Source organism: Periplaneta americana, chromosome 7, assembly GCF_040183065.1.
Source record: "Periplaneta americana isolate PAMFEO1 chromosome 7, P.americana_PAMFEO1_priV1, whole genome shotgun sequence".
Taxonomy (NCBI): domain Eukaryota; kingdom Metazoa; phylum Arthropoda; class Insecta; order Blattodea; family Blattidae; genus Periplaneta; species Periplaneta americana.
In genome coordinates this window covers 29,115,741-30,166,317 of record NC_091123.1, presented here as the reverse complement: position 1 = coordinate 30,166,317, position 1,050,577 = coordinate 29,115,741, and the positions used below count along the sequence as shown (strand labels likewise).

The 1,050,577-nt window shown below is 35.3% G+C and overlaps 6 protein-coding genes and 5 non-coding genes across 19 annotated transcripts in view; 3 read left to right on the top strand and 8 right to left on the bottom strand.

Annotated features, from left to right (window-relative positions):
- Positions 1-75,675: 75,675 nt before the first annotated feature.
- On the bottom strand, positions 75,676-677,088 carry LOC138703025 (uncharacterized). Of its 3 annotated transcripts, none has more exons than XM_069830535.1 (2): positions 675,946-677,088; positions 75,676-76,119 (listed from the first exon to the last, which is right to left on the bottom strand). In XM_069830535.1, exons 1-2 carry the CDS (start codon positions 676,948-676,950, stop codon positions 75,985-75,987), a joined length of 1,140 nt encoding a protein of 379 aa, XP_069686636.1. In that variant the 5' UTR covers positions 676,951-677,088; the 3' UTR covers positions 75,676-75,984. The 3 variants fall into 3 exon arrangements, with proteins under 3 accessions (XP_069686636.1, XP_069686635.1, XP_069686637.1); XM_069830534.1 differs by having other exon boundaries at positions 75,970-76,122; positions 675,946-677,084; XM_069830536.1 differs by lacking the exon at positions 75,676-76,119 and adding an exon at positions 219,078-219,979 and having other exon boundaries at positions 675,946-677,087.
- TRNAR-UCU (transfer RNA arginine (anticodon UCU)) lies at positions 337,691-337,763 on the bottom strand. Its single transcript has one exon. It is a non-coding gene; the product is annotated as a tRNA-Arg (tRNA).
- Positions 412,404-412,475, top strand: TRNAY-GUA (transfer RNA tyrosine (anticodon GUA)). Its single transcript has one exon. It is a non-coding gene; the product is annotated as a tRNA-Tyr (tRNA).
- Positions 677,089-685,858: 8,770 nt separating the features above from the next.
- LOC138703024 (uncharacterized) lies at positions 685,859-703,318 on the bottom strand. 3 transcript variants are annotated; one of them, XM_069830532.1, is made up of 6 exons: positions 702,016-702,247; positions 701,810-701,891; positions 699,979-700,256; positions 695,827-695,886; positions 693,935-693,994; positions 685,859-687,160 (listed from the first exon to the last, which is right to left on the bottom strand). In XM_069830532.1, exons 3-6 carry the CDS (start codon positions 700,253-700,255, stop codon positions 686,688-686,690), a joined length of 870 nt encoding a protein of 289 aa, XP_069686633.1. In that variant the 5' UTR covers position 700,256; positions 701,810-701,891; positions 702,016-702,247; the 3' UTR covers positions 685,859-686,687. The 3 variants fall into 3 exon arrangements, with proteins under 3 accessions (XP_069686633.1, XP_069686634.1, XP_069686632.1); XM_069830533.1 differs by lacking the exons at positions 701,810-701,891; positions 702,016-702,247 and adding an exon at positions 703,195-703,318; XM_069830531.1 differs by lacking the exon at positions 701,810-701,891.
- Positions 703,195-744,341, top strand: LOC138703023 (palmitoyltransferase ZDHHC16). 2 transcript variants are annotated; one of them, XM_069830530.1, is made up of 9 exons: positions 703,195-703,291; positions 703,433-703,597; positions 706,860-706,995; positions 714,539-714,730; positions 716,411-716,528; positions 721,649-721,860; positions 721,992-722,094; positions 723,372-723,493; positions 727,719-744,341. In XM_069830530.1, the coding sequence occupies exons 2-9, from the start codon at positions 703,551-703,553 to the stop codon at positions 727,923-727,925; spliced, it is 1,137 nt and encodes a 378-aa protein (XP_069686631.1). In that variant the 5' UTR covers positions 703,195-703,291; positions 703,433-703,550; the 3' UTR covers positions 727,926-744,341. The 2 variants fall into 2 exon arrangements, with proteins under 2 accessions (XP_069686631.1, XP_069686630.1); XM_069830529.1 differs by having other exon boundaries at positions 706,848-706,995.
- Positions 744,342-747,274: 2,933 nt separating this feature from the next.
- Positions 747,275-806,530, bottom strand: LOC138703022 (venom protease-like). Of its 3 annotated transcripts, none has more exons than XM_069830525.1 (7): positions 806,190-806,530; positions 769,408-770,136; positions 766,243-766,403; positions 763,486-763,589; positions 756,533-756,792; positions 753,621-753,784; positions 747,275-747,890 (listed from the first exon to the last, which is right to left on the bottom strand). In XM_069830525.1, exons 1-7 carry the CDS (start codon positions 806,314-806,316, stop codon positions 747,714-747,716), a joined length of 1,722 nt encoding a protein of 573 aa, XP_069686626.1. In that variant the 5' UTR covers positions 806,317-806,530; the 3' UTR covers positions 747,275-747,713. The 3 variants fall into 3 exon arrangements, with proteins under 3 accessions (XP_069686626.1, XP_069686627.1, XP_069686628.1); XM_069830526.1 differs by having other exon boundaries at positions 769,408-769,857; positions 806,190-806,529; XM_069830527.1 differs by having other exon boundaries at positions 769,408-769,650; positions 806,190-806,528.
- Positions 806,531-828,214: 21,684 nt separating this feature from the next.
- LOC138703020 (transmembrane protein 245) lies at positions 828,215-881,068 on the top strand. 2 transcript variants are annotated; one of them, XM_069830524.1, is made up of 17 exons: positions 828,217-828,895; positions 829,009-829,149; positions 833,709-833,796; positions 833,951-834,012; positions 837,450-837,558; positions 839,258-839,650; positions 843,552-843,676; positions 846,804-846,932; positions 850,269-850,436; positions 855,450-855,642; positions 857,244-857,428; positions 857,891-857,991; positions 859,295-859,425; positions 862,299-862,473; positions 864,307-864,528; positions 874,472-874,539; positions 878,572-881,068. In XM_069830524.1, exons 1-16 carry the CDS (start codon positions 828,365-828,367, stop codon positions 874,488-874,490), a joined length of 2,772 nt encoding a protein of 923 aa, XP_069686625.1. In that variant the 5' UTR covers positions 828,217-828,364; the 3' UTR covers positions 874,491-874,539; positions 878,572-881,068. The 2 variants fall into 2 exon arrangements, with proteins under 2 accessions (XP_069686624.1, XP_069686625.1); XM_069830523.1 differs by lacking the exons at positions 874,472-874,539; positions 878,572-881,068 and adding an exon at positions 867,211-870,742 and having other exon boundaries at positions 828,215-828,895.
- Positions 881,069-943,024: 61,956 nt separating this feature from the next.
- Positions 943,025-1,050,577, bottom strand: part of LOC138702660 (uncharacterized) — a 552,147-nt gene continuing 444,594 nt past the window's right edge. The window contains exons 8-9 of the mRNA XM_069829987.1: positions 972,146-972,323; positions 943,025-944,027 (exon numbers count right to left, since the gene is read on the bottom strand). Coding sequence (XP_069686088.1) covers positions 943,390-944,027; positions 972,146-972,323 — 816 coding nt within the window. The 3' untranslated portion in view covers positions 943,025-943,389. The remainder of the gene's footprint in view (positions 944,028-972,145; positions 972,324-1,050,577) is intronic.
- TRNAC-GCA (transfer RNA cysteine (anticodon GCA)) lies at positions 955,975-956,047 on the bottom strand. The gene has a single exon. It is a non-coding gene; the product is annotated as a tRNA-Cys (tRNA).
- On the bottom strand, positions 983,953-984,026 carry TRNAT-AGU (transfer RNA threonine (anticodon AGU)). Its single transcript has one exon. It is a non-coding gene; the product is annotated as a tRNA-Thr (tRNA).
- TRNAT-AGU (transfer RNA threonine (anticodon AGU)) lies at positions 995,315-995,388 on the bottom strand. Its single transcript has one exon. It is a non-coding gene; the product is annotated as a tRNA-Thr (tRNA).

Sequence of the window (1,050,577 nt, the reverse complement as noted above, 5' to 3'; positions counted from 1 at the left end):
ACTTATTGGCTTTTAAGGAACCCGCATGTTCATTGCCGCCCTCACATAAGCCCGCCATCGGTCCCTATCCTGAGCAAGATTAATCCATTCTCTATCATCATATCCCACCTCCCTCAAATCCATTTTAATACTATCTTCCCATCTACGTCTCGGCCTCCCTAAAGGTATTTTCCCTCCGGCCTCCCAACTAACACTCTATACGCATTTATGGATTCGCCCATACGTGCTACATGCCCTGCCGATCTCAAACGTCTGGATTTAATGTTCCTAATTATGTCAGGTGAAGAATACAATGCGTGCAGTTCTGTGTTGTGTAACGTTCTCCATTCTCCTGTAACTTCATCCCTCTTAGCCCCAAATATTTTCCTAAGCACCTTATTGCGGATCGAGGAGACGGCTTCCAGATATGGAGGGTAGCTGTGAATATATTAAATAAGCAGTCGCGGACAGCCGATGAGGGGTGGTCCTCTAGCTTGGGGGTTGGGAGAAGGGCTAACAACCCATCACCGTAAAAAAAAGCTTGTTACGAATCCTTCAAATAAGCCATCACCATCCCCCAAAATACCGTATCATGGTGAAATACAATTCGGGCTATTACTAACAATAAGAACACACATCCTTCCCAACATCATGTCCTCGCGATCGATCGATCGGGCTGTATTTTATTAGAGTAACCTCACAGTCAATTGGCTGGTCTCCTAAATTGATACAACTCATCCTGCCTGTGGTTTTCCGTAGTTTTCCTAAGGCGCTAAGACACATGGGATGAACCCTGAAAGAAATGGGCCACGAATGTAGGCCTACAGTCTTAGAAAAAAAGTCTTGTTGCACAGGTACTTTTTAAGTCCCAGAAATGAGACAGTGCGCATGATCAAACATACAACGAAACAAAACTAATTTTATTATCTCAACTAGTCCTTCTGTCGCACGTCCTATGATCATGCGCACTGCCTCCTTTCTGGGATTTACAAAGTACTGTATCTGAGCGACATTACTTTTTTATAGTGCTGTTGATCGATCAAAATATTTAATCAATTAACTATTTGAATTTAATCGATTAATCGATTCATTAAATTTAACTTGTGTTCGGTGACGAGCATAAGTATCACATTAATGTTGTATATCTGTATATATTGCATCGTTATATTAAAAAAATTATTTTAGTTACTTAATAATATACTTATTATGAGGCGTATAATTTGTGTCAATTTCTCCGGGAATTTTTGAGACAAACATAAATACCAAAAAGTATGAAGACTCACTTGGTTAATACTGCTTCATCCATTGTTTTAAACATGTGAATGCATTCACATGCTCCGAATTAAGTGCCGCTCTCCGTTTAGTAACAATGTTTGCTGCTTCACTAAACATAAAAAAACTTTCTTTCTGTCAAGCACTTCTCCACGATCGTTCAATTTAAAACCAAACGTTTCACCTAGTTTACTTCTCAAATTCTCATATGACATAATGGAGTTTACACTTTTCACAAACCACAGAAACTGATTTTTTTGTCTTTATCAACACAGAAAACTGATTTCTTTTCTTTATCAAATTAAACACACAACCTTCAGTACAGAAACTGCAACTGAAAAACTACAACGGTCGAAACAGAAGACTGGCCCCTATTGTAATTTAATTACCAAATTTTAAAGAGAGAAGAAGGTAGTTACGCTCTCACTTGCACACAGTGTAGACATGGCCATTTTATAAGGAATGAGGGGGACGAATCCCAGAAAAGTATGTATTTTATATGCTAAGAAGATGAGCTGACAACAAGGTGGAAATGTGTCTTGCTTTTCTATAGCTTCCAAGTAGCTTACCGGTAAGTGTAGATAGCAGGAAATGGTCATTTCGGAGTTACCATGTTCTGATCAAACAACCGCAGAATTTTAGGTTATCTTTGATAAAATACTTTAGATAGTATAATATCACAGTCTAGTATATACAGTCACGAAGCTTGAGTTGTGAGGGTGCTAGGAACAATAGACTGTGCCGGTACCATTTCGCATTGTCTGTAATGAGGCGATATTAGCGATCCTAGTGATTAGCAACTATCTATGGATGCATATTTACTACGTATTGAGCTTCGTGACCATATATCCTACTAGACTGTGGTAATATACTCAAAATCCTACCTTTTATCACATATTTTTTTATAAAATATTGTGTCATATTCTAACTTTGATGTATAGGGCTCATACCAGCCGAGCACAGACGCGGCGTTATTCATTTTTAACATTTTGTTAATACACCTTGTTCAGCAGTAAACTCACAAATTCATTGATTTGCTTGTAGATCAATATTTCCCTGTCCTGTTCGACTCGGAACTGGAGCGTGTCCTAATTCATAAAATAGTGATGTTGGCGATAATGGTGATCTAGCGCTGATTTATATTCTGGTTCGTTTAGATAATAGGCCTATTAGGTTGAGCATCGCTTCTTTCATTAAGGTATTTAATATTGTATTTGGACAGGAGTTATGCGTCTATAGGGTGTTGTTATGTAAATCAAACTTTCCTTCCGATCGCTAATATCATGTTAATAGCTGAATTCGCAATGATGGCAAACACAGGTGAAGGCACCGCGGGGCGTTGGCATTGTAAATCCATTCTAATTCGAGCGGTCATTTGAAATGGAAATTAACATGAAGGCCTCTGTGTTCATGATGCCCTGTTGGTAAATTAATATCGGGCTTTTACCTTATGATAATAGAGCACAGACCCCGTGCGCACATGTGTCAGCTGACGGCTCCTCGTCAAAGAGGCCGAGTTCAAGTCCCGACGGATTTTGTGGAGATTTCGGATGATACTGTTGTCATTTTTAGGTAATAATACTTAGATTCCATTGTAATTGCAATCGTAAATTTAATATTTATTTATTTATTTACTTATTCATTCATTCGTCTATCTATCTATCTATCTATCTATCTATCTATCTATCTATCTATCTATCTATCTATCTATCTATCTATCTATCTATCTATCTATCTATCTATCTATCTACCTATCTACCTATCTACCTACCTACCTACCTACCTACCTACCTACCTACCTACCTACCTACCTATCTATCTATCTATCTATCTATCTATCTATCTATCTATCTATCTATCTATCTATCTATGTCCATAACAGGGCAAAGCCCCAATTACAATAGACAGTACACATAAAAAACACAAAATTGCATACAACACGAAAAAAGAAGTAAAACAGATACAAGTGTAATTACAAATTAAAAATGGAAAAGAGAAGAAAAAAACAAATAGATACCACCTAAAAAAATATACAGACACAGATATAAATAAAAAACACCAAATAAAAACTAATCAAAAAGAGCCAAGTACAGACATCACAGCCAAAAACGCAAAATGTAGGCGTAGCTATAATTGGCAAATTGCAGAGCAAATACAACACCATGTTAATAAATTCAATATACAGCACTACACAGCAGGCCCAATAGGCTCAATTCATTTATTCAAAAAACTCACCAACACAGAACATGTGTTTCAGGTAATGCTTTACATAACTTTTTCTTGTACATATTGTACGATAACGAAAAATCTAAATCCTGTTTATTTGATAGATGATTGTAAGTTCGAAGCATTAATAAAAGTGGAGACATTTTATGAGATAGTGTCCATAATTAATAGATAATTGTGACTAGTCCACCGCTGTGGAGTAGGTTAGTACGTCTGACCGTGAAACGAGGGAGCCCGGACTGAAATTCTGGTTGGGGCAAGATAGCTGGTTCGGAGGTTTTCCGGGATTTTCCCTAAACAACTGAATCAGAATTGCCGGGTAACTTTTGGCGTTGGACTTAGGACTCATTTCGCCATCATTAATTCACATATCATCATCATCATCATCATCCATATTATAGCCCCGGTTAAGTTCATGGTGCGGTATGCTGTACTTGTACAAGATCGCGGCCGTTCGACTACCCAATCGTTCACAGCACAGGAATGGGAAACTCGTATTGTAAACAGAGCAGTCAGTACGAGTATGTGCGTACAACAGCAACTGTAGCGGGAGAAGCTAAGCTATCTGAGAGTGGCTGTTTCCCGTCCCTGGGCAAGCACAATAAGCCCCAGGCTGCAGTGTAAGCCTTCGGGTCCCTCCTCTGTACAAGAGAAAAAAATGACTATGATTTAATTATATTAATAATTAGTAGAAATACCTAGAACGGAAGTGTATTAAAATAAATTATTAAATAGGCTACCGAGTAACATTTCAGTTGCAAACCACGCTTTGAAAATCTAAACATGTAATATACTAGAGCATTCAATAAGTAATGGCATCAATACTGTAAATCAAGGCTCCTAGCAGTGAGCATCGGAATCTTTTAGTACGTAGGCCTAATAGAGGACCGGTTATTGCATAAATGTGGATTATTAAAAGTTTTTAAGCATATTTTATTAAGGGGTTAGACACAGCTTACAGCAGTAAGATTTTGAAAAAAAAAAACCAACATTTTTTTCTTCCATTAATATATCTTGTACAGTAATGAAAATTAATATGTGTAAAACACTGTCCTTCTGCTATATGAAAAAAAAATATATATATTTTTACGATTTAAAAAAGTTATATATATATATATATATATATATATATATACACATACATATATATATAAGTTTATATTTTTTAAAAATTCAAAATGGTGGCAGTTCACGAGAACTGGACAATGGCAAAGCAACATAAACAACAAATTCAAACAGCTGAAATGTATTTCCTGAGAAGAGTCGCTGGTTATAATAGAACATGCAGAAAAATACATGCACATATTAGACAAGAAATTAAAATGTTTAACATTAACGAAAACATTCAAAACACCACGAATTGGTTAGGCTACATACAATGGACACAAGTAGATTAACAAAATTAATTTCAAACTATAAACTTACAAATGGAAGAAGAACAACAAGACGTCTCAACACAAGATAGAAAGGCCAAGAATTCCTTGAAGTCGGAATGGTTCAACCAGGTTCAACAAATATAAATTGATGATGATGATGATGATGATGATGATGATGATGATGATGATGATGATGATGATGATGATGATGATGATGATGAGTCCTGAGATTCGCTATGGGATGGTCTGGCATTCGTTTTACAGTTGGAGAAAAATCTCGGAAAAGAATAACACGAAAGAGTTCTGATGATGTTGATGAAGGTTTCTGGAATGTTGAGGCGTTCTATTGGTCAGATATAGATATAGATAGGTGTGTCGCATGTCTTAGGAATAGACACTGTCAATCATACCTGCCGGCTCCTTCATTGTGATTGGACAATGCCTTATAACACTCTGCACTGAAAAGTGCCAATCAGAGTGAAAAGACCTGAATTCTCTGTCTTATTCGCTCTCTTTTGAAGCAGGGACTGAAAACTGGCATAAAAACAATGGAAACTACGGACCAATAATGTTATAGAGCTTGACTTCTGAGTGCTGATTGGATAGTTTAAGGTACAGCTACACAACTCTTAATTTTTATACTACAAATAACATTCGTGGTGTTATATCATCCCTACTATCTAATACCACTACGATTACGAGGGGTGGATCCCGACGGATCCTTGTGAGTGGGCTTGCTTTAGTCCCCTGCGGTGGCTGAGAGGCCATATCTTCAGCTTGTTACGCAGGCGGTCCGGGTTCGAGTTCCTTTCAGACCTGGGATTTTCATTAAAAAGTCTATAGAGACACTTGTGGCGGACAAGATCGCAGTTGCGGTTTTTCTCGGGGTTCTCCCGTTTCTTCATATTAGGTATCTACATAATTCCGTCAACATTTCTCCATTCCGTCATCATTACCTAGCATTCCCCAAACTTCGGCTGGCGACGAACGGAGGAAGCTGGCCTAGGGACGATCCGGTGCTGTGATTAGCAGGGCTTCACAAATGCTCAAAATTGCACACGTCCAAATAGCAATGCAAAGGTGCAATGCACGGTGCAACGAGGTAAAGAATACTGCTGTGAGATACCCAAATACATCTTCCGTGATTATTGCAGTAAGTGTAGGGGGCGGAACTAGACGGCGAAGTCTGAGTCGAAAGGTTACGCAGTTTAGCGATCGATCTTTTTTTTTTTCCTCTAACCTTCAGAATAGTGTTGTTTAGATAAATAAAAACTACGTTTGTTATGTTTGGTTAGGCTACATTAAAATCGTAGGTTGGCAAAACATGTAAAGATAATTGTGTGGTATCGATCACTGAACGGAGCTTAACTTTGTTTATTTTAAGTTTTACTCAACTTGAATACGTGAACGATATTTTTCTGTCCTCAAGTGTACAAAAACAAAATTGCGGTCGAGAATTTCAGATGCTAATTTAAACCATATTCTCAGGGTTTCTGTCAGTCGTACTATTGCTCCTAATATAACTGGTATCATCGTTAAAAAAAAAAAAACATCAATACGTTACGTTTTATGTTAAGTGTTATGTTTCTGTCAATAAAAAAATATTCAAGTTACCTCAATACACTTCCTGTCAGATATTACTTAATGAAAACAAAAATTGTAAATAAATATGTAACTTACATTTATTTATTTCGCCGTCACGTATAAAGCTTGCACTGACACCCCCTCAGTACTGCCTTGTTAATGCATGTGCAAAGTGCATTGCGTAGTGTAGTGCACTCAGTGAAGCACTGGGTTAGAGCCTTGACGTAGCACAGTGGTAGAGCGCTCAGTACGTAGAACTGAGGGTCCTGGGTTTGAACCTCAGCGCCAGACTGAATTTTTCTCCATTATTAATAAATAGTAATCACAACAGAGAATTATGTAGAAACAAGGAAAAGTAATAGCATTATTATCATCATGTTATGAACATAAGGCGAATGCCAGGGAATCTATGAGAATCCTGGAACGCATCTCGCCAAATACATTTTCGCTGTCATCAAACTCATATTTTAAAAATTACATAACATGTGATCGTTGACAGGGAGTTGATGTTACAGTATCTCCTGAATTTATTAACGTCGAACAAACGTGACTAGTTGATTGCGAAAGAAAAAGAAACGAGTTTAAATTACACGTACTGTAATTTCCGATGACAGTGTTGATCCGCGCCGGTGACATATTGAAAGCGTGGTTCAAATGCCGATGTCGGGCGCACCGGAATTAATTTGTAGCCAACAATAGTCTTGTTTGTTTTCTGCTTGTTCTTGTTTTGTTTATGTATTACATTTCCGCCGCTTGCGGACTACCAGTCAAGAGTGGGTAGAAGGCTGTTTTTTCAGACCCTAGAATTCTAGATGATTCTTAATAATTAGAGTTTGGTCAGACTGAATAAGCGAAATCAGAACAAATTTTAAATATAGTTTGCTATACAAATGTATTATCCATAGAGCAGGCGATAGATGAGAACTAAAAAACATTTTATTATAAATTATGTAGGCCTATATGATGTATTTAATGACAACTTTAATAACACTTTCGAACAAAGACACTCATAAAGTATTTTTTATTTAGGAAAGTGAAGTATTTTATATTTTGGGCTTTTTAAGCTATTAAAAAAATTGTGATATACTACTGACAGAACTTACAGTAGTAACAACTTATAAATATTGTATTTCAAAATGTATGAGTGAGCGAGTGAGTGAGTGAGTGAGTGAGTGAGTGAGTGAGTGAGTGAGTGAGTGAGTGAGTGAGTGAGCCTTCTATGTCCCATTTAAGAGCTGAGGTCTTCTAAGAAGAAAGAACTCGTTTCAGAGTCTCACATGGAGTATTTAAAATACAATCATAATATTCAGTATAGGCCTACCTGTGAGATAACTTATATATTCCATGTCACTATCAATTATGTTGAGTACATATTCTGGTCTAAAATAATATAACTTCCTCAATCACATAACTACATTGGATTAAATAACCACCGGCGTGGCTCAGTCGGTTAAGGCGACCGCCTGCCGGTCTGAAGTTGCGCTCGGGCGCGGGTTCGATCCCCGCTTGGGCTGATTATCTGGTTGGGTTTTTCCGACGTTTTCCCCAACTGTAAGGTGAATGCCAGGTATTCTATGGTGAATCCTCGGCCTCATCTCGTCAAATACCATCTCGCTATCACCAATCTCATCGACGCTAAATAACCTCGTAATTGATACAGCGTCGTTAAATAACCAACTAAAAACATTGGATAATGGGCCTACATAGTGTTTTCTTAAAGAGCGTGAAATAGGTATTTATACAGCAAAGTATAAAAGCAAACTCATTTTTGCTCGCGTGAGAGGTCTTTAAACGCGCCACCATGCAAAAATGACACACTTTGGACACTCAATATAACTTATATATGTATAAGACATACTTTGGAGATTGGTAGTGTAAATAATATAATATTTAGCCTACTATCATAACAAAAAGGTTATCTAAACAATTTGCATACGAAAAGTAAATCATTTCTGATCATCGTGAAACAAAGTTACTTATGACACATGTGCGGTAAGCAACTTTATCATACACTTCAAGGTCTACTAAGCTTATATTAACATTAATAGTAATAGCATTTTGTTTCTATGGTGACAGGTCTTTTTGTTAAGACAATAAATAAAGCTATTTGACCAACATGCGTGTGCTGTGGTCTCCTCTGTACTCGAATAATTTTATCATTCGTCTAAGGCTAATGTTCATAATATTACTCGTGGAAAAAAGTTCCACTTTAAACACAAGTTGCATAAATAACTTTTTTAATTGTCCTTCTGTTTTACCGACTTACCAATGTGGTATAGTGAAGGGTGTACCTATATGCCTATATCAACACTAAACTATATCAAAATGCAGATCTCCCTCCAAGAGCAGTTGGTACGATGTAGGATCACCCCAGAGACATCATAGAACCAGTAGGAGAAAAGGGACAAATTAAGTATACATAGTATTATTGTTATTCTAAAAAAAATATATATGTAGGCCTACAAACATACGGCCGCTAAGACATTAAAAGTTTTTCAAAGAAGTTCTTGAAAAGGCGAAACTACTTTAGCTAATACCGTAATCTAGCTTCTTGTCATATTTCTAAAGATTACATCACGTCACACTATACTATTTGAAAAATCCATCGTAATTGCGTAATTTTACGTAAATTTGTTACATAACAACAAAGTATTCACATTATTATGTAAACAGGAACTTCACCCATAATCAACGACGTCAAAATTTTCTACAGCCACTGAAAGCTCCTGTCCTTCACATTATCGACATTTAGATATGACATGAGTAATAGTTCTGCAAAGCGCATATTTATTCGCAATTTACTACATCATAACAGTGGGCCCATATTATGCTCTTACACAAGACTGAAAACAGGAGAGTTCATTTACCTATGTATAGGCTATTTCAAATAATTTCTGTGTTTGACATCTCACAGAAATAACAATAATATCACTCTTAATAAAAGACACAAATAATGAAAACTCAATCCTCTATTCGTGTGTGTTCTATCACGTGAACTGCAAAAGTCTACTTTTTCGAGGAAATTTTATCAGTATCAATAGAAAAAAATAAATATTGAATTAAAATTCGGAGAAATTTCATGATTTGGGAATGTGTAACAAAATTTTATGGCATTAATAAGATATCTTTGGCAAAATTAAAGTATTAAATTTAAGTAATTGATTAATAGCGGACTTACTCGTGTTAACTATGTAAGTCTGTGCGGCTTACAGCTGTTTCGGTGCTTCATCACACCATCCTCAGAGCCTCAAACACCATCTTCAGAGCCTCAAAGGCTCTGAGGATGGTGTGATGAAGCACCGAAACAGCTGTAAGCCGCACAGACTTACATAATTAACACGAGTAAGTCCGCTAGTTAATCAATTACTTATATTCAAGTGTTAAAAGTAGTGTATGCAAGATTCAAAATGGATTATTAAATTTACTTCGAAATAGTAGGCCTACTTAATCTTCAACATTGAATCCATTCAGCACACGACATATTCTTTACATTGTTACCTGGGCTTAAGAGTTAACGGTATACAAAATTAATAACCGCCTTTAACTATAGTATACAGAATGTACCGTAAGAATGTAATTAATTTCAAGGGGTTATTATTTTTTTAGACATTTCAAACAAAAAAGTTTAATATAATTTTCTCGTTTTTGCTTCCTTTTCGAGATAAAAATTGTTTTATATGAAATATTTCATAGCGTGTTTTGGGAAAGCCACTGATTTAATTCCAAATATGCATATCCATGGCGCTACAGCCCATGAAGGGCCAAGACCGACTAGCCGGCTGCTGGCCTCACGTCCACATGCCGAAGCAGAGGTGAACGATCATCCAACCAGAATGGAGGTATCGTGTCAAATATGCATATAAACATATATACTTAATACTAACAATAGCTTAATTGGTCTCAGTAAGATTTATGTTAGTTAAAAAATTCGGGATTAAAAAGAGAAATCCTAATAAAGGAGCAGGAACGTATTATCAAAAGTCTTACCATCACTGAGTGCAATATTAGGCCTTTTTTCTACTCATTGAGCTATTATCCCCTGCTGTGCTCAAGAAGGAAAACAGCCCACACACGGAATTCAGCGGGTTGATGTTTGGCTCTAATAGCCGTTGAACTAACGATGCGCCCGGAACATCTGTCACCATTATCATTAGCAACGTCAACTATCGAGGACGGAACCTGTTTCGTCATCATTCTTATGACGATTATGAACTATAAATAATAGGAATACTATCATAACGAGGGCATCATGCCAGAAGGGCGTATCAACAAAACTGCAACTTTGCATTAAATCCATTTAAATACAGAATAATTTTTCCTATCCTTGTCTACATAACAAGGTACTTTCTTTGATTCTTCTTCACGCCCATTTTAATTCTTAAATGTTTGTTTTCAAACATAAATAGGTTCCATTAAAATATTTCAACGACGTTGCATTTGTTGATACGCTCTTCTGATATGATGTCCACGATTTGACTTTTCTGCATCAATGCAAACTACTCCTGTATCTTTAGAATTTTGTGTAAATTTTTCGAGGAGAAATCCTTATGTGAAAATTTGATCTATACATGATTTTCCTACCGAAAAGCCACAGTATTTTTCCGATATTACGGTATTTATTTTCTAAGCGTTCTTTTATAATTCTAGAAAAGGGTTTTGGAATAGGATTCAATACTCATTTTCCACGATAATTCTGACAAGAACTTCTGTCTCTCTTCTTGTATACTGCGCTAACAATCTTAATTTCATAACAGAATTCATAGCGATATAACCGTTAAGGGGAGAGAATAGTTAAATATAGTGAAAAATCAGTAAATTTTCAATTCTTTACTTTAAAATCCGTTTTAATATATGAATTTAACGCCGGCTGCTGTGACACCATGTTTAAAGCTTAGTATTCCTAAATCACACTTTCAATTTTCCGTAACTTTAATTTTCTTCAAAAAGCATTATTCCTTCAAAATACTTTTGATATGTGAAAAATACATCACCTAAATGCACAAGGATTTTGAACGACACTAAACTCTGATTTCAATTTTCAATAACTTTAATTTTTCGCTTTATTCTACACAGAACGTTAATACGTATATATTTTCGGAACTATTAATGCTACATCCATGATTTGCCACACATTATTTAAGCTATTAGGAACTTTTCTCTGTAGCTAATGAAAACTTATTATTTTGTTTCATTTGAAAATATGCCTCCATATTTCTACAAAGGTACGTAGGTTACCTCTAAAATTAATTCTTAGTGTACATGTTTATCTTAAAATTCTAACAGCCAATATCAACATTGTGCTACAAACATTTAAATTTGGGTTCCAATTTTCTTTTTCAAAAACTAATCTTGAATTTAAGTTGTTGCAGTAATGACATTTCTACACACAAAAATTAACATTGTGCATCAATTATTAGGAAAACAATTCAAATTCAATCATCCTCTCCCTTTAAGTCAAAGAATTGCTATTGTACAGGTTTCATTATTCTTAAGTGATTCTTGTTCACTGCTAAAAAATTCACAGCCATTATTAGTATTTATGGCAAAGTCATCATAGCCTCTTTGCAGCATTTCCTGAATTTCCGCTGTAATGTTCTACTACAAGACACTAACTACTACTTTAGAGGAAATTTACATACTCTAATATTTATAAATACATTAACACATCACCGCTGTGAATCAAAAGCAGGTCCGCTAACTAGAAGCATTATGACTTGGGCTAAACAGCAAAATAGGGGAGAGTTGCGTAATTTGTACCGTTGCCTAAATTGTACTACCGTCTTGAAAATTAGTTCCTTGATAAGTGTTGTCATTTACGTCAAACATTGTGAACTACATCTACAAACATGCCATTTTATGAGAGACGAAGCCTGTGGGTTGTGTTGTGCAGACGTGAAGTGAACAAACTTGTTTTAGGTAGTTTCAATCTAGTTTTTGCGCTACCTGACTACAACAGTTACTTCCGAAAGGTAAGTGGAAGTTCACAATGCTATATATTATTTAAAACTACATTTATATATTGTAATTGTCACTAAGTTACAGACTTCTATTAGAAACCGTTAAGCTGCAAGAATTTAACAAAGAAAAAATGACGAGGTTGCATATTTTGTACCGGTTTCAGCTGCCTATAATGTACCGGTACAATATAGAGAATTTTCATTATAAATGTTTGAAATTATAGTGACGTATGAAGAAAAACATACCTAATTTAAATCAGAAATTATAATTTATTAACTTCTAATCATTTCAATATGAAATATAATACCGTACTGTAATATTTATTTTTAGGAAATAGAACACATTCAATTCTGAATTTAAAATTAGTCTTATCAGACTTTCATTACAAATAATAAAAATTACTGTGACATAAAAATAGCATAAATACACTAAATTATGCATTTAGAATTTAATCGAATAATTTACACATTTCATATTCTGGCGTTATAATTATAATTACATTTTACATTAATTTCAGAATGGCAAAGAAGCTTCAATACGGGACGTGGTCACAGGATGCACTAAGTCTTGCTGTTGCTGCATATACGAATGGCTATCATGGAATAAATTAATGTGCCCGAATGTACAATGTGCCTAAGCCTACAATAATAAGAATGCGAAAAACAAAAAAGTTGTTGCTAATGGAGATGTGAAATCGTTTGGAAGAACCACAGTATTTTCGGCAGAAATGGAAAATTAACTTGAAAATCACATTCTGAAGTTTGAAGAAATGAAGTTTGGATTAATTCCAACAGATGTTAGGGAACTTACTTTTGATATAACTCAGAAAAATGGACTGCCACTTAGGCAAATTTCAATCAGTAAAAAAATTACTCTGTACTAACTGCAAGTGAAAATAAATAAAATTGTCTGTGCACAAAATGTATCTGGTACAATTTAGGAACCCAATGGTACAATTTATGAAACCAGTTGCCTAATTTGTACTCATTGCAGACATTTAGAAAACTGAACCTAATGACTTTATGTTAACTTAAAATAAAATTTTCTTTTTAGGAAATTCCTCCCAACATACTAGGAATTAAGATGCCGTTATTGAAATAATTCAACAGTTGTCAGTTAAAATTAGAAAAAATGAAATGCGTAAAATGGTACAAATTAGGCAACTCTCCCCTATAATACACAAAACAAGTCCAGCTGTAAGTGCAGTCCAAGTGTCTTGGACAGGTATATTATTTTCGCTGGAAATGTTAGTAAAACTGGAAGTTGATATTACGAGCGGAGACTTTACATGAATAAAATATTCTTGCACTGCATCATAGTAGTTGGGGACAGTTCTGGGCTCTGCTCTAAAATATCCATGCGGTCAGAAATTAGTTTCTTCATAATGGAGTAACCTCAGAACCTGGTGTTTTGTTGTCTTCAGAACCTGCACTAATGAACGTCTGTACAATAATGTCTGGAATTAATTCTCCACATTCCTGCTTTCGTTTAAATGACATTTTTTGTGAGAAATATTTAGTCTTACACTTCCCAACCACAACTTTTACTTTTACGCTGGCAGATTTGACCATGCATCGACCTTACCATGCATCGTGGCTATATCACCAATGGTATGGAGGGGGAAGATACGTTTTAGTGTGAGATGAACTTCCGTGTCTGTAAACATCATGAAACAAACTCTCTTTCTGATATACGTAAAGATTAATTTTTGGTCCTACAGAATTTAATAATAATAATAATAATAATAATAATAATAATAATAATAATAATAATAATAATAATAAATAATGTTTATTTTCGCTGGCAGAGTTAAGGCCATAAGGCCTTCTCTTCCACTCAACCAGCCTTAATCAATACAATACATCTTTAAATTACGAATATTTACACTACACTTAAAAGTTTCTCCAGCAATATTCTTCAGTTAAGTTTTAACGACTAGTAGACTACATATTTATTTAAATTTAGATAAACCTATAAGGTAAAGTAGTAACTTAATTTATGAGCTAATTTAATTCAATCAATTATAATTAATTTGAGATTTGAGATAGCTAGTAAAATGATGAAAATTAATTTAATATAAGCTTACTAGAACTATGTTACAGGGAGAAAAAAAAATATAAATCTAAAATATATTTCTATAATGAGAATATTAATGTAATTGCCATTAGAGGTTTTGTAAATCTATTTAGAGAAATTAATGATAATAATAAGAATGGACAGATGTTAGTTTCATTATGAGTAATAAATATTAAATATCAATTAATTTGTTAAGTAAGAATTTATGTAATTTTGACCTAAATGAAGTTATTGTCCAACAACCCCTTACATCACTCGGTAGCGAGTTCCAGTTTCTGGTAACAATTGTTATTAGAGGAGAAAAATTCGCTCCGGCGCCGAGGATCGAACCCAGATCCTTGGTTCTGTCCGGTGCTGTGGATTGATCTTCGGCGTAGCTCAGTGGTTAGAGCGCTTGATTCGTATAACGAAGGACCCGGGTTCGATCCCCGGAGTCGGAGCGAATTTTTCTCCTCTAATAACAACTGACAACAGATAAATTCTGTAGGACCAAAAATTACCCTTTACGTAGATTTTTCGCCCAACAGTGCATATAGTATGGAATCCCGGCCACCAAGTCACTCAGTTGAGTGCGCTCCTTGTATAATGGCAGTTGACTTAATGTAACATATCATAATATATGTCGAACATGGAGAAAGGCCACAAAGGGGGAAAAAAACACTGGAGGAGGGGGATTCGATCCGGTGCTGTGGATTGAACTTCGGCGTAGCTCAGTGATTAGAGCACGTTGGTACGTAGAGCCGAAGACCCGCATTCGATCCCCGGCTCCGGAGCGAATTTTTCTCCACTAATAACACTTCTCTTCCTGACCGTTCATTTTTTCCCTTCTCGCACAGCTTACATGTCAGGTCTCGCCTCCTCATCTGTACTTGCTCTATATGACAGTATAATAACAAATAAAACGGAATTAACCGAAAAATATCAATTTTATTATAGCATGAATAGCTGCCTTGATAGGCCTACCTGAGACGGCATAGATCTGGCTTTCGACGACCGTGGACCCAAGTTCATATCTCAGCGATAGCTGAATGCAGTTATGGTGGATAATGCCGAGGTTGGGAGGCTTTTTCTTATTGTTTTCCAGTTCTTCCCTCCACATTCCACAATTCTCTTTCACTATTATTGCAGTTTCGAAGAATAGGGCCCCACTTGTGTTTGTATGCCGTCGAATCGATCCACGGCCATGATAGGTTTTCCTCACGATTTGTCCAAAAGACCGGAAGATGGCAGTAGTGGTGGATTATATACGATTCATGATCTCCACGAGAGGCAGCCAAGCGTTCCAAGTTCGACCTTCCTTTTCGGAAACATGACTCATAAATCTGTGAGATACGGTGGATCACAGCCAATGGTACGACATAAGGACTTTAAGTCAGAGTGCATTTGTCGCGTTTTGCTACTCGACTTCTAAAAATGTAACAAACGTTCAAAGTAAATGTGCAAAAATGCGACAACCACATTGGACTTCAGAAACGAAGATGGTAATGGATAAAATGAAATCAGAGATGTGTTTGAACTAATCTGAATTTAAATGAAATGCTAATGGCATGGGCAATGTTCAAAAAGGTATTGAACAATAGATGTTCAAGAATGGATTTTAAAGAGTTGGTGTAATTCATGTAGGCCCAAGTTAAGTGAACAATTTCTTCTAATTGATTTATATAATTCCATCGCATGCTGTAAATTGTGAGCGAGAATTTAGTTGCGTGAATCTTGTAAAAACTGGAATTAGAAACCGCCTTTCAGTAAAAGAGCACTCTGCTAACAATAAATCTTAAAGGGTCTACTCGTAAAGAATTTCAATGTTTAGAGTGCCCATAAAATAACGTTAATTATTAAAATTTAATTGATAATTAATATTAATTATTAATATTTAATTAATTATTATAACTATTAATTATTGTTAATCATTATTAATTAATTAATATAATTATTAATATCTTAATGTGGTGTAAATTCAGCAGTAATTGATTCTAAACGTACTTATGTGTAATGATTTACTTACATAAGTATATCTAGAGTGTAGTAAGATGGATTGAAAGTAACAAAACTCCAAAAAAAAAAAAAAAAAAAAAAAACAAACAAAACAAAACAAACAAACAAAAAATTACATAACCTTTTTATTTTTGCATACTTTATTAATTTTATCTTTCTGTAGAACTATTTATAATATTGCACAAGCTTTTCGCAATTTGCACAAATATAATTTTCCATTTGTGCATTTCTGCTACAATTAATTATTTTCTAGCTTAAACTCTGACTTGAAGGGTGAATGGCAATACGTTGTGTGGGGATAGTGGAGCCGGCTTACTCCAGCAGTAGAATCGGTACGCAACTCATTTCATCACGGGTGCACAAATGCTATTTGAGCCGAAGTGCTCAGGGATACTCTCTGTCCCATCTGATGTACATTTATACCCCTAACTCTAGACCAGTAGTTCCCAAACTTCTTAAGATGTGACTCACTTTTGGGCGAGACATTTGTTTACGACTCCCACTACCATACCAGTATTTAAAATACAAAATCCTGTAAAATCGAAGACAACGATAACTTTACTAAAAACCAGTCAATACCACCCAACTTCTAATCATCTAAAGGCACACATCCGACCTCAACTAGGAGTGCAGCGACGAAAATTAGTTTTTAGAAGAGGTTTATCTTGATATTTTCTAATGCTGGTGAGGTATTTCATATAAGAAACTAGAGACACATCGAAGATTGGGTCTACCTTGGTATTCAAGTGAAAACAGTGAGGTCAGTTAGGTGAACTTAAGACTCTTTAACGGCCCCTAACGTGTTGTTAAACAGAACTTGAATATAATGCACTGTAATCTCAAGAGAATTTCTCCTGATTTTCAAAAGTAAAACTTGGCAACACTGGTGGTAGGAAGTATGCGCATTGTGTTTACATTCCTATACCCTTGTGCAGGCGGAGCCGTGTTTACGTCATATAATGGAGGTCACAAATGTGAAATTACGCAACGACGCTCTATTGCGTCCGGTGCGTTTGTCCCTTAATGCAGTAGATCAATATTACGCTGCCATGCAACCTTGCGGTGGCGGAAAAGCGCGCTCTCTCGCTCTCTCTCCCTCGCTCTCTCTCTCTCTCTCTCTCTCTCTGTCTCTCTTTCAGCGTTCCAATATCCGGGAGCAACTCCGGACAGAGCGTTCTGTACAACACTACCATGGGCGGGCGGGGAGACATACTAACCATAGTAGTAGCTTCTAGCTTAAGTAAATGGTTTCATTCACGTGAAACAGTAATACAATTACCAGCGATATCACTCTTCGCAGTACGTGGCCGACATCAAATTACCATTCCTTCGAAAAATCTATTCTTCTAATTCAGATTCGTTTTAGTCCGCGTAGAAAACTGATATTCAAACATTAATCCCATTGCAATTCTCTGTCATATACAGAATGTTCATTAAGTATGGAATATCACTCATAACTTCTTAAATTTTAAATTAAAAAAAAAACTGCATAGAAAAGCTGTTGAAGATAAACCATACGATATCATACAGTAGAAAGTTATGCAGACAGTAAATTTTATTTTTAAATGGCACTCTATTTTGAGATTTACATATTCCGAATCAGATAATTAATTATTTTGAATCCAATAATTTATTCTCTACTTCGCAATTTGGTTTCCGTAAAAATCGTAATACTTGTGATGCTGTTCTTTCACTAGTAGATGAATGTTTGAAAGGTTTTGAAAATAAAAAAAACTGTTTTATGTAAATTTTATGATATGACAAGAGCTTTTGACACCATATCCCATGATATATTAGCCGACAAATTAATGTTTTATGGTTTTAGTTCAGAGGCAAAGAATCTTATTAATTCTTACTTAAATAATATATTACAGTGTGTAGCTTATAATGATTCACTATCACAGTTCAAATCTTTAGTATATGGTGTACCTCAGGGATCTGTTTTAGGTCCTATATTGTTTATTATTTATATGAATGATTTACCTAGTGTTGTTAATAGTAACATTGTAAACCCTTATCTATTTGCTGACGATGTGGCTATTCAGCTAGCTACTGATTGTTATCCTGACTCTCAAGATTTGTTAGATGAGAATTAATTAAGTCATGGTGTTCTTCTAATTATTTATGTATTAATGAAAGTAAAGTGACAGATCTTAAATTTAGCTTAGATAGAAAAAGTGTTGCTTTTCATAATAACATCAAATTTTGGGTATTTATATTAAATGCGGTTTGGGCTGGGATAGCCATATCAATATGATTTCGGGTAAGATATCTAAAGGAATATTTATGTTAAGATATTTGTCTAAAACTAAAGTGCTATTAACAGTAGTATATTTTTCATATATTCATAGTCATCTTCAATATGGTGTTTTATTATGGGGGAATAATAGTTCATCTTTTAATATTTTTAAATTACAGAAGAAAGCAGTGACAATTATTTGTGGTGTTGGACCAAAAGAACATTGTAAACCTTTATTTCAATCCTGTAAAATTCTCACTCTTCCATCGCTATATGTATTGCAGTGTTTGTTATATACAAAATGAATAGAGATAATTTCCCTTTGAACTTGCATTTTCACGAACACCATACGAGAAGTTGTAACGATATAAGACTTGATTTATGCAGATACAAGATTACAGAAAACAGTTTTTATTATATGTCTCTTAAGTTTTATAATAGCTTACCAAATTCAACTAAAAATTTAAATTATGATTCATTCAAATCGTTAATTAAAAGAAAATTGTATGAACACAGTTTGTATAGCATTAACGAATATTTTAACTTGGCAAATAATTTTGTATGATTTTATTTATATTGACGTTGCTAAGCATAATGTACTTATGTCCAAGCAATAAAGTATCTATCTATCTCTATCTATCTCAGCTCAAACCAAAAAATGTCAATTAAATTTTACGTATGAATGCGTATAAATTTTACTCATTCACCCATTTTATGTCTTTTAACTATTTATTAGGGGCCTAAACTTGCTTCATGGACTTCAAATTTGAGACAAATAAATATGTAAAATCATGTTGAAGAGGCCATAAAACTAAACAAAACACTGTCACTAACCAAACTTTATAACAGATGTTGCAAAACGAGAACCATTCAAAGCCAAACAATATCCCAATCTATCACGAAAAACTCCATTGTCTTTCTCACAGTTATATTACGTACATCTAACTCTTCTTTTCAGGTCTTCAGTATTTCTTGGTTCATCCTGATACATTCTGGACTTCAAGTAACTTACCCTTAAAGGAAGAAATTCATATGAAAAATTTAATAGAGATTCGGAATATGTAAATCTTAAGTAGGGTGCCATTTACAAAATAAAGTTTACTATCACATACTGTATGCATGAATATCTAACTTTTTTCGAACACTGGTATCATATTGCAGGTTTATCTCCAACAGCTTTTGTATGAAACATTTTTTTTCGTAAAATTAAAATGTAAGAAGTAATATTCCATACTCAATGAACGATCTGTATGTACATGCTTGTAGGAATGACTATCTGTGTGTCTACTGTATACAACTTACTAATATAGCCAGTGGGAGAGGACAAAATACTAATTGAAAACAAACAAAATACTAGTTGAAAACAAACTTCAAAACGTGACGATATTAATGGAATAGATTTTATATCAGATAACAATAATTTCCAGACGCACGAAAGATCCACATAATAATAATAATAATAATAATAATAATAATAATAATAATAATAATAATAATAATAATATAATAATAATAATAATAATAATAATAATAATAATAATTGTATTTAACCTGTCAGAGATAAGACCATAGGGCTTTCTCTAACACTCAACCACGAATAAAACTTTGATGCAAATAACATTACAGAATACTGTATAACAAATAGGCCTATAGTACAGAAAAAAAATTGAAATTCTGCAGTCTTTGTTTTCAGGCGGCAGAGAGTTTCAGTGACGAAAAGCAGCAACACTGAGCAAAAAGGTATAAAGAGATTATGTATGGAGTGGAATTTCTTGTGATCGTTGTTATGATAGTGAGAAAGAATATGGAAACGGGCGAATAGATAAGAGCGGGTTGAAGTGTGCGTAATTCGATATAAGATAGAAAGCGAGTACAAATGTCTCCCCTCATGTAACCAAAGCCATGGTAACTTCTCGAAAGAAGATGAGATATGATCATACTATCGAACATAGTAAATGAAGAAGCACGCGTTATGAACACGCTGTAGTTTCTGGGAGAAATCAACCCTGAGATCACTGCATAAAACGTCGCAATAATCGAAGTGAGGTAGAATGAGTGCAACCATACAAACCATAAGATAATGAGATCTCTTGGAAAGTGTAATTTTCAAAAAAATAATATGTCAATAAATTCAAATGTTCAGGCCATATCCTGTGTTGTTTTAATATTTCCAAACCTTCCATGGTCCGTCCCAGGAATTTGTGGAGTAACTTCGGCATATGGGAGCGGAGTCTATCTGTGCCGGAGTGTATTGCGGGCAGCATCAGCTCGAGTCCACTAAGGGGTAAGATGCTCGTGGTATAGGGCGCGCCACCGATTTTTGGCACGTGAAATAAGTAATGGGAAACTTAAGTGTGAGTGTCTAACTTTTGTAGCAATTTATAGGCGATAAAGCTGGCACTTGTGATTGGTAGATTGTTGATGTGACGCGTATTGAGGAGCTGCAGTGCAACAGAAACACTGACTGGACACTGTACTCAAGGACACACTGCAGGAAAGTTAAGTGCGAGTATCTTACTTTTGCCGCAGTCTGGGCAGCAAGACTGACAGCTGTGGTTGGCAGATTGCTGAAGTGACGTGTATAGGAGATGGTACCATTTTCAGCTACACATCAATAGATGCTAGCAGACTGTGCATTGTACTCAAGGACACGCGCCAAAAACCCTGGCGTCAGCTATAGAAAGTAGAGTAGAGTCAGAAATTATCCACCTCCCTGCAAGCGATTGCTCGCTTCGTTCAAGCAATGCCTCCCCAGAGCAATCATTAGCCCTCCCACATACTACTTGCGCAGAGGTCTTGTTTCGTCTTTCTACTCCACAGATTCCTGAGACGGATCATAGTCACTTTACAACAGTATACTGAAATTCGTCAGAAACAACTGCGTAGAAACACGGAAGAGAAAGATTGTCTAATGAAGCAATGCTACCAATTTGCGTTTCATGACATATAGACTAATAGAAAATACGATTGTATTATATAAAAATATAATATAAAAACATCGTATTTAGAATATAGTTTCTCTCACCTCCTAACGGCCTTAACGGTGAAATGAAGAAAACTGGTCTTACCTGAAAGGAAACAAAATTGTTATTAATTAATCAGTAATCTTATATATACATTGTATTAGCAATTTAATATAATAGAATTATTAGGCTTATTATAACCGTGATACTGTGAAAATTAAACAAAAATGGAACATCTGTGAAATGAAAATTATGAGGTATATCCAAAATGTGAAAATACTGTTTGATAGAATACCTAATACAGAAATTAGAGCAAAATAGTAAAATTCAAGGCATCCCTAAATTTATCAAGGACAGAAGAAATTATTGGAAGGAATATATAAATAGAATGGAGACAGAAGGGATAGTGAGAAGAGCCAAAGAAGACAGATCCTTAGATGGGAAGAGAGGAAGAGGAAGACGTCCTAAAAGATGAGTGGAAGTGGAAGCATATCTTTGAGGAAGAAGCTTGTTAGTGCAAACAAACACGAGAACTCCCATATCAGAAGAATAAAAAGAAGATTATTATAATTAATTAAGCAAAAGAAGTAAAAACCTTGCGTAATATAATATAACAGGAATATTTCGCGAATATAAGTAAATAATTCATTTAATTAATTAAGATAATAACGAATGTTATTTACTTATATCATATTTCATTTGCATTTGTAAAAAAATGTGACATATTAATTAATAAATGTGACTAGAATCATCTAGTGTTAACTACTTTAACTACAGCAAAATAGAGAATTTGTTTAACAAAATGAAATTAGAAATGTAATCAAATGTTGAACTATGGAAGCAAAATTATTGCGTCAACTTGATGCTGAGGAAATTTATGTTGAATGATTATTTCTTAGTTTACTGATAATTTTTAATTTAATTTAGTAGTCTGACCCAATATTTTGGGTTTGCCCTGCGATACAGAATAGCTCACAATAAAATTTAAAATGAAAAATTATATAAACAGGTTCCAGACAAAAGTGAATAAGACATAAGAAAAAAAAATAGAACCAAGTGTAATTTAAATTGAATGTACACCATAAAGATGCTGACGAAATATCGCTACAGAAAATTTTATTGTGGTGGTGACGATGGCATCTTGAAGATCTCTCGTCAGCTTGTATTTTTCCCTCCACTTTACAAAGGCTTTCGGGATGGTGCCTCTCGCTCCGAAGAAGAGACCGGTAACTGTGATTTTTTCTATGTTGTATTTCGCCGATAGGTACTGAATCGTGGGCTCGTAGATTTTCTTTTTCTCTTCGGTCACTTCAGATGGTTGAGTGGCTGAGATTTCAAATCTGATGGTAGGATCAATTATTTAGGCTGTCTGTTTATTCCTATTTATAGCTATGATATCGATCCTACGATTGCTTCCACCATCAGCAATATGGTTTTCCTCACCTACTTGTGCAAACAACTGTGAATCATCAGCCACAATACAGGAGTGATAATATAAAATCGACATTATCGAAAATTAAAATTTGTTACTAATATTTTCGTCCCTAATTTCAAGCAGAATTCACATGATGTAGTGGGTGTGCGCTAATTTCGTAACACTCTGTATATTCATTACATTTTTAATTTATGTTATCTCTGTAAATTTTCTACTTTGATAAAATAGCTCACCGTTTATACCTGTAACTCAGGTGTGTTGGAATCCGTTCCTAAGTCCTACAATTAGGACTGGCTTTCATTAAAACATCGCGTTCCCCTTATAACAAGAAATCCCACATAACGTATGGTCCAACTCGATGACCTTTCTTAACGACGCAATGTTGCTCACGTGGATGCGGAGGCTGATCCCAAGGCAATGCTTCAAGCAGTCCGAACGCTCCGCAGGGAGCACTCCGCACGGTAACTTTAATTTTTTGCTTCGGTAAATACGTAAAGAGATAGCTTATAAATGTGCACACTCTAGTCGCAAAGAATTTATTTTTTCACTTAAAACATTGAAGAACTGCGAGTCATTATAGGAATGCCTGTGGGTCGACTACCCAATCCGGAGAAGTGCAAAACTCGAGACACTATATGTAAAACTGTGAAGAATAAATTAAGACTTATTTTCGAAAATCGAGACTAAGTATGCATGTAATTAAACAATCCGATATGTAATTAAGATGTGTAATTAAGTTAATGTCTAATTAAGTTGATGTATAATTAATTAAGTGGCATGTAGGCCTAATTAATTATTTAATGTGTACTTAGGTTAATATGTAACTAATCAAGTCGATGTGTACGTAATTAAGTTAATATTTAATTAATTAAGTAGATATATAATTAATTATGTTCTTCGTGTTTAGTTAAGTTAATGTGTAATGAAATAAATTGATATGTAATTAAGTTGATGTGTAATTAATTAAGTCAATATCTTATTAACTTGGTTGATAAATATATAAGTAATTACATTAATGTATAATGAAGTTGATGCGTAGTAATTAAGTGATGTGTAATGAAATAAGTTGATATGTAATTAATTAAGTTGATGTGTAATTAATTAAGTTAATATTTCATTAATTAAATAGATATATAATTAATTAATTTCGTGTGTAGTTAAGTTAATATGTAATGAAATAAGTTGATATGTAATTAAGTTGATGTGTAATTAATTAAGTAAATATCTTATTAACTGGATTGATATATATATATATATATATATATATATATATATAAGTAGTTACATTAATGTATAATGAAGTTGATGCGCAGTAATTAAGTGATGTGTAATGAAATAAGTTGATATGTAATTAAGTCGATGTGTAATTAATTAAGTTAATATTTCATTAATTAAATAGATATATAATTAATTAAGTTCGTGTGTAGTTAAGTTAATATGTAATGAAATAAGTTGATATGTAATTAAGTTGATGTGTAATTAATTAAGTCAATATCTTATTAACTGGGTTGATATATATAATATATATATATATATATATATATATATATACACACATAAGTAATTACATTAATGTATAATGAAGTTGATGCGTAGTAATTAAGTGATGTGTAATGAAATAAGTTGATATGTAATTAATTAAGTTGATGTGCAATTAATTAAGATGTTATGAGCTTAAGATGCTATAGAAGACGATTCTATGGACACACACCAGACATCGATACATTCCTAGGCCTCCTCTAGCCTAGTGTCTGCAGAGGCAGGGACCTTCATTGAGGCACATACAGGACACATTAACAAAAGACATTCATCCATGTCCGAGAAGGAATTCGAACCTACGAGCGTTCGGACCGCACCGCCTAATGGGAGCTCGCTTTAGACTCTATAGCCACCCGATCCGGCAATTGGGTTTATGTGTAATTCATTAAGTTCATATATAATTAATTAAGTTTATGTGTATTGAATTAAGTTGGTTTGTAATTAATTAAGATAATATGTAATTAAATAAATTAATATATAATTAAGTTAATATGTAATTAAGTCAATATTCCATTAATTGAGTTAATATATAATTATTCAAGTTAATACGTAATTAAGTTAGTGTGTAATTAAGTTAATGCGTGCTAATTAAGTGATGTGTAATGAAATAACTTGATATGTAATTAATTAAGTTGCTTGAGCATAATATGCTATGTAAGACGATTCTATGGACACACACTCTAGACATCGACACATATCTAGGCCTCCCTTAGCCTGAGGTCCACAGAGCGTAAGGGTCTCCACTGAGGCACACACAGGGCACAACATTAACAAGAGACATTCATCCATGTCTGAGGAGGAATTCGATCCCACGAACGTTCGGACCGCTCCGCCTAATGGGAGCTCGATTTAGACTGCGTAGCCACCCAACCCGCCAATTGAGTTTAAGTGTAATTCATTAACTTCATGCATAATTAAGTTCATGTGTATTGAATTAAGTTGGTTTGTAATTAATTAAGTTGATGTGTAATTAAATAAGTTAATATATAATTTAGTTGATATGTAATTAAGGTGAAATGTATTAAGATCACATCAACTTAATTAGATTGATATGAAATTAATTTAGTTGACGTAAAGTTGACAGGTTACAAACCGCACTCATATGGGTTTTAACTCGAAACTGCTTAGGTTGTAATGGTAGTGCTAAATTGCTATTAGTTTTACTTTCATTTATAGTTCTCTTAAATTAGGATGCTCCCTTTACATAGGACTTCTTAAATTCAGGTTTTCACATTCATTCCATTATTATTATTATTATTATTATTATTATTATTATTATTAATTGTAATTGCAATTAATTACTGCGATTGGGTGATTACCTATTTGCAATATATATATATATATATATATATATATATATATATACATACATACATACATACATACATACAGTTGGCCTGGGTATGGTAGTCGGTATAGCGCTGGCCTTCTGTGCTCGAGGTTGCGGGTTCGATCCCGACCCAGGTCGATGACATTTAAGTATGCTTAAATGCAACAGGCTCATGTCAGTAGATTTACTGGCTTGTAAAAGAACTCCTGCGGGACAAAATTCCGGCACACCAATGACGCTTATATAACCTCGGCAGTTGCGAACATCGTTAAATAAACCATAATTTAAAAATTTTTACATACATACATATCACTGTCATGGTAGTGTTTAAATTGAATAAAAGGTAGTTGGTTGGTTGGTTGCTGCCATGTAGAAGAGATACGGATGCATATTTTCCGCGGCATTACAGTCTACTTTGATATTACTTCAACGCTACAGCGAAATTACCTACACACGACATTAATTTCATTGTCCTTTAAAATCTATAGACTTCAGCCGGGTTTGAACTCGTGAACATCGGATCGCACGGCTACCGACCTACCGATAACAACGAGGGTGACTGATATCTGCAGAGGTGAGACACCTAAGATGCCATCAAATAAACACAGTTAGTCTCTAGTGTGGATTCCATCCTTCTCTCAAGCAAGCATAGTTTCATTTCGGAATTCCTCTCTCTCTAGGAATTCTGTCTACTCCTCTCATATCCCTGAGAAGGAGACTTTACAAGGTGCGACCCTCCGGGCAGAGGGAACCTGAGCTTGTGTGGGCATGTTCGCCACTCCCTTAAGACAGCAACTACTTCTCAAAGTCCATACGCACTACTCCAAGCATGAAGTGAGAGGAACAAGAAACACTGTAAGATCACAGTCTACTACAGTAAAACCTTGCTAAAACGTACCCTCCAGTAAAAGGAAACCTGCACAAACGGAAAATAAATTTGGGAACGAAATGATTTCCTATGTAAAATAATACTTTAAAACGGAAAACTACCTGACGCGAAAATGGAATCATTTTTGGACCCCATTTAGGTACAAAACCTGACTAAAACGGATAATTTTAAGCATAATTTTAATTTATTGGTCTGACCCAATATTTTGGGTTTGCCCTGCGACAAAGAATAGCTCACAAAAAAATTTAAAATAAAAAATTATATAAACAGGTTTCAGACAAAGGTGATTAAGACATAAGAAAAAAATAGAACCAAGTATAATTTAAATTGAATGTACGCCATAAAGATGCTGACGAAATATCGCTACAGAAAATTTTACAATTGTGGTGACGATGGCATCTTGAAGATCTCTCGTCAGCTTGTATTTTTCCCTCCACTTTACAAAGGCTTTCGGGATGGTGCCTCTCGCTCCGAAGAAGAGACCGGTAACTGTGATTTTTTTCAATGTTGTATTTCGCTGATAGGTACTGAATCATGGGCTCGTAGATTTTCTTTTTCTCTTCATTCACTTCAGATGGTTGAGTGGTTGAGATTTCAAATCTGACAGTAGGATCAATTATTTCGGCTGTCTGTTTATTCCTATTTATAACTATGATATCTATCCTACGATTGCTCCCACCATCAGCAATACAATGAACTTCCTCGTGAACGTCTAGATTTTTGGATCGAAGTGCATCTGCGATCATAGAACGTATGATGTGACGTTTTATTCTGAGTACTTCTCCCTGTGGGCAACTCCCAAGCACATGTGGTCAAGTTTCATACTCACTGCAGTGCCTACAGTGGGTTGTGTGTGTAGAGCGACCACGGAGAGAACGTACTGGTTCCACCATCGCAATCATTTTTAGCACTTCTCTCCACTCAGTACTTGATAATCCTTTATGCTTGATGATCCACGAATTGGCTGCAGGTACTTCTTCAAACAATACAACTCCTTTTCCTTTCTGGGGGTATGCACACCAGGTTTTAAATTCACGGTGCCGAAGATGTTGCCTTAATTGCTTCACGGATCCTGTAGCCTCACCTCTGCTCTCTGCTAAATTCTTTCAAACCATTTTTAATTCTGCAATAATACTGTACGAAGTATGACATAATTTTTTTGTGAGACTGTATATGCAATGATCTGGAGGACGTTCGCTATTCTTTGTCAGGCGTTGGGGGTGAAGTTTCTTTAACCATGTCACTATTCTGTGCTTATTATCAAGGACCCAGGCAAGTTACTGACCTCATGTACCGTTACTTCTTCTAACCCTTTTGCATTTTCTTTCATTTATTCCCAGTTTTGTGCTAACAAGCCAATACAGTGATAAAGGACAATGCGAGTAGAATAAAACTGTGAATAATTATAGTGTAGGCCTAGTTCAATTTAGTTTCACATTTCCGTTTATTTATTCTGAGTTTATATCCTTATCCGTTGCATCATCTGTGTTCGGCGTACTATATACCCAATGTGTCTTTAACTTCAGTCTTTAGGTAGCTGGAATAAGTTACGAAGGCTAATAATGACAAAAATGACAACATATTTTTTTTACTCGGTTATTTAACAATGCTGTATCATCGATTAAGTTATTTAGCGTCGATGGAATTGGTGATATTGAGAAGGTATTTGGCGAGATGAGGTCGAGAAATCGCAATAGATTACCTGACATTCGCCTTATACTCGGGGAAAACCTCGGAAAAAACCAACCAGGTAATCAGCCCGACCGGCCATTGAACCCACGTCCGTGCGCATCTTCGGATCGGCAGGCAAACGCCTTAGCAGATTGAGCTACGCCGGTGACTGGTAACATAATTTAAACTAATGTGTAAAAAAAAATGGATAGCTCTGTTATCAAATCACGCTTGATAGGAAATGTCCCAGGTTCCTAATGATATATCAGAATTATAGTTACGCCAACTGAGGAGAAAGAATACTGAAGAAATGTGCAAATGAAACGACAGCAAGAAGAAATCTGAGACAGTAACTAAAGACGCACACTTCTCTCATTAGATGGGTGGAACAATAGATATTTCTGTCCTCCCTTTCAATATCCTAGTCTATTGTAAGCCTCCGCTCGCTATTCAGGAAGGCAGGTATTAAAACTTCCAAGTTAATTACCTTTTCAATATTACTGTCAATGAAATATGTATAAAATTAGACAGACAATTCATATATTCTGTAACATTTTACTGGGAATTCTTACATCGAAGAAAGCCATATAATTCTATCGCTAGCGGTTCATGTAGCGGAAATTGATTCAGTTGTACTGACTTTCTTTATGCTTTGAACTGAAGAGTTTGTTCATTTCAAAGGTAGATTATTCAGGGTCGAAGCTGAACACGACCGAGAAATGATCGACGAATTTTTTCTGGAGATCTTTCTCAAAGACAGGGTTCATGTATATTATGTAATTTCTTTATTATTTTAATTGGTTATTTTACGACGCTTTTTCAACTGCTATGGTTATAAATCGTCTGCATGAGATGAAGGTGCGATAATTCCAGCGAAATGAGTCAAAAATCCAACGTCAAACGTTACCCAGCATTTACTCTGGGTGGGTTGAGGAAAAAAACCGGAAAAAACCTGAACCAGGAAGCTTGTCCCAACCAGGATTTGAACCCACACGTTTCACGACCAGGCATGCTAATAATTACTCCACAGTGGTGGACTTTCTGTAAATCTACATCACGGTACCCACAGCCTTAATTCTCTCTCGGAGGATGCCAAAGATTTTTTATTGCATTTTAAAACTTATTGCTCTCATGTGAGAATGAAGCCGGGAAGACCGGATTTAACAAGAAGAATGATAACGACATTAGCACCGAGGTTGAAAATGTTCGCACTTATTCGTGATAGGTACCTCTGAGCTACTTCAGAGCGAGTTTACTCGAGTGTTACTCGCATCATGAATCCATAACTGGAGGCGAAATTGCGATCAGCACCATCTATTATCGACAGGAAGAAGTAACAAGACTGGCGCCCGGTGTCATAGATGGTGTGTATATTAGAATTACTTCATGAAAAAATCCAATTCGTTCTACCATGGTTTTCCACTTATTTGTTAGATGAGAAGAAAACATGGAAACAAAAAATATGCAGAAATATTGAAGCAAATGTTTTGCCCCTGGATGCAAAAATATGGCACAGTAGGCCTATATATATATATATGGAGAGTGTTTGTTAAATAATGTTGTTCATATTTTTTTTAATATAGGCTATTACTGTATTAAAATAGCCTTGTTAAAATATTTTAAAATAGTAGATAGTAAATTAAAATTTCAGTTACCGGTATCTAACTTTTGTTTTCCTTTCCATTCATTTCAGTTCATATGGACCCAAAAATGTGGACATAAATTTATTGTGAACAAATATAAAATTGGACGTAAATCAATGTGGACTTATGTAGGTTACACGGACATGGTATCAATGGACGTATCGTCCTGGAAGCTTGACAACATCATGGCTGCTGCAATAACACCAAGCAATCGCGGCCTACGTAATATTACAGGCTATAATTGTTTAAAATAACTTAAATAAAAGGGCCTAGTTAATTAATTAACTGTCACGTGATTTCCCTCCTTTCTAAGACCCTGCGACAAAACTACTTGGATGGACAGTAGATAGCATGTCTGAGTAATTTTATCGTTTCGGATTGGTCAGAAGTGAAGATTGAATTTATAGCACGTAAGGTACTCTTTTATAGAGTAGGTACAGAATTATTTCAACATGAGTTAGATACTAGTACGAAGGACGAAACTGGTAAATGGAATTAGGTACAGTAATCTATAGTGCGATAATCAAAAAAGAACTAAAGTCTGTATCGAAATGAACGACCACCATTTTCAAAATTGTGTTAAATATCCATATTATGAATTTTTTCAATTTAACTTCATTTTCTATCTTGTACGCTAATGTGCTGTAGACAGTATAATGTAGCCTACACTGCATAATAAATACGTCCAAAAGGATAGCTCAGTTCGTAAGTAAAAACACTTATTGTTAATACAGTACTGTATTTTGATTAACTAAAAACCTAATGAAAATTATCAAACTCAAAATCGCGATATTTCCTTTCTTTACGTAAATGGATGAACTACTTTTCTTCCCTCCTATACCTAGTAAAGTGATTTGTTTGTATTTTACGCCAGTATCATCGAACTCCAATCGTGGAAAGGGATAGCAAATGGTGTTTCCGGTTCCCAACCGTTAATCGAAAGGTATAGCCAGGTTAATATTAGAAATGTTAGTACAAATATAATGATGTCCCTGTTCTTTCTCTAAAATGTCCTTGTTTAGTCAACTGTCTGAATCTCATAAGTGACACCAACAAGGCATCACTTATAAAGCAACTAGACCAGAAGCTAATAGGGTAGGGTGGTCAGTTTCTTTCCCCTTCCATTGCATACATCGCCAACTAGTTATAAGCTTATATTACACTAATCAGACTTCAGATGTATACAAACAATTGTTATTCCTCTGACACATATCTTCAAGTGAGATGTACTGTAGATGTATCAGCCAGAACCTCAATCAGAGGGTAGAATGATCCTTTGCTTCAATAATTTATATAGTTAGAAAAGTATTAAAAATGGAAACTGAACTCAGCAGCACTCTGTATTCATACGAATGATATATTCTTTTGTTTTATTTTCTATCCCAGAGCTAATAACAATTCTGTTTTACAATTGCTTGGTTCATTTGCAATAGTAAAGTGATTTGAGCCGTGCCTCACACCTCGCTGAGCTGGGTCTGTGATCAGCAACTTGCTTTGCTTTATATGAAAATGCCTTCGAGCCCATCACATTCACATTTGTGTCTCGTTTCTATCTTACGCCGCGCCGGCGGGAACCTCAACAAGCTTAATTGGAGAACGAAACCACGAAGGGTTTAAAGCAGTTGTGCACTCCAACTTCGTAATAATGGAGATGCAAGAACCTTTTTTTCTGATACGCTATGCAAGTAACACTAGAGTATCTACTGCAGCCAAGCCTTTGTTTTGTGCTAAAAGTGGCGAGTTGCTGTTTTATTGTATTTTATTCTACTAGTTAGCGAAATTAAAGTCATATTGTAGTGTTTTTGCCGAAGAATGATTGAGTCTTACAGAAACTACGAAAGCGGATTATTTTGCTCTCCTCCTCCCACGTAACCATTATCTTTCAACACAATAGAAACAAGATCGGGGCTTTGCTGTTATATTTATCGAAGATGCTATACCCACAATACGACCTGCATTCGCCGTCTTAGTAGTTCGTTGGCACAGCACGGGTTTACGATTACTGTGGATGCAGCTTCGAAAACCGGTGATGGCGGAGTCTATTTGTGGTACACAAAGCCAAGATTCCTGAGGGGTTTTCTCGAGGTTCTCCCATTTACCTTCAACATTCCATTGCAGCTCTCCGTTTGAATACAGTAAAACTTTTGTTAACAGAAATAAAGGAGACTGATCGTAGTTTACAAAAGCAAAATTTCGGATAATAAAAATGTATATATTCTTTAAAGTCAAAAGCTTAGAAACCGAATAATAAGTTATGTACATGAAAGTATCCCAAGTAGTTAAAAAAAAAGATTGATACAATACATACAGCAGGAATTGTATTACTATAATTTTTTTAAGTTGGTTATTTAATAACGCTGTATCAACTACGAAGTTATTTTGCGTCGATGATAGCGAGATGGTCCGAGGAATCGCCATAGATTACCTGGCATTTACCTTAGGGTTGGGGAAAACCTCGGAAAAAATCCAACCAGGTAATCAGCCCAAGCGGGGATGGAACCCACGCCCGAACGGAACTTCAGACAGGCACACAAGCGCCTTAACCGACTGAGCCACGTCGGTGGCTGTATTACTATAAAATATTAAATGGCTGCTAAATCAAAGCTTGGCATTCTACTGTTTTACAAATTATTAAGTTATTTCTTCATTGTTTTAAATATAGATTTATCATAGCAATGTCAAATTCGTATGTCCTATACCGAGAAAAACACACGGTATATATATATATATATATATATATATATATATATATATATATATATATATATATATATAATATATACAAGGTAGATGATAACCTCTGCACCAAAATTTAAGAGGCGATTCTACATAAGTACATCAGTCGGTGGCCAATTACAGTTCAGCACAAATATAACAAAAACATAATGCAAAAATAATTACACATAAATACAATTACAATTAATTACAATAATGACTATGAATGGATAATTAAGTATACTATGAGACAATGATAATTGAGTATAATGCCTAAAAGAATACATAAATGATAAATCGTTGCCAAGAGCAAACTAAGTCTATACATTGAAGGGATCGAATTCGCAGCCATGCATGTTGGCATTTTTAATGCATCTGGAGATTGGTGAAAGAAATTTCGAATTTCTAATATAGAAACGTTTGTGGGCTCTCATATCTTTTGTTGGAATACGTAAGGTAATATTGTTTACGAAAGAGTCACAGGAGATATCACCTTTGAGGACTTTACAAAAGAACAGATAATCTAGCTCATGGCGTCTAGCATATATATTTTGACAATTAAAACATTCACATTTTCTCTCATAACTATACCCGGAATTAATGGGCAGAAATCTGCATGAACATAAGGATATAAATTTCCTTTGTATATTTTCTAATTTAGCCGAGTCCGTATTTGTAATCGAGTTCCAAACTACAGATGCATATTCGAGTTTCGATCGCACCAATGTATAGTATAGCATTAAAAGAGAATCGGGCGTGGAAAAATAATAATAATTCCCACGGTATCTTTGTACCGTGCCGTTACGTTTAGCACCAAATTTAAGTAAATACACAATCTCGCCAACATAAGAACACGACGTTGGTGTGTGGCGTCTTGGAGGGGGAAATTTGTTTCTTTTCTCTCTCTACCTCCTTCGTTCTGAACATTACTGAGAGATAGCACCACTGTTAGCTACAAGATATATTTGCGCAAATACATTGAAGTAGATTACGTGACTTAGATGAGAGTCTCGGGACAAAACAGTTTTGCTATATTTATTTTTTATTAAATGTTAAGCAGAGGAACGCCATTTCGTAATTTTATTTAAGAAACAAGCCAAATAAATTATCTTTGCATCAAAAACGGATGCTCCCTGGACCAAATTATCGTATTTTATAATTGTTTGAATGCAACAGAAGCCAGAAGTCTTGCACTTGACTAATGCAGTGAATTATTTAAGAATATAGTCGCGAATTTTACTACCACCATTTCGATTGTGTTTTGTTTGGCACGGCTCGGTACGGCCCGGTGACTAGTAGCCTTTTTTTTGGGGGGGGGGGATTTTCATGATTTTCAGTGGAGTCTCCCCTTAAGATAGTCCTGGTTGTCAGCTTCCAGACTATTATAATTAGGACTAAGAAGTTGATGATCTAAAAGTCACAGAATTATGATCTATAAAATAACTTAAATTTCTGAAAATATAACATTAAAACTTTAAAAAGACCATACTTTCAATAGGAAAATACAAAGAAAATAGAATACTTCCATCTGTGGAAAATTTTGTGATACAATATGCTGACTGCGAGCGCTAAGACTGTATTATTTGTTCAGTTGAGTTGAATGGGGGGAAGCACGTAAAACACGTGATTAGCAGTCAAGGCCCATGCAACCATAAGGAAAATTCTTGTAAGACGTAATGGAATTGCGTAAGCAATGCGCATTAAGTTCTCGAATATAGACTATGACTACACTGTAAAAAAAATGTCCGTTCATAAGCAGAAAAGGGCAAGGAGAAAGAAAGTAGAACATTTTATAAAAATGACCAATAGAAAATTAAAGACCGAAAAATATATAAACAATGCAAAATAAAAGGGCGTGTGGGACTGAAACAAGTTTGTACTTCACCCTACATAGCCAGTAATGTCTCAGAAAAAGAATATAGTCGCGAATTTTACTACCACCATTTCGATTGTGTTTTGTTTGGTACGGCTCGGTACGGCCCGGTGACTAGTGGCCAGCGAGTAACGTCGACTATCGATATTGCTCTGCCGTGGGTATTATCCAGTTGTTCCAATAATAATAATAATAATAATAATAATAATAATAATAATAATAATAATAATAATACGAGTAATAATAATAATAATAATAATAATAATAATAATAATAATAATAATAATAATAATAATAATATTCCTAACAGTCATCATCATCAAAATGAAATGCTACTATACTCCTCAGTCTGGGAGCCCATTTGACCCACATTATCATCCCTTCCACGTGCATCTTTGTGACGGCTTTTGTCCGCATTTTGCACAGCCATGATCCGGGTCGGGAGGAGGCCCGGTCGGTCGGGTCGGCACGGGACGGGGATGCGAGCTGCAGAGCGAGCCAGCGAGCGGAGACCGACTGGGCCAGGCAGGCAGGCAGGAATTGAGAGTGTTACCGGTCAATACACGCTACTTGCTGCCTCCCTTAACCCAATTCGGCAGCACAATAACACAGTCAGGCTCCACAACACCTCCAGCCGCGATCACACACGACGCGATTTATAACGATGAGCTTCATAAGGCTTTCGTGTAGTGACTTCTAACCCCGTAGAATTGTCGTGCAGCACGTGGTCAGTGTGAATCATTGCGATGTTACTGCTTTTCTATCATTTTAAGGGGACAATCCACTAAAAATAACAGCTTTTTTTACTAATCACTTTCTTATTCAATCAAATTTTGAGAGCATATTTACTATTTAAGGGGAGGCAGAGGTGAATATTTCAAAATCCACAAAATTTATCCGATTTGTTTGAAATTGATCATGGATACTAAGTATGTTATTAGTAATGGACATACCAAGTTTCAACTTTCTAAGTACAATAGTTCTGTAACTATTAATAATTTTATATAACTTTATATCGTTTTATATAAAATGCTCCATGCACCATATTGTAAGAAATTTTCAATATTTATTTTTATTTATATGTTCAGAGAAGGTATATAAATAATTATAAGTATTAGTTTATTAAGGGAATAATATAGTAATACAGTTATCTTGGTTTTAATTTCATACCTTTAAGGGCACAAAATCAAAAACTAACATCGGAATTTCAAAATCAAGATAATAAAAATGGAAAAAACCACATTTTCATTTTTTCTTCAGTTTTGTTCGAAAATTTTACCTCTGCCTCCCCTTAAAGGACTAACAAAATCCAAATTTTGAACTCAGAAATGTTTTTGGCGTTTGACTTTTTTATTTTTTCCATTTCTTTATAAATATTTTCAAACCCAAGTTTTTAGTAGAAGTTCTCAATTTTTAAACTTCTTTTCTTTTTTGGTTACATTCACGAGACATAGAGAAACATTTCTAGGCATTCATTTTATGAAATATCTCATTTATTCACTTTTTTAAAAAATGAAATTTTGAATGTGTTATTTTTCTATAATTCAAGAAAAAAATAATAAAATAAGCTAGCAGCATTTATTACAAAATAAATGGGTAGGAACATGCAGCTACCTCATATATACTTGCACTAAAAATTTCATCCAGACTGATTAATATTTGTCATAAAGAAGTTGGTGTTGAATCAAGAAAAATAAACGTACGGAAAAATGGATTTGAAAGTAAAATGAAAATTTATGTAACACATATTACCTATTAAAATTCTCCTTCGCTACATTCATTTAGTAACTTCAGGGAGCCAACTTTAGAGTAAAAAGTTACTAGATTTGAAATCAGAAATTTGTAAAAAAAGAATTATTTGATGAAAAAATAATTTTGACAGCCTTAATTTGAAACCATTTTAAGCATATTTGTAATTAGAATTGAACTAAATCCATTTTAGGTATGAAAATATACATTCTAAAGAAGTGAAATAGCCTTTTTGAGGGGGGGGGAATTTTCATGATTTTCAGTGGAGTCTCCCCTTAAGGTAAACCATGAGTGAAATTTGGAAAACCGAAACTATTTCAAGCATATTTGTAATCAGAATTGAACTAAATCCATTTAGGGTATGAAAACATACATTCTAAAGAAGTAAAATAGCCAATTTTTTTCGGCAAAATTTTCGTGATTTTCAGTGGAGGTAAACCATGAGTGAAATTTGGAAATCTGAAACTATTTTTAAGCATATTTGTAATCAGAATTGAACTAAATTCATTTGGGGTATGAAAATATACATTCTAAAGAAATTAAATTACCAATAATATATATTTTTTTAATTTTAATGATTTTGAGTGGAGTCTCTCCTTAAAGTAAACCATGAGTGAAATTTGGAAAACTGAAACTATTTTTAAGCATATTTGTAATCTGAATTGAACTAAATTCATTTGGGATATGAAAATATACATTCTAAAGAAGTGAAATAGCCGATATTTTCTTTTGGAAAATTTTCATGATTTTCAGTGGAGTCTCTCTTTAAGGTAAACCATGACTGAAATCTGAAATCTGAAACTATTCACTCAATTCTTTTGAAATTTTTACCGCATATTTTTTTAAATTACAATAAAAATTGACAAAATGTGAAATCCCCAGGCTAAATAGTTTCTGAGTTATAAAATAATTTACATTTTTATAATTACACCACAAAAAATACCCCTGCTATATTTTTTGTAACATATTAATTATTTGTGCAGACATTCTCAATGGATATAGTTTTCAAATTTGATATAATTTTTTTAATTATGTTCATTAGTTCGCATGTAGGAATTTTTTGTTTGCCTTTTCAAAATAGAATATAATTAATCATAACACATAATGATACGTCTAAAATGTGCATTTCATTAACCTTTACGTCAAAATACTAGTCTATACATTTTCCTGTTCGTCATACTTTTATTAACTTACGAAAGAGTCTTGCTGGCTCTTAGCACGCAAACTAGGTGTCTGAGATCTAGTGTCAGACATTTTACTCTACCGTTTAGACCCAGCTTTAAAGAACAACACGTGGAACATTATACATGATGCAAGACGCAGAAAAATAAATTGTTTTAAGAAATAAGCAAATAATGATTTGGTACCAAAGATTTTCATATATCTTACTTGTTCAAAACTGCCCTGCTCCATATTATGTTGCCACCTTGAGTTTCTTATTTTTTTCTTTAGAAATTTTCTGAAGTATGGAACATTTTTAAAGCTTGAAACAAAAAACGGAATTTTCGATGAAATTTGGTCCAAATTCCACTCATGACTTACCTTAAGCGGTTATTTAGCGACGTTGTATCAACTTCGACTTTATCTACGGGATACTGATAGAGATGATAAAGTTTAGCAACTTACAATTAAAGATTTAGTATTTTAAAAATAAAATTTAGCACTTAATAGCATTTTAAATGTTAGAATTTAGCATCTTATAGCGTTTCTGAATGGTCAATTTTTTATGAAAAGTATGGTGGTAGAAATTCAATGTCATGAATGAGTTAACAGGTGCATGTTTTATATTTTTCAGTTAAAATTCTTAAAAATTATGAATGAATAAAGGCAAATGTAAAATTACAGTGAAATTGTGAACATTGAGTTGTTGTTCGAAGACAGGTCTAAACCTCACAAGTGACACCAATAAGGCATCACTCGTGTAGCAACAAGTCAGAAACATGATTGTCAAAATGTATGGTTTGACTTTGTCCCAATCGATCTTATTAATTATACACACACAACCATGAATGTAATTTTATAGAAGTTCTGAACTACTGTATCTACGCAACAATCTCATTTCATATGACCAACTTCAAAAACTATCCCGTACACTGGGGGATGCATACGGGCTATTCCATCTCAAATCGACCGAAATATAGAGAAAATTGACCTTGCAAATTTTAAATACAATGAAACGTTTTCTGTCCGTTGACAACTGTGATACAATGCTTTGTGCAAAGTTTGAGGCTTCAGAACTTCATAGTGTTTAAATTAAAAATATTTAAATTTATCGTATTTTCATAAAATTAGCAACTTTAAACTGTTGTGGCTCCGAAACCCTTTCACCCAATGATCAAAATCATGGTTTATTTTGATGCTGAGAAATTAAAGTTTATATTGACATGTAAACAGTTTTTCTTACTTTTTATGGAAATGGATAAATTTAGATTTTTCTTCATTAAGACGCCTTTGACCAAGAAAAAATATTTTAAAAATATATGGTTAGATTCCGCATTGAAAATACAAATAAACACATATTTTTTACTGGTGCACCGTTGATAAGAAAGTATTGAATATATCAAATAAAGAAAATAAATAGTACGCGTTTGAAGTAACCAGCTGACTGTGAGGCGGGATTTAGCCGAGACAAGCAAGGCCAGGAGACAAACACGTGATGTTTCGTCTAGTAGCGCATAGCTGGGCTAGCTTTATCACAAGTTTTCATAAACACAGGAGTAAAATGACGCCCAACGCTCGCTTATCTTCAGCTCTCGGCCAGTGCGTGCCGTTCAAGTCCGGGCGTGTAAAAATAATTTATTTAATACCCTCGAAACTTATTACCGTGACACTAAGGAAACAATGCCGAATCCCTCTTGATAATGTAAGGTTTTTTCTCAATTTTTTTTTTTTTACATTTTTACAAATGGGCAAAAACCCTGAAAGTAAGTAAAATCAGATTATCTGTCTCTCTGTATACAATAAAAATTTATTTAAATTTATTTATTTAAATTCAAATATACAGAATAAAGAAATTTAAGTTAATTACAAAACAAACAAAGATAAATACAAATAAAATAATACAAGCAATATAAAAGGAAGATACAGTAGTATTAACAAAATTTGATTCCGAATGAGCAGCGCACGTGCTCGGTCGCAGGATTACTTTTTATCATAACCTACCAAATGTCAGCTTCAAAATGAGCTCCCGGTCAATGTTCTGCAGTAAATGTTTCCAGAGTTCTGAGCGCTGAAAGAGGCTTGTTTTTATAAAATACGCTAAATTTGTCGCTCAATAGTACGAAAACCGTTTGACTTTCGATAGTATATTTTGTTTAATGCGCTGTCCTCAGCACCTTGTATAAATAGGGAAAAAATTAGAGTATTAAAAAAATGCGAGGTTTTTTACTGATCGATTTCATATTATGGAATAGCCCATACAATTGAAGAGATGGATTCCAAAGTGTTCTAAGTCCTTTCTTAAGATTTTAACTTGCTTTATTCACGCTTTAATTTATCCTTTTCAAGCCTATATATAACCGAGTAACTTTATTTAACAGACTCTCCTAAGTCTTGACTAAGATCCATTTGAAAAATCATATGCAGAAACTAAGGGCGTCAAATTTATTTTATCAGTTTTTAACATTTTTATCACAACTTGTCATTTGGACTTATGCCAGTTTGGAATCCACCTATTCACTTCATCTTTCCAATGCATCAGAAATCCATATAATTTATAAAAAATATATGATTTTGACTCCATTCGTCCCCACACTACAACGGAAAGTGGACGAACAGTCATTCTCAGTTGTCAATGTAGCTGAAGGACATTTCTATAAAAAATTACTATGTGAAAATTTAATCTCGCTTCCAAGACGGCGAGTTTCTCCCGAGAGGACTATTAATGCAGTGCAGAGCCACATATGTAACGGGGACAGAGATGAGGCAGGACTGTATGGGTTTCCAGGGAAATTCCGGCAAACCTGTAAGGGCAGCCGCAGTCGGAAAGCATATACGGAACTGCGGATATCGCCAGTTGGAAAGCAATCTTGTTGCCAAAAGTCGAAACGAGTGACTTCATTTCATGACGGTCGAATCGTTACCATGCGTGCCATTACATTCGGGGTTTTAGGGTTCAAATGCAACTAAGAATGATATGTCACTACTAATAAAAATGTTAGACAACTTCCTGTGGAAGGAAGTAAACGCAAAACGTCTATGCCGTGGATTTTCCACTAAATCTGATCGCTGTAAAGAAATAACATCTGCAGTGTTTTTGCCGACACGAGAATCCACTCCTACTGCAGTATTATAATTACCTTCCGCTTATATAATTACTAAACATTTTTAAAATTTAAAACTAACGCAAGGAAGAAACGGCGCAGTATACTCCCAATGCCTGATAGGACTTGCAGTGAAAGAAAAATAAGTTGTCGGTACGCCACTTGGGAGGTGAGTGCATTAAGTTTATAACATATTAGAGGAAAAGTTTGAAAAGCTGTACGCCGTCGTCGAGATTGCACGATGATCGTAGTTCAAATTTAAATAAATACATTTTATGAAAATACTTTTTAATTGTATATATTGCACAGAATAGTAATATACGTTACAAGAGCGGTATGTTGACGTTTTCATGGTCGAGGAAAAGATTGAAAAAGGGAAAAGTAGTTGAGCTTTTTTAATTTCCGAGAACATGAAAACAAACATACCGCTCGTGTATCGTACATTATTTTGTGCGAAGATCGTTTATTACATACCTGAAAGACGAATTTCTAATTAGTTGCAATGAAATCCCAAGGTTGGTTTCTGTTTAATGACGCCAACTTCGAAAAACGTAATATCTTTCTTCAACATTGTTGCTATAAAATGTTTTTTGTGTTTACTATACACCAGCAGGCCGTGATATACGTCTGTCTTTTTTTCCCTCAGTCTATAAATGCGAACTTAAAACAAACGGTAAGGTTATGTAATGATTTATTTTTCATTTTAATATTTTAACAATATTATTTATATAACATATTGCAGTAATAACATCCGCATCTGGAATTTTGTTGATTTTTTCACGGCTTCCTTAATGTTACTTGTATCAGGAATGCAATAAGTTTCGTGGAGTAGTAGACTTTACTTAATTTTTGCAAATATTTAAGAACAATAATTAACATTGAAATTTAGGTGAAATTGCAGTGGTAAGTTTCCAATTTATAATTATTACTATGTTAAACGTCTCTAAAAATAATATGTTAAAAGCCTAAAGCAGTAAAATGAATGTCGCGCTTAAGCGGTAAGAAGAGGGAAATTGTTATGTGTGTTAGGTTGGAAATACTGAATGTGGTATTTCACACTTACCGCGTATTGGTTCTGTGCGGAAAACAAGCAAATACGCACGATCTCGCACAAATATATTTTTTACCGTAAACTGGTGTTACTTTGAACATAGAGGAAATTTTGAACATTTTTTTTTTTTTGAGAAAATCATATTTAGTTTTCTACATGCTGCATTTGTTATAGATGGAGGTAAATTTGGTATGAGACTGGTTTTTATGATAATTTACCTCCATCTATAATAAATGCAGCATGTAGAAACCTAAATATGATTTTCTGTACAAATTGCAGTGTCCAGTCGATCAGTCCTAGTGAAATGGAAGAACACACGAGAGCGGAATAAGCAGACCTGATTTTCGAATATGGATGAGCCAATGGGAACAGTAGGCAAGGTCACAGATTGTATCGGTACAAGTACCTACGTAGGAGACATCCGGCTCATACTATTTTTGTGCGAGATCGTGCGTATTTGCTTGGTTTCCGCACAAAACCAATCCGTGGAAAGTCTAAAATTCCACATTCAGTATTCCCAACCTAACACACATAACAATTTCCCTCTTCTTACCGCTTAAGTGACATATTGATTTTACTGCTTTAGGATTTTAACATATTATTTTTAGAGACGTTCAATATAGTAATAATTATAAATTGGAAACTTACCACTGCAGTTTCACCTAAATTGCACTGTTAATTATTGTTTTTTAAATATTTGCAAAAATTAAGTAAACTCTACAACTCCACTATAAAGTTTCTACATTCGTGATGCAAGTAACATTAAGGAAGCCGTGAAAAAATCAACAAGATTCCAGACTTGCCGATGTTATTACGACAATATGTTATATAAATAATATTGTTAAAATATTAAAATGAAAAATAAATCATTACATAACCTTACCGTTTGTTTTAAGTTCGCGTTTATAGACTGGGGGAAAAAAAAGACAGACGTATATCACGGCCTGCTGGAGTATAGTAAACACAGGAAACATTTTAAAGCAACAATGTCGAAGATAGATATTTTTGTTTTGCAAGTTTGCCATCATTGAACAGAAACCAAGATGGAGATTTCATTGCAACTAATTAGAAATTCCTCTTTCAGGTATGTAATAAACGATCTTCGCACAAAATAATGTACGATACATGAGCGGTATGTTTTCTTTCAATTCTCAGAAATTAAAAAAGCTCAACTACGTTTCGCTTTTCCAAACTTTTCCTCGAACATGAAAACTTCAATATACCGCTCTTGTAACGCATATTGCTATTCCACGACTGTTCCAAAAGTTAAGGGAAGGAGGGCACGTGGTGCCAAATTACAATTCCATTTACACACAACTATTTTTGCTTATAACTTTCGACTCAGTCATTTCCGGACCATGGTTCCTTGTCTCAAATTGATACATGTACCCTGAAAGTTTTGGAAATAGCCTGTATATAATTTACATTCACTTTTATCATAAATAAGTACATTTTTATTTTAATTCCCATGTGGCTGCTGTGGATTAGTTGACAACTGACTGTATGTGATCATTTTGTTAACCAATTTATTGTACTCAATCATGACAACATTCTTATTTCTAGGGTTTTTATAGTAACTAGTCATCGTGTACAATAAAACTTACACAACACGTCAACAACATCGGTAAGTACGAAATAACGCAACATCATGGACCAATCACACGTATTGTGTCTTGCTCAGCTACAACAAGCAAACCGATCTTGTCAGTGAAGTGGTCGCCATAGCAAGGCGCATCACAATTTTAAAGTAGAGTCCTTCGATAATAACTATGAGTTGACACAACGAGCATTTTAATTGGTTGGATCCAACCATGACTTCCATTAACATACAAATATTAATAAATCTAGATAAACATATGTATTAAAATAAAAATAAATTATGTCGATGAAATAATAAATCCCTCATTATCTGTAATGTATAGACTCTAGAGTCCCTTTATAATGAGAGTTGAGACGTTGCATGGTCTCTTTCTGATCCTATCAATAATTAAAATATGTAATGAATGATCTTATAGCACTGAATGATTATGATATGGGGGAAAAATCACCTATGAGAAGTAAAACTATAAACCTATTTATTGCCTACAGATATTAAGCAATTTTGATAAATAATTTTACAAATATTTCATAATATAATTTATGCTCGACCATGCCGAAATGTAGTAATTATACGCCTGGTAGCAATCCTTTAATGCATGTCATTAAAGTACACCTATTCATTAAAGTTCCGGTTTTCGATTATTCTCGGATATGCAATCGAAAGACAACTAGCAAAACGTCACGCAGGCTGGAAATCCAATACTGTCGCAGAAGGTTATGTTCTGTTACTATAATAATTAACGTTAATTGTAAATAATATTCAAATAAATTCAATTTGTCATCTCATTTTTCAATGCCGAATTCAATTTTAAGGTTATATCAAGTTTAACGTTTATCTTACTCTCGAATTATATCAAGGTCGTCGACATTCGAAGCCCGGAAAAAATCAATATTTTCGCGTCTGCGCACATCTCACAATTTACGAGATTGCACAAGGTCAGTTCGCTTCCCAGTCACATAAGAATAACATGAATACTTATGAATAATTTCAAGTTAGAAATATGGTCGAGCACGAAAAGTCGTATGAAACTTGCCTATAATGGTAATTAAGACGCTCGTATGAAAATTATGAAACGAGCGCAAGCGAGTTTCATAAACATCCTCGCGTCTTAATTACTACCATTATAGGCTCGTTGCATAAAGCAGCAAGTCAAACATGTTACCCTGTATTTACTAGAAGCAAAGCCGTTGTAAGTGCTTGCTGAATTATGCATTAAAGTAGGCCACGTCTGGTTCCATCGTCCTCAAATCTTCTCTTAGATATTACAGAGGGACTCTATTTTAAAGTTGACTGCCCTGCCCTCATGTGTAAACAATTTAAGCTGCCAAGCTCACACACCTGGTACAACACACGTCACTGAACAAAATTTTAGAAATGTTTTGTTCTAGTTGTCATTGTTTGCTCAGCCATTTTCAACGGTCAGGTATTTACCTTGCTTGCCAGTGAATCCGAGGTTCAAACCCGGCCAAGGGCCAAGGCCTATCCGGTTTATAACGGATGCCTCCATCTTTTCCGGTTCCCTAACTCCAACTATGTCCGTCGAGACACTACTATTGCCAAACTCCAATCCGCGATTTTCCATCGCCTTGATTACTCCATCATGCACATTCTTTCTTGGTCCACCTCTTCCTCTTCCTCCTCTTCTTCTTCTTCTTCTTCTTCTTCTTCTTCTATTAATTTCCATATCATCGCTGACTTCGGTAATCTTCCTTTTCCTTACGATGAAGTTGCTCATACCATTCCATTGCTTTATTTCCTCCCATCTCACATAGTTCACAATGTGTACCATAGGTCTCCATCTACCTTAATTATTTACCTTATTTTCTCATTTCGTAACCTATCTAGTTTGGATTTATTCTAGCCCATCTTCGTAAAAAGTCCATCTTTGCCATCCTCAATTTCTCCTGTATATTGTGGAAGTTACTACACTTCACAACTGATCAATAGCGTATTGCGATACAAGCGTGGAGGAGAAGTTTGAAAAAAAAAAAAAAGACACGAAGTCGAGATTTTTCTATTTCCAAGATTCTGTTGATGTAGAGAAACAGCAATGAATGATCCTAATTTGACCATGGAAGAAGCTGCAGTGGCGAAATTAAGAACAGTTCCAACATTTAATAATAATGTCATAAAGTAGGACATCACTGTAATAAATTTAATTCCAAAAATACAGCCAGAAAGTACACAGAAGAGGCTTTAAAATTATTATATTACACTTTGTAAATGCATTACTCAATCCGTTGAATGAAAATAAAACTTACGGAGCAAATCTTATACCGGCAACCACAGTTAGGACAATATGGCGACTACCCCATAGCAAGAGATACTGGTAATGCAATTTGCGTATTCAACGAAGTTCTAACTCACTATGCATCAAGTTACTGCTGCCAACTTTTGGCCAAATATCGTATCTTAACGAAAATGATGAGTGGCGAGCTTTGGAGACCTGGCGAACTTAGAGATACCTGCCTTACTTCATGACTTGACATTGTGTGCTGAAATTTCGTAAATGTGGGTATCATGGAAAGAAATGTATTTGGCATTGTTTACAAGTGCAATATCTAAAGAGAAAATACCATTTTGCAACTGCACCAGTATAGTTTGGACGCAGTTTCATGGCAAGGAACAGAATCTGGCAAGCCAATTTGCCAAACAATCAGAAGACTAAAGTTGCCAAATTCTATTATGCGCTCGCTATTTTAATTTCGTCTAAATCTGTACCGCATTTTAGTGTCGCAAAGTCAGAAGTTCAAATTATATTTATAATAAGAAAGAAAAGAAAGAAACGTTAAACAAGAATTACAGAAAAAAAGAAAGAATGTCGTGTCATGGAATAGACAGGACGAGATGACATAAGAAGAGGTATGATGGGATGGATTGTAGAGACGAAGTGGAATGAAATAGCTCTGAATGGAATGGAATGGCATGTCATGGAATATAATAATAATAATAATAATAATAATAATAATAATAATAATAATAATAATTCATTTTGGCTGGCAGAATTAAGGCCGTAGGGCCTTTTCTTCCACTCAACCAGCGAAAAGCACATAAGTTTACATATGTATGAACTTACAAGCTACAGAGAATGCAACAATTTGATTTAGATGAAAGTTACGTGTATACATGACATGACTTACTTATGAATTAAACAGTAAAATACAATGAACTATTAATTAAAAAATGAAATACAAACTGTGTAGCAGAATTAAACTAAAATACATAGGAATGTTAATATATTTCGAATAATAGGAAGAGATTCTCGGAATGGGACTGATTCTCCGGCACGACCACAGCAAAGGCTGCACGCATTGTATACTTCACCTGACATAATTAGAAACATAAAATCCAGACGTTTGAGATGGGCAGGACATGTAGCACGTATGGGCGAATACAGAAATGCATATAGAGTGTTAGTTGGGAGGCCGGAGGGAAAAAGACCTTTGGGGAGGCCGAGGCCTAGATGGGAAGATAATATTAGAATGGATTTGAGGGAGGTAGGATATGATGGTAGAGACTGGATTAATCTTGCTCAGGATAGGGACCAATGGCGGGCTTATGTGAGGGCGGCAATGAACCTCCGGGTTCCTTAAAAGCCAGTAAGTAAGTAAGTAAAAGGAAGAGATTATTGAGAGACAATTTTGAAAATACAGCGCTATCAGGATGCATGTCTAAAGAATGAAGTTACCATATGAGGCTATCAAGTGCAAAACTCGCCTTATCCAAAAAAAAAAAATGAGTTACATATGGGATGTTGTACTTCTTGCAGTTCTCTATCTACTGATATAGTCGGTTTGTGCAAATCTTGTCTAATTCCTCTTCCAGAGAGCTCAGAAAACTATCAAATGCAAAACTGTCCATATCCATAACGGTTTTTCCTGTTTTCTGACAAATCGCCTGGATAAGGCGAGTTTTACATTTGATAGCCTCATATAGTTAGTGACCGTTACGTCAGTATAATTAGAGTGAATTGCTAAGAAGGTTATCCTTTAAGCTATTTTCAAAAATGTTTATTGTCTTGCAGCTCCTAATAATTTGTGCCTAGGAATTCAATTGTCGCGAGGTGAATACTGTTAAAGATGATGAATAACAAGATGTTCTATGAAGAGGTATACTTAGCGTGTCACAGATAAGTGATCTGGTATTTGCGTCGTGGTTAGAGTATAGATAAGAGAAACGAGACGAAAGGTAATTTAGTGTTTAGGTGTGCAGAATTCGAAAGAGTAAAGACAAAGCCACGAAAGACTTGCGAAGGACAGTGATACGTGATCATATCGTCGGAGGTTAACAGGTATCTGATGCACAGGAATGAGTCAGGGAAAAATGAGACAGAGGGATGTTCTGTGGAAAGGATTGCGATGACAAGAACTAGAATGAAGTAGCTTTGAATGAAATGGAGTGAGTGATGACGTAGGATGAGTAGGGATACTATTTTACGGTGAATAAAAATATTAAATTTCTGTATAAAATTGTTACAAATCACGTCGCTCTTGTGAAAACTATTTAAGACTGTACATTAGGATGCAAAACTGAACTGTAAAGAATCAAGTTACTAGAAGCCTTTAAGTGTTATATCGCGAGTTTAAACTTCAGGTATTTTTACATGAAGAGCTTGAAACATAAAATGCTTGTTGAAAAACCATATTTCGCGAATCAGTGGATTGCGAAAACCGCGTATCTCTAAGGATGAGATAAGACAGGAATGATGTGTCATGGAATAGAAAGAAACAAGATAGGAGAAGTGATAGGATGGTACGGATTGAGATGAGATAGATGGGGTTGTAGAGAAGAAATGTGATGATTAGGTGGCGGATGTTGATGAAAAGTCATCTTATTTTTCACATTAGGACGATGCCTTTTAATATAGAAATCCTTTCTATATTAATATCAACGTAAAAAAGTAATTTATCTTCCATTTTTTTGCATTTTTTGACGTTTTTAAACTAATAGGCCATTTTATATTTTTGTCTGCATTTTTTGGTCATTTTTAATACTTTGAAGAACTTTTAGATCATTTGGAATGCATTTTACTTTCTTCTTTACCGATAGGTCTCTTAAATCATATTATAACCAAATAGGTCAGTAGTAATTACCTACTGAATAAGTGAATAACAGTGAAGTTTGAGTTTTATAGTTTGGAACAGACTGTAAAGTCCATCCCTCATTCCACTGAAGGCTTCACTTCACACAACGGAAGTAATATAAAATGCTTCACAACAGCTTAGTTTAAGTAAGGAGTTTGACCGCTACTGTTCTTTTGTCGGTACGAGGGTGTTTTATAATTTGTGTTTGGAAGGGAGGACGTGTGTTGGACAGGACGTTGTGTCCTCAACATGGTTCGGAAGGGATGTCTACTGTAGTAGACAATATTTTTAACACAAAGATTGCAAGAATTCACGCTGCGGCCACAATTTGGTTTGTCATTCACACTCCCTCATCTGGAAGATCTGGTAACAAAAGTAAAGCGCGGAAGGAGGAGAAGATGGAGAATGAAGGCACTGACATGGACCACCCTTGATTGAAACACATTGTAAACCCTCATTAAAATCTATAGTTTTCTCTTAAAATCTTCATTTTGTTGCATGTTATTTTCCTTTGTCTCAGCCAAATTCCAGGAAGTTGCCTCCTCTCTCCGAGATTTGCAGGGCAGTCATTGAAACAAGGTGACTAATTTTTAAGAAGTTGTGGTGCCGGTACGATGAATAATATTTAAATATCACTTTCTCTTAATTTGATGTCATTTTTCCATTAGTTTAAGGGCATCTTAATGATCATTTTAAGTAGATTTTTAGGTCATCAACATCCGCCCCTTAGTGATGATGATGATGATGATGATGATGATGATTATGATGATGATGATGATGATGATGATAACATGTGGGGAAAGTAAATGTGATGAAGAGCGAGGAATGAGGTGGGCTGGAATAGCCTACAGACCGATGGGATGCAATCGGATGTGATGAAGTTGTATAAGATACGATATAATTTTATAAAATGGAAAGGCTTTTGGTAGAAGTTACATATACTAGACTGCAAAAAACTGAGGCCAAAAAGCCATTTGTAGTGCTCTTGTGAAAATATAAAGTTTCACGCTTACATTTGTTGTTCAATACATCCTGGTCTGCAAGTGATTATTACTCTGGTTGCAGAGAAACGAACAGTTTGCACTGCGGTTTCTTAATAACCGAAGCTCGAGTCCAGGGAGGCCCTGACCACCTCAAACGCAGCACCGACAACAGTTTTCAATTTAGCAGGATATTGTCTTTTTCTTGGTTAACCGCAAAAGTGCAAGTTCAAAGTTATGTTGCCATTCACGATCCCATAGCCCTGCGCTGACACTGGCAGTATTCATCAGTTAGGATTTGCCTTCCGTGCAATCAACGTACAACATAGTTAACATTCACAGTTCAGACGCTTTCTATTTCTAATGGCGATACATACTGTATAGTATATTTCGATACGAGTATGGAAGTGCATTATAACAGAATCGAGGAAACAATTTGGAAAAACGAGGCGAAGCAGAGAGATTCTGACATTCTGTCAAACACTTAACGCATGTGTATCGCACATTATTTTTTGGACGATCGTCATCCTAAACCTGATGTTCAACCTGATGATGATCGTGATTATGATGGTAGTGATGGTGGTGATGGTAATAATGATGATAACAATGATAATGATGATGGTGAAGGTTGTGATGAAAATATTGCGACAAAGGTACAGGAGTGTTTATGCACATTATAAGAACAATATTCGAGATAGGGATCTATGTCCGGAAAACGTTCTCTTCCGAACTTTCGACCTTAAAACAGTCTAAACGCTGGTCCACAATAAACCGGTAACGAGAACGAAATCCAGAACGGGAAGCGAAGGACTTGAACGTAAAGATCTTTGATTCACAATAAATCGAGAACGGAAATGACTATGCATATCGATATGTACATCAATAACGATATGTAAAGTCTATATTATGCATTCTGATGTTATTTGTGTATAATTTTTTGACCAATAGCGTTCTCTCATGAGTACAAGCCAGACAACATAAACACAGGTTAACCAATTTCAAAATTTATGACACAGGATATTTATCACGTGCTAATCTGGTCACATATATACGTAGCATAATATTGAAAGTGATTCGATTCAATTTCTAAGTTAGTTATAAACTATGGCGGCCTCCTCGCTTCAAAATATACGACAACCAAATAGCTTTATGATGACAACGGACTGAATCTAGTAGGCTGTGAATAAGGATCAATTACTTGCAGTTGCTGTAGGTAATGCAATATTAAATCCTTACAATAAATTTCTATGTTCGCCGTCCTTGAAAAAGAATGTTTATAAAACAAATATGAACGTTAGAAGCATAATTTTCTTAATTTATCTTAGTCCTGGTTGTCAGCTTCCAGACTATTATAATTAGGACTAAGAAGTTGATGATCTAAAAGTCACAGAATTATGACCTATAAACTAACTTAAATTTCTGAAAATATAACATTAAAACTTTAAAAAGACCATACTTTCAATAGGAAAATACAAAGAAAATAGAATACTTCCATCTGTGGAAAATTTTGTGATACAATATGCTGACTGCGAGCGCTAAGACTGTATTATTTGTTCAGTTGAGTTGAATGGGGGGAAGCACGTAAAACACGTGATTTGCAGTCAAGGCCCATGCAACCATAAGGAAAATTCTTGTAAGACGTAATGGAATTGCGTAAGCAATGCGCAGTAAGTTCTCGAATATAGACTATGACTACACTGTAAAAAAAATGTCCGTTCATAAGCAGAAAAGGGCAAGTAGAAAGAAAGTAGAACATTTTATAAAAATGACCAATAGAAAATTAAAGACCGAAAAATATAAAAACAATGCAAACTAAAAGGGCGTGTGGGACTGAAACAAGTTTGTATTTCACCCTACATTGCCAGTAATGTCTCAGAAAAAGATGATATTTCATCAACTTCCGAGCCCTACTTATAAAGCTTAAGATAATCCTAAATTAATGTTGGCCACCTACGTAGTCTCAGGACAAGTAAAACTCGGAATCCGAGGTTTCGGTCGACATGGGTTCGAATTCCACTCGGATCGATTACCTGTTTTTTTTTTATTTTACGTTTTCCCTTACTATAAGGTGAATATCAGTTAATCTCCTCGGACTCACTTGCCAATTTCGTCGAAACTGTTTAATCTCGTATTTGATACAGCGTAGTTAAATAACTACTTAAAGATTGGCTTCAAATTTCGGGACGCTGTTGTGCTTTGACTCTGAATCATTTTGCTACATTTGACATTGTTCATTTTGTACATAGGGTACTGCAGTTCCAGCTTTAGTGTTGTTTAAAATTACTATGGTCGTCTAGTACTTGTGTAATGACCCTTCAGTGTTACTCTGTTTCTTCTGTAAGTGCCAAACAAAACGCCAGGCATCACAATGCTGTTACTAGATATCTTCCCTCTTCTGGACCATTCAGGCTCTATCAGCGACGTCACTTCCACACTTTCGACATTTCAGAATACTGGACCATCACGTAACGTATACCACATTGTCTACGGTCCGGCGTTTCTCAACTCTACAGGGGATTGTGCTACCATATCAAGGAGGTTGCGGAATAAAAATAACGTAACGTGTACAAAAGGAATAAAACACAGTTCTTGAGACTATCACACTTTTATTACGTCATACTATTTTTGACCAATAAAACGGTACGGAACGACGTATTTCAAGCAATCATGGCTGCTTATCCTACAATTATCACCTCCCTAGCATTTGTTTTTTTTGTTACATCACTAGTATTGGTTTCTTTGTTTGTCAACATTGTATTTTCAATAATTGTACCTTTTACAATGATTCATGTTTATTTCATCACCCTTAATTAAAACTGTCTGTCATTTATTTTGTTTATATTATTTAGGTTATGTTATAGCTTCTGCTGTATGAGATTATGGGTAGTCACATATGAGAGATTGTTTAATATCTTATATTGATAATGAAGTGGAATGCAACTGTTTTAATAAAAATGAAACTTAACAAAGGCTTCTTGATTTGTAATCGTCCATACAATTCAATGAAGATGTATAGTTCGCACAACTTGTAACAAGAGAACAGCTCATCATAACACACTACTGCCATCTATTGGAATATTTGTAATGATGAGATGGTACAATAATACATTTTCAAGACAGTTTAGTATTTTAGTAAATCAATTAATATTTTATCGTATTAGAGTACTTTATTTCTTCTAATCTTTATATACTTTCTTCTAACCCTGTAATAGTCAATAAAATAACACTTGAGGTTTGATTTTCTCGAGGTAAATCAAAACTTTTAGTGAGATTAGTATAGAAAACGAACATATAATATATTATAAACACATTTCTTAAACACACAATATAAAACAACTTTATTAGTACTAGTACTTATTTATTTAATCTGGTAGAGATAAGGCCGTCAGGCCTTCTCTGCCCCTCTACCAGGGGATTAAAACTATAATATGAAGAATAAAATTACAATTAATATTAAATTTACAATTACAATTACAATAAAAATTAAAGTACGGCAAGATTACCTGATTAATGAAAGCTAGACATTTTATCATAGAAATTAAGAACAAAGAATATTTTTGTATTTACTGAATTACAAATAGAACCTAGAATAACAAAATTCTATAGTGATGAAATTACTGGATATTTTTTGGTAGATTAAGAGAACTATTTACAAGAAACCATGTCTGAACGAGTCTCAATTACTGACCAAGTGCCTAGTAAGTTTGCGTTTGAATTCAATTTTATTTCGACAGTCCCTGATGCTAGCAGGTAACGAATTCCAGAGTCTTGGCAGGGCTATCGTGAAAGAGGATGAATATGAGGAGGTGAAAACTATACTCTAAAGTCCATTTTTAAATTATATGATTGCATCTGTTTTTCATTTAAAAGTTTTTCCATATGTTGATCCATAGACAAAAAGTATTTTCGTTTCACATAGGTGACATATAGAGAAAGGGATTAATATTTTTTAGGCTTACCATATGTGACTAGATTCCCATATACTCTATACTCTTATTTTAGTTAACTTATTTTTAAAAGTCCACTATGTTTAACGAATAATGTGGACAACGTTTCTGAGACACTGCATTATAAAACGAAACTTTTTCACATTTCAGTACGTATAGGCTACACTTGTACGTGCATTATCGATAAACTTCCAGTCGGTTGAAACACCGATACTGCTTAATTATCGACAAACAAAACTAGATGTTGGAGCAATTTAAAATAGGTATGTCTATTATGTTCTTTTACACAGCAAGACAATTCAAAGGCAGATACGGTGCACAAAATCAATTAGCGATTGTTATTTCCACTCTATATACTTTTTATAATGAGTGGCTTTTCTCGTTACGAAATGGGCCAACATGTTCATAATGTCGTTATATAAAATCTCCCTTCTGCGTATTATTCTGTTCTGCTGCATCCTTTGCTTCTGAAAAAACTTTCAAGACATTCTTCCGCATGAAAAGGTGTCACTAGTAAATACTTCTGAACGACCTCTGCCACATGTAATATAATTTCTTGTAGGACTGTGACTGCCTATAATCAGCTTACAGGTTCGCCTGTACGGCTTCCACGACCATCACGCCGACGGCCGTCTCGTTGGCTAGAATATTATGATAAGATAATTTATAGACGGACCTTGAACTGAACCAAGTTCATATTCGAAGGCAAATCCGAGCCACTAAAAAGTTATTACTCACGAGGACAAGGAGGCAGGCTGGTTGTGCATGATTTTCTTAGGTTAGAAGGCTAATTAAAGATTATATCGACTGAGCCGTAGGACTTCGGCGAGGAATAATAAAAATTCCTTCATTTTCTAAGAAGTCACGGCGAGATGCGATCACCATAACAGCAGCAAGTTGAGAACTTGATATAAAATATTACAAGAAATTAGTCATTTCTGTCAGTATTTCTATGTGACAGTTTCAAATTAATTTCCACTTTTCTATACTCTTACAATAATATCGTAAGTGCTGAAAGTTTTCCAGTAATTTAATTGAGCTTAAAGAACGTTTCTTGTCATGATAGTTATTTCGAGACCGCAGGTCGAGAAATAATTAGATTCATTCATTCATAGCTTTCTGCCCAAGGGCAGGTATTTCACTGCAAATCTACCTTCCTCCAATCCTATTTTCTATCTTCCTCTTCGTCTCTGCATATGATCCATATAATAATAATAATAATAATAATAATAATAATAATAATAATAATAATAATAATAATAATTTATTTTAGCTGGCAGAGTTAAGGCCGTAAGGCCTTCTCTTCCACTCAACCAGCAAAAAGTATACATACATATGTGTCAGCTTACAAAGAATTCAACAATTTGATTTAGATAAGAGCTACTCGTATATGTATACAAGAGTTATTTACGAATTAAAGTACAAAATACTGTGAACTATTAATTAAACACTGAAATACAAACTATGTAGCAGAATTAAGCTAAAATACATACAATTTTAATATATTTCAAATAATGTTAGATAATAGAAAGATATTATTATGAGACAGTTTTGAAAATACAGCACTATCAGGATGCATGTCTAAAGGAAGGAGTAACAATGTAGATAGTGATAGTTTAAGCCAGTATGATGGGAGTGAAATGCTAAGAAGGTTATCTTTTAAGCTGTTTTTAAAAGTCTTTATTGTCTTGCAGCCCCTAATACTTTGTGACAGGGAATTCCATTGTCGCGAGGTGGATACTGTAAAAGATGATGAATAACAAGATGTTCTATGAAGAGGTATACTTAGCGTGCCACAAATAAGTGATCTGGTATTTACGTCGTGGTTAGAGAATATATAAGAGAAACGAGACGAAAGGTAATTTGGTGTTGAGGTATGCAGAATTCGAAAGAGCTATGACAAGGACTGTAAAGTTCTACATTCTTTAAGTCGTAGCCACAAAAGACTTGCGAAGGACGGTGGTATGTGATCGTATCGTCGGATGTTGCATACGTATCTGACGCACATATTCTGATCTCGCTGTAACTTGACTGACAGTTCAGAACTTAGGTCACTTAACAAAACGTCACAATAATCGAAATGCGGCATTACTAGAGTTTGTTCTAGGGTAAGTTTTAGTTGCTGGGGCAAGAAGTTTCTTAAGCGACTCAAACAGTGAATGGAGGAACAGATTTTTTTTATCGTTTCTTTAACTTGAAAATTCCAATTTAGATTATTATCGAAAAAGAAGCCAAGATTTTTTACGACAGATGATTAAGGGATTAGCGTGTTGTTAAGGGTAACAACTGAAAGATTACTGTTATTAAGAGAGTTAACTAAACGCTTATGGCAAATAATTATAGCTTGAGTCTTACTTGGATTAAGTGCGAGTCTGAAATTGGCCGCCCAAGTGGAGACAGTGGCTAGATCACAATTCAACTTGTCAATTGATTCATTGATGGTATTGGTGTATATACAGAGTGATTCACGAGGATTTACCGTCACTTATGGAGCTTATTTCCGAAGACATTCTGATATGACAAAAATCACGACCCTACTCGCAATAGTTACCGAATAAGAGGGTGTTAAACATTTAAGGAGGGGAAAAACATTTCTTTTCTGAGAAAAGTATGAACTTTTCACCAGTATCGTATCGGTATTACACTTTTTTGTTACATACAACATGAACTATTTACTCTAAAAACCTGTAGGGTTATTTCACTTCCAGCCTGTATAGTAAGTCTGGAAAGGGTTGCATAATCATGAACGGATGAGAAAGTAGAAAGACTATGCACATTACGCTTAACATAAAAGAATGTAGTAGGGAATAATTTACTCGTGACAAGAAAAATTAGTTTATGAGCGGAATTAAATTACCAGTAAAACTATTTTGCACGTGTGAAATTCGGCTAATAATTTCTATGCGAGAAATTGGATTCTACTGAATGAATGCATACAAATATTTTTATTGTGAATACAGAGATTATAAATACATACCAGTCTCCTTCAGATATGAAATTCATGGGTAAACATTTGAGTTCACTAATTTACATTCTGTATTATTTAGCATCAGCATTGAGAGAGAAGGCTATGATGTACAGAATTCTTGAAAAGTTATGATAGATCTTTTATTACTCTTTTCATAATTATACTTCACCTGAAGTTTTGTATCTCTAGCAAAGTTGCTAACATGTGTGCTTCTGAACGTTTACTTAACAACAAAAGAGTTCAGAACTGCAAACTTCTTGTATAAATAACTTCCTAATCATAGAACTTTCAATAGACGTACGTTCAATGTGCTGAGGTACACATTAAACGCTGAATAAACAACATTTAATACCAAAATGTCATGTTTCAGATAAACGAGCAAGAATTCATGAGATTTTAAGTTATAAAGCAAATTTCAGGCTGTCGTTACAAAGATACGATAGTTCACCGACATATTTCTGAATTGTGGATCTGGAGCTGGAGTTGGGTTCCAAGGCTGGGCTCAAGAGTGGGTTCCAATTCATTTTTGGCATTTCAATTATTTTGTTTCATTTCCTTTTTACGTTTTCCTCAACTATACGTGAATGTCCGTTAATTCCGTGAACTCAATCGGCTAAAATATTGTATTACTCATCTCAACGACGCTAAATAACATAGTAGCTGATAATGCGTAGTTACATAACAGATTTGAAAACATGTCCGCTTTTGAAAGGCTATACAGTGCGTTTCAAAATTGTGGTAACATTTTCATAATGCTATTAATAAACATTAATGATACAATAACTTGATGGTAATTTGTTTAATTTCTCAATAAGTAGAACAATTGAGGACCGTTTTTGCAAAACTTCCTAACTGCAAAATTTGCAAAATTGAGATTTTGGTGGATTCGTTAACATAAAGCAGGCCGCTACACGATGTTAAAGTTATCTTAGTAAAATTGAATTATTTATTTTCATTATAGCGTCTCAAAGTGTGATGGTTGCACCTATAACCTATTTGTCTTCATTCAGTTTTTGTCTCTCTTGTAAAATTTAGTTTTTTTAGTTAGCAAGTTTTGCAAAAACGATCCTCAATTTATCAGGGCAATGCATCATAACTTCTAGTACATATTAATTAAAGAGTAGAAAAAATATATATTACAAGAAAAGAAAATTGCAATCATCCAGAGAAGTGGCGTCTGGAAAGGTTCCCAAAATGCTGGCTGCATTTCCACGTTGGATGGCTATTCCTATTCGTTGCCGTAGATAATTGGTGCAGTGAGGGTCTCCAGTAACAGTCACCAAACTTCTAACAATTTCAGAAACTAGGTCTTTTGCTTCTTTACACCAGGAGCCCATTGTTTCAAAGACGATAAAGATGTAATTGTCTACTAGATGTACGTATTTACGACGTTTACTGCGTACGGCAGATTCTGCTGCAGAGCTTGCGATTTTAGAAGTTGACGGCAAGTGGGATGGAGCTAAGGTATCAACGCATGTCGTATCTCACATTAGTGATTTTCCTCTGCTCCACGGGACCAAGGTTAATCCATCAGGGCGCTTTCCATCCATGCGACTAATGCCAGTGGGTTCTAAAATAGCAGGGGTACCAGAAGATGTTAATGCTCTCTTGATTATGTCGTTTATTGTTGAATGTCTAAAAAAAAATTCAGAGCGTGATGACCGTAAGTGTCGACAACTTCCCCACATACACATTTATGTGGTAGGCAGATTTTGTATCCAAGACGTAGAGCGACTGCAGTTTTTAAAGATTTTTTATCCATCAGCGTTCCAATATTTGGGGAAGGTAGAGCTTGTAGCTAGGAACCCGCTTCTTTTTCTTGTAGAACCAAAAGTCGAGCTTGGTCTGTTTCTGATGTACAAGATGTTACAAGAGATTCTAGGATGTGCCTAATAAATTCTGAATGTTTTATTGACATGTTATAAGTATTCAATGTGTTAGCCTCTTGTTACACAGCATACACCAATACGACAGTCAAATTCTTGCCGCATTCTCTTCAACATATGTGTTTATGGATGAATTCGCAGCAGTGATCCGATGTCTTACTTATTCAAGGTTTTGGGACAGAGATAGCACATAAACTGCATTCTTCACATATCCCCAAAGAAAGAAGTCACATGGTGTAAAGGCTGGTGTCCTGAGAGGGTTTGGGTTATTGGGTTATTTTACGATGCTGTATCAACATCTAGGTTATTTAGCATCTGAATGATATGAAGGTGATGATGCCGGTGAAATGAGTCCGGGGTCCAGCACCGAAAGTTACCCAGCATTTGCTCGTATTGGGTTGAGGGAAAACCCCGGAAAAAAACTCAACCAGGTAACTTGCCCCGACCGGGATTCGAACCCGGGCCACCTGGTTTCGCGGCCATACGCGCTGACTGTTACTCCACAGGTGTGGACTCCTGGGAGACCAAGAGCGACAAGCCAGATCAGTGGAGGTAACATTTCCAATCCAATTATGTCGTAGATGATAAATTAAGAAAAGTCTACGACACAACTATTGTACCATTGTCACTGAATTTGTTTTCGCAAACTGCAAAAGGAATAAACTAAATGTCGACAAAATTACAAATATGTGGATTTATTACCGTCAGAATTAACTATCAATAATCAAAATTAAACCATTAGATTATTACATGAAATGGTACATAATGACCGACGAACGTTTTCGCCATGAATATGGCATCCTCAGGTCTCATCGAAGCATGACACATAATGAACACTTATGATTTCTGGTTTAAATATAATCGTTAAAAATGTTTGAAAAAGTTAATATTTTTATTTATTTATTTCATCAATCTTTGTTCACGTCATGGCGGATTAGACGTATTCCAGTTCTTAATCCGCCATCACTCTCAATACAAATATATCACAAAGTAATGCATAATGAACCTATAAGTTTCCTCTGTTTAAAATAATAAAACTAATAATAATAATAATAATAATAATAATAATAATAATAATAATAATAATAATATAATAATAATAATAATAATACACAACTAGGCCTAATACTAAGTATAGCTCTTGTATTTAAAACTCCTACCTTAGCTTTTTCATTTTATGCTCAATCTCTTAAGAATTATTCTGTTAACTTCATTGACTACTCTTCGTAGTTTCTTATATGTGACTACTCAACATTTATAATTCCATCTCCGTTAGAGCTTTGACTTTCTCTTCCCATATAATTTTAACTCTAAAAAGAAATTTTCCTAATTTATGCAAATTGCTGGCGTTTAGGTGACCATTCATTTTTTATAAGCTACTATAGCGTTTATTTGTAGAAATTTTTTATCTACCCAACTGTGTCTCAAATCATTCGTTGCCTGACACTTTAGCGCAATATGCATTGAGTCTTCAGCTAGTCCACACAAAGGACATTTATCCTTCTCCACGTTCCCTCTTTTATTCTTGAGTCTCCAGATACCTAATCTCCACCATGCCATTCCCGTTCTCTCTTCCCTTGAATTTAGTCTAATATATTCTTCCTGTTCCCAAAACTGCTTAACCTCACTATAGTATTTTAGTGATCCTAGGTCTTTAATATTACTAAAAATATCTTGTCTCGAAATTTCGTTTGCCCTCTCTTTTACTATTCTTCCAATAGTTTTCGTGTTTATAGACCCTAGTTCTCTCCATAGCCAATTTAGACCTAATCTGCTTATTTCTCGTTCCAGCTCTTTCAGCCAATTTGATTTCCAATTAGCGGCTTTCATACAAAAGATACACGTTTTCATAACTGCCGAATTATTCCTACACAGAATATTACCTAAATATTTGATTTTTTTTTCTAGAATAATTCCCAGACTCGAATCGATTCCCATCTCTAATAACGCTGCCAGGTTAGAAGCATTCTCCGGTATTCCTAGAAATTTTTTACACATTTTGGCTCTTACTTTATCGATGTTTCTGCTGGATAACCTACTACCCCAGATCTCAGTATTATATAATATCTTTGATTCTACTAGTGCATTATAAATGTTGACCAAATTCTTCATCCCAATAAAATAATAGAACATGCTATGGTATATAGCTCGCTCGTGGTGCTGTTTCAGCGGTGTATGAAACCAAAGTCCTGTAAAATATAATGGGGAAGTGTAAAAATTTTTAAATTGAAAGTTAAAAAGTGAATGTTGAATTTAGAATCGTGGTTTTTAATACTTATAAATTTGGTTGAGGAGATGCTGACCTAACCGCAATGTTATAGCAACACGACTGAGCTTTACAGAAATACGTTAGCATTTAAAGAAAACAATGCACCTGGCAAACCCAGTGGATTACCACAGTAATAAATCCACATATGTGTAATTTTATTATTATACTTACCGGACCCAACATGCCTTTGAAATTGTTAAATGTCGACAGCTTAAACAATCCAGAAACATAGACAAAATTGAAGGCATAATGTATCGAGAACTCAGGATTATCGACTGTCAAAAATTGCAAAATATATATATATATATATCGACCGAGAGGGACAAAAAAGATCAGAAGAGCGAAAATACGTTGAATTGAAGAAATTTAAGTTCAGATGGAAAGCGCGAATTAGTAGGGACCGTATCTTTTAGTAATAGCGATACGCTCGAAATTTTCAACAATTCCTTTCTTTCTTACATTTGTCCTGCTAGATACCTGAAATATCATGTTTAAGCAAAACAAACTCGCGAAATAACGCGAAATTTGGGTCATTGTACAAAATATGTCAATAACCAGGAAATATACCACCTCTATCACAATGACTACGAATTAAATTAAAAAAAAAACATGTTTGTGACTTTTGTTCAAGTTAATTTGTCAATCGTTTGGTAACGCTAATATTTCACTATTTTCTCTATGGATATTGTGTTTACTCACATTTTACTATTTCTACGGCTATCGAAAAAATATCGATTTCTGTAGGCTACTGCAGAAAAAATTGAATTATCCTGTATGTAAGATAATATACATTCTTCAATTTTTGCAGCAGTATGTTATGCAACAGAGGCTATATTATGATGCTAAGAGACAGAATTTGATGTAAATTGCTTGCAGGCAGTGTGATTCTCTACATTATAATGTGGCCAGTGAGAGGGGCTTTTTGTATACACGAAAATACTCACTGACTTGTAAAACCATGCTTAGTTTTTATTTTGGTGATGCTGATATATGTTATGTGTAAGGAAAAAGAAAATAGAGGCAACGAAAATTTTATATTAAACATAACACAATTCTTATTAATTGAAAACTTATTTTGCGAAATATCCATGGAATTGACAATTCATTTCTTGAAATACACATCGAAATAGTGGCAGGTTTAACACAAAAATTATCCATTTTATTTTACCAAAAAAATATAATCGCTACTAATTATGCCTTATGCTAGGAGTTAATGATGATGATGATGGTGATGATGATGATGATATGATGATTAGGGCTAGGATTCTGATGAAATTGTATCTTTTTTCTAGTAAGCCAGAAACATAGCTGCTTTAGTATTTATATGTTATGTGATAAACTGAGTGTTTTAAGACATATTTGTTAGGGCATTTTTTCGCATTTTTGCCTGTTTCAACTCATAAGAGCACCTTTTGTTTTATTCGGTCATTTTTTAGGCATTTTCATTTAATTTTAGTCATAAATCCCCATTATTAATGTAAAATAATGTTTATTTCCTTTGATATTTTCTTTACATATTTTGTCCATTAATACCCATTATTTTGTATAATATTTTAATCGTTTTTCTACAAAAATGTTGCCATTTTAACGTAGTACACCCCATGTAATGGATCAGTGCAACAACCCCTTCAATATACACTCCTCTATACCTGCTAATTCCGGATAAAGGATGGTTCACAATGAACCGGGATCGGAAACGACAACGAGAACGAAAACGGAAATAAATGTATTTAAATGGGAGCATTCACAATTAACTATTGTGAATGCTCATATTTAAATACAGTTATTTTAACACTATTTCCGTTCTCGATCTCGTTGTCGTTTTCATTCCCCGTTTATTGTGAACCAGCCTTAAGAGTGGCCTTGTGGTAGACTACATGGAAACTAAACGTGAAGTAAATCCATGGCGCTACAGCCCAAGAAGGGCCAAGACCGACCAGCCGACTGCTGACCTCACGTCCACATGCCGACGCAGAGGTGAACGATTATACATGGAAACTACATATTAATTAAAGTGTACTACTTAGAAAAAATTATGTAAAATTTAAATTAATTACAGTCTAAATATTAAGTAGTACAAAACCTCTTTTCCTACTAAGAGCATTTTTGAAAGATTTTTAGGTCATAAATGCATTGTTTTAAGGACATTTTTTCATGATTTATAGGTCATCAAAATCCTAGCCCTAATGATGATGATGATGATGATGACGGTGGTGGTGGTGGTGGTGGGTGGTGTGGGTGGTGGTGGTGGTGGCGGTGGTGGTTGCGGTGGTGGTGGTAGTCCTGAGTACGACAAAAAAATATCTTCACATTTTCTAACTTATTGTATAAATAACTTGTTATCCATAGAAGTTCAAAGTCAAGCACACTTAGTTAAATCAAGGTAGAATGTGCTGAGGTACACAAACAATATTTGTGGAGTAGAAAATACCTAACAGCAAATACTGTGCTTCAGGTAAAAGATCAACAATTCTACATCACATTCTAAACTACAAACCTAAAGCAAAGCTGCCGTTACGGAGATATAATAACAGGCTACTAGCAAGAGAAGAAATAAATAAAATTGAAACAACCTTATCTGAAAATGGGAAGCCACAGTCTTCTTGTATTGTACACTTTTAAATTATTAAATAATTGGAAAGCCATGGAAAGAGTCAGCGTGTTTCCATTTTATAATAGTGACGTGCAAAATGGATGTGACAAGAAAATTGTAGGTTTGTTTACAAAACGAGTTAAAAATTCGAGTGCTTTGATATGGAGAATATAAAACTCGTTGCCAAGATACAGTCAACATGGTACAACCTACCACTGAGAATTGCGAACGTTCCAGGAAATATAATTACACGTTAGTAAACAGTAACTCACTAATCGTACCGTATTATCGATACCGCTCGTTTGTCTTCTTTATTGACTTCAATAAGATGAGGGCGTGGCACTATTTGCTTGCAGGATCAAGTTTGTGACTTTTCCATTACATCTCCGATATATATACGCCTACACTTTATTCAATTACACGCTATTTCAAAAATTAAAATAAGCATGTACAGAAAAAAATTAATAAATCTGCATGTCAGCCCATATAGAGCGTTTGGGATGCAGAAAGTATAATTGGATATATAGACGTCTTCTTAGCGGACATACACACTCCTTGTAATAAAACAGAAGTTATTTACGTATTTAAAAAATAAAATATATCCATTTACTCTGCTATTTTTTACTTGGTTACTCAACGACGCTATATCAACTACTGGATTATTTAGAGTCGATGGGAATGGTGATAGTGGGATGATATTTGAAGGGATGAGATCCAGGATTCGTCATCAATTACCTGAAATTCGCTTTACGGTTGGTGAAAATCTCGAAAAAACCCAACCAGGTAGTCAGCTCAAGCGGGAATCGAACCCACGTCTGAGCGCAATTCGGGATCAGCAGACAAACGCGCTACCGCCTGAACTACACCGGTGGCTAACTCAGTTATTGGAAATACAAAAATAAACTAATATAGTCTACTGTATGTCTATTTATAAGCAATATAAAGCCTTTAAATTCGAAAAAAAAATGCTTAGTTACAGTATTTAGATTTACTTCCTTTATTTGAAATGTTAGAAAATATGTGACATCTGTTGGGAAACAATAATTGGTGCAAACAATTGATTGAAAGCCCAGTGTTAAAAAATACGTTTCGCACTAGTGTTAAAAATGTTTTTCGCACGTTGCAGTAGATGAAGAAGATGGATTATCAACAAAGTTTGCATTGATTCATTCATAATGTTCTCCCCATGGGTAGGTCTTTCACTACAAACTCAGCATTTTCCAATCTTTCCTAGTTTCTGCCTTCCTCTTAGTCTCTTAGTCTTTCCGACACAGCTTCATTTCTTATTCTGCCTGTCAATTTTACACGCTCCATTCTTTTATATATCACATTTCAAATGCTTCTATTCGCTTGTCTTCACTTCGTTGCAATGTCCATGTTTCTGACCAATAAAATGCCACACTCCACAAAAACACTTCACTAGTCTCTTCCTTAACTCTTCTTCCAGAGGTCCGCAGAAGACGCTAACAAAGTCACAAATATATTTAAAAGAAACTTTCCGGGAAAGAAGCATTTTAAGAAGCACAGCTTTGACGTGATACATTCTTCTGCCCCGTACTCTTCTCCCGTTCACCATTCCTTCCAGTGCATCCTTCAGTAGGCAGTTTCTTCTCAGCCAGTGGCTCAACCAATTCCTTTTCCTCTTCCTTACCAGTTTCAGCATCATTCTTTCTTCACCCATTCTTTCCGACAGCTTCATTTTTTATTCTGTCTGTCCATTTCACGCGCTTCATTCTTCTTTACACAACATCTCAAATGCTTCTATTCGCTTCTCTTCACTTCGTTGTAATGTTCATGTTTCTGACCAATAAAATGCCATACTCCACAAAAACACTTCACTAGTCTCTTCCTTAACTCTTATTTCAGAGGTCCGCAGAAGACGCTAATAGAGTTACAAATATATTTAAAAGAAACTTTCCGGCAAGGGAGCATTTTGAGAAGCACAGCTTTGACGCGATATGGAAACCACAAGCTGGGATAGAACGCCGCAGAGCACATGGATGTTGGTTCGCTGTGAACATGAAGTCATGTGTTACCTTTGGTAAAAGCACGAAGAAACATGAGATCAACTTAAATTGCAATTTACGTAAGAAAGCATATGAAAGTATATACTCTACCAACCTGTCTGTATATGACTTTATACCACATAGCGTCGGAATATTGCTATTAAAATCTTTATTCCGTATTACTGATATTGCACGAATTTCATATAACGACAAGTTCGTATCGCTGCAGGTACTTCAACAGAAACATGGCCTGAGGATTTGTTACTAAATAAATTCAGTATTTTTCCTTACTGTTGTAAGTAAAATATGAAGTTCGAAATACCGTAAGTTTATTTTTTACTTCTTATAGAAGAAAGTCATTTATTTTTAATCTGAACTACATAAATTCTTTATAAACAAGCTTTACAATTTACAATTTATCTGTTTTCACAAACAATACGACAGTGCGACATATAGGAGAAATAAACTATCACTTGCAAATAAATCTTGTAAGAACTAGGTTGCTTATGCATGTACAGTATGAACGCAATATATCTGTATTCACAATATCCATTATTCGGAATATTAATATAAGACTTAAGTGCTGTACATATGCATAAAAATATACAAAGGGATTTAACACGGGAAATCAATATTTGTCAATACTATCTTTCTTGTACATTTCACAGGAAAATATTATAAGAAAAAGTGTTTAGTTCAGTATAATTTACAGAAAAAAATTTAAAAACTAATAATGTTGAGAGAATATAGATACATCGAAATGCACTAACAGCTATTTTATTTTCCTAATAGGTTCAGAGGACTTACGAATAAAATTCTAAAATATGTGTTTTGTTTCATCATTCCTAATATACAAACAATTTTATTTCATTTTGTTATTTGTGCCACTGCTCCATGAAACTAGAAGCTAAATACAACAGAAAAAAATTGACCGTAAAAGAAATAAATGTAAAATGTTAGAACAAAGAAACTGATAGTACATTTTACCACATTATTATTGATTTCCCAAGTGTGGATAATATATATATATATATATATATATATATATAGGATGTAACTAAACTCATGCTTGTTATTTTGGACTTATTACTATTTTCAGAATGCTGATTTCTATAATAATAATAATAATAATAATAATAATAATAATAATAATAATAATAATAATAATAATAATAATAATCATTTATTTTACTTATAATAATACTTACTTACTTACACATGGCTCTTAAGGAAACCGGAGGCTCATTGCCGCCCTCACATAAGCCCTCCATCAGTCCCTATCCTGTGCAAGATTAATCCAGCCTCTACTATCATATCCCACCTCCCTCAAATCCATTTTAATATTATCCTCCCATCTACGTTCCGGCCACCCCAAAGGTCTTTTTCCCTTCGGTTTCCCAACTAACAGTCTATATGCATTTCTGGATTCGTCCATACGTTTTACAAGCCCTGCCCATCTCAAACGTCTGGATTTAATGTTCCTAATTATGTCAGGTGAAGAATACAATGCGTGCAGTTCTGCGTTGTGTAACTTTCTCCATTCTTCTGTAACTTCATCCTTCTTAGCCCCAGATATTATCCTAAGAACCTTATTCTCAAACACACTTAATCTCTTTTCCTGTCTCAAAGTGAGAGTCCAAGATTCACAACCATAAAGAACAACTGGTAATATAACTGTTTTATAAATTCTAACTTTCAGATTTTTTGACAGCAGTCTAGATCACAAAAGCTTCTCAACCGAATAATAACAGACATTTCCCATACCTATTCTGCATTTAATTTCCTTCCGAGTGTAATTTATATTTGTTACTGTTGCTCCAAGATATTTGAATTTTTCAACCTCTTCGAAGGATAAATCTCCAATTTTTATGTTTCCATTTCGTGCAATATTCTTGTCATGAGACATAATCATAACTTTGTATATTATAATTGTGATTACTATTATCATCATTATTATTATTATTATTATTAGGCCTATTATTATTACTATTATTATTATTATTATTATTATTATTATTATTATTATTATTATTATTATTATTATTATTATTATTATTATAAAACTACTGTTAGGACATTATTAAAGACATCACATCTATCGGACACCAATACATGTACCGGCTGCATTTTAAATTCTCATTACTGCCTATTCATTTCTTTTCTTACTTATTTCATTCAATGATTTATTTAGTTCTCTCCTTAGTTCTTTCCTTCTTTATTATGTTATTCAAGCTTCAGATACAAATTTTTTATCAGTTAAACCGTTACTGAAATATCAAAATTATATTTGACTTTTTGGTTACTTACAACCTAGAGATTCTGTTCATATAATTAATACAGTTATACTCCTTTCACTCCGCATTTCTATAAAAGTACTTCTAAAATTCATTCTTAAATAATTGTTTATTTCAAAATTTTGAACGGCAATACGAAAACTATGCTACAGACATTTGAAAGAACATGCTTTTAGGAGTAAAATTCCATGGAAAGTTTTTATTTTTATTTTAAAATGGTTGAGATATATTCATTTTAGTAAATTACTGTATCCCCTGCTACTTCCCCCCCCCCTTAAAAATTTGGGTCCCAATTTTGTCAAAAACTAATCTCGAAGTTATGTTGTTACAGAAATGATATTCCTAGATCTAATAAATGAAAAATTGTGCATCGATTAGGAAAAAAAACATCAATTGAACCATCTTCTCCCCTTAAGGACGATTTCGATCTGACGATCTCTGAAGCCTCCCTTGCCAGGACAGGAACCACCATGCCTCTCCACGTGGTCACGAAGACAGGCAGTAACCGCCGCTTTATTAAACGTGTGTCATTAAACAGCTAACCGCCAGAGGGATGAGCGGGATGGCGGAATAGCATAAGCGCGATTAATTTTGAACGCGGCCGAATGATTAATGAATCAATCAGTGTTATTTTCAGATACGGTAAGCTGCACTGGGGGGAATACCCGTGCAGATCGCTGGTGACAGGGACAGATTGACGTTCCCGCCGTTTAACGCGCAACATGCAACTTCCTGCATTGCAAAATGAGGCTGGGAACCCAGCGGTACGATACGACATCTAACATCAATTCAGATGTGTCACACGTTTAATTTTTTGTGCTCCTGACTTGTGTAAATCCTGTAGCTATGGTGAGTGAAACAGCTGAAGACATTTGAGGGTGGGATTAATTTGAATACATAGTGGTGGCAACTCCTTTTGTGCGAGATCGTGCGTATTTGCTTGTTTTCCGCACAGAACCAATACGCGGTAAGTGTGAAATACCACATTCAGTATTCCCAACGTAACACACATAACAATTTCCCTCTTCTCACCGCTTAAGCGCGACATTCATTTTACTGCTTTAGGCTTTTAACATATTATTTTCAGAGACGTTTAACATGGTAATAATTATAAATTGGAAACTTACCACTGCAATTTCACCTAAATTGCAATGTTAATAATTATTGTTTTTAAATATTTGCAACAATTAAGTAAAGTCTACTACTCCACGAAAACTATTGTATTCCTGATACAAGTAACATTAAGGAAGCCGTGAAAAAATCAACAAGACTCCAGATGCCGATGTTATTACTGCAATATGTTATATAAATAATATTGTTAAAATATTAAAATGAAAAAATAAATCATTACATAACCTTACCGTTTGTTTTAAGTTCGCATTTATAGACTGGGGGAAAAAAAAGACAGACGTATATCACGGCCTGCTGGAGTATAGATATTTTTGTTTTCTAAAGTTGCCGTCATTAAACAGAAACCAAGATGGAGATTTCATTGCAACTAATTAGAAATTCGTCTTTCAGGTATGTAATAAACGATATTCGCACAAAATAATGTACGATACACGAGCGGTATGTTTGTTTTCATGTTCTCGGAAATTAAAAAAGCTCAACTACGTTTCGCTTTTTCAATCTTTTCCTCGAACATGAAAACATCAACATACCGCTCTTGTAACGTATATTACTATTAAGGGTCCGAGAAATCTACGTAGGCTAATCTGTTATGTCTCTAGCCGTTTTCATTTTTCTTACTCAAAACCCATGTTTCAGAACTGAATCTAAGAAACGGTTTTGCTATGGATTTGTACAGTCCAAGTTGAACAAGCCTTCATAATTGTACCAAAATTAAGACAATAATTTCATTAGCTTTATATTTATTTACCGCCGGCGTAGTTCAGGCAGCAGGTGTGTTTTCCTGCTGACCAGGAGCTGCACTCGCGCGTGAGTTCAATCCTTGCTTGAGTTGATTATCTATTTGGGCTTTTCCCTAGCTGTAAGACGAATGTCTGGTAACCAAATTGTGAATTTCTAGCCTCATCTTGCCCAACAACATGTCGCTATCACCAATTCCATCGACGCTTAATAAACTAGTAAATGATATAGCGTCGTAAAAGAACTGGACTAAAAAAAATAAGCCATCACAGACTCATTATCTAAATCTTTTTTTACCTAATGTACGTAAAGTTGTCCCAATACATTGGAAAGTTTTAACTTATTCTATTACGTGATTGTCCATGACCATTTTGATTTTCAACTGTTTTTTTTTTTTTGCCTTGTAATGCCATAGCTTTAATTTTGTTTATGGAGATTTTCATTCCTTATTTTATACAAATTGTTTCGCGCCGTAGCGTTGTGGTCTAAGATATCATGTTTGGACTGGCGTTAAAGAATGCGCGCTGTTTCGAGTCCTCGTGGGAAAGGAATTTTCTCTTGAAATTTCGGCCACCCAGTATCGTGATGAATTTGGATAGATATGATAGGTAGTGAAATCCAGTTTCGAACTGGTTCGATGATCGTTGACCTCTGCTGAGGAATGTGGAGTCTAGCCAACAGGCGGCTGATCGAAATTTGCCCTTCATGGGCTGTCGTGCCATGGGCGGATTAAATGTGAAAGTTCTATAACTGTAATCCAGTACTAAGACAACAAGCTATGGAAACTTTATTAGTGTCTGGAAACCTTGTTTATTACTGAAATTCAAATATTCCTTCGGAAAAAGAAATAAAGATACCCTCAGTTTACAGACGTTTTTAATAATACCTATATTACAATCAGTAAAAAATAAGATTTAATTTTAAAAATAAATGCAGGACTACTGTAGTGAAAAATTAATATATATATATATATATATATATATATATATATATATATATAAGACAAGTGACTATGCAGATATGACTAAGTCAGTATACTATAACCTAATTAATTGTTGTACAGTAGAATTCTAACTGAAACGTCATATAGGGTAAGGATTGGTAATATTGTGATAGTTCTTTTTGAGAATTTATTATAATTTTACTGAGAGAGAGGAAGATCGGTTCCTTGCGTCAACGTATTAAGAGAATGTTCGTCGACAAGTTGCTGCACAAAACCGGTCCTTCTCTCGCTCAGTAAAATTGTAATAAATTCTCAAAAAGAACTATCACAATATTACTCGTATCAGAGTATTACCAACCTTTACCCTATAGGTCTACACGGTGAACAGTAAGTAATGTAATTAATATCAGAAGGTTATTCGTTGAGATATTTAAAACAAAGAAGTTTAATACAATTTTGCTCGTTTTTTGCTTCCTTTTCGAGACAAAAATTGTTTTATATGAAACATTTCATAATGTGTCTTGGGAAAGCCACTGATTTAATTCACAATATGCTCAGTTAATTTAAGAGAGCAGTTTATTATGACTATTACACTCTTACTACGTCATACTACTTTTGACCAATAAAACGGTACGAAAGGACGTATTTCAACCCATCATGGCTGCTTATCGCACAATTTTATCACGTCCCTAGCATTTGTTTAATTTTATCGCGTCCCTAGCATTTGTTTAATTTTATCGCGTCCCTAGCATTTGTTTCTTTGTTTGCCAACATTTGAAACTGCGCTGGTCTGGACGTCAAAAATATATATAAAATTACAAACCACTCCAGTCGATGCACAGCAGTTTCAAATATGACTCGCATTGGCATTCAAGAACAAGAATTAATAAAAATAACTGATCATACCTATGTATCTTCTGAAATCCGATTTACAAATAAATCCTGAATAAGATGAATACACCATGTAGGCCTAAATCAACGAGTTCCACTTCTATTATGCACACGTCCAATATAACATCAATTGAACCACCAACCACATTCAAATTTGAAAATTGTACATTCAATAATTATTCCTTTTAAAATTATTCATTCGGAAATTCTGAATAAGTTGAATACACCATGTAGGCCTAAATCAACGAGTTCCACTTCTATTACGCACACGTCCAATATAACATCAATTGAACCACCAACCACATTCAGATTTGAAAATTGTACATTCAATAATTATTCCTTTTAAAATTATTCATGTTTATTTTTTATATCATCGTCGTTAATTAAAACTTTTCTAACACTTGTGTATATTAGTTAGGTTATGTTATAGCTTCTGCTCTGAGAGGATAAAAAGAACTTCTGCTATATGATATTATGGATAGTCACGTATCAGAGATTGTTTAATATTAAGATTTATTGAATAGTAATCATTACAGTGTCTGTATAAAGACACTACTGCCATCTAGCATGCATCTAGCGGAATATTTGTAATGTTGAGATGGTACAATAATACATTTGAACACAGTTGTATTTTCATAAGTCAATTAATATTTTATTGTATTGGAGTACTTCGTTACTTCTAATCTTTATATACTTTCTTCTAATCGTGTAATAGTCAATTAAATTCCACTCGAGTTTTGATTTCTCTAGATAAATCTGCTCGTGTTCCGCTCGCAGATTTATCGATAAAATCAAAACGTCTAGTGAGATTACTGTTGATAATAAATGATTGAAAGAATTTTAGTTTCGTCCTTTAAATGTGCAGAAATTTGATCCTAACACATGTAACGTTTCTTTATGAAAAGGAATTTTCAAATGTTATATTTTTGCGGATCAATAGGCTATATAAAGTACAAAAATAATAGATGTTCAAGTTTAAGAGAGACAGCGTATTCCGAATCTCAGCGCTGAGCAATCTGATGGCATCACGGTCTCCCGAATTTCAACGATGACGTCACTGATGCTCCACCGGTGTCGCACCGGTGCCATTAGGTTGCAGTCTCCATCAGCCGCCATCAGTGAATCTGATTGGTTCTTGAATAGGGCGGGAATTAGCAGACGAATGACATCGTGCACTGTTGTGTCACGGCGGTGTGTTCTGCTGTATTGTTTATAATTAACATAACGTAACAAAAAAATATGTTAATGGCTTATGAACGAACATGTCAATGGACCCGTTATTACTACTGGTTCAAGAAATAAATTGTTCACGCTCTCTTTTCTTTGAGCGAGATGACAGTATGGAAATATTGCAAAATCTTGCTAGCGTAGCACAATAACAACTTGCACAGCCGCCATGATAGCCATTGAACCTTCCAGCAGTTTTGTTCCTATTCCGCTGCAGCGTGACGTCATTGATGTCAACCGGTCCGGTGAGATTCGGAATACGCTGAGAGTCACACAACAATGGCAAGAAATGATTGAATAAATAGTTACTAATTAGTTATTTGAAGATTACTGTTGACTGTAACGATGATTTTGGAGTAGAAATATGGATCTCCTCGTCAATTGCCTTCCTTTGTAGGCCGAAATGTTGCCAGGTTTGGAAGAAGAAACTAGGAATAGCTCAAAGTGGTCCAACCATAAAGCCTATTACTTCGATTTGTTGTGGGACATATTTGTCCATAAAATAATGAACGTGAGGTACATAAATGTCGTTTTTTTACTATTTATATCTTTAAGTTGTCTCTTTTATTTTTAAAATCTAATGGTGCGATCGATGGTGTACTTATGGCACATGGAATCGGTATAATCAATTAGTAGAAGAGTGGTATACATAAACATCTGTCGGCTAGTGATGACAAACATTCGCAATCACCAAGAATCATCCGAACACAAAAATCACATTGTGACAAAATCGCTATTATCTAGTCACAGCGATTTTTCCCAGCTGTCACAGTGGCAGTAAAACGCTACCAAACCCCACCTCTAACGGAGGCCCTGTGTGGACAGCTGGTATTCTATATAATTAACACTGTAACGTGTGCGTCCTTAGGAATAGAGAACTGACTTGTTGAATAAATTTAAGTTTCCTATATGAAAAGAGAATCGTTTCCGACTGGAATTACGACCGCCGCGCCACGCTGTTTAGTGCAGCACGCGCAGGGCTGAATGACAGCCAAACAGTTAACTGCAGGGCGTGATGCAACGCTTAAATAAAAAATACGACTATTTACAGCAAAGCTTTGTCGCGGTCACACGTTTTACGATTTCACAACCGAGTCTTCCTCCATGTACCCTATCTGCATGCCCATAAAACAAGCTTAGCATGCACTTTGCAGAATAAAATGTGGGTCTCTTCCCTTCCCCCATCGAGGGGAAGCCTTAATCGCGAGACATCACGAGGTGCCTGCAATTGGGACCCCAGTTCCTGGAGCGCGGGGAGAGATAGGGCATTCAATGGACCAAATATCTTCGCACTAACATAAAACTCTACAGAGGATTATGAAATACCCGACGTCCAGAAAAATATAACTGACTATGCTTTGGACTAAGCAAGAAGGCATGATTCCGCAACGATTAAAATGATATGAAAACGGTTGTATTCTCTTCGCCTAGTTTTATGTTCTACTTTTCTGCCTTCTTTACTTCACCCATATTTCGTTTTTTTCTGCTCCTCTTGATCCTTCTGTTTTTTCTTCTACTTTTGCTCTTCTTCCTCTTTCTCCATTTGCTTCTGCTGCCATTAATTATTCTTTTGCTCCTTCTACTCTTCTTTTTTTGCTCCTATCCTCTCTTCTTTTGTTCGTCCTACTCTTTCTTCTTATTTTGCTTTTCCTGCCCTTTCTTCTTCCTTTGTACTCCATGCCCTTCCTTCTTCTTTAGACCTTCCAGCCCTTTCTACTTAATTTGCTCCTCCTGCCCTTTCTTTTTCTTTTGCTCCTGATAACCTTTCTTCTTCCTTTGCACCTCCTAGCCTTTGTTCTTCTTTTGCTCCTGCTGTCCTTCCTTCTTATTTTGCTCTTGCTGCCCTTTCTTCTTCCTTTGCACCTCCTATCTTCTTTTCATCTTCTTTTGCTTCTCCTCCCCTTCTCCTACTTTTGCTCCTCCTTCATTTACTCTTCCTGCCCTTTCTTCTTCTTTTGTTCCTCCTGGCCTCTCTTTATTTGCTCTTCCTATCATTTCTTCTTCATTTACTCTTCCTGCTATTTCATCTTCTTTTGCTCGAGCTGCCCTTTCTTCTTCTTTGCTCTTTCTACACTTCCTTCTTCTTTCGCTCCTCTGGCCTTTCTTCTTTTTTGCTCTTCCTGCCCTTTATTCTCCATTTATTCTTCCTTACATTTCATCTTCTTTTGGTCTAGCTGCCCTTTTCTTTTCTTCGATTCTCCTACACTTTCTTCTTCTTTTGTTCCTCCTGGACTTTCTTCTTTTTTGCTCTTCCTGCCCTTTATTCTCCGTTTACTCTTCCTTACATTTCATCTCCTTTTGGTCCAGCTGTCCTTTCTTTTTCTTTGATTCTCCTTCACATTCTTCTTTTTTAATCCTCCTGTCCTTTCTCCTTCCTTTGCACCTCCTGTCCTTTCTTTTTCATTTGTCACTCCTGCCATTTTTCTTTTTCCCTGCTCTTTCTTCTTTTCCTGCTCTATCTGCGCTTTCTTCTTCCATTGATCCAGTCTTTCTTCCTCTGGTACTGTCACTGATCCCCCTTCTCATCTTCATCTCTTCCAACACTATTACACCACTATTTCAGGACATAGATCACTGTCATTTTGTCCATTGATTTAAAGGGTCTAACAATGTTTAATATTATTTAATGCTCGACCATGCCGCAATGTAGTAATTATACACCTGGTAGCAGTCCTTTAATGCGTGTCATTAAAGTACACCTATTCATTAAATTTCAGGTTTTCGATTATTCTCGGATATGCAATCGAAAGACAACGAGGGAAACGTCACGGAGGCTGTAAATCCAATACTGTCTAAGAAGGTTATGTTCTGTTACTATAATAATTAGCGTTAATTGTAAATAATATTCAAATAAATTCAATTTGTCATCTCGTTTTTTCAATTTTAAATCAATTTCCAGGTTATATCAAAATTAGTTCATGTTATTCTTTACATTACATCAAGGTAAATGACATTATTGTTCCTCGGAAAAAATCAATACTTTCGCGTCTGCGCACATCTCACAATATACGAGCTATGCACAAAGTCACTTCCGATCTTCAGTCAGATACAAATAAAATGAATACTTCTGAATAATTTCAAGTTAGAAATATGGTCGAGCATAAAAAGTCGTATGAAATTTGCCTATAATGGTAATTAAGACGCTCGTATGAAAATTATGAAACTCGCTTGCGCTCGTTTCATAAACAAACATACTCGCGTCTTAATTACTATCATTATAGGCTCGTTGCATAATGTACTATTAGTTGACGATCATTTATTTACACGATGTTGTTCTAGTTCGTATTCTTCCATAGTCAATATTTTCTTATATTGCTCCTCTTATACTCCCCCGTTTTGTCATATTTATCTTCTTTCTCAAATGTTATGTTTTTCCTCCTGTGATCCTATTTGTTACTTTTATTTCTTTTTACTGCTACTTCGTGCAATATGTCACCACCATTCCATTACTTTCAGGGCTCTACCGATGTTTATTTCATGAAGTTTACGACCAATTAATCTAATTCTCCATAATGAAAAATAAAAAGTAACATCTCCAACACTAATTGAGTTCATATTGGCATTTTATGTGAAGTGCTTTATAACTGTAGGAATAATCTTGATTATGAGGGGATGTACTTGCCTTTCAGGTGGTCCGGGGTGTCCCCTGCGCCTCGCATCAGATCGTTCAGGTAGTGCTCCAGGCTCCGCATGTTATCCAGTGGACTCGTGCCGTTGGCGTTTCCCATTGTCCGTTCCTGCTGTAATAAAACAAAACAGTTCCCTTAGCACCGACGAATCAGCTGAGAGCAACCACAACATGGATGTTAAGGGAAGATAGTTCTTATGGCGTGTGGAAATTTAGAAGAAATTATCTGAACTCACATTGCCATAGATTTGGTTCTAATATTGGTAGCTTTTCTAAATGTTTTGTACTGAATGAGAGTACTTTTGGCTATTAAATTAGGTAGCTTAAAATGGAGAAAACTAGGAATTATTATTTTTTAACTTTAAAGCTAATTTTTTTAGATTCAATCTATTGGTACTCTTTCTTTATAAATTATTTAACTTAAAAAAATATTTTATTATTTAACGACGCTCGCAACTGCGGTTATATAAGAGTCGCCGGTGTGTCGGATTTTTGTCCCGCAGGAGTTCTTTTACATGCCAGTTAATCTACTGACATGAGCCTGTCGCATTTAAGCACATTTAAATGCCATCGACCTGGGCCGGGAATGAATCCGCAACTTCGAGCTTAGAAAGTCAGCGTTATACCAACTGCGCTGCACTACCGAGGCCGACCCTATTTGACTTATGGTTATGAAATTTCCAGGGCATGTTAATGCATATTGTATGATAATCTTAATGATGTATTTATTTTGAAATATAAAAAAAATCTGATTTGTGTTAATTTTTCTAAACGGAAAACAGTATTTTTTTAATCATTACTATTCATTTGAGCCGTAGCACAAAAATAATGGACATAAATGATATTGTATTAAATTCAATTTAATTTATTAGGTCACTTAAACATAAAAGTAACATGCTTCGTGACAAATGATAGATTTGAAAAACACAAAATAAAAATAAAAATGATTAAAACAAAAATTAATTAAAACAATTCCCATACGATATATTAATACTAAGAAAATATAACTAATTTTTTTTTATTAAAAACAATTTCATTCGAATTTCTGTTTATAAATCACACCAACAGAGTAAAAAGAATTGTTTGATAACCAATAAAATCTAGTTTTAAAAATTTGATAGCTAAATTACATTATTGACTGGGAATCTTATTATATAATTTTATACCCATAACAGAAAAGTTTGTGTTAGTTTTTTTGTTATACTTTAGTGTCCTGTGACAACAAGGGGCTGAAATTTCATAACTATTAGAACTATAGAAAATTAATAAAGTATCCCAATGAATAGTCATGTAATAATAATTACAAAAAGTATCTTTAAAATATTCATTTCTAACTTACAATGTAGTATAAGACAACCACTCTAGGTTAATTCAACAGCCAAAAGTTCCCTTATTGAGCACAAAAAAATTTAAAAGTTACGATTGTTAGGACAATATCTATGCCAATCTAATTTCAGGCACTTTTTTTTTTTTATTTTTTATACTACAACCATCTTTCCTTAATATCCCTTTTAATTTACAAGGGTTATTAAGAAGCATTTAATTTCACCCCCACTCCACTTCTCCCGAATATATATGTCCTGAGCGAAGATGGATGTAGTGCATTGCGAAACGACTAGGGTCAAAGTGTCCACAGAAAAGCTCCGTAATTATAAACGGGTATCTCGTCTTTGTCATGAAAATAGTGACACAAGAAAAAGCAACTCAAACATTTTATAATGCATACCTCACAGACACTCAATGTGTGCAGCGTGTCACATGGTAGACATCAGGGCGATATTTATGTATTTGTATTCAGTAAAAGATAGCCTTTAGTTTCAACGTTTTGCAGTCTGTTCTGATAAGTTGCTAAGCTGCGATGTATCTTATTGAAGAACGTTTTTCATAATTGAACCAATCGCTTAATTCAGTGATGTCAATTGATGCCCATAGGAGCAAGAGCGGACTTAGAGCTCAGGAGAGCCTGAGCGTTTTACAGTGGAAAGGAAAGAGACAGACGAAAGAAGTGGTATATGCCGCTTGGTCGAGCTATATACAGGGATGGCCAGCACTGATTCAATAGATAAAGGGAAGAGAACTTATTAAAACTGTATCCATGTTAATTTTTAGATTTGTCTGGAAGTGTAAGTGCATTATAAAAATATAAATTTTAATTTTAATGCTCATTTTTCACAAGTTTGATTTTTTTGTTCAAAATAAATATTTTCTCAACTTTCTTTATAGAAAAGTGAAATTTTCAGATATAAGCCTATTTATATAGTAGCCTTACAGAAAGTTTTCGTAAATTTAATATACCGTAAATACGTAGGCTATTACTGAAGATAGTGTATTGAAAATTTTGAAAATATTCGCATGGAAATTGTTTGTAAGGAAATGAATTAACAAAGCAACTACTGTTACATCATAAGCAAAAGATACGTGCCCATGTGTTGTAAGAATGTCAGCTGTATAGATTCAGCACATTTCGAGAAAATAATTTAATATTTTGATGATAGGAAGTTGCTCACCAATATCACCCCTGGTAGAGGGGCAGAGAAGGCCTGACGGCTTATCTCTACCAGGTTACATAAATAAATACTAATAATACTAAAAGCATAATGAGATAAGAGTTTTGTTACGGAATATTAGTTACACTTAAAACACATACAGCACCTAGGTAACTTTGCTTTGTACTGTAATATTGTTTTGATTACTTTATTGATTATTTTATAGGGCTAAAGGTATCATTAATATTAATCCCAACTTGTCATGTCATACTCAATCTCTTTTTTGGGATATCACTTTCTTTATGAATGATGTGTTTCATCCACTTAATACAGTATAATATTATAGTACTACGGAATTTATGGGAATATTCCTTCTTATCTCTTTATTATGTTATTAACATTTAAAATACAACTGCAATATTAAGAAATTGGTATTAGTACTTTTGTTTTACAGACAATATAGATAATATCAAACAGAAAGAAGCCATATAAAAATAACGACATAAAGTTTCACGTTCCGTTTGAAGTTTGTGCACTACTGTTTTTCTTAATCCAACAGGCTGCTTATTCATATACACAACCCTTCCTCTTTCCATACTTAGCGCTTGATGCCCGCGCACGACGTCAAGGTCAGAAAAATGCGCTTCCTTTGACCTCACTGACTTAATTGTACGAGAGGCCCGATGTAGACCAATTAACCGAAACAAACTGTACTTACAAAGTGGCATTATTTATTCAAAGCCGTCTGACGACATTTTCTCTACAGTGAAATGTCTTAACTACGGCAAAGTAACGACTGAACCTGGAATTAGCTAAAATTACTTTGAGGATTTTAAACAAAAGAAAACAATTCCGGGACAAGTGACTTGAATGCGTGCTTATCGCGAGTGCTCCCTCCGTAGGCTGTGTTTTCGCTCTCGTACACCCACACACTATTGACTCAGTTTTCCTGGAGCACCACTTCCCGACTGGAGCTTTCAGGACGTGTTACCAGAGAAAACAAAATTCTCCGCCGCTTTCCTATAAAAGCACTTCCTTGCTAGCAGAGTTCACACAAATATATAACTTAAAAAATAAAACAAACACCGCGTAATAAGCTTCCTATATGACATGTCGAAGACTCCAGATGAGTCATTAAACTCCACCGATGATATAAACAAACAAAGCAACAAGTAGGCCTATTTTTTTTCTTGAAGAAGACAAAAGTAGAATTGGTATCGCATAATATGTTACATTGCTCCAAGAATTGAACATTTTAAAATTGCAATGAGTCACTCGAAAAAGAAAACTGCTTAGCAGTTGGTGGTCACAAGCTTCGTAATTAGAAAAAGTGACATTCTGTGGAACGAAGAGATAACCACTGAAACTCTCACTAGATAGCATGAAGTCACTGTATTTTTTTGGCTTATTGTATCATGTGTGATGAGTGGCTGAATGGATGACTTAATCAATTATTTTAATAATAATTGGTTGACTAACTCATATATTTTTTTGATTAGACTGATGGCTAAATGCTTTATGCATTGACGTATTTGTAAGTGAAATAGCAAATACAGTAAATATGAGTAGATTGGCAGACAGATGTGTGATTGAAGACATGTATGCTTGAATGAATTGATAAAAAAATTAACGAAAAGGGAGACGGATACATGGATATAAGATGACAGATTACAGATGAATGCATAGGGATGATAGAGAAATGCATAAATGCACAGTTGGATGATAGATAAATGCACAAATGTATAGTAAGACGGATTACAGATGAATGCATAGATGTGTAGTCAAATGGACGAGAGATGAATGCATAGATGCGTAGTCAAATGGATTATAGATGAATGCATAGATTTATATAGTCATACGGATGATAGATGAACGCATAGATGCACAGTCAAATTGATGATAGATGAATGCATAGACGTGTCATGAGATAGATGCACAAATGTATAACAGATGAGTCCATAAATTCACAGTCAAATGGATTATGGATGAATGCATAGATGCATAATCAAATTGATTATAGATGAATGCACAGATGCGCAATCAGGTAGATGTACAGATGTATAATAGATCAATACATAACTTTATATGTGAATGCATAGATGCATAATTAGATAGATGCATAACTGCACAGTCAGATGGATGATAGATGAACGCATAGATGCGCAAGCAGAGGGATGATAGACGAATGCACAGATACACAGTCAAATGGATGATAGATGGACGCATAGGTGGAATCAGATGGATGGAAGATGAATGCATAGAAGTACAGTCAGATGGGTAAGTACAGATGCATAGTCAGCTTGATGATAGATTAATGTATATATACATAGTCAGATGGATGAAAGAACAATGCATAAATGCATAGTCATTTGGATAATATGAATGCATCCATGCGTAATGAAGTGGGTGATAGATGGATGTATAATCAGATATATGCACAAATTTATAGCTAGATGTATTATAGATTAATGTATGGATGCATAAACAGATAGGTAAAAGTTAGACCCATATACTTACAGATGAATGACTGATCAATATTTATAGACGGATGATAGATGCAAAGCCAGCATGTATAATAGATCGGTGCATAATAAAATGGTTGATAAACGTGCTTAGGTGGATTATGAATGGATGCATGGTCATGGATTATGGATTCGAGGTTAGATAGGAGAATGGAAAAACGAGAAACTGGATTGACTGATAGACAGAGTAATGTACAGAATGGGTGGATGGATCAACACTGGGTGAGGTAATATAGACTGTTCTCCTTGGGAGATGGTGAGAAACTTATGAAATTTCGTACTTGCTCTGCTTACGACGTAAATAATACGGTACAGTAAACGGTGAAGGTACTTTGGAAGCGAACGTCCCCGTCTATCCTCGCTTTGCTCCTGCCCTGAACTTCCTTGACTCAATAGCCGTCGTCTTGGAGCCAATTAAGTCCGTAAGGTCACGGAGAGCCCTAGTCTGCTTCTTCACCGTGCTGCGAGCTGACCTTTCAATTTGGAAGCCAGGTTTAGACGCCGCCTGCAAGAGGGAATTGCAATGATGTCCCCCGCAAATTGAAGGTCTGATGTTCCCTCAACTTCTGCGAGAACGAAGTTACGAGCAAACTCAAACTTGAGGGATACTTGCCCCTAGTCCTCGTGCTTCATCAGCTTGAGTAACGGATCTGCACGACAAAATTGAAACAATATTATGTAGTTTCCATGCCAATCACTTTACATCGCGCTTTGTCCAAAATATAACAACATCTCTGTCTGATTTAATTGTCATAAGAAACCAATGTATAAAAACAAAGAACAAATAACTTAATCATTAGAATATGCTTAAAAATTAGCAGATTTTGACACTTTTCAAAACAAGAGAACATCATTTACTAACGATGAAAGAGTAATGGAACGGAGAAAAATTCTCTCCGGCGCCGGGATTTGAACCCGACGCCGGGGTGGGTATCCGGTGTGGCTTAGTGGATAAAGCATCAGCACGTAGAGCTGAAAACCCGGGTTCAAATCCCGGCGCCGGAAAGAATTTTTCTCCGTTCCATTACTCTTTCGTCATATGATGACGCAGAATATCTGCATGGAAATATCATATGTACTTCGGTACATTAAAATAATATATATGATATGCGTAAATCACTTCATGATTTAAGACGGCGCTGATTCCGTTGGATCCCGGCCAACTAGTCACTCATAACGAGTGCACATGTATGGACTTCATAGATATCTATGACGTAGTGCAGAGGGCGGCCACTAGAGGGAACTCAAGAGTTGGAACTTAAACTGAGACGATTCTGTCCGACGCCGGGGTAGGTATCCGGTGTGGCTTAGTGGATAAAGCATCAGCACGTAGAGCTGAAAACTCGGGTCCAAATCCCGGCGCCGGCGGGAGTTTTTCTCCGTTCCATTACTCTTTCATCGTATGATGACGCAGAATATCTGCATGGAAATATCATATGTACTTCGGTACATTAAAATAATATATATGATATGCGTAAATCACTTCGTGATTTAAGACGGCGCTTATTCCGTTGGATCCCGGCCAACTAGTCACTCATAACGAGTGCACATGTATGGACTTCATAGATATCTATGACGTAGTGCAGAGGGCGGCCACTAGAGGGAACCCAAGAGTTGGAACTTAAACTGAGACGATTCTGTCCGACGCCGGGGTAGGTATCCGGTGTGGCTTAGTGGATAAAGCATCAGCACGTAGAGCTGAAAACTCGGGTCCAAATCCCGGCGCCGGCGGGAGTTTTTCTCCGTTCCATTACTCTTTCATCGTATGATGACGCAGAATATTTGCATGGAAATATCATATGTACTTCGGTACATTAAAATAATATATATCATTTACTAAGTCAAGGTCTGATGTTCTCTTGTTTTACAAATTGTCAAATCTACACTACCACCCTCGATGCTAATTCGGAATAGAGGTTCGCTTGCATATCTTGACCTCCTGGGGAATAGATAATATGAATAAAAGACTAGATTGTTCCTCTTCAAGGCGAGACAGCTTAGGACATCAGCTGTTGAAGTTTATGATATAAAATGACGAAGGGATAATGCTAACAACTGAATTATACACTTTTATGCCGGTTTGTATGTTAGGTTAGGATGTATGATATTATATGTTTTGTTTATACCATTTCCATGTTAATATGTATTCTTATGGAGAGTGGTTGGATTTAATCATAGGTGAGGGGGGCGAAACCTACAAAGTAGAACTTGTTTTATAAAGCATGTATGGTCAGAAGGCCCATGCACTGGATTTAAGGGTACATTCTGATAGTGTAGTGCAGCGATGGGCGTTTGAGTGCATTTGCCCTCCGTGCGCACGGGGAATTCCAAGTGCGAGAGCTGCAGCGCGCTATAGTGTGCCAGCAGCTATAACAGATCTTACACAGCTTTAAAATGAGCTAAATTTAGGACTTCAGGGAAAAGAAATTCTTGCATATAAAATTGCAGCTTTTAAGGAGAAATTCCTGTTATGGATACGTCAAATGCAAAAGGGCGAAATATATCATTTCCCATCCTTATCTAAGCGCATAGAATTTTGAACAATGAAAATTTCGAAATGTACGCATGTATTCTATCCGGTCTATTAGAGGAATTTACATCAAGGTTCCACGATTTAGATTGCCTGGAAATGGATTTGGTATTTTTGCTACATGTTCTGATTCCAACTGATTATTGATAACGTCCCCCCTTCATTATAGTGTGAATTGATTGACCTGCGATGTGATCGAGAGATGCGAGCCAAATATGATTCAAGGTCGAGTTCTATGCAGTTTTATGACGGATTCCCAAGAGGACGCTTTCCCAATCTGCATAAACTGTGTGAGAAAGTTTTGTGTTTATTTGGTTCCACTTATAGATGTGAACAGTTATTTTCTATTACGAAAATAAGCAAATCTCAAACAAGAAATGATGGGCTTTTAACGGCAGTTCTTCGCATAGCTTGTGCTAATACAGTTTCTCCAAATCTTGAGAAATTGAGTAATATGAATTAATGTGCAACACACATATTTTGTTTTGTGTTTAAGAAAGTATAGGTTAAGGGTGTTTGAGAATAAGGTGCTTAGGAAAATATTTGGGGCTAAGAGGGATGAAGTTACAGGAGAATGGAGAAAGTTACACAACACAGAACTGCACGCATTGTATTCTTCACCTGACATAATTAGGAACATTAAATCCAGACGTTTGAGATGGGCAGGGCATGTAGCACGTATGGGCGAATCCAGAACTGCATATAGAGTGTTAGTTGGGAGACCGGAGGGAAAAAGACCTTTAGGAAGGCCGAGACGTAGATGGGAGGATAATATTAAAATGGATTTGAGGGAGGTGGGGTATGATGATAGAGACTGGATTAATCTTGCACAGGATAGGGACCGCTGGCGGGCTTATGTGAGGGCGGCAATGAACCTTCGGGTTCCTTAAAAGCCATTTGTAAGTAAGTAAGTAAGTTTCATTACTTTATGTTCTTATTTAGTTTGGTAGAATAACATTTTCTTTTGAAACATACAGTACGTGACCGCAACTTGAATAAACCGGTTTTCGTACACTCTATAAGCACACTTCTCTCGTAGTAGGCCTACACCGTGCAAGCACAGAGTGCATAATTCTGCCCAACCCTGGTGTAGTGCATCTGTAGGACTACGTATACTAATTATTGCTGAATAAATACATACAGATGAAAGACGAGACACAGCCTCAGAAATGAGATATATGCGAAAAAACAGCTGGGTACTCGCTTCTAGATCATAAAAGGAATTCGGAAATTTTTGGATGAATTACTTATGGCCAGTATTAGAATACATTCAGGATTATAGATTGAAAGGATGCAGCAAGTACAACGAATAGCCTAAATACATACAGAATTCCAAAGCAACTTAAGTATACGATATAGACCTAGAGGAAAAAGACATTTGGAACGGCCAAGGAAACAAATGACTGTGAGACCGTAACAGGCCACATGGTCTAACACGGGCAAGTAAGATGATGTTGATGAATGATTGAAGAATTTTAGTCTTGTCCTTTAAATATGCAGAAATTTGATCTGAAGAAATGTAGCATTTTAAAATTCCTTTTCAGAACGAAAAGTTGCATTTATTCGGATCAAATTTCTGCACATTTAAAGGACAAAACTAAAATTATTTCAGTCGTTTATTACCATAAGACACTGCTCTCTCAAATTGACTGAACATATTGGGAATTAAATCAATTGCTTTCCCAAAACACGGTATGAAATGTTTCATATAAAACAATTTTATCTCAAAAAGGAAGCAAAAACGAGCAAAATTTGTTAAACTTTGTTGTTTGAACTATCTCAAAGAATAACCTTCTGAAATGAATGACATTACTTACGGTTCACTCTATATATACCTACATATGCATACACTTACTACACATAGGGTAAACTAGGGTCTGTTGGACAGTCGGGCATGTTGGACACTCCGTACTTTAACGTGTTACCACGCCACTTGTGGGCACCACATTCTGCTAGAAGTCAATGACGGAAGTAGCCCCACTCGTGGCTACATACAGATGAAAGCCCCACTCGTGGCTACTTTCGTCATTGACTTCTAGCTGAATGTGGTGCCCACAAGTGGCGTGGTAACACGTTAAAGTACGGAGTGTCCAACATGCCCGACTGTCCAACAGACCCTAGTTTACCCTATGCATAAATGCATATTTTCATACATCCTGTACATAGACACATAACCTATGATGAGAAGGATGGAAAGGCTATTTGAATAATTTAAGGTCTTACAATATTGTTGATGCCAGAGAGCTCTGATGAAAACTCTGATATTTCTGAAGATGTGCAAAAACAGATGTGTGATATACCGACCAGAGAGCGAATATTCATTTTCTTGTGGAGAATATAAAGTTTGAACTTGGACTCCTGTCTCATTAAACTTTAAAAGAAAGGAAATTGCTTCAAAATCGCAGCTGTGATGCAGAAATTCATGTATGAAGAATATAACATCTTCTCAACTTCATTTCATTTGTTTTCATTCGCGAAATCCCTTTTTCTAGAAGAAAGTGAACGTGCTGAAACGGAGCTTCATAACATAAACATTCAAATGAAGCAATTCCAAAACAATTTTCATATTACAAGACTTTGCTCAAGAGAGTGCGAGGGAAGGGTTCTTCTCAAAATACATTAATCTCTCCACTCGTCTGGGAACATCTTATTCAAGGATCCAACAAGGAGAGAGCAACTAATCGATGGAGCGACCCAACCCACCGACGACGTCCCAGTTCTTTTTTATAGCGCACGAGGAAACATCGTATTCTGGTGGCGTTGTTTCTAAATGTCGGTTAAGCTACTCTGCTTCCGAAGTGATTCTTTAGGCTGTTTTGTTTGCTCTAAGGGATGAGAAAAGAGTGAGAGAGTTCGCTTGTTTTTATTTTGTCCACAATGCAGAATAAGCCCTTACAGCTAAAGTCTACCGCTGCTTGTTTCTTTTTTTATTATTTTATTTATTTTAGTATGAAACATAACACATCCAACCTGGCAGCAAATACATCACGAGGCGTATTGTACACCGACAAGCATTCATATTTGCCGAGGGAGTTAATAATGTTTCGGAATTGAGGACTGCATAAATGATGTAACATCGTTTAGACAGACATATTCTCTATTACTCCATGCATGGAAATTGAAAATGTCACAGAAATTCATTCGTCAGGTGAAAAAGTACATAAAGTTCAGGAACTGTTGTTACTTCCATCAGCAAATATTGAACCATTTTACGACAATATAAACATAAACATATTCCTCTTCCTCTTTTTCATTTAATGGTTACAGTGCACCTGCACCGGCATCAAAAATTTTGTCACAAATTTCTAAGTCTTGTCTGTTCTTTTTTTGTGGTTGCTATGAAACCGCTGCATTTTATTATTCGCTTTACACAACAAACTAAAATGTTACAGCATTTCAGCAGTTCGGGCGAAAAATAGCATAACATTCAGCCATTGTTAATAATATTTTATATCATAACAAAAGTTCAACATTTTACTACTAGTCTATCATTTTCGTCTCTCTTCTACATTACATTCCCCTTCGGTAGTCTAGTGGGTACCATACTTGCCACTGGCTGCAAGGTTTGAGGGATCAAATCCGACGGAATGCGATAAAATCCTTAGTATGAATTCTCCAAGCTGCGTTATAAGACCTGGTTCACAATAAACCGGGAACGGAAACAAGAACAAAAACGGAAAAATTGTTAAAATAAATAGGCCTATATTTAAATGTGAGCATTCACAATTAATGAGAAGCTTGCCGGAGCCCGGGAACGGGAACGTGAAGGTTGGCGAAGTTTTAGCTTTACCGTTCTCGTTTCCGGTCACAGCCTACTAGATTCAGTCTATTGTCATCATAAAGCCATTTGGTCTCGTATATTTTGTAGCAAGGAGGCAGTGACATAAATTTTTCTTTATCCATAGTTTCTAACTAACTCAGATATTCAGTAGAATTACTTTCAATATAATTATGCTACGTGTATATGTGATCAGACTAGGCTACCACTTCAATTGAATTCTTAAATACCCTGTGTCATAAATTTTGAAGTTGGTTAATCTGTGTTTATGTTGACTGGCTTGTACTGATGAGAGAACGCTTAAATTATACACAAATAACATCAGAATGCATGATATCGACTTTACATATCGTCACTGACATACATATCGATATGCATAGTCGTTTCCGTTCTCAGTTTATTGTGAATCGAAAATCTAGGAGGGACTCACGACGAGAACAGTTTGGCTGTGGCGCATGCGCGGATCTCTCCTCCAAAACACACCAATTCAGTCCAATTTACCTACATGTTTTCCAATGTTGTGAAACCGGTTATTCCTCGTACGTATGATGATGCCATAAGGTACATTGAAGGAAGAAGATATTTTCAATATATTATGGGTTTAAAAGATAAACAATCGGAGGATAGCACATAAGAGAATTTAATCGTTATGTATGGAATAAATATTCTTAAATACAATTATTTGTAATGAAGAATGCATGTCAATAAAAAGTTCAAGTGCCAGCGTGATTTATTTTCACGTGTACATTCCAGATCAAATCAAGAAGTTCTCTTCGTGCTCCGGTTACACATCTTGGATATACGAAGGTTAAGTTTGGTTAGTTTAGGCTTTTATTAACCAAGTCCGCGCATTCCACGCAAGCGCAGACAGCCAAGATGATCCTGTCGCGAGCCGCACTTAAAAACCTTCATGTTCACATCCTCCGCTTCCTGTTTTTGTTTTGGTTCTCGTTCCCGGTTTATTGTGGACCAGTCTTTACTCATTCGAAGATGCCTGGATACCTGACTAATACTACTGATTCCATAATAATTATTTCTACTCATTTCATTACTTGTCTATAGCAACTGAACTGCAGGACATCATTGATTACTTTTGGTCTTCCAGATTTTTCTTATCAGCAACAATAATAATAACACTGCAAAGAAGTGTTTTGTAATGATTGTTAATGGTGGCACCGTATACGTGAAAATGTGAGGTCGACTATTAAGGCTGGTTCACAATAAACCGGGAACGGAAACGATATCGAGAACGAGAACGGAAATAATGTTAAAATAAATTTATTTAAATGTGAGCTCACATTTAAATACATTTATTTTAACCATATTTCCGTTCTCGTTCTCGTTGTTGTTTCAATTCCTGATTCATTGTTAACCAGCCTTAACATGTAAGAAATGCTGTGACGAAATATACATATCATATAATAATACTAATAATACTTACTTACTTAGGCTACTTACTAACTTACTTACTGGCTTTTAAGGAACCCGGAGGTTCATTGCCGCCCTCACATAAGCCCGCCATCGGTCCCTATCCTGAGCAAGATTAATCCAGTCCCTCCATCATATCCCACCTCCCTCAAATCCATTTTAATATTATCTTCCCATCTACGTCTCGGCCTCCCCAAAGGTCTTTTCCCCTCTGGCCTCCCAATTAACACTCTATGTGCATTTCTGGATTCGCCCATACGTGCTACATGCCCTGCCCATCTCAAACGTCTGGATTTAATGTTCCTAATTATGTCAGGTGAAGGATACAATGCGTGCAGCTCTGCGTTGTGTAACTTTCTCCATTCTCCTGTAACTTCATCCCTTTTAGCCCCAAATATTTTCTTAAGAACCTTATTCTCAAAAACCCTCAATCTCTGTTCCTCTCTCAAAGTGAGAGTAATAATAATAATAATAATAATAATAATAATAATAATAATAATAATAATAATCAGAGTTACGAGTCCCCTCGGCATAAGCCCTGCTGACTGTTGCTTTCAAACAATGCTCACTGGTTACATAGGTTACATTCCGCAGCCTGTTTTGCGTTCACGAATTCTGAAATATTTTCTTAGATATCTCATGATTTCATTTGCCTGTGGTTGATATAAAACAGGTGCTTTTTATTAGATAGCTCCTACTGTGGAGAACTGTTTTCATAAACGTGGCTTTATGAAACCAGTGTTAGAACCTAACTAGCTTCATTCCTTACCTCATATAGTTGAAACTCTCTTTGAAAACTTGGATAAACTACAATCTCACTTCTGGAATTGTACTCATATTATTTTATAGTTTGCTGTTGCAATACCTTGCCAACGGCATTTTCTAGGTCAAGGCAATTCAGTTTAAGGAATATCGTCACCTCTTCAAGAATATTTTTTCTCGGCACTATACTGTATATTTTATAACAATTCTGGCTTAGGTGTTTCTATGGCTAAGCAATGTGTTAAGAAAGACCTTCTTCATTGTGTAATCCGTGTACCACACTATTCACATTCAAATTAAAATACGTGATACGGCACTGTTGTAACACAATTAATTAATTACTATTTATTGTTTACAAAACCTTACTCCTTTGCCGTGGTCGTGCCAGAGAATCAGTCCCATTCCGAGGCTTATTTGAAGGATTCGTAACAAGCTGTTTTTTACGGTGAAGGGTTGTTAGCCCTTCGCCCAACCCCCAAGCTGGAGGACCACCCCTCATCGGCTGTCCGCGACTGCTTATTCAATATATTCACAGCTACCCTCCATATCTGGAGGCCGTCTCACTTTGAGAGAGGAACAGAGACTACGGGTGTTTGAGAATAAGATTCTTAGGAAAATATTTGGGGCTAAGAGGGATGAAGTTACAGAGAATGGAGAAAGTTACACAACACAACATTGCACGCATTGTATTCTTCACCTGGCATAATTAGGAACATTAAATCCAGACGTTTGAGATGGGCAGGGCATGTAGCACGTATGGGCGAATCCAGAAATGCATATAGAGTGTTAGTTGGGAGGCCGGAGGGGAAAAGACCTTTAGGGAGGCCGAGACGTAGATGGGAAGATAATATTAAAATGGATTTGAGGGAGGTGGGATATGATGATAGAGAATGGATTAATTTTGCTCAGGATAGAGACCAATGGCGGGCTTATGTGAGGGCGGCAATGAACCTCCGGGTTCCTTAAAAGCCAGTAAGTAAGTAAGTAAGTTTACAAAACATGAAATAATTATGTAGGAGAGAGTCGGGTAGTATCGAACATCGGGTAATATCGGACAGTGAGTTTCTTTCATCTACCACACGATGATAATACCTGATTGACATGGTTACGTTTCTGTGATGTCGCATAGAGAAACGTAACCATGTCATTCAGGTACTACATATGGTGGTAGATGAAAGAAACGCACTGTCCAATACTACCCGATGTCCGATACTACCCGACTCTCCCCTACTTTAATTCAACATTCGTTTATCTTGCCAATTTTCCACAAGGTAAAGTAACATCTCTATTAGATGAAACTAAAAAAGATCACTGTTTTCCCAAAAATTTACAAGTCCATAATAGAAAAAATTATTTTCATTATATGAATACTAAGAAATCACAGCCATCGGTGTAGCTCAGTCGGCAGGTGCGTTTGTCTGTTGATGAGGACCTGCGCTCAGGATTTCCTCAGCCATAAGACTAATATCAGGCAATCTATGACGAATCCTTGATCTCATCTCGCCATCATCAATTCCATCAACGCTAAACAACCTAGTAATTCATAAATAACCAAGTAAAAAAGAACAGGTTTCCTTTCTGAATTTAACAATTAATCTGTTATAAACACTTAAGAGAAATAAAATTAGATTACAAATACAATTCGGAACGAAATAATCATATTTTTACCAACGACATACAGAAAATAAACTGGCAGCTAATTAAGTGTAGGCTTACAGCTTGGTGAAAATTTTCCACTTTTGGTCAAAAATCACATTTTTAGATTTCAGTATCAAAAATTGTTTATGTTCTAAGGGAGCTATGAGGCAATTTTGATGCACTTATATCCTATCAATTCAATGTTTTGGAGGCGATTTTTAAAAGCATGTGCATATGTTTTTATTTATTTAAAATATTTCAAACTCACTTTTTTCTGCTCACAAAATATGACGTAAATTTTAATAGGCTATATTTTATGTAGGATACCTAAAAATGTAGTTATATTAAAATTAACAACTCTACATATCTGAGAGTAGTCTACTTTTTAGAAATAAGTGTTTATTACATGCAGTAAAAAATTAAAGATGTCAGAGAAATCCTAACAATGTTATGGTTACCAAATGATATAAGTGCACAATTTTTTTCTTTCATATTCTGATAAAACTGGCTTTTAAGAAATTATTATTACTAATGTCTTTATGCTTTTATCAGCTGTCAGGTGTAATAAATCTTGTTATGGTACATTACAATTTTTGTCCTCTTTTGAGTTCATTTTCTTGTAAAATTTTAGAAATTTAGAGCCTACACTTTCTGATATTATTTGTGATCGTCCATTTACACTTACATATACCCTTAATAACTCACATATTCTTAAACAAAATTAAATTAAATTTAGTATACACACTATTTATGAATATGATAATTATACAAAATTTCAGACTTCTATCTTTATTTGTTCATAAAATTGATACAGTATTTTTCTTGGTGTACCTTAGTTTAAAAAAAACCACGTGCGCACTAATATCAAAAATTGGTCAGAGGTCCAACGACATGGATATAAAAGAGCATAACTTGCCGAAAACCTAATGGGATAACATTTCCATTACCCAGGAAGGAAAGAAAGCTTTTATTGGAAGCCAGGTTACTCGATTTTCTATGTAGAGCAATTCCTCCCTATAACAAGATACTAATATGAGAATTACTATTTCAGGCGATGATGTACAAGCTTCATACGGCCTATGTAGGTAGCCGAAGAGGCATCATAACTTGCATGCGTCCGTAGCGACCTCTTGTGAAAGAATGCTCGGTACTATGCTTTAAAATGCTGCTCCACAATTTCCTGCCACAGCGTAATAATCCTTGTGATACAAATTATGCCTCTAAAACTTAACTGCGGATACAGAAATAGCATGTGCCCATGTTTGTAGCCGGAGTAGTACGAATGAATATTAAGAAATGTCGGCTGTAATAAACGCCAGGGGAAACTTTACGACACTGCCGCTCTGTGTTTGCATGAAGACCTAATAAAGTCATAAGAAGCTGTTATAATGATCAACTTTATTGATTACTCTCTGCGCTTGACGAACAGCTTCAGAGATCGGCAAATGAGACAGGAAAATATTCCAACTAATCATCTTCAAGAACTGGACACTTTTGTCCGTTTCGTTGTCATTAGAATGCGGCTTGCAAGCCAGAGTTAGATATTCACTTGCACCACAGTCTAGTATATACAGTCACGAAGCTTGAGTTGTAAGGTTGCCAGGAACAATAGACTGTGCCGGTAATATTTCGCATTGTCTGTAATGAGGTGATATTAGCGATCCTGGTGGTTAGCAACTATCTATGGATGCATATTTACTACGCATTGAGCTTCGTGACTGTATATACTAGACTGTGCTTATACTCTTTCTTCTCACTCAGACGTTAGATGAGCATATCAGTCAATAAAGCGTCGTAAAGTAACAAATAAAAATAAATATCAGAATAACACCTAATCGAGAGCATAAATGTTTCATGCAATTACAAGCTTCCTATGAATCCCATGTCACTTTTTTATTATCTACTAGCGCATTCGATAAGTAATGGGATCCATGCTGTAAATCGGTGCTCCTAGCGGTGATCATCGAAATCTTGCACTACGTAATAGATCAGCGATTGTTTTATGAATCTGCAATACTGAAAATCTCGAAGTAGCCGTATTTTGTAAATACTGCAGCTGTTTCTGATTTGTAGTAAATGATACAGGCCTAAAAGTACGAATAAATTGCTTCATAAAAATCCAAGTTGCAAGAGAAAAACATGTAACTCTGTGCTTTAGGGTATTACAAAAAGTAGGTTTGCCAACTTTTTTTTTGAAGAAAATACGGGAGACTAAGAAGTCGACCAAATTTCACATAGAAAATAGACAAATTAGCTATTCGATTCAGTTACTAAAAGACAACTTTATTCTGCACTTCGGCAACTAGACTGAAATTAAGAATCTACCTAAAGATTAATTTTTTAGCCCTACAGAATTTAACTACAGATTTTGTCTCACGTAATAGCTGAGGTCGATTGCAGTTTACAGCTCTGATTTGATTATATTTGTCGTGCTCTTGTTTCGAACACCTGTCCAATTATTGTTAAGAGATGAAGCACTCTTTTTGTATGAGCATTACTACTTGGTATGCTTAGAACAAAACTAGCCAGTTTTTCCAAATTTATAACATTAACATTTTTCTATTTTAAACGAGTGAGCACTAAAACGTATTCTTGGCAAGCATATTTTAATGCATCTCTTGAACAGCAAAATTCATCAGATTATAAAGAATCATCATTCACGGCAAAATCAAATGTTTACAATAACAATTTTTACATTATGTAAAAATTAGGGAGAAAAATGCTCGAAGAGAAAAATAATACGGGAGCCGGGAGACTGTTAAAATTTAGGGACAAATACGGGAGATCTCGGGAAATAGGGAGAGTTGGCAACCCTAACAAGAAACTTCTGGGAGAGAATTCCTACCATAGTGAACTATTGCAAGTTGGGCGGAAGCGAGGCATTCGCTTTCAGTCAAGAGTTGACATCCGAAGAGCTTTAGATTGATCAGTGAGAGAGATGTCCAGAAATGCTGCTGCAGATGGAGTCCGCCGTCTTCCAAGAATTTCGTAACATATTGTTGACATTGCAGGAGACTTTATTTGACGTAGATAATGTCAAAAGTAACCTAAATAAATTTAGTGTGAAACAGTAACTATGTTGCCATTACTTTTCCAATGTCCTAGTCATTTATTATCTAAATCTTCTTTACCAAATATACTTACAGTTTTATAAGATAGTTATTAGAAGTTCTAACTTGGTCTATGGTTGCCTATGACTATATTAACTCTCAACTGTTCTTTGCCTTTCATCGCCATGGCTTTCGTTTTGTTTATGGAGATTTTCATTCCGTATTTTCTATTAATATTCAAGAGGTTGTGTGTTGTTTTTTAGATTATCTTCAGAATTACTTATTACAACTTGCTAATCTACATACAAAAGCGTTTAGATAGTTTGTTGAGATAACTTACGTGCTCTACTGTCGGTACCTTCAAGGTTCGTGTTCATCGTCTCTTAGTATGTATAAACTAAACAGTAGTGGTGATAAGCTGCATTTGTGTCGTATTACACTTCTTGTAGTTTCAATATGGCCCGAAAACTTAATAGTAATATACGTTACAAGAGCGGTATGTTGACGTTTTCATGTTCGAGGAAAAGATTGAAAAAGCGAAACGTAGTTGAGCTTTTTTAATTTCCGAGAACATGAAAACAAACATACCGCTCGTGTATCGTACATTATTTTGTGCGAAGATCGTTTATTACATACCTGAAAGACGAATTTCTAATTAGTTGCAATGAAATCTCCATCTTGGTTTCTGTTTAATGACGGCAACTTTAGAAAACAAAAATATCTATACTCCAGCAGGCCGTGACATATGTCTGTCTTTTTTTTTCCCCTCAGTCTATAAATGCGAACTTAAAACAAACGGTAAGGTTATGTAATGATTTATTTTTTTCATTTTAATATTTTAACAACATTATTTATATAACATATTGCAGTAATAACATCGGCATCTGTTGTCTTGTTGATTTTTTCACGGCTTCCATAATGTTACTTGTATCAGGAATACAATAGCTTTCGTGGAGCAGTAGACTTCACTTAATTTTTGCAAATATTTAAAAACAATAATTAACAGTGCAATTCAGGTGAAATTGCAGTAGTAAGTTTCCAATTTATAATTATTACTATGTTAAACGTCTCTAAAAATAATATGTTAAAAGCCTAAAGCAGTAAAATGAATGTCGCGCTTAAGCGATAAGAAGAGGGAAATTGTTATGTGTGTTACGTTGGGAATACTGAATGTGGTATTTCACACTTACCGCGTATTGGTTCTGTGCGGAAAACAAGCAAATACACACGATCTCGCACAAAATGATTTAATCTTACGATTACGTTTGTATAGTCGTACAGAGAGGGAAATTTATTCCATAAATAAAGTTTAGAAATGTGGTATAAAATTTTAAAATTTCCCCAAAAAACAGATCGTTCAACTCTATTCTATGCTTTTAAAAATTAATAAGTGATTAATTTCTTTGGTCGTATAGTCAGCAAGACGTAGAAGTATCGTTTGTAGATATAACCAACTCGCAGAATTTCGGTCACGGACTATTTCCTCACCATCGGAGCACAATAGTGGGCATTATGTGATAATTAACATGGGTGACGAAGAGTGAAGTTCACGTAATACAACAGAGCATGTCAGAGGCGATAGAGTTATCATTTTATCATTCTGTTTATTATTTCTATTAACACTAGTTCTGCGGACATTTTACGACATGTCGCATACAGAAACTAGTTAGGAATTGAGATCGTGGATTACCCCGTCTTCGATTCTACAAAGAAGATTTGTGATTTATGGTTTGTGATAGAAAGGTGAAATGTTTAATATGTTATAGAGTACTCAATTATGTATAAAATAACAAACTTCGGAGACATTAATCTTTATGTCATGCCAGAAAAGTCGACAAATACGAACGAAAGATGAGCTCAGCCATTATATGATGAACAACGTTAAGACATCCCTGTTAATAATAATAATAATAATAATAATAATAATAATAATAATAATAATAATAATAATAGTAATATTTACCTACTTACAAATGGCTTTTAAGGAACCCGCAGGTTCATTGCCGCCCTCACGTAAGCCCTCCATCGGTCCCTATTCTGTGCTATATCAAATACGCGGACATCTACGGCCGATGAAAGTCGTAATATGATATGGGCGATAAAAATCTAGGTTTCGCAATGGAATCTATAATATTCGGTATAAATGGTTTTTTAGATTGACACAGACCTTTAATGATTGAAGTGATTATTTTAGGAATGATGTCATGGATTCCAAATTTTTTAAGAGTGGTAACAGTTAATTGTGGGATGGTGCCCCTCGATCAGATCATTAAACCATGCACTTCCCAGGTGCCTTCCATCTGGTATTTTTCTCGAAAATACGAATATTAAACTCATAAATTTGTTGTTTTCCTTTGTTGACCTCAGATGGTTGGGTCTGGTTCATCTGAAATCTAACAATATAAAGCCTTTACTAGTCTTGTCTAGAGCTGCGATGTCCGCTCTTCTAATTCTGCCGTCTTCAGACGCAATGCAGTGCACAATCTACTTAAAGATTATAATTTTTTGGTCCTACAGAATATATCTGTTATGGTAACAATTAATATTAGAGGAGAAAAAAATATTCAATTTGGCGCCGGGTATCGAACCCGGGTCCTTGATTCTACGTACCAAGTGCTCTCACCATTGAGCTACGCCAAGTCCAATCCGCAGTACCGGATTGAACTCCTCTCGTATATTCTTCTAGCAACAGTGCATATTTCTGTACAGATTACGGTGCATATTACTGTGGAATCCCGGCCACTAAGTCACTCAACTGAGTGCGCTCCTTGCATAATGGCAGTTAACTTAATATAAAATGTCAACATAATATGCCCAACTTGGAGTCAGGCCACAAAGGGAAAAACACTGGAGGAGAGGGATTCGATCCGGTGCTGTAGATCGGACTTCGGCGTAGCTCAATGGTGAGAGCGCTTGGTACATAGAACCAATACCCGGGTTCGATCCCCGGCGCCAGGGCGAATTTTTCTCTTCTAATATTAATTTAAACCAACGAATCTTCCCGCTTGCTAAGCGAAGGAAATAAGCTAGATTCCCCGCTAAGCGGGCTGAAATATTTTTTTGCCGCTAAGCTAAACATCAGAAAAGCTAGATTTAGCTTGAAATAAAGCTAAATTGGCAACACTGGTCCTAACTGTAACAAGATCGGAAAGAGTCACGTGGACCAATCGTCGACGATTAATAATGATGTCTATGATGGTGACAAGACGGTGAGAACTCTAAGAAAGCTTGCTGCAACACCGTCATTATCTATCATAAAAGGCGACAACAACAGTTCAAACTGAAACTGATATTCAGCACCAATAGCCATTACACTGAGAGTGCAGCTTCAAGTAAGGACATATTCATGAATTAAAATTTCACACAACTCTACTTCCCCAATCGTTATACTAAAAGCGGACCGGTAATGGCAGAATTACACGATTGAAAATGAGGAACACAAAAACTCGATCACTCCCTGTCTCTTTGTAATGGAACGGTACTGGCTGCGCGCTGTCCTGAAATGTAATCGCGGCGCACATCAAAGGCAGAGGAACATGGACTGTAATGAGTTGCGTCACAGTACTCCCACGTTAATCGCACTGTATCAAATATTTATACATGTCAGACTTCACTGCCTTGTTCTTACTGCAGCGCACGCCGTGAAATTGCGGCAGATATATTCTGCATAGTATTAGGGAAGGTCGAGATGCGATCTCTAAGTTTATTATCCCTAAACCACTGCAAAAGGACCTTCAATAAAATCCCTATGCTTCTACATAATAATGTATACTTATTTACTTAGTTACTGGCTTTTAAGAAACCTGGAGGTTCATTGCCGCCCTCACATAAGCCTGCAATTGGTCCCTATCCTGAGCAAGATTAATCAAGTCTCTATCATCATATCCCACCTCCCTCAAATCCATTTTAATATTATCTTCCCATCTACGTCTCGGCCTCCCCAAAGGTCTTTTTCCCTTCGTTCTCCCAACTAACACTCTATATGCATTTCTGGATTCACCCATACGTGCTACATGCCCTACCCATCTCAAACGTCTGGATTTAATGTTCCTAATTATGCCAGGTGAAGAATACAATGCGTGCAGTTCTGCGTTGTGTAATTTTCTCCATTCTCCTGTAACTTCATCCCTCTTAGCCACACTTATAAAATCTATAACATGAATTACAAAATTTGTAAGATAATTCCAACACTACATGTGTTTAAAGGACAACAAATTATAAATCATATGATTGAGAAACTTCAAATAAACTTATAATTTATGTATTATTGACTGTAGACTTACAAAAAATGTAAAATTATAAATTAATCGTTCTAATTATTTTAAAAAATACAGGGTGATTCTAAAGTCCTGTTCCATTTTATTGAAAACGTACACCAAAATTAATGAACTTTGGACATGTTACAGGTGAAATTATGAGGTAACATATACAGTACATTTAAATTTGTCTCAATGCTATATAGTTTTGACATGGTAGAAAACACATTTACAAGCATTGAGAATCACAGTACTAATAACATACTGTAAATTGGAAATCATTTCAGTTAATTATTGAAATGTAAATATTAGAATACCATATCGTCGTTTTTCCTGCAATAACTCCTATGTGACATATTTATCGATTTTCAGATTTTTGCTCTATTAAATTACTTGAATAGTAATACAACAAATAATAAAATCTTCTGTATGTAATTACATTTCTTTCTTTCGAAAATGTAAAAATTCACAATTTCCTATGTACCATAGAATGAATAAATGTGTTTTTCTTCCTACTGAAAAATTTTATATTTTGCACATAGGAGTTATTGCAGGAACAACGACGATATATAGGCCTACAACCATGAGCATCTGAAAAACATTTGTTCATAATAAAATAAAAAAAAAATGTTTGAAGTTGTAAAATAAATTAATAAAAATATAAAACTAATAAATCAAATTTTAGTTCTTTGTTGAAATTCAAATATTTGAGAGCACCACCTATACCGCAATCAGCATCTAGAAAAGAGACTTCACTAAACATTATTTCTAACAAAATCACTTTTAGAAAAAACATAACATACGGAAATAGAAAATAAAAAATTGCTGACAAAAATCATGATAATATAAATAACAATATAAAAATGGTTAAAAACAATACAAAATAAAATAATTTGCAAGCAGACTAACTTAGAAATGAAGAAAATTAAGTTAAAGATTGAATTTTGTATCCTAAAATTTTCATGGCACAGGGAGGTAACAAGATCACCCCACATTAATAATGTGACTTATAACTTAAAGTAGATTAATTATTTATGTTATTCTTAATTCAAACTTTTAGTAGGCATATAACGGACAAATAATGAAATTTCGAAAATAAATGTGGATAAAAATGAAAATAACAATGAAAAATCATCAATGGGGTAATTATATTACCCCTCTTGGTAGTAGGAGGGTTCATATTTTATTATATTAGAATACTTTATTTCTTCTAATATTTATATACTATCTTTTAATCGTGTAATAGCCAATTAAATCTCATTCGCGTTTTGATTTTTTCTAGACAAATCAAAACTTCTAGTGAGATTACTGTAGATAAAAATATTAATTTCTAAATACAAAATTCGATGTGTCTGATATTTTGTCCCAAATCCTCTGAATTATAATTGCAATTACGCGTTAGTTTTGAAACACTCTGTATAACGTCGTATGAAGATTAATGGCAAAATCTGTTGTAGCTTACGTGTTAATTTTATCACGTCTTGTGAAGCTTCATGAACTTCAACTGACACGTACAGTGCGTAGGCCTATGCCATAAAAATAAAAATTAAAGAGTCCATACATTCCGTTAACTACATCAAAGAACAGGGGCTGTTTTTACGCCTCCCACCTCCAGCTCGGGAACAACGCAGACTCCCACTCCAATTAGATGCATGACCTTACAGAAGGGGGTGATAACCCGCCCCCCCTCCCGCATGCTGGCCGCGCCTCTCCTGGAGGACTGATATAGCAAACTTTTCGCTCCAGGAAGCAACTTTGAGCCCATTGGGTGTACCGGACGGATCCATACGCTGCAGTGGCGAAGGTGCTTCGAGGTTATAAATCCAATTCCACCCGCTCGCATAGCAGCACCTACGTGACGAGCAGCTCGGACGAGGGAAATGTGATGCAGCCACGTCTCAACTCTGCCGACAGACCAGCTGGACATAGGTTCGAGTCCGAATAGTTACAGAAGTTTCCTTTCCCCAAAGTCCGTAAAGGCTCGTATTTTGAACTCAATGTGTAAGTTAATACGATCTTCAACAATTAGACCACCGACAAGTAAATGGATAGCTTTATTACAAGCTGGTCTTCAATCTAGATGCCCCGGAATCCATCCCCGGTTTGGTCTTGACGGAATTTGTAGACAAAACTGACGTAGAAAATTTTCTGGAGGTATTTCCGTTTCCCTCTATTATTCCACCAATACTTTTCACTTCTCCCTCATCTCTTCTCCTCCATCATCTAAAATATTTAAAAATTGGCCGGAGTAAAATCTTGGGTTAGTATGGATTTTCGATGATGAGGTAAGTTATAGTCTAACAACAACAATAATAATATTAATAATAATAATAATAATAATAATAATAATAATAACAATTGTTTATTTAACCTGACAGAGTTACGAACATGCGGCCTTCTCTAACACTCAACCAGGAGTAAAACTGCGATACAAGAAACACTACAAATTTACAAAGTAAAGTACTCTACAATTTTACACTCAAAACTGAAGTAGATAATCATAATATAATGTAAACAACAAGACAATAGAAATCAGACATAATATATAACATACAGAACGAAAGGAAAATTCATAATAAAATGTGAATAGTAGGTCAAAATAAATGAGACATACAAAGTATAAAAATATAAGACAATAATAGTAATTTATTTATTTTATTTTATTGGGTTATTTTACGACGCTGTATCAACATCTAGGTTATTTAGCGTCTGAATTAAATGAAGGTGATAATGCCAGTGAAATGAGTCCGGGGTCCAGCACCGAAAGTTACCCAGCATTTGCTCGTATTGGGTTGAGGGAAAACCCCGGAAAAAATCTCAACCAGGTAACTTGCCCCGACCGGGATTCGAACCCGGGCCACCTGGTTTCGCGGCCAAACGCGCTGACCGTTACTCCACAGGTGTGGACAATAGTAATAATAATATAATAATAATAATAATAATAATAATAATAATAATAATAATAATAATAACAAAATAATGAAGTACAAAGCATACAATGAACACAATATTTTAGGTACACACAGTATGGAAAATTCTGATTATATATAGCTCAAGTGCAGTTTCATCTTTTCGATTATTCACATGACATTACTCTTTGTCAAAGATTTAGAATTATTTCTACACCACTTTGTCCATTGTGTAGTCTTCAGAAAAAAATGGAGTGAACCATCTTCAGCGATGTCCAGCGTTTTCCTCTAAATCCACTGTACTTTATAAAAAGTTTATTTCACAGCACCACCCGGTATACGTTTTTTCAAGGGTCATTTCGGCCTGATGATTTTGTAAGGCTTCACTGTGCCTGACTGGAAAGGACAAAATGGGCCAAACCTCTCTTTCATGACTATGCAACTAATGCGTTTATAAGTAACGTAGGATAACAGAATGATAACACTACACTAATGAGAAATATTCGTACGTATGACTTGAAACTAAGTTTGTAACTCATTTTAAAATATTTAATTTATATGAATGTAAACGATATGATGCAATTATTTAAGAGGCTCACATAGAGTTAATAACAGTGAAAGCTTTTCAGCTTGTAAAAAAACTGAGCAGGTTGTTAGTCTACTTTTTTCTTTCCAATTTTCCAAATGAAATTTCCGTTTGTACAAGCTGGTTCAACCTTTCCTTACGCTAAAAACGATTCAAAACGTTTGTTCTTTCGTTTATTATGTTCACAGTTTAACTAAATGTCTTTTAACTTAACATAATCTGATTTCCGAAAGGGAAAACATTTCATTCCATAAAGATTGCTGCACTGTCTACACTTCTCCACAATATGAATGAACTGAGAGACGACAATTTTTATTATCCCGTTGCCCCGTCTATTTAATCCAGTCCATCTCGCCCACCCACTTATCCATGCATCCACCCATTCATTTACTCGGTCATACACCCACCGAAACACCCATCCACTCACCTATGAATCCACCTACTCACCCACCTATTCGTCCATTCGACATTTCAATTGATTCATCCACCCACATACAGCTGTGACCGAAAAATGTGGACTCATGAGGCATGCCCTTGAACGGGACTGAACCCAGATCAGAGTAGGTAAGACGTCACAACATATCCTTCCTCGCTCCACTCCTTCCTCTAAAAGCTGCGGTAGACTACACTAATGACAGTGTAGAGGGTAGGTTTCCTAGTAGCAGCCGTAGGATAAAATGCAACCTTAGATACATGAAGGTTCTGATAGTTGCATAAACAACAGGCGATATTATCTATCGTTGCTATTAACCCTCGCAACTTAGCTGCTCTAGAATTTCATGCTACTTTTTCGGGGTCTTTTTTCATCCCAAGAATATTTATTATTAATAATTACGATATTTTATAGCTTAATACATTTTATATAGTCTACATACAGTATAAGCAAATTGAAAGTTTTTATTGCACCTAGATTTATTCACTAGCCAATGTTTAAACAATGAATTAATGAATGAATTTATTTATTTAATTAGTTCAATGGCAGATTATTTATTCTGTATCTGTCTTTTTATTTTTTTTAATTATCATAGAACACATTCATTTTCCTTGAAATCAAATACAAAAACGGAAATTGTTATTGCATCAAGGGTTAATTATTATGTTTAGACAATTAATTAATTGATTACTTTAGTCTCATCAACTGCTACAATATTAAAACAAGAAGCTTATTTTAAAAATACAAATAATTACTCTTGAACCTGCAACATTTTTACGCATAGCCTACATGGCAGTTTATGCTATACTTGTTTTATTTGTTCACTTTTCACAGTTTTGTTTACAACAAAACACTATCACTGCAAAATAATTCTAACTAGAAAATAAAGACTTGGTCTGTAGTTGAGGCCATCCATGAACCATGGAATAAACATGAAAAAAATAATCTATATATATAATTTGAACTGGTAATGGAAATTACGGGAAAACGGCTGAAAGGATTTTAATAAATGGCCCCTCATTTTGATGCTTGGAACCTAAAGTTTTTCGGAAAAGTAGTAGTTTTCAGTGAAATGTCAATTTTCCTACATAATTTTCCTATTTTCCAAAATCCATCTGTTGTCAGTTTTGAGAACTAATTTTATTCAATAACGGCCGACTTGATTGAATTTCAGAACAAAACACACACTACAATAAACAATAGGCTATTACACGAAGGCCATGACCTGCAGATTGCCGACATATTTAGAGCTCAATTCAATTTGTTATTAAAAACTGATTCTGCAGTGTATAATTTTCTGAGTACAGCTGTGTATTGGATATTCAAATCTACGAAACTTGAGGTGGTTTGATGACATTATTACCATTAGAAATTAAATATTATTATAGTTAATATGATGATGCATCTATTTTTTCATAAATTGTACATAATATTGATGCTACATTGATGACATGAAAGTGAAACGTTTTGTGGTTATATAAGTAAATGTAGAGAATATCTTAATTTAGATCTTCATTTCTATAATTTACTGAGTGGCTGCTATATATAACTACAAAACTTAAGTAAGATAATAATATTGTTATTAAAAATCAAATATTTTTATACTTATTAACCCAGTGGGGTTGGGTCTTTTTCATATGCTTAATGGCGGTGTAGTGTAGATATTGATATGTGTCATTGTCTTCAGTATTGGCTGGAGAGAGAGCAAAAATTACAGTTCCTAATGGCGGTGTAGTGTAGATATTGATATGTGTTATTATCTTCATTATTGGCTCGAGAGAGCGCAAAAATTACAGTTCCTAAGGAAAGATCAAAAGGTATTACTTACTGATAAAATAAGATGCCTAGAAAATTTTGTGGTCTCCAGATCATTTCAGCAAGATCTCTTAGTAGGATAAAATGATTTTACGCTCTACATTTCAAGTTCTACACGAAAATGCTATTGTTCGAAAGCTTAGCAAACCTGACATTTTTTTAACTTTTGCCTACAATCCACAATGGCCTGAAATAGCTACTGCTATCGTCCTGACATTGATACTTGCGTTTTCGCGTTGAAACTAAAAAACTGAAGTTGGATAGGTTCAAGAAAAAGTATTTGGCCTAAAAAAATCCATTCAGAGGGAGTATGTTTCATTATTATGGAAGCAAATAACTATCAAAAAGACAAATATTCTTCATTGAAAATAAATCTGAAAAATTTTTATTTGCACGTCTAACGAACTTAGTTTGCAGCAGTATTTGCTGCACAAGCCACTAGTCAATATATAATTATGAAATAATAATTTTAATTGTAAAGAAAACTAAAATAACCAAGAATAGCATATCTATGTTACTGGAACGCTTCGGAGTATATGAATGTAGATATTAACAATAAAATATGGTGTGGGAGTCACAAAAGTTCCCAGGTAAGTATCGTTAAAAATGACGACATAATAAGCAGATTCTATAATATATAACTTTGTGGTCTAGCGGTCAGCATTCGTGACAACAAATCATGAGATTCCGAATTCGATTCTCGCCCTGAACATGGAAATTTGTCCTAAAAGAGATTATTTAATACTTTGTCCTTTGATAAATAGGTATCCGACTATCTATGAATGCATAATTTAACTAATGATTTTTCCACAGAATAAAGTTATCTTTGGTTTGTATAAACACTTTTACAGTAATTTTCATATTTATCCAGAGGATAAAAGTTATCCAGCGTTCTAGAAACCGGTCATAATTCGTATAATTTAAGCTACAATGTATTTTTCCTATAGAAACTCTTATTATACAGTCTTTCACCTAACTTCTGAATCTTTACAAATTCCAGAAACCTTCGTATTCCAGATAAGTCTGTTTCTCATAAAGGAACACATAAAAAAGGGCCACCGGGGTAGCTCAGTCGGCTAAGGCGCTTGCCTGCCGATCCGGAGTTGCTTTCGGGCGCGGGTTCGATTCCCAGTGGAATTTTTTCGATGTTTTCCCAACCATAAGACAAATGTCAGGTAATTTATGGCGAATCCTCGGTCTCGCCAAATATCATCTCGCCATCACCAATCCCACCGACGCTAAATAACTTCGTAGTTGTTACATCGTTGTTAAGTAACCAAGCAAAAAAATACAGAAAAATGTGTCTGTGATTCTTTAAGAGAAGTTAACACAAATGCATTCCTCATGTCAGAAAATTCTAGCTAAATATCTTTTTGATATCCTTGACGTACGCCAACCCTACGCCTGCCTAAAAAGGCATTTCGTTGGTTGTTATGTGACTCAACAAACCTTAATTAAAAAAAAAAATATATATATATATATTTCGATTCCTATACATGCATTCAAGTTTCTTTTCTGACCAATATTACCAATTCTACGACCATTTCTACCGTATGATACCCGATTTTCGTATTCTACTAAAACTACCGGACCAGTAGTATTCCACAAGGCCGGAATTGTATTAGTGATATCAGTGGCGGACTCATTATGTTATCCACAGCTATTTGTAGATTGTGTGTGATACCTAGCGAAATGTCAGTTCCAGAATCATAAATACCTCTACGAAAACTTGTATTCAGGGTGGAATGGGAGGATGAATATTTTTTCTATAGTCATAACGAGAACGTGAAATGTTTACTGTGCTCTAAAATATCAATGAGTCCACATCTGTGGAGTAACGGTTAGCGCGTCTGGCCGCGAAACCAGGTGGCCCGGGTTCGATTCCCGGTCGGGAAAAGTTACCTGGTTGAGGTTTTTTCCGGGTTTTCCCTCAACCCAACATGAGCAAATGCTGGGTAACTTTCGGTGCTGGACCCTGGACTCATTTCACCGGCATTATCACCTTCATCCCATTCAGACGCTAAATAATCTGAGATGTTGATAAAGCGTCGTAAAATAACCTACTAAAATAAAATAAAAATATCAATGAGTGTCAACAGCAGTAATATGCAACGACATTATGTGTCATGTCACGAAGGGCATGATTTAATACCAGACAAATTTGTCAGCTACGAAACTGAAGGAAATTAATACTATCTGTTCAGTTTTAATGGAGAATCTGCAATGTTCGTACTCCGTATTGCTTGAAAAAGATAAATTAGTGTCATAGCGAGACTTGCGTTTAAAGTAAACATTAGAAAGTTGTAACGTCTCTCTCTCTCTTTTTCTCTACCAACTCTCGTTTTCAATTTGCCACTGAACGTCTAGAAGTAAAAAAAAAAAAAAAAAAAAAAAAAAAAAATACAACGGAAAGAAGAAACTAAAAAAAAAAAAAAAGCCATAGTGAAGTGCGCACGCTAGAGATCTGATCAATACTTTGAAATTGAACTATATACACCTATTTATAGGTGTCTACAGCCACCGCACAGAGTTGCTGCATTGTGCGTGCGAGCGGTGGTGAATGGGTCCGGAGTGTTTGTGACGGAGAGGGGGGCTACCATTTGATTAATCCTCCCAACCAGTACATAGATACTTGGCTGTCGAAACCACAGCGAGCACATTTATCTAGCTGCCGAGTGGTTCCACTAGTCCAACGACCTGTGAAGCTCCCGTCAGCGGACCGATTCCTATGATTTAGAACACGGGCGCTGAGACGTTAGAGCTGGTCGGTTTCCCGGCAGAGGCGCATTCCCACTCTGCGGTGATGTGTAATACGAGCTTCGATACAAATCCACATCACACAAAGACGCGGCGAGTCGACCAAACACTAGACACGAGAGCAGTACACATGTATCGGGCACATCGTTATTCCGAAGGTTACAGCGTCGGTTTTCCACGCCGGAGACCCGAGATCAAATTACAGCGAGTCTAATTACAGTTTGTGATGATCTTTCAGGCAGATGCTTATAATTTACAATTCATTTTAATATATCAATATGCCTGGTAAATTATTAATAAGTATTTAATGAATTTCAATCTTAAGGCATATAAACTTGCAAATGTTTATTTGCTATTTAATAACAGTATATGAACGTTTTCGCCGTTTAGGGCATCTTCAGATATAACAAAACATATTATCTGGACCTATAATAGTATATTATGCAAATAACAAGGAAATAGAGAACAATATATGTGATACATGAAATTCATGAGCTTTATGTAGATATAACATAATACAGGATGAATATTGAGATAATCTTTGAATTTGAACTTAGACTGGACGAATATTTTATTTTATACATCTAGCTCATGTTACAATTAATATACAATGTTTAAAATTTGTCAATGATGTTAAATTTAAAATTTACAATTTTGTTCTCTATTTCCTTGTTATTTGCATAATATACTATTATAGGTCCAGATAATATGTTTTGTTATATCTGAAGATGCCCTAAACGGCGAAAACGTTCAAATACTGTTATTAAATAGCAAATAAACATTTGCAAGTTTATATGCCTTAAGATTGAAATTCATTAAATACTTATTAATAAGATGCTTATAAGTTACTCTCGCAAGTACGGATTACCGACGGAAGGAATGCGAATCAAACACTGCGATAAGGAAGAGCGGGCGACAGGAAAGGTCACGAGATAACTTGAATGATGTTCAAGAGCACAGTCGGAAGAGAAATGACATCGATAGAATCAGTCTTGCGTTGTGATAGTTACATTACGACTTTAGTTTGTTCCATTGCATGTGAATACGTGTCTTGTATCGCACGGTATTATTATTTAATTCTTAAACATATGTTGCGCGTTTAATTAGCTTCGAATTTTTCTCTTGCTACATTCTTTATTTCCACAGCGATGTCCTCATTTGTTCATCTTCTTGGAAGAGACAGTACTTCCATCGGCTCGCACCTCTCCCCCCCTCGGGGTGCCTACATATACATGTCAAAACAGACAGCAACGACACCATTGCTTTTCGGTAATCGTTCCTTGCGCGAGCTATACCATCATTCATTCATTCATTCATTCATTCATTCATTCATTCATTCATTCATTTAGTGTTCTGCCCAAGGGCAGGTTTTTCAATGCAAAACTCAGCTTTCGCCAATCTTTTATATTTTCTACCTTCCTCTTTGTCTCCTCATATGATCCATATATCTTAACCCCTTCAGACCTGAATTTATATTAACAAAATTGAAGAAAAAAAACTGGTCACATAATCATTCTGGGATCCAAAATTCCAAAATCAAGTCGTCACAGAAAATAAAAATTTGGGGATAATTTTGACTCCTGGGACCCCAAAATTTTTAATTTTATTTTTAATTAAGGTATAGAAATGTTTCAAAATTAATATTCTCCATTTCTATCACACTGAATTTTTCAAAATATTTAAAAGTATCGAAGACATTCCAAAAAAGAAAAAACAAGAAACAATGTACATTATAATGTACATCAGGCCTGAAGGGGTTGATGTCGTCTATCATCTGATATCTTCTTCTGCCCCGAACTCTTCCATTCACCATTCCTTCCAGTGCATCCTTCAGAAGGCAGTTTCTTCTCAGTCATTGACCCAACCAATTCCTTTATTCTTCCTGATCAGTTTCAGCATCATCCTCTCTTCACCCACTCTTTCCAACACAGTTTCATTTCTTATTTATTCTTATTTATTTCTATATTGTACGCTAATGTGCTGTAGATAGTATAATGTGCACTGCATAATGAATACGTCCGAATGGATAGTTCATTTCGTGAGTAAAAACACTCGTTGTTAATACAGTACTGTATTTTGATTAAAGGAAAACCTAATGAAAATTATCAAACTCAAAATCGCGATATTTCCTACTTTATGTAAATGGATGAACTACTTTTCTTGCCTCTTATACTTAGTAAAATGATTTGTTTGTATTTTACGCCAGTATCGTCGAACTCCAGTTGTGGAAAGGGGTAGCAAACGGTGTTTCCGGTTCTCAACTTTAATCCAAAGGTATAGCCAGGTTAATATTAGAAATATTAGTAAAAACAAAATGATGTCCCTGTACAAGTAACAGCCCCTCTTCAATGCTGTATACAACAGCTCTCAGTTCGTGTTCTGGAATATCTGGCACAGTGTGTGCGATGGAGTCCTTCAACACATCAATTGTCATAGGTTTGCTCAAGACTACAGTACAGTGTCTACTGATAATACGGCCACTAAAAATGTTATCCAAAAAATTATTTTACCGGGTTAAAGATATGAGAAGGTGTACCATCTTTCTGAATACGATATTTTCAATGTTTCGATTTCTTAAAACCGGTATAGCATAATTTTGAAGCCTATTCAAATAACGAACTCAAATTGCATGGACTGGTAAACAGATGTCTATCTTCAGCGACCACATAAAAAGTGGCAGTTCGCTTCGTTTCATAATCCCATACTGTTTTCACACGTGGTGACGTATGTGTGTTGTATCGCCTCTAGATGACATGAAACGTAATCTGTAGAACGTGCTACACTGTGGCCGATGAAGTTTTTGCCATTCCGAACAAACTCTTTTCCATTACAGCATAAAACGGTTAGGATTATACCGTACGTTGCGGACGGGGTCTGGTATTAACGGCATGAACACAAAAAGTAGATTTTACTTCCTCAGCATAAAGCTCATCGTTAGTGTCACCAGACAATTGGCTACAAGTGTGCGTGGAACATACTGTACGTACTTTCTCATTTACCTAGTTGTGGAAAAGTAAACTACTCAAAGTAGCAGACTGAGTAGGTTACATTCAGAGTGAATTTCAAACAGGTATGAACTTTTTATGGTCAACTTCAAAACATCTAGCAACGAATTTCAACTAAGCCACGTGAGTGTGGTAATGAAGTGGGAACAAGATATTAGGGCATCACTTTATCACGTAGAAAAAACAGTTTAAAATTCAGCCGAGTCAAAAATAACACTGGCCAACAATTATTTTGTTAAATGTACAATTTATGTTGTTTATTATGTAATATCATCTGCTGATTCCAAAAATGAAGTCAGAAATTTTTCTACCACCCACCTTTTTTTGTTAATTTTAGAAAAAAATGATTTATTTTTATTGCTATATACAGTCCTTAACATGCTAATAGAAATAACATATTTCAAATATTTCATTTTATTGCTTTAACCAGCACGAATAGAAGCTTTAGGGTCGAATTCATACTCGTCACTTATAAAATGAGGAAACACTTAAGCAATGAGCGTTTCCTTGGCACTTATTTTAGATCGTATTGCAGAGACGCTACTCTTTCATATGCACTGAGCATTCCCTTGACATCGAAAGAAATATGACAACATGGCTAGACGTGAGCGCTTTCGTTCATTCAATTGTTGTCCAGCGCCTTCAAATTATTAAATCGACATTATTATCGTACACAAATACACAAGTAAATATTAGAGAGCTACAAATTATACTAAATGTCGAGAAAGCATTTTACAGAAGAAGAAGAAAGAAGTGAGCTAAGAGAAATGGTTATGAAATATAGAGATATCGGCGAAATTAAAAAATCTGATAATTGTTCTCTCCAAAAGAAGAAACTGACATGGGACAAAATTGCAGTTGAGTTTAATGAAAACTCCGGAAATATTCCAGTAAGCAAATCATTTTAATTTATTTTTCAGTTATTTTTGTGATAAACAAAGTGAAAGTGATATAATAACGCAAATTTTAACAGCTTATTCCTTGGGTAGAATACAAATAAAAATGTAGATAACACTTTCTTGGGACGTCAATACTATTCGAAAACTACCAGCTAAACCTACCTGAAATAATACTGTAGCATAAAATCTCAAAGCAACCAGCATTTTCAGCAGTGCTGAAATCAGTAAACCTCATGATTGTATTGTGTATTTCAATGAGAGACACCAGAATATCCACAACAGTTTCTTGTCGAAACGATATCTCCTCTTAAATTGTTGGTCACTGTATATCTCTAAAGAGTTTTCCATATCTCTTATATATAGGCCTATTTTTTGTTTTGCCGAAACACATTTTCATTTTCATTACAGAACTCAATAAATTCAATAAAATCATAATCATCAACCACTGTATACTCAATCAGCTGATTACAATGCATATGAGGAAACACTTGAGTAAGCTGACAAGCTACCTTATTTGAATAAGTGTTCACTTCAGTGGGATTTATGAATTGGAAATGATTATAAGCAACTGCTTGAGGGTTTCCTTACGATAAGTGTTGACTATGAAATCGGCCCTTAACTATTAACCTATAACTTTAGATCAGTGTTGTCTATGAAGTCAGAACTCATAAAAATTAATTTTATTCCTCATAAGACTGCGAGAGATAGTATTAATTATCGGTTGAGTTTGAACTTCCAATCATAAAACTTTTCATAACCCATGTTTTCTTTGTCCTAATTTTAAGTGTAGTAAAAGTATCTTATAAAGTGAAAACATACCTCGAAATACTGTGTAAATCAGAAACAATTTTTGTTACATTTGTGATTAATTAACTTTGAAAGAACACAGGCGAATTTTATTACTCTAGTTTAAAGAGTTTACGAGTGTTATTTTGGTTGAAAAATAGATGGGGACAGAAACTGGGCCCCTGAAATCTGTTGTGCTCCATGTAATTCTATTAGCCTAACTGGTTGGCTAAAAGAATCCCGCCATATGTCTTTCCCAGCTCCAATGATATGCCGGGAACCTAAGGATCACTCAACAGACTGTTACTTTCTATGAACCACAGATCAGAAGATTACAGAGAATTTGTCAGCGAGTTGATTCAGAACTATAACGTGATGGAGTATCACGTATCTCTCAAAATAACTTATTGGATTCTCAATTATTTTTTTTTTCCTCAAAACCTTCGGGCAGTGAGCGACGAACATGGGGAACGTTTTCATCACGATTTTTCTGAAATGGAAGACGCTACCAGGAAAAATGGAGCCGAAATATTCTGTCAAGCTACTGTTGGACACTCAAAAGAGATGTTTCTCAAGCGATAGCCTAAAATCTATTTCACAAATATTTTAGGTAAATAAATATGATTTTAGGTAAAATGTTACAAAGTATCAATACTGGAAAAGTCTGAAGTACATCTCATATACGAGTAATTACTCAAAAACCCAGGGTGACAGAAAAATCTTGAAAACAGATTTGAAATCAGCAAGAAAAATGCTATAAGAATCACCCATTCTTTATCTTTTAACAAAAAATATGTTTAATTTTGTTGACCAGTGTAATTAGTGATTAAAAAATTCTGCGCTGAATCAGAGATACGCTGGCAATTATAATATGCTACCCAATTTCGGGAATGAAACTACAGTTGTATTGGTTGTTCTATCTTTGTTGAGGATTACAAATGGAGAGTATTGCTAACAGAAGTAATTAATGAAGGGCATAAAATATATTTTCTCTTCATATGAAGCGACATTTCAAAATCAGTTCCAGCTCATAACAAATTTCTCCCTTTTGTTTACTAAAGAATAAAAAGAAGAATAAAGTGCATAACATTTGTTGATGACGTGGCGTTGTTAGCAGAAGAGGAGACAATACTAAGAGATATGCTACTGGAGCTAAATGTCAGCTGTGGGCAGTATGGGATGAGGATTAATACAAACAAGACATATTTTAGACAATTATATCTTTGTCCCCTTTGCTGTGGAGACCTTCGGTCCTTGGAGTCATGACGCTAAAGTTTTGGGATCTCAAATCGGCAAAATTTTGATCTCCATTACTGGTGATCGTCGTTGCACTACTTATTTGCGTCAACGTTTAAGTATTGCAATTCAACGCGGAAATGCAATGAGCGTTTTGGGTACTCTTCCCGAGTCCAGCCCTTTGGTCGAACTCTTTCTCTTGTAAATTTTATTAAGTAATATATGAATGATAAAGTATAACAAAACGAAACCGGAACAGTAATTCAAAGAAAAATGGCATTTGATTAACTGATTAAAGTCAGGAGTAAAATAAGTGGCTAATTTTAACTGTGAAATGAGAGACGAAGATTTATCGTGGTCATGGCAACAACGGTAACAGAACTTCAAGTATGGATTGGATTGAATTTCCTTGCTTAATAACAGTGACATTCTTCGCTACGGTGAAGAGAGAAAGAAAGCTAAGCTGTCAATTTCACTCTTAATTGCATTCGAGTGACAGCTGGAGGACTGGACAAAGCAATAATAGGTGTCATTCTTTACAGTAAATTAAATTAGAAATGAGTAACGAAAAGTGCTTGAAAATTGGCGACCCAACGATGGTCCATTGACAGGATATCTACCGTAATGCGGTCTGTAATCAATGCGGTAAGAGAAAGTGTCTGACTTTTCACACTTGCGCTGTGTAAAACGTTGCCACACCGTCTAAATCATCCTCATGTATAGTGGGTTTCACGTAAGATTAGTTACTAAAAAGCTAATATCATGGCCGTCTTTTCAATGTTTCCAAATGTTACCAGATATTACCAAACCAGATAAAATCACAATGCTATGTACGAAAATAATAATAATAATAATAATAATAATAATGATAATAATAATAATAATACATTATTATTTATTATTATTGATCTAATATTAAAAATAAATGTATTCCGTATGGCAACATGAAACATGGCTTTGGTTCACAATTCATGAGATCTACCCTGAACATACTTATTTTGTTTGAACAAAAGAAATAATTAGTACGACCCCCAAAAAGCGAATAGCACTTTAAAAAGTATAATATACTGTATACTTATTCATAAAATTCTTATTGTATTATTCATTAATATTAATATTAATAATTACTAATTACGTTCAAATTTGAAATAACACTCGCTAGTAATTTTCATTTCATGAACGGTGGCAAGTTTTTCAAAAGCAAACGATGCTGTTAACATATCAGTTATAAAGTAACTGCTAGCTGTAGTATTTGTCAATACCAAAATTCGAAACAAAGTTGGCAAAAGAAAATTCAACCTGACAACTAGAAAATCATTCTAACAGCATAGACGGTAATAGGGTGAAAATGGTTAGGTTTCATTCTCAGGTTATAAAGTAAGAAAACTCAGAATTATAGCGGAGTGTTCCCATGTGGTACTGCCGGACTCTAAGCTCACTTCCATGACAACCCAAAAGAGTGCAATGCGGATATTGGTTCTAAAAATAAGCTGCTGGACTTATACATTTGCTGATGTTGGCCTTGAAACAGGGTGTAAGAATAGGAAGAGAGGTTGGGACGGAAAGCACGTGATAAGGAGTTATCAGGCACTTCTCCCCGCACGAAATACAGTCCTCAGGTTTGTCATAAAATTTGTGGCTCGCGCGTTGAAACCTTCTCAAAGGTGATGAATTTGCAGATGTTAAGAAAACCTTAGAAGTCCTTCTTCGCAAGAGAAGTAAAGTCTAATGTGACAGTCCAATGTTATAGTATTATTTTAGTATTTATTTAATATTTATTTATTTAACCTGGTAGAGATAAGGCCGTTAGGCCTTCTCTGACCCTCGCCAGGAGATTCCAACTATATTATGAACAATTAAATTACAATTAGTATTAAATTTACAATTACAATTACAAATAAAATTACAATTAGTATTAAATTTACAATTACAATTATAATAAAAATCAAAGTACGAAAAGCTTACCTGACTAATTAAAGCTAGACAATTTATCATAGAAAAACAAAGAATATTTTATATTTACTGAATTACAAATTAAACCTAGAATAACAAAATTGTATAGCGATTAAATTACTGGATATTGAAATATTTTGTGATAGATTAAAGAAACTATTTACAAGAAATCAATCACTGACCAAGTGCCTAGTAACTTTGCGTTTGAATTCAATTTTATTTCGACAGTCCCTGATGCTAGCAGTTTGCGAATTCCAGAGTCTTGGCAGAGTTATTGTGAAAGAGGATGAGTATGAGGAGGTGCGATGGGATGGTATTGTTAGTATTGTTTCATGACGAGAGCGTGTGTTCAGATTATGGTGGGAAGAAAGGTAAGTGAAGCAAGACGACAGGTACGAAGGAATAGAAGAGTTCAAGATTTCGAAGAGAAAGAGAAGTGAATGTAAATTTCTTTTCTTATCTAGTTTAAGCCAACCTATTGCTTCCAGGGATGGGGTAATATGATCATATTTACGAACATTGCTTACAAAACGTGCACACAAATTATGAGCACGTTGAAGTTTCGTTTTGTTGTCGCTGGAGAGGTCAGTCAGTAAAATGTCATCATAGTTAAAATAGGGAAATACAAGCGTCTGCACAAGGGACTTTTTTATGCAAGAGGGGAGATGAACATTTATCCTTTTTAGCACATGGATAATAGAATATACTTTTCTGCAGGTTTCTGTGATTTGCAAGTCCCAGTTGAGATTATTATCCATGTGAATGCCAAGATTTTTTACTGAAGAATGAAGGGGATAGATTAACGCAGGTTATAGAATCTCATCTCTGATTGCGGGCTCGATGTAAAATATCAATCATTTGTTTCTCGTCCCACCACGTTCCCTGTTTCCTGACAGATGTCTGCGGCTCAACGTTCAGTGAGACCACAGAGCGTCTGACAGTAAATAAAGTAAAAGATACGAGTAAGAGAGAAAAAGTGAGATCACTGAGGTCATTTTTGTTCTTCGTTCCGCCACATTTCCTGTTTGCTGACATGTCTGCAGGCCATCGTCACCCGAGACCACAGAGAAAATTTACTAACAAAGCAGAAAATGAAGTAGAAAATGAGGACGGGTAAAATAAATGAGACCATGGAGGCCTCTGACAGACAAAGCAGAAAATAAGAAATATGGGGACTAGAAAAATAAATCAACTGGATGCAGTAGGCCTACATATGGAGCAGAATATGAGAAAAGCTCGGAACAAAAAATAAATAGCCCACAGTCTAAAAGCAGTAATTTTCAATCCGCCAATTTATTATGTCGAAGTATTTATTAGAGCCTAGGAAATAGGATCTAATGATCTGTGATCTAATCTTTCTTGCCGCACTATGGCCTCCTGAGGTTTACTCGGCCTCTAACAGAAATGAGCACGACAGGCATTTCCTTGGTAGTAAAAGCGGCGGATACGTAGGATTGACATCCCTACTGCCATTAATGCCGATTGCCTGCTAAAGTGGAAAAATGAAGATTGAATATCATCGTATATGTAGTCTATTACAATCAAGATATTAACAGTGACTTGAGCGGCGAGTGCTATATTTATTTTCTTTTCTTCTTCATTAAAAATTCAGTTCTTTATTTTATAATTTATTCAGCCCTTTGGAGTAAGCAAGCTTTATGTTAAAAAATTGTGTGAACTGATAACTAAAAACCAGGAAAGCTTATTACATCAAATATTATTATTATTATTATTATTATTATTATTATTATTATTATTATTGGTATCATTATTATTATTATTATTATTATCAATAAATAAATACATAAAATTATTATTATTATTATTATTATTATTATTATTATTATTATTATTATTATTATTATTATTATTATTATTATAACTATTATTATTACGCAGCGTTCCGAAATTAAATTTTGGTTCAAGGCTTTTAATATCGAAGATTGATTTTGATTAATTTTGGTTTCTGTTGAAAGATCTGAAGTCAGATTTTGCCTATCACATATGAAGGAATAATTTTTATAATGATTTCAAGAATTGTCATATTTATAGCTCCATTCATGCAATATTAATACATTTAATACATAAATTAAGTAATCTTTGAAAATGTCTATACAATAAACAAAATCAAATAGCACTATCTTCTTCATATTCACAATTTAGGTTCAACCCATTCCAAGTTTTATGCAGACTCTTCCTCTCCAGCTGAAAGTCCTGTCTTCTAGATTGTCTTCTATGTTGCAGCTCTATACCGCATCTTTACAAGACTAACAGTGGTCAGCCATCATCACTTCATCCCACCTGCCTTGATAACGCTTTTTCATTTCTTTCCTGTCTTGATGAACACTTTCTCCGTGTTCTTCGCTGTAATCTCCAAGACAACCAGGGAAGAAGACAAGATGGCTATGAAGGAAATGGATTTTAATGCTCGTATTGCATCCTAAATTGTTCATAGCTACCAACATATTTTCTACAATGTTTTTCAAATCTGGGTGTTTCCTACTCCCCAAGAAATTGACAACCACATTCTTAAATCCTGTCCAAGCCAGTCGTTTTTCATGGATCATTAACGTTGTTTACACATATAAATTTCACTTCAAAATGATTACCATATGACTGTAATGCTTCTGTGTACATCTGCATATTTTCCAGATATATTTCAGAAAGTATCATTCGTATTTCTGATTCATCAATTGTATTTCAGAAAGCATCATTTGTATTTCAGATTCATCAATTGTAATTCAGGAAGCATCATTTGTATTTCAGGTTCGTCAATTTTATTTCAGAAAGCATCATTTGTATTTCAGATTCGTCAATTTTATTTCAGAAAGCATCATTTGTATTTCAGATTCGTCAATTTTATTTCAGAAAGTGTCATTTGTATTTCAGATTCGTCAATTTTATTTCAGAAAGTGTCATTTGTATTGCAGATTCGTCAATTGTATTTGAAAACCCGTCAATTGTATTTCAAATTTAATATGTATAATTAAGGTTCATTTTTTCAATCAATGTTAAATTTTTCTTCTAAAACAAATATATAGCTACTACACACCTAAAAACTTTTTGAGAGATAAAAATACATTCTCTATTAAAAGAGCATAAATAAAAAGAGCACAATAAAATTCGTTCAGGACACTAGAAAATTCGTAATTCGTACAAATAAAAAATTTCAAATAATAATTGAATCATATATTTTTATTCTCATGGAAACTATGTAATTGTTTATCATGAGTTTGCAATAACAAGTTTATTAGACTTCATTTTGTCTTTGACTTTCCTATATTTTACAATTTATTTTGTCAATATCAATAAATAAATATACACCATTTAAAAACAGTGAATTACAAACTACAGTATGTGAATGTAGAATTATAATTACAGCAAATTGTTGGCTCTTGCTATTCTGAAATACAATTAACACATTCTTAAAAAACAATTGATAACTTCAGAAATACAAATCACTAATCTGAAATACAAATGACGCTTTCTGAAATACAATTGACGAATCTGAAATACAATTGACGGGTTCTGAAATACAATTGACGAATCTGAAATACAAATCACGCTTTCTGAAATTAAATTGACCAATTCTGAAATACATATTATGGAAAATGTGTAGACAACTCGGTAAGTATCGATTGTTTCATAGTCGATTGTGTTCAATCACTTTACGATAGATTATATCGATTGCAGTACAAGATTACGTGCGAAATTTAAATATAGCCCACTTATGAAATTACATAAAAACTGTGGGTGTTTGACGAAAACGGATTTCATTTTTGCAGAGGGATAGAAAAAGTCATGTAAAACGTCAAAACATGGCAACCCTGTGTTGTTATTATTATTATTATTATTATTATTATTATTATTATTATCATTATTATTATTACCAGCCGTACCCGCGCGCTCCGCTGCACCCGTCAGAAGTAAATATAAAGTAATTATATAATAAAAATAGGACATTTGATCCAGGGAACATTCGTGTTTGATAGAAGGATAAATCGTTTAATATGTTACTTAATTTAAATTTAATTAAAAAATTAAAATGCGATCATTTTGATCCAGAGACCACTCATTTGGTCATAAAAATTAGTTTAGGAAATACAGGAAACGAATATACAGAATAGCCTATCAAGTTTTCTGTACATAAGAATCTATTTTAATCTTACCTGTCCTCGATTCACTCAGACGTTACTGTGATAACATTATAGCATTATGGCCATCTAGAGAAACTACGCTTTCCAATGGTGAATTAATAATTAATTATACAAATCGATTAATTTAGCTTCCGATATTACTTCACAGAAACGCAGAAACATTATCTGTAGGCTACCTTTCATAGCTTTCGATTGTTGCTGTCCAAGGCCCCTTATAGAGGAAGTCATTTGTTATTTAATTTATTACACAGACTTAGATGGCAGTTATTTTAATTTTAAAACTCATTTATCTCATTAAATATCAGTCCTATCAAAATGTTTCAAAGAATAAAACTTATCGAAAATCATTTTTTAAAGAAATTTTTGTTATGTAACATTTTTCATAAAAATCAATAATAAGCGAGATATTTCGATTTATTTAATTCAGGCCCCTTTATAACCCCCTTTTTAAATAATGTATTTTGAATGCCATATAGCCTATAATCTAAGTTACAACGAACTTAATTTATATTCCAATTTTCATCGAAATCCATTCAGCCATTATCGCGTGAAAAGGTAACAAACATACAGACAGACAGACAGACATACAAACAAAAATGTCAAAAAACTATTTTCGGTTTCAGGGTGGTTAATTATATATGTTAGGACCAATTATTTTTGGAAAATCGAAAATTACCAGAAAAATTTCGGCTACAGATTTATTATTAGTATAGATAATCACCATCATCATTATATGGAATATAATTTAATATGGAATTGGTATTGTGTGCAATTAAAAACACGTTTCGCCTCTTCTAGATACAGAATAAATGCACATATATTTTTAACCTAATTTTAATATGGAATAAACATGAAAGCAACAAAAGATATAATCACAAGTTCATATACGAAACACATTATTATTATTCACAGAGTTTAAATATGTAATAATTTTGACTGTTCGGAAAATGGAACGGTCTGGGCTTCAAAGTGACTAATGTAATTGACTACAGTATGCGGTCAGGGACACTATCCGCAACTTTAGATCAAGTTGACGGGAATGGTTCCACAGGGCTGCCAATGCTCCCATTCTAAATATACCTGCAAGGTAGAATGCAATAAGCTAAATTAATTAAAAAGGTGTTACTGTTTTATACGTCTGAAACAATTCCCTGCCTCGCAGATACGGCGACGTGTGTGGATGTCATTTGACAACGAAGTGCTAAGGCGAGATAAAAGTGAACAATTAATGAAGCAAGGAACTTTATAATACACGTTACGAGAGGTGAGAGATGGCTCACAGTTGGGTCAAGTTATACAGTTATTCGGGGTAACTTTGTACCACATCTATCATATTTTTATACTTATCTAAAATAGTGTCTATCGAAATTTATGTTTAAAAGTCAATTATTTCAGAAAACTACTTATTTTATGGGCTGAGACGAAATAATAATAAAAATCATTTTAAATAGGTAAAATTTGACATTTAATGGTGGTACAAAGTTACACGGCTAATTGGGGTAACTTTATACCACATATAAAACAATTAATCTTATTATATAAAATTAATATAAATAAATAAATTAATAATTAATTAATTAATATTATTACTATTATTATTTTTATTATTATTATTATTATTATTATTATTATTATTATTATTATCAATAATTGTCTTATTTTTTATACTTTGTATGCCTCATTTATTTTGACCTGCTGTTCACATTTTATTATGCTTTTTCCTTTCTTTCTGTACGTTATATATTATGTCTGATTTCTTCTTACTTGTTGTTTACATCTTATTATTATTATCTTATTCAGATTCGTGTGTAAAATTGTAGTGTACTTTGTAAATTTGCAGTGTTTTTGTAACGCAGTTTTTACTCCTGGTTGAGTGTTAGAGAAGGCCGTATGGCCTTAACTCTACCAGGTTAAATAAATCATTATTATTATTATTATTATTATTATTATTATTATTATTATTATTATTATAAAATATAACTATTAGATTTACAATAGACATATTTGAAGTTTATATTGAAGATTTATTTTTTATTAAGTCTCGCGTAGTTGGCTTATTAACGAAATTTCTTTGACCTTATTTATTCAACTACTGTTCTGATTTTTACACTTGTCTTGGATTTCCATAATGCGTTGAAATTTTTATATGGCAACAAGTCAAAATGATTTTTCAGGGAAAATACAACATGCAATAAAGGCAAGGTATTGCAGTGAAACGCTACAGCAGGCACTAGAAAACTTTGTCAACGAAGAGCTGCATGTCTGTATTCCATTCAAAGACAAAAACTAGTGAATAAATTGAAAAATAAATACAGAAATAATTTTGGAAAAATATTGATACTCTGTGCTATGATGACTTTGTAATAGATTTCTATAAGGGCTCACTGCACCAACTTTGAAGGAGAATATAGAGAATTGAATTTAATAGGAAAACACATATGTGGTACAAAGTTCCCCCAATTAGCCGTGTAACTTTGTACTACCGTGTCACATGCCAACTATGTTTTATGTTTATTACATATCAACGCATAAAATAAGTAGGCCTAGTTTTCTGAAATTATTTACTCTTAAACATCAATTTCAATAGACACTAATTTAGGTAAGTATTAAAATATGATAGAAATGGTACCCCAAATGAAGGGTAACGGGAAAAACAATGTCACAATGCTGTTAAGGGTGATGTCATTATCTAATTCACTGTATTACTACAAACTTTAGTGTTATTTTTACCAAAAGTGGTAAAGGAGAATTAAAACCACGGATACACTCATTTCCTTCGTTTGAAGTAGAAACATCAATAAATTTTGCAGTAATATACTGAAATAGATCATTATCTCACCTTTAATGGAAATGTGACATTGTTCGTTTTTCCCGTGTACCCTTCAAATGACTGTATGCATATTACACTTGATATGCGCTGCTGGTAGAATATTCAGTGAATAAGGTAGTCTAAAATTCTAACAACAGCAGCGATTTAAAAATTATATTTTATTGCCTATCCGTCTCCACCTAAAAACTATGTGTTGGCATTTTCAAATTCAACGATTCGGTACGAGACTCTTTGAAATAACATATTTCACGTTTGCGACTTCCCCTTGTTAGAATAAGAGCCATCTGCGCTCATTTCACATGATGCTCGGTGAGTTATTATGGAAATTATGACGAACAAAAAAATATCCCCTTGTCTCCACCTGGAATAGAACAAGCGCTCTCTCAATTCGTTGCCCCTCGCTCTACTATAACAACAAATCCAGTTCCAGGCGTCTATAGAAGGGGAAGTAGCTAAAATAAAACGTACGATTAAATTATTCACGTTATTTCCTCTCCAACTGACAGCAGTAACATTGCTAAATAAAGGAATAACAGTTTTCCCTGCCCCCTGGTAATACTTCAACCAGAATTTAACTCTTATTTTGTTTGTTTGCACATGTCGTCGCTTTTCCCATGTCTTTATATTGCTGAATGGGTAATCTAGAGCGGAGTGGCGACACGAGGCAGTGATGCATTGCGAAATGATTGCACAAAAACGAACCCCCTGCTTCTTTTTATAAGGATATTGAAATCGCGTGTCAGTTTGCTGTACTTAAGGCGCTGGATATTTCTTAATATCTTGTTTTTATTAGGGCAGAGAGCTATCATCACTCATCCTGCGAGATTCTGTCTTCTCTGGCTTCACAGAGAGTTCCTTGGTCTTGTTGGCGTCACGAAGTCTGATGTATAAAATAAAACCCATACGTTACAAACTCTTGCGTCGTCGTCTTGCCAGACAACATTTTCACTTCCGCCAAGGTTTGGCAAAATGTTCGTATAGCAAACACTGTCCTCAACCCTAGCGTCGGTCCGCAATAAGTAGCTTCCTCCACTATCTCAAATGAATAAATTGCATTATAACAATGATAATCGTGGCATTACGTAATTATTGAGTGTAATTGTAATAATTAATATTGAGTGTAATTAGTTACCACTGGCACCGGGTATTTATCCATTTGCAGTGTGAATAAATACATACATTATCTCTATTTTAAAGCAGTATAATTTTCCGTCCTGTGATTTCTATTTTAACCACTCAAAATAGCCACTTTGAAGGGGCTAATTACATTCAACACCAGAGAGAAAATAGCATCAAAATGAAGTGTACAAAATACGAAAGTTGAAAGAAATCGCAAAAATTTAACGTTAATCAACAATCACAATCACAACTGCAGCATATAATACTTACTTACTTACTTAGGGGAGAGTCGGGTAGTATCGGACATCGGGTAATATCGGACAGTGCGTTTCTTTCATCTACCACCATATGGTAGTACCTGAATGATATGGTTACGTTTCTCTATGCGACATCACAGAAACGTAACCATGTCAATCACGTACTATCATCGTGCGGTAGATGAAAGAAATTCACTGTCCGATATTACCCGATGTCCGATACTACCCGACTCTCCCCTACTTACTTACTCACTTACTTACTTACTTACTTACTTACTTACTTACTTACTTACTTACTTACTGGCTTTTAAGGAACCCGGAGGTTCATTGCCGCCCTCACATAAGCCCGCCATTGGTCCCTATCCTGAGTAAGATTAATCCAGTCTCTATCATCATATTCCACTTCCCTCAAATCCATTTTAATATTATCTTCCCTTCTACGTCTCGGCCTCCCCAAAGGTTTATATAGACTTGCAACATTCCAAGTACCAAATGTCAAAACCTTATTCCTTTGCTGTGGTCGTGCCAGAGAATCAGTCCCATTCCGAGGCTTATTTGAAGGTTTAGTAACAAGCTGTTTTTTTACGGTGATGGGTTGTTAGCCCTTCGCCCAACCCCCAAGCTGGAGAACCACCCCTTATCGGCTGTCCGCAACTGCTTATTCAATATATTCACAGCTACCCTCCATTTCTGGAGACCGTCTCCTCGATCCGCAACCTGAGGACGCAGCATATAATACATAGGAAAAATAACATAATTTAAACTCTTGCTCTTTGACACAAATTTAAACCACCAATGGCATTATACTTAGAATATTCAAGCACTAAAATCAAGTTCCAAGTGTTTAAAAAGGCATTTAAAGTTTGGAAAAATGGACAGGGAAAGTCACTGAAATTTTACTTTCGAATATTATTATTATTATTATTATTATTATTATTATTATTATTATTATTATTATTATTATTATTATTATTATTGTGGTTTAGTCAACTGTCCAAAGACAGCTTCGAATCTCATAAGCGACACCAATAAGACATCACACATGAGGCATATAAGCCAGGAGATAATGGTGTAGGGTGGCCAGTTCCTTTCCCTCTCCATTTCATACATCGCCGATTAGCTACATTATACACTAATCACACTTCAGATGTACACAAACAATATTGTTCTTCCTCTGACACATATCGTCAAGTGAGATATACTGCCTGATAATAGATATACATTGCACCCAGAACCTCAATCAGAGTTGTTAGTCGATAAAAGGCTCAAAGAGTTATTTAATGTAACTAGTAGGCGCTCTATGCAATAGGAGAAAGGAACTCGCAAACCCTACAACATTATCTACTGGCTTAGTTGCCTCATAAGTGGTGCCTTTTTGGTATCACTTGTGAGATTCAGATCTGTCTCCGGACAGTTGACTAAACAACAACAAAAATACATAATAAGGATATGTGAATGTAGTTAATGTTTAGCTTCAATAAAGTAACAAAGGGAGATTTAGCTTAAATTCTAATAAATTAATAATTTAAAACAAATCATCCAAAATATTGTCTTACTTCAATAAAGTGACTCAAATAATGCCAGGCCTACTTTTAATTATTTTAAAGCGTACAAAAAATTAATATAGCTACTGATAACTATAAGCAACAATTAAGAATTAAAACTAATTATGAAAAAACAGGTCGCTTCCAAGTTTGAATCACGACACCTCGACCTGCAGTCGGGTGCTCTACCACTAAGCTACATCACAGCACTGAAGATGTCAGAAGAATTTCCTCTATACCAGCACGAACGAGCTCCTGTCTAAAAAAAATTGGTGTAGGCACATGCTAAAAATTATTTTATTTTGCTCGCAGGTTTGGCCTTTCTTCCGGCAAAGCCCTCAATTATTGTGTTAAATTATATTGTGTATTCTTATTGTATTGTGTATATAATTGTACTGTGTATTGTAATTTTATTGTGTACTAGCCGTACCCGTGCGCTCCGATGCACCCGTTAGAAATAAATATAAAGTAATTACATAATTAAAATAGGACATTTGATCCAGGGAATATTCGTGTTTGATAGAAGGATAAATCATTTAATAAGTTACTTAATTTAAATTGTATTTAAATAATTAAAATGGAATCATTTTGGTCCAGAGAGCACTCATTTGGTGCAATGACAATTCCTTTAACATGTTTCTTAATTTTTATTACATACATCCATAGTTCAATGAACATTGACATCATTTACATTTAATGTGTATACTTTATTTTACTTGTTATATGTTTCCATTGAATTATGGTAATAACTTAATTTTAACTCTTGTTTTCTACGTATTCAGTAAATGGCGCTTGGCCCACTATGGTTCTGAACCCTTCAAATAACTTAAATAACTTATATTATATTATATTATATTATATTATATTATATTATATTATATTATATTATATTATATTATATTATATTATATTATATTATATTATATTATATTATATTATATTATATTATATTATATTATATTATATTATATTATATTATATTATATAAAAAGTGTGTTGATAACGGATGTACCCCGATAAGTAAGTTTTCAATTTGTTATGGGGGCTCTTGAATCTCAGGAGGAACAAATTTTATTTTACAACAGGACAACATAATCTGCTTGGCTCATTACCCAATTTTTTTGCATTGCATTTAATGCATATGTATTTTATGTATTTTAACTCGATTCAATTGAGCATAGTTAAAATTTGGATTATAAAATAATGAAATGCTAAGCTAACTTATTATTACTGCATACTAAATCAATACACTCTCGTTGTTCGTTAATTCTCTGAGATAAACATTATTTTAAGAAATACAGGAAACGAATACACAGAATAGCCTATCAAGTTTTCTGTGCATAAGAAGCTATTTTAATCTTACCTGTCCTCAATTCACTCAGAAGTTACTGTAATAACATTATAGCATTATGTCCATACAGAGAAACTACACTTTCCAATGGTGAAATAATAATTAATTATACAAATCGGTTAATTTAGCTTCCGATATTACTTCATACAAACACAGAAACATTTTCTGTAGGCTATGATTCATAGCTTTCGATTATTGTTGACCAAGGCCCTTTCATTTGTTTATTTCATTACACGGCCTTAGATGGCAGTTATTTTAATTTTAAAACTCATTTATCTCATTAAATATCAGTCCTATCAAAATGTTTCAAAGAATAAAACTTATCGGAAATCATTTTTAAAGAAATGTTTGTTATGTAACATTTTTCATAAAAATCAATAATAAGCGAGATATTTCGATTTATTTAATTCAGGGCCGCTTATAACCCCCCTTTGAAATAATGTATTTTGAATGCCGTATAGCCTGTAATCTAAGTTACAACGAACTTAATTTATATTCCAATTTTCATCGAAATCCGTTCAGCCATTATCGCGTGAAAAGGTAACAAACATACAAACATACAGACAGACAGACAGACATACAAACAAAAATTTCAAAAAAGCGATTTTCGGTTTCAGGGTGGTTAATTATATATGTTAGGACCAATTATTTTTGTAAAATCGAAAATTACCAGAAAAATTTCGGCTACAGATTTATTATTAGTATAGATTGTTTATATTGCGTATACTACTGCCACCGGGTGCTTGCCCACTTGCAGTGTAAATAAATAGATGCCTACACGAAATGAAATGTCATTTTTAATATTTGTTTCGTAAATAACTATTACAGCAATTTTATCGACTAACAAGAGTGCATAATAAGGAAAAGTGAATGCGACAAATATTTATCTTTAATATATGGCTAAGAGGGATGAAGTTACAGGAGAATGGAGAAAGTTACACAACGAAGAACTGTACGCACTGTATTCTTCACCTAACATAAATAGTAACATTAATTCCAGACTTTGAGATAGCAGGGCATGTAGTACGTATGGGCGAATCCAGAAATGCATAGGTTATAGAGTTGGGAGACCTGAGGGATAAAGACCTTTGGGGAGGCCGTGACGTAGATGGGAGTATAATATTAAAATGTATTTGAGAAAAGTGGGACTGGATTAATCTTGCTCAGGATAAGGGCCGATGACGGCTTAAGTGAGGGCGGCAATGAACCTCCGGGTTCTCTAAAAGCCACTTGTAATTAAATAATATAACAAAACGAAACTTAGCATAACTACAGAATTCCTGCTTTTGTCCCTTCTGATCTGGAAATTTCCATCTGTTGATAAAATTTCCCTTCACGGAGAGAAATCACTAATATGGAAACAGTGAGCTGAACAGAGACAAACCATCACTCATTTTGTATCGAGAAATAAGTTTCTCTCAAACACAATAAAGCTGTGACAGCAGGAAATCGTGTACCATCTTGTACTGTGGAAACACTCTAATGCAGGGGGTTATGTTCACCGGGCCTCGTGGTTGGTCGCCGTGAACACATAACACACTAATTGTTCCCTAAGAGATTAATGATCTGTGGGTAGAGTTTGCGGATTGCTGGCAATTTCACACCCTACCTCGTCAAAAAAAAGAGAGAGCATACTGACGGAAAGAAGCTAATGAAATGTCTGCTCTGCGTCGAAGCGCAATAACATCTACAGACATACTTCAACTGCAGCTGTACATATACGTCGGAATGAAAAGTGGGCGCTCGGGCAGCTACTGTTGTACGAATTTTAATATTCCCTGCGGCGAAATAATCACAGCTGCACTCAAGAAGACAATTTTTTCTGATTTTTTTTAATTTCCATCTCAATCTCCTTTGAGATGAAACGGTTGGTCAGGTATAAAGCCCGCAACTTCTAGAGGGTGTTACAGTGCCAGTTAGCCATGTCTCTGTATCAGCACGGAAGAACGGCTATAAAAATATAATGCACAATATACAGTATGTACATTAAAAATCATTTTATTTTGTTCGCAGGATTGCTCCACTCGATCCGTGGCATCAATCCGCAAACATCCCTCCTCACGGAATAAAACGCCATTTTTAACACTTGTTTCGTAAATAACTATTAATATTCTTTTCATCTATAAAAAGTACGATTTTTGTAGAGAGAAAATAAAACAATTTTTTAAATAATTACAGTGAGATACCTGCAATAATTTTATTAATATTTTCGTAAAACTATTGCGTACTGTAGAACTTGTCTGGTTTAACATAAAATGTATAAATGAATTCAAATAGACATTTTTAACTACATTAATAATAATAATAATAATAATAATAATAATAATAATAATAATAATAATAATAATATTGACTTAGAAAAGGCTTTTGAAAAAAGTGGAATGGATTATACTGATGGGGATCCTAAATAAAATTGGTGTGAATTGGAAAGAGAGAAGGCTGTTCAGTATGAAACGAGTCAACGTAAGGATAGAAGAGGAAATGTCAGAAGGAAGCGAAATTGAGAGAGAAGTACGTCAAGGATGCTCTTTTTATCACCTATCCTGTTCAACACCTACTGGGAGGATTTAGTGAAGAACTGTTTTCAGAACATGGGAGGAGTAATAGTAGGAGGAATAAAAATAAAGTGGATAAGATTTGATGATGATATGTCGTTATTAGCAGGAGAGGAGACGATACTAAGGGATATGCTACTGGAGCTAAATGACAGCTGTGAGCAGTATGGGATGAAGATAAATGCAAGTAAGACGAAGACCATGGTCATAAGAAGAAAAAAAATAAGATAAACTTGCGAATTCTAAATGAGGCAGTAGAATAAGTAGACAGCTTGAAATACTTGGGGTGTAGTATGAGCAGTAACATGAGCTACTGCCAGGAAGTCAAAAGGAGGATAGCAATAGCCAAAGAAGCTTTTAGTAGAAAAAGGAGCATCTTCTGAGGACCTCTGGAAAAAGAACTAAGGAAGAGACTAATGAAGTGCTTTGTATGGACTGTGGCATTGTATCGGGCAGAAACATGGCCATTACGACGAAGTGAAGAGAAACGACCAGAAGCATTTGAAATGTGGATATGGAGAAGAATGGAATGTATGAAATGAACAGAGAGAATAAGAAATGAACCTGTGTTGGAAAGAGTGGGTGAAGAAAGAATGGTGCTTAAACTGATCAAGAAGAGGAAAAGAAATTGGTTTGGTCACAGGCTGAGAAGAAATTGCCTACTGAAGGTTCCACTGGAAGTAATGGTGAACGGGAGAAGATTTCGGAGCAGAAGAAGATATAAGGTGATAAAGGACATTAAGATATATGAAGGGTTCAGAGCCATAGTGAGCCAAGCGCCATTTATTAAAAAAACGGAGAAAGCAAGGGTTAAAGTTAAGTGAATATCATAGTTTAATGAAGATTGACATATCATTTGTTTGAATGTGTAAACTTTATATTAGGCCTACTTGCTATCTGTGGTTTTAGGCGTAATAGATCGACTATCGATCAGATTTTTTGTATTCTGACAGATATTGAAAAAAAAATGGGAATATAAGAGTACAGTACATCAGTTATTCATAGATTTAAGAAAGGCGTATGACTCGGTTAAGAGAGAAGTTTTATATGATATTCTTATTGAATTTGGTATTCCCAAGAAACTAGTTCGATTAATTAAAATGTGTCTTAGTGAAACTTACAGCAAAGTCCGTATAGGCCAGTTTCTATCTAATGCTTTTCCAATTCACTGCGGGCTAAAGCAGGGAGATGCATTCTCACCTCTACTTTTTAACTTCGCTCTAGAATATGCCATTAGGAAAGTTCAGGATAACACAGAGGGTTTAGAATTGAACGGGTTACATCAGCTTCTTGTCTATGCGGATGACGTGAATATGTTAGCAGAAAATCCACAAACGATTAGGGAAAACACTGAAATTCTACTTGAAGCAAGTAAAGCGATAGGGTTGGAAGTAAATCCCGAAAAGACTAAGTATATGATTATGTCTCGTGACCAGAATATTGTACGAAATGGAAATATAAAAACTGGGGATTTATCCTTCGAAGAGGTGGAAAAATTCAAATATCTGGGAGCAACACTAACAAATATAAATGACACTCGGGAGGAAATTAAACGCAGAATAAATATGGGAAATGCGTGTTATTATTCGGTTGAGAAGCTTTTGTCATCTAGTCTTCTGTCAAAAAATCTGAAAGTTAGAATTTATATAACAGTCATAATACCGGTTGTTCTTTATGGTTGTGAAACTTGGACTCTCACTTTGAGAGAGGAACAAAGATTAAGGGTGTTTGAGCATAAGGTTGTTAGGAAAATATTTGGGGCTAAGAGGGATGAAGTTACAGGAGAATGGAGAAAGTTTACACAATGCAGAACTGCACGCATTTTATTCTTCACCTGACATAATTAGGAACATAAAATCCAGACGTTTGAGATGGGCAGGGCATGTAGAAAGTATGGGCGAATCCAGAAATACATACAGAGTGTTAGTTGGGAAGCCAGAGGGAAAAAGACCTTTGGGGAGGCCGAGACGTAGATGGGAAGATAATATTAAAATGGAATTGAGGGAGGTGGGATATGATGGTAGAGACTGGATTAATCTTGCTCAGGATAGGGATCAATGGCGGGCTTATGTGAGGGCGGCAATGAACCTCCGGGTTCCTTAAAAGCTAGTGAGTAAGTAAGTATATGTTTCCATTGAATTATGGTGATAACTTCATTTTAACCCTTGTTTTCTACGGATTTAGTAAATGGCACGTGACCCACTATGGTTCTGAACCCTTCATATATGGATCATATGAAGAGATAAAGAGGAAGGCAGAGAATAGGAAAGACTGGAGAAAGGTGGGTTTGCAGTGAAAGGCCTACCCTTGGGCAGAACAATGAATAATAATAATAATAATAATAATAATAATAATAATAATCATCATCATCATCATGTTAGTGATGTGTGAAACAGATAAGGCATCAATCAAATACGAAATGCGTCAATATAGCCGACAGAAAAAATTTAAGAAAAGGAACACATTAATTATTCGAGGATTTAAAATGAATTATTTACGTGCTAAATCAAAGAGTATGAAAATATGTGGACGTTTTATACACGGCGAATGAAAATTTTAACGCTATCAAAAATAAAAATAAAAACATATAAAAGAATATGTAGCATAAACGTAGGACGTTCAAAAGAAGGAATGATATGAAAGCGCAGTCCACACAGAATTTTAATGCACACAGGATGATGGTATGAAAATCTAGTTCAAATAAAGTCAGTACGCCACAAATTCTATTTCGCGATTCTATTCAACAAAAACTAACGAAACTCTTGTTTTTCCTCTTTCTTCTGAAAACATGAGTCGTGATTTCTGTGATGTTTATATTAATGTGAATACTTCAAAGATGCTGAATGCTTAACGTGATTTCAAGCTGAAAGCTACACAACCGCACGTTAATTAAATTGGTTATAACTAATGAGCTGGCTGGCATGTATTTTGTCGCAGTACATAACGAAAGCTTTGAGAGCAAATCGAGTGTATGAATTCTAAGATAGACACGGTTTTCTTTACATGTTTACAACTGGAATTCTCATTATCACGACCTTATTGCTTCCAGTTGCTATTTACCACATGAACTATCACGCCTGCATACAACACTCATTATCTGTAGCGTTCATGAAACAAAATAACACATCACCATTCTTCTGCGCGAAAGGATATGGCCCTTGTACAAAACTCAAAAAAGCAAATGCTTTATATTAATACTACATTACTCAAAATTTGTGGTTAAATCAAACGAAAAAGGTAGCTAGTTCATTCGTCTGTTATTTTGTCTCGTTGCTTGATAGATTAGTCCGTCTGGATGGTTGATAGTTTTTTTTTTTTGCCGATTACTTCGGTTAATTGAGTATATTGAGTAGGGTGAAGTTGCCTAATGCCATGATACCCCTAATTCTGTGATGCTTTTTTTAAACTGAATGTCAGTCAAAACTTTGCCGTTCGATCATAGCACCAGACTTCTTTCTTGAAAGGTTGCATCTTTCACCTACTTTTGAAACATCGGTGAACTTTCAAGCAAGATACCCAATCCCGTGATAGTCGTGAAAAAAACGTATCACGGAATTAGGGATATCACGGCAATAGGTAACTTTATCCTACATTGAGTGTCGTACAGTCAATGAAGACAAATTTCTGCAATTGTCTGGCTGATTCATTTGGTTGCTTGGCAGATCGATTGAGTTGGCCCGTTGGTTCATTTAATTTGTTGGTAGCTGGTTGATTCGTTTGGTTACTCGGTTGTTTTGTTTAGTTTGTTCGTTTAGTGGGTTGGCCGCCGCATTGCTCGTTTGTAAGATTATTTCGTTTCGTTGGTTGGCCGCTTGGTTGATTTGTTTCATCGGTCGGCAGGTTGGTTGCTTTCCTCCGGTATCTGCGAGTTCGCTCTCTTCGTTTATGGCTGGTTGGTTGATCTCTCGGATGATTAGTTAAATTACCTTGGTTAGTTAGAGGATTAAATCATATTATTGGTCGATTAGTTGTTTGGTTGCTTCGTTTGGCTGGTTGATTGGTTCGGTGGTTAATTAGTTTGGTTGATTCACTTGGCTGTCTAGCTTGGTAGGTTAGCCGGTTGTTCGTAGTTATTTCCATTACATGAGGCAAATCCTCTAACCAATTCTATTTCTAAAGCGCCTACTTATATAGGCAACCCAACTTACTTCCCCTATACTCAATTGCTTCACTCAACGTTTGTATTTATCCTCCTGAGCCATGAGGCATTATGTTGTTTTGTTTCTAAAGTTCAATATAATTCAAAACTTTAAAAAAAGTCACTGACATGAGGCAAATACTGAAAAATTCTGCAGGTTACATTTAGGGCACAAATGCAGGTATATTATGCTATACTTCCGATCTCTGCACATATACATCTTACATCATAATCATGTATGAAGTAGCTATGGTATAGTATATATACTATACTCCCAAGAACTCAGGAGGGTGTGTATGTGTCTGCTTGTGAGTGCGTGCGTGCGTGTATGTATGTATGTATGTATGTATGTATGTATGTATGTATGTATGTATGTATGTATGTATGCTTCCATGTTTTTACGCACATAATGTGTAATCTATGTACGTAGTTTGCCTTATATATCGAAATACTTAGTATACAGTATATTAGGGAAATAATTTCACATATTTTTTTTTTTAGTAATATGGGAAAATATAGGATTCAAAAATCCCCTTTACATTTTGGTGTAACTTATAGTGTTCAGTGCCGGGTAGCTCAGTTGGTAGAGCAGGTGGCTACGGACTGGAAGGTCCGGGGTTCGATCCCAGGTGGTGACAGGATTTTTTCTCGTTGCTAAACTTTCAGAACGGCACCGAGGTTCACTCAGCCTCCTATAAAATTGAGTACCGGGTCTTTCCCGGAGGTAAAAGGCCTCATTCTAGTGCCGAGGTCTTGAAGAACATGGGGCTCTACCTCCATGCCCCCCAAGTGCCTTCATGGCATGTTACGTGGATACCTTTACCTTACCTTTATAGTGCTTTTATGCATTACATAAATCCGATATTTTTTAAGCTCAGCGAAACAGTCCGATTATATAGCGGTTGTTGTTGTTTAGTCAACTGTACGAAGACAGGTCTGAACCTCAAAATGATACCAATAAGGCACCACTTGAGGCAGCTAAGCCAGGAAATAAAGGGGTAGGATGGTCAGTTCCTTTCCCCCTCCATTGCATACATCGCTGACTAGCTACATATTACATTAATCAGACTTCAGATGTACGGAAACAATATGTTCATCAAGAGAGATGTACTGCGTGATAATATTATCATATCAGCAGAACCTTAATAAAAGGAATATATCAACGGTTAATGATCTGTTAGGACTAGAGTCTAATATTCTGAGCTAAGTAACGATGAAATGTTCCGAGACTTATATTTGGATTAATATTAATTTGATTTAATGAGTAACTTGTACACACGGAACTACGACATGGGATGTCTATTTGCAGTTGATCAGAGGCATTCCTCAGGGCTCGCTATGAAATGTCACACATAGTAGCTTCAGGATATCGTCCATTTAAAGATGAGGATTACATTAAAAGTGCATTATAAATATTACTAAAATATTTCCCCTTCAAAATTATTATTGAAGTTCGATTCAATCTGTTTATCCAGAATCACTTTTGGCAAAACGGATATAGGAAATTGCATCAATATTGAATTTCGACAGTTGATTCTCAAAGATCAAATACTCTATTTACTGGCATGTAAAAGAACTCCTGCGGGACAAAATTCCGGCATATCCGGCGACGCTGATATAACCTCTGCAGTTGCGAGCGTCGTTAAATAAAACATAACTTTTTTTTTCATTACAGCAGTCACAGGAATGTTTTCTTTTTGTACCAATCATTTAGAATGTTCCTGTACATTCACAATGTGTATACGAATATGTTTATCTCGCCCTCATAATAGATGGATCCAAAACGCTTATCTAAAAACGGCGTCGTTTATTGAAATAAATACAATCATACCCAAAAATACAATCCCAAATGTCACACTTTCTTCTTGAAAGAGCTCCATTTCATCCCCAACTCTCCGCTACAGGGCTTACGATAACGGTCGAATGAAATTCAAATATGTATAAAACGGAAGACTCCAGAGTAGCCAAGGGTTGGACGGTATATAGATCGAGAGATTAAACTGCTTAAGTATGACGTAACAGGGAATAAAAGCTGTCAATTTCAAGTTTAATAGCGACTTCCTATCATATTTCATGGTATCAGATGGCACGAAATGGACTTCATCAAACGCCATCTGGCCTTGAGCAATTGAACTGCCCCATTTACAAAGTTTATGGGCAAAGGGAACTGCGATATTCATTGTCTTCAGGTTCCGCCTTGAATCTGCATCTTCGCGATATGCTTCGAAGCATCGCGTTACCTCTTGTGATAGGCATGAATACTCCGATCCCCGATATTGACTGGAATTTGAATTGGTAATTATCGGACGAGAGAGGAGCATCACTAAGCACTTCAAGTGAAATAGTCTTTATTTTTTATGAACCCATTACGAAATCACTTACGTGCCCATTGTGCCGTCTGGCTAAGCCGATTCTACCATCCACCACACCACGCATTCCTATCCAGCAAACAAATCTGAATACCGTAATTCTGGTGGTGACCTCCCGTATCTCAGAGATCCACCTTAATCATCATATCCACGTCGAAGCTGAGACTCTAGGACGGTACGGCTCTCTCCTACAGATCTTGGTCGTCTAGAATCCACCACCACCGCCACCTACCAAGCTTTGAAGAGATCGCAAATAACACCCACCATGGCGGAAAACCGATTCGACGTCGCATAAACACAAGTGGTGCCCATTTTTTCCGAAACGGAGATATTAATGAAAGGTGAATTGTGGAGACTGTAAGTTTGAAGAAGGAAAAGTGGAAGAACTCCAAGAAATATTATTACAAACTTGGCTTTGTTAACAGCAAATACAATTCCGCCAACCTCGGGATTGTAATCGTCGTATACTCAGGTGGCATTGAGTGGAAAGTTAGCTGTAATGGTGATGGAACCACCGGCGTAACTTTGGCGGTAGCGCATTTGCATGATGATCCGGAGTTGCGCTCGGGCCTGGGTTCGATTTCCGCTTGGGCTTATTGACTGGTTGAGATTTTTCCGATATTTTCCCAACCGTAAGGCGAATATTAAGTAATCTATAGCAAAACCTGCAGTATGAGTACAGTCATATATAATATACAATTTCAAAGACGGAAACGAAAAAAAAAATATCGCAAAAAAAATAAAATAAAAAATAAATAGAAACTTTCACCCAAAATCTCATTCAATCTATTATGTCACTTTTGTGGGTTCATAACAAGAAAATTGTTCTGAGGCCTTTACAAATTATTCAAAATAGAGATTTAAGAAATCTATTAGGTTTTCATTATTTGACTCCATTTAAATATCTATATCAATTTTCTTTCGATATACCAGTTAAATTAATTATCAAATTACGTGCTGTTATTTTCATGTACAAAGTTATTAACAATTTAATACATAGCTATATTATAGTTCAGTTTAATAAAGATATACATAGATTTACTTATTTAACAAGACAAAAGGAATTCTTTTTTCTCGACATGGCTCAATAACTTATGGAACGAAAGGGATTAAGCATTTTTAATAACAACTTTTAACCAATTTCCTTTAGAATACAGAGTTTTATCAAATTCCCGGTGTTTTAAGAAAATTTAAAAAATACGTTTTTGGGAAGATTATTAATTTTAATTCGCAGTTGATTTACTTATTTCTTCTTTCTGCCCAAAACTTTACCTATATTACATTATTGTTTGTTCTTATTTTCTTTCTTTCTTTAATTCTTGAGATATTGTTTGTTTTCCACAGACTGCAGTTTCATGACGTTTTAAATTACATTTATTTTCTTTCTTTCTTTCTTTCTTTCTTTCTTTAATTCTTGATATAATGTTTGTTTTCCACAGACTGTAGTTTCATGACTTTTTAAATTACATTTATTTTCTTTCTTTCTTTCTTTCTTTCTTTCTTTAATTCTTTATATAATGTTTGTTTTCCACAGACTGTAGTTTCATGACTTTTTAAATTACATTTATTTTCTTTCTTTCTTTCTTTCTTTCTTTCTTTCTTTCTTTAATTCTTGATATAATGTTTGTTTTCCACAGACTGTAGTTTCATGACTTTTTAAATTACATTTATTTTCTTTCTTTCTTTCTTTCTTTCTTTCTTTCTTTCTTTAATTCTTGATATAATGTTTGTTTTCCACAGACTGTAGTTTCATGACGTTTTAAATTACATTTATTTTCTTTCTTTCTTTCTTTAATTCTTGATATAATGTTTGTTTTCCACAGACTGTAGTTTCATGACTTTTTAAATTACATTTATTTTCTTTCTTTCTTTCTTTCTTTCTTTCTTTCTTTCTTTCTTTCTTTAATTCTTGATATAATGTTTGTTTTCCACAGACTGTAGTTTCATGACTTTTTAAATTACATTTATTTTCTTTCTTTCTTTCTTTCTTTCTTTCTTTCTTTCTTTCTTTCTTTCTTTCTTTCTTTAATTCTTGATATAATGTTTGTTTTCCACAGACTGTAGTTTCATGACTTTTTAAATTACATTTATTTTCTTTCTCTCTTTCTTTCTTTCTTTCTTTAATTCTTGATATAATGTTTGTTTTCCACAGACTGTAGTTTCATGACTTTTTAAATTACATTTATTTTCTTTCTTTCTTTCTTTCTTTCTTTCTTTCTTTCTTTCTTTCTTTCTTTAATTCTTGATATAATGTTTGTTTTCCACAGACTGTAGTTTCATGACTTTTTAAATTACATTTATTTTCTTTCTTTCTTTCTTTAATTCTTGATATAATGTTTGTTTTCCACAGACTGTAGTTTCATGACTTTTTAAATTACATTTATTTTCTTTCTTTCTTTCTTTCTTTAATTCTTGAGATATTGTTTGTTTTCCACAGACTGTAGTTTCATGACTTTTTAAATTACATTGTACAATATATGTGTGAGTTCTTCTATAGCCCCTATATACGCGTTATACTGGTTGGGACATCCAATTCTATGTCCCCCTAAAATGGACGTTAATGATGATGATGATAATAATAATAATAATAATAATAATAATAATAATAATAATAATAATAATAATAATAATACTAAAATAATAACTACATGACTTCATAACCATAAACTTTAATACCGAATATCTTACAGTTAATATAAATATTTTAAGAAAATCAATATGTGAACGAAAAATTTCCCCACTCTCTACATTTTCATCAATTGGAATGCTGCTTTTCAACTAAAATTACCTCAGAAGTAACCCCCATAAATTTCGGTTAAACTAGGTGAGTCAACTAGTGTATAAAGCTGTGTGATTCCGAGTTGAAAGGCGTAGATTTCTGGGCCTGACTTGTGAATTGGATTGAAACATAACAAAACATGAGTTACGTCTGAAGTAGCTGTAAGTACTAAGACATAGGACAGAGATACGCGAAACAAGTTACAGAGAGAAAAATGTCGTCCTAACGACGGAACAATATGATAATGAACGAGGCGTTACGCATTCCCCCCCCCCCGCCCACAAGTTACTCATTACTCAAACCATCAACAGCACTGAGACGAACTTGAGATGCGCTTCTTGAGGGTGCATCAGCAGCAGACACAATATCTATACGGCAGCAAGCAAGCCTCCCGCCGCCCGCCCGCTATGTAATTACATTGCACTAGTTAATTAAGTCTTTAGTACATAACACGAGCAATGTGAAACTTGTTATGTGACGTAAAAGTTTGTATGTGTTCTGTGCTCGGAGTTACGCGCAGTCAAAATACCACAAGTGTGGAAATAATAATAATAATAATAATAATAATAATAATAATAATAATAATAATAATAATAATACCTCCAAATGGCTTTTAAGGTAAAATTAATCCACTCTCTATCATTATATCCTACCTCTCTCAAATCAATTTTAATATTATCCTCCCATCTACGTCTCGACCACCCCAAAGTTCTTTTTCCCCTCCGGCCTCCCAACTAACACTCTATATGAATTTCTGGATTTGCCTATACGTGCTACATGTCTTGCCCATCTCAAACGTCTGGATTTAATGTTCCTAATTATGTCAGGTGAAGAAAACAATGCGTGCAGTTCTGCGTTGTGTAACTTTCTCCATTCTCCTGTAACTTCATCCATTTTAGTCCCAAATATTTTCCTAACAACTTATTCTCAAATATCCTTAATCTCTGTTTCTCTCTCAAAGTGAGAGTCCAAGTTTCACAGCCATACAGAACAACCGGTAATATAACTGTTTTATAAATAATAACTTTCAGATTTTTTGACAGCAGACTAGCTTCTTAACCGAATAGTAACAGGCATTTCCCATATTTATTCTGCGTTCAATTTCCTCCGGAGTGTCATTTATATTTGTTACTGTTGCTCCAAGATATTTGAATTTTTTCACGCTTCGAAGGATAAATCTCCAATTTTTATATTTTCATTTCGTATAATATTCTGGTCACGAGACATAATCATATACTTCGTCTTTTCGGGGTTTACTTCCAAACCTGTCGCTTTACTTGTTTGAAGTAAAATTTCCGTGTTTTCCCTAATCGTTTGTGGATTTTCTCCTAACATGTTAATAATAATAATAATAATAATAATAATAATAATAATAATAATAATAATCGCAGTCAACGAATTGATTCCTTGGTTGGGGAGGAAATGCTAAATCACTTCTTATTCCGCTGTCTTTGCATCAGAAAATAAGAATCAAAATTTCTTTGCTAAAACATGTTGATTACCAAATAATTTTTTTAAATAAAGTTTTATGTTCATAATATCGAAGAAATTTACAAAATTTACTTTGTTATTACTTTTTTCTTTTTTACAAATTGTTATAAGTTAAGTATAAAGATGACAAATTTAATGTAACTTCTCGTTCTGCAAAGGAATTTTACAATGTTACATTTTTTTTTCGAATAAAATTTCTGCACATTTAAAGGACAAAACTAAAATTATTTGAATCATTTACTACCATAATACACTCCTCTCTTATATTGATTGAGTATATTGGGAATTATATCGATGGTTTTCACAAAACACACTATGAAATGTTTTACATAAAACAATTGTTATCTCGAAAAGGAAGTAAAAACGAGCAAAATGGTATTAAACTTTTTCTGTCTGAAATGGCTCACCGAATATCGATAACTTCTTGAAATTAATGGCATTGCTTACGATTCATCTGTATGTAGAATTAAAATAAATATTCTTTGAACTCCAGGAAAAAAAGTCTGGACCAAAATTGAGCCACGTATATTGTCCACCGCTATGGAACATGTCTGACTGTGAAATGAGTGGTGTCGGGTTCAAATCCTGGTTGGGACAAGTTAAATGGTTGAAATTTTTCGGAAGTTTTCTTTCAACCAACTGAAGCAGAATTGGTTGGTAACTTTCGGCGTTGGACCTCGGATTCATTTCGCCATCATAATTACACTTCTCTTCTTTCATCATAATCTCCATTCCCTCCCCCCCACCATATTTCGCTCTTGCGTTCGAAGTAGAGTCGGCTTCGGGCCACCACAGAACTTGAACCCCGCGGTATACGGCCATTAGTTACTGGTGGTAGTGCTATGCACCGTGGGCTCTCCTTTGGAGCTCAATGCAGCTCGTGAGACCGGGATTGAGGAACAACGGTGATGGAAATATGGAAAGGTAAAAGGGATTCTGCAGACTATAGGGGAGTTCGGAGCGGCCCGCAGGGAGGGCCTTAAGGTACGGTTTGTTTACGGCGATCATCGTCGGACGCACATCGCCGGCGATTATAAACGCTGGCGATGATCGCCGAGAAGTGGTTTCTTTATTGACGCACATCGCTGTAGATTCTCATTTGTTTATTCCTTCATCTACTACATATGGTTAAGTAAATTAATGTAGGCCACGGACATAACCTAAAAATTATATGAATAAATCTAAGATAATGAAGTTGCTATTTATTCTAGAAGAGGGAGATGACGATATCAAAATCTCGCATGCGTATTATAAAAGGAACAAGCTACAGACTAATGAAATATTCAGGAATAGGTTTACAGAATTCTGTTTTAACACAATGATAATGAGACATCTTTATAAAAACGCTACAAAATTTAAGGAATATTTCAGACTCTCACCTGACCAGTTTGATTATGATTTGAGTTTAATTGAAAATGACAATGTTAAAATTACCTACAAATTTTGTCAAGACCCCCGTAACTCCAGTTGAAAGATTGGCAGTAACTCAGGTTATGAACTGATTATTATTATTATTATTATTATTATTATTATTATTATTATTATTATTATTATTATTATTATTATTATTATGATACTGTATTACATTACATGGTGTATTCCAAACAATAATTTAAAAAATTGGCTAAACTAGCGCTGAGGTAGTTCCCTTCGTAATCCGCTTATACACTTTACATGTACGAACACGTGATAGGTTAGGTTTGGTTCGTTTGGGCTTTTATTATGCCTTGTATATACGATCAACTACATCTCTACAAAAAAAAAACGCTATATTTCAGAATACCGCGTAAGTACTTAGGTAGGCCTAGTCACAGAAAACTTACAGAAGAGAGAAGGTATATTGAGAGTACTAATACCAACACTGAACGAAATTCTCTGGGGCTCGGGCGTGATAAAAATGTAATATGTAATGTAAGGGTTTATTGTTTAATTTGTTTATTAATTCACATGCTCATATTAAAAAGAGCATTATGTTGTGACACATATTCAATAATAATTTCGTCTTCAGACCGCGAAAAATTACAAAACGTCTTGATTTGTTTTGCAGCCAAAACGTACAGACGTGGTTAACGTGTACAGATTAGATATTCGATATTACAACATGACCTTGTCTAAATATCGATTATTGAACACGAATGCGGCGATGTGCGTCCTGAATTTGCTTCAGAAGCAACCTCCAGCGATCTGCGTCGCGCCCAACGAACTGCGCTGGCGATCTTCGCTGTAAAGAAATCGTGCCCACTCATTTCAACTGCTAGCAACTCCGGCGACAATCGCTGGCGATGTGCGCCCGGCGATGATCGCCGTAAACAAACCGTACCTTTAGGGTATGCACACCATTTTATCCGGGTAGTACAATGGGCCTAGCCAAGCGGCCTACGTGCGAGGGCAATCCTCCGTCCGTGCCCTTCTCCTCAAGGGGGACTAATAGAAGAGATCTATATATATATTCCTTCAGTGAGGAACAACTCTTTAACTCCCATATTGGAAGACCAATGCTTCAATCGGTGATATCGCCATCTTAGCGTATTTCCTTCGCTATGGACACGGAGTAGCTTCTTCCTATTATGTTTTTCCTTCCTACCACATGATGATAATTCTATAAAAATGTTAATCATGGACGTCTTTAAAATATACACGTTATAATATGAAATTCACAATAAAATATACGAAACACCACAATTTTTCTAGGGCCTAGTGATTTCGCTACAGAAAAAAATGTGCTTTAATTTCGTATAAAAGACTTTAATCTTGTTACAAGAAAGTGTCGCAATAATCCCACGACGTTTAAAAAGATTGGCGTCAAACAAATTGCATGTCAGATAAACATGTCTCCTCGTGAGAAAGTGTTAATTTGAGCGCTTCTAATCTCTTCATCAGAAGTGTAGAAATGAGGGTATTATAGTTGCATAATGCGCCACTGTCGCAGTGTCGAGCGCCTGTCACATTTCCTTGACAAGGCTTTCAGTTCAGAATATGACATGAAAATCGACGATGAAAAGAAATTAGGTTCTTGTTTCTCAACATTACGCAATTATCTCCAGTCTTGCTTCCTTTCCAATATAATTAGGGCATAAAGAAATCCATATTTAATCAATACTAGTGGCTTGTGCAGCAAATGCTGTAAATTTAGATAATTAGAAGTTCAAATGAAAGTTTATTTTCCAGAAAGATTACCAGACATTTTGAAAGTTATTTGCTTCCATCATAATGCAGATGTAACATTTAAAGCAACGTAATAACTCAATGAAGTATAATCCTGTCAAAAATATATCTTTTAAAAGCTTCCCTCTTAATGTTTTTATGCCAAATACTTTTTCTTGAACACATTCACCTTCAGTTCTTTGAGTTTTCCCTACAACAAAATGTATGCTTGGCAGCGATCACAGATCTAATCGATTAAACCAAAGGAATAATATTAAATTAATTTGATGTAGTTTAAAGACGCAACTAATTACTTATGCATCGTCCATATTCCTGCACTAATCCTAGGAAAATTTGATAATCACACATGTAAGTATCTACACCGTTCGTCATTAAATATCTGGAAAAGACTCACACCACACCACTTCATTAATTTAATAACTGTAAAAATATTTCATTTTTAATAACAATACTGTTATCTTACGTAAGATTTGTAGTTTTCAGTAACATACAGTATATAGTATACTGTATACCCATTACTCAGTAAATTATAGAAATTAAGATCTAATTTAAGATATTCTCTATGTCTACTTACATAAAACCTCAAAAGGTTTCACTTTCATATCAATATAGCATTAATGTGTGTAATTAGTGACAAATAGCCTACTAACATAATAATTGCATTAACTATAATAATATTTCATTTTTAATGGTAATAATGTCATCAAATATTCTTAAGTTTTGTAGTTCTTAATATCCAATACACAGCTGTATTCAGAAAACTACAAACCAGAGAATCAGACCTGTAAGTCTTCAAGTTTTTATACGTTATCAAAAAGTTACACAAATGAAGATCGACATATTGGCAGAGAATCTGAGCCATCTGAACTCTAAATATATCACTAATCTTGCATGCCATGACCTTCGTGTAATATTGTTTACTCGTATTGTAGTGTTTGTTTTGTTTTATTCTGAAATGCCATTAAGTTGAAAACTGACGAAAGATGGGTTTTGGAATATAGGAAAATTATGTAGGAAAACTAACGCTTCACCGAAGGTTACTATTTTTCTGAAAATCCTTGGATGCCAAGCTTCAAAATGACGCGTCATTCATTAAAATCCGTTCAGCCGTTTTCCCGTGATTTCCAATACCAGTTCAAATTATAGGCTATATATAGATGTTGAAACTTTAATCCAACTTAAACATGTTATATTAGGCCTATACTATGCCGTTTCACGCCAAGCTACTTTATATTATATGACATATGATTCCGCATCATAGTGTCATGACTAGGACTCGAAAGTTGATGAAATATCATATTTTTTTCTAAGACATCACAGACAATGCAGGATGCATTACAAACTCGTTTCACTTCAACACGAACTAATAAGGTACATCCTACTTTTATTTTGCATTTTTCGGTCTTTTATAGCCTACTGGTTATTTTTTTTAGGAAATGTGCTACATTTATTACATTTTTGCTCTTTTCTGCTTATGAACGCACATTTTTAACGGTGTTGTCGTAGTCTATATTCGAGAACCTACCGCAGATTGCTTACGCAATTCGATTGCGTCTTACAAGAATTTTCCTTATGGTTGCATCAGCCTCGACTCCTGATCACGTGCCTTACGTGCTTCCCCCCATTTAACGCGACAGAACAAATACTGCAGCCGAAGTGCCCGCAGTCAGCATAATGTATCACACAAGCAAAGACGTAAAAACACCGAAAGTAAAACAAATCAGACAGTTTTTTGCATTTGTTAGTGACTGAGTTTGACGATAATGTATTTTTCACAGATTTTTTTCTATTTACTATTAAAATCATGGTCGTTTTCTTTAATTTTGATGTCATATTTTTCAGAAATTTAAGTTAATTTTATAATAATAATAATAATAATAATAATAATAATAATAATAATAATAATAATAATAATAATAATAATAATAATAATATTAATGACTTTATTTAACCTGGCAGAGTTAAGGCCGCAAAGCCTTCTCCCACACTCAACAAGGATGAAAAGTTGTTTACATAGTTGAACATACAACTGAATCAAATTTAAGTAATTGCATACAGATACGATTTACATTCGTCATTTTTTTGTTAATTTTAGGTTATCAACTTCCAAGTCTTAGTCATGACCTATGAAAAGACAAGGGATGGCAATAGGGGAGTTCGGTGTTCGTAACTGAATAGCAGTCAGTGTAGGGCAGCGACACAGTTCCAGGTGGAAAGTCATCATGGCATATTCAAAGCCTATAGTACGAGTATATAAACGCAAATTTCATGGTGAATGAGAAGAAGAGTTTTCTGCGTTCCCAAAGGAGACAATGCCCTTTGCCTTTTAAGTTCAAAAATGCTAATGACAGATGTAATAGACGTGGTTGCAAACACAATAATAAAATAAAATCAAAAGCTCTAAAGCATCCACAGTTTCGAAAGCTTCTGGAGGACATGGGATCCGGTTATGAAGATCTGATAAACTAAACTGATGTCAGGTGGCTCAGTCGGGGTAATACGCTTCATCGCTTCTTTGAACTTCGTGAGACAGTAAATGTGTTTATGAAACGACTGGTCAGTAACTTTTGCATACAAATAACTTCACAAAACAATAACTTTATACTATTAAAAGTTATCATTTACTTCATTATTTTTTTTTTAATTGGGTTATTTTACGACGCTGTATCAACATCTAGGTTATTTAGCGTCTGAATGATACGAAGGTGATAATGCCAGTGAAATGAGTCCGGGGTCCAGCACCGAAAGTTACCCAGCATTTGCTCGTCTTGGGTTGAGGGAAAACCCCGGAAAAAACCTCAACCAGGTAACTTGCCCCGACCGGGATTCGAACCCGGGCCACCTGGTTTCGTAGCCAGACGCGCTGACCGTTACTCCACAGGTGTGGACTTTACTTCATTATGCTTGCTATATTTGCATAGGCTAATGTTCATGTGCATTAATCAATATTGTGGAATTGGAAAAGAAAGAATGGATTAAAGATTTGGCCTTCCTTGTTGATATATCAAAACACTAAAATGATCTCAACAAGAAACTTCAAAGAAGAAATCAGAATATAGTGAACAAGTACGAATTAAATCGTTTGCCGTGCAGTTGGACTTGTGGAAAGAACAGCAACCAGAGAGGCCCTATCGCATCATGCCTGGACTCGCGTTACGAATTGAGCGCTGATTCGAGTCCTCAATGGAAAAGCAATTTTCCCATGAAATTTCGGCCAGTATATGGGACTGGTGCCCATTCAGCATAGTGATGCATTTGAGAAGCTACGATAGGTAGACCTAGCGAAATCCGGTCTGGAAAACAGACTAACGGCTGGGATGGCTAAATGATCGTTCATCTCTGCTGAGGCATGTGGACGTGAGACTAACATTTGGCTGGTCGGTCTTTGCCCTCCATGGGCTGTCGCACTACAGAGTATTATTATTATTATTATTATTATTATTATTATTATTATTATTATTATTATTATGCCTATTATTGGAGAAATTACTGTTATTCATAATCTACTTCATTCCGTTTATTAGACATAGTGAATGCCCGGTTTCTGTTACACCTCAGTTAACTCTCAGTTACTTAATTGCTCTTATAAATTTAACTGCACTGATAGCTAACTTTCATGAGTTTCCGGAAAGTTAAATGTAGATTTATCAGCGCTTGTAACTAACAGTTGAGGTAACTTCAAGTTCAATATCAATTGTCGTCCATAGGTGTCTCCACTAGTATTTTGTTAGTGATTTTTTAGTTATTTATAGTTACGTTCGTTTGCAGAAGTTTTTAGCAGTAATATGGCTGATAGGAACACAGTGAGCTCTGTACAAGTAGGTGCAAGAATTTTTAATTAAAGAACGTGTGATAAATGATAGTGTACTTGTACACTTCCATCTCAATCATAATATGATTAAAAAGCAATAATTGTTGGTATTTGGCGTGATCATCGAGGTAAATAATACTAGTGAAGAGAGGGCTAGATGTAACTTCTGCTTCAAAACTGCAACCATATTCACCTGTGTGGCTATGGCAGCCATACTGATAAACATGTCAAAATATTTTACATTCGTCCGTATGAATGCTTTCATGTATTCAAATCGACTTTTCAGAGTCCGAAATACTATTAGCATTGGTAGAACATCCAAGAATAAAATATCCCTCGACTGACGACATAGAATCTTTAGTTGATGACGAAAATTAAACTTGAGATGTTCAAAATTGTGTTTAAAAACACACATTATTATCCTAATATGTCATAGAAAGTAAAACATTTACAGTAAGGTACGTAAATACAACGCCAAATTTTTAAAATTGTACAGATAATATAATTAATTAATTTATTGTGATCTATATTATTATTTAATATCGGTTATTATAGTTTACAAAACAGTAATGTAGTAGCGTCGCATGTCGGTATTTGTTCGAATCAGTACTAACAGCCAGGTAACTACAGACCGAAGCACAGTTACCAGTTGAAGCACAGATAACTTAAAGATGACGATAACTGGTGTTTCGGAAACTCATTTTAAAAATATAAGCACGTTAAATCATAGTAATTCTGTATGTACAAATAACTTAACTGTCTTTTCAGAAACTGGACATCTGTCTTACATCAAATTGTATTTATTTATCCCAATTCCTGTAAAGATATCACACGCAATCATAGGGATTTCCTCGAACTCATTATCACTTTTGTACATAATAATCTTCTCAGTTACTAGAAAATGAAGGAATTGTGAGCTTTAACAAGAAATAAAGATGCCACAAGATGAGTACACAAGGTATTCAAAGAGAGCCACTTTAAGATGTTACACATTTTTCTTGCAGTATATAGCCAGTAATCCTCTTAAAGCTTACCCCAATCCGTGACCTCAATCGTCTCTACAGTGCTTGGCTCCGAGGGAACGCCGCAGAGAGTATGTAAATGTATCACGAGAAGAACAGCGCTCTTACAGTGCCGAACAGGTATAATATTAATACGCTGTCCTTAATTACATGCCATTTTTGGAGGCGTCCTGCAATCCCAATCTCGAGGTATGATGACCTAATTTCTCATAGTATGTTCCAAACACTTATCAACAATTCAGCTCTTCTATCACGTTGCAATTGGTGTTCGTCTTTGTGCTCTATTTTCTTGACCTACCACTCAAAGAAAACATACGAAACAATGCAATATGAGTCCAAGTTCTTCAGTGCATGCAATAGACAATTTTGTAATTTTCTATCAGATACTTCATTTACTCCATAAACTATATATATAATAATAATAATAATAATAATAATAATAATAATAATAATAATAATGATTTATTTTAGCTGGCAGAGTTAAGGCCGTAAGGCCCTCTCTTCCACTCAACCAGCAAAAAGTATACATACATATGTATGAACTTACAAAGAATTCAACAATTTGATTTAGATAAGTGCTACATGTAATACAAAAGTTATTTACGAATTAAACAACAAAATACTATGAACTATTAATTAAACACTGAAATAAACTGTGTAGCAGAATTAAGCTAAAATACATAGAATGTTAATATATTTCAAATAATATTAGATAATAGAAAGAGATTATTATGAGACAATTTTGAAAATACAGCACTATCAGGGGGATGTCTAAAGAATGAAGTAACAATGTAGTCAGTGATAGTTTAAATCAGTAAGATTTGAGTGAAATGCTAATAAGGTTATCTTTTAAGCTGTTTTTAAAGGTGTTTATTGTCTTGCAGCCCCTAATACTTTGTGGCAAGGAATTCCATTGACGCGGGGTGGATACTGTAAAAGATGATGAATAACAAGATGTTCTATGAAGAGGTATATTTAGCGTGCCACAGATAAGTGATCTGGTATTTAAGTCGTGGTTAGAGTATAGATAGTAGAAACGAGACGAAAGGTAATTTGGTGTTGAAGTGTGCAGAATTCGAAAGAGTAAAGACAAAGAGTGTAAAGTTCTGCGTTCTTTAAGTCGGAGCCATGGAAGACTCACGCACATATTCTGAGCTCGCTGTAACTTGACTGACAATTCAGAACTTAGGTCACTTAACAAAACGTCACAATAATAGGGTCAGTGAAGGTATTAACGCCATAAATTAAAAAGTCCACACCTGTGGAGTAACGGTCAGCGCGTCTGGCCGCGAAACCAGGTGGCCCGGGTTCGAATCTCGGTCAGGGCTAGTTACCTGGTTGAGGTTTTTTCCGGGATTCTCCCTCAATCCAATACGAGCAAATGCTGGGTAACTTTCGGTGCTGGACCCCGGACTCATTTCACGGCCATTATCACCTTCATTTCATTCAGACGCTAAATAACCTAGATGTTGATACAGCGTCGTAAAATAACCCAATAAATAAAAAAATTAATTAAAAAAAATGGGTTACAACTAATCAGAAATACGGACAATATAGGCGTAATTTATTTTTTAGATAATGATCATATGTAGCTTCTCTTGAGGAATGTACGTTTCAGAAGTTGTAATAATTATGACAAAATTTTTCAGCAGTACATGTAAATAAAAGCATGACTTATACTGGCGCTATTAAATGCAGTGAAGATAATAACGCCACTTATTTTTTTAGATGGCAGTCGCAAATTATATTTAAAAATTTATAATATTATAATTTCTGAACTATTAAAGATATATGCATAAAATTTAGAACACACATTCTCTAGACTATTGGGAAACTTTTCTCTGTAACAGAATTTTGCTAATTGATTTCATTAAAAAATATATCTGTCTGTTTGCAAAACAAAAAATAAATAAATAAATAAAGTGTTATTAAATTTTAATTGTTTATTTTACAAATAGAGACTAATATCAAACTTCTGTTACACACAGTTTATAGAGCATGCTTTTACAAGTAAAATGTACAATTTGTTTTAATTTATTTTAAAAAATGGCGTAAATATATCGGTTTTAGCAAAATCCTGCTGCATTGGGTACATTTTGTTTTCAAATCTGCGCCACCAAATAATTTTTTTTTAATATTTATATTTGGCTGAGTTGCTATAGCCATGAACTCTCTACATACAAAAAATTAATATTTTACACCAAATAGGAAAAAAAGTTTTAAAAAATACCGTCCTCTCCCCTTAAGAGGTATGTAAACAACATCGGTAAGTACGAGAAAATAGTGCGATCGTCCAAAAACGTGTACTTTCGTGAAAATCTAAATTTTTACAGCGGCAGAATACTTTGTTTGTAGTCATATGTGAAAATAAAATTAAAACACATCAGTTACGGATCCTAGGTTCATAAACTGCTACTGGTGTCAGTTATATTCAGAATCGATTGAAAACTTCACGATAAGAATAGGAGTTACAGAATTTGAGCACACCACACTCAGGCGACGTCTCTTTGACAGGAGAAATCTTTCGCAAAAGCATTCAGCAACGTTTGAAATTCAGAAAAAAAAATAGTGGTACTTCCATAGGTCATTACACGTTCCAGACTTTGACTTCTCTGTGAAAGGCAGGAGGGATAAAGTGCTGCTTTGATGTTCACAAACAGACTATTACGCTCTGCGGTGGATTCCATTTAAAATACATTAATCGGGTTTCTGAAGTATGAAAAATATCAATAAAGACAGCATTACACGTTCTGCCGAGAACAGTTAATCAGAGACGTACCGAAAAAAAAAAAAAGTTACAGAATATTACAGCCAAACGCTTTTACAATCTGCAGGCAATAATTGTCCACAAAGAAAATAGTTAACACATAACAACTTCTCTTCAAAGTTCCTGAAAACGTTCACATTTATGGAACCGCGACCTGCTTATTAAAATGAATGCAGTTCTCTTATAACTGGAACTTCTTCGTCTAATACTTTTGGGTTTTTATGCCTGTCTGTGAAAACAGAACTTTCAGCAGAAATAATAAATAATTGGAAGAACTAAGTTATATGCAAGTACCTTACTATAATAATACCGGACAGCTGTATACTGGTAGCATTGGCGTGAGTGCGAAATATCGAGGACCTGACATCTAGCGGAGGGGGATGGAATTACGTCCACATATACAAATATTAACATAGCGGGATTCGGACTATTGTTTAAAACGTGAGTTACTAATGTGGAATAATATATGAAACATTTAAGAAATGTTGAATAATATTTAATGTAACATTATTACCTTATATCAGACTTGCATATTATGAGAATATTGCATACTTCATATTACTTTCTGTAATTATTAATTGTTACATATTTTTTCTTTGCTTTAGTGAGACAAAATCAGTTCTGACATTAGGAATGAATTTACAATAATGCTTTATATACGCATTGCTGACAACTGCAAAAATAAAAATGGTAGTATTCTGATGCTTGTAATAATTATTAGTAAAGGCATGTAGACAACAATAAAACTTAATTTGCTAAAACCTTAAAATTTCCAATATATTTTAACTTCTATTCATTTATTAGGCCTAAATAAAAAAGCTAATTTTTATTGTTCTACCAACACAGAGACAAAGGCATTAGGCCTAATAACGAATTTTGTTGACTCACGTTTTATGAACTGTCGGAAATCGAAAATACGATTTGGAGCAATTTGTAATGCTGCAATTGTCACAATTATAAACAGCACACATACACCCTGACATTTTAACACAGCACTAATTAATAAAACTATTAACTAGCCCAGCAACAATATACATTGCACTTGATTACAGCTTGTTTCGCGAGTATCTCCACACCGGCAGGTAGGTAGCAGCACCAGCGTCGTTCGCACGCAAAACTGCTAGCTGTCCGGTATTATTATAGTAAAGTATTTGGCTATATCTCACACTGGTATTTCTTAAATCAAGACGGACTGCAAAGAAAACAAATTTACTAACGCAATCTTTGTTAATCTTTCTAGCTCCGAGTGAAGAGATCCGCTAAAGATGACCGGTAATGTTGCTCCTGTACGCGCTGTTTCAGGCAGAACTCAAGACAATAATCACTGTAGGCGATGCCACAGTGAGGTTGAAACTTTGGCTCATGTCTTGAGTTCATGCCCATTTGGCGAAACTCTTCGTAACAGCAGACATCACAAGATCAGGTCTGTAATCGCAACAAGCCTTAAGTCCAATGGCTACACTACCTATGAAGAAGTCCATGGAATAGCGGATACGGAAGTCATTGGCGTATTGATATTATAACATTTAAACCTGGAGAGACAAAAGGTTGTATTCTGGATCCGATCATCAGATTCGAGACGCATCTGAATCAACCCGAGCAGGTTAATCTAGAGAAAAGGACAATTTATGAACCAACTATCACCTATTACAAATATCATATAAACTCAAGGATATAGAAGCCATCGGATTAATGGTGGGCGCTAGAGAGACCATAACAAACAATTCGTGTCATTCTGTCATCAATTTGGAGTCCCAACAACAACAATTAAGGAAATTTCTATGATAGCCTTGAAAGATTCTCTGCAGATTATACGGCGACACTTGTATTTCAGTTCAAATTGAATTTTCTCATTCTATTTTTATGTGTATTTCTTATTTTACTGCAAATTTTCATTATGTGAAATATTATCTACTGTAAATTTTAGTTTCTTGTAAACAAATTTCTTGTAAGACATTTTTAATGTCATCTTAAATGTTACTGTTTAACATTCTTTGTCTTTGGCAACCTTACCAAGTTGAGGAAGATTAAAAATATATAAATTAATGATAATTTATGGCACTGTTAGCAGAAGGGGATCGGAGTCCGTGGATATCTAGCGTACCGCGATCCTTTATGCCGGAAATGCCGACAAATCAGCCATTGTTATTCCAGTGCGCGCTATTTTCCATATATAGCTATATAAGGAATGAATATAGCCTAAATCAAATATTTTTAATTTTAAGAGCCACGAACACTGGCCTAAATTGAGTTTTACTTTAAATGTTCCTATCCTAAGCGTTTCCAAATGGAATAACAATGGCTGATTGCACTATTCTGGGTATCCACGGACTTTGAAGAGGATATGATAATGAGGGATATGCTGCTGAAACAAAATAATAGCTGTGAGCAGTAGAACAAGTGACAGCTTCAAATTTGTAGAGTATTATAAGTACTAATACGAACTACTGCCAGGAAGTCAAAAGTACGATAGCAATGACAAAGGAAGCTTTTAATAGAAAAATAGCATCTTCTGCGGACTTCTGGAAAAAGAAGTAAGGAAGAGACTAGTGAAGTGCTTTGTGTGAAGTGCGGCATTGTATAGGGCAGCAACATGAACGACTAGAATCATTTGAAATGTGAATATGGAGAAGAATGGAGCATGTGAAATGGACAGAATAAGCAAAGAAGCTGTGCTAGATATAGTGGGTGAAGGAAGAATGATGCTGAATCTGATCAGGAAGAGAGAATGGAGTTGGCTGTGTGTCTGTCTAAGAAGAAACTGGCTACCGAAGGATGCACAGAAAAGAATGGTGAACGAGACAAAAGTTAAGAGCAGAAGAAGATATCAGATAACAAAATACATTAAGATAATATACGGACCATATGCGAACACTAAAAGGAATGCGGAAAATAGGGAAGATCGTACAATGCTGGGTTTGCAGTGAAAGACTTGCCTTTGGACAAAAAAACTATGAACAAATTGTTCAGTTTCCTGATCTAGAGTTTTGAAATACATATGTTTAATACCATTAACATAATTGTAACGCTGAAACTTGTTTTCCCCATGTAGGCCTACTCTTCAATTGAGCTAAAATTTGGATGTAAATTAATATTTGAATATTTTTAGAGAAATATACTTAATTAAAAAATGTCCATTTCTATCCATACAATTAAAACTTGACTATCACAAATTATTCAATATTCTAGTCTTATGAACCTATTCTGAAAATTTCGTCTCTTAAGTAACAATAATTTCAGAGTAATAGTGAAATACACATAGTCCAGAAAACTGCAAATGAAGATTCACACGCTATTCATACTGACATGTCCTAATGTCCCTCATAACCCCAAGTCTGATCTTCTTCCTATGCCTTATTCTTCTCTCCATCCGTCTGGCTTCTTTCTGCATACTGGACACATAATTTGGCTTGTCGAGTCTGTGAGTATAGTCATGCATTTTTTGTTACAAAATAGTAGACAAAGAGCTTACTTACTTACGTACTTACTTACTTACTTACTTACTTACTTACTTACTTACTTACTTACTGGCTTTTAAGGCACCCGGAGGTTCTTTGCCGCCCTCACATAAGCCCGCCATCGGTCCCTATCCTGAGCAAGATTAATCCAGTCTCTACCATCATATCCCATCTCCCTCAAATCCATTTTAATATTATCCTCCCATCTACGTCTCGGCCTCCCTAAAGGTCTTTTTCCCTCCGGCTTCCCAACTAACACTCTACATGCATTTCTGGATTCGCCCATACGTGCTACATGCCCTGCCCATCTCAAACGTCTGGATTTAATGTTCCTAATTATGTCAGGTGAAGAATACAATGCATGCGGTTCTGTGTTGTGTAACTTTCTCCATTCTCCTGTAACTTCATCCCTCTTAGCCACAAATATTTTCCTAAGCACCTTATTCTCAAACACCCTTAATCTCTGTTCCTCTCTCAAAGTGAGAGTCCAAGTTTCACAACCATACAGAACAACCGGTAATATAACTGTTTTATAAATTCTAACTTTCAGGTTTTTCGACAGCAGACTGGATGATAAAAGCTTCTCAACCGAATAATAACACGCATTTCTTCTATTTATTCTGTGTTTAATTTCCTCCCGAGTATCATTTATATTTGTTACTGTTGCTCCCAGATATTTGAACTTCTCCACCTCTTCAAAAGATAAATTTCCAATTTTTATATTTCCATTTCTTACAATATTCTCGTCACGAGACACAATCATATAGCCTGCTTTGTCTTTTCGGAATTTACTTCCAAACCTATCTCTTTACTTGCTTCCAGTAAAATTGCCGTGTTTTTCTTAATCGTTTGTGGATTTTCTCGTAACATATTCATGTCATCCGCATAGACATAGCTGTTGCCACTAAAAGAAGGACATGGCATTTTTTGCAACAGTATACCTTTATACATTTTTACCCATTTCCAAGACAGCTAAAAGTCTAAATTTTTGCACAAAAGAAAAAAGGTTCCGATTTGCTTAAAAATAAACAATAAGATTGCCGGATCTCCTTCACTGAAACATCTCCTCTAACAAAGAACAAATATGCATGCTCTAAGCGGAATTCGATTCCATGACAACGGTTCCTACGCAACGAGAAATTTGCGAGTATTTTTCCGTCCGAAATTTCTTCTACTCCTGATATTGCAATTATTATACAATGACTGGGAAGTTTTCTACGAACCGAAAGGGGATTTTTTTTTCAGCTATCAACACAGACATAAAAGGACCACCTTCTGTGTAGACTTACTGTACTTCACATGGTATTTTTACGGATAACTCTTATCTCGAACCCCTACCAGCGCTTCAAATCATCGTACAGCAGTTTGTATACTCTATGGCTTCATAAATCTCCTTTACACTTCTTGACGGTTTGGAACAGCCAGAGTACTCAATCTCCCACTCCGCCTTGTTCCCCATCACACTAACAAGATCTGGGGCACTAGACCAATGCTTTTCCCTGATCCTTTTATCCAGGAAGTCCCAAAGCTACACAGACACACTAATGGGTAAAGCCCCGCCAACACTGATTCCTGAAACGAGTAACGAATTTAAAATTCAATTTTCTTCCTATAAATTTTACAATACATACTCTATTTCAACGTTATACAGTATTTCTATTCTACAGTTCCGTTACTTGTCCATGACTACAGTCCGGAGCAGCTTACTTAAGGGTGAAACCTAACCATTTTTCCCCCATTACTACATGTGCTAGTGGATTATGGTGATTTTCTTGTTTGTAGGTTGAATTTCTTCTGCCAACTTCGTTTCGAATTTCGATACTGAAAAGTATTACAACTGGTAATGATTTTCTAACTGTTATGTTGGCAGCAGGAACAGCTGTTGTCGGTAGTGCAAATTCTGAAAATTCAAATTGTTCTAGATTTCTGAGTAGATTACTGGAAGATAGTGAAATTCGAACATACTAATAATTAATTAATGAGTATTATATTAACACATCATATTTATTTTATATGTTGTATTGCGTTGTGGTCACAATTCAAGATTGTTGTCAAATAAGTGTACTTAAATAAATACAACATAATTATAATGTGGTACATGCACTTGGGTTATCGATAGAAAATGCGCACAGATAGCAATTTATTATAACTAGAATAGCAAAATTATTAGGAGTAAGTAAGTAGACATACATTTCAAAGTGGCATTCGGTTTTCGGAGTTTATACTAATCATTTCACGTGATCAAACAAAATACATTTTTAGGTTAGGTCTCGTGAATCGTAAACTGTTTAGTCAAAGCAATGAATTTCATGTTGTCAGACAAAATACATTTTAATATTAGATCATATGAGAGGTCCAGGAGGAAAATACAGGTCTACTCTTTCACAAATTATTGAACCATTCATAAAATGCCTCCCAACACAAAGATGAGATGTAGTAAATAAGTAAATAAGCAAGACATTGTTATTGTTAATACTATATTATTATTATTATTATTATTATTATTATTATTATTATTAACATCATCATCATCATTATTATTATTATTATAACTTAGTAGTACATGACACTGTGATTTTACCCACTATGGTGATATCTGGTATTAGTTGGTGACATTGGAGAGACGGCCAAATTAGCCTTTTAGGAGCTGCTCTTACGTGATCCTCACTATACTATTTTGAAGTTATTAGGTCCTTTTCTATTATTAAATGTATTTTATTACTAGATTATTTTTACGTATTACGTACGGGTCGTTCAATAAGTAGGCCTAATGCACAGCATTTCTTTCCTCGGATGCTTTTCATTGGAAAATAATGAAATTTTGTACACATCATCTTTAAAACTTCCTGCATTTCGTCATATACTTTCGCAGTTTTTCGTTAGATGGTCATGATGTAGTTTAGTTTTAAAATGGCGACTGTACGTGAAACACGTACACAGCAGAGAGCTGTGATTGAATTTATTTTTGCGGAGCAGGAAACCATTACAAACATTCACAGGTTGGGTTAGGAGAATATCAACGACAGAACGCGATAAAGCGTTATAGTTTCAGTACGTAGAAACACATTTCAGATGCATAAAATTCTATTTTTAGCTATCTGAAGTTATATTTTTAGGTGCCTAAAACTGTAGCTATTTTAGTACCTATTTTATAATTTTAAGTCTATTTTAGGAGCCTAAACGTTAGTTTTTAAGGGCCTAAAAATCCGAGGTCAACCCATTATTGTACTCAACATAGTTTCTCAGACAGAGTGAATTAAGAACCATTCATTTGCCATAACTTACGATACGGTTCCCTTAATAGCTGTAGAAATGCTGTAGAATAGTGTAGTGTAGAAATGCAGAACCTATGACTGGACGATGAATTCTTTCTCCTGAGATCATCAGGATTCCGACGACGCAGGAACACAGTCATTTAGGCCTACAAGTAGTCGCACGGGAGTTACAGGTTAGAAATCGATTATGTAGCCGATCAGGGAGTGAGTTGTTTGGTCGGGTGCCTGAAAGGCCAGGGGTGAAGAGAAGGGGCACGAAATGTCCCCGAGACAGTGGGGAGGGGCAGGGCAGAGCTGGGTTATGGATCTCATAGTACCGCTGCTCACGGCATGGCACCGGAGCGAGACTTATACCCCGCGGGCAACAGTGGTCTATGAACGACAATGCGAATCTTCTAGCAGACAAGCCATGGGAATTATATGCAGTTTTTGAAAATGATCCTACACGATTAACTAGATTTGGCACCTACTATTATTCTAATTACTCTCCTTAATGTAACTTCGCTGACCCTAGAATCTCTTGATAATAATAAAATTGAATGTAAGAGTTGAGACAGTGATCATACTCCTTCTGATTGGTGGGGTCGACCTGGTTGGCGAGTTGGTATAGCGCTGGCCTTCTATGCCCAAGGTTGCGGGTTCGATCCCGGGCCTGGTCGATGGCATTTAAGTGTGCTTAAATGCGACAGGCTCATGTCAGTAGATTTACTGGCATGTAAAAGAACTCCTGCGGGACAAAATTCCGGCACATCCGGCGACGCTGATATAATCTCTACAGTTGCGAGCGTCGTTAAATAAAACATAACATAACCTTCTGATTGGTTGGATCCATCCATGACCTCCAGTAACACACAATAATTAATAAATCTAGCCACCGGCGTGGTTCAGTCGGTTAAGGCGCTTGCCTGCCGGTCTGAAGTTGCTCTCGGGCGCGGGTTCGATCCCCGCTTGGGCTGATTACCTGGTTGGGTTTTTTCCGAGGTTTTCCCCAACCGTAAGGTGAATTCCAGGTAATCTATGGCGAATCCTCGGTCTCATCTCGCCAAATATCATCTCGCTATCACCAATCTCATCGACGCTAAATAAGCTCGTAGTTGATACAGCGTCGTTAAATAATCAACTTAAAAAAAAAAATAAATAAATCTAGGTAGAATAGACTAGAATATAATGTTTTATTTTCGCTTGCAGAGTTAAGGCAATAAGTCTTCTCTTCCACTCAACCAGCCTTAATCAATATAACAGTGACATACATATTTAAATTATGAATATTTACAGTGCACCTAAAGATTCTCCAGTAATATTCTTCAGTTAGGTTTTAACGACTAGTACATGTTTATTTAAATTGAGATAAAAACTATAAGAAAAAGTAACAACTTAATTCATGAGCTGATGTAATTGAATTCACTCTATATGCAATATATAAAGAATGATAATTAATTTGAGATAGCTAGTTGGTTAAAATAATGAGAATTAATTTCATAGAAGTTTACTAGAACTATGTTATAGGGAGGAAAATATAAATCTAAAATATAATGATATAAGAAGTATATTAATGTACCGGTAATGAGATTTTGCCATTAGAGGTTTTTGTATTCTACTTAAAGAAATTAATGGTAATAATAAGAATGGACAGATGTTAGTTTTATTATAAGTAATCTAACAAATATTAATCAGTAAGTAACCTGTTAAATAAGAATTTATGTAATCTTGATCTAAATTAAGTTATTGTCCAGCAACTCCTTTCAATTTCTAGCATCTGAAACTGTATAGTATGATGAATATAAAATGTCTTGTGGTTAGGTATAATGAGTAAATTGTTATGATGAGACCTGGTACTTAGCTGATGATATGCGGATAAATTTTGAAGCTAGGCTACACATATGTACTCAAAAATAAATTGGGTCGATGAAATAATAAATCCTTCATTTTCTGTATTGTTTACATTCTAGAATCCCTTTATAATAGAGTTAAGACGTTGCATGGCCTCTGATCCCATCAACAATTAAAATATATCAAGATTTCATAGCACTGAAAATGGAAAAATAAATATTCTATGAAAAGTAAAACCATTTGTCTGTATCTTGTTCACAGATATTAAACAAATTTGACACATAATATATAAGAATAGACACAATATATCACGTTAAATTTTAATATAATTTATTATATAACAACTTTAATATTTAGAATTTGTGGAACATGTTCCCTGACACATTCTACGTTGATTAAACCTAACATACCTAAATCCGAAATTTAGAGGTTACAGAGATAACAGAGCTGGAAAAAATAGAACTTCTTGCAGCTCCAAGCATTATACCGTTTATACAAGGCCTATTTTATGGCATTACTAAGTAGAGATACATAAAAAACATTTGAAAAGCAGTGAATGAAGGAAATTTTACTTTTAAGATAAATTAAATTAAAATTGTTTAGGTTACTAAGGAAACGAAACAGACAACAGTTTAAAATAACAGTTGTGAGAAAAATAAACCATATTGTGACTAGTCTTTTTATTGAGTTTTGACCATTAAAACATGCCTTTTGTGTACACACATCAGGAATACGCCGACATAGTTTATGTGTATGGACTGTGTGATGGCAATGCAACAGCAGCTGTTTTGGCATATCAAGCACGGTTCCCAAATCGTAGGATTCCTAGTGCACAGGTATTTTCACGTACCTATTGACAAATTTCAAGAAGTACAGTGTTTGGAATCTTAAGGACATTTTTTTTCAACTTTGCACTGCTTCTTTCATACTCACAAGTAGTTGATATTAAAATGTAATATGGTACTAATAAAAATAATGACATAGACATGTCACTTTCGGAAATTGGTGTTACTTCTTTCAGTATTCAGCGATAAAATTAAACTCAAAAATTTAACTTTGGGGTACAAATACTCCAAACCTATAGAACTTTGGATATAGGTATGTTAGGTTTAATCGACGTAGAACGTGTCAGGGAACATGTTCCAGAAATTCTAAACATTAAAGTTGTTACACCCTGTATAATACACAAAAATTATTATTATAGCGAGTTTATCTCTGAGGAATAAGGAAGACCTCTTAACTTGTACCTATTTACTACGAATAAAAGCAAAGCCGTTGTAAGTACTTGCTGGATTATGCAACAAGGTAGACAATGTTTTGATCTTGTGTCTCAACTGTTATATTCGGTGAACTCTAGCTGACCCGAAGTTCCATTCTCATAATGTTCTGTAGAGCATCCCCTTTTTCTTGTTTAATTCTTGTACGCTTTTACTAAATCACCCTGTAGAGGGAAAGCACGAGAATAAGAACGAAACTTTCATATTTAAAATTCATACACCAGTTAACAAAAGAAAGGTGATATTTAGTAAGAGAGTTGTATTCCATTAGAGAATGAGGTGTTTGCATAGGCCTAATCGCCAAATATTATCCCTTCATTTGTAACGAAGCTAATGTAATTACATTACGGAGAATGAAAGACACCGGTGATCGTTTGTTACAGCCATTATCACGTTTATCGAAAGCAACACACACAATGCGTATTCCGTTCATCACTCATTCCTGTGTGTTTCAGTTAGTACTAACCTAATTAATCAATTACGCGTTTGTAATATTTACAGAGTACCAAAAATAGATGCTGACGAGTACGATAGCCGGACCCGAAAGAAAACAAAAGCGTTACTACAAAGTAGAGCTCCACAATACACAGCCACACATACCTACCTACTCTCTCTTTCACTGAAGGTTTAATAACAACCCTGCATCAATTACACCAAGTTAATAGCATTATGTAATTAACAAAGAAAGGATGGAAGCCGTCCTAGCCTACTTTAATATAGACCGCTACAGAACGATTTAATTACTGCTTGTACGCCTAGTTTGGTGCTTTGTTAGCCGAAGACCAACGTTCGATACCGGCGAGTAACGCAATTTGTGGTACACAAGACTAGCTTTCTCGTGGCTACAGTAGTTTTCAGCCCACTAATTCTTTACATCACCATTTCGCTCATGTAATCCCTAATCAGTGACCAATTCCGTATAAAAACTCGTTCACTTTTAACTAATCACGGCCATATATCACTGTAATACTACCAGTTTCTGTCTGATGATTTTACAATTTACTGCGGGTTGAAGCAAGTAGATGCACTACCGCCTTTACTTTTTAATTTTTCTCTAGAATATGCTATTAGAGAAGTCCAGGATAACAAAGAGGGTTTGAAATTGAACGGGTTACATCAGTGCATGCTTACGCGAATGATGTGAATATACTAGGGGAAAAGCCACAAACTATTAGGGAAAAAACAGCAATTTTACTTTAAGCAAGTAACAAGCTAGGTTTGGAAGGAAATCCCGAAAAGACAAATTATGTCATTAAGTCACGTGACTGAAACATAGTATAAAATGGAAATATATCCTTTGAAAAGGTGGAAAAATTTCAAATATCTTGGAGCAACAGTAACAAATACAAATAACACTCGGGAGGAAATTAAACGCAGAATAAATATGGGAAATGCCTGTTATTATTCGGTTGAGAATCTTTTGTCATCCAGTCTGCTCTCAAAAAAAAAACTTAAAGAATTTATAAAACAGTTATACTTATTTTTATTTTAGTACGTTATTTTACGACGCTTTATGAACAGCTTAGGTTATTTAGCGTCTGAATGAGATGAAGGTGATAATGCCGGTTAAATGAGTCCGGGATCCAGCACCGAAAGTTACCCAGCATTTGCTCATACTGGGTTGAGGGTAAACCCCGGAAAAAACCTCAACCAGGTAACTTGCCCCAACCGGGAATCGAACCCGGGCCACCTGGTTTCACGGCCAGACGCGTTAACCGTTACTCCACAGGTGTGGACATAAAACAGTTATATTATCGGTTGTTCCGTATGATTGTGAAACCTGAACTCACACATTAAGAGATGGACATAGGTTAAGGGTGTTTGGGAATAAGGCGCTTAGGAAAATATTTGGGGCTAAGAGGGATGAAGTTACTAGAGAATGGAGAAAGTTACACAGCGCAGAACTGCATGCATTGCATTCTTCACCTGATATAATCAAGAACATTAAATTCAGACGTTTCAGGCATGTAGCATGTACGAGTGAATCCAGAAATGCATATAGAGTGTTAGTTGGGAGGCCAGACGGAAAGAGACCTTTTGGGGAGACCGAGACGTAGATGGGAGGATAATATTAAACTGGATTTCATGGAGGTGGTATATGATGGTAGAGACTGGATTAATCTTGCTGATGATATGGACCGATGATGGGCTTATGTGAGAGCGGCAATGAACCTCCGACTTCTCTGAAAGCCATTTGTAAGTAAGTAAATTTCTAATTATTATTTATCTGCATATTTAATCATACTTCAAAACAATATAATATGTAACGACGGACTAATACGTGTTCCACATTTAGGAATAATGGATTTTACTGGACCTCTAATTCCTAGACATGCAAACGGTAAAGGAATATAAGTTTACATGTTTTACGAGGTGCTTCCAGAACCAAATGTATACTCTCTGCACACATTTTGCGCCGGAATGATATAGTTGTAAATGCACAATGATCTCCCCTGTGGGTTTACGTGTGGTATTCAACACGATGTGCCATCAGTAGCCCATCGTGTTCTGGGTCACCACTGGATGACCTCTGGCGTAGTTCACGAGTTATACATAAGCGCAAAACACCGATTTGAGGCATGGAATCGACAATGATACATTAATAGAAAGCCGACAAATTGTAAACGGCCGCCAATGAGGTACCAAAGCACTTAGTTTCCACAGTGGACTGAAAGTACATGATACTGGAGATCTTAAATATCTTCCATAAATACTAGGATGTAAATTATACAAATAAAATCAAATATTAAACAAATTAAGTAGGGTATTAAGGAAAGCCCAGTAATGTTGTACGGATGCCAAGTTTGGTCTCTGACAGAGCAACAGAAAAACCTGCTTCGTGTGTGCCAGAGGAAAATGGAAAGAAAAGTCCTACAGCTGAGACTGCAAGATAGGATAAGGAACACCGACATCTGAATAAGAAGCGGTATGCAGGATGCAGTGATGCTGGCGCTATGTCTCAAATGGAAATGGGGCGGACACGTGAGTAGGATGGACTGCAGCAGGTGGACGTACGCCTCGACCATGTGGGACCCACGCATTGGGAAAAGAAGCAGAAGACGTCCAAGGAGAAGGTGGTCGGACGAGTTCCGGAGAGAGACTGGAGCGAAGTGGACGAGAACAGCGAGGGACAGGCAGGCATGGAAGAGACTGGAAGAAATTATGAACACTATGTAAACTGTGTACAGTTGTGTATTGTTTATATAGTTATTTTTGTGTGTGTCAGTTTGGTTAGTTTGATTCCGTGTATAGTTGGTATAGTTCATGTATTTTAGTTAGTATAATTTTTGTGTTCAGTTGTATGGTTTTGTGTGTTTTAGTTTGGATAGTTTGACTCCGTGTGTAATTGGTATAGTTCATGTATTTAGTTAGTATAATTTTTGTGTTCAGTTGCATGGTTTTGTGTGTTTTAGTTTGGATAGTTTGACTCCGTGTGTAGTTGGTATAGTTCATGTATTTAGTTAGTATAATTTTTGTGTTCAGTTGTATAGTTTTGTGTGTTTTAGTTTGGATAGTTTGACTCCGTGTGTAGTTGGTATAGTTCATGTATTTAGTTAGTATAATTTTTGTGTTCAGTTGTATGGTTTTGTGCGTTTTAGTTTGGATAGTTTGACTCCGTGTGTAGTTGGTATAGTTCATGTATTTACTTAGTATAATTTTTGTATTCAATTGTATGGTTTTGTGTGTTTTAGTTTGAATAGCTTGACTCCGTGTATAGTGGTATAGTTCATGTATTAGTTAGTATAATTTTTGTGTTCAATTGTATCATTTTTGTGCGTTTAGTTTAGATAGTATGTGTGTTTAGGCTGTACAATTTATGTGTGCAACTGGTATAGGTTTTTGTGTGTTTAGATTGTGTGTGAGTTAAGACTAGGTATGTATTCAGTTTGTGTAATTTTTTTTTATCGTGAGTTTAGTCTGGACAGTTGTGTTCAGATTATAATTTATGTGTTCAGTTTGCATATATGTTTTGTGGATGTTTAGTTTGCATAATTTATGTGTTTAGTCTGTATAGTTTTTCGTGTTTAGTTGGCATAATCTGTTCATGTGTTTAGTTTGTAAGTATAGTGTAAGCTCTCTTGGACTGGCTCCCCAAGTGTAGTAGACCTTCAGCTCACCCTACACTCTCCTGTAGGAGGCCGTTGCCCTTATGGGATTTCAGGCATTTCGTATTTCGTATTAAGGAAAGAGAAACGATATTTGCAAGACTTAGGTTACATTCCATATAAGCTATTGAGTGGCAAACATAAACCTTATCTTCTTCTTCTTCCTTCTAAATTCACGTTACTTTTATTTGGAATTCCTAACAACTGCAAGGTCAAAGATAAACAGCAAGGCTTGGCGAAGGAAACAGACCTTCATAAATAAGTGATAAGGACTGACTGCAGTGCAGAGCCAAGAATACGTTTTCCCTTTTCACTGACAGCACAACGTTTACAGTTCAATACCTTTGCGACTGCCAACATTACCAGGACTTACTGAAACTTTGGTCACTTCTCCAAAATAAATTAATAGCGCGAATATTTCACGCAATTTCCATTATGCCGTATGTTTTCCTGTGCTATAGTACATAGGCATTTAACATTCCATAAGAAACGTGTAAGTATACAAACAAAGAAGAAATAACTTTATCAGTGGGTCATGTTTAGAAAATAACAGGCTTTGACAATTTGTAAAACAGGAAAACATCATTTTTCGCAGATCGTGTTTTTTAATAACCTTACCGATATTGTTGTAAGTTAAACTTATAACCAGGCTTCGAGACTTTGGACCCGATACAATAAGTTTACTGTGCATGCACTATAGATTGTTGACTCGCTGCAGGTAGACAGAGATGTGTTGAGGTAACAACGTTGCTATTTAGAGTACAGTACGGTTGTATGGGGAAACACACATATGTACATTCTGAAAGTAAATATGCATTACACAATGACAATGTCAAAAGAATGTGAAAAGCATTTATTCTCCTGTCTTTTATAAGCATTTGTGTTTAATTATACACAGTGTTAATGGAGGAAATAAACATGTGGCAATTTTAATTTTTTTCATTTATCCTATTGGTCGTCTTAGGAAGTGCAGTTACAGTATCAAATTGAAATGTACCTACTACAAGATACATTCTCAGTGTCTCAAACATAAATCTTTTTCGGTTATCTGCCAAAGTTTGTACTGTAGAAAGCTGCGCTCTACGTCGCATGACGTGATAGGAGCAAAACGAAAAAGCCTGACATCATTGCAGTCTCTAAGAGACAGTCCTTTATTCCCGGGTGACTCTCTGTCCACTAATTTGCTGTTTATGTTACACAATGCTCCATATCAGTTATTTTTACATAAAATTGATTTCCACTTGTTTTACACGTTCAGTAACCAGTGTACTTGGTGTCTCATTAATTTTCTGTCATTTCCTCGATTTGAGGGCTTCCGGCATCTCTTGCCCTGACTTTTCTAACCGTGTAATAGTTTCAGATAGACTACAGTTTGAAATTAGGTTTGTATGAAAACCAAATTATTCGTCAGAACCTTCAAATTCAGAGCGTTTTCCTTTGCGTATTTGTTGTCATTCATTCTATAATATCCCCACCCACTGTGCGCTTTACTACTATACTCAGTACGCCGTTATGCGGATTTACCACTGAACTGCTCTATCGGCTCCGAAGTCTCGAAGCTGCTTATAACACACGTGCGGTAAGTAAATAAATTAAATCAACTTTTATTTATTTACTTAAAAGTAACGAACTATCAGTGTCGCGCACCACTATGTGATATGAGAAAATAACTAAATGCCTTATTATACCTGTACTCTTTCTAAATTTATTTATTGTAAGAAAACAGGAATTAATATATACAAGACGTAAGCGTGAAAACCATTTCTGACGACTTCCTGTTGTTGCTTTGAGCGCCACCGTCTCAATTTTTTCACTTATATCCACACAACTCCAGTGACCTGACAAGACGCCAGAGATCAATATCGAGTGGAGTTCCTGGGTAGCTCGTTTGGCAAAGCGCTGGTACGATCAACTAGAGGTCAAGGGATCGATACCCGGCCCGGAACAATTTTTCTCTTGAAATTATTCAAATCTGCTTCACAGGGAGCTTTACCTGAAAAACAAGACTTACATATACTTTTCTATCTTCAGAACCCTGAAAATGTTTATTCTACGTCAGAAGACGTAACTGGAGTAAATCTGAGAAATATGTTGCAATATTCCTTACTGTATCACCAAGTGAACAACAGGTTTGTGAATATAATAGTGAATTTCGTATATTGCACATCATATTAAACCAATGATTTGCTTCAAGAATACTTCTCATTATTTGCTTTAATGACTATTGGGATTTCTGCGGATTGGTATGTATGTATGTATATTTGAACAACAATAATATCATTCTTCCATATCTCGCGGAGTCTGTCATTTCTATTTCTGGACCGTAGTAGAGTAACTGCTACAGGCAATTGTTTGAACGAATAATGAAACACCAACATCATACATAAGTCGAGTCCACACCTATGGAGTAACGGTTAGCGCGTCTGGCCGCGAAACCAGGTGGCCCGGGTTCGATTCCCCGTCGGGACAAGTTACCTGGTTGAGGTTTTTTCTGGGGTTTTCCCAATATGAGCAAATGCTGGATAACTTCCGGCTTTGGACCCCGGATTCATTTCACCGGCATTATCACCTTCATCTCATTCAGACGCTAAATAACCTAAGATTTTGATAAAGCGTCGTAAAATACCCTACTAAAAATACATAGGCCGAGAAAACAAAAAATTATGTATATTTTGAGTCAAATTTTGAAGCAGAATGTTTCTCTTGATTGTTGTTTCCCCCATGCAAAGAAAAGTATTCCTCATAAATATTTCGTAGCAAAGCGTCCCTGAAATAATATTCCTTCTTTACATTATGTAGGCCTGTGCACATTATATCATTTTCACGTATTATATATCTCCACTTTCTGATAGGCTTGCATGATTACCAGTAAATCTTGAAGTTTTGCATTAAGCTTCATGTGATTGAAAGACTTAAATTATGTCATGTTAAAAACCGCTCACTAAACTGCACAACTCCGCTGCAAACGTTAGCTCGTAATGAAACTGCTTCTCTACTGTTCATATTGCTGTAATGTAGTTACGAAAGTCATCCATCCACAGCTGTGGATATACTGTGAGCTGTTTATGTGAACAGAGTACAGCAGTGGTTGCCAAACACCACGAAATTGTGACGTAATTGAAATGCAACCCGCACACCACAATCGCAGGGAGAGGGGTGAAGTGGGTATCTCCTCAAGTAATGCAGTGAATGACAGTGCAGAGACGAAGTGTGACCAAAAAACAAAAGCGATATAATATTCTTCCACGTATTAACTATACACACCTTCATTCCATGTTAATTTTTTATCTTCTTATTCATTATTTTTGATATTATTAATAAAATAAAATGAATTTATTTTCTTATTTACCATAAAAAGAACGTGTACTTTACATCAGCAGATATTTGAAATTATAAAAACGTACCAGGCTGGTCACGAAGTTGTAAATTACACTACATACTTCAAAAAAAAAAAAAAAAAAGTCGAAGTATTTTACTCCAATTAAGACATAGAAGCCGATACTTTTTATTGTTTATTTACAATCAGGGACAAAAAAACCGGACACTTTAATATTTGCTGGTATTTTGCAAAACATTATCTTCTCATACGATATTATGATAGCCATCTGTTGTTATGGAGACGTGTATACATTGTTGATTGTTTTTTGTTTTATAAACAAGCCATTACAACCAAATAATCCAATTTTGCTTTCGGAGTCTCAGCTATAACAATTTTGTCTCAACCATTTTGTGCTTCATTATCGTTATCATTCGTTATTTCTTTATTTTTACATTTTCTGAGTTTAAGTGGGGTTGTAACATTTGTCTTAAAACAAGATGCGACCTGAAGATGTGGCTCGAGCTGTAGCCCTTTACGATGATGGACGCAGTGTACGTTACATGCAAATGTTATGAATATGGCTAGAAGCACAACCCATGATGCCATAAAACGGTATAGAGAGACCCTAGAATATACCAGAAGACCAGGTTCGGGTCGTCCAAAAGCTACAAATCCAAATGAAGACAGATATATGGTGTTGAGAGTTCTTAGGGAGCGCAACCTGCCAGCTACTAGTGTAGCCCAGCAATTTGTTAACATGCATGGACGCCCAATTTCGGCCAAAACAGTTAGAAGGAGGTTGAAAGCAAGTGGACTGATATCAAGTAGACCTCCAACTGGACCCAGACTTCTCAGGATGCATCGAGTTGAACGACTGCGTTTTGCAAATGATCACAGGGATTGGAGAAATGAACAGTGGAGCTGTGTTCTGTTCACGGATGAGTCCCGTTTCAATCTGTGCTCACCTGATGGACGTGAAAGAGTTTGAAGAAGGAGGGGAGAACGATTTTCACAGTGTTGCATTTCCGAAAATGTGCCGTATGGAGGTGGTGGAGTGATGGTTTGGGCAGGAGTGTGTACGAATGCTCGTACAGAGTTGGTTTTTGTTGAAAATGGAAGACTAACAGCTGATAGGTATATAAATGAATGTTTGGCTGATCATGTTGTGCTATTTGGCCAATTTGTAGGCGATAATTTTGTTTTAATGCATGATAATGCACGGCCGCATATTGCCCATGCGGTCGGAGATTATCTCCAAGAAGTGGGAATCCATGTTCTTCCATGGCCAGCAAGGAGTCCAGACATGAACCCAATTGAACACGTGTGGGACATGCTGGGACGGCGTGTTAAGAATAGACGACCGAGACCAGAATCGTTACAAGAGTTGAGGCGAGCACTTGGCGAAGAATGGGAACTTATTCCTCAAGAAGACATTGCTAACCAAATTGAGAGCATGCCAAGACGTATGGATGCAGTTATTCAAGCCAGAGGGGATAATACTCGTTACTAAAAAGAGTTTTTAATGTTTAAGGCACCATAAAATGAAAAAAACAGTTAGACCAAACGATGCCATAGTTATACGCCCTTTGTAATTTTTTGTAAATTTTCTCAGCAGAGATTTTTTTTTCAAATGTTGTCGTATAAGGTGCTAAATGAAATATTATTTTTTTTAAATGGGTTTTGTTTCATTTTGAAATAATTGGCAACAAAATACAAGCAAATATAGAAGTGTCCGGTTTTTTTTTTTGTCCCTGAGTGTATTAATGAAATATTCAAATTACGCTACATACGTCGAAAAAAACGTCGAAGTATTTTATTCCGATTAAGAATAGAAGCCGATACATTTTATTGTTGGTTTACAAATGAAATATTCAAGTTACAGGTAAGGGCGTGGTAGTCTTCATAACAAGAAGAATAATGACAACGTACATTGTTCTATTACACTTCATTAAAAATTTTACAACAAATTAAGTATCTCATATTTTTGCCATCTGCAAAAAATAAATACTTTTTCTCCCATCCTCCTTAAAATTAAGTTTTTACTTATTATCTGTTTTCGAACAGACATCGAAACATATTGTAATATCCTACACACTTGTAACATTACATGTGTACGTCCGCTGCTGATAAATGTCTTTACTTATAGGGAAGTGATGGCTGTAAGCGGTGGATGGGGGTATGATGCCATGGTTACGCTTGAGTGGAGGCAGGGCATGTGTCGCGACACAGCTTTTGGCGATCACTGGAGTATAGTATACACAGCAGATAACTAGTGAGATGATATACTGTATACTCGTGGTTGCACAAACCCTGAGAACTATATTTTGGTACGAACTTCCTACCTCTGGTTGTGACAGTGCAGCATGCCTTCAAGTCCCCCGACTTGAATGTATGTGACTTCTTCTTATGAGGTTATATGAAATATAAATCGTCATGTACCTCCACTGTCTCAGAATCCCCAAGAGTTAAGATATCGTATCTTCGGTGCATTGAGTCCATTTCAGTAGATACGTCGGGGCGCGTGTGGCATAAGTGGGAATATCGCCTTGATGTCTGCTGTGTAACACGCGGGTATACTCTATTTTTTTTTTTCATGGAGTGCAGTTTCATAGAAAGGACTTTGCCGGCAGATCTTCTACTGCCCCCTACTAATTGGTTGCCATAAATAAATTTCTTCCTTACGGTGACGGAAATCTTGTCTTCTCCTGTCAGTAACCAATCACAACACTTGTTCAGAAGAATTGACAGGCTCCCGTCAAATCCACGTGAAGGCAGAGTTGCTGCATCTTTTCCAAATTCCAAGAATCCCGTCAGTCTCATTTCGAGGGTCACCAGGATTGTGGCAACTGTGCAATGTTGGGACGAGGGGACAGGATGGAATTGTCAGAAGTGTTTGTGTAGGAAGTCATAAATCTGTAAGTGGGTGTTCAAAGGCGCCACCGAACTGCACTCTTTGAAATAAAATAGAGTATACATACTGAGTTGCTCTTCATGATGTCACCATTATCATACACATACGACTACCGACGACACTATACCCGTTTATAAACTCGGAAGTTTCTGTGGACACACTGTATAACGTGTAATGGAGAACATATTTTATATGGTATTTAAAATTATTATTATTATTATTATTATTATTATTATTATTATTATTATTATTATTATTATTATTATTATTATTATTATTTAAACACTAATCATTTTTATCTATTGTGAGCAAATACGTGTCTTGGAAACAGACACTACCAAATGAATTATCAAATCAAGCTGAATTGCACAACTTCACGTGGTGACAAATGGAGTGTTTTGCATTTTGCATTTGCAGGGATCGTTGAAGACGAGGCCAATGAATTGAAGCGAGTAACCAATGTACTCGTACCCAGGCTTTATGCAAGCAATTACATTGAGTGTGCACCTCGTCCTCTCTCCTGTCTGAAACAATGTTATGGAATTGCGCTAATTAACAATTCTCAATAATTACAATTCCTCCCAAATAAGATGCATGTTAGCCAACTTGGTTTCCATGACGAATAATTATAGTTCAAACAATACTTTAAAGATTAGAAAGTTCGTGCTACTGCGACTGGAATTATTTGTGCAGTCGATATTAGTTTACTGCAAATAATTACAGTTGAAATCGTAATCATGATTTACAAAGAAAATGAGCTTTGCTTGAACTGCAGATAAAATTATCTGCATGCAACATCACCAGTCGGCATTTCGTGCCATTTTTGGAGTCTAGTTTTGTTATTTATTTCTTGAACTTTCATTATTATTAGAGAATTCTAGTGGCCTGCCACTTTTGTCAGTTATAAACATATAAATGAACATTGGTTACTATACCGAAGAGAAGTACAGAGACATCATTTTATTTTTACTTCAATTTTTATTGTACCTGAGTTTTTGAATGTACTTCACTCCCACCCCCTCTACTAGTAAACTTCCAACCGTTCTCCACACAGAACCAAGCGTATACAGTTAAAGTCGCCTTACGGTCTTAGTAAACACAAACAGTACTGAGTTAGTGAGTACAGTACGTTCCAGAAATATGTTCGCTTTCAATATTGAATCATATTCTCGCACAGGTACTGTCGTCCGTTTGCCTATGTCGCATCCCGGTTTCCCCCACCCACTTCTGCCCGTCCCTTTGTGGCTGGGCTGTCTTAGCTCTTTTCTGATAACATTAATTTCTGTTAGGAATTGGACGTCTACGTAATATTATACAACTGTTTAAAATAACTTAAATAAAAAGGCCTCATTAAGTAATTAACTGTCACGTGATTTCCTTCCTTTCTACGACCCTCGACAAAACCACTTGAACGGACAATAAATAGGATGTCTGAATAATTTTATCTTTTCGGATCGGGCAGAAGTGAAGATTGAGTTTACAGTACGTAAGGTACTCTTTTATAGAGTAGGTACACAATTATTTCAACATGAGTAGTACGAAAGACAAAACTGGTAATTGGAATTAGGTACAATAGTATATAGTGCGATAATATGCAAAAAGGAACTGAAACCTGTATAGAAATGAATGACCATCATTTTCTAAATATGTGTTTAAACATTCATATTATGATTATTTTTCAATTTAACTTCATTCTCTATATTGTACGCTAATGTGCTGTAGACAGTATAATAGGCGCTGCATAATGAATACGTCCGAACGGACAGCTCAGTTCGAGAGTAAAAACACTTATTGTTAATACTTTACTGTATTTTGATTAAAGAAAAACCCAATAAAATTATCAAACTCAAAATCGCGATATTTCCTACTTTACGTAAATGGATGAACTACTTTTCATCCCTCCTATACCTAGTAAAGTGATTTGTTTGCATCTTACGCCAGTATCATCGAACTCCAGTGGAAGAGGGTATCAAACGGTGTTTCCGGTTCACAACCTTTAAGCCAAAGGTATAGCCAGGTTAATATTAGAAATGTTAGTAAAAATAAAATGATGTCCCTGTAGTTAGGACTTCTTCTGCTGCTGGTGATGAATAAGATTTGACAACGTATCAAAGGTTCGTTCTATCTTCGTCAGTCAATTGAATGAGCAGAACAGCCTATATATACTTCTCGTGGTGGTGGTGGTGGTGGTGGTGGTGGTGGTGGTGGTGGTGGTGGTGGTTGTGGTGGTGGTTTTATGATGATCTGATGATGACATTTCTTTCTAAGATACACTATTTTATCTTACGAATTGGTACCTCATAATAAAGAGCAAAACTTTAAAAATGCAGTTTCGTATCCCTTCTAGGGTACGGATGTTTATACTTGTCAACATAATACCCCCTGTAGTCATAAATGAACTCTGCTTATCGCTTACACCACATCTCGGGATTCCAACTCCATGCCCATTTAGTGTGTATCAGGAAGGAAGAAACAAGAACTTACGGCAAACTGTGCTAGAGTTATGAAGAACCATAAACATACATCGTAAAACTCGCCTGATCTCTCAAAGGTCGAAACCTAATTCCCTTCAGGTAATAGTGGAATAAGTGTGACAACAGAATAAACCAAAGTACTCTGAGAATACCAGTCCACCGTCTTTTCTATGAAATCTGCAGTAGATAACAGAAATAGTCACTCATCTTGGTTACAAATTTTAATTCTTCTTTAGTCAGACTAGCGAACGAAAGAAATTAAAATATCAAATTCAAAATATTTCAGTTAATGCACTAAGCTACGAATTCAGCTGATATCTATTCGATTCTTGGCAGGGAACTTGAGACGTGGATTTCTATTCCCATATCACAAAAACTGAGCCTATACCACTTCTTCTGTATTCGCCTTACGTTGTTTTAAGAGATAAACTTGTACAATAATAGTGGCGTGATGAGACAGTAATTTGTAAGTGCCTAGTACTGGCCTCATTCTTCAAGAATGACAAGGAAACGAACGAAATTATTCCATTCCTAAAATTAAAACAAGGAAAAATAATATTTAAGACCTCCTAATTCCGAAAAAAAAAAAAACATAAAGTGTGATTTGTTGTTATTTTAACACCTTCTCGCAGATTTTATGATTCGTTTAACTATTCTGTACGAACTGCACAGTTATACGGCGTCTAGAACTAGAATGAGTCCAGTCCTTGAGAAAGCCAACCCAAGACAGACCCTATCGTTTGGCTGGTCCACCGCTGTGGATGACGGTTAGCACGTCTGACCGCCAAGCGAGCAAGTCCAGGTTCAAACCCTGATTTGAGAAAGTTATCTGGTTGATGTTTTTACCAAGATTTTCCCTCAATCAATCGAAGCGGAGTTGCTGTGTAACTTTCGGCCTTGGACCTAGGGTTCAACATAATTCCACTTTCCCTCTTTCAACATCTCCGTTTCTTTCCTAAGTTTCGGGCTTGCTCCGATGTAGAGTCGGCTGTGGGCTGCCGCCGGACGTAGATCCCGTGGATATATGGTCATCCTGGTGGAAGCGCTACGCACAGTGGGCTTCCACCGGGCTCATGGGACCGGGGTTGAAGGACCGCAGTGAGGCTTTCACGGAATGGTAAAGGAATCATGTAGGCTGTAGGGGCGCGTAGCGGTATCTTCTGCGCGCAAGAGGCCTTAGGGCATGCACACCATTCCATCCCGGGTAATACAATGGGCCCACCCGAGCGGCCTGCGTGCGAGGACAGTCCCAGTAAGTGCCCTCCACTAAAGGGGGAATAATAGATAATAATAGATCGTTCGGATAAGTTACGTAATAATGGCAAATTACTTGACAATTTGCTGACTTCTGTTATTCTTTTTTTTATTTTATTGGGTTATTTTACGACGCTTTATCAACATCTAGGTTATTTAGCGTCTGAATGAAATTAAGGTGATAATGCCGGTGAAATGAGTCCGGGGTCCAGCACCGAAAGTTACCCAGCATTTGCTCGTATTGGGTTGAGGGAAAACCCCGGAAAAAACTCAACCAGGTAACTTGCCCCGACCGGGATTCGAATCCGGGCCACCTGGTTTCGCGGCCAGACGCGCTGACCGTTACTCCACAGGTGTGGACCTGTTATTCTTACTTGATAAGTAGAGTACAAGTCAATCTAAAGAAACTAGGAGAGTATGTAGGTATATCATAATTTCTGCAACTGTGGTTTATTGTAAAGGAAGTGGCTGTGCTCTAAAGACGATTGATATTTATATTGCTGAAAATAAATAAGAAAATAGACGTCAAGTACAGCTTCTACCAAAAGTTTAAGAACACCATTTCAAAAGTGATATTTCACTCCTGATTTTATACTTACGTGACACCCCCTCATCTTTATACACGAACCAAATGCCTGTGAAAAATGAAGTTTTTATTTAAAACGAGTCTCTCTATCTTTCAAACTGTGGATTATATAACAATTTTTTATGTGAAGAAAACTTATTGACAAATCACATTTTTATACGAAAAAATGAATTACTCCAAAATGAGTGTACTTAGATCAGTGAATTTTGGAACAGAGTTAGATTTTTCCCAAGTTATTCCTCCACATTACAATAATCCGTCACTTCATGTCCATACTCAAATTTTTTCAAGGAATAAATATAACCTTTTCCTTTCCACGCTTGTAACAAACTCCACAACTGTTTACCAAAAATTCAGGGAATAAGCTGATTAATAAGTGTTTACCAACTCCCATTGTTATGAAGTAAATGACAGTGGCGGTTCCTGATCAATTTGCCGCGAATTTAAAACTCAAGAGAATTTTATAAACTGAAAAATGTTTAAATAAAAGAAAGAAAAAACCTGGATCACAAATTTTTAAAATAAAAAATGATAATTGCACAAGAAACATTTCAGGTATATCTAGTTCTGTCTCAAAATTCATTGATCTAACCACTTTCATTCTGGAGTAATTAATTTTTTTCCTACAAAAATGTAATTTTTCAATAAGTTTTCATAACAGAAAAATTGTTATGTAATCCACAGTTTGAAAGATAGAGAGATTGGGTTTAAAGTAAAAACTTCATTTTCCACAGGAATTTGTTCTCTGCATAAAGATGAGGGGGTTTCACGTAAGTACAAAGTCAGGAGTGAAACATCACTTTTGAAGGGGTGTCCTTAAACTTTTGGTAGAAGCTGTATATTAACGTGTTTTGTTCCAAGTACCGTCCTAACGATAAGTTAAATTCAAAGTACTCAATGCTCTCACACTCTGCAGAGGCAATACTGCTTGTACGCACCTGCATTTGTGATACATTCACAAGAACGCCGCACGAATCCCAGGCCAGGAATATTGACTCTACTATGTAGAACGTTTTGAAACTGTTCGCCTCGTGTCCGAACAAGGAGAGCGATATCTCGAATAGGAATTCAAATGCTAACTTCATTCCTGCTACATAATATTACAAGGAGCCATGCCTTCTCCCGCCGAGGAGTGATCTGGAAACATATCTAGAGTTTCTTTAATCCATTACGCAAATACACTTCGGCGCATCCTGGCCATCTTGTATGCATGAGAACTAACAATGGCCGCTAGTTCCGATCGCACCGCCTCTCTCAGTTCCAATGTGCTAGGTTATGTAAATCTCCAGGCGTCGTGCACGCCCAGCACCAGGCTTCCAACACCTGCTCCATGCAATTTCCCTCAGACGTAGTGTTGCCTTTATACAGTCGATAAAGTAATCTATTATTCTAGTCTACATAGTTTTCAGACCCCCACAAACAGCCATGCATATTAAAACGCACAAGGAAATACTGAAAAAAAAAAAACTCAAAATGATAACCACCATCTATACTAATAATAAATCTGTAAGCGAAATTTTTCTGGTAATTTTCGCTTTTCCAAAAATAATTGGTGTTAACATGTATAATTAATCATCCTGATCGCTTTTTTGACATTTTTGTTTGTATGTCTGTCTGTCTGTCTGGATGTTTGTTACCTTTTCACGCGATAATGGCTGAACGGATTTCGATGAAAATTGGAATATAAATTTAGTTCGTTGTAACTTAGATTTTAGACTATATGGCATTCAAAATACTTTATTTGAAAGGGAGGTTATAAGGGGGCCTGAATTAAATAAACTGAAATATCTCGCTTATTATTGATTTTTGTGAAAAATGTTACACAACAAAAGTTTCTTTAAAAATGATTTCCGATAAGTTTTATTCCAGGCAAAATTTTGATAGGACTGATATTTAAGGATATACAAGAGTCTTAAAATAACAATACAATACATTTCCACCGCCGCCTCAGATTATTTAGCGTCGTTGTTCCGTAACTCCTATGTGCAAAATATACAATTTTTCTATAGGAAGAAAAACAGACTTATTCATTCTATGGCAGTGGTACATAGGAGATCGTGAATTCTTACATTTTCGAAAGAAATAAATATAATTACATACAGTAGATTGTATTATTTGCTGTATCACTATTTAAGTTATTTAATAGAGCAAACATCTGAAAATCGATGTCACATAGGAGTTATTGCAGAAACGACAACGATGGCTATAATGAAATAGAAAAGAAAATGACTCCGTCTATTTGAGGCGGCCTTGACGTTTATCAATATTAATATATAAGGAATTATCATTGCATTAAATGAGTGGTCTTTGGACCAAAATGGTCGCATTTTAATTATTTAAATACAGTTTAAATTGAGTGACATATTAAACGATTTATGCATCTATCAAACACGAATGTTCCCTGGATCAGATGTCCTATTATAATTATGTAATATTTATTTCTAACAAGTGCAGCGGAGCGCACGGGTACGGCTAGTTCTAAAATAAAAACAAAAACGAAAACGTTAATCATCACAGTTAAACATCATACCATTATACAATTTTTTCCCTACGTAAGTACACCATATCTAAATTAAATTTATGGTTTATTTAACGACTCTCGCAACTGCCGAGGTTCTATCAGCGTCGCCGGTGTGCCGGGATTTTATCCCGCAGGAGTTCTTTTACATGCCAGAAAATCTACTGACGTAAGCCTGTCGCATTTAAGCACTCTTAAATGTCATCGATCTGGGCCGGGATCGAACCCGCAACCTCGAGCACAGAAAGCCAGCGCTATACCGACTACGCTACCCAGGCCGACACACCATATCTATGTACCTATGTATGTTATAGCTAATATGGTACCTATGTTATATATGCACGTATGGTATGTGTAGTACTTAGCCTATATGATAGGTATTTTATGTATGGTATATATATGTTATTATATAATTATGTAGTAGGCTATGTATGTTACATACGGCATATAAATATTATGTGCGGTATGCATATCATGTATGATATGTTTTAATTAGTTGTTTTACGACGTTTTATCAAGTGCTTTTCTTTTATTGGGTTATTTTACGAAGCTGTACTAACATCTAGGTTATTTAGCGTCTGAATGATATGAAAGTGATAATGAAGGTGAAATGAGTCCGGGGCCCAGTACCGAAAGTTACCCAGTATTTGCTCGTATTGGGTTGAGGGAAAACCTCGGAAAAAACCCCAACCAGGTAATTTGTCCCAACCAGGATTTGAATCCGGGCACGCAGGGTCGCTCGTTTCACGGTCAGGCTTGTTAACCGTTACTCCACAGCGGTCGATGGTATGATGTTACGTGTGGTATGTACGTATGTTATGTATGTACGTAAGGTATAATACATATAATTAAGCTACTATATAATTATTGTATGTTATGGTGGTATGTGCGTATGGTAATATTATGCTACTATAATTGTATTTGTTATGTGTGGTATGCATGTAACACATGAAGAGTTCGCGGTAAAAACGATGACTGTCACAGTTTTGTTAAGGTTGATGTCATTATCTAATTCAATGGATCACTGCGAAATTTAATGTTGTTCTTATGAAAAATGGTAAAAAGGAGAATTATCACCACGAATACAGTAATCCTTTCCTTTATTTTCTATAGAAACAGCACTACATCTTGCAGTTATAGACTTAATTATATCATTATCTAATCCTTAACAGAAATGTGACATTCATAGTTTTTCCCGCGAACTCTTCAGATGTTATGTATGTTCTAAATAAATTACACAATTGAAATGTAAAAAATCTCACATTACATACAAAATAACTTAAATATTTACATTTACGATATCTTATTGCTATCGTTAGCTACACACATTGATTAACGTAAACATTCAATATCATTTTTCATTTTCGAGATATATTTTGATTTTAACCCCCTACCAAAGTACTACCGGACAAACAGAGCTTTTCTATCCCATAGGGATTTTGGATTTGACAGCATAGCTATCCTCGCCGATGCTTAGGTTTCTTTTGTATGTAAAATACACACCTTCTCCCCTCGAAAGAGGCAGATTAATGTAGAAATTGCAGCAGACATAGCTGTGTGCTTTGTCCTCGTGATTTTCACTCCAGCATTACCTTCAACCGTTCGCTCATCACCTACATCATCCACGATCAATACAAGTGCGCGCCATTAAGCAATCAATCAATGGGCCACAGCGCTTCACGCGAAAATAGCAACATACACAACAGGCCTGCAGAGAAAGTTGTAGCTGCTGCATTCCAGAGAACAGTTAACTGCCCAAATGTAATCCCATGGAAGTAATGAAACATCATTAATCATTGCAGTTTCAAACAGTACATCCTAAATGACATTCTGTAAGGTATGTCATCGTCAAACCTTCAGTGATTACACTTTTTACACTTGCCTTATTACTTTAGTGAGGACCATCATTGACACTCACAAACAGCACGACTCTACCATCATTCATTTATAGTTTCTTGCCCAATGGCAGGCTTTTCACTGCAAACCCAGCGTTCTCCATTCTTCTCTATTTTTCGCCCCCCTCTCAGTTTTCGCATACGATCCATATATCTTATTGTTTTCTATCATCTGATATAATACTGCGTGTTCAGTTCAAAATGTGTCATGGCTTGCTGTATGTCGTCATGTGGCTAGTCGTTGAGCCTAGAGAACTCAATCTTCCTACACTTCCACAGAGGTATATTACCTATATGCAAGAGAACTTGTCTAACAAGTACGGCGTTCATTCTGAAGAGTACAGTACTTACCGATACGTACGGTAACGCCGGTAGTGGCAGGAATGTGAACTGTTTGGAAACACGTACTGAGGTGAGTTTTTTCTTACTGTCGGGATATGTGGAGAGGGTTAAGACGATTACTTACGTATTTGTTGACATTAACTTCGACAGTCAACATGGACACGGAGCATTTGATTTGTATTGTGGAATGTTGCCGTACGCAACCGATGATAACAAATACCCTGCGTACGACTTGCCCGAGCAAAACACAGTTCGAAAGAGGTTATGGTAGCACAGACTTTACAGACCGCCATCTGTTGCTACGACGTTCAAGTTATACCGTACACGTTCTCAAGTTCAGATTGAACACCTTGATTAATAGGCAACTTCTCTGACATAAAAGCTGAAACTCGTTTCAAATCGCTGACTCACAACAGTGACGTCGCGACACACTTTGAAATGAACACCCAGTATTCTTCTGCCGCGAACTTTACTTCCGTTCACCATTCCTTCTAGTGCATTCTTAAGAAGGAAGTTCCTTCTTAACGAGATCATTTTTGTAATTATTCTTCAAATTTTCTTCAAATGTGTATAAGATTTTCTATTCATATAGCGTTGTTATCAGAAGAAGAGACGACACTAAGGGATATGCTACAGGAGCTAAATGACAGTTGTGAGCAATATGGGATGAAGATAAATGCAAACAAGGTGGAAACCATGGCTATCGGAAGAAAAATGAAGACGGTAAACGTGACAGTAGTAAATGAGACAGTAGAACAAGTGGACAGCTTCAAATAATTGGGTTGTACTATAAGTAGTAATATGAGCTGCAGTCAGAAAGTCAAAAGGAGGATAGCAATGGCAAAGGAAGTTCTTAATAGAAAAACGACCATCTTCTGCGGACCTATGGAAAAAGAGAGACTAGTGAAGTGCTTTATGTGGAATATGACACTGTATGGTGCAGAAACATGGACATTACGACGAAGTGAAAAGAAGCGACTAGAAGCATTTGAAATGTGAATATGGAGAAGGATGGAGCGTGTAAAATGGACGGACACACTAAGAAACGAAGCTGTGTTGGAAAGACTGGGTGAAGAGAGAATGGCGCTAAAACTGATCAGGAAGAGAAACAGGAATCGGTTGGATCATGGCTGAGAAATAACTGCCTACTAAAGGACGCAATGGACGAAATGGTGAACGGGAGAAAAGTTCGGGGCAGAAGAAGATATCAGATAATAGACGACATTTACTGCATATAGATATGGATCATATGCGGATACAAAGAGGAAGGCGGAAAATAGGAAAGATTGAAGAATGCTGAGTTTGCAGTGAAATACTTGCCATTTGGCAGAACGCTATGTAGGCTACGTATGTTTCTTTCAATTTTAAATCATCTTATACGTAATTTTCCAAACATTTTTAGGTCATCAAAACCCGGGCCCTGGTGGTAAATTTACATATTCCTGTCGGAATCGAAATTGGATTTGTAGGTAAAGGATATTCCAATACGAGGTCCTACGTTTAACACATAACAGCTGTCGTGTTTATGAAGCTATAACAGTAATATTTATTCCATGGTTACAGTTGTTGTTGGCAAATAATATGGAACGTTACGCCATTCCACAACGCGTAGAATTTATTAAAATGTAGCCTATTATTAAAGAAAAAAGTTATCCGTTCGCCAAGCATTCCGTGCATTACGTGAACTGTACGGTGTATGTAAGATACAGCGCTATGATAAGGGATTATTTTTGGCTTCAATTAGAAAGTATGATCTCAGAAACGTCTCGTTTCAGCAAGATGGCACCACGTGTCATACTGCTCACGAAACAGTCGACGTTTTGAGGGAGAAGTTCAGAGGCTTATCATTTCGCGTGGTGCTGGTGTTAACTGCCCCCGAAATCATTCGATTTAACGTCGATGGATTACTTCTTATGGGGTTATGTTAACAAGCCAGAAAAAGTTAATGACCTAAAGAACAATATCATGTGTTATTCGTGAAATTAAGCCTGGTTTATGTTTGTCTGTTATTGAAAACTGAAACGAAGCCGCGGCGGTCATTTAACTGACGTTCTCGTTCATACGTAACACCTAGGGGTCGGAAGTTGATGACCTAAAAGTCACAGAAAAATTACCTACGAAATGATCTTAAATTTACGAAAATATGACATCAAATAAAAATATGGCCATGATTTTAATAGTAAAATACAAACAAAATAGTATAGCCTACTTCCATCTGTGGAAAATACATTGATCCCATTCTCATTCACTAACTGTGGCAATTGTTTACTTTCGGCATCTTTACGCTTCACTTGTGTGATACAATATGCTGACCGCGGGCACTGCAGCTGCAGTATTTGTTCTGTTGCATTGAATGGGAGGAAGCACGTAACACATGTGATCAGGAGTCAAGGCTGATATGGAAAATTCTTTTAAGACGCAATACGTAAGCAATCTGCAGTAGGTTCTCGAATATAGAATACAACTACTTACTTACTTGCTGGCTTTTAAGGAACCCGGAGGTTCATTGCCGCCCTCACATAAGCCCGCCATCGGTCCCTATCCTGAGTAAGATTAATCCGGTCTCTACCATCATATCCCACCTCCCTCAAATCCATTTTAATATTATCTTCCCATCTACGTCTCGGCCTCTCGAAAGGTCTTTTTCCCTCCGGCCTCCCAACTAACATTCTATATGCATTTCTGGATTCGCCCATACATGCTACATGCCCTGCCCATCTCAAACGTCTGGATTTAATGTTCCTAATTATGTCAGGTGAAGAATACAATGCGTGCAGCTCTGCGTTGTGTAACTTTCTCCATTATCCTGTAACCTCATCCCTCTTAGCCCCAAATATTTTCCTAAGAACCTTATTCTCAAACACCCTTAATCTCTGTTCCTCTCTCAAAGTGAGAGTCCAAGTTTCAGAGCCATACAGAGAATATACCTACACCGTAAAAAAAAAGTCCGTTCATAAGGAGAAAAGGGCAAAAATGAAACAAATAGTAGAACATTTCCTAAAAAATGACCAATAGATAATAAAATATCAAAAAATGCAAAATAAAAGTAGGTTATACAAGTTTGTATTAGTTCCTGTTGAAGTGAAACGAGTTTGTATTGCATCCTGCATTGTCTGTGATGTCACAGGAAAAGATATTTCATCAACTTCCGAACTCTAGTAATAGCATTAAGTGTGCTTCAAAATAAATAAATAAATCAATAAAAATAAATAAATATATATAAGTAAATAAATAAGTAAGTAAATAAGTAAGTAACTAATTAAGTAAATAAATAAGTAAATAAATAAATAAATAAATCTCCTTCGTTTATACAATTTATTTCATTTTAAAAGCATGACACTCTTATTGGAAGACACTTTAGATACGCTTCCATTTCAAATGTCTTTATCCAAAGTTTGTGAATGTCACTTTCCATTTTCAACCCTTTGGAGATGGCGAACCAAGACTAGACGTAACAAATAGTGCAACTACGTGGTTAAGGCAACATGGTGCAAGGTCGCCGCTTACGATAACACAGCACAAACGTAAAACAAAAAATAAGCTCCCAATATTCAGTTTATAGCAGAAATTTGAATTGGAGCCAGGAACGCTACATCCTGTGCCACAGCGGAAGATCTAAAATGCTGAGAACAGCAGTCTGTGCCATTCAAATGAAGACGGTCTGGATGTGTGTCAGGTCAAGACGTTCGAGGTCAGACTCGGCAATTTATTTTTGTTTTCTTTACGGTGTCAGTGCTCTTCGGGCTGCGAGGCGGGGGGAGGCGCAGGAGGTCCTTCTGTTGAAGATCAATATTAATTCCAATATCTAGGTCGGGGTTGTGGTGTGTTGGTGGTTGATGCGGGTTGCTGCAGGCTGTGGGTGCACCAGCCCCTTCCCTCGCCGATCTGCATCGTTATTTTCTTGTCTGGTTCACCCCATGAACACAGACCGGGACCATAAACTCAATTTAATGTGCAGATCTAGTCATTTGTGGACAGAACACAAGAGAGATCAGTCCACTCTTTCTAAGGTTGAAGCTCATGTATGGGATCTTCAAGTAAGAAGGTATTCAGTTCAGAAATAAGTACAGGAATCAGAACTAGTGGTATGACAGTTTGGTAAAAAGTTAAACTATAGTATTGCAACAAATCACAGGTTCGAAAAGCATGAGACTGAACCATAAGAAGTCAATTCAGATAAACAATGAGACTATTGGGTATTACTTACTTACTTATGGCTTTTAAGGAACCCGGAGGTTCATTGCCGCCCTCATATAAGCCCGCCATTGCTCCCTATCCTGTGCAAGATTAATCCAGTCTCTATCATCATATCCCACCTCCCTCAAATCCATTTGAATATTGTCCTCCCATGTACGTCTCGGCCTCCCCAAAGGTATTTTTCCTTCCGGCCTCCCAACTAACACTCTATATGCATTTCTGGATTCGTCTATACGTGCTACATGCCCTGTCCATGTCAAACGTCTGAATTTAATGTTCCTAATTATGTCAGGTGAAGAATACAATGCGTGCAGTTCTGCGTTGTGTAAGTTCCTCCATATAGAGAAATACCAACTGGAAGAATTGGAGGTGATAGGTTTGATGAGTGGGCGTGAGAAATAATAATAATAATAATAATAATAATAATAATAATAATAACAATAATAATAATAAAATTCTCGGCTTCGTATTAGCTATATTCATAACTAGTGAGGTCCTTGCTTCTTCCAGTTTCTTCAGTTGTTTTATTGATAGAAGACGAAGCTAGTCTACTAGATAATTTTATTTATTTATTTATTTATTTATTTATTTATTTATTTATTTATTTATTTATTTATTTATTTATTTATTTATTTATTTATTTGTTTATTTATTTATTTATTTATTTATTTATTCATTTATTATTATTATTATTATTATTATTATTATTATTTATTTTGCTAATAATTGTAACATAAAATATAATATATACAGAAAACCTTTAGCTCGCCCTTGAAAGAGTAGAACTTAGTTTTCATTTTAACACATGAAAGTGATTATTATTTTCTCTGAATTACTTTATTGGACAGCCATTAGTAGGTATAGGTCTGCGATAACAGAAATAGGAAATATAAATAATTCATGCAGGAAAGTAAAGTCTATCCCTCTAGCAAACACGATATCAATGTAAGGGTAAGATCAGTTGCTAAGCAAGCGACGTCAGAATAGAGTCATGTAATATCGCATTGCCGTTGCTAAACAAGTGACGTCAGATGTTGATATTTTCGTAAAGGTTTATTCATTTTACATTCGAGCATAAACGTTTCTAGTTAAAAGAATAAGCGATATAAAGGCAATAGACATGTTGAATTCAGTTCTAAGAAGGAAAAACATTTTAAATAAGACAAAATCTTTTATCTACTAGGCATTGGTTAGAAGTATTTTAGTCTAAGGCGCTGAAACTTGGATACTTTACATATTGAAGCAATGAATTATGTGCAACAGAGATGAATTTGTAGAGAAGAGACGCTAGGAGACTGCGGAAATAAAAGTTAAGGGACACTGTCGAGAAATGATGAAGTTTAAAAAGACAATTTTGGATGACATTGAAATAAAATAACTTTGCTGGTATGGGCACATAAAAAGAAAACATACGGATACAATCCCGAGGAAATATAAGAGAATGGGAAGCAGATGGACTGAGTAGGAGAGGAAGGCTGAAAGAGAAGTAGATGCATGCATGGAGTCCAGCAGCATATGCAGGAGTATGGTGTAAACTGTAAATTGAAGACGATGCTTATAATAAAAATATATGGAGATATAATATTAATAGTTTCGTATGAAGAAAATTGTATTGTAGAGAATTTCTAAATAAAAATAGCATTATTATTGTTGTTGTAAGCGTTATCATCAATCCTGGCATTGTATTATACTGTGGACATGCTTTAAAACAGCAGCACTGCTGCCATTCCTCAGTCTGGGAACTGGGAGTTAATGTGAAATTGTTGGGTTATGTCACGCACAGATCTGGCTCACGAAAAGGGAAAATTGTCTTCATATCTTATGTGTCTAGCCGTGATTCCAGTAGCAAAACAAATTGCTTTTGAATTGAGAAGAAATATTATTACAGCACAATTATTTATTACTGGATGTATTGTATTCATGTCTCAGCAATTCTGTTCTGAATTAATTGTCATGATGCATGAATAACATGAAAGGCTTTAGACACGTTCATGCTGAAATTGGAATGGCCTAGAAACTTTGCGTGTAGCTTTCAAGCAGGGTCCTGCAGGGTCTTTTATTTTGCCTTAAATTTCTCAGTTTACATCCCTCCTAAAGTAAGCTATGTTATAAAATCCGTCGCCCTCGACCGGGTCCGAGCCCACGAACCTCGGACCTAATGATCAGAATTGGGGCCGCAACACCACAGATAATGACAGTTATTGAACAGAAATGATAAAGTAAAGCATCCAATGTATCTATTTTTAATTAAATTAGAATTTTCCTTCATTTTATTATAAAAGCTACGTCAGCGCATTGGTATCGCCATTCAGCGCGGTAATGCTACAAGTATTCTGGCGTCCTTCCCCGAGTCCTCTTATTTAGATGAGATTTTCTTCCTTTAATTATTCAATTTATTTGTATCTTATTATAGTAGGCCTATACATATCAATGTAAATACAATTTCACTAGAATAATAAATTTGGTAGTTATTTTGTATAAAAACTAATTTTATACTTTTTTACATAGACTCGTAAATTTAACTGATTTGTCACTTCATTGTAACAAAAATGTTTGATTTTTAGATACAAATTATTTTTATGAAATTTTAGTAATATTGAAATAAACTTGCCTACAGTTTAACCATACTTCTCAAAACTGACAGCTTAAGGTAATATATAACTAATTTCACTTTTCTCAGAAAACATCACACAATGCAAAATATATTTGTACATTGGTTTCAAGCTGAAATATGCCTTAATTCACGTTGAGGTATTCAGCTTGCTCATAGGTGCTCGAGGTACTATACCAGCTTTTTTCGAAGAATTTCGACGGAAATTTATTCTGCCAACATCTTTGAGGGATGACATTGTGATAATTGTGTTAAAAAATCCTGGCAAATCCTAATTAATCACATGGTGCCACATTAATAGCAATTGTAATGTTTCACGCCCTTTTCTTTGTTTCCCTTTTTTAAAATTCAATATCTATGTTTACATATGTATAATAATTATTTTGAGGATATACTGAGTCCGTAAGGGCTACCCTCAATGGGGGGCAGAAATGCCAGACACCATCATGTTCGATCCTTAATTGCAAATGCTTTAAGAAAAAAGTCTTGGAGAGTAGAAGAGGAAGTTTTTTGCCTTGCTACTAATGGCTCCTCTAGACATATTGACATCATAGCGTATTCCCAGGCTACCAAGAAAGGATATATAATTGATCCTACTATAAGGATTGAAACGGGGAGTAGCCAGCCGGATAATGTCAATAAAGAAAAGATCGACATTTATCTGTCAACGGTTGATTACTTTAAAGCAAAATACCAGCTTGAAGACATTGAGGTGATTGGTATTCTTATTGGAACTCGTGGTGTGATTCCCAAGTTCTTTGAAAGCTTCAGGAAGACTTTTGAACTACCACAGACACTTGCTGCTGACATCATAATTTCAGTTTTGAAAAGCTCTTGCCAAATTCTGAGTCATCATATTCACTCTGTTTAATTTTTTTTCCTTCACTTTATAATTCATATATGTTTATTTTAATTTTCTTCTACAAAATTTATATAAACATTTAATAGGGTAAACTAGGGTCTGTTGGACAGTCGGGCATGTTGGACACTCTGTACTTTAACGTGTTACCTCGCCACTTGTGGGCACCAGATTCTGCTAGAAGTCAATGACAGAAGTAGCCACGAGTGGGGCTACTTCCGTCATTAACTTCTAGCAGAATGTGATGCCCACAAGTGGCGAGGTAACACGTTAAAGTACAGAGTGTCCAACATGCCCGACTGTCCAACAGACCCTAGTTTACCCTATTGTAAAATTCATGTAGGAGAGTATACTGAGCCCTTCTGGGCTATCTCCAATGGGAGGCAGTTATTATCTTATCTTATCTATTTTTATAAAAGCTTCATATTTTTTTATTGGAAAAGCTTCATTTCTCACACTAGTTTATTAAACCGTGTCGGACTGTAAAGAAAACAACTATCGCAATGTCATTTTATTTTTTTATAGGTGCTCGAGGGACTATACCAGCTTTTTTCGAAGAATTTCGACGGCAGTTTGCTCTGCCAACATCTCTGAGGGATGACATTGTGATAATTGTGTTAAAAAATCCTGGCAAATCCTAATTAATCACATGGTGCCACATTAATTGCAATTGTAATTTTTCACGCCCTTTTCTTTGTTTCCCTTCTTTAAAATTTAATATCTATGTTTACATATGTATAATAATTTTTTGAGGATATACTGAGTCCGTAAGGGCTACCCTCAATGGGGGGCAGTTTAATATTATTATTATTATTATTATTATTATTATTATTATTATTATTATTATTATTATTATTATTATTATAGGCTTGGTACTGTGAAATTTAATTTTCCTACCAATTTCTTTCTATTGTTCTATTAAAATTATAGCATATACCTATTAACCTGTTGTATCCTATAGGATACATTGTCAATTTAAGGTTAACTAATGCCACCAGATTATCATTTGACATTTCTGGTCTCTCCTGACAATGGCTTACTTGTAATCCACTTCTGAGGTTGGGGCGCGTGGAAGACGGAGTTACGCTGCCCGATGATATTATAATGATAAGGTGATTATGAAGTGCCAGGAGAGGTCTTAAACCTAAGCCCAACCTAATTTCCAACGGATACATGAATATTCCCCTTTAAGGAAACATTTCTGTGTTCTAACCGGAAATCGAACTCGGGACCTCATGAACTATAGTCAGAAGCTCTGACCACTAGTCCATGAGGCTGGTCAAAGCTTCATATCTGTTTTGATTTTGAATTCAAATTTCCCTATAGAATGTTGCGAGCCATAATATTTTTGTGTGCAACGGTTACACACGTCATGTTCTTTTTTTATATCGAATTCAGATTTCCTTATACAATATTGCGAGCAATAATATTTGTGTGCGCAACGGATACACACGTCATGTTTTTTATTTCGAATTCAAATTTCGTTATACAGTGTTGCGAGCAATAGTATTTGTTTTGCGCAACGGTTACACACGTCATGTTTTTTATTTCGAATTCAAATTTCCTTATACAATGCTGCGAACAATAATATTTTTGTGCGCAACGGATACACACGTCATGTTTTTTATTTCGAATTCAAATTTCGTTATACAGTGTTGCGAGCAATAGTATTTTTTTTGCGCAACGGTTACACACGTCATGTTTTTTATTTCGAATTCAAATTTCCTTATACAATGTTGCGAACAATAATATTTTTGTGCGCAACGGATACACACGTCATGTTTTTTATTTTGAATTCAAATTTCCTTATACAATGTTGCGACCAATAGTATTTTTTGTGTGCAACGGTTACACACGTCATGTTTTTTATTTCGAATTCAAATTTCCTTATACAATGTTGCGAACAATAATATTTTTGTGCGCAACGGATACACACGTCATGTTTTTTTATTTTGAATTCAAATTTCCTTATACAATGTTGCGACCAATAGTATTTTTTGTGTGCAACGGTTACACACGTCATGTTTTTTTATTTCGAATTCAAATTTCGTTATACAATGTTGCGAGCAATAGTATTTTTTTTTTTTGCGCAACGGTTACACACGTCATGTTTTTTATTTCGAATTCAAATTTCCTTATACAATGTTGCGAGCAACAGTAATATTTTTGTGCGCAACGGATACACACGTCATGTTTTTTTATTTTGAATTCAAATTTTCTTATACAATGTTGCGAGCAATAGTATTTTTTTTTTTGCGCAACGGTTACACACGTCATGTTTTTTATTTCGAATTCAAATTTCCTTATACAATGTTGCGAGCAACAATAATATTTTTGTGCGCAACGGATACACACGTCATGTTTTTTATTTTGAATTCAAATTTTCTTATACAATGTTGCGAGCAATAGTATTTTTTTTTTTTTTTGCGCAACGGTTACACACGTCATGTTTTGATTTTGAATTCAAATTTCTCTATACAATATTGCGAGCAATAGTATGCGCATATATGCAGGAAATGAAGCTGTGGTGGAAAGAGTAGGTGAATAAAGAATGATACTGAAACTGATCAGGAAAAGGAATTGGTTGGGTCACTGGTTGAGAAGAAACTGCCTACTGAAGGATTCACAGAAAGGAATGGTGAACGAGAGAAGAGTTCGGGGCAGAAGAAGATATCAGATGATAGACAACATTAAGATATATGGAACATGCACGGAGACAAAGAGGAAGATAGAAAATAGGAAAGATTGCAGAAAGTTGGGTTTGCAGTGAAAGACCTGCCCTTAGGCAGAATACTATGAATGAATTAATACTTATCTGCATTTAAAAAAGAGGAAAAAAGGAGGTTTGATATGTGAGTAAATACGGAAACCACCATACCATAAAAACATGATGCCTGCATCACTCTCCTAAGGGCTTTATTGTCAAGAAATCAGCATTAGTTAACAACAGCAATATTTTGGTTTTTCTTGTGAAGATATTTTACAGTATTACGTAAACTTGTCTCATTAAGTAGCAGTAGTGAGAAACTTTCCTTTGTTCGAAATGTGTAATAAATCTAAATTTTTGGAAGTAAACTTCGTGATAACAGTTTACTGCTAGTACAAATGTGACATGATATTACACACGACGTAGGCTGTCTCAGTGCATTAGCCGGAATATGACATCAAGTTCCCCGAACTTCCAGTCCCATTCCCAGTGCTGGGTGCTCGTTATTGACCAATAGTCCGCCATACGCCGCGCCGTTCATTAATGGTTCACGCCCATGCCGTGGCCTCGAGTGAACAACAAACTCCCGTAATATGTGCGGCTTAATTAGTCCTAGCAACGCATTTTCCACGCCACTTGCTTCCACCAAACCAATGTTATGGTGTGATTACTATAGTAATTGCGACTCAGCGTTTTCTGACCTGTTCGTGTATCGATTGTGAGACCATTTTGTTTATCTCCACATTCTACTTGTAACATCTATGTCGCTAATGTAAATAATATTAGCTCAATTCACAGTTCTAGTCTGTTATTATTTAAAGAGTTTCGAGGTTTGGCGTTACTTTCTGCTACAAAAAATTATACTAATAATTTACTGTTGCTGAACAGTACTACTATTATAAGTAGTGAGTAGTAGTAGTAGTAGTAGTACTAGTAGCCGTAGTAGTAACAGTAGCAGCTATAGTAGTAGTAGTAGCTGCTAGCATCATTAGTAGTAGTAGCAGTAGCAGTAGTAACAGTAGCAGTAATTTTAGTGATAGCACTATTAGTAGTAGTAGCAGTAATTGTAGTAGCAACAGCAGTAATAGTAGCAATAGTAAGAGCTAGTATCATTAGTAGTAGTAGTAGTAGTAGTAGCAGTAGTAGCACTATTAGTAGTAGCAGCAGTAGTAACAGTAGTAGCAGCTAGCATCATTACTAGTAGCAATAGCAGGGGTAGCAGTAATAGTAGTAGTAGCAGCAGAAGCAATAATAACAGTTGCAGTAATTTTAGTAGTAACACTATTACTAGTAGCAATAGCAGCAGTAGTAGCAGTGATTGTAATAGTAGCACTATTAGTAGTAGTAACAGCAGCAGTAGTAGTAGTAGCAATAGTAGGAACTAGCATCATTAGTAGTAGCAGTAGTGGTAGCAGCAGAAGTAGCAGCAGCAGCTAGCATCATTTGTAGCAGTAGTAGCAGCAGCAGCGGTAGCAGGAGTAGCAGTAGTAACAGTAACAGTAATTTTAGTAGTAGCACTATTAGTAGTAGTAACAACAGTAGTAGTAGTAGCAATAGTAGGAACTAGCATAATTAGTAGTAGCAGTAGTGGTAGCAGCAGAAGTAGCAGCAGTAGCAGCTAGCATCATTTATAGCTGTAGTAGCAGCAGCAGCGGTAGCAGGAGTAGCAGTAGTAACAGTAACAGTAATTTTAATAGTAGCACTATTAGTAGTAGTAACAGCAGTAGTAGTAGCAATAGTAGAAACTAGCATCATTACTAGTAGCTGTAGTAGGAGTAGTAGTAGCAGCAGAAGTAGCAGTAGTAGCAACTAGCATCATTTGTAGCAGTACTAGCAGCAGCGGTAGCAGGAGTAGCAGTAGTAACAATAACAGTAATTGTAGTAGTGCACTATTAGTAGTAGTAATAGCAGTAGTAGTAGCAATAGAAGGAACTAGCATCATTAGTAGTAGCTGTAGTAGCAGTAGTAGCAGCAGAATTAGGAGCTAGCATCATTTGTAGCAGCAGTAGCAGCAGCGGTAGCAGGAGTAGCAGTAGTAACAGTAACAGTAATTGTAGTAGTAGCAGCAGTTACCATAATTATGTAGTTATAGAGTAGTAGCAGCATTAGCTGTAGTAGAAGCAGTAGCAGTGGCAGTAATTGTATTATTTTACTCAAAACGGTTTGAACTATAATATCATAAGGTTATGACCTTTTTTTCGTGAATCACCCTGTGTAACGAAGGCGTATTTTCATCTACATTTCAAAACCCACAATTTGCTGAGGATTACATTGGAATAATACGATTCCATGTTGCTACTTCCCTTGCGATTCCACCATTTGTGAAAATCCTATTATTGACACATATTTTTCGTAAGGGTGAAATCGGAACATACGAATGGGCTTGACTGTTGACGGTTGAAAAAGATGATAATGGCGGTAATATAATACTTAAGCCCATTAAGGGGATGCGCTACTGAATTTTCTAATTTCTACATTTTAAGAGATAATGTATTGAAATTTTAACAGCATATTATGATCATGATTATGAATTAACCAGAAAAATTTCAATGATCTAAGTCAAGAAATAACTCTTTTAAAAATAAAATTTGAAAATAACAGTTTATTTTTGGAAACCGTTTTTTGGAATCTAAAACAAGAGTTTTCTGTGTTTTTATAGTGCATATTACAGCTGAAACACAGGTTGTGGTAATGGAGCATTGGAATTTAGCATATGAAGAGTAAAATAAAAAAAAAAAACATAACATTTCTTCAAAAACTGTCATTTTTCAGTAGCGCATTCCCTTAAGGGTGAATTGAAAAAATTTAAAGACGGTAATTTAGTTTAAAGATTTCTTTGCTTAGGCCTACATAAAGTTATACTTGCATCCTACATCTTTTCCAGTACAATGATAAAATATTTTTTATAGAACACTGATGAAAGAAAATGATTTTATTATAAGTTATTTATGTTGTCGAAACCCCTGTTAAACTGTAGAAAAAAATGTTGTTCACTTCTGATTAATTTTACTAGCGGAAAGCTAGTAGTGGAGAATACTCCGTTTTCTGAAAATTGTTGTGCCTCTTCACGGGCATAATTGCATCTTTACATAATCGCACAAAATGAACTAAGCAGAATATAAAATAAAATAACTCTAGTAAAATTAAAATATGACGAAGATGCTAAGGCGTAAAAATTCTGCAAGTATCTTCATCAACATGAGATGAAAGTGTCTACGTATGTATTCCTTGTTTGCAGCAATCTAGTGCTTTCTTCTGTAACTCTCGGGCGCTATAGTCCGGGATACCAGACAACACTTGGAGAGCATAACAAAGATTGTGCAAGTCTAAGGCATCTGTAAGTGTCTCTTTGCTCTCTGCAACACAAAGGCAACGCGCACACGCCAGTTCAAACGATAGTGACACATGTCACGATGTCGACACGTTAGGTTGCTAGCATAATCCGCATGGCTGCCTGCCTACTAGGAGTAGTAGCAGTATCGAGACCATCGCTTAAGGCTGGTTCACAATGAACCGGGAACGGAAACGAGAATGGGAACGAGAACGGAAATATTGTTAAAATAAATGTATTTAAATGTGAACATTCACAATTAACTATTGTGAACGCTCACATCAAAATGCATTTATTTTAACATTATTTCCGTTCTCGTTCTTGTTGTCGTTTCTGTTCCCGGTTTATTGTGAACCAGCCTTTAGGCTACATATTCCCATATTATACGAGAGTCATCGAGAAAGAAAGGGCCTTTCGAACCTAAATAAATAACAAACTTAAAAAAATAATAATTCAACAGATAATAACTTACAGTAGATTAACAGGAAAATCAAAGCTACGTAGAAAAAAAATAGAGGATATTAGACAGACATGACATAAAGTTAATGGACAAAGGGTAATAAGAACACGAAAGGAATGGAATCAACATAAAACAAGAATGTCGACCGACAGAATTGTTCATGCTGTTCGAGATGGATCTGCTCAAGGGCGGCGATCACCGGAAATATTACAGAAGAGATGGCAGGACTCGTAATTTGGATCTAATAGACAAAAAGAAGAAGAATAAGAAGAAGAAGCGATAACCGAAGTGATTATAAAACATCGACAGAAGGAAACTAAAATAAGCAAAGCTTTCTAGTCAAAGAAACACGAATATTTATAAATCATAGCGGGACGAATTTATGAATGTCCACCGCCTCTGCATTCAGCTAGTCCTGACCCGTACCTTTAACTTTATCGTCAATATCAATGCATCTGCCTCTAAAGAACTGCTTCAGATGTGCGAAGATACGGTAATCCGCTAGGCTAGGGGAAAAAGGCTCGACTGAAAGGAGACATCGTATCTGCTCGTCAAATCCTGAGTGATGAAGTAGGACCGGGCAGCTTATTTCTCGTCGTCAACGTTTATTCTGTTGCCAATAAAAAGCGACGCAGTTTTCGATATTTACCCTCGTTCATTGCACCCTTCCCGTGTACTGCAACAAGACGTTGGTAAGTTTAGGGATACTTGGTAGACACTGCCAACTTGTTCAGTATGCTTTGGATCTAGCCTACATTACTTGAAAATAGATTGAATTTTGTCCGAACAATAGTAGATAGAAAAACAAAATTTTCACCACTCATTAAAACAATAAGTACATGTTGGTAAGTTTAGGGACACTTGGTAGACATTGTCAACTATTCAGTTTGCTTTAGGCCTACATTACTTGAAAATAGATTGAATTTTGTCCGAACTATAGTAGATAGAAAAACAAAATTTTCACCACTCATTAAAACAATAAGTACATGTTGGTAAGTTTAGGGACACTTGGTAGACATTTTCAACTATTCAGTTTGCTTTAGGCCTACATTACTTGAAAATAGATTGAATTTTATCCGAACTATAGTAGATAGAAAAACAAAATTTTCACCACTCGTTAAAACAATAAGCAATTGGTAAATTTAGGGACACTTGGTAGACATTACCAACTTTTAGTATACTTTAGGCCTACCTTACTTGAAAATAAATTGAATTTTGTCCGAACTATAGTAGAGAGAAAAACAAAATTTTCACCACTCATTAAAACATCCTGTTGAGTTGATTGGTACTCACAGTAAGTAACTAGAATTATTTTATTTTACTTGACAATGATCATATCACTGTAGTGAAAATTACTCAAAATATGCATTTTTCTTCTTCGTCTGGCACTATTAGGCTGTCTCAGAAATTATTTGTCAGAACTTGAAAAAAAAAATGTATAAGCATTTTTAACAGTAGTTTGAAATTGGAGGTGAAAGTTTTTCTTATATAAAGTCTTAATTATTTTATTAATTTATTAACATCATAAAATTCCATAAAATTAGGCCTACACTGTTAATTAATAAAATTAAAAAGACAGTTAATACATTACATAAAAACTTTCTCCTATAATGTCAAACTACTAAAGAATATTACGTAGAAATATTTTTATCGTGTTCTGATAATACTGTCAAGTGAAAGAAATTAAGCCTACTTATTTATTTTGAGCATCAATCAACCCATCAGGGTCTGTTTTAAGCAATGCTGAACGCTGAAAACGAATTCAAAATTTATCTACAATAGTTGCGGACAAAATTAAACCTCTTTCAAAGTTAGATAAAGCATACAGAACAGCTGGCAATATCTACCAAGTGTTCGTAAGAACGTTGAGCATTTTTCACATTCAGAAATAGGATAGACTACACTTCACATCTGGGGACTAACACTAAATTTAAAAACGTCTGGAATAGTCAAAGAGAAGTTTGGCAGTTGAAACAGCTTGCAGTCGTAGACGTGTGACAACTGATTTTGAAGCATAGCCAATTGATATCATGCGACCATTATGCACAAGCGGTTCTTACTTTCTGCCCGATTCTCGTATACTAATGAATGCCATGTGGTCATTCCTGTGATAAAGTGTGGTATTGCGCCATGTGGACTTCATTATTAGGCAGCCCTGGAGTATTAACTGAAACACTCGCAATATTAAGGCTAGAACAGATCAAAGACTTATCAGCCTTGAGTTACACGTTTATTATTAATTTCAATTTCTTTGCATTATTTCTTTATACTCTTCAAACCATAGTTTTGCATTATATTAATCACATAACCATCATGTTTTCTGTAAGTTCACTATCTTCTGAAGAATGAGGACAAAATAAATTAATTAGTTCGAACCTTGAAAGTTACATTAAATCATAAATATTTATATTTATAAAAAATAATGAATCATTGGTATAAATATTCAAACTTTACGACTTGTTATCCCCAGTACCCAATTTTCAATAAAGAAACATGTTCTCAGGAACTATTTCAGATAAAGTAATGAAATTTTGCACACGCCTTTATTATTGTATAATGCAAATTTCCATGCAGTAAATTGTTTTTAGGTCAATATTTAATTAACTTTAATTTGGCAAACCAATGATAATTTTTTTAAATACTACTATATTTTTTATTTATTTTGAAAAAAAATAATATAGAAATTTTAAAATTCTGTCTGCAGGGATTTGTTACAGATAATGTAGAGCAAATGTGTACAAAATTTCAGAATTATATCTTTAATAGATCATGAGAAAATGTTCCTTATATTTTGTGATATCAAATTAGGTTAGGTGGGATCGTAATTAGGCTTCTTGACATGGTAAGGTATTGTAATTAAGTATCATAATCGAGTCAGTCATCGTAAATATCTGTACCAAATACCTATAGCTAAAAAATGTGGGATCAGTGATTAATTACATATAACTGTGTATTTGAGACTACGTATCCCTTAAGCAGTGATATTGAGCCAGGCTGCTTACATAGGCCTACACAATAATCCTGAAGTAAAATTTTTAGTGTGCAAATATGGCTTATCGTCTTCACTCCAGTGAGAACATAAAATAATAATAATAATAATAATAATAATAATAATAATAGTAATAATAATAATGATAATAACAATAAACGGTATCGAATTTCGCCTTACTAGACCTGACTCGCCCTTATCCAGTAGTATTTTTAAATATCTTCCTCTTCTTCTGTAAACCTTTCACTTTCTATTCTTGTTATTACGCTAGTCATTGTTTTTTTTTTGTTTATTTCCGATATCTTCCACGTCTTCCCGAGCAATCGACTTTTTAGTCTATCTCTGTCAACTCTTGTTAGACCATGTATCAACTGTGTAAAATTAAAAAAGAAGCAATCAAGAACAAAAACAAGACAAAAAAAAAACAAAATCTTTATTTCCTTCGAACTTTCTTGAGCCAAAACTAACCCCTTCTCACCGCATAATACTATGCCTGAAACCTCGCGAACCTCTCCGTAGTAGAACGCCACATTGACATTTTTTATTAATGACTAGTTCTGAGTTCAATTCTCCAAAAATTTCATTTCTCTTCTCGTTCAAAAGTGTGTATCCTGCAACTTTTCTGAACAATTTAATTCCAACTGCCTTTAGTCTGCTCCTTCCATTTCATTTGAAAGCACAGACACAGAAACAAAATTTGGGCCAACAAATCTTACTAACGCATTCCACTTGTTCAGTACACAAGAACGCTTAAATTTATGTTACATTTAGTTACAATAGGGCTAATACATTAAAAGTGAACCGTTTTCATTAATTTTTAGAGTTTCAAAATGTTTTGTGTTTTCATTCTAATTAAACTTTACTGTTTTCAATTATATATTTATTTTCAAATGTATGTTTTTCCCCCTTCTGTATTTGTGGCGAAGCATATCACTGAATGTTTAATGGCTTAATAAATTGAATTTAATTGAATACTTGTGGACTGTCTTGCGAAGTTTGTTGCCTGTATAGAGGAGGACTGCTACCAAGACCCGGCCCATTTTTTAATTCCTTATCTGTACAGACTGTCACGTAGCAGAGTGGTGAAGATTTAAGTCTACAATATTATTCAACTAAATTAGATCTTATAAGCCAAGGGATTCGGATTCAAATCCCGGTCGATGCACACCGTGGTGAAAGTAACACAGGGTTTTCTCCGGGTTCTCCCGTGACATTCCAATAATTCATCACCATTATCATCATTCATTCATTAAGAGTGTAATATAGACCTAACGCCTGTGGTGCACTCTGGATAGTCTCCGGCGAACTAACTACGTTGCTCGGCACTAGTGATATCTATGAGCCACGCTCGTGGAGTCGGGTCTAATAATAATAAATTACATACATACATACATACATACATACATACATACATACATACATACATACATACATACATACATACATACATACAGACATACATACATACATACATACATACATACATACATACATACATGCATACATACATACATACATACATACATACATACATACATACATACATACATACATACATACATACAGTCCACACCTGTGGAGTAACGGTTCGTGCGTCTGGCCGCGAAACCAGGTGGTCCGGGTTCGATTCCCTGTCGGGGAAAGTTACCTGGTTGAGGTTTTTCCCGGGGTTTTCCCTCAACCCAATATGAACAAATGCTGGGTAACCTTCGGTGCTAGACCCCAGACTCATTTCACCGGCATTATCACCTTCATCTCATTCAGACGCTAAATAACCTAAGATGTTCATAAACGTCGTAAAGTAACCTACTAATAATAAAAAATACATGCATACATACATACATACATACATACATACATACATACATACATACATACATACATACATACATACATACATACATACATACATACATACATACATACACTAACGGTCAAAAGTTTTCGATCACAACTATGGATTAGTCGTTAAAACAGGGATTTCCTTTTGAATATTCTATCATATAATGCTAGAGAGAGAAAATATTTATTTTGTTAGTCCATTTAGTTTTTCCGATGTGTTTGTACATTGAAATAAAATATATAGTTCTTTTCATAGCTGATCGAAAACTTTTGACTGGTAGTGTACATACAAACATACATACATACATACATACACACACATACATACATACATACACACAAATACATACATACATACACACATAGGTCTACGTAACTTACATACACACATATTAGAAGCAGCTTACAAAGCGACATGTGCCACTTTAGTCCTAGTGAGATGTAGGGCAAAGGCGTACACAGCAATAAGGAAAGCAAGGTAAAAGCAAGTAGATTTCAGCTGAGGACCTGTCTTAGTCCCATGACGTGAGAAAAGTTGAGAGTGGAGTGAGCGGGACACAATGGCTCTGCGCCCTGGATGAAGAGCACCAAGGAAACAAAAGCCGGCAGCAAGGCGCATGGTCCAGCGAGCCATGCCCGCATCAATGCTTTGGCGGCTCCGTCGCACTCTGCAGGCTCGAGGGCTGTTCACACAGCGAAGAATGGAGCGCGAGCGGTTCTGAATGGATACTTCACTGCAAGACACACACGTCCTCCACTCGGTCACTTCAATAAAATGTTGCAAGTCGCGTACACCGCATCGGGGTACTTTCCGGTACAGTTTACAAGCTAAGGTTAATGCCTCGTAGCATGACAGTACCTATGTACAAATGTAGGTTATGTTGTTGTTGTTTAGTCAACTGTCCGAAGACAGGTTTGAACCTCATAAGTAACACAAGTAAGGCATCACTCATGAGGCAACTAGGCCAGGAGATAATGGAGTAGGGTGGCCAGTTCCTTTCCCACTCCAATGCATACATCGCCGATTAGTTACATATTCCACTAATAATAATAATAATAATAATAATAATAATAATAATAATAATAATAATAAAAATAATAATAATAATAATAATTTATTTAACCTGGCAGAGTTAAGACCATACGGCCTTCTCTAACACTCAACCAGGAGTAAAACTGCGTTACAAAAAACACTACAAATTTACAAATTACACTACAATTTTACACACAAAACTGAATAAGAAAATAATAAAATCCAAACAACAAGTAAGTAGAAATCAGACATAATATATAACATACAGAAAGAAAAAAAAAGCACAATAAAATGTGAACAGCAGGCCAAAATAAATGAGACATACAAAGTATAAAAAATAAGACAATTATTGATAATAATAATAATAATAATAATAATAATAATAATGATAAATAATAAGAATAGTAATAATAATAATAATAATGCACAAAATATTTGAATATAATATAGGCCTACCTATTTACTTTTATTACTGTGTATTAAAAAATGTACATATCATTTCAGGTTTGTTTGCGGACTAGTTTATTAAATTGACTGTCTGTTAATATGCAACAGTGATTACATTTAAAATTATATAACAAATATATATAAATTAATGGTATTAAATGAGTTTTAAATAATAGCTCCCTAAAATAATAATAATAATAATAATAATAATAATAATAATAATAATAATAATAATAATAATAGTAATAAAATAGTGCAGTACAAAGCATCTAATCAGACTTCAGATGTATACAAACAATTGTTCTTCCTCTGAAAAATGTCGTCAAGTGAGATGTACCTACTGCCTGAAAATAGATGTACAGTAGTGGTAAAAAAGTAAAAAAACAAAACAAACCAAAAGCCACGATTCAATAACCATCTTCCTCCAATATCGATCACATTTTGCAGTCGAGTGGACATATCCTGGACTAGCTTCCACAAATCATTAGGACGTCTTGGAGGGGGATTGGACCAATTCTTGCGCATATTATTATGTTCCTTTACTTGTGTCCCCGTAGCTCAGTTAGAAGAACGTCTGACGTCTGAATTCAGATGTCAACGTTTCAGGTTCAAATCTTTGTCGTCCCTTTTCATTTTATTGTATTACAGGATAGTATAATGTAATAATACAAGAAGAAAAAACTAACACTAGTATTATGCAACTGTTCTTTTTCAAAATCTAACATTAAATATCCCTAGAGAACATAACAGAATATAAATGATAACTTGAATATTATTTATATCGCTAAAGAACTATAACAGAATATAAATGATAACCTGAACATTATTTATATCGCTAAAGAATGGTAACTTGAATATTATTTATAACGCTAAAGAACGATATCAGAATATAAATGATAACTTGAATATTATTTATATCGCTAAAGAACGATAACAGAATATAAATGATAACTTGAATATTATTTATAACGCTAAAGAACGATATAAGAATATAAATGATAACTTGAATATTATTTATATCGCTAAAGAACGATAACAGAATATAAATGGTAACTTGAATATTATTTATAACGCTAAAGAACTATAATAGAATATAAATAATAACTTGAATATTATTTATATCGCTAAAGAACGATAACAGAATATAAATTGGTAACTTGAAATTATTTATAGCGCTAAAGAAAGATAACAGAATATAAATGATAACTCGAACATTATTTATAACGCTAAAGAACTATAACAGAATATAAATAACTTGAATATTATTTATATCGCTAAAGAACGATAACAGAATATAAATGGTAACTTGAAATTATTTAAAACGCTAAAGAACGATAACAGAATATAAATGATAACTCGAATATTATTTATAACGCTAAAGAATTATAACAGAATATAAATGATAACTTGAATATTATTTATATCGCTAAAGAACGATAACAGAATATAAATGGTAACTTGAAATTATTTATAGCTCTAAAGAACGATAACAGAATATAAATGATAACTTGAATATTATTTATAATGCTAAAGAACTATAACAAAATATAAATGCTAACTTGAATATTATTTATATCGCTAAAGAACAATAACAAAATATAAATGGTAACTTGAAATTATTTATAACGCTAAAGAACGATAGCAGAATACTAATGATAACTTGAATATCATTTATAGCGCTAAAGAATGACAGCAAAATGAAATGATAACTTCAACAAGGCTCGAACTCACAACCTTCGAATCAAGCGAGCACTCTGCCACTACTCTACGCGACGCAGATATTGAATTATTCCATAGTTTCGTACAAGCGCGAGCATCGTGTAACATCACCGTGATCCGAAGTAGACTTACAAAATATTCGCTGTTCACGAGTGCGGCCACTTTTTTTTTTTTTTACAGCTGTAGAAGTAAACTACAGGCTGCATAATTCTGTATTACGGTTTTCTTTCCTTGATGTAAAATGTTTAATGTTTATATTACATTGATTGTAGTAATGTAACTAATAAAAACAAATTTATGATGTCCTCCGGATATTGAAATTTCAACTGCAACTTTAATGAGCATCAGATATTTATAACAAAACTGAAAAGCTATTATCCTATGTAATGATACAACGTGGCCTTTACACATTCATTTTTACTGCATTATTATTCTATTAGAATGAACATGTATTTATTTTATTTCTGTACAGTATTGAGTATTGCTCATATATTTTGATGGAACTATTCATATCAATAAAAAACAAAGCTCTTAAAGCTGCAGTAGCTCTATACATCATAAATTAATTTTGTTCATTTTCCAATGCAATGAACAGGGACGCTTTCATGAGATTATTTTTTTCCTCAAACGTAATCATGTTTTCATGTCATGCAATGTAGTCTATAATCCGCTATAATACAAGGGAGAATGTCCGATATCGACTAGATATGATTGTATCAAAGGGAATCTCGGATTATAACGTCTGATTCAAGCAAATAATTGGATCTGCAGAGGCAGAAGACAACATTACTAATTTTGACATGTTGTAACAAAGCAGAATTCCCTATGCTGTTACGCTTATTCAATTTTTACATGTATATATAATGAGAGAGATATAGATCATTACAAAAAACACGTCCGACAAGACGACAGCACCAGTAACTGTGCAGAACCTAACTGCACTTCTTCCATGTATCACAATATCTATATATCAACGCCTTTTTTTTTGAGATGAAGGATGAGTGGAACGGAGAAAAATTCTCTCCCGCACCGGGATTTTAACCCGGGTTTTCAGCTCTACGTGCTGACGCTCTATCCACTAAGCCACACCGGATTCCCATCCCGATGCCGGATCCAATCCTCTCAGTTTAAGTTCCACCTCTTGGGTTCCCTCTAGTGGCCTACCTATGCATTGCGTTATAGATGTATGACAGTGGCACAATGTCCACACATGTGCACAGGTGCACTCATTTTTTTAAGTTGGTTATTTAACGACATTATATCAACTACGAGGTTATTTAGCGTCGATGAAATTGGTGATAGCGAGATGGTATTTGGCGAGATGAGGCCGAGGATTCGCCATAGATTACCTGGGTTTACCTTACGGTTGGGGAAAACCTCGGAAAAAGCCAAACCAGATAATCAGCCCAAACGGGGATCGAACCCGCGCCCGAGCGCAACTTCAGACCTGCAGGCAAGCGCCTTAACCGTATGAGGCACGCCGCTGGCTCAGTGACATTAGAAATCATTATTATTATCATCTCCAGAAAAGTAAAAACTGCTTTGGTTCATTGTATGTATGCTTAATTAGCAGTCCAAAGACTGGTTGGAACCTCATAAGTGACACCAATAAGGCATCACTCATGAAGCAACTGAGTCAGAAGTAAAAGGGTACAGTGACCAGTTCCTTTCCCCCTCCATTCCGCTGACTAGTAGCATATTTCACTTACCGGTAAGTGTCATTGTACGTGCTATATAATATCAATATGACGAAATTGTTCATCATATCTGGATTTTTTGACGTAGAATAAGAATTTCGAGTCTTAATCGTTAACCTGAAGCTAGTTTGTTTTCTTTTAATTGGATATTTAACGACGTTGTATCAACTACTAGGTTATTTAGTGTCGATGGGATTGGTGATAACGAGATAGTATTTGGTGAGATGAAGCCAAGGATTCGACACAGATTACCTGACATTCGCCTTACGGTGGGAAAAAAACTCGGAAAAATTCAAACAGGTAATCAGTCCAAGCGAGGATTGAACTCGTGCCCGAGCGCAACTTCGGTGTATGCCAGTAATAAAATTTAAAACATATTTAATAAACAATGTTCTGATTAGTACGATAATGCTATTAAAGTACACAGCATTGGCTCTTATGTGCATTAATATAATTTTTAATGTGTCTCAAAGTAGTCCCAACAGAAAATTGTTATTGCTATTTTTGGAATCAGCATGTTAATTTTCACAGAAATCAGGTAACTTCACTTGCATTCCCTAGCCTAGAGTATTATTACAATATAATATGTGATCAATTATATTATGACATAAATGAGAACACAATAGTATTTTTCATGAAATCAGTGTTGATAGGTGACCAATAAAGTTACAAACGAATTAAAGTAAAACACGTTAACCGCGTCTGTGGCTGAGCGCTTGCACACTGGTCTTCCATCCGAGCGATCCGGGTTCTATCCATTTAGTTATCGTTCCAATATTCGTATTACGATGCAAGCAACTCCAAAGCCTGATTCACAGTATAACTTTTGGAATTTTACGAACAACTTTCAAACTAATGATAAAATCGGACCCATTTTCAATAGCGCTGTGACGTGAGGTACGGGAGTGAAGGGGAAGTTCGGTCCGGTGATTATCAGCTGCGCTTATGAGGCACAACCATAACGAAGTACGTACGGAACATTAAGCGCCATTCACATCCGTACGACCAAGTGCTTTGAAGTGGAAGGAGGGATATTTGAAAATTCGCTTCTAAACTGAGGTATGTTTATTTTATTATTAATATAGTATTTTGAATTAATATTCCTGTATATCTTAAGTGAATAATTGTTAGTTCTGCTCAAAACCATTGCTACTTTCTTCGGATTCAATCAGATGTTACCCAACGGTTGAAAATCAGACTTAAGTTCATATGACATGTGTTCAAATTGGAACATTGAACTTAATCGTAAAGCAGGGTCACTAGTCGTGAATCATCCTGTATGTTCAAAGGTTAAATTGTCGTTCTAGAGAAGAAAAATTAAGGGGTTAGTTACAGCTTACAGCAGTAAAATTTTGGAAATATTCAACATTTTTTCCTCCATTACAGTCTCTTGTACAATAATTAAAATTAGTATGTGTAAAACTATATGAGAAAAATATTTTTACTGTTTAAAAAAGTATTTATTTTTTTTTTTCAAAATTCAGTTCACTGTGCAGTGATGAAGCGTTTCCCACATAATTAAAAAACTATCCAACATTCTGTGATGAAATTTTTTGTGTGTATTTATACATGTCACGTCTACAATATATGATGCAAGATCACTTCTCTGCCGTTGATAGATTGTCTGATAAAAAATAAATTCAATTAAAAATGGTCAAATATCAGTATTTTATTCTGACGCAAAATAAAAAAATATATATGTATTATTTATTAAGGAATATAGCTGAAAGAGCATGGTATTGTAAACATGAGTTTCAGCAATAAAATAAAAGAGAGAGAGAACATGAAAAAGTTAACAAGTTTATGAGTTATGAAGGAAACGCTGCGCACTAAACTGCCGCCATTTTGGATTTAAAAAATATATAAATCATTTTTTAATCGTTAAAATATTTTTTCATATAGCAGAAGGAGAGTGTTTTACACATACCAATTTTCATTATTGTACAAGACACAGTAATGGAGGAAAAGAATGTTGAATATTTCCAAAAGTTTTACTGCTGTAAGCTGTACCTAACCCCTTAAGACATTAAATTTAACGTCCTCGTTGACTAGAAGTTCATTTAATTTTTTATTCAGCATAAGTCGAAGTTTTCCTCTACATCCAAATTTAGTGACTAAAGAGTAACTTCGCTCATGTCTGAAACGGGACAGAGAAAACTTGCCTGCGGAACACATTTCATCAGGTATAAACTGCCGGCCCATTTTTCTACGTAATGGAAGCCATTTTCAACAAAGGCCTGACGTTCAGCTCTTGGATAATCTCATAGCGTCTTGTTATGATTTCAGCTCAAGAGTATCACCAAGCAAAGAAAAATGGCAAGGTGAAATGGTCGGATTGGAGAATAGAGAATGAAAAGGAAAGAGAGGCGAAGTTTTGGGAAGGAAACGGCACCATTCCTACAGCAGCAGGCAAGCCACGTATCATGATCAGTGTCAACCTCATGGCCTTGCACTGCGGATCCAACTTAGCTTTACGCTTCCACATGAGTCACTACGTGAAACTTGCGTATCTGTTCCGCGTTCATGCATCTGCGACTTCCTGCCAGCACTTAACGCGTTTTTAACAGCTAGCAATTGCAGTGTTGCCAACTGGACGGAAATTCCGTCGAAATTGACGGAATTTCAACGTAGCGGACGGGAAAAAAATGGTTTTGACGGGTGACGGATTTTCTGGCGGGAATTACGATTTACATCGTCTTTTGACATTTTTAGCTGCTGTCATTTTTAATTGTTTCATTTTTTGGGAGATTTTACTTTTTATTTGAACAGTCCTGGCTGTTCCGTACTATGTTTAAGAATGTCCTGTTTCAAATTTGCTCGTAACCAAGTCAATGTTGACTAATAATTATTTTAATCAGAATTAGTAAGTAAGTTGTGTTAAAATTGCTTGTATATAGCCTACTGTATATTGGGTATTTTTTTTTTTTAAATTTTGACGGATTCTGACGGATTTCCAGGTGTTATACTGACGGAGATACAATTTATGTGTTGGCAACACTGAGCAATTGGTCAGAGAGGAGTGGGGTGATACATCATTTGAAAATGCATCAGCGAGGCAGGCTGCTAAACATCAGGAAATGTATCAAGATTTCGACATAATGTAAGACTTTCAAGACTTGAAATGGTTGAGAATTTTTTAAGATGCAGGGCCATAAGTGTGGAAACATTCAGGATTACGGAATAACGTAGCATTTTTCAACCAGGAGAAGGCAAGATAACGGCAGTCCATTTGGTAAATTTGTTAGCAAGAGCGAATCAACAGGTTAGGTTTCTGTAATGTACGATTTCAAATATGTAGAAACATCCAACGTTTAGGAGCAACGTATCAGCTCCGTCATCAGGAAGGTAAAGGAGGAGGAACGTAAATTTCGAAATCTTGTGGTAGTGGTGGTGTGGTCGTGGTGGTAATATAGTAGTACTTAATAATAATAATAATAATAATAATAATAATAATAATAATAATAATAATAATAATAATAGTAATAATAATAATAATAATAATAATAATAATAGTAATAATAATAATAATAACGTTCACGATTTTAATAGCATTTCATTCTCCATCTGATATTTTAAATATTAGCTTACTTGTAATTCGATACCAAGCTAATTAATTAAATATTAAACACGATGAACAAAAAGTATGCAGTATCATTTCTAGCTTCATTATAAATTTTAAATGCGAGATGCAATAGGCATGCATCTTTCAACATTATTCACAGAATTTAATAAAATATATTTCCTCGGGCATACAGGATGTAACAAAATGCATTTTTTTCTTAAATAACAGTCTTTATTTATTTTTACGTTTTTAAACTCTTCTTTCAGTTTTCTGTATTTAACTGCTTTTTTTTCTGATTATGTCGCAATTATTTAAAAAAAATAGTAATATACGTTACAAGAGCGGTATGTTCACGTTTTCATGGTCGAGGAAAAGTTTGAAAAAGCGAAACGTAGTTGAGCGTTTTTAATTTCCGAGAACATGAAAACAAACATACCGCTCGTGTATCGTACATTATTTTGTGCGAAGATCGTTTATTACATTCCTGAAAGACGAATTTCTAATTAGTTGCAATGAAATCTCCATGTTGGTTTCTGTTTAATGACGGCAACTTCGGAACACCAAAATATCTTTCTTCAACATTGTTGCTATAAAATGTTTTCTGTGTTTACTTCACTCCAGCAGGCCGTGATATACGTCTGTCTTTTTTTTTCCCCCAGTCTATAAATGCGAACTTAAAACAAACGGTAAGGTTATGTAATGATTTATTTTTCATTTTAATATTTTAACAATATTATTTATATAACATATTGCAGTAATAACATTCGCATCTGGAATCTTGTTGATTTTTTCACGGGTTCCTTAATGTTATTTGTATCAGGAATGCAAAAAGTTTCGTGGAGTAGTAGACTTTACTTAATTTTTGCAAATATTTAAAAACAATAATTAACAGTGCAATTTAGGTGAAATTGCAGTGGTAAGTTTCCAATTTATAATTATTACTATGTAAAACGTCTCTAAAAATAATATGTTAAAAGCCTAAAGCAGTAAAATGAATGTCCCGCTTAAGCGGTAAGGAGAGGGAAATTGTTATGTGTGTTACGTTGGGAATGCTGAATGTGGTATTTCACACTTACCGCGTATTGGTTCTGTGCGGAAAACAAGCAAATACGCACGATCTCGCACAAATGATTTTTTCTAATGTGATGTCCATCTGATTTCTTTTAACATTTTGTCATATTATAACCAACAGAGTCCTCAGCCCCATTCTCGCATTGTTTTTTTTTCTTTAATAGAATGCATGCCTTCCTGTAATCTCTAAGCAATTTATTTTCTCTGCATAAGATTACTGTCTGGTGAAATTCATCAGCAGTTAAATAAGTTTTTACTGTACTAAAATCTATAACAGAAAAATAAAATTAAGTATCTATAACCAGAATTTATGGTGAGATTTAAAAAATGTGCAGATAAACATCAACTACCATTTTAGTCACACTCTTTATTCGTGAGTAGATAAATTATTATTTTCTAACTTACATGCATAATATTAAGTGCCATACGCCTAATAATGTTAATTAATATTTTAATGAAAATTCAAATTAAAAAAACAATATGCAATATTCCATACTTTTAGTGCTTCTGTAAGCCTAACTGTTATTTTAAGCATTCCGATACTTATGGGTTCTTCTTCAGTTCTTGTGTTATCATCATTATCATCATTATCACTGTCAACTACAGAATGTGGATTAATCAGACGTGTTCCGTGTAAAAGGGAATGCCATTTATTTGTATGTTTCCCCATCTCCAGAGACTCATATATTTTCCCTGTACTTTATTCTAATACTTCGATTATCGGAAGTAATTCATAATTCGGTCTATTCAAAAGTTCGTAGTTTCCTCTTTTAAATTCTTTCATCTTTTCAGGGACATCATTTTATTTTTACTAACATTTTTAATATTAACTTGCCTATACCTCTGACTCAACGCCGTTTGCTACCCCCTTCCACGACTGGAGTTCGATCATACTGGCGTAATATACAAACAAATCACTTTACTAGGTATAGGAGGGAAGAAAAGTAGTTCATCCATTTACGTAAACTAGGAAACATTGCGCTTTTGACTTTGATCATTTTCATTAGGTTTTTGTTTAATCAAAACACAGTACAGTATTAAGAAGTGTTTTTACTCACGAACTGAGATGTCCATGTGGACGTATTCATTATGCAGTGTATATTATACCGCCTACAGCACATTAGCGTACAATATAGAGAATGAAGTTAAATTTTAAAATATTCATAATATGGATATTTAAACACATTTTTTTTAAATGGTGGCCGTTCATTTCGATACAGGCTTCAGTTCTTTTGTGCATATTATCGCACTATAGACTATTGTACCTAATCCCAATTACCAGTTTCGTTCTTCGTACTAGTAACTCACGTTGAAATAATTCTGTACCTACTCTATATAAGAGTACCTTACGTACTGTAAATTCAGTCTTCACTTCTGCCCGATCCGAAAAGATAAAATTACTCAGACATGCTATCTACTGTCCGTCCAATGGTTATGTCGTAGGGTCGTAAAAATGGAGGTAATTACGTGACAGTTAATTACTTAACGAGGCCCTTTTATTTAAGTTATTTTAAACAGTTGTATGATATTATGTAGACATCCAATTCCTAACAGAAATTAATGTTTTCAGAAGAGAGCTAAGACAGCCCAGTCACTAGATGGCGAATAATACTGGTGAGGGAAACCGGGATCGACGTAGGCAAATGGACAACAGTACCTGTGCGAAAATGATTCAATATTGAAAGTTCTTTCGTCCCTGGAAAATGCGAATATATTTTTGGAACGTACTGTTTACTATGACCGTAAGGCTACTATATGCGGTCTTGGATCTGTGTGGAGGACGGTTGAACTTCATTAGTAGAAGGAGAGGGAGTGAAGTATATTAAAAAACTCAGGTAAAATAAAAATTGAAGTAAAAATAAAATGATGTCCCTGTATGTCCGAATTATTTAAACACTTTTAACATGTCTACAATCTATAGCCTGTAATGAATCTGACGACACTATTTTCACAAGAATATATTTTTTTTTAAATCGGAGAAGTGGCATGTTTTCACTTCCACACTATAGAACAGGAGTTAGTATAAATTAATTTTAAAATTTGATTTGTGTTTCTCTTTTGTTTTTGGCTCATGCGTCTTAATTCTTGTATCATGCATACATAATTTCTTCACTTCTGCGTAAATATTAGTATACCAATTCCTACAATTTGCGGTGATTTATAATTTTGTTGTTCTTCATTAGGTAACAGTTTTTTTGTGTTCCTTTGCCACAGTACGCAATTGAAGCGATCTCACGAGGAAATTAATTGCTATACAATTATCGTTGTTACTTCAAGTAGCATTATTACACTCTTCACGTGACTTTAAAATAATGAATGACGGTATTTACGTTCGTCTCGTTATAAAAAAGCTGGAATATTGTACTTCACTGTTGCGCTACCTACTTCAGCGACTTTTCAATACCTCAAGGCAGTTTCACTAAGCTGTTTCCATAGCAATACAAGAAAACAAATGAAAGGTTATTATTAAAATTAATGTTACACGTGTCTGCGAATGTATTTCACTCAATTTATAGGTAGCCTATGCCAAAGTTAACTTAGTTTGAAATTTATTTAACATGCTACAACACTGAGTAATGCAAATGAATGCTGTTTGAAATTGTTTCGTGTAGTGTGCAGAATAGTGATAGCCACAGTTCGAAGCTAGAGAACAACTTTTAAATTAGTGAGTGAGTAATCATTCTGAGAAAAACCATCAAGGACAGAAATGTGTGTAGACTGATAAGTAGTAGTTGTAATAATAGTTGTAGTAGTTTTTGCAGTAGTTGTAGTATTAGTAGTAGCAGTAGAAATAGCGGTAGTAGAAGTAGCAATAGTTGTAGTAGTTGTAGCAATAGTCGTTTTAGTAGTACCACTGTAAGAGTAGTAAGTAGTAGTAGTAACTTAGTAGTAGTACTAATAGTAGCAGAAGTAGCAGTAGCAGTAGTGGTAATAACATGCCAATGCCAGAATTTTTAAGATTTTGTATAAAATGAAGAAATATGAGCAATTAAAATTACATGTAAATTTTTAAAACACAAGATGATAATGATGATGATGATGATGATGATGATGATGATGATGATGATGATGAAGATGCTTTGAGTCCGAAATTACAATAACAAAATGCATGTTTTATGCAACATTCTGAAACACCGTCAGAAAAATATATTCGACAATTACGCCTTAATGGTTGATTTTACAAGCATTTCTTTGTGCATAGGAATGCATATTTTCACGAGAAATATTTTCTATACGGAATTGTAGCAACTTTTTCTACACATGAAACGTATACTCGATTAGATACTTTCCCTGTCTACAGATTTGATTTATTACAATCGAATGATGTCTGTTTACAATAACAATCAGTAAAAGAAACGTCGAAATCAGTCTATAGTACTTCATGCTTACGTAGTCTAAATGTCGCAAGCCTACTCTTTTCAGTTTCCGTTATATGTGGGTATTGATAACGTCTTATGACATACAACATTTTCACTGCATAAAACGTTTTGATAGACAGACAGAAGATTCAGTAAGGGAAATCAGAAAGACTTTGATACTCCCGTAGGACTATACTATCACAACAGAGAGTAAGGTAGAATATTTGCACGATATCTATCCTATTGCAATATTATTAATTGTAATTTCACATTTACACTGTATATTTTAGTAAATTACTTCGCATACATTCATGCATAATTCATTACTGCTTTTGTACACATATCGGGACGCTAGTGATGGCGGCGGTGGAAGGGACTACTTCAGCAGGATGTATCACCAACCCAAAATTAATCCAAGTCTTCAGCACACTTCGTCCTTTTCCACACGACATAAATTTTAAAAGTGCAGTAAACATGTGTTTCAGAACAGAACAACCGGTACTATAATTGTTTTATACATTCTTACTTTCAGCTTTTTTGAGAGCAGACTGGATGATAAAAGCTTCTCAGCTGAATAATAATAACAGGCATTCCCCATGTTTATTCTGCGTTTAATTTCCTCCCGAATGTCATTTATATTTGTTACTGTTGCTCCAAGATATTTGAATTTTTCCACCTTTTCAAAGGATATATTTCCAATTATCATAGCTCACATTTATTTATTTATTTATTTATTTATTTATTTACTTATTTATTTATTTATTTACTCACTTATTTATTTATTTATTTATTTATTTATTTATTTATTTATTTATTTATTTATTTATTTATTTATTTATTTATTTATTTATTTATTTATTTATTTACATTTCGTACAATGTTCTGATCACGAGACATAATCATATACTTTGTCTTTTCGGGATTTACTTTCAAACCTCTCTGTTTACTTGCTTCAAGTAAAATTCCTATGTTTTTCATAATGGTTTGTGAATTTTCTCCTAACATATTCACGTCACCCGCGAATATGTTAAAAATACATAATTAATTAGAATTCTCATAGGAAACATTTGAACTGTGTGCCAACTGTAGCGGAATTCAGTTTCAGTAAATTTCTTTATAAAATGCGTAAATATTGCTTTTAGAAAATAAGATTACCCATAATTTAGGCCTACATATCTGCTTACATTGTAAAAAGTGTTTTAATTAAAGTTTATAAACGTAGGCTATCAGTAATTGAAAAACAGAATAATTCACAACTTTTATTTTCCAACAATGAAAATTAAATCAGAAAACACAATAATTTTTATGACCCGATCAAACAACACGCTCTTAATTCCTCCACAACGGCGCTATCATTATGACTGAAATAATGAATTCAGAAAAGAATTTTAAGAGGGGAACGAAAGAAACACGACTGCAAGGTTGGGTAAGAACAAAGCAAGAACTAGTTTCGAAAATAGAAGGGAAAGACGAGTGGGTGTAAAACTTGTACACTACTTGTGAAAAGCATTACCAGCGACCCCTGGAAACACTGAAACCAAACGAGGTAGCGAGGGAACCTAGTGGAAAGGTCACCCAGTTTCTACTGACATTCCTGTGATCCTTAAAGATTCTGTGAAGAACAGGATCATCTCCCTTCCACCATTCAACGGACTTGCTTCCCGGGCTAAAAATACTACTAGCCTACTCTACACTACAACCGGGAAGAGGGAGACGGAGAGGGGAAAAGGGCCTCGACTGCCATGTACTACCTAGCCTACACCTACAGAGTTGCAAGGACTGTCCTCCCTCCGCCCGCCAGCCCGCGTCTTGCATACAGCTGGAACAAAATCAATAGCAGGCTGCAAGCAGCTCCAAGGCAACGGGGGAGGAGCACGCTCCAGATTCCCGATGACCTCCCACACCACAGCACATACCCCATCCTACACCTTGAACCTGCACGAAGATCCCCACTACATCAAACCTGCAAATGCAGTCAGAATGTTAAACAAGGCCGCACGCCGTGTTATGAAGCATTCGTCTTTTGTTTCACACTCTAGAAGTGTATAAACATTTGAATTCGAGTTTTATTGCAGCATTGAAGGCCGGTATTCCCGGAGTAACTGCTCGAGCAGAGTGTCTTCATTATTTTGATCCATAAATGAAAATTTCTTTAGAATGTTACCAGAAATAATATATGGACAAATCAATTGTAAATTATTGATGTAATATTTGTGTAAGCGTACGGAAGTGAGACCTGGACCTTAAAAAAGATGTGAGAAAGGGACAAACAAGTCATCTGAGGTAAGATTTTTGAGACACTGTGCAGGGTATAGTCTACCCGTATGGATCAAAACAAAAACAGTTATATTATACAAATGAACACCTCGCGGGCCTGTTAGGTGTACAGTGACATCTGCACGTAATAATAATAATAATAATAATAATAATAATAATAATAATAATAATAATAATAATAATAATAGTAATAATAATAATGATTTATTTTAGCTGGCAGAGTTAAGGCCGTAAGGCCTTCTCTTCCACTCAACCAAAAAGTATACATACATATGTATCAACTTACAAAGAATTCAACAATTTGATTTAGATAAGAGCTACATGTATACAAGAGTTATTTACGAATTAAACAACAAAATACTATGAACTATTAATTAAACACTGAAATACAAACTATGTAGCAGAATTAAGCTAAAATACATAGAATGTTAATATATTGCAAATAATGTTAGATAATAGAAAGAGATTATTATGAGACAATTTTGAAAATACAGCACTATCAGGATGCACGTCTAAAGGAAGGAGTAACAATGTAGACAGTGATAGTTTAAGTCAGTATGATTGGAGTGAAATGCTAAGAAGGTTATCTTTTAAGCTGTTTTTAAAAGTGTTTATTGTCTTGCAGCCCCTAATACTTTGTGACTTTGTTATAGGGACCTGCTTGTGCAACACGTGATTCCAGCTTTGCAAAAACGCAACTGTGACTGCATTATTTTCATGCAAGATGTGGCAACACCACATGTCCCTCGTCAGGTGGAAGATTTGCCACGGTAAACTTTCAGGAAACGACCGCATCATCTATAGGAAATTTCCAGATGCGTGGCCTCCAAGATCCCCCGACCTAAGTCCATGTGACTTGTGGTTGTGGGAATATTTGAAAGATCGTGTGTATTAGGGACATATCCGGTCTCTGCCTCATCTAAAGGCTAGCATACAATGACATGTCGCTCTGATTTCACCAGATATGCTGCGAGCAACTGTCGATCATATTACGGTTGCAACATGTTGCTGAGGTGGGAGGCTATGTTGAACAGTGTTTGTACCCATAATTCCTAACAAACGTGCCAAATCATCGTTACCATAGTTCGATTTTTCATGCCTTTTTCCTGCGTCCATGCCACGTTTTGACTGCTGACAGCGCCATATTTTCACCCGGTGGAAAGACTTGGAACTAATTTTTTTTGCATAATTCGCGAGCGCATTGCTTAATTAGCACATCTACGAGGTTTCACAGTCCTACGATCATTACAGTCCGTGCTGTGCCACGCTGAACACCGTCAGTTTAATTATAACCACCTGATACATTGTGATTATAAACGATCAGTTGCCATGAAAACGCCTGCCTACCACAGAGCTTCTACAGTGTACAAACATAAACAACTGAAACTGGTATCTTAGTAATTGGCCATGTATATTAAATTGGTAGTCATTGTGGAAAAAAGAGTATCTACTGATTATTGTCAACTACATTTGTTTGATTTATTAACCCTCAAATAAAGAATTATTATACTACAGAAGAAAATATTTTATTCGTTGAACAGCAGTTGTACTACGCAGGAAATTCTTTCAGAGAGGTAAGAGAGCTATTTTCAGGATGCTTTCCTGGTATAAGAGCTCCATTTCATAACACAATCGGCCTTATATTAAGATACGTGTTTCAATTGTTAGGCCCTATACATTAGTTTCCGATGGCAATATTAAATCTCTATGTACTATATTTTGAAATTCACACGGTAGATATAGCCCTACACATACCATGAGTTTTTCTACGTATAGGACATAAGAATTTGACATTGCCATAAGAAACCCATGTATAAAAACAAGGAAAAAATAACTTAATCAATTGGTCATGATTAGAAATTCGCAGACTTCCACACGCTTTGTGTTTTAATGATTGTAACCAGTCAACGGTCCAATTAATTTAATTTCTGGGCATTATCTGTTACCAATATTTGTTCGTGAGTCTGAACCTGATTCATAGATCTTCAAAGACCAGTAATGGAATTCAATTAAAACTTAAAAAAAAAAATGTTACATTGCATCGCTGTTGAGTTCTATTATGCCTTATCAATTTACTGTCTGCCACTATTAATTAAAATTACTGACAGCATCATAAAACAAATATAAAAATAACAATAAATACATTACTTCTTTATATACGTATATGAAGAATAAAATGCATTAAGACTTGCTGATGATATGGCGTTGTTAGCAGAAGAGAAGATGATACTAAGGGATATGCTACTGCAGCTAAATGACAGCTGTGAGCAGTATAAAATGCAGATAAATGCAAACAAGACGAAGATCAAGGTCATAGGAAGAAAAGTAAAGAAGGTAAATTTAAGAATTCTAAATGATGCAGTAGAGCAAGTGGACAGCTTCAAATACATAGGGTGTACTATAAGCAGTAACATGAGCTGCTGCCAGGAAGTCAAAAGGAGGATAGTAATGGCAAAGGAAGTTTTTAAATATAAAAAGGACCATATCTGCGGATCTCTGGAAAAAGAAGTAAGGAAGAGACTGCTGAAGTGCTTTGTGGGGAGTATAGCATTCTATGGGACAAAAACATGGATATTACGACGAAGTGAAAAGAAGAGACTAGAAGCACTTGAAATGTGGATATGGAGAAGAATGGAGCATGTGAAATGGACAGATAGAATAACAAACGAAACTGTGTTGGAAAGAGTGGATGAAGAAAGAATAATGCTGAAACTGATCAGAGAAAAGAAGTTTGCTGGGCTACTGGCTGAGAAGAAACTGCACTGAAGGATGCACTGGAAGGAAGAACGGGAGAAAAGTTCGGGGCAGAAAATATCATATGATAGACAACATTAAGATATAGGGATCATGAATGAATTAATAATTACTTAACTTATGTTAAATTATATTCAAAGGTATTAAACCGAGAAAATTTCCCAGCTGTATTTGATCTTGAATCAACAGAAAATGGTCTTGGATTACTGTTTTAAAGCCAAAAATATGAAGTTCAGTTTGATTTAAGTTCAATTTTATAGACTGATCTCAGTATAAATATTAATTATAAGACAGGACCTTAATGTCATATAAATACTTAGAAATAGAGATAAAGACGTTAATCAATGTAAAAGAGGAAGCAAGACACCAAGTAAATAAAGCTGTGGTTATAGCTGCATGTTACGGGACGTAATACGGAAAGATAAACACAGTGAACTGATTCTCGAAACTGGCGAAACCATACTGTGTATCTGTGCTATGAGCATAACTGCAGTCGTATGACAATAACAGTCTATTCCCAACACGATACAGAGATTAAATGCAGGAATTAGAACCGGCAGAACTGCACTAAACCTAGTATTATGAGGCAAGATAGAACACTAAGTACCAAAATGCATATACATAGAACGCCACTATCAGAAGTGTGATATGATGTCAATGTAAAGCTCGGAAACCAACGGAGAAATGAAAAGAAAATATTCTTAGCAGTGGAGCTGAATTTTTGAAGTTGGAAGACTTAAGTAAGTAAATCGAATATGATGACTATAAACATATGTAACAGCCAAAGACCAGGAAGGCGTTTGGGAGCATGAAGGTAGATCTCGGCACTACAGAATGTCCCGTAAGTCTGGAACCATAAGCCAAATCTCTGAAATACTGTTTCTTCTTCTTTACAGGTACTTCTGAAGCCAGAGTGATATCGATAAGTAAAAAGGAATGATATTCAAGTGATCCTGTTTGTTGGCAACCGCAGTTACAGAGAAGTTGCCTTGTAATTTAATCGGTTGCACTCTGAAAGAGCGCCGATTACACAGCAGAAAAATCATTGTCTGCTCATCTGTTGACGTTCTCGTGGTCCACTGAGCAGTTTGTTTACCAAGTCTCTCATAATTGAAGAGTCCACTGCAAGAATGATGGACGTCACTTTCTTGTCGAAAATGAACCAAGATTGTCAATGCATAGCTTAAGACATAATTATAGAATGTTCATAGAGAGTTATATGGCATTAACACTGATAGTCATTGTCCAGTAATGATCGGAAAATCACAGTTAAGCTTTGAGCGCTAAGCATTTCAAACTTTCAATTGCTTCTCCTGCAAAATGTATTCCAAATGACAACCATCATTCTTGCAGTGGACTCTTCAATTTTTAATGAAATTTCGCATCCAGCTTTGTGTAATCGGCACTCGTTCAAGATGCAACCGATTAAATTCGCGGATATCTTCCCTGCAAGTGCGGGTGCCAACAAACAGAATCACTTGAATGCTTCCTCTTTACTTAACTACATCACTCTGGCTTCAGAAGTACAGTATTTCAGAGATTTGGCCTATGGTTCCAAACTTATGGTACACTCTGTAGAATGAGGTGATGTGATCGGCATTACTCTCAGACCGCCTTTTACTCTCGGGTATTCAATTTGATAGAAGTCTTCGGATTCGTTCTGAAAGTTTTGGCAGCTAGAAAATTCCTGACACCACCCGGAATCGAACTCAGAACATTCCAGTCTGTAGCCAGTTACTCTAAGAACTCAGTTACCTGGCCGCCATAAAAATGCATACATAACACAAATGATGTGACAATATTGTAAATGTCAATGTGACAAATTATACGAAAAACATTATACGAAAACGAGTCCTTGCAAGGTAATTTGGGGCTGAGAAAAACTGAATATGTGAGCTCCAACCGTATTAGCCACTTATCTCACTCCGAGTTTCCCCATTCCACTGAAGAATCTTTGGAAAAGTTTGAAGGGGAAAACCGAAAATGACAAACTATAGGTTAACAACTGGCAACTCCGTTGTAGGAGGTTACTAAACCTTACCGCTGTGCCGGAGACGGAGTGGGAGTTTTCCCTCCATTAATCTGAACCATTGTCGCTACTGATTGACAAGTCATCTGACGCATCACTGCTATCAGTACGCGCTACTATTGGCTGACAATTAGTGAGGATGAGGTGAATAGTATATTGTGTCACTCTTTAAGATTGACGCATGCGCAGACCAACGGAGTTTTCTAAGTTGTTCCCCTATAATAGCTACTACAAGAGAGAGAGAGAGAGAGAGAGAGAGAGAGAGAGAAGCATGAGAGAACAGCAACAGATCAGGATCGTTCAAGATGTTAAAAGTCTGTGAGACGAGTGGGACATCTCAGTCATCGCAAGAGAAGGAATCTGAACCCTTGCATTGTGTGAGTGATACTCGAATAAACTCGTCTCAAGTAACGAAGACAATACGCGAATGCCAAAGGTCAGATTTAAAAGGTTTCATTCATAAAAAAAGTAAAAACTTGTGTGGAGAGGGAGATGTAGTTTCGTGACCCATTTTTAGGGCTCATCCCGACATTTGTCAAAGCGTCTTAGGAAAACCACGGGCAGGATGAGTTGTCTGTATTTAAGGGACTAGTCAATTGGCTTTGGGATGACTCAAATTATATCACGATCGAACGGTTTTGAATATTTACAACTAAGCCGCATTTCTTTCTTTTAACTTCGATTAAAATAGGCATTATTTTTTTTTTTAGATTTTCCGCTTCTTCTTAAAGGTCATCAGTGGCACAGTGTTACTTTTCAAGAATGTGCATGAATTAAAATATTAACTCCAGTTAGAAATAACTATACACTCATACGCTTAGTGTTCTACAATTTTTTTTTCAAATTAATCTATTTTAAAATAGCACAAATACATTATACTGAATTTGGACCATGACGAAATGCAAAGGCACAAATCTAGTTTCTGTCAATATTTTACAAACCTAATAGCACAGAAGAGAAGTATCAGAATATCGTAAAAACTGAGATTACAGAAGTGAATATTACACAGTGCGTTAGTTTCCTGATTACGAAATGTACAAGACAGCTGTCAAATATAAAAGATAATTATTCTATAGTTAGTGACGCGTTAGTAAAATGTCGAATTATAAATCTCTCTCCCCCTCATAAAGTCCTCACTTTAACAATATTTCCAGCTATGCTAAAAATTTCCATTAATTCACAGTTCACAATATGAAATATTTTGGCTGCTCTTCAAGTAAGTTTCTCAGAAGCTATATCTAAGACATTTTAGGATACTTCTAGACTCTACATGAGTTCAGTTTCATCGTTTCCACTAAAAACGCACGTCGCCATTTACAAAAAATTATCTAACAAGCAAATATTTTCATGGGGGCAGATAAAAAAGGTTTTGTTCTTCTTCCACCATGTTGATAATGTCAAAATAAGTGCTTATACAAATTTTGGCCACTCGAGCGCAATTACGAGGGCTGTGAAGAAAGTAAGTTTCTCTGGGACCGTTTACAGAAAGAAAACACAAATAGGTGTGAAGTAAATTACAAATTCCATACCTTAATGTGTAAATTCATTCATCTAAGGAACCTTTCCTCTAGGAGATGCAGTTGAAATTTCACTTACCTGTAACAAAAACAAAGTACAGAGGTTAAAATTTATAGACCGAAGGTTCAATATAAAAGTTACTATTCAGATATTTTTGATAATAATTGGAGGTTAATGAAAGTGCAGTTATAATTAATAATGAAATACCACAACTTCTTTTAAAATTTTAACACAAACAATACTATAGGATGTTGCAAATATATATTTTTTTTCTTCTACATCTTCTCATAGGTTAATTAATTCTATTTTTCATCTGTTAAGATGCATGAACCAGATTTCATGTTAAAATTTTCTTCTTCTACATCTTCTCGTAGGTAAATAAATTCTATTTTTCATCTGTTAAGATGCAGGAACCAGATTTCATGTAAAAATTTTTTCTTCTACATTTTCTCGTACTTACTTACTTACAAATGGCTTTTAAGGAACCCGAAGATTCATTGCCGCCCTCACATAAGCCCGCCAGCGGTCCCTATCCTGTGCAAGATTAATCCAGTCTCTATCATCATACCCCACCTCCCTCAAATCCATTTTAATATTATCCAGGAATATGGACGAGAGATTTTGGAATAGACGCTGTAATTATAACACATGAAACACACCTCCATCTTCTACACCACAGGTACTTACAACATTGAAAATAATAATAATAATAATAATAATAATAATAATAATAATAATAATAATAATAATAATAATAATAATTTGTTTTTAAATCTAATAAATATTTTTTTCATATAGCAGAAGGACAGTGTCTTACACATACCAATTTTCATTATTGTACAAGATACAGTACTGGAGGAAAGAAGTGTTGAATATTTCCAAAATTTTACTCCTGTAAACTGTACCTAACCCCTTAAGAGTCTCCGAATACATCATCTTCCGCAAGAGCGATAACCTAAGGCTGCTTACGACCATCTGCTCTCCGCCATTCTTTCTATATGGCTCTTCCAGTTAGGTCTGTATTCATATAGGAAATCGGTCACCGGTTTATCTTCCAATTCCACCAAAATATCTTAATTTCGTTTTTTATCCCAAATTGTGAATTCTTCTCTTTTCTTCATGAACCTCACTTCCTCTGGATATCCATCTCCGTCATTGTCCAGGCTTCAGAACCATAGGCTAGAGTAAGTCTTGCCAAGATATTATGGCGTTGTACCAGAGTGGGCTTAAAAACTGAATTAATAATTCCTACCAGTTTTACAAAATATGTGTTTTTTTTTTAATTTACAACTCTTTCTTTTTTATACTTGGTTATTTAACGGCGCTTTGTTAACTACTAGGTTGTATAGCGTCCGTGGAATTGGTAATAGCGAGATGATATTTCGCGACATGAGGCCAAGAATTTGCCATAGATTACCTGACATTCGCTTTACGGTTGCGGAAAGCCTCGGAAGAAACCGAACCAGGTAATCGGCTCAAGCGGGAATCAAACCCACGCCCAAGCGCAACTCCGGATCGGCAGGCAAACGCCTCAGCCAACTGAGCTACGCCGGTGGCATCTCTTTCTTGTTCATATGATGTAGCCTATTATAGTCTAAGTATTTAAATGTGTTAACTTGTTTTAAAATTTTAAGATCAATGGAAAATATGCTTCGTGCAGGATATTTCCCACGATATGTTATTATTTTAGATTCTTCCACAGAAATTTACACATTAATAGTACATTATGCAACGAGCCTATAATGGTAGTAATTAAGACGCGAGTCTGTTTGTTTATGAAACGAGCGCAAGCGAGTTTCATAATTTTCATACGAGCGTCTTAATTACTATTATAAGCAAGTTTCATACGACTTTTTATGCTCGACCATATTTCTATCTTGATATTATTCATAAGTATTCATGTTATGGTTATCTAAGTGAGGAGCGGAACTAACCTTCTAAATTGTGAGATGTGCGCAGACGCGAAAGTATTGATTTTTCCGAGAAACGAATGTCATTTACCTTGATATATTATAATCTAGAGAATAACATGAACATTAATCTTGATATAGCCTGGAAATTGATTTAGAATTGAAAAACGAGATGACAAATTGAATTTATTTGAATATTATTTACAATTAACGCTAATTATTATAGTAACAGAACATAACCTTCTGCGACAGTATTGTATTTCCAGACTCCGTGACGTTTCGCTAGTTGTCTTTCGATTGCATATCTGAGAATAATCCATACTTGCGCTTTATAATGCTACAATGGTGATTTCCCATTGGCTGAACAACTGAGCTATAATGAATAGGTGTACTTTAATGAGGTGCATTAAAGGGCTACTACCAGGTGTATAATTACTACATTTCAGCATGGTTGAGCATAAAATCTTTTGCAAAATGTAGTGACATGTGAAAATCATCCTCTGTGTTGGCAAATAAGACTTGATCATCTGCAAATAGAACTGTATCTAAATTATTATAAATTTTTGTAGAAAACATAAACATAAATAACAAAAAACAAGTTTTGTTCCAAACGACCTCTGGAAAAGTTGAGACGGTTCAACTAAACGTAGAACAAGGCACAGAGTAAACTGCTGAACGACTGAAGCCATTCAGATAGTAAATCTGATATCCACAATATAAATTCACGATTCCGATTTATAGTCTTAATATTCATTGCATATTCAGGTAAGATGTGGCCGAGACCTGACCTGACATTAAATCGGAAGGAAAGAGATCATAAAGAAGCACAGCTGCAAGTATTCGCTGGAGATTGATTCTGAAATGAACTTCATGAGATCAATAAAAATAGTTCGAACGGTCATCTGCATATCAAATCAAAATCTCTCGTGCTGGATACAGACTTGAGAGGTGCTCAACACAAGCTTCTGTATTCACGCAAGCCACGAACTTAGTAAACTTCAAGGAAGCGATCGCAAGATAAGAATACATACATAAACCTGCCCCTAAAGAAGCACTACGCCAAGCAGCCCATTTTTTTGCTCGGTCGCAATAGCTGACGACTTCAACAAACGGTTTTAAAAGTATGTAAGACTTCGTACATTAGAGTTGGGTCGATTAGTGAACGAATCGTTCATTCGAACGACTAATAATAAAGAATCGTAAGAATCGATTCGTGGTATCAACGAATCGTCGTTCAAAAGAATCGTAACGAATCGTCGTTCAAAAGAATAGTAAGGAATCGGCATGGTATCGTAACCCACGATTCTATTAGTTGTTTGATGTAACCTGACAACGGACATTTCCGAACCGTGTCGAATGCTCCCGAGCGAGAGTGAAATCAAAATATGTACTGCATTTGTTAAGTATGAAAAATAATGAACACAAACCTGAAATTTGCATAGTTAAATAGAGATGTAATGCAAAAAATGTACTTCATAATAAGGTTCAGTTGATAAATTATAATCTAGAGACATTATCTTGGGTAATTTTATAGACTAATGGAGGTCATACTGAATGGTTCCAGCCAATGAGAAAGAGACAATCCAATGTCTCGCCTCTTATGCCATCTATGCGAGAGATATAGAACGTTTTTGTTCTACGAGTGGGTTGCAAAGGAAAGTGTCTTGCGACGATTCAAAAGAATAGTTGGAATCGCAGACTGGGAAGAATCGTGAACTCGTTGACAATTCAAAAGAATAGTTGGAATCGCAGACTGAGAAGAATCGTGAACGAATCGTTAGAATCGATTCGTAATGTGTGATTGAATCGTTGGAATCGACTTCTGAAAAAGAATCGTGTTGCCCAACTCTATCGTACATTAATCTTCTAATACTAATTTCATTTCATTTAGTGAGCTGCACAAGGGCAGGTCTTTCACTGCAAACCCAGCTTTCTCTAATCTTTCCTATTTTCTGCCTTTCTCTTCGTATCCTCATATGACCCATATCTTAATGTCGTCTATCATATGATATCTTTTTCTGTCCCGAAATCTTCTCCAGTTCACCATTCCTTCCAGTGCATTCTTCAGTAGGCAGTTTCTTCTCAGCCAGTGGCCATGTTTTCAGATTTTCTTGGGAAAGATAAATGCGGTAGCTTCCCGTTGATTTCCCTGGAGAGTGGATTTGACTAATAACTATATATTTAAATTAATACACTTAAGTTAATAGTAAATATAAATAAGCCCCAACACCCAAAAATATACAATCTAATGAAATTTGCTTTCAAACGAATACTTCCTATTTATTGTTGAGCAAACATTTTCACAGATTTATGCGAATAATTGAATTTTCCCGACAATACTGTGAAAATTTCACGTCTCTACATTAGATAGCACAATTATAGCAATTCAACAACTAGCATAGATCATATACAGAAAGATGTGCAGCTCAATGCTTAAACGATGCCAACGAAGGATGCCAGGACGACCGTAGAGTCATCTGTGGACGTTTGCAAATCTGAAGCTGGTAACAGCATTTAGTATATTACCACCCACTATCGTTAGTTTCCAGCAGTTACATACGAGAACAGTTTCTGAATGGAGCAACATCAATACTATAGAATACTATACGTCACCCAGTTTCGGTACATAAAATTACAGTTTGGTGCTTTGAATGTGAATTTGAATGTTATTTCGGTTTATCAATGGATTTTTGATAAGAGAAATAAATAATTAAGGGCATGCAATACACTTTCTCTTCATATGAAGTGATATCTATCCCAAAACAATTATCAACACATTTTTCTCTATGGTCTTAGTGTATCGTATGTAGGCCTATCTAATATCACTTTAATATTGCAGAATTCGCCATTACAAATCAAACGAGTGGTTACAAGGTCTGTAACTGCCCTCGATGCCGAGTTATTACTGAGAGAGGCCGCGAAGTAGGCTACCTTTAAAAGCAACTTCGGTGAGGGGAGATGGCATCATTAGGTGTGATCGCGCAAGTTACATTGGTTCACAGATCAATCACTGAGCTTCGGCTTTTAGTATTGTTATAGTAAGCATTTTAAATTCTCCCAATTTTTTCCAAAACGGATTCCGGAACGGATGCCCAAACTCAGTGCGGAGAAAAACGTATTTTTCGTCAAAAATTAGTGGTAACAGGACATCGAATTAGCTTTCTGATATGGTGATTAGACTTGTGATGAAACACATGATTTACAACAGTCACGATGAAATCGAGTCGCCCCTGTGCCGCGGTGAAGGAAAACGATAACACTTATTGAGATTCCGAAGCAAAGATCGTGAGATAAATAGAATTCGCTATATTGAGACATTGTGCGAGGTAGAGTCTGCATGAATTCGAAAAAAAGAGAACGTTACTCTACAGCAAAATATTATTGTACTGACCAATACATAGCAACTTGACAAAATAAAGCAATGTAAAAGTCGATTGGCTGTCTTGCCTCACCTAACTTACAGACGTGTTCTCGCTCTATCAGATTTCTATTTGTTTGGTTCAATGGAAATATGGTCTTTGAGGGCAGCCGTTCTCCGATACTGATGCTGTGATCAAAAATATATGAAGAAGTGGGTCACCCAGGCCGATTGAAACCTTTGCAGGTCGCAGGAATACAGAGACTTACTAAACGTTGGAGGAAAGCATCTGGAACTTGAGATGTCTTTGTGAAGAAACAAACAGCAAATAGATAAATTCCTGAACCACGATGTACATAAAACTCAAATCACTAGCTCCGGTAGTGTTCGAAAAACGAAACAAAATACAGTACTTTCGAAACGATTGGGTATTTGAGTTCTGGCATTAAGAATTGCAGTAATTTATTTAACTGTATTTTTAAACTACAAAGATTGTCCACATGCAGTGAGTTTGGTAACAGTGGTGGAATACGAATGAAAGAAAATGAAGTTTGCAGAGAAAACTTGACCCACAGTAGTTACGTCCACTGCAATTCTTCCAGGAAAAGAAGGTAGGTTCCATTAAAGTGATAGTTTCACTGAGTGAGAAATCCGATCCTTGAAATGGTGACAATAACGACCATAATGCTATTGTGCAGAGGTTTCATTTGAGCGGTATCTCTATTTTTATCTCAGTTCCCAGCTCAGAGCTCGATATGTCTGTAACGCCACGTCATCTTCATGTTCACGTTTAAACGAGCGTACATTCTAATTTAATACGGACTAGTCATCTTGTCTTGTGTTAAAAATTTTACGCAGACACTTGTCTTCAGTTTTGTCATTAGTTTTATTACACATACAGTATTTTAATATTTTAATACTGTATGAATTGTCTCCATTCTCCTGTAACTTCATCCCTCTTAGCCCCAAATATTTTCCTAAGCACCTTATTCTCAAACACCCTTAACCTATGTTCCCCTCTCAAAGTGAGAGTCCAAATTTCACAACCATAAACAACAACCGGTAATATAACTGTTTTATAAATTCTAACTTTCAGATTTTTTGACAGCAGACTGGATGATAAAAGCTTCTCAACCGAATAATAACGGGCATTTCCCATATTTATTCTGTGTTTAATTTCCTCCCGAGTATCATTTATATTTGTTACTGTTGCTCCAAGATATTTGAACTTCTCCACCTCTTCAAAAGATAAATTTCCAATTTTTAAATTTCTATTTCGTAGAATATTCTGGTCACGAGACATAATCATATACTTTGCCTTTTCGGGATTTACTTCCAAACCTACTGTTTTACTTGCTTCAAGTAAAATTCCCGTATTTTCCCTAATCGTTTGTGGATTTTCTCCTAACATATTCACGTCATCCGCATAGACAAGCAGCTGATGTAACCCGTTCAATTCTAAGCCCTCTCTGTTATCCTGGACTTTCCTAATGGCATACTCTAGAGCAAAGTTAAAAAGCGATAGTGCATCTCCTTGCTTTAGCCCACAGTGAATTGGAAACGCATCTGACAGAAACTGACCTATACGAACTTAATAATAATAATAATAATAATAATAATAATAATAATAATAATAATAATAATAGGGTCTAATAATAATATAACCACAGACTACTAAATAGCTGGACTAGTGAAAATTATGGATATATTATTTATGTAGTAAAATCCTCTTTATTTCACTTTAAAATAAAATAACATATCTAAAATAATGTACTAAATAAAATATTAACAAAGAGATGAAAAATTAGCTGATCTCAGGTTCGAACCTGGGTTCAATTACACCACGGCCTTTGGCTTTGCCATTACACTACAGACACCTATTTCTAGTAGTGGTAGAATTACTCGTACGTGATATGATTGGTTTCATGTTTGGTGCCTATTATATTTAATTTTGAAAACTTAAAAAATAAACAAAAATGTTTCATGCCATATTGTTCCTCATTTGCGTAATTTTAAATTCATATTTTTATTGTCCTGATGTAAATCATCAAATAAGGTATGGAATAGTCCTCGATTCTGTCTTTCCAAAACTAATGGATGGACGCAAACTCTTCTATTTTACGTCTATTCTTTCTCCGTATGAGCAAGTTTGCCAAAAGTATATCTCCTTCTACGCCCATGTTCACTGAGAGACTGAAAAATTCTCTACAAAAATTTAGCAGCGCAAATAATGCGCCACTAAAAGTGGCCTCGTCTGAAGGGACCTTAAATATCAAATTTTTGTCCAATTCCTCCAATTTTAGTCAAGAATCACCTTACAACCTCAAAATATGTAGTAAAAAGAATAGTCTGTTGAAATTTAAAACAAGCGGAGAAACTGACAAATAAACCGTCACATAAAACTAATCTATACGACTAACTGAAGTACAATTGTTTGACACAATAAATGGCGGTATAATGAATTGTGACATGAAGAGCGAATACGGATCATGGCGGGAGAGGCCGCTGGCAATTCTGTATCTGAATATTGGAGTCTGCCGACAGGACTCGACAGGCTTCATTTCCTACCTAATCTAATGAGTTTGCCAGTTTGCTATAAGGTAGGTTACTTAATTTCCGGAACGTCATTTCGAAATGACCCTCTCCTAATACACGTTCACGAAATAACTATTGCCATGAGACAGTGCCTAAGCCACTTTATTGTCTTCATGTTCGTAATTAGAAATGAACAATATCATATCACCCATATCGAAATCACAAAGTCCACTTTACTTCACAGCTGTGGAGTAACGTTTAGCACGTCTGACCATGAAACAAGTTCGGGTTCAAATCCTGGTTGAGACAAGTCACCTGGTTAGAGTTTTCCTTCAACCAATTGAAGCAGAATTGCTCAACAAGCCTCACGCTGCAGTGCAAGCCTTCGAGTTTCTTCTCCGTACAAGAGAGAAAATAGTTCACTTTAACATTGCAATTGGAAGTGATAGCCTATAATTTATCACGATACAATATAAGTAGCAACAAAGACAATTACAATCTCTCAAGACTACGTTCTATCACTATTCCCTTCTCTAACGCTTTGTAATACAAAGTGTGCAGAAAAACAGGAGGAGCTTCGTAATGTAATAGATAATGTTTAAGCAAGGCACTTTAAGGGGAAGGATGGAAAATTTGAAAATGTTTTCCTAATTGATGTACAATAATGTCATTTTTGTATGTAGTAATATCACTGCTGCAACAACTTAAATTCGAGATTAGGTTTGAAAAAAAAAATTTGGGACCTAAATTTTGAAGAAAAATACCAGGCTACAGCAATTCACTAAAATGAATATATCTCAACCATTTCTAAAGATAAATTCAATTTTTCTATGCAATTTTACTCCTAAAAGAACGTTCTTTAAAATGTCTGTAGCGCAATTTTCATATTGGCTTTCGAAATTTTAAGATAAACAATTACATTTTAAGGATGAATTTTAGAGGGCCTTTTATAGAATTTTTGAGTATATTTTTTAAACGCAACAAAATACTCCTAACAGATTTATATTCCAGAGAAAACCTTCCCCCATAGCCTAAACACTGTATGTATCAAATATCATTAATACAGAATTAATAATTCCGAAGATATATAACCTTTCATATGGAACAAAGGAAAAAATTAAAGCTACGAGAAATTCCAATCTAAGTTTAGTGTCATTTAAACCCCTGTGCAACAGAGTCTTAAAATGGTGTCACAGCAGCTGACAAGGACATAAATGGCCGTTAAATTTAATGTAGAGTATTTTTCACATACCAAAAGGTACTTACTTACTTATAAATAGCTTTTAAGGAACCCGAAGGTTCATTGCCGCCCTCACATAAGCTCGCCATTCCGAGGCTATGGTAGGGATTCGTAACAAGCTGTTTTTTACGATGATGGGTTGTTAGCCCTTCGCCCAACCCCCAAGCTGGATGACCACTCCCTATCGGCTGTCCACGACTGCATATTCAATATATTCGCAGCTACCCTCCATATCTGGAGGCCGTCTCCTCTATCCGCAACTTGAAGACGCGCCATCCGTGGTGATAGGGACCCACAATACATGGTAAAAGGTACTTGTATTTTAAAGGGGCTGTTTTATTTACTGTTTTTTTTCACCATGTTTAACCATCCTCTCCCCATTAACATAGTCGTGACTTCTTGTTTTTGTAGTCAAAGATGAAGAAAAACTAAACATTTCGGAAATACGTCAATCAAAAGGAGTCACAAACGTACATAGTTTTAAAATAATTTTTTAAATCGTCATATTTTCATTTCTCACTCAATATGTTCATTACACAAAAATGTATGCATGCAAAATTAAATTAAATAAAAACGACTTCCAATATTGGGGCTGCTACAAAGACAAAGTAAAAGTGCAAATGAGAAACATTAGAATTTAAAAGATAGAAATAAAATGTTATAAGAAAATCACTTAACGTAATTAGATTAGAACGAAATGAGAAACTTAATTTTGAAATTAGTATAAATTATTTCTCAACATAAAAATAGATCATCTTAGAGTTGCAATTGTAAAATCATGTAATAGTTTTGTGTTACAATTTTTTTTTGGGAGGGGAGGTTCTTCACGCTCCTAGCATTAATCCAGTGATAGTATTATGAGTCAAGCTATATTTTCCTCTATGTTAACCCATGTTTGGTTCATAAATGACTCTTTTCTCTGCCCCCACCTACTCAGAATTTTCACTGAGTCCATAAAGATTAGTGGGATCTTCGAGTAGCCATTTTTCTCATGCTTTCTGTAATCGTGTCTCTTATTGTATAATGTGTACTATTCCGTAAAACTTCACCATGAGAACAACATACGACGTGCAACAAATATGGAATGGTTTACCCCTGAAATCACGGCAACTTCTTCTGCACTCCAGCAATGAGCGAAGCATGTGTAGCAGGGTAAAATAATGAAAAACCTATACAAATCCTCTATTTCAAGCTGGTTACACCAGAACAAAATATACTGAAGAGTCAAAAATCTCTGCGATACTTCCGTGTCTCACTGCTTTCATATTGTCTTCTTGAGACGATGAAGATGCCCTAGCTCTTGTACAACTCGCTAATATTCAAAAACAGAAAAGATTATGTGTGCATCATTTGTGGTTGTAGAAAGGAAGGATATGCGGCATATATACGATATGATGAAAGAATTTAATGTGTATCCTGACTGTTCCCAGAATTTTTATAAAATGTCCCACCATTGTTTCTACACCATATTATACAATCTCTTCACAAAATTGAATATCAAAATTCAAAATCGTCGCGAATTTTCTTTTACAGTCAGACGCCACTTGTCGCTCTCAAGGGTCACTCGTGACTCGAAAGAGACGCAGCGCTGGCTTCCGAGTGACGGGTCCCCATCCCGTCCTCTCTGTATGCTTTGATACATTTGTTTACATGGGTGAGACTCGAAAAGTCATCGTGCCTCCGCCAGATGTCCGAACCACGTCTTCTCTGTGTGAATTGCACCTCAGAAGTTAATTACATTATTCATTATTTAGAAAACGTCTGTAATGACTGCAAAGATGGACTATGTTTAAAAGATTCGGTGAGGTCCTAATTACGTCAAGTGAGATATCAAGTAACTATGATGGATTTGTGTAACAACGTTTCCTCACTGCGGATAGATGGGCATGAAGTTGAACTTGAACTATTACCCAGGAACTGTATTAACATCTGATAATAACCAATTGAATTACGGACACCAAAGACCTAAAATATTACTGGATTGCTGATACAAACAGTCGAGATTCAAAATCGTAAGCCAATCCGAATGGCAAGCCGCCCAGCTGCGATCCAAGAAGCAGGTGCGTAAGTGGTTTTCCTGTAGCAGACATCGAGCCCTTCAAGGGCTCCCTTCTACTCTTGAGACCCTGGGGAAGGGAGACTGGTGAGCCGGAAAATAAATTACAGTGGATGGACGCAACGAAAGAAAGATCGGTTTCGTGGGGCAAAGTTCGTGATTTTTAGAAGCCACATGCTAGACTCTGCTTGTAACAGAATAACAGCTGAACCAAAATTATAAATCTAGTAAACGGAGTATCACATGTCTACGTAGATTCCACACAATATACAGGGTGTAATAAATGCACATTAAACGAACTTGGGGGAGGTGAGCTTGTATGCGCAGAGAATCCAGAAATAAGCGTAAGAAAGTAAACATTCAGAAGTAATGTTGGTCATACGACGACCTGGAGAGCGATGTAAGAGTACTAATTTGCATCCATACCACAGAAGTAGATATGACAAAAAAAATAAATATAACAAAGGAAAAAATGTGTTTGAGCTTAAAGTGCATTATGTTCTCTAATTATTAATTAATTAATTTACTTATTCATTCATTGATTCATTCATTCATTTTTATTCATTTATTTATTTATTCATTCATTCATTCATTTATTTATTTATTTATTTATTTATTTATTTATTTATTTATTTATTTATTTATTTATTTATTTATTTATTTATTCAATGAAATACATTCCTTGATCCTCTAGCATTGAGTAACAAATTTATTCTAGATCTAACTGGAAGGAAATAAAATGCAATCAGAATATTTCAGTGGAATCAATTAGTCAAAACACTTGAACAAAATCGGAATTATTTCTTCACCAGTTTCTCCATTGTGCAATCTTCAGGAAGAAACAGATCAGAATCAACTTCAGCGATGTCCAGCACTTTCCTTTAATCCCACTGTGTGTGTGAAATATTGGAGAGCAAGAGAGTTAATGTATTTATTGCCAAGAACTCGGCATCATTTAACATCATATTATTTATCAACAGTTTTCTATAAATATTATCGAGTAAGTGTTTCTTCTGTCTTCTTGTGAACGAGGATTTAGTTGCATGAATCTTATAAAAACTGGAATTAGAAACCGCCTTGCAACTAAAAGAGCTGTGTTAACAATACATTTTGAAGGGCCTACTAGTAAAGAATTTCAGTGTTTAGAGTGCCCATAAAATAACGTATTTTAATGTGATGTAAATTCAGCAGTAATTGATTCTAAACATACATACATACATACCAATGTGTAATGATTTACTTACATAAGTATAGCCCATCTAGAGTGTGGTAAGATGGATTGAAAGTAATAAAACTCCAAGAAAAAAATTACATAACTGTTTGTTTCTGCATACTTCATTAATTTTATCTTTCTGCACAATTATTTATAATATTGCACAAGCTTTTCGCAATTATTGCACAATTATACTTTTTTCGTTTGTGCATTTTTGCGACAATTGTTTATTTTCTAGCTTGAACCGTGACCTGTAGTCGGAAATGACAATCCCTTATAGAAATTATAAAACGGGGGCTCCAACCAGATGATTTTGGAATGTTTTGTTAGGAATGTATTTCCATTTATATTCTCTGAAATTCTACAAACACAAAACATTCTCCAACTGACTCAACTTTACCCTACGGAAACGTTTAATCTCATACTCAATATCAGAAAGAATTTCTTCACATATTGTTTTCAGAACTTTGCCTAACAATACTGCTTACACCTTCTTCAATAAGTAATGTTAAAACCCCACGCACAAAGCATGATCTGTGCCAGGAACTTTCAAATTATTTTCTTTCTTTTTTCAGCTCTGAAGCTTGCTTAGTATTGTAGACTTTAGAGCTCCCCCAATCCAATTACCACAAAACAAGGACATAAAACTTTTTTTACGCTGCGGCCACAATAAAAATACGAAACTTGACGCTTCCTAGCGTGTCATCAACCCGATGACTCAGGCGTAAGCGTCAACTCTGAGTATTCTTGTGGTCACGAATTTTAAAAGTTTTTAATTCACAGGTCCTTTGATCTCTAAATAAATTGTTATGGCATGCTTATATTAAAAATTAGCTTTACTATGAAACGGAATTTTCCACATTTGTTTCTGTTCAGCGGACATTCTCTGCTTTGGTTGGCCTCAAACATTATTAAATGTCCGTTTTTATAGATAACTCTGTAAGTGGCAACGCTGACTGAAGGTAGCATCTCCCTAGAGAGTTGCGTACCTCAGACTGAAAGCCATTTTATCTATGGTTTCTGATCTGTGGGTTCTAAAAGCCGGAGCTAGAACTTATCACAAAACAAACATTACGGCGCAAATTATTTTCTCGTTAATACCTATACCAATGATAAGGCTTTTCCGCCGACATGGAGTATTGGAATTTTGATATAGGGTAAACTAGGGTCTGTTGGACAGTCGGGCATGTTGGACACTTTGTACTTTAACGTGTTACCACACCACTTGTGGGCACCACATTCTGCTAGAAGTCAATGACGGAAGTAGCCCCACTCGTGCCTACTTCCGTCATTGACTTAGTAGTAGTATTTATTCCATATTTATAAACCCTATTTTACATATAGTATATTAGGGTTATATTTTAAACTAATCATAACAAATTGAAACTTACAGACTACCATACAATAAATTTACACTTGTAAGAGTGTAACATATATAAATTAATTAGATTAATGTCTTGAAATTACAGTCGAAAAACATAGAGAATTTAACATGAATAGCATGTTGCACTTATAGATAATATTATGACACTTAGTTAATATACACACACATACATACATACATACATACATACATACATACATACATACATACATACATACATACATACATACATACATACATACATACATACATACATACATACATACATACATACATACATACATACATACATACATACATACATACATACATACATACATACATACATACATACATACATACATACATACATTCCGTCCGTCATTGACTTCTAGCTGAATGTGGTGCCCACAAGTGGCGTGGTAACACGTTAAAGTACAAAGTGTCCAACATGCCCGACAGTCCAACAGACCCAAGTTTACCCTATATATAATAGTATATAATTTAATGCTATTAACTCCTTTACGCGTAGACTAAGAGAACGGCAGAAAATAGGAAAGATTGGAGAATGCTGAGTTTGCAGTGAAAGACCTGCCCTTGGGCAGAACACTATGTATGTACGTAACTCATTTTCATAAAACCGAGTAAATATTATAACGTATTGTCACTATAATTGCACTATACGAAATGACACAATAACCAATATATAAAACTAGTGAACTACTGGACGCAGCCATTTTCAACCGGTGTGTCGCGGCACACTAGTAGCTATGCCGCGAATGATCTGCTGGGTGCCGCGAGAAAATTAAAATAGTAAAGGTTTTCGTAGCAAAAACTGGAAAAGTAAAAGTGAAAGGATTAGTAAAGAAAAATGAGTTCACAAGAGTTAGTAAATATAGTGTACTGTATGTGTGAAAGCGGCAGAGAATAGAATGCCTGACAAGCAGCCAGGGTTGCCAGGTCACTAAAGTCAGAATATTCTATAGATCTTAAAACAAAAAATTATCCCCTTGTTAGGAACCACTCGTTTAGATTATATGAGTGTGTCCAGGAATTTTAAATTACAAATTTAATGTGTCACATGTTGAAAAGGGTTTTATAGAGTGCACGTTTAGGCCCAAAACGTTATAACATACAACAGTCTCTTCACCTTTGTAATGCTAATATTAATAAAGTTAAAAGAAAAATATATATATTTTTTCATGACCAACCAGAAATTTGTCACTAACGCCCTTTTAAACTCTTAAACTCGCCTCTGGAATTCGTTACCTAATGACGTCAGGGACTGCCGGACTTTATCACAATTCAAAATTAAATTGGAAAATTTGTGTTAGTTAATGTTTTTAGATATTGCTAGAAGTGTTGATTTGTGTTTTTTTTCTTTTTCTTTTTTAATCTAGATAAAAATTACAAGTTTCTTGTTTATGTTAGTTAATTAGTTCGGATACAATTAATTATGATACTTAATCACTCATTTAAAGTTTGTGTGACTACAACCTGTGTATATTTTTGTGTGGCTTTATATTGTTTATAGTGCTTTTTTTTCTCTCACTTCATTTCTTGTGTAGCTTTACTTTGTATATAGTGTATTTTTTCTGTTTATTTCTATAATAATAATAATAATAATAATAATAATAATAATAATAATAATAATAATAATAATGGTTTATTTTAACTGGCAGAGTTAAGGCCATTCGGCCTTCTCTTCCACTCAACCAGTATGATAAAAAATTACTACAATGCTATGAATATAACATAATTAATACAATACAATACAATACAATTCAAAGCAATACAATACTACAAATACAAGACAATATAATACATAATTAATATAATACAATGACAATTCTTTTCGTCTTCACAACACCAATAAAATAATTACGTAATAATAATAATAATAATAATAATAATAATAATAATAATAATAATAATAATAATAGTAATGATAGTCATATCTAAATTAAATTAAATTATTAAGCTCGATCACAAGTATAATTTCAATTTGACTGCGCCCGTAAGAAATCGTTTAGCCTTTTCTTGAAAGTGGTTATTGTCTGGCAGCCCCTAATCTTCTGAGGTAGAGAATTCCATTCACGGGGAACTGAGACAGTAAAAGAGGATGAATAGTGGGATGTTCTATGGGCAGGAATTGCTAGGATTTGGCTCTCCTGTGACCTGGTGTTTAGATTGTGATTGGAGGATAAGTAGTTAAACCGGGAACGAAGGTAATTTGGAGTAGAAGTGTGGAGAACTCGAAACAGAAGAGAGAGCGAATGAAGTGTTCTACGGTTACTAAGTTGCAGCCAGGATAAAGATTTGAACGAGTATTGTATTTGTATTCCTGGTGTTGTGGAAGAGAAGGCCTGATGGCCTTAACTACAACAGAATAAATAAATAAATAAATAAATAAATAAATAAATAAATAAATAAATAAGTAAATAAATAAATAAATAAATAATCTTTTCTTTTCTAACACTACCGAGTTATTTCCATTTGAAAATCGCCCGATTCCTGTGCTGCACCTTGTATTTTAGACGACGAAATATTCACATTTTAATGAAGTGCTACTTTATATAATTTATTTACCGGTCCTTGGAAGTCGTCTGCAGGCTTATTAAACTGAGCTAACCGTGGACAAATGACATAATGTGTATAGTGAATATAGGCCTATACACGTGATTAAAATAACAGAATGTCTTCCCAGAAAAATTAATTTTCTCTCATGTCGCAACGTCAAAAAGAATAACTTTTTGAATTCGTGTTTATGATGCGACAGATAAAAGATGCACCTGGCTTCCCGCTCCACTTTTACACAGAGAATACAATTCTGAATGTGTGCGTGCTGTAATAAATTGCAAGTGTAGGCTATACGTCAAAAAAAGCGGAGAAGTGAGCGGGTTCCAAAGCGCCTAACTGGAGAGATGTTTATTGTTTTTGCGACTGCTGTTGTAAATATTCATTAGCGTTTCCTTCGCCCCACGTTATTCAGCTGACCAAAGCCGCTTCGGCGTCACGTGTTATATTCAAATGAACGTCACGTTGCGCGTTTTAATAATGATCTTTCCGTTAACAGTATTGTAACCAGAGACAACTGCTCTACTCATAACAGTTTAGACAAACAATGAAGTATGATTTCAGTCTGCCATATATCGTTCAGCCTCTTTTTGGCTCTGCTCCGCTTTCAGGGAAGGAAGGAGTGGAATACACTGAAACACTGAATGAAATGTTTCACACATGCAAACGAGAGTACGAGACATTTCATGGTCGAAAGTCATTACTGCTACATTGTTTAGCGTATCAGGTAAAAGTGTTGCAGTAAAATTCTTGCTGTTGTATGTAATGTCTGATTACAAATTTTAAAGTAAGTTAGTCTATTTGGTAGGGTTACTATACATTCGTGTTTTGTACGGACAGAAAGGAAGCTTTTAATATGTGTAGGCCTGTGTGTGTGTGTGTGTGTGTGTGTGTGTGTGTGTGTGTGTGTGTGTGTGTGTGTGTGTGTGTGTGTGTGTGTGTGTGTGTGTCTAATGACTACCTACTCCACTTTACGTGATTCGAGTTCCGTATATTGCGGATAGATGGCAGGATTGTGACCCATTTTCAAGTTGCACACCACGTTATGCATGATGTGTATCTGTGAAGAATAAATTATGTCTTGTACTAGGATGAGTTTATGTGTAAGTGTCCGTGTAAATGTAGTGTAGGGAATGGGTGAGGATGATAATCGTGAGGAAGGAAGAAGGGGAAACCCGGTGCCGGCACGTATCCTACTCCTGTCGAATAGCACCAAGGGGGCCGCAAGGCTTAACGTCCCCATCCGACGGACTAATCACTATCAACAGTAACATATGCCTTCTCTTTATAGGCACTGCGGAGACATTTGGGATTTAACCCAGTCATATTGGTGCACAATTTAGTGATTAGATGTTGTGCACCGCCATCTCTCCTAGTCCCGAGGTAGAAATTTTATATGAAAATCTCTTAACCCGCCGGGAATCTAACCCTGGCCGGCTAGTCGCTACCACAGGGCTAACACGGCGGACAGCTTTTAATATAAAAAAAGCATATTCTGCGGACGTCTGGAAAAATAACATGGACATTACGACGAAGTGAAGAGAAGCGAATGGAAGCATTTGAAATGTGGATGTGGAGAAGAATGGAGCGTTTGAAATGGCCGGACAGAATAAGAAATGAATCTGTGTTGCAAAAAGTGGGTCAAGAAAGAATGATGCTGAAACTGATCAGAAAGAGAAAAAGAAACTAGATGGATCACTGACTGAGAAGAAACTACCTACTGAAGGATGCACTGGGAGGAATGGTGAACAGGAGAAGAGTTCGGGGCAGAAGAAGATATCAGATGATAGACGATATTAAGATACATGGATCATATGCGGAGACTAAGAGGAAGGCAGAAAATAAGAGATAGGGTAAACTAGGGTATGTTGGACAGTCGGGCATGTTGGACACTCTGTACTTTAACGTGTTACCACGCCACTTTTGGGCACCACATTCTGCTAGAAGTCAATGACGGAAGTAGCCCCAGTCGTGGCTACTTCAGTCATTGACTTCTAGCAGAATGTGGTGCCCACAAGTGGCGTGGTAACACGTTAAAGTACAGAGTGTCCAACATGCCCGACTGTCCAACAGACCCTAGTTTACCCTATTTGAGAATTTTGGGTTACATGCGAAAGACCCGCCCTTGGGCAGAAAACCTTGAAAAAAAAAGTTTGTATTTTAAGACTCGTATTCTTATCCGTATCGTAAAAGTGAAAAAGTGACGAAATGTCCACAAATGAATACTTAATTACCTACAAATGGCTTTTAAGGAACCTGCAGGTTCATTGCCGCCCTCACATAAGCCCGCCATCGGTCCCTACCCTATGCAAGATTAATCCACTCTCTATCATCATATCCCACCTCCTTCAAATCCATTTTAATATTATCCTCCCATCTACGTCTCGGCCTCCCCAAAGGTCTTTTTCCTTCCGGTCTCCCAACTAACACTCTATATCTATTTCTGGATTCTCCCATACGTGCTACATGCCCTCCCAATCTCTGACGTCTGGATTTAATGTTCCTTAATTATATCAGGTGAAGAATACAATGCATGCAGTTCTGCGTTGTGTAACTTTCTCCATTCTCCTGTAACTTCATCCCTTTTAGCCCCAAATATTTTCCTAAAAACCTTATTCTGAAAGACCCTTAATCTCTGTTCCTCTCTCAAAGTGAGAGTCCAGGTTTCACAACCATACAGAACAACCGGTATAAATACGACATGTAAGATGTATAAATGAAGATTAAATAGAGATAAATATATAGGAATATTTTTAATCAACTGCCTTCAATATTTTAATAAGAAAGAGCTTGAATTTAATGTAAGAAATGCTGAAACCTAGATCTCGTGGGTCCTAGTTTACGTAATTAATAGAATTAGAACACATACTTAACAGTGGTGAATTTCTATGTGTTCGTTATTTTTTAGTGTAATCAAGCTGGGAAAAGGGAGCGAGTTGCTCAAAGCCATAGTTTATAAAATGCACACATTACCGAAATGTTACAGTAACCATTATGTTACATGTCACGGCTCGCTAATGAGCACCAGGCCCGAGGCTGTGGCCCGCAGAGACATCTGTCCACAAATCAAGAAAACTCTCTAGGACGAGGAAGAATCGACCGGTAATTTCGACTCGGTGATCCAGGATTCTTGTACGTGTCATAAAAACTGACACGGGAACTTTACTGGCAGATTAAAAATACTTCAGGATTGACATTCTTGTGGGAGGGACGCGCGTATTGCAGTCAACCTATCCGAGCTGTTCCATCATTTTGGTCCGCGTATCAGAGCGAAGCTGAGGCACGTGGTAAAGACCAGAGCTGCTGTCTGGGCGAACACGTGATCACACTTCCTGCATTCACAAAAAAATTAGAAGGTATATCACCACTCACAACGGTGCTCGTAAACTCAACAACTAACCAATCATAGAAAAGAACAAGTGAACAAAGCAAAAGGAAATAAAAAAAATGCGTACACAGCTCCTCCCTTTCTAGTGTAAATGGAAGTTCGCACGAATTCCATAATGGGAGCAGACGATACTGTGCAATTTATTACTTTTGTTCAAAGATTTTAGCCCTATATCCTAGGTGATGTGTATCTGAAAATAAAGTCTTAAGATAAAATTGACATTTTAAAAAATGTATTTAGGCCTACTTTATGCAACTTTAACTTCGTAAGTCATATCGCGACAATACATAAATAATTGTTACGGTTTCCTTTTAATGGATTATTATATTTTACGGCGTTTTATCAACTGAGATGGTTATCTAGCGTCTGAGTGAAAATAAAAGTGATAATGCCAGCAAAATGAGTAGAGGGTCCAGCACCGAAAGTTATCCAGCATTTACTCTTAATGGGTTGGAGGAAAACCCCGGGAAAAGCCTCAATCAGGTAACTTGTCCCAACCAGGATTTGAATCCGGGCCCGCAGATTCGCAGTCTATTGCATTTTACATAGGGTCACTGTATTACAATTAATTTAAATATCTTTGTAGGTAGATTTAAAAAGCTTCATGCCAATTATTATGGATTACTTACAACTACTAATAAGTCCATTAATATGTTGAATTGATTTCGTTGGAGGTGAAATAATTGACATTCAGAAATTATGTGACGTACAGAGATCCTAGTTTGGCAGTTGATATATGGGAAGAAGAGTTCTATCTAGTATCTAGTAGATAAGAATGTGTCATTTTCATGTGGCCAACTCGTAATCTGGTAATTATAACTTAATCTTGATGTCTGAAATCTATATTGGATATTTCATTTCGGAATATTGTATTACTTCATGAAGTTTGCTAATGACGACTCTTTCTATGAAGTTTGGCGATGGTTAAGGAGTTTTCTAGATATCTATTAATTAACCACGTCTGTATGAGGAAGAGATGCAGTTTCTTTTGCTGCAACATCTGCAAGTTCATTACCAGAAATGCCCTCATGAGAAGAAATCCACATTAGAGTGTTGTTTTCGTCCTTCTTTCATCAGGTCAATAAAGAGTTTATGTATTTCTTGAATTAGTGCGTTGGTACAGAAGATATGTATGTATTTATTTACACTGCAAGTGGGCAAGCACCCGGTGGCAGTGGTATATACAATATTAACAATACACAATAAAATGATAAGCAATACACAATAAAATTTACAATACACAATACAATTTTACAACACATATACAATTTTATACACAATACAATTTAACACAATAATAATAAAACATAAAATAAAATACCTAATTTTACAATACAACCTACATAATTATGTATAGGTCCTACATAAGTTTCAATAGTCTTTCACTTTACTCTCATCTCATTCCCTGTAGTGGCACTATGACGCATTTCACTGACACTTTAGCACACATTTCACTGACACTCTGTAACACATTTCACTGGCACTATAGAACACATTTCATTGACGCTATAAATTATCACTGATCGGAACTGTTCACTGCACTGTAAAACCATAACTTCACTGACGCACCTCGCTTCACTGATACAACAGTTCAAATAAGTCAAATAATTACATCCTTATGCATACTTATAAACAGAACTACATTTAAACTAAACATTTCTAGTCTAAGGCCCTCTTACACGCTATTTTTAAATAATTTACAATTCAAACCAAGGAAGTAAACTCGTCAGGCTAGATAAATACATGTCACCTTAAAAAATTAAATGTTGAATGTCACCTTAATTTTAATTTTCACTTTATACACAACTTTTTAAATTATTCTTGAATCTCCTTGAGGAAGGACAGCCCTCAAAGACCGCTGCAGGTAGGTCATTCCAGTCATTTATAGTTCTATTTAAAAATGAGAATTTACCTACATCCGTTTTCTGTTTCCTACATTTGATTTTAAAATCATGATCGTTCCTATCATAGTACGTTGGCTTTTCTAACCGAGCAGTTATGTCTACCCATGCTTTCTGACCTAGATGTGCTCTATACAATGATGTTATTCTAGTTTTCCTACGTCTGCTTTCCAAAGTTTCCCATTTAAGTTCTTTTATCGTATCGTTTCCATCTTCTCTTTTACCTTTAACAAATTTAGCTGTCCTATACTAGATTCTTTCTAAGGAATTTATCTGATATATTCTATAGGGATCCCAACACGTAGTTCCGTATTCCATTAACGGTCGCACTAACGTTAGATAGCCTATGCTATTTCCCTCGATTTCAAGAGCTTGTAAATTTAATTAGCTATATTACCGCAAATCTAACAACAATGGAATAATGGAAATATCCATTGCTGTTATGAACACAATGGAATAAAAAAAAAAAACAAAATATAATTAATCTTACAATATTATGAAAGCGATATTCTGTAAAAGTAAATTTAATGGGTATATTTGTTTGTTGTTTAGTACACTGTCCGAAGACAGGTTTGAACCTCATGAGTGACACCAATAAGACATCACTAATGAGGCAACTAAGTCAGAAGATAATGGGTAGGGCGGCCAGTTCCTTTCCCCCTTCATTGCATAGGCTACATCGCTGACTAATAGTATACAATGAAGGGCTTTTTGGAAAAACAAAATAGTCCAAAAACATAAATTTTCAGCAGAAACAAAAAACTGTCTGGCATGGGTGTTGTTGACACTTCAAATATGGATAATTCATCATACCACTTCTTGAGGTGTTGTAGAAACTTGGGAAAAGTCAATTAAATTTATAACTTACATTGCCTCATAGAAAATTACATGTTTAAATGTAGGTAACGGTGGACAATGATTGTTTTAAGAAAAACATACTCTGTTGTGGCTGAAATGTGCCTCTGATTTAATCTTATTTTTCTTTATTATATCCTGTTTCTTCTCCTTCCGTTGCTTATGTTTCTTCCATGGGGTTACTTCTGCACCTAAAGATGACTCCATTACTACTACAACAATTCACGTGCCAAAGTATTTTTCTCTGGGGTGACTTTTGCCGCGTACATAAGAAGCAGTACTGCCAATCTACTACAATTTAAAATAGTATGGATAGGGTAAACTAGGGTCTGTTGGACAGTCGGGCATGCTGGACACTTCATACTTTAACGTGTTACCTCGCCAATTGTGAGCACCACATTCTGCTAGAAGTCAATGACGGAAGTAGCCCCATTCGTGGCTACTTCTGTCATTGATTTCTAGCAGAATGTGGTGCCCACAATTGGCGAGGTAACACGTTAAAGTATGAAGTGTCCAACATGCCCGACTGTCCAACGGACCCTAGTTTACCCTAAATGTTTCAAGATGATATGAATGGGGTATTTGTAAATGCTACAATCGTCCTGGGCAATGGTTGTTTTCACAAAATAAAAAGTATTTGGACTATGGTTGTTTTATGAACACCACTGAAAATTTCCATTTCTATAACACAGGATGGTTCTTTTTTTTAACCTTCAATTGTTCTTCCTCTGACACAATATATCGTCAAGTGAGATATACTGCCTGGTAATAGATGTAGTTAGGCCTACATATCAGCCAGAAGCTCAATCAGAGATAGGATATATCTGTTGCTGAGAAAAATAATATTGATTGATTACTTCTCACTTTATTGATAATTAGGTTACAGTGTACTTCATTGATTTGTAGAAACAACTGCGAATCATCGCCGACAAAACACTCGCCTACGCTGAATAACCTCTGTTGAAAGCGTCATTAAATGAACTACTACTACGATTGACAAAAATTCTTAAAAAAATTCTATAAAAACATACAATAGTTGTTGATTAGCTGTCTGTTATACTACACCTAACCATAAATTTGACAGCTTTAAATCTAGAAGCTTCTATGTTAACTTCCAATTTCATATTATTTATGTATATTTGTATTTTACTGACTAACATAACAATAAACTTGTACCTTTTACGCTATGTTTTTGTCTAATTTTCGTTGTATTTACAGAAATACAAATAACCTGCTGTGTTTTCTTTTCCGTCTGATGCAATACACATTTAGCTTGCAACGGTGTTTTAATTTCAAGACACATTTTTATTTTCCATCACTTCGTTGGCTGCAGAACGTTTTAAAAACAAGCTACTGATAGCAGCTGTTCGATTCGAAAAGCATTGTGTCCGTCACGTTGGAAGAAAGCTCATTTCTATGCATGTCGTCACGTGGTATCATTTGAGCCAATGGTTTTCAGTCGTGTGTCTGAAATAACTTTCAAAAATAAATCAAGAAAATTATTAAACCCTAAAAATAATTTCATTATAACGGCAGTATGGGCCTACATTTACAATAAACTTGGTAAGGTACAACGCGGATTATTTGTTTCCTTTCTGTCTACGTCCATTAAAAATTGTAATTTCTTCCTTCTGGATTTTGTCGAGAGAATAATTATTCTTGTAAAACATCTTTAAAGCCATAGATCATGAAATTTCGTTACGAAATGTAATTTTAGAAGATATTACTATTTTTCACAAATAAATTAGAAAGTTTGTTTGTTTTATTTGCTAATTATTTCACAGGAAGTCTGATATTTGTAGGCTATATTCATTTCCAACTATGCCTGAGTGTAGAAACGTACAGTTGGATGATTCAGTATTTTTCTTTTACTCTATTTCTTTGGTGTCAAAAGAGGATGCGTGTATCTCCATCTCCTCATTTTCTGCAAAAACCTCAGCTAATATGACAGGGAATAAAGCACATGGATATCTCTGGCAGCTTTGCCCACAAAGGCAAAATGTTACACCTACCAAACGACAATCCGAGTATATTTTTAATCAGTGGATAATTTTGCTTTCCTCTACAAGGAAGACACATAAGGGATTCTCACTGCTCTTTCAAAAAGTCATCGCCCTAGACCGAGTTTCACAGACAATAATGAGGAATCATTTCACTACTTCACATGTCTTTTATTAGTTAGTTCTCTTATCATAGACCCATAAGCACTGTTACCATACCAAATTTATCTCTTATTAAAATATACGACACCGAAATTCCATTCAGTGAATCAGTAAAGAATCTAGGTAGCTATTTATATGGATAAAAGTTTAAATTGGAACATTCAAATTGCAGGAACTTGTAAAAAAAAAGCCTTCTCACTAATCCACTCGTTCAGGCATTGAAGAATTTTCTATACTTTTCCCTGAAAAAAGATTTTAGGGCAAACACTCGTGATGCCCCACTTCGATTACTGTGATATTCTGTTTACGGACCAAGGCGTTACTTCGGCGCGAAACTCCAACGTGTTCATAATATGTGCGTCCGTTTCGTCTGCAATATTCGCCGGGCTGATCATATAATACCATCCCTCGAAATGTTGTCTGGCTCCGATTAGAAGATCGTAGGAAAATCCACTGTCTTTCCCTTCTCTTTCACATATTGCATTTCTCCACTCCTCTCTATCTTGCGTCTCGTTTCCAAAATTTATCCACCCACCATAATCTAGACACACGATCACAGCACTCCTCAATATTATCCATTCCCTCCCACCGAACATCCTCATATTCATCTTCTTTCACTGTGGCTGTTCCTAGACTTTGCAATTCCCTACCCAGTAATGTCAGGGACTGTCAGACATCAAACCAATTTAAGAATAGACTAAGGAAGTATTTTTCAGACAATTTTCGTTAACAAATATATTTGTTACAAGTATTTTAATGTTTAATTGTAATATATATCACTGAATAAACATTTAATTTATCTCATTATTATTACTATTATTATTATTATTATTATTATTATTATTATTATTATTATTATTATTACTTACCATTGTTTATTATTGTCTCACTACAATACTTATCTTTCATTATTTACTTTTAATTTCATTATTTACTTTCTTGTTGTTTTATGGTGTAAATATTAATGTAATAACCATGTAACCAATTGTATTCAATTAGAATTAGAGACTGGCTGGGCGGAAGAGAAGGCCTACTGGCCTTAGCTCTGCCACATTAAATAGATAAATTATTATTATTATTATTATTATTATTATTATTATTATTATTATTATTATTATCACTTACTTACTTACCATTGTTTATTATTGATTCACTACAATACTTATCTAACTTTCATTATTTACTTTTACTTTCATTATTTACTTTCATGTTATTTTACGGTCTAAATATTAATGTAATAACTATGTAACCAATTGTATTCAATTAGAATTAGAGACTGGCTGGGCGGAAGAGAAGGCATACTGGCCTTGGCTCTGCCAGATTAAATAAATTATTATTATTATTATTATTATTATTATTATTATTATTATTATTATTATTATTATTACTTACTTACTTACTTACTTACCATTGTTTATTATTGTTTCACTGCAATACTTACCTAACTTTCATTATTTACTTTTACTTTCATTATTCATTTTCATGTTGTTTTATGGTCTAGATATTAATGTAATAACTATGTAAGCAATTGTATTCAATTAGAATTAGAGTCTGGCTGGGTGGAAGAGAAGGCCTACTGGCCTTAGCTCTGCCAGATTAAATAGATAAATTATTATTATTATTATTATTATTATTATTATTATTATTATTATTATTATTATTATTGTCCACACCTGTGGAGTAACAGTCAGCGCGTCTGGCTGCGAAACCAGGTGGCCCGGGTTCGAATCCCGGTCGGGGAAAGTTACCTGGTTGAGGATTTTTCCGGGGTTTTCCCTCAACCCAATATGAGCAAATGTTGGGTAACTTTCGGTGCTGGACCCCGGACTCATTTCACCGGCATTATCACCTTCATATCATTCAGACGCTAAATAACCTAGATGTTGATACAGAGTCGTAAAATAACCCAATAAAAATTATTATTATTATTATTATTATTATTATTATTATTATTATTATTATTATTATTATTATTATTATTATTACTGTCCTTTTTGTAAACCGAGACAAAAATTAAACATTCAAACTTACACAACTGTAGTTCAATTCCCGAAACTGGATGACGTAGGCTATTCTACGCGCCTGTTTATCCACGATTCAGCGTATAATTTTTTTTGTATCTTACAGAAGGTTATTTCTTGCATTTAACCTTTACTTTGAAATGCTTATCTGTACGAAACTTTTGAACGGAGGCTTTAACATGAATTTGGAAGGTTGCTAGTAAGGACGATATGATGTTATGCAACTTGTGATATATTCGTCAGAAAAGTGAAAGGGTATAAAAGTCAGAGACAAGTTGACTACTTCAAGTCCAGCGACCTCTTTATTCGTTTCCTCACCCCTCAATTTGCCGTGCATGTGGATTGTTCCGCCATGAGCCGCGAGCACATCCCTTGAGACAACGCGGAGCGCCGGCGAAGAAAGTGATTACAGCAGAATGGAGTGGCTCAGCCACGTCAAGATCGCTCAGAGCGGCGGCGGGCGATATAATCCTCGCAAAGCACAACACAGCAGCTGATGTGCCCGATTACTCTAATTCCATTTCCTTCAAGTACAGTAATCACTCTCCATTGTCACATGGGTACTGCCTTCTTCAAAGTATGTTGTCTGCCTATTTAAGTTTCAAAGCTAACTCTATAAAAGTGAAAGAATCCATTCTGTAATCCAGACCCATAATTTATTAATCTGGCATACAATGTTATACATGCACAACCATCATTCATTCATTCACTCACTTTCATTTATTTATTTATTTATTTATTTATTTATTTATTTATTTAATTCATTCATTCATTCATTCGTTCGTTTATTAATTAATTACTTAATGTATTTATTTATTCACTTATTTATTGATTTATTCATTTACTTATTCATTTAATTCGTTCGTTTATTATTTATTTATTTATTTATTTATTTATTTAATTCGTTTATTTATTTATTTACTTACTACTTTATTTATTTATTTATTTATTTATTTATTTATTTATTTATTTATTTATTTATTTATTTATTTATTTATTTATTTTGTACTTATTGATTGATTCATTCATTCATTCACTCATTCATTCATTCATTCATTCGTTCGTTCGTTCGTTCGTTCGTTCGTTCGTTCGTCCGTCCGTCCGTCCGTCCGTCCGTCCGTCCGTCCGTCCACCCACCCACCCACCCACCCACCCACCCACCCACCCACCCACCCACCCACCCACCCACCCACCCACCCACCCATCCATCCATCCATCCATCTATCTATCTATCTATCTATCTATCTATCTATCTATCTATCTATCTATCTATCTATCTATCTATCTATCTATCTATCAATCTATTTATTTATTAAGAAATAGACATACCCATTTCAGAAACCAAAATTGAAACAATGAGAGAGAAAAATATTCATCAAAAGAATTAATCTCAACGAGAGGTTTGCTGAACAAGACAAAACTTTTTTAAGACTCGGATTTAATTTAACATCGTTGTGTTAAGTGTATGAGGTTGAAAGTTGATTTATTGAATAAATAAAATTTTGTTTTGAAATACAGTAACTTTTTGGGCTATGAACGTATCAATTTATTTATTTCACAGGTGTACAATGTCTTTGACATCTTCCTGTACCCATTTCAAGATTTTGAACCCACTCGCCACTCACTCTATTCTCCCAATCTCTCTCCTCTAAACCTCTCTCACTCGATGTTCCAACTATTCCCTCTGTCCAGGTTAAGTTCGGTCTTCCTCTCTTTGTTCTTCCCGTCGGAATCCATTCATAAATCTTTTTCGGTAATCCGTCTACCGTCATGCTTTTTACATGGCCAAACCATCTTAACTGTACTGTTTTAACGTCTTCTACAAGGAATCCTTTCAATGTAATTTTTTTCCTTATCACGTTGTTCCTGATTTTTTCTCTCCTCGAAATCCTTGCAGATCGCCACCAGAAACCCATTTCAGTCGAATATAATTTATGTATTGTTATCTGATCCATATGTGAGTGTGCTTTTTACAATTGAATTATAAAATTTAAAATTATGGTTTATTTAAAAACGCTCGCAACTGCAGAGGTTAGTCTATATCAGCGTCGCCGGTGTGCCGGAATTTTGTCCCGCAGAAGTTCTTTTACCGACATGAGCCTGTCGCATTTAAACACACTTAAATGTCATCGACCTCGGGATGGGATCGAACCCTCAACCTCGAGCATAGAAGGCCAGCACTATACCAATTACGCTACCGAGGGCGGCTTGAATTATAAATGTTTGTTTTTGTTTTTATTGTAATATTTCATTTCCCTTATAGTCTTGATATTGTTATCCTTTTTTTATGCCCTCTTCATGGTTGCCATTTTTCGTGATTTTCACTCCCAAGTATGTGTATTCTTCACAATAGTTTATGGTTCCTTTTCCATCTTCTAGTATTAGCCTAAGTCTTTTGAATCTGCCATGTAATTTGTTTTCTTCAGATTAATGTTTAAAACTCATTTTCCATATTCCTCTATCAATTTCCGTGTTATGTATTCTACATCTTCATAATCTTCTGCAACTAATAACTGATCATCTGCAAATAGTAGTGAATAAATTATATCCTCTGTTAGTAATACTCCCATTTGTGAGCATTTCTTTTTCCAGACTGTAATAAGGGAAATTCTTGTCGTCTTGTCTTGTCTTGTCTTGTCGTAGGTCTTTTGTGACATGAAATCCAGTTGAAATCTTGTTGTGCATTTTAATTTTGTATATGATTCATCATATGAGTTTTTTTATCGCCTAGATAATAATATTGTTTATTTTGCATTGTTTTAACGATTCCCATAATTTATTCCATGGCACACTATCATACGCCTTTTCTAAGTCTACAAAGAATAAGTGTAGAGGTTGTTGGAAAGTTATTATTTTTTCAATCAGCTGTCTTACACTAAAATATGATCCATAGTTGATCGTACTGCCCGAAATCCCGCTTATTCTTCTGTTTCTAGATATATTAAATTCTTGTTCTGTAAAGTACTTTAATATCTTCCACTACAACGTATCAACACCCCCTCGTAAAATTCAAGAAAACGTGTGAATGTTATAAAATACTGCGCCTTTCCCTCTAAGGGAAACGAAAAATATGTTTGAATTAATAAAAACTTAGTATCCAGACTCGACTCGTGACCAAAGTTTGCAATCCAACGCTCAATACTTGAAATGCACCCTCTAAATATGTATATGACTGATCAACTCCTATTTCGAACTTCAATCTGGAGGGAAAAAGAGTCGAGGGTTTAGAGAAGGGGCCGGAGAGGGGATGTAAGAATGAAGGCAAGATGAGAGAGTAGACCCAAGGGATGACAGAAGTTAGAAAATTGTTGACACAGAAGAACGAGAGTTGAAAAGGCACCAAAGCAGCAAGAAAAGTCGCGTGCAGTAGTATCGGGGAAGAAGTGTTGACGTTTATGTAGTGTGTTGATAGTGAGGAGCGGTGTTGTGAATTCGTTTACGACAGGAGCAAACTCGTCTCTAACTTCTGCCTTCTCTCCTATAAAGGTACAGTACTGAGTGAAGCATGACTTAAGACCCTTTCCCACTTACAAAAATGGCAACTTTATAAACTACAAAAATCTTCCACTAGATAAATTTCATCTAATATTGTTTTTCCTTTCACTCAAGTGGCTGAGAAGTTCTATAACTCATCTATACCTAAGTTTCAAACTTTATATTGGAATTTGTGTATTCTATTGAAGAAAATTAAAGACATCACCAAGTTGCAATTAGTCCACCGCTGTTGAGTAGCGGTTAGCATGTCTGACTGTAAAACGAATGGGCCTGGGTTCAAATCTATTTTGGACAAGACACTGATTTGGAGAGGTTTCCGAGGTTCTCCTCAACCAATTAAGAAGAAATGCTGGCTAACTTTCGGCGTTGGACCTCGGACTCATTTCGTTATCATCTATTCACATGTCATTATCATCATAACCAAAGACAGGGTTAAGTTCACGGTGCAGTGTGCCGTATTCTTACAAGAGCGCGATCGTTCGGCGACAAATACTCAGGAGTGGTAAGCACAATAAACCTCATTTTGTGGTGTAAGCCTTCGGGTTCTTCCTCCGTAAAGAAAGTTAAGCCTGGTTCACAATAAACCGGGAAAGGAAACTAGAACTTGAACGAGAACGGAAATATTGTTAAAATAAATGTATTTAAATGTGAGCAGTGACAATTAACGAGAAGCTTACCGGACCCCGGGAACGGGAACGTGAAATTTAATTGTGAATGCTCACATTTAAATACATCTATTTTAACAATATTTCCGTTCTCGTTCTCGTTGTCGTTTCCGTTCCCGGTTTATTGTGAACCAACCTTTACAATTAGAAACAATAAGAATATTTTCCAAATAAAAATACATTTACATTATCAAATACAATAAAACAATATGGAATGAAAATGTTATTTCTGGACCGCCTAGTTCATTATCTACATATGTCAGAGCCTTATTTTTTTCATCGGTTCTTTAACGACGTTATATCAATTACATGTTATGTAGGATTGATTACAGCAAAACATTAACTGGCGGGATGACTTCGAGGACTCGCCATTACCTGATATTCGCCTTAAAGGTGGAGAAAACATCGCAAAAAAATTCCAACGTGATAATCATTCAAAGTGGGATTCGAACCCTCTTCCTAGCACAATCTCCAATCACGACTCCAGATCGTTACTGTTAGACTACGCCGATGGCCGAGTCTCCTCTTCAAACCCTTACAATTTGGCGCGAGTTTTACTAAAACATTGCGTTTCCAAGTCGCTACTTTTTTCTTGTTAGGCCTATACATAGATTGCTATAGTTACCGGCCCGATTTAGAGTGCTTATGCGCATATATTGTCACTTCATCTAGTAAACCAATAATCTTTCGTCCTTTATTCGGAGCTCAAATAGCAACATCAACTATATTGTAATTGAATACTTATTTTTTGTACACTACCGGTCAAAAGTTTTCGATCAGCTATGAAAACAACTATATACCTTATTTCAATGTACAAACACGTTGGAAAAACTAAATAGTTTAATTTAACAGTATTGCGAAGAAATAATTAAATCATGTTTAAAATTTTGGCAGAATTTTATAAAACTATTCTCTCATAATCCTGATTCTGCGAAATCTGCAAATAAAATCACAAATATCTCAGTATGTATCGTGTCCCAGTAATGATTCTGATATAACTATCGTGCAAGCTTGTAAACCAAACCACAGAATATTAAAAGAGTAATATGGACCAAAGTTTAATGAGGAGAGCTCGTGTTTCTGAATGGAACAAAGCGACAACTATTTAAATTAAATCTGAACACTAATACGTTCTGCCAGCCACAGTGGCAGAATGAAAGCGCTATGCAGTCGCTCTAAAAACAGTTTAAACGCTCTTCGCTGAAATAAAGCCTCTGGCAATGAAACGTGACTTCAGCTTTTCACACACAGAGGGAGGATCGTTTCACTCTGCAAAATAATGTAATACATTTTGTGCTAAGGTTTGTATGTAATTAAATTTCCGATATATTTTCGCGTATTTGTTTAATAAAAGAATATTCTCGTCCCAACAGCAATATGTCAATAGTTAATACAAAGCTGTATATCTATTTGAGAGAACAAAAGTAAAATGAATTTCTCCATAAAGTACAGATTTTCAAAAGAACGTATTTCATTCCAGTTAGAATTGTAATAGATAATGAACTCATCAGTCAAATTTACCATGTTACTTTGGGTTGGCCTTTTGAGGGATACCTCAACTTAGACTTAACATTGGTCCATTGTGCGTCCTATTTATGTGATGACAAGTGGCGTGGGTGGCATTCGTGAATTGGATGCTGACAAGAAGCTCTGACAGAAGTTTCCAACCATAATAATAATAATAATAATAATAATAATAATAATAATAATAATAATAATAAAAGTAATACTAATAATAATAATAATAATAATAATAATAATAATAATAATAATAATAATAAAGGTTCCTTAAAAGTCATTTGTAAATAAGTGAATATAAGTAAGCATTATTATTATTATTATTATTATTATTATTATTATTATTATTATTATTATTGCTATTATTATTACTTACTTACTTACTCACTTACTTACAAATTGCTTTTAAGGAACCCGGAGGTTCATTGCCGCCCTCACATAAGCCCATCATCGGTCCCTATTCTGTGTAAGATTAACCCACTCTCTACCATCATATCCCACCCCCCTCATATCCATTTTAATATTATCTTCCCATCTACGTTTCGTGTTTCCCAAACGTCTTTTTTCCTTCGGTCTCCCAACTAACACTCTATATGCATTTCTGGATTCGTCCATACGTGCTACATGCCCTGCCCATCTCAAACGTCTGGATTTAATGTTCCTAATTATGTCAGGTGAAGAAAACAATGCGTGCAGTTCTGCGTTGTGTAACTTTCTCCATTCTCCTGTAACTTCATCCCTCTTAGCCCCAAATATTATCCTAAGAACCTTATTCTCAAACACCCTTAATCTTTATTCCTCTTTCAAAGTGAGAGTCCAAGTTTCACAACCATACAGAACAACCGGTAATATAACTGTTTTATAAATTCTAACTTTCAGATTTTTTGACAGCAGACTAGATGACAAAAGCTTCTCAACCGAATAATAACAGGCATTTCCCATAATTATTCTGCGTTTAATTTCCTCCCGAGTGTAATTTATATTTGTTACTGTTGCTCTAAGATATTTGAATTTTTCAACCTCTTCGAAGGATATTTCCAATTTTTATGTTTCCATTTCGTAGAATATTCTGGTCACGAGACATAATCATATACTTTGTCTTTTCGGGATTTACTTCCAAACCTATTGCTTCAAGTAAAATTCCCGTGTTTTCCCTAATCGTTTGTGGACTTTCTCCTAATATATTCATGTCATCCGCAAAGACAAGAAGCTGATGTAACCCGTTTAATTCCAAACCCTGCCTGTTATCCTGAACTTTCCTAATGGCATAGGCCTACTCTAGAGCAAAGTTAAAAAGTAAAGGTGATAGTGCATCTCCTTGCTTTAGATCGCAGTGAATTGGAAAAGCATAAGATATAAATTGGCCTATACGCAGTCTGCTGTAGGTTTCACTTAGACACATTTTAATTAATCGAAGTAGTTTCTTGGGAATACCAAATTCAATAAGAATATCATAAAAAAACTTGTCTCTTAACCGAGTCATATGCCTTTTTCAAATCTATGAATAACTGATGTACTGTATCCTTATACTCCCCTTTTTTCTCCAATATCTCCAATTATAATAATAATAATAATAATAATAATAATAATAATAATAATTATTATTATTATTATTATTATTATTATTATTATTATTATTATTATTATTATTTATTGTACATAAGCGTCCGAAAAATACAGTAGGCCTATATATTTTTACCGCGCCGTGTCGGTTAAGAAAGGTTATATTAATTACGTGAAAAAAAAACAGAGGTATCTGTATACATTTCACAATCTATTACTTTAATCCAAAAATAAATCCAGATCATCTTTCTTAGGAATCATTGGCGCTTTTCACTGTAGAAAGGATGGATAACGACACTGGATTTTTCATATCTGTTTTACGATATTTGGAAACTTTACGAAGGGTGCTCTTAAAGAGAAAAGAGGTGTTCAGTTTTTTAGTGTAGGCCCTACCTAATTGGAGTAAATTATTCTACACGAGAAAAAAAAAAGTCCTGAAATCTTAATGGAGGAAATCATAAGAGGGGAGAAATTATAAGATTAAATACGGTAAGACATGCTATGAATTTTATAGTTAAATAAAATTCTTCACCATTAAGCGAGTTTGAACCCGCAAAGCTCTGAACCATCGACTGGCATAGTAACCGCAAGAGCTGCGAAGATTACAACAAACGTTAAAAGTAAAAGGAAATGATAAATGGTGTGAAACCGAAGATCTACATAGCCATTAATGATATAGGCCTAATGATATGGAAATATTAGTGATATATGGATGAGGTGAAAGTAGAGATGGGTACGATATATCGGTTTTTACGAAATACCGATATTTTCGTTTCGATATAGCTATATATCGATATCGAAATTTTGATTCAATTTATCGTATAATATATCGGTTTTCTCATAAATTTATCCATTTTTTTTGTGGAATTATTATTATCAACAACAGCAAAATCCACACTAGATAACTCCGATAATTCCCGACAGATGGCGCTACTGAAGGTGGACAGTTCCATAATTGTGCAACCTCACCCAATACCTTATTCTAATTGGCTGGACTGAAATTCGAATTCAAACTGTTTAATATGCGGCACCGAATTCAAAACGCAGCGTGTGCCAACGTAAGATAAACGGAAGGTTTATCTACCACTGTTGTAATACTGTTATAATGTTATCCAAGGCAGGAGCAACTCTCACCCTGAAAGGGAACCATCTGACCTGAAAACGGGTATCAAAACTTTTATTTCTATATTCTGAAATGGAAAGAGAAACAAGGATTTAATACATTTGTTTACATCTATGATTTCTATGCACGACCTAGTGCTGACATTGTTTTCTTATTATATCTTTTAGTGCATAAAAATTCTATTCCTATAATCATCACCATTGTTGTTTGGAATGTTGGAGTGTAACAATAACTTGCAATGGGAACTTGCTATAGAAGGATTGTATCAAATAAACTGTGAAGTTTATTAAAACTATAACATTCTAAGTACGGTTTACTTACATTTAAAATGATTACGTTGTTAGATAGAAAAGAGCATTATATATGTGTCCTGGTTTGAATCCTATATAACATTAGAATAATTGAATCGTGTTCCAATATCAAATACTCAACCATGTAGAGTTCACTTAACTCTTTCCCACTATGTCATTTAAGCTCCCTTGCCTACACTATAATTTTTATTTAGGTTAGACCTACATCATATGATATTGAAAATGTATTGTTTATTGCTACAATTTTACATTTATACTTTTGACAGTTATGATGTCAATTTCAATGGTGAAAAGGAATATTAAAATTTAAGTAATTTTATTGTAATACAGTAAATGTATGCCTGAAAATGCAATTTGCTTACGGAATAGCGATATATCGATAATCGCTCGATATATCGATATATTTTCTGCGATATATATCGTTTATCGAAATTAGGTTTGCAATATATTGCAATATCAATATATCGGTATTTAATTTATTTCCTCCATCACTAGGTAAAAGATATATCGTACGATTGGTTTAATTTTTGTACCATTATTTAACCCAGAATGGCCGCTAAACAACTGGACTCAGTGTAATGACACACGAAACAAAAAGTGGGCGGAGTTAGTGTGAGATGGATTACAAGCTTCCTGAGAGCTGAATTCAAATACACGCTGTGACGCGACGGAGGCATGGCAAACGGGATTTGAGGGCCCAGTTCATTACCATGTTATGCTGCTATATGCATGCTCTCAACCGAATTAGGGGCAGCGGAACAGAATGTGTGTCACATAATAAACTTTATGGGCTACAACACTGCAGTACTAGACCCAGATTCTCCATCGAACATCTCCAAGCATTCATCGTATCCTCGACATGCAAAGTTCCGAAATATCAACTTAATTATGAAAACGCTGCGTGAGAAACTTCAGTAAGCTATTCAAATAATGAACACATTTCCATAATGTTTCACATTTTCCAAAACAAAATAGAAGCCTTAGACTGCGTTGCCATGCCACTCTATCTGGTGGAATTAATTAAATAAAATTCTAAAATGTAACTTCATTTAATATTTTGCGTACATTTTCTCCTCCTAAAGTCAATTGACTGTTATTATTGTTGTATTAAACTGAACATCGAGTTTCACACTGTTACATGAGGCCGTGGTAGAAATAACACAATGCTACCTACTTAAAATCAGTAAATTAAATGAAATTATTCGAAATGAATGACATAAAATTTATTGAAAGCAGTAACAGAAAAATAATATCCAACAAAACCAAAACATTATAAAAAAATATATATTAATCTCAAAATGAGATTCTCAAAGAAGCCAGCCAGCAATATTTTCACACTTAGGCCTACATGGTGCAATTACATTTTCTTCTTTCTTCAAAATCTTTTATTACGTCGTTTATGGTTTTTGAACAAGAAGTTTGTCGCTCAGAAAAAATACCTGCAAAAAAGTCTCTTACTTCAAGCAAATAATTTCGACTAAGTCATTTTATGAACAACGCTTTTTTGGACTATGTGACAGGTATTTATTCCATGAATTTTCTGAATTTTGCCTTTCTAATGCATTAACAATGTTATTTCTGCCACGGCTTCATGAAACTCAACAGAAATAGAAAACAACTGACTGTAGAAAAATAAATGTACAATGCTAAAGTAGTAAAGAAAATTAAGTTATATTTTAGCATTTCATTTAATTAATCCGTTTAAACCTATTAAGAAAACCACTGCCTGTGATTTAGTTCCAGTAATCTTTATTCATCATTTCGTAGACCATTGCGTAAGTAAATTAAGAGCATTTTCTTGACATGCAAAAATAATATTAAAATGCATTGTGTATAATGCAGAGAGCTGTGTTGTCTGCACTGGTAGCCTACACAGTGTAAAAGGAACTACTAGAGAATGTCCTGCCATCTAGTGGATCGAGGAAGAATTTATTAATCAACGGAAAACAGGGATATTCCCCTTTAGGATTATTACTATATCAAACTTTAACTACGTAGAACTTCGAGAAAAGTAATCTACCTGCAGTGACGTGTGACAAGTTAGTAAATCAATGTATGTTCAGAGAAAAATAAATAAAGGAGTTACGGACTCATCCAATAGTGTGTCTAGCTTAAACAGTGTACGTGTTACTTTATAATTTACAAGGCACTGAAGTTAGACGGATAAATGATTAATGACAAGTTCTACTCCGTTATGTCAACAAACAAAATGAAGCCATACATAAACCAATTCAATGTGTCTTAAACCGTCCAATCTCGCAGTTCGCGCACTAAAGCGATAAGCTTTCCGCACCGAGAACTTATTTGCTGCTACATATAACGTACTGACATTACTCAGGAGGCATTAAGTTAAATTAGGAGAAACTCGTAGCTTGAGTTACTCTGTGAAGTTAATTGCAGTCATAAGACAATTTAAGTGGCGATAGAAATTGTTAGTACTTGCGCGAGACGTCACGCAACGACGTGTTTCAGTTCATCGAATTGTAACGCTTCCAATGCCATACGTTCTGCTAGCTTTCACGGGAAGCTAGGAAATTTAGTGTGAGTGCGAAATTTCAGGATAAACGAGATGTTTTGAAAAATCTAACTGATATTGTTTTGCAAATTAAGCTTTCAGGAATAACTCCCTGTAAAGTTAATTTGAATAATTTCGAGGGAAAAATTGATCCGGGACCGGGTATCGAACCCGGGACCTTTGATTAAACGTACCAACGCTCTCCTCCTGAGCTACCCGGGAACTCTACCCCACACCGATCCAATTCTTCCCTCTATATCCACAGACCTCAAAGTGGGCTGACAACCGTCAAGCAACCAACATTTGAGTGCACACTAACTCTGTGTGACTTTAAATTGTGGTTTTCTGTTACGTACAGTGACGTGTATTATGCAAATTAAGCTTTCAGGAATAACTCCCTGTAAAGTTAATTTGAATAATTTCGAGGGAAAAATTGTTCCGGGGCCGGGTATCGAACCCGGGACCTTTGATTAAACGTACCAACGCTCTCCTACTGAGCTACCCGGGAACTCTACCCGACACCGATCCAATTCTTCCCTCTATATCCACAGACCTCAAAGTGGGCTGACAACCGTCAAGCAACCAACATTTGAGTGCACACTAACTCTGTGTGACTTTAAATTGTGGTTTTCTGTTACGTACAGTGACGTGTATTATGCAAATTAAGCTTTCAGGAATAACTCCCTGTAAAGTTAATTTGAATAATTTCGAGGGAAAAATTGTTCCGGGGCCGGGTATCGAACCCGGGACCTTTGATTAAACGTGTTTTGTTCCGCGACTTCTCACAAATGCAGTTTCACGGGTTTCGACAGATGAAGATGAATTTCAGTGAAAAATATGTCATTGTGTCTGCTTGTTGATTATGGCACGTATGCTGCATTATCCTGAATATGTTATTGATTTTCAGAGACCTGTCTCCTGAATTTTACGCGAAATAATATATTTTAAAGACTATTTCGTTTATATGACGTCATTCCATTTTCGACCAATGAAGTGTAATGAAATTTTGAGTTCCAACCAATCACAGTCACACTTTGCGATAATTTTTGCAGCTAGATTTATCGCTATCAATTTATCGCATGATCGTTTTTTTGTTTAGTCGTTGTCGCCAACTGTTTCCCTGTAAATTGATGATCATGCATACATTAAGATGCAGCTACACGGTTAAACTCTTCTTTCAACTTTCAAGCAATGAATACAAGATTGATATTTAATATTAATTAATATATTTACGCATTGAAGACGACGTTCAAAACGGCGCACCATGTATACACAAAATCTTCATGCATCCTAATTGAACGTACCTTTTAAACTTGATTCTTTCAATATTCTTCCCAGACTGCACGCATACGCGATTGGAATATTGAACTGTGTAGATGCAGCTTTAGTTCCGTTACACACTACAGCGAGAATGCGTTTGTCGAGCTATAAAAAATGCTTTCGTATAGCACTGATTGTAAGTAATGGTCGAAATAAGGCACAGCTAACATTGGTCCTGCTCCCACAGGTAACGTAACCTATAATTGTAGCCTATAAAATTTGTATTTGGTGAATGAAATTAAACAATTAATAGAAAGTCAGATGTTCAAATTTATGTAACATCATCGCATATCAAACCCAAAGACCTTTCATAGTAATAATAAGGTCTTTGATCAAACTGCCTTCCGTATGGCGTAATAAAATTCGTGTTTTAATTATGCCTATCTATATAGAGATGGCTTCACTGTGTAGCAACATGTCTCGCTGTGAATATATAAGCATTGGTATATAGCTGACCCCACTGTTACTATTAAATTAAATTATGATTTCAGCAGATAATGAAAATGTATTTATGTTATAATAATAAGAGAAAAGTGCAGTACATGTAATTAAAATTGTTAAACCTGTATTTCGCTTTTCGCAATTGGCATTACTGAATAATTACATAGAATTTCTTTATTGCAGTAATCGATATTCATCTACGAGTATTTCGACTTCACAATGTCTGAATAGGTTATACGTATTCGTAAATATACAATTATTAACATTTTGTGATCGAATTTTAGGGATATAGTATTTACATTTTTATTTTATTCACGAAATAGTCCTAATAAAATATCACTCGAGGTCTGAGATTTCGCAGATAAATATCCGACCTCTCGTGACATTACTACTGCCAAGACTATTGACTATTGGCAACATTTCCGCATAACTTATCAGTCGAGGTTTTGCAATTTTAAATAACCTAGATGTTGATACAGCGTCGTAAAATAACCCAATAAAATTATATATATATTGGGTTTCCATTTGAAATAAAAGAGTTCGAGTTATTTCCGGTTAAACCGGAAGTAGAAAAACTCGGCAATACCACAGTCTACTATATACAGTCGCGAAGCTCAATATGTAGTAAAAATGCAAACATGGATAGTTGCCCACCACTAGGATCGCTACTATCGCCTCATCATCGCAGATCTCTCTCCTAGCAGCCGACAAAATATGTTACACTTTCGTTGTGTTCTTTTGGAAAAATTAACACCTTCCTTCCATTATTGAAATATTAAATGCATAAAGTTAATTTATTATTTTAATTAAGTATATTAAATTCCACCATAAACTCGAAGATACCTGCAAGAAATAGGTTAATATTATTTTTGTTTGAGCAAAACGAACTGAAATTTACTATAATCGCTTCACTCATTCAAGATTATAGCGATAATTAACTATGAAACCAATAAATATTAATTTGCATTTCCCTTTACAACAACAATAATGGAAATATGAATTAATGGATTAACTTATGTAAATGTACCGGTACTTGTAGTGTAGGCTTACGTAGTTGAGGTTAAGCAATAATAATCACATCAGAATTGGAAATAAAACGTGATTAATAAATTTTATTGTAACAGACTTTTTCTACGTTTCTAATAAACTAACAAATAAAAATAATAACAAAATTAACAGCTATAATTAAAAACATATCCTTTGAAAAAAAAGTAGGCCTAAGCAATAATAATCCCACCAGAATTGAAAATAAAACGTGATCAATAAACTGCATTAAAACAAACTTAATTTTTCTACGTCTCTAGTAAAATATTATTATTCCAATTATTGTATTTTAGCCATTAACATTTTCATTACAACCAATAACGAACATTTCACAAGCATCAATGTGAAATAAGCAACGAGCTAGCACTCGATGGAAATACGATTCAGTCCAAAGTCGACCGTGGACAGTCTATTGTTTCTAGTTGCTAACCGCTTGGAGCGCTTTATCACGAGATTTGCAAAAAATCACCTCAAGCTTCGCGACTGTATATAGTAGACTGTGGCAATACCATTATTGGGTTCTTAGTACATGGTTATCCACACACACCACATGCTTCAATAGTTATTTAGATGGTGCGGGACTTTTAACTAGCCCTGTATATTAAACAATCTCATACAGCAGAAACTATAACATAATCTAAATAATATAAACAAGATAAATGATAGAAAAATTTTAATTAAGGATGATGAAATAAACATGAATCATTTTAAAAGGTACAATTGAAAATATTGAGAATATGAACTATGTTTATATGACATTATTTGCTCAAAATGTCTTCAGAAATAAGCTCCGTGAATCACACTGGCATGTCTATCACTCTTTCGTCATGAGGTCACTATTGCAACAGTTGCCTTGTTAGGAAGCATAGAAAGCGTGAGACGCGTAAAGAAAACTAATAACTCAGCTGCGAAAATGCCTCTTAATACAAGGAAATAAAACGAGCAAACTGTGTATACGGTGTGTTTGCCTATTATATTTAATTTGTAGTGTCCCATTGTGATCTGAGGCTGAGCGTTTCTTTCACTATGATGTATTCTGTTACGTTATTATTCAATAAAAGACACCGTCCTGTCCTATTACCACAACAAATTCGTTTCCTCTTTTCGCGAAAATTGCACGATACAACTTCATCGAAGCCGCGCCACCCATCGCAGGAAGCAATACAGACGGAACGGCAATGTGTTTCCTGTAATGATCGTTAAGGCAGAAGGAAACACCAGTCGTTGCTCTTTTCAACCTTTCTTTGCTGCAACATCCGTGGCATGCTTGTTATCTACGAAATTGGCTACTAAATTGGCGTCTCTCTCAATATGGGCCATCGCTAAGGGAACCATTAGAATTGATTATAGCTCCATGGACATCCAGGGTTGTTTCCTTTATGTCACGACATTATCATACATGTCACATCATTTGTGGTATATATTCCTCCTCTAAATCAGCCACCGGAAAACGAATGTCAGTGGTTGTTTATTTTTGTAGAAAATTGTTTCCATGAACAAGAAATTCGCCTCTAATACATGGTAAAATACTATTATGGTTCGAGTTCTACTCTATAGTTCGTTGTAATATCGCATTATTATGAAATAAAATTGTATAATAGACGGTATGAATATGGAACTTTTAAAATACAGACGCAGAAAACTGAAAATTGGGTTACTTCAACTGTTCAAATATATATGATACGGTAAAACATCAGGAGAATGGAACACAGCACAGATCATAAACGTCCACAAAACAAAATGAAACGAAATTGAGAGTCACAATTTTGGACGCATATCTCTCTTGCCTACATGCTATAAATTCTATGCTAATATATTTAAATATAAATTACAACCAACTGCGGTCAATAATGTTGTGAGAAGAACAATGTGGCATTCGGAGGGGAAGCTCGTGCAATGACGTAGTGTTTACTCTGAAACAAATTATGGAAAAGAAAAGAGATTTGAATGAGCCTCAATTATCTCTGTTTCTTGAATATGATAAGGCCCTTGACCCGGCGAATTGTGAAAAATTGTGGGATGTTCTATGTAACTATGAGATAGATTTTAATCTAGTTACTCTCATAAAATTCTTAGTGCAAAATTATGGGCTATTCTATATAACTACGAGATAGATTTTAACCTAAGTACTCTCATAAAATCCCTAGTGCAAAATTATGGGATATTCCATATAACTACGAGATAGATTTTAACCTAGGTACTCTCATAAAATCCCTAGTGGAAAATTATGGGATATTCTACATAACTATGAGATAGATTTTAATTTAGTTACTCTGACTATTACACTCTTACTACGTCATACTACTTTTGACCAATAAAACGGTACGAAAGGACGTATTTCAACCAATCATGGCTGCTTATCGCACAATTTTATCGCGTCCCTAGCATTTGTTTAATTTTATCGCGTCCCTAGCATTTGTTTCTATGTTTGCCCACATTTGAAACTGCGCTGGTTTGGACGTCAAATATATATATATAATTACAAACCACTCCAGTCGATGCACAGCAGTTTCAAATATGACTCGCATTGGCATTCAAGAATAAGAATTAATAAAAATCACTGATCATACCTATGCATCTTCTGAAATCCGATTTACAAATAAATGAAGAGCACCATTCGGAAATCCTGAATAAGTTGAATAGACCATGTAGGCCTAAATCAACGAGTTCCACTTCTATTACGCACACGTCCAATATAACATCAACTGAACCACCAACCACATTCAAATTTGAAATTTGTACATTCAATAATTATTCCTTTTAAAATTATTCAAGTTTATTTTTTATGTCATCGTCGTTAATTAAAACTTTTCTAACACTTGTGTACAGTATATTAGTTAGGTTATGTTATAGCTTCTGCTATATGATATTATGGATAGTCACGTATCAGAGATTGTTTAATATTAAGATTTATTGAAAATCATCTGTCAAGTGACGTTGATTGCTGGGATTCGGGTAATTGAAGTGGAATCCAACTGTTTTAATAATAAAAATGAAATTGAATCAACAAAGCCTTCTTGACTAGTAACATTGCCATCGTGTATAGATGGAGAACTTCTCGACGAGAGAGAAGGCATTGTTCACTACTGCCATCTAGCATGCCTCTAGCGTAATATTTGTAATGTTGAGATGGTACAATAATACATTTGAAGACAGTTGTGTTTTCGTAAGTCAATTAAAATTTTATTGTATTGGAGTACTTCGTTACTTCTAATCTTTATATACTTTCTTCTAATCGTGTAATAGTAATTAAATTGTTGGATTCTTTGTAAGTTCATGCATATGTATATACACTTTTTGCTGGTTGAGTGGAAGAGAAGGCCTTACGGCCTTAACTCTGCCAGCTAAAATAAATCATTATTATTATTATTATAAATCCCACTCGAGTTTTGATTTTCTCTAGATAAATCAAAACGTCTAGTGAGATTACTGTTGATAAAATTCTGAGTGCAAAATTACGGGATATACTATATGACTACGGAATAGATTTTAATCTAGGTACTCTCCTAACATCCTTAGTGCAAAATTATGGGATATTCTATATAACCATGAGATAGATTTAATTTACACCTGTGGAGTAACGGTTAGCGCGTCTAGCCGCGAAACCAAGTGACCCGGGTTCGATTCCCGGTCGGGGTAAGTTACTTGGTTGAGGTTTTTTCCGGGGTTTTCCCTCAACCCAATATGAGCAAATGCTGCGTAACTTCCGGTGCTGGACGCCGGACTTATTTCACCGGCATTATCACCTTCATCTCATTCAGACGCTAAATAACTTAAGATGTTGATAAAGCGTCGTAAAATGACTTACTAAAATAAAAATAACAAATTTAGTTACTCTGATAAAATCCTTAATGCAAAATTACGGGATATTCTATGTAACTATACGGATTTTAATTTAGTTACTCCCATAAAATCCTTAGTGCAAATTTATGGGATATTCTACGTAACTATGACATAGATTTTAATTTAGTTAGTCTCATAAAATGCTTAGTGCAAAACTATAGGATATTCTATATAACTATGACATAGATTTTAATTTAGTTAGTCTCATAAAATCCTTAGTGCAAAATTACAGGATATTCTACATAACTATGACATAGATTTTAATTTAGTTACTCTCATAAAATCCTTAGTGCAAAATTATAGGATATTCTATATAACTATAACATATATATTAATCTAGTTAGTCTCATAAAATCCTTAGTGCAAAATTATAGGATATTCTATAAAACTATGACATACATTTTAATTTAGTTAGTCTCATAAAATCCTTATATAAGAACAATATAACATAATAAAACTAATTACATTAAGATAAGCACAAGGACTCTCCACATAAACAGAGGACGTAGACAAGAATGTGGTCTATTTATTGAATAACTTATACCTACTCGGTTCAAAAAGTTTCCGGAATGTATTTTTTTGGCCGAAATGAATAACGTTATGTGGTATATTTCTGTTTCTGGTGTTGGCATCATTCATTACATCATTCCGCATACGTTTCATGATTATAGTCGTTATGGTTGTGTGGCAACTGGCTCTTGTTGTTTGTGTGATAATATTCATTCGTCGAGTTTCAGAATTGGCATACAGAGCAACGCTCAACGCTCAATCTCCTTCAGAGACATTAACAATGCTTTAAGAAGCTTATGGTGAAGCATCAATGAAAAAACGCAGGTCTGAAGGTCGACTGGAGCGCTGGTCGTCTTTGGTACCCATACGGCATTGATTCTGAAATGCGACGAACGAGTATCAAACAAACAACAGCCAGGTGCCACACAACAACAATGACTATGATCATGAAACTTCTACGGAAGTGAGGTCATGAATGATGCCAACACCAGAAACAGAAATATACCACACAATATTATTCATTTCGGCTAAAAATATATATATATATTCCGGAAACTGTATTTGAACCGAGTAGTAGGCTACATAATACAGAATTAACCGTAAGTAATGACATTAATTTCAAGAGGTTGTTCTTTGAGCCATTTCAAACAAAAAAGTGTAATACAATTTTCCTGGTTTTATCTTCCTTTTCGAGATAAAAATTGTTTTGTGCGAGATCGTGCGTATTTGCTTGTTTTCCGCACAGAACCAATACGCGATAAGTGTGAAATACCACATTCAGTATTCCCAACCTAACACACATAACAATTTCCCTCTTCTTACCGCTTAAGCGCGACATTCATTTTACTGCTTTAGGCTTTTAACATATTATTTTTAGAGACGTTTAACATAGTAATAATTATAAATTGGAAACTTACCACTGAAATTTCACCTAAATTGCAATGTTAATTATTGTTTTTAAATATTTGCAAAAATTAAGTAAAGTCTACTACTCCACGAAACGTTTTGCATTCCTGATACAAGTAATATTAAGGAAGCCGTGAAAAAAATCAACGAGATTCCAGATGCCGATGTTATTACTGCAATATGTTACATAAATAATATTGTTAAAATATTAAAATGAAAAATAAATCATTGCATAAACTTACCGTTTGTTTTAAGTTCGCATTTATAGACTGGGGGGGAAAAAAGACAGACGTATATCACGGCCTGCTGGAGTATAGTAAACACAGAAAACATTTTACAGCAACAATGTTGAAGAAAGATATTTTGGTGTTCCGAAGTTGGCGTCATTAAACAGAAACCAACATGGAGATTTCATTGCAACTAATTAGAAATTCGTCTTTCAGGTATGTAATAAACGATCTTCGCACAAAATAATGTACGATACACGAGCGGTATGTTTGTTTTCATGTTCTCGGAAATTAAAAAAGCTCAACTACGTTTCGCTTTTTCAATCTTTTCCTCGAACATGAAAACGTCAACATACCGCTCTTGTAACGTATATTACTATTACATGAAATATTTCATAGCGTGTTCTGGGAAAGCCACTGATTTAATTCACAATATGCTCAGTCAGTTTAAGAGAGCAGTTTATTTTGATAATAAATTATTGAAAGAATTTTAGTTTTGCCCTGTAAATGTGCAGAAATCTGATCCGAACAAATAAAAATTTTCGTTCTGCAAAGGAATTTTATAATGTCACATTTGTTCGGATAAAATGTCTGCACATTTAAAGGAAAAACTAAAATTCTTTCAATCACTTATTGTCATTATACACTGTTCTCTTAAATTGACTGATTATTTTGGGGATTCAATCAATGGCGTTCCCAAAACATGCTATGAAATGCTTCATACAAAACAATTTTTATTTCGAAAACGAAGCAAAAATGAGCAAAATTATATCAAACTTTTTTGTTTGAAATATCTCAAAGAATAGCCCTTAAAATTTATGACATTACTTACGATTCACCATATATATCTGTACAAATACAATGGAATAATGTGTTTCATATAAATGACCCACTGTAAGCAACTGATGCTAGATATTGAAATTTTCGTAATATTTTATTCATTTGAGACTCAATCATAAACATTTCACATTGAAGTAGTGAGAAAACATGACAATGTGACAACCATTAAATTATTTCAGTTGTTATATCGAAATTATTCGAGTTTTCTGGGTCATTCCGTAGGCCATTTCAACTACAGTAGACCTACTATTTTCCAAATTGAATAAACTTAACAAAGAGGTTCTATTCTGGTTATTCAACTTATGGGATGAATTTGCAATATTGTCCAATAAAGTTTCAGAACCGCCTTAAAATCAATCAATCACAGTTGTGTTTCTTGATAAGACGCTTTGTAAAGAAGCGTCTTATCTGATACGACACCTCGTACAATACTTCAGTGTCAATCACAGAAAATCAAGAAATGCCAACATAATTTAACATTCAAAATTGCGTTTCCAATAACTGTAACTTCAATAAAATAAATAAATGTCTGTGAAAACCTTTCCTGTTTTTATTCTGTTGATATAACATTTCAGCTTATCTTATTTTTGAGGTTAAGTATTGTTGTTTCATATTTCCCCTCTGTGTAGCTGGCAATAGTATTTAGTATGCCGTGATAGATAGCAGTTTGTTTTTGAACTTCATTACAAGGAAACATAATAATGTTTTATTGCTGTGTTTTGTAATAATTATCATTTACGTAAGTAATTCGACTTTGCAAGTTATTTAATTTTGTGCGAGATCGTGCGTATTTGCTTGGTTTCCGCACAAAACCAATCCGCGAAAAGTCTAAAATTCCACATTCAGTATTCCCAACTTAACACACATAACAATTTCCCTCTTCTTACCGCTTAAGTGACATTTTGATTTTACTGCTTTAGGCTTTTAACATATTATTTTTAGAGACGTTCAATATAGTAATAATTATAAATTGGAAACTTACCACTGCAATTTCATCTAAATTGCATTGTTAATTATTGTTTTTACATATTTGCAAAAATTAAGTAAACTCTACAACTCCACTAAAGTTAGATGTCAAAGATATTTTGCATTTCTAAACAAAAATTAAACTTGTCGATGTTATTACTGCAATATGTTATATAAATAATATTGTTAAAATATTAAAATAAAAAATAAATCATTACATAACCTTACCGTTTGTTTTAAGTTCGCATTTATAGACTGGGGGGGGGGGAAGACAGACGTATATCACGGTCTGCTGGAGTATAGTAAACACAGAAAACATTTTAAAGCAACAATGTTGTAGATAGATATTTTTGTTTTGCAAATTTGCCGTCATTGAACAGAAACCAAGATGGAGATTTCATTGCAACTAATTACAAATTCCTCTTTCAGGTATGTAATAAACGATCTTCGCACAAAATAACATACGATACACGAGCGGTATGTTTTCTTCCAATTCTCGGAAATTAAAAATCTCAACTACGTTTCTCTTTTTCAAACTTTTCCTCGAACATGAAAACTTCAACATACTGCTCTTATAACGCATATTACTATTATTCGTTGAATAATCTTACAGAATTGCACTCGTGCAATTATTACAGATAACACGAGTGTAATCCTACAAAGAGAGGAACGTTACATATTATTATAATATTTGTACTAATTACTGAATTATGTGACAGAAATAAGCCGGAGAGAGAAACAAGTGAGGTCCGAAAACAAGCGACTGTGCCTTCCTACTGCCTCACGCAGCAAGCAGCAGGGCCAACGGATCAATAACGCCCTAGTACGAACAGGAAAGAAGCAAACAACCTTCACAAGGAGAGTCAAGTAAAAGAAAGAAACACACAAAGAGAATCCTCAACATATCGCAACCCAAAGTTCACGTCGGTGAAGAATCAGTTTTTGCCATAAATAATTAAGCCGCGCATATCTCACCCCTCAACATTCTTGTCATCGTTCCGCCACAACACGACAGTGCCTGAATGTAAGCTCATTGCCTCAACAATTTTCCAACTGGTAATCAGCTTACGGAATGAGTGGAAACTTTTGTCCTCCCAACTTCTTCGTTACTAACGTATAAAACATGTTTTAACAACGAGGCCATTGTATTACGATATAAATTTTAAATACTGTTGCAGAGAGAAACTTCAAGGGAATCATGATGAAATTAAATAAAACGCAATTTCCTTGTCGTAAAGTAGAGCTTTTTTCGGGGGAGGGAAGACATAAGACTCGGAGTGCTGAAATATAAACAAGGAGGCTATAAAGCATAGTCCTGGAACCGGTGACCTGCCATTAGGCATCAGGTGTCCCAAATTGTTTATAAGGAGCTATATGTTCATACTTTGTAGCCATAAAAACACAGAGTGTTAAATTTGTTGCCTTAACATCCGAAGTTAGCGGTTTCAAATACAGCACGGATCGATGGAGTTTTAAAAGCGATACAATTCCTTATACACGTACATCTTGATTACACACTCTTAACACTTTGTATCACTTAGGAATATAGTAAAAGGTTAACGATATTATGAAGATAATAAAACATATTCCAGAGGAATACAGAGAACTATACAACAGAATAATTTTGAGGGAAACATTGTTTCGGGGCCGGGTATCGAACCCGGGACCTTTGGTTTAACGTACCAACGCTCTACCAACTGAGCTACCCGGGACCTCTACCAGACACCGATCCAATTTTTTCCTCTATATCCACAGACCTCAAACTGGGCTGACAGCTGTCAAGCAATCAAAGTTGAGCGCACACTAACTCTGTGTGACTTAAATTGTGGCTATAATATATAACACTATTTTGTCCTGGAAAACCAAGGATGGAGAAAAAGAATAAGATGGCCACATAGATGATTGCTAGAACTTATTGTATTCTGTTCGTAAACTATACTATTGTAATATGTAATCTAGGTAGGTTATTGTAAAAATATTTGATGATACTATGAATATAAAAACATAGAGAACTATTTTATCTTGTACATCCAAGAATATACAAGAAGAAAATGGCCACATAGATGAATAATGAAACTTTAGCTGTTGTATTCTATACAATTGTAATCTAACTAGATTATATATTTTTCATAAAATTGTAATGTGGAAGTCGTTAACCTATTTAATCATTTATACACAATTTTAAAGAAGAAAAAACTGGAGGAGAGGTTAGGAAAGAAATAGCCTAAAGTAAATGTATGATAATTGAGTGGAAAAAGGAAATAAGTTTTAAAATTTCAAAAAATTGTATACACGAGCGCTGCTCATTCGGTCTCAGATTTTGTTAATACTACTGTATCGCCTGTTTTATATTGTTTGTATTATTTTATTTCTATTTCTCTTGTTTGTTTGTAATTGTATTCTTTATTCTGTATATTTAAATTTAAATAAATAAATAAATAATAACAAGGCATAGAACAAAGTATGGTAATAATATATAGGCCTATCCTACAATAGTTTCACTAAACCTGAAATATTATTGCAGAAAATTTCTGCACTATTTAATAGTGTATGTTTTGCATACGAGATTTCAAGATTACAGAATTATTCATTGCTGAGAAAAAATATTGAATTTCAGCAATTTTTCAGTACTCAAAGCTGTTCTTTTAATGTAAAAAATATTAGCAGAACAAGGACATATTGGATACTGGATCCAGCTATACAGAGTGTCCCATTTATCTTCACCATCCAAAAGAACTTTGTACACGAGCATCAAATTAAAAATTGTCAATCTTGTAGCGTTATTTATTAATTAGATACGTGTACTAACATTGTTTTTAAAATGACACTATTTACTTATTAATTATTTCAATTAAGCTCGTCAAGACCTGTTTAAAAATGTGTCACAGTGGGTCATTCTAATAAACAGAACGTTATTTGATACCTTGACAGCATTGTACACCAACTTGAAGTCAAACTACTTCCTTTTCACGTACTATGCATGGAACCATGTCGTCAAGGCATCAATTAACGTTCCTCTTATTAATGTTCTGTTTATTAGAATGACTTAATGTGATGCATTTTTGAAAAGGTATTGACGAGCTTAATTGAAATACTCGCCACCTGGGCCACAAAAACGATCTAACACTGAACGAGGACAAAACCGTAAAAATGGCCTTTAGAAGAGGAAGCAGACTCTCAGCAAAAGACCATCTGCTGTATAAGAACAAACCACTGCAAAACGTCCAGCATTTTAAGTACGGTATCTAGGAATTACACTACGAACACGAGGAGACGTATACGATCTACACATCAAAGAGCGAATTGCAGCAGCAAAGATGACAACAAACAGCATAAAGAACCTAAGCAAACTTTCACTGAATACAGCCATCACCCTGTTTCGCCTAAAAGTGGCACCAACCATAACCTATGGACTAGAAATTATCTGAGAAAGCCTGAAGAAGAAGAACTTGGAAGACATAGAAAAAGTGAAAGCCAGTTTTCTCAAACGAGCCTTAAGCCTTTCAAAGTATACACCATCGCGCCTCACATATGCATTAGCACAGGAACAATTCTTCATAGAAGAACTACGCGATGAGCTTCTGCTACCCTCTACCGAAGGCCACAGAGAACTACTACAAGAACTAAACTAGAAGAAACAAGAGATATGGTTGGACTTCTTCTCCACAGACGCGATGATCTACAGGGATTGGACACAAGCCAGATACGACTTACGACACGCAGTGACTAGATTCGCGGTACATGGATTCCACCATCGCATATGCCAGACAGAGAAGTACCACGACCCGGAAGACAGGTGCAAGTGTAAACTATGTGGATTGAACTGTGACCGATATCATCTATTTTGGTGCAAACAAAGAAACAGCTCACTAACAAACTTCTGCAAAAACTGAACGAAAGAAACATGCACATTGTGCGATATTCCTTCTATCATTAATTGAAATACTGAATAATAAATGCATAGGCCTAGTGTTATTTAAAAATCCATGTTAATATTCGTATCTGCATTAATAAATAGCGATACAGGGTTGTGTCCTCATTAGTATTATTTCCCCTTTCAGTTGTACACCTTTTGTATGAAACAGTTTTTCATTTGGTGCTTGCGTACAAAGTTATTTTGGGTGGTCAAGATAACTGGGACACCCTGTATACTTTTCTTGAAGTGGCTGTCCACGGCTACTCGTCCCTGTATATTTGATCATATGACTCTCCTACCTACTATATAATCTATTAGCGAGACATCAAACGACCTTGCTTCGTTCCTAACTTCAGGATAATAAAATTCAATGAATTGCCTTTTTGCATCACGAATTTAACTTCTCTTCGACCGGATTAGAACCTAGGATCCCGTAATTCAGGCATGCAAAGTAGCAGGGTTAGTAGTGCGGTAACAGTATACCTAAAGAATAATACTACTCATACGTATTCACTATGTAATATTCTAACATTTAAAACTCGTTCATAATTATGTCTTCCATGTAACACTGGATTAACAAACGTGAGGGCCACATATGTTTGTTGTTGTGTAGCATCATTCATTTACCTTTAATGTACCAACGAGCACTAGGTTAGTAGTAAACATGTTATTTTAGTACTACAAAACGACAAAAGTGGACACAGCTACATAAACAGACTACAAAGAGCGCTACAGCTGCAACCATTGAACCAAATTTAACAGCAAATTGAAAGTATACAATAAAATATTCAATCTAAACTCTGAATGTATACAGCTCATGAAACACGTGAAATTAATTTCACGTATCGAGAGTTCTTCGTATTCATGTCGATGTTTAATGTTTCGCTCGCATTCTCTTATTTTGTAATGTTTGGGATAGATAATAGCATACAGGGCGTTTATAAAATGTCGTATGGAAAAAAGCAGTGATAGAGTAAAATTATGTAAATTCAATATAGACAACTACGTTAGCTTGGCTGGATCCGCAACGGCTCTTTGCAGTTAGGCTTACTTTTCTCTATTGTGCGCCACATATATAGGTCTATATCATTATCATTATTGGTGGCAAGGATTAGACCTATTGGCCTGTTCCATCTGAGAATTGTCATCCTTTCAGAGGGCGACTCACTTTCCTTCTTCAGTTTTCTAGAACTGTCCATAATATTTTACGTTTCAACATATCGAATGCTTTTTCATAATTAATATGTGGGTAACCTGAATTCCCTTCTTTTTTAGGTTATTTGTGTTAGCGTAAAAACACAGTATGAACATGTCTGCGCTCTCTGAATACATTTTGTTATCAGGTATTTAAGAGACTAATTCCTCTATAGTTCTCTTATATATATATATATATATATATATATATATATATATATATATATACACATAACTTATACTTTGTATACGAGGGTCACTCCAAAAGCATTGCACAACTTGCAGTCATAGAAATTTCCAGACTCTAGACACCCATGAAACGTTTTTTCCAAGGAAAATTCCTCGAGAACCGAACTTTAGAATCGAACCCGGGACCTCCAAGTCTGAAAGTCAGCATGCTAACGACGAGATCGGGGAGGCAGTTAATCATTTGATTTATTAACTCGTTTCCGTAAGTATTTTATTTTTTAGTACATTTTTTCAAGTAAATGCTACAACTTTTGATATAAAATAAAATTATAGTTATTTTCTAATCACATTAATAATAATTGTTATGATAGTAAAATATAATGTAAACACAACGTGTTTGCTAAAAGTTACTAGTACATTACATATCTTGATTGAATAGAAATCCGTTTGTTAGGTTTAAATCACGAATGGAATTGAGGAGTAAGATCCCAAAATTCGCTCCGTTCATTTGGTCATTTCTATGATCAATACATCTATATTGTTATGTTTGAGACCTTTATCATTATATTTTAAGCTTGTTTTCTCCCAAAACAATGCCAATCTTTGTCTAAAAGTTTGTGTAGACCGATGGATAAAAAAAATAGCCCATTCATTTCATAAAAATGGACTGAACGCGTTTTGGAATCACACTCTTAAATTGTAGCATGAATTTTTGTTGCATATAGACATAATTATTTAAACGCGTCGGGTTTAGTACACGCTAAATTATATTTATTCAATTATGTAAACACGTGGTACAGTGCCAATATTTAATTGGAAGATGAATATTGTTAAACGTGGAAATTTGTAACCACAGTTTGATGGAGAGCGTAAAATAATTACTCCAGTCTTGGGGAACGAAACGGTTAAGCGGATGTTTGACACTGTATACAAGCCACATCAGAGGGCTCTGCTCTCACATAGGAATTCGGTATTGTCCGTTGTCTCCGGTAAGGGCCAGCGATGTTTCGATTTCGCGTCACTGCAGTTCCGCCCTGTGTTCGTGTAATGTTAGGTCAAAAGTACAAATTTATATTATATGTTAAAAGCAGAACGGGAAGAAACGGAGTAATAAAGAAAGAAACAAAAGAAGAATGAACGAAAGGAAGAAAAAAAATACAAGGGGGGAATCAATAATTTTCCGGACTGAGCTGAATATAGGCAACACACAGGACATAGGAAACGAGAACTTACCTAGAACCAGGGAAACGCCTGGAATCTATACAAAATGCATCACTTGAAAGGCATTGAAGAAGGCGTGTATGAAAAGATTCCAGGAAAAATCTCAACAGATCCTTGATATGTTTTCACAAAATCACGTATAGAATATCAGTTCTTAAAGACAATCTGACGCTGTTTGATAGACTGAATCAACAGGCATGCCAGCAATAACATGCGTATGTTTAACAGTACAATATATACAAATGCAGTTCGGAAATATATTGTAAATCAGAAATGAAACAAATGATGTCATGAAGATGACACATACACTTTCTCATTTAACGTTATACGATTTTCGTAACATTTCAAATCCTTTAAGTTGTTGCACGTAATATTACTGTTTATATCGTGTGACACAAAAGTCGCTTGCAAAATGAGGAAAACAAAATTATTTTGAAACAACAAATGCAGGTATAAAAATTATTTTCTCTGTGACAAATATACGCGTATTAGTGATCAATCACATCGTACTAAGTAATATCGTACAGCACTACAATATTATTGCAGTGAATTACCCTTAGGTAAACTTGATTACTTTTGCATTTAAAAATTACTTTCTCTGTGTAACTGCACAGTGCACTATCGCAAATATTCAAAAAGTTTTCCATTTATTACTAGTAAAAAAAAATAATTTTGTGTTTCATATATAGTACAAGCATAATTATTTTGTATTTCGTATGCAATAAAGTTAGCTGTATAGAAGTATTTATTTTATTTATTTAACTACCTAGCTAGCTAGTGAGTACAAATTAAAATTATGAAACAAAAATGTTCCTAGCCACTACCGTAAGAGCCAGATTCGTCTTAGCCAATAATATAACATAAAATTTACAAGGACAGCTTACTAAATATAATAAGTAACTTAATTCAAGCCAATAAATAACACACAACAGCAAAAAAAAAAGAAGAAAGAAAAAGAGAGAATAAAACAAATTTAATATAAATTGACAATCAGACAGAAGCCAGTGATATTCAATAAAAACATGAATATAGTCGACAGAAATAAAAGATAAAAAATACACACATTTGTTAATATTATATATCATGAATAATTTTAAAATTTTCTTTTCTAAAACTTCAATTTTAAAATATTTCAAATTTGGAAAATGGTTTGTAATTTTATTATAAAGTCTTGGGCCGAAACTAGCACCATGTTTAAGAGCTGCACTTGTATGACATTTAGGCTCAATTAATGGGAAAGTAGACTTTTGTCTTCGAGTACGATATCTATGACAGTGGAGAAATAAAAAAAATCACCTAAAATATCACTTAAAATTGAAGAGTCCACTGCAAGAATGATGGATGTCATTTGGAATACATTTTGCAGGAGAAGCAATTGAAAGTTTGGAATGCTTAGCGCTCAAAGCTTAACTGTGATTTTCCGATCATTACTGGACAATGACTATCAGTGTTAATGCCATATAACTCTCTATGTACATTCTATATGTCTTAAGCTATGCATTGACAGTCTTGGTTCATTTTCGAAAAGAAAGTGATATCCATCATTCTTGCAGTGGACTCTTCAATTAATCTTAACAACACAAATGTTATATATCAAATACTAAAGGTAGTAATATTGTCCATCGTATTGTATTCTTCACCTGACATAATTACGAACATTAAATCCAGACGTTTGAGATGGGCAGGGCATGTAGCACGTATGGGCAAATCCAGAAATGCATATAGTGTTAGTTGGGAGGCCGGAGGAAAAAGACCTTTGGGGAGGCCGAGACGTAGATGGAAAGATAATATTAAAATGGATTTGAGATAGATGGGATATGATGGTAGAGACTGGATTAATCTTGCTCAGGATAGGGACCAATGGCGGGCTTATGTGAGGGCGGCAATAAACCTCCGGGTTCCTTAAAAGCCAGTAAGTAAGTAATATTGTGTATATTGCACTTCAATTAAGTTACCCTCAGCCTTGGTTGAAAATATGTATAATAGCTTAAAAATTTACAGGTGAAGGACAAGAATAAAAAACGATCATCAGTCATCTTGCAGACTATACAATGCTATTTGTAATTTAGTCAAGGAAAGGGAATCCATTATGTGGTCACACTCCGTCGGAACTAGGTCTCGACATTGATCCTTTACCAAGCAACACATGTATCACCGGATCAATATCACCATCGACTATGTATAAATTATTATTGTTACTTCCTAGAAGTCCTTAGGTAGCACAACTTGGGAATGTCATGCACGCACAGGACCACTGTTGCATGCAGCACTGACGAACGTCAGTAATTTTTATAGAAACATTCAATTAGAAGAACACAGCTATAACGGCGGTGTTTCATTAATGCCAGACATCAGTGGGGAAAGCAAAGAACAGTGGCATACGCATAAACCGAGCCATACGTTATTATTTAAGCAACATATGGTGTCCAGAACGACAATATACATTTTAAAGCCAACGTAAATCTTCATTTGATTCAGAATACGACTTACCAAATGTCAGTGTAAAATTAATATTCATTCTGTAACATCGCATATGCAAAAGTTGTAACTGAATATTCAGAGTGAACTCACTATGACTCAAGTGGCAGAAAATCCAACTTTAAATGCAACGAACCCGGGACAGGGAGTCTCACAACATGTCAATATCTAGTATTGATTCATTGTCTTCATACAAAAAAAGAAGAAAGAAAAGTAGATAAAAAACACATTTAATATAAATTGACTATCAGACAGAAGCCAGTGATATTCAATAAAAACATGAATATAGTCGACAGAAATAACACATTTCTTAATATTATATAGTAAGAATAATTTTATAATTTTATTTTTTAAAAACTTTAATTTTAAATTATTTCAAATTTGGAAAATGGTTTGTAATTTCATTATAAAGTCTTGGGCCGAAACTAGCACCATGTTTAAGAGCTGCACTTGTATGACATTTAGGCTCAATTAATGGTGTTTCATTAATACCAGATATCAGTGGGGAAAGCAAAGAACAGTAGCATACGCATAAACCGAGTCATACGTTATTATTTAAGCAACATATGGTGTCCAGAACGACAATATACATTTTAAAGCCAAAGTAAATCTTCATTTGATTCAGAATACGACTTACCAAATGTCAGTGTAAAATTAATATTCATTCTGTAAAATCGCATATGCAAAAGTTGTAACTGAATATTCACTACGACTCGAGTGGCAGAAAATCCAACTGTAAATGCAACGAACCCGGGACAGGGAGTCTCACAACATGTTAATATCTAGTATTGATTCATTGTCGTCATACAAAGGGTAATCAATAAGTTTCCGGACTCTTCTGAATATAGGCAACACACAGGACTTAGGAAACGGAGAATTTATCTAGAACCAGGGAAACGCCTGGAATCTATACTAAATTCATCACTTGAAAGACAGAGAAGAAGACTAGCCAAAAGGCGCATATGCAGAGATTTCAAGAAATATCGCAATTGATCCTTGACATGTTTGCACAAACTCACGTAGACTATAGAAGCTCAGTTCTTAAAGACAATCTGACGCTGTTTGATAGACTGATTCAACGAACGTGGAAGCAATCAGCGTATTCCGAATCTCACCAGACCCGTGGACATCAATGACGAAATAGAAACAAAACTGCTGGAAGGTTCGATGGCTAACATGGCGGTTGTACAAGTTGTTGTCTGTGCTACGCGAGTAACATTTTTCGAAATTTCCGTACTTTCATCTCGTTCAAAGAAAAGAGAGCATAAACAATTTATTTCTTGAACCAGTAGTAATAACTGGTTCGTTGACATGTTCGCTCATAAGTCATTAACATATTTTTTTACGTTGTGCTCATTACAAACAATACAGCAGAACTAAAGCAAAACACAGCGCCATGACACAACAGCGCACGATGTCATTCGTCTTCTAATTCCCGCCCTATACAAGAACCAATCAGATTCACTGATGGAGGCTGATGGATACTACCACCACCTCTGCAACCTGATGGAACCGGTGCGACACCGATGGAGCATCGGTGACGTCATCGTTGAACTTCGGAACACCGTGATGCCATTAGATTGCTCAGCGCTGAGATTCGGAATACGCTCAATGTCTTCAGTGGCACGCGCATATATATTTAACGGTACATTAAATACAAGTGCAGGTCGGAAATATATTGATTGCACCTTGTAACGGTCCTGCATTATATACATATCGTTATCTTATCGTCTCTGAATCATCTCTCAGGTTACAGAGGGACGTTAACTATGTTCAGAACATAAAAAAATCAGGAATTAAAAATTAAAATAACAGGTATACTAGTAGACTGAATCTACTTTCATTCTAGCTAATAAATACAGAAATTCACGACGTTTTGTCGGCTAGATCCTCCTTCGCCTTTATACGAACAAAACTCAGGAGAATAAGTTTCTGGTTCTAAATTTGTCTACGAACTATTTCATGAAATTAAATTTATCCACGAGAAAAAAATCGAACTGTGTGTACACTGACGTTACTGCTACTAATCGATAGCAATCGATGATTTGTTCGTGTAAGTATGCCTTCTATAGTTATTTCTTCTATGAATAGATGGCGAAGATAACAGTCAGTGTCGCCAATAGTACATAAAGACACATGTTGCAGAATTCAAAATTTCATCCCCCGTAATGATCGTGACAAACACTAGGTTTAGCGGGAAACCTCTGAAACTGTCAGTTATGAGAATAATTATTCCTTAATCTACATCTCCATTTACTCCACACCTGTGGAGTAACGGTTAACACGCCTGGCCGCGAAACAAGGTAGCCCGGGTTCGATCCCCACTCGGGGCAAGTTACCTAGTTAAAGTTTTTTTCCTGGATTTTCCCTCAACTTAACATGATCAAATGCTGGGTAATTATCGGTGCTGGACCCCGGACTCATTGCACCTTCATCTCATTCAGACGTTAAATAACCTAAAATCAACAGCATCGTAAAATAACCTAATAAAAAACATCAGCATTTCCCCAACATATTTTTACCCGTCCCAATAACAGTGTCACCTATTGAGAACTAATGGAACTATTTCAAAGTTTGTAAATTTGTTATATCTTTGCTTCTGACTTATCCGATGGTTAGTTCGCTTACACCAGTGGTCGTCAGCACTCGCTGAAATGGGTAGAGTGCATGGAGGGTAAGGATCTCTGTCCCGTCGTGCACAAGGGATAGAGAGACAGCATACACGCCAGCAGCGACGAATGCACTCTAGGGCAGTGTCTTGTCCGCGGGTAAGAGACGCTAGCCCGAGCGTGCAGTGTTTTGATGACCGCTGGCTTAAACGATCAGAAAATTCTAGGTCAGATATCTTCGAACGTCAGTGTACACTCTGTCTGTACGAAATCGATTCGAATAAATGCCCGCTTTGAGAAATTTTCGTACGTCTGAACGGAACCTTACACGGTGCAAATGTACAAGAATGTCCATCTCAGGGTTAGAGACTTGAATTCGTTTCCTCTTTGGTGAGGGGCAATAGGCAAATATTCTTATATAGCTAATGTTAAATCTGCAGTAATAATGAATAAAATTATTGCAGAATTGATATTTTCATTTTCTCTTTACTAACATGGAAAAAATGTTACATATAGGCTTATTTTCATGTTACTGTATTTTTTTTTTTGCAGTTCATTTTGTATTGAGATAAAGCTAATATAATATAGTGAAAATATTTTGAGTTCAATCATAAGATTTATCTATTTGCAAATAGATCAATCTTATGATTGAACTCAAAATATTTTCACTATATTACTGTATTTTGTTGAGAATTTAATTCGAACTAGTAAGAAATGTATTTCAAACATATTTATTTTAAGCTTTAAACGAATATATTTGATTTTGTATACCTCACAGAAACTCGATCGGAGTCTAAAAGTTTTGCTACTCCATGAATTCCAGAACTGATGTGACATCGACTCAGCATCCTATCAATGGAGTATTAGGCTTAAGTTCACATGATAAGGATCCAAAGTTCAGTTTTTACAGTCTGTTACTTCCACAAATCAAGACGAAATATTGTTACTGAAAATGTCCAGCAGCGAATAACAGAGCGAATGGAAATGTCTGCATGCTAAACACTATGTATATACCCTTTAATCCAAAGTTGAGTTCAAAAAAGTTCCTGAAACTGGTTTCTGACGGTTTAAAAATGCACACTGAAATATTTTTGTAGTTACGATTCAGAAGAGTTTGGAACAAACTTTTTGTTTGTGAATATTTAACGAGGCAAACTCAGACGGTCATTTGACTCGAGTGAAGTTGCGTTTTCATTTCGTTTGAGTCAAATAAAACGTTCGAAATAGAAATATCGACTTCCTTAAAAAAAAAAAAAAAGCCGGAATATGAAATTTCTATGGTATTTCAGATTCATACATCGATTCAAGTGAGCCATGGAATTTAGTTGAAGTAAAAGAGCTAGTTTTCTGGATATCTCGTTGCAATTTCTTCAAGAAGTGATTCACAATTCATTCCGCTATTTCCATACAAATTATTAACCTATGGCATGTTTTATAATGGCGTTCTAAATGGAATTCTTTTAACAATGGTAATTACTTTTACACAAAGTGAACACTGTGGCCCACAGCTGTGGAGTAACAGCTAGCATGCCTGACCGTAAAATGAGCCGGCCCGGGTTCAAATCCTGGTTGGGACAACTGACCTGGTTGAGGTTTTTTCCGGGATTTTTTCCACAACCCATTAAGAGCAAATCCTGGGTAACTTTCGGCGCTGGATCCTGCACTCATATCCCTGGCATTATCATCTCATTCAGACGCTAGATAACTCTAGCTGTTGATAAAGCGTCGTAAAATAACCGATTAAAAACACTGTGTCCATTTTATACTTCCGAAAATAATCACTTACCTACAGAGGATTCAATTGCGACCCTGAATGCGGTTCAATATCACACGTGTCCACCGTTGTGGCTGAGGGGTTAGCGAGTCTGAAGGCTGGTTCACAATAAACCGGGAACAAAAACAACGAGAACGAGAACGGAAATATTGTTAAAATAAATATATTTAAATGTAAGCATTCACAATTAACTATTGTGAATTCTCACATTTAAGTACATTTATTTTAACTTTATTTCCGTTATCGTTTTTGTTTTCGTTGTCGTTTCCGTTCCCGGTTTATTGTGAACCAGCCTTAACTCCGAACCCAGCGGTCCCGGGTCGATTCCCGGTCAGGACGAGATGCCTGGGTAAGGTTTTTCGGCGATTTTCCCTCACTCCTATGGGTGACTATCAGGTAACTTTATCAGGCGATTGAAACACCACTCATTTTCGCCACTTACTTTCCTCCCCCATCATCCCGTTTCTGGTTTTTGAGATCACTATACCGGCGGCCTCCCGAAGCTGCTGATTCTCTCGACCGGCCTCCGTGGAATGTAGTTCAGCGATGTTGGATGGCTTCTGCAATGGCACCCGAGGCGGACCTACTCGGGGGAGGATTTCGCCTTGGACCGACAGAGGAGCCTTGGGGAAATTTGCCGAAGCAGAATACATGGATTCTGTCAGCTGGAGGGACCGGTCGTTAGGGGAGTCATGTGGTTAGGGCGGTGCGCGTAGGGGATCTGTGGCATGAAACTCATTCCATATCGAGGGTTAGCGCAATAGATCTCATTAGGTCACAGCCCTGGGCCATCTGTGCCGAACTCAGCTAAATTCCGTTCCATTCCAATATCACACGTGCTAACCATGCTGTAATTGACTCACAAAAGCTATATTTATATACATCATTGATCGCATATTTTAGTTCACTTTGTAAGTGCTGCAATCGATGTTTGTCGATCAGTGACTTTTTTTAAATATATTTTATTATCGTTCAGTGCTGTAGCGTTATACAGATCTGTGAGAAAAGGCCAACATAACAATGTATAAGTATATAACAAGAAGGAGATCAGCAAATTTATAGGTCTCTCTGTGACAGAAAATGTAAGAACATAATTAAAGACCTCCCTAGAAAAAGTGTGTAACACAAAATTACTGAAATATGTGAATTCGGTGAAAAAGTAATTTTGAAACATTCATTTATAACAATACATGATTTCACCCAATAGCTGAATAAACTTGTATCCTTGATTAATCAAATGATTCTGCTAGTAGATATCAGTCTCAAGAAATATTCCCCTGAAATTATCGTCATTTCACCTGTAACGCGTATTATTATAGATTTGTTGGTTACATCCTTATTCGAGGGAGGTCTTCAATTATATATTTATCAAATAAATTGGATGAATCTGAAGATTATAGTAGAATATCGTATGGAAGACGGCTATTGTATCCTATGGACTGAGCGGATCTTTTCCATAGAGGAAAGAAAACTGCTCTTGAGACTTTCTTAATTAAGGTGGTGCGGGAATAATGTAAACGAGACAAGAAAGTCAAGAGCGCCTACAGGTTAGGCAATCTTTAGAACAAAGGACTAGTGAAAGCATTGAATACACGCGATAAAAATGTAAGAATGTCCATCTCGGATGGATGGATGGATGGATGGATGGATGGATGGATGGATGGATGGATGGATGGATGGATGGATGGATTGATTGATGGATGGATGGATGGATGGATGGATGAATGGATGGATGGATGGATAGACGGAAGTATGAATGAATGGATAGATAAATAAATAAATGAATGTATAATATGTATGGAATGTACATTTGTATATGTGCGTGTATATGAGCAAATATCTATGTGTACTTGGTGTTCATTTCAAAGTGTGTCATGACGTCACTATGAGCCAGCGATTTGAAGTGAGTTTCAGATTTTGTGTCAGAGAAGTTGCCCATTAATCAAGGCGTTCAATCTGAACTTGAGAACGTGTACGGTATAACTTGAACGTCGTAGCAACAGATGGAGGTCTGTGTGCTACCATAACCTCACTCTCTCCCCATATCCCGGCAGTAAGAAAAAACCTTACCTCAGTCCTAGATCATATATGTAACAGATATATCGGGGTTATAGGCTTTGAGGTTAACAACTTTTGTCAGGTTTACTACGCTACCATCTAGTTGTTACATAAGGAGTCACGTCATAATACCTATTTGAATAGCATTAGCGACTGTTCTGCCATCTCGTGTTCGTTTACGGCGGACGGGTGGCGAGCCTGGTGGTTGTTCTCTTCAAAGTGCTGCCGATTTTAACGTAGCGAGGAGTTATCTGTTACATATAATTATGATCTAGGCCTCAGTACATGTTTCCAAACAGTTCACATTCCTGCCACTACCGGCGTTACCGTACGTATCGATCGGTAAGTACTCTTCTGAATGAACGCCGTACTTTCTAGACAACTTCTCTGGCAGAAAAGTAATACGCCTCTGCGAAAGTGTAGGAAGATTGAATTCTCTAGGCTCATCGACTAGCGACGTGACGGCATACAGCGAGCCATGACACACTTTGAACTGAACACCCAGTATAAGTGAGTTATGTAGTACATACATATGAAAGTGGACATTTGTGTAAGGTATACATGAAAGTGAAACTTGACATTATTTTCATCTCGTAAATCCGTACGTATTTATATAAATCCTTGGTATCACAACTGGAAAAATCCATTCGCCACATCTGAGTGAGCACATTTAGACGTGTGTTCTGACCTAGTGTAGTGGTGGTTGTGTCAAGGTAAGACACGCGACATAGTACGTCACAGTCCAGTGGAGGTCACGCAAGAGCACGCCTCACTGTCACAGACGGATTCCTGGTATCGTCGGACAGTTGTTTGCGGCGGAACAAACACTTATTTTGTCAATAAACTTAACAGTACGTGGGCGGGACGCAGTGCTGTGAATTCCCAGCACGTTCATAATATAGTATTTTTACTTCCTCCATATACATAGTGCGATTCTAACCTACTCTCCTCTTATACATTAAGGACAGGATTGTAGTATGACATCATATGCATCGTAACGAGCCATGTTAGCAGAACTCTTGGCCCATATTACATGTCCTATTGCTGCTGCTATTGCTTGCTTCTATTCCCAACACTAATAGTAGTAGCAGAAATAGTAGTAGCAATAACAGTAGTATTATTCACGGCCTATTTTTGTTCTCAAAGGAGGAGACAGGTGAAATTTTGGCCATTTCTGGTCAAAAATCACTTTTTCGTTTTATTGAAAAAAAAATCTACAAATCCTAATCTACGTGCACAGTCGTGCCTTTATTTCATTTTTTATTGGTATTAGCGATAAAAGCGAAAAATGATTTTTGGTTGTGGTTAGAGGTAGCCTATATAGCTACATACTCGTATTTAGTGTTAAATGTATTAAAAAGTGAAGGGCATACATACAACATGGTAGGAAAATATGACGAAAAATTGTAGAGTCTACGAAGAAGAAGTGTTAAATATACTTAATAATCTATGACAACATTTTTCACGTGAATTTTAAGTTTCCTTGTGTAAGTCTTAATTTGGGCAATAAATACGAATAGCAGTACATTTTTTTAAGTAGTCATTTTGAAACAAAATATCTATAAGTAATTTATCGTGGAAGTACATGGGAAAGACTCTACTTAAACCTTTTAACTTTCCGTTATTTAGATACGTTGAGACTCACTGTCATTCACAAGTATATATTTAGTGAGTTATATTTTATACTAGGTGCTTAAATTGATTTTCGCGTCCAAGCAAATTTGGTAGAGGTAATTTGGGGGATTATTACATCAGTGACAGACATATTATTTTATTGCGACATTAGCGCGGAAATTTGATACTCGATTCGACACCAAAAAAAAAAAAAACGAATTTTTAAAAATGATATTTTAATGCCATAAAGGACAAAGTATAGTTTAAGCATACAGCATAAATATGACTACAAATTCATTGAATTGAACCACTGACTTGTTTTGAAAAATGAAACTCATAGAAATACAGAGCTGCAAATACATATTTTTAAATTACTAGAAATATAACAGCTTTAGAGCGAGATAAGTATTAGGAAAAAGTAAAAGAACAAATGAACTTAGTTTCATTTCGAACATACTGTAGGTGATGCTTTAGTAGAGAAATATTGATTCCCCCCCCCCCATTATTTTATATCCTGCCATGCGCCTTGAAATCTGACTTTTTTACCTTCTATTTATGTTACAGTCCATACAATTAATAATACTATTTAAATAAATTAGCTCACTCCATTGCATGGTGTTTTCATTGTGCCACAATAACGTTCGTGGTCCTCACTGGCACATGCACCATATTTACACAGATTTATTATATACCGGATGTTGGTAAAATAATTTAATATATTATATGTGGGCCTTATAAATCAACAGTGCAAGCAATTTAAAACGGAAACTTGTTTGTGTCGTTGGCAGCGTTGTCATGAACTTGGCGCATAAATTGTTTCCGTATGCAATTGTGGCGGGACATATATGATTGACGGTACTTATCTAATAAAGCAACAATTTGGCATAACGTTGTCTGCTCAGAAGCGAAAAGCCTCTACAGTTTATGAGCATAACAATAACCATAAAAATAACAACAGAATATAGAAACATGATTCGATGAACTGTCATTTCGCTATGGAATTAAAGCAATCAGGTATATGACATTTATTGACATTAAAATATAATTACACATACCGTTATTCATTTACTAACATAACAAAAACTGACAGGGTGTACTACAAGAAATTCTTTTTAGATTGTGTCAAACGTCTGTATTCCTGGTATGTAACTTTTATGTAATTTAAGGATGGATTTAAAACACCTTATCCGGAAATATTAGATAACAGATTAAGACGGATGAGGCTTATTAAATAGATAATGGAGCGCGACGGACCGAGAAGAAAACAACAAGACAGGACATTCATCTTATACTTCTGTTTCTATGGTATCACGAGTGATATGTCTAAACCTTATAATTATTATTTTTCTTTCTTCTAGGTTGAATATAGACGTTGCACGCTGAACCTCTAAAATGTTGGCATACATCGCAAACGAGTTCTAATTTGTGATGACGGCACAGCTGCTACTCTCACATGAACACCACTGAAAACCGGAATACACAATACAGGTGCACGTTCACGATAGAGGAGAGGATAGAAGACGATCGTAGCTTCGTTGTAAGTACGACTAAAGAACGAGACGGCATTAATGGAATCCCGTGTACCGAACTCTTGTATATTTTAACGTCATATTTTGACTAAAATAACTTTTTATCAGTCTTGATATAAATTTATAGCGATTTTGTTATAGGTCTTTGTCTTCACAAACGAATAAGATTGTAATATTAAAAGACACGAATGAAATTTTTTACTGAACATCCAAATAATACAAACATTCGTTAGAAACTAACGTAGCCTAGGCAACAGCAAGTTGAACTTTTGATCGGAGGCTGCCATCGGGAGTGAATTCGAGACCCGCTTGAACTGATAATTGCGTTGTTTTTTTTTCTTCGAGATTTTAACTATAGTCTCGACGCTGTTATTCCCGGCGTGACTCCTCCTCTTTGCTTACGTCTTAGGAAGTGAAGGCTCTATAAAGTCTAGGTAGGTAGTATCGTTCGCCATTTTTGTTCTTTCGTTGCCGATAACCATACGAGGAATCTATTTGCCACACCGTTAAACATTATCATGTCGTAGCTCCTATGATAATAAATCAAACGCACTGTAATTCAGCAAATAATTGAGCGGCAAATAACGTCTTCGTGTGCTTTCTGCGAACGCCAACGAAAGAGCCAAAATGGCGGGCGATTATATTAAGTATTTATCGAGCCTTAAGAAATGAATAACGTCTTCCTCAGCGAATCACAAGACGCACACGTTTAAATGTAGCCGACCTGCAACGCGATTGGCTGCAGGAAATTAGAGCGACGGGACTGTAGACTATAAATTGAATGCCAACTTGCAACACTCATTCTACTGACGTTATATAACCAAGAAGTCGATAAAGCGTCTTAGATGGTTAAAAAACTTTCCTGGTTTTCACACAAAAACAGTCTTTACAATCCAATAGGCTATATAGATATACGAGTATATTAATAGATTTATAAATTTCAGTATTTAATAACGCTGACTTCTAGCACTACGCATCACTCTATTTCTATTACATCATCCTTCTTTTTTGTTTATCTTCCCTCTGGTTTACATTGCTATATGAGTATAGAAAATACGGCCCTCTTTCATCCCATTAAACGTAGAAGCCGCTTATTTCTGCTTTCGACTACGGGCTCAATTTTTAATCGTATTTTTGCTGTCTCCTTGGATACAATAAATTTTAAAGTAAGAAACTTTTATAGAGATTTGAAAACGCTTCCTTAATGTGATCGACTTGAGAAACTTCGTCGCTCTATTGTATACACAACTCTCAAGCCACAGAAATCCATCCCGAGTTTGCTTGTCGTTCAGACAAAACTTCTTTCCTCTCAAACTTCGCGAACAGTCTGCCTGTATCATATTTCATATCCCTTCAGAATCCACTACTCTACAACAGACTTCAAGTACGGTATAGCAATTTCTGAATTTACACTGGTGACTTAATGAATGTTGGGATCACAGAAAGACCAGAAATTCACATTATCTCTACATGCAAAATAATGATGACTTAACCTCAACTTCAATGACTTTACAGTTCAACTCCAATTACAGACACAAATCCACAAATCCATGCCGTCATATATTCCCACGAGTCTTCCACGAACCATTCCCTGACACAGTTATATGACCTTATTGATGAAATGAGAGCTGTTCTCCTTCTTCTGCTGCCCTTTTCATTGACGTTACAGCGACTGTTTTATGAGAAGCAGAATAGAATATTTATTTCATCCAACACTGTTTCTGCAAGAGAGATCTACAGTAAAACACCGATTATCGTAAACAACTGAGGACGAGGGGTGTTCGGACAACTGATTTTTCGGATAACCGATCATTTACGAAAACAAATTGTATCGGTGTCATAGCAGCAGTATGAAACAAAAAAAAAAAAACACTGATGTTAAACACAAAACTATACATACAATATATATTTCATGCTCGACCATGCCGAAATGTAGTAATTATACACCTGGCAGCCCTTTAATGGACCTCATTAAAGTACACCTATTCATTAAAGTTCAGGTGTTCCACCAATCAGAAAATACCATTGTAGCAATATGAAAGCGCAAGTATCGATTATTCTCGGATATGCAATCGAAAGACAACTAGCGCGAGATTAGACAAAGTAAAAATGGCGGACACTAGTGATAACGAGTTGCAATTTACACCGCCGGGAATTTCGGCAAAAGCACTCGATGTGACTAATAACTTATTAACTTATGGTCGAGCATAAAAAGTCGTATGAAACTTGACTATAATGGTAATTAAGACGCTCGTATGAAAATTATGAAACTCGCTTGCGCTCATTTCATAAACATACTCGCGTCTTAATTACTACCATTATAGGCTCGTTGCATAATGTACTATTGTATCACACGTCTTACAAATAACACAGAAAACTGACTAGCCTAATTTGATAAGTTCAAAACGGCCATCAAAGTAAGCCTACAGTTTAGGAAAAGACGTCCATTTGTTTTTTTTTTTTTTCTTTAGAGCTGAGACACGCTTTTTTTTTTTGCCCCTAAATCTCACAAACAGCGCTAACGAAACTTCTATACGGCGCGCGCGCAAATTGAAATTTGCCGAATGGAACGCTTTCGGTTAACCGATGTTTCGGTTGATCGGTATACGGATAATCGATGCCCTACTGTATTACATTATATTTCTACAGGTCTGCCTTAATTCTACAAATTAAAATTGATGTCATAAGACCTGCGGCTGTTCCGGGTGAGCTTGTGTATCGAGTACGGAATGTGCTGTATCTGTTAATCTAAAATATTATCGTTCACTATTTACTACAGAAATTAAAGCTAATAGGCTATTATCTATAAATGTAAACTACATGGAAGTATTTCATTCGTTAACAAAGTTATTTATGTAATACGTAACAAAGACACTGTACATATAACCTTATCCATCCATATACCAGAACACAAAACACACACACCAAAAAAACTAAGAACACTAAGTTTTAATCTTCGCTTCCCATATCATCTTCACTACCAAAAAGAATTAACAACTTGTATTAAGCGAAATGCACATTTTTTATGCTATACACTTATTAAATAGGTATCGCTGATTGAGATTCTGGCTGATACATCCATTATCAGGCAGTACATCTCATTTGACTATATGTGTCAGAGAAAGAACAATTGTTTTGAATTTTGGTACTGGCAAATACTACAACTAGCAGTTATTTTCTAACTGTTATGTTGACAGAATCGTTTGCCTTTGAAGAAACTCCCAACGTTCATGAAACACAGTTACTAGCGAGTGTTATTTGAAATTTGAAAGTAATTACTAATTAATAATTTTACAGTACTGTGACGATGTCAATCAGCAATAAATAATTTTAATAATAAATAATACAGTAGTAATAAATTAATAAATAAAAAGCATACATTTAAAGTGGTATTCCGTTTTCAGAATTCGTATTAATCATTTCATAAATGTTTAGGTTAGGTCTCAAGAATCATAAACTCTTTAGTCAAACCAATGAATTTCATGTTGGCGGACAAAATAAGTTTTAATATTAGGTCAATCAACGAGTGAGTGAGTGAGTGAGTGAGTGAGTGAGTGAGTGAGTGAGTGAGTGAGTGAGTGAGTGAGTGAGTGAGTGAGTGAGTGAGTGAGTGAGTGAGTGAGTGAGTGAGTGAGTGAGTGAGTGAGTGAGTGAGTGAGTGAGTGAGTGAGTGAGTGAGTGAGTGAGTGAGTGAGTGAGTGAGTGAGTGAGTGAGTGAGTGAGTGAGTTAGTATTATTATATAAGTACCAGGATATAGAATTGTGATTTTACTTGCTTTGGTGACATCTGGTAATGGTTGGCAATACTGAAAACACGGCCATATTAGCTTCTTATGAAATAATCTTACGTGACTTTCAGTATAGGTTTTCATTCATTCATTTATTTATTTTATTCCATAGATCTTACATGTGCAATGAAGCTTTAAGATGTGGAACAAGTCAAAATTTTACAATATTACAATTACAATTTTTACAGTTTTACAATTTAGTAATTTTCTACAATTTTTACAATTTTGTGCAATTTTTTACAACATTTTGACGAGATGTAGTGAGATGAGGTGAGGTCCGAGGATTCGCCAAAATATTACCCGGCATTTGCCTTTTGGTTGAGGAAACCTCGGAAAAACCCAACCAGGTAATCAAATCAAAGGGGGGTAATCAAATCAAAGGGGTTGATGCCGAGGACTCGCCAATTTTTTTTTACTAATATACTATGGTCTACACAATCAAATGCTTTAACCAAGTCACAAAATATCCCACCTACATGTAGCTAGAATCCTGTCAGCCTTATTTAGTTCAATAAATATATAATGAAAAAAATATGAAAATAACATGAATGGCACGACCATTTATCTGTCACAGAAGTATACTCTGTCACAAAATAATACATAATAACTCCCACAACTTCACGAATAGGCATATTTGAATAAAAATTTGTGGATATATCAGAAAGCCTTACGCTACATAATTAGACTAAAAGCCAAAAATTGAATATTTTCACAATTTCTAGTGCATGAATGCCAAAATCATAGGTAGACCAGGAAATCACATTATTTCTCCATACAATATAATGTTTAAACAATAGTAACGGACGAAAATATAAATTATTCCCAGAGAAGAATTTGATAGGTCTTAACAATTTTATTTATGATGATGTCAGCGAGTTCCGTTGCTTTCCTCGTTAATTACTGGAGCGTCGCTATCGCGTAACAAGCTGTCCACTACTATGGTTTAATGAATAACGAATGCGGATCCCGGCTAAGCGGTCTGTGGTTCTGTTTCCGACGTAGGCGGAGATTTATCTCCATCCCACGTGACTGGATGCTTGTCCCTTATCTTGTGACGTATCCACCCCAGCTAAGCGGTCTGTGGTTCGGTTCCCAGTGTGGGTGAAGATTTATCTCCAGTCCATGGGACTGGGTGTTCGTATCTCGCTTCGTACTTGTTCTATGACGTTTCTGCGGTAGTCTTGTAACGAGCTGACCACACAGTCAGCAAGGTGCGCCGTGTGTGAGAGTTCAGTGTTAGTTCAAAGGAACGACAAAATACTTGTACGATGTTGTAGCGCCTCAAGAAGGAACGAGCTCAATACCGATATCATTCTACAAAACTTCACCACAGTTTCTTCCTCAGTCTCGCTTTCCAATGTTCTTGCTATTATGCAATGTGCTATTTTAATATACAGGGTGATCCGTTTGGGAAGACATAAAATAAAATCGCTGTAACAGAACTGTTGTTAGGTCTACTTATTTTTCAGTACTCTATAAATTAACGTTGGGCTTTTTATTTTAATACTAAAAGACTCGCATGTCACGCAAGAATCTATATGGAGTCTGCCGAATCGTAAATAAAAGCGTTATTTAAGGGGAGTGGGTAGTGATGCCTATGCGATTGAAACAGTCCGATACAAAAGTTTAGTTCAATATTTCTAGGGTTTTAGTGCTCAGAGTGGAATAAAAATGTCCATGCTTATACAACCAATCATTCTGAATTCAGTGGTATAAAAGACAACTAAATAGTTCCGTATTGGAGTGCAAAATAAAGGCCCTAACCGATAACCTCTTTTTCCACTTTGCTAAGTGTACCTCATTCTTCAGGTGCACATTACTTGCTACAATCTTGACTAATATACTTCGTATTTTGTTAAATTATCAAGTAATGTATATTGTAAATTCTAAAGCAAAATTTAGTTAAATACTTCACCCCTAGTAAAACAGAAAAAATATTGAACTTTGTTTAACAATTTTTACAATTTTTTTCAATGCGTATATGTTTTTTTTCTCGTGTTATGTGTGTCACATTCTTAAACCCGTAGGTCTACTGTGTAGAACACAGACTGCAGAAAACACTGTAAAAATTTCGTGTAAATTGATTCAGTAGTTTCAGAGAAAAATGCACTTGTTTGAAAAATGTCAACTTATGGAAAATTGCATTTAAAGAGGAATGAAGTATGAATTAGATGCACCGCCAAATTTAAAGAGATCATTTAAAGGGCATATCTGAAGAAATACCCCCCACAAATTTATATTATTTTAAAGAGGAAGTTTTGTACTTTTTTTTTAACACAAAATAAAAAAATCGAATTTTTCACCTCTAATCACTACCTGGTTCCCTTAAAAATGTTATAGTAAAACCAATAATTTACTTTGATATGAGGATATGAAATCTTGAACGTATCAAGCATTTTTTACTGTCAGATCAGCATAAAGATACACTTTTTCTTCGTTAGAATAATGAGATACTTTTTTTAAGGGCAAAAGAATTTATGTTTCTCAATAAATGTGCAGGAGTGTCAACCTCATTGTTTAGGACATAAACATTTTAACTACAATATTTGTTGGGTTTTTACAGTAAATGGAAAGTATTAATCACATTTTCCGATGATTACAGACATGGTATATATGGCACTGTCACACCAAAAGATATGTCTGTATTCATTCCATAGTAAAATAGAAAAAAAAAACACTGGGACAAAATTGACGTTTTATTAACGGTTTAAACTGAAGGAGATCCTAAAGAAAATTTCTGTGGATTGGAAAGAGAGGAGACTGTTCAGTGATCTTTATATGAAACAACGAGTCAAAGTCAGGATAGGAGAAAAAACGTCAGAATAAGGTGAAATAGGGAGAGGAGTAGGCCTACGTCAAGGATGTACTTTATCACCTACCCTGTTCAACATCTACTTGAATGATTTAGTGAAGAACTGTTTTGAGAAAATGGGAGGAGTGATAGTAGGAGGAAGAAGAATAAAATGCATAAGATTTTCTGATGATATGCCGCTGTCCGCAGAAGAGGAGACGATACTAAGGGATATGCTACTGGAGCTAAATTACAGCTGTGAGCACTATGACATGAAGATAAATGAAACAAGTCGAAGATTATGGTCATAGGAAGAAAAGTAAAGAAAGAACTTGAGAATTCTAAATGAGGGAGTGGAGCCAGTGGACAGCTTCAAATACTTGGGGGTTATTATAAGCAGTAACATGATCTGCTGCCAGAAAGTCAAAAGGAGGATAGCAACGGCAAAGGAAGCTTTTAATAGGAAAAGGGGCATCTTCTGTGGACGTCTGGAAAAAGAACTAAGGAAAAGACTAGCAAAGTCCTTTGTGTGGAGTGTGGCATTGTATGAAGCAGAAACATGGACATTACGACGGAGTGAAGAGAAACGACTAGAAGCATTTGAAATGTGGATATGGAGAAGAATGGAACGTGTGAAGTGGACAGACAGAATAAGAAACAAAACTGTGTTATAAAGAGTGGGTGAAGAAAGAATGATGCTTATATTGACCAGGAAGAGAAAAAGAAATTGGCTGGGTCACTGGCTGAGAAATTGTCTACTAAAGGATACATTGGAAGGAATGGTGAGCGGGAGAAAGGTTCGGAACAGAAGAAGATATCAAATAATAGACGACATTAAGACATATGAATCATACGTGGAGAGTAAGAGGAAGGCAGAAAATAGGGAAGACTGGAGAATGCTGGGTTTGCAGTAAAAGACCTGCCCTTGGGCAGAACACTATGAATGAATGAATGAATGAATGAATGAATGAATGAATAAACTGTAATAATAGTGTAATAAGTAGCTAATCGGTGATGTATACAATGGAGGGCGAAAGGAACTAACCATCCCATCCCATTATCTCCTGGCCTAGTTGCCTCATAAGTGGTGCCTTCTTGGTATCACTTGTGAGGTTCAGACCTGTCTTTGGACGGTTGACTAAACAACAATGTATTAATATAGTTCAATAACATATTAATATTTTGCAATAATGCATTAATATTTAAGTATATGAATATCCATAAATCAGGACAGAATGAAACTTGGCCTCGTGCATACGAGTCCGCACGTTCGAGTCCCATTAGCACGGAATGTTGTGCGCTAATGTCTGGAGACAATAAAAGACTGCATATCACAGTAATGGACGAGGCGAGATATTCCAGAGAAGAGCTCTCGATGGAACGATTACCACAAAAGCAAGCTACAGGATTACAAGATCACAATTAACTCGGTGCGCCCAGATCTCTGATAAATGGCGAGAGAGACTCCCTACCTAGCGTTTACACTACATGGCACTAATCCCAAGTCATGGGTTCCAATCTCGACAACGGCTTCCAGGGTGCGGTCAACATCCCTCAGAACCTCTGGGGGATAATTAGCTCTTAGCTGAAACAGAGTTCTTCATCAACTCGTGTCTGGATTTGCTGTGGGCGGAATGACCTACATTCACTCATGAGGTGCCGTTTAATCACGATAGCAGTAGTAAAAGTAGCAGTAGCAGCAGTAATAACCATAGTAATAGGACGAGCGTTAATAGTAATTACATTCCTCTTGTTTCCTCTTCCATAGAGCTACACACCTTGCGGTGCACTGGACACATTTCTTACTCGGAGCCGTGCGAGAATTTTTGGGTATTTACACAATCCTGGAGAAAGCTGTTAGGAACGAACCCAACAGGTGCGTTTCCCTGTCTTTCCTTATGATAGAGCCGATAAGTAGTTCTCAAACGTTGGATATCTTTATATGTATGATACCGGCGTACCATTAGTCAAACGACTAGAACGTCAGCTTTCCACGCTAACAACCCGGGTTCGAGTCCCGATGAGTCCAACTGGAATTTGTAGTGAAGAAAGGCTGTGTTTGGTGATAAGTTTTTATGTAATACTTCTGTTTCCCGTACCGTACTTGCGTCCATCCTTGCGCAATTAATCATCATATCATCATATGGTGCTATGTAGTTCGCCTCCTATTGTGTACCGAAAACAACGCCTAAGAGCGGCTAAAATAACTACAGCTTCTGTATGTCGCCTATAGATCGGGACGCTTGGGTGACTGGCAGAAGTCAAGTTCCCGACGTTAGACAAAAGGAATCGGCAGGTAGCATTTCCATGTGAAATATATCTTTTCGTAAAACTGTGTGTTGATGCAATCATCTGTCGAAAAAGAAATCAAGGTGAGCACAAGAAAAACAAGGAGAATTCAAGGAGAACTAAGAAAATACAAGGACAACTGGGGTAAGAGAAGAACAAGGGGAATAGAAGGAGAACTAGGGGAAGACATGCAGAACAGAGAAATTCAAGAACAAGCGGAATACCAGGAGAATAAGGGATATACAAGGAGAACAAGGTGAATACAAGGAACACAAGAGGGATACAAGGTGAAGAAGGGGAATACAAGGACATCAATCGGAATACAAGAAGAACTAGGGGGATATAAGGAAATCAAGGTGAGCACAAGGGAAACAAGGAGAATTCAAGGAGAACTAAGAAAATACAAGGAGAACTAGGGTAAGAGAAGAACAAGGGGAATAGGAGAGCTAGGGGAAGACATGCAGAACAGAGAAATTCAAGAACAACAAGCGGAATACCAGGAGAATAAGGGATATACAAGGAGAACAAGGTGAATACAAGGAACACAAGAGGTATACAAGGTGAAGAAGGCGAATACAAGGACATCAATCGGAGTACAACAAGAACTAGGGGACTATAAGGATATAAGGAAATGAAGGTGAGCACAAGGAAAACAAGGAGAATTCAAGGAGAACTAAGAAATACAAGGAGAACTGGGATAAGAGAAGAACAAGGGGAATAGAAGGAGAAGTAGGGGAAGACATGCAGAACAGAGAAATTCAAGGAGAACAAGGGATATACAAGGAGAACAAGGTGAATAAAAGGAACACAAGAGGAATACAAGGTGAAGAAGGGGAATACAAGGACATCAATCGGAATACAAGAAAAACTAGGGGACTATAAGGATATAAGGAAATCAAGGTGAGCACAAGGAAAACAAGGAGAATTCAAAGAGAACTAAGAAATACAAGGAGAACTGGGATAAGAGAACAACAAGGGGAATAGAAGGAGAACTAGGGGAAGACATGCAGAACAGAGAAATTCAAGAATAACAAGCGAAATACAAGGAGAACAAGGGATATACAAAGAGAGCAAGGTGAATACAAGGAACACAAGAGGAATACAAGGTGAAGAAGGGGAATACAAGGACATCAATCGGAATACAAGAAGAACTAGGGGACTATAAGGAGAACAGGGGGCTTTATGAAAGACGTCAAACCGGCGACACCATGGAAACAGTGAACATGAAGTTTTGTGACCGCTTTGGCGTGGAACCGCTAAGGAAAGCAACAATATTGAGACGGAAATACGTGCATTCGAAACAGGTAGTGTGAGAGAAATCCACCCCACGTGTGGGCTGGACTGAGTGCAACACACATTCTCGGCCCTTTCTTCTTCCAAGGTTCCGCTAATGGGCCAGCATACCAGGACATGCTTAGTGAATGGTTGGTGCTACAAGCTGGTATCGAATACACTGTGGTCCTGCAACAGGACGAAGCGCCAGCACACTTCGTATTGCAAGTGCGCCGATACCCGAATTCGACTTTTCCCAACCGGTGGATTGGAAGAGGATGTACAGATGATCAAGCTCCTTTTACCTGGCCTCCACGAAGTCCCGACCTCACAACATCTGATAATGCTCTCTGAGGGTTGAAAGTGCGAAATCACAGCTATAACACAACGACACAATTACGAGCAGCTGTGGAAGATGCCTTCAACGAAGTGACCCTTGATTATCTCCGAAAAACATCTCCCAGGACATGGCGCAGAATTCAGCTGTACTATGAAAATGAAAGTCTTCATACTGATGTCTTGGATCGTTCAACTATCAGGTACATGTCCATATCAGTCAATCAACCTTACCTATTGCAGTATCGTAATACGTGGGGGCATGCCCAATTTGTGACTTCAATGTACGTATCATAAATGAAGATTTGCGGTTGTAATATGTACTCAACTGCAACAAACTAAATAGAACTGTACTAAGAGGAAATCAGCTCTAATTTTGACGTCTGTTCAGGTTGTGTTATTTGCCCACACAACGTAACACAAAACCTTCTCACACTGGATCCAGGAGAAATGCACACACTATTTACTCGACAGTTGTATTCGATCTATAACATTAAACGTCCAACGGCGAGAACATAGCTTTTATTAGGAAGAAATGTAAATTATTTTACAAAAAAAAACTGTACAAATTTGTAATAGGCTACATTTCTCTTACATAAACCAGACTTTGTTACACCGCATCATATGAGCAGACTCTTTATAATTCACTTACCTGATGAGACCAGAGGGGCACTTGTGGACGATATAACTACATAACTGCAGGGGCACGGAGTCAGACCCCCCTGACGAAGTAGGCTATGCATGGAGACCACATTCTGAATACAGCAGTTACGACTAATCCTATATCATTGTCCCACCCTTACTTGTGCGTTGTTTCACATTAAGCCCTGCACGTTGCAGTTCTCTCTCTCTCTCTCTCTCTCTCTCTCTCTATACCCTCTGGCAACCTGGCTCGTCCCTGACAGCCTGGTATAGACCACAGTAACACCCCATCTCTTTTCGCCCCACCACTGCCACTCCCAACTTGAAAACTTTACCCTTCCACATACATTTAGTACATTCGTGCCGGCCATAATCCTTTTGCCAAATTACATTTTGCGAGTGGACGCATCACATGCACGATAGAGAGAAAACGATTGCAAAACTCTATGCTACGCCCTCCAGCTAACAATGCATGGAGTGAACATGGATTTCAATTAAACTATACAGTGCGACCCCGTTTGCTGCAGTGAAGTCCTGCTATCAAGGTAATTTATAAAGCCGAGAAACATAAAGTAATATTATTAGATTTAAATTCCACAAACGTACGCTGCTGAAGTATAGGCTACTCCAGCTTCAGCTGAGAGTCTTCAGCCATGCCACCGACAAGCCGCAGTACTGAATAATATGGCTCCACACAGAGAATATAACGTTCAATTGAAAGCATACGAAGTAAGCCATTTGCAACAGTGAGCGATATGCTGTTTCAAATTCAACCGTAACCAGAAATGTTAATATTAGTTCAGTTTCGACCCTTCTACACTCTCTACGAATATTTTTATTGTCTTATATTAAAGGCAGTTCTCCGAACTGACGCAGGTATAGAGGATCTGAGGTCGACTCAAAACCAGGGGCGTATTTAGGCCTAGGCAAACTAGGCAGCTGCCTAGGGCGGCAGATTTGAGGGGGCGGCTTTTAAGCTATTACTGTTATTTATTATTATTATTTTTTAAATTTTATCCATAACTCTTTGAAAGAGTACATGAATACAGTGTTTAGAATTCTGAATGACAACAGTGGCTATTTAAAAATGGCGTAAAAGCAATTATTTTCTCCCTAACGAAATTTTCTCAAAGGAAGACAATACTATCAAGTATTTTTAGGCTAAAAATAAAAAGAAAAATTGTTGATTCTGACACATATTTGGTCATTCCTGTAGGTCCCTTCTCCTTAAAAGCTTATGATTTAGCGTTTTCTGGTTAGATCTCATGCAGACAAATCGTTTGAGACCTATATCAACCTACCACATTGCAATCTGGAGATTTGAAGACACGTGACTCAGTGCGAAAGAACCAAACATGGCGGACGCTCCCCTCGCTCCCAACCCATGCATGTGACTTTGAAATAGCTATTGTTAGGCGCTTCTATCGTCCGGTTATCGAAATCAGTTTTCTCATTTGGGCTATTGGTTATATTTTTTTAGACATTAAGGGGACACTCAACTATATTTTGGAACTTTTTTCCTATTTGACCAATCTTTTTCAAATTTGGAGAAAAAGTTTAATATACACATGGAAAGTAACATGCAAACTCTCAGCTCATTAGATCCAATACTTTTCAAAATAAAAAATATTTCAATTTTAATCAATCATTAATTGAAATATCACTTTTAATTATCATTTTTTATTTTTTGGCTTTGTGCATTTGACTGTGACTTCTCAATGAATATGGGAAGAATTATGCGTATTGATTTAGTTCTGTCACGTAAATTAGTGTAGAAATTTAATTTTTCATTTCTATGACACTTTTCCTGCAATTTTTAAGTTGAGTGTCCCCTTAACTAAAGTTCTATATCCTTCTTTGCTCGCCCAACTTTTCCTAAATATTTCAAAGATGTATCAACGTCAAAAGTTATAAAATACGGGTACAATTTCGAATAGTTATATAATTTTATTATGATCTAGACTTTCCATGTGCACAGCGTTTTCAAACGTAGTCTTCACTAGACATAGGAACAGTGAACAGTGAGACCGTTCTTTACGATGAGCGTATTGACCCGTATATCACTGAAGGTCATCTATAGCAGCAATTCACACGCGTGCGGCCAGGTGGATTGAAGCAGGAAGTTTTTTTTTCAGCTTTGTTTTACACAGGAAATAACTTTACTAGATACATACCATTTATACAGATATGACTGTCCTTTTGTGCTTTATGGAATAGAATAATGTAAATTATTATTTCAGACTGAAATACACAAATACATATATCGTGTAAATTAAGAAATTAAAAAAAATAGGACCTGTAACCAGTGGCGTAGCGTCAATGTAAGCTAAAAAGCTTAGCTTCCCCAGTTAATAATAATTTCATAATAAACTTGCAGTTTATGGAGAAAATTATGTATTAATTTTAATAGAATTTATATTTACGCGTTCAATATTGTGATGCGGCAGCTCAGGATGATTTGTGATACAGCAGTAAACAAGAAGCCTGCACACACCAGCTTCCAAACAGACTGGTTTCTTCTGTGTAATCCACCCCGCAGATTTTTCATCCCTTTCTAACTAAACTACCCTAGTCGCAAGGCTCGCAAGAAGCTAGCTTTAACATTTAAAATAAGTAGTTTCCGAGTTATCCCTTTTCGTCAGGTGTGTTCAGTTGAAGTGTTATAGTGTGGCTGATATAATAAATAATGAACGAAATAAGAGTTCCTGACACTAATTTACTTGATTTTTTTTAGGACAATTGTATTATCAAGACTGACTTACGAACAAAAGTGTGATTTAAAAAACAAATGACCGACTCCCTTGCTGTCAATGAAGGACACAACCAAAAGACAGACGAATACTTACGTAATGATACTAATATTGTGATTTCTCTAAGTATGACAGGGAGTGAGCTAATATTATACGTATAAGTGTCTATTTGTTAAGAGATATGTGTAAACCGTGAAATCATATTTTACTACGTACCATTTGAGGTCATGCCTTATTGGTGTTACTTACGATGTTCCAACCAATCTTCGACTTCTGACTTGACATTGACTACTATTTATTTTAAGACTGTATTTTTGTAATACTTTTTCTCATATTGCATGAAAGACAACTTGAGTTAGCTTCCCCTGCTCAAAATTTCATGCTACGCCACTGCCTGTAACATTTACAAAGTACGTTACGCTTCTGGACGAGACGATCTAGAGCAGTGGTCGTCAGCACTCGCTGAATTTGGTATCGGGTAAGGAATGTATCGGAATATGCACGGTGGTGCAGGCGATGCTATCAGTGGAGGGTAGTCTGTAGCTAGCAAACGAGGACTTAATTTTCAGCAATTATCATGTCATAGCTCTTATGGCAGTAAATCAATCGTGCTGTAATTTTTTAAGATTCATAGATGAATGTCTAAGGAAAGCATACAAAAAATTCGAAATCAAAATCGTTTTTGGAAAGTGAAAAAAAAAATACTAACTTCGTAGTGACCTGTTCAAAACAGACATTGACATCCTCAATAGTGCTGAGCGGTAAACTTTTTTTATTTTTCACTTTAGATGGGAGTCAAAGTGAGAGAAATGTTTAGAAAGAATGAAAATTTTTAAAATGGTTACTATTCAAAATCTTTACTAGTTTCCGAGTTACGGAGCATTTTCACCTGGCGGACTTCCGTATGCAGAGCGACTAAAATTTTATCTGTTACAATTGCGGATTCTCATAGAAATCATTGCGGTGATTTCAAATTTGTTTTCCATAATCCACTAGCTTATGTAGTAATGGGGGAGGGGGAATGATTAGGTTTCACCCTTAGGATATTAAGTAATGGCTGGTTCACAATAAACCGGGAACGGAAACGGCAACGTGAACGAGTACGGAAATATTGTTAAAATAAATGTATTTAAATGTGAGGATTCACAATTAACTATTGTGAACGTTCATATTTAAATACATTTATTTTAACATTATTTCCGTTCTCGTTCTCGTTGTCGTTTCCGTTCCCGGTTTATTGTGAACCAGCCTTAAGCTGACCCGGACTATAGATGGTCGGGGGGACGAGTGATTCTTTAATGGAGGTAAAATACATATCATTTATGGGTTTTTACATCGGTTCTAAGAAAAATCGGTCTGTAAGAAAGGTGTTTTTTTATTGGGTTATTTTACGACACTGTATCAACATCTAGGTTATTTAGCGTCCGAATGATATGAAGGTGATAATGCCGGTGAAATGAGTCCGGGATCCAGCACCGAAAGTTACCCAGCATTTGCTCGTATTGGGTTGGGGGAAAACCCCGGAAAAAACCTCAACCAGGTAACTTGCCCCGACCGGGATTCGAACCCGGGCCACCTGGTTCCGCAGCCAGACGCGCTGACCGTTACTCCACAGGTGTGGACAAGAAAGGTGTTAATAAGGTTGTTCTTTCAGACAGTCTTCACTGTAATTAACACATTTGTATCATAGAAATTACAACAATTCCGTACTTAATGAGAATCGGACTCAATGTTAAAACTTTTACAATCAAAATGACCCTTAGAATAGGCTAAATCCCGTTATTTCCTGCATAACTTCGTAACTTTCTTTGTAGATATGTACGATTGTATTTAGATTTCTCTGAGGGCAGCATTCTTTGGATGTTTGGATGTAAAGCAATACGCTTTAATTGCAGTCATAACATGCTATTCTATCTTGGTGACTGGCTATAGTTTTGCAGTAACACATTATTTAAATGATAAATATCCCCACCGACGACGGAGGGATATCGTTACGCGGTCGACACGATTACCCTACCTAAATCCGTCGGTCTTCTCTCTTCAGTGGAGATTATGTACGGGTCTGATGTATGTATTACGCCTTCTGTTGATACTATTGTCGCATTTTATTTTCGCAAGCTTTTAGAAGCTTTTAGCCAAGTAATCACTTAGTCTTATCAATAATTTTTCTAGTTGTTTTTATGATTTTAATCCATTTATGAATTACGCTAATGCATTCTGATATACACAGTATGTAACGAGCTTTGTGCTCATTTTCTCTCTTATGAACTTAATACCCTTGTTTACACACATTTTATGTCGCAGTTGAAAGTTTCACACAAGTATCATCAACAGAGTTTTAATATGTTTTATATCCATGTTCCTCATGTTTAAATTATTAAAAATTTCGAAAATGACGACCTAGTTGTTATTCTTTACTTTCAGGGTGTTTCCAGAAGAAAGTAATATATTGAAGTGGGTGTGTCTTACAATTTCTCTCCCTCTACTATATTTGCTTAGCCTCATTGCTAATATATTCAGATCATAATGATGTCGTCCTCTGGATATAATTGTAATTCAGTAAATTCGTTGTAATTATAGACAGTTTTTTAAATTATATCAAAAGCAAGCATAAAAATTATGTCCAAAATAAATAGTACATTATTTAACGTGATTTATCAATTACGTTAAAGCCAGATTCGTAGATAGACGGCACGAAACACGAAATGTCTCTGATTCAGAGATACTGGGTAAAATTTAGTGACAAGTTACGTACACTGGCGTTCAAAGACACCTGACCACTACTAATCGATAATTATCCAGAATTTGTTGGTGTAAGTGTGGCTTCTTTAGTTATTACTTATATGAATAGATGGCGAGATAGTAGTAGGCTAAGTGTTACCAATAGTATATAAATATACCCGCAGTATATAATTCAATATTTTCATCCCCCTCTGCTGATTATAAAACAGCACTGGGTTTAGCGGGAAACCCCTGATATTGTCAATTATGAGAATAATTTATGCTCAATTTACATAATCATTTTCCCCGACACGTTTTTAACCGTCCCAATAATGGAGCCACCTATTGAGAACTAGCAGAACTATTTTAAAGTTTGTCAGTTTTTCATATCTTTGGTTCTGACTTATCCCGTAGTTTGAAAGTTCGCTTACACGATCATAAAATTGTAGGTCAGGTATCTGTGAACGCCAGTGTACAAATGTATCTGCAGGACGTATAAGTTGTAGGTTGTGTTTGCAATTATGTTAATGAATCCCTCATATTACCGTCATCACATAAATAATTTACTTAAATAAATAAGGTACTTTTCAAAACGTATTAAGTCCACTTCTTCATGTAATCGAGTTTTATATCATTTCCGCACATTCTGAACATGCTCTATCCAATTGGGAAGTCCATTCGCGTCTAACTGTATTAGGTTCCAAGCAAACAAGGCTTGGAATATTTAAATTCATCTCCAAGGATGTAGGAGTTAACGGTTTTCCTTCTCTACTAAAAATGGACATAATACGGTTTGAAAAGTACCTCCGGATAATTTCTGTATTTTGAAACAACGCTAGATGGTTACTGGTTTAATTTGGCACGAACTGAAGTTAAATGCGCTTATGTACACTGACGTTCAAAGATATCTAATCCGACTAATCGATAATTTGTTGGTGTAAATGTAGATTCTTTAGTTATTGCTTCTATGAATAGATGGCGAAGATAATAGTCACTGTTGCCAACTGTAGATTTAATATTCCCGCATTATGTAATTTCATCCCACTCAATTGATTGTAAAATAACACTAGGTTTAGCTGGAAACCGCTGATTTTGTCAATTGTGATAATAATAACATTTTTAACTATCCCAATAATGGTGTCACCTATTGAGAACTAAGGGAAATGTTTCAAAGTTTGTCAATTTTTCATATCTTTGGTTCTGACTTATTCCGTGGCTGGAAAGTTCCCTTACACGATCATAAAATCGTATGTCGGATACCTCTGAACATCAGTGTACCAGCATTGGCTTTTTGTACATTCTTATTACTTACGTACGTCTTTTAGGGAACCCGGGGGTTCATTGCCGACCTCACATAAGCCCGCCATCGGTTTCTATCCTAAGCAAGATTAATCCAGTCCTTACCATCATATTCCACCTCCCTCAAATCCATTTTAATAGTATCCTCCCGTCTACGTCTCGGCGTTTCCAAAGGTCTTTTCCCCTCCCGCCTCCCAACTAACATTCTATGTGCATTTCTGAATTTGCCCATACGTGCTACATACCCTGCTCATCTCAGTGCATTATTTCCTAGCATAATTATTCTATTTATTTTCCTTGAACTTTTTGCATTCACGGTGATGTACTTTTCTTTTTTAGTTATGTCTGTTTGTAAGTTATAGGGGATTCATTTGCAACAATTATTTCTTTATCGCTAACGAGCGGTTGGCGACGTGCTGTACTGAATACAAAGACGTCCATGGTTTACATAAAAAAACACTGTTACTACGTTATTTCGGAATTCCGTAATCATATTCAACTGCAAGATTAGAGACAAATTCAGTAAAAAGGAAGGGGTTGCCTGTTGAAATTAAACTGATCATAAATTTCTCCGAATGCTGGATATAATATCCTCTTTGTAGCGATATTTACTCAAAGTTCGGATAAAAGAGTTTAGGAGATAAAAGATAGGACGCTCACTCACCCAGTTAGTCGGAAGACGGATTGAAAATCAGAAGTTGTATTCACCCCCATTAAAGTCTCGAACTTGACATTTGAAATAGAAGTAATGGGATCTTGGATGTAATGTATAATCAGTCATGCATCCCAACGTTAATTGCTCTGAGCGCTTTGACCTATTTCGAAACAAATGCAATAATAACAGAGCTTTGAAATGACTTTAACGTACATTCGCGGTGTACAAAATGGGAATACGACAATGTAAGCACAAAAAATGCTGAAGCCATCTCTGTACTATTCAATTCATTCACAGAGGCTCTAGCTAATTGCGTTAGACCATGCAGAGCGAAGGAGAAAAAGAATTAGAAATATTCAATTATTAAAATCCAGCACGATTAAAATACTGACAGTTAAAACAATGGCACATACATAAATGAATATGCAGGATGATTTAGAAGACAGAGCCCGCCTGAAATAGCTCAAAATTGTTACAAACGTAAGATTTATATGGAAATAAAAACGTCATTTTATTACAGAACAATATTATAACGTTATGATACTGTTTTCAGTTGTTTAACTTCAGTTGCCTTGGTAAAGTTTATCTCGAAATGTAACAAATGAAATCTATTACGATATTTTTCCACGAAAGAATACAGCCCTAGGGAGCGAATTGATTCAGTGGTAACTAACTGGATTTACATTCGAAAAATCTCAGGTTCTATCCCGGGCATTGATCAATCTGATCGAGATTTTTCCCGTTGTTTTCCTCGACTGAATATAACAAATTTAAGTTTCATTAAATAAAGGCCAATGAGGGAAGGGTCATTTCATAAATAATGCACAGGTTGGTAGAACTGAAGTGGAACATGCAACACCAATGAAAATTACGTCAATTGCAGTTAACGACTTAAGGGGTTAGGTACAGCTTACAGCAGTAAAATTTTGGAAATAATCAATATTTCTTTCCTCCATTACTGTATCTTGTAAAACACTGTTCTTCTGCTATATGAAAAAAGACAATATTTTCACGATTTTAAATAAAAATTAATTATACATTTTTTTAATCCAATTCACTCTGCAGTGATGAAGAGTTTCCCACATAACTAAAAAAGTATCCAACATTCTGTGATGAAATTTTTTGTGTGTATTTATGCATGTCACATCTACAATATGATGCAAAATCACTTCTCTACCTTTGACAGATTGTCTGATGAAAAATAAATTCATTTTAAAAATGGTCAAATATCAGTATTCTTTTCTAACAAAAAATATAAAAAAAAAATAATTTATTAAGGAATGTAGTTGAAAGAGCATGGTATTTTAAACATAAGTTTCAGCAATAACATAAAAGAGAGAGGAAATGAAAAAGTTAACAAGTTTATGAGTTATGAGGGAAACGCTTCATCACTACACAGTAAACTGCCACCATTTTCAATTTTGAGAAAGGAATATAAATAATTCTTTTAAATCGTAAAAATATTTTTTTTTTTTCATATAGCAGATGGACAGTGTTTTATACATATCAATTTTCATTATTGTATAATGATACAGTAATGGAGGAAAAAATCTTTAATATTTCCCAAAATTTTACTGCTGTAAGCTGTACCTAACCCCTTAAGGAAAAATGACGTGTGTTCTTTTCGTCCATAGCACACTCTGTATTTAGGTAACGAGAATTAGAAATGGGCCATGCTCAGGTCTCGGGCAGTGATGGTTGAAGATCAAAGATTAAGATCGATTCTTTCCGTGGCAAAAACTCATTTGACTGTGATTTCAACTTCGGCTCGAAGTGTTTAATCCACATTTCATCAACAGCGACAGTTCTAAAAAATGACAGACCTTAAACGTCGAATCTTTGTTTCCGCAAGTTTGCAATCTTCAGGCGTTTCTGCTTCTGTTCAGCAGTCAAACAGTGGCGGACAATTGAAGGGTTCAAAGCCATAGTGGGCCAAGCGCCATTTACTAAAACCGTAGAAAACAAGGGTTAAAATAAAGTTATCACCATAATTCAATGGAAACATATAGCAAGTAATATAAAGTATACACATTAAAACTAAATTATATGTGAATCTTCATTAAACTATGGTATTCACTTAACTTTAACCCTTGCTTTATCCGTTTTTAATAAATGGCGCTTAGCCCACTATGACTCTGAATCCTTCAATTCGCGCAGAAACTGTACTGTGATCGACTGTAATTCACTACAAACTGCACTCAAAGCATTGTGGATTTCTGTGGGGTTTTTGTATATCCTTTTCCGGGGAAGTCTTCAATTATATAGCGTAATGGAGGACATTTTGAGCAACTGCTGCGAAATTTCGAAAAGATTCTCTTCATTTTGATAGATAACTAAATAATTCACTGGTTACGCGAAAAATCATTTGTCACACTGTAGAAACGTGAGACGGCAAGAACGTTATCCGCGATATGTTTGCCAGACTGTATCAAAGTACGGCAGGAGTGACGGTCCTTTGGCTTTGAGTCTCTTTGTATGTACCATATTTATGAAGCTAATTTTCTTTCTTGGCTGGATATGTATTGGAAATGTATTTTTCATGCTTTATGGCTGTCGTTACGAGTTTTCCTCCCATTTACGAAACATGTGTCTATGAAGAAATGTATTCGTTCGTCATTAATTATCTTTGGATTGTCTATTCTCTGTGGTCCAATTACGTGTTGAAGGCTGGACAATGTCGCCTCTAATATCTAGCTGTAGGTCTGCAATAATGTGTGTGCTATTGATTGCCTCATTCTGAACAAAAAAGACAGTGCCTTCGTGCCTTCGGCTGTGGGATAATAATGCACAACATGAAAAAATATATACAACCATAATTCATTAATTGAAGATAAACATAGTTTATGAGATTTGAACTGACATCAAACGAAGTAAGAGAACTTATAAATTCTTTCTGGACACGCGGTAGCGTCGCGGTTAAGATGTAACGCTGCAAGCCAGAAGCTAGCGGGTTCGATCCTCGATGGAATCATGAATTTTTTCATTTATTTAATCCTTCTAGCCGCACATGTGTAACTAAGGAAGAGACTAGTGAATTGCTTTGTGTGGAGTGTGGCATTATGTGACAGAAACATGACGTTACGACGAATTCAAGAAAAACTACTATTATCTGTGCATTTAGAACGGGCGGCTCTATGGACTGCATTTGCCACGTGTGCTTACCCCAATCCTGAACCATTTTCCTCAACTAAAGTCAGATAGGACAGCCGGAATCACCAATGCTTCGGTTCACAGTTTTCAGCTCAGTGACTCGTGCGTGGTTTGTACTTTCGTTCGTTTGTACGTGACCTTGATCCGCCAGTTCGAAACGCACAGATGATAGAAGTATTTCAATTACGGATGTGGAGAAAATGGAACGTGTAAAATGAACAGACAGAATGAGAAATTAAGATAAGATATGCTAAGAAAAGTGGGTGAAGAAAGAATAATGCTGTAATAGATCAGGAAGAGAAAAAGGAATTTGCTCGATCACTGGCTCAGAAGAAACTGCCTACTGAAGGATGCAATGGAAATTACGAATAATAATAATAATAATAATAATAATAATAATAATAATAATAATAATAATAATAACTCTGGTTCCCCTGTGGCATTCTAACAAATCTCCTTCATATCATCATCATTATAATCAATTCTCATCCTATCTCATCTTATCGCGGATGTAGCGTAGACCAGTCTTCTATGGCGCACCATAGGCAAAGACTGTCGGTAATCCGGTCTACACAACTGGCTTCATATGGGTAAATGTCGAAAAGTCAAGTATCCGCCACCAGCTATATTGTGTGTCTATATATATATATACACACACACACACATATATATATATACAGGGTGAGTCATAAGTATGTTTGGAAAACGCGTGACCGTGCTCCTGGATCAAAAATAAGAACAATTCCTGATATGAAAATTTGACAATAAATGCTTATTTATTGGAGAAAAGGTCATACTTTGTTTTTGTTCTTTTTTTTTGTCACAAGTACATGTTTGTAAATTTGTCATTTAACGTTTACAAAAGTTCCTCAATGTGTCCCCCCTCCATTGTTTACACACGCCTGAGCACGACGTACACACGACTGGCGACACCACGGATCAATTGGCATGCATTTTCAACACGTTGGAATAGCTCCTCTGCACCATTCACTGATGTTGCATAGACGACAGCCTTCAAGTGACCCCAAAAGTAAAAATTTAATGGAGTGAGGTCGGGTGATCTGGGTGGCCAAGGCACTGGACCACCGCGTCCAATCAAAATAAAAACAATGTACTACTGTCTTGTCACTGTGTTATTTGTAAACAAACAATGGTACAAAATCAAAACAAAAACAACACAATAATATGATCAGATACTTATGAAAATAAAAGTCACTATTACTATTTTTTCCAATAAATAAGCATTTTCCGTCAAATTTTCACATAAGGAATTGTTCTTATTTTTCATCCAGGAGCACGCTCACGCGTTTTCCAAACATACTTATGACTCACCCTTCATATATAGGCTATATTATCGTCATCATTGAGTCAATGAAGAGAATTTTAATTTTACAAGAAAATAATTAGTCTATCGATTAAATAGTATATTAATACTACTGGCGTTTTCGTGTTAATCAGGAACCGGGCTCGGCTCCCGCTTGGGTTGATTACCTGGTTGAGGTTTTTTCCGATGTTTTTCCCAATTGCAAGACGAATGTCAGGTAATCCATGGGGAATCATCGGCCTCATCTTAAGTATGTCATCTTGCTGTCACCAATTTCAACAATGACAAATAACCTAGTAGTTGATACAGAGTCTTTAAATAACCGACTAAAAACAGTTTCTGGATAATTTACGACTCTAATAAGGTCACTGAACGAATAATTTTTCCTGAGAGTTTTATGAGAAGTTAACCTGAAGTTAAAGTAATAAAATTTAAATCTGACGATCTGGTGATATCGAGTCAAGGACCTGCAGGTTACGATCTCATCTATAAGGTTTGTCTGAAAGAAGAAGTGGAGTAATTTAACACTGTTGTTTGTGGCACTTGTTTTTACTCGGTAACAATGGTAAGTTGAGAGCTGGTGCTTAAAATGCACTAAAACTTTGGTTCAACTAATTTGTGAGTGGCGTGGGATTGAAGGCTTAGTACTTACAAAGCGACGCAGGTTAATTTCTTAATTAGGACGAGCAGTACCTCGCGTCTAAACTTTGAAAGCGCTCTTCGCTTTGTCCCTCAGAAACACCTTCTTCGAAGAAAATAGTGATGGCATTATCCCGCTGCTAGTTTATGCTCGGAATAACTTCAACATTCATTAACCGGTGATAGCTACGAGTAACACATAAGTCTGATTGCAATCTTGGATAAAGCAACTCTGTAATATTAAAATATTATATAAATGTGGTGTTGCAACCAGATTAACAAAGTTACTGTCATTATTATTATTATTATTATTATTATTATTATTATTATTATTATTATTATTATTATTATTATTTCATTACTATTATTATTATTATTATTATTATTATTATTATTATTACATAAGTTCCCTGCCCATGGGCAGGTCTTTTACTGCACACCCAGCTTTCTCTAATTATCTTATCTTTCCTATTTTCTGCCTTCCTCTTAGTCTCCGCATATGATCCTCATATCTTAATGTCGTCAATCACCTGGTATCTTCTTCTGCCCCGAACTCTTCTCCCGTTCACCATTCCTTTCGAAGTATCCTTCAGTAGGCAGTTACTTCTCAGCCAGTGACTGAACCAATTCCTTTTTCTCTTTCTGATCAGTTTCAGCATCATTCTTTCTTCACCCACACTTTCCAACACAGCTTCATTTCTTATTCTGTCTGTCCACTTCACACGTTCCATTATTCTCCACATTTCAAATGCTTCTATTTGGTTCCTCTTCATTTCGTCGTAATGTCCATGTTTCTGCCCCATACAATACCTCACTCTACACAAAGGACTTCACTAGTCTCTTCCTTAGTTCTTTCTCCAGAAGTCTGCAGAAGATGCTCCGTGTTCTATTAAAAGCAGCTTCCTTTGTCATTGCTAATCCTCCTTTTGACTTCCTGGCAGCAGCTCATGTCACTACTTATAATACATCCCAAGTATTTGAAGCTGTTCACTTGCTCTACTGCCTCATTTAGAATTCGGAAGTTTACCTTCTTTATTTTTCTTCCGATAACCATGGTCTTCGTCTTGTTTGCATTTATCTTCATCCCATACTGTTCACAGCTGTCATTTAGCTCCAGTAGCATATCCCTTAGTATCGTCTCCTGATTGCTAACGACGTCATATTATTATTATTATTATTATTATTATTATTATTATTATTATTATTATTGTTGTTGTTGTTACTACTACTACTGTTGGATATTTATATTGTTGTTTTAATATTGGATTCTAATTCAATTCTAACCAAGGTTTTGTTATTATTGTTTTCAGTTCCAAAATGTGCTAAGTCACTTGACTTATGTATGTTTATTTGAACATTTTGCATTACAAGTAAAACTGAATGTAGGCAATGCCTTAATAATAATCATTTTAATATCATATGACAAAGATATATGTTTATAGCTGATGCTACATAATAGAATTTCAAGCAACAGAATATATAATATTACCAATATTCACTTTGAAAACATGTTGTATGTTTATTTGAACATTTTCCATTACAAGTAAAACTGAAAGTAGGCAATGTCTTAATAATAATCATTTTAATATCACATCACAATGACTTAGCACAGTTTGGAACATTCATAATATTGACTTTGTTTAGGGGAGAGTTGGGTAGTATCGGACATCGGGTAATATCGGACAGTGAGTTTCTTTCATCTACAACCAGATGATAGTACCTGAATGGAATGGTTACGTTTCTGTGATGTCGCATACAGTTACGTAACCACGTCATTCAGGTACTACCATCTCTGGTAGATGAAAGAAACGCACTGTCCGATATTACCCGATGTCCGATATTATCCAACTCTCCCCTACTTCAGAAAAAACTGTGAGATTATAATGGGAATAATACGGAACATAACACAGTTTGGAAAGTTTAAAGTTTATTTCTGTATAGATGTGTGGAAAATAATAAGGTTAACCTACAAAATAAAAAAAAAATAATTTATAAATAACTTAGCACCGTTTGAAAAATCATTCTTCATTTTCAATGAAGTATTTTATAGTATACAAATTATCATTTTCTTTATCGTGTACTTGGCCAATAGCGAATTTAAGAACCTCATCCGTGAATGGACTGGCGCCAGGCTTTAGTTCCCCCCGCCCCCCATATCAAAATTTAACTCAGTCATGACTATCGCATATCATCCTATAATCAAGGTAACAAATCTCGCCTTACGTCTTAAATTAAGGGGAGAGGATGGTATTTTTTAAAACTTTTTTCCTATTTGGTGTAAATTATTAATTTTTTGTATGTAGAGAGCTCATAGCTGTGGCAACTCAACCAAATAAAAATATAAAAAAGAAATATTTGGGGGCCCAAATTTGAAAAAAAAAATATATACCCAATGCAGGATTGTACTAAAACCGATATATCTAAACCGTTTTTAAAGATAGATTCAAACAGTTTTTGCAATGTATTTGCAAAAGTATGTTCTACAAACTGTCTGAAACAGAATTTTGATATTAGTTCCTACGTTTGTAAAATAAACAATTAAAATTTAGTAACAATTTTCTGATTTCCTTTCTTGCAAACAAACGGACGTATTTTTAAAATGAAATCAATTAACAAAATTCTGTTACAGAGAAAAGTTTCCTAATAGTCTAAAGAATGTGTGTTCTAAATTTCATGCATGTATCTTTAATAGTTCAGAAATTATATTCATTTTGTCTGGCAATATAGCAAAAAAAATAAATAAAGTTACTGGAAACCGATAAAAGCGGGCGTGTGATTTAAAAATCCATAGCGCAGGAAGTTTAAAAATGGCGTCTCAACATCCGATAAGAGCATAAATACCCACAAAATGTTATGCAATGCATTCCACACATATCAAAGGGTATTTTAAAGAAAAAAAAAATTTGAAAATTTAATTTATCGGAAACAACAATAAAAGTGGGCGAGTGATTTAAAAATCCATAATGCAGGGAGTTTAAAAATGGTGATCCACACATATCACAGAGTATTTTAAAGAATTTTTTTTTAATTCAGTCATTTTTCATCAAAAATACCATCCTCTCCCCTTAAGAAGTAGAATTCACAGTGCAGAGTCCAGGAAGGTCTTAGTTTTGGAAACCAACCACCAACTAATGTAATTGAAGCTTAATTTATGCGTGTATGTAAGCTGATATACGTATGCTAGGGAAATGAAACAGAGGGGACAAGCAGGAAGCAGGACTGATATCGCGGATAATGGCTGTACAGGAATGTCGGAGTGTGAGATAATTGGAACTGCTTCGAATCTGTATTCAGCGGCTCAGAGCAGTCACCCTGAGGCAGGATATTGATTAGCCAATTACTACAACGGAGCTGCAATAGTTGAAAAGCTGGTAAAAATACATACGGCTCCACGTCACGAATTTTCTACGAACCGATATAAGAACTGAAGATGCTTGTATGCCTTTGTATACAACAGCTATATACGAATTCGAAAGATTATTTGACTTTGATCCGATCACGTGCCGCTGAGAAGTTTCATATATCATTCCCATTAAAGAAGTAGACCTTATTGTGGACCCGTTTCTTCCTCTCCCGGTATCGTTTTACGGGCAGGCAGAGTTGAAATTTTGAACAAAACTGATGAAAATTTGGTTTTTTCCATTTTTATTATCTTTAAACACTACATTTTCATATTCCGATGTTAGTTTTTGATTTTGTTCCCTTTAAAGTATGAAATTAAAACCAAGATAACTGTATTACTATATTATTCTCGTAATAAACTAATACTTATCATTATTTATATACCTTCTCTGAATATATAAATAAAAAGAAATATCGAAAATTTCTTACAGTATGGTGCATGGAGCATTTTATACCAAACGATATAAAGTTTTATAAAATTATTAATATTTACAGAACTATTGTACTTAGAAAGTTGAAACTTGTTAAGTCCATTACTAATAACATACATAGTATCCATGATCAATTTCAAACAAATCGGATAAATTTTGTGGATTTTGAAATATTCACCTCTGCCTCCCCTTAAAAGTCTTTCTGGTTATCTCCTTCCTCTTGCTCTGTAATTCACTATTAATTTTGGATTCTTTTGTCAATCATTCTTGAAAAATGTTGTAGCGAATTGTGTTTATATCTTTGTAGTTTTTCTTCGACTTATTTTTTATTTTGTTATTTTACGACGCTGTATCAGCTGCTATGGTTATCTAGCGTTTGAGTGAGATGAAGGTCATAAAGCTAGTGAGATGAGTCCAGGGTCCATAGCCGAAAGTTACCCAGCATTTGCTCTTAATGAACCAACCAGGATTTGAACCGGCTAGTTTCACGGTCAGACATGCTACCTGTTTCTAAATAGCGGTGGACTCACAAGATTAAATGTGATTGTTTTTGTAAAGTGCGATTGGAATAGACTACATAAGATTTTATGGGAAATGCCTGTTATTATTCGGTTTTGAAGCTTTTTTCATCCAGTCTGCTCTCAAAAAAAACGAAAGTTAGAAATTATAAAACAGTTATATTACCGGTTGTTCTGAACGGTTGTGAAACTTGGACTCTCACTTTGAGAGAGGAACAGAGATTAAGAGTGTTTGAGAATAAGGTACTTAGGAAAATATTTGGGGCTAAGAGGGATGAAGTGATAGGAGAATAGAGAAAGTTACACAACACAGAACTGCACGCATTGTATTCTTCACCTGACATAATTAGGAACATTAAATCCAGACGTTTGAGATGGGCAGGACATGTATTAAAAATGGGCGAATCCAGAAATGCACATAGAGTGTTAGTTGGGTGGCCGGAGGGAAAAGATCTTTTCGGAGGTCGAGACGTATATGGGAGGATATTATTAAAATGGATTTGAGGGAAATGGGATATGATGGTAGAGACTGGATTAATCTTGCTCAGGATAGGGACCGATGGCGGGCTTATGTGAGTGCGGTAATGAACCTTCGGGTTCTCTAAGAGCCATATATAAATAAGTAAGATGTAGGTTCTTTTTCGACGCACGAAATAGGGTAAACTAGGGTCTGTTGGACAGTCGGGCATGTTGGACACTCTGTACTTTAACGTGTTACCTCGCCACTTGTGGGCACCACATTCTGCTAGAAGTCAATGACGGAAGTAGCCCCACTCGTGCCTACTTCCGTCATTGATCTCTAGCAGAATTTGGTGCCCACAAGTGGCGAGGTAACACGTTAAAGTATGAAGTGTCCAACATGCCCGAATGTCCAACAGACCCTAGTTTACCCTATATCCTTTGATTATATAGGTCTACCAAAAATAATTCGATTAGAATCGACTATTTTTGCTAATTTATCACTAGAATTGTTATTAATTTACTCCCGCTATAGTACTGCTACCACACATATCTGCTCCATAACTTTCGGCACTGGATCCTGGATTTATTTCGCTGGGATTATCACTTTCATTCCACTCGGCAAGAAAACAGTCGCAGTTGATAAAGCGTCGTAAAAATAAACCAACTGAATTAATTAATCTTTCGAATTAATTAATCTTATAACAATGTAATATAATGCAGGGTGGGCAAAATAAAACTGGCCCGGAAAATCGGTAATATTTACATTTATATATATTTATAGCTATAAGACTGTTTAAGACTGACCTTTATTAAAAAAACATCTTAGAAGATGCTGGAAATGGCCACGGTTTCCTGCATTGTCAGAGTCATTTTCGCGTCAGTCTTATACATATAAATTCATATATTGCATATATATTTTCCACGGGCTAGTTTTATTTTACCCACCCCGTATAATTTCTAACTTAAGGGGAGGCAGAGGTGAAATTTTCGAACAAAACTGAAGAAAAAATGAAAATTTGGTTTTTTGCATTTTTATTATCTTTATTTTCATATTCCGATGTTAGTTTTTGATTTTGTGCCCTTAAAAGTATGAAATTAAAACCAAGATAATTGTATTACTATATTATTTCCATAATAAACTAATACTTATCATTATTTATATAGGCTACCTTCTCTGAACATATAAATAAAAAGAAATATTGAAAATTTCTTACAATATGGTGCATGGAGCATTTTATATCAAACGATATAAAGTTTTATAAAATTGTTAATAGTTACAGAACTATTGTACTTAGAAAGTTGAAACTTGCTATGTCCATTACTAATAACATACTTAGTATCCATGATCAATTTCAAACAAATCGGATAAAGTTTGTGGATTTTGAAATATTCACTTCTGCCTCCCCTTAAAGAAAGTAATTTAACGTCATTATATTAAATATACAGTATAATAAAAATACTATTGTAGCGAGAAACTAATCTCATATAACGTAATTTTTAGAGTACCTAACTAATGAAACGACCTACTCTTGAGAAAAATCTGATGTTATTCTATTTAATACGCATTTGAAAAGACAAATTTCGTGGAGAGAAAAAAAAACTCTTCACGATGTATAGTGTATGTTAGGGTTTTATTCAATTTTAAGCACACACAACATACCAAAAAATCGCTACAGAACCCTTCTCCCCTCATCATCCACAGACTAGGGGCGGCTTTCAGCAAAGACACCCTTGAAATGGCCATGGTTATACATAATTCATGCCTCTTTTAACCCCATCATGCTTGCTGTGGCTTGAGGCAAACTTCGATCTGCCTCACTCTACTGTTATCAATAGCCCATCCCTCAGTGCTCCAATACCAACCGACCGACCCACCCTTCCGCATCCGAAAACACACACAGCAGCCGTAAGTGGGTCACATGTAGTGTGCGAAGCTATGCGATGCAAAGCTCATCACAAAAATCAATACCTTTAGTCTACTCCAAGCCATAACACGCATCCATCCCTCCGGAGCTTGTCCACATGAAGGCTTTGCTCTGCGGCGCGGCGTGAAAACCACGGCTGGCGCATCTAAAACACAAGCTGCTGTCTTCACGAACTGCATAAATGTCTTCCTCTGTTTCGTGGTTACCTACTGGCCCCCAGACCCAAGTATCGCGCCTTCAGACCCCGCCAAGGGCGATATTTTGAACAAAAAATTCGGAAGCAATGCTTTCTCTAGGATGCAAGCAAATGTGGGGGCCTTATGTCAGAAAATGTTCACGACATTCTACTTGTTTTCTAACGCCGCGCCTATGGCTCAAGTTCTAGAGCGCTGGTCTTCCATCCAGGCGGCCCGGGTTCGATATCCGGCCAGGTCATAATACAATCTGTGATGGACGTTGCAAAGAGGTTTTCTCTGAGTACTCCCATTTCCCTTTATCATTTCATCAATACTCTCCACCTACTCCTCTTATCATCTGCCATCTGAAATGGTAAAAATTAGCTGGAGTGAAGTCTTGGGGTAGGTAGTACGTGTTTTTCGATGCTGATATACAAAGGTCTTGGATCTTATCAGGTTACTCGTCCAGGCGGGACTGGTCCTGATCAGGGCCTGAGGGAGGATGGCCCACCTGTCAGCGTCAGCTGATCAGAAAGAGCTTGAGGTTCCGAGCCCCTGGGACCTAAAGGCTACTCGTCTGCGATGGGACCTGGCTCTATCAGAGACTGAGGCAGGATGGCCCACCTTTCAGCGTCGGATTCACGAATTCCACTCGAGCCACTTGTCGGACTTTGAAAAATCATCGCATATATAGGGCGAAAAACGGGCCAAAGGTAGGCTAAAGTAAAGCCAAGTCAAGCGAACTTGTTTTCTAAGCTGTGCTTGTAGATCAAAACTTAGCTATAGAAAGTCTTCTTTTTGACATTTCTCCTTCAAAACTATTTAAGTTCCTTGGGTGAAACGACGCAGCCCAAAGTGGCCAACAAGCCTGGAGTTCACATAGATATTTCACTGGACTCCTCATGAGAACGCAAGAATGTGTGTATCTTTCGGATTTCCTGTTTTCTCAACTTCTGCTTAGTCCATTCATTCAATAATTAATTAATTAATCCGGAGAATAAATATTACTGTAATATCATAAACTTTGGATACAAGAAGATGCGTTTCCATTGAATATCTGTTAATATAATATACCGTGTGTTTTTCTGGGTATAGGACATAAACATTAAATATTGCTATAAGAAACCTATGTATCAAAACAATGAATAAATAACTTCATCAGAGGGCCATGTTTAGAAATTAGCAGGCTTTGACAATTTGTAAAACAAGAGATCATCAGATTTTGACTTAGCAACCTTAAATTATATTTTTTTGTTTGTTTTATAAATTGTCAAAGCCTGCTAATATTTAAACATGGCCCACTAATTAAGTTATTTCTTTCTTGTTTTTATACATACATTTATTACGATAGGATTATAATGATATAATCCTATAACCAGAAAAACACACGGTATAAACCTTTGTAAATGATGTAAGAAGTCATTGGGAGTCAACTACACTAGACTGCTTTAATAAAGCAATGAGGTTATTCAAGGATGAATAATTAGCTCATGTTTTAATAACCGACAGCCTCTGGAAAGAAAGTGAGACGTAGTCTTGGGAAGAATGTCTCATTAAAAATGCGCTTTATTACTATGCTTTTTATGGGTGAAGTCGAAACTTTATTCATAGTTAAGGTCAAATAACAGCTCTAATGAAATTCTAAATGAAAACCACAAACTGGCGCAAATTTATATTCTCTATAAGTTAATAACAGGCGAAGCAATAACCTAACAACTCCACTGACAGTTGTCCATGCTGGATAACCTGGTTCAAATCTCGTTTAGTGTAAGTGGAAATTGTAGTAGACAAAGTTCATGTCTGGACAGGGCTTGAGGTAATCTCACTTCCTGAGTAAGCATTTCACACGTTCCCTATAATTTATCGGTACAGAAAACGACAGGAAACTACATCTCATATGGTAGGACATTGAAAACCTCTGCGGGATCCATAGAATGAATAATCGTAAGAGTATCTGTAGCTAACACGGACACAAAACTCGCTTAAAATTTCCGCAATGTTTCTCTCTTATTCCAGTTATAAGATCTCGCCGCACCATCACTGCGAAGTGTTTGCTATTATTCAAATAGTTGGCAGACAAATTCGTTTAACGCTCGCCATGTTAAACGAGTTGTAGCAGACACGTGTGTGGACACTACATAGCGTAGCAAAACTTTCCACTGTCGCCATCATCAGCGTCCTGTCACAATTGCAATGTTCCCTTTGTTACAGCTAGTCTGTCTCAAAGAATAACCTTTCAATCTAGAACAAAACTGCACATCACATATGGCGTTATTCTCAGTTACAAGATGGATACCATGCTTTCACGGTACACTAAGGGAAATAGATTTTCACGTAGGTCCCCGCTTAGAGTAAGGGCACCCGTTCTATGACATGGTGAAAAAATCTGAATCACAGCGGGAAACTTGCAGTTAAGCACATGATAAATAGATAGGTGGATTTATTGAGTAACTAGCCGTACCCGTGCGCTCCGCTGCGCCTATTAGAAATAAATATAAAGTAATTACATAATTAAAATAGGACGTTTGATCCAGGGAACAACTTTTACAACAGCGCAAGATAATCTTCTTCGCTCATTACCCAATTTTTTTTTGCATTGCATTTATTGCATATATATTTTATGTATTTTAACACGATTCAATTGAGCATAGTTAAATTTAAATTATAAAATAATGGATTGCTAAGCTAACGTACTATTACTGCATACTAAATCAATACACTCGTTGTTCGTTAATTCTCTGAGATTAAAATGAGTGTCCATAAATATTATTTTAAGAAATACAGAAAACGAATGTACAAAATAGCCCATCAAATTTTCTGTGCATAAGAAGCTATTTTAATCTTAACTGTCCTCGATTTACTCAGACGCTACTGTAATAACATTATAGCATTATGTCCATCTAGAGAAACTACACTTTCCAATGGTGAAATAATAATTAATTATACAAATCTGTTAATTTAGCTTCTGATATTACTTCATACAAACACAGAAACATTCTCTGTAGGCTATGTTTAATAGCTTTCGATTGTTGATGTCTAAGGCCCCTGTTTCGATTGTTGTTGTCCAAGGCCCCTTATAGACGAAGTCATTTGTTCTTAATTCATTGCACCGTCTTAGATGGCGTTATTTTAATTTTAGAACTCATTTATCTCATTAAATATCAGTCCTATCAAAATTTTGTAAAGAATAAAACTTATCGGAAATCATTTTTAAAGAAACTTTTGTTATGTAACATTTTTCACAAAAATCAATAATAAGCGAGATATTTTGATTTATTTAATGCAGGCCCCCTTATAAACCCCCTTTTAAATAAATTATTTTGAATGCCATATAGCCTAAAATCTAAGTTACAACGAACTTAATTTATATTCCAATTTTCATATAAATCGGTTCAGCCATTATCGCGTGAAGAGGTAACAAACATACAGACAGACATACAAACAAAAATTTCAAAAATGCGATTTTCGGTTTCAGGGTGGTTAATTATATATGTTAGGACCAATTATTTTTGGAAAATCGAAAATTACCAGAAAAATTTCGGTTACAGATTTATTATTAGTATAGATATTATACATACAGATGTTCAGATTTTACATAATCACTTGTACACCTAAATTTCTTTATATTCTATCTGATTACTAATAATTATTGAATATAAGTACTTTCCCAAGTGTAGCTTCCATTTGAAAATAACTATCATAAACACTAACACAAATGTTTATTTTTATTTGTTTAGTATGCTGTCTTTTGGCAACCCTTACTGAAGAGCTTGTGAGTATCATAATTATCTCTTAAATCCAATGCACGGGTCTTCTGACCGTAGGCTACGTGCTTTGTACCTAAAACAAGTCCTACTTTGTAGGCTTCACCCCCTCCTATTCATTATAAATAAACAAATTAACCGGTTGTTCCTTGAGCAAGTATGGAATCTATTTCCACTATGCCGAAAAGAGTAAGAATTCATGCTATACAAATAAACTATTACAGCTAGTTTTCTTAAAAAAAAAAACAAAAAGCCTTAAGGGAAACAAATATATAACAGAAAAATTCATGCTTCTTTCTTATTCGTTTACATGCTGTACCAAGTCGATGGCTACTATATCGAAAAGAGAAAATGTAAGTGAACATATGAGACTCTGGAATACATGAATAATCTCGCCAGAAATCTTTTGGAACGGGAGAAGTCGCCGATATGAAAGTCGGATGGAATCATATCCAAGGACTGAAAATCTCTGCAAAAAAGGTATGTATGTAAATTCCACCCTTGAGTCAATAAAATCTGTCTAGTGGATGGTGTTATGACGTCGAGACGCCTAGACGTGACGTCACTTTAGCCGCTGAGGCTAGCTGATGCAGCCACAGAATCGATACCAATCTGGATGCAATGCGCTGCATTATTCCATATCCCTCGGTGGCGGTGACCGCACAGGAAATGAGTTTCCAAATGCCATTCCGACAACAAAGAAACTGAATGCAGCAGCCCCGAATTGAACGGCATCACACTCACTTTCATTCCGCTAAGAAGCGACAGAACAAGGTCAAACTCACGCTCTGTTTTACATATATCCCAGCTCCATTTACGGCCACATATATCAAATTGTTTATTATACAGAACATTCACACAGGGTGTAAAAAAGAAAGGAATTCAATATTTTGAGAGGTGGGTGTTTATGAAAACAATAAAAAAGATTAATAAACATGGGTTCTAAAATTAATGTCTTCCGCGATATGAGCACTTGTTCATCAATAGTATAGATCAGCGTTTCTCAAACTTTTTTGAAGTTTGGACCACTTTTTAAAGTCAGAACAGTTCCGCGGACCACCTTACTATTGTTCCCTTCGAAAGAAAATTTATCATTTTCGTAGTATATTTTAATGCCAGTATACTTATATTTTAAAATTCAATTAAGGTTCGGTACTTTGGTCCTCTGTTATGAATTCGGGTGGTCCCTGTCTGGGTTCCAAGCGCGGCGCCAGATGTATAGAGAAAAGATGTCGAGAAACACCACGTGTATAGTGCTTTAAATCCCTCTTTTGTTGCTGAGAGTGGAGTGGGAAGTCGATAGACGGGTAGGGTAATAATTTCATAAAATGTCGGTACTGGGAGAAAAAGTGAAAGGCGATTGCCATGTGTCATTTCCAAACTGAGATTTTAAGCTATAGTAAGATATACAATTCGTTTGAATTTTATTTTTTCTTCTGTCTTTTTCGAAGGACCACATGGGCAGATCTCGAGGACCACAGGTGGTCCGCGGACCATAGTTTGAGAAACGCTGGCCCTATAGATGATGCTCAATATGATTTCCATTGAAAAAAAAAAACCATTCAGTATTCTGAGAAGTGGTAGTATTTATCAAAACAAGAAAAAAATCCAAATAAAAATGGGTCTTAAAATTAGACTTTGTACGAAACAAAACCTTTCAAATTGGTATTGTAAGAACAACATCTGAATGTGAAATCTTTGCTTGTTTCTTTTTTAGTATAAAGGATCAAAGTAACATGGGCTGCTGTCAGGAAGTCAAAAGGAAGATAGCAATGGCAAAGGAAGCTTTTAAGGGGTTAGGTACAGCTTACAGCGGTAAAATTTTTTGAAATATTCAATATTTTTTTTTCCTCCATTACTGTATCTTGTACAATAATGAAAATTAGTATGTGTACAACACTATCCTTATGCTATGTGAAACAAATATTCTTACGATTTAAAAAAAAAATATATATATATCCTTTTTTTTTTCAAAATTCAAAATGGTCGCAGTTCACTGTGCAGTGATGAAGCATTTCCCTCATAACTCATAAACTTGTTAACTTTTTCACGTTCTCTCTCTTTTATTTTATTGCTGAAACTCATCTTTACAACATCACGCTCTTTCAACTACATTCCTTAATAAATACTTTTTTTGTGTTAGAAGAAAATACTGATATTTGACCATTTTTTAAAATGAATTTACTTTTCATCAGACAATCTATCAAAGGTAGAGAAGCGATCTTGCATCATATTGTAGATATGACATGCACATACATATGATATACTCACAAAAAATTTCATCACAGAATGTTGGATAGTTTTTGAGTTATGTGGGAAACGCTTCATCACTGCAGAGTGAACTCAATTTTGGAAAAAAAAAAAAATGTAAATAATTTTTTTTTAAATCGTAAAAATATTTTTTAATATAGCAGAAGGACTCTGTTTTACATATACTAATTTTCATTATTGTACAAGATACAGTAATGGAGGAAAAACATGTTGAATATTTCCAAAATTTTACTGCTGCAAGCTGTACCTAACTCCTTAATAGAAAAGGAGGCTTCTTCTGCGGGTCTCTCAAAAAAATAACTAAGAAAGAGACTAGTGAACCGTGGAGTGTGGCACTGTATGGGGCAGAAACATGGACATTACAACGAAGTGAAGAGAAACGAATACAAACGTTTGAAATGGAGATATGGAGAAGAATGGAGCGTGTGAAATGGACAGATAGAATAAGAAATGAAGCTGTGTTGGAAAGAGTGGGTAAAGAAAGAATGATGCTGAAACTGATCAGGAAGAGGAAAAGGAATTGGCTGGATCTCTGGCTGAAAAGTGACTGTCTACTGAAGGATGCACTGGAAGGAATGGTGAATGGGAGAAAAGTTGGGAGCAGAAGAAGATATCAGATGATAGACGACATTAAGATATATGGATCATATGCATAGGCTAAGAGAAAGGAACGATTGGAGAAAGCTGGGCTTGAAGTGAAAGACCTGCCCTTGGACAGAATACTATGAATGAAAGTATCGTATCGGAAATTTAGTAAATAAAAGAGTAACAGAGTGTGATTCTTTAAGACGTAGAGCAGAAGAATGCGTTACAATGAATGGAAGTTGATTCACAAATGAAAACAATGATTTCAATATACTGTAAGTTAAGGTTCAAGCTATCTCGCAAAAATTCTGCGACTGTATCTTGCTAAGCCAAGTAGTATATCCACTTGATGGTAATTTGTAGACCACGCTAGGGTATTCCCTGCTGGGAATTTATTTGTTGTAATGGCACTATTTTTGTTGGTAAGCGTAGTATTAACCGCAGCTTACATCATGAGCTGGAGATGGCAGATAGTCATGCAACTGTAGCTGGAATAGAATGGTAGAGGTTTAGAGGTACCTGACTAGAATACAACTGTTTTCTTCTCTACTATACAGTGTAAACTAAACATTGAAAACACTGTGTCAGCATTTGCATCATCACATCGTCCACTGTGTTATATTAATTGAGTTTGCTCCTAGGCTCAAAGTGTGCGAGTTCAATCACTGTTGAGGGCGATTTCTCAGGGTCTAAAATTTCTTAGCATAGCTCCCTCCGGAACAGAAGATGTACTGTACGTCACATAAAAACAGCAACGGTTCACTAGTGAAGTGATCAGGAGAGTTTATGGTGTAGAAATACATTTATCGGCGAAGGCGGTTCTGGGGAAAATTGGCGAAAGAAATGTTTGGAATTTATATGTCGTTAAGCTTTAGAATCTTTTCCAAGTCCATCTGATACCGAAATCACAGATCCAGAGCAACTATTTTTAACACGGCCCCCTTCTATAAAGATATAAATCACTGAAATAAAGAAGCATCAAAATACATTATTCATCTGTTAATTAATACGTCATGGTTATTGTTGGAATTGCCTTTATAAAGAGACGACATTCAGGGAATGGTGCGGTGCAAATAACATCTTAAAATATTACAAATAAATTAGGATGGATTAGCTAACATAATAGGTATATTTCGCGCATTCAATTTGACCAATATTACAATTCAGAATTGCTGCGATACATATGACTTCCTAAAATATAAAAACAAATTATTGATCCTCTAACACAATAAGTGTAAGTCGCGTATTCTATTTGATGAATGTTGTAGTTTTAGGAAATGATGCGATGCATAGAACCTCTTAAAATACAAAAACGAATGAGGATGGATCCGCTGACATAATATATATAGGTTGCGCATTCCATTTGATCAATGTTATATTTTCACGAATTGCTGCGATGCACATAACATCTTAAAATATGAAAACAAATGAAGGTGGATCTGCTAACGTAATAAGTATAGATTGCACATTCTATTTGATCAATGTTGTAATTTAAAGAAATACAGCGATGCACCTAACATCTGAAAACAAATGAGGATGGACCTGCTAACATGATAACTATAGGTTGTGCATTCTTTTTTATGAATGCTGTAGTTTCAGAAAATGCTGCGGTGCACATAAGATCACATCTTAAAATATTAAAAACAAATTAGGATGGATCAGCTAACATAATAAGTATAGGTCACGCATTACATTTGACCAATTTTATAGTTTCAGAAATGCTGCGACGCACATAACCTCTTAAAAATATAAAAACAAATCAGGATGGATCCGCTAACGCAATAGATATAGATTGCGCGTTCCATTTGGTCAATGTAGTTTTCCGAAATGCTGTGATGCACACAAACTCTTAAAATATAAAAACAAATAAGGATTAAGCCGTTAAAATAATAAGTACAAATTCCTCATTCCATTTGATGAATATTATAATTTGTAGTAGAAGCATGACCTGAGAACAAATAACTAACGAATGCACTACGTGTGACATCGATGCAGCTCACAAATGGTCAATGTTGTAATTTTAGTTACAATTTTTCTCGAGTGACAGTACTCATAAAAACATTATACGTTAAAAAATTGAGTAATATAAATCAGCATTGTGTACAATGTAAAGGCTGGTTCACAATAAACCGGGAACGGAAATGACAGCGAGAACGAAAATATTGTTAAAATAAAGTATTTAAATGTGAGCATTTACAATTAACTTTCACGTTTCCGTTCCCGGGCTCCGGCAAGCTTCTCGTTAATTGTGAATGCTCACATTTAAATAATTTATTTCAACAATATTCCCGTTCTCGTTATCGTTTCCGTTCCCGGTTTTTTGTGGACCAGCCTTAACTTTCCACAATTAACTTATACAAAATAAATAGATTTTGAACAATATGTATATCTTTATAGAATACACAAAATAAATATTGAACTCCTGCATAAAAATAATATATCAGCAGCAGAAAGATTGCTATGTAAGGTAGAGAAGGGTGCCAATAGACTAAACATATCGCATCATGTCATACTTCCACGCCCACTGATAACGAGAGGCGTGACAGAGACATAGGTAATTTTACAAATTAAGATTGACCTGAAATACGCTAGCGTATAAGAAATACAACAATGCAATATTACACTATCTAGAGTAAATCATACTTCACAGAGCTGACCTTTACTCTTCAAGATTTTAATGACAAATGACTTAATCCCCACTTCAGTATAATCGGTAGGAGCACTTGGTTTCTATGCACTTTGGAATATTTGTTGCTGAACTATAACTAATTTATAATTTAATAATTAAGGGGAGACTCCACTGAAAATCATGAAAATTTTTCAAAAAATTTAATTGGCTATTTCACTACTTTACAATATACATTTTCATACCTCAAATGGATTTAGTTCCATTCTGATTAGAATTACGTTGAATTATTTTTTAAATTAAGGCTGTAAGGGGGCGTAAAAATTATTTTTTCATTAAAGAATTCTTTCCTAAAAATTTCTGATTATAAATTTAGTAACCTTTTGTTCTAAAGTTGGCTCCCTGAAGTTACTAGATGAATGTAGCGGAGGAGAATTTTGATAGGTAGGCTATTTGTTACATAAATATTCATTTTACTTTCAAATCCATATTTCTGTAATTTATTTTTCTTGATTCAACACCAACTTTTCTATGCCAAGTATTAATCAATCTGGATGAAACTTTTGCTGCAGGTATTTATGTGATAGCTGTATGTTTCTATACATTTATTTTATAAGAAATGCTGCTAGTTTATCTTATTAATATTTTCTTCATGAATTATAGAAAACATAACTTTTTCAACATTTCAAAAAAAATTTTTTTGAAAGTGAATAAATGAGATATTTCATAAATTGAATGCATAAAAATATTTATCTACGTCTAGTGAATGTAACCAAAGAAAAGGAAGCTTAAAAGTTGAGATCTTTTACTAAAAACTTGGGTTTGAAAATATTTCTAAAAATAAATAGAAAAAAATAAAAAATCAAGAGTCAAAAATATTTGAGAGTTCAAAATTTGAATTTTGTTAGTCCTTTGCATAGCAAATATCCTCTCAAAATTTGGTTGAAAGAAAACGATTAGGGAAAAAAGTTGCCATTTTTAGTGGAGTGTCCCCTTAAAGTACCGAATAAGACTAGACCAAAACGAATGAGAAGTTTACTGAGAAGTCCGGACGGCAAAGAACGCGAGATGTCAACCGGTAGAAGCCAGAGGAAAACAAAAGACCCTTGGTCAACTAATAAAGTCATACAAGTAACACAAGATTAGACACACCGGATTGAGAATAGGATGATAGGCCATTTGTAGATATGCGGTGGAGGGAATCGAATGATTGCAACTTTACAGTTCGATCAATCACAGCGTCTAGTATCAGATCAAATGAAGCACATCAAAAAACAAGAGGAAACCGGTGAAGAGAATACTACTGGGTGTTCATTTCAAAGTGTGTCATGACGTCACTGTTGTGAGTCAGCGATTTGAAGCGAGTTTCAGCTTTTATGTCAGAGAAGTTGCCTATTAATCAAGGCGTTCAATCTGAACTTGAGAACGTGTACGGTATAACTTGAATGTCGTAGCAACAGATGGCGGTCTGTAAAGTCTGTGTGCTACCATAACTCTTTCGAAATGTGTTTTGCGCGGGCAAGTCGTACGCAAGGTATTTGTTATCATCGGTTGCGTACGGCAACATTCCACAACACAAATCAAATGCTCCGTGTCCATGTTGACCGTCGAAATTAATGTCAACAAATACGTAAGTAATCGTCTTAACCCTCTCCCCATATCCCGACAGTAAGAAAAAAAACTCACTTCAGTACGTGTTTCCAAACAGTTCACATTCTTGCCACTACTGGCGTTGCCGTATGCATCGGTAAGTAATCTTCAGAATGAACGCCGTACTTGCTAGGCAACTTCTCTCGCATTTAGGTAATACGCCTCTGCGGAAGTGGAGGAAGATTGAATTCTCTAGGCTCATCGGATAGCCACATGACGACATACAGCGAGCCATGACACATTTTGAACTGAACACCCAGTAGTTGTCCTGTTTCATCATCTTTGTTATATATTACAGTTTATAACACCCCTTATTTGGCGTAAAAACTTCGTTTCTGAGAACTGTATACTGCTTTCATCGTTAGATTTCATTATCCAGCATTCACCTCCGCACAGAAGGTTATATATCAAATGTATGCATGGCCATGTTTGTTTGTATAAATGGGAACATATTGTAATGCAGAAAATAATCCATTCTCTAACTCCATATATACGCCCTTTTTCAGCAAGCTATTCCGATAAACGGATTTTACATAATCCTATCTGTTCAAATACAATTTTAATTTAAGATTTTAATTATTTCCCTCTCCTCTAGGTCGGAAATGTTCGCTGGGAGCTGGAGATAAGTCCACTAAAATGTGTTATATGAAAGAAAACATGCATTCAATTTTAAGTTCACTATTTCATATCACATAAAATGTTTTTAAGCAATTACTATAGAAATTCAATCGGTTAAAGTCATATAAAAAGATTAGAAAGCAAGGCAAAGCAAAGCAAATGTCAAACAAAAATGTATTGACTGAAAAGTAAACACATATAATTCTATAAAGTCCATACAAATGTGATTTACTAATATGGGCGTTCCTGATTTTTATATGTTTTTATGTATTTGATTTAGTATAAATAAGTATCGAGTATCAATATCGACCTAGTCATTAAATTACACTAACTACTTTTAAAACCGTATACTCTATGTAAGTAATTCAATAGCTCGCTTCGTTTCAAATTCAATTCTGCTGTCATATTTCATAAGTCAGTACCAACTTTTCCATAAACCGATAAATCCTGGACTTAAGCGATATTGGGAAAAAATCGAGACAGACGTAAGAGAAGCAGCTATTTGACGTCTACTCACGAGTGAATGCAGGCTAACGACAGCCTTTTGACATGTGAAATGGAGTAAATCAGGGACTTGACAGGCCAATATTACTTTCTGTATCGGAAAACAACGTAAATGTCAGAACATCGCATGAAATGTGTTCAGTATGGAATGCGTTGGATGAGTGCTTGGTTCAGATATGGCTACTTATACAGTGTGTTCTGATGACCTCTACACAAGAATTGTGAAGAAAAGTAAATAGATGTTTTATAAAATAAAAATAGATTCTAAAAATTTCAATTGTAAAAGTATGTCCCAAATTTAAATCCCTCATACTATAGTATATTGAAATTCTTCTAAACATATACGTTATCTTGAAAACTGGACTTATAATGTCCTATTAGTTTGGTTGTCGTGCGACAGATAGTGGCAACAGGGCAATCTAGTAGGTTAGTAGGTTATTTTACGACGCTGTATCAACATCTCAGGTTATTTAGCGTCTGAATGATATGAAGGTGATAATCCTGGTGAAATGAGTCCGGAGTCCAGCACGGAAAGTTACTCAGCATATGCTCAAATTGGGTTGAGGGAAAACCCCGAAAAAAACCTCAACCAGGTATCTTGCCCCGACCGGGAATCGAGCCCAGGCCACCTGGTTTCGCGGTCAGACGCGCTAGCCGTTACTCCACAAGTGTGGACAGGGCAATCTACCAAAATGAATTCTGACATAGAGATGCGTAACAAACATAGGCCTAGATGTGTTACTGAATTCACTGCCGAACAAATTGCACCCACTGACATACATCGACTTAGCTGAAGGCGTACGGGGACCATACAGTGGATGCGAGCACAGTTAGACCGTGAGCAGTGCGTTTCAACAGTGGCGAAAATGACAGTCTTCTGGGATATGCGGAGTGTGATTCTTTTGGATGCCCTGGAGCCTGGAGAAAACAGTGCATTGTAGATACGAGATGGAACAGATCAGTCTTATAACTGTGAGAAAGACAATGGACTGTTTTCTTGATAGACTGGGATATTTTTTAGCCGTAAATTGTTCTCATTTTGAGCATCTGTCATAAAGTTTAGTTAGTCATAGTGTTTTGTTTAGTTTTATGGCCTACTCAACATGATTTTACATACTTATTTGTCTCAAGTTTGCGGAGACATGACACCGATGAATGGGTAAAATTTCTACACATTCATAAGTAAAATTTCATGCAGATTCGGAATATGTAAATTTTAAGGGGTTAGGTATAGCTTACAGCAGTAAAATTTTGGAAATATTCAACATTTTTTTCCTGCATTATTGTATCTTGTACAAAATTCAGTTCACTGTGCAGTGATGAAGCGTTTCCCATATAACTAAAAAACTATCCAACATTCTGTGATGAAATTTTTTGTGTGCATTTATGCATGTCATATCTACAATATGATGCAAGATCACTTCTCTACCTTTGACAGATTGTCTGATAAAAAATGAATTCATTTAAAAAATGGTCAAATATCACTATTTTCTTCTAACACAAAAAAAATATTACTTATTAAGGAATGCAGTTAAAAGAGCATGATATTGTGAACATGAGTTTCAGCAATAAAATAAAAGAGAGAGAACATAAAAAAGTTAACAAGTTTATGAGTTATGAGGGAAACGCTTCATCACTGCACAGTAAACTGCCACCATTTTGAATTTTAAAAAATAAAGTTTACTGTCACACCTTCTATACCTAAATAACTAACTTTTTTTTGGATTTGTAAATTTAAGAAGTTATTATATATATATATATATATATATATATATATATAGAGAGAGAGAGAGAGAGAGAGAGAGAGAGAGGCAGTGATAAAACACTGTAAATGTTAAACTACCATTATCTGACGTACAATTTGGAGTAGCTAATGTGAACCGCGCATTAGGACTTAGATCTAATAATATCAACGCGTTAGGACTTAGATCTAATAATAGGCCTATATTTTTGTCCACTGTAATAGAAATCTGGTACCAATCAACTTGGCTGATTTTGTAACCGTCGCTGGGCTCTATTTATAACAAATAAAGATGTACTACGTGGAATTCCACCTCACAATCGTGGCTTCCACCTTAAGTTAAATCTATGCAGGTTAGAAGCTTCGTACAAAGCAGACGCTTAAAATCATAATATAATATTTAGGTATGATAATTACGAGTAACAATTCCTTCAACACATATGAGATGCGACTCTATCGAAATAAATATTTCCAACGATTGATGTGTTGTGTGTTGCCTAACCCGAGGTCATGCCTCCGGCCAGTAGGCAACGCTTCCATAACCCTCGCTTTACTACTATTATCTGGCTGTAAGCGAAACATGATAAATATTCGTCATTGAATATTATAGATGGCAGCACTGTCACGGAAATAGATTCATCATTATTCGGGAAGCTGATAACCGCTACACGGCCTCTGGCTATCCCGCGCGGCTATATTCGTACATCCGCAGCTTGGGGAGGAATGCAGGGTTGAAACCCCCACGAGCCGGTTCGGGAAGACTCTCTGAAGCGGATCGGGAGAAGAAAAAAATTCCTATCCGTTGTGATTACAACTGCCGCTGCTTATGCCCCCACTTCCCCTGCCTTGAATTCGATTTTGGAGCAAACATCCTCCCGCGACCAATTCCCACTCTCCTTGCAGCACGTATATAGGCTACACGCATTACGTCTAAACTTTCGACAATAGTTTCGACAGAAATGCTGCTGCAGCAGACAAGTTATGTATAGGATGCGTATCTCTCGAACAGACGCGGGCGAGACAATGGGAATAATATTCCCGCTCATTTATAATATCCGAATGAAATGTGCGGAGTACAAAACCGTCACAGAGGTAAGTTCTATACAAGTTCTTCTTACGTTATTTACGGCTTAAGTGCTCAGTCGACAGCGTAATAATCCAATAAATTATACTCAACAATATTCGAACGCATTTCGCTGGGGGGTTGCACGAAATACGATGTATCATACTTCATCATGCAACGACTTTTCATACCGTGGATTAAGAACTTACAGACAGCCAAATTATTGACGTAAACACTAAACTAAACTAGCATAAAGTTGACTTCAGTTGTCTAGTGGATAATATGTTTGAAATTGTATCTGAGGACCGGGGGTTCAAATCTGGCGAAGGGGGATAAAATTTCGTTCCGTACCTTCCTTCACAAGGCAAGCAAAGCCGTGTATCATGGATATATGACTCGTAAAATAGTCTTGTCCCTGAATGAGAGGCAAAATATACCGATCTAAGTAAGCATGGGTTTGTTCCACCATGCATCTGCATTTACCCATGAAAACTACCATAGACAACATTAAATCTACTTGGAGGGCCCTCTTGCTTCCCGGCACCATGAATTCGTGTCGTCAAATCGCTAATAACAAAATCAAAATTAATATTCATTTATTTTTCATTCATTCATTTATTTATTTGTTTATCTATTTATTTAGTTGTTCAATTATCTGCTTATCTATTTACTTATTTACTTGCTTATTTGTCCATATACTTCTTTATTTATTTATTTATCTTTTATTTATTCATTTTGTTTGAGAATAAGGTTCTTAGGAAAATATTTGGGGCTAAGAGGGATGAAGTTACAGGAGAATGGAGGAAGTTATACAACACAGAACTGCACGCATTGTATTCTTCACCTGAAATAATTAGGAATATTAAATCCAGACGTTTGAAATGGGCAGGGCATTTAGCACGTATGGACTAATCCAGAAATGCATATAAAGTGTTAGTTGGAGACCAGAGGGAAAAAAAACCTTTGGGGAGGCCGAGACGTAGATGGAAGGATAATATTAAAATGGATTTGAGGGGGTGGGATATGATGATAGAGACTGGATAATCTTTCACAGAATAGGGACCGATGGCGGGCTTATGTGAGGGCGGCAATGAACGTGCGGGTTCCTTAAAAGCCATTTGTAAGTAAGTATTTATCTATCTATCTATCTATCTATCTATCTATCTATCTATCTATCTATCTATCTATCTATCTATCTATCTATCTATCTATCTATCTATCTATCTATCTATCTATCTATCTATCTATCTATCTATCTATCTATCTATCTATCTATCTGTCTGTCTGTCTGTCTGTCTGTCTGTCTGTCTGTCTGTCTATCTACCTACCTACCTACCTACCTACCCAACTACCCACCCACCCACCCACCCACCCACCCATCTATCTATCTATCTATCTATCTATCTATCTATCTATCTATCTATCTATCTATCTATCTATCTATCTATCTATCTATCTATCTATCTATCTATCTATCTATCTATCTATCTATCTATCTATCTATCTATCTATCTATCTATCTATCTATCTATCTATCTATCTATCTATCTATCTATCTATCTATCTATCTATCTATCTATCTATCTATCTATCTATCTATCTATCTATCTATCTATCTATCTATCTATCTATCTATCTATCTATCTATCTATCTATCTATCTATCTATCTATCTATCTATCTATCTATCTATCTATCTATCTATCTATCTATCTATCTATCTATCTATCTATCTATCTATCTATCTATCTATCTATCTATCTATCTATCTATCTATCTATCTATCTATCTATCTATCTATCTATCTATCTATCTATCTATCTATCTATCTATCTATCTATCTATCTATCTATCTATCTATCTATCTATCTATCTATCTATCTATCTATCTATCTATCTATCTATCTATCTATCTATCTATCTATCTATCTATCTATCTATCTATCTATCTATCTATCTATCTATCTATCTATCTATCTATCTATCTATCTATCTATCTATCTATCTATCTATCTATCTATCTATCTATCTATCTATCTATCTATCTATCTATCTATCTATCTATCTATCTATCTATCTATCTATCTATCTATCTATCTATCTATCTATCTATCTATCTATCTATCTATCTATCTATCTATCTATCTATCTATCTATCTATCTATCTATCTATCTATCTATCTATCTATCTATCTATCTATCTATCTATCTATCTATCTATCTATCTATCTATCTATCTATCTATCTATCTATCTATCTATCTATCTATCTATCTATCTATCTATCTATCTATCTATCTATCTATCTATCTATCTATCTATCTATCTATCTATCTATCTATCTATCTATCTATCTATCTATCTATCTATCTATCTATCTATCTATCTATCTATCTATCTATCTATCTATCTATCTATCTATCTATCTATCTATCTATCTATCTATCTATCTATCTATCTATCTATCTATCTATCTATCTATCTATCTATCTATCTATCTATCTATCTATCTATCTATCTATCTATCTATCTATCTATCTATCTATCTATCTATCTATCTATCTATCTATCTATCTATCTATCTATCTATCTATCTATCTATCTATCTATCTATCTATCTATCTATCTATCTATCTATCTATCTATCTATCTATCTATCTATCTATCTATCTATCTATCTATCTATCTATCTATCTATCTATCTATCTATCCATCCATCCATCCATCCATCCATCCATCCATCCATCCATCCATCCATCCATCCATCCATCCATCCATCCATCCATCCATCCATCCATCCATCCATCCATCCATCCATCCATCCATCCATCCATCCATCTATCTATCTATCTATCTATCTATCTATCTATCTATCTATCTATTTATCTATCTATTTAATCTGGTGGAGTTACGGCTATCAGGTCTTCTCTGCCACACCACCAGAAATATAAATACAAGAAACAAATGCAGAGAAAAGAAATAATTAATAAGGAAAAGAAATAAAAGTACAAATACATATATAAAAAGAGAAAAAATGCTTGCGCAGAGGTAAAATCAGAACAAGTACAAATAAAAAATGTAAAAGTATTAAGGTTGAGGGATTGAGGCGGCAAATACTGTATATACCCAGTCCTGCCATAAATTCTGACCAATGATTGAGAAGGGATATATCTTAAAATAAAATGCACAAATAGCTATAATTTGTATTATTTAATTCAGTGACTAATGTATACCTTCTTACTTCATATATCATTCAAAATTATCTCCTCTGGCCTTTACATATGACCTTAATCTGTTAGGCCAGACTGCTATGATAGCATGGATGACATCTAGGGTTATTTCCTGCGCTGCCTTTACGAGATCTTGCTTGAGATGGTTCAAACTGGAGTGAGGTTTAGCACAGGCCTTACTGTCTAAGATACCCCGAAGCTTGTAGTCCAGTGGGTTCAGGTCTGAGCTACCAGAGAGCCAGTCTTCTAAACATCTGAAGCTAAGTAAGTGGTTGATTTTACAGTTTTGAAGAGAAACAAAGCAGTACATTTTTCGAAGCTTTCAGAATAAAGTTAAAATTTTCATTTCATTTCATTGTACTCTACTGAGGAAGAAAATGCTTGAAAATTATGAAGTTTGCTTCTGAATACTATTGCTACTACTTTATTACTATTTTTGAAAGACTAGGTTAATCCTCATAAAAATCATTCATGTTTCAAATGGATTCAGTGTAAAAATCCATCCCACGAAACTTATATTTCATCATAATACTGTATTTCTGCATGTAAGGGTATCGCACGTTTCATTTCAAAGTGTGTACTACTAACATCGTTAGTACATATAAAAACCATAAACCTTCATGAAAGCAAAACAGCTAAAAAGGCTCGTTCATTTCATCTTACGTCAAATTAGATAATTACTAGCTTTCCGAGAGAGTAAATACCACGCTTTTAACGTAAATAACATCCCTGTATAAGCTTTCCTATTAATTTCAAGCAGAGTAGAGATGAGTTAGTTGAGTAATTTCCAGATACAGAAAAACTTAAAAGTGATTCATCATGGGAACGTAACGTTATCGAAGGTTGGTTAGAGACGTTCCATTTGCGATATCTCTTAGGCTACATGCTTGAAATAAGGATACGGACTTATACTATTTCTCAGCCCATTAAACAAATACATCATCACCATTCAGCTACTTCGACTCTGTTCGAGATGTAAACCTTTAGTTATTAATTGTACTCTACAACCTCAAGAACATTGTGTAACTTTCTCTTCGCCTTCCAAAATGCAAAGAACTCCTATGGAAGGTTCCAGTGCTCAAACAATTTTCCACTACTCTCTGCATGTATCAAAGACTGTTATTTTTACATCCCTGCCGGGAATGTTATACAGTAAAGGGGACTGTTAATGCAAATATTTGGACACTGATAGCTCTGCCGAGTAAACTAATGTATTACATTCGTGCAGTTATATGGATAATATATATTACTTCATAGTTTTGTTTTTATGTATGAACCAGTGCAGCAGATACAGCTTTAGAAATGAGCCACGCTCATTGTTCACAAACTCATTCCTGTTCTTTTTAATTTTAATGGAAATAACAGTACATACCACACAGTTTTATTCACAACGGGGTAACGCCATTGAATTGACATGCATGTGCCTTTATATTTTTTCTGGACTAAGTTGGTGGTACTGTGATATTCGTAACATCGTAGATGTTCATTTAACCCCTTACTTTTGACTTATTTTATCTTTATGCTATTCATTTTTCTTCTATTTACATGCCATTATTCCACTATATTATGGATATTGAGTAGGTAAGGTTCAATGGAAAAACCAAATTAATATTTCATACTAATTTCTTACAAGTACTACTATTCTTGTTTTTATTATTATTATTATTATTATTATTATTATTATTATTACCATTATTATCAATAATTGTCTTATTTTTTATACTATGTATGTCTAATTTATTTTGACCTGCTGTTCACATTTTATTACGCTTTTTTCTTTCTTTCTTTCTGTATGTTATATATTATGTCTGATTTCTACTTACTTGTTGTTTACATTTTATTATTATTATTATTATTATTATTATTATTATTATCTTATTCAGTTTTGTGTGTAAAATTGTAGTGTTCTTTGTAAATGTGTAGTGTTTTTTGTAACGCAGTTTTACTCCTGGTTGAGTGTTAGAGAAGGCCGTATGGCCTTAACTCTGCCAGGTTAAATATATTATTATTATTATTATTATTATTATTATTATTATTATTATTATTATTATTACAAGTCGACCGATATTTAACGAGATATCTGAGTTTTTAAAGTAATACTGCGCTTTATATCGGTGCCGTTTCAATCAAGCTGATGAATAAAATGAAAACAAATGACTCTGCCGTTAAAAATAATTAGAATTATAATTATGTATTAGAGCGAAGTTAAGGCTATTAAGTCTTCTCTTCCACTTCACCATAAATCAAAATTTAAATTTAAATTATGTTTTATTTAACGACGCTCTCAACTGCCGAGGTAATATCAACATCGCCGGTGTGCCGGAATTTTGTCCCGCAGGAGTTCTTTTACATGCCAGTAAATCTACTGACATCAGCCTGTCGCATTTAAGCACACTTAAATGCCATCGACGTAGGCCGGGATAGAACCCGCAACCTCGAGCACAGAAGGCCACCGCTATACCGATTACGCTACCCAGGCCGACAACATAAATCAATCTGAGGTCCAAAGTAATTCGTATAATATAATAAAATAGTACATTGTGATACAAGTGTGGTAAGTACATTATAACAGAATTAAGCGAGTATTTTTAGTTTCCGAGATTCTGTTAAGCACTTAACTCATGTGCATCACACATTATTTTTTGGACGATCGTCATTTAAATAAACATGTTTTTAATTTTGAATATGGCATAAGTTTTGAATAATTTCAAGGAAAAATTGTTCCGGGGCCGGGTATCGATCCCGGGACCTTTCGCTTAGAGCACGAATGCTCTTCCGACTGAGCTACCCCAGAAATCATACACGACACCGTCACAATTTTTCCTTTATATCCACACAACTCAAATGGGCTGACAAGACGCCAGAACCCAACTTTGAGTGCACACAATACTGTGTGACTTAAATTGTGGCTTTCTGTTAACGTACCTCCAGTAACGAATGTATTATGCAAATCTGGCTTTCAGGTAGAAGCTTCCTGTAAAGCAGGTTTGAATAATTTCAAGGAAAAATTGTTCCGGGGCCGGGTATCGATCCCGGGACCCTTCGCTTAGCGCACGAATGCTCTTCCAACTGAGCTACCCCAGGAACTATACACGACACCCGGCCCCGGAACAATTTTTCCTTGAAATTATTCAAGACCTGCTTTACAGGGAGCTACTACCTGAAAGCCAGATTTGCATAATGACATAAATTTGTTTGATAATTTTCCCTAAAAGAAAGTCATGAACATCATTGCCAAGGCAGTATGTAGGCCTAAGTACAAAATGTTTTCCTGGAATAAAACTTGTCAGAAACATTTTTAAAGCAACTTTTCTTATGTAATATTATCCTAAAATCAGTAATAAGGCAGATATTTCGATTTATTTACTTCAATCGCCCTTATAACTCCTCTTTAAAGAAAGTATTTTGAATGCCATGTAGCCTAAACTCTAAGTGGGACCTAACTTATTTTACATACCAATTTTCGTAAAAATCGGTCAGCCATTATCGCGCGAAATGGTAATAAACATACAGACATACAAACAAAAAATTTAAAAATGCTATTTTCCTTCTCAGGACAGTTCATTATACACCAATTATTTTTGTAAATGCGAAAATTACCAGAAAAATTTAGGTTACAGTTTTATTATTAGTACAGATTACAACGCATACTATACTTTACAGGACAGTTTCTGAGCATCATAATAAGAAAATAACTCCACAGGAATGTAAACCCTGTGGACTTTACGTAACATGATACAGCCATTAGAGAAATACAGATCCTGACGTCATGTTCCGCCAGTGACGGCGCCAGCATTTTTAATTTGTTAGAGGGAGGGACAGGCGGGTGGACAGTCCTTGTTCAAGCTGGACGTCCTTGTTTCTTCCGGCACAGACCATTAAACTTGTTATAGGAGTAAATGATTATTGGTGGTGAGCCATCAGCGTCGGATTTCCACGTTGACAACCCGACTTCAAATCCCGCCGAGTCCAAGTGAAATTTCTTCTGCTTGATGGTAGGTTCCGCGGGATATTCCCGTTTTCCCTACCGGCAGTCCACCAATGCTTCATTAATTATCATACGGTGCTATGCAGTTCGCCTCCCGTGGTGCACCGAGGACAACGCTAAACTGACAGCAAAAAGAACTACAGCATCGGCGTGTCACTCCTGAGTAGGGACGCTTGAATGAGTGACGTGCAATCAAGTGCCTGGCATTGGATAAAAACTATGATTACTGGTCAACTCAAATGTTTTGTAACGCTGGACATATATATATATATATATATATATATATATATATATATGGCTCGGTTGGGACAAGTTGCCTGGTTGAGGTTTTCCATCAACCCATTAAGCGCAATGCTGAGTAACTTTCGGCGCCGGACTCTTCATCTTCATCCACCCAGTTTATCTAATGAGTGTCCCAATCTCAGGGTAAGATTCTTCATCATAATCACCAAAAAGTAGGCAGAGATGCTGCAAATGGCTACATGTCAATATGCGCGGCGTTGTAAAAAAAATACTTATCTTCAAGTTTTAACCGTTTAAGGATTTTAGCACATTTTGCAATTAGTTTTTTATATGAAGTAAGATTAAGTTTGTAATGTCTCGGTTGCCCCTCTTATGTCTGAACACTACAGGACACTAAGAAGGTCGGTTGACTTTAACTCCGCCAGATAAAATAAATAAATAAATAAATAAGTAAATAAATAAGTTAATTAATTAATTAATTAACAAATAAACTAATAAACAAACAAAAAAACCAACAAACAAATAAACAAATAAATAAATAAATACATAAATAAATAAATAACAGACACTCTGTTAATATACGTAGGAACTGATTTTTAAAGAATTTACACTGTTCCTAAATGTTGCTATAAACGAGATGCATGGGTATTTAAAGGTGTCGTTATAAAAATAAAAAATTGCTTTATTTAATAGCTACATAGAAAAACAGTACTTCTTAATGACTATCGCTGTAGCCGAGGTGTAGCACTGACTGTGGTCGCTATAACCAAGTTCAACTGTATTTCAATTCGTGAAACAATATTGCTAATTTTCTCTATAAACTTGTTTCATACTGAAAGGTGTAGTTATAAAAATAAAAAAACTCGCTTTATTTGTTTAATACAGATAAGAACAGTACTTCCTAATGACTATCATTGTAGCCGATGTATAACACTTACTGTGGTTGCTATAACCAAGTTCAACTGTATTTCAATTCGTGAAATGACATTGATAAATTTCTCTATAAACTCCTTGCATACTGAAAGGTGTAGTTATAAAAATAAAAAATAGTTTTATTTGCTTAATATAGATAAAAACAATAGTTATTGATGACTATCGCTGTAGCCGAGGTATAGCACTGAATGTGGTCGCTATAACCAAGTTCAACTGTATTTCAGTTCGTGAAACGACATTGCTAAATTTCGCTATAAACTTGTTGCATATTGAAAAGTATCGTTATGAAAATAAAAAATCGTTTTATTTGTTTAATAGAGATAAAACCAGTAGTTCTCAATGATTATCGCTGTAGCCGAGGCGTAGCATTCACTGTGGTCGCTATAGCCAAGTTCAACTGTATTTCAGTTCGTGAAACGACATTGCTAAATTTCGCTATAAACTTGTTGCATATTGAAAACTATCGTTATGAAAATAAAAAATCGTTTTATTTGTTTAATAGAGATAAAACCAGTAGTTCTCAATGATTATCGCTGTAGCCGAGGCGTAGTATTCACTGTGGTCGCTATAGCCAAGTTCAACTGTATTTCAGTTCGTGAAACGACATTGCTAAATTTCGCTATAAACTTGTTGCATATTGAAAAGTATCGTTATGAAAATAAAAAATCGTGTTATTTGTTTAATACAGATAAGAACAATATTTATTAATGACTATCACTGTAGCCGAGGTATAGCACTGACTGTGGTCGTTATAACCAAGTTCAACTGTATTTCAGTTCGTGAAACGACGTTGCTAAATTTCGCTATAAACTTGTTGCATATTGAAAAGTATCGTTATGAAAATAAAAAAATCGTTTTATTTGTTTAATAGAGATAAAAGCAGTAGTTCTTAATGATTATCGCTGTAGCCGAGGCGTAGCATTCACTGTGGTCGCTATAGCCAAGTTCAACTGTATTTCAGTTCGTGAAACGACATTGCTAAATTTCGCTATAAACTTGTTGCATATTGAAAACTATCGTTATGAAAATAAAAAATCGTTTTATTTGTTTAATAGAGATAAAACCAGTAGTTCTTAATGATTATCGCTGTAGCCGAGGCGTAGCATTCACTGTGGTCGCTGTAGCCAAGTTCAACTGTATTTCAGTTCGTGAAACGACATTGCTAAATTTCGCTATAAACTTGTTGCATATTGAAAAGTATCGTTATGAAAATAAAAAATTGTGTTATTTGTTTAATACAGATAAGAACAATATTTATTAATGACTATCACTGTAGCCGAGGTATAGCACTGACTGTGGTCGTTATAACCAAGTTCAACTGTATTTCAGTTCGTGAAACGACATTGCCAAATTTCGCTATAAACTTGTTGCATATTGAAAAGTATCGTTATGAAAATAAAAAATCGTTTTATTTGTTTAATAGAGATAAAAGCAGTAGTTCTTAATGATTATCGCTGTAGCCGAGGCGTAGCATTCACTGTGGTCGCTATAGCAAAGTTCAGCTGTATTTCAGTTCGTGAAACGACATTGCTAAATTTCGCTATAAACTTGTTGCATACTGAAAGATCGTTATAAAAATTAAAAAAAAAAGATCGCTTATTTGCTTAATTTAGATAAATGCCGTACCTACTTCATAACGACTATCGCTGCAGCCGAGGTGTTGCATAAACCGAGTTCAACTCAATTCGTGAAATGAAATCCTAAGCTAGCTAAACCGGCCGTTATTACGAACAGTAGGAGGAGCCCAAATCTTACTATGCTCTCAAAACACAGAATCAGAAACAAGATGTGTGAAGGAATCGGATAGAGCGCCGCTGAACGTTACTTATGATATCATAAAGAGCATAACGCTGATCTCGCTACAAGTAAATCACTTTCCTCTTCTCTTTCATCTCCAAGGTGCGCAATAAATCCGCCGTCAGCTTTCCTCCAGAGAGTTACCGGCGCACGGCTCATCTGTCTCCATTCGGAGTCTCAGGGTCGAATACCGTAGTGAATTATCCTCGCAACGGCTTAAACAGCTTCCGAGTGAGAAGGATTGGGAAGTCTGACATGTTACAATAAATACACTGGAACAATACGACTGTCATCGGACGCGGGTGTTTCTGACACGAAACAAGATTAAACTGCACCCATTTTGCATCCCACACGCGTCAGGAAAAACTCCGATATACAATTTTTGCACAATTTAAATCCAACAGGCACCGGGATAGGTCAGGCTACAGCGCGTTTGCCTGCTGTTACGGAGTGCGCTTGGGCGTGGGTTCGATTACCGCTTGGGTTGATTACTTGATTGGGTTTCTTTCGAAGTTTTCCCCAACGGTGAGGTGAATGTCATGTGATCTATGTCAAATCCTCGGGCCTCATCTCGCTATCACCAATTTCACTGACGCTAAAATAAATAGCGTTGTAGTTCATAAAGCATAGCAAATTAATCGATTAAAATGTCTAATAAACAGATAACTGAGCTAAAATTTAAAAGAGCTTCAATTTCAAAATATTCTTCACCTCAAATTAAATGATCGACAGAATAGTAACTTTCAACATTATGACGTCATTTTTATAAATTTAACAATTACCTGAAGTTGACACAATATAATTGTGTTAGGGTAAACTAGGGTCTGTTGGACAGTCGGGCATGTTGGACACTCTGTACTTTAACGTGTTACCACGCCACTTGTGCGCACCACATTCTGCTAGAAGTCAATGACGGAAGTAGCCCCACTCGTGCCTACTTCCGTCATTGACTTCTAGCTGAATGTGGTGCCCACAAGTGGCGTGGTAACACGTTAAAGTACGGAGTGTCCAACATGCCCGACTGTCCAACAGACCCTAGTTTACCCTATTTCTTTTTCGTTTCCTTCTACATTGTTTTTTTTTTTTTCATTATAATTGTGTACCTACCATTTACTCAAAAAACAACAATTTTTTTGGTAAGTTTTGTCTTCTAGGCAGCCTTCACTTGGAGGAAACTGAATAAAATTCAAAATAATAATTGAAGAGTTTAATCCAAAAACACGTTAAGTCCATTTTTATGAAAAGACTGGGCTACTTTTTCGTCCACTGTCTATGAACTGAGCGAGTTTTCAAGTTATATGCACAATAACACAAACTTTTATACAAGGACTGGCGTTGTTTTGAAAAAAAAAAACAAGCTTAAAATATATGCTGTAATGATAGAGGTCTCAAACATAAACATATACATGTATAAATCATAAAAATGGCCAAATGGACTGAGCGAGTTTTGAGATCACATTCTTCAATTTTGAATGTTATTTAACATAGCTCATGCAGTAGTTACTCCATTACAAATTGTACTAGCGTAGATGCTATATAATTTTATCCTACATGTACCTTATTTCTCCGTTGCTTAATCACATCAACTAACTTATATAACATTATATTATGTATACACACAACGAGAGAAAAATTACAGCCTTGTTTTACTCCACGGTTTGTTCTTACACTATTTCTTAGAATTACTTTCCTCTTGATTCAATGACCACTTCTGTCGTGACATAAGCTTCGCATAGCATGTAGCATGTAAATGGACAACCTCTTTCTGTGACAATATTCAACGGTTTCTTTATATTTACATGATCGATTGCGTTTGCTTAGGTAGTCTATAAGGACGCTTGTAGTTCTTTATCAATTCAAGGTGTATAAATTAAGTTTTCAAAAGCAGCCAAGAGGTGTACAAAACAATGAAATTCTCTCAAATGAGGAATGAAAAATGATTCTTGAACTCCAAAGAAAATAAGAAGACTGAACAAGTATGAATCTATGATGACAGATTTCGAAATAATGTAATGCGTGTTGCCAATAGCCAGGCATTTCAGTCTGTTTTTGAGTAATAGCAGAGTTAACTAAAATCGCACTACTTCTCCCTCTTCCTGACTAAGATCGAACACAACTACAGAAGCACTTGGACACAAATGGTCCATTGTGCTCCTCATAGACTATAAATCACCCCAGGAGACCGCAGTGGGTGGCCAGCTGCACGATGCTAGTGGGTTTGATTCCCTGAATGTTGCTAGGACACAACATGTATTTCTCGAGCTATCGACTCCTAATATGGCATAAACCTAGACAATACAGTAGAATATAAGGTGATAACGCCATTTGGTATTTATTTTGTTGTTTAATTATACATACTTTAACATCTGTGGTCATATCGCATGTGTAGGATCTTTGGGTATATCTGTAGGCCTTATTATTTACTATTGTTGAGTTCCTGTTTCTATTTTCGTATATTATAGATGGCTCTTGCATGTAAATGATTTCGGATTTTGATTAATGTTTATGATATTGGTGACTGAGGCGGCGATGAATCGTGGTATTTATTGAAAAATACAATTAAATTTTCATATAAAATAGAGGCAAAAGTTTTATTACCAGAAAATGAACATAAAGATTTAGGTATATTATTTAGGAGTAATTTTACATTTCATAGTCATATTAATAATAGGGTAAACTAGGGTCTGTTGGACAGTCGGGCATGTTGGACACTCTGTACTTTAACGAGTTACCTCGCCACTTGTGGGCACCATATTCTGCTACAAGTCAATGACGGAAGTAGCCCACGAGTGGGGCCCCTACAGTCCAACAGACCCTAGTTTACCCTATTATAAATTTGTCCTATAAAAGTTTAGGTTTTGTTATGAGAAATTCTTGTAAATTCAAACTCAAAACTATAATAATTTTGTATAATTCCATTGTTCGATCAAAATTAGAGTATGCTGCTTTTGTATCTGGAACCCAGTTACTAACAAATATATTCTGTTACTAGAAAAAATTCAAAATAAATTTCTAAAATGGTTATATTACAGACTTTATAATGATTATCCTACCTATGAGAGTTATGCTACAATACTTCAACATTTCCATTTTACTAGTTTGCAAATTAGACGAAATTGTCAATCTTTAAACTTTCTTTATAAAATTATCAACAATAAGTTGGGCTGTGATGGTTTCTTATATAATATTATATGCACCTAAGCTTAAAACGAAATTTAGAAATTTATTTTACATACCAAGGACAAATATTGAATCCCACAAAAATTCCCCAGTTTTCCAAATGTTACAGTTATACAATAAATTACATCCTCATCCGAATGTTGATATTTTCAATATGAATTTCTCTAGATATAGAATTATTTGTTATCATATTTTACAGAATATTGTTATTAGTTAACTTGAAGCTATTTTCACACCTTATTTCAATTTCTCCTTTTTTTCTTTCTCGTATTTCTATTTTGTTTCAGTTTTTAATAAGTGTATGTTTCCTTTTCCTTGTTTATGTTTTATAAATTAATTTGTTAGTCGTGAGCATTGTAATTGGGCTTTGCCTGTTATGTTCAACAACAAATGAATAAATAAATAACTCAACATGCAGGTCTATCTCAAATTTTCTATAAGTTGGATGCTCTTTAAGGCCCAATATATGGAGGTACTTACTCAGATTATGGTGTCCGTTCAGAAGCCCGATTGCCAATTTTAAGCTTATCTTTTCAAAATCAGGAGTTATTAATTTACTTCTTTATAAATTTGGCAAGATGAATTTTCACAATTTATTTCCTACAGGCTACGTTAATGTTTGTAAAGCAAAAATAAAATCTGAATAAAATTGTACTTATATCAATAAGTTATAGGTGCAGTACAGTATTCACTTAAATACCAACAATAAAGCAGTCTTCATACAACGCAGATGGTAGAGTAAGAAACATTACCAATAAATATTAAGCATAACTTTATTTGAAATCACTTCGTTGAGTGTGCACAGACCAGCCAACAGTTACATCACCAACATTCACAAGATTTTCGGAACATGTGACATGTAACACAAACAAAACTATATAATTTCACACACGTTCATAAACAAACATACATAAAATATAAACTGGAGTGTGCTCTTATGCAAGCTGTCACACCACACTATTTATAGCTCCAGACATAAAGCGCGATTCGTTATAAAACACAAATAAACTGTTTTATAACGCAATTAACATTATACCATTCACGAATAGAGTTTATGTACCTATATATTATAATACATATTTGTTCTTTTGTAGAACTCAAATCTGTAGAATATATTATAAACAGATTATGATATTTTTTCATACTACACGATAGTCCGAAATCTAGGAATTTCGTGGAAAAAGTTCACAATCAACCAAGTCTACGTAGCTAATCGCGGTGTTCTAATTGTTAGGCTACTATGTTTGCAATTAAAGCTTAAACTGGTCGAAGGCAATGTAATTGTAACACCGATAATAAAAACCCTTAACATGACTCTGCTTTAAAGGGGTACTGAACTAACAAATCCCATTCTGGAATGATATTTTATTCTAAACAACATGTATTTAATTATACACACAATGGCACAAACTATACCTTTCTGCGACTAATGGTTTCCGAGTAACATACCTCTAAACGTGGACACTGGCTATGCGTGTGACGTCATACTACCGCAGGAAGTTCATTCTTGCTTTAGTTAATCCCGTTACATTCACTATAATTCATGACCAAATCGTGAAAAATACCGTTCTTGTTCTGATAACAAAGCGTTAAGCAGTTGAAAGCTTAAACAAGCCACGGGTGCGGCAGTGTGACGTCAGCAGTAGTGGTGGACAAAATTTCTTCGCTCGTATATGGAGAACCATTTGATATTTTGAGTTGCGGTTTTCAGTGCTGTCATCAGCTCCCTGTTGTCTACAAAATATAAACATATATATATATATATATATATATATATATTTATTTATTTATCAGTACCCCTTTAAACAGGAGTAAAGTATAATTTAAGATGGCCCATATCATACACTTCACGGCAATAAAACAGTCCTGTTCCTGATTAAGAGGGTTACAAGTAAAATCACAACCCAGCTCTTCAACATCCTACCAAGTTTCATACATCGAAGACATTAATTCTTGATTAAGAAACGTACACAAATTACAGCCTATAAACTGCTTCATTGATTGATAACTATATGAAAAATTAAGAACTAAATGCAATTATACAAAATTAAATAACTCAGGATTGCATCGGGCACCTCTTGAAGAAAAACAGTTCGAATGCTCTATCACTGAGTTATACTAAAACTTGCTTTTAATGCGTTAAAGTTTCATGAGGGGGAATACAGTAGTGAAGAAGTAGCAGGAACTGTCTCTTTATCAGCACGGACGAACGGCTTTCTAAAAAATAGTGTAAAGCACATGTGTCAAATAGACAGCCACCGGTATAGCTCAGTCGGCTAAGGCGCTTGACTACAGATTCGGAGTTAAGCTAGGGTCTGGGTTCGATTCCCGCTTGAGTTGATTAAATGGTTGGATTTTCTCCAAGGTTTTCCCCAATCTTAAGGCAAATGTCAGGTAATCTATGGCGAATCCTCGGCCTCGTCTCGCCAATATTCCATCTCACTATCACCAATCCCATCGACACTAAATAACATCGTATTTGATAAAGCTTCCTTAAATAACCAAGTAAAAATTGATTTTATTTTGTTCGTAGATTTGCTTCAATCGACCCGCGGCCTCTTTGCAAACATATGCTTACAAAATAAAATGCATTTTTAACACTTGTATCGTAAACAAAATATATCCAACACTTCCTAATGAAATAGGTCGTTACTATGTTTGTATGCAATAAAGATATCTTTTATAGTAATTTTATTGTTGCTAGGACGTGTGGATATTTTTATTTTTAGTCAGTCTTTGCTATAAGTGACGAGTGACTTTCCTAAACGTTATGCATTCGTTGTTCCTAGCAACAGTAACATGAACATCTACAAGAGATAATTTTATATATTAAATATTTAATATCAAATTTATATTTTACAACGATTTTGATAATAAGGGTTGTTAGCAGAAGACGAGACAATCACTATTTTTCCTTATTAAAATAATTCAAATAGAGACAATCACTATTTTTCCTTATTCAAATAATGCAAATAGACACAATCTCTATTTCACCTTATTCAAATAATGCAAATAGAGACAATCACTATTTCTCCTAATTAAAATAATGCAAATAGAGACAATCACTATTTCTCCTAATTAAAATAATGCAAATAGAGACAATCACTATTTTTCCTTATTCAAATAATGCAAATAGACACAATCTCTATTTCACCTTATTCAAATAATGCAAATAGAGACAATCACTATTTCTCCTAATTAAAATAATGCAAATAGAGACAATCACTATTTTTCCCTATTCAAATAATGCAATTAGAGACAATCACTATTTCCCCTTATTAGAATAATGCAAATAGAGACTATTACTATTTCTCCCTATGAAAATGATGCAAATAGAGACAATCACTATTTCTCCTAATTAAAATAATGCAAATAGAGACAATCACTATTTCTCTTTATTAAAATAATGCAATTAGAGACAATCACTATTTCCCCTTATTAGAATAATGCAAATAGAGACTATTACTATTTCTCCCTATGAAAATTATGCAAATAGAGACAATCACTATTTCTCCTTATTAAAATAATGCAAATAGAGACTATCACTATTTCTCTTTATTAAAATAATGCAATTAGAGACAATCACTATTTCCCCTTATTAGAATAATGCAAATAGAGACAATTACTATTTTCTCTTATTAGAATAATGCAAATATAGACAATCACTATTTCTCCCTATTAAAATGATGCAAATAGAGACAATCAATATTTTTCCTTATTCAAATAATGCAATTAGAGACAATCACTATTTCCTCTTATTAGAATAATGCAAATAGAGACTATTACTATTTCTCCCTATGAAAATTATGCAAATAGAGACAATCACTATTTCCCCTTATTAGAATAATGCAAATAGAGACAATCACTATTTCTCTTCATTAAAATAATGCAATTAGAGACAATCACTATTTCCCCTTATTAGAATAATGCAAATAGAGACAATTACTATTTTCTCTTATTAGAATAATGCAAATAGAGACAATCACTATTTCTCCCAATTAAAATAATGCAAATAGAGACAATCACTATTTCTCCCAATTAAAATAATGCAAATAGAGACAATCACTATTTCTCCCAATTAAAATAATTCAAATAGAGACAATCACTATTTCTCCCAATTAAAATAATGCAAATAGAGACAATCACTATTTCTCCCAATTAAAATAATGCAAATAGAGACAATCACTATTTCTCCCAATTAAAATAATGCAAATAGAGACAATCACTATTTCTCCCAATTAAAATAATGCAAATAGAGACAATCACTATTTCTCCCTATTAAAATGATGCAAATAGAGACAATCACTATTTTTCCTTATTCAAATAATGCAATTAGGGACAATCACTATTTCCTCTTATTAGAATAATGCAAATAGATACAATCACTATTTCTCCTTATTAAAATAATTCAATTAGGGACAATCACTATTTCCCCTTATTAGAATAATGCAAATAGAGACAATCACTATTTCTCCCAATTAAAATAATTCAAATAGAGACAATCACTATTTCTCCCAATTAAAATAATGCAAATAGAGACAATCACTATTTCTCCCAATTAAAATAATGCAAATAGAGACAATCACTATTTCTCCCTATTAAAATGATGCAAATAGAGACAATCACTATTTTTCCTTATTCAAATAATGCAATTAGGGACAATCACTATTTCCTCTTATTAGAATAATGCAAATAGATACAATCACTATTTCTCCTTATTAAAATAATTCAATTAGGGACAATCACTATTTCCCCTTATTAGAATAATGCAAATAGAGACAATCACTATTTCTCCCAATTAAAATAATGCAAATAGAGGCAATCACTATTTCTCCTAATTAAAATAATGCAAATAGAGAATATCATTATTTCTCCTTATTAAAATAATGCAAATAGAGACAATCACTATTTTCTCTTATTAGAATAATGCAAATAGAGGCAATCACTATTTCTCCTAATTAAAATAATGCAAATAGAGAATATCACTATTTCTCCTTATTAAAATAATGCAAATAGAGACAATCACTATTTTCTCTTATTAGAATAATGCAAAAAGAGACAATCACTATTTCTCCTTATTAAAAAAATGCAAATAGAGAATATCACTATTTCTCCTTATTAAAGTAATGCAAATAGAGAATATCACTATTTTCTCTTATTAGAATAATGCAAATAGAGACAATCACTATTTCTCCCAATTAAAATAATGCAAATAGAGACAATGACTATTTCTCCTAATTAAAATAATGCAAATAGAGACAATCACTATTTCTCCTTATTAAAATAATGCAAATAGAGACTATCACTATTTCCCCTTATTAAAATAATGCAATTACAGACAATCACTATTTCCCCTTATTAGAATAATGCAAATAGAGACAATCACTATTTCACCTTATTAAAATAATGCAAATAGAGACTATCACTATTTCTCCTTATTAAAATAATGCAATTAGAGACAGTCACTATTTCCCCTTATTAGAATAATGGAAATAGAGACAATCACTATTTCTCCCAATTAAAATAATGCAAATAGAGACAATCATTATTTCTCCTTATTAAAATATTGGCATGGAGACATGAACAATGCAAACACAGCTTCAGAGTTTTCCGGTGGACGTAATGAGTTTGCATTCCATACTACTATCATTTTTGTAAATAAAACCATTATACTTTCCACTAGATGCATTAATGTAATGACGCTAGAGTAATAGGTGTCAAAGCAAAATAAAAAGAACTGTAAATTCAGCGGGGAGTGTCTATGTGGCACATGCATCTGCAGCGCAGTTTTCCTTAATGTGAGGAAATTAAAGTGCAAGGTCGAAAAGGGGAGATTCAGTGTAATGTATGCATAGTATGGACGTATATATACCTCACACTGCTAATGACAAAATAACTACAACATTAAAATCATTGCAAGTAATTGCACTCGCTGTGTTTCTCATATTCTGCACCAACCGCTAGATATTCAATTCAGTTTTAATGGCCATAATTACAAAAACCGTTTATTTCATCGAGATTAAAACGAAGACGACGTTTATAAAGTTAAGGAAGAACTTCCGACGTTATTTTAAGAACAATACTAGCGACAAAAACTAATGGAAGATAATTCCTAACACCAGTATATTTTTCTTAAAACTCTAAACTCCATTACACACTGTTAAAATAATTATAGCGTCCCTACAACGCCGTCACGGAATGAGCGCTTGTTCGAGTCACGGGGAAGGAAATTTTTCATGAAATTTCCGTCAATGTATTTGACTGTGGCGCGAACAGCCCATGAAGGGCCAAGGCCGACAAGACGGCTGCTGCCCTCACGTCCACATGCCTTAGCATAAGCGAACGATCATCCAACCAGAACAGAAGTATCGTGTGGTTAGCACGATGATCGCCTAGCTCTTATAAAGATGGTTTTCAAACTGGATTTCACTACCTACCGTAGCTTCCCAAATTCATCACGATGCAGGGTTCGCACCGATCTCATACATATCTTTTATTATGTCTCTGTCTCTGTGAAAGTCACAGTCCGCGTGAGGGGGAAGAGAGATAGAAAAAGGTTGTACTAATCTGTGAGAAAAGATACGTTTAAACTCTCACCTTACAATCAAGCATTGGAATAAAGACAACCAGACATTTATTGTCTTGTTTTATAGTACTCTGACGCCCACGACCAAAATAAGTACCGTAACTTGAAATTCAACGTTACTTAACGACAGAGATATAGGCCTAATGCAACATCTCTAGAGATTATTATTATTATTATTATTATTATTATTATTATTATTATTATTATTATTATTGTTGTTGTTGTTGTTATTTAATAATTTTTATCATTTTATTACTTTTTTTCTGAAGATTCGAACTGTGCATAGTTATAGCACGAATGACCGCACAGACTGGTGCGAAGGATCATGTGTACATGTGTTTGTATATAATATGTATCGATAAATACACCTCAGTCCGCCGAGTTAGCTCTATGGTAGCGCGTCTGCCTCCAGACTAGCCGGTCCGGGTTCGATTCCTGGCGAGGTCAGAGATTTTCCTGTAAAATTTCTACCTCGGGAATAGAAGACTTTCTAATCACTAAATTGTGCACCAATATGCCTGGGTTAAATCCAAAATCTCTCCGCAGTGCATATGAAGAGAAGGCATTTGTCACTGTTGATAATGATTCGTCCGTCGGACAGGGACGTTAAGCCTGGCGACCTCCTTGGTGCTATTCGACAGGAGTAGGCTATGTGCCGGCACCGAGTTTCTACTTCTCCATTTCTCACCTTCATCATCACCCTCACCCATTTCCTACACTACACTCACCCTACTACACGACATAGGCCTAACTCTTCACAGGTACACATCATGTACAGCGTGGCCCGCCGAAGTAGTGTACAAATTGAAAATGGGTCACAGTCCTGCCATCTATCCGCAATATCCGGAACTCGAATCACGCAAGTGAAAGTGGGTGGACATTAGATACAAACAAATCAATGCATTTCATTCATTCATTAAATTTCCACGTTGCGCCTCGGACTTATTTCGCTAACATTCAGTCGAGCAGGGCTCCTTGTCGCGAAAGGTGTGGCACCAAAGGGCATTCATAAACAAATGCTGCCCGTATATGGTGAGCACTGTCTGTCACATCATGCTGTGTACAATAATTGGGTACAGACGTTCTCTGAAAGTTGGACAAGGATTGAAGATCATGTCGGTCGGAGAGTGTAGATTCTCACAGAGGCAGATGTGCAACAGTTTAGCAGCTTGATCCGAGCAGACAGGATGAAGGGACGCTATGCTACCTCGGTAGTCATGGGTAATGTGTCTTGGGTGCAAAGCCTAAGACAAAGCGGGCATAAATGCTCAGATCAATTCGCCAACTGCTGCATCTTTGTTTCACTTGTGCTCACACTTATAATACTGCCATCTAGTAGTGATAGCTTCAGACGCCTCATTCAAAAATATAGATCATTACTTCAATTCGTAACTTACTGACTATGCCTTGTACTTCACTAACAATGCTTATTTTAATGGCTGAAGGCATGGGAGGACATTATTAAAACTGTTTGCTTAAATTATCGGTATTTTAAATTCTGTGTAGGCCAATTATGTTACGGTATATTTATTAATATTATACTATGTACTAATAGAACATATTCATGAATAAGTAATAGAACATAATCATGAATATCCTTATAAAACCTTTAAAACGTAATTTTTTCATAGACATCCAATTTTTAAGAAATAAGTTAAATTTCATATTGTGGTAGTTTCATTAGGTCTATATTACAAGGTCGGTACTAGGCGGTAGGTTCCTTTATAATAAAGATAGCATTGTTATAATTCGAACGTGCCGCAGTACCAAACACAAGGTTCATAATGAAGGGGTAGGTGGACTGTGCCTTATGTCGATGTAGATTTTGTTACTCTGACAGTGAAAAATCAGAGAAAGGAAAACGATTACGGATTTAAAAAAAAACTCAAATCAAAATATGCTATTTTTTAAGTTCAAGGGCGGGTTCAAAACCGGTAACGCCCTCCTACGTACGCCTCTGGCTGAAAAGAAATGATCGTTGACGACCTGATAACTATCAGACTGTGTCTGACAGGAAAGATCGTATTGGCTATCCGCCAGTTACTAGATTGTATTAGGGAAATGGATGATAGATCTATAGTTTCACGTTTCCGGTGAAATGAACCCGAAGACTAAAATAGCAATACAACAGTTCAATCAAAGCCTTTTCTGAGAAATACATGCATAATTTAAACCTTTTAAAATTCTGCACTTTGCTTTGCAGTATTAAAAATAGACAGCAAAAATTGCGTGCATTGTAGTCTCCATTTCAAAATTAAATATCAGTGTACTTCCTCCTAAACACTCACAACGACAATTTACATAAAATGAATAACCTCATTTCATCTTCCAATATTAAATGAACTATACCCTATAGCGAAATAAAGTTCCCTTTTATCTTTCATCTTGGCCATTTTAAATTTCGAATGTCACATCTCAAGCAAAGAGAGTGAGAGAGAGGGAGCTGTCGTCTTTCAAGAGTGACACATAATTCACTCGTCGAGCCTGCAAGCAGCTCTGTCAGGCTGTTCCAGAACTAAGAGAAGGGGAAGAAACACTTTTCTAATGAATATGAAAGTCGCAGCGTTCGAAATGAAGCACTCAAAGAGCAGTTTCTTTTATACAGATCTCCGATAACTTCCACTATCACAAGGTATCGTTCTTTACTATTTAAGTTAGTGACAAAAAGTTGCCCGAACCGACAAAGCGCATTACACAAGAGTAATTAAATATTTTCTGTTCGATGAAACTACAAATGTAGCTTCAGTGCTGCACAGGTACGTCTATTAGCAGAACCAGAATAAGCAACAACAGATGCCGAAATGTAGGTAATAAAACTACATTAGTAGCCTATAATAGTAATATGCGTTACAAGAGCGGTATGTTGAAGTTTCCATGTTCGAGGAAAAGTTTGAAAAAGCGAACTTAAAACAAACGGTAAGGTTATGTAATGATTTATTTTTCATTTTAATATTTTAGCAATATTATTTATATAACATAATGCAGTAATAACATCGGCATCTGGAATCTTCCTTAATGTTACTTGCATCACGAATGCAGTAACTTTAGTGGAGTTGTAGAGTTTACTTAATTTTTGCAATTTAGGTGAAATTGCAGTGGTAAGTTTCCAATTTATAATTATTACTATATTTAACGTCTCTAAAAATAATATGTTAAAAGCCTAAAGCAGTAAAATCAATATGTCACTTAAGCGGTAAGAAGAGGGAAATTGTTATGTGTGTTAGGTTGGGAATACTGAATGTGGAATTTTACACTTTCCGCGGATTGGTTTTGTGCGGAAACCAAACAAATACGCACGATCTCGCACAAAATATGTTTTAATATACAGTATATACTGTTTGTTTCAGGATTATAAATTCCTCAATAAATTAGCTAATAATTACTGCAAATGTTTTATCAATAAAGTGAAAATTCCATCATAAGGGCCGATTTGGCGTGTTCCCCACAACATATTAATTAGTCACACAATAAGCCAATTGCCTTGTCGTCAGTACGACAACTCGTCCCGCCCATAAGTTTTCCGTGGTTTCCCTCAGGCGCTAAGACAAATGTCAGTTTAAGACCTAAAAGAAATGGGTCACGGATCTACTCCATTCAGTGTACATTTTACCACCTGTTCTTCTTAGCTTATTTTTCCAAATTCATGGAGTTCAAACTCTTCATTCGAATCCGCCCTTCTTCAGGAATTGCCTTCGCAATCTATCCTGAAGTTGCCGAGTGGCCCCTTCTTTTCAGGCTCTTGCGTTTGGCCATAATGTAATATCGTATAATGTATTGTAAATTATATAAATCTCAGTCATACATTCTTAAAGCCATCAGATCTGCCATGATCAACACAATAATAGCCATAATTTAAGACCATGTGTGACGAGATGCCCTGTCGTTTAGTTTTCAATTTGGTGTATGTTTGGTAAATTGTCATTTCAAGCTAGAGCGTGCTTTTAGATCTTCTGTGCTTATTTAAGTTGCACTGTTGTTACCCAAACTAGAAACAAGTGAATTATTACTAGCGTACAATTTTGTATAAGTGCGAAATTCGCCATGAGATTACCTAACACTCGTTTTACAGTTGGAGAAAACCTCGCAAAACTCAATCAAGTACGCCTAATCAGTCCAAACACATATTATATTGAATAGTTAAGTTCAGAAATCATATTAAAAATTGTGTGTGTATATATATACATATATATATATATATATAAATCATAAAGTATGTAATGTAAGGCTTCAATGATTATATGTATGTATATATTTTTTTTGTCTGTGAACTATAATAAATATAACAAATATCAAATTAGTCCAAGCGGTGTATGAACCCACGTTCAAGCACAGATTTCAAGCACAAGTCCACATACTTAAGCCTGAGCTACACCGGTAGCTTGAATATTGTCAATAACGTTTATTTTGTATGACAAAAATATTTAATATTCCATTTTCAAGCGCTCTAAAAACTTAAATTAAAACAGGAATTATGTAAATATTTTATTTTCAGAGTGCCGAGAGCAATTCTATCTATATCACTACATTTTGTTTGTTTAAATTTAGAGTTTTAATTAAGTAGACACTTGTGTAAATATATGGAAGAAAGCAAACAATCCATTAATAGGAAATGTTAGGTTATATCTGACAGACTCAATTTTCAGTAATATTTAAAATTGCATCGTAATATTACTTCAAATAATCCAGGACGATAACACGTAGGCCTAACTAGGTAACCGTCACAAGAAGATTACTCTCACAAAATGAAGTAAATACACTCCAGAAAAAAATGAGTCATTTTAAATTCATTATACTTTAACCTATTAACATTTGAAAAAAAAAACACAGTCAAAATCATTGTAATTTACTGATTGTTGTCTCAAGAGTGGGCACATCGTAGCGTCGCGCTCAAGGCGGAACGCTGCAAATATGAAAGATCGTGGGTTCGATTCCGAAAACGGTCATGGATCTTCTTCATTGATATAATCCGTTAGGCCGCACTCAGTCTCTAACAGAAATAAGTACCAAAGGTATTTCCTTGGGGATACAGGCGGTGTACACATAGGACCGACATCCCTAATATCATTAATACCGATTGTCTGAGGGAGCTAGATGGGTGCTAGATGGTAAAATGTGTCGGATTATCGAAGAAACTAAAAATCGATAGGAATGTGGCATGAACCCCTTTTCCACTAGACCTCTCAATTTCCAAGAGTAATAAAAAAAGTCGGAGTTTGACGTACTTGAATGAAATCACAAAACACTCCACTCCATGACCAACAAAATTCAGCCTTCAGATATGTTCTATGCAGGCCACATACTAATGTCATGCAGATGGAACAGTTGCGTCAGTCTCACTATAGGCATCGGTCTCCATAGGAACAACTAGTCGCCAAATTTATTACATAGCTAATCTAACTCCAATCTCCTTCACAGTAAATTGCACGTGTTTTTTTTATAAAGCCTTCATCCTCCACTGAACCTACTATTGAGGAATGATGTTTCAAATGCAGATGGAAAAGTGAATCAAGTTAGAAAATAACTTGCCGAATGCGTCAGCAATGTGAGAAATGAATGTGGATGCAATTAGCTTACACATAATGGCCCTCGGGTTGCGTAATTCCAAGGCGTGAGCAGCATCGCAAGTCGAGCTCACGCTGCAAATAAGCCCCGAGTCCATTACGATCTGATGTTTGCATGCACTTAGCACTATGTACTCGTGTCTTAAGACACATAACGTGACCAGAACACTTCCTCCCGTCTTTATAGTTACCAGGCAGTCTTGTAATGCTCGCAAATGTATAGAAATAGTTCTGTGAGATTCCGAATCTCTTACGGGTACATAAGGATGCTATTTTACGGAGAATAAAAATCTTAAATTTCGGTATAAAAAGTCGGTTAATTTCGGTGTTATTCCGTACAAAAAGACATAAATTCGGTGTCATTTTCCTTTTAAAAAATATGAACTTTTGACTCTCGTCGTGTAAAATATATTAATAATAATCCGTGGCGCTACAGCCCACGAAGCGCCAAGACCGACCAGCAGGCTGCTGGCCTCACGGCCACATGCCGAAGCAGAGGTGGACGATCATCCAACCAGAATGGAGGTATCGTGTGGTTAGCACGATCAGCCCTCCCAGCCTTTATAGCTTTATAGTATTATTATTAGTATTATTACTATTAGGCCTGTTATTATTATTATTATTGTTATTATTATCATTATTATTACTATTCTTATTTATTATTATTTTTATTATTATTATTATTATTATTATTATTATTATCATCAATAATTGTCTTATTTTTTATACTTTGTATGCCTCAATTATTTTTGACCCGCTGTTCACATTTTATTATGCTTTTTTCTTTCTTTCTCTATGTTATATATTATGTCTGATTTCTTCTTACTTGTTGTTTACACTTTATTATTATTATCTTATTCAATTTTGTGTGTAAAATTGTAGTGTACTTTTTTAATTTGTAGTGTTTTTGTAACGCAGTTTTTACTCCTGGTTGAGTGTTAAAGAAGGCCGTATGGCCTTAACTCTGCCAGGTTAAATAAATCATTATTATTATTATTATTATTATTATTATTATTATTATTATTATTATTATTATTATTATAGCTGGTTTGCAGAACCGGATTTCGCTACCTATCGTGGCTCCCCAAGTGCATCACGATGCTGGGTGGGCACCGGCCCTATACACTGACCGAAATTTCATGGGAAAATTTCCTCCCCCATGAGGACTCGAACCAGCGCGCATTCCGTAACGCGAGTCGTGGGCAGGATGCCTTAGACCACGACGCCAAGGCGCGGGACGTAAAATATATTAGTACTGAATATTCCTACAAAGATTAAAGGTCGGTATCATCAAGGGAATGTTAAGGACCTTTGTAAATTTTAACAATACATTCAGTTTTCTACCAGCAATTACCTGGTGTAGGCTATAGAGAGAGTTGTGTAAAAAATTTCCCATAGCCTTTTGTATATGAATAATATAAACTAATAGGCACCATAAAACATTCAGACTATTTCTACGTTATACTTGAAAATAGAGTCACTCGAAATTCTGAAATGAAATAGGGTGTGAATAATAAATTCAAAATTCTGTACATAAATGTCAATTCAAAACATTATATTTGAATCCGTTACTTTTTTTTTTTTTTAGAATATGCATGCAACATAGAGAAAAAGGAATTGGTTGGGTCACTGCCTGAGAAGAAACTGCCTACAGAAGGATGCACTGGAAGGAATGGTGAACGGGAGTAGAGTTCGGGGTAGAAGAAGATATCATACGATAGACGACATTAAGATATATGGATCATATGATCAAACAAAGAGGAAGGCAGAAAATAGGAGAGATTGGCGAAAGCTAGGTTTGCAGTAAAAGACCTGCCCTTGGGCAGAACAATGAATGAATGCATGCAACTATATTAGATGATGTCCAAAATAAACAATTGAAGTTGTATTGCCATTTAAAAGAATGGAAGAACGAAAAATCCCGAGACAAATATTTGAGTGGATCACACCAGAAAGAAGGAAAAGAGGTTACTCCAGGATTAAGTGATTGAGCGAAATACAACAGATAATGGAAGCTAGAGGGTTGGGGGAAGAAGCATGGATGGATAGGGTAACCGGAAGACGTCGAAGAAAGTTGTGAAACCGATTTTACTACTACTACAATTTTTTAAGAAAACTCCACTACCTCATTTAAACAAAATCGTAAACCCAGCTAACTCCAATCACTGTCATGCCTGCCAACACTACAGCGGCCAGGGAACTTAGCTTCATTAAAGTTTATTGCATGAATTCACGCACACATTTATGTGATTTTCAATAAATTTATATTTTGGGCACTTGAAGTTAAAATTTCCTAAATAAATAAATAAAAGTTTCTCTTTAAAAATAATAATTTTGAATAAATTCATGCTAAAAAATTTCGCGTAGGCTATACACAATCACTTTTTATCCATCCATCCATCCATCCATCCATCCATCCATCCATCCATCCATCCATCCATCCATCCATCCATCCATCCATCCATCCATCCATCCATCCATCCATCCATCCATCCATCCATCCATCCATCCATCCATCCATCCATCCATCCATCCATCCATCCATCCATCCATCCATCCATCTATCTATCTATCTATCTATCTATCTATCTATCTATCTATCTATCTATCTATCTATCTATCTATCTATCTATTTTTTATTTATTTATTTATTTTTCATTTATTTATTTATTTATTATTTTATTTATTTATGTATTTATTTATTTATTCATTTATTTGTTTCTTTGTTTGTTTATTTATTCATTCATTCATTTATTTATTTAATCTGACAGAATTAAGGCCACAGAACCTTTTCTATTTCTTTCCTTTTATCTGCTGAAAAACCGTATTTCGTGAATCCGTGATTTACGAAACTAGGTGTCTCTACTTATGTAGAGTTCTTATTCTTTTTTAATTTACAAGTGACTGTATGTCAAGTTTGTACAGAATTTACTCACAACACATGTATTGTAAATAATTTACCTATTGCACTGTTATTTCCAGCGTTTCCGTAGTAACCACTGAACGTGTTGTATCTTCAAGTTACATGGCGTGCAACAATGATGGTAAATATGCAAAGAAAAGCATGATTGTACAAAAAATTAATTTTAATAGAATACGTATTTACATCTATAGAGGATTCCACATTAAGAAAAAAAGCAATGAGCATATAGGGCGATTCTATCAAATGACCAGTTGCCATGGAAACGTCTATCTACACAAAGAGTCTACAAATCTACAATGTACTAGGCAAGACCCATAAAACCAATGCTTTCTTCTTAACGAGGAATGTTCTATAAGTTTCCGAAAGTAAGGTTCCACTGCTAATTTTTAATTGGTTTTATAATATACTTCAGAATAGTTAGATCTACAGAAGGATTTGCTTCATTGGTTCCTATTTTGCGAGTGTGTTTGCTGTTTCGTAGCCTACATGAGATGTGGATATTAAGGGAAAATATTCATTAAATTGATTTCACTCTTAATAACATTTACAGTCTTTATAAATAAAAACCAAATCCTTAAAAATCTAAATATCACAATAACAGCTAACAGAGAAAAAAAACGTTTCACGCAATTACACTTTTGTTATGCGTTTCTGAATGATTTTTGATAATGAAAACTTAAGGTTAAATAATATCTTAATTTAAGTGCATTTGCTTCATACTGTATCATGTAGACCTAATCATCATTAATTTGCCATAATTGAACAGGTCTTCAGAAATGCCCGCGAAGTCATAAGCAATTTAACTGGAATTTTTACAACATGCCTTAAAGTAACAATAACAGTAACAAAGCTGTTATATGAACTTCATTTTCAGGCGGGAAAGAATATATAAAACACTGAAGAAAATACACATGTAATGCATCACTTGCTATCGACTACACATGGGGAATACTCCCATCCCTATTGAAAAAACTTATATAACATTACATGTATCAGGTTACCCTTAACCAACACGTGTTCACACGCCCCTTAGACAAGTTTGTTCAGATATCAGCCGATACGCCCACAGCTATGATAGGCCTACTGCTCCCCCATAACTGTAGACTATATGAAATATGAGATCTGCTTTTCAGGTCAGATTTTGTTACACTGGGGCACAATATATTCAAATAGCGAATTCGTCAATTTTTCAGGTCGGAGTTCTGGGTTCATATCGCATCAAGTCCGAGAAGAATCTGCGGTAGATAATGACAATATTAATCACTAATAAATGGTAATAATGTAGTGCCCATGTCAAATAAGAAGATGATAGGTAAGGTAAAGTGTATTACTTAAGTGTCCAACCCTGTCAACGTTAAGTGGTTGGGTACACTTTACAGCAATAAAATTTTGGAAATATTAAACATTTTTTTCCTCCATTACACTGTATATTGTACAATAATGAAAATTAGTATGTGTAAAACACTGTCCTTCTGCTATATGAAAAAAAATTTTTACTGTTTAAAAAAAATTACTTAAATTTTTTTTTTTCAAAATTCAGTTCACTGTGCAGTGATGAAGCGTTTCTCACATAACTAAAAAACTATCATACATTCTGTGATGACATTTTTTGTGTGCATTTATGCATGTCATATCTACAATATGATGCAAGATCACTTCTCTATATTTGATAGATTGTCTGATAAAAAGAAACTATTTTTTAAAAAAGGTCGAATATCAGTATTTTCTTCTAATATAAAATAAAATAAAATATCATTTATTAAGAAATGTAGCTGAAAGAGCATGATATTGTAAACATGAGTTTCAGCAATAAAATAAAAGAGAGAGAACATGAAAAAGTTAACAAGTTTATGAGTTATGAGGGAAACGCTTCATCACTGCACAGTGAACTGCCATCATTTTGAATTTTGAAAAACATATATATTTTTTTTTTTAATCGTAATAATATTTTTTTCATATAGCAGAATGACAGTGTTTTACACATACCAATTTTCATTATTGTACAAGATACAGTAATGGAGGAAAAAAATGTTGAATATTTCCAGAACTTTTACTGCTGTAAGCTGTACCTAACCCCTTAAGTAAATAAGTGATACTAAAGTAGTGTCTATGGGTATAGTAAATAAATGGTATTTATGTGTTCATATTAAATACGGCATAAGTTTCTTAGAAATTCATACTTTTCTTGTTGTCGATCATACCCTGGTTTTGTGTTTTTTGATTTTGGCAACCCTAACGGGTAGGGTAGTTTAAATTATAGTTATACTGTATAAAAAATAATCACCTGCCAATATGAGTTGTAAAGCACAAAAAATTGTTTCTTAAGTAGCTAAAATCTGCATTTGAGTAGACGTTTTGTCAAAATGTTGCTGCGTAGTTTTACAGCTACATTTTGTATATCAATACTAAGTTCTGTTTTAGCCTCTAATATCATACTAGATTTCTGTTGGGAGATAGGATAGGGAATTCCTGACAAATGCTCAATGAGAACACAACACAAAGTTCACAGTACACACTGACCTAGTTAATGCTCATTTGTTATATCTGTGCCGACGATAGTTTATGGAACTAACCCATCGCTCTACATGACGGCATTTAGTCGCCATAGAAACACACTGCTGGCGCCCTCCTGAGGAAAGTACACTTGTACATCAAAAAACCAACAAATTGTCACTTAAAAGCTATATACCAATACTTCTCTACTCTAGCGATAAATAGAACAGTTATTCAAGCACTAGCAGAATAAAGCCGCGTTTGTGGCTCCACACTTTCAACTAGGCGGCCCAGGTTCCATCACCGACTTGGTGGTAATAAATTTGTGATTGACTAAGAAGACGTAATGAAGAAAGGTTTCTAGATGTTAAAACATATAAAATTAGTTTTCAATATATAAATCTTTTACTTATTTTCTTCTCTTTTATTCTTTAAGGAAGAAGATAAATCGAAAGTCTAAGTTTTACAATTTTCTAACTACAGAGTTTATTTTTTGCACACATACTTGCCTTGGAATATGTATACACGCTACAAAATTTCCTTCGTGTCACTTATACTTGTTTTTGGGTTTTGCAATTTAAAAAAATGAGGCATATTTTCGAAATCTGTCTCCTAGCACAAATTTTGAGTGTATGAACTATAAATTTGTGTACAGTAACTCAGATATTATAATATAATATTTAAAAAAGACACAGAATATCCATAGCCTATTTTTTTTAATTTGTCTTGAGAAGAAAGAAAAATATTTACTTACTTGCTCAAGACATAATTTTCAAGGTTTCTTAATGCCTATTGTATAGATATTATTTTCTATTTACAAGTAGTAAAATATAAAAAATTCAATACTACTATATTAACCACACTTAACAAAGCATGCAAAAAATTCAGTTTGATAGTTTTAAAAATGTAGAAGCCTTTAGATTTCGAACATACAGAAATGAACGATTAAGTTAAGTATCGAAAAATCACTTTCAAAGTGTACAACTATTTAAAGAGCGCAGTCATTTAAATATGACGTCATTACCGACAGTCTCAAGTGTGGTAGAGTGCTGAATCTTTAGTGAAATATAAATTTAATTTTACTTTTTGCATTTGCAGTAAAACGAAAAAGTGATTTTTGACCAGAAATGGTCAAATTTTCGCCCGTTTCTCCCATTTATTCCTTAATATCCAGTAGTTTGACTAGGACTACTTTGTGTGTACTACTCTACGTCTTCATTAACCAATTGTAAGTAAACGAAGAAATTCATTGTGTCGCCACTACTGAGAGTACGAGAACAGCTGATATTAAAGTGATTGACAGAAAAAACAAAACAGACTACATTTTAGACCCTACAGCAGGCCTACGTTTTGAGACCGCTTTAAAACAACCTGAGGATGTCGACAGGGGAAAACAATCAATTTACGAGCCAACTTCGACATAAGTAAAACTCGAACTCATAATCTACAGCTTAAGAATCACTAGTCTATACAAATGTTAAGATAAATTTATATCATAATCTTGTAAACGTATAATAGTTTTCTTCGACCTTATATATATATATATATATATATATATATATATATATATATATATATATATATACTGTATATATATTTGTCTTTCGTTATTATGTTATTTATATTCATAATATCGCACTCCTAGTAAAATAGTGTCGTAACTCGAAAATTGTGCTTTACAAAGATATTCATACGCTATTTCCTAGTAAAATATTGCTGCAAGCATATTTTAATAAATAGGTAACATAACCTTTGATAGTTTACTATTTTACTATTAGAATTTCATACCTCCAACCAGAAAAACAATGTTGGAAAAAAATTTAGAGGAAAGTAATAGGGTAAAGGTTGGTAATATTATGATATGAATAATATTATGATAGTTCGTTTTGAGAATTTACTACAATTTTACTGAGCGAGAGGAAGATCGTTTTTTTGCGTCAATGTATTAAAGGAATGTTCGTGGACAAGTTGTTGCACAAAACCGGTCCTTCTCTCGCTCAGTAAAATTGTAATAAATTATCAAAAAGAACTATCACAATATTACTCGTATCACAATATTACCGACATTTACGCTATGTGATTTTCGATATACGATAATATTGTACTGAATTGAAAGAGGAGAATTGGGAGAACAAATTTAAAAGGTACGCAAAACGCGTCCTTGCAAGGGGTTCGGGGCTGTAAGAAACTAAATATGTGAGCTCCAAGCCTGTTGGCCACTAGTCTCACTCCGGGTTACTCGGAATGCTATATGTAATTGCAATTTAGACGTTATTACTCGTATATTACCCAATTTCTGTATTTCTGTCATGTTTATTTCACTTACTATGCTTTGTACTTTCTTTAGGCCATTATGGCGGTAAGTAGAATAAAATTTTTAAAACGATATAAATGTGTTTGCTGTCTCATATTCGGGCTTTTTGTTTACATCAGGATTTTTTGTGTGGTAGTATAGTGGACTTCTGCCTTCTGCTAGAACAAGAGGATAATGCAAGAAGAGGAAACTTGCACCGAAGTCAAAAATAAAATGCCGTTAAACGTGATAAAAGATAAGTGGGCACACGCCTGTATTTTTAGCCAGCGCTCGCAGTGTGTAGCGTGGTGGGAACTTTGGCATATGAGAGGATATCCAATGCTGAACACACAGCAGCGGCAACTGCAATACAGAGAGAGCGAGGAACAGCAGCATCAAAAGGGACTGGACGAAGAAGAATGAGTAAGATATGATGGAGAGTGGGTAAGGGGGGGGGGGGAGTGTTGGACACCTCCATTAGCAGACCGGATCAATCTCGTTTACCAAACGAAAAGCATTAGCGGAACTTCCGCAGCTACAACATTCCGACACAGCCAGGCACATGCTGCCATCTGTGGGACAAAACAACCCTCAATTGAGATCAATTAGTGTATATAGTAATTACATTCATATTGCACAACGCTGAAACATCATGTTATTCAGCACAATTCCGCATTACAGTGGACAGCCTGGATACCACTCAACTAACCACTTCAATATTTTCTAGTCAACACCAAGTGTAGTTAATGGTATACGTCACAAGCTAATTTAGCATATCCAGACGCCAGGTGTTCGATCCCAGGCAGAGGCAAATACACACAGCCCTCGTAAATATTATTGTTCAACGCCACGGCGTACGTGTAAGTTAAGCGGTAGGCGCATTTGCCTGCTGATCCGGAGCTTCGCACGGGCTTCGGTTCCATTCCCTTTGAGACTGATCTGTTCTTTCGGTTTTTCCTAACAGTAAGGTGAATGTTAGGTAATCTCACAGTGAATCCTCTACCTTATCTCGTCGAATACCATCTCACTATCACTAATCAGATAATAATAATAATAATAATAATAATAATAATAATAATAATAATAATAGTAATAATAGACCACCTCTGTGGTGTAATTACGCAGAGGGTCCGGGTTCGATTCCCGGTCGGGTTTAATTTCCTGGTTGAGGTTTTCAGGGTTTTTCCTCAACCGTAAGGCAAATGCCAGGAAATTCGGGCCACAACATCCCTGAACATCACCGGCTCCATTCATCATTGAAATCATATTCATAAGAAATCAGTATTACATATACAGTCGCCATCTAGTCCACAACAATAAAACCAGTCTCAACAATAGTACACAGGCCTTCGGATTTCAACCAAAGATTAACTCGTGATATGACCAAAAGATGTTAATAATAATAATAATAATAATAATAATAATAATAATAATAATAATAATCGGCCTCGGTAGCGTACTTGGTATAGTTCTGGCCTTCTATGCTCGAGGTTGCGGGTTCGATCCTGGCCCAGGTCGATGGCTTTTAAGTGTGTTTAAATGCGACAGGCTAATGTCAGTGAATTTACTGGCATGTAAAAGAACTTATGCGGGACAAAATTCCGGCACACCGGCGACGCTGATATAACCTCTGCAGTTGCGAGCGTCGTTAAATAAACCACAATTTTAATTTAATAATAATAATAATATTAATAATAATGATAACATACTCTAATAATAATAATATACCCTAATAATAATAACAATAATAACAATAACAATAATAATTAGGGCTAGGATTCTTAGGTAAATAAATATTTTATTTTCACTGTGATATAAACTCGTAATTGTGTTTTAAGTTTCGCACAAGGTCACCTGACCATATATTTTAAATTTTATTTCACATAAAAACACATATTTTGAATTTTTTAAAATGTAAATACATATTTCCAAATATTCACATAAAACACACAAAAACTAAGTTTTCATCAAATAATTTTCGACAAAAGTCCCATTTCAGATTAATCATCAAAAGTTGAACCCATGGTATAACAAATATCTCAATTCCGGTGGCGAATATGTTGAAAAACAGCTCAACACTTGCTGTATCTTTTCCAATAAATCTTTTCATGAAATTGTGTTTTCTTTCTATTAACGACCCCAGGTAAACGTACTTTCTGGAATGGCCAAAATTTGTATAAGCACTTGTTTTGTCACTATTAACATGGTGGAAGAAAAGAGTAACTTTTTTACTGCTCGTATGATGTTTGCTTGTTAGCTCCAAATATGTTCCTAAGAACCTTAATCTCGAACACCCTAATCTCTGTTCTTCTCTCAAAGAGAGAATCCAAGTTTCACAACCATACAGAACGCATTATGTACAAAATTCTGCATCTCCTCCCAGGTTCTGTCACAAAGAAATGGGACGCTTGGATACACATACATTTCCTTTACTCTACTTGGACCTAAAAATTACGGTATCCAACCTTCCGAGGAACGAAGCAAGCCTAGCAACACGAAACTTGCAGCAGAGCACAGACGTTACATGGAACGGAATTCTTAATGATTCATGTGCGTGTCTTTTCCATTATGACGGGTATTAATATCGCGCCTTGCATCTCAGCCGTTCATCAGAATTTAACGCATCGATCAATAACGCTCCGGTAAATTACACTCCCCAGGCGCACCTCTGCAGCCCTCCGTAACAATGCCACCTGACTAAAAATATTCCCAAAATAATATCACGCAACATATCTATTCCCTCTCAGACTGTAACAGCGAATTTGGGAATAATTCAAAATTACATTTTCGTTCCGGTATTAGTAATAGAGATTTAATTCCTGTAGAATATTACACAATCTATCGTATTATATTATAATAATAATTTTACAATGTGTGAAACTTTCATAAACAATGCCAGCTTTCGTGTCCCTTAGAAAGAAATCAGAAGTCACAATCTTTTTTTACAACAAAAGTTCTAAATCTCTTTGCCCTGTCTGTTTTTATAGATCTTTGGGTGAGGTTCCCAGACCACGTAGTGCTAATGGCATGACTGTTGTTTTTGGGTTCACATTCCCTTCATTTCTATACTCATATCTTTATAGGCCTATGTTAACATTTTTAGCTTATTTTGTGATCACGTTCCTGTTTCATAAATACTTGTACATGTTCATTTTCTTCTTCTTTTGTCGTTTGTTTTCTGATATTCTTCCGGGAGTGATTACTTTCTGGTCCCATAAGCGAGTTTTATATTAATGTTCAATTCTACGTTTATCACATTCATACCAGTGCCTTTTTGTTTATTATTATTATTATTATTATTATTATTATTATTATTATTTCCTTTGCCATGTGTTCTTATAGATTTTTATCTAATTTCGACAATAAATATGAGATTAACTGCAAATATTTTAAATACAGTAGTTTTTTTGCCAGACGTCAAGATCTTGATTATTTATTTTTTTGTAAGTCATTAAGGGTGATATTGACTGTGAATCATTCATAAGCAATATCAGTGTTCGTATTTCTGCTAAGCATTTAAGATTTCATACATTTTTTATAATAAAAATTCTAAATCTCTTTCTCCGGTCCGCAGATGTATAAAATATGCTAATTTCCATGGATTGAACTTGGATCCATTTAACGGGCAAATCGCAATATAGCGAACGTAGAAGCTCCGCCCACTACCCCTTCCACTTTTCCCCTACTAGCTCACCAGACACTCTACGTGATAGGCGAGTGTTGTGTTGAATGCACATTTCATGTGGGTGGGGATAACTTCCCCTACTGGCGTTCGCTATATTGCGATTTATCCGGAGGATAGGGTAAATTAGGGTCTGTTGGACAGTCGGGCATGTTGGACACTTTGTACTTTAACGTGTTACCTCGCCATTTGTGGGCACCACATTCTGCTAGAAGTCAATGACGGAAGTAGCCCCACTCATGGCTACTTCCGTCATTGACTTCTAGTAGAATGTGGTGCCCACAAGTAGCGAGGTAACACGTTAAAGTACAAAGTGTCCAACGTACCCGACTGTCCAACAGACCCTAATTTACCCTAATATAAAAAAGGATTTGAGGGAGGTGGGATATGATGATAGAGACTGGATTAATCTTGCACAGGATAGGAACCGACGGCGGGCTTATGTGAGGGCGGCAATGAACCTGTGAGTTCTTCAAAAGCCATTTGTAAGTAACTATAATAAAATCGAATCCTCGATTGCTCCAAATATTTTTCTCAAAATCTTACATTAAAAACTGTGAAATTAATGTTCATCAAATCTGGCTAGCCTCTACGTTCCTCATGCACACAGAGTACAGATGTGATTAATAACTTATAAATATGTATGTTTTTTTATTTATTCGGATATTGATTTCTTCCTTTGCATTATTCATATGTGATACACTGCTCTGCATATGAAGGGCTCTGTGCTACATAATGGGAACCATGTAGGTACTGATAATTTTACAGGAGAGGAGTTTAAAGATTTAAAACAATTTCATAAATAAAAAATATGTGGAGTGTCAGGGCACTGTTCTTGGTCCAATTTTATTCTCCATTTATATAAATGAATTGTTATGAACTAATTTACGCAAATATAATGGGGTTCTATATTCATCACTGGCCTCATCTCGCCAAATACCACCTCGCTATCACCAATTCAATCGACGCTAAATATGATACAACGTCGTTAAATACCCAAGTAAATAATAATAATAATTATAATAATAATAATAATAATAATAATAATAATAATAATAATATAGTGAAACATTAACACATTAAAAGCAAGCAGCAGTAAAGCTCAATGGTAGAGCTGTCGACTGCAGATCTAGAGGTCCCTTGTTTAACTATAGTACACACTATTTTTAAGGTACATTTAATTCTTAACTTGTTCCACATAGTTATCAATAAAATATTGTTGAAGCAATTAATTTAATTTCTGTAAATTTCTTAACAAAACCAGTATTTTTTTTAATTGGCCTGGCATTGTTTAAACCGTTTTATTTATCGGTTCTGATTGCTGCCAGGTGACATTTGGTGGGAAATAACTGAAAATCGGCAAAAAACAGTTGAAAGTCAGTGTTAAAAATAGTTTTGTACAGTATTAAATATACTTTTAGCACGCTCCCATGTTACATTTGGTGGGAAATAAACTGACAATCAGAAAAAAAAAAAAACAGTTGAAAGTCAGAGTTAAAATATTTTTGTACTAATATTAAATATACTTTTAGCACGCATGATTCCTGCCATGTTACATTTGGTGGGAAATAAACTAACAATGGGCAAAAAAAAAATAGTTAAAAGTCAGCGTTAAAATATTTTTGTACTATTAGGCTATTAAATATACTTTTGGTACGCATGATTACTGCCATGTTACATTTGGTGGAAAATAAACTGACAATCGGCAAAAAAAAAAACAGTTGAAAGTCAGCGTTAAAATATTTTTGTACTAGTATTAAATATACTTTTGGTACGCATGATTACTACCATGTTACATTTGGTGGGAAATAAACTGACAATCGGCAAAAAAAAAAAAAAAAAAAAAAAAAAACAAAACAAAACAAAAACAAAAACAGTTGAAAGTCAGCGTTAAAATATTTTTTAACTAGTATTAAATATACTTTTGGTACGCATGATTGCTGCCATGTTACATTTGGTGGGAAATAAGCTAACAATCGACAAAAAACAGCTGATAGTCAGTGTTAAAATTATTGCTTGTACTAATACTAAATAATACTTTTAGCACGCATGAATGCTGCCAAGTGGCATTTGGTGGGAAATAAGTGACAATCGGCAAAAAACAGTTGAAAGTCAGCGTTAAAAATATTTTTGTACTAGTATTAAATATTCTTTCAGCACGCTACCATATAATGTCTACTTTTAACACGCTTGTCTGACGTTAAAATATATACTTCTAGGGACGTTTGTGTAAAAATGTTTTCTGAGCTTGTGATTTGGCTTATGATTTACGGAACACACAAGACATTGTTTAAGACTTCGCTAGGTGCTCATAGTCCTACGAATTTGTAAAGTTTCATTCATGATGCAGTCCGCGTTTTATAGTGCCGAGTACGTGGATATTTTTGTGAATGGATTTTACGATGGAAATGCTACTGCTGTTGTGAAATACCAGAGGCGATTTGAACACCTGTCAGAGCTTTTTTTTTTCGTAGAATCATAATGAATTAAATTACAGTATGAGTTTATGTGTAAAACATACCATAGCTGACGTAATATATCACCTTGACCAACACATCTGTAACTCACATAGCTGAGTCGGCAAGTTATGACAGAGGGTATTACGAATAACTCAGAAAAACATTCATCGCAACTGTTGGCGCGCTCTTCCCTCAAAAGCAATGATTTTAATTAAGGTTTTCTTGCAACTTCTGAAAACCACAGTTGTACTGAATTTCATACATTATACTTATTGTCACGACATCTTAATCTCAACAATGTTATAATTTTAGTTTTGTTCTGCATACTATTCTTCCGTAAAGTAACGTACATTTAAATGATTCAAACACTCTTTTCATCGTTATACAAACACCGACAATCCTGCAACAGTGAAAAGCTGTATGTATGCTTATAGAAGTTATTCTTACTACATTAATCTGAGGAATAATCATTAAGTTATGCTTGCTAGTCATTAATCACCCTGTATAATGGTGCGACTAGTCTGGCTACTGGGCACAATCGAGGTAAAATGAACACTCTTATGAACCTAAGAATGTCTGTGTAAGTATATGTAGTACGCAGAAGCGATATAAAGTAATTAAATTTATCAAGGCAACAATAATCTTTATAGTTTTATTTTACACTTGTGTGTTTATTTGTTAAATTCCTTACAGTAATTTATCATCTAAATACAGACTTTATTTGATAAACGCTTTTTCCTTAAGTTTTAAGTAACCTTCAGGTCACAGTGTTTAGTGTTATTCTTTTTTAAATATTATTTACATATGAAATAAAAAATGTATGTTTGTAAGCTGTCTGCAGCTGTTATCAGGTAATTTTATATTTAAATTTAGCGTGTTATTATACATGATATATTATTATTATTTCATTATTTTTCTTTTTATACGTAAAAATACAATGTATTTGTAAATAATAATTATATATTAGAAAATAAACTCCACTTGCCTCTCAATTAATGAGATATATTATCTATAGTAATGCCACAAGAGGTCTGAGATTTGCCGATAAATCCACCAGCGAAGCGAGTGGATTTATCTGGGAAATCTCAGACCTCCAGTGACATTTGTTAGGCCTATTTTGTGAATAAAATAAAAATGTAAATAATATGTCACTAAAATTCGCTCACAAAATGTTGTTAATTGTATATTTACTAATACTTAACCTATTCAGACATTGTGAAGTCGAAATAGATCAATAACGATTACTGCAATAAAGAAATTGAATGTTATTCAGTAATGCCAATTGAGAAAGAGAAATACAGGTTTAAAAATGTTAATTACATGTACTGCGCTTTTCTCTTGTTATTATAACAGAAATACGTTTTCATTATCTGCTGAAATCATAATATAATTTAAACATTTTAAAGTATAATTACAAATAATCTGAGTAATACATTAATTAAAAGAACAAGCCTCAAAATCTGTGTTTCAGTGGCTGACCATGACAATGTCTTTGAAAAATATTGGAGTGCAAAAGTTCAAATCACTTTATTGTCAAACGCCTGGCATTAGAAAACAACAACATTAAATGAACAATTGTCATGAGGAAGAGTCATTGTCTGTAAATACAATGGACATGGAATTAGAAGATGAAGATGTACTCGTAGATGTGGAAGTAGGATTTCGCACTTTATTTAGTACAATGGATTCAAGCTCATCGATTTACGTGGAAACAGTTGGCGACACTGACTAAACAAAAGAACGACCATGCGATAAATTGATAGTGATATATCTAGCTGCAGAAATTATGCGATGTATGACTGTGATTGGTTGGAATTCAAAATTTCATTACGCTTCATTGGCCGAAAATGAAATGGCGTCATATAAACGAAATTTTCGATGAAATCAATAATTTTGACAAATATGTTGCCTCGATTAGAAACAGTCTCTATAGTTTACACAAAAATCAGAGCCACGATTGACACAGATACACACTTCTTAGACCATGCCGAGTTGAAATTTCTTCATTCCAGCATCCTGTACACAAAACATGTATCTATGTAGTACCACAGAAACACACGGGACAGGAATTTGAACACATCAAACTGTTTATGCATTTTGATGGATTGCGGAATAGTTTGAAGGAAGTCCCTTGTGTTTGGCATAACCTTCATGACCTGAACTTCTTTACAGGCAAGGGATCTATGTGAATACACAGAACTTGGTTTCGACCCGATCCCATGGCGCCAGGGACTCCCCTCCGTCCCTGTTCCCTCCTCGAAAGAGTAGTCTCTAGTAGAATAAAGCTACAAAACTAGATACTGTATAAGTTTCTGGTGCCTTTACGTGGCCATGCATGCCGCTGTGAAATGTAATGCATGCAACCGGCAATACAGACCGTAAGTAGCATGACATAACTATTTGCCTGGATGGTTTTCTCGGAAAAGCTAGAATGCGTAAAATTAGATTGAAGTCGAACACCCAGGGAGAGAGAGAGAGAGAGAGAGAGAGAGAGAGAGAGAGAGAGAAACGCTTCCATATGCGTGTACACAGTTCGTGGAGATTCGCTTCAAACAGACGTCATTTGTAGCAATTCTCTGCATAAGCTACTTCATTATGTAAGACACAATTTTCAACAATATAGGGAATTTCGCGTATCCGTGTAACAATTTCAGATGCGTTCGTATTGTAACGTGACTGCTTCATTTAATTTTTACTTGTTCTTTGACGTCTGTAGCCCCTTAATTTCTAAGTGTGGAAACATTGTTATTTTGAAGTGAAATGTCTATTTTCGAGGTACAAGAGAGAAACATTGTAACGTTTCTATATGAGAGGTTTATTCCGACGTTACTCGAGGTACTATGGAAACAGAAGTGTAATATGAATTACGTACCACGTGGTTTTCTATGCGGTTCGTCTCGCTCCATTCTCTATTTAATACAAATCAACAATTGGAAATTCCTCCCCTCATGTGGTAACTATTACCTACCATCCGTTTCGGCTTTCCCTTTCAAAATTCTCTGCTGTTTCTTCAATGGAACGGAGAAAATTTGAGTTACACTAGTGGCCAATAGGCTTGGAGCTCACATAGACATTTTTTCTTAGCCCCAAATTCTTTGTAATGACGCGGTTTTGTGTACTTTTAAAATATTTATCCCCCATTTCCTCACTGGATGATGACTGACTGACTGACTGACTGGACTGACTGACTGACTGGACTGACTAATTGGACTGACTGAATGGACTGACTAATTAGACTGACTAACTGGACTGACTGACTGGACTGACTGGACTGACTGACTGACTGGACTGACTGAGTTGACTAACTGGACTATTTGACTGCACTGATTGACTGGACTGACTAACTGGACTGACTGACTAAACTGACTGGCTGGACTGACTAACTAGACTAACTGGGCTGACTGAACTAACTGGACTGACTGACTGGACTAACTGGACTGACTTAACTAACTGGGCTGCTTGACTGGACTGATTGACTGGACTGACTAACTGGACTGACTGACTAAACTGACTGGCTGGACTGACTAACTAGACTAACTGGGCTGACTGAACTAACTGGACTGACTGACTGGACTAACTGGACTGACTTAACTAACTGGGCTGCTTGACTGGACTGATTGACTGGACTGACTAACTGGACTGACTGACTGACTGAACTGACTGACTGGCTAACTAGACTAACTGGACTGACTGATTGAACTGATTAACTGGACTGACTGGATTAACTGGACTGACTTAACTGACTAACTGGACTGCTTGACTGGACTGATTGACTGGACTGACTAACTGGACTGACTGACTGACTGAACTGACTGACTGGCTAACTAGACTAACTGGACTGACTGATTGAACTGATTAACTGGACTGACTGGATTAACTGGACTGACTTAACTGACTAACTGGACTGCTTGACTGGACTGATTGACTGGACTGACTAACTGGACTGACTGACAGACTGACTGGACTGACTGACAGACTGACTGGACTGACTGACTGAACTGACTGACTGGACTAACTAGACTAACTGGACTGCCTGAACTAATTGGACTGCTTGACTGAACTGATTGACTGGACTCACTAACTGGACGGACTGACTGGACTAACTAGACTAACTGGACTGACTGAACTGACTGACTGGACTGACTGACAGACTGACTGGACTGACTGACTGAACTGACTGACTGGACTAACTAGACTAACTGGACTGCCTGAACTAATTGGACTGCTTGACTGAACTGATTGACTGGACTCACTAACTGGACGGACTGACTGGACTAACTAGACTAACTGGACTGACTGAACTGACTGACTGGACTGACTAACTGGACTGCCTGGCTGACTGGATTGACTAACTGAATTGACTGACTGAATTGATTGACTGACTGGACTAACTGGACTGACTAGACAGACTGGCTGGACAAACAGACTGGATTGACCGACTGGACTGACTTACTACACTGATTGGACTGACTGCCTCACTGACAGGACCGACTGGACTGACTGAGTGGAGTAACTGGACTGGCTGGACAGACTGACTGGATTGACTAAACCGACTGGACTGACTTACTAGACTAATTGGACTGACTGTCTGACTGGACCGACTGGACTGACTTACTAGACTGATTGGACTGACTGTCTCACTGACTGGACCGGCTGGACTGACTGACTGGAGTAACTGGACTGGCTGGACAGACTGGCTGGACTGATTGAACCGACTGGACTGACTGACGTGACTGACTTACTAGACTGACTGACTGACTGACTGGAGTAACTGGACTGACTAGACAGACTGGACTGACTGACTGACTAACAAGACTGACTGACTAACAGGACTGACTGAACTGACTGACTAACAAGACTGACTGGACCGACTGGACTGACTGACGTGACTGACTTACTAGACTTACTGGACTAACTGACTGACTGGACAGACTGACTGGACTGACTGACTTACTAGACTGATTGGACTGACTGTCTGACTGACTGGACCGACTGGACTGACTGACTGACTGGATTAACTGGACTGACTGAACTGACTGCGTTGACTGACTGACAAGTTGTATTGTCATCGATCAAACAAAAAATGTTACCGATATTATGAATATTATAATAAGTAGAAGGTCTGTTGCTTCTTACACACGGTCAAGTGTACATGAGTTGCGAAACATCGTGCTATTTTTTACATATTCGCTAAATATGCGAGTGCCTGTAAAAAGCCATGCATATGGATGTGTGATTCACAGTAATTAACGCCAGGCTGAACAGCAATTTCTTCAAGCTTACACATTTGACTATGCCTCATCACACTGCGTGGGAACAGCGAGAACATCCGGTACAGAGCATAAACTTCACTTTCATAAATGATTACGAGTATTCATTAAATTCAAAAGCAACTATCAATTTGTCTTACTTCGGTATATAGATAAACTAATTTACGTGATAAAATAAGAATTACGTCCAAGTATGAACAAGCTTAAGTAAGTGGTTTCAAAGTTTTGACCTTCGGCTCCAAGATGTAAGTTGTCTTTTCAACTTTCCACCTGCTAATTTAAAAACTATGCGTTTGTGAGAGTACAATTTCGATTAAAAATTTCTTAGTTTGAAAGAAAAAAAAACGGTATTAGTTATTTTTGATTTAGTGTAGATTATGAAGGTCAATTTAAAATCAACTTGGTTTTTTATTACACAAATGGAAACCCAAACTTTTAAACCAGAATCTGATTTTACGCACAAAAACAAACTAAGGTAGGTGTCCTTGATATGGCCATGCTAAGGTTTGAGAATTTTTCTAGCCGTCATTTTGAAAAAAATGTAAACCACTTTTTTCTTACTCGTTCTCAGTCTAATGGACTTTCTTAACAATTTCCTTTCCCCATAAAAATAGCTTTAATTGTCCAAAAAGTCCCAAATTCCAAAAGTTTACCTAGTGGCCATATCAGGAACATGTGCACATGATATGGCCACCCTTGTTCCATGTTCTACAAATCGTGATTGTTTTCAGTTTGATAGCGCAGTTGTGTTAAAATTAAATAATTTTGGTGTAAAATGAATAAAAATGACACTTAATAATCTTTTTTTATAATTCAAAAGTGTAGTCAAAACAGGTTTTCCCATAAAAAATGAAGTTGTTTTTTTCTTAAAATACAAAATTTTTGCGTAATCCCAGCTATAAGGCATGTAAATTTGTCAGGTGAAAAAATAAAAGTGAAATGAACTTGATATGGCCATAGTGCATTTGATATGGCCATATCAGGAGCAAGTAAGCTTTCACGAAAATCGTTTGATTATGAACAACTCGTAAAAGATACGCCATCAACTACAACACCAATCAACAGAACATTAAAAAAATGGATGGAGTGCGATGGTTTTCATGAAACAAGTCATTGAAAAACATGCATAAAACAAAGGAGATTTACCACAGAAAAATAAGAAGAGGTCACATGAAAACCGCAAAACAGGCAACTGACGCCATATTGCTCAACCTGACTGGATGGAAAACGATCAAGTGACATACCAGGATGCCCTTTCACTGGATGCTGCTGCAATTTAGCGGATTTTTTGCTTAACTAACTCTCAATAGGGAGGTGGCCATATCAGGAACATGGCCATAACAGGAGCACCTACCTACTTTTATCTGAAGTAGTTTTTATCGTTCCCTTATTTTTATAAAATATCTCAGAAAATTGAAACATATTAGTAAACGGTGATACTTTTAAAACATTATATTTTATAGCAGGATTACATCTGCTCTTCAACTTAATTCTATAAGTACTAACTTGTTAGTCCTACAAGGGTTGTAAAACTATTAACCGTTAAAACGAATGTTTGTGTTCATTTGGATAATAATAATAATAACAACAAATCAAAGAAAATGGATTACAGGGATTCCACGGTTACACTGACTATAGGTTAAATGGGATTCAGCGGTGAAAAATGTTTAATAAATAGTGTCCGAGTGTATCCGGAGCTATGTAACGAACGGTTTATCGAAAAAAAAAATTAAAATGAGACTCATTTTCGCAAAATAAAATGTGTGTGAAACACAAAAGTTTGGGAATCACACCGACAAGTTAGTGCTGATGCCAAAATAAAATAAACTAGTATTAATTTTCTTATGTTAAATAATATTTGGATAATTTCCATCAGGTCCAACCAATACAAATAAGACCTAACCACAAAAGAAAGATACCCTAGCATGTGTTACCCCACGTGTGACACATGTTGTTTGTGCCTTAAATCCATAATTTTACACACTCAGCACAGCCAAACTTTTCACTTAACACTTTCATCCAACTCTTAAAAGTTGATACAATTTTGGCCGGGCGATGGTGGTCTAAATATACTTTCAACGCCGACAGAAGCTGTGGAAACAAAATTTGTCTGTAAATAATGCTATAACATTATTTCATACAAAAAATAGCTTTTTATAAACATAGATACCAAAAGTAATTCCCTAAAGATCTGTTAGAGCGAAAACAAAAATATTCCAATACAAGGTAAAATTTTTAATGGAAAACCATTCAGCTGGACGTAATGCAGACAAAGGATAAGAAATAGCTTTAATGCCGTATGTTCGAATCATGCCTCGAGCATGGAGGTTATTTTACGATGCTTTATCAACAGCTTTGGTTATTTAGCGTCTGAATGAGATGAAGGTGATAATGCCGGTGAAATGAGTCCGGGGTCCAACACCGAAAGTTACTCAGCATTTGGTCATATTGGGTTGAGGGAAAACCCCGAAAAAAACCTCAACCAGGTAACTTGTCCCGACCGGGAATCGAACCCGGGCCACCTGGTTTCGCGCCTAGACGTGCTAACCGTTACTCCACAGATGTGGACTCGAGCATTGATATTTGTTCGTTATCACTGTTACGTGATATTGTTGGAAGTAGAGGGCGGCATCGTGAAAATCACTAGTTATTGAAACCGTATAAAATGCTAATGATGACAAAGATGATGATGATGATGATGATGATGATGATGATGATGATGATGATGATGATGATGATGTATAGGGAAAATAAGTTCGAAGACGGTTTCAAGAAAGATTCCCGGGTGTAGACGCTCCAGATCGTAAAACAGTCCATAACCTTTATCATAAATTTCATAAAAGTGGGAGTGTCCAGCCTAAGAAACCAAAAAAGCAGCGTAGGGTTCTCACCGAAGAAAGATTACATGAGATTCGTAATCGTTTAGAAAATTCTCCTAGAAAATCTCTTCGTTGTCTTGCACAAGAAGTGGGACTTTCATATGGGTCTCTGCACAAGACTAGTAAATTATTGCACTTCAGCCGGGTGAACCCGCACGTAGGCGCACATTTTGTGAGTGAATTCTAGAAAATGTGATGAATAATTTCCTAAATAAATGCGAAAAATGTGTGCAGAATGAAGGTGGGCAGTTTCAAAACCTAATTTGATAAGTAAATTTGTTTATATATTGTTGTATGGTTAGTTTGTTTTATTTTTTAGCCCTCCCGCTAATCACCGAGACCCGGCTAAAGGCCGGGTCACAATAAACCGGGAACGAGAACCATAGTAAAAACGAGAAACAGACGACGTGAATATGAAAATTTATGATTCACAATAAACCGAGAACATAGACGACTATGCATATCGATATGCATGTCAGTAACGATATGTAAAATCGATATTACGCATTCTGATGTTATTTGTGTATAACTGACCAATGGCGTTCTCTCATGAGTACAAGGCAGCCAACATAAACACAGGTTAACTAATTTCAAAATTTTAACGGTACTATAAATATGCCCATGAATCTTTATTATCACAACTTATTTTAAATCTACCATAACGTAAAATAATTAGAGAAGAAACATTTGTAATAGAACAAAAATGAACACAATAGTAGTTATTGAATTGAAGCATGAATATGTAGTGTGTAATACAACCAATACAGTAATAAAATATGATTCACTTATGATCGGTGTTCAAAGATGCAGCTATTGAAAGCCACGTATTCTCCTTCATTTTCTCATCTTTATATGAGGCGCGCCCCTTATAGTAAACTTGAGGATTTTCCTCAACACTCAATATTAGAATCTCATCAAATAAAACTTGTTCCATGACGCACAGCACAAAACAAAATAATGCATAGGTTATGCCACGGTCTTCTTGCTACAAAATATACGATAAAATAGCTTTTAGATGGCAATAGAATGAATCTAGTGGGCTGTGATCGGAAACGTGAGCGCCAAAGTTGAAACTTGGCCAACTCTCCGTTCACGATCCCGGGCTCCGGCAAGCTTTTCGTTAATTGTGAATGCTCACATTTAAATGTACACATTTTACCAATTTTACCGTTTTCGTTTTCGTTCCGATTCTAGTTTCCGGTTTATTGCGAACTAGCCTTAACTGGCTAACCGGCTAACGAAAGGCGCGCTTGCCCATAGGAAAAACACTCCAGCGGAAAGCAAAACTGATCGCACTGTATTTCAAGGCATATGATGAAAAATTGACTCTCCTCCATCGGGTTTGTACTTGCAACCGTCGGACATAATGGAAACATGAAAAATACTGGCAAAGCGAAGGCAAAAGAGTGAACATTTTTCAAATGCATTCAGTCTAAACGAAGCAACATATAGATTCAGGACGCGTATTATATGCGAACCTATCATTGCTGAGTCTGGCTGAGCTACATACCGAACGTTGTAAGTATAAATTATAAGTATCAATGCTCATAAATTAAGAACAAAGATCTGACCGGACTTCCAGCAAATAATGCCACGCCAAATATTCACATTGCGTCAGGCCTGCAGTAAATATTTCACTCGCCGGCCAGACGATCTATAACCACACATCCGGCGTCATGAAGCGCTTCTGGTTGTTATTCGAGAGGTCTGGAATTCGATACCCAACAGGATGATTGATTATCCGGTTATAATGTCGCCAAGTTTTCTAACAGCGTGTAAAGTGCTGCGTGCTGGGTTAGAGTCGACCGCAATAAATTCCACTCACACTTCTACTGATGCCATACATTAAAAAAATTATAAAAACCTTCACACATGAAAAAATACAAAAACAGCCAATTATATGAAATAATTATGTCATATGCTTACACGGAATATGTATTTTCATATAATAAACTCATTCATTTTCTGTGATGATATTTAATTCGATTATTAAGGTATCTAGATATTAGACATAGTCATTTCCAAACTCTCTTCAACGCAATGGTAGGCTATATAAAGTAAATTATTACAACCAACCAACCTAACAATAATTGAATTACTAAAACTTCTTTTTTTTTAGATTTTATAATCCCAGTGAAAATTATTTAGTACAAATCCATATTATTTAATTCTATGTTATTTGTTATAATCTTTTTAAAATCACTTACTTTATAAATAGTTTTCCGATATTCTTCGGCTGATGTCATTGTGATTAAATATATTGAATTGGAATTTATTGAAATTATAAATTATATATACATATTTAAAACATATAGTTTGCACCAAAAAAAGAGGAAATGCTCGTGCTTGGGGCTGTTCCAGTTACATAATATATTAGAAGTTAAATGATTGAATTGAAATTTAGAGTATATCGAAAACCGCGGAACAGAGATCATTCTGACTGAAAATCGACACTAGAAGGAACTGATGTCAACACAACCCCCAAACTAATTCAGCATGTTTTGCTATTAGATCTGTGCAAGAGGTAGCAAAAATCAATACATTAAAAACAATATACTTTGCATAATTTCACTCGGTAATGAGTTTTGCGATAATATTCTACGGAAATTCTACAGATAATAACTATATATTCCTACCACAAAAAGAGTAATTAGAATAAATTAGGTGTCAAATCTAGGGAATCGTGTAGGACTATCTTTAAAAACTACAAATAATGCCCACGGCTTGTCAGTATATTTTTTCATTAATAAACTTCCTCCTATGTAATCTTGAAAACTCTGTAACTAATTCAACAGTTCATAGCATAAATACGCGTCAAAAATGACTTCCTTACTCCGTAGGCAAGTCTATCGTGCTATCCGAAAGGAGTGTGTTATATGGCAGTAAAATTTGTAATAGCCTCCCTATCGATATAAAAAATCAAACTCAAAACATAAGATTATTTAGGATCATATTAAAGTAGTACCTAATTTCTCATGCCTTCTATTCTGTAGGTGAATTTATGACTTTCAACAACGCTTCATGTATATTTCTGTCTTGTATTAAGTATCGATAATAACCCCTTATGTTATACTAGTAGACTATATTGTAAAACTCTTCTGTAAATATTTGAACTAGACTGTGACTATAATTCAGACTTTATAGTACTCTTAAGATTTTTTGACATATTCCATATTCTAGCTGTGAAGCAATGTACGTGTACAATGGAATGTAAATAAATACAATACAATACAACACGAAGCTCTAATCAGTTTTTATCCCACATAATGATTAATAATTTATGTTGAGTTACGATGATGATGATGATGATGATGATGATGATGATGATGATGATAACAAAGAGATGTCGGCAGACTTAAAACAAGATGGGTACACGATATCAACCTTTGAATCCGAAACAGACTTTCCAAGTCTTGTTAGTGAAGAGGAAGAAATCTAAAATATCTACTATAGGTACAGTACTTAGTGTCTTGCTTCCTATAGCGTTTAGAGTGCATACAACAGCTCAACTGATGGAAACGCCTAATTCCGGCAACTTCTCTGACTCTTCTGTAAGACGGGTGGCCTACTTAACACAGATAGTCCGAACTTGTTTGCAGAGAAGGAAAAATAATTAAACACATTTCACAGATATCGAAGAATAATTTAATTTCGTGACAATAGGAGATACTGTTAATGGATAATCGAGAATTTACAAACATGAAGATTAGATATTTAAATAACGTAATACTGCAGACAAAACTGAAGTCTGATACCGCAGACGGTCCTTATGAAGAATGTGAATGAGGTTTGAGAAAGAAATGTCATAAGAAAAAAAAATGATCATGTTGTTTCAAATTATGACACATTGATAACTTGAAAAGATCTCAAATCTCTCAGAGCCGGTATAATAAAAAAATGTTAGAAATGCACTGTCATGTTGTTTGTTGTTAACACAGGTTAAAATCTTAAAAATTCTTAAATTAACATTCTTTCCTGCATTTGGGTTCCACCAAAGATTCCCAGAAGGATAGCTGACATTTCGTTAATTCACGTGAAAATTGTGAACAGTATGTCAGAATCAAAGGTTTTCTGAACTTTTTCACCCGCTTTATAAAGGGAAAACTAGTTTTTTGTTACAATCTCATTGACAATTATTTGTTATTGAAACTGAACCGCGAAAATGACAATGCGAAAAAAAGAGGATCCATCTTTATTAGGCCATATATATATATATATATATATATATATATATATATATATATATATATACAGACGTGGACAAATTATTAGACTAAAATAATTATATGTGGAACAAAGCTGTATTTATCGGTAGAAATAATGAACAAAAATGTATTTTGCACAGAAATAATGAACAGAAAATTGAGTCTTGAGGTTACTAATATTTTATGAACATTCCCTTATACTTTATTAACACGTTGATTTTGTCAAGTATGCTGGAAACCAAAGTTTGACACTTTCTTTGAATATCAGCATATTTAGCCAGATATCAGACAGTGCTTAAATGAGTCCATGTTTTGTTGTAAGCCTCTCTTTGTTCACTTTCTTCTTCAGTATAGACCACACATTTTCAATTTCGTTCATGTCCGGTCTTCTTGCAGGCCATGGGAGAACAGACTGTTGAATATCTTCTGCAGTATATAATTAAAACAGCAGTGGTACCGACACAGCCACACAAAATATATTTAACCATTGGAAAAATATACCAGAAGATGTAAACAATCATATTTACAAGAATAGAGACTCTGTGAATTATACTGATAGCTGATATGACGAATTATGTTATATTTCATAGAAAAACGTTTTAGTATAATAATTTGTCCACGTCTGTATATATATATATATATATATATATATATATATATATATATATATATATATATATATGTCTTTGTTAGTGAAATTGGTAACCAAATATAAATATATGGAAATCTGGCGTTCAGGTATAGCTCCCTGTGAAGCAGAATTAAATAATTTCAAGAGAAAAATTGCTCCAGGGTCGGTTATCGATTCCGGGACCTTTCGCGTAGCGCACGAACGCTCTACCAACTGAGCTACCCAGGAAAAATTGAGACGGTATCGGGTATAGGTCCTGGGTAGCTCAGTCGATAGAGCGTTCGTACGTTAAGTGAAAGGCCCCGGGATCGATACCCGGCCTCGGAGCAATTTTTCCCTTGAAATTATTCAAATATAAAGATAGTTTAGAAGGTAAGAAAACAGAAAGTGTGAAAATCAAATCCAAGGATGACAACTGTCAACTGTTTTTGAGAGTGTACCTCAGTAAAACTCCATACATTTTCGAAATCATTAATCGTAACACCTCTCTCATGACAGCGTACGTTTAAAAGGTCTAAATACAGAAATTCTGCATCTACAGCGTAATTTAAACCAACCGTAGTGCATGTTTTTAACAATTCTGTTAAGGTTTTAACACAGGAAATTATGATATCAGCTTAACAAACAGTTTTTAAGAAGTTGTGGAAGTAAACAACTGTCCACGAAGAGTTTTTGGGAGGGACGCTGAAAATTCATCTTCATTATTTCGATTTGAAATTAGACACACGATAGCAATACATATCTGTCTAGAGTATGAGGGAAAAACAGTTGTGTTGAAAATTATGAAATGTCGAAGTTAATAATAAAAAACCGATACTAATTAAACTGTATGCTGAACTGAAACCCCATCTCGCAAATTAATCACAACTTCAATCTACTATAATTAATTTCGAGCCTGTAGCGCAGTAATAGGAGGGCTGAAGATGGTATACGAACTAAGTATTGGGTATCATGTGAATTTTTATATAATAAAATTACTATGCAAATTCTTAAGTTGTACTACTCTGCAATTATGTAAAATTTGCAGCATAATTGGGTACGACTGAAGGCTTCCATGACTTGAAATACGTTTTCCTCAACAATTTAAAAATGGTGATGATTAGACAGCAGAACTTCATGCAATTGCATGCTTTTATTGATTTGGCATATTGAAAAAGTAAAAGTGTTGATCATGGTTTTTACGTTCGAATGAAGCCATCTTCATTTTGCATAAATGCATATTTTGAGTATTTTCCCTTTTTAAGGCATAGACATTTTTATTATCTAATTTAAAAATTTATCTCTGACTATTACACTTTTAATACGTCATACTACTTTTGACCAATATAACGGTACGAAAGGACGTCTTTCAACTAATCTTGGCTGTTTACCGCACAATTTTATCGCTTCCCTAGCATTTGTTTAGTTTTATCATTTCCCTAGCATTTGTTTGTTTTTATCACTACCCTAGCATTTGTTTCTTCGTTTGTTAACATTTCAAACTGCATATTCTTTACGGTAATATAAAACATGCTTTGCGATCGTAATTTGTTTCCCGCAAAGATAGTCAATTGAAAATGGCGGCTCCGTTCAAACATTTTGGTGAAGGTAACATTAGTGAAATATAATTTTAGTAAGTTAATTAATATCTATTTTATTGTATCAGAATACTTTATTTCTTCTAATCTTTATACTTTCTTTTGTTTTTATCATTTCCCTACCATTTGCTTCTTTGTTTCCCAACATTTCAAACTGCAAATTCTTTACGGTACTATAAAACATGCTTTGCGATCGTCATTTGTTTACAGCATAGACAGTCAACTGAAAATGGCGGGTCCGTTCAACCTTTTTGATGAAGCTAACATTAGTGAAATAGAATTTCAGTAAGTCAATTAATATTTTATTGTGTTATAGCACTTTATTTTTTCTAATCTTCATATACTTTCTTCTAATCGTGTAATAGTCAATTAAATCCCATTCAAGTTTTGATTTTCTCTAAATAAATCGAAACCTCTAGTGAGGTTACTGTTGATAAAAATAAGAATAATTTCCAAGAAATACAAAAATTATGTGAGAAATAAAACCAGTAATTAGTTAATTACTGTTGAGGACATGACATTGCTGCGACGACAATGAATACATTGTACCTAGCGTATAAGTTCGGCCGTTTTCCTCTTTAAAATAAGGCTAGCTCAACATGCATACAAATCTTGTAAGCGTAATGTTTCAGGAACCAGGTTGAAAATACGCGTCGCCTAGATGTCATTCAGATTTTTTTTTTTTTGCCGAATCAAAAATGAATGTACTGTATTTAGACATCTGCGACAATAACGTCTCTTAGGCGTATTGTTGATGTCATGAAACTGCTGCGAAAGATAAAAGACTCGATGGAAGCAGTTTCAGGACCACAAATACAATACAACACAAAGTAAGCAGTGTCTGCAAAATTTAAGTACGCATTGGAGAACAATAATAATAGATTTATTTTCCCTGGAAAAGTTAAGGCCTTCTCTTCCACTCAACCAGGATCAAATCACATACAGAAAAATACATACCAGTATACAAATATTAATAATCATAGCCACAAAAATGCTCAAAAGTGCTGACATTCTCAGTGAAAAATGTGAAACAGTCACTGAAATTCGAAATATCTCTGTTTATAAGTAAGCACCAGTCACATCATGTGATCCGAGAGATCGTTCTCTCTCGGCATTTAAATTTGTTCGACAGATAAGAGCAGAAGTTTCATAGTAGAGAACCTGGAGAAATCGTTAGTTGTTTACTGCCATAATAATTACGTGAAAAGCAAAGAAAGTTAAAAAAAAAGTTGGAAAATTAGAAATGTATGACTTCAATTATGTAGGCCTATGTAAAATGAGTAATTAATACTTTTACTATAGAAAAATATATTTAATAAAAATGTTGATGGCTTGATGACAATTATTACTTTAAATTATTATTTTCATTTATATCATATTATTAAATCAAAATATAGATACCTCTGAAGTGTATTTCTAATTGCGTATATTAAAATTTTAGCGCATATTTCAACAGTTTCTACTGCATAGTTGTATTCATATTTTCAGGTTTTTTAGTGCATGAATGGCTTTCCCAAAACACGATATGAAATGTTTCATATAAAATTAATTTTTTCTCGAAAAAGAAGCAAAAACAAGCAAAATTGTATTAAACTTTTGTTTGAAATATCTCGAAGAATACTTACTTACTTACTTACTTACTTACTGGCTTTTAAGGAACCCGGAGGTTCATTGCCGCCCTCACATAAGCCCGCCAATGGTCCCTATCCTGAGCAAGATTAATCCAGTCTCTACCATCATATCCCACCTCCCTTAAATCCATTTTAATATTATCTTCCCATCTACGTCTCGGCCTCCCCAAAGGTCTTTTTCCCTCCGGCCTCCCAACTAACACTCTATATGCATTTCTGGATTCTCCCATACGTGCTACATGCCCTGCCCATCTCAAACGTCAGGATTTAATGTTCCTAATTATGTCAGGTGAAGAATACAAAGCGTGCAGTTCTGCGTTGTGTAACTTTCTCCATTCTCCTGTAACTTCAACCCTCTTAGCCCCAAATATTTTATATATTATTTTAATGTACCGAAGTACATATGATATTTCCATGCAGATATTCTGCGTCATCATACGATGAAAAAGTAATGGAATGGATAAAAACTCTCTCCGGCGCCGGGATTTGAACCTGGATTTTCAGCTCTACGTGCTGATACTTTATCCACTAAGCCACACCGGATACCCACCCCGGCGTCAGACAGAATTGTCTCAGATTAAGTTCCAACTCTTGGGTATGATGACGCAGAATATCTGCATGGAAATATCATATGTACTTCGGTACATTAAAATAATACATATGATATGTGTAAATCACTTCGTGATTTAAGATGGCGCTTATTCCGTCGGATCCCTGCCAACTAGTCACTCATAACGAGTGCACTTCAGCACATGTGTGGACTTCAGTCCTACGTTCATAGACATCTATGACGTAGTGCAGAGGACAGCCACTAGAGGGAACCCAAGAGTTGGAACTTAATCTGAGACAATTCTGTCCGACGCCGGGGTGGGTATCCGGTGTGGCTTAGTGGATAAAGCATCAGCACGTAGAGCTGAAAACCCGGGTTTAAATCCTGGCGCCGGAGAGAGTTTTTCTCCGTTCCATTACTCTTTCATCCCAAATATTTTCCTAAGAATCTTATTCTCAAACACCCTTAATCTCTCTCAAAGAATAACCTTCTGAAATTAATGACATTACTTACGGTATATCCTAATAAGAAGTACTTAAAAATCTGGTAAATATAGAATACCACAAATTGTGAAATATATATATATATATATATATATATATATATATATATATATATATATATATATGGATAGTCGACAGGTTTTGAAAAGCAAAGTTTTATTATACACTTTTGTAGTAAATTTAAAGGGATAATGAATGATTCCGCAACATCTCCCCGTCCAATTATGTCATACTGATTAATAGAATGAAATGAAGCTAAATAGATCATTCGTAAATCATAAAGAATCTGAATAGTTGTAACGGTATATATGCGACACATTCTCGATGTTTTTCTCCGTTTACACTCCCAATGTTCCGGACTCTTTTCCAAGAGCAACAAGTTTCCGCTATTTCGCAATATGAAGCGACTCCAATATCATTCAGAGTATAATGAACACGTGCTGTAGCTTCATTAATTGGGTCAGGAAATAAAACCCAATAAAAATCCATGACCGTAACCAAGGTTCTCGCACTGGATTGTAATTCCTCTATCATAAACATTACTCACTCCAAACAAACAGCAGACTCTAGTAACTACGCACTGTGCCAGGGATACGAATCGGAGGCACAGACACAAGAAGCCCCACATGTAGTGTGCCTGACCGGTAGTAATGCACACAACATCATGCATGATAGTTCGTCGTGGGAACAAAATGTTGATTTAATAGCGGACTCTCAGCAGTCATTCGCATGCTAACAAGGCCGCATGCATATATGTAGAGACGTTCACACACGATAACATGGCGCACTACGTTGCGAAATTTTCGACTCTTCCGAATAAATAAATACGATAACATCGCACTCTATACAGATAAAAGTTCGTTTAAAAACTTTCCAACTTGAATAATTTTAGATCTGAGGGGACACGATTTTGAGGATAAGCACGTCAATTCAGTTTTCGAGCTGGAAGTTCATGACTACTGCTGATTGAATTTTCTGTCCCACCCCTTCAAGCCACTCAATTTTTTAATTTAAATTGCACCCCGCTATCTTCAGAAATATATATATATATATAATTTGAATTGGTAATGGAAATTACGGGAAAACGGCTGAACATATTTCAATAAATGACACCTCATTTTGAAGCTTGGAACTCAAAGGTTTTTCAGAAAAATAGTACTTTTCAGTGAAATGTAAATTTGTCAACATAATTTTCCATAATCCATCTGTCGTCAGTTTTGAAAACTAGCTAATTTCATTTCAGAATAAAACAAAACACACACTACAGTAAACAATATTACACGAAGGCCATGATCTGCAAGACTGCTGATATATTTAGAGCTCAAATTAAATTGGTTATTAAAAACTTAACTTACTAAAAAATAATTTACAGGTTCGATTCTGTGGTGTGTAATTTTCTGGGTACAGCTGTGTATTGGATATTAAAAACTACAAAACTTGAGGTGGTTTGATGACATTATTACCATTAGAAATGAAATATTATTGTAGTTAATGCCATGATGTGACTATTTTTCATTACTTATACATATTAATGCTATATTGATGATATGAAAGTGAACGTTTTGGGGTTATATAAGTAGATGTAGAAAATAACTTAAATTAGATTTTGATTTCTATATTTTACTGAGTGGCGGCTATATAGTATATATAGTACTGTATATGTTACTGAAAGCTATAAAACTTACGTAAGATAATATTATTAAAAATCAAATATTTTATAGTTATTAATCAAGTGGGGTTGGGTCTTTTTCATATAATTAATGGCGGTGTGGTGTAAATATTTATATGCGTGGTTCTCTTCAGTATTGGCTCGAGAGAGAATATCTTTCATTATATGGAAGCAAATAACTTTCAGAATGTCTGGTATTCTTCACTGAAAATAAATCTGAAAAATGTTTATTTGAACGTCTAATGAACTTAGTTTGCAGCATTTGCTGCACAAGCCACTAGTATCATTTTAAAGAGAATGATAAACTCTATACGTCTACCAAATGAAAAAAATAATTCGATTCATTTCGATTTTCTCTATTTACTGTGCCTCGAGCGACACGGACAGCGTGGGAAACCATGAGGCGTGATGTTCTTCCTACATTTTTGTTCCCATGGTACCGCGAGTGATGTTAAGGTAAACTTTACATATCAAAACACTACAGCTTATGTCATTTGTAACTCGAACATACTTTCATGTCGAAATTGACAAACAAGATCAAAAAGGAAATGCAGTCTATGCTCCCATCAAGGAGTAGAACCCTGCGAACATGTGGCAAATACGTGAGAATATTATAATCTGTATTCGCAAAGACATTACATAGAATATTTCAATACTTTTTCCATTTTCTTCTTTTCATAGTTCTAGGTTTTTAAAGGTGTGCTTAGGAAAACATTTGGGGCTAAGAGGGATGAAGTTACAGGAGAATGGAGAACGTTACACAACGCAGAACTACACGAATTGTATTCTCCACCTAACACAATTAGGAAAAATACAGACTTCTGAGATGGGCAGGGCATGTAGCACATATGGGCGAATCCAGAAATGCATATAGAGTGTTAGCTTGGAGGCCGAAGGAGAAAAGACCTTTGGGGAGGCCGAGACGCAGATGGGAGGATAATATTAAAATGGATTCGAGAGAGGAGAGATATGATGCTAGAGACTGGATTAACCTTGCTCAGGATAGGTAAAGATGGCGGGCTTATATGATGGCGGCAATGAACCTCCTGGTTCTCCAAAAGCCATAAGTAAGTAGGGTAAGGTTGCCTATATCGCACCACTTTCACATTTATAATTTTTGTAGAACAATGCAGTTTTTATTTTCTGCATTCGTTTACAGAGAAACATTCCCAGAACATTTACCTTTGATGTAAAAAAGAATCCTTGAATTTGATTTAATATTTTTTAATTAAAATGGCATTTTCGAAACACATGTCAGTGTGCCATTTAGGCAACTAGTTTCCTAAATAGCACCTGCGGTTTCTTAAATCGCACCTCTTTAACTGCAGGGAATAGGATGAAGGAAAGCTTTTAATATTGAACATATTGAAGAGTATTTGAATGAATAATGTAATAAATGCAAATTACAAGTTTATTGAAATTAATGAAAGAGAGTAACGCATCTTCAAATGAAATTGAAAAAATAGAGCGTAAATTACGTAACATTTAAACTTTCTGAATGCGTTTTTTTATTGTTATACATTTGCCATACGCTTCACCAAGGAGTTCAGACTGTAAACTGCGTCACCTTTTCTCCACGATTATCTCGAAGCCACCGAAGAACTGCTTCATGATATAGCTGTCTGAAATTATTTGAAGATAGAAACATCTAAAGGCTGAGCCTATGAGTATTATGACGAGGAAGCTGAAACAGGAGCATACTATTTTCCCGAGATAATCTAGCTTCTAAATTTTTGGAACGGGTCGTATAGGTGGACATACAGAAGCAGCACTTTTTTCTATAGCAGGTTTGAATGGCAAATAAAATGTTTGAGCTATTCGACAAATAGTTCACTGTTGATGTAACCTGAATCAGAGCAAACAAATAACGATCCTGGAGGAGCACAGGCTGATAATGAAGGATGCACTGTTTGACGTTTAAAAATTATCACAGGTGGCACAAAATACCTGGTGCGCTTGTACAACACACACTTGTATTAATGCTCTTTTCACCACTTGATATTGCTCCCATCTGATACATTCCTAGTTCAGTTAAAATTTTTGCGGCCTTCTTTGCACGGTTAGAATTGCTACCGTTGCTCATATCGCACCGGTGCGAATTAGGCACCTACAAAGTGGTGCGAATTGAGAAACTACGCCATAAGTTATTATTTCCTTCATTCTAGCCTATAATCACCACATGTTCGAAAATCCTACTAAGTTAAATGTTCTTTAATACCTCTTTAAGCGAATAACATATTAAAATTATGGATTCCTTTGCATACAAATCCGTTATTTAGTTACAAAATGTTAGCTAAATATACATCCACCTGAGCGATTATATTAGATACACTATCACCACGTTGCTAGCACAAAGAAGTGGCAGAAATCAAGTGACATGGTGTAAGTTCATATGGTAGATTGTAACAATACCACTGGAGGTCACATACTATAGTAATTTGTTTTAAACTAGCAATGGTGCGATTTAGGAGGCGGTGCGATTTATGCTACTCTACCCTAAATAAGTCAGGTTTTTCAAAGTATGATTAAAAATCTCAACACACTCTTCTCCGATCTCTCGGTACCTCGGTTGAGAGGGTTAAAAATATGCATTACATTGTGGGGTACAACATTAAAGATATGAAACTTAACACTCCGCAAATCTATTAAATGAAATGGCCGGAGAAATGACACACATATACTTTTCCGGACTATGGTTCTAAGCAGCAAAATAATCCCTTGATATAACAGGTTTATGCCCGAGAAGACACTAAGAATCTTGTCCTCAAAACAACAAAAGCACAAAAAATATATATTAAATTCTGTGGAAGCTTCTCTCGTGGGGCAATAACTCGAAACAATTCCGCGGTTCCCGCTTCCAAGCTGTAAGCTCTTTTACTAGCAATAGGAGGGCAAGAAAAATTATATACAAGGCAGTGAATGACATGAAACGAAATGAGTACTGCACTTCCAAAACCGCCGGATTATGATGTCTGATGTCGTCACTCCGGTATTGATCAACACGGCTACACACCGCGGAACGTGACTTCGCCTTGGGAATGGGCCACCGCACGAACACATGATGTCCGCCCACCTCGTGACACAGAAGAACGCGCACGACGCGGCGGCCCGGCCGCAGAGATGATCCGAGCCACACGGTTTACGGTTGTGCCCATACTACATAAGCATTCATACCACCATAATAATATTTAATAGGGATATTAGAAGATATCTGGATTTTTTACAACGAAATAAACTTCATACCTGTATTGTTTCGGAGCTCCTTACAGATTCCATAATCTATACTAATAATAAATCTGTAGCCGAAATTTTTCTGGTAATTTTCGACTTTCCAAAAATAATTGGTCCTAACATATACAATTAACAACCCTGAAACCGAAAATCGCTTTTTTGAAATTTTTGTTTGTATCTGTCTGTCTGTCTGTATGTTTGTTACCTTTTCACGCGATAATGGCTGAACGGATTTCAATGAAAATTGGAATATAAATTAAGTTCGTTGTAACTTTGATTTTAGGCTATATGGCATTCAAAATACATTATTTAAAAGGCGGGTTATAAGGGGGCCTGAATTAAATAAATCGAAATATCTCGCTTATTATTGATTTTTGTGAAAAATGTTACATAACAAAAGTTTCTTTAAAAATAATTTCCGATAAGTTTTATTCCTTGAAAAATTTTGATAGGACTTATATTTAATGAGATAAATGAGTTTTAAAATTAAAATAACTGCCATCTAAGGTCGTGTAATGAATTAAAAAAAAATGACTTCGTCTATAAGGATCCTTGGACAGCAACAATCGAAAGCTATGAAAGATAGCCTACAGATAATGTTTCTGTGTTTGTATGAAGTAATATCAGAAGCTAAATTAACCGATTTGTATAATTAATTATTAATTCACCATTGGAAAGTGTAGTTTCTCTAGATGGACATAATGCTATAATGTTATTACAGTAACTTCTGAGTGAATCGAGGACAGGTAAGATTAAAATAGCTTCTTATGCACAGAAAACTTGATAGGCTATTCTGTACATTCGTTTCCTGTATTTCCTAAAATAATTTTTATGACCAAATGAGTGGTCTCTGGATCAAAATGATCGCATTTTAATTATGCAAATACAATTTAAATTAAGTACCATAATAAACGATTTATCCTTATATCAAACACGAATGTTCCCTGGATCAAATGTCCTATTTTAATTATGTAATTACTTTATATTTATTTCTAACGGGTGCAGCGGAGCGCACGGGTACGGCTAGTCGGTAATAAACTACGGTACTACTTGAAATATCGTCTACTCTGTTGGATCCGTTATGGACTACAGTTGATTCAATTAGCCAGACATAATAAGCACCACACAGTAGGTGACCCTTCAGGTCTGCTACTATAAGTTATTATCGATAAGGGACCTACAGAGAGTTCCATATCATTGCAGACATTAAATCTTTACACACGGCACAAAATCCCAAATTTTTCTCATTCAATTATTTGGATTTGTATTTCCAATACATTCCGAATACAGTACGCGATTCTTCATCTTCTTCTTCCATGGTACAACAGCCTTCTTAGGGTAAGACCGCCTCAATAATTCTCCTCCATCTGGTTCTGTCCCGCGCTTCATTTTTCCAGCGGCTTACTCCGATTCACTTCAAATCTTTTTCAACATCGTCGAGCCATCTTGTTGCTGGTCGTCCCACTTTTCTTACTGTGTACAATGGGTCGGTAAGAGTGAATTTTTTACATGGGCTATCATCATCCATCCTATATAGATGGCCTAGCCATCTCAGTCTGTTGGCCTTGATCACTTTAATTATATTCGCATCATTATACAAATTCAGTGTTATATCTGATACGCCAGGTATCCTCTTCATTTACTGGGCCATAAACTTTTCTTAACACTTTCTTTTCGAATACCATTAACCTTTCTATATTTTCTTTACTCAAGGTCCAACTCTCTGATCCATATAATAGGACTGGTCTAATCAATGTTTTATATAGCCTACATTTTGTTTTTATGCTAAGAAAGCGGGGCTGGAGTTGCTTCTTTAATCCATAACAACATTTGTTTGCCATCTTAATTCTTGAGTTTATGTCTACTGTTACACTATTATCATTTTTTTATTTATTTATTTATTTCAAATATACAGAATAAAGAAATATAATTACAAAACAAACAAAGAGAAATACAAATAAAATAATACAAGCAATATAAAAAGAAGATACAGTAGTATTAACAAAATTTGAGACCGAATGAGCTGCGCTCGTGCTCGGTCGCAGTTCAGATATAATATTAAAATAAAAAATAATAATAATATAAATATATAAGTAAAATAAAATAGGAACTAAAATATAATTACAGCGGCAATGGAATTATATAATATAATATTAACACTATAGAAGAATAATATCGCACGTGAAAAGTAGGACTAATATATATTTCAAAATTATAGAATACAAATATAATATAGGTTGATTAATTCATACACATAGGCTATAAATTTATGTAATCAAATTGAAGATATTAACACGTTTCTAATTTTCTTGTTATATGTTAATCATTTGTTATGATAGTTCCCAGGTATTTAAATTGTGTCACATTTTCAAATTTATATTCATGAATAGTGATATGTTTTTCCTTTCCTTGTGATGCGATTCTTCATGTTTAATATTATATACTACCTTTACTAAATTATATTGCCTTGTAAATTTGTAGTGTTTTTGTATCGTAGTTTTACTCCTGGTTGAGTGTTAAAGAATACGGTAACTCTGTCAGGTTAAATAAACCATTATTATTATTATTATTATTATTATTATTATTATTATTATTATTATTATTATTATTATTATTATTATTATTACAGCAACAGCGATGTTAAATGGAATATTATGGAACAAGACTATTTTTAAGGAAACAAAAATAAATATTTATCTATCTATAGTCCAAAGTTTGACAACATATGGAGAGAAACATGGAAGCTATATCAAAATTTGCGGTCAAATTACTAGCATTAGAAATGGATTTTTACGACGTTCGGCCAGACATTCTAAACTTGAAAAAATAAGAAATGGAGTGATCGGGCAACAGATGAATAAAGAAAATTCAATTTTAGATTTCGTAAAATATAGACAGAATGGTATGGACATGTAAAGCGAATGGATGATGGAAGGCTACCAAGAAGAGTTTTAGATTGGGTTCCAGAGGGAATAAGAGGCAGAGGTAGACCGCAAAACACCTGGTTGCAAGCCATACATAAAGCGTTGACAGAGAAAGGACTGCAAGAACGGGATTGGGAAGATAGAGGGAACTGGAGAAAAAATTGGAACATAGGACATTTGTCACAGGAAGATGTGATATTACATTGTAAACCTGTTTGTAATAAATAATAATAATAATAATAATAATAATAATAATAATAATAATAATAATAATAATAATAATAATAATAATAATTAGTACTACTACGGTGGGTCAGTTATCGTGCGCTGAGCTTATAAACCAAGAGGCACGGGTTCAAATCCCGAATCCCCCCCCTACATTTATAACTTGTGTTGGGTAAGCCCGTGATCCAAGGATCACAAGAATTTTCTGCGAGTATTCCGTGTGGGTCATCTTGTATAGTAATTGGAGAGTAGATACAGTTACCTTTTCTCTCTTGTAAGAATGAGTACCCCGGGATAACATCTCATAATTAACGTCACTTTGATTCATATTTTTAGTGCATTATTTTATGAGGCTGTATCAACATCTCAGGTTATTTAGCGTCTGAATGTAATTAAGGTGATAATGCCGATGAAATGAGTCCGGAGTCCACCACCGATAGTTACCCAGCATTTGCTCATATTGGGTTGAGGGAAAACCCCGGAAAAACCTCAACCAGGTAACTTGTCCCAAACGGGATTCGAACCCTCACCACATGGTTTAGCGGCCAGATGCGCTAACCGTTGATTCATTTTTCAAATTCATTCAAAACAAACCAAACGTTTCAATGAATTTTTTAACTTTATATGGCGCTGCAAGCTAAACAGTTGTGACAAGGGAAAGACTATCACCACGAGATTCATCGCCCTCAAATCAGTAAGGTGAGCCAGGTTTATCTGTGTTCGAGATTTCAGACCCAGAGGCATCCCTTATTAGCGTGACGTAAGACCTCAGGTTTATTTTTCTGCTATATTCTGGATTGTTTCATCGGATATAGTCACACCCCGATCGAGTTCGAACCCGCAGTACTATGGTTCAAGTGGGAGTACAGTTATCGCTAGAGCATCGAGGACACTAAAGGGCCATATTCATAAACATTCTTAGCGCGGGCTTCCGGTGGATGATCAGCGAACTAACGTTTTTCGTATTCATAAACTAGTGTTAGCGATATGATATGATATGATATGATATGATATGATATGATATGATATGATATGATATGATATGATATGGTATGATATGGTATGATATGATATGATATGATATGATATGATATGATATGATATGATATGATATGATATGATATGATATGATATGATATGATATGATATGATATGATATGACATGACATGATATGATATGATATGATATGATATGATATGATATGATATGATATGATATGATATGATATGATATGATATGATATATGATATGATAGATATGATATGATATGATATGATATCGTCGTGTGAATGCAAGAACTAGGTAACTCGAAATTTGCGTTTTTCAGTTACCTCTTTTATAGCATAGCAAAAATCGCACAAAATGTAATGCAAGAGCTTGGTAACTGATCGAACGATACCAGCGACATCTATATTCCAATACAACAAATAGGTGAATGAAAACGAGACATATTCCTTAGTGCAATAAATAAGTAAATAGGCAATGTCACAAAATATGAAAAATCAAGTTACCTAGTTCTTGCATTCACACGACGATATGATATGATATGATATGATATGATATGATATGATATGATATGATATGATATGATATGATATGATATGATATGATATGATATGATATGATATGAGATATGATATGATATGATATGATATGATATGATATGATATGATATGATATGATATGATATGATATGATATGATATGATATGATATGATATGAGATATGATATGATATGATATGATATGATATGATATGATATGATATGATATGATATGATATGATATGATATGATATGATATGATATGATATGATATGATATGATATGATATGATATATGAATCCTGTACAAGTAATCAGTCGGGGCTAGTTTAGAACGCTCGTAGCGCGGGATAGCGAAATGTCTATGCATAGCACCTAATAGACTAATCTAAACCCAAAACTATTTCTCATTTAAAAATAGAATCACTAACACAAATTTTTAGCAAAATAATCTTTACTTCACTATTTTACACAAAATAAAGTACTCGCATGTTACGTACACAACATATATACATGTACTATAGCAACAAAGCGCTAAAAAGTTTGCGGCGTTCGTATTCCACTACATCAACCATCCACAGGAGACAGCACAAAAACATAAAAAGAGTTAAAATAGAAACAAGTACAATACATCGCAGCACACAGCAACAACTGGTGCCCAGAGTCATTATGCATGATTAAATGCTTCGAAATAGGGGCAAAAACTTTCATTTCAAATTCAACAGTCTCATTTCTCCTGTGAACCAATTCGGTGTAACTTTTTTTCTTTATTTTACTCATCTGTCTTCGTTTCCTAGAGGCACTACAACGCAAATGTTGTAGTGTTTACACAAAATCCAGCAATTATATTGCAAATATTATGATACGTGCGGGTATAACCATACCTTAATGTCTAAGACCATTAATTTCACGATTCTCTCTTTACAGCGTTTAAGCCTCAGGTAAATGCTTTGCAACGAAACAAAGCATTGCTCTACGCTACGCAAAGCATTTTGAAATATAGCCTACGACGTTATTCTAGTGTGCATTAAATGGGCCCTTGCCGGCGGTTAAGTAGAAACAATGCTAGCTAAATTGAGGAACATAAGAACATCTAATGGAGCAAGCGTTTCACACAGCATAGATGAAATCATTCGTCGGTATGAAAAAGAACTCAAGTTTGTTAGTGGACCAAGAGCATGCATAAAGTTATGCACTGCTAATTTAAACGGAGAAATTAAAAACAATTGCACATAAAATGCGAGGTAACACAACCATAATGAAAACTATAAAGATTTTGAAACTAATTTCACTTGAAACATAAAACATACGGTATTGTGTGGTACGTTAAAATTACACACAAAAATAAAACTAAATAGTTAATTTTTAACAAAAAGTTAGATTAGCTTCTCTATACGTCGTCTTTGGATGCTAAAGTGGCCATTAGACTTATCACTATGCTTTTCAATCTCAATTCCAGAAAAGCTAATTTTAATTTCGGGAAAGCTAACTTCAATTTCGGAAAATAAATTCAATATCGGAAATGGTACTAAACTCAGAAAATAATGAACTCAAGTGAGTACTTAAGGTGTTTCTCATTTTCTCAGCTATATAGTAACATTATATATACGCATATATACAAGGTGTTTCATAATTATAGTTACAAACTGAAAGAATTAGTAGAGGGCAATGAAGCAAGACAAAAAGTCCTAATAAACATATACTTTATCCTAGTATCACTTAACGTGAGTACAGGTCCTCTGGAATAACAAAACATCCGATATGCACTGGGAGGAAAAGAGCGTTACAGCATGTGCTCAATATGACCACCGTCCATGATAAGGTAGGCATCAGCACGTGTCTTCATTGAAAATCATACACCTTCGAATATCCCTAGTGTGTTTCTAATAAGCTGAAAATCATTGACAGTGCGTTACTGGAGTTCGTTAACATTATCAATGGGGCTCTAATACACAAAACATTTCATATATCCCAAACAAAAAATTCAGAGAATTGAAGTCGGGGGACCATGGAGGCCGTGGTATTGGTAAGCCATGTCTGATACATCTGTTGAAGTTTAGTATTTAATATTTATTTATTTAGTATTTATTTATTTAATCTGGTAGAGATAAGGCCGTCAGGCCTGTGCGTAAGAACTCTCGAACGTTCAAATGAAATTGAGTTGGTGCTCCGTCATACACATATCACAGCAGCTGTCTTTCCCAAAAACTCACACCATCCGAAAGATCGCATAGCTCATATTGTAAAAAAAAATGAAGATACGCACTGCCATTAAGTCTATCAAGTAAGGAATCAGGTTGCAAATGAACGAGGTGTATTTAGTTGGTGGCCATAGTGATGACATATCTCGGAAATGGTTGATTTCCGGGTCTAAGTCTTCTAGTCCAGTGGTATTCAATCGCTTTTCTCCTCGTATCCCTAGAGACAACTTTTCACTCTATTGTTATATTTAATTTAAATCATACATAGCTGTATCTAAAATAAATTAAACTCAACAATTTATCACAAATTTATCGTTATAGGAGCATGGTTAACATAACAAGCTGAGTTAGAAGATTTCATTATTGAGCAGAATAATAGAAGACAATGCAAATTCGGTTTGGCAGAAGAGGTTTTCATTAGCTCCCATCATTCATGAAATACTTTTTTTTTCATGACAGGTATAAGCTTATTTTAAATTTTACGTACCCCCTAGGAACCCCAGGAGTACGCGTACCCCCAGTTGAATACAATCTAGTCACTCCTGCAGTGTGTCCCTATAATTATGAAACTCCCCGTATATATTGTATTATGATATACATGTTAAAATAAACTGATTTTTCATATTCTCTCAAGAGAACAGAAATATTGTAGCTACACAATCATTTATTGAACATTGTTTATAGAGAATTATTGTATACACCGCTGCAGATGAAAAGCAAGTATTTTGGCAAAGAAAAACCATGAATTATTAAGAAATTCCTAATAATAAATCAGCTTACCCTTGCGCTGTACCTCTGACATGAAAACACAAATCGAGAGCTCTGATGATTCGAATTTATATATTTGGACGGTTCTTGTAAAATTATGCGAAAAAATACATTACTTATAATAAATGTATAAAATTTCACCTCCATCTCTGTCATATGTGACAGTGATTAAAAGAGTATAGATTTACGTTTAAACTCGCTTCACACGTATAAGGTATTGATTTTTAATCCTATACAATTCTCTGCTGTGGTTATTATTTATCAATAACGGAGAAAAATTCACTCCGGGAATCGAACCCAGGGCCCCCAGTCTTACTCACTCATCATCATCTCCGCACTACAGCCACACGTGGGTCTTGGCGTCCTCAACAATTCTTTTCCATGTTTGTCTTTCCTGTACCTTCCTCCTCCAATTTCTCACTCCCAATGCCACCAAGTCATCTGTCACGCCATCAAACCATCTGAGCTTAGGTCTTCCCTTTTTCCTTATCCCTCCAGTTTCATTAAAAAGCAGCTTTTTGGCTATTTCGTCTTCGCTCATTCTCATGAGGTGACCAAGCCATCTTATCCTTTCTGATTTTATAATCGCCGCTATATCCGGTTCTTCATATAACTGATATACTGTAATTCCCGGTTAAACCTTCTTCTTCACATTCCTCCCTCATTAATCGCTCCATATATTCTTCTTAAGATCTTTCTTTCGAAAGTTCCCAGAGAATTTTCCTCTCTTTTTGTCAGGGTCCAAGTCTCCGCTCCATAAATCAACACTGGTCTTATCATTGTTTTATAAATTTTAGTTTTAATCGTACAAGGAACATTCTTTGCTTTTAATATATTTGCTAATCCAAAATAGCTCTTATTGGCTGCTATTAATCTAGCTCCTATTTCACTATCCATGGTATTGTTTTCTGTTATTACTGATCCCAAATATTTAAAAGACTTGACCCTCTCAAACGTAAATTCCTATATCTTAAGCTCATTTGGTATTGATATTCTAGAATACCCACTAAACATATATTTTGTTTTCTCTTGATTGATAGCTAATCCCATGTGTCCAGCCTTTTCATTCAGTCTCTCAAATTCGTTACTCAGACTTTTGATGTTTCTACTAATGATAACTACGTCATCAGCAAATGCCAAGGTCTGGGATGTTCTATAGAAAATAGTATAGTTGTTTGTACTCCATCTGCCCTTATTACCTTCTCTAGGGCGATGTTAAACAACAGGCAAGCTAAAGGATCTCCTTGCCTTAATCCCTTACTTATTTCAAATGCTTCTGACAATTCTGCATTTACTTTGGATCTACATTTGTTACTCTCCATTGTTGCCATTATTAATCTTATCAATTTCTCTGGAACTTGAAATTCGAGCAATGCCTTAAACATTTCGCTTCTATTGATACTATCGTAAGCTGCTTTAAAGTCCAGGAACAAAAAGTGTAGTCCTATGTTACACTCGTTACACTTTTCCAGTATCTGCCTTATCGCAAATACCTGATTGATTGTTGATTGTCTTGATTGGGTGCTCTATAATTGAGCTAAGCCGAGGCTCAATCCACAGCACCGGAACGAACTTCTATCCTTTGGTTTTTTCTCACTTTACATCTGATTATTTTAAGTATTTCCCCCAGCATATGCAATTCCATCATATTCAACACTGGTACCACATGGAACATAATTTTTGTAAAGACACTGAGACAGTGAATCAAATAATCATATACTCCATCACAGCCAAATAAACCATAATTTCATCCCTTAAAACAATAAAAATGTTTTCAATCACTTCAATTTCTACTTACGATCTTTTCAAGATGGTGATTTAAGTTCGGAAATCTGCCTTCCTTTCATATATCACTTACCTGGAAAGAAAAAAATATATATTAATTACTCACAGTCAATCTACATTATATAATATACATATAGTTTGAGGATTGTGGATCAAAACTAGACATATGTAGTAGAACTATGACACACACTCATTTCCAATAAGATGGAGATAAATATCCATATCATTTCCAGGAATTGAAGGGTTTAGAGCCATAGTGGGCCAAGAGCCATTTATTGAAAACGGAGAAAGCAAGGGTTAAAGTTAAGTGAATACCATAGTTTAATGAAAACTGACATATAATTTAGTTTGAATGTGTATACTTTATATTACTTGCTATGTGTTTCCATTGAATTATGGTGACTATTACACTCTTACTACGTCATACTACTTTTGACCAATAAAACGGTACGAAAGGACGTATTTCAACCAATCATGGCTGCTTATCGCACAATTTTATCGCGTCCCTAGCATTTGTTTAATTTTATCGCGTCCCTAGCATTTGTTTAATTTTATCGCGTCCCTAGCTTTTGTTTCTTTGTTTGCCAACATTTGAAACTGCGCTGGTCTGGACGTCAAAAAAAAAAAAAATATATATATATATAAAATTACAAACCACTCCAGTCGATGCACAGCAGTTTCAAATATGACTCGCATTGGCATTCAAGAACAAAAATGAATAAAAATCACTTATCATACCTATGCATCTTCTGAAATCCGATTTACAAATAAATGAAGAGCACCATTCGGAAATCCTGAATAAGTTGAATACACCATGTAGGCCTAAATCAACGAGTTCCACTTCTATTACGCACACGTCCAATATAACATCAATTGAACCACTAACCACATTCAAATTTGAAAATTGTACATTCAATAATTATTCCTTTTAAAATTATTCATTCGGAAATCCTGAATAAGTTGAATACACCATGTAGGCCTAAATCAACGAGTTCCACTTCTATTACGCACACGTCCAATATAACATCAATTGAACCACCAACCACATTCAAATTTGAAAATTGTACATTTAATAATTATTCCTTTTAAAATTATTCATTCGGAAATTCTGAAGAAGTTGAATACACCATGTAGGCCTAAATCAACGAGTTCCACTTGTATTACGCACACGTCCAATATAACATCAATTGAACCACCAACCACATTCAAATTTGAAAATTGTACATTCAATAATTATTCCTTTTAAAATTATTCATGTTTATTTTTTATGTCATCGTCGTTAATTAAAACTTTTCTAACACTTGTGTATATTAGTTAGGTTATGTTATAGCTTCTGCTCTGAGAGGATAAAAAGAACTTCTGCTATATGATATTATGGATAGTCACGTATCAGAGATTGTTTAATATTAAGATTTATTGAATAGTAATCATTCAGTGTCTGTATAAAGACACTACTGCCATCTAGCATGCATCTAGCGTAATATTTGTAATGTTGAGATGGTACAATAATACATTTGAAGACAGTTGTATTTTCGTAAGTCAATTAATATTTTATTGTATTGGAGTACTTCGTTACTTCTACGCTTTATATACTTTCTTCTAATCGTGTAATAGTCAATTAAATCCCACTCGAGTTTTGATTTTCTCTAGATAAATCAAAACGTCTAGTGAGATTACTGTTGATAACTTCATTTTAACCCTTGTTTTCTACGGTTTTAGTAAATGGCGCTTGGCCCACTATAGATCTGAACCCTTCAATTGAACCCAGGTCAACTAGATATGTATGCAACAACGTTATTGATTACAGTGAAGGATTCATAACTGTACGTAAATAAAATACTACTATTTCAACATTATGGAAGAATATGAATTCTCATTCAGACTAAATGCATTATAATGCATCAAACATTTTATAAATGATGTCGAATGTTCACTAATTGGAAAACTACAATAAATAGTACATGAAAACCAACTAAAACAGATCGAGTGCTCGTTAATGAATCTTCCAGTTGCCAGCTAAAAGCAACAATGGCTTGCAGAATATACTGTATGCTAGCCAATTATGGAGCAATGAAGCTGAAATCTAGTCCAAACGAAAATAAATTAACACTGTTGATTAACAATATTCATTAACAGTGACAAAGTTAACGTATGTTAACAAATGTTTATTATTGATATTATTTATTTAACTATCAGTTTACGTCAAAACCAAGTGCTAGACAACTTAGCATCATGCATTTATGACGCAGGAAACTTTCAAGTGCGACATTCATTGTTCTCAAGATAAATAACAAAAAATATATTGCCGAAAATTGTGGTAAAGATTATGCAAACTTAAATAGAATGCAGTTTATTCAAGTTCTCTAAAACATACAGTAAATATTATCTATATTTTTGTTGGCACGAGTGCCAGAATCTAAAATTCTAGAACTTTTATCGTTAATTCAGAAAAGTTGTTACATTGGATTAGTTCAAAATTAATTTTAAAATCCATATATTTCCTCACAAATTTGTTCTGAAATTCACAACATAATGGAGAACCCGGAGCGTTTATGTAATCTACATTAGAAAAACTTCCATACTTCGTACTCGTTACAACAAACGAATTATATTTAACAAAGTAACAACTACAACCTGTTTGAACTACAGGCACAGACATTTGAAGGAATACTTACATTAATCCACCTTAACGAAACCTAATTTGGCTAAATTCTAATCTGGAGGACCAACATAAATCAATCTTTCAACAAAATGTAACAGTATGCATGCCTCTCGACCAAAGTTCCGTTCATATTTTAGCGGTTTGGGAAAACGAAGCGGGCGGTAAACCACAAACTCTCGCATGCAAGCGGCGATATTTATGATATGAATGCAACGCACAGAAATATTAGTAAAACTTCATTATACCGAACCTCGTTTTACAGTCTGCATGGGCATACCAGGATTTAATAATGTCTCCCAAAATTATTTGATATGTTTTCTTTGTAAAAAGAACAAAATGTATTCAATCAAAATAAGTCCAAATGTTTTCTTTATGAATATATTTTTAGTCGCCCGGGTCTTCCATCCAGGCTGCCCGGTTTCGATTCACAGTCTGATCGTAGTGAAAAATCGAGGTAGGTGTAAAGCCTCCTGAGCCCTAAGACATTTGTTGTTTTATTTTTAAAATTAAATATAATTCTACTCTTCAAAAAAAAAAAAAAAGTCGCTGACATGAGGAAAAATACTGAAAAAAATCTGTAGGTTACAGTTAGGGCACAAATGCAGGTATATTACATTATACTTCGGGTCTCTGCACACACATCTTATATCATAATCATGTATGAAGTATGGTATAGTACACTATACTCTCAGGACTCAGGAGGATAGAGGAGACAGCCCCAAATTTTATGCCTGAATACGTCTCTCGGGGTGAGATATTGAATTTAAGATGTAAGAATGAAGAAATGCACTCACGTTTAGCAGTAAACTATAATTGTATTTATAAAATGTCGCCATCTTGTATGAAATGACAGTAAACATGCCGGTTGTTACAGTAACATGTTACACGCCCGCTCCTATTTGCGCTGCACATGCTTCGACAATTTCAATTTTCTTTCTTTACTCAACTTCATTCGCGAATTCTTCTAATTAAACCTGCCGATTGTTGATCTTGCTCAATTGAGATTTTGGCCTTATGTTTATTAGACTTTGTCTTGTTTTGATGGATACTAAGACCTCTTAAAATAGTTAACGTTTTTTTTATGGAAATCATGGTGAGCGTCTCTTATATTAATGAACAAGTACTCACACCTCAGAAGATATTAATCTTAGAACCTAAGTTCATTATACTTTTTCCTTGTTTCCGTGACTACTACTACCGCTTAGAATATTGAATACTATTTTTATATGACAATCACATTGAACATCTACTAGGATCTTGATGAACAAGTATACTCATATTTCGAAAGATACAAATTTTATGACTAGGCCCGTGACATCGGTATATTTGTATTAGTATGAGGTGAGCATAAGACGCCGGTCACAATGTAGTCTGCGTTTCAAGTACAGGCAGCGGAAGCGAATTTGACACACGCCTAAGCAAGCACGTTCCGTGTTTTGTATACGATTATTGCGTGTTATAAAATCAAGACAATACAATGATTGTATAATAAGGATTAATATCGAAAAGGTCTAAAATGCCGGTGAGGTTGAGAATAATTGTTGGAAATCATACTTAAATTGTCACAAAGTGGTAAAGTGTAAGTCTAAAAAGATGTTTTTCTTTATATTTAGAGTTTTGCATTACAGTTTTAGAATGCCGAAAACGTATATGGCGTACAATTTTGCTTTTCCTATATTTAACTGTTACATTAATTTATTTATCACATACATTCTGTACCTTACTTTTCTTGCATGTTGTTCGCTTACTTTCGGTTGCTGCTGCAATAAACAACAACATTCATTTTAGAGTTTCAAATGAAAATGACCGCCGAGTGTCGGATAGTACAACCTTGTAAGCGGAAAAACTGCGTTCTACATCGGTTGAAACCAAGGGTGCATACGTGAAATATTTCACATCATCAATTTCATTTCTACATCAACTTTATAATAATCGCACTTGTCATCTCATAAAACTTTTGCAATTTTGCGTAATGAATTAAAACCACAGTTTTTTTAATTACTGTCTGATGTAGAAATAAAATTGATAATATGAAATATTTTACATATGCGTCCTTGGTTTCAGCCGATGTTGAACGCAGTTTTTCAGCATACAAGGTTATACAGGGACATCATTTTATTTTTACTAACATTTTTAGTATTAACTTGGCTATACCTCTGGATCAACGCCGTTTGCTATCCTCTTCCACGACTGGAGATCGATGATACTGACGTAGAGTACAAACAAATCACTTTACTACGTATAGGAGGGAAGAAAAGCAGTTAATCCATTTACGTAAACTAGGAAATATCGCGCTTTCGAGTTTGATAATTTTCATTAGGTTTTTGTTTAAACAAAATACAGTACAGTATTAACAATGAGTATTTTTACTCACGAACTGAGCTGTCCATGTGGACGTATTCATTATGCAGTGTATATTATACTGTCTATAGCACATTAGTGCACAATATAGAGAATGAAGGTAAATTGAAAAATAATCATAATATGAATATTTAAACACAGTTTTGAAAATGGTGGCCGTTGTTTTCGATACAGGCTTCAGTTCTTTTGTGCATATTAACGCATTATAGAGTATTGCATCTAATTCCAATTACCAGTTTCGTCTTTCATATTAGTAACTCATGTTGAAATAATTCTGTACCTACTCTATAAAAGAGTAGGCCTACCTTGCGTACTGTAAATTCAATCTCACTTCTGCCCGACCCGCACAGATAAAATTACTCATACATGCTATCTACTGTCCGTCCAAGTGGTTATGCCGCAGGATAAGGGAGGAAATCACGTGACAATTACTTAACGAGGCCTTTTTATTTAAGTTATTTTAAACGGTTGTATAATATTACGTAAACGTCCAATTCCTAACAGTAGATGGGGGAAATCGGGATGCAACGTAGGCAAACGGACAGTACCTGTGCGAAAATATGATTCAATATTGAAAGCTCTTTCGTCACTGAAAAACGCGAACATATTTCTGGAACGTACTATACTCGCTAACTCAGTGCTGTTTACTATATGTGGCCTTGATTCTGTGTGAAGGGGTGGGAGTGAAGTACATTCAAAAACTCAGGTACAATAAAAATTGAAGTAAAAATAAAATGATGTCCCTGTACTATCCGACACTTGGCGGTCATTTTCATTTGAAATTTTGAAAATGAATGTTGTTGTTTATTGCAGCAGGAACCGAAACCAGGCAAACAACATGCAATAAAAGTAAGGTACGAAAGTGATGTAATAAATAAATTAATGAAACAGTTAAATATAGAGAAAGCAAAATTGTACCCATATACGTTTTCGGCTTTCTAAAACTGTAATGCAAAACTCTAAATATAAAAAAAAACATCTTTTCAGACTTATGTTTTACCACATTTGTGACAATTTAAGTATGATTTCTCAACCTTACCAGCATTTTAGACCTTTCCGATATTAGCCCTTATTATAGGCCTACAATAATTGTACTGTCTTTTATAATAGGCAATGATCGTATACAAAACATGGAACGTGCTTGCTTAGGCGTGTTTCAAATTCGCTTCCGTTGCCTGTACTTGAAACACGTCGACTACATTCTGTCCGGGGCGTCGTATGTTCACCTCAGACTAATACAAATATACCGATGTCACGACACTATTCATGGCCCATGCTTATTAGACTCTTTTTCTTGTTTTGATCGGTACTACCACCTCTTAAAACACTGAATGCGTTCTTTAACACCCGGTATAGACATTAACACAGTTCCGACCGATCTCCAGTCCACTCTCATCTTCATAGCATTTCTCCGATCATTGGTTGGTGAAGTGAGGATGTAGTGGTCTAGGAACATGTAAGCATGTCTGTATGAAATCTTGACACGTAGTGAACTTAGCACAATCTACTGGTAAACCTATAAGTGAACGGAATAGTTCACTATGATGGAAGTGACACTATGGGTTTAAACTCACCCTTCAGAATATTTAGACCTATAAATAGACATCTTCAAAATGTAATTAATCTCTCACATAACATGCAGCGCTTACGCAATTCCAGCTCGAATCTTTGTAGAAGAAAGTAATTCTACAGAATCGGAAGGCTTCACTTTGCACGGCATGTCAAAACACAAGATAATGAAGTCTGCAAGCTCAAAATCAACCACCACTGACAGCTTTCGCATCCTATTTAGCAACCAGACGTCGGAGGATTTCTTTATGGTCAGTCTGTCTCTTTTCTTTTATCGGTGATTTGAGAGAGTGAAAGCCGATTTGCAGGGGCTTTCAACTGTGTACTTCTCAGAATAGAAAGGAAGGAATCACAATTCTTTGAAAATGGCTGTATAAATCAGTCGGCTTAGGATTACAGTGATCAGTGAGAAAATGGATAATGGACAAATTCGGGCTATATTCATCTGTTCTATCCACACCTATTTTTGAAAATGATCTTACCATCTTTTCTTGAGCCTTTCAACTAATTCTAAAGGCGCGTTCTCGCGATGACACTGATGCTGCGACATTGCTGTCATGAAATGTTATGAAATCCTCTGCCACGGCAGTTATCTGTTCACGTCTAGAGATTGGAACAATTGTCCGCCGGTTGCAGTTAGCAAACGAAAACAATAATTCCGTTAAACATTTATCATGTCGTAGCTCCTATGACAGTCAATCAATCGCACTATTAAGATATTTTTATGATTGATAGGACGAAGTCTAAGGAAAGCGTCGAAAAAAATTCTAAATCAAAATCGCTTTTTGAAAGTGAGAAATAATATACTAACTTCGAAGTGATCTGTTCATAATAGACAATATTACACCTTAAAAGTTAGTAAACGGCAAGCTTTTTTACTTTTCATGTTACATGGGGATCAAAGCCAGAAAAACGTTGAGAAATAATGGAAATTACTTTTAAAAGTTGTCACCGATTAGAATCATGACTGGTTTCCGACTTATGGGAAGTTAAACAAACAAGCATTTCCGCTTAACGGAGGACAATATTCGCGCTGATTTTAAATCTGTTTACAAAATGTTTGCATCGCTTAAGGTGTCTGAGTTAATTGTTGGATTTTGAAATTTAATGAAAATATTAATTCAAGAATCAAAAAAATGTTGTAGTAGTGTTTACATGTATTACTTACTTACTTACTTACAAATGGCTTTTAAGGAACCCGAAGGTTCATTGCCGCCCTCACATAAGCCCGCCATCGGTCCCTATCCTGTGCAAGATTAATCCAGTCTCTATCATCATATCCCACCTCCCTCAAATCCATTTTAATATTATCCTCCTATCTACATCTCGGCCTCCCCAAAGGTCTTTTTCCCTCCGGTCTCCCAACTAACACTCTATATGCATTTCTGGATTCGCCCATACGTGCTACATGCCCTGCCCATCTCAAACGTCTGGATTTTATGTTCCTAATTATGTCAGGTGAAGAATACAATGCGTGCAGTTCTGCGTTGTGTAACTTTCTCCATTCTCCTGTAACTTCATCCCGCTTAGCCCCAAATATTTTCCTAAGCACCTTATTCTCAAACACCCTTAACCTATGTTCCTCTCTCAGAGTGAGAGTCCAAGTTTACATGTATTATTATTATTATTATTATTATTATTATTATTATTATTTCTGTATATGTTTCAATATTATAACATGCTTCCGCGAATATTAACAATTAATGTATGCTTTCACACTTGATTACAAGAGGTCGGTGACAAGAGAGGTTTTTGGTGTGTGTATTGAATGGACACCCAAAAGCAGCCCTTTTCAGGGCTACATAATTTTGCCAAAATGTATCCAATGAACGTAAAATAATTCTGAGTAACAAACGTTAAAATTGCACAGATGTAATAACAGACTCTAATAAAAAAAAACAAACAAACACAGCTAGGAACCAAACAGGGAACATTTCCTTAGCAGGCTAAAGTGCTATCCATTCAGCTACGAAGGAAATATGACGGATATGTATAACGTTGAAGTTGATCTGCATATACCGTAAAGTGGGGATATTTCGGACGCAGGGGTAACATCAGACGGTAATTCAATTTATCATATTTTATGTTGGTAACACCAATGGGTCTTTAAAAATGTGCAGAAACATACAAGCGATACGAGCATAGTAAAAAGCGCGGAAAAGATGCTAAGAACTGGTATTACCAACATAAAATATGATAAATTTAATTACCGTCTGATGTTACCCCTGCGTCCGAAATATCCCCACTTTACGGTACTAATATTATCTCTAATATCTATTTTCGATCAACACGCGTTTACACATATAAATGTTGCTTCTCAACATTCTAAATCTGGATTATTATACATGATGTTGTATACCATAACATCAGGATTAGCTTTAATAGTATTACTGTGACTTATATTCCGATTGAATTTATGCTGACATATCTAACTGTACCGTTTAGCGGTCAATTCAAAAAACACTGCCGGTCACCTTTTGTTTCCGTGAGTGTAATGTCCGGCTAGGAATTCAGCCCATAAGATACATGAAATCGCACAATAAACTATGATACATCCAAATATTTTACCGGTAGTATTCAGAAGGCCGAATGTCACGATTTCATTACGTTAAAGGAGTTTAATATAAAAACATAATTCATCGTTAATGTACAGGCTTGCAGTACCTCTGAAGAACAACAACAGAGTGTACTACTTAACTCAAAAATGTCAAAAGGTGGATATCGACGATTTTTTTCCCATGACCCTTCATTTACAACAGCCCTTTCTAAGATCTTCAAACAGACATTAGAGGTTGTCTTTCTGTTTCCAAATAATCTAACCTCGTCATCTTTTCTCGGGCCTTAAAACTAATATTTTTCTTTTTCACTGAGTTTATATAGCTAGTTTATACATTTTTTTTGTACAAACATTCTATACACTGATTCCATTTATACTGTGCTTTATTTTAATTTAATTATGTTTTGAATTCTCCATTCAGAATGAATCTTCGCCTATATATTCCTATATATTATTATAATGTACCGAAGTACACATGATATTTCCATGCAGATATTCTGTGTCATCATACGATGGAATTAAAACTGAGACGATTCTTCCGATGCCGGGGTGGAATCCGGTGTGGCTTAGTGGATAAAGCGTCAGCATGTAGAGCTGAAAACCCGGGTTCAAATCCCGGCGCCGGAGAGAATTTTTCTCCGTTCCATTACTCTTTCATCCTATATATTCCTGCAGAAATACAATTAAAAATAAGGGAGGACCTTAAAATAAAAGTATAGTTCATTCATTTCATTTAAATTCATTATTTCTTTCCCATTAACACAGACATAAGCTTGTGACTCTTCATCTAGTGAGAAATGAAAGACAGCTACTTATTTGACATTGCAAGAATATGTTGACATATGAAGCATGCGGGTTTCTCTTCTCAGCGATGCGTATACAACGTCTCTGTAACAACTGTAATTTTCAATTTAGTTACGTGCTGATGTTACGTAAAGAGAACGAAAGTGTGGGTGAGGGACAGAAAGTTAAAATATACTTTGTAAACATTTCATGAAATCCACCAGAAATTTATCGTATTATGGTATGTAGAATTACATGAAAAATTTTGTTACATACAGAAATTTCATGAAACGACAACGGACATAAAAACACTAAACAACAAACTGTAGTTACCGAAAAATATTACTCCAACGACACAGGATCGATACACGAATACGTTTTCCAAATTACTGTTCCTTCAACCACTGGCAATCTTCGAAGTGTAGTTTGCTGAAGGAGAGTAGGAAAGGGTGTGTTGCATTAGCGCAAAAGGGGCTGTGGAATATCGTTTCATTAACGAAAGAATTGAGGTTACAATACCGCAAATAAATAAACGGACAATGAAAGCGAAGAGGAAACCAAATATTGGATAGGGGAAACTCGGCTAATTCCGCAGTACGGGTAATTCCGCAGTAGTGCATATATGATTTTACTGCGGCTTTACAATAGCGTGAACGTAAGTTTTGAGAGGCTGTCAACAGGAGGCATGACCTCTGAAGTGCTATAGAAAAAAAAAATCAAGGATGTTGGTCGACACTTCGTCGGCAATACAGTGAAACATCGAAAGTTGGCTGTTTATCGTCTTTTACTACACAGCTGTGAAGAAAATGAGCATTGTTACATATAAATTGTTCCTTTTATGTTACTTTCATAATTATTTACGACTGCGGAATTAGCCAAATACTATTGCGGAATTACCCGAGTTGTTCTTTTTCAACTGTAATGTATGTACAACTAAATATATTTGCATTTTAATAGGTCTCTTTATCTCATTTGGTAATGAAAGATTTCGTCCATGTCTACATACATTGATAACATTTTTCAATAAACATTTTGATAAAAAAATAATATAGATTTACTTCTTAATATTGCGGAATTAGCCGAATCTCCCCTATATGGCAACACCGCGCGTATTAAACATTGCGGCTTTCACTTGGGACTGTCTGCAAAATTGAAAACATTGAAAACATGTGAATACGTGAATAAAAACTCAGAAGTAGGTAAAAATCTCAAATATGTCCTTGGATTGCAGTAATTATCTCCAAATATTGTGGGTGAGGGATTTGTTGAATTGCACAGCATAATTCCTGATAATCCCAAATGAAAGCTTTCGTCGAATATGTGTTCGACAACTACATCAGTGATGACGCCTACTTTCCACTAGTGTTATGGGCTCGTTGTTCTTCAAGCGATCCTGGAACGACAAATGGGCCTGAATCCTTCCATAGACATTAAAAAAAACAGTTTCATGAACCACATCCTTCTGTTCATGTGCTAACTGAAATGCTTAAGCAACTCAAGAGCGAAATATATTAGGGGAGAGTCGGGTAGTATCGGACATCGGGTAATATCGGACAGCGAGTTCCTTTCATCTACCACACGATGATAGTACCTGATTGACATGGTTACGTTTCTGTGATGGTCGCATAGAGAAACGTAACCATGTCATTCAGGTACTACCATATGGTGGTAGATGAAAGAAACGCACTGTCCGATACTACCCGACTCTCCCCTATATCTCGATCAATTTCGTTACGAACAAAAAAGTTGGGAAACATGTCATACAGAAACATTAATTCAACATGGATCTTCGGAAAAATTATTCAAGTGTGCAATATCCTTACTACAATACATAAAACGCTGGAACACCGTTAGCAACCACAGCAAGTGTAAAGAAGAGGAGAATCTTTCTGCTAAGACGAATCCATCGGAGAATACCATGGACGCGATGATCAACACCTAAACTTTTGTTATAAGGAATTCTTCTATGGAGGCACTGTTGCCACATTTGAAGGTAAGCCTTAGGGGAGAGTCGGGTAGTATCGGACAGCGGGTAATATCGGACAGTGAGTTTCTTTCATCTACCACACGATGATAGTACCTGATTGACATGGCTACGTTTCTGTGATGTCGCATAGAGAAACGTAACCATGTCATTCAGGTACTACCATATGGTGGTAGATGAAAGAAACGCACTGTCCGATACTACCCGACGTCCGATACTACCCGACTCTCCCCTAATGTTTATTTGTGTTAATGTAATATAGATTTTTGCGGTAAAGTAAACCATTTGCGTAAATGACGCCTACTTTTGCGTAAAAATCCTGCACCGGTTGAAAAGTATTAAGTGATGAGTATGATCCCAAAACGCATTAAGTCCATTTTTATTAACGGACTGGGCTTGTTTTCTTATCCACCGGTCTACGAACTGAGTTTTCAATTGACATGCACAATAACACAAACTTTTAGACAAGGATTGGCGTTGTTTTGGAAGAAAACAGCCTTAAAATATAATGATAGAGCTCTCAAATATAATCATGTATAAATAATAAAAATAGCCAAATAGACTCTTCAATTAAGAAATACATTAATTTATATAAATAATATAGGCCTACAATAGTAAATTAATCTGAACACACACTTACTTTACAAATATTTAATTCTTCGTGACTGACGACACTGTTTAAAGCAGAGTTCTCTCTCAAATTTATGCCAGATGATGGTTTCAATCGATATGAATGTTGCTTTGAGGTTGTAATTTTCGTATTTTGCGTTCAGTCAAGCTTTTCAGAATTTATTTATATGCTTTCCATGACTGTGTTCATCAACTTCACTTTCCATACTGTACACTTCAGGTTTTAATAATGGATATCATTCCAAGAAACAGTATTGCTAGGCAAAACACATACAGTATGAGGTAAGTGTTGGAACTAATTTATTAATAACTCAGGACCTCGAAGACTGTTGAAAATACATTCTTCTGATAAAGATTGATACTACGATGACACATTTAATACAATTTAAAATATTTGTTAATTAATTTATTTCATTTTTTTCAATTCAGGAATCCGCCCCTGAGCAAGTGTTCTACTCTTTCAGGGGCGAACTAAAGTTTTTCTGTATATAGACTATTATATTTTATGTTACAATTATTAGCAAAATAATAAATAAATAAATAAATAAATAAATAAATAAATAAATTTATTTATTTATTTTTACTGGTACTGGCAGAATGAAGGTCATAAGGTTTTCTCTTCCATTCAATCAGTATAAAATTAACTTACATGTAAAATATAGACAGCATCAATACAGAAAACAATGGAGTAATAATAATAATAATAATAATAATAATAATAATAATAATATTAATTGTTTATGCTGTCAGTCCCTCTTTGCCAAGTGACAGTCGGTCTTTCAGGTATGTTTGTAATATTTGTCACTATTTTTTATGCAAATCAAGATTTCAGGTATAACTCCCTGTAAAGTTGATTTGAATAATTTCGAGGGAAAAATTGTTCCGGAGCCGGGTATCGAACCCGGGACCTTTGGTTTAACGTACCAACGCTCTACCACTGAGCTACCCGGGAACTCTAACCGACACCGATCCAATTTTTCCCTCTATATCCACAGACCTCAAAGTGGGCTGACAACCGTCAAGCAAACAACTTCGAGTGCACACTAGCTCCGTGTGACTTAAATTGTGGTTTTCTGTTAACGAACAGTGACGTGTATTATGCAAATCAAGATTTCAGGTATAACTCCCTGTAAAGTTGATTTGAATAATTTCGAGGGAAAAATTGTTCCGGAGCCGGGTATCGAACCCGGGACCTTTGGTTTAACGTACCAACGCTCTACCACTGAGCTACCCGGGAACTCTAACCGACACCGATCCAATTTTTCCCTCTATATCCACAGACCTCAAAGTGGGCTGACAACCGTCAAGCAAACAACTTCGAGTGCACACTAGCTCCGTGTGACTTAAATTGTGGTTTTCTGTTAACGAACAGTGACGTGTATTATGCAAATCAAGGTTTCAGGTATAACTCCCTGTAAAGTTGATTTGAATAATTTCGAGGGAAAAATTGTTCCGGAGCCGGGTATCGAACCCGGGACCTTTGGTTTAACGTACCAACGCTCTACCACTGAGCTACCCGGGAACTCTAACCGACACCGATCCAATTTTTCCCTCTATATCCACAGACCTCAAAGTGGGCTGACAACCGTCAAGCAAACAACTTCGAGTGCACACTAGCTCCGTGTGACTTAAATTGTGGTTTTCTGTTAACGAACAGTGACGTGTATTATGCAAATCAAGATTTCAGGTATAACTCCCTGTAAAGTTGATTTGAATAATTTCGAGGGAAAAATTGTTCCGGAGCCGGGTATCGAACCCGGGACCTTTGGTTTAACGTACCAACGCTCTACCACTGAGCTACCCGGGAACTCTAACCGACACCGATCCAATTTTTCCCTCTATATCCACAGACCTCAAAGTGGGCTGACAACCGTCAAGCAAACAACTTCGAGTGCACACTAGCTCCGTGTGACTTAAATTGTGGTTTTCTGTTAACGAACAGTGACGTGTATTATGCAAATCAAGATTTCAGGTATAACTCCCTGTAAAGTTGATTTGAATAATTTCGAGGGAAAAATTGTTCCGGAGCCGGGTATCGAACCCGGGACCTTTGGTTTAACGTACCAACGCTCTACCACTGAGCTACCCGGGAACTCTAACCGACACCGATCCAATTTTTCCCTCTATATCCACAGACCTCAAAGTGGGCTGACAACCGTCAAGCAAACAACTTCGAGTGCACACTAGCTCCGTGTGACTTAAATTGTGGTTTTCTGTTAACGAACAGTGACGTGTATTATGCAAATCAAGATTTCAGGTATAACTCCCTGTAAAGTTGATTTGAATAATTTCGAGGGAAAAATTGTTCCGGAGCCGGGTATCGAACCCTTCAGTCCCGGGTTCGATACCCGGCTCCGGAACAATTTTTCCCTCGAAATTATTCAAATTATTCACTATTTTTTATGTTTAGAAAAGAAAAAAAGTGTTGTTTCAAAACTTCCTATAGAGGATTCCACGTTAAGAGAAAAGCAATGAGATATGGGGCTATTCCATCAAATGACCAGTTGCCATAGAAACGCCTACCTACCACATAGTTTGTACAATGTATTAGGCAAGGCCATAAAAGCAATGCTTTTTCCTTAAAGTGGAATCTCTATACTATCCTCCTGAATCTTGAGAGTATAGTATACCATACCATACTTCATAACTTCATACATGATTACGATATAAGATGTATGTATGTATGTATGTGCAGAGACCCGAAGTATGACAATATACATGCATTTGTGCCCTAACTTTAATCTGCAGAATTTTTTCAGCATTTCTTTCATGTCGGCGATTTCTTTGAAGTGTAGAATTATATCGAACTTTAAAACTGAAACATCAAATGTCTCAGGACTCAGGAGGCTATAGTGCAAACGAAAGAAACTGATCATTCAACTTTATTTCGATGTTCATTCTTGATTATTTTGTATCTGATTCGTCTTAAATTATTCATCTAAATGATTTTGACTTAGTACACTGCTTCGTCGATGTAGGAGAAAGCCAACGTTTACCTACTTAGATATAATACGGGGAGCAAGTCCTCTACTATCGGCAAGCATCATGCTTAGGTAGAGCATGAAAGTAAGGAATACTATGGACAATAAAAACATCTATCATACGGCAATGGATATTTAAGAGTTGTTAATTAATTATAAAAAGTGAATCTGGTACAACGTTAATACAAATAAATTTATTTCCTAGAGTATATCTATCTATAAAATACAATAATGAATCAATCAATCAATGAACTAATAAAAAACGAACATACAAACGAAGAAACAAACATACAAACGAAGAAACAAACATACAAATAAACTAATAAAAGAACCAGTGAACGAACGATCCAACCAACTAACCACAAAAAAAAAAAAACCTTAAACACTCCAGCAATATCCTTAAAATCTGTGCTATTCTCAAGACGTTCAATAACATTTACTTTGTAAAAATACTCAGATGTGAACGTGTTTGTGACATGATGTCTTACCGTTATACGGGGTATAGATTCTCGTCACAACAGACCACGTTGTACTGTGTTCTGCTTTCTTTAGACTCAAATGCAGTCTACTAAATAGGCGAGGCAGTGTAATTGTCTTTGTAAATAACATAGCAGAATATAAAATTGTTTAATGCTCTCAGCCCCCCCCCCTTTACTCGCCAATGGTCGATCTTGTTGGTACTATGTACATGAGGCGAACAAAAGTGAACTATCTCCATGTTTTGTTTAATTTGAGTTACGTGGTTAGAACGCATCTTAAGCACAACATTTATCAAAAACTTAGCTTCAGCTCGTCCATCGTTCTGCAGATAGCAACACTTGTTTTGTTCACTGATCAGGTTATAGAAACTTTCAACGTTAGCATCTAATTTCTCACTTTTAATTAATGTGGATTTAATCAGTTTGGCTTCTGAATGCGTCACACAGGCCTATGGTCGTATGTACAGCATGTAGTGATTCGCTTCACAACTGCGGAGGTTATCCATTGTCATTGAGATGACATGATGCGACGGGACAATGACGCTATGAGAATGACAGGGGTTACTTTGTCAACCTCAAATTTCATAGGTCTGTAGGGGATCGAACACGGCCCCCTTGGTGAGAAACAGTTCACAACCAAGTGTGTGCGTGTGTGTGTCAGTGAGAGAGAGAGAGAGCACGTGTCAGCATCATATGGACATCTACTCTTTATGGTGGTGTTTACTGTGTTCTCATATGTATGCTTAACGTAGGCCACATAATATCGTTTTTAAACAATAGCTTCGTGTGTTATTTGATATTTATCGAATTTATTTACTGAATGGTTATTATTCATGGTGAATCAGGACGAAAGGTACATGGTTTCAGGGTTGATAATATTTGTGATTCTAAACAAAAAAGTTTATATAAACATATCTCCTTTTCTTAACGGTTTCGGAGAAAATTAATGTAAACAATGAAGAACGGAAAAAGTGTAAATCATAATAAATTAAAACATTGTTACCTTATACAGGGACATAATTTTATTTTTACTAACATTTTTAATATTAACTTGCCTATACCTCTGGATCAACGCCGTTTGCTACCCCCTTCCAAGACTGGAGTGCGATGATACTGGCGTAATATACAAACAAATCACTTTACTAGGTATAGGAGGGAAGAAAAGTAGTTCATCCATTTACGTAAACTAGGAAGTATGGCGCTTTTGAGTTTGATCACTTTCATTAGGTTTTTAGTTTATTCAAAATACAGTTCAGTATTAACAATGAGTGCTTTTACTCATGAATTGAGCTGTCCATGTGGACGTATTCATTATGCAGTGTATATTATACTGTCTACAGCACATTAGCGTACAATATAGAGAATGAAGTTAAATTGAAAAATAATCATAATATGGATATTTAAACACATTTTTTAAAATGTGGCCGTTCATTTCGATACAAGCTTCAGTTCTAATGTGCATATAATCGCACTATAAACTACTGTACCTAATCCCAATTACCAGTTTCTAGTAACTCATGTTGAAATAATTCTGTAGGCCTACCTACTCTATAAAAAAGTACCTTACGTACTGTAAATTCAATCTTCACTTCTGCCCGATCCGAAAAGATAAAATTACTCAGACATACTATCTACTGTCCGTCCAAGTGGTTATGTCGTAGGGTCGTAGAACGGGAGAAAATCACGTGACAGTTAATTACTTAACGAGGCTCTTTTATTTAAGTTATTTTAAACAGTTGTATAATATTACGTAGACGTCCAATTCCTAACAGAAATTAATGTTCTCAGAAAAGAGCTAAGACAGCCCAGCCATTAGCTGGCGAATAAAAGCTGGTGGGGGAAACCCGGATACGACGTAGGGAAATGGACGACAGTACCTGTGCGAAAATGATTCAATATTGAAAGCTCTTTCGTCACTAGAAAACGCGAACATATTTTTGGAACGTACTGTTTACTATGACCGTAAGGCTACTATGACTGTATATGCGGTCTTGGATCTGTGTGGAGGACGATTGAAATTCATTAGTAGAAGGGGTGGGAGTGAAGTACATTTCAAAACTCAGTACAATAAAAATTGAAGTAAAAATAAAATGATGTCCCTGTATTATGTTTAATTGTGTACTTTTCTTTACAGGACATGTTCAGAAAGTCCGTCAACTTCAATGCACTTTGCAGCTCTTGTAGACAGCTGCTATGTTGCTGATGTGAGCTGATTTCGACATTCTTTACTTGAGCACAAGCATGTAAAATACGAGCGAGAAGTTCCTCCCTTGTTTCCACTTTGCGCTTGTAGACTTCGCTCTTAAGCCAACTCCACACAGTAATCGAATGGAGTAAGGTCGGGTGACCTCAGTGGCCAAGAAGTGACTACCGCGACCGATCCAACGCTCAGGATAAGTTTCATTCATCTTACTACAACTTAATTTCGTTTTGGATGTGTTCGCATGTGAGTACATTTGAAGAACACATTAAATCCAATTTCATAATAAAATTTCAATTAATAATCCAATAATAAATATAAATGTAATCCATCTCCACCAAAACATAAACTGCACCTTGACCTGAAATAATTTATCAAATTAAATTAAGAAAATTTGAAACCCTAAAAATTTACATGAGACTGACGCCCGTGATTTTCAAACAGCTGTATGTCAGATAGAGGGCATATGTGCATATAAACTTTTTTGTTCAGAATTACCATGTACCATTCCTCCTGACTCACCCTGTATGTTAAAAATAATATAGTGAATTTATATTACCGTGCATCTCTAATAAAGGAAATGTTATGTTTTATTTAACGACGCTCGCAACTGCATAGGTTATATCAGCGTCGCCGGATGTGCTGGAATTTTGTCCCGCAGGAGTTCTTTTACATGCCAGTAAATCTACTGACATGAGCCTGTCGCTTTTAAGCACACTTAAATGCCATCGACCTGACCCGGGATCGAACCCGCAACCTTGGACATAGAAGGCCAGCGCTATACCAACTCGCCAACCAGGTCGACCTAATAAAGGAAAGTTTAAATCTATTTGGTAGATGATCTTACAAAAAAATAAGCAGGCAGTCAATAGCCATCACATAGCCTACTATAGACGTCATACGATATACCTCGTGAGACCGTCGATTGACTTAGTTTTGCAGGACATGCCCCAACCCTCGTATAAATTTAGACTCAAATAATGGAACAAAACTGTCGAATAAACTAAACAAAAAAACAGACACGAATTGTTTTCAAAGAGAGGGTGTGGCTAGGAGTTAATAAAATGAATTGGCACAAACGCCTTGAACAGGCCGATATTTCTTACGTCTCAACGTACCGTTTTACTCGGAGGGAGTGATAAAAACTGCATATAATAAATGTTTAATGGCACTGTGAAAAAGTTTTGAAAACTACCTCTGAGCCGTTGAAGAGGTTACCCACCCCTGGTGCACACGTTAGCTGAAGGTCGTAAAATTTATAGCCTCTAGGTAGCCTTGTAAGGTATTGCCTCGCTACCCAACTACATTAATATCGGGCATGTGGATAAATATTATGCCAGGCTCCACACCTGGCAGCACGGCCAGCAACGCTAGCTTGAGAAATAACTTAATTCATTCACATACTGCTTCGCTTTCCAGCCTGCGGCCGCATATTAATATACCAAGCAGCCTCAGGCCTCCTACAAACGCCCGCTAACCATTTACCCATTAATACATACATTTATTATTTACTCACTAAATTAGTTCCGTGTGGGAAGCGTTGTATAACGAGAATCATCACGTATTAACCATATTGCGCTCATTCCGTCAAATTGCTTCGATCAGCACTTTCTCGGTCTATTTATCACTCATTTATCTCTGGGATTATATACAGGATGGAAGTGAAATAACCTTGCAGATTAAAAGGGACGATAGGGTACACTGAAATGAATAGAAAACCTATATTACGTTTTGTGATTAAATGCACGGTTAATCAGAAAATTAAGTTTGAAGTTCCAGCAGTCCGACAACACACGCTTCTCGTGATACAAATTTAAGAGATCAACGAACTCGGTAACTCGGTGTGTCTCGCTAGATGAGCTTCTTGTGTGCCGCTGTGTTGTAACCAACACACAGCGTACGATTGCTTGAATTTAGAGGTTTTAAAAATTAAATTTACACGAAAGCCGTCCACGCTATTGAAATACGCCAAAGAGATAAATTATTCATTACTAGCCGTACCCGTGCGCTCCGCTGCACCCGTTAGAAATAAATATAAAGTAATTACATAATTAAAATAGGACGTTTGATCCAGGGAACATTCGTGTTTGATAGAAGGATAAATCGTTTAATATGTTACTTAATCTAAATTGCATCCAAATAATTAAAATGCGATCATTTTGGTCCAGAGACACTCATTTGGGGCAATGACAATTCCTTTAACATGTTTCTTAATTTTTATTACATGCAACCATAGTTTAATGGACATTGACATCATTTAGATTTAATGTGTATATATTATTTTACTTGTTATAGGTTTCCATTGAATTATGGTAATAACTTAATTTTAACCCTTGTTTTCTATGTATTCAGTAAATGGCGCTTGGCCCACTATGGTTATGAACCCTTCAAATAACTTAAATTATATTATATTATATTATATTATATTATATTATATTATATTATATTATATTATATTATATTATATTATATTATATTATATTATATTATATTATATTATATTATATTATACACTCAGGGACAAAAAAAACCGGACACTTCTATATTTGCTTGTATTTTGTTGCCAATTATTTCAAAATGAAACAAAACCCATTTAAACACAATAATGTTTCATTTAGCACCTTATACGACAACATTTGAAAAAAAAAAATCTCTGATGAGAAAATTTACAAAAAATTACAAAGGGCGTATAACTATGGCATCGTTTGGTCTAACTGTTTTTTCATTTTATGGTGCCTCAAACATTAAAAACTCTTTTTAGTAACGGGTATTACCCCTTCTGGCTTGAATAACTGCATCCATACGTCTTGGCATGCTCTCAATTTGGTTAGCAATGTCTTCTTGAGGAATAAGTTCCCATTCTTCGCCAAGTGCTCGCCTCAACTCTTGTAACGATTCTGGTCTCGGTCGTCTATTCTTAACACGCCGTCCCAGCATGTCCCACACGTGTTCAATTGAGTTCATGTCTGGACTCCTTGCTGGCCATGGAAGAACATGGATTCTCACTTCTTGGAGATAATCTCCGACCGCAATTGGCAATATGCGGCCGTGCATTATCATGCATTAAAACAAAATTATCGCCTACAAATTGGCCAAATGGCACAACATCATCAGCCAAACATTCATTTATATACCTATCAGCTGTTAGTTTTCCATTTTCAACAAAAACCAACTCTGTACGAGCATCCGTACACACTCCTGCCCAAACCATCACTCCACCACTTCCATACGGCACATTTTCGGAAATGCAACACTGTGAAAATCGTTCTCCTCTCCTTCTCCAAACTCTTTCACGTCCATTAGGTGAGCACAGATTGAAACGGGACTCATCGGTGAACAAAACACAGCTCCACTGTCCATTTCTCCAATCCCTGTGATCATTTGCAAAACGCAGTCGTTCAACTCGATGCATCCTGAGAAGTCAGGGACCAGTTGCAGGTCTACTTGATATCAGTCCACTTGCTTTCAACCTCCTTCTAACTGTTTTGGCCGAAATTAGGCGTCCATGCATGTTAACAAATTGCTGGACTACACTAGTAGCTGGCAGGTTGCGCTCCCTAAGAACTCTCAACACCATATACCTGTCTTCATTTGGATTTGTAGCTCTTGGACGACCCGAACCTGGTCTTCTGGTATATTCTAGGGTCTCTCTATATCGTTTTATGGCATCATGGGTTGTGCTTCTAGCCATATTCATAACATTTGCAATGTAACGTACACTGCGTCCATCATCGTAAAGGGCTACAGCTCGAGCCACATCTTCAGGTCGCATCTTGTTTTAAGATAAATGTTACAACCCCACTTAAACTCAGAAATGTAAAAATAAAGAAATAACGAATGATAACGATAATGAAGCACAAATAGTTGAGACAAAATTGTTATAGCTGAGACTCCGAAAGCAAAATTGGAATATTTGGTTGTAATGGCTTGTTTATAAAACAAAAAATAATCAACAATGTATACACGTCTCCATAACAACAGATGGCTACCATAATATTGTATGAGAAGATGTTTTGCAAAATACCAGCAAATATTAAAGTGTCCGGTTTTTTTGTCCCTGAGTGTATTATATTATATTATATTATATTATATTATATTATATTATATTATATTATATTATATTATATTATATTATATTATATTATATTATATTATATTATATTATATCAGAAGTTACTGTAATAACATTATAGCATTATGTCCATATAGAGAAACTACACTTTCCAATGGTGAAATAATAATTAGTTATACAAATCGGTTAATTTAGCTTCCGATATTATTTCATACAAACACAGTAACATTCTCTGTAGGCTATCTTTCATAGCTTTCGATTGTTGCTGTCCAAGGCCCCTTATAGCCGAAGTCATTTTTTTTTAATTCATTACACGGCCTTAGATGGCAATTATTTTAATTTTAAAACTCATTTATCTCATTAAATATCAATCCTATCAAAATTTTTCAAGGAATAAAACTTATTGCAAATTATTTTTAAAGAAATTTTTGTTATGTAACATTTTTCACAAAAATCAATAAGCGAGATATTTCGATTGATTTAATTCAGGCCCCCTTATAACCCGCCTTTTAAATAATGTATTTTGAATGCCATATAGCTTAAAATCTAAGTTACAACGAACTTAATTTATATTCCAATTTTCATCGAAATCGTTCAGCCATTATCGCGTGAAAAGGTAACAAACATACAGACAGACAGACAGACATACAAACAAAAATTTCAAAAAAGCGATTTTCGGTTTCAGGGTGGTTAATTATATATGTTAGGACCAATTATTTTTGGAAAATCGAAAATTACCAGAAAAATTTCGGCTACAGATTTATTATTAATATAGATTAGTTTTTCTACTGTACCTAAATTAATGGAAATTTTGCAAAAAAGAAATGTAACAAATATCCTGCTTCAAAACGTTTGCAATATTTACACTAACAATAAAATAAATATAAAATTTAATAATTTTACTTCTAACTATAGATCCATAAATCAAGGAGTACGACAAGGTTGCCCATTGTCACCAAGTCTTTTCAATATATACATGGATGAAATAATACGCCTTTGGTATGAGGAGTACAAATTAGGAATTCAAATTTCAAGTTCCATAAGACTAAACACAGTTCTTTTCGCGGACGACCAAGTATTAGTTGCAAACTCCGAAGACAATTTACAGATGGGTATATTTAAACTAAATAAAATCATAGAAGAACATGGCATGAAGATTTCACCAGAAAAGACCAAAATAATGGCATTTGAAGGTACAAACCCAATCCGAAGCAAAATTGTTGTTGAAAATGTGATTTTAGAACAGATAAATTCCTTTTCATACTTAGGATGTAATATATCATACGAAGGAGAGAATGATGTAAGCAGAAAAATTAACAAATGTTTACAAATATTACGACTGCTAAACCATACCCTAAAATCAAGTTTAGTACAGAAACATTCCAGAATAAAGCTATATAAAACCCTTGCACTACCAACTCTCCTCTATGGAAGCAAAATTTGGGTTCTGAAACAAAGAGATATCGGCAGATTAAGAGCAGCTGAAATGAAATATCTGCGACGAACTTCAGGATACACACTTCTGGACCACAAGAGGAACGAGGATATACTGCAGGAACTCAACATGCAACCATTAGAAGAAAAAATTACAGATTACAGAAACAGATGGCTTGAACATATTTCTCGTATGGAAGCTGGCCGGACACCCCAAGAAATGCTAAAATACCACCCTTAAGGACGACGACGACCTGGACGTCCACAGACACGTCTATTGGATCCTATATAGCTGGAACCGAAACAGGCCAGCAATGGCCTAATTTCGTGCCTGGAATATGATGATGATGATGATGATGATGATGATGATGATGATGATGATGATGATGATGATGATGATGATGATGATGATGATGATGATGATGATAGTTTTCCTATCGATATGGACAAAAATCGCGATCCTACTCGCAATAGTTACCGAATAAGAAATTGTTAAACATTTGGGGAGGGGGAACTTTTTTCTGAAAAAAAAAAAAACTACGAACTTTCCACGAATATGATATTATAGTTTTTTGTTACATACAACATGAGCTATTCGTTCTGAAAATCTGCAAGGCTATTTCACTTCCACCCTGTATAAAGTAGTTTTGGGGTGGTATCCGTTGGTCTTCCGTACGATTTACATCTTTCAACAAATTTTAATGTAGAACTGCATCTTCGTATTCGGCACATCTCCCGGTAGCAGTATCCAAAACAGAATGTTACATTAAAACTATGACTAAGTCGCTTGGCGATACCTCGAATATTAATGTGTTTAACCTCCTGAGTCCTCAAACATTTGTTGTTTTATTTTTAAAGTTCAATATATATCTACACTTCAAAATAAGTCTCTGACATGAGGAAAAATACTGAAAAATTCTGCAGATTACAGTTAGGACACAAATACAGGTATATTATAGGTCTACTATACCCGAAGTATAGTAAGTATGATTAAATTTAAACTGAAAATTAAAGAAATTATTAAGGAACTTATCATAGAATAAGTGAATACGTTCAAATATCTAGGCTGCAACGTCACTTATAAAAAGAGCCGAGAAATAGATGATAAGCTAAATGCTTTTAATTATTTTTGTGGAACAATACGTCGAACTTTAGGTAGGAAAGTTCGGAAAGAAACATTACTAAAGTTTTACAAAGTGATGGCTCTACCAGCAAAACAATTGGAGGGAGCATATACATCGTATGCCAGAAACATCAATTACTAGAACAATATACAATCACGACGCTCATGGGAGAAGAAACCCAGGAAGACCCACAAAAATATGGCGGGACCAGTTTTGATTTGATTGGAGTGGAACGGATCTTACGGTCCATACCGTAACGCAGATGATGATGATGATGATGATGATGATGATGATGATTAAGGAACTTAACTTAGGGTAATATAATTAATTTGTAAATATTAGTCTTTTATTATTATACTTGTGAATATTGGTTATAAACATTTTCAATTGTGATTGTTCTTTATCATATAGGCTCTTGTTTTTGTAATCTGTGTTATTTTATTGCTTATATTAATTGTATAGTTTATTTTGTCTTCTTCTTCTTTCTGCTTATCTACAGGTCAGTTTACTGCCGACCACAAGCGTTTGCTCATTCGGGGGGGGGGGTGGAAATTCCTCCATTTTTGTATTTCTGTTCTACGTATGTAATACCTTCTTAATGTAGGCTATCTTATTAATGTAAATAAATAAATTGTTCTTGTTAAAAAATTTAATTTGCTTCTTACGTGCTCACATTTGGACGTCACCCTCTCCACAAGTCTCATATTATAGTAACGTTAATTATTTAAGCACAATTGATAGTACTAATGTACAAAAATTGTCAAATAAACTAAAAAAAAAAAACGTGCTCACGATATCTGACACTTGGCAACAGTTTCCATAACAACTCGAAAGTCTACATAATCCCCTTCTATGAATGAGGGAGTCTCCAAGGAGAAGACGGCCGGAGGAAGGAGCTCATCACTTACGACACTTAGGTAGTCAGGGTTAATAACGCATGAAGAACACCCTCCTTCCCGTCCCAGCGTGCACTCACCAGGGAGGAACTGTTTACTCTTCATGTCTTTGAATAGAATATTGCGATATACGGACAGCATTAATCATCATACCATCGCAAATACATGTACAGACACGAACATTTTCCTTCTTTTATACTAATAATTTTTTTAGTTGGTTATTTAACAACGCTGTATCAACTACTAGATTATTTAGCGTCAATGAGATTGATGATAGCGAGATGGTATTTGGCGAGATGAGGCCGAGGATTCGCCATAGATTACCTTGCATTCACATTACGGTTGGGGAAAACCTCGGAAAAAAGCCAACCAGGTAATCAGCCCAAGCGGGGATCGAACCTGCGCCCGCACGCAACTTCAGATCGGCAGACAAACGCCTTAACCGACTGAGCCACGCCAGTGGCTAATAAAATTTATTATTATTATTATTATTATTATTATTATTATTATTATTATTATTATTATCTATAGGCCTACATCACGGCTTAGCAGCGTGTCTAGTCAGACTTCACAATGTGCACTCGCCTTCTTTTTCTTAGTCGTCTTACTTCTCTTCTTTGGCGCGTAGTGGTATTCTAGTTTACTTAGAAAGGCTTCCCTCTTGCCATTGTTTCTACTAATTACTGCGGTATTGGCAAATTACTTCCTCCATCCCTTTTACTTTTAACTATTTTGTTATGGTTTTATTTCATTTTTTGGTCTATTGTATATTCATTCTCTTTCCTTAAGAATTTCATTTCCAAGTATCGTACTTTCAAACATTTTCTTTTAAAGAAACCCAGTTTTCACTCTCGCTAATGTTATAGAGAATTACTTTTAAAACTTCATTCTTGTTTCTTACTTCGTTTTATTTCTAAATTTACTAACACATATATTTATGACTTCAGTTATACAGGGTGTCCACATGAAACCTTTACAACTTCAGATGTAAATAACAAATTATTGAAACAAGATATCTGAATGCGGTTTCCCTCATGTTAACCAGAAACTGTCAAAGTTTTTATGACAAAATCAATATATCTCTACATGTGCACCTTTAGTTGCACGTAGTACATAAAGCCGATACTTGATTTCCTCCCATGTTCGCTGGAGAATCTGGATATCAACGGCTGACTCGTCACTGAAAACAACAAGACGAAGGAATTCTTTCTCGTCGTCAATTCTAGCCAGATTTTCGATAGCAAATGCTGAGCGGCATGGACGATCATTTAGCTGAAGAGCTTGCTCTAGCTGAACTTGTACGCATACAGCCTCAGATTCTTGTGAAGGACTTTGTGAACATTCGAATGCGGGAAGTTCAATTCCCTGACGGCAATGCGAATGGGCTTACAAGGCTTCGGACAAATGCACCTTGCACACGTTCAACGTTCCCCACACTTGTACTTTGCCGCCCACTGCCCTTTTGTCGCAACACAATCCGAGTCTCCATACATTTTTAATTAAATTAAATTTTGGTTTATTTAACAACGTTCGCAACTGCCGAGGTTATATCAGAGTCGCCGGTGTGCTGGAATTTTATCCCGCAGCAGTTCTTTTACATGCCAGTAAATCTACTGACATAAGCCTGTCGCATTTAAGCACACTTAAATGCCATCGACCTGGGCCGGGATCAAACCCGCATCCTCAAGCACAGAAGGCCAGCGCTATGCCGACTACACTACCCAGGCCAACCCATACATTTTTGGTGATGGCGGTTCTCTTCCATATTGGGTCCGGACGTGACGTTGCACCTGTGTATCTGATCGTCTCTCGAAAATCCAGGTACACACTGTACCATCTCCTGAGGTATTCACATCTCCTTCACTGTCAGATATCAGATTTCACCAAATTCACACTTGCAATAAAAAAAACGCATTTCAACAATCCAACAAAATTCCCATAAAACTTTGACAGTTTCTAATATACATGCATAAAACCGCGTCTAGATATCGTGTCTCAATAATTTATTTAAATATGAAGTTATAAAGGTTACATGTGTACACCCTGTATTACCAGTTGTTCTGGATCATTGTAAAACTTGGACTCTCACTTTGAGAGAGGAACAGAGGTTAAGAGTGTACAAGAATAAGGTGTTTAGAAAAATATTTGTGACTAAGAGGGATGAAGTTACAGGAGAATGGAGAAAGTTACACAACGCAGAACTGCACGCATTGTATTCTTCACCTAACATAATTGGGAACATTAAATCCAGACGTTTGAGATGGGCAGGGCATGTAGCACGTATGGGTGAATCCAGAAATGCATAGAGAGTGTTAGTCGGAAGATCTGAGGGAAAAAGATCTTTGGGGAGGCCGAGACGTAGATGGGAAGTTAATATTAAAATGGATTTGAGGGAGGTGTGATATGATGGTAGGGATTGGATTAATCTTGTTCAGGACAGGGATCGATGACGGGCTTATGTGAGGGCGGCAATGAACCTCCGGGTTCTCTAAAGGCCATTTGTAAGTATTATTATTATTATTATTATTATTATTGCTATTATTATTATGACGGTGTAGAGAGAAGCGTGCACAATAATGGGCTTACAGAGGAAGATGCGGCAGACAGAGATTCATGGAGAACTGAAATTAAGTTTGGGTGAAGGAAAAGCATTATTTTATTCTATGAAAAATTCCTGTTAAAAATTATTTTTTTTCTTGAAGTGTTTTTCCCAAAAATCGTATCCCCTGCACATCTAGAAGTATTCAAGGTGGGAAATTTTGAAATGAGCATACGGTATAGTTACGCACTTATTGTGCACTCGTCTATTTCGCCTCATGCCAAATCACAACTGAATAATATTAGTTTTAAAAACATATTACAATCCTTCATGTAATATAATAAAAGCTTTCAATTAAGTTATACGAACTCCTCTTAAGTTTAGAAATGGGCTCGTTCACATTGTTAGTTCGAACATTTACACATAGCCTACATTTATCTAGTAGGCGACATAACTTTTCACAGATACACATCGTGTTCACCGTGGCCCGTGGTGTGCAACTAGAAAATGGGTGACAATCCTGCCATCTATCCGCAATATGCGGAACCCGAATCACATAAAGTGAAATGCGTAGGCATTGAATACATACATACATACATACATACATACATAATTCCAGTCCACGCCTGTGGAGTAACGGTTAGCGCATCTAGCCGCGAAACCAGACGGCCCGGGTTCGATTCCCGGTCGGGGTAAGTTACCCGGTTGAGGTTTTTTCCTGGGTTTTCCCTCAACCCAATATGAGCAAATGTTGGGCCCCGGACTCATTTTACCAGCATTATCACCTTCATCTCATTCAGACGCTAAATAACCAAAGATGTTGATAAAGCGTCGTAAAATAACCTACTAAAATAAAAATATATACATACATACACACCCGATATGACGTAAGCATTTCCATGGCAACTGAATTGGAATTTTCGTCCCACAAAATGCTTTAATTTTTTCTATTGGTGTAGGTTGAATATATACGTTACACGTGAAACAAAGTTTCTCTTTTCTTTAACACGCAAATCCAAACAATAATTAATAATTGAAAGTGAAATTGTTGAGCAAAAAATTTGACATTGATAATTAGCATTACTGAAGATTCGGAAGTCTATTAGGAGGTGTGTGGTCCTGCCGCAACCTTAAACGATGACCATGAATTTTACACTGCTGAGAAATGAATGAGACAGCACGTCTAATCCTTGGTAGCAAATGATGATACATATGACAATTTGCGAAGCACACGTGACAGCTGCATAAGTACTGCACAAGTGCTCTCTCGCTCTTCCTTCCTATCTCTCTCTGCCTCGGCATTACGACATAAGAAACCACACAGGCACGTGGAAGCAAGTTTTCCTTTGCAGGAGGTGATGACGTGGGTCACAACATTATCTCATGGTAAGAACTGTACTCAGCGTGAAGATTCATAATTATGATTCCGGTATGCAGTCTGTCTGAACACAGTAACTTTTTCTCAACTACGGACGGATTTTGTTCATATTCATTATCTATTTATCCGAGAAACAAAGATAATAACTTCAGTAGGTAAAACATTGTCAAGCAAAGTAGAGTCGTGGTCTAGGCCTAAGGCATGATTCTTAATCGGGGGTCAAAGGGCAGATTAATGGGAGACCGCGAACGATATAATAGTAATAATAAAAAGGTAAAGGTATCCCCGTAACATGCCATGAAGGCACTTGGGGGGCATGGAGGTAGAGCCCCATGCTTTCCATGACCTCGGCACTAGAATGAGGTGGTGTGGTCGACACCACGCTCTGACCGCCTTTTAACCCCGGGAAAGACCTGGTACTCAATTTTATAGGAGGGTGAGTGAACCTCGGGGCCGTAATAGGCCTAATACAGTGTGATTTATAGAGAACTAACAGCTTTCTTTCTTTCTTTCTTTCTTTATTTCTTTCTTTCTTTCTTTCTTTCTTTCTTTCTTTCTTTCTTTCTTTGAGGTGGATATTGCTCAAATGAAATAAAATAGGCCTTCACAAAATAGAGATTAAATTTGCAAATAATCTGTATTTTCATAAATTTGCACACAAATTAGGGGGTGACTGCCTCCGTGGTATGTTGGTCAGCATGCTGGCTTCCAGATCAGGAGGTCCCGGGCTCGGCTCTCGGTGAATTTTTCTTGAAGAAGAGGAATTCCCTGGGTGTCTAGAGTCTGGAAATTTGTATGAATGTGAGTGTGATTGTGAGTGTGCCGGGTTAATATTAATTAACCAATCATCACAAATATAAAAATACATCAGGACTGTCGCTGGGCAGTAACCTGAACACACGTTTCAACGTCACATTGTTGACAAGTAACTCCATCTGTTAGCACAACCATAAAGCATCTAATAGATGCTATAGTGTTACAACAACGAAAAAAAAAAAAAAAACAAACAAACAAATTAGGAGGTGACTTTATTTGAAGCCACTGTGGCACAACTTCACGATTTTAAAGCAAAACAGCCACTGTGCTTCAAAGGGTTAAAACATCATGCCTGGACTTGCGTTGCAAAATGCGAGCAGGTTCGAGTTCTTATGAAAAAGGAATTTTCTCATTAAATATAGGCCAGTGTATGGGACCGTTGCCCAGTCAGTAGCGCCATGAATTTTGGGAGCTACGACAGGTAGCGAAATCCGTTATGAAAACCAGCTATAATGGTTAGGAGTTATCGTGCTGACCTGCAACTTATCAGGTTACTAGTCTGCGGATGGGACCGGGGTGTATAAGGGACTGAGACAGGATGGCCCACCTGTCAGCGTCGAATTTACAAATATCACTCGGGCCACCTATCGGACTTGGACAATCATCCCATAGAACGCACAATGGATGGTTAAATGTAAGGACCAGGCCTCCAAAAGTCAAGCAAGAGACTATACTTAGGCCTAGTACAGTGATAATAATAAGTAATTTCAGTATTTAATTTGAACAAATTATTTCCACGAGTTACATCAGAACTTCACTTGTTCAAAAACAATATTATGAAAATGAAAATGGCGCGTGATCTGAATGGAGTTGCACACAACGTCCGCTATCGGGGTTTTGATAAATGATGTAGAAATTGCCTTGACAACCATATCCGACTTTTATCTCATGTTATTAATGCATTTACATACGGACAGGCACTAACTGAATCCAAATGTCAGAAGAAATGTTCTATATGAAAATTATGTTATGAAAGTAGATTTCTCTGTCATGACATGGAAATATGAATGAAATCTTTTGTCATGTGAGGAACAATATCTGTGTGTAAATATGAAAAATCTGATTGAATTTATGAGTGTGCATTCCCTCAAGCCGCGTAAACAATATGTTCAATCACGCTGATGAGTGGGGATGTGCGTAGAAAGAGCAAGGACTGTTTAAATAAATCTTAATCATGATTTTCAACACATACGAGTAGCATACAATCCCAAGACGCTTTCGGGTCAATTAGTGCAATGCCAAGAATTCATGAATTATTAGCCAGAATTTTATTTTCTTTACAGATATTTCTCCAAACATTTTTGCCTGCTTACATTATTTTGTACTTTTTAAATTATCTCAACTGAATTTTTTGTGCAATTACAGAGCTCTTAACTTTGCAGTTACTTTTTACGAGCCTGACTCAGATTTCGCTAGTGCTGAGAAGTCTGCAGAAATTCGATCCACATATTTTGGTCCACAGACATCCTATCTTTAAAAAAATTGGTCTACTAAAATGTTGATTCCTCTCCATTTTCTCAATCCATTCATTCATTGATCGAGGATAAAATTAAATCACTGTCTACAAGTCTTTTAGGTAAGACATTTACGTAGCAATGAATAATACGGAACAGAATAAGTAAGCCTATCACTTTCATTGGAGCTGTTTCCTATGGAAAATATCAATAATACCATTCAAATTATCAAATTACTTATGCACTGAACGCAATAAAAACCCTTATGCCAATCATCTAACAATTTCTCAGCTAGCTGAGGATCACAGAAAATGCAGTATCTGATTAAGAAATCATAGGCCTACATTTTGAATCAATGCCAAATTGAACAAATTACTGATTGACGGCAAACACAACGAAAAAAATATAATTATGTGACTGTGCACTTTACATATCAGATGCAGCATAGCCAGAAAGGCATGAGTAATGGGAAAGATATCATTGTATAATTTCACTACTCAAGTGAATATTCAATTTGCTTTCGGTGTACTCTATTTCAAATGGAGAAAATAGTCACATAAAAACAAGTGTAGGCCACATAACGGAAGAAAAACAAAACTCAGCGATTAAATAATGTGAACAACAAAATATTTATACTGACACAAAATAAATGTGGACATACAAAGAATGGACGAAAATTTCAAGGGATCAAGAACGTGGACGGAAATTTAAAGCGTAAAAATGTCGAATGATGTGTGGGTCAATATGAAGAAAGTTACGTACAAAAGCATGAACTGCTACAACTTTAAAGTTTTATAACACAATGACTGTACCTGCACTACTTTATGGATCGGAATGCTGAACACTAACAAAGAGACAACGAGGTTCAGAAATGCGATTTCTACGCGAGTTCATAGGATTTAATAGGACCGACCACGATTTTTTTCTTTTTTTTTTCGGAGGAGGAGGAGGGCCCACAGGCAAGCACCGCAGTCTTAGGCTTGTGCAACCCTCTTTATGTAGGAATGATTGTTGAAGTCCTTAGGATCGCTTCTTTCAAGCGCATGATTCGCTGCATGGTGTCATAATATTGATTCATTCAGTTCTGACCGGAAACATGATACTCCGCCTGCCTGTGATGAAAATTGTTTTATCCCTGGTGGGACTCGAACCCACAATCCCCGGTTTAGGAGACCGATGCTTTATCCATTAGGTCACAGGGGTGGTTCCCATGTTAGAAACGATCCTATTAGACAATAATAGAATATTTAAAAAATGTAATATAAAGTTGATGAATACCGTTCAAAATGCACGACCACTTAAGAAGGATGGAATCAAGTAGATATTCCAAGAAATTCTACCAATACAGAGCCAAAGGACGGATAACAAGAGGAAGGCCAGGCATGCAATGGAAGATTAATTAATGGACTTCCTTGAAGACGGAACGGTCTAAAAAGAACAATGCCTGAAGTCAGTGGCGTACGCAGAATTTTGTCAAGGGGAAGAGGTCATTATTAAAATTGTTTACAATTTACGTTATCGGTATTTTAAATTGTGTGTATTATTATTATTATTATTATTATTATTATTATTATTATTATTATTAGCCTATGTTATTGGGTATATTTATTATTATTATACTATGTTCTAATAGCACATATTCATGAATATATTTATAAAATATTTGAAAAGTAATTTTTTCACAGTTATCCAATTTTTAACAAATTGTAACTTATATTTAATTTTATATAATAAAAATTGCTTGTGTCATTATTACACTCACAATAATTATACAAAAGATTGGAGAATGCTGGATTTGCAGTGAAAGACCTGCCCTTGGGCAGAACAGTATGAATAAATAAATGAATGAATGAATATATATATATATATATATCGTTTATTTAACGACGCTCGCAACTGCAGAGGTTATATCAGCGTCGCCGGTGTGCCGGAATTTTGTCCCGCAGGAGTTCTTTTATATGCCAGTAAATCTACTGACATGAGCCCGTCGCACTTAAACACACTTACATTCCATCGACCTGGGCCAGCATCGAACCCGCAACTCAAGCACATAAGGCCAGCACTATACCGACTACGCTACCCAGGCCGACTATATTATATATTACTAGACATTACTTATTTGTATATGATAAGTAAGACACTTTACTTTACATAACACGAAAATCCTTTGAAACAACGAAAATCCTTGGAAACAATCAAATACATTGATATATACGTAATTTATTTTTAAAAGTTCAAGGGGAGGGTTAAACTCGGTTACCCCTCTTTCGTGAGCCCCTGCCTGAAGTTGATGATGATAATGATGACTAATTAAGCGAGAGGACAAGATGGCATTGAATGAAAATTCCTGTAGAGGTATCGTTTGGGAAATTCCAAATATATCCAAAATAAGTGACCTCTATGGTCCGTCCAGAGACTTTGACAAAGCTGTGCTTATGTCTGCAATACAAATAAAAATTATCTGAACAAATTTCTTGAATAGTTGGAGTAAAAACGAGTATATTTTGTTAACTAACGGTGGGTCAGGAACTTTTTCTTGAAGTATTTGTACTTATTATAATATGCTAGGTACAGGCTACAGGATATAGTCAAAACACGGTCACCAACTTCGGTTCAAAGCTGTAAACGATGCGAAGGGATTATTTCTACGCTCGAAAATACCGACAAATCCTCTTATGACTGGTGATGTTTTGCAATAGAGTAACAAAATCCATTTCGTCCATTCACATGGGTGTGACGTAAGTTGTGTCTCACATATCCTCGTAAGTATACGGCATGAAATTCTTCGGTTCATTGTCACCTTGAAAAAAGAAACTCGGATTTGAACCCAGATCTGCGGTATGCAAAACCATTTTACTAACAGTTGTGAGACGTACACTCTACGAAACACGAGGTGGTGTTAGTATTGGAGACTCAGAAAATGAAAGCCTTGATTTTCATAGTAAGCAAATGCATGACCCTTATGAATGTCAATGCAGCGTATATTGTCGATTTTTTCTCTTCTACCCTCTCATGTCTACAGACTTAATGACCACTAATCAAAATGATTTACGTCATGTAACTGGGCAAATAACCAATTGGCAAAGAAACTTCTTGAACAACTTAAGTAATTATTTCTTCTATAGAAACTGAAGACTGGAAGTAAGTTTACAGAATTCCTCACCAGATTCTATTCTAAAATTCGTTCCAATGTTAGCATTGTTTTTGACAGGTCACCGAATGCACGAATTCATACTGAAAAGTTTTGGTTATTTAGCTCGTGGGATTGCAATCTGCGACATAATTCCAGAATAAATCTCAATGATTTGGAAGATTATGCTGACATTCTGTGTATTTTCCTAGACTCGTAAATAACACTGAGCAACAAGAATTTTGTTCCGACTTAAAACAATGTGTCCCTTATGGTTTGATGTGCGCTGAATCCGAAAATGCATTTCTTTTCTTCGTATCACGTAAGGTTTTAAGATATAGGCCTACTATAATTTCACTTTTCGATAAGCGCTCCCCCAAGAAACATCTGAACTTTTCTTATTAACTTCATTAATCTAAAATACAAAAATTGATCTTTTCTTAATCACAATAGGAAAAGGTCATATTCATAAGCAACAAAATGTCTTTACACTTATTTAAGTTTTAATCAATCCACAGGTGGGATTCGAACCTACGCAGCGTTAAATGGTCGTCTCAGACGTTATGCACATCATGGGTGGCTCATTTCTATATTTAGTTCAAATATTAGTGATCAAGAGAGACGTTTTATATAATAGTCTTATTGAATTTGGTATTCCCAAGAAACTAGTTCGATTAATTAAAATGTGTCTCAGTGAAACTTACATCAGAGTCCATATAGGCCAGTTTCTATCTAATGCTTTTCCAATTCACTGCGGGCTAAAGAAGGGAGATGCACTATCACCTTTACTTTTTAACTTCGCTTTAGAATATGCCATTAGGAAAGTTCAGGATAATAGGCAGGGTTTGGAATTGAACGGGTTACATCAGCTTCTTATCTATGCGGATGACGTGAATATGTTAAGAGAAAATCCACAAACGATTAGGGAAAACACGGAAATTTTACTTGAAGCAAGTAAAGCGATCGGTTTGGAAGTAAATCCCGAAAAGACAAAGTATATGATTATGTCTCGTGACCAGAATATTGTACGAAATGGAAATATAAAAATTGGAGATTTATCCTTCGAAGAGGTGGAAAAATTCAATTATCTTTGGGGAACAGTAACAAATATAAATAGCACTCCGGAGGAAATTAAACGTAGAATAAATATGGGAAATGCCTGTTATTATTCGGTTGAGAAGCTTTTGTCATCTAGTCTGCTGTCAAAAAATCTGAAAGTTAGAATTTTTAAACAGTTATATTACCAGTTGTTCTGTATGATTGTGAAACTTGGACTCTCACTTTGAGAGAAGAACAGAGATTAAGGGTGTTTGAGAATAAGGTTCTTAGGGAAATATTTGGGGCTAAGCGGGATGAAGTTACAGGAGAATGGAGAAAGTAACACAATGCACAACTGCATGCATTGTATTCTTCACTCGACATAATTAGGAACATTAAATCTAGACTATTGAGATGGGCAGCGCATGTAGCACGTATGGGCGAATCCAGAAATGCATATAAAGTGTTAGTTGGGAGCCCGGAGGGAAAAAGACCTTTGGGGAGGCCGAGACATAGATGGGAAGATAATATTAAAATGGATTTGAGGGAGGTGGGATATGATGATAGAGACTGGATTAATCTTGTACAGGATAGGAACCGATGGCGGGCTTATGTGAGGGCGGCAATGAACCTGCGGTTTCCTTAAAAGCCACTTGTAAATAAGTAAATAAGTATTAGTGCATAAAAGATAAAAGCAACCGAACTTACTTATGGCTTTTAAGGAACCCGGAGGTTCATTTCTGCCCTCTCATAAGCCCGCCATTGGTCCCTATCCTGAGCAAAATTAATACAGTCTCTACAATCATATCCCACCTCCGTCAGATCCATATTAATATTATCCTCTCATCATCGAACACTGACAAAATATTCTCCAATATCGGAAATAAAAATTCGTCATATTTCTAAAAGGGCCCAACATTGCACATTAAGTGTTTGTAAGCCTCCGAATGAATACTAATTTATGCGACAGAGTGTATTTAGGCATATATTGAGTATGCACACGGGGACTCAGTAGCACTGGTGCTTATCTTATCTCCGTCTATAAAAACCGTTATCTCAGCCATTCTTAAAAACACAATGGAATAATGGAGCCATATCTCCATTGTTTAACGTACAAAAACTACACAGGATATCCAATGTATGATTTTAACTGTTATTTCGATGGAACATGTCGCAAATTTTTTGCAATATAATAATTCATGTCCAGTGTCAGCTGCCGACCTGTCAACGAACAAGCGACCATGTCTTGTTTTCACAGTCAAGCTTATTTTCACAAAACTTCTAGTGAATGTCGCCATATTACCGTATTGCAAGTACGAAGCAGATTAGAGTTACCACAGCTTTGAATTTTTCAACTGGTAATGAAATAGAGAAAAATGTGTTGTAGTTTAGGAAACGCAGAGACGATATACAGATGCGGAAATAAAATTTAGAGCTCCCTTATTGTATAAATTTCGCTTACAACACACTGCGCATGAGCAGTAAACAAGAGCATATATACAGTAGTGGCAAAAAAACCGGATTTCAGAGCCTTGTTCACTCCAAACTGTCGGTGCATATTCCTTGGACATATAAATCTGTGGCCAGGAGGAAGAAGGTCTTAAGTCAATTTTTTGTGAAAATGAGATTTTTATATATTCTGAAAGCAGAAACAATTCTCTACACTCTGGTAAGACGGTTAAAGTCAAATGATAACTTACTCCTGACTGGATTTATAGAGCGTTACCAAATGTCCTAAGTACTTTTTGAATCGAACACACACAGAATAAAGGACTTAAGAATATTTAATACTTTATTCCTTACAAACCATCACATGTTTACTTTCCATCCTTCCCTATTAAGAAGGCCTAACTTGTATTTTAGCCTTTTTATCACATACTGATGCCGTTTCCTTTTAAAACTTTAAGCACCAGGGTAAACAGTCCTATAATTGTTCAAGACCCATTTCGCATTCCTAATAATTTACATTTTTCATTTATTTTGACATGGAAAAGGTCTTTGTTTACATAGTCCCTTCTACTCTGTTTCGGTTCTAGTCTTAAAAAGGCTTAAGTGCAGCTATTTTTGGAAATAATCAAGAAAATTGTTAAATGAGCAACATTACCTATTTTATAAGAAATATAAACAAATAATATCCAGGAAAAATCTCTTAATTAAAAAAATTCTATAATTGACACCAATTTCAATCTTTCTACTGCTCTCTTAAAAAGTATAAAATTTTTACTTAAGACCTTTTTCCTCCCGGCCACAGAAATATAGATAGTTATGCTAATAACGATTTTTGATGTGCAACAGTATTGTTATTAAAACATCAGGAAGTTTTTTTTATGCCAGCATAAATTATCCTCACTAGTGAGATGGCAAATGATTTTAATAGTGTATTGGAAAGAAATAATATGCGGCATTTAGTACAACAAACCAGCTGCGTGGCTGTTGTTCAGCTGCACAGGTGGTTTCGGGTCCAAGGAATATGCACCGACGCTCTGGAGTGAACAAGGCTCTGAAATCAGCTACAAAGGTCGGTCCGGTTTTTTTTGCCACTACTGTACATATGCTACTAGTGGACAGTCGTGCAAAATTGTTGCCTATATACAGGTGAACTCCCATCAAGATTCGCTCCAAATTTTAATTCCATATCTGCATAAGAGAAAAACTCAAAATATTTTAAAGCAACACGGAATGACGTGGAGAAGATGGACCGCCACTTCGCTACTGCAGCCAAATAGACGCTAAAAATAGTAGACGTAGCCAAGTTTCAACACTGACTCTCGAGTCAAATACAAAGAAATTATACAAATCTGGCTTTCAGGTATAGCTCCCTGTGAAGCTGACTTCACATCTACACCTGAAAGCCAGATTTGTATAATCCACGTCGCTGTTCGTTAACAGGAAACCTCAAATTTAAGTCAACAGAGCTTGGTGTGCACTCAGTACTGGCTCTCTGATATCTTGTCAACCCACTTCAAGTGTGTGGATATAAAGGGAATAATTGAGGTGAGGCCTGGTAGAGTTCCTGAATAGCTGAGTCGGTAGAGCGTTGGCGTTATCAAGCAAAGGTCCAAAGTTCGATACCCGACCCCGGAACAATCTTTCCCTTGAAATTATATTTTTTTACTTGTTTATTTAACGACGCTGTATCAACTACGAAGTTATTTAGCGACGATGGGATTGGTGACAGCGAGATGGTATTTGGCGAGATGAAGCCGAGGATTCGTCATTACCTGACATTTGCCTTATGGTTGGTGAAAACCTCGGAAAAAACCCAACCAGGTAATCAGCCCAAGCAGGAATCGAACCCGCTCCCGAGCGCAACTCCGGATGGGAAGGCAAGCACCTTAGCCGACAGAGCTACGCCGGTGGCTTAATTACATTTCAAATAATCAAATCTCAAAATCTATACTCCAATTTGTATAATTACAAATATTTTGTCAGAAACTTGAGTTCTCACAAACAAACCAACTAGAAAGACATACAGTAAATATCACAGATGAATTTTCTAAAAATCAAAGCAGGGATTAGCTTTGAAAGACCGCCAACATGGTGAACTCTGTATTAATGTTTTTCAATTTCTTAAAACTATTCTATAAAAATAAGGATTTAATAAAGAAAAGTTTCAGAAAAAACGTTGTTTGCTTTCTACGTAAAATCAACATGTGGTGAAAAAAATTTGGACTCCAATTTAAAAAAAAAAATCAATCTCCCACTAAATAAAAAATAAGTCATGTCATTGTTTTCCCCTACAAATGAAGAAACGTTTTTCAACATTGCATTCTCGCAAAAGCGTTATTTCAGAAATAAGCAGTTGGAAAGTTTAAAAAAAGGCACTAGTATGACAAATATACTGTACATTACAGGAATATCTTGTGAACGTAACTAGTCGCACAACCCAAGATCAACAAGACTACAACACAATATACAGAGTGTTAGGGATATACGTACAAATATTCTAATATTTGTTTAAGAAAAATGTACGTAAAACAACGTCTTACTTACTTTTTCCTTTGCTCTTATAGTTTTTGCATAAATGTGTCACGTTTTTACGGTCTAATGTTTTATGATATGTACGATCGTACTGTGAAACGCCTGTCAGTTTAGACTATGTGCACGTCTTTCGACCACGTACTCCAGCATAAACACTCTTTCACTGTCAGTTAATAAGTAGTAATATTTATTTATTTAACCTGGTAGAGATATGGCCGTCAGGCCTTCTCTGCCCCTCTACCAGGAGATTCCAACTATAATATGAAGAATAAATTTACAATTGGTATTAGATTTACAATTTCAATTAGAAATAAAATTGCAAGAGTCATTAACCTTGAAGAAAGCTCACTCGCCAACATTTGACGTAATGGAAGGATTCACTGATGATGAATTGGCGGATATTCATTTACTATGCGGAATATCAAGATAATCTGCAAACGTACCAAAAAAGGGAGCTCCATTGGCTACAAATTCCAAATCGTGGGATTTCAATTAAACAAATCGTTGTTGCTGTGTGCCAAAGACTCCGGGATACAGGATCTCTTCGTTCTCGGAGCGAGGATCATGAACCACAACTTCACGTTGTTTCTTTTCGTAATGTGATACAACTTTCCTATAAAAAACAAAATTCCTCACTACTTAAGAATATATTAATGTTTGTTAATAATTGAGAAATTATTTTAATTCGTATGTTTCTCTTATTTAATACACAATAACCAATGCCTCGAACAAGTGCAAAATTTCAATTATCTGGGTTGTGAAATATCTTATCAAAATGAAAAAGATGTGAACAAGAAAATTACCAAATTTACACAAATTCTAGGAATAATAAACAATACATTAAAAGCTAAATTAGTACAAAAATCTACAAGAATAAAAATATATAATACACTAGCATTACCCACCCTTCTATACGGAAGCGAGATTTGGACATTAAAAAAAAAAGACATGAACAGAATCAAAGCAACGGAAATGAAATTTTTCAGGAGAACAGCAGGATATACTCTTTTAGACCGAAAAAGGAATGAAGAAATTTTAGAACAATTAGAAGTAGAGTCAGTAGAAGAAAAAATCACCAGATACAAATTCAATTGGCTAGATCATGTAAGAAGAATGGAAAATTCAAGAATCCCAAAAATTATGATGCAATATAAACCTAGAGGACATCGTCGACCAGGAAGACCGTTAAGAAGACTGCTAGATGGGGCCGAAACAGGTCTAGAGAGGCCTAATTCGTGAAGGATGATGATGATGATGATGTTTCTCTTATTTCAATAACTACAATTTTAAAATGTCAATATTTCTTAACTCTTTAGTGATAGTTAAGAAGTGAATATCACATCGTTTAAGAAGCTCTTTTTATTTTGCTAATTTAGATAACATTACCTTCAATGCTTTTGTTTTAATCCAGTCTACCATGAGAATAAAAATGTATATATACTGTGTTCGAAATACGAACGTAATACAGTACTAAATAAATAATGAATTTAATCCCATGTGTTAATGTAAAAAGGTATCACAAAACATGTTTGTGTTTAAACACGTTTAATTATTTGGTTGCCTGTTCCAGTACAAAGACCTTCATGGTAAGCCTGGATGATAGACAACCCCCACAAACCTGAATATCCGTGCAAGGCGTTCGTAGGAAAACAAATCGCTAAGGAGTATTAACAAACCTAAAAACATGAATTTTTTGATGTAGAAATAACTTCCAAGATTGAGAAATTCTTTACACAGTGTGGTTCAATATACTATATCCTATTACCTCCAAAATTTTTTGCACGTATACCCTTAACACCCTGCATTATGATCAATATGCCTTGCTGTTGGCTTTTGAAAGGAAAGCAGCAGCTGCAGTAGCAGTAGTAATAAGATTAATATCAATATCAGCAGTAATAATGTCTAATGATAAGCAGTAATTTTTTCGTGTATTTTGCTTTTCAACGCTCACTTTAAATAAACCATGGCTTACTTTGTTATATTGTTAACTTCACCGTAGGATAGTCCACAAAATCATTTTCTAGCCCGAACTTGGAGGACGATCAGTTGTTGCTGTCTGCACAGACACATGCTCGTCACATTGCCTTTCCTGGTTTTGACATTCACGACAGCAACAGATTTTGTCCAAAACATGAAAACACCTGATAACAAAGTGAAACTTACACGTAAGCAGAATAAAGTATTAACTGCATATCTATGTATGTGTGTATGTACCTATGTGCCTATGTATGTATGTATGTATGTATGTATGTATGTATGTATGTATGTATGTATGTAGGTATGTATGTATGTATGTATGTATGTGTGTATGTATGTATGTATGTATGTATGTATGTGTGTATGTATGTATGTATGTATGTATGTATGTATGTATGTATGTATGTATGTATTTATGTATGTATGTGTGTATGTGTGTGTATGTATGTATGTATGTATGTATGTATGTGTGTGTATGTATGTATGTATGTATGTATGTGTGTGTATGTATGTATGTATGTATGTATGTATGTATGTGTGTATGTATGTATGTATGTGTGTATGTATGTATGTATGTATGTATGTAGGTATGTATGTATGTATGTATGTATGTGTGTATGTATGTATGTATGTATGTATGTGTATGTATGTATGTATGTATGTATGTGTGTATGTATGTATGTATGTATGTAGGTATGTATGTATGTATGTGTGTGTATGTATGTATGTATGTATGTATGTATGTATGTGTGTGTATGTATGTATGTATGTAGGTATGTATGTATGTATGTATGTATGTATGTATGTATGTAGGTATGTATGTATGTATGTGTGTATGTATGTATGTATGTATGTATGTGTGTATGTATGTATGTATGTATGTATGTATGTATGTATGTCACAACACTAGCTAACATAAGTATCATTAAATTTAAACTGAAAATTTAAAAAATTATTAAGGGAAATTAACATAGGATTAGATAATTAATTGCCAAATAATAATCTTATATACTTGTGGATATTGGTTATAAACGTTTCAAGTGTGAGTGTTCTTTATCATATAGGCTCTTGTTTTTTTAATCTGTGCTATTTTATTGCTTATATATAAATTGTTTATTTTGTCTTCTTCTTTCTGCTTATCTACAGTACGGTTTTGAACTCCCGACCGCAAGTGTTTGCGCATACGGGGATAAATTCTTTAATTTATATTTCTGTTTTGTTTAAATATTTGACACGTTCATTCTAGTTTGATGTAGGCCTATATAATAGTTTTTTAATGTATCTTTGTTTATATTATAATTAATATGAAGCGTCCAATTCCAAAACTGTCTACATCCATTCTTAACAATTTTCAGGAAACGCTAAAAACTGATAACTTTTTTCCTAATTTATTGTTCGCAGTGTTCGTCATATTTGAAGCTTATTTATGGAAGGAACGAGGGAATTTAGGCACACCATTCATTAGAAAATTCCTAGAGACATTTAGGTAGATGATGAAACCGCCATTATCTCAATTTAAAAAAAAAATGGATTTAGACAGTTTTGGAATTGGACGCTTCATATGTATTTTTGTGTTTTTCTGATTGTAAAAAATTGTATATTTAAATAAATAAATGTGATTACTAAAAAAGACACACAGGGATAAAAATCCAAAATCCTTCTTCTATCATTTCAAGTTCAATTATCTCAGTCATTATTACAAGGGGACGAGCGGTAGCGTCGTGATTGAGGCGTTACGCTTGTAAGTCCAAGTAACGCGTGTTCGATTTCCGATCAGATGTTAAATTTTCTAATTTAATCTAATCCCTACGGCCGCATTATGGCCATGGAGTTCATTCACCCACAGAAATAGTACCAGAGACATTTCCTTGGGGACAAAGGTGGTCAACACGTTGGACTGATATCCCTGCTCCTACTCAGTAGCGATTTTCTCGTATTCCAAGGGACTTCCGGGGCCTTCTATGGGACAGTTTATCCTCTTATTGTCCAAGGTTTGGACTCTCTAGAAAATTCCATTCAAATGCAAATGGTTTCATTATCAATGTTTACGTTCTAGACTCTGATTATGTAATGGGCCTTGTGTAATACACAATACAATAAAGCATTATAGTGCGCTGTAAGCCGGAGTAACTCGGTTTAGTCTCCGATGAGATCATGAACTTTCTCTATTACTCTAATATACAGGATGGAAGTGAAACAGCCTTGCAGATTTTCAGAGCGAATAGCTCATGTTGTAGGGGAGACCCGGGCAAAACGAATAACCCGGGCAAAGAGAATAATGCCTATTTCTTAGAAACGCCAACAGGTGGCGCTTTCTGCTATGTTGGGGAAGAATCCCTACCAAATTTTGCTGCTGGAACTGACTTGCCGTTATTCTAGCTGGTAAGAGAAGAAGTCAGCGTGTATTTGAAGAAAATTGTTTTCTTAAAATATTTCAAGGTAAGAGAAACATATGTACAACATACAGTACTATAGAAACTCTTTGTTATGTGATAGTAATATATAGGCGATAGAATTAGTTCTAAAATGCCGTACTTACGAAGAAGATTATTGACGTTTATGTTTGTATAACCTTAAATGAAAAGCGAAGTGGCGTCTGCGGGCAAAGTGAATAGGGCAAAGTGGATAACGTATCCACTATATAAGTGTCAGCTGTATTTTTGTATATATTTGTGTATTGTAATAAAGCGCGTTAGATCATTTTACATAGTGGAGGCATTAAGTCACACTAATTAAATTATAAATCAGCAACACTAATCTTAATTTTTACTTAAAAAGGTCGTAATGTGTTTTCAGATGGTTTAATTTTTCAAGGGAAAGAAGGAGCAAGCCAAATGGTCGGAAAAAGACATGAAGAAAGCACTTGAAGAAATGAAATCTTCCAATCAGTGGTTCTGCTATCTGGTCATACAACCATAATGTGTTTGTTGATGAAGAGTTTGCTCCAGATGAACTTACAGATCGCCCACTTGAGACAGAAATCAGCGAAACGACAGCTGGCTCAGATTTAACAAATTCTGCGGTGCCAGCTTCTTCAGCGGCTGAAGAAACAGTTAATGCTCACTCAGAATCAATCACATCTGTGATGTCGGCATCTTCAGAGATTGACGAAACATCCAATACATCAATTACACTCATTAACATTGTGTTTATGTGTTGATTTATTTTTATTATCAGTGAATAGAAATTAAATAGAAAGGTGAAAATGTTATAGGGATATTCACTTTGCCCGGGTTAAATATTCGCTTTGCCCGTGTACCCGGGCAAAGCGAATAATTAACTATATTTTCTTTCTCAAATCATATCACTCTCCGTAGGTACGAGAAACGAATTGTGTTTTGTAGATATGTGAACAACATGTGTCACAATCAAAGTCATGAAGTTTTTATTTCGGGAGCACCAAAATATAGCCTTTGGCATTGTTTATTCTTAGCTTATCGCTTTGCCGGGTTTCCCCTATGTAACAAAAAACTGTAATATTATATTGGTAGAACGTTCACTGTTTTTTCTCAAATATTCAACACCCTCTTATTCGGTAACTATTGAGAGTAGGATTGTGATTTTTGTCCATATAGATAAGAAATCTAATAAATAATAATTTATCCTCTGGCATATTTCAATAGTGTGAACGGTTGTCGTGTAAATTTAATTTTAAAAACTCTAATTTCAAGCCACTGCACGATGCGAACAGATTGCAACGTCGAACCAGAGAGCAACTCATCTAGCGAGACAGAGCGAGTTCGTTGACCTCTTACATCTGTATTACCAGAATAGTGTGTTAGCGGCGATGTTACCGGACTGCTTGAACTTCAAACTCAAGTTTCTAATTCACCGTGCAATTAATCACAAAACGTAATATAGGTTTTCCAGTCATTTAAGTGTACCCTATCGTCCCCTTCAACTTTCACGGTTATTTCACTTTCACCCTGTATATACGGCTGCTCTATGTCCCTTTGGTTCACTCTGCTTTAAAAAAATGAGTAGCAGGGATAAAATGTGTACTTAGTGTACCTTTATTAAATATGCACCAAGAGTCTCACGACTTGTGAATGTCTAGCGTTGGTCCATAATGTTTGACATTGATGACTATGATAATAATGATAATTAAGTCAGTTAACATAAATGACTAATTGCGACATATGATCTCAAATGCCTTATGTAATTAGAAAAAGAAACCACAAACTCCTTCGTTTAAACCAATATGTCTAAGTCAGCATTGAATTTCAGCCTGGTACCGAATAGGAAGTAGGAGTGGCAACCGCAAAACCGCAATCCCAGATTCTTCCAAGCCAAGCTCCATGCTCGTTTAACACGACGGGCTCCAAATCAAGAATAGCACTGTATAATGTAGCAGAAGGACTGCTGGGTTCTTCAATTGATGGGCTTCTAACTCATGCCTACGTTTACTGCATTACATAATTTCACACTCACTCCACACTTCATCAAAATTTTACCAATGAAATCAGAATCATACTTTCATAAACCGGTTCACCAAAGATTATTCTAATCTAGCCTATTCTATTCCTTTGTTTTCATTCTTCAACGAGCAACACTGCCCAGGTATCTTCAAATGAATTATAGCACAGTTTGGAGAATTATAAGAAAACATCTTAGTCTGTACATATGTAAACTAAAACCAGAGTTCGCAGTCAAAAAAGTGACAAGCAGAAAAGATTGATTTTGTTTTATCTGTGTTGGTAGGAACAGACGAAGCACACTTCTTCCTTAACGGTGGTGGAGTCTAGACACAAAATCTGTAGGGTTGTTGGGCGAGCCATGAAAGCTCGTTCTTTAAGGGGAGACTGTACTTCCATATCTTACGATATTAAATTCTTCAATTCTGGATGCACTTTTCTCAGAAGTTATAAAAGATACAAATGTAGAAAAAATAGGGCATATGTAACTTACATTTTTGTATACGACCGGTTAAATAAATTTAAAATTTCACTGAGCGGTTGGCAAAAAAGAATTTCATTGATAACATATTTTGCATTAAGAATTATTACAAATTATTTTTACTACTTACAGACCTGTTACTAAATCTACGTATTACTCTGTGAAAAGATTTATTAAATCCACATACTTAGACTTCAACAAACAAAATTTGATAACACAATCCTAAGGGAAAAAATGGAACTCTCTGCATCAAAATCCACAGTTAATTCCCGATTTACCACGAAAATCGTCTGTAGCTGCATTTAGATTGGCAACAGGCCATGATTGTTTGGCCAAACACCTGCATATAATTGGAATATATCAGTCTCCTAACTGCCCATTGTGCAACTCAAACCAAGAAATGGATTCGGGACACCTAAAAATCTGTGCTTCAGTGGCTGATCATGATAATATCTTTGAAAAATATTGGAGTGCAAGACGTCAAATGACTTTATTGTCAAACGCCTGGCATCAGAAAACAACAACAAATTATTTTTTATTTTTGCTGAAGATAGAAATAGCCTTTTTTTTTACTTACTGTGTAAAATGCCATCACATTGATACTGTATATTAATTTCAGCCTTTTGAGTACAATACTTTATGAGAAAAGTGCACCAATGTCACAAAAATAAGAAAGTGCAGAAAAATGGTGTCAAAGTTTCCATATCTTACAATGTTAAATTCCCCAATTTTGGGAGTATTTTTCTCAGAAGCGATAAAAGATACAAATGTAGAAAAAATAGGGCATATATAACATACTTTTATGAATAGAATCGGCTAAACAAATTCAAATTCCACTGAACGGTTGCCAAAAAAAAAATTCGTTGATAACATTTTTTGCTTTAAAAATTACTACACATTTTTACTGAAGATAGGGCTGAAAGCCGACAATTAGAAGAAATAAAATCATATTATCATTTTACACATATTAAACTAACGAAAAACGATAAGAACTAAAATTTCATTTTTTGTCAAAATTCGGTGTAAGCCTACAGACTCCCCTTAAGGTAACCTCACAAACAAAAGTCGCCTGATTGAAATCTGGAAATCGTGGAGGACATATTGTTGGAAATTGCCTATTGATGACACGATCGCAAATTAAAGGGTTATTTAATTACGCTTTATCAACTACTAGGTTATTTAGTGTCGATGAAATTGGTGATATCGAGATGGAATTTGACAAGATGAGACCAGGATTCGCCATGTTATTACCTGACATTTGCTTTACAGTTGGGGAAAAGCTTGGGGAAAAAATCCAAGCAGGTAATCAGCCAAACCGGTAATCGAACCTAGAACAACTCCTGATCAACAAGCACGCTTGCCAACCACCTAAGCTATGCTAGTGGCCAATATCTTTTATAATCCCGTGTCATCAAAGATATTTCCATTATGTGCGCAACTGCGCGACATCGTGTCTCTATCCAAATCCATTTTCAGATCTACTTCGAACCTTAACACTTCTAGACGAATAGCGGAACTCCGTAACTACACCAGACTTCCGTCTAAGACAACAGGATAGCAAGAGCCGACAAATTTTCACATATGGACGGAAATCAAATCAAACACAAGGACGTATCTTTCTGGAATTAACATGAAGGTGGCGCTAACAAGCACAATATTATTTCGCCTCCGTTAACAAAAAAAAATTGTATCTCTGAGTAGATAGATCTAATTTAAATGACATTTGGCATGCTTATTATACACATTTGTAAGTAACTACTGCATAAATTTCAATCTGTTATGCCTAATGCAAGTAATTCTGCAACTTGTTACATACATTAGTTTAAAGAACAGATAAAGGTAAATTTCTGTGGAATGGAAAATCACAATATCACCAAAATGTGTATTTAATATCTCACATTATTAATAATCCGAACCTATAATATTTACAACTTGTGCCTTAGTTGATTTTTTATTATTTTTTTTATTTTTTATTGAATTTTTTACATGAAATATTTTCCAGATAGGGTTAAGTTCTTGGTTTCAGTATCAAAAACGTATATCTAATAATAACCGCAAAAAATGGCATGCAATTCCATGAAGTAATTTCTGAGAAAATGCTCCTTTTATAAAGAAAAATGTACTAATTAGCGGGAAACTGAGTATAAAGAAGGGGCAGTCACTTAGGAATGTCAAATTCAATGGGCTATAACTAAAATTATAATGAAGATATCACAATAAAAGAACTCGTACATGATTTACCAATGTACTGGTGTCCTGAAACACAACTAAAAAAATCTAAATTTCATGCCTACATGCATGTTATCGCCACATTAAAGCTGTGTGCCTTAACTGGTGTGTACTCAGTGGCCGGCATCAAAGATAATAGAGAATAATTCAAACGGTGCCAACAAACTTCGCGCTTCGTTAGTTACTAATTATTTGAACCGCACTAACATTAACTGGTGAGAATTAATACTTAATACTTCAAATGCGTAACAGCGATTGAAAACATGTTTCTGCGATACACAAAGGCAAGAAGTCGAGATTTATCTCTCTCAATGTCGGTTCATGATCCTAACAAGAGTGAGATCGTAAAGAACCAAAAGGCTACCTCTGTTTTATTTTATTTTATTAGATTATTTTACAACGCTGTACCAACATCTAGGTTATTTAGCGTCTGAATGAAATGACGGTGATAATGCCGGTGAAATGAATCCGGGGTCCAGCACCGAAAGTTACCCAGCATTTGAGAAGCGTTTTTGCAAAAGTCAATAGATGCAGAAATCAAGATTTTACAGAAATTACACTAAGTGACAGGATCTATCGAGTTTTGAAAAAAACCTGGAAGGTTTGGTAGTCTCTACATACGGTATGAATCAAGTTTTGGTAAATCTGATTTCATAGATCGATTCCGGAGGAAGAAAATATACGATATCCATATGTAACTCACTTTCGAAAAATTCTGCATCTATCGACTTCTGCAAAAACGCTTCTCATTTGCTCGTATTGGGTTGAGGGAAAACTCCGGAAAAAACCTCAACCAGGTAACTTGCCCCGACCGGGATTCGAACCCGGGCCACCTGGTTTCGCGGCCAGACGCGCTGACCGTTACTTCACAGGTGTGGACCCACCCACCCACCTCTGTTGCTCTGTGCTAGGACGCTGGTCTTCCTTCCAGACGGCCTAGGTTCGACCTCCGGGCCGGGTTGTGATGGAATTTATGATTGATAGAGCAGACTTACAGGAAGTTTTTCTCGGGGCACTCCCTTTACTCCTCTATCTTTCCACCAACATTCTCTCCCTTCCCTCATTTCATCTATCATCTGCAATAGTAAAAATAGGGTGGGGTGAAATCTCGAGGGTTTCCGATGCTGATATAGGAAGGGCTTGCGGCTTCGGGCCCCTGGGGATAATCAGACTATTCGCAAGCGGACGGAGCTTGGCTCTATCCGGGGCTGTGGCAGGTTGCTTCTTTGAAGCAGTTCAATTCTGAAGAATAGCTCTTGGTAATGGTTCACTGACAACAATTCCCCTTTTCCTGTCTTCTCTCATCTAAAAACCCGATATATAAAATTCCGAAAAATCCTGCACCACATCACAGAATAAATTCAAACTCTTCAGTCGCAAGTAGTGTCCTCCAATGTTCGAACATGAGAGAGGCAACCAATACATTACAAACGTGTCTTATTTCTAGGGAAAGGAAGTTCATGCCCTAAAAACGTGAAAAATATGTATGCATTTATGCCGTAAAAATAGATAAATATGCTACAAAATATGTCTTATCAGTCTGAGATTATTTTAACAGAACAATAAGGTATAGGTAACTTATGTTAGTGCCCATTCACAATGAAAATTAAACATAACCGTAACATAAACACAGAAGTTTGCGCCCAGGCTACCAAATGGGATCATTCACAACGATTCACATAAACATTGACATAAACATTACCGTAAGACGTTAACATGAAAGTTTGCAAACTCCGAACTTTCATGCTTATGCTTACGTGATTTGCAAACAGAACACAATCGTGGAGCGCTGAAGTATACGACAGAATATGAGGATATGGCGTCGTTGTTATGTTTCCATGGTTACCAAGTATGTTTGCTATTATGTTTATGTTCCCATCGTGAATGATGGTATGACTTCTTGATTTTACCGTAACGTTTACATTTTTCAGTTAACGCTTACGTTATGTTTAATTTTCATTGTGAATGAGCCTTTAGTCTATGGATTTTGAAGTGCTTGCCTTATTGCTGAATGCTCCATTTATGCTGTTACAGTTCACAACTAAGCAGTGACGTAGCCTATGTTTTCTGTTGTCATTCTTCGCCTGTTGTCCCTCAGCATAGCTTTTTAGCGCGAAAAACTTCGTTCTACGTCACAAGAAGTAAGAAGGGCTTGCACAAAAGCTGTGAGCTGTTCTATAGAAAATTTTGTTGGTTTTTGGGGTGTTTTTTCTTCGAGAATATCTTGAATTTCTTTAAGTTGATAATAGCCAGGGTTTTTGGAAAGAATATTTGCTGTTTTCTCGTTCACTTTATCTCCTACATTCCCTGGAACTGATGTGAAACTGGATATTGTTCTATCGAAATCTGCTGAAGACTGCAGTAAAGGAATACCAATTGCTAACTTGAGAGGCTCCCTATGAGGGCGTCATCGTTAAGTTCAAAATTCATAAACATACTCGTAAATTAGTCGTGTTTACGAGGTTACACACTTTTAAAAATGAGGGAAAGACAAATAAACATACATAATATGCAGTTTCCCTGCATAAATGTTAAAATATGATGTTTTTATAAATAAAGGCAAAATATGCACTTTTACGCACAATAAAATTAATATCATTGTATTCAGAAATTTGTGATTCATGTAGATAATCTTTCAGCATATTCACACAATAATAGAGAACAAATGAAGCGTGCATTTCCATAACGTTGTAAGTGCCGAAACCGGGAGAATCTATTTTTTCACATATATCAGTTCTAGGTGCCCTGTTTGACAATATTACGAAAGATTATGAAGAAAGTCTGCTCCAAGTAATAAAGTAGTGCACTTTCAGGTTGTGCAATTCACAGCGTTGTATGTACCGCATAAAACTATTTTTGTTCCTACTGTAAGCTTTACAAATTGGCACTTACAACGTTCTGGAAATGCACGCTTCAAATATGCAAATGCATGAACTTCCTTTCCCTACTTATTTCATACTAGCCGTACCCGTGCGCTCCGCTGCACCCGTTAGAAATAAATATAAAGTAATTACATAATTAAAATAGGACATTTGATCCAGGGAACATTCGTGTTTGATAGAAGGATAAATCGTTTATTATGTTACTTAATTTAAATTGTATTTGCGTAATTAAAATGCGATCATTTTGATCCAGAGACCACTCATTTGGTCATAAAAATTATTTTAGGAAATACAGGAAACGAATGTACAGAATAGCCTATCAAGTTTTCTGTGCATAAGAAGCTATTTTAATCTTACCTGTCCTCGATTCACTCAGAAGTTACTGTAATAACATTATAGCATTATGTCCATCTAGAGAAACTACACTTTCCAATGGTGAATTAATAATTAATTATACAAATCTGTTAATTTAGCTTCTGATATTTTACTTCATACAAACACAGAAACATTATCTGCAGGCTATCTTTCATAGCTTTCGACTGTTGCTGTCCAAGGCCCCTTATAGACGAAGTCATTTGTTTTTTTAATTCATTACACGGCCTTAGATGTCAGTTATTTTAATTTTAAAAATCATTTATCTCATTAAATATCAGTCCTATCAAACTTTTTCAAGGAATAAAACTTATCGGAAATTATTTTTAAAGAAACTTGTGTTATGTAACATTTTTCACAAAATAATAATAAGAGAGATATTTCGATTTATTTAATTCAGGCCCCCTTATAACCCCTCTTTTAAATAATGTATTTTGAATGCCATATAGCCTAAAATCTAAGTTACAACGAACTTAATTTACCCAGTCTTGCCATAAATACTGTTACAAACTAATTAATTGAAAACTCGAAAACGGCTTGAAATATTTTAATGATCTTCTAGTATGTTGTACTTACATGTTTTTGACGCACATAGCACTAATCAGTTTTCAAAATGACCACCTTTTGCACTCACACAGGCTCTAAGTCTTTCTGGCCATTCATCTATTGCAGCACGCATAGTCTCCATTGGGAAATCCGCCACTGCTGCCAACAACGAACGCTTCAAACTTTCAATTGTGGGGTGCCTCTTCTTACAAACGATGCCTTCAAGGAGTGACCACAGTTTGTAGTCCAAGGGATTTAGGTCCGGGCTGCTAGACGGCCAGTCTGCGGTAGAAATGAAGTCAGGCACATGACGCTCAAGCCACTCTTGCGTTGACCTCGCCTTATGGGCTGGAGCAGAATCCTGCTGGAAACTCAGTTTTGATTCCGGAACAATGTCTGGTTTAAGTCTTTTACAATAGGCTCCAATACCGTGTTTTCATACACTTTTGCGCTGGTTTTAACCCCCTTTTCACAAAAATGCAACTGGGTGGCTCCAGAATAACTCACCCCCCACCAAACCATAATTGAGGAGGGATGATGGCCCCTCTGAACTTTCGGAGCTTTTTCACGGGCTTCCCGAGAGCAAGATGCATACACCCTATCATTTTGGTGGTTGAAACTCTCTTCAATGGTGAAAATTTTCTCGTCGGTGAAGAGAATTCTTCGGTGTCCATTGTTGACGTAACGCTGCAGCAGGCGTCTGCATTTCAGCACCCTCTGCTTCTTCAGCCGTGCATCGAGGTAATGTCCGGTACTTCGGCGATAAGCTCTAAGTCCAAGGCCCTCACTAAGCAACCTGGACATTGATCTTTGCGACATGTTGAGCTCCCGCGCCATGACTGACTGCTTCCGGACAGGATTTCGGCGTATCCGAGCCGCCACTGCCTTCTGCGCCGCTGCGGTCCGTACAGTTCGAGGCCAACCCTCCCTTGGGCGATCCTTAACAGACCCGGTTTCAGTGAATCTGGATGGTCCGGTGAACAAACATTCGACTAATCTTAAGTCTTTTTAAGGTCTGGAAAATTTCACTAGCAGATTTTCCAACCTTATGCAACGCTATTACAGCAACACGATTTTCGTAGTCTCCCCATTCCATGCTTAAAACTGCTGGTATGTGCTTCTTCTGTTACTGACGAACTTACAATGAACCAGGGTGGCAGTTAACGCAAGGGTGGTTTATTACCCCTAAAACTGGTTGTACAGTATGAGTCAGAAGTTTGTAACAGTATTTATGGCAAGACTATTCCAATTTTCATCGAAATCCGTTCAGCCATTATCGCGTGAAAAGGTAACAAACATACATACAGACAGACAGACAGACAGACATACAAACAAAAATTTCAAAAAAACTATTTTCGGTTTCAGTGTGGTTAATTATATATGTTAGGACCAATTATTTTTGGAAAATCGAAAATTACCAGAAAAATTTCGGCTACAGATTTATTATTTATTATTAATAGTCGACCTGGTTGGCGAGTTGGTATAGCACTGGCCTTCTATGCCCAAGGTTGCGGGTTCGATCCCGGGCCAGGTCGATGGCATTTAAGTGTGCTTAAATGCGACAGGCTCATGTCAGTAGATTTACTGGCATGTAAAAGAACTCCTGCGGGACAAAATTCCGGCACATCCGGCGACGCTGATATAACCTCTGCAGTTGCGAGCGTCGTTAAATAAAACATAACATTTTATTATTAATATAGATGAAAAATTAATAGCAAGATCTGTGCTAAAATTCAAGCGGTTAAAACATGAAGGGGTTGGAGTGGAGGACAGCGAATATTTTTATAATAATATGGAACAAACACGACAGGCCTTCTTTTGTAGAGCGAACATCGGCGAATATCGAACTTCGCCCTACTCGACAAACATCGACCGAACATAGCGACTATAATGGAAGACGCTAGTCGCAGGTACTTGATTGTTGATATTTAGCCACGAATTGACTTTTAATCGATGACAGGTTGAATTTCAGCACATTATAAAACCTATGAGATTTCAGGCTTTCACAGTCAATGCATACAGAAGCAGTTACAATCTTTTTTTTTAGTGATAAATCACATCTTGACCTCGCTGGTATTTCACCCAGGTCTCCAGTGTGGAAAGCAGATAGCACTTTAACTCCACTAACAGTGCATTATACTTCAATTCAAATATACTATTGTTTGCAAGAGATTGTGCAGCCCTGATAAAACATGCAAAACAAAGTTTAACTGGGTAAACGTTTATTGTGTGTACAAAGCCCCTTATCGTTTTTTTAATAAGCTCGTAGAGATTACAGAACCAGCCAGGAGGGATCGGTCAGAAAGTCGATGACTGGAAAGAATAAACAACGCAAAATATTCGCCCCGGAAGAAAATACCACATCCAGAACTGCATAATAATAATAATCTGCAGTCTCATTATAAGCTCATATTATTTCTGCCTGGAGTAGCTATAATATCTTTTGCGTCCACATTAAACAGAAGTGTAAGGCGAATTTTTTGTGAATTATATAAATGTATCTCCTATTTACAATGCCTAAACACAGAGGTAGGACTCCATGATTTCATGACCTCAGCAACAGAATGAGATGGTGTGGTCAGCACCACGCACCATCGCCTTTTAGTCTTAGAAAAGACCCGTTATTCAATTTGATAGGAGGCCGGGTGTAATTCGGAGCCGTTCTGAGAAAAATCCTGTCATCACTGAACCCAAGACCTTTCAGTCCATTAGCCAGTTAAGCTGCGGTTTGTTTACGGAGAACATCGCCAGGCGCACATCGCTGGCGATCGCCAACGTAGATCGTTGGACGCGACATAGATCGCTGGAGGTTGCTTCTGAAACAAATTCAGGTCGCACATCGCCGCATACATGTTCAATAATCGATATTTAGAGAAGGCCATGTAGATATACTGAATCGAGTTATGGCAGAAAACAAATGAAAATTGTCAGCGATGTACGCTGATAAAGAAACCACTTCCTGACGATCATCGCTAGCGTTTATAATCGCCGGCGATGTGCGTCCTGCGATGATCGCCGTAAACAAACCGTAGCTTTAGACTATCAACTGATCTATCCGACCACTGAAATAACTTTTTTATTGGGTTATTTTACAACGCTTTATCAACATCTAGGTTATTTAGCGTCTGAATGAAATGAAGGTGATAATGTCGGTGAAATGAGTCCGGGGTCCAGCAAAGAAAGTTGCCCAGCATTTCCTCGTATTGGGTTGAGGGAAAACCCCGGAAAAAACCTCAACCAGGTATATATATTATTTTAATGTACCGAAGTACATATGATATTTCCATGCAGCTATTCTGCGTCATCATACGATGAAAGAGTAATGGAACGGAGAAAAATTCTCTCCGGCGCCGGGATTTGAACCCGGATTTTCAGCTCTACGTGCTGATGCTTTATCCACTAAGCCACACCGGATACCACCCCGGCGTCGGACAGAATTGTCTCTGATTAAGTTCCAACTCTTGGGTTCCCTCTAGTGGCCGCCCTCTGCACTACGTCATAGGTGTCTATGAACGTAGGACCGAAGTCCACACATGTGCTGAGGTGCACTCGTTTTGAGTGACTAGTTGGCCGGGATCCGACGGAATAAGCGCCGTCTTAAATCACAAAGTGATTTACGCATATCATATCATCGTATGATGACGCAGAATATCTGCATGGAAATATCATATGTACTTCGGTACATTAAAATAATATATATATATATATATATATATATGATATGCGTAAATCACTTTGTGATTTAAAACGGCGCTTATTCCGTCGGATCCCGGCCAAGTAGTCACTCATAACGAGTGCACCTCAGCACATGTGTGGACTTCGGTCCTACGTTCATAGACACCTATGACGTAGTGCAGAGGGCGGCCACTAGAGGGAACCCAAGAGTTGGAACTTAATCAGAGACAATTCTGTCCGACGCCGGGGTGGTATCCGGTGTGGCTTAGTGGATAAAGCATCAGCACGTAGAGCTGAAAACCCGGGTTCAAATCTCGGCGTCGGAGAGAATTTTTCTCCGTTCCATTACTCTTTCATCGCTCAACCAGGTAACTTGCCCCGACCGGGATTCGAACCCGGGCCACCTGGTTTCGCGGCCAGACGTGCTGACCGTTACTCCACAGGTGTGGACCTGAAATAACTAAAATCCTACTTAGCCTACTTATGACTAATTTATTATCTACCTATCCATTAGTCCTCCTTGAGAAAAGGAGCACGGGCTGGGGAATTGCCCTCGCACGTAGGCCGCTTAGGTGGGCCCATTGCACAACTCGATATGGAATGATGTGCATGCCATAAGGCCGTCCACCGTTGTGGAGTAACAGTTAGCACGTCTGATCGTGAAATGAGCGAGTTCGGGTTCAAATCCTGGTTGAGATTTTTCCGAGGTTTTGCCTCAACTAATCGCAGGAGAATTGTTGGGTAACTTTCGGCGTTGGACCTCAGACTCATTTCGCCATCATAATTAGGCCTACACTTCCCCTCCGTCATCATCATTTTCGTTTCTTTCCTAGGTTTCGGGCTTGCACCTACAATAGATGCCATAAGGCCCCTGCGCTACACATTCCTCTATGGTATGCCCCCGAATTCCCCAACAGCCAGCAGAATCCCTTTACCTTTCCACGTAGACATCATCGAAGTTCCTCAACCCCATGTCCAACCAGCTACCTTAAGTCCCAGGGAAGAGCCTACGGTACACAGCGTTTCAACCAGTAACTAATGGCAACATACAACGACGTCCAAGTTCGGAGGAGGCCCTCAGCCGACTCTACTCGTACATCGGAGCAAATCCGAAATATGAGAAGGAAACGGAGATGATTATGACGATGATAGTGAAAGAAGGGAAGTGTAATTATGATAGTGAAAGATTCCGAGGTTCAACGCCGAAATTTATCCAGCTTCTATTATTTGACGGAAAACCTCGGGAAAAACCTCAACCAGGTAACTTGTCCCAACCAGGATTTGAACCCACGCCCGCTTATTTCACGATCAGACATGCTAACCGTTACGCTACAGTGATGAACTGTTACATTGATAGTTAAGGGAACCACTAAAATATGATCAAACTGATCAACCACGTGTTTGCCTCATGACTGATACATCTCGCTCGATAAAATACAGTATCTGTTTTATGTCAATTTCTATGAAATCATTGGCATGTGCAAAATTTTGTCAAGTGGGGGGGGGGGTATTATTAAAACTGTTTACAATATACATTATCGGTATTTTAAATTTTGTGTATTAATTATTATTATTATTATTATTATTATTATTATTATTATTATTATTATTATGTTACGGTGTATTTAATAATATTACACTATATTGTAAGAGAATATAGTCATGAATATCATTATAAAATCTTTGAAACGTAATCCTTTCAAAACCATACAATTTTTAACGAATTTTAACTTCTGTTTAACTTTGTGTAATAAAAATGCATATAATTATATATATATATATATATATATATATATATATATATATCATTCATTCACAGTGTTCTGCCCAAGAGCAGGTATTTCACTGCAAAACCCAGCATTCTCTAGTCTTTCTGCCTTCCTCTTTGTCTCCGCATATGATCCGTATACCTTAATGTCGTCTATCATCTGATATTTTCTTCTGTCCCGAACTCTTCTCCCGTTCACCATTCCTTCCAGTTCATCCTTCAGTAGGCAGTTTCTTCTCAACCAGTGATCCTCTTTCTGATCAGTTTCAGCATCATTCTTTCTTCATGCAATCTTTCCAACACAGCTTCATTTCTTACCCTGTCTGTCCATTTCACACGCTCCATCCTTCTTCACATCCACATTTCAAATGCTTGTATTCGCTTTTTTCACTTCGCCGTAATGTCCATGTTTCTCCCCCACACAATGCTACACCCCACACAAAGCACTTCACTAGTCTCTTCCTTAGTTATTTCTTCAGAGGTCCGCAGAAGATACTCCTTTTCCTATTAAAAGCTTCCTTTGCCATTGCTATCCTCCTTTTGGCTTCCTGGCAGCAGTTCATGTTACTGCTTATAGTACACCCCAAGCATTTGAAGCTGTCCACTTGCTCTAGTGCCTCATTTAGAATTCGCAAGTTATATATATTTAGTCAAGTCAACAGTTATTTATGCAGGGACATCATTTTATTTTTACTAACATTTTTAATATTAACCTGGCTATACCTTTAGAGAACAGGAAACACCGTTCGCTACCCTCTTCCGCGACTGGAGTTCCATGATACTGGCGTAAAACACAATCAAATCACTTTACTAGGTATAGGAGAGAAGAAAAGTAGTTCGTCCATTTACGTAAACTAGGAATTATCGCAATTTTGAGTTCGATAATTTTCATTAGGTTTTTATTTAATCAAAATGCAGTACTGTATTAACAATGAGTGTTTTTACTCACGAACTGAGTTATCCATGCGGACGTATTCATTATGCAGTGTATATTATACTGTCTACAGCACATTAGCGTACAATATAGAGAATGAAGTTAAGTGGAAAAATAATCATAATATGGATATTTAAACACATTTTTGAAAATGGTGGCCGTTCATTTCGATACAGGCTTCAGTTCTTTTGTGCATATTATCGCACTATAGATTATTGTACCTAATCCCAATTACCAGTTCCGTCCTTCGTACTAGTAACTCATGTTGATATAATTCTGTACCTACTCTATAAAAGAGTACCTTACGTACTGTAAATTCAATCTTCACTTCTGCCCGATCCAAGAAGATAAAATTACTCAGACATGCTATCTACTGTCCGCCCAAGTGGTTATGCCGCAGGATCGTAGAAAGGGGGGGGGAAATCACGTGACAGTTAATTACTTAACGAGGCCCTTTTATTTAAGTCATTTTAAACAGTTGTATAATATTACGTAAACGTCCAATTCCTAACAGAAATTAATGTTTTCAGAAAAGAGCTAAGACAGTCCAGCTTTTACAGAGGGGCGTGCAGAAGGAGGTGGGGGAAATCGGGATGCGACGTAGGCAAACGAACAGTACCTGTGCGAAAATATGGTTCAATATTGAAAGCTCTTTCGTCACTGGAAAACGCGAACATATTTCTGGAACGTACTATACTTACTAACTCAGTGCTGTTTACTATATGCAGCCTTGATTCTGTCTGGAGGACAGTTGGAACTTCGTTAGTAGAAGGGGTGGGAGTGAAGTACATTCAAAAACTCAGGTACAATAAAAATTGAAGTAAAAATAAAATGATGTCCCTGTATATGATAGATAAGATACTTTACATAACAGGAAAATCTATGGAAACAATAAAATATATTGAAATATATGTATTTTTTTAAGTTAAAGGAGGGGGGGGGCTCAAACCCGGGAACCCCTCCCCTTGCGTACGCTACTGTGTGAAATTAATTACAACACCTACTTGTACCGTAAAACCTAACAATACATGGCCTGAAATTTTCACATGAACTGAACACCACAACTTAAATCAGACCACACAAAAACAAATCTTTTCTTTTCATTCGGATTAACAGTATTTGATTTAATATACCAATGTGTTTTGAATCACAGTTCAATAAATAAATAACAAATAGTATTTATCACTGCTTATATAATTAAAGAATGTACATTATTATAAGAAGCATAAAACGTATGCACACCATCCTCTTCACACTGATCGTTTACTACCCGAGAGCATAAGCAGACGCAGGATCTGACGTAACATGCATGAAGAAGTTGATATTTACAATTCCACATAGTCAAGGTTACGGCTGTTGCATTACAATGGCGTCAATTGGTAACTTAGGGTTATATTAGCTCTAGTTATCATTACGTTGCACAACCAACAGTCCCGTTCACCAATGTGAACTCTGCACTTGTTTTAGTTGAGTACAGCGTACGATGCGACTGCACAGATAGTCTATGGCTTAATCGGCCGACACATTCTTGATATCCACTCCAGACTATGAAGGATTTCATTATGTATCTACCAACACAATTCCACTGACAAAACGCCGCCTGAAGTGGCTATTATTATCCTACTGAGTCTTGAGAGTATAGTAGGCCTATATTATACCATACTTCATACATGATTATGATTAGGGCCAGAAAGTTCATGCCCTAAAATTAATAATCCGTGGGGCTACAGTCCGTGAAGGGCCTAGACCGACCAGCCGGCTGCTGGCCTCACGCCCACATGCCGAAGCAGAGGTGGACGATCATCCAACCAGAATGGAGGTATCGTGTGGTTAGCACGATGATCCTCCCAGCCGTTAAAGCTGCCTTTCGGAACCGGATTTCGCTACCTATCGTAGCTCCCCAAGTGCATCACGATGCTGAGTGGGCAACGGTCCCATACACTGGCCGAAATATAATGAGAAAATTTCTTCCCCCACGAGGACTCGAACCAGCGCGCATTCCGTAACACGAGTCCTAGGCAGGATGCCTTAGACTACGACGCGGGACTCATCCTCTAAAAAGCTACTGAATATGTATGCAAGTATGCCTTTAAAAACTTTAAAATATGCCAATAAATAAGCACTAATAAAATTCTATGTCTTTTGATAACGCTAATAAATAAGTAAATAGGATACTTACTTACTTACTTACTTACTTACTTACTTACTTACTTACTTACTTACTTACTTACTTACTTACTTACTTACTGGCTTTTAAGGAACCCGGAGGTTCATTGCCGCCCTCACATAAGCCCGCCATTGGTCCTTATCCTGAGCAAGATTAATCCAGTCTCTATCATCATATCCCACCTCCCTCGAATCCATTTTAATATTATCTTCCCATCTACGTCTCGGGCTCCCCAAAGGTCTTTTTCCCTCTGGCCTCCCAACTAACACTCTATATGCATTCGCCCATACGTGCTACATGCCCTGCCCATCTCAAAGGTCTGGATTTAATGTTCCTGATTATGTCAGGTGAAGAATACAATGCGTGCAGATCTGTGTTGTGTAACTTTCTCCATTCTTCTGTAACTTCATCCCTCTTAGCCCCAAATAATAATAATAATAATAATAATAATAATAATAATAATAATAATAATAATAAGCAATAAATATAATAACATTATAGGTCAAACTAGATGAGACTGAATTTACATTTATTGCTGAGTGTGGCAAACTACTGTGCCGTGAGATTCGTTAGGCATGCCGGGAAACTTTCAATACTTTTCTAGTAAAAATAATAATAATAATTTTATTTCACTCAATACCAGTTTTCAAATATAGAATATGATGTACCAAACCAGGTAATCAGTCCAAGCGGGAATCGAACCCACACCCGACCACTACTCTGAATAGGCGGACAATCGCCTCAGCCGACTAAGCTACGTCGATGGCTCAAAAAGCTTTTCGCAACGTAAAATAGCAGATAACGATTTATTCATATTCTATGCCGTAGTTTATTTTGCATGAATACTAAACATGCGTTTTACATGTATAGAGAAAATAGAGATAAATAAATAAAAGCTGCAGGGACATTAACAGAATGAGGACTGCACGAATCAATGTTACCCACTATTCCCATCGCACTGCGGAATAGACACAAAACCCAGCTTTATTACGTAATCACTGTTTACGACGCGTCCTGCTGACACACAAGAACAATTCCTGTGAGACAGGAGTGATCGATAAACCGACCACGAGCGATAAAAAGCCTACTCGTATGACGATTATCATAGGTAATGTCACAAGAGACTTTGATTTTACTGATAAAATTATGAATAGATTACTGTTACGACACCTAAGAACACTAACAGCACTAGCGCTGTCATAGACGTAATAATACTACCAATGAATTGCAGAGAACTTTCGTAACACTTCACTGTTGTATTTACTGTATGTCCACTGATATGGCACAATTATCGCTTTCAATCATCTTAGCTGCTACTACGTATCGGATGTATTGTAAAACCAGCTTTTACCAATCATTTTAGCAAAATAAAACTTCTTCGATATAGACTATAATATAGTTACATTGACTAAAATGGACAAGCTTCAACTAACTCTACATAAGTATTGGCCTACGCAAAGCCTTCGATTCTTGGTCGAATCTTCTTGTGTGCGAGTATCGGAGACGATTCTGGATTCAAGCGTTTTCTGTGTTACATTTTAATTGATGTAATGCAGAGAAACCCTGCTCACACAGATAAGTATAGGGGAATGGCAGAAGGTGTGAAATGGCAGTGTCACTAAGTTCCATAACTCTGCAAGCACAACACCAAAAGTTACGAATTGACAAATTTTCGAATTTTATTTTCAGTGGATTATCAACGGACATTTCTAGCAAACTTTCTTTCAGATTTAAGGGAAGTTTAGAAGAACTGAAGGCTGTGGTGCAAAACGGATTTGTAATCCAATCATTAGCTCAGATTATTCATGAAGTGTATAAGCTTAATTTATAGCCTATTTTACGTACCGTCTAAAAAGTCTTTGCGTACCCCCGGTTGAATAACACTGATCTAGACTCTAGACACTCTAAGAGGTTACAATTACAATAAAACGATATCACAATGTAAATATAACACTTTCTAGAGTTCAAACGTTAAAAGTCTCACAATTTAAACAAAAAGTTACTGTACCTCTATGACAGACGGGTAACATTTCAACACCGGTGGGGCTTTAATTCTAGAAAGTTTTATAATTTTAATCAAGTGTTGAAGTGAATAACAAAAAACAATAACAATAAAAGTTTTAGGAGACATCCTAGCTATGAGAGCTTACCAGATATTCTCTCGTGTATCTGTAAGTCAAATCTATAACGTAATATTCCCAGGGTACACAATGATCTAGACTCTAGAGTCTAGAGGTTCTAATTAACTACACTAAAACGTCATCACAATATAAGCCTTAGAGAGACATTCTAGGTATGAGAGCTTACCAGATGTTCTCTCGTGTAACTGTAAGTCAACCTATGGCTTAATTAACTGTGCTCCCATATCAGCGCTAAGAGGAAGTACTCGTGATATATTCTGAGAATAGTACTTCCGTACACCCGGAGAGAGTTCCCTTGTAGGTAGGCAACAGCTCACATCAAAGCGATACTTTAATCGCTAAACAGGTTGCAGTGCTATGAGCAAGTCTCAAACTAGTTCTTATCAACGCCAAGTCACATTGCCGGCAAAACTGCTGTTGTGTTTATTCGTAATTCACAGCGTGGCTGAAAAATAATTCCAAGATATTTCTTTTTCCAATTTACTGCAGAAATTCATAGAATATTCAAAAGCGTACGTGTCCGTGTATTTCACTTCCTTTATTACAAACGTGCCTCATAAATGAAACTATTTTCTCTTTGATGACATATCTGTGAAAACATCTTACGCACTTCAGCTTCCATTAAAAATTATTAAAATAAAACAGCTAGGACAGATCCATAATTCTTTCTGTGTGTCTAAGGCAGCGCATTGCAGAATATAAATGGTCTGCCTCACTGACAGCTTTCTCAGCCTGACATGGAGATAGCACTACGACGTCTCTATAAGGGATGAATTTCATAACAAAAAACATTCACATTTCGGGGAGAATAATGATAACAGTATGGTCTCTTCATTAGCTAAGAGATTTTTTCTTAATCGGTTATTTGACTATCTCTATCAACTGAGAGGCTGAATCGAGCCTCCCTTTTTTATGCTCGACCATGCCGAAATGTAGTAATTATACACCTGGTAGTAGCCCTTTAATGCACCTCATTAAAGTACACCTATTCATTATAGTTCAGTTGTTCAGCCAATGAGAAATCACCTCATAGCATTATAAAAGCGCAAGTATCGATTATTCTCGGATATGCAATCGAAAGACAACTAGCAAAACGTCACAGAGGCTGGAAATCCAATACTGTCGCAGAAGGTTATGTTCTGTTACTATAATTATTAGCGTTAATTGTAAATAATATTCAAATAAATTCAATTTATCATATCGTTTTCCAATTCTAAATCAGTTTCCAGGTTATATCAAGATTAATCTTCATGTTATTCTCTAGATTATATGAAGGTCAATGACATTCGTTCCTCGGAAAAAATCAATACTTTTGCGTCTGCGCACATCTCACAATTTAGGTCAGTTCCGCTCCTCATTTACATAACCATAACATGAATACTTATGAATAATTTCAAGTTAGAAATATGGTCGAGCATAAAAAGTCGTATGAAACTTGCCTATAATGGCAATTAAGACGCTCGTATGAAAATTATTAAACGAGCGCAAGCGAGTTTCATAAACAAACATAATCGCGTCTTAATTACTACCATTAGAGGCTCGTTGCATAATGTACTATTAAGTTAGACGGTCTACCAACTACTAGGTTGGATTTGGCGATGGACAGTATTCGGCGAGATGAGGCCAAGAATTCGTCATATATTATTTGACTTTCGCCTTACAGTTGAGAGGAACCTCGGAAAAACCAAACTAAGTAGGAATCTAACCCATGCACGAGAGGAGGTCCGCATCAACAAGAAAGCGCATTTTCCGACCGAACTACGCCGGTGGCTTCAGGTATACGAAAGCCTAATTCGTGACTGATAATTAGAGACCGCATTTTCATGCACTATCACATTTTAAAACATGCATGCATTCATACACTATCATATGAGAAAACAAGCACAATAAAGCGAAAAAACTGTAAAAATATGTACCACCAAAATTGAGTTTTACATTATGTTACATTTTTATTTTATTTATGCTCGACCATGCCGAAATATAGTAATTATACACCTGGTAGCAGTCCTTTAATGCATGTCATTAAAGTACACCTATTCATTAAAGTTCAGGTTTTCGATTATTCTCGGATATGCAATCGAAAGACAACTATCGAAAGGTCACGGAGGCTGGAAATCCAATACTGTCGCAGAAGGTTATGTTCTGTTACTACAATAATTAGCGTTAATTGTAAATAATATTCAAATAAATTCAATTTGTCATCTCGTTTTTCAATTTCGAATTCAATTTCAAGGTTATATCAAGACTAATGTTTATCTTACTATTATCAAGGTCGTCGATATTCGTTTCCCGGAAAAAAATCAATACTTTCGCGTCTGCGCACATCTCACAATTCATGAGGTAGGCTATTGCACTCACTCACATAACAATAACATGAATATTTACGAACGATTTCAAGTTAGAAATATGGTCGAGCATAAAAAGTCGTATAAAACTTGCCTATAATGGTAATTAAGACGCTCGTATGAAAATTATGAAAGTCGCTTGCGCTAGTTTCATAAACATCCTCGCGTCTTAATTACTATCATTATAGGCTCGTTGCATAATGTACTATTAAACAACTTACTACAACTAATTCCTCAAAATTTTCTTCACTTAAGCTCATGTGTTTATCTGAAGCACGTCCTTGAACACAGAAAATTATCTTCCTACGACACAAAAAGTGACAGGTTCATACTTAAACGAAGAAACTTGGGACAAAGTGAGGTCGAATTGTAAGTCTTCTACGTTTCCGCATGACGATGACCCATCGGGAATCGAACCCGCGGATCTTCCTACTTTGCAGCGTTACGCCTTAACCGTGATGATATCGCGCGTCTCACAATACACAAGTACGAGGGAGAGTCAAAAAAAGTAACCTTAATAATTGTTTTATTAATTGAATATGTACAATAAGACTACAAACACTTCATCACTTTTCAACATAGTCCCCACTACGTTCAATGCAAGTGTTCCTGTTATACTATGTTAAAAGTGATGAAGTGTTTGTAGTCTTATTGTACATATTCAATTAATAAAACAATTATTAAGGTTACTTTTTTGACTCTCCCTCGTACTTACGCCTTTATTACAACAATCACAACGAACTACCGGTACATCACTGTTCGTCTTTAGAAATTCCTTTTCCTCAATCCATTTTGATATAAGATCTCCTCTCGCAGTTTTAACAGGAATTATAGCAATACTTCAGAATTCGACACAAAAGTATACTAATTTGCAGTTTGTAAGCATTCTGGTTCTGCCTTCCTTTATTTCAATATTTTGATCTTCGGCTTGTTGGGGGTTGGAGGTTGGAAATTCCAGTATAACAAAGGGAGAAGGTAGGATGCCACGAAACCATATTACTGGTAGCTTTCTTTGATTTTTTTATCAATAGATATATACAATGGAAGCTCTTAAGTTCGGCATCCTATAGATCGATTATTTACGTAGGAGAATTAGACACACCCCTATACGGGCACTAAAGAAAATAATAGGTTTGGCATTTGAATGGGAATTGGTTCTGTGTCTTGTAGTGATACTTTTGTTAAAGGAAAACAGAATATCTTATTGATTAGGACATCCATATTGATCACTGATTTTAAATTAATGAACTCCTCTTTTTCTATTTGAGAATTGTGCCGTTTGTGAGACGGAACTGTCGGAACCCACTGTGGTACTAGAAGCGCATACACAAGTCTCGGCGGTCAGGAAATGCAAGTACAGTTCTGTATTAGTTGATGGATAACCAATCAGAATTTGTATTCATTTCACCTGCCACACCCACTACCCTCATTGGACAGAATTTTCAATTCTGTTCTGTCGAACTTAGGAGAGTCCACTGTAACATGGAAATACAGATTCTACGAAGCAACATTCATAAAAAGCACTATTATGCAAGTTAACATAATATACAGTAGGCTATGCACTAAAGCCAGAAAAAGGAACATAATATGCAATATAAAATTCTAAATACGTGTTATTAAGTCTAAAGTCAGATGATAGACGACATTAAGATACAGTATATGGATCATATGCGGAGACTAAGAGGAAGGCAGAAAATAGGAAAGATTGGAGAATGCTGGGTTTGCAGTGAAAGACCTGTCATTGGCAGAATGAATGAATGAATGAATGAATGAATGAATGAATGAATGAATGAATGAATGAATCAGAAAAAATTATGTTTCGTGAAATTAAATTGATTTTTCTCTTAAAAACAACTGGAAAAGGTGCAGTGCTAAATCTCATTACAATTCCTCGGATGCTGCATTCTAAGGTTGCTACGGGAACATAAGCTAAGATTTGTTTAACCACTTCAGTCTTATACTCTTCTCTTTGTTTTAACATAGCGAAACAGGCACGATAAACTTGTGAGATTAAGTTTTCCATGCAGCGAAGATACTCCGCAAGATTTGTATTGAAAAGAGAGGAGATATAAATACACACAGAATCCACGGTCACAGTCACAGCTCCTGACTACGGGGTGGAAACAATGCAACTCGGATCCGCTGCCTGCTACAACTGACACTAAATCATGACGCTCTGAGTGTAGTAACTGATGCACACTAAAATTACGGATATATATAGCAGAAAGCGAGACGTTGCTTTAGAAGAAATTGCGTGGCGAATATAACACACACAGGGTAATTCTTCAAAGATGTTGGAACTTTATATGGACGAATAACACGGGATATTTGACCGGTATTCATAGAACACTAATAAGTATATTGCGACGATTACTATAAATAAAGAGGGGAGGGATTTACTTAAAAAAAAAAAGCATTTTAGCACACACAAGGATACAAATGATTTGGAATTTAATGTGTGTACATCATCATCATCATTATTATTATTATTATTATTATTATTATTATTATTATTATTATTATTATTATTATTATTATTAATGTCTCTTGCCAGTCGCAGATTACTTGCTGAGCAATTTATATTGTATAAAATATTCAAAGGTCTACTAGATAAGAGCAAAATAAGCTTTTTGTCAAAAATCAAGAATCAACGTTCGAACATCAAATATAAAAAACCAATTACTACATTACAAAAAACCAAACACCTGACCACATAAAAATTCACCAGTGTTAAAATTGTGTTCAAAATTCTATAAAATATGTAAAACATAAGATCTAGATTTCAGCATTTCTCCCATTAAGTATAGGCCTAAGTATTTTCTTATTAAAATATTGAAACGTGGTTGATTCCGATTACTATTGCTATCTATTTGTTAGTCTGTAATTTCATTTGTTCTTTATACATTTTTATTTATACTATCTGTATTTATTTTTTTCATTCATATTTTATTTGTCTTGTATTTGTGTTTTTTACTTCATTTGTATTGTATTTGTATTGCTGTATCCGACATTTACATCTGCATTTATCTCTTTCTTCATGTCCTTGTTTCATTTCTTCATGTTATAAGCAACTATTTCTACTGTCTATTGTAATTGGTGCTTTGCCCTGTTATAGACAAGTAAGTAAATAAATAAATAATAATAATTATTATTATTATTATTGTTATTATTATTAATGTTCTAAATATGTGGAAAGAACAGATTCTAGGTAAGCCTTTAGGAAAAAATATATGTAGCCTACATTGGATGACCCAGAGAAAACAAAACAAATTCAAGTTGCAACAGACAGATGGTTTAATATATTAAGTGGCGATTTTATTTTTATTATTATGATGATGATGATGATGATGATTATTATTATTATTATTATTATTATTATTATTATTATTATTATATTTGACCACACCTGTGCAGTAACGGTTAGCGCGTCTGGCCGCAAACCAAGTGGCCCGGGTTCGATTTCCAGTCGGGGCAAGTTACCTGGTTGAGGTTTTTTCCGGAGTTTACCCTCAACCCATTACGAGCAAATACTGGGTAACTATCGGTGCTGGACCCCGGATTCGTTTCACCAGCATTATCACCTTCATCCCATTCAAACGCTAAATAACCTAAGATGTAGATAAAGCGTCGTAAAATAACCTACTAAAAATAATTATATTTCAGTTGCGTGACAGGCAAACCAATTACTCCTGTGACACAATCGAATTCTACATAAGAGGATAAAGGCAACATTAACAAGATACACCCACTAAAACAATTCTTCTCCACGTCTCTACTCCCGCAATATCCTTACAGTAAATCCAACTAATACATTATCACCATTAAAATTTGAGCAATCAAATTATGGATGACTTACGCTTCAATTACATTGAATTTAATTTCGGGAGGGAGAGAGGTAGTACGATCCGGCACTGCGATCTTTCAAGATCTATTGCGTTAATCGTGAAGCTAGGCACATTTCCAGACCCACACCGGCTAACTACACTAAGGTTCGCTGCGTACTAGGTTTCCAACAGGCAGCCCAAGAGGACTAGATCTCTATTCTATTCCTCTTGAGGCAGCCTCACTAGTCCCTAGGCCAGCCCCGTCCATGTGTCGCCAGCCGGCATTTGAGGAATGATGACGGAATAGAGAAATTGTGACGGAATAATGTAGATGTCTAATATGGAGAGACGGGAAAATCCCGAGAAATCCGAACTGTGTCTTGTCCGCCACAAACGTCACTATTGATTGTTCAATGAAACATCTCAGGCCTGACAGGGACTCGAACCTGGACCGTCTGAAGGTCTGACCACTCAGCCACCGCGGGGGAGGCGATTCAGACTTGCTCCGTAGAATGACTGTCTCAGAAAATCCAGGGAACCCAGGGAATGGTATTTCTACGCCAAAGTAATATTTTTGCTTTCAGCACGAGATAATTTTGAATTTTGATAAATAAAAAAAAACATGTCGAGGGATGGCAGAGGAACAGTAGTACGCCTAAAAAACCAGCAGTACCATCTTGTCCAGCAGAAAATCCACATAGACTGGCCTGGTTTTGAACTCGGGTGTCTAGCTTGAAACCAACACTTCAGCCGTTTGGCTACGCTGCACTCACTGTAGTTTCTTGTTTACATGTATAAATGTCTCACGTAGTCAATAACAGCAAGCAGTGCTAAACAACATTACTCTTGAAAACAGGGCCCTAGAAATGGAGAGGTCGGGATAGTGCAATTGCACCCATTACTTTACATCAGTACCAGATGGAGATGAATGGTCAGCTGGCGCTTGGAAGGGAAAACTCCGGCGATAGAGGTAGGATATGTCGTCGTTAGGGCCAGAATGGCAAAGGTAGATTGCCACCACGTGAAGGCAGATTTCATGGTAGGTTTCCTGCGATATTAAGATTTGTGATGGAACAAAGTTTAAGATGGAAAAACTTAAAAGTAATTCTTAAACTGCTCAAACTTTGCCAAACATGAAACACAACAAATAATTTTAGATAAAAATCGCAAACAACAATAACAAAAGGAGTAAAACAAGGACTGTTCACTATCACCAATATCTCTCTCCCTCTCTCTCTCTCTCTCTCTATATATATATATATATATATATATATATATATATATATATATATATATATATATAATACACACAATATCAATGAAATTGCAAAAACAATGATGATGATTTTGGTGATTTATTATTATTATTATTATTATTATTATTATTATTATTATTATTATTATTATTATTATTATTATTATTATTATTATTATTATTTCAGCTGCTTGTCTATGCGAATGACGTGAATATTTTAAGAGAAAATTCACAAACTATTAGGGAAACCACGGGAATTTTACTTGAAGCAAGTTAAGGGATAGGTTTAGAAGTAAGTCTCGAAATTACAAAGTATTTGATTATATCTCATCACCAAAACATAGTACGAAATAGAAATATAAAAATTGGAAATTTATCCTATGAAAAGGTGGAAAAGTTTAAATATCTTAGAACAACAGTAACAAAATATATAAATGACACTCGAGAGGAAATTAAAAGCAGAATAAATATGGGAAATGCCTGTTATCATTCGGTTGAGAAGCTTATCCAGTCTGCTCTCAAGAAAACTTAAAGTTAGAATTTATAAGACAGTTATATTACCGGTTGTTCTTTATGGTTGTGAAACTTGGACTCTCACTTTGAGAGAGGAACAGAGGTTAAGGGTGTTTGAGAATAAGGTTTTTAGGAAAATATTTAGGCCTAAGAGGGATGAAGTTACAGGGGAATAGAGAAAGTTACAAAACGCAGAATTGCACGCATTGTATTCTTCACCTGACATAATTAGTAACATTAAATCCAGACGTTTGAGATGGGCAGGGCATGTAGCACGTATGGGCGAATCCAGAAGTGCATACAGAGTGTTAGTTAGGAGGCCGGAGGGAGAAAGACCTTTGGGGAGGCCGAGACGAAGATGAGAGGATAATATTAAAATGAATATGAGGGAGGTGGTTTATGATGGTAGGGACTGGATTAATCTCGCTCAGTATAGGGACCGATGGCGGGCTTATGTGAGGGCGGCAATGAACCTTCTGGTTTTCTAAAAGCCATAAATATGTAAGTATTATTATTATCAATATAGGCCTATCGTTCAGCAGACATAGCATTCCCTGCGACAACTTTTAACTCCAGTCAAAATTCAGTTCCAGCGTTTAAATTTTAAAAAGAGTAACACCAATATAATTTAAACAGAGAGAATTTATATTTTCAGGTTGGATAAAGAAACAGAAGTAATTAATTGAAAAATAGATCATTCTGGACAAGGAACGTACGAGCGCAGCGATGTCATTGTTCACATGAATCTGTAGGTGGCAAGCGGAGGCGAAACATACAAAAAACAGAACAGAGTCCCTCCCACTTGTCCATTTAGGGGCAGCCAGAGGGGATGGATATCTCACATCGAAGCGCATAACACGGAAATTATTAGTGTCAGCTACGCAGGCCGGCCAGCCGCTCCATTGAGTTATTATGAATGGATTAATGATACAGCGACCCCGTCCGTGACATGCAGCTTCGGGAGGGTGCAGCGCATGGAACGACATTTTTTAAACCTATTCGCTTACTTAATTATCAGACTTTCACTCGGGCATGCAATTCATACCGCAAATTTCCATTAATCACAAAATTCTAACGAGTACAAACAACCAAATTCAGATAAAATTTGATTTGTTACATTATTATTATTATTATTATTATTATTATTATTATTATTATTATTATTATTATTACCTTGAGATGGATGGAGTTACAGGAGAATGGAGAAAGTAACACAATTTAATGTGTAACACTTTTATTAAGCCGCCAATGCTTATCTACTATAATACTCATTTACATGAATAAGATTTTTACATGAACGTTTTCGATACCATTCTTTGTATCATCTTCAGATGCATTATAATTAAAATTAACAATTAACATTTGTAAATGATTGAAAACCTAGCCATTGGTGTGTGTGTTCTGTGAACTTCTTTTCGTGATTAAGTGTGTGATACATTTATGGATGTCGCTTGTACATGTGTGTCTACTAGTAATTAGTGCTAATAGTAATACTATGCTTACTTATTATAATGCATCTGAAGATGATACAAAAAATGGTATCGAAAACGTTCATGTAAAAATCTTATTCATGTAAATGACTATTATAGTAGATAAGCATTGGCGGCTTAATAAAAGTGTTACACATTAAATTATAGCAGCTTATCGGTAACAAAACCAAAATGAAATTGAAGTAACACAATGCAGAACTCCACGCATTGTATTCTTCACCTGACATAATTAGGAACATTAAATCCAGACGTTTGAGATGGGCAGAGCACGTAGCACGTATGGGCAAATCCAGAAATGCATAGAGTGTTAGTTGAGAGACCGGAGGGAAAAAGACCTTTGTGGAGGCCGAGACGTAGATTTTTAGTAGGTTATTTTACGACGCTCTATCAACATATTAAGTTATTTAGTGTCCGAATGAGATGAAGGTGATAATGCCGGTGAAATGAGACCGGGGTCCAGCATCGAAAGTTACCCAACATTTGCTGATATTGGGTTGAGGGAAAATCCCGGAAAAAACCTCAACCAGGTAACTTCCCCCTACCTGGAATCACGTAGGTGGGAGGATAATATGAAATGCTTTTGAGGGAGGTGGGATATAATGATACAGAGTGGATTAATTTTGCACAGGATAGGGACCGATGGCAGGCTTATGTGAGGGCGGCAATGAACCTGCGGATTCCTAAAAAGCCATTTGTAAATAAGAAAGTAATTATTATTATTATTATTATTATTATTATTATTATTATTATTACGAGGGTTAATCAATATATTTCCGAACTGCACTTGTATTTATTGTACTGTTAAACATACATGCATGTGTCACTGAAGATCATTGCTTCCATGTCTGTTGAGTCCATCTATCAAACGGCGTCAGATTGTCTTTAAGAACTGAGCTTCTACACGTGATTTTGTGCAAACATGTCAAGGATTATTTAAGATTTAATGTATTTCGTTGGGGTGATGGGAAGAATTAATTAAATCTTTTTGTGTAGTATACATTTATTTATGAATGGTTGATCCAAATTTGCGACTTTTCCTGGAATCTCTCCATATACGCCTTATGGCTAGTCTTCTTTTCTGCCTTTGTAGTGATACATTTAGTATAGATTGCAGGCGTTTTCCTAGTTCTAGATAACTTCTCCGTTTCCTATGTCCTGTGTGTTGCCCACATTTAGGGCAGTCCGGAAACTTATTGGTTGACCCTCGTATTATTATTATTATTATTATTATTATTATTATTATTATTATTATTATTATTATTATTATTATTATTATTACAATGGTCAATCAATTTCCGAACTGCATTTGTATTTATTGTACCATTAAACATATATGCGCGTGTCAGTGAAGATTATCGCTTCCATGGCTGTTGAGTCAGTTTACCAAACAGCGTCAAAATGTCTTTAAGAACTGAGCTTCTACACGTGATTTTGTGCAAACATGTCAAGGACCTATTGCGACTTTTCCTGCAAACTCTCCACATACGCCTTATGGCTAGTCTTCTTCTCTGCCTTTGTAGTGATACATTTAGTATAGATTCCAGGCGTTTTCCTGGTTCTAGATAACTTCTCCGTTTCCCATGTCCTGTGTGTTGCCCACATTTAGGACAATCCAGAAATTTATTGATTGACCCTCGTACTATTATTATTATTATTATTATTAATATTATCATTCACAGATTTCTGCTCAAGGACAGGTTATTCACTATAAACCTAGCATTCTCCCATCTTCCCTCTTTTTCGCCTTCATCTTAATCTCCGCATACGGTTCCTGTATCTTAATGTGTTTATAATCTATTATCATCTTCTGCTCCAAACTTTACTCCCGTTCATCATTCCTTGCAGTGCATCCTTCAGTAGGCATTTCGTCTTAATCAATAACCCAGGCAATTTCTTTTCCTCTTACTGTTCTGTTTCAGCGTTATTATTTCTTCATTCACGCTTTCTAGAACAGCTTCATTTCTTATTTTGTCTTTCCATTTCACACGATCCATTCTTCTCCATAACCACATTTCAAATGCATCTAGTTGTTTTTCTTCACTTCGCCGTAATATCCACGTTTTTGCCCCATACAATGCCACACTCCACACAAAGCACTTCACTATTCTCTTCCTTAGTTACACACGAATCTGACAGTGAAAAACAATACCTGTGCAATTTCTTTTGAGATTTCTATTTAGGAAAATCAGGGCCGTTTTCATGCAAATCTTTTCTATAAGTATCCATTAATTGGTAGTAGAATAAACATATGAAACGAGCTTTCCCACTTCGTGACGAAATAATGTCCATCCATTACGTAATCCTTGCAATAAGGTCAAATGACTGTATGTCAAAGGTGTTCTAAATAGCACTTCCAAAGGGAATCTATTTAAAATATCTTTCAGTTCACGGCCACTTTCCTTTGAAAATTGCTGGAGAGGAACATACTGTATTCACGCCGTTCTGTTTTTGTTGTTTCAGTTGGAGAAGACAAAAGAAATCAGAAATAGAGTCATGATTGTATGTGAAAGAAGAACAAATGCATAGAGCTGCCAGAGGATGTGTTAATAAAACCATCTAAAATGTCTAGGTCACCTAACTATAAAACCACACTTACCCACTTCTCATAAGTACACTGTTCTCATTTAACTCACTGTTCACTGTTGTCGTATACACTACATGTTTCTATTTCAAACATGCAATAGGAGGTCACAATAATGTAATTTGTAATCCGTGGCGCTACAGCCCATAAATGGCAAAGGTCCACCAGCCGACTACAAACCTTACGTTCACATGCTTCAGCAGAGGTAAACGATCATCCAACCAGTACGGTGGTAACGTGTGGTTAGCACGATGATACCCACAGTCGTTATTGCTGTTTTTCGAAACCGAATTTCTCTACCCAAGGTTCCACTTTTGTGCCAAAAATTTCAATATAGAACTTCAAAAATGACCAGCATAAAAAGTGAGTTTTCATATTAACAAATTAAAGGATCACAATGCAGCAACCTACGTAAAATTACAATTTTAGTTTCAATTAATTGTCACTGAAAAATAACATATAAATAAGAGTACTACTTATTTCAATATTTTCATCAATTATTATTATTATTATTATTATTATTATTACTATTATTATTATTAGGCTATAGGCTATATTTTATGCTATTTTTTTCTTTCTGAGGAGTTACAATATTTATAACAGTCCTGGACGCTAATAACTCAATCGAGACACTATAAACTACCCCTTAACACCCCACTACACCTTCCCCGGCTGAGACAGCCATGTTTCGGACCGATACGAGTAAGCAGGAAGACAAGTATTGCTGAGTGACGGGTTGTATAAGGGAGGCATCATAGTTTTCGGCTCTGGCTGGTCGCCAATACACCTCTGATGCACAGTGACTTTATTTCTAAAGCGGTGTAAGCGAAAAGAACATGGACGGAGATATCTCCTTTCCTTTTCCTTCCCGTTTATGCCCAGGGCTTATTTATAATATATACGGTTTGATAAGAACATGGAAGTGCGTACAATTCATGTTATACGGGTTTTACATGGACAGGAAAAGAGACAAGATACAAAACAGTTGTGATTAACCCTTAAATTGACAAAGTATCCTATACGATACAACAGGTTAATAGGCTATATGCTATAATTTTAATGGCCAAGAAAAGATGCCTCTATCTACAAAAATAGTCATTTAGTTTAACTACATTATTATTGTGTTCACAAAATTAGACAGTGTATTAACATTTTGTTCTCCAATAGAAGATCTTGCAAAGCAGAAACATAAGAGATTTGTCTATTTTGAGAAAATAATTTCTAAAACAGTTTCTTTTTTTTACCTACAAATGTACAGATACCAGATATCACTTCTAAGCCATCGATATGCAATATTATTTTAATATCGTGTATATAGGCCTATTACACAAAATATCGCACGCCTGAATCTCATACAGGTAACATTATGATGAATCAAAATACATATATAGTGTAAACCCTCGTACTACCACTGTTTGACTATTGCGACGTAATACTTACAGACTTGACAACTGACCTTTCGAACAAGCTGCAGCGTGTGCACAATATGAGTGTCAGATTCATCAGCAATGCTCGCAAATTTGACCACATTACACCCTCGTTCAAATCTTTATCCTTGCTGCAACTTAGTAACTGTAGAACACTTCATTCGCTGTCTCTTCTGTTTCGAGTTCTCCACACTTCTACTCCAAATTATCTTTTTAACTACTTATCCTCCAATCACAATCTAAATACCAGCTCACAGGAGAGCCAAATCCTAGCAATTCCTGCCCACAGAACATCCCACTATTCATCCTCTTTTACTGTCACAGTCCCCCGTGAATGGAATTCTCTACCTCAGAAGATAAGGGGCTGCCAGACATATAACCACTTTCAAGAAAAGGCTAAACGATTTCTTACGGGCGCAGTCAAATTGAAGTTATAATAAGTGTGATCGAGTTTAATAATTTAATTTAATTTAGGTATGACTATCATTACTATTACTGTTATTATTATTATTATTATTATTATTATTATTATTATTGTTATTATTATTATTATTACATAATTATTTTATTGGTGTTGTGAAGATGAAAAGAATTGTCATTGTGTTATATTAATTATGTATTATATTGTCTTGTATTGTAGTATTGTATTGCTTATTGCTTTGAATTGTATTGTATTAATTATGTTATATTCATAGCATTGTAGTAATTTTCTGTCATACTGGTTGAGTGGAAGAGAAGGCCGAATGGGCTTAACTCTGCCAGTTAAAATAAACCATTATTATTATTATTATTATTATTATTATTATTATTATTATATAAAATACTCGCCAATACACAAAACGTACGTAATATGGCTGTCTAACGAATAAATATTAATATAGGAGGGACATCAGATCTCTAAGTTAATGAATACTTTAGTGAATGTTAGGTCTTCAATTTATTAACTTCACGGCTGAAAGCGAAGTGGTTCTGTTGAGTAGGGAGGTTATCTTGCTTGTTTTTATAGCTCTGTTAGAAAATAACACCCTTATTAGAGCATCCACCAGTCACTTTTCTTGACAACGAATTTTATATTAGAACTTCCCTCAAAACCAGACCGCTTTATTACCTTCCTGCCAGCTGTTCACTAAAACTATTGTACATTTAAATAGCGTTTTCACCTTTTTCCAGTCAAACTATGCGCTTATTTAGTACGTTCTATCTAACCGAAACCGGAGTTACTGGGGTCGGAATAATATGTAGGTTAATCGCTACTACATTCCGCTTTGACGAAGTCTTGCACAAAGCATGATGTAACACATACCGATACATGTTTAGATCTATCAGTCAACAGCAAAATTCGGTTTAAAAAAATTACTGGCAGACCTGCGTTCATACTACTGAAGACTTTACGTAAACATGCGAAGTTTTTTTTTTCTTTTCCTTACAGATGTATCAAAACAGCTAAATCATCTACATCATCGTCACCAAGGACACAGTGCATGCATATAATAATATGATGATAAAGCCTTCTTTACTGCTAACAGATATCTGGAGCAAATAAAAAAATAAAGGAAGAGTGATACACTTCCATTACTTTTCATGTTTACAATCACTTGATGACATCGTGAAGACAGTCTTAAGTAATGGAGAACTTGAGATTATAATTTAAGGAACGATTTAATGGATACAAATATATGCAAAACAAATATTCACACTTCAAAACATACATTCGCTGCCAACATTGCAGAATCTACATATGTAGGCTACACTGTGGAAGTAATATAAAAATGCAGATTTTAACAGCTTATTCCTTGGATATAGTACGACAAAAATTCTAATACTATAGGCCCATTAGTCCTAAATGAATATTTTCCTCAGAAAAAATAATAACCATTTTCCCCTTAAGTGTCAACACCACAGATCACACACACTGTTTTACTCCGTAAATACAGGGACATCATTTTATTTTTACTTCAATTTTTATTGTACCTGCGTTTCTAAATGTACTTGACTCCCACCCCTTTCACTAATGTCCTTGCTAACGTCAGTCACACAAACTTCCGGCCGCTGTTGCTAGCTGTGAAATAAACAGTACAGAGTACAGTATGTTTCAGAAATATGTTGCATTTTCTATAGAAGAAAAAGCTTATGTTATTGAAGTTTATTTTCACACAGGTATCGTGTGTAGCATAACTGAATTTATCTGTGTGGACTGAGCACAAGTGAAGATTAAAGCACGTTACCCTATAATATGGTGCGGTACTTAACAGCATTATTTAAACAAGAGTTTTGTTTTACTGTTTGTAGGTATGAAGGACGATGATGGAAACTGGAATTACAATATAACCGAATGTGAACAACAGTTTTTTTTTTCACAATTTCCTGATTATATAATTACGGAATATTTTCGTAGAAATGTCATTAATCTGGCAGATAAATTTAGAGCAACAGAGTGTACAGAAAGGAAGAAAAGTGTAATATGGCCAACAAAGGTAACAGAAGATGCTGTAGAAGATGATAGAGAAAGGATGCAGCGAGGTCCTAATAAGTCGGTCAAGAAGTTAGCTGTAGAAATTGGGGTTTCTTACGGAAGTGCTCACAAAATTCTCAGGAATAAATTAGGTTAGTAATATGCTGAATAAAGTAGACATTATGTAATGAATATAACCGCCTAAAGAGTTGAGTTTGTGAAAAAAAAAATTATTACCGGTACTATTCTACTGTTTTTTTATAAAATACTGTAAAAGTAATTATCAAACTGAAAATCGAATTACTGTATTTCCCTGTAACATAAATGGATACACTACTTTTCTTTCCTCCTATCGCTAGTAAAATGATTTGTTTACATATTGCACTAGCAATTCCAAACTCCTGTAATGGAAGGGGGGTAACAGTGTTTCCGAGTATAGCCAGGTTAATGTTAAAAATGTTGGTAAAAATAAAGTGATTTCCCTGTATTAGGCTATCCATACGAATCTTATTTTCAGAGAAACTGGTAAGGAATGATTTACTCCTTTGCAACTTTTCAATAAAATAGACGGCTTCCTTGCAAATTAAGTAAAAAGATTAACACGTATCGTTATTTCCTGCCATTGGGAAGTCTAGCAACCCTGCTGCAGTGACTAAGGAACGAAATATTGCTATACAGACAGAGTTTGTGTGAGTATTCATAGGCGAATCGGTCCACACCTGTGGAATAACGGTCAGCGCGTCTGGCTGCGAAACCAGGTGGCCCGGGTTCGAATCCTGGTCGGGGCAAGTTACCTGGTTGAGGTTTTTCTGGGGTTTTCCCTCAACCCAATATGAGCAAATGCTGGGTAACTTTCGGTGTTGGACCCCGGACTCATTTCACCGCATTATCACCTTCATATCATTCAGACGCTAAATAATCTAGATGTTGATACAGCGTCGTAAAATAACCCAATTAAAAAAAAATAGGCGAATCGTCGATGTACTGCTGCCAAATTAGCCAGACTTTCTGCCTAATGTTTAATTAACAGTGCACTTAATTACAAAACGTATGTTACGTTTTTAATTTATTGTAATATATTCTATACTTCGTAGAGAAATAGAATTTCTATGTATCTGAAGATTAAATAATAATAATAATAATAATAATAATAATAATAATAATAATAATAATAATAATAATTTTATTTATTGTAATATATTCCACCATTTATTTGTATATTTTATTTATAGATGTGTATATACATAGACTGTGTCCATTTACAGCGTTCACATGTAAAACAAGTACTTTCAGCCTAATTTTTAATTAACAATGCACTTAATTACAAAACGTGGAAGAGAAGTTTTTATGGCCTTAACTCTGCCAGTAGAAATAAATCTACTAAATAAATAAATAAATAAATAACGGAGATTGTCTATGTCGCCGGACTTTTGAATCACTCTTTACATACATCTATTTCCAAAATTGATAAACTTCAAATAAAAAAAAAACAAGACTCCCCTTAATACGCAAACAAGTGCTCGCTTAATTAAAACAAAAGACTATGCATTTTGCCTGCGTTTTGTCCAGCATTGCTCTCTTTAATGCGTATATTTTATTGATTTGTTTGCATGCATTTATAAAGCACCGTTAGCCCAACGTCAGAGACCCGGATTTAAAACCCAAAGGAACAAGTGACAATTCATTATTTCACATTCATAAGTGTCCTCGATGGGGCTACCACGCTAGCCGTTGAGCCAGAGGCTCGCGGGATCAAAACCGGCAGAAGTAGAAGAATTTTAGAGGAAGATGAAATACTTAGTAGGCTTTCTCGTGGAGGGAAGTAAAATTAGGAGGTCCGTGTTATGCATGTATGGTACGTGTGTATGAAAGAGGGCTCAAGGTAAAATTTTCCGGCCTTTTCTAGCCTAAGTTGAATTTCGATGCTGTATTACCGCAGCAGTTGAAGTCGCCGCCGAAAAAAATACTAATGCTGCAGAAGGTATCGAATAAATGGCGTTAATAAGTCAATTATAGAATATGGAAAAACCAAAGTACTCGGGGAAATCCGAACATATAAATCCCACAGAATCTGTAAGGATTCGAACGCCGTACACTTTTACTGTAAAATGTTAAAATGATTTCAGTATCCCTGAACTGGAATTTGTTTTCGTTAAAAACAGCGTTAAGATCATTACTGCACTAAATCTCGTTAATCTAATTATGACATCATCGCACTGACGTCCTTGATATGAGTTTCACTAAAGAGAAGTATTTGTATTTATGTTCTTCACACTTACGAAACACGGAATTCCATCTCAAGCCAGCATGCTGCTTTCGTAATCTCTCTCATATCGGCTTACTGTGTGTCAGAATCGTAATAATCTTACTCATGCTAAATATTTAAAGCAGATGCTGCGACATTGTTAGACGAACTGCATTAAAAGAGAAGGAACACATATCATACAGCAGTCCATTGTAGTACAGATACACAGCCTGCTATTTTTCACGTGAAACGCCTATGTTAGAGCTACAAGAGAAAAAACTATAACGTTTTGACATTAAATGTTTAATTTGACGTCACTCATACCATGGCAACAGAAAGTTTTCCATACGGTCCGTCTCACTCTATTCTTTATATTGCAATCAGCGAATAGGGATTATAAAGAATGGACACTGAGCGAATTGTCCTGTATTTTGTTTCTCTTTGCGCCAGCGTTTAGTTCTACTTTCAAGCGCTAGAGGTTAGTGTAATCGAGCATAGGCTAAGATAATAATTGAGAATAGTGTTGAGACATAGGATTCAAACATCGCCTACCTTATTGCATAATCCAGTAACGCTTTGCTTCAAATAAATTCAAGTTAACAGCTTTTCCTTATTTCTCAGTGACGAACTAGTTGTAATAATAATTTTTTATATTTCAGATATAATAAATTATATTATAAATAATATAATACATTATAAAATTATGCATCAAATTCATTTAATATTTGTATATAATATAATATAGGTATATGGTTTTACTTCTCATAAAAGTTTTGTTTTTTCCATTTTCAGTGCTATCAAATCATTACATATTTTAATTGTTGTTGGGGGTCAACGTCTCAACACTCATTATAAAGGAACTCTAGAGTCTAGATATTACAGTTAATGACGGATTTATTATTTTATGGATCCAATTTATTTTAGTTGAGTACATAATGTACCTAGATGTATTAATTATATGTGTTATATTTCCGCTGTGTCGACTGCTAGCTGGCGTGGTGTCAGCGCCAGCTCTAGGGAGAAAGCAGAATCTCACGCTTTAGCTGGCTTGAAGGTCATTGAAATCAGTCCGGCTACATCAAAGGTACCGACGCGAAGTGTCCATTCTTTATAATCCCTATTCGCTGTTGCAATGTGCCTCTAGGTTCTCTACATTGTCTTCAGTGGAACGGCAAAACTCGGAGTGAGGGAAGTGGCCAACAGGCTTGGAGTTCACATATTCACTTTTTCTCACCTCAACCTTCCTTGTAAAAGGGCGCGTTTTCGCGTAGCTTTTTGATGTTTTTCCTCCCATTAATTAATTAATTAATTAATTAATTCATTCATTCATTCATTCATTCATTCAGGCTAGTGATCAGGGCCCATCCCATTGCTCATCTTAAGCCAGAATCACAGACTTTTAATTCCTACCGTTCTTCCCTTCCTCATACTATTTAAGCTGACGGAGCTGAACTCCGTTCTTGGCGACCTGGAATAGGTCTATAGCAGTGGTCGTCAGCACTCGCTGAAATGCACAAAGAGTAAGCGGAGCCGTCCCGTGTGTCCCGTCGTGCAGCAGGAAGAGGTAGAGAGCATACCCGCTAGCAGCTACGAAAGCACCATTGTGCACTGTGTTCTCCGCGGGTAAGAGACGCTAGGCCCAGGGTGCTCTGTGCTGACGACCGCTGGTCTATAGCATCGGAAGCGACCTGACAAGCGGTAAGCAATCATTGTCTGTTGAGTATCAGCATCAGAACCCATCCCCAGTTCTTCTTAAGGTACTCATCTACTCCTAATTTTTAATTTTGCTTCAAAAACTTGAGTTTTTATTTTTATTTAATCTGAAAGTTTAAACTTTCTAGTTTTCAAAAATATATCAGTTTTGTCTCTAAGATATTTGATTCATTAATTTGCTGAGATTTTACTGACCGAAAATATTCTTTCTTTAAACCGGAAGCGCAGTTCTTTAAGTGTCACTCAATCACATTTTGTCGATGTTATATATTATTCGTGTATTAACAACTCGAATTTGGCGGTAGAGTTTGAGTGTATTATTTTTCATACAGTCAGGAAGCTGTGTATTTGGTTTTACAAGTTGTCATATCCTCAGGATGTAGTTTAGATGATTTTTCTCCATGTTCAGTTTTACAGTATTTTACAACACTAATGTTAACACAAAGTGCACTTAGATTTGAGATATTTTCATCATTCTTGCACCACAATGAAGCTGATTAATGTAGCTAAGTGCCAAACTACAAACAGTGTTCTACTGCTTAAGAAAGTTCATTTATAACTCTAAGAACTGAACATTTTATTTTTGTTTTAAATTGTCAAAAAATAAACTGGCATTTTTCCTGTGTCACAGCTTATTCTATGTTGTTTTAGGAGTAAGACAGTGGAATAAATTTTGTTTTAACATGTGAATTGTAGGCCAAGGGCTAAAACAAATAAATGTCAATTTTCGCTTTAAAAGAAAGTTTTTCCCCTGCCTCCCAAAGATATTTCAGAGGTTTATTTTGTGTGAAAAATCCTTAATTTTGTGTCAAGTAATCAGGGAAAAATGACTTTTAAACAATTGAGTAAAAATTGCAAATTTTTCACCCTAGGGTAGAAAAAGTGCCTTAAGCAATAAATACCCCGGTACCATGTTTCGTGGTGAACTACAATTCGAGATATTACATACCAAGTATCCCATCCTTCATTCTTACAACGCCAAGTTCCGGATATCGGTTGACGGGGCTGGACTCGGTATTTTGGCTAATCCGGCATCTAGCGCGACAGATGTCGCCATTAGCAACTGAATCATTTACTGTATATTCATAATGAAGCTGGAAAACATGCCCCATCTCCAATCAATCTCTGAGCCAGAGACACATATTTATTTTCCTCCGCGGTAAAAATATATACTCTTCAGGGTCGATCGTGATATATTTTATTAGAGTCATCTCCTAAATTGAGACAACTCATCCTGCCTGTGGTTTTCCATGGTTTTCATAAGCGCTAAGACAAATGTCGAGATAAGTACTAAAAGAAATCAGCCACGGACATACACTATTTTAATTTCTTTACTTTGCGATGCTTTATTAACTGCAATGGTTATCTAGCATCTGAGTGAAAGGGAGATGATAATGCCAGCGAAATGAGTCCAGGGTTCAGCGTCGAAAGTTACCTATCATTTACTTTTAATGGGATGAGGGTAAACCGCGGAAAAAAACCTAAACCAGTTAATTTGTCCCAACAAGGAGTTGAAATCGGCCCCATTCGTTTCACGGTCCGACATGTTATCCGTTACTCCATAGAGTTGGACACCCACATCTCCCCTACATAAATTCCGGCATTTTCTAAATTAAGACTTCTGAGAATCTCAGCCTTGATTTTCGCGTGTCGCGTCGGGCACTTCAGGGCCAGCTTCCTCGAGTGTCATTCATACAGCCTAAGGGCTCGAACCACTTCTCTTGTGAGAAATGCGACGCCCTCTCTCCCCACTCGCTGTCGAGGCTTTCAACATCTTCGGCGAATCTGCTCTGCTGCTGTTCTGTCGGGTTTCTATTTTTCCCCCTCATGCGGTAGCTATTAGGTTACGTTCATTTTCGTATTTCCCTTTCAAAATTCTATAATGTTACTTCAACTGGAAATGCTAAAACCGGAGTGAGATAAGTGGCCAACAGGCTTGGGGCTCACACAGACACTTCCTCTCAGTCCCAACTTCCCTTGCAATGACGCATTTTCGCGTACCTTTTAAACGTTTCTCCTCCCAGTTTCTCTTTCTTTCTTCCATCATACATTAGTTACGGAAATACTAGTAAATTGTTTATACAGAGTGAATCATAAGTCATGTCATTAATTTCAAGGGATTATTCTTTGAGATATTTAAAAAAAGGTTTAATACAATTTTGCTCGTTTTTCTTTCTTTACGAGAAAAAATTGTTTCATATGAAACATTTTATAGCGTGTTTCGGAAAAGCCATTGATTGAATTACCAATACTCTCAGTCCATTTAAGGGAGCAGTGTATTATGATAATACATGATTGAAAGAATTTTAATTTTGTCCTTTAAATGTGCAGAAATTTGATCCAAACAAACGAGAGATAATTTAAAATCTCTTTTCAGAACGAAAAGTTACATTTGTTCAGAACATATTTCTGCGCATTTAAAGGGCAGAACTAAAATTCCTTTAATTATTTATTATCATAATACACTGCTCTCTTAAATTTATTTAATATATTGGGAATTAAATCAATGGTTTTCCCAAAAAAACGCCATGAAATTTTCATATAAAACAATTTTTATCTCGAAAACCAAGCAAAAACGAATAAAATTGTATTAAACTTTTTCGTCTGAAATATCTCAAAGAATAATTCCTTCAAATTAAAGACATTACATACGGTTTACCCTGTAATAGACATGAAAATCAAATAAAACATACTACAGTGTTAAAGAAACTAGAAAGGGAGGGTATTGTCGGATACCATTTTGATGTTTCAAAATAAAGGTAATTGAAAAAAGTTTGAACTGGAATTACTTAGTATTATAATAACCTCTTGGGGTTCCTGCAGATTGTACATAAGTATTAGGTAATTTACATAATATGTATTTGCTGTATAACTTGCAAAGAGAAAACAGAAATAATATCATCACTGACAGAATGGGAAGCTAATGTCGGATACATTAGACATTATTATGTAGGAGGTATGATAATGCATTTAAAATAATATATTGCCCATATCAGAAACTATTACAATAGTGTTCTGTTTAGCCAACTGATATGCAAACTTTTTAACATCATTTCTGGTTCATCCAAAATATTTTCTCTCCATCATTAACACATAGTCAACTAGCTTCTCTTCAAGTGAAGCTGGGAGTATTGGTTTTCGTCCAAGTTTCGATTTAACGGCTATGGTGGGCTCAGAGTTGGACCGTACATAATCAAATAATGTTGATCGAGGTACATTGAATCTTTTGGAAGCAGCAAGATAGCCCATTATTTTCTCCCGTACTGCGACAATGGCATTTACCATATCTTCAGACTTCCATTTTTTTAGACTGAATCTCTTTTTTCTTTTACTTTAGGCATCTAAAAATATCAGAAGAAGAAACACTTCGTTACTTCATAATATTCGATTAATTAGAAAATTAATTACTTACATTAATTAAAAATACCCATGAGTAAAAATGTAGTGGTTTGTTAAAGAAAATATATAAATTGGTTTAAGGCAGCTTTTATGTAGCGAGCAGCATCGAAATACAGTCGACAATGCCCTCGGCTAGTATCCGACATTGCCCTCAGCTAGTATCCGACATTGGCCGACTCTTCACAAACAGTAAAACAAGCCAGCTGCATGAAACATGTTGTCGATAGCATTTCTGCAATTAGAGAATTAAAAAGCCTTATTTATGGTATATCAAACAGTGCATACCCTGTTGTGTAAATATAAGGATAACTTGTAACGAATAAATCACATTACTTACCCTCAAAAAGTTTTTTTTTTTTTTTTTTTTTTTTTTTTTTTTTTTTTTTTTTTTTTTTTTTTTTGCAGAAACGTTGAAAACACGCTATTCACACACAATGAAGCACTCAGCAGTAATGGCTATTCATGCAGATGTTCGTCTACTTGTAGAGAACGTAATGCATTATTTTCACATCAGATTGCACCATTCGATGGAAAAGAAATATGTTATCCGAGATTATCCGACATTACCAGACCTATCCGACAATCCCCTCCCTTACTCTACATATTGTATGTTACTACTTTAATCCAAGTATAGTTTTAATAGTTTAATAATTTAAATTACATGTCTAAAAACAATATGTGTAGACAAGGTCAGTTAAAATGGAACAATTACAAAGAGATTGTACAAAAAAAAATTCGTCAAGATTATAAAACGGATTTAAAATTAACCAACTAGAGATGTAAAATTTGAGAGTAGCTCTGCTTAAATTAAAAATATGTGATGGAAATTTATTTGTAATCTTCAATGACATGTGGCAAAAATTTTTTTGCGATTTAGCAAGTCTACAAGTTATGATATTAAAATCATTTCCTTGTCTTATGCCGTAGGAATGAATATAATTTCTTAATGTTAAAGTTGCAAGATCATCTTCAACATACAAAATTAATTGTAGAATATATCAATTTATTACAGTCATGATTTTGTTCTTCACAAGTAATGGTTTACAATGTTCATTAAAAGTTGCATTTGATATAATTCTTATGGCCCTTTATAGATGATGTTTCACATGTAGCACGTATGGGCGACACCAGAAATGCATACAGAATGTTAGTTTGGAGGCAGGAAGGAAAAAGGCTTTTGGAGAGGCCGAGACGTAGATGGGAGGATACTGTAAAAATAGATTTGAGAGAAGTGGGATATGATGGTGGAGAATGGATTAATCTTGCTCAGGATAGAGACGGATGGCGGGCTTATGTGAGAGCGGCAATGAACCTCCGGGTTCCTTAAAAGCCATTTGTAAGTAATTAATAGATGTTTCACATAACCACTCAACAGTATTTTTAAATTCATCAGAATATGTTAAATTCTACTGTTTTTTCAGATATCGGGTATTTCTCAATAACACACGTTTTTAATTATTCCAGTGTTCGTTATTGAGAAGTTCTACTCGTAACACTATTAGCCTGTTAATTGCTATTGTAATCTATTATCTTGTCAGTTGTTATGACTCGATTTCAGTGTAAGGCTTCGTCGGATACTAGCGCTGTTTCTCCGATATAATTGAAATGTGCCCGAGGGTTGCAAATGAAACTGTGCTTAATGGCTATCTGCAGGTGTATAATTTTGCACTTGATTATATCTAGATAAATAGGTATTGCCAGAGAATATTGAATATCTTGCTGTAATATAATACTGCATTCTCGATTTAAAATAATAATAATAATAATAATAATAATAATAATAGACTAATAATAATAGTAATAATAATAATAATAATAATAATAATAATAATAATAACACTGAACAACAAGAATTTTGCTCCGACTTAAAACAATGAGTCTCTTATGGTTTGATGTGCGCTGAATCCGAAAATGCATCTCTTTTCTTCGTATAACGTTAGGTTTTTAAGATATACTATGATTTCACTTTTAGATTATCGGTCCCCAAGGAAATATCTGGCGCGGGTTGGGGGTATAAACCAAACAAAAGCTAATGAATTTTATGAGTTTATGACTTATTTCCGGTTTCTTATGGTTGTTGGCATGTTATTTTGTACTTCTAATAAATAAACAGATATTGGGTCCCTTCTATTAAGTAAATTTCATAACAGTTCAAAGTGAGATCTATGCAATGAACAAACAAGGGTGTGGTTTTCAGTATTTAAAGAAAACTTTACCAGTTTGGGTGAAGGCGAATTAAAAGAGGGCATTTCCATCGGTCCACAAATTCACAAAGTTATGGCTGATCCTTTGTTTGAGGAAAAACTTTCCGTTACAGAAAGAATAGCGTGGCGCGCTTTCAAAGAAGTTTACTCAAATTTCCTTGGAAATTCTAGAACAGAGAACTACATAGAACTTGTTGTGGAAACCATATTTAGTGCATATGACAAAATGGAGTGTAATGTGTCTCTTAAAATACAATTTTTACATTCTCATTTGGATTTCTTTCCTCCTAACTTTGGAGAGGTAAGGTACGAGCATGGGGAAATATTTCATCAAGAAATATCTGAAACGGAAAGGCGATATAAAGGAAGATCATCATCCAGCATGCTTGCAGACTATTCTTGGTTCCTTGTAAAATACAGTCCCGGGTCTAGTTATAAACAGAAATCATCCAGACAATTATTTTAAATGTAAGTTCAAATTCCGAGATTTTTCTCATTATACGCATGAAATATTGTTATTGTTGTTGTGTTTTAAACTATGTAACATCATTTTTGTATACAGTACACATTTTTCTAGTATTACGAGGAATTTTGAATCCCTCGTGCGTTGTAATTTTATCAGCAGCAGTGAAAAATTAAAAACAATAAGTTTTGTCATAAAAAATTCAACTCATTTTCCACAGAAAATGGTACGTGATGGAGCAATTTGGAATTTTAAATTCAGATTTAGGCCACACATATCAGTAATAGTCACCTATTTTTATTTCGGAGCAAGAAAAAAAGTAAAAATTTGTTGTTTTTTTTATTTTATTGGGTTGTTTTACGACGCTGTATCAACATCTAGGTTATTTAGCGTCTGAATGAAATGAAGGTGATAATGCCGGTGAAATGAGTCCGGGGTCCAGCACCGAAAGTTACCCAGCATTTGCTTGTATTAGGTTGAGGGAAAACCCCGGAGAAACCTCAACCAGGTAACTTGCCCCGACCGGGATTCGAACCCGGGCCACCTGGTTTCGCGGCCAGACGTGCTGACCGATACTCCACAGGTGTGGACAAAATTTGTTGTTCAGTGTAATAATAACAATAATAATAATATTATTATTATTATTACTAGGTGCTATTATTATTATTATTATTATCATTATTATTATTATTATTATTATTATTATTATTATTGTTATTATTATTATGTGTTTCAATTTTAATTAGTACCCGTGCAGTGTTAAATTTATAGAATATTTAAGCTTATTTCTCTGAATACATATTTAGCGAATTATTCTACACGTTTTGCTGAAATATTTTGCGTCCGGAAGTGAGACAACACCCGGAAACAAACGGCACGGAATTTGCAAAGCCATTCGCAATCACGTGTTCTCGGACCACATAAGCTGCAAACCGGAAGAAGACGCGAATTCGCCGGAAGTTTGGAGATGCCGCCCATGTGAAGCGGTCACCCTAGGGGACACCTTCAGGAAACAGGAGCGACATCAGTTGGAGGTCAACATCAGACTCCCTCCCCACCCCCCGCTCCCGTGACATAACCTCGTTGCCCATCAAGGGCAATATCATTGCGTCATTTATGACACATCAAAAGAGGCGCAACGTACTTTAAATAATTTAGCCCTCCATGCACCGTGTGAACACAAACTGCACAGCGTCCTCGGTGCAGCCATTCCCATTGAGCATCACATCGCACAGTGGGTCAAATTACGAATCTGGCCAGACAAAAGTATTTTGTGCGAGATCGTGCGTATTTGCTTGCTTTCCGCACAGAACCAATACGCGGTAAGTGTGAAATACCACATTCAATATTCCCAACGTAACACACATAACAATTTCCCTTTTCTTACCGCTTAAGAGCGACATTCATTTTACTGCTTTAGGCTTTTAACATATTATTTTTAGAGACGTTTAACATAGTAATAATTATAAATTGGAAACTTACCACTGCAATTTCACCTAAATTGCAATGTTAATTATTGTTTTTAAATATTTGCAAAAATTAAGTAAAGTCTACTACTCCACGAAACTTATTGCATTCCTGATACAAGTAACATTAAGAGAGCCGTGAAAAAATCAACAAGATTCCAGATGCCGATGTTATTACTGCAATATGTTATATAAATAATATTGTTAAAATATTAAAATGAAAAATAAATCATTACATAACCTTACCATTTGTTTTAAGTTCGCATTTAGAGACTGGGGGGGGGAAAAAAAGACAGACGTATATCACGGCCTGCTGGAGTATAGTAAACACAGAAAACATTGGTCAATGTTACTTATGTCCCGCCCACTATAGAGACATAGGCCAATTTTACACATATTTAGTATAACTTGTTGCTTCTTTGACAGGTTAGATTTGGTTAGTTTAGGTTTTTGTTATAGCCTACCTTGCATATACGATTATAGCGCAACATTGGCAGTGATAAAAGTGAAATATTCGTTCAGTGGGCGTTGGATACTCTACATTCACCAAAACATTTTATAGCAACAATGTTGAAGAAAGATATTTTGGTTTTCCGAAGTTGCCGTCATTAAACAGAAACCAAATGGAGATTTCATTGCAACTAATTAGAAATTCGTCTTTCAGGTATGTAATAAACGATCTTCGCACAAAATAATGTACGATACACGAGCGGTATGTTTGTTTTCATGTTCTCGGAAATTAAAAAATCTCAACTGCGTTTCGCTTTTTCAATCTTTTCCTCGAACATGAAAACGTCAACATACCGCTCTTGTAACGTATATTACTATTTCGGCATCGTAAAAAGATCGTGATTTATTCCGTGTATATTATTCACAGAAACTGTTCCTAAATCCCTTGCACTAGGAACGCATCTCAGTGCAATATTGTCAACACAGCACAGCCCCAATCTGATGAATCTCTGCACGCGTTGTTTACACCATCTCGCAGAGTCGTTTAGTGAGTGGATATCTGTGGTTGTATTTATGTTTTCTGAATACTGATTGTGGTATTTTGATATAGAGCATGGAAAGTTTGAAAATGTATAGGCCTAAGCTATTTTAAGTAGTTTCAGTAATTATTTACAATAGATAGATTAATCAATTACATAGCACAAGAAAATGGATACAACCCCAACATAATAGACAACATAATACGAAAGACAAAACATAATCACAAAAAACATAAGAATACAACACAAACACAACACGAAAACAAAAACACACACAAGATTGCAACCTCATTCAAGAAATGAAATTACAACATCGCATACAGAACAAATAATACTCTACAAAAACATCTCAACACACAAACAACACAAACAAACAAATACAACTACACAGGCGTATACAAACTCAAATGTAACACCTGCAATAACTTCTACATAGGACAGACAGGCAGATCATTTCAAACACGTTACAGAGAACATATCACAGCCATAACAAAATTACAAAACACTTCCACATATGCAGAACACATCACAAATGCTAACCACACATACAGAGACATCAACACAGATATGGAAATTTTACACATCCAACCAAAAAGCCAGAAACTAAACACACTAGAATAATATGAAATATATAGACACACAAAAACACATCCAAATGAAATTCTCAACACACAACTCAATTTCAGAACACACACACTCTTTGACTCCACATTACACTACACAAACACATCCTCACAGGAAACAAAACAAAAGGCGCCAAGACCAGCAACAACCAGTTCTGAAGAAGGTCAACATCACACCGAAACATGTTAACCAGGTACAGTAATATTTAACACGAGAAAACATATAATACATATTCCGAATTTTAATAACATTACTTCTATAGAAAACTTAAAATTACTTCATATTTAATGTCTTTGACGAGACTTTTAACATACTGCGTCACGCTGCGTCACGATCTAAGTTGTGCTAAAATGTAGTACAAAACCTCTAGTTTACGACAACTATCATTATTTGCACATTTTTGTAACTTACTTAGTTATTTTACATTTTAGAGGTCGGTGCGCAACCGGTTATCACGCGGTTACAGGTACGGTATTTTAAAAACTGGACTCGAAGATTCTGGAAAAAGAAACGCTTACTAACCATAGGAAGATAAAAATAGGAATGTAGGAATGTTCTGAAGGTGTAAAAAATGCTTAGAAAGGAATCTAAAGGATTTTGTAGTTAATTTCAGCCGTCAGTGGGAACAGATTCATAGAAGTAAACAAAATTTCGTATTAAGTATTCTGATTGTTTAAAAAAAAAATCTTTCTAAATCGGCATATGATGCAATTCTCGCTAGAAAACCAAAAGCTGTATCTAGCCCATCCACGTCACCTCTAGGAAGACCCAGGAAGCTATCCAGTGAAAGTAGTTAGTAATTGTGAGGATGTAATAATAGTAATACTGACAACCATGTTGGTATGCGGAAAGAGTACCACTAGACTTTTATGCGTTGAGATTTTAATACGATTCTTTGAAGCCGAAAATGGCAATATTTTATTTTGCCTGAAATTAATTGGAGAAGAACAACAGCCCTATTAGGCTAACAATACATCGTAAATATTGGGATTGAACCTCTGATAGAGAAATAATTGAAGGAAAATAGTCCCCTTTCTCAGAAAAAGAAAAGCGACATTTTAACTGTTTTATAAAATCGCAAATACATTTTGTTCACGTGTGCGTGCAACGTGTGCATGACACACCGTTGACACTGCAAGTCAGCTTATAGAAGCGTATTGATTTCACTGATATTCCGCATTTAACCTGTTTCAACTGCAAAGTGGAGAACAAAAAGAGATATAGATATCTGATTTAACCCGCAATGCCACTGAAAGAGTTCAAAGGACGAAAAATTGCCAAAACCAATCGACATGATGCCCCAGCTTTGTGTGCCTGAAACCCTAAATTCTGGATGTCATGTGATCATAAAAAGTTAAGTCTTTTTCGTCTACATATCGAAGTAATGTTAAAGCTAGTCAGGCAATCACCACCATGGTTGTCAAAGTCACGCCTTCCTTCTGATTACAAATAATAGTTATGTTATGTGTTTTATGTTATGTTTTATTTAACGACGCTCGCAATTGCAGAGGTTATATCAGCGTCGCCGGATGTGCCGGAATTATGTCCCGCAGGAGTTCTTTTACATGCCAGTAAATCTACTGACATGAGCCTGTAGCATTTAAGCACACTTAAATGCCATCGACCTGGCCCGGGTTCGAACCCGCAACCTTGGGCATAGAAGGCCAGCGCTATACCAACTCGCCAACCAGGTCGACACAAATAGTTATGAGTTTATGACTTATAAGTGAATTATATTTCATATTTCGAACTATTTCGCGACAAGGATTCCTTAAATATAAATTTCGCTTATACATCAATTAATTCTAAATTTGTATTAAGTAGTCTCGGTGCTGTCTTTTACTCGACTAAACTATTGTGTTCACCATGACGTATTTGTAAACATCGATTCGGTTGGATTCAAACGCGGTCTGCTACTGACCTATGTTTAGAAGAGACTTCATGTCAATTTGCAGTTAACTTGCGATAAAAGTCTAAAAAGTCCGCAGTTTAGTTAGTTATAAGTGATAGGATAACGTAAAGACAAAAAAAGGGATAACTGCGTCAGATTACAGCATTTGGATGATTTATTTATTGGAGGGTATGATATTAAATAATATTGACAGAAGAAGGATCATTCAGGAATGAGGCTTGGCGAAGTCTAGATTTGATTTAAATCAATTACGTGATGAACAATGTCGACATACAGTATTTGAGGTTATGTTCACACGAACTCTAATTTAGCGCTGATAATTCAGCTAATTATTTATTTATTTTTATTTTAGTAGGTTATTTTACGACGCTTTATCAACATCTTATGTTATTTAGAGTCTGAATGAGATGAAGGCGATAATGCTGGTGAAATGAATTCCGAGGTCCAGCACCAAAAGTTGCCCAGCATTTGCTCATATTGGGTTGAGGGAAAACCCCGGAAAAACCTCAACCAGGTAACTTGTCCCGACCGGGAATCGAATCCAGGCCACCTGGTTTCGAGGCCAGGCACGCTGACCGTTAATCCACAGATGTGGACTTAGCGAATTATTATAGAATCTTCTCAACATCAGAAAATACATACATATATATACATATACATATACGATTCTGCATATAATTTATACTTCAGTCAACACCTGTGGAATAACGGTCAGCTCGTCTGGCCGAGAAACCAGGTGGTCCGGGTTCGAATCCCGGTCGGGATAAGTTACCTGGTTGAGGTTTTTTCCGGGGTTTTTCCTCAACCCAATACGAGCAAATGCTGGGTAACTCCCGGTGTTGGACCCCGGACTCATTTCACCGGCATTATCATCTTCATTTCATTCAGACGCTAAATAACCTAGATGTTGATACAGCGTCGTAAAATAACCCAATAAAAAATTATATTTCATTTTAAAATGCCAGTGAAATGAATGAGTAGTTGTAGTTGTATGAATAATCTTAATTTCGTTTATGATAAATAATGTAGGCCTATATTGTTTCATGTCATCTCTTTATGTTCTACTTTTTCGCTTACTTATATAAACGAAAATAACAAACGTATTGTGAGTCTATTGCGCAACAGACTCACAATACGTTCGTTATTTTCATTTTTCTTCTGATGGTGAGAAGATTCTACATTAACAGTCTTACTAATAAACCGTGTATAGTTTTTATACGAGACTTATGCAGCGTTGAGACAGAAAATGTTACTAATAAACCATGCATAAGCGATGAATGTACAGTATAAAAAGGCTGTAACTATACAATGGGAATTGCTTTGCAGTAGTTATATACACGAAACCCCTTGTGTAAGCGTTGTATATAGAGAAAAAATGGCCGCCTCTCTAACAGCTGTTCGTATCGACTGTCGTTTTATGATGATGGATGCCTTGTAACCATAGAAGAACACACCAAAGAGCACAGAATAAATAGAATAATATTGCTTTAGTTTGTACTCTTTGACCAAAATATAGTGTTGTAATCGATCAGAGCCAGTTGTACTATCGATACTTTAACACAGCACACTAGAGCGCTCTACCGGATGCAATAGAAAACCTCAGATATTCTATTACCTTTCGTAACGAAGTAATGACGAAACTATGACGTAGCTGTGTTAACAGTTAAACTGTTATACACGACGTATGTAGTGATTATTAGTAAGGAATTTACACACGTCTTATAAACGAGCTACTCCTTGTATAAGTATAAGACAGTTAAACGTCTGTATATAGAGTTTTTATTAGTAAGACCGTAATTTTACAAAAAATTCAGTTTGATTACTTGTAAATGAAGTTGGGGATATCCTATCCTGTTCATTCATTTTTTATTCCCGACCGTCTTCTGCTAGGAAAAAGGACTACTTCCATTCCTAAAAGTCCCCTTCTGCCTTTTTAATTGTTTCGCACAAGAGAGTACCATGAGTTTGGAGCTGAATCCTACCATTGTTACTGAATTTTTTGCGCAAGACGCAGAACGAAAAAATATTTATGTTGTGGAGTTACCATTTTTCATCGTCTCTCATGCAACAGAAATAATAAATTTTCCGAACGTTTGAAAGTTTGACATATACCATGACGACATATGGGATGGTGAAACGAGGGCATATGCCATGGAATATTATCATACTCTTTTGAGTTTTTAATTTATATTTTTGTTTTTGGTGTACCATGTTATGTTCTCATTAATAATTACGCGTACATAGTCTAACAATAAGCATAACTCGTATGAAAGTTTTACCGTCGTTTTGAAACACGGTCTATACGAACACTGCTGAAGTAGTACAGTGACCAAATCTAAAAATGAAATCGATTTTGAAAGTTTAACAGGTTTCTAGAGCTGCTTCTGCCATTGACGACGATGTATATATGCATTTTTATTCCCTAAATGCTTCCCTCTCACTAAAGAGTTAAGAAATGTTTATGGTAATCCACTGTGTCCAAACTGTGCTTCGAATTAAATGAACAGTTTCTTCGTTATTGAATAGCCTGAACGTGAGTTCTAAACTAACTTCCCTCGCCGTCAACGTAGGTAATTTACTCGTTAATGTTGGCCTTGGCACGTGGCTTTGATTGACGGCCGTAAAAATAGTGTACTTCTTACATGCAGTAAAAGCACTGCTGCACACTGCGCAGGTTACAGGAGTTGCAATACAACGTGCTCCACTTTCCAGCACTATGAACCAAAAGCTTGCAACAGATAATTTATAGGAAAATTATTTCAAGAGAAAAAGTTCTGAGATCCTTTGGAAGAACATCGTATGAAATAACCATGGTAACGCTTGGATTTGGCGCTTATATCTGATCATTCGCATATGATGCATATAAGCCTATATACAGGGATTTCATTTCAAAATTCCCAATAACCAATTATTTAAATTGAATTCAATTTAAACAAAAAAAAACACGTCAATTTACAGGCTTAATTGCATTTTACGTTTCACTCCCACACCACCCACACACTTTGAAATTTCAAATGGCACTCCTACATTTTTATTGTACTGTATTGTATTTATTCACATTCCATGGTATTCATACATTGCTTTCAGCCGGAGTATGCAACAAGTCAAAAAACTTAATACTATTATAAAGTCTTAATTTATAGTCACAGACTAGATGAAATATATACAGAAGAGATTTACAATATAGTCTACTAGTACAACACAAAGTTTTAGTATCAATTTCATGAAGTGTTATTGAATGTCATGAATTCACCTACAGAATAGAAGGCGTGAGAAATTAGGTACTTCTTTAATTTGGCCCTAAATAATCTTATGTTTTGAGTTTCATTTTTATATCGATAGGGAGGCTATTAAAATTTTTACTGCCATATAACGCACTCCTTTTTGATAGCATGATAGACTTGCCGATGGAGTATGAAAGTCATTTTTGACGTGTATTTATGCTATGAACTGTTGAATTAGTTACAAAGTTTTCACGATTACATAAGAGGAAGATTATTAATGAAAACATATACTTAAATATGAAAGAGCATTCAATTGTTTATACATTTCACTCATTTATTTCACATATTTTGTTTTATATCGTTGCCTGGCAACCTCGATTGTTGTTACTGTTGATTAGAGCTAATGCTACAAATACTAATGAACATTTCTTGTAATAGTTGTGTTCATGTATTAAATTATTGTAAAATGGTTTTCTTCAATGAAAATCGGTCCATCCTCAAAAATTCCAACCCACACATTGATCTTCTGAGGAAAATGGGTATTATCTTTACGAAACACATGAGGATTTTCAAAGTCCCAGGCAAACCCATTTAAGAAAAAAGTCGCTTCATCACTAAAGCAAATATTTTGTGCCAAATTTGGATCATCTTCAATTCTCTGAGACATCTGTTCACAAAATTCCACACTTCTATCAAAATCGTCTTTGCTGAGCTGCTGGTGACTTTGTATTTTGATGGGGAAAAATTTGTTCATTTTCCGCACTAGACTATATGTACGGAACCAACCGAAATGACTAAGCTACGCCGATGATTGTTAATTGTTATGTTTTATTTAACGACGCTCGCAACTGCAGAGGTTATATCAGCGTCGCCGGATGTGCCGGAATTTTGTCCCGCAGGAGTTCTTTTACATGCCAGTAAATCTACTGACATGAGCCTGTCGCATTTAAGCACACTTAAATGCCATCGACCTGGCCCGGGATCGAACCCGCAACCTTGGGCATAGAAGGCCAGCGCTATACCAACTTGCCAACCAGGTCGACGCTACGCCGATGATCAATAGCAACTGTTACGAAGTGAACCTCAAGAAGAATGAGTAACGATAAATAATTTTGTTCACAAATATCGAACAGCACTCACCAAAATAATCAAGACATCCCAAAATATATTTTTTAATCGGTTATTTTACGACGCGTTTTCAACTGCTATAGCTATATAGCGTCTGAATGAGATGAAGGTAATAAAGCCAGCGAAATGAGTCCAGGGTCCAACACAGAAAATTACCCGGCATTAGCTGTTAATAGGTTGAGGAAAACCCCGGAAAAACCTCAACCAGATAGATAACTTGTCTCAACCAAGATTTTAACCCAGACCCGCTCGTTTCAAGCTCAGGCATGCTAACCGTTATGGCTGTATAATATTTAATCACGAATGTCTAAAACAACATGCAACACCTAAATATGTTCACGGTTTAATGCTTTTTAAAAGTTTTCGGTTTTTTTAAGTTTTATATTTTAATAATAACTGTTACAAAGTGAATCTCAAGAAAAATGAATAAGAAGTGCTTAACAAAAAATTTTCTTGCAAGCATAAAATTCCATACGCAATTAAGAAAGTTTAATACTATGTACGAGTATGAAATGAGAAGAGAAGAAAACAGCTAGATGGAATTCAATAAAATGACGAACATTCTTATATTGACATGTAATTTATAACTATAGACACTAACAAAAAAGAGCAATAAAAGGAGAAAAATGGCAGTAACGAAAATTCTGAGAAGTAGATGATATAAAGTAAAAGATCAAATTAGAAGCACGAGAAGAAACGAACGAAACGTACGAGCATGAAAGAATTCCGAATAATAGAGCGACTTGCCTGGAGCACACTGAAAGAATGGAATCCAATCTTGTAGTAAAACAGAAAATGGACTACAAGCCAATAGGAGTGAGACTTAGTGGACCATCGAGACTATGCTTCAGGGGTCAAGCTTTTCAATTAGAGAGGGAGGCAAGGATCAGACGAGTCGAAGGAGGAGAAATGAACAGACAAGAGAAAAGTGGGTGACAGTGACGAGGAAGACGGGAATAATGTAACACAGCTACAGGGCTATACCGCTATACCTGTAGATTTATTATTATTATTATTATTATTATTATTATTATTATTATTATTATTATTATTCTGAAATGGCTATCATCTTCCATTTATGCTTACTTTATAGGGTAGGGCGGGGTAATTTTGGTATTAAAATATACTTGTAAGTCCTTTTTTAAGCTTGTTACAATGACTATTACACTCTTACTACGTCATACTACTTTTGACCAATAAAACGGTACGAAAGGACGTATTTCAACCAATCATGGCTGCTTATCGCATAATTTTATCGCGTCCCTAGCATTTGTTTAATTTTATCGCGTCCCTAGCATTTCTTTCTTTGTTTGCCAACATTTGAAACTGCGCTGGTCTGGACGTCAAACATATATATAAAATTACAAACCACTCCAGTCGATGCACAGCAGTTTCAAATATGACTCGCATTGGCATTCAAGAACAAGAATTAATAAAAATCACTGATCATACCTATGCATCTTCTGAAATCCGATTTACAAATAAATGAAGAGCACCATTCGGAAATCCTGAATAAGTTGAATACACCATGTAGACCTAAATCAACGAGTTCCACTTCTATTACGCACACGTCCAATATAACATCAATTGAACCACCAACCACATTCAAATTTGAAAATTGTACATTCAATAATTATTCCTTTTAAAATTATTCATTCGGAAATTCTGAATAAGTTGAATACACCATATAGGCCTAAATCAACGAGTTCCACTTCTATTACGCACACGTCCAATATAACATCAATTGAATCACCAACCACATTCAAATTTGAAAATTGTACATTCAATAATTATTCCTTTTAAAATTATTCATGTTTATTTTTTATGTCATCGTCGTTAATTAAAACTTTTCTAACACTTGTGTATATTAGTTAGGTTATGTTATAGCTTCTCCTCTGAGAGGATAAAAAGAACTTCTGCTATATGATATTATGGATAGTCACGTATCAGAGATTGTTTAATATTAAGATTTATTGAATAGTAATCATTACAGTGTCTGTATAAAGACACTACTGCCATCTAGCATGCATCTAGCGTAATATTTGTAATGCTGAGATGGTACAATAATACATTTGAAGACAGTTGTATTTTCGTAAGTCAATTAATATTTTATTGTATTGGAGTACTTCGTTACTTCTAATCTTTATATACTTTCTTCTAATCGTGTAATAGTCAATTAAATCCCACTCGAGTTTTGATTTTCTCTAGATAAATCAAAACGTCTAGTGAGATTACTGTTGATAAAATTTTCAGTCAATTTTTATGTGTCAGCACTGTGACTTTCCAGAATGATTCTATTGCATTTTTCAAGTTTGAGCTTTTTTTTTGTAATAATAAGCTGAAGTTGAACTATATCCAATTTACTCTATGAAGTAAGGGAACAGATGATTAAAGCTAACACAATATCAGGATTTTTAAGAGACATTATTTGGAGGAATACATTTATGACCATAGAAAGCAAAATTCGAATTTACAAGACATGTGTAAGACGAGTTTTAACGTATGCAACAGAAACCAGAGCAGAAATAAAAAAACTGAAATGATGATGATAACAACAGAGATGAGAACGCTCAGGAGTATTACGGGTTACACAATACATGATAGACAAACAAATGAAATTAGAAGTAAATGTGGAATACAAGACGTGACAAAATGGATCAAAGGAAGAAGAAAAGGATGGAGAGATCACGTTTCAAGAATGACAGATGAACGATTTCCAAAAATCGCGATGGTAGGAAAACTATACACCCCAAGACCTTTGGGACGACCTCCTAAACGATGGAAAGAAAGCTGGTCACCATTATCAGAATAGGCAACGTTGGAAAAGACAGGATTTAATCCTACAATACGAAGAAGAAGAAGAAGAAGAAGAAGAAGAAGAAGAAGACGACGACCCTATGAATGGGAAAATTTGGGTATATGTATTTTTGAAGGGAAACACGCTTTAAAGCCTTAATTTAAATTACCCCAACCATAGGCCAACAATAGGTTAGTGTATGTAGCTTATGACAGAATGTATAGATTAAGTAGATATTTGAAAAACAATTTAATTAACAAGATAAAAATGTGAGCCAATACTAAAGTCCTTGATAAGGATAGTGAAGTGTCAGAAGCAACATTAGCACAGAGATTTTATAGTCCAGCTCCTTATTGAAATTCTCTAATAATACTGTAAAATATATGTCTTAAAAGTTTGTCTAGTAAGTAATTTTCTTCGCTTTATTAACAAAAGTATTAATTTACATAAGTCGTTTTTAAAACAAGAAACACTCACTTCAGAGGACAAGGTATTAAGCCTGGGTCGGTTAAGGAAAAATCTGTAAAATAACTTAAATAGGAACAAATGCTAGTAATTTCAGTTGTAACTCGAGAAGATATTAAACAGATCACTGTATCTTGTTAGAATAGTAATATTCCAGTTAAGTTTTTATCTGAAAATAACAATGATCTGTTTAACGAAAAATGACTAACGTAGCTTTAAAGCAGATATCAATGGTGAATCCTTTCAAACGAGAAAATCAACAGGATGGAGTTCACATTTCCACACACCCACCCACTCACTCACTCACTCACTCACTCACAAACGTTTTTTCTTTATCGTGAAAATTATTTTAAAATTGTAAGTTGTCTCACCTTAAACTGCATTTTGAGGACACAAAACAGTGACCACTTACCTGAAAAAGAAAAAGAATTAATTAGTACTGTATTACTATTATTACATTCATTTCTGCGACATATTTTGCCCCTACTTTTGCAGCTTTTGAATTTTTCTTGTACGACACCATTTATCCAAATTACTGTAAAACATTTTCGTCACATGAACTTATAGGATAAACATTATTGTTTTAAATATACATACTACCGTATTTTTCGTGTGTAAGACGAGTCGTTAGACCTTCAAAATAAGCATAATTATCTAATGAAGGGCTTCAAGCCAGACGTGACTATCCCACCTAAACAATACAGTTACGCAACACGATTCTCTTTCAGTAGTCGGTTCCAACATTACGAATCGATTCTAACGATTCGTTCACGACTCTTCCCAGTCTGTGATTTCAACTATTCTTTAGAATCGCCAACGAACGACTCAGGACTCTTCCCTTTGCAAACCACGGATAGAACCAAAACGTTCTACATCTCTCGCATAGATGGCATGAGACGTGCGACATTGGATGTTCACATGACAGCCAAACGTACAGACCGGAATGTTGGTAAATTACGAATACCAGTAGACGTGTAAATCGTGTTTTTATTCGTTTATTCAACGACGGTGTATCAACTACGTAATGGGTTATTTAGCGTTGATAGTAGCGAAATGGTGAGAATACCCCATATTCTCCTTCTGGGAAAGCCTCGGAAAACCGCAACCAGGTTATCAGCCCAAGTGGGAATCGAACCCACACCCGACTCGGCAGGTAAACGTACTACTGTCTGAGTTACGCCGGTAGCTGTAGCCCACGTTAAAATAAAATAAATTGCCGTACCTATTACATTAAAACCAAAATATGCAATAATCATTTCAAGTAGGTATTATTATTTTGATGACCCTTAAATCATGAAAAAATGTCCTAAAACAATGCATTTATGAACTGGTCAATGTAGAGTATCCACCGCCCACTGAGCGAATATTGGTTAAACGAGCGTTGAGCGACTTCCGCCGATTTTGGAATAGACATCGACGCACTTATGTTAGGTTAGGTTAAGTTAGGTTAGGCTTTTATTATCCCGTCAAGATGAAGGTGAAAGCGACTGAGTGTGATTTTTCGTTTTCTATGTTGGCAATTCAAGTGCGTCGGTGTCTATTCTAAAATCGGTGGAAGTCACTCAACGCTCGTTTCACCCGAATATTTGACACTTTTATCACTGCCAATGTTGCGCTATAAACCAATTTTCGTAAATCTAATGTAAAAGACTGCCTACACAAGCAACAAGTTATACTAAATGTTTAGGATTAGTGTAAAACTGGCCTATGTCTTCTATATTGGGCGGGACATAAGTAACATTCACCAATTCTAATCCGAACATTCAAGTTTATTTAATTTTACATAATTTTTCTAAGTAGTACATTTTAATTAATTATTTTACCTGATGTAGTTCCATGCAGTCCACCACAAGGCCACTCTTATCCGAAACTAGCAAGTATAGAGGAGTCTATATTGAAGTGGTGGTTGGACTGATCTATTACGTGAGTATGTACTACGTTAAAATGACAATATTTGTGCGGAAAAACGATTAAAATAATATACAAAATAATGCGTATTCATTGAAAAAATATGTAGAGCAAATATCAAAGGAAATAAATAATATTTTACATTAATAATGGGGATCTATGGCAAAAATTAAATTAAAATCGCCGAATAAAACAAAAAAAATGCTCTTATGAGTTGTAAGAGGTAAAAAAATGCAAAAAAATGCCCTAACAAATATGTTTTAAAACACTCAGTTTATCACATAACATATAACTACTAAAGCAGTAATGTTTCTGACTTACTAGAAAAAAGATGCAGTTTCATCAAAATCCTACCCATAATTATTACCTTCAAACAGCTTCTTGGCGGGTTCTTGTAACGCCACGATATATCCATTCTGTACCTTCCAGTTATAAACACAATAAAATGATTCACACCAAGTAAAAACATGTGTTAGGAATATAAAAATATGTTAGAATACCACCAATGAATAGAAACAAATTATCTGATACCATAGACACACACAAATATGAACTAAATTCAGACCACAAACAACTACCTTACTCGCGGCAGATACAGTAGCTGACTACACGTGGTGACCAATCACGTTAAAGTATTAAGTGGAAGGGGTTAGAGACGCTGGAAAGAACATCCCTGCCACAGGGTGTTGGCAAGACCAGAGTTCCCCTCGTCTGTAATATCTACCAAGAGTTGAGACAGTGAAACCAGACATGGAATATTAACGCATAATTTAGCTTTGTTTCTAGTCAACACAAGATAGGCTACATCAGTCTAATAGGTTTTCCTTATTCATCACTGATAAAGTAAATGCAAACCAATTAAAAATTACGTATAATTTAATATGTACATGGTTTTTATAAATAATGTATAATTGCAATTAAAATTTAATGAATGGATTTTGGACAAAAAGCTCAAAAATTTCAAACCTTATATTTAGAAAGGAATATTTTTATGGAAACGAAATATTTTCGCAACTTTTGTTGTGCGAATTATGATTTCATAGAAAATATTTTTAAATGAAACCCTATAATTTTTTTTTTTTTTTTTAGTATCTGAAATAGCATAATTTTTGTATCGCTTTGCAGTACTTAATTTGTTTTACACAGAAGTACTATGGTTTTGGTTACTATGGTAACAATTTAATTGTTGATACATTTTGTTATTTCTTGTGTTATGAAGGCAGTTGTATTGATAAAATAAACATAAAACAAGATGTTCTTTCACAGAAAGTTAGATCCTGTGATGATAGCATTTGATGACAGAAGACGTGCTCTACAAGAGATATGCACAGCTTTTAAATCGGCCACATATTTCTCAGTCAGCTATGTGTAAAATACTAGATCGTAAATCTCTCATTTGCTGTTAGGAACATCTTGTTTTATGTTTATTTCATTAATAATATTGCTTTAATAACAAACTTTTGGGGTTACCAATGGGTAACACCCCAACTACATGTTTCACATTAAAAATTGTATTATATAATTTTAGTCTACAACTTATCAGACTTTATACAAATACAGAATTAAGTCGGCATCGGTAGCATAATTGGTACACCGCTGGCGTTCTATGCTCGAGATTGCGGGGTTGCGGGTTCGATCCAGGCTCAGGTCGATGGCACTTAAGTGTATTTAATTGCGATAGGCTCATGTTTGTAGATTTACTGGCATGTAAAAGAACTCCTGCGGGACAAAATTCCGGCACACCGGCGACGCTGATATAACCTCTGCAGTTATGAGCGTCGTTAAATAAACCATAATTTGAATTTTTACAGAATTAATTTTCTGTCACATCGCATTACAATATTATTACCACGAATATTTTCGACTTATAAAAAGTCATCTTCAGGTGGAAAACACATTAATAAATAACAAATTGAACACTGGTGACATACAATGAAAAGAGAAAAGAACACTTGTACATATTCTGGAGTTAAAACATGTGTAAAACCATTGTAGAGTTAAGTGAAGTAGTGTGGTTCTGAGCCATTTTAACATGCAATAAAATTATATTTAATAAACTTTTGATATGTTAAAATAATCTTGTAGTACAATAACCACACTATAGTTGTGTCTTTGGATGTTATATGATCAGTTTTAGTCAAATTGTATACATATTTTTAAGTTGAAAAAAATGTGTTTAAAAGCTTAAAAATTATTGTAATACTTAAATTTTTTATTTATTTATTTATTTATTTATTTATTTATTTATTTATTTATTTATTTATTTATTTATTTATTTATTTATTTATTTATTTATTTATTTATTTATTTATTCTGGTGTCGTCAAGGCCATCAGGCCTTCTCTTCCACACCATCAGAAATACAATAAAATATAGCCGTAATTGCCCACCAGTAATACCATGTTCACTTATAAGTGTCTTTGAAGGAGTACAAGCATTGATATTCTATGTATATTTGTTTTTCAATCACTTGTAGCAAAGATATATGTTGGACATAGTATTTAAGATGGTGAATATGGAACCAGACGTCGAAGCCATCTCATCGTTCCGTCACATTAACGTAATATGCTCTTTCAGATATTAATATAAAAACTATCGAGTGTCATTTAAAAATGTTCTTGATGACGTTATACTCGCACAATGTTAGTCGCAAAATATTTTGTTCCCATAAAAATTCCTTTCTAAATACAAGGTTTGACGTGTGTGACCTTTTTACCCAAAATTACTTCATTAAATTTAATTACAGTTATACGTTACTTTTCAAAAAAAACTTTCTACAGTAACCTATAATTAATTTCTCTCAGAAAAATATTTTTCAGGAGACATTAGCTTGCCTGTCTCATTGTTAGTTTATTATACATAACATAAAAAATGACAATGTGAAAATCGTCTGATTCTTAAATTTGAGAGCCATTGCGATTTTTTTTTTCAAATAAAGGCCTACATATTTCTTTAAAACTATCATACATAATCACATATTTTCAATAATATAATGTTACCCAGAACCCGATTGTTATGCAAAGTTAATTTTATGCAATATGGCCTACTGCGAGAAATGTAAAATAATTGATGTTTAAAAAATTTATGCCATGGTTGATGACTTTACATTCACTTGACTGAGCTTAAGGACGAATGTTTCGATGGATGAATGTTTTGCATGAATAATACCCCATTTCGACATCACTCATCATCAAAACAAATACAACTACTGTCCCTCTACTTATTTTCAAAACTTGAACTCTTTTTCGCACCAGAGTGAAACACTATCTTAAAATGATGCACATCTCACTCAGACTACCAACACACCGATGGTCTTAAGATTACAAGCCAGATGTGTTTCATTACGGAATTAAGGGGTTAGGTACAGGTTACAGCATTAAAAGTTTTGGAAATTTCAACATTTTTTTCCTCCATTATTGTATCTTGTACAAAAATGAAAATTGGTATGTATAAAATACTGTCCTTCTGCTATATGAAAAAAATACTTTTACGATTTAAAAGAATTATTTATATATTTTTTTTTTCAAAATTCAAAATGTGAAGTGATGAAGCGTTTCCCTCATAGCTCATAAACTTGTTAACTTTTTCATGTTCTCTTTCTTTTATTTTATTGCTGAAACTCATGTTTACAAATCATACTCTTTCAACTACATCTCTTAATAAATAATTTATTTTTTTATTTTTTGTTAGAAGAAAATACTGATATTTGATCTTTTTTAAAGGAATTTATTTTTGTCAGACAATCTATCAAAGGTAGAGAAGTGATCTTGCATCATATTGTAGATATGACATGCATAAATGCACACAAAAAATTTCATCAGAGAAATGAGTTATGTGGGAAACGCTTCATCATTGCACAGTGAACTGAATTTTGAAAAAAAAAAAAAAAAAAAAAGTATATAATGTTTTTAATCGTAAAATTTTTTCCATATAGCAGAAGGACAGTGTTTACACATACTAATTTTCATTATTGTACAAGATACAGTAATGGAGGAAAAAATGTTGAATATTTCCAAAATTTTACTGCTGTAAGCTGTACCTAACCCCTTAAAACCATATCTGTAGTTTTGCTAGCCTTCTATCCATGCGGCCCAGGGTCGATCCCCGGTCTGGTCTTAATGCAATTTGTGATGGGCAATGCAGACGTTGAATAGAGTTTTTCTCGGGGTTCTCCCGTTTCACTCTGATTTCACTAACAATCTCCATCTTTCCCGATTTTTATATCATCTGCAATAGTCAAAAACAGACTGGGACGAAGTTTTGATAGGCCTAATATGCGTCTTCGATGTGAATATAAAATTTAAGAGCTTAAGTTTTCGAGCTCCAGGTTTTCCCAGGTACTCGTCTCGAGATGGGACCTTGCTGCCAAGGCTGAGGCAGCATCGCCTACCTGTCAGCATGCATCCATGAATGTCACCTAGGTCTTCTGTCGGACCGGAATAATTGTCACACAGGGCGCACAATGGACCAGAGTAAGCATGGACCTATCCCGGGTCCGGAGCTCGAAATGCAAGCCAGCCATTTTATCGAATTAGATACGCAGCATGTTTCGCAGGAGGAGCGAGGGTCGTTACGGACGTGCCGACTATTTGATATTTATTACGTCACCACTGTAAATGTCAATGAAAATTAATTGTTTTCCTCAAGTTCACTATAACTTGCATAAAACTAATCAAAGAGAAATGAAATATATATTCCATCATAACTTTCTCCCTGGAACATGCGACATAAAGTAAGTGCTTCGAAGAAAATTACAGTAGCTTATTAGTATGCTATACAGTATATACAAGAACAAACTCAATTTCTCTCAGTTCATCTATACTAACTTACGTAACTCAAGTCATTCTTAATTCCAGAGCATGCCACACCAGATTTCCGATGTTTTTCTGAACATAATAGCAACTTCACACTTCATATGCATTAAGTCCTCGAGCTCAATCTTTTATAACTGTAGCCCATCATGAAGAACACACTGTCCTTCTGCTATAATTGTAATAAAAATATTTTTACGATTAGAAAAATTATTTATACAATTTTTTTTTTTTTCAAAATTAAAAATGGTGGCAGTTCACTGTGCAGCGATGAAGCGTTTCCCTCATAACTAAAAAACTATGCAATATTCTGTGATGAAATTTTTTGTGTGCATTTATGCATGTCATATCTACAATATGATGCGAAATCACTTCTCTACCTTTGATAGATTGTCTGATAAAAAAAATTCATTTAAAAATGGTCAAATATCAGTATTTTCTTGTAACACAAAATAAAAAAATATATTATTTATAGTTCATGTATTTAGTCAGTATAATTTTTGTGTTCAGTTGTATAGTTTTGTGTGTTTCAGTTTGGATAGTTTGATTCCGTGAATAGTTGGTATAGTTCATGTATTTAGTTAGTATAATTTTTGTGTTCAATTGTATGGTTTTGTGTGTTTTAGTTTGAATAGTTTGACTCCGTGTATAGTGGTATAGTTCATGTATTTAGTTAGTATAATTTTTGTGTTCAATTGTATCGTTTTTGTGCGTTTAGTTTAGATAGTTTGTGTGTTTAGGCTGTACAATTTATGTGTGCAATTGGTATAGGTTTTTGTGTATTTAGTTTGTGTGTGAGTTAAGACTATGTATGTGTTCAGTTTGTGTATTTTTTTTTCTTTTTATCGTGTCTTTATTGTGGACAGTTATGTTCGGATTATAATTTATGTGTTTAGTTTGCATATATTTTTTGTGGATGTTTAGTTTGCATAATTTATGTGCTTAGTCTGTATTGTTTTTCGTGTTTAGTTGGTATAATTTGTTTGTGTTTAGTTGGTAAGTGTATAGTGTAAGCTCTCTTGGACTGGCTCCCCAAGTGTAGTAGACCTTCAGCTCACCCTACACTCTCCTGTAGGAGGCCGTTGCCCTTATGGGATTCCAGGCTTTTCATATTTCATAGTCATATTTCATATTAAGGAATGTAGTTGAAAGAGCATAATATTGTGAACATGAGTTTCAGCAATAAAATAAAAGAACGAGAACATGAAAAAGTTAACAAGTTCATGAGTTATGAGGGAAACGCTTCACCACTGCACAGTAAACTACCACCATTTTGAATTTTGAAAAAAGTAATATAAATAATTTTTAATCGTACCGGTAATTTTTTTTTTCATATAGCAGAAAGACATTGTTTTACACATACCAATTTTCAATATTGTAGAAGATACAGTAATGGAGGTGAAAAATGTTGAATATTTCCAAAAAGTAAGCTGTAAGCTGTACCTAACCCCTTAAATTACAACCCACGAAACGAAACTGAATAAGTGAGATGCATTACCTTCAAAGACCACAGCACTGAAAGCAATTAAAAAGAGTCTATGAATATATCTACAAATCATTTACGTTCAGATTTTCTAACAGAAATAAGTAAATAAACTCCAAAACTGTAATCGAGAAATCATGAAGCAGTTATAGGCCATTTCCGCAGAAATCGTCATACACGTTTGAGGATAGAATTCTCTAACATACTGTAGATGGCGAGACGGGCAGAACATGTTTCTTCCTTCCTCACGGCAAGAGAGAAGATGGCCAACATTAGTTCTAACCAGGAGCTAGTTACTGGACAGTGCTGCCAATATCACAACTGGAACACATTTTCCCAGAATCAAGGCAGGATAAATCATGGCTAGTGGGTGGCAATGCACTCGTAGTGGGTAGTGAAACTCTGAGACGGCTTGACTCCCAGCCATAGTCTTCTGCGAATATATTCCAGGTCACGATAAATTACATCAGTGTATACAGACCAGGGAACAGAGATTCTATACTACGGTAGACATCCTACACTCGACACAATATGAAGCCGTAGTTCTGCTGACAGTGTGTCACCAAAGGGACCGGAATTCGATTCCCGGATTCCCTTGTAAGTTCGGATAGATTTCCTTTCAGTGTTTCAATTTAATTTTGCCTCTATTATTTGCTGTTCTTTATTTGTTGTCAGTCTCCGTAAACCCCTGTCATCAACGCTGGTCCGAATATTCTTCTTAATACCTCATTTCCCATGTATTAATGTGCAAAAGCCATTTCTTTAATAAATACCCTGATTTCAATACCACAAATTATTAAAAATAGGTGTTATTAATATATAGGATTAGTTGAAAGGCTGGTACCACCTAAAATGTACCATAACGTCGTTGATTTTATGAAACCTACATATGAATGGGTTATTTATGAAAGGACCTAAATCGCTAATTTTGTGAAAATGAGTTTGTAATGTAATACTGCTCTTTGGGTGTAGATACATCGATTTAGATATGAAGAGGACTAAGTTTCACACTCTAAATGCTTAGTAGAATTTATGATACAATTTTTATTTCAGCCTTAATTTCAAAATTTCGGCATATAAGCAGTTTTTCTTTAATTGCTAACAATTTAGTATTAAAGACTTAGGCCCTTTCATAAATAACCCATTCATATATGACAGTACAGAGCATAATTTTTCAGGAGGAAGAAAAAATTAATTGAACATCAATAGGCCTATACTGATTCTCAATGATGTCATCATATTCACCAACGTTTTCTGCCTACGTTTTCTCCTGTAGGTTGTATGAGGCGAAAATGTGGCCAATTACACAAAAAACATGAGATAGAATAAGAACTGTGGAATTGGATTTTATGAGAAGAAGTTTTCAACTTACAAGACAAGACAGAGTAAAAACACAACATATCTGGGACAAAATGGAAATTAATTGTTCAGTAACAAAAAAGTTGGAAAACCAACAACTCCAATGGTACGGGCATGTAGAGCGTATGTCAGAAACACGATGGCCCAAACAAATTTTACAGCACTCTCCAAGAGGTAAGAGAAGAAGAGGAGGATCAGCTATGAAATGGAAATCTCACATAGGTAATGCTATGGAAGAACGTGGACTATAAATAACCGGCAATTTTGTAAACAAAAGACTAACTCCTAAAAGGGGACTGTCAAAGAAGAAGAAGAAGGTCTATTGATATGTAATTGCTTTTTTCTTCCTCCTGAAAAACAAATATGTTCTGTATTGTCACATAGGTTTCATCAAATCAACGACGATATCGCACTCCCAGTAAAATAGTGTCGTAACTCGAAAATTGCTATTTTCTAGTAAAATACTGCTGTAAAAATATTTCAATAAATAGGTATCAAAATCTTTAATAATTTACTATACTATTATTAAAATTTCATATTAGCAACCATTAAAACAGTGTTGGAAATTATTTACGAAAGTAAAATGTAATTTTCGACGTACGACACTATTTTATCGGGTGTGCGATATGCTCTATGTTAGAATAATACACTTACACATGTTACTATTTATTATAAGGCAAATGAATCCATCACAAGAAATATGCTAGCATTAGTTGAAACTTTCAAATTATTTAAAAAATCAGGCAAATATGGATTGATAGTTAATAATACTAAAACTGAATATTTAAAAAATAACACAAAAAATAGAGCAACAAATAGAAAATAGAAAATATTAGTTATGAAGGAGTAAATTCGTTTAAATATTTAGGTTCCATTATAAACCAAAATAATAGTATTGAAGAAGAAATAAATAAGAGAATTGCCCTAGGCAATAAAGCATATTTTGCGAACAAAATGTTGTTCAAAAGTAAATTAATATCTAAGTCAGCAAAATTCAATCTCTATAAAACAATTATAAAACCAATTGTGACATATGCATGTGAAACCTGGATGTTGAAGGAAACAATAAAATAAAAGCTTTTGATTTTTGAAAGGAAAATTTTGAGTAGGATAATAGGACCAATCAAAGAAAAAGATGGTACATTGAGGATCCAAACCAACATGGAATTAAATAAGACAATTAAAAATAGAAATAAAATAAATTTTATTAAAGTTCAAATACCAGGATGGTTTGGGCATGTAAACCGAATGCAAAATGACAGACTGGTGAATAAGATCTACCAGTGGCAACCTCTAACGGCAAGAGCAACAGGAAGACCAAAAAATAGGTGGAGGGATGACGTACTGGAAGATATCAAATTATTAAGGATTCAGAATTGGGCCAAAATTATCCAAGATAGAGAGAAATTAAGTTGTAGTGCCTTAAGAAGAAGAAGGAATGAATCCTTAATCCTCAACCATTTTGAAAGACGTCTTCTCAGATGCAGCTTTACATTTTTAGTGGAAGGGCAGTTATGTGTCCATTCAAAATTATTAAAAATTCTATGAATAAATCAATGACGGAATCAGTTATAGATACCTTAATTCCTGTCGGTAATATCGCGCGATAGCCCATGCAGGGTGTTACAACACTTCACAATTAAACGCATCTTCGACATTCTTATAAAGCTTTTCAATGCGGTTTATTATGTTTATCTCCATGGCAATATGTTTTTTGATATTGAAATCGTTTGTTGACAAAATAAAATTATATTCAAGTGTGCTAAATCTGACACCCAACATTGAATGAAAGAGAAAGAATTTTAATTTTAGTTATGGTTGGTTATGGATACAGGTAACGATCTCGTCGAGAGTAGACTAATTCATTTAATGCACCCAGACAGCAATTCAATTTCACATCTTATCCTACAACAGTAATGAGGATCGCAAGGAAATCTTTTCCCAGAAAGATTGAGCTCCACCCCACTATAGATAGACTGTTCGACAATATTTATACTAGAGTTTTTCACAACCATGGATTAGTAGTCGAGGTTACAGAGTGGCCGGCAAGATCTCCAGACTTGTCGCCTCAGGGTTTTTTTCTCTCATTTGAAGTCAGTAGTATATCGACTCAACAACTTAGAAGGTTTGAAGTTGGATACTGGAAGCAGTGCAAGATATTACTAAAGGCTGGTTGTCATATCGAAAGGCGCATTATCAACCAGCTGAAGGATACCGGTTTGAATACAGAATTTAGACGTTCTTTAATATCATACCAAAATAAAGTTAATTTGATTTCGGGTATGTACTGTACTTTTGCTTATAGTGAAGAGGCGTACACAATTTGTTTTCGTTTTGTAGCAACTGTAATTGCTAAGGATTTTTTTGCGGATACTTTTTGAACAGCTATTATAAAACATTATAGGCCTATATTCTTATGCGGATGACACAGTTTTACTTTTTGGTGGAAACACCTGGTATGATGCATATAATAATTCAAATAATGGACTTAAATTAATAAAAAAAATGGTTTGACATAAATTATCTTTCTATCAACGAAAATAAAACCATAATTATTCCATTCTCATTATCTGAAAAATGTAACAAACCTCATACATCTATATTAAGTATTAAATTACATAATTCTGATTGTTGTCTTATACAGTGTAAATGTCCGATTATTAAAGAGTCCTCTGAAGTTAAGTATTTAGGCATAATTTTCGATAATCATTTAAAATGGAACCAACACATTAATTACCTTTGTAATAAATTACGTAAAATAGTATATTATTTTGTTTTATTGCGGAATTATTGTCAATAAGTTTATTACGTACAATATATTTAACTTTATTTCAATCGGTAATTATGTATGGAATTATAGGATGGGGTAGCTCATTTAAATCCAATTTTAATCCACTTTATTTATTACAGAAGAAAATAATTAAAATATGTCTTCATAAACCTATTGATTTTCCATCTCAAAATTTGTTTCTAGACTTTAATGTACTTAACGTAAGACAAATTTATTATATTGTATTAATAAAATCCATACATAAAAATCGAAATAATTTTGAATTGTATTCTCATATTTATAAAACAAAAGGTATGAATTCTTTAAGATTGTTTGAACCAAAATGCAACACTGTTACAGTATTTAATCATAGTAGTAATTTAGGCCCATGAATATATAACAAATTTATATTTAAATATCCTAATCTTGTCAATTCTAATAGTTCTAGTATTAAATTTAAAGAGTTATGTATGGATTTTATAAAAATTGAAAAATTGTGAATGTAAATTTATATACTATAATTGCACAGTAGACATAAGACAAATTGTATTGTATAATTATTAATTTCAATTCAGGAATCCGCCCCTGAGCACGAGTTCTGCTCTTTCAGGGGCGAGCTAAAGTTTTTCTGTATATTTTATATTTTATGTTACAATTATTAGCAAAATAATAAATAAATAAATAAATAAATAAAATATTGGGCGTTATATTTAAAACAGGAGACCTGGCATCACTTCCGGTTTAAACGGAAGCAGCTATAGAAAAATAATATCGGTTTTGAGTGTTCATTGTGTTCATTACATGGCCATCTCCCCCTCCCACACCAAATTTTATATCAATGAACAACATGCTTTAGTCCACACGCGTGGAGTAACGGTTAGCGCGTCTGGCCGCGAAACCAGGTGGCCCGAGTTCGAATTCTGATCGGGGCAAGTCACCTGGTTGAGGTTTTTTCCAGGGTTTCCCCTCAACTCAATTTGAGCAAATGCTGGGTAACTTTCGGTGCAGGACCTCGGACTCATTTCACCGGCATTATCACCTTCATCTCATTCAGACGCTAAATAACCTAAGATGTTGATACAGCGTCGTAAAATAACCTACTCAAAAACACGCTTTAAAAGTTATTTAGGTGTGCGGGACATAAAAGTAATCTTGCAAGTTATATTAATTTTAATTTTCATTGATATACATCTGTTTAAAATATTTTACCATGATTCATAATTTTAATAACAGAATAACAACACAGATATTAATAAAATTCCGAAAAGTTTGATGGCTAGATTTCTTACTAGAAGTCTTCCATGCCTAGAAAGTAACTCAACCTCATATAACGTTCGTGAATAATGATGCCGCAAAATGAAGAAGAAGATCGCGGCGCGCACAAAGAATGTTCCAAGTTGTGTAGTTTAACGTTGAAGAAAGATTTTAAACTTCCGGCGAAAGTAGTGCACTGAACACGAGTACAACTTCGTTATGGGTTCTTCTTGGCTAAGAAATTCAAATCCTCATACCATTTACATACTCAACATGCGAAAACTAGGAAAACTGATAATTTGAATCGAATATCACTATAGAAGTGAGATGTATGGACTTCCCTCCGTATATATTGGAATGGGATTTTGGAAGAGATGCGCGATAAAAAGGAAGCGTTCGTTGTGAGTTAAGTGAGAGGGGTAAGAGGGACATGGCATGAATGGTTTCCCCTAAATCTCCCATAAATTTGCTTCTAAACTCGGAATAATCCACTGTATGTATGCACACCATTTTCTTCTTCCTTGGAACGCGAGATCACGTCCTAACTTCTCCACCTCCTTCCTCCCTAAAGTCCCTTGTATTCCAGAATGGATGAGTGTATTCCTCAGGCACCAAAGTGGGGACATACATAATGCACAGCTGATGATATCTCCACGTGTCTTCCACTTTTCAGCGATATACTGATGCTCGAGTAAATTATTGCAAAAGTTTCAGCACATTGTTCCAACAAATATTAACACACAACTTCCCTTCCTATTATTACTCTGTGGAGACCACCAGCGTAGCTCAATCGGCAAAGGCGTTTGACTTCTGATCCGGAGCTGCGCTCGGGCGTTGATACGATTCTCGCTTGGGCTAATTACCTGAGGATCAGTTCCATCATTAAACTTTTCAACTTTTCACTTTGCAGTTTGCAATTTTCATTCCTGTTTTTGTTTCACTATCACTTTCCAAAACTGGTTCGCAGAGTGAAAAGAAAATAGGGCAAATTGTTGAAATATAATACTCCTTTTGCTCCATCATCACAACAATTTTTAAAAGTGCAAAGTCATATAGGCCTACTGTAAAGTGAATCGGATGTTTGCAAAGAACGAAATCTCTTTGCCATTAAGAATAAATTCGGTATACTTTTTCTTTAAGTAGGGGAGAGTCGGGTAGTATCGGACATCGGGTAATATGGGACAGTGAGTTTCTTTCATCTACCACAAGATGATAGTACCTCATTGACATGGTTACGTTTCTGTGATGTCGCATAGAGAAACATAACCATGTGATTCAGGTACTACCATATGGTGGTAGATGAAAGAAACGTATTGTCCGATATTACCCGATGTCCGATACTACCCGACTCTCCCCTATATGATAATCTTTGTACAGTGGGAGGACGACAAGAAGATGCAGAGAACAGAGACGAATGACGATATATCGTGAATGAGGCTAAAAACACTTAGGTTTTGAAATGCCCTGAATTGATTGATTTATTTATTTATTTATTTATTTATTTATTTATTTATTTATTTATTTATTTATTTATTTATTTATTTATTTATTTATTTATTTATTTATTTATTTATTTATTTATTTATTTATTTATTTACTTATTGATATTTTTTCTTTGGATTCAAAATAATTTAGAGAAGAAATGTGCTAAGAAAAGAACATTTATTACTATACTTGTTTTTTTTTTAAGATGGAACATGACAGTTAAGCGGCCGGGCTTGGAACTACAGTGCCATGTTGCCAATATGGACTACCACGCTGCCAGCTGATGGAATCTAGCAATTGTCGTTAAGATGGCTGACGTTAAAACAGTCATTGACAATTGACGCGAAGATAAGAAAACAATACAAAAATCGACAGAGAATCAAAGACGAAACGTACCAATGCTAACATTGTGTGCACAATAAATGTCGTCAAGAGAGCTATTAAGCACTCGCTACGTGGGAACTGTAAGTTTGGCAACTCAACCGTTGTTACCATAGCAACAGGCCTACCACGCTATGTGGCATTCAATTATTTTTCCGGTCGCAACGCTTCTGTCATGTCCCATCTTTAAAAAAAAACAAGTATAAGTTATTCAAGTGATTCAATATGATTATTATATCCAAAGTAAATATATTATTATTATTATTATTATTATTATTATTATTATTATTATTATTATTATTATTACTATTATTATTATTATTAGTATTATTATTCGTATTACTAATTTATTATGACTGCAATTACATAGATTAATTCAAAGCAATATGATTACAGTTCACTACAACAGGTAATAATACAATCAGCAGAAAATAACTTTGGTTGTAATTTCAGGTTCATTTATCCAGTGCAATTATGAAAATTAAATTTAACTCTGTCAACATAAAATGCCACAGACTTTAATTGTGTACAATTTAACGAAACCCACAATTAGCGAAATTAGAGCATCGGTTTTCCACGCTGTAGACAACAATTCAACTCCCGGTAGTATATAAAAGTCGATTTGTTTTGCTAGAAAGAGATAGTGTCTTGGTGCAGTCCTATTTACCCTGTCATCGTCCATCAATTCTTCTTACGTGCGCTCTAAATGGAAATACAGTATTAGCTGCTACCACTCAGCAAAACATACCCGATTTTTATAAAAAAAACTATTATTATTATTATTATTATTATTATTATTATTATTATTATTATTATTATTATTGATTAAGGGGACACTCCGCTAAAAATGACAACATTTTTTTCTTCATAATTTCTTCAACCAAATTTTGAGAGCATGTTTACTATGTGAAGGACTAACAAAATCCAAATTTTGAACTCCCAAATGCAATTGGCCTTTGATTTTATTTTCGATTGTACTTTTAGAAATACATTGGCGGATAAAAAATTTGGGACACTTGAATTTTACTTTGTATTTAATATGCCACCAATACGTTTTAAATGGTGATAAATTTAATTATACCATTATAAACGTAACATAAACTGAAAACTAAAATGATTATGACTTCATACACCAACAATTACCAACAATAACATCACAATCTAGATTTGAACAAAATTTTGCTTATGCAAAGTGTGACAACAATGGGTAGTATTTGTTGGTCATTGTTGATGCTATGAAGTCATGTTAATTTTCTTTTTTTGTATAGTAAGATTATAATCTTATTAATCACTATTTAAAACATACTGGTGATCTATTAAATACATTTACAAAGTAAAATTCAAGTGTCCTGAATTTTTTGTCCACCAATGTATTTTCAAACTCAAGTTTTTACTAAAAGATCTCAATTTTTAAGCTTTCTTTTTTTGGTAAATTAACAAGCTATAGAGAAACATTTCTATGCATTCATTTTATGAAATATCTCATTTATTCACTTTCAATTTTTTTTTTAATTCTGAAAATGTTATTTTTTCTATAACTGATGAAAAAAATATAAAATAAACTAGCAGCATTTCTTACAAAATAAGTGCATTGAAACATGCAGCTACCTCATAAATACTTGCAGCAAAAATTTAATCCTGGTTGATTAATATTTGGCATAGAAAAATTGGTGCTGAATCAAGAAAAGTGAAGTAAAATATAGATTTGAAAGTCAAATGAATACAGTATTTATGTAACACATACCTAATAAAATTCTCCCCCGCTTCATTAATCTAGTAACTTCAGGGAGCCAACTTCAGAACAAGAAGTTAGCCTGCAAGATTTTTAATGAGAAATTTGTAAAAAAAAAAAAAAAATGAAAAAATAATTTGGCAGCTCTTCAAATGCCACGCCCTCTTACATCATTCATTAAAAAAATTAAACATATTTGTAATCAGAATTGAACTAAACTCATTTTGGGTATGAAAATATAGGGTAAATTAGGATCTGTTGGACAGTCGGGCATGTTGGACACTTTGTACTTTAACGTGTTACCTCGCCACTTGTGGGCACCACACTCTGCTAGAAGTCAATGACGGAAGTAGCCCCTATTTCCGTCATTGACTTCTAGCAGAATGTGGTGCCCACAAGTGGCGAGGTAGCACGTTAAAGTACAAAGTGTCCAACATGCCCGACTGTCCAACAGACCCTAATTTACCCTATATTCTAAGGAAGTGAAATAGTCAATAATTTTTTTTGTAAAATTTTCGTGATTTTCAGTAAAGTCTCCCCTTTAGGAGAAGAAAAATCTGCTCCAATACAATCTCGGAAGATCATAATATTCTGCGTGCAATCCCTGGAATCTGAAATTAGATCTCCGATGTTGAAATTAACATTGAGTCGTATAGGCCAATAATACCTAGTGCGAGTATGGAGTAAATTTGTTTCATATTATAACAGCTCAAAAATTATCAACTTCGTGCTTCTTGGTAGTAATCAATCTAAATAATGACCTTATGCATCGGTTGGCCTCTGCCAAATGAAGGAGAAGTGTTGCGAAATGAGTTAGACCACTGTTACTGCAAACACCCTCGTCCATAACTGACACCACTAATGACTATTTTTACTGGTAGAACATCAATTACGTTGACACACGAAATTGTAAGTTGTTTCAAGTTAAGGGAAACTTAGAAGCAGAGCTGCCGCCTAAAAAAATTACATAGTCAACAACTTTATCGGTTCAAATTTATCACTGTCACTTTAGAATCTTCCCTTTAGTTCAAAACTTCGCATTTATGCGTGCACCAGATCAAAATGTTCATGTATTCATCATATTGAAAACTTGTGTGCAGAAAGAAAAACATTCTTCGATACGACCTAAATTACAGTGCGAAAGCATATCTAGCTCCGATCCACATGAGTAATGCCAGCTTCAGACCAAATTTCCCAAGTCCAACGCTATGGAGTAGGCCTAACGGTTAGCATGTCAGACCGTAAAACGAGTGGGCCCAGATTCAAATCCTGATTGAGACAAGTTACCTGGTTGGGGATTTTTCCGAAGTTTTTCCACTCAACTACTTGAAGCAAAATTACTAGATAACTTTCGGCGTTGGACCTCGGACTTATTTCGCCTCCAGTAAATCCAACTTTATCTATCATCTTTCAATAGTTTCAAGTCGATCGAGGATGCAGCAGATGTAGTAACGTGATTTGCATACAGACGGCATCTATCTGAAGAGGCTATAGAAATCTCAAGGGACGAAGGGGCGTTTATTGCAGACTCCGTCGAACTGTGTATAACTGAGTCGATAGATGGCACCAAGCAGTGAATCATGATACATAGGAGAATGCGGTTCTAAGGACTTCAACAATAATTCCTATCTTAGGAGGTCAACTCAGCACAATAAGCCTCACGGTGCGGTGTAAGTCTTCAGGTACTCCTCAGCAAAAAAAAAAAAAAATATATATATATATATATATATATATATTTACTCCCAAACAATCCTCTGACTGAGGTTATGGCTGATATGTACATCTATTATAATAGATATAATTATATAATTATGAGGCAGTACATCTCACTTGACGATCTGTGTCACACGAAGAAAATATTGTTTATATGCATCTGAAGTCTGATTAGTGTAATATGTAGCTAGTCAGCGATGTATGAATGGAGGGGGGAAGTAACCGGCCACCTACCCTATTATCTCCTGGCTTAGTTGCCTCATAAGTGGTGCATTTTTGGTATCATTTGTGAGGTTCAGACCCGTCTTCGGAGAATTAACTAAACAACAAAAACTCCCAAATCATATCTTAAATTTCTTTTATCACAGTTTTTAATTAAAGGGCTCTTCTTTTGCCCTTGGCTAACGGAGTTTGATTTTAAAAGCGAAAATCCTTAACATGATTCCTTCCGGGAAGGAATTAAAGCAGGGAAGTTTGTGTCGTAGCTTTACGGCAATATTTGTCGGTCAATTCTCACCCAGGTTGAATTTCGACTCCGTATAACCTATGCAATTGAAAAGTGTCGTTAAATAAATTACTATTTATTTTTCTCGTTTTATTTTACTTCCTCTTTTCGATACCGACTTACACGCTAATGCCGTGTATAAGAGGGTAAACTCTTGAACTAACACGTCACAAATTGCGGGATTCCCGGTCCGTGTGGTCAGCATAGCACAGGGCCCAATACATGACAAGGCACAGACATACAGTCTTGTGGGCAACTGGAATCGAACTATGGTCAGCTTGGATGAGAAGTGCATAAGCTAACCACTTAAATCCACTTGGTTTATGTTGCCACAGACGCACGGTTAGAAAGAGAAAGTTTTCTGACCAACAGCCTGCGTCCACCCCTAATGAAGCGCAATGCAAAACTCTCATTAAGATTTAAAATTATCAGGAAGAACTGAGCTCTGTTGTCTCTTACTGTAACTTCTCCGTGCCAGCGCGTTGGTCTTTTATCCAGGTGGCCTGAGTTCGATCCCCGGCCACTTCGTGATGGAATTTGTGGTGGACAAAGCAGACGTTGAGGAGTTATATTCTCGGGGTACTCCCGTTTCCCTCTATCATTGCATCAACAGTCTCCACCTTTCCCTCATTTCATCTATTTTTTTTATTATTTGGTTATTTAACGACGCTGTATCAACTACTAGGTTATTTAACGTCGATGAGATTGGTGATAGCGAGATGAGGCCGAGGATTCGCCATAGATTATCTTGCATTCACATTACGGTTGGGGAAAACCTCGGAAAAAACCCAACCAGGTAATCAGCCCAAGCGGGGATCGAACCCGCGCCCGAACGCAACTTCAGACCGGCAGGCAAGCGCCTTAACCGACTGAGCCACGCCGGTTAAAAAAAAAAGTTAAAGTTATCCCTACTACAGGTCCTGGAGGCCCACAGGCTAGTGGAAGGTTAAGACACCCGCCTTCAGAGACAATCGGCATTAGTAGCAGTAGGGATATAAGTCCTACATGTTTGTCGCTCTTTACCCTCAAAGATAAATCTCTGGTACTCATTTTTAGAATATATATGAACAATTAAGGCGCAGTAGTTCAACGGGGCACGACCCACGCCGCCTTCTTCTGTACACAGTAGAGACACTCTAGAACACAGTTCCTGAAACTGGCTGCCTCTCTCCCATCGGGCACTAAGTTTCGCTGCTTGCTAATTACTGAGTAATATTAATTACTTCTTAGCGTAGCTTATATGTTTAGATTGAAAGCTTTAACCTGGCAGAGTTAAGGCCATACGGCCATCTCTAACACTCAACCAGGAGTAAAACTGCGTTACAAAAAACACTACAAATTTACAAAGTACACTACAATTTTACACACAAAACTGAATAAGATAATAATAATAAAATGTAAATAACAAGTAAGTAGAAATCAGACATAATATATAACATACAGAAAGAAAGAAAAAAGCATAATAAAATGTGAACAGCAGGTCAAAATAAATGAGACATACAAAGTATAAAGTATAAAAAAATAATACAATTATTGATAATAATAATAATAATAATAATAGTAATGATAATAATAATAATAATAGTAATAATAATAATAATGCTAATAGTAATAATAAAATAGTGCAGTACAAAGCATACAATGAATACAATATTTTTAAGTACACACAGTAAGGAAAATTATGATTATATATAGCTCAACTTATCACATTATAGATATACCATTATCGGAAAATATGAAAACAAAAATATAAAATAAGTTAAATATCACTAGAACATAAAAAATGTGAATACGTGGAAACATGCAATACAACACTTGTCATAATAGTAAGTTAGTTTGGCAACTCGTCATAAGATAATTTTCTAACTTGGATTTGAAAGATTTCAATGTTCGGCAGCCCTTGACTTCAGGCGGCAGAGAGTTCCAACGACGAGAGGTAGCAACAGTGAAAGATGCTTGAAGCTTTTTATGTCATTACCGTCTTGTAAAATAATTTTATTTTGTTTCTTTTAGTTCATTATATTACATCTCATTTGGTTTGTAGTAAATTCTGGTTGAGGGGCAGAGAAGGTCTGAAGACCTTAACTCTACCAAACAAATAAATAAATAACTAGTGCGGCCGAAAAGATTAGACGAATATATAAAATCCATGATCTCATCGAGAATCGATCTCTCAACTTTCCGGCTTGTAGCGCAACGCCTTAACCATGCCTGCTGCTATAATTATTCAACCTACAATTATTATTCGTTTAAGGTCTCTCTGTCTTAATATTGTAGAGATTTTGACCCAATACAAGCATCCGGGGACGCGTTCTGGATTTGTTGTAGCTAGAAACGCTACCGTCACAGCCACAACGTAGAACTCCGTATCACAGGAGGAAGTAAAGCAACAAAACACAACTGCATGAAATATTCAGGAATTGTATGTTTCACAAAAGCCTTCTTAGAGGTAACATATGTTCCTAGACAGTCTTTATTACTGTAACACATTCATACAACGACAGCCATGTACTGTATGTGCTTCGTAACCTAATCTCATTCGCAGCAGTAAAATGCTATTCATGGCCTACATTTATCCTATAAGTTATCGGGAATGTAAATAATTCGCTATTGAGAGAGTAGGAAGTCTAAATGTTGCGAAAGGTTATCAAATATCCATGCCCAATAAAAATAAAACTAGCATAGGACAGAGTATAGTTTAAAAATCGCAATGCGACGTCAGTGTAAGTCTTCTTCATTGAAAATGGTAAATATTTACATTCTCTGCAATACAAGACCGCAAGCCGCATGTAGGCATGGCAACAAGACGGGAGACAGATGAAAGCTTACATACAGTAGTTCATGTTGTTAACAGCAGATAAGTATGTGCGTACTCCCAGACAGACAGTAACGTGCCTGGTCATCCTACAATTTTACATCACCCGTGGTATAAAAACGCCATTTTTCTGTTTGCTTGTCCGTCTGTGTACAACGATTACTCCTAGCGAATTTTATTCATATTCATTATCTATTCTACTTGTATATTTACTCGGATATTAAGCTCATGAGTAGCACAAGATGCAGGGTATAATTAGCCTACACAACTAACTAGTGAAATCAGAATTACTTGACCTTACAATGAGGATATATCTGTAGTGCTTGGGAAAAGTGACATACTGTAAGTCAGTTTTCACAAACCTTTTCTGATAATTTATTGACAACTTACACAATTCTGATAATTTATTGACAACTTACACTAGTTTATGTCGATTTGATTTTTTTCTTTATGAATTATTGTAATGGGAGGAATACCTATGTATTTTTTTTCCAAGCGAACACATGTTCCGTAAGTTGTCAATAAATTATCAAAAAAGGTTGTGGAAACTGACGTGTTACTTTTCCCGAGCACTACAGATATATCCACAGGCGTAGCTCAGTAGGCTAAGGCGCTTGCCTGCCGATCCGGAGTTGCGCTCGGGCGCGGGTTCGATTTCCGCTTGGTCTAATTAGCTGGTTGGGTTTTTTCCGAGGTTTTCTCCAACCGTAAGGCGAATGCCAGGTAATCTATGGCGAATCCTCGGCCTCATCTCGCCAAAATGCCTACCATTTCACTATTACCACCCCCATAGACGCTAAATAACCTAGTAAATGATAGAGCGTCGTTAAATAACCAAGTAAAAAATAATAGGAATATGGAAACAAACAATAAAATCGCGGCTAATCGAATGATTTCTTAAATTGTAGTGCGTGAGAAAATTAATTTCTAAAACGTTATTGGGCAATGATAAACCTTAGCGGTCCAAATAATTATGCACTTAGATTTTTTATTGGTTTTGCTTTTAAGTAACACAGAAAATTCTGTTCATTGTTATTCTTTGGATCCATTTCAAAAATCCAAGAATTGACTTATTTTTATTAAAATAAAATAAATTGCCATGTGCAATGATAAACTACAGGAACCACTAAACTTTACCATTGGTCGTGATTGATTATCAGGGAAAGGATTTATATGTAAATACATATTTACTTATAAAGCTAATATAATTTATATTTTGCATTATCTTTATGTTTCACAATGTGTAGGGTTGAAAAATCCTACTTTTATTTTCCATATTTTTCCATATTTTAGAGTTTAGTACATATTTTCGTTAATTTCCATATATTTTCCATATTTCATATAAAACAGTCCATATTATATTAGGTTTAACAATAAAACAAAACAAAATTCCATTAACTTTTAAAAATACATTTCAACAATAGAGATTTAAACACATGTTCAGTAATCCCTTTAACATCAGAGTTATTTGAAAATTAGCAGTCCTATCAACAATGGGAAAGTAAGTTACAAAACTGTATTAATTTAATTTAAAATTTTTAACAGACTTCAGTTGTGCAGCTCAACAGTTAAATGCCAGTCAGAGTACACATAGGTTCAGTTTTGTAAATCATACTATAAAGACGGTAAATATGCCAAAAGTACGTCATTCAGTCAATTTAAAATCAAAACTAACAAGTTACATTTCAGAATTTAAAGAAGATGGTTTATCAACTGACAATAAAATATTATTTTGTAATTTGTGTCAGTGTGCAGTATCATCTACACAAAAGTTCCTGGTGCAACAACACATTACAACTAGTAAACATCAGGCCAACAAACAACTAAATTCCAAGCAGAGACAATTGTTTTTAACACAACCAACAACATCGAATGTAAGATCTGAGTTTAACATCGACCTGTGCCGTTCTCTCATCTCTGCTGATATTCCTCTCTACAAACTAAAGAATAAGGTCTTCAGGGAATTCCTTGAAAAATATACTCAACATACAATCCCGGATGAGTCAACACTTAGGAAGACGTATGCTCCATCCATCTACGATGAGACAATACAGAAGATAAGAGATGAAATTAAAGATAGTTCAATTTGGGTTTCCATTGATGAGACTCCCGACAAAGAAGGTAGACTTGTTGGTAATGTAGTTATCGGTTTGTTAAGTGAACAATATTCTGAACGAATTCTTTTACATTGTGATGTTCTAGAAAAGTGCAATAACAAAACTATAGTTAAACTGTTCAACGAAGCTATGGGTATCCTGTGGCCAAAGGGTATTATGTACGATAATGTGTTATTCTTTATTAGCGATGCTGCCCCTTATATGGTCAAAGCTGGACAAGCATTATCTGTTGTATATCCTAAATTGACTCATTTTACTTGTGTGGCGCATGCATTTCATCGTGTGGCAGAAGTGGTCAGAGACAATTTCCCTAAAGTAGATTTGTTGATTTCATCAGTGAAAAAAGTATTTCTCAAAGCTCCCAGTAGAGTTAACGTGTTGAAAGAAATGTACCCTGAAATTCCATTGCCACCAAAGCCAATTTTAACTAGATGGGGTACATGGCTAGAAGCAGTTGAATATTATGCCGAACATATAGACTCTATTAACAATGTTCTCCTTGCATTGGACTCTGAAGATGCAGTCTCAATTGATACTGCGAAAACAGTTACCTGTGACATAAGTGTGAAGAATGACTTAGCTCACATTCAGCATACATTTTCATGCATCATAAAAACGCTCAAAAGTCTCCAAAATAGGCACCTTTCACTATCTGAAAGTTTTGAAATTATAAATAGTACTGTGGAACAACTGAATCGTGGTAGAGGTAAAGTTGCAGATGCAGTAAGAGCTAAGGTGGACACTGTACTTTCAAAAAACCCTGGATATGAAGAACTACAAAAGGTTGTTGCTGTGATGAGTGGTGAATCAACAGTGAAGATTAACTTGGACTTATCCCCAGCAGACATTGTGAAATTGAATTATGTACCAGTTACTTCTTGTGACGTCGAACGCTCTTTTAGTCAGTATAAATCTATCCTCAGAGACAATAGAAGAAGATTCACTTTTCAGCACTTGAAAGAAATGTTTGTAACCTATTGTTATGGTAACAGACAATAAAAATTGTGTTTTGTTGAAACTACATTGGAAGATAAGGTACGTCCATTATATTTTTTGTTTAGTTTGATTAAAATGTACCAATATTTAACGTACATAGTCATTTTTTTATAATTTTAAGTCCATATTTAATTCCATATTTTGGTAAAAATCCATATTTAATTCCATATTTTGGTAAAAATAACTACATATATATTTACATATTTCATATATTTTTAGTCCATATAAATCCGTTCCCTGTTGATTATTAATGTGATTGTTGACATATGCCTAATTCCAGCCCGCGTATTTGATTACTTAATTTTTTCACGCTCCTCTCCCCACATACCAAGAATGGCAACAATCCTTTATTACCATTGACATTTAAAACGAAGAACCATAAGACTAGTTCTGTTATTATATGGAAATGTATTTATTTTGTATTTTTAAGATCAGTGAAACAATGAATAGCTTTGTTATACAGTAGGCTACATAGAAGTGTGTTCAAGTATTTGTTATTTTTTTAAGAAAGTAAACCAATTACTAGTTTTGTTATAGAAAGAAGAGTATTTATTTTGTATTTTTACAAAATCAGTGAATCAATGACTATATCGTGTTCCATAATGTCTGACAGGCGAAGTATATATTGTCAGCAAAGGAGGGGAGAGAGATAATTGCTAATCGACCAATGGCAGAGGTCACGTTCCAGGCTTACCTTGAACTTGGGCGGAGGTAGAACGCTTCAGACCTTGGACTGTAATCTTTGCCATTGGCTGATTAGCAAATATCCCTCTCTCCTCCTTCGCCGTTAATATTTACTTTGCCTGTCACACATTATGGGGCGCAGTATAGTGCTAGGCATAAATGTATTTAATTTATGTCTTTTTGTGTTTTTTTTAAGTAAGTAAGACAATGAATAGTTTATTACATACAAACTACGATGTTCATGTTTTTATTTGTTATTTTCTTAAAACAGTGAACCAATGACTAGTTTTGATATACAAAGCAGTGTATTTATTTTGTATTTTTATAAAGTCAGTGAACCAATGACCAGTTTTATTATACAAAGAAGTGTATTTATTTTGTAATTGTATGAAGTCAGTGAACCAATGACTAGTTTTATTATACAAAAAGTGTATTTATTTTGTAATTGTATAAAATTAGTGAACCAATGACAAATGTTGTTATGCATGGAAGAGTATTTAATGTATACACTTATTTCGTATTTTCTTAAAGTCAATAAAATAATAACTTAATTTTGTTATGCATAGGCGTGTATTTAAAATATGCATTTTTCTATCTTTTTTCTAATAAGTTTTGTCTCTTAAATTCCACATGACATGAAAAATCCGAAAAATAATGTCAAATTTATTAAAAAAGAAAACTGTATTCAATTGCTCTACAAAGTTCTTCGCTTGACTGTAGTCTACCTGTAGGAAAGCGAGCAGTGCCTCAGAAACTGGTTACGATTATGTTCTGTTTATATTTCTTTCAAGTTCAAAACACATACTTGTTGCGCAGTTAAAAGCAGCGAGTAGGTAATGAAATCCGAGCTTTCATAATAATTTCTGAACGCAACATTCTCTCTATTCGTGCAGTCATTACGAAGCGCCTAACATTATGTTCTCCTAATTTCCTTGGAAAAAGTTCGTATACGATAAAGAACTTTAACATTTTTTTTAACTTAAATATTTTCGCAATAAGGACCTCAACACAATGGTTAAGAGCGAATTAAAAGAATTATGAATTGGGTAAAACACGTTAAGTGGCAATTATTTTCAAATCCTTTAACTTAGGCTACCATTACAACAAATATTACGCCTATCTGCAAATTGCAGCGGTATCAAGGACACGCTGTATACAGCCGGATTCTCGATCTGCTGACGGGATGCTGGAAGCTTCTGTATGCATACGGAAATCTTAGAAACCTTCATGCAACAACACGACATTCTGCTGGATTCTTAGAACAGACATGAAACGTGTTATTACGTTCGAACCATACTCGTATTTTCCGTTTGTCCCATGCGGTATACACTTACGTAATACGACAGTTCTTGCTTCATGTGACCTTCCTTTGCTGTGGCTTCTCGTCATCAAAACTGACACAGTCTAGGTTTCTCAATTAGGAAGCACATTCAAATAAATGAATGGCACACTAATCTTCTTACCTGCTCGCTGCTTTACAATCGGTCTGACGACGTCATCACCTTGGTGATTAGCACAAGACGAATTAAAAACAGAATTCAACAAACTTTCCACAGCCAATTCGAAGCTCATAATTGGTATTTTTGGAAGCTAAAAGAGGCTCAAATCTTTAACAACTTGTTACTTTTATAGTCGTGGGTTCAGTTCAAGCCTAGGGCTTAGATATCAGGATGGTCAATGTGATGTCATGTGCTGTTTTAGGAGAAGGCGCGGCGCCGTACAGAATTCCAAATAATAATAATAATAATAATAATAATAATAATAATAATAATAATAATAATAATAATAATAATAGTAATAATAATAATAATAATTTTTACAATTACAAATGGCTTTTAAGGAACCCGGAAGTTCATTGCCGCCCTCACATAAGCCCGCCATCGGTCCCTATCTTGTGCAAGATTTTAAGGTTTCGTAACAAGCTGTTTTTTACGGTGATGGGTTGTTAGCCCTTCGTTCAACCCCCAAATCTGAGGACCACCCCTTATCGGCTGTCCACGACTACTTACTCAATATATTCGCAGCTACCCTCCATATCTGGAGGCCGTCTCCTATATCCGCAACCTGAGGACGCGTCATGCCGTGGTGATAGGGACCCACAATACATGGAATAATAATAATAATAATAATAATAATAATAATAATAATAATAATAATAATAATAATAATAATAATAATAAGCATTTGTTTCTTCCGGTGTTTTCCCTCAACCCAGTAAAAGCAAACACTGGGTACCTTCGGCGCTGACCCTGGACTCATTTCGCTGACATAACCTTCATTTCATTCAGATGCTAGATAACCATAGCAGTTGATAAAATAAATTAATAATAATAATAATAATAATAATCCGTGGCACAACAGCCCATGAAGAGCCAAGGCCAACAAGTGAGCTGCTGCATTCACATCCACATGCCCAGCAGAGGTGAACGATTATCCAATCAGAACGGAAGTATCGTGTGATTAGCACAATGATACCCCCAGCAGCTTCAGCTGGTTTTTTAAGCTGTATTTCGCCACCTATTGTAGTTACCCAAATTCATCACGATGCTGGATGGGCATCGGTCCCATACACTGGCCGAAATTTCATGAGAAAATGTCTTTCCCATGACGACTCCAACCAACACGCATTCCGTAATGCGAGTCCAATATGAAATCTTAGACCAGCGGTCATCTACACAGTGCACCCTCGGGCTAGCGTCTCTTACCCGCGGATAAGAGACTGCACTATGGTGGCTGCTGGCGGGTATGCTCTCTTCCTCTTCCTGCTGCACGACGGGGCATATTACGATGCACTGCTTACCCGTTACCCATTTCAGCGAGTGTGACGACCACTGTCTTAGACCATGACGTTAGACCATAAAATGTTAATTTTGTTTTATTACTTAGTTTTCAAGAGATTCACTTTATCTGGATCACGGGCTTGTCCAACACAAGTTAGAAATCGGGGATACGCTGGGAGTCGAATCCGGGTCCACAGCACTCTAGCCATTGGACCACCGATAAAATAGAAGAATATAAGGAGCTTTTATACGACACAATTTTTCTAATCTGTATTGATCATAAGCAAGCATACTTGTAAATTATTCCACACTCGCCCCGGCGACTAGCCTATGTACTGTGTATCAGAAAGAGGCCATTGTCGAACTACGGGCTCAATCGAACCGACCTTGGTTCAAACTGTGAGTTCTGTTTAACTGGTGTGAACTGCCTTTAGCACACCTCTGGGCTGATGTCCAGTTGAGAGCTGATATGATCCTTGTATATACTCAGGCTTGCCACATGAACAATTTTAGTACGCTAGTACTTTTTATTGAAATCTAGTATCTTTCCGGAGACACCAGGAATTTATGAAATTTTGTAACTCTGTCTATGCAATGAAAAATGCTACGGGCGAATACTTTTCCAAATTTAACAAAATTTGTGACAGCAATGTTGTGTTCCCCACATTCTTCTGCAGCAAGAGAACTTGTGTTTTCTGCTGTTACCATAAACAAAAATAAATCGTGAAACGAACTCCAACGAAGGAAAAACTAAAACATTCATTATACTCAAAATGTTCGTATTTCCAAAGAACTTAACTGCCTTGGCGAAATCATGTAAGGATTAGTTGAAGACCAAGTTGTGAATTTAACTGTAGGCTACAATATATAATCCACACCTGTGGAGTAACGGTCAGCGCGTCTGACCGCGAAACCAGGTAGCCCGGGTTAGAATCCCGGTCGGGGCAAGTCACCTGGTTGAGGTTTTTTTCCGGGGTTTTCCCTCAATCCAATACGAGCAAATACTGGATAACTTTCGGTGCTGGACCTCGGACTCATTTGACTCATTTCACTGGCATTATCACCTTCATTTCATTCAGACGCTAAATAGCCTTGATGTTGATACAGCGTCGTAAAATAACCCAATAAAATATAATATATAAATCACATTCAAGTTCGAAATAAAAATTTTTGTTAATATTCTTTATAGTCTAAATTAACGTTAAATTAATAAACTACATATCTCAGCAAAAGCGAATATGTTTCTATACCATATTAACGGTCAGCGCGTCTGGCCGCGAAACCAGGTGACCCGGGTTCGAACCCCGGTCGAGGCAAGTTACCTGGTTGAGGTTCTTTCCAGGGTTTTCCCTCAACCGAATATGAGAAAATGCTGGGTAACTTTCGGTGCTGGACCCCGGACTCATTTCACCGGTATTATCACCTTCATTTCATTCATACGCTAAATAACCTAAGATGTTGATAAAGCGTCGTAAAACAACCTACTAAAATAAAAATAAATTAAATATACCATATTACACCATCTCTTCACAAATTGAATATCAAATTCAAAATCGTCGCGAATCTTCTTTTACATTCAGGCGCCACGTGTCGCTTTGAAGGGCCACTCGTGACTCGAAAGAGACGAAGCGCTGACTTCGAAGTGACGGGCCCCCATCCCATCCTCTCTGTGTGCACTGATACATTTGTTTACATGGGAGAGACTCGAGAAGTCATCATGTCTCCGCCCCATGTCCGAGCCACGTCTTCTCTGTGTGAATTGCTCCTAATAGCAGAACTGCGGACTCACCTTCATGTATTGTAAAACAAGTTTCTTTCTATCCTAAGTATATTTTTACTATCTTATCTCGGTTACTATATCAAAATGACCTGTACTAATTATACTACTAATAATAATTTAATATTAAACCACCAATCTCAACATCGTATCTTTTTTCACTCAGTTATTACTAGTAGGCCTATTATTATTTACTAATTTTATTATCATCTTTATGTGACTTTTTTTTCTTAAGTACTTTGTCTACAAAGTATGTACATCTATGTAACGGAACTTTTGGTGTATTTTAATGTAACGTTTTTATGTATATGTTATTATAAAATCTATACTAATAATAAATCTGTAGCCAAAATTTTTCTGGTACTTTTCGATTTTCCAAAAATAATTGGTGTTAGCATGTATAATTAATCATCCTGAAACCGAAAATCGCTTTTTTGAAATCTTTGTTTGTCTGTCTGCCTGCCTGTCTGTCTGTCTGGATGTTTGTTACCTTTTCACACGATACTGGCTGAACTGATTTATATGAACATTGGAATATAAATTAAGTTCGTTGTAACTTAGATTTTAGGCTATATGGCATTCAAAATACTTTACTTAAAAGTGGGGTTATAAGGGGGCCTGAATTAAATAAATCGAAATATCTCGCTTATTATTGATTTTCATGAAAAATATTACATAACAAAAGTTTCTTTAAAAATAATTTCCGATAAGTTTTATTCTATACAAAATTTTGATAGGACTGATATTTAATGAGGTAAATGAGTTTTAAAATTACAATAACGCCATCTAAGGCGGTGTACTGAAATAAAAACAAACGACTTCGTCTATAAGGGGCCTTGGACAACAACAATCGAAAGCTATTAAACATAGCCTAAGAGAATGTTTCTGTGTTTGTATGAAGTAATATCGGAAGCTAATTAATTGTTTAATTATTATTTCACCATTGGAAAGTGTAGTTTCTCTAGATGGACATAATTCTACAATGTTATTACAGTAACTTCTGAAACATATAGCAAGTAATATAAAGTATACACATTAAAACTAAATGATACGTCAATCTTCATTAAACTATGGTTGCATGTAATAACAAGAAACACGTTAAAGGAATTATCATTGGACCAAATAATTGCTCTCTGGACCAAAATGACCGCATTTTAATTATTTAAAAACAATTTAAATTAAGTAACGGTTTATCGTTCTATCAAACACGAATGTTCCCTGGATCAAACGTCCTATTTTAATTATGTAATTACTTTATATTTATTTATAACAGGTGCAGAGGAGCGCACGGGTATGGCTAGTAAATAAATAAATAAAATAAACCTTTCCCATGGGCCAAGAGTACGCTCGTAAGGGCAAAGCGTGCACGGGCCTGGATCAACAAGAACACAAGCCTTCTCTTCCCAGAGGATGGAGTCGGTATGTTGCTATCAAATTTTGGATTTTTCTACATCTATGTCGCGGTTCAAGAACCTAAAAATTTCCTGCGCTTCTTCCTCTTGTTATTCGCCCCTTCATTAACTTGCTTATTAATTCGTTCATTAACTCCTATGCGACATCAAACCCGTGCCTTAATCGCAGCGTCCGCCACGGCAGACGCATTTGTTATGTATGAAACACGTCTGGCGAGCCACATTAACTACGCAAGTAGGTATTATTACGCTTTATCCGCAGATCTATTAAATATCGCAGGCGTCAAGTTCCCACACTTGGTGCTGGCTGGGTAATTAGAACGCGCTTATCTGTCTAAATTTCTAAGGGGAATCATTTCGCCACCACAACAACACGTGTTTTCACTAGTGCAAATTTCTCAATACCTCCATGAATGACAGTCGTTGTGTCACAAGGCCTTGCGGATGAAACCATAAATACGCATGACGTACACGTCAATAGAGTAACCTGTCTCCTCCAGTGCAAACTCTTCATCGCTCAGGGTCGAGTATTCAACACATTTTCGTATCAGTTATGAAGCCAGTCTTACATCGTCATATCTATCTGGATCACCTTCGTGCTAACCACATGGTAAAATAATCCCGCCTTTTGCGAGTATTGATATACATTCTGACTAGAATTGTTCGTGAATCCTGTCGAAGAATTAAACAATAATTCATTATTAAACCAACACCAGATCCTTATCATGTCGTCAGCATAACGAGGAGGGGCTCGTGACAGGTGCAGTTTGGCTGTAGCGCATGCGCGGACCTTTCACCTGAATTTATTTTCGCGTGTACATTCCAAATCAAATCAAGAAATTCCCTTCGTGCTCCGGTTACACATTTTGCAGATACGAAGGTTAGGTTTGGTTAGTTTAGGTTTTTATTAACCAAGTGTGCGCATTCCGCGCATGCGCAGACAGCCAAGATTGTCTTGTCGCGAACCGCACATGCATAACGCAGTTATAGCACTGAACAGTGGCGCCAACTTTTGAAAAACATTGGGTGAGTTCAAACTCTTGATAAATCCTACCTTCCATGTATCATGATATCGATTTTCGTAATATTCATGTAATTACGGATAGTAGGCCTATCTATCTATTTGTAATATAGAATGCTAAAAATAATAATAAAATGCACATCTACAATGCATCCTTACTTAGACCAAGGCCTATTTAAAAAAATCTATTATCGACTGATTTCAATGAGCAATTCACAACGTATCACAAAAACAGTTAATAATAATAATAATAATAATAATAATAATAATAATAATAATAATAATAATAATAATAATAACAATAATTCTACAGATTATTGGGTGGGCTTGGGCCCCGCAGGCCCACATAAGTTGCGCCCCTAGCACTGAACAGAAAGCACAACAAATAGGCCTTACTTTCTAGTCTCTACGGAGGGAAAAAACATCAATCTCCACTAATATGTTGGGAAATGAAGTGGCTCGCTGAATTTGTAACCACAGTTGAGTATATTACTATTATTATTATTATTATTATTATTATTATTATTATTATTATTATTATTATTACTATTATTATTTTATTGTTATTACTAATACTGCTTCTAATATCAAAATCTCCAGTGCTAGTCTGATGCCTGATTTGATAATAACATGAAAACATGATAGTGCATAGTATTATTATTATTATTATTATTATTATTATTATTATTATTATTATTATTATTATTATTTATGCAGTAACATGAGCTGCTGCCATGAAGTCAAAAGGAGGATAGCAATGGCCAAGGAGGCTTTTAATAGAAAAAGGACCATTTTATGCGGACCTCTGGAAAAAGAACTAAGGAAGAGACTAGTGAAGTGCTTTGTATGGAGTGTGGCATTGTATGGGGGCGGAAACATGGACATTACGACGAAGTGAAGAGAAGCGAATAGAAGGATTTGAAATGTGGATATGGAGAAGATTGGAACGTGCGAAGTGGACAGATAAAATAAGAAATGAAGCTGTGTTGGAAAGAGTTGGTGAAGAAAGAATAATGCTGAAACTGATCAGGAAGAGGAAAATGAATTGGCTGGGTCACTGACTGAGAAGAAACTGCGTACTGAAAAATGCATTGGAAGGAATGGTGAACGGGAGAAGAATTCGGGGCAGAAGAAGATATCAGATCATAGACGACATTAAGATCATATGAGGAAACGAAGAGGAAGGCAGAAAATAGGAAAGACTGGAGAGAGCTGGGTTTGCAGTGAAAGATCTGCCCTTGAGCAAAACACTAAATGAAAATGAATTACCAGGACGAGATTATTTTGTTTTTAGCAATAAACGCGAAATTTGTGTCATCATTTCACAGCATCTCCAATCGCAAGCTGGCGACAAGCGGAAGGAGCTGGTTAGGGACAAGCGGATTCAAATGCTTCAAGAATTGAACACTCAGCGAACTTTAGCGTAGTCAGCTGGTGTGAGTTTGGAATGCACGCAGCTTGTGGATGAGCACAATAGATCAGCAATAGCAAAATAAAACAAAAAGCTCAATTAACGTGAAATAGTAAAACCTCTCGTACTTCAAAATGATCATAAACAAACATAAACCAGCCTGTGTAAGCTCTAGGGCGCAGTAAAGTGACAAACACTGTTTATGTTATTCGCATTAGTTGATATATCTGCAGAATTCTACTGTTATGTTACCTGTTGGAAAAATATAACAATAGTTTCCAACATCTATGTTTGCAGTCGGTTTCAGTCGTGATCTAGTCACTAACCTTCAGAAAGAATAGCGTAAGTAAAGAACTAACACAGAGTATCTGCAAAAACATGGTCGAAGTGGATGTAGCAAGCATAAAAACTTATGTTTCCTTAGAGAGTATCCAAGCGAACTATCTGAGAATTTCCGTCTTCCGGGCACCATCTCTGCACTTTCCTTGCAGTGACTAAAAAAGGACGTAGGAAATGCGACTCCACACGTATCAACGCCAGAAACACGACCCGTCTCTGTGTCGTGCACTGTAATTGTTAAAGTGAGCGTGTAAATTCCAAGTTTGAAGAACCACTCTTAACTACTCCACGCTGCATCTTCCTTCTCTTTGAGTCTGCGGATGCTGACGACGTATTTTGCAATTTGCATACAAAGTAGCAGACACGCTCTACAGCGAGTTCTCATAAAAGGTGGTCTTCTATAATCACTTGCAGCTGCTGACAGCTATTGTTAGGCACCTAGTTTAGTGGTGACAAGTATATCAAGAGATTAGTAAACAGAATCAGGTGGACAAAATCAGTGACGGTGTACTTCGCACGAAGTTGTTATTGCTCCATATGAAAATGGCCGACATTGTACTAAACACATACTTGATCCTTTCGATCCAGTACTGTAACTGCAGTTTTTCAATTGTCCTAGCTAGTGGTTACTATGCTAGCCTTTGAATATGAAGTTCGCTGGTTCAAACCAAGCCGAGATCTATGAGAGAGTCGACCTGGTTAGCAAGTTGGTATAGCGCTGGCCTTCTATGCCCAAGGTTGCGGGTTCGATCCCAGGCCAGGTCGATGGCATTTAAGTGTGCTTAAATGCGACAGGCTCATGTCAGTAGATTTACTGGCATGTAAAAGAACTCCTGCGGGACAAAATTCCGGCACACCGGCGACGCTGATATAACCTCTGCAGTTGCGAGCGTCGTTAAATAAAACATAACATTTCTATGAGAGAATCTTAAAACAATGTTTTGTTAAAAAAACACACTACCGTGTTTCAAAATGAATATCGGGGTTTCAAGGCTTTGCAGTATTTATTACATTTAACGTACAATTATAAATAATACATGAAATGAAAGAGCACCTCAAACAGTTTTGTAAGCGCATGCACTGTTTCCTCTGTCTGTCGTTGAACGAGTGAGAGAGTCTTTCATGCGTAGCCCCAAGAAATCTGTTCGGAAGGCTAGTCGTGAATTAGCAATCCCAGCGACGTCTGTGTGGAGAATTTTAATGAGACGCATATGGAAGTACGCGATTGATTAAACAACGTTGTACCCGACCGCTGGATTGGCTGAAAGGGGCCGAATGACAGAGATTGTTTCGTATGGCCTCCACGTTCACCAGATCTTACGCCATGTAATTTTTACCTTTGGGGATTCATAAAGGATCGTGTGCATGTACCTCCGCTACCAGCTGACCTACCAGACTTAAGACAGAGAATTGAAGCAGTTGTTGCAACAATTACTCCAGACACACTGATCAAGGTTAGGGAAGAACTCGCTTATCGACTCGATGTGTGCCGTGTGACGAATGGTGCTCACATTGAGCACTTGTACGTTAAATGTAATACATACTACAAAGCCTTAAAACCCCGATATTCATTTTGAAACATTCCGTATTTTAAGAATTTTCCATACATCGTTTTCACACTAAACAATGTTTAGTTAATTAATATCAGCATCAGCTTAATGTTATTGTAGACCTATTATTTCAAAGACTATTGCGGCAAGATGGTAGAGGAGTTAATAAGAATAGTTCGATAATAATTCTTGTTATTCACTAACGCTATCGCTATGTATAATTATTAATATATTGGATGCTAATATAAATTATAGTTATGGAAATATGAAGATACACTATAATATTCATGTTGGTGGCATATATCACATCACAATATCATATCAATTGCGTTTGGTAAGAAACTATCAGCAGCTGATGTCTCATAAGCAAACATTCTGATGGAGGCAGATAAAAAGTTAATATTTTTTTTCACCATGTTAATAATGTCAAAATAAATGCTTATACAAATTTTGGCCAGGGGCCGTTAACAGAAAGAAAACATAGTTTCATTGGAAAAATTTATTGAAACAGACACAGCAATTGTTGAGCTATTTTTCAACATATTCCCCACCGGAACTGAGACATTTGTCATATCATGGGATCGATAGGGATGTGCAGACGGCTGTCAAACGCTGGTTCCGATCCAGGGGGCTGACTACTACGACATAAGGATATAAAAATTGATCCCATGCTATGACAAATGTCTCAATTTCAGTGGGAATATGTTGACAAATAGCGCAACAATTGCTGTATCTGTTTCAATAAATCTTTCCATGCAATATTATGCTTTTTTTCTGTAAACGGCCCAGGGAAAATCACTTTCTGGACGGCCTCGTAATTGCGGTCGAGTGGCCAAAATTTGTATAAGCACTTCTTTTGACATTATTAACATGGTGGAAGAAAAAAATATAACTCTTTTATCTGCCCCCATCAGAATCTCAGTGAAAGAAAGTGTTGCATCAGAAATTACTAGCGCGAGTTTGTTCCTACGAGTAGAGAACCTAGCAGTCTTGAATTTAACAGAGAAAAAGAGGAACTCTTTTGCAATAAAATTCTAACAAAGTTACAACGAATCACTGCCCTTGAACACGTACTGCAGAGTCCTTTAAGCACAGGTAAAACAAAACTTTCTGACAATTACTGTCTTGACTGTCATAAAAGAATGAGCGCTCACTCGGATAATCAAAGCTAAGCTCTTGTCTCGTTGCTCAGACTCTAACGAAGTGACTTTTATTATTTTCCACCTACTGCAGACGCATTTTTAAACTTCTTTCAAAGTCTAACAATACTGTAAGTTTTTCCACCTGAATTTTGTCAGACGTGCCACAGAAAATACTCAAAATAGCGACATCCCTTTTACATTTTCATAATTTATTGTCATCGTCATTAAAAGAAAGGGGTTTAGGATTCTCTTCGAGATCTCGTCGTCCATTATATCTAGAAAGAGGAGAAATTTTTGGTAGTAGGTCATCATTCATACTGTCAACATGCTGAATCCAACTCCCTATCTTCAAATACGTGTTTAACTTAGAGGGGAATTTAAGGGTACACTGATGAGAAATTTTGTCATTTGTGATAAAAAAAATTGATCTTTTGTTTTTATCTTAAAAAATTGTTTATGGTCTAAAGATGTCCTCTACCAATTTTCATAGTCATACGACCAGTCTATCAGCTGTTTAGGGCCACATTGCTAAAAGGTTGTGCACTCTAACTGGTAATTTAAATGCCCCGTCCACGACCTCCACTCTGAATTCTGCGACCATTTTGGAAATTACGCTGTATTTCACATATTATTTATTATATTAAATTTCCGATTGAGTCAGTATGGCTTCTCGACTTCTCGAAATATTTCTTCATAGAATCCAACAGATGTCACATCAAAGACTACTTTCCTTTAAAAGATATTCAGTTACAAAAGAGACCACAACTCTTGCCTAAAGGAAAATTTCACTTGTTGCTAGTAGCCATAATAACGGTTTTCCATGCTTGGTTTTTGTTTTGTGATACAAGAAATATTTGCAAGTTTCTAACAGCTTTATTGTTGGTGTTATAATAGTGTCTACAGTCTATAATGATTTGTAAATAATAGTCACCTAGGATAGTGTTTTCATAAGTTTACATAATTTCCTTTCAGTCGTCATCTTTATTTACTAGTGTAGGTTAAGTGTGCACTGCGTGGTAGTGTATATAAGAGTAAGTTCTGCATATAATAAGATAGGCCTATGTATTTAAAAATGCCTAGAAAATCAAAAAGATAGAACTGTTTCATTATTATGATCCCAAACTCTGAAGTCAATTTTCTCCACTTTCACTTTCTGTAAATATTGCATTGCTAAAAATGTTACTCTTCCTACAAATTTTATACTACATGCATGATTTTTTGTAGAGGTTCTTGAATGTGTTCTTAACAAAACTTACTATCAGGAGTATTCCTAACATTCATATTGATTTTAATATTAATTTTTCTTTATGCTCGAGTTGAATTTTTTTTCTGTTTTTACACTTTAGTACATAAAATATTTTTAATTATTTTTTTAGTAAAAATAAAAAGAAAAAAATTGTATAGTAAGTTTTGTTTCTGAGAGTCTGACAAGTATTATGACAAAATTTCAGGCCAAAATATTTGAATTTGTGGGAGGAGTAGCAATTGTGCGTGTGTACTATGTCAACATTAAATGTACTTATCTAGTTTACATTTTTTTCTCGTAACATTTCTCGTATTAATGACATTATCTTTTCGTACGTTTTCTCATTGAAAGAGTGGAAATTAATAAAAACGTTTCCTATGAAAGTTGTTTGTTTTGAAGAGCTCTATCAAATGGTACCTTATTTGACCACGACTCCTATTTGAAATTTTAAAGTAATACGCCACTGACCCTAACTCTTGTTAAGACTGATTGATGAAATCAAGCTCAAGTGAAAGTTGACATGTGCTTTAGTGATAAATATTTTTGTCTCGGAAATTTTAATGCACTAGTTTCCGAAATAAATGACTGTTACGGGTTCTCTGAATCACCCTGTATATCCAGAAGAGAATTCAAGAAATTTCTGATTGTGTTCATTGAGGAATATTAAAAACAAAGCAAGAATATGTGTATATCTTTTTTATTGGTTTTTGATGACAATAGTGACATTACTGATACAGCACAGCTTGCTATTTTTATTCGCGGGGTTGATGAAGAAATCAATGTTAGTGCACGAACCACCACTGGTTGTAGTTTTCATGCCATGTACCTCTTCCCCGTCTCCTTACTTCTTAGACTATCTCTCGCGTGTAATCACTGCCGTTCGAGTTTTGGTCACCGCTGTTTTAGATTCTCACCGTATAAAATTATTTCCAATCTGAATAACTTACCACCCCCCTTCTTATCCTCAAAAATCTTGCTTGTCCTATCGGCCAGAGTATCAGCAGAAGAATAGTGATGTGATAACCCTTCTGTAGGATCCTCTGTGCTTCCGTTGGAGATCGTTAGGAAAGGTAAGAAAGTGTTTTAGAATATCTGCTAAGAGATATATTCTAAGTAGTTTACTATCAAGTTTCAGTAAATTACGTAAATATCTGTTAACAATACTATACTGTAACTATCAATTGTATTTGTCCTTTTATAAATTCAGATCATACAGATATTGTTCAAGCAGAAGCAATCACAGAAATCATATGCCGCGCTAGTCATTTAAGAAGTTAAATAACTTCGTTTAACTCTCGCTTCAGATGACATTCCAATCACATGCAAGTCTTCGATTACACACTCCGGACGGAATTCTTCATATTCCTTCATTTCTACAATCTTCACCTTTCAACTTTTCTGACAAAGAATTCAATTACTGTAGTTTCTTCATGTTCGAATTCGAGCAGAAGAAAAATTCATATTCTGCTACGTAAATGAAAAAAATTGAGATAAGTTCAATATCGCCTTTGAATAGAAAAAGTATTAAGTCAAATCGTTCAGAAGATTAAGGAACAGGTCTGGAGAAAATTAATGGCATTATTAATATCTTACGCTGAAGTAATAAAATTGTAGATTTATTATATCTGCCTACAGAAATTTAGACACTCTGCATTCCACCTTCAGAGAACTAAATAATATCCCATACTGTGAAACCGAATCTACCTCTTTACTGTAATGAACGCTACACGAAGACTGTGTTTACCGGCTTCATATCCAAATAAATAAAATTTCATCGGAACAAGTGCAGTCTTGGTAGCTCAGTTGGTTAAGCGCTGGCACGACGATCCGAGTTCAAATCCCAGCGAGAGCGGAATTGTATTTGTAGTGAACAAAGGCAAGATTTTGAGGATTTTTCCCTGGGTACTCCCATTCTTCTCCATTCCATCAACGTTCTCCACAATTCCCCTTTCATTATCATCTCCGATTCGAAAAACAAGACACCACTTTTGTTTGTCTGGCGTCGGATTCGCCGTCCACCGTCGCAGATGTACTTTGTGGTCTGTTCAAAAATAGGTGGCCATCGGCGTAGCTCAAGCGGTAGACGTGTATGCCAACTCGGGAGAGGTTTCGGACGCGGGTTCGATACCCGCTTGGACCGATTACCTGGTTCAATTTCTTCCGAGATTATCTCCAATCCGTTCACAAAAGGTCATATTACTGTTAGACTTTCATTTTTTAATTCACTGCCCTGGTCCATCTATCAAAAGGGTGCTACTTAGTCAACTTCCAGCCAGTAAAGCTATGCGTAATATGATTACAAATTTCAGCATTATCTCTATCATTCTTGGAGAGAAAGCAAGTGAATTGGGGATTGCAGAAACAGCACATGTCATGAAAACTAAATTTTTCAGTAGACGCAAAAAACGGTATTACTGGTGGTAGACCACATCATTGGTTATAACACTGGCTTCTTCAGACAGAAGCCTAATAGATGTGTTTTATACCAAATTCATTGGAATCTAATGAATTGTTAATGAAATAAATCAATATTAGTGGCTTGTGCAGCAAATGCTGCAAACTAAGTTCATTAGATGTTCAAATAAACATTTTTCAGATTTATTTTCAACGAAGAATATCAGACATTCGGAAAGTTATTTGCTTCCATAACAATGAAAGATACTCTCTCGAGCCAATACTGAAGAGAACCACGCATATAAATATCTACACCACACCGCCATTAAATATATGAAAAAGACCCAACCCCACTTGATTAATAATTATAAAAATACAGTATTTGATTTTTAATAATATTATTATCTTACGTAAGTTTTATAGCTTTCAGTAACATATACAGTACTATATATACTATATAGCCGCCACTCAGTAAAATATAGAAATCAAAATCTAATTTAAGTTATTCTCTACATCTACTTATGCAACCCCAAAACGTTTCACTTTCATATCATCAATATAGCATTAATATGTATAATTAATGAAAAACAGTCACATCATGGCATTAACTACAATAATATTTCATTTCTAATGGTAATAATGTCATCAAACCACCTCAAGTTTTGTAATTTTTAATATCCAATACACAGCTGTACCCAGAACATTACACACCACAGAATCGAACCTGTAAATTATTTTTAGTAAGTTAAGTTTTTAATAACCAATTTAATTTGAGCTCTAATATTTCAGCATTCTTGCAGATCATGGCCTTCGTGTAATATTGTTTACTGTAGTATGTGTTTTGTTTTATTCTGAAATGCAACACGGCCGACTTGATGCTCGCTTCGCTTCTCCTTTACAAAAAAGCGAAGGGTATATCAAGTCGTAGCTAGTTCTCAAAACTGACGACAGATGGATTTTGGAAAACAGGAAAATTATGTTTAAAAATTTACATTTCACTGAAAACTACTATTTTTCCGAAAAACTTTGAGTTCCAAGCTTCAAAATGAGGGGTCATTTATTAAAATCCGTCCAGCCGTTTTCCCGTAATTTCCATTACCAGTTCAAATTATATATATATATATATATATATATATATATATATATATATATATATATTAGCTTGACATGTGCTGTTTCTGCAAGGAATCAAAATTGTAGTATCCTTGTTTGGAGTATCACCACTACCGTATTTGCTAAAGCTGGCCGTGGTCTCCTTTTAACTCATGTAATATGTTAATTAACTCAGATTTTAATGAAGAATTTTACCATCTTATGTTCCTATACACAGACAAAAATATTGCTGGTCTAAGTCGTAATATTTAAGAACAATGGCAATCGTTTCAATTTCGTGGGTTATCTTAATATCCTTTCAACTACAGGCTGAAGGTCCATCATGTACCGCCCTGCATCGCACCCTGTGTCACTAATGGACGCAACGTTAACTTATTAGCGTATAAATGCATTTTACAGTAGCCGTAAGCGCTATCCATGTAACCACTTAGAAGCTTTTAATGGTCCTGTTTCAACTTCCAGACACATTATTTTAATGAAATGGTATTTGAATATAACATTCTGTAACTCTAGGGCACACACACTATTGGGTTTGTGGATCAATATATTGGACGGAAGTTATTGGGTACAGGGAGGAAATTGCTGTTCTGATCATTACTGAACATTGTCCCATTACCATGTAATATTTTCCAGATCACACTGCTATTAAAAATGACAATATTTTAGTGACTGTAATAAAGAGAGAATGAATATGTGTATAGAAACAAATATTCAAATAAGTTTGCAAATACGAGTTAATCGTAACAGTCGGCAATATTTAATTTCTACTAAATAAAGCAAATCTATACTAATAATAAATCTGTAGCCGAAATTTTTCTGGTAATTTTCGATTTTCCAAAAATAATTGGTCCTAACATATATAATTAACCACCCTGAAACCGAAAATAGCTTTTTTGAAATTTTTGTTTGTATGTCTGTCTGTATGTTGTTACCTTTTCACGCGATAATGGCTGAACCGATTTATATGAAAATTGGAATATAAATTAAGTTCGTTGTAACTTAGATTTTAGGCTATACGGCATTCAAAATACTTCATTTAAAAGGGGGGTTATAAGGGGGCCTGAATTAAATAAATCGAAATATCTCGCTTATTATTGATTTTTGTGAAAAATGTTACATAACAAAAGTTTCTTTAAAAATGAATTCCTATAAGTTTTATTCTTTACAAAATTTTGATAGGACTGATATTTAATGAGATAAATGAGTTTTAAAATTAAAATAACGCCATCTAAGACGGTGCAATGAATTAAGAACAAATTACTTCGTCTATAAGGGGCCTTGGACAACAACAATCCAAACAGGGGCCTTGGACATCAACAATCGAAAGCTATTAAACATAGTCTACAGAGAATGTGTTTGTATGAAGTAATATCGGAAGCTAAATTAACCGATTTCTATAATTAATTATTATTTCACCATTCGGAAGTGTAGTTTCTCTAGATGGACATAATGCTATAATGTTATTAGAGTAACGTCTGAGTAAATCGAGGACAGGTAAGATTAAAATAGCTTCTTATGCACAGAAAATTTGATAGGCTATTTTGTACATTCGTTTTCTGTATTTCTTAAAATAATATTTATGTACACTCATTTTAATCTCAGAGAATTAACTAACAACGAGAGTGTATTGATTTAGTATGCAGTAATAGTACGTTAGCTTAGCAATCCATTATTTTATAATTATGTTAGGTGAAGAATACAATGCGTTCAGTTCTGTGTTGTGTAATTTTCTCCATTCTCCTGTAACTTCATCTTAGCCCCAAATATTTTCCAATTTTTATATTTCCATTTCGTACAATATTCCCATCACGAGACATAATCATGGTAGTACTATCCAGCAAAAATATATTTTTCTCGAAACGTCAACGTAATCCAAAGAAGATATTATTAAGAGGAAGTCTGGGACGAAGAAGGCTGGTAGGAAGACCAAGGAACAGATGTAAGGACAGCATTAAGAAGGACGTAAAGTCTCTTTCCCATATAAAGAATTTTAAATAGCAACATTAGACACGACGTTTTTCTTAACATTACGCCCTTCTTTTGGCGAATCCTCGGGCCTCACCTCATCTCACTACATCTCGCCAAAATATTGTAAAAAAAATTGTAGAAAATTGCAAAATTATAAGATTGTAAAAATTGTGAAAAAAAATTGTAAAAATTGTAAAAAATTTGTAAAAATTGTGAAACATTTTTGTAAAAAATTGTAATTGTAATTGTAATCTTGTAAAATTTTGACTTATTCCACATCTTAAAGCTTCATTGCTAATGTAAGATCTATGGAATATAATAAATAAAATGAAAAAATGAAATTAAGGAATGATATACAAGTTTGAGCACTAAAAAATTAGGGAAATTCAATATCTTTTTTCAGTAACTAATGACTCTTTCACCTTCTAATTTGACATGCTCAGTATTCACTTCTTCTGCAATTATAGACTATTTTCAGATTTACTAAAAGTTTCATCATTGTGAGTAATTATCATACCAAAAAAATGAATATTTCTGAGCCATTTATTTTTCTATTTATTCCTGAATGTCAAATTAACAATATGAACTACAATCTTTGAAACGTCTGCAAGAGAAGTAACTTTTTTTATTTTCTTATGAGAAGTTAAATTTTTAATGATTTAGGTAATTTTTTTTAATAAACTATTGTAGTTTATCTTTTTCACAATTATGAAAGACATTTGCATGCAAAATGTTACTGCGCTATCTTAAAAACTTACCGAGTTATCACAAAAACGGTTTTGAAAATACAAGTTACGGGAAAGGAGCGTTAAATATACCTTATGCGTGGAGAGCTAAATAAGCGCACGCTCGCTTGTTTATGTTCATATATACAGTATATATATATATATATATATATATATATATATATATATATATATATATATCGTAAAAATTCCTTCACTGACATAAAGTTAAATGTCCAATCTTTATATAAACAAAATAAATTGAAAAATGACTTTTCTTGACCCTCAAATCTGTATATTCTCCCTTAAGCCCACTACATCCTCATTCTCGTTAAGTTTTTGAGCCGACTCTAAATACTCAGAACTCTCTGATAATATGGCGAACGTGCCGCAAGGACGTCTTTCATCTAACAGAAGTTACATTTGATCAAAAGGAAGAGGACACAGACATAAGTATACATCTTGATTACACACTTTTAACACTTTATATTACCTAAAAATTAACTTTTTTGGGTTAAAGAAAACTAGAGTCCACGGCAATTCGGAAGGCGGGTTGTCTGCTAGCGTTTGCGTCGAGAGAGACAGATAGAGAGAGCAAGGCAGCGTACAACATTGCCACATCGTACTTCACGAGCACGTGCAATACAAATAGCGCAGGAGAGAATTTAAATTATCAAAAGACAATAATGACCTTAGCCGTTGATTACTGTAAGCATGACACCAAACAAACCCTCTTTCCTTCACTAACAATATTCTTTGCACGTTTCTCAATCCCACACCACATGCTTCTGCAGTCGTTTCTTGCACGTTGGCAACGTTGCTGCTAGCATCAAGATGGCCGGCAGCGTTCTGCTCGTTAACGTTTTTATAATAATTATACACCTTAAACACTATTTTCCGCGCCTGCTTGTGTAATACTTGTGTTTTTACAGTCTCTTCTTCCATTTATTTACCTTACATACACATAGTAAATGTTAGTTTTACTTATTCAATGTATTGAAACACTCGCACGTGAACAAACGAACTCAGGAAGTGCTTGTTATAGACTGATTCTGATTGGTTCTACTGTACAAGCTTGTGACGTCACATACCAGAAATGCTACGGCGCATATAGAAGCTAACCGCCTTCCGAAATGACGTCTAGTCTAGGTGGTAATTACCTAGTTGACTAGTTTCGACTTCTTGTTAACCATCCTCAGAACTAGTGAGCTCTTTGTTTCTTCAATTCGTTTGCTGGGGGTGCCTTTGTATGTGTTAGTGTGAAGTCAAATAGGCTGTGTGTTCTGAAATTCAGTTGTGTATTGAGAATGTGCTTTGGGTAAGTTTTTGTGTGTCATCCTCTATACACAACCAAATTTCATAACAAACGCCCCATTTGACTTCACACTATTACACACAGTAAAACAACTGAAGAAACATAAAGAAGCAAGGACCTCACTAGTTCTGAGGATGCCTAACAAGAAATCGAAACTAGTCAACTAGATAATTTACCATTTAGTTTTCTTTAATACTAGAAAGATGTACATTCATTCATCGTTTTCTGCCTAAGGGCAGGTCTTTCACTCCAAACCCATCATTCTCCAATTTTTCCTTTTTCCTGCCTTTCTCATTATCTCTACATATGATCCATGTATCTTAAGATCGTCTATCATCTGATATCTTCTTCTGTCCCGAATTCTTCTCCCGTTCACCATTCCTTCTAGTGCATCCTTCAGTAGGCAGTTTCTTCTCAGCCAGTGACCCAACCAATTTCTTTTTCTCTTCCTGGTCAGTTTCAGCTGTTAGTATAACAAAATTTTTAAACAGACACAATTCTTATGTAAAATTATTTGATCCGTGTAGGCTACCTATAAACTAATGAAGTGTAAGAATTCTTTGAATTTCAACCAATCACAGCCACCTTATAACTACAATATTATCTTTTTAGTTATCGGTTTTGTTTTATCGCTACTGCATGTCAGCTGTTTCTTCTTGGAAAGACAATTTAGAAGGCCATGGCGACAGTTCTGCTATGAATAATTTAACACCATGGAACACAAAAATAAATAAAGGAATGTTTTGAAATCAATTTTCAGAATTATGTGTTGAAATATATCACGAAATTCAAGAAACGTCAATAAATGAACAAACTACTTCTAGGTATAGGTACATTGTTATTAAATAAGAGTACCTAGTTCAGAATAAAATGTTATAATCTCAAATATTTGACTAAATGTAATGTTCCGTTAATCATAATTTCTACAACTACCGTCAAATGTTTACCCATGAATTCCATATTACAGAAGGCCAAGGACATGACGATCAATGAAATAATAGCACTACATTAGTGCTGTAAATTAAATTTCTTACTAAAAATAACATATGCTTTTCATTTTTAAAATTATTTGTTATTCTATTCACGAAATAGTCCAATTTAAGTACCACAAGAGGTTTGATTTACTCGCAGCTAAATTTACTCGTATATTATTCATCGGTAAATCAACACTTCTCGTGGCATTACGGATCACTATTCCACTTACACGATAGTCATTTGATATGGACCAATCATATGCAACAAAATGTTAGATATCAACTAATCATGGCTCTATCCATCGATAATTGTGGATCATACTTCATTATTGCTAAGCAATTATTTCAGCTTCCCCATCGATCAGGTATAACATACATGTGTGCAGTGAATACAAGCACTAGATTCAAACAACAATATAGAGTCTGAAAGATATCGCCAAGAAACAAACGAGAAAATAAATTAATTCTACAGAGTAAGACTCAGAACACCGAAATGAAGACAAAATATAATATATTATACTATATTAGGTTATTTATTATAAACTTCAGCACAACTTTTAATTTACATTTCGTTAAGTATGTTGAAAATCATAAGATCTGAGCTGCAGTGACCAATGTTGTGAGGTTAAGACACAGTCTACTATATACAGTCACGAAGCTTGAGTTTTGAGGGTGCTAGAAACAATAGACTGTGACGGTTCTATTTTGCATTGCCTGTAATGAGGCGATATTAGCGATCCTAGTGGTGAGCAACTATCTAATGTTTGCATATTTACTACGTATTGAGCTCCGCGACTGTATATACTAGACTGTGGGTTAAGATGCCATTTATGTGTTTCTTCTGAGCGCCACAGATCAGAGACCGGATATCGACAATTGAGGCGCTGACATGGGAAAGATAGTAACTGCCAAAAACAAAATTTTTCAGGGGAAGCAAAAAACAAATTTATGAACACTTTCTCACTTACATTATTACAGAAACTGCTTTAAATGAAACGCATACACTCATGTTTGTGTTACATATGAAATTTGAAAAGTCTGGCACAGATTTATCTGTGAAATCCTATTTTATGAAAATACAATATTGAAATCACTCCTTAGCCAAACTGAGAATTAACGTTATTTATACATTATGCTCAAATTTGTCTGTAAAATGCATGATACTTTTCATCGAGGAAGTCTAACATAGATAACACGTCTCTCTTTTTGGCATCAGGGACGACTGGTCTTCTTTCAAGGCGTTGAAAGCACTGCAAGTTAGTGATTGACGTTAATGACTGTCCTTTCTTAAAAATCCTGTGCTCTTTCCACATTTCAAGGTCATTAAATGACTGTCTTGTTTTTATTAGAGGAAAATCAGCTCTTGAGAGTCTGATCCAGGTGAGGGTGCTGATTTTGATAGGAGTTGTATTCAAAAACTTGTCATATTCTGCAGAAAAGTCGAAGAATTCCTCATCCTTCATCATTATTACATTATTAGGCCTTACCTCTTCTGGAACCATGGTCTTGCATCTTTTTTTTTTTTTTCTTTTCTGTATGATGCCAAATTCCCTATCACATGGTATGTAGGAATGTTCTGAAACCAGGAATTTCAAGTCCACTGAATCAAAATGTTTCTTGGTAATAATGTAAATCAGGACCATTAGAATCATCCGATTCTTATTCTGTCCTGCACAGTTATCAGCCCATATTTGTCTAGACACACTCTGATGTTGTAAAAGGAGTTACTACCTTCTCCGCGCCAACAGCTGTGCACATACAACTTACAAGATCTAGTGACTACGTTTCCAACTTCGTTTCATTACATACGGACATACTACCTTCTCTGTGCCATTGGCATGGCCATTTGCTACCTTCTCAATGAAAAACTTAAAAATTCGAATTTTTGGCAGTTACGACCTTTCCCATGTCAATGCCTCAATTTATTATCTACACTTCTCATTAGGTGAGAAATTATGCGTGCCCTTTTATTTCAGTATTTTTCAAAATTAAGTATTCCAAATTTTATAAAATTAATTAACTTCATTATAGTCTGTTTTAAGTAATTAATATTAACAAAAAATTACACTGTAATGTGGCCCGAGGTCAACCACTACAGTATTTATTGGCCCCTGGTCTACACTCTGCAAAAAAAAAAAAAAAAAAAAAAAAAAGCGTAGTTTCAACATCCCATCAGCAGGCACGTGTGAATTTGTTTTGATTTTTTTTTTTTTAATTTCAACTAGTTGAACGCAACTATCTAAAAATGAATTAAGTATCCATCTGTGACTGTCGTATTGTTTTGAGTGTATTTCAGAAAATACCTACTAAAAAATCTGTTGTTTAGAATTATGCAAACTTAACAAACTCAGTATTTGCCATATCACACGCAGCTAAATTTCTCACGAGTTTTTTAATGCACTGGAATGTAGGTCTATCACAATCTTGTCAAGTGATGTAGACTAGAATCAAGTTGCTTTATAAATCTTTGATTTTATCCTTGCCTGTCATTATGTTAACACAGGGCTGGGCGAGCGCATCCAGACTCGAAACGGGGACGCTTAATATTCATCAGTCACGAGATCAGCGCTGCGCGGTGTTCGGCGGGGAAGAAAGGGGATGAAGAGAAATCATATGGCTCCCCGTGAGAGAGTAGAATCCGCTCTTGCGGCCCAGCCCTGTGTTAACATCTTGACGTTGCAAACTCGCACTATTCAAGATATATAAGTGTTCGAAAATATCAGCAATGACTTTCATGTAATATTTCATGTCATTGTTGCACCATATTTTTCTATTTTGGTCATTTTTTGGATATTTTTCACTAATTTTGTAATTTTTGAATGGGGTTAAGTACCCTACCAGTTCGGTAAGGGGAGTCTCTTACAGAAGTATCGTCCAAAGTGGGTCGCGGCTTCAAAAAGTTTGGGAACCATTGCTTTAGGCGAGTATGTGTCCTGAATCAACATACTACAATCCGAAGATGCAACGAACTGATAAAGTCTCATTTCTGATTGCACTGCATTTTATCTCTACGTAACACAAACTGATAGCATGATACGTACAATATTTATTTTGCGGTAAACAATTTTAAAAGCGTTGCAGGATAACCATTATATGCTCGATGAATTTTTTATAGCTCACAATGATAAAAGCGCAGCTCTGAACTTTTCAGATTGCAAGCCATGATTGTGGATTCAAATATCGTCAAAGCCATGAACGATGTGATTTCTTTTTTTCTATTTTGGACCATGTCTTGGTTACACAAACATATAGCCTTTCAGAACTAGATAGTAGATAGATAGATTTATTCAGCAATATCATACATGCATACATAGGGGACATAAAAATCGAGAAACTGAGGTGTCCACTCAAAACCATTAAAACATGCATTTAAACTGAATATAATGCATATCATATGCAAGATTAAGCTAAAAGTTGCTTAAATATGCATTATGCATGTTTTTATCCCCAAAAAGGCTAAAACATACAAATATGCACGGAAAAAGTACACATATTTGGAACCAGAAATTAATGGAATGGATAAGTACTGAGTTTGACCTATGTCCTATGGAATTCTCGTCTCTAAAAATAACAAATTTAAAAAATAGGAGCAGTAGCAGCAGTAGCAATAGTAGGAACAGTTGCAGTTGTACTAGCAGAAGCAGTAGTAGGAGCAGAAATAGTAGTAGCATTAGCGGTGGTAGTAGTAGTAGTAGTAGTATCAATAATAATATCAATAGTAGCAGCAGTACCAGTAATAATAGCAATAGTAGTAGTAGTAGTAGCAGTAACAGTAGTAGTAGTAGTAGTAGTAGTAGTAGTAGTAGTAGTAGTAGTAGTAGTAGTAGTATTCTATTTAACCACACTTTCACCTACAAAGGTTATTAATTATCGAAATATGTGGGCGATAAATAGTCGACAAATATTGCCAAGAGCACTCTACCAGAAACTAAATTCTTTTTGGGTGCTGTAAATCTACGACTCGGACTTCCCAACTTTTTACTTTCCCCCGGGAGGTAGCAATTCTTTCAAAATGGTTTTCTGCCTGATGTTATAGAAGATTCTCTTATCAATCTTTATGGGTAGGAGGTGAAGCCTGACTTCCTTATCGAGAATCAAACTGGAATTCCTTGACTTCTAGTTTTAAACACAAACTCTATATTATCATTCCAGTCGAAACTTACATTTCAGTATAAGCAACGCAAATGACAGTTGTTCTAAAAGTTTGTTTGTAATCACTGCTTTTGAGCAGAGGGGAAATTTTCCCATAACGATCCGTGACTTGTGCGTTCCTTGTTGAAAGACGTTTTATTACACACTTGCAGTGGAAAGTGGAATAAATTCTGTTGCAACGTGTGTCCATACATAGATAATGACAAACAAAGTCAGATGACATTCAACCTACTTTCAGAGAAGGCTGCCGTTGACATGAGATCAACACGTGTATGTATGTGAGTTTGAATCCATGGCATAGTTATTACGTAGCTTGGAAGAAACAGAATACACTGAAGGCCACTAAACCTCCTTATTAAATCAATTAACATAACATACCCATCGTGTACGCATATGTTAAGGCGCAGTTCTGACGTTGTATAGAAGCCCCGGCAGCAGAATCGAATCCCGTCCGTGCGGGAATGTTCTTAGATTCAAGCTTCGTGCAGGACATGAAATTTACTCACTTCTCAATACAATGTCTTGCTCATCTCACGCCAAGGGAATTCTACCGCATTTGCCTACTTATCACTATCAATCAATGAAAGATAAATGAGGGGAAATATCCTATAAGCTATACAAACGCAGCTCTTACAACATCAATGTTCTCTGGTGTTCACACACTTCTCACACTCCCTGTAGGTTTCTTCTTTAGAGCAGAATCCGACTCTCCTAAATTTTTCACCCACATTTTGATAGCGAAGATGACACTGGATCATTGCGACGAATATTGCCGATACAAGCGCTGTGCAGTCACGAAACTATCGCCATTTTTTTAAGAAGCATTATTAATATACGTAGGTTGTGCACCACTCCAATTCTCTTTCCTGACTAAATGGCATACACTTCTAAACACAATAAGAATATCTGCAGCCGAACTCAACCGAATTTAGCCGGAAATAGTCGAAGTTTAAAATCGTCTAAGGGGGTACATCCAGCTTAACTGGTCCAAAAAAAAAAAAAAAAAAAAATTTTTTTGTTTTGTCCATAATCTGCAGTATAGAATTTTCCCTTTTCGTCTACGAAAGTTAAAGAATTTTCTAAACATCACTATTAATTTCCGAGTTATGGCCAAAAATATGCACCAGGAGAGTACTAGACAGCACCGTATGCTGGTAAGTTTATCGCTCGTTCTCCGAAACTTAAAATTTTCAAACCCTCCCCCTCGTAACTCAAAACCTATTAAAGTTAATTGAAGCGGTGAGATCAATAACCATTCAAGTCCTCTTCTGGTCATTAATTTTTTGCAAATTTGAAATTAAATTTTGGATATTTCCACAAGTGTTACGACTTTAAAAGTTGGTATACTATTTTGTCTTGATCTCTAAAACAACCAGAAATATTACGTTCAAAAAATAATAATTAGTAAGAAATAAAAAAACGTTTTTTTTTTTCATTTTTCTCGAAACTTGTGTAAATGGACTTGAATAGTTTGTTATTGATCTCACTGCTTCAATTGCATGAAATTCTGGATGGTTATTGCGTATCATGATGTACAATGTGAATTAATATCTTTGTCCTACTATTAATGAAAAAATAAAAAAAAAAATAGTTTTAAGTGACAATTAAAAAAATACTACTTACACTGCAAATAATTTAATTATAGGCCTATTGATTCACATTATTGCCACAACCTTCTGGAAAGGGCCGGACAAAGACATTTAAAATATTTTTAAAATTATGAGAGCTAGAAGGGAAACGGTGATTGGTTGTAAAAAAAAATTATAGGTACCGAAATTTCGAAAATTTAAAATATGGCAAAAAATATAATCCAAATAGTGGTTCTTTTAAATGAATATGTGAACAATTTTCAACTTAATTCAGTAAGGGAGGCTTGACAAACTGCAAAAATAAATTTACGTAGTTTTCACGTATTTAAGCTGGATGTATCCCTAGGCCTACGGATGAGCAATAGGTCCGAGTCACTAAATCACGTCGATTTTAAGAGTGATATACTATTCTTAGCACCGCTTTCTTCGGAAATGACTGAAAATAAGAGATCAGTTACGTATTGTTATCCAGTAGGGGTCATGTTAATGAAAATGTGACATAGGTGGATTGACGTTTTTAATCAACATAATCCTATTTTTTAGTCTTCGGTGTCATATCACACATTTGAGACTCATTTTTTTAGTTAGAGTACGTTTTGAATTCGGAATGTTACTTATGAAAGTATAATCCTCAATTCGCAGATAATGTGGATAATGTTGACTAACCCAATAATATGTTTGCAACGGAATTCACAATTACCAAATCCGCTTTTGAATTTTCAATTGACAACGTTCTATTGCAATAATAACGCGGACTGAAAATACAATTTCAATTTGCAGTAATGTCAGTCAGGGGGTTGAATGTTTATGCACCCTCGGGCAATATACGCCGCGCTCTCACTATGTGAAGGATTTAGACCTACCGGTAGATGAGCTCTATTTGGATTCATCGCCCTTTTATGAAAGAGTAGGCTTACACGGGCTGCAAGCAATTATGAATCAATCAATATAACGGGGATGTAAGAATAATTACACCAGCACACTGGGCTAATTGTGCCCCAAACAATGAAGCAATTACACAAGGAAAAATTTGCACTGATCCCTCCGCCCTGACTCAAGTTTCAGGCTACAAACCCTGCGAATCCGGATTCAATTCCGGGTGGGGAGGAGGAGATTTTCCTCTCTCCCACAGTAAGTACTAACCACGTGACCAAGCGGACCTGTACTTCATAATGAACGTTCAGTTGAACATTCAGGTCGACCTGTCTGTCCCTGCTTCTGAGGTCCCTACAGCGTTTCCTGGGTCGCCCTCTTTCTCTTTGACTTCATAATTAGAGAAAGTATTCTAATGCTGCAAAAAAAATCGAGATCTTCGAGTGATTTTAGACATGCCGTTCGTCCGTCTGTCTGTTAAATAGTCCGTCAAATTGTGTACACCGAATTCTCTCCTAACTATCGGATGATTTTTTTTTAATTTATATGCAGGGTTGTAGTCGTGCCAGGGCGGTACTTTTTCCTGCAACCTGGAAGCGCCCTCCATTTTTATTTTTACTTTCTAAAATAATAATTATCTTGCTTGTTTTTTACTCAACTTTCTATTTTACCTAGTCTTACCATAAATATTGTTACTAACACTTTAGTGAATTATGAGCTGCATGTAACTTATAGGCAAACTTGCCAAGTGCTATTCTCAAAACTTGTCTCCAATCTTAAATTCCTGACTATACCACTGGCACCAATCACCCTAAGTGAGATTGGAACTCACGTCCGATAAGTCAAAACACAATTACAGTTCGCTACTCCTTGCTTTTGACAGCTGATATGAGTGAATGCAATTGAACAAGTGTGGACGGAGTAGGTAAATTTTCTGTACTTGAGCTTTGTGTTTTATTTATGGAGAGGCGAAATAGTCTATGCCATGAGGACAGTTCTTCAATTTCACCAAAAATAATTCTTGAAGGTTCCTCCATATTCAGCGTTTGTTGCTACTGCACAAAGATTAAACAATTGATGTCTGATATACGATCAGTGACAAACGCATATTCTGCAAACATATTTTACTTACTTACAAATGGCTTTTAAGGAATCCGGAGGTTCATTGCCGCCCTCACATAAGCCCGCCATCGGTCCCTATCCTGAGCAAGATTAATCCAATCTCTACCATCATATCCCACTTCCCTCAAATCTATTTTAGTATTATCCTCCCATCTATGCCTTGACCTCTACAAAGGTATTCCAACTAACACTCTATATGCATACGTGCTACATGCCCTACCCATCTCAAACGTCTGAATTTAATATTCCTAATTATGTTAGGTAAAGGATAAAATGCGTGCAGTTCTGCGTTGTGTAACTTTCTCCATTCTCCTGTAACTTCATCCCTCTTAGCCCCAAATATTTTCCTAAGCACCTTATTCACGAATATTCTTAACCTCTGTTCCTTTGTCAAAGTGAGAGTCCAAGTTTCACAACCATACAGAACAACCGGTAATATAACTGTTTTATAAATTCTAACTTTCAGCTTTTTCGAGAGCAGACCGGATGATAAAAACTTCTCAACCAAATAATAACAGGCATTTCTCATATTTATTCTCCGTTTAATTTCCTCCCGAGTGTCATTTAATTTGTTACTGTTGCTCCACGGTATATGAATTTTCCCACCTTTTCAAAGGATACATTTCCAATTTTTAATTTCCATTTCGAACTATGTTCTGGTCACGAGACATAATCATACACTTTGTCTTTACATGCTTCAAGTAAAATTCCCGTGTTTTTCTTAATCGTTTGTGGATTTTCTCCTAACATATCTAGCTAGTTCTTTTGCTACTAATAATACCTCTCCTGTTCTATAAAGACTAGTTACATTCCAAGTACCAAATCTCATAAACTTATTCATTTGCTGTGGTCGCGCCTAAGAATCAGCTCCATTATTCCAAGGCTTATATTGGGGTTTCGCAACAAGCTGTTTTTTTACGGTGATGGGTTGTTAGCCCTTCGTCCAACCCCCAAGCTGGAGGACCACCCATTATCAGCTGTCCGTGACTGCTTATTCAATATATTCGCAGCTGTTTTCCATATCAGGAGGCCGTTCCCTCTATCCGCAATCTGAGGACGTGCCGTGCTATGGTGATAGGGACCCACAACACACAGGCAAACATACACGGTGTTCCATTCAAACCTCCCTGATTTCAATTAACCATTGCTAACAAGGTATGCGGATTTAAGAAATGAGACTGGTACTAAAAGAAAGAGAAACTCATAGAATTTGCATTTCATTTGTTTGAAGTTGATTGGTTTGTCACTACGTTGCGCAACAATCGCAAATGTAAAAATGGCGATTCCTCAGCAACGCGGGCAAACGGTAGGTGGTATGCGGAGACGAAATCCGGTGATTTCAACGCAACAAATTACAGACAAGTATAAGTAGGATTGCACCTGATGCTAAATCAATTAGGTTCGGGTTCAATAAGTTGTTTACGACCGGCAGAGTCCTAAAACAATCTGGTGGAGCTCGGCGTTCTGTGACAAAATAAAAGGTGGAAGAAATTCGACCGGGATTTCAGAGAAGCCCGAGTAAATCCATTCGCCAAGCATCAAGGCAATTCAATGTACCTCCAAAAACTCTGTAATTTCGTTGCATTGAAATCACAGATATCGTCTCCGCGTAGCACACCACCGTTTGCCTGCGTTGCTGTGGAGTTGCCATTTTTGCTTTTGCGAATGTTGCGATTGTAGCGCAACGTAGTGAGAAAACAATCAACTACAAAGAAATTAAATACAAATTCTTTGAGTTTCTCTTTCTTTTAATACCTGTCTCATTTAATAAATCCGCGTACCTTGTTAGAGTTGACGGCAATTCGGAAGGCGGTAGTCTGCTAGCGTTTGCGTCAAGAGAGACAGATAGAGAGGGCAAGGCAGCGTACAACATTGCCACATCGTACTTCACGCGCACGTGCAATACAAATAGCGCAGGAGAGAATTTAAATTATAAAAAGACAATAATACCTTAGCCGTTGATTACTGTAAGCACAACACCAAACAAACCCTCTTTCCTTCACTAACAATATTCTTTGCACGGTTCTCAATCCCACACCAAATACTTCTGCAGTCGTTTCTTGCACGTTGGCAACGTTGCAGCCAGCATCAAGATGGCCGGCAGCGTTGTGCTCGTCAACGTTTTTAAAATAATTATACACCTTAAACACTATTTTCCGCGCCTGCCTGTGCAATACTTGTTTTTTTTACAGTCTCTTCTTCCATTTATTTATCTTACACACAGAGTAAATGTTAGTTTTACTTATTCAATGTACTGAAACACTCAAACGTGAACAAACGAACTTGGAAAGTACTTTTTAAGGTGAGTACACACATAGCGAAAGAACAACGAACGAACGAACGACAAACGAATGCATTCGCTGATTGAAATCGGAACGTGTGTACGTCGCAGCAAAGACAAAGCGATCGTTTGGTTTGCCTTCGGAAGTGATCCGTCGCTTGTCGGTATATCAAAGGAAGTTGGTATTCGTTGTGGACGGGATTTGCCACTAGCTTGCAGTTCGTAGCAGAACGCAGCGCTTAGTTCAATTTCACCAACAGGATGTCGAAACTGGAGTGGACGGAAGACCCTGTTATAAATCTTATTAATGCATATAGGGTGCAGGAAACTTTATGGAATCCCAAGCATCCTACTTACCACAATAAAGTAAGAAAACATTATGTTTGGGAAGCTATTGGAAAGATGTTCAGCTGTAAAGTAGGCGAGCCAAATACGTGCAAAATTTGAAAATTATTTTTGTCTATTTATTTTCAGTGGATACATATTTTTGTTTATTGTAGGGAGCAGAAGTCAAAAAGAAAACTGAGTCCCTACTGACATCATTCCGGAGGGAAAGACAGAAGTCCACAAAAAGATCTGGAATGGGAGTGATGAAGTGTACGAGTCAACTTGGTTCGCGTATAAACATATGTCGTTCCTTTTGGACAAATTCACGCCCAGAAAAAAAGAAAGCTCCAACCTTGTGCACACAAAATAAATTATTGGCACTGAAAAGTGCCTTTTCATAAGCATGATGCGCACTCGACAAACACAGAAAAATCTCTCTTTTTAGTATTTTAATGTAATTATTGTCAGTGAGGTATTCGTATATTGAAACTTTCCCCTGTTTTGCAGTCGTCCCTTAATAAAATCTTCCAGTTTCTCAATTATAGCTGTACATACTTCTGGAACAATTCTGTTAATCAGCTGTTTCGACACTTTGAATAAATACATTAAACTTGTATACGAATCTCCTATATCAAGATATCGAAGTGTTAATGCTAGCCTTTCCTGAATATGTATTGCTTCTCGTCAGCCTGTGTCTTTCTTGGATATTTTTGGCCCTATTTTGCACAGTTATATTTCGAAGTCTGTTTCTGAAATGCGACAGAAGTTGTGAAACTGTCCCGATTCCATTCGTCGTAAATCATGAAGCAAGTCAGTGCCTCTATATTGATTGCGACTTTCGTAGAGTGGCGTCTGCTACCATCGCCTTTTGTTTTTTAACTTCCTTTTTATTAAACTGCCTATAATAAGAACGGCTGTACTTGCTATAATTATATTTTCGTCTGCCATTATTGCGGATAATCAGCGAACGTGTATGTTTTCTGACCATTTGCTGATGATTTGTACGTTGCTCCAAATAGCGAACGAACAACGAAATTTCACTTCATCATTCGTTCGTTGTTCGTTTGCTAAGTGTGTACGCACCTTTAGAAACTGATTCCAATTGGTTCTGCTGTACAAGTTTGTGACGTCACACGCCAGAAATACTACGTGCATATAGCAGCTGACTGCCTTCCGAACTGCCGTCTAGTCTAGCAATGATGAATTGAAATCAGGGAGGTTTGAATGGAACACCTTGTATTTTACTAAGTTAAAATGAAAGTGTGCGATGGAAGAAAACTTTATTGAATGTTTCTGTTCAATGGAATATGCTGTATCACCTGTATAATGTATGTCTGGAACTCGTATCGTTAAAGCCTGTGCATAACCGGAGAAAAGCTACCAAGAACGAGAATGTCATTATTCTGCTTTATTAATATTTGCATTGGCTGAGAACGGCAATTATTCTGACATGGCAGGTGAAGGAGGCATTGTGAACATGCAATGGACACTAAGAGCCGCATCAGTGTATGCCTTTACAAGCAACTGTGTTGAGAATAAAGAGAGACACGTACGCTGAAGCATCCTGCATATTTCAGGTACAGGATCAACTGGTTAAACTCCGCATTAAACGAACAGACCCCAACCCACCCCACGACCAGTTCTGAATGCCATATTCATTTTGTAAATGAACAAGCACACACACAGGGTCCATCATGGGCCAGACGTGTACATGTCTTTGTGTACAAGTGTTTGCCCACAGTTCACAATGCACACAATAGGATTACACTTGCAATAGCCGCCCTAAAATGAGTTGTCCAGCATCCTAAATAGGATCAAGCGGAACAGGACATGGTTCTCTATTTTGGTGGCCGTCTGCTTAGGCTGTCGGATAACTAAAATTCACACGACGGCATTGTTCTACTATATGCCGCTACTTTGCGAGATTAATCATACTCAGAAGAAGATGGGAAACATAACCAAATTTATGCAATAATATGGCTAAGGATACAAATTATTCCGTATTTTCCCGGACCTATTTCGACTTTCACTTTCTAATTGTACAAAGCATACCGATAAAGTTTTGTTGTGATGTAAATATAGGGCTTATATTTTCAAAACTTCCCAGTCTAAATAACTAATTATTTAAATTTAATTCAATTTAAGGGGAGGCAGAGGTAAAATTTTCGAACAAAACTGAAGAAAAAATGAAAATTTGGTTTTCTCCATTTTTATTATCTTTATTTTGATATTCTGATGTTAGTTTTTGATTTTGTGCCCTTAAAAGTATGAAATTAAAACCAAGATAACTGTATTAATACATTTTTCCCATAATAAACTAATACTTATCATTATTTTTATACCTTCTCTGAACATATAAATAAAAAGAAATATTGAAAATTTCTTACAATATGGTGCATGGAGCATTTTATATCAAACGATATAAAGTTTTATAAAATTATTCATATTTATAGAACTATTGTACTTAGAAAGTTGAAACTTGGTATGTCCATTACTAATAACATATGCCATGATCAATTTCAAAGAAATCGGATAAATTTTGTGGATTTTGAAATATTCACCTCTGCCTCCCCTTAAACAAAAAACACATCAAATTAGATATTGAGGGGTGCTTAAATGCATTTTATATTTCACCCCACCCCCAGCCATCCCCACTTTGAAATTTCAAATGGCACCCCTATATTTTTATACTTAAATATGAAAGAGCATTCAATTGTTTATATACCTCATTCATTTGTTTTCGCATCTTTAGTTTTCTATTGTTGCCTGGCAACCTGTATTTTTGTTGTTGTCAGTTGAATGTAGGATGAAAACACAGCTTATTTTGTGTAATTTCCTAAATTTAATCAATAAGGATGATTTATGTTCTCTCTTGAAGGGTATACATCATTTTAAAATAATCTAATACACAAACACAACTATTACATGAAATGCTCAATAAGTTTTGTAGCTTTATTCTCTTCAGCTCTAATCAACAATAACAACAATCCAGATTGCCAGGCGACGATAGAGAACAAAAGATGCGAAAACAAATGAATGAGGTATGTGAACAATTGAATACTCTTTCATATTTAAGTATAAAAATATAGGGGTGCCCTTTTAAATTTCAAAATGGGGTGGCTAGGGGTGGGGTTGGAATCTGAAATGTAATTAAACCTGGTTTCATACTTCCTCCTCAATATCTAAATTGACGTGTTTTTTTTTTGTTTAAATTTAATTCAATTTAAATAATTAGTTACTTAGATCGGAAAGTTTTGAAATTAAAGCCCTGTATAATGGAATGTTTTTAATTCAAACTCTAAGGAGAATCTGAATTCATCCAAGATTCGAATTAACCATCAATTTATTATGCACTCGTATACAGTGACGAGAAAACATCGGATTTTAGGTAAAAATATATTTTGTTTCTGAATAAATACATTCATATTAAGTTATATTAATACGTTTCACGGGTTGCTGTAGGTAATAATGATAATTTTATAGAGCCTAAAGATGCCTAATTTGATTTAGAACCTATTTTAGCCTATTGTATTCTAAAACATCAATAATATTTTTTGTTTTATTTTTTTGCAACGATGAAAATCAACTCCCTTCATCTCGATGAAGTGACAAACATTTTGGGAAATGAGGCGTCCACAGCTGTGAAGTAGCGGTTAGCATGTGCGACCATGAAACGAGCGGACCCAGGTTCAAATCCTGATAGGGACAAGTTGAGATTTTTCCCGGGGTTTTTCCTCAACTCATTAAGAGCAAATGCTGGTTAACTTTCGGCGCTGGACCCTGGACTCATTTCGCTGGCATTATCACCTTCATTTCACTCGGACATTAGATAATCACCGCAGTTGATAAGGCGTTGTAAAATGAACCAATTAAAAATGAGGTTACTTGCATCTCCTGAATAATGTCTCCATTCACATCGAGGTGGCTTACATCACGTCTCATTTTTACATATTTGGTTACATATGCATGAAACAAATTGTAATCGCTAGGCGCCAAATCAAGTAAACACTTTCCAGTTGAAAGTTTGCTGTTTGGACACAGTACGCTGTGCAGTATGTGGGCGGCTGTTGTGCAAAAAATCCACCCCAGGGTGCAACATGATGGATTTCATCCGCTTTACATTTTCACCACAAGAAATCGTATAACCGAGAGTATCTCACAGCTGGCGGGATTCTCAATTACAGCACACATTTTGAACACGCGTAGCACTGCGTGTAACAGCCGCTCGATCTTCTCTGTACCACTGTTCGAAGCGAACTGAATCACGCAATATTCACTGCAAAGACGGCGTCGTAATGCCGATTTCTGCGCGCTTTAGATGCAAACGGAAGTTACTTTATGAATAGCCCTCGTATAAAATTGAAACGATATATAATTTTTTGTTTAGTCAACTCTCCGAAGACAGTCTGAACCTCAAAAGTGATACCAATATGACACCACATATGAGGCCAGGAAATAATGGGATAGGATGCCCAGTTCCTTTCCCCCTCCATTGCATACATCGTCGATTAGCTACATATTCCACTAACCATATTTCAGATGCTTACAAACAATTGTTCTTACTGTCAAGTAAGATGGTACTGCCTGATAATAGATGTACGCAGTGTTGCCAACGGGACGGAAATTCCGTCAAAACTGACGGAATTTCAACGTAGCGGACAGGAAAAGAATGGCTTTGACAGGTGACGGATTTTCCGACGGAAATTACGATTTACATCGTCTTTTGACTTTTTTAGCTTCTGTCATTTTTATTTGTTTAATTTTTTGGGGGAGCGTGGACCAATCGAGCACATCAACTGCAGAACTAGAGGCAGATGATGTGGATTAGTTATTATGTTAATCAAGATTGATAAGTAAGTTGCGTTAAACTTTGCATTTATTTGTATGTAGATAAATTGAGTAGGTCTCAATATTATTTTTCTTTTAATTTTGATGGATTCTGATGGATTTCTAGGTGTTAGACTGACGGGGATACACTTGATGCGTTGGCAACACTGGATGTAGGCTACATATGAGTCAGAACCTCAATCAAAAGTAAATTATATATATATTTTTCTCCCCCAATGCCACCAGGTTGTCATTTGACATTTCTGGTCTCTCCTGGCAATGGCTTATTTGTAACCCACTTCTGAGGTTGGGGCGACTGGAAGACGGAGTTACGCTGCCCTGATGATGATGATGATGATGATGATGATGATGATGATGATGATGATGATGATGATGATGATGATGATGATGTGCCAGGAGAGGTCTTAAACCTAAACCTAACCTAATTTCCAGACCATGGACGAACACAGGAACATTCCCCTTTTTAAGGAAAAATTCCTGTGTTCTAACTGGGAATCGAACCCGGAACCTCATGAACTGCAGTTAGAAGCTCTGACCACTAGCCCATGAGGCTGGTCGTAAATTATATATTAATGTTCTTCTTTTAAAAATTCACTTATACAATAAAAAGTATTATTAATAAGTCAATTTTATTATGTAATACCCTTTTAAATACCTCTGAGGTTCTGGCTGATATGTACAGCTGTACTCCAACTACGAGAAAGTCTTTGGGGAATGAGACGAAGCGGGGTAATGCTGTGAATGAATGTTGATGTCATAAGGTCACACACGTGGGTACTCTTATTTCTATTGGCTAGCTCTCACAGCACAAACCATAACATTGATACACACATATTGATACTACCCTAGTTACAAAATTAGATCACTGTTAATCTCCTGATCTTTTAATCTCTCCATACAGGAAATAGCATATGCAGGAGGGCGCATGGTTTTTAAACTGACGTTATAACGGTAATATTATCTATCTACTTCGTTCCAATGACGCAATAGTAAGCACATTCCTTTCACGGTTGATCTCCTGGTTGGAGAACAGTACAATATTATCAGGCAGTACATCTCACTTGACGATATGTGTCATAGGAAGAATAATCATTATTGTTGGTATATATCTGAAGTCTGATTAGTGTAATATATAGCTAATAGGCGATGTATGTAATGGAGGGGGAAGGGAACTGGCCACCCTACCCCATTATCTCCTGACCTTATAATTGGTCTCGTGTTGGTAACACTTGTGAGGTTCAGACCTGTCTTCGGACAGTAGATTAAACAACAACCCTTTAAACTTGGGATAAGTTTTAGTATGCGCCTCATAAGGAAGTTTATGAAACATGTCAACAGCTACTGCACTTCGTTAGATATATTCGGCTGTCATTACTTTGTAGTTCATGAGTGCTCTAGTGAACAGCCTATACTGTACTGTACTTTCTAAATACCGATAGCCTACGATTCCCGAAGTGTAAAAAGGATTATATAGTACGGAGTCATCAAACTCGAAGAGCCATACTGTATTAAAAAATAAGCAATACCCTGAAACATTGACATTATTTTTAACCAACCTGTCTCTACCTCACCCCACATCCAATCCATCCTGCGGCTTACAAAGTGCTCATAAAAATTTCATTAATTTGCCAAAAATGTCCAATAAATTGTGCATTATCTACAATACAGGCCTTCAGATTTTTCAGAATAAAGGGGCTGATACTGCGGTATTGTTACTGACGCACACAGAAAGTACTAGGTTCGATTCTCAATTCCAACAGAGTTCTCGGTTCTCATACCCATTCCACTAAAAATTAGGGCCTACTGATTTTGTAGTCCTAAATGCGACAATGGATCACCGTACTGCACAATATTGGCTTATTTTCACTATGATAGGTCAGTGGAAGTCACGATGTAGAAAAGTGATTATGTAAAGAAATCATACCAGTACTAAACTGTAGGATTTTGACGCTAACACAAAATAAAAAAAATGTTATTTATTAAGAAATGTACTTGAAAGAGCATGATATTGTAAAAATGAGTTTCAGCAATAAAATAAAAGAGAGAGAACATGAAAAAGTTAACAAGTTTATGAGTTATGAGGGAAACGCTTCATCACTGCACAGTGAAATGCCACCCTTTTGAATTTTGAAAAAAAATATATAAATATTTTTTAAATCGTAAAAATATTTTTTTTTTCATATAGTAGAAGGGCAGTGTTTTACACATACCAATTTTCATTATTGTACAAGATACAGTAATGGAGGAAAAAGAATGTTGAATATTTCTAAAAATTTTACTGCTGTAAGCTGTACCTAACTCCTTATGAAAATTAATTTTGACAAAAAAAAAATAGCTCCAGAAGCAATGCGTGTGACGGATAAAAATTGCTTCTAAACAAGTTATTAAAATAAGTACATAAATTTATATATGTTGGTTAAATTAACTTGTATGCAACATTTTATTACTGCAGTCCTAGCAGTTTTCAAGAAAAATGTACCTAAACATGGAAAATTTAACGTTTTGGTAAAAGTTTGCTATGTATGTACAGTACTAGAAAAAAATAATGAGCCGAATCTAGCTGGCATTCCTCCTGTATGTAGGCAACAAGTTTCGCAAGACTGTCCACAAGTAGAAGAGACCTATATACAAGCGTACTTGTTTACTGCACATGCGCAATATGTTGTAACTGGAACTGTTTAATTTTTTTTTCTTTTCTTCACTTTATAATTCATATATGTTTATTTTAATTTTCTTTCTACAAAATTGATGTAAACATTTAATATTGTAAAATTCATGTAGGAGAGTATACTGAGTCCTTCTGGGCTACCTCCAATGGGAGGCAGTTATTATAAAAAAATAGGCCGCCCTTCTTTTTTCTGGAACTGTACATACAAAGCCTTACTTCTGTCTGTTTGTATTTACATTTTGAAGAGCACTTCTAGGTCAACGTAGGACCTATTACTTGGTTATTTAACGACGCTGTATCAACTACTGGGTTACTTGAATGGGTAATTTATGAAAGAGCCTAAGTCTTGAATACTAAATTGTTAGCATTTTAAGAAAAACTGCTTACAGACCAAAATTTTGAAATAAAGTCTCAAATAAAAATTGTATCATAAATTCTACAAAGCATTAGAGTGTGAAACTTAGTCCTCTTCATATCTAAATCGATGTATCTATACCCAAAGAGCAGTTATTACATTACAAGCTAATTTCCACAGAATAATGACTTAGGTCCTTTCATAAATAACCCATTCACTTAGTGTCGATGGAACTGGTGATAGGAAGATGGTATTTGGCGAGGTGAGAGCGAGGATTCGCCATAGATTATCTGATGTTCGCCTTACGAATGAGGAAAAGCTCGGAAAAAACCCAGTCAGGTATAAGTTATAGCCAAGGCTGCAAAATAGAAGAATTATTAAATTTTTCGATTATTAAAAATATGAGACAGTTAAATATGGGTATCATTAGCATATATATCAAATAGGTTATCGACTTCGCATGGTGCAATAAAGCATACATTTGGCAGGAATGCTAAAACATCTAAAAATATGGCCGGGTAATGCACTCCATCCTTCTTAGAGGATGTCCTTAATTAAAAACATTCGCAAGACTGGAATTGCGTTGCTTGACTCAGGTGTCTCCCGTTGGCAAGACGTCGCAGTGTGTGCGAAAACATAACACAAGGCTCGTGAAAGATGTAACCTACTTCACTTTTAGACGTCAAGGGGAGACACTGGAGCTATTTTAGTCTCCATTCTCTGGACCCGATCCTGTTTTCGCAAGGACATACTCTACCTGAACAAAATTTCTCTAAATTTAAAGCAGACCATACGACAATACCGTGGGGAATAAAATGCGATGACATGATATTCACTAAAAGGTGGATTCATGCGCACTGAAATATTTATTTTACTCAAAACAGTGAAATAGGCAGCCAGGAATGCGGGATAGCCGCAAACAGCAGTTATACTATTCTCATTGCAAACACCAGCGTGAGTAGGTCTCAGCGCACATTTAGCATTTCAAAATAAAGCACTACAAACGAATACAACACGGCCCACAAACATTGCAAACCTTTCTTACATTCGAAAAATCCGCAGATGTTTGTTTCTTTGTACTCATACAGTCGAGAATGGCACGTGTCATTAGTGTTACACTTAAAAAATCAGCACCTGCTTACACTATTAACATTCTTGTTAAAACGCTCTCGTTAAAAAAAAATCAGCAACATTTTTCTTGGAACCTTATAGGTCTAAAGTTCTCATCCTTTGCCGATAACAAATAGCTGTTATTATTAGGTCTATTATTATTATCATTATCATTATTATTATTATTATTATTATTATTATTATTATTATTATTATTATTATTATTATTATTATTACTATTGGAATTGAACGGGTTACATCAGCTGCTTGTCTATGCGGATGACGTGAATATGTTAGGAGAAAATCCACAAACGATTAGGGAAAACACAGGAATTTTACTGGAAGCAAGTAAAGAGATAGGTTTGGAAGTAAATCCCGAAAAGACAAAGTATATGATTATGTCTCGTGACCAGAATATTGTACGAAATGTAAATATAAAAAGTGGAAATTTATCTTTTGAAGAGGTGCAGAAGTTCAAATATCTGGGAGCAACAGTAACAAATATAAATGATACTCGGGAGGAAATTAAACACAGAATAAATATGGGAAATGCCTGTTATTATTCGGTTGAGAAACTTTTATCATCCAGTCTGTTGTCAAAAAATTTGAAAGTTAGAATTTATAAAACAGTTGTATTACCGGTTGTTCTGTATGGTTGTGAAACTTGGACTCTCACTTTGAGAGAGCAACAGAGACTATGGGTGTTTGAGAATAAGATTCTTAGGAAAATATTTGTGGCTAAGAGGGATGAAGTTACAGGAGAATGGAAAAAGTTACACAACACAGAACTGCACACATTGTATTCTTCACCTGACATAATTAGGAACATTAAATCCAGACGTTTGAGATGGGCAGGGCATGTAGCACGTATGGGCGAATCCAGAAATGCATATAGAGTGTTAGTTGGGAGGCCTTGAGGGAAAAAGACCTTTAGGGAGGCCGAGACGTAGATGGGAAGATAATATTAAAATGGATTTGAGGGAGGTGGGATATGATGATAGAGAATGGATTAATTTTGCTCAGGATAGGGACCAATGGCGGGCTTATGTGAGGGCGGCAATGAACCTCCGGGTTCCTTAAAAGCCAGTAAGTAAGTAAGTATTATTATTACTACATAAGTAAGCCTAATGAAATAAGTGCTCGAAGGCTATCTTCTACCAAAAAAGGACTCAAATATTTTTTTAAACTTCAAGGTATTAGAACGAGCCATTGCGCCAAAATATTCGACATTCAGCAATCTAATGAGAAATGGCGTTTGGATAATAATATTTTTTCATATCAATACCTAAAATGTAGTTTTTATCAGTCTACAAGCATTAAAAGAACGTCACTATTGACAATACGTGGGTAACGAGAAAGACAGGCTACGGCCCGACGTCACATTCTTAGTCATAACATGGCCAACATTGAACAAGTTTATATATAAATGCACGTTTGACATGAGTTTAATATAGCATTCATTTGTTTTTTAGAACTTTGAACATGTATTTATATTACGTGATTGTCACGATGGCCATGACTAGACCATGATAATCATATGACTCCGATTCACGCCGTAACCTGTCTTTCTTGTTAGCTGTAATTAGTTTTGGAGTGTGAAAAAAAACTTACCTTAGTAACCAGTAAAACTTCCAACTAGATTGTTTCAATGAAATTTTAACTGTTAAGGCAAATTAATATTACTTCATTCCTGGAATATGAGACCGAATTGTACCGACAAAATTGATCTGCCTAAGTTATTTTAATATAATATAGCAGTTTCTTTATTGCTGCCATTTTATCTTGTTGGTAAACTGTTACTATGGAAACCACTAAAACTTACAACATACCTAAATAAGGTGCTTACAACTTGGTTACTTCAGTTTAATTTTTCATAACTAAAATTTGTACATATTAAAAATGTTATAATCTTTTTCTGCAAATGTTCGAATGATGATGAAAGAAAAAGTATACTTATTATGACTCGTGACTAAACGGTGCTTTTCTTCACTCGTGATTTTAGGGTACCATCTTGCTATTGCTCTGATAGATGTCTCTGTAATTCCGAAAATTGTGCGCTTGGGAGTTCCTATATAATTTGTCTGGCGGTATTAGGAATACGATATAGTATAATGAGAGAGAAGGTATTAGAATTTAGTTCCTTAACGGAACGAAACATTAAATTTTACATAGTTTGCAATAGGTAAAATTTCTAGGCTTGTAGAACACACGTTTAGGTCGAGTACACCAAGTGCCTACGTATACATCCTCAGTTATCGTGTACAGTATATACAATAGGAAACACGAACTTAGATCTTACATACTTTGTAATCAAAAGTTCACGAAATATCTAAAAATATATTTTTTCTTAGTCTAGGTCCCTTGCAATCGATACCATTTCTAGGCATGTAGAACAAAAGTTTAGGTCAAGCATACCAATTAATATCCCCAAATATCTCTTCACTGATTGCGTATTCCTTCCGTTTTTCTAGATTCCCTGTAACAACGGTAGATAGCAGCAATTGTTTTATATGCCTATTACATACATTTTCAAAAAAAATTACTCTATCCCTCTTACTTTAAATGCTGATATAGATTGACATTTTATGTACCAAGATTACACTTCCATTTTTGAAATCTATATTTATTCTTTAATTCCTATGTTTAGACTATTCCTATAATCATTTATTCTCTGGGACCCTCAAATGATCTTCGTTCCTTTACCTATATACGTAGAAATATCTAACCAACCAGTGAGATGAGTAGGTATAATGAGAAGGTCTTCTTTGTTACGGAAGTGAGTGATAGGCAAGGGCAGTGTACTTAGCACGTCCAAAAAGGAACGAAGCATTCCTTTTCTTTCAATACGTTTATTGTAATGTCATACACAACATACGATTCGCTGTATGACGTTTATCATTCTTTTCCTAATAATGCTTTATAACGCAATATTTAATAGATATATTAAATTCACATAAATGATGTTATCCAGTTATTCCCACCATTTTAAAAATTAATAGCATTAGCACGTGTTCACATCCACATGCTAACATTGAAATATAGGGAAAGTCGCCTATATCAATAACACAGTAATGTTAAGGAACTAAATTCTAATACCTCCTCTCTCATTATACTATACCGTACTCCTAATACCAGGGGACAAATTCTATAGGAACTCCCAAGTACACATTTTTCGGAATTACAGAGACACCTATCAGAGCAATAGCAAATTGTAAACGGTAATATAGAGTGAACCATGAATGAAAAACTTGAACCCTCAAAATATTATTTTTTTGTAAGTTGTTTCTGTTTATTTTTCTAATTCTACATTTATACACTTACATTATGTACATAATAATACACGCCTTCTTGTCAGAACTAATATTTTTGACTTATTCTGCTTTGATTGTAAGCCGAAGCGTACTTACAAATCTATACGAAAATATAATATATGAGTTATTAGACATGGAAATGAGATTACGTTATTCTATCACATGCAGACTCTATTAAAGCTGCAGTATGCCATATCATTTATTCGCTAACATTATGTCTAAGAACTGATTTACTGTGGTAAGATATAGACGACTTTTCCTACATTTCAATTTTAGCATGTGGATGTGAACACGTGACAATGCTATTAATTTTTAAAATAGTGGGAATAACTGGATAACGTCATTTATATGAATTTAATATATCTATAAAATATTGCGTTACAAAGCATTATTAGGAAAAGAATGATTAACGTCATACAGCGAATCGTATGTTATGTGTACGATATTATAATATACGTATTGAAGAAATAGGAATGCTTCGTTCTCTTTTCGGGAAGGCGGGCTAAGTACACTGCTCACTATTCAATTCCTTAACATTTACTATTAATTATTATAAAACATAAACCCCCACACCCGCCGCCAATACCTTCTTAGCTATTTCTACTTATATAGGTCAAGGAACGAAGATTATTTGAGGGCCCCAGAGAATAAATAATTATAGGAATAGTCTAAACATAGGAATTAAAGAATGAAGATAGATTTCAAAAATGGAAGGATAATCTTGTTAGATAAAACGCCAATGTATATCAGCATTTAAAGTAAGAGGGATAGAGTAATTTATTTTAAAATGTGTGTAATAGGTGCATAGGACGATTGCTGCTATCTACCGTTCTGACAGGGAATCTAGAAAACGGAAGGAATACGCAATCAGTGAAGAGGTATTTGGAGACATTAATTGGTATGCTTGACCTAAACTTTTGTTCTACATGCCTAGAAATGTTATCGATTGCAAGGAACCTAGACTGAGAAAAGATGTACTTGAAGATAGTTCGTGAACTTTCGATTACAAATTATGTAGAATCTAGGTTCGTGTCCCCTATCGGGAATACACGATAACTGAGGATGTATTTCTGGCACTCGGTGTACGAGACCTAAACGTGTGTTCTACAAGTCTAGAACTGTTATCGATTGGAAACTATGTAAAATTTAATGTTTCATTCCGTTAAGGAACGAAATTCTAATACCTCCTCTCTCATTATACTATACCGTACTTCTAATACCAGGAGACAAATTCTATAGGAACTCCCAAGTGCACAATTTTCAGAATTACAGAGACATCTATCAGAGCAATAGCAAAATGAAAACGGTAATCTAAGGTGAACCATGAATGAAAAACTTGAACCCTCAAAATATTATTTTTTTGTAAGTTGTTTCTATTTATTTTTACAAATCTACGTTTATACACATATGAGGGGCTTAGAACAAAAAGCAGGTAAGTGACATTATTAAAAAAAATGAGGTAAGTGCGTGTTGTGATAGCCCAAAAAGATGTTTCTTTGGGATAAAATCAGGGAAGTGATCACACTGTGCAGTGCTGCTATATGGGCATCATTTCACCAAGCTAGTGTATAATATCCCATTGTATGTAGAACTTTAACTGCAATTTCCTCAACACTAGGTTTCTGTCACTTACCTGCTTTTTGTTCTAAGCCCCTCATATATTATGTACATAATAATACACGCCTTCTTGTCAGAAGTAACATTTCTGACTTATTGTGCTTTGATTGTAAGCCGAAGCGTACCTACAAATCTATATGAATATATAATATGTGAGTTTTTAGAAATCGAAATGAGATTATGTTATTCTATTACATTGCAGACCATATTAAAGCGTCAGTTTGCCAATTGATTTATTCGTTAACGGAAAGAAACATTAAATTTTACATAGTTTGCAATCAATAACATTTCTAGGCTTGTAGAACACACGTTTCGGTCGAGTACCGTACATCAAGATCCTCCAAATACATCCTCAGTTAATCGAGTACTCCAGATAGGAGACACAAGCTTAGATTCAACATACTTTGTAATCGTAAGTTCACGTACTATCTTCAAAAACATCTTTTCTCAGTCTAGCTTCCTTGCAATCGATACCATTTCTAGGCATGTAGAACAAAAGTTTAGGTCAAGCATACCAATTAATGTCTCCAATTACCTCTTCACTGATTGCGTATTCCTTCCGTTTTCTAGATTCCCTGTCAGAACGGTAGGTAGCAGCAATCGTCCTATATACCTAGTACACACACTTGAATATAAATTACTCTATCCCTCTTACTTTAAATGCTGATATAACTTACATTGGCGTTTTATCTAACAAGATTATCCTTCCATTTTTTTAAATCTATCTTCATTCTTTAATTCCTATGTTTAGACTATTCTTATAATTATTTATTCTCTGAGACCCTCAAATAATCTTCGTTGCTTTACCTTTATACGTAGAAATATCTAACAACTGTGATGAAGGGCAGAGTTTCTATTATAATAATCAGTAAGTTTATTCTGAAGGCCTCGTCTCTTACAGTTGTGGATAGTAAGCAGGAGAAAATGCAATTAGCCTGCCTGAAAAGAGAACGAAGCATTTCTGTTTCTTCAATATGTATATTGTAGACTGTATTAAGTTAATTATAAGTTTCCGTGACTTAATCACTGAAGATTTAACTTTAAGAAGGAAACATTTTTACAAATACATCCTAATTTATTAATTATTCAATTTCTTTTTCGTTTTTCCACAAGTTTACAATTCTTGACTTATGGGGTTTAAAAAATAGCCGATTCAATCGCTAACTTTAAGAATACAAAAATAAAATATTACTATTATTTATGTAATGATTTTCTTCGCAGAATCCAAACTTTGAAAACTGGCCGCATGTATTAAAAAAAAAAACAAATTCAACGTGAATGCAAATACGAAAACTGTGTGTACGTGCACAGAATATCACTACCAAATGTTTTACAGCGCTTTGTCAGTGACGATAACGAAAACTTGCTTTCACCCAGAACGCAACTGACCACACGTCAGAGTCTTGCGATATGACTTCAACAAAACTGGTTTCCTGTTTACAGGTCCTTTTCAATGTGCCGATTGCAGTTCTGAGCGAGAAGAAGTGACGGTGATATGAAGACAGAGCTCAGAGGAATATATAGGCCTAATTTCTAAGATGTATTCCAAACAATTTAAATGCAAACTGATTTAAAAACTAAAGGAAATACAAATCAAAATCGTATTTGGGATATAGCTACTATAACAAAAGTTCTTTTTTCACTGGGTCAAAGAGAGTATGTTCTTTGTCTCATCTTGTTTCCTGTTGCTTTACGCTGTGACTAATCGTAATACTGACTAAAAGATCAGGAAGAATAGCAACTTGTGAATTCATAATACTAATACTAATAAAAATCCAGACATATAGGTCGAGTTGTCGGCCCGGGTGGCGCAGTCGGTAAAGTGCTGGCCTTCTGTGCCCGAGTGTTTGATCAAGGCCCAGGTCGATGCCATTAAATTGTGCTTATATGCGACAGGCTCATGTCAGTAGATTTACTGGCATATAATAGAACTCCTGCGGGACAAATTTCCGGCACACCGGCGACGCTGCTATAACATCGGCAGTTGCGAGAGTCGTTAAATAAAACATAATTGACAACTTTTAGGTCGAATGTTCTACATTCGGGAGGTCCTAGGTTCAAATACGACGGTCGACCAATTTTATCGGGGATTTTAGTGGTTTCCTCGACAATAAAATAACTACGAATCTACTTCCCACTTTCAATACAAAGATAAACATATTTTTGCACGACTTGAATCCCTATGGAATGGAATAGAATGGAATTTTTGGGAGGGGACACTACGATACAGCACTGCGAACTTTTACCATCTACGATCTGCTAAGAGCATTCCCATTCTGTCTGACTACACTAAAGTTCACTGCGTACCCAGGTTTCGAATAGGCAACCTCATTCGTCACTGGCAGCGTATTCCCAATCTCACCGGTCCGGTGGCATCAATGACGTCACGTTGCAACGAAAATAAGGAACAAAACTGCTGGAAGAATCGATGCTGTCATGGCGACTGTGTAAGTGGTTATCTGTGCTACGCTAGCAAAATTTTGCGAAATTTCCGTACTGCCATCTCGTTCAAATAAAAGAGATCATAAACAACTTATTTCTTGAACCGGTAGTAATAACTGGTCCGTTGACATGTTCGCTCATAAGCCATTAACATATTGTTTTTGCGTTGTGCTCATTACAAACAATACAGCAGAACACACCGCCATGACACAACAGAGCACGATGTCATTCGTCTGCTAATTCCCGCCCTATACAAGAACCAATCAGATTCACTGATGGCGGCTGATGGAGACTGCCACCACCTCTGCAAGTTGATGGCACCGGTACGACACCGGTGGAGCATCAATGACGTCATCGGTGGAATTCGGAATACCGTGATGCCATCGGATTGCTCACCGGTGAGATTCGGAATGCGCTCTAGGCCAGCCCCCTCCGTGCGTCGCCAGCCGGCATTTGGGGAATGTTCTGGAATTATGACGAAATGGAGAAATGTTGACGAAATAAAGTATTTAATTATTTATTCATTTGTTGATTTATTTATTTAAATATTTATTTATTTATTCATCCATCCATTCATTCATCCATCCATCCATCCATACACCCACCCACCCACCCACCCACCCATCCCTCCGTCCGTCCGTCCGTTCGTCCGTCCGTCCATCCATCCATCCATCCATCCATCCATCCATCCATCCATCCATCCATCCATCCATCCATCCATCCATCCATCCATCCATCTATCTATCTATCTATCTATCTATCTATCTATCTATCTATCTATCTATCTATCTATCTATCTATCTATCTATCTATCTATCTATCTATCTATCTATCTATCTATTTATTTATACCGGCAGAGTTAAGGCCATAAAGCCTTCTTTTCCACTCGACCAGTATAAGAATAATAGCAAATACAAAAATGGCAGAAATACAGGAACAATATAAATCAATAATAAAAATAAAAATAATAATAATAATAATAATAATAATAATAATAATAATAATTGAATATGTAAAAAAAGATGTAAAATAATAGATGTAGATGCCTAATATATGGAAACGAGAGAGCCACGTGAAAAACCACAACTGCGACCTTGTCCGACACAAGTGTCACAATGGATGTTTCAATGAAAAATCCCAGGCCAGATCGGAACTCCAACCTAGTGTCACCAATGACATAGGTCTATCTAAAATTAATTAATTTTGGTACACGTTTTCAATAAAATGGATCGGAACTTTCGAAACAGCCTATATTTTAAAAAATACGAAAAATAATTTTACATCTTTGCATTTTCTATAGGTCCATAGTCAATAATACATCAATTATTAAATATCCACAAGCTTAACAAAGTGTAGTGCATGATTTTAATTGGGGTAATATAATTACTCCTCTCGGTAGTAGTAGTTTGTAAAAATCATTGGCAACAGGAGAGTTAACAGCGATTTGAAAATGTTGTACACACATTGCATTTTGGAGGTCTTGTTGTACATGCAAGCGTTTATCTCTGTTATTCTCTATTTGCAAACGCGATTAGGCCACTAGCGTTGTTAAGTTTCTAGGTCAAGGATTACAAGGGGAAAACCATGCCACTTGATATGCTATAATGTTACCTAACTTCAAAATACGTAGTAATATTTTCTCAATTTCTTTGGACGAAAAAGCTTCTAGTAATAATATAGAAAATGTATTACTTCATAGATAAACCCAATACACTGTTATTAAGACTATTATCATCGTCGTCTAGAAAATCCACCGGCATGCTCAGGCGGTAGCGCGTTGCCTGCTTAACTACAGTTGAAGCTTACGGACGAGGAGGATGCCTGCTCGAAACCTGAGTATGGAGCGAACCCTAGTGTAGTCAGCGGTGTGGGTTTGGAAATGCGCCTAGTTAGAGAGTTAGTGCAATAGACCGTAACAGGTCGCAGTACTGGGCCATAGTGGGGCAGGGCATAGTTGCGCACCACGGTCAGATAAAATGCAGCAGATAAAAAAGGGTTCCTGTTTTGTGGGCATAGTTGCGCCCCGTTCCCATCAGGTAGAGAAAAGGGGATGGCATAGTTGCGCCCCGATGAAAAAGATAGAGAAAGACACTACAAAACTCGAGCCTCGTAATCAACCAACCTTATTGATTTCTTATGCGATTTAATATTCATTATCGATACCGTTAAAATGAACACAATATAGTTGGCAGTATTTTATTAACTGTTTTTCTACTGTTTATGCAGTGATTATCAATTGCCTACCGTTAAAATGAACACCATGAAGTTGGCAGTACTTTATTAACTGACATAATCAAATGAGTGAGCCGTTGGAATTTGGGAGCTTAGCAGTTTTTGACATTTTATTAATGATTTTCACACCGTCTGTGGCGTATAGTGAGGTTAATTTAAAATGAATGTTAAGTTTAGTGAAAAGAGTAAAGAGTTAATAATTCATAATGGTTCTAAGTTTCAATTTTCGAAACCCAGTACCGTAGGGTTAAGATATCGATGTACAAACAAAAAATGCAGTTCATTTATTGTGTGTGATCGATAAAAAAAAAGTGTTATTTTAAATAGTAAAATTGATCATATGGTAGGCCTACCTGATTTCAATGTAGCTATCACTGTAATATTTGTAAGTAATTTGTTTATGTTATGACAATCACTTTCGTGTGTACTATGTCCATCGGGGCGCAACTATGCCATGTCCATTCTGCTACCTGGTTTCTTCGGGGCGCAACTATGCCATGTCCCTTCTGCTACCTGGTTTCTTCGGGGCGCAATTATGCCATGCCTGGGCCTTCCAATTGACCGCGGAGCGCAACTATGTCATACCGCCATAGTGCCCCCCCCTTTTCGCAAATTCCATTTCATTCCACAAAAAAATAACGTAAGTGCAAAGTACTGTCAAGTGATGTAAATAAACTGACACGGATAAACACTGTTTAAAGGCAATAATTTTCTTCCCTTTTTAACTCCCTTGTTTCAATCTCACTTAATACATTTTTAAGTAACTTCTAACTTCAATTTCCTTACAAAAACGTCGATAGTACAAATGTCCCGTATTTTCGTGAGACATTTATGGCAGGCATACCCTATATGCTCAATACTTTTTTCTTAACGTGGAATCCTCTGTAACAGTATTTGTGTATGTCTACTGTTGGCTTGAAATCACAGTTTGCAGGCCAGAGAATCAAATTCATATGATAATACTGATAAATAAGAAACGTCGGACGACGAGCGAAACTCCGACGGGATTTAATTTAATTGACAAGATAAGACATGAAGTATCTCTCGTAATGAAGAAGGTATTTTATCTTATAAGCCCATGGAGTGTGCTGCACTTCATCTGCAGATTAGGGGCAGTAACAGACTGCTTAATATTCGCTTGAGAAAATCGATTTAATTTTAAGCAATCTACTGTGAAGTAACCACCCTTGGATTAAATAAAGCGTCCTCTCCCCTCAGGAGGGATGAAAGGCGGCTTGGACTGGTACGAAAGATCGATCTGAATATAATGACCCTTCAGGCATCACAATGTAGGGTAAAGGTTGGTAATATTGTGATATAGTAATATTGTGATAGTTCTTTTTGAGAATTTATTACAATTTCAGTGAGCGAGAGAAGGACCGGTTTTGTGCATAAACTTGTCCACGAACATTCTTCAATACGCTGACGCAAAAAAACTATCTTCCTCTCGCTCAGTAAATTGTAATAAATTCTTAAAAAGAACTATCACAATATTACTCATATCACAATATTACCACCATGCATGTACAGCTGTTAAAAGAAAAAGTGGCCGCTTTCTAGAAACGAAGTTCCCTTCGGGTACCTCCGCTACAATTCGGAGACAGGCGATGTTACATATTGTTGGACCACGTTGCCTGATAGTTATAATTAAAGTATTTTCCGTCTCACTGTTGTAGCGTAATGGTAGCGTTTGGGGCTGGTATTCGTGAGGTCGTGCTTTCAAACACAATCTGGTGCTTTTTAAGTTTTTTTTTTTTTAAGAGAAAGAGAAAATATAATTGCTTCTGTCTCTTATGAAAAATATTACGTTTTATTTAACGACGCTCGCAACTGCCGATGTTATATCAGCGTCGCCGGTGTGCCGGAATTTTGTCCCGCAGGAGTTCTTTTACATGCCAGCAAATCTACTGACATGAGCCTGTCGCACTGAAGCACACATATATTTCAATGTCGTCTGAGATCTGATATCTTCTTCTGCACCGAACTATCCTACCGTTTACCATTTCTTCCAGTGCATCCTTTAGTACGCAGTTTCTTCTCAGCCAGTGACCCATTTCCAAACATTAATCCTCGATATAGATGCCTTGGCTTCTCTTTTTCACATTACTCCTGTTACAAGTGCGATTTTACTAGACTCGACGTGCACTGCGAAAGGACACGGTGCATTTCGATGTGCAGACTTACAACTTCCGGGCTTTCTTTTTTCGATCCTACAGTCATGCTTCTCTCCCCTCCCTCCCCCTTTATGTGGTAGCGATTACGTTCCGTCCATTTTCTGCATTTCCCGTTCAAAATTTTCTAGAGCTCCTTCAGTGAAGCAGCGAAACTCGGAGTGAGATGAGTGGTCAACGGGCTTGGAGCTTCAGTTTTTCTCAGCCCCGAACTCCCTTGCAAGGACGCGTTTTCGTGTAGGCCTAACTTTTAAAGTTTCTCCTCCCACTTCTTCTCTCATTCGTTCATTCAATATTATTTTCCCAATTAAAGTGTTGATTTCCGAATCACAAATCCTCTAATTGTTGTTGCCGCATTCTTTATTAAATACGAGCGCAGAAATGCATGCAGACATTAAAGCCATGAATTTAAACCAAGCAATCTGCGCTTGCGTCATACTTCAACACGACACTCGTTAATTATTACCATCGCAACTGTCTCGTCCTTTAGGGCTCGTCAAACAGTCCACAGACGAGCTGATTTGAATTTATGTAAAGTAATTCAATTTACAAACAAGATAATCTGAATGGGTGAAGCCCGTAAATAGACGCTTAATTTTAAAATTGGCGTCATGAAGGGAATACATTTTGTCACTGTAAGCTCAAGCTGCGAATCATATTACTGTTTATACAGCAAAACCTCGCCAAAACGAACTCCAGTAGTCTGAAATTTCAGTTAAACCGAAAGGAGAGAAAGAAAAACTTAACGGAAATTGTATACAATCTCGACAGATGTCTATTATTCTTTGAAAAGTCATGAAAAACGTTAAAAAAAAAGTGACAGAGAATTCATCCAATCTCTATAATTGCGGCAAACGTTTCTGTTGTGACTGTTATTGTGAGGATGTTTGGGAGTAAGGCTGTTTGGGATTTTTTAATTCAGATTTTAAACTATCAGAATTTAAATTTAACAAGGCAATAATAATAATAATAATAATAATAATAATAATAATAATAATAATAATAATAATAATAATAATAACAATAATAATAATAATATAAAAATGTATTGTTAGAACAAAGATACAAATTGTTTTTTTTTTTTTAATCTTTCTAGCACCCCAAGAAAGAGTGCATACTCGTGCACAGGGAACATTCTACAAAATTTTAACATAAACATTTTATTAATCAGCACAATAAAAAGTAAAAAAAAAAAAAATATTACAATAACTGAAATTTTATATTTTCTCCCTAAACAATAATTTTAATTGATTCTTTAAAATAAGGAGGATTAGCTAATTGAATGTTTGGGAATTTAGCTATTATCTTGTTCTAGAGCCTTGGACCTAAGTTGCTACTGTGATTATAGGCTACAGTTGTGGTACATTTAGGTCCTGTCAAGCATATGTTGCCTGATCTTTTAGTTTTATATTTATGTGAATACAAATTAAATGTATTTCGATTTTTGTTTACGAAATTCAGTGAGACACTGTTATAAATTTGATGCATCTCAAATACATTAAATTCAGAAAACATTTCTGAAGGATAATCAAGAGCTTTATTAAGGCATATTTTTATTATTCTTTTCTGTAGCAGTGTTATTGGCATGAGGGAGGTACTAAAAGCACAACCCCACTCTATAATACCGTATTGTAATATAGCGTGTACTAATGCGAGGTAAATAATTCGTAAAGTATGCGTAGTCAAGTAATTTCGTAGGGAAACAAAATAGTGAATAATTTTTCTTAGTTTAATGCAAAGAGATAGAACATGTTTATCCCAACGTCAGTGTGGAACCTTCTCGTTAATTCATAATTTCTTCCTCATTCACGAGAGTCAACAATGCAATTGATAGTTGAAACGATTCACACATGAATATGACGCCAATGAGATATTTGAAATTGTAATAAATACTATGTTATTACGGCGAATTTGATTCATTTCGAAATTAAGTACTTTAGAACTATACTGTATTAAATTAACGAATTTTGTCTTTATACTTCCGGTATTTATTAAACACCCCCATTTGTGCACGAATAATAATGGATTTATTATGATATCACATTCGTGTGTTTTCATTTCATGTTTTATAACAGCTGGCTTCATTTAAAACTATTTTTTTTCTGGAGGAGTGGTTCGAATACTTGCACCGCAACCTGAGGCTTATTGTGTTTACAGTCCGCGTCGCCGTTTTTGGCGTGTGAAATAAGTAATGGGAACGTTAAATGCTAGTGTCTTACCTTTACCGTAGTCAGTCTGACAACTGTGTTTGGCAAATGGCTGATGTGACGTGTATAGGAAGTGATACCATTCTCAGCTACACTAGCAACATGCTCACAAACTGGAACTATACTCTAGAACACACGCCAAAAACGCTGGCCCCAGCTGTACCACTCCTGTTCTGTGAATGACATTTTTTCGCCGAACGGTCGAACTTTTGTACGAATACAGCACGCTGTACCCTAGACTTAACCCGGGCTATGGTAATGATGATAAAGATATGTGAATAAATGATAGCGAAAAGAGTCCGAGGTTCAACGCCGAAAGTTACTCAGCAATTCTGCTTCAATTGATCGAGGAAAAACCTCAGAAAAAAATCCAACCAGGTAATTTGTCCCAACCAGGATTTCAACCCGGACCCACTCGTTTCACAGTCAGGCATGCTAACCGTTACTCCACAGCGGTGAACAACTACTTTGCTATAAGCACATCGTAATTTTACTCACTCAAGGACTATTGTAATTTATGACGTCATTGTATTAACAGAAAGCATGACCAAATGTCTTGAATGTCTAGTGTATAAACTTTGATGTTAAAAATACTCGTAAGTGTGAACTTCACATGAGGTTCTGACAGATATATTTACAGTTAATAGTTGCGAAGTAATAAATAATAATAACAAGCATTAGGAATATATATATATATATATATATTGTTCATCTGAAGTCAAACCAATCTTCAAAAATTTGTGAAATCTTATACTCAGGGGCAGGTATTTATGGAGATTAATTTTATCATATGTGTGTTCTGACAGATATATTTACAGATAATAGTTGCGAAGTAATAAATAATAATAACAAGCATTAGGAATATTTTTTTTTTTTGTTCATCTGAAGTCAAACCAATCTTCAAAAATTTGTGAAATCTTATACTCAGGGGCAGGTATTTATGGAGATTAATTTTATCATTTGTGTGTTTTAATATTGGTATCGGCGGAGAATGTTGGAGATTGATTTGTATTCTTGGCGGAGAGTAATGATACATTTTAGAAAATACAATTCTTTTGGAATTGGAGTATTAACTCAGTAAGAATATTACTTTCCAAATAAATAACATTAAAGGTTCGTTGAATTCTAGTAAAAGTACAATATGGCCAATAGACAATATTTGTTGGATTGATACTGTATTTAACACACACTCATTAAAAAAAAAACTTGCAGCCCTCAAATTAGCACTTTAATAGTACATTATGCAACGAGCCTATAATGGTAGTAATTAAGATGCATGTTCATACGAGCGTCTTAATTACCATTATAGGCAAGTTTCATACGAATTTTTATGCTCGACCATATTTCTAACTTGGAATTATTCATAAGTATTCATGTTATTCTTATCTGACTGGGGAGCGGAACTGACCTTGTGCAATATCTCGTAAATTGTGAGATATGCGTAGACGCGAAAGTATTGATTTTTTCCGAGAAAGAAATGTTATTGACCTTGATATAATCTAGAGAGTAAAATGAACAATAATCTTGATATAACGTTGAAATTGATTTAGACATTGAAAAACGAGATGACAAATTGAATTTATTTGAATATTATTTACAATTAAGGTTAATTATTATAGTAACAGAACATAACCTTCCGCGACAGTATTGGATTTCCAGCCTCCGTGACGTTTCGCTAGTTGTCTTTCGATTGCATATCCGAGAATAATCGATACTTGCGCTTTCATATTGCAACAATGATGTTTTCTGATTAGTGGAACACCTGAACTTTAATGAATAGGTGTACTTTAATGAGGTCCATTAAAGGGCTGCTACCAGGTGTATAATTACTACATTTCGGCATGGTCAAGCATAAAATGATTAGTGAAATGTTGAATTCTCCGTCTTTGAGTTCACTAATGTAATCAGAACACCTGGAATGCCATGTAATGTAGTCTACTTGGATATATAACAAATTCAAGTGAAAAAAAAAAAATGCGAAAAAAAACTCAGAATATGAAATTCGTTATAAAACGACGCAATAATAGACTAATAATTCACGAATGTGTTCATATTTCGCTATTAGAACCCTATTTCGCGATTTTTCGTAACTGTTTTATCCGCATATTATTAATCAGAATCACTTAATTCGTAAATATTAGTAAAAATCTATTGTATATTATTATGTCGTGATTTTCGCGATCTCCATAAATACCCGACCCTGCTTATACTATATTACATGCAATGGAACAAGTCTAAACTACTCTTCTTATGAATAATCCAGCAATGTTTTCTCAAAATTTAGAAGTTTCATTTCTTACATCCTATGCGGTGATTGAGTGGTCTGACCTTTAGTCTGTTACGCAGACGGCCCGGGTTCGAGTCCAGGTCAGATCTGGGATTTTTAATTGAAAAATCCATAGTGCCGATAAGGTCGCAGTTGGGGTTTTTCTCGGGATTCTCCCGTTTCCCCACATTAGACATCTACATCATTCCGTCACTATTTCTCCATTTCGTCATTATTCCATAGCATTCCCCGAAAGCCGACTGGCGACGCACGGAGGGGGCTGGCTTAGGGACGAGGGGGGGGGTTGTCTGCTTGAAATCCGAGTACACAGCGAACGTTAGTGTAGTCAGCCGGTGCGTCTAACTTGAGGGTTAGCGCAATAATTCTTGGAAGATCGCAGTGCTGGGTCGTAGTGCCCCTCTCTCGGAATTCAATTCCACACTTCTTATAATTATTAGAAAGTAAAAATATGAGGGCTAGGAAATAAAAAATAGTGTATAGTAAATCGGGAATAGTAGCAGTCAGATTTTCGAAATAAAATAAAATAAGAAAGAGTAGCTCAATCGTGTTCTTTCCTGAATTCATTGCAACAGATCCCTTAAGTAGAATAAGGGTCCATTTCTAAAACACGGACGAAACCGTGGTTCCAAACCTCGGCTTTTAAACCGCGATCGAAGTCTGAATCCTTATGCGATTTCTAAAACGAAGTCGAGACGCGGCTTGAGAAGAAACCGAGGTTCGTGGGTTTTATATATGGCAACGCAGCTAAGAATCGATTTTGATTCCTGTAAACGTCGATATTAGAAAGAAATGAACATCGGGATTAATATTTTTATTGAATTGCAGTAAGTCACATTCTTTTATTCTCAGCTAATGTATTGTTATATCTACTAATTTACAGAATATATGTGCGTTAAAATTCTAGCATTACTTAGTATTTAATAGGGATCGGATTTTTAGGTACCAGAATGATATTGTATTCTACAACGCACCAACTGCAAAGAGTCACTGAATCTATTATAAAAGGCTTTGAAGAAAAACAGTATACTGCCTCTGTGTTTCTGGATATTGCCCAAGCATTTGATACTGTTTGGCATGATGGTTTAATGCTAAAATTATATAGAATAGGTTTTTCTGACTATCTCACACGCATCGTGAAAAGTTTTTTATCTGAGCGTCAGTTCTCAGTACGTATAGATGGCATTAAATCAACGCTTCGTCCAGTTTTAGCCGGAGTACCACAAGGATCTATACTGTCACCACTTCTCTTCAATATCTTCACATATGACATTCCATGTTTACAACCGTCACACATAGCTATGTATGCTGACGATACAGTTCTCTTTTATTCTCGTAGTAACCTAAATACTGCAATCAGCACTCTTCAGACATTCTTACAGGAGCTGTCTAAATGGTTCTCTGACTGGAGATTACTACTCAGCATTACCAAGACAGAAGCTAAAATCTTCACTTTAAGGCCTATTCATAATCCACCTCCTTTGGTTCTTCTAAATGAACAAGTTACATGGCTCTCCAGTCAAGAAGCTGTCAAATATTTGGGAATATTATTAGACACGAAACTTACATGAAATGCCCATATAACTCGCATTGCTACACTAACCTCTTCTAGAATTCGAAAATTATACCCTTTGGTTAATAGACGTTCACAAATTGGATTGGACTGTTCAATGCTACTCTACACCTCGCTTGTACGACCTCTTTTAACTTATGCAGCGCCAGTGTGGGGGACTGCAAATAAGACTCACATGCATCGCCTACAAGTTCTCCAGAACAAGTTCCTGCGTACTGCAACAAATGCCCCCTGGTTTGTAAGAAATCAACAACTGCATCAAGAATTGGGAATTCTTCCACTAGAACAGTACATCCATTCAATGTCAAAATCTTTCTTCAACAAACTTCCTGGTGTTCCTGGAGCTGTGACATATAACATTGGAGCAAGATCTTGTCAGCCATCTCGACTTAAAAGGAAACTCCCTCAAGACATCCTTCTTAGTGATACTGACGACACTTCATAATTTAACACAGAAAATCATCATATTTTATTCACATAAATGTTTAATTAATTAATTTAAATTAATTAGAGGAGCCTTTAGAGCCAACCTCAGCATGATATTCTGCATGTGATATTCCATAATTTAACAGTGGTCTGTATAGCAAGTTTGCTGGTCGACCAATATTAAACATAAAAACAAAACAGAATGATATTGCACCATAGCACAAATCGAGCATTTTATGTTGCTGTTTATCATTTGTTCATAACTACTACCAACATTAACCACCTGAAAACCCGATTCTAAGGAATGAATAACCTAAATATTAACTGGATTAAAATTTCAATTGAAACTAAAATGTAGTATGGTTCTATTTTCATATATAATAGGCCCACTACGTTGAAAGCCCTAGTAGCATAAAACTTAAAATAAGAAAACAAAATCACGTTTGCTTCATATTCCTGTAGGCCCACGTCGTTTTCGAGTATTAAATAAAATGTCCAAAGCTACTATAAAGACTAAAAATTAAGTTACATCGTCTTATAGACATAAAGGTATAATTAATATAATATATTATATCTTACTTCCCTCAAAGCAACAAAAAGGTGTAAAAAATTGTTAACCCGTCGCCTCTTGCATTTCGTTGCAGATTATTATTTAGCATTCTTGCTAAATTTTGCGTTGATTTCTTCGAAAATCGACATATTCGCCTGAAATTATCGTCGTTATATAGTTACAAAGGATTATTCCTGTCTCTCACCACTCTAATCCGGGGATTTAATACTCGTAGACACAAATTTTCCTTCTATAATCACCCAGCTGATCATCTACCTCCATCTTGTACACATGAAGCCGAGGTTTTAAACGTACCCCAGCCGTGGTCTCCGCTTCAGACCATGGTTTTGAGCCATGGCTCAGAAAAATGTAAAAGACCTCGTTTTATAAGTCCAAACGAGGTTTAAATCCATGGCCGTGGTCTAGACCTCGTTTTAGAAATTGACCCTAAATGTTTCTCGCCATTTAACATGCGCGATTAAATCATGTTTATATAATTTGTTCCGTATACTAATGAAAACGAAAGAGCTTATCTTAGGAGTGGGGTGGAGGGTTAGTGAATGAACGAGTTAATCTAGCGGATGGAGAGATCACAAAGTTTGAGAACCAGCGATCTGTGCGATAGCATCACATCAAAATCCTGTAATATATGCATCACAACTCCACAGATAAGATGTCTACAAATGTTTGAGTTCATGCCAGTTCCCCAATAATTCAGCATTGCAATGTGTAACTAACTACCGCTGGCAAACTGCAAGTTTGGAGAAACAAAACTTTCAGCTGAGGGAAAACAGAAACAACTACTCGAAAATTTGATGACAACTCTCATGATCGGAACATAAAATACAACACAAGGAGAGAGGGGAGGGGGGAGAGAGGCGGAGAGATACCCCATGACACCAATGCATTACACCAATTCAATTTGCCGTGCGCTACCACAAAACAAGTTCACAGAAGCGCTGCACCCATCGAGTTTTCAGCGGGTGGGAGAAGGAGGGTGATTGTTATGACGCTTCTCGCTGGGGGTGGAGGCATTGTATCCTGCAACAAAGAGAACTCCACCCCCTCAGACCCCTCCTCTCGTAGCTCGTGGGCAAATAACATTGTCATCCCGGGCCTCGGCGAGCTGCATTGCAGTACAGGAGTCACAATCATTTAGCCCGGCTATCAGACACACAGTGGCCCGTGAATCCAATTTGCCAAGTGGACGTTGGGAAGGGCTTCTGTAGCGTGATGGACTGAGTAACACGTTAACAAAGAGTCTGTCAGTCTTATTACATGCGTGGAATCCCGTTTCCTGTACATCTTTGGACACTCCTCTATCACTGATGAAATCAAAGGACGGGAACGGGGGGATTTCCCATCCAGGCAAAATTAATCCTTCCTACCGCCGCAACCGGTGAGCTTTAAATAGCAATAGGCCTACTTAAATTCTACTAGTCTACTTATAATATTTCGCTGTTTTTTTAGGTTCGCTTTTGGAAACAACATTATTATTATTATTACTATTATTATTATTATTATTATTATTATTATTATTATTATTATTATTATTATTATTATTATTATATGAGATTAACTGCAAATATTTTAATTGCTATAGTTTATCTACCAGACGTTAAAATCTTGATTATTTATTTTTGTTGTAAAGTAATTAAGGGTGATATTGATTGTGAATCATTCATAAGCAATATCAGTCTTCGTATTCCTGCTAAGAGTTTAAGATTTCATAATTTTTTTATAATAGAAATTCTAAATATATATATATATATATATATATATATATATATATATATATATATATATATATATATCCGGTTCGCAGATGTATATAATATGCTAATTTGTATGGATTGAACTTGGATCCATTTAATGTGTAGTATATATAATTTTTGAGTTTTATGTCCGTTGTTATTAATTCATGCCTTTTGTTTAGATATGTATTATAATATTCTCGTCATCTTGTACATCTTTGTAATACAATTTATATGATTCCATTCTTCATTTATATGACTCCATTATTTCATTAGCAATTACCATTTTATTTAATCGCCATTATTTTAATTATTCCATTGTACTTTTATTGTAATTTATATCATTACTAATGTTTTGTTATATTCTTTTTGCTGAACTGTGATTTACCTCTGGCTGATGCACAGCACATTACATATAAATAAATAAATAAATAAATAAATAAATAAATAAATAAATAAATTATTATTATTATTATTATTATTATTATTATTATTATATGAGATTAACTGCAAATATTTTAATTGCTATAGTTTATTCACCAGACGTTAAGATCTTAATTATTTATTTTTTTGCAAAGTCATTAAGGGTGATATTGATTGTGAATCATTCATAAGCAATATCAGTCTTCGTATTCCTGCTAAGGGTTTAAGATTTCATAAAATTCTTTATAATAGAAATTCTAAATCTCTCTCTCTCTCTCTCTCTCTCTCTCTCTCTCTCTCTCTCTCTCTCTCTCCGGTTTGCAGATGAATAAAATATGCTAATTTGCATGAATTAAACTTGGATCCATTTAATGTGTAGTATATAGGCCTACTTTATGAGTTTTATGTCAGTTGTTATTAATTTATGCCTTTTGTTTAGATATGTATTATAATATTCTCGTCATCTTGTATATCTTTGTAATACAATTTATATGATTCCATTCTTTATTTATATGACTCCATTATTTCATTTGCAATTATCATGTTATTTAATTGCCATTATTTTAATTATTCCATTGTACTTTTATTGTAATTTATATCATTGCTAATATTTTTTTCGCGGCCCTGTAAGGCCCAGGTGGCGTGGGTCGTGTAATTAGAACCTAAAAGGGGAGGTTAAACTAAGGGAAAGGAGGAGGAGAAGAAGAAGAAGAAGAAGAAGCTAATGTTTTTTATATATATTCTTTTTGCTGAACTGTTATTTGCCACTGGCTGATGTACAGCACATTAAATATAAGTAAATAAATAAATAAATAAATATATTATTATTATTATTATTATTATTATTATTATTATTATTATTATTATTATTATTATTATTATTATTATATGAGATTAACTGCAAATATTTTAATTGCCAGACGTTAAGATCTTGATTATTTATTTTTTTAAGTCATTAAGGGTGATATTGATTGTGAATCATTCATAAGCAATATCAGTCTTCGTATTCCTGCTAAGGGTTTAAGATTTCATCAATTTTTTTTATAATAGAAATTCCAAATCTCTCTCTCCGGTTCGCAGATGTATATAATATGCTAATTTGTATGGATTGAATTGGATCCATTTAATGTGTAGTATATAATTTTTTAGTTTTATGTCTGTTGTTATTAATTTATGCCTTTTGTTTAGATATGTATTATAATATTCTCGTCATCTTGTATGTATTTGTAATACTATTTATATGATTCCATTCTTCATTTATATGACTCAATTATTTTATTTTCAATTATCACTTTATTTAATTGCCATTATTTTAATTATTCCATTGTACTTTTATTGTAATTTATATCATTACTAATGTTTTTGTTATATTCTTTGTGCTGAACTGTAATTTGCCATTGACTGTTATACAGCACATTAAATATAAGTAAATAAATAAATATTATTATTATTATTATTATTATTATTATTATTATTATTATTATAAGGTTTCATTTAAATAATGACTTTTCGTATTCTGGTTACATACAATATTTGCTTGTACCTACATTATAATATGTTTACATGCTTTCACTAACAGATAACTGATATTCATTTACAGCCATTATAGTTTGTATACGGGAAATTATGTCGTCCTGTAAAATATCATTCGCGTAGGTTTTATTTATCCGTTGCTAGTGGTCAGTCAGTGAACCCGTTGTCATCTAGGCAGTCGGTTATTCATTCATCTCTTTTTAAAAAAAGCTGGCAGCCGGCATGTCTGCGTCTCTGATACCTCCAGGAGCCGGTCGACATCTGTTCGCGAGCGTCACCACGTGGCTAGCACTCGCATCCTAGCCATTCGGTATTTTTTAGGCAATGCGTACTGCGGACTACAGACTAATTCGCTTGCCTTAGTTTTTTTGATGGGCGGATAAGCAGTCTACGCCAGTGATTTTCTGCCTCCTAAAACTCACGGCATGCTGCACAAGATAGGCCTATAATATCAGTTCTTCTCAAGGCGACATTATATGATTAATAGAGCCTGGATATTTGGCAAAATGCCTTTTTATTGCGTGGAAGTAAATCATTATTTTCATAGACATAAATGTAAATTGGGGTAAATAAAAGTGATAGGGCCAATTCCTATTTTGCCTGTTTAATACTAATTCAAAAATAAATGCCTTTTTTTTTGTTCATTTTAAAGCAATATTTCTTGTTTACTTGCAATCTTGTAATTAACTGTAATGTAATGTGTATGAAATTTAAATATATGAAACGACTCACTTTAGTAACAATAGTAGGCCTAAATAAAAGTAATTTATTTCGGTGCTTAATCTGCAAATAATCGCCCTTTAATACTATTGGTGTAATATGAAATGATCGACAATCCACAGGTACAAATATAATGTCACATCTTCACGATATCAACAATCAGCTTTATAATTTCAAATATTAAGCCAGTTGTCATAGAAGTTGTCACGTAGTATTTTCAATTGTTCGCTTTTATATTTTCATATCTTACTATTACAATTTTATCATTGTAAGAGAAAGAAATTTGAGTGAGGAACAGTCAGTTATTGTCGGGTGACAGACGGTATAAGATCAGTTAGCTAGACTGCCTAAGTTCAGTAGACCATTGGAAAGTAAACTTCATGTTTACGTTAGTGAATTTGGTGCCCATGTGTTTTCAATCGATGAAATAGTTTTGTTATGTAAGGTTTGTGAAAAGACAGTTAATCACGAAGAAAAAAAAATTTTATAAGTCAACATGACGTGTAACTACGAAGTAAAAATGTGAGTTATGTTGATATAATTTAAATTTATTGCTAAAATTTATGTCTTTTTCAAAATTTATTGTGCCTTTTTTTAACGTTTTTATTGCTTTTGCCTGCCTATTTTAACTGTTATAAATGCCTAAACATCCGGGTTCTATTGAGTGTCATCTACACCGTTGGTGTCCGCTTTCCACGCTGGTAACACGGGTTCGAATCCCGGAGAGTCCACCTGCAATTTGTGGTAGACAAAGACTATGGTTGGTAGTAGGTTTTCGCGAGGTACTCCCGTTTCCCCTACCGGCGGCTCCATTAATCATCATACGGTGTTACTAGTTCACCTCCTATGATGCACCAAGGGCAACGCCTTGATGGCGGCTGAAAGAATTGCTACAACCTTTGGCGTTTCTCCCACTAGATGGGGAATTTTAGGTGAATAACTCAAGTCAAATGCCCGTCATTAGTTAAAAATATTCAGTGTCATAGAAACGATGAAATTTTCTCATATTTTTACATATTCAGTTCCCTTCACACGTTACGAATAACCCCAATGGAATCGCCCAATCTGGAAATGAGGCGTCCAAGGAAATGTCGTTGAAGGGCCACCATTGGCACTAATCCTGTATGACTAGTGGCACCATCCTGTTACATTCACATGTCTCTAAGACCGAGTCGTCTCATTTCGGGAATGGAAAAAGTGAATAGCATGTTGTTGACAATTCCTGGGCGCCTCATTTCCAGATTCGGCGATATCCGTTAGCCATCCAGATCCCCTGACTACTTTCTGTGGGGTATCTAAAGGAAAAGATGTAAGGTGGGTGCTCCTGTTATGGCCATGTTCCTGATATGGCCACCCCCATATTGTGAGTTAGTTAACGAAAAAATCCGATAAATTGCAGCAGCATCCAATGAAAGGGCATCCTGGTATGTCACTTGATCGTTTTCCATCCAGTCAGGTTGAGCAATATGGCGTCAGTTGCCTGTTTTGCGGTTTTCATGTGACCTCTTCTTATTTTTCTCTGGTAAGTCTCCTTTGTTTTATGCATGTTTTTCAAAGACTTGTTTCATGAAAACCATATTACTCCATTCAGTTTTTAATGTTCTGTTGATTGGTGTTGTCGTTGATGGCGTATCTTTTACGAGTTGTTCATAATCAAACGATTTTCGTGAAAGCTTACCTGCTCCTGATATGGCCACATTAAATGCACCATGACCATATCAAGTTCATTTCACTTTTACTTTTTCACCTGACAAATTTACATACCTTATAGCTGGGATTACGCAAAAAAATTTTATTTTAAGAAAAACAACTTAATTTTTATGGAAAAACCTGTTTTGACTTTACTTTTCAATTATAAAAAAGATTATTACGTGTCATTTTTATTCATTTTACACCAAAATTATTTAATTTTAACACAACTGCGCTATCAAACTGAAAACAATCACGATTTGTAGAACATGGAACAAGGGTGGCCATATCATGTGCACATGTTCCTGATATGGCCACTAGGTAGACTTTTGGAATTTGGGACTTTTTGGACAATTAAAGCTATTTTTATGGGGAAAGGAAATTGTTTTAAGAAAGTCCATTAAACTGAGAACGAGTAAGAAAAAAGTGGTTTACATTTTTCTCAAAATGGCGGCTAGAAAAATTCTCAAATCTTAGCATGGCCATATCAGGGACACCTACCTTACAACACGAGACCCAATACGATTCATGAACTCAAAACAGACGGAGAAAGATAGAGGCCATTCCGGCCGATTTTCTGCACCACACTAAGGAGAGTATGACTAAGAGAGTCATGGTGGTGCCCATGTGTGGGATGTGGTATTCAAACGACGAGCATAGTGCTGAACTTCGATATTTTGGTTATGAGTTACACATGATGCTTAATAAATGTACTTCTTCCGTGCCTAGAAATATGCATTTGAAATAAGTGCCATCAATCCATGTATTTACCTCGCACCACGTTGAAAGCCTTCAAGTATTGCATTATTCTGGCAAGTCAATATTTAAGACTTTTCTTATTGTGCTCGTCATACTTTTATATTTATGACTGAAGTAAAAACGACTGAATTACGGGAAAAAAAAACCGCACTAACTTGAGAAAAGATTATCCAACACCGGTACCATTTTTTCCACCACAAATTCCACTTAGGTCTGAAAAGAAATTGAATTCAGGTCTACGATATTGAAGTAAATGATCTACCCTTAAGTTCGAGTTAAACCGTACCGACTCGAAAGTGAAGCATTAATCGTTTAAAGTGACAGGAGAGTAAGGGCACACAGAGATAGGATCGCACGCTCGGTTATTTAGGATCCGTGGCTTGAATTAGGATTCTGGATCACATGTAATCTTGCTCAATACATTTATTCGCAGCCGCTTTGTTTAATCACGTTTGCAGTTTCTTGAACAAACAACCCTCAATACATACACAGTGAATTCACTCGACGCAGCAAGCCAAGGCTTGAGTTGGCAAACAGTGTGATACATCTCGTGTAATTTAACTTCCTAGGTTACTTGAGAGAGCCCGTGTACACAGTGAACCCAGCTACCAGTCTGAATTCACTATGGCGTCGTCACTTGCTCAATTCAGACCCAACACAGTCGTCAAGGAAACGCTGCATTCTGTACGGAAGGTAACGAAGTATAGACTCTTAGCTGCTAACGTCTCCAGATAGGTCACTTGAGATTCTGCGATTGATGTTTTCCAAGTACCATTAAAGGTAGGCGCTCACTACCGGAACGGATTCGATCGGCGCGTTCGGATCTTAATTATTTGCATTATTTTAAATGGAGCATCGCCCACCTCGCCTCCGTCTGCATGACCGGATTCCGTTCAGAATTCTGGCCATACGGGCCAAGATCAAAATAAAGAATGTCATGTCAAATATATCGATTGCAAGGCCTCCAATCGCGGTAATATTATAGGTATAATGAAATGGATGACGCAAAGCTTATTTTATTGAGTCCAACAGTATGAAGAGCTTTACAATTCATGCAATTAGAATTATAGCAATGTAACAGAGATGAACAACGATCGAAAAAGAAAGACTAGCAGCGCCCGTAAAGCAGAAAACCTGCACGACAATGTTGTATACGTCGCGTCGTTGACGTAAAGACTGCTTGTGAGTGATTCGAGACGCCGAGATTGATCACTCCCGAAGTCCCGAACGTCATGCATCCTTGAAGCGCCACAGTTGTTTATACTTGACTGAACTTTTATCTACTTTGGCAACTGTTATAGATGAATAAACAATCAAGTAGCCTATTTGAAACATCAGCTCTACCTTTCAGTCTATAATAATCCGTTCCCCAGTCTTTATTTAATTACTAGGCCCTTATTAAAAGGCTAGGAATTTTCTTTTCATATGTTTGAGATCAAAAGTGCAATCTCAAGTAAAAATATATTAACGTTATATTTTATGTTTCTTAGAAATGCAAATTTATTTGAGAATTGTTTTTTTTTTCTATTTATACAGGCTAACCATAGGTAAGCCTAATATCATATAGAACCAGAACATTTTGATAACTAAGATACTGTTCTGTTTTGTCTTTTTGTCTCATTTAAACATTTATAATGTTATTTATTTCACTGATGTATGTTATTCAAAGTTACGAAATCTTTCCACGCCAACCAAATGCTATTTTTAGAATAATGAGCGAGACTCGAAGCGCACGAGAATGACGAGCCGAGACTCGAAAGACAAATGCAATAACACAGCTAGCGAGAGCGGCAGTTAGTTTTGTTCATCTCTCGTAGTTTGTTTAGTAATGATATATCAGCAGTTCTTTCATTGCTTGATATTTATTGAATTTCGTCATTTCTTTCAACAAAAAATTGTGAATATTGATTCCTAACTATCGCTTTATTTCTTTTTGTGTTTGTTCCTACTAAATTATTAACAGCGGCATGGCCGCCATTGCCTTCTAAATTGTCACTCTGGAAAGAAACAATGGCAAATCATCTGCGACAAAAAAAAAGTGGCAATCAACAATACTGCAGTGTTACATAGTTCTGATTGGGACAATTACACTTCACTGGTGAATTGTCATGTGAGCGAAATAATCAACGTAGGCCCACAGTCTAGTATATACAGTCGCGAAGCTCAATACTTAGTAAATATGCAAACATTAGATAGTTGCTCACCACTAGGCTCGCTAATATCGCCTCATTACAGGCAATGCAAAATAGTAACGTCACAGTCTATTGTTTCTAGCACCCTCAAAACTCAAGCTTCGTGACTGTATATAGTAGACTGTGGTAGGCCTAATCTGTTTTCATTTTCGTCAGAGATAACGCCTCGTTAATAATTTTGTGCGAGATCGTGCGTATTTGCTTGGTTTCCGCACAAAACCAATCCGCGGAAAGTCTAAAATTCCACATTCAGTATTCCCAACCTAACACACATAACAATTTCCCTCTTCTTACCGCTTAAGTGACATATTGATTTTACTGCTTTAGGCTTTTAACATATTATTGTTAGAGACGTTCAATATAGTAATAATTATAAATTGGAAACTTACCACTGCAATTTCACCTAAATTGCACTGTTAATTATTGTTTTTAAATATTTGCAAAAATTAAGTAAACTCTACAACTCCACTAAAGTTACTGCATTCGTGATGCAAGTAACATTAAGGAAGCCGTGAAAAAATCAACAAGATTCCAGACTCATCATAGACTGGGGAAAAAAAAAGACAAACGGATATCACGGCCTGCTGGAGTATAGTAAACACAGAAAACATTTTAAAGCAACAATGTTGAAGATAGATATTTTTGTTTTGCAAATTTGCCGTCATTGAACAGAAACCAAGGTGGAGATTTCATTGCAACTACAGTAATTAGAAATTCCTCTTTCAGGTATGTAATAAACGATCTTCGCACAAAATAATGTACGATACACGAGCGGTATGTTTTCTTTCAATTCTCGGAAATTAAAAAAGCTCAACTACGTTTCGCTTTTTCAAACTTTTCCTCGAACATGAAAACTTCAACATACCGCTCTTGTAACGCATATTACTAATACCTTTTTACTCTTCAAATCCGTGAAATTTCCTCGAATTTGATGGAAAATGCTTAACATTACTCTTTTTTTTTAACACCAACAAAATTTCCCCGAAAAAATACATTTCCTTCTAATTACCATCATTGGATCCAATAATTAAACTCCTTCGCTACGTGGGCAATGCGCTTCAGACAAGAGGGAAAAAGTACGTGACAAAGGACACATACCCAGTTTTTGTGATACGCAGGAGACTCTCCGCATCGAACCCTGTCCTGATGGATTAGAAACATTACCAACAAAGAAATAAATAGATCGCAATGGAGAGTATTTTAACAGAGATTCTGTGGCAGACTGAAGGTGTACAATTTGTTGTTGACAAGATGATTAACGACAGAGAAACAAGAACCATTATCTCGAGTTGGGTTTCAACCCACATAGAAGACTATTCGATCCAACCAAACAAAGGCTGGCGAGATCGATAGGAAAGGCGGCAACCGAACAAGATATCAGTCTGTTATTTCACAGGATCCGCAGCTCACGAAGCTTCGGGTTCATCCCTGCTCTGCAAAGGCGAAGTTTCCACCAAGGGAATTAAACATAACTTGACAAATTCTTTCCTTTTTGCTTATAACCTATTTGTAGTTGAGTCCGAGATAATATTCCTCAACAAGAGTAACTTACCTCCAATTACATAAATTATATGTTAGCACAGTGGCGGCCTAATTCCAATCATAATCACCGTGAAAGCCTAAAAACTCGTTTGTTTTTGTTTTTTTAATGAGAAATATGTCAGTTTATTTTTTTACTTGGTTATTTAACGACGCTGTATCAACTACGAGGTTATTTAGCGTCGATGGGATTGGTGATAGCGAGATGGTATTTGGCGAGATGAGGCCGAGGATTCGCCATAGATTACCTGACATTTGCCTTACTCGGAAAAAACTCAACCAGGTAATCAGCCCAAGCGGGAATTGAACCCGCGCCCGAACGCAACTCCGGATCGGCAGGCAAGCGCCTTAACCGACAGAGCTACGTCGGTGGCCTTGTCAGTTTATTTTTGACACACACTGTATAGCCTATATATGTATATGTATATATAGTCTAATATATATAAAATAATAATAATGATTATATAATATTCAATTTGTTTTATTAGTTTTATTTATTTTTAGAATTATTTTAGTTCTTTTAGGTTTTTATTTTATCGTTAATTATATACATCAAATATTCATTATATGAGGTCTCGCCAACCTCATTGAATATTAACACGACTACTATGAAGTAGTCAATGTGTATTATCACCATTAAATAGGAGAAAAATTCGTTCCGGCACCGGGAATCGAACCCGGAACCTCTCAGCTCTGCGCGCTGAGGGCTCTTTCCGACTGAGCTATGCCGGGACACGATTAATTATATAATTTATTTTATTGAATGGAATATTATTAGCTTTAATTCCATATATATATATATATATATATATATATATATATATATATAAAAGTATATATATTGTATAAATCCATATGGTCGTTGCATCGTTAAGTGAACCTTGAACCAATCTGTATAAGCTCTGTTGATAATATAAAATATTTGCTCGGAAGGCTCACAGGCTATAGGAAAATTGCAAGTAGCAAACAGACCGTAATCTTGCCTTTAAAAACTGAATACGTGGTGAGTTTCTCGTAAGTTTATCAGAAAGCAGCCACAGTTCCCAAATAAGAATTAGTTCGTAAAGCCTCAAAATCGAAGAAGAAAACTGTCTTCTCTGTGGGGCTCGATACCACGACCTCTCAGTTCCCGACAAGTCACTCTACCGATTAAGCTTGTAAGAACACAGGAACAGTGAGTTCCTTCCTGTAATTGTTATCTAGGGATTTCTCAATTTGTGCACCATGATGCTGTTTTGTGTTGAATCCCGATGAGTTTTAATTGCATTACGTCAGCTGCTTTACATCGCATTTTCATGAACTTTGTTCCCCTTAACTTGCGAAGGAAGTAGAGGGATCGGAGGAGCAGCATGCATGTACAACACCCTCAACTTTCAGAGAGGAAGCTGCGGGGAGGAAGAGCGCCACAATTTCCTGGGCCAACAAGACCATACATGAAATCGGGTTAGACTTTCCCAACAGTGCTTAAGAGCTCGAACATAGTCCAGTGAAAAAGCTTGTATAGGCGGATTCGCTTTCGGAGCATGGCGCTCGATTTTATGTTACGGCATCTCGTTTGCAGTCAAAGTGCTGAGGACAAAACCCCTATTCGTGACCATCGGAAATGTCGTTCAAATTTTATCAGACTCCTACTGTGGGGCTATTGCGACATAGGCTATACGATAGATACCCCAGTATTCTGTTTCTATCCGCAATTTTCCATGAATACCAATTTTATTGGTGAACTGGAATATTGTTTTGAGATTAACTTCTACATTAATATTTACCGATTTCTATATGTTTATACTTAGGCTTAAATACAATAATTAGATTGTCTTTGCCTCCTAATAGTATCCATTTGATATACAGTGAAGGGGACATAATTGTATGTATGTGTCTAATGCCTACCCGCTTTTTTATATATTCTTATAATATTAGACATAGTATCGGTCTACCCACTTCACTGTATGTGATTCGAGTTCCGCATATTGCAGATAGATGGCAGAAATGTGACCCATTTTTCTAGTTGCACACCACTTCGACGGACCATGTGGAGGTCTATCTGTAGAGAGTTATGTCGTGCACTAAGGTGAGTATATCTGTAAGTGTAGTGTATGAATGAGTGATGATGATGATGATGATGATGCTGATGATGATGAGAAAGGGAGAAGGGAAAACCCGGTGCCGGCACGTAGCCTAGTCCTGTCAAATAGCGCCAGGCTTAACGTCCCGGTCCGACGGACGAATCACTATCAACAGTGACACATACCGTCTCTTCATATGCACTGCGGAGAGATAAGGGATTTAACCCAGGGATATTGGTGCACACCGAGCGGGCTGGCCTTGCATTCGGGAGGTCCGGGGTTCGATCTCAGGGGCCGGCAATCCTAACTGAGGTTTTTCATGGTTTCCTCAGTTATTTCCAGGCAAATGCCGGGATTCTACCTCTTGAAAGTCCGGCCATGGACGGCGATCCTTCCCTTAATCCTTTCATATGTGTGAGTGAATGCTGTGCAATGTCTTAAATGTTTGTGTTGTATCGGAGGTGGTCCCTCATCCGGGGAGGCCCTCCATGTCCTTGTGTGGTCAAAAAAGTAGGTATGTGATCCAATAGATTAATTCCTCTGCCGACAGGTCGCGGCCTTGTAAGGCGCGTATAAATGTACCTAAAAGGGAGAGGTTAAACCAGGGTAAAGAAAAAAAGAATATTGGTGCACAATCTAGTGATTAGAAATTGTGCACTGCCATCTCATCTAGTCCCTACGTAGAAATTTTACATGAAATTTCTGACCCAGTCGAGAATCTAACCCGGACCGGCCACGGTACCACAGAGCTAACTCGGTGGGGGGGACATAATTGTTGAGCTGGCGAAAATGTTTCGAGATCTGAGCTCGGTTCACAAGAGGTTACCATGTCAACCAGTAGGGATTGAAGTCTTCGAAACATTCTGCATATTTGTACTAGAAATGGGAATCATGCGTAATTTTACTATCAATTCTAATACAGGCTCTTACTCTCTCCCATATTTCAAGTCTCTGTTGCATCTACTGTCATCCTTCTACAACACGCTGGCGAAGAATTTCAATGTTCTCAATAGCTGTTGAATACATTATTGCTTTTAAATATCTCCATAAGTAAAATCCAGTGAATTTAAGATAAGGGAATGAGCAGGTCGGAATGATAGTTCACCACGACCTATCCATACCTTGTTTTCAGTTGCCAGGCGGCAATATTGAGTAGATCCTCTTTTTTTTTTTTTTAAGCGTAATGATTTAATAAACATGACCCACAAATGTCAGAACTAAACCACATTAAATAAAAAGTAGGCTATCTGCAATTAAAAAAGTGAAATTAGGTAATATTTATATTAAACTTTTGCTTGTTTTTAGGTCCTCTATCCATTCCGCAAGCTTTCTGTCAATATTAATTTTGGGAATTAATGAAAAGATATAATCTTTTTTCCGAAGTTTTAAAAGGTATACCTTATTTTTGGTTTACAAGACCAATATTTTTATTAAATTATTAAAACCAATGAAAATGTTTGTAAAAACCCTGCATACAGGATGTATCGAAACATGTGGGTACATGTGCGTAATGATTTAATAAACATGACCCACAAATGTCAGAACTAAACCACATTAAATAAAAAGTAGGCTATCTGTAATTAAAAAAGGGAAATTAGGTAATATTTATATTAAACTTTTGCTTGTTTTTAGGTCCTCTATCCATTCCGCAAGCTTTCTGTCAATATTAGGTTTGGGAATTAATGAAAAGATATAATATTTTTTCCGAAGTTTTAAAAGGCATACCTTATTTTTGGTTTACAAGACCAATATTTTTATTAAATTATTAAAACCAATGAAAATGTTTGTAAAAACCCTACATACAGGATGTATCAAAACATGTGGGTACGCTCTGGGGAATCGATAGAGGACCTAAAAACAAGCAAAAAAACTTCATATAAACATATGGTCAATTTCGCTTAGTTTTTTTAGTTACAGTCATTGTTTGTGGTGTGCATAATATCTGTGATGATGTTTAATTAACTTACAATACTTTTTTCTTTTAGAGCAACTAACTTCTACAGAGAGTACTCAAAATGGCTATCATGAACTCTAAGACAGGCTTCTGAGAGCCACATCATCGACTGCCTTACTCACTCTCATATTCCAAGCGCCTGCCGTATCTACTGACATCCTTCTTCAAGTCGCTGGCGAAGAATTTCCACGTTATGAATAGGCCTAGAATGCGCAATGGCCTTTAAATGACCCCATAAGTAGAAATCCAATGGACTGAGGTCGGGAGAACGAGCAGGCCTGGATGTCGGTCACTCACGACCTATCCATTTATTAGGGAATTGCTGATTTAGAATTTCTCTAGCATCAAGAGTAAAATGAGGCGGTGGCCCATCATGCATGAACCACATGTGCTGAATTAAGTTCAGTGGAACTTCTTACAACAAAACATTTAAGTAATTTGTTAAAAAGTCGCAGTATGATGGTGCTGTCAATGTCCCAGGTAAAATGAAAGAACTGATTAATGTGTTACCCATTACTCGTATTCCAGATCAATGACTGTAACTAAAAAAACTAAGCGAAATTGATCATATGTTTATATAAACTTTTTTGCTTGTTTTTAGGTCTTCTATCAATTCCCCAGAGCTTTCCCATATGTTTTATACACCCTGTATACAGAGCGGTCCAAAACATCTGCAAAAATTAATGTATCGCAATGAACAGTCTACGGGTAAAGTGCCGGCATTGGGACTCGAAATAGGGTCTGTAATGCATTATCCAAACAGATTACGCTTTATCGAATAAATTTAACTTCAACTAATTCCTTCTGGAAAATTGTGTTTCTCTAAGACTAGGTGGTTTAAACGTTATTATGTTCTTAACAGTGCTCTCAATTGAATAGTTAGAAATATTTCAGATCTAAGGAGAAGGTTGAAACATTTTTGACAGCTGGTTGTATGAAGTAGGCCTATATCTAAGCAAAAGAAGGAGGCAGACCACTTTTAGTCTATGTCACTGTCTTGGATATTTCGACGCAATTAAGATACTGCCAGAAAACGGCGATTAAAAAAAAAGAGAGCAATCTATTTCTCACCACACTTAAAGACAATATTACATTCAGAAGGACCATAAAAATAGTAAATTTTATTACATTTTCTTTAAAAGAGAGAGAAAGTTTCATTTGAAAGAATCGTTAAGGGATAAACTTTTTTCTTCTGGTTGGCTTAGTCCGTAATTTCTTTACACTTCAGTCGAACGGATCCACTCAAGTATTCTTTTTCACTCTTTTGAAATAAAAGAATATTAAAAAATTCCCCATAAGCAGTCGGAGGAATTAGTTTTACGCGGATGAGTGGGCCCTCGCCGAACACAGAACCCGGGCAACGCATCTCAAGAATCTGCGTGGAGAGGTCACGCCAGAGCAGCGCTGAATTACTAAACTAAATACTTCCATACACTTTGAGAGAGGAGGAACAGCCCTACTATACACGTTTACCAAATTCCTTACAGTACAAAACTAATGTACTTTCACGCCTATTTAAATAAAACTTAAGAAGGTAACACAGTAAATATACCTTGACGACGGCATGATTTTCTTTCAGAAATGCTTTCCTACTCTCAATGCAAGAGTACACAAAACATGATGGAATAAAATACAACTAGAGACGGGTACTTAGGAAGATCGCGATCATCACAAAATGTTAGATATAGGGGAGACTCGGCTAGTTCCGCAATATTAAGAAGTAAATCTATCATATTTTTAGCAAAATGTTTATTGAAAAATATTATCAAGATATGTAGACATGGACGAAACCTTTCATTACCAAATGAGATAAAGAGACCTATTAAAATTTAGTTGTACATACATTACAGTTGAAAAAGAACAACTCGGATAATTCCGCAACAGTGCGGATAAATCCGCAATAGGACTTGGCTAATTCCGCAGTAGTAAATAATTATGAAATACATTATGAAAGTAACATAAAAGGAACAATTTATATATAACAATGCTCACTTTCTTCACAGCTGTGTAGTAAAACACGAAAAACAGGCAACTTTCGATGTTTCACTGAATTGCCGTCAGAGGTGTCGACCAATATGCTTGATTTTTTTCTATAGCACTACAGAGGACATGCCTCCTGTTGACAGCCTCTCAAAACTTACGTTCACGCTATTATAAAGCCCTAGTAAAATCATATATGCACTACTGCGGAATTACCCGTACTGCGGAAATAGCCGAGTTTCCCTACTGTGGATTTGATTTAATGATTGATTTTTATTCTTGTTGTTTAGTCAACTGACCGAAGACAGGTTTGAAACTCACAAGTGACACTAATAAGGCATCACTCACGAGGCAACTAAGCCAGGAGATAATGTGGTAGGGTGGCTAGTTTCTTTCCCCTTGATTTTTATTAATATTCAGGAATTAAGGGCTTCATCGTCACCATCATTTATGCATTAAGCAATTTTGCCTGTAGTTTACTGTTTTGTCAATCTTTTTTTTTACGTCCAACGTCTCTTCTACCAATCAGTCTACAGGGTGAACCCTAAGTAACGTTATCAATTTTAGGGGATATTCCTTGAGATATTTCAATAAAAAAGGTTTAATAAAATTTTGCTCGTTTTTGCTTCCTTTTCGAGATAAAAGTTGTTTTATATTAAACATTTCATAGCGTCTTTCGGGAAAGCCATTGATTGAATTCCCAATATACTCGGTCAATTTAAGACAACAGTGTATTATGATAATAAATGATTGAAAGGGTTTCAGTTTTGTTCTTTAAATGTGCAAAAATTTGATCCGAACAAATGTAACATTGAAAAATTCCTTTGCAGAACGAAAAGTTACATTTCATATTTCACCAAAATTAATTTCATGTTCCGGTAAAATTTTCTTAATAATGTATTTTTTTTTTATTTTAGTAGGTTATTTTACGACGCTTTATCAACATCTCAGGTTATTTAGCGTCTGAATGTGATGAAGATGATAATGCCGGTGAAATAAGTCCTGGGTCCAACGCCGAAAGTTATCCAGCATTTGCTCATATTGTGTTGAGGAAAAACCCCGGAAATAACCTCAACCAGGTAACTCCCCCGACCGGGAATCGAACCCGGGCCACCTGGTTTTGCGGCTAGACGCGCTAACCGTTACTCCACAGGTGTGGGCTTAATAATGTAACGACCTCTAGTTTTTTACTTTAAATTATTTGATAACCACTTCCTTGCTATTTAATTAGTGTAAGTGTCATCTTTGGTATGTTTCAAAATCGGACGAACATCATCCCAGGCACAAACGCCGTTCAAATCCAGTTCCATTCAAACAGAAAGAGCATTCAGATTTCATTCCAAGCAGAAGACAAATGTATAACTGTTGCCATGGTATTTTATTATCACAATCTGGTGATTCTACTCCGGAAATAGGACATGTGGAGAATACAATTTTCTGTTAAAGCTTTCAACTCCCAGGCCACAACAGCGCAAGCTGTGCAGTAAAAGCAGACTCGCAAACAATCAGTCATCAAATCAGTACTTGTATTGCTACAGTGCCTTGCTGTGTAACATCAATTTTAACACTACTGTAATTCGCTCGATACTCGTCTATCGTTCCTTATGTACAGTTATTACTTCTCCAAACACGTAAAGTAATATCTACAACCCCAGAAACTACCGTCTGATCCGTTCGGGAAGACATAAAATAAAATCGTTATAAAAATTATATCAGGGGTGATACAAAAGTTATTTTAGTTCCAATATAATGTTAAAACACAGGAGTTTTGTATCATTCTCTTTACGAACAAAAGAAATCAGATTATCTCTTAGCAATGAATTACATAAAATGTCGTTTTTCGCACACCTATGCTGTATGCGTATGGCAAAATAGTACATTATGCAACGAGCCTATAATGGTAGTAATTAAGACGCAAGTTTCATACGACTTTTTATGCTCGACCATATTTCTAACTTGAAAGAATTGAAAATTAGGTCATTTTATGGTTATGTGCGAACTGACCTGAATTGTGAGATGTGCGCAGACGCGAAAGTATTGATTTTTTTCCGAGGCCGAATGTCATTGACCTTGGCACAGAATAAGAATGAACATTAGTCTGATATAACCTGGAAATTGATTTAGAATTGAAAAACGAGATGACTAATTGAATTTATTTGAATATTATTTACAATTAACGCTAATTATTATAGTAACGGAACATAACCTTCTGCGACAGTATTGGATTTCCAGCCTCCGTGACTTTTCGCTAATTGTCTGTCGATTGCATATCCGAGAATAATCGATATAACGGTACAAAGCTGACTCGTGATTGGCTGAAGACCTGTACTTTAATAAGTAGGTGTACTTTAATGACATGCATTAAAGGACTGCTACCAGGTGTATAATTACTACATTTCAGCATGGTCGAGCATAAACATTGTTACGATTCACTTTTCCGTACAAACACAGCAAAGTTGCCGAAGTAATATAAACAGCTATAATGAAACATTATAATATCAACACATCGCCAACTATAAACACAGATATCGTAGTTAATACCTCCTAGTCTACTAAAAATGCTAAGAGATAATTTTATTTACCTTTACATACAGAAACAGAAATAATACACAAACAACTTCATGACGTTGTAACCAGATCTACTACATTTACGTAACTGGACAGGAAGTGTGCGAAAGACACTTTCGTACTAGTTACGTACAATACTTTTTGGCAAATAATAATAATAATAATAATAATAATAATAATAATAATAATAATAATAATAATAATAATAATAATAGGGAAAACACGAGAATTTTACTGGAAGCAAGTAAAGAGATAGGTTTGGAAGTAAATCCCGAAAAGACAAAGTATATGATTATGTCTCGTGACCAGAATATTGTACGAAATGGAAATATAAAAATTGCAAAATTTATCTTTTGAAGAGATGGAGAAGTTCAAATATCTGGGAGCAACAGTAACAAATATAAATGATACTCGGGAGGAAATTAAACACAGAATAAATATGGGAAATGCCTGTTATTATTCGGTTGAGAAACTTTTATCATCCAGTCTGCTGTCGAAAAATCTGAAAGTTACAATTTATAAAACACTTATATTACCGGTTGTTCTGTATGGTTGTGAAACTTGGACTCTCACTTTGAGAGAGGAACAGAGACTACGGGTGTTTGAGAATAAGATTCTTAGGAAAATATTTGGGGCTAAGAGGGATAAAGTTACATGAGAATGGAGAAAGTTACACAACACAGAACTGCACGCATTGTATTCTTCATCTGACATAATTAGGAACATTAAATCCAGATGTTTGAGATGGGCAGGGCATGTAGTACGTATCCAGAAATGCATATAGAGTGTTAGTTGGGAGGGCGGAGGGAAAAAGACCTTTAGGGAGGCCGAGACGTAGATGGGAAGATAATATTAAAATGGATTTGAGGGAGGTGGGATATGATGATAGAGAATGGATTAATTTTGCTCAGGATAGGGACAAATGGCGGGCTTATGTGAGGGTGGCAATGAACCTCCCGGTTCCTTAAAAGCCAGTAAGTAAGTAAGTAAGTAAATAAGTAAGTAAATAATAATAATAATAATAATAATAATAATAATAATAATAATAATAATAATAATAATAATAATAATAATAATCCGTGGCTCTACAGCCCGTGAAGGGTCTAGGCCGACCACCCGGCTGCTGGACTCACGCTCACATGTCGAAGCAGAGGTGGACGATCATCCAACCAGAATGGAGGTATCGTGTGGTTAGCACGATGATCGCCCCAGCCGTTATAGCTGGCATTTGCAACCGAATTTCGCTACCTATCGTAGCTCCCCAAGTGCATCACGATGCTGGGTGGGCACCGGTCCCATACATTGGCCGAAATTTCATGAGAAATTTCTTCCCTCATGAGGACTCGAACCAGCGCGCATTCCGTAACGCGAGTCCTAGGCAGGATGCCTTAGACCGCGACACCACGGCGCGGGACATTTTTTTTTTTTTTTGTTTTTGCAAAACTACATCAAAATTCTACGTGAATTAATTAACTTATTAAATAAATCACAGACTATTGAGATTTTTGTAGGCTAAGAATTACAGGCTACTAATACAGTACATTGTCTTTATAATAGGTCTACACCTTTTCCAGTTTTATTTCAGAAAATATCAATTGTATACCAGAAATTATGAAATGTATTTCAGATTTGTCAATTCAATTTCAGATAGTATCAGTTGTATTTCAGATTTGTCAATTCAACTTCAGATAGTATCAAATGTATTTCAGATTTGTCAGTTGTATTTCAGATGGTATCAAATGTATTTCAGATTTGCCAGTTGTATTTCAGATAGTATCAATTGTAATTCAGATTTGTCAGTTGTATTTCAGATGGTATCAAATGTATTTCAGAAAATAAGCAATGCATTTAAGATTACATAGTCACTTTTATTTCACAAAATAACAAACGTAGGCCTAATTAAGATTTAACATATATTGAAAAAAAAATGGATTCAACAAATCCTCAACTTTATTGCATTTTAGCGTCCGACAGGCATATTCATCATAGATAGCTAAAGCTGCAGCTTGATGAATTGTACTGTGTTGTACTGCACGAGCACAATCACCACCAACAATATTATGTGTGTTGCTTCATCAATTTTACTCTCTACTGTAGGTAAATTAGCCTACAACACCAGGAGCTATGACGTCAGGAATTCCAAGATGGGTTTTTACGTACGTCTTCACTTTACACCAAATGATCTCGATTGGATTTAACATTTGAGAATAAGGTGCCAACCGTAACTTCTCAAATACAAATGATAGTTTCTGAAATACAATTGACAAATCTGAAATACAATTGATATTTTCTGAAATACAATTGATACTATCTGAAATTAAATTGACAAAATGTTTTCTGAAAAACAATTGATACTATCTGAAATTGAATTGACTAATCTGAAATACAAATGACAAATCTGAAATACAATTGATATTTCTGTAATACAACTGGAAAAGGTGTAGTTACAATGCCATGAAATTGTTTGTATATTATTTCTGTTTCTGTAAGTAAAGCTAAATAAAATTATTATCTGTTAGCATTTTTAGTAGACTAGAAAGCATTGACTACAATTTCTGTGTTCATAGTTGGCGATGTGTGTATCGTGGCTAACGAGAAAGACAGGTTACGGCGTGAATCGGAGTCATATGATTATCATGGTTTAGTCATGGCCATCATGACAATCGCCTAATATAAATACACTTTCAAAGTTCTAAAAAACAAAGAAATTGCTATATTACTTAAATGTGCATTTATATATAAACTTGTTCTATGTTGGCCATGTTATGTCTAAGAAAAGACGTCGTGCCATAGTCGGTCTTTCTCGTTAGACACGGTGTGGATATTGTGACGTGATAGTTTTCATAATGTTTCGTCATAGTTGTTTATATTCGTACGGAAAAGTGAATCGTAGCAATGTTTTTGCCGTACTCGTACAGCAAAGAAGAACTTTCTAATCAATAATGTGTTATGAAAAGCAGCACTGAACCTTTATACTCCCATTTTTCTCCAATATCTGTCGAATACAAAAAATCTATGCATTGCAGCAGCAAAAAATAACTTACACCCACATAACAATTCAATATGTAACTAAGAAACAGCTAAAATAAAAATCTACAGGGACATCACTTTATTTTTACCAACATTTTTAACATTAACCTGGCTATACTCGGAAACACTGTAACCCCCTTCCATTACAGGAGTTTGGAGTTACTAGTGCAATATGTAAACAAATCATTTTACTAGCTATAGGAGGAGAGAAAAGTAGTGTATCCATTTATGTTACAGGGAAATATAGTATTACGATTTTCAGTTTGGTCATTACTTTACAGTATTTTATCAAAAAACATTAGAATAGTAACAATTTTTTTCACAAACTCAACTCTTCAGGCGGTTATATACATTCTGTAATGTCTACTTTATTCAGCACATTACTAACCTAATTTATTCCTGAGAATTTTGTGAGCACTTCCGTAAGAAACCCCAATTTCTACAGCTAACTTCTTGTCCGACTTATTACGACCTCGCTGCATTCTTTCTCTAGCATCTTCTACAGCATCTTCTGTCACCTTTGTTGGCCATCTTACACTTTTCTTCCTTTCTGTACACTCTGTTGCTCTAAATTTATCTACCAGATTAATACCATTTCTACGAAAATATTCCATAATGATATAATCAGGAAATTGTGAAGAAAAAAAACTGTTGTTTACATTCGGTTACATTGTAATTCCAGTTTCCATCATCGTCCTTCATACCTACAAATAGTAAAACAAAACTCTTGTTTAAATAATGCTGTTAAATACCGTACCATATTATAGGGTACCGTACTTTCGGTAACTCTAATCTTCACTTGTGCTCAGTCCACACAGATAAATTCAGTTATGCTACACACTATACTTGTGTGAAAATAAACTTCAATAATATAAGCCTTTTCTTCTATAGAAAATGCAACATATTTCCGAAACACACTGTACTCTGTACTGTTTATTTCACTGCTAGCAACAGCGGCCGTAAGTTTGTGTGACTGGCGTTACCAAGGACATTAGTGAAAGGGGTGGAAGTCAAGTACATTTAGAAACGCAGGTACAATAAAAATTGAAATAAAAATAAAATTATGTCCCTGTACTACTGTATCTTCGCCCAAGACTGTACACTTTAAAATGTGCACCGGTTTCTTCAAGACACGTCACACTTGCTGGCAAAGCGCTTTAATGCAGACACAAGGAGTTGAAAAACGAAACCAATTTCCATTTCACCGACTACAACAGCAAAAACATAAGACACTGGATACACCTTCACAGTTCTCGCCCATGGAGTCGGAGACCTACATACATACATATGAATGTTGTGAAATCTGCAATGCATAACAGGCCACCCCGTGACACATGTCCTCTGTTTACCACAAGAGAGCAGAGGCAGTGTCCGCAAGGATGTCGGAACTGGAATAAGAAGGGGATTCCATTACAATACTGCAGCAAGATGTCACAAAGATTCACACCCCAAACAGATGGACGAGAGATAAAAGCAACTACTCCAACCCATTAAAGAGACAGTCGTAGCAGTTCTGGCATTCTTCCAGTAACAACTTCTCCGCGAAGACATTCTAAATATTTCCATTACTTCTATTCAATAATTGTCCTTTCATGACTTAATTACTGAAGAATTCCAGAATTTAATTCTGCACTACTAAGTTGGATGTGGTAGACCGAAAACTGATATAAATGCCCTTATATCTTACATTGTATGTGCTTATTTTGTGTTCATTATTGTAGAACTAATCGCAAAGTAAAAAATGAAAAATTTTATCTTTATTTCGAAGCGAGATATTAAAACGATTATTGCAAGAACGACGATCGATATAAAATTTAAATTATAATACAACAAGTAAATATGGAAAAACATAACATTTCAAAAGCGGTACAAATGTCTCCCGAGACGGGCTCGTGCACAGGATTTTAAAATGAGATGAGGAGGGTGCTAGTAAGAAAAGCATCAATTACTCCCATAACGCATTTTATTTAATTTTCTGGTGGTGGTGGTGGTGGTGGTCCTAATATTCGTCGTTGAAATTCAACGTGGTTGAAAAATGACCAACAGATTTTGCCTGAAGCCCTCTACCAGGGTCAAGGTTCTTTTGCGATATCTTCACTTTCCTCGCGAGATTGGTTTTGAACCCGCTAACCTCGGATTCGACGGCTAGTATAATTAACCAATCCACAGCCATAAACGACTTTTAGCTGATGTAATATTATCTAATATGTGTGTATGTGAGTGTGTCTCATAAGGAAAAAATCGCAATCAATCAATAAAGCGATACAAACAATGCAATGGCAGGCCTACTTCTAAAAATGACTGTTTTTTGTTTAAGAAACACATACTATATAAGTTGAATAAATTGCTTCAACAACTATTTTAGTGATAACTAGGGCATTCGAAAAGTAATGACAACATAGTTACTGTTTCACACTAAATTTATTTAGGCTATTTTTGACATTACATACTTCAACTATAGTCTCCTGTCATGTCAACAATACATTGCCAAATTCTTGGAAGACGGCGGACTCCATCTGCAGCAGCATTTCTGAATATCTCTCACTGATCAATCTAAAGTTCTTCGGATGTCAACTCTTGATTTAAAGCGAATGCCTCGCTTTCACCCAACTTGCAGTAGTTCAGTATTATAGGACTTCTCTCCCACAGGTTTCTTGTAATGTCCTAAAGCACTGAGTTGGATGTTTTTCTCTTCTAACGTGGATTTTTATGAACCACCTTTGTTCGTATCTTTACTACAAATCAGAAACAGCCACTGTATTTACAAAATATGGCTACTTCGAGTGTTTCAATATTACAAATTTATAAAATAATCGCTGCTCTGTTATTTAGTACAAGATTTCAAAGGTCACCGCTAGGAGCACTGATTTACAGTACTGTTGCCATTACGTATCGAATGCCCTAGTATATAATACAAGATTCCAAAAGTTAATAATTACGTACACATCATTCATCGCTTTGGAAATTTTTGGAACATACAAAAAAATTATGAAAATGAGAATTCCATTGCCATTACGTAGCTGCTAGGAGAGACACGATGAGAATTAAATATAACTAACTGTAAAATACCACAGTCTACTATATACAGTCGCGAAGCTTGAGGTGATTTTTTGCAAATCTCGTGTTAAAGCGCTCCAAGCGGTTAGCAACTAGAAACAATAGACTGTCCACGGTCGACTTTGGACTGTGTCGTATTTCCATCGAGTGCTAGCTCGTTGCGTATTTCACATTGATGCTTGTGAAATGTTCGTTATTGGTTATAACGAAAATGTTAATGGCTAAAATACAATAATTGGAATAATAATATTTTACTAGAGACGTAGAAAAATTAAGTTTGTTTTAATGAAATTTATTGATCACGTTTTATTTTCAATTCTGGTGGGATTATTATTGCTTAGGCCTACTTTTTTTTTAAAGGATATGTTTTTAATTGTAGCTGTTAATTTTGTTGTTATTTTTATTTGTTACTTTACTAGAGACGTAGAAAAAGCCTGTTACAATAAAATTTATTGATCACGTTTTATTTCCAATTCTGGTGTGATTATTATTGCTTAACCTCATCCCACTTTGTTAACTACGTAAGCCTACACTACAAGTACCGGTACACGTAAGTTACTCCATTAATTCATATTTCCATTATTATTGTTGTACAGGGAAATGCAAATTAATATTTATTGGTTTCATAGTTAATTATCGCTATAATCTTGAATGAGTGAAGCGATTATAGTAAATTTCAGTTCGTTTTGCACAAACAAAAATAATATTAACCTATTTCTTGCAGGTATCTTCGAGTTTATGGTGGAATTTAATATACTTCATTAAAATAATAAATTAACTTTATGCATTTAATATTTCAATAATGGAAGGAAGGTGTTAATTTTTCCAAAAGAACACAACGAAAGTGTAACATATTTTGTCGTCTACTAGGAGAGAGATCTGCGATGATGAGGCGATAGTAGCGATCCTAGTGGTGGGCAACTATCCATGTTTGCATTTTTAGTACATATTGAGCTTCGCGACTGTATATAGTAGACTGTGAAAATACTATGAGGTAGCTGGGCCTGAACCAAAATCCTCTCGATCCGCAGTAGAATGCTCTACCACTTTTAATGTTACATAAAGTTTCGCTATTACAATTAGGGAACTACAGTAGCGGAGGAATATGGAGAATTGTCTAAAAATGTGGAGCAATCATACGAACAAAATAAAATCATTTTTAACACTTGTACCGTAAGTAACTATTATATCACACAATTCTTAACAGATATCGTTTTATTTTATTTTTGATAACTGTTTAATGTGATGGTCTAACCACCAAATATCCCTCTCTTCGTGCATGGTCTTACAGTGAGACAGGGCACTGAAACCTAAAAACCGGTTCCGTCGCGTCCAAATGGGGATGTCTGGGTCCTTAAGTTAGTGCCATTATTTTAGTCTTCAATATATTAACTGTACTCTACAGCCAGTAGTACATAAATATTCTATAAACAACCGATTAAAAAAAAAAACAATAGATTGAATTGCTCCCCATTCGTGGTTTCATGTTTTTTCCACCAGAGGAAAAGCCTGCGCACAATACGAGGACAGTAATGTGTGACCTCTTACCTTAAAAAGTGAAGTAGAATCAGGATTTTAGGACCAGTGTAGAGTTATCCGCTGAATCTGGAAATCACATTATTTCACCATCACAATACCTCTTCTATCCGTCGTATAAAATGAATGCGGCGTAGCGAAAGCAAACAGAAGCATCACAGTGAAGTGTTAAGTACGGTACAACGTACGAGTCGGTATACAACACCTAAATGGAACGTGGGAACAATTTAGATAATAGACATTGCAAATTGAATTTGGTTCCGCGGTCGTCGTCGTCCCCCCCCACGCTCAGTATGAAACAGATGACTGCTTGTGCACAAAACCGATATCGTAATTCACAAGCCGAACTCTATTGCATTGCACCTCTTGATTTCAATACCAGAGGAAATTACATGGAGACTAATTAATACATTATCATAAAACTGAAGCCAGACAAATTATGTAAGGCAGAAATAATGTTATTATAAAGCAGTATTCCTTAGTCTTTTCTCGGATTTTCAAAATGTGCTGTGCTCCGTCTGCACAGTGCCGGCGTCAGCATTTTATTTTCTTATTAAAGAGTCACGTGATTTCAAAAACGTGACAGAATATTCATCGCATCCCTGTAATTGCGTGAATCGTGATTGTTATTGTGTTCATGGTTGGGACTGTAAGGATGTTGTTTACTCAACTGTCCGAAGATAGGTTTGAACCTCATAAGCGACACCTCATGAGGCAAATAAGCCAGGAGATAATGGGGTAAGTTATTTTAACAAAATTTGCAAATTATATGTTAACAACATACCATTTTTACGTCACAACAGGTACTCGAAATGACGACCATTAACATTTAGTTTTTATATTTGTTATTTACGTATAAATTTACATTTATTATTTATGTTTAATATCTATAGGCCTATATATAATTTTAACTGGTAATGGAAATTACGGGAAAACGGCAGAACGGATTTTAATGAATGAGTCGTCATTTTGAAGCTTGGCATCCAATGATTTTCAGAAAAATAGTAACTTTCAGTGAAGCGTTAGTTTTCCTACATAATTTTTCTATTTTCCAAAATTCATCTTTTGTCAGTTTTGAGAACTAATTTGCATTTCAGAATAAAACAAAACACACACTACAATAAACAATAGCTTCCTAACCGAAGGCCATGACCTGCAAGATTGCTGACATATTTAGAGTTCAAATTCAATTAGTTATTAAAAATTTCAAGACTTGCTAAAATAATTTACAGGTCTGATTCTGCGGTGTGTAATATTCTGAGTACAGCTGTGTATTGGATATTGAGGTGGTTTGACGACATTATTACCATTAGAAATGAAATATTATTATAGTTAATGCCATGATGTGACTTTTTCATTAATTATGCATATTAATGCTATACTCATATGAAAGTGAATAGAGATGTATAGAATATCTTAAATTAGATATTGATTTATATAATTTACTGAGTGGGGGCTATATAGTATAACTACAAAACTTACGTAAGATAATAATATTGTTATTAAAAATCAAATATTTTATAGTTATCAATCAAGTGAGGTTGGGTCTTTCTCATATACTTAATGGCGGTGTGGTGTAGATATTTATATGCGTCATTCTCATCAGTATTGGCTCGAGAGCGCGCAAAAATTACAGTTGCTAAGGAAAGACCAAAAGGTACTATTTACTGATAAAATAAGAGGCTTACAAAATTTTGTAGTCTCCCGATCATTTCAGCAAGATCTCTTAGCAGGATAAAATGATTTTGCCCTCTACATTTCAAGCTGTCCATACAGCAGCTATACCAAGATGCTGTGTCTATTGTTCGAAAGCATAGCAAATCTGACTTTTTTTTAACTTTCACCTACAATCCGCAATGACCTGAAATAGCTATTGCTTTACTCCCACATGAAAAACCCATTGATCGTCTTGACACTGTTACTTGCGTTTTCGCGTTGAAACTCAAAAACTGAAGGTGGATAGGTTCAAGAAAAAGTATTTGGCATAAAAATACCATTCAGAGGGAGTATGTTTCATTCTTATGGAAGCAAGTAACTTTCAAAATGTTTGGTATTCTTCATTGAAAATAAATCTGAAAAATTTTTATTTGAACGTCTAATGAACTTAGTTGGCAGCATTTGCTGCACAAGCCACTAGTTTACATTTATTATTTGCATGTAGGCAGTCCATCATGTTTTGATTGCACACCTATCGTCCACGAGATGGTTCTATCCACATTATAAAACATGATATGAGTAAACTACAAATCATTTCATACCATTCGAGGCATTAAACACAGTACGTGCAATACGTTAACTCATATTTGCAAACAATATGAAAATAGTTTAAAATGTAAATAATAAGTGTAGATAATATGGAAAATAGTAAGCGATAAGAGTAGCCATGTTTAAGCTCATATCTCTTAATCTGACTTTGCAAATCTCCAAGTTCCCGACCTCAAAATATTCTGCAGAGCATCCCCTTTTTACTGTTTAATTTTTTCACGCCTGTACTTATTCACTCCTGTGGAATGACAAGGTAACAAGGAAAACCAAGACAAGTATATATAAAACTATAACAGAAAGTATATGTACCTATGGCTCTGAAACTTGGGAAATGAGAGACAGGATGAAGAAGAAATTGTTGGCTTTAGAAATGGATTACTGGCGCCGTAGTTGTCAAATTTCGAGGATGGACCACATTAGGAATCAGGATGTCCGTAATATAATGCAAGTATCAGGAGATATCTTACAATCAGTGGAAACTAAACGCCTGATATGGTATGGGCATCTCCAGAGAATGTCAGCCGACCGCTGGCCTAATAAGGTCTTCAACTGGACTCCCCCGGAAAAAAAGAGAAGAGGAAGGCCAATGAAAAAAATGGAGCAAGGAGGTTCAGGAGGATATGGTCTGCAGGGGTCTACAAATGGGCGATTGGCAAAACCGGAGTACCTGGAAGTTGAGAAGCGGGAGACGGCGACAGCCGTAAAATTACTCGCAATACATACATACTTATTCACCCTGTAACAGAATTAATTAATTCACAAAAATTATCCAAAATGTGATTGGATTACATTCCAACTTCATTTGAATTAATATTTGTCTTTGTAAATCTGAGAATAAGGATACGCTGGAAGGTTTTTGTAAAGCGTGAAAGATATGTAATCCAATCTGACATGTGCTTCTTACCACTAAATGAAACTTTTCTGTGTTTCATTATGGTGTTACTCTTAGATGAATAGATAGCGCTGATGAACGTGTTTATGCTGTAAGCTCGTAAAGTCAGCTTTGCAATGACGGACGTTGTAATTGCACCGCGAATGTAATCTCGCAGATGTAAGCTAATTGGCATTGGGTCGGTCGCAGCGTGTGTGACGTATGATGCAGCTGTCTCGTCAGGAGTATTAAAACTTGTGTTTGTAACAGTGATATTTTTTCTGGGCTATGAAATTAATTAATTTCATATGTGCAGGCTACTTGTCGTTTCACTTTATTTTACTTCACGACAAGAAAAAAACCCCGGAGTTTAAGCTACAACTGAGCCGCAAATTTACGTGAAACGTCACTCCGACAAGTTGAATGTTGGTGATCTCTTTTTGCGAGTGTTAAAATGATTTAGCTGCTTGAGATAGAAAGGGCGAAAGAAAGAAAGAAAGAAAGAAAGAAAGAAAGAAAGAAAGAAAGAAAGAAAGAAAGAAAGAAAGAAAGAAAGAAAGAAAGAAAGAAAGAAAGAAAGACAGACAGACAGAAAAGAGGAAAGATATAAGAAAAAAGGAAACAAGAAAGAAAGAAAAGAGGTAAGAAGAAAAGAACAATTTTAAAATGTACATAAAAAGTGTAAATAAATGTAAATAGCTATTAAATGAAGATCGTCGTCATTTCGAGAACTTGTTGTGACATACAGTGGATCGGGGGAAGATGCCTAGCTTTTTTTTATTGAAAATTTAAGTCTGTTCATTTAGTTTTGAATTTCATATTGAAATATCAAAGTCTGGAAGGTATTTTGAAACTATATTTTTGGTACAAGACAGAAAACATTAATTACCTTGTTTATAGATACACGTTTTCTTCTTACCCGCACTGTAGGCATCTTTCCCCGATAGTCGGGTAAGATGGCAAATGCTATTAACACATTTACTGATATATGTATTTTACCTGAACTTGGTTTGATACATGCATAAAACAAAAATGACTTAATCTGAAGCTCATGGACACTTTCCCACTCGTTTATCACTACTTAGCAACACAGTCATTGCACAGATTTTATTGCCGTGTGCAAGACTCGTGAAATCACTTCTTGCACACAATGAATTTAATCCAGTACATTTTTTTGTCATCATTCGTTTCTATGCGGCGTTTAAGGGTACGGTAAGGAATCCCTTATGCTTGCGATGATCTAAAACAGTTAATACCCTCTGTTCTAACATATTCCATCGCAAGTTGAAGACTCATCCACTGATCTCTATCAGAGGATCTTACGTGATTTTTACGCATTCCCTGCAATAAAACAAAAAATAAAACTCTTGTAACAAGTTGCCATCTTACCCCGAAAAAGTGACCATCTTCCCTATCGGGATAAGATGCCTAGTGCTGTGACGCAACCTAAGATGGGGGAACAAGGTCGTTGGTTGTTAACAATACAAACTGTAGAACCTTTACTACAACATCCATTACAAAGATTTGACAGTTATTACGAATTCAAGGGTGTATTAAAATTTTAACATACCTTTTCAATTATTTTATAACAGAAAAATGAGCTGTTTTCTTGCTTTTCTTTTTTTCACAATAAGAACACGTAGCAAAATGAGTTAGCTTCCAGTCTACATACATTCAACTGTCTCAGTGATCATGAAGACCGCGCGTGGCGTTCTCTCTTGGAAGAATGTGAAACTACAAAGAAATAAGCATCTTCCCCGATAGTCACCTCCCCTCGATTCGCTCTACAAAATGCACGTTAACTTAGATTTGTAAATTATATTAAAATAAATTTAAATGTGTATAAAAATGTAAATAATAAGTGTAAATAAATGTAAATAATTCATATAAATACTAAACGCTAATGGCCCTTATTTCGAACACCTGTTGTAACATAAAAATAGCACGTTGACTTAGATATTAAATTATATGAAAATAAATTTAAAATGTGCATAAAAAGTGTAAATAAATTTAAATACTAAATGTTGATGGCCTTCCTGGAGGAAGCAGATCCAAAGGAAGACCAAGGAGCAGATGGGAGGATAATGTATACGAAGATGCCAACTTTATTGGTGCACGAATATGGACAGTCAAGGCCAGAAGTATAGATGGCTGGAATAAAATACTGAGGATGGCTTCATCTGGGTTCTCAAAATGTTCCTGTTTAATTCTGACACACTTTTACTGAATCATGCTGTATATTTCTAGCATAATACAGCGGAAGCAAAGAGCCTCACACAGCGAATGTCCTTGGGAGGAGAGAGGAGGAGAAGGAGCTTATTAAGAACATATGATACTGCAAAAACATGCACAACAGCGCTATAGTAACATCAAAGCTGCCTTTAAAGGTTAACGTTTCGTGTATGTCGAAGTTCCGTGTAATAGGAAGCAACATGCACTCAAAAATAGGCATCTCTCCTCACCACGCAGCCTTTACAAATTCGCAGTTCGCAAACCTTCTCCAAGTGTCGCAACGACACAACAACAATGAAGTGTATGAAAAATACACAAGGCAAGGCCTCAAAAAATTATACTTGTTTGCAAGCCTTGTCCCACAGCATATGCAAACAATTCGTGGTCACATGTCGACACCTATCCCACCAGCTATTGTGCCTTTGTTGGCATAGTTTATGTCCGTACGCACTACTGACTCGTTTGCAAACACAACTCCTTGCTTATAAACACAAGAAGTTCTAAGTATAAAGTGAATTTAAACGGGCAATAATTGTCAATATTTTTTTTGGAAATGTGTGATGATAGCTACTTAAGCCCGGTTCAGACGGTGCGTGTTTCTGTGATGGATTCCAAGGTGACTGGGCGAATGGATAGCCTGCGTAATCACTTGCCGGAAGTAATGCGCTCTAGTGGCTCCTTGGATGGCTAGCTTGCTGGATTTCGAGGGTAGGTTCCTTGCTATTTTTCGTGATAGTTTGCAGGCTGGAAACCAAAGATGATCATATAATATCACCACTGAAACCATGTCGCCATGTTCGTTGTTTTCCAACTAAACCTGTTTTTTTTTTTCCTATATTCTTTAGTTTCTAAGAAACAACAATTAAATATCGGACTTTAGCTGTTTTGCACTTACGGCTTAATTACTTTATTACGACATTTACTACTGTTAATATAGGACTTTAGTTGTTTTCCACTCACGGTTTAGTTTCTTTTTGACCATGAGTGTTGGCAACAGATGAAACAGCAGATGATTTTCCAATTTGAACTGTGAAAAGAGCCAGCTCCGTGTGAACAACTACCATCACCGTAGCAAACACGGGAGCCAGCAAGTGAGCACGCAGGGCAGCCATCAGCGCAGCCACCTTGGAATCCATCACAGAAACTAGAACCGTCTGAACCAGGCTTTACTGAGAGTTGCCTAATATGGAGCAATACTGAACAATAAGTCTGAAATTTTCAGAACATGGGAGGGGTGATAGTAGAAGAAAGAAGAATAACGTACAGATACGGAAAATAAATTTGGAGCGTTCTTATTGTATAGGTTTCGCTTACAACACACTGCGTATGTGCAGTAAACAAGAGCCCCTATATATATGTTATGTTTTATTTAACGACGCTCGCAACTGCAGAGGTTATATCAGCGTCGCCGGATGTGCCGGAATTTTGTCCTGCAGGAGTTCTTTTACATGCCAGTAAATCTACTGACATGAGCCTGTCGCATTTAAGCACACTTAAATGCCATCGACCTGGCCCGGGATCGAACCCACAACCGTGGGCATAGAAGGCCAGTGCTATACCAACTTGCCAACCAGGTCGACTATATATATATATATATATATATATATATATATATATATATATATATATATATATCTGTGTGTGTTCCCCCCCCACAACATGCCCCATTACAAAAGTAATATTACATGTTTTAGTTTTCTTTTAGCTGTATCTTCTATCTTAGCAGAGGTGGTTAAAGTTTATTCACTTTCTTTCGAAGTTATAGGTGATTGATGTTGGTAGTGTGTTTTTTTTAAGTCCTTCTCTAATTTATGGATGTATATTGTTACTTTTATATATATATATATATATATATATATATATATATATCAGGGAAAGGATTTATATGTAAATACATATTTACTTATAAAGCTAATATAATTTATATTTTGCATTATCTTTATGTTTCACAATGTGTAGGGTTGAAAAATCCTACTTTTATTTTCCATATTTTTCCATATTTTAGAGTTTAGTACATATTTTCGTTAATTTCCATATATTTTCCATATTTCATATAAAACAGTCCATATTATATTAGGTTTAACAATAAAACAAAACAAAATTCCATTAACTTTTAAAAATACATTTCAACAATAGAGATTTAAACACATGTTCAGTAATCCCTTTAACATCAGAGTTATTTGAAAATTAGCAGTCCTATCAACAATGGGAAAGTAAGTTACAAAACTGTATTAATTTAATTTAAAATTTTTAACAGACTTCAGTTGTGCAGCTCAACAGTTAAATGCCAGTCAGAGTACACATAGGTTCAGTTTTGTAAATCATACTATAAAGACGGTAAATATGCCAAAAGTACGTCATTCAGTCAATTTAAAATCAAAACTAACAAGTTACATTTCAGAATTTAAAGAAGATGGTTTATCAACTGACAATAAAATATTATTTTGTAATTTGTGTCAGTGTGCAGTATCATCTACACAAAAGTTCCTGGTGCAACAACACATTACAACTAGTAAACATCAGGCCAACAAACAACTAAATTCCAAGCAGAGACAATTGTTTTTAACACAACCAACAACATCGAATGTAAGATCTGAGTTTAACATCGACCTGTGCCGTTCTCTCATCTCTGCTGATATTCCTCTCTACAAACTAAAGAATAAGGTCTTCAGGGAATTCCTTGAAAAATATACTCAACATACAATCCCGGATGAGTCAACACTTAGGAAGACGTATGCTCCATCCATCTACGATGAGACAATACAGAAGATAAGAGATGAAATTAAAGATAGTTCAATTTGGGTTTCCATTGATGAGACTCCCGACAAAGAAGGTAGACTTGTTGGTAATGTAGTTATCGGTTTGTTAAGTGAACAATATTCTGAACGAATTCTTTTACATTGTGATGTTCTAGAAAAGTGCAATAACAAAACTATAGTTAAACTGTTCAACGAAGCTATGGGTATCCTGTGGCCAAAGGGTATTATGTACGATAATGTGTTATTCTTTATTAGCGATGCTGCCCCTTATATGGTCAAAGCTGGACAAGCATTATCTGTTGTATATCCTAAATTGACTCATTTTACTTGTGTGGCGCATGCATTTCATCGTGTGGCAGAAGTGGTCAGAGACAATTTCCCTAAAGTAGATTTGTTGATTTCATCAGTGAAAAAAGTATTTCTCAAAGCTCCCAGTAGAGTTAACGTGTTGAAAGAAATGTACCCTGAAATTCCATTGCCACCAAAGCCAATTTTAACTAGATGGGGTACATGGCTAGAAGCAGTTGAATATTATGCCGAACATATAGACTCTATTAACAATGTTCTCCTTGCATTGGACTCTGAAGATGCAGTCTCAATTGATACTGCGAAAACAGTTACCTGTGACATAAGTGTGAAGAATGACTTAGCTCACATTCAGCATACATTTTCATGCATCATAAAAACGCTCAAAAGTCTCCAAAATAGGCACCTTTCACTATCTGAAAGTTTTGAAATTATAAATAGTACTGTGGAACAACTGAATCGTGGTAGAGGTAAAGTTGCAGATGCAGTAAGAGCTAAGGTGGACACTGTACTTTCAAAAAACCCTGGATATGAAGAACTACAAAAGGTTGTTGCTGTGATGAGTGGTGAATCAACAGTGAAGATTAACTTGGACTTATCCCCAGCAGACATTGTGAAATTGAATTATGTACCAGTTACTTCTTGTGACGTCGAACGCTCTTTTAGTCAGTATAAATCTATCCTCAGAGACAATAGAAGAAGATTCACTTTTCAGCACTTGAAAGAAATGTTTGTAACCTATTGTTATGGTAACAGACAATAAAAATTGTGTTTTGTTGAAACTACATTGGAAGATAAGGTACGTCCATTATATTTTTTGTTTAGTTTGATTAAAATGTACCAATATTTAACGTACATAGTCATTTTTTTATAATTTTAAGTCCATATTTAATTCCATATTTTGGTAAAAATCCATATTTAATTCCATATTTTGGTAAAAATAACTACATATATATTTACATATTTCATATATTTTTAGTCCATATAAATCCGTTCCCTGATATATATATATATATATGTCTAATCCCAAAAAAAGTAAAAGTAAATCTTAAACATATTTACATTAGTTATCATTTGATATATACCTATATACTGCATAATACTTATATACAAGTGTGATATTGAGTTTTTCTTTTATATTGAAATTCTAATTCTGCAGACTTAAAAATATATATGATACATTTGCACCTCATCCGACTCGTGGTATTACTGCAATTTGTCGAAGTCAATCGATTTAATGAATCTTGAAAATGCATTTGTATATTTTGCTATGAGGTTACTGTAAGTGGTTGGCCAATTCCCTCCGCTAGATACAATCTGGTTCTTCAGAATTTTCCTTTGTCTTTCCAATATTTTGCATTCATGGATGAGATGGTGTGTAGTTTGCTCTCCAAGGCTGCAGGGGCACATTGGATCGTTTGCTAATTTAAACCTATGAAGGTATGCTTTTGTTTTCCCGTGCCCTGTAACAAGTGCTGTGAACTCTGGTGATATGGGGATTTTCAGTTTTAGTCGTAGTTGTGTGTGTGTGTGCGTGCGTGTGTGTGTGTGTGTGTGTGTGTGTGTGTGTGTGTGTGTGTGTGTGTGTGTGTGGACAGTCGTGCGAAATTGTTGCCTATATACAGTGGACTTCCAACAAGACTCGCTCCAAATTTTAATTCCGCATCTGTAGATTAATAAGACTTGCTGATGATATGGCGTTATTATCAAAAGAGGGCTGCTGAAGATAAATGACAGCTGTGAGTAGTATGGGATAAATAAAAACTTAATGTAAACAAGACGAAGAGCACGGTTAACGGAAGAAAAATAAAGAAGGTAAACGTACGAATTCAAAATGAGGCAGTAGAAAAAGTGGACACCCTCTCAAAGAAAACCGTGGAAAAGATCGATTCCTTCGAAAGGAAAATTCTGAAGAGAATTTATGGACCTGTATGCGTGCAAGGGGAATGGAGAATTAGATATAATAACGAATTATACTCCATGTATATGGAGAGCCACCCTTGTCGCATGTTATTCGGATTAAGAGACTTAAATGGGCAGGTCATCTAATTAGGATGGAAGAACATGGAGTCCAAAAGAAGGTATTTTTAGGAGACTTCGGAGGAGGAATACCACATAATAGATGGGAAGATGGTGTTTGCCAGGATGCACTACAAACCCTCAAAATCCAGAATTGGAGAGTTGCAGCACAGGATCGACTAGGATGGTGGAGAGCAACGGGCCGACGCGCCATAGAAGAAGAAGAAAAAGTGGACAGCTTCAAATACTTGGGCCGTACTATAAGTAGTAACATGATCTGCTGCCAGGAAGTCAAAAGGAGGGTAGCAATGGCTAATAGGACCTCTGGAAAAATAACTAAGAAAGACTAGTGTCGTACTTTGTGTCGAGTGTGGCATTGTATGAGGAAGAAATATGAACATTACGACGAAGTGAAGAGAAACGACTAGAAGCATTTGAAATGTGAATACGAAGAAGAATGGAGTATGTGAAATGGACAGATAAAATAAGAATTAAGTTGTGCTAGAAAGAATGGGTAAAGAAAAAATAATGCTGAAATTGACCACGAAGAGAAAAAGAAATTGGCTAGGTCACTGGCTAAAAAGAAACTGCCGACTATAGGATGCACGGGAAGGAATGATGAACGGGAGAAGAGTTCGGGGCAGAAGAAGATAGCAGATGATAGATAACTTTATGATATAGGCCTACGGACCGTATGCGGAGACTAAGAGAAACGCCGAAAATAGGGAAGATTGAGGAATGTTGGGTTTGTAGTGAATGACGTACCCTTGGGCATTTTAGGCCTACTATAAATGAATGAATTTATTTCATTTTATTGAGTTTTGGGTTATTTTACGACACTGTATCAACATCTCAAGTTATTTAGCGTCTGAATGAAATGAAGGTGATAATGCCTGTGAAATGAGTCCGGGGTCCAGCACCGAAAGTTACCCAGCATTCGCTCGTATTGCGTTGAGGGAAAACCCCCGAAAAAACCTCAACCAGGTAATTTTCCCCGACCGGGATTCGAACCCGGGCCACCTGGTTTTCCAGCCAGACGCGCTGACCGTTACTCCACAGGTATGGACTGATTAAATGAATGTCTGGAACACCGGCATATGTTGCTTCATATTGCTGACACTATTTCCTTGTCTTGGCCAAGATCCGTCGATAAGTCAGGTCGTCGCACGCCGCCATATTTGCACCACCTATTCGGTTTGTTTACATTGGGTTGTGGAAGGAATTTGTGTTAAGATTTATATATTTCATAAAATAAGTTTTCAAAATTCCTGGATGTGCAGCCCCAAATTGCTCAAGACATTCCAATAAAGGATGTAGATAGTTTGTCTTTTCAATGCTTATACAGGGACATCATTTTATTTTTACTAACATTTTTAATATTAACTTGCCTATACCTCTGGATCAACGCCGTTTGCTATCCCCTTCCACGACTGGAGTTCGATGATATTGGCGTAATATACAAACAAATCACTTTACTAGGTATAGGAGGGAAGAAAAGTAGTTCATCCATTTACGTAAACTAGGAAATATTGCGCTTTTGAGTTTGATAATTTTCATTAGGTTTTTGCTTAATCAAAATACAGTACAGTATTAACAATGAGTGTTTTTACTCACGAACTGAGCTGTCCATGTGGACGTATTCATTATGCAGTGTATATTATAGACCTACTGTCTAAAGCACATTAGCGTACAATATAGAGAATGAAGTTAAATTGAAAAATAATCATAACATGGACATTATTATTTAAACGCATTTTTTTAAATGGTTGCCGTTTATTTCGATACAGGCTTCAGTTCTAATGTGCATATTATCGCACTATAGACTATTGTACTTAATTCTAATTACCAGTTTCGTTCTTCGTACTAGTAACTCATGTTGATATAATTCTGTACCTACTCTATAAAAGAGTACCTTACGTACTGTAAATTCAATCTTCACTTCTGCCCGATCCGAAAAGATAAAATTACTCAGACATACTATGTACTGTCCATCCAAGTGGTTATGTCGCAGGGTCGTAGAAAGGAGGAAATCACGTGACAGTTAATTACTTAACGAGGCACTTTTATTTATTATTTTAAACAGTTGTATAATATTACGTAGACGTCCAATTCCTAACAGAAATTAATGTTCTCAGGAAAGAGTTAAGACACCCCAGCCACTAGCTGGCGAATAAAAGCTGGTGGGGAAATCGGGATACGACGTAGGCAAATGGACGACAATACCTGTGCGAAAATTATTCAATATTGAAAGCTCTTTCGTCACTGGAAAACGCGAACATATTTTTGGAACGTACTGTTTACTATGACCGTAAGACTACTATGACTGTATATGCGGTCTTGGATCTGTGTGGAGGACGGTTGAACTTCATTAGTAGAAGGGGTGGGAGTGAAGTACATTAAAAAACTCAGGTACAATAAAAATTGAAGTGAAAATAAAATGATGTCCCTGTACATGGGTGGAATGGGATGAGAGGACCTGACTAAGAACTGTTCGACAGCGACATCTAACGACCTTGGTCTTGACAACTACCGAGAGTTACCGCGTACCCCAAGTGAGATGAGAATTGACTATAGAACTACCTGGCGTCCGCTTTACTGTTGAGGAAAACCTCGGAGAACATCAACGAGATAATCGGCCCAAGCGAGAATCGAACCCACACCAGAGCGCAAGTTAGGATAGCGAGTACGACACTCAACCGTCTGAGCTACACCGATGGTTATACTATTGCGCTAGTGTATCACATTAATTAGTAAAAAATCATTTCCGAGATTTGATCAGTAAAAGAGCACACTGCAGTTTTTTCAATCTCAAAATACTTAGTTCCACTGCAATATAAAACAGCCTATCAATTAATATAATTTCGATGACAATGAAAACAATCCGATGATGTGAACTACTAAGTACAACATTCAAGCCAATTATTTCGTAATTTTTAATGAAAGCCCAAAAAGAAAAAAAAAACTGCTGAGTATTTCGGGGCAAATCCTCTTTCTCCAATTAAAAGTGCACTCCAAAGCAAAGAAATGGCTTATTACTTGAAATGTTGCAATCAGCAACTCTCTTCTTTAATAAGTGAATAAATATAATGAATAAAAACAATGATACCTACACTTGGATCTTAAAGGTTACCAATAACAAGTGAAGAGTTCTCTTGTAAGTTATAACTCAGGACTAAAAGTTCCTACCAAATTCTTTCAGTACACCGGATTGAACGGAAAGTGAGACGCTGCAGGAAACTGGACGTGTCGAGGTTCAAAGAATAGAAACAAAATAGATTCTAATCTACAAATTCGGCGCTTGCTGCTGCTGCTGCTGATTGTGTTTATTATGATTATGATTGATGATTGTAATGATGATATTATTATTCATCGCAACTCAAGCTTTCAGGTATAACTCCCTGTAAAGTTGATTTCAATAATTCCGAAGGAAAAATTGTTCCGGAGCCGGGTATCGAACCCGGGACGTTTGGTTAGACGTACCAACGCTCTACCAACTGAGCTACCTGGGAACTCTACCAGACACCGATCCAAAGCATAATACACGTCACTGTTCGTTAACAGAAAACCACAATTTAAGTCACACAGAGTTAGTGTGCACTCAATGTTGGTTGCTTGACGGTCGTCAGCCCAGTTTGAGGTCTGTGGATACAGAAGGAAAAATTGGATCAGTGTCTGGTAGAGTTCCCGGGTAGCTCAGTTGGAAGAGCGTTGGTACGTCTAACCAAAGGTCCAGGGTTCGATACCCGGCCCCGGAACAATTTTTCCTTCGAAATTATATTATTATACTATTATTATTTTATTATTAGTGTTGTTTAGTCAAATGTCCGAAAACAGGTTTGAACACCAATAAGGCATCACTCATGAGGCAACTAGGCCAGGAGATAATGGGTTAGAGTGGCCAGTTCCTTTCCTCCTGCATTACATACATCGCCGATTAGCTACATATTCCATTAATCAGGCTTCAGATGAATACAAACAATTGTTCTTCCTCTGACATATCGACAAGTGAGATGTACTACCTCATAATAGATATACTGTACATATCAGCCAAAACCTCAGTCAGAGGTATATTATTATTAAACTGCGGATTTATGCCTATTTTAATCCTTAACCTGAAGGCGGAAGATTTTAGGTTACATATCCATTTTAAGACATTGTGATTATTATATGCGAATTCTATAGTGCCTATAATTGCTTATTTCACTAGTAAATGCCTATTTGCTTATAAATGCCTAAAAGTTGCCTAAATATCCGTATTATATATTATACTTGAATTTAATGACCATTCTATCGATATTTTTTGAATCTGTAATTTGTTTCTTTTTTATCTAGCAGAGAGAAGTGATATAGAACTATCGATAATTCTGTGTGTTACATTTTACTGCCACCAGAGCGCAGAGAAATCGAATAATTTAAAATCAACCAATAAGAAAAAATGTATTTCGAAAGCAGCATAAATCATTATGGTAGTTGACTAGGGTAGTTGTTTTAAACTGTGTAACCGTTTCGTGAGTTTGTGAATTGAGTATAGAGTTGAGTTTTCTGCTGTAATACGTGAAGTATACCGTGGAGGTATGCCAAAGCAAAAGTCATCAGAAGCAGTGATTGGAAAATACATCGACATTACTGCGTTCCTACTGGTTTGGCCCCCACCTGATTGAAGTATTCATGTGAAGTGGAAGGGAGTTTCTTCCAATTTAAGAATATTCTTACAGACAATATACATCAGTTCTCATACATTTGGACGAATATTTAATTATTTACTGCCATAATGACAGTAGAAAGTAATCTATAATGCTACGCTATGCTCGTGTTAGCCATTGAGAATTAGAAATTTGTTAGTGCCTTTTTAAATGCATATTGTAGAATTTTGAATGCCTATTTTGCCTGCCTATTTCAACTGTGTTTAGTATCTAAAAATCCGCAGCTTGATTATTATTATTATTATTATTATTATTATTATTATTATTATTATTATTATTTTGCTGGCGTTTTCCACATTACAGTGGTTTACCGTTGTACTAACCGGGCACACCTTTGCCGAGTGCGCTATACTCCGTCGAACGGTGGAAGGTCTGTCACGAGAAGATGATAGATGAGAAATGATAATGAAGGGGTGATAAGGATTCGGAAAGAGTCGGATTGTGGCTCTTGAAATTGGTACTATTCTAGTATTTGCCTGGGATACTTGGGAAACCAGGAAAACCCTATTCAGTATAGTTGGCCTCCGGACCTCCTGAATGAAAGTTGTAATGATGGCCATTACTTCATCGTGCTCGGTAATAATAATAATAATAATAATAATAATAATAATAATAATAATAATAATAATAATAATAATAATAATACTTACTTACTGGCTTTTAAGGAACCCGGAGGTTCATTGCCGCCCTCACATAAACCCGCCATTGGTCCCTATCCTAAGCAAGATTAATCCAGTCTCTACCATCATATCCTACCTCCCTCAAATCCATTTTAATATTATCTTCCCATTTACGTCTCGGCCTCCCCAAAGGTCTTTTTCCCTCCGGCCTCCCAACTAACACTCTATATGCATTTCTGGATTCACCCATACGTGCTACATGCCCTGCCCATCTCAAACGTCTGGATTTAATGTTCCTAATAATAATAATAATAATAATAATAATAATAATAATAATAATAATAATAATAATAATAACAATTCAGTAACAAATATAAATGACACTCGGGAGGAAATTAAACGCAGAATAAATATGGGAAATTCCTGTTATTATTCGGTTGAGAAGCTTTTGTCATCTAGTCTGCTGTCAAAAAATCTGAAAGTTAGAATTTATAAAACAGTTATATTACCGGTTGTTCTGTATGGTTGTGAAACTTGGACTCTCACTTTGAGAGAGGAACAGAGATAAGGGTGTTTGAGAATAAGGTTCTTAGGAAAATATTTGAGCCTAAGAGGGATGAAGTTACAGGAGAATCTCACACAACGCAGAGCTGCACGCATTGCATCCTTCACCTGACATAATTAGGAACATTAAATCCAGACGTTTGAGATGGGCAGGGCATGTAGCACGTATGGACGAATCCAGAAATGCATATAGAGTGTTAGTTGGGAGGCCGGAGGGAATAAGACCTTAGGGGAGGCCGAGACGTAGATGGGAAGATAATATTAAAATGGATTTGAGGGAGGTAGGATATGATGGTAGAGACTGGATTAATCTTGCTCAGGATAGGGACCAATGGCGGGCTTATGTGAGGGCGGCAATGAAGCTCCGGGTTCCTTAAAAACCAGTAAGTAAGTAATAATAATTCTCAAGAAGCTAACAACTAATACTTGCACATTGATTGTGAGTTTCAAGCAGTGTTGGATGCACACCTTTGCCCCTCCGAGGGGGATCTATACTATATCGAAGGGGGAGCGGGGGGAGGTGGAACCGATAGCAAAAGAAACAATATTTCAGATCTTACGTAAAAACAGAGGCAGTCTATGTAAAAGGAAACATAGGAAAAAGAGTGTAAATTAAGTGAATAGAGCTTTCATTCGTTTTGTTGTTTTAAATACTAGACCAGTAAATGTTATGTAAACTTCCTTTACGATTTATAGACTTTTAGATACAATGGAATGGCATCAAACATAACCAATGTTCAGAAGGAATGTTGAATGGAAAGAGGGAATTAAATCATATCGGAAGGCGAAATCTGAATCGTTACGTGAATACATGCTGTTCCTTCCTTATCTTGTTTACTTGTGTCCTTAGCGTTCATTTGCGGATGACGTAAATTCTCATACGTTTAGCACGGCGCTTTCCTGAAACCAAACACCTTGAGTTTAACCCGCAATGTCCACCCACACACATAGCCTATTAATTTGTTCACTTCACTTCACTTCAATCACAACGCGGGAGAAGTTGGGGTATTTCGCTATTACACACTTCGTGTCAGATCCTTTGATAATGCTCGGTACACCTGATTGGTCGACATACAAATATTGCATTACGGTGTTTACGTCGTGGAGAAACTCGTTAAACACAAGTAGCACAAGTTTCGAAGTTTATCCCCGAGTTAATGCATGCAATCTATTAACACAATAACGGAAGCTTTCCTCATTAATTGGAAACAAGGCACTCCTAGATAAAAAAAAAACAGCGAGGTCAAAAGGAGGAAAAGCTTTTCGATTAAGTAATTAACTAAATTGGGGAAAATACAGTACAACAATCTCTTTCGACACCCGCTCAACAGTGGCGGCGTCAGTATTTTTAATTTGGGGAGGGGGCATATGGATCAGCAGAACTTCTTCCAGTTGGGCAATACTCTCTTCTTGTCCCCCAAACCATTGACGTTTGCTGTGTGGCAGTAGAGGAAAATGTATCTGATATTAAATAGGTCTATTACTGTAGTATGATTGCCATACAATTCGTTTCCAGTCATCATCATTCTATGGTGCTTCGGCCACGATCTCCCCTATTGTTTTCCTCCATTTCTCCCTGTTTCCTGTGGTTCCCTTTCATTTTCTTACATGGATCAGGTTGACTGTTGTTTCTGTATCATTTCTTCCCATCGGTTACGTGGTCTTCCAACAGGTCTTTTTCCATCAATCTGTTCACCTACTACAGAGCGTTCGCCTATGGGTGGGGCCAGGAAAGCGGCCTGCCTGCGGTGTCGCTTGCGGGAAGCGTCTATCTAAGCTTCCGCTTTCTATACTATACTCCGTAGGGTTTTAATTTTTAAAGTTTAGCAGCAGTAAAGACTGATGTTTTTGAAACACTAACTTCCTGTGCAACATGTCTTAGAGATTTATTAGGAGAGCGTATAAATGATGCACTGATTTCATCAATTTTTTCTTCCGTCAATACTCTTTGTTTTCGCTTAGGAATTGTAGCATTTTCGACCCTGTTGTCCTTCATTTGTTAACAAGACGTCTAACAGTTTCTCTACCCTGATTTGGAGCACCCGGATATTTCACTTCAAATTGCCTACGCACCTCTCTACATGACTCTGTTTTCACATATGCATCATACATAAAAACTCTCTGTTCAAGCGTGAATTTTGCGTTTTGCATTGTTAACAAATTTTACACACACGCTGAATATTTAAGCAACTGTGTCAAGAAACTACACTGTACGTGTTAAATACTGCAACATCTGGCTCACAACTGGTAACTTGTCGACCTTGATGTCCTTGATTGTCGAGCGTGTCTCAACAACTGCGCGCACAAAGCGGCGTATCAGTACATGTCGCTTTCCTGGCCTCACCCGTAGGCGAACGCTCTGTACTTTTTTGGGGGATTCGTTGATTTTCCATTCTTATGTTACCAGCCCATTGGAGTCTCGTAATGCGCATAAGTGTGGATAATGCTATATCATTATATAAGACACATAGTTCATGATTGTATCTAATTCTCCATGCTACATTATATACAGGGTGTCCGACAAGTCCCACATCATAGGCTAAATCATAAAATATGTTTAATATGACCACCTCCGATTTCCAAACATGCCTGAAGGCGAAACTTCACGATAATTACAACGCTTCACGACACTTTTCCTCGATCCGCGTTCGTGGATGGTGCAGGTCACGAATCTTCACTTCGTATACCATTTCCTTAAGAAAATCCCAGAAAGCAGAGTCGAGTGAGTTTAGGTCGGGAGACCTGGGAGTCCACTCTGTGGGTCCTCTGCGGCCTATGTAGATACGATGATGCCGGAATGGATCTGCTAGGCGAAATACTAGAATGGTTCATGCAGAATCGTGTTCCACCACATTGGTGTCACACCTGTGTGGAATCGGCTTGATAAGTGGACTCTCAGGCCGCCTGACATAAATCCACCTGACTTCGTTTTCTGGATTTGTCATAAGGAAAAGGTATACGAAGTGAAGTTTCGTGACTTGCAATATCTACGAACGCGGTCGAGGAAAAGTGTCGTGAAATCACTGTCGACATGCTACACCGCGTTGAAGTTCGTCTCCAGACATGTTTGGAAATCGTAGGGTGACATATCAAACATATTTTATGATTTAGCCTATGATGCGGGACTTGTCGTACACTCTGTGCGTAGTTTCTTCTGGTACATGTATTACGTCACGTGGATGCCTAAGCAGAGTAAAATTGTAAGCAGGTACGAATAGACTATGAATCATAGTACAATACAGGCGCTCCATCATCAATGTTGTTTATGTAAAAAACCAAGTTACGACTATATTGTGATCTGATACTAATACCGAGTAAGTTGCATTTTCGTTCAGACTTTTGTGTTAACATTTAATTTATCAATCTATGTTATATTGCATTTCATTTTGATCTGTATTTTGTATATACCTATTGTGTAAAATGTAAATATTGTTAATTTGTATATTGATTTTTGTTATTATAATTGTACATTTTCTTAGCTTAAACTTTTACAAACAGTTATGGTAAAATATATGAATTTCATAATCTCAGGATATATATTTTGTTTACCGTAACGGAGCTGATTTTGTTTAATGAATAAATTGTAAATATTGTATTTAGAGAGTATATACAGTTAATGTGTGTCATGTTTACTATTATGTTATATAATATATATTATATATACTACTTCAGTATTATCATCGATTTAATTGTCGGCCTGGTTGGCTCAGTTGGTATAGCGCTGGCCTTCTATGCCCGAGGTTACGGGTTCGATCCGGGGCCAGGTCGATGCATTTAAGTGTGATTAAATGAGACAGGCTCATGTTTGTAGATTTACTTACATTTAAAAGAACTCCTGCGGGACAAAATTTCGGCACACCGGCGACGCTGATAATATTATAACCTCGGCAGTTCCGAGCGTCGTTAAATAAAACATAACATTTCGATCTAATTATATTTCCTGTCATATGTAGCACTGTTCTCTGATCACTTCATTTCTTATTTTTTCCAGTTTAGAATGTCTGACCGAACGTCGTAAAAAATCCATTTCTGATGCTAATAATTTTGACCGCAAATTGTGATTTAGCTTCCATGTTTCCGCTCCATATGTTGTCAAACTTTGGATTATAGACATATAAATATTTATTTTTGTTTCCTTAAAAATAGTCTTGTTCCATAATACTTCATTTAACATTTCTGTTGCTGATCTTCCTTTATTTATTCTATGTTTAATATTATCCATTCTGTTATTAATTTTGACTTCTAAATATTCAAATTCATTACACCCTTTGATGATGCCTATTCCATCTTGCAAAACCAAATCTCTTGTATTTTCACTGCATCCCATATAAAATATCTTTTCAAAATTTATTTTTAATCCCATTTGTCATACTCTTCAATCAATTTTTGAAACATATATTCTGCATTATATTCTTATTACTTGACATCAGCAAACAGCAATGAGTATATGTTTTCTTCACCAATAGGGAGACCTATTCCAGAACATTTTCTCTTCCAGATTTCCAGGGACCTTTGCAAATATATTTTGAATAACATGGGAGACACACTACACCCTTGCAGCAGACCTTTTGTGACCATAATATCGTCTGAAAGCTTTTTTCCTGTTTTAACCTTTGATATCACCCCATTATACATATTTTGTATTGCAGTTATTAAGACCTTGTTGACTTTTTCATGTTCTAATACATTCCATAATCTGTCCATTGGAACACTATCAAATGCTTTTTCTAAGCCGACAAATATAAAATGAATCTGTTGTCCTAATGCTTTTGTTTTTTCTATTAATTGTTTGACCACAAATATATGGTCACTTAGTGATCAGGTATTACATAGGACATTAATTTCCGTAGAGCACATGATCCTCAAGATTTATAAATTTATTACGTACCTATTGTGCAACTCACGTTTGGAAAGTAATGTATGAATCTACGTGGCTTGTGTACTCGCTACCCTGAGAATCGATTCCCATGGCCTTGATTGAGTTTTTATTATTGTGTAGAGAACAGGAGCTGGATTGTCTGTGACGAAACCCCAATCTGCGGGACTGATTACGAAGGAAATGCAGAATGCAGGCATCCTCGTCGGGACTGCTGCCATTTCGTCGACAAAATACGGCTTTAGGTCAACTCGCTAACCTTGTTCCTTGACACGAAGACAAATGAACGAGTAGTGTCGCGATGCGGTAGTGCCAGATTGTCTGGTGTTCAATCCCCGAGGGCGGCTTTACTGCCTGATTCCCTCGGATAAATCTAACTTGACAGTACACCTCGCTGCTATCAGATGAACAAGAAGTTCAATCAACTGATGGCTCTCACCAAAGGGACCCAAGTTTGAGCCTCGGTGTATTCTGCAATTTTTGCAATGGAAAATCAGGTCTGAAGTAGTGCTTGCGTTTCACTTTATTTCACAGGGTCAAGAAATAAAAATCCTTGCTAATATCACAAAATACAGTAGGAAATGCGCTAAAACAAATAGTACTGAAAATGAATATTGCGCATTACGAAGATTATTCAGAACGGCTTTACTATTCATTCCAGCCATTTCGTTTAACTTCTTGGAAATATTTTGGACAAAAATTAATATGGGAAGATCATATTCACTTCATTAGTACTCGTCTGTCAAGAATAATTTACTTGTTAAGACAGTTAAGTATTTAGCCACTAAGAAATATCTTGGAACTGCATAATAGCCAGACGCTTTCCTTACTAGCATCCTGTGTTGCGGGATACATATTTCGGGTGATGCCTTCAATATCCATAAAATATTGGTTTGAAAAGGCTGCGCATATTTTAATTGTTCTTGTAATAATACCTACTGTAGGCCTATTTTAACAGCAGAGAAAATATTAACAGTTATAAACGTATAATTCAAAAGGTAAGGTCAACCGGTGAGGAGATGATTCAGAGCGACATTTAGAGCAGGAAAGTTCTTTGTCAGTTTTATTCATTTACAACCGTTTCGGAGTTACAACAGGTCAAACAACATCTCATGATACAATAAATACTAATTTACCCGATGACACTCCATCACATTTCACACACCCTCTGTGTCGGTGATTGGATGCAAACTATCCAGGTCGATGGATAGGGAGAGGAGGTCTTGTTGCTTGGCCAGCACGGTCCCCTGACTTAACGCCTCTGGACTTCGTTGTATGGGGTTTATGAAAGAAATGTGTACGCCACGGAGATTATAGACAGAGATCATCTGCTCCAGCGAATTAATGCAGCTGTAGCAGACATCAGATTACGAAACGGGCTGTTAGATCTTGTGCACAGCGCAGTAAGAGAGCATGTCCAGGCATGTTTGCGTGCAAACAGAGGACATTTTGAGCAGCTCCCCCAATAAGTACTGGAAATTAGTAAGTATTGTAAGTAAGTTACCTTAGTTGTAACTCTGAAACGGTTGCAAAATAAATAAAACTGACAAAGGACTTTACTGCTCTAAATGTCACCCTGAATCATCTCCTCACCGGTTGACCCTACATTTTGAATCACTCTGTATATTTATACTTCTCTAAGTGTAATTTAAATGAGTACAGGACCCTTCTAAATCCACAACTATTTAATAAGGTTGAATCACTTTCTTCTACAAAGAGCTATAGATTAGTTTCCTGGCACAGCCATTGATATGTTTAAAAGACTTTCTTATGAGACGCATACTGCAACTTAACTGCAAGTTTTGAATGGGTATTATACAGGGTGTAAACGATATAAATTGCATAAATAAAGCATAAATTATTGAACATAAAAGTCTAATAACTTATATCTCTAACTTTTGTAGTTTCCCTAGAAATAAATGTTATCTGTGAGTCTAATGTTTTTGGAAATTATAGTAGACAGTCATTATTTACTTCTGTCTGCCACGTGCATTGCAACTAATACAAATCAGAATACTCTATTGTCTCTCTATTGTGGTGGTGTTAGCGTGTGTTGGATGGAAGGTCATGAAAATGATGTTCACATTTAATTGAACACTAAATATCAGACTACTATCAATCCTAAAAACATGATTTTAGGAACTAAAAACAAAAATAGGAGAAAAACAAAGTTTCACTACACATCGTGTCTAGTAGACCGAGACGTACAGTCTGAATAATTTTGGCAGTTTATACCCCCTGTATAATAAAATTGGCTTATTGATACTAGTTTTTTTTATAGGTGATTTTTTTTAATTCCAACATTAATACATTACTTTAACTTTGCCTTTATCTGTATACCACCCAATGTTTTCATTTGATTACTTAAAACTTAGCCTGCTTTTATGTAACATTGACGTGACTAAAATAAATGAATTGAATTGAGAATTTCCAATAAAATAAAATAAAGCAAAAAATTAAAGTTGAAATTGCAATCAAAGTTTATTGTTACTAAGCGAGTTGCCTCAGACGGTAGCGTTGGTGTTCGCATTCGGAAGGTCTCGGATTCAAACCCCGTGGTCGGTCAATCTGACTGGGTTTTTCATGGTTCCCCTCCGTCAAAAAGGCAAGTACCGGATTGGAAATTTCCATACCATGATTCAACAACACCTCAACAATCAATATCATAAGCATTAATTAAAATTTAAATCAGTTACATGAACACAAGCCATCTACAACACACAACAGAAACAGGAACTCAACAATAGTGAAAACGATCTACGGTACTACTACACCTTCAGATCCTAAACACACGATATGGCCACAGATGTTAAAGCGTTTATAAATAAAAAATTAATAAACTATAAGTAAGTTTAATGTCACTTAAAACACTGAGCACCAGAACTTTAAAAATGGCGTTCACAGCAGTTAACGAGGCCATAAATGCACGTTAAGTTTTATGTAATATATTTTTATGCTCGACCATGCCGAAATGTAGTAATTATACACCTGATAGTAGCCCTTTAATGCACCTCATTAAAGTACACCTATTCATTATAATTCAGTTGTTCAGCCAATGAGAAATCACCTTTGTACTGATTGTACCATTATAAAACCGCAAGTATCGATTATTCTCGGATATGCAATCTAAAGACAATTAGCGAAAAGTCACGGAGGTTGGAAATCCAATACTGTCGCAGAAGGTTATGTTCTGTTACTATAATAATTAGCGTTAATTGTAAATAATATTCAAATAAATTCAATTTGTCATCTCGTTTTTCAATTCTAAATCAATTTCCAGGTTATATCAAGACTAATGTCCATGTTATTCTCTAGATTATATCAAGGTCAATGACATTCGTTCCTCGGAAAAAATCAATACTTTCGCGTCTGCGCACATCTCACAATTTAGAAGGTCAGTTCCGCTCCTCACTTACATAACCATAACATGAATACTTCTGAATAATTTCAAGTTAGAAATATGGTCGAGCATAAAAAGTCGTATGAAACTTGCCTATAATGGTAATTAAGACGCTCGTATGAAAATTATGAAACTCGCTTCCGCTCGTTTCATAAACAAACATACTCGCGTCTTAATTACTACCATTATAGGCTCGTTGCATAATGTACTATTCACATATCGAAGTGTATTTTAAATGAAAAAAAAAAAACGAAAATTTACTCGTTTTCCAATATATTTAAACATCCTCTCGCCTTATAATATTTCATAATCTGAATTTTTTAAGTCCCACAATTTCGCATAGGTACCACACCTACTGTTGTCAGAAACAAATACAGATCGCTGAAGTTGTTTCATAAACAACAGGAGCTCAGGAAGTCTGAAGGTGCGCGCCTGCGGTAGCCATGTTATCTAGTCAAGTTGCCGATTAACCAGGCGGACTGCCCCTCCCACGGGTAATCCGTCGTTGATTACCTGGCGAGTCCATGACGGTGGCATTAGCCAATACTGCAGTAACATCCCATTACTGCACGTTATGTAATCGTGACGCAGCCAGGCAAGTAGGCAGGCAGGAAATAAACATGGACATGCATCACAGGGTCCCTCTAGCCCACCAATTCATCGCGTCTTCCTCGCTACACTCATTCAGTGCTTCACTATTATCTTAGGGGAATTTCGTATTATGCTAATTTCATTACATTCTCCTGCATGCAGATTCCCAGAATACTATAAAATAATGGTCCTGGTTTCAATAGGACTTTGTAGTTCCGAATGCGTTTCAAGGTCCCTTCTCTCTCTTCAGTTTAACATTATTTTGTTTACAGCAGTTAATACTAACAAAGGAACTATTAATGAACTGTCGAAACTTTCTCTCAAACGGCGCATAGTTACTTGTCCACAGTAGACAGGCAAATATAAAAGTGATAGCAGATTTATGAAATGGGTAGTGTGAAATGTCTTCTTCTTCTTTTAGTAGTGGTAGAGATAAGGCCATCAGGCCTTCTCTGCCCCTCTACCAGGGGATTACAACTATAATATAAAGAGTAAAATTACAATTAACATTACATTTACAATTACTGTGTTCCAACCACGAGAAAGTCTCTGCCGGATGAGACGAAGGAGTGTAATGCTGTGAATGAATGTTGATGCCATAAGATGTCATAAGGTCACACACGTGGATACTCTTATCTCTATTGGCTAGCTCTCACAGCACAAACCATAACATTGATGCAGACATATTGATACTACCCTAGTTACAAAATTAGATCACTGTTAATCTCCTGGTCTTTTAATCTCTTCATACAGGAAATAACATATGCAGGAGAGCGCATGGTTTTTAAACTGGTGTTATAACGGTAATATTATTTATCTACTTCGCTCCAATAGATGACGCAATAGTAAGCACATTCCTTTCACGGTTGATCTCCTGGTTGGAGAACAGTACAATTACAATAAGAATTAAAGTACGACAAGATTACCTGATTAATGAAAGCTAGACTACAACTATAATATGAAGAATAAAATTACAATTAATATTAAATTTACAACTTGGTTATTTAACGATCTGTATCAATTATTAGGTTATTTAACATCGATAGAATTGGTGATATCGAGATGGTATTTGGCCAGATGATGCCGATGATTCGTCATAGATTACCTGACATTCGCCTTACGGTTGGGAAAACCTCGGAAAAAACCCAACTACACTCCATTTCTGGAATCTGTAGAGTAAATCGACGCATTTGGGAGGAATCTATGACAAGTGAATGGGCAGTCTACATCAGTGCGGTAGTGTATTGCGGGTTGCATCGGCTCACGGCCGCTAAGGGGTAAGATGCGCGTGACAGAAGGTGATAGGTAGGAGTGGCAATTTAGGAGCTCGTCTTCAATCAATGCTTTCCCCCATAGCGATGCAGTACTCCAGGGCTTACTTCACTCATGATATAGGACATAAACTTGATTTAGTTTAAATTAATGAGACGCGTTTTGTATTAGTTATGGAAATAAACCAACTTGTTTTTCTTTCTTTCTTTTGTCTTGTTTCATTTACAGTCTTTATCGCACTACTTATTTACACTAAATTCATTTCCCTGCACTTGTTCTAGCTACTTAGGGACAACATACAACGAAACAGCGAATGTTATTACCTCAACTAGTGGTCCTTCGTCCTCTGATCATGCGCAGTGCCTCCTTCCTGGAACTTACCACTTGTTTCTAAGACTGTACATTTCAACAGATTTAAAACCATCTTGCAACGTTAGCTAATATAAACTCCCTTTCATGATATGAAGGAATTTTTCGACTCTTCTGTAGACTTGCGTATTCTTCAGTAGTGTACAGATATTTTTAATTTTATTTTGGTTTCTATCTTATCATCATCATATTCCAGGCACGAAATTAGGCCATTGTTGGCCTGTTTCGGTACCAGCTATACAAGATCCAATAGACGTTTCTGTGGACGTCCAGGTCGTCGTCGTCGTCCTTGAGGGTGGTATTTTAGCATTTCTTGGGTTGTCCGGCCAGCTTCCATACGAGAAATGTGTTCAATCCATCTGTTTCTGTATTCTGTAATTTTTTTCTTCTAATGGTTGCATGTTGAGTTCCTGCAGTATATTCTATCTTATTTTAAATATATTTGTTCTACCTTTGCATTGTATTTATATTTGTTCTTATAGTTCATAACTGTCTTTTCACTTTCGATGTTCATGGCATTAAATACATTATTAGTATTATTATTATTATTATTATTATTATTATTATTATTATTATTATTATTATTGCTATTATTACTCCTTGTATTGTGGGTCCCTATCACCACGGCATGGCGCGTCCTCAGGTTGCGGATAGAGGAGACGGTCTCCAGATATGGAGGGTAGCTGTGAATATATATATATATATATATATATATATATATATATATATCGTGGACAACCGATGAGGGGTGGTCCTCCAGCTTGGGGGTTGGGCGAAAGGCTAACAACCCATCACCGTAATAAATAGCTTGTTACGAAAGCTCAAAATAAGGGCGGACTTATGTGAGAGCGGCAATGAACTTCCGGGTTCCTTAAAAGCCAGTAAGTTATTATTATTATTATTATTATTATTATTATTATTATTATTACTACTACTACTACTACTACTACTACTACTACTACTACTACTACTACCCTGGGACCTAATAGCGAGGTATCCGTTCGGTCACCGACGACATTTTTGTTAAGTATCACTTCAACTGACAGTTTTTAGTAATTTTGTTTTTACCGATAATTCGAGTCACGTGGAGTGAGACTCATACACACAATGAAACAATACACTATTTCAGTTTTTCACGTTCCGACTTCAGCGCCTTGGGTTATTATTACACAAAAGACCTGTCCGATAGAACAGCTAGTTCCAGTTGTTTAAATGGGACACAATGGTGCCATCATTACAAATGAATTCTCTGGAAACCGTAAAAGCTAGTTTTTTTTAAATACAAAAAACAAAGGGAAATAATTTCGAACTAAACTGAATATAGAACACCAGCATTAACGCGTCCGTGGTAACTGAAGTTCATAACTTTCAACATTTATATACGTGATTCTCAATGTGCTGTTAGTCATCATTATTTTCCAACATGAGTAACTGAACGATTAAATCACAAAATCCCGTGTTTGATTTACAATATCATTACCGGTAGGTAAAGAAAAAACACATTTCCAAGAACGTAAATGTAAGACTGCAGTATTACATATGAACGAGGAGGGGAGCAAGGCTAATTGGGATTTCCCTGTCTCTGATCGGGTCAAAAACACAGATTGAACTTATAGACTATTTAACCCTTGCAATGAATTTCGGTGAAGTTCGGAGGGCCTAATTAGTCAAATCCATTCTCTTCACCTCCACGCTGGGGCCCCCTGGTATAATTTAAGTTTCGAAAAAGAGAGTAATGTGCGGAAAGCAAAGAGAAGCTACGCATTTATCTTTCGCAATAAAAACTGAAAACATGGCGTGATGAGCGGGAGAGAAGTTCAAGGTAGAAGAAGATATCAGATAGATGACATTAAGATAACATGGATCATATCCGGAGACTAAGAGGAAGGCACAAGACAGGGAAGATGGAGAATTCTGGGTTTGCAGTGAAAGACCTGCCCTTGGGCAGAAAACTAGAAATGAAATTAATCAAAACTGAATTAAGTTCTTTTTAAAAAAGCTTCAAATTTCTACAAAGAGGCCTATTTAAATTACTGTTCGCATTGAAATTTAGTGATGAACTTGATGCTTCCTTACGTGAGTGAGTGAGTGAGTGAGTGAGTGAGTGAGTGAGTGAGTGAGTGAGTGAGTGAGTGAGTGAGTGAGTGAGTGAGTGAGTGAGTGAGTGAGTGAGTGAGTGAGTGAGTATTTGGGAGGAGAAACGCTTTAAAAGATATGGGAAAAGGCGTCCTTGCAAGGAAAAATGGGACTGAGATGAAGTGTCTACGAGTATGTGAGTCTAAGACTGTTGGTCACTTTCCTCACTCCGATTTTCGCCGTCCATATGAAGGAACATTAGAGAATTGTGAATGGGAAAGCCGAAAATGGACGTAACCTAATAGTATCACAATGAAAGGGGGAGGGGAGAACGAAGCATCAGAGTCTCTGCATACTCAGAGTAGCGCAATCAGATAGTCGACCGCGGGCAAATCACAATATAGCGAACGTAGAAGCTCCGCCCACGACCCCTTCCACTTTTCCCCTACTAGCTCATCAGACACTCTACGTGATAGGCGAGTGTTGTGTCGAATGCACATTTCATGTGAGTGGGGATAACTTCCCCTACTGGCGTTTGCTATATTGCGATTTATCCAGATCCTCGACTGCCATTGTTATTCCATTTCAACACGCTTGAGATAGGAACATTTAAAATAAAACTCAATTTAGGCCAGTGTCCGTGGCCCTTAAAATTAAAAATATTTATCTCTGATTTAGGCAACATTCATTCCAGTAGCGGCTGGTGGTCAAAATAATGAATGTGCTACAATCTCTATATCGGCCTACTGTATACACTTATATGTATTTATCTTGATTTCAGACCCGCCTAGTGACGAAATATGAAATCGATACGACGTTCCTTCCTACTGCAGAACTTGTCAATTACCCTGGTGTTAAACCCCTCCATCTTGAACATCATACTCTTTTCTATTGACAGTATTGCAAGAGCAATGAGACGACCCTGGGATACAGTGTTCCTTAAAATAGTAATATGCGTTACAAGAGCGGTATGTTGAGTTTTCATGTCCGAGGAAAAGTTTGGAAAAGCGAAACGTAGTTGAGTTTTTTTAATTTCCGAGAATTGAAAGAAAACATACCGCTTGTGTATCGTACATTATTTTGTGCGAAGATCGTTTATTACATACCTGAAAGAGGAATTTCTAATAAGTTGCAATGAAATCTCCATCTTGGTTTCTGTTCAATGACGGCAAATTTGCAAAACAAAAATATCTATCTTCAACATTGTTGCTTTAAAATGTTTTCTGTGTTTACTATACTCCAGCAGGCCGTGATATACGTCTGTCTTTTTTTTCCCCCAGTCTATGATGAGTCTGGAATCTTGTTGATTTTTTCACTGCTTCCTTAATGTTACTTGCATCACGAATGCAGTAACTTTAGTGGAGTTGTAGAGTTTACTTAATTTTTGCAAATATTTAAAAACAATAATTAACAGTGAAATTTAGGTGAAATTGCAGTGGTAAGTTTCCAATTTATAATTATTACTATATTGTACGTCTCTAAAAATAATATGTTAAAAGCCTAAAGCAGTAAAATCAGTATGTCACTTAAGCGGTAAGAAGAGGGAAATTGTTATGTGTGTTAGGTTGGGAATACTGAATGTGGAATTTTAGACTTTCCGCGGATTGGCTTTGTGCGGAAACCAAGCAAATACGCACGATCTCGCACAAACATTTTTATGCGTTTCAGGTAAGAAAAACATCTTTCTGGCTCAGCAGTGGTCATTGGTGTTGTAACCGAAATATTTAACAATTTCGTTACTTCACAGAATGGATCGTGTAAATTGTTGGAGACTATGTAATGTAATAATTGAACAGCCATCTATATTTCGGAAGTCGGGTCTTCCTCGGAATGGAACTGATTCTCTGGCACGACCACAGCAAAGGAATAAAGGTTATGAGATTTGGTACGTGGAACGTAACTAAAATGGATTTGAGGGAGGTGAGATATGATGATAGAGAGTGGGTTAATCTTGCACAGGATAGGGACCGATGGCGGGCTTATGTGAGGGCGGCAATGAACCTGCGGGTTCCTTAAAAGCCATTTGTAAGTAAGTAAGTATTGGACCAATGACTGTTATTCATACCTGATTCCATTCCGTTCATTAGACACTTAAATCTTAAAGCAAACTATATTTATTTATCTTAATTCCAGTATACACGTTACACGCAATCACAGGGAATTCCTCAAATTCCCTGTCACTTTTTAGTTTCTTTATCGGCGCCTAAAACTCATTTCGGTGATGCTTGAACTTCTGATGTCTGATAGCGATAAAATATCAGACACAGTGGACTGATATGACGATAATTTAGTAATAACAGAAATCTATGTATTCCCTATAATCATTTGTCCACCACAAAGTTCATAGGATGCACTCCGGATAAATCTTCGATTCACCCTCTCCTCCCTTCCCCCTTTTTGGTAAGAAACCAACCGACCGAGATACAGCTGTGGTCATAATGCTGAAATTTACTACATCACAATATATAACTGTTATCTGTACTGTATCTTGACCGGCAGATCAAGATCGACAGTTATGATTAGAAATATTATCTGTTTCACGAATTATCTTATCCTTACGGAACAAAGAAACATCAACTTCGTGTAACGGTCGCATAACTTTATTGCAGTTGTAGAAACTTCTTCTAAAGATTACTTCAGAAACTGTACAACAGTGTTGTATAACTTCGAAGAGGTGGCTATGAATTAGGTTCTCTCACTTATATGAGTTAAAATAGGCTGACCAAATTGTTTGAACCGACACTTTTGGGAAACAATACTTATTCCTCAGAAAATATGCTTATTGAAAGTATTAAAATCAAAACACATTATTATTATTATTATTATTATTATTATTATTATTATTATTATTATTATTATTATTATTATTGTCTTCAAGGGTGATATATCCTGTGACTCCTTCTTATATAACATTAACTTAAGGGGTTAGGTACAGCTTACAGTAGTAAAATTTTGGAAATATTCAACATTTTTTTCATTCATTACTGTACCTTGTACAATAATGAAAATTAGTATGTGTAAAACAGTGTCCCGTTATATGAAAAAACTATTTTTACGATTTAAAAAAAAATATTTATATATATTTTTTTTCGCATAACTAAAAAATTATCCAACATTCTGTTATGTATTTATGCATGTTATATCTATAACATGATGCAAGATCACTTCTCTACCTTTGATAAATTGTCTGATAAAAAATACATTCATTTAAAAAAAGGTCAAATATCAGTATTTTCTTCTTACCCAACATATATATATATATATATATATATATATATATATATATATAATTTATTAAGGAATGTAGTTCAAAGAGCATGATATTGTAAACAGAGTTTCAGCAATAATATAAAAGAGAGAGAACATGAAAAAGTTACAAAGTTTATGAGTTATGAGGGAAACGCTTCATCACTGCACAGTGAACTGCCATCATTTTGAATTTTGAAAAAAATATATAAATATATTTTTTTAATCGTAAAATTATTTTTTTCACATAGCAGAAGGACAGTGTTTTGTGCATAACAATTTTCATTATTGTAAAAGATACAGTAATGGAAGAAAAAAATGTTCAATATATCCAAAAAGTTTACTGCTGTAAGCTGTACCTAACCCCTAAAGTATTTCGACGAATGACATGATAGCTCACAAACTGTTCTGTAATAGAAATTCAAAATTTATTTCACCAGTCTCCACTCCAGTTGCATTAAAAATGCCAATATGCATAGCTGCGAATTCCACTGTTTCAATGTAGGCCTACCTATAGACTTAGTTTGCTCTTGGCAATGACTTATCATTTAGATAGTTGATAGCCGTCCCAACCAGGGTTCAATAATCGCCTCCTAATCACTTTCTAAATTAATATTTATATTTAATTCATTTTTTTCTTTAATAGAAACCCTAGTTGGGTAGGCTATCGTTGAGAAATTTATTGGAAATGCAACAAATGATTTAGGCTACAAGACAAATTACATTTTATAAAGAATATAAGTGATGATTAATTATGCTAATCGATGACTTCAGTGCAGTGGAGGATATCATGTCCAGGGTTCTGTCAGGAACTTTTAATTTTCGGAAAACTTCTAAGGACTCCCGTGGGATTGTGCCTCTAGCCCCAATCATAATTCCTATAACGTCCCATGTCTTGATGTTATATTTGGTCCCCAAATCGCTGCAACATGGCAGAAAATTGCCCATTTTTCTTTGCAGACTTCTCTAGGTTGTTCCTCGCTGTTCTCAAAACGGACTGTGGGATCGAGAATGAGTGCACAATTTTTTTTCGGTCTATAATAATGATATCTGCTCTTCGAGTTTAACCGTCAGCAGAAAGGCACCCAATTTCCTCGTATACCTCATACTTAATTTTCATTGTATCATTTTTAGTATTCTCATAGTAGGCTATAATATTTAGACAAAAACTATTCGTTTAAGGGGAATGGTATTTTTTTTAACTTTTTTTGCTATTTGGTTTAAAATATTAATTTTTTGTATGCAGAGAGCTTATAGCTGTAACAACTCAACCAAAAATAAATATTTTGAAAAAAAAAAATTATTTGGGGGCCCAGATTTGAAAAAAAATGTACCTAATGCAGGATTTTACTAAAACCGATATATCTAAACCATTTTTAAATGTAGATTCATCCAGTTTTTTGCAATGTACTTGCAAAAGCATGCTCTATAAACTGTCTGTAACAGAATGTTGATATTTTCCCCTACGTTTATAAAATAAACAATTAAAATTTAACACATTTTTTTCTGATTTCCTTTCTTGCAAACAAACGGACGTGGTTTTAAAATGAAATCAATTAACAAAATTCTGTTGCAGAGAAAAGTTGCCTAATAGTCTAAAGAATGTGTGTTCTAAATTTCATGCATGTATCTTTAATAGTTCAGAAGTTATATCCATTTTTGTCTGGCAATGTAGAAAAAAAAAATGAAGTTACCGTAAACCGATAAAAGGAGGCGAGTGATTTAAAAATTCATAGCGCAGGAAGTTTAAGAATGGCGTCTCAACATCCGATAAGGGCACAAATACACACGAAATGTTATGCAATGCATTCCACACATATCAAAGTGTATTTTAAAGAATTTTTCCTTTTTTGAAAATTTAATTTACCGGAAACAACAATAAAAGGGGGCGAGCGATTTAAAAATCCGTAACGCAGGAAGTTTAAAAATGGCGTGTCAACATCTGATAAGGGCGCAAATACCCACAAAATATTATGTTATGCATGCCACACATATCACAGAGTATTTTAAAGAAACTGTTTTTTTAATTTACTCATTTTTCACCAAAAAATACCATCCTCTCCCCTTAAAATCGTTTTATTTTTAATTTTTATGCATCCATTAATTAACATTACAATTTTAATTTTCTTATTTTAAATTTTGTATTATTATTATTATTATTATTATTATTATTATTATTATTATTATCATCATCATCATATTGTAATTTTTTATTGCATTCAAATTTTAATTATGTAGGCCTATATTCTGTATCTGTAGATCAAACATTTTGGAAACTAGTTTCTCAATACAATCTTAAAGGCACAAGAGACAGGCTATCCAAGAGACAGATAAGAGGATGTAGGCCTAGCCCTAACTAATGATAGTTGTATGGTAGTATAGTGCAAATCAAGAAGCAGGGAAAACGTTAACCATCGTACGTTCTGCGGGCAGGCGCAAGCCTGTATCTGATTTTGCTTTTGACAGGGTCTTTGCCTGGAAGGCAAGGAGGAATTATAGGACCTAAAACACTGGCAGAATCAGAAACACAGACTTAAAACTAGGTCAGACGTAACAGAGGGAGCAAGCAACGAGAATTATGAGCGAACCAAAACACACTTTGTGACATCGCTTGCTTCCTGCAGGCCGGCGCCAGGCTACAACACGGCAATTACGAGTTCGTAGCCGTAATTAAGGCACAACTTCCACCACAACTTATTTTTTGCTGCACGCGGACAATAATATAATTTTGTCCAGCGCGATTATTCATCCCACTACAAAAGGAAATGAGGGCCCTTCCTTCCTACCCTACGCCGGCCGGCCGGCCAGCCGCATGTATGGAGTATGGATGGTCATCCTACTCAGAAAACCATTGAAACTTTCCGTCACGTCTGCACCAGCTGCATTAAACGTGTGACTTGGCTACCAAACAGAATATCAAGTTATGTGCTTGTTACTATCTCTTGCTACTGCTGCTGGACGTGGGGCAATATTGATTCTACCAGAGCAGAACATAAAACAAGGAAGTGAGTGATTAATATAAAACGGGTGGTTTTTAAAGTCTTCCTATTTCTGTTCGATGAGGTGAGAAATAAAAAATAGGTTGCAGCCGCCAAATTACTCTTCAAGGAACGACCACTCTTATAAATTGAGGGAAAGAAGACAGAGGACGGACACTGGAAAGTTTTCTTTTCTCAATCGTACTATCAGGGACTGGAATGCTTTACCTGCAGACTTACTAAAGGCTTTACCAACAACCAAAAATGTATTTAAAATAGACTTAAGGACCTTACTAATAGACGGTAATTATACACAGTATTTCAAGGGTGTAAATGATATGTTGTTATTGAAGTGTTGTATCAGTGAAGAAGTATGTTGTGTCAGTGAAGTGTGTTGTGTAAGTGAAACGTGTTCCTGTCAGTGAAGCTTTATAGTTTATAGTGGCAGTGCAAAGTATTTGAACAGTGAAATGTTTTTGAAGTGTTAGTGAAATCAGGATAGAATCAGTGAAATGTGTCGTAGTTCCAGTGCAGTGAGTGAGTTGACAGCGAAATGAATGTAGTGTTGAAAGGTACTTGTGCAGATATGAACATATCATACTCGTGGGTTTTAGTTCGAACATAGGTTTAAGGTACAAATTAGATTTACTTTAAATGTTATTAATACTGATCGTGCTTCATTTAATTTAGGATGTTCCCTATTATTATTATTATTATTATTATTATTATTATTATTATTATTATTATTAATTATTTTTAGTATTAATTATTAGTATTATTATTATTGTATTTTTTATTAATTGTGTTTATTATTGTCTTTATTGAATGTAATTAGTTACCACTGCCACCGGGTATATACCCATTGCAGTGTGAATAAATACATACATACATACATACATACATACATACATACATACATACATACATAGAAGCTACGAAGGTGCAGTTTATTTGTAGGGGAGAGTTGGGTAGTCTCGGACATCGGGTAATATCGGACAGTGTGTTTCTTTCATCTACCACCAGATCATAGTATCTGAATGACATGGTTACGTTTCTGTATGCGACATCACAGAAACATAACTATGTCATTCAGGTACTATTATCTGGTGGTAGATGAAAAAAAACTCACTGACCGATATTACCCGATGTCCGATACTATCCAACTCTCCCCTAAGTGTAAAGTATCTCTGATAGAATTGCTTAACTTCACAGTAGATAATTGAAAACTGATCTACTGTTCTCCAACCAGGAGATAAACCATGAAAGGAATGTGCTTACTATTGCGCCATCTATTGGAGCGAAGTAGATAGATAATATTAGAGTTATAACGTCAGTTTAAAAATCATGCGCTCTCCTGCATATGTTATTTCCTTTATGGAGGGATTAAAATACCAGGAGATTAACCGTGATCTAATTTTGTAACTAGGGTAGTACAAAAATGTGTATATCAGTGTTATTGTTGCTGTGAGAGCTAGCCAATAGAGATACGAGTACCCACGTGTGTGACCTTATGACATCTTATGACATCAACATTCATTCACAGCATCACCCCGCTCCCTCTCATTCCCTGGAGACTTTCTCGTGGTTGGAGTACAGTACTCCTTCCTGTACACTAGGGTGGAGTGAAAATGTGAAGTTTATGGAACCAAAATGTTGTTGTTGTTTTCTAATGCCAGGCATTTGACAATAAAGTCATTTGACCTCTTGTACTCCAATATTTTTCAAAGATATTATCATGACCAGCCACTGAAACACAGATTTTGAGGTGGAATCAAAATGTAATACCAGCGAAAAGTTGTGGTTTGATATCATAAAGAACACTTGCAAAATATTTTTTTCTAGCTTAATATTTAGAGGTGCCCCAAGAGTACCATATTTTGAAATTTTTACAAAATTTGGAGGTTCAGTTATTTTAGTGAGAGAACATTCTCCAGTGGTTTAATCTGGACAGAATACCAGAAAATACTTTTAAAATATATGTTAAAAGACTCTACATATTTTTGGTCCCCTGTTATTTCATCTTGAAGTGTCACAGAAATCTCAATTTATAAGAAAATTGGGCATAATCACAAAACTCTTAGGTATGATATAATTAATGTAATTAATGAAAATTCATTCTTCTTATGTTGCATGATGTTTAAATTAGAACAATGGCTCTAATTAATACAAGAAATCTGACCTCCTGCCCTGTATTCGGAGTGCCGGAGAGACTGAACCCAACACAATTATCTACCTATAATTATGTAATGAAATATCATCTATGGTCAAAAGTGAATTAAAACATCACGTAATACTTTAAACCTGATCATAAGTTACGAATCTTCGTCTCATTTTCCTTTTCAGTCATACATTCAGGTTTCTTATACACCAGTCATGGAAATATTTTGTACTTATATACATGATCATGAATATCAAATAAAATGCACTAGTGTCAAAGAAAGTACATATTCTATTTTATTATTTTAATTCGAGTACAGACGTTCCACGCAATTATTGAGATTTCCTTAAATCCCTTGTCAATGTTTTATAATCCTAAAAACTACGATGCCGAACTTCATATATGAACTGTGCGGTTAAGCAAATACGTCTAAAAGTACATATGGCCTATAATTCTATAATTTTTATTGGTTATTTTACGACGCTTTATCAAATGCAATGGTCATCCAGCGATTGAGTGAGATGATGATAATGCCGGCGAAATAAGTCCAGGGTCCAACGCCGAAAGTTACACAGCATTTAATGAGTTGAGAGAAAACCTCGGAAAAACACCTCAAACAAGTAACCTGTCCCAACCTCTATAATAATTTTAACTTTAATACTGTGCATATTTTCATATGTTTTCGGCATATAAAAAATATATAGAGCCTATGCAACATCACATTCTTAGCACAAGGAATTTCAATCATAATACGCTAAGTTTCATTATTTCTAATGAACGTCAATTTGTACTATAAAAATACCGAAAAAGACATGACATCAGAAGACGATCTATTATCAGGCAGTACATCTCAATTGACGATATGTGTCAGAGGAAGAACAATTGTTTGTATACATCTGAAGTCTGACTAGTGTAATATGTAGCTAATAGGCGATATATGCAATGGAGGGGGAAGGAACTGGCCACCCTACCCCATTATCTTCTGGCCTAGTTGATAAGTGGTGCCTTCTTGGTATCACTTGTGAGGTTCAGACCTGTCTTCGGACAGTTGACTAAACAACAACAACCAGAAGACGTAATCCGCTTCAAACATAGTCCAATCACAGCTTTCATCGTTGGACGATCTTCCTCTCGCTACAGAACTCTACTACAATAGAAGTTTAACCCTTTACAACCTATTGTGCGACCAAACATTCAGCCGTATCGGCGGAACACCGAACTAAATGACTTAACGTCATTCTTGACAATTTTAGAGCGCACGTAACATCAGAACTGTCAACCTACGAGAGATGAAATGCGGAAGATGGAAATTTAGTAGGAGATATCATTTATATTTATAATAATAATAATAATAATAATAATCATCATCATCATCGCAATGGGAAGAAAGCATAACAATAGTAAGCACCAAAGTTATGCGATCATTTTCTAAATCCTAAGATTATCGTATCAATGCGGAAAAGCAAAAGTCGTGAACTAATCGCAGGTGACTCGCTCATTATGGATTCAAGTTGGTAGATCTGTAACTTAACCACAAAATGATGATAACAAATCAACAACAGCTACCTCCTTGCGATACGGCTCGTACCATGGCCGAACTAACGACATTAAATTTGTGATGGTATGGAAGAGAAGGCCTGATGGCCTTAACTCCACCAGAACAAATTATTATTATCATTATTATTATTATTATTATTATTATTATTATTATTATTATTATTTGTAAACAGTTGCATTACTTAAGATATTTTTACTTGGTTATTTAATGACGCTGTATCAACTACGAGGTTATTTAGCGTCGATGAGATTGATGATAGCGAGATGGTATTTGGCCAGATGAGACGGAAGATTCACCATAGATAACCTGACATTTGCCTTACGGTTGGGAAAACCTCGGAAAACCCCAACCAGATAATCAGCAACCCCGCGCCCGAGTGCAACTCCGAATTGGTAGGCAAGCGCCTTAGCCGATTAAGCTACGCCGGTGGCCTTCTTAAGGTATGGTAATGCTTTCGTAAAATAGAGATTCCTTAATATGTTTTGATTATTTCGATTTCTCAGTATAAATAAGTGAATGCATGAATAAATAATTATTCAACTATAGACTACTTCAACTTTGTTTACATTCAGAATTTATTTAATAATAATGCATTTAACGTTATAGTTATTCCATTTTAAGTAATTGATTAGCTAGCGCACTTACTCGTGTTAATTATTTAAGTCTGTGCGGCTTACAGCTGTTTCGGTGCTTCATCACACCATCCTCAGAGCCTACTAGATCTCGGCATCATCTCGAACTTCTCTGCCTGTTATGTGGGTGCGTTCGAGATGACGCCGAGATCTAGTAGGCTCTGAGGATGGTGTGATGAAGCACCGAAACAGCTGTAAGCCGCACAGACTTACATAATTAGCACGAGTAAGCCCGCTAGTTAATCAATTACTTATATCCAAGTGTTAAAAGTAGTGTACGCAAGATTCAAAATGGATATTCCATTTTATTTAACTAACCAAAGACGAATTTGAGGTAAGGTGAAATGACAGAGCATATTTGATTATTTCTGTGCTTATTTAACTTAATTTAGCACCTATTTGCATACATATTTCCTCATTTAACAAAGTATTAACTTCCGAGTTATAGTCATACAACACTTGTGCATTCCCGCCGTTCGTGCTTTCCGAACACGCTGTTTGAAATAAACACAATTTCTTTCAATTTTTCTCAAAAAATGTATAAATAAAATAAGTTATGAAAAGTAATTAATAAATATGTGAAGTTCACATAGCATGCTTGTTCCTGTTCATACGATGGGTGTGTATAGCATCTGTCTACTTAATTATAAAGGATCTCCCTTCCCCAAGCACGATCGTTGAAAACATCTGGTGACTAATTCAATTAGGTAAACATTCAACAGCGAATGAAGCAACATGTATGACCTATGCACTCATACGTGTACAGCACGAGCTAAAGCATTGTTTTCTGTTTCTCTTAACGATGTGATGTTATCTTTGTAGAAACTCCGTTGTTTCAATTACATTTGAAATTCATTTCAAATGAAAACGAAACAAAATGGGATTTTGTGTCAAACTGCATCACGGCCATGACAACATTACCAAACAGAACGTGTGGTGAGCATAGTTCGCCGGTTCAAACCCGATTCAGGGCGACGGGTTTTAAAAGAGAGAGATAAATACTTAGTACCGAGGAGGAAGTGGTAAAACAATAGACTTGCATTTGGGCAAGTCTGATTGGGATTTTCTATGGCTTCCGCGATCGTATAATAAATAAATATACGAATCTATTATTTCAAAAGGCTAATACCGATTTATTTTCACTTCCTTTACAAAGAAACAAATACGACTGCATCATATTTCACATGTTTATTAAACACATACGATGTTACAAAAACGTCGCATTGTTTTAAAGGTATGTTACACTGATGTTCAAAGATATAATATGATCCTACTATTCGATTGTGATCAATAATTTGTTGGTAGCCTATAAGCACAGTCTAGTATATACAATCACGAAGCTCAATACGTAGTAAATATGCATCCATAGCTAGTTGCTAACCACTAAGATCGCTACTATCGCCTTATTACAGACAATACGAAATAGTACCTGCACAGTCTGTTGTTTCTAGTACCCTCATAAACTCAAGCTTCGTGAATGTATATACTAGACTGTGGTATTTATTTATTTAATTGGTCGCACTTTATATGCCTGTTTCAATAAGTTCCAGGTCTCTGATGGCCTACAAGTTCCTGCGTACTGCAACAAATGCCCCCTGGTTTGTAAGAAATCAACAACTGCATCAAGAATTGGGAATTCTTCCACTAGAACAGTACATCCATTCAATGTCAAAATCTTTCTTCAACAAACTTCCTGGTGTTCCTGGAGCTGTGACATATAACATTGGAGCAAGATCTTGTCAGCCATCTCGACTTAAAAGGAAACTCCCTCAAGAATCCTTCTTAGTGATACTGACGACTCTTCATAATTTAACACAGAAAATCATCATATTTTTGTTCACATAATTCACAACAATGTTCAATTAATTAATTTTAATTAATTAGAGGAGCCTTTAGAGCCAACCTCAGCATGATATTCTGCATGTGATATTCCATAATTTGACAGTGGTCTGTATAGCAAGTTTGCTGGTCGACCAATATTTAAAAAAAAAAAAATAAAAATAAAAAAAAAAAAAAATAAAATAAAAAAATAAAAAAAAAAAGATCAAAAGATCTCTTATGGACCCTTGCCTTTCGCAGTCGTATGGAGAAATATGATTAATGTGACACTGACGTTTTCATTAGACTGTGGTATAAGTGTGGCTTCTTTAGTTATTAGTTCATATCAATACATGGAAAAACAAATAGTGCTGCCAATCGTACATAAATATACTCGCATTATAGAATTCAATATTTCATCCCCCTCTACTGATTGTAAAAGAACACTGTGTTTAGCTCAAAACCGCTGATATTGGCAATTATGAGAATTTAGGCTTAATCTACATAATCATTTTCCCACACACATTTTTAACCGCTACAATAATGGTGCCACCTATTAAGAACTAGCGAACCCATTAAAAAATCTGTCAATTCTTTTTATATCTTTGGTTCTGACTTATACCATGGTTAGAACGTTCGCTTACACGATCATAAAATCGTAGGTAAGATATCTTTGAACGCCAGTGTACACTGACGTTCAAAGATATCTGACTTCATTAATCGATAGTGATCGATAATTTGGTGTAAATGTGGATGCTTTAGTTATTACTTCTATGAATAGATGGCGAAGATAATAGTCACTGTTGCCAATCGTAGATAAATACATATACCCGTGTTAAAGAATTCAATTTTTCATCTCACGCTACTGATTGTAAAACAACACTGAGTTTAGCTGTAAACCGCTGATATTGTCTATTATGAGAATAATTTATGTTTAATCTATCCACGGGATACGGGATAAGTCTGAACCAAAGATATAAGAAACTGACAAACTTTGAAATAGTTCCGCTATTTCTCAATAGGTAACCCTATTTTTGGGAAAGGATAAAAAAGTATTTGGGAGAATGTCGATGTAGATTAAGTATAAATTATTCTCATAATTGACATTATCAGCTGTTTCCCGCTAAATCTAATGTTTTTACACAATGATTAGAGAGGGTTTTTTTATATATAATATTGGTCGACCAGCAAACTTACTATACAGACCACTGTTAAATTATGGAATATTACATGCAGAATATCATGCTGAGGTTGGCTCTAAAGGCTCCTCTAATTAATTTAAATTAATTAATTAAACATTTTTGTGAATTATGTGAATAAAAATATGATGATTTTCTGTGTTAAATTCATGAAGAGCCGTCAGTATCACTAAGAAGGATGTCTTGAGGGAGTTTCCTTTTAAGTCTAGATGGCTGACAAGATCTTGCTCCAATGTTATATGTCACAGCTCCAGGAACACCAGGAAGTTTGTTGAAAAAAGATTTTGACATTGAATGGATGTACTGTTCTAGTGGAAGAATTCCCAATTCTTGATGCAGTTGCTGATTTCTTACAAACCAGGGGGCAAGAGAGGGATGAAATTGTGAATTTCATAATGCGGGTATATTTATGTACTATTGGCGACAATGACTATTACCTTCGCCATCTATTCATAGAAGTAATAACTAAAGAAGCGACACTTACACGAACAACTTATCTAACACTATCGATTAGTGAGGTCAGATACCTTTAAACGTCAGTGTACACTGACGTTCAAAGATACCTGACCCTACTATTCGATTTTGATCGATAATAAATTTGTTGGTGTGTGACTTCGTTAGTTATTTATTACTTCTATGAATAGATGGCAAATATAATAATAATGTGTTGTCAATCGTACATAAATATAGCCGCATTATATAATTAAAAATTTCATCCACCTCTGCTAATTGTAAAACGGCACTGAGTTTAGCTGGAAACCGCTGATATTGTCAATTATGAGAATAATTTATGCTTAATCTACATAATAATTTTCCTAGACACGTTTCTAATCGCCCCAATAATAATGCTACCTATTGAGAAGTAGAGGAACTGTTTCAAAGTTCGTCAATTCTTTATATATTTGGTTCTGACTTATCCGTGATTACAAAGTTCGCGTGAGACGAGTAAAAAAGTATTTGGGAGAATGTCAATGTAGATTAAGTATAAATTATTCTCATAATTGACAATATCACCGGTTTCCAGCTAAACCTAATGTTTTTACACAATCATTAGAGGGGGATGAACTTTTGAATTTTATAATGCGGGTATATTTCTATACTATTTGCGACACTGATTGTTACCTTCGCCATCTATTCATAGAAGTAATAATTAAAGAAGCGACACTTACACGAACAAGTTATCGAAAACTATCGATTAGTGAGGTCAGATACCTTTCGGTGTACACTGACGTTCAAAGATACCAGGCCCCTACTAATCGATAGTGATCGACAATTTGCTCGTGTAAGTGTGGCTTTAGTTATTATTTCTATGAATAGATGGCGGAGATAAGTCAGTGTCGTCAATAGTACATACATATAATCACAATAAAGAATTAAAAATTGCATCCCTCTCTGCCGATTGTAAAAGCATTAGGTTTAGCGGGAAACCGCTGATATTGTCAATTATGAGATTAACTTGTACTTAATTTTCCCTAACACATTTTTACCCGTCCCAATAACCTAGGTATTGAGAACTAGCAGAACTATTTCAAAGTTTGTCCGTTAGTTATATCTTTGGTTCTGATTTATCCCGTTGCTAAAAAGTTCGCTCACACGAGCAAAAAATTCTGGATCAGATTACCTTTGAACGCCAGTGTACTAGACAAAGATCAGCTTTTTACAAAGTTTCATTTGTGATTAGCGTGACCTGAATCCATAGTGTTGTAGACAGTGGTCTCTAGATGGAAGCAAATGGAAACCCAATGTAACATTTCCAGCACATACTCGCGATATAACCTCGCAGTTAAAGCGGCTATAAATATGTGTGTATGTTTAGTCGCCAGTCCGAAGAATGGTTGGAATCTCAAAAGTTACGCCAATAATCCAGGAGGTAATGGGGTAGAGTTGTCAGTTCCTTTCCCCCCCTCCATTGCATTCATCATTGACTAGTAACATATTACAATAATCAAATTTGAGACGTATGCGACAATTCTGTGCCTCCAAAGTAAAATGTGATGTCATTTCTTGCAGTTTTTCAGCAGCGAACATTTAAAGTTTGAACGATTGTATAAAATCATATTAATCACCATCATTAATCATGGTTCATAACAACAGGTTAGAGAGACAAATAATAGAGACATGCATGCCATATTTTGTCACAATACAGATACCATTAGAAGCAAAATCTCATTTTTGCCAAAAATTTACGTCACATTTTGTCTTGGGATCACAGAACTGTTCGTCCTCTGACACATATCGTCAAATGAAATGCAGTACCTGATAATAGATGTATCAGCCGGAACCTCAGAAGTACTGTTGTATAAATAATAACATAAATTTAAAATCTTAGGCATTCTTTCCTTCCCAAGAAAAGTAAATTCGATGTTTCATGTCACATAGTTGCGATACACTGGCGTGTTGTTGGCTGAACGGACAGAGCTCTGCTTTCCGCTTCAAATCCCGGCGAATCCACATTAAATGCATGGTTGATCGAGATGGTGTTTAGGATATATTCTTATGAGATATTCCTGTTTATCTTGTCAGAATGTTGACCTCATTAATCACCACAAATATAATAATAACATAACGTAGAGCCACTTCCCACGGTGGTGCACCATGAGCAATATTTATGACAGCAAAGTATGAAGAGCTTCGACTTGGACCAATGATGAAAATCTTAAGTATCAGCCATTAGAGACGGTGGAGATATACGGCACGGCAAAATTATCTACCAACTGTCTCCGCAGGACAACACCAAGTTATGGCGCATTGCTTCTGGTACTTTTCTTGAAACTATCAATCAACATTTTTCCTAATCTAATGCCTCAGAAAAAGTGTGGAATAATACAAACACCCTGTATATATTCTTCATTCAGGTATGTCTCAATTATAAACATATGTGAACAACGCTTGAAATAAATGTCAACTGAAGAAATGAAGGGTTCAGAACCGTAGTGGGCCAAGCGCCATTTACTAAATCCGTAGAAAACAAGGGTTAAAGTGAAGTTATCACCATAAGTCAATGGAAACATATAGCAAGTAATATAAAGTATACACATTCAAACTAAATGATATATCAATCTTCATTAAACTATGGTATTCACTTAACTTTAACCCTTGCTTTCTCCGTTTTTAATAAATGGCGCTTGGCCCAGTATGGCTCTGAACCATTCAATTACCCTCAGCTATCAACTACTTGGCTGAATTCCAGGGAATAGGACATAGGATCAAGTGGGTAAGTTATGAAAAAATAATTAACAGAATCAATTAAAAAAAATCATGCCTAATTTCAAACAATGATCGAAAAATTATACCTTTGGGGAGGCCGAGACGTAGATGGGAGGATCATATTAAAATGGATTTGAGGGAGGTGGGATATGATGATAGAGATTGGATTAATCTTGCTCAGGATAGGGACCAATGGCGGGCATATGTGAGGGCGGCAATGAACCTCCGAGTTCCTTAAAAGCCAGTAAGTAAGTATTATCGAAAAATTATAATTAACTGTTTTCTTAAGTTCAATAAATCATTCATTGTTGTTTTTATGAAAAGCACTCACGGGCCAAAGAAGGCCAGAATCCCCCTCATTTTACCTGTCATCCAGTCACCAAATTTTAAACAGAAATTTGACGACTAGCTGTTATAATATATAGATTATTCTTTAAATGTATTAAATATTATGCGAAACAATTCTCTGAAATACCACTCACCTATTAACAACAATATTTCGACATTACAAGCTAGGGTAGATCTATTTATTATAGTATAGTTTAAATAACGCAAATTGCCAAGTAGTTATTTTTGTTACTTAGGACCCGGATTTTTATGTAATAATACATAGTTTATACTTCAATAGCTATACATCTAAGAAGTCAATGCACACTAGCGTACCACGTTTAATACATTAAAATGTTATGTCAGCAATCTATAGTATAGTGTTTCATAGAAATTACAGACTCTGTCATTCTACGTATTGATTTTTCAACTGAAATACCGATTCCTACAATGTACCGTGGTTTAGTTTAGAAACAAGCAATGCTTCAATAAATACACATTCCAACTGAACATAGCCAACAACAGCATGGTGCGCAATAACGACAAATTCGTTATCAGATTTTTTTACTAGGTAAACTGCTTTTTAATTCAAAATATTGCTGTTCAATTCCATTTTAATATGTATACAATTAAACTATAGCTGCGTTATAAGGATTAAAAATAAAAATAACTGAAACACAGGATTTATTATCTTTTGCCGATACGATTATGAAGAAAAATTTCACGCGTGCCAAAATAATGTGGAATTAGGATCAATAATAGCTGAAGATAAAAGAGTTAATAGCACTATATAATTCCAGTGGTAAAATAACCTAGAAATTAGTTTTAATATTCATATTTTAAAATTACATTTTAGTTACAGCAAAAAAACTGACTTTTCATTTATATTTGTGATTAAAAGCAACGTAACACTAAAAGTACTTAAAATCTCATTTGCTTGCGAGAATGAAGCCAATATATTCTATTGCATAACTGCCCAATTAAAACAAACGATTCGTTTTTGTTTTGTTTAACAGATTTCCGAAATCTCATCCTATTAAGAATAATGTATGTTCAAAATCATTCCATACAGCTGTAACAACCGTTACAAATTTAGAATTATTACTTTTTTTTTTCAACGCTACATACTCAATTACACAATTCAAGAAATTTTCTACATAATTATGTACAGATTTCACAATAAGATACTGCATAAATGTTCGGGCTGTAGTTATAACTGTTTTCATTACTTTGCGCCTACCGATTTTAAACTTTTTGGGCTTTAGCCCTTTTCAATAAACAAAAGACGGCTATGTCCACATTGAAGAATTGAATTTTGGGCTCGGATTTTCATGATCTAAATGTTAAAAATGACAGTGAGCATATATCATTAGTTGTGTCTCAGAATATGTAAGGTAAAAGTCTGGTTTACACTGTTTTGGAATTCGAAGAGCCTTCGCTAAACACACGGTATTTCAAATAAAAACCGCGCGCCATGGATTTTGTTTCCTGCGGGGATGGTGCTGTAATCTGCCTTTTGTTTACGTTTACTGTCAAGAAATTAGTGAACAGATTTCGGAGTCAATATTCACCAGGCCGTAACGAAGTATCCAGTAACAATGAGGATTCTACTAAGATAGCGGAAATGTTTGCTGATCTTTAACTATACTACCACAGTCTACTATATACAGTCGCGAAGCTTGAGGTGATTTTTTGCAAATCTCGTGACAAAGCGCTCCAAGCGGTTAGCAACTAGAAACAATAGACTGTCCACGGTCGACTTTGGACTGTGTCGTATTTCCATCGAGTGCTAGCTCGTTGCGTACTTCACATTGATGCTTGTGAAATGTTAGTTATTGGTTGTAATGAAAATGTTAATGGCTAAAATACAATAATTGGCATAATAATATTTTCCTAGAGACGTAGAAAAATTAAGTTTGTTTTAGTGAAATTTATTGATCACGTTTTATTTTCAATTCTGGTGGGATTATTATTGCTTAGGTCTATTTTTTTTCAAAGGATATGTTTTTAATTATAGCTGTTAATTTTGTTGTTATTTTTATTTGTTACTTTACTAGAGACGTAGAAAAAGTCTGTTACAATAAAATTTATTGATCACGTTTTATTTCCAATTCTGGTGTGATTATTATTGCTTAACCTCATCCCACTTTGTTAACTATGTAAGCCTACACCAAAGACGTTTTATGGCCTACACTACAAGTACCGGTACACATAAGTTACTCCATTAATTCATATTTCCATTATTATTGTTGTAAAGGGAAATGCAAATTAATATTTATTGGTTTCATAGTTAATTATTGCTATAATATTGAATGAGTGAAGCGATTATTGTAAATTTCAGTTCGTTTTGCACAAACAATATTAACGTACCTATTTCTTGCAGGTATCTTCGAGTTTATGGTGGAATTTAATACACTTCATTAAAATAATAAATTAACTTTATGCATTTAATATTTCAATAATGGAAGGAAGGTGTTAATTTTTCCAAAAGAATACAACGAAAGTGTAACATATTTTGTCGTCTACTAGGAGAGAGATCTGCGATGATGAGGCGATAGTAGCGATCCTAGTGGTGGGCAACTACCCATGTTTGCATTTTTGCTACATATTGAGCTTCGCGACTGTATATAGTAGACTGTGATACTACGTTGCAATACTAACTTTTAGGTCACCAAAATCCGAGACCTAAGTGCTTGTAATGGCCATACTTTTTAACTGCAAGATCCAATGTAGTTATGCCATAATACGCCTCATGATGATTTCTCGCTGCAGTATTGTAGAATGCAGTCACCTTAACAGTACTAGAAAGGGAGGAGAAATCCGAGTGTGACTGTACTTGCAGTGTAGCAATGTTAGGGTACGTACACGTTGGAGCAACGATAAACGATGAAAGAAACGATCTAGCGACGCTTTGGTATTATCAAAGAATCAAGTGTTCATATCGGAGCAACGAGGACGCGGGAAGCGAACATTTTGATTTATCAGTAGAAGATATTCTATGCATCCACTTAATGAAAGAAGATAAATATGAAATATCAGGCTGCTAGGTTCAAGGTTAATATAACTTAAATACGTATAAAATTAAACCCGTTTCTCATCCCAAAGATAATATAAATTCGTTGTGTTGTGATTGGTTCTTGTGATCACATAACATATGACGAATAAATACACAACTGATAAATTTGCCAATATCTACAATAATTAATTTAATATGCCAAAATTATAATAAATCGATTAATATTCGGATATATTGACAACCACCGGTAATTATACAGATTAATATTATCTTAATCAGAGATCATATGAACGACAAGAGCGAAGAAAATGAAACTTTTCTTTTTCGTCGCTTTTATCGTGTATCTTCGCTTTTATCGTTACTCCAATATGCACACCTCAATAACAATGCATGCTTCAATACTCTCTGATATAGCATCGCTGATTCTTTTATCGTTTATCGTCGCTCCAACGTGTACGTACCCTAAGGCCCCTATGCATAGTTCAAGAAAAGAAAATACTTTTCGTTACTTAGAGTCCCATACATAAACTCTCTCAACGTCTTCAAGGGTTTGTTAAACAAAACATACACTGTATCGCTAGTCTTTGGGCGGACCACAAATGGTAAAATAACTTTTCATTAATTCTATCCATGGGTGTTCATTAAGTGGGCAAGTAGGGGTCTGAGCAATCCAGTGGTTCTATAATATTTACTTTTTAGATTGATTTATGTAAAAAGAATTAAATTATGCCTGTAAATTACTATTAAGAACAATAATTTTCTTACTTAGCAGTTATTTTGTAGAAGAGATAAAACACTAGACTTGGAAAAGAGTTTTATAAACATTTTCTAAAAACAAGAGAAACTTACTACTTTTTTTTTATAGATACGTACTAGAGTTGTTTCCAAAAAATTTCACAGTTTAACAGTTTTGCTTTCATTTGATGTTTCCAATTCAATTACAAACTCTGGCAGTGTTACTCTGTTTTTCACTTTTCTATGTAACTTACAGATTTTATTTTTAAAATTTACCAATTTTCGTTATTTTCATTTTATTACAAAGTCATTACTTTCAATTATATTTACAAAATGTTTAATAGTAAAAGAGAGTAAAATCTGTTTACTGTCGTGTGCTATATGGCAGTTTAATCTAAATTCAATTTTAAATTGTAGACCTTTTCTTTGTAATGTATTGTTTGTGAAGAAGTTATAAAAATGAAAGAATGTATGGATTTTATTGCTGCTAATGTTTTGGTTGTCATGGAAAAAGTTTTTAATTCACTGCTGTGAATAAAGCTATTGTTTAGATTGCTAAGGACGTGAGAGCAAGATCAGTTTAGATATTAGCTATGAATAAATATATTTACCTATTTCTTTTGTGTTCAGCTATCATCATTTTATTTTTTGTTCATTATTTTTCAGCCACATTTTAATGAAAACTTAAGTTTGAAACTCTTAATAATTGGCTCATAATTTATTATGTTCAGATGCTATAAAATTAGTTTCCAAAGGTCAAATTACTGAACTTTTTTTTTTCCGAGGAGGCCTTAAGGCTGGTTCACAATAAACCGGGAACGAGAACCAGAATGAAAACGAGAAGCAGAGGACGTGAATATGAAAGTTTTGATTCACAATAAACCGAGAACGTAGACGACTATGCATATCGATATGCATGTCAATAACGATATGTAAAGTCGATATTACGCATTCTGATGTTATTTGTGTATAATTGACCAATGGCATTCTCTCATGAGTACAAGGCAGCCAACATAAACACAGGTTAACCAACTCCGAAATTTCAACTGAAAGATCTAATTATGTACGGTACTATAAATATGCCCATGCATCTTTATTATCAGAACCTATTTTAAGTCTACCATAACGTAAAATAACTAGAGAAGAAACATTTGTAATAGAACAAAAATGAACACAACAGTAGTTATTGAATTGAAGCATGAATATGTAGTGTGTAATACAACCAGTACAGTAATAAAATATGATTCACTTACGAACGATGTTCAAAGACGCAACTATTGAAAGCCACGTATTCTCCTTCATTTTCTCATCTTTACACGACGCGCGCCGCTTATCGTAAACGCGAGGATTTTCCTCAACACTCAAAATTAGAATCTCATCAAATAAAACTTGCTCCATGATGCACAGCACAGAACAAAATAATGCATAGGTTATATCACGGTCTTCTTGCTACAAAATATACGACGAGAAAATAGCTTATAGATGGCAATAGAATGAATCTAGTGGGCTGTGATCGGAAACGTGAACGCCAAAGTTGAAACTTGGCCAACTCTCCGTTCCCGATCCCGGGCTCCGGTAAGCTTTTCGTTAATTGTGAATCCTCACATTTAAATGTACACATTTTAACAATTTTACCGTTTTAGTTTTCGTTCCGATTCTCGTTTCCGGCTTATTGTGAACCAGCCTTTACAGTCCTTACACCACTCTGGTAGCTGAGATCTCCATCAGTCCCCCCTTGGAAAACACACGAGTGCCCTTGCTTCTGTTTCACTTTCAATCTGTTATTCGTCTCTGTAGTTCACTCACCTACGTTACAAAAGTGTTGCTCTTTCGAATATGTTATTTATTAATATCAGTCTTATAATTCCTGGAAACGTTCTACTATGTTAAACCAAATTAAGTTATTACTGGAATTACCTATCTATGCCTAATACTTTTGAAACTATTTCAACATGATTTTAACCATGGTCTTCCAACTATCTTTTAAATACAAGCCTTATGACTAACTTGGGTTTAATGTCTTGTAATGTTTGATTCATAAGTTTTTCTTCATTCTAATTTTAGTAATTAAATTTGACCCAAAATAATTATTTTGTTTTTCAACCATGTGTTGAGATAGGTACAGTTTAAAACTGCTTGCAGATTCCATCATTACGGTAACAGTGTCCAAAAACAATTAAGTCAGATTTTTTTAGCTAGCCAGGAATTAAGAACAGTTGATCTTGTTCATGAACACGAAAGTAATTCCGAAATGACGAATATATTAATCACCATACACGGTTAAAAATCAAAATAATAATTCTTCTAAACGCAATCTCCGGGAAAGTCTAAAAATCTCAACACCACATCTGGCTGTTCTTATAAAGTTAATCAATTTCTTGTATTATAATTTTCTTTCTGTTTAATACCACCATATTGTCTTTTGACATTTCTGATCTTCTCTCCTGGCAGTGACGTGTAACTCATTTCAGAGGTTGAGGCGATGAAAGGCGGAGTTACGTTACCCCAATGATATGATAGGATGATTATGTATGATTATGTGGCAAGAGCGGCATTAAACCTAAACTTCACTTAAATTCCAGATCGCGGACGAACATAGGAACAATTCCCTTTATTCTTAACTAATGAAGTTTTTGGCTAAACTAGCGCTGAGACAGTTCCCTTGTACACCTTGCATGTTAATTTAGTTAGTTTAGGCTTTTGTTATGCCTTGCATATACTATCAACTGCATCTCCACAAAAAAATCTGATTATAAATTCAACGATTTTAACTTCCGAATTCATCTGAACTACCTCAGCGCTAGTTTCAGAGTTATTTTTATGAGTCCACTTATTTTTCTGAGTAGCTTATATTTTTTTCAAATATTTTTAATTTTTTTTTCCTTCTCCATCCAAGTTTTATATGCCAGACACATTAAAAGAAATCACCTGAACTACCTCAGCGCTAGTTTCAGAGTTCTTTTTATGAGTCCACTTATTTTTCTGAGTAGCTATCTTTTTTCAAATATTTTTAATTTTTTTTTTCCTTCTCCATCCAAGTTGTATATGCCAGACACATTAAAAGAAATCACCTGAACTACCTCAGCGCTAGTTTCAGAGTTCTTTTTATGAGTCCACTTATTTTTCTGAGTAGCTTATATTTTTTCAAATATTTTAAATTTTTTTTTTTCCTTCTCCATCCAAGTTTTATATGCCAGACACATTAAAAGAAATCACCTGAACTACCTCAGCGCTAGTTTCAGAGTTCTTTTTATGAGTCCACTTATTTTTCTGAGTAGCTTATATATATATATATATATATATATATTTTTTTTTTTTTTCCTTCTCCATCCAAGTTTTATATGCCAGACACATTAAAAGAAATCACCTGAACTACCTCAGCGCTAGTTTCAGAGTTCTTTTTATAAGTCCACTTATTTTTCTGAGTAGCTTATATTTTTTTCAAATATTTTAAATTTTTTTTTCCTTCTCCATCCAAGCTTTATATGTCACAAACATTAAAAGAAGGAAGATGTAGTATTATAAATACAAAATTTTTACGTATTTCCCGTAACTGCAGCTCTTAATGTAGAGAATATGGCTTAATTTGTTCCATTTGAACATAAAATAGAAAACAAAGATCACATTGGAAATAATTGGAGCCCAAAACCCCCCTGAAATAGGGTTAAAATAAAACAAAAATCAATTAACTATAAAATAATATATTAATCTCATAAAACATTCACAATATAAACAATAACAAGCTATACTGTATAATTAAAAACAACAGAAAATTCTTCCAAATTGATATACAAATAAAATATAGTTCAACAAACAAACATAAACGAAAATTCTTGCAAGAAATAAACTTCAATTTTTATTATGAAGACTCGTATCAGAGGAGAGGCTAACAACACTGGTACATATATGCATTAGTATGATGGAAATAGAAATCTACAACGAACTACAGGTGGCGTTAGGACTGAGAAGAGGAATTCGAACTAACCCCTCTAACAAAGAGAATCCAATATCATGCATAGCTGACATTAATGGAAACGAGAAAAAATAGCGAAGATCGTAAGTCACAAAATTACACGAAGTCCAGATTACTGCTGCTGAAGTTAGTTACGTTTCAATACATAAGCTTACTATAAATGGTATTAGAATTGGTGGAGTTCCTTGTGGAACAAGATGGGCAAATATGTTGAGTATTGTTGATTCATCCAAATAATATAAATCTAATTATAAGATTCTATAACATAAGCACTTTAAGCTTGTGTAACACTATGTATAAAACGCATGCTAGACAGCATGAATTGTATGCTAACTGAAACGATTTATAAAGTTTTCTTACTGACAGGATAGCTGAGGCAACAATTTTGTATGATGAATATCTAAAATAATGAGAGTGAACACAAATGACTTTCATTATTTTGGATATACTATATGAACATTAGCAATTAAATGCAACCTTTTTTTACACAATGATCCATAAATTCGCTAATATTTGCTTAGTGTGGAGTGTTTTTAGATTTAAAAATATATACAAACTATTGTATAAAGTTATCCAGAAGCTAATCGCTCAATTTCGCTAAAAAAATAAATCTTAACATAGAAATAAAATATTAGGCTACATAACAAATTTACAAAAGACTAGAAATTGACATCAAGAAACTCGCTTTCAATTGTTTCATTTCGGTTGCCTTGACAATGTTTATTTAGGATGTAACAAGCCAAAAATATACTCGAAGCTATTTCTTTGTGTAACTGTTGCGTTTATTTTTCCGGAAATAATACATTCTTCCAAATAATTAACAGTTTTATTTCTGGAGACACAAAATGGCATTTTCCGATGTTGCAGTATTAATATAATAGAAAATTTGTCAATGTCCTGAGAAAGATTAGATATCGTATGTAAATTAAATAAGGTTCGGGCCCAGAATTCATCTTCCTTCCAGATATTATCAATTCACTGAATTGAAAAATGGTGCTCATATTTTAATTTTAATATACAATATTAATTCCTCACTTTTGACACGAACTACATACTTTTGTGAATGAAACAGTACTTTTATTAATACGTAAACCTTCTTTTTACAAAGATCCGGCTATTTAAAAAGGTGTCCTGACTTTTGAATTACGACATACAGCAACACAATATAAATTAAAAATCGAATTATGATGAAACAATTTAAATAGATGTAGTCCATTAAACGCAGCCTATAGGCAAATTAAAAGTGATGAGAAAATATCAAATTAATGTTGTAATTGTAACTAATTAAAGTGCGTGGTATTTATTGCCCATGCCCATTAGGCATTTTAAGTTCAAAATTATGCGGGTCAATAGGCCTACTCATTCACTCTGCACAATTAGGAAAAGCATATTTATACATTTCATGCAAGATAAGAGAACAAATAAAAATTTACATAGAGTATTAGTACGGCATCCTATAATTAATAGTGTAAATTGTTAGGATTACACACAGATTTTTTGTATCAAAATTTCCATCCGAAACTTCAAATTTTTTGTTAGTGTATAAACTACTAAAAAGAAAGAAAATTATCTCACATGATTAGGTCTTACTGGAGAAGGGAAGGTGGGTTTATGAAGGAAATGTCTGACTTTGCCAGTTGGGACACTATATAGGCGAACCATATCTGCCCAGCTACTAGAGTTGAATAGAGATTAATTCTGAAAACAAACTGGGATAAGCTTATACATATCAGTCTTCCAAAATAAATCTGTAAGGCTGAACTAATTCAAACATCAGAAATTATTCGTGGTGAAATAAAATCTCGTTTCGAATAAATAATTATCAGGTCTGCAGCTGAACCCAGAATTCTTTCGCATCAAAACGATTAGATTTGTACACAGTAATTAGAAAAATAGCATTCTGAATTATAAATATTTATATGAAAGTAGCCTACGCTTCTGTAACTTGTGAAGCGAAGAGAACAACATGAGATTGAAATATGAGCAATATTTGCGGGCTACCGGCGGTAGCCCAAGGAAATTACAAAAGAAATAGTTTATAATATAACATAATGTAATAATTTTGTATTATTAGTTTTACCATAGTAATTAAAATTAAAGTAATTGTTAGATATATTTTGTGTAATAATAGGGTCAGCAGTAGCCCAAACCCTTTAACCAGTATACGCCACTTGAGCATAATGCAAAATATAAGACAAGGATTTCGTAGTATGTGAATATGAAGTAAGTACCGTTAATATGTTTTTAATCAATGTTTTGACTAATGTAGCTTACGCTTGTCCAACAGAAATTTAAATTGCATTCACTGAAATGTCTAGAGATTCGTAGCACAATAAAATGCTAGGCAGTAGGCCTACTATACGGGGGTAAATTATACGCATGTAATCACATTATCCACGACTACAGTACGAAAAGCTATCAGCTGGTTGTGACTAAAATTACGCGGATTATAAAATCGTGTATTCGTAAATTCATTCATTAAAACTTAATTCAATATGACATTTATTTAATAAAACCCTTGAAACGACGTAGGTAAATAAAATTAACACGTCATGTTAATCTAATAAAAATAAAATTAAGCTCTTCTGTCAATTCATCATTAAGTAGGAGGCAACAAGGATATTCCAAGACTACACTTCACCTTTCTCTGAGAGTTCAGAATAAACAGTCATCAAATATGGTCAAAATGATGGTTAAATATTCTATTACTTAATCAAGTTTCACAAACAGAATCTAATAATAACACCACATAAAAATCAGACATTATCCTCTTCCCAAACATGCACATGTTAGAGAAGCAGTTCTAATAAAAAAGCAGACATGCACAACTTACAGAGAGAATGAAAGTACAGTGTCTTATGAACTTAAATTCGTGTTGTGCCTAAAAATTTTATTCTACATGGAACACTTTCTGTGTTATTTGCTCTAACAATTTATGCTAATAAAAAGAGTAACATGACGTAATTTTGTAATCTTATGTGACTAATCCATTATATAATTTCGTGTGGTAACAGAATATTCTACACGCCAGTCATGGATCAAACAATATGTGGGCAAATTATCGTGATAAACCGAAAATAATATTTTAAAACCATTCGTAAAATGTATCAACTTAACCTAACTATAAACATAGCTGATTAAATTAAGTCAATGCGCATGTTCGTTGAGATTACATTTTAATTCCATGCTAGTCTTCTGTCGATTTTTTTTCTTAGATATAATATTAATATGTAGAAATGTTTGATAAATAAAAATATATTATGGTGAACTAACAAACGCATTACACATGCTATTTAATGTGCTGCGATATTTAACGTACGGTATGTGGAGACTGATTTATGAAACATTTATGGCAAATGATTCACAAAAAATGTCTATGTAAGGCATAATGATCATCCTTTCTAGCATAATGTGCGTTTATAATTAATTTGGCAATGGAAATATGGAGTCTACATATATCATTCAGAAAATTCAGCTCCTTCATGAAGCTTAAAAATTGCTGAGGCGATCTTTGTAAAACGAATTTATCATTGATAGATAGATACTCCTCACAGTTTTCTACATGTATTACATACCTAGACTATTTGTAAAGTAAACAGGAAATTCATACGAAATATGGGCTATGTAATCTACCAAATTACGAATACCTAGTACATAAATTTTAAATTTGTAGGTCTACTACAAGTCATTTCTACGCAATTTTATAAAGTTTACTTCAATAATTGATTATTCGACTTCTAGATTCACAAATATGTTCGCTGCTACTCCAAAATATGCAAATATTATGCTACTCAGTAGAAAGCGATTAATATTTCTTTTAAAAATGAAAGTAATGGTAAATTTTGCAATAGGAAACAGTATCCACTATACAAATGAACGATAAGTTATTTTAATTGTATTTGCACTATTCATTTTCAAAACCTAACAGAAAAGAAGAGAGACGTTCTGGAAAACAGAATTTTCCCACAAAATTTACATGAAATGAATTAGTACAACACTGTTATACAAGAGACAGTAAACAAGAAGATAAAAGAAATAAAATGAGACACAGAGATTATGAAATGAGAAAAATAGGGATAAATACCAAATAAGATGTAAGCTACAAGGAAGGTGTCCATTTAAGAATTATTACAAAAGTTGATCCTTGTTACAGGGAGAAAATTTATGATGACTAAATATGAAGTAGGTATGTGCACTGTAAATTACACAACTTGTGCGAGAAATATTACAAATTTACGTCAGTTTATATATTTCTCACAACAAGTCCTCATTTTTACTCAATAAATGACAATAAGTATTCAACAAATCAAATAAACTGTAATGTTCTGTACACTTTCTTGCATGTAGTAGCTTTTAAAAATAGTTATAAGTGATATGGCAGCAGGCCAAAGAAGACACAGTGACACACAATGAAGTTTCGCAACGCATAAAAATTTAGATATTTTTTACGATAAAAGAGAAGCACTATAAACCACAACTTGCATTTTATAAAGCATATAATAACCTCCTATCTATATCCTACAAGGCAAGAAGCCATGTTGAATGGCTCAGTGTTGTGCCAGTTTACACTGGATCAATAAGTATACCTGCCAGCCAGTAAGGTTATGTTCCAAGTGAACTTGATATAACTGAACCTATACTCCATCAAATTGCATTTGTAAGCACACGGTTTAGTAAACCGGTTATGTGCATTGAAATTCCAACACTGTTTTAATAAACCACTTCACAACACACGAAAAAGTAAAAATGACACAATTATTTCACTTCTCTCACATGTATGTTGTGTGAACATGCTATCATATGTGCAATAGCATATATTTTGGTGTCATCACACTTAACCCGATCAAAAACTCAACTTGCAATAAAAAAAAGCAAAATCACATTCAGTTACTGAACTGGATATCAAGCAATGAAAGCAGACTAGGATAAGCCAGGTTATAAAAACACACCACATATTAAAAGTGTTTTGGCACAAGGATTCAAACTGCACTTTGGTAACTACTGGGTTCCTCATTTCTAAATTTGCAATGCCTAGTTCACTTGTGGTGGTTTGAATATCATTCTGTGCAAACATGAACTTCAATTCCAATTTGTTTTCACCCCTGCCAAAACACTGCCAATATATACAAGACTGCATCATAATTCTACAAAGCGGCTTTTTTAGAACACAGCTATGATGGAGCAAACATACCGGGTATGGTAGCAACACTTCTCGGTTCTCATCCATGTTGGTGATTTCAAATGTTGGTGGCTGAGGGAACAGTCCTTTTCCTGGATATGAGGTACTACGACGGAACTTGATTGGTGAAATGACCATCCCTGAGTGCTGATTGAATGTCGGACTAGGTTTCCGATTACCTAGATTTCCCATATTTCCCATCGTTTGAAGAGGATTCAGGTTTGGCACAGATCTTCCTCTATTCCATGGTGACAAACCTTGCATGTTGGCTTGATTCTGGGGACCTGGCGACCATGTGTTCTGCTGCGGACTAGACCAAGATGTGTAGCCCTTGTTAGGCATGAACATATTCTGAGGATTTTGCTGCTGAATGTGGCGGGATAAGTTGTGTGGAAAATTGTGAGTAGCCGTAATTGCTCGTCGTTGAGGTGGTTGCCCTTGGGATTGGGGTAATCCAGCAATTTGGGGGCCTAAACTAGTATTATATAGAGGATTTGGATTAGTAGGAGGAAAATTTTGAAAAGCTAGAGTTCCATTTACAGCAGGTACATTTAAACTGTGCAAAAGACCTTCTTCCATGGGCCCTGATGACCACAGGCTAGCTGTAGAAGTATTACTAGAATTAATCACATTTAGACTAGGCTCTGATACATTAAATCCAGTTCCTAACTGGAGGGGAGTCGTAACTGCTGGACCAATCTGCCCCTGTTCGTTCGGCTTGTTGTCAGTCTGTACTCCACTTCCAATATTTCCCGACGAGTTGTCATCTTCTTTGGTTTTCACGGTTTGCTCTCCGTTCACGTCTGAATTTGGAGACAGCTGCTGTTGTGATTTTACAGCTGATTTCTCGATCAGAAGTTCATCTTGCATTGCTGTATGTTGATGTGATGAAATGGTATCCGGCACAGACGTAGGTGTGGTAAAAAACAAAGATGTGCTACTAGTTGAACTTGCTGGAAATTCCACTGAAGATACGGATCCAACGCTAGAATTGACACTAAACTTGAAATCCCCCATTAGAGCTTGTTTCTGCGTGTAGTCTTGATATTCGGGGGGAAACAATCTTGTACTCTCACACGCACACGACCTGCATCTGCTACACCAGCCCACCTTTGAGGAACGCTGGTGACGAGACTTTTGTTTCGCTCGTAAGTACCTTTAGATGGCAGCACCAACACTGCAATGTTTACGAATGCGATTACAAATAAAGAACTATGACAATGCAACTCTGCTTTGTGATTGGCTGAAGAAGACGAGAATCGATAAAGTACATCGACAAAGTAGCTCCATTACAAATTTTGTCAACAGAGAGCGCGCGAACTCAGCAACAGACATATGAATGTCGACACCGGAACGGAAATGGACTTCTGCTGAAGCTCCAGTAGTGGGCTTCAATGGCTCAAATGATACAACAGATTTGAACATCATTTTGTGACATAAATTCAACAAATAAATTAGTGTTTGGCACTATCCCTCATTTTAAGTTGTAAAACTTCATAAACTGCATTGATTTAATGAAACGCTTTAAATTATAATTGCTAAATTGTAAGCATCATGCAACAATCACATTAATAGATCTCACATGCACTACTATTGAAAAAAAAATACACCATAGCAAATGTTATAATAAATTAACTAAATGACCGTAATAATCTATGAATAAATCATTAATGAATCCTAAGTCAGATAAAGATGATGACAGTAAGGAAAATTATGAATCATTAAAAAAATATTTTGATAATATAAAAACTTTACAGTTGATATTAAATATACAATCATTATGAAAACAATATAAATATAACTGTTAGTAGTTGAGCACAAATCATTCATACAATACGTAAGTACACGGTAAACCATGCATTACTGAGGAACTCTAGCAAAAATTAACAACATTCAATTGGATTTGAATACTGGTACTCTTGTGGACTGGCTAAATACAAAGAAATTAACCATATAAATAAAGTAAAAGATGAAATTTATATTATTTACAAAAAAAAAATGGAAACTAAAGTTAAATATGATATTAAGACATAAAATGAAATACATGACGAAGTCATAATGTTTATGTACAGTTTCCCTGGAAAAGGATGAGACGATTGAATATTCCTAAGTCTCAGATGTAAGACACTGCGCATGATCGGAGACCAGAGCACCGATACACAAGATAACGAATATTGAGTTACTTAAATTCAGGCTATTTGGTTTGTTACTACCATCGTTCCGAAATTCAATTAAAAAACTGCAAAAAATATGATAATATTACGTAAATAAAAGATAAATATATACATAAATCGTGTAGTTAAATCGACAATGGACCTTCATGACTAGATCGACACTCCGCACAGAAAGGAAAGCTTTCATGTCGTTTCGATAGCTCAGACGGTAAGACTTCTGCGTGTTGTGTAGAAGAGTGCGAGTTCGATTCTTAGTCTACACAACAATTTTTTTTGTCTAAATAACGTTGAAATAGCTAAGTCACGTTGAAATATAGTTTTACAAAGTCCTGAGATTAAGTGTTAATGATCGCAAACAATACAAAATTACAAGTTATAATATTATAAATGTCAATCTAATGAATGCATTTATACACACACATATATACAATGTAAATGCATATATAATAAAAACTAACAATTAAAATGAAATTATAAAATATATATAATAATAGACAAACTTTTACAAAGGTTTAGAGTCCTTAGGCTATGTCATTTGTTGAGTAATTATTACAATAATTTATTAATAGCTTTCCCATATGTGTAAGAAATGCACTCGCAAAAAAACAATTTTTGTTAAAAGTATGGCTTTGGATTATTTCATTCTCACCCCTGCAGTTAATTTGAACTATTTTATCTACGTGTTTGCATTCAATTTTATTCATGTTATGATTGAATGTATAAGCACTGTTGCAGTTATTGACTAATTACATATATTAATAATAATTATTAAATACATCTGTTAAGTAACCAATTGCAGTATCTTTTGCAAAATCTTGAATGTTTAAGTTGTCAATAATATTTCTGTACTATATACTATAATACGTTAAAAGAATTTGCAATAGATTTGGGATCCTCTACTTTATAATCATTGGTTTTAATGAAAAAATATTTTCTTTCTTAGGATATCTACAAGTTTAAATTTAATAATATTACGAATAGGTTTAATTGGATTATCTGAATTTTGTACTTTTCTACTCAAATATATTCTATTTCCCTCTTTCATAATTTTTGATAAATTACACTGTACTTCTTGCAGTATTTAAGAACATGAAGATCATTACATTGCAACTCATTACATATAGATTCTTCTTTTTAATACATGAGATTTTGAAGTCCCTGCGTTATATACATGTTTTAACTTTTGAATTTTTTCACAACATTGAGTGGAGAACATCCACTGAAGTGATTATGAAATTAAGTGAAAAATTCAATATATTTACTCTTAATATCAGTAGTACCAGTATCATATATGGTTTTCCGAGGTTCATTTTGTAGACATAAATGTAAATAATCCCTAGATACAGCAATTACGATCCTTTCTTAGTTTTTAAATTAATATTTTGAAATTGTTCAGTGACATTGGAAACACATAGGATTTGTTTATCATGGTCAGACAAGCCATTGATTATAGGTTCTGTCGAATAGGAATTCAGTCTAATTCTGTGTACAAAACGTTTATCAATGGCTGTGTTACTTCAGCTTGTATGCTATGGGAAAATGACCCTAAGAATAAGGTTTCCAGTTTCAAGGAATGAATTTAATTTACTTTTACGGAAAAGTTCCGAGAGATAATCTATGTTTATGTCACTACAGATCACAAATTCCATATGAGATTTCTAAAGTCTTTTCTTTACAAATTCAATGTTGGCTATAAATATTAATAAATAATGTAAGAAATATGAATGATTGTAGTTATAAGTCTGATTTACATTATAAAAAGCAAGAAGTTACATTCCTCGGCAAGATTCGAACTTTCGATGTTTGGTTTTGTCGTCCAACGCACAACCACAGACCTATTCAATGCTTATGTTAATAACATCCAATTTAGCTGTAGCAATGTGGTGTCATAACTTGGGGTTTGTTTATTTAATGTAATTAGATTTAATTTGATTAGTTTCGCAACAATTTGACTTCCTGTTATATCCTGTTATTTAGATATTTAATTTAGGGTTGATTTATTAACTCTTACTATGCAAGATGCCTCTTATTTCAATAATTCTATATCATGTTAAATAGTCATTGTCTACACTAAAGTATTATCGTCATCTCTCATTTCTCATCGTAATGGCGAACCGACGTGACATGAGACAGCGAGTTAATAGCTCTAGTTGAGGCTGGATATGGGGCTAGATCTGCTGGCCGTTTGGTCGGTGTTCCTGGAAGTACAGCCGCGAGATGGGTTCATCGTTACCAAAATTTTGGGGAGGTCGAAAATCGCCCTATTCCTGGGCGTCCACGGATTTCTTCATTGGAAGAGGATGCTCTTTTATTCGAGACAGTTCGACAGGACCCCTTTCTGACTGCTAACGAAATAAGAGCAGCATCTAACTTTCCCGGCTCTTCACAGACTGTGATCAGCAGGTTGAGGAACCGCGGTATTAGGAGCCGGAGGGCTGCGCAAATGGAAATATTGGGGGAAGCACAAGCTGTCGACCGTCTTGCCTTCGCTACCAATCGAGTGGATTTCGATTGGAGAAATGTAATTTTCTCCGACGAAACAACCATCTCGAGTGATTAACGAAGGTCCTGTCCGTGTCTATCGTGAGGATGGTCTCCGACATGATCAGCGCTATGTGCACCGATGTGAAAGATCGGGGTGCTTTAGCATATCGTGTTGGGGGTGGATGTCTTACGATGGACCTGGCGTTATAGAACGCATCGATGACTGGCTTAATGCGGAAACTTACGAGCACATTCTGGAAAATATATTCCTTCCCTCCGCCCGAGAACGTTTTCCCGAAGGAACATTGCTGTTCCAGCAGGATAACCATCCCGTGCACTATGCTGCAAGCATTCAAAGATGGTTTCAAAGGAGACCCGAGATCGAAATCATTAATTGGCCTCCGAAGTCACCTGATTTGAATGTCATCGAAAATTTATGGGCGGAATTGAAAAAGAGAAGGATAGCCACCTATGCCCACCGACGCCCTCAAAATCGAGACGAATTGTAGGATCAAGTTGTTGACACCTGGGAAGATCTCGCCGGGGATCAGAACTTATTCCACAATCTCGTGACATCCATGCCGGATCGACTTAGAGCTGTAATAGAAGCTGATGGCATGTGGACAAGATTTTAAGTTAACAGGTCTCTTTTTGTTTCTTATGATTTTTGTTTGAGGAAGAATACTTTTTACTTCCAAGTAAGATTTATTTTTTTTGACGAGGTTCAGCCCACTTGTAAGACCCAAAAATTGGGCATAAATTATTCCATATTTTTCGACAAATTAGACAGTCGAGGAACTCTGAACAAATTAATTACACCTCAATAAAAAAAAAGTTTTACCTGGGATCGAACACGAGACGTTTCGGTTATACAATGGAACCGGCACGCTACTATATGAGCTACCGAGACAAGACAGTGATAGCAGCAGTCCAGAATGTAGATCCCTTAGCAGGCATTTGCCATTCGGTACAGTGAAGCAATGATATTTTGGGACTCGAGCTATGTTGTGAAATCCTGGCCTTAAATGGCAGTGTTATTCGTGATCCTTATTCTGGTCCTTGTCCTTGTTGTGGTCCTTGTAACAATTCTTGTACTATCTGTCATGTTATGTATCCCTACGTCGATATCGAGTGAACCGCGCTGTAGAACTTTAACTTCCGACGACCAAGAATCGTCTCATTCTTTTTCAGGGTAACTGTACTTTGCCAGAACAGGTCACATTTGTCACACAATTGTACCTACATCAATTTCACCTTTCTGATAATCCTACTTGTCTGTGGTGTAATAATCATGTTGAAGATCTGGAACACATTCTTCTATACTGTCCATCCATAAACCACAAAAGAAGTAAATTAAAATCATCAGTACCAGTTGCAGAAGACACAGCCCTGCAGTATATATTGACTACACCCCAACTCTGGCTACTAGCAACAGGCATCTATAATGAACACCAATCAAAATACCCCTCATTTCTCATGAAAAACAAAAACTGAATAGACTACAGTTGACTATAGTGGACTTTATGTTGTCAGCAAACAGCTGCATACATTAAGAAGATTGAGTGATTGGTTAAATAGCACACTGTGTTGGGAAAGTGTTCTTCTTTTTCTTGCTTCTCGATTGCCTTACTTCTCCATCCTCTGACATCACCTCGCTCAACCATCTTAATGGAGGTCGTCCCACTCTTCTAGTGCCTAATCTTTTACATGGATCACTGTCACCCTTTCTGCATATATGGCCCAGCCATGTTGGGAGGAGTATATTAATCATATTAAGAAAGTAAATCCAGCAGTCAGTCTCATGTTTAGGTTGACAGGAATTTAACTGAATAAAAAAAAATTAATCTGTGGCATCACAGCCCATGAAGGCTTGAATAAAAAAAATTAATCTGTGGCATGACAGCCCATGAAGGGCCAAGTCCAACTAGCCGACTGCTGGCCTTACGTCCACATGCATTCACAGAAGTAAACGATCATCCAACCACAGCGGAGGTATTGTGTTGTTAGCATGATGATCCCCTCAGCCGTTATAGCTGATTTTCGAAACTGGATTTTGCTACCTATTGTAGCTCCCCAAATTCATCACGATGCTAAGATGGGCACTGGTCCCATACACTGACTGAAATTTCATGAGAAAATTCCTTCCAATGAGGACTTGAACCAGTACATATTCCCTAACACGACTCCAGGCATGATGCCTCAGGCCAGTGTTCCTCAACCTTTTAGATAATGAAACCCCTATTGGTGACAGTAAAATTATTTTTGGTGATATAATACTGAACATTCATCTTGCAATTGTGGAAAACCAAGTAATCAGTCCAAATGGGATTCGAACCCACATCCGAGAGCAGTCTCAGATCAGGAGACCAGCTCCTTATTCCTGAACTGCTTTGATGGACTGCTCAGTTGTTCCGGAAATTCTATCTCTGCTGTTTTTTATTAATTGATTTAAGATATCATATTTGCAAAATAAAAACAGGTACATTGTTAGCCAAATACAGAGAGAGGCAGCGCAAAGTTACTGCACTATGCATGGGACTTCGGGTAACAGACTGCCCGCAATCCATTGCTCGACTCACCAGTAAGCTGTAGCAGAGCGGGCAGGCGTTCAATTTCGTTATGGTAGACCTAAAATTCCCGAGTGGTGGGGATGGAGTGCGCAGACAGCAGGAAGCATATGGAGTGTTCAGTTGACAAGTGGAATGTTTATTGTTACGTAGTGATGGCCTGCAAGACAGCGAGAAGACTAAAATGGAAATGGGGAGGACATGTAGCCAGACTACCCGCCGACAGATAGGCATACGCCACTACAATATGGGACCCAAGGAGGGGAAGAAGAGAAAGGGGAAGACCAAGAAGGAGATGAACAGAGGACTTCGTTGACGTGATAGGACCTCAGTGGACGTGTATTGCGAGAGACAGAGAAAAGTGGAAAGACATAATTTTAGATTTAGAATAAGTAACAGTAGAACAAGTAGAACACAAAACAGTGAAGTGAAGTGAAGTGAGGAGAAGTGAAGTGACTCAACTTTGAGTAAGGCCCACAGAGACTAGCTCACTCCGTAAGCAAAAGTAGAACTGCTCTACTGATGGTAGGAGGCCCTTCCCTGCTAAGGATGTAATGGGCTTTTCTAATTTCTAATTCTAATTCAGAGCCTTTGGCGTGAGACGAACTCGATAGCTCAGTGGTAGAGCACCTGACCGGAGAAAAGGAAGTCGCAGGTTCGATTCCCGCTCGAGGTTGTGAAATTTTTCTTTCATACCATGGCATGATTGTGACTATAATAGTATTTAATTCATTAATATGTCACATCAACGGACGTATATACGTCATCCAAACATCGTAAGATGAAGATTACATTTGTAAAGTTTCTTTCCACCCATAAGCAGTGCTAAGATCAGACGTTATGGACAGTTCTCTATAACAGAGTCGCCAGTATGAAAGGATAATTCCGAGCTTTTGGCGTGAGACGAACTCGATAGCTCAGTGGTAGAGCACCTGACCGGAGAACAGGAAGTCGCAGGTTCGATTCCCGCTCGAGGTTGTGAAATTTTTCTTTTATACCATGGCATGATTGTGACTATAATAGTATTTAATTCATCTAATTCTAAGTGTTGCATTACCACACCTGTTATTGAGCATTATTTGTGTTCGCTATCAGCATGCTAACATAAAGTATTGCACAATGGATATTTCTAGTTGAGACATTTCTAGTGAAGAAGAAATTATATGACAGTACCATTCGCAAGTTTCTACATCAGTTTTGTGACAATGCAATGCCTTCGAGACAATGCATAAGCAAGTTATTGAGAAAATGGCGAGAAACAGGGTCTGTTTTAAACAAAAAGAGAGAACCACAGAAGAGAGTATTAACAGCGGAGAAGATTACAGCCATTCAAGCACGAAATGAAACCAGCCCGAGGAAATCTTCACTCTGATTGGCGCACGAGTGTGGTATTCGCAAAGATCAGTATTACAGGACTGAAAATGCTACACTTTCATTCTTACAAAGTGTCAGTGGTTCATCAGTTAACACAACGGGATACAGCTGTCTGCATAAATTTCTGTCGGTGGATGCTACAACCTGTCCATTATAGTATTGTCGATTCTTTTCTTTTAATTAAAGCTGGACATCATTTTCAACAGCTGCTTTGCTTAAAGGTAAGATCTACATCAGTTTTCAACTTCATTCATTCATTCATTCATTAGGTAACTCTTAACTAATAATTTAGACGTACAGTAATGAAACTGAATGCCCGCCCACAATGCTAAGCCTACCAGTGAGTCGAGCAATTGATTGCGGGCAATCTGTTCCCTGACATCCCCTGCCTAGTGTGCCGTCTTTTTAGCTGGTAGTCCAGATTTGAATCCTGGCAGAACCATGTGGAATTTGTGATGCTTGCCAACTGGTTTTCATGGGGTATTCCCATTTCCCTATTAGCTTTTCACCATTGCTCCATTAACTATCATGTGATGCTATGTGAATTACTTGTCATGGTGTATACTGGGTGTTCAGTTCAAAGTGTGTCATGGCTTGCTGTATGCCATCATGTGGCTAGTCGATGAGCCTAGAGAATTCAATCTTCCTACACTTCCACAGAGGTGTATTACTTATGTGCCAGAGAAGTTGCTAGCAAGTACGGCGTTCATTCAGAAGAGTACTTACCGATACGTATGGTAATGTCGGTAGTGGCAGGAATGTGAACTGTTTCGAAACACGTACTGAGGTGAGTTTTTTTTTCTTACTGTCGGGAAATGGGGAGAAGGTTAAGACGATTACTTACGTATTTGTTGACATTAACTTGGACGGTCAACCTGGACACGGAGCATTTGATTTGTGTTGTGGAATGTTGCCGTATACAACTGATGATAACAAATACTCTGCGTACGACTTGCCCGCGCAAAACACAGTTCGAAAGAGGTTATGGTAGCACACAGACCGTACAGACCGCCATCTGTTGCTATGGCGTTCAAGTTATACCTTACACATTCTCAAGTTTAGATTGAACGCCTTGATTAATAGGCAACTTCTCTGACACAAAAACTGAAACTTGCTTCAAATCGCTGACTCATCAACAGTGACGTCATGACACACTTTGAAATGAACACCCAGTAGAGGATAATGCTATATATGGTGAGGAAAAACCTACAGTTTCGGATCTTCACTCCCAGGGGAAATGCTTGTGTAAATGACGTGAAGTAAAGTACAGCCATTGAATAAGAAAAATAAATAACAAGCTTAATATTGGAATAAAAGAAGAAAATATATGAAACTTCAGAAACATCTTTAATAACAAATTTGTTGAGTTATAATATATTACAAATTGTATGGTAACGCCTCCTCTGTAAGAGGTTTTAATATATACAAATATTCTCATTTTAGCAAATGAGAAGTCAATAATCTTAAATTGCACACACATTTTTAACTATTTATGAAATATTATTTTGTTTGTAACTAATAAAATATTTTGCTATATATTATGGCGTAATTTTCCTCCCTTTTTCTACCTGAAATTTACAGCTACAACAACATTATGAGGGGAAGGAATGATGAGTGTGTGTTCGCCCTGAAAATATTTTTTGCAGAAGTTTCTTCTGAATGCTGTACACAGCCATTAACATAAATAAGACCTCATTCCTTTGAACATTAAAGTATATTTATTCTTATGTGAAACTAATTTTTTGTAAGGTTTCAGTGGCTTCAGAAGTATCCTGATTTTTGAATAAGCCCATATATATAACAGATTCCTTAAAAATCAACGAGTCATTAATGTCAAGGAGAATAATAAAAATACGAAATAGGTGAAATGACATTCACATGGAAAAACAAAACAAAAATATAAATAGGTGAAATGACATTCACATGGAAAAACAAAACAAAAATACGAAATAGGTGAAATGACATTTACATGGAAAAACAAAACAAAAATACGAAATAGGTGAAATGACATTCACATAGAAAAACAAAACAAAAATACGAAATAGGTGAAATGACATTCACATGGAAAAACAAACTCATCTTTTATCAACTTGTTGGCATTAATGCTATGAAGACTAAGAGGCATTAAGTGTGTGTGTTTCATCACTATCACAACTCATTTCTTTGTTTTAAATTTATGAGGATCCACCAAATGCGGCCTTACCAAATTGTAAGTATCCAAGGGTAATCGATCTTTCAATGTCCTAAGAAGTTCATAATTACTTACTCTTCTTTTTTTATCTTTGCTAGCATATTTCATCTTCATTTTAAGGTAGTGATATCGCCTCTGCAAGTTTCTGTAGGCTGCCATCAGTGCTTTCACTTCTGGGGAGAGATTCTTCATGTTCCTGACACCAAGCGATGTCACTGGTATAACATTTCTCCTTTTTTCAGGTGGTACTGGGGAGATTTGTACTGCTGCAGGAATAATGTTTGCAAAAGGACAGACAGACGGAGATGGAGGTGATGGAGGGGTATGGGGAGGAGTGGACTCTAAGAAAAGTGAAGGACAATGTGACGGAGACTCTAGAATAATAATTTCTTCTACAATTTCTGCCTTCACTTCTCCTTTCATTGCAATTGGTATCCCTGAAAAAAAAAAAAAAAAAAAAAAACAAAAGACAACATTAAACAAGTTTCAGGAACAAGTACAAAAGATTTATGACGAGGTCTTGTTCAAACTGAATCTTTATTCTCCAAAATACGGAGAAAACAAGGGAATATGACTTAGCAACATAGTTTCATGTTTACTGACCATGAGGTGGTTTTTGACAAATCAAATATATCATTCATCTGAACAATCAATATTAAAAAGAAAAAAGGCTACTGAACATTTCAGGAAATCAGATAATGTGAATCATAACCAGACTGACTTTTGTAATTTAATTGTATCGCATTAATCCCTGCATGTATTGTGGGTCCCTATCACCACGGCATGGTGTGACCTCAGGTTGCGGATCGAGGAGACGGCCTCCAGATATGGAGGGTAGCTGTGAATATATTGAATAAGCAGTCGCGGACAGCCGATGAGGGGTGGTCCTCCAGCTTGGGGGTTGGGCGAAGGGCTAACAACCCATCACCATAAAAACCAACTTGTTACGAATCCTTCAAATAAACCTCGGAATGGGACTGATACTCTGGCACAACCACAGCAAAGAAATAAGGTTTTGAGATAAAGAGAAGGTTTGGAAGTAAATCCCGAAAAGACAAAGTATATGATTATGAATATGAAAAACTTATTAGATTACCAGGAAACAATTCGCATTCATACAGTCCTCTCTGTAGATTGAAAACTCAAAAAAGTTTCATATCCATTGTTCAAGAATTAAAACAGAAAATCAATATCCCGAATTTAAAAGAAAACTTACAAATTAAACCAAACCCTTTAACTCTATTAAATACTGTATAGGATATAATCTAAATTTAACAGAAGAAATACTGAAATCAGAAGTAAACACTGAAATACTGAAACAATTGTCTTTAGAGACAATTAATATTAGGTACCCTCCACAAAACTGACTTCATTTATACACCGACGGATCCTTGATCTCCAGAGAACAAAGTGCCGGTGCAGGTGTTACGTGCTGTCTCTTCTCACTTTATAGATCACTTGGATATGGAACAACAAGTTTTGATGGTGAAATCATTGCAATAAGTGAAAGTCTCAGGAATCTTCTATGCCACATCAATAAATTTAGGAATGCAGTTATATTGTCAGACTCCAAAGCAGCTATTCTATCAATCGTCTCTAAACACACACCTTCATCTCAAACAGCAGAAATAACTAAAATGCTCTCTCAATTAATATCACTCAATAAAAGAATTGTATTCCAATGGATACCATCCCATTGTGGAATCCTGGGAAACGAGAATGCGGATGCTTTAGCAAAGAAGGGCAGCACTGCTACTTACAGACCTGTTACTAAATCTACGTATTACTCTGTGAAAATATTTATTAAATCTACATACTTAGACTTCAACAAACAAAATTTGATAACACAATCCCAAGGGAAAAAATGGAACTCTCTGCATCAAAATCCACAGTTAATTCCCGATTTACCACGAAAATCGTCTGTAGCTGGATTTAGATTGGCAACAGGCCATGATTGTTTGGCCAAACACCTGCATAGAATTGGAATATATCAGTCCCCTAACTGTCCATTGTGCAACTCAAACCAAGAAATGGATTCAGAACACCTCAAAATCTGTGCTTCAGTGGCTGACCATGATAATATCTTTGAAAAATATTGGAGTGCAAGAGGTCAAATGACTTTATTGTCAAACGCCTGGCATTAGAAAACAACAACATATGATTATGTCTCGTGACGAGAATACTGTACGAAATGGAAATATAAAAACTGGAAATTTATCTTTTGAAGTGGTGGAGAAATTCAAATATCTTGTCAAACGCCTGGCATTAGAAAACAACAACATATGATTATGTCTCGTGACGAGAATACTGTACGAAATGGAAATATAAAAACTGGAAATTTATCTTTTGAAGAGGTGGAGAAATTCAAATATCTTGGAGCAACAGTAGCAAATATAAATGATACTCGAGGGGAAATTAAACACAGAATAAATATGGGAAATGTCTGTTATTATTCGGTTGAGAAGCTTTTATCATCCAGTCTGCTGTCAAAAAATCTGAAAGTTAAAATTTATAAAACAGTTATATTACCGGTTGTTCTTTATGGTTGTGAAACTTGGACTCTCACTTTGAGAGAGGAACATAGTGTAGCTTAAGAATGTTTGAGAATAAGGTGCTTAGGAAAATATTTGGGGCTAAGAGGGATGAAGTTGCAGGAGAATGGAGAAAGTTACATAACACAGAACAGAACGCATTGTATTCTTCACCTGACATAATTAGAAACATTAAATCCAGACGTTTGAGATGGGCAGGGCATGTAGCATATATGGGCGAATCCAGAAATGCATGTAGAGTGTTAGTTGGGAGGCCGGAGAGAAAAAGACCTTTAGGGAGGCCGAGACGTAGATGGGAAGATAATATTAAAATGGATTTGAGGGAGGTGGTATATGATGATAGAGAATGGATTAATCTTGCTCAGGATAGAGACCAATGGCGGGCTTACGTGAGGGCAGCAATGAACCTCCGAGTTACTTAAAAGTAAGGAAGTATGGATCTTTATGGTTCCCGTGTGGGATCAGGAAAAGTTGGTCTTGGTGTAGCGCATGCAAATCATAAAAGTGATGAAAATGAGCAGCCAGTGCATGGGGGTACGACTGGATCACTCAGACTTCCACAGAGACATAAATATTGGGAAACCAGTCGTCCGCGCTAACAGGCCTTCAGTGCTGGGCTAATCATATGCCTGAAGTATTTGTGAATCAGAGAAATATGAGTGTAGCAAACTCAGGAAAGATTGCATGACGACAACCAAGTAAGGAAAAGCGCGAGCAGTACATTTCCTAGTGCGGACTTTTTTACAATTCCAATCAATTTTGTCTGCGGGCGTACATCTAATCATCTAATAATTTTTTTTTCCTCCTCTTGACGACTCCACTATCAAGGGTCGTACATCCATGATGGCATGCCTCAACCAGAAACTTCGGACGTGTGGAGCTGCTGTAGCTCACAATCCGCAAGTGAGTGTATGACAGATTGATCACAGTTCTGGAATAAGCTGCAGTAGGGTTTGGAGAATTTTGCATAGGTAGAAATTTTACCCATATCATATGTCACTACACCAAGAACTGTACGGGAATGACTTTGAAGCCTGCATTGTATTCTGTCGTTTTGCACTTCAGCAGTTGCAAGATGATAACGATTCCTAGTAATATTTTGTTTACAGATGAAGCTTTCTTCACAAATAATAATAATAATCATCATCATCATCCTATAGCTCTACAGCCCTTTAAGTTTAGCCTTGGCTTCCTTTGTGATAGATGCCCATATGTCTCGATCCAAAGCCTTGTTTCTCCACCTTCTTACTCCCAGCTGTCTCAAATCATTTTCCACATCATCACTCCATCTAAGCCTGGGCCTCCCATCTTTCCTTCTAAAAGCTTCTTCACCACTCTATCCCGGCTCATTCTTTGTACATGCCCCATCAATCTCAATCTTCTTGATCTTATTGTTGCCACAGTGTCTGGTGTATTATAATCGTATTTGTTCATAATTTCAGAGTTTGTACGAATTCTCCATATGCCATTTTCATATATTGGACCATAAATTCTTCGAAGTATTTTCCTTTCTCAAGTCATTAGTTGCTTTTTTGACATGTCTGTTAAAGTCCTTGACTCTGATTCAGATATTACAATAGCTTTTATAATTCAAATCAATAATTGTTTTATATAATCATTCTTTTAACATCTGTGACAAATATCTTTTCCTAAAGAGATGTGCCAGTGCTTCATAGCATTTATTTCCTTGATTAATTCTTGCTTTAATCTCTATCTCGATCTCATTTTGTTCTTGTATTGTTGATGGTGGAAGCAATCGTAGGATCGATATCATAGCTATAAATAGGAATAAACAGACAGCCGAAATAATTGATCCTACCATCATATTTGAAATCTCAGCCACTCAACCATCTAAAGTGAACAAAGAGAAAAAGAAAATCTACGAGCCCACGATTCAGTACCTATCGGCGAAATACAACATAGAAAGAATCACAGTTGCCGGTCTCTTCTTTAGAGCGAGAGGCACCATTCCGAAAGCCTTTGTAAAGTGGAGGGAAAAATACAAGCTGACGAGAGATCTTCAAGATGTCATCGTCACCACCATAATAAAATTTTCTGTAGCGATATTTCATCAGCATCTTTATGGTGTACATTCAATTTAAATTACACTTGGTTCTATTTTTTTTTTCTTATGTCTTATTCACTTTTGTCTGAAACCTGTTTATATAATTTTTCATTTTAAATTTTATTGTGAGCTATTCCGTGTTGCAGGGCAAACCCAAAATATTGGGTCAGACTACTAAATTAAAATAGAGTGCCCAGATATTTAAAACTCTCAACCCTTTCATATGTTTGACCTTCTAGCTCTACTTCTTTCACTTGTGGATTACCTTTCCTATTAACCATATATATTACTCTGTGAAAAGATTTATTAAATCTACATACTTGGACTTCAACAAACAAAATTTGATAACACAATCTCAAGGAAAAAATGGAACTCTCTGCATCATAATCCACAGTTAATTCCCGATTTACCACGAAAATCGTCTGTAACTGCATTTAGATTGGCAACAGGCCATGATTGTTTGGCCAAACCCCTAACTGCCCATTGTGCAACTCAAACCAAGAAATGGATTCGGAACACCTCAAAATCTGTGCTTCAGTGGCTGGCCATGATATATCTTTGAAAAATATTGGAGTGCAAGAGGTCAAATGACTTTATTGTCAAACGCCTGGCATTAGAAAACAACAACAACATATATTTTGTTTTGTTGAGATTTATATTGAGACCAATTTTTGTCGCAGCAGTTGTCATATTTCTTACAGTCTCTGTTAGGTGTTTGGATGTTCCAATACCACAATACCATCTGCAAAAGCTAAACATTGACTTAATCTATTACATATTGTTCCGCCTGGATTTATCTTTACATGTCTTATTATTTTCTTCATAACTATATTAAATAGAAGCGTGGATACTTCACAAATCATGGTAATGTGAATTTGAGGAACATGCACTACTGGTCCGTGCAAAATCCCTATTGGCTTTGCCAGGTTGCTCATTAGTGACAGTGGAATATCAATGTTTGGTGCGGTATCATGGCAACCGTGTTTTAGATCCCTATTTTTATCAGAGAACATTAAACAAGCAGCGATACACATCAGTTCTTCAAAACACTCTACCCTTCTCTTGGAGGTCGTGGGATTGAAAACGCATCTATCAATGTGGTTTCAGCATGATGGGTTTAGTACACGACTGCGTTAATTTCTTAACAAAATGGCAAAACGAAATGTGCCATCGAAAAAAAAAAAGACTGAAATTACGAAACTAATACTTACTTAAAATACTTTATTGTTAATTTCCATGGCGCTACAGCCCATGAAGGGCCAAGACCGACCAGCCGGCTGCTGGCCTCACGGCCACATGCCGAAGCAGAGGTGGACGATCATCCAACCAGAATGGAGGTATCGTGTGGTTAGCACGGTGATCCCCCCCAGCCGTTATAGTTGATTTGCAAAACCGGATTTTCACTACCTATCGTAGCTCCCCAAGTGCATCACGATGCTGGATGGGCACCGGTCCCATACACTGGCCGAAATTTCATGAGAAAATTTCTTCCCGCATTAGGACTCGAACCAGCGTGCATTCCATAACATGAGTAATAGGCAGGATGCCTTAGACCACGATGCCATGGCACGAGACCTTTATTGTTAAGATTTCGCAAATAAACAGATATTTCTTACATACTGCGTATTTGGTACAAAAAATCCACAACAGAGAAATTTGAATAAAATCTGATTAACCTTTGCAGGCTTTTTTATCCTTTAGGTATAAAATATTGTACATACGCACAAGACGTCTTGGGACTGAGGTACTTAGGATTGTTTTAGACCATCTGTAAGTTATATTTTAACAAAACATAATTTCAGTACGATAAAACCACATACATCTCATTGTTGGCAATTTTCGTGGTAAATAATTTAACTAAATATATTTTGTTATACTAAAACCTGAAGGAAGATACATGGAATACTATGTCATTGCTTGTTCTGATATTTCTGCCTAATATATTTGTAGCAAAATTAATACACTACCAATATATATATTTTTTTTAATATATACTTGCACTTTATTTTCTCTATTTTTAAATTCACTTAAGTGTATTTAACAACAAAAATCAACAAATTAACAATATTTACATTTTACAGAAACGTCTCAACTAGTATTTACAATAGAAATATTGCATTTAATCTGAAATGAGTTGTTGGTGAGCCGTTAGTGTGAGTTGAAATATGATAAAAGGAATAAACTATAGAATACTGTATAAGAGGAAGGAATTATATGAGAAAGATCTTATCCATCGAAATGGAGTTGATTATTTTTCGTCTGCTGCTGTAGTGTAGTTGACCACGAGGGTCCCAGAATACAAATGAATTGTGCAACAATTATACAGTTTAACAATGAATTTAACAATAATTATAATAACAAATTCAGCTATATAAAACTTTCAATTTCCGAAAGAAACAAAACGACATAAATGACATGGAATAATACCAAATATTAAATAAACAATAATAGTGTAAAATATTAATTAATTAGAAAAGTGTAAATGGTGGTGAAGAATCCCTAAGGAATCTTTTATTATATCAACGATAATTTCACGCAAGCAATTTACCGTGAAACCTAATTCTTTACTTCTCAATACAAAACAGAAGACTTACCACATAATTTACAACATCCTATAGTGTCATGCCGGCAATCATCTGGGCCAATAGGAGGGTCTGCACATGGAATTATAGGAAATTAATAATAATAATAATAATAATAATAATAATAATATTAATATTATTAATAATAATAATGATAATAACAACACATAAAAACAATAACAACAAAAACTGTGATAAGTTTTTTTAGGTTTATTTAACTACATTTCAAAAAAGTTTCATATCCATGGTTCAAGAATTAAAACAGAAAATCAACGTCCCGAATTTAAAAGAAAACTTATAGGTCCTAAATTAAATCAAACCTTTTAACACTATTAAATATAGAGTATAATCTAAATTTAACAGAAGAAATACTGAAATCAGAAGTAAACACTGAAATAATGAAGCAATTGTCTTTAGAGACAATTAATATTAGGTATACTCCACAAAACTGGCTTCATTTATACACTGACGGATCCTATATCTCCAGGGAATAAGGTGCAGGTGCAGGTGTTACGTGCTGTCTCTTCTCACTTTATAGATCTCTTGGATATGGAACAACAACTTTTGATGGAAAAATCACTGCAATAAGTGAAAGTCTCAGGAATCTTCTCTGCCACATCAATAAATTTAAAAATGCAGTTATATTGTCAGACTCCAAAGCAGCTATTCTATCAATAGTCTCTAGACACACACCTTCATCTCAAATAGCAGAAATAAATAAAATGCTCTCTCAACTAATAACACTCAATAAAACAATTGTATTCCAATGGATACCATCCCATTGTGGAATCCTGGGAAACGAGAATGCGGATGCTTTAGCAAAGAAGGGCAGCACTGCTACTTACAGTCCTGTTACTAAATCTACGTATTACTCTGTGAAAAGATTTATTAAATCTACATACTTAGACTTCAACAAACAAAATTTGATAACACAATCCCAAGGGAAAAAATGGAACTCTCTGCATCATAAACCACAGTTAATTCCCGATTTACCACGCAAATCGTCTGTAGCTGCATTTAGATTGGCAACAGGCCATGACTGTTTGGCCAAGCATCTGCATAGAATTGGAATATATCAGTCTCCTAACTGCCCATTGTGCAACTCAAACTAAGAAATGGATTCAGAACATCTCAAAATCTGTGCGTCAGTGGCTAACCATGACAATATCTTTGAAAAATATTGGAATGCAACAGGTCAAATGACTTTATTGTCAAACGCCTGGCATTAGAAAGCAACAACATCTGTGACAAATATATTTTCCTAAAGAGATCTGCCAGTGCTTTATAGCATTCATTTTCTTGATTAATTCTTGCTTTAATCTCTATCTCGAGCTCGATCTCATTTTGTTCTGTTATTAGAGTGCTCAGATATTTAAAACTCTCAACCCTTTCATATGTTTGACCAATATTTACAATAGAAACATTGCATTTAATCTGAAATGGGTTGTTGATGAGCCATTAGTGTGAGTTGAAATATGATAATAGGAATAAACTATAGAATACTGTATAAGAGGAAGGAATTATATGAGAAAGATCTTATCCATCGAAATGGAGTTGATTATTTTTCGTCTGCTGCTGTACTGTAGTTGACCACGAGGGTCCAGAATAGAAATGAATTGTGCAACAATTATACAGTTTAACAATGAATTTAACAATAATAATAATAATAATAAATTCAGCTATATAAAACTTTCAATTTCCGAAGAAACAAAAAGACATAAATGACATGGAATAATACCAAATATTAAGTAAACAATAATAGTGTAAAATATTAATTAATTAGAAAAGTGTAAATGGTGGTGAGAATTCCTGAGGAATCTTTTATTATATCAACGATAATTTCACGCAAGCAATTTACCGTGAAACCTAATTCTGTACTTCTCAATACAAAACAGAAGACTTACCATAAGATTTACAACATCCTCTAGTGTCATGCCGGCAAACATCTGGGCCAATAGGAGGGTCTGCACATGGAATTATAAAAAAATTAATAATAATAATAATAATAAAAACAACAACACATAAAAACAATAACAACAAAAACTGTGATAAGTTTTTAGGTTTACTTAACTACATCTCTTTTTTTTTTGTCCAATGGCAGGATGCTTAATTTGTTATTTGCCTGGACTCTATGAGCAGCTCAAAGATGATGATAAATGTCACTATACTTGTTTTTTTTTTAAGATGGGACATGACAGTTAAGCGGCTGAACTTGCAACTACAGTGCCATGTTGCCAATATGGACTACCATGCTGCCAGCTGCTGGAAGCTAGCAATTGTCGTTAAGATGGCTGACGTTAAAACATTCATTGACAATTGACGCGAAGGTAAGGAAACAATACAAAAATCGACAGAGAATCAAAGACGAAATGTACCAATGCTAACATTGTGTACACAATAAATGTCGCCAAGAGAGCTATTAAGCACTTGCCACGTGGAAACTGTAAGTTTGGCAACTCAACCGTTGTTACCATAGCAACAGGCCGACCACGCTATGTGACATTCAGTTGTTTTTCCGATCGCAACGCTCCTGTCATGTCCCATCTTTCAAAAAAACAAGTATAGTGCTAAGAAATATAGAACACTTAGTTCGCCAGAGACTATCCAGAGTGCACCACAGGCAATGGGTCCACATTACACTCCTGAGAAATAACGATGGAGAATTGTTGGGATGTTACAGATGAATCGGATTACCTGGAGAAAACCTCTGTGTTACCTGGACCACGAGCTTGCCCAACAAAGGTTATAAATTCAGGGTAGAGCAGGGTATGAACTCAGGCTCCCTGATCTACAAGCCCAGCACTCTAGCATTGAGACACCATGGCAGTTATTATTTTAATCATGTTTCTAAATATTAACAATTATTAAATTGTTAAATGTTATTCAACTTAAAGGTGTCTTGTATTCTATGAAATGGATTTAATTAACATATTATGTTTAATTAGGAACATTAAATCCAGACGTTTGAGATGGGCAGGGCATGTAGCACATATGGGCGAATCCAGAAATGCATATACAGTGTTAGTTGGGAGGCCGGAGGGAAAAAGACCTTTAGGGAGGCCGAGACATAGATGGGAAGATAATATTAAAATGGATTTGAGGGAGGTGAGATATGATGATAGAGACTGAATTAATCTTGCTCAGGATAGGGACCAATGGCGGACTTATGTGAGGGCGGCAATGAACCTCCGGGTTCCTTAAAAGCCAGTAAGTAAGTAAGTATTATGTTTATTATAATTAGTTTCATAACCAGTCGATTCCTATCCTGAGCAAGATTTAGTCACTATCATCATATCCCACCTCCCTCAAATCCATTTTAATATTATTCTCCCATCTACATCTCAGCCTCCCCAAAGGTCTTTTTCTCTCCGACCTCCCAACCATGGTGCAAATTAAAATTTCTGATGGGGGGGATAGAATTCTAGACAGAAAATACCATACATAAGATTTACTATCCTTATTCGATATGGCTCAACACTTGGTCGCACTGAGTTGCTTGTCTTGCATCTTGATCATAATAATAATTATATCCATGAGCAGGCTTAAGACAAGATGTGTAATTCCTAAGTTATTGATTGTTGTCAGCTTGCCAGTGATGATAATACAGAAATATTATTTTCTTTGCTTACTCTGTACTTTATAAAGTTGTTGTTGTTTTCTAATGCCAGGCGTTTGACAATAAAGTCATTTGACCTCTTGCACGCCAATATTTTTCAAAGATATTATCATGACCAGCCACTGAAGCACAGATTTTGAGGTGTTCCGAATCCATTTCTTGGTTTGAGTTGCATAATGGGCAGTTAGGGGACTGATATATTCCAATTCTATGCAGGTGTTTGGCCAAACAATCATGGCCTGTTGCCAATCTAAATGCAGCTACAGACGATTTTCGTGGTAAATCGGGAATTACTTTATAAAGTACTTGTATTAAAAAATTATATTTTGTGAGGGGGGATAGAAGTTATCCCTGGCAGGGATGTTAATATGAATTTATGAGAAAGAATAACCTTCCAACGGGGGGGGGGGGGGGGGATTGGGGGGGAATCTCCCCCACCCTGCTCCCAACTAACACTCTATATGCACTTCTGGATTCGCCCATATGTGCTACTACATGCCCTGCCCATCTCAAACATCTGGATTTGTTGTTGTTTAGTCAACTGACCGAAGACAGGTCTGAGCCTCACAAGGGATACGAAGAAGGCATCACTTACGAGGCAACTAGGCCAGGAGATAATGGGGTAGGGTGGCAGTTCCTTTCCCTCTCCATTGCATACATCGCTGACTAGTTACATATTACACTAGTCAGACTTCAGATGCCAATAAACAATTGTTCTTCCTCTGAAACATATCAAGTGAGATGTACTGCCTGATAATGGATGTACATATCAGCCAGAACCTCAATTAGAGGATCATCAGGATTTAATATTCCTAATTATGACAGGTGAAGAATAAAATGCGTGCACCCTTTAAAATACACTGCCATTGGGTGGTTCGAATCTGCGAACCTTGGATCCGAAAATCAGTATGGAAGGTCTAAAAACGCACATTAACCCTTAGGAGCCCTGCGTCCATTATAGTGGCCAGCTAGTATTATGGTCATAACGTGATATAATATGTTATATATGTTAAATTGAATGTTATATATAAAATACGTTGATATTCTTTAATTTTATATAACATTAAGGATATTGCATTTGATTAAATCAACAACAATTTTTTTGTAATATTTTTTTCTTACAAAAGGAGCAAAATCATTTCAACTGCAGTCAACTGAAACCCTGCCAGCTTCCATATTTTCTTTCGATTTGATTGGTTATAGTTGTCATTTATTCTAGAATTTTCGTTAATTTTGAATGGATAATGACATCCTGTTGTTCTTGGTTGTTTGACGTGAGTGGTGTTACATTATAGATTTGTCTGCATTTGTCGAATGCGCATCATCATGCTTACGAAAAGGCACTTTTTAGTGCCAATAATTTATTTTGTGTGCACGAGGTTGGAATTTTGAAGTAAGAGGGAAAGGAAGGAAACCGTTTCTGAAATTTATTAAATTCTTTCACTGGTGAATAAGGATTGTGTTGAATGTTGAGAAAACTGTTTTTCTGTGGTTTAAAGGAATTATTTACTGAATTTTCTGTAGATGTTAAGGTGTAATAAGTGTTCGAAGAGAATTTCATTTAGTGTAAAGACGTGGTTTGTTTATGCAAAATTGACTGTACAACAAAGTGTTGGTTTAGTTTTTTGTTGCTTGCATGGTTTAAGTTTAGATTGCCTTAAAGCCTGTGTCATTTATATTGGAAGTGAAGTGGTTGTCGATGAAGACGTCAATGAGAATTGAATTTTATTTGATAAGGTGATGAATTATTATGTTTTGTTTTGTGTTTTAGTGATTTTTGGGGGTAAAGTGCGGACGAAAACTGCCAGAAAAGTACTACCAACTATGAAGTTCGAATGCCACGAAACGCCAAAAAAATCAAAGGCGAAAAATTAAATATATTTTCATTTTTTTTGGAGGGCTTGTTCTTCTTTAAAAATATGAATATATATTTCATTTTTCATCTTTGATTTTGCGATGTTTGGTGACATTTGGACTTCATAGTTGGCAGCACGTTTTTGGTAGTTTTCGTCAGCCAAGTTGGATTTTGCCCGTCTTCTAGCAAATTACCGAATTATTTACTTAGTTATTTATTCTTTTTTTTTTTTTACTAATGGCGGACACTTGATTACTTGTCATTCATCCTTATGAAGCCAGTTGTGTGGACTAATTTTATCGACAGTCATTGCCCAGGGCGTACTATAAGAGACTGGTCTATGCTACATCGGTGATGAGGTGAGGTGAGGTGAGGTGAGGTGAGGTGAGGTGAGGTGAGCTGAGATGAGATGATGTAGATTTGTTGGATGCCACAGGGAAAAACTCCTGTGTTACCTGACCACAGGCTTGCCCAACACATCATAAATCGTGCGTACACTGGGGATCGAACCCAGTCCACAGGATTACGAGTTCATTGTTATAGCACAAATTAATAATAAAAGATGATAAAGCCGTTGATACTTACAAAGGCTAGGCACTATTTGAGGCTTGAGGACGCTGCGACGTCCAAAATTAGTGTAGTCTTCAGGTTTAAAATGACGACTGCATAAGTAAGAAGACTGCAGTAACCTGATGTTCTTCTCATCATCAAGAACTGCTGGATCTAGTTTACAAAATTTTAACCATTTGAAAAAAGTAGGTCGTCGGCTCGATCCAAGTCTAGGGAATGATGACAGTATCAAGTTTTGTTCCTTTCCAGCAGTAGAAGTTGGAGATACTTTACATATGAAACAGCTTGGCATCCTGCAAGAAAACATACCAGTACATCATTCACAACGAATACTATCACTTCCACCCACATGTTCTTGTTTCTAAATCTTTATTTTAAAATTTCTGGCGTAGAGATTGGCTAGGCAATGGGAAATAAAACAATCATACTTCACTTCTTATATTATTATATTATGGAATGTTTTCTTATTATTTATTATTTACTAGACCATACCCATGCACTTCACTGCACTTATTATAAATAAATATAAAGTAATTACATAATTAAAATTGGACATTTCTTCCAGGGAACATCCGTGTTTGATAGAAGGATAAATTGTTTAATATGTTACTTAATTGAAATTGTATTTAAATAATTAAAATATGATCATTTTGGTCCAGAGAGCACCCATTCAGTGCAAGAATAATTCCTTTAACGTGTTTCTTAATTGTTATTATATGCAAATAATTAAATTAGGATCATTTGGTTCAGGGAACATTCGTTTTTGGTGCAAGGATAATTCGTTCAACATTTTTTCTAAATTAGTCTCGAATGCATCATTTAATAAAACTCCAAATTAATGTCAACATAGAGTGGATTGTGTATGAAGACAATTTTTTATGTCGGCCTGACTATGCACTTTTTTTTTTCTTTGTTAAGTTTGTGTCCCGCGTCATGGTCTAAGACATCCTGCCTAAGACTCGCGTTACGGAATGCACGCTGGTTCGAGTCCTCATGGGGGAAGAAATTTTCTAATGAAATTTCGGCCAGTGTATGAGAGATGCACTTGGGGAGCTATGATAGGTAGCAAAATCCGGTTGCGAAAGCCAGCTATAACTGCTGGGGGGGGATTATCGTGCTAACCACACGATACCTCCATTCTGGTTGGATGATCGTCCACCTCTGCTTCAGCATGTGGACGTGAGGCTAGCAGCCGGCTGGTCGGTCTGGGCCCTTCATGGGCTGTAGCGTCACGGATTATTATTATATAAATTTATTTGTACACGCTTTAACATCTGTGGTCATGTCGCGTGTTTAGAATGTGTGGGTATACCAGTAGGCCATTTTTACTCTTGTTGAGTTCCTGTTTCTATTGTGTGTTGTATATGGATTGTGTTCATGTAACTGATTATAGATTTTTATTAATGTTTATCATACTGGTAATTGAGGTGGTGATGAATCATGGCATGTAAATTTCCAATCTGGCATTTGCCTTTATGACTAAGGGAAACCATGAAAAATCCCAGTTAGATTGGTCGGCCACGAGTTTGAACCCATGACCTCTCGAATGCGAGTCTGAAACTCTATCGTCTGAGCCAACTTCCTCCGTTGTGCATAACTGTTTATGTAAAGGTGAATGTAGAGTATCCAACGCCCACTGAACGAACATTTCACTTTTATCACTGCCAATGTTGCGCTATAATCGTATATGCAAGGTAGGCTATAACAAAAACCTAAACTAACCAAACCTAACCTGTCAAAGAAGCAACAAGTTATACTAAATATGTGTAAAATTGGCCTATGTCTCTATAGTGGGCGGGACATAAGTAACATTGTCCGCATAGGCTATATAATAAAAGATACTTACACGTTACTTTAGCTGTACCGGTACGTAGAGATTTGTGACATTGTTAGTGTGGGTTTGATGAGATTAACTGACAAACCGAGATCTGTAACATTACAATCCCTAAGTATGTGACAGGGGTTACTTCAGTGATTTAAAATTGCCACGAAGTAGTGTAGGCGTATTCAACCTTCATCAACAAATAATTAAGAAATTTAAATTGCTAATACCTGTACGTCTGTTGTGTTGAGTGATGTCCAATAACGAATTAGTAAACTAAAGCAAAAAGTTAGAATGCGACACTTATTCAATTTTAAACGCAGAAGTTCTAATTAACGTTCAAATTGCAATGTTTTTAATTATTTAAGCAACATGTTCAACATGACAACTCAGTCTCAATTATCAATAAACAAGCCACACCAACAACAATACATTCAAATCTTTTGCGGTTAATGTACGTATTGAATATCGAATAAACATAAAGTATCGAATTGTTCGATAGGTCGAAACAAATGAAATCATTCGATTTGCAGTGATGCAGTTCAAAAATAACAAAAATAAAATACATTTGAATAATTTCTGTAAAAGGTAGATTCTTCCGACTTTCCTTCAGGCATCCGATTGAACAGAGACATTGAAGACTATTTTGTTATTGTTGCACTGTACAGTAAGTGCACAATTTTTTTAGAAATATAACATCGGGATTCAATAGAAGTGCAACAGGTCAGGGGTCAGAACATGAACCTTCCCATGATGTTATGGCGGGTTATTTGAAACTGGTAAACGAGTGTAAAAAAAAAGGTAAAGGTATCCCCGTAACATGCCATGAAGGCACTTGGGGGGGCATGGAGGTAGAGCCCCATGCTTTCCGTGACCTCGGCACTAGAATGAGGTGGTGTGGTCGGCACCACGCTCTGACCGCCTTTTACCCCCGGGAAAGACCCGGTACTCAATTTTATAGGAGGCTGAGTGAACCTCGGGGCCGTTCTGAAAGTTTGGCAGCGAGAAAAAAAATCCTGTTACTACCTGGGATCGAACCCCGGACCTTCCAGTCCGTAGCCAGCTGCTCTACCAACTGAGTTAACCGGCCGCCTTGTAAACGAGTGTAATCAATAAAATTAAAAGTTCACTTTATCAACCGAATCAATAAATTACTTTTTTGTCTATATCTATTTTTATGCCATTTCGATCTTGAATCTGTGCTGAAATTGTATTATAATGAGTGGTCATATGTTGCAATCTCTCATATTATGGCTCTAACTATGGATCTCCAATGAATATTGACAATACAGTGCTTTATAAATAACTATATATTATCCTTATGATCTTGACATTGGAGTAAAAATATAAATATTAATCTGTTGTCAGCTGAAAGGTTGGTACTTTTATAGTGAAGTTGGAGTGCTTACCTGCCATCTTGTGGTAAAATTAATATCAATTTAAGAACAGCTGAGTTCAGTTTTGTTGATATTTACTGATGTTACGAATATTGTGAAAATTGTTGAGGTATATAGTACAGAATAAATTATATAAAATGAAGTGATTATCAACTAATAATGATAATCATGGAATTGGTATTTGATTTAATTTTATTGCACCGGAATACATTTGAGATTGTCTGAGGTTATGTTTCAATTGTGATTGCAGGCTTACAGATGATGGGCAGTAAGGGTACCGATGATTGTTCTATGTTTGAAAGTGACGTAGTGATATATTCATAATTATTTGCAATGAGCTAGTCTCATGTGCATGTTTCTGAACAACAATGGTTCAAATCAGATGGAAATTGACAACTATCCCTAGCGCTATTCGGTAAGCATAGTCAGACATCTAGGCCTAGGCTGTGTAAATCAATGAAGCATGTGAGTATGTGATCACAACTTTGTTATCTATGGATAATGTAGAGGAAGATTGATTACAAGAATAGTACATGAATAATACCGCGCCAGTTCTGCCTTATTGCTTTCTGGTTAAACATGAATACAGGTGAACATCACTTTACCTATGATAGCGGTATGCCGAGGTTTTCGAAAAGATTGGCGAGGGTTTGATGAAGGATTAGTTAAATGACAGTCCGAGATCTGTGACAAATAGCCCGAGATTTGTGACAGTCTTGAATTCTGTAACGAGTAGCACTGATTTAATGACATTTCTCTGTGCTTGCCCCTATTCTTGTTTCATTAAGATACTTAGGCCCGTGTCAACACAAGCTTACGTTTTTCAGCCATGTTGTAATTTTCGACAGATATTTTGTATATGTGGCCTATTTAGGAAACTTTAATTCGGTAATTAATAGATGTAGCCTCATTGTGTCTGATGGTAGTTTACTAATTTATGTAGTGTTCCAATTGCAGATGCAAAAGTGTGTGTGTGTGTGTCCAGTGCCCACCCACTTCACTTACGTGATTCGGAGATTTCCTAAAAGAACACAGGCCTGCGAAATTAAAGTTTTGTTTTGCGACCTATGGTGTCCAAATGTAATTTAGGTGTGGTGAGTTTAAATGTGCTTACCATTTTTTCCCTGCAAGCTTTTTATTACAATATGGAAATGAAATATTTATTAAGATTACCGATAAATAACAATAATTGAAATTATGTAGTAGACCTAAGCATCGGCAAGGCCATCTTTCTGCTGTAGAGATCCAGAACACCTACTTTTTTTAAATTGCTTATTTAACGATGCTGTATCAACTACGAGGTTATTTAACGTCGCTGGGATTGGTGATAATGAAATGGTATTTGGCGAGATGCGGCCGAGGATTCGACATAAATTACATGACGGTTGGAGAAAACCTCGAAAAAACCCAAGCAGGAATCGAACCTATGCTCGAGCGCAACTCCGGATCAGCAGACAAGTGCCTCAGCTGACTGAGCTTTGCCATTGGCTAGCACATAGAGTAGAATAGAATGTTTTATTTTTGCTGGCAGAGGTAAGGCCATAAGGCCTTCTCTTCCACTCAACCAGCTTTAATCAATACAGTAGTGACATGCATATTTAAATTTTGAATATTTACAATACACGAAAGATTCTTCAGCAATATTCTTCAGTTAAATTTTAACGACTAATATATGTTTATTTAATTTGAGACAAAGCCTATACGAAAAATTAATAATTTATGAGCTAATGTAATTCAGTTCAGTCTGTATGCAGTATGTAAAGAATTATAATTAAGCTAAGATAGCTAGTTGGTTAAATGATGAGAATTAATTTCATAATAGTTTACTATAACTACGTTATAGGGAGGGAGCAAATTTTTTTTTTGTGTGCGCGCGTGCGTGCGTGTTTCTTTTTATATTTTTTTTAATAGCGTATTCCTTGAATAGAGTAAGAACAATAAATATTCTAATATCATATTCGTCCCTGATAAATATTTTTCTCAGAAAAAATAATTTTCCTCTAAATTTTATTACCGTTTTACTCAATAAGCACTAGCTGTACGATTCTTTTACTCATATCATTAAAGAAACTGATAAGGACTGATTGATCCCTCTGCAATTCTTAAACAAAATGGACAGTTTTGTTGTTAATTAAATACAATAAAAAAATTAACACGTATCATTATTTCCTGCCACTAGAAATACTGGCAACCCTACTGCAGTGACTAAGATACGAAACACTGCTATTTATCTGCTAATTAACTATGCACTTAATTAGGAAACGCATATGATAACAGGAAATGGTGATTCCAAGGCAAAACGTGATGTCAGGTTAATAGAGGAGCAAATACAGCATAGGTGACTCGAAATATTCCATCTTAGTTTTATATACTCTCTTTTTTTTGGGATGGGAGGTTCGTCATTACTTTAAGTTAGTCACATAATAATAAATGTTTTCTTCTTATCATATTGCTTCTCTGAATTATTTTGAACCCAAACAAAAATATAGGCCAAGGTATACATAAAGATTAATTTTTGGTCTTACAGAATTTATCTGTTATGGTAACAATTGTTATTAGAGGAGAAAAATTCGCTCAGGTGTCGGGGATCGAACCCGGGTCCTTGGTTCTACGTACCAAGTGCTCTAACCACTGAGCTACACTAAAGTTCATTCCACACTACCGGATCGAATCCCTCTCCTCTAGTGTTTTTCCCTTTGTGGCCTTACTTCAAGTTCGACATATATGTTGACATATTGAGTCAACTGCCATTATACAAGGAGCACACTCAATTAAGTGACTTGGTGGCCGAGATTCCACAGTATATATGCACTGTTGGGCGAAGAATCTAGAGTCTTTGCTAATCAGTCAATAGTCATTGCAGCTCCATGTTATTGAGCTCATTTCCTAGACATATGAGTATTAAATTGTTCTTTAGAGGTAAGAGAGAAACTTTTCTTGTTTTCTATTGTAGAATAGGCCCAATTCTTTCAAGAACATATTCTGCTTTAGCTGGTGTAATTCGAAAACTTTCACAGAATTCAGACAAACTTAGGTTCTGGAAGTTTATCCCATTTTTATATAGGCCTACTTTTTGGGGGAGTTCTTCATCACTTGAATCACTTACTGTAATAGTAAATGTTCTCTTCTTATCATATTTCTTCTCTAAATTATTTCGAATCCAAAGCAAAAATATACTGAATATAATGAATTTAATCTTAATGGCAAAGAGACTAGGTTCTTTGCGAATATTCCATTCACTTTTCAGCATATGACTTTGCACTTTTCAAAATTATCGTAATGGTGGAACAAAATTAATAACATATTTGAAAAGTTTCCTCTAACAGTACTTTTCCTTTTCACTTTGAGAAATAGTTTTTAAAAGTGATACTGGAACAGAAACTGCAATGAATAGTGCAAACTGCGAAGTGAAAAGTTGAGTACCGTAATAGAATAGACCCCTGGTTTTACTTCCTGTTTGAAGAAAGCCATGTTAAATATTTGTGATCTCAAAAATCCATCATCTTTGGTAGGTTTTAAAATTTGAATCTTCGCAGGCATGCTACATCTAGGTAGACCATGATTGAGGAATTGCATGTGTGTAGAAATATTTCTGAAGAAACTGTCATTGATATTAGATACACTGCTAGTTGTACCTAAAAATCAGATGTTCTTCAATATTTCAGGGATGCTGTAAGATGGCAATGGAGAAAGTTAAAGGTCTCAGTAAATTCTCTTTTCTACAATCACTTTATGGACCAAGGTTATATGGCAGATGTGTGTATGGAACCAATGTTTTGGTTTGTGGACAACTTTACCAAATTTCTTGGTCCTGTAAGTATGAAATTATGTTTAATCTCTCTTCAGCTTAGAAATTTAATGGAACATCGTTTAAACGAATGCACGTGGCATAAAATTTCATGATTAGTTGGCTGTCTTCAGCACACTGATAAGACTATTTTGCCTGCACTGAAACAATATGTTGTAGTAACATCACTAAATTTTCTTGTATGCAGAGGTGTGCTGGTAATAGTTTAACAAAAGGCTTTCAAAAGAAGTGAGACAGCCAGCGGAGACATACGAAGCAGGATATAGGGAAAATAATGGTTTCTTTACAATAACACAACAATAATAATAATAATAATAATAATAATAATAATAATAATTACTAGGGAGCGGATTTTTATGTGCTAAAAAATTTAAATATATTTATTTTAAATATGACAAAAATACCTTACTCTTACTTAGCTTGAAAAAAAAAATGTTACAAGGTACTCACCAACCACACTTGAGTGCTAGTAGTTGGCCGAGAATTGCAGTGAACAGCAAAGGTCATCTCCAAATTCTCCATCACAAATGCATGCCGATTATCTCTGAACAAGCTGTGAAAACGATCTTTCCACATCACAGGACATCAGACGTGCATATTTGAAGAGAGGAATGTCACAAACACATACACCATCAATTTCACCTGCAGGCACATCCTCCAATACTTGAGCAACTTTACACATTTTTTTATATCCACTGTTTTTTCCAAACACATTCTGGAATTTGTTCCTTAGTACTTGTACTTCTGAACCTGGTAGCGAGTCTAGTTTAATTTCCACACCACGCTCCTCCCTTTTTCAAACAACAGGTTTTTGGGTGTTTCGAGTTTTTTTATGGTGTCACACAAAAAGCTTAAATTTGCTAATAGGAAAGTCGAATTGTTTTTTAAATAACCATCTTTCAGTATATCTTGAAGGATATCGATTGACGAAGCCCGATAACAGGGAATCACAACAAGATATACTCGATATACATGAGCGAGAGGCGAGAGATTTGTTTAAATTAAATAATGTTCATACCCAAGCTCTTATCTGTTGTGTTTCACAAACAAAGCGTGCAATGAAATCATCTTCAGCAACAATAAACATTCCTAATTATGTGTTGCAAGATCTCTCCTCCTTGTCCATGTTAATTTATTCTCTAATAATAACACTGATATGCTGTATAGTAGTTCTCAGAACTTGTGGCGATACTATTACGAAAATGGATCACGGATACACCACGGAGCGCTTAGAAACACGAAGCAACCAAGAATTCCTAAAAGAGATAACGTACTTCTGAGTGATATAATTGATTTAGTTTTAAAATATTAAAAAGTTCTTGTAAAAATATTATTTTAGTAAAAAAACTCTAAGATTTATGTGTTTATAATAGATTTCCTGAAAATATGTATTTACATAATTTTTTTGTGAAAATATGTGTTTTTATGTGAAATAAAATTCGGATTTTAAACTTGAAACTTCATGTTCGGAATTTTTAACTTTGTTAATTGTGTTTTATCACACGCAAAAAGAATATTTAATTACATAGGAATCCGCTCCTTAATAATTACTTACTTGCTTGCTTACAAATGGCTTTTAAAGAACCCACAAGTTCATTGCTGCCCTCACATAAGCCTACCATCGGTTATTCCGAGGCTTATTGTATGGTTTCGTAACAAGCTCTTTTTTACGGTGATGGAATTTTTAGTCCTTTCCCTAACCCCCAAGCTGGACGACCACTCATTATAGGCTGTCCACGACTGCTTATTCAATATATTCACAGCTACCCTCCATATCTGGAGGCTGTCTCCTCTATCTGCAACCTGAGGGCGCGCCATGCTGTGGTGATAGGAACTCACAATACATGGAATAATAATAATAATAAAATATATTCCCAACTCCCATTTCGTTCACCGATAGATTCAGCCCAGTTGCGGGACGCACTTGAGTTCCAGTACCGAGACGATAATTTGTCAATCAGGATAGTTTGCCAATAATTTTAAGTCTTTAAACTGGACAAGTGGGAGACCGTAAACTTATTTCTTTCACAAGTGGCAGTATTATTCATTAGCTTATCGACGATGTATGCATTGGAGGGGGAAAGAAACTGATCATCCTACTCCATTATCTCCTGGTCTAGTAGCCTCATTAGTGGTGCCTTGTTGGTATCACTTGTGAGGTTCAGACCTGTCTTTGGACAGTTGACCAAACAACTGCACTAGAGCCTCTTTCGGCTTCCGCGCTGTTAATGGTGCTAGAATTCGCGATTTTGTTTTGGCTTTGGCTGTAGTTAATGGCAAATGGGCATTGTTCTTTTCTATTCCACGAAATCTCGGAAGTCATAATTATTATAGAAAGTCTCCAACAAGCAGTGCAAAATCTACTGAATTCCTATATTTTCAGTTGATCGCTTTAGGAAGATGTAAAATAGGTGACTTAAATTAGAAAAATGTGTTTATTTTATTGATTTTCCTCACAAGCTATTTTAACAAAGGGCTCGGAACAAATATAAATATTCAACAAAGGGCTCGCATGAGCCCTAGCCAGCACACCACTGCTTATATGTGTGAATTTGAAGTTGCGATTGTTTATGTTATAACTTACAACTTATCGACAAAAAGTTTTGAAAGAAGAAAAGAAAATCAGTATTACTTTGTGACAGCAATACCAGGCTAGATATCAAACCAGCTGAAGGAAAGTGTGGAACCAATCTTGACCTTCACCGTCCAGTGATACAAAAATCTGTTTGTTGTTGTGAGATTTCATACTAAAGCTGAATATATAGTTTGTTGCTGTTATCATTATTATTATTAATCACGTCAATAGAATGAGCGGAACATAGGTTCAGGGTGTTTGAGAATAAGGTGCTAAGGAAAATATTTGGGGCTAAGCGGGATGAAGTTACAGGAGAATGGAGAAAGTTACACAACACAGAACTGCACGCATTGTATTCTTCACCTGACATAATTAGGAACATAAAATCGAGACGTTTGAGATGGGCAGGGCATGTAGCACGTATGGGCGAATCCAGAAATGCATATAGAGTGTTAGTTGGAAGACCGGAGGGAAAAAGACCTTTAGGGAGGCCGAGACGTAGATGGGAGGATAATATTAAAATGGATTTGAGGGAGGTGGGGTATGATGATAGAGACTGGATTAATCTTGCACAGGATAGGGACCGCTGGCGGGCTTATGTGAGGGCGGCAATGAACCTTCGGGTTCCTTAAAAGCCATTTGTAAGTAAGTAAGTAAGTCAATAGAATGAGCAACAACAGATTTCCAAACGCAATTTTAAATTACCGGCCGGGAGAAAAAGATCCATTGGCAGACCTCAAAAGAGATAGAAAATAAGCCCGTAACAGGCCACTCGGCCTACTACCTGCCAGGTTGATGATGATGATGATTATTATTATTATTATTATTATTATTATTATTATTATTATTATTATTATTATTATTAATTATCAGTATCCAAAAGTACATCTTACACATTCACTATTTAACAATAATTTCAGTTATAAAAATTTCCAGAACAGTCATAGGATGAGTAACTTGGATGCTCACGATTGAAATGAAAACTCAGAGAACTTGAAGTTTGCCAGCAGCTTCTATTACGTTATGTGTCTGAAGGTGAAGCTTTTCTTTACTAAATGTCAATGTATGCAATATCAATACAAAGACTTGCCCCAGAAAAAGATATTCAAATCACAGGCTTTGGCTAGAAAACTCATAGCATCAGATACTTGGGACACATGATATTATTCATATTGATTTTCTGGCACGGAACAGCTATCATCTCGCAGCATTGTACTGGGTGTTTCAAAATGAATATTGGGGTTTTAAGGCTTTGTAGTATTTATTACATTTAACGTACAATTATAAGTAATACACCAAATGAAAGAGCAACTCAAACAGTTTTGCTACAAGTGCTCATGTGAGCATCATTCGTCATACGGTATACATCGAATTGATAAGAGAGTTCTTCCCAAACCTTGATCAGTGTGTCTGGAGTAATTGTGCAACAACTGCTTCAAACCTCTGTCTTAAGTCTGGTAGGTCAGCTGGTAGTGGAGGTACATACACACGATCCTTTATGAATCCCCAAAGGTAAAAATCGCATGGCATAAGATCTGGTGAACGTGGAGGCCATGTGAAACAAGCTCTGTCATTCGGCCCCTTTCTGCCAATCCAGCGGTCGGGTACAACGTCGTTCAACCAGTCACGTACTTCCATATGCGTCTCCTTAAAATTCTCTACACAGATGTTGCTGGAATTGCTAATTCACGACTAGCCTTCTTGAGGTTATGCGTTGTAAGACTCTCTCATTCGTTCATTGACATACAGAGGAAGCAGTGCATGCACGTATAAAACTGTTTGAGTTGCTCTTTCATTTCATGTATTATTTATAATTGTACGTTAAATGTTGTTGTTGTTGTTGTTTTCTAATGCCAGGCGTTTGACAATAAAGTCATTTGACCTCTTGCACTCCAATATTTTTCAAAGATATTATCATGGTCAGCCACTGAAGCACAGATTTTGAGGTGTTCCGAATCCATTTCTTGGTTTGAGTTGCACAATGGGCAGTTAGGGGACTGATATATTCCAATTCTATGCAGGTGTTTGACCAAACAATCATGGCCTATTGCCAATCTAAATGTAGCTACAGACGATTTTCGTGGTAAATCGGGAATTAACTGTGGATTATGATGCAGAGAGTTCCATTTTTTCCCTTGTGATTGTGTTATCAAATTTTGTTTGTTGAAGTCTAAGTATGTAGATTTAATAAATCTTTTCACAGAGTAATACGTAGATTTAGTAACAGGTCTGTAAGTAGCAGTGCTGCCCTTCTTTGCTAATGCATCTGCATTCTCGTTTCCCAGGATTCCACAATGGGATGGTATCCATTGGAATACAATTCTTTTATTGAGTGATATTAATTGAGAGAGCATTTTATATAACTGCATTCTTAAATTTATTGATGTGGCATAGAAGATTCCTGAGACTTTCACTTATTGCAACGATTTCGCCATCAAAACTTGTTGTTCCATATCCAAGAGATCTATAAAGTGAGAAGAGACAGCACATAACACCTGCACCAGCATCTTGTTCTCTAGAGATCAAGGATCCTCCAGTTTTGTGGAGGGTACCTGATATTAATTGTCTCTAAAGACAATTGTTTTATTATTTCATTGTTTACTTCTGATTTCAGTATTTCTTCTAATAAATTTAGATTATATTCTATATTTAATAGAGTTAAAGGGTTTGGTTTAATTTGTAAGTTTTCTTTTAAATTCGGGATATTGATTTTCTGTTTTAATTCTTGAACCATGGATATGAATACGTTAAATGTAATAAATACTATAAAGCCTTAAAACCCCGATATTCATTTTGAAACACCCGTTATTTTAATGCTCTGAGATTTGATTATTTCAAGAGGAAAAGAAATGATTTTCCTGCAGCAAACAATGCGGGCCATACATTTTGCATGCTATGATGAAAGCAATTGAGAGGCTGAATCTCACCACAGCTACCACACAGTCCAGACTTGGTACACAGTGATTTAAAATCTTTTCACAAAACTTAAAAAAGAAATTATGGAGATCAATACACATCCAATGAAGCTGAGAAGGTTGTTAAGACCTGGTTTCTGGAAAAGAGGGTGGCATTTTCCATGATATACGAACCAGAGCTTAAGTATATTCATTTATCTAGTGAGTGGATAAATAAGCACAGATAGTTAAAGGGTACAGTATAAGGCTTATTTCTGCTTGTTATATGTTAAAATATTCCAATCCAATTACAGTGAAACCTGTTCAAATCGGAACCTGAATAATCCGGAACCCTGTCTATTTCGGAACAATTTATTGGTCCCGGCGAAATTCATATGTATTATGTGTAATTTTTCCTGAATAAAACGGAAACTGTCCAACGCAGAAACGGAAACTGTCTGCTACTGTTCAAAACGGAAATAATATTTTGGACACACTACTTTAATGTAAACTATATTTTGAAACAGGCCAGCCTCATGGTCTAGTGGTCAGAGCTTCTGGCTATAATTCATGAGGTCCTGGGTTCGATTCCCGGTTAGAGCACAGGAATTTTTCCTTAAAGGGGATTATTCCTGTGTTCGTCCATGATTTGGAATTTAGGTTAAGTTTAGATTTAAGACCTCTCCTGGCACCACATTATCATAATCATCCTATCACATCATCGGAGTAATGTAACTTCACCTTCCAGGCGCCCCAACCTCAGAAGTGGGTTACAACTAAGCCACGGCCAGGAGAGAAGACCAGAAATGTCGAAAAAGACAACCTGGTGGCATTGGATAAAAAAAAATATTTTGAAACAGTATGTGCTTTCAAGGAATGTACGAAATACTAGTAGGTCACTAAAGTAAAAACAAGTTTTCTTTGTAAAATTTTTGAGGGTGCGATGGTGTGTTGGCCTGGTGGTCATAAATTTTATTACCCTATTGACTAGGCAGACGGGTCCCTTCAAAGATGTTCAATGCTTCACTTTGTATACTGTCGTAGCTGGGTAGAACGCAAGTGTATTAGCGATTTCGTGATAACAAAAGTTACGTAAAAATGTTGCACTATCATTAATTGATGAAGTAAAAGTTATCGAAGAAAATGAGAAATGAAGAGTATGGAAAATAATGTTGAAATTTATGAATGGAAAACTCAGGTGTAATTTAACACTTTCAAAAATAAAGGTCGTATCATGAATGAGGGGCTTGCGGTCAATAATGGTGATATAAAAAGAAAGAAAAAAACAACTGGTTACATAGAAATAAATGAACTGTTGTGGGAGTGGATTGTTCTTGCCCTTTCATAGATCATGCAAATTTCTGGACCTATTCTGCAAAGAAAACCCTTGAATTGGCAAAGAAATTAGATAATCCAGAATTTAAGTCTTCTAGGCTCCTAGTCCAATTAAATAATGTGCTGTAATATACAGTACAGTATTATATTATAGTGTTAGATATTAAATTTAACGTAATTAATAAACTTTGCAGTGTTTAATGAGTGAGTTACGATACAATTTATACATGAAATGAGATTTTCATCAAGATCATTCACCAGTTAACCAAGTGACAGGAAGCTGATTTAATGTCAGTAGTGTTAAACGGAATATTTTGTAATTCCTACAATTTGTGGCATGCCATTTTGCTTTTCATTTATGCCAGGGAAGTCAAAACGCCTGCACTGCGTGGTCTCGAGAACCCGCACTACATTTCCTTAAGAGCGATGATTGTACTTTATCTTGCTAAAAAGTGAACCTTGTTGGATTTGTATTGCTTGTAGTACGAGCACGTAACACAGGCGCTTTGGCATCCCTGATTTATGCAAATGATAAAATATTCCATTTTAACTTCACACCTGAATAACACGGAAACCTGTCCACAACAGAAAAAAAATTAGGACCATGTCACTTCCATCTTGAACAGGTTTCACTGTACAAGTAATGCTCATGGAGGCATTACCTTCATTCATCCCTCGTATTGTTTGTCAGAGAGTTCTGTGTCTTCGATCTTATAAGTAATCAAGTTCTATTTCTTGTTACAGTTTTTTGTTGCTGCAGTCTGCGGTCTGACTGCATCAGTAGTGGCAATAGCGTATTGGATTGGACTGCCTTATTGGTGGAACAAGAGTCCCTGGGCAACAGTTGTACTTATGATCATTGGTCATTGGCTTCTAATCAACATCTGTTTCCACTACTACATGGCAGCTAACACACATCCTGGGTATCCTCCAGAGGTAACTGTGAACACTTATAATATACAGTACAGCTTCAATATCGTCTATACTGTTATCCAAAGGCACGTGTAGTTCTCAACATTATAAATTTGTATGTGTGTATTTTTATATCCCTGCATGCATATACAGGGTGTTTCAAAAGTGTTGGTCAATAATTTACAGATGATAAGTACAAACTAACCCCAGCAAAAGCTCCAATACACATTGGTCTGCAAATTAACTGTTGTCGAGTTAATGGACGATTCCTCACTGACTAACAGCAGACGTGCAGACATCCCTAACTGAATTAAAGAGTGTATTTCCAAAGTGACTTAAATCCAACGAATAAGAAAATTCAGAAAGAGCTTTTTTTAAATAGACCCTCCATATTTAAGATACATCTGTGAAATTAAGCATATGACTATGGTCTGCATGTGAATAATAAATGTATGTGTATGTGTGTATGTATTTATTCACACTGCAAATGGATAAATACCCGATGGCAGTGGTAAGTAATTACACTCATTAATGACAATTAATAATAATACTAATAATAATAATAATAGTAATAACAAGGTGCATCCTAAATTAAATGAAGCACGATCACTTAAAGTAACATTTAAAGTAAATCTAATTTGTGTCTTAACCCTAAGTGCGAACTAAAACCCACGAGTATGATATGTTCATACCTGCACAAGTACCTTTCAGCTCTACACTCATTTTGCTATCGTCTCACTCACTGCAGTGGAACTACGACACATTTCACTGATATTATCCTGGTTTCACTAACACTTCAAAAACATTTCACTGTTCAAATACTTTGCACTACCACTATAAACTATAAAACTTCACTGACACAAACTAATAATAATAATAATAATAATAATAATAATAATAATAACAATAATAGTGTAGTGTGTGTAAACCAGCTTTTTACTTGACTCCAGACACAGATTTTGTTTTTTTCTTCTTTCAGTTAGTACTTTTCGTCTGTAAATTATTGACCATAACTTTTGAAACATTCTGTATATGTGCATGGGTCACCTTCAATCTTCCTCTGGTGATTATTAGAACAGGTTATAAGCTCACATTCTATAATGTGTATTTCCATTATTACGTTAATTTAACAAAATCTCATATTCTGGCCTTCTCTAGAAATGAAAGAAATGTTTCACTACAATAATAATAATAATAATAATAATAATAATAATAATAATAATAATAATAATAATAATAATAATAATCCGTGGCACCACAGCCCTTGAAGGGCCCAGACCGACCAACTGGCTGCTGGCCTCATGTTCACATGCCGAAGCCAGAATGGAGGTATCATGTGGTTAGCATGATGATCTCGCAGCCGTTATAGCTGGCTTTCGTAACCAGATTTTGCTATCTATCGTAGCTCCCCAAGTGCATCACGATGCTTGGTGGACCGGTCCCATATACTGGCCGAAATTTAATGAGAAAATTTCTTCGAACCAGCATGCATTCAGGTAATGCAAGTCTAGGCAGGATACCTTAGGCTGCGGAGCAGGACTTCACTACAATATAAATGGAAAAACATACATTCCTTAAATGTCGAACTGTGATAAGTAAAATATTGTATTGTATTTCGGTTATTTTAGAATTAACTATAATGTTTCGTTTTTGTTATTTAGTAACAGTGTTTAGATATTCTAGATTAATTGTTAATTTTTCCAGGGTGCCCTCATTCCAGAAGCTGCCAGTATTTGTAAGAAATGCATTGCACCAAAGCCACCAAGAACACATCATTGCTCTGTCTGCAACAAATGTATTCTCAAGATGGATCACCACTGCCGTATCCTTATTACACACAATATGTTCGAGATGTATAATATAATATATATATTTTTCAATGAAACTTCTAAATAGAGGTTTACACAGATGCATTCACGTTTATATGCATTTATTTGAAGGATGTTGTATTTTGTTTTCTCACTGTCTTCTGAGTTTTATTTCTTTTCCCTCAAATCTCAGTTTGGCCATCATTGCATTCACCATAAAATTCTTAATATGAGGCTAATTCTTCCATTGCGTTATTTAGTCTCACAGGCATAATTTCTGCAAAATCTGTGATTATATTGGTCATGTAATCGTTAATAAGGTGTTCTTCATAACTGTTTGACCTTAAAAAAATGGGCAGGATCAGATTCATTGAATATGGGTGTCCCACATTCGGCTTTTCATGACCTTATCATTTGGTATCAAATGTCGTAACTGCCCCAACAGTAGCGTCACTTTCAGCTGTAAGTCTACAATCATCAATAACTTTTTTTTTTTTTTTACTAATGACAGGCACTTGGCTTGCGTCATTTACCCAAGTGTCCCCATTTAGTGGGCTACGTGCCGAAACTTGTAGTTTCAGCCGCCATGAAGGTGTTGCCCTTGATGCATCATAGCAGGTGAACTATTTAACACGGTATGATGATAATTAATGGAGCAATTGTGGAATGCCAGTAGAGAAAATGGGAATACCCCATGAAAACCTACCACCAAACACTGTCTTTGTTCACCACAGGCTTCAATTAAACCTGTCGGAATTCGAACTGAACCCAGGTTACTAGCATGGAAATCCGATGCTCTAGCCATTCGCCTAACAGTGCACATCTCCTTATTTGTGTCAGTCTTTGTTCGGAACTGGTATATTTTCTTCCATTCTTTTTCCAGATCCTCACAGATTTTCTTTGTTGCTTTCATTCTTCTTACACTTAAGCTCGCAACTAGGGTTGCCAGCTTTTTGTTTAAAAAAATGGAAGATTTGCCAGGATATATTTATTTTATTACACTGAATAGAACACTGTTGTTTACATAGTCTACATTTAATTGACTTATTCTGGTATTTCTCTTGAGATTTAGCCTCGAATGGGATTGATTCTCTGGCATAACTACCTTTGGGGAGGCCGAAACATAGATGGGAGGATAATATTGAAATGGATTTGAGGGCAGTGGGATATGATGGTAGAGACTGGATTAATCTTGCTCAGGATAGGGATCGATGGCGGGCTTATGTGAGGGTGGCAATGAACCTCCGGGTTCCTTAAAAGGTATAAGTGAGTAAGTTTAACTGCTCTTAATAATTTTTAATTCTGTTTTGCAAATTGGTGAAGATGTTCACAAATGAAAGACAAATTCAGTACAGTTTGTAGTTCTGCTTTGATCAGCTCAGGATGACTCCTGTTTATAACAATTGTCCATTTATTCATTAGTGTAAAACTTTGTACAGCAGCATTAGAAGCTGGAATGCTAGTACCGATTCTAATTATGACTTTATTTACGATTGAACATATTGTCCACACCTGTGGAGTAACGGTTAGCGTGTCTGGCCGTGAAACCAGCTGGCCCGGGTTCGATTCCCGGTCGGGGCAAGTTACCTGATTGAGATTTTTTCTGGGGTTTTCCCTCAACCCAATATGAGCAAATGCTGGGTAACTTTCGGTGCTGGACCCTGGACTCTCACCGACATTATCATCTTCATCTCATTCAGACACTAAATAATCTAAGCTGTTGATAAAGCGTCGTAAAACAACCTAATAAAAAAAAATTGAACGTATTCTTTATAAATTTTAGAAAAAAATAAAGCCTCTTAGCAACATCGCTTCCTTGATAATGATTATGTTCTAACAAAACAACTCAATCTCACAAAATTCCTCACTCAGTTTATCAAGATTCACAAATTCCTGCAGTCTGATCTTATCAACTTCATTTTAAAAGATAGAATAATCAAATTCTTGAGTCAGTGGAAAGCTATGTAACTTTCAATATCAATATTTTCTGTAAAATTATAGTTTTCAGGATATTGCAGCATATTGGCATAAAACTTACAAAAAAAAAACTATTAAAAAAATGGAACAGTGTCATCTGTGCAGTCTATGTGATGTCATTATAAATACAATATTCTGGGACTTGTAAAATAAAATTCTTTAATGTATGTGGATCAGAAAAAAAAGGAAGAAATGATCTTATCGATCAACCTTCTTAATGCATCCAGCTGTTTGCTGACAACATGAAGTCCACTATAGTCCACTGTAGTCTATTCAGTTGTTGTTTTTCATGAGAAATGAGGGGTATTTTGATCGGTGTTCATTATAGATGCCTGTTGCTAGTAGCCAGAGGTGGGGTGTAGTCATTATATACTGCAGGGCTGTGTCTTCTGCAACTGGTACTGATGATTTTAATTTACTTCTTTTGTGGTTTATGGATAGACAGTATAGAAGAATGTGTTCCAGATCTTCATCATGATTATTACACCATAGACAAGTAGGATTATCAGAAATGTGAAATCGGTGTAGGTACAATTGAGTGACAATGTGACCTGTTCTGTCTCTTGTTAAAAATGTTTGAACATGTCTGGGCAAGTTTTTGTTCATTTCCAGGTCATTTGGTTTCTTTTGTACAGACTGTAAAATTTTTCCTTTGTCAGAAGAGAGCCAGTTGTTGATCCATAGGTTTGTAAAATGAGACTTTACTGAAGCAAAAGCATTGGCTAGAGATATCACTTGAAGAGGTCTTGATTGCAAATATGTTGCCTGTTTTGCAATATTATCAACTTTCTCGTTTCCAGGGAAACGAGATCAGAACAAAATGAAGGGCTTCTGCCCCTATAGTGAGGCCCTTCGCAACATCTGCCACCATGCTGTCCGTTCTATGCTGGCTGAGGCACTGAAGGAAGTAGGGTTTACAGTCCATCAAGAGGTGCAGGGACTAGCCACACAAGGAAGTGTTCGGCGAATTGATATCATTGCCATTAAGAACAACTCGGCATACATTCTCGATCCCACCATCAGATTTGAGACACATGCAGATCAACCGCATGAAGTGGATAGTGAAAAGAAATGCATCTATGAACCAACAATCCCGTTCTATAAATATAAATATAGCCTGTCCCACATTGATGTAATAGGTCTGATGGTGGGAGCACGAGGTACCATACCCTCCTTCTTTGCCAACAAATGTAAAAACCTTGGGCTAACATACAGCATTGTGAAGGAAATAGCCATTAGTGCCCTCAAAGGATCGGTTCAGATATTGAGAAATCATTTGTATAGGAGTGATAATGGAAATTTCAAGTTATCTTAATCAATAGCTGTTGATTGGTTTAGATATCAATGCAAATAAATCCGTACTATTATTTTTCTCGCGGTATATGGCATTCATATCATTCTAACCTATCTGATGATATATTTTTTTTTCCCTTAACAGTAAATGAGCACAAACGCTAATTAGGTGTAAATTTTTCTGACATTTTGTATATTCTATTCCCTCATCGTTTCAAATGTATATCATTTTGCCTTTTAGGTATGTTTCCAAATTATATGTAATACGGTTTGTGTATAAGCTTCAGGGCTTCTACCTCGTTGTCTTGGTGTTGGTGGCTGACGTTTCGACCACTGTGTTGTGGTCATCTTCAGAGCAGTTGTTGGATAGGAAATAGTCTGCGAGCTGGTATATATATATAGTAGTCTCGAAGGGGGGAGTACTTGCAGTGATAGGTCATAGGTTCTCCTTCTGGTATCTGATTGGTCCTACGTTGTCCAATCCAGTTGAGGTCTGCATGAAGGGGAGTATTCATATTAAATATTGGCCCTCATAAGGTCCAAAAGAGTGACCTTGATACCATGCCCGATGTCTGGATGAAGGGGGGTGCCGCGTACATGTGGAGACCTGGTTTCTCATTCCTAAGTATAGGTCGTAGGTTCTCCTTCTGGTATCTGATTGGTCCTACGTTGTCCAATCCGGTTGAGGTCTGTATGAAGGGGAGTATTCATATTAAATACTGGCCCTCATAAGGTCCGAAAGAGTGACCTTGATACCGTGCCCGATGTCTGGATGAAGAGGGGTGCCGCGTACATGTGGAGATCTGGTTTCTCGTTCCTAAGTATAGGTCGTAGGTTCTCCTTCTGGTATCTGATTGGTCCTATGTTGTCCAATCCGGTTGAGGTCTGTATGAAGGGGAGTATTCATATTAAATACTGGCCCTCATAAGGTCCGAAAGGGTGACCTTGATACCGTGCCCGATGTCTGGATGAAGAGGGGTGCCGCGTACATGTGGAGACCTGGTTTCTCATTCCTAAGTATAGGTCGTAGGATCTCCTTCTGGTATCTGATTGGTCCTACGTTGTCCAATCCGGTTGAGGTCTGTATGAAGGGGAGTATTCATATTAAATACTGGCCCTCATAAGGTCCGAAAGAGTGACCTTGATACTGTGCCCGATGTCCGGATGAAGAGGGATGCCGCGTACATGTGGAGACCTGGTTTCTCGTTCCTAAGTATAGGTCGTAGGTTCTCCTTCTGGTATCTGATTGGTCCTACGTTGTCCAATCCGGTTGAGGTCTGTATGAAGGGGAGTATTCATATTAAATACTGGCCCTCATAAGGTCCGAAAGAGTGACCTTGATACTGTGCCCGATGTCCGGATGAAGGGGGGGGGGGCGCCGCGTACATGTGGAGACCTGGTTTCTCGTTCCTAAGTATGATCTTGGAATAGACTTCCCCATGAGTTGCTGAGTTGTAACCCCTCGTCCTTGTTGATGTTGTTTGATGTGGAAGGCTTCTTTAAACAGCGGTCGAAACGTCAGCCACCAACACCAAGACAATGCGGTAGAAGCCCTGAAGCTTATCCACAAACCATGTACACCAGCCATGGAAGCCTACGCGAACACTTATATGTAATACGCTTTGTCAAATCTGGCAACCTTTTCATAAGGGAAGCTAACTTTCTTCTTCTTCTACAGACAAAAGATAAATGTAAGCCATAAAATATAAGGAAAAAGACGTAAATCTTACGAGAAAAACTAAGACCTGGAAACTTTTCTCGCAACTGTATTTCATTTCAATTAATAGTGATTACAGCAGTAAGATCTCACATTATTAAAGGAAATACAAGTCAGACTGATACACAACACCTTAACTAAGTTAAGCTTGGCTCAACAATTGTATTGGCCATTACAATCATCGCTACTTCTTCATGTATATGGCATACATGTGCGTGGGAGTGCTGTTCCTCATCATCTTTGGCTTCCAACTTGCCTACAATGAAGTCTGGATAGGAGTGGAGGAGATGGATGAAGACGATGATTCACGTATTGAGGGTCACCCAGTGCGTTTCAATAATTCTGTGCTCATTCCAGTGGTAAGTCGTGGATATGTTCGCAGTATATTATTACAATTCGTAATTTTTTACTATATGCTGTCAGCTTACGATTAATTTTTGGCAATTAAGGGAATAGATGTGTCAACCACATTGAATGGTGTTTCTCCCAGACAGAATTGATGGCTAACGTGTCTTTACTCGAAACATCTCAGCCGTACGAGGGACGCTCACTAAGACAGAGTTGTCTTATTTATATGGCTTTCATAAACACAGGTGAGAATCATACTGTCTTGTTGGAAGTTAAAAAATGTTTGTGTTATCTATCTTTTGTGATTTATAGGATAGAAGTAACATTATGACTACACTTTTACACTAGTCTAGGTTAAGATGGAGATATGTACAAAGGTTACTCAGGTACTGTACTAGCTATTTTTAGACCAGGTTTTTAGTCTTATATGGTTTATATTCGTAGTTAGGGTTTTGTAGTAGGTCACTTTTCTTATTTAGTATTTGATTTATCAGTATGTGAACTTTCAAAGGAGGTTTCGACCTGGTGGTTACAAAAGTTTTTTTGAGAGTACTGTAAAACGAAGGGACTTGATACGTTTTGTAGGTGGATGTTTCGTTTCGAAACATCAACCTACAAAATGTATCAAGTCCCCCAGCGTATAAAACAGGATGACTTAATACATTGGGGAGACTGATATGTTTTGTAGGTTGATTTTTCGTTCTGAAACATCAACCTAAAAATGTATCAAGTCCCCCTAGCATGTCAGGTCACCCCATTTTATGGTAATACATTATTTTCTCCACCATTCTGCTGTAATTGTGTCTTTTACTTTGTTGGCTGTTTCTTTTGTGTTACATGTAATACAGTACTTCAATCTTATTAATATGTGTATTACTTTTTTAAGTACCGTTATTCCCCATAACTATGGTCCTGGAACACAACTATGGTCCATTCAAATTTTGTACCTCGTTTATCTATATTTTTGTTCTACTGTAGTTTGAAGTCAAGTCACTGCAGCTGTCTATGAACAGTCTATGTTACTTCTACAATATTCTTTGAATAGTTGTATCATGGATCATAGTTGTGTGCCAGGACCATACTTATGGGAAATGACGGTACCTATATTACTTTACATTATAAGTTCAAAATCTTTTACATTTGTTATTCAGTTTCTGGAAAACATACATAATATTAGTGATAATTGAGAACAAAGAAATTGGCAGCTGAAGAGTTTTTACTACTGTGTCTTGCCAGGAAAAAATTGAGGCTATTTTTTTACTTTTTGTAAAGGAAATATTTTTATAATTTTCATTGCATTTAATTATTAACAATAAATTGTAACTATGATTTTTACCTTAATTCATGTAATTTACATGTTGTCTTTCATTTTCTAAGCATCAATACATGTTATAATCTGCTAAATATTTTAACTGTTGTCAGTTGTAATATGCATGTGGTGTTAGCGGTTAGACAGATGTGAATGAAGTATAAAATTCTGATTTTATGTCTGCTATATCCTTGTAAAATTCTTTCTTTTTAGGAGTGTTGATTGCATTAGGAGCGCTAACATTGTGGCATGCAAGATTAATTAGCAGGGGAGAAACAAGCATCGAAGCAAACATTAATAAGGCTGAAACAAAGAGACTGGCAGAGAAAAGCAAGGTATGTTTGTGTGTGTGTGTGCATGCGTGCGTGCTATAAAGGTACGGTCACAAGTCGCTACTTTTACTGCACAACTTTTGTACTGCAGCGGCAAAAGTTACGTGTCGTGTTCACACGTAAGCCAAAAGTAGCGCGCTGCACATTACTTTTCGTGTTGCACAACCCGAGTGCTGCAAAAGTTGCAAGTCTGTTCACACACAAGGTGCTACTTTTGCAGCGGCAGTCTAGTTGCAGCTTTCCATCTCCGTGTTGACTTTTGAATATACATTTTGTGGTTATGTTCGCATTAGAGTTTTGGATTATGAAACTCATGCAGTAGCTTACTTATCTATTATTTGCTTTTCTGTCCTAGCTAGTATTCATAAATTGGCATTATTTTTACTATAAAGCTATTAAAAACGCCTATATACTTAAATGATAACCAACAGCATATGGGCTATTCCATCTCAAATCGACTGAAATATAGAGAAAATTGACCTTGCAATTTTTAAATACAATGAAACTTTTTCTGTCCGTTGACAACTGTGATACAATGCTTTGTGCAAAGTTTGAGGCATCAGAACTACATAGTGTTTAAATTAAAACTATTTATCATATTTTCATAAAATTAGCACCTTTAAACTGTTGTGGCTCCGAAACCTTTTCACCCAGTGATCAAAATCATGGTTTATTTTGATGCTGAGAAGTTAAAGTTTATATTGACATGTAAACAGTTTTTCTTACTTTTTATAGAAATGGAGAAATTTAGATTTTTCTTCATTAAGACGCCTTTGCCCACAAAAAAATATTTTTAAAATATATGGTTAGACTCCACATTGAAAGTACAAATAAACACATATTTTTTTACTGGTGCACCGTTGATAAGAAAGTATTGAAAATATCAAATAAAGAAATTAAATAGTATGCGTGTGAACTAACGAGCTGACTGTGAGGCGGGAGCTAGCCTAGGCAAGCAAGGCCAGAAGACATAAACACGTGATGTTTTGTCTAGTAGCGCATAGCTGGACTAGCTTTACCACAAGTTTTCATAAACACATGAATAAAATGACGCCCAACGCTCGCTTATCTTCATCTCTCAGCCAGTTCATGCGGTACTGCGCCGTTCAAGTCTAGGCGTGTGAAAATAATTTATTTAATACCCTCGAAACTTATTGCCGAGCCACTAAGCAAACAATGCCGAATCCCTCTTAATAATGCAAGGTTTTTTCTCAATATTTTTTACATATTTACAGATGTGCAAAAAGCCTAAAAGTAAGTAAAATCAGATTATCTGTGTCTCTGTATACAATAAAAACGAGGTTTACTTCTTAACATAATCTACCAAATGTCAGCTTCAAAATGAGCTCCCATTCAATGTTCTGCAGTAAACAGTTCCAGAGTTCTGAGCGCTGAAAGAGGCTTGTTTTTATAAAATACGCTAAATTTGTCGCTCAATAGTACGAAAACCGTTTGACTTTCGATAGAATATTTTTTAAAATGCACTCTCCTCAGCACCTTGTATAAATAGGGAAAAAATTGGAGTATTAAAAAAATGTGAGGTTTTTTACTGATCGATTTCATATGGAATAGCCCATATTCATGTAATCAATGTTGGCAACCCTCCTCTTTGAAACTACACTACAGAAAATTTAAAAAAAATTATATCATCAGCAAATATACTCTGCCCGTGTTATATATTTAGTAACTTTTACAAATCATTTATTTTCATCACATCTAACATTAAAATATATCCAAACAATAAAAGTATCATTGGCACATTTGGGTGGCAACACTGGTCGCAACCACTGTAAAAGTTTCAACAAAACCAATATCAGAAATGCTCCAGCTGCAACCCTGAGAACCTTGTTCACACAAATTCTACTTTTAAGCTGCGTGCAGCATGAAAAAGTAGCGGGCAGCAGGTTCGGGAGCCCCTACTTTTCTGGTTGCTCTGTTGTTCACACGTCACAGTACAAGAGTTGTGCAGCTTTTTGTACTGCAGCGCTGCAAAAATAGCAACGTGTGACTGTACCTTTACTCATCATCCTGCTGCATGATACTATATAATTTAATTTTTCTCTTTACGCATACTTCAGTCATAAAATAAATGAGAGTCAATTTCGACAGCAATAGCATTATACTGGGTGTTCATTTCAAAGTGTGTCATGACGTCACTGTTGATGAGTCAGCGATTTGAAGCGAGTTTCAGCTTTTGCGTCAGAGAAGTTGCCTATTAATCAAGGCGTTCAATCTGAACTTGAGAACGTGTACAATATAACTTGAACGTCATAGCAACAGATGGCAGTCTGTATGGTCTGTGTGCTACCTTAACCTCTTTCAAACTGTGTTTTTCGCGGCCAAGTCGTACAGAGGGATTTTGTTATCATCGGTTGCGTATGGCAACATTCCACAACACAAATCAAATGCTCTGTGTCCATGTTGACCGTCGAAATTAATGTCAACAAATACGTAAATAATCGTCTTAACCCTCTCCCCATGTCCCGACAGTAAGAAAAAACTCACCTCAGTACATGTTTCAAAACAGTTCACATTCCTGCCTCTACCGGCATTACCGTACATATTTAAATTTTTATTTTATTTTATTTAAATTCAAATATACAGAATAAAGAAATATAATTACAAAACAAACAAAGAGAAATACAAATAAAATAATACAAGCAATATAAAAAGAAGATACTAGTATTAACAAAATTTGAGACCGAATGAGCAGCGCTCGTGCTCGGTCGCAGTTCAGATATAATATTAAAATAAAAAATAATAATAATAATAACAATATAAATAAATAAATAAGTAAAATAAAATAGGAACTAAAATATAATTACAGCGGCAATGGAATTATATAATATAATATTAACACTAGAGAAGAATAATATCGCACGTGAAAAGTAGGACTAATATATATTTCAAAATTATAGAATACAAATATAATATAGGTTGATTAATTCATACACATAGGCTATAAATGTATTTAATCAAATTGAAGATATTAACACGTTTCTAATTTTCTTGTTATATGTTAGTGGGTTACATGTTAGAAGTTCTGGGTGTAATTTAGTTAAAGCATTGTACAACCGAGGGCCAAAATTTATGCTATGCTTTAGACCAGCAGATGTGAGACATTTAGGTTCTACTAATGTTGAATTAATATTTCGTCTTGTGTCATAATTGTGTGTCTGTAATACAAACTTATTACGATTTTTATGATAAAATTTTAACAGCGTATACTTATAAATTTGTTCAATATTAAATACATTAAATTCAGAATAAATTAATTTAGTTGGATAATCGAAACGTTTCTTCAAACAAATTTTAATTATTCGTTTTTGTAGTAAATTTAACGGACTAAGATTAATTTTTGTACTTCCACCCCAAACAATTATACCATATATATCGGTAAGTACTTTTCAGAATGAACGCCGTACTTGCTAGGCAACTTCTCTGACACATAGGTTATACACCTCTGCGGAAGTGTAGGAAGATTGAATTCTCTAGGCTTATCGACTAGCCATATGATGGCATACAGCAAGCCATGACACACTTTGAACTGAACACCCAGTAGAATGAGGTGGTGTGGTCGGCACCACGCTCTGACTGCCTTTTACTTCCGGGAAAGATCCGGTACTCAATTTTATAGGAGGCTGAGTGAACCTCAGAACCGTTCTGAAAGTTTGGCAACGAGGAAAAAATCCTGTCACCACCTGGGTTCGAACCCCAGACCTTCCAGTCCGTAGCCAGCTGCTCTACCAACTGAGCTACCCGGCCGCCATTATATATTTAGTAACTTTTACACATCATTTATTTTCATCACATCTAACATTAAAATATATCCAAACAATAAAAATTTCATTGGCACATTTGAGTGACAACACTGGTCGCAACTGCTGCAAAAATTTCAACAAAACCGATATCAAAAATGCTGCGGCTGCAACTGTGAGAACCTTGTTCACACGTCACTACTTTTAAGCTACGTGCATGAAAAAGTAGCGGGCAGCGGGTTCAGCAGCCACTACTTTTTGGGTTGCACCGTTGTTCACACTTTGCAGTACGAGAGTTGCGCAGCTTTTCGTACTGCAGCACTGCAAAAGTAGCAACGTGTGACTGTACCTTTACTCTTCATGGTACTATATAATTTAATTTTTCTCTGTATGCATACTTCAGTCATAAAATAAATGAGAGTCAATGTCGACAGCAATAGCATTATAATTGGTTTACCGTTTATTTTCAGGTCTACATAAATCCTTATGATTTTGGCCGGAGAAAAAATTGGCGCCTGTTTCTTGGAATAGTGAGAGGAAGGACGTGGAGACATGTTTTACTACCATCGCCCCATAAACCGACAGGAGAAGGCCTTACGTGGCACACTGTGCACTCAGATACAGAAGACGATTCTGAAGATGACAGTAACAAGGGGGAGTATATGAAAGACCCATGATACACAATTTGAGTTTGTGTGTGAATCTTTGCTTGATTGTGTGTGTGATGTATGATTTGATACAATTCAAAAGCTACAGGAGAGATTTTTTATAGGAGTTGGCAAAATCATTGCCCATCTCACAATATTCTTATCAGATTATATGAAACATATTTGTCAACTCTTTTTAGATTGTATATGCAAATATTGGTGTATACCAGGACTTCTTACTTCTCTTTGGATAAGTGATATTTCTTCAGTAATCATATTCAAAGATAACATAACATGCTTTTTATTTTTCCATGTCATATTGAAGGGACTCTTTCTTCTATTCATCAAATTGAGCAGAAAATACATTGTATATAATTACTGTGTTTTGATGTAGAATACGTCTTTCCCTGCACCGAGTGTAGACACCTTCCTGATCTGTGATGAAATAAAAAGTAACAATTTCAAATGCTTACTGTAACAATGCTATGAGCTAATCTTATTAGTAGTTAGGTCATGAACTAATATAACTAGTGTGACCTCACCAATGATGCCACCTTCCCTCTCTATGGGCATGAGGGCTCCGAAATTGCGTGTAAAATTATCAGTGCCACCCAACCTCTCTCAGTAATATCTCTCCATTGAAAACAGCTACAGACCTGTGTGACCACTCGTTTGATTTGTAATCATACATTCTGCAATATTAATGTAATAATAGGCACGTATGATACACTTTGAGTGAACCATAATGAAAAATTTGTTGTTAGCTGGGGCTGATTTTTTAATGTCACTTCATGTGAAGAGAAAATGTATCGCATGCCCTTCATTAGTTACTTCTCATCACAGACCCATATTCCCCATTTGTAAACTGGAGCAAAAATAAAATATTCAAATGCACACGTGGTTTCATTCCCAAAACTAGGTGACATATTCTATGTGCTGGTGTATTTTTGATAAAGCACAGAATTGTTTGTTGTTGTTGTTTATTTCATCGACTGTCCGAAGACAGGTCTGGTGACACCAACAAGGCATCACTCAGATAATGGGGTATGGTGGCCAATTCCTTTCCCCCTCCATTGTATACATTGCTAACTACAGCGCTTTCAACTTAAGACGCAACCAAGGCACCAGCAGGCAGGCAGTATTCTCAAGCAGTAACACTCAGTGGCTTTGTGCAGTAATTGAACTGCAAAGTGGCCTGGCATGCATTCTTTCTACCTGTTTTTAGTGTTAGTTTATCTTCCATAAAATTAATTTAACAGTGTTTATTTCCTTACCTTAAGATATAAGATGTTCAAAATGACCCAACAAAAGTTTTTGTTGAATATTTGTGTCTTCGTGTTAAGCTAAGTACAGTAATTAATAATGATAGAGTTTTAATTCAATATAACATTTAATCTTTATAATATAAACAAGAAGAATTATGTTGGGTTGCTAAATGGCTGATAACTTATCAATTAAGTGATCACGTGAAAATAAATCTGCATACTTATTGTTATGTATAACAGTATTAGTAGATCTCAGTTCAGGTTGCTGGCCTTGTATTACTTCTTTGTCTTTTCTCTGCTGCGTGCTTCACTGTAGATCTCAGTTTGTTTCTATCATCTGTGAGCAATGTTTTTGATCTCATTATTCTTTTACCCTGTCTTGGACATCCTTCTCTGATTCCTAATGTAAGATCTTCCTCCGTTGATATATGTCTTTTGATCAGGTGTCCAAAATATTGTAATATGTTTCTTGTGGCTATTGATTGTAATGATGGACCAGGTTTGATTTCTTGTAAAAAAATTGATGTGTTACTTGTTTTTTCTGTCCAAGGAATTCTTAACATTTTCCTCCATGTCCATATCTCAGAAATGTCTTCTCTTGTCTTCATTTTGAAGAGTCCAACTTCCACTGCTGGAAATACCATGGTCATTATTACTCTTCATTTAGTGCAGATGTCTTGTTATGCCAGAATATTTCATAATCTTTAATAATTTCGTCATTGCTACATTTTCTAACCTTATTCTTCTTTTTATTTCATAAGTTTGCAATTCATTTTGAAGTATCAGATAAGCCAGTTATAATGTTATTATTAAAATAATCAGTTATAAATCAGTCTTATCACAATTAATGTAATCTTACAAACAGTTTACATTAAATACATTTATTGTTAACGTTTTTGCCTAAAACACCATCTTCAGACAAAAAGTATTTTGATACCATGTGAAAATTATCTGTCACAAAGCTCATTTATGCAATTTTAAACTTTGTACATTCATCTCAAACAGCAGAAATAACTAAAATGCTCTCTCAATTAATATCACTCAATAAAAGAATTGTATTCCAATGGATACCATCCCATTGTGGAATCCTGGGAAACGAGAATGCGGATGCTTTAGCAAAGAAGGGCAGCACTGCTACTTACAGACCTGTTACTAAATCTACGTATTACTCTGTGAAGAGATTTATTAAATCTACATACTTAGACTTCAACAAACAAAATTTGATAACTCAATCCCAAGGGAAAAAATGGAACTCTCTGCATCAAAATCCACACTTAATTCCCGATTTACCACGAAAATCGTCTGTAGCTGCATTTAGATTGGCAACAGGCCATGACTGTTTGGCCAAACACCTGCATAGAATTGGAATATATCAGTCCCCTAACTGCCCATTGTGCAACTCAAACCAAGAAATGGATTCGGAACACCTCAAAATCTGTGCTTCAGTGGCTGGTCATGATAATATCTTTGAAAAATATTGGAGTGCAAGAGGTCAAATGACTTTATTGTCAAAAGCCTGGCATTAGAAAACAACAACAAACAATTTTTTACATGATAGCAAAATGCTTCTTGTTTGAAGATGACGTTTTAGGCGAAAATGTTAACAATAAATGTATTTAATTTCAACTGTTCGTAAGACTACATTAATTGTGGTGTTATAAGACTGATTTATAACTGATTATTTTAGTAATAACATCTGTATTTCATGTTTGACATAATAGTCTTTATTGATTAAGGATCTGAAGAAATTGGTTTCTTCAACAGACTGTAGAGAATGGCCATTCATTTTTATTTCGACTTCTTCACCAATGCTCATAACTTTTGTTTTTTTGTAAGTTTAGATGTAGTCCAAATTCTACATTCGTATTCATAATAGTTATGAGGTCTTGTAAATCTTCCTTGTTTCCAGCTATATGGGTAATGTCATCAGCATAGTTGAGATTACTGATTTTTCTTCCACCCTGTTTAACTCCAACTTCCAACTGGTTCAAGTCAATTTTCTTTACAATGTATTTACTATATGCATTGAACAGGATTGAGGACAGTTCATCCTTGCTCAAACCTTTGCTGATCTTGATGCAATCAATTCAGAGATCTCAAGACAACGTGCATGTGTGTACTTTATTTTATTGTTTTGTTGAACAGATTTGAGCTGTGTACCTAAATAAAAAGTATTTCTATTGATTTTTTTTAGTGAAAATATTGAGATATGAACATTCTAAAATAGTTTAAAATATTTAGAATGTGAAATGATGGAACTAAATATTTGACTAATAATGTATTATATCATCTACTTTTATACTTAGGCGAAACAGTTAAATGTCTAAAATATGGCCTAATATTATGTGCCTAAATTCTAACGTTTATGTTACAGTCTGTTCAAAATGTTACAAATATAATTCATCATTTTATGTTTGTCACTGATCATTTACCCGTGTATTGGTTGTTGATAGTTTAGAGCAGTTTTTAACTCCTCACAACAAATTGGTTGTTGGCAAAGAGGGGGCAGTTCCATTTGCCACTTCAGACCCTTTGCATGGTCCTGCTCATTACCTACAACTGTAGCAAATAGAAATAGAAAATATGATCTGCCACAGGGTGGTACTAGCTTATTTATGCAGGCAGAGCATTACTATTTAATATGAATAATTTCGAGGGAAAAATTGTTCTGGGGCCGGGTATCGAACCCGGGACCTTTGGTTAAACGTACCAACGCTCTCCCAACTGAGCTACCCGGAAACTCTACTCGACACTGATCCAATTTTTCCCTCTATATCCACAGACCTCAAAGTGGGCTGACAACCGTCAAGCAACCAACACTGAGTGCACACTAACTCCGTGTGACTTAAATTGTGGTTTTCTGTTACGTACAGTGACGTGTATTATGCAAATCAAGCTTTCAGGTGTAACTCCCTGTAAAGTTAATTTGAATAATTTCGAGGGAAAAATTGTTCCGGGGCCGGGTATCGAACCTGGGACCTTTGGTTAAACGTACCAACGCTCTCCCAACTGAGCTACCTGGGAACTCTACTCGACACTGATCCAATTTTTCCCTCTATATCCACACCTCAGAGTGGGCTGACAACCGTCAAGCAACCAACATTGAGTGCACACTAACTCTGTGTGACTTAAATTGTGGTTTTCTGTTACGTACAGTGACTTGTATTATGCAAATCAAGCTTTCAGGTATAACTCCCTGTAAAGTTAATTTGAATAATTTCGAGGGAAAAATTGTTCCGGGGCCGGGTATCGAACCCGGAACCTTTGGTTAAACGTACCAACGCTCTCCCAACTGAGCTAACCGGGAACTCTACCCGACACCGATATGTTAGACTGCATTATATTTTATGTCAAGATTGCGGTAGAATGGCTCATCTGTCAGCATCGGATTCATGATGCCATCCAGGCCAATTGTCAGAGTGGAACAGTCTTTGCATATAGGGCATACAATGGTCCAATGTTAGCCCAAGTGTATGGTTCCTTTCGCAGTCTGTGCCTCGAAAAGTCAGCTATCCAGCTTATATAAATCCAATCTTATTTTGAGAATCTTTGTGCATTTTTTTAATTGTTTATTTTAAATCGGTTATTTTATTTTTAAATGTGTGACCTTTATTTTGTATCAGAAATGTATGTAATGAATTATAATATAAACTAATAAGGTAATCACTTATCCAAAGTCTGTATGGAGCAAATGAAACTTCTCAGTTTATACATTGGATGGAGATTGTTGTTACGTCTCTGTAATGTACACGCTGAAAGTGCAAATTTAGATGTAAATAACAATTTCTTTTATATAAAATATCAGTCCTGGTATACACCAATTGAGTTTCGTCACACTTAGAAGCCAAAGAAAGAAATATCTTAAACTTTTCATATATCTTTTCAATTATGGAAACAGTGCCAGTTTTCTATAGGGGCCAGTGGGGTCCATCCCCACCATCAGAGTTCGTAACATGTAAATATACAACTACTAAATATAAATATTTTAAATAATAAATCGAATATTTTAAATTAATAAAGTAAATCAACCTATCTTTTTGTATTTTGCATAAAACCATGCAACCGCATTGTGCATATCGTTTTGAAGTGTTCTATCTATCTCCCTCTTGTGGGCCCCATCATGTCCTGTACTTTTCAAAATGCATATGTACTTAATACATATAGTTGGCAAGCATGGTTCCAGTAACATGCCATGTCTTCGTTTACCTTTGTTCTTCAGAAGCATGACTCTTAACTTCTAACACATGCAGATATAAGAGGTCGAACATTAAACTAACAACAAGCTAAGCTTCAGCAATCTTAAGTCACTCTGTTTAAGAAAATTAGTTAATAATGGAGTTCGACAAGGTTGTCCACTCTCACCAACATTATTTAATATTTATATAAATGAAATTATTTTAAAATGGAACCAAATCTACACATCAGGAATCAAAATAACCAGTGCTCTAACATTAAATACCTTCCTCTATGCTGATGATCAAGTCATAATTTCCAATTCAGAGGATAATTTACAAAGAGAATTATATACATTAAATAAAATATTAAAAGATTTTGGGATGGAAATTTCAGCACAAAAATCAAAAGTAATGGCATTTTTAGGACAAGACCCAGTTAGACGTAAGATAATACACAATAACCAATGCCTCGAACAAGTACAAAATGTTAATTATCTGGGTTGTGAAATATCTTATCAAAATGAAAAAGATGTGAACAAGAAAATTACCAAATTTACACAAATTTTAGGAATAATAAACAATTCATTAAAAACTAAATTAGTACAAAAATCTACAAGAATAAAAATAAATAATACACTAGCATTACCCTCCCTTTTATATGGAAGCGAGATTTGGACATTAAAGAAAAAAGATATGAACAGAATCAAAGCAACGGAAATGAAATTTTTCAGGAGGACAGCAGGATATACTCTTTTAGACCAAAAAAGGAATGAAGAAATTTTAGAACAATCAGAAGTAGAGTCAGTAGAAGAAAAAATCAGCAGATTCAAATTCAATTGGCTAGATCATGTAAGAAAACTGAAAAATTCAAGAATCCCAAAAATTATGATGCAGTATAAACCTAGAGGACATCGTCGACCAGGAAGACCTTTTAGAAGACTGCTAGATGGGGCCGAAACAGGTCTACAGAGGCCTAATTCATCAAGGATGATGATGATGATGATGATATACTAAAATAACTATTTATTTCAATTAAATTAAATTTAAACAAAATACACATCAACCTAGATTTTGAGGGGGAAGTTTAATTACATTTTACGTTTCACCCCTTAACTCTCCTCCTGCCTTTGAAATTTCAAATGGAACCCCTAATACTGAAATTTGAAAGAGAATTCAGTCGTTTGTGCATCTCATACATTTGTTCTCACATCTTTTGTTTTTTATCATTGTCTGACAACCTGGATTGTTGTTATTGTTGATTAGAGTTGAAGAGAATAAAACTACAAAGACTATTGAGTATTTAATGTAATAGTTGTGTTTTGGTATTAATAGTGTTATTTATGACACAAGTTCGTAAAGGTTCTCTTTTTGATACGAGCGTAATGTGTAGTGCTTGTAAATAGTAATATTGAATCATATTTGTAATCTTTCTCTTACCTTTACATTCTTATTGACACAACGAATTGAAATTGTTTGGATTTTCAGTACAGTACTGAAGTAGGTTTATTGTTGAAGCTTATTTTGTGGATGTTTAATGTTGCAATTTGAAATAATCACCCAGCTGAGAAATATTCTCGTCTGCACTTTTTACCCTGTCTGTAGTAGTCATAGAATACCGACTTAGTGTGCAGTCACTAGGAATAACAACAGATCAATAGTTACGTTATTAATTTTGAAGATGTGACCAAAGAATTTAATGGTATGAAACTTGAAGTCTTATGTAGTGATAGGAATATGACTGACTGAAAAATATGTGTTTATGCCTAAAAGTTATAATTGGGCACTAATTTGAATAAGCATATAATATAATTTTGAGACTGATTGTAACATTCCACAATTAATTAAAAGTTCCTTTGCATTGAGTCTTTCAAACATCTCTCATCTTGTCACATTGTTTAATTGTTCATCTTTTATTAATACAGTTTCCAGTTCCTGATATACCTTCAGTTAATGCATATATCTTGTCCCTTTAACCTTCTTTTGTATCTATATTCTAAATACATTGGAAATAGTATGTATTTGCATAACTTGATATGACATTCACAAGTAATAAGAATCTGGGGTCATGTGGTCAGTCTGACTCATAGTCACTACCGTATTTTTAAGGGGAGACTCCACTGAAAATAATGAAAATTTTCCAAAATATTTTTATTGGCTATTTCACCTCTTTAGAATGTATATTTTTATATGCCAAACGGATTTAGTTCGATTCTGATTACAAATATGTTTAATATATTTTTAACTCTAGTCTGTAAGTGATGTGGCATTTAAAGAGCTGTCAAAATTAATTTTTCATCAAAGAATTCTATTTTTTACAAATTTCTTATTACAAATCTAGTAACATTTTGTTCTAAAGCTGGCTCCCTGAAGTTACAAGGTTAATGTAACGGAGGAGAATTTTAATAGACATGTGTTACATAAATAATCATTTTACTTTGAAATCCATTTTCTGTAAGTTTATTTTTCTTAATTCAATACCAACTTTCTTATGCCAAATATTAATAAATCTATATGAAATTTTTACTGCAAGTATTTATAAGGTACCTGCATGTTTATATGCATTTATTTTGTAAGAAATGCTGTTAGTTTATTTTATTAATATTTTTATCATGAGTTATAGAAAAAAATAACATTTTCAAATTTTCCAAAACATTTTGAAAGTGAATAAATGAGTTATTTGATAAAATGAATGCATAGAAATATTTCTCTGTCTTATCAATGTAACCAAAACAAAGGAATTTTAAAAATTGAGATCTTATACTAAAACTTTTGATTTGAAAATATTTCTTTAAAAATAGAAAAAACAAATACAAAATTAAAGGCCAAAAACATTTGGAAGTTCAAAATTTTTATTTTTGTTAGTTCTTTATATAGTAAACATTTTCTCAAAATTTGGTTGAAAGAAATGATTAGGAAAAACGTTGTCATTTTTAGTGGAGTATCCCCTTAAGGACAAACGCAAATTAAGGGACGTGAACCTGTTCCCCCTGAGGGAGAAATAAACTTCCAAACTTGTATATTCCTGCTGGACATGTAGTTAGGATGCTGTCTCTTTTGCTGCAGTGGTGAACTAGTTACTCTTCTTGTTTTCCTAATCTAGGGTTGCCATATGTCTGGGTTTTCCCGGACATGTCTTCTTTTTTTAGGGTTAAATTTTGCGTCTGGTTGGGTTTTTAGATTTTGCTATATGTCTGGGTTTTCCCGGACATGTCTTCTTTTTTTTTTAGGGTTAAATTTTGCGTCTGGTTGGGATTTAGATTTTGGCTAATTGTCCGGGTGAACTTTCCTTTCTGTATTCTTTGACCCTTGATATTATCGATGTTTTATTTTTTTAATGTTTCGAAGCTTGAGTCTTGTTTAAAACTGTTGTCACTAGGTGGCAATGCTATATGTCGTCTTCTGGTTACTATTGCTTGTTGGCTGCCGACTTTCATAATGGTTTTTAGTGTGCTGTGCATGCTTGTAGTTTGTACGACAAGAAATGCCAAAAAGAAAGTATAAATTTTATGCCGAGTTACAGAACAATAGAATCGAAGAGGTAGAGATGATTTCGAAGGTGAATACATGGTATGTAAAGCCGGTATATTTGTGTCGATGTCGAATAAAGGAGGACTTGATTTGCAAGCTCAACTGGATTGTGAAAAACACAAGAGAGCAGTTCGAGAAGAAAGTTCCACAAAATTAACTGACTTTGTAAAACCTGGCAGCAAATTGGAAAATGAAGTAACTACAGCAGAAAGAACTTTCGCTTTCCACACTGTTAAACACCACAATAGTTACAACGTGATGGTGTCCACATCTGGTCTACTGAAGACGACATTCCCAGATTCGGATATTGCGAAGAAGTTTTACTGTGGAAAAACAGACTCATGGTTACAAGGATTAAATTATAACCAATTCACTTGTTTGTATTATTATTTTGTTATTTAAGGTTAAGAAAATTACTACTTGCAATATTTCTCAGCTTGAGTAGCCTACATACTATACATATATCAGTATTGTACATGATCTATGATAGCGATCTGTTCGGAAGTAGGTGTCGATAAAGTGTCCTCTTTTTTACTTATCAAAATATGGCAACCCTACCTAATCCTTATTTCAATTTCGAGATTAATTCAGCGAGAATCTTGTTCTTAGATTACTTATTACCAGGGAACGGATTTATATGGACTAAAAATATATGAAATATGTAAATATATATGTAGTTATTTTTACCAAAATATGGAATTAAATATGGATTTTTACCAAAATATGGAATTAAATATGGACTTAAAATTATAAAAAAATGACTATGTACGTTAAATATTGGTACATTTTAATCAAACTAAACAAAAAATATAATGGACGTACCTTATCTTCCAATGTAGTTTCAACAAAACACAATTTTTATTGTCTGTTACCATAACAATAGGTTACAAACATTTCTTTCAAGTGCTGAAAAGTGAATCTTCTTCTATTGTCTCTGAGGATAGATTTATACTGACTAAAAGAGCGTTCGACGTCACAAGAAGTAACTGGTACATAATTCAATTTCACAATGTCTGCTGGGGATAAGTCCAAGTTAATCTTCACTGTTGATTCACCACTCATCACAGCAACAACCTTTTGTAGTTCTTCATATCCAGGGTTTTTTGAAAGTACAGTGTCCACCTTAGCTCTTACTGCATCTGCAACTTTACCTCTACCACGATTCAGTTGTTCCACAGTACTATTTATAATTTCAAAACTTTCAGATAGTGAAAGGTGCCTATTTTGGAGACTTTTGAGCGTTTTTATGATGCATGAAAATGTATGCTGAATGTGAGCTAAGTCATTCTTCACACTTATGTCACAGGTAACTGTTTTCGCAGTATCAATTGAGACTGCATCTTCAGAGTCCAATGCAAGGAGAACATTGTTAATAGAGTCTATATGTTCGGCATAATATTCAACTGCTTCTAGCCATGTACCCCATCTAGTTAAAATTGGCTTTGGTGGCAATGGAATTTCAGGGTACATTTCTTTCAACACGTTAACTCTACTGGGAGCTTTGAGAAATACTTTTTTCACTGATGAAATCAACAAATCTACTTTAGGGAAATTGTCTCTGATCACTTCTGCCACACGATGAAATGCATGCGCCACACAAGTAAAATGAGTCAATTTAGGATATACAACAGATAATGCTTGTCCAGCTTTGACCATATAAGGGGCAGCATCGCTAATAAAGAATAACACATTATCGTACATAATACCCTTTGGCCACAGGATACCCATAGCTTCGTTGAACAGTTTAACTATAGTTTTGTTATTGCACTTTTCTAGAACATCACAATGTAAAAGAATTCGTTCAGAATATTGTTCACTTAACAAACCGATAACTACATTACCAACAAGTCTACCTTCTTTGTCGGGAGTCTCATCAATGGAAACCCAAATTGAACTATCTTTAATTTCATCTCTTATCTTCTGTATTGTCTCATCGTAGATGGATGGAGCATACGTCTTCCTAAGTGTTGACTCATCCGGGATTGTATGTTGAGTATATTTTTCAAGGAATTCCCTGAAGACCTTATTCTTTAGTTTGTAGAGAGGAATATCAGCAGAGATGAGAGAACGGCACAGGTCGATGTTAAACTCAGATCTTACATTCGATGTTGTTGGTTGTGTTAAAAACAATTGTCTCTGCTTGGAATTTAGTTGTTTGTTGGCCTGATGTTTACTAGTTGTAATGTGTTGTTGCACCAGGAACTTTTGTGTAGATGATACTGCACACTGACACAAATTACAAAATAATATTTTATTGTCAGTTGATAAACCATCTTCTTTAAATTCTGAAATGTAACTTGTTAGTTTTGATTTTAAATTGACTGAATGACGTACTTTTGGCATATTTACCGTCTTTATAGTATGATTTACAAAACTGAACCTATGTGTACTCTGACTGGCATTTAACTGTTGAGCTGCACAACTGAAGTCTGTTAAAAATTTTAAATTAAATTAATACAGTTTTGTAACTTACTTTCCCATTGTTGATAGGACTGCTAATTTTCAAATAACTCTGATGTTAAAGGGATTACTGAACATGTGTTTAAATCTCTATTGTTGAAATGTATTTTTAAAAGTTAATGGAATTTTGTTTTGTTTTATTGTTAAACCTAATATAATATGGACTGTTTTATATGAAATATGGAAAATATATGGAAATTAACGAAAATATGTACTAAACTCTAAAATATGGAAAAATATGGAAAATAAAAGTAGGATTTTTCAACCCTACACATTGTGAAACATAAAGATAATGCAAAATATAAATTATATTAGCTTTATAAGTAAATATGTATTTACATATAAATCCTTTCCCTGCTTATTACATTGGCTTGGCTTGGCTTGGCAATTTTCCAAGTGGCACTTATCCATGATTACGTCCTTTTCACATAACACAATTGGGTAAGAGGGAGATGCCGATTCTATGGCATATAAATGAGCTGTCAAACAATCGTACTCGGTCAGAAGGCATAAAGTTTGTTCTTCAGGGATGATGTTTAAATTTTAGAAGAAGGGTTCCCATGATTTATCTTTAGCTGATTTCTTTTTGTTATTTTAAATGTGCTAAGAGTTAAAGATATCATGATTCAGTTCTTGACAGATTTAATAAGTTACCATTCACTTTCCTAGTTATATGAAAGAATCTTTTCAGTTTCTGCCCTTGTGTTACATTTCAATTCCCTTGTGCAAATATTATTTGCGACATTTTAGACGAATTTTTTGTAGATGTTTTCATGTTTGGGTTTTTTTTTAATCAAGTATAGACCCAGCTTCTGTGAAGCTTTTATTTTTTGTATTTTTTATAGTTCCTTTATGTAAAAGCACACACATCTGTGTACTATTTCGAAAATAAGTTTTCATACCTCTATTATAGATTCTGTTTAAACGAAAGCTTTTGTTCAATAGCGAATTTCTGACTTTCTTTATCAACAAACAAATAAATGCATGGGATGTAAATCTGATTGTACAATAACACTACAACTTCTAAAAGTAAACTGCTGATTTTTGTTCTGTAAGAAGAGATTTTAGTATGCCACATAGAGGAAATCCAGCAGCTTCAAAAACAAATGCCGACCTTTACTATTATTATAACTAACCTCACTCTATGTGACAAACAAAGAAACTGTGGCTTTTGTTAATGCGTTACAATGATGTATTTTCTTCATTGTATAATAATTCAGCAACTTCAACTAAGACATGGTTGTTGGAAGAATATTATACAATTCTTAATTGTTTCTGAGGTAAGGTATTTATTTATAGTAAAGCATAAATTAAAATATTTTTATCTCCAATTTTCCAATATCATTTTGCGTGAATTCCTACCTCATACCCAATACATGGAAATGTGTTTCGTTTTTGATGAGTGTTATTCCCAGGGACCAGATTCACTATCTTATAAGTCATTACCACTTGATCTACAACCGACAGCTGAGACATTACATTACATAATATGTATTATAATACTCTAGTCATTTCTTCACCTTTTCTGCTCTCCTGTAGCTTCACCAGTGAGTGAATTTATGCAAATGATTACAGAGTGTGCACTAAGTCTTCTTACTGATTGATTCTAACATGAAACCGAGCCCAATTGAAACTACCAAACAGTAAATTGATCAGAGCCATTTTTAGTGCTAATGTTGCGGTGTGTAAAGAAATTCTGCAATAGTTTCTTTGTTATAAGAGTTTTATATTTATTTGTTTTGTATTAAATTTAAAATGACATAATTGTTGATATATTACAACATGTTTATAAATACTTATGTGATATTTTTGTTATTTAATTCTGGATGAATATTTTGTTGGGCTCTATACAAGAGCTGGATGGGTGTTCTCAGGAAGAAAATAAAAATATCAATATATCATTCCATCAGAGAGGAGAGAACAAGATGGCAAACTTCAGAAATTTTCAAGTTCTTTCTGAAACACAGCAATGTGTTGTTGGTAAAAGAAATAAAAATGTCATATTTAATTTTATAAAAAAATGCCATACTTAAGAGAAATTTTTCAAATTGTCCAATTCTTTCTGAAAAACACAACAGTTCCCACATTAAGACAGGTACATTTTCTCATATATCTGCACCGTGTGTTTCACTTGTTACTGACACCAATTGGAGTGTACTCTCACGTAATTTAGTGTGTCTCAGCCGTCTACATCGGGAAATTGATTGACGTGTCCTGGATAGGAAGCCAGGTCTCTACTGCTTAGCGGGGATGTGTGATTTTGAAGTTAAGTGGATTAAAACTTAGGTAAATTAGCACAATAAGATTCAGTATGCACCCAGCTGTATGTGATTTTCATTTTCTCTTACACATACAGTATTTCGCATCTTCTCAAGAAATTCTCATTGACACACTTTAGTTCTTCCGTTGTAATGAACCTAATTTCTCTTTGTACAATTTCTTTCAGTTCATGTAGCATATGGAGATTCGTTTTTTACACTTGGTTTTTTAACATATGGGATCAGTTTCTCCATTACAGTAGAACCTCTATTATCCGTGGTAATGAAGAGGGTGGACTGAACGGTTGATCGAAAAAATCGGATAATCCGTACCATGAAAGATTTTGTAATTTCCTCCATGGTCTTGTATTTAACTCGCTAGGTAGTGGATCAGAAGTTCATTAATTTAAGTCTGGTTGTCAACGACGGTTTTTTAAGAGACAAGGAAACCCTTTGTAATAACTGTCTCAGGAAAGATAGGAATAAAAGAGGTCTCATATTGTAGATTTACATACTTTTTTTACACTTTATCCTTGTTTCTTTTATTAAATCGCTCAATTGTAACTCCAATCTCGTATTCTGATGCGAGATGAGCACAGTTTCTATTTCTCAAACCATTCAATTATTTCCATTTTTTTATACTTAGCACAACACGTTTTCTGTTAATATCTGTGGAAGACATTTTATATACAAGTTATTATAGAGCGGCAATTGAAACAGTAGACAATGCTGTGTAACGATAAAGGCTTATAATTGATAACCTCTCTAGCAAAAATATATGTACAAAACAGTATTTGATATAAGTTATTTATTTCTGAAGAAAAGAAGAGCCAGAAATAGACAGTCGGATAATCCACCAATCGGTTAATAGGGTGACAGATAATCGGGGTTCTACAAAAGTTAAGCCTGTGATTGTAATCTAGGGACTGTAATTAATGAAATACTGGAATTCTGTATAGTTTTAGTTTCAATAATTTTGTTGCTTCTCCTGCAGGTCCTTCACAAATTCCAAGTAGAAGATATAAATCACTACCTTTAGTAAAATAAAAGGGCTTCGTACTTTTTTATACTTTTATTTACTTTCATTGATAGCGTTATATCATATGCAAGTTGTTTGAAAAATTCAGGAACTTCTTTTTTGTCTCTGTTCCGTCTTTTCCTGAAATTATGATTGGATGTTCAGAGATGTTTTATAACATGTGAAGTGTTGACAGTTACCTGTCCAGAGTCATGGATTTAATTAACACTTACTAAATTCTTAACTAAGAGTAGAATAAATAGATATTTGAAGATTATAAAACATATGTTTTCATTATTCTTATATACCTTAGTTTAGAAGTTTGTGAAGAAAAAAAAGAATGACCAGGTTGATGTAACGTAATAAGAGGGTCCAAGTTTTTAAATACCCAGTTTCATATCTAAACATAATCTTGCCCATGAAATTAAAGTTTTTTTTTTTTTAATAATCAGGTAAACAGTTGTTTTCAGCTTCTTTATTTCAGTTGTGTTCTTTCGATGTTTGTTGTTTGTATTATTTTAAAGTAATATAGAGAAAACTACAAAATCGCGTTTCAGTTTTTTTATTAACCATTGTGTATATTTTTTTATGAATTAAACTTACATTTTTTTCTGCACATATATTCGTTATATGAAATCTTCCCCTAATCTGATGACGTAGATATGATTGTGCAAGGATGGCTCTGGTCATGTACACAAACAGACAAGATTCAAATTTTCATAGGCACTGACTTTTAATTCTTGCATCGAATGTCACTAAATATTTATGTAACAGAATATAATTCTTTTGTGGACAATAACCAATTAATTAGGGTGTTTATAGATATTTTATAACACCCACCTCAAAACCTCTTGTATACAAACTTCTTAGAAATATTGGTGTGAAAATAAGAGTGTTAACACAATTCTAGAGTGTAAATATCAAAGGTTGTAAGAACCATTTTTGTCACTGTTTAAGTGGTTGTTAAAACAGGTTGTATGTGTGAAGCCCAAAAACCTGGAAAAGTTATATGTTGAAATTCAAATTGGAAATTGGCTCTAGTGAATGTATGCAATCACAGATGTCACCAGTAGTAAATGATTTGGTTGGAAAAAAATGTTTTTGTCTCTCTTGAAAAATTTTTCTCTGTGTACTTACAGTTTTTGTTTTGTTTTTTTTTTTTCGTTGTCGGTAACTCTGTAGCATCTATTAGATGCTTTATGGTTGTGCTAACAGATGGAGTTACTTGTCAACAATGTGACGCTGAAACGTGTGTTCAGGTTACTGCCCAGCGACAGTCCTGATGTATTTTTTTTTTATATTTGTGATAATTGGTTAATTAATATTAACCCAGCACACTCACAATCACACAAATTTCCAGACTCTAGATACCCAGGGAATTCTTCTCCTTCAAGAAAAATTCACCAAGAGCCGAACCCGGGACCTCCTGATCTGGAAGCCAGCATGCTGACCAACAGACCACGGAGGCAGTCTAACAGCTTTTGTTGTTTACGCTCTTTAATGGTTAACATTTCCACTTCTGTGTTTTGTTTCTTTCTGTAGAAGGTTCGAAATGCAAATTTTTTGTAAAGCTATAAATAATATATATGGACTGTTGTCTGTTGTTACTTCCATGAAGTCGGTGCCTATGCAAGTTTCTGTCCATTCAGTTACTGTCTTTTCTCTTTAAGGAATCTGTAAGCTTGACAATATTGAATTGACAATGGATAACTGATCTATGAAATAAATTGTCGTTTGTCTTATTTTTATATAATCTTTTTATGTCTCTCACCATCACCTTTTTCCTTATACGAACTCGATTTCGAAGTTTTTACGAGAACACATGTTTACAGCACTCCTAATATCAAAAAGTGGTTTTCAGCATGTCAGTCGCTCTGTGTACGACTTCTTTCTTTGGCTGGTGGATGGATTTTGTTCATATTCAATTATGTACAAATCCATCTGGAAATTATTATGCTTAGGAAATTAATTTTTGCTTTAATAATAACATTCGATTATTTGAACCCTTCACCAAAAGTCACTAATAATTCATTCAGGATCAACTCGCAAGGAAACTGTTAATGAATTCATGTCGAAACCTCCCCACAAACTGCACACACACAGATCTGCACAGCGTATAAACACACAAAGCTAATCAACTGCCTGTACTATTTGTTGTTGTTTTCTAATGCCAGGCGTTTGGTCAGATTGATGAGTTAATGACTGACTTTGGTATAATTTTCCTCTATTCAATACCTAATTCCCTCTTTACCCTTTCCTATCCAGTCCTCTGACCTCTTACTTTCTTCGACCCCGACGGCATTAGAGCATTCGAGGCCTAGGGGTTCATTTCCCTTTCCTTCCTCCTCTTTCTACTTTTCTGTTCCTAGTGCTGACCTGCTATGGCACTAAAATCGTCCTCCAGTGGCTTAAGGAGAGAAAGCTGGTGATCAACAAGATCTCCCAGCTAGGTCCAATGGACCCATCGACCAGCAGGTGTGGTCCTCCAGACATTCTGGGGGTTGTGTGTGAATGAAGTAGCCACCAAAATGTTAAAATATGGTGTTCACTTAAATCGGTTTCAACTTGCCATTTTCACTCTTCTCTGCATCATAATCCACAGTTAATTCCCGATTTACCACGAAAATCGTCTGTAGCTGCATTTAGATTGGCAACAGGCCATGATTGTTCGGCCAAACACCTGCATAGAATTGGAATATGTCAGTCTCCTAACTGTCCATTGTGCAACTCAAACCAAGAAATGGATTTGGAACACCTCAAAATCTGTGCTTCAGTGGCTGGCCATGATAATATCTCTAAAAAATATTGGAGTGCAAGAGGTCAAATGACTTTATTGTCAAATGCCTGTACTATTTTAACGGTGTGAAAACCCACTTAAATGTTTCATTAAAAAACAACGGCATGTACATGTTGAAAGTACTGTAGTTGAATTGTCATTGTCCTGAATGCCTACACTGTCACGTGACATGCGAGATAATCTTGCGCACTTGCAATGGGTGCACTCTACCTGTTGAGTGAGCAATGTTTTGTACTCATGACTGGAAGCTATTTAATTTTTCGATAACCTTTCATTGAAGCTTTATTTCACAACATTATAGTTATTAGTATGGGCAGATATATACTGTGTGTTATTCTGAGTGCAGGACATAGGAATTTAAGATTGCCATAAGAAATCTATGTAATATATAAAAACGATGAAGAAATAACTTAATCAGGGGTCATGTTTAGAAATAAGCAGACTTTGACAATTTGTAAAACAAAAGAACGTCATTTACAATCACTAAGTCAAAGTCTGAATATTTCAATGTTTAACAATCTGATTGTCAGGTGACAGGTTCCTGCTTGGACTGATTATTCGGTTGGGTTTTTTTTCCGAGGTTTTCCCCAACTGTAAAGCAAATGCCAAGTATAGTTTGACAGCTTCAAGTGAAACCCCGTAAAACACGCCAACTTCTGGAATCTCTCTCTTTCTTTCTTCTCTCTCCCTCGCTCCTCGTCATTCAGTCACCAATCACCACGTAAATATCTGAGAGGGTGTGTGTGGGCATCGCGACCAATAGAAGAACCACTCTCCAGTATTACCACAATAACAGATTCTTCATTTTTGCCTCGACTGTCGGCTAGGAAGGTTCCATTATGCTAGCGTTGCAGGCAACTAGTCAACCTTTTAATGCTTTTGTTAGCAGGTTTGACAAACTGTGAGTGAACCTTCAAGTACATAGTGCATAGTGCTCTCTCCCTTCCCCCCGTGCGTTCTCACTTGCTCCTCCCCAAGACAGCCAGCGCTCATGTAGTAACTCGGTCAGGGTTTCAGTTCGATTTGTCAATCTATAATGACTTGTCGAATCCTTTGCCTCATTCCATTGATGCTAAATAACCTGGTAGCTGATACAGCATCGTTAAATAACAAACTAAAAATGTCTTTATAGTTTCGTTTCCACTGACAATAACGTCTGTGAAAAAGTTATTCTGTTAACATAAGTGTGGTTAATCTGAATTTGTAAGAAAGATCTCTGGTGTTCATAGGTAGCTTCCACTCAAAAGATGCATGACATGTTGCTGTGATATAATTGATGTTATTTTTATAAAATTAAGAAATTGTACTTACCTACACACCATCGTATTGTATATGCGAATTTTCACGAACCTGTTCCATTGCATATTTACATTTAAATCACAGATAAAGCTCGACCAAGTTAAGTCTGCGAGCCGAGAGGGGAAGTTGGTGGCAGTTCTGTAGTAAAAGGAGGCAGTAACGAGAGGAGACCAGTACAGTCTCATATGACAGCAAAGTTTTCCTACTGTGCTTCAGTTCATAGAGCGGTAACAATTTAAGATGCTTTGAAATAGACTGTACTTCTACTTCTGCTTGACAGTGAGGTTTGGCGTTCTGATTGGCAAGCATGGGCGTAGGAGAGAAAGTTGCATGAGGGGGGAGACAGCGTAACTGTTGCCTTTATCTGAAGACAAGGACAAAAAATGCGTGAACTCCGTAGTGTATTTTAAACGATGTGCACACTTTGAAATCTGAGCGTCAAGTGACCTATGTGGCAACTGTGTTTTGCCTCTACATTCCATCCCGATATCCCCACTCACAGACCTGACTTGGACAAGATGTATTGCTGTAAATTTAAATTTCTTGGGTAGGACAATCCAAAGCGATCAACAAACCAAGTAACACAAAAAAATTCTCATTTATAGTAATTGTAAATATGCAAAATGCGCGTAAATGGTTTACGTGCAAGAATGACACAATATTTTATAAAAGTAAGGCACCCAACAAACACAAATTAAAAGCATATAAAACAATGTAACTTCTAAAGCACATCATCTCCTTTCATTAAAGTAATAAATCCACTATGCCAGTCATATGTGACTCTTATGCAATCACAATCGAAATAATAACATTCATTTTATAGTCACTGAAACTTACAGTCAAAATTCAGTCATAATGCTATGTAGACCTATGTACCGTAACTAAAAAAAATTATTCGTGACATCTATGCATTTTAAATGCTAACACGATTACAAATTCACTACAGTAAGTTACATTTGATTGTATATATATTAGGTTTCATTCACATATATGTGATTCTAAACATAATCTATTACATTTATTCATCATTTGGCCATACGACACTTTCAATCCACGGCACAAATGAAGACACTCTGGTGTATACTCCAGGAGCATTTTGTGCTGCACAGAATTTTCCAAATGAAGTGACACCAATTATACTGAAGATGCACTGATTGCCCTGTCTGGTTATTTGAATGGGTCCACCAGAATCACCCTGGAACAACAATTTTTCATTTAAAGTTTGAAGCATGATTAATCTTTGGAGCCCAGAATTATTATGCAAAGTAGATGCATGTTACATATCGTCGCTATGCCTCCAAAGTCCACTACATGTGTTTAAAAAGATTTTGGAGGACAAAGAAAAAAGTTTTGTCACTTTAAATTTCCTTGATTTTCAAAGCTACTTTTGGTATAATTTCATCATTTTTCTTGTATTGATTGGAATTATACCGAAAATAGCTTTGAAAATCAAGGAAATTAAGTAATAATGCTTTTTTTCTCTCAAAAATATATGTATAAAAGAAACATAGTGGATTTTGGAGGCGGGAAAGATTTTATTCTTTTTTTCTTTCTCCTACAAAATATTTTAATAAAACACATAGCAGATTTTGGAGATGCAGTGACGATATTACATTGTAGAACATACGAAAAATAATTCTAAGTTGGCGATTGTACATGTATTTGACAGTGTACCACTATATAAATTCGTATTTCAGCCAGAGTTGCCAGATTCTCTTGTCAGGAATCCAAGACAGGTGATGAAACTGTATATATTAACATGATTTCACATTTGAATTAATTTAATTTGTAATACAACTCATTTCATTCGTTTTATATGTTTCAACTAATTATATAGGGTCTGATCTTTTAATTTTCTTGTCCACACCTGTGGAGTAATGGTTAGCATGTCTAGCCGTGAAACCAGGTGGCCTGGGTTCAATTCCCAGTCAAGGCAAGTTACCTAGTTGAGGTTTTTTCCGGGGTTTTCCCTCAACCCAATATGAGCAAATTCTGGGTAACATTCGGTGTTGGATCCCGGACTCATTTCACCGGCATTATCACCTTCATCTCATTCAGACGCTAAATAACCTAAGACGTTGATAAAGCATCGTAAAATAACCTACTACTTTAATTTTCTTAGATTTTTGCTAGATAATGAAACTTCCTTTGAATTATTGATAAATTTGGAAAAATAATGTCCTATTACAGCCTGATCTATACAGAAAGATGCATGATAAAGTGTTTAAATCCTATCAATAATATCAACTTCCAAAGAGAGTAAAGAATAAGCATACTGTATAATAGCTAATACGTACTATAATATCGTTTTTATTTAAATATAACCCGATCGAAGGAGCCAGGTGGCATTGACGACAATGTTGATCATAGGTTGGACTGAGTCTTGAAAAAATGAATAGGGAATTTTAGAAATAATTTTATAGGAATGATAAAAAAAAATAAACTTTCCAATCTTTTTGATATAACTCAATCCAGGACACAGGACACACCATTAAAATCCAGAAAAATCCTGGGAAATCCAGGCAACCCTGATTTCAGCACTGAAATATAGTGGTCATCAGCACGTACTAAAGTGGGTAACAGGTAAGGGGTGTATCGGAATATGCACCATCGTGCAGAAAGGAGAGGGCAGCCATGGATGCTTGCTAGTGCATTTCTTATCCACGGGTAAGAGACGCTAGCCCGAGGGTGCACTGTGCTGATGACTACTGGCTTACAGTGTAAAAACTCAACAGTAGCGTAAACATTTAAACTACAATAACATATAACACATTATTTCTAAATAATTAGCTACAACTTGTAACTTAGAAAATGACGTTAACGTACTACTTCTCTTGACTTCTTTGATTCAAAGTCATCAACAAAGCATCAACCTATACAATGTTAGTGCTCTTGCAGTGACTGCATTGAATGAGCACACTTCAATGTCTATGAGAGAGTGGATAGGCAACTATAATGACACGCATCTCCAGTAACCATGACAATGGCAGTTCAATAAGATAGCTGACTGGTGAAATGTTTAAAACAGGGCTGGGCATCGGGAGCGGAACCAGTCTCTAAACAGGGATGCTTAATATCTATCCGTCACTGAATCAATGCTGCGCGGTGTTCAGCGGGGAAGAAAGGGGATGAAGAGAAATCATATGCCTCCCTGTGAGAGAGTAGAATTCGCTCTTGCTGCCCAGCCCTGGTTTAGAACTAAATAGAACTCCCGAGAGGTGGCAAATTTGGAGAAAGCCTACTCAGTTTGAGATTAGCCACTGACAAATCTAATGCTAGTCTAAGCTGCTTTCGGCTATGTTCGGCTGTATTGGCAAGCTCTCTCTTTCTCTCTCTCTCCTCTTGGTTTTAGAAAATCACTCCATGTATTGTTAGTTTCACTCCCTTTCGTGGAAGTTTTGTTTTATGTTGGTAGTTTTATTCTCTCTTGTTTATGGATGTTCGTATTATTTTTTCTTTTGTGTTGCGAAATTGATTTATTTATTTACTTAATTAATTTATTTATTGTATTATTTTATTTATTGTATGTATTTATTAATTTTATTTTGGGTTGCAAGGGATAGTGAAGTGCATTCTATAACCCCTCCTATCCAAATCCCATCCTCAACCTGCCCGTGGTGCAACCTGCTTTTACAGATGAGGCTCTGGGGACCGAGTATTGGCGGTATAACCACAATATCTTATACAGAGGAAATGCTGTATAGGTGGGAACCCCACCAATTCTACCCCTTCAGGCCGGCAACTCATTGGACAGTAATTTCATAATTGCTTTCAGATCTCACAATAAGTCTCGGACTCGGATAAACTGGATTGATAATTCTATTGACGACAATGACAAGGCTAATGACAATTCTTGGAAAAATGAAAATATTTTTAAACTGGCAACTTGGAATGCACAGGTATAGTTCACAAGGATGATCAACTAGATGACATATTGGCAAAGAAAGAAATTTCAATAGCAGTTATATCTGAGACAAAAAAGAAATTAAAAGGATCAAAAGAGACCAATAATTCATACAATTTTACAGTGGGATTGACAGTAAATCAAGAGCAAAATCTGGAGTTATGTTAATGATAAACAATTGAAGTCCTCAATAAATAACAACTACTTTTGGAATGAAAGAATAACCCAAATGAGATTGAAATTATCTCGAGATTAATGACAGTGATTGTGGTATATGCTCCAGTAGAAGGAGAGGATGAATAAAATGATCAATTTTATACAAAACTACAAAGGATTGTGAATAAAGTTAATAAATCTGACATGTTGGTATGATGGGAGATTTTAATGCTAGAGTAGGGAATGTCAAGATTGAACACTGAATGGGTGTACACGGAGAACAAACATATAATAGAAATGGCAACAGATTAATTGATTTCTCGGTCTATAACCAACTCAAAATTATGAATATTATATTATAAAGATAGTCACAAATTTACATGGGGGGCTATGAATTTAAAGTCTATTATAGATCATATAATATGTAACAATAAAATAGGAAATATGATACTAGATACAAGAGTATTTCGAGGCCCAGAAATTGAATCAGGTCTCTATCTTCAAGTTCTATACACATAAAACCAAGATAGTACCGGTACAGAAAGAAGAAGAATGTAAATCAGACTCCAGAATTATCTTATCGAGTAAATTTATTTAAAGAGTCTAATATAATTTGGCTATATCAGAAAAGATTGGATACTATTACAAAAGAAACTCCAATTCAGAATAATGTAGATGATGAGTGGAACGTTCTCCAAAATATCTTGAAGTAAGCCGCTAAGGAAAATTTGGGCACAAAAAGAAAATGGTCTAGGAAAAAAGGATTAAGAACATGGGATGATGACATAGCAAAAGTTATATCAGATAAAAGAGAAGCCTGTAAGAAATATTTGTCTACTAAAGCAGAGGAGGATTAAATAGAATAGACAACTACAGAGGGATTAGTGTATTAAATACAGGATATAAAATTTTTACCAGCATAATCAAGAACAAATTGTATAAACATTATGAAACACTTTTCGGAGAAGAACAAAATGGCTTCCGAAAGGGAAGATCATAGTGCGGTGGATATTTTACACTAAAATTATTGATAAAAAAACACAGGGAATTCAACTTAGAAACACATATTGCCTTCATTGATTTGGAAAACGCATTCGATAGGGTGAACAGAAATAAATTATTAAATGTATTAGCCACAGACCATGTTCCACAACAACTTATAGCAAACATATATAATATCTATAAAACAAATCTAAATGCAGTAAGGTGAGACAATAAATTATCGCAATGGACAGAAATTCATACAGGATTAAGACAAGGCTGCAGCCTTTCACCGTTGCTGTTTATTATATGTATGAATCAAATAATTAGAGAATGGAAACAATTACCTCATGGATATATACAACTCAATGGACATTTACAACTAGATGCATTACTTTTTGCAGACGATTTAGCTCTGGTGGCATCCTCAGAAGATGAATTACAATGTTCAGTTTTTAATTTTAACAAAATTGGAATTAAATATGATATGAAAATCAATAAAGAAAAAACTAAAATTATGGTCTTCTGCGGAAAACACCTTGTGCCTATATGTTTAGATTTAAAATTATTAGAAAGAGTAAATTATTTTACATATCTCGGATACACATTATCTTTTTTCGATGAAGTAGACATTTCACAGAAAATTTATAAATACACCAAAACAATGGGAATAATTAACAACATTATGTAACCTCCCCTAGTACAAAGGCATACTAGAATTCGCCTATCCAAGACCTTGGCGCAACCTGTACTTTGTTACGGCAGTGAGGCATGGACATTGAGGAAGAAAGACAAACCCAGAATAATGGCTAATGAAATGAAATTTATGAGCTATACAGCAGGATATACGAAATGGGATCACAAACGCAATGGAGATGTAATGGAAGAATTAAAACTAGAACCTGTAATTAATCACGTACCTAAAACATTATCGGAACAACTGGATAAATCAACTGCATCGCATGCATAGAGATAGAATCCCAAAAGTCATGCTCCACTATCGTCCAAACAGGAAGACATCTCAAGGTCGTCCAAAGAATCGCTGAATTGAAAATTCAACTATGAGATTATAACAGACCATATGGCCTAATACTTGAAGGGAAGAAGAAGAAGATTAATTTTATTTATTTATTTGTTGTTGTTTAGTCAATTGTCTGAAGACATATGAACTTCACAAGTGACACCAACAAGGCATCACTCATGAGGCAACTAAGCAAGCAGATAATGGTGTAGGGTGGCTAGTTCCTTTCCCCCTTCATTTCATACATCACCGACTGGTTACAGATTACACTAGTCAGACTTCAGATGCATACAAATAATTGTTCTTCCTCTGACACATATCGTCAAGTGAGATGTACTGCCTGATAATAGATGTACATATCAGCCAGAACCTCAATCGAAGGTAATTTATTTATTTGTTTTTTATTTATTTATTTACTTACTTACTTGGTTACTTATTTATTCATTTACTCACTCACTCATTACTCATTTATTTATTTATTTATTTATTTATTTATTTATTTATTTAGTATAATAACATATATTGATAGTTTAGAAAAAGTGCAAAATTTTCTTTAGTTTGTTCTGGTAGTTGATGTTGAGCATGTTGTAACCTAATTGAGTGGTTTGCGAAGAAGACGGATTGTCGAGTGAATTTGCTGTACAAATATGTAATAAGTAATAAGGTAAGTGTAGAGTGGTAGACCCTGTAACTTTCTTAATACATACAATGCAATCTCTCAACATCAATCACGTCTTAGCCCCCTCAACTTTCAAACCCACTGTCCGACACTGGTACATACCTACTGAGCTCGTGAATTGATTAATCATGAAAGAACCTATGCTAAAGTATACTCTGGCATTGGTAAAGAGAGTTCAACTCACCTGACATGTATCCTTGCCTCCCTTGAGTTCACCAGCACACATCATAGAGTCTACGATACCATTCTTCAAATCCCTGGTATTCCCCATCTCATATAACTCGTTGCACAAGTTGTTATCGATAATGGTGATCACCACTTTCAGTAACACATCGCTCTGCTTCTCGGCTGTGAACAATTCCACACATAACATGATTTTAAAATGTATAGATAACGCCACAGTCTACTGTGATAACGCTCTGAAGAAAAGAAGACATCTTTTAACATATATGATGACTCAAACTTGATATTGTATGAGTACTAGAGGTGTAGTAGTGCCAGGGCGCCCGCCCCAGTACTTTTTTCTACAACCTGGCAGAGCCCTGCTTCTTCATTTTTACTTTTTTAAATAAGTGTTTTACTTATGTCTTACTCAACTTAGTATTTTATAATAATGAATTAGTAGTATGTACAGTATAATAGCAGCGGTGCCACCAGCGTGGCTCAGTCGGTTAAGGTGCTTGCCTGCTGATCTGAAGTTGCGCTCGGGCGCGGGTTCGATCCCCGCTTGGGCTGATTACCTGGTTGGATTTTTTCTGAGTTTTTCCTCAAGCATAAGGTGAATGCCAGGTAATCTATGGCGAATCCTCGGTCTCATCTCGTTATCACCAATCTCATCGACGCTAAATAACCTCGTAGTTGATACATCGTCGTTAAATAACCAACTAAAAAAACTAATAGCAGCGGCATTTCTAATACTAGGTAGACTAATAATAATAATAATAATAATAATAATAATAATAATAATAATAATAATAATACAGTATTTAGGCCTACCTGCGCATTTAAGCTTACATACAATATCCACCATCTTATTTAATCCTTTACGAGCGTGCTTAAGCCTATACAGTATACAGTTACAATATCTTATCTTTTTCCTATACCCTTTTTCTCAAAACAGATTTCCTCAGTCGACAGTAATTCTGGAAATGTTTGCTGGTCAGTTTATTGTCTTTGGTGTATTTAAGTTTGTGCGAGTGTCATTTTGATTCCAATCAGTGTTAAACGAAAAACTCTTCTTCTGATGATGTCATTCAGTGTAAATTCATATCTAAATCGTCTTGAAATTGTGAGTATTCATTGTAAGAGTTCACATACCAGACAAACAACTATAAAAGACTCTATTTTTCGAAAGAATTAACCTCCTGAATCCTGAGACATTTGTTGTGTTATTTTTGAAGTCCAATATATGAGAAAAATGCTGAAAAAATTCTGCAGGTTACAGTTAGGGCAAATGCAGGTATATTATACTATACTTCGGGTCTCTGCAAATACATCTTATATCATAATTATGTATGAAGTATAGTATAGGACTCAGATGGATAGATACCTGTTGCTGTAAATGTCTTTGATGTATCTTTGGGGTAATAGTGTACTACTACTTAAGTCCATGAATGGTGTAATTCAATAAGAAAATGATAATAGGTACTTTAGGCATATACAAGTCAAAATTAAAATACCCGCCTATGTAGTTCTGTAAATACGCGATTTACACGCGGTTTTTTAAGAGAGTCTTGTCGAGGTTTTACCGTAATATAATAATAATAATAATAATAATAATAATAATAATAATAATAATAATAATAATAATAATAAAAATCTGTGGTGCCACAGCCCTTGAAGGGCCCAAGCCGACCAGCCGGCTGCTGGTCTCATGTTTACATGCCGAAACTGAGGAACGATCATCCAACCAGAATGGAGGTATCGTGTGGTTAGCACGATGATCCCCCAGCCGTTATAGCTGGTTTTCGCAACCCGATTTCGCTAGCTAGTGTAGCTCCTCAAGTGCATCACGATGCTGGGTGGGCACCGGTCCCATACACTGCCCGAAATTTCATGAGAAAATTTCTACCCCCATGAGGACTCGAACCAGCGCGCATTCCGCAACGCGAATCCTATATATATATATATATATATATATATATATATATATATATATATATATATATATATATATATATACCAAGAGAACACAGAGATCAAGGAAGACTAAGACATCGATGGAGGGATCAAGGCTATCTTTCTTAGATTATCGTTACAGACAACATGATCTAAAACGAAGAGGTTCATGATGATGATTATGATATTATTATTATTATTATTATTATTATTATTATTATTAGTAACAATATTATATTCCTAATAATTAACTTTCGCGAAGCACCCTAGCACTATTTTATTCACGACTGCACCCCTAACAAGTACATCATCAAAATAATAGAATTGTCATAAATTATAGTATATATGTGAAATGGAAACACAATTAAATATATCCAATATGATGAAATGTTTAAACATATTTTTTACTTGGTTATTTCATAATGCTGTATCAACTACTGGGCTATTTAGTGTTGATGGAATTTGTGATAGCGAAATGGTATTTGGCAGGTATGAGACCGAAGATTCGCCGTAGATTATCAGACATTCGCCTTACGGAAAAAAAACCAACCAAGTAATCAGCTCAAGCGGGAATCGAACCCACGCCGGAGCACAACTCCGAATCAGTAGGCAAAAGTGCTACCGCCTGAACTACACCGGTGGCTTAAAACTTGTTGAATTAATTTTTAATTACGTACTGTATTAATTATTGAAACATAAGAAGGTGCAAGGCAAATAAGTGCATGGTTCTGTACGAGAAAAATTCAAGATGTGGCATACTAAAGAAAAGCCGTTTCAAAATTGGTTTTAACTGTTATTTTGTCTACTGATTAACTTTACAACTTCTTTACCGTGTTAACTTTGTAGGAAATTACCTGGCTGACTAGTTTCGAAATGGTATACTTCATTGTGCAAAGCCTAGCCAGGTAATTTCCTGAAAAGTTAACACAGTAAAGAATCAGTGATTATAATAGTGTTATTTTGTGTTAAATATCTTACCATATTCAATCTTCCCCCACCCTGTAGCAACTGTCTTGTTAACATCAAACGTCTCCTTTGTGTAGAGACAAGCTGGCCTGATGAAGTCACTGAATTGAACCTTTCGATCCAACCTGAGGAGAGCGATGTCATTATATTTGGCAGGTGGCTTGTAGAGAGGATGTCGGATGACTCTGTCAACCAGGTAGTTCACGGGTTCTGCGCCATCATCACTCCGCTTCAGATTCAGATCTCCCAATCGAGCATAGGTTGGTTCATGACTGTACAGAAATTATACAATAGTACATTTTGCACGATCGTGTTTTTTGTTGTATTTACAGCTATTGTTGTTACACCTTAAAAGTTAGAATTTCCACACAGAAACTTGTTGCTAGGGAAACCATTCTTCATAACATAAAACTATCCTACTAAAATAGACCCATCGCGGGCTCAGAATGACAAGGTTCTATCTGATATTTTTAGCAAAATTGAGATTTTTGTTGCATTGAATTCTGCTACTTCACAGCTATCTACCATATAAATTATATGTTGATATCTCAATTATTGTTCGTGATAAAGTTAGTTTGAAAAGGTTCTTATTTGCATTGATTTTATTAACAACCAAACTTTTAAAGTGCTCTCTTGAAACATTTACTAAACACTAGATAGAACCTTGTCATTCTGAACCCTCGCCATTACAGTGCACTTACTGTTACTTAGTTACCATTACAGTGCAGTTTTACGAAGGTTTTGGAATAATATTGCTCTAAATTTTCAATGTAAAATGTATTGTACTTGCAATTTTAAAAATATGATCGTGCAAAAAATGTTGTACAATACACGTTTGTGAAGTGCATTGCAAAATCTCGGAAATTGAAAAACTCGCTCTGCTCGTTTTTAAAACTTTCCTCCATTTTGTAAGAAGCACTTCCCAACCTTGTATCGTAATATACTACTTATTTATAGTTATCCATATATAAAGTTTAGTAGATCATTCTTTTGAAGTTTTTATGCCAATCATCTTTTTAATTTTCCATGAATTGCTTTCATGAAATTTGGTTTTATTCATTATTGTGTACTGCCATAATATGAATACAACACGTGAAGCTACAGCGTATTAATGATTAATTAGACGCATCATCATCATCATCATCATCGGTTATCAGAGATAATATCCAAAATGAAAAGATCCAAACTTCATAAAATCCCAGATAATGGTAACGTCAATTTCTCTAAAAGGCCCAATGTAAAACATGTCCAATTTCTAAATTATCCACCCTGAAAATGTTTCCATGTATAAAAGATCCAGTATATGGAAAAGTTCAATTTATACAGGATGTTTCAAGAGAAATGTAAAATACTTCAGGATAATGTAGTTTGTGTTAACCAATATCTGTTTAACGTGCTATACCTATGTTCGAAGTATAACGGTGGAGGGTGTTGCGGTTCCGGTACTATACTTGACATGTTTCTCCAGATCTTTTGCACACGGCAGCATCTGAGCACCACAACACCAGTGCAACACACCCAAGTGGATACACGTTCACTTGACATTTAATTCGTGTATTCGAATAGTGAATAGTATGTTTTTTGTTCATGGATTTTGTGATGGTAATGAATTGGCTGCTGTTCAGGAATATAAACAGTATTTTCCTAATCGAAGGGTTCTCGCGTTTACCAGATGTTATCTGAAAATGGCAAGCTACCAAGTGTTTCATTGAGGTCGGAAAGAGAACCGGTACCTGATATGAATTTATAATAAGAAGAGCAACTTTAGTAATTTTTCTTGTGTAATCATTTTATTTTCTTACTGAGTTTGTACCTGATTATGAAATAAACTCATTGGAACAACACAAGATGCAGCATTTTCAATGACGTATCATATCACAATGTTCTAAAGCATAGAAATACATCTATAATGTCCCTCTCCATTTAAAAGTCCACCCATCAATAACTTCCCAACCGTTACATTTCGGACATAGGTATCGACGTAGATTAATCCAAACCACATTATCCTGAAGTATTTACATTCCTTCTGAAATACCCTGCATAATGTCCATAGAAATAAGCCCTTTATCTGAAAATTGCAATTTCATAAGTCCAATCAGAAACTGTTCACTGACAAACCTGATAAATTTACCAAAATATTTATTTTCAAAAAAAAATTATTATTCTATACACAAGTGGAATTTGAATAGACGGACAACCCTCAGTTTCTCTGTTCAGAACAATGGCGACTCGTGATATTTTTTGTATGTAGGATATGAGATTGACGACTAATGATCAAAACAGAAACTAATATTAATAATAATATAACATTTGTAATAATAATAATAATAATAATAATAATAATAATAATAATAGTAATAATAATATTGATAATAATAATAATAATAATAATAATAATAATAATAATAATAATAATAATAATAATAATAATAATAGAGCATGCAAAATCAATACAAGTAGACCTATGTTAGTGTTTGACTCACCATTCTGGAACTGGCAATTTATTAGTAGTGAAGTTCGATTCTCCTCCCCTTTCTAGTTGCGAAGATGGCTCCTTAGCCAATGTACTGCCCGATATTTACCGATGCTCCGTTGTACGTTTGCGCAATTAATTTCTTGCTACAGTTAAATTCTTCTAAATAATCAAATACAACTTCAGATATTCTTTCGGCTGTCCTGTCATCTGAAAGTCCTGTTAATTCTTGTATTTATTATAGGTTATTTTATTTATCTTTATGTAATTTTGTTTTTTATTCATTTTAAATTATTTATTATTTAGTTTATTCTATTCTTTTAAAATGACAATGAACTGCATTTAAGAAGGCTACAAGGGTACTTGAAAAATTTTATTGTAGTCTCTGAGAGGGTCTCCATCACCCAGAAAGAAGGGTCGTAGTATTAGGATACGCGGTCACATCCTCAAACGCGGTTAACTCAAGCCATACCCCTCCCTCTGCACTCTCCCCTGTCCACTAACTTCACTGCTAGAAAAAACCGTTTGCCGTAAGATATTTGGATGGTTCCTCGGAAATTATTTCTGAGCTGTGCAGTGGCGACAACTCACGACAGAAAGTGGAAGCTTAAAGGAAATTATTAAAGGCTGTGTGATGTATCTTGTCTCACTGTGAAAAGAGAGAGAAAGGAGATATGTCTTACTTCGTCTGTGTTGTTATGGCGATGGGGGATTGGAGCGATGCCGTCCATCCATTCAGTGGCGGAAGGGACTAGTTGATACATTCTGTAGCGCAAAATAAAATTAAAAAATACAGTAGAACCTCTATTATCCGTGGTAATGAAGGGGGTGGACTGAACGGTTAATCGAAAAATCGGATAATCCGTACCATAAAATATTTTCGTAAATTAAGTGGATAATATTTGCACTTTTTATACTTCCTTCATGATGTATTGTTTAACACGCTAGGTAGTGAATCAGTATTTCTCTCATTTAAGCCTGGTTGTCAACGACGGGTTTTTAAGGGGCAAGAAAATTCCGTGTAATGGATGTCATCGGAAACATAGGAATAGTAGAGGTCTCGTGTTGTAGATTTACGTACTCTTTATTTTTATTAAATCTCGCACAGTTGCAACATCAATCTCGTATTCTGATGCGAGATGAGACACAGCTTCTCCTTCCTCAAACAACTAAATTATTTGCACTTTTTTCGGTTCTTAGCACAACACGTTTTTTTTTTTTGTCGCTCATGGAATATATTTTATTTACAGTAGAAATTGTACAGTAGCGCGACTCGAACAGTAGATCATACTATGTAAGTGTCAAGGCTTGTAATAACACTCTCTAGAAAAAAATACGTACTGGTACTAATATAACGTACACTAGTATTACTTCATATGTTTCTGTAGCGAAAAAAGAAGAAGAGAGAGAGAAAGACAGTCGGATAATCCGGCAATCGGTTAATAGGGTGACGGATAAACGGGTTTTTACTGTAGCTCTCTTCTTACTGTGTAGTTCCGTCACTGAGCTTGTCTTTCAAGAAACTGAGTTCCGGCAGCCTGTACAATAACAAGATTTTGAAAGGAATCCTGAAAATTTACAACCCTCCTATAATCTCCACCCTCAGTTGAAGGGACTTGGTTTTATTGCTACTGAGACAAGATAAACCTTATCGAGTATACGTCGGGACGCATTGAAAATCAAAATGTTTTCTATCTTCAGAGACACAAAATTAAACTGTAGGATAATCCTCATATCCTTCGTGGAGGAATCGCCACTGGTTCAGGAGGAATCTTCGGGGTTGCTGTAGAGCAGCGGAAGACAGTTTCAGACTGTGTGACGTTCGTGGAGGAAGAGCACATCCCTCATTTCATGTGACGTCAGATGAGAGCATCGTAATGCAAAGTTGCCTACATAAACGGCGTTTCTTTGAGTTAAGAGAAGAAATAGCATTATTCATTACTAGTCTAAATCAGCCTGTCCCCGAGTTGCAAGAAAAAACTGAATTTGTGACTTGGCTTTCCATGCAGATTTAACAGATCACTTAAACGATTTAAATACCTCACTTCAGGGCAAGGGTCTCATCGTAACAGATATATACTATAAAGTTGAAGCGTTAAAATTGTCATTGGCCCTATGGATAAATCAACCGCTGGCTGGAAACTGTGCAGTTTTCAAAGTTATCGCAAGTGCGAGATCCAGACATTAGTCTCTCTGAAGAATATGTGCAAATTCTACAAGAGCTTCTTCGCCAGTTGAGTTGAGTTTCAGCTCTTTGCAACCCCTTATTCCCCAGATGTCAAAGATGTTCCTAGCAGATACCAATAGGAACTGTTAAATTTACAATGTGACGATTTGTTGAAGGACAAATATAGGCCCTAAACACAACAAGGACTTGGTTGACTTTAACAGGAATTTCTACCAAGCCAGATTCCCGAGATTGTATGCATTAGCTGCACAGGTATTATGTATGTTTTGTTCGTAGGGTTGTATGCGAACAATTTTTCTAAACCTAAATCAAGAAGGACCTTCTCAGATCACAACCTAACATTATATAATTATTAATTATATACTGTCCAGTCATTATGTCCCAATATTGATAAATTGGTTAAAGAAAAAAGAAACAAAAAATGCAGAAAAATGTCAACATAATTAATCGTTCTGTGCCTTCTTCCAAATTACAGACAAAAGAAAATGTAGTTTCTATGTATTTTTTCATAAAATACAGCAAAGGTTTAATTATTTCTAATTATTTTTAAACACGTTGTGTGAGCGCAGTCATTACAAATAAAGGATATCTTGACGTACAAATGAACGTGCATAATAAAAACTTGTATTATTTTACTATATATTTGTTTCGCCAAATTAACTGAAATGAAATACTACGTGACTATTAGATACAAGAAAGTGTCCAGCATATGAGACGGTCTTTGCTATAGATTGATTTTCGCATAATAGAGCAGATATTGAATTATCTTCTATACTAATAATAAATTTGTAGCCGAAATTTTTCTGGTAATTTTCGATTTTCCAAAAATAATTCGTCCTAACATATATAATTAACCACCCTGAAACCGAAAATCGCTTTTTTGAAATTTTTGTTTGTATGTCTGTCTGTCTGTTTGTTACCTTTTCACGCGATAATGGCTGAACGGATTTCGATGAAAATTGGAATATAAATTAAGTTCGTTGTAACTTAGATTTTAGGCTATATGGCATTCAAAATACAGGTTATAAGGGGGTTATAAGGGGGCCTGAATTAAATAAATCGAAATATCTCGCTTATTATTGATTTTTGTGAAAAATGTTACATAACAAAAGCTTCTTTACAAATGATTTCTGATAAGTTTTACTCTCTGAAAAATTTTGATAGGACTGATATTTAATGAGATAAATGAGTTTTAAAATTAAAATAACTGCTATCTAAGGCCGTGTAATGAATTAAAAAACAAATGACTTCGTCTATAAGGGGCCTTGGACAGCAACAATCGAAAGCTATGAAAGATAGCCTACAGAGAATGTTTCTGTGTTTGTATGAAGTAATATCGGAAGCTAAATTAACCGATTTGTATAATTAATTATTATTTCACCATTTGAAAGTGTAGTTTCTCTAGATGGACATAATGCCATAATGTTATTACAGTAACTTCTGATATAATATAATATAATATAATATAATATAATATAATATAATATAATATAATATAATATAATATAATATAATATAATATAATATAATATGTAATATTATATAATATAATTTAAGTTATTTGAAGGGTTCAGAACCATAGTGGGCCTAGCGCCTTTACTGAATACGTAGAAAACAAGGGTTAAAATTAAGTTATTACCATAATTCAATGGACACCTATAACAAGTAAAATAAAATATGCACATTAAATCTAAATGATGTCAATCTTCATTAAACTATGGTTGCATGTAATAAAAATTAAGAAACGTGTTAAAGGAATTGTCATTGCACTAAATGAGTGTCTCTGGACCAAAATGATCGCATTTTAATTATTTGGATGCAATTTAAATTAAGTAACTTATTAAACGATTTATCTTTCTATCAAACACGAATGTTCCCTGGATCAAATGTCCTATTTTAATTATGTAATTACTTTATATTTATTTCTAACGGGTGCAGCGGAGCGCACGGATACGGCTAGTTTATAATAAGAACACAAGATGTGCAATTGAGTTAACATTACCATTGTGATATCCAGGCATTAAACTGTATTAAGAACGCAGATCACTTTTATTTATCGCATAAATCACTGCTACCTGCACGCCAAATACCCTCTCCACCCTCCCTGCAAACTGCTGTCCACATTTCACAGACCCTGCACAGACGTCGAATGCGATACGGCAGAGCGGAGAGAGGTGACGTCACAGTGCTGTATCCTGTCCTGGTCTGTTGTATAGTTTAAGATGATATGAAATGGCTCTTAAATATCGTGGAATTGTCTGTTTCGTCATCACATGGTACAAACATGTGGCCAAAGTCACTTACTTCTTCCGTACGCAATGTGCTGCCGTAAGGACGTAGTATTCACTGATGAGGGATCCACCGCATCGCCACTCGATCTGCCCTTCTTCTTCGTAACCAAGTGCCGCCTACAAGAGATTAATTGTATATCACTATCAAACTATACGTACTGTCAAACTTAGACATGCATATACATTGTGTGCCATAACAACAGCGGCGGTTCCTCTATATGAGCACAGGAGCACGTGAACACCTTAAAAACCAACAATAATCATACGTATTACTGTATTAATATTATTACCGGTACATCTATTACTTTCCAATGCGCAATGACGTTCCTACATTTTTCGTCTCGAGAGAATGTCCTGTTCGTGTGTCGTGTGTCTTTAAATCTCCATTGGACTGCAAGGAACTTAGAATATTGGACTGGTTGACAGCAGTTCGCACAATTTTTCTCTAGCAGGGTGGAATAGCCTGAGGCGAGAATATTTTCTGGTTTGTTGCAATGGTTACAATAGCTCTGGCTCGCACAGGTCTGAACGTGCTAGTGACAGAGAAAGAGAGATGCTCCATCTCTCTTGGGTCTGGCTTCCTGTTCCTTTCTCCCTCTTTCCCCGTTTTCTCTCTTTACTTTTTCTTTTCAAAATACCATGCGCGGGGACTGATTCTGTTGTCTTTTGTTCAGCAAAGTAAGGAAAATACAAGCTGCATTGGTGCGTATTGAGAGTTGAAACAGTAACATTTCAAGTTTGGAAACGGACGTGTGTGAAATTGTGATTGTGTGGAATTAAAAGAGGATTAAAACATCCTTCCGTAACACCATGGCAGAAGACCGATCAAGTACATTGGCTATGTTAGCAGTAGAAAAAAAAACTTGTTAACATGATTAGGGGCTTCAATAATAAAGTTATTGATAAGTTTGCATCTCTCAAAACTAGGCGCATGGAGCTTCTCTACAAATAAATCCAGATCTTCAACACCATCTACAACAGCAATGAAAATGAGTCCTATGAATTAATTTTACTCTACTTTTGTTTAACGGTTTTAATTTTGGTGCATGAATATTAGAACTCGTTTATCTCTGACGTGTGATTCAGCTATACGAGAATATATCAGTGTGTTCATTACTCATATTTTTTGTGTACACCCATTCAAGAATGGCACGACATGCCACTGCATAACAACCTTTGAGACACTCCCATAATTGACGTATTTTAGTTTTTTAATTGGTTATTTTACGACACTTTATTAACTGCTATGGTTAGAAGAGAAGGTCGTAATGTGGGACGAGATTGTAAAATACGACACGGCTCTTTTTCCTGTTATGTACAGTGACATATTTTCCTTCTCGGGTAGTCTTTGTCTGCACTTTATATTTGAATCGTTCCTTGTTGAAAGGAACTAAGTCCACATTTTTGTCAATTTCATTTTTTTATCGATTTGTAATGTGGAAAGCAGCATCTGTTGGCGTTGGAACGAACTAATCACTCATATTCCTTGTGCTTTATTTGAGGTGGTCGATCTTGTCATTCGATGTTGAAAGGAACTAACTCCTGTAGATAGTGCTTTTCAACACGGAACTACGAAGATTCCAGGTTGGCGGCCCTGTGCTAACAGTATATCCTGCCTCCTATATTTCGTGGGTTTATGTGTCTGCAGATACAGATTGTTGATTACTACAGACGTGGACAAATTATTAGCAAAACTGACGATGTTTATGGTATAATTTTACAAAATTTGGCTTTTCGATTTTGACTGCAGTTGACATTTTTATTATTATAGCACTCAGAATTATGTAAAAATGTCAACTGCAGTCAAAATTGAAAAGTCAAATTTTGTAAAATTATACTATAAAATCGTTAGTTTTGCTAATAATTTGTCCACGTCTGTAGTTGTTCGTCGCATTAAATGTTCAGATTTGATTATTCTGTACTTTATAACAGTATCAGATAATGGAAGACGGAATACACGAGAAATTGTAATCTTATTAGCCTGTTACAGAAAGCCTATCCTGAAGGACGAGCTCCAATCAAAACAACCAACTAGGAGATGTGAGGAAAGTTTATCGTTATGTTATTACATCAGGATAGAGCAAAGATTTCTATGATGAAATATTGCAATGGCCAACGGAACGAAAAGAAAACCTACTTTAATGAAAACAGTAATTTTATTATTTGTACTGTTGCTCTGTATTTACCCAAGAATAATAATATATTGGTTAATTCAATCAAATAGTATGGATATTTTAAAAAAAACTTTGTTTTGTTTTCTAAGTTATTCTCGTTACAAAGGTGTATGACTACTGTAAAAATTCTTTGTATTTTGTGAAAATAATGTATGTTATACTGTACCATGCAAGTAACATGTTTCATAGTTGATTTTTTTCTTAACACATGCATTACAGGTGATTTGATAAATTCCCAATTTGTTCTTATAGGCCAAAATGTGTTTACATTTTTATAAATAGAGCATTTCTATGTTAAAAGGAACTAAGTCCAATGACGTGTTTTCTAGATTAGAAAGATTCTAATGACTGCGAGAATATTTTTGTGAGTCTAAACTAATTCTGTATATACCTATATTTTATGTGCACAATATATTTTGGTTTAATCTTCGATAGATTACTCACAAAACAGTTTTTTTTTTTCGATTATCTCAAAATTTTAAAAAGTAGACTTGGTTCCTTTCAACAATAACCGATTCATTTGTATAATAGAACTTGAAGCTAAGTAGAATTACGGAAAGAAATACAAAATAGTTTTGTCTGTAATCAATAATTACCATGTGAGGGAATTCTTTGAGCTTCGTCTCTTCTCCACCCACAATTAGTGGCACACTGGAAAAGTTACATTTCGGTATGTTAACATGAACGGGTTCCGGTTCAGGAACAAGAGGCAATGCTGAAACCTGTGTTGTCACCCTCCCTGCATACTCCTTACATTCTGAAAGAAAATTAATATTTTTAGCTCTAATATTAAATTGGATAGGCCTACAACAATTTCTATTACGATATAATTTCTTTTAAGTCTCTAAAGAATAATTGGTTGACCAAAAGAAGTAGTAGTAGTAATAATAATAATAATAATAATAATAATAATAATAATAATAATAATAAAGCAAACTAAAGCAAGGAGATGCACTATCACCTTCACCTTTTAACTTTGCTCTAGAGTATGCCATTAGGAAAGTCCAGGATAACAGAGAGGGTTCGGAATTGAACGGGTTACATCAGCTACTTGTGTATGCGGATGACGTGAATATGTTAGGAGAAAATCCACAAACGATTAGGGAAAACACGGGAATTTTACTGGAAGCAAGTAAAGAGATAGGTTTGGAAGTAAATCCCGAAAAGACAAAGTATATGATTATGTCTCGTGACGAGAATATTGTACGAAACGGAAATATAAAAATTGGAAATTTATCTTTTTGAAGAGGTGGAGAAGTTCAAATATCTTGGAGCAACAGTAACAAATATAAATAATACTCGGGAAGAAATTAAACACAGAATAAATATGGGAAATGCATGTTATTATTCGGTTGAGAAGCTTTTATCATCCAGTCTGCTGTCAAAAAATATGAAAGTTAGAATTTATAAAACAGTTATATTACCGGTTCTTCTATATGATTGTGAAACTTGGACTCTCACTTTGAGAGAGGAACATAGGTTAAGGGTGTTTGAGAATAAGGTGCTTAGGAAAATATTTGGGACTAAAAGGGATGAAGTTGCAGGAGAATGGAGAAAGTTACACAACACAGAACTGCACGCATTGTATTCTTCACCTGACATAATTAGGAACATTAAATCCAGACGTTTGAGATGGGCAGGGCATGTAGCACGTATGGAGGAATCCAGAAATGCATATAGAGTGTTAGTTGAGAGACCGGAGGGAAAAAGACCTTTAGGGAGGCCGAGACGTAGATGGGAAGATAATATTAAAATTAATTTGAGGGAGATGGGATATGATGATAGAGAATGGATTAATCTTGCTCAGGATAGGGACCAATGGCGGGCTTATGTGAGGGCGGCAATGAACCTCCGGGTTCCTTAAAAGCCAGTAAGTAAGTAAGTAAGTAAGTAAGTAATAATAATAATAATAATAATAATAATAATAATAATAATAATAATAATAATAATAATAATAAAACAATTATATAATTAAAATTAAAATTTTTACGAAAGAAGGGTTTTGAAATTGGTATTGTAAGAACAGCATATCTTCTAATGTGAACTCTTGCATATTTAAATATGAGTATACAGTTTCAACGAGATAGAAACTCTCGCCCACGTTCTTGGATCTTGCCCGCATGGTGAGACATTACGCAATACCAGGCATCACAAAATCAGGTCCGCAATAGCTCAAGCTCTTCGCGACAAGGGATATACCACCTATGAAAAATCCATGGTCTATCAGAAACAGGAAACTGTCGGCGGGTTAATATATAGCCTAAGGGCCATATTCATAGACATAAATACAGACATGGAAATCCTACACATACAACCCAAAAGCCAAAAACTCAACACACTAGAACAATATGAAATATACAGACACACTAATCAAATTCTCAACACACAGATCAATTTCAGGACACACTCACTATTTGACTCCACTTTTCAACACGCAAACACACCCCTACAACAGCAGTGATATCAAGATGACGCCATGATCTAGTAGGTTCTGATGATGGTGTAGAGCAGGCCTGCACAAACAGCGCTCAACGAGCGCGCGCGGTCCTTCGGAGCTGGAGAGCGGTGTTTACTGCTCGCCGAAACGGAGGGGAAGATACGTCAGAATGACATAGACTTGCTATAGGCAGAGGAGAGGGAAACGACCACACAGCTATCTAGTGGAGTGCAGTGTGTAGGCCTATTCTCAGTTTTCATGTTGCTTACCTACTGCTACAGCAGAGTATGGAGGAATCTAAAAGACGGAACATAACATTTAACATTTAAAGATTTACAGCTCGAACTTATTGATCTTCAATGTGACGTAAGGGCTAAAGATCGTTTGAATAATACTACTAGCCTGGTTGAGTTTTACAAGACTAAACTTTAGCAATAATATCCACGACTACACAGGCTGACTGTGAAAATGATTGCTATGTTTGGCTCAACATTTATATTTGTGAGCAACTGTTTTCTATAATCAACTTTAATAAAGGCAGACATCGAAATCTGTAACTGATGTTTCATTATGATCAGTAGGCTACTGTTCCTTTCAGCTGCCAACAGCATAAAACCTCGTTTTGATGTACTGATTAATAAAAATATAACAAAATGATATTGTACATTTACTGTTCCTTTCAGCTGCCAACAGCATAAAACCTCGTTTTGATGTACTGATAAATAAAAATATAACAAAATGATATTGTACATTTAAGCAGCTATAGAATTTCTATTCCTTCTGTAAAATAAATATTTCTTTATTAATTAATAATAGTCCTAGAGAGTTTTGCAAACACTGAACGGGAATTCATTTCATAAGTACTCGTAATAGTACTTCCTTTTGTGTACATTTCGTACGAGATCACCCCTTCTTCCAGTCCACCCTTATATAGAGCGCAGCTAATATCTGCATTCCGCTCATGAGCTGTGAGCCGGCTCGGAGAGCGCAAACTTTGTGCAGGCCTGGTGTAGAGTATACACCGAAACAGCTTACACTAGTAAGTTTGCCATTTTATCAATCATTAATAATAATAATAATAATAATAATAATAATAATAATATACAACATTTAAAATGCGCATAATGTAAATTGTAAATTTTAATACTGATCCCCCCCCCTTGACAAAATTCTGCATACGCCACTAGTTGCTAGTGTTGTGAAGAAACGCTTTTGAACTGGATTTGAGGGATAATTCTTCAAATTAGAAAGCTAGCAGCCTAAGTAATTGAACATCGAAATTAAGTAAAGAAATAATATACGTAGCTAACAAAGTTATACTCACTCCTTTCACTGACGCTCAGGCCCTCATCAGGAAACACCACACGTCTTGGAGGCGGAGGAGGTCTTCTGGTAGGTGCTGGCGTGTCTTCAACAGGTGGCGGTGGTGGTGGCTCTGCTGGTTGAGGTATGTTTGCAGCAGCACTAAATGGACTGTTTTCACCTAACCACCAAGGACGATCTGGTCTTCTGGTGGATCTTCTAGTAGGTGTTGGCGTTTCTTCAACAGGTGGTGGCGGTGGTGGCTCTGTTGGTTGACGTGTGTTTGTAGCAACATTAAATGGACTGTTTTCATCCCACCACCAAGGACGATCCGGTCTATTAGGATGGTTATGATTATTGTCAACGGAGGGTGGTTTATGGTGACTCGTGGTTGTGGCAGGAGCTTGGAAAGGCTTCTCATGGAACCACCAGGGTACGTCTCTGTCTCTTCTTGAATATCTGGTATAATACTCTAAATCAGAAGGTACAGGGTCAATTGCAAAGTACTCATTACTGAATCTCGGATATTTTTGTCGATTTGTCTGTCCTGGTATTACGCTCTGAGGGCTTGCAGGTTGGAATTTGAAATCTACAACTTCCCCACAGCAGACTGTAGGTTCGTTCGATGTTAAATCACAGAAAACCAATTCCTTTCCAATAAATGTCTTCTCGAATTTCTCGAAAGCGGACGCACATTGTGACAAGGTCTGGCACACACCAAAAACACCAGGTTTTAACATACATAAGTCGCCTGAAATAGAAGAGAGTAATTAAAAGATAGGAATAAAGCAGTTTGATTGAAATTCCTTTCAGCATTGACAGCTAGTTTTGTTATATGATAGTGCATGAATGCATGTTTATTTTAAGATTCGATAGTGCAAGGAAACCTGGGCTCTACTAATAAGTCTTTAGGAATTGCATGTAAATCCTCTAGACCATTGGTTCTAAAACTTATTAGCACTGCGGACCCCCTTCCCATGGATCAGTATTTTCACGGACCTCTTCAAATACGTCAATGGAATGAAATTATTGGTTTTTAAGTAATATGAATAGTGGTATTTCTATGCAGGGTGTTAAGAAAAAAAGTATCCAATATTTTAGGAGGTGCTAGTATGTATCAAAACAAGAACAAAAGACTAATAAACATGGGTCCTACAACACATACTTTCTGAGGTCCGAACACTTGTTCATAGGAGGTGCTTAATGTGACGTCCATTCATGGCAATGCATTCCTCTGCTCTTCGGCGTAAGGAATCACGTACTCGTTGAAATGGACCTGGTTGTTCTTAATAACCAAAAGCTTAGGGGATTTAGATTTGAGGAACGAGCAGGCCAAGGTGTGAGGCCTCCCCAATCAATCCAGCAGTCCTGAAATGTCAGCGTCAGGTGTTCACGCTCATTGCGGAGAAAATGTGCTGGTGTGCCATCATGCACGAAGCACATCTGCAGTCTTTGCTGACATGGCACATACTCCAGCAAGGTAGGCAATACATTAGTAAGAAAGTCCTGATAACGAGCCTCAGTTAATCTCTGTGGTAGCACGTATGACCCTTAATCTATCGCCAAGAACGCCTGCCTATACGTTTATTGAGAATCAGTGCCTTCTTTCTTCAAGTGCATGGGAATTTTCATCAGCCCACAAATGCTGATTATGAAAATTCACAACACCATCTCTGCTGAACCCCGCTCATATCCGCAACCAAACTTTACTTTTCAATATTCCTTGCGACGTAACAGTATTCTATGGCAGGGGTGTCAACTACCGTATGATTATCTGGTAGCGTGCTGTATTGTAGAGCAGAAAAATGCATTGTCATAAATGGACGTCACAAGTGTTCAGATCTCAGAAAGTATGTGTTGTAGGACCCATGTTTATTAGACTTTTTTTTTCTTATTTTTATGTATACTATCACCTCCTAAAATATTGGATACTTTTTTAACACCCTGTATATGATTTCCAAAACTGAATCAATATTAATTATATATTTGAATTAAACAAAACATAATAATATACTATATAGCAGGCTTGCAGAACAGGGCGACAATTGTGGCGTTGCGTCACTCATCGTAAACGTCACGCATCCCTTCCTTGTACCCCCGCGTCATTGACTTAGTAGGGGAGAGGATTTGTATTCAGTATCTGTGTTATGTGATTGCGTACGGGGCATAGTGAAGTCATTCAACGCCGGTGGACTGTGGACGGGGAACCAACGCTTTCCCCATGCTTTCCACCCCTCTCTCGCCAGTTCTGTAACCCTGCTATATAAGTATCGTACTTAATTCTTTCCTGAAAAAATAGAAGGCCTTCATTAATATGTTACAGCAGAGTATGTATTAAAAATAGTAAAGCAAAGCAATACCCTACTCTAATTTCAATACATTCTTTGTATAATATTCTTGTACTAAAAAAAAAAAATCAAGTATCCATACTTCAGGGAAAGCGATGGAATTTTTTTACGCTTAAAATATTTTTTTAGACAGTCGTTTCATAATGACGACTTTTCGATTCTCATTTCCGCATCCATAAATTAGAGTGCTTAAAAGTAATTTTCGTGCATAAAAAATACTTTTAATTACGCTAATTAGAAATACTGAAAATATAACTTCCAACTATTTATTTATTACTAGCCGTACCCGTGCGCTCCGCTGCACCTCTTAGAAATAAATATAAAGTAATTACATAATTAAAATAGGACGTTTGATCTAGGGAACAGAAGGATAAATCGTTTAATATGTTACTTAATTTAAATTGTATTTAAATAATTAAAATGCGATCATTTTGGTCCAGAGACCACTCATTTACTGCAATGACAATTCCTTTAACATGTTTCTTAATTGTTATTACATGCAACCATAGTTCAATGAAGATTGACATATCATTTAGTAATTAATTAGCTTTCGATATTACTTCATGCAAACACAGAAACATTCTCTGTAGGCTATGTTTAAGAGCTTTCGATTGTTATTGTCCAAGGCCTCTTATAGACGAAGTCACTTATTTTTATTTCATTACAGCGCCTTAGATGGCGTTATCTTAATTTTAAAACCCATTTATCTCATTAAATATCAGTCGTATCAAAAGTTTGTATAGAATATAACTTATCGGAAATCATTTTTAAAGAAACTTTTGTTATGTAACATTTTTCATGAAAATTAATAATAAGGGAGATATTTCGATTTATTTAATTCAAGCCCCCTTATAAGCCCCCTTTTAAATAAGGTATTTTGAATGCTATATATCCTAAAATCTAAGTTACAACGAACTTAATTTATATTCCAATTTTCATATAACTCGGTTCAGCCATTATCCCGTGAAAAGGTAACAAACATCCAGACAGACAGACAGACAGACAGACATAGAAACAAAAATTTCAAAAATGCGATTTTCGGTTTCAGGATGATTAATTATACATGTTAACACTAATTATTTTTGGAAAATCGAAAATTACCAGAAAAATTTTGGCTACAAATTTATTATTAGTATAGATAAATATTACACTGCCTGCTGGATCACATCCTATGGCTGCAGCTATAGGATGCGATCTAGCAGGCAGTGAAATATTCACAACAGCAAAACAATCACCATAGCGTTCTACATAACCGAAGGCCGTGAAATCTATCTCTTTCCATACGAATGTAATACCATAGTCTAGTATATACAGTCACTAAGCTCAATAGGTAGTAAATATGCATCCATAGATAGTTGCTAACCACTAGGATCGCTAATATCGCTTCATTACAGACAATGCGAAATAGTACAGGCACAGTCTATTGTTCCTAGCACCCTCACAACTCAAGCTTCGTGACTATATACTAGACTATATACTCTTTCGTCTTTAACATTAGAAGTTCGCATTGCGAGAGAACGAATCAAGAATTTTATTCTCTTTAAAATATAAATAGCCTACATTAAGAATTCTCGAACGACTGTCTAAAAAATCTTGTATGAAACACTTGGGAAACTAGCGTTTTAAACATACCTTTCGGTCGGTGGACAATCTTCACTTCTCGTGGTTAAAACGCTATTATTTCGCAAATTGTTACATACGCACCAGTAGCGGCCCGCGGTTACAAAGGTTGGCAGTTCTGCATGAAAAATAGTGCATTTAGCAAACGCATGCTATTTATTGCATCTAAATCGGATAACGCGTGTAATTGCAGCCCCTTCTCGAAGTTGACTGTGCACCCGAAATTGTACTCCAACCATCCGTGCGCTATACCTCTCCCACCTGGTACAACTAGTCACGTAGTGGAGATGTGCCCCACAAGCTGTTCTAGTTTTTTAAGTCAAATTAACTAAATCCTTCACTCCGGTGTTTGTCCATGTATTTTCTCATCTAAACAGAATACACGGGTGGGGAGAAAGCGTTTTCACGAGAAAACCAATCGTTTCCATTACACATTTCGGTATTAAAATAACTAGTAGGCTACATGATTTCCTCAACTTTTTCCAGAAATTTCAGTATTTAAATTTTGTGTAGGACGTCCTAATTTCTTAAGTTAACGTGCAATTTCTCTTTTAATTTCAAAAGGGTTGGTCAATTAGGTTTTCGTTTCATTCATTTTTAATATAAAATATTTCCTTAGACACACTGACTAATCACATCACACCACCCACAGTACTATAACACACTGGAACTGTAATTATATATAGTAGTCCAGAAGCCTATGTGTTCTAACACAGGTCATAAAGAGATGAGGGTGTTGGCGGTTCTTTTGTATATTCGGAGAGAGTTGCTTCGGTTGCAGCTCTAATGCAGTCTTATGGGACTGTGAAGAAAACCAGTTTTCTCTTGCCGACTACCCTACGTTGAGCTTCAGGAGCTGCCGATCACAGATCCGAAAAGTACACTACAGCTAAAATTCTCGAGCAGTTCAAGGCTGCTACAGACAGTAAAATCTCGAATCGAAGAAGAATGAATTAGAAAAATAAATGAAACAATGAACTAGGTTACATAAAAGCACGTTTTACATTTTTAATTTTTTCAGGCCCAGTTAAATGGCGGTTCTGCAGCTCTGCAGTTCTTATTGTAAAGCCGCCTCTGATACGTACAGTAAATAATTATTATACAGCATTTAGTGCCGAATTCATAGTCAACACTTATCGCAAGGAAACACTTAAGCAGTTGCTTACAATCATTTTCAATTCATAAATCCCACTGAAGTGAACACTTATTCAAATAAGGTAGCTTGTCAGCTTACTCAAGTGTTTCCTCATATGCATTGTAATCAGCTTATTCGGTATACAATAGATGATGATTATGATTTAATTTAATTTATTGAGTTCTGTAATTAAAATGAAAATGAGTTTCGGCAAGCAGAAGATATATCAGAGATATGGAAAACCCTTTAGAGATGTATAATGATCAACAATTTAAGAGGAGATACCGTTTCGACAAGAACACTGTTGTGAATATTCTGGTGTCTCTCATTTCAATTCACAATACAACCATGAGGCTTACCGATTTCGCCACTGCTGAAAGTACTGGTTGCTTTGAGATTTTATGATACAGCAGCATTTCAGGTAGGCTAGATTTAAGCGGCATTTTTTTTTCGAAAAGTATTCACGTCCCAACAAAGTGTTATTTGCATTTTTGTTTGTATTCTACCCAAAGAATAAGCTGTTAAAATTTGCGTAATTAAATCACTTCCACTTTGTTTAGCATAGAAATAACTGAAAAATAAATTAAAATGATTTACTCGTACTTACAGGAATAGTTCCGGAGTTTGCATTAAACTCAACTGCAAATTTATTCCATGTCAATTTCTTCTTTTGGAGAGAACAATTATCATTTTTTTTAACTTTCGACGATATCTCCATATTTCATAACTACTTATCTTAGCTCACTTCTTTCTTTTCTGTAAAATACTTTCTGGACATCTTGTATAATTTTTAGCTCTATAATATTTACTTCTGTATTTGTGTATGCCAGCATCGTGATGCACTTGGGGAGCTACGATAGGTAGCGAAATCCGGTTGCGAATGCCAGCTATAACGGCTGGGGGGATCATCGTGCTAACCACACGATACCTCCATTCTGGTTGGATGATCGTTCACCTCTGCTTCGGCATGTGGGCGTGAGGCCAGCAGCCGGCTGGTCGGTCTAGGCCCTTCACGGGCTGTAGCGCCACGGATTATTATTTGTGTATGACAATAATGCCGATTTAACAATTTGAAGGCGCTGGAAAACAATTGAATGTAGGAAAGCACTCACGTGTAGCCATGTTGCCATATTTCTTTCTATGTCAAGGGAATGCTCAGGGCATATGAATGAGTAGCGTCTCTGCAATACGATCTGAAATAAGCGCTAAGGAAACGCTTATTACTTAAGTGTTTCCTCATTTTATAAGTGACGACTATGAATTCGACCCTTAGACTCAATGTTAGTTCTCTTTAATCTCAAGTCCGCCGTCAAATTTGCATTGTTTCTTTTAACAGTTTTGAATCAGGGAAGGGCAGAAAATACCTGCTCACACAAGTGAGTCGGAAACAGCATTAAATATTTCAAGGCTCGTTCTGAGAGTTCTATGTGTTCTGCGTGAATATTCAGCCAAAAATAAAAAAAGCTGACTCTATTTAAATGTTTTTCCAAATAGTTCCACACGATAATAACCAGGCTTCGAGACTTTGGACCCGATACAATAAGTTTACTGTGCATGCACTATAGGTTGTTGACTCGCTTCAGGTAGATAGAGATGTGTTGAGGTAACAACGTTGCTATTTAGAGTAGAGTACGGTAGTATGGGGGAACACACACATATGTACATTCTGAAAGTAAATATACATTACACAATGATAATGTCAAAAGAATGTGAAAAGCATTTATTCTCCTGTCTTTTATAAGCATTTGTGTTTAATTATACACAGTGTTAATGGTATAAATAAGCATGTCGCAATTTTAATTTTTCCATTTATCCTATTGGTCATCTTTAGGAAGTGCAGTTACAGTACCGAAATGCAATGTACTACAAGATACATTCTCACTGTCTCAAACGTAAATCTTTTTCAGTTATCTGCCAAAGTTTATACTGTAGAAAGCTGCGCTCTACGTCGCATGACGTGATAGGAGCAAAACGAAAAAACCTAACATCATTGCAGTCTCTAAGAGACAGTCCTTTATTCTCGGGTGACTCTATGTCCACTAATTTGCTGTTTATGTTACACAATGTTCCAAAATTGATTTCCACTTCTTTTTTACACGTTCTGTAACCGGTGTATTTGATGTCTCATTAATTCTCTGCATCATTTTCTAAATTAATTTGAGGGCTTCGGGCATCTCTTGCTCTGATTTTTCTAACCGTGTAATAGTTTCAGACACAGTTTGTATGAAAACCAAATTATTCGTCAGAACCTTCAAATCCAGAGCGTTTTCCTTTGCGTATTTGTTGGCATTCATTCTACAGTACCCCCACCCACTGTACGCTTTACCACTATACTCAGTACGCCGTTATACGGATTTCCCACTGAACTACTCTATTGGATCCGAAGTCTCGAAGCCTGATGATAACTCAACAAGATGATTCTCAGTCTTCCGTAAATGAGGAGTTTATATAACGCAGACAGGAACGTAACTGGTAACATCAGAAACTGAACTGGTTCGGAATTCACGACATGTATAATGAGAAATTACGTGTCGTCTTGATGACACCGTTTGCTTTTTGCCCGTCGAATATCCGTGTATAAAATGCAAGCATAAGGGAATTTTCATACCTCTTCCAAGTGCCGTGAGAACGTTCAGCAATTAAGTACAATGTTTAACTTCAGTATTTTATGTTTCATAGGAGTAAAGGTGTATAACTGGTAAGTTTCTTTACTTAGTTTTTGATGACATAACACATTACTTAACAGTAGTACATTATGTTGTAGTTTTTCCCGTCCTCCCACACAAGGTCACCGTCCACGTTGGAAATCGAACCACTAACCGCTAGGTTGGGAAACGCGTATGTTATCGACAGAATCACAGAGGCTGACACTGTGATTCGTATTGTCCGCAAATAGAACGCAAACTAAGTTTAATGGATTATTATATGCCTACGTACTTTGTCCACTTCTGCCACGCACTTTATTTCGGTAACAATGGGAAAGAAGCAAGGAGAGACCTTGAGCAACCGCAGTACAGCGGAGTGAAGACAAATACAGGAAGAAGCATCTCCAGCCAAGATGCCTAATCGCTTTCGGAATGTACGCAAGAATATTAAGGGAAGACTCCACTGAAAATCATGAACATTTTTCCAAATTTTTTTAGATATTTCACTTATTTAGAATTTATATTTTCATACCCCAAATGGATTCAGCTCAATTCTGATTACAAATACTCGTATGTTTACACTTTTTAAATTAAGGCTGGTAGGGGATTTGGAATTTAAAGAGCTGTCAAAATTGTTTTTCATCGAAGAATTCTTTTTTAAAATTTCTGATTACAAATCTAGTAACTTTTTGTTGGCTCCCTGAAGTTACTAGATGAATGTAGCGGAGGAGAATATTAATTTACATAAATATTCATTTTATTTTCAAATCTATTTTTCTGTGTTCATTTTTGTTGATTCAACACCAACTTTCTACGCCAAATATTAATCAATCTGGATGAAATTTTTACTGCAAGTATTTATGAGGTAGCTGCATGTTTCTATGCATTTATTTTGTGAGAAATGTTGCTAGTTTATTTTATTAATATATTTCTTAATGCTGCTAGTTTATTTTATTAATATTTTTCTCACAAAATAAATGCATAGAAACATGCAGCTACCTCATAAATACTTTCAGTAAAAATTTCATCCAGATTGATTAATATTTTGCATAAGAAAGTTGGTGTTGAATCAACAAAAATGAACACAGAAAAATAGATTTGAAAATAAAATGAATATTTATATAAATTAACATTCTCTTCCGCTACATTCATCTAGTAACTTCAGGGAGCCAACAAAAAGTTACTAGATTTGTAATCAGAAATTTTAAAAAAGAATTCTTCGATGAAAAACAATTTTGACAGTTCTTTAAATTCCAAGCCCCCTTCCAGCCTTAATTAAAAAAGTGTAAACATACGAGTATTTGTAATCAGAATTGAACTGAATCCATTTGGGGTATGAAAATATAAATTCTGAATAAGTGAAATAGCTAAAAAAAATTTGGAAAATTTTTCATGATTTTCAGTGGAGTCTTCCCTTAAGATCACAAAAACGACTTTACCATAAAATTCAATGAAATTACTTTGGTGAAACAAATTTGACTGAGGCAAGTGAGGCCGGCCCTCAGTCACTTGGCTTCCTTAAACTAAAAAATTTGTGGTTTTTAGTCTTATATAGGCCTAACTAGTGGGCGGATTCATATTCAATAAAGATCAGCAAAATATGCACAGGCCTACATGTATGCACTTAAAGACCGTGATATATGCACTCTTAAAAAAGTAGCAATTTACTATTATTGTTGGTTTTTGTGTTATACGTAAGAATATTGAGACACCATCAGTTGCTAAATTTGCCTGTCCTTCAACCCACTGCTTAAGGGGTTAGGTGCACAGCTTACAGTAGTAAAATTTTACAAATATTCAACATTTTTTTCCTCCATTACTGTATCTTGTACAATAATGAAAATTAGTATGTGTAAAACACTGTCCTCCTGCTATATGAAAAAGATACCTTTACGATTAAAATAAATTATGTATACTCTTTGTACAAAATTCAAAATGGTGGCAGTTTACTGTGCAGTGATGAAGCGTTTCCCTCATAACTCAAAATTATCCAACATTCTATGATGAAATTTTTCGTGTGTATTTATGCATGTCATATCTACAATATGATGAAAAATCACTGCTCTACCTTTGATAGATTTTCTCATCAAAAATAAATTGATTTTAAAAAATGGTCAAATATCATTATTTTCTTCTAACACGAAATAAAAAAAATATTATTTATTAAGGAATATAGTTGAAAGAGCATGATATTGTAAACATGAGTTTCAGCAATAAAATAAAAGAGAGAGAACATGAAAAAGTTAACAAGTTTATGAGTTATGAGGGAAATGCTATCACTGTACAGTGAACTGCCACCATTTTGAATTTTAAAAAAATATAAATAATTGTTTTTAATCGTATAAACATCTTTTTCATTTAGCAGAAGGACAGTGTTTTATACATACAAATTTTTATTATTGTACAAGATACAGTAATGGAGGAAAAAAATGTTGAATATTTTCAAAAATTTTACTGCTGTAAGCTGTATCTAACCCCTTAAGCCAGGTATGCTCAAAATTGTAAAAGCTCCGATTACACGGATGATGCTGCACTGCATAACACACACAGTGTACGGACTGGGCTCCGCAACTACATTGCAGCACCGCCCGTGGCATAGTTCTTACACTCTTACAAATACGGATAATAAACTGAATTTGAAAAAGAAAAGAGTATACACTGTAATATTCAGTTATTACATTATTCAATACACAGTATGTAATATAGTTATGATATTATTATATCATAGATAATGTTATTTTCATATTGCACCATACATTGCGGTCTATTCAACATGTGCATTCTTTTCTGCAAGTAATCGAAAATCTGTTTTCAACGAATTAACTCAATGCGCAGCTGCCTTAAAAGATGCTCATCTGTTAATCGGGATCTATGTTTCGATTTAGCAACCTTCATTCTCGAAAATAATTTTATTGTTCGCACACATATGTCGAGGCGAAAGTAGCTAATATAGTGGCAGCTAATAAGCTCATCTTGGGATATTTCGTTTTGTTCATTTTTTAAATAATTATATGCTTGTCAAGTCATATTCTCTGCATTTATTTCATAATTCTACGTTACTTTGTAGATCAAATAACTCGTCCTGGAACTGCACTCTCACGGATTGTACTAAATTTACTATGAAAGGATTAACAAAAAGATTAATATCACTCTCCATATGTTAAAATTACTAAATCTATATTCTGTGAATTCACATTTGAACTGTTCCAGCAGGCTACAGAGATATAATTAACTATATTTTGATCAGGAACCATACATCTCTTGCTCCTAAACACAGACTCTGAATTGTTCGACTCTCTTCAATGTTTGAACTTTCATTAAGTGCTTTCAATTCTTGAAGCTGTAGTGCACGTTGCACCCCTGAATAATTATTTTATCAAAACATGTATTTCTGCTGGAATAAAATCACTACAATAATAATAATAATAATAATAATAATAATAATAATAATAATAATAATAATAATAATAATAATAATAATAGCAGTAGTAATGTGTTTATCTCATTCCTTTTTTACTTCTATTCATTATTCAAGAAAAAGACAAAAATGAAAATAACGGAAATAACACGATATATCAATGAAGCAGATACGTATAAAACCTAACCTAACGATATAAATTTAATGATTACACAAAACTTAACCTACTCAGTCTAACTTAACCTAACTATATAAACTAATAGAAGATACGTAGGCTACAAAATCTAACCGAACTGTATAAATCAGTGGAACGGATACATACAAAATCTAACTTAGCGACATAAATCAATGAAAAAGATATGTACAGAACCTAATTTAACTATATAAATTAATGGATCAGTTATGTACTGTACAAAACCTAACCTAATTTCACCAGCAGTATCACTAACTATTTAATAAAATGTTATATATCTGAACTGACTGAAATAATCTAAACTATCGGCAACAAAAGCTAGAAATTGAAATAAAACAACTTTAAATATATATTTTCTTCCTCGCGCAATCAATAGGCTCCCAATTCAAATTACAAGCATTGTAGTTTGTAGGTTATACGTCATTAATTTGTTATTGTTTGTTCACTTGTTTTGAAAGGCATTGTGGGACTCCTATTACCAACCAAATTGTAACTCTACACTTTGCTGGCGTAAAGTGACACTTTGTGAAGTGCACTTCTTCAATCGTCTATGAATACCACTAATATGAAAGAGCCACTTTCGTCAAAAGCGTCACTTTGCAAAGTGGTGATATAAAGTGTCGACTATGAATACCAGCCTAAGTACTTGATCTGCCTACCGCAGTCATCCGTCGAGCTTCGAACGAGGAACAGCACGCTCTACATTGGAAGGTTGTGATTACAGAACGTAATCGGGAGTCAGAGAATGAGCATATCTGCCTTAAGCAGTACACTTCTAGCACATTTTGCGTTAGATGTCGTTGATAAAACTAATCCAAAATTAATAATAATTTTCTTGCAGCTAATCTGGTCTAAAATACAATACATTCTACACATTGTCGAAGTTTCTAAAACCTGTTACTATAATAAAATGAAATATTCTGATTTGCCACGTTGGTAAATAAATGAAAAACAGAAAATTGCATTATCGTGCCTATATTATTGTTGACAAGTGGTGAAATTCGAGTTTAGCGAGTGTAAAGAAGCCTATGAACACTTCCTGTAACTTCTGCTCCAATCATATTGCAGCTTCTATAGTCCCATCGCTCTAATTTCCGGCAGCCAATCGCGTTTCAGGTCGGCCACATTTAAACGTGTGCGTCTTGTGATTCGCTTATGAAGACGTTATTCATTTCTTAAGGCTCGATAAATATTTAATATAATCGCCCGCCATTTTGGCTCTTTCGTTGGCGTTCGCAGAAAGCACACGAAGATGTTATTTGCCGCTCAATTATTTGCTGAATTACAATGCGTTTGATTTATTATCATAGGAGCTACGGCATGATAATGTTTAACGATGTGGCAAATAGATTCCGCGTATGGTAGCTCGGCAACGAAAGAACAAAAATGGCGAACGATACTACCTACCTAGACTTTATAGAGTCTTCACTTCCTAAGACATAAGCAAAGAGCAGGAGTCACGCCGGGAATAACAACGTCGCGACTATAGTGACAAAGTCTTATGCACGTGCGAAGTACACAATACAGCCTTGGTTTTTCTGAACCGTCGCGACGCATGCGACGTGCACCTCGCACAAATCCGGACTACACGAGAGATAGTGACACACATATTCATATTTTTTTATTAAATTATGTAAGATTTGTACCTTCCTGAAGTAGGCTATAGAAGACTTGTTTAGCGGAGAAACCCTTCTTCATCCTATTCCCTATTTCAATTATTTTTTAAGCCTACCTTCTGAAGCGATTTGTTTTCAAACGCATTCTGGCAAAACCTTCTATTCAGTGAACAATGTTAAGGCTATACTGAGAAAAGAGATGTTTCTCCGTGACAACTATGAGTAAGAGGTTAATTCTGGGATTCCCACTACTGTTCCTTTCTCTCTTATTGAAAAGGTTGGAATGGAAGCTGGAATGACGAGCTTCGTCGAAACAAACGCGAAAAAAAACAGCAACTTCCCGAATTTCCGCTCCATCATGGTAACATCACAGAGACGTGTTAAGACTTCACGGATATAGAAAGGACGCCAAATGATAACTGCTTGTCACATATTTTGAAATACGGTCTAATCTACATAAAATGAAATCGCTGTGGAGTAACGGTTATCACGTCTGACCGCGAAACTAGCGGCCCGAGTTCAAATCCTGGTTGGGAGAAGTTACCTGAGTTTTTTTTTTTTTCGGGGTTTTCCCTCAACTCATTGGGATATAGAAATGTCAGATTTCTTCAAAATTTTGATAAATAATGTTTTTGCCTCATCTGGAAGTTTATTTCTTCTAGTTTTCTTTTTTTTTTATTGGATTATTTTACGACGCTGTATCAACATCTATGGTTATTTAGCGTCTGAATGAGATGAAGGTGATAATGCCGGTGAAATGAGTCCGGGGTCCAACACCAAAAGTTACCCAGCATTTGCTCGTATTGGGTTGAGGGAAAACCCCGGGAAAAATCTCAATCAGGTAACTTGCCCCGACCGGGATTCGAACCCGGGCCACCTGGTTTCGCGGCCAGATGCGCTGACCGTCTTCTAGTTTTCACAAATATATAACTTGTACCCATTATCTCAATAATTTCATAATTTATTATTTGGGCATTTATATTATAAGCTCACTATACTTTCTACATCTTATGCCATCTTCAGTGTCTGTTTTCTCCCATTTCACGTTTTTCTACATTTGTTATCCTTCCGACGGATAAAAAGTAGATTTCCAATTGGGTAAAAGACTTCATTGAGGTACCAAATTAAAGCTTAAACATGTAGCTATATTGTAAACTATAATTATTATTTTCAATCGATTATGATTAGCTATTTTTTCCCAAAATATACATATATATTTATTTTTCTAAAGTGTTAATATAATGTGGGATATCTTTTGAGTGGTTCAAGATAAATAACTAATTTTAGTATGTAACATTCTCCATACTTAGGGGATCATTTTGGCGAAAGAAGTTTTACCCTAGGTTAATTTCTAATGGCGTTAGATTGGTCCAAAATTGTATTAATTAAAAAAAAATGTTTCTTTGTGCCCCTAAATTCGATTTTCAAGTTTGAATTATATAAATTGCTTAGTTTACTCCCAAGAATCATGTCACCAAAGTTTGAAAGACATTGAGGAAGAAATCTGGATTTTTATCCTAAGAGGGTGTATATACCTTAGAGCAAATGCTGGGTAAGTTTCGACGTGAACCTGGACTCATATCGCTAGCATTATCGCTTTCATCTCACTCAGTCGCTAGATAACCATAGTTATAACTCAGGAATTTTCTATCATTCCTTTTACGAACAAAAGAAATCAGATTTTCTCTTAGCAAAGAATGAATAAACAAAAAGCGTTTACTGCAAGACAACGAGCTAAATGCATGCTGTGTTTTACGGAATTTGAAAGTGTAACATCAGTTCAGAGTTGTTTTCGCTTGAGTAAGGCGTTCGGAGAGCTCCGAATTACACGAATGTTCAAAGAGATGGCTATGCCGTACACCAGCAGTGGCGAAAATGTAATCGTGCGCCGAGCCACTGTGTAACCTGCAACGTGCATAGCACCTATGGAGGGAGGCAGACACCCGAAGGAGAAGTGAAGCAACTGTCTGACTTATTAACGGATTTTCATTTTCCTTACGTCATGCACTTAAATATAATTTTATACAGTACAAGGCTACAAACTAATGTTTAGTACGTGTAACGAAGAAAGAAATGAACAATAAATGAACAATATCACAACCTAAAATTAACTGTCTTCAGAATGTCTCTGCGACAAAGTTTCAAAATCAGGAATTATGTCACTTACTGCCAATCGTAGTTGATCACGAAGGTATTTGTCTGTCAGTCGTGATCTAAATTTGGTTTTTACTAGCCTATTTTAATTGTTGAAAATAATTTTTCACAAACGTAAGTTGTAGCGAACATGGCTTCAACAGAGCAAGCGAAAGAACGAAGCTTCGGATATTTATTTTTTGGCAAAGATTTGAAAGTTCAACATTTGTCAAGTCCTTACATCTAGCTTTCATTTGACATCACATAGTAAATCAGTGAGTTCAAATTGAAGATCTAACCGCATAATTCGTACATCTGCTGAAAAAGGGTCGACGTACAGAGATGATGATGATGATGATGATGATGATGAGAACAACAACAATAACTTACTTACTTACTTACTTACTTACTTACTTACAAATGGCTTTTAAGGAACCCGAAGGTTCATTGCCGCCCTCACATAAGCCCGCCAGCGGTCCCTATCCTGTGCAAGATTAATCCAGTCTCTATCATCATACCCCACCTCCCTCAAATCCACTTTAATATTATCCTCCCATTACGTCTCGGCCTCCCTAAAGGTCTTTTTCCCTCCGGTCTCCCAACTAACACTCTATATGCATTTCTGGATTCGCCCATACGTGCTACATGCCCTGCCCATCTCAAACGTCTGGATTTAATGTTCCTAATTATGTCGAGTGAAGAATACAATGCGTGCAGTTCTGTGTTGTGTAACTTTCTCCATTCTCCTGTAACTTCATCCCGCTTAGCCCCAAATATTTTCCTTAACACCTTATTCTCAAACACCCTGAACCTATGTTCCTCTCTCAGAGTGAGAGTCCAAGTTTCACAACCATACAGAACAACCGGTAATATAACTGTTTTATAAATTCTAACTTTCAGATTTTTCGACAGCAGACTGGATGATAAGAGATTCTCAACCGAATAATAACACGCATTTCCCATATTTATTCTGCGTTTAATTTCCTCCCGAGTGTCATTTATATTTGTTACTGTTGCTCCAAGATATTTAAATTTTTCCACCTCTTCGAAGGATAAATCTCCAATTTTTATATTTCCATTTCGTACAATATTCTGGTCACGAGACATAATCATATACTTTGTCTTTTCGGGATTTACTTCCAAACCGATCGCTCTACTTGCTTCAAGTAAAATTTCCGTGTTTTTCCTAATCGTTTGTGTATTTTCTCCTAACATATTCACGTCATCCGCATAGACAAGAAGCTGATGTAACCCGTTCAATTCCAAACCCTGCCTGTTATCCTGAACTTTCCTAATGGCATATTCTACCTTTTAATGTTTCATCAATAACATTTAGTATAATGCCGTTTTATGTTATACAACCGTTTTCCTCGTAATACTTGTGAACAAATCATACATTTAATATTCTCATCATATTGACAGCAAAAGAAAAAATGCGTTCTCCCATCCTACTTGGAACTTTCGTACATGGTTTCGAGAGAGACATATGCTACTCGCAGGTCAGAGACAAATACAAGGAACGGAGTTTGACTCCAGTGAGTGAGAGGGTGGGGGTTGGCGGAGGTTAAAAGCTATCACTGCGAGCCACAATGTCTCGCGAGTCACGTTCTCACCGCATGAAACATGTTGAGGTATTACGCGATGTGCAGAAATGAATCACATTGCTCTTCGTACCGCAGCTGCGTCAGGAAAATGATATGATTATGGTATTTGAGCAGGATGGCGCACCACCTCATTGTTCATGAAATCATGAATAACATTTGACATCAACTGGTGAGATTGTGGTGGCCAGTAATTGCGGTGACTAAATTCTTCAAACGTGACGCCATTAGATTTCTTTGTTTCGGGTTCTGTGAAGAATGATGTCTATGCAGAGCAACCCAATGATATGGATCGTCCCAAAGCAAATATTATTTCAGGTTTTGAAAAAAAAAATTCTGGGAGAATTAGCCTCACGAAGTGGTGAACTGTGTTGCGTGCACGTTGAGGTCTAATGCGGTCAAACTCCTATCCTTCTAATTTACAGATTACGGGTACTGAAAAAAATAAATAGCAACAGCTCTCATTTTACAGCGTTTTTATTTTATGTAAATTTAACAATTCTGAATATCCGTACAATTTTTTATGCTTTCAAGTTCAAAGTGAAACATCTTATTTTATTTCGCACAGTGTTCTAGGGTATATTAATATACAGCTGAACTTGATTATAACGACATCCAAGGGACCTTAAAAATTATGTTGTTATAAACGATTGCCGTAGTAACCGAGATTCACATTATCAATCTAGTGAGGTGGAAAATGAGATTGTGGTGGCCAGTAATATCGGTGACTAAATTCTTCAAACGTGACGCCATTAGATTTCTTTGTTTCGGGTTCTGTGAAGAATGATGTCTATGCAGAGCAACCCAATGATATGGATCGTCCCAAAGCAAATATTATTTCAGGTTTTGAAAAAAAAAATTCTGGGAGAATTAGCCTCACGAAGTGGTGAACTGTGTTGCGTGCACGTTGAGGTCTAATACGGTCAAACTCCTATCCTTCTAATTTACGGATTACGGGTACTGAAAAAAATAAATAGCAACAGCTCTCATTTTACAGCGTTTTTATTTTATGTAAATTTAACAATTCTGAATATCCGTACAATTTTTTATGCTTTCAAGTTCAAAGTGAAACATCTTATTTTATTTCGCACAGTGTTCTGGGGTATATTAATATACAGCTGAACTTGATTATAACGACATCCAAGGGACCTTAAAAATTATGTTGTTATAAACGATTGCCGTAGTAACCGAGATTCACATTATCAATCTAGTGAGGTGGAAAATGAGATTGTGGTGGCCAGTAATATCGGTGACTAAATTCTTCAAACGTGACGCCATTAGATTTCTTTGTTTCGGGTTCTGTGAAGAATGATGTCTATGCAGAGCAACCCAATGATATGGATCGTCCCAAAGCAAATATTATTTCAGGTTTTGAAAAAAAATACTGGGAGAATTAGCCTCACGATGTGGTGAACTGTGTTGCGTGCACGTTGAGGTCTAATGCGGTCAAACTCCTATCCTTCTAATTTACAGATTACGGGTACTGAAAAAAATAAATAGCAACAGTTCTCATTTTACAGCGTTTTTATTTTATGTAAATTTAACAATTCTGGATATCCGTACAATTTTTTTATGCTTTCAAGTTCAAAGTGAAACATCTTATTTTATTTCGCACAGTGTTCTAGGGTATATTAATATACAGCTGAACTTGATTATAACGACATCCAAGGGACCTTAAAAATTATGTTGTTATAAACGATTGCCGTAGTAACCGAGATTCACATTATCAATCTAGTGAGGTGGAAAATGAGATTGTGGTGGCCAGTAATATCGGTGACTAAATTCTTCAAACGTGACGCCATTAGATTTCTTTGTTTCGGGTTCTGTGAAGAATGATGTCTATGCAGAGCAACCCAATGATATGGATCGTCCCAAAGCAAATATTATTTCAGGTTTTGAAAAAAAAAATACTGGGAGAATGAGCCTCACGAAGTGGTGAACTGTGTTGCGTGCACGTTGAGGTCTAATGCGGTCAAACTCCTATCCTTCTAATTTACGGATTACGGGTACTGAAAAAAATAAATAGCAACAGTTCTCATTTTACAGCGTTTTTATTTTATGTAAATTTAACAATTCTGAATATCCGTACAATTTTTTATGCTTTCAAGTTCAAAGTGAAACATCTTATTTTACTTCGCACAGTGTTCTAGGGTATATTAATATACAGTTGAACTTGATTATAACGACATCCAAGGGACCTTAAAAATTATGTTGTTATAAACGAGTGTCGTAGTAACCGAGATTCACATTATCAATCTAGTGAGGTGGAAAATGAAGAATAACAAAATTAATTAGGCTTATTTTAGATTAAATGTATTAACTTTTAAGCCTACAATGAACATAATAAAATACAGGTAGACCTACAATTATAAATACAGTATTCTGTATTAAAACAGTTTGTTCAGTACTCACCAAACTACTTTACTTAGAAGTGAAGTAATCAGTCATTTTACTCTGTTGTCTTCTACTTGCCCAATACACACTTTCTAGGGCTAAATTACGTTCTATGTTCATAATTTCAGTTGCAATTTCACTACTCCCTTTCCTAGCTTCATAGAACATGTTCTTAATTCTAATGACTTCTAAAGCGTCACTCACTTCTTTTAGTGGCCATACTGCATTAAATTGCGTGCACTTAGTGAAAACTTCCTGTCGAAACTGATCTAATACCGCATGAATTCGGGCAGGTTACAATGGGACGGGGGAATCCGCCTGCATTCCAGAGGTCTATGACAGAAGGAGACTGTAAAGAATTTGTCAGGGTCAGATTTCAACAAAATATTTCTTAAAATACTTTCGTTCTTAGAAAATCTTATTCCAAACTGAGGTTGAAAATGACGTTATATGCGAGGTAGACGCATATGCGTTTGTCGTATTAAGCAAGGTAGGAAAGCATATGTCTTACGGGGAATTAGTTGGGACCACAGAATATTTCACGTTATAGGCGAGGTGTCGCACAAAACGAGGTCGCTATAACCAAGTTCTACTGTAATTCACTTGTAACTAGTGTATTAAGTAATCATAGGATTTAATTTGTCACCTAATTTAAGTCGGTATTTAAGTTCGATATTCTTCTGGCTTATATGAATATTTTCATGCTTCGATTTTGTCTTAGGCACACCTATACAGGGTGTTTCAGAGCCACCGACGTGGCTCAGTCGGTTAAGGCGCTTGCCTGCCGTTCTGAAGTTGCGTTCGGGCGTGGGTTCGATCCCCGCTTGGGCTGATTACTTGGTTGGGTTTTTTCCGAGATTTTCTCCAACCGTAATGTGAATGCAAAATAATCTATGGCGAATCCTCGGCCTATCTCGCCAAATATCATCTTGCTATCACCAATCTCATCGGCGCTAAATAACCTAGTAGTTGATACAGCGTCGTTAAATAACCAACAAAAAAAGTATTTCAGAAATACTTTGACAAACCTTGAGGGCATGTTTCTCACACCAAAACAAGAAAAAAAGTACATATAAACTTATGTCCAAAAATCCTTAGTTTTTTAGTTATTAATGAAAGAACATAATGAAACATCTGTTAGATATTGTCAGCTTGGTAGTAAGTGTTGCAACGTTAGTCAATTCAGAAACTCATAACAAATGTTCAAAATGTTCTCCTCTTGCTTCCTCACACACATGCACTCGTCGGATCATGGACTGCTTGGCAACACATAGCCATCTAGAATACAATGGGTACAACAGACTTGTATCGATAACATCATTCTATTATCTAACAAAATGAACGATTACTAACTTTAAGTTAAGTTGTTGGATAGTACCTCAAAACGCGTTGAACGTAAACTTTCATTGTTATGAGTTTCTGAGTTCATTAACATTGCAACACTTGCTACCAAGCTGATAATATCTAACAGATGTTTCATTATGTTCTTTCATTAATAACTAAAAAACTAAGGATTTTTGGACATATGTTTATATGGACTTTTTTCTTGTTTTGGTGTGAGGAACATGCCTCCAGGTTTGTCAAAGTAGTTTTGAAACACCCTGTATAATTTTCTTTCCTGCTAACATACGAGGCGCGTCTAGAAAGTAAGTTCCGCCGGGGCTATTTACAGGAATAAAACATAATTTCATGTAAAAAGTTATTGAAACAGATAAAACAATTGTTAAAATATTTTTGAACATATTCCCCATTGTAAATGAGACATTTGTCATACCATGGGATCAACAGAGAGGTGCAGACGACTGTCACACACTGGTTCCCATCGCAGGCGGCAGACTTCTAAGACATAGAGATACAAAAGTTGATCCCACGATATGACAAATGTTTCAATTCCGGTGGGGAGTATGTTGAAAAATAGTTCTGTATCTGTTCCAATAAATCTTTCCATGAAATTGTGTTATCTTTTTTGTAAACGCCCCCAGGGAAACTTACTTTCTGGACGGTCATTTTATTATAGGCCTATATTTCCTTTTCATCCACTGGTCGAGTGGAAGAGAAGGCCTTACGGCCTTATTATTATTATTATTATTATTATTATTATTATTATTATTATTATTATTATTATAAAGAGAGACAGAGTGAGCAAATATGAGAGATACATCCCTCTCTGGGAAAGCAAGGCATACTTATTATTATTATTATTATTATTATTATTATTATTATTATTATTATTATTATTATTATTATTATTATTATTATAAAGAGAGACAGAGTGAGCAAATATGAGAGATACATCCCTCTCTGGGAAAGGCAAGGCATACTTATTATTATTATTATTATTATTATTATTATTATTATTATTATTATAAAGAGAGACAGAGTGAGCAAATATGAGAAATACATCCCTCTCTGGGAAAGCAAGGCATACTTATTATTATTATTATTATTATTATTATTATTATTATTATTATTACTATTATTATTATTATTATCGTCCGTATTTGACAGTTGGACAGATTCAGCTGTACGTCTTAAGCATGAAGACTTCGGAAAATCCCAACTGTGAATAAGATTATCTTGCCTGAGTTTCACTCAAACAAGTTATTTATTATACCCGACAAACTGAAAACGCGTCCAACTGTGAGAGAATATTGTGTGGCCCTCTTCACTACCCCTTGTGCTGCTGTTATGACATTAGACCAAGACTCTTAAGACCCTCATCATCACCATCATGTCGGTCTTTAGTGTTTAGATCCTTTGCGATCTACCGAAGTCTGTTCAGAGAAGGATTTACCACTGGGCTATCCTAGGCTACATAAGACAAGACAATCCACACAAAAATGAGGAATTGCTGAAGGAACGAAAGTGAAGAAAGCTTGTTAATAATAATAATAATAATAATAATAATAATAATAATAATAATAATAATAATAATAATAGCCTAATAATAATAATAATAATAATAATAATAATAATACTTACAAATGCCTGTATTTTGTTGCGAAAATCAAATTATAATGTGGAAGCTTACATAAAAAAAATCATATTGAAATAATGTTTCTAATTTTGGACAAACTGCTTTTTGAAAGTCTACCCCTCACTATCATAAGTTTACGATCCGTGTCAACGAAACCATTTAAATTAAAGCCGCACTTCTAACTCGGAAGTAAAATGACTAGTAGCTGTTGATTCCGTACGGTTGTTCGTTAAATCAAAAGTGTTACCAAAATGTAGGCCTATCTATCCACTAAATTACAAAAATTTTAGTCTAATACTTAAACTGTTTCTTTTTACGAAAGATTCATAGGTTTCAGAAAACTCACTTTTGGTCCACCCTGTACAAGTATGTAATAAGATCATTCTCAAAATGTTATGGATTTCATGTAATACAATCTTAGTAGATTTATCGCTAGATAAATACTTTACTCTTATGCCCACGTGCATCAACGTCGGTTAGTGTAACCATCGGTTAAAATTGTGACCTAATCCCCGATTAAGCATTTTTACATTGGATCGACCTCGGTTACGACTTAAATAGGAAGTTAACAACAGTAATCTCTAACCGGCCAAATATGAGCGGTTAAAGGAGATAACCAGCGATTAGTAGAGCAAGTAAAGCAAAATGGCGGCCATAACCACAGGTGATTATTTCGAAGACGATTATTATTGTGCAGTACTTGAATTACTTGGATAGAGCGTGAGCGTGAAGGTTCTTTAGTGGAAAGAGAGAATTCTTGCGAGCAATTAGGTGACAGAAAATTTCAGGAGGGATTTCGTTTATCAAAATCTACAAATGGATCAATTGAAATAACACAAGAACAATCATATTTCTCCTACGGATCGGCTGCTTATATTACGATTCTATGTAACTATTATTTTCTGTATTTTAAGAGGGAATACTCGAATACCAGTATCTCTTTCTCTATGTCACTGGCTGAACAAAGAGAAGTTATGGATGGATCTTAGGATAATGCACAATTCCCTGGTGTAGTCCAAGATCGTACACACATTCCTACCAATTTTCTGCATCCTTTTCCTTTATGGATATTCCATCTTTTTTATATAATAGGCCTACATTTAAATCTAGTAATTAAGTCTATCGATACTTCAACCTAACATTGGGATATAATCATTGTTGGATTCAATTTTCCATTTTGTACGATTTTAACCTAATAGTACTGAAAAACAAAGAAATGGAACTCACAAATATAACAGCGCCCAAAGGCAAACAAATGCAACGCGAAAATGTAGGATACGTTCATTTCGATGTAGAATATAGTGAGCGCAGTCGTTTTTAGACGTTGACTATTATCTTTGCAGCGGTATGGATGCTTTCCTTTAGTCATTTTGTAGAAACAATGTACCATCATAGACTTTACTCTGGTTAAATGAGGTGTCAGCTAGCCAAGTTTTAGTAATCGGTGATTATGAATGGTGCACATAAATTACATTTTAACCACGGCTACTGTTTAACCATCGTTTCGTAATCTATGATTACTGCGTTTTTAATCAATGTTGATGCACTTCGCCATTAGCCTACTTTCTGTATGGAACGATACTTAGACAGGCCAGTGCAAAGGATTTGAAAATGGAAAGTTCTCTCGTAACAATAGCATCATTTTTTCTTTGTTAAGTTTATTTATACATTATTTAACATCTGTGATCATATCGCGTGTTAGGATCTGTGGGTATACAGTAGGCAGTTGTTACTGTTGCTGAGTTCCTGCTTCTGTTGTATGTTGTAGATGGCTTGTGTTCATGTAACTGAATTCAGATTTTGATTAATGTTTATGATATTGGTGGTTGAGCCGATAATGAATCATGGTATGTAAATTGTCAATCCTGCGTTTTTATTTGTGACTGAGGGAAACCATGAAAAGCCTCAGTCAGATTGGCCGGCACGGAGTTTGAACCCGGGACCTTTCGAATAGGAGTCACAAACGCTACCGTCTGCGCGAGCTCGCATGTAATTTTAAAGCTACTATAACTCAGTACCGGATGTCTGGGACAAAAAGTATCAATAAAAAGTTTGTATCTCGACGCATAAGTCTGGGCGCAAAACCAGATGGCCCGGGTTCCAATCCCGGTTGAGTCAAATTACCTGCTTGAGGTTTTTCCGGAGTTTTCCCTCAACCCAATATGAGAAAATGCTGGGTAACTATCGGTGCTGGACCCCGGACTCATTTACCGGCATTATCACCTTCATTTAATTTAGACGCTAAATAACCTAAGATGTTGATACAGCGTCGTAAAATAACCTACTGAAAAAGAAATCAACGCATAATGCATGATATGATAATGCTGTTTGCAGGAAATGAGAGAGAAATTTTTCAAGTTTCGATGTTGGCATTACTGCAACCCGTGATAGATGACAGTGTTGTTGGTATACAACTGACAGTCAAAACTGATATTCTCTGTCATTTGCTGCAAATAATAATAATATTTCAATACATTTGTTATTTACTGAATTACAAAACTTTCTTACTGCTAGTTTCTGTCCTGGTCACTTCGTATTCAGTGGCGTAGCATGAAATTTTGAGCAGGGGAAGCTAATTCAAGTTGTCTTTCATGCAATAAGAGAAAACGTATTACAAAAATACAGTCTTAAAATAAATAGTAGTCAATTTCAAGTGAGCAGTCGAAGATTGGTTGGAACCTCGTAAGTTACACAAATAAGGTATGACCTCAAATGGTACGTAGTAAAATATGATTTCACGGTTTACACATATCTCTAACAAATAGACACGTATAGTATAACATTAGCTCACTCCCTGTCATAGAGGAATCACAATATTAACGGACAATATATACGTAAGTATGCGACTGTCTTTTGGTTGTGTCCTTCATTGACAGCAACTGAGTCGGTCATTTGTTTTTTAGATCACACTTTTGTTCGTAAGTCAATCTTTATAATGGAATTGTCCTAAAAATTAAAGTAAATTGGTGTCAGGAACTGTTATTTCACTCATTATTTATTATATCAGCCACAATGCACACTAACACTTCAACTGAACACAACTGACGAAAAGGGATAACTCGGAAACTACTTATTTTCAATGTCAAAGCTAGCTTCTTGCGAGCCTTGCGACCAGGGTAGGCCTAGTTTAGTTAGAAAGGGATGGAAAATCTGCGGGGTGGGTTACACAGAAGAATGAGTGAAAGAAACCAGTCTGCTTGGAAGCTGGTGTGTGCAGACTTCTTGTTTACTGCTGGATCACAAATCATCCTGAGCTGCCGCATCACAATATTTAACGCGTAAATACAAATTCTATTAAAATTAATAAATAATTTTGTCCATAACTGAAGGTTTATTATGAAATTATTATTATCTGAGGAAGCTGAGCTTTTTAGCTTACATTGACGCTACGCCACTGTTCGTATTATTGTCACTAATATGTAAATAATTACTATATTACATAACTTTTTACGGATGTTCTTCTATTTTGCTTTATTCTTTGTATTTTTTAATGGGGGGATTTAACTTCTGATCTTAAACACGACCTTGTAAAGAGACACAATAAATGAAAGCTGGTAATTGCAGTGGGAGTGTGAATTAACACGACATGAAATTGCATTTCTATTCTTTATAAACTGTTTTCTTCTAAGTCGCGGTATGTCACATTTCTCTTAACATAGGCACTAGACGGGTGATGTGGAAATCCCGTGACGTGGCCCGAGCAGGAAACCAAGGCTTCAAAACCACACTTCATACCATCATCCAGATTTTAACGTGGTTAAGTTACGGCTGGGGAATTTTGTTTTAAGTTCGCTCTTTTATAACGGGAATCGTAAAACTTCACAATATGATTCTGGACTTTACTTCCTTTCGAAGGAAGTCAATATAAACTTGATTTTCGGCATTGAAAATCGATGTTTTCGAAGGGGTTTAAACCCTTGAACATCAGGATAATGTCAGATATGACAACCACTACATCACAGAGAAAGATAGGCCTAGTAGTAGTAGTAGTAGTAGTAGTAGTAGTAGTAGTAGTAGTAGTAGTAGTAGTAGTGGTAGTGGTAGTGGTAGTAGTAGTAGTAGTGGTAGTAGTAGTAATAGTAGTTGTAGTAGTAGAAAGCTTATGTCGATAAATGTACCACGAATTTTGCATCATCTAGGGCCTACGTACGATGTTTGGGATTTCAAATGAAAGTTTAATATTTCTTTTGAATATGCTTTATTTTCCGAAATTGTATTTATTTATCCTCGCAATTTATGGATTTTCTCAAATTACCCAAACACTTTTTTATTTAATCTAAACTTATTACTTAAATTATTGTTCAATTTCTGAATTGAAGGGTTCAGAACCATAGTGGGCCAATTTTACTAAAACCGTAGAAAACAAGGGTTAAAATGAAGTTATTACCATAATTTAATGGAAACATATAGCAAGTAAAATAAAGTATACACATTAAAACTAAATGATATATCAATCTTCATTAAACTATGGTATTCACTTAACTTTAACCTTTGCTTTCTCTGTTTTTAATAAATGGCGCTTGGCCCACTATGTCTCTGAACCCTTCAATTATAGTTTTATAATTGTAATTTACAATTAAATCGCTTATATGTAAAATTACATATATCTACATTAATATTAAACTATTTACTGCTACTACAACAAATGAGAAGTGAAAGCTTTTCGTTTCCTGTGAAAATGCTCATTCGAGCATTTCCTATGTATTTACCATTATCTTGACTTCCCTTCAAAACCACATCATCAGCTCTGTGCTGTATAAGTTAAGTTGCGACGCTTAAATTACTACGTTACATAATTTCAGTTATGGACTGGTAGTGCCACATTACCAACTCACTTGGTGCACATTTAGTTCTAATTAATTTTTGCTAGAAAAGTGGTCATCATAATCTATTATTATGCCTTACATTCATATTATCGTTGCTAGGTACAAGGAGGTGTTTTAATTACTCGTTGTTCCTAGTAATAGTAACAACTGTCCACCGCTGTAACGGTTAGTACCGTGAAACGAGCGGGCCCGAGTTCAAATCCTGGTTGGGACAAGTTCTGGTTGAGGTTTTTTCCGAGATTTTGAAGCATAATTGCTGGGTAACTTTCGACGTTGGATTTAGGATTCATTTCGCTATCATAATTACACTTTCCTAGGTTTCGGGCTTGTTTCGATGTAGATTCGCCTGTGAGCTGCCACCTAACTTGGACTCGTTATCATTCGTTATTGGTGGTAGCGCTATGCGCCGTGGACTCATGGTAACTCGTGGGATCGTAGATGTATGTGTCCACCAGTTTGTTCTTGTACACTTGGTCAAAATGAAAGTGGCCGGCGTCTGAGAGACTAAGTTCGAAAAAAATGTTATGTTTTATTTAACGACGCTCGCAACTGCAGAGGTTATATCAGCGTCGCCGGATGTGCCGGAATTTTGTCCCGCAGGAGTTCTTTTACATGCCAGTAAATCTACTGACATGAGCCTGTCGCATTTAAGCACACTTAAATGCCATCGACCTGGCCCGGGATCAAACCCGCAACCTTGGGCATAGAAGGCCAGCGCTATACCAACTTTCCAACCAGATCGACACTAAGTTCGAATCGGGTATTTCCGTGAGCGCTCGGGACAGCCAGGCTTTGTTCCTAGTAGTTATAATGGGGAACACAACTATTAATCACTAAAATCTTCCGAGAAAAAAAAATCATATACGAGATTTAAAACAGACAGATCGTTCAGAGTGTTTAAACAGTGAATATTGTAACACAAACACTATGGTTCTCAAGTGGAGTATGACCATTGATCGTTACAACGCCGTTCTTACTGCAGTAGTACTCTTAGCGTAGTGGTAGAGCGTTAGCTACGTGTTCGTGAGGTTGAAGTTCAGGTCTTCGTGGAGCTACTAAACTTTTTTTTAAATGCATCAGTAAAAATATAACAGGATTTCGTCATGTTTTTATTCTTAGAATACTTTTCGCTTTATTATTTTTTTCGTGTTAATGCAGTAGAAACTTTTGACGCTAGATGGAAGTAACACTAAAGACAACAATTACGGACTTTCGTATTAAAAGTGCTGTGTTAATTATTTTATTAATCTCTGCTGCTTTACACTGTCTTGCCTAAGAAACATTCAGTAAATATGTTGACTGATAAATAATTGGCAATAATTAATTTGCAAGTTGTGCTACAGGAGATATGATTATTATACAGGGACATCATTTTATTTTTACTTCAATTTTTATTGTACCCGAGTTTTTGAATGTACTTCACTCCCACCCCTTCTACTAAGGAAGTTCCAACTCCACACAGAACCAAGACCGCAGATAGTAAGCAGTACTGAGTTACTGAGTATAGTACGTTCCAGAAATATGTTCGCGTTTTCCAGTGACGAAAGAGCTTTCAATATTGAATCATATTTTCGCACAGGTACTGTCCGTTTGCCACGTCGCATCCCGATTTCCCCAAACTGCTTCTGCTCGCCCCTCTGTAAAAGCTGGGCTGTCTTAGCTCTTTTCTGAAAACATTAATTTCTCTTAGGAATTGGACGTTTACGTAATATTATACAGCTGTTTAATTTAACTTAAATAAAAGGGCCTCGTTAAATAATTAACTGTCACGTGATTTCCTCCCTTTCTACAATCCTGCGGCATAACCACTTGGACGGACAGTAGATAGCATGTCTGAGTAATTTTATATTTTCGGGTCGGGCAGAAGTGAAGATTGAATTTACAGTACGTAGAGTAGGTACAGAATTATTTCAACATGAGTTACTAGTACGAAGGACGAAACTGGCAATTGGAATTAGATGCAATAGTCTGTAGTGCGATAGTATGCACAAAAGAACTGAAGCCTGTATCGAAATGAACGGCCACCATTTTCAAAATTGTGTTTAAATATTCATATTATGATTATTTTTCAATTTAACTTCTTTCTCTATATTGTACGCTAATGTGCTGTAGACAGTATAATATACACTGCATAATGAATACGTTCGCATGGATAACTCACTTCGTGAGTAAAAACACTTATTCTTAATACAGTACTGTACTTTGATTAAAGAAAAACCTAATGAAAATTATCAAACTCAAAATCGCGATATTTCCTAGTTTACGTAAATGGATGAACTACTTTTCTTCCTTCCTATACCTAGTAGAGTGATTTGTGTTTTACGCCAGTATCATCGAACTCCAGTCTTGGAGGGGGGAGCAAGCGGTGTTTCCGTTTCTCTAAAGGTATAGACAGGTTAGTATTAAAAATGTTAGTAAAAATAAAATGATGTCCCTGTACTAACCTAAATCCGTGACCATCAGGGCCTAAACGTAGTAATTGTAAACAAGAAGAAAAACCATAATTCTGATGACAAAATATATCCTCATTTCCTGGAATTATAACTACAAATTTTCACTAATTTTGTAATTATCTGTAAGTAACATGAAGTAACATAAGCAAAATTATTTGACTGTATTACACTAAACGAGTTGTAAAAAATTAAGTAAATGACAGAACAAAAAATTCTCTACGGAGATTCGAAGCATGCTGTGGAGGTAGCCCAAATCAGCGCCTTGTATTATGGAGTTAACTAAAACGGCGCACGGAGGTTTACGGTAGTGAACTGCGCGCTCACCCGAAGGGACTTAGAACATTTTAACTGTTCAAGAGGCCGACCAGTTTCATTTTGACCAAGTGTACAAGTAACAGACTCCCTTCAATGCTAAATACAGCAGCTCTTAGTTCGTGTTCTGGAATATCTGCCACAGTGTGTACGATGTAGTCCTTTAACTCATCAATTGTCGTAGGTTTGCTCAAGAACACTCTTTCCTTCATATGCCATTACATACTTTAACCTGCTGGGTTAGTATCTGGCGATTTTGCAGGCCAAGTTGTAGGAAAGTGCCAGAGCCATCTTCGGTTACTAGCCGGAGCATGGGTAGGTTTGGCAACGCTGAGTGGAGGCGGGCGGAGGCGAAATAAAGGCATGACGTTTGACGTTTTAGTGCTTTGATTTGTTGTCACATGTACATTTTCGACATTAATTGATAATAACTAAGTGCATATGAACAAGATTCAGTATATTGATGTACGTAATTTATTACGGAATCCGAAATTGTATTTTATTTGCGTTTCAGAATACCGCGTAAGTACTTGCATACAGCCACTTATAACTTAAAAAAATTAAAAGCATACGTGTTTTTTATTGATGGTACAAGGGAAAATAAATAAATAAAATAACGACGTACTTTCGCAATACCCTATTCCAATCAATTAACCATTATGTGGCTAGCAAATTGACAATTTTTGCCGCTTTACGTTGTTTCACCTCTGACGTGAAAGGTCTAGAATATCATATACATTTTAATTTAATGTGATAATCTGTCGTGCTTTTCTATAAATATTTCAGATGCCCAGGAAGCCAGTTTTAGTTTGAACCTCGCCAGTCACCATAACAATACTGTTATCCTAAATTATTTGTTATAAACGTTTAAAAATATAATTTTAAATAGGCCAAGACCAAGTATAAAGATCTATGAAAAACTGAAGAAACATACCTTCAACATAATACGCAACAAAACACATAATTATCTATTAAGTATGTGCCAATTAGCGTAAACTCGGTGAACTTTAAATCATGTAAATACGAAGTGAAAAGAAACATGTTTATAACTAAGAAATAATATTAATAAACAAACCTTGAAAACCAACAAAGTAAGTGTACGCATCTACAAATTATAGACCTAGGTAGTTCTGACGTATAGCAGGCATTCCGAATCTTCAACAAAACTGCAACATTTATGGGATCACAAAACAGCTGTTTACAATGAACTTGAGAATCAACGGCGTAACTTTATTGATATAGCAGGCGAGACCCAACAATTTGGCTAGAATTCTGATACACCACAAACCACAAGTAAGACTATAAAAATGTAGTTTATACAATATTTAATATTTAGAAGAATCGTCAATCACTTTGTCATTAATAATAACCGTAAAAATTGCTAAAGACTGCAGCCATATTTTCATTTATTGACTTGTTTTTATCGCCAACACTAGTGTATCATAGACCTCCGCTTGACAGTTAATTACAGTATTGCCGACGTATGGCTCCGGCTTGTAACTGAAGAAGGCTCTGAAAGTGCCTACTTGAAACACGGCTACCATAGCAATCAGAAACAAGCAAATTCGTTGTCATGGTGATGCAAAATATCTCATTTCTTGCGTAATAAGCCATTGCCAGAATTTTTAAGATTGTGTAAAACATATGAGCAATTATATTTATCTCTTGATTTGAAAAACTCTATATAATGATTTATTAAACGTCATATTGGATAAAATATTGTTTGCCACCCAAGGGTAAACAGATTTAATGTAAGCCTTGGGCGCTAAATATTGCATTCGCGAATACAATCATACTTTACTCTCTTGTGGCATAGATTACTATTATTTTAGTCTCATAACGAAAAAAAAAAAAAAACAGAATCTCTAGTAGGTTACTGTAGGCCATGGATCGATTTTAAGGTTAATATTGTAGTAATAGCACTCTGTTTCCATGGTAACAAGTGATATTATATAATAGAGGGGGCCATGAAGTGTGCGATAAAGTTACTTTTTGCTGTGGTCGTAAATAAACAATATTATGAAAAAATGAACAGAGAAAAATAAAAAGAATCTATACTAATAATAAATCTGTAGCCGAAATTTTTCTGGTAATTTTCGATTTTCCAAAAATAATTGGTCCTAACATATATAATTAAGCACCCTGAAACCGAAAATCGTTTTTTTGAAATTTTTGTTTGTATGTCTGTCTGTCTGTATGTTTGTTACCTTTTCACGCGATAATGGCTGAACGGATTTCGATGAAAATTGGAATATAAATTAAGTTCGTTGTAACTTAGATTATAGGCTATATGGCATTCAAAATACATTATTTAAAAGGGGGGTTATAAGGGGGCCTGAATTAAATAAATCGAAATATCTCGGTTATTATTGATTTTTATGAAAAATGTTACATAACAAAAATTTCTTTAAAAATCATTTCCGATAAGTTTTAGCCTTTGAAAAATTTTGATAGGACTGATATTTAATGAGATAAATGAGTTTTAAAATTAAAATAACTGCCATCTAAGGCCTGTAATGAAATAAACAAATGACTTCGTCTATAAGGGGCCTTGGTCAACAACAATCGAAAGCTATGAATCATAGCCTACAGAAAATGTTTCTGTGTTCGTATGAAGCAATATCGGAAGCTAAATTAACCGATTTGTATAATTAATTATTATTTCACCATTGGAAAGTGTAGTTTCTTTATATGGACATAATGCTATAATGTTATTACAGTAACTTGTGAGTGAATTGAGGACAGGTAAGATTAAAATAGCTTCTTATACACAGAAAACTTGATAGGCTATTCTGTGTATTCGTTTCTTGTATTTCTTAAAATAATGTTTATCTCAGAGAATTAACGACCAACGAGAGTGTATTGATTTAGTATGCAGTAATACGTTAGCTTAGCATTTCATTATTTTATAATCCAAATTTTAACTATGCTCAATTGAATCGAGCTAAAATACATAAAATACATATGCATTAAATGCAATGCAAAAAATTTGGGTAATGAGCCAAGCAGATTATGTTGCGTTGTTGTAAAAGTTGTTCCTCCTGAGATTCAAGAGCCCCCATAACAAATTGAAAACATACTTATCGGGGTACATCCGCTATAAACACTTTTTTATATAATATAATATAATATAATATAATATAATATAATATAATATAATATAATATAATATAATATAATATAATATAATATATTTAAGTTATTTGAAGGGTTCAGAACCATAGTGGGCTAAGCGCCATTTACTGAATACGTAGAAAACAAGAGTTAAAATTAAGTTATTACCATAATTCAATGGAAACATATAACAAGTAAAATAAACTATACACATTAAATGTAAATGATGTCAATGTTCATTGAACTATGGATGCATGTAATAAAAATTAAGAAACATGTTAAAGGAATTGTCATTGCACCAAATGAGTGCTCTGTGGACCAAAATGATTCCATTTTAATTATTTCAATATAATTTAAATTAAGTAACATATTAAACGATGTATCCTTCTATCAAACACGAATGTTCCCTGGATCAAATGTCCTATTTTAATTATGTAATTACTTTATATTTATTTCTAATGGGTGCAGCGGAGCGCACGGGTACGGCTAGTAGGTTTTATAATGCGAGATAGGCCTATTTGTTCATGTTTCTCCAGTCAGAGTTACACAGAGCTGGTAAATTTGTTTTAATGATACTTTTAAAGATAGTGCGTAACATGTGTCCGAGAATGAGAAAAGTAAATAATTACTTCTGTAATGAGAGACACGTAAGTTTCTACTGTCGAGAGTTGCACAGCGCTAGGTTACATGTTTACTATAGGCTACCATGCGGTATTTGTTCTCTGAAACTACATTCGGACATGGGTTCGAATTCCTTTTGGACTGGTTACCTATTTGCGTTTTTTCGACTTTTCCTCAACTGTGAGGCGAATATCGTGTAATCCAATGGTACATTTTTGGACTCTTTTGCCGAAATACTACCTTTCTATCACCATTTCCTCGGCGTGCAGTTGATATGTAGTCATTAAATATCCGATGACAATACACATACAACGAACATGCAATATACAGAATGAACAATAACTATGAAATATTGCTAATAACTTCTTAAATTTTAATTTTACAAAAAAAAAAAAAAACTTTTATACAAAAACTGTTGGAGATAAACCATACAATATTAAGCCAGTGTTCGAAAACAGTTAGTTATTCAGACATATAGGGTTTGCCAGTAAATTATTTTTTAAAGGCATCCCATATTAAAATTTACATATTCCGAATCTCCATTAAATTTTACGCATGAATGCTTAGACACTTTACTCATTCTCCCGTTTCTTGTCTCTTAACTATTTATTAAACTTGATTCGTGGACTTCAAATTTGACACAAATAAGTTTGTAAAATCATGTTGAGTAGATCATAAAACTAAATAAAACACTGTGACTAACCAAACTTTGTCACAGATGCACAAAATGAGAACCATTCACAGCCATACAGCCGAACAGTAGCTATTCCGGTCTATCCAGTGATTTTAAATACAGTAATAGAGACTGCATTTGTAAAAGAGATACGTCAATAGGCCTAATCAGTGATGATGATGATTATGATGATGATAATAACCAAAAATAAATGAAACTTAAAAATTAAGGTGATCTGCTAAAAACTTGTGTTTGAAAAATACAGTCTGATCCGTTTGGGTATGGATAATATTAATTTATTATTATAAAGCTATTATGATAGTAGGAAAATTTTCTTGCTGGTTATATTATGATTAAAAGATGGGAGTTTCCATATATGACAATCAACAATGCATAATCTGAAAGGACAAATGAAAATCGTAGATGATTAAAATGGCCACTATAAATCAACAGCGGGCACAATGTGTTCTTTGGTATGCTAAATTTGAGAGTGTTAAAAGAGTTCGCAAGGAATTTCGATGTATGGTGTGCGTTATGTACCTAAATACGATTCCATAATGTTGTGATATCTAACATTTGTAGAAACAGGTTCTGTGTTAAAAAAAAAATATGCAGGAGGTCGCAGGCGAAACCCAGTACGAGAAGCAGCTATCTCTTGGCTTGGTCCCTAAAGTCTCCAGATCTAACCCCCCGACTTCTTCGTGTAGGGCTTTGTTAAATACATTGTGTATTCACAGGAACCCAGGAACATTGATGATCTGAGAGTAAAAATTACTCAAGATTTTCAGCAAATCACCCCTCTTATGTTACAAGACATGGGCTGAATTGCATCACCGTTATGAGTTGTGCAGGGTGCGCAATGGGGGTCATGTTGAGCTCTGAGGAATCTCCCATCTTTCAGTGTTGTATGCACAAAGTGTCAATAAATAAAGTTCAGTAGTAAATGTTTTACTAGGTTTAGAAGTAAACCCCGAAAAGACGAAGTATAGGCTACGATTATGTCTCGTGACCGGAATATTCTACGAAATGGAAATATAAACATTGGAGATTTATCTTTCGAAGAGGTGGAAAAATTCAAATATCTTGAAGCAACAGTAACAAATATAAATGACACTCGGGAGGAAATTAAACGCAGAATAAATATGGGAAATGCGTGTTATTATTCGGTTGAGAAGCTTTTGTTATCTAGTCTGCTACCAAAAAATCTGAAAGTTAGAATTTATAAAACAGTTATATTACCGGTTGTTCTGTATGGTTGTGAAATTTGGATTCTCACTTTGAGAGAGGAACATAGCTTAAGGTTGTTTGAGAATAAGGTGCTTAGGAAAATATTTGGGGCTAAGAGGGATGAAGTTACAGGAGAATGGAGAAAGTTACACAACGCAGAAGTGCATCCATTGTATTCTTCATCTGACATAATTAGAAACATTAAATCCAGACGTTTGAGATGGGCAGGACATGTAGCACGTATGGGCGAATCCAGAAATTCATATAGAGTGTTAGTTGGGAGGCCAGAGGGAAAAAGACTTTTGGGGAGGCCGAGACGTAGATGGGAGGATAATATTAAAATGGATTTGAGGGAGGTGGAATGTGATGATAGAGACTGGATTAATCTTGCACAGGATAGGGACCGATGGCGGGGTTATGTGAGGGCGGCAATGAACCTCCGGGTTCCTTAAAAGCCATTTGTAAGTAAGTAAGTAAATAAGTAAATATTTTACGGTGTTTTTACTTTATCGAAACCCAAACGGATAGAAAAAATCAAAAGCCAAAAACTTTTGAAAGTTCAAAAGTTAGATGTTATTAGTCCTTGACATAGTAAACATACTCTTAAAATTTGGTTGAACGAAATTAGGCTATTAGGAAAAAAGTTGTCATTTTGAGTGGTGTGTCCCCTTAAGGTATGTATTAACGTTTTGGAGGAAAATCTACATTTTTTAACCAACCTTTTTAAGATATCAGACAACATATGAAAGTAGACTAACATAACCATATATCAGAAACTTCAATTTCACTTTTTGATTCCTTAAAAAAAAATGATTAATTAAAAATTATTCTATTTCTTCAAAATGCCATATATTTTCTAAAAATTACTTAATTTTGAAATTTCTTTCACTGAGTTATTGCTGTTTATGCGTACAATGCTCCGTACTAGGATTTTGCAGCTAACATTATTACAAAGAAAATTTTAGTCATAAAAACGCCATTTCAAACGTTAATACATACTTTAACAGGCTCTCCTAAATCTTGACTTTGATCGGTTTGAAAAAAAAATAAAAATATGCAGGCACTAGGAGCGTCAAATTTGTTTTTTTTTTTTTTTTTTTTTCAGATTTTGTTTCATAACTTGTCATTTTGAGTTAGACCAGTTTGGAATACACTTCTTCAATTATCCAAGCCCTAATCATGATGTATATTGGTGGTGGTGGTGATATTGATGATGATGATGATGATGATGATGATGATGATGATGATGATGATGATGATGATGATGATGATGTTAAAAGTTTTAGGAATAATAGGATTTGTGTGCAAAATTAATAATATTTGTGAAACTTGAAAGAAAAACTATGTTTAATGCTACGAAGAACTCCATTCACACCTGCAATAAATGTCTAGTTTTATAGTCTGTAGCTGAAGTCTGCAGAATGTTGTTACAAGTTAGGTTTATTACGTTTGTCAAAGATACTCATAACAGCAGTCATAACTTACTGTACGTACTAACCGGTTTTCTGGGCAGCAGCAGTGTTAAGCCAGGAAGCAGCGAAGCAGGTCGTAATTAAAATGCACGTCAATACATTCCGCATACACACTGTCCTTCCTCTTATACACACATCACTTAATTCACACATAACGACTGTATAATGTCTTCCTTCCTTCGCGTTCCTCAGATGTGACAACCTTCACAGATACTCTCTACATAATTCACAACAATGGTTTCATTTACCACGTCTGTAGTCACTTGTTTTGTGCTTCTGTCACTAAAACTCACACCGCAACCAAAGTCTAGCAAGCCGTGACTGACTGGAACGAAGTTGTGCGATGCTATTTCATACCTGAGGGCATCTGACTTTACTGCTATGTTCAACAAGGAAAAAGGTCACGTGGGATTCTTGGAGCTTAGTTCACATGATTAACAAACAATGTTGTAACACTACTTCATAAAAAAGGAAGCAGAACTTGCTGTTTTCGTTTGATCCTTCGGGTTACAAAGAATAGCATCGGTATCCAGTAGGTATACTCAATGACTGAAGCAGGTCGTTGCGTTGGTCGGGTGTTCGTTGCCAGTTTATGTCCTGTAGGCCCTACTGTCCTACCTGAAGGCTGAAGGTTGCGTAAACCTCACGTTATCCAAATCTCATCACGTTTCTGTATAATTTATGAAAAAAGAACATAATTTGGAGTTCAGTAAACAGTAATGGTTATTATTATGAGTATTCTAGATGGATGGATACTTATGTTAATGTATTTTTATTTTAGTAGGTTATTTTACGACGCTTTAGAAACATTTTAGGTTATTTAGCGTCTGAATGAGATGAAGGTGATAATGCCGGTGAAATGAGTCCGGGGTCCAGCACCGGAAGTTACCCAGCATTTGCTTATAATGGGTTGAAGGAAAACCCCGGAAAAAACCTCAACCAGGTAACTTGCCCCGACCTGGAATCGAATCCAGGCCACCTGATTTTGTGGCCAGACTCGCAAACCGTTACTCCACAGGTGTGGACTAGGTTGGTGTATGATAGATAGGGTAAAGTTTGGTAATACCATGATACGAGTAATATTGTAATAGTTCTTTTTGAAAATTTATTACAGTTTTACTGAGCGAGATGAAGATCGGTTTTTTGAATCAACGTATTAGGCCTAAGAGAATGTTTGTGGACAAGTTTCTGCACAAAACCGGTCCTTCTCTCGCTCAGTAAAATTGTAAAAAAGTCTCAAAAGGAACTATCACAATATTACTCGTATCACAGTTTACCAACCTTTACCCTAATATTGATAAGATAATAACCGCCATTTTGTAACTTAATGTTAAAAATGTGTCCAAAATTAATCAATATGTAAAACATGAGATCTAGATTTCAGCATTTCTTACATGAAATATAAAACACTTTCTTATTAATATTTATTAATATACTGAAGGTAGTTGATTTTAAATAATATTGATATCTATTTGTTACTCTGTAATTTGCCATTTATAGCTTCATTTTACATCTTTTGGTTACGATATCTATATTTATCTATTTTCCATTTATTTTTATTTTGTACTTTTCATTTATATCTATATTTGTGTCTTTTATTTAGGTATTCTCATTATCTATTTGTCTGTTTTTTTTCTTTTATCATTTGTATTTAGGCTACACTTCTATCTTGCATTTGTACCTGTTTTATCTCTTTTTTCATGTTATCTCCAATTTTATGTTCTAAGCAAATATTTGTACTGTCTATTGTAATTGGGGCTTTGCCCTGTTATAGACATAAATAAATAAATAAATAAATAAATAAATAAATAAATAAATAAATAAATAAATAAATAAATAAATAAATAAATAAATAAATAAATAAATAAATACGTAAGTAAGTGCAGTAAGTAAGTAAGTAAGTAAGTATGTAAGTAAGTAAATAAGTAAATAAATAAATAACTCTAATACAATAAAATATTAATTGACTCACTAATGTTAGCTTCACCAAAACGTTTGAACAGAGCCACTTTTTTCAGTTGACTATGTATGCGGAAAATAAATGACGATCGCAACGCATGTTTTATAGTACCGTGTAGAATTTTCATTTTGAAATTTTGGCAAAAAAAGAAACAAATGCTAGGGCGATGATAAAAGCAAACAAATGCAAGGAAAGTGATAAAATTTTAGGGATAAACAGCCATGATTGGTTGAAACACGTGTTTTCGTATCGTTTTATTGGTCAAAAATAGTATGACGTAGTAAAAGTGTAATAGTCATGTTTATCTAATTTATATGTTCTTAATTCTGAATATGTCTGTAATGTACACCGAGATATTTTATTAATGGCTGAAGATGCCAATTGATTGGCGAAAAGCAACATAGCATAAAATTAGCAAATGTTATATGATGTAATTATTTGTTATTGTATGTATGTATGTATTTATTTATTTACACTGCAAGTGGGCAAGCACCCCGGTGGCAGTGGTATACACAATATAAACAATACACAATAAAGAAATGATAAGCAATACACAATAAATTTACAATACACAATACAATTATACAATACACAATAGGCCTACAATTTTATACACAATACAATGAGAATACACAATATAATTTAACACAATAATAATAAAAACATTTCAACCTACACCACCTCATTCTAGTGCCGAGGTCATGGAAAGCATGGGGCTCTACCTCCATGCCCCCCAAGTGCCTTCATGGCATGTTACGGGGATACCTTTACCTTTTTTACCTACATAAGTTTCAATAGTCTTTCACTTTACTCCCATCTCACTCACTGTAGTGGCACTATGACGCATTTCACTGACACTTTAGCACACATTTCACTGACACTATAGAACACATTTCATTGACGCTATAAATTATCACTGATCGGAACTATTCACTGCACTGTAAAACCATAACTTCACTGACTCACCTCGCTTCACTGATACAACAGTTCAAATAAGTCAAATAATTACATCCTTATGCATACTGTACTTATAAACAGAACTACATTTAAACTAAACATTTCTAGTCTAAGACCCTCTTACACGCTATTTTTAAATAATTTACAATTCAAACCAAGGAAGTAACTCGTCAGGCTAAATAAATACATGTCACCTTAAAAAAATTAAATATTAAATGTCGCCTTAATTTTAATTTGCACTTTATACACAACTTTTTAAATTATTTTTGAATCTCCTTAAGGAAGGACAGCCCTCAAAGACCGCTGCAGGTAGGTCATTCCAATCATTTATAGTTCTATTTAAAAATGAGAATTTACCTACATCCGTTTTCTGTTTCCTACATTTGATTTTAAAATCATGATCGTTCCTATCATAGTACGTTGGCTTTTCTAACAGAGCCGTTATGTCTACCCATGCTTTCTGACCTAGATGTGCTCTATACAATGATGTTATTCTAGTTTTCCTACGTCTGTTTTCCAAAGTTTCCCATTTAAGTTCTTTTATCGTATCGTTTCCATCTTCTCTTTTACCTTTAACAAATTTAGCTGCCCTATACTGGAATATTGTTTGAATATTGATAAGTCATTTGACGGAAATACACTCATTAAATAATTTGATATACTAGTATATTGACTTATCGGAATTCAACACAATGGTCTTAAAGATTTTTGTGCATGTTAATTAGTGTCAAGAGCCTCCACTGATCGTTGAAAAAAATAATTTGTCCCTCGGTAAGGATTGTATATTGTTCTATGAATAAGTGCAAAGGTCGAAATCCCTTGATGAATAATAGGCAAGGTTTACCGAGGGGAAAAGACTAATGGTACCTGAGTGGTCGTTCAACCCGTAACTCAATATCCTATCTTTTCAGTCAAACAGTTGTAAAGAAAGTGTGATTCAGTTAACGAGTGCGAGTTTTAACTAATAAAGTATTTCATAGTGGTGATACGTCTTTAAATTAATTTTTAACAAATTTAAACACTGATAAAACAAATGATAGTGGTAGAAGTTCACAGTAAGTTAACATAAATATCATGTCAGGTTCTGAAGTTCGCAGATGTGTAAACTAATTTACTTTATATTTTTTCTGGAAAATTCACTCCGAAATAAAAAAGAACATCCACTTTTATAAAAGCTTACAAACACTAGCCTACTTCGAATGTCTGCTAGATGATCAGGATAGACTTTGGGCCCCCAAGATATGTTGTTGTTCTTGCTTTGTTATTTTATCCGAGTGGTAAAAAAGGAAAGAAGAGAGAGATACAGCTTTCACAGTTTCCTTGATTTGGCGAGAACCTGAAGATCGTGTGACCGATTGGTAATTTTGCTTCACAAAAATTTCAGGATTCACTGCAAAGACCAAACATTTAGTTGTTTATCCCAAAGAGGCGTCAGTGTCATATATTCACGTAAGTCCAACGAGATCTTCCATTTGGCATCAAATTCGGCACGTTACCACATCGGAGTCGCGAGATATACCACCTGGAAATTTTCGCTTATGTCCAGTGACGTACGCAGAATTTTGTAAATGGGGAGAGGTCATTATTAAAATTGTTTACAATATATTTACATATCGCCCTGGGTGGCACAAGCGGTATAGTGCTGTCTTGTGCCCGAGGTTGCGGGTTCGATCCCTGCCCAGGACGATAGCATTTAAGTGTGCATAAATGAGACAGGCTCATGTCACTAGATTTACTGGCATGTAAAAGAACTCCTGCGGGACAAAATTCCGGCATACCGGCGACGCTGATATAATCTCGGCAGTTGCGAGCGTCGTTAAATAAACCATGATTTACATTTTTTCATACTGGTACACAAGAAACTCGCAATGTTCACAGAGATTTTATGAATATATTACTTTAAAACCTAATATAGTACAGAAGTCCTCTCGAGTCAGAACACTTCAACCTTTCCTATAGCCTACTTTTGATCTAGAAGTGAACAACGATCGAGAAAGCAAGACTAACAGCGTCCGAAAAGCCGAAACCCCGCACGACAATGTTGTAAACATCGTGTCGTTGACGTAAAGACTGCTTGTGAGTGTTTCGAGACGTCGAGATTGATCACTCCCGAAGTCCCGAACGTCAAGCAGCCTTGAATCGCCACAGTTGTTTATACCTGACTGAACTTTTATCTACTTTAGCAATCAAGTAGCCTATTTGAAACATCATCTCTACCTTTCTGTATATAATAATCCGTTCCCCAGTCTTTATTTAATTACTAGCCCCTTATTAAAGGCTAGGAATTTTCTTTTGACATGTTTGAGATCAAGTGTGCAATCTGAAGTAAAAAGATATTAACGTAGGTTTTATGTTTCTTAGAAATGCAAATTTATTTGAGAATTGTTTTTTTTTATATTTATTTAACCACAGGTAATACTACACAGGGTGTTTCAAAAATACGGGGCATAATTTCAGGTATGTATTTCCCACATGTAGACAATCAAAATAGTTCATTACAACATGTGTCCGGAAATGCTTTATTTCCGAGTTTTGGCCTTCACAACATCGAAATTCACCGGAACGTTTTTCTTTCCGCAGGTCGTTGCCGTCAAAGGAGACATTAAGAGGGCACTCTGACAGTTCATTCCGAGGCGAAGGTTACATTCAGTGTTGTGTAGGCGTTAGACTGTGCGACATGTATTCAAATCAAGAGCTGGCAGAGATACACTTCATGTACGGTAAGGCGGACGGCAATGCTGCGCTGGCTCGTCGTTTGTACCAGGAGAGGTACCCACAGCGACAATGTCCAGATCGGAAGACATTTGTACGTCTCCATTACCGTCTGTGCGAGTATGGAAAATGTAACTCTCCTGGTTTAGGAAGAGGACGACCAAGATCTACAACTCCAGAAGTACAGGAGGAGATTCTGGAGGCTGTCTACAACTCCAGAAGTACAGGAGGAGATTCTGGAGGCTGTGAATATGACTCCTTCTATCAGCACACGAAGGGTAGCGTTGCAAGTCAGTGTTCCTCATACGACTGTCTGGAGACTGTTGAAAGAGTATCAATTGTATCCTTATCATTTGCAACGTGTACAGTCCCTGTCACCAGCAGATTACCCTGCACGAGTTAGGTTCTGTCAGTGGTTCTTGCAGCAGTGTGGTGTAAATCCGAACTTTCCTGCCTTAGTATTATTTACAGATGAAGCACATTTCACACGAGATGGCATAACAAATTTCCATAATCAGCATGTAAGGGCGTATGAAAACCCACGTGCAACTGTTCCATCTCATCACCAGGTGCGGTTCTCCCTCAACACGTGGGCCGATATCATTGGTGATCGATTAGTTGGACCCCATGTACTTGTAAACAGACTTACGGGGCAGGCGTACACAAACTTCCTGGAAAACACCATACCTCATGTTTTAGAAGACACTCCACTGATCAATCGTCAACACATTCACTTCTTGCATGATGGCGCTCCTGCACACTTCAGTCGTACGGCTCGCCGGTACTAGGATCGAAGGTTTCCTGATCGATGGATAGGTAGAGGTGGCCCAATTGCTTGGCCTCCACGCTCACCTGATCTGAACCCTCTCGATTTCTACTTGTGGGGCCATTTAAAATCATTGGTTTATTCGTCTCCGGTGCCTGATTTGGAATCCCTTCGGAATCGAATTGTGGCATGTTCTGAGGATATACGCAATACTCCTGGAGTTTGGGATCGTGTTCGCAGGTCAATGAGACATCGATGTGAGGTCTGTATTCAAGCAGGAGGTGGACATTTTGAACATCTTCTGTAATGACAACGACCTGCGGAAAGAAAAACGTTCCGGTAAATTTCAATGTTGTGAAGGCCATAACTCGGAAATGAAGCATTTCCGGACACATGTTGTAATGAACTATTTTGATTGTCTACATGTGGGAAATACATACCTGAAATTATGCCCCGCATTTTTTAAACACTCTGTATAATAGAAACAGAACATTTTGATAACTAAGATACTGTCTGTTTTGTCTTTTTGTCTCATTTAAACATTTATAATGTTGTTTATTTCAATGATATGTGTTATTCAAAGTTACGAAATCTTTCCACGCCGACCAAATGCTATTTCGAGAATGATGAGCGAGACTCGAAGCGCACGAGAATGACGAGACGAGACTCGAAAGACAAATGCAACGAACACAGAGAGCGAGAGCTGCAGTTAATTTTGTTCGTCTCTATTTTGTATGATAGTGAAATTTGTGAAATTTTAACTCTCAACCAAAAAGATAAAAAAAAAGAGAAAAAGATTGAAAACAGTTGAAATGAAATTTTTCGGAAGAACAACATAATATATCCTTTGCGTTTAAAAGAAACTAAGACGTTCTCGAGGAAATTAAGGTTGAATATGTTGAAAACAAAATTAAATATTACAGATTTAATTGGCTAAACCATGCCTTCCAAACGGATAGCATTAGAATCCAAAAGCTCATGATCTCTTACACACCAAGAGGGCACCGAACACCAGGCAGACCTCTTAAACGATTGTTGGATGATGATGATGACGATGATGATGTTAATGGATATGTATCTAGGTAGGAGTCGACCTGCTTGGCGAGTTGGTATAGCGCTGGCCTTCTACGCCCAAGATTGCGGGTCGATCCCAGGCCAGGTCAATGGCATTTAAGTGTGCTTAAATGCGACAGGCTCATGTCATAGATTTACTGGCATGTAAATTCCGGGACATCCGGCGACGCTGATATAACCTCTGCAGTTGCGAGCGTCGTTAAATAAAACATAACATTTCTAGGTAGGACGGATGCCTAAATATTGTTCCAGAGATCTTGGCAAGTAAAGTGAACAAACTTCCAACGTTACGAGGTGGTGGTGGAAATTAGAAGACCATCGCTGTTCTGAAAATTAGAGATTTTGGTATACAAGAATGTACGTTTTCCGCGACCGCAAAATTACCTGTCGGTAGCTTTTTACAATACTCCCCTACTCATTGACGGCAAACTGTTGCTTTTCAAGCTGCCTCCAGTTGTCCGCTCAGTTTATTCAGCCATGAAATCCGTGTAGTGTTATTACAACGAGGAGCGAATACTGTAATCTAAGCAAGAATGTGGTGTTTGCCTTTGTGCTGCTTAGCTTCAGAGGGGTTCCTTGTCCCTTGTTTCAAAGAAGTAGGCCTACGACCTTTTACACGGAAGCATGATGGCAATCTACCGACGACGCGACGTCGAGGGTGCACTAGAGTGGGGCCAGAAAGTCTTGATCCCTGACGGAAGTCAATGCTGGAAGATCATGCAGATGGAGTAGTTGGCGGTCTACTTATGATACTACTTAAAACTGTCTTCAAAAGAGTGTTTGTTACTTTAAATAACCTTGTGTAAGTAGGGGAGACTGTTGTACCTTGAAACACTTTTCATATTTTATTTTTTTTTTTAATTTTGGGAAATGAAATTTTTAAATGAAAAAATGCTTGAAATAATTATTGAAGATTCCTTTACAACTTCCTGTATGTATTTTCCTGTTTTACGGATCTATTAAGGACGGAAAAAATAAAATGAAGGGATATGTAATGTGTTCGAAGGTACAACAGGATCATGTACCTTGGAACATACCCTCTTGTAAGTTGGAACACATGTAATAAAGGTGGGAATATAGCTGTAAAAACTGACAATCATATCTAAAATATATTCTCAATCATAAACCAGAGCAGGCTTCTCTGATTGAGATTTTATTTCCTGGAGAAGCAATAACTGCTTCAACAGCTTTCTTCAAGGCATCCGGATCAATTGGGGGCCTCTTTAATTCCAGAGTTACTTCGTGACATGATCTTAAAATAAAAGAAAAACAAAAACCGATAGTATCGTATAATTTGGAACGTGTTCCATGGTACAAGATGTTTTGTGTTCAAAGGTACAAGAGGGTGCACGTTTAAACAAATATGGCTCCGAAAACTAGAGAGTCCAATAAATCATGGAAATTAAAATACGTTATTACTCACCAGATGATAGGGAACACACCGTACTTAAAATATATTAACAAATACAATCTGGTTTTGTGTTAGAAAACACACATCAATGAACGAAATTTTTACTTTTGGTACTAAAAAACTTATTTTGTCCACGGAACTCGCATTTTGCAATAAATCAAACTGGAACTACGACCAGACCTACTTAGCGGCTTTCTCTACAGTCTACTTCATTTTGAGTCCTCTAGGTAGCAGCAAAAATTAAAAAAACAAGAAGTGTTCAAAGGTACACTATGCTAAAGGTACAACAGTCTCCCCTACAGTAGAACCCCTATTTTCCGTCACCCTATTAACCGATTGGTGGATTATCCGACTGTCTTTCTCTCTTTTTTTTTTTTGCTGCAGGAAAAATATGAAGTACTGTACGTTATATTAGTACGAATTTCTTCTACAGAGTGTTTTCCACAAACTTTTACTCTTATACAGTATGGTCTACTCTTAAAGGGGCCTAAATTCAATGCAAAATACCTTCCACAGGTGTCAAAGAAAAAGAGTTGTGCTACGAAAAATAGTGCAAGTAATTGAGTGGTTTGAGAAAGGAGAAAAGGTGATTCATCTCGCATCAGAATACGAAATAGGAATTATAACTGTGCACGATTTAATCCAAAACAAATATAAAGTGTAATAAATATGTAAATATACTGTACAACATGAGACCTGTACTATTCCTATCTTTCCACAGACAGTCGTCATAAAGAGTTTTCTTGGCTCTTAAAACCCGCCATTGAAAATCAGACTTAAATTAGTAAACTTCTGATCCACTACTTGGCATGTTAAAAACACATGACCACGGAGGAAATTACGAAACTGTATTATGTACTTACTTTATGAAAACCTTATATGGTACGGATTATCCGACTTTTTCGATTAACCGTTCACTCCATATCCTTCATTACCACAGAAAATAGAGATTCTACTGTATTGTGGAATTAAAACAATGACCGAGTTGTGACATTTAACGGCGTCCAGCGGTTTCCATGGCAACGTCCCTTCTCCTCTCTTTGTGAGCCAATAAGATGCCATCGCTTATTTGCCACAAAGAGTGGGGAAGAGATGTTGCCATGGAAACCCTTCGCTCCGTCAAATGTCACAAATAGGTTGTTGTTTTATTTCCAGATAGTTACCGTATAATCACAGTCTAGTATATACAGTCACGAAGCTCAATACGTAGTAAATATGCATCCATAGATAGTTGCTAACCACTAGGATCGCTACTATCGCCATATCACACACAATGCGAAATAGTACCTGCACAGTCTATTGTTCCTAGTATCCTCATAAACTGAAGCTTCGTGGTATAATGCTGAATGAACACTAAACTTACAATAATAAATAGTGATGACAATAATAATAATAATAATAATAATAATAATAATAATAATAATAATAATAATAATAATAATAATAATACTGGTAATGAATGACGTTTTTATAAAATAAATGAAATATGAAGTTGTATCATTTAAAAAAAAATAAAGAAAATTTCATTTCGACTTCGGGTCTACGAATATTTGTTTTCTAAAAATTGGCATCTCTCGAAATTACTTCTTTTTCAGTGAAGTGACTGTTATTTGACTTGTGTACCATTTCAACAATGGAACTAAAGGGTCCGTTAAATTTCAGCTAATCAAAGCCAGCTATCACTGAAATATTATCGATTTCATAGTGTTATTTTTGATTTGTTGATGATTCGAAATTGTTTCTACAAATCAATTAGGAAAACCATAACTTATATTATACAATAACATACATACATACATACATACATACATACATACATACATACATACATACATACATACATACATACATACATACATACATACATACATACAGTCCACACCTGTGGAGTAACGGTCAGCGCGTCTGGCCGCGAAACCAGGTGGCCCGGGTTCGAATCCCGGTAGGGGCAAATTACCTGGTTGAGGTTTTTTCCGGGGTTTTCCCTCAATCCAATACGAGCAAATGCTGGGTAACTTTCGGTGCTGGACCCCGGACTCATTTCACCGGCATTATCACCTTCATTTCATTCAGACGCTAAATAACCTGAGATGTTGATACAGCGTCGTAAAATAACCCAATAAAATACATATACATACATACATACATACATACATACATACATACATACATAAATGTTCTGCCCCCGGGCAGATCTTTCACTGTAAACTCAGCATTTTTCAATCTTTCCTATTTTCTGTCTTCCTCTTAATCTCCGCTGCAAGACCAGTCGGTTTCTATTTCCCGCCCATGCGCTGATTCAGAGGAGGATCTTCTCCCTCTCCGTTCATTTACTTGCTTAAAAACTCTGCTTCTTTCTCTGGCCGCTAGTGCGCTGTTGTCTATGTGTGTTAACTGCAGTAAAGGAGGAATGGATTGGCTTTCCTCCACACAAACAATCTCGCATCCTTCTCACAGTTTTCTAGCAGCACGTGAGTGCGCGTGGTTTAAAACTCGATCAACCGAGGTTTTCTTATAGCTGTGAACTTAAAAATTATCGAATCTTCCTCGAATTTCAAGGCATATATTTAATTTGGTATTTACTTTCAAAAGAAGAAAAATGTGAGGAGGACGTTCCTCCCTTCCCTCCCCCGAGGAACCGCCTCTGATACATACATTTTCTTACTTAGTTATTTAACCACGCTGTATTATTTAGCGTCGATGGATTAGTGTTAGCGATATGGTATTTGGCGAGATGCCGAGGATTAGCCATAGATTACCTGAATTCGCCTTGCGGATGGGGAAATCCTCGGTAAAAACCCAACCAATTAATCAACCCACGCGGGAATCGAAACCACGTCCGAGCGCAACTCCAGATCGGCAGGCAAGCACCTCAGTCGATTGAGCTACGCCAGTAGCTACTGTACATAACCTACATACATCTACAGAATAGGGCAAAAAATGGTATCGGTAACCAAAACATCGAAATGAGATGAAGTTGGTGTTTTATGTTGTCAAAATAGTTCTCACTTCTTTTGTTTTAGCTATAATATTATAATATCAGATAATCAGTTTTTATTTTCAGTCAATCACTTATCATGTTAAGATGGCAGAAGTAGATTCTGTTACATCAGGATACAATATTAATATACATCACGAATATTTTCGACTTGCTTTTCAAGTCATCTTCAGGTGATAGTTTACTAACAGACAAGTACAGGGACATCATTTTATTTTTACTTCAATTTTTATTGTACCTGAGTTTCTGAATGTACTTCACTCCTACCCCTTCTACTAATGAAGTTCAACCGTCTTCCACACAGATCCAAGTCAAACGTAAATAACAGGGCCTCGTTAAGTAATTAACTGTCACGTAATTTCCCTCCTTTCTACGATCCTGCGACAAAATCACTTGGACGGACAGTAGATAGAATGTCTGAGTAATTTTATCTTTTCGGATCGAGTAGAAGTGAAGATTGAATTTACAGTACGTAAGGTACTCCTTTATAGAGTAGGTACAGAATTATTTCAACATGAGTTAGGCCTACTAGTACGAAGGACGAAACTGGTAATTGGAATTAGGTACATTAATCGAAATGAACCGCCACCATTTTGAAAAATGTGTTTAAATATCCATATTATGATTATTTTTCAATTTAACTTCATTCTCTATAGTGTGCGCTAATGTGCTATAGGCACTCTAATATACACTGCATAATGAAATCGTCCGTATGGACAGCTCAGTTCGTGAGTAAAAACACTCATTGTTAATACTGTACTGTATTTTGATTAAACAAAAACCCAATAAAAATTATCAAACTCAAAAGCTTGATATTTCATAGTTTACATAAATGGATGAATTACTTTTCTTCCCTCCTATACCTAGTAAAGTGATTTGTTTGTATATTACGCCATCGAACTCCAGTCATGGAAGGGGTTAGCAACCGTTGATTCAAAGGTATAGGCAGGTTAATATCAGAAATGTTAGTAAAAATAAAATGATGTCCCTGTACATTTGAACGTGGTGAAAAATATAAGATAAAACACACTTCTAAAACACAAGTAAATAGTTTAACCATGCTTACTTTTCTTAAAGTGGTTAAATGGCGTACATGGTATTAAATTAACATTCAGATAGAAACCTTCCAGTGGATATAGTTATAATTTATACAGTATATTAAAAAGGCAGGCAATGTGCCTGAGTTGTAAAATTAAAATCGTTTAAAAATTAGTACTGTGTAAAACTGAATTCTAAAGCTTGTTCATTATAAAGTTCAATATATTGGAAGACTGTAATAAAATGGATGTGAAAGAAATTCTCGGCGGTACCTGGAGGTATTTCAGTTCAAGTAGGCATTTTGTGCACTCGCGAGGGAATGAGTTGCATGCCAATTGTGCTGCCTGGCTAAGCCGGCTACACCATCCGCCACACTACACATGCTTCTCCGCCTTCAAATCCGTATACCATACAGTACCTCTGATGGAGGACTGCCGTACCTTACATATGTAGGCTATATGAGTTCGTCATGCTCCCGTCATAGAAGGAAATTTCTGGGATCCAGTTGCGTCTCATTCAGGTCTATGAGTCGTCCAGCACTGCCACATAAAAATCTCTAGACAAACCGTGAGAAATACCCGCAGTGGTGGACGATCGTTTCGGCATCGCGCTAACAAAAGAGGTGCCTCATATTTTGAGACAGATGATAATGAAAGGGAAATTATGGAGAATGTGGGTGGAATTACGAGGTACGGAGAATTCTTAAACAAACTCTGAAGGCTCATTCACAATGAAAATTAAATATATCATCGCACCTCCTCATACTCATCTTTTTTCAAAATAGCCCTGCCAAGACTCTGGAATTCGCTACCTGCTAGCATCAGGGACTGTCGAAATAAAATGGAATTCAAACGCAAACTTACTAGGCACTTGGTCAGTAATTGATTTCTTGTAAATAGTTTCCTTAATCTATCACAAAATATTTCAATATCCAGTAATTTAATCGCTATACAATTTTGTTATTCTAGATTTAATTTGTAATTCAGTAAATATAAAATATTCTTTGTTTCTCTATGATAAATTATCTAGCTTTCGTTAGTCAGGTAATCTTTTCTTACTTTGATTTTATTGTAATTGTAATTGTAAATTTAATACTAATTGTAATGTTATTTGTAATGTAATTATAAATTTAATACTAATTGTAATTTTATTGTTCATATTCTAGTTGGAATCTCCTGGTAGAGGGGCAGAGAAGGCCTGACGGCCTTAGCCTATCTCTACCAGGTTAAATAAATAAATACTACTACTAAATAAATAAATACTACTACTATAACGTAAGCGTTAACTTAAGAATACAAACGTTACGGTAAAATCAAGAAGTCATACCATCATTCACGATGGGAACATAAACATAACAGCAAACATACTTGGTAACCATGGAAACATAACAACGACGCCATTTCCTCATATTCTGTCGTATACTTCAGCGCTCTACGATTGTGTTCTGTTTCCAAATCACGTAAGCATAAGCATGAAAGTTTGGAGTTTGCAAACTTTCATGTTAAGTCTTACGGTAATGTTTATGTCAATGCTTATGTGAATCATTGTGACTGATCCCATTTGGTAGCCTGGGCGCAAACTTCTGTGTTTATGTTACGGTTATGTTTAATTTTCATTGTGAATGGGCCTTAATAATCTTGGCTTTCTCCACAAATACAATTCCGTCATATTCGAGATTTGAATTCGGGCCCGTTGTCGTCATAAACCAGCGCTCTGGCCCAGATGTAGCAAGTGGGTTTCTACAATATCAATTTCATTAAGTCACAGTTCATTCAGGTTCGACAAATAATATATTTAAAAATTATACTTTCGAAAGTATCGCATACGGTTCTCGGGCCATGGATTGCAAACTACTGGCGTAGTAGCAAGCATAACAGTTACTCAACAGCCGAGGAGAACTTATTTACAAAAGATGTTAATGAAATAATCGCCGTTCAATTAATTTGAAAACAACTATAATGTCACACAGATCTGGCGTGTTCACATACAGACTGAAGACAAACTCAAACCATTGTGAAGCAGGCTTGTTATTTGTGTAAGGGGAGGGGATAACAAAACCTTCAATAGTGACGTCCACCTTCCTCCTCCTCTTCTCTAGTTGGATCTCACGAATGTGAATGCATAAGAATGAAGGAAGGTGTGTAATGGTAGGGAGATGTAATATCGCTTTTTACGTAGTCAGGGCAATCCCCAGTTATCTAGATTGCCCACTCGGTTTCCTCTGATATCTGGGACGGAAGATGCAACGTAACTTCACTTCCTACGGATGATGAAAAGAATTCAGATTTATATCCTATTGAAATGTCATATTACATACAATTAAACTAAAAAGAAATGCTAAAATTTCAGAATTCATTCATAGTGTTCTGCCCAAGGACAGGTCTTTCACTGCAAAACCAGCATTTTCCAATTTTTTTTTTTATTTTTGCCTTCGTCTTAGCCTCCGCATATGATCCATTTATCTTAATATCGTCTATTCTTCTGCCCCGAACTCTTCTCCCGTTCACCATTCCTTCCAGTGAATCCTTCAGTAGGCAGTTTCTTTTCAGCCAGTGACCAAGCCAATTCCTTTTTCTCTTCCTGATCAGTTTCAATATCATTCTTTCTTCACCCACTCTCTCCAACACAGTTTCATTTCTTATTCTGTCTGTCCACTTCACACGTTCCATTTTTCTCCATATCCACATTTCAAATGCTTCTAGTCGTTTCTCTTTAAGTTACTTCGTCATAATGTCCATGTTTCTACCCCAAACATGCCATACTCCACACAAAGCACTTCACCAGTCATTTCCTTAGGCTGGTATTCATAGTCGACACTTTATATCACCACTTTGCAAAGTGACACTTTTGACGATTTTATGATCGTGTAAGCGAACTTTCTACCCACGAGATAAGTCAGAACCAAAGACATAATAAACTGACAAACTTTGAAATAGTTCCGCTAGTTCTCAATAGGTAGCATCATTATTTGGGCGGTTAAAAAGTGTGGGGGGAAATGGTTATGTAGATTAAGCATAAATTATTCTCATAATTGACAATATCAGCGGTTTACACCTAAACCCAGTGCTGTTTTACAATCAGTAGAGTGGTATGAAAATTTGAATTCTATAATGCGGGTATATTTATTTACGATTGTCGACACTGACTATTATCTACGCCATCTATTCTTAGAAGTAATAACTAAAGAGTCCACACTTACACCAACAAATTATCGATCACTATCGATTAGTAGGAATGAGGTAGCTTTGAACGTCATTGTACTACTTCTCCTTTCAGAATGTTAAACACAGTTGGTCCTTCTTTCTGGCACGTTATTTGTCTTTTGTATTACAAAGTCAAGTATGTATAATGAAAACTTCTGCGGTAAATAGCTAAAAAGAAAACGTTGGTGATAATCATAAACAAGGAAACAAAGCAATTATGACAAGAAAGTCCATTATAAAACTCATTATTTTGAAATTGGTAGGATGGTGTAGCGTCGAAGATTGTGAAACATTGAATGACTCATTGAACGGCACATTTAAGATTCAAAATAGGCTAACGTCTGTAGCAACTTGTGAAATCTTCCTGCCGGATATATAACACAAATTCTGTTGTTAAAATGATGGCATACGAAACTTACTTGCCACATACTTTGGTTCGAGATTTTAGAGCACATCAATTTATAATGCTATATTTTATTACACTGTCCCGCGCCATGGTCTAAGGTATCCTGCTAGGACTCGCGTTACGGAATGCGCGCTGGTTCGAGTCCTCGTGGGGGAAGAAATTTTCTCATGAAATTTCGGCCAGTGTGTGGGACCGGTATCCACCCAGCATCGTGATGCACTTGGGGAGCTACGATAGGTAGCGAAATCCGGTTGCGAATACCAGCTATAACGGTTGGGGGGATCATCGTACTAACCACACGATACCTCCATTCCGGTTGGATGATCGTCCACCTCTGCGTGAGGCCAGCAGCCGGCTGGTCGGTATAGGTCCTTCACGGGCTATAGCGCCACGGATTATTATTATACTTTATTACATTAATTCTCCAGATATCGATCAAATTCCAGCAGAATTAATACACGAGAGTGGAAATGCATTATCTAGTGAAATTGATAAGCTTGTACTTGCTATATGAGAAGAGAAAATTGTACCATAACAATGGAAAGAGACCATATTTGTACCTATCTTTAAGAAAAGGATACGAGACTAACTGTAGTAACTTTAATGAAATATCATTTTTGTTGACGTCGTAAAAAATTTCATTCAATATTCTTTTTGAAAAGATTAACTCCATACGTAGACGAAATTATTGGGGATCATCAATGTTGTTTTCGGCGTAAGAGATCGACTATTGATCAGATTTTTTGCATTCTACAGATATCGGAGAAAAAAATGGGAGTATAAGGGTACAGTACATCAAGTTATTATAGATTTCAAAAAGGCATATGACTCGGTTAAGAGAGAAGTCTTATATAATATTCTTATTGAATTTGGTATTCCCAAGAAACTAGTTCGATTAATTAAAATGTGTCTCAGTAAAACATACAGCAGAGTCCGTATAGGTCAGTTTCTATCTGACACTTTTCTAATTCACTGCTGCCTAAAGCACGAAGATGCACTATGACCTTTACTTTTTAACTTTGCTCTAGAATATATCATTAGGAAAGTCCAGGATAACACAGAGGGTTTGAAATTGAAAGGGTTGCATCAGCTGCTTGTTTATGCGGATGACGTGAATATGTTAGGAGAAAATCCACGAACGATTAGGGAAAACATGGGAATTTTACTTGAAGCACGTAAGAAGATAGGTTTGGAAGTAAATCTGGAAAGAAAAACAAAGTATACGATTATGTCTCGTGACCAGAACGTAGTACGAAATGGAAATATAAAAATTGGAAATTTGTTAGAAAATGTGGAAAAATTCAAATATCTTGGAGCAACAGTAACAAATATAAATGAATACTAGAGAGGAAATTAAACGTAGAATAAATATGGGATATTACGTGTTATTATTCAATTCAATTGAGAATCTTTTATCATTCAGTCTGCTCTCAAAAATCCTGAAAGTTAGAATTTATAAAACAGTTATATTACCGGTTGTTCTGTATGGTTGTGAAACTTGGACTCTCACTTTGAGAGAGGAACAGAGGTTAAGGGTGTTCGAGAATAAGGTACTTAGGAAAATATTTGGAGCTAAGAGGGATGGAGTTACAGGAGAATGGAGGAAGTTACACAACACAGAACTGCATGCATTGTATTCTTCACCTGTCATAATTAGGAACATTAAATCCAGACGTTTGAGATGGGCAGGGCATGTAGCACGTATGGGTGAATCCAGAAATGTATATAGAGTGTTAGTTGGAAGGCCTGAAGGGAGGCCGAGACGTAGATGGGAGGATAATATTAAAATGGATTTGAAGGAGGTAGGATGTGAATTAATTTTGCTCAAGATAGGGACCGATGGCTGGCTTATGCGAGGAAAGCAATGAACCTCCGAACTTGTCTGTTTTTTTTACGCAAATCAGTGAAGCTGTCAAGTCTTACTTATAGTAACGTCTCTTCAGAGGAACGTGATAAGGGAAATGAAACGTTGAGAAACGCGTACGAGAAAGTGTGCGTCTACTTCATGATAATCATTTTTACATTTGACTACATTCAACAATATCTACAGACACTCTCATTCTATAAGACAGCCATAGTGTAAATCATTAAGATATAGGCTATGTAACGAAAATGAGTTGCAGAGGTGATCTGCAGCTCATCCATTGTAGTATTCACATTACACACAGATGTCTCTGTTATAAAGTCGAAGTCAGAGTGCATGGATGTATAACTATTTCCAACTATGTACTAAAGTAGACATAAACAAAACCTAAATGTATTATTCCGCAATCGCAAGCTGTAGTCCCGTCGCTCTTATTTCCGGCAGCCAATCACGTTGCAGGTCTGCTACATTTGTGTGCGTCTTTTCATTCGCTGCTGATGACGTTATGTACTTCCTAAGGCTCGATAAATACTTAATATAACCGCCCGCGATTTTGGCTCTTTCGTTAGCGTTCGCAGAAAGGACACGAGGACGTTATTTGCCGCTCAGTTATTTGCTCAATTATAATGCGTTTGATTTATTATCATAGGAGCTACGACATGATAATGTTTAACGGTGCGGCAAATAGATTCCTCGTCTGGTAGCTCGGCAACGAAAGAACAAAAATGGCGAATGATACTACCTACCTAGACTTTATAGAGCCTTAACTTCCTAAGGCATAAGGAAAGATTATGTTGCAGTTATGATAGTGATAAATTACATTATATCAGTCCTTTGTGACTGAGTGCCTATGATACTTTCCTGTTTACATTGTGTCACAAGTCCTCGGATTCAAATCCTGCCAAGGGTTATAAAATCCACAGTATCATTTGAAAGGGTTGTAGACCAGTGTTTTAGATTTATGGTGCCGGTGCGTGATGGAATGCAAGAATGAGAGGGGCTCCAGAAAAAAAAATTACCGGAAATGATAATATGAATGACTGATCATGTGGCCCTTATGCATGAGTTTTCTCCCAGTCTCTACTAGTAATCCACAAGTATGTATTTCGTCTTTTGTGTAAAAGTATAAACTTTATCGATTGCCTAAGTGAAATTTGGTTTACTTTATGATCTCTTTATTCTTAAATAAATAAATAAATAAATAAATAAATAAATAAATAAGCGAAATGAAGAAATAAAATATAAATTGAAATTAGATATACAATTAAAAGAAATGAAATATAAAACATAGAATTGAATTAGTAAAATGAAATAAATAAATACATAAATAAATAAGCGAAATGAAGAAATGAAATATAAATTGAAATTAAATATACAATGAAATGAAATGAAATATAAAACATAGAATTGAATTAATAAAATGAAATAAAATAAATAAATAAATAAATAAATAAATAAATAAATAAATAAATAAATAAATAATAAATAAATAAATAAATAAATAAATAAGCGAAATGAAGAAAAGAAATATAAATTGAAATTAAATATACAATTAAATGAAATGAAATATAAAACATAGAATTTCATTAATAAAATGAAATAAATAAATAAATAAATAAATAAATAAATAAATAAATAAATAAATAAATAAATAAATAAATAAATAAATAAATAAATAAGCGAAACGAAGAAATGAGATATAAATTGAAATTAAATATACAATGAAATGAAATGAAATGAAATGAAATGAAATATAAAACATAGAATTGAATTAATAAAATGAAATAAAATAAATAAATAAATAAATAAATAAATAAATAAATAAATAAATAAATAAATAAATAAATAAATAAATAAATAAATAAGCGAAATGAAGAAATGAAATATAAATTGAAATTAAATATACAATGAAATGAAATTCAATATAAACATAGAATTGCATTAATAAAACGAAATAAAATAAATAAATAAATAAATAAATAAATAAATAAATAAGCGAAACGAAGAAATGAAATATAAATTGAAATTAAATATACAATTAAATTAAATGAAATATAAAACATAGAATTGAATTAATAAAATGAAATAAAATAAATAAATAAATAAACAATATTTTTTCATTCCTTTTTTCTATCTAAAAGAGTATATCCTGCTGTCCGTCTGAGAAATTTCATTTCCGTTGCTTTGATTCTGCTCATATCTATTTTCCTTAATGTCCAAATCTCAATTCCGTATAAAAAGGAGGGTAATGCTAGAGTATTATTTATTTTTATTCTTGTGGATTTTTGTATTAATTTAGCTTTTAATGTATTATTTATTATTCCTAAAATTTGTGTAAATTTGGTGATTTTGTTGTTCACAACTTTTTGATTTTTCACAATCCAGATAATTGAAATTTTGTACTTGTTCTAGGCGTTGGTTATTGTGTATTATCTTACTTCTGATTGGATCTTGTCCCAAAAATGCCATTACTTTTGATTTTTGTGCTGAAACCTCAATTCCAAAATCTGATAATATTTTATTTAATGTATATAGTCCTCTTTGTAAGTTATCCTCTGAATTGGAAATTATAACTTGATCGTCTGCAAAGAGCAGGGTGTTTAATGTTAAGATACTGGTTATTATGATTCCTGATGTATAGATTTGTTTCCATTTGGAAATGATTTCAATCATGTAAATATTAAATAGTGTTGGAGATAATGGGCAACCTTGTCTAACTCCATTATTAACATATTTTCTTTCGGATATACGATTATTTATTAGAAGTAGAGTCAGTAGAAGAAAAAATAAATTGGTTACATCATGTAAAACGAATGGACAATTCAAGAATCCCCAAAATGATGATGCAATATCAATCCAGGACATCGACGGTTAGGAAGACTCTTTAGAAGACTGCTAGATAGGGCCGAAACAAGTCTACACAGGCCTAATTCGTGACATGATGATGATGATAATGATGATGATGATAAATAAATAAACACTTTTTCCTTTATTCTTGCCATAACGAATATAAGTTCTGTAAATTTGTTGTTCCCATTTTATTACCTCCATTAGTCACAGCAATTTGAATATTGAGTTAGCCACCGGCGTAGCTCAGGCGGAAATCGCATTTGTCTACTGATCCGCAGTTGCACATGGGCATGGATTCTATTCCCGCTGTGCTGATTACCTGGTTGTTTTTTTTTTCGAGATTTTCTCCAATCGTAAGGCGAATGTCAGGTAATCTATGGTGAATCTTAGGCCTCATCTCGCCAAATACCATCTCGCTATCACCAATTCCATCAACGCTAAATAATCGGGATAAATTTCAGAACACGGATTCCTTCCTTTCCCTCTTACTTCAAAATTTTAATCTTGTGCACACAAAATAAATTACTGGCACTGCAAAGTGCCTTTTCGTAAGCATGATGATGCGCATTCGACAAACGCAGACAAATCTACTCTTTTTAGTATTTCAAGATACAATTGTCAATGAGGAATCAGTATACTGAAATATTCCCATAGAGAGAGCGAGCGCGTTGTATCGGAACTTCTTTTTATCCTTTCAGACCGGTATGTACTATGTGTTAATTTCTGTTTGCTCGGCCTGACGCTGCAACTATTTACGTGTTTTATCTTTACTTCTAAGCTCCTTGGCGAGTCACAATTTGAGAGCAGTCAGTGCTATCTAGCGGAAAGTTTCAGAAAATAGTTATTCTTCTGTCAAATGTCAGTTGCCGATATATTTTGGTGTATTATGTCATAATCAGAATGTAATGGGTGTGGTTAGAAGCAAATCTGTGACAGTTTATTGTTAATGAAAATTTTATGCAATGGCTTCACGTTCATTCGAGTATATTACATCTCCATTCGAAAATGTGTTTAGTTTTTTGGGTAGCTTACCGCAAGGACATGAGAAGGCAGTGAAACACGCTCTTTACAATGCTCTAGCGCTGTTTTTGCTAGTTGTATCCAGTGCAGCTGGTTGGGGATTATTCATAATTTTAGGTCCTTTTATAAAACCATTGATATGGGCCTTGTTGTGTGGCTCTGTACTTCATCCTTTCAAACATTCATTAGCAACTGTGCTCCAGTCATGGTTGCAAACTCTGGAATCAACTTCAACATTGCTATTTTTCGGCATCATGATGGTTCCTGTGAATATTGTAGATGACATATCAGAGAAAATAGGAGGTCAGCTAGCAAAACATTTAAAAACTCTAGCAGCCATTGCTATTACTGCAGTTTTACTACACTTCTTTTACTTCTATACGCCTCATGTGTGCATTTGCCTTATTTGGCGACTGGGATTATTTAGCAATTCTGCTTTGTCTTGGTTCATAGGACACATTAACACGACAGTTGTAAGTTCTGTTTGTTATTATATTACCGTGTATGCAATTACAGGCTATAGCTTTTAAGTATCGTCTATATTTCTTATTGCGTTTCTGAATGTTCTGTTTATGGTATTGTACAGGTTGTGAGCTTGGTGATTGGTTATGTTGGAGTGCTGGCATTGTGGTGGCAACCAAGTCATTCAAGACCATTCGCATATGCATCATGTTTTATCTGGGTATTGGTAGCCTGCTATTTTGCCAACTTGGCCACTTCTTTTCAGGTATGTATGTTAAAATAACATTTTATCGCTAGAATTAGTGTAGACATAAGTCGTAAACGTTCCTTTCTTTTATCACTATTTAAATATGAGCTGCTAGACAGGAGCATTGTTTATTTTTTTTTGTACACGTGATAACAGATAGTAAAAATATATTCTTATTACAAAAAAGAGCCATTAGAATAATAGTTGGAGCAAAGGCTAGAGAATCATGTAGATTATTTAAAAAAAATAGAGATTCTAACCTTAACAAATCAATACATATACCCTACAATAAATTTCCTCTTATGTAATAAATTTTCCAACTAACTCAGCCATACATAGTATAAATACCCGCAGAAGGAATGATTTTCATACGCCATCATCAAATTTATCATGCTTTCAAAGGGGAGTACGTTACATGGCGATAAAAACGTTCAATAGTCTTCCTGAAGACATTAAGAATCATAGCAAAAACCCTGCATTATTTAAGGTAAAACTAAAAAATTACTTAATATCTCATACTTTCTATTCTGTAGATGAATTCTAGACATTTCACAGTACTGTGTAAATATTATAATACTATTAAATGGTAAACATACTACATTGTATAAAATATTACTGTTATTAAGGTATTAATTCTGTACATATTTCATATTTGCATTTTATGTATATTGCATTTTATTGTTAAACGTAAGAATTGGACATGTTCTTTATTCTATGCTATAAAGCAAATGTAAGAATATTATAGAACGAATAAATCTATCTATCTATCAATGCTAGACAATAAGCATTGTGTAGTTTATCTTATAGACCTATGATAATAAGTTTTGAGAAGTCGGACACATTACTTGTAGTTGTAATAGGTTTAATGATAACAGTAGGAGTAATAATGGTAATAGTACTAAAGTAATTCTCTAGAAAAAGTGAACCACTGCCGCACCTACACAAGAAGAATTTAGATGTTGGGGAAAGAGGGGAGCTACCTGTGAGGAAATTAAAGAACCAGATGTTAGATTAAATTTTTTATTACTGAGTTTAGATGTCACTTGCATCTACTCCTAGATTCTGTCCTCTCTTTGTCTCTTCTCTTCCTTTTCTCAAAAAAGAAAAGAGAGAGGGAGGGGAGAGGGGAAGAGAGAGAGAGAGAGATAGAGATTTTTTTTCTCTGTCCACCAAATGGGACCAGATGGGTAGACCAGCGAATAGGGATTATAAAGAATGGACACTTCGTGTCGGTACCTTTGATGTAGCCGGATTGATTTCAATGACCTTCAAGCCAGCTAAAGCGTGAGATTCTGCTTTCTCCCTAGAGTTGGCGCTGACATCACACCAGCTAGCAGTCAACACAGTGGAAATATAACACATATAATTAATACATCTAGGTACATTATGTACTCAGATAAAATAAATTGGATCCATAAAATAATAAATCCGTCATTAACTGTAATGTCTAGACTCTAGAGTTCCTTTATAATGAGAGTTGAGACGTTGACCCTAACAACAATTAAAATATGTAATGATGTGATAGCGCTGAAAATGGAAAAACAAAACTCTTACGAGAAGTAAAACCATATACCTATATTATATTATATACAAATGTTAAACGAATTCAATACTTAATTTTATAATATATTATTTTATAATATAATTTATTATATCTGAAATATAAACAATCACAATTACAACTAGTTTGTCACTGAGAAATAAAGAAAAGCTGTTAACTTGAATTTATTTGAAGCAAAGCGTTACTGGGTTATGCAATAAGGTAGCCGATGTTTGGATCCTGTGTCTTAACTCTGTTCTCAATTATTATCTTAGCGTATGCTCGATTACACTAACCTCTAGCGCTTGAAAGTGGAACTATACGCTGGTGCACAGAGAAACAAAACACAGGAAATTTCGCTCAATGTCCATTCTTTATAATCCCTATTCACTGGGTAGACCTTAAAGTGAGAAGGATTCAATCTGACATTGGAACTGAAATCCGGTGTGGGTTAGTGGATAAAGCATCAGCATGTAGAGTTGAAAATCCGGATTGGAGTCCCGTGAGAATTTTTCTCCGTTCTACCCATTCTTGCATATGGTAATGCAGAATTCCTGCATGGAAATGTCATATGTACTTCGGTACATCATTGTAATATGATAAGCGTAAGTAATCACTTCGTGATTCAAGACGGCTTCTTGTTCCATCGTTACCCAGCCAGTTAGTTCCCCATAATGATTGCACCTCTGTACATTGTGTTGGACATTGTGCCTCTGTCACATATTCTGTAGCATAGCACATCAGTGCAGGCCACCAAAGGGGAACAGAGAGGTAGAACTTAAACTGAGAGTGTTTCAATCTGGCATTGGAACTAACTGGAATCTTGTGTGGCTTAGTGGATGAAGCGTCAGCATGTAGAGCTGAAAACCCAGGTTCGAGTTCCAGTGCCGGAGAGAAAAAAATGTTTCTCTCTTCTACCCATTCTTCATCATTTAGTGAATTTGTTATGGGCTATAAACAACTTACCTGTGTTAAGATGGGAGACAGGTGAAATTTTGGTCATTTTCGGTCAAAAATCGTATTTTCGTTTTCTTGTGAAAAATGAATCAGCAATCTCTTATTTATATGTTGAGCAAGTTGGAAGCATGGAAATTGCACATGCATTAACTTCAGTTCTATGCTTATTTTACAAGCTGTTTTCTCACACTTCTTTCTCAGCTCATTTCATCATGTTCGAAGTGTAACTGCTCTTACAATTTTGATGCTAGGAACATGAAATTTTTACTGCGTGTTCTATCTACTGTGGTTAACAAACCAAGATGTGGCTTTTTGATAAACTGAATACTTTTGAAATTAAGAACTAAAACACATTTTGTGGAGACTAAAAATTTAAATTTTGAAGTTGCGTATATTTTTTTTTAATGTTATCCCCCAGTTATAGATTAAATTAAAAATTCTGGATACGTAGTTATTTTCTAACCATATCAGAGATGCTGTAAAAGAAGAGTAATGCAAGAAACGTAGATGTTGTAAAAGGAGATAGATTTTGAAAATATGCAAATTATTTTTTCTTAAATTTGAATTACTCAAAAACCATTCATTTGATCATAATGAAACTCATATGCAACAATATTTATAGTAAGAGGATAAAGTGTACAAAATATGAAGTCTCTACCTTAAAAATTGTATAAAATATAAATTTCACCCATCACCCTCCATAATTTGAACTGTGCTGGTAATTCACCTTAGTTAATGTTTCAAATGAACACAGGAAAGTTGTTTGTATAACAAATTTACCAAATCTTAAGTACTTAAATCATTGAGAAAACCTCAGAATTGTAACATGCCACTTTTTCCGACATTTGCACACACACACACACACACACACACACACACACACACACACACACACACACACACACACACACACACACACACACACACACACACACACACACACACGCACACGCACACGCACACGCACGATGATGTAATATAATGGCACCATCATGATATTGCAGTATATTTACGAAAGCACTCATTTATTCTCTATGGTCAAGGGCAAATTTTTCTTTCTTTGCTGTAGTCCATTGTAAATGTACCTACCTACCAAAAATTATATTTGCAAGGCATACTAAAAGCTTGAACAAACCAAACCTAACCTATCACTAATCTTTGACCCTACAAAAACTCACTTATTTATCTTTCCGGATATTGGCAGCAGCAATATGCTTCCCGAGAGTTCTCTGCCGGGTATAGTGAGAACTGTAATGGACAATTTTCTTGGAATGTTTGAGTGGAATTATGAAAATATAGTATGTGAAATGTGTCGCGTGTATATTTGAAAAGTTGTCCCATTTTTTACTTTCATTTGATCATGAAATAACAGAATGCAAATCAGACTCAGTCCCATGTTTTGTGTGGGAGGATATCAAAGTTTCATTTACATTCTTTTCTAGTGTACCACGTGTTGTTTCTAGACCAACTTTCATGCTGCTTAAATTTACAACTTCCCCTTTGAGTAGTTGTTTAGGGTTTAGTGTCTTTCTCTGGATACTGAATGTATAGTGTTAAGTGTGAATATCAGGAAGAGAAAGTAAGAGATTTTTATGTAATAAAAATAATTTAAACATTACAGTATAGTTACACCCTTAAGTTTTCTGTTATATAACTTTCACCAGTCATGATGAAGGTCTGGAGCACATTCTTCTATACTGTCCATCCATAAACCACAAGAGAAATAAATTCAAATCATCAGTATCAGTTGCAGAAGACACAGCCCTGCAGTATATATTGACTACACCCCTAATTCTGGCTACTAGCAACAGGCATCTGTAATGAACACCGATCAAAATACCCCTGATTTCTCATGAAAAACAAAAACTGAATAGACTACTGTGGACTATAGTGGACTTTATGTTCATTCATTCATTTATTTTATTCCATAGATCTTACATGAGCAATGAAGGTTTCAGATGTGGAACAAGTCAAAATTTTAAAATATTACGGTTACAATTTTTACAATTTTGTGCAATTTTTTACAAACAGCAAACAGCTGGATACATTAAGAAGATTGATTGATTTCTTTTCCTTTCAGGTGTCTATTTTCTTCTTCATCCAGGCATTGTTTTTAGCGGGTTTTGTTGTGGAAGTATGGAACATCTATGAAAAGATGAAAGATTCAGGTAATGGAGAGTAGCCTAGTATATTTGACTTTGTTTGAATCAGTTGTTGATTACAATAATTCATGTAAGTTTCTTAAATAGAACGGTCACATATTTATTCATTTTATTATTTAAGAATCAAATATATTTTACGTACTTTACTTTGATTTCATAGGAAAGGACGTTTCATTTACTGAAGCAATGAAGTCGGCTTTAATGCTTCAGGATGATGAAAAAGTAAGTAGTTGATGTTTTCCCTTCAGGTGGTCCTTCCATTATAATTATATTTATTGGTTTAATAACCAATAGTTTTCCATAGGCCTAGATGAAAAGAGCTAAGAAACTCGTTAATGAAATAACCGAAAATGCTGACATAAATTTTGCCACTAATAAATCAAAATTACATATCAAAATGGCTTGAATTTTAAAGTTAGTATTTTACTGCTCACAAACTATACTTAATTTATGCTCATATACTTTCTTCATTTTAATGTATAGTTTTTAAAAATATATTTTACTTTTTTTTTATTCTTTCTTTAAGAATATGTGATCAAGCTTCACAACTATGTAAAATGTCTTTACTCATAGTTCTTATTTTGTAGCAACAATGCAATTTTGTTCAACTAAATCAGCGGTTCTCAAATTTACTAGCACTGGACCTGCTTTCCATAGATCAATATTTTCCCAGATCCCTTCGAAGTCATCAGTTGAATGATATGTAGATGTTGGGTTAATTCAGTGAATATGAATAATGATATTCTGTTATATCTTTCAAAATTGAATAAGTATTAACATTGTTTATTGAATTAAAACTTATATAATGTAAAACTATCTTGAAGAAAAAGTAGATTATGGAACTTTCATTAATATGATACAGCAGAGCTGATATTAAGAAATTATAGTAATAATAATAATAATAATAATAATAATAATAATAATAATCACACCTGTGGAGTAACGGTTAGCGCGTCTAGCTGCGAAACCAGGTGGCCTGGGTTCGATTTCTGGTCGGGGCAAGTTACCTGATTGAGATTTTTTCCGGGGTTTTCCCTCAACCGAATATGAGCAAATGCTGGGTAACTTTCGGTGTTGGACACCGGACTCATTTCACCGGCATTATCACCTTCATCACATTCAGATGCTAAATAACCTGAGATGTTGATAAAGCGTCGTAAAATAACCTCCAAAAAAAATAATAATAATGTGCTTGGGAGGTGTCCTCAGGGAGAAATCTTAAGAATAAAACGATATAACATCATTCATTCCCTTCTTGCTGCTGCTCTCTGAAACAAAGGTTTGAAAGTTTACGAAGACGTTCATTGTTTGGCTGAACAAGATAGCATATGGAGGATTGACATCATTGCCATCAATAGAAAAAAAATCTGTATCAGAGATCATCGACCCTACAATACACTTTGAACAGTCCAAAGTACAACTTATGGATGTTGATAAAGAGAAAAAAGAAATATACGAGTCAACAGTACCTTACTTCCGTAAAAAAATACAACGTCCAGAGTATCACAGTGACAGGTCTGCTGTTGGGGTCCTAAGGAACAGTCTCTAAATTTTTTGTGATGTGGAAAGGGAAATATAAACTAGGCAAAGATATTCAAGACGAAATTGTCCAAAACATAATTAAATACTCAGTTGCCATATTAAAAAATCACCTATATAGTAAACACTCCACATAATTGTTTAATTATATATTTGTGATTGAAAATCTGTATTTTTATCTAAATATTTTTTTTTCATGTCCCCATTCATGTAAGTTACAACCATTATTGTAAATTGTGTGTTATTCTGTGTCTGTAGGCAAACCTTGGAAGGTCAGATAGCAAAAAAAAAAAAAAAAAAAAAAAAAAAAATAATAATAATAATAATAATAATAATAATAATAATAAACAGTACTCTAGTTCCAATACATTATTTGCATAATATTTTTGTATTAAAATATATCAAGTATATTTTTACAAATTTCTGTACTTCGGTGAGATTAGTGAAACTTTTTTTTTTATGCTTAAAATGTCTTTATATTTAGGATTAATATTTGTTATCTTTATTCCTAAGTCTGCTGCCCCATTTACTGGTTTTTTAAATAGTTTTGATACAAGAAAAAGCAGAAAATACTTGCTCATATAAAATGTGGGAAATGGCATTGAATATTTCAAGGCTCGTTCTGAGAATTCATGTTCTGCATGAACTTTCAGCCAAAAATCGAAACTCACAAAATCTTTATTATTATTGTCTTCAAACTTACTTTTAATAACTTTAACAACACACGAAGGCTGTGAACAACAATCGAAAAACAAATTTATAAGTTATACCAACAATGGCCAATGCACCTGAGACGTTATTGCCACACAAAAAATCCTTCTCGCAGTTTTACTTTATTTAGCAAGGCACAAAGGCTGTCAGCGACAATTTAAACAAATTTATAAATTGTACCAAGAAATTTCGAAGTACTTCTGACATTAATGCTACATAATAAAATAAAAATCATTCTGAAGGTAGAAATAAATTTCCCTATCCAGAATATTCGCGGATCCCCAGAATGAGATTTGGGCATCTTCGAGGGTCTGCAGATCCCACTTTGAAAACCACTAAACTAAATTATAGCATGTTTTCGTCACTTCTGTATGCAAATTGCCCTCATGTTTGCTCAGGGCTATGAATTTTTAATGGATAGTAATTATCTTAGGATTTCTACGTTAAAAACGAAGTGAAATTAGAGTTCCAATGTCGTAAATTCTGACACATTACAGACGTGGACAAATTATTAGCAAAATTTAAGATTTTTATTATATATTTTTACAAAATATGATTCTTCAATTTAGACTACAGTTGACATTTTTGTGTATTTCCAAATTATTAGCAAAATTGAAGATTTGTATTGTATATTTTTCAAAATTTAACTCTTCAATTTGGACTACATTTAATATTTTTGGATATTTACAAATTATTAGCAAAACGGAAGGTTTCTGTTGTATATTTTTACAAAATTCGATTCTTCAATTTGTACTACAGTTGACATTTTGGATATTTCGAAATTATTAGCAAAACTGAAGATTTTTCTTTTATATTTTTACAAAATTTGACTCTTCAATGCAGTTGATAATTTTGCTAATTTACAAATTATTAGCAAAATTGAAGACTTTTATTATATATTTTTACAAAACTTGACTCTTCAATTTAAACTACAGTTGACATTTTTGCATATTTCTGTCTACTGTAATGATGGAAATATCCAAAATTGTCAAATGTAGTCTAAATTGAAAAGTCAAATTTTGTAAACAGAATTATCATAAAAATCGTCCATTTTGTTAATAATTTGTCCACGTCTGTAACTAATTCTAACCTAGGCAAAATTACTAGCAAGCTGTTCACACCTCATCCAGTTTCATGTATTGTGGACAGATGTCTCTGTGAGCAATCATCTCGATTGAGGCTGCAGAGTCCTTTAACAAACAAAGCAAGCAACAGAGTAAAAGTAAATAGTAATGCAGTACTCCTTGCAGGGCTACACCAATTGAAAGGAAACAACCGTAATAAGTGACTGGGAATTACATCACTTCCATATGCATGTGCATGGCATGTAGTTAGGATCAAATACTTGCACTCTGAAACATTTTGAATGTAACTTGAGCTGACAGTTAGTACTGAACGATGTGTTACAGGTGTCAGAAACTTCACTAAATATTATTGAGGAACATCATGATGGAGAGCAAAAGGAAGATGATTCTGAAACTATTGAACATCATTCACTGGAAACAAAAGAAAAACAACGTGAGTCAATTTTTATTTTCATATTTATTCTTTCATAGCAGTTATTTCGCAAATGATTATAATTGACCATCCTTTCCTTTTACGAGTATATTGATTCTGCAATTGCAACTTGAATTAACCTGAATAAGTTCAAGCGTACAGTAATGATAAGACTTTGGCTGAAAAGACACGCTAAAAAAAGGTTTTCGGGTTCCCAGAAAGGTATTTAAAAACAGCAAAGAAAAGACGTTAGAAATAAATGGACATTAAAATACAGTATAAAAATTTCCACATCCAAAACAAAGTCAATGATAGTGTGTAGAAATTTCAGAGAATGAAAATTGTTGTAAATTACACACCAGTACTCCTTGAACAAGGCTCCGAATACAAATATTTTGGGTTTTTAGTATATCAGACTATAAAAAAGATTTAGAAGAAAAATTGCTAACATATAATAAAATGAATGGAATAATGAGCCATTTTGGAAAAAATATGAACCAGAAGTAAAATTAAGAATACATAAAATTACTTCCAAAGGAGTCTAAAAATATGGATGTGAAGGCTGGTCATTGAGTAACAGAAACGAACAGATTTGAGGCATCACAGATGAAGGTTTTTAGACATCTTTTGGGGATTATAAGATTAGAGAAAGAGCAAAATGAAACTCTTAGGGATAAACTTAAAGTGGAACACACTGTGTTAGAAATAAAAGATTATTAAAAACAGTGGGTGTTCGTCTAAATATTATGTAAACACCAGGATTCCTAAATAAGCATTTAATTATCAACCAATTGGAAAACTCAACATAGGAAGATTCGAAAAAGAAATCGAAAGACCAACTTCAACTTGAGAATTAAGGAACAGGCAACAAGCCTAACCCCTTCACAGTTCATAATGATGCTGAAGAAAAAGAGTACACCGCTGTGGAATAATGATTAACATGCCTGACTGTGAGACGAGTGAGCCTGAGTTCAAATCCTGATTGGGACTATTTATCTGTTTGAGTTTCTTCCGGGGTTTTCCCTCAGCCCATTAAGAGCAAATGCTGGGTAACTTTCGGTGCTGGATCCTGGACTCATTTCGCTGGCATTATCATGTTCATCTCATTCAGACGCTAAATAACCATAGCAATTGAAAAAGCGTCATGAAATAACTAATTAAAAAAATGATGACCATAATGATGATGATAAAATATGAACATAGGAAGTAAAAGAAAGAAGGAAAAAGAGGGACTGAGAAGTATACAGAGTGATTGAAAAGTTCTTTAAAATGAATTGACTTGCGTGTACTCCTCGATGGTCTCTGCAAAGATGGATGCATATCCAGGTCTATTTGCTTATTTTCAAAGCATTTATTTCGATGACCCTGTGACATAACCACTACGATAGACAGTACTTGCTATGAGATTTTAATTTCGGTAGTGTGCATAGGAAGATGCAGAATATACTGCCAATTTGTACGTAGGGTACGAAAATGGAACAAAAACAACGGATCTTAATAAGAACAGTTACAAATCGACAGGCCAGTTCAAAAGGGAAGCAACTCAAAAAAAAAAATGCAGTTAACCCAAAACTTTACATTTTGAGTTGCTTCCCTTTTGAACTGACCTGTCAAAATTGCTTTTAACAAAAATTTCTTTAAAAACTGCTTAATTGTTACTGAGAAAAAACATGTTGACACATATATACAGTTGTAATGCATGCCTTGTGTTTAATTGCAGCTGAAACTTTGTCTTCACATCAGAAGGAAAAAGAGACAATGGATCCTGAACATGAAGAAGAGCTTCGAGGGTCTGTTTCTGACACGCAGGTCTCACAACCCATGTTGTCAGTGCGACACAGCTCTCATCGACGTATAAGTGAACCACTACCACATCACACGCCATCTGGTTCTCCAAGGAATATGGGCTCGCGTGCAGCTCTCGACCTTTTTACAGCAATGCAACAGCAGAAAGCACGACAAGAAAGGAATTTTTCGAATGCAGAGTCCGCAGGAAGTGACAAGTACCTTTATGGTGTTGTGTACGCGTGTTTCGTCATGATTTTATACAAGCACAGCTGGTTCCTCCAGCTCTGTCCAATTCCAATTTTCATCTACGTAGTCAAACATACAGGTATGTATTTCTTATTAAAACTGTCTATCTTGGATTGATAATTACACATTTTTAATTTTCCCGTGTATTAGACCTAGTTCGTGGTGGAAGACTAGTTACATGCTTCTCATCAAATCCAAGGTTTGCAGATTAAAACATATTGATTTTTGTCTTGGAAAAATAGTCGATTTTAACTCGAATATACTGCTTTTATTTTTTCTCCTGGACATAGGAATTCAACATTGCCATAAGAAGCCTATATAGTATATAAAAACAATGAAGAAATAACGTAATCTGTGAGTCATGTTTAGAAATTAGCAGCCTTTGACAATTTGTAAAACAAAAGAACATTAGACTTTGACTTATGATGTTCTCTTGTTTTACAATTTGCCAAAGCCTGCTAATTTCTAAACATGGCCCACTGATTAAATTATTTCTTCATTGTTTTTATACTGGTACCACAGTCTAGTATATACAGTCACGAAGCTTGAATTTATGAGAGTACTAGGAACATCTATGCAGATACTATTTTGCATTGTCTGTAATGAGGCAATAGTAGCGATCCTAGTGGTTAGCAACTATCTGTGGATGCATATTTACTAAGTATTGAGCTTCATGACTAAAGCTTGAGTTTATGAGGGTACTAGGAACAATAGACTGTGCAGGTATTATTTCGCATTGTCTGTAATGAGGTGATAGTAGCGATCCTAGTAGTTAGCAACTATCTATGGATGCATATTTACTAGGTATTGAGCTTCGTGACTATATACTAGATTGTGCTGGTACATAGATTTCTTAGGGCAATGTTAAATCCCCGTGTTATATAGGTACCCAGGAAGAAACACGGTATAGCAATTCTTTGTGGAAGAGTGGTTATATGCTTGCCATTAAACCTTATCGTAGGTTTTGATTTTTGTCGTGGAATAATAATTAGATTTTAACCTGTTTATATAGCAGTTTTTGGTGGAAGTGTGGTTATATGCTTGCCATTAAATCTTATCTTAGGTTTTGATTTTTGTCTTGGAATAATAATTAGATTTTAACCCGTTTATATAGCAGTTTTTGGTGGAAGTGTGGTTATATGCTTGCCATTAAATCTTATCTTAGGTTCTGATTTTTGCCGTGGAATAATAATTAGATTTTAACCCGTTTATATAGCAGTTTTTGGTGGAAGTGTGGTTATATGCTTGCCATTAAATCTTATCTCAGGTTTTGATTTTTGTCGTGGAATAGTAATTAGATTTTAACCCGTTTATGTAGCAGTTTTTGGTGGAAGTGTGGTAATATGCTTGCCATTAAATCTTGGCTTAGGTTCTGATTTTTGTCGTGGAATAATAATTAGATTTTAACCCGTTTATGTAGCAGTTTTTGGTGGAAGTGTGGTTATATGCTTGCCATTAAATCTTATCTTAGGTTTTGATTTTTGTCGTGGAATAATAATTAGATTTTAACCCGTTTATGTAGCAGTTTTTGGTGGAAGTGTGGTTATATGCTTGCCATTAAATCTTATCTTAGGTTTTGATTTTTGTCGTGGAATAATAATTAGATTTTAACCCGTTTATGTAGCAGTTTTTGGTGGAAGTGTGGTTATATGCTTGCCATTAAATCTTATCTTAGGTTCTGATTTTTGTCGTGGAATAATAATTAGATTTTAACCCGTTTATGTAGCAGTTTTTGGTGGAAGTGTGGTTATATGCTTGCCATTAAATCTTATCTTAGGTTTTGATTTTTGTCGTGGAATAATAATTAGATTTTAACCTGTTTATGTAGCAGTTTTTGGTGGAAGTGTGGTTATATGCTTGCCATTAAATCTTATCTTAGGTTTTGATTTTTGTCGTGGAATAATAATTAGATTTTAACCCGTTTATGTAGCAGTTTTTGGTGGAAGTGTGGTTATATGCTTGCCATTAAATCTTATCTTAGGTTTTGATTTTTGTCGTGGAATAATAATTAGATTTTAACCCGTTTATGTAGCAGTTTTTGGTGGAAGTGTGGTTATATGCTTGCCATTAAATCTTATCTTAGGTTCTGATTTTTGTCGTGGAATAATAATTAGATTTTAACCCGTTTATGTAGCAGTTTTTGGTGGAAGTGTGGTAATATGCTTGCCATTAAATCTTATCTTAGGTTTTGATTTTTGTCGTGGAATAATAATTAGATTTTAACCCATTTATATAGCAGTTTTTGGTGGAAGTGTGGTTATATGCTTGCCGTTAAATCTTATCTTAGGTTTTGATTTTTGTCGTGGAATAATAATTAGATTTTAACTCGTTTATGTAGCAGTTTTTGGTGGAAGTGTGGTAATATGCTTGCCATTAAATCTTATCTTAGGTTTTGATTTTTGTCGTGGAATAATAATTAGATTTTAACCCGTTTATATAGCAGTTTTTGGTGGAAGTGTAGTTATATGCTTGCCATTAAATCTTATCTTAGGTTCTGCTTTTGTCGTGGAATAATAATTAGATTTTAACCCGTTTATATAGCAGTTTTTGGTGGAAGTGTAGTTATATGCTTGCCATTAAATCTTATCTTAGGTTCTGCTTTTGTCGTGGAATAATAATTAGATTTTAACCCGTTTATGTAGCAGTTTTTGGTGGAAGTGTGGTTATATGCTTGCCATTAAATCTTATCTTAGGTTTTGATTTTTGTCGTGGAATAATAATTAGATTTTAACCCGTTTATGTAGCAGTTTTTGGTGGAAGTGTGGTTATATGCTTGCCATTAAATCTTATCTTAGGTTTTGATTTTTGTCGTGGAATAATAATTAGATTTTAACCCGTTTATGTAGCAGTTTTTGGTGGAAGTGTGGTTATATGCTTGCCATTAAATCTTATCTTAGGTTCTGATTTTTGTCGTGGAATAATAATTAGATTTTAACCCGTTTATATAGCAGTTTTTGGTGGAAGTGTGGTTATATGCTTGCCATTAAATCTTATCTTAGGTTTTGATTTTTGTCGTGGAATAATAATTAGATTTTAACCCGTTTATGTAGCAGTTTTTGGTGGAAGTGTGGTTATATGCTTGCCATTAAATCTTATCTTAGGTTTTGATTTTTGATGTGGAATAATAATTAGATTTTAACCCGTTTATGTAGCAGTTTTTGGTGGAAGTGTGGTAATATGCTTGCCATTAAATCTTATCTTAGGTTTTGATTTTTGTCGTGGAATAATAATTAGATTTTAACTGTTTATATAGCAGTTTTTGGTGTAGCACTTTTTGGTGGAGGTTTGTTATATGTTTGCCTTTAAATCTTGTTTTAGGTTTTGATTTTTATCTTGGAATAATAATAATTAGATTTTAACTCGTTTATATAGCAATTTTTGGTGGAAGTGTGGTTATCTGTTCGCCATTAAATCTTGTCATTGGTTCAATTTACAAGCTGTACAAAATTGTACAATTCAGTCAAGTAGATTAATTCAATTTATAATCATAAACAATTCATCAGTTGTGCAACCTGTAGAATTTGATCTGCAGACTTTCATTCAATTTATAATCATAAACAATTCATCAATTATGCAACCTGTAGAATTTGATCTGCAGACTTTTCAAAACGTAGATTTCATCTGTTTATTAGTGCTGATATTAATTTCTATTTCGACATTAATAATTCTACACTATGAATTCACTGCAGTGTGTGCCAGCAAGTGAGAGCTGACTCAATGAACACTGTACTCTTCACTGGCACTTTAAATAATCTCATTGTACATTTGTACAGTTCTTGCGCAATAATTTCTGAACACACGATGAAATGTTTTTTAATTAAAGTATTAGTGTTTGAAGATTGTATTGTTTTTATATAATTATAGCCTAAAAATGAGATTATGAATCCCACAGAAAAAGTTACATGCTGTCGGTATGAATGGCACGTGCTCATTGTTTCATGCTAGTCAATACTATTATGGCCTGTGTTGCATCTCTTCAGGTCGATATCTTGGTATTTGGAGCCTGTTGCTAGCTCAGATGGGAGTCCTCAGAAACCATTTGCTGAACTGGTGCGCTCGAAGACAGAATGCTCTCTTCCCAGCACCAATAATTGGACTTTTTAAGGTAAATATGTTCATAAATTATTCCTAATAAAATAATCAATCCCAGCTCATACACTATTATACCAGGAAATAGCCAGAAGCAGTGGCGGCTCGTGGGTATTGAATTAAGGGGGGCTGCATACAAAAATAAACCAAGCAACTTACTTTATTTAAAGATTAGTTCCATGCGCCTTATCTTGTAAGTTTTGTTTAAATGAGACAGGCTCATGTTAGTAGATTTACTGGCATTTAAAAGAACCCTGCGGACAAAATTCTGGCACACCGGCGACGCTGATATAACCCCTGCTGTTGCGAGTGTCATTAAATAAACCACAATTTAATTTTTTATATGCAGATTTGAACCTTAGAAATATCTAACTGGCGATATTGTAGTTGGTTGTATAATATATCTACATGATACATCAATAAATGAAAAAAATAACAGCCAGAAATTGAATTCAGGATCTTCAAGAGTACACACCAGGGCGCTTGCCTCATTTATTGTGCTGTTTTTAGATGTTTCAGATTCCATTATGGTTTGAAAACATTCTAGCAATGGCTCCTTCTTCTCATGAACAACATTTACTGTTCTTATTTTAAATCCATCTTGTTGCCCCAGCTGATGGAATTGTCTTTGAAACACATTAATCTAATACAGACTGTGTGGATATCGAGAGAAGAAAGGGATACTGGATAAATTAGCAAAAAATATGCGAGCTTTGTAGGCTATTTTGTTTAGCGGCTCTTTCCATTATGAGATTCAACTGATGGGCACTTAATTTCACATTTCTCCTGAATTGTTAAGGTACTGAACTGAATAGACTGTAAATATTGTACAGAATTAAACATTGTTGCACTTGTTATGCTCACAACATTAAAGAAAATGTATTTAAAACTGCGTGCTACTGACAAACTGCTGCAAATTTTGCAGCGCCTGGAAACTTTGGATTCACGGCAAGGGGCAGCAGGGAGGAGGAGTAAAACTAACGCGCAAAGCATTGGAGACGAGACTGGCAGCTCCAGGGGAGGAAGTGGCTTCACCCTATAGTCCTTGTCTCTGGTTTCGCTCTGGCAGCACCAGGGGAGGAAGTGACTTCACTAATGATTGCGTGCATGTCATTGAGAGCGAAATTTTTTTTTTAAATTCGAGCCGCTAAATAGAGACTGTATAATAAATGTATTTCACAACATAAAACGAGACAAGAGCCACAAATGTCTGGGGGTGCTGCAGCTCCGCAGCCCCTCTTCGAAAGCCGCCCCTGGCCAGAAGTTCTTTTTGGTCACTTTTACACTTACAGTAAAATCTTGTTTTGCGAGTGTTTTGCAAAACGAGTGAATAATGAGGAAACATTTTTGTTTGATAAACGAGTGACGTCTTGGAATATGAGCAGCATGATTTGTGCGTAACTTGCTTCGCTTGCGAGCAACAGCAAGAAAGAGGTAATGGAGGAGATCTCGTCTGAAGTGGAAGAGGGGAAAAGAGCAGACGAATTCCTTGCTTCAAATGAGGTTAAAGAGATGTGTAAAAAGTGGGAAGCAGTACAAAATGTTGTTCAAATTCACCACCCTGATAAGGTTGTAGCAGTGTGTGCGATAAATGTGTTTAATGGCAATGAAATGTCATTTTTCCGCAAAATCCTCAGAACGAGGCAAAAGCAGATGTCATTGGATAGGTTCTTAGTCAAAGCAAAAGATTTCAGTCAGAAGTGATCCAGTTAGTGATAGTGAAAATATTTTCTTTAAATGTTCAAGAAGTTTACTAAGCAGTAAAACAGGTGAAAGACACTCAAAAACAAAATATAGTAAAGTAATTTGTATTGAACTATTGTATTGAATTTTACCTAAATTATACTGTATTTTATATGAATGAAAGGATATCTTTGAAAAATATTGGAATGCAAGAGGTCAATTTACTTTATTGTCAAATGCCTGACATTAGAAAACAACAACATCTCAGTTTGCATTGCTTTTACGGAGGAAGTCTCTTTGATATGTGAGTGTTTTGGATTTTTATTTCTTTATTTAAGTAGGTTATTTTACGACGCTGTATCAACATCTTAGATTATTTAGCATCTGAATGAAGTGAAGGTGATAATGCCAGTGAAATGAGTCCGGAGTCCAGCACTGACCATTACCCAGCATTTGCTGAAATTGGGTTAAGGGAAAACCCCAGAAAAAACCTCAACCAGGTAACTTGTCCCGACCAGGATTCGAACCCGGGCCACCTGGTTGTGTTTTGGATTAAGACCACGTTTTGAAAACGAATTATGCTCGTAATCTAAGGTTTTACTGTATATAAAACTACAAAACTTTCCTAAATTAAAACATTAAAAGTGTTGAAAAAGGTAAATATGTAGTTCGAAAGACACTGATGATATCACACCAGTGTTGAAACGGGCCCATCTGTCATTAAGATATATTACTTTTTTTCAAACATTTTTAATGGTTTTAATTTAAGAAAGTTTTATAGCTAGAAGTGGTGGACAAACTACAATAAATGGTTCTTCCTCTATGGCTACTTATACTTTTGTCAGTGTTACTGAAAGACATTTGTCTCATCACTGTGTACTTCCATACATGCTGTTGTTATAGCTTCATTTCTCATGCAACAGCTACATAAGCAGGATTTTTTTTAACATTTCTAAAGCAAGAGTGTCATAACAAGCAGTGCTTGATGCCCCTTGCCATGAGTTTTTTGTTTGGGTGTGAAGCTGGTGAAAGAAGGAGATGTCTTTCGTGGCTATTCCTACTGTAGTTAGTATTGGCAAATAAAAATTAAGAAAAGGAAGTATTAAACATCAGCAGATTAATAATCCCTGAATTTTCACAGAAGTAGGGTACATGTTTTAACATTGCTAATACCTAAAAGTGGTTTTTGGCATTACATTATTTCTTTGTCTTATTTGTGTACAACGAAATACTATAAACAATTGGTTGGATTTTATTCATCAATTAGATTTCATTTTAGACGGAACTCATAAGAGCAAAAAATTCTTGTTGGTGAACATAAAAATAAAACCAAGTCAAACTGCTCTTCAGCCTGTGATGCATCTGCTGCTTAAATAGGGGACAGTAATTATGTGAAACACAATTTTATGGATCAATTTCTCAGATACTTATTTTGTACATTAGAACTTTCTTTTGTTTAGCTTGGAGCGAAAGTGAATGAAAAAGTTATGGAATCTCTGAAAGGATCTGTAAATTCTGCTGCCAGTGTTGTGGTGATATTTGGAATCACCATAATCACAATTTGTGTGTCCATCTTATTAGCTATTCAGGTAAGTGAAAATCGTTGAAATGCACAGAGATTTAAATGTAATGTAGTGAGATATTTTTCACTGACAAGTAATTAAATTTAATGTCTGATTTTGTCCTCTAAGAAGTTAATGTTTCATAAATGAAGGGTTCAGAGCCAATGTGGGCCAAGTGCCATTTATTAAAAACTGAGAAAGCAAGGCTTAAAGTTAAGTGAATACCATAGTTTAATGAAGATTGACATATCATTTAGTTTTAATGTGTATACTTTATTTTACTTGCTATATGTTTCCATTAAATTATGGTAATAACTTCATTTTAACCATTGTTTTCTACAGTTTTAGTAAATGGCGCTTGGCCCACCCTTCAAATAAACCAGCAACATGAATTCAAAACTACAAATTAGAATTTGAGTATAAGTGATAAAATGAAAACGAATTACACTATGCCGTCATAGCATATATGAATGTAAGCTGAAATAGTATATTTACTAAAAACTAGATGTTATTTACTTTTTTATTTGCACAGACAGCAAACTATTTTGTTTTGCATAGTGCGAATAGAGATCGTCATCGGATGAAGAGATTATAGTAAAAATTAAAATAAAAAAACCTTGCAAGGCACATCAATTTCATTTATGGATCTAATATGAGAAACATGAAAATATTAACTTTATTAACTTACGATGTATATTTAGGTCGACAAAAAATACGTTTATAAATATTTTAATGTGAAGCCATCTCTTGTGAATGCGCAAAAATGACTAAATGATTCCTCACTTGGAATGCAAACTGAAATGGCAGCTGGAGCAATAACAAACAATTCATTAAACATCACTTCAGCAATGCCCTGTAATTTAATGGTCTACTTACTGTATTTAAAAAAATGCATCAGATAACGATAGAATATATTTGATGCCCGGCCCCGGAACAATTTTTCTCTCGAAATTATTTGATAGAATATATTATCTGTTGGTTTGTTTTTTTACACTCCAGCATCAATCAAATAAAAAGTACAAGTCTCCAGGTATCGATCAAATTCCAGCAGAATTAATACAAGAGGGTGGAAGTGCATTATATAGCGAAATTTATAAACTTGTACTTGCAATTTGGGAAAAGGAAATTGTACCAGAACAATGGAAGGAGTCCATAATTGTACCTATTTTTAAAAAGGGGGACAAAACCAACTGTGGTAACTTTCGAGGAATATCACTTTTGTTGACGTCGTACAAAATTTTGTCCAATATTCTTTTGAGAAGATTAACTCCGTACGTAGATGAAATTATTGGGGATCATCATTGCGGTTTTTGGCATAATAGATCGACTATTGATAAGATTTTTTGTATTCGACAGATAATGGAGAAAAAATGGGAGTATAAGGGTCCAGTACATCAGTTATTCATAGATTTCAAAAAGGCATATGACTCGGTTAAGAGGGAAGTATTATATGATATTCTTATTGAATTTGGTATTCCCAAGAAACTAGTTCGATTAATTAAAATGTGTCTCAGTGAAACATACAGCAGAGTCCGTATAGGTCAGTTTCTATCTGATGCTTTTCCAATTCACTGCGGGCTAAAGCAGGGAGATGCACTATCACCTTTACTTTTTAACTTCGCTCTAGAATATGCCATTAGGAAAGTTCAGGATAACAGGCAGGGTTTGGAATTGAACGGGTTACATCAGCTTCTTGTCTATGTGGATGACGTGAATATGTTAGGAGAAAATACACAAACTATTAGGGAAGACACGGAAATTTTACTTGAAGCAAGTAGAGCGATCGGTTTGGAAGTAAATCCCGAAAAGACAAAGTATATGATTATGTCTCGTGACCAGAATATTGTACGAAATGGAAATATAAAAATTGGAGATTTATCCTTCGAAGAGGTGGAAAAATTCAAATATCTTGGAGCAACAGTAACAAATATAAATGACACTCGGGAGGAAATTAAATGCAGAATAAATATGGGAAATGCGTGCTATTATTCGGTTGAGAAGCTCTTATCATCCAGTCTGCTGTCCAAAAATCTGAAAGTTAGAATTTATAAAACAGTTATATTATCGGTTGTTCTGTATGGTTGTGAAACTTGGACTCTCACTCTGAGAGAGGAACATAGGTTCAGGGTGTTTGAGAATAAGGTGCTTAGGAAAATATTTGGGGCTAAGCGGGATGAAGTCACAGGAGAATGGAGAAAGTTACACAACACAGAACTGCACGCATTGTATTCTTCACCTGACATAATTAGGAACATTATATCCAGACGTTTGAGATGGGCAGGGCATGTAGCACGTATGGGCGAATCCAGAAATGCATATAGAGTGTTAGTTGGGAGACCGGAGGGGAAAAAGACCTTTAGGGAGGCCGAGACGTAGATGGGAGGATAATATTAAAATGGATTTGAGGGAGGTGGGATATGATGATAGAGACTGGATTAATCTGGATAGGGACCGCTGGCGGGCTTATGTGAGGGCGGCAATGAACCTTCGGGTTCCTTAAAAGCCATTTGTAAGTAAGTAAGTAAGCATCAATCAAATAGTTTTCATGCATGGTAATTAACAGTACAGTAATAGTATATTCCTACTACAAAAAAGAGTAATTAGAATAATAGTAGGTGCCAAATCCAGGGAATCATGTAGGACCATTAAAAAAAAACTACAAACATTGCTCATGGTTTGTCAGTATATTTTTTTCATTAATAAACTTCCTCGTATGTAATTGTGTTAACTTTTTAACTAATTCAACAGTTCATAATATAAATAAATGTCAAAAAATGACTTTTATCCTCCATCGGAAAGTCTGTTGTGCTATTAAAAAGGAGTGTGTTATATGACAGCAAAAATGTTTAATTACCTCCTTTTGTATATAAAAAATCAAACTCAAAACATAAGATTATTTAGGGCCAAATTAAAGAAGTACCTAATTTCTTATGCCTTCTATTCTGTAGGTGAATTCATGACATTCAACAACATGGATATTTCTGTCTTGTATTAAGTATCAATACTAACTTCTTGTGTTGTACTGTATATTGTAAAACTCTTCTGTATATATTTCAACTAGACTGTGACTATGAATTAAAACTTTGTAATACTATTAAGATTTTTTAACATGTTCCATATTCTAGCTGTGAAGCGATGTACGAATGCTGTGGAATATAAATAAATACAATACAATACTATAATCAGAAATTAGTAGCTTTTTGTTTAGATTTGTATCGATTCTGAAACTTATTTTATTTTATTAACATCTGTCATGACTAGTATCACATTTAGTTAATATCTTATGGAATATGTACCAGTATGCAATTTAATTATGTAAAAATATTTTTCTATTGTTTATTTGGATTTTTTGTTTGTTTGTAGGTGTATGCTGAAGGCATCCACATGGTGTACATGGGAGCAAATGTCATTAACAGCACTGTTATCCGCAATGCTGACATGCTTGGCGTAGTTCCAGAGGACTGGCAGGATAAAATGAATACTATTCTAGATAATGCTTATACGTATGGACGTGAAGGCATTTCGAAAATGGTAATTATTCAGTAAGATAATCACACACAAATCTTGTGTCTATGATAAGCATAAGAAAAAGAAAAACTATAAGCATGGGTGCAAATAGCCAATGATGCTGACGTGCCCTTCAAATCTCACTATCATCATCTATAAGCATTTCTATGAATTTCGGACCTGTTCTATATATAATTTTCTTAGACAATATCAATGTAACAATAACTTCTGACTTAATATACTCTGACGATTTAAACATTTTTCGTACTATTAATCTTTTCAACACGACATAAACTCTGTCATCAGATAATGTGGTGAAAACAGCATGAAAATATGTATGTATCTAATGCTCTGAGTTTGACAATATAGTCATTTTTCTTCTTCTTTTCCAATATGTAGAGATGGTATCTAAATTTGAAATTATGTGACATGTTGTTATATGTCTCATATCCATTGCCTCTTCTTTCGACCACAAAGGGCAGTTTGATGATGGAATTATTTCAATTCTCTGGAGATGTTTACCGTAATAGTAATATGCGTTACAAGAGTGGTATGTTGAAGTTTTCATGTTCGAGGAAAAGTTTGAAAAAGCGAAACGTAGTTGAGCTTTTTTAATTTCCGAGAATTGAAAGAAAACATACTGCTCGTGTATCGTACATTATTTTGTGCGAAGATCGTTTATTACATACCTGAAAGAGCAATTTCTAATTAGTTGCAATGAAATCTCCATCTTGGTTTCTGTTCAATGACGGCAAATTTGCAAAACAAAAATATCTATCTTCAACATTGTTGCTTTAAAATGTTTTCTGTGTTTACTATACTCCAGCAGGCCGTGATATACGTCTGTATTTTTTCCCCCCCAGTCTATAAATGCGAACTTAAAACAAACGGTAAGGTTATGTAATGATTTATTTTTCATTTTAATATTTTAACAATATTATTTATATAACATATTGCAGTAATAACATCGGCATCTGGAATCTTGTTGATTATTTCAAGGCTTCCTTAATATTACTTGCATCACGAATGCAGTAACTTTAGTGGAGTTGTAGAGTTTACTTAATTTTTGCAAATATTTAAAAACAATAATTAACTGCAATTTAGGTGAAATTGCAGTGGTAAGTTTCCAATTTACAAATATTACTATATTGAATGTCTCTAAAAATAATATGTTAAAAGCCAAAAGCAGTAAAATCAATATGTCACTTAAGCGGTAAGAAGAGGGAAATTGTTGTGTGTGTTAGGTTGGGAATACTGAATGTGGAATTTTAGACTTTCCGCGGATTGGTTTTGTGCGGAAACCAAGCAAATATGCATGATCTCGCACAAACAATCATGACCAGTGATGAGTCTGAAGGCAGCATAAAAATAAATGTTTCCAGAAACAGTATCTTCCTGCAGGAAGACTACTTTCAATAAGTCCTATATTTTAAATTGAAATCAAGTTTACAGAACACACAGTACCAAAGCGCTTGTTGTTAATTGTCTTTTTGTAAGCAATTGTGTTGTCTATTTAGACTGGTTCTCAGTCAATAAATTGGTATTAAATTGTAACAAAACTAACATAATTCAATTTAAATCCTATCCAAATTCAACCTCGCAAATTTCTAGCGCAATAATTAACAATAGATCCCTATTAGAAACAACAACAACAACCAAATTTCTTGGCTTAAAAATCGATAATGTGTTAAACTGGAAAAATCATATTAAAGAAATTACCCCCAAACTAAATTCAGCTTGTTTTGCTATTAGATCTATGCAAAAGATAGTAAATATCAATACCTTAAAAACAATATACTTTGCATACTTCCACTCGGTAATGAGTTTTGGAATAATATTCTGGGAAATTTCCACAGATAGTAACAGTATATTTCTATTACAAAAAAGAGTAATTAGAATAATAGTAGGTGCCAAATCTAGGGAATCGTGTAGGACTGTTTTTAAAAAACTACAAATAATGCCCATGGCTTGTCAGTTAGATTAGATTAGATTAGATTAGATTAGATTAGATCTTTATTAGCTGAATAGAATTACAAGCATTCATGGCGTCGTCAGTACACAAGAAAAATGACATAACATACAATATAATACGAAAATAGACTTAATTCTAAATAAATTTAACAGTTTAATATTAAGTGACATGCAAAAAAAAGACAGAAAAAAAGAAAAAAAATATATATATAGGACAAGCTTGATCTTCAGTCTCCACTGTTCTATCTGGTATCTTCTCTTTTTGCTTTCCCCTGTCTTTTCTTCAACTCTGAGTTACCTGAAACATAAATGGTCAAGGGCATTATCAAGAAACGTTAAATTCTAAAATTTTAAATTTAGGTATTCATTTGTGCAAAATGGCATATGTGTTAATAAAATGTTCTTTACCTCTTTTTTGAATTTTCTTATGTTAAGTTCTTTGATTTTCTGTGGAAGTTTATTATATAAATTGCTGCCTCTATGTGATATGCTGTTAAGACTTCTGGTAAGCCTGTGGTAATTCAGATGTATGTTTTGGGATGTTCTGGTGTTATACTCATGATAGGTTGAATTTGTTTTAAAGGAATCTGTATTTTTATGAATAAAGCACACTGTTTCTAAAATATATATGCAGGGTACAGGTAAGATTTTTAGTTCTCTGAAAATTTTTATACTTTCAGTCCGAATAGGAACTTTTTTAATGATTTTGAGTATTCTTTTCTCCAATTTGAGGACTTGTGTCACTTTTGGTGAAGATCCCCAGGTAATAATGCCATATGATAGTATTGAATGAACATATCCAAAATAGACTGATATTAAAAGTTCCATGGATGATATCTTCGCAAGGACACGAAAAGCATAACATAAGCGACTCAGCTTCTCAGTTAGATGTTGTATGTGCTTTTCCCATGTTAGACTGGAATCTATCCATATACCTAAAAATTTAGAGCATTCTACTTCCTTAATTATGGTATTACTAAGAACTATGTGAATCTGGTCAGTTGGATATTGATTGAAAGATACATATACAGTTTTATTTACATTTAATTTAAGCTTATTATTTGCTAGCCACTTGTCTAGTTTCGTTGATGTTGCATTAATTTTCATTTGCAAGTTGTCTTCCTTATTATCACTCAGTATTATGTTTGTGTCATCTGCAAATAAGACAGTTTTCCCTTCAGTTATATTTAACGGGAGATCATTTATGTATAGGAGAAATAATATTGGACCAAGAATTGAGCCTTGAGGGACACCATGGGGCATAGGAACGGATTTTGATTTTACTGAGCCAATTTGTACAACCTGTTCCCTATTGCTTAAGTACGAGATGAAGCAGTTCCCTGCTAATCCCCTTATGCCAAATTGTTGTAGTTTCCAGATTAGAATTTCATGAATAACCATGTCAAATGCTTTGCTAAGGTCCAGGAAAAGTCCAACGGTTTGTTCTTTATTGTTTTTAGCATTGAGGATTGATTCGATAAACGATATTACAGCATTATTGATTCCTTTACCTTTTCTAAAACCAAACTGAGAATTTGACAGTATATTATTATATTCTAGGAATGAGACTAATCTGTTGTACATAACCTTTTCAAGGACTTTCGAGAACCCAGATAATAGGGATATAGGCCTATAGTTCTCAATATTTTGTTTAACTCCCTTTTTAAAAATTGGGCAAACTTTTGCTACTTTAAAGATCTCTGGAAATTTACCAGTGACTAAGGATAAATTACAGATGTCTGTCATTGGCAGAGCTAGAAGATGATTACAAGCTTTTATTACTGCATCTGGGATTTCGTCAATTCCACATGCCAGGCTACATTTTAGGTTTCCCATTATTTTGTGAATTTCTTCTGTGGTTACTGGTTTTAAAAAAATTGTACTTTTATTCCCTGTATGTTGAAAGGTTGACTGTGGATTCCTTGTTGGTGCAGGTTCTAAAGTTTGCGTAACATTTGCAAAGTAGTTATTAAACACTTCAGCTAATTTATGTGGACTCTTAATTAAGCTACCATTGTTTAATAATTCAATATTGACTTTTGCTGTGTCTGATTTTTTCCCGGTTTCCCTTTTTACCACATCCCAAATTGCTTTACTTTTATTTTCTGCTCTCAAAATGAAGTCCTGATTGTAATTTAATTTTGCCTTATGGATTACTTTTTTTAGGATGTTACAATATGTTTTATAATATAGTTTGAGATTTAAATCATTTATATATTGACATATATTGTGCAATTGTCTTTTCCTTTTACAAGAAATTATGATTCCTTTCGTTATGTGTATCTTTTCATTAATAATCTTCCTCGTATGTAATCGTGAAAACTTTGTAACTAATTCAACAGTTCATAGCATAAATACACGTCAAAAAAATGACTTTCATACTCCATTGGCAGGTCTATCATGCTATCAAAAAGGAGTGCGTTATATGGCAGTATAAATTTTTAATAGCCTTCCTATCGATATAAAAAATGAAATTCAAAACATAAAATTATTTAGGGCCAAATTAAAGAAGTACCTAATTTCTCACGCCTTCTATTCTGTAGGTGAATTCATGACATTCAGTAACACTTCATGAAATTGATACTAAAACTTTGTGTTGTACTAGTAGACTATATTGTAAATCTCGTCTGTATATACTTCATCCAGACTGCAACTATAAATTAAGACTTTATAATAGTATTAAGTTTTTTGACTTGTTCCATATTCTAGCTGTGAGCAATGTATGAATACCATGAAATGTTAATAAATACAATACAATACAAAGATACTGCAACAGTTTTTAGTTAGTTTTCCTAAATGATGTGACCAACTGTCCTGTATATATTCGCATGGCTTACTATTCACAGTCGACATTTTCCTGTTATGGTTTGATCTTTCGTTTTTCTCTGAAACTGAAGTTGTCATTGCATTGTGTGTACATGGTATCCAGTTGTACATTTTTCTTATTGGTACATGAAGAGAAGAGGAAAAATTTAGTATTTATGACGTGATTTTATGGTGGTTATGTTTTCACTTTTCAGCTGCATTTGTATGATAGTGAAACATGAAAAATTTGTCTGTTAATAGGTTCGTGGTTGGATGAAAGATGTGGACGATCAGAAAGCAGCCCAATTGGAAAAGCAGATTCTCGATCTCTGGGACAGAGTCTATCAAGCATGGATGATGTCATCAGCAGAATCAAGTGTTGGGCCTTCAGTAACTTCAGGAGCTGTTTTTGCAAGCTGGGACAATTTTATGGATGGAGTGCAGAAAACGCCAGGTAATTATTGTTATGCAATATCCAGTACTACACATAACTTAACCTAATTTCTCATTTTATTGTACCTTTCCTGAAGATTTCGCTATCGGTGTCATCTACAGAACTTTTCACAATTATTTACTGGAATACAACTGCAGTAGTGGTTTGTGTTGTTTAATTTCATTTCATTTATTGTAGGTATTCCATATCGACTGCCTAGTTCAAAAAGGAAATAACTCAACATTTAAAGTTTCGAGAAACATGCATTTTAAAGCTTTATGTTGCCAGGAAAAATCAAAGGATCGTTGAAATTACTGCAGATTCTGTTAGTGATGTTTTATATATACTAGAAGTTTCAGATTAGAGTGTTAACTGGATTTTTCACAGTAATATGAAGCTTTAAAATTCAGGTTTCTCAAAACTTTAAATTTTGAGTTGTTTCCTTTTTGAATTGGGCCGTTGATATATCTTACATCAGCATTGTAACTTTCAGATGTAGAACAAGTCAAAAGTTATACAAAAGTATATGTTGTTGTTTTCTAATGCCAGGCGTTTGGCAATAAAGTCATTTGACTTCTTGCACTCCAATATTTTTCAAAGATATTATCATGGCCAGCCATTGAAGCACAGATTTTGAGGTGTTCTGAATCCATTTCTTGGTTTGAGTTGCACAATGGACAGCTAGGGGACTGATATATTCCAATTCTATGCAGGTGTTTGGCCAAACAATCATGGCCTGTTGCCAATCTAAATGCAGCTACAGACGATTTTCGTGGTAAATCGGGAATTAACTGTGGATTTTGATGCAGAGAGTTCCATTTTTTCCCTTGGGATTGTGTTATCAAATTTTGTTTGTTGAAGTCTAAGTATGTAGATTTAATAAATCTTTTCACAGAGTAATACGTAGATTTAGTAACAGGTCTGTAAGTAGCAGTGCTGCCCTTCTTTGCTAAAGCATCCGCATTCTCGTTTCCCAGGATTCCACAGTGGGATGGTATCCATTGGAATACAATTCTTTTATTGAGTGATATTAATTGAGACAGCATTTTAGTTATTTCTGCTGTTTGAGATGAAGGTGTGTGTTTAGAGACTATTGATAGAATAGCTGCTTTGGAGTCTGACAATATAACTGCATTTTTAAATTTACTGATGTGGCATAGAAGATTCCTGAGACAAAAGTGTATAAAACATAGCAAACAGATTAATTAAATTTTCAAACATAAACAATTCATCAGTTGAATAAAAGGTATAAATAATGAGACAGTTTCTTAATTCTGTTCTGAACCTTTTCTCTTGGCCCTTCAGAATTTAAAGATAATTATTAGACAGTGCATTGGAGCCCATAACATATGAATTTGTGTGTGTGTGTGTGTGTCTGTGAGTGCGTGCATGTGTCAAAACTGATTTAGAACTTATAAATCACGTTTTGTATTTCCCATGGTTTAAAAATACGATTGTATAAAAATCGAATAAACGAAAAACGTATGTCCGAAATAAATTAACCTGGCAATATAGGGCCAAAAAATGTGAAGAATATGGATAAAAGAAGTTTTACTGTATTTAAATGTGCATGATATTGTGAAAGTTGTGATTTAGCTTTTCTCGTTTTTGTCCTTCTCCAGAGCTTTTCAATGTGAACGCAATGGTGGCATTTGCAAAGGAGAATGTTGAAACCCTTATGTCTGTGTTGGAATCCGTGTGGGGCATCTTTAAGGGCAACATGAGTCTGGCACTCTACTCATTCACAGCTCTGATTGGCATTGTGTTTGGTGGCAGTACTGCTGTGTTAAACTTCATCCTAAACATGGTACGTTGTTCTTATTTCTCAATGTCTGTGTTTGTGCTTTGTTAAAGGATGTGTGACTACATTAATCTTATTTCTCAACGTCCGTGTTTGTACTTTGTTAAAGGATGTATGACTACATTAATCTTATTTCTCAACGTCTGTGTTTGTACTTTGTTAAAAGACGTATTATTATTTCTCAACGTCCGTGTTTGTACTTTGTTAAAGGATGTATGACTACATTAATCTTATTTCTCAACGTCCGTGTTTGTACTTTGTTAAAGGACGTATTACTACATTAATCTTATTTCTCAACGTCCGTGTTTGTACTTTGTTAAAGGACGTATTACTACATTAATCTTATTTCTCAACGTCCGTGTTTGTACTTTGTTAAAGGACGTATTACTACATTAATCTTATTTCTCAACGTCCGTGTTTGTACTTTGTTAAAGGACGTATTACTACATTAATCCTGCTCTGTTGTAGGTGGTGTTCCTGACTGCCCTCTTCTACCTCCTTAGCTCCAGTGGACACTTGTACAAACCAGTAGACCTAATTACTAACTTCAGTCCTAATATGGGAAACAGGTTTGTACTTGCAGTCAGCTAATGCTTTTTCTAACAATACTTTATGGTATAGTGTATTATAGTGTGCCTGAGCCTTCTAGACTGAGAATTTGGTTGGCCACTTACCTGATAAGTTTCCACACATCTGCTGCTAGGAGGGGATAAGGTATTAAAAAAAATAAAAGCTGGAAAAAACTTGGGTTAACATTCAGCAAGTTTTTCAGCTCAAGAAGGAAAGACAGTACCAATGTTGGGGTTAAAAATAAGACATGACTATCTGACTAGCCATCTTCATAGCATGAAAATTTACTCATATGATGATTGTCAGGGTGTTTTGAAAAGTGTTAGTGAAAAATTTAAAGATGAGAAGTAAAAACGAAGAGAAACAAAACAGTTCCAATAAACATGGGTATGCAAATTAAGGGGATCAGGAACTTTCTATCCTATCCTAACACAAGTTAAATTAGTGATATTTACTGTACCTTTTCTCTAAAACTGTTGGGAGTAGAACAGTGAAACTTTCACGCCTTATTTTTAACACTCTTACAAGTAATCTGATAGAAGGGGTTTAAAAAATAATAATATTTTATAAATTTATTAATTTTATTCTGAATAAGTAAATTTTTACCTCATTTTTTGCTAGATTTTTAAAAAAATCTGCTTTAAAAACCACTATTAAAAAAAAACTCTTTGTCAATTTATGCTACAGTACCAACTAAATACACACAGAAAATTTGAAATAAATCTAACCACTGGAAGCCGAGATATGCTACACTTTATAGAGAAAAATGCAAACTTACGGAAAATGGCTGCCAGAGTTATCAGAACACCCCAGCTGCATAATCCTCATCTTAGATGTAATCAAGATGTATAAAATTATGAATTTTGCTGTGTCTTGATTGATTAATTAAATAAAATTATTGCTGCTTTTATTGGAATTAGTACTTATTATTCAGCGGGCCCCAACCAACACAAATGTTGTCTCGTAAACGGTTAATTTGCAAACCCATGTTCAGTGGAACTTTTTTCTTCTCTTTATTTTTACTTCTTATCCCTAAATATTTGACCATCACTTTTGAAACATCCTGTATAAAGAACTCAGTGATCAACAAATGAATATCTTAGTTATAGTGTGTGTGTGTGTGTGTGTGTGTGTGTGTGTGTGTGTGTGTGTGCGTGCGTGCGTGCGTGCGTGCGTGCGTGCGTGCGTGCGTGCGTGCAAGAATAGATGTGAACTCTTCTAACGTTCTCTAAGCCTGTGTATATGAGCATATTTCAGAATTATGATACACTACATTCTAAGACGAATTGTTAATTGTTGCAGGTTTGCCACTGCCCTTGAAACTGCGGTGATGGGAGTGTTCCGCGCCTCCTTCAAAATGGCTGTTTTCTATGGCCTATGGACGTGGCTCATTCACAACTTGTTTGATGTTAAAGTTGTTTACCTACCATCAGGTGAGGTCTGAAGTGTTGTTCGGTTTTGTTCGACTGTCTATTAGTGAGAAGGACCAGATGTGAGGTTAACACAGATATAATCCTGAAAGTTGTGTATCTGTGTCTTTGGGAGATTGGAATGGATTTCTTCCCCAAGTGTACATCAAACCTCCAGAACAATAGGAATAATATGCCTGTAGAAATGAAGATCACGTAGTAAACTGAATCAGAGTGTGTCGATTAAGATGTTTTACTTGTTTTTTTAAACTGAACATTTATTAAAAGATGGTATTCTGGGAAACGAGATTGTGGATGCTTTAGCAAAGAAGAGCAGCACTGCTACTTGCAGACCTCACTCTGTGAAAAGATTTATTAAATCTATATACTTAAGGTACGATCACACGTCGCTACTTTTGCAGCGCTGCAGTACAAAAAACTGCGCAATTCTTGTACTGCGACGTGTGAACAACGGTGCAACCCGAAAAGTAGCGGCTGCCGAGCCTGCTGCTCGCTACTTTTCCATGCTGCGCGCAACTTAAAAGTAGCGATGTGTGAACAGGGTTCTCAGGGTTGCAGCCGCAGCATTTTTGATATCGGTTTTGTTGAAACTTTTGCTGCGGTTGCAACCAGTGTTGCCACCCAAATGTGTCAATGATACTTTTATTGTTCGGATATATTTTAATGTTAAATGTGACGAAAATAAATTATTTGTAACAGTTATTAAATACACAACACAGTCTGAGCATAATTGCTGACGATATAATTCATTTTTTAAGTTTTCTGTAGCGTAGTTCCAAACAGGAGGGTTGCCAACATTGATTACGTGAATATACTGTTGGTTATTATTTAAGTATATAGGAGTTTTTAAAAGCTTTATAGTAAAAATAATGCCAATTTCTGAATACTAGATACGACAGAAAAGCAAATAATAGATAAGGAAGCTTTCGCATGAGTTTCTTAATAATGCGAACATAACCACAAAATGGATATTGAGAAGTCAACACGGAGATGGGAACCTGCAGCATGACTGCGGCTGCAAAAGTAGCGCCTTGCGTGTGAACAGACTCGCAACCTCCAGTTGCAACTTTTGCTGCACTCGGGTTGCGCAGCACGAAAAGTAGCGTGCAGCGCGCTACTTTTGGCTTACGTGTGAACACGACACGCAACTTTTGCAGCTCCAGTATAAAAGTAGCGCTGCAAAAGTAGCGACGTGTGACCGTACCTTTAGACTTCAACAAACAAAATTTGATAACACAATCTCAAGGGAAAAAAAAGAGCTCTCTGCATCATTTCTTTTTTTAATAATTTATTGATCGATCAGCGCATTTAGCGCTATACAGATCATTTCTAAATAAAATATAAATACAATACATGACACTGAATTAAGGGCAGCCTAGATTGGGCTCCTCAATGAACAAAAATAATTGTTAATAAATAATTATTTACATAAGTTGGTGTGATGATAAATTTTGATTATAATATGAGATCCATTGGAAGTCGGCTCTTGATTCCTGTGGGAAATGTGGACTTCCTTCCGAGAGAGTAGTGGATGGCGCCTGGAACATTTTATAGGTGCATCATAATCCACAGTTAATTCTCGATTTACCACGCAAATCGTCTGTAGCTGCATTTAGATTGGCAACAGGCCATGACTGTTTGGCCAAACACCTGCATAGAATTGAAATATATCATTCTGCAATTCAGATCAAGAAATGGATTCGGAACACCTCAAAATCTGTGCTTCAGTGGCTGACCATGATAATATCTTTGAAAAATATTGGAGTGCAAGAGGTCAAATGACTTTATTGTCAAATGCCTGGCATTAGAAAACGTCAACAACATTTGATATGGTCCTCGTATAATAAAATATTGTACATTACTATATTATGCATGGTCTAGTGACTAGAACACTGGACTTATAATTCTGTGAACCTGGGTTCGATCCCTGCATACCTCTGATTTATAACTTGAATTGGGCAAGCCTGTGGTCCAGGTCACACAGAGATTTCTCTGCGTGCTCTGGTTCCCCTGTAACATCCCAACAAATCTCCATCATCATTTCATCTATAATCTTTTCGCTGTAAGAAAAATCCTAATATAAACAATAGCACGTGACTGAAGTGAGGTTTCATTGGCCGCTGTTTGGCGCCATAGATTCTCAGTACATGTTCCCGCCTACTGTTGTACATTCTGTTTCATGTTAAACATTTCCCGTTACTCGTCAAATAGGCCCAACCTCACTACTATGCATTAGTTTGCTTAGGAAACACTTATTTTATAATTACTCTAATTAAATTATTTTTAAGTCTTATGTCTTCACAATGGACAGTTGAGGATACAGAAGCCATATTTCAGTACCACGTGCTTACGTGAACAATTACGAGCTTAAGTGACACCAGCTTGTTACAAGGACAGACTACCTCGGTATTACTGTTGGTATTCATCCGCGTTTATAGTACATAACAAAATATAAAAGTAGCTTTTCTTTTACATAGCGTTTTACATATGAGTACAGTTAAATGTTTCATCGTATTTAACAACTAGAATTCAATTTTTTATTTTCAAATAATACAAGAGTGTGGTTTCCAAATACGAACTATATTTTCCTGCGCCATGTGAGTGTTTCGACTGGGAGCCAATCACGGGTATGACAGCAACGTGCTTATGTTTACATTAGGATTTTTCTTACAGCGAAAACAGTATATGCGATGTAGCGTAGACCACCCTTCATTGGTGCACCCTGTCGGTAAATTGGTCTACACAGCTGGCTTTGTATAGGTGAATGACAAACAGTCAAGTGCTCTTCATTAGTAAAAAAAGAAAAAACTATATTATGCATGTGGAAACTACAGTATTATGTGAAGCTTAGCTTATTTCTCTCATTTGGTTTACAGTGTTGGCAGCTACCTTGGCAGTCGTCCCTTTCCTCGGTACGTACTGGGCCTGCCTTCCAGCTTGTTTGGACCTGTGGCTAGCTCAGGAGAGAGGCTTGCAAGCTGTGATGTTATTTGTTTTTCAATTCCTGCCATCTTCTTTGGTTGACACAGCCATTTACAAGGAAATCAAAGGGTATGTTAATGCTTAAACAACTGTAGCTCGTGGTATTACAATTTGGAAAGCTCTGACATATCAAAGTGGGAACATAAAATGAGCTTCTAAAGCATAGAATACAGGTTTTCAACATGTGGCACACTAAAAGTGTAATTTAAAATTCTGCGGCACAATCATATAATCTAAACCAATGGTTCCCAAACAGGGATGGGGATGGGGGGGTGGGTTTGAGGGTTTTAGGAGGGAGTTTACTGAATGTTGACTTGTCCCGTGCTCGCTGAATGTTGACTCTTGTGGACTCGATATTTTATAGTAGAACTTAGATTATCCATCTCTGGATTTACTGTCTTTCTTGCTTAGCCATTAGGCAGGCCGGTCCCCAAAGTTCCCCAATTTACACCATTAAGGACGCTATTTTTAACGTTGCTCAGGCTTGGAATGATTTCCCTTCTGTAACACTGAAGAGAGCTTGGAATAAATTGTGGCCACAGGAAAACGAGAAGAGTAACGACAGAGACAATGGCAAGATCGACAAAGATGCCATTCTACACCTTTGTGAGGCTTTACCTGCGGGAGAAAACATTGAAATTAACGATGTGGCTGAATGGATGAACATAGACAAACTTGACACAGGTTTTGACTTTAAAAAGTGATGATTTTTTGTGAACGCAGTGTGTTAAAAAAAACGACTTTTTCAAACAACAACAATAATTATTTTACATACATGTGTTTTTTGTAGTACGTACTGTACTGTACTGTAGATTATATTGTAGTGGATTTTTATAACACACATGAAATTGGAAAAAAAAAGAGTGATGTTTTGTGAAAGATTTCCCCTTTCTTGCTTAAATGTCTTTTCGATTATCAATGAAGACTCCAGTCCCATGATTGAAGGTTAATCGACGTTCTACTGTACTACTATTTTCACTTTTATTTTTCCAGTTTTTGCTAAAACTTTTACTATTTTCATTTTCTCGCAGCATACCAGTGGATGTAAATGGCTGGGTTAGAGGGTTGATAAGTAGATAGGTATAATAATGAAAGAACTTATTATTTAATAATATATTAAATTAATAAATATATATATATATATATCTCCATGTGAATTTATTTAATTATTTAGGTTATAATTTATCATACATAAATGATGGTGATATGACTAACAAAATTTCTGAATTTCTAAAAATTACCAGAACTTTTAACAACGTATTCAAACAATCCCACGTACAAAGTCGTACAAGGCTGAAGATACATAAAACCTTATGTCAGTAGATTTACTGCAGGACAAAATTCTGGCACACCGGCGATGCTGATGTAACCTCGACAGTTACGAGTGTCATTAAGTAAACATGAAGACTCATGATGATTATGATGATCACATATGCATGGAAACAATTGATCGATATCGCCTTACATTTCTACTGCTATTGTCCAGAGTTTTGGTTCGGATAAAATTTGTATGAATATAAATACTAAAAGGAAGCCTAAAAGCAAATGAATCTGGATGTAAAATAAAATCACAGTCTAGTTTATAGTCACGAAGCTTGAGTTGTGAGGGTGCTAGGAACAATAGACTGTGCCGGTACTATTTTGCATTGTCTGTAATGAGGCGATATTAGCAATCCTAGTGGTTAGCAACTATCTATGGATGCATATTTACTACATATTGTTTCGTGATTGTATATACTAGACTGTCATAAAACCGTAGTTGGTTCTCTGGCTGAAGTCCGCTGTTCGAACATTCATTCACCATCATCATCATCATCATCATCATCATCGTATTTTAGGACTTCGTAGTCGTGCAGTTTAATACATACTTTGTGACAGATGCGAACTTCTCTTTTTCCGCAGAGGGGGTCATCCCTACTTGACAGGCCTATCAATAGCTGGAGGAATCTTCTGTCTGGGCGTAGAGGGTGCAATTGTTGGTCCATTGCTTCTATGTGGACTGTTTGTGATACTCAACATGTCGAGTTCGTTGATGAAAGAAAGTCCTTCAGAAGCAAATTTCCCATCCACACTCAACCGCCTGTCGCTTGGTGACCGTCTGACTCATCTCAACCAGTTGAAAAGGTGAGCAGTTAATATTCACTCTACAATTTGTAACGCTTCCTTGTGTTATATTGTAAATATGTGCATTCCCCTCTAAAGTTACTGTATCATTTCTCCTAGCCTAAAATTTGAATGACAGTAATTTTTTCTTGTAGTGTTGCTCCCAGGGGTGTACAGCATGCTCCTGATGGGAATTATATAATATTACTTGGTTACGTAATTAACAGTTTTATGACATAAGATCAATGGCATGTCCTCAAAGTTGTGGATAGAAGAGATGGCCTTCAGATATGGAGGGTAGCTGCGAATATATTGAATAAACAGTCGCGGACAGCTGATAAGGGATGGTCCTCCAGCTTGGGGGTTGGGCGAAGAACTAATAACTCATCATCGTAAAATAGCGCTTGTTACGAAACCCCAACATAAATCTCTGAATGGGACTGATTCTTTATCGCAACCACAGCAATGGTATCGGTGAATTCAGAAATGCATATAGAGTGTTAGTGAGAGATCTGAGGGGAAAAGACCTTTGGGGAGGCCGAGATGTAGATGGAAGGATAATATTAAAATGGATTTGAGGGACGTGGGATATGATGATAGGAAGTGGATTAATTTTGCTCAGGATAGAGACTGATGATGGATTTATGTGAAGGCGCCAATGGACGTCTGGGTTCTGTAAAAGCCATTTGTAAGTAAGTATGAAATAAGATCACATGAGGTATACTTGATACAGTTGTAAGGGAAGTTTAATTTCTTTATTTTTACAATTTTTTACTAAAAATGTTTCGGAAATAAAAAAGTTTTGTATAATTTCTTGTAGCTTTACTGCAGAAACTTAAGGAGAGCAGATACTGCCTATCTCGACAATGTTAAAATCACAGAATTCAGGTACGCATAACTCAGAAACTACTTGAGATAGAAAAACAATTTTTACAACACTTATCAATCTTAAAGTCTTATATTTTTTAAATCAAGATGTATTATTGTGTCAATAAAATTGTGGTCTCAAAAAAATAACATGTGATTAAAATTTAAAAAAAATTAGGTCACAATAAAAAATTTTTATCAATTATAGGAATTGAATGTACTTAATGAAATTATTCTAATACATAGATACTTACTTAACTTACTTACAAATGGCTTTTAAGGAACCCGAAGGTTCATTGCCGCCCTCACATAAGCCCGCCATCGGTCCCTATCCTGTGCAAGATTAATCCAGTCTCTATCATCATATCCCACCTCCCTCAAATCCATTTTAATATTATCCTCCCATCTACGTCTCGGCCTCCCTAAAGGTCTTTTTCCCTCCGGTCTATATGCATTTCTGGATTCGCCCATACGTGCTACATGCCCTGCCCATCTCAAACGTCTGGATTTAATGTACCTTATTATGTCAGGTGAAGAATACAATGCGTGCAGTTCTGCGTTGTGTAACTTTCTCCATTCTCCTGTAACTTCATCCCGCTTAGCCCCAAATATTTTCCTAAGCACCTTATTCTCAAACACCCTTAACCTATGTTCCTCTCTCAAAGTGAGAATCCAAGTTTCACAACCATACAGAACACATGTATCTAATACATAGATAAAGGTTATAAATATAACATGTAAAAATTTCAAATCTCTATGTTCAATGGTTTCAGAGCTATGCGTACCTGAACTCTGTGATTTTAACATTGTCGAGATAGGCAGTACCTGCTCCCCTTAAGGCAAGGGACTCGTTCATTTTTAATTCAGTTTTTGAAGTTGGTAGAAAGTAGTTTTAGCTCTGAGGGGAATCCTCTTCTAATCACTCCCTGAATTTATCACTACTTGGTGGAGTCGAATTTAATTTTGTAGTGGGGACATCAATAAAGGGAGATTCATTACTTACGAGACGCGTCCATAAAGTAACTTTCCCACTCGTCCCACAGCAAACCATATGTTGCAAGAAGCGACTGCATGTACGTGATAGAGTAATGTCCTGGCATGGCGCATGCGCTAGCGGAACTTCCAGAGTGCTCTCAGTAGCTTCATTGCATTGGTTGAAGATGGGCGCTCCTATTCCAGCTCCCGCCGCATGTGAAGTGTGATCAGTGATAAAGTTTTTGAATGCACAGAGCATAGCGCCAATTCAAATGTATCGTCAGATGTGCCAGGTCTATGGGCCTAACGTCATGAGCAAGCAGATAGTGTGTTGCTCCACAAGGTCGTCTGTGATGATGGTTGGCCTCCCACTGCGCTCCTCGTCATACACATTTAGGCGTCCTGCTGAAAATTGTGTACAGCAGCAACATATCATCTGCTTGCTCATGACGTTAGGCCCATAGACCTGGCACAGCTGACGGTAAATTTCAATTGGCGCTATGCCCTGTGCATTCAAAAACTTTATCACTGATTGCACTTCACACATGGCGGGAGCTGGAATAGGAGCGCCCATCTTCAACCAATGCAACGAAGCTACTGAGAGCACTCGGGAAGTTCCACTAGCGCATGCACCATGCCAGGACATTACTCTATCACGTACACGCAGTCGCTTCACGCAACATATGGTTTGCTAACTGTGGGACGAGTGGGAAAGTTACTTTATGGACGCGCCTCGTATATTAGAGGATGTCTTCTATTGGAATAATTATTTTGTACATGTTATTCCTAATAAAATAATTAGTTAGGCTGCTTCTCATGCTGTGTGGATTCTTGTCTAATTTCCAATGTTGTTCTGCTTAGTGGACATTATAACTGTCCATGTAGTGATGGAAGAAAGTATAAAATGGACGAGACTGAAATGGACTATGGCCATGTTCGTGGTGTGAGACAAGAGTCTAATTACCGCAGAAGACCAGTACCCATATTACAACGACCTCCTTTCAACAAAAAATGGCGAAGAAACCCCATTTCTAATGTAGACTTCGTGAATGGTGCTAATGGCAACATCAATAACATGGATATTAAACGAAAAACAACGAATATAGATGTGTAAATTTTAGCAGCACCAAATTACTTAATTTAATTTTATGAAGACTGTTTTATTTGCGTTCTTTTTTTATTTCACTTAAATTTCTTTTATTCAATTTTAACGATATTAGTTTGTAATAGTGTAGTAAAGTCAAAAACATAATTCAAGCTGTATTAGTATAGTTCCTATTATCATACAACGAATACCTTTGTGAGTGAATTAAGAGTTGTGATTTTTGTGCCAAAATTAAGTATTGCATAATTCAAATTTTTCTGCAGCTATGTGAGATTAGAATAGAGAAAGAAGTGTGAAAATGAATTACTGTAGAGGCCCAATATAATGCAGCTGCCAGGAACTGTACTTTAGCCCAGTGTTATGACTAGTCTGCAGTATATCAGAGGATGACTTACAGAATAAGAGGGTGTGGTTTTATGTCATCAAACGTACAAATAAAATTAGTTATACATTTGACTCTATGAAAATGAAAATATGTAATGTAAGCTTATAACAAATAAGGATTAATTTATGTTTGTAACTTAGAATTAGAGTTGCATAGCTTTGTTCTGATACACCATGCCTATTACTGGACAAAAAAATCCCACCATGAAAGTAAAAGAACTTCACTTTATGTAGCATTAATTGAAATTGATTTTTTTTTATTTGGGAAACATACTTTCCTTGATGTTATATCGAAATCTGCATCTCAATGGTCCATGCTATATCGGGCTTTTACTGTAAGTAAAATTATTTTATTTTTTAAGCCTATTTTAAATTGGGATATTTAAATGAATACTTTTAAATTGGATATACAGTCGAGCCTCCATACAACAAAAATTGATATAACAATAAATTTTATTGCTTCCAGCATATTTCCTACATTTTAAATATTTTTGTCCATCATTACAGTGATAGTCAAATTTTGGAGAAATCTGATGGAACGATAAAAACATAATAATAATTTTTTTATTTATCACAGTTGCTTTCCATGTTCAGTACTATTTCACTTTTCACTTGGTTAGGCCATGATTGTTTGGCCAAACACCTGCATAGAATTGGAATATATCAGTCCCCTAACTGTCCATTGTGCAACTCAAACCAAGAAATGGATTCGGAACACCTCAAAATCTGTGCTTCATTGGCTGGTCATGATAATATCTTTGAAAAATATTGGAGTGCAAGAGGTCAAATGACTTTATTGTCAAACGCCTGGCATTAGAAAACAACAACAACTTTTCACTTGGTATCGCCTCCTTAAAGATGTTCTCCCATTATTTCTTGTAGCCTCTTCCTTACTTTTGTTGACCAATCTTGGCATTCTGTGCAAGAAGTATCACAGTACAACTCTACCTGCTTCAAGGGCGAGTGACCCTCAACAGGATTTGCCTTTATGGTTCCTCGTCTGGTGCTTTTCAGATTCTAGTGTTGCTAATGGTGGCATGTGTAACACGAAAATAAATCAGTTTGGAGACTAAATTAGCTTATTTTGATTTAGTTGGGGGATTGAAGCAGACTTCAGTAACACTTGGAATATTGTCTTTCTCTTCTGCAACATTTTCATCACCGCCATCTTCATTGTCGTTTTCTTCATTTTCACCACCATTTTCATTCTGTATAATATTTGAGGAGCATCATTTCAAATCGTATTATGTGCCTCTTACAAATTTGTTACACGAACAACGAAAAACTGGATTACTCGTTAACCGGAGAAGTTTTCAAAACACTACACAAAACCATTTTTAAGTACTGGTTTCACAGTTTGCAAATATGACGACTTGGAACCATCAGACTTCATAGAATGAAAGATAAATATATAGAAAGTAACAAATTTAATTTCGTCCACTGGGGGACTTAATACGTTTTGAAACTATGCTCCTCATTTATGATATCTTCACCTTTTAATTGTACCTTCTGGAATGCCGCATTCCCGCGACAAGTTTGCCTTTGTTTCTCCACTTTTTACACGGTCAATTATTTCAAGTTTTTCACTCAGTGAATATGATTTTCATTTTTGCGACATTACTGCACTTTACGTTTAATTAAATTAAGACTTAGATCGTGGGACACATACTAAAACTGAATAACTTAACACTCAGAACATGTGACACAGACTAAAACACGGTACAGTATAGCTTTCACTGTACAAGATTTGAGGAAACTAAAATAAAAATGTGTTCATGACTTGTTAACGCACAAATTGATTCCCATTATGCCTGCAAAATCCTTTAAAATGCAGTTTTACAACCCAGAAGAAAAGTTCATTGTCCACTAGGGGCTGTGCATATACCTGCTGATGCAGCACATTATACTGCAGAAACGCACTGTGCAGTATTATCTTCTAAATTGTTTTTATTCTTTAAGATTGATTTCCACTAAATGTATTGTATATTTTATGTTTTTTACTGGGGGACATACTTTCCCCATGTTGAATACGAATTCACGGTAAATTAGACTGCGCTATATTGAGCTTTTACTGTATATTCTCCTTTAGAACATAAATTTGTACAAAATTTCATAAGCCCTCAATACAACAATAACAATACAATTTTTCTAGTCCCTAGAAAATTGTTGTAACGAGGTTCGACTGTATTAGAAAGTAATATGTCATTAGCTTTAGTGTATTAATGTTGACAAAATAGGCCTATTTCATTGGTCTAATAACATAACAAGCTGAATCAAGTTTGATGGGATCACTTAGGCCCTAATTCTAGACCAGTTGTTAAAATCTAAAGTGTTTTGCATTAAAGACATATTGTAGGGTATAGCAAAAAAGTATTAAAAGGAAGCATGTATGCAAAATGTAGGTTTAAATATAAGAAAACTTCATTTATTAGTGGATTCAGTGATATTCCATTCAGAATCTGTCAGTATTATCAGTGTCATCCTCGTAAAACAGAACTTTTTTAGTAATGTAAAATATCTTCAATATTTGTAAAGAGGAGTGTGTAACAGAAAATGCCTTCTTCCTATTCAGTAGCTCTGTTACGGGTATTACATTACAGAATTTTTCCTTCTTTTGAAGGTCTTCCTAAACTTCTTGTTCATTTTTGTTTGTATTTCCAAGAACACAACTTTTCGAAGTGTTTGTGGGTAACATAAGTTATAATGTGCCCAGAGACTTTTCGAGAGCAATAAATACATTCCAATGCTATTACAACAGTTCCTTGCTATGTTCACGAGTTTAGTAGAAATCAGTATTTTTTCACGAGTAAAAAGTTGTTTTTTGTTATTGTGAACATTGATTACACTTTCAAAAATTGTGATTTTTTTTTTTTTTTGTAAATAAGAATCTCATATTATTTTAAATAAAGAAAACATTTTTAATATAACTTATATGAATGTTGAAGTTATTTCCTGCCCCTTTCATTTGAACCTAAATATCATAAGATTTAGGTTAGACCATGCTTATTGTATGGACTACACTCCAAGCAGTCTACACTTGGTTTAATAAACTACAGGATTAATTTACACAATGTGATATTCAAGTGAAACTATCTGCTTGCACGTTAATGTAATAGTCAAAGAAGAAACTGTTGATAACATTGCTATTTTTATCATTGGCCTTGGCACACTGTAGATGTAGAAGACAGATCTATGTTGCACCAGTGTAATGGCAATGATTATTAATGGTGCAATTGGTGGAATGCAGGCGGAGAAAATGGGGGTATCCTATGAATCCTACCAAAAACATTATTTTCGTCCATCAAAAATTCCACTTGACTAAATGTGTTTTGAGCGATGCTTTCTAGTATGGAACGCCCATAATCTAGCTCTTTGACTGTGAGTTTGCCATGTAAATTTAATTTTTCTGAACTATATTTTCTTTCGAAATCCTGAAGAAGCTAATATTTGGTAGATGATGCTTTCCATAAAATATGATAAGATAGAAAATGGAAAAGATGAAAATCTTGTGGATGTGGAACAGCCTCCAAACACCTCTTGGATAACCACTTTTGTAATGTTAGCCGTTCTTGAACAGGCATTATCATGGTACAAAATCACTTGATGCAGTCTTCCTGGTCGTTTGTCAAAGCGATTGAGTTGTTGGCAGTATCAAAGCGATTGAGTTGTTGGCAGTAAATCTCAGCAGTGATGGTTTCATTCCTTGGAAGCAATTCATAGTAGATGACACCTTCTTTATCCCATCAGATGCACAACATTAGCTTACGTGAACAGACACTAGCTTTTGCACAGGGAGTTGCTTTTCTGTTAGAGCTCAGCGATTCCTTTCTGTTCTTGATCTTGATGTAAATACATCATTTTTTGTTACCAGTAACAATCTGGGACAAAAACGATCGATGTTGTTGACGAGCAAGCAAAGAAGCACAAATGGCAACACACTGACTTTTGTTTTTGCTTAAAATGTACGGTATCCATGGAATGCAAATGTCATGTGACGGTTATTGGTCACAATTCATCGAATTGGCCAATTCCAGAGTTGAATAACACGGCTCTTTCTTTCATTTCGTTTATTGTATTCCATATATTACATTAGCATTGAACTTTAAGATGTGGAATAGGTCAAGAGTTGTAAAAATTTTTTGATGGTGAGATGAGGTGAGGAGAGCCCGAGGATTCGCCATAGATTACGTGACATTTTTCTTACAGTAGGGGAAAATCTTGACCAGGTAATCAGCCCAAGCAGGAATCAAATCCAAGCTCTGGATCAACAGACAAGTGCCTCTGCCAACTGAGCTACGCCAGTGGTTCTACAAAAACTATACAATACATAGCAAGCAGATTAATTCAATTTACAAGCATAAACAATTCATCAGTTGAGTAGGTAGAAATTTGGTTAATTCATGAATTAAAGTGTTGAAATGGTCTTATGAAAGTCTCAGTCTTTCCAGATATGCAGAAACATTAATGACAAAATGACTCTTTTTAAAAACCATTTTCATACCATATTTTTCCCAATGGTTCTAGCGGCATCGGTTGCCTTTATTGCCAAGTTAAACTCAAAAGGATATATCCGAAATGTTCTTTTTTTTTCTACTTGACACTCCATTTTCTTTAGCCTATAATTAACACAAAATATTCGTAAAAATTAAAATATTCAAGATATATTCAGTAATGCAATACTATAATATCAAAATGGCAAATTCCAAACACATTTCTTACAAAGACACTGTTGTCATGGAGGAGGGGAAATACTATGATCTTATGCATCAACCTGTTTACAACATTGCTATTTGTGGAAAACTGCATTATCCAATCTTTCCTATTTTCCACCTTTCTCTTAGTCTCTGCATACAATCCATATATTTTATTGTTGTCTATCATCTGATATCTTCTTCTGCTCTGAACCTTTTTCCCATTCTCCATTCCCCCCAGTACATCTTTCAGTAGGCAGTTTCTTCTTTGGCCAATTTGTTTTTCTCTTCCTGAACAGTTTCAGCATCATTCTTTCTTCGCCCATTCTTTTTAGTATAGCTACATTTCATATTTTGTCTGTCCATTTCACATGCTCCATTCTTCTCCATATCCATCTGATATCTTCTTCTATCCTGAATTTTTCTTTCATTCACCATTCCTTTTAGTTCATCCTTGACTAGACAGTTTCTTCTTAGCTAGTGACCTGGCCAATTTCTTTTTTTTTTTTCTTCCTGATCAGTTCCAGCATTATTCTTTTTTTACCCACTCTTTTGTAGCACAGCTTAATTTCTTATTCTGTCTGTCCATTTCACATTCTCCATTCTTCTCCATATCCACATTTCAAATGCTTCTAATTGTTTCTCTTTACTTCGTCGTAATGTTCACACTCCACACGAAGCACTTCACTAGACTCTTCTTTAGTTCTTTTTCCAGAAGCCCTCAGAAGATATTAGATATGATTTCATACTTCTGAGCTGTATCTTAATGCAAAATTTAAATATTGAAACCAAATATAATAATATTTCTACCAACATAACTCATATTTGTGCTGGTTCTACTTGTGCCATGTTGTACATGTAAAGACATCCAATGTTTTGTAGCTATCTATCGGCTTTATATCAGGAATAGTAAAAAAAGGGATAATACAGGGTGATCTGTTTGGGTATGGATAAAATAAAAACACCGTAAAACATTTACTACTGCACTTTATTTGTTGAAACTTCGTGCATACAACACTGAAAGATGGGAGATTCCTCAGAGCTCAACATGACCCCCATTGCGCACTCTGCACAACTCATAACGGTGATATCATCAATGTTCCTGGGTTTCTGTGAATAGACAATGTCTTTAGCAAAGCCCCACACGAAGAAGTCAGGAGGGGTTAGATCTGGAGAGTCTGATGGCCAAGCCAAGAGATAGTTGCTTCTCGTACTGTGACCTCCGGCATATTTTTTTTTTGATACAGAACCTGTTTCTACAAATGTTTGATACCACAACATATGGCATCGTATTTAGGTACATTACGCACACCATACTCACGTCGAAATTCCCTTTGAACTCTTTTAACACACTCAAATTAGCATACCAAAGAACACATTGTGCCCGCTGTTGATTTTTAGTAGCCATTTTAATCGTCTACGATTTTCATTTGTCCTTTCAGATTATGCATTGTTGATTGTTATATATGGAAACTCCCATCTTTTAATCATAATATAACGAGCAAGAAGTTTTCCCATCATAATAGCTTTATAATAATAAATTAATATTATCCATACCCAAACGGAACAGGCTGTTACAAGAGCTATTCTACTGGACTGATGATGTAGCCGATATGGAGGTCTAAAATATTGACTGTTATTAGATCTACAGTACGGTGCAAATACCCAAATACGTAGTTAGGATCATGCTGATTGCTGCGAAAGTCTTAAATCATATTTATAATAATTGTTTGTTTATGTTATAAATGCAATTAAAAATTATGTTATTGTACCCAGGTATACTTAACATGTTTCAGTTGTTCAATGTTATAGCATATAATTTTCCTCTTGTGAAATGGGCATCACACCTCTACCACAACCACTGGGAGCAAGTAGTTAGTGTTAGTTGTTGTACTGTGCTTGGCTTGTACAGTGAATGTGTGTTTATGTGTGTTATCAACAGGATGGACACCGTGCTATAAATGCTTCGCTACTCCTTGAGGCTTACTAGTTCCTTCACTTGAATCTCAGGTCAGTAGCATGCTTGATTATCATCAATTTTTTTGTATTTATTTGTAGATACATGCAAGTGAAATACCCTATGTTTTACTCTTCTTATATGTTCTTTATCGATGTAGTTTTGGCTTTATTCCATATTTCCTTTTAGACTCGCACACAATTACTGCACTTTTATTTAATAAAACACGATATAATTTACAAGCACGTCGTCAATGAACTCCAGTTCGAATTAATATTAGAATATATAGGAAAACAGAGAGAAAAATGGATAAACAGGATGAATAACAGCAGAATCCCAAAAATGATCCTTTGTTATAGACTGCCAGGGAAAAGATCAATAGAATGTCCTGCAAAAAGATGAATCGAGTCCATAACAAGCCACAAGGCCTAATACGTGTTTGTGTTTGGATGATGATGATAATGATAATAATAATAATAATAATAATAATAATAATAATAATGATAATAATAATAATAATAATAATAATAATAATAATAATTTACAAGCCGTTTTAAGATTCTAGGTTTTAAACTTGGATGATATACATAGGTTGGATAAAAAGTTATGGCAACACTGCTGTCACGTGATGATGGTGCGTTCGAGAGCTTCCAGCTGTGTGGACATGAACAAGGACTGTTAGATGAGTCAGTGCAGCGAGCGGCGACAGTACTCTGTCAATCTACTGCAGTGTGTAGAACGTTCACTTTCACTTTCATAGGTATAGTGCGAGTGCCTAAGACCACGTTTACAAAACGTGAGCAACATTCCTGGATCAAAATTGAAGTGACACGACGTCGTAGTGCACAAGAATGTTTTCGGGGACTGTGTGAAGGATGTGCCGATGCAGCATTGCCATATCGCACAGTGGCACAATGGGTTAAAGCATTCCAGGAAGGCAGGGATGCCGTTAAGGAAAACCTCCATATAGGACGACCCCACGTGGAGGACAACACAGTTCAACTTCTTGCTTCCCTGTTGGATGCTGATCGCCGATGGACTGCGCGTGAGTTAGCAGCGGAACTCGGGGTATGTCACAAAACACTGTGCTCCATATTCTGCAAGACATTCTGGGTTACCGCAAAATTACAGGGCGTTGGATACCCCATGAAATTTCCGAGGTTTAACTATGACACTGCTATGCAGTCGCACAGGCCTTGTTGGGCCGGTACCAAAGGAAAGATGACGACTTTCTTGGACGAATCGTCGCTATGGACGAAACCTGGGCTTGCTCATATGAACCATCCAAACTTGAAACGTCAATCACATGAATGGAAGCATCCAGGTTCTTCTTGTGCGAAGAAAGTGCGTCCTGCACAAAGTGCTGTGAAGGTGATGTTCATTCTGGAGTATGACATTGATGGGGTAATACTGCACCATGCTGTACCTCCAAGGCAGATGGCAAACGCGGATTACTACTGCAGGTTCCTGCAGCACCACCTTCGTCCAGACCTCAGGAGAAAACGACGACACTTGGGGGTACAGAACCCCATCATTCTTCATGATAATGCAAGGAGTCACACCGCTGCTGCTGTCAAGGACCTCTTGCGCCGCTGGCAATGGGAGATTCTGGAACATCCACCGTACTCACCCGATATGATCCATGCGATTACGATCTTTTCACCATAGTGAAAGAACCACTGCGAGGGACCCGGTACAATACCAGAGATGAACTTATCCGTGCTATAGGGTGGTCAATACGGAACATCAACAAAGATGGACGCGCTGATGGTGTACGACGCCTTCGAAACGTTTGGCAGAAGGTAATAAATAAGGGGGCGACTGTATAGAAGGTACGTAAATGTTGTACCCCTGTGAATAAAGCCATGTCAGAAATATCAAACTGTTGCCATTACTTTTTATCCAGCCCTAGTATTTTATAGTAAATTCAAGTTTAAAAGTATGTAACAACTCAGCTAATAGGCCAACAATTAAAGTTTACGTTCAACGCATTTCGAGGTACAATCCAACAACTTAAGTTTGTAACTGATAATAATATTCATTTTGTTAGATAATCGAATGATGTTACCGATACAAGTCAGCTGATGCACCCATTGTATCCTAGATGGCTATGTGTTGCCAAGGAGACTTGTTTACTATAGTCACTTGTCATTTGAACATTTGTTATGAGTTTCTGAATTGATTAAAGTTGCAACACTCGCTATCAAGCTGACAGTATCTGACAGATGTTTCATTATGTTCTTTCATTAATAACTAAAAACCTAAGGATTTTCGGACACACGTTTATATAATTTTTTTTCTTGTTTTGATGTGAGGAACATGCCCCCAAGGTTTGTCAAAATATTTCTGAAACACTCTTTATATATATATATATAAATGTACAGGGCTATTCATAAGTCCGTGAAATATTTTAAAAGTTCATAACTACTAAACTACACAATGGATAACAAATTATTTTACATCAAAATAAAGAAAAATTCTTCAAGTTTTGTTACATACCTCATACATGCTCAATGTTCCACTTTTGCTGATACAGCAGACGTCCAAGCAGTAATTCATCTTGTCCCATACACCCTCCATAATTTTACAGTTGACCAGAACCACAGCAGCTGTAATCCGGTGGCGAAATTCCTGGAGATCAGCAGGGAGCAGAGGCACATGGACAATATCCTTCACAAACCCCCACAAGAAAAAGTCATACGGAGTTAAATCCGGTGATTGTGGTGGCCATTTAATTAACACATCTTCTCGTCCTGTGCATCTGATCCATCTCTGTGGCAAATTTCACGATTCACTGTTTCTTCGTTGGGTCTCGGACGTCTGTGCCAAGGAGTGGTGCGCAGACATCCTTCATCGTGAAATTTCACATACTAATTCTTGATACTGTTAAAAGCAGGTGCTGCCTTTTGAATTTGCTCTCGAAGTCATTGCTGCACATTCACAACAGATAAAGTCCTTGCATATTCCAACACACAAAAGATTGCTCACATTTAATAAACGCAATTTTGCCTCTATTGATAACTACTGCCACTTAGTGATAAATCATGGTAACTAAGAGTAGGCTTTTGTTATTATAAAAAACTTGGAGAGTTTCTTTTTCTATCAGCATATCAATTACCATGATTTGTTGCGTAATTTATTTGTTATGAAACTTTAAAATGTTTTTTCGCTTTATGAATAACCCTGTATAATTGGATCTTATTAGAACAAAACAATAGGCAGTCAGGTTTTTTTTGACGCTAGTATGATAACAATTATGACGTTAGATTTATTTTAATAATATTATGATTATAATATTATCATCATTGTCATTACTATTATTATTATTATTATTATTATTATTATTATTATTATTATTATTATTATTATCATCATTATTATCATCATTGTAATTATGGGCGAATATAATTTATCTGAGTAGTGGTGTAGCAATCTAAATGTTTTACACTGACAGTATTTTGTTAATTTAATTTAACTTTTAATTTTCATTAATACTATTTAAGAAAACATATTATTTGTACATCTGCAGCAGGAATAAATTGACGTGTTGTATAGTACGGATTTCCATTAACTCTTAACATTATGTTTTTACTGCTATTTTGTTTCCATCAAAATACAGTCTATAACGTAAGTTTGTACAGCCAAGTTTTTTGGGCATGTTTACATTAATAATTTTTATTTGTGTGGTTATTTTTGAATGTTGTGTGTTGATGATATTTCTGTTTTGTTATAAAGTGAACTATTAAACTGACTTGGAGTGTGCTTATGTATAAATACATGGAAATAAAAAGAATAAAAGTTTATTTATGAAATTTATAGATTGTATCACGAGCAAAAACGAAAGAATATTACTCTTCGGCATTTAGCAGCTTGCAGAAGTAGAGATTATAGTGGAGATGGATATGCATAAAGTGCCATAACTGCGTTAATGGTAGTAGCTCATGAAATTGACTTTATTACATATTATAATTAATTTAAAAAAATAAATTGTGACAGTATTTTATTATGCCAGTGATAAGACTATGATTGTGTTATTAATGGATCTTCTTGTTATTAACTCATTTGTTTATTGTTTCATTTTACAGATTTTCCTTGGAGTTCAATGCAGCAATTCAGAACAGTCCCTTATCACCGAAGAGCATCATTCTGTCCAAATTCTCATTTCAGAGAAACAAATCAGCATAAAACTCTCTTAAATCAGGAATCACGTGATTCTAAGAAATATTTGGGGCTTAAAAGGTGACCAAATTGCAGTACTAGTTATGTGTAAGGATATTAATAATTATTTTGTTATTCAAAGTTATTTTAAATCAAATATGGCACATTGAGGCATAAGTTTTTATTACAAATACATTGTGTTATTTTTAAATAAGAAACTCTGATAAATGTTAAACAAACTTCACTCTCATAGGAAGTTACATGAATTTGTAATTTATTAAAAAATATGTCATGAAGAGGAGATCACATATGCACCTCAGTTGCTTTAAGAGTGATAATAGTAAATATTAAGTAATACTGCATTTAGATGGGCATCGTCTGTGTACTGAATAATTATTTTTTATTTTACATTCCATATACTTTATTTCATGGATATATTAGTCATATTGTTACTGTTGTTAAGTTTATCAAACCAAATTTTTGGTACTGTAACATTTTCACATGATATTTAATTTATTTTGAACAAAGATATTACAAGCATTTTTATTTATTTTTTATCATCAGTACGACGATAAAATGGAATTCCCATCGAATATTATTAAGAGAAATGTATTAATATGTTAAAAAAAATGCCCATTTTTATTTTCATGTTTTTTTATATTATTTATAACTTAATGATTAGCGCTGAAATCTTTAAAAGTGTGTTGATTAATAAAAACAGAATTTTTGTCACATTATTAAGATATGGAATAGTTATAAAACAAGAAATAGATCTGAAAATTAAATAGTAAACATCTAAAAAACTATTCAACAGTTTAAAAAATATTTAGGATATTTTTGGAAGGAAAAGATCTTCAAGTGCTGTCGAACTTTTTTGTCATTTTATTAATATTATCGTTATTCCATATATATTCTGTGTATTCTGTAATATATTTATAGGTAAATGAAAATGTGTTATCAGTGATATGTTTTAGCATTAAGCTGTATGTTGAGATTTGTGTTATTACAAGTTAACTCATTTGTATGAAGCAATTTTCACTGTTAGGAATTATCCTGTTTATAACAAATATTAAGGAAAAAATAAAGCATACCGATTTGAGTTTAAATTGATTTTATAGAATTTTGGAATTTATGTTGAGATTTAACACATTTCTACAATCTCATTAAAAAATTTATCATAAAGCTATTCAGTACAAATTCGAAACTCTGAAATAAAAAAAAATTAATATTTTGCAGCTAAGTTTAAATTTTATGGATTCATTGTTACTTTGGAAATAAAAAATTGAACATTAATTATCTGCTTTTATTTTCTGAGTATCTGCATCTGGTCAACTTAATATCAGAGGCCATATTGTCACCTATAACTTTTACATAATTATCCCTGAAATGATTTAATTCAGTTTTATATTGTAGTTGTGAAATGACATTTTGGTATTGATGATCATAGAAATTGCATTTAAAATATTGTGAAATTGCTCATAACCTACTCCAAAAACGAGACTTTTAAAACGTCTCGAAAAGCTGGTGCTAAAGCATTTATTGTTTTTTTTTTTCTAATAGCTGCAATTCCCTATTAGTAAATGGAGGTGAAGTACTTCGTTCACATTAGTTCAGTGTTAATGTAGTTTCCAAATTTATATAGCTTAATGCTTACTCAACAATGCAAAATGTGTATATGGTGATATTTTATGAAATATTAATAGTAGAAATTAGTGGGGCTTTAATATTAATAAAAATGAAGAGTACATTTTGCTATTTATATTTTATTTTTATTTTTATATACACGTGTCTAATAATAATATATCAAAAGATGGGATGGTAAATGACCTGAAAGTGATTGTTAGTGATGTTAATACAAAATATATGTGAATGAAAGACCCATATTAACATAAGAGCTGAATTTAGTGTAACTTACAAGAAAGTTTCCAGTAAAATGATTGCAATCATAAGCACAATATAGGGAGAAATTGAAAAATAGGACAACTTAAAGATGGTGACGTGAGAAATGTAGATTCCATAGAGACTGAACATAGAGGGAAATTTAAGGGATTTAGTGTTGAAGTACTTACTTTCCTAAAACTACTGATTTTTTTTTTCCCAGTTTTCATTTTTATTTGTTTTGGAAATATTTTAAGTTATTGTATTTAACGTCCCATCTTTTGACATTATTTTTAGGCTGCTTTAATTTAATTAACTGTCTTTTTCTATCTCTGTTTTTTCTTCAAATTTTAATACTACTAATCAAGAATTTTACCTACTTGCATTCTATGTTTATAAAGATTTTCAAGTCATGTTTGTATATAATATTATGTTTTATTTGTTTTGTGGTGATGTAAAACTAACAGTTATCATTCAGCTTACAAAGTGAAACTATATCAATTGTATCACATTTTATTTAATACAGATTGTATAGTACGATTCTTTCTTCATGGCCATTATTGCGTCTTGTACATTATGCAGAAGAAAAATTCGTGCTTTATGTAGGTATCCTTATTTATGCCTTTGTTTTGTATGTTTATAATTACCTATCTGCTTACCTTATTTTATGCACATAAGCTTCTATTAGAAACATTTTGGTTGCTATTAAGAATTTTAATAGACATAGCCTGTTCGAAATGCATTAATTATATTTTTTGTACATATTGATTACACAACTTTTAACACTATATCACTTCGGAATATATACTGTATTTCTTTCATGTGTTAAAATAAGGTACCTTGGGTTGAAACTAGTCAAAACAAGGTACCTAATTTTAACACATAAAAGAAATACAGTATATATATAGATTTTGGTTCCATACTCGTATCCTGCGATCTGGAACTGATCAAACAGTTTATATTCACTTGAATTAGCAGTGCTAAGAACTATTTACACACACCAATATCAAAATGGCGATGTCACGTCCTAAAATGTTTCTAAAAACAACCAAAGACAATTTCAGGTTTATGTTCGTTCAGTAACTCATTTATACCTAATCATTTACAGCAACTAGTAACTTAATTTATCCATGCATTACTTTATAATGTAATGACCTTGCGTTTCGTCTGATATTTGTGATGTTAAACTTGATATTTTTATGAAGTTTTTATTCATTTTATAGCTCTTAAAATTGTCGTTCGAATTTGTTCTATATTTATTTCTGAAACAATCCTTTGTATTCATTATTGCAGTAGGAGGTGCAATATGTAAAATCTCAGATCCTTGTATTTAATTTAACTTAATTCTTTGATTAGATGTGATATTCAAATCTGTTTGAACAGTTACTTTGGATTGGTATCGGGTAGAGTTCCCAGGTAGCTCAGTGGTAGAGCATTGGTACATTAAACCAAAGGTGCCCGGCCCCGGAACAATTTTTCCCTGGAAATAATTCAAATCAACTTTACAGGGAGTTATACCTGAAATCTTGATTTGCATACTACACGTCACTGTTTATTAACAGAAAACCACAATTTAAGTCACACGGAGTTAGTGTGCACTCGAAGTTGGTTGCTTGACGGTTGTCTGCCCACTTTGAGGTCTGTAGATATAGAGGGAAAAATTGGATCGGTGTCGGGTAGAGTTCCCGGGTAGCTCAGTGGTAGAGCGTTGGTACGTTAAACCAAAGGTCCCGGGTTCGATGCCCGGCCTCGGAACAATTTTTCCCTCGAAATTATTCAAATCAACTTTACAGGGAGTTATACCTGAGATCTTGATTTGCAGTTACTTTATGCTTTCAATATAGAGCTATTGTGACATTGTTGATCGACAAAATGCCAGAGGTAGACAGGATTCAGCTAGTATCAGTTACACACAATTTTGGCATTATGTATAATCAACTATAAAGAATAACAAAGATGTGATTGATAGGCAGTGCTAAAGAAACAATCCACTGATGACCTAACCGAACCTAATTTCGAGCAAAATTGATTCGAAATATATAAATGACTTTTAATATCTCCTGGGGTTTAAGATAAGATTGCAGAAGTGCAAAAACCGAATAAACGAAAAACGTATATCTGAAATAAATTAACGTGGAAAGTGTAGGATTTTTGCTGGAATCTCAGAAAAAAAAAAGAATAAATGCGAAAAAGCCTAAGTGCAAAATGTATGAAAGAAGTTTTCCGCAATTTTTTAATTAAAAATCAGGGTGCATATTATATGCGAGAAAAAAATCATAAGTACCAAACATTCCACGTGATAATCACATCTAGTTTCGACATCGGACTTTCAAGTAATATTGAAAATGATCGATTGTACAACTTCGAGAGGATCGATATATTGAAGGCTTAGGAGCAGTAATGTAGAGTGCATAACATACGAAATTAATAAAAATTGAGCATGGTATAACCTAAAACTGAATGTAAATAAATCGAAAACTAGGTGTACTTTGTGAAGTATTATTATTATTATTAAAAAGAACCAATCACAATCCATTTTTGCAGTTTAAAAGGGACCAGTCGTAATAAATTAACTCTTTGTTTCAAAAAATTAAACATGAGAAATCCATCCAACCTTATGATTGTGCGTTACCACAGGAGCAATTGAAAATATAATGCATAAATTATGTGGTGTTTTTTTTCCCTACATATTACTATAAACAATTGGGATGCGTACATTATGTAATGGCATTTAATATGCGAGTAAATATGCGAGGCTTTTAGTTTGCGCGGAGAAGTTTTATGAACACCAAGACTTATAAAAAAGATACACTTAAGGTATTTCGTTTTCTCAGGATACTGGAACATTAAGTTGAAAATCAGGACATCTGGTCATCCTATTTTTGTATGTAATTAAATTGATATTAATTTAAAATAGTGTAACATTGAAGTTGTGTAGAGTTTTGATCTGTAATGTTAGATGCTGCTTTTATTATTGTTTTTACACTTTTTGTTTGAATATTGATTTTGCATTTAATTTTATTATAATATGTAGAATTGTGAAGCAGTTATCTTGAATCTTATCTAAAGGAAGGAATGTATACTTAACTGAAATATATGATTCCTGTGTGAATCTCTTGGTTGCCTGCACTGAAGTAGGTTTCACTGAAGAAAAATGTAGACATTTTGTCCATAGAACATTTTAAAATTATTCATTCTTCATATATATTATTCAGATATCAAAACCCATACAATATGCAGACAATTGTGAGAGCCCAAAGCTTCTCTTTATACATTTTCGATATGTGTTGAATATATTGTAACTCGCTTAATCAAATATGTTAGCATTGTTAAATGTCATATTTCAATACCGTAACATTCTAGATCCATTCATAATGTGCTGCTTGTCATACAACTTTATTATATAGGGCTTTGATTTCAAAATCTCCCAGTGTAAATAACTATTTATTTCATTTAAATTTAATTTAAACAAAAGACACGTCACTTTAGATACTGAGAGGAGAATTTAAAATCAGTGATAATTACATTTTAGGTGCCCCCCCCCCCATCACTCCCATTTGAAATTTCAAATTGCACCCCTATATTATGATACTTAAATCTGAAAGAGTATCAATTGTTTATATATCTCATTTGTTTGTTTTATATCGTTACCTGGCAACCTGGATTGTTATTATTGTTGATTGGAGCTGAAGAGAATAAAACTACAAAGACTATCTTTTATTGTTAATTGCAGGTTATTTCATGTAGTAACACAAACTAATATTAAAAAAAATATCATGGTTGTGTATATAAACGTATTCTTTAAAAATTAAAAGAAAATGGAGGATAATAAAAACCGAAGTTTGGATTTGCATTGTTTTTAATCATTGTTCATTGTGAATTGATTAGTAGGCTGATCTAGCGAATCCTTATTTAGGGTGGCTTTTGTTGATACAAAATTATTATTATTATATACAGTTTGACACTACAGCAATGCTATGTAGAGGAGTTCCGAAATAGGCTGTATTATTGTCTAGCCAATAATGGAGCACATTTTGAACAATTAATTAAATTTAAGAAATTACGTACCCAAAACAAACGGTGTTTTCATCCTACAACCAACTGACAATAACAACAATCCAGGTTGCCAGGCGACGATAGAAATAAACAGTGTTAAACAAGTGAATGAGATGTATAATCAATTGAATTCACTTTATCATAATATAAGGGTGTCATTTGAAATTTCAAAGTGGGTTAGGGATGAGAGTATGAAACATAAAATGGAATTAACACTGGTTTTAAACTTCCCCCTCAGTATCTAAATTGACGTGTTTATTTTGTTTAAATTAACTTTAATTTAAATAAATAATTATTTAGACAGGTAAGTTTTCATATGAAAGCCCGGTATAAAGGAAATTTTGTTTTGTTTTGTTTTGTTTTTTTTTTCTGCAGCTTTTAACTTTGCTGCTTAGTTACCAGCAACTTGCTTTAATGTTATATAGAAAGCACTATGTTATAAGAGCTTTAACATTTTTGGGTTATTAATGAAGATTAATTTTTACCATTTAATTTATATTTTTTAGGCTATTCTTGCTATTATACTTTGCATGGGAAATGATTGCATGTGACAAAAACCTACCCATTTGGACTGGCTGGATACTGAATTCAACTTTAAACAGAATTACACTCACAACTAAAATATACATTAATGCTAACGAGAAATAATAAGTAGGAATCGAATTTTTAGGTACTAAAAATAATGTAGCATCTGAATTACTTTATAAAGCCTATACCGAATGATGGGAACTGAATTGACTTACATAAAATGTTAGTTTTGCCAACCATATGATCATCATTTGATAAAGGCAGCAGGTCAACCATGGAAAAAATTAGGCATTCGGAAAGAACTAGTTGGCCCAAGCTATCTATTCACTGAAATGTCACATTTATAATCCTTTCCCACGCAAAGTAAAAATAAATTGTACACCACAAGATGTCTAATTATAGGCCACATACGTCTTGTTAGGGAACGGTGTTAAAAATATTGGTAGACCATCTACAGAGCATTCCAGTGATTAGTACCAGTTTATTCTTCGGCCGCTGGGTGACATGCTGCTTGAGTGACCGCCGGCAACCGGGCCCTTAAACTCACAGCGCTTCACCAAATTTGAAACTTAAATGCATACTTACTAACCATAATATGTTGTATTTAACATTATTATATGTTATATTAATTACAGAATTTTGTACTCACCCTCATGACAGTAGCTGCTGGAAGTATTGACCATTTTACACTATACAGAGTTCACATTGCTATAAAAACCATTGTTCACCATTCATGAGCTCCACTGCACTGATTTGTCTGATTGCATCACGAATGTAATCTTTCAGTTGTTCAATTGTGCCAGGATTATTTGCATACACTCTGTGATGTGAATTCTGTATAGTGCAAAATGCTCAACACTTCCAGCAGCTACTGTCATGAGGGTGAGTACAAAATTCTGTAATTAATATAACATATAATAATAATTAATGTTAAATACAACATATTATGGTTAGTATGTATGCATGTAAGTTTTAATTCGGTGAAGCGCTGTGAGTTTAAGGGCCTGGTTGCCGGCGGTCACTCAAGCACTGTGCCACCTAGTGGCCAAAGAATAAACCAGTACTTATCGCTGGAATGTTCTGTAGAAAGAAGTTTTTGAATCTGTATGATGACCTAAGTGCCTTGGAAGAATTTTCACTGTTACAGCATTTTGTATGTCTGTGGTGTACAACTTTTATTACAGCTTGTAGTAATTTGGCTGTGCAAAGTTTTGTAAAGATATTTAATAAATATTGTATTTATTCCTTTTACTTTCTTTGTATATTTTGTGATCTAATAACACTCAGAAAGTGAAGAAAAAGATGTATATAATTGTAACTGATTTCCATACCTTAAGGTAATAGAAGTAGGATTACCAATAACATACCATAATAAATTTGCTAGCGGCAAGGAGAAATAAATATAACTACCGGGAATTGAAAATCGGAATTTCATAATTTACTATATTACTGTATTGTAGAAGATTTTCATGTTTTAGTTAATGTTTTTACCAGATATGTTAGCCTTCATCTTAGTCAATAACAATACGTCCTAGCTTTCCTATAAAAAAGTTTTATGAGCTACCATTGCTGGTTATTACAAGAATTGAATCGGTCGGAGCTAAAAGGAACTAAGTCAAAATATGCAGTTTTGGGTTATGCAACAATTTGAACAACAGATGTCTTGCGCATCGAACGGTGGAAGAAGGAGCTAAAACTTTTAAATATTCTTTTGTCTTCTATAACATAAAAATACAATATTTGTGTTATTAGTGGAATGTTTTTTGCTTCTCCTGAAAAGTTGTGAAACATGACTAGTTCCTTTTAGCTCCAACTGATCCAGTTGTTAGAACCAAAAATAGTTGTAAGTTGGAAATGCTCCAGAATCAATCCTATGTTTACTGTATATGAAGTTTTTCACTTTTTTGTTTCTAGGTCTTGAATTCATAATTATTGAAATAGTTCTCACATGTTATGAACACACTGTATAAATTACTAGGTTCATACTTATCAGCATTTACAAATACATTTTTGTCGGATAGTAATCCCTAGTTTTTCAAGACATTGTGTTGAGACAGCAGTAAAGCAAATTTAATATATAATTTTGATTTTAAAATGCTAATAACTTAATTAACTTACTAATGAAATTCAGCTTATGTGATACATTCATATATTTTATTTGCAGAGAGACTTTTATAACACTAGTAATCATACTACTTCATTCCCAGTTACACACAGTTATTATTATTATTATTATTATTATTATTATTATTATTATTATTATTATTATTATTATTATTATTATTATTATTATTATTATTATTAACTTTTCTTTTTTATTTAGATTTTTCTGCCCATGTCCAAACTAAATAACACCACACCAATAGGCCTATATATTCATATTAATTTTTTAGTGCTGATGTAAGTGTATTTTCCTATTGCGCTTATCTTGTTTTAGTTCACCAAAATGAGGACACCTATCATATTTCATCCATAAATTTAATGGATACTCCAAAGTACAAGAATTTGCACAGAACTTGTGTGTTCATTATGAATGCCTTTTAATAGCCTAATAATATTTACCAAAGGGATAAAATAAATATATCTCTTTCTTCACCAGTCAGTTTTCTGCATTATAGTACAGTAAAATCCCTCGTATCCGGCACCCAAATAACTGGCAGTACCAAAACAACGGCACTTTTGGCTAAGCCAAAAAAAGGTTATTCATGCGAAAGGGAAAAGTCTGGTGAAGATGTGAGTGGTTTTCGTGGATCATATATGCCGTATATTGTGTTTACTCTTTACATTGTTCACACGTGAAAACATAGACAGAAAACCCCGTTATGTCCCTGGAGTAGATCGGGTAGCATCGGTAACCTGTCACTTGGGCCTTGCAAACAATGCGCAGAGACAATATCTCTAAATTTACCATTTGAACTCGCCCATTTCGAAGGGTTGTTGGATGAGTCTAAATAGGAAACAGTGAAATTTTCTATTTCTACATTGTGTAAAAGTTTCATTCGAATGTTAGTATATAGAGGTTCAAATCATCGAGCGCTACCTTCGTCTTCATAGTTGCGATGTTGGTTACACTGCTCCTCACGTCACATGGCCGCCATTTAAAATTGTAATAAGGTTATGAAAACTTCTAGTATGTTTTATGCTATTATTACTACAATTATGAACTGATGAATATACATTACCGTATTCAGTACTAAAAATAAACATTGCATGTATTTCAAAACTATGTTTTTAAATATCTGTATGAAAATTACTAAATTTCAATGTGAAAAAAAAAAATGTTTGTGCAGTACAGTATGTCTTTACATAACCTATAAACGTATTTTCCAATTATCCAGCAAAATCAGTTATTCGGCACTGACTTTGTCCCACAGTTGCAGGGTACGAGGAATTCTACTGTAATTCAAAAGATTTCCAGTGTTGTTCAAATTCTCCTTCACACAATATCCTTTTAACTTAACTTTTGTGTCCATGATTACTTTTATGTTGATTTGAATATTTAATGATTTATTTCTGAATAAATAATTAGACAATATGTAATTTATGTATCTGAAATTGACTTAAAGAAAACACAAGCAAATGTGAGTACGATTTGTGAAGAAAAACTAAAAATTTTAAAAGTTCAGGGAAATAAATTTTTAAAATATTTCATTCCTTCCATTATACATATTTTTATAGAAAACATGAATTGAAATCACTTAAGAAAAGTTTCTGGAAAAAATAATGAATTCTCACAATTTCTGTCTGTCAGTTCTATTGGCACTTATTATGCAGACCGAAATAATAGGACGTAGTCCTATAATTCTAGCTCATTTGAAACGTTGATTAGGCCTACATGCGCATCTTTGCAGAAGTTACACTTCTGTGTCTTTTAAGAAGTTTGGAATAATTCTTAATTCAGTATTGTAGGAAAAATTAAGAGCAAGAAGACCAAATCTTTACGGTATGACATTTGAAGATGGATGTCTTAAAATTCAAAGAATCACAAAGTTTGTATGAGGCTTGAGTAGTTTAGAGAGATCTCATTTAAAAAATAAATTGTAGTTATTTGCAATTTTAAATACTTCATTAAAGCCTTGCCCCAAAAAGGGATCTAAGCTCCAATTCTATTCCTTTGAGAAATTTAAGAAAAACTAACTGGAGCTAGATCTGTCTTCCACAACGAACTAACTTCGGCTTTGAAATTTCAACCTGATGTAGTTGCCATAGCTACCGACAGATGTCAGCATATGATAAAGAAACTATCATAGATTCCTATTCCACTAATAACTCGTTTTCGACGATTGTGGCACTTAGGTCCGTATTCGGGGCAAGGCTTCATGTGTTTAGATAATCTCACTGCTCATTTCTTCTGCAGTAATATTACAACACACACATTTCCAAAAGGAGCAAATCAAGTCAGATGAAGTTGGAATTTATATTACCGGTATTCAAATATACAGTCACTTTGCTGAGATATTTTTTATTTATAACAACATTTTGTGCAAGTTTTTACAATTACAGTGACCATTTTTGGTACCTCAAACACAGTCTGTTATGTTGCTCTTATTTTCTTGTATTTAATTTCTCTTTCCTGTCCATAACTCCCATCTTATCTCTATTCCAGTTTCACACCGATTTTCTCTTCTTTAAAGTCGAAATTATTTCTGTTAAAAATTCTCAGTACCTCTTCTAATTAAAATATGTTCTAAAAACGAATTAATCATTAAATTTACAGAAAAAGTAATGTAATTATGTACATATATGTCATTTGATAAACAATATGGATCTTCTGTAAACACATTATTGTTGTGTTATGTAACTTTTTCAGAGTTTTATGATCGTTGGGTTTTTGTAGGTTGCTTTCATTCATAGATTTTTTTCATGTTAGCACTAGAAAAGATATCTGTTGCAGTATAGTGTACAGAAAAGTACTTCAAACTATTAGTAATATCAAATTGTATCAATTTTTCAGTATAGAAATTTTTGCTTATATATGTAACAGTTCTTTAGAGAACGATTTAAATGTAGAAAGAGTAATTAATGGTTTTGAAAAACAGGAAAGGTACATTGTGCTAAAAATTTGTAATTTGTAGAATAGACTGTGTTAGTGTACCTTTGATATAAAGACTTCCAGGGAGCATGAAAGAAATGGTGAGATCCCTAATTTTTTGCCATTGGTTGAAGTACTTCGAAAATGTGTTGCAACTGATAATTTATGCTGAGCAAAGACATTCTGTGTTATATCTCTTAAGTGTGTAGTTAAGCTGGTATAATAATTGGCAACTTTTAATTTGTAAATTACAGTAAAAATAGAAGTCATGTCATTCATTTATCGTAAATCAGATATAAAAAAAAATATAAATACGTTATACATATACATCAATAAAAATCTACATTTTTTTTCCTTAATAGCTTTCAAACTTTGTTGACATGATTTATGGGAGTAAACCAAACAGTCTATATAATTCAAACATGAAAATCGATTTTGATGGCCCAAAAAGTATTTAAAAAAAAAACAGTTTTGGACCAACCTAACTCCATTAGAAATTGACTAGGGTAAAACTTCTTATGCCAAAATGATCCCCTACGTATGGAGAATGTTACATACTAAAATTAGTTATTTATCTTGAACCATTCAAAAGATTTGCCACATTATATAAGCACTATAGTTTTGGGGTAAAATAATTATAATTATTGCCCAATTGGAAGTCTATTTTTTGTCCATCGGAAGCATAATAAATGTCGGAAAATGTGAAATAGGAGAAAACAGACACTGAAGATGGTTTAAGATATACATAGAAAATATAATGCGCTTATATTATAAATGGATCATCGTGCTAACCACACGTTACCTCCATTCTGGGTGGATGATCGTCCACCTCTGTTTCGACATGTGGCGTGAGGCCAGCAGCCGGCTGGTCAGTCTAGGCCCTTCACGGGCTCTAGCGCCACGGATTATTATTATATTATAAATGCCCAAATAATTATGAAATTGAGATAATAGGTACAAGTTAAATATTGAAAAATAAGCTAAAAAAGTAAGGGCATAATACTTTGTGGTGACTGTCCAGTTAGAGGAAAAAGAACTTCTTTGCTCAGCTGCTTATCACAGAAACTTTTGTGTGTTGATGTCCCATTTCTTTCGTTCATGAAGCTCCATAACACCTCAGAGCTTTAACTTCTTTAAGAAAAGATTGAATGACTGATATTTCTTATAAAAAATATTGTAGGAAAGATGAGTGCCTTTTTGCTTAAATCCTAAGCTTTGATAACCTATGAAATGTGTATAAATGTGCAAATAATGAAATGTCCGATACTATACTGTATGTGTGTGTTGCTAAAGGATTTGTTTGACGTAATATAAACTCTGTCCAAGTTGCGTGATATAAAATGTATATTTTAATTTCTTACTTCATTACTTGTGATGCAGAGGGAAGTATGGTTTGAGTCAATTGCATTATGAAACTGTCCAGTTTGCAAGCAGGTTTCAATGTCTTACAGTAATGTAGGTAAGCATTTGTATAATATTTTGAATTAAGAAAATGTTACATTATTCTAGTTCATGCGTTTGTAAACACAAACTAACAAAGACTTCGTGAAGGAAAGTTATTTAGGTACTCAAGTACTCAAATTCTGAACTGGTCCTCGTCTTTAATTTATTTACCATTATGATTATATCCATTAACATTACCATTCTTTATACATAAAGGGGATTCAAAATGGACTTCTTTCATGTATAGGGAAATAGAGGTTAGACGTGTCTAAGATTAGATCTGCTTTTGTATTCAGGTAAAAAAAAAGAAGAGGAAGAAATATTCAACTTGTTGGGGCCGTTACAAATTAGGTTTATTAAAGCCAATATTGCTTCCTCAAGATTTAGAACTATCAGTATACATCCTTTAAAAAATAAAAGGGTTCCCACTTTTTTGTTGTTTTACTGTGTTGATGTATTGTGTGTAACTCATATTATAGATTAATGCTGTACAGTAGAACCTCTGTTATCCGTGATAATGAAGGGGGTGGAGTGAAGGGTTAATCGAAAAAATTTGGTAATCCGTACCAATGCTCGACCATGCCAAAATGTAGTAATTATACACCTGGTAGCAGCCCTTTAATGAACCTCATTAAAGTACACCTATTCATTAAAGTTCAGGTGTTCCACCAATCAGAAAATACCATTGTAGCAATATGAAAGCGCAAGTATCGATTATTCTCGGATATGCAATCGAAAGACAACTAGCGTGAGATTAGACAATATTAAACTCAGTCGAAAAAAACAACACACAAATTAACATCAATTCACCGTCATCTTCCAGCCTTTCACAAAGCACATTCCCGCAAATTCATTTCACCAATTGCCGGAAAAAATCAATATGGTCGAGCATAAAAAGTCGTATGAAGCTTGACTCTAATGGTAATTAAGACGCTCGTATGAAAATTATGAAACTCGCTTGCGCTCGTTTCATAAACATACTCGCGTCTAATTACTACCATTATAGGCTCGTTGCATAATGTACTGTTCGTAAATTAAGTGCATTATATTACAGTTTCGTAATTTCTTCCGTGGTGGTGTTTAACATGCTGGATAGGTAGTGTATGAGAATTTGACTAATTTAAATTTGGTTGTAAACAATAGGTTTTTAATAGCCAAGGAAATTCCTTGTAGTGAATGTCTGCGAAAGTATGTGTAGAGGTATGGTGTTGTAGATTTACTTACTCTATATACATTATCCTTGCTTTTTTTAAATTGCACACATTTGTAACGCCAAACTGATGTGAGATGAGCCACAGTTTCTCTTTTCCGAAACCATCTTTTTGGTTACATAGTAAAACACACTTTGTTTTGACACCCGCGGAAGACATTTTGCATAGAAGTTATACAGCATGATCACTCAAACAATAGGGCAATGACCGAATGGTGCACGGGTTTGCTATAAATTGTGCAGAAGTTCTTGGGGTCACTGTTCCTGTTGCTGACAGCGGCATAGCGATATGGAAGTTATTGGTCTCTTTATTGGTGCAAGAGGAACCATCACCACCCTTTCTTTCTGCAAACGCTTTGAAATACCAACTACTATCATTAAAGAAGTAGCTATTTAGTCATTGAAGTTATCAATTTACATCCTACGACATCATCTTTAGTTCACGTCCGAGCTACCTTCCTAGTACTACTTTCATACCCTTTTCCCCACTTTAAATTTTATATTGATCACTATATTATAAAACTGGAATAAATGGAGTAGATACAAAGATTCTAAATTTACATTGAGGACCCAAAATGGATACATACAAGAGGTAGAAAAGCTTAAACAAAATCTAGAAATACCAAGTGAAAAGGAAAACTTGATATCTCGATATAATCCACTTAATAACTTCAAAGTAGACTGCTGCCTTGATCGTGATGAAGTCTTCAACAAAAAAGATATAAATCCAGAAGTAGCAAAAGCCATTGCCCTACAAACAATTAATAGAAAATATCCACAAAAGGACTGGTTGTACATTTACACTGATGGATCTCTCATGGATCAAAATGAAGCTACTTGTCAATACTTTTCTTTTTACAAAAATATTGGCAAGTACACAACAAATTTTGATGGTGAAGTTGAAGCCATTTATACATCACTTCAAAATGTATTTGTTTGGCTAACCCAATGCAAAAACATAGTCATCCTGTCTGACTCCAAAGCTGCAATCCAGTCCATCAGCTCAACTACAGCCCCTAAAATGGAAAAAGTAAAAGAAATTCATTGCATGGTAAAACAAATTCAAATGCTAAATAAAAAAGTGGTCTTCCAATGGATCCCGGCCCACTGTGGACTGAATGGTAACGAGAAAGCAGAAATGTCAGCAAAGAAAGGAACTAAAATCAACTTAAAAACAAATTTCAAGTTCCCATATGAATCAATAAAACGAGTCATAAAAAGAATAAGTAACAGCAAACAGGCAAAACATCAAAATTCAAAATGGAAAGAATCATTCAAAGATCCAAAACTAATTCCTGATCTACCTCGAAAATCTGCCTTGGCCATGTTTAGATTGATTACTGGTCATGATTGCCTCAGTAAACACCTCCATCGTATTGGAGTACTGAATTCACCTAAATGCTTACTGTGCACCAGAAAAGAGGACATGGAGATGGAGCACCTGGCTAATTGTGAAACTCTTAGGACATTTGTGGACCTTCCATCAAAATATTGGGAAGCAAGAAGGATGATGACTTCATTGTTAAATCCAGAGCTTTACACACACATATTATAAAACTCCTGATTCCTTAGCATGTTTTATTGATTTAAATCGTTTTTCCATTATTATTTGTCATATGGCAACCTCACAAGTTGGGGAAGACATTAATTAAATTAGTAGTAATGGTAACGGCTTGTTTGTAATAGCAATCTTTAGAAAAAATACTGTATTAATATGAGGTACAATGTTACATGTTTTTTTTTCTGCAGTGAAAGAAAAGGGGGAGAGAAAGATAGTTAGATAATCCGCCACTCGCTTAATGGATAAGAGGGTTCTACTGTACTTCGAAATATTTTATATCCTCTTCTCTCAAATTGATCTCTTACATACTTTATTTTATATTTAATGTTGAATTATCACTAGTGATTTTGGAAGCAACTGATTTAATGTTCATATTTAAAGCATGATACAGTAAGGACATACTTTTAAAGCAAAGTTTGTAGTATATAACTTTCTTCAAAATGTTATTTAAAAATTAGGGAACTGTAATTTCGCTTGAGCATAGAGCAAGTAAAAAAAAAAAAAATGCTAAATTAGTTTAAAAATGAATGTGGTACTTAGTCTAAATTCGCTGGGACTATTGGTACTGCATTAGAATAAAATGTCTAAATTCGCTGGGACTATTGGTACCGCATTAGAATAAAATATTTACATTATTAATAGGTATAATCCACTTATCAAGCAATAATCTGAAATTTAGCATTGCTTTGTTAAAAATATTAAGTCCTTTACATACATATAAACTAGAGGTAAATGTAAAAGCTTGACACAAATAGATTTTGGCTATGTTAATATTGCAATATGGGAATCGAGTACTTGAAGTACATTTTAATTCCAATTGGTGTCCTAGTGACTATGAGTTTGTGATGGTCAGATGTGTGGTGGTACTTCCCACTGTTTATTCCCAGTCAAAATGTAATTGAATTCGATTTCTAGAGATTGTCAAATGTTCAGTTACTGTTCGTAATAAAAATTACAGCTTTGTACAAAAATGGATTCGTATATTAAGTGATGAAATTGGAACTGAAATAAAATGCTCTTATCTATACCATGTTTGTGTAAATATTGTTTCCCGTTTTCTATTTAAATGGATATCTTGCATGATATTGAGTTATAATCAGGCAGTGGATTTTCGGTCCCTACACCACGTCCCTTGGCTTACGGAGGGAGCGTAACAATGAGTCCAGTGACCTGTTTGCGACTCATGTACATATTATAGTGTTCAGAATCGGGACCGAAAATTGAAGAAATTGGTTGGTCAAATTGAAGAATATTGTTAATTCCATGAGATTGTCAAGTGATAACGCAACATTCAGGACTTGGCTGGCATGGGGACAGTGCTCTGCGCATAGTCAGATAGAAACTAACACAAGTAACCATCTTTTTGTCGTCCTAAAGCATTTTGTTTCCCCACGCGTCTGTTGTGAAATTTTACTCTATTTAAATAGCATCAGTATCAAATTTGGCAACTATTTCTATTTTGACTTCAGTTTTTTTTTTAATTATACATTATTTCTTTAAATAGTACAGTAGACTTCAAAAAGAATTTAATTAAATATTTTTTAAGTTACAGGTGGCCATTTTGGGTAAGTTTTAATTCACCATTTAGACAAGATTGCAAATGCATACAAGATTGGTATGATGGTATATGCAATTGCCAAAAGTTTCGGTACAATCTGCAGAAGCTTCTTACAGCGTAAGTAATCATTCATTCATTTATTTTATTCCATAGATATTATATGAGCAATGAAGCTTTAAGATGTGGAAAAAGTCAAAATTTTACAATATTACAATTACAATTTTTACAAATTTTTACAGTTTTACAATTTAGTAGTTTTCTACAATTTCTACAATTTTGTGCAATTTTTTTACAATATTTTGGCGAGATGTAGTGAGATGAGGTGAGGTCCGAGGATTCGCCAAAAGATTACCCGGCATTTGCATTTTGGTTGGGGAAAACCTCGGAAAAACCCAACCAGGTAATCAAATCAAAGGGGTTGATGCCAAGGACTCGCCATAGACCATCCGGCTTCAGTCCCATGGCTGTGGAAAACCTCGGAAGAAACCAAAGAGCAAAGGGGGATCCAACCCAAACCCAAACACAGCTCCGGATCAGCAGCCCAGCGAGTCTGCCGACTGAGCTACATCGATGGCTCTACTAAAAGTATACAATACATAGCCAATTAGATTATTAAATTTACAAACGCAAACGATCATTCATAAGTTGAGCTATATGTATAATACAAAACAAGTAAGTTAATTAAATTTAAGGTATAAACAATTCAACCAGTTGTGATATACAGAAATTGATAATATATATCATGCAAACTGCTTCAAATTACAAACATAGATGCTACCAGCTGAGCGTAAGCTGTAAGCCCTACTAGTCTATGTTATTAAGAAACTATTAAGTAGCATGGCCTATAATAATGTGTAGGACTAGCTTTAGACCTTCAAATTGAAGCTTTGATTTTTTTGTTTCTTTTTCAGACTTCACTGATGTGCTGAACAGTTCAGATGTACGTTCGCTGAGGAGCAGCTACTGAAGCTCAAGCAATGTGTACAGGACTTGGAAAAACGTGGCATCAACACAACAAGCTAACAGTTTTCAAAAATCGCCTTTCAGACACAGAAAATTGCTCAGTGCTTCAGTAAAGAAAAGAAGAAAATAGGTAAAGTTTTCATCCACAGTTTTATTTCCAAATTCTATTTCTCTTCAGTAAAGCAGAAGCTACATCTGCAACCAGATTAGCTGCTTTCAATTAGACAAATGTGCAAGCATTGTATGTAAGCCTCTACAAAGAAATTTTAAGTGATAAAAAAATTCTGTTCTGTATCAGGAATACTCCGACATTCGAATATATCACCCAGTGTCGGGAATGAAACTACAGTTGTATTGGCTTGAATGTTTTATTTTTGTTTCGGTTTACAAATGGAGATCATGGGTCTATGATAAGAGAAGTAATTAAAGAAGGACCTGCAATATATTTTCTCTTCATATGAAGCGATAGCATGAGAGGAGTGTTAGTAGGAGGAAGAAGAATAAAGTGCATAAGATTTTTTGTTGATATGGTGTTATTAGCAGATGAGGAGACAATACTAAGGAGCTAAATTACAGCTGTGAACAGTATGGATGAAGATAAATGCAAACAAGACGAAGATCATGTTATCGGAAGAAAAATGAAGGAGGTAAACTTGCGAATTCTAAACGAGGCAGTACAGCAAGTGGACAGCTTCAAATACTTGGGATGTACTATAAGCAGAAACATGAGCTGCTGCCGGGAAGTCAAAAGGAGAATAGCAATGGCCAAGGAAGCTTTTAATAGGATAAGGAGCATCTTCTGCGGACCTCTGGAAAAATAACTAATGAAGAGACTAGTGAAGTGCTTTGTGTGGAGTGTGGCATTGTATTGGGTAAGAACATGGACATTACCACGAAAGGAAGAGAAGCATTTGAAATGTGAATATGAAAAAGAATGGAGCATGTGAAATGGACGGACAGTATAAGAAATGAAGCTGTGTTGGAAAGAATGAATGAAGAAAGAATAATGTTGAAACTGATCAGAAAGGGAAAAAGGAATTGGTCGGGTCACTGGCTGAGAAGAAACTGCCTAATGAAGGATGCACTGGAAGGAATGGTGATAAATGGAAGAAGAGTTCGGGGCAGAAGTAGATATCAGATGATAGACGATATTAAGATATATGGATCATATGCGGAAACAAAGAGGAATGCAGAAAATAGGAAAAGTTGGAGAAAGCTGGGTTTGCAGTGAAAGACCATACCTTGGGCAGAAAATTATGAATGAATGAAGTGATATTGTGAAATTAGTCCCAGTTCACAACAATTTTTTTCACTATGGTTCACTCAAAGTATATCATACATGTTTATTATTATCACTTTAATATTGCAGAACTCGTGATCACAAATAAAATTGTGGTCGCTCGCATAGATCTGTAGTTGCTTTTAATGCCGAGATATTACTGAGAGAGAACGTGCAGCATGGCTAATTTTATAATCAACTTTGGTGCCCTCATGCCCGTAGTAAGGAGAGGTGGCATTATTGGACGTGATTACACAAGTTTTGTTGGTTCATGGCCTAACTACTAACAACATTAGAATTCGGCTGTGGCTCATTGTGTTACAGTAAGCATTTTAAATTCTTTCATTTTTCTCACTGCAGATTCTGGAATGGGTGCCCATATTCGGTGGGAGGAAATATATATTCTATGTTCAAAAAAGAGAAGGAACTGAAGGTAGGAAGAGAGACAGAAATCTGTTTAAGAACTGATTTCTGAGGAAACTGCAGATTTCTAGATATCACTCATGTGCGTGGAAGGAGATGGCAATTTCATCATCAGGGAAGAACTTTGTGTGATTGCAATAAATATGTAAAAATTAGGAGCAGTTCGCTTTTTTCACTGTTGGATGAAGCCCCATGCCTAGGCTGACCAGACGTCCCCAGTTTCCGGGGACAGTGCCCGATTTTGAGTTTTTGTTCCCAGGGAACAAATATCCCAGTTTTGTCCCCGGAAATTAATTTTATCCCCAGAAGCTTCGATTTTGTTTCAATAACATTTTACTGGAACTGCTGCGATTCATGTATATTTCTGAACGGTTCTCAGTATCAGACAGAAGAACCAGCGAGCACAGTATGAGATATTCTGCACTCTTCGAGAAAATCATAGCATCTTTGTCTTTGGTCATCTTAGCATTCGCATTGCACGGAAGCATTAGAACTGCTGCAGCGTCCATTTTAAGTAGTTAAAAAAGTGAGGAATTTTGTGAAAAACCAACAGGTGAAAAATGGTATGATGTTTTCAATATAAAAAAAAATCCATTCCATTTCAAAATATTCTCAAAATAGTGTCATTAATCTTGTGTCTTCCAGTCAGTAATTCATCAGTTTAAAGATTCTTCTCCACAATGAACTCAATCTGGATTGATGAAAAGTCAAGAATGAAAGTTGAGTTATGCCTAAAGCTTCATTACAAGCAAAAACAAATTTTCATTTCTCATGTAAAGAACTTAGTGTGAAGCTGTATGGGAAGAAACAAATCCTTAAAAAAATACATTCTTCAGACTAGTAGTAAAATGTGTGTGTTATGGTTCAATGTGTACAATATTATGTGAAAGATTTCCATGCATGCGTCAGTCCTGAAATTGAATTCTTAGTGGCTATAATTATGTATAGGAGTTACGTGTGTTTATGCATTTAATTTAAAAAGTTAAAATACTCTATAAATTTAATATGCAAAGTTATATCGTTGTATCTAGTGTTTCTGCAACATTTCAACGGAGAGCGACTAGGTAACCATTCGTGGTTTTTCTTGCAATTGCTGATGTCCCCTGTTGGACCAGCGTACCCATGCCACTAGTAGTGGACTGTCCAACAGAAGCAAAATGCAAAGCATATGTTTGTGACTTTTGCGTTTAAAATAAAGGGATTGACTTTGTGTTATTCAGATGTCATGCCCCTCGCCATCTTACTCTACTAGCGAAGGCATCTGATAGCATGTGAGGGTCAGGTAACGAATTTGATATCAAAAAAGTGAAAAAAAGGTTATGTATGAAAACTGGGAATATGATTATTGAAAGGAAAACTGTAACGATTTCGCTAAATAAAGAATGACGACGTTAGGTTAAAACCACAAGGATAAAAAAGTTAAGATTGCTTGCTGTCATCTTACCCTTCCTTCCCCTAACTGTATTTTTGTTACGTACTACTGTTATTTTTACAGATTTTTCTTCCAGTTTGTATATATTTCACAACTGTATATATATAAATAATTCGCTTTGTTGTAATTTATTAACATGAAATTTAACCTATAAGACTCTTTTTGTCTCGATGTAAAATTGTAAACATATGTTTTTGACGTTAGGGTATATTGTTATTGATGCTAGCGCTATCTATATGCAGGAATTGAAACTATTACTAGGTACTAATACCTCTTGCAGGACTGGGTATTCGACGCCTGAAGAAATTGATGGAAAGATCTGTATTTTCGGAAGATGGCAGCAAAATATTTCTTATGAAGAATAAAATAACAAAGATTATATACAATTTCATTTCTTTTACACACACACAGATAGATTAACCTTCGTCAATGATATCGAGGTGGCATTAGTGCATCGTGAAAGATATCAAAGTGTAGGAGTTGTTCGTTATTCCGTTTTATATCCCCGTTTTACATTTTCGGAACAGTATTTCGTGTGTTCATGATAAGTAGTGATAATGCTTTAAATCTTTATTCTTAAGGAGGGAAGATAACTTTGCATATTAGTAAAATTAGGGTAGTGTTTTATGCGAAAGTTTTCATCCCTTTGGCGGCAAATCTGCGACAGCATCATGGAGTGCTGCTACTGAAGTAGGTAAGTGATTTAAAGGCTTAGGTATTTACGTAAAATGCAGTGAAACTTGTGCAGGTGACAACACTAACAATTGATGAGTGCAGATATGGTACTCTGTAATTATAGTTTTCTTTAAGGTTCTAATTGTGAAGACTGATTCAGTCCTTTCAGCACTGTTCACTTCTACCATAGGCCTATTTCTGTCTTTATTGCTATTGTTATTCTCTTCTACCCTGTTAATAGACTAATTAACATAGCTGAGGATTATTTCATCCCAAAACACTATAATCAAAACTTTTAGTTGATAAACGAATAAATCACGAATTCTCAGAACGCTCTCTAGTAGTTGTCACGAGAAGAAGTAGGGTTAACATGGTTTATTGGCCACTGACTCACGGCGTAACTCAGTCGGTTGATGCGCTTGCCAGCCGATCCGGAGTTGCACTCGGGTGTGAGTTCGATTCCCTCTTGGGCTGATTACCTGAGTTTCTCCAACCGTAAGGCGAAAGTCAGGTAATCCACGGCGAATCCTCGGCCTCATCTCAATATCACCAATCCACCAACGCTCTCATCTCACTATCACCAATTCATCGACGCTAAATAACATGATTTATTAAATTTGGTGAAGGTTCAATATGTATGCGCCACTAGAAAAATTCGTAAAATATCCTGGAAATCGCTAGGATTTATAGTATGTAGTAATGGAAATTAGATGTGATCACTAGGAGAGTGTATGCTCATCCAACCTAACATCTCACTAGTAGACTATATTGTAAATCTCGTCTGTATATATTTAATCTAGACTGTGACTATAAATTAAGACTTTATAATATTATTAAATTGGCTCTCTTCTGACAAAGGAAAAATTTTACAGTATGTACAAAAGAAACCAAATGACCTGGAAATGTACAAAACTTGCCCAGACATGTTCAAACATTTTTAACAAGAGCCAGAATAGGTCACATTGTCACTCAATTGTACCCACACCGATTTCACCTTTCTGATAATCCTACTTGTCTGTGGTGTAATAATCATGATGAAGATCTGGAACACATTCTTCTATACTGTCCATCTATAAACCACAAAAGAAGTAACTTAAAATCATCAGTACCAGTTGCAGAAGACACAGCCCTGCAGTATATATTGACTACACCCCACCTCTGGCTACTAGCAACAGGCATCTGTAATGAACACCGATCAAAATACCCCTTATTTCTCATGAAAAACAACTGAATAGACTACAGTGGACTTTATGTTCTCAGCAAACAGCTGGATACATTAGGAAGATTGATTGATAATAGTATTAAGTTTTTTGACTTGTTCCATATTCTAGCTGTAAAGCAATGTATGAATACCATGGAATCTTAATAAATACAATACATAATACTGCACACCTAAATCTATTTTATTTGCAATGTTGAGTTGGGAGCCACCTGGTGGATGAAGCGTGAAGCATGCCAAGTTATAGATGACATCATCAGTGCTTTCTCTGTGAATAAAGTGCGAAGGAAATCTTTAGCCTATAATTCACAAGTAAGATGCATGTATTTTGATTCCAGTAAGTAATTGTTTTCAGAATTGTAAAATTTCATTTAAAACTAATTTAAATAATAGCTGCTTATAAAAGACAAAGTATATGATTATGTCTCGTGACCAGAATATTGTACGAAATGGAAATATGACACTCGGGAGGAAATTAAACGCAGAATAAATATGGGAAATGCGTGTTATTATTCGGTTGAGAAGCTCTTATCATCCAGTCTGCTGTCCAAAAATCTGAAAGTTAGAATTTATAAAACAGTTATATTACCGGTTCTTCTGTATGGTTGTGAAACTTGGACCCTCACTCTGAGAGAGGAACATAGGTTCAGGGTGTTTGAGAATAAGGTGCTTAGGAAAATATTTGGGGCTAAGCGGGATGAAGTTACAGGAGAATGGAGAAAGTTGCACAACACAGAACTGCACGCATTGTATTCTTCACCTGACATAATTAGGAACATTAAATCCAGACGTTTGAGATGGGCAGGGCATGTAGCACGTATGGGCGAATCCAGAAATGCATATAGAGTGTTAGTTGGGAGACCGGAGGGAAAAAGAGCTTTAGGGAGGCCGAGACGTAGATGGGAGGATAATATTAAAATGGATTTGAGGGAGGTGGGGTATGATGATAGAGACTGGATTAATCTTGCACAGGATAGGGACCGCTGGCGGGCTTATGTGAGGGCGGCAATGAACCTTCGGGTTCCTTAAAAGCCATTTGTAAGTAAGTAAGTAAGTAAGCTGCTTATAAACTGTTTGTGAGAGTGGGGGGGGCACTGTCGCTAAATCCGGCCCTGAGTGTCACAACTGGTGGATGACATGAGTAAAATGTGGTATGAACCTCACCTCTCACATAATACTACACACCTAACCTAACCTCACCTCTCATATAATACTACACACTTAACCGAGATGAGCATCCATCATATCTAAGAGTTTTGTGATTATTCCCAATTTTATTCATTCATTCATTCTATTCCATAGATCTTACATGAGCAATGAAGCTTTAAGATGTAGAACAAGTCAAAATTTTACAATATTACAATTACAATTTTTACAAATTTTTACAGTTTTACAATTTATTAATTTTCTACAATTTTTACAATTTTGTGCAATTGTTTACAATATTTTGGCGAGATGTAGTGAGATGAGGTGAGGTCCGAGGATTCGCCAAAAGATTATCCGGCATTTGCCTTTTGGTTAGGTAAAACCCAACCAGGTAATCAAATCAAAGGGGTTGATGCTGAGGACTCGCCATAGACCATCCGGCTTCAGTCCCACGGAAAACCTCGGAAGAAACCATTCAATGAGACCAAAGGGGGATCCAACCCAAGCCCGAACGCAGCTCCGGATCAGCAGCCCAGCAAGTCTGCCGACTGAGCTACATCGATGGCTCTACTAAAAATATACAATACATAGCCAATCAGATTATTAAATTTGCAATCGCAAATGATCGTTCATCAGTTGAGCTATATGTATAATACAAAACAAGTTAATTAAATTTAAGGCATAAACAATTATAAATTGAGGTTTCTGTGACACTTCAAAATGAAACAACAGGGGACCAAAAATTTGCAGAGTCTTTTAACATGTTCCTGGTATCCTGTTCAGATGAAATCACTGGAGAATATTCTCTCGCTAAAAAATCTGAACCTCATAATTTTGTGAAAATTTCAAAATAATACGATGCACTTGGGGCACCTCTAAATATTAATCTAGAGAAAATATATTTTGCATTGTTCTTTATGATATCACCCCACAACTTTTCGCTGGTGTTAAATTTTGATTGCATAAAATTCATATTTTCACTCCACTCTAATGTACATATCGGCCAGAACCTCAGTCAGAGGTATATTTCAGGGTATCGGTGTGAATTGAGGACTGTTTTTGCAAAACTTGCTAACTGCAAAATTTGCAAAATTGAGATTTTGGTGGATTTGTTAACATAAGGCAGGCCTCTACATGATGTTAAAGGCATCTTAGTAAAATTGAATTATTTATCTTCACTGTAGTGTGTTAAAGTGTGATCGTTGAACCTATAACCTACTTGTCTCCATTCAGTTTTTTGTGTCTCCTGTAAAATTTAGTTTTTTTCAGTTAGCAAGTTTTGCAAAAACGGTCCTCAATTATAAAGACTGAAATTTAGGAACTTAGAAGGAAATAGGCCTACTGTAGGATCTTGGCCCATTTTCATCTCAAAAAGAACATTACTGATTCCAGTGTTTCCAATTCAGTGGTTTTTCCGCTAGATCTAGCGTTTTTCAGTGTTATTTTAGCTGATAAAATTTATGAAATTTCTATTGCTGGTATAGGATTTAGCGGGTATTTTTAGCACTCACAGCGGCAAAATAATCTAATTTTACATTGGCAATATAGCAATTTAGCGGTTTCTGCATGGTTTCATAGCGGATTTTTAAGAATCGAGTTGGCAACACTGACTGATTCACATTTGAGCAATTGCTCGTAACCGTGTTTTTTTTTCTATTTCCTGCTACGTCCTACCATAAATATACCTACGCATATGTCCCAAAAGATGTACTGTAGAATGTAAATTATCGGTCATTCTAATAATATTTTTTACATACATTGTACAATATATTTATGAGCCAGAATTTAATAATAATAATAATAATAATAATAATAATAATAATAATAATAATAATAATAATAATAATAGTAATAATAATAATAATAATAATAAAACATATTAGTAAAATAATAAAGAAAAGAAATACGGTAAGGAATTTGAATTAATTTATTACGATGAGTTTAAGTTGAGTAGGCAGTAAAAAATTGTTTTACTTTCAGAATAATATTTCTTGCCATACTACGTGGATGGTTTTTGACAAGCTTTATCCATAAATACCACCCTTGGAGTGGTATATGATCGTGGTATTTTAGAATTGACTTCTTCTTGCTCATCCGTCTTTGATATTCTCTAAAGAGAAACATTAAATCCTCATTTCCTCGTCTCCCCCGTTCTTGTAATGTGATTTGGAGGATCATAACAGCATTCGAACTACGGTACTAATTTTGTCGTTGTGGTTTGACTACACATATTTTTTATTGCCGGGAGTTGAAACTGATGACTCATGGCAAGACAAGACTACAGATATGCAAGCATTTAAAGTGCGACAAACGCGACACACTCATTCTGCATTCGTCTGCCCGCTATCATGTAGTACAGCGTTGTGAAATTAGAATGCTACGAGACGCGGAGTTCAAAATCGGCAGGTTAAGGACGTAATCACAAATGAAGAGAAGAAAAGCATATCTTACAACAGCGATTGCAATACACTGTGCGATAAATGAACGTTTTAAAATTTATACAATGTAATCCTACTCTGAATTTATCTTTCGAAGAGGTAAAAAATTCTATTATCTTCAAGCAACAGTAACAAATATAAATGACACTCGGAAGGAAATTAAATGCAGAATAAATATGGGAAATGCAGTTATATTACCGGTTGTTCTGTATGGTTTTGAAACTTGGACTCTCACTTTGAGAGAGGAACAGAGATTAAGGGTGTTTGAGAATAAGATTCTTAGGAAAATATTTTCAGCTAAGAGGGATGAAGTTACAGAAGAATGGAGAAAGTTACAGAACGCAGAATTGTATGCATTGTACTCTTCACCTGACATTATTAGAAACATTAAATCCAGACGTTTGAGATGAGCAGGGCATGTAGCACGTATGGGCGAATCCAGAAATGCATATAGAGTGTTAAGGCTGGTTCACAATAAACCGGGAACGAGAACCAGAATTAAAACGAGGAGCAGAGGATGTGAATATGAAAATTTTTGATTCACAATAAACCGAGAACGTAGACGACTATGCATATCGATATGTATGTCAATAATGATGTAAAGTCGATATTACGCATTCTGATGTTATTTGTGTATAATTGACCAGTGGCGTTCTCTCATGAGTACAAGGCAGCCAACATAAACACAGGTTAACCAACTTCGAAATTTCAACTGAAACATTTCATTAGGTACGGTGCTATAAATATGCCCATGCATCTTTATTATCACAACCTATTTTAAGTCTACCATAACGTAAAATAATTAGAGAAGAAACATTTGTAATAGAACAAAAATGAAGACAACAGTAGTTATCGAATTGAAGCATGAATATGTAATGTGTAATACAACCAATACAGTAATAAAATATGATTCACTTACGATCGGTGTTCAAAGATGCAGCTATTGAAAGCCACGTATTCTCCTTCATTTTCTCATCTTTATACGAGACGCGCCGCTTATCGTAAACGTGAGGATCTTCCTCAACACTCAATATTAGAATCTCATCAAATAAAACTTGCTCCATGATGCACAACACAGAACAATATAATGCATAGGTTATGTCACGGTCTTCTTGCTACAAAATATATGACAACAAAATAGCTTTAAGATGGCAATAGAATGAATCTAGTGGGCTGTGATCGGAAACGTGAACGCCAAAGTTGAAACTTGGCCAACTCTCCGTTCCCGATCCTGGGCTCTGGCAAGCTTTTCGTTAATTGTGAATGCTCACATTTAAATGTACACATTTTAACAATTTTACCGTTTTCGTTTTCGTTCCGATTCTCGTTTCCGGTTTATTGTGAACCAGCCTTTAGTTGGGAGGCCGGAGGGAAAAAGACCTTTGGGGAGGCCGAGACGTAGAAGGGAGGATAATATTAAACTGGTTTTGAGAGATGTGGGATATGGTGCTAGGGACTGGATTAATCTTGCTCAGGATAGGGACCGATGGCGGGCTTATGTGAGGGCGGCAATGAACTTACGGGTTCCTTAAAAGACATTTGTAAGTATCAAGATACACAATCATCGTTGTCGTCTAAATATTAATCACACTGTTGATTTGTTTGTAGTCTACTGTAGGTATAGACACGAACTGTAGGCTACACAGAGTGAATCCAGTGGGTCACTGCTATATATTTACACCAGAAAGCAAGATCCATTGTGAGCACCGCAGTTCCCTCCCACATGTGACAAAATGACAATCACATCGCGCGATGGACCGTGTATCATCTGTTTAAATATGGCAGGCCGCTTGGTTCGGTTTGCATGTTTTGCGATCTGGCGTTGGAAAGGGGCGGGGATAGAGCTCCAATATTTAGAAGCCACTGTGAAACATTAGGTGGCAGGTTTATACATGCGAGTGTTTCTGAAAGAATCCTTTTCCGGGAAAGAACATGGAATACATTCACGAACACCTGAAAATAGATCCTATTCTAAACGCATATGCAGATATTATGATTGTTGTGAAGTTATACTGAAAATAGGTTTATGCTCGACCATGCCGAAATGTAGTAATTATACACCTGGTAGTAGCCCTTTAATGCACCTCATTAAAGTACACCTATTCATTAAAGTTCAGGTGTTCAGCGAATGACAAATCGCCTTTGTACCATTATAAAACCGCAGAATCGATTATTCTCGGATATGCAATCGAAAGACAATTAGCGAAAAGTCACGGAGGCTGGAAATCCAATACTGTCGCAGAAGGTTATGTTCTGTTACTATAATAATTAGCGTTAATTGTAAATAATATTCAAATAAATGCAATTTGTCATCTCGTTTTTCAATTCTAAATCAATTTCCAGGTTATATCAAGACTAATGTTCATGTTATTCTCTACGTTATATCAAGGTCAATGACATTCGGCCTCGGAAAAAATCAATACTTTAGCGTCTGCGCACATCTCACAATTCAGGTCAGTTCGCTACTCACATAACCATAACATGAATACTTATGAATAATTTCAAGTTAGAAATATGGTCGAGCATAAAAAGTTGTATGAAACTTACCTATAATGGTAATTAAGACGCTCGCGCTCGTTTCATAAACAAACATACTCGCGTCTTAATTACTACCATTATAGGCTCGTTGCATAATGTACTATTAAGTAGGTATGCTTCTGCCGTGAGAAGATAAGCCTAAATGAAAGTTTGGAATCAGTAAATGAAAGTTGTTCGACACTATTTAACATTTATATAGAAATAGAGTAGCCTATTCGAGAAGGTCACTTAAACTTCATTTTGTATTGACTTCCTCAAATCAGAAGTCAGGTCACAGGCCTATAAGGTAAAATGTCTGACCCGTAGTAAGAGATAATACTATCTTTCCCTTGGCAAAGTCAAATGTAGGTAAAAAGCAAATAAACTTGGTGTTCGACGTCATCATGTAATGACGTAGTCTTTCCAGCCCACAGCTGTTCCACACAGAAAATGCTGAAATCATTCATTCATTGCTGGCTACACTTCGTTTCAAACATGTTACTTTCAAAAACATTCAATGAAATGGAAGAGACCGTAGATGAAGCTTTAGGCAGGTCTGCATCAAAGAACTTGCTGAAAATATAAAGACGTGGTGGAAAATAAGAGATCAGACGTCGTTTAGGTATCGGCAAAGAATAAGAAATGTCACAAAATTTATAGCACAAAACATTTGTGACACTGCTAATATTAAGTGCATGCAAATTGAATTTGATCTTAACCTTAATGTTAAATAATCTACGTTAATATAAGATTATCATTCATTCATAGTGTTCTGCCCAAGAGCAGGTCTTTCACTGCAAACCCAGCATTCTCCTATCTTTCCTATTTTCCGCCTTCCTCATAGTCTCTGCTTCTGTAGGAACTACACTTTCCAATGATGAAAGAACTATCCAAAACGATTAAATAGTTTCCTAAGATTGCCTCATACAAACGTACAGACACTCTCTTTATAATAATATTTACGAGTATTATAGGCCTATTATAAAACATATGAATATCATTCGTATAAAAAAGGTTGTTACATGAATATTAATTCGATTCTTGTCCAAGGCCGCTTTAAATAAATGCAGAGTCATTTGTTTTATCTTTATTACTCGTATAATCTGAGGCGACAATGACATAAAAAGCATTGTTATTTTAAAACTCATGTATCTCGTTAAATATCAGTCCTATCAAAATTTTGCATAGGATAAAACTTATCGGAAATCATTTTTAAAGAAACTTTTGTTATGTAATATTTTTCATGAAAATGAATAATAAGGGAGATATTCCGACTTATTTAATTCAGACCCCTTTATAACCCCCCTTTTAAATAAAGTATTTTAAATGTCATATAACCTAATATGTAAGTTAGAGCGAAGTTAATTTATATTCCAATTTTCATATAAATAGGTTCAGCCATTATCGCGTGAAAAGATAACAAACATGCAAACAGACAGACAGAAAGACATACAAAGAAAAAAAAATCGATTTTTGGTTTCAGGATGATTAATTATATACATTTTAACACCAATTATTCTTGGAAAATCGAAAATTACCAGAAAAATTTCGGTTACAGATTTATTAATAGTAGCCACCGGCGTGGCTCAGTCGGTTAAGGCGCTTGCTTGCCGATCTGAAGTTTCGCTCGGGCGCGGGTTCGATTCCCGCTTGGGCTGATTATCTGGATGGGTTTTTTCCGAAGTTTTCCCCAACCGTAAAGTGAATGTCAGGTAATCTATGACGAATCCTCGGCTTCATCTCGCCAAATGCAATCTCACTATCACCAATCTCATCGATGCTAAATAACCTAGTAGTTGATACAGCGTCGTTAAATAACCAACTAAAAAAGATTGATTAATAGTATAGATTTCAGTAGCATCTACAACGAAAGAAGAGGTGAAAATAAATGAAGCACATCGCCGCGCTTCTGATTCGTGATTGGATGACGTTCAACTTACGTTTCTTTGCGTTTGTGGAAGCTAGACCTTGGCAATGTCGAATCAGCGCCGTCCTACGTTCGTTAATTTTAACGTTAGCCGTAATCAAATACACGGAGCTTGTATTTGTCAAACTTCAACGAACTTCGCCGTAACGAAACGAACGTTGATCGTAATCCGGGCCTAAGGCCCTACACTTCTGTTTCCATGGTTACTGCGAGTGGCGTCAGAGTAAGCCTAAACTTTTCATGGCAAAAGTTACCATTTTTTTTTCACCTCGATCATCGATGTTTCACGTCAAAATGGCGTGGTTTAGTAATTTCTTCCATTTGCAGTATAGATTATAAGACAGTACAAATCCTCATTCTGCAACTACAATAGGAATTGGTCATTTTATCTGCTATGAGGTCTCTCTGTACCCAATGGATAGCAATTGCAAAGGAAGCATTCAATTAAAAATGTATCTTCTGCGGACCTTTGGAAAAAGAACTAAAGATGAGACTAGTTAAGTGTTTTCTGTGGAGAAGTGCTTTGTGGGGAGTATGGTATTGTATGGAGCAGAAACATGAACATTATGACGAAGTGAAAGGAAACGATTAGCAGCATTTAAAATGGAGAAGAATGGAGCGCGTGAAATGGACAGACAGAATAAGAAACGAAACTGTGCTAGAAAGAGTGGGTGAAGAAAGACTGATGCTGAAACTGATCAGGAAGAGGAAAAGGAATTGGTTGGGTCACTGACTGAGAAGAAACTGCCTACTGAAGGATGCACTGGAAGGAATGGTGAACGGGAGAAGAGTTCAGGGCAGAAGAAGATATGAGATGATAGACAATATTAAGATGGGTCATATAGGCCTACGGAGACTTAAGCTATGGTTTGTTTACGGCGATCATCGCCGGACGCACATCGCCGGCGATTATAAACGCTGGCGATGATCGTCAGGAAGTGGTTTCTTTATCGCTGTCAATTCTCATTTGTTTTGCTGCTATAACTCGATTCAATATTTCTACATGGTCTTCTATAAATATCGATTATTGAACATGTATGCGGCGATGTGCATCCTGAATTTGCTTCAGAAACAACCTCCAGCGATCTGCGTCGCGTCCAACGGTCTACGTTGGCGATCATCGTTATAAAGAAACCGTGCACATTCATTTTAACTGCTAGCAACTGCAGCCGACAATCGCCGGCTTAAGAGGAAGTTGGGAAATATGAAAGATTGGAAAATGCTGGATATGTAATAATAATAATAATAATAATAATAATAATAATAATAATAATAATAATAATGATTTATTTTAGCTGGCAGAGTTAAGGCCGTAAGGCCTTCTCTTCCACTCAACCAGCAAAAAGTATACATACATATTATGTATGAAGTTACAAAGAATTGAACAATTTGATTTAGATAAGAGCTACATGTATACAAGAGTTATTTACGAATTAAACAACAAAATACTATGAACTATTAATTAAACGCTGAAATACAAACTATGTAGCAGAATTAAACTAAAATACATAGAATGTTAATATATTTGAAATAATGTTAGATAATAGAAAGAGATTATTATGAGACAATTTTGAAAATACAGCGCTATCAGGATGCATGTCTAAAGGAAGGAGTAACAATGTAGACAGTGATAGTTTAAGTCAGTATGATTGGAGTGAAATGCTAAGAAGGTTATCTTTTAAGCTGTTTTTAAAAGTGTTTGTGCGAGATCGTGCGTATTTGCTTGTTTTCCGCACAGAACCAATACTTGGTAATGTGAAATACCACATTCAGTATTCCTAACGTAACCACATAACAATTTCCCTCTTCTTACCGATTAAGCGCGACATTCATTTTACTGCTTTAGGCTTTTAACATATTATTTTTAGAGACGTTTAACATAGTAATAATTATAAATTGGAAACTTACCACTGCAATTTCACCTAAATTGCAATGTTAATTATTGTTTCTAAATATTTGCAAAAATTAAGTAAAGTCTACTACTCCTCGAAACTTATTGCATTCCTGATACAAGTAACATTAAGGAAGCCGTGAAAAAATCAACGAGATTCCAGATGCCGATGTTATTACTGCAATATGTTATATAAATAATATTGTTAAAATATTAAAATGAAAAATAAATCATTACATAACCTTACCGTTTGTTTTAAGTTCGCATTTATAGACTGGGGGGGAAAAAAAAAGACAGACGTATATCACGGCCTGCTGGAGTATATTAAACACAGAAAACATTTTACAGCAACAATGTTGAAGAAAGATATTTTGGTGTTCCGAAGTTGGCGTCATTAAACAGAAACCAACATGGAGATTTCATTGCAACTAATTAGAAATTCGTCTTTCAGGTATGTAATAAGCGATCTTCGCACAAAATAATGTACGATACACGAGCGGTATGTTTGTTTTCATGTTCTCGGAAATTAAAAAAGCTCAACTACGTTTCGCTTTTTCAATCTTTTCCTCGAACATGAAAACGTCAACATACCGCTCTTGTAACGTATATTACTATTATTGTCTTGCAGCCCCTAATACTTTGTGACAGAAATTCCATTGTCGCGAGGTGGATACTGTAAAAGATGATGAATAACGAGATGTTCTATGAAGAGGTATACTTAACGCGCCACAGATAAGTGATCTGGTATTTACGTCGTGGTTAGAGTATAGATAAGAAAAACGAGACGAAAGGTAATTTGATGTTGAAGTGTGCAGAATTCGAAAGAGTAAAGACAAAGAGTGTAAAGTTCTACGTTCTTTAAGTCGGAGCCACGAAGAACTTGCGAAGGACGGTGATATGTGAAGGACTTGTATGTAGTGAAGGACCTGCCTCTAGGCAGAACACTGTGAATGAATGAAATATCTTTTTTCATGCAATCATTGGAATATCCTTAAATCTTCTGTTAGGTTTTTGTGTTTGGCTAAAATCTTAATCCCTTCTCGCGAATTGATGAAGTGAATTTTGTTTCCTTTTCTAAATCACCGATTTAATTTCAGTACCTTTTTTCATATACGTATTTGCAACCTAATAATATTAGGCCTTTTTTTAAAGATATTATTTACATAAAATATCTTGCAAGGTGTTTATCGAGAAATATTTGAACCCGTAAGAGATAGCTGTTATTGCTGAGAACAGTGAACTTTGTTATCCCCGGGACTGTATGTGCTGCGGGGTATACGAACAAAGTCGCAGATATATGGAGCTCCGAACTCTAATGTTTATCCCTCCCACTCGAATCTGCGATTTATAACAGGCAGTACCGCGCGGACATTAGTTGGGCCCCTCGGCCCCCTCCTCTGACAGTCCAGGCCACAGAGAACCGAAGGCGACCCCGCAAACAGCGGAAAGTTATGACCCATGCAAACTCAACCCGCAGACGAAAACAAATTCAGTTTCCTCGTCGTTTATATCAATATTCCCGCTGCAGCGCTCGCCCTCTCCTGCTTTATGATCAGAATGAAGAACGGCCCGATATTACAAACAAACAAGATAGCAATTGAATTACTCATGTTATTCAGGTGTGTCCATGTTGTTGAAATTTTATAATCTTAAAAAAAGTCATCCTTTCCGATAACGCGGGAAACTTCTATTTTACTTGCAACGATGAAGTTTAATATTGTGCACAAAACAAATGAGAAGGGCGAAATCTGTTAGTAATCATTTACTTACTTACTGGCATTTAAGGAACCCGGAGGTTCATTGCCGCCCTCACATACGCCCGCTATTGATCCCTATCCTGAGCAAGATTAATCCAGTCTCTACCATCATATCCCACCTCCCTCAAATCCATTTTAATATTATCTTCCCACCTACGTCTCGGCCTCCCCAAAGATCTTTTTCCCTCCGGCCTCCCAACTAAGACTCTATATGCATTTCTGGAATCGCCCATACGCGCTACATGCCCTGCCCATCTCAAATGTCTGGATTTAATGTTCCTAATTATGTCAGGTGAAGAATACAATGCGTGCAGTTCTTAGCCCCAAATATTTTCCTAAGAACCTTATTCTCAAACACCCTTAATCCCTGTTCCACTCTCGAAGTGAGAGTCCAAGTTTCACAACCATACATAACAACCGGTAATGTAACTGTTTTATAAATTCTAACTTTCAGATTTTTTGACAGCAGACTAGATGATAAAAGCTTCTCAACGGAATAATGACACGCATTTCCCTATTTATTCTGCGTTTAATTTCCTCCCGAGTGTCATTTATATTTGTTACTGTTGCTCCAAGATATTTGAATTTTTCCACCTCTTCGAAGGATAAATCTCCAATTTTTATAGTTCCATTTCGTAGAATATTCTGGTCACGAGACATAATCATATACTTAGTCCTTTCGGGATTTACTTCCAACCCTATCTCTTTACTTGCTTCAACTAGAATTTCCGCGTTTTCCCTAATCGTTTGTGGATTTTCTCCTAACATATTCACGTCATCCGCATAGACAATCACTGATGTAACCAGTTCAATTCCAAACCCTCTGTGTTATCCTGAACTTTCCTAATGGCATATTCTAGAGCGAAGTTAAAAAGTAAAGGTGATAGTGCATCTCCCTGCTTTAGCCCGCAGTGAATTGGAAAAGCATCAGATAGAAACTGGCCTATACGGACTCTGCTGTGAGTTTCACTAAGACACATTTTAATTAATCGAAATAGTTTCTTGGTTAGTAATCATTACAATAAAAATAATAAGAAGTTCAGTATTTAAAATTTTTCAACCATCGCTATTGTTCTGAGAATCTGTGAAGAGGAAATAATTTTCTGGACTTACTTTCAACGTGAAACGTTTATGCACTTCACAGTCGAGAAATCTGGTCAGAATTTCTTAGTCATAATATTGCCAGCGACCACCTCTGTGGTGTAGGGGTCAGCATGGTGGTCTCTTATACGCAGAGGGCCCGAGTTCGATTCCCGGTCGAGTTGAATTTCCTGGTTGAGGTTTTTTCAGGGTTTTCCCTCAACCGTAAGGCAAATGCCAGGAAATTCGGGCCACAACATCCCTGAAAATCACCGACCTCATTCATCACCAAAATCATATTCATAATAAATCAGTAATACATATACAGTCGCCATCTAGTTCACAACGATATAACCAATCTCAACAATTGTACACAGGCCTTCGGATTCCACATAGAAGATTAACTCGCGATATAACCAGAAATGTTAAAGCGAGTATAAATAACAGCGAGAAAAAAAATATTGCCAACATTGTACAAGTTTATATAGCCTATAAGGTTATTCAAAAGTAAGTTCCCATTTTGAAATGGTAATAAGTTTGTCAAATTTTTAGATTCCACAAAAATAAAATCACTAATTTGTTCGTAAAGAAATGGGGTTTTATTAAAACACGAAAAAATTAAATATGACCACCACCGTGTTGTTCAATAAGAAAGTCTTTCTTCTATGCTTTAAACGGAATTAGTAAGGACATTCCTAGAGATGTTTTCAATGACATCCGATATTGACTGTTTCAGTTCTTCACGTGTAGTAGGTCTACTAAGAAATACCTTTTCGTTTAGATAAGCCCATAACCAGTAGTCAGCTGGATTTATGCCTGGTGATCTAGAAGGCCAGCTGTTCGGAAAATGCCTACTAATTACACGATCACCAAATGTGTTGCGTAATAGTGTTTTTACATTATTGTGTATGTGAGGTGGAGCGCCGTCTTGCATGAAAACAATGTTTTCGATTTCATGATTCTGTAACGCTGGTATTACAAAGTCTTGCAGTATTTGAAAATATCGCCGCCCGGTTACCGTCACTGTTTTTTGTCCATTTTCAATTTCTTCATAGAAATACGGTCCTATTATGAAATGTGACATCCACATGAACATCTACCATGGGTTCATGTGTGATGTGGACAATCATCTAGGGGCGACCTTTTTCTTTGATGGTACTGTCACTTGAGAAGTGTACCTTGAAATGTTACGCACATCAATTTTACCAGGTGTACGTCCGAGCTTGGGACCAGCTATGGCGGAAATACGTGAGGATTTTTTGTATGATATTCTAGGGTACGCCAGTATTTTCTATCATAATTTAAGAATTATTCTGTATCATCTCATTATCGTCTATGAAACACAACTTTCGGCACGCACTAGACCCTAAGCTATTTAGTTCTCTGAATGAGTACATTTAGACTATGATTATATTATATTACTCACATCTTAAACAAGAAATTCTACATACAACACAGCGTAGGTGATGCAGTATTTTCTTGATGCAAGAGCATTTGTACAGAATGTCAGACTTAAGCCGTTCATTTTTGTTTAGGCCGCCCAAATAACAGTCAAGACATGTGGGACGTATTTAATGGTTTCGTAGGAGGAATTAGGGTGAACGTTACGAATTTCAGTCTCCGTATGATAATTTTATATTAATGTTATGTTAATTATTTATTTTCGTTCTCCTTTCTAACATTTATTTCAGCCTTGGATAATGTTTTATCGAGTCATTTGCTATTCTTATAGTTCCTATCCAATCCTTTAAATTAATTCATTTGTTTTGTTTGATTCGGAATAAGCAAAGAACGGACAGCACAGAATTTTAGCACAATTTATTAATTTATTCGAATAAGTCACACCTAGTGACACTACCATGAGAACGTCAAAACCTGGGTAGACTAAGGAAAAGGTTGAATTCAGACTGTGACAGACCATATGGTCTGCTTAGGCTACCTTTTGAGAAAAAATGTTCTAGAGTTTAGCGGAAAATACGTATAGGCTACTTCCTATTAAAATAACAAACTTTCTGTAAAAATGAAATCATGTTTGTTCCCATTTGTGCAAGAATTGGATTGGCGTTTTTTAACTTCTATTATCTACTACACGGAATCTCTGGTCTCACTTTTCTTCCTAAAAGTCTGTGTTAAAAGATTTTTTACCGCTATATAAAATTAAAATTGTCCTTTGCCAGCTATGAATATGCAAAATTCGTATTTAGTTAAAACGGTAGGCACTTGAACCCTGAAGTTGACTTTGTTGCTTAAGAACATATCGCCCTCTTCTGGGATTACGGACATGACCACTCCTTCAATGAGGTCGACATCTGTAAAGATGAAAGACATCGTCACTGGTGGCTGATCTAGGTACACTGCGCGGCTAAAAGAATGGGTCGCCGACAATTTATAAATTCCAGATACTTAATACTGCTCATGCTCGTCTCTTCAAGGCTGTAGTTCACCAGGTAACACATAATTAAACCATTTTAATTTGCTGTATTTTGTTTAAAGTCTGAAATATGTTATAAAATGGAATAGAGAGTCAATTCTAGATACATGACGGCCCTTGAAGAATGGAATAGTAATAAAATTGGTAAATACGAAATAAATCATAGCGAATATGAACAGAAAAACCAAGTATTAGGCCTATACCGATTGGGAACTGTCAGTTTCAGTAGCATATACTGTTACGACACGGTTCAACGAAGCGAGTGAATAGTATTATAGGGAAACAACTTACAAAACTCCGTTGATCTGCGCATGCGTCAATCTTAAAGAGTGACACAATATACTATTCACCTCCTCCTTCCTAATTGTCAGCCAATAGTAACGCGTACTGATAGCAGTGATGCATCAGATAACTTGTCAATCAGTAGCGACAATGGTTCAGATTAATGGAGGGAAACTCCAGACTCCGCCTCCAGCACAGCGGTAAGGTTTAGTAACCTCCTACAACGGAGTTTTGCCAGTTGTAGGTCTATAGTTCAAGATTGGAGTCTTCGATTATATTCACTTCTTCCTTCATTCTTGATTACACTCTTTTAAGATATATATAGCTGAAGAATTGTAAAATTATTTAAATAAACAACTACTTCACTATGTTAAAATTAAATTATGTTAGTATTTTACCTTAATTTACTATTTTTCATGTGGTGCGCATCATCTTCTGAACTCTAGTGAGTTCCCGCGCTATCTTCTGGTTTTCTGATTTCCTGCCCAGAATGAAGGCAGTTGTTGACACAGGTGGTTTGTAGACGACATACTACTAATTTTATAGCTATAGTCCCGTCGCTCTAATTTCCGGCAGCCAATCACGTTGCAGGTCGGCTACATTTAAACGTGTGCATCTTGTGATTTTCTGATGAAGACGTTATGCATTTCCTAAGGCTGGATAAATACTTAATATAATCGCCCGCCATTTTTGTTCTTTCGTTGGCGTTCGCAGAAAGCACACGAGGACGTTATTTGCCGCTCAATTATTTGCTCTATTACAGAGCATTTAATTTATTATCATAGGAGCTACGACATGATAATATTTAACGTTGTAGCAAATAGATCCCTCGTCTGGTAGCTCGGCAACGAAATAACAAAAATGGCGAACGATACTACCTACCTAGACTTTATAGAGCCGTGACTTCCTAAGACGTAAGCAAAGAGGAGGAGTCTCGCCGGGAATAACTATAGTAACAACATTAGCATTCAGCTGTGGCTCATAGTGTTGTTACAGAAAACATTTGAATTTCTGTCATTTTTTGTTTCACCATGGATCCCAGAATAGGTACCCATACTCGGTGCGGAGTATATCGCGGCGTACACACTTTAGGTTTGCTATTCAGCGAACATGTCAAAACAAAACAAAGCTAGACGGTTGGAAATGAGTGGTCCAATAGAAGAATTTGGTAACGAACACTTCAGTAGGAAAGAAGAAAACGTATTTTATCAGAAAGAAGGAGAAATTTTTCTTTTAAAACACTTAAAATGTTTACAGTTACTCGTAATGTATAGAGACTCGTAAAGCAAGTAGGTCTAGTCAGTGTAAATAATTTTGCTTTTACTGTGATTTATTGTATTATTGTAATTTCTAACATTATTTATTTATTTATTTATTCATACATTCATTCATTCATTGACTTATTCTTTTAGTCATTCATTTATTCAGTCATACATTCATTCATTCATTCATTCATTCACTCATTCATTCATTCATTCATTCATTCATTCATTCATTCATTCATTCATTCATTCATTCATTCATTCATTCATTCATTCATTCATTCATTCATTCATTTATTTATATGTAGCCTACATACATAGACTGAGTACAGTTACATGGACGTTCAAGTGTAAAACAAGTAGGCCTACTCATAATAAAAGTTCTGTAATCTGGCATTATAGACAGTAATACATGGAGATAAAAAGAGCCTACAAACATCTGAGGCTATCAAATGCAAAACTCGCCTTATCCAGATAAAGTGATTTGTCAGAAAACAGAAAAAACCTTTATGGTTATGGACAGTTTTGCATTTGATAGTAATTTTCTGAGCTCTATGGAAGAGTAATTAGACAAGATTTGCACAAACCGACTATATCAGTAGATAGAGAACTGCATGAAGTACAACATCCCATATGTAGGCCTAACTCATTTTTTTTTTTTTAATTTTGGATAAGGCGATAGCCTCATTTGTAAATGAAAAAAAGTTGAAACATCAGGGCCGAAATATACATATAAAGGCTGAAATATATTTAATATATTTCAACATTAACTCATTTTTAATTATGAATATTCCAGTTTTAATCATTTCGATAAATTATCGTATTATTTACTACTAAACTAATTTGTACATTAATAAAATATAGGCCTATAGCCTACATATTTATTTATTTTTAAAAATGCAATTTAAATATTAAAAACTTTGTACTGCCCGTGTCTCACGTCCTGAACCGAGAGTTCCCTAGTGCTTATAACCACGCCTCTTAGGTCTGCTCGGAACGTCACGGGAAGTGCAACGTGGCGGCACGGCAGCATATTACATGTTCTGAAAACATTATCCTACGCCATCGCAGGGATCTTTACTGTTTATAATACTGGATACTCTAATCGTGGTTACCACTATCGCTATTATCTCTGATGGCGATTTCATAAAATGTAAGTACACACTAGGCCACTCGTTCAGTTTGGACAACTGCTGAATTACCATAGAGCAGCATTTCTCAAAGTATGTTCTGGGGTTCCGTGAGCCTTGTATGATTTTACTTGGTTATTTAACGACATTGTATCAACTACTAAGTTATTTTGCATCGATGGATTGATGATAGCGAAATGGTATTTGGTGAGATGAAGTCGGGGATTCGCCAAAGATTACCTGACATTCGCCTTACGGTTGGGGAAAACCTCGGGGAAAAAAACCAACCAGGTAATCAGCCCAAGCGGGAATCGGACCCGCGCCCGAGTGCAACTCTGGATCGATAGGCAAACGCCTTAGCCGACTGGACTGCTCCGGTGGCTATTTTATACTTAGTGGATATTATAAAAATATATAAATGTTACGGAAATATGAATAAATAATAACGTGAAACCACCGATAATAATAATAATAATAATAATAATAATAATAATAATAATAATAATAATAATAATAATAATAATAATAATAATAATCCAAGAATATGCGTAATAATAGTATGTTTAATGAACATCTAAAACGGAAAATACTCATAATATTTATCACTTTCATCACTGGATTCTCTGCGCATCTGTTCACTAAAACAAAATACCGAAAAGACAAAATGCAGAAGTACAATAGAAATGAGACTACAACTTTCCGCCATAAAACCAGATTGCAGGCTTAAAAAGCAAATACATTCGTCCCACTGAACAGAAATATTGAGATACTAGCTTTCACTTGTCTGTTAATTTAAACACTAATAAAATATTACAGGGATTCCGCAGTTACACTTTAGATTAAAAGGGGTTTCGCGGTGGAAAAAGTTTGAGAAACACTGCCATTGAGGAAAGAGTTTACGGATGTTACACATGATAACCGTAATCGCGATTAGGTCTATAATGTCTTGTAGAGACTGTAGTCTACAACTGGTATTAGTGTTTAATTACAGGAATTGATGGGGACATAATCTGTTTCGTGAGGGGACAGCCTATACATTCGCTTGTCAATGGCTGATCTTGCTCCATAGCTGACGAAAGGAATCCTGAAAAGGCCGATGTGTTGAACGTAAGGTAGTAGGCACATGCTGTACGCAGCTCCTCCTACCCTGTCCCTCTGCGTCTCGCCCCGCAAAGAAACAGCTCAGGAAGTGAGGCACGGGCAGTAAATAGGAGAAAAATAATTAACATTGGTTTTTAATTTATGGGTGAAAAATATATTGTGACACAAAAAAGTGGGCCTATCTAGAAGCTAGATGCGTTTTACTTATTGCGAGAATAATCTTTTATTGCCCATAAGATGGCTTAAAATAAATATTTTCTTTGTTATTAAATCCACGTGACGGTATATTTGGTACGTATGTAGTATATTCTCATTGTTTAGTGCCTATACTGTCCTATACGAATAAGCGAAATGTACCTGTAACACACGAAACGGAGCGGGGAGACGAGTCAGAGCTTTCGTTGCAAGCGAAGCTAGTGTGATCCATGTGCAACTAAAGCAGCGGTCGTCAGCCCAGAGCACCCTGGGGCTAGCGTCTCTTACCCGTGGAAAACACAGTGCACCTTGGTGCACTCGTAGCTGCTAGCGGGCATGCTCTCTATCTCTTCCTGCTGCACGACAGTGCACACGGGACGGCACCGCTTACATTTTGCACATCAGACCACTGATCTAAAGGCTGGTTCACAATAAACCGGGAACGGAAACGACAACTATTGTGAATGCTCACATTTAAATACATTTATTTTAACATTATTTCCGTTCTCGTTCTCTTTGTCGTTTCCGTTTCCGATTTATTGTGAACCAGCCTTAACTTGTACTCAAAGTAACCAAACGCAGGACTCTACTTAAGGGTATATTTTTCCGTGGTGATGTTTTATAATAGAAACCAAGATACATTTAGTACTAATCATAACATTCGTAATTTTAATACAAGACACTAATCAGATCTTCACCTATCCTCTGTTGTCTAAGGTTCTAAGCTGTTATAAAACAGTTGTTCATTATTCATGTATTGCGGTCTTCATTGTACTGCATAATATTGTCTTAAGTCTTTGAAGAGCCAAGAGAAAAGGTTCAGGACAAAACCAAATTTCTCCATGCTCATACCTTCTCCACAACTGATGAATTGTTTATGCTTGTAGGTTCAGTTAATTTGCTTGCTATGTATTGTGTAACGTTGCGTAACTACCGGTGTAGCTCAATCGACGAAGCGGTTGTCTGCTAATCCGGAGATGCGCTCGGGGTTGGGTTCGATTCCCGCTTGGGCTGATTCCTGCTTGCTTTTTTCTGAGAGTTTTCCCCATTCGCGAGGTAAATGTCTGGTATTCTATGGAGAATCCTCGGATTCACTTCACCTCATCTCGCCAAAAAGAAACAGGAAAAAAATGTATAATTCTTAACTTAAATTTTGCAATTCATTTTGAAGATGTTTTTAAGATAGGTATTTGAAATTCAATAAATGGATTTAATGTTGTTCCGTCATTGACTTAACATGTTATACATAAGGTATAAAACGTTTATATTATATTTAATTGTTCGTATTAACGTTTCGTCGCTCACATAGGCCTACATCATCATATTACACAATAAATTCCATATGCCACAATAGTCAAGCATGAAATGTAAACAAGTCTTCATATTTTAATATAATAACGTAACATTATTTACAAGAATATTTTAATTAGATTTAAATAATGAAGACTTGTAATTTTATATTAAACTTTGTACATGTATTTTTAAGCTTTTAACTTTATTGATATTAATGGTATCCAATTACAGAGGTTATTATATTATGAATGTAAAAAATGGTATCTGATGATGTCGCAAGTAAACACGACGAAAACGTTAATATGAACAATTAAATATGTAATATAAAGGTTTTATACCTTATGTATAACATGTTAGTCATTGACAGAACAACATTAAATCCACTTATTGAATCTTAACTTAAAGTTTCAGTGCTGATATAAGGTCCATGGATAACCTAGTAGTTGATACAGCGTCGTTAAATAACCAACTAAAAAAAAGATCCATGGAATAAAATTAATGAATTGAAAAACTATTTCTCTTACATTAAATTATAATCTAAATCAAAATCAAATTAATAAAACAGATGGTATCTGGGAATTTGGTATTATTTCCCTACTTTTAACACTAAAGCTATGTCGCTCCGGTCCGAGCTGTACCGGGTAGAAGTCGGGATGGTACCCGCTGTAGGCGCTGTCTCAGCGAGATTGAAACTCTTCCCCATATCCTTGGCTTCTGCCCCTATAGTGAGGCCCTTCGCAACATCCGTCACCATGCTGTCCGTTTTATGCTGGCCGAGGCACTGAAGGAAGTAGGGTTTACAGTCCATCAAGAGGTGCAGGGACTAGCCACACAAGGAAGTGTTCGGCGAATTGATATCATTGCCATTAAGAACAACTCGGCATACATTCTCGATCCCATCATCAGATTTGAGACACATGCAGATCAACCGCATGAGGTGGACAGTGAAAAGAAACGGATCTATGAACCAACAATCTCATTCTATAAAGATAAATATAGCCTGTCCTACATTGATGTAATAGGTCTGATAGTGGGAGCACGAGGTACCATACCCTCCTTCTTTGCCAACAAATGTAAAAACCTGGGGCTAACACACAGCATTGTGAAGGAAATAGCCATTAGTGCCCTCAAGGGATCGGTTCAGATATTGAGAAATCACTTGTATGGGAGTGATAATGGAAATTTCAAGTTATCTTAACCGATGGCTGTTGATTGGTTTAGATATCAATGCCAATATATCCGTACTATTATTCTTCTCGCCGTATATGGCATTCAAATCATTCTAACCTATCTGATGATATTTTCCCCCCCTTTTCTTAACTGTAAATGAGCACAAACGCTAATTAGGTGTACATTTTTCTGACATTTTGTATATTCGAGTCCCTAACCGTTTCAAATGTATATCATTTTACCTTTTAGGGTGTGTTTCCAAATTATATGTAATACGCTTTCTCAAATCTGGCAACCTTTTCATGAGGGAAGCTAAATTTATTATTATTATTATTAGCATTGATGAGATCGAAAGTTTAATATGCACTGAAAGTCAGGATTTTTGTTACAAATGGTTCGCTAAAATTATAAAGTTTCCAACGAAAATTCTGCTTTGTAGAGGATGTAGCCTATACTGTAACGTTGTTTATATCTTCAAAATTTTTAGTTCGCTTCACTCTCATATTATTGTTATTATTATAGCTGTCCATGGTTCGTTGCTATGATAGCATTCAGGAAAGAACTTACTTGCTATATTGCTAATTTTACATACAACTGATGTTGAAAGTTCATTCGATGACTAAATAAGAATGGAGGAAGGGTTAAGGGAACTGTTAAATAAATGAACACAGTTTATCTGGTCCAAAACTTTGTCCAGCCATCCACAATCTAGCCTACATATTTATTCAATTTTCACATTAAATACATGTACACTACTGTAATATATATACGTAATGTTATCGAATACATAAGTCGATTGGTACACGATAAAGATGCAAGAGTATTTAAGTATTATAGGCCTGAAAATTGGATTTTCCGCTCATTTTTTAAAATTGGGGAAATTATACAGCAGCTATTAAAACATTTCCTTCTGCGTATTTTACAACGTAACGAATACAGAAATTAAAATGCTATGAACATGATGTTAGATACACTCGATAATCGTGAGTAGGCTATGTAAATGAATCGGAAATACACAACCCAGTAATGATCTCATGAGTAAAATGTTTGTATAAAATGAAAACACTAACATTGTATTACATCGTCGTATTTGAGACATATACTTCATTTTTAGTACAAATTATTGTAGAAATTAGATCGTTATTTATCAATGCAGATATCGAATCGTCAGAAATATTTCATAAGTAGTGAGGCCATAGTCGATATTCACAAGTAACTGAAAACTGACTTTATCTCCAACTTTATCCCATTTTTTTTTACAAATCTCATTACGTCTGACATTTATAGTGGAATAAGTACATTCCGAAATTAGATTAAGTACATTTCAAAATAGTTTTTTTCAGATAAACACAAAAACATTTCAATTTACAAAAAAATACCCAAAAGTTTTGGTTTCTCTTAATATTCCTCCATTCAGTTATAGTGTACAACGCAGAAAGGTGGAGTATAATATGTTTAAACAACATAATTTTTAGTTATTCAATATTATACAATTTATTAACGTGTGAGAGCCTTTAGTCGTTTTGGGAATTACATTTTTGCAATGCACTTTTCTCTTATCACGCAAACCATAAATTATATTTCTGAATAAACCGGAACTTTGTTTCCAAAACCTACGAATTATTATGTATACATTTCGGTACAAAACTTTTAATTGTAGATGTATCAACAACTATAATTTTCGGAATATTATTATAAAAAATCGAAGACCGGAATAATATATATCAACACTTTAAGTTGTATCTACATAAAATACAACGTAGGGGGCATTAATTTTATACAAAACAGTCATATTTCTTTGCATTTTATATAAAATTAAGGTTAACATAGGCCTACACAGTTGTGAGATTTTGGAAACAAGTTTCTCAGTTTTACAGAACACAAAGCTATAGTTACACAAATTCACAAGATCAACAGGATATAAATTCCCTCAATTAATATTTTGATTAAATTGAAACTAATTTTATATACATAATAACTTTCAACAATTTTATTGGCTTGCGAGATATGAAAACACATTGCAGTTATTGTCAACAATTACCAAGCAAACTTATGTTTTATTCACTGCCTACTGAATCACATCCTTTGGCTGCTTACGCAGCTATAGATGCGATCCAGCAGTCAATGGTTTCATTAAATTTCTGTAACAAATAATTACAACGCAATTTTCTTTGGTTCTTCGAAAAAATAAACATTTGAAAGACTATTTTCGTAACATCTGTTAACAGATCAAGCGCTCTAAACTGGCGGATAGTCGACGTCAGATGTTTCTCTGAAGAGTAAGCGCAAATACCTTACTATAATAATACCGGACAGCTAGAAGTTTTTTATGCGAACAACGCTGGTGCTGCTACCTAGGCGGCCGGTGTGGTGATACTCGCGAAACAAGCTGTAATCAACTGCAATATATTGTTGCTGGGCTAGTTAATAGTTTTATTAATTAGTGCTGTGTTAAAATGTCAGGGTGTATATGTGCTGTTTATAATTGCTACAATTACAGCATTACAAATTGCTCCAAATAGTACTTTCGATTTCCGAGAGTTCATAAAACGTGAGTCAACAAAATTCTTTATTAGTCCTAATGCCTTTGTCTCTGTGTTGTTAGAACAATAAAAATTAAACTTTTTTATTCAGGCCTAATAAATGAACAGAAGTTAAAATATATTGGAAATTTTAAGGTTTAGCAAATTAAGCTTTATTGTTGTCCACATGCCTTTACTAATTATTACAAGCATCAGATTACTACCATTTTTATCTTTGCAGTTGTCAGCAATGGGTATATAAAGCGTTATTGTAAATTCATTCTTAATGTCAGAATTAATTTTGTCCCACTAAAGCAAAGAAAACATACGCAACAATTAATTACGGAAAATAATATGAAGCATGCAATATTTCTCATAATATCAGCTTTGATATAAAATAATGTTACATTAAATACTATTCAACATTTCTTAAGTGTCTCGTATATTATTCCACATTAGTACCTCAAGTTTTAAACAATAGTCCGATTTCCGCTATGTTAATAGGCCTATTTGTATTTGTGGACGTAATTCCACGCCGCTCCGCTAGATGTCAAGTCCGCGATATTTCGCACTCACGTCAATGCTGCTAGTATATAGCTGTCCGGTATCATTATAGTAAGGTATTTGGTAAGCGTGCTGTTTCACGCACTGAAACTTACTTTTCATATTTCCGCTCTGTTATGTGCCATAATAAGTAACATAATTTTGTTAAGAATAGTGCGATTGAGGTATACTATATTGCTGAGATTGCAATCTACAGCAACGCTGTACTGTATCTAAAGCTCGCATCCACCAGTTTATAGCGAGTTAATCATTAACTCTCCTTTACTGTTCTATACATTATCAGAAGCTCTTAATATATTTTAAAGAACAATATGTAAAATATGCAAATATTTTCTTATTTACTGATTTTGGTCCTTGAATAAAATTTTTTTCTGTGTTTTAGAAAAAGCTTCTCGCGTTTGGTATAATTGTATTGTTAAAATATTGTTTGAATGTATTTTTGAGTTTTATTTTCAACATAATATTTGTCCCAGTAATTGTTTTACATATCTGAGAGTTCGTTCCGCCATTAATTAAATAAAGACAAATATTTTTTTTTCCATAATTATCCATTGCATCTTAAGTAGGCTATTTTAGAATTGTGCAATGATGCTTACATTTAATGTAGTTTTAAGATAAACTTCTATATTTAATTATGGAGAACCTACATTTTATTGAATGATCGACGGTTTCGCTACATCTAAGTAACATTACTTAGAAGTTGCCAGTTGGTGATATTTTTTGTAAGTTGCAGCGAACATTTTGGAAGTGTATACCAATGCTTTGAATGCAGTAAATTGAAAGTGAATTGCATATATTTTGCGACTACTGCATGGTTATTGTAACTTATCAGTTATTGTCGACGCACTTGCGAAATACTCACTGCAGTAATTTCATTATGTATACTTAAGTATAAAAGTAACACAGCATCACGTTTTAGCACACACTTGCATATAATTTCGATGTTTTATTAGATTTTATACAGCAAGGAACTCTTTTATGCTCGTTGATAAATAGGTAAAATATTTCGTAAATTAGAATCAATACATAAAATACAAAATTGTGATCTACTTTCAATTTATTATTTTGAAGCACTTCTTCATTAATGTATTTCCTTAGTTGATGCATTTTTTTTTGTTTTAAGATCCCGTAAAAGGAATCCGATTAACATCATGTTGCTTGCATGTTTTCTAATTTGTTTCCTGCCTTTCCGCCAGAGGTATCTGCTGTCTAGTAGAGACATCGACAGGTTGAAATGAGATGCTCATCTCCAGGGACATCTCTCCTTAAAACAGGAAACTAGTTGATGCTTGTCTCTTGTTCTGGTAAAAAAAAACCACAGATTCTAGATGAGGTTTCCCTTTGGGAAAATATTAATCCCAGAATCTCACATTTAAAATATCGGAACGTGCATATTAATTTTAGTACAACAGAATTGGCTGTAAAATTAAAATATTTTACCAGATAAGTTTGATGGTTTGGTACACACAAACAATAAATTGCATTTGAAAAGCGAATTTGAAGTAGTAAGAGATTTACATCATCAGTATTATTTCTTAAAAATGGATTTTCAGATAATAGAAACGATGCCTTGTATAGTTTGTGATATGCCGAAAAAGCCTTCACCTATAATCATCAGCTTTATATATTAATAACAGAGGATGTGCTTAAGATAATGAAGCGTAACAACCTTCGATTTAATCTTCGAGAAGCACAAAAATGGCATATAATTGACTGTGGGTGTATTATGTCTTTATGTAATACGACGTTGCCATTTTTCATGGATATCTGTGATGTCAGTCTTGTATACGCTTTGGAAAGAATAAGATAAGACCACAGTTTAGTATATACAGTCACGAAGCTTGAGTTGTGAGGGTGCTAGGAACAATAGAATGTGCAGGTACTATTTCGCATTGTCTGTAATGAGGCGATATTAGCGATCCTTGTGGTTATCAACTATCTATGGATGCATATTTACTACGTATTGAGCTTCGTGACTGTATATACTAGACTGTGATAAGACAGTAAGATGTGGCAACACTGTAAGAGCAAGATCACTGCACGTGTCTGTCCTATTCCCGGTGTCAAGAAAACACCGATGATGTTATAATAAAGAAAGTTGTCTGTTGTAAGCGAGGGTTTTTCAAACATGACACATACTATAGCCTACTTCTGAAGTTAAATTTTATGCATTTACAGATGTTCTTTTAAAATAGTTCAGTCAATATGTCTTTTGTTTACCTACGAATGTGTAAGTACAGAATGATTTCGAGACTATGATGCAAACTTAGTTTTGGTAGAGGATATAAAAGCATTAATGTACAGAGCGCCTGTTTTGTGACATTACTGCTAAGTTATTTTATTAGATAAGGCTTCATCATTTATATGTGTTAATATGATTATTCACATTATAAATTCAGGTCCGCGAAATTCGCGAAATGAGATAACTCGAATTATTGTTCTTATTTTGTCAATTTTTTGCACCGTTTCTTCATACTTTTCCCCATAACCCCCAAAAAGCGCATTTGAATTGGGAAATAAAACAAATTCATATGATAACGCGAAAAAAAGATACCTAATTAAAGTTTTTAAACGAATTTCAGCAATACTTTTTGTTTTATTCGCTAATTCCTAAGAATAATGCATTTTTAAATACCGGTAGGCTAATATTTTCATAATTTAATTTTTTTGGTACATTTCATTCTGCCCTTTTGTCAACTAATGAGACGGAATGCAGCAGTGAATTAAAACTTATATAAATTGTAGAAACTAAAAATTAATGCTGATGCCACTCTTATCGTGTTTAATAGCTTAAAATACAATTTTAAAACTTCCTTATAGACTTAGCCTATATATAGCTTTAAAATAACATCGCCAAATTGGCAATAAAACCGAAATCTTTAAATTTTAAAACAAATTTTCACGGAATCTGTTATAAATAATTCAGTTTTATGAATAATTTATCTGCCTGCAGTTGTGCTTTGAGTTTCCCTTACTTGCTTCGCGCTGTTTACGCTAAGCTCAAGGCATGAGATGACAATAAGATAACGTTGAACAGTAAGATACGTTGCCACTAGGGTTGCCAACCATCTCGTATTTCCCGTGATTTCCCGTGTTTGCTCCTAATTTTTAACAGACTCCCGGCTTCCGTATTTTTCTTCTCTTCGAACATTTTTCTCCCTTATATTTGCGTAATATAAATATTTGTATCCTAAAAATTTGATTTTGTCGTGAATGGTGATGATTTATATAACGAATTTTGTTATTGGAGACAGGCATTAAAATTTGCAGCCTTTTTTGGAAGGTAATGCTTGCCAGAAGTGGGTTTTAGTGCTCACCAGTTTAAAATCAAACCGTGTTAATGTTATAAATTTGAAAAAACTGGCGAGTTTTGTTCTAAGCTTACCACGTAGTAATGCTCATACAAAGATAATGTTTTATGTCATGAACAATAATTGGACAGATGCTCGAAACAGAAGCACGACACATCTAATTAATCAAATCAGAGCTGCAAACTGCAGTCTAATTCAACCGTTACCGCGAGACAAAATCTGTCTCAAAATACTGTTAATTTAAGCCTACCTGTCAAAGTGTAGAATAAAGTTGTTTTTTAGTAACTGAACCGAATAATTTGTCAATTTTCTATGTGAAATTTTGTCGATTTCTTAGTCTCCCCTATTTTCTTAAAAAAAAAAAAAGTTGGCAACCCTAGTTGTCACACATATTCCTTATCGAGAAAAGCTAAAGTTTCCTGCTGAAAAGTACGAGAAACAATTTATTTTGTGTTGATAGTTTGATTGGAGTAGCTATTTCTCGTTTTATTATGCTGATTGGCTGTCAGGGACTGATCCATACATCTAGACACGTATGACCCATAGTCTGTCATTGGTGGCATCTTCCATGTCTTCAGAATTATTTTACAGTGAAATAATTATATATAATGCTGCAAGAATGACTAACAATCGCTTAACCTATACTGATGTTCAATTGCTTCACTGATTTGTGACTCAAAAGATGTTTTTGATTGTGGCAATGTGTACCGTATTTCAGCTATCCATTAATTTAATTCGTTTAGAAGGCAGTGATTGTGACTGCCAACATTAGAACAAGATCGTCAGATCTCGACTTAATACTCGTAAAATCAGTGTCTCAGAAGAATTGTCTATGAATAGGACTTTCAATAAAATTAAGCTTTACTACGACTTTGAAAAGTCTTCATCCACAATCTCGTTTATGAAACGACCCTAAGTCATTTTCAAGAATGGAATGAAAGTGAGTTTTAGATTTAGACTCCATATTTTTTTACCGGTTGCATCATCATAATGCAATAATGTGAATATAGATAATTAATGGTATTTTATTTCTAAATTATTAAGTAAAATATCTTAAATACAAAATAAGATCAAATAAGTGATTTATTATCTAAAGTACACATATGATTTCAGTAATGAACAATTAATCAGAAATACAGGATTACCAACTGAATGATTTAAACCATATCTACCTTCACGATACTGTTGAAAATATGGAGCATGTTTTAAACTATGGATTAAATTTCAAGGAGTTTAAATTATACAGACTTTAAACTACAATTGAGAATATAGGCCTTAGTAGTAATGTCACGTGACTATCCAAGATCTTATGCTTTTGCGCTCCGATTGATTGAAGTCGAAAACAGCTGTGGTCAATGGAAATATCTCCTAACGGTAAGAAAATAAAACAGAAGCACATCGTCAGGCACTCATAACCGGTAACGTCTCTGTTAAAAATGAAATTATAATATTGTAACTAGAGATCTAAGTAATGGCAGTCTGTCATGTTTGTGTGTTTTCTGATACAACTGTCAAAATTTAAACTCATTTTTCGTTATGTTGTGGGTATTTATTATAAGCTAGGCTATTAGAAACGACTCTAGAATACAAGCAAGTAGCTAAAAACCGTTCCGTAAGTTTGCGAGAAATGGAAGCCAACTGTACAGAGAAGTTTGTGAAGTAATCATTATTTTTTTTCAGTCGCTGATTTTTTCAGTATTTTATATTTTTATTTTTTTATGCATGGTAAAGTTACGTACAATTTTTTGGCCCGGGGAAAATGCTTGTCTTTATTCGCTGATGAAGTTGCACAACTCTCTGTGCGTTCTTCTCTCAACCCTTCCACAAATGTTGAGTGTAAACAATATTAGGTGTAAGTACTGACAGGTATAATGCATATTTAATAACATTACGAATTACGTTTCATAGTAGCGCATAAAACAATATCACACAGTGGCGGTTCCTCGGGGGAGGGAAGGGAGGAACGTCCTCCTCACATTTTCTTCTTTTGAAAGTAAATACCAAATAAAATATATGCCTTGAAATTCGAGGAAGATTCGATAATTTTTAAGTTCACAGCTATAAGAAAACCTCGGTTGATCGAGTTTTTAACGACGCGCTCTCATGTGCTGTAGAAAACTGTGAAAAAGATGCGAGATTGTCTGTGTAGAGGAAAGGCACTCCATTCCTCCTCTACTGCAGTTAACACACATAGACAACAGCGCACTAGTGGCCAGAGAAAGAAGCAGAGTTTTAAAGCGAGTAAATGAACGGAGAGGGAGGAGATCCTCCTCTGAATCAGCGAGTGGGCGGGAAATAGAAACCGACTGGTCAAGCAGCAAGCTCGCTACCGCTGCCATCTAACGATGCTGCATTCAACCGGACTATAACACATCTAGGAGGAGACACAACAAAAACAGTTTTAACGCAACGCTATGAAAGACACCATGTAAACTTTTTTTAAAATTATAAGTCAAAAATATTATTCATTGCACTTTATATAGGCTACTATTCATGGTTTGAAACTTTCGTGGATATTTGAAAGTTAAGGTCGGGTTTATGTAAAACAAAGAGGAAGTAGTTCTACGTAGTTGGCCCCTAAAATTCACTTATATTCATTGTTTACTAGACAGGGCAACAGCCAAGTTGTCAGTTTTGTGCAAATATATTTGAAATTGAAAGTAGGTACTCCAAACTACATCATTTTAACACAAAAAATTAATCGGCCACCGGCAGCTTTGAACAATAATGGTAGTTTGACTTTACAAGAACTGACATTCTTCAAAAACTGTGACACTGAACTTGTAAAATGTACATGTGGCAACACAGACCACGTGGATGGGTGCAGTGTTCTCGCTTTCCTCAGATTATTTCCCATTCCCATTTCCATTTCCGTAAAACTGTTCCGGTTACGAGTTAGTAGCTAGTCTCTTCCAACACGTGTGATGCTGTAGTGTGCTCGAAAAATGCTACGAGGTTGTGAATTTCCTTGTAATTGTTAATTTGCGCAATTATTCAACAATGAATGGAAGTGAAAACATAATATATTTTGGACAATTTAGGAAACTCAGTTTACAAGAACAGGTTATTGCTATATAGAAGGGAAGGCCAACCCCATCACTATCTGGTCTTACATATATATGCATGTAGGCTAATTTGTAGCATGTTTCATTCAAGAAGGTGTCATTTCGTGCTGTTAACTTTTTTCCTCCTCTTAAGAAATATGCAGGAGCCGCCACTGAATATCACATAATATAAAACAATCAAAACTGCAAAACTATAAGCATAAACGCTTACAAAAACCGCATATTTCTCAATAACACTTCCGCATTAATAATTTCAACGTATTTTTCGCTTTGCATGATCAGAATATTTCAAACTCTTTTTTTTTATATAGACCTACCTTTATTTTGATTTATTTGAACTTTTTTTAACCAGAGCTTCATTGAATTATTATTAATAATCCCTTGTGGTACCTTACTTTTCACATCTTTCAGATTCAATAAACAATTGTATTTATTTTGCCTCCAAAACAACGCTCACGGCCTTCTTGATAATTAACGAAACCAGTGTTCTCCATCCAACAACATTTTTAGTCATTTGTTTTCAATATTCTTTCTCTTAAGTCTACCTCTTCAAAATACATTATATTATTTATTTTATAAGAAATAAGTAAATGCGACGATAGTATGAAGCAAAATATTGTAAATAATTACGAAAGCATCACTCTTATGTAGTAGTTACGTTACAAAAATAACTATTACATCCTAATTTGACAATCTAGGCCTTCGGATGCTACAGGCCAATAGAATTCTGCTTAAACGTTTCTGTAACCGCTTTTTGTGCTTTTAAGAGGGGTTACTTATGAGAAATTTTAATATAGGCCTACAATATTATGCATTATTTTCGTGACAGGGGCTTTAATCCCAAATTGATTCAGTCTTTACTAATCTTCGAAGTTTGCACCATAATGACGAAAATATTCGGTGTATTTGATGAATTTTTTCATGATATAGGACGTATGTTTTCTGCATAGTCCAGCGTTTCTCAAACTTGTAAAAAATAGACCATTTTAAAGAATTCTCTAAATTTTTGTGGAATATCATAAGCTAGCGGGCTGTATTACGTTTTATAAAATTAACCTAAACTTAAAATGTTTTGAGTTATTTGAAGATAAAGACGTCCGCTTTACGACATTCGGACTACGGGAGGAAAGCAAATAGAACACAATTTCTTCTCGATTACGGAACCGGAAGAAGGTAGCGTAGTTAATACAACTCTCCGGTCTGATATTTCTTGTAAAAATCCGGTGCTCAATTTTATAGGAGACACAGTCTTGAGCCGCTCTGAAAGTTACGGCGAAATGAAAAATAAATTTTAAATAAAATAATTTCTGCGTATTACTTGGAATCACCGATTTTGGTAGTGCTGTTTTGGATGTAAGTTAATGATATAAAATGAAGTAGGCCTAGAACAGAGCCAAATTACAAACTACTGGTAACTAAACGTTGCTGAGTTATTGACAGCGAAAATTAGTTAATTAATAAACATTGCATACTCCAACTTCGACCAGGTAAATGCAACATTTCAGTGAGTAAAAGTGAGACTGATATTGACGAGTTCCTGAGTTCGAGACCAGTTTAGTTTAGCCTTCCTTTCAGTCTTTTTTTTACCATTATCATTTGTAATGCCGCGAGAGGCTTCGAGTTCGAGGATAAATTTAAAAATAACTTCAGTTGGAAGTATATTTATTCAAGGAAAATTAAAACCTCTAATGGTATTTCTTAGAACTGTTTCGCGAATAAAATAAATAATTAAAAAGGCCACGTATACTACTACTAAATAATACAATACATTTATTAAGCTAATGTTATATTTAATTTAGCTGACATGGCATATTATATTCTTAAAGAAAGAGTGAAAATATTTATTTAAGAGTATAGCCAGAGACGTCTAGTGTTAACTCTCCATACTAGCTAGGCCTACAGCTCACTGACAAAGCAATGAATAATGAAAATTAATTTTATTTTATTTATATACGGATTGTAATGAATGCATAAGCATTATTGAGAAGATTATTAAAAACAGGGACATTTAATTAAATATACAATAAAATTATTGCACTCATATTTCTTAAGAATGGATTTATTTGGTACAATAATTGACGCAGAGGAATTTTATATTTACACCATTGTAAAATATTAATTTTACGTACAATCAGCAATGCCAAAGCCATCTGTGTACTATATACTATGGCCACAGTGTAGTATATACAGACACGAAGCTCAATACGTAGGGAATATACATCCATAGATAGTTGCTAACCACTAGGATCGCTACTATCGCCTCATCACAGACAATGCGAAATAGTACCGACATAGTCTTACTGTTCCTAGTACCCTCAACAACTCAAGCCTCGTGACTGTATATAATAGACTGTGCTATGGCTCTGGCAATGCCCTTCTGAATTCTCTATGTAGGAGGGAAAATTACCAAGCAGTAGCGATAAAACAAAACAGAGATTGTAAATACGATAGTAGGCAAGAGAAGTAAACGAAAGCTGATTTCTTTCATTTACGCAGATGATAATATAATATTATGGGGATTCAATTAGAATAGCGAAGAACAATATTTAAACATTTGGAAAGATACAGCAGAGAAATTGGTTAAAAGATTAATAAGGAGAAATTAGTTACAATGAAAATATCGAGAGAGATGCAGACAATGAGTGGAATATAAAATTAGACTGAAGAAATCTCGTAAAAGTTGATACTTTTATTTATTTTGGGAAAATACAAAATGAAATCATTAGAAGATTCAGGAAACTAAAATGTATATAACATGGTTAAAGGTTTAGTATGGAATGCTGGTATATCTAAAATATACAACATTTCTATGCATAAAATTTATTTTTAACCAGTTCTTACATACGCGTCTGAAACTTGGGCATATACACAAAAATAAATTAGTAGAATTCAGGCTGAAGAAATGAAATTTTTACGTGAAATTTAGGGAAATCCAGATTAAGAAATGAGAAAATTAGAGAGCAACTTCAGATAAATTTAGAAATACATAGGTTGAAATGGTTTGATGTATCGCTCAAAGAAAGGCAATGAGTTAAAAATTAATTACTCATTTTTTATTGTTCTTTAACATATGAGAATCAGATTCATAATGTATTGACGGTAATTATAAACGTAGAATAAATTGGGAAGAAAAGAACTGAACATGATTTCGAATTCGGATTATCCTAATTGGCAGGTTTATGTATTGAGCTACCACGATTACCTGCCTCAAAGTGTACCTTTAGCATTGTATAATTTGGCTTTTATATTTACGCTACCTCGTTTCATATGATTAACCTTAATTCAAAATATTTCGATCAAAATTGGCGATCCTAAAAAATAATTCTTTATGAAATATGCTTGTCTATATACTAGTTTCACATTACCGCATCTTCAAGCTATACACTCGAGGACCGCTAGTTGCTCGCGGACTATAGTTTGAGAAACGCTAATTTAAATTATCCATAACCAAATTAATGGATGAGGTAATGCTTCTATATTCATCGTCCTTTTGCTAAGATATTTTAAAATAAATTTCATTCTTTTAATTTAAATTTTTGTACACCCTGAAGAGAATTCTTCCATTTTCACTCATTTTAGAGTTCATCACTGTTTTCAATAAACAAACTAAAAATGATTTAAAGCCAATTAATTCCCTTCTACCCAGTCCTAAGTTATAGTCAAACCACAATATGAATGAGATGTTAATCAACACTCCTCTATGCGCTATGTTGACATAAATACTCAAAATCCTGCATGATGTCACACACTATAATATACTGTACATCGAAAGTTTAATTTAGATATCATTCATGTCAAATATTTCGTCAGCTTCGACAATATAACCATTATATACACATAAAAGTTACCCGGAAAAAGATTGCACTCACAGACACACGATGTAATTCCCCCCTCTGAATCTTAAAATTATATGTAGTCAACATTTAAAAAAGTTTCTTGTACTTATTATTGTATTTACACTTCTTAAGTTATTTATTGGAACATATCCTTGTGTGTCAGTTGTCACTTCATGTATAAATTAGGATTGTGTTGCTAAATACACGGTCTTACATAATCTCAAGAATAACCACTCTGAATCAAGTGTCATCTAAATGTGTATCTTGAAATGTTAATTATTTAATATGTCAAGACATTTATAAACTGTGACAAATATTTTGCTGTTTAGAACGGAAGAATTGGAGATTAAATTGGCCGTGTATTTAGTATCGTTTTTACGAACATCAGAAATTAGTATTTTTCTGCATAAAGTACTTACAACGCTGCAACCTGTTTCATAAGCTTTTTATAACACGAGTGGCATTAATCAGATTGTATCTTCGTATTAAATTAAAATTTAAAGTATGAAATAAAATTTAAAAGCATAACATACCCATAGTATTATCATAAACTAGTTTAAACTTATTTGAAACAGTATATACACAAATGTATTCCCTTAATGCAGACTGAATTGAATGTTACTTGAACCGTAGTGTTTTTTTTTTTTTTTTTTTTTTTTTGCACGGAGGAGGGACCCGAAGGCTTGCACTGTAGCCTGAGGTTTATTGTAGTTACCACTCCTATTCTGTGAATGATTGGACAGCCGAACGGCCGCGCTCTTGTACAAGTACAGCACGCCGCACCGTGAACTTAACCCAGTTATGGTATGGATGATGATATGTGAATTCATGATGGCGAAATGAACGAGGTCCAACACCGAAAGTTACCGAGCAATTCTGCTTCAATTGAATGAGGGAAAAACCCCGGAAAAACAGCAACCAGGTAAATTGCCCCCAACCAGGATTTGAACAACCGTATGTAGTGTTACTCCAATCATAAGTGAAATGCTATTGTCAATACAGAGACATTGGATTTGCAATTGTTTTACTGATTTACAGAAAGTACCTCATATTTTTATTATAAATAAAAATGATACAGATAATAATAATAATAATAATAATAATAATAATAATAATAATAATAATAATAATAATAATAGAAATGCCAGTCGGATGATTTTGTATAAACAAATTTATATTTTCTCTATATTTCAGTACTTTTCGTTATAGAATCTCAAAAGATTCCTTTTTTTCTAGAAAAAAAAAGTGATTTTCGTATGAGTTTTTAAATTCTAGGGACATATTTCAAAGAATTGTATTGAGAAAAAGTGAAGACAACAGAGAGCAGAAGTGAGGATTTCAAAGCCCTATATTATGTAGCGAGCCCATAACGTTTCAACTTCAGTCTGATTAGAATGACAGAAGACAGACGATAACAAGAGACGACGCTGAAGTGGTTACTAATTGCGTGGCGTCCTTCCAAGTTTTATAAAAATATAGAGAAAAAAATGAATATCAAGCATAAATCATCTTCCTCTGGGAATGTATTTAGTCTTATAAAAATTGTTACGAAATATGCAAATTATCTCAAGTAAATTTATATCTTTGTATCTTTTTGATTATGAAGCACAAATTAATATTATAAAATATTATATTGTAATGATTAATTATTAATGTTTGCAATTATCCGTTCGAGGTCATGTTAAGTTTACGTTTGGCGTTTTTGATAGACACGGAGTTGATGAGATGTAGGTATGATGTCGGTCCTATGCCTGAGACTACACAACTACTAGTTCTGTTATTAGGGCTCAGATTTCTATGACCTAAAACTCTGGAAATATGCATGCGTTTATGCCCTAAAAATACCAAAGTATGACATATAATCTTGGAAATACAGCAAATTAAATATTGTGCAAAAATTACTTACAACATTTATTTTATTCACCATTCTACAAAATCGTTTTTTGAATATTAACTCCTATTGGCTATGACTGACTGACCGCCTTATAAAAATATAAGGGAGAAAAAGGGATGAAAAAGTCTAACACCTGTCCCTTGCGTGATTAATTTTTTTACAGTTATGTCAGCAGGGCCATTGGGAACAGCGGGGTTGGAATCTCTTAAAGGGTGACATATCTGAGAAGTAATTGGGTTGAAGGTGAGACTGATCAGCAACAATCTACCCATAATCCCAACATTTTTTTGTCCTTTTTGCTTTGATAACTCACTGCTGACTAATCCATTTACCTTCAAACTTCAATTAACTAAAAACTATTTCCAAGGAAATTAAATCCAAAATAAATATAAAAAACGGAAACAAATTAACTTGTCATTATAGAATAAAACGTGTGAATACTCGGAGAACTGTTAAAGCAATGTAACGTGACCAAAAATATGCATTTTATTAGTCTGTCAACAGTAATCTCACTAGAGGTTTTGATTTATCTAAAGAAAATCAAAATTCGAATGGGATTTAGTTGACTATTACACGGTTAGAAGAAAGCATTTAAAGATTAGAAGAAATAAAGTACTCTAATACAATAAAATATTGACTTACTGAAATTCTATTTCACTAATGTTAGCTTCACCAAAATGTTTGAACGGAGCCGCCATTTTCAGTCGACAATATATACGGGAAACAAATTACGATGGCAAAGCATGTTTTTTTAGTATACCGTAAAAATTTGCAGTTTGAATTGTTGGCAAACAAAGAAACAAATGCTAGGGTGGTGATAAAAATAAACAAATGCTAGGGAAGCGATAAAATTAAACAAATGCTAAGGAAGCGATAAAATTGTGCGATAAGCAGCCATGATTGGTTGAAAGACGTCCTTTCGTACCGTTTTAATGGTCGAAAGTAGTGTGACATAGTAAAAGTGTAATAGTCAGTAAAAACCGTGGCATCGTGTTCAAAAAATCTATAAATGCGCTTAATTTAACTTAATTTTGTAATAAGAGACCATGATAAAAATATGGTGTGTTACAGAAATCCGACCTCTAGCTATTGTAATACAGTGTGGTCCCTTTGGAAAGACATTAAATAAAATTGCTACATTTATATGTAAATATTATATTCAATTACATTTCATAACGCTGTAGTTTTCTTTTATCAAACTTTTTTTTCTCCTTTGAGTGATTGGTAATTCTTATGACCTCTATAAATGATTCAACGAATGTTTTCGAACTACGGCTTTCAACATTTTGAATAAAACTATTAACAAAGGAAGTCGAGGAAAAATATCTAGAAATAGATGACTTAATATTAAAAATCGTAAAGTAAAGTTGCCCATTTCCGTGATACTCCTAATCCCGTAATACTTTTTTAAAATTGAATGTCAGTCAAAGCTTTGCCGTTCGACCATAGCGCCAGACATCTTTCTTGAAAGAGTACAACTTTCGCCTACTTTTGAGACATCGGTGAACTTCCTGGCAATATAACCCAATCCCGTGACATCCAGTGAAAAAAACGTATCCCAGAATTAGGAGTATCACGGAATTATACAACTTCACCCTACTAAGTAACCTTGAAGGGAAAATTCATTAAATTCAGAACACTATTAGTGTATCTTTATTCGCCTAAGCCCACTATTTCTGTATGTATCCAAACATAATGTAATTTCGAAAGATCTGTAAATAGAGCTATGCGTAAAATGATGTAAAGTCTATTGAATAGTACGGTACAGTCGTATTTAATCGGATGACGAACTTTAAAAAAGAATATCAGGTTCGTTGTGGACGAAACAGTTGCGGAGTAGATTTTCTCTGAATCCTTTTCACATTTTTTATTCCATTATTGCTGTATTAATGTCAAATCACCAGCTCGTTTCTAAACAACCCCCAGGGTTAGTTAAAATAGAACATTAAATGTACAATAATTAAGTATAGAAAGTATATCAAAGTTCGTAAAATGTAATTAAAGGGTTCAGAGCTATAGTGGGCCAAGCGCCATTTATTAAAAACAGAGAAAGCAAGGGTTAAAGTTAAGTGAATACCATAGTTTAATGAAGATTGACATATCATTTACTTTGAATGTGTATAGGCCTACTTTATATTACTTGCTATATGTTTCCATTGAATTAAGGTAATAACTTCATTTTAACCCTTTTTTTCTACGGTTTTAGTAAATGGCGCTTGGCCCACTATGGTTCTGAACCCTTCAATTGTTAATATTATATAACCATATAAATTGGGATTACATTACGTATAAAAATTCTGAGCAATAACTATAGTGTGCCTAATATTTTTTAATATAATTTACAATTGAAGAGTAATGTTGCCTACATTTTTTTCTGAATGAAATTCTAGGTGCCGGTAACAGTTTAGTGTGCCGAGAGCATTTTAATTACTCTGGGATTGCACATTTTCGTAGTTTAAAGGTAACATTGGTCAGTGGTGATATTCAAGAAGTTTAATAACCATGTGTATCTATGTTAAACATATACGGTGTATGTGCATGGTAATTGCAAATATTACTTAGAAATAATTTAACATCCGGTTCGTCCGAACAGGTGCGAATCGGCCGAATAAACGTGAAGAACATTCTGATCAAGTGCATGACCAACAAATACAGTACAAAATACTTATACTTTTTACTTGAGTACAATATACTACATGGAATTTAAAAATAGGGTGAAACGTAACACTTTATTTTTGTCATAAGAATTTATTATAATTAAAAATAACTTTCTGGTTAACATTAAACCTGAATTTTACATTTAATGACTTAGTAAAGAAAAATATCTTAATTCTAATGATAAGTCGGAGAAACTGTGGAATGCTTTAAATTTTATAATTAGGCCTAAGAAAACCAAACATCAATTTTAAAATAAATATTGAAACATTAACAATTTTATTGAATTATGGATCACAAATATTAGTTTAGGACTTTGTAATTAAAATTATAATAAAATTTTTATCATGCCAATGAACTGACTTTTTTATTGTTGCAATTGTAATGAAAGTCACTCTGAAATTTGTTTTAGTGGTATTATCAGAAGTATTCCTTTCTGCCGGTAACCTATTGATTTGTGCTCCATTGTTCAGCTAGTCATACAGTAAAATTATTTTTCTTCTATTTTACCCGACGTGATCTTTACCCGCATATGAAGGGTTCAGAACCATAGTGGGCCAAACGCCATTTACTAAAGCCGTAGAAAACAAGGGTTAAAATTAAGTTATTACCATAATTCAATGGAAACATATAGCAAGTAATATAAAGTATAGACATTAAAACTAAATGATATATCAATCTTCATTAAACTATGGTATTCATTAACTTTAACCCTTGGTCTTCCATTTTAATAAATGGCGCTTGGCCCACTATGACTCTGAACCCTTCATATGACAAAAATGGGAAGTATAATTGCCAAATTTATGTATCAATAATGCAGTGATTATTTATTTTTACTTCCCATAGGAATTACCATAAAAATATTTTTCATACTACATATATACCTAAGCTACAAAGAGTAGATATGAATTTTCTTGTAGAAGTAAAAGCATTATGCGAAATATATTTCTAACAAATTTAACTGTATATGGACACGTCGCTTAGCATAGCGTAATTAGGGGAGAGTCGGGTAGTATCGGACATCGGGTAGTATCGGACAGTGCGTTTCTTTCATCTACCACCATATGGTAGTACCTGAATGACATGGTTACGTTACTCTATGCGATATCACAGAAACGTAACCATGTCAATTAGGTACTATCATTGTGTGGTAGATGAAAGAAACTCACTGTCCGATATTACCCGCTGTCCGATACTACCCGACTCTCCCCTATAATGAAGAGAGATGTATTAGGCCTATAGGGACCATCCATCACCATAGTGCGCAAAAAGGTTAGCGAAAGTTAGCGTTGTTAGAAATAGATATTCAATATGCTTTAATCGATTATCGATAATATATAAATGCTACCAAAATAAAGAATTGAATAATATAATTTTTATAGTCCTCACATTGTATTTTTGATCCAGAGAAAATATTCGCTTTTTACAAAACACTTTTATTTTACTCGTAAAAGAAGAATACTCCTGGACCAATAATACAATGTGATGTTGCTATGAAAACTGTCAATGAATTTAAAGGTTGGCTGTATGTATGTTTTGTATAGGTTGTAACACCAATTTATATACTCCATTTAATCAATCAATCAATCAATGAATGAATCAATCAATCAATGAGGATGATGACCTCTATAATACATCTCTTCTATTAAATCAAACACATTGGAATAATGTTTTCAGTTTCAAATTTCGGTTATTGATATTTTATTGTATTGTTTGCATGAAATTAACCAGAAAATTATTTTTCTATGAACCGTGTGTATAAGTCTTCCATTGTTGATCACTATCAAATTTCTACAGCATACTTTCAGTGCCATATTATGAGACGGTCTGAAAATGCAACACAAGATTATAAACAAAATACTGATAAGAGTTTATCTTTTAATAGTGTTAGCCATGCACATTATTGCCACTCGTTATAGTCTTTGACGTAAGTACTTTTACAATCTTTCAAAGTGAAATATAAAACAAATTTACAAGCTTTGCGGTCTTCAGTCCTCAGCTGATCCTGTCGCAGTCTGTTGTCAGAACATAGACGATGACGTGTCAGACGAAGTGAGGATGATATCTCCTTGATGCTGATGACTCGTGAGACTATTTGCATTCGCATCGCAATGGGACGATGACGTCGTCGATGACGTTATTCCATTATTGTTATTATTATTAACCGTAGACGAGTTGCCGTTAATAGAAGACCTACCCCTCGCATTGTTGTTCACGAGCATTATCGCGTCCGCACTGAGGCTAAGAATCTTCGCACTGTGTTCCTGTGCCTTGGCTCGTAGACATGCGATACTGTTATTACGAAATTCTTCAGGATCTGTCGTATGCGGTATCTGAAGTGCCGATGATTGATGATTGTGGTGATCGATTTGATGTTGGAGCTCCTGCAGTCGCAGTTGATGTTGATGGATTTCTTTGTTGTTGTTCTCCGCTGCGTTTTGGTTGAGTTGTGACTGTTGTTGCAGGTTGCTAAGCGATTGTTGTGACTGTTGTTGTTGCTGTTGCTGCTGCTGCTGTTGATGCTGTGTTGAGGAATTATTGGTGCTATTGTCGCTCTTGTCTGTCGTCATGGAAGACGTTTCGTGTTGGTCGTCTTTATCCGAACTGCAGCCATCGTCTTTCAGCTGTTCTGCAGCTTCCAGAGACTTCCGATGCATTCCTGTAAGTGAAAATTCATAATAAAATAATTATTATAGATTAAGAAAGCTATAGTCTATCAGATATAGGCCTAACAAAGTAAGAGCCGTATTCATAGACATTTTTAGCGCGGGTTTTCGGTGGATTATCAGCGTTTTTCGTATTCATAAACCAGTGTTAGCGATAGGATATGATTTGAATTCTGTACTAGTAACCGTTTTTCGTATTCATAAACCAGTGTTAGCGATAGGATATGATTTTAATTCTGTACTAGTAACCGTTTTTCGTATTCATAAACCAGTGTTAGCGATAGGATATGATTTGAATTCTGTACTAGTAACCGTTTTTCGTATTCATAAATCAGTGTTAGCGATAGGATATGATTTGAATTCTGTACTAGTAACCGTTTTTCGTATTCATAAACCAGTGTTAGCGATAGGATATGATTTGAATTCTGTACTAGTAACCGTTTTTCGTATTCATAAACCAGTGTTAGCGATAGGATATGATTTGAATTCTGTACTAGTAACCAGTGGATAGCCGGGGCTAGCTTAGTACGCTCGTAGCGCGTGCTGCGAAATGTCTATGAATAACACCCTAAGAAAATAAGCACGGGTTATTTTTGTCGGAAAATATGAAAAGTCCGTCACGACATGAATTTATGAGCATAATCATCAGAAACGGATCATGACCGAAATGGAAAGATAGGGCTAAGAAACATATTACGAATAATATTTGTCATCCGATAATTTATTTCTACATTTCTATTACTTCTGCAACTAGAAACAATAATGCATGCCAACATGAGTTATGTTTAGGGAACGGATTTCTAGGTGCTAAAAAGAGAGATTTATGAGTTTATAAAATCAATTTAGGACTTTTGGAAGTTTAAATAAAGTTAACAATCATTAAATTACATAAATTAGGTCAGATGCAACAGTGTTCATGAATAAGATAGTTATATATAATAAAAGTAATATAATACAGTTATATGAAAACTTTTTAATGTTTGAATAAAATTAATAAAATCGGTTAAAAACCATACATGTTTCGGAGCAGTGGCGGTGCGTCAATAAGAGCACAAGAGCACGTGAACACCTTGTTTCCATTAATGCACTACTAGTTTTATTATTTAATACCGTATTGGCGTAGTGGGGATGTATAATATCAGGATCGAGTATTTTAAACTTCCCGCATCTTGCATAAACTTCTTATGTAAACTTGGCAACATCCGTTCACGTACAAGCCGTGCTCTTTTCAAGAAGGTTACAGAAATTTCACGCATGCGCGGGAGAAAATTGTCTTTCGCTGGCCGCTTATGACTCGTCAAGAGCACAAAGCATTAAGTGAACAGTGAATCTATCCTACAGATGGCAGGTGCATCGATGCCTATCGTTTACGTGCTATATATCGAGGAGAAAAGTCTGTATTTTAGCCTGCAGGTGTCAGCATCTCACTGTCGGAACGTTTACTTTATGTCGATGTGTTTACAGTGCTGCTACGAGAGTGTAGTTTATGAATTACTATACTTCAGTTTCGGCATATAGCATAGTTTGGCTTTCAAACACGTGCTGGCTGAATGTGACGGTGGTATGAATTTAAATATCTGTATGGTGGTGTATATTATTTAAGAATAATATTTACTGGCATGTATTTATAGTAATCAATCTATGCGAATGGGATTACAGTACTGGTATAGGCTATAGTGTATCAGTGTGTTGTGAAACAAAATACAGTATATTACGGAACACACGCTTTTGTAAATTGTTTTATGTATTAATTTTTAACAGACGCAAAGAATGAACTCTGTTCAAGTAATTTTGAAGAGTAAATAACTGGGTAAACTGGCTTACCAGGAAAAATTGGAAATAGAAAGACTAGGTTTCATTATTATTATTATTATTATTATTATTATTATTATTATTATTATTATTATTATTATTATATGTTGTTTTGAATTTATATACGGTTTTTTCGACAGTGAAACATTGGAATCATGACATTTCATATTAGGCTAAAAACGTACGATTTCAAATTCTCTTCGATTTTGGAACACAAAATTGTGAACACACATAATATTTTATCACGAGCCGCCACTGTTTCGGAGGTATGCTCCTCCATATTCAGTGGTAGTACCACGACGCTGGTACAGATGTTCGACCGCGTACCAGCGTCGTGGTACTACCACTGAAGATGGAGGAGCATACCTCCGAAACATATATCGTTTTTAACCGATTTTATTAATTTTATTCAAACATTAAAAAGTGTTCATATAACTGTATTATATTACTTTTATTATATATAACTAAGTTAACAATCAATAATTTCAATTTCAGTAAATATTCCATTTCAGGTAGAATTTACGTACAGATTCAGAAAGTGGCCCAAATTTTGTTTCTGGGTCTGACAATGAGTGACAGTGAACTGAAGACAGACTCAAATTCTGCAAGTGAAAGAGACTGGTTGTTGATTGGTCAGTTTCCTTTCGCATAACGGGGGTGCATTGAAGCGAAAACTAATTTGTAAGTTCTCGCCTAACCTGAAAACCTACCACTGCTTTTATGCTAGAATGTACTTTTCCAAATTAACTTCAGTTCCATGAAATTATCTACGTAAAGATTACATTTTTGGTCATACAGAATACGTCTGTTACGGTAATAATTAGCTTAATATTAGAAGAGAAAAATTCGCTCCGGCGCCGGGGATCGAACCCGGGTCCTTGTTTCTATATACCAAACGCTCTAAGCATTGAGCTACGCTGAAGTTCAATTCACAGCACCGGATCGATTAATTGTTACCGTAACAGACGTATTATGTAAGACCAAAAAATTAATCTTTACGTATTCTTCGAGCAGCAGTGCATATTGCTGTGGAATCCGGGTCACGAAGTTACTCAACTGAGTGCGCTCCTTGTATAATGGCAATTGACTTCATATAAAATGTCAACAAACATGTCGAACTTGGAGTCAGGCCACAAAGGGAAAAACACTGGAGGAGAGAGATTCGATCTGGTGTTGTGGATTGAACTTCGGGGTAGCTCAATGGTTAGAGCGCTTGGTATGGCTTGGTACGTAGAACCAAGGACCCGGGTTTGATCTCCGGCGCCGGAGTGAAATTTTTCTCCTCTAATATTAATATTAATCTTCTTCCTTCCTCTTTTAAGACCAATATGAAACGAACTTGCCAGACCAGTATTTGTCTGTAAGAGATTTTTTTTAAATAGCATTTTTGTGACCTAGGGAATTTTTTAATTTTTAGTACCGGTATTTTTATTTTAAATATACGTAGATTACTAAAAAGGTGTTTTTCCGGCACAAACATAGTTTTAGGGATTTATAGGAGTTTATGGTTCTTTTAGGCATTTTAAATCCTATAAAATTTTAATAAGGGAATCCTGTGTATACAAGAAACGTAGATATCTATCTGAATAACATACGTGTAGGACGTAGCAAACAAAAATAGGTCGGAATTATAAATCCGTTCCCTGATTATATCCGTTATAACTAAAGCCACCGTTTCTGGCGCGTGAAATAGGTAATGAGAACGTTGAGAGCGAGTATCTTATCTCTGCCACAGTCTGTGGACGAGAAAGCTGACAACTGTCATTGGCGGATTGCTGACGTCACATCTGTTTAGGAGGTGCTACCACTCTCAGCCGAAGTGGCAACAGATGCCACTGAATGGACAGGGTACTCAAGGAGACACCTCAGAAACGCAACGTGCGAGTGTCTTGCCTTTTCCGCAGTCAGTGGGTAATAAGGCTGACAACTGTGATTGGCAGATTGCTGACGTGACGTGTTGGGTGGTACCTTCTCAGCTGCACTGGCAACGAGTACTCACTGACTGGCTTTTTACTCAAGGACATGCGCCAGAAACACTGGCACTGGCTGCACAGTATAATTTCTCTCTCCGACAAATAAAAATGCAAACGATACAGTAAAGTGATTTAGTTTGTATATTCACAGTTAACCACCTACTCTTGTCAAACCAGGATGCCGAAAGCTCTCCGCATTTAATATTGCAGATCTGATGAAATTTAGTTTGCAAATCTAGTCTTTCAGGTAAAGCTTCCTGTAAAACAGATTTGAATAATTCCAAGGGAAAAATTGTTCCGGGGCGGGTATCGATCCCGGAACCTCTGGTTGAACGTACCAGCGCTCTTACCAACTGAGCTACCCGGGAACTCCACCCGACACCGTCTCAACTTTTCCCTTTATATCCACACAACTCGCGTGGGCTGACGAAACGCCAGAGACCCACATCGAGTGCACACAATCTCTGTGTGACTTGGAATTGTGGTTTTCTGTTAACGTACACAGTGACGTATATATTATGCAAATCTAGTCTTTCAGGTAAAGCTTCCTGTAAAGGAGATTTGAATATTTCCAAGGGAAAAATTGTTCCGGGGCCGGGTATCGATCCCGGGACCTCTGGTTGAACGTACCAGCGCTCTTACCAACTGAAAGACTAGATTTGCATAATATATACGTCACTGTGTACGTTAACAGAAAACCACAATTCCAAGTCACACAGAGATTGTGCACTCGATGTGGGTCTCTGGCGTTTCGTCAGCCCACGCGAGTTGTATGGATATAAAGGGAAAAGTTGAGACGGTGTCGGGTGGAGTTACCGGGTAGCTCAGTTGGTAAGAGCGCTGGTACGTTCAACCAGAGGTCCCGGGATCGATACCCGGCCCCGGAACAATTTTTCCCTTAAAATTATTGAAATTTAGTTTGTCTAAAGCAGTGGTCCCAAACTTTTTGAAGGCGCGGCCTACTTTTGGGCAGATCTTTCGTTTGCAATCCCCCACTATCCTACTGGTTCTTGACGCCATTAAAAAAATACAGGCTCCTGTAAATTCGTAAACTACTATAATTTTACCTAAAACCAGTGAATATTGATGAAAGAACGATTTCAAACAAGAGCTTTTTGAGTATTTTCCTGAAGAAACTCAAACAATTACGACAGTCACAGATGGATACTGAATGCGTTTTTAGACAGTTGCATTCAACTGGCTGAAATTAAAAAGAAAACGTATATATATATCAGAACTTTCATTTCAAAACTTCCTAGTCTAAATAACTAATTATATTTAAACAAAAAACAAGTCACTTTAGATATTGAGGTGGGAGTCTGAAACCATACTTAATTGCATTTTAGATTTCACCTCCACCCCCAGCCTCCTCCTCTTTGAAATTTCAAATGGAACCACTATATATTTATACTTAAATATGAAAGAGCATTTAATTGTTTATACACCACATTCATTTGTTTTCGCATCTTTTGTTTTCTATCGTCGCCTGGCAACCTGTATTTTTGTTATTAACAGTTGATTGTAGGATGAAAACACAGCTTATTTTATGTAATTTCTTAAATTTAATCAATAAGGATGATTTATGTTCTCTCTCTTCAAGGGTATACACCATTTTAAAATAATGTAATACACAAACACTACTATTACATGAAATGCTCAATAAGTTTTTGTAGATTTATTCTCTTCAGCTCTAATCAACAATAACAACAATGTATTGCTTCCTATAACATAATTTAAGTAAACTTTTATTAAATTAATTCTCATCATTTAACCATCTAGCTATCTCAATTTAATTATAGGCTATTCTTTACATATTGCATATAGATTGAATTGAATTACATTAGCTCATGAATTAAGTTATTACTTTTTCTTATAAGTTTTATCTCAATTTAAATAAACATGTACTAGTCGTTAAAACTTAACTGAATAATATTGCTGTAGAATCCTTATTGTATTGTAAATATTCATAATTTAAATATGTATGTCACTATTGTTTTGATTAAGGCTGGTTGAGTGGAAGAGAAGGCCGTATGGCTTTACCTCTGCCAGCGAAAATAAAACATTCTATTCTATTCCCTTAGACTGAATAAAATGAAATTTGAAAAATTGGCACTTAGCACATTTAGAATGTTATGTCTTCCATTATTGTTTTTTACTTAATGTTATATTCAACATCGAATTTCTTCGGACAGTTGACTAAACAAATTAATAAGAAATGAATTGAACTTATTCGGCATTAATGCGAAATATTTCAGTTGCATTTTGAATGCTGCACAATAAACAAATGAAGGAAAACTTATCATTATTTCAAGAAGTACAATTATTGCAAGATTAGGCGAGTGAAAGCATAGGTTGAATTCATTGATTATGCACTCATATCCAAAAGTTGTTCCACATGGAGATATGCACACACTGTTCAATATTTGATTAGACATCCTTCTTAGTGATACTGACGACTCTTCATAATTTAACACAGAAAATCATCATATTTTTGTTCACATAATTCACAACGATGTTCAATTAATTAATTTAAATTAATTAGAGGAGCCTTTAGAGCCAACCTCAGCATGATATTCTGCATGTGATATTCCATCATTTAACAGTGGTCTGTATAGCAAGTTTGCTGGTCGACCAATATTAAACATAAAAAAAATATTCGATTAAAATATTTTGAATCACCCTGTCGGTTAGCGCGTCTGACCGCGAAACCAGGTGGCTCGGGTTAGAATACCGGTCGAGGCAAGTTGAGGTTTTTTCCGGGGTTTTCCCTCAACCCAAAAGGAGCAAATACGAGGTAACTTTCGGTGCTGGACCCCGGACTCATTTCACCGGCATTATCACCTTCATTTCATTGAGACGCTAAATAACGTGAGATGTTGATATATCGTCGTAAAATGACCCAAATAATAATAATAATAATAATGACTCACCCTGTACTATATTGAAACGTGAATTATAATGTTATAGTAGCATATACCATTTAAATAATTAATACCAATGATTTTCAATTCTCAAATCGCAAGAAAACTAGAGACAACTGACTAACCGAAAAATAGAGGAGAAAAAAATTTTCAATTTATTATAAACGCTGAGTGGCGCAACCCCTGAATCCTCCGTTATTTCACTATTTCAAGAAGCATGATCATTGCAATATTAGGCGAGTGGAAAAATAGGTTGAATTCAATGATTATGCATTCCTATCCAAAAGTTATTCCACATGGAGATAAGCACACGATGTTCAATATTTGATTAAATATTTTGAATCAACCTGTCGGTTAGCTCGTCTGACTGCGAAACCAGGTGGTTCGGGTTCGAATCCCGGTCGAGGGAAGTTGAAGTTTTTTTTCGGGGTTTTCCCTCAACCCAAAAGGAGCAAATACTGGGTAACTTTCGGTGCTGGACCTCGGACTCATTTCACCAGTATTATCACCTTCATTTCACTGAGAAGCTAAATAACCTAAGCTGTTCATACAGGGTCGTAAAATAACCCAAATAATAATAATAATAATAATAATAATAATAATAATAATAATAATGAATCACCCTGTAGAATGCAGTTGCGGAAGTTTCTAAATAGTCTTAAATGACCAAGTTGTTATTTTTTCCCCCTCTCTCTTCTTCTTTTTTTTTATTTATTTTTTTATTTATTATCTTGATATATTACTTAATCATTTGTATGCCATTTACTACTACTTTGCTAATCAACATTTTATGTCTTGTAACCCACATTTATTCTCCTATTAGTATATTAACTGTATAATAGGCCTATTTCTGAAGTAAATTAATCGTCGAATTTATCTCGAGCATTTTAGGTCTTATAAATTGTGTGTTTATGTGTGTGTGTGTGTGTGTGTGAGAGAGAGAGAGAGAGTGTGTGTGTATATTCCCCTTATGATATGTAACTGATTTTGATTATGTGTAATTTTATACTTTATTTTATATATTATGTAACCGATGTTGACTATTTGTAATTTTATATTATGTAACTGATCTTGACTATTGTAATTTTCTACTATATTTTATGTAATTTCTAAGGTATTTTCTTTTGTGTTGTTTTGTAATCTAATTTTGTACTTCATGTATATTATTGAAACCTGGTTGAGTGGAAGAGAAGGCCTCATGGCCTTAAGGGGACACTCAACTTAAAAATTGGGGAAAAAGTGTCATAGAAATGAAAAATTAAATTTCTACACTAATTTACGTGACAGAACTAAATCAATACGCAGAATTCTTCCCCTATTCATTGAGAAGTCACAGTCAAATGCACAAAGCCAAAAAATAAAAAATGATAATTAAAAGTGATATTTCAATTAATGATTGATTAAAAATTGAAATATTTATTTATTTATTTTTTTTGAAAAGTATTGGATCTAATGAGCTGAGATTTTGCATGTTACTTTCCATGTGTATATTAAACTTTTTCTCCAAATTTTGAAAAAGATTGGTCAAATAGGAAAAAAGTTCCAAAATATAGTTGAGCGTCCCCTTAACTCTGCCAGGCAAAATAAACCTACTACTACTACTACTACTACTACTACTACTACTACTACTACTACTACTACTACTACTACTACAAGTCCACACCTGTGGAAACGGTCAGCGCGCCTGACCGCGAAACCAGGTGGCCCGGGTTCGAATCTCGGTCGGGGCAAGTTACCTGGTTGAGGTTTTTTCCGGGGTTTTCCCTCAACCCAATACGAGCAAATGCTGGGTAACTTTCGGTGCTGGACCCCGGACTCATTTCACCGGCATTATCACCTTCATTTCATTCAGACGCTAAATAACCTAGATGTTGATACAGCGTCGTAAAATAACCCAATAAAATAAAAAACTACTACTACTACAATGAAACTTTAGTTACAATGTCATAGTAGCCTCTACCATTTAAATAAGTAATTCCAATAATTTTCAATTCTCAAATCGCAAGAAAGCTAGAGACGACTGACTAACCGAAAAATAGAGGAGAAAAAAAATTCCAATTTATTATAAACGCTGAGTGGCGCAACCCCTGAATCCTCCGCTACCAGCTCAACATCCACACATATTATCATTAGCCGGTACTTCCCCTATTCCCAACATCCCAAGCCTCCCGTAACCATGCATCTAAAGGAGGCGTATTCTGGACCACAAATATGTCGCCGCTTTCTCGGGCGGGGAGAAAGTAAAAATGATGGCGCTATTAGTAATGGCTGACTATCGCCCTCTCCCTCGCACATACTTGCTCTCTGTCTGTCCCCCTTGTGCCATTATCAACGGCACGTAGACTAGCAGCTAAACAAGGCAATATCATTCCTTCCCTGCACTGCACTCCGCGGCCAGGGCATGCGCTCATAAGTCTTACAGTACTCTGTACACATATAAAATGTATCTTTATGCTGGGCAAAACTGTATGAAGTCCGAATCAGCTTGCAAAGCCCTAATCATTTTTACCTTATTGTTATATATCTAGTAGAGATGGGATAAACTGTTCTTTTTAAGAAACAGTTTCGACTGTAATTGTTTCATGAACGAAACTGTTCCAAAATAACAGTTTCAAAGAAACACTTCTGTTTGACTTATACCGTATTTACTCGCGTAATTCACGCCATCGCATATTTCACGCACCCAAATTATTTACTATATAATTTAATAAATTAATTTCCTCGTATATTTCACGCATTTAATATTCGTGCAATACTGTAACAAGTACATACTGAAACTTGAAGTAATGAGGTGTGTTATGTTGAGGAGCCCTGAATGTACGGTATCTTAAATGCCGTAACGAGAGAGTGCATAGCGGTATTTGGGACCGGACAGCTACCTGTTACAGGCGCACCCTTCTCTTCTATGAAAGTCCTTTAAAAATACCGGTAAAGGGTATTGACCTCCCCCTACCATTTGAATGGGGGTGGTTTGAAAGCTTTGTGTTGGATCGCATCAGTTGAGTTTGAGACTCGAAAAGGGAAACCTGTCAAAAGCCGTCTGTTAAAAGTTTTAACAATGAATGGTAAATTCCGATATTCGAGTCATACTGCGTCCTTCAAATTAAAAGTTATTGCGTATGCAGAAACACATGGCAACAGAGCAGCTGGGCGTGAATTCACAGTTCCAGAATTTAATATTCGCTACTGGAGGAAACAAAAACAAGCTCTTCAAGAAACAAATGCATCAAGGAAAGCATTTCGTGGGCCAAAAAGTGGAAAATTCCCTGATCTTGAAGACAAATTACTAGGATATGTAAGGGAACTGCGTAGTTTTGTCATTTTTACCCTTAAAAATACCAGCGTGTGAAATTCCTCGCTTAATTCACGCACCCTTAATTTATAGATCGAAATTGCGGGAAAAAAGTGCGTGAAATATTCGAGTAAATACGGTATATCAACAGAATACTAGAAGAATGGAAATCAATAAATCCAAAATATATACGACTAGGAAAGAATAAATATATGAACACTATACTGTTTGCAGATGACCAGGTTCTACTAGCAGATTCTGAAGAAGACTACAAGAAAACATAACAAAGTTAAATACAGTTTTGAAAAAATACAACATGAACATCTCCAAGAACAAAACCAAAGCAATGGCACTGCAGGGAAAGGCAATTAAAAGAGTTAAAATGGTAATAGATGGAAATGTAATAGAACAAGTAAATAGTTTTAAATACCTTGGATGTGTTATATCTATATACCAAATGAATTAAGATTTAGAGGAGAATGTGCAAAAGTATAATAAGCTAAATGGCTGTATTAGGAGATACCTAGGAAAAAACATGAGAACAGAAATAAAGTTAAGGATGTATAATGTAATCTCAAAACCCGCCCTACAATACGGGAGTGAAACTTGGGTAATGAGGGAGGAAGATAAGAGATGGATCGAGACTTCGGAGATGAGATTCCAGAGATCAATGCTTGGTGTAACACGGAGGGATAAACTAAAAAGCGAAGATATAAGGAAACAACTGAAGTGCGAAAGGATGGTCGAAGAGATTCAGAAGTACCAGAATACATGGTATAACCAAATCAAGAGAATGTCCCCTGGACATTTCCCGAGGCAAGCATACTTTTATAAGCCTACCGGCAGACGAGACGTTGGCCGTCCAAGGAAGAGATGGACGGAACAAATATTCCTTTAGTTTCGGAACGGGACAAAAACCCAATCCTTGAAAGGAAGAAGAAGAAGAAGAAGAAACAGTTTCATAAGAATATGTTTACAACATCAGTGCCAACTGTTTCAACCTCTCATCTGCTTCGGGAACTTGTTTCAAGGCCCTTGAATCGCCTTTAAGTCACCTGTTCAGTGTACTATGACAACGAAAGATAGTTTTCGTAGGTTACTAAGTAAATAACTACAATTCAAAATAAATCGATTTTAGTAACAATAACGCATATAACCCTAGGAGAGTTTAATAACGATGACATTAGCCGATGATATTTTTCGCGGTATATTAATAATTAACACTATGTCAGGGCACCATGAACATATTCTTCATCAATGGACAGCTAATAATTAGGACATTTATTAGGGAATTTGATTCGTACAATTAAATTGCGTGATCCTACATAGGCTACTGTTGCACGAAGGCCGTGTGGAACATGAATATTATATCTACTTTCGATTGGAAGTCAATGATAGCGCTACACATGGCCTTTGCAGACAACAAAGAAGAGGAAAACTGTTTAGAAACTAAACTGTTTATCCGTTGGAACCATGTGGAACGTTGAAGTTATCACTGGAGCAGTGTAACACTCTTTGGAACAGTTAGAACAGGTTATATCACGAAACTGTTTCGATACGAAAATAATATCAAGCATGCAATATTTCTCATAATATGCAGTTTTGATATAAAATAATGTTACTTTAAATACTATTCAACATTTCTTAAGTGTCTCGTATATTATTCCACATTAGTACCTCACGTTTTAAACAACAGTCCGATTTCCGCTATGTTAATATTTGTATTTGTGGACGTAATTCCACGCCGCTCCGCTAGATGTCAAGTCCACGATATTTCGCACTCACGTCAATGCTGCTAGTGTACAGCTGTCCGGTATTATTATAGTAAAGTATTTGGTAGAAGGAAACTGATGAAATGGAAGTAATTAATATGGATTTATTAGTTTGTCCTACAGAATAATCTCTGTAATGTTGACGATTAATATTTGAGGAGAAAAATTCGCTCCGGCGCCGGGGATCGAACCCGGGTCCTTGGTTCTGCGTACCAAGCGCTCTGACCACTGAGCTACGCCGAATTCAATCCACACCACTGGATCGAACCTTCCTCCTTCAGTGTTTCCCTTTGTGGCCTGACTCCAAGTTAGGCATATATGTTGACGTATATGTCTAGTGTCAACTGTCATTATACTAGGAGCGCACTCAGTTGTGTGACTTATTTGGCCGGGATTCCGCAGTTATGATGCACTGCTAGCTATGAGAATATTATGGATTTTATTAATTTGTCCTACAGAATAATCTCTGTAATACAGTAGAACCTCTATTATCCGTACTAATGAAGGGGGTGGCCTGAACAGTTAATCGAAAAAAATCGGATAATCCGTACCATAAAAGATTTTCGTAAATTTAGTGAATAATGCTTACACTTTCGTAATTCCTTTCGTGGTTTTGTCGATGTTGCGTTTAATATGCTAGATAGTGGATCAGAAGTTCACTAATTTAAGTCTGGTTATCAACGACGGGTTTTTAAGGGGTAAGGAAACTGCTTGTAATGGCTGTCTGTGGAAAGATATCAGTATTGGAGGTCTCGTGTTGTAGATTTACGTACTTTCTACACTCCAATCGCGTATTCTGATGCGAGATGAACCACTGTTTATCTTTCCCCAAACCACTCAATTATTTACACTTTTTTTTTTTCGATTCTTGTCACAATGAGTGTTCATTTGATAGCCGTAGAAATAATTCATATGGAAGTTATACAGTACGATAATTCGAATAATAGACCATACTGTGTAAGGGGAAAAGCTTGTAATAATCCTCTCTAGAAAAAAAATAACGTGCTAATACAATGTGCAATACTTCATATAGGCTATTTCTGCAGCAAAAAAAAAAAAAAAGCGAGAGAAAGACAGACGGTTAATCCAGCAATCGGTTAATAGGGTGACGGATAATCGGGGTTCTACTGTATTGACAATTAATATTTGAAGAGAAAAATTCGCAATTGCAATTTCGACTTCAGAAAGTGTTGGTTCGGGTATAAATCAGTAGTTTGTATTTGAATTTCATCTCGAATAGTAGTAGTAGTAGTAGTAATAATAATAATAATAATAATAATAATAATAATAATAATAATAATAATAATAATAACGGAGCAGATGATGAAGTATTTAATAATGCTTTGTGGGAAGGATTAAAGGTTTAAAAATAATGATGAATCTCTTTGGCATGAGAATAGAAATCATTAAAACGGACATCAAAGAAGTAAAGAGCTCTTCCTACTCTTTTATGTCAACGTGAGATTAATTATGTGACCAGGGAATGGAATGCGGATTATGGAGAAGTTTGCGAGGGGGTGAATGACGGAAGTAATCATGAAAGAGGCTGCTGGCACAGCGATCCGTGTTAGAATTATTCCTTATTCGCAGCTCTGTCCTCACTTAAATCCAAGTCTTGTCCCAAACTATGCGGGTTGGAATGCAAGCAACGTGCGAGGCGTGGCGAGAAAACTGCGGTCCACGGTCCAACTTCTTACGAACAAATGTACAAGTCTTAGGCGATCCTTGAATTGGGGCGTCTAGCGACTTTACCGTGATTTATTACTCTTTACATCTTGAAATCAACAAATATTCATGATAATCTATGTTTCTCGCACTGTAATTTTTTTGACGTGAATAGCCTACGTCTTTAAAATCAGACCGAGAGCTGGGGTACAAAGCCACCGGCGTAGCTCAGGCTATACTGGGTGTTCAGTTCAAAGTGTGTCATGGCTCGCTGTATGCTGTCATGTGGCTAGCCGATGAGCCTAGAGAATTCAATCTTCCTACACTTCCGCAGAGGTGTATAACCTATGAGGCAGAGAAGTTGCCTAGCAAGTACGGCGTTCATTCTGAAGAGTACGTACCGATACGTACGGTAACGCCGATAGTGGCAGGAATGTGAACGCTTTGGAAATACGTACTGTCGGGATATGGGGAGAGGATTAAGACGATTACTTACGTATTTGTTGACATTAACTTCGACGGTCAACATGGACACGGAGCATTTGATTTGTGTTGTGGAATGTTACCGTACGCAACCGATGAAAACAAATACCCTGCGTACGACTTGCCGGCGCAAAACACAGTTCGAAAGAGGTTATGGTAGCACACAGACCGTACAGACCGCCATCTGTTGCTACGACGTTCAAGTTATACCGTACACGTTCTCAAGTTCAGATTGAAGAACGCCTTAAATAATAGGCAACTTCTCTGACATATAAGCTGAAACTCGCTTCAAATCGGTGACCCAACAACAGTGACGTCATGACACACTTTGAAATGAACACCCAGTAGTGCGTTTGCCTGCTGATCCGGAGTTGCGCTCGGGCGTTAGTTCGATTCACGATTGGGTCGATTACTTTGTTGGATTTTTTCCGAGGTTTTCTCAAACCGTAAGGCGAATGCCAGGTATCTCTCCGAATACCATCTCGCTGTCACCAATTCCATCGACGCTAAATTACCTAGTATTTGATAAAGCCTCGTTAAATAACCAAGTACAAAAAAAATGGGTACCCGAACGGATACAACGATGTAACGTTTGCAGAGTGATCCATTCCGACATCGTAACTACGTGACTAAAAGCACCATTGAAATAATTATAGCCTCGTTCGATCGGGTATACAACTACGATGTGAGCATGAACTTGGCCGGGCTCGCGGCGATTGACGGCCATTTTGGACTTGCGCGAAAATTTCCGGTCAGTAGGCCCTCGCGATTTCGATGTGCTAGAGCCCTGATTTTGACACCAAACGAAAGGTCTCGTGTATTTGTGTCGATTTAATATAGGCGTCACATATTCATTTTCGTTGTTCTCCTATAAGTTGCTAAGCATAATTTTATATATGCTTATGTGTATATTTATTAAAATTTCAGTCCAATAGCTTATCAATATCATTACATAATTCACATTGCAAAGAAAAACGTTTTTCTTATTTTTTGTCATCTTCATGTCGTAATACTTAAATATTGTTTATATAATTAAAATAAAATTTGAAATATCTCAATCACAAATTAATTACACTGTTAATAGACTACCAGTCACTATTTTTGAACACCGTAGCTTTTTAATTAGAGAATTGAATATACAAAATAAAATATCGCCTTAATAACTTTATTTACGTAATGGAGTATTCATGTTTTTAATAAATTATGTTGAGTACACTATTTTTCAAATATATCCAAAAATTGGTACAGGCATTATCAGGTTTCAGGACGCCTTTGCACAGCTTAATTCGAATAGTTTTCTATATACTAGTTCTCTGTTTAGAATGTGACGTGCATGCTGTTTGAAAATATTAAAAGAAGGGGAGAAACAAATGTTATGACCTGAAAATAATATAAAATGGAGAAAACATTTGTAATTTTAATGTGAACTGTGTAATGATAGTGATACATTATTGGACTGAAATTTTAATAAACAAAATAGTGTAAATAAAATTATAGTCTACTGTAAATAATTATTTTATTATGCAAATCCATCACTGGTCAACGTCTACTTGGAGGATTTAGTAAAGGATTGTTTTCAGAACATGGGAGGCGTGATAGTAGGAGGAAGAAGAATAAAGTGCATAAGATTTGCTGATGATATGGCGTTGTTAGCAGAAGAGGAGACGATACTAAAGGATATGCTACTGGAGCTAAATAACAGCTGTGAGCAGTATGGGATGAAGATAAATGCAAATAAGACGAAAACCATGATAATAGGGAGAAAAATAATGAAGGTAAACTTGCGAATTCTAAATGAAAGAGTAGAGCAAGTGAACAGCTTCAAATATTTGAGGTGTACTATAAGCAGTAACATGAGCTGCTGCCAGGAAGTCAATAGGAGGATAGCAATGGCAAAAGAAGCTTTTAATAGAAAAAGGAGCATTGTCTGGAGCAGAAACATGTACATTACGACGAAGTGAGGAGAAGCGAATAGATGCATTTGAAATGTAGATAGGGAGAAGAATGGAACGTGTGAACTGGACAGACAGAATAAGAAATGAAGCTCTGTTTGAAAGAGTGGGTGAAGGAAGAATGATGCTGAAACTTATCAGGAAGAGAAAAAGGAATTGATTGGGTGACTGTCTGAGAAAAACTGCATACTGAAGAATGCACTGGAAGGAATGGTGAACGGAAGAAGAGTTCGGGGTAGAACAAGATATCAGATGATAGACGACATTAAGATATATGGATCATATGAGGAGACAAAGAGGAAGGTAGAAAATTTGAAAGATTGGAGAAAGCTGGATTTGAAGTGAAAGACTTGCACTTGGGCAGAACACTGAATGAATAAATGAATGAATGAATGAATGAATGAATGAATGAATGAATGAATGAATGAATGATATTGGTAGAATACATGCGTGCTTAAACCTATCGCAAACGAGAAAGGCAAGATAATGGTAAACCAATAAAACGGTCCAAAAAGAGAGAAAATATTGTGCAGACAACGTAAAATGGAGCGACAAACAGTTTTACAAAACATAATACTAAATAATGCAGCTACATCAACTGTCATTGTTAAGGAAAGACAATATTATAGAGTACATTTTAGTAATTTATTAACAAACATTTTATTAGCAATAAATTTGGTTACATTTGTAATGTGTGTGACAGTCTGTGGTACTAACAAGACCTAAAACCTGTGAACTGAATTACATACCAAGAATGAAGACATTTCACGCAAATTCAAAGTACTTCATAAAACCTGTGGCACGTTTTCTTAAATTTTCATCTTCGAAAATTTTGGTGAAGATAAATATTTCAATTTTCTTATGCGTTGTAATTTTACAGGACAATTAATGAAAATGTGTATTAGGGATGATTTATGTCCTCATTTTATTCTGAAAATACTTTTTTTTATTGTGCTAAATCATACAATTCAAGCATCCTGTTAGACGGGTTGCCCTCATAGCATGTCCATTGATATTTTAATACATTCCATATGGGGGATAATTTATTCATATTTATAAAGGCAATTAAATGTGATTCTGAAAAATAATTATAGGCTGCATTCCAGTGTTGTCATGGAAATAATTATTCATGTTTCATTTTAAATAGAGATTCCATCCTTAGTCCAGTGAATTAACTGATTCTTACGAATGAATCTGGGCTTAGATCTCCTGCAGATCTTCGGACATTGGTATTGAGAAGATAAACTCTAAAGGAGGGTTTTCTCTGAGTATTTCGATATTTGCTATACTAAGGTAGTGTCCCAAAGCTACATTTAATGTTGAAGTGAACTAGATAGTTGACTAAATAGTCGGATGTGACGTAACAAGTCATGATCCAAAGCTGCATAGTGGATAGCAATCAAGTCCACAGTAGCTAGTAAACGAAAATGTTTGCTTGATTGATGACTTGTTTACTAAATAAACATGGATTCCTCCTCATCTGCAATTGAAACTGTGGAATCTGAAGATGTTTTCGAAATGAAATTGTAATGTATAATAACACGTTATCTTTCAACATTGACATTGTTAGTACCCATTTTTTTAAATACTGTAATATTTTAGACCCTTATCTTTACCACTTAACTCATAATGAAACTGCATTAGGACACTACCTTCTCAATTAAGGCCGTGTCTCAAAGCTACATTTTCAGCTGAAGTGAACTAGATTGTTGACTAAATAGCCGGATGTGACGTCAGAAGTTATGATCCAAAGCTACATAGTGCATAGCAATCAAGTCCGTAGTAGCTAGTGAACGAAAATGCTTGCTTGATTGCTGACTTGTTCACTAAACAAACATGGATACCTCAACAGCAATTGGGGTTATGAAATCTGAAAATGCTTTGGAAGTGAAATAATGTAAATATAATGTAGAATAACACGTTAACTTTGAACACTGACATTGTTAGTACCCTTCTGTACAATGTTTTAAACATTATTGTAATATATTAAGCCCTTATCTTTTCCACATAACTCGTAATGAAAATACATTGGAACACTGCCTTCTTAATTCAGTGCTACACAGTAATGTCATGGTTTTTAGAAAAATAGACTGTGAAGAGGGCCATGTTTCAAGCATACATTTCCAAAGCTGCCTAGTGTGTAGTTTACAAGTCACCTAGTTGCTAGTCACTAGTGTGTAGTTTGTACTTGAGCTTTGAGACACGGTCTCAGTGCTGTACCGTGATGTTACTGTTTTTATAAAAAAAATAGACTGTGAAGAAGGCCATGTTTCAAGCATACATTTCCAAAGCTGCCTAGTGTGTAGTTTACAAGTCACCTAGTTGCTAGTCACTAGTGTGTAGTTTGTACTTGAGCTTTGAGACACGGCTCAGTACTGCACCGTGATGTTATTGTTTTTATAAAAAATAGTCTGTGAAGAAGGCCGTGATTCAAGCATACATGTCCAAAGCCCCCTAGTATGTAGTTTGCTAATCAGAGCTAGTTGCTAGTCACTAAAGTGTAGTATGGACTTGAACTTTGGGACACGGCCTAACATTATAATATACTCTATCATTGCTATATCAACATTTTGTTGACTCTAGATAACTTCTGAAGTTAAAATGAAAATGAAACATTTAAAAATAGTTATATTAACATGAAATTTCATAGGCATCAAATGTTAGGAACAAATTGTTGGTAATATATGAAATGGTTAATAGATTAATATATTTTTTTTGAATGTACATTTTTGGGTGTTAAAATAATGTTATACAAATAAGTTTACTTTTCATTAGATATTTCGTTAAAATACTTAAGCAATATTCTCATGAACTATGGACAACATGCATAAAATACAGTACAGTGCGTTCGACTGATTTTTTCAAATTACACAAAACATAAAAAAAACTGGGCACAAATTCTTTAGTCGACGTTGCCCATCTCCTAAAACTTTCTATTGATGCTTAAAGTTTAGAACGTCAGTTTTAGCAAAATTGGTACCTAATTGTAATATAGTAAAGAAATATACGACCATAACGAAGGACAAACATTTCTGCACAGTTACTCATGTGCGTCAAGTGTACTATTATTGGAAATAATGAGGTATATTTTATTTTGTTTTGACTTATTTTTGTAATTTAATTATTTCTATAAGCCAAATAGACTAATTTTCATTATTTTTACAAAAACCTTGTAAATTTTTCCCGGTGAGCAAATTATGTCCCGCCCGTAATGCGGCAACTTTGATTATCGGTGTGCGTGCTCTCACACGCTGATTACAGGGACAACGCAGTATCGGTGATTCGACAAACCACAACAATGGGGAAAAACAATTTCAACACGAGTGCGAAAAGTAGCCTATTTTTAACACTGATTTTCAACTGTTTGCACCTGTTGACAATTGTTTCCCATCTGACATCACACGGCAGCAATCGCAACCGATAAATATAGCAGTTCAAACAATTGCAGGAATAATTTTAAAATGACAGTTTCTTTGTGTTTGGTTAAGGAACGTATATGAATTAATTTATTTCAACAACTTTTCATTGATGACTTTATGTAACAATTAAAAATCAAATACAATTACAAAAAGTTAGGGGGCACCCGGGTTCGAGCCGGAGACCCCCCAATTTGCAGTCCAATCTTCTCCTACTGAGTTATACCACAGCTCAGTTTTAATGTGATAAAGTTTCACTATTACAATGAATGAGGATAGAGATTAAGGTAATCAGATATTTGAAAACTAATGAGATCCGATCGCATAGTCTATCATTTCAGCAAATGTAATGTGGTGAAGAAGTCGTCTGTTTGGGAATAGTTCCTAGTAAATCCTTTGAGCCCCATGATCAGAACCAGATGCTATTTCTTATGCCATTTGTATATCCTCCAACTCGGTCCATCGGGAACATTCTATGGTGTACTTTAATATGTTTACTTAGCCTACTTACTAGCTTTTAAGGAACCCGGAGGTTCATTGCCGCCCTCACATAAGCCCGCCATTGGTCCCTATCCTGAGCAAGATTAATCCATTCTCTATCATCATATCCCACCTCCGTCAAATCAATTTTAATATTATCTTCCCATCTACGTCTCGGCCTCCCTAAAGGTTTTTTTCCCTCCGGCCTCCCAACTAACACTCTATATGCATTTCTGGATTCGCCCATACGTGCTACATGCCATGCCCATCTCAAACGTCTGGATTTTATGTTCCTAATTATGTCAGGTGAAGAATACAATGCGTGCAGTTCTGAATTGTGTAACTTTCTCCATTCTCCTGTAACTTCATCCCTCTTAGCCCCAAATATTTTCCTAAGCACCTTATTCTCAAACACCCTTAACCTATGTTCCTCTCTCAAAGTGAGAGTCCAAGTTTCACAACCATAAAGAACAACCGGTAATATAACTGTTTTATAAATTCTAACTTTCAGATTTTTTGACAGCAGACTGGATGATAAAAGTTTCTCAACTGAATAATAACAGGCATTTCCAATATTTATTCTGTGTTTAATTTCCTCCCGAGTATCATTTATATTTGTTACTGTTGCTCCCAGATATTTGAACTTCTCCACCTCTTCAAAAGATAAATTTCCAATTTTTATATTTCCATTTCGTACAATATTCTGGTCACGAGACATAATAATATACTTTGTCTTTTCGGAATTTACTTCCAAACCTATCTCTTTACTTGCTTCCAGTGAAATTCCCGTGTTTTCCCTAATCGTTTGTGGATTTTCTCCTAACATATTCACGTCATCCTCATAGACAAGCAGCTGATGTAATCCGTTCAATTCCAAATCCTCTCTGTTATCCTGGACTTTCCTAATGGCATATTCTAGAGCAAAGTTAAGAAGCAAAGGTGATAGTGCATCTCCTTGCTTTAGCCCACAGTGAATTGGAAACGCATCTGACAGAAACTGACCTATACGGACTCTGCTGTACGTTTCACTGAGACACATTTTAATTACTCGAACTAGTTTCTTGGGAATACCAAATTCAATAAGAATATCATATAAAAATTCTCTCTTAACCGAGTCATATGCCTTTTTGAAATCTATGAATAACTGATGCACTGTACCCTTATACTCCCCTTTTTTTCTCCAGTATCTGTTGAATACAAAATATCTGGTCAATAGTTGATCTAAACTTTAATATGTTTAGGTCAACAAATTCTGTGGAAGTGTGATACTAAGGCAGAGGGGAGGGAGCACGATGCCTGACTTTCAAAGTGTACGTCACACGAAAACGAGCAGTCAGCGCCCATGCGTTTCTTACCAAAAAGTGTCTAAAAGGTCTCCATCTGATCCCAAAGTATGTCAGTCTACTTAAGATACACCCTGTATATGCAGTCTCAGGATCTTATTAGAACAAGGCAGAAGTAAGCTCTCTCTCTCTCCGATAAATCACAGGAAATGAGACTGAAAATCATTTCCACCTATATTTTAGCTTATATTTAATAACGTTTAGTAATATTTTACATTAATAGTTTGTAGTACGTCGAAATACTATTACTTCTGTGTCCGTAACCAGTGTACTAGAGTCTAATCTGTAGAATTATAACCGCGAAATATGGAACTTCATGGACGAGGTAAATTTAGTCAGGAATTCTAACCTTTTCTTTTAACTTTACTATTCTTTCAAAATAAGTATTGCTAAGAATTTTATTATAGGCTACATAAAATACATCACTTTATTTTACCACGCGTATTTTAGAACTAATATTAAGCACAGATATTAAGCGGAAATCTATTCTGTGTTAATTTGCTTGTTTTAATTTTTGTAGCGGTTGGCCTCATATGTAGGAAAACAATATATTTGTATTATCTCCAAGCCTCGAATTGCTACGTTCATTACGGAGTTTCGTTTTGTATTTAAGAAAAAGTGAATCGAACGCACTGTGGAGTCGACTCACTACTCTTCTTCACGTAAGGCACTTCACGTACAACCGCTTTAGCTTACATACATCATACTAGGGATAAAATTTTTAAAATCAAGGCGTTAGAAGTGGTTCATAATTTGGTAATATATTTTTTAATATGTTGAGGCGTTTCTAAATATTGGCTTATATGTTAGAACTGGACATTATAATTTGAAATGCGTATTAAGAAAAACATTGGGGCCGAGTAACATTTCGATAAACATAATGTATTAGCATTCCGACAAGAGAAATGAAGTAACTTAGTAACTTCCTACGAACGGAACAAATAAACATTGCGACAAGTGGGACTAACTGACGTTACTACCAAAAAAAAAAAATTCTACATACGGAACAAATGACCGTTGTTATACGTTGTATATGGATCAAATTGGCATTACTATCTGCGAAACAAATTAACATTACTACATACTGGACAAACTAACTTTGACACATACAAAAGAAATAACTTTGGTACATACGGAAAAATTAACGTTGCTCTATATGAAAGAAACTAACGTTGTTATACACGGAACAAACTGACATTGCCACATAGGAATATTTTAACGTTGTTTTCTTACTTTGTTATTTAACGACGCTGTATTAACTACTAGGTTATTTAGCATCGATGGGATTGGTGATAGCGAGATGAGGCCAAGGATTCGCCATAGATAACGTGACATTCGTTTTACGGTTGGGGAACAGCTCGGAAAAACTCAACCAGGTAATCAGCCCAAGCGGAAATCGAACCCACGCCCGAGCGCAACTTCGGATCGAAGGGCAAGCGCCTTAGTCGGCTGAGCTAAGCCTGTGGCTTTTAACGTTGTTACGTACAGAACTAAATAATGTCGCTACAAACGAAACACACTGACGTCGCTGAACAAATTAACGTTCCAATGTACGAAACAAACTAGTGTTCCATAGGTATACAAGTAAATTGACATTTTCACATATGCAACAATTTAATTAACGCTGTTAGATACAGAACAAAATGACATCGTTACATACGAAACAAACTAACGTTGCTACATACATATGGAAAAAAATTTGCTACATACGAGAAAAATTAACATTCCTTCATAAGAAACAAATTAATGTTCCTACATATGGATCAAATTAACTTTGCTACATACGGGACAAATTAACTTTGCTACACACGGATCAAATTAACTTTGCTACATAAGGAACAAATTAACGTTCCTACTATAAGGAACAAATTAACTTTGCTACATACGGAACAAATTAACTTTGCTACACACGGATCAAATTAACTTTGCTACATAAGGAACAAATTAACGTTCCTACATAAGGAACAAATTAACTTTGCTACATACGGAACAAATTAACTTTGCTACATAAGGAACAAATTAACTTTGCTACACACGGATCAAATTAACTTTGCTACATAAGGAACAAATTAACGTTCCTCCATGCGGTACACATTAACGTTTTTACATAAGAAACAAATTAACTTTCGTACATAAGGAACAAATTAACTTTCGTCATAAGGAACAAATAACTTTCGTACATAAGGAACAAATTAACTTTTGCTACATATGGAAAAAATTAACGTTCCTACATAAGAAAGAAATTAACTTTGTTACATAAGGAACAAATTAACGTTCCTATATAAGGAACAAATCAACGTTCCTAGATAAGGAACAAATTAACTTTGCTACATACGGAACAATTAACTTTGCTACACACGGAACAAATTAACTTTGCTACACACGGAACAAATTAACTTTGCTACATAAGGAACAAATTAACGTTCCTACATGCGGTACACATTAACGTTTTTACATAAGAAACAAATTAACTTTCGTACATAAGGAACAAATTAACTTTCGTACATAAGGAACAAATTAACTTTTGCTACATACGGAAAAAATTAACGTTCCTACATAAGGAAGAAATTACCGTTCCTACATAAGGAACAAATCAACGTTCCTACATAAGGAACAAATTAAGTTTGCTACATAGGCTTCGGAAAAAAATAATTTTGCTACATAAGGAACAAATTAACGTTCCTACATGTGGAATAAATTAACGTTTTTACATAAGGAACAAATTAACTTTTGCTGCATACGGAACAATTAACTTTCCTACATACGGAACAAATTAACTTTGCTACGTAAGGAAAAAATTAAGGTTCCTACATAAGGGACAAATTAATGTTTCTACATAAGGAACAAATTAACTTTCATACATAAGGGATAAATTAACTTTTGCTACATGCGGAAAAAATTAACGTTCCTACATAAGGAACAAATTAACGTTCCTATATGAGCCGTTCAAAGCAAAAGCGGTGTAAGTCAAAATTGGGTAATGAGGTTTAAAGTAAAAATTCTGTAAAATACAGCGCAAAGTAGCAATTAATATGGTCTTCTATCTATTCACTGACTACTAGTAGTTTAAATAAACTGAATATTAATTGTTACTTTGTGCTGTATTTTACAGAATGTTTACTTTAACCCTCATTATCCATTTTTACCTTACACCACTTTTGCTCTGAACGGCTCATATAAAGCACAAGTTATGCATAAGGTACAAATGTACTCTGCTACATAAGGAACAAATTAACGTTGCTGTACGTGGAACAATCTAACGAACTGGTATAAATACGTGGAAGAAAGAAATTATTCTGAACGGAGAGGGCGAACTCTAGAACTACCGTAAAGTGGGGATATTTCGGACGCAGGGGTAACATCAGACGGTAATTCAATTTATCATATTTTATGTTGGTAACACCAGTTCACCAATGGGTCTTTAAAAATGTGCAGAAGCATACGAACATAGTAAAAAGCGCGGAAAAGATGCTAAGAACTGGTGTTACTAACATAAAATATGATAAATTGAATTACCGTCTGATGTTACCCCTGCGTCCGAAATATCCCCACTTTACGGTACGTACATTTTCTAAGAGAATTACTACCCTGATCCTAAGCTCAGCCTAAACCCATTCCAGCTAAGGCTTGCTGAAAATTCAAGTTTCCAGCAGGCAACACCACAGACAGTTCAAAAATCTCTATTCTTAATGTGTTTAGTAAATGACGTTTTAACTTATGTGTAGTAATACTTTACATTAAGGGGACACTCAACTATATTTTGGAACTTTTTTCCTATTTGACCAATCTTTTTCAAAATTTGGAGAAAAAGTTTAATATACACATGGAAAGTAACATGCAAAATCTCAGCTCATTAGATCCAATACTTTTCAAAATAAAAAATATTTCAATTTTTAATCAATCATTAATTGAAATATCACTTTTAATTATCATTTTTTTTTATTTTTTGGCTTTGTGCATTTGAATGTGACTTCTCAATGAATAGGGGAAGAATTCTGCTTATTAATTTAGTTCTGTCACGTAAATTAGTGTAGAAATTTAATTTTTCATTTCTATGACACTTTTTCTCCAATTTTTAAGTTGAGTGTCTCCTTAATCACTGGACAAGATCAAAATATTGTGGTTAAAAAATTTGTTCCTATATTCCGCACATGTTAAGATTATTAAAAAAATTGGTATTGAGGGGAGAAAAAGTGTCATAGAAATGAAAAATTAAATTTCTACACTAATTTACGTGACAGAACTAAATCAATATGCAGAATTCTTCCCCTATTCATTGAGAAGTCACAGTCAAATGCACAAAGCCAAAAAATAAAAAATGATAATTGAAAGTGGTATTTCAATTAATGATTGATTAAAAATTGAAATATTTTTTATTTTGAAAAGTATTGGATCTAATGAGCTGAGATTTTGCATGTTACTTTCCATGTGTATATTAAACTTTTTTCTCCAAATTTGAAAAAGATTGGTCAAATAGGAAAAGAGTTCCAAAATATAGTTGAGTGTCCCGTTAATAGTTTATGGTTTGTCGAATCACCGTTACTGCGCTGTCTCCGTAAACAGCGTATGGAAGCTCGCCGCCGATAGCCAAAGTTGTCGCTGTGCGGCAGGAGATAATTTTTTCATTAGGTATGTTAATAGTAAAATGATCCAACATACGATTTAGGTATAAGCTCGACTTACATTATTCTCATTTTCATGTACCTTTATTGGGAAAGTTTTGCTTCTTTGCCCTTCTTTATGCACCTTTCATATACACATCATTATGACATTCTTTCTGCCTTATAGGTAATTTAAAAAACATAAGTTCATATAAAAGTTCCATGCTTTCCTACATTGTTACCGAGTTTGAGGCTCTATATGGAATTAGAGTTGATGCGAACCAATTAGAGAGTATCATTGAAAACGCGTTGTTCTATTTATATAGAGCCCTAATAAAAAATAACCTATAGCAGAGACATAACGCATTTTCAATCTAGACGTTTCCTGCAAATATTTTTGTCTTCAAAGTAGGTAAATTGGTGCGGCGAGAATTAGCTAACCAGTAATTTGTTCCGGATTCCCACAATGGGGAAGAGAACACTTTAAAGGTGTAAATCTATGAGATGGACCTCCAATTTTATTTCATTTATGAAGAAAGCCATGATAGTGAACTTCAGGGAACTTTTTTTAAATTTTACCGTAAAAATGTATGGAAAATGTAAAAAATGGCAAAATAGGCAATTATATGCAATATTAAATCAAATTATTAAAATACGCATTTAAAAAACTGTTTAAATATGCAAAATATGCAAAGTACAATTGGTCTTATTGGATTATTATTCTTTTTTTTTTATGGAACTCAAAGATATAATCTGTGCATACTTGTAGAAATAAAAGATGCATTTTCACGCAAATTCTCGGTCTCCTCATATCCCAGCTCTCAAAATATCGTAAGCAGGTATAACTTAGACATGTTATTCATAAGATGGTGATTATTTCTTGTACTCTTTTACAACAATGGTATTACTCGTTGCACGAATGATTGCCGGCGGCCAGTAGGCGAACTAAAGCATAAACGCTGCGTAGGAGATAGGTAACGCAGCGCCAATGCCTCTCTCGAAATCGACTATCATTCGTGCAACGAGTAATATTTTGTGCTATTCTTTTTCTTTAGATTTGCTCAGTATTTTATTGAAAACACGCATTTGTGATGTAATGAAACAGTTCGTTGCTAGTTATGTTTGAAAATGATAAAGTTCTTTTGTGCGAGGTCGTGCGTATTTGCTTGGTTTCCGCACAAAACCAACCCGCGGTAAGTCTAAAATTCCACATTCAGTATTCCCAACCGAACACACATAACAATTTCCCTCTTCTTACCGCTTAAGTGACATATTGATTTTACTGCTTTAGGCTTTTAACATATTACTTTTAGAGACGTTCAATATAGTAATAATTGTAAATTGGAAACTTACCACTGCAATTTCACCTAAATTTGACTGTTAATTATTGTTTTTAAATATTTGCAAAAATTAAGTAAGCTCTACAACTCCACTAAAGTTACTGCATTTCGTGATGCATGTGACATTAAGGAAGCCGTTTGTTTTAAGTTTGCATTTATAAACTGGGGGAAAAAAAGACAGACGTATATCACGGCCTGCTGGAGTATAGTAAACACAGAAAATATTTTAAAGCAACAATGTTGAAGATAGATATTTTTGTTTTCCAAAATTGCCGTCATTGAACAGAAACCAAGATGGAGATTTCATTGCAACTAATTAGAAATTCCTCTTTCAGGTATGTAATAAACGATCTTCGCACAAAATAATGTACGATACACGAGCGGTATGTTTTCTTTCAATTCTCGGAAATTAAAAAAGCTCAACTACGTTTCGCTTTTTCAAACTTTTCCTCGAACATGAAAACTTCAACATACCGCTCTTGTAACGCATATTACTATTTCCTGCATAGGCCTATATTGTTTTACTAAATGACCTATTTTAAAGCGAAAGTCTTGCTATATGAATGTACTTGTTAAGTGTCTTGCGAACAATCGTACGACGAGTGCCTTACGTGAACAAATAAAAAAAATAGTCCTACCAATTCAATTTGAAATGTGCTTAGTGAGAAAATAGGATTACATAAATGAATAACTAATTTAGTACATACAAAGAGTGGATGGATATATCTGAAATAAATGCCAATTATGTACGAAAAGAGGAAAGAAACGTGGGACGACCAAAGAAGAGATGGTTTGAGCAATTTGAGTCGCAACGGGCTCAAAGTTCAGTGCTTGAATATGTTGACGTATAATTGTTGTGTTTTGTTTCGTTTGACTTCGTGTACCATTTAACACGAATGGCTAGGACTAGGCCTACTTGTTTGACCGCGCCTGTTAAGTGCGTTCTGGACAGTCGTACGCCGAGTGCCTTACGTGAAGCGCGGCGAGTCGCCCGGTGGTTGTCGTGGCTAATACTCACTGCATGAGGCACACACACGTTCATGATGAGGGTGTTTCCCTACCTAGGAGCCAGGGGGCCACGCACTCGTTACTCTCCTTGGCGCTCTTGAGGATCGTCTCGGGGAGTGGTAGGGAATGGCGCACCATTGCGCCGTACAGCCCGTACTCCGCCATTATCGTGCTCCGGCCCCAGCACTTCTCGGTTTTGCGCCACTTCGCCCTTCGGTTCTGGAACCAAACCTGTAAAACACAGGACCAATTACAGTATTATTATTACTGTTTACTGAAGCTACGAAGTGAGAAGTAGAAGAGTTTTAATCCCTTTTCTCAAAGCAGCGCGAAGAAATGGACAATTCGCGAAACTTATCAAGGACAAAATTAAGATAAATAATTTGGTTTTTAGTATAGAGGAGTGTCTAGTAACGTTAAAGGAACCGATTGTAAGCTCAGATGAAAACGAAGGAACAAAAAAATTTTTAAGAAAAAATCAAGAATATCGTATCTAAAGGCGAGGTTAGTGACACAAGTGTGGAGAGAGTACGCGAGGCAAATTCAAACGTGTTAAGTTCAGCGAAATTTTCCAGAAAGCAGGCAGTGACATCATCTGAAGAAGAAACAAGAGTGACGCGAACTGAAATACAGCAAGCACAGCAGAACAAGATCTCAGTGCAAGCGAATGGAAATAGTGGACATCAGATGGGAGCAATTCCGAAACGGGTGAAGGAACTAAGATCTAAATCGAGGCTGACGAGAAGTAGAGTAACGCAAGTAGGAGGTAGTTCAGGGAGCAGTGATGAAGGAAGAGGGGAAAACGAGGTGAAAAACAGTATGACGTATGGAAATGTGTGGCGGGGAAATAAATCGTGTGAAAAGAAAACTAAGACCTAAATAAAGTAGCAATGTGGAAAAGTTAGCAGTGAAAAGTGGAAATAGTTAAGAGCTGTAAAGTGAGGGGAAATGTGTCATACAGGAGGGGGATAAAAAATTAGAAGTATAGTATTTTTGGTATAATAATGGGTTAGGAGTAAAGTAGTGGAAGAATTATGACAGACAAGAAAAGACTAGAGGAAGAATTGCAATAGTAAATTAAAAATAAGTAATGTCCTAATTGACTTGTACGAGAGGCGTTGTAAAACGGGGAGACGGCACTGTATACTAATAATGTGAAGTGCCGCCTCACCAAAAAGTATATTGCTTGAAGACAAATATACACATACATTCATTCATTCATTACAGCTGTTTAAGGGAACCCGTTTGTTAAAATTACTGAATATTCGGACTGTATCTCAGCCAAATATTACAAGATCTAAAACTAGAAATCTTCGAGCATAACAGCAGGTGTTTGAGTATCTACAGGGTGGATTAAAAGTCGCTTTCCCCAAACATTTCCTTACATTTAATTACATTCAATTTACATTTGATTACACATTCCTTTACAGATTTTGTTCAAAATAGAGATCCTGTTTACAATTCACAACTTTTAGACACTGGTTTACAGATGACAGAACATAACTCACAACTTTAATCGATTTTCATGAATGACTGTTCGATCATCTGTCGCAACTGATGCAGATCCTGCGGTTTCTGAGCAGAAACATAATTTTCAGATACCACACAGCGAAAAATCACATGGCGTCAGGTCGCATGATCTGGGTGGCCATTTTGTTGTGCCACGACGGCCAATCCATTCAAGGAATTGCTAGTTCGAGAAGTCCCTCACTCCTACTTCAAAATGAGGTGGTGATCCATATTGTCATATTAACTGTATTTCGGCAAAACGAGAGCTGTCTTCAAGACATGACATCTGAAAAACAGTTGACGCACGAACATGGTTGTCAACCCACCACTTATTAGTCTACACCAGCCATTAGTTTATTCAAGTTATGACATCTGTATATGTGTACAGTAAGACCGAATATTGGGGAAAGCGACTTTTGACCCACCTTGTATATTGGTTTAGAATTATGACTGAGTAAAAAATGAGGAATTTAGTATCGAAGACGGACATACACCACTTTTTATCGAGTATTTTTCGCTCTCTTTCCAAATCTCTGGTCTGTTTATTTTAGAAACGGATATTTATATGCTTTGTGAACGTTAAAATATATTGTTATTTTCATAATCTGGCACCTGTATTCATAGTTTCTTTCAAATGCTCGTCTTCCTACACCTCGCTGTTCTTCTTTACCTGTCTCCATTAGTGATGTTGGGCGAACACATCTATCCCTAATCTCACTTCCAGCACAATAAATGAACGACTAGTGTGTAAGCAGAGGTTGTAACTGTGCTTTCGCGAGTCGCCACCAGATGTTAGTTCAGCAATCAAATTCCAGTGGTACCAACTTGCTCGCCGTGAGATATACGCATAGTGACCCGTTTTCATTTGACTGCCCCTCATACTTGGAGGATTTAGTGAAGAACTTTTTTCGGAACATGGGAGGAGTTATAGAAGAAGGAAGAAGAATAAGCGCATACGATTTGCTGATGATATGGCGTTGTTACCAGAAGAGGAGGTGATACTTAAGGTATGTTACTGGAGCTAAATGTCATCTGTGAGCATTATTGGATGAAGATAAATGGAAACAAGACGAAGACCATGGTCATAGGAATGAAAGTAAAGAAGGTAAACTTGCGAATTCTAAATGAGGAAAAAGAGCAAGTGGACAGCTTCAAATACTTGGAGCGTAGCTTACTATAAGCAGTAACATGAGCTGCTGCCAGGAAATCAAAAGGAGAATAGGAATGGCAAAGGAAGCTTGTAATAGAAAAAGTAGCTTCTTCTAAGGAGAAAGAACTAAGGAAGAGACTAGTGAAGTGCTCTGTGTGAAGTGCAGCATTATATGGAGCAGAAACATGGACATTACGACGAAGTGAAGAGAAGCGAATAGAAACATTTGAAATGTGGATATGGAGAAGGATGGAGCATGTGAAATGGACAGAATAAGAAGCGAAGCTGTGTTGGAAAGAGTGGATGAAGAAAGAACAATGCTGAAACTGATCAGGAAGACAAGAAGTAATTAGCTGTGTCACTGTCTGAGAAGAAACTTCCTACTCAAGGATGCACTGGAAGGAATGGAGAACGGGAGAAGAGTTCGGAACAGAAGAAAATATCAAGTAGTAGACGATTTTAGGATAATTATATGGATCATACGCGGAGACTAAGAGGAAGGCAGAAAATGGAAAAAACTGGAGAATGCTGGATTTGCAGTGAAAGATCTGCCCTTGAATAGAGCACTACTAATGAATGAATAAATGCTTTAAAATTACTTTTTCCACCTATATGACATATTTCCAGGATCTGATGTTACATCCTTTTTCCGGGTCGATCTTGAATTTGTTATTATTATTATTACTATTATTGTTATTATCATTATTATTATTAATATTATTATTATTATTATTATTATTATTATTATCATCATCATTATTATCATTATTATTTATGTCTTTATGCCAAACTTCTTGAACTTGACTACTTATTCTTATGTAAGGCCTTAAAGGGTGATATTGACTGTGAATCCTTCATATACAATATCTACCTTCGGGCCCCTTCGAATGCTTTAAGATTTCAAGAATTTTTTTTATACCTATAAGCCTAAATCTCTCTCTCCAGTTGTCAGATGCATGAAAGCTGGCAATTTACATTATATTAATTCAGATCCGTTTAATGTATAGTTTGTTGTTTTGCTATTCTTATACAGAAACATCATTTTATTTTTATTAACATTTTTAATATTAACCTGGCTATACATTTAGAGAACCGGAAATACAGTTTGCTACCCCCTTCCATAACTGTAGTTCGATGATACTGGCGTAAAACACAAACAAATCACTCTGCTAGGTATAGGAGGGAAGAAAAGTAGTTCATCCATTTACGTAAACTAGGAAATATCGCGATTTTGAGTTCGATAATTTTCATTACGTTTTTGTTTAATCAAAATATAGTACAGTATTGACAATAAGTGTTTTTACTACGAACTGAGCTATCCATTCGGACTGAGCTATCCATTCATTATGCAGTGTATATTATACACTGTCTGCAGCACATTAGCGTACGATATAGAGAATGAAGTTAAATTGAAAAATACTCTTAATATGAATATTTAAACACATTTTTGAAAATGGTGGCCGTTCATTTCGATACAGGCTTCAGTTCTTTTGTGCATATTATCGCACTATAGATTACTGCATCTAATTCCAATTGTCAGTTTCGGCCTTCGTACTAGTAACTCATGTTGAAATAATTCTGTACCTACTCTATAAAAGAGTACCTTACGTACTGTAAATTCAATCTTCACTTCTGCCCGACCCGAAAATATAAAATTACTCAGACATGCTATCTATTGTCCGTCCAAGTGGTTATGCCGCAAGATCGTAGAAAGGGAGGAAATCACGTGATAGTTAATTACTTAACGAGGCCCTTTTATTTAAGTTATTTTAAACAGTTGTATAATATTACGTAAACGTCCAATTCCTAACAGAAATTAATGTTTTCAGAAAAGAGCTAAGACAGCCCAGCTTTTACAGAGAGGCCAACAGAAACAGGTGGGGGAAATCTGGTTGCGACGTAGGCAAACGGATAGTACCTGTGCGAAAATATGATTCAATATTGAAAGCTCTTTCGTCACTGGAAAACACGAACATATTTCTGGAACGTACTATACTCGCTAACTCAGTGCTGTTTACGCTATGTGTCTTGAATCTGTGTGGAGGAACTTCATTAGTAGAAGGGGTGGGAGTGAAGTACATTCAAAAACTCAGGTACAATAAAAATTGAAGTAAAAATAAAATGATGTCCCTGTATTAAGCATATTCATTTCAATTTCATTCGTTTGTGTTGTTTTTAGCTTTTCTGTATCATATATTTTTGTAGTTATCTATTCATTTTGTCATTACTGTTTTTTGTATTTGTCTCTAATTTAATAATTATTTGTGTGTACTGTTTTTGTTATTCCTTGTACACTGTAAATCTTGTGCTGAACTGTTATTGGCCCCAGGCTGTTGTACAGCACAATAAATATTATTAAATAAAAATAAATAAAAATTATTATTATTATTATTATTATTATTATTATTATTATTATTAATATTAATATAGTCATTCTTTATTTATAAACGAGATATCTTAACATTCCAAAATATGACGTCGTTACAGCTAATCCACTCAGTTCGAAGTCGACAACACGTAAGACGCGTTCAGGGTCTTGGAGCCCTCGAGATGAGGTGGAATCTTTATCTGATTTCCATCTCAGTAAATGTGAAGAACTGACTTCGCTTAAGCACCGATAAATCTGGAAGTTTGCTGCAGTTGAAGCTGTAGTTTTTGATTCACTGCGAGATGGGGTAACATTTATAATAGTTACGAACGATCCACTGGGCCACTGCAATAACCCTAAGAACTAGGAAAGCAGGAGAAGCTGAATAAGACTTCTGCCTGGAATATTCAGGTGCTAGGAAAACAGAAGTTACCAAGCAGTGCAAACTTGATTAGCCATTGTCATCTTCAGTGATTTAGGATCTTATTAAACAACGTTGGCAAATTATTTATTGCTTATGCTGGACTTAAAAACTTGGATAACAGCTACCTTTGTATCAGGGGCGGCTCTACAATAAGAACTGCAGAGCTGCAGAACCGCCATTTAAATGGACCTGAAAAAATTAAAAATGTAAAACGTGCTTTTACGTAATCTAGTTCATTGTTTCATTTATATTTCCAATTCATTCTCCTTCGATTCGAGATTTTACTGTCTGTAGGAGCCTTGAACTGCTCGAGAATTTTAGCTGTAGTGTACATTTCGGATCTGTAATCGGCAGCTCCTGAAGCTCAACGTAGGTTGTCGGCAGCAGAAAACTGGTTTTCTTCACGTCCCGTAAGACTGCATTAGAGCTGCAACCGAAGCAACTCTCTCCGAATATACAAAAGAACCGCGAACATCTTCATCTCTTTATGACCTGCGTTAGAACACATAGGCATGGATAAATATATAATAGGATGCGAAACTCAATGAGTTTCTCGTAACACATACTAGAGGCGCTGTTGTAGAAATTGATCTTGCTGCCATCTATTTCTGGGAGGAGCGTTATTACATCTAGCAGCGCACCAAGTGGCGAAAAGAGTAATTACTCCATGCATTTAGCAGCGCACCTGGTGACGAAAATGTTAAACTGTGCAGAAAGTATTCCCTCCCACCCTCATCGATATTCAAAACTAACCCAATTTAAAATAACATATTTACGGTTTTATTAATCACAGCATATTCTACTGAAAATTCTTACCGGAGCCAACAGGAAGATAAAAGAGACGATGTGTTTTACACTACCCGATTAAAATATAACCAGACAGAGACAAAAAATAAAGCAAAAGGTTAGATAATTGGGATTGTATTCTTTTGGTATGGAAAAGTCTGCAAGAACTACTTAGATAGTTCAATTTATTATATTACTATTACTTTACAATACATTCAACAACACTATATTTACAACGTCCATAAACATCACTGTTTAACATAAACTGCTTATACACACACCCGTATCACTTTATGTTCACTTATTAGCAAGTTTCAGTCCGCCATCTTCATCTTCGACTCTCCCGTACAGCAATATCTCGAACGGATAAATAGAGAACTCCCGGTAATGTACCCAACACGTAGTTCTAATATTCACCACCTACGACGTTGGGCGCTGATCACCTTATTTCAAACCCCCAAATCCAGATGGTGCTGACCGCAGTTTCGCATCCTATTATATATTTATCCATGACATAGGCTTCTGGACTACTGTATATCATTACTGTTCCAGTGTGTTATATACTGTGGGTGGTGTCATATGATTAGTCAGTGTGTCTAAGGAAATATTTTATATTAAAAATGAATGAAATGAAAACCTAATCGACCAACCCTTTTCGAAATTAAAAGTGAAATTGCATGTTAACTTAAGAAATTAAGACATCCTACACAAAATTTAAATATTGCAATTTTTGGAAAAAGTCGAGGAAATCATGTAGCCTACCAGTCATTTTAATACCGAAATGTGTAATGGAAACGACTGGTTTTCTGCTGCGCTCGTGAAAACGCTTTCTGTATTCTGTTTAGAGGAGAAAATACATGGACAAACACCAGAGTGAAGGATTTAGTTAATTTGACTTAAAACTATAAAAGCATGTGAGGCACATCTCCACTACGTGACTAGTTGTACCAGGTGGGAGAGGTGTAGCGCACGTATGGTTGGTGTACAATTTCGGGTGCACAGTCAACTTCGAGAAGGGGCTGTAATTACACGCGTTATCCGATTTAGATGCAATAAATAGCATGCGTTTGCTAAATACACTATATTTCATGCAGAACTGCGAACCTTTGTAACCGCGAGCCGCTACTGCTTTGTATTCACCAACAAAATTCTATGTTAATTGAGGTTATCTGGGTTTAAAACTTTACCGGAGAAATGTTGGCCGACACTACAGGGAAAACTAAGCTAACTGGAATATTTAATTAATGAGAGAGAGCAGATAGTGACTAGGAATATGACCAAGAGTGTAAAAGAAGGCGTCCTAGGTGGTATGATATATATCACAGTATTTCTTATATATATTGTGACAGCCACCTCGAGACTCGAACACGCTTCCCGCAAGAGAGCAGGTCACGCGCGAGTCGACACGGGCTCCACAGAGCACTGGGGTTCGAACACGCGTCCGACGAAACGCTGGTACGGAGAGCGTCTGCATGCTGAAGGGCAGAGGGGGTGTATTACGGCGCGCGGCGGAGAGGAGAAGCTAAGTCGTCCGTGTTTTGGACGGGTTGCGCGCGCATCTGGTGCTGGCAGAGAGGAGAGGGATCTGGATTGTTCTCTGGAGTGCTATCTCTGGTTACGCGTGGAACTTTCCAGGCTACGTCGCTGTGGTTATAAAAGAAGAAACGCGAGTGAACTCGGACAGTGTGATTCATGATTAGTTTAGTCAGTAAGCCAGTGAACAGAGCAAGCCAGCCAATCTTGTGTACCGGAGTTCGACTTGAGTGTGCGTCCGCAACTGTGTCAGCATCCGAAGGCCTGAGTTCGAGTGCAGTGGACCGCAGTTGGAGGGACCTGAGTTCGAGTGCAGTGGACCGCAGTTGGAGGGACCTGAGTTCGAGTATAGTGGACTGTCTCTGAAGGTCTGTGGTTCGAGATACTGTGAACTCGAGTGACTGAGCTAGAAGAACTGTGAACTGAGAACTGACAGTTCTGATTTGTAAATAGTGCTTTGTAAATATTATTAAGATTAACAGTTCATTGTTGTTCGTAATAGTCCAAGTAAACTGTCATTGTCGTCTGTGGAGTGCACTAACGAATACTGTGTTACTGTGTGGAGAGCAAATCCTATTGTTGAGATAATAAAATTACATTGTTGTTTAGTAATAAAAACGTTACAATATATATATATATATATATATATATATATATATATATATAGTCGCATCGTATACGTTAGGGGGTGAAACCATTCCGGAAGTTAACAAATGTAAATACCTCGGAATAACATTTAGCAGCGATCTCGGATGGGGGGAACACGTTACAGACACAGCGGGAAAAGCATGGAGAGTGTTACACTTTGTGATGAGGGTACTAAGAAAAGGTTCTGATAAATCCAAAGAGATTGCATATAAATCACTAGTACGTCCAGTAATGGAATACGGTGCTGCATGTTGGGATCCTTACAGATTAGAACATATTACGACACTGGAAAAGATTAAAAAAGGGCTCTTAAGTGTTGTCCGAAAAATTCACCATTAAAATGGGACACACTCACGGACAGGAGAACGCGAATTCGATTATGCGCACTGTTCAAAACATACAGAGGTGAGCCTGCCTGGAGAGAAATAAAAAATAGGTTGCAGCCGCCAAATTACTCTTCAAGGAACGACCACTCATATAAATTGAGGGAAAGAAGGCAAGAGGACGGACACTGGAAAGTTTTCTTTTCTCAATCGTACTATCAGGGACTGGAATGCTTTACCTGCAGACTTACTAAAGGCTTTACCAACAACCAAAAATGTATTTAAAAATAGGCTTGAGGACCTTACTAATAGACGGTAATTATACACAGTATTTAAAGGGTGTAAATGATATGTTGTTATTGAAGTGTTGTATCAGTGAAGAATTATGTTGTGTCAGTGAAGTGTGTTGTATCAGTGAAGAAGTATGTCGTGTCAGTGAAGTGTGTTGTATCAGTGAAGAAGTATATCGTGTCAGTGAAGTGTGCTGTGTAAGTGAAACGTGTTCCTCTCAGTGAAGCTTTATAGTTTATAGTGGCAGTGCGTAGTATTTGAACAGTGAAATGTTTTTGAAGTGTTAGTGAAATCAGGATAGAATCAGTGAAATGTGTCGTAGTTCCAGTGCAGTGAGTGAGTTGACAGCGAAATGAGTGTAATTTGAAAGGTACTTGTGCAGATATGAACATATCATACTCGTGGGTTTTAGTTCGATCTTAGTTTTAAGATACAAATTAGTTTTATTTCAAATGTTATTTTAAGTGATCGTTTTAGTATATTCCCTGTTATTATTATTATTATTATTATTATTATTATTATTATTAATTATTGTTAGTATTAATTATTATTATTATTAATTGTATTTTTAATTAATAAGTTTATTATTGTCATTATTGAGTGTAATTAGTTACCACTGCCACCGGGTATATACCCACTGCAGTGTGAATAAATACATACATACATATAGGTGGACCTCACTCATAAGTTCTTGGAAAACATCTACAATATCCGTGTGTATTGCAGGAACCGCCATCTTGCACTCTTGAGCCTTAACTGGAGTTTAAACGGCAGAGAACTGCCGATCAAGTTAAACTCTAGTTAACTCAAGATTAACTGGTAGTTAAGGTTTATAATACGAAGCAGAACGAAAAACTTCAGTTTAAATTGAACGGTTTAAACGACGTTTATAATATCGGCCCTAAAAGTTGCATTATGATATGAGCCGTTCAGAGCAGAAGTGGTGTAAGTCAAAATTGGGTATTGAGGTTTAAAGTAAAAATTCTGTAAAATACAGCGCAAAGTAGCAATTAATATGTCCTTCGTGCTATCCACTGACTACTAATAGTTTAAATAAATTGAATATTAATTGCTACTTTGCGCTGTATTTTATAGAATTTTTACATTAAACCTCATTACCCAATTTTGACTTATGCCACTTCTGCTCTGAACGGCTCAATTATTTCCTATTATTCTTTCTGTGCTTCGTATGAAACGTTTAATGACCGAAAATAGTCTGGAATGAAAACTTAGTTTCAGAAAACCATGATAATAAATGGTGTGGTGAATACAGAACTGAGCGTTATCAAAGATAATGATACTATCAAAGATTCACAAATCTCAGATAACAGCAAATATTAATGGCGTTTGGTGAATGTGAGGCTAAAGTGGTTGTTACGGTATTTAAAGTGCGTTAGTATTGTCTTCATTATAATGTATTTATTACTCCATTCGCAAAATAGTTCTAATAAATATATTTGCCACAAGCAGTAATAAAAGGCAGGATTTGTATTAGAAATAAAATATGACTTTATGACTTAAATGTAGTTCTGTTTATAAGTATGCTTAAGGATGTAATTATTTGACTTATTTGAACTGTTGTATCAGTGAAGCGAGGTGAGTCAGTGAAGTTATGGTTTTACAGTGCAGTGAACAGTTCCGATCAGTGATAATTTATAGCGTCAATGAAATGTGTTCTATAGTGTCAATGAAATGTGTGCTAAAGTGTCAGTGAAATGCGTCATAGTGCCACTACAGGGAATGAGATGAGAGTAAAGTGAAAGACTATTGAAACTTATGTAGGACCTATACATAATAATGTAGGTTATAATATAAAATTAGGTATTTTATTTATGTTTTATTATTATTGTGTTAAATTATATTGTGTATTCTTATTGTATTGTGTATAAAATTGTAGGCCTATTGTGTATTGTATAATTGTATTGTGTATTGTAAATATTGCTTATCATTTCTTTATTGTGTGTTGTTTATATTGTGTATACCACTGCCACCGGGTGCATGCCCACTTGCAGTGTAAATAAATACATACGTACATACATATACTTTTTTTTTTTTTTTTTTTCAAAATTCAGTTCACTGTGCAATGATGAAGCGTTTCCCACATAACTCATTTCTCTTATGAAATTTTTTGTGTGCATTTATGCATGTCATATCTACAATATGATGCAAGATCACTTCTCTACCTTTGATAGATTGTCTGACAAAAATAAATTCCTTTAAAAAAGATCAAATATCAGTATTTTCTCCTAATAAAAAATAAAAAAAATATTATTTATTAAGAGATGTAGTTGAAAGAGCATGATATTGTAAACATGAGTTTCAGCAATAAAATAAAAGAAAGAGAACATGAAAAAGTTAACTAGTTTATGAGTTATGAGGGAAACGCTTCATCACTTCACATTTTGAATTTTGAAAATATATATATATATATATATAATTCTTTTAAATCGTAAAAGTATTTTTTTCATATAGCAGATGGACAGTATTTTATACATACCAATTTTCATTTTTGTCCAAGATACAATAATGGAGGAAAAAAATGTTGAATATTTTACTGCTGTAACCTGTACCTAACCCCTTAATTCCGTAATGAAACACATCTTGTGTATTCTTATTGTATTGTGTATAAAATTGTATATGTGTTGTAAATTGTATTGTAGTATTGTAGATTTTATTGTGTATTGCTTATCATTTTATTGTGTATTGTTAATATTGTATATACCACTGCCACCGGGTGCTTGCCCACTTGCAGTGTAAATAAATACATACGTACATATCTTTCATAGTTTGGCAGCAATCAGAATAAAATGTAGGAGCTTACCTGGCTTAGGCACCGGAGGGATTCGAACCCTCGATCTCCTGTTTACTAGACAGGCGCTTTAACCAACTAAGCCACGGCGCCGCTGTGGACGCGCGTTTCTGCACAGAGCTGTTGCAGATTTTGTGGTGTCCCTGCGAACTGGTTGCCCTCCCCTCCGGCGGCTGGTCATAAACCCCGTGCCTTTCTACTGACTCACTCGACGCGCCCCTACGCCGAACAATAAAGGGCCTGCCTGCCTGCACATTATTAGTACTGGCCACGCATTAAGCGATATAATTGACTTTCCATCTTCCCCTTACTTAATAAGGGATGAGAGGAAGCGATAATCTGTCCTCGGATTAAAGCTACACACGGAGTTCACATACAAGTGAAGTGATTGCTTCGATTGCCGGATAGAGGGGAGGATAATCCGCGAATTAACTAAATAAGAAACAAGTCACTCGACTTTGAGACCGTCTTAGCTAAGTTAAGCTAACAGCTTCTCATTTCGAGAGTTCCTACTCCAGTAGCGGCTGGTGGTCAAAATAATGAGTGTGCTACAATTTCTATATCGGCCTACTGTATACACTTATATGTATTTATCTTAATTTGAGACTCGCCTAGTGACGAAATATGAAATCCATACGACGTTCCTTCCTACTGTAGAACCTGTCAATTACCCTGGTGTTAAACCCTTCAACTTGGATATCATACTCTTTTCTATTGACAGTGTTACTTCACAGAATGGATCCTGTAAATTGTTGGAGGCTATGTATCGTAACAATTGAACAGCTCTATCTATATTCCGGAAGGCAGGTGTTCCGTATAGAACTCAAATTTGTGTCTTTAACACTCTTTTGTTCAGTACAGTATAGCTGTTGACAGCAATTTCAAGTTCGCGTTCAGGAAAATTACGCTATCCAAAAATTGCCAGAAAATTTGCTGTTTAACAATTTTGTTGCATCTAGATAGCTTAAAGACTGGAAACGGTGAGTAGTTTTCTGAATTATACGGTCACATACTTCCTTGGCTTCAGTTTTCTGGGATTCCATTCTCCGTCGCTTGCTGACTGGTTGAGGAGGAACCTCAAAAACAGGTAGACGGCAGCAGCAGTCGGACACTTGAATTACCAAATAGGCCTACATTGTAAACAGTTCCGAGTTCTTCCACAAACAAGCATTCTCTCGTTACGCTTTACTTTTGCAATCTCCATGCTCTGTTGTGCTGAAGCTGACTACAGCACTTCCCCGCGTAAAAATAGCCAATCAGGGCAGTGATTTCAGCTTCGCACATGCGCATTAATTGTCTACATTCTCATTTAGAGTTTTGAGTAGCACATTGTACCCCCTGAGGCACCAAAGAGCTAAGAGCGAAGACTAAACACTCTATAACGCGTCATGAACATAACCACGGAAAATTGTCAAATGGCAGATCAGATACTATGGTGGTATTGCAAATACATTATTTGAGCAAAAATTATCATTGTGCTGTAGCACTGTAGCACATAAGGACGGGCCGCCCCTGTCCTACTCTAGGGCCCTGGTTTCTTCAACCTTTGTTAAAATGCATCTAACATAGCGTTAATTAACTGTAAGTTAAAAGTATGAATTGCTGTTAAAAATATTGCGTTTCTTCAACTTTACATTTCACATTTTAACATTCTGTTTGTTAACTCTCTGTTAGGACCAGAGATTCTAGAGTTTAACCATAACCTATAACCAAGTATAGACTCAATTCTGTTTTCTGAACTCTGACAATTGCGATTCTCGCTTGTTTCCATTATTTGATTCAGAGAGGATAGAAGTCTTCAACTTTAGAAGTCTTTCTATTCTCTCAGGTTTGATTTCTGCTTCTTTCCTCGTCTGTATCACAATAGCAGTGGCGTATACTGGTTTAAGGGTCTGGGCTACCACTGACCCTATTATTACACAAAATATATTTTAAAATCCCTATAATAAAATTCCTTACCTATTTATATGTGAATTCCAGACGTCTTGATTGGGACGAAAATGCTTTGATGACTTCGTCATTGAAATTACAGTTGGGCCGCTTGCGAAGTTTCTGTAGAAATGACTTTTCAATGGACATCAGTGCCAAGCCGGATAAACGTTCTTGTGTACGAGTTGATCTACAGTAGGATTTTATTCTATTCAACGCAGAAAATGTTCTTCTTTCTACCGATGCTGACGTAGCTGGTATTGTCACAATTAATGTTGTCAATTTAAGGACTTCAGGAATAACTTGGTTCAGCTGGTTTTCATATATGGCAGATAATATTTCATGGATAGGTTTGTTCGAAAAATCAAAGACTTCTGCTGAATCTATTACACTTAATTCATTTTTCAAACGTACTTGATCAAAGTGACTGTTATAGGACTGAAATAATTTGTTTAGTGTCTCATTCGGGAAGTTTTCTCTATAAGCAGAAAATTTTTGAGAATCTAGAAGATGTGTGAACTGAAGCTTTCCATAATCAGAAAATCTGTCAGTAATTTCCATGTGCATGCGATCTAGTATGCTGTAGTACAGCTGCCTGTATTTCAATTCATCATCTCCTTTTCTTCGCTTTAATGGTGGTTCCATTGTATTGTCTGAAGAATTGTCATTTTCCATATTACTCCATATGGACGGAAACCCACTACGTCTGAACTCGGATATAGTATTTTTTAACTTTGATACCTCTTGCAAGCAGTATGCTATGTCTAGACTTTTTGTCTGAAGAATATTGTAGAGCACATCTGTACGTGCGAACACTCTAGCACAGACTTCAAGAAGAAATATATTCTGAAACTGTGTGAAAAAATACAAATATCCTTGAGCCTGCACAATTACATCATCATCCCAGTTTTCTTCAGAGTCATTACAAATGATATTTTCAAAGAAAGCAGTCAGTTGTTCTCTGTATTTCTTTACTGTATTTACAAGCCGAGATGTAAAATTCCATGTAGTTGGTGCTACTTTTGGGAGTTTCATTTTCATAAATTCCTTGAGTTTTTCTGATCTTTTAGGAGATGATGAGAAAAATGCAGCTAAACCCGACAGTGTTTTGAAAAAAATGCGGCATTCTGGAATGGTTGAAGTAGTTTGTTGCAAAACTAAATTGAGAACATGGCTGTAACAATGGACAAATAGTGCTTGAGGATACTTTTCTTGAATTTTTGTTTTTAAGCCATTAATATTTCCCGCCATAACTGAAGCACCATCGTATGTCTGTGCAATTAACTTATTGCCGACATTGTATTCTGCTATAACACCTTCCACATGCTGAAACAAAGCAGCAGCAGTTTTGCCCGAACTGACATTTGTGAATCCTATAAACCGTTCTTGAACATTGGCACTACTGTCGACGTATCTTAAAACAGTGGACAGTTGACTCTGATTAGAGCAGTCACTTGTTTCATCAACAACAATGGCCACAAAAGGTGCTTCTTCTATTTCAGATTTTATGTTCTTTATCATAACCCCACTTATAGCAAATATTAAGTCATTCTGAATTGCGGGAGAAGTACCACGGAATACTGTTGAACTCTCAAGATGATTGGCCAGTAAATGGTCAAATTCACTTAAGGAACTTAAATATTCAATATAATTTCCTCTATTGTATGATTCCACACTCTCATTATGACCCCGAAAATCCAATTCTTGTTTTCCTAGAAAGCAGACTGCGTTAATAAGACGCAGTAAAATCTCCCGATTTTTTTTCACAAGAGCATTGTGTTGGTTGATATGTAGAGCTTCTTGCGTATCTAGCTGTAAATCAATTCTTGTCTTCCCAAAGTTTGCAAATTTCATGCTACTACAAATATGAGCTTTTGATTTGTCGTGTTTTAGGACTGCCGTTCGAAGGGAGTTCATATTACAAAACCCCTCTTTTGACCACACATTAGTTTCGCGGCTAAATAACAAGCATGGCCAGCAAAATAGTTTAGACAGTTTAGAACTACCACACAACCAATTCCACTTACCATATGATGTTGAAGTGAAATGGCGTGTGTACTCATGCTGTTTTTCTTTTACGTCCATGGACAAATTTAACTCAGGTGTTGGTCTTTCCATTTTCACAATTTCAACTTCCTCGTTGTATGCACGACGGTTAAAAGACACTTTTAATAAACCTTCTATTACACAGTCATTTTCAACACAAACCTCTCCAGAAACTTGTTCTGCCATATTTTTCACAATATCACTTAATTGGGAAATTAAAAACTTAATAATTCACAATTAATATAACTCTTAGACACTTGAACAATTCACAAATTTAAAATACTGCACTGCAAGAACACAATCACATTCATGAGCTAGCGTACTAAGCGTAATGTTGCTTCGCGCCTGCGAAGAAACCGATCAGGAGAGTGGCAACTCACCCCGCCTACACTGCACGATGGAAACAGAGGGGAGCGGGGGATGGGCAGTTGTGCGACAGGACAGCGTTAGCGGAACGGTCACAGGCTACCCCTCGTAGCAGCGGTTTCTCCAGTGATGCCGCCTTGACAACTTGTTTCTTTTCGAGAGCAGAGAGCGCATATAAATCTAACAATTACTTTAATTTTAATTACTGTGGTAAAACTAATACGGTCATACAAAATTATTACATTATGTTATATTATAAACTTTTTCTTTTGTAATTTCCTTGGGCTACCGCCGGTAGCCCCGGTAGTCCGCAAAATACGCCCCTGCACAATAGCATGGAGCGGCATATTGGTATTGCTGTTATGAAATGGAAAACATTGGAACAAAAAGAAATCCATTTTGAATCTTGCGTACACTACTTTTAACACTTGAATATAAGTAATTGTTTAACTAGTGGACTTACTCGTGTTAATTATGTAAGTCTGTGCGGCTTACATAATTAACACGAGTAAGTCCACTAGTTAATCAATTACTTAAAAAGAAATCGTGGGACTAATTTATCTTCGTTCGAAAGAAACCTTCTGCTGGAAATTATTTCGCAGTATAAACCAATTAAAGAGAATAAACAAACGGATCTAAGTTGAAAGCGAAAAGTGAGGCTTGACAGAAAATAGCCTGCACCTTGGTATAAACTTCTGGTCTGTCAAATCACAGAAATCATCCGCTCTGTTTATGTATTCATGGATATCATTTTCTAAATAATCCAGATATGTAAGTTCAGCATCTAACGCACCAGCTATATTGGATACTTCTATGCTAACAGAGAGTTAAATGATTTAACTGCATGAAATTGGGCAGTTAAATTAACATTGGTTTTAACAGCCTGTTAGTACTAACAGTAGTTGAAGAAATGGTTTAACTGTTAAGTTTACAGTTAAAATGGAATAACACACTGCTATAATTTAACAAGGGTTGAAGAAACCGGGCCTAGGTCTCTAATGAACAAAGCAGCTGCGAAAAAGGTTCAGGTTCTCCTCCTCCTCCTCCTCCTCCTTCTTTTCTTCTTCTTCTTCGTCTTCTTCTTTTTCTTCTTCTTCACTTTCAGGCATATTTGGCCGTTCCATCTTCACGAGAGTCTCCAACATTTCCCAGCTTGTCTCTCGTCTCTTCTTTCTTTTTGATAGCTACTTTGAAAATGCTGCTTTGTAAAATATATTTTCACTCATTTTTGATACCTATGGATATTTATTAATAACTAGCCGTACCCGTGCGTTCCGCTGCACCTGTTAGAAATAAATATAAAGTAATTATATAATTCAAATAGGACGTTTGATCCAGGGAACAACTTTTACAACAGCGCAAGATAATCTGCTTCGCTCATTACCCAATTTTTTTTTGCATTGCATTTATTGCATATATATTTTATGTATTTTAACACGATTCAATTGAGCATAGTTAAAATTTGAATTATAAAATAATCGATTGCTAAGCTAACGTACTATTACTGCATACTAAATCAATACACTCTCGTTGTTAGTTAATTCTCTGAGATTAAAATGAGTGTACATAAATATTATTTTAAGAAATACAGAAAACGAATGTACAAAATAGCCTATCAAATTTTCTGTGCATAAGAAGCTATTTTAATCTTACCTGTCCTCGATTTACTCAGACGTTACTGTAATAACATTATAGCATTATGTCCATCTAGAGAAACTACACTTCCCAATGGTGAAATAATAATTAATTATACAAATCGGTTAATTTAGCTTCTGATATTACTTCATACAAACACAGAAACATTCTCTGTAGGTTATGTTTAATAGCTTTCGATTGTTGATGTCCAAGGCCCCTGTTTCGATTGTTGTTGTCCAAGGCCCCTTATAGACGAAGTCATTTGTTCTTAATTCATTGCACTGTCTTAGATGGCGTTATTTTAATTTTAAAACTCATTTATCTCATTAAATATCAGTCCTATCAAAATGTTGTAAAGAATAAAACTTATCGGAAATCATTTTTAAAGAAACTTTTGTTATGTAACATTTTTCACAAAATCAATAATAAGCGAGATATTTCGATTTATTTAATTCAGGCCCCCTTATAACCCCCCTTTTAAATAAAGTATTTTGAATGCCATATAGCCTAAAATCTAAGTTACAACGAACTTAATTTATATTCCAATTTTCATATAAATCGGTTCAGCCATTATCGCGTGAAAAGGTAACAAACATAGAGACAGACATACAAACAAAAATTTCAAAAATGCGATTTTCGGTTTCAGGGTGGTTAATTATATATGTTAGGACCAATTATTTTTGGAAAATCTAAAATTACCAGAAAATTTTCGGTTACAGATTTATTATTAGTATAGATGGTTCACAAAAAGTACATAAGCGTAATAAATTACAATATATTAACATATAGGTACACGAATAGCAATTATACGCAATAAATATACATTTAATACCTCATTTTTCATCATATATATTTTTCAATTTATGTCGGCTTTAACTTGCACTTACGTCTAGTTTTTAGTGCAAGTTTCAACCAAGCGCAATGATTTAAAACAAAAAAGAACTTAAAGCTTATTTACATATTAATTTTTATTTTTTTTTTAAACTCTACAATAAACAATTGTACATCAAACTTTCCTGTTCCTCTATTTATCCAATATTTATGTTTAATTTCAGGTCCTATTTTAGGTGAGCAGATGTCGACATACTGTAAAGTCATCAACCTGAAATAGTTGGATCGGTACATTCTTGTCAGCAGAATCGTTTGCGTAACTTCTATGAAGACTATCGCATACCTGTTTAAACACACACTTGACAAGTTGATTACATAATCAACCTCAATTCAGTTTCATCATTGTATCGTATGCACTCATTTTCGATTCATTGCTATTATGATGACTAATAAATTTATTATAAATGCATTCTTATTGAATTTAAAATATAGTAGTTTACCAATTTATAAAGTCAATTATCTTTTGAACATTTATTAACTAATACAGCTATCGGAATACATTAATAACTTCATTAATTCTCTATTTTCAATTTTTTTATTTTAAAACCTTGACGTTATTCTATCTTATTTTCAAAACCTGTCTTCTTATCTTATTAAGTTAATAATTAGCTTTTCTAATTTTAGGAAAATTTAATCTATGTTGATGCCTACCTTTTTTGACACCTATAAATACACTATTCTATAAGGCTTTCCCCATCTTATATATACTAGGAAAACTACTATTCATTAATTGATTTCACGAAGGCTGCCACAAAAACTATTAACAAATAATATTGATTCCGCTGAAATAATCAAATTAATTCCATTTTATATCCCTCCAATTAGATATTGAAGAAATTTGTTATTTAATATTCCAAGATCGAGAAATATATTCCATATAAATTCTACATTACTTAAAATGTTAAACGACTTCTTATTCATTAAGTGAGGTAATACCTCTGATTGAGGTTCTGGCTGATACGTACGTCTTTTATCAGGCAGTACTTCTCGCTTGACGATATGTGTCAGAGGAAGAACAATTTTTATTGTTTGTAACATCTGAAGTCTGATTTGTGTAATATGTAGCTAGTGAGCGATGTATGCAATGGAGAGGGGAAGGAACTGGCCGCCCTACTCCACTATCTCCTGGTTTAGTTGCCTCATGAGTGATGCCTATTTGGTGTCTCTTATGAGGTTCAAACCTGTCTTCGGACAGCTGACTAAACAAACACAAAACAAGTGAGGAAATTGATCTATTTTCCGGTACAGAAAATTTGTTCGGAAAATAAATCCATACACATAAATTATGTACATTCTTAGAAGAAAGTTTTGTCGCACACATATTGTACAGGGACATCACTTTATTTTTACCAACATTTTTAACATTAACCTGGCTATACTCGGAAACATTGTTGCCCCCTTCCATTACAGGAGTTTGATGTTACTAGTGCAATATGCAAACAAATCATTTTACTAGGTATAGGAGGATAGAAAAGTAGTGTATCCATTTATGTTGTAGGGAAATACGATATTACGATTTTCAGTTTGATCATCACTTTTACGGAATTTATCAAAATACAGTAGAGTAGTAAAATTTTTTTTTTTCAAAAACTCAACTTTTCAGGCGGCTATGTTCGTTATGTAATGCCTACTTTATTTAGCATATTAATTATTGGTGTTAACATACAATATAGAGAGCGCATTTAAATTGAGGGGGTCATAAGTAAAGGGCTGTAAGTGCACTTAAGTTACTTTTGAGAAGATGGGGTTTAAATATTTAAGCTTTCGTAAAACCGGTGAAATTTTTATATAATTTTTAATTTTAATGTGTGATGCGATTAGAATATCCCTTTGCCACTAAAATTTTAGATACTTTTGCTTACACTGGATGCACTTAACTCATGTTATTACAAATGTCACTAGCATTCCTTTGCTTCTAGCCACCTCAATTCAAAAAAAGCTAATCTGAATTTTTAAACAAGTTGCTGAAAATGGTTGCCGTTCATTACAATGCAGGCTTCAATTCAGTACGCATATTATTAAAAACATTTTGAGGCATATTCTCTGAAACTGAATTTATCGTTTCTTGAATATAATTTTTTAGTACGATATTATTAATATAGATTCTTTCTTCTATAGAAAACGCAATCATATTTATGAAACACACTATACACTGCAGTGTTTACTTCACTGCTTGAAGACTTCGAATGCAATAGCGGCCGTAAGTTTGTGTGTCTGACGGGAGCAAGGACATTGGTGAAGGGGTGGGAGTGAAGTACAGTCAGAAATGCAGGTACAATAAAAATGCAAGTAAAAATAAAATGATGTCCCTGTATAAGTCCCAGAAAGGAGGCAGTGCGCATGATCAGACATAGAACGAAACAAAACTAATTTTATTACCTCAACTAGTCCTTCTCTTATGAACCAGGTTGCTCGTCTTCTGATAATGCGCACTGCCTCCTTTCTGGGACTTATAAAGTATCTGTGCGACGAAACTTTTTTCTAAGACCGTAAGTAATTCATGTCATAAACTTTAGCTTAATTTTTTTTTCCTGTAATAAGTGATTTTTTTTTCTTGTTTTGGGTCCTGCTTCAAATTAATATATCCTACAATTTATTATCGATTTATTAAATTTCTGTTTTTTTGTGTGTGAAAACTGATTTATCGTAACAGAATAATTATAAATTGTTCACTTATATTTATGTGATGAAGGTGCTTTGAAGAGCATCTAGCCTCTGTACTTTCCTGTAAGTCGTGGTTCATATGACCTACGACAAATTGCACGTCAGATAATGATGGTTTGTTTGCTTCCTTTCCAACTGCAATATTTCGTCACCACCGGAAGATAGGTCATACAGTAACAGTACGTATTAGCTCCGTGGTAGAGTGTGGAATTGTCGAGTTATTCACTGTAGGCCTATATATTAACGTTCGAATTGCACACGTATCTTTTCTTTTCTTAATTGGTTTGAATAAGACTCTCTTGAGCGGTTCTTACTTTTTTTTTTTTTTTGTAACTAGAAAATATTTGATGTATATTGAATAGATACCTTGGTAGGACCGATAATTGTGGCTTTCCTCGGAAAAAATGAATGAAAGTATGGATCAAATAGAATAAATATATAAGTAAGTAAGTAAATAAGTAAATAAATAAATAGACACATAGACAAATGAATAAATAAATATGTAAATAATTAAATAGATAAATAGGTAAATAGATAAATAAATAAATAAACACATAAATCCATAGGTAAATAAATGAATGGGTAAATAAGTACATAAATAATTAAATAAAGAAATAAATTAATAGTTCAATCAATCAGTCAATCAATCAATCAATCAATCAATCAATCAATCAATCAATCAATCAATCAATCAATCAATCAATCAATCAATCAATCAATCAATCAATCAATCAATCAATCAATCAATCAAAAGAGGTGCTAAGGGTTCGACATCCGTCTCTATCCAGTTCCTATCACCATATCCCACTGCCTTAAAATCTATTTTAATATCATCTCCCATTTATCCTTGGCCTCCCCAAAGGTATTTTTCCCTCAGGTCTTCCAACTAACACTCTATATGCTTTTATAGATTTACCGATACGTGCTACATGCCTTGCCCATCTCAAACGTCTGGATTTAATGTTCCTCATTATGTTACATGAAGAATACATTGCGTGCAGTTCTGCATTGTGTAACTGTCTCCATTCTCCTGCAACTTAGTCTCTCTTAGCCCCAAATATTTTCCTAAGTCCGAGGCTTATATTGGGGTTTCGTAACATAGGGCCATATTCATAAAATTTCTTAGCGCGGGCTTCCGGTGGATGATCAGCGAACTAACGTTTTTCGTATTCATAAACCAGTGTCAGCGATATGATATAAGAATCCTGTACAAGTGAACAGTCGTTAGCCGGGGCTAGTTTAGCACGCTCATAGCGCGGGCTAGTGAAATGTCTGCGCATAGCACCCAAGGTGTTTTTTACGGTGATGGGTTGTTAGCCCTTAACCCACCCCCAAGCTGGAGACAAAAGAACACATTAAATAAGAAAGGATAATGTAGTAAAAGCTGCTAACTTATTACTTTAGCGGTTAAACTCCGTTTACATTTCTAATTTATATAGTTTAAAGATACCCAAAACACTACACTTTCACTGTAGAAATAAAGGAAACTTTTATAAATATTATAAATACTTAAAGATTAAGTAAATCTCATTAACATCTTCAATGTCACGCTCTGGAAATAATAAGACACACGTAAAATACCAGAAAAATAATATTTAATTGGGCTAAAGAACACATTAAGTAAGAAAAAGACTCGAAACCGAGTCTTTACACAAGCTGTCTCAAAGGTTAACTACTTGGCCACTTACATACTGCATCGTTCATTTTTTTGTAATTCTAAAGACATGGTTTTCCTCATATTAGAACAGCTATTTTCGAAAAAAATTGTAATTATTCACTTAATTATAAAGGAACCAGCCAAAAAAACTCCCGTAAAAGAGATCTTGTAAGAAAACAAGCTTGTACAGCTAAGGCACCGGAGGGATTCGAACCCTCGATCTCCTGTTTACTAGACAGGCGCTTTAACCAACTAAGCCACGGCGCCGTTGAAAAGTAGTTTTGCATAGAAGAGATGTAGAGTTTGTTGCTATGTCCTGAGAACTGGTTGTCCTCTCGTGCAAGAACTGGTCATAAACCCTTTTCTTCCTAGTACAGTAACTCACACCACTCGATCTTTTGTTAGGAAAATGTCAGATGGAGTGGATTATAACAGGAGCTTGGAAGAACCACAGAAATGCCTCGGCTACTTTACGCCACTATGAGCTGAGAATTGATGACGTGAGATGAACGCACTAAAAGTGTGTCTAAAAATATTTCTTAGGCCACTGAAGTGACCTAAGGATAGCTATTACTGCTCTCGCGTCGTGCTGGTTACCTGGTCGGCTCTATTTTGTGAGGGTTTTCCCAACTGCAAAGCTAAAGTCAGGTAATCCTATGACGAATCATCCGACTCATCGGCAAAATTTCATGTCGCTATGTCCAAAGCCATCGGCGCTAGATGACGTGCAGTTAATACAGTGGTATTAAATAACATAGTAAAATATTTCCTCCTGTATTTTCAATTGACCCTTAAATTGACGAAGTATGCTATACCTAGGTAATAGTAATATACGTTACAAGAGCGGTATGTTGACGTTTTCATGTTCGAGGAAAAGATTGAAAAAGCGAAACGTAGTTGAGCTTTTTTAATTTCCGAGAACATGAAAACAAACATACCGCTCGTGTATCGTACATTATTTTGTGCGAAGATCGTTTATTACATACCTGAAAGAGGAATTTCTAATTAGTTGCAATGAAATCTCCATCTTGGTTTCTGTTTAATGACGGCAACTTTAGAAAACAAAAATATCTGTACTCCAGCAGGCCGTTATATACATCTGTCTTTTTTTTCCCCCAGTCTATAAATGCATACTTAAAACAAACGGTAAGGTTATGTAATGATTTATTTTTCAATTTACTATTTTAACAATATTATTTATATAACATATTGCAGTAATAACATCGGCATCTGGAGTCTTGTTGATTTTTTCACGGCTTCCTTAATGTTACTTGTATCAGGAATGCAATAAGTTTCGTGGAGTAGTAGACTTTACTTAATTTTTGCAAATATTTAAAAACAATAATTAACATTGCAATTTAGGTGAAATTGCAGTGGTAAGTTTCCAATTTATAATTATTACTATGTTAAACGTCTCTAAAAATAATATGTTAAAAGCCTAAAGCAGTAAAATGAATGTCGCGCTTAAGCGGTAAGAAGAGGGAAATTGTTATGTGTGTTAGGTTGGGAATACTGAATGTGGTATTTCACACTTACCGCGTATTGGTTCTGTGCGAAAAACAAGCAAATACGCACGATCTCGCACAAAATACCTTTTAGTACTATTTATGCTATAATTTTAATAAAAGAACAGAGAAAAATGGTAAGAAGATATAAGTACAAGGTGGGTCAGTCAAACGGAAAGATTTAAGATTTCAAGGCGCAGAAAAAGAATGAAAAGTTACTATTATATCAATTTAATGAGTAGAAATGACAAGTACATGAATAGCCTAACCATTAGGTATGGAACAAGAAAAAAAAATATTAAAAATGATCCATTTTGAATCTTGCGTACACTACTTTTAACACTTTAATATAATTAATTGATTAACTAGTGGACTTACTCGTGTGGACATGTAATAGTTGCGATAAGTTCTACATAGGATAGACAGGCAGATCATTCCAAACACGCTACAAAGAACACATTAAAGCAATAACCAGAGGACACAATACATCTACATACGCTGATCACATAACCAATGCTAACCATACATACAATAACATAAATGCAGACATGGAAATCCTACACATACAACCCAAGAACCAAAAACTCAACACACTAGAAAAATATGAAATAGACAAACACACTAAAACACACCCTGATCAAATTCTCAACACACAGATCAATTTCAGAACACACACACCCTATTTGACTCCACTCTTCAACACCTTTCAACAATCAAACACACCCACATAACAGGCAGAGAAGTTCGATATGACGCCATGATCTAGTAGGCTCTGAGGATGGTGCGTAAGCACTGAAACAGCTGTAAGCCGGACAAATCTTACATAATTAACACGAGTAAGTCCACTAGTTAATCAATTAATTCTTAAAAATTACGTCAGCCAAGTGACCTCCATTGAATCGCACACATTCTTCGAGTCTGGCCACGAACTGTTACATAACTCCTCTCAGCATATTGACAGGTATCGCAGCGACCTCTTCTCGTATACGTTGTTTTAGGACTGCAATTGTTCTGGGTAGATTATCCCCAAACACCTTCCTTTTGAGTTGTCCCCATAGGAAGAAATCACATACCGTTAAATCAGGTGACCTAGGCGGCCAAGCCCTTTTCGAGAAATGACGCGGCCCGGGAACAAAGCATTTACAGCATCCATCGAAATTCTTGCGGTGTGGCTTGTTGCTCCGTCCTGTTGAAACAGTGTGTTTTCATTCACTGGAAAATGGGCGAGTTGTGGTGTAAAAAGTTCTGTATCATTTCAACATACAGTATCTCATGAATTAACAGTCACTGCATTTCCGGCCTCATTCTCGAAAAGGAATGGGCCGATCATTCTAGTTGATGAAACCGCGCAGCATTCCGTTACCTTTTTCCAGTGGCGGCTCGTGATAAAATATTATGTGTGTTCACAATTTTACGGTTCCAAAATCGAAGAGAATTTGAAATTGTACGTTTAGCCTAATATGAAATGTCATGATTCCAATGTTTGACTATCGAAAAAAACCGTCTATATAAATTCAAAACGACATATAATAATAATAATAATAATAATAATAATAATAATAATAATAATAATAATAATAATAATAATAATAACAATAATAATAATAAGAGTAATAATAATAATAGTAATAATAATGAAACTCAGTCTTTCTATTTCCAATTTTTCCTGGTAAGCCAGTTTACCCAGTTCTTTACTGTTCAAAATTTCATTGAACAGAGTTAATTGTTTACGTTTGTTAATAATGAATACATACCACAGTCCCGTTATTTACAAACGCGTGTGTTCAGTAATATATTTTGATTCACAACACACTGATACACTATAGCCTATACCAGTACTGTAATCCCATTCGCATAGATTGATTGCTATAAATACATGCCAGTAAATATTATTCTTAAATATTATACACTACCATATAGATACTTAAATTCATACCACCACCACAGTCAGCCAGCACGTGTTTGAAAGTCAAACTATGCTATTATGCCGACACTGAAGTATATTAATTCACAAACTACACCCTCGTAGCAGCACTGTACACACATCTACGTAAAGTAAACGTTCCTACAGTCAGATGCTGACATCTACAGGCTTTTAAATTTCCTCCTCGAGATACAGCACGTGAACGATAGGCACCAATGCACCTGACATCTGTAGGATAGATACTCATCATGTTCACTTAACGCTTTGTGCTCTTGACGAGTCATAAGCGGCCAGCTAAAGACAATTTTCTCCCTCGCATGCGTGAAATTCCTGTAACCATCTCGAAAAGAGCACGGCTTGTACGTGAACGGATGTTGCCAAGTTTACATAAGAAGTTTATGCAAGATGCGGGAAGTTTAAAATACTCGATTCTGATATTATACATCCCCACTACGTCAATTCGGTATCAAATAATAAAACTAGTCGTGCATTAATGGAAATAAGGTGTTCACTTGCTCTTGTGCTCTTATTGACGCACCGCCACTGCCTTTTTCATATAGAGAGGCTTCTCATGACCACTGAAATCAATTAATTGCAGTTTGCAGTGACGTTGAGCACCATTTAACAAAACCTGGTAGAGACGAACAAGTTGGTTACTAGGGAAAGCGGAGATAGTGACGTCACCGCCTAAGAAGTCATAAATTGTAAAGTAAGTAGGTAGAGAAGAGACGGCTATATTATCACCCTCTCCATATGAACAGTGTACTTCCATCAATTCTTTCCTTTTGACTGGGCCACCTTGTATAAGCAAAATTACAGAAAGGTATAGTCTACAACACTGGATTAGTTGTTTTCTTTACAGTCCGTCTCTATTTAAGAAATACCAGCTTGGTACACAGAGTTTTTCCAATAATTTAAGGGATAAATCATTGTACAGCGCGTGAGATTCTTTTCATCAATGAAGCAAATTGAAAAGTAAAGGTTTGGGAGTTGTTTTCTATTCTCACCAGCGAATAGGGATTATAAAGAATGGACACTTCGCGTCGGTACCTTTAATGTAGCCGGACTGATTTCAATGACCTTCAAGCCAGCTAGAGCGTGAGATTCTGCTTTCTCCCTAGAGTTGGCGCTGACATCACACCAGCTAGCAGTCGACACAGCGGAAATATAACACACATAATTAATACATTTAGGTACATTATGTACTCAAATAAAATAAGTTGGATCCATAAAATAATAAATCCGTCATTAACTGTAATGTCTAGACTCTAGAGTTCCTTTATAATGAGAGTTGATACGTTGACCCCAACAACAATTAAAATATGTAATGATTTAATAGCACTGAGAATGGAAAAACAAAACTCTTATGAGAAGTAAAACCATATACCTATATTATATTATATACAAATATTAAACGAATTTGATACATAATTTTTATAATGTTTTATATTATTTTATAATATAATTTATTATATCTGAAATATAAAAAAATTATTATTACAACTAGTTCGTCACTGAGAAATAAGGAAAAGCTGTTAACTTGAATTTATTTGAAGCAAACCGTTACTGAATTATGCAATAAGGTAGGCGATGTTTGAATCCTGTGTCTCAACTATATTCTCAATTATTATCTTAGCCTATGCTCAATTACACTAACCTCTAGCGCCTGAAAGTAGAACTAAACGCTGGCGCACAGAGAAACAAAACACAGGAAAATTCGCTCAGTGTCCATTCTTTATAATCCCTATTCGCTGTTCTCACTGGAAGAAAGGTAATTCGTGGATCTCAACAAAAAAGGGACTTTCGAGCAATCAGTGGACGCAAGCCATTAAGATGAACTGTAATACATTACCTGTACGTACTCTCCCTGGTAGAACTTTTGACTCAACCCATTGCAGAAGATGCGACGAGCAAGAAACGCTTCCTCAAGTCTTGTGTTTCTGCCATCATGGAGAATTGCTCCGAATCAACAGATATAATACGGTTCGTTCTCTCATCGCATCTTCAATTCGTCAGAATGCTTCCTTTGAGGTTTATGAGAAGGTTGGTTGCGTCTCTTCTGATGTCTCTGCTAGACGTGCTAATATCATCATAATTGATCGGCAGAAGGATAAGGGTGTCATTCTTGATCCCACAATCCGTTTCGAGATGCACGAGCAACAGCCACAAGAGGTGTGTCGTGAAAAACAAGTCATATATGAGCCTTGTTGTCAGCATCTTGGAGCACAATACCACATTACACATTGGACAGTTTTTGGGCTCATGTTCGGTGCCCGTGGCACGATCCTACGAGAAACTTTAAATCAACTTAAACAATTTAAAATTTCTGATGCAACGATTGATGCCATAGGATCTCATGTGTTAAAATCATCCTTAGCTATAAATAGTAATCATTTGTACCCAACAAACTTTTATTGTAAATGATTTCCTATGTTTCCGTATCATTTATCTTAATGTTTTCATTTTCCTTTCAAATTGTCACACAATTGGTTTTCATGATTATTCTCTATGAATTGATTAGTAGGCCGATCTATTCGAACCCCTTATTTAGGGCGGCTTTTTTTATTAAAAAATTATTATCTCACGGTTAAAACTGCAGTAAATAGCCTATAAGTAATGCCCAGACTCATTGCGATCTATCTCACAAGATTCTCAGGCTTAATATTTCCCTCATAGTTTTGATGTGTAACCAACCTCTATTACTTACTTACTTACAGGCTTTTAAGGAACCCGGAGGTTCATTGCCGCCCTCACATAAGCCCGCCATTGGTCCCTATCCCGAGCAAGATTAATCCAGTCCCTACCATCATATCCCACCTCCCTCAAATCCATTTTAATATTATCTTCCCATCTACGTCTCGGCCTCCCCAAAGGTCTTTTCCCCTCTGGCCTCCCAACTAACACTCTATATGCATTTCTGGATTCGCCCATACGTGCTGCATGCCCTGCCCATCTCAAACGTCTGGATTTAATGTTCGTAATTATGTCAGGTGAAGGATACAATGCGTGCAGCTCTGCGTTGTGTAACTTTCTCCATTCTCCTGTAACTTCATCCCGCTTAGCCCCAAATATTTTCCTAAGAACCTTATTCTCAAAAACCCTCAATCTCTGTTCCTCTCTCAAAGTGAGAGTCCAAGTTTCACAGCCATACAGAACAACCGGTAATATAACTGTTTTATAAATTCTAACTTTCAGATTTTTTGACAGCAGACTAGATGACAAAAGCTTCTCAACCGAATAATAACAGACATTTCCCACATTTATTCTGCGTTTAATTTCCTCCCGAGTGTCATTTACATTTGTTACTGTTGCTCCAAGATATTTGAATTTTTCCACCTCTTCGAAGGATAAATCCCCAACTTTTATAGTTCCATTTCGTATAATATTCTGGTCACGAGACATAATCATATAAGGTGATAGTGCATCTCCCTGCTTTAGTCCGCAGTGAATTGGAAAAACATCAGATATAAACTGGCCTATACGGACTCTGCTGTAAGCTTCATTAAGACACATTTTAATTAATCGAACTAGTTTCTTGGGAATACCAAATTCAATAAGAATATTATATAAAACTTCTCTCTTAACCGAGTCATACGCCTTTTTTAAATCTATGAATAACTGCTGTACTGTACCCTTGTACTCCCATTTTTTCTCCAATATCTGTCGAATACAAAAAATCTGATCAATAGTCGATCTATTACGCCTGATGTTCACCAATAATTTCATCTACATGTGAATCTCCTTCTAGCTGAAAAAAAAAATATATATATAATATAGGGAAGAGTCGGGTAGTATCGGACATCGGGTAGTATCGGATAGTGCGTTTCTTTCATCTACCACCATATGGTAGTACCTGAATGACATGGTTACGTTTCTCTATGCGACATCACAGAAACGTAACCATGTCAATCAGGTACTATCATCGTGTTGTTGATGAAAGAAACTAACTGTCCGATATTACCCGATGTCCGATACTACCCGACTCTCCCCTATATTTTTTTTTTCAAAGTCACTGAAGTTGGTGTTTCTACTCTGTAAACAGTAACCAGATGAGTGCACTTCATAAATCCACAACACAGAATGGGATTAGGAAACACTGACAACAGTAGATACATAGCGGAAGTTGATGATTGATAAACGCTCGGGCCTTCCGCACCCAATTGTGAGTTGAAGTGATGCAAGGGAAGATCGTTCTATTTTGTACGTAAGAAAATATTTTTTAAATTTCACTTGGAAAGTCTTCCAAAAGGTATGTAGGCCTACTTTTGATTTATATAAAGTTTAATTTATTCCATGTCAATACTCTAATAACAATGTTGGAAAATAGTGACTAGAAAATTAAATTTTCGGTCATGAAGTTCATTTTTACACTTAGATTTAAAGAACTCGGCACTTACTCGCACGGAATTTTTGTAACCAATATATAAAACAACATTTGGGTATCAATTTAAATCCCACAATGCGATTTAACTGCGCTTTTTTTTTTTTTTTCGAAATATACTTGAAACTTGGACTCTCACATTGTGAGAGGAACAGAAATTAAGGGTGTTTGAGAATAAGGTTCTTAGGAAAATATTCGGGGCTAAGAGGGATGAAGTTACAGGAGAATGGAGAAAGTTACACAACACAGAACTGCACGCATTGTATTCTTCACCTGACCTAATTAGGAACATTAAATCCAGACGTTTGAGATGGGCAGGGCATGTAGCACGTATGGGCGAATCCAGAAAAGCTTATTTGGGAGGCCGGAGGGAAAAAGACCTTTGGGGAGGCTGAGACGTAGATGGGAGGATAATATTAAAATGGATTTAAGGGAGGTGGGATATGATGATAGAGACTGGATTAATCTTGCTCAGGATAGGGACCAATGGCGGGCTTATGTGAGGGCGGGAATGAACCTCCGGGTTCCTTAAAAGCCAGTAAGTAAGTAAGTACTATTTTTTTATCGGTGTGGGAAACAAATTTGAAACGGCATTACAGCTCTACAGCAGTTTTCTTGAACAGTATTGACTGTGAGAAACAATATCGAAACGCCATCACAGCTCGATTGTTTAATCTTGCATTAATAGTAAGCTGATGTTTTGTTTCTTATAAGAGGTAAATAAATAAAAATAAATAGGCCTGTTTGTTAGAGCAGTCATTCTAATAATAGGGTAGGCGCGTGGAAAGCCTTAAGCAGAACTGTCTAGTCGCAATCTCTGCTGGTAAATTCTGCACCGCACTGTAATCAAGTGTACAGTTTTATTTAGTGCATGCTTCGCATTGCGAAGAGGATCAAGAGAAGAATAGTTCTCAATGACTCAGCATTTATTAGTCTGCCGTAGGGACGGGCATTGTCAAAGCCGTTCCACAGGAGAGAAAAGAGTTCAGATTAATGTCCGAAGGCTGCACAAGGCAGTATATTTATTATACTCATATTCATTGCTGTTATCGAGTGAGAAAGCTGACCGGACATGTGTTGCTTTATTAATATTTGGTATCTGTTAGGGCATTAGTCGGGTTTCATTATAATGTAAGCAATAATAGACAAACATGTCGCACATGAATTCTGGTTTATAGTTATATAGATGTTATAGGCTATTGCAATGTGAATATTCTAGTTAAGTTCTGCGCTATATTCATATTCGAGATAGTACAGTCATTAATGCCATAGTAAGATAATGTGGGCATATCTATATATATAATTTGAACTGGTAATGGAAATTACGGGAAAACGGCTGAACGGATTTTAATAAATGACCCCTCATTTTGAAGCTTGGAACCTAAAGTTTTTCGGAAAAGTAGTAGTTTTCAGTGAAATGTCAATTTTCCTACATCATTTTCCTTTTTCCCAAAATCCATCTTTCGTCAGTTTTGAGAACTAATTAATTGCATTCACGGCCGACTTGATTGAATTTCAGAACAAAACACACACTACAATAAGCAATAGGCTATTACACGAAGGCCATGACCTGCAGGATTGCCGAGATATTTAGAGCTCAATTCAATTTGTTATTAAAACTGATTCTGCAGTGTATAATTTTCTGAGTACAGCTGTGTATTGGATATTCAAATCTACGAAACTTGAGGTGGTTTGATGACATTATTACCATTAGAAATTAAATATTATTGTAGTTAATATCATGATGCATCTATTTTTCATTAATTGTACATAATATTGATGCTATATTGATGACATGAAAGTGAAACGTTTTGAGGTTATGTAAGTAAATGTAGAGAATATCTTAATTTAGATCTTCATTTCTATAATTTACCGAGTGGCTGCTATATATAACTACAAAACTTAAGTAAGATAATAATATTGTTATTAAAAATCAAATATTTTTATACTTATTAACCCAGTTGGGTTGGGTCTTTTTCATATACTTAATGGCGGTGTAGTGTAGATATTGATATGTGTCATTGTCTTCAGTATTGCCTCGAGAGAGCGCAAAAATTACAGTTCCTAAGGAAAGATCAAAAGGTATTACTTACTGATAAAATAAGAGGCCTAGAAATTTTTGTAGTCTCCAGATCATTTCAGCAAGATCTCTTAGTAGGATAAAATGATTTTACGCTCTACATTTCAAGTTCTACATGCAGCAGCTATACGAAAATGCTATTGTTCGAAAGTTTAGCAAACCTGACATTTTTTTAACTTTTTCCTACAATCCACAATGACCTGAAATAGCTACTGCTATCGTCCTGACATTGATACTTGCGTTTTCGCGTTGAAACTCAAAAACTGAAGTTGGATAGGCTCAAGAAAAAGTATTTGGCCTAAAAAAAATCCATTCAGAGGGAGTATGTTTCATTATTATGGAAGCAAATAACTATCAAAAAGACAAGTATTCTTCATTGAAAATAAATCTGAAAAATTTTTATTTGAACGTCTAATGAACTTAGTTTGCAGCAGTATTTGCTGCACAAGCCACTAGTATCCTATAATCGTGAACAAAGCGATAGTACTGAAAGTTTCCTCATAGTAGCACTTCTATAATAATAATAATAATAATAATAATAATAATAATAATAATAATAATAATAATAATAATAATAATAATAATAATGCTTACTTACTTACAATGGCTTTTAAGGAACCCGGAGGTTCATTGCCGCCCTCACATAAGCTCGCTATCGGTCCCTATTCTGAGCAAGATTAATCCAGTCTCTATCATCATATCCCACCTCCCTCAAATCCATTTTAATATTATGCTCCCATCTACGTCTCGACCTCCCCAAATATCTTTTTTCTTCCGGCCTCCAGCTAATACTCTATATGCAATTCTAGATTCCCCATACGTGCTACATACTCTGCCCATCTCAAACGTCTGGATTTAATGTTCCTAATTATGTCAGGTGAAGAATACAATACGTGCAGTTCTGTGTTGTGTAATTTTCTCCATTCTCTTGTAACTTCATCCCTCTTAACCCCAAATATTTTCCTAAACACTTTATTTTCAAACTCCCTTAACCTATGTTCCTCTCTCAAAGTGAGAGTCCAAATTTCACAACCATAAAGAACAATCGGTAATATAAGCGTTTTATAAATTCTAATTTTCAATCTTTTGAGAGCAGACTAGATGACAAAAGCTTCTCAACCAAATAATAACAGGCATTTCCATATTCATTCTGCGTTTAATTTCCTCTAGAGTGTCATTTATATTTGTTACTGATGCTAGAAGATATTTGAATTTTTCCGCCTCTTTGAAGGATAAATTTCCAATTTTTATATTTCCATTTCGTACAATATTCTGGTCACGAGACATAATCATATATTTCATCTTTTCGAGGTTTACTTCCAAACCTATCTCTTTACTTGCTTCAAGCAAAATTTCCATGTTTCCCTAATAGTTTGTGGATTTTCTTCTAACATATTCATTACATTATCCGAATAAACAAGCAGCTGATGTAACCCGTTCAATTTAAAATCTTACCCGTTTTCCTGGACTTTCCTAATGGCATATTTTATAATATAAATAATAATAATAATAATAATAATAATAATAATAATAATAATAATAATAGCATCAAAATGTAGATGTGTTTAGTTGTAATTCTAAGAGTTAAAAAATTTCAGTTTAGTGTTAAATAAGACAATTTGGATCGAAGGAATGATAAACATCATGCAGGAAAATATACAATTTCTCTTTATTTATAGCCGCTTATTAGCCTATACCTTTTTTAATATATTTGATAATATTAAAAATTATGAAATTTTCTGTCAGTAGGGAAGAGAAGACGTTAAAAAATTAGAATGCCACTACTGAATTTGCCTTTACTTTACTTTAGTAAATACAGTTAATGATAAGATAAGAAGAGATGATATGAGGCACTAGGCACCCAAATAACTCAGCCCAAAAATTTGCATATTGAGATTATTGCTTTAAAGAGATCCTCATATTGTTCTCTGCAAAGTGTAAATCGGCCTAATCATCATTCCCAGTTTTTCCATGAAATTTCAGCACAAGTTTCGTTTGTGTATCGCATTTCGCACTCTGTTACAAAGAGGTACATTGGAAATAGGCCTATAATTTTGTGGATTGAGCCATTTGTACGCTGGGTGCCTCATATAGTCCATAAAATAACTCTTGTTTCCTTATCCCAAATTATTGTATACAAGGTGTGCGATAATCGGGATGTTTTCCCAGTCGGTGAATGCAGTGAAGCACCATCTCGCCACATGACACCGCCTCACAGCGGGGCGCTCCCTGACACACGTACGAGGATCGTGTCTCGGATAATATCGACATGTTAACAAAACAAGGGGTTAGTTACACCCGATTCAAGCCGTCGTCCGCCGTCGCCATACTGTTTTATTGTTGTTCTTTGGGAAGCACGTGCTCCGGAGGGTGAACTCGTTGTGTGATGTGGGAACTGTCGCTTTTTTATAAAGCGACGCCCAATAACAGTCTGTACCTCCCAATTATTTTGTGGTTTTACTACACTTTATTGGGTTTTAGTTAACATTTTATCATCTCTCAGTGGCATAATGACGCTTGTGAGGTTTAGTGGGCGCTAATGATTACACCGGGTGGCGTTGTGTTTGTCTGACGACGACGACAGACCGTTTTATGTGTGAAAGGGAGGATTATACAGTAATCTGGAGAGCATAATGCAACCCCAGCTTATGATGTTGGCGGGATGCGAACTATACTGGCAGTTGAAAACAGCTCTGATTTTACTGACCAGTACGGACGTAGAGTTCTTCATGACTCTTGATGAAAGTCACTACATTTTCATCATCATCATCATCATCATCATCATCATCATCATCATCATCATCATCATCATTGTCGTCGTCGTCATCATCATCATCATCATCATCATCATCATCATCATCATCATCATCATCTTCATCGTCGCCGTCATCACAGCCAAAATGAATCAAGGAATTGGGAAATGCAAGGGGAAACATTAAAATTGTATGTAGAAACTCTTCCTTGTAAGGAAAGTAGGGGCTGAAAGCAGTGTTTGAACTGACTATTACACTTTTACTACGTCATAATAGTTTTGACCAATAAAACGGTACGTACATGCCGTGTCTCCTAGCCTACAAAAATCTCAATAGCCTTTAATTTATTTAAGGGGTTAGGTAGTCTACAGCTTACAGCAGTAAAATTTTGGAAATATTGAACATTTTTTTCCTCCATTACTGTGTCTTGTACAATAATGAAAAGTAGTTTATGTAAAACACTGTCCTTCTGCTATAAGAAAAATATTTTTACGATTTAAAGAAATATATTTACATTCTCTTTTTCAAAATTTATTTCACTGTGCAGTGATGAAGCGTTTACATGACTCAAAAACTATCCAACATTCTGTGATGAAATTTTTTGTGTATTTATGCATGTAATATCTACAATATGATGCAAGATCACTTCTCTACCTTTGATAGATTGTCTGATAAAAAATAAATTCATTATCAAAAATTGTGAAATATCAGTATTTTCTTCTAACACAAAATAAAGAACATATTATTTTTTAAGGATGTAGTTGAAAGAGCATGCGTGATATTGTAAATATGAGTTTCAGCAATAAAATAAAAGAGAGAGAACATGAAGAAGTTAACAAGTTTATGAATTATGAGGGAAACGCTCCATCAGTGCACAGTGAACTAGCACCATCATGAATTTTGAAAAAAAAAATATATATATATATAATTTATTTTAATCTTAAAAATATTTTTTCATATAGCAGAAGGACAATGTTTTACACATACCAATTTTCATTATTGTACAAGATACAGTAATGGAGGAAAAAAATGTTGAATACTCTATTTCCAAAAAAATGTACTGCTGTAAGCTGTACCTAACCCCTTAATCAATATTAATTTACATACTTAGTATTTCGGCTAACTTTTCGTCCGTAAACATCTCACTCGTGCACAATAGTATCACTTTATGTCCTAGCTACTAAATGACTAGTTATTACAGTGACTATTACAGTTTTGCTACATGAAACTACTTTTGACCAATAAACGGTACGGAAGGACGTGTTTCAACCAATCACGGCTGTTTATCGCTACAATTTTATCACTTGCCTAGCATTTGTTTGTTTTTATCACTTCCCTAGCATTTGTTTGTTTTTATCACTTGCCTAGCATTTGTTTGTTTTTATCACTTCCCTAGCATTTGTTTGTTTTTATCACTTCCCTAGCATTTCTTTCTTTGTTTGCAACATTTCAAACTGTAAATTCTTTACGATATTATAAAACATGCTTTGCGATCGTCATTTGTTTGCCGTGTAGATAGTCAACTGAAAATGGCGGCTCCGTTGAAACGTTTTGGTGAAGCTAACATTAGTGAAAGAGAATTTTAGTAAGTCATTTAATACCTATTTTATTGTGTTAGAGTAGGCATACTTCATTTCTTCTGATCTTTATAGCTAACTTATACTTTCTTCTCTTTTCATCACCCCTCTATCATTTGTTTCTTTGTTTGCGAACACTTCAAACTGCAAATTCTTTACTGTATTATACAACATGCTTAGCTATCGTCATTTGTTTACCTCAAAGATCTGTGGCATAGATAGTCAAGCTTAAAATGGTGGCTCCGTTCAAACGTTTTGGTGAAGCTAACATTAGTGAAATAGAATTTAAGTAAGTCAGTTAATATTTTATTGTATTTCATCATTTCATTTAGTGTTCTATCCAAGGGCAGGTCTTCCACTGCAAAACCAGCTTTCTCCAATCTTTCCTATTTCTGCCTTCCTCTTCGTTTCCTCATGTGATCCATATAGGCCTATCTTAATGTCGTCTATCATCTGATATCTTCTTCTGCCCCGAACTCTTCTCCTGTTCACCATTCCTCCCAGTGCATCCTTCAGTAGTCAGTTTCTTCTCAGCCAGTGACGCAACCAATTCCTTCTTCTCTTCGTGGTCAGTTTCAGCATCATTCTTTCTTCACCCACTCTTTCCAACACAGGTTCATTTCTTATTCTGTCTGTCCACTTTACACGTTCCATTCTTCTCCATATCCACATTTCAAATGCTTCTAGTCGCTTCTCTTCACTTCGTCGTAATGTCCATGTTTCTGACCCATACAATGCCACACTCCACACAAAGCACTTCACTAGTCTCTTTTTTTAGTAGGTTATTTTACGACGCTTTATCAACATCTTAGGTTATTTAGCATCTGAATGAGATGAAGGTGATAATGCCAGTGAAATGAGTCCGGGGTCCAGCACCGAAAGTTACCCAGCATTTGCTCATATTGGGTTGAGGGAAAACCCCGGAAAAAACCTCAACCAGGTAACTTGCCCTGACCGGGAACCGAACCCGGGCCACCTGGTTTCGCTGCCAGACGAGCTAACTCTAGTCTCTTCCTTACTTCTTTTTCCAGAGGTCCGCAGAAAATGCTCCTTTTTCTATTAAAAGCTTCCTTGACCATTGCTATCCTCCTTTTTACTTCCTGGCAGCAGCCCATGTTACTGCTTATAGTACACCCCAAGTATTTGAAGCTGTCCACTTGCTCTACTGCCTCATATCTGCAAGTTTCACACAAAATATTTCAGCGTGGACTTCGGTCATTTTTACACTTGCGTCGTAACTCTGACTCAGTCCCAACTCTTCTTTTAATTTATCGCAATAAAATTTTGTATTTTGACGGGGTGCGCATCTATCATATTCAGAGCGTCGGGGGTGTGTGTGTGTGTGCGCGCACCAGCCAAATGACCTCGGGGCGAAAGAATGTTGGCGGGGCGTCCGTGGGGTTGATCACGGCTCCCCCGGGGCCCGGCCGGTCTGGACGCCGTCCCCGTCGTAATTACATTCGCGCTCTGCCTGTGTAACAAACACTTCGCACATTCATTAGCCGTGTCACACGGATTTTAATAGGCGCGTGATGCGATTAAAAGAAAGCCCGATGGCTACGCCGCGCGGTTTCATCTCGATATTAATAGTTACGGCTCTGCTAACCAGAATTCCTGATTCTTCAGCCTACTCATTTCTCCAGAAATAGATCACAGAGTGACTAGAATATTCATTTGGTCCACCACTGTGGAGTAACGGTTAGCATGTCTGACTGTAAAACGAGCGGGCCCGGATTCAAATCCTGATTGAAACAAGTTAAGGCTGGTTCACAATAAACCGGGAACGAAACGAGAACGAGAACGGAAATATTGTTAAAATAAATGTATTTAAATGTGAGCATTCACAATTGACTATTGTGAATGCTCACACTTAAATACATTTATTTTAACATTATTTCAGATCTCGTTCTGGTTGCCGTTTCTGTTCCCGGTTTATTGTGAACCGGCCTTTACCTGGTTGAGGTTTTCCGGGGTATTCCCTCAACCCATTACGAGAAAATGCTGTGTAACTTCGGCGCTGAACTCTGACTCATTTCGCTGGCATTATTACCTTCATATCATTCGGACACTAGATAACAATAGCAGTTGATAAAGTATCGTAAAATAACAAATAGGTCTAATATATATAGAGTGAACAATGAGCACGGAAAGTTGATAATAACTTCTTAAATTTAAATTTTACAAAAAGAGTTTTATATAATAGCTGTGAGAGATGTACTGTATGTAATATCCTAGATCATATAATATGTAATAGATAGATCATCCCTATGTTAAAATCGGCAGCACTTTGAAGAGAACAACCGCCAGGAATGCCACCCGTCCGACGTAAACGAACACGAGATGGCAGTACAGTCGCTAATGCAATTCAAATGGAAATTATGACGTGACTCCTTATGTAACAACTAGATGGCAGCATAGTAAACCTGTTAAAAGTTGTTACCGTCAAAGCCTATAAGGCCGAGCTATCTGGATCTAGGGTAATATGATACCAGAGCTCGAAAAAAGGTAGTTATTCAGGCATACAAAGCGTCACAGTAAATTTCATTTTTTAAATAGCACCATACATTAAAATTTACTTACTCCGTATCTCCATTAAATTTTGTGTATTTATGCGTAGAAATTTTATCCATTCACCAGTTTAATGTCTTTTAACAATTTTTAAATGTGTTTTTTTGCATTTCAAACTTGAGATAAGTATGTAAAATCATGTTGAGTAGGTCATAAAATTAAATAGAACACTACCACTAACCAAATTTTACAAAAAGTGCTCAAAATGAGAACCCTTCACAGCCATGTCCTGTCTATCACGGAAAAAGTTCATTGTAGATATGAGATGAAACAGATCAGTCTTGTACTCATAACAGTGAGAAAGACATGGACTGTTTTTGTGGTAGTCTGGAACATTGTTTGGCTGTGAATGGTTCTCATTTCGAGCATCTGTTGTCAAGTCTGGTTAGTGATAGTGTTTTGTTTAGTTTTATGGCCTACTCAACATGATTTTACATACTTATCTCAAGTTTGAAGTCCACGAGACAAGTTTAATAAATAGTTGAAAGACATGAAACGGGTGAATGGGTAATATACACTGTGTCCGGGACAAAATTTACCAATAAGAAAGTTTAATAACTCGCATAATAATGGAGATAGGAAAATCAAATTAGCGGCAAATGAAAGAGGGACATTTTAAGTTTTATGTGTGATGTTGGCAACATTTTGTCATTGTTGTTGACATAGCTGTAATTAAAATGGCGTTCACAGTGCAACAAAAAGATCAATGCTGCTATTGGCTTGCCGAATTCAAATATCCGAAGATAGTGGAGAGAAGATTTAGACAACAGTGGCCTGAGAAGCAACCACCAGATAGGCAGACAATAACAACTTGGCATAGAAAGCTTCTTGAGACCGGTTCTCTTGTAGAGAAAACACCACGCGGGAAGAAAGTGACAGAAGCGCAAGTCGACAGAATTCCAACGGAGCCCGTTCGCCGTGCCAGCAGGGAACTTGCAATTCCAAAGTCAACTATCCACGATGTTCTGCACAAGAGGTTACGTCTGTATGCATACAAGATTCAATTGGTTCAAAAGTTGAAACCAAACGATTTGCCTGCACGATATGATTTCGCTAGTGACATGCTGTTGAAAATTGATATTGAAAATGGATATTTGCAGAAGGTCGTGTTTAGTGATGAGTCCACCTTCCACGTCTGTGGGATCGTCAACAGGCATAATTGTCGCATCTGGGGATCAGAAAATCCGCATGTAGTGAGGGAATTGGAAAGAGACAGCCCTAAGATTAATGTTTGGTGCGGACTTACACATGAAACTGTGATTGGACCGTTCTTTTTTGTGGAAAACACTATCAATGGAAATGTGTATCTTGATATGCTGCAAAATTACGCCATTCCTTAAATTCCACAGGGATATGTTTTCCAACAAGACGGAGCTCCGCCTCATTATGCATTACATGTTACAGATCACTTGAATGAATGCTTTCCTCAGCGATGGATTGGATGAGGTGGATCTACAGCATGGCCTCCCAGATCCCAGACCTAACCCCACTGGACTTCTTTTTTTGGGGATACATAAAAGACATTGTGTACAAGACTGTAGTGGCAGGTTTCGAGGATCTGCGTCGGAGAATTGTCGCTGCTTGTGCAACTGTCACTCCAGAGATGTTACGAAATACATGACAAGAACTTGAATATCGCCTGGACATCTGTCGTGCTACAAGAGGTGCACACATAGAAGTTTATTAGTGGTCATTCGAAACTTTGGAAGTCCCTTTGTCAATTCCCGCAAACAGCATTTTCATCCATCAATTATTTGGTGAGTTATTAAACTTTCTTATTGGTAAATTTTGTCCCGGACACCCTGTATTTGCAGATTCATACTTAAAATTTAATACAGATTGAGAATTCGTAAATTTTAATATAGGGTGCAATTAAAAATAACTTTACTGCTACACCCTGTATACCTGAATATCTAATTTTTTTCGAACACTGGTATCATATTGTATGGTTTATCTCCAATAACTTCTTTATAAAACTTTTTTTGTAAAATATAAATTCAATAAATTATTAGCAATATTCCATGCTTATTGTTCACTATGTATGTACGCATACATTTGGTTTGTTTGATCGTTAAATAGTGGGAGTAAAAAATCCTTCTTCTGAGAAAATAGAGTTTTGTGTTCCTCAAGCCTGCACAGCATGTCTTTATCGCTTGGCCTGAAGGGTTGTGGGTTCGAGTTCCGCCTCGGGCATGGGTGTTGTGTACGTACTAGTTTAAGGAAACCAGAAAAAACAGAAATAAGATAAACAGAAAAGAAAACTTAGAAAACGAGAAAAAAAAGTAAAAAAAAGCTCTGTAAAAAAAAAGCCTCATTCACAAAGAAAATTAACCATAAACGTAACATAAACTCAGATGTTTGCGGTCAGGTTACCAAATGGGATCATTCACAATGATTTACATATAAACTTTGACATTAATATTACCATTAGACGGTAACATGAAAGTTTGCAAACTCCAAACTTTGATATTCATGCCTACGTGATTTGAAAACAACACACAATAATATAGCACCGAATGAAATGGAATGAAATTTACGCGACGAGGGCACAATAGCCCAGCACTGCGACCTGTTACGATCTCTCAAGCTATGCACAATCCCAAACCGACACCAGCTGACTGCACTAAGGTTCGAGAAAAACCCCAACTGCGACCTTGTTCACCAAAAGTGTCTCTATGGATTTTTCAATGTAGAATTCCATACCTGACTGCGACTCGAACCCGGACCGCCAGAATAATAATATAACAATACTTACTTACAAATGGCTTTTAAGGAACACGCAGGTTCATTGCCGCCCTCACATAAGCCCGCTATCGGTCCCTATCCTGTGCAAGATTAATCCAGTCTCTATCATCTTATCCCACCTCCCTCAAATCCATTTTAATATTATCCTCCCATCTACGTCTTGGCCTCCCCAAAGGCCTTTTTACCTCCGGTCTCCCAACTAACAGTCTATATGCATTTCTGGATTCGCCTATATAATGAAATTCGAGCAGTTCTTCGTTTTTTAACTTTCTCCATTCTCCTGTAACTTCATCCCTCTTAGCCCCAAATATTTTCCTAAGAACCTTATTCTTAAACATCCTTAATTTCTGTTCCTCTCTCAAAGTGAGAGTCCAAGTTTCACAACCATACAGAACAATCGGTAATATAACTCTTTTATAAATTCTAACTTTCAGATTTTTTGACAGCAGACTAGATGGCAAAAGCTTCTCAACCGCTTAATAATAACACGCATTTCCCATATTGATTCTGCGTTTAATTTCTCTCGAGTGTCATTTATAGGCCTATTTGTTACTGTTACTCCAAGATACTTGAATGTTCCCACCTCTTCGAAGAATAGATCTCCAATTTTTATATTTCCACTTCGTATAATATTTTGGTCACGAGACATAATCATATATTTTGACTTTTCGGGATTTACTTTCAAATCTATTGCTTCACTTCCTTCAAGTAAAATTTCCGTGTTTTCCCTAACCGTTTGTGGATTTTCTCCTAACATATTCACGTCATCCGCATAGACAAGAAGCTGATGTAATCCGTCCAATTCCAAACCCTCTGAACTTTCCTAATGGCATATTCTAGAGCGAAGTTAAAAAGTAAAGGTGATAGTGCATCTCCTTGCTTTAGCCCGCAGTGAATTGGAAAAACATCAGACAGAAGTTGGCCTATACGGACTCTGCCGTAAGTTTCACTGAGACATATTTTAATTAATCGAACTAGTTTCTTGAGAATACCAAATTCGATAATAATGTTATATAAAACTTCTCGGTTAACCGATCCATATGTCTTTTTGAAATCTATGAATAACTGGTTGTACTGTACCCTTAGACTCCCATTTTTTCTCCAGTATCTGCCGAATACAAAAAATCTGATCAATAGTCGATCTATTACGCGTAAAACCGCATTGATGATTCCCAATAATTTCATCTACAGGGACATCATTTTATTTTTACTTCAATTTTTATTGTACCTGAGTTTTTGAATGTACTTCACTCCCACCCCTTCTACTAATGAAGTTCCAACTCCACATAGAACCAAGACCGCAGATAGTAAGCACTACTGAGTTACTGAGTATAGTACGTTCCAGAAATATGTTCGCGTTTTCCAGTGACGAAAGAGCTTTCAATATTGAATCATATTTTCGCACAGGTACTGTCGTCCGTTTGCCTACGTCGCATCCCGATTTCCCCCACCTGCTTCTGCTCGCCCCTCTGTAAAAGCTGGGCTGTCTTAGCTCTTTTCTGAAAACATTAATTTCTCTTAGGAATTGGATGTTTACGTAATATTATACAGCTGTTTAATTTAACTTAAATAAAAGGGCCTCGTTAAGTAATTAACTGTCACGTGATTTCCTCCCTTTCTACAATCCTGCGGCATAACCACTTGGACGGACAGTAGATAGCATGTCTGAGTAATTTTATATTTTCGGGTCGGGCAGAAGTGAAGATTGAATCTACAGTACTTAGAGTAGGTACAGAATTATTTCAACATGAGTTACTAGTACGAAGGACGAAACTGGCAATTGGAATTAGATGCAATAGTCTATAGTGCGATAATATGCACAAAAAAACTGAAGCCTGTATCGAAATGAACGACCACCATTTTCAAAATTGTGTTTAAATATTCACATTATGATTATTTTTCAATTCAACTTCTTTCTCTATATTGTACGCAAATGTGCTGTAGACAGTATAATATACACTGCATAATGAATACGTTCGCATGGATAACTCAGTTCGTGAGTAAAAACACTTATTCTTAATACAGTACTGTACTTTGATTAAACAAAAACCTAATGAAAATTATCAAACTCAAAATCGCGATATTTCCTAGTTTACGTAAATGGATGAACTACTTTTCTTCCTTCCTATACCTAGTAGAGTGATTTGTGTTTTACGCCAGTATCATCGAACTCCAATCTTGGAGGGGGGAGCAAGCGGTGTTTCCGGTTCTCTAAAGGTATAGACAAGTTAATATTAAAAATGTTAGTAAAAATAAAATGATGTTCCTGTACATATGGTGTTAATCTTCTCAAAAAAAAAATATTGGTCAAAATTTTGTACCACATCAACAAAAGTGATAGGCTATTCCTCAAAAGTTAATGCAGTTAGTCTTGTCCCCCTTGTTATAATAATAATAATAATAATAATAATAATAATAATAATAATAATAATAATAATAATAATAATAATAATAATAATGCTATTGTGATTATGATTACGATATAAGATCTGACTGATACACAGTATATAGTTACACACTCACGGCTACTTTTTGTAAGATCGTGGCCGAGGTCATCTGCTTGGTATTCATTACCTCGCGCCGTATTATACAAGTTATGTGGATATAATGATCCAGTTAGCAGCACCGCCCGCTGGGGAAGGTATGTTCGTCCCTTGCAAACGCCCCATTATATGCGGCGCGTGCGGATCAGCTCGACTTTGTGGTCTCATCAGTAATTGACCGGCGTTGTGTCCTCTTCACTGCCTCGGGGTAACGTTAGAGGATTATGCGGACAATGTGTCATTATCGAATTGCAAACTTTCTCTCCAACACCAGGTGGCCTTACTCGATCCGCGATTTCAATATGCTTCTTATTAGTCTGTATTAAAATCGCTGTCCTCTGCAATGAGTTTCTTATTCTAGCTTTCGTAATTTCGTACAGGGACATCATTTTATTTTTACTTGCATTTTTATGGTACCTGCATTTCTGAATGTACTTCACTCCCGCCCCTTCACTAATGTCCTTGCTCCCGTCAGACACACAAACTTACGGCCGCTGTTGCATTCGAAGTCTTCAAGCAGTGAAGTAAACACTGCAGTGTATAGTGTGTTTCAGAAATATGGTTGCATTTTCTATAGAAGAAAGAACCTATATTAATAATATCGTACTAAAAATTATATTCAAGAAACGATAAATTCAATTTCAGAGAATATGCTTCAAAATGTTTTTAATAATATGCATAAAAGAATTAAAGCCTGAATTGCAATGAACGGCAACCATTTTCAGAAACTTGTTTAAAAATTCAGATTAGCTTATTTTGAATTGAGGTGGCTAGAAGCAAAGGAATGCTAGTGACATTTGCAATAACATGAGTTAAGTGCATCCAGTGTAAGCTAAAGTATCTAAAATTTTATTGGCAAAGGGATATTTTAATCGCATCACACATTAAAATTTAAATAAAAATTTCACCGATTTTACGAAAGCTTAAATATTTAAACCCCATTTTCTCAAAAGTGCACTTACAGCCCTTTACTTATGACCCCCTCAATTTAAATGCGCTCTCTATATTGTATGTTAACACCAATAATTAATATGCTAAATAAAGTAGGCATTACATAACGAACATAGCCGCCTGAAAAGTTGAGTTTTTGAAAAAAAAATGTTACTACTCTACTGTATTTTGATAAATTCCGTAAAAGTGATGATCAAACTGAAAATCGTAATATCGTATATCCCTACAACATAAATGGATACACTACTTTTCTCTCCTCCTATACCTAGTAAAATGATTTGTTTACATATTGCACTAGTAACATCAAACTCCTGTAATGGAAGGGGGCAACAGTGTTTCCGAGTATAGCCAGGTTAATGTTAAAAATGTTGGTAAAAATAAAGTGAAGTCCCTGTATATACCAGGGATGTCGAACAGCGCCCTCAAACTGTGAAACGATTAATAGTGTTTCTTACCATAGCTGAGCTGAAACGACAGTCGTCAGCTCGCTGTAGCAGTGTTCTGTACGCAGTGTGTTTATCAACTCTGGCGGCTGATATGGAAATGGAATGACGATTCAATAGTGAGTGGACAGATAAATATTTATTTATCTTAAAGGACGGACAGGCACATTGCTCAATATGTAGAAAAGAACTTAGATATACAGGGACATCATTTTATATTTACTTCAATTTTTATTGTACCTGAGTTTTTGAATGTACTTCACTCCCACCCCCTCTACTACTAAACTTCCAACCGTCCTCTACACACAGATCCAAGACTGCATATAGTAAACAACACTGAGTTAATGAGTATAGTACGTTCCAGAAATATGTTCGCGTTTTCCAGTGACGAAAGAGCTTTCAATATTGAATCATATTTTCACACAGGCACTGTCGTCCGTTTGCCTACGTCGCATTCCGATTTCCCCCACCTCCTTCTGCTCGCCCCTCTATAATATCAGGGCTGTCTTAGCTATTTTCTGAAAACATTAATTTCTGTTAGGAATTGGACGTTTACGTAATATTATGCAACTTTTAAAAATAACTTAAATAAAAGGCCTCGTTAAGTAATTAACTGTCACGTGATTCCCCCCCCCATTTCTACGATCCTGCATCATAACCACTTGGACGGACAGTAGATAGCATGTCTGAGTAATTTTATCTGTGCGGGTCGGGCAGAAGTGAAGATTGAATTTACAGTACGTAAGGTACTCTTTTATAGAGTAGGTACAGAATTATTTCAACATGAGATACTAGTAGGAAGGACGAAACTGGCAATTGGAATTAGTGCGTCTATAGTGCGATAATATGCACAAAAGAACTGAAACCTGTATCGAAATGAACGGTCACCATTTTCAAAAATGTGTTTAAATATCCATATTATGATTATTTTTCAATTTAACTTCATTCTCTATATTGTACGCTAATGTGCTGTAGACAGTATAATATACACCGCATAATGAATACGTTCGCACGGCTAACTCAGTTCGTGAGTAAAAACACTTATTCTTAATACAGTACTGTATTAAGATTAAACAAAAACCTAATGAAAATTATCGAACTCAAAATCGCGATATATCCTAGTTTACGTAAATGAATGAACTAATTTTCTTCCCTCCTATACCTAGTAGAGTGATTTGTTTGTGTTTTACGCCAGTATCATCGAACTACAGCCGTGGAAGGGGTAGCAATCTGTGTTTCCGGTTCTCTAAAGGTATAGCCAGGTTAATATTAAAAATGTTAGTAAAAATAAAATGATGTCCCTGTATTAGCCAGCCATCATAATATTAAAAGGCATTTTAATTCTACACGTCAGGGCTGGGCACATTACGTGATTCTGAGAAATGAGCGCTGTGTGCTTTAAAGAGCGGGTCTCGCGAGCGGTATGACGTATGCATACTGTACGTCATTCAGTGTCGGTGCAGTGGTGACTCTGCTGTATGATGGCGAGCTTTGAAGTTGGAGCTTCCGCTCATACATTAAAGCGTCCCGCTATACCCAATGCTTTTAATGTATCATGGGAGGAGGAGTTCTTTTTCGTAGAGAGAAGTGGATTAGCAAAGTGTTTAATTTGTCATAAAACACTCCAATTGATAAGAAGTTCAATATCCAATGACATTATTCTTTACAACATGCTACTGAATGTGACAAATATGTTGGTAATGAACGCCATAAATTAATACAACATAAAGAAAATGTTTCTCAGGTACATTATATTAGAGTATCTATTTGATATTTACATTGCATTATAAGTTATTATACATTGAGTAATATATAATTTTAAATTATACAAGCATTATGATATATAATATATCATATTATATATCATGAACTGTAATATACTATAATATGATATATCATAATATTTGTGTAATTTAAAATTATATATTATAAATGTAATGTAATAACTTATAATGCAATATAAATATCGAATAGATACTCTAATATAATGTACCTGAGAAACATTTTCTTCAAGTTGTATTAATTTATGGTCATATCATATCTTATATCGTACCATATCATATCATGTCATGTCATGTCTCATATCATATCATATCATATCATATCATATCATATCATATCATATCATATCATATCATATCACATCATATCACATCATATCACATCATATCACATCATATAATATCATATCATATCATATCATATCATATCATATCATATCATATCATATCATATCATATCATATCATATCATATCATATCATATCATATATCGCATCGCATCGCATCGCATCGCATCGCATCGCATTATATTATATTATATTATATTATATATTAACAGGATGACAATAATGCACTTAGTGAATCGGCTATGAGAATTAGCTACAAAATTTGCCACGAAATTGCAAGGGAATTGAAACATTCAACGAAGGTGAATTCATCAAGCGATATTTAATTATATTGGCAGATGAACTCTGTCCACAGCAAGTAGGGGAAGTGGAAGCCATACGCCTGTCTCGTAGAACCGTGGTGAGGAGGTTGCAGTATGTGCGTATGGGTTATGTAAATAAGCCTAATGATTTGTGTGTGTGCATAGAGCGAAGTTTATTTCATTAAATTAATAAGAGTGTTATAAAGTCTGTAATGTACAATGGATTGATGTAATATCCTTATAAACTGACTGAATGACTAGAACAACCGTGGCTCTTGTTATATTAATGCAGGGAAGGTAGCTGTAATGCGTGTCCGCCACAGAGTGAGCGTTCTGCTCTGGGTTGGAATTGAAGTGCCTTGCGGAGCGAGAGCAGCTCTGGCTGACTAGACTGAGCCGCTCTCATGCCCTGCCCTGCTACACGTCATGCTGAAGCTTATGGACCAGAAAAGTTATCCGGTATCACTCGTGAAAAGGCTGTAGAAGAATTAAAATGAAGATTGAATTCAGAAAACCTTCCATCATCATCGGGTGTTAGTAGAATAAGCTTGATTCGTTCTAGCTACAAAATTTGTGAAATTATTGCAACAGCTTCAAAGCTATTTACTGACGGAGAATTTGTGAAAGGCTGTCTCATAGCTGTTGCAAAAGGGATATGTCCGGAATACGTTAATGATTTTAAATCTATATGTTTGTCTCGTAATATTTTTGCAGAACGCGTATCATAAATGGGAGGAACAACTGATAGCAAGAATGAAAACTTTCACTTATTACTCACTATAGCTGTTGATGAAAGTACCGCCCGGAAAGATACGGCGCAGCTAGCTACATAAGGAGTTTCGATACAGATTTCAATGTTCATGGAGATCTTATGTCATTTCACTAAAGAATCGAACTCGAGGAGGGGGTATTTTTGAATCTGTAACAAAAACTATGAACAAATTTCAAGTCACGTGAAAAGTAATTAATTTTGTACATCAAAACGGTTTAAACGTTTCTGAACTTGAAGTTGCATTGCTATAACACATACACACAAAGTTGATATGTTAAACAAGATATTAACAGCATTATTATTATAATTTACCTATTTCCGTCACTAACGAACAACATTCATAGAATGACCCAGTATATAAAACATTATTATTATTATTATTATTATTATTATTATTATTATTATTATTATTATTATTATTATTATTATTATCATAATTAATCCTCATGTAGGCTACATACTTTGTTTATCAGAGTTGATCAAGTGCAAATCTAAACTGAGTTTCTAATCAATTGGTAAGACATAAAAGTTATCAAAGTACCAGCCGCCGCAGTTTCGCTTTTGTTTACGATCATTCGGCCGGATTGCCTGCTACCTGTGTTCAACCGTTGCACGGTAAGGGAGAAGTGAAGGCTCTGCAGTTCACAGCTCGAGAGCGCTGTTCGACATCCCTGGTATATACCTACACCAGCGGTGACAAAAACTCGAACTGCAGTGATTGCATGCGACAGATAGCCTATGAAGTAAGGAGACGGAGGAAAGGTACTTGGCATGAAAACTACAACCAGTGGTGGTTCCTGTACTAACATCTTGATCAATCCCGCGGATAAAAATCTCAAGCTTTGATGTATCAGTAATGTCACTGCTGTCATCAGGAGCCAGGGAATAATACACGACTTTTCTTGCTTCTTTTTTTAACCTTCCTCTTGAATATAATTAGGAATTTTCTAAATTATTATCCCGATACTTGGTCGAGAAATTCGTAGTTTTTCAAAATTAAAAACTTCTTATGGACAAGTTATTTAAGCTATTTTAATCATTACTCTTTTGAGAAATTCAGTTTTATTAAAAGGCTTTAGAGCACGAGATATTTCAAACCCCATTAGGTAGCCGACTTCCTTACATTTATTTATCTCATCTTTCTCTTCCTGGCTAAGATTTAAGACATGTCAATTCCTGGCGTTTCATCACAGAATGTTGGATAGTTTTCGAGTTATGTGGGAAACGCTTCATCACTGCACAGTGAACTGAATTAAAAAAAAAGTAAATAATTTGTCTTAAATCGCAAAAATATTTTTTTTTTCATATAGCAGAAGGACAGTGTTTTACACATACCAGTTTTCATCATTGTACAATTTACAGTAATGAAGGAAAAAAAAAAGTTGAATATTTAAAAAATTTCACTGCTGCAAGCTGTACCTAACACATTAAAAATTAAACATATTTGTAATCAGAATGACACTAAACATTTTGGGATATGAAAATCCACATTCTGAAGAAGTGACATAGCCAATAAATCTTTTTTGGAAAATTTTAATGATTTTCAGTGGAGTATCCCCTTAAAATAAATATGAACTCTTGAATTAACGATGTTGAGATAGGGATGCATTAAATTACATAACTTATACTGAAATTTTTCTGTTTGCAATATCGTATTTAATTTGCCCATTATTTTACTACAAGTTCCGTGCCATTATTCCCATTGCTGCTCCACAAATACCTATTTTCTGTCGATTCCAAATTGCAATATTGCCGTCATTAGCAATATCAGAGGGTAGGAATATTTCACTTACTTAAAATAAGCCGTAGTTCCGACGTAAAATGATTAAATTTCCGTTGTGTATGACGTGATTAGTGATTATACATGATTTTGGAAATGGGAACACACGCACTATGCGTAAATTGCCCTAATGAATGGCGGCTACTGGGAAATGAAAACTGAGTTGTGTTGCATTTAGTGGGAGGGGATTTCTTTTAATGTGTTAACAAGTCACCTGCACTGTTGTAGATTGGATCACAAGTTTGTAGTCATTGTTAAATTCAATATCAGTTCACGGAACATATTTAATTAAATAACATTTAGCAAATATATACAGTAGGTGCACTGAAAATAAACAGTGTCATGCAAATAACTTTATTTATTAATATCGAACATCGCTCGATAAAGGGGAGCTAGGAAATGTACATACACCACGACTAGGGTGCCCAGACGCCCTCTTTTGTCCGGACATGTCCTCCTTTTTAGGCCATTGTTCGGGGTCCGGGCTAATTTAAAAAAAAAAATCAAGAAATGTCCTCCTTTTCGTAACTTGTATGCCTGATATTTCGAAAGTATCTGATTTGACGCCTTTCTCAAGTAATTTGCCTGTAGGTTGCAGCAGCATTGACCGAATATACTCTTTGCCAACGATCATAACTCTCTTTGTTCCTATTTGTTGTGCTCGTTGTTTTCATATGTAGCTTACTGTAATAGTAATATGCGTTACAAGAGCGGTATGTTGAAGTTTTCATGTTCGAGGAAAAGTTTGAAAAAGCGAAACGTAGTTGAGCTTTTTTAATTTCCGAGAATTGAAAGAAAACATACCGCGGTATGTTGAAGTTTTCATGTTCGAGGAAAAGTTTGAAAAAGCGAAACGTAGTTGAGCTTTTTTAATTTCCGAGAATTGAAAGAAAACATACCGCTCGTGTATCGTACATTATTTTATGCGAAGATCGTTTATTACATACCTGAAATAGGAATTTCTAATTAGTTGCAATGAAATCTCCATCTTGGTTTCTGTTCAATGACGGCAAATTTGCAAAACAAAAATATCTATCTATGCTTTAAAAAGTTTTCTATGTTTACTATACTGCAGCAGGCCGTGATATACGTCAGTCTTTTTTTTCCCCCAGTCTATGATGAGTTTGGAATCTTGTTGATTTTTTCACGGCTTCCTTAATGTTACTTGCATCACGAATGCAGTAACTTTAGTGGAGTTGTAGAGTTTACTTAATTTTTGCAAATATTTAAAAACAATAATTATCAGTGCAATTTAGGTGAAATTGCAGTGGTAAGTTTCCAATTTATAATTATTACTATATTGAACGTCTCTAAAAATAATATGTTAAAAGCCAAAAGCAGTAAAACCAATGTCACTTAAGCGGTAAGAAGAGGGAAATTGTTATGTGTGTTAGGTTGGGAATACTGAATGTGGAATTTTAGACTTTCCGCGGATTGGTTTTGTGCGGAAACCAAGCAAATACGCACGATCTCGCACAAAATCATTTTATATTATCAAGTTTTGTCATAAGTATCTATACTAATAATAAATTTGTAGCCGAAATTTTTCTGGTAATTTTCGATTTCCCAAAAATAATTGGTCCTGACATATATAATTAACCGCTCTGAAACCGAAAATCGCTTTTTTGAAATTTTTGTTTGTATGTCTGTCTGTCTGCCTGTCTGTCTGTCTGTCTGTGTGTTTGTTACCTTTTCACGCGATAATGGCTGAACGGATTTCGATGAAAATTGGAATATAAATTAAGTTCGTTGTAACTTAGATTTTAGGCTATATGGCATTCAAAATATTTTATTTAAAAGGGGCGTTATAAGGTGGCTTGAATTAAATAAATCGAAATATCTCCCTTATTATTAATTTCCATGAAAAATATTACATGACAAAAGTTTCTTTAAAAATAATTTCCGATAAGTTTTATTCTATGCAAAATTTTGATAGAACTGATATTTAATGTGATAAATGAGTTTCAAAATTACAATAACAATGCCATCTAAGGCGGTGTAATGAAATAAAAAACAAATGACTTCGTCTATAAGGGGCCTTGGACAACAACAATCGAAAGCTATGAAACATAGCGTACAGAGAATGTTTCTGTGTTTGTGTGAAGTAATATCGGAAGCTAAATTAACCGATTTGTATAATTAATTATTAATTCAACATTGGAAAGTGTAGTTTCTCTAAATGGACATAATGCTATAATGTTATTACAGTAACTTCTGATTGAATCGAGGACAGATAAGATTAAAATAGCTTCTTATGCACAGAAAACTTGATAGGCTATTCTGTACATTCGTTTCCTGTATTTCCTAAAATAATTTTTATGACCAAATAGTTGGTCTCTGGATCAAAATGATCGCATTTTAATTTTTTAATACAATTTAAATTAAGTAACATAATAAGCGATTTATCCTTCTATCAAACACGAATGTTCCCTGGATCAAACGTCCTATTTTAATTATGTAATTACTTTATATTTATTTCTAACGGGTGCAGCGGAGCGCACGGGTACGGCTAGTACTGTAATAAAATAGATATTGACATAATTTTAAATATAACATAGGCTTAAGCCTAAATCTAAATATATATATATATATATATATATATATATATATATATATATATATATTATCTGTCCTGTTTAATAATTGAATCGGTTATTTCGAAAATGTAACATGTAGGCCTACAGTTCTGCGCAAACGCTAAATAACTTAGTAGTTGATACAGCGTCGCTAAATAATCAAGTGAAAAAATTATTCGGTTATTTAGCGTGGATGAAATTGGTGATAACGAGATGGTATTTGGCGAGATGAGGCCGAGGATTCGCCATAAATTACCTGACAACCGCCTTACGGTTGGGGAAAATCTGAGAAAAACCCAACCAGGTAATTAGCCGAAGCGGGGATCGAACCCATGCCCCAACGAAACTCTGGGTCTGTGGGCAAGCACCTCTCCCTACTGAGCTATGTCAGTAGCTTTGTTTAATTGTGTAGGATATGTTTTGAGCAGTCAACCTGCAGATTTCTTAACTGAAAGTCTGTAATTAATTTATCTCTTAAAACATTAAGGTTATGGTACCGTCATTTCCCATAACTATGGTCCTGGAACACAACTATGGTCCATGATACAACCATTCTAATTTTGTACTCCATAACGTAGTACCTCGTTTATCTCTATTTTTGCTGTACTATAGTTTCAAGTCAAGTCACTGCAGCTATCTACGAACGCTCTATGTTACTTCTACAATGTTCTTTGAATGGCTGTATCGTGGACCTTAGTTGTGTTCCAGGACCATGATTATGGGAAATGACGGTAATTTATTAAATGAGGCTACTGCATCGCCTACAAGTAATTAGTTTTATCAGTGAAACAAAAATTATTATTTTACAAAGTTTTCCCAACAGTAAAGCGAATGTCAGGTAATCCATAGCAAATCCCCCGACACATCTCGTCAAAACATCGCCTCGCCATCACTAGTTCCACCGACGATAAAGATGAAGTTGATATAGCGTTGTTAAATAACAGATTAAAAATATATTGCAAGAAATAAATTCACGTTTTATGAGGCTCTCACTCTATTTCTGAATTGTGGTGTTGTTTTTTTATTTTTGTATCCGTGCATTAAAATAAAATCTCACCAACGTTTTAGTTGTACTTCTAAGTCATTCAAAAGATTATGAACCCCTGGACATGTTACGTCATCGAACCTTCCAGGTTACTGCCAGAATATGTCTGTACATCCCTGCTTAGTATAGCAATCTGTGTTTGGTTGATAATCAATATTGTTACAGTAATTGATACTGCAAAGTCTGTCATATACACACGGTTTTAACTAGACTACAGTGGCTATTTCGGGCATCTAATTATGCCCAACCTAAGCTGAAATGTACAACATTTGATATAGGTCCTGAAGTTGGTAAATGGACTAGAAAAATAACAGCATTGTGATATATTTCGCTTACGAAGCATACTTTGAACGAGGCACGGAGTCCAATACAAGCATTATTTTGCATTAGGTTATTCACTCACTCGCTGGATGGAGTCTCGTACATCTCGTACATCATCACTCATGTATTCATTTCATTTGTTTTCCATGCAGTCTTCATCCTTTAGATTTATATGTTTCTCATTTAGTCAATCATTTCTTGTAAATCTTGAAACCCGTCAAATGAAATCACCTATGGCGGGTTGCTTCAATCTCGGTTACGACTTTACGATCGTAAAATTAGTAACGTACCATGATTAAGTAGAATTTCTGTTACACCAAGCTCGTTTAAGGGTTTTTGGACATTTAACCAGGTTTAAAAGTTTACCGGTCGTTGGCAAATGTATTTTAAATACGGTCATCAGCCGACCTCTTACTTTTTGTGATTTCGACTGCCTGTAGGCCTACAATAATAATAATAATAATAATAATAATAATAATAATAATAATAATAATAATAATAATAATAATAATAATAATGTTTTATTTTCGCTGGCAGAGTTAAGGCCATAAGGCCTTCTCTTCCACTCAACCAGCCTTAATCAATACAATACATAAATTTAAATTACAAATATTTTCACTACACTTAAAAGGTTCTCCAGCAATAATCTTCACTACACATTTATTTAAATTTAGATAAATCTATAAGGTAAAGTAGTAACTTAATTTATGAGCTAATTTAATTCAATGAATTATAATTAATTTAATATTTGAGATAGCTAGTAAAATGATGAAAATTAATTTAATATAAGCTTACTAGGACTGTGTTACAGGGAGAATATATATATTTCTATTTCTATAATGACAATATTAATGTAATTGCCATTAGAGGTTTTGTAAATCTATTTAGAAAAATTAATGATAATAATAATAAGAATGGACAGATGTTAGTTTCATTATAAGTAACAAATATTAATCAGCAATTCATCTGTTAAGTAAGAATACAATAAGCATTATACTAATAATTGTACCTGCGTAGTGACGAAGAATCCTCTAACTGTTAAGTTATAACATCAGTTCTACAATTGAGCAGTTCAGAGCAAAAGTGGTGTAAGTCAAAATTTGGTAATGAGGTTTAAAGTAAAGATTCTGTAAAATACAGCGCAAAGTAGCAATTAATATGGCCTTCTTGCTATCCACTGACTACTAATAGTTTAAATAAATTGAATATTAATTGCTACTTTTCGCTGTATTTTACAGAATGTTTACTTTAAACCTCATTACCTGCTCATGGAAAAGTATGAGCTAGCAATTTCAGATACACAAAAGCTGACATTGATATCTTGCTTTTATCTACATAGAAAAGTGCAAATGATTGCCAAATTAAGCTTTCTCAAACACGAAAATGTTACATTATTGCAGTTCGAAATGTTTTACATCTATGAGATATGTGGAACTGAAATGCGATTAGGGATAAAGGGCAATCATAATATTTATTGGGCACCCGCATTAATTTTTAAAAGAGTTTATTAGTAATTCGTTGAATATGGACAGATATAATCTATCTAATCTAGGAATTAATGTTATAATGAGATCTGAACTGAAAGATATTGGCGAGCGGCTGTGAACGATCTGATTGCAGGCCGAGATCAGCTGGAGAGCTGGATTTGGAGCAAAGCTTGTTAGCAACTGGAGTGATTGATTAGGTGCTAGTCTGGTTGCAGATTGCCAGGGAATTACAGCTCACTTACAAGTACAGTCACGTTCGTATAAATCACTTCCAAGTTGTGTAAAAGTATCAGGTTTATGATTAAATCTGTCTGCCTGCTTGGATATGATCACGTAGCTGGAACGAGGAAAGTAAAGAATGGAGAAAGGAACTGTAGGGGAAGGAGTGAAGAAAAAGAGAAAGTGAAGGAATGAAGGGAAGGAGAAAGTGAAGGAAAGGAGGGAGCGAAGGAGAGAATAAAGTAGGGATGGAGTGGAGAAGTAAAGGATAGGAGAGAGTAAAGAAAGGGAGAAAGTGAAGGAGTGAAGGAAAGGAGAAACTAAGTGTAAGAAAGGAGGGAGTGTAGTAGAAAATAAAGTGGAGAGGAGGGAGTGAAGAAGTGAAGGAAAAGAGGAAGTGAAGGAGTGAAGGAAAAGAGTAATGGAAGAAGTGAAAAGAAAGAGAAGATGATGGAGTTAAGGAAAGGTGGAAGTGAAAGAGTGAAGGAAAGGAAAAAATGAAGAAGTGAAGGAAAGGAGAAAGTAAAGGAGTGAAGGAAAGGAGAAAGTAAAGGAGTGAAGGAAAGAAAGTGAAGGAGAGAAGGAAAGAAGAAAGTGAAGGAGTGAAGGAACGGAAAAAGTGAATGAGTGAAGGAAAGGAGAAAGTGAAGGAAAGGAGAAAGTGAAGGAGTGAAGGAAAGGAGGAGAAAGTGAAGGAGTGAAGGAAAGGAGAAAGCGAAGGAGTGAAGAAAAGGAGAAAGTGAAGGAAAGGAGAAAGTGAAGGAGTGGAGGAATGAGAAAGTGAAGGAGAGAAGGAAAGGAGAAAGTGAATAAGTGACGGAAAGGAGAAAGTGAAGGAGTGAAGGAAAGGAGAAAATGAAGGTGTGAAGGAGAGAAGGAAAGGCGAAAGTGAATGAGTGAAGGAAAGGAGAAAGTAAAGGAGTGAAGGAACGGAAAAAATGAATGAGTGAAGGAAAGGAGAAAGTGAAGGAAAGGAGAAAGTGAAGGAGTGGAGGAATGAGAAAGTGAAGGAGAGGAGGAAAGGAGAAAGTGAATAAGTGACGGAAAGGAGAAAGTGAAGGAGTGAAGGAAAGGAGAAAGTGAAGGTGTGAAGGAGAGAAGGAAAGGCGAAAGTGAATGAGTGAAGGAAAGGAGAAAGTAAAGGAGTGAAGGAAAGGAGAAATCGAAGGAGTGAAGGAAAGGAGAAAGTGAAGGAGTGATCGAGAGGAGAATGTGAAGGAGTAAAAGAAAGAAGAAAGTGAAGGTGTGGAAAAAGGAGAATATGAAAGAGTGAAGGAAGAGGGAGAGCTAAGGAGTGAAATAGAGGGTGAAGTGAAGGGGTGCAACGGTATTGATGCTTTCCTTGTGTCACTTTGTAGAAACTGATTTTAACCTGGCCAAATGAGATGTCAGCTAACCGTGCGTAAATAACTGATGATTATAAATTGTGTATTGGGATAACATTTTAACTACTGTTACTTTTTAACCGTGGTTTCGTTAACTAGCTTTTTAACCTGCGTTGATACACTACAAGTTTCTTTAAAAATAAAGCCCATTATTATACATGAAAACGCTGTTCTTATTTTTCTGTATTCCTATCTTTGAACAAAATTAAGAGACTTTTCATATCTATTGTGACTTTTGAATATTTCTATAGACGAAATTGCAACAAAATAAAATATTGTCCCTTAGGAATATAGTTATAATAATCACATTCATATGTGAAAATAAAAACTAAGTTGTATATACCTATTTCACTAGTTTCGCTTTCGTGTCAGCCATCTTCAGACACAAAAACTAGGATATATACAACTTGGTTTTTATTTTAGCATGTGGTTAATATAACTAAATTCTTATACTACATTCGTACAAAGTGAAAAAGTATGTAATCAAGATGTAAAAATGTTATCAATTACAGACAAACTCTATATATTCGGTATGGACAATTTTATATTTAACATGCTACGATGCCACATCAGCTGGGTAGATTAAAACTTCATACCTGAGTAGACCATGGGCCTTAATTTTCTGTCCGCTTTATGTATGTATATTGGTTCCATTCAACCCTTGCTTTTCTATTCCACTGTTGTACATGTTTGTCTTGATAATGTTTAGAGTGATTTACAAGCATGTTTCACGCTCTCGGAACCAAGAGAAAGCAGAGCTATCTTTTTGTGAATGGAGAGCCGTGTAATTCCTTAAGAGAACTTGGCCAGTGCGAGTTGCCGTGGTAACCAGATGGGTTAAGTTGGTTTCGCTGCGTGCGTCGTTGTACCTCGGCGTGGGAAATCTCACCAATTTACTGCCAGAATTCGATTTCCATAATAGGGTTGCGATTCGACGAAGATTCAGTAGGGTTGTTGGAGGGTAGGTTTTCACGAAAAGGGGGGAAATTATATAGGGTCAGGATGTCATGTTATAAGGGATGAAATGTGATGTATTTGCTTGATCAGTAATCGTGACGTTTGAGTGATTGTTTCCGTGTAAATCTCGACGACTATGAATGTATTCACCCCGATTACAGAGTTTTGCTTATATTTCCTGTATAATTTACATATTATGAATGTATGTAGATCTATATGTATGTGGTGAAAGACAAAACTCCATGCTCCGACATTTTGACAGATTAACGCCTTAAAAGTTTGGATTTGTTTGGTTTCTACATGTTTTCTTACGCATCGTTATTGTCATCACTACCGTTGTGATTTTTTTTCCATTTTTCTTTTGCATACTTTATCTTCATATATCGTACCGACCAGGGGCGGATGCAAGGGGGGGATTAAGGGGATATATCCCCTCCCGAAATTTTGAGAAAAATACGAAACAAGAAACAAAAATAATATTAATTTTAATTCGTGAATCTACATAGGAATTAGAGAGTTTACCACGTAAATTCTCTTTGCTAAAGTGTTTAATTCCAAGAACTGCACGAAGACAAACACAGCGTTCTTACTTCAAGACAGAGAGTCATGAAGAGTATTTTACGCTTGTAATTTTCCTTCTCTTCTGAGACTACTTCATTAGTCAACTCGAGAACAGGTTTTTAAATCATAAGGGAATCCTAAAGTCCATACAAACTTTTCTGCGTAAAAACATAGTGCGAGCATCAGATGAAGATTTAGAAACTGCTGTTCAGGCTGTAGTAAATCAGTGGCCCAATGATGTTGATGCATCACCAGAGTCTTTCTTCAATGAATTGAAGATGTTGAGAAGAAATTTCCTTGATCAGAAAAATCTTCACCTAATACCTACTGATTTTATATCATCTTTGAACAGGTGCAATGAAATTATTTTTCCCTGCACTCGCAAGGCTCTGAAACTTTTCTGCACGTTGCCTGTAACTACAGCAACACCAGAACGGTCGTTCTCAACATTGCGGTATTTGAAGACTTACTTGAGGAGTACGATGGGAGCAGACAGATTAAATGGACTGACCTTGATGTATATACATAAAAATGTAGAAGTAAAAGCTCATGAAGTACTGGATGAAATGTCTAAGAAGCCTCGTCGCCTTCTTCTGTAAATGTCATTCTGTCATTGTTTTTGTATTGCAGTCATTGTAAATGTTAAAATTAAAAAATTATGGTTTATTTAACAACGCTCGCAATTGCCGAGGTTATATCAGCGTCGCCGGTGTGCCGGAATTTTTTCCCTCAGGACTTCTTTTACATGCCAGTAAATCGACTGATATGAGGCCTGTCGCATTTAAACACACTTAAATGCCATCGAGCTGGGTTAGGGTAGAACCAGCAACTTCGAGCACAGAAGGCTATACCGACTACGCTACTCAGGCCAACTTGTAAATGTTTGTGACTCGGAAACAAATTGTGAGTGTATAAACTTATTTCTCATTATTCCATTTTTACTATCTCCTCAAATCCCTCCCCGAAAAAAAATCCTGCGTCCGCCCCTGGTACCGACCTACAGTCCAATGCGGTATAGAAAAGAGTATATCTTTTGACGAACACTCTTCTTCTGTCGTCCTTACTAAAATGTGGAGATTAACGCTATTATAAATTCTATTATTATCCCATTCAGTCCCTCTGTTAAATATCTAGGTGTGTACATGGACGAGGGCCTCAAGTGGAATGTCTAAGTCACACACACATGCAAGACCGTCTTCTCCATCCTTCATTCATTAAATCGCCTGAAAAATTTTCTACCCTTTCAATTAAAAAGAATTCTCATACGAACATTGGTGCTGCCACATTTTGACTATTGCGACATTCTACTAACAGATTTAAATTCTAACTTAGCCCAAAGATTGCAGCGCGTTCATAATGCCTGCATACGTTTCATTTGCAACATCGCAAATACGACCACATTACACCTTCCCTTGAAACGCTCCAATGGGTAAGATTACAGGACCGAAGATATATCCATTCACTAATTTTCCTATATCACATATCAATACTTCTTCGCCTATCTCTCGGTGCGTTTTAATTTCTTATCCTCTTATCACAGCATGGGCACTCGTTCTAAAAATGACCCTTTATTATCTATGCCTTGCCACAAAACAGCTCACTATTCTTCCTCTTTCACAGTATCAGCAATTCGCTTCTGGAACTCCCTACCCTACGATATTGCAATTTAAAAGTGAATTGTTTAAACAAGTGACCAATATTCAGGTTTAATTCTCCTTTGTGTGTATGTGTATATATGTAATTTTTCTCAGTGTTGTATAGTTATAATTTACATTTGAATTTGTTATTCTTGTAATTTGTAATATCGGTTCACTTACCGCTTGCATATTCATTGAGTGTAACTTCTGGCCTTATATTATTTTGTAATTATTATTTAGTATGTTCGCATTATTTTACTCGTCTTGTGCTTGTGTAACTATATAAATTTTTATTAGTGTTCTTTAAATATTAGTCTGTAAAATTGTATCAGCTTCTTTTGTTTCTGGCTAAGTGGAAGAGAAGGCCTGATGGCCTTAACTTCGCCAGAATAAATAAATAGATATTATTATTATTATTATTATTATTATTATTATTATTATTATTATTATTATTAACAAAAAGCACGTGATAGCTAATGTATTCCTCTGCAATGTGTCGCTTTCTATGGCACATTTTACTTTCTCTCTCTTCTATGGCTTTACAGCTCAAATTGAGCCTTGGCCTCCTCGATACTTCGTCTCCAGAAATTTCAGTTCTTTGCTTTGATTTTCCATGCCCTGATTTTTAGTAGACTTCCAGCCAGTGGCGTAGCGTCAATGTAAGCTAAAAAGCTTAGCTTCCCCAGTTAATAATAATTTCATAATAAACCTGCAGTTTATGGAGAAAATTATTTATTAATTTTAATAGAATTTATATTTACGCGTTAAATATTGTGATGCGGCAGCTCAGGATGATTTGTGATGCAGCAGTAAGCAAGAAGCCTGCACACACCAGCTTCCAAGCAGACTGGTTTCTTCTGTGTAATCCACCCCACAGATTTTCCATCCCTTTCTAACTAAACTACCCTAGTCGCAAGGCTCGCAAGAAGCTAGCTTTAACATTTAAAATAAGTAGTTTCCGAGTTATCCCTTTTCGTCAGTTTTGTTCAGTTTAAGTGTTAGAGTGCATTGTGGCTGATATAATAAATAATGAGCGAAATAACAGTTCCTGACACTAGTTTACTTGAATTTTTTTAGGACAATTGTATTATCAAGACTGACTTACGAACAAAAGTGTGATTTAAAAAACAAATGACCGACTCCCTTGCTGTCAGTGAAGGACACAACCAAAAGACAGACGCATACTTACGTAATGATACTAATATTGTGATTTCTCTAAGTATGACAGGGAATGAGCTACGTATGCGTGTCTATTTGTTAAGAGATATGTGTAAACCGTGAAATCATATTTTACTACATATCATTTGAGGTCATGCCTTATTGGTGTTACGATGTTCCAACCAATCTCGACTGCTGACTTGACATTGATTACTATTTATTTTAAGACTATTTTTGTAATACGTTTTCTCATATTACGTGAAAGACAACTTGAGTTAGCTTCCCCTCCTCAAAATTTCATGCTACGCCACTGCTTCCAGCATCCTCTTTCACTGCATCTTCCCATCTGGTTTTCGGTTTCCTAATAATTCTCCTTCTATCATGCAATGTTTACTGAAATATTTCTTTGGTATACGATTCTCGTCCATTCTAATCACATGACCAGCCCAGTGCAATCTTTGAATGTTAATAAATGTTATAACTTTTATTTCCTTATATAGTACAGATTATAAATTTATTTATTATATCTATCTCTCCATTTATCCCCATCTAATTTTGGCCTAAAATTCTTCTTAAGGGACACTGAGAGTGAGTTTTGAAACTTGTGAACATTTTTATCGATTGCTTTCAAATTCGATGGACTTGTTTTGTCTGTACATCTATGTTACAGTGCCAAATTTCATCCAGTCTCATGCAATAGTTTTTTAGCTATTAATTTTCACTTATTTTAATGTTATTAAATTAAGCGTAAATTCAAAACATCCCTGAGGGCTTCATAATTATTCCTTCACTATTTAATCTATATCCACTCTTAATTTTAATTTTATTTTTGTCTGTATTGGAATCCCCTCCTGAGCACGAGTCTTACTCATTCAGGAGTGGGCTAGTTTATCTTTCATTGTATTTATTAACTTGTATTCATTTCAAACTTACTAGCAATAAAATAAATAAATAAATAAATAAATAAATAAATAAATAAATAAATAAATAAATAAACTAGATTAGACAAGAAGAAAAATTAGGATATTTTGTAAGAATTAAATATTGATCCAATTTTAGAGAAAATTCAAAATTATAGACAGAAATGGAAATCTCATATACTCAGGATGCCTAGAACAAGGATACCACGCCAAGCACTAAATTACATCCCTTTAGGAACAAGATCTTTGGGCCGTCCGCTGAAACGATGGAGCCATTAGGATTAATACGTGATAAGAAGAAGAAGAAGAAGAAGAATTAATTTAATATGCAAAGAAGAAGAACAAAAATAAAGATAGGGACGAATAAAGTTAAGAATAAAGAACGAATAGAAGGAAGAAGGCAGCAAAAGAAGTGAAACACGAAGTAGGAGAGGAACAGAAAACAAGACGAGGATAAAAGACAATTTGAATGGCAAAATACGTAAAGAAGTGGTAGAAGGGCTTGAAGAAGAAAGGCGCTGTAAGTGGTGGCGATGTGGATAATGATATTAATGTGGTCTGCGTGGCCCTTCCTGTATGAGTGTGGTTTGTATAGAGAAACAAAATGCATCATCCCACAATATTACCATCATTATACCGAGATAGCTAGTTAAGGAATTCTTTCTGGCACAGAGAATTTCCCCTAATTGAACCATGAGAACGGCAGAAAGAATCCACATTGTCATTCATACGGTTTCCACAAGTCAGCATTATTATCATGCTTGTACCACCATTGAAGAGACAGCAATGGTCTTCATCCTTCCTTTCGGACGTAGTCTTCTGACTTTCATATGAAAAATGCGTCGCATAGCAACCTCTATATACTATCGGGCTAAAATTTTTAGAATATCATTTTTACTTACTTTTACTTTTTGAGATGGGGTCATGTATATTCAGGGTTTTATTTAATTGTTATTCTTTTTCTTACAATCCTCCAATGTTCCATTTTGCGTATTTTAATTCGTCGCACAATTTTCTTTCTTGTGTTGTCGCCAGAAGATTTGTCTGACTCTTTTTCTTATAAGGGTACGTACACGTTGGAGCAACGATAAGCGATAAAAGAAACGTTCTAGCGACGCTTTGGTATTATCAAAGAATCAAGTGTTCATATCGGAGCAACGAGGACGCGGGAAGCGAACATTTTGATTTATCAGTAGAAGATATTATATACATCCACTTAATGAAGGAAGATATATAGGAAATGTCAGCTGCTAGGTTCAAGGTTAATATAACTTACAAAATTGAACTCGATTCTCATCCCAAAGCGAGTATAAATTCTTTGTGTTGTGATTGGTTCTTGTGATCACATAACTTATCTCGAATAAATACACAACTGATCAATTTACAAATACCTATGATAATTAATTTAATATGCCGAAATAATAATACATCGATTAATATTAGGATATATTAATAAACACCGATCATTATACAGATTAATATTATCTTAATCAGAGATCATATGAACGACAAGAGCGAAGAAAATGGAATTTTTCTTTTTCGTCGCTTTTATCGTGTCTCCTCGTTTTTATCGTTACTCCAGTATGCACACCTCAATGCCAATGAATGCTTCAATTCTCTCTGATATAGCATCGCTGCTTCTTTTATCGTTTATCGTCGCTCCAACTTGTACGTACCCTAAGACCTTTCAATGAGATGATATGTTCCCTTTGGGTTACACGCCTGTTGCAGGATAAGTTCAGCGATTACCATATTATTTGCAGATGACGAAGTAATAATGCTAGATACAGAAGGTAACTTGCAGAAAGGTACACTGACGTTCAAAGATATCTGACCCGACTAATCGATAGCGAACGATAATTTGTTGGTGTAAGTGTGGATTCTTTAGTTATTACTTTTATGAATAGATGGCGTAGATGATAGTCAGTGTCGCCAATCGTACATAAATATACCCGCATTATAGAATTCAATTTTTCATATCATTCTACTGATTGTAAATCAACACTGGGTTTAGCTGGAAACCGCTGATATTGTCAATTATGAGAATAATTTATGTTTAGTCTACATCATTATTTTCCCCGACACTTTTTAAATCGCCCCAATAATGGTGTCACCTATTGAGAACTAGCGAAACTATTTCAAAGTTTGTCAATTTGTTATATCTTTGGTTCTGACTTATCCCGTTGTTGGAAAGTTCGCTTACACGATCATAAAATCGTAGGTCGGATACCTTTGAACGTCAGTGTACATTAAAAGAGAATTATAAGATAGCTAATATGTATTAACAATCTCAGTAGAGGAAAAAAGGAAATAAATGTATAAAAAAGTAAAATATAACTAAAATAAGTTATTTACGTATTTTGTAACTTATAGGCTATAAAATAGCAGAATCGAATCTAAATAAGTACTGTAATAAGTATCGCTTCAAATGTAAACGGCTTACATTGCTTGTAAATAGACATGTATTAATTTATTTGTATTTCGAATAATCGAATAAATGGAATAGATTTACTTTTGCTATTATACATACGCTATAAAATACATAACGGAAAACACGGAAATTTTACTCAAAGCAAGTAAAGCGATAGGTTTGGAAGTAAATCCCGAAAAGACAAAAGTATATCATTATGTCTCGTGACCAGAATATTGTACGAAATGGAAATATAACAATTGGAGATTTATCCTTCGAAGAGGTGGAAAAATTCAAATATCTTAGAGCAACAGTAACAAATATAAATGGCACTCGGGAGGAAATTAAACGCAGAATAAATATGGGAAATGCGTGTTATTATTCGGTTGAGAAGATTTCGTCATCTAGTCTGCTGTCAAAAAAATCTTAAATTTAGAATTTATTGTTCTGTATGGTTGTGAAACTTAGACTCTCACTTTGAGAGAGGAACAGAGATTAAGGGTGTTTGAGAGTAAGGTTCTTAGGAAAATATTTGGGGCTAAGCGGGATGAAGTTACAGGAGAATGGAGAAAGTTACACAACGCAGAACTACACGCATTGTATTCTTTACCTGACATAATTAGGGACATTAAATCCAGACGTTTGGGATGGGCAGGGCATGTAGCGCGTATGGCTGAATCCAGAAATGCATATGGAGTGTTTGTTGGGAGGCCGGAGGGAAAAAGACCTCTAGGGAGGCCGACACGTAGATGGGAGGATAATTTTAAAATGGATTTGAGGGAGAGGGATATGATGATAGAGATATGGACCGATGGCAAGCTTATGTGAGGACGGTAATGAACCTGCGGATTCCTTAAAAACCATTGTAAGTAAGTTAGTAAGTAAGTAAGTGAGACAGACAATCATACCGAACGGCTTTTAAAAAATGAGACCGAAACATGTTAACATGATGATGACAAATTGTAATTGATATTATCGTAGTTTTATCATTATTGACGGCAAAAATTAAACTACTTAAGACTTGACCGTTTAATTCAATACTAGCGTATTACAGGATAGCTTATTAAGACTCCCTTCTACCTCACGATACAATAGATTCTGAGTACTGAGTAACAGTAGAGATAACAGTCCCTAAAGGCTGGTTCACAATAAACCGGGAACGGAAACGACAACGTGAACGAGAACAGAAATATTGTTAAAATAAATGTATTTAAATGTGAGCATTCACAATTAACTATTTTGAATGCTCGCATTTAAATACATTTATTTTAGCATTATTTCCGTTCTCGTTCTCGTTGTCGTTTTCGTTCCCGGTTTATTGTGAATAAGCCTTAAAGCTCCCGAAATAATCAGCTAGAGCTCTAAGTAAGTTTTAAATACTTTATCAACAGCGTCAGAAAAAAAAAACAATGTAATTTCATTCATCGTAACGTAGAACGCTTCATTGTTGAATCGTAATAACTAATTCGATTCTAGTCTTGCATCTTATCCGGTTTCATAGCAACGCATAATACAGTTGAATAGCTAAAAAATCTGAAAGTGACAACCTCATTAATTGTAGTGCTAGAACCTGGCAAGCGTTCAGAATAAAACTAAATGTCAACAATACTCTCTCTTGGAATTTGAAAATACGCTATACAGAAATACAAACTGAAAAAGTGTATATGAATAGTGCTTTAAATGTAAGGTAAAGAAAGCACACTTCACTGCTATTTCAACAGACGCGTCGACAGTCGTCATTTTTTCCGGCTCTTTTGTTTACATTTCCGCATATAACTGCTGATTCTCACTATACTTGGAACAATGGAATATACCGTAAGAAATCTTGCATTCCAGACTTTATTTGATGTCGTCAGCAAAATTTAGATGAAAATTGACTTCCATTATCTTTTCCTCCGTGTCGTCATCATCATCATCATAATCAAAATCATCATCATCGTCATCATCATCATCATCAATAGCACCGGTATTTTGACAAGGTCGTACCAGTGTCCTGTTTTGAGGGATTCGCCAATAATCTGTTGTTTGGTTCCTAATTCAGGAACTGTCCAAGTATTACACATTGTATGTGCACAGGAAGAACATTTTTTGTCTCCATTTATCTATGTCCTATCAGTGTTACCAAGACTTTCAATGAATAAATGAGGCTATCAAGTGCAAAACACGCCTTATCCAAAATTAAAAAAAAAATGAATTACATATGGGACGATGTACTTCTTGCAGCTCTCTATCTACTGATGTAGTCGGTTTGTGCAAATCTTGTCTAATTCCTCTTCCATAGAGCTCAGAAAACTACCATCAAATGCAAAACTGTCCATATCCATAACGGTTTTTTCTGTTTTCTGACAAATCACTTTACCTGGATAAGGCGAGTTTTGCATTTGATAGTCTCAAATAGCCAACCAAAGATTGTACATATCAGGCTGAACCTCAGTCAGAGTTAGCAACTTAAATATGTTATTTAGTAGCAATATAATTACGATTGTTATCTTCTGTTTGTTAATTATTTTTCATTCGCAAAATATCGCTCGAGTTTTCATCTCTCTGGATAATTCACTCGCATTACGCGCTCGCAAATTATCCACAAGGTAAGAAATCTTGTGGTATTACCTATGACTATTTCGTTTATATGACGTCATTCTACTTTCGGTCAATGAAGTGTAATGAAATTTTGAATTCCAACCAATCACAATTATACATCGCGATCATTTCTGCAACTCGTTTTATCACTATCAATTTATCGCATGGTCGTTCTTTTGTTTAGTCAGTATCGCCAACTGTTTCCTCGTAAATCAATGGTCATGAATCCATTGTCTAAATAAAGTGCGAAATCTACTTCCACATCTAAATCTTCATCTTCTAATTCCATGTCCATTGTATCTAAAGAAAATGACACTCCTTGATAACAATTTTTCATCTAATTAATTATTAATCACGTTATTTGTAATTATACTGTTACTTACTTACTTATGGCTTTTAAGGAACCCGGAGATTCATTGCCGCCCTCACATAAGCCCGCCATCGGTCCCTATCCTCCAGTCCCTAACATCATATCCCACCTCTCTCAAATCCATTTTAATATTATCCTCCCTTCTACGTCTCGGCCTTCCCAAAGGTCGTATTCCCTCTGGCCTTCCAACTAACACTCTATATGCATTTCTGGATTCGCCCATACGTGCTACATGCCCTGCCCATTCAAACGTCTGGATTTAATGTTCCTAATTATGTCAGGTGAATAATACAATGCATGCAGTTCTGCGTTATGTAACTTTCTCCATTCTCCTGTAACTTCATCCCTCTTAGCCCCAAATATTTTCCTAAGAACCTTATTATCAAACACCCTGAACCTATGTTCCTCTCTCAGAGTGAGAGTCCAAGTTTCACAACCATACAGAACAACCGGTAATATAACTGTTTTATAAATTCTACCTTATAGATTTTTTGACAGCAGACTAGATGATAAAAGCTTCTCAACCGAATAATAACAGGCATTTCCCATTTTTATTCTGCGTTTAATTTCCTCCCGAGTGTCATATTTGTTACTGTTGCTCCAAGATATTTGAATTTTTCCACCTCTTCGAAGAACAGATTTTCAATTTTTATATTTCCATTTCATACAATATTTTGGTCAGGAGACATAATCATATACTTTGTCTTTTTGGGATTTACTTCCAAACTATCGCTTTACTTGCTTCAAGGAGAATTTCAGTGTTTTCCCTAATCGTTTGTGGATTTTCTCCTAACATATTGACGTCATCCGCATAAACAAGAAGCTGATGTAACCCGTTCAATTCCAAACCAATTATACTATAAAATGTTTAAATTAGGGGAGAGTCGGGTAGTATCGGACATCGGGTAATATCGGACAGTGAGTTTCTTTCATCTACCACACGATGATAGTACCTGATTGACATGGTTACGTTTCTGATGTCGCATAGAGAAACGTAACCATGTCATTCAGGTACTACCATATGGAGGTAGATGAAAGGAACGCACTGTCCGATACTACCCGGCTCTCCCCTAAATTACGATTTCAGCAGATAATGAAAACGTATTTCTGTCACAATAACAAAAGAAAAGCGTCGTACATGTAATTAATATTTTTAAACCTGTATTTCGCTTTTCTCAATTGGAATTACTGAATAACATTCAATTTTTGTTGCAGTAATCGTTATTCATCTATTTCGACTTCACAATATCAGAATAGATTAAGTATTCATAAATATACAATTATTAACTTTTGTGAGCGAATTTTAGGAATATATTACTTACATTTTTATTTTATTCACGAAGTAGTTCTAATAAATGTCACTCGAGGTCTGAGATTTATTTGGGAAATCTCAGACCTCTCATAACATTACTATAGATAATGGAGCCGGTACTCAGCTTCGAAACTTTAGATGTTTCTCAATCTAAGACAGTGAAAAAGCTATAAAATTTCGCAAAACTTGTTGGACTTCGGTTGTTATGCACATTGTACCTGAATTACTGTGAATAAAATGAAAGAAAAATCTATGTATCTGTAAAACAGTAGTGCGTAGTAGTTGCAACTGTGAATGGAGTAAAATGTTGCGAAACATCCGATGGTTAGTGGCGCCTATTGTAAGTTTACAAGTGAAGAACCTCGCCCGCTGTAACAGTAATTCTGCCAGTCAGTCCCCTAGCTCTCTCTCACTCACCTCCCCTGCTGTTCGCCTGTATTCGCTAGAGATTCGTTCGGGCCCACGCAACGGACGTCTTCTATTGAACGAGTTAATTTCTAATTTAATTTGTTAATTAAAATAGGGTGGGAGCGACGGGCGCTAATCGCTGGAATTGTGTACAATGGTGGCAGCGTTATTCAATGGTGCTCCGCTCTTGTTTCGCTACTGGCTGGTTGAGATCGCATGCGACAGTGATGGATGCTTCTCGTGCTACTGCAAAATATGACTGACTGACTGCCTAACTGCTTTTAATTCTCAGGTCTGGCCGAGCAGCGAGTGCTCTGCACCACATCGATCTGTATGGACAGTTCTTTTTAAGTGGAGAAACTCAAATCACCGAAAAGAATTGCTTCAGTGTGAGATTTCAAGCTACTGCAATTCGCAGTTGAGATTTACTGTTTTCTTTTAGATATCTACACTAGTTGAAAATAACCTTTAATTGAAAAAAATATGGCAGAATTCCCAATGACTGCATTAAACATTTATACTCCAATTGAAGTGATAAAATGAAGATTAAAAAAAAAAAACAACCATAGTCCAAAAATATAAATTTTCAGGAGAAGCGAAAAAATATCTGACATGGTCGAGAAATGGCCTACAAATTTTTCATCGAGACTTCTGCCAGAGAAGGTTCTTTCTCGTGCTACCTGGGCCTACATAGTTCAACAATATAAATTTTCAGGAGAAGGGAAAAACTATTGGAGATTTAGTGAAATCTCAATGACTGCATTAATCATTTATATTATTATATTATTATTATTATTATTTTTTTTTTGAAGTTTCGTTTTGTTGTCGCTGGAAAGGTCAGTCAGTAAAATGTCGGCATAGTGACTATAAGGCAGAACAAGCGTCTGCACAAGGGACTTTTTTTAAGCAAGAGGAAGGATGTAAATTTATCCTATTTAGCACATGGATAACAGAATATACTTTTCTGCATATTTCTGTGATTTGCATGTCCCAGTTCCTATTTAGTTCCTAAAACCCTAATATAGTCGTCTTTTCAATGCTACCAACTGTGTTATCAGATATCACCAAAGGAGAAAAAATCACATTTATATGTACTGAAGCAACAATAATAATAAATATTATTACTTATTTATGGTTGATCTAATATTAAAATGTACATATTTTTTCTGTCAACATGAAATTCATTGGTTTGACTAAAATTTTATGATTCATAGGACCTAACCTAAAAATGTATTTTGTTTGACCACATTATATGATTAATACGAAATCAGAAAAGCGAATACCATGTTTAAATGTATACTCTTTATTTATGAATGATTACTGTGTCATTTGTAGTATTTGCAGTGTTTGGAGTTGGTTCTCTAAAGACTAGAAGAAGAAAACCTCTAGTATAAATTTTCATTGCTAAAAGCCCAAAGTTTTAAGGCTGGACTGATCTAACATGGATGGATGATATTAGAAAAAATGGATGAAAGGAAAAGATTTAGAAGAGATGGACTGGGAAGACAAAGCAGAATGGAGAAAGAAAGTAAAAGTGGAATAAACTTTGGACAAAGGAAAATGTATTTTACATTGTGTACCTATTCATGATGATATTGATTAATTATTAATTACGTTCAGATTTCAAATAACTCTCGCTAGTAACTTTCATTTCAGGAATGTTTGTAGCTTTTTTAAAGGCAAACGATGCTGTCAACGTAACGGTTAGGAAATAATTGCCAGCTGCAGTATTTGTCGGTACCGAAATTCGAAACAAAGTTCCCAAAAGAAAATCCAACATGACAAATAGAAAATCGCTATAAACCACTAGCACAGCGGTTCCCAACCTGTAGTCCACGTACCCTCAGGATCCGCAAGTCATTTGAAAGGTGTCCGCGAAACCAAGGTGTGTTTTCAAACGCTATTTTAATAATTAAGCTTAGATGTATCACGTTCTCTTGTTTTTATCAGCTTATTGAAATATTTGTTTATCTCTGATATACGATATGATATATAATATGATATGATATGATATGATATGATGATATGATATGATATGATATGGTATGGTATGGTATGATATGATATGATATGATATATGACATGATATAATATATAATATGATATGATATGATATGATATGATATGATATGATATGATATGATATGATATGATATGATATGATATGATATGATATGATATGATATATATTTGATGTCAACATTTACATACATGTAATGAGGACCTCACAATTTGTATCCGGTGCCACAATTACATTCATTACAGATATACCTTTTGTAGACGCTCTTATAATTTAACTTTCGACCCATTTAGATCATTCAAAATTGATACTTTTACGACTCTATTCTTGATTTTCAGTACACTTATATCGAAACAGACTGTTTGTAATAATACTTGTTACTAAAACATACTACACCATTGTCCAAAATATTCGTTACTATGTCTGTTTCTTGTGTACATTTCATTTTCAGATCCCACTAATTTTCTGCATATTATATTTCACTACCCTAGCTAGCCTCCCCCGCGATACTCTTCACCTATTTTCATTATCTCTTTCGTTTTACTTAACTTCCTATTACACTCCTCTAATTCATTCAAAATTGACACTTTTATCACTCCGTTCTAGATTTTCAGTTCACTTAGACTATATCGAACACACATTGTTTCTACTAATACTTGTTACCAAAACATATTACATCATTGTCTAATATGTTCGTTATTATGTCTGTTTTTTGTGTACATTTCATTTTCAGATCTCACTAATTTTCTACATATTATACTTCGCTATCCTAGCTAGCCTCCTCCACCATACTCCTCACCTATTTTCATTATCTCTATCGTGTTACTTAACTTCATATTACACTCCTCTATTTCATTCAAAATTGACACTTTTATCACTCCGTTCTAGATTTTCAGTTCACTTAGACTATATCGAACACGCACTGTTTCTACTAATACTTGTTACTAAAACATATTACACCATTCTCCAATATATTCGTTATTATGTCTGTTTCTTGTGTATTTCATTTTCAGATCTCACTAATTTTCTACATATTATACTTCACTATCCCAGCTAGCCTCCTCCACCATACTCCTTACCTTACCTATTTTCATTACCTCTATCGTCTTATCTAACTTCCTATTACATTATCTCCAATATATCGATCTTCTAGTTCAAAAGTTCGACAAATCAAAAAAACAAGTTTTGAGATATCTTCAGTTGAAAGTTTCAATCAAATTATTCACCTAGAAAGGAACAGAGTTCTGGTTCATAACCACGACAGTTAGAAATGAGTCAGTATTCAGGACGAGTTTATCACAATCTTCCAGTTCATTATTAATATATTTCGAAATGTACTAATAATGAATTAGTAAAGTCCATAGTTATAATTATTTCTAAAGCAGTTTATTTAGTTTTTTTCTTTTTGGTTGTAAATATGACTTAGGCTATCTCAATACTGAATCGGAAAGAGCTCCGAAAGGGGCTTTCCGTAGCATGAATAACTAAAAAATGGCAATTTTTGAGTTGTCGCATTTTTGAACTGGACGATCGATATATTTTTTAATTCTGATCTTCAGGGAACAGTGTTCAACGTTCAGGATAAGGCTGAAGCAATGATAAAGGAATTAAAATTGTGTGAATTTGAGTAAGCTTAGATCATGCATTTAGCGTTGTTTAGTTTAGATTTACTTGAAGTATTTAGGGAGGAGAATACGGCATTTGTAAAGATCTCATGAGAAGAAAGGTTAGGAACAACAGCTGGTTTTGGCCTTTATGCTGAGGCAGAAGGAGGATAGAAAGGCGGGAAGTGAAGAAAAGAAAAAAGGATGTGCCTTCAGTTGTTACCTTAAAAATACTAAAAAGGATGAGAAGAGTGAGGAGTGTTGAGGAGGGGTAACATTGTTACTACAATCTACCTGTAGGCCGAAGAAGGTACTCGTCGTTGCTATGACAATAATTAGGCTCTTGACTTGACTGAGGGCTCCGCCGAGACCATAGGGGGCTAATTTGACCAGTCACCGCTTCTTGAGATGTTACGAGTAGAGATTTCTTCTGAAGGGAAAGAGATGCAATTCTGCTTCCCAACATTTTTTTTCCTTTTTACTTCTCATTCCTTAAAAAAGTGCTATTCATGCATTCCAAATGGCGCCTCAACTCCGTTTGCTACTGCGATCGTTTTGTTAGTTCTGTCATATAGTGAGGATATTACAAGATGTGATTCTTTCTCCGGAAGTGTTTTGTAGCTCAGGTCACCTACAATTAAGCATCTTTAGAGCCGTTCTTACATTAATACGTTTCATGTAAGCGTAATGATGGATGTGTTATGAAATAAAATTAGAAACCTAAAGTTATTAATAAAATGTAACGATTGACAATAAATTATATTTATATTATAATCGTGTAAATGAACACTCATTATCTAATTCAAGTAGAAGGGCTTCAGATGGATCTTTACTGGTCACATAAGTAACTTATTAGCGACCAATGAAACTTACTCTTCAAACCAGTAAGCTAATTCTTCAAACCAATAAGCCTTCAAACCCAGAAAGCTAAATCTCCAAACTAATAGTACAGATCCTTAAATCAACGATTACCACGGTTATCGAAAGAAAACTTAAGAAGGTAAACTTGCAAATTCTAAATGAGGCAGTAGAACAAGCGGACAGCTTCAAATACTTGAGGTGTACTATAAGCAATAACATGAGTTGCTGCCAGGAAATCAAAAAAAGGGATAGCAATGGCCAAGGAAGCTTTAATAGAAAAAGGAGCATCTTCTGCGGTTCTCTGGAAAAAGAACTAAGGCAGAGACTAGTGAAATAATGCTTTGTGTGGAGTGTGTCATTGTATGGGGTAGAAACATGGACATTACGACGAAGTGAAGAGAAGAGACTAGAAGCATTTGAAATGTGGATATGGAGAAGAATGGAACGTATTAGTAGTATTAGTATTTATTTATTTAACCTGGTAGAGATAAGGCCGTCAGGCCTTCTCTGCCCCTCTACCAGGGGATTACAACTATAATATGAACAATAAAATTACAATTAACATCAAATTTACAATTACAATACAAATTAAAGTACGACAAGATTACCTGATTAATGAAAGCTAGACATTTCATCATAGAAGTAAAGAACAAAGAATATTTTTGTATTTACTGAATTACAAATTAAACCTACAATAACAAAAATCTATAGTAATGAAATTACGGGTTATTGAAATATTTTGTGATAGATTAACAGAACTATTTACAAGAAACCATGTCTGAACGAATCTCAATTACTGACCAAGTGCTTAGTAAGTTTGCGTTTGAATTCAATTTTATTTCGACAGTCCCTGATGCTAGCAGGTAACGAATTCCAGAGTCTTGGCAGGGCTATTGTGAAAGAGGATGAGTATGAGGAGGTGCGAAGTGTATAGACAGAATAAGAAATGAAGTTGTGTTAGAAAGAGTGGGTGAAGAAAGAATGATGCTGAAACTGATCAGGAAGAGGAAAAGGAATTGGTTGGATCAGAAACTGCTACTGAAGGATGCGCTGGATATAATGGTGAACGGGAGAAGAGTTCGGGGCAGAAGGAGATATCAGATGATAGACGATATTAAGATATGTGGATGAAATGCAGATATTAAGAGGAATGCAGAAAATAGGAAAGATTGAAGAATACTGGGTTTGCAGTGAAAGACCTATTCCTGTGCTGAACACTATGAATGAATGGAGTCAACAATTCAAGCGTTGAAGTCAACAATCCAAGTTTCCAAGTCAAGAATCCAAATTGCTAAGTCAAAAATCCAAGTTACCAAGTCAAAAATCCAAGTTTCTAAATCAACAATCCAAAATCATACGTGAACAATCCAAACTACCAAGTTAACAGTCAAAGCTTCTAAGCTAACAATCGAAGCTTTGAAGTCAACAATCCATTTGTCCAAAGTCAAGAATCCAAGTTGCCGAGTCAACATTCCAAGTTCTCAAATTAAAAATTACAACCCACAAATCGACGATTCTACTGTAGCTTTCAACTCAACAGTTCAAATGAATTTCTGAACACAATCACCATATAAAGCCTAAAAATTCGGCAATAATCTATGCTCCCAAATTAGGAACTGTAATCTCCAAACCAACAATCCAAGCCATCAATGCAACAATCGAAGTTTTCAATTCAACAATCCACGCTTCCAAATCAACAATCCAAGCATCAAAATCGACAAAATAATTTTTCCAACCAATCCAGATCTCCACACTGAAAAGCTAGGCTTTCGAACTAAAAGTATAGACCTCCAAATTAAAAAGCTTGGCCTCCAAACTAACAAACTAAGCATCCAAATCAACTAACCAAGCTTCCAAAGCTATAAACCAGTAAAAAAAAAAGGTCCTTCCCCACAAACTAAGCCTCTAGACCTCATAAATCAACAAACCAAGCTTCCAGATCAGCAAAATAAGTCTGCAGAAGAACAAACCGTGCGTCCAAGACCAGTAAACCAAATCTTGACAAATTTTCACTTACTTTATCCAAAGAACTTAGTCTCTCTTCCATCCTGCCCCACCCTGTCTGACTCAAAACCTCATCTGTTCCCAGTTCTCTCCCGTATTATTCGTAATGAAATCATATTCTGTACTAAGTTTCTGTGAATATGAGATGAGTAATCTTGGAACTTGGTGCGGAAGACGATGTCGTGAACGATGGCATCCATCAAAAATAACTTAATGGGCCGTTATCTCGGAAAACTAACACAAAATAATCTAATAAACAATTAAGAATCGGCTCGTGCTACAAGTGAATTGATAGCCACGTCACGTGCATTAGCCTAATTGAATTATGGGAGCGGGTGAATGACACAGGGAGGGCTGGCGAGTCGCACGCACGGATTTTCTGTTCCGCGCCGTTTAGCCGCTGCTTTGCGTGTTCAGAACGTGATTGTCGGTTTTTAACACATGACACCCTGGGGGTATGAGTGATACATGTTCAAACGACGGGACTCCCCTTCCCGCGAAGACGCTTCAGCAGTGGGTGTTCTTCGTTCTCATATTATGTGATTGTATATTCGCAAGAAGCCACCGGCGTAGCTCTGTCGGCTAAGGCGCTTGCCTACCTATCCGTAGTTGCGTTCGGGCGCGGGTTCGATTCCCGCTTGGACTGATTACCTGGTTGGGTTTTTTCCGAGGTTTTCCCCAACCGTAAGGCAAATGTCGGGTAATCTATGGCGAATCCTCGGCCTCATCTCGCCAAATAACATCTCGCGATCACTAATCCCATTGACGCTAAATAACCTAGTAGTTGATACAGCGTCGTTAAATAACCAAGTAAAAAAAAAGATAAAAAAATATTCCCAAGACTTTCGCGCCATAGCGTCGTGGTTTAAGGCTTTGCGTTATGGAATGAACGCTGGTTCGAGTTCGCGTAAGGAAGGAATTTTCTCAACTTTCCGCCAGGATATGGGAGCGGTGCCCACCCAGCATAGTGATGAATTTGGGGAGCTACAGTGAGTAGTAATCAATCAATTAATTTTTCATTTACATATTTAGAAAGTTTCTTAAAATTATGGTTTATTTAACGACGCAACTGCAGAGGTTATATCAGTAAATCTACTGACATGAGCCTGTAACATTTAAACACACTTAAATGCCATCGACCTCGGCTGTGATCGAACCCGCAACCTCGA

What these genes read in the sequence shown, in the direction of transcription:
- LOC138703024 (XM_069830533.1), bottom strand. Translation starts at nt 700,255, where the DNA reads ATGCCAAGCTGTTTCATATGTAAAGTATCTCCAACTTCTACTGCTGGA. An exon ending in TCAAATAGTGCCTAGCCTTT is followed by an intron (nt 695,887 to 699,978) that starts GTAAGTATCAAC and finishes TTCCATGTGCAG; the next exon opens with ACCCTCCTATTGGCCCAGAT. An exon ending in AGGATGTTGTAAATCTTATG is followed by an intron (nt 693,995 to 695,826) that starts GTAAGTCTTCTG and finishes TTCCATGTGCAG; the next exon opens with ACCCTCCTATTGGCCCAGAT.
- LOC138703023 (XM_069830529.1), top strand. Translation starts at nt 703,551, where the DNA reads ATGGTTCAAATCAGATGGAAATTGACAACTATCCCTAGCGCTATTCG. An exon ending in ACTATCCCTAGCGCTATTCG is followed by an intron (nt 703,598 to 706,847) that starts GTAAGCATAGTC and finishes TCAATATTTCAG; the next exon opens with GGATGCTGTAAGATGGCAAT. An exon ending in TTACCAAATTTCTTGGTCCT is followed by an intron (nt 706,996 to 714,538) that starts GTAAGTATGAAA and finishes TTCTTGTTACAG; the next exon opens with TTTTTTGTTGCTGCAGTCTG.
- LOC138703025 (XM_069830534.1), bottom strand. Translation starts at nt 676,950, where the DNA reads ATGGGGGATTTCAAGTTTAGTGTCAATTCTAGCGTTGGATCCGTATCT. An exon ending in AAGTGTTGCTACCATACCCG is followed by an intron (nt 76,123 to 675,945) that starts GTATGTTTGCTC and finishes GTTTTATTACAG; the next exon opens with CAGGAACGGACAATGGGAAA.
- LOC138703020 (XM_069830523.1), top strand. Translation starts at nt 828,365, where the DNA reads ATGGCTTCACGTTCATTCGAGTATATTACATCTCCATTCGAAAATGTG. An exon ending in ACTTGGCCACTTCTTTTCAG is followed by an intron (nt 829,150 to 833,708) that starts GTATGTATGTTA and finishes TTTTCCTTTCAG; the next exon opens with GTGTCTATTTTCTTCTTCAT. An exon ending in TGCTTCAGGATGATGAAAAA is followed by an intron (nt 834,013 to 837,449) that starts GTAAGTAGTTGA and finishes GATGTGTTACAG; the next exon opens with GTGTCAGAAACTTCACTAAA.
- LOC138703022 (XM_069830525.1), bottom strand. Translation starts at nt 806,316, where the DNA reads ATGTGTGAATTAAGTGATGTGTGTATAAGAGGAAGGACAGTGTGTATG. An exon ending in TGCTGCTGCCCAGAAAACCG is followed by an intron (nt 770,137 to 806,189) that starts GTTAGTACGTAC and finishes CTTCTATTTCAG; the next exon opens with GCGACTTATGTATGTTAAAA. An exon ending in GAGGCAAGGATACATGTCAG is followed by an intron (nt 747,891 to 753,620) that starts GTGAGTTGAACT and finishes TTGTTGTTCCAG; the next exon opens with GGTGATTCTGGTGGACCCAT.